The sequence below is a fragment of the Lissotriton helveticus genome, chromosome 7 (assembly GCF_964261635.1).
Source record: "Lissotriton helveticus chromosome 7, aLisHel1.1, whole genome shotgun sequence".
NCBI lineage: Eukaryota > Metazoa > Chordata > Amphibia > Caudata > Salamandridae > Lissotriton > Lissotriton helveticus.
Window position 1 is genome coordinate 1,210,091,951 of NC_136068.1, and position 1,153,433 is coordinate 1,211,245,383.

The 1,153,433-nt window shown below is 46.1% G+C and overlaps 3 protein-coding genes across 4 annotated transcripts in view; 2 read left to right on the forward strand and 1 right to left on the reverse strand.

The window, feature by feature from the left end:
- Window positions 1–111,353, forward strand: part of COIL (coilin) — a 211,601-nt gene extending 100,248 nt beyond the window's left edge. The window contains exons 4-7 of one of the 2 annotated variants that reach the window (XM_078654403.1): window positions 20,765–20,812; window positions 24,191–24,260; window positions 87,713–87,798; window positions 111,083–111,353. In XM_078654403.1, coding sequence (XP_078510529.1) covers window positions 20,765–20,812; window positions 24,191–24,260; window positions 87,713–87,798; window positions 111,083–111,205 — 327 coding nt within the window. In that variant the 3' untranslated portion in view covers window positions 111,206–111,353. Of the gene's footprint in view, window positions 1–20,764; window positions 20,813–24,190; window positions 24,261–87,709; window positions 87,799–111,082 lie in introns of both variants that reach the window. The other variant, XM_078654402.1, reaches the window with a different exon arrangement.
- Window positions 111,354–326,585: 215,232 nt separating this feature from the next.
- TRIM25 (tripartite motif containing 25) lies at window positions 326,586–896,866 on the forward strand. Its single transcript, XM_078654404.1, has 10 exons — window positions 326,586–327,240; window positions 448,548–448,643; window positions 498,970–499,203; window positions 502,580–502,727; window positions 576,874–576,945; window positions 664,311–664,403; window positions 762,844–762,900; window positions 824,684–824,713; window positions 866,263–866,328; window positions 894,730–896,866. Exons 1-10 carry the CDS (start codon window positions 326,614–326,616, stop codon window positions 895,257–895,259), a joined length of 1,953 nt encoding a protein of 650 aa, XP_078510530.1. The 5' UTR covers window positions 326,586–326,613; the 3' UTR covers window positions 895,260–896,866.
- A 138,149-nt stretch (window positions 896,867–1,035,015) lies between these two features.
- Window positions 1,035,016–1,073,850, reverse strand: LOC144767303 (meteorin-like protein). Its single transcript, XM_078650800.1, has 4 exons — window positions 1,073,579–1,073,850; window positions 1,064,059–1,064,462; window positions 1,060,506–1,060,565; window positions 1,035,016–1,035,332 (listed from the first exon to the last, which is right to left on the reverse strand). The coding sequence occupies exons 1-4, from the start codon at window positions 1,073,743–1,073,745 to the stop codon at window positions 1,035,016–1,035,018; spliced, it is 948 nt and encodes a 315-aa protein (XP_078506926.1). The 5' UTR covers window positions 1,073,746–1,073,850.
- Between the last annotated feature and the right edge of the window lie 79,583 nt (window positions 1,073,851–1,153,433).

Sequence of the window (1,153,433 nt, forward strand, 5' to 3'; positions counted from 1 at the left end):
ACCCCCGCCCTTATGGCGGGCGGTCCCGATCTCCGTTCCGCCCGCCATCCTCATGGACCCCTAAATGTGCAAATACATTTTTTTATACATTTCCCACCAAATTTCGTAACCCTAAATGCACAGAAGGAACTCTTCACATTACCCAAGAATTCACTGGCAAATCATTACAAAATCAAAACAGGCACGTTGGACTCCTATTCAAAACAAAGAAAAACCACCAGCACAACCCCATTTCAAAGAACCTCCTCCAAGTGTAGGCTAACGCAGCATCTGCATTCCTTCAAACAAATATCGCAAAGTGAATTTATTGATCTTGCCAAAGCAAACAGGCCAGCTGGCTGTCCTTCTAACCCATGTCCAACACAAACCTTTACGAACATTCTTTTAACTACCTCAGCTGCCATACCAGTAAGAAGATTCCTCAATAATTCTATAAATACAGCACTTTTTCCAGACGTCCTAAAAGAAGCATACATATGCCCATTATTAAAGAAACCTAACCTGGACCCCACATGACCCCAACAACTACAGACCAATTACAAATGGACCTTTCCTGGACAAACTAATATAAAGAGGAGCATTCGGCCAGATGTCCCAATTCAGTGAAGAGAACTCCGTATTTTCATACTACTAAACAGTATTCAGGAAGAGGCACAGAATCTGCCCTCATCGCCATCTGGGATGACCTTAAATATGCACTACTTCTCTTGAACATCTCCGCTGCCTTTGACACACATTTGACCATGGAAATCTAATACAAAGACTCTACAAAGACGGCATAGATGGGGCTGCTTCTGACTGGATCACATTCTACCTTCAAATCAGAACAAATGTCATCCATACTCCCCCTTTCTCATCGAAACTGTATTTCACAAAAGCAGGGTTCCCTCAAGGCTCTATCTTTTCACCCATGCTTTTCAATATCTACATGGAGTCACTCCCAGAAATGAGCAAGGAATTCCAGCTCACATGCTATAACTATGCAGATGTCACCCAAATATTTCTTCATCTGGAAAGTCCCAAAGACATTGGAAACTCAAAGATCTTCTGTTCTCTCAGAGCCGTTAATCAGTGTATGACATGGCACCATCTCAAATTGAATGCTTCCAAAACTGAAATACTCATGTGGGGATTGGAAAAAGTATTACCCACTCTGCGTCCACCTCCCAAAGGAAGTAAGAAATTGTGGAATTACTATGGACACCATGTCATCAATGAATGCCCAAGAGGACAAACTTGCAAGATCAAGCTTCATTATTATAAAAACTCTGCGACGCATCTTCCTCCCCACCTGGGATTTTCACACAAGGTCCAGGCTATCTTTCTTGTACTGTCTAAACTTGATTACGCCAAAGTCCTCTGCCACGGATCCTCTTTATCAACTATGAAAAGACTGCAACAGATTCAGAACTCTGCTGCCAGACTTCTCCTACATGTAAAGCCACAAGCCCACGTCCCCCCTGCCTTGAGGGCTCTACACTGGCTACCAGTTGCAAGATGATCCACCTTCAAGCTGCTTTGTATCACCCACAAAGCAATACATGGAATAGGACTGCTTTTCTACAGGAATAAAATCACCAAATACATTCAACAAAGGTACCTCCATTCAAGTTTGGAGCCTCACCTCAAAACCCTACCATACAAGAAAAACAAGCATTGGCATAGCCAATAGATCTCGCCTTTGGGACCTTATGAGTGTTTAGCCATGCAACAGTTGATGTTGTTGCACCAAAGATATTGTGCTGGATAACTAAACACTTATAAGGTCCCAAAGGCGAGACCTATTGGCTATGCCAATGCTTGTTTTTATATGCCCCGCTGCCGTCCTCCTACCGCCTTCTGCCCTGCACAGGACAAGGACCGCAGGTTGTCTTATGACAGGAAGGTCAGGTTTCACATTGTAACCTTCTCTCATTCGCATCGGGCATCCTCCAGTTCTGCTGGAGACTGTGAGGTTACAGATTGTAACACAGCACTGTCTCCAGCACTGACAGCACAGGCCTTGCTGTATTTTAAATATCGCACATTTTTAGGTTTTTGGCCGCAAAATCCTGGAGGGTAATACTAGTGTCCCCATAGTCCTTCGTGCAGCATGCGGGCCTGTTACAGTGGTCCAGGGAGTGCTATATACAACTGAATAAATTCTAAGCATAACACCAACAAAGAGTAAAAGAACTGATTCTCCTGCGTCGGTGTCACTCCTTCTTATATATCTTTAAGTCAGGGTGTAGAATAGATACTGTGTAGTTATACTAAGGAGCTATATCTAATAGAAATAACACACTTTTGAACTACTTCCTGGAACCAGTGACTTACTATTCTGTTATTCAGTGTCATTTTAAGGGATACGTTGTGCGTTCATCACACTGATTCTGTATCCAACAAAGTCTGAGTGAAGTCTCCTGGGTCTTCTTGGTCCTCGCTGAAAGACTCAGACTTGTCTTGGAGCAGGGAACAGAGCGTCCAGCCCCTGCTGCCACCTCTCAGCATCACTCAGATTCTATGCATGATCTACGCATCTCCACAGCTGGGGCAGGAAGCCAGCTGTGACCGTGTTTTAGTCAGCAGTGATTCAGCTGCCGTGTTACGGCTGCAGCGGGCTCAGGTGTGCGCTGGCGCCCCCCGGCCAGAAATGCTCATTGAGGGCCATTCTTCCGGCTGACTTTGTCCTCCGCTCAGACGCGCGGTGGCGGCTCCCTGGGCAGAAATACTCGCCGAGAGCAGCCATGGCTGACTGTGTGTCGTGTCCTCCTCTCCTGTGCTGTTTGTAGAGGGGTTAGGCACGGACGGGGGAAAGTGACCACTTGCTGCATACCTTGCGAAAAGGTTAATCAATAAAAAGAAACAAAAAGGCATCTATGGGATCCCGCTTTCCACAATAAGACCTAGACCAAAGAGGCACCTAACAATTTATTATTTTCATAGACTATCTTGTGTTGGAAAATTATTCCAACTAACTCCCCTATTTTGGTTAATGGGGTAGGAGATACACCTATATTGTGCGACATTAAAAATAGCCCAGTCCCTTTCACAAAGACGTTGTGAGACAAACTTCACACACCCAAGTGTAAACTAAACTCAAGAAAAAAGTGTGTGAGAGCGAGATGGCACCTCACGGGCGAAACACCAACGGGAACCTGGCAGGTACTCACCAGGATTGCCCTGTTCTCATCATTGGTACCATCAAGCTCCAAAGAAAATGTGTCCAAAAAACAAACCAAGTGTTTGTGAAAAGAATGCAGTGTAGACAAACCACAAGTAACACATACGGTGTCAAAACAACATATAAAACAACAAACAACACGGATATTTAGCTTTATTCTGTCTCTTTCGTGTTGGTTGTGGACTCTAAAAAAGTAGGTATGGCTCCTACTTAGCCTACCATATTCTACTTTCTGCCGACATGTTTCATTGCCATTTCAAAGTTTTAGGCAATTTTTTCAGGGCATCACAATTTCCTGCCACTGCATCGGACAAAATGTAGTCTTCACAACTATAAAACATACAAAACACATAAAAGTCACCAAACCTTTTTTAAAAACTCCTGAATTAGGTGCGGGTAAAACCAGGAGGAGTCCCCTGTCTTGTGGACCGGATGCATTCTGTGCAAAAGTATGCAGATCTACAGCTCTACATGCCAAGAACAGATGCATACTGATAAGTAGCATTTTCCTTATCTTCCATATGAGCCCTTCATTCTTTGTGCTCTTTCAGCATAGATTTAGGTGAGGTAGGAACTGTATTTTCACTCAACCTTTTCCCTGAACTTTAATAGTTTTCCTGCTTTTAAATAATATAGTTTTGCAGGTTAGTCAACATTTTCTGTGAAGTGTCATTGGTGGTGGTCTCTAAAGCTGTAATCTGGTTATTACAACATGTGCACGCTGTATTTCTAGTGTTTAGTACCTGTGCGACCACTGCAAGACAAATGTGAGTGTGGATGTTTTCACATTGAACATAGTACCACAAATGTTTTTCCTTTGTACTGCTAATGAAGGATATTTCAAGTACATTTGGGAAATTAAGAATGTAGAAATCATGCTGCTGAATATATTTAGAGAGGTTAGTTTATATGTGCTGCTCAATTTGCAGACAATCTCATAAATTCTTCTAGAAGGGCTGGTGGTGGTTTTCAGGTTTAAAGTTGCATTTTGAGGGTTTTTCTATAGATGTCTACTGTGAGTGGGTTGCGTAACCTGGATCTCTGATTTACAAAGTGGCATGAACATTGTGAGTTACACTACGTTATGCTTGGAATTTGCAACGAAATTGGACATCTTTACCCACAATGAGAGGTAGCTACATTCAAATTAGCATTTTGGAGGCTGGGTGTCAGGCGGTTTCTTAAGCCTATTTATTGACTTAAATGCAGAATACAGCATGACGTGGGAAAGTTGATATTTCAGTAGACCACTGTAAGTTGGTGTAGTTGGGTTCGATTGTTCACACTGATGGGGTATTTTGAGGGACATGAAGTGACGGGCAGATGTGAATAGTATTTACCTTGTTACGTCTTTGATTGGCACTCACAAGTAGTTTATCTCAAAGAATTTTTCTTTGAGTCGTGCGAGTACTAATCTCTATGGAAGTGTTGAGAGTGACGCAAAAGGGTGAGGATCTGAGAAACAGGCTGCTGAGTTTTCCTTAAACCACCTTGCCTCCACCTCCTCAGTTCCCCCTCCCTCCTCGCTTATATCTGTTTTGGAGTCTGAGTTTGAGAGAGCGATGTGCTTTGATGGAGGATCTGCAGTTCTCATGATCATGAGCCTGTGTAAATTGGTTTGTTCAGTTAAAGCATCTATTGTTTCTTTGTAGGTGTATGATGCAGAACAAGATTTTTGTAGGTTGTTGGAATGATGTTCATAAAGTAAAGGGGAGATGGGTTGGCCTAACGGCTAAGGCGCTCGACCTCGGACCTGGGGATCTGGGTTCGAGTCTCGGTAACGACGCCAAAAACCCCCTGTGATTCTGGGCAAATCACTTAATCTCCCCGTGCCTAAAATGAAAGTGTGTCCTCATGTAACGTAACTGGTGCTATGTAAAGCGCTCTGATAACTGATTCAGTTCGGTTCTAGTTCGCGCTATATAAAACTCTGCAAAAAAAATGCACATAACTGTGTAATAGTTACCCTCAATCGGCCCAACTGACTCGTACCAGGCCGAGAGGGCGGGACCCCTTTTAAGGTTTATTCGGGACTCCCTATGTAAGTCGCTTCTGTGTCCCTTCGGTATTTTTCACTGCAAGAGATAGAGCAGCCATCATTAATGTCCCTTCTAATGTATATTCTTACTTGCCCCAGTATTGGAACTTTCATAGATTCCCATGCTTTGTATCATTCCCCGTCGTCGGACTGGGAGTCTCGGTAATAAAAAATATCATAGTAGTAGGTACAAAAGAGAAAGGAAAGGCCTAGGCCTCATTCCCTTTTGTAACATATCAGCCTCTTTTTGTAAAAGAGACCAAACTCTAGGCGTCAGCCAATCAGAAGAGCCTCACCCTTAGAACCTTCCTGAAGGAACCTCAGAGCCTCAGATTTTCTACTGCACGTTGTGCTAGGGAGTCTCCATTGAGCTCTGCTCTATTTCTACTCTTTAAAACTCATTTCTACAGATATTTCTTGAGAATTTTCTTCAGATTTCTTCAGGAAACTCTTTCTTCTTCAAAATGTCTGAGGTTGAGAAGAAGAAAGCCCTTTTCAAGCCCTGTTCCACCTGTGGAAAGAAAAGGCTGTTTGTGGAAGACAAACACAAGGATTGCATCTACTGCCTGTATCCAGATCACAAGGCAGAGGACTGTAAGATTTGCCGCACTCTCTCCACCAAGACCTTGAGAGATCGTGCTGGAAGGCTTCTTACATGGTTGCAGAGGCAGAAGGAAAGGAAACATGGAGTTTCCAGTGATGAGGAGGAATCGGCGTCCTGTGCTTCCTCTAGAAGGTCAGTGAAAAGGGGTAGAGGTTCCCCATCTTCCTCTATTGGGCGCCCCTCTAAGGCTTCAAAGAAGACCCCCAGGGAGTCTGATGGCCGGGGTTCAGGAGGTTCCCCCCACCACAGTGGGTCGGGCAAGGCAGAACTGGTTTCGCCTCCTAAGGGTGAGAAGACAGACCCAGCCTTCAAAAGACCCTCTTCACACTCTTCAGAGAGGAGTTCCAAGTCCTCTACGACGAAGACTTCGTCGACGGTGGCTCCGTCGACGACGAAAATGAAGCCCAAGATCCAATTGGTCCCGTCGACGGGCTCGTCGGCGGGAGCGTCGACGACGAAAGCTTCGTCGTCGTGTACGAAGAGCTCGACGACTGCGGCGTCGACGGGAAGTATGCCGACGACATCGTCGACGAAGGCGAAGTCATCGTCGACGAAGAAACCATCGTCGACGACGACGGCAGTACTGACGACGACGTCGACGACTGTGTCGACGACGGTCATGTCGTCGACGAGTGCTACGACGACGACAACAATTTCTACATCGACGGCGGGCACGTCGTCGGTGGCGCCGACGACGACATCTACTATTCCTATCTCGTCGACGAGGATTTCACCGGCGTCGACGGACCAACCAACGATACTGGCTGCAGAGAGAAGGGTAACAATATCTCTCACAAGGATCACGCCTGAAATGACATCCCCAAGGAGGGTGACATCATTACCCCCAACGATGTTGCTAGACCAGGAGTACTCTGAGGGAGACGGTCAGGATGGCTTTGATTATGCGAATAGCCCATCTCAGCTTCTCATTAAAAGTCAATGGACGGACTCAGAGGAGGCATATGGACAAGGTGTAGGTGACTACCCACAAACAGACCACTTAATGGACTGTGAATCACAAGACATGGTTTCAGTCCAGACGTCCTTCCTGCATGACCTGCACAAGATGTTGCAAGACTACAAGTCCAAGGCCGAGCGACCAGCGCCGAGGAGGTCTACTCCGTCAACACCAGTAAAGGACCACTCTTCAATTGTCCCTCCTGTACACCCAGTGCAGACTCCTCCTCAACCTCAGTGGCCAGTGCCCCAGGCTGCGTCTGGAATAATCAGGACTCGGATCAGGAAGGGGATGAATACAATGACTACATCATCCCGGATCCAGCTTCGCCCCACCAGGACCTAGGTGATTCTCCTCCTGCTGACATTGGCAGTTTTCACCAACTGATGGAACGTGCAGCCGGCCGATTTAAGTTGGTATTGCCTGCGCAAACCACAGACTGTTTCTTGTACGATTTTAAAGACACTCACCGCAAGACTACGAGGTCCATTCCGATTGTGGACCATCTATGGGAGGAGGGTTTGAAGACCATGAAAAACCCAGCGACGGTGGTCCCTGTGCTACCGCGCCTTGACAAAAAGTATAAAGCGCCGGAGGATGGACCGGCTGCCCTGACAGGTCATCCCAAACCGGACTCTGTAATCTCACAAGCGGCGCAAAGGAAATCACGGAACCCTTCTGCTCCCTTGACAGCCCCTCCTGACAAGGATGGACGACGGCTGGATAACACAGGCAAGAGATTTTCATCCATTGCTAGCCTTCTGGTTCGCGCCGCCAATGCTTTGGCAATATTGGGACGATATGATCGCCAGTTATGGTGCGATATAGCTCCCTATTTGGATCAGCTTACACCAGAAAACGGGCTGGAAGCCAAGAAAACCTTGCAAGAAGGTGAAGCGGTCTCCATGGAGATAATAGACTGTGCCATGGACATTGCCACAACGTCCTTTAGGGCTTTGGCAGGAGCGGCAGTATTAAGACGCCAAGGGTGGCTAAAAGCGACTTGGTTTCGGCCAGAAATCCAAAACAAGGTCCTTGATCTACCTTTTGATGGCGAGGCACTCTTCGGCAAATTGATCGACGACACGCTGCAAGACATCAAAAAGGACACGGAGACAGCTAGATCGCTGGGAACACTCCAGTACCGCAAAACTCCTTTTAGGGGCACAAGAGGCAGAGGTGGCACCTACAGAGGCGCATACCAACAACAGCGCTATTCTTCGAACAGCTCTGGGTACCAGCCGAATCGCCAGTCATACCAACAAAGGCAGGGCCAGTCCTCTGGTTATTCACAGCCTTACAACAAAGGCAAGCAAGCTGCCCGTGGACGAGACTCGTCCAAACGCCAATAGCGGCCTTCTGGCTCTGCCTACTGCTCCCTCCTCCGAGAGATCATCAGTTGGAGGCAGGGTGTCAAAATTCCTTCTGAACTGGTCCCAAATTACATCGGACCGTTGGGTGCTCAACATCATCAGACGGGGACATACTTTGGAGTTTACGGAAGTCCCTCCACCCAGACCCCCATCAGCCATCCCTTCAAAACATCTGCATCTCCTGCGGCTAGAGGTACAACAAATGCTCCGCAAAGGAGCGGTAGAGCCGGTCCCCTCCAATCAACAGGGCCACGGTTTCTATTCCAGGTTCTTCCTGGTGAGAAAAACGCAGGAGAAATGGCGTCCCATCCTGGACCTCAGGGAGCTAAATGCCTATCTCATCTCCTTGTCCTTCAGGATGGTATCCCTACAGGACGTTTTGAAAATGGTCAACCCGGGGTTTTATATGGCCACACTCGATCTGGAGGATGCGTACTTCCATATCCCGATTCACCCAGCGCACAGAAGGTTCCTAGGCTTCACAGTAGCCAAGAGCCATTTTCAGTTCAGAGTCTTGCCGTTCAGCCTTCGCTCTGCTCCAAGGATTTTTACGAAGGTGCTTGCACCTGTAGCAGCATTTCTGCGGAAAAACCACTTCCAGGTCTTCCCTTACCTGGACGATTGGTTACTAAAGGCCCCGACCAGAGAATTAGCGCAGGACGCGGTGCAGGCTTGCACCACTCTGTTCCAAAATCTGGGTCTCACCTTGAACATGGAGAAATCCACGCTGCTGCCGTCACGGACAGCGCGGTTCCTGGGAGCGATGTTGGATTTGCGGCTCTCAAAGGCATTTCCTACTCGAGAAAGGGTACAGAAACTGCAAAGATTAGCAGGAAGCCTTCAAAGAAAAAAGTGTCTTTCTGTACGCAGCTACAAGTCGCTGTTGGGGGTGATGTCATCTTGTATACCCCTGATCCCGCACTGCAGGCTCCAGATGCGCCCCCTGCAGGAGCAACGGGACCTCCAGTGGCAGCAAGTGCACGGATCGTTCGACGACAAAGTAATGGTCACTCGAGAGATGAAGGAGGCAGTGCTTTGGTGGTCGAATCCGCAGAACTTATGCCAAGGTCTATCCTTCGCAAGCGTTCCATCACCTCACATACTGACGACGGATGCGTCATTGGAGGGATGGGGAGCAGTGATGCAGGACCTGCAGGTCAGCGGCCATTGGTCTCCAAGCGACCAAAAGCGACACATCAACCTGTTGGAGCTGAGAGCGATCAGGCTAGCCCTTCAAGCCTTTCTTCCGCGTCTCCAGGGTTCACAGGTGCTAGTCAGGACAGACAACACCACGGCTATGCATTATGTGAACAAGGAAGGAGGGACGAGGTCACTCCCCTTGTCGCGAGAGGCTCAACAGATTCTGGAATGGACAATTCTTCACGGAATTTCTCTAAAGGCGGAGCACTTACCAGGAGTGCTCAACGAGGGCGCCGACAGGCTGAGCAGGCTCGCCTCAGTCAGTCACGAGTGGGAGCTGAAACAACAAGTAATAGATCTACTCTTTCAAAAATGGGGCACACCAGAGGTGGACCTTTTTGCGACGCCGACCAACAAAAAGTGCCTAGCCTACGCCAGCAGGTTCCATCACCAAGGCTCATTGGGCAATGCCCTATCGATAGCCTTGACGGGGAGGTTTCTCTATGCATTTCCACCGATTCCCCTGCTTCCTCGTCTCCTCAGGAAAATGAGGACGGAACCATGCAAGCTCATCCTTATAGCCCCGGCATGGCCAAGACAATTCTGGTACACCGAGCTCCATCTGCTATCGCTAGTACCTCCGATAAAGCTGGAAGATGTTCCGGATCTCCTGGCAATGTCCGAAGGACAAGTTTGGCATCCAGACCCAAGATCGTTGCACCTGACTGCATGGCTCCTGACCAGCGAGAATACATGAATGTTCCTCTTTCCAATGAGGTCAAAGACATCCTCTCTCAGGCAAGGGCTCCGTCCATAAACAAAACATACAGACTAAAGTGGAAAAGATTCTGTATCTGGTGCAAAAAAGAAAAGATTGATCCTTTCACGTCAAAACCTCATCAGCTCCTACCTTACCTACTCTCGCTAGCTAAGTCTAATCTGTCCCATTCTACTATCAAGGTTCATTTAGCGGCGATTTCGAGATTCAGAAGATCTGATTCTGGTCCTTCGTTGTGGTCTGCAAGAATTATCAAACAATTCCTCAAAGGCCTGTTCAGGGTCTATCCGCCAGTGCGATCTCCTCCTCCAACATGGCATCTAAACTTAGTTCTGGCTCAACTAATGAAGGGACCTTTTGAGCCGATTCACCGCTCTGACCTAAAATTCTTATCATGGAAGTTAGCTTTACTCTTGGCCCTCACGTCAGCGAGGCGAGTGGGGGAGATGCAAGCCCTAACTATCCAAGAACCGTTTTTGCAGTTCAAAAAGAACACTACCATCTTAAGGACGAACCCAAGGTTTATTCCCAAGGTCCCCACTGACTTTCACCTAAATGAGCCGGTCATACTAAAGACATTTTTTCCGAACCCAGTCACTCCAGCAGAAAAGACATTGCACACTCTGGATTTGCAACGCTGTCTAAAGTTCTACATGGACCGAACCAAAGACTTTAGAAAATCTTCACAATTGTTCATTGCTTTCGGCGGTCCAAACAAAGGTCTCCCTCTGTCTAAGCAGGGGATCTCGAGATGGATTTCAAGTGCCATTCTGCATTGCCACAAGTTAGCAGGAAAACCTCTAGTGGGCAAGATCCGTGCTCACTCGACGAGATCAGTGGCTTCTTCTACAGCCCTCTTTGCGGGGGTACATATCAAGGACATCTGCAGAGCTGCTACCTGGAGCAGCGTGCACACGTTCACTAAGCATTATTGCTTAGAGTCATTGCAGCAGGATGACGCGGCTGTGGGCCAGGCTGTCCTGAGAAACCTCTTCAAGTGATGGGTGAGCTTTCCTTTCTATCCCACCTTCCATGGGTGACACATTTTGTAATTTTCTGGCTAATGTTATGGTATACTGCTTTACAAAATGTGTTTATGGTGTTTACTGCTTGCTATTCTGATACAAAGCATGGGAATCTATGAAAGTTCCAATACTGGGGCAAGAAAACAAGTTACTTACCTGTAACTTTGGTTCCCCAGTATTGGTAACTTTCATAGATTCCCATGCGCCCACCCACCTCCCCGGGGAAAGCTCAGCCTTCAGCAAGTATGGTGTCTAGCACACTACGGCTACGAAAATCTGAGGCTCTGAGGTTCCTTCAGGAAGGTTCTAAGGGTGAGGCTCTTCTGATTGGCTGACGCCTAGAGTTTGGTCTCTTTTACAAAAAGAGGCTGATATGTTACAAAAGGGAATGAGGCCTAGGCCTTTCCTTTCTCTTTTGTACCTACTACTATGATATTTTTTATTACCGAGACTCCCAGTCCGACGACGGGGAATGATACAAAGCATGGGAATCTATGAAAGTTACCAATACTGGGGAACCAAAGTTACAGGTAAGTAACTTGTTTTCTTCACCAGAGTTCATATTTCAAACTATTTAGTGCGTTCTAACCCATGTTCCTTTACCCACAATTTTTAGACATGTGCAGAAAATGCCTTTCACTATTATTATACTATTCTTGGCCAGACCCCCATCATATCCGGGTGCTCGTTACATAAAGTGTACCCCCTCCGTATTAAACCAGTCGAGGGATCCTGAAGAAATCGATGAAACTCATCTTCTCCTCGGTCGCACACTACCCCCTCTCCTTACCGATAGGGCACTAAGCCTGCCGCGTTTCATCAGCCTCAAAGTCTAACTGTGAACCGCAACCTTCCTTATTGCACTCGATAGGTGTCTGCGTCCCCACGTGATGAACGTATGACGTGTACATCAGCGTAGAGATGTATCGCCATCTTGGAACGGGATCCGATTTGGTCTCGCACTGGAAAATGCTACACCTATGCAGATATTACGCTATTATGCGCTCTCTCTGATTTTCAAAACGTCTTCGTTTTTTACAGAAAAAAGACTTAATTTGTCTAATGTCGTTGCACCTATAGGTGGACATTCTGCTATTGCGAACTCCCTTTCATTTTTTCAAAACCCTTCGTTTCTTGCAACAAAAACTTTTTTTCGTCTTGTGTCATCCCAACATAAATCGTCACGATGTTTCAGAAAAATTCACTCTCCTGCCATACTCTAACTATTTCTAGCATCTTATATGCATAGTGACACGGAAGGGAGGCGCCATCTTAGAATGGAACTTAACTCGATTTATTCATGGGCAATCCTGCTATTCTGTACATGTCGCAGAACCACTAGTCCGTTTTATTAACTTTTTAATTCTTGCCCGGCTTGACATTATTGTTTTATCTTTTATAGATGATGTAAAATTAAAAATCAAGAATTAAACATTTTTAGCAGAGATGTTCACTTTCTACTATCAATCCTATTTGGCTAATCTTTTTCATGCATTTTAACAATTCATCTTTTCTTACTTTACAGGCCTGTAAAGGAATATCCTCAGACGTTGCATATAATCTCACTCAGGAGATTTTTGCGCTTCAACACCTTCACCAATACAAATGAGATCCCGACAGTATCTTAAGACAGTTTATAATAATAATCAGTGTCCCCTCAGTGTATTTTGTTCCATTCCAGAAGCTCATTGAGCCCACTTCTTTCACTTTTTTAGGTCTCGCCTGGAATAGCATCCGAAGGATGCGTCCAGGCTGGAGACTTATAGCTGCCCGTCTCGGGGGAATGAGGGACAAGAGCGTGCCACGCGCTTCTCTTGTGCTGGATTTGACTGCGTGCACGCGCACCCACACTCACGCATGCGCACATACACAGCCACACGCATACACATACACAGGCACACATACACACACACCCCGTCGCCGCCGCACCTACACACACTAGCGCACCTACACGCACACACAGAGACCCACACACACACCAGCGCACCTACACACATGCACGCACACATACAAAGACCCCCCGCCGCCGCCAGCGCACACATACACACACAAGCGCACCCCACTCCCCCTAGAACTAAGCCCCACTTACCGCCATTCGGGACTTCTGTAGCCGGGGCTCTCCCTCGGGCATGGGAGCCCCGCTCTCAGGCACTCCGTGGGCGCGTGCGCGGGACTTCCGAAGACTGAAGTCCCGCCCAAAGGAACTGGCTCATCCGGCTCGTACAGGCGTCTCCAGCGACTTCCCTCACTGCTAGTCCTCGTTCTCTTTTCCATTTCTACTGAAAAGTCCGTCTTCTACGTCTACTGGTGACCCTTATTGGCTGGTCCGCGCGCACAGTATACGGGAGACGACGCAGATCCGCCCTTCGAATTTTACCAGCTCTGTCGTCCTGTATTTGTGCAGCACGTTGGGGATTTGTACCTAGTGTTACCCTTCTGAAAAGGTAAGTCATTCCGTAGGTGCCTGCCTCGTGGTTAGGGGCAACGATCAGCGCTGACTACCCATGCCTTTAGATGTTTCTAATGCGCATGCCCTTACTTTTGCATAGTGCGCATGCGGGAACAGAAAACACTTTCTTTGGGCGGACAGTACTGACTGATAAGTCATGCCTGATGTTGCCACAACTCTTCCCCACGGCAGGAAATTAATGCCCATGTGTCTTTTACTTGTTTTCAAATTTCTTTTCATGTGCATGTGTAAATATTTAGCTGTTTTGTGAAACAATACTGAAGGCAGTACATGTCCGCATGTATTTACCGACAAATGCACACTGGATCGTGGTGGGTTTTGGGGTTACTTAAAATACAACTACTCGCCCCTGTGAAAATAGCATTGTAGTGCAGGCTCGGAGCGTCACTGGCTATTTAAACTTCTTAAGGAAACATTGGTTTTTTTGCACGCCCTATGCTTTAACAGATCACAGCTGTTGGCCTGGCAGTCACGATAAGTCATCAGAATGGCTCAAAGGAAGCACGATTTTATTTTGTTTCTTTTACAAAAAGAGAGACAGATAAATAGACGGTTGTCTGAATTTAGATCTCAAAACCAGTAGAACCGAAATCATGGAAACCTATGTTGCATGTCTCTACTGCCGGTTCGGCGCCTCAACGCTGAGTCTTGAAAAAGCAGGCCGCACGCCCACAGTTCCCGTAACGTTCCATGACGTCAAGTGCATACTGGGAGCCCCTGTTTCAGCAGCTGGCCCTTCACTCACCGTCTGCCGGGCACAGAATGTGTTAATGTGTTGTGGCTATAAAGCTCTCGCTGAATCCCCCTTCAGGCCAAAGCTCTCCCTAAGTATGATAACATTTAAATAAATGAAAACGGTGATCTCTATAAATTGTATGGTGGCAAGGTCTGCCGAAGCAACTGCTTCCAGGCTGCTGCAGTAGGCGCAGTAACCCGCTGATCTATTTCGCCCTCAGACAAGAGTTGCGCCGGGGTTAATGCAGACATAAAGCGCTGTGTGCTTGGGTGTAAGGGCTCTGTACCTCCGCGATTCTGGGGGCTCTTAGTAACAACTCCTGGCAGGCGGGTGGGGGCGTTGACATGAACCACCTGAGTTACCTTTTGACGCCGTGTGCGTCACTGGCTGAATCCGAAATACTGTATATTATGTAATATGTGGCCTTTATTTTAGTCCAAAATTAATCAATTAGTTAAAAAATACCACATTATACACGTAAGCTTACTTCTACCAATTAATTTAACAGTAATAAGACAATAAATATATTTAAACAGGTACATTTAGCCGTACGTATAGACTGCAGATGTCAACGTATTTAACCGCACAATATCAGATATAGGTCACTATAATGTATCCAATACTGTTACTGGAGCCGATAACACACTGGGGCAAAAACGTGTATTAGAAAAAAAAAAGCATTTGCAATGCAATAGGTCTCGCATATACGCAAGTTTAAGCTATTGGCATTGTAAATGACAATGCCTTTTATTTATGTTTTAAAAACTAAAATAAAAGGCATTGTCATTTATAATGTCAATAGCTCAAACTTGCGTAAATGCGAGACCTATTGCATTGCAAATGCTTGTTCTTGGAATATCCATCTCGATTCCTTGGTGATGAGCAGTTGTTCTACTGTTCTAGAGTCCCCTATCACCTTTTCTAACACCACCCACTTGAAAGTATGTTTGTTATTGTGGCAATGTTGGACTAGCTTCGTGGTCAATTTTCCTGCCCGGATTGTGCTAAGATGTTCCATTATCCGCGTTTTTATTTTTCGTGTGGTTAGGCCAATGTATTGTAACCCACACTCGCAGTCAATCCTATATACCACATTCGTGGTATTGCAGTTACTGAACTGTTTCAGGAACCATTCCTTACCCGATTGCAACCTCACACTTGTTGTTTTTGATGTTAGAGGGCAAACAGAGCATGTACCACATGGGTAATGTCCAATGGGGATCCTACTTTTACTCGCTGCATTGCAAAGTTGTGCCCGTGTGTGTACCAATTTATCTTTGAGATTACATGCGCGCTTGAAGGCGAACCTAGGAGGTGGCATTTTGAAGTCTTTATTGGATAACAATGCCCAATGCTTACGTATTGACTGTCTTATTTTGGTAGCCAGAGGATCAAAAGTCATTACTACTGGAAGGCAATCTTCTTTTTCTTTGTGTTTGACTTCCAATAGCGCACTCCTAGGTGTATTCAATGCTCTCTTCTTAGCTTGTTTTATAATCCTCACAGGATAATTTCTGTTTTCCAACTTATTACACAAAACTTGTGCCTGCTCTTTATAGCCCTCAGTTGTGGAGCAATTTCTCCGATACCGAAGGAACTGCCCCACCGGCAGGTTGTCTCTAAGTGCCCTCGGATGATATGAGTCATAGGACAACAAAGAGTTCCTGTCGGTGGGTTTCTGATGGACACTCGTTCTTAGGCCACCATTAACTGCTTCAATATCCAGGTCCAAGTATACTGCTGAGTTATGGCTATAGGACCAGGTAAAACGAAGGCACTGATCTTCAACATTGAGCCAATTCAAAAATTCCACTAATTGGGATTCCTCTCCAGTCCAGATGCAGAGCACGTCGTCTATATATCTCCTCCAAAGACGCAGATGGTCTTTGAAGGGATTGGTGGATGGGTGGACGCCGTGCTCCTCAAATTGGCCCACATATATGCAGGCCAAACTGGGTGCCATTGTAGCACCCATAGAGGTCCCTGTAGTCTGCAAAAACAGTTGGTCCTTGTAACTGAAAAAGTTTTTTGTTAATGCCAATTCAATGCACTGCAAAACAAAAGTTTGCGGTGCATCATAAAACCATTCCTGCATCCTCAAAGCTCGCGCTGCTGCCACCAGCGCGGCATCCTGTAGGATGCAGGAATACAGGGACTCTACGTCAATGGTCACCAAAATCTCTTTAAATGGATCGAACGACATCTCGTCAATCAAATTTAAAATGTCCATCGTATCTTTCACATATGATTCCTGAGTGACAACGGATTCCCGCAGAAAGTAGTCCGCAAATTGAGACAAGGGCTCAAGAACCGATTGTACCCCCGATACAATCGGCCTGCCCGGCGGTGGCCAGGCAGGCTTATGTATTTTGGGTAAGATGTAGAATGCAGGGGTCCTGGGACTGGTGTTCACCAGGAAATCCGCCTCCTTTGAGGAAATCCACTTCTTCTCCCTTGCATCTCCTACCAGATCTTTTATGGTTTTCAATAGCTATGGGGTGGGATCTTTATTTAGTGGCTGATAATTTGCTCGAACATTCAGGAGGCGGTAAACTTGTGCCTCATAGTCGTGGGTGTTGAGCACAACTACCGCTCCCCCTTTATCAGCATTTTTTATCGTCCGCGCAGGATTATTCTGTAAGCTTTTCACAGCTTCCCAGTCCGATTTAGACATATTTTTATAGTTTGTGTTTCTTTCATTAGTTTCTAATGATTCTATGTCTTGTAGGACTTTAGCCTCAAACACTGCAATCTCGGGACCCAATATTCCACTCGGTGGCATAAAGGTTGAAGGTTTCCTCAAGTTAGTATTGAGCCCAGTCCGATCATCTTGCTGTTGATTTGCAAAAAACTTTTTAAGTGTAATCTTGCGGACCGTCTCAAAAAACTCCACTCTGCACCTGAAGGAGTCATGGGTGGGTGTAGGGACAAACCCCAATCCTTTATTGAGTACACGATCTTCACTCTCTGACAAGGTGTAATCTGACAGATTAACAAAAATGTTGTTCATAGCTGTTGTCTGCCTCTGCTCCGTGTTTGTCGCGGGGAGAAGGTTTGCCATTGAGGTGGGGGACGAGAACCTCGTCCCCTTCCTCTTCCTGCTTGCCGTGTCCCCCTGTTGGTCCCTTGACCCTGTACTAAAAAAAGAGCGCAGTAATACTCCCAAGTCAGCGTTGTTTTGTTCTTGGGGGGTGAATCTCACTCTATTAGCCTGGGGCCTGTCCTGTTCGTCTTCACTGGAGGTGTCTATGAGATCCCGTCAAACAAAAACACAAGAAATAACATGAGCGACAGGAGATGGAATGGAATTGCCGGCAGTGGTCAGCCATTGAAATATTAAGTAATTCCAGAAAAAAAGAAATAATAAAAACGTGTCTAAAAGCTGCCTAGTCATAGTAGAGGGGACGAGCCAGCAGGTCAATATCTGTGCCTGTACCAGGTTTTTTTGCGGTTTGGTTTTCCCAGGAGGTGTTATGAGGGTGTAAAAGTAAATTCTACCTATCTGGAGCCACTGTGCTTCGAGCTTTGTTTAGACTCCTGACAAGAAAATTAAAGCAAATCAGTTTAGTTGCCCATTTTAACTATTGTGATAGTTTGTTTCTTCACTTTACTTGCAGGAAATGACAGCAAATAATCAACGTTCAAATATCCAGCGCTGCCTCTTTTATCACCCAATGACCTTTTCTTCAGTTCTGAATCAGAATTGGTGCGTGGCAACTAAGACAAGCGCGCCTGGCACAGCAGCAGGGAAGGGTGCCTGCGTGATTCCTTGCGGGAGGGTGGAACCCTATGGTGCCACCATATGGCGTCCGGCGCTCCCGCAAGGAAATCGCTAGACGTGCACACGTTTCCATTGCAAGCAATGCAACGCTGCACGTTTTTGCCCCCAAAGCTGTGCCAATGACATTAGGTCTCTCTCCTATGCAGCGCATGCGCGCTGCGTAGGCGAGACCTAAAACATAGGTGGTACTCCTTTCTCTGTTTATGCATCCAAACTATGGAATTTATAACCCCCTAACTGAAGATCCAAGGATAACTATATTATCTTCAGCAGACTTCTCGAGAGTTGGCTCTTTTATACGCAACCCCAACACTTAATCAATCAATTAGGATTTATAAAGCACAGCAAATCACCCATGAGTGTCTCAAGGCACTGTAGTTGCTAGCTATTTTGTGGAAAGAAAAGTGAAAAAAATGAGACAAATGTAAGAAAAGTATTCAGAAAAACGGGTGGGGAAGGAAGGAGAAAGCAGTAAAAACAAGGAAAAAGCAGGGAAAGCACTCAGAAAAACAGGGATGAAAGAATGAAAAAGGAGAAAAGTACAAAGAAGAGGCAAAAGCAGGAGAAAGTACTCAGAAAAATGGAGAGGAAGCAGAGTGTTGCAGCAGCATGGGAGGCCTGGGGCCTGCTCAATGGGGTTGCGCTGCTGCCTCCATTTAAGTAGGTCCTGGGAGGAGAGGGGGCGCTGTAAGGTGGTAGGTGGGGCTAGGCGGGAAAACAGGCAGGAGTGACAAACGAGGGAAAAAACAAGGAGAAGCAGTTAAAAATTATGCAAAATGAGAAAGCACTAAATAAAATATGGGAGAAGGAGAAAGCAGTAAAAAACAAGGCAAAAGCAGGACAAAGCACTCCGAAAAGGGGAAAAGGAAGGGCAGATCAGGGAAAGACAAGGCAAAAGCAGGAGAAAGTAGTCAAAAAAATTTTGGGAGAGGAAGGAGAAAGCCGTAAAAAAAAGAGGCAAAAGCAGGATAAACATTCAGGAAAAAAAGGGAAACGACGGAGAAAAGTAAAAAAATGAGGCAAAAGCAGGAAAAGCACTCAGAACAACAGGGGAAAGGAAGACGAAAGCAGTAAAAAAACGAGGGAAAAGCACTCGGGGGGGGGGGGGGGGGGGGGAAAGGGAAAGGAAGGAGTAAGATTTTTTTTAAATAAGGCAAAAGCAGGAGAAAGCACTCAGAACAGCGGGGAGGAAGCACGGGAGAGCTATGCCTGTGGCCTGCTCAATAGGGTTGTACTTTTGTTTCCATGAAGTAGGTCCTGGGAGGAGGAAGGGGCACTGCGAGGAGGTGGGCAGGTCTAGGAGGGAAAACCGGCGGCAGGCTGGAGCGGCAAATGATGGAAAAATCACGAAGAAGCAGTAAAAAATGTACTCAAACAGTAAAGTACAGCATAGCCCTGTGTATGTAAACATTTATAATTTGATTATATGCATTTATTTAGATGTGTATCTCTTTGAACAAATATGAATAACAACTATGGTTTAAAAACAAATATGTATTCCTTAGGTCCGCTTAACAAATGTGTATATTATTTATGGTTTAATATACATATATATTCTATGCGTGACATTTTTATAGGTCACTCCATAGTTTTCATTTAAGTTCTTTGATTAGATGCTTAATGGTCTCTGTTTTCTTTATCTATCACTATATCATAACTATTTTATCTACAAATGCTACACTATTGAAATATTGAAGAAAAGATACAATTTAAAATAAAATATAGTTAAACAAAATCCACAAATCCACTTCAAGTACAGCATTACTTGAACATCTGAGTTTATACAATGCTACTTTAAATCTCAATATATTATCTTCCTTAAACATGTATACTCTTTCTATGTAGTTATGTATATATATATCTATGCACCCACCAGTATACACACAGTAACTCTATGCTGTATGTGACTATAGGCCCTTTACTAGACTTTCTTTTTTTAGATTATGTAAGGATTTATGAAGTAATGTGCATAGCTGCATCATGGATGATGTTATCAAAGATGTCATCAGTGATATAATTTCAGATCGCATCAGTGATGTTATTAGTAATGTCATTTAACATGACATGAATCATAAGCAATGTATGACAGGAGCAAGTTGTACTTATTTTACTAAATCATAAGTGGCTAATTTAATTTGTTTTAAATTTCCTTATCTCATTTCAAAAGCTTACTTAAGCGTCACTTTCACCTTGGGCTTTTTTTAAGTACATTTTAAGTTTTTTTTTAATGTAAGCTACGATCTTATTAACATACCTAGATATGACATCACTTTAAACTTAGCTTTTTCATTGACAAAACACACACACACCCTCTCTATTCTTGGACAGAGTGGCTGTTACTATCCAAAGGTGCTCAGCTTAAGCCATTTGGTGCTGTCAGTTTAATGAATCAATAATTTTCCAAAAACACCTCTTGTAAAGGAGACGGCACACTCAGATACGTGTTTTTTCTTATATTGTGGCTAGTAAAGGCCGTAACATATTTTGAACACAAGATCTTGTGTGCGCAAACCCTTGAAATATTCACAGTAAATATTACACCAAACACTTTAGCCGTTTGCAAACATACATAACCTTTAGGTTGACACTAACGGTTTAAAATCGTGCTGTTTTTCATCCCTGCGTTTTTCGATTCAGTGGTTAGAAGACTTTTTGATGACTTGTATGTACTCAGTTCTTGTATTACGTCTTTTAACAGCTTTTGGAATTAGCTGAAAACTACAGCCCAGAAGTGTCCGAATATAAGGTACATCTTTAAATCGCTATTGTATTTTGTGTACTGTGGTTACGCCATCCTTTGATAACTTGGTAACAGATGTTACGCTCTATTGAAAAGTATATTTGATTATTCCATGTAGTGGTTAGTAAATTATTTTGACAATGTATTTTGTTTAGATTTTCTGTTTTCTTTGTCATTGGTTTCTTTCAGCTGAAATTTTGTGTAAATTCATATTTACGTTTGACACACAAAAAATTGTGTATTTATGTTAAGCTAATTTGTGTCCCATCTTGTTCCCATCCTAAGCTTTCAGGAACTCAAGCCATATGGCAGGTGCACCAGAAATTCAGTTTAAAATCTTAGCATTTTAATTAGTGTAAAGGATCCCAATGCACTGATTTCTTTCTCTCTTCAGTAATTGTTTATGTGTACTTGATTAGTTTGGCAGCTTTGAGTATATCAGCGCCAAGAAACCAACCGGTGAACGAGCGCTCTACAAAACCCTTATAACATAACATATATCATTTGTGAGAGGCATATTTACGTTGTGTAGAAGATCCCACGTCTTGTAAGACCATCAATAAGTAGCTGATTATTACTAATTTATTTTCAGTAGTTTAATTAGCACAGACCATACCCAGTTGCTTGTTCTAGAGCACTTTGAAGTACAAAAAGAATGCAGGCCATATAGAGAAAATTAAATTGCTCAAGTTAATGCAGGTGGACATATGTTCACAATTTGGGACTCGTAAGCAGTCAGCAAGAGAGGAGTAGGAAATTGAACAGGAGCAGTTTGTCTTCCCAACAATGTAAAAGTCTTGTTGTGGGCAGTGATGTGAAGCCCTTGTGGAAGTGTATGTGATTGACGGCATTAATGCAGATATAGGTTACAATCTTGTTGTTTTGTTCGTGGAGAACGTGGTTTGTAGCTTTGGGGCATGAATGTTGCATGAGAGATGGGTCTCAACACACCTTCAGAGCATATAGTTCAGTGAAGTCTGCTCTTTGGTCAGTGTAATTATGTGTAATGCATTGAAGTTTGAAGTGTGATTTATTGTTTAGGCTACTTTGGTTGACATGCTGGATTTTATACACTGCGAAATCCAATGAAAAAAATGTATTGAAGCATAAAAAACAAAGGGGCTGATTACGATGGCGGAAGGCCTGCCAGCCATGTGGTGGCAGGCCTTCCGCCATCGGACCGCGATTTTGTCCCTGCCAAATTAGGATGGCGGAGGGAGCTAGCAGCCCCCACTGCAATGTAAAAGATGGTAGATTCAACCGCCACAGTGGCGATGGCATCGTAATACCACCGGTGGGACTGCCGCCTTGTAGACTGGCGGTCCCACTCCCCGATACGATGGCGGACCGACTGAAGTTCACCCGCCATCGTAATCACCCCCAAAGCCTGCTTACCACCAAATTTGCATTCATGTGTTTATTACTGGCCAGAATGAATCTTGTTGGCGGTCTTATCAGGTCAGTGAGCTCACACCAGTGAGTGATCTTGTTACAGAAGTGAGGCATGGTTGAGAGGAAGTTTAGGAAGATTACGTCTGAACCCACAGAGGTAGAAGCTAAACTCCACACAGGGGCCGAACTATAAAACCTGCATGATTTTCCATCCTATTGCTTCCCATCATGATTAATGTGAATGCCCTATGGAATTCTCTCGATTAAATACATGTGATAAGGGGCTCTTAATTTTTTAATTAAATGGTGGTGTAAGTATTGACTCTTATACACTAAAAGGTGGAATATTGTGTTTAATGATATATTTTAGTTTATAGTGTCCAATTGAACTGGCTTGATTTGGGGAAGCTGCTATATGTTCTGTTGTTCATAATATAGAAAATCAATAACTTTATAATGGAAAAAATAAGGCACCCAGTATTTTAATGAAGGGCTCCATTATGCCTGCAATTCCTACTATAAAGCAGGAAGGCCACCACTATGCCCCCAGCCCGAGCTATGTTAGTGGTGTGTCTACTGCACTGACTAACTAACTGTGGTTACCCAGGTGAGCACGTTGGTGGGCAGTGGGCCCCATTCTTCTAATGATGCATTTAATTTGCCCAAAACGACTACCATAAAAAAAGGGCTTGTAATTCCATTAGTTGTCCTCTTCATGCCAATGTTCCTCCTTTATATTGGAAGAGATGCTTTACAGTAAGACACTATTATGCCAGGGATGTACCCCATCATACTAGGGATGGCCCATGTATATATGTCTGGATGTTGGTGTTGTGTACTAGAAGCTGTAGGTGAAAATAAAAAATACATCAATAATTGATACTCTCACTCACACCTTCAAATAGTCACGTACACCAACGTCTATTCCCATATATGCTCACACTCACCTTTATCTCTCATTACATGCAAATGTACTCATTTGGCCATGGTGCTCTACTCTGCATCTTCCTCTCAATCTCCTCTGTGTTAATCCCAGATCAATAGCTGTATCAGGCCCAGGCGGCAACATTGCACTGGCATCCTGAGGCCTAATCCCTTGCAAACCTTGCACTTGTACATTTGGGTGTCATTGACCGCATAGGACTTACAATTTATATGGACAATCGCCATATAACCTTTTAGTAATCGGTATGGTACTGGTCATATATTGCAAGGTTATATATACATATATATTATTAAAGTTACGATGTTTCACAAGGAGGAAAGCATTATAGTTGGTGCAGAGCTCACTGGGTCTCGGACGTTTATAGAGACATAGTGCTAGTGGACTCTGGGGGGGCACGTAGTACAGTTCTTTTGTTTCCTTTCAGGGTGCCAATTAAGAGTTCTGGAAAACTCCCAGATGGTGGGATACATCTAAAAGTATATAGATCTGGAGAGGGTATCTCGCTACACAGAACTTCATTTGGCCTTTTTAAATATGTCTGAGTACATGAACGGCTTTTCCTTAGAAAAAGAGGCATATATAAACTAGAACAAGCAAATGGTATGCTTCAGCTTCAAGAGGAAATCTGTTACGCTCCAGGGAAGAGGACCCTTTGTTTTCAAGCTGGGCTCACAGTGCCATCATTTTTAAATTGATCGTTAATGAGTTCCACAGTGTTGTTGTTAGAAAAACATTAATTGACAGTCTTGTACCTGTCGTTTTTCCAGCAAATCTACCTTGGTGTAATAACAGACATAACGTTTGTAACAATAAATACACCAACTCAACTCTTAGGTTAAAACGAAGGACTCCTAAGGGTAAAACCTTGTTCAGTGTTCACCAAGAAAGTTTGTGGATTTCTCCCATTCCGAAGTTTACATTCAACATGATTCATAAGGATTCATAAAATTATATATCTTTTTATATATTTTCCTCCTTATTGACTTGTGTGTGTGGTCTAAATTGTAATGTCTGCTCTGTAAGATTCTTATGTGTTTCATTCCAAGGAAGGAAAAATAATGACCTTCAATCCAGTAACCCAAGATTTGGACCTTGAGTTGGCTTCAGCTTCAGGAGGCAAGTACGATTCGATGTGACCGTTTCTCAGTGCTAGACTAGTCTTCTAAAGTTGCAGTCCCTGATTTCAAAAATTTCAAAGGAAAGTTGCATTTTTTGTTAGATTTAAGGCGTGTTGGACTTGACTCTACATAGCATTTATGTAATACCGTACGTGACCTGGTAGAACTAAATAAATTAGATTGTTAAATTAATTCGTCTATGAAGGTATGTGCAGTACTGATCAATAACAAGCATTTGCAATGCAATAGGTCTCGCATTTACGCGAGTTTGAACTATTGACATTGTAAATGACAATGCTTATATTTATGTTTGGGTTTTTAAAACGAAATAACAGGCATTGTCATTTGCAATGCCTATAACTTAAAGTTGTGTAAAAGCGAGACCTATTGCATTGCAAATGCTTGTTTTATGTGTTCTCATAGCTAGTATGCTGTGCTACTTTGCTTTCTGAAAACAGCATGTTTGAAACCCTGCAAAAGGTTGAGGCCAGATGAAATAACCTGATCAGATAGAGCAAAGACTGAAATTGGATGTTATTTACTCTAAAAGTGGTTATTGTAAGCGAATGCCTCAGAAGCAGAAAAGTTGCAGAAAAGCAGGAGGGCCAGTGCGTATTCTGAGATGAAAGATGTGATATCATGATGATGCACGTTATAACCTTTTAGCCTCCACAACATAAGTAATAGGTTGCGGTCATTACAAGTGACAAAGGCAACCGTCCAACACGTTCTCTTACTTTAAATTCACTTTTATAAAATAAACGGGTATAAAAATCCCGCATTCCCCCCCCCCAAAAAAAAATGCTGTGCGACCATAATGGTTTCTGCAAACAAACTTGGAATTGTTGTTTGTTTAAAAAATATCTTTATTCCTGCTGCTAGCAATGAAAGCCCCACAGTAGTAAGAATTGAAGTGCGGAAATGACTGTGGAAGTGTCCTTTTTCATACGCTTGGGAGTATGACGTTTCCGTATTTTCGCAGAATTCTTCTCTACAGAACCTAACCACCCAAAATATATGTCAAACGGAAAAGAAAATACGTGGCTGAGTTAAAAGAGAGAGCAAGTTTACAAATACCGATGTTTTGCAGCTAAACATCAAATAATCTGGGAGATAGCCAGCTAAATTCAGACTCTATGTGAAGTTTTCACAGCAGGTGCATTCATGCCATGTTTACAACAAAACACACATTTGCAAGTGCAATACAGATCTTTACTGCTAGGCTCATTTTCTCTTCATTGGAGTTTGCTTTCAAAACAGAAGACCCCTGAAAGTGGTAGAAAAGCAGGTGCGACCCTATGTTCATAGAAATGCAAACGAGATAGTTTAATAAAGCATGTTGATAAAATGTTGTTCAAAGATAAAATGTAATCACACGGAAAAGAAATCAAGCAGCTGCTATGTCCAAACCTGAAAAGTAAATAGCACTCCTTTCCACTTAAAACACAATACTGTAGCTTGTGTAAAAGTATAACTGTGCACCTGCCAGTACGAACACTTTCCAAACAAGCATTGGCCGTGAAAGAGACACGGCCGTGAAAGTGCGGCCTTGAGAAGTGGTAAAATCTTGCGGGGGTGAGAACAAAAACAAGGAAGATAGCTGCAGATTGAAATCGTACTTTCAAAGCTGCAATGCCACAATAAACAAGCAAACAAATCCCCCCCGGCCCTCACTTACCACATGCCGTCTACCTCCTTGGACACAGAAACGCTGGAGCACGCACACCGCAAGTTGGCCTGGAGCGCGCCTCGGAAGAGACGCCGGAGGGCAGGAGCGTGACACCGTGAGCGTGCACGTTGGCGTTCACAGACCTGAGTCGGCTCGTGCCCAGGTCTGGAGCGGATCCTGCACAGCTCTGACTCCCTTGGGACCTAGCAAGGTGACTATAAGTCTCGTTGGCGGCAGCGCTTTGCGCTGCAACGCCAGCGAGACCTAAAAAAGGCAAATCATGGACTACATTTGTAAATGTTTTCTGCAGAATTAATATCTGGGTACCAACATCTAGCAGTCTTTTTCCCACTACATCTCCACCCAGCATTTTCTGTGATTTTCTCCACGCTTGTTTGAAATCCATCTCTAATCGTGGTCCTCCAGAGTTAAAAAGGTGAAAAATCGCAGCAAACCATACCTTGTGAATACATAGAACTGGGTAGGCAACTTTATTGCTTTACCTGCCAACTGCTATAACAGTGGTGAAGTGTCCTCTGAAGGCATGAACAGAGGACTAGGTACACCAAGCTCTCTAATATCATTTGTTAAAAATTGTGATATCCTTTCACTGTCAACCCTAGTTTTCAGTTATTGTTAAAGTGGTTAACCACACAATATTTATATGAAAAATAAACTGGGTGTTAGACCTTTCAGCCTTGGGGTGGTCTTCCCCCAAACATTTTGCCTTACTGTTTCATTTTTGCTGATCTTGTTTTTGTTGGCCTTGGGGCTCTATTTGCCACTGCTAACCAGTGCTAAAGAGTGTGCTCTCTCCTTTAACCATGATGACATTAGCTTCCACCTAATTGGCACATTTAATTTACTTGCAAGTCCCTAGTAAAGTAGTACTACATGTACCCATGGCCTGAAAATTAAATGCTGCTGGTTGGTCTGAAGCACTGATTGAGCCACCCACTTAAGTATCCATTTTAAACATCTCAGGCCTGCCATTGTAGCCTGTGGGTGCAGTTTTAAATTGCCATTTCAACCTGGCAACATAAACCTTTTTCCAGGCTTAAGCATTCCTTGTTAAAATATTTAAGTGATCCCCTAGGTAGGCCCTGAGCAGCCCATAGGACAGGTCAGTATATTTAAAATGTTGGGCATGATTTTTCAACTTTTACATGCTCTGGTAGTGAAAAACTCTTAAATCTGAAAGAAACAGTTAGTTATAGATTCCTTACCTTAGAATTACCCCCAGGTGTCAGACTGGATCCGGAAAGTTTCTCATCAGGAGGTGGTGTCAGTCGGCTCTGCGTCTGTTGTCGGCATTGTGGTTGCCGGTAGCTAAGTCGATGCTGTCCGCGCGTGCTGACGTCAGTTCTTTCTTTTTCCGCGCCAGCAAGCGCAGATCTGGAGAGAGCAGTAACCCCAGTACATTTTTGACTGAGTTTTTGCGACGTTTGTTGACTTTATTTTTTAGTCTTAAACTGACTCCTGGTGCACGAGGGATGCCCGGCTTCAAGGCCTGCGGTACCTGTACCAAACTGATGTCGCTGACGGATCCACACCGCGTGTGCCTCTTCTGACTGGAGCACGACCTTAACCCCAAGTCGTGCTCCGACTGTCGAACCATGGCCCCAATGTCTTTGTGGGAGTGGTCCCGAAAGCTCCTCGAGGCCCCGCAGTAAGCTCCGCATCGCGCAAGGTGCCGATTGCGTGGGAGGTAGAGGGACCGATCGCGAAGTCATCCTCCTCATCACTCCTCTTCTAAGTCTTCGCACTCTGGGTCAGGTAAGTCGATGCATGAGAAGAAATCGAAGAAGCATCTTAGCTCTTCGACTTCCCCTCGTCCATCGGCCGACACGATGCAGGGTGCGGGTGGTGCTACTCCCACGGCTCCCCGTGCGGAGCCTTCAGGTTCGACTCCGGCCTTCATTCCCGGCGCCGGGAGCGACTCCTTCCCAGCTTTGTAAATTTTACGAAGCGATGCACGCCATCTTTGGGCAGCCCGACTCCGCCGGCGCGCTTTCATGCCCCGCGGACTCGGCTGGGGACCTTAGGCCTTCGATGCCAGCACCTCTGGCCTCGGCATCGCAGGGCTCCCCAGGATCCAGATCTGCACTGGTCGACCCAGTGACACCTTCACCGGCGCCGATTCGCCAGCTTCGACCCCGGCTTCCAGCTCGACATGGACCCGGACCGGTGTCTGCGGACGCCGGATCCGGCGCCGATGGGTACTTTTGCCCCTTGTGTTCCACACTGTGCATTTTTAGCCAGCTTGGCAGCCAGAGGAGGATGAGGAAGACTGGGAGGAGTCTGGGGACCCTTTGTCAGACCAGTTGGAGTACGATCTGGACTAGAGAAAGGAACAGGGGGATGCCAGTGGTCTGGATACCTCCCCAGACTTTGGCATGTTGTCTCCTCCTACCGTGGCTACGGAGGAGGAAGCGTCATACTCAGTGGTGTTGTGAAGTGTGGCCGAGGCTCTCGACCTTGAGCTTCCTACGGTGGCAGTCAGGACTAACCTCCTGACAGAGGTGCTTCAGCCGGCAGCGAGCTCTATGGAACCCCTGCTTGCGTTCAATGAGGCCCTCACGGACATCCTTTTGGGCACCTGGTCCAGGCCCAACACAGGGGCTCCTGTAGATAGGATGATTGCCAGACACCACCGCCTGGCCCCAGGTGACCTAACTATCCTCACACAACACCCCACCTTGGATCAAGCCTCCACTTCCAAAGGAGCCTTCCCTACCGCACCACCAGAAAGGGAACCCAAACATCTGGACCACCTTGGGAAGAAAATGTTTTTTTCTGCCAGCTTGGGACTGCGGTTGGTAAATATTGCATGTTTGCTGGGCCGTTATACCCACTCTGTGTAGGATACGGTGGCGCAGGTGCTGCCTCAGTTCCCGGAGGAGGCCCGGGCCATACTCTTCCGTGCAGTTGCCAAGGGGAGAGACGCATCGAAGTTTACCATCCACTGTGGGCTGGATACCGCTGACGCACTTGGCAGGACGATTTCAATGCCAGTAGCCCTTCAATGCTAAGCCTGGTAGCGTTCGACTGGTTTTTCCGGGGATGTCCAATCCACCCTTATAGACATGCCCTTTGATGGCCGTCTCCTTTTCGGCGACAAGGCGGACAACGTGCTAGAAAGCTTTAAGGACTCTCTGGCTATGGCCAGGTCCTTGGGCCTCTCCACCACCCGCCCTGCGCAGTCTGCCTTTCGCCCCTTTCGTGGCTACGGAAGGGGTGCCCTGCTACGTCCAGTCCAGGGCCACATGCCAGCGCAAGCTGTTCAGCAACAGCGCGGCCGGGGACGTGGGTACCACAACGTGGTTCTGGAGGCCAGTGAGCGGGCCTGTCCACCACAGCCCCCTCTGCAGCAGCCTCCAAACCTCCCTAGTCCGACCTTTCAGGGCCACCAAACGCCAGTGGGCGGTAGGATCCACTATCACCTTCCCCACTGGCGCACCATCATGTCGGACAGGTTGGTTTTGCAAATAGTCCGAAGGGGCTACTCCCTCCCCTTCCTCCATGCCACCTCAGTACCATCTCATGTCAGAGGATAACCTGGCCCTTCTCCAACAGGAAGTTTCAGCACTCTTGGCCAAGAGTGCCATTGAGCGCGTTCCTGCCCCAGAAGTAGGTAGTGGTTGCTATTCTAACTACTTTCTGGTACCCAAGAAGGACAAAGGCCTGCGTTCTATCTTGGAGCTCAGGAACGTCAACCACTTCCTCCTGAAGGAGAAGTTTAAGATGTTGACGTTCACTCAGGTCTTGTCTGCTCTCGACCCTGGAGACTGAATGGTAGTGTTGGACTTGCAGGACGCTTACTTTCACATCCCTGTCCTGCCGGCCCACTTGCGTTACCTGCCGTTCCTGGTAGGCCACGAGCACTTCCAGTTTACCGTGCTCCCATTTGGCCTTACCAGTGCCGCTCGGGTGTTAACGAAAGTGATGGCGGTGGTTGCAGTTTATCTGCACAGATCAGGGGTTCCAGTCTTCCCCTATTTCGACGACTGGCTGTTGAAGGCAGGCTTGCCACAGGCGGTCGTCTCCAGACTACAGCGATCTCCTGCATTCGCTGGGGTTATCCATCAACGTGCCGAAGTCACACCTGACCCCCTCTCAGAAGCTCCTCTTCATTGGAGTGGTTTTGGACACAACGCAGTTTCGGGTTTATCCTCCTGAACAGCGAGTCCGAGATGTTTGTGCTATGATTCCGATCTTTCAGCCCCTATCCCGGGTTTCGGTCAGGATGACCCTGAAGCTGCTGGGCCTCATGGCCTCCTGCATCCTGCTGGTCGATCATGCCAGGTGGCATATGCAGTGGTACCTAAAGTTCCAGGGGGCGCAGCATCAGGGGAATCTGTCCGATTGCATCCAGATCTCAGAGGGCACTGCACGACAATTGCAGTGGTGGCTCACAAACCAGGATTGGGTCAACAGCAGATCCCTCGCCCATCCCAATCAGAACACACAGTCATGACTTCTGACCCTGCTCGCAGGCAGGTCGCTCCCCACGCCACCACACGCCGCCAGCTGCATCGTACCTGCTCCCTGCCGCCTGCCTGTTTTCCCGCCGTTTCCCGCTCCTTCCCGCCACTGCATCCCTGCGGACCTGCTCCCGATTGGCCACCCCGCTCCTGCCTCCCAGCTGCTTCTCCCTCCCTATCCCCCACTTATGGAGGCGGTGCAGCAGGCGCGCCAAAGGCAAGCCCGTCCGCGCCCAGCGTCAGAACCCCTGGACCCCACGAACGCCATAACACCAAACTCCGCTACGACGCCAGCACCCTCTACGCACTCAACGCCGGCCAAAACCACACCTGCTTCCAAGCCGCCCCGAAACGGACTCACAGACCTTTCTCCTGCCTCACCTGCAGCTTAACCTGCGACAGAGCCACCAAACCTCCAAGGACTGGACCCAACCACCTCAGATGCATACTCCTCAACACCCGCTCCGCACTCAATCGAGCTCTGGGATCTGCTTGACACCTCCGCCCCAGACGTGGCCGTCCTGACTGAGACCTGGTGGAACGACTCCTCGGCGCCCAACATCACCTTAGCCATCCCGGACGGCTACAATATCACCCGCAGGGATCGTGCCATCAGAATCGGAGGAATAGCCATCGTCCACAAGTCCTCCCTCAAGGTCGCCGCCCACGCAGACGACACCCTCAACACCGCTGAACACCTGCACTTCTGGATCCACACAGACCCCAACACCACCCTCAGAGTAGCACTCATATACAGACCCCCGGACCCTGAGCTAAATTCAGCGACTCAATCGCCGACCTCGCCAGCACACACGCACTCGCCTCCACGTACTACATCCTCCATCTCGAGAACAACAACGACGTCAACTCCGCCACCCTGATCGACAACCTCGCCGACCTCCGCCTCAGACAGCTCGTCACCGCACCCACCCACGCCGCTGGCCACATGCTGGACCCCCTCTTCTCCACAGGCACCCACGTCACCTTCAACCACACCACCGAACTCCACTAGACCGACCACTGCTGCATCCATTTCACCTTCAATAAACCAACCACGCACCACCGCACCCAACAACTACCTCGCCGCTGCTGGAGCAAAGTCACCGAAGACCAGCTGATCACCACTCTCGCCCAAAACCCACCCACGAACCCAGACACCGCAGCCCGCAACCTCAGACAGTGGATAGACGACTGCGCCAGCACCCTCGCCCCACTCAAGAAACCCTCAAACAACCACGCCAGCCTTAGAGCCACCTGGTTCACCGACGAGCTGCAGACCTCCAAACGTGCATGCCGGAAACTGGTGAAGATATGGCTCCACAAACGCACTCCAGACAACCACGCAGCCCACAAGGACGCCACCCGCAGACATCACCACATCAGATTAGCCAAGAGATCCTCCTTCAAAGACTGCCTGGATAACAACGCACACAACAGCAAAGAGGTTTTCAGCATCGTAAAGGAACTCTCCAACCCCAGCGCCAACGACATACCGCCCTCACAAGACATGTGCAACTCACTGGCCATCTTTTTCCACCGCAAGATCGCTGACATCCATGATAGCTTCAACACCATGACCGCCCGACTACGCCAGACCCCACCTCCCCTGTGAACACCACCAGCACCAACCGCCTGACCTCCTGGTCCAATGTCAACGACGACGAGACACGCAAGGTCATGAACTCCATCCACTCAGCATCTCCATCAGACCCGTGCCCACACCACGTATTCAACAAAGCAGACGCTGCCAACGCACCCCAACTAAGGAAGGTCATCAACATCTCCTTCGAAACAGCGACATTCCCGGAAAGCTGGAAACACGCCGAAACCAACACCCTCCTCAAGAAGCCCAAGGCAGACCCCAAGGACCTCAAGAACTTCCGGCCCATCTCCCTGCTCCCGTTCCCGGCGAAGGTCAACGAGAAAATCGTCAACATGCAACTGGCCCGCCACCTGGAAGACCACAACATCTTGAACCCGTCCCAGTCCGAGTTTCAGACGAAACCACAGCACCGAGACAGCCCTCATCGCCGCGACAGACGACATCAGGTGCCAACTAGACAACGGCGAAACATCAGCCCTCATCCTCCTGGACCTGTCAGCTGCCATCGCACTCTAAAGACACGCCTCCTAGAAGCCGGAATTCAAGAGAAGGCCCTTGACTGGACCATGTCCTTACTCTCTGGCAGAACCCAGAGCGTCCGCCTCCCGCCCTTCCGATCCAAGGCCAACGACCTCATCTGCGGCATCCCCCAGGGCTCATCCCTCAGCCTGATGCTGTTCAACGTCTACATGGCCCGCCAACACGACCTTAATATCATCTCCTACGCTGACAACACCCTGCTCATCCTCGCCCTCACCAAGGACCCGCACACCGCCAAATCAACCTCCACGAGGGAATGAAGGCCGTTGCTTACTGGATGAGGAACAGCTGTCTGAAGCTGAACTCGGAGAAGACTGAGGTACTCCTCGGACCCACCCCCTCAGCCTGGGACGACTCCTGGTGGCAGACCACACTGGGAACAGCACCGACACCCACCGACCTTGCACACAACCTAGGATTCATCCTCGACTTCTCCCTCTCCATGTCTAAACAGGTCAACGCTGTCTCCTCCTCCTGTTACAACACCCTCTGCATGCTCCGCAGGATCTACAAGTGGATCCCGACCGAAACAAGTAGAACGGTGACACAGGCCCTCGTCAGCAGCAGACTGGACTACGGCAACGCACTCTATGCAGGAATCCAAGCCAAACACCTACGACGACTACAACGCATCCAAAACGCCTCCGCCCGACTGATCGTCAACACCCCCGCCGCAGCCACATCACCCCCCACCTGAGAGACCTACACTGACTCCCCGTCGACAAGAGGATCACCTTCAAGCTCCTCACCCATGCACACAAAGCACTCCACAACGCCGGACCAGCCTACCCGAACAGCAGACTCAGCTTCTACACCCCCACCCGCCAGCCTCGCCCTCGTCGCTGTTCCCCGCATCCAACGAACAACCTCCGGCGGCAGATCCTTCTCCTACCTCGCCGCCAAGACCTGGAACACCCTCCCTACCCACCTACGGCAGACCCAAGACCTACTCGCCTTCAGAAGACTCCTCAAGACCTGGCTCTTCGAGCAGTAGCGGCACCCCCTCCCCTCAGCGCCTTGAGACCCTCACGGGTAAGTAGCGCGCTTTACAAGTACTCTGATTGATTGATTGACAAACGCACCCCTTCTGGAATGGGGCGGCCACATGGGCGAGGCGGAGATCAGAGGCCTCTGGTCTCTGGAGGAGTCCTGGCTCCACATCAACCTTTTGGAGTTTCGGGCAATCTGTCTTGGACTGAAAGCCTTCCTTCACTCTGTCCAGGGAAGAGTAGTGCAGGTGTTCACGGACAACACCACCGCCATGTGGTACTGCAACAAACATGGCGGGTGGGGTCGTGGGCCCTATGTCAAGAGGCCCTCCGCCTCAGGACATGGCTAGAAAATCAGGGCATATCCCTGGTGGTTCAACACCTGACAGGTTCACTGAACGCCAGGGCGGATGAACTCAGCCGCAGGTGCATGATGGATGACGAATGGGGTCTTCACTAGGAGGTGGTGCAAGGTCTCTTTCAGCAGTGGGGAGAGCCTTGGTTAGATCTATTTGCCACAGAAGAGAATGCGCAATGTCAGCAATTCTGCATGTTGGAATTTCCAAGGCGGCAATGGTTAGGCGACGCTTTTTGTCGCGAGCAGAGTTGTGATCTAATGTAGGCCTTTCAGACTATACCACTTCTGCCCAAGAGTGCTGAAGAAGATCAAGCGCGACCAGGCTCAAGTCATTCTTGTGGCTCTGGATTGGGCACGAAGAGTCTGGTATCCCGAGCTGCTACACCTGGCCATCGATCCTCCGATCCGACTGCCTTTTTGAGAGGATCTTCTGTCGCAGCAGAAGGGACGGTCCTCCACCCGAACGTGTCCAGCCTCCACCTCCTTGTGTGGAGATTGAACGGCAGCAGTTCATGTCGTTTGACTTGCCGTCCGAAGTCGGTAATGTAATTTTGACAGCCAGGCGTCCCTCCACTAAGACTGTATATGTAGGAAAGTAGGATCCGCTTCTTAGGGTTATCCCCACTTTTTAGGTCGAGCTAGAATACGCTTGCTTGCATGCGTCTGGCTCGACAACTATAGCCGTCCGTCTCCTGGGAATCTGAGACAGGGAAGAGTAGTGCACGAGCGTCGACTTCACCTCGTGGGTGCGCACGCCCAGCCCGGCGCCATGCGCATCCCCTGCCTCAGATTCACAGCAAGACAGGCTCTCGCTGCTCTCAATCGCGCGCATGCGCACACACAGACACACATACGCACACACACACATGCACGCCCCCCCACCCTCCCCCTGCTCACGTGCACACACACAGCCACGTACGCACCCCCCTCCCCCCCACCTCCTCACCACTACAGTAGACAGCGAGCTTGCCCTCCGCTGCTGCCGGTCCTCTGCTTTAATCCGACCGCAGCCTCACTTCATGCCTTTTAATCGCGCCCCACGCCGCTGCCCGCTCCCTGGCCACACACCGAGCAAGGTGTCTCCGCTCCCTGCCGCCACCCAACGCTATAATAACGAGCCAGGAGGAGCCTCGTACCTGGTGACGCGCTCCTCCTGCCCCCACCACAGCTTATTTTCAGTTTCTGCTCTCGCGTTTCTTGTCCTCCCTGCCCTACACGTAAGCCCCGCCCCCGCGCACCTCCCTCCCCTGGGCTTTTTTTTCACAATGGCGACAGCTTGTTTTGCATTTGTTCCCCGGACCCGCCTTGCATCGGGGCTTCGGCGGAGCGGGCAAGGAAGATGCTTATCAGCACAGGCCGTGCCGGCTCCCAAGGAAGGCAGCAGCTCCCCGAATCCACTCTGCCTGCCCGTTGGAGCCAGCCCAGCAGACAACCCGAGGGCGGAGAACCGACAACCCCACCCTGTCCGCCCGTCGAAAAGCACTACATCTCGCTCCGCCTGACAAAAGCACAACATCCCCGCTCCCCCTCCCTCAGCAGCACCCTGGCAACACACAAGCACACAGCCTCGTCACACAGCAGCAGCCTCTTCCTACATCCCCGCTCCCCCTCCCCGCTCCCCCTCCCCGCTTCCCAGTACCTCCGCCATGGGCACCACAGATGCTGCATAACACCCGCTGGGGCAACAAACACTACAGAGCCCAATTGAACAGCGGCGCCACACCATCCCCTGGGAAATACAACACCGGCCACCTGAAAGCGCTTCATCTGCGCCCCCACCATTGCCCGTTGCGCAGCCGCAACGCACCCGTGACTGACCTGAAGGTGTAACCACGAAGCCCCCCAGCCCCCAATCACCGGCGTCCCTATGGTGGTGCCAACGCTATCAGTCACGCTCACACCTGGTCAGCACCCAGGACATGCTAACATGCAGTCCAGCCTTCCGGGACTGCAGTATCATCCCCGCGTATCATCCCCTCGTATCACCACTGCCTCGCGCCCCTAGAGCCCCCTCGCCCCTTTCCTGACGGTGACCGTCCGCTCCCCAACCATCTGCGCAAAGTACCTCCCGGCTCCCCTGCATTTCTCCCTGTATTGCGCATATCCCCTCTTGTTTTAGGATGTTATTTCCTGAGCGCTAAAGGGGTTCAAGGCATTGATGGATCTTCCATCGGCGTCAGCAAGCATGGCATGTTAAATTCTCAGACTTAGTAAAGTATTTTGTATTTGTTGTTTGCAGTGCGCTAACATCTGATTGCTTCCTCCGGTTGGGATTCTTTTACCCAAAAAGGAGATTCTGTCATCTCATTGCAGGGGTTGGGACTCAGTGGACTAACGCATCCACTGTAGGGAGCTGTGTTTGACCCTACGGTCACAGGTTCGAACTGCGACATGTCCACTCCGCTTTCATTCTTCCGATGTTGATAAAAAAGGTACCATTGTGTTGGTAAAAACAATATAAAAAATGATTTATCACTGTCAATAGCACCAACATGCCCCCGAGTAAACGTGCGCCCTATGCATAATATGTAATAGAGGGGCCCGCCTTGTACTGTTCTTATCACGTTTTGCACGCTGCTGACGTTAGACAACAGTGGAATGTGTCAGCCCCTCAAACAGCTTTTCAGTCTTCTGTACGAATACTTGGATATTGTGTATTGTGAACTAAGACGAAGCAGATCTCGCAGACACTGAGGCGATATCCTTGTGCAACAGTGAACTATTTTCTAAAAGGGACTGTCCTGCCACTCACCTGGGGACCCCTGCTCAGTGAGCAGGCACTGTGGGCCCCAGCCTTATAAAATAAAATTCCACCCGTTATATAAGTTGCTTGGACAGCGGATACTGCGGTCGTTTTCCTGTAGTCGCCCAGAGAGGGAGGGGGAGGGCCTGGGGCTATTGCAGTTCATGGACTGAGTGGTTGCCACTGACCCCATGTGTGACCTTGGGCTAAGTTACATCCCAGTTTAGCCATTGCACATTTTGGGACAAATATCACCGGGCGTCTCAAGTTGGGAGACTGAAACACCCCAGGGGTGGTTTCATGTAATTAAAAAACTGCTGGCAAAATAAACCTACGTGTGGAGAATACCACTACACATTAGTATGTAATTCCAAAGCTAACGCGTGCACATTCCAGAGTTTGAATTCTTTAAAACAAACTGAAAAGTTGTATGACAGACAAAGCTATCTGTAGTGTCTGTGTGGTAATTTCATTATATTGGAATTATATAGCGCTTACTACCTCGACAAGGCGTTGAAGCGCTTTATTATGTATTTTTTTGCTCCCTAAGAACGGCGAACCCTAGCATTGCCTCATTGCCGCCAAAACCTTCGGTTGTATAGTTGTGAAATTGCGCCTCGCTCTTGTTTATTTCACATCGACACTTTGTGTGGGAGCAACAAATGTTAGCAGGCAGTTTGGACACATTTTTGGCAGGTCTGTTTCTCCCCGTCTCTGCTGTGTGGGATACTTGTAAAGCGCACTGTTACTCTACCCGAGTGTCCTGGCGCTGTAGACCGCTGGGGAACCCGTCCTGGTTTTCCCTGTGAGATGGTCCCTTTCTGGGTATCTCCAGGGTGAAACCAGGCATCCCTGGCGTCTGTGGGGGGCCGTTGTAGAGATGAGGCAAGCTTAATGCCCAGAGTTACTGAGTGTGTTCCCTGGTTAGAGTAGGCACTGAGGCGAGAATTATCGAGTCCGTTGACCCTGGTCCAAGACCCTGCCGCGTCGGGAATTGAACCCTGGTCCCAAGCCGTACTGTGCTTACAGGTCTGCCGCCTCTAACCAGTGAGCCACACCTCTCCACTGTTGCAGAATGTAGGTACAAAAGGGGGTGGTGATGGACGGAGCATCTGAACCAATCAAACACTCACACCCAGTCAAAAGATCTGGGTTTGATCCATCACCGTTCTTTAGCCCACTCTGCCACCCCAGTTCAGACATGGCTATATGCAAATCAGTCTGACCCTGTGCCTCATGGGAACAGTCCAGCCCGAACTGCCAAGCCATGCCTTCCCTGGACCGGAAACAAGCTTCCGAGGACCGGTTTCTGGCATTCCAGCCGTCTTCAGCCCGGCTTGCTTGAATCCAGTGGCAAAGTGAGCAAGGGACTCACATCTGAGCATACCCTGCCACACTTATGGCGGCCAAAGCGGTACAAAAGATGCTCCGTCCATCACCACCCCCTTTTGTACCGTTGCAGAATGTAAGCAGCATATTCTATACCGTGGGAAGAGCAAGCATGTCTGCTGGCACAGTGCTGCAGACGCCAGAGCAGCGTGGTGTGGGTTTTTTCACCCTGCAGTAACGCTTCCCAACACCCCTTAGCTGCACAGGGGCTGACGGCAGCGTGCGCCCTGTGGTTAGCCTCGCATTGTCTCACTTTTCCGTCTCTGTGCTGTAATCTTTCTGTCTCCCTGGCAGGCTTCCTCTCTGTTCCCTAGGCCTGCTTTGTGGCAGCGCTTCCTCCCATTAGCCCTCTGCTGGCTCTCCTCCAGCCCTGGTACAGTTCCTCTCTTCGCCAGGGGAAGCCATGGCTCAGGCTCAGAATGAGCATCGCAGGCCGATTGTGCAATGCTTGTTCATCCAAAGTTTTTAGGGACGCACAGCCTAGGTGCTTAATCCAATTCAAAGTATGTATCCACACAAGCATTTTCGTTGTGTTCTGTTACTCGTTTTTGCGCCATTGCTTTATTAATTTAGGAGACTACAAGTACCAGAATGCACAGGAAGGGCATTGCTGTATGTGCCAGGGACCCCAGCAAAGGAAGGCTTGTGTGCTCTTCGACCAGGTCGTGTCGGTGTGCTGGAAAAAACATGTTCTGGTTCTAAGTTTAAGCAAACTTGATGTCTGCTGGCTGTGTGACGAAACATCCACTTAGACTTGTGTAGTCATCAGAACACCCAAGGGGGTTTGTGAAAGGTCACCAGAAAAGGTTGCTGAGAAAATACACCACTACATCACTCAGCCCAACCACACCATCACTCAGCACCACAACAGCACTGTCCTTGCTTGCTACCAACAAGCATTGCCATAGCCAATAGGACTCGCATTTGGAAAATGAAAGCTATTGGCTTTGGGAATAACAATGCTATTAATTTATATATTTTCAAAGCCAACCCTTATTAAAAAAAATTGTAATTTACAATACCAATAGCTCACACTTTCCTAATGCGAGACCTATTGCATTGCAAATGCTTGTGGTTTTTGCCCCCACTGTTTTGATTAGTCTGGCTGGGATCCTGCTATTCAGGACCCCAGCCTACCTGCTTTCTCCTCTAAATTGACATATATGTACTTTGGTACAACTCCAGATTGGATACTGGGGTACCCTTATCAGTCCCTAGTATATGGTACCCAGGGCATAGGTACCCCAGAGGCCTCTTCTGGGCTGAAGCATTCATCATGTCACTCATGAGAGACCATGCAAAATGTTACCTCAGGTCTGCTACTGCTGCCTGTGTAAGCTAGTGCTTGTACCACTTACGAGAGATATAGATTCACTATATCTATATTTATAATATATATATCTCACTATACTTAAAAATGTATAAGTCACCCCTATAACAGGCCTTAACAATCCTGAAGGCAGGGTGCTGGGTTTTACGTGAGAGGGTGTTCCTGCATGAGCAGGGCCCCTGTGCAGTCTTCGGAGACAATTTTCCCGGGCTGTATGTGATACTGCCAGACATATAAGTAGAGGTGCATTATAACCTCGCGGTAAATGCTATCTTGAAAACAACTGCAACGAAGTATGTCGTGTTTGGTGTCAAACACCTTGGAATCATACCTCCAACCAGTAACTGGTGTGAGAGGTATGATCCCTCCCCTCAGAACCGAGGTTCTGGGGATACCCAAGTCTACCGGTACTAACTTTCTCGAGCCTTACAGCACAAAATGGATGCTGCCAGCCACAGACAGACACGAGTCTGCCCTACTGATGTTGAGCCAAGCTCGCGCAGAGGAAGGTCGGACAATAGGTATCCTGTCATAGGGAGGTGAGGCCACATCCCAGACAGGATTTAGTGTATTGGGGCTGGGTGCCAGAAAGTCTGCACAAGGGGCACTTTTGGTGTCCCTGTGCATAGTCCAATTCAAACCAGTTCTGGGAGCCATTTGCTCCTGTTCTGGCGTGAAACTGGACAAAGGACATGGGTGTAGCCACCCCTCTGTCCTGTCCCTCCCCTAGGAGGGTCCCTAGAATCTGTCCAACCCTTTCCCGTGGGTATAAAATGGGTTACCTGGCTACAGAACATTAGATTTTACGTTGACAAGATTCTGCAAGAAGATAACACTACACTTCGACCGTCGGACACGCTGGACTCCCTTGGGCTTGACTTCATCTTCCCTTGCCGTCCCCAGTCTTGCCACTGTCCGTGATACATACAGGCTCTGTGCTGGACCCTGTGGACCTCCAAGACAACAGAAGAATCTCCCTTGGGGTGAAGGAGTTACTCCCCTGCAAACGCAGGAACCGTAATGCATCTGACTGGTGTGCTGCTCCAGAGCTCCTGCGGACTTCAAAGTCTCCAGCAACACAGGAGGTGGGTTTCTAAAGGTCTGCGAGGTTGAGCTGCCCACTCACTGAGCTTAAGGCAGATATCCCTCGTGGGGACTGTATAACTGTACCCTTGTGCACCGCGTTCATTTCCAGCTGCCCATGCTTTTTGTTGTGGAACAATTCCGTGCATTGGGCCATTTGCAGCCCTGTCCCCAGTGCATCTTTTCTGAGAAGGACTCAGTCATCCTCTTGTTGGTACTCCTGCCGGACACTGACCCCTCAGTACTCGACATCTTCGTGGGATAGCTCGCCTCCGGCTCCTGGTCATCCTAGACGTCTCCGGGCCCTCGCAACTGAAGAGTCACGATCAACGTCAACGCACCTGAAGCACCAGACATCGGTGGACATTAGTCTACCCAACCCTGGTCAGTCCAAAGTCACCCAGACTCTATCCCCTCTGCTTTCAGGTTCTTATCTAGATACCACGTTTGGATTCGACCGGACACTTTTCGTACTTCAAGCAGCAGCATTTCATTGTCGACATCCATTGAAAACGACGAGGGTTTCCCACGCCACTTCGTACCTATGCACCGGGCTCCTCTTGGGAAAGGTAACTCTGGTACAAAGGTATCCATGGGTGGGATGGCTCTTCACGTTCCCAGCCGCGTAGCCCTAACAAAAATGATAGTCCTATTTATTTATTTATTTATTCAAAGTTTTATATAGCGCGTACAAGATCCTTACAGATATCAGAGCGCTTCACAAAGACAGGGTAGGGGCAGTAGGAATGAGCAGAGGTAATTGGAGCAACGTAGTAGTCACAAACATAATAGGATAATAATAACATATATAAAACATATCAATATACAATCAGTTAGACAAATAATATAAGACGACCATTGATCCCCCTACAGAGGTGTTCAGGTGCACCTTGGGTGTGTGGAAGGCTTATACCAATGTTTTAGTATAGAGAGAGCATTGAGTGGGGGCATCGGGAGAGTGAATCTGTGGCTCAGCGTGTATCATGTATTGGTCGGTAGTAAGCAAGTAGCGTAGTAGTGTCCCCATCAGGTAGAGGTATAGTGCCAAAGGGCAAGGTGTGCATTGACACAAGGCAATGCAGGGTCTCTGATCAGCACCTATAATGTTCCGGAGATCTTGGCCAGAAGGATGTTTTTCACCTCTTTCTTGAAGAGTGCAGTGGAGGAGATACGCCTGGTTTCAGGAGGGAGCGCATTCCAAATCCTGGGTGCCATTCCTGAGAAGGAGCGCTTGTAAGTTTTCTCTTTCCGGAATCTACGCGGTTTCAGGAGTAGATTTTTTGAGCTTCTATTGGTTCTCGAACCTCCTGATATAGACAACTTTTGGGCGAGGTAGTTGGGTGCATTGTGGTGCACGGCCGCGTGTGTCATAACTGTAATTTTTAGCTGTATTCTGGCTTCAAAAGGCAGCCATTTTAGGGACTTTAAGTCTGGGGATATATGCGAATGTTTTCTTGAGCCAGTGATGAGTCTCGCAGCAGCGTTCAGGGAGGCTCTTAAGGGTGCTGTTGTGGATAGCGGGAGTCCGCTGAGGGCCACAATTCCGTAGTCTATTCGAGGGATGACTAACGCTTGTACAGCAGTTTGGAAGTCTTCAGCAGGGAGGAAGGGTTTAATTTTCCTCAGTGTGTTGATTTGGAAATTAGCTGCTTTTGTAGCTTTGCTGACGTGCTGCTGCATGTTGAGCTTGGCGTCCAGTGTGATGCCTAGGGATTTCGCTGAGTCCACGATGGTGGGTTGGACATTGAGTGCTGTTAGGTTGTTGAGCCATGTTTGGGTGGTGGAAATTTTCTCCGGGGGTGAGATGAGTAGGAACTCAGTTTTCAGAGCATTTAGTTTGAGGTGGTTATGGGCTAGCCAGGCTTGAGTGTTAATAAGCGTGGAATTCAGATGTTTGATATCATCCGGGGATTGAAGCTTTAGGTACAGTTGTGTGTCGTCGGCGTACATATGGAATTGGACACTGGAAGCTTGTAGCAAGGTGGTAAGCGGTTCCATGACAAGGTTGAACAATGTAGGGGAGAGGGAGGATCCTTGTGGAACGCCTAGATCTGCAGGCACAGGTGAAGATAGCACATTGTCGATCTTGAACTTCTGAGACCGGTTGTGAAGGAAGGACGAAAACCATTTGAGAACTGTTCCCGATAGACCCATTCTAGTGCTTAGCAGCTCCAGCAAGTTCTCGTGTTTGACCGTGTCAAATGCTGACGAGAGGTCGAGAAGGATGAGGAGGCAGGACTCATTGCGATCAAGAATTTGGAGGGCGTCATCAATTATGTGTGTCATAGCTGTTTCTGTGCTATGTTTCGCTCGGAAGCCTGATTGATGAGAGTTGAGGAGGTCAAATTGGTCAATGTGTTTTGTTAGTTGGAGTTGGACACATTTCTCCAGCAGTTTGGCCAGGGTGGGGATATTGGTGATGGGCCGGTAATTGTTTAGGTCGGACGGATCAGCTGTAGGTTTCTTGAGAATAGGCGTGACTTGCCCCACCTTGAGGGAGTCTGGAATGAGGCCTTGTTGCAGGGAGCTGTTGATGATTTTGGTCCAGAGAGGGAGGAGCAAAGGGATGAAGTCTTTTACAGCATTAGCAGGTAGAGGGTCTGTGAGGTGATTAGAGGGCTTCAAGGTGCAGAGCAGTTTGTATATTGTTTCTTCCGAGTAGGTATCGAAGTACAGCCAAGATGCCTTGTTTTTAGGTTGAGTGTTAGCCATTCTGGTGTGGTTGGGGAAACGGCTTACATCCATGATGAGGTCATTTCTTATGTTGTCAGTCTTTAGCTTAAAGAAAGCAGCGAAGGCTTCACAGTGTGGGGCGTCGCTTGTTGTGCTGTTTGATGGTAGGGGTTGTGTCTTTGTTTGGGTCTTGATTAGTTCGAATAGTTTTCTTGGCCTGTTTTTTGCTTGGTCCAACTGACGGCTGAAGAAGTCCAACTTTGTGCGCTTTATTTTCCTGAAGTAGGCATTTCTCTTGCTTTTAAGCCTTTTGAGGTGCAGTGCTGAAGGGTCCGATCTCCAGGTGCGCTCTGCCATTCGCATAGTACGCCTGTCGTCATTGAGGCTATCGTCATACCAGGGGTTAGATGTTTTGGTGGAGACTCTCTTCAGTTGCAGTGGGGCGACTTCATTGACTATTGTATTCATAGATTCAAGGTAGTGGTCAGTCAGTGATTGAACATCCGAGGCACCAGAAGGGGGAAGGAGGAGATTGCCGATGTGGGGAGGCAGGGTAGATGGGTTAAGATTCTTCATGTCCCTCTTCCATGTTTTGGATTTGATTGGTTGAGCCGGGTTGGGTTTAACTTTTTCATTGATAAAGAAGGTGATAATGTGGTGATCTGACCAGTCGCATGGTAGAATCGCCTCCAGTTGTGTAGAATTCTCTTTGGCAATGATGAGGTCAAGTATCGCGCCTTTGTCGTGTGTTGGTTTATCGCATATTTGGGTGAGGTCAAGTGCATTGAGGAAAGTTTTGAGACTGTTCACCACTGTGTCTTTCTGATCGTTCCAATGGAGATTGAAGTCACCCAGGTAGATTTGGGTGGTCTGCCGACCGGCATTGGAGGTGATCAAGTCCATGAGTTGTTGGGTGAATATGAGATTGTCACCAGGCGGGTGATAGATGAGATGTAAAGCACAAACTTGTTTGCCCTCACTGGTGATGTCGAGGCAGAGGAGTTCACAGGAGGAGAGGGAAGGGGAGGTGACTTTAGTAACGGAGAGGTTGCTCCTAAAAATGCATGCAATTCCCCCGCCCGTCTTGTCTGAGGACCTGTCTAGCCTAATGATGTGATAGTTAGGGGGGACTAGTATGTCCATAATCCGGGTGGAGGCTTCAGTAAGCCAGGTTTCTGTTAGAATGGCTAGGTCCAGATCCCTAGCTGAGACGAGGTCAGCGATGTCGGAGGAGTGTTTATGGGCAGATCTGCAGTTGAGTAGGATGCATTTGAGTTTGGGATAGAGAAGGGTGGTCGAACTTTCTAGAGTGAGGGGAACTTTTCTGAGGTTGTATGGGACGGAACCTCTGTTGTTGAGTGTTGGGAGCCTCAGAGGGTTTGTAAGAATTGTGGGTATGGGGATGTGTGTGTTGGGTATGTGTTTTACCGGACCTGGGCCATAAGAGTCTAGGAGAGAGCATAGGTCGCAGTCCGACAATGTGTTGAGGACACGACGGGCGGTGGGAGTTATTGCGAACGGGGATAGTCGGCCAACGCTGGTGTCGTTGGAGGCGAGGGTATGTAGGGCGGGTGCGTCGTTTGTCGGGTAGAGGGATGATGGGAGGTAGACTGGGCTGTGATGAGAGAAGGTCTTTGATTGCGTGGACATCTATTTTGATTTGTAGAATATCCTCTTTGAGTTGTTGGAGGGTGGATAAAGTCAGGTCAGGAGGTGTATTGGGGATGGCGTTGGTGGTGAGAGCCATTGGTGAATGGTTGTGTAGTGAGCTGGAAAGCGGGCAGGGTATCGAAGGGGGGGATGTACTCGCGTTGATGGAAGGTTCTGCGGTGCTAATGAGTGGGATGGCCTTCAAAGTGTGGGCGTGTTTGTGGGCGAGGGGTGTGGGTGAGGTAGGTGAAATAGGCGGTGGGTGGGAGGCATAGGTAGTGACGTCAGTGGGAGACGGAGCCGGTGAATAGAAGAGCAAGTGGAGGCTGAAGACAGTGGGGGAGACAGGAGGGTAATGCGGGCTGAGTATAGGAGGAAGGAGGGAGGGGGATGCTAAGGTAGAGGAGACGGTATGTTCTGTATCTTTTGTTGGGAGGGTGAGAGTGTCGAGGGTGGGAGTGGGGAGGGAGCTAGGGCGGGAGAGATGTCCGCCGTGGGTGGAATGGGAGGGAGGGGTGGATAAATTCCGGCTGGTGGTGTGTTCAGATGGTGGCGTGTTGTGGGTGAGAGTTGTTGTGTCAGGTGTGAGAGTCTCGTGGGTGGGAGTGGGGAGGGGGCTGGGGAGGGAGCGGGGTCTACCGCGTGGGGGATGGGGGGGTGGATAGACTCCGATCGGTGGTGTGTTCAGATGGTGGCGTGAAGTGGGTGGGAGTTGTTATGTCAGGGGGAGGGGAATGGAGGGAGTATGAGTGGGGAAACGAGGGGTCAAGTTAAAGGGGCGGCTAGTATATGAGGTGGGGATATTTGTGACGGTCCTAGGGGAGTGTGGGGCGTTAACAATAGGTGGGACATTTACTGGGGTGCTGGGGGTAGAGGTGTTGTAGGTGGGGGCTGCGACGTCAGGGGTGATAGTGCTGGTGTGTTTTTTGGTGGGGTCCTCAGTTTGGAAAGGTGCTCTTTGAACTTGGGGAACAAGTTGTCTAGTAGTTCCAGGTTCTTGTCCGTGGATTGAATTAGGACAATCCCGTTATTGTAGATAGTAATGGTAGTCCTGCCAGGGAAGAGGTGGGAAGGTGTGATGGAGAGAGTTAGGCCATGAGTTGTTTTCCTGGTGGTGGAGACGGTGAGTAGGGATATGAACGCTTTTCTCCATTGGGCTCTGCGTGCAGTGTGGAAGATGATATCAGTATTCAGGGCTCCCTTACCCGATGAGAAGTAGGTGTCAGCAAAGGGTGTTTCCGGGTGCAGCCTCAACAAGTTATGTTTAAAACGTTTATTGGCTTTTTTGGAGAGTGTGGAAGGGTAGTTAATTCTAAAAGTGTGCTTGCCGTTGAGCTCCATTTTGGAGTGAAGTGATGTTGGGTGTAGGAGATAGGACGACAATAAGAAAACTGTCAGCCGCTAGTTACAGGGCAGAGGAATGACATTAGTGAGTGGCCAACTGTATAAAAGATAGAGGTCAGTGTAAATCGAAAAACAAACAAAACAGTGCAGGTGTGGCCTACCTGTTGTGTCCTATATGCGGGGTAGCAGTCAGCTTACACCATGGACAAAATATGAGAGGTGGAACCGATTAGGTAGAATCAAAATTTACACATCAGAATGTCCTAGGTAACAGCAGCGTAGTCAAGTGTAGAAAGTGGCTGGGTGCAGTTTACATGACTAAACGAGTGAATGAGGTAGTAATAATCAGTGCAGCATCGTGAGGTAGCTTATATCGAAGAATCAACAAATAAATGAGGTAGCGAACACTGAATGGTGAGTGATAGGGATGAGGGTGAGATAGGTGTATCTTACCACATATACAATATAGAAAAGGGCAGAGCTACTTATGAATTACTGAATCCGAGGAGGCACAAAAGTAATACACGAGTGCAAGAACAAATGTCAACCGTAGGTTGCATAGCATAAATGGGGCACTAGCGAGTGGCCAAATATCCAATATGTGAGGTAGCGATCGGTGTCGTCCAGGAGTAAACAGTGAGTAGGTGCAGCATACAAAAATGTACAGGTAATATGAGGTAGCAATCAGTTAAATGGAACCAACCGTGATGCTAAAGAGTGTCCAGAATTAACCCAAATGTAAGGGTAGCATCAATGTAATCCAGTAGTATAAAGTGAATGGGTGTAATTTACAACTTAATGAGGTATATGAGGTATCAATCAGTGCATAGTAGGGATAGAAGTGAGATGGGATCAGCTAACAAAAATATACGCTATGCAAATAGGGATAGAATACTAAATACCTGCTGGAATAAATGCTAAGCATATACTGGTACCAGTATAGGTGCAGACTTAGGTTACAATAGACACATAAGACTCTAGTGCTCAACCAGTAAAATATGAGAGCAGGTTACATAAAATGTGTGAAATACCATCTATAATACTGCAATAAAAGGCAGCCATTTAGTCCCACGAAGAATTAGATGCAGCGCTAGGCAAAGTCTGTGATGGGTGGGACTGGTATAAATGGCCAGTTCTAAGGATATGTTCAATGATGGGAATGACTAGTCCAAGATGGCCGCCAAAGCAGCCGCCAAGTAGGGGGATAGTATCATTGGTCCTCTTTCTGTTGTTGCTGTTTTCAAAGCAGGGAAAGCAGTTTCAGATTCTATTCCGGCTGGCTCGGACCTTGCATTCCAGGGGAGTGTTATCTTCAGTCTGGTTATCTTAGTTATCTTAAGTGGTGCTGCTGAGGGGCCTCGTGGACTCAGGCGTGGTGCAAGAGGGGATTAATTGCAGTTTATGGCCCCGGCCATTTTGAGCAGAGATGTTTTGCAAAACAAACGAAAAACGAATGGGGCAAAGTAGATACCTTTCCCCATCAAACGGATGGGGCAATGTAAACACTGTAAACACCTTTTCCAGCTTTCTCCTGATGAGTTAGGCGCCTTTTCCAGCTTTCGCCTGTTGAGTTATGCAGCAAAGAGTAGTTATAATGCGGAGTAAAATTTACCGCATTCGCCGATCAGCCGCTGCAGCCGCCACCTATTCTGCTGTGGAGCCGGCGTCTCTCATCCTATGTTGCTCTATTTCCCGCTCGTCTCAGAAACCAGCGCAACAGTCTGCCTTTCTTTCGTGGGGCGGGTGGGGCCTCTCTCCGCCCTCGGGGCTGCCGTGAGTCTTGTCAGGCCGCTCCGGTAGATCGACCCCCTTAGCCAGGAGCCCTCCTACAGGCAGCACAGGGCTCGTAGCTTCGAGCGCGGCCAGCGCCGCGAGACCCCACAGACCGGTGCAGTCCCTGGGGCCCTCCTGCGGCTCACTCCCCTCAGGACCGCTCCGGTGTTGCTGCGGATGCCCTCAGCCCGTCAGGAGCCCTCCCGCAGGCAGTGAAGTGCTCACTGTGCGTGCGTCAGGCGGCTCCTCTCTGCATTTCCACGCCAGTCGCAGCAGCCGGCGCACCAACTCGCGCCTCTGCCTTGGAGCGGTCGGGGGGCGGGGGGGGCGGGGGGCCTCACTCACCTCCCCAGTGTCGCTGCGAGTCCTCTTCTGTGGTGTGTGTCGGTCACTGAGGTGCGGGTAGCACGGTACACTCTGCAGGCTCCCGGAGTTCCAGCCGCCCTGTCCCACTGACGCGACGGGGGGGAAAGTCCAGAGTCACGGCGTTGCGATGTGTCCAGTGGCCGGTCGGTGCTCCTCAGACTCCAGGCTCCGTCGTCGATCAGGTTCGTAATTCAGTAATCCAGTTACTTGTGGAATCCTGTTACTTGTTTTGTTGATCCAGTTACTTTTCTTTCTGCTTCTGATGGGTGCTAATCGGGATAAAGCCCGAGGCAGGGTCCCAAGCACTGGGAGCTCTTCACAGGAGCTCCTACCAGGCGGCCATCTTGGCAGGCTGGTACAATTGCCACGGCTATTGTACTACTTTGCCAATATTCCGTCCTATGTCCCCAACTGAGTGTTTCGTGACCTTGAGGTCCTACTGCGTGACCTGATCTGGAACAAGGGTCGGCCGCGCATTGCGCTGGCGAATCTATATACGCCTACTGAAACAGGAGGACTGGCTGTTCCCAACATGGAGCTATATTATCTGGCAGCACAAATGCAATGGGTGTCAGGGTGGCTAGGTGGTAAGAACTTGGGGGACACCGCCACGGACGCCGCTGTCTGGTCCCAGTTACAGATCCAAGTCCTGTTTCACCCGCTGACCCAGACTCCCCGCCCTTCACAACTGTATCTTGCGGTGGCGCGCAGATGTTTCCTCCGCTGCCTGCGCCTAACCCGGGAGACGGTACTGTTTGCCCCGATACTCCCTCTACAGGGCACCCCGACTGCAGCGGGGACTCTGACGGCTGTGAAGCTTGACAGCTGGACCACTGAGTGAGTGGAAACACTAGGGGACCTGTACTCTGATGGCGCCCTCCTCACCTTCGCCAATCTTGTAGAAGACGCATCTCTTCCAGCGGGGCAGTTCTTGTTACACGCGTCGCTCACCCACACGCTGACTGCCGCCTGGGGCGACATATCTAACGAGTTGCCCATGCACCATTTTATACAATACCTCCACGTTATGAGTAATGGCACGCACATAATACACTGGCTAGCACAAGCTCTCCTTCTTCATACTCATCCCGCCACTGTGCAACTGAGAGAGAAATGGGCGACGGACAGGGGGAGGGATTGGACAGATAAGGAATGGGCGATGGTCCTGGCTGGCCCAGTTAACGTCCCACGTAACCCTCGCTTCAAAATTATACAGCTCTACATACTACACCGTGCATACCTCACCGCGGACAAAATAAATAGGTATTTTTTGGTCGCGGATACTGCCTGCAGCTGCTGCTCCTTGGTGGGAGCGGACCTCCTCCACATGCTCTGGCTCTGTCCTGCCCTTCAACATTACTGGGATGGGGTGACCACACTGCTTACGCATTGCACTAAAGAACGAGTGCCGAGGACTTGGGAGGCCTGCATATTGGGGTTGTACAAACGCACACGGCTGAATAAGGTCCCAGCCCGGTACTGGGATCTCGGCCGGATCACGGCCAAGCGACTGCTTACCAAGCGGTGGAAGGCTGACACCCCCCCCCCCCCCACATCCGACACTGGTGCCTATCGCTCACAAACTGGGCGCGAGCGGCGAGCACTGTCCTGCGGCGAGAGGAGACAGCGGGCCTTAGGAAATTTCCGATTGCACAATACTGGGATGACATCCTCCAATCCTTTCAGCAGAAATGTGTGGAACAGGGGATCATGTAATGAGATATATGCTGCCCCCCCTTCCCCTCCCTACAGTGGACACCATGAGGAACATCCGCACCCAACGGACTCCCCTACTCATATGACCTTCCTTCTTCCCCCTCCCCCGGCATCCCCGCGTAGTTACACCTTCACATATACTACACTGCTCGCTGCCTACATGACCCCCATGTCTTGATCGCCATATGCTACAAATCTGGCTGTCCCGCACTGGCGAGTGTGTTGCCCCTCCCGCACCCACGTCCCCACACGTCCAACCATTGCTGGGGGTCCTGCCACCGACTGCCTCACGCACAATACTGTATTACCACACCTAACACGCCCCTATGACGGGGATCCCCCCTTGAGTATTTGACATGCAGGCGAGCCGCCCGCCATGGTCTCTTGCCCGCCCGCCCACTGGACCACTACCGATGCATTGGCACCACATTTACCTCCCTAAACCCATGGCAATCTCTACCTCCATTCCCCCCCCTCCCTTAGCATATGTTTTCCATGTTATTGTTTTAAAGTTCATTGATATACTGGTCCCATTTCCCTTTGGACCAGGCTCCTCCAAATTGGATATTGTACGCGCTGCACCATGGGCCCTTCGAGAGTAACAGTCATGGCCGAAGCGATCCTACCTGAACAGCGGTACAAACACCAGACACTCTCATCAGAGTGGATGAGCTGTATAGATATTCGCTCACCGACACACTTAGGATGCTGAATAGCCTCATCCCTCACTATTACTACCCCGCGCCCTCTTGGGAGGTGACTTCACCTGACACTCCTCCTCATGACCTACGTATGTCAAAGCGGGCCATAATCCACCTGGAGGCATTGATGAGTGCTGACATAGCCCTATAACTACCGGTTCACATATTAAAAAACAGAAAACTCTACAGACCCATACCTCTACATTACCAAATGTTTATGATTGTACAGTGTTGAAATAGACCGTTTTATGCTGCCGTACCTCAGGGTTGTCGGCCTTGAGGCGGTGTTCATTAAATGCCTGTGAAGCAATTCAACATGCATGCGGCTGGCCCGGATGGGTTGTAAGCGGAACGCTGTGTAACACTCATGCTGAATAATAAAGGTCTTAAAATATAAAATAAAAAAAAACAAAAAAAATGGGTGGGATGGCTCTTCAAACTCTTAAGTTCCAAGGGTTGTCTTCGTAATCTGCTGGAAAGGGTCCCTAATCTCTGATTTTCCAACCGCTACTTTTTCCCATTGAATTGTACCTAGCACGCGGTTGTGTTCTCACTCTCACCTTGGGTGGTTCCTTGGGGTCCCAGCAATTCTATACCTCATAGACTAAGTCTAGTCCCGAGTCGTGATTCTTATACCACTTATTTAGTATATGGTTTGGTCTCCCCATGGAGCCCAAAGTGTATTGTGGGCTTCAGTTTGATTCTTTGCAACTGTATTTTTTATTTTTATTTTTTTATTTTTTTTATTTTTTTGCAGAGTTTTATATAGCGCAAACTAGAACCGAACTGAATCAGTTATCAGAGCGCTTTACATAGCACCAGTTACGTTACATGAGGACACACTTTCATTTTAGGCACGGGGAGATTAAGTGATTTGCCCAGAATCACAGGGGGTTTTTGGCGTCGTTACCGAGACTCGAACCCAGATCCCCAGGTCCGAGGTCGAGTGCCTTAGCCGTTAGGCCAACCCATCTCCCCTTTACTTTATGAAAATCATTCCAACAACCTACAAAAATCTTGTTCTGCATCATACACCTACAAAGAAACAATAGATGCTTTAACTGAACAAACCAATTTACACAGGCTCATGATCATGAGAACTGCAGATCCTCCATCAAAGCACATCGCTCTCTCAAACTCAGACTCCAAAACAGATATAAGCGAGGAGGGAGGGGGGACTGAGGAGGTGGAGGCAAGGTGGTTTAAGGAAAACTCAGCAGCCTGTTTCTCAGATCCTCACCCTTTTGCGTCACTCAACACTTCCATAGAGATTAGTACTCGCACGACTCAAAGAAAAATTCTTTGAGATAAACTACTTGTGAGTGCCAATCAAAGACGTAACAAGGTAAATACTATTCACATCTGCCCGTCACTTCATGTCCCTCAAAATACCCCATCAGTGTGAACAATCGAACCCAACTACACCAACTTACAGTGGTCTACTGAAATATCAACTTTCCCACGTCATGCTGTATTCTGCATTTAAGTCAATAAATAGGCTTAAGAAACCGCCTGACACCCAGCCTCCAAAATGCTAATTTGAATGTAGCTACCTCTCATTGTGGGTAAAGATGTCCAATTTCGTTGCAAATTCCAAGCATAACGTAATGTAACTCACAATGTTCATGCCACTTTGTAAATCAGAGATCCAGGTTACGCAACCCACTCACAGTAGACATCTATAGAAAAACCCTCAAAATGCAACTTTAAACCTGAAAACCACCACCAGCCCTTCTAGAAGAATTTATGAGATTGTCTGCAAATTGAGCAGCACATATAAACTAACCTCTCTAAATATATTCAGCAGCATGATTTCTACATTCTTAATTTCCCAAATGTACTTGAAATATCCTTCATTAGCAGTACAAAGGAAAAACATTTGTGTTACTATGTTCAATGTGAAAACATCCACACTCACATTTGTCTTGCAGTGGTCGCACAGGTACTAAACACAAGAAATACAGTGTGCACATGTTGTAATAACCAGATTACAGCTTTAGAGACCACCACCAATGACACTTCACAGAAAATGTTGACTAACCTGCAAAACTATATTATTTAAAAGCAGGAAAACGATTAAAGTTCAGGGAAAAGGTTGAGTGAAAATACAGTTCCTACCTCACCTAAATCTATGCTGAAAGAGCACAAAGAATGAAGGGCTCATATGGAAGATAAGGAAAATGCTACTTATCAGTATGCATCTGTTCTTGGCATGTAGAGCTGTAGATCTGCATACTTTTGCACAGATCGCCATCCGGTGCCGGGCTCGGATACCTGCACCCTGTCACTGCAGAAGCCTTTGTAGACACAAGACAGGGGACTCCTCCTGGTTTTACCCGCACCTAATTCAGGTGTTTTTAAAAAAGGTTTGGTGACTTTTATGTGTTTTGTATGTTTTATAGTTGTGAAGAATACATTTTGTCCGATGCAGTGGCAGGAAATTGTGATGCCCTAAAAAAATTGCCTAAAACTTTGAAATGGCAATGAAACATGTCGGCAGTAAGTAGAGTATGGTAGGCTAAGTAGGAGCCATACCTACTTTTTTAGAGTCCACAACCAACACGAAAGAGACAGAATAAAGCTAAATATCCGTGTTGTTTGTTGTTTTATATGTTGTTTTGACACCGTATGTGTTACTTGTGGTTTGTCTACACTGCATTCTTTTCACAAACACTTGGTTTGTTTTTTGGACACATTTTCTTTGGAGCTTGATGGTACCAATGATGAGAACAGGGCAATCCTGGTTATTTGATTTGTGATGTATCCTCTTGTAGAGGATACTAGAGAGTGTTGTAGATAATGAATACATATTTTTATAACCAATACTATAAGGTTGCATTCTGGTAAAACAAGGTGCTTAACATTCCTTCAAGACTTAGCCTGAAGGCTGCTCTCCATAGCTACCACTAGGATAGCTTTCAATAAAGGTTATCTTTGACCTAATCACCATGAGGGTTGTTTGGACTAGTAAAGGGTGCCCACTTTAATTAGTGGACCGCATATACCAGGCCAACTTCTCACAGTATACGTCTGCAGATGGAATACATTTGTGGCATGGTGCCCAGCAAAGGTTGTGAATCCCCTTTCTGCCCTTCTTTCTGAGGTTCTTCTGTTCCTCCTTTCGCTGGCACAGCGGTGCTCTGCCCTGGGCACTCTGAAGGGCTACCTCTCAGCCATTTCAGCCTTTCTCAGGCTACCTGATCAGTCTTCTCTTTTCAAGTCCCATGTTGTAAATAGATTTCTTAAGGGCAATACTCATCTCTTTCCTCCGGTTTCCTTCGTAATGCCCCAGTAGGACTTGAACTTGGCCCTGACATATCTTATGTGCGCTCCCTTAGGCTCCCTGCTCTTTTAGGCTTCTCACTTTGAAAACTGCTTTTCTGGTGGCCATTACCTCTGCGCACATTAATAAAGCTACACTTCAAAGTTTTTTTCACACCCCACGTGACTTGGGGAAGGAATCACTTTTAACGCACAGCGTCAGAGGCGGGACCGCTGATAACGTTTGGGCGGAGCAATAGTGTGCGGACAAGATAGACGGCGTCTACTGAACGGTACTTTCACAGATGCAGGTAAACACGGAATGGTTCATTTCGGGATTTCTAGTTCGTGTCTAATACATGTTTCTTTTGGAAGGCGTTTTGTAATCTGGGCTTTCCGATACTTTGTAGATAAATCACGCGGCTGCTTTATAATTCTTCGGGACATCATTGGACTGATACATACTACCCGCAATTCCTGAGAGCACTACACTATCTTCGATACGCCTTGGCATCAATCATCAAGGTATATGTTTTTTTACTCATTCATACACTCGGGCAATACTGAGCTATACACGTAACTGAACTATATACTTATGATATTGGCAGGAAGAATCTAAACTTGTATACAAACCAGGCAACCGGATGCGGTGCTTTGAAATCAATGTGAGTAGGGAATTTTCCCGCTTCATTTTATCTCGGGTTTCATCACACTTTGTTATGGTGATAGTTTGACCTCTGATCACAGGGTTACCTTGCATGTGCAAAACACCCCAATTGATTCTGAGTATATGTAAATCGCAACCCACAAATCATTATGTTCTTTCATATGTTTTATTTGGGACATATTATTTACAGTGACAGCGGAAACGGACCACACAGAATACAACCTGGATGCCCGTCGAACGTGATTTTGTCTACTGTGTTAACAGTTTGAAAATAATACGATTGTTTGTCACCCCTGAAGAAGGGTCTAAGCAGACCCGAAATGCATTGGGTGTTTTTGAGTTTGTAAATGTTTTGACAACATCTCAATTTGTGAGAGCTTGTTGTTTAAGACATATCGTGACAGTATAACTGCACATAAACACATTTTGTTTTCAAGTGTTTACAATTTTGAAGAAGTAAATTAACTGAAGTGGTTCAAATATAATATTGAAAGTCACACAGTTTGATGTTGATTCGATTTTCGATCTATTAACTTTTTTTTAACACATTAGGAGTACATGGCATATTGATTTTTGAGCTTTTGAAACCTTCGGGACGAGGGTTGAGCATCTCATAGACCAGGTGACACCTGGCCTCGACAGCACCTATCACACTTGCACATCTCAAAGGCTCTGCCTTAGCACACACACAAAGAGTTTTAACACTAGTCTTTTGTGACTAGAGAAGCTGGGGCCAGGGCAGGGAGGTAGCAAATTTCAGACACACCTTGGAGTGGAACCCTCCAGAACATTTTACTACTTCAAAGTGAGTACCAGGTGTAAATATTGGAGCCTCAGAGCCAGCTCTTTAGTACACCTCTGAACTTGAGGAGGACTCAAATGGACTGCTGTGCTGCTCTGCAAGAAGGACTGGAAACCCACATGTTGTAGACAATCTCTTATCACACACATAAGGAGAAGCTACTCTGCCCTTGTTTTCACTGACAGGATAGGGAATTCCCCGTTTTGCACCCCAGGGAGGCCAACCCGAGCCTTGAAGAAAGTCCAGGAACTTAAAGGCCACATATGGACTGAAACATGTTGGCACTAGGGTCTTAGGACCATAATACTCCTACACCGACCCGATTTTTACTTAATTTTAATAACCCTGACAGACCCAATAATAAAGGGAAACTGTGGTTCTGTCAGAGGTTTTTTACTTCTTTTGCCCCCTGGTCTTCTACAAACTTCAAAGAGCTCCCAACACTGTGGTAGAGCCCACCCCGACTTTTAGGCGTCGGGGTGACCCGATGATGAAGCATGACACCACTAGGGTGTGTGAGGGTAACTAAACAAAAAGGAATCCTTTCCTTCCTCACCGAGTGGTGAAGTTACACATTCCTCCACACACTATAAGCTTCAGGTACCCCCACCTAAGAGCATTTCAGATTGACCATCGCACGGTCAGTTGGAGTAATTTTTGTGGTTTAGAGATTTTCAATTCACCCCCAAACCTTGCGAGGAAGATCCTGAGGAATACATGGACTCTCCTGAAGAGGAGGTTGCATCAGAAAATTTCGAGGACACATGGAATGACCTCGACACAAAGTCCCGTAGAGGAAATCTACTGCTATCCCTCAAAGGCATCACCACCAGATGATATAGCCTTCTACAATGGACTAGTTAAGAGGGTACCAAACACTTTCGGTGTCCCCCTCGAATAGGAGAAAGGTGACACGTTTCCTTCCAGAAACATTAGCCCCAATCAACACAGAGACTCGGTACTTGCCAATGCTGCCACGCATTCTAGACCAAGGCAAGGAGGCCTTTAAAGAACCTGCCTCAAGCAATTGTGTAACACCTAGGGTCGGGAAAAAGTACAAAGTCTCGTCCAACGACCCTAAATATATTCAAGGGAACACTGTACCTGATTCCATAATCATTTCCGCGACCAGGAGAAGGGCAAATGCCATCTCTAACAGTGGACCACCACCAGAAAAGGAAAGCAAACAGATGTACATGGTGTGCAGGAAGATGGAAAAGGAGGCAGCGACGCAGTGGCGCATCGCAAACTCTAATGCACTACTAAACAGGTACGGACACCAGCAATGGGATGAGATCGAAGAGCTCCTCAATGAGCTCCCGAGGAGGACAAGAAAAGAGGTAAAGCTATTGCCCAGGAAGGCAAGAACATCTCAAACACATAAATTTGCACTAGATGCAGTAGACACTGCAAGCAGGCAGATGTGCACAGGAACCACCTCGAGAAGGAATGCGTGGCTGAGAATTTCAGGTTTTAAACAGGAGGTTCAAACTTCCATCATTAACACGCCTTTCACAGGGTAGGCACTATTTGGAAAGGAGGTGGATGAATCACTCCAACAAATCAAAAAAGATAATGAGACTGCAAGAGTAATGGGAACCCTGCAGCAAAGAAGAACCTTCAAAAGAAGGTGGTTTAACAGCAGAAAGCCCACAGGAAGGGGAGCATTTGTGCAGGGACAGCAAATGTCACACCAACAACAAGACCAAGGGAATGGCCAACAAACAAGCCAACAAACAGGACACCAAGGTTAGCAACTACAGCCGAAGCAGTCCTTGCGAGGAAGAGGCAGAGGCCAAACCTCAAGAGATAGAGGAAATGGCTCTAATTTACTCCTACATGGACAGGGATTCACACTCACCACCAGTGGGAGGACGGCTAACACAATACCAACAACCGTAGAGAAAAATCACCACAGACAAGTGGATTTTGAATTTGGTAAAATACGGGTATTGCATAGAACTAACAAAAACACCACCTGCAAACCCACCAAGAAATACAGAAATCAAAGACCTTCTTAAAAAAAAAGCAATAGAATTGGTACCAAGAGAGGAATTATTCAACGGAAATTAACATGTTTCCATGTTCCAAAACAGAAATTCTCACTAAGACCAACCCTGGACTTAAGGTCCATAAACAAATTCATTTTAACACAACATTTCAAGATGACTACTCTTCAACAGATAATCTCACATATTCAAAAGGGTGAGTACATAGCAACAATAGACCTCAAGGAAGCCTATTTACACATACCTTTGAACAAGAAAGACAGAAAATGTCTCACTACCAGTTCAAAGAACTACCTTTCGGAATAAAATCTGCACCACGTGTCTTTACCAAGTGCCTAGCTGCAGTCCCAGCACACCTGCGAAGGAATGGAATGCACGTCTACCCCTACTTGGACGACTGGCTCATAAAAGCAAGCACTAGGCAAAAATGTCTCTGCCACGTTCAAACAGCAATCCACACACTACAAAAATCTAGGATTCTCCTTAAATCACAAAAAATCATCCACAAAACCAGAAAAGGAAAAGATTCAAAGGACGTGTGGGCCTACTCCACGCAAAAGAGGATACAAGCTCTCAAACAAGAGACCTCCCTCTACCAGAAGGGTCAATCTCTGACAGTGAGGAGATTCCTGAAACTCATGGGCATGATGGCATCATGCATCCCACTCATCCCTGATGCCCGCCTACTTATGCGCCCTTTCTAGGAATGGCTTACCAACAACTGGTCTCAAGCCACAGGGATTTGGGAGGATCTAGTGGCTGTTACATACAAGCTGCTTGCAGAGACACAATGGTGGGCATCCAACAACATAGCACAGGGGATACCTTTTAAGAACCCAACTCCTTCTGTGACAATAACAACAGACTCCTCCCTCAAAGGATGGAGAGCGTACTTCAAGCAACTAAAGGTACGAGGTCAAGGGAACAAACAACATTCCATAAAACACATCAATTATTTGGAAATTAAGACAGTATTCCTAGCATTGAAAGCGTTCCAGAAACACTTTAAAAAAAGGACTGTCCTGATTCAAACTGACAACACTGCCACAATGTTCTACCTCAACAAACAGGGAGGTGCAAACCTGTTTCCGCTAAGCAAGCTAGCACAACAGATCTAGCATTGGGCAGTACCTCAAAGTATCAGTCTGCAAACAATACACCTACTGGGGTATGCAACACACCAGCAGACCTACTAAGCATGCAGAACAGCTGCTCCCGCAAGTGGGAATTGAGGGGCAAAACAGTACAATACATCTTCAAAATCTGGGGAACACCAGTGATAGATCTGTTTGCAACTATACATAACAAAAAATGCCAGTTCTTTGCCTCGAGGCTTCCTCACCACCTGTCAAAAGGAAATGCCCTCACTAAATTGGTCAGGGACATTTGCATACACCTTTCCCCCTAATCCAAAGAGTACTAGAAAAGGCAAGATAATCAGGAACCAACCTAATGCTCATCTTTCCACAATGGCCAAGACAGGCATGGTACTCCACACTGCTAGAACTGTCCAAAGGAGAAATAATCAAGATCAGAGCAGACAAGGACATGTTGACAATGGAACATGGCAAAATCTTTCATCCGAAACCAACAACACTACACTTAGCGGCTTGGCACCTGAATATGTAGAGTTTGTCTGCACACGTCCCCGGCAGAACGAGGCTGAGCTGGGCTGGGCTCACCCTCTTGACTGGTCACTTTTGTATCAAAGACAGTCTATACGACACAGCAGATCCGTTTTTATCGCACTGGAGCCTGATCCCAAACGATTCAAGCCAGAGAAAGTCCAACAGTGTGGTGAGCGCTTGTCAATTGCACAACTGATTTAAGGTTGGATGCACCAGGTTCTGACAGGCACCTGTGGTAGGCAGCATTTATCTATCATGGGGAAGAGAAAAGCCACTAACTTGGACCATCTGTCTGATAATAAAAGGGCTACTATTGACTCTTATTTAGCTGAAGAGGTGGGGGCCATTACCCCAAGGGCCAAGAGGAGATTATCCATGGGCATTACCGATCTCATAGTGCCTGAACTCTTGCGGGCTGACTCAAGAGAATTAATTACCACGAGTCCTACAGTTAGTGTGACGGATAGCGCATGGGCTACCACCACAGGGGCGGTGGCGTCCAAGAGAGGTGAGCCATGTACAAGTGTTTTATCTCTAGGCAAAGCGGGAGAGGGTCGAGGGATACCCCCAGCCATCAACAATAAGGGCACGGAGGAAGAGGTGTCACCAGCACCCAGGAGATTGACTAAAGGGAAGAAGAAACACGAGCCTTGGAGGCACCAAAAGCTCTGTTTAGCCTGACAGACATGGGGGGAGTATGGGAACACTTTGAGGGGATTAATCACAAACTTGATCACCGACCTGTTCTCTAAGCTATGGGACAAATTGGACACAGGGTTATCATATTCCAGAGAGACACTTGGGAAAGTAGAGAATATGTTGAATACCATCTTTAAAGTTCGCCCCCGAGTAGGGCCCTTTCACAGGTAGCGTACCCCAGTCCGCGAGTGCAAAATGAGCAAGGAAACCATCCACCAAATTCTAACAGATTACTGGGGAATGGGCCCCTGAGTGAATTAGGGGCCCAGGGGAAGGAGAGTGGTAATAGGTTTAATTCTCAAACACATGGTATGGAGAGAGGAGGCTTTGGCATAAGGGACTGATATTCTCAATCATGTGAGCCCGAGAAATGGGGGTAAGTTCTAAGAACATTTATTGACCAGGTCTGCCAGTAATTGATCTGCCCCCAGCATGTTGCCCCTATACTGTAGTTCCGGTGGGAATTCATAGTTGGGGAGTAGGTACTGGGGAAGCCACAGATAATCTTATCAATAAAATGTCTCATTGGTTAGGGAAACATAGCAGATTTAACACAAGGGACCGTTCTCATATCCTGATGGCAGGAAGGGTCTCTTGGATTGGAAAATCCAAGAAATCCTTAAAAGGCGATGCCGTGATTGTCACCTTTAGATTCCCAGAACTGGCACACATTTTGAGACACTCTGCAGAGTTCCCTTTCTATGCTTCAGAAATTAAACCACTCCCACTAAGATTTTTTTACAGGCCGGTATCTATTGCTCCAGTAACTAATAATGCTGTGGAGTTGGAGGGGGGCGCACACACATGGGAGGGAATGGAGTTGTCATCGAATACTTATGCCCCTTTGTTGTATCTTAATGACCTGGATTGACAGGTGGCGGGGATTGAACACAGCCTAGCACAGGCAACAGTGACTGACCCGCCAATGCAGGCTTTAATGCTTAAGGAGGATCGGCAAAGAGAGATCGTATACCGCCCCACAAAGCACTCTAACCGGAACTACGGATAGGCCATCAGGGGGACAAGACAATATCGCCCATTTTACCAGCACCCAGGGAGGGAGAGCGGTCAATTTTATCTTCTGGAATGTGGCAGGACTAGCCACAAAATTTGATGATGAAAGATGGATTTAATTTATAATAACTTATAAGATCATTTGCCTGCAGGAGACTTGGGAGGTGGAAAATACATACTTCTTGTAGGGCTAGAAGTTGTTCTTCCGCCCAGCAGAAGGTTCAACATATGATCGAGCTATGGGTGGTTTAATTATATTTATTGCCCTTGAGCTTTGTGGGTCAGTGACCCCACTAAATTGAAACTCTACAGTGGCACAAGGTTTAGAGTTGGTGATAGGTAAAACAAAACGGTTCATAATAATTAACTTGTATAATCCCAAAAATAGGAATCTGGGTTCATCAAGTCTGAAGGAGTTAGTCGGTCTCCTAGATCAGTTACAAGGGGACGATTTTTCACTGAGCAATCTTACTTGTTAGGCTATTTTAATTGTCATCTACGGTCACATTGGACAAACAACTAGGGCTAGTTCCTCATGCAAGACAGCAGAAGAATGGCACATCCAGCACTCTGTAGATAGTCACAAATTAAATGCTCTTTTAAAGACCTGTGAGCTAACGTTTACTCTACAAAAAGCAGTAATGCCTCCCAATAGTCTCTATCCTCCTACCTATAATGGAAGGGGTTGCTCTACCAACCTAGATTTTATTTTTTGTCATCATCGCTGGCCTATACCATATCGTTCTTTAGGACTATAGAAAGCCCCTACATCGATCATAACCCTCTCACTCTGGGGATGTGAGTACAGGGGCCGAAGCTAGTACAAGTCGGCAGGATGGGAGGGACAATATGGTCAACTGACCAGTGGAGGTACCTGCGGTGGTCACAGCTGGATAGCAATGCTTTTTATGTATCCCTTTTTAAAGAGAGGCAACAGGAGAATCTGAAGTGCCTAGATATCTCACCATCAGAGGAAGATGAACTCAGATTCTTTAATGCTTTTGCAAAGTCAGTGAGTGCTCTTCTAATTATACCTACCAGTGGTCACTGCCAATTTGGATAGCCCAAGGTGGTTCGACGGAGTGTTCTCAAGCACTGGGGAAACTTAAAATGACTCTGAAAGAGATTCCTCGCAATAGATCTATGGTAGCCATGTTGTTGCATTAACTATAAAAAAGCACTCAAGAAACGGAGGTCTATATTACAAAAACAAGCTTGGGATGATCCGGTCGAGGGTTTTGCATTAAAAGATAGCTCCTTATTTTGGAAAGTCATTAACAGACCTTGTTTCTCTGCACATGACAAACCAGCCAAATGTCATATTACACAGGACCAATGGAAGAATCATTTCCAGGCAGTTTACAAGTACGGGGATGGAGATCACTATAATAATGCCTAAAGGCTCCTCCCATGTGATTATCATATTTTCAGCTAGACGAGGTAATAAGAGGTATAGTGGGACAGACAATAATAAGGCTCTGGGTCCTGACCTGTTTAGAAGTAATATTGAGGTGTGGGCCCCAATTTTAACCAAGGTTCTGAATGCGGCAGTGCCAACTCGTATGCCCCAGTCTGGGTCTATTGCCTCTATCGTCCCTATCTATAAGAAGGGGGGATAGGGATAATCCCAATTGCTACCGACCCATATCATTGATAGATTCGACCTTCAAGGTTATGGGTCGGGTCATACTAAATAAGTTAGTGGAATGGGCAGACAAAAACCAAATTATCTTGGAGGTCCAATGTGGCTTCCGAGCAGGCAAATCCACAGTAGGCCAATGTCTGAAACTCTATTTACTGATAGCAAAATATGCAATCGCCAAAGCGGGATCCATTTATCTAGGTTTCATGGCTCTCACTTCAGCGTTTGATAGGGTGAACCGCAGTAAATTGTGGTCTCTGCTAGACGAATTAAGAGTAGATCGAACAATAATAAATGCCCTGATGACTTTATATGCCCATACCTCAGCTGCGGTACGCTTTACACAAGAGGGGGATATCACCAATAATTTTAAATGCTCAAAAGGCGTGCTCAAAGTTGTATTCAAGCTTCTTTTTTATTTACGCTGCATATAAATGGGCTAGAATCTGCCTTGATATCTCTGCAGGCCGATACCCCGAGAATAGGCAGCAGACCAGTACCAGCATTGCTGTACACAGACAATGCTGTGCTTACAGAACGCACTCCTAGAGCATTGCAAGGCTTATTTGACTGGTTTGTCTACTTTATGAAGGGGCTGGATTGGTCCCCTAACTAAGCCAAGTCGTTTGTGATGGAAGTGGGCTGCCGAGGGAATAGTAAAAAATCCTATAAGGCAGGCTCTTTTAGCATATCCAAAGTTCCAGCTTTTAAATATCTCAGGGTTTTATTTGACGCTAAATTAAACTGGAATAATCTGAAAGAAGAGAAGATGGATACGAAGAAAGCAATAGGACACATAGCAAATTGTGCACATTGATTAGGTATATGGCTGCCTGTGGTGATTTTAAAATGATATCAATCAATTTGTATCTCTAAGGCTGTGGACGGGAGTGAGGTCTGGGGTTACAATGCTGTAGTGGAACTACAAGCTGGCACACAATAAATATCTGATACGGCAGTTAAAAGTCCCTCAGGGTACCCCCCCTTTCACGAAGAACTTGGGGTGAGGCATGTGACTGACTTAGTCGCGGTCAAGCCCCTACTTTATTGGGTGAATATATGGACCAATGAGGAGGCCTCCTTTAATCACGCTGTAATTTTGCATTGCCTCTCATTGGACCATGCCCTAAAAATCCTGGATAAGATACAGTAAAGAAACACTCTATGCGCTAGGAAGAATCGCTATTTTTACAAATTTTAAAACGGAGAAGAAAGAGGATAAAAAACGAATTCATTAGCTATTCTCTAAGAAAGTTAGCGCAGAGCGGGAAGGAAAGGAACTGTCTAAGCCGACAGAGCACATGCCCTAGATAAATCAGTGCTGGGAATAGAGCATTACCTCACTATGTTAACCAGTGTCTAGGATCTTTGCTTAATTACCTGTTCTAGATTTAATACGTTTCATCATGTAGTGGCTTCTCCTCTCGGCTTCGTAGCACAAGCTCAGATAGAGGGCCCTGTGGCTGCGACAGTAGGTCTCCAGAGGATATTTTACATTTTGTCTTTTTATGTAAATATTTTACGTATCCCCGGTGACTCGATTTTAAATCCTACCTAAAAGACCTGCATTTTAGACCGGCTCGAATTGCACTTTGCACATGCAACTTTTGCAGAATGAACGCACTTTATTCGTGGCTACGCACTTTTTTAAAAGAAATGGTGAGATCTAGGAAAGCCAGATGCGACCAAGACTGAGAGGTGTATCTATGAAAAGCGACATTTTGATATAGGACTTCTGGGAAAACAGTTAGCACTTAGTTATGTATAAGTTAGTGGTCTTGTATGAGGAGAGTATATTGTGATGCCATTTTAAAGTTGTTTAAATATGAAATATGCTTTTTAATTAATGTGATATTGTTTTAATGTATTGTATCTTTTATGGCTGTGTGCTCTGCTGAATAAAGACTGTTTAATAGAAATACAAGAAAATGCTACGCTGCAGAATGGAATCGATACACCACTTGGTGCACAGCTAACAATCATATGAACTCTATCAAAAAAACACGGGGTGATTATATATCTAACTCATCTCCTAGACAGTTGCATCCAAAGACCTGTCATAAAAAGATTCCTATAAGGATCTAAAAGAATTGCACCACCTAGAACAGCTCCAGTTCCCATGTTGAGTCTAAATACAGTGCTCACGCAACTTATGACAAAACCAATTGAACCCATGCATAAAGCAGAGCTCAAACACATCACTTTAAATAGAGCCTTTCTCATTGCCAGTACATCCTTGTGAAGAGTAAGTGTGTTACAGGCGTTAACAATACAGGCGTTAACAATACAGGAACCATACATGCAAATCCACAAGGTCTAGGTTATTTTAAAAACAAACAGGCAATGCCTCCCAAAAGTGATATCTAAGCTTCGCCAGATCCCCTAGCATATTGTTGGTTAATGTTTTGTAGGTGAGTGAGACCGCTTACCCCTGAATCTGTTCTTGTAAAAGTCTCCCCTCCAATGGTGTATAATCTGGAAGCCCTGACAGGTGTATGTTTTGTGCCTTCCAGGCATGGCGGAGCTGGGTATATCTGAAGATCTGTGAATGTTGGAGCCCAAATTCGGCCTTCAGAACCTGAAAGGATTTCAGTTCCCCCTTAGCAATCACATCGCCGATGGTGGAGATTCCGATGTCATCCCACCGTTTAAAACCCTTTAGTTTATGTAGTTCAGTTAGCCACACGCAGTGCCACAGTGGCGTCTGCCGGGTGAGTGTCTTGTCCCAGCCTGTACGTTTCGTGGCCTTGTTCCAGGCACGCAACGAAATAAGAGTCGCTGGAAGCAGTGATCGTCGTGCGGGGCCTCCATATAGGTATTGCAGTAAATTGTGTGATGACAATTTATGTCGTTCTAGTGCATATGTGGGATGGTCTGCCGGTGTGTGTAGCCATACATTAATTGGGGTCATGTGTTCCGCCCAGTAGTATGCTTCTAAGTTCGGAAGTGAGATTCCGCCGCTATATTGGTGTCTTTGAAGAGTGGTCAATGCTATTCTAGGTTGTTTTCCTAACTAGAGAAAGGCCCGAAGATCCGAATGGATTTTACGCAGTAGCGTCTCCGAGAGGAAATAGTACTCATTTTGTAGGTCGTATAAGTATTTGGGAAGAATAATCATTTTATACATGGCCGCTCGACCTAAGAGCGTAAGTGGCAGGCGTCTCCATCTCTCCATGTCCGCGGCGGAGTTCAGCGAGACCCTTTCTATATTTTTCTGAGGTGAGAGTTTCTTATCAAGGGTGATGTAAATCCCCAGGTATTGAAAACCCTCTGTGGTAGTGATTAATTGTTGTGGCAACGTCGTCCAGCGGTTACCGCCCCTAGGGTCGTATAGGATTGATTTATGCCAGTTTATTGTATAACCAGAGTGTTTACCATAGCATTCCAGTTCCAGGAACAGCTCCGGGACAGTGGTTTCTGGGTTGGTGATGTACAGGAGGACATCATCCGCATAAAGGGACAACTTCTCCTGGGCTATATCTGTGTTGGTTCTTTTGAATCCGCTGATCGTCGGGTTCTGTCGAATCCGGGCTGCAAGGATCTCGATGGTGAGTGTGAATAGGAGGGGCGACAGACAGCAGCCCTGTCGCGTTCCTCTCTGAATCTGGAATTCCCGAGACAGACTCCCATTAACCCGTACTCTAGCTCGCGGCGCAGTGTAGAGGAGCCGAACCCAAGTCTGAAATGTGGGGCCAAAACCAAATTTTTGCAGTACCTCCTCCAAAAACGGCTAATGAACCGCATCAAAGGCTTTCTCTGCATCGAGGGAGAGAAACCAGTGCGGTGACTCTCTATCCCTCACCTCCTGCAGCCAGTTGTGGGTGCGTCTAAGGTTAAACTTAGTGGCCCTGTCCGGTAGGAAGCCGGTCTGATCCAAGTGTATTAGGTCCGGGATCACCGACCGTAATCGTAGTGCCAAGACAGTCGCGAGGAGTTTTACCTCAGTATTCAGGAGGGATATGGGTCTGTAGGACGCGCAGTCCTCTCGCGGTTTGCCTTCTTTGTAAATTGGGACGATTGTCGTCGTGGAGAGGTCAGTGGGGAGCCTCCCTTCCTAATATGCTCCTAAGAAAAGGTTTCTCAAGTGGGGAGCCAGGATGTCGTCGTGCACTTGAAAAATTCTGCCGGGAAACCATTTTGTCCCGGAGTCTTAGGAGCCTAAGTCTCTAGCGGTGTAGAAGTGCTCATAGTGGGCAGCGAAAGTCTCAGCAATGTGTGTATCTGTGCAGGCGAGCCTGTCATTCACATCCCTAACGTGCTCTCCCCATCTCGCTGCCCGTTCCTTCCTGCTGAGCCACGCCAGGAGTTTGCCTGATTTGTCCCCTACGTCGTATAAGCGATGGAGGTTGGCCAGGTTCTGAGTCTTAGCCTGGTCAGTCACCAGCTCCCTGTAGTGGCGCTGTGTATCTACCAATTTCCGTAAGGTAGTGGGGCTTTTTGTATTCAGATGCTCTCGCTCTAGGTCTAGTATGGCCCGTTCAACTGCAGCTACTGACCCCTGGAGCTTTTTCTTTTCCTCGCCTAGTCTATTCAGTATCCTGTCTCTCATGACAGGTTTCAAGGCTTCCCAGAGGGTTACCCTTGAGTCAACCGATCCCTCATTCTCGGCCATGTACACGTGCACATCAGCCCGCACACCCCTCAGAACAGCTGGATTTTTAAGGTCCCAAGCATCCAGTCGCCAGGTAGCCCCCGTCGTTCCACGGTTCTGACCCACCCTCGCCAGCAGCGGCGAGTGGTCAGAGATTCCTCTCGCCCTGTACTCTGCAGCGGCTTCTACGGTCAAGTCTTGTCTGGACATGAATATGTAGTCCAGCCGTGAGAATACCTTATGTGCGGCCGAGTAAAAGGAGTATGTCAGTTGGCCCGGGTGCAACCACCTCCAGACATCAGTAAGGCCTATAGTGGTAATCATCTGGGCTAGTGGGGTCTGGGTATCTCTAGTGGGTGGCGCCCCAGATCGGTCCATCTTTCTATCCATCACATCATTGAAGTCTCCGCCTACTATTTGAATGGTCAGCCAAGTCGAGAAGTATATTACCCAATGTCCTAAGTGCGTTGGCCTGCAGCTTGGGGGGTGCGTATACCGATATCAGCGTGTACTTGCGTCTACGCCATGTCCCTTGAACCCCTACGCATGTCCCCTGTGGGTCCACCCAAGTGCGTGAGGTGCAGAATGGGGAAGTGTTCTTTAGAATGATTGCAACCCCCCTGGAATCAGTGGTGTATCCCGCATGTGCTAGAACTTTATAACGTCCCCTGGCTATGAAGGAGCAGTTAGAACCCTTAAGGTGGGTTTCTTGTAGAAAAGTTACATCTGGTCCTAATCTTTTAAGGTAGGCGTTTACTAGTCCTCTCTTAACCTTACTACCAAGGCCATTCACATTCCAGGTCAGGACGCTGAGTCTCCAGTGGTCAGCAGGATGTGTTTCTAGTGCACTTGCCATTCTGGGGTATCAACAAGACAATGTAAATGTTTTTGAGCTTGTAAAGCGCTCTGCTACCCATCCATAGGTCTCCTGGCGCTGTATAACTCTGGGGAACCCGTCCAGGCTTTCCCTGTGGGATGGTCCCTTGCTGGGAGTCCCCAAGGTGGAGCCAGGCATCCCCGGAATTGGTGGGGCCGTTGTGGAGATTGGGCAAACTAATGTTCAGAGTTGCCGAGTGGAACCCCTGATTAGAGTAAGCACCGAAGTGAGAATTATCGAGTCAGCTGACCAAGGTCCACGACCCTGCCGCGTCGGGAATTGAACCCTGGTCCCGGGCCGACTTCTGCTCTCTGGCCTGCCGCCTCTAACCAGTGAGCCACACTACTCCACATGTGGGCGATCCCTGGTGTAAGAGTGTAGCATGTCGTAACCATGTACATGACTGTAATCAACCAACTGTTTCCCTCCCCCACCCTCCCAACTGCCCCACCACCAAACTGTTCGAACATCCCCAATCCCCACCTCCCCCTCCCCACCTTCTCCTCCCGTCCATCCCATACTTGCAACCAATAAGCATGGGACTTTCAGGTGGTAAAGGTCTGTCGCCCTCCCACTAACAACCCCAACTAAGTTGACACTAGGGCTCCAGCCGTTGCTTCCACTGGCTCCGTTGTCCAGCTAACAGCAGGGCGGGGTTCCCTTGCCACGTGGGCCACTAAAGGTGGCAACTAAGCAACCAAACAACAATAGTATCAGTCAATACTCAAAGATTAGTGGTTGTAACTTGCGTGTCCTCCGCAGCGGTGTACTGCCGTTTCGGATATCAGTTCCATACTTCCTCAAGAATGGGAATCTTGTGTTTCCAGTTTGTGATCGTCTGTTCCCCCAGTCGCTCCCTGTTCCATCTCTCGGATCACTGCGACTAGAGGGTGTAGTGAGTGGTCCGTCGAATCCTCCAAATCCGACAAATGTTCATTTCCCGTGTTCTCCATCTCTTCGGCAGTATGGTGTGCCAGGCAACTGAACCTGGACCCCGGCATCGGATTCTCCTCTACAGACGCATTTCGGCTCCGTTCACCCCTGACTGTCGCGGGGTGTTCCGAACATGGTGGCGAGTGTGAGTAGCGTTTCATTCTCGGAATGTGGGACCTTTGCGCCTTAGGCGGGCTTCTCCGGAAGTTGGCTGCCGCCATTTCGGAGCGGATCCTGCGACCCTCCGCCTCACGGAGCAGGGGTCGTTCTTCTAACCACTGCCAGGCCTCCTCAGGGCGATTGAAGAAGTGGGATCTGCCTTTGTATAGCACTTTCAATTTCGCCGGAAAGAGCAACATGTAGGATATATGCAGATCTTGCAGTTTTGCCTTAACTGAATCATAGGAACGGCGTTGTTTCTGTACATCCTGGCTATAATCCGGGAAGATCATGATATTTGTATTTTCCAGTCTAAGTTCCCCTTTTTTTCGGGCCTCTCGCAGGATGAGGGCCCTGTCCGCAAAGTTAAGGAAGCGTGCAATGATCGGTCGCGGTCGTGCCCCCTCCGGAGGTTTCATGAGCAGGGCCATGTGTGCTCTTTCAATGACAAAGCAGTTCGAGAATTGGGCCTGTGGAAACGTCGATGTCAACCAGGTGCGTAGGAAGGCCGCTACGTCAGTCTTTTCGATGCCCTCTCTAAAGCCCACAAAGCGTAAGTTGTTGCGCCTTGCCCTGTTTTCGGCATCGTCCACCCTCCACAGCAGCTGTCTGTGTGACACCTGCAGCTCCGCCATATCTTTCCGGAGCGTGGTAAGAGAATCTTCCGCTTCGCCAAGTCTGGTCTCCGTTGCAGTCACCCTCTCCGTTAGATTTCGGAAGTCCTGGCGCAGCAAGAGGACCTCAGAACCCACCTCGCCTATTTTGGTCTCAAGCGCCGCTCTAGAGTTTTGTATATCTGCCCTCGAGGCCTGGATCGCCTCCATAATTATGGCCGTGTCAGTGCGTGTGCCGAGTGCCACCGGGGCCGCCTCTTTCTGTGACCGCGTTGTGGCATAGCTGTCGATGGTTTCCTGTCTGGCCGGCCTCATCGCTGGGTCTCTTTTCCCCATGTCGTATCTCTGTCGTGAGCAGGATCTGCCCGGTGTGGCCAGAGAGTCAAAGGAGGGGGGCGGAGGGAAAGATAGCTTGCTCCGGTCACCCTTAGATCAGTGGGCTCCGTAGGCGAGTCGCAGTCCGGAAGGCGCGGGCCGGAGTGGAGGGGGGGTGGAGGGGGGGGGGGAATTCCCAGGATCGTATCTATGGGTCTTTCCCCCCTCCTGGACCCGCCACCTGCGGGTGGGTCTCTCCTCGCGTGGGCGGCAGCGTTGGGTGGCCCCCACCTCACACTCCCAAGGCGGTTGGCAAGCCCAGCGGGGACCCCAGACGCCCCCAACTGTGTCCCCCGGCACTTGCCTCTTCGCAAGGGGTATAGTCATTCAAGGTCGGGCCGCGAGATAGCAGGCGCCGGCGTGGGCCAGACCCATATGTGGTGCACTCCAGGATCTCCCCAGATGGTCGAGGTCTTCTCTCCTCCGGCGACGGCTCAGGATGCGGGCTCTAAGTAACGCGAGCCGGGGTCGCAACCCACTTTTTTCTGTGACGGCGGAGGCGTATTGGGGGGGGGGGAGAGCGAGGGCACCAATGCACTTACCGACCGGTAAGGACAATGCAAAGTCCGGCCGCAGTCCGTCGTCAATGCCCTTCGCTGAGGATGGTCTTCAACCCAGTCGGGGCCCCCACCAGCCTGCCGCAGGCGCACCAGGACCGGCGGCAACAGCTACGGCGATCTAGGCGCCGGTCCCGGGGGGGTGGGGGTGTTCACAATCGGGGCCTCCAGATAGGATCAGCTCCCCTCCTCTCCCGGTCCGCCGGTCCCGGAGGGCTCCCCCGTAGCTGCTTCTCCGCGGTCTCCGCACGCTCCGCCTTCAGGACCCGGCCGGGCGGCAGAACCTCCGTTGGAGCCTCCACAGGCGCTCGCAGCCCCGGCTCCCCGCACAGCAGCCACTGGGATGGGGAGGAGGGGAAGGGATGTGCAGGGGTCTCCTCTCTGTCAGCTGGGTTCCGATTCAGGTCCCGCAGGTATGGGAGGCCCAAGGGCCGTAGACACCGGGGCCCGGGCAGAGTCACGCTCGGGCCGAAGGAGCAGACCCGGTCGCCATCTTGCAGCAGGACCGCCGCGCCAGCCAAAGTTTTCCCCTCGGCGCCGATCACAGCCCTCCGCCGGCAGGATTTTCAGGCGGTTCGGGCTGCAAGGGTGTCTGAGCCGCTCCGGTCCCCGATTTTCTAGTTTCTGGACGTATTTGGCAAAGTTAGGACGTCGGATTCATGCAGGACACCGGGAGCCGAGCAGAAGCACGTCCTACTCCGCCATGTCGCTGGCCACGCCCCCCCAAAAGTGATATCTAAATATCACTTAGATCAAAGTATTCTCCTTCCGGTTTTCTTCAAAAACCCACAAAGGGAGAAAAAAGCCTCCATACTCTGGATGTAAGGAGAGCACTACTGTATTACCTACAAAAACAGAACAAACCAGCAAGACAAAAGTTGTTTGTTACCTATGCGCATACAAACACAGGAGTGCCAGTCACAAAGGCAACAATCTCACGATGGATAGTGCAAACCATCCGACTATACTATACCACCGCTAACAAAGAATAAACGGTACAGCCAACAGATCTCTCCACTAGAAAGACAGGAGCAACTCTAGCATTTATGGCCAACGTGCCCATAGACACTATTTGTGCAGAAGCTACAGGGGCATCACCACACCCATTCACAAATCATTATTGTGTGGACATACAAATAAATAAGGATGCGCAAATAGGACAGAAAGAACTTCAACACCTGTTCTCAAAGTGTTCCTCTCACCACTGCCTCCCCAAGGATTCATGCTGCAAAACGAAATAGTTACTTACTAGTAGGGGTAGTTTTGCAGCTTGAAGAATTTTCGGGACTCGCATGCGACCCACCCGACCTCCCCTACAAAGAATACAAACAGGTGGGGGGAAGAAATATATAATAATTAACCATCGAAAGGACTATAGACTAAAACACACAGAGAAAAAAAGAATCTGAAGATGGCTACCACGCACAGCGACCTCCTGGGTGCAGTCTGACTTTACACAGGGGACGTACCTGGCACCAAATGGTGGTCGAAATCGCCCAAAACAAGAAAAGAACAAGCATTAAAAATGCAATAGGCCCCGCCTTTTATTAAGGTAAAGCCATTTGCTTTGCTGTACAATACCATTAGCAAAGCAAATGACTTCAACCTAATCAAAGGTGAGTCCTATTGCATTTTTAATGCTCAACAGTAAAATAATGTATTGCAAGGAGAAGCTTTAGTTTTAGTTTTTTTCACATACTTATATTATCAGGACTTTGAATTATGGTATAACCTACTGCAAGACGAATGACTGCAATTCACACTAGTTGCACTCAGTTTATAACTTGCTTAATGGAGTACTGCTTGCACTTAAAACATCACTGGTAGCTAAAGCATGCATCATGTAAATGTTACCAATCTGAATAAGACTTGTCTCTGGTACTAGACGGTTTCTTTTTGCACAGCAGTAGCTTGGATAATGTTATCAAAGATGTTTTCAGTGATGCCATCAATGAGGTCATTTAACATGTCATGAATGATATAATATGCAATTTTACAACTGCTGCATTTTTTGCATAATTGTGAATTTGCCACGTTTGCCACATTCCACTTAATCTGCTGCATAATCTGCAGATTTTAACAAAAAGATGCTTGTAGCTCAAATGGATCACAAGTGTCTGTAAACATGGTGACGTGATCCTGCACATTGGAAGGCCTTTCCTAAAGATTAACTGGTCATCTTTCACATGCTTGCTTATTGCTGGCGTATGCTAAATTGATACTAATATAGTATTCAATTAATTTCGAGTGGATTCAACCTCTCAGGAACTGTTTCCTTGAACCATTTCTATCTCTCGAATTTCAGTTAATCCTTTGACAAGCTCAAGAATTCAGAACTTGTGCCCTGCAGTGCCTAGAATTGGTGTTATCGACCTCAGAAGCATGATGGCTTGAGTCTTCACAAGGAATTCTGCAGCAAGTACATTATACGCCTGAGCTTACACAGTTCTGAATGCATGGTTCTGTTAGTGCCAACTACTAAAGTTTCCAAGGAAAAGAGCTCCGATTTCGAAATGTGTCAGGGACAGAAACTTCATAATAGGAAACTTAGATTTGAGGTACTACAAAAAGGTCTACATATTGTTGTTGACGCGTCCAGGTAGCACTAAGAAGTGTTTGAAAGATGGCAAACACAACGTAAAGTTAAAACCAGCATACCTATAGTAGCGTGGAGACACATGCTAAATGAATAGTGCCCTGTGAGCTAGGGGTGCTTTAAGGTGCAATGTAATTTGAATCAGCTTGAACAAGAGTTTCAAACTGCTGTCAAATAGTAAGCTCTATATAAATGCAATTTGAATATAGCAGAGCAAACCGGCTCCAATATTGTGATATGTTTTTGTGTGGAGTGTGTATTCCTTTCTAAATTGCAGAAGCGAGACAGTGGGTTCAACTCTGATTCCCCCACTTGATAATTCTGCGTGATCCTGTGCAAATGACTTCTGTTTCTTGATTGATATGTGCCATTCATAAGAGGGCGCTTAGATGCAGGTTAGCTAGCACTATGCGCTGCAAAGGGACATGCCTTTTTTATGAAGCATTTCAAACAGAGTAGTTTGTAAATTTTGGCAGTTCGAAATAAAGGTCTGTTATAACTTGTGTTTGGTTTGCTGTGGTTGAAGTGACCGCAATTCCGATGGAAGGGGTTAAAAGTGTAAATGTTGTTTTTACTGGCATGTTAGTTAGCTGTCAGATTCGTTTTTTGTGTGCATGACTGTGTTGGGCGTTTAATGACCAAATCAAGCCCCCTGTCTGTTCACCCTGCACTGGGCAGAGACCTGTATCTCACATTTTAGGTTTAAAAAAAAAAAGACATGTTTATAAGCGTAGGGTCACTACCTGATTTTATCAATTCTGGTTTCCTGCAGATTTCTGCTTTTCTAGCCTAGAAATGCAGCGATCTCATCCCTGTGGGTCTGTCATATGTTCAGACATGAAATGTTTACCCTGCCTCTGATTTACACCTTCTAGGTGCTTCGAGCCGTCCATACCCGGCCAAGACTTCAGAAACATGAACCATCACTACAGCCTCCGTTAGATAAAAGTACCCAAAGTACAAGTCTACGGGAGACAAGGTGGATCTACGGCCAGAGCTTTGAGTTTGGGACTAGGGACCCAGAATCGAGTCTCTGCGTCAGTTCAACTTTCTGAGATTCTGGGCAAATCACTTAATGTCCCCGTCCCTTAAAAAAAAAAAATGTGTCCTTGTGTAATGGAACTGGTGCTCATATAAAGCGGTCTAATACAGTCGAGTCCAATCATGCAATATAAAACTACGAGAAAAAAACAGTTTTCATCTAGGGGACTTACCCGGAGTGAAGGCGGGAGATTTCCTTGACTGTTCTTAAATGAAGCGATTGCCGTTTCACATTTTACTGCAGCAGAAATAATCTGTGCATATTTAATGTTTTTTTATATAACATTCTTTTGAAAATGTGCTTAAAGTCAGCAATGCAAACGCCAATATCTGTGGGTAGCAAGTTTGTGCGAGGAATCCAATGCCGATTTGCAAGTGACAGTTTGGTAGAGAGAAGAAAAATACACAAATTTAGAACATTACTCTAGGAAATAAAATGTTGCATTTTTCACGTGGAACAGAGGCAGCCATTAACCAGTACTGTCAAGTCCAATCGTGCAATATAAAACTACAAAAAATAAACTTTTCATCTAGGGAACTTACCCGGAGTGAAGACTGAGATTTCCTTGACTGTCCTTAAATGAAGCCATTGCCGTTTCACATTTTACTGCAGCCGAAATATTCTGGGCGTATTTCATGTTTTTTTAAATAACATACTTTTAAAAATGTGCTTAAAGTCAGCAATGCAAACACTAATATCTGCAGATAGCGAGTTTGTGCGAGGAATCTGATGCCGATTTGCAAGTGACAATTTTGGTAAAGGGAAGAAAAATATACAAATTTACAACATTACTCTAGGAAATGAAATGTTGCATTTTTCAGGTGGAACAGACGCAGTCATTAACCATAAAATGTGATTATAAAAAATAGAACAGAAAAAACTACTAATATGAACATTCGTTATATGCAGCGCTTTGAAATGGTAAACCTGGCATAGAAAGCGCTGTATACAATCAGAATGGTTTACATACGATTTAATGAAAGCATTAAAAGTCTATTTGTGAAAACTGAAACCAATCACTAAACAAGCGTGGCCGGGATCACGACAAGCTGTCAGCGTTGTGTGAAAAATATAGTAATGAAGGAGACTGTGTAACGCTGCAAGTGAGAGATCCACTCCCGGTGGGCGGGGCCAAAAGTGGACAGGGAGGTAACAAGGAGGGACTAAGGAGCCTCCTTTTCATTATTGAGCCAGCATTTAGCATGGAGGATGATGACGGCGAATGAAAAAGATGGGCAGGGCTTCAAGTCCGCCTCTGAAAGTTACGGAATCCGTATTGATTCCAAGAAGTTCTCGCATGGCGAAGCAGCGCATGTGCGCTGCTAACACCAGGCGAGTCCTAAAAAACAGAAATCTAAGACTATCCCAGACCCAACCACTAGATGGCGGAATGATGCACAGCATATGTATCAAGAAAATTCTTCAGGCTGCAAAACTACTACTACTGATAAGTAACCATTTAGTTCTTCCCCAAAAGGCTTTTCAAGAGGGAGATCTGAAATGTGTACAAGAGATCAGGATCACCATTTCTATTCTATTCCATTTGTAAAGTGCATGGCTATCCAGTGGGCCCCCTGGCGCTAAATGACCAACTAACACTAATCCAACACAGAGTCAGGACTTAACTCCCAAAGGTCAATCTAACTGATGAACAGCCAGGCTTTTAACATCTTCCTGAAAGTAGGTTCATTGTCAATTTTACGCAACCTAATCTGAGGAGAATACTATAGCTTAGGAGCCAAATAAGGAAAGGAGCACCCCCCACATCTCATCCTACTAATTTTTAGGATGATCAGTAGTTGAGAGTTTTCTGACCTCAAAGCCCTACCAGATGTGTAAGGCTGCACTAGAGATTGTAACAGCTGAGGACCTTTTTTTGTGATAAGCCCTCTGAGCAATGCACAGAGCCTTCAGCTGTATCCGTTGTTCAATCGGGAGCTAGTGTAGCACTGCCAGCGAAGTCCATACTGGCTGATGTCTTGGAATGTTCAATAAGAGGTGAGCCACCTCATTTTGTACTACCTGTAGCCTCTTGACTACTTAGCGAGGGAAGCCTAGGTTGAGGGAGTTGCCATAATCAAGGCGTGACAATACCAACATCTGTAAAATAAGCCATCCGGAGGGGAGAGGAAAAATATCTGATACTTTCCTAACCATTAGCAACTAGCTGTGGGTTTCCTAGCTTGAGAATTCATGGTGTGTGTGTTGTCTAGCCAGACACTGAGGTTTTTGTATAAGTGTTTTAGGAGTAGGAGAATTTCCTAAGCAATCTGGCCAGACAAATAAAGGCAGGTTATTGAGGTTGTTACCTGCCATCTTGATTTCATTTTTGTCACCATTAAGTTTAAAACAGCACTTTGACCTCCATTCTGCCACTTCTTCAGGCAGAGTACAAGTTGTTGTCCTTTTCAGCAGTTTTCTAGAGAGATGGACAATACTATTTGGGTATTGTCTGCATATGTGACTGTAGAAAGGCCGAATGCTTGTACATTCTCTGCCAAAGGCAACACATAGAGATTGAAAAGAGTTGGGCTCAATGAGGAGCCATTAGGTACTCCACATGTCAAGGAATATGGATTAGAGTACCATGTTTTTCTAGTACTTGGAAATGCCTATCCTTGAGAAATGTCAATAGTGGGGTGCTTTGCATTCTGGCATAGCTCCCTTGCTCTTTGCTAGCAGTTATTGTCTGCATTAACATTGATGAAGGCTTGGCACAGAAACCATGACATTGAAAACCTCTTTAATGCCAAAGACCTTCTGAAGTTAAGAACTACAACACCGTTGAATGCCTAGGCATCAAAGCATCAATATTCCTCTGATTGGCATCTATTCAGTGAAGATTTTCTCCACATAACCACCCAAAATCATAGATGCTAGACAGTTCTGATGGATACTTCCTTTCATCGATTTTCCCCCACCTTATGAATAAAGCCAGGCGCCAGACTGGATTCAGAACTTTGCACTCAATAGCTTGCCAGCTCTGCCAGGTGAAACCTAGTGATTGTAGTTGCTGCTCCATCCATCCATCCACCCATCCACCCACCCACCCACCCAGGGAAATGACGACACCACAGTGCAAAGTGAAGCACCTTCGCTATGATGTCAGTTCAAATTGTTTGGTGGGAAGCTGCTCAAAATGAGAAGTAACTTGCTGACATCAATTCTGTAAATTTCATAAAATATATTCAATTTCGTAGGGTCCTGCTCATGATTGCCCTTTAATTACTGATGCCCCCATCAGTAACTCTGGTTGTGAAATTACCACTTTAGAACTGTAAAGCAATTGTAACGAAGGACATAGTTGGTATGACTTTATATTAACAACCTCCTGGTGGAGAAGTAGGATTGCAATTAAGTAACATTTTCTTACGCTTCTTTACCATCATTTACTTTGATATTCCTTGTACTGCTATGTGATGCTTCTCAAAGGGTGTCTATTCTGTTGACAAAATGAAAAGAATCCAGTATTTCTTTTTACATATACGTACTTTACCAGCAAACACCTACAATTTGAACTCCAGAATTTCCCTTTATTTTATCCTTGAATCCACCCCTCACTGAGGTTATAGGATGATATCACTTTTGCAGACTTGAGACATAAGGTCCTAACATGCATTTATACTAAAAGTATTATGACTTTGGGCCCAATTACGAGTCCTGGCGGTCCATGGGGACGCGACGGTGGCAGACTGCCCGTCTACCGACCGCCCTATTCGGAGACGGGCAGTCGTACTCCCACAGCCACCAGGGAACCGATGTTGCAACGGTGTAGAGGCATCCATATGCTTTGCGGGACCACGACGGTCCCTCCAAGCATATTATGAGTTTCCTGTCCTTCAGGGTTTTCATGATGGTTCCTCTTCCATGAAAACCCTGGTGGAGAGGAAACAAAGGAGGCCCTACAGGACCCCCTGGTGCTTCTGCGCCCTGTGAATGCATGCATACCAGTTATCCAGTATTATGGGTGTCTTTCATAGATTCACATGCCTGAATCATTCCCCGTCGTCGAGACGGGAGTCTCCGGTACATAGAAAAGTAATATCTTATAGACATACATAGAGAATAGTTGGCCTAAAGGCCTCACCTTAGTAACATATCCATGTCCTTTTGTAAAAAGGACCAAACTCTAGAGAAGAGCCAATCAGCTATCACCTCCCTCTAGAACCTTCCTGGCAGGAGCCTCAGTTCCTCAGATTTTCTACCGCACGTTGTGCTAAGGGAGTCTCCTCTGAGCTCTGCTCAGATTCTGTGTTTTTTCACTTCATTAAATGACTTTGTTGTCAAGGATTCTTTTCTACTATGGATTATCTTCAAATACATTCTTTAAAGAAGGTCTGGTACAGGCCAAAGACTACAAGGTATGTCGCACTTTCTCAAGTAAGTTTTTGAGAGGTTGTGAAGGGTGATTTTTAATATGGTGTCAAACACTAAGACCAGAAAGGAGGTTTTTTATTTTCTCCAGTAACCGTGATGAGGCGTTATCCTCAACGTCTAGGAGACCTCAAAAGAGAAGAGAATCTCCTCAGACTCATTCCTCAGGGGAACATCCTGAGAAGGCCCTCAAAAAAGACCACTCATGGGTCTTCTGGGCGCAGTTCTTAAAAATCTCCTCACTCTGTGGATAAGGAGAGTAAAGGACTTGCTTTTGGAGAAAAATCATGTAAAAAAGGCGACTTCTGAGCCGTCAAAATCACCTCCTCTGGTCATAGGACCCTTCAGGAAGGCGTCTTCTATTCCTCCTGAGGTAAAGACTAAGAAGCCAACATCGTCAACAGGATCGTCGACAAAGAAACCATCATCATTGCCTATTACAGCCTCTTCGTCTACGATGGCCTCGTCTACGATGGCCTCATCTACGATGGCCTCGTCTACGATGGCTCATCTACAATGGCTCGTCTACGACGGCTCGTCTACGACGGCTCATCTACGACGGCTCGTCTTCGACGGCTCGTCTACGACGGCTCGTCTACGACGGCTCGTCTACGACGGCTCGTCGACGACGGCTCGTCGACGATGGCTCGTCGACGATGGCCTCTTTACAGCGTCGACGACGGCCTCATCTACGATGGCATTGTCTACGATGGCCTCGTCTACGATGGCCTCATCTACGATGGCCTCATCTACGATGGCCTCATCTACGATGGCCTCGTCTACGATGGCCTCATCTACGATGGCCTGTCTACGACGGCTCGTCTACGATGGCTCGTCGACGGTGGCTCGTCTACGACGGCTCGTCGACGATGGCCTGTTTACAGCGTCGACGACTGCCTCATCTACGATGGCCTCGTCTACGATGGCCTCGTCTACGATGGCTCATCTACAATGGCTCATCTACAATGGCTCGTCTACGACGGCTCGTCTACGACTGCTTGACGACGACGGCCTCGTCTATGACGGCCTGTTTACGGCGTCGACGATGGCCTAGTCTACGATGGCCTCGTCTGCGATGGCTTGTCTACAATGGCCTCGTCTACGACTGCGTCGTCGACGACGGCCTCATCTATGACTGCTCGTCTACGACGACCTGTCTATGGCGTCGACGATGGCCTCGTCTACGATGGCCTCATCTACGAGGGCTCGTCTTCGATGGCTCATCTACGACGGCATAGTCATCGACGGCCTCGTCTATGACTGCTCGTCTACGACGGCCTGTCTACGGCGTCGATAATGGCCTAGTCTACCATGGCCTAGTCTACCATGGCCTCGTCTACCATGGCCTCGTCTACCATGGCCTCGTCTACGATGGCCTCATCTACAATTGCTCCTCTACAATTGCTCCTCTACGATGGCTCCTCATTGACGGCCTCGTCTACGACGGATCGTCTATGATGTCGTCTACGACGGCCTCGTCTATGACTGCTCGTCTACGACGGCATAGTCTGACGCCGATCTCGTCGACGGACCCGTCGACGAGGGAAATTCTGCCAATTTTGGAATCTCTTATAATGTGGTAGAGAGGGCTGCTCAGCGTTTTAAGATCTCAATGGTCTCTAAAGAACCGGTCTGCTTCTTGTATGACTTCACAGAACCTCTCAAGAAGGCAGTAAGGTCAATACCGATTATCGATTACCTATAGTCAGAAGGGGTAAAGGTCATGCAGAACCCCTCCTCTGTATCACCAGTGATCCCTCAGTTGGATAAGAAGTATAGGGCGCCAGATACAGCACCCGCGTGTTTAACAGGGCATCCTAAGCCGGACTCCGTGGTGACACAGGCGGCCTAGAAGACCTCCAGGAATCCTTCGGCCCCTTTGTCGCTTCCTCCTGGTAAGGAGGTAAGAAGAGTGGACAACATTGGGAACAGGTTTTCCTCAATATCGGCAATGACGGTAAAGGCCGCGAACGCCCTAGCGCTCTTGGGACGCTATAATAGGCAATTGTGGGCACACATAGCCCCATAGCTGTCGGAATTGCCAGATTCATCCAAAGTGGAAGTAAAGAGGATTCTGCTAGATGATGAGGCATCGACGTCAGAAACTATAGACTGCGCGATGGATATCGCTATGACAGGGTTCCGCCAGTTGGCTGGAGCAGCAGTCTTGCGGCTCCAAGGATGGCTAAAGGCAACCTCTTTCCCTCCTGAGGTGCAAACAAAGATTTTGGGCATGCCATATGTTAGCCAGTTACTATTTGGCACGAAAAATTGATGAAGCAGACACTGCGAGACCTTTGGGCACTCTTCAGTATAAGAACCAGTCCTGTTGTAGAAATAGAGGAAGAGGTCAGTCTTCCTACAGAGGAAATTATTAATACAGGTCTTCCTGCCCTTCAGGCCAGAGTAGACCACAATACCAACAGCGCCAACAACAGCAAAACAAGCAATCCTCTTTTGGGAGGTCGTCCTTTCAAGGTACAGGACAGCGGAAATAACAAAAATCTATGGCTGCTTCTATGAGAGATCTCGATTATGCTGCAGAAAGGAGCAATAGAGAGAGTACCTCCATCTCAGAAGGGAAAAGGGTTTTATTCTTGCTTCTTTTGATCCAGAAAAAAGACAAGAAGTGGAGACCAATCTTGGACCTTAGGGCCCTCAACAAATTCCTAAGAAGTAGTCGTTTCGCATGGTAACGATCCAGGAGGTCTTGCAACTACTGTAACAGCAGGATTGTAGGGCGTCCCTAGACATACAGGACGCTTACTTCCATATCCCAGTTCACAGGAATCACAAAAAGGTACTTGTGATTTGCAGTAGCGAGCAGACACTTGCAGTTTCGCGTTCTACCCTTCGGGCTCAAGTCTGCACCGCGCATATTCACGAAATGTAGTACCCCGGTGGCGGCATATCTCAGACAGTGCCATCACGTCTTTCCATATCTGGATGACTGGCTGGTCAGGACTCCATCCTTAGAAGACGCGTCCAGGTCTTCCAACGCCTGTTTAAAGCTTTTCGATTGCTAGGGTCTCACCCTCAATCAGGAAAAATCGGTCCTACAACCTTCTCAGTGCATCAGTTTCCTAGGTGCAACCCTGGACACACGGTCAGCAAAAGCTTTCCCATCCAGAGAGAGGATGTACAAGCCCCTTGCACTAGCTGCTATAGTAGCCTTGAAGAAAGTCTTGACAGTCAGTCACTTCAAATCCCTCCTGGGGATGTCAGCGTGTATCCTCCTGATTCCTCACTGTCGACTACGAATGAGGAATCTACAGGAGGCGCTCTTGAAGCAGTGGGTCCAATGCACAAGGTCATTCGACGACCACATAATTGTGAATCCTCAGATGGTCGGAGCCCTGCAATGGTGGATGTCATCTCAAAACCTCTCTCAAGGCTTGTCATTCCTGCTTCCGGCTGCTCCTCATGTTCTCACAACAGGCGCCTCCTTGGAAGGCTGGGGAGCTTTTCTGCAAGAGCTACAGATAAGCGGGTAGTGGTCTCCTATGGAGAAGAAACTACATATCAATCTGCTCGAACTGCGGGCAGTCTTCCTGGCCCTTCAAGCTTTCCTGCCAAGAATAAAACATTCCCTGGTGCTCATGCGGACAGACAACACCACGACTAAGCACTACCTCAACAAAGAGGGAGGGACACGCTCGCTGACACACTATCGCGAGTTGCAAAAAATAATCTGGAATTGGCTCATACTCCACAATATAACCCTAAGAGCGGAATATGTCCCAGGCACGGACAATGTGCTCTCCGACTTGTTGAGCAGGCAGAAAACATCGTCACACGAGTGGGAGCTAGATCAACAAATTATCAACCAGATCTTCTCCAGATGGGGCACGCCGCAAATCTATCTATTTGCGACGACAATGAACACCAAATGCCCACACTTCGCAATTTGGCATCCCCAGTCAGGGTCTCTAGGGAATGCATCTTCCATCGCATGGCGCAACGTCGTTGCGTACGCCTTTCCGCCATTCCCGATGCTTCCCAGAGTCCTCAGGAAAATTTAGGTGGAGCCTTGTACTCTAATTGTAATAGCCCCAACTTGGCCGAGGCAACATTGGTTCACAGAGCTCCACCGTATATCCCTGGAGCCGCCGGTCCACCTGGGCAGTATCTATCTCTGCTTACAATGAACAACAATAAAGTTCAACATCTGGATCTGAGGTCTCTCAGGTTAGTCGCCTGGCTCCTGAGTTCAGAGAGTTCCACAATCTGAATATTCCACAAGACTATACACATTCTTGCCAGAGCAAGGGCGGATAGCACGACCAAGACGTATTCCCTGAAATGGAAGCGCTTTTGTGTTTGGTGTGCAGATCACGGGATTCTGCCTTTCTCCACATCACCGGAGCAAATATTACCTTATCTATTACATCTGGCACAGTCGGGCCTAGCCCACTCCTCCATTAAAGTACACTTAGCAGCAATATCTCGTTATAAAGAACTTCAACGAGTCCATCGCTCTGGTCAAGCGGATTGATTAAGCAATTTCTAAAACGATTATACAGATCTTTCCCGCCAGTAAGGATGTTGCCACCTGCCTGGCATCTCAATGTGGTTCTTAACCAGCTCATAAAACATCCGTTCAAACCAGTACACAGAGCTGACCTAAAGTATGCCTCGTGGAAATCAGCACTCCTCCTGACGCTCACATTTATTTATTTATTTATTTTTAACATTTGTTAAGCGCGAACAATTGCCCGCAGGCGTCTCGGCGAGGGGGGTCAGTGAGCTACAGGCGTTTTCAATCCAGGATCTTTTTCTACAGTTTAATAACAACAGAGTAATCCTGAGAACCAATCCTAGGTTTATCTCAAAAGTCCCGTTGGACTTCCACCTAAATGAACCTGTGGTTCTGCGTTCCTTCTTTCCGAACCCAAGCACGGCAGCTGTGAGATCGCTGCTTTTTTTGGATCTCAAGCGATGCTTGAAGTTTACACTGACAAAACGAAAACATTCAGGAAATCTAACCAGCTATTCATAGCTTACAGCAGACCTAGAAAATTTCTACCGCTTGCTAAGCAGAGCATCTCCAGATGGATTTCTGCAGCCATTGCTTTCTGTCATGACCAAGCTGGACAGCCATTGCATTCCAAAGTGAGATCGCACTCCACGAGAGCCATGTCCACTTCTTTAGCTCTCTTTGCAGGGGTGCCAGTCATTGACATTTGCAGGGCGGCTACATGGAAGTTGCCGCATACCTTCACTAGGCACTACTGCCTGGATATGGAGCTGATGAATGATGCAGCAGTGAGACAATCAGTGTTACGCCATCTTTTCAGTAAGGTGAGCCTTCCTCCGTCCCTCCATCCTACTCTGGTGTGCCCATTTCGTTAGTAATACTTATTGTGGAGGTCTAATGATGGTTCATGCTCGCATGATGCGTCTTATCTAAGGACTTGTATATGCTGTTCCATCAGAAATGTGCACTCTGCATTGCTTGCTACTCTGATTCAGGCATGTGAATCTATGAAAGACACCCATAATACTGGATAAGAAATGCGTTACTTACCTGTAACTGCAGTTATCCAGTATTGGTGTCTGTGAGAAGTTGGCCTGATGTGCAGTGCTCACTATTCTAGTGATCACTATATATCAGTCCAAACAACCCTTATTGATGATTGGTTGTAAGTCAACCTTATAGACCAGCTATCCTAGTAGCATGGATACGAGCAGTCTAAGGCTAAGACTCTAGAGGGCGTGTTAAGCCAGCTGTTTTACCATCACATTACCCCTTGAACACCCAGTGAAAGGACACCACACAAGTGTTATGAAAATAAACAATGTATTTATTAGAATCACAACAACCCTGTACTCTTTATGAGGACAGGGTGCTAAGCACACAACAAAACTCTTACGAAAATACTTTTAAGTTAGCACGTTACACAAATGCCCGAGGGGCACGAAAAACCATATACGCTAAACGTGGAATGCGAATTACTAGCAGGTAAGTAACAGTTCTAATAGGCTTTGGAATCGCTAGGACTGGACTAGGGAATCGTTAGATTACTACTAGGAGACCTAGGGGACTCGGGTGCAGAGTGTGCACTCTCACGCGGGATGCGGGACAAAGTCTATGGAAGCTAGAATTCACAAAGTTAGTGTTCACGGGCGAACCCGACCTGGTAGGGAGAAAACGACAGTGGATCCTGACCCTTGGATAGTGAGGCTATGCTGGGACACCGGAGTGCCGAAGTTACCTAGCCCAGGGGCTGCAGCTGCATAGGTCTGAAAAGACGTCGGGGATCTCGTTGCCGGACCAGGAGCCTGGAAGGAAGAAGTTGCTGGCAGGCGACCAGTGAAGAAAAGTTCGATGGATCCAAGCCTGGATCAAGGAAGAAGAAAACCTGAAAGCAGAGGGGACCAAGTTCTTGAATCACTAGCCAGTGATTAAGTGGGCACCAGGATGGCACCGGGCGAAGTCACCGCAGTCAGGTGAGTGGGCGCTGCTGGGCTCTGCAGTCTCTCGGACCAGGAGGCGTTGTCGGCGACCAGGATGGAGGTGCGAGCTGTCCCACGGAGGATGAAGTCGTTGGCGTCGAAGTTACCCAGGATTGGGCAACAAGCCTTGGCTAATTCAAGCCCACGCGGTGGACTCAAAATGGCGTCTTGAGTGGACCAGGAGGGTCCGGGGTGCCCCTCTTCTGGAAGGGAGCAAGGGCCAGTCTGGAGCAACCAGACCAGCAGCAGAAATGTCGTCGGGCGTCGTCAGGAAGGCCACAAGCCAACGGGCTAGTAGCCAAACAACGCGGTGAGCAGCGGAAAGCAGAAGGGCCCCACGCAGATCGTGGAGATGCTGGGGGGCTGCACTTCGGAGCTGGAGCTGCTCAGAGTCGGGGCTTCTCGGACCCCAAAGCACTCACCAGTAGATTACTCGGCGGGCTTGCTGGAAAGAAGTCGTGCAGTCTTGCAGATGGCCGGTCCCTTGAGGTCTCGTCGCACCCACGGTTCTCAGCTGGGCTGTAGAGGCGGGTAGAGGTCAGAGGTGCCAGGGAAGCCGGTTCTCGTCGAGCTGGGCAGTCGGATTCCGGAGGAAGGACTTACAGCAGACCGCAGTGTTCTTAAGATGGTGCCTGCGGATGCAGGGTGACTACTCCTTAGTCACAAGGGAGAAATCTTAGGAAGAAGTCTTGAGTTCCTTTCGCAGAAAGTAGTTTCAGGATTCAAAGATGATCTGATTTGGAAGGGGGCCAGTCTCTACCTTTATCCTGTAAAAAGGGGCTGGCACGCGACTAAGTCCTGCCCTATGGGTGGGACTAGGAGGGGGGTGGTTACACCCACTTCCTTGGCGGGCTTTTCCCCAGCACAGGGTCTGGAGTGACCCTGGAACTGGTTCCAGCCAGCCTATGCACAGTGAGCACCGGGGTGCCACGTGCAGTCACCTTCCTCTAAAGCCCTGCCTACCTACAATACACAAAACCCTGTCTGGGACGGTGCTGGCACCGCCCCTGGCAGGAAACCCTTTGTCCTTATCTCCTGCTCTGGGAGGACTCCCAGCAGCAGGAGGGCAGACTTGTGTCTCGGTGGCAGCATCCATTTTGTGGAGCTGAGGCTCTGTTTGACTTTAACCGGGGTTACATACATGTCGTGTCCCTCTAGAAGGGTGGAATGCTAACCCCGTCGCCAGAATTGGCGAGGGGTTAGTATTCCAATTCGTATGACACCTTACTCGACATGTTTTGATAAAGCGATACCAGAGTTGGCATATAACCGCGAGGATTATAATGCACTTAAGAGTATATGGTATGCGATATCATGGAAACGGCTAAGGGATGGATCCCGAAAGCCGCAGACAGGCTCAGCTCATGCCAGAGCACCATCTCACACGATTCCAAGCACTCTGCCTTCAGGATTGTCAAGGCCTGCCATAGGAGTGACTGATAGGAGATCTGTGTGTCCATTTTAGGGTTAGATATAGGTATACTATATCTAAAGCAAAGGGTGAGTACACCACCTTGCCCCAGCTGTCGTGCAGCCAGTTGTGTCAGATTTGGATGGCCAGCCAGGGGTGGCATAATACATGCTGCAGCCCCTGGTAGGCCCTGGGTACACCTATGCCCTGGGTACCTAAGGTACACTGTACAGGGACTGGTAAGGTGACTCAGTATCCAATTTAGATATGTACCTAAGGTACATGGAATCCATTTTACAGAGAGAGCAGTGGGCCTGAGGTCCTGAATAGCAGGGCCTCAGGTCAACTAAGTCAGAAAACCAGCAAAACACCAGGCAAAAAGTTGGGGGCAACCATAGTCAGGGATCTACCTTCCTACAGTGTCTTTCATAGATTCACATGCAACCCTCCCGCCTCCCCTGGAAGGACTCACCTAACTCTCTCAGTGTCACGCCTACTTAGCTTAGTGCGTACGAAAACCTGAGGAACTGAGGCTCCTGCCAGGAAGGTTCTAGAGGGAGGTGATAGCTGATTGGCTCTTCTCTAGAGTTTGGTCCTTTTTACAAAAGGACATGGATATGTTACTACGGTGTGGCCTTTAGGCCTACTATTCTCTATGTATGTCTATAAGACATTACTTTTCTATGTACCGGAGACTCCCGTCTCGACGACGGGGAATGATTCAGGCATGTGAATCTATGAAAGACACCAATACTGGATAACTGCAGTTACAGGTAAGTAACGCATTTCTTCCTGCACAGCATGGACTTTTAAGCCCATGCCGGGCAGGAACTGTTTTTGGCGTTTCCATTGCAGTGCCCGTTTTTAAAAGCATCACCTTGGGAACGCCAAAAAAAGCCTACCAGACAGGAGGAAACTCCTAATCTGGCAGACGGCTCGAACACAGCTTTTGCGTGGCTCGACTTTACTTTTTTGTGACTCCCATTAATATCTTAAAATAATGAGTAAACCTGAAAAAAATGTCTCCTATAGTCTAAATCTTATTTGCAGTTCTCCTCTTCCCTTGTTTGAGTTGTTCAGAAGAGCATGTTTGAGCAAGTAGTTCTGAAGTACTAACCACGTGATTCTTCTCAGTCCCCTCATCTAGGAGATGTGCAGCATGGAATTAAGATTATTGGAGTGTGACGAACATGGGTTTATCAGATTTGCTTTAATTTATATTTTATTGCATTAATTTCGTATGTTGATAAACTATGCTTACATAGCACACATTACCTATTAACATTTTTATTTGCTGACTAACAAGGTAAATCCTGTTTTTGATTTTAGCAGTGAAAATACCAGGAAAGTTTGATCTAGTCTACGAGGCAGAAGGCGGAGGACGTACGATTGAGTATACTATACCTCACGACACAATGGTAATTTAAAATATTTAATTGCTTGTTTACACAACATGTTTGCTGTGCATCCATCATAGCTTTCCACTTACTTGTTTGTTCTGATTTTTGTAACAAACGCATAAGTTACTAGTGTGAGGGGAGGTAAATCTATTGTGCACACCACCTGGTGTGCTGATAGAAGACCAAGCTTTTCTTGTACCTCCTGCCGGGCTGCATCTCTCCAGATCTGCTTTTGGAAGTGCTTGGTGCAAAACTACTGGAAGACGCAGTGCAAAAAGGTTGCTGATTCTAGGTTAATGAAATTCTTGGTATACTGTTTGTTTTTATCAGCGTTTTACCATTCTTATGTTTTGCAGTCAGTATTTCATTTTCAGAATTTGACTATATAACATTGTTGGAACTTTTTCAGAAGTCCTATGGCAGTCAGGGATTATTGAACTCTGATTGTGAAAATCAGGGCCTTTTACAACTAACTGATTTCCTGGGCTTGACCTTACTTTTGAACCCAAAACTGGGCCCTAATTACACCCGTATAGCAGGTGACTCTTAGGATAGCAAAGTGCCACAGCTCAGGAAGGAGGCACGGTGTTAGAGTTGTAGTGTCCTGCGGGACACGTTCTAATGTCCCGCAGGAAGCTGTAATACCAGCCACTCCCTCGAGGGCTGGACACACCGCACCCCCACACCCATCCATCACGGGTGCCACGAGTGACGTGGCCTGTCAATAAAAGGGCCCGGGTGCACGTGCTCGTGGCCAGTTGAGTACTCATAGCCACCGTGTCTGTCCTTAGCAGCATGTGGGCCTAGTGCCCACAGCACGACATTGGCGACGAGACGGGTGTGACCCCGCGTGCCTGCGTCTCGGATCTTCGTCGGCCCTCATGGGGAGGGAATTAGCCCGGGATGCGTCTTTCCCATAGCCTGAGGAGCGAGCTCCATACCGCCACGGTGTGACGACCGAAAACTGGCCGTCTCCCACCCTCACTAGCTCGGGGAAAAAGTAGAGGGAATGCCGATACCCAGCTCCGGTGAGAGCGTGATGAGCCTGGTGCCGTGCTCTGGCTGCCACAGCAGGAGCTGAAGAAGCCTGCTGACCCCACTAAGACGCTTGCATCACCGAGAGTGCAAGAGCGGTAAGCCGTAGTGCCGGCTGGCACGCAGCTGCATACCCCCTGAAGCAACACACGGGTGGGAAGAGTGGGCCATCCCCTACGGCAGCCCTTGACGAGCGGCACCCAGACGCGGCCCGTCCTGGGAAGACGGCCCTGATCAAATGCGCCTGAAGTAGTGGCTAGCCTGCAGCGGATTGAAGCAAGCGTTGCAAGAAGCGCCCAAACAGCCACGCCGTCATAGCACAGCCCCGACTATTGCGGTGTGAGCCTAGCCTGCAGCTACAGTGTCCACAATACACAAGCCGACACCCATGAAAACCCAGCGCCAGCATGACACAATCACTGCCCCCAGCACCTGAATGTCCAGCGCGGGGGGGGGGGGGGGGGAGAAAGTCACATGAACAGTGAGCCTTCAACTCACTAGATGGAGTGCCTGTAGCGCCACCGTGCCATCGTTTACTGCACCAAGGCATGGGTACGTCACCCTGGGAGTAACACTGCCTGCTCAAAGCTGCTGTGGCGTGAGAGAGAGGCCAGCAGAGCCAGGAAAGCAGCACTCCAGCATTAGCCGCCGCGCTCTGCCCCTAGCAGTGCAGGGAAGCTGCCACGACTCCCGTGAAAAGTGCCTGCACGACACACAGCCCTGTCGCAGTGAAAACACGCACACAAAGGAAAAGATAAAATAGGAGGAAAACTAAACAGGAAGTTGCACAGTGTAAATCACATAACAGCCTACTGTACCCCCACGTACCTGTTGATAGCCCACAGAGGATAGTTTCCCTTCTCTGCACGAGGAAGCTTTCATAGCCAGCAGTTTCAGGAAAGAATACAGAAGCCTGCCATAACCACAAACGCTGCACCCCCACCCAGTGGCCGCAAGTGGTACTCCGCCCAACGGAGTAAGCACAGGAGAGTCCGGGCAGTTGTGATCTGGGGAAGAGACAGCCAGCTCTCAAACACCAGCTGGGCCAAGTCAAACCGCCTGTTGCACCCACAAGCCTGTCAAAGCAAAGCAGGCCCCCAAAAACAAACAGAATTGCTGGCAAGTGCCCGAGCAGCAAGGAAGTGCATGTAGCAACCAATCAATCAATCAATCAGAGCATTTATATAGCGCACTACTCACCCGGGGGGTCTCAAGGCGCTGGGGGGAGGGGGTCCGCTACTGCTCGAACAGCCAGGTCTTGAGCTGCTTCCTGAAGGCGAGGTGGTCCTGGGTCAGGCGGAGGTGGGTCGGAAGGGAGTTCCAAGTCTTGGCGGCCAGGTAGGAGAAGGACCTTCCTCCTGTGGTGGCTCTTCGGATGCGGGGGACGGCGGCGAGGGCGTGGCTGGTCGATCGAAGCTGGCGTTTGGGAGCGTAGAAGTTGAGGCGGATGTTGAGGTATCCTGGTCCTTGGTTGTGTAGGGCTTTGTGTGCGTGGGTGAGGAGCCGGAAGGTGATTCTCTTGTTGACCGGGAGCCAGTGCAGGTCTCTCAGGTGTCCGGAGATGTGGCTGCGGCGGGGGATGTCCAGGATGAGTCGTGCTGAGGTGTTCTGGATCCGCTGGAGTCTCTTCTGGAGTTTGGCGGTGGTTCCGGCGTAGAGGGAGTTGCCGTAGTCCAGACGGCTGGTGACGAGGGCCTGGGTGACCGTCTTCCTGGTCTCGGTGGGGATCCATCGGAAGATCTTACGTAGCATGCGCAGGATGTTGAAGCACGACGAGGAGACGGCGTTGACTTGTCTGGTCATGGAGAGGGAGGATTAATGAAAGAAGGGGGTTCCCCAGTGGGTTTTTAAGGATGTAGGCAGGCCGTAAGGGGTAGAAAACAGAAAATAGAACAAGGAACGTAACCCCGCCTAATGATGTAATGGTCCTAACAATAGGATCCCAATATATATGGGGTGATTAGCCTAGGAGTTTAGCAGTGCACATGACAAAATTTAGTCAATCCAATTATACTCAACAAAAGGTATTTAGAAAATATATATATATTTTTATTTTTTTATATATTCTTTGGATTGATGTAAAAAAGGTTGTACAAAAATAGATAACATTTCAAATCCACAAGATATCAAACAACATACATTAGTGCAAAAAGGGGATAAAAATAAGAGAGATTCGTTTTACTTTAGAGCCTACCCAGTAACAAAACATACTTCACTCATACTCTCATGTTCACAAATTTCCAAAATAACCTACCTAATATTCTCTCATTCAACTTTCATTCTTCCATGCATTTATTCATCCCTATCGTCCTGGAATATGTAACACAAAGATGGTAAATTTGTTACATAGATCAGAATGTTATTCCAGATAGATGACATTAATACGGCTTTTGATGATTATAAAACAGTACGCCGTATTTCTGGAAACACAAGCCGACGCGCGTTTCGGTGACAGGCCTGAAGGGCCACACCTTCGTCAGGGCTGGGGGTTGTTAACTGGGAGGGAAATGAACAAAGATCTATTATAAAATTGTAGTCGTAACGATACAAAAACTTGAGACCAGTAATCCTATGTGCAGTAGAAGGTAGTTTCTATTTCCGCTCACACTGGGTACCGCGAAAAAGAACCCGAGATAATCTTTAAATGGTTCTTTCGTAGTAATGGGAATTTAAGGTGTCACCAAATGCTGGCAATCTTATAGATCCTAAAATAGATGGTCATCAGGTGGCAAAGAATAAGGGAACCGGTTCCAAAATTCAGCAATCTATGATGTAAATTCGCCACACTTCCGGCTATCCGAGTAGGTAGGAAACTATCAGTCAAAAATCCCATCAGCTTAATGAAGCAGGGTTCACGGGTGATATAGATGTGGATCCGTCGTTTTTCGTCGCTATTGAAATAAGTTGATGGCGTTATTGGGTGATGCGAAATGCCACTGTCTTTTCCGCTGTAGGGAGGGTACAGAGCTGCGCATAAGGCTACCTTCGAAAATAGCGGATCAGTCTGTAGAGGGGGTTCCGCCGATGGACCGCATCGACCTTCCGGCGCTATTTTCGAAGGTAGCCTTATGCGCAGCTCTGTACCCTCCCTACAGCGGAAAAGACAGTGGCATTTCGCATCACCCAATAACGCCATCAACTTATTTCAATAGCGATGAAAAACGGCGGATCCACATCTATATCACCCGTGAACCCTGCTTCATTAAGCTGATGGGATTTTTGACTGATAGTTTCCTACCTACTCGGATAGCCGGAAGTGTGGCGAATTTACATCATAGATTGCTGAATTTTGGAACCGGTTCCCTTATTCTTTGCCACCTGATGACCATCTATTTTAGGATCTATAAGATTGCCAGCATTTGGTGACACCTTAAATTCCCATTACTACGAAAGAACCATTTAAAGATTATCTCAGGTTCTTTTTCGCGGTACCCAGTGTGAGCGGAAATAGAAACTACCTTCTACTGCACATAGGATTACTGGTCTCAAGTTTTTGTATCGTTACGACTACAATTTTATAATAGATCTTTGTTCATTTCCCTCCCAGTTAACAACCCCCAGCCCTGACGAAGGTGTGGCCCTTCAGGCCTGTCACCGAAACGCGCGTCGGCTTGTGTTTCCAGAAATACGGCGTATTGTTTTATAATCATCAAAAGCCGTATTAATGTCATCTATCTGGAATAACATTCTGATCTATGTAACAAATTTACCATCTTTGTGTTACATATTCCAGGACGATAGGGATGAATAAATGCATGGAAGAATGAAAGTTGAATGAGAGAATATTAGGTAGGTTATTTTGGAAATTTGTGAACATGAGAGTATGAGTGAAGTATGTTTTGTTACTGGGTAGGCTCTAAAGTAAAACTAATCTCTCTTATTTTTATCCCCTTTTTGCACTAATGTATGTTGTTTGATATCTTGTGGATTTGAAATGTTATCTATTTTTGTACAACCTTTTTTACATCAATCCAAAGAATATATAAAAAAATAAAAATATATATATATTTTCTAAATACCTTTTGTTGAGTATAATTGGATTGACTAAATTTTGTCATGTGCACTGCTAAACTCCTAGGCTAATCACCCCATATATATTGGGATCCTATTGTTAGGACCATTACATCATTAGACGGGGTTACGTTCCTTGTTCTATTTTCCATGGAGAGGGAGGAGTCCAGGATGAAGCCCAGGTTGCGTGCGTGGTCTGTTGGTTTGGGTGCGCTGCCCAGGGCGGTGGGCCACCAGGAGTCGTCCCAGGCGGAGGGTGAGGATCCCAGGATGAGGACTTCCGTCTTGTCCGAGTTCAGTTTCAGGCGGCTGTTCGACATCCATTTGGCTACGTCTGTCATCCCTTCGTGCAGGTTGGCTCTGGCGGTGGCGGGGTCGTTAGTGAGGGAGAGGATCAGCTGGGTGTCGTCGGCGTAGGAGATGATGTTCAGGTTGTGCTGGCGTGCGATGGCTGCGAGGGGGCTCATATAGACGTTGAAGAGTGTTGGGCTGAGCGAGGAGCCTTGAGGAACGCCGCAGATGACTTCGGTGGCCTCCGATCTGAACGGGGGGAGGCGGACTCTCTGTGTCCTTCCGGCGAGGAAGGAGGTGATCCACTCCCAGTGCCTTCTCCTGGATTCCGACGTTGCTGAGGCGCTGTACTAGGGTACGGTGGCAGACAGTGTCGAAGGCCGCGGAGAGGTCCAGGAGGATGAGGGCCGCTGTTTCTCCGTTGTTGAGCAGGGCTCGGATGTCATCGGTAGCTGCGATCAGGGCGGTCTCGGTGCTGTGGTTGGCCCGGAAGCCAGACTGCGAGAGGTCGAGGGAACCGTTCGTCTCGAGGAAGGCGGCCAGTTGCTTGTTGACGGTCTTCTTGATGACTTTGGCCGGAAACGGGAGCAGCGAGATGGGGCGGTAGTTCTTGAGGTCGGTTGGGTCTGCTGATGGTTTCTTGGGTAGAGCGCTGAGTTCGGCGTGCTTCCAGCTCTCCGGGAAGGTGGCGATGTCGAAGGAGGTGTTGATGATGTCCCGCAGGTGGGGTGCGATGACAGCGTCGGCCTTGTTGAAGACGTGGTGAGGGCAGGGGTCTGTCGGAGATCCGGAGTGGATGGAGTTCATCGTGCGGATGGTGTCTTCGGTGCTGATCGGGGTCCAGGCGCGGAGGGTGGTGGTGGGGGGCGGTGGTTCGGTCGTGGCGTGCGTCGGTTGAGTGCTGAAGCTGTTGTGTATGTCCGCGATCTTGTTGTGGACGTAGGAGGCGAGGGAGTTGCAGAGGTCTTGCGAAGGGGTGATGTCGTTGTTTCCGGCGTTGGGGTTGGAGAGCTCTTTCACGATGTTGAAGAGTTCCTTGCTGTTGTGTGCGTTGTTGTCCAGTCGTTCCTTGAATGCGGTTTTCTTGGTGGCGTGGATCAGCTGGTGGTGTTTTCGGGTGGCGAGCTTGAGGGCAGTCATGTTGTCCGGTGTTGGGTCTCTGCGCCAGGTTTTCTCAAGTGCTCTGCAGTTCTTCTTGGAGCTCTTGAGTTCGTCGTTAAACCATGGGGCTTTCTTGCTGCCGGGTCTGCTCGGCGGGGTCTTCAGCGGGGCGAGGTCGTCTGCGCAACAAAACACTACACACAGAATTGGACCAGTAGAGGAAAAGAGGGAGCAGGTGCCCACACCCGCTGGACAGGTCACTGTGCAGCCCAACCACAAGAAAAGGAAAGAGTGGGAGGCACTGAGCACTGCTCAAGTCGCCATAGTGAAAGACTGATTAAGATAGTGCCACATGCCCTATGGGCTACCTGTCAGGTTGAGAGGGAGAGAAAAAAATCCCCAGCAAAGAGACTCGTGTGGCAAGGCCAGGCAGCGCAGCTGTCAATGTCTTTCCGCCCCAAACTCCCAGCACCGTGACAGAGACAGGCTGCTCACTCTGCAGAGAGCTTGCATGAAGCCCCCACATGCGCCACCACGCCAAGCCCAACCAAAACAGGGGGACCAAAGATCCACAAGACACCAGCGTCTCAAGGTGGCTATCCCTGCCAAAGGAAAACTGGTGCAGAGAGCGCGCCATCAGCAGCAGCCCAGCGCCACCACAAGTGAGAAGAGCGTGCCACACGCCCCTGGCGGTGAACGACTACCACTGCAAGGAGGAACGGCAAGCACGTTAGGTGTCAGTAGAGGGCGCCCAAGAAGAAGACTAAGCATGCGCAGTCCAAGGTGCGTGACACAGGCACCCAGAAGCTCGTAGACACAGGCAAATACCCAGGAGAAAAAGAGACATCTCTGAAGACCAGAATCACTGCTGGAACCAGCAGGGAGATCTCATACATCTCCACAGCAGCAACGGAGCCCGTAAGGGGCCCAACGCAGAACAGTGTCCTCCCTCACACTGCCGCAAGCAGGAGACGTCAGTGACCCAAGGCTGACGAGAGGAGGGTCGTACAACACAAGTGGTCAGCCGCCACCACAGCTCACCACTACCCATGGAAGCTATTCCCTGGAGAGGGAACACCTGAAGAAGAAGCACCCAAGATGAGTGGCTGCCTCCCTTGCAGCCGAGAAGAGCGACTGAAAGTTTGCCTGAATGGTCTTGAGACCATTGAAGGTAATAGGCCTGTTGGCCTTGTTAGAACATGTGGCATGTCACTGGCCCAGAAGAAGAAGAAGAGTGGAAATCGTGTCACCCAGAAGAGAAGGACACCCGCAGGTGCGTCAAAGACAACGAGAGGAGAAGCCCAAGGACTCGTAGCATCACAACCCAAGAACACCTCCAAAGACACCAGACAGACACCAGGATGGACCGACGGCCTTGGCGACAGCACCAAGGGAGAACCACACGCAAGCCGCAGCAAGTGCAAACCGAGTCTCATCCCACCGCTTCTCCAGGTGAGCGTCAGTCGGCGTCCCTGGATACAGGCTCAAAGGAGAACCAAGAGTAAGTCGCAGCCAGCGCAAACTGAGTCTCATCCCAACGCGTCCCCAGGTGAGCGTCAACCGGCGTCCCAGGATACAGCCTCACGGGAGAGCCGAACATAAGCCGCAGTAAGCGCACACTGTGTATCATCCCAACGCTTCCCCAGGTGACCGTCCGCCCCAGAGTGTCAGCAGTTTAAGTCAAACGGCATCCCTGCTCCTGACTGCAGATGCCATGGGTGAAGATCAGCACCGAGTGTCTTTCCTCACACCGCCTGAAGACAGAGTCGGCAGTGGCCCCAAGCAAGACAAGAGAGGATTCACACACTCTACGTGTCATGCCACCACTGAAACTCAACCTCAGCAAGGCGGAGGCACAGGACTGCCAAGTCCCTCCTGACATCAAACTCTCCCAGCAAGTCACCACCACCTGTCGTCCTGAGTAACCACATGGCTGGCAACCACCATCACGCCAGCCATCAGCACACGAGTCAAACACCACTCCTAGAGTATCGATGGACTGGAGCCACATGCTGTTGCCACACCAGCTGAGAGAAGAGACCAGAGGCTACCTGTGAACCGAGCACACCCCTGAACCGCGGTAGCGAGAGCAAGCATCGGCCAAGACATATCCACCCTAGAGGGTTGTGCGTGCGACCAAGTAACTGCTCCTAGGTGGTCCTACAGCTGCCCCAGTCGACACACAAGCGACCCCAGCATAGCCTTCCTGCAGTCCCACAGCAACGCCGGCAACAGGCCTCTCCAGTCGGGAGAGTGACAAGAAACTTTGCCCCACCAACAGGTCATCGATTGCAACCAAAAGGGTCCACAGAGACAAGTGATCAGGCGACACCTCCACGAACCGTCACCATGAATTCCATCTATGCTCTGGACGCATCCCCTTGAATTCACCACAGACCATCACCGACATCAACAAAAGGGAAGTCATGCAAGACATGTCATCACAAGTGAACTGTCGCAATGCAGCGGACATCTTCAAGCCAGCGGTTGTGTCCTAAGCCCTTCAGGTTAAACTACAAGTGCCAACCGAGAAGGTCCTGCTGCAGGCAGAGTCATCAGCCCACGTCTGGCGTCTTCCTGCCACCTGTCTCAGAAGACCGATGGACCCTGTGGTATTTTAGTTAACTGTTTTGTCCCCACAGGTTGGACTAACATTGTGTTTGTTCTTTAATAAAGTTGGAAAGGAATGTAGTGTCCTGCGGGACACGTTCTAGTGTCCCGCAGGACGCTGTAATACCAGCCACTCCCTCGAGGGCTGGACACACTGCACTCCCACACCCATCCATCACGGGTGCCATGAGTGACGTGACCCCGTCAATAAAAGGGCCCGGGTGCACGTGCTCCTGGCCAGTTGAGTACTCATAGCCACCGTGTCTGTGTCTGTCCTTAGCAGCATGTGGGCCTAGTGCCCACAGCACAACAAGAGTCTCGAAACTTCATAAACAATGCCAGTTAATAATTCAGTGTGTTGATCTGTGACCCTTCCCTGTCCCTGCTCACTGTTGTGTGAGAGTCCTCTTTGCTGCCGGAAGAAGGTGAGCAGAGGCCACATTAGTCAAGTAGGGTGTGGTGGAATTGCGCTGCTCACATCTCAAACATCTTGCAGCATGGGTTCTTCTGCATAAAACCCACAACCTAAAATAAGCGGCCCACCTCTTGTAGCTTATGTGAGTACTTAGTTCTAGATGCAAGCTTTTTTTTGTCGGCATGATTCTCCTCCATTACTCTTCATTGTTCTCGGTGGAGACTGTTGACTACAGTTTAATTTTCATTAGCACCTCCTGGCTTTGGCTCCGCTCTCACTAAAAGGTCACTTCAGGATCCCTTGCCCTCACCCTCAGAGCAATGCAGGTTCTCCCTGATGTGGCTATGACCAGCTTTGGCTCGGTCACTGCCCTTTCCTTCACTTCTGAAAGGTTTCCTCCTTGTCCACTACCCCTCAAGAGCAGTCAGTACGTTCTCTGCCCCGCTCTGCATGCCACTCTACCCCTCTGTTTATGCCACTCTACCCCGCTCTTTGCGCCACCCCACTCCACTCTCCTCTACGACAGTGAATTTAACCATGCTGGACAGCAGCCACACTGGTGTACAACATGTCTAAAACACTTTGGCAAAGTTGGTGATAGCTCTTGCATAGGCGATAGATACCACTTTTCACTGCCCCCATCACTTCCATGAAAAGCGTGGGTCATTTTATTTATTTTCCCTCTCGGGCTTCTCTTTAAAAAAAAAAAAAGTTCTTTTGAGTCTCACTCATGTTGACAGAGCCGTCCGTCACACTTACAATGCATTTTCAGTAAGCTCAGTGACAACGGTTCCTGGAAATGCAAGAGATGTCAGCTGCAGACTCTAAATACGACGAGCTAAGGACCGTCCCCATGGCAGCGGTAATTACTCCGTCTGCCAAGATTTACATCAACCCCTATATTTCGTAGATTGGTATCTTATATCCTCCTATACAATCCATTGACACTTTGTGATCATTCTTGTGAAATATTATGTTATGTTATTGTGATTTTTATAGCGCACAGCTGCCCCAGCAAAGTGGCGTCCCGGCGCTTTAGCTGGCAACAGAAAATACCAAAACACAACTGAATAAAGCACAGAGGAAGAAACCAGGGAACTATAGTGGGCCAGAAGGAAAAAGGAATGTTTTAATGGCCCTCCTAAAAGCATACAAGTCCTCAAGGGCACGAATATAAGCTGGTAGTGAGTTCCAGAGCTTGGCCGCGAGGTAGCGGAAAGATCGACCTCCAGCCCGAGAGCGTTTGACCCGTGGAACTATCACCAGATTTTGGCCCGATCACCTTAAGGAACGGGAAGGAACATAGATGGTAAGAAGATTCGCCAAAATCAGGGGGAGGACAATTTGAGAATTTTAAAAGAAAGGCAGAGAGTCTTAAACTCAATCCTTTGAGCCATAGGTAGCCAATGGAGCTTATAAATGGTAGCTTTCGCCGAGCAGAACCTGGGTAGGCCCACCAGGGCTCTAGCCGCAGCGTTCTGTACACGTTGCATCCGAATGACTTCTGCCTGATTGGCCCCCAGCAAAAGTGAACTCGCATAATCTAATCGCGAGAGTATGGCAGCCTGAATTATCAGCTGTCTAGTCGGGTCGTCAAAAAATCTCAGGGCTGGCCTAAGCTCACGCAAAATACCAAAACAGGTAGCGGCTACTTTTTTGGTGTGTCTGCAGAAACTAAGAGCAGGATCCAACCAGACACCCACATTTTTCACCTCAGACACTGGAATGGGGGTTGGGCCTAGCTCAGAGGGCCTCCATTGATCGCCCCAGAGGTTGCTGTGTTTGCCCACGATTAAAACCTCTGTTTTCTTTGCATTGAGCTGTAAACAGTTTGCCGTCATCCAGCCAGCCACTCCTATCAAACCATCTGTGAACCTGGGGTTTCGTCAGGCCCAGAGACTAGTGTGAGTATGTTACCTGTAAGAATATCTACTTGTATTACTATTCTACATTGTCAGTGGCTCTGCAAATGTGAATGATTCACCTTTGTCTACTGTCTAAGTTTTTAGTTAAGCGTAGTCTTTTGTGGTGCTGTTAACTATCCTATTTGTGGAATTAAATAGATCGATTAATCTTTATCGACTGTGTAGGACAGAGGTCTCTTTGTGGTTAAACAGGTTAGAACATACCAGCATATACTTTCTACTTGAGCTTCTTTAGGGGGATTAATTAGCCCATCTGGTGTGGCTTTCTATGTCTCACTTTACTTTGATCAGGATTTCACGTTGAGCATGATTTCTCGACTTGCTGTTTAAAATTGTTGCTCTACGGCGTGGTGTCTGCGGATACATTTCTTGTGTTGACTTCTACTTGGATTGCAAATATCATGCACGTTTTTATTAGTGAGGGTGGTAGTACCTTGTTGGAATGCAAGTTCTGTCGGCTTAGCTTGTACTAATGTGAAAGCTCTGGAAGGTGTGCTTGTATCTTTCATTTATCTCCCTCCCAGAGGTTGGAGTGGGTGCATCATCAACAGTATGGTCACAGATTGTCTAATTGGCAGCGTGCTTGGAAGCTAAGGAGACGTAGGACGCTACTCCTTTGAGGGCATAAGTAGCATCCTGAGGCTGTTGTGTTTTGTTTAGTTTTTTTTTTAATTGGCCAAGTTGTCAAATATTTAATTTAAGTCTGCATTAGTGAGAGGAGACATTGTAATTGGTGTCTTTGATGAATTTTTATACCTCTTCTTCTGATTCCGAATAGCCGTGGTTTTCAGAGTTTTTAATGCTTTTACCCCTCATTTAAATTATATTTCATATCTGGCTCCTTGAATGATAAACCTATTTTCTCACAGTTCTATAACATTTTAAATAAGGCAAGCGCGCTTATTGTTTTAAGTGGTGATTGTGGGCACATCCACTATTTAGAATAAAAAGCCTCATTGATTTGCAGTAATGCTTTATCATACTTAATACGTGCAGTATAAACATAACAAGAAAGCCAAACCTTTCAAGTGAGGTCACAAAATAAAGGAACAATTGTCCAAAACCTAATTTTCTAGCTTTTAAAAAAAATAATAAATCCCATCAAATTTAGGCAAAATAATTTTGACAAAAATGATGCTGTCTTGCTTTTTATGATGCCACATTACCAGTCTAAACTGTAGTTGGCCCCGTGACTTACGACACTTTCTGCCAGTCCGGGCATCTTTACCAAAAGCACTTTGCATCCCTGATTTTTGAACCCTTCTTACAATATTAAAGACAAAACCACAAGTCCCAAAAAACAATGCTGTGTTGGCCGAAATACCAGAACTGGCTAATGCTGCTTAAGACATTGGGCCATTTGGCAGCTCTCAATTTAAAAAAGGAACATTGCAGTTATGTTTAGTTATCCTCAGTAAAAACACAAATACTTTATTGCCAAAAGTCTATTGGCAGACCTATCACCCTTGTCACCTACTCATGGCCAGGAACAAATGACAGAAGACGTTTCTGATGACCGATTACCCAGTGGCTTATGGTCACAGGTTTTCTTTCACTACAACCACAGCAGGTTTTTTCTATATACTGGCTCTACATTCATGGATGTACTAAATGCTCCTCTTTGCCAGAACCTGCCACCCAACCCCGCTCATGTCCGTTTAGAGCGCTCACTAGTACTGCGCGAGCAAGTGACCCTCTACAGGCACAGGAATAGAACTATACATCAAATGAGCGAAGGATGTCTTCGAGCTACAGATTGTTAGGAGAAGTCAAAAGCAAAGCCAAAGTTGGAATTCGGACCATTGGTGAAAATTTAAGGATGGGCGGAGTCCACAACCATCTCTCTCTCTCTCTCTCTCTCTCTCTCTCTCTCTCTCACTCTCACTCTCACTCTCACTCTCACACTCACACTCACACTCACACTCACACTCACACTCACACTCACACTCACACTCACACTCACACTCACACTCACACTCACACTCACACTCACACTCACACTCACACTCACACTCACACTCACACTCACACTCACACACACACTCACACCACGCCCCTCAAGCCTGTATACAGCAGTTGCCAGACCCGGAAGGCACAGCGCTGGGTTTACAAGCTGAAACGAGGTAACAAGTTTCCAATCGGATAAAGATCTAAAAGCTGGCATCGGATAAAAATGTAAAAGCCGGCGCCAGGCTTAAACTTAAAGCACTGCGCTCGAGCACATTGATTATAACATAATGATGAAAGTGGGTGCCATGCTAAAATATAAAGCGCTGTGCCCTTGCAATTTAACCTATGTGTATAGCGGCCTGTGAAGCGGGAGCCATGGTCCGAGAATAAACCAAAACTTGAAACCGGGCGCAGTACTATGCACTGTCCTAAGACGCAATAAAACAAGTAGTCCCTTAACACTACATATAAACACTTGGGGCGTAATAAAATTGTAGTTGGTCTGTGCTCCTTCCGATATAAATGGAAGTGATGTATCAGAGCACCAACCAATAAGGAGCCAGGCAATAAGAGTAGCACAGGAGTTAACCAATGGCAAGCAGCAGGTGGGATTACACTCGTTATGCTGCTTACAACAGTTTTGCAGCGTGAATCTTTCTGGATTCACTATGCTGTGCATTATTCCGCGGTCTTGTGGTTGGGTCCGGATTCGTAGTCTTTTCTTTGTGTTTTTTTTTTTTTTTTTTTCTTTGCCCAGGTGGGCGTCGGCGTCACACCCCCTTTGGGTGTATTTCCGGTGACATCGGCATGCTTCCTGCGGAAGCTCCCACTCTTGGGCGCCATCTTCAGATTCTTTTTTTCCGCGGTCGGGTCTGGATCGTTCCCGTTTGGGCTCCAGACATTTTTGGAGAAAGAAGAAAGAAAATACAGAAAAGACGAGGAGAAGTCATCTGAAGACTCCAGGGGACTTCACCGACGAAAGACAAGCAAAGATAAGGCGTTTTTCATCCAGATCTTCGACGACCGTCGACGAACACGCGACCAGAGAGGCCCTGGACGCTCGAGGATGGACAACACGCCGTTCAAGTTCTGCCGTAACTGCCACCACAAGTACGCGCAGAAGGACCAGCACCCGGTATGCAACCTTTGCCTACCGGTGGACCACGAAAGCGGAGACTGCAACGCCTGTTCCGCCTTCACCCCGAAGACCCTTCGTGTGAGAGAGAGGCAGAGGGTAGCACACGCCGCCCTGCAGGGGAAGGCCCCGACCCCGTCGCTCTACGAGCTGGGGATGTCCTCCGAGGAAGAAGACAACGCTGCCGCCGAAGACGACAGCTACACGGTCGTAGAGACCGATTACACGAAGACTTCTGACAAGGTAGGAGACTCTTCGGCCCCCAAGAACCCGAGAGACTCTGAGTCTCGAAAAATCGAGGGCAAGACCCCGAAAGCGCCGACGCCAAAAAAGGCGGCGTCCGCGACTACTCCCAGGCCCAGCAGATCCTCAGAGAAGGAGTCCCCGGCGCCGAGAGCTGCTGATCAGCAGAAGACGTCGAAAATCGTCCCCGAAAAGGATCGATCGACGAGGGAGAAAGACCCGAAACTGTCGACGACGACCAGAGACCCGATATCCGGTTCGACGTCGAAAACTTCGACTCCGAGAGGCACGGCGACGAGCCATCCGTCGAAGAGAGCGGCGGAACCATCCGACGCGGAACACGCGGCCGAGATGGAAAAGAAAAGAAGGCGCCTCGAGGCAGAAATGGAGAACTTCATGCAGCGGAAAAAAGATTTCGACGCAAGGATGAAGGCCTTCACGATCCCTCACAAGACCAAGCCACCAGTGCTGGAGGCGGTCGAGGAGGAAGAAGAAGAGGTCGCCGAAGTCACCGAGCAAGACCAGGACGTCGAGGTGTTCGACGACCAGGAGGAGTACGAGAATCCCCACGAGAGCTACAGCTATGGGGAGGAAGATGAGGGCAGGACAGACACAGAGTCGGCGCCCTATGACCTTCAGGAGGTAGATTACATCGATGTCGACACCGACAGCCCGGAGGAGGTGGTCGACACCTACCCCTCGAGGCCCTCGCCGCCGGACGACATCGGGGCCTACAACGCGGTGATACAATCTGCCGCAGCAGCTTTCAAGCTCAAGCTCGACGAAGAGAAGCAGAAAGCAGACTTCCTTCTGGAAACATTGCTCCCAACACAAACGAGGAGCCAGTTCCTCCCGATGCTCGAGAGCGTCTTGGCTCAGGGGAAGGAAGCTTTCAGGGAGCCCGCAACATGCAAGGCAGTAACTCCCAGAACTGAGAAGAAGTACAAGCATGCCGCAAAGGACCCGGCCTACATTCAGGGCACGGTCTCCGCAGACTCCATTATCACGGCCACAGCAAGGAGGAGGGCTAACGTACCCACTACCTCGGGCCCGCCACCGGATAAAGAGAGCAAAAGGATGGATCTGGTGGGCAGAAGGATCGAACGGAATGCCGCGACCCACTGGCGCATGGCTAATTCCAACGCCCTGGTAATCGGACACATGTACCAAATCATGGAGGGACTGGGGCAGTTGGTGAAGGACTTGCCCCAGGATGCCAAGCAGAAAGCCGAAAAGCTAATTGAAGAGGGGAAGAATGCTGCAAATTCTTGCCTTAAGACGGCCCTGGATGGGGCAGACACCGCCAGCAGGCTCATGATGATGGGCGTCACGGAAAGGAGACACGCCTGGCTCAGGATATCCGGTTTCAAACCGGAGGTGCAACACAGCATCCTGAACACACCGTTCAACGGCAGTACGCTTTTCGGACAAACAGTTGATGAGCAACTCAGCCAACTTAAGAAGGATAACGAAACAGCAAGATCCATGGGAGCATTGCAGTTCAGAGGGAACAAGAGGGGCACCCCGTCACGGAGGCCCGGCGGAAGAGGCGGAAACCAGCCAGGTACATCACACCAGGCTTTCCAGCAAACGCACCAGGCAGACTCGCAGGGTCAGCAGGGCCAGCAGAAACAGCCCTGGCAGTACCAACAAAGAGGCCAGTCCTTTCGAGGGAGAAATGGACGGGGACAAAATAGGAGAGGGGGCCAGCAGCCCACCTCCAAGTGACTTCAAAAAAATCCGTGTGCCCACCCACAAAAAAGATCCCAGGGGGCAGCACGTACAGATGGGTCAAGACAAACTAGACACCTACGACCACAGGACACCAGTGGGAGGAAGATTAAGATTCCACCTCCAGGAGTGGAGAGGAATCACATCAGACAAATGGATCCTCAACATTATCCAATTCGGATACTGCATAGAGTTGGAGGCGAGGCCAACAAGCAGAAAACCAAGAAGAAAGCCGCTAGCAAGCAAGCAGCTGCAGTGCCTTCAGGAAGAAGCAAAAGAACTCCTGCGGAAGCAGGCCATAGAAAGGGTACCCTTCAAGGAAAGAAACACAGGAGTATACTCAACATACTTCCTGGTACCAAAAGTAGACGAGACAATGAGGCCCATTCTCGATTTACGGTTCGTGAACAAATTCATAAGAACGCAAAAATTCAAAATGACCTCCCTGCAAGAGGTGCTCCCACAGTTGCAGACCGGGGACTTCATGGTCACTATAGACCTCAAAGACGCATACCTGCACATCCCAATGAACAGGAAGCACAAGCTCAGGTTCACCGTCGGAGAAAGCCACTACCAGTTCACGACACTGGCCTTCGGTCTAAAATCGGCACCAAGAGTTTTCACAAAGTGCCTCGCAGCAGTCGCAGCGCACCTAAGAAGGCAGGGAATACATGTATACCCTTACCTGGACGACTGGCTGGTGAAAGCAAACTCATACCAGAAATGCAAGCTGCACGCACATACAGTGACCAGCACGCTCATAAACCTGGGGTTCTCCATCCATTGGAAGAAATCATCAATGGAGCCGGAACAAGTGAAGATCTTCCTGGGAGCACAGATCAACTCCTTACAGGGCAAGGTGTTCCCCAGCGAGAAGAGGGCGAGGGCGCTGGTGAAGGAAACTCGCCTCTACCGGAAGGGACAAGCTCGGACAGTGAGGACGGCGAGCAAGATCATGGGGATGATGGCATCATGCATCCACCTGGTACCGAATGTACGACTCCACATGAGACACATTCAAGAATGGCTACAGGAGCAATGGTCACAAGCTACAGGCAGTTGGGAGGATCTAGTGGTTGTAACGCACGCAGTGCAGAAGGAGATGACATGGTGGACCATGGAGAACATAGCAAGGGGAAAGCCTCTAACGCCCCCAACGCCAACAGTGACCATCACCACAGACGCATCCCTGAAGGGATGGGGCGCTCACATGGAGGAGCTCAAGGTGAGGGGACTGTGGACACCGACGGATGCCACAAAGCACATCAATTACTTAGAATTGAAGACAATCTTCCTTGCACTGAAGGCCTTTCAAACAAGACTGTACAAGCACAAGGTATTGATACAAACAGACAACACCACTGCGATGTTCTACATCAACAAGCAGGGGGGCACACAGTCCGCACCGCTTTCAACGCTGGCGCAGGAGATATGGAGATGGGCCATCCCTCTCAAGATAGACCTGCTAGCCATACACCTACCAGGGAAGGACAACATACAAGCCGATTGGCTCAGCAGGCAGACTTCAGCATCCCACGAGTGGGAGCTCAATGCTCAGGAGACAAGATACCTGTTCGACAGGTGGGGGACACCATCGGTGGACCTGTTTGCCACACGCCAGAATGCAAAATGCCAAAACTTCGCATCCAGGCAGCCCGAGGAGGGGACACTGGGGAATGCCCTATGGATAGATTGGTCAAGGACATTTGCCTACGCCTTTCCCCCGATACCACTGATGCACAGAGTACTGAGCAAGTGCAGAGCGAGCAACATGACACTGATACTGGTCGCACCGCAGTGGGCGAGGCAGACCTGGTACTCGCAGATCATGGAGATGACACAGTGTGCACCCCACAGATTCAGCAGGAGGAAAGATCTACTGTCCATGCAGAACGGAGAGGTACTGCATCCAGAGCCAGAGAGCATGAGCCTAGTAGCGTGGCTCCTGAGGACATAGAGTTCGCACATTTGAGACTACCAGAAAGCACCCTGAGGGTACTTCGGGAGGCACGAAGGCCCAGCACTCGAAAGTGCTACGTTGCGAAATGGAAAAGATTCACAATATGGTGCAGACAGGAAAGACTCCACAATAAGATGAAGAGGGACTCCACAGTGCTAAGGTACCTGACGCACTTACTGGAGAAGAACCTTAGCTCATCCTCGTTAAGAGTTCACTTGGCAGCGATAGTAGCCTACACAAGGGGAGAAACGTGCAGGAGCTTCTTCACATCACAGGTGGTGAAGAGATTCCTAGAAGGAGCGAAAAGGATCGCGCCACCCAAGCGGGTGCCGCCACCTGCATGGAACTTGAACACAGTCCTAACGGAACTCATGAAAGAGCCCTTTGAACCACTTCACAAGGCCTCCCTAGAGATGCTAACTATGAAAACAGCCTTCCTGGTTGCGATAACGTCCTTACGCAGAGTAAGCGAGCTTCAAGCGCTGACGCTACAAGAACCATACATACAAATACACAACGATAGAGTTGTGATGAGGACTGACCCACACTTCATGCCGAAGGTGGTATCCAATTTTCACATGAACCAGTCTATACAGATACCGAGTTTTTTCCAAAAACCCACAACCAGCGCAGAGAGAGCTCTGCACACCCTGGACGCCAGAAGGGCAGTCATGCACTACATTGAAAGGACAAAGGGGCACAGGAAAACGAAACAGTTTTTTGTGTCCTTCGCAAACAGCTTCATGGGCAAAGCAGTAACCAAAAGGACCATTGCACGATGGATCGCACAAACAATCCAACTCTGCCACAAACGGGCAGGACAGGAACTGGCTGAGGGGACACGTGCCCACTCCACCAGGAAGAAGGGCGCTACAATAGCCTTCCTGGCTAACACACCCATAGAGGACATATGCCTGGCGGCAACATGGGCTTCGGTGCACACGTTCACGAAGCACTACTGTGTGGACATACAAATGAACAAGGAAGCTCAAGTGGGACAGAAGGTGCTACAGCACATATTCAACACCCAACGCTCATCTTCCACCCAGCCGCCACAGAGATGAGAAACCGCTACAAAATCTATGCACAGCATAGTGAATCCAGAAAGATTCACGCTGCAAAACGAATAGTTTTCTTACCTGTCGGTGTAGTTTTGCAGCTTGAAGATCTTTCTGGATTCACTAGCGAACCCACCCACCTCCGCCAGAAAGATGAGGCTGGAGAGAGAAGAGGTGGTTAACTAAAGAATAGACTTTGAAAGTACAAAGCGGTAAATACAAACTAAGAAGAACATTGCCATTACTTCGGAAACGAAAGAAACACGGAAAAAAAGAACCCGAAGATGGCGCCCAAGAGTGGGAGTTTCCGCAGGAAGCATGCCGACGTCACCGGAAATACACCCAAAGGGGGTGTGACGCCGACGCCCACCTGGGCAAAGAAAAAAAAAAAAAAAACCACAAAGAAAAGACTACCAATCCGGACCCAACCACAAGACCGCGGAATAATGCACAGCATAGTGAATCCAGAAAGATCTTCAAGCTGCAAAACTACACCGACAGGTAAGAAAACTATTCGGTCTTGCAGACAGCGCATGCGCTGCCTAGGCTTGACCTAAAAATATCACGTCAAAGTGAATTTTCGACTTCTATACAGACTCCCTCCTTCCCCCAAGCCCCTCCCCCACCTCCCCCCCCCCCCCCCCCCCCCGCCCATCCACACGCAATGATACTACTCTGGAAGGGTACACCTATGTGCAGGAACAATGCCTAACAATCATAGCATTATATCTTCCTGAAAATAGGGACTGAACCATGAACTTGTTAGTAATTAATGCACTTACTGCAGTGAAGCACTTTTTTAACAGCACTATCGCGTAAATGATTCCTCTTGGACGCTGGGTGATAGGTCTCTTTCTAACAACAATTTGCTCGAATTTATTTGTCTTTTGAGTGTTGTATATATTATGTAAAGTATGATTGTGATCATACCATCCAAGAATACAAACACTTGTGCTATATTGTGAGAAGTTTGTAAAATTAGAGTTCTTGAGAATTTCATAAAACTAGAAGAATGTTGAGCAACCACTAGTCTGCAAATTTTACTTTACTCAGGCCCACTGGAATTATGTGGCAGAGAAGCACCAAATTATGCAGCAGGGTTGAATAAATTATGGGATGGGAAATTATGAGGCATAGTGCTGCACATTCTTTGATAGTATTCATTCATTGTAATACTGATGAGGTGAAATCTTTGCTCAGTATCAGTTTAACAACCAAATACAGAAATAACCAAATGAAAGCTGACCAGTTGACCTTTGTGAAAAGCCTTCTGCTGGGCACGAACGTCGTTGGCAGGGGTTTAGTAACTTTTGATCCGTTTGAACTAGAAACAAAATTAGTTTTTTATTTAAATCATAAGATTATGCATCAGATGATGAGGTGTGTGCCAAACCGGTCATTATAAAGGAGAGTGGGGGAGCCACAGCCGCAGAATCGCATTATTACAGTGTCCCTGACTTTAATGACTTGGTGTCAATGATAAATTCTTTGAAAACTCTTTGCGGAAATGCCTAAACAAAGAAGGACATTTTTCAATAGTTATTTCTATACAGTTCGATAGAATCTTAAAAGAACTTCTCTAGTTGCTTTTCCCTCGAGGGAAGAAAAGCTCAAACCCTGTTAAATTGAATAAGCTAATGCATATAACATCACAGCTGCTCACTTGAATTATTATGCCTATATAGAGAACATCATGTATTAATGTAGTATTTGTATGTTTAGCACTGAGCTAGCAAAAGGCAGTGAATCGCTTTACAGTCTCAAAGGAAAAGGTACGGTCGCAAACTGATTGGTGAGGTAGCTGGTGTCTGGTAGCAGAATGTTCTGTTCCTGCCTGTTTTTTAAAGAGGTGTGTCCAGCTCTTTATTAAATAGGGGCAGTCCTGAGGGATATAGGGATCTTGTCTGGTTTTTGATCCTGGGTGCATAGATGTAAAATATTTTTCTTATGTTTTGCACTTCTTTGCCACAGTCTTATATTTTCAGTTGCATTTGTGTCAAGAGCCTCCGGAGATAGTGACCTTCTGAGCCAGATATGTTGGGGCGGCGACTTTGTAAATGATACAGTGAAGAGTAGTGTGGGTTTGCGAGAGTAGCCAGTGGACTTCTGGTAATGTCGAGTGTGGGAGGCCAAGGAGCAGGTTGTTGCCACCGTCCAGATGCATAGGTGCAACTCAGCCCAAATAAAACACTGCACTGTTATTTTGCAGTCCTGTGCATGCACTTGCGGTACTACACAAATATTTACCTAGGTCATCTAGTTTACTTCAGTATTAATCTACACCGGAAGCATCCTTAACCACATGAGCGCTAGCGAAATTCCCCTCCTGTGCTCTTCTTTACAAAAACCCATTATTCATGACGAGCTGGGCTCGTCATGAGCGTAGCAGGAGGCTACCTCATGACGAGCCCAGCTCGTCATGAGCGTCGAAGGGGTTAACCACGCTGTCTGAACCACGTGTGCCGTTACAAAGCAAGGGTTACCGCGCTTGCCTTTACCACTCATATGCCTTTACCACGCATATTACTCAACCACGCATGTTACAACGATTTTAATTGTAAAGGCGTTAAAGGCATATGCGTGGTAAACGCAAACCGTGCTCTAGATTCAGAGCGAATGGGCAGCGGGTGGGAGGTGTTGGAAACTTGGAGGAACTTCCTGCCCAGATGAGATTGTGAGGAACCGGACATGGCTTGGTGAGTAGTTTTCTATTTTCAGGACTGAGTCGCAGTAGTTTTCAGGGCTTGGAGACGGTTTTGGGGCTCAGGGCGAAGGCTGGGTTGTTTTTAGGGCTGGGGTCGGGGTCGTTTTCAAGGCTGGGGCTAGGTTTTAGGGCTCAGGACGGGTGGCTGGGGTGTAACCTTTACCATGCATATGCCTTTACCAATCATGCCTTTACAACGAAACTCGTTGTAAAGGCATGCATGGTAAAGGCCCGCGTCGTAAAGACGCAGCTGTGGTAAAGACCACGTTGTTAAGGCATGCAATATAATTGCATGTGTGGTTCCGTCATACAACCAATCTACACAAACTACTGCAAAACTTCAAAATAAACAAACCCTCTTTGAATCCACACAAATGCAACTACATAACAACATAAACACAACAACATTCTGGGTACTTCCAGAACAGTTCAAAAGGGTGCCTAGGTAATATAGCGCTAGTGCCAACTAATAGCTGATGGCTCTATGCATAAATGGCAATAACATGATCCTGTTAAAAATAAAATATACTTCGACTGGTTATTGACTAAGAAGTAGTGGAAACAAACAAATAGTTTTGGAAGGAACATTGTGTGTTACTTTTGCAAGTTATTTTTTTCACACCACAAGTTTCATAGGGCTGTTGGATTGAGAGAAACAGTCCATGGTCTCCTTCTGCGTGAAACGGAGTCATTAGGTTGAATATTGTGATAAAGAGTTCAGGGATGGACAGACTATATTTATATTTCTATAACGCACACAGTCTAGAGTAGCAATTTAAGATGATAACCGGATGAGCTAACATGACATTCTACCTTCTATCCACTATAATTTTCCTGCAAACAAAATGAAGAGAAAGATACTTGTGGGAAGATGGGAGACTGATTTACCTTCCCTTGTACTATATGTGTAGGATGAGGAACAATGTAAGGCACATTTTTAAAACAGTATATATGGACCTTTGTCTTGCGTTGGTCTTCAGGCCCTCGCATAACACTTTTCTGTCCGGGGTCATATAAATACGTTAGCTACTCCAGCGTACTAGAATCTGCCTGAAATGTAAATGTTAAACTAATGTATGGCAGAGAGTGGGTACGAGACGTGTATATATAACTGCACCTTTATTTGTATTTAGATAACCAAGAGCTGGACTTCGCTGATTGAGCCCAGGCTAATCGTGGAAACACTGCCTGTTTCAGAAGCCGCTACGAACCAGTCAAATGGTGGCCCCGTGGTGTTGCCGCAGCAAAAAGTGTAATTTAATGGACTGCTTCAATTGTCTGGTGTACAGAAGTCAACATGTTTCCTACTTTCCCCGATACTCGTTCAGTTTTTCAATGAACTGCGTAGCTTATCATGCATATTTTATACATTTTAAATAAAAAATTAAGTTGTTCATAGTCTTATTTGTGTGTATGCGCCTATATTTTGTTTGCTGTCCGGTGGTGTATATTTTCTAATAAGCCCCACAAACCTTTTGTGTATTTTCTAATAAGCCCCACAAACCTTTTGTGTAAACATTTCCACTTGATGGATTGTCCATGCAGAAGTGTTTCCCGTTTGTCGCTGTTTTGAGCGATAAGGCAGGTGCGCCTTGAAGAGGGTTATCTTGAAATGTGTTTTTCTGCACATATTTAGGTCTCGCCTAGAGGCCGCTTAAGCTGTCTGGTGAGTTCTCATACCGACACGCAAAACACACACACATCTACAGACTAAAAGGCTTTTGGACAGCGCGTACCAATCATTGGCTACTGTGGTTCAGCTGGGTTTACCCGTGTGCTTGTGGTAAATAAATAATTAATTACCGGTACTATTTTTGAATACAGTGAATAAAACAGATAGCTCAATAAATAAGAGACAGGATTCGAGGTATCTTGAGTCTTTCAGGCTTTAATCAGGCATAAGGGAAGGGACAGGAACGGGATAGCCTGCAAGGAAATAGAATGGATGGCAGCTGCCAGGGAATGGGAATGGCATGGGGGGGGGGCTTTCAGTAACAGTACACAGTATATATATACTAAAACAATTACATTACATTCAATACAGTAGGCGTAGCAGTAGGCGTAACTCGTAGCAGTCGCGAAAGATAAGGACAAGATGGGTGTAACAAGAAGGCGTGTACAGGGCGTATACATAGACATGTGGTATGAAACGTCACAGAAATGTCATGAGTGGGCGGAAACATGGAGGGGGCTGCCTGAGAGCAGCTGGGACCTTTAACCTAGTGGTGCGCGCAAACGGACAATGACGTGTTACCAGGGAGAACTGGGGGCTATGACTTCTGCACTAGAAGAGGAGACTAAAGTCTGCGGTGTCAGGACGACATGTACCTATGGCATATCTGGTATCTTGTGTTTGGAGTACATGTTGATAGAAACTAAAAGTTATCATGGCAGAGGCTACTTGACTCTAAGACTGGTGCATGCATAATTCTACATGTATTGCATGAGCTAGGAATATTCTATGAATATTAATACAGTATTTCTCTTACATGGAGACAGAAAGACTAGACCATGGCTGAAACTATTGATGCGATTCAGTAGCTTAGGAATGCAGAGAAGGAGGGCTGGACTGATAACTAAAAGCATAACATACTCTTGGCAGACTGGGAGGCAGAGCCAGGCCGGGCCGGGCACCGTGCGGCAGGAAGTAAGTGAAGGGTCAGGGATGCAGGTGGGGGCTACATCGCTCTTCGGAGCGGGTTCAGAAGACTGGAGCTTGAATCTGGTGTCCGGGCCCTTTTGAGGCCTAGAAACGGGGACAATGCGGTGAATTAACGTGTACACTGTAAATCGTGGCAACATGAGCCTAATACTTGTTGCTTTCACGAGAACTGGAAACTGACATACTAGAGTTGGACACAACTGTAATTGCGTCTTCAATCGATCATAGGGGGATATATGCATATCTAATCATGCACATATAACATAGGATGGGGAACACGTAGGCACATATAACATGGCAAAATTTACTTTTCCACATTCCCTCCTTGTGCCCTACGTTTCCATCAGGAAACATCAATATTCATGATACCATCTATCTGTTCATATAGCATCATTTGCTCGTCTCGAATTGTCTTGGAACGGGACTTAGGACTAGGAATACAGGATGTAGCACACAAGCCGCAAATCGCAGGGCCGCATTGTAAACAGAGGCAGCAACTGAATATGATCATTACTGCTATACCTAGGAATGACAATACTTTCCATCCCCAGGCAGATATGATACTCCAGAGCCAACCGGACCATGTCCAGGTGCCTGGATCTTGGTGTAACTGATGGGCAATTTTATGAAGTCTGGTTATAGCTGAATAAACAGACGGCGCGTTATTAGGAATGAAAATGCAGCAACTAGATCCGATGACTCTACAAGCTCCTCCTCTATCGGCCAATATGACGTCAAGAACGAGACGATTTTGGAGCACGACAAATCTAATGGCAGATTGCTCTTCGGTTAAGTTACCTAGAGCGGAAGTAGTCTCATTCACTACTGCTTCAAGGGTTCTGGTTAACCTACGTATTAACTTACTATTCTGGACAGGGCCTATAAAGAAAAAGAAACCTTTATTGAAGTCTTGATATTGTTCTAGAGTAGTTTCAGTTTGATCAACAGTTGGGGACTCAGTCTCCCTTCTATGTCTAACGTGTACTAGATGTGTGTTTCTGTGATAATCGGATGGGGCTAGAAAAACTGGTGGCAGTAGGAAGGCAATGTAACATGTTCCATCCCAATCGAGGGGCAGACGAACATATGCGGTCTGACCACAAACAAAATAAGAATGACGTGAGGCTTTGAAAATAGATTTCCCACTGTCACTATACTCGACCACAGTAGTACAATCACTATGTCCTACATGTGCGGAACCATTCTTTCTGACACATAATTCGCCTTTGACTGGTAGTACTGAAATAGCAGGCAAATCTGGAGTAGTATCGGACTGAACATTCAGAACCATGAAATTCGAGGAATAATTACCTAAATCATATACTTCATTTTCTAGATCTAAACCTGTTCTGTGGGGAAAACCTTCCTTGTCTGGGAAACATGTTCGATTCAAAAGGGACATATCAGTTGAGGATGACGTTAACGTGGACCATGCTCCACACGAACCATTGTGTGAAAACGGATAAGGAAAGAGTGGCAGAACTCCCTTCGGTGTCTGGAAAGGGGGGAGTCGACCACACACCCAACAATTAGTGGCATTGCTGGTCTGGTGTGAATAGTGTAACATTCTGATAAAATGTGTTATTACGCATAGCAAGACGATAGGATAACTCGTGAGGAGGCAGATCACTAAATGTGTGCTCTACTGTAGCATTAGAATACATATGTACATGTGAAATAGGAAAACATAAATGTAAAGCATAACTTATACATGTAACCATAAGACTCAAAAACAATAAAAAGAATAGAACGATAATACATCTTTTAGAGTTTTGACTAACTCTCTCACTATGTGGGTCTATCTCATACATGTCAGGAACCTGTCTAACCGCTTCACCCGAGAGGGACTTAAACAATTAAACTGTCTGACTTATTTTACTAGACCGAAGTTTTGCTTTATACTCCTGCTGCGGAGTTTTCTCTAACAGGGGAAGTTTAGAGTCTGTGTCTGGACAGTCCTTAAGAATAGGGCAGTCTTTGATAAATGTCTTTGGCCGTAATCCATGGAATTTCTTGATATGGCTGGTATGCACCCAGCCTTTGCGTCCCTCGAGCTTGACGGCGGTCCTTGTTGTTAATAACACCAGCTGGGGCTCCTTCCAACGGGGCTCCAACGGACTTGAACGATCAAAATTGCGCACCAGGACGAATTCTCCCGGAACGACTTCATGCGGTTTCACCTCAGTGTTGTCTGGAAATGCAGCGGCAACCTGTGAACGACAAGAGTGTAGGGCAGACATCAAGGAAGCTAGGTAATCTGTCAGCATATTACTGGAAACGTCTGTAATCTTTCGGGGCATAGGTGTACCCCACATATTAGGAGGACGGCCGAATACGACCTCGTACGGGGACAGACCTGATCTAGAGTGTGCAACCATTCTCATATAAAAAAGGGCAACTGGCAGTGCTACCAACCAATCTACACCTTTTTCTGCGCATACTTTTGCAATGCGGATTTTCAATGTCTGATTATGTCTCTCCACGAGACCGGCTGCTTCAGGATGGCGTACACAATGGAACTTCCACTGGTACCCTAACAGAAGGGAAACTTGTTTCATGAGCTCAGATGAGAATGGCTGGCCGTTATCTGAATACACAACCCTAGGTAATCCATAGCGGGGAAAATACTCACGAACCAACTGCCTTGCAGTGGTCTTGGCTGTGTAATCTGGAACCGGATACGCTTCTGTCCATCTGGACAAAGCACATACAACTACGAGGACATACTTGAAACCTCGACATCTCTCCATCTGAATATAATCCATCTGGAGGACTTCAAAAGGGTGGTCAGGAGGTTGGAATCCACCTTGTTCCACCGGGACACTTTTACCTGGATTGAACTGACAACAGATCATGCAGGTACGCACTTTCTGTTTGGCTGCTGCTCCTAAATGCTTGTTGAACCATATGTTCTGGATACTGTCTAACATGGCCTTTTCTCCTAGGTGTACTGGACTATGTGCGGTATTAATAATGACTTGAACCATTGAGTCGGGGAGAAACCATGTGGCTTTTCCCTTCGTCAACCATCCCTGATCTGTCTGGACCCCTCCTTGTTCGGACCATTTCTTGATTTCATCAGAGGTAGCATGTAGGGTCCTTAACTGTCATACAAGTAGTCTGATCTGGAATGAGTGTCGGTGTCGTGTTAACTGGAATGTCTGGAGTCTGAGCTGTAAGCTTGGCTGTTCGATCTGCCAGGTCGTTACCCTGGGAAATGATGTCAGTAACTTTCGTATGTGCCTTGCACTTCATAATGGCAATAGCTGTCGGCAAATGTATTGCATCTAACAGGGCTTGAATGAGGAGACCATGCTGAATCTTAGTTCCATGAGAAGTCATGAAACCTCTCTCTCTAGGCTGTTTCATGAATATGGTTGATAATCTGGATACTCTGACTGTGCATACTGGTACATTTGCTGTGTAACGTGCTGTGTTGCAGCGATAGGCTGCGGTACTGTAACTGTCTGTTGTGCGTTCTGCGGTGGCTGGGAAGTCTGTAAAACTTGTTCTTGTCTAGGCGGACGTGGTCTTTCTTTAGTCTTACCAGTAGCTATGTTGTGTTTCAGAACTGCACACTCGTTTATAAAATGACCTGGCTGTTTACAGTAATTGCATGTCCCTTTAACGGGAGCTGTAGGATGACTGGCTTGATTCGGACCCCTCTTTTGACTGTCTTGTGGAACAGATTGTGCAACTAATACTTTCATTTTCGTGTCTTTCATACGTCTTCTTTCATGTTCCTGCTCTTCCCTGATTCTGTTCTGGTGATACTGGAGCATCTGGAGCATCTGTGACGGAGTATTAGCTTGCCAAGTACTTTCGACTTTCAGGACTCGATTTTTAACTTGTGGACTTGAATTCTCGACTAGTTTGGTAACAAAAAGATGAGGGTACGATTCACTACTTGTTTTCAGACCACTACTAATAATAAAACATTTCTCAAATCTGGAATAAAAATCACTAGTATCTTCATCTTGTTTCTGTTTACAGGCTGAGATGGCATCCCAGTCTTCCTTTTTCGTGGCTAGTAATCTTGGCAAGACTTGTATTAATAACTCGGGCAATTCTTTAGCTTTATCCTCAAGACCGGTACCTGGTACTCGTGTATTATCTTCAGCTTCTAGAGCTGTCCAATCTATCTTTTTCTCTCCCACCTCCCATTCTTTTTCTTTTAGTTTTTCATATATGCCCGCAGGCAACAGGACCTTTAACATTTTAATGATATCAGGGTACGTGTATTCTCCCATACGGAGCATGTCCTTTAATTCACGGTGGAACCCTGCTGGATCTTTATCATGACAGGGAATTAACTTTTTCATCTCCAAAAGTTCTATTTTTGTGATGGGGGTGTAAACAAATACTCGTTCTAGAGCACCCCCGTTGTCCTAACTGGATGTACTTCTCGTAACGGATTCTGTCTATCTATGTAGAATGACTTCCTTACTGGGGGTGGAACGGGAACAAAATGCGGATTCAGAAAAGTTCGGTATTTGTGGCGTTGTTCTAGAATGACATTAATTAAATCGGTACCTAGACCTTTCCATCTGTACTGGAGTAACTCGTTTAGTACATCATGTAGTGGACCTGGATCAGAATGCTGTTCCTCATACAGGGTAATGAGGTGCTGGATCATATACATACCCACCAGTCGCTGCTCGGCTGGGGGCAGTTTCAGGAACATTTGTGCCACTATTTCGTCTGGAAAAGTGGTAGAATCAGTAGTCCACCGGACTGCTGATCGGGCTAGTTCTTGTTCATGCATTGTACTGAGCTCACTATAACCTATTCGTGATTTCAGAATTTTATCGGTAGCTTGGAACACTTGCTCAAGAGAACACTGTTCTGGTACTGGAGGAGAAAAACTTTTCTTGTAATCTGGACGTGAATGTCTGTCGGAAAGTCTAGTTCTACCTACATACGCTATTCTGTCGGGATTCTCGCTGTCTACCTCTTCACTTGAAGAGTCATTCTCTTTCTCGGCTATTTTCCTTGCTTTCTCTTTTTCGTGTATGTCTAGAATTTCCTTACGGATTTTCCTGTACATAGCGTCTATACAATTCTGTGTCTTGTGTTTTCCCTCGGCTATATTATCACTCCACTTTGTCAGGACTTTCATCTTATCTTTATCTTTCTCAGGATAGTCTTGTTCTCTTATTAAACAGTTAATCAAAAACTGTAAAATCAGATGTTGAGTCTCGACTTTTCTGTGTGCCATAGCTTCGTGAATACTTTCTGGATCCTCCCCTGTACGGATAAAACGATATATTCTATCTAGATGGTCCTTCATGTCTGGCAGAGTAACCAAAAAGGTGGTAACTCGTCGTAAACGTACTGAATACAGTATCATGTAATCTTCACCTGGTACTGAATCATATACGCAATCAGTAAGGTATTTCTTGAGGGCTGCGTAAGTAGAGACTTTCGGTGTACGTTGTAACGCTGCTTCCCTCAGCGTCATTCGTTTCGTTTGAGGCGGGGTGGTAGGAGCGCCTCCCGCCGCCCCTCCTGGGCTAGAGTCGTCAGGTAATACCGGACGTGCGGGTGCTGGTAACGTGACTGGTAAAACGGGTGCATTTACTGTAGGCTGGGCCGGGGGTACATTAACTTGGTCCCCGGGACCAGTGGCTGGAGGAACAGGGATTACATTATTAACAGGGTGCTGAGGTTGAACAGGTGGAATATGATTTGCATATTCTGGGACTGTATCGTCCAAATAGGACGAAAGAAATTTTTTAGCTGCGGTCGGTTTATGACGTAGCTTAGTCGGGACTAATGGTGGCGGAAAATTACTGGATGCTTCCGGGATTGCCTTCGGCAAGCCCTCGGCAAGAAGAGGATACATGCCCCTTATAAGAGCATTTCTCTGTCTGTCTGACTGTTCTGCTCTAACTCGTTCACCTTCTTCGATTAATTCCCTTTCTTGGGCTTTTTCTGCGGATTCCCTACTTAATTCTGTTTTTCTGAATTCTTTTTCGGTTCTTTTATGAGATTCTTTACGCCATAACTCGATGGCATCTTTCTGGGACTGTCTGGCTTTCTTTTTCCATAATGCTTCTTCTACTCGCATGATGCACTCGGCATCCCATGTACCTGATACAGGCAATCTATATTTCTCTTCTAGATCCTTGGTATAGTCGACCCATAAATCTAAATACAATATGGCACTTAAGCCATGCTTATGATACATAAAATGTCCTGGACTGTCCCTAGGCGGGACAGGAACTGATTCTTCGAGTAACCCTTTCCGGGTTCCTATCTGGCGTAACTTGGAAAACAGAGGCATTCTAGACTTGAATCCAAACGCAATACAATACACGATAAACACAGTAATGAATAGCAAAACAAATCACTCATACCACGACATTAAAATACATTAATAACATTAATAACAGTTCGAACAGAATATTACCTGGTACATTTTAAAACAGAACACATGAATTTCTCGAGAACAGACTTACTAGAATTACTGGATGCACTGCTAAAACAGTACAGAACATACCGGTCCCATAAAGAGACACGTCGGACCCGTATCCACCTAGGTGAATACTTCGGACTGGATCTGTGTACCCAAACCCAACGGACCAGAGACAAACTCATTGACCCTGTCTAGATACTACCCCAGCAACGGTACTCACCGGGCAGCAAGAACGAAAGGCCTCGGACTGGACTGGACTGCTACGACGTCGGACTACGAACTTCGGACTTCAGTTACAGGTGGGCCTCCGGATACCTCGGACCTTGTACTCTCGGCTTGGGCTCTGGTCGGGACTCGCCGCATTCCTCACCGCCTCGTCTGGATGCTGGACCGCAACCTCCGTCTCCTCCGTGGGCCTGAGGGATACTTGAAGCAGAAATATCTGCACGTGCACGGTATGGTTCCGTCACGGCTGCAGAGGGTCAGGGGGCCTGCGTGGCTTCGCCGGCGCGTGGGGAAAGGGCAAGTCCCTGTTCGGGCGCCATTATGTGGTAAATAAATAATTAATTACCGGTACTATTTTTGAATACAGTGAATAAAACAGATACCTCGAATCCTGTCTCTTATTTATTGAGCTATCTTGAGTCTTTCAGGCTTTAATCAGGCATAAGGGAAGGGACAGGAACGGGATAGCCTGCACGGAAATAGAATGGATGGCAGCTGCCAGGGAATGGGAATGGCATGGGGGGGGGGGGGCTTTCAGTAACAGTACACAGTATATATATACTAAAACAATTACATTACATTCAATACAGTAGGCGTAGCAGTAGGCGTAACTCGTAGCAGTCGCGAAAGATAAGGACAAGATGGGTGTAACAAGAAGGCGTGTACAGGGCGTATACATAGACATGTGGTATGAAACGTCACAGAAATGTCATGAGTGGGCGGAAACATGGAGGGGGCTGCCTGAGAGCAGCTGGGACCTTTAACCTAGTGGTGCGCGCAAACGGACAATGACGTGTTACCAGGGAGAACTGGGGGCTATGACTTCTGCACTAGAAGAGGAGACTAAAGTCTGCGGTGTCAGGACGACATGTACCTATGGCATATCTGGTATCTTGTGTTTGGAGTACATGTTGATAGAAACTAAAAGTTATCAGGGCAGAGGCTACTTGACTCTAAGACTGGTGCATGTATAATTCTACATGTATTGCATGAGCTAGGAATATTCTATGAATATTAATACAGTATTTCTCTTACATGGAGACAGAAAGACTAGACCATGGCTGAAACTATTGATGCGATTCAGTAGCTTAGGAATTCAGAGAAGGAGGGCTGGACTGATAACTAAAAGCATAACATACTCTTGGCAGACTGGGAGGCAGAGCCAGGCCGGGCCGGGCACCGTGCGGCAGGAAGTAAGTGAAGGGTCAGGGATGCAGGTGGGGGCTGCATCGCTCTTCGGAGCGGGTTCAGAAGACTGGAGCTTGAATCTGGTGTCCGGGCCCTTTTGAGGCCTAGAAACGGGGACAATGCGGTGAATTAACGTGTACACTGTAAATCGTGGCAACATGAGCCTAATACTTGTTGCTTTCACGAGAACTGGAAACTGACATACTAGAGTTGGACACAACTGTAATTGCGTCTTCAATCGATCATAGGGGGATATATGCATATCTAATCATGCACATATAACATAGGATGGGGAACACGTAGGCACATATAACATGGCAAAATTTACTTTTCCACATGCTGACAGGGTGGAACATCTGCCTTGGTATCAGTCCATAGCATGTTGTGGATGTGAAGTATGTACAAAGTAGTTCATATCTAAAGTATGTAACTTTCACACTCTCAGTTGGTCCCGCGAACTCCAACTCCATCCAACCCGACTTGCTCTGTGCACCTCCATCCCCTTGTTTTTTTCTTTTTTCTTTGTCTGGCTGGTATTTGCGAAATACTACCAGGTCACTTATCACTGCTTCGTTTCCTGCCGGGCTACTCCAGGTAGGTCACATTGTCCGCTCCCAGTTCTTCCCTTCCTCCTGTTGGACTGATCCTATCATGCTCTTGGGGTACAATATTCCAGCCCCACCTGCTTCGCTTCCTGCCACGGGACAACTCCTTTCATGCACTCCTTGAGGGTTAATTTGTACAGCTCCTGCTACTGTCCTTACCTGCTACCACGTACCTTTGCCAATGCTTGTCGTATTTTTTCCCTATGATATACGAATTACAGGTAAGATGCATTGCTCAGGAGTGCCACCAAGGAATATTTAACACTGGTGAAACTGATCGTTTTTCAAAGGAGAAACTCTGGATTGGTTCAGCACTAGAGCCGAATGTGCCAATCACTTCAGAGGAAGGTAATCCTTCTAGGATGACTTGTTCTTCTTGGCTTTACCATTAGCCTGGACCAGTGGTTCTTAACCTGTGATCTCGGGGTCTGCAATGTCTACTTGGGGGGCAAGTGGGGGGAGGGATGGGAGGTTGGCGCAACTTCTATGAAAATTAAGTAATGTTAATGGATTAATAAAGATTTTTTAAAGGTAAACATCCATTTGTACGCGGTCATTACACCGCATACCATTACTACGCAAGCCTTACAACGCATGTGCTGTGATAACGCATAGCCATTTCTAAGCATGCGCTGTAACAACACAAGCGTTGTAATGCGAACCACGTCGTTGTGAGGAAACGGAGGCGTTTCCTCACAACGACTTGCAACAATCACCGCCCCTCTAACAACGCAGGAAGGAGAACAGGAGACACGAGGAGAGAGAGGTAAGAGGGGCTGTTTTTAAGGGTTTATTGTAGGGTGAGGGTCGTGCAGGGGGTAGTCTTTAAGGATTAAGGGTAGTGTTGTGTTTGAGGAGTAGTGTTTTGGGGTTTAGAGTAGTGTTGGAGAATCGTGCAGGGGAGTGTTTGGGTGTAGGGACAGGACTGGTGATCAGGGGAGGGTTGTGCAGGGGTAGTGTTTTAGGGTTTAGTGTAGTGGTGTGGTGTTTGAGTAGTGTAGGGTAGTGTTTTAGGGTTTAGGGTGGTGTCTGGAGGTTGTGCAGGGGAGTATTTTATTGTAGGGACAGGACTGGGGGTCAGGGAGGGTTGTGCAGGGGGTAGTGTTTTAGGGGTAAGTGTTGTGATGTTGTGAAGTGTAGGGTAGTGTTTTAGGGTTTAGGGTAGTGTTGTAGTGTAGGGAGCGGACTGGAGGTCTGAGGAGGGTTGTGCAGGGGGTAGTGTTTTAGGTTTTCAGGTAGTGTGGTGTTGTGTAGTCTAGGGTAGTGGTTTAGGGTAGTGTTGTGGGTCATAAAGGGTAGTATTTGGGAGTGGGGACAGGACTGGGGGTAGGGTCAGGTTCGTGCTGGGGGTAGTGATTTAGGGTTTAGGGTAGTGGTGTTTGAGTAGGGTAGTGTAGTGTTTGGGTAGTGTTTTAGAGTTTATGTGTAGGGTAGTGTATTTAGTGTAGTGTTGGGGTAAATGTCTGTGTTTTTTTTACTAGGCAAGATTTTAGTTTGCATACATTAACACTTGCAATGTAAAGGTATGCAAACTAAAAACTTGCATAGTAATGGTATTTGCTAAGAAAAAACGTTGTAGTAAAATGCAGCGAAGTAATGGTATGCAAAATAACGAGTCATATTCGTTTTTAAATCAAGAAGCAATATGTAAAATTGTAAATGTTAAAACATGGTTTAAATATGAAGGAATTTGAAACTGCAGTCTAACAATTAAGTTGGTATCCTCAGATTGATTTGTGGGAGAAGTGCAAATCCATCAAAGAGAATATAGTATGGACAATGGGTGGCCTCAATTGAATTGATTGATTGAAGAAAAGCTCCAATCTTCAGATTACAATTAAAATGTTTTTTTGTTTTTGTGTGTGTGTGTGTGTGTGTGTGTGTGTGTGTGTGTGTGTGTGTGTGTGTGTGTGAATTAAATCACATATTTCATCATTTGTGTATTTGATGAATGTTTGTTTGTGTATTTTTGTGTTTTGCGGCTCAAATCATCACAATGGTTTAGACCAGGATCCCCAACTTTCGGTAAAGTCTCTATTGAAGTCTCTAAACTTTAAGCAAGTCCAAACTTGGCTCTGATGATTCTTCCGTTATTATTGGATGGTTACATTATTTTTAAAGTGCCATGCTTTTTATGTGCTGCAATGAGAGTATGGGATTCCATGTTTGATTTACCCTGCTGCTGTCTCTCACTCTATCTACCTTTGTAATCTGAGGGTGTATGCTGTAGGATTTTAACTGAGGCTTTTATTTATTTCTGAAATATATATATTTTATTCACTTTGTATGTTGTATTAATGAAATGTTTTAGAGTGGATTGTATGTGATTTTATGGTCATAGTATAACAGAATAAAGATTATGTGATCTCTTGATCAGTAATGACTCATTGTGCTTCCCCAGATTCCATTGATGATTTAATTGGGGGTAACCGGGTTATGGTAATGACTAAATGGGTGTCCACAGAAGTCCAAAGGTTAAGACCTAGAATTTTTGTTTTTGGAAAACATTTTAATAGTTACCAAGAGAATCTTTCAGCAAGCCTTTTTATTCCATTGGGCTAATCATTTGTCATTCCATTTTAAAACTTTATTAATAAATATGTACGTTTTTGTCATTTGAACATTAACACCCTCTACGTAGATTGCTAACGGCAGCTAATTGCTGCTCATGTTGTTGATAAATGGTAATTGGCCACACTGAATTAAAGAAGAACCTTTATAGCACAGACTCTGGACCAATTATTTCAGTGTGATGGACAAATGCTACATCTCTCCTTGTCAGCTACGACCTAAATGTCTTTTAAAAAATCCTAGTCACTGCTCTCCCATCCTCCTACAACTGCCACGTTAATCATTATTTATTCCTGTTCAAAAGCTAAATTAATCATCCGTATGATACCTACCAATTTCCTTACACAACCCCCACTTTCATCATTCCACACACTACAAATGGTTAGTCTTTTCCTTCGCATCTTTCTACCCAAACCTCTCTGTCCTTTTCTGAAACTGACTAATCCCTCTGACAGTTAATAATCCATGAATCTCTTGGCTCTTCTTTTAGCTCTCTGTTTCTGAAGGTCTATTGTGTACTATCAACATAAATCATAAATACGTCGGAAAGTTATGTCAACCCCACTAGTTTATCATTTCATGGAAAACAGTATACAGAAAAAGATTGGATTGTTTTGACAGTCGTACAATCCGGTCCCAGAGGAGGTCACTTGTAAATACTTGTGATGCAAAAGAAAGCCTACTTTATAATGTGCTTCAACACAGTAAACCATGGCCTTAATGAAGAGGAGTTGCATAACTTGTGAGATTTAGAAAGCACCTGTCTCGTCGTCCCTCAGGAACAGAGACGAATATAGCATCAGCCTAACAGTTTAGATTGGCCATATCTATGACTAACCGCATTTACTACAATCCAGTCTACTCATTAAGTTCAAGCATGTTTCATTGGGCAGAAGACGGCTTATTTTACAGTCTCCACTGTATCTCTACATGCTAATAACGTGGTTGCTGCTATTCTTTGTCAAGGAGAGACAGTCGGCTCCCACCGTGCAGCCTACAGTCAACACAAACACTCCTGCATTCCCCTCAAACTACATGCCCCACAATGCCTTTGAGGAACTCATCAAAGCTCCAGGCAGCGATTCATAGTCTACAACCATTTCCATTGGTCGACCGTTTAAACTCCCGTACCTCGGCGTGTGACATCACTACCAGATACAAAGAATGGCTTAATAGCAGATGAGACACGTACAGCAAAACCAGGACGTGTGCCAGTAACCGGAGGATCAGGACTACCTACCACCGATATTGAAGAAGTAGGCTGTACCCTGAGTTCTTTGCACCATAATGGCATTGTGCAGAGTTGATGCGAGCACAATCGGGAACTCCACTTCATTCTAGAAATGAGGGGAGCCCGCACTTAGCTCAAATGATATGTACCGCAAACAAACCATGGTTTGGTTGGTCCTGACCGTGAGGGCGCGAAGGCGCCAGCTACTTTGCAGCAAGGAAACTGCTTACAACCTAGCCAGCATTCATCCAAGACGCATGCAGTCTTAACCTCCAATCCGCCGCTGCCTGCAGCACTATCTTTTCAGGTCTCGACTTCTGCCAATGCGCTTGCGCATTGCAGATGTCGAGACATATAGAGGTTTAGGTCTCGACCTCTGCCAATGCGCTTGCGATTGCAGATGTCGAGACATTTAGAGGTGCAACAGGAAAGCTTACCAAGGGGATTTTCAATGCGGATTATGTCCAGTTCATGTGTTCCAGTTGTGTGAGACACGCGTGCACATTAAACACCACCTGGATCGTATCAGACTTCAGAGGAATCTGCTCTCAAGCCGCTCCCCCGCCATCAGACTTCAAAGGAAAGCCTCCAGCTCCCCCCCCACTCCCAGCAATGCCGATAATGTTTATCCAGTATTTGGGTGTCTTTCATAGATTCACATGCCTGAATCATTCCCCGAAGTCGAGACGGGAGCCTCCGGTAAATAAAAAAGTAATGTCCTATAGACATACATAGAGAAAATAGGCCCAAGGGTCTCCCCTTAGTGGCCTTTCCTTGTCCTTATGTAAAAAGGACCAAACTCTTACAGTCAGCCAATCAGGTCCGACCTCCCTCTAGGACCTCCCTGGGAGGAGCCCCAGTCCCTCAGATTTTCTACCGCACGTTGTGCTAGGGAGTCTCCAGCTTGAGCTCTGCTCAAGATTACTTATAATCATCTAACTTTCTTCAAAAGTGATTCCTCGCTCTCAACCCTTCAAGGATTCTTCACTACACTGTTTGCAGTAAGTGGCTTCTTTCCACAAACTTCTTCCATGTCGGAGTCACAGAAGAAAGCCCTGTTCAGGGCCTGCTCTTCCTGTGGGAAGAAGAGGATCCATGTGGATGATAAGCATGAGCTATGCTTGTACTGCCTTTACCCAGATCATGTCTCGGACAAGTGCAGGATCTGTAGGTCTTTCCCTAAAAAGACTGTGAGAGACAGGGAAGGACGCCTTCTCATCTGGCTGGACAGGCTGAAGGTCAGAGACAATCTTGAATCTTCTGAGAGCAGTGTTTCCAAAAGCTCAGAAGTCTCTAAAAAGAGGCCTAGGGTATCTTCCCCGGGCCCCTCAGACACTCCTCCTACGAAGACAAAAAAGTCTTCAGAGGCAAGATCTACGTCATCTTCAGTGTCTGTTCAGGCTGATCACACCTTCAAAAGACCTGCTCCATCGTCTACCAGACAGACCCACAAAACAACCTCTGTCACAACCACTGTGTCGACGACATCAGCGTCATCGCCTTCAGCGTCGACGACGACGACTACTTCCTCAACATCATCAGGTAGACCTGTTTCCTCTATTATATTACTGCAATCGTCGTCGACGACGAAGACCCTGTCGACGACGAGAACCACACCATCGACGACGGCATCGTCATTAACGAGCCCACCGTCGTCGAAGAACTCACAGACGTCGACGAAGACGTCGACGACGAAGACACCCGCCGTCGACGAAGGTACCGACGACGACAACATCGTCATCGAAGTCGTCGACGACCAAGGTACAGTCGTCCACGCAGTCGACGACGACACCGTCGACGACGACACCGTCGACGAAGACACTGTCGACGACGACACCGTCGACGAAGACACTGTCGACGAAGGAACCGTCGACGAAGGAACCGTCGACGAAGGAACCGTCGACGAAGGGACCGTCGACGAAGGGACCGTCGACGAAGGGACCGTCGACGAAGGGACCGTCGACGAAGGGACCGTCGACGAAGGGACCGTCGACGAAGGAACCGTCGACGAAGGGACCGTCGTCGTCGACGACGCCGACGACGAAGGAAGACTCGTCGTCGGAGACGGCATCGGAACCATGGAAAAAATCCGAACTGGTAGAGATGCCGACCCTCATGCCACCGCCGTCGACGACGCACTCGACGTCGACAGGAACACATGCTGCGTCTAGCAAGTCTAGAAAAACGCAAATTACCCCGGAAACCACGTCTCCGAGCAAAGTGGAGATGCAACCACCTCACGACATCTTCCAAAGTGAGGAATCCGAAGAGGATGACCACTTGGGTCCAGCTACCTCCATCTCGGACCTCAACGTCAAGTGCCAAAGCACCGATGAGGAGCAGGAGGACCTAACTTTTCAGGAACACTCCATCCACACTAGTGTCCGCACGGAGGTCACCCCCATGATATGCCTACCGGCGACTCTGGTCAATGACCTGCGGTTCCTTGTGCAGGACTACAAGCAAAGATTCCCGGATGCGGACAGTGGTCATCAGACACCGGTAGACCATACACCAGCGTCTGCCCCAAAACGGTCTCAAACTCACCCCCAAACCCACCGTGAGACCCAGCCTCAGGTGATGGACTCCTCGGACGACGACGAGGAGGAGGAAGAAATGGAGGAAGGAGAGGTCCAGGAAGTCCACTCGGTCCACTCGGACCAGGATGGAGATAACGAGTATGGAGATGACGAGTATGTAGCGCCATCCCCGGCTTCACCTGAACCGCGACAGGCGGATTCGCCACCTGTGGACATAGCAGGCTTCCACAAACTTGTGGAACGGGCAGCGAAGAGATTCCATATGGTAGTGGAATCAACGGAAACGGACTGCTTCCTGCATGACTTCAAAGAGCAGACACAAAAGGCAACCAAATCTATTCCAATCATAGAGTTCTTGTGGGAACAGGGCAAGAAATTGATGCTGACACCCGCTTCCGTGCCTGCGGTTGTTCCGCGCCTGGACAAGAAATATAAAGCCCCACTTAAGGCGGCGGCTTGCCTCAACGGGCACCCAAAACCTGACTCGGTGGTCACGCAGGCGGCCCAGAAACACTCCCGCAACCCTTCCTCCCCACTGTCCGCTCCTCCGGACAAGGAAGGCAGGAAGCTGGACACGATAGTGAAGAGATTCACGTCCACGTCGGCCATGACCATCAAGATCGCGAACTCCATTGCCTTGTTGGGGCGCTACAATCGCCAACTCTGGGAGGACATAGCCCCATACCTGAAGGAACTGCCTGATGCCGTAAAGGGGGAGGTCAAGGCTCTCCTGTCGGAAGGTCAATCTTCGGCGGCGGAAATAATTGACTGCGCGATAGATGCAGCCATGACTGGCTTCCGTCAACTAGCCGGAGCGGCTGTGCTACGCCGTCAAGGATGGCTGAAGGCGACGTCGTTCCGCCAGGAAGTACAATTGAAGGTGCTGGACATGCCCTTCGACGGCCAGCATCTCTTTGGGGACAAGATCGACGAGGCACTGCAAACTATCAAGAAGGACACCGACACTGCAAGGGCGCTAGGCACGTTACAGTCCCGGAACCAGTCCTTTCGAGGAAACCGATCCAGAGGTCAGTCCTCTTATCGCGGTTCCTACCAGAACCGGTCCTCGTATTCCTCTACCAACAAAAATCAATACCAACATAAACAACAACAAGCCCGTCAATCTTCATACGGACGATCTACCTTCAGGGGCAGGAATTCCAAAAGGGGCGCTGGCGGACGCCAGTGACCGATTACTCCAGCCAGTCCCACCACCCTCTACATCCTTTCAAATTGGAGGAAAACTGACCCATTTCCTCGACAATTGGCAACACATCACCACGGACCGATGGGTTCTCCAAATTATAAGATTCGGACACTCTCTCGAGTTCACGTCCCTGCCTCCCAACACACCTCCCAAAAGACGGACGCACAAACATCTACGGCTCCTTACCCTAGAACTCGCTATAATGCTACAAAAAAGAGCAATCGAACGAGTTCCAGCATCCCAGAAGGGGAAGGGGTTTTATTCACACTTCTTTCTTGTAAGACAGAAAGAGGACAAGTGGAGGCCCATTCTAGACCTTCGGGCACTCAATGCCTTCCTACGGAGCCAATCGTTCAGGATGGTGACGATTCAAGAAATCCTGGGCACTCTCGAACAAGGAGATTTCATGACATCCTTAGATCTCCAGGATGCCTACTACCACATCCCCATCCTCAAGCGTCACAGAAAGTTCCTGCGGTTCGAGGTGGCGGGCCGACATTATCAGTTCAGAGTCCTACCATTTGGCCTCAAGTCCGCGCCGCGGATCTTCACGAAGTGCCTAGCACCGGTGGCGGCATTTCTGCGTCAGTTGGGTCACCAAGTCTTCCCTTACCTAGACGACTGGCTGGTGAAAGCACCCGAGGACGCGGCAGCATCCTCCTGCGCCTGCACCAATCTTTTTCAGAGGCTAGGATTAACCATCAATCTCAAAAAATCCTGCACCACCCCTACGACAAGGATCACCTTCCTAGGGGCTATCCTGGACACGGAGTGCGTGAAGGCCTTTCCCTTGAAGGAGAGGGCGGACAAGATACTATCTCTGGCCACGGCTGTGGCGACAAAAACATACATCAAAGTGCGCACTTACACATCCCTCATGGGAATGATGTCTTCGTGCATACTCCTTATCCCTCACTGCCGACTCAGGATGCGCCCATTGCAGGAAGCTCTCGCAACCCAATGGACCCAAAGCACTGGCTCTTTCGAGGACATTGTGCAAATCACACCAAAAATGTCCACAAGCCTAGCTTGGTGGAGGAATCGAAAAAATCTGAATGTAGGATTACCGTTTCTCCTTCCGGCGACACCTCTGGTGATCACCACGGACGCCTCCTTGGAAGGATGGGGCGCCGTTCTACAAGATCTTCGAATCAGCGGCAAGTGGGACTCTCAGGAAAAACTGCTCCACATAAATCTCTTGGAGCTGAGGGCGGTCTATCTTGCTCTACAGGCATTCCTGCCACGCATCCAGAACTCCCCAGTGCTCGTCAAAACGGACAACACCACGACGATGCACTACCTCAACAAACAGGGGGGAACGCGTTCGCTCTCTCTATCACGCGAATCGCAGAAAATCTGGAACTGGCTGGTGTTACACGGGATCCAACTCAAGGCGGACTATGTCCCCGGAAAAGACAATACTATCGCGGATGCCCTGAGCAGGCAAAGATCCCTCTCCCACGAGTGGGAGCTGAGCGACAACGCCCTGGAACACGTCTTCTCTCAATGGGGAGTCCCGAACATCGACCTGTTTGCCACCAAAGAAAACGCCAAATGTCCGCACTACGCAAGCTGGCATCCCCAACAAGGGTCTCTGGGGAATGCATTCTCCATCGGATGGTCCAGCGCGTTTGCGTACGCCTTTCCTCCGTTTCCAATGATCCCGAGGCTCCTCAGGAAGATGAAGGCGGAGCCATGTACCCTAATCCTGATTGCCCCGTTCTGGCCGAGACAACACTGGTTCTCGGATCTACTTCGACTTTCCATCAGGTCACCGATCCGTTTGAGGCAGCACCCGAACCTCTTAACAATGTCCAACGGTCAGGTGCAACACCCGAACCTCCAATCACTCAAGTTGTCGGCCTGGCTCCTGAGCACAGGGAGTTCAGTGGACTAAATATCCCGCAGGACTGCAGGGATATCTTGTCGAAAGCGAGAGCGGATAGTACAAACAAAACCTACACTCTCAAGTGGAAACGGTTCTGCATGTGGTGTGTGGATCGGGATCTAAGACCACTCTCAGTCACCCCTGAACAAATACTACCGTACCTGCTGCATTTAGCACAGTCAGGCCTGGCACATGCATCCATAAAGGTTCACCTCGCAGCTATCTCTAGATTCACTAGGACTTTCACAGGACCTTCTCTGTGGTCCAGTAGACTAGTCAAACAATTCCTGAAGGGACTCTACAGATCCTTTCCGAGGCCTCGGAAAGTCCCTCCAACATGGCAACTGAATCTGGTACTCAACCAACTCATGAGAAGTCCATTTGAACCCATCCATCGAGCATCCATCAAACACATCTCCTGGAAAACAGCACTCTTGCTCGCTCTAACATCAGCCAGGAGAGTTAGCGAGCTGCAAGCTTTGTCCATTCAAGAACCATATATGCAATTCAGACAAGACAGGGTAGTGCTGAGACCAAACCCTAAATTCATACCTAAAGTCCCTTCGGACTTTCATCTCATTGAGCCAATTGTCCTCAGGTCCTTCTTTGCAAATCCGTCCACAGCAGCGGAAAGAGCGCTGCATTCTCTGGACCTTCAGAGGTGCCTAAAATTCTACCTGGACAAAACTAAGGCTCTCAGGAAATCTTCACAGCTGTTTGTGGCATACAGCAGACCAAGAGTGGGCCTGCCTCTCACGAAGCAAAGCATCTCCAGGTGGATATCCTCAGCGATTGCATTCTGCCACGACAAGGCCGGACGGCCTTTAACTGAACATGTTACTGCTCACTCCACCAGGGCGATGTCCACGTCCGCAGCACTGTTCGCTGGGGTACCAATCTTGGACATTTGCAGAGCGGCGACTTGGAAGTCACCGCACACTTTCTCCAGACATTACTGCCTGGATATCGAACTTCAGAAGGATGCGGCAGTGGGCCAGGCAGTGCTTCGCCATCTCTTTCAGTGATGTGAGCCTTCCTACATCCCGCCATCCAGGTATGCACGTTCCTTGCTATTGTGATGTTACTGTTATGCTGTCCACATGTTGTATGACGACACATGCATTGTCTACTGTGACTACAGAGCATTTCCATCACGCAGGTGCATATCTGATTGCTAGCTATTCTGATTCAGGCATGTGAATCTATGAAAGACACCCAAATACTGGATAAGAAATGCGTTACTTACCTGTAACAGCAGTTATCCAGTATTGGTGTCTTTCATAGATTCACATGAAACCCTCCCGCCTCCCCTGGAAGGTCTCACATCCCTCTCTAACAATATTACGCCAACCTAGTTGGGTGCGTACGAAAATCTGAGGGACTGGGGCTCCTCCCAGGGAGGTCCTAGAGGGAGGTCGGACCTGATTGGCTGACTGTAAGAGTTTGGTCCTTTTTACATAAGGACAAGGAAAGGCCACTAAGGGGAGACCCTTGGGCCTATTTTCTCTATGTATGTCTATAGGACATTACTTTTTTATTTACCGGAGGCTCCCGTCTCGACGACGGGGAATGATTCAGGCATGTGAATCTATGAAAGACACCAATACTGGATAACTGCTGTTACAGGTAAGTAACGCATTTCTTACAAGCCGCTCCCCCGCGTTACCACGTCTCAATGCCGCACTTTCACGGCTGTGTCTCTTTCACGGCCAATGCTTGTTAATTTTATTTCCGAAATCACTTTATCTCCCCGTTCCGTCCTCCCACACATTTAGTTGTGTGATCGATTTCCTTCCGTTTCAGTTTAGCATGCGCCGTGCTTTTATTTAATCCATTTTGCAGGCTAACAACTCTGCCGTGAGGGACCTGTAATGTGATTACTGACAGTTGTCATGTAGAAGTGGCACAACGCCCCAGTAGACTTACTGTGCCTGAAGGTTTCCACATTCCACAGTCAATTATATTGATTGCAGACCCCAGGCACCCACCCTTCCCTCCCTTGCCCCCTCTGTCTGACGCCGAGGCCTCATACATGCATGAGTTCACGAACCCTTTCAGGCAGAGCGCCAAGTGGTTACACAAGCGTCTGTTGCATCGTCAAGACAGCTATCTCCTTTCAAGGCCCAAGGACAAAAGGGAGGGACAGCGTGTGCATCAGCAGCTGGGTAAGCTTCCCTCCCCCAGAGACTCCAGAGGGAAGCCTCAAGACCTCCCAGACCCCACCCTCAGGACAAAGAACTCTCACTCGTCAAAAGGGCATGTAGTGACATCATACGGACGAAACCAAGCGAGCGCGTTCATTTGCAGCCCACGATCTCTCCTCGCTCCAAGCCTTCAATAATGCGCTCCTATTTATATAGCGCTTCCACAGCTGAGGCGAGGCATATGGCGCTTGCTTAAAAAAATAGCCATATTCACTAGAGATGGTAGCTGCCTCTCACGCCAGAGCATGTACCTTTTGTAACTGCCTGTAATTGGAATAAAAGTGCTCCGCACTCACGCTGGTTTACACTTCAAAGGGATCCGCACCCCCCGCCCCCCTCCGCGCAATTCCAGAGCTCGTTGTTTACAAGCAACACTCCAGCTGCTTTGACACCCCCTCCCTTCCTGCTGGCATTCCCCCCTTCCTTCTCGCCCAGTCCTTGTTTTAAAGGTCTGCTCCAGTGAAATAAATTTACTATACACTGCATTTATGAGACGAGGATTATACGTCGATGCATTTATTCTTCTGTGTTGTAAAACAGTCCCTCGTGCATTTTAATTCCAGCACACTAAAGAAGGCGGAATTACGCACCAACGAGCTAATAGCATGTGGCTAGAAAAGGAATATTTTTCTCTTTTTGTAGCAAACGCCCCCGTTGTAATTATTTTAAAGGACTGGAAGCAGCGCTTTCAAGGCAGATCTAAGCACGTGCACTCACAGTTCACGATCACGACAACGACTACTTTGCCCACGCGGGCTTCCACTGACGTCAGCTTGAACCTTATTCCTTTGGGTGCCCAGCAGGGCTGTGTGTTGGGCTAGAGAACTGTCAGTCTGAAACCACAAGTGCTGGAGGAAGTCCAGATGCTACCGAAGACCGTTATTAATTTCCACCCCGCCGCATGTGTCACGAGCTACCGGACAGCGCAGATGCCAGGCCGCTTGGCACAGGATTCGCAAGCTGGCACCATGTGTCCCTGGGCCTGCAAAATTGTTCTTTCCCCCCCTGCCTTTTCACCACCCCAGGCACTGTTCAAAATGTCTTGTTAAAGCCACTGTTTTCATATCACGGCTTTTTTGTTTCATGTTTGAATTTTTTTTTCTTTTTTTTTCATGTGCGCGGTCCGCGAAACAAGGGCTCCTGATGCTAGGCTGCGCCATAAATTACGGATAGCCAGGCCGTAAAATCAGCGGGACCTCTGGTGTTTATTTTGTGGTATAAGTATAAACCGAACCCTTCTTTATAGACCAGAAACCATTTCAGCAATGCCCCCTTTGAAACGCTGAGCCGCGGACCAAAAAATATATTTATGGCAAGGCAGCTGAGCACTTAGAGGCAGTGTGCGCATGTATATGACCTCCGCGCGCAAACACTGTTCAGATGACGAGCTCTCTTTCTGCCCCCTTCCAGCCTCAGACAGACCCGAGTGAATAATTGGCCGAGGTGATGAACTGGGCCTGCTGTGCCTTTAAACAGTCACTGTATGCCCGAATAATGCAATCGCAGGCAAATTCACTAGGGTGCCATGATTTTGTAAGTCGAAACTGAAGTATTTAAGTGCCTTACGCCGTCAGTTTGGTGAGTCAAATTACAGGGGTTTTTTTTGTTTCTTGACCATGGCCGGAGAAAATTCCAGTCGATCCCAGCTCCCGCTTTGAAATTATGTCTAATGCCTTTAATTGTGTGTCTGTTTTTTAATTGGTGTTTATTGGTTTCTGTTGTTACTATTTAGCGAGTAGAAATCCCCTTTTTCCAATAGTCATATGTAGTAAATGTTCTAAAATGCACATGCTGCAAATGGACTAAATGGAAATCACCTGTGTCTGCAATTTCCACCAGGGTCCTGGCTCACTGTACGTGTAGCTACCATAGGTGCAGCATGTGGAGTGGTACCAGGGACAAGAGGGTAGGGTACAAAGTGGGTAGAAGAGAGCTCACTCAACTAACACAAACAACAAAAACGTTTACTCCTCATACCCTATCTTTCATTGAAATTCAGGAACGATTTCATCTAAGCTTTTTACAGTCTTTAAATTGGAACATGAACAGTAATTACTCACAAGTAAATTATAACAAAACACAATCAAAATTCGCCTGTGTAATAAGTTAACACAATCTATCTAGATATCATGAAATGAATCCCCAATCAAACAAGACATTATCATAGATTGTCCAAGAAGTCCATTATTCATTAAAAACAACTCCCTGTTGGGCAGAAAGAGTCCTAGCCACATCCAAGGTAGCAATCAAAATATATTTGTTTCAGAGGCTGCTAACTGGACATTTAAAAACGTCAACACACATTACAGAGGAATTTCCCAAATATTCTATCTTTCTTCAGGACTGGCTGATACATTTGTTCACTATAATCACACGTAATCTTGAATTTGATTACATAATGTAGGGTTCTTGTATGTTCTAACGCTTTATCAATCTCAGTAATTCTAGAGAATTCATAGAATGCTACCACCTCTTGGCGCTATCCCATACAGGCTGCACAGAGGACTTGCCATCAATATTTCTACATCATTGTACAGGCAGATGGGTAGACCCAAATCTAGATGTGGCTAGGATTTGCTTTGCTCAACAGGGACTTGTTTTTAAAGAGTTAATGGACTTATTGGACAATCTATGCTGATGTCTTGTTTCGTTGGGGCTTGGGTTTAAACAAAAAACGAATATGCATGTGAAAAGAGGACTGAAATCAAAGGGAGAGAAAACTAGTCTGAAAAGCTGATGTCACAGTATTAGGAAAGGACAATCATTATACAGAGTAGGTCTGTGCAGAATTTAAATTCTGCCTGTAGAGTTGAACAATGTTCGTAACTTAGTTTGGGGACTTGTCTCAACTTCAAATGAGGACAAGCTTTCAACATTTTTTTATAGGGGCATTCTGCAACCATGCGCATTGTGCACAGCTTCCATTTGCCACCAGACACTTCGCGCTCTGCCTCTGCTGCCACACGCATTCAGCTCACCAGGCTGCACACCCCTTCACCCCTCGCTCGCCAGTGTCCCTCCCACCCTTATTTTGATCTCCGCCACGAGTTCTCACAGGCTCCTCTCCGCCCCCTTCCTTTAATGGCCCTCCGCCTCCCCCAGCACAGAGCACGCAAACCGGTTGTCATCCGCCTTTTGAGGGGTCCAAACTTTAAGTCAAGGAGTTCTCCAACCCCAGCACCGGCAACAACGACATCACTCCTTCACAAGATCTCTGCGACTCTCCCGCCTCGTTCTTCCACCGCAAGATCGCCGACATCCACAACAGCTTCGGCGCACCATCCACGCACCCAACCAACGCCCCCCACCGCCACCCTCCGCACCTGGACCACGGTGACCACCGAAGACACAGCCCGCACGATGAACACCATCCACTCCGGATCTCCGACCGACCCCTGCCCCCACCACGTCTTCAACAAGGCCGACTCCACCATCGCACCCCAACTCCGGAACATCATCAACACCTCCTTCAACACCGCCACCTTCCCGGAGAGCTGGAAGCATGCCGAGCTCAGCGCCCTACTGAAGAAACCAACAGCGGACCCCACTGACCTCAAGAACTACCGCCCCATCTCGCTCCTCCCTTTTCCTGCGAAAGTCATCGAGAAGATAGTCAACAGACAGCTGGCCGCCTTCCTCGAGACGAACGAATCCCTCGCAGTCCGGTTTCAGAGCCAATCACAGCACCGAGACCGCCCTGATAGCAGCCACCGACGACATCCGAGCCCTGCTCGACAACGGGGAAACAGCGGCCCTCATCCTCCTGGACCTCTCCGCAGCGTTCAACACTGTCTGCCACCGCACCCTAGTCCAACGCCTCAGCAACATCGGCATCCAAGAGAAGGCACTGGAGTGGATCATCTCGTTCCTCGCCGGAAGAACACGGAGAGTTCGCCTTCCCCCGTTTCGAAGTCGTCTGCGGCGTACCACAAGGATCTTCACTCAGCCCCACCCTCTTCAACGTCTACATGAGACCTCTTGCAGCCATCGCACGCCAACACAACCTCAACATCATCTCCTACGACACCCAGCTGATCCTCTCCCTCACCAGGGACCCCGACACCGCCAGAACCAGCCTACACGAAGGGATGAAAGACGTCGCCGAGTGGATGAAGAACAGCCGCCTCAAACTGAACTCAGACAAGACGTAAGTCCTCATCCTGGGACCATCGCCCTCCGCCTGGGACGACTCCTGGTGGCCTCCCGCCCTGGGCATCGCTCCCAAGCGAACAGACCACGCACGCAACCTGGGCGTCATCCTGGACTCTTCCCTCTCGATGACCAGACAAGTCCACGCCGTCTCCTCATCGTGCTTCAACACCCTACGCATGCTCCGCAAGATCTTCCGATGGATCCCGACCGAAACCAGGAAGACGGTCACCCAGGCACTCGTCACCAGCCGACTGGACTACGGAAACACCCTCTACGCCGGAACCACAGCCAAGCTACAGAGGAGACTCCAACCCATCCAGAACACCTCCGCCCGACTCATCCTGGACATCCCCCGGCGCAGCCACATCTCCGGCCACCTGAGGGACCTGCACTGGCTCCCCGTCAACAAGAGGATCACGTTCAGGCTCCTCACCCACGCACACAAGTCTCTCCACGACCTGGGCCCCAAGTACCTCAACGACCGACTGACCTTCTACACGCCCACCCGCCAGCTACGATCTACTAGCCTCGCCCTCGCCGCCGTACCAAGCATCCGAAGAGCCACCGCCGGAGGCAGATCCTTCTCCTACCTGGCGGCCAAGACATGGAACTCCCTCCCCATCCACCTTCGACTGACCCAGGACCATCTCGCCTTCAGGAAACAACTCAAGACCTGGCTGTTCGAGCAGTAGCGGACCCCTTCCCCCAAGCGCCTTGAGACCCTCCCGGGTGAGTAGCGCGCTATACAAATGCTATGATTGATTAAGTTCAGGGCTTGTCCTGCAGCAGAGGTACATGATTTAACGTGTTCGGTGCCTGCATTTTATGCACGCAATAACTCAGACCGCTGTACTTGGTTCTCAAGCTTCATAATGCAGGCAAAGCTTTAACCGATTGCTAAGATGTCCACGTTTGACCAGCCTACAGGAAAGTTCTCAAAACGCCTCGGTAGCTTTTTGTCAGATTTGAGCAGCAAATTCCGGTGATGGAAGTGTATAGTACTTTCTGGCGTATACAAATATTTCCAGATGCCAGTAAGAGCAAAACTGAATCAATAGATTTATACCAAGCTGTGCATGAGATACGTGCCTCTTCCTTTTATCATTCTACTTTGGTTTTGGTGCAAAATTGCACAGTACATAGTAATATATAACCATTTAGAATCCATAATGATATCGGAATGGAGACTAATTTTGACTGTTTTAGTCTCCCGCATGTCATGAACTCTTGAGATTAGAGTTTTTTTAGGTCTTGCTGAGCCACACACACCACCCTGCACCCCCCACACACACAACCCCCCCCACACACACACACAACCCCCCCCACACACACAGACAACCCCCCCACACACACAACCCCCCACACACACAACCCCCCACACACACAACCCCCCACACACACAACCCCCCACACACAACCCCCCCACACACACAACTGCACACACACAGCCCCACACACACACAACAACCCCCACACCCCCACACACACATACACCCCTCCCACACCCCCCAACACACACAACCCCCACACACACAACCCCCCACATACAACCCCCACACACACAACCTCCCACATACAACCCCCACACACACAGCCTCACACACCCCACACACATACACCCCTCCCACACCCCCCCCACACACACCCACACAACCCCCACACCACTCCACGCACACACAACCCCACAAACCCACCAAAACACACACCCACAACCCCACACACACACCCACACACAACCCCCCCACACACACAACCCCCCCACACACAACCCCCCCACACACACACACAACCCCTGCACACACACACACAACCCCCGCACCCCCACACAACCCCTCCCACACACACCTACACACACCCCCTCCCACACACACCCCCTCCCACACACACCCCCTCCCACACACACCCCACACACACCCCACACACACCCCACACACACCCCACACACACCCCACACACCCCCACACACACCCCACACACACCCCCCACACACACGCACACCACTCCACACACACAACCCCCCCCCACACACACACACACACACCAAAACACAGACATAACCCCCCACACACACACACCAAAACACAGACACACCCCCACACAGACACGACCCACACACACACGACCCACACAGACACGACCCACACACAACCCCCCCACACACAACCCCCCCCACACACAACCCCCCCCACACACAACCCCCCCACACACAACCCCCCCATACACAACCCCCCACACACAACCCCCCCACACACACCCCCCCACACACACAACCCCCCCACACACACAACCCCCCCACACACACAACCCCCCCACACACACAACCCCCCCCACACACACAACCCCCCCACACACACAACCCCCCCACACACACAACCCCCCCCACACACACAACCCCCCCCACACACACAACCCCCCCCACACACACAACCCCCCACACACACAACCCCCCACACACACAACCCCCCACACACACAACCCCCCACACACAACCCCACACACACACCCCGAAACACACACATACAACCCCACACACACACAACCCACCCACCCACACACAACCCCACACACAACTATACACACAAGCACACAAGAACACACACAAGCACACACAACCACACTCAACCACACACAACCCCAAACACAACACACAACCCCACACACAACCACACACAATCATACACACAACCACACACACAACCACACACACACACATCTATCTTTCTATTGCCCTCACTCCTATCTGTCTATCTATCGCCATCACTCCTATCTATCTATTTGTCTATCTATCTATCGCCCTCACTCTATCTATCTGTCTATCTGCCTGTCTATCTATCTGTCTATTTATTTATCTATCGCCCTCACTCTGTATGTCTATCTATCGCCCTCACTCTATCACCCTCACCCTGTCTAGCTGTCGCCCTCACCCTGTCTAGCTGTCGCCCTCACCCTGTCTAGCTGTCGCCCTCACCCTGTCTAGCTGTCGCCCTCACCCTGTCTAGCTGTCGCCCTCACCCTGTCTAGCTGTCGCCCTCACCCTGCCTAGCTGTCGCCCTCACCCTGCCTAGCTGTCGCCCTCACCCTGCCTAGCTGTCGCCCTCACCCTGCCTAGCTGTCGCCCTCACCCTGCCTAGCTGTCGCCCTCACCCTGCCTAGCTGTCGCCCTCACCCTGCCTAGCTGTCGCCCTCACCCTGCCTAGCTGTCGCCCTCACCCTGCCTAGCTGTCGCCCTCACCCTGCCTATCTATGTGTCGCCCTCACCCTGCCTATCTATGTGTCGCCCTCACCCTGCCTATCTATGTGTCGCCCTCACCCTGCCTATCTATGTGTCGCCCTCACCCTGCCTATCTATGTGTCGCCCTCACCCTGCCTATCTATGTGTCGCCCTCACCCTGTCTATCTATGTGTCGCCCTCACCCTGTCTATCTATGTGTCGCCCTCACCCTGTCTATCTATGTGTCGCCCTCACTCTGTCTGTCTATCTATGTGTCGCCCTCACTCTGTCTGTCTATCTATGTGTCGCCCTCACTCTGTCGCCCTCACTCTGTCTATCTATTGCATCACCACAGCATCACTCGGCGCCACAACAACATCAATCTGTGCAACCATTCAACAACAGCTGGTACAAATATGTTCTCTCAATGTTTCAAGCGTTATTACAAATGTCACAAAAAGATGTTAATATTTCACTTCTGTTCTTGGATTTTTGTCACAATAAAATACACTGAACATAATCTTACAAAAGTTATTTACAAAAGTTTAAGCTATTGCTATTATAAATTACAATAACTTTTATTTAAGTATTAATTATTTAAAAAAATTAAAAGCCATTGTTATTTGTAATATCAATACATCTCAGTCACGTTAATACAACACATATTGCATTACAAATGCTATAGGTGTCACATTTGCGAAAGTTATAACTATTGCCATTGTAAATGACAAAGCTATTAATTTTCAAAACCAAAACAGAAATAAAAAATTTGTCATTTACAATACCAATAGCTCAAACTTTCCTAGTGCGAGACCTATTGCATTGCAAATGCTTGTTTTAAATAAATCATTCGTCTCTATGCACTCTAGAACTTCCTACAATCCCGGCCAGTAAATAGTTTCGATCAATGGCTTTTTTTGTATTTGCAGGACGAGTAAGATTCTTGGGAAGAAAATATACAGCAGACTTCAAACATGATGTGAATCATACAGGATAACCGCTGCTCGTACTTCAAACAACTGAGTCGAGGTTATTAAAGTTCTCAGCAGGGTGTGCTTTCTCTCAATACTCTTATTTGTGACACCGAATTTTCATTGTTTCATTCAGCCACAACTACCGCACAGACACTGATGAAGAAAAGAAGTAAGCAGAATCTACAAGTCTGAAGTTGATGTAAGTGTATGTAGTGGAGTTCGAGTCACGATTTATCTCAAGCCCACAATGCCATTAATTGAGAACATTTACAAAGCATATCTTTTTCGAATTTTTTTCATGTAGTGTACAGCAGTTCTGGGTCCTGAGGAGAACCCCTAAAATCTTGCCGTGTCCAAAACATGTCAACATTGGAAAGAACCCAGGGAGTGTTTTGAAAAAGCAAACTTAAGCATGCAGGGAATTTTGTAGTCTAACATTTCACAGTCTCATACCCTGATTCTTGCCGTCGATTATGTATTTAGCATGCACCCCCTGGTTATGGCCCAATAAGTAGGGGCATTTATTGGTATTTTGGATAGCAAACGTTCAGTGTGCTCTAACGCTGGCAAGGAGAGACATGAAAAACAGAAGGGAGTAAGCCTAAATTATACTTAAGGAACTTCTCCTTAACTGTTTTTGTGTACCTTGTATTAAAATATTGTTGAGGTGTGATTGTTCTGTATTTATGTAAAGTCATGCAGGCGTGTAGACTCTGTGTGCTAAAGTATTTTTATCTTCAGTGAAAGGGAGTTTATTGTTTTCCTGGACAGTTTTTTTTTTTTTTTTTTTTAAGCCAAGTAAGTGGCTGATGGAAGTTTCCCTCAGCTAGTTTAACCCGGTAACGAGTAGTGATTCCTGGAAATTTGAGAGATTGAAAATTATTCTGTACACTCTTGTCACTGTGCTGTCCACAATTCTGGCGTCTCTCCCTCTGTGGTTCGCTCCCATAAGTTATGATCGGTAGCAGTTTAGCTTGCACTACCCTTTCCATTTTACTAGCTCTTTCTGTGAGGCAAATGAGCCATTCTTGTCGATGATTATCTCCAAGTACTTATATTTATCAATCCGTGTTTTGGCCTAGTACCAGGACAATGTTCTTATCTTATTGCTGCTGATCAGCATACTTTTAGTTTTCCCTAAGTTGATAGTCCAGCCACTTTCAATTGAATATTCTTATGTTACATTGAGCAGACATTGCAGCACACCTGGGTGTGGCTCAGCAAGACCGCATTAGCTGCATAAAAGAGGCTGGAAAGTGTCATTCTGCCTAATTTCGGGGGCATGGGAGTTGCAGGAATGTAACTTTTTTTCAGGTCAGCAAGAAAGAGGTTGAATAATGTAGGCGTGAGGACACACTCCTGCGTCAGCCCCTTTAGTTGTTTGTATTAGCTTATCCCAAAGTCAACATGATCGAAGGCTACTAGTCGATGAAGCAACGATGCAGAGGCATCCTAGAGGCTTTTGCTGCATCAATAAGGAGATAGGGCAAGGTTGTTTCTTGAGGTGCCTGTCAGTTTAGAGAAACTAATTTGGATGAGCGGGTCTATGGCTCTGTCGGAAGCCAAGATTGTTATTGATTGAGCAGTGACCCAGCGAAGTATTTAGCCTTGTTGTCAATGATAGCCCCTAAGCTGTAGTGTATTCCCTGGGACTTGACCCTATTCTTGTAGGTGGGTGAGATTATGGAGCTTCTCCATGAGGTTCATAGTGCGCCCTCGAGCCTGACTTGGGAAGTTCTGCTTCGTGCTGGAAGAGGGTAGGGTGGATGCCATTTGTGCCTGAAGTCCCTTTTCTTCTGCCCTTTGCTATTTGACGTCTGATTTGATGGACATGTATCAGTTTAGAAGCAATTGATTGGCCTGCTGTAAGTTCAGATGTGCCTGTTCTTGGACCGTCTGCCTTCGGATTGATATCACTGGAAGTTACTGGCTGGAGTGCTGCTGGTGCCTGGCTCAAGGCTCTTCTGGCCGACTGCTGATTAAAATGGTTGTCATGAAAGTTTGCCCAGGTTTTCTCTGATATATAAGAAGTGACTCAGCCTTGGGGTGGACGCAATAGCTTGTTGGCCGTCACCCAGAATCATGCAATATCATTATGCCATATATCTGAGAGCAGTTTGGCCTAGTGCTGGTCTTCTTGGGATCTTTTTATGGCCCTTTACAGCTTCCGGGGCAAGGTTTTTTTGTTGTCCCAGCATAATTTTTAGACGTGTTATCCAGCCTGCAGCGTAGGGTTCTTGGAGTGTTATTTACTACCTTTTTAAGTTGTTACCATTGTGTAAATTGTGCCTGGGATATTTTATAATACCCTTCAGAGACATTTCCAAAATATTCGAAAAATACTTGTTTAAATTTTATCACTGTAAAGTAGAAAAACTTCTATCAAATATACTTAGTACTCACACAGCTAGTGGTGTAGCTAAGGGGGCAGTGGGGGCGGACCTCCCCAGGCAGCACGAGTTTTGGGGGCGGTGGCCGGGCCCCCCACCCCGCTCTTATCTGCTACCGTCACGACCACAAGAATCACCCCCCACTCTTACCTGTGGTCGTCACGGCCGCATGACTCTCGTGCCCCTCCCCCGCTCTTCGATCAGGCCGCTGCGGCGGCCATCGCAGGGACCACCACGGGCGGCCTAAGGCCTAGCTACGCCACTGCGCACAGCGCAGGTGAAAATGAGTAAAGTGTATATAGTAAATAAGAAAATTGACCAATCAGAGGCACATGATAATGTTGATACAAAAGTCCTATGTATTCAACAAGATTAAACTAAGCAAAACATATGTTTGTCTATTTTTCTGCTACGTTGACACGCTACAATCCTTAATTATTGGATGGGTCATCATTGGGTTGAAATAGATTTGAAAACTTAAGCAAGTATTATAGCTATTTTCCCTGGACTTAGAACTCTGTGCATGATGGCACCTGGTAAATTAGAGTAAAGTACCTGTGCCCCCCCTAAAACATGATTGAATTGGCGTATGCCTAATGAACTTATTTAACTTGCTTATTAGTCCCTAGTATATGGTATGGAAATGTACCCATGGCCTGTAAGTTTAATGCCAACTGTGGACTGCAATATCTACAGTACGATGTACAGCGTGGGACTGGAAAACATGGCTTCAGGCCCACTCTGTGTTGTCTGACAGCATCAGCTTGTAACCTGCTGCACAGACCATTCGAAATCACTCTTGAAATGTAGAAAACCTGATTTTTAAATATTAAATGTCACATCCTAAGTGCACCTTGCTGGCCACAAAGTAGCTGCATACTTCTGAAAAATGAAACGCCTGTGACATCAGATATTGCATGTTCTCCAATTGGCGTGGCCCAAAACTACATTGTTACTAGTTGGGCTGTAACTAGATGTTAGAAATGGGGTTTCTGGTTGGCTCGGGTATGCACCTAAGCCAGGCAGAACCCACCACTCTAATCAGGGTAAGGGAGTTACACACCCAAGGTAACCCCTGCTCACCCCCATGGTAGATTGGCAGAGCAAACAGGCTTATCAAAGAGGCAATGTGTAAAGCGTTGGCACAACAACCCCCCCCCCCCCCGTGACACACTAAATACACCACAAAAGAGACTCCACACAGTAGTATATAAAAATCTCATTGTATATAAAACACACAGACCACAGTCACATAAACCATAAATCAATATGCCAACTAGGCAATTGTCATGACATCACAGTTAGTGCATTAAAGTAATTACTTATATGTTGCACACGTCATAGGAACATCTTCACTGTACAGAATATGTAGATCCTTAAATTATTATATTCGTGGTGCTATCCCGGCAAGGCATGAAACGAACTCAATCATAACCTCCGGGCATGCAATGTCGCAGTCATAACACGGGAATATGTGAATCAGTAATACTGTGCATACCTGACAATGCAAACATAAGAAACAATGTGCATCACTACAGTAGGGCATGAACTGCAGCAGTAAACCTGTATCACCTTGTATCACCTTAAATACATAGGGTAAATCTGAAATCACATACACCGGTAAGGAACCCAGAGAGACGGTGCCCTTGTGCTTCTACTATGATCATAAAAGGGAAACGGTCCCCTGAGCGTAGGCTACCCGGCCACCTGCTCACCTACAACAGTAAATATAGTATTTAGCAGTTTCAGCAGGAACAGGACCTCCATTGAAGACTCCTTCACATCCGGATGGTAGAGTTGCGAATGTATGCCACAAGAGCAAGGGCATTAACACTCTCCACTTCAGCAGGGAGAACTCGCTCGGTCTCAAGTGCAGAACTGGAATGACTGCTGCTCACTTTCGCGCGGTGCCGTTGCAGTGAGCCCAACCTGCCCCTGACACCAGCTGTGTTAGGAGCGGCCCCCACGTCCAGAGGAACCCGCCGCTACAGCATACAGGGAAGGCAACATCTTTTTTCACCCACCAGGATGCCCTACGCGGAGCCCTTGGCTGAGGGGGATCGCCGCCCTTCTCTGTGATGGCAGAGACGGGCTACCGTTAGGGGAAGAGAGCCCAGATTAGAGCCTTCAGCGCAGCGTCCTCTCACCAGGCACTGGGGCTCTCCCAGGAAGGGCCTCAAGGGGGGAGTGGAAGGGCCTCAAGAAGGGAGGGGGAAGGGCCTCAAGAAGGGAGGGGGCTTCAGATGGGTGTCAGCTGGAGTTTGTACCATGGGTCTGCACTCTTTCTTCCTTCACAGCTCTGCTCACTGCGTCCTTCGTGGTGATGGGGCCCTGCTAGGGGGGTCCTGCAGTGCAGTCTGTGTATCTTTAACAATGAGAGCCCGGCGTTATGCAGGGGAAGGGTACACAGGAGGACTTACTCGGGGCACCAGAAAATAAAGCTCTAACCATGCGCTTCCTCTTGTCAAGGATTAATGAATTATGGAGCGCTCTCCGGGCAATTAATAAAGTGCTCACCAAATGCTTAGGTCAGGGTTGTTCCCAAAGCGCACTAGCTCTATGAAATAAAATGCTTACCACGCGCATCTTTTTTCAATGTAGAAGAAGAGTCCAGTCCTTCCCCTGCTCCAGACAGAAGCCGTAAATGCAGGCCAACCCACCCCACACACAAAGGAGCAGCGCTCCACACACAGCTCTTCCTCCAGACAGGTTCCTTTTGTTCAGCAGGGATTTGGTTTAGTCGTTTATCTCCCTGACACTTCCACCAGGAGGCAAGCACACACAAGCTCCTTGAGACCTCACCCAGCAGGATACTACAGCAGGGCAAAGAGAGTCAGACATTTTCCTCTGCCACAGATAGAAGTAGAAGCAGCAACTGCAGGCCAACTCACCCCTTATGCAGAAAAGGCAGCGCTCCTCACACAGCTCTTCTTGGCATGGTCTGCTTGTTTCCAGAAAAAATCTGAAGTCTTGGGGTTTAGGTCCAATACTTACACCCCATTTTCCCATCGTTCTCTTTGTTTTAAGGGTCACTGAGCCCAGTCCAAACCAGTTGTGGCCTCCTTGATTAACTTGAACGCAGGAGGTTGAGACAGCATTGTACAAAGGAGACACGGCCTATTCAGGTGCATGTGAAATCCATCCCACCATTCTAAAAGAGGTGTGACCCAGAATGGGCCAAACCTGCGCCTCCTATCCTAAACGGCAACACCAAGCTGGGGCGACAGAGCGAGAGCGGGCCCATCAGCAGGATGCGGCCTGACCGTGCGCACCGCACATGCTGCTGGCGGCAAGGGACTAGAGGGAAGGGGAAGCTCAAACCCCTGGGAAGGCTCGTGCAACTTTTCCAGCAAGACCCAGAAACACCCTGAGGCGATGGCCCCCCGCCCGAAGTGAGAGAGGCACGGTTAGGTGCGGAGCTGGGAGCCAAGGAGGGCATGCAGCATGGGGGTACAAACTGGAAGGCCAAATTGACCTAAACATGACTGGCGAGGATCGAGACTCATTTTGCCTCCCTGCCCCCTCCCCTGGGCAGAGAAGGAGTAGCATGGCCTGATCCTGATCAGCGAGGCTGCCAAGACATCTACCCCACGCGGGGTGCCTTAGTCAAAGCCCTATACAGGAAGGGCACGCCAGTGAATCCAAGAGCACAGGACCACAAGAGGGCCAGTTAGGAAGGGGCCCTCACAGGTACACGAGGCACCACGAGGGCTGCAGAGGGCACAGCTCGGTCCAGTGTGCCTCGCACATAGCAGGCGGCATTGGAGAGCTGGCGGCTCGAAGCAAGCTGGAGGCAGACACCCGAACCCCCGAGGAAGCGGCAGCTCGATCTGCACCGGGAGATTCATTGAGTCCCACTACAAGATTACGTAACACCCTGAGGTGGAGACACCTGGCCCACACCTACAGAAACGTGGCAAGGTGCAAAGCCAGAAAGCAAATAGGAGTGCTAGCCCCCGTGGTTGCAGGAGGAGGGCTCGCAGCCTGAGGGTGAGAGAAAAGAGGGCAGTTAGGGCCAAACCTGGACTGCGACTGACACAGCAGAGGCCAAATGGGCCAAACGTTGAGATGCACTCCGGCATCCCTGCGCAGAGAAGAAGGAGCGGCCGGGCCTGACCAGTGAGACCGCCTGAAATCCTGACCCACGCAAGAGGCCCTAGTCAAAGCTCTGCACAGCAAGGCAGCACCGGTGGATCCAAGTGGACGGGGACTTGCAAGGCCAATCAAAGAAGTACCCCAAATCAGATACACGAGACACAACAAGGGCCTGGAGAGGGTTGTCCTGGTCAACGTAGAGAAGGGTGTGGGGAGCCGGTACTCGAGAGAGGCTGTGCCAGCTGTGTGAGACCAGAGACAGGAGGCCATTGAAAGACTAGCGCGCCAGAGATGACGGGAAACATAGAGCCAACACATTGGAGATTACTCAATACAGGTGGTGACACAGCTGGGAACATAACCGCAGAAACTCCCAAAGTCCTTGGAGACTCAGGCAAGAAGGGAACCCCTCTGGGACACCCCCGGTCGCATTGTCTACAGGCTGGAACTCGAGGGAGAAGGCAGGAGAAGTGACAGTGAGACAGTTAGCAAGCGGCCAATCCCTAATGAGATGGTAAAATCCAAGGGGCAGGGACCTCAACAAAATAAATAAATATGCAGACCCTAGATTGCACCCGGAGGAATTGGAGCAGCAAGCGGACCCAGCCAACCCTCTGGAGCCTCCCTAGAACCCAAAATAGACGTTGTCACAATAGATGTGGTGTTCTTACGGTCAGACTTTCAGAAGATGTCAGACAAGGTCAAAACGTCGGAGACCCGCATGCCAGAACTCCAAACCACCTCCAAGTCTCTGGAAGAACAGGTACACAAGCTCGCTAAGCAGCAAGACCTATTAGAAACGCAAACAGAAGACCAGGTCGTGACGTATCAATATACAGATTGTGGTGATGACAGAGGAAGCGGAGGCCCACAGCGAGGACCTGTTTGTGGAAGACCTGATAGCTACACACCTCCGCCCCAAACACCTATCGAAATCTTCTTTGTAGAGAGGTCCCTCAGAACTCCGATCCTGCGGCCACAACCCGGGGCTCAACCACTTACCATATTAGCCAGGATCTTTAATCATAGAGACCGCAACATGAGCCAACAGGCAGCCCAAGCCCTGGGAGATCTAAAATAGAAAAACATGACGGTCTGCTTCTTCCCAGATTTCACCCTACAAGTCAAGAAGCAGAGGAAAAGCTTCGAAGACTATCAAGGGAGCTTTTAGAGAAAAGAACTTGAAACACGCAGTGATATTACCAACCAAATTGCGAGATCTGGCAGATGGAAAGTCCTGCTACTTTCACTAGTGGAGGACTGGAACTAGTTGTATGGGTGGCGCACACAGGAACACCGAAGTCAAAAGGGACTAAACAGAGCGAACCCCCGCAACAAACGCAATGGAGAATCCCCAAGTGGCGACAACACTCCAAGGAATGACGACTTGACCACGTCCACTCATAAACGAGAGCGAGCCCATGTCTCTGGATCTGTTACTGGGGAGGGAAGACGGAAAGCAACTGAGACTACAAGATATTTAAGAGCTGGAATTGTTTCTCCTGTACTGGACTAGCTCTTGGAACAGAGCACACAGTGAAAGGAGGCAGGACCTCAAGGGTCAAGGATAGAGGAGAAAGAGAATCGCTCGATCACCTGAGGGTCAAAGGGCGGCCGGACTTACTGGGAAAGCAAGGCGGGTCAGCCATCCCTCCCCTTAAGATGGCTGTTTCAGTTGAGAGCGACATGCGCTCTGCAAGTTGGGGTGCTGGGCAGTTCTAGTCCCACAGTGCAGGGTAGCAGGGAGGGAGGAGTTGAGGGAAAAGTTCAACCTTATACAGTTACAGCAGTAGGTAAAGAGAACATAGTAAGTCAGGAGCTAGCTTGTGCCACAGGAAAGGGGCATGAGCCTATATCAAGCAGGGAGACCCGGACCCACCCAAGAACAGGGCTTTAATCACCTGAGGATGGGGCCACACAACCAGTGCACACTGAAGATTATGTCCTGAAACGTCAACGGACTGGGATCCTGGATAAAGCGCTCAGTTGTGCTGCAATGTAAAAAAAGGGCAAAAGCCTGACCTAGTCTACCTTCAGGAAAGCCACCTAAAAGGACAATCCTGTTAGGCTCTAGATAGGTCGGGATATAACCTAGTGGCACACACTAGCTACTCTTCAGGATTGCGAGACGTAGGTATCCTTTCCAGGTCAGCAACAGCATACATCCCAGGCAAGACATGGAGAGACCCCCTGGGTTGATTCAGGCTCCAGACAGGTAAATGGCAGGGACAGACTTTGAATTTGAGCTCAGTTCATGCCCCACCAGGGATACATGGAGGCACCCTCTCCTCCCTGGGAGTGGCACTCCCTCAACTACCCGTAGACTTTTTGATACTGGGTGGGGATATGAACGTGATGTCCGTCTGGATGGACAGTTGGCCTCTAAAAAGGAAGACTGGAAAAGAAACCCCCTTAAGTCCTTCAGAGAGGCAGTGTGTTGGGCAGACTATGGCGGACCCATAATACGACGCAACATCAATGCACGCACCTATCGGCGTGGCACAGTAGCCTCTCCAGACTAGACTACTTGTTCACCCTCGGGGGTAGAACAGCCACTTCCGTGACACCCAACATCTGGCACGGAGCACATCTGATCACTCTCCAGTGGTCACGCTATTTCTGGGTGAGGCAGTGGACACGGGCCTACTGCCTCGGCTGGCAGTGCGGCACCGAGAGACAGGAAGCTAAAGGATAAGCTGGTGGAGGGCAGGGCATGCTACCTTCAGCATAACAAGAGGTCAGTGACATCAAGCTGCACACTCTGGGAGGCATATAAAGTGGTGATGCAGGGAGAATTCCAGGCTCAAGTCATGTGAAGACCAAGGAAACAGGCTGGGTTACCAAACACTAGAGGGGGGACATTAAAGACCTAGAGGCGAGGATACTGGGAGGAGGAGCCCTGGTAAGAGACTTAACACACCAACTGCGACTTCAACAGCAAGAGCTGCGAGATATAGCAGAGAACGCAGGTAGCGCTCACGCGCTGGCAGTCCAAAGAAGGCTATACAAGGTGGGAGACAAAGCTTGGCTTGCTTGGCTAGACAAAAGAGAGACCGGCAGAAGCTGGGTTTCGCAAGTTTACAATGCAGAGTGGGGAGTTCACATGGGAAGTAGGGTGTCAAGGCCTCAAATCCTCAGAGACGTACGATGCTCAAAGGGGTCCACCTCCTGATAGCCCCTTGGTCTGAGTAGAATTAACAGACTCAAAAGGGTGATCAGGCGAGGGAAGGAAAGGAAGGGAACAGCAGGAAGGGAGATCTGTAGCAAAAGTAAACAAGCATAAGTATACCACACTTCCTCTTGTATTGGACAGCAGAATACTTCACGGGCCAATGCTATAAACACAATACCTGTAAAGGAAAATAACTGCCACTGTATCCTAGCTGGGTATCACAGGAGCCAGTGCACTAATGGATCTATGGATAGAACAACAATATTACTACACGAGTATAAAATACTGTTCTAGATGTTTTTCTACATCAGTTAGCAACATACCCAAAAGCATCATGAGGGCCACTTTAACAGGGGAATTGGAGCTTTCTTCCGGATGAACTCAGCAAGCCCCTGCTGTGGAGACAGAGATAAACAGTCCACCATAAACACTAGAACTTGTTGGTTATTTTCCACCGTAACACATCATTGTAAATTAAGCAAATGATACATATTGTCAGTGTTTATAATCTGGTTCAAAGGAGTTTGTTACCAAAACTTGGACCTTGAAATGTACTCAAAAGTCGCAGAGAAGCACTTAGATAGCCTGCGAGAATGTACCCTCTGTTGGCCTCCTCACCACAATTACAGCATTGTGGCAATCCGGGGACTTACACAGAGTTGTAGACCCAAAGTAAAAAAAGAACAAAGCGAACGCGCAGCCACACGTGTAAAACAAAGCAAGCAATTCCTCAGTACCTCCAGAGATCAGTAAGGGTAAGGAGGATATATAAATGAAGCCCCGCAAGAGCCTGATGTTGGCTCGTCCAACGGGGCTAAGGAATCGGACCTGAATGCCCAACAGTTACAGGTGAGACGCTGGGCAGTAACAAGTATGGTAAACAAAAAGGATTGATTGGTGCCTTAGCACCCCTACCGTGTCTTCAATCGGCCGGAATGACACCAGGAATTAACGGCACCCGACTGGTGCCCTGGAAGCTCTTACATTCGCTTCAGTGAAATGTTGTGATGTCATCAGCGTCACGTTCCCATGGCTTCATGGGTAATGTAGTTTGGCAGCTTATTTCTGTCCGTTCACGAAGAAGCCTTGCGCTGCAGTGTTCTCCGCCTGCCCTGATAATGCGACGTGACATAGGGCTATAGCAGAGATATTTGCAACTCATTATGAACATACATACACACCTAAATCCACCAGGTCCGGTGCGGACTGCTCCAAACTCCTGGACAGGGACTTAACGGTGGCAGAAATAGAGGATGCTCTCTGAGCTCTACAGTCACGGAAAGCCCCTGGGCCAAACAGCCTTCCACTCGAGCTATTCAAAAATGCAGCCAATAGGGTCTCCCCCCACCTCTTAACATTTCCTTAGCAGCCAGAGAGGCAGGAGCCCACCCAGAAGATCAGAGAACAACCATGAGCGTGGTAATCCCAAAAAAAGGCAAACCGATGATGGATTGTAGCTCATATCGTCCCATTTCACTGTTCAACATCGAACCTCAGTTGCTGGCTAAGGTCCTGGGGAGCTGACTATCGGGAATCATATCGTCAGTGATCCACCCGATCAATCCGGCTTCATACCAAGGCGGAGCACCCCTTGAACTTGCGGCGCCTATATGGGGGTCCTGCTCCTCACAGCCCACCAGGGCAGGGAAGACGCAGCTGTACTTTCTCTAGACGCACACATGGCATTAAACAGTGTTGAATGGAACTATATATTTGCGGTCTTGTCCTGACTGTGTTTCGGTCCCAACTTTTGCTCCTGAGTCCGCCTATTGTTCGAGTAAATGGTTCCACCTCCAGTGCTTTCATGCTGGGTAGGGGCACAAGCAGGGGTGCCTCCTATCTCCTATGAATTTTGCTCTAGCATTGGACCCCTTGGCGGCCTGGGTCCGCGGATACCCCTTAATTCGCGGAATTAGGGTAGGGGAGGAATGGGAAGAAAAAATAACATATGCGATGATATCCTGCTATGTGTGACAAAGCCACGCTTCTCGATACCAATAATCCTCCATATCTTTGACCTTTTCTGAAGCTAAGCAGGATACCAAATTAATTGGAAGGAGTCCCTGATTTTCCCGCTTTGGACGGGGGAGCTGTCCTTGCTTCTCAGTTGCCCAGCCCCGGTGGAGAGGGAGGGATTTAAATTCTTAAGGGTCCACATATTTAGAAGAGAGGAAGACTTTTTGGAACGCAATCTGTTCCCCCAAATAGACCATTTCAAAGAATAAGTAGCCCTCTGGCACACAAGACCACTATCCATAATGGGAAGGGCCACGCTTTTCAAAATGATGACCCTCCCGCGCATGCTCTACATACTCCAAAATACCCAGCCCAAAGTTCCGGACATTTACTTTCGTAATATCAATAGCACACTGAGGTCACTCTTATGGGAATGAGGTGCAACACAAATCTCTGTAATGAAACTGCAGCGTGGAGTCTTTGAGGGAGGCAAAGTGGTCCTGGATCTGAGAGTGTACTTTTGGGCCTCGCAGTTAGTTGTAGTGAGCAACTGGGTGCTTGGGAGGGAAGAGATGACCCAGAGTACCGAGTCGTTCATTGGGCCATAGGTGGAGGGTCTCCCGGCGTTTCTCTCTGGGAGGGCAAAGAAAGGAATGCTCCCGGTCCATACCCAGACAGTAGTACAAGCCTGGGAGGCAACTTGTAGGAGAGTGGGGTCTGCAATCCCATGGCCACCCCAGATATTTGCTTTTTGCTTCACTGATTTACGACTTTCCCTGGCTGTGGGCCTGCTAATCAGACCCACAGCCTAGCTGTTCTCTCTCTAAATTACAACCATGTACCTTAGGTGCATTTTACCAATTGGTACTGGGCCACCTTATCAGTCCCTGTACAGCATACCTTAGGTATCCAGGGCATAGGTGTACCCAGGGCCTACCAGGGGCTGAAGCATGTATTATGCCAACCCTGGCTGGCCACCCAAACAGACACAAATGGCTGCACGACAGCTGGGGCAAGGTGGTGTAAACACCCTTCGCTTTAGATATAGTATTCCTATATCTAACCCTAAAATGGACACATATATTCCTATCAGTCACTCCTATGGCAGGCCTTATCAATCCTGAAGGCAGAGTGCTTGGAATTATGTGAGATGGTGCTCTGGCATGAGCTGAGCCCGTTTGCAGCTTGCGGAACCAAGTCCAAATAGCTGTTCCATGATAACGCTATACCATATACTCTTAAGTGCATTATAATCCTCGCGGTTAAATGCTAACTTTGGTATAGCATTATCAAAACATGTCGAGTAAGGTGTCATACGAATTGGAATACTAACCCCTCGCCAATTCTGGCGACGGGGTTAGCATTCCACCCTTCTAGAGGGACACGACATGTATGTAACTGTGAACCCCGGTTAAAGTCAGACACAGCCTCAGCTCCACAAAATGGATGCTGCCACCGAGACACAAGTCTGCCCTCCTGCTGCTGGGAGTCCTTCCAGCAACGGAGGCCTGGACAAAGGGTTTCCTGTCAGGGGCGGTGCTAGCACCATCCCAGACAGGATTTTGTGTATCCCAGGTAGGCAGGGCTGAAAGGAAGGTGACTGCAAGTGGCACCCCGGTGCTCACTGTGCATATGCCGGCTCAAACCAGTTCCTGGGGCACACCAGCCCCTGAGCTGGGGAAAGACCGGACAAAGGAGAGGGGTGTAACCACCCCCCTCCTAGTCCCACCCATAGGGCGGGCAGGACTTAGTCGCGTGCCAGCCCCTTTTCTTAGGATAAAGGTAGGAGCAGGCCCCCTTCCCAAATTAGATAATCTTGAATCTTGAAACTACTTTCCACGAAAGGAACTCTTGACTCTTCTGAAGACTCTCCCTTGTGGCTAAGGAGTAGCCACCCTGCACCAGCAGGCACCATCGAAGCTCTTGCGGTTTGCTGCACGTCCATCCTCCGGATCAAGACTGCCCAGCTCGACGAGACCCAGATTCCCTGCCATCTCTGACCTCTACCTACATCATCCAGCCCAGCTGAGATTCGTGGGTGTGACGAGACCCGTGGGACCGGCCATCTTCAAGACCTGCACGACGCTTCACCAGCACGACCCCCGAGAGACCCTCGAGTAAGTGCATTGGGGTTTGAGAAGCCCTAACCCTAAGCAGCTCCAGCACCGAAGTCCAGCCCCCCAGCATCCACGAGATCTGCGTGGGGCCCTTCTGCTTCTTTGCTGCTTGCCACGTTGTCCGGTCACTTGCCCGTTGGCTAGTGACCCTCTTGACGACGTACCACGACGTTTTCACCGCTGGTCTAGGTCCCCTAGACTGGCCCTTGCTTCTTGTCCAGCAGGAAGGGCCCTGGACCCTCCTGGTCCACTCCAGACGCCATCTTGACTCCACCGCGTACGCTTGCCTTTGCCAAGGTTTGTTGCTCTCAAATCCTGAGTCCAGCATCGCCGACAGCCGACAGCCTCGTGGGACAGCTCGCACCTCCAGCCTGGTCGCCGACAACGCCTCCTAGCCTGTGTGACTGCAGAGTCCAGCGTCGCCCACTCACCTGGTCGAGGTGACTTCATCCGGTGCCATCCTGGTGCCCACATAATCACTGGCTAGTGATTAAGAACTGAGTCCCCTCTGCTTTCAGGTCGTCTCCTTCACTGATCCAGCCTTGGATCACACCGAACATCTTCACTGGTCGCCTGCCAGCAACTTCTTCTTTCAGGCACCATAGACTTCAACGAGGATTCCCGACGTCACTTGAACCCTATGCAGCCGCGGCCCCTGGGCTAGGTAACTTGAGTATTTCGGTACTCCAGCACAGGTTCACTATCCAAGTGTCCAGATCCTTTGTCGTTTTCAGTCTACCTAGTCGGATTCGTCCGGAAACAGTAACTTTAGAAACGCTAGCATCCATAGACTTCTTCCCGCATCCCGCGTGAGAGTGCACACTCTGCACCCGATCTCCCTAGGCCTCCTGCTCGTAATCTTAAGGTTCAGTAGTGTAGTCCTAGCGATCCTGAAGCCTCTGGATCTTGTTACTTACCTGCTAGTATTTCGCATTCCACTTTTTGTGTATATGGTTTTTCGTGCCCCTCGGGCATTTGTGTAAATTGTGCAACTTGAAGTATTTTCGTAAGAGTTTTGTATTGTGCTTAGCTCCCTGACTCATAAAGAGTTCAGGGTAGTCTTGTTATGAATAAATATCCTTTATTTTCATAACAACTTGTGTGGTGTCCTTTCACTTGGTGTTCAAGGGGTACATGTGATGGTAAAACAGCTGGCTTAACACGCCCTCTAGAGTTTAGCCTGAAGACTGCTCGTGTCCATGCTACTTGGATAGCTGGTCTGAACGGTTGACTTACAACCAATCATCAATAAGGGTTGTTTGGTATGATACACAGAGATCACTAGAATAGTGAGCACTATATATCAGGCAAACTTCTCACATTGGTGTGCAGCGGTTGGGATTTGAGCTTGCTGTTGTTTTACCTTGCACGTATCCTAAGAATATCAATTGAAAGATCACATAAGTACCCAGGTACATATAACTTAACTTAGAATACTCTGAGTTCTACTGAACCAGCTGTTGTAGTGTAACAGGGCTTAGCACACCCTGACTACAACTCTTAGCAAGGGATCAGTAGGTAAACCCATAGTGTAGGTAGGTGCATCACTTACACCACACTAGAAGCATGTCTACCCATGGAGAGTCTTCAGATACTCCCCTTGTGGCTGTTGACCCTCCACAGGTCACTTCCAGATATGCAGGCCTTAGCTTCCAGGAGATGAGACAATTGTGTACCTCCAGGAAACTAAAACAGGGTTCTAACCCTACCACTCCTTTTCTGTTAGGTCTCTTAGAGACTTATGATGCTAGAAAAGCTTCTCAGACAGATGGGAGCATGCCCCCCTTAGGAGGTACTCGAGGTGACCCAGACTCCAACCTCCCTGAAACAGAAGATGTAGAAGAGGAGGAGGAGGAGGAAGAGGAAGTCTCTGGGGATGAGGCAGACAATGGTCCTGAGCTAGTCAGGCTTACTAGGGCCAACTTAGACCTACATAGGGAAGGATCTGGGGGACCCCCAGTACTGACCCTAAGCAGGCCTAACTTTGGAGTTAGAAGAGATAGGTCTCATTCTAGGGACTCCAATAGATCTGTGCACTCTCATGCCTCTGCTCAGAGGAGAATGATCTCTCCCAGAGGAGACTGACTTCCCCTCAGAGAAAAGAACATGAAGCAAGGATGAAACAGGCTAATCTGAGGATTCAGAGGGAAGAACTTGCCCTTGCCAAGGAGAAGCTTGCCTTTGCTAGAGAGCAACAGTTAAGTGGGGTAGTCCCCACTGGTGGCAGCAATATCCCTAAGGATAAAGACAGGAGTTTTGACACTAGACACCTGAGTAAAATAGTGCCCCCCTTTAAACAAGGGGATGACATCCACAAATGGATGACTGCTTTGGAGAGGGCCTCCACTGTCCAGTGCATCCCCCAGAGTCAGTGGGCAGCTATTTTGTGGCTCTCCTTTGAAGGCAAAGGTAGAGATAAGCTCCTCACTACTAGAGCTGAGGATGCTAACAATTACCAAGTCTTGAAAAATACACTGATTGATGGGTTTGGCTTAACCACTGAACAGTACAGGTTGCTGTTCAGAGACACCCAGAAAATTCAGTCTCACGATTGGGCTGACTTTGTAGATTGTGCCACTAAGGCTTTTGAAGGCTGGTTACTGGGAAGTAAAGTTGCTGATTACACAGGATTGTATAATCTAATTATGAGAGAACACATCTTAAGTAATTGTCAAAATCAGTTGTTGCATCAGCACCTTATTGACTCAGATCTGACCTCTCCCCAAGAATTGGGAAAGAAGCCAGACAGATGGGTCAGGACAAGGGTCAAGCAGCAGAACCAGGGTGGTGGCCAGAAGAAAGCAGATCCCAAGGGTAATGAGAATAAGCAAAATGACCAGAAGTCTTCAACAGGGCCCCAACAATCTAAAGAGGGTGGGTCCCAGAATTCCCAAAAGAAGAAGAATGGTCAGAAGAAACCATGGTGCCAGTACTGCAAAAGTAATACTCACTGGTTTAGTGAGTGCACCAAGAAAGGCCCAGCTGAACTAGTGCTGGATCCTGGAACAATGGACCAGACACTACCCAAGAGAAAGAGCAGTAGGGGTAAGATTGACTCTTCCCCCCCCCTGCCTCAGGTGATGGATCAGCTCTCTCAGGAGACTGACCCCAAGACCCCAGAAGGAACTGTCCTAGAAGAGCTTGAGCCTGAACAGGTTGAGTTTCTTGGGACAGGGGGCCCTTCCAGGGCAGACTTGAGGCAGGCACAGTTAGACTGTTCCTTCTCTTGAACCCCTCAGACAGCAGGCTGCTGCTGAGGCTGCAGGGAATGCCACAGGTGCCCATTAAGTGTACTGGGACGATGGACTCCTTTACTCTGAGGCAAGAGACCCCAAGCCTGGTGCTACCAGGAGGCTGGTCATCCCCTTGTCTCTGAGAGGTTTCCTTCTCACCTTGGCCCATGAAATTCCCCTTGCAGGTCACTTAGGCCAGAATAAGACTTGGGACAGGCTTGCCCCACACTTTCACTGGCCCCATATGTCTGAGGACACTAAGAACTTTTGTCGTTCATGTGTCACCTGCCAAGCCAGTGGCAAATCAGGTGGCACAACAAAGGCCCCCCTTATACCACTACCTGTGGTGGGGGTTCCCTTTGAAAGAGTGGGGATTGACATTGTTGGACCAATGGACCCCCCAACAGCATCTGGGCACAGATTTATACTGGTGGTAGTGGATCATGCCACCAGGTATCCAGAAGTTATTCCCCTTAGAACCACTACAGCTCCTGTTGTGGCAAGGGCCCTGGTTGGAGTTTTCTCCAGAGTGGGGTTCCCTAAGGAGGTGATCTCTGACAGAGGTGCAAACTTCATGTCAGGATACTTGACTGCTATGTGGAAGGAATGTGGTGTCAATTACAAATTCACCACACCCTATCACCCACAATGCAATGGGCTTGTTGAAAGATTCAACAAGACCCTCAAAGGGATGATAAAAGGGTTACCAGAAAAGCTTAGGCGAAGATGGGACATCCTTTTACCCTGCCTTCTGTTTGCTTACAGAGAGGTCCCACAGAAGGGGGTTGGTTACAGCCCTTTTGAGCTTTTGTTTGGACATCCTGTAAGAGGACCCCTATGTCTTGTGAAGGAAGGATGGGAGTTACCTCTCAAAAAGCCTAAACTTGACATAGTGGACTATGTACTTGGTCTCCGCTCCAGGATGGCAGAGTACATGGAGAAGGCATCTAAAAACCTTGAGGCCAGCCAGGAACTTCAAAAAGCTTGGCATGACCAAAAGGCTGTCCTAACTGTTTACCATGCAGGACAGAAGGTGTGGGTGTTGGAGCCAGTGGCCCCAGCAGCTCTCCAAGACAAATGGTCTGGACCCCACATCGTCATTGAACAGAAGGGAGAAGTCACCTATTTGGTGGACATGGGAACTCCCAGGAGCCCTCACAGAGTACTTCATGTGAATAGGCTCAAAGCATTTGTTGACAGGGAGGACATGGGCTTGCTCATGGCCACAGATGAGGGACAGGAGGAAGAGAGTGACCCTCTCCCAGACCTGCTCACTCAGAACCCTGATGATGGGTCAGTAGATGGTGTAGTCTTTTCTGACAGCCTCTCTGAGCCTCAGCAACAGGATTGTAGGCAGGTCCTTCAATCCTTCAGACAAATGTTTTCTCTGACCCCCAGTCAGACAAACTGGTGCACACATGAGGTGGACACTGGAGACAGTCTGCCTATAAAGAGTAAAATCTACAGGCAACCTGACCACGTCAGGGACTGCATAAAAACTGAAGTACAAAAGATGTTGGAATTGGGAGTCATTCAACCCTCAGAGAGCCCTTGGGCTAGTCCTGTAGTTCTAGTGCCTAAACCTCACACCCAGGATGGTAAGAGAGAGATGAGGTTTTGCGTAGACTACAGGGGTCTCTATGCTGTCACTAAGATAGATGCCCATCCAACACCAAGAGCAGATGAACTCATTGACAGATTGGCTTCTGCCAAGTCCTTGAGTACATTTGACCTGACAGCTGGTTATTGGCAAATCAGGCTAGCTGAGGATGCCAAGGCCAAGATAGCATTTTCTACCCCAGGAGGTCATTACCAATTTGTGGTGATGCCCTTTGGTTTGAAAAATGCCCCTGCCACTTTTCAAAGGTTGGTGAACCAAGTTCTCACTGGGTTGGATGACTTTTGTGCAGCATATCTAGACGATATTGCTGTCTTTAACTCCACCTGGGAGGATCACCTGATCCACCTGAGGAAAGTTTTGGAGGCCCTGCAAAAGGCAGGCCTCACTATCAAGGCTACTAAGTGCCAGATAGGGCAGAGTCAAGTTGTATACTTGGGCCACCTTGTAGGTGGAGGCCAAGTTCAACCTCTGGAGAGCAAGATACAGGCCATAAAGGACTGGGCTCCTCCAGCCACCCAGACACAGGTCAGAGCTTTCTTGGGCCTGTCTGGTTATTACAGGAAATTTGTCGGAAATTATGGAACCATTGTGACTCCACTTAATGACCTGACAAGTAAGAAAATGCCAAAGAAAGTTCAGTGGACAGTTAGCTGTCAGAAGGCATTCGATGACCTAAAGCAGGCCATGTGCACTGCACCTATTCTCAAGAGTCCAGACTACTCCAAACCTTTCATTGTCCAAACAGATGCTTCTGAGTTGGGTGTGGGAGCTGTTCTATCTCAGCTGAATATTGATGGTCATGACCAGCCCATTGCTTTTATAAGTAGAAGGCTGACCCCTAGAGAGAAACGTTGGTCAGCTATTGAGAGGGAGGCCTTTGCTGTGGTTTGGGCCCTGAAGAAAGTGAGGCCATACTTGTTTGGTACTCACTTCAAAGTTCAGACCGACCATAAGCCCCTCTTATGGCTAAATCAAATGAAGGGTGAAAACCCCAAACTTCTTAGGTGGTCCATTTCCCTACAGGGGATGGACTTTACAGTGGAGCACCGCCCAGGAACTGACCATGGTAATGCAGATGGTCTCTCCAGGTACTTCCACTTAGAGCAAGAAGACTCACCTGGTCAAGGTTAGTTTAATGTCCCTAAGTTTTGGGGGGGGGGGGGGTTATGTAGGAGAGTGGGGTCTGCAATCCCATGGCCACCCCAGATTTTTGCTTTTTGCTTCACTGATTTACGACTTTCCCTGGCTGTGGGCCTGCTAATTAGACCCACAGCCTAGCTGTTCTCTCTCTAAATTACAACCATGTACCTTAGGTGCATTTTACCAATTGGTACTGGGCCAGCTTATCAGTCCCTGTACAGCATACCTTAGGTATCCAGGGCATAGGTGTACCCAGGGCCTACCAGGGGCTGAAGCATGTATTATGCCACCCCTGGCTGGCCACCCAAACAGACACAAATGGCTGCACGACAGCTGGGGCAAGGTGGTGTAAACACCCTTTGCTTTAGATATAGTATTCCTATATCTAACCCTAAAATGGACACATATATTCCTATCAGTCACTCCTATGGCAGGCCTTATCAATCCTGAAGGCAGAGTGCTTGGAATTATGTGAGATGGTGCTCTGGCATGAGCTGAGCCCGTTTGCAGCTTGCGGAACCAGGTCCAAATAGCTGTTCCATGATAACGCTATACCATATACTCTTAAGTGCATTATAATGCTCGCGGTTAAATGCTAACTTTGGTATAGCATTATCAAAACATGTCGAGTAAGGTGTCATACGAATTGGAATACTAACCCCTCGCCAATTCTGGCGACGGGGTTAGCATTCCACCTTTCTAGAGGGACACGACATGTATGTAACTGTGAACCCTGGTTAATGTCAGACACAGCCTCGGCTCCACAAAATGGATGCTGCCACCGAGACACAAGTCTGCCCTCCTGCTGCTGGGAGTCCTTCCAGCAACGGAGGCCTGGACAAAGGGTTTCCTGTCAGGGGCGGTGCTAGCACCATCCCAGACAGGATTTTGTGTATCCCAGGTAGGCAGGGCTGAAAGGAAGGTGACTGCAAGTGGCACCCCGGTGCTCACTGTGCATATGCCGGCTCAAACCAGTTCCTGGGGCACACCAGCCCCTGAGCTGGGGAGAGACCAGACAAAGGAGAGGGGTGTAACCACCCCTCCTAGTCCCACCCATAGGGCAGGACTTAGTCGCGTGCCAGCCCCTTTTCTTAGGATAAAGGTAGGAGCAGTCCCCCTTCCCAAATTAGATAATCTTGAATCTTGAAACTACTTTCCACGAAAGGAACTCTTGACTCTTCTGAAGACTCTCCCTTGTGGCTAAGGAGTAGCCACCCTGCACCATCAGGCACCATCGAAGCTCTTGCGGTTTGCTGCACGTCCATCCTCCGGATCAAGTCTGCCCAGCTCGACGAGACCCGGATTCCCTGCCATCTCTGACCTCTACCTACATCATCCAGCCCTGCTGAGATTCGTGGGTGTGACGAGACCCGTGGGACCGGCCATCTTCAAGACCTGCACGACGCTTCACCAGCACGACCCCCGAGAGACCCTCGAATAAGTGCATTGGGGTTTGAGAAGCCCTAACCCTAATCAGCTCCAGCACCGAAGTCCAGCCCCCCAGCATCCACGAGATCTGCGTTGGGCCCTTCTGCTTCTTTGCTGCTTGCCACGTTGTCCGGTCACTTGCCCGTTGGCTAGTGACCCTCTTGACGACGTACCACGACGTTTTCACCGCTGGTCTAGGTCCCCTAGACTGGCCCTTGCTTCTTTTCCAGCAGGAAGGGCCCTGGACCCTCCTGGTCCACTCCAGACGCCATCTTGACTCCACCGCGTGGGCTTGCCTTTGCCAAGGTTTGTTGCTCAAATCCTGAGTCCAGCATCGCCGACAGCCGACAGCCTCGTGGGACAGCTCGCACCTCCAGCCTGGTCGCCGACAACGCCTCCTAGCCTGTGTGACTGCAGAGTCCAGCGTCGCCCACTCACCTGGTCGAGGTGACTTCATCCGGTGCCTTCCTGGTGCCCACATAATCACTGGCTAGTGATTAAGAACTGAGTCCCCTCTGCTTTCAGGTCGTCTCCTTCACTGATCCAGCCTTGGATCACACCGAACATCTTCACTGGTCGCCTGCCAGCAACTTCTTCTTTCAGGCACCATAGACTTCAACGAGGATTCCCGACGTCACTTGAACCCTATGCAGCTGCGGCCCCTGGGCTAGGTAACTTGAGTATTTCGGTACTCCAGCACAGGTTCACTATCCAAGTGTCCAGATCCTTTGTCGTTTGCAGTCTACCTAGTCGGATTCGTCCGGAAACAGTAACTTTAGAAACGCTAGCATCCATAGACTTCTTCCCGCATCCCGCGTGAGAGTGCACACTCTGCACCCGATCTCCCTAGGCCTCCTGCTCGTAATCTTAAGGTTCAGTAGTGTAGTCCTAGCGATCCTGAAGCCTCTTGATCTTGTTACTTACCTGCTAGTATTTCGCATTCCACTTTTTGTGTATATGGTTTTTCGTGCCCCTCGGGCATTTGTGTAAATTGTGCAACTTGAAGTATTTTCGTAAGAGTTTTGTATTGTGCTTAGCTCCCTGACTCATAAAGAGTTCAGGGTAGTCTTGTTATGAATAACTATCCTTTATTTTCATAACAACTTGTGTGGTGTCCTTTCACTTGGTGTTCAAGGGGTACATGTGATGGTAAAACAGCTGGCTTAACACGCCCTCTAGAGTTTAGCCTGAAGACTGCTCGTGTCCATGCTACTAGGATAGCTGGTCTGAACGGTTGACTTACAACCAATCATCAATAAGGGTTGTTTGGTATGATACACAGTGATCACTAGAATAGTGAGCACTATATATCAGGCCAACTTCTCACACAACTAACCGACATTTGGGGTGGAAAGACAAACTAACGGCGGACACCCCTTTGTGGGACAGCAACAGTCTGGGAGAAGTGAAGAAACTGCTTAACCACACAAGATGGCAGATAATAGGAATAGACAAGTTGGGGGATGTCTGCAGAGGGGGTACACTGCTGTCGTTCAAGGAGTTGCAATCTGAATACGACATGGGCCAGGGGGAGGTCTTTTGCTACATGCAATTGCATTACGCGCTAAAATGCCATCTGCCCTAGGGGGCACAACTTCCAGACTACTCATGGAGGACTGATTACTTCTAGATCCTATGCCCACCAAGGCGGATTCATTAATATACAGGAAGATTATAAACAATTACCCAGGTGTCCTTATCCAGTTGAGAGAGACCTGGACAGTAGACCTGGGCCCCCTGGAGAAAGACGAGTGGGCCGAGGATTTGCAATGCCCTAGAGAGATCACTATAGGGGCACGCTTGCGCCTAATACAACTCCTTGTGCTGCACAGGTCGTACCTCTCCAGGCCTAGGTTACATCAAATGGGATGCAGCAAGTTGGTTGAGTTTACTAGGGGTTGTGGCAGCGTGGGCACTTTCTACCACACACTCTGGGTCTGTCCGAAAATCCAGGGCTTCTGGAACGCAGTGATAGAGGTAGTGAAGCAAGACACAGGGCGGATCATCCCACTAGAGGCCAAGTGGCTGTGGTTGGGCCCAGCTGGGGAGTACCAATGGCCAAAAGTATGCACACCTGGCTGAACGCAGCAGTGGTAGTGGCAAAGCACAACTTGGCAAGACTCTGGAAGGGCAGGCAGACCTCCCACGGTGAGAGACTGGGAAGAAGATTTTGACTGGTGTGAGCTAGCAGAGTGTGAAACTTACTGGACCCAGATTATACCTAGTGGTGCACAGGCCTCCTGCTGCGAGTGGCCTATAGTGTTTCCCTTGTTCAATGCTCACTATTTTCCTACTGTTCCCAAATAAATGCTGAATAAAAACTGAATTTATAAAAATAAAAAAATACTGTTTAAGACCAAGAATATATTTTATCGGTGTATGAGGAGCACTCCAGAGTGAAATCGAGTATCTTGCTTTAAGCTCTGAAAATTCTTGCACTGCTGCTGTAGGAAGGATCTACTGGCAGTAGGAGGTGCGGTCCAAAAGCACGAGGTTCAATGTATCGGAAGAGTAGTCACACTGCCTAGAGGGCTTCTAAAGTTAGAGAATGTCAGGTAGTGGGTGTCATGAGATGTCACTGGGGCATACTTGTAGGGGTTGTGGCATAATCTTCGCAAGCGTGACTAACTCATTAAAAAGATGTAAAAATGGCAGAGGTGTAAAATGGGCTCTGGGTGCATGGTATGTCATTTGGCTAAAAGGGCTTTTCTCTGTTCCCTTACCCTCTCACCCATTCGGCACACCACTGGTTCCGTGGCTATGACTTAGGGGCCCTGTGCAAGTGTGGAAACAAACTTGTATTCCTATTGTCAGTGATGCCACTGATTATGCCATTTCTGATGAAGAACATGGGTTCGGGGGAAGGTGGGGGGTGGAGTCAAGATGGCGGGTTGATGCCGCCAGGTGAAACAGGCAGCACAGGGTTGCTCTTCCCGTTACCTCAAGGTAATCTGCAAGAAACCGATTAAGTGGAAACCCATCTCTGGCGGGTGACCGAATAGAGACACGGCTGCTGAAAAGCGGTGTCGATACCGCTCGTGACTCACCTGGTGTTAGAAGCTGGAGGCTGATCGACGACTGCTGAAGGCGGCGTCTCGGTGTTTGGTGTTTGGTGTCCTGGGAGGCTGGGCAGTGAAGCTCCGGACATCGGGCGGAGGAGAGGAGAAGAAACCACCCCTCAGCGACCAGCTGTCCAGAGTGAAGTAGTATTGACGCCGCCAGAGAATTTCCATTGCCGGCATTCGAGGAGAGACGCCTTCAGCTAGGGTGATCGGAACGGAGTGGGAGCAGAGCGAAAGCGGCTGCAGCTGTGGTTGCGGAAAACGCAGAGCCGATACCACTCATTAGCTACGGCTTCTGCTGTTCTTCGTAGGAGCCGGGAAATTGGGAGATGTAAGCTGATTGTCGATGACTGGAGGCGGTGTCTCGGGAGGACTTTGCGCAGAGGAGGGGGAAACGCTTTTCCAGCAGACCAGAGTGAAATGGTGAAGTCGACATGTAGCTCCTCTTAGTTGATTGCTGACTGCTGGTGATAGCGTCTTGGTGGCTGAGCGGACCCGATTACGGATTGTTAAATTTTGTTGTCCAAACAACAAACAACAAACGTTATTTCACAAAGTTGAAAAGCCTGGAAAATTTTACCCGTGGAGGGCGGAGGTTTTTGAATGCTGCAGCTCCTGAACCACCTGAGTCGCCTGAGCAGAAAGATACTGCCGGCGTGGAAGACAAGAAGAGCTTCTAAAGCGCAAACTTACTGGTACAGTTGGACTGGAATAGGAGCTCTGGTGGCGCAATTGAGCACAGCTACTGTTAGAGCAGAGAGGAGAACGCCGGATATACTACGGGTGAGCGACAAGGAAACAGACACGGATATGGCTCCTAAGTTGAACACACGATCTGCATGGACCGGCAAAAACGGAGGACAAGAGAGAGGACAAGAGAGCTCAGGTACTGTCAATATCTCAACCTCTACCTTTAAGAGCAACTCTAAAGTAGCAGGAAGCACTAACAATGGCAAAGGGAAAGTGGCGGTGGTTGCAGGAACTATTGAAGGGGATAAAGGGAGTATGATGCTGGACACCAGACAGTTAACTAGCCCGGGGGTATTGGATAAGAAGGCTGCTAGAAATATTGAATCAGAGTCACTTATCAGGGGTGAAGTAAACCATAGCTCCTCTCTAATTTCAATTACTAACAACTCAGTGTCAGCATTGAATACGCCTGCAGGCCTGTCAGAGTATCCAGAATTACTTGTGATTGAGGGTGAGGTTACAGGGGAGAAGAAGTCAGAGGATAATCTCAACCAAACGATCAAAATTCTGAATAGAGATGGTGTCTGTGTTGGAGAGAAGATAAGGTCTGACTGCGAGATAACAGTACAAATTGGAAACCAATTAGAAAGCGTCAAAGAAATAGATCTAGAAAACTTAGAGACTTTCAAAAATTTAGAAAATGATTCAACACCCGATACTCAGCTGACAATATACCTTAATGGATCCAATGGATTACCAGACCAGACTTTAACAAGTTTAACAGAGAACATACTAATAGACGCAGCTGAGGCAAATGAAGATGGAACTAATATCGAATATGATGAGGTGTCAGAAGGTGGAGATAGTGAGACAGAAACTACGCATAATTGACAGAACTATCTTAAACAAACAGCTTCAAGGAAGACAAAAAGCAAAGCTAGGAATAAACTGAAAAAAGTTCCTGGCAAATCAGTGATTAAAGACAATTCCTCCTTTGTATCTAAAACTGGGTCAAAGACTAAAATCAATGTTGATGACAGTCCACTTAGACAATGGATACAAGCTAAAGGGGGAGTAAAGAATATGGCATTTAGGCTTTCTGGATCTAGCTTTGATGAAGACTTGCACCAGAAGGGGGGCAAGAAAATGACTTCGGGATTGAAGAATATTTGCTCCATAGCAAATACAGGCATAACCATGGATGGAAACATATCGCCAATTGATACAGTCCAGAAGGACATGGCCATGGGTACAATAGAAGACACGAACCTGCCCTGTCTTACTGTAAACTCTCCAGTCGATCTGATCCAAGACCAAAGTCCCAAAAACTCCCAGTCAACTACATCAGAGATAGTTCCTAAACTTATGATGTCGAACGTAGGGACAGAGAACAATGGGGTGAATGATTTAACGATTGATTCAGTGGAAGGGGCTCAATCCGACATGGAAATAGAAATATCTGAAACATCTGAAACCAGTCATATATCATCTTCAGATAATATAGTGCCATCAAGTCCTCACAATATTGAATCTGTTAACTTGGCATGTGATGAAAGGTCTCAAGGGCAGCAACCATCGAAGATCAGCCAAGCTTGATCACTATGGATACGATAATGCAGACTCTCATTGCTCAAAGACAAGAAAACCAGGAGCATTTTATGCAACTTAGAGAAGACAATACAAAAATTCAAGCTTTTATGAGTGAAGTATGTGAAAAGCTTGGGGGAGCCACACAAGCAATTGAAGATCTTAAACAACGCGTCGTGGCAATCGAAGAAGTATCTACTCGTTCGGATGAGCTAATTAAACAACATGTTACACGGATATTCAAACTAGAGACTAAGGTCGAGGACATGGAAAATAGGGCACGTAGGCACAATCTTAGGCTGTTTGGGATACCAGAGGGGGCAGAGGGAGCTGATGCTAGGTCATATGTAGTAAAATTATTTCAAAAAGCGTTTAGTGATCTGTCTGACTGGGATTGGGACTCTCAAGTACAGAGAGTACACAGACTTCCTCTGTTTCAAAAGAACAAAAATAAAAAATTTCCGAGACCTATTCTGATTTATTTTGGAAATTTCTTGCTAAAACAAGCTGTGTTATTTAAAGCTAAACCCAATAGCCCGGTTCTTATCGACAACATATCTTTTTTTGTACGGTCAGACCTAAGTAAGGAAACAATGGATAGAAGGTGGGAGCTTAGAAAGCTAATAGACTCCTTCAAAGCCATTAACTGTACAGTCTATTTACAAGAGCCCGCTCGGCTTAAGGTAATCAATAATGGGCGACCTTTCTTTTTTACCGACCAAGAAGAGGCGGTTAGGGCTCTAGAAAAATTTACAGCTGAGAGGCAGAAATGAAAGGGATAGCTGGCAAGGCTATGGATGTTTGTACTTAAAATATCAGATCACGTTGGAACACCAGGGGGATAAAAATGGGTTGAATTTATGCATGGTATGTTTTAGCCTTATGGATCTTATATATATAATTTACACACTGCCACATTTGCTGTGTGTCTTGTGGATTTAACGAATAATTCTGTTTTAAAAAGAGGGTTGAGTGTATCCCCGTGTTAGCCACTTCACTAGGCTGCCACACCAACGGCAGCAAGGGATAGAGGGGTGCTCCCCCCAAAGGGACTTGGGAGGGAAGGAAAAGCTTGGGGTTGAGGGAGGGGGGGGAATGGGGGAAAAACGTATTGTAAGGAAGAAAAATGGTGTAGACAGGATAATGAAATGTTATAATAAAGATTTAATACAGAGGGAAGACAAAGAACTTAGACGTAAGCTATGTCTAAAACAAAATTGCTAATTTGGAATGTTGCTGGCCTTAATAGTAAGCAAAAGAGGAGACTGGTTCAAGAAGAGCTGGCTATGTATAAACCTCAATTCATTCTTCTATCGGAAAATCATATCAACAGAAAATTGCTTTTACAAATGGGGTATGAGCTTGTGGTGTGTTCAACTTTGGGTGCCTCCATTAGGGGGGTGGCCATACTTAAACAGAAAGGATTAGCGATAGAAATTACAAAAACATCATCAGATACACGGGGGAGGTGGGCGATAGCACAAGTCCAGATGGAACACCAGAAGTTTGTTCTACGCTTGGTCTATGGCCCTAATATAGACGACCCCAAGTTATTTGAATACTTAAGTATTGAGCTACTAGAATTTGAGGGAGAAAGATTAGTGATGGGAGACTTTAATTGCGTAATAGATTATAAAATTGATTCTACCGAACATGGCTCTCCACGCAGGATGCGTACGGTCAGATCTGCGATTCTCGAGCTAGGCAGACTACTTAACATTAAAGATATATGGCGTCATAAACACCCAAATATAGCGGGACACACATACTACTCATCGCCTCATAGATCTTGCTCGAGAATTGATATGGTATGGGCAACCGATCGAATACTGAATAACTGTAAGATCGAACTGTGTCCAAGGATCACTTCCGATCACAACCCTATATTACTAGAATTCGAGAATGGTGAGTTGAGGCCTGATTTAAGACAATTTACATTCCCGAGATACTGACTGACTCGGGCTTCGTCACTTCCTTAAAGAAACATATCAAATAATTTATCGAATTGAATATTAACTCAGCCAAAATTGACGTAGTTTGGGACACATGTAAGTGCAGCATAAGGGGGTTTACCCAACAATTCATCTATAGACTCAATGCCGAAAAGCGTAGGACTACTGAAAAAGCTACTTCAGATATATTGTTATTGGAGCAGAAACTAGCCGAAGAAACTAAGTCACAAAATGGAAATATCCAGGAGATAAGATTTGAACTATTAAAATTACAATCTTCTCTTAAAAAGACATTAAGAGACAGATATTGCTCTAAAATACATAAATACAAATTAAACCAATATGAAGGAGGAGACAGAATAGGAAATATACTGGCATACAAAGTTGCGGATAAAAAGGCGAGAACTAACATCAAAATAATTAAAGGGTCCGATTTACAAGAATATGATCAACCAGAACAAATCTTAGGTCAGTTTGTTAACTACTACCAGAGCTTATACACTCCTGATAATACTCCTTCTAGTGCAAGAATTACACAATATCTGGATAAATATATGCCCATATCAAAAGATACAGTTAAGGAAAAATTGCAACTCCTCAATTCAATAATAACACAATCTGAAATAAATGCAGCGATCTTAGCCTTACCATCGGGGAAAGCTGCCGGGGAGGACAGTCTGCCCATAGAACTATATAAGGTTTGTGCAGAAGAACTATTACTTTTGTTAGAAAACGTCATTGACTCTATAGACAACTTGAGAAAAGTACCTATGTCATGGAAAATAGCCAAAATTGTATTTTTTTTCTTAAAAAAAAACAAACCACCGGAAGACTGTGGCTCTTATCGGCCGATTTCACTGCTTAACGCAGATACTAAAATCTTTTCCAAGATATTAGCAATTCGCCTAGCACCCAATATGCTGACTTTGGTCAACCTACAACAACATGGTTTTGTGACAGGGCGAGATACAACGGCCCATGTAAACACAGCGATCACAGCCTTTGATGTCGCCTCGATCACCCTCACCCCACTCGGAATGGTAATGTTAGATGCCGAAAAAGCATTTGACCGAGTAGGGTGGGAGTATCTGTGGGAGGCATTAAAGAAGGTAGGCATTCAGGGTCAATACTTACAGTGGGTTTGTTCATTATATGACAGCCCGCAGGCTGTACTCAGCTATGGGGGAAAAGAGTCAAGGAGCTTTGCAATAGGGAAGTGAACCAGAAAAGGGTGCCCCCTGTCTCCCCTGCTCTTCGCTCTTTCCTTGGAGCCATTCTTAAATGCACTAACTATGCACGGAAATATTCACCCATTTGTACATGGTGGAGAGAGTTTGAAAATCACTGCGTTTGCAGACGATATAGCCGTATTTACCACAGACCTAGTAAAGGCTACACCTGAAATAATAAAAGGAGCTATTAATTATGGCCATGTTTCAGGCTACAAACTAAATGTAGGTAAAACACAGGTAATAGCCAATTATAAACCTCTGGTACCGATCCCAGGCTTATGCCAAAGCGCTACGTATTTAGGCATCAAATTAGCATCCAATATTGATAAAATCATAACGTTAAACTACGATTCTCTTTTAAAAGAAACAGTAAAATCACTCAAAAAATGGCACAAGATTCCGATTAGTCTTCTGGGACGTATTAATCTAGTAAAAATTAAAATTCTGCCGAAGGTGCTATATCTATTTAGATCTATTCCTTTGCAACCCAATAACATCTTCTTCAAAAAATTGGAAGGTATATGTAGCAGCTTCATATGGGCATACAAAAAAGCGAGAAGGGCGTTGAAATTGCTAACACTGACAACAGAAAAGGGTGGATTAACATTTCCTGATTTTAGGTTTTACTTTCTAGCTACTTTCTTTTGCCGTATTAGAAGTTTGCTAAAAAATGACAGTCCATTATTCTTTCACCGGCCTATGTTGGGACTGGATAGCAACCAATTCTTGCACCGCTTGCAAGACCCAAACTACTTCAAGCGAGCGAAATTTAAGTCAGCCAAACATATCAAAAGAATTTGCGATCAAATAATGACTATTGGGAAAATCACATTTTACAACGCAGAGCTCAGATTATGGGACAATCCAGGGCTTCCTAATATCTTCTCTGATGGAGCAGGCTCCCTTTGGAAGATTCAGAAAAGGGGGTGGTGATGAACAGAGTGTCTGAGTTAAGCAGACCACTCTTACCCAGTCCAAAGATCAGGGCTTGATCCATCACCGTTATTTAGCTCACTGCCCCATCCCAGCTCAGAACCTGGCTATATGCAAATTAGTCTGTCCCTGGCCCAGTGCATCATGGGAACAGGGCAGACCAAACTACCACTGCTAACACTGTTGTAAATAATTTTGTCCACCCTAAGCGTGGAAGGGTATACTCAGATGTGAGTCCCTTGCTCATTGCACCATCAGGATTCAAGCAAGCCGGGCCGAAGACGGCTGTAATGCCAGAAACCGGTCCCCGGAAGCTTGTTTCCTTCCCAGTGTAAGAATTGGCTTTTGTAGTCTGGTCTGCCCTGTTCCCATGATGCACTGGGCCAGGGACAGACTAATTTGCATACAGCCAGGTTCTGAAACTGGGATGGTGCAATGAGCTAAAAAACGGTGTTGGATCTAGCCCTGATCTTTTGACTGGGTGAGAGTACTCTGCTTAATTCAGAGACTCTGTCCATCACCACCCCTTGTTGTAAATAATTTTGTCCACCCTAAGCGTGGAAGGGTATACTCAGATGTGAGTCCCTTGCTCATTGCACCATCAGGATTCAAGCAAGCCGGGCCGAAGACGGCTGTAATGCCAGAAACCGGTCCCCGGAAGCTTGTTTCCTTCCCAGTGTAAGAATTGGCTTTTGTAGTCTGGTCTGCCCTGTTCCCATGATGCACTGGGCCAGGGACAGACTAATTTGCATACAGCCAGGTTCTGAAACTGGGATGGTGCAATGAGCTAAAAAACGGTGTTGGATCTAGCCCTGATCTTTTGACTGGGTGAGAGTACTCTGCTTATTTCAGAGACTCTGTCCATCACCACCCCTTGTTGTAAATAATTTTGTCCACCCTAAGCGTGGAAGGGTATACTCAGATGTGAGTCCCTTGCTCATTGCACCATCAGGATTCAAGCAAGCCGGGCCGAAGACGGCTGTAATGCCAGAAACCGGTCCCCGGAAGCTTGTTTCCTTCCCAGTGTAAGAATTGGCTTTTGTAGTCTGGTCTGCCCTGTTCCCATGATGCACTGGGCCAGGGACAGACTAATTTGCATACAGCCAGGTTCTGAAACTGGGATGGTGCAATGAGCTAAAAAACGGTGTTGGATCTAGCCCTGATCTTTTGACTGGGTGAGAGTACTCTGCTTAATTCAGAGACTCTGTCCATCACCACCCCTTGCTGTAAATAATTTTGTATTAATCTAGTAAAAATTAAAATTCTGCCGAAGGTGCTATATCTATTTAGATCTATTCCTTTGCAACCCAATAACATCTTCTTCAAAAAATTGGAAGGTATATGTAGCAGCTTCATATGGGCATACAAAAAAGCGAGAAGGGCGTTGAAATTGCTAACACTGACAACAGAAAAGGGTGGATTAACATTTCCTGATTTTAGGTTTTACTTTCTAGCTACTTTCTTTTGCCGTATTAGAAGTTTGCTAAAAAATGACAGTCCATTATTCTTTCACCGGCCTATGTTGGGACTGGATAGCAACCAATTCTTGCACCGCTTGCAAGACCCAAACTACTTCAAGCGAGCGAAATTTAAGTCAGCCAAACATATCAAAAAAATTTGGGATCAAATAATGACTATTGGGAAAATCACATTTTACAACGCAGAGCTCAGATTATGGGACAATCCAGGGCTTCCTAATATCTTCTCTGATGGAGCAGGCTCCCTTTGGAAGATTCAGAAAAGGGGGTGGTGATGAACAGAGTGTCTGAGTTAAGCAGACCACTCTTACCCAGTCCAAAGATCAGGGCTTGATCCATCACCGTTATTTAGCTCACTTCCCCATCCCAGCTCAGAACCTGGCTATATGCAAATTAGTCTGTCCCTGGCCCAGTGCATCATGGGAACAGGGCAGACCAAACTACCACTGCTAACACTGTTGTAAATAATTTTGTCCACCCTAAGCGTGGAAGGGTATACTCAGATGTGAGTCCCTTGCTCATTGCACCATCAGGATTCAAGCAAGCCGGGCCGAAGACGGCTGTAATGCCAGAAACCGGTCCCCGGAAGCTTGTTTCCTTCCCAGTGTAAGAATTGGCTTTTGTAGTCTGGTCTGCCCTGTTCCCATGATGCACTGGGCCAGGGACAGACTAATTTGCATACAGCCAGGTTCTGAAACTGGGATGGTGCAATGAGCTAAAAAACGGTGTTGGATCTAGCCCTGATCTTTTGACTGGGTGAGAGTACTCTGCTTAATTCAGAGACTCTGTCCATCACCACCCCTTGTTGTAAATAATTTTGTCCACCCTAAGCGTGGAAGGGTATACTCAGATGTGAGTCCCTTGCTCATTGCACCATCAGGATTCAAGCAAGCCGGGCCGAAGACGGCTGTAATGCCAGAAACCGGTCCCCGGAAGCTTGTTTCCTTCCCAGTGTAAGAATTGGCTTTTGTAGTCTGGTCTGCCCTGTTCCCATGATGCACTGGGCCAGGGACAGACTAATTTGCATACAGCCAGGTTCTGAAACTGGGATGGTGCAATGAGCTAAAAAACGGTGTTGGATCTAGCCCTGATCTTTTGACTGGGTGAGAGTACTCTGCTTATTTCAGAGACTCTGTCCATCACCACCCCTTGTTGTAAATAATTTTGTCCACCCTAAGCGTGGAAGGGTATACTCAGATGTGAGTCCCTTGCTCATTGCACCATCAGGATTCAAGCAAGCCGGGCCGAAGACGGCTGTAATGCCAGAAACCGGTCCCCGGAAGCTTGTTTCCTTCCCAGTGTAAGAATTAGCTTTTGTAGTCTGGTCTGCCCTGTTCCCATGATGCACTGGGCCAGGGACAGACTAATTTGCATACAGCCAGGTTCTGAAACTGGGATGGTGCAATGAGCTAAAAAACGGTGTTGGATCTAGCCCTGATCTTTTGACTGGGTGAGAGTACTCTGCTTAATTCAGAGACTCTGTCCATCACCACCCCTTGTTGTAAATAATTTTGTATTAATCTAGTAAAAATTAAAATTCTGCCGAAGGTGCTATATCTATTTAGATCTATTCCTTTGCAACCCAATAACATCTTCTTCAAAAAATTGGAAGGTATATGTAGCAGCTTCATATGGGCATACAAAAAAGCGAGAAGGGCGTTGAAATTGCTAACACTGACAACAGAAAAGGGTGGATTAACATTTCCTGATTTTAGGTTTTACTTTCTAGCTACTTTCTTTTGCCGTATTAGAAGTTTGCTAAAAAATGACAGTCCATTATTCTTTCACCGGCCTATGTTGGGACTGGATAGCAACCAATTCTTGCACCGCTTGCAAGACCCAAACTACTTCAAGCGAGCGAAATTTAAGTCAGCCAAACATATCAAAAAAATTTGGGATCAAATAATGACTATTGGGAAAATCACATTTTACAACGCAGAGCTCAGATTATGGGACAATCCAGGGCTTCCTAATATCTTCTCTGATGGAGCAGGCTCCCTTTGGAAGATTCAGAAAAGGGGGTGGTGATGAACAGAGTGTCTGAGTTAAGCAGACCACTCTTACCCAGTCCAAAGATCAGGGCTTGATCCATCACCGTTATTTAGCTCACTTCCCCATCCCAGCTCAGAACCTGGCTATATGCAAATTAGTCTGTCCCTGGCCCAGTGCATCATGGGAACAGGGCAGACCAAACTACCACTGCTAACACTGTTGTAAATAATTTTGTCCACTCTAAGCGTGGAAGGGTATACTCAGATGTGAGTCCCTTGCTCATTGCACCATCAGGATTCAAGCAAGCCGGGCCGAAGACGGCTGTAATGCCAGAAACCGGTCCCCGGAAGCTTGTTTCCTTCCCAGTGTAAGAATTGGCTTTTGTAGTCTGGTCTGCCCTGTTCCCATGATGCACTGGGCCAGGGACAGACTAATTTGCATACAGCCAGGTTCTGAAACTGGGATGGTGCAATGAGCTAAAAAACGGTGTTGGATCTAGCCCTGATCTTTTGACTGGGTGAGAGTACTCTGCTTAATTCAGAGACTCTGTCCATCACCACCCCTTGTTGTAAATAATTTTGTATTAATCTAGTAAAAATTAAAATTCTGCCGAAGGTGCTATATCTATTTAGATCTATTCCTTTGCAACCCAATAACATCTTCTTCAAAAAATTGGAAGGTATATGTAGCAGCTTCATATGGGCATACAAAAAAGCGAGAAGGGCGTTGAAATTGCTAACACTGACAACAGAAAAGGGTGGATTAACATTTCCTGATTTTAGGTTTTACTTTCTAGCTACTTTCTTTTGCCGTATTAGAAGTTTGCTAAAAAATGACAGTCCATTATTCTTTCACCGGCCTATGTTGGGACTGGATAGCAACCAATTCTTGCACCGCTTGCAAGACCCAAACTACTTCAAGCGAGCGAAATTTAAGTCAGCCAAACATATCAAAAAAATTTGGGATCAAATAATGACTATTGGGAAAATCACATTTTACAACGCAGAGCTCAGATTATGGGACAATCCAGGGCTTCCTAATATCTTCTCTGATGGAGCAGGCTCCCTTTGGAAGATTCAGAAAAGGGGGTGGTGATGAACAGAGTGTCTGAGTTAAGCAGACCACTCTTACCCAGTCCAAAGATCAGGGCTTGATCCATCACCGTTATTTAGCTCACTTCCCCATCCCAGCTCAGAACCTGGCTATATGCAAATTAGTCTGTCCCTGGCCCAGTGCATCATGGGAACAGGGCAGACCAAACTACCACTGCTAACACTGTTGTAAATAATTTTGTCCACCCTAAGCGTGGAAGGGTATACTCAGATGTGAGTCCCTTGCTCATTGCACCATCAGGATTCAAGCAAGCCGGGCCGAAGACGGCTGTAATGCCAGAAACCGGTCCCCGGAAGCTTGTTTCCTTCCCAGTGTAAGAATTGGCTTTTGTAGTCTGGTCTGCCCTGTTCCCATGATGCACTGGGCCAGGGACAGACTAATTTGCATACAGCCAGGTTCTGAAACTGGGATGGTGCAATGACCTAAAAAACGGTGTTGGATCTAGCCCTGATCTTTTGACTGGGTGAGAGTACTCTGCTTAATTCAGAGACTCTGTCCATCACCACCCCTTGTTGTAAATAATTTTGTCCACCCTAAGCGTGGAAGGGTATACTCAGATGTGAGTCCCTTGCTCATTGCACCATCAGGATTCAAGCAAGCCGGGCCGTAGACGGCTGTAATGTCAGAAACCGGTCCCCGGAAGCTTGTTTCCTTCCCAGTGTAAGAATTGGCTTTTGTAGTCTGGTCTGCCCTGTTCCCATGATGCACTGGGCCAGGGACAGACTAATTTGCATACAGCCAGGTTCTGAAACTGGGATGGTGCAATGAGCTAAAAAACGGTGTTGGATCTAGCCCTGATCTTTTGACTGGGTGAGAGTACTCTGCTTAATTCAGAGACTCTGTCCATCACCACCCCTTGTTGTAAATAATTCCTTTGGAAGAGACACGGCATTCACATACTAGGGGATCTGTATGGTCAGAATGGTTTTGGGGATTTGGAAGCACTCAAAATTATTTATAGCATAAGAGATAATATGTACTTTAAATATATTCAGATAAGGGACTATTTGCTTTCTAAAATGAAAATTACGGAAGTGATAGAATCAGACATACTTAAATGTCTATATTCTAATAAAATAAAATCATTAATAAGTCTAGGGTATGGATATTTGATACAAGGTAAAAACGAAGACTACACGAAAATAGCCGCCAAATGGTCTCTTCGATTGGGTATGAATATTAATCCTTCACAGATCTCATACTCTTTACGTCACATAAACTTGATCGTTCAGTCTACTAGCTTGAGATTACAGACGTACAGAACTATCACTCAACTTTATTATACACCACAGAGGATAGCTAGTTGGGTACGGGGTAATCAAGTTAATAAGAAAACTAAGTGCCCGAAATGTGACCATGAAGCGGCAGGCATAGAACACATGCTTTACTCATGCCCAGCGCTCTTGTTATTTTGGAAAGAACTGTCTGAAATTTTAAATAACAAACAAATTGTCACACCACCACTCTCAGCACAATTGGTTTTACTAGATATCCAGGAAATGAATTGGCCCTATAAAGAATGAATAACTATCATCTTTGCTTGTGCCAGGCTAATCATCGCTAGATTATGGATATCTAAGGATATCCCAGATGTCTTCGATTGGTGGCTTTTGATGAAAGAAATCAACACCATGGAGTTGTTATTAGCAAGGGATAGGGGCCTTAAGGCTCTACAAAAAAAGGAAAAAATGTGGTTAAACTTTTTTGAATCATGATTTATATGAATTAGCAAGGAAACGAGGCCAGCTTAAATATTTGGATATTATTTGCAAATCTTTATTTTTTCTATTACTATTTCTGTCAAAGTTTAGTATTTGTTAGATCTCTGCTTCTAACGTTTTTTTCTGTCTATAAACTGTCTACTTAATTAATGTTGTAAGTACTTATATACTTTGTATTTTTTTTAAATGTATAATATATGAGTTTCTTGCTCTTCCTTCAATAATAAAAACAATTAAAAAAAATTTAAAAAAAGATTATGCCATTTCTAGTGCCAGCAGGGCTTTACGGATACTGAAGGCTGCTGCAATTACCTGTGCTAGCAACACAAACCCTTATAGCCATTTACAGTGGTGGGAAGGCTGGAATGTCACATTAAACATACAAATGTTTAAGCGGCCATGAGGCGACATATCCAGCACAACACAAAACGCTCTAAATGCATATTTATAATGTCCCTTCAATTGATGAATATAGACATAAATCTCTATTTGCACAGCGTCAGATGTGGAAAAGAACAATCTGTAATTTTAGTAATGCCACTGATTAGGTCAATGATGATGTAATATGTGATGTCGCCTGAAATTACATCTAATGCCTTGCCATTGTCATCAGTGTATGCTGGAAATAGTCAGTTGCCATTCCACTTTCTAGAAATACATATTCCATAGACATTAGTTGTAGTTGAAAGGCTGTAATACCATTTTCAGCATCTAGATGTCCCTGCAGTGACGACGTGTGGAAACGAGGCCACCTCTCTGCTGTCAGAAAACAAATTTGATGAAGAGCAGTTGTGTGCAGCATCATTGATGTCACCAGTGATATGAACAGTGATGTGATTTGTAAAGTCACTAGTAATGCCACTGACATCATTCATGATGTCATCTTTTTATTTTTTATTTAAAAAAATTACAGCTATTGCACAATTTGTCCTCGACATCAATTGACAGTATAAGGTTGCAGTGTCACCTTCAACATCAAAGTGTCTCAGCAATAGATAGGCACAAACACAAAGTTGTATTTCCACTGTTCGCTAGCACCTGTATAAAAGTGCAATCGCATGTGTTTTCAGTGATGATGTCACAGATTTTGTAAAAAGTAATGTGATCTGTAATGCCTGCTGTCTTTTGCCCCATTAAAAATGCACATCCTCTGGTTAAAAAAAAAGTCTCTGAGTGTCTGCCCGAGAGGTCGGGGAGAGGGATTAGAAGTGTATTCCTGTTGTGACAGACTGCTTTCTGGAGGCAGGGCAGGGCACTTCAACACGAGGCAGCCACCCCCCCCCCCCCCAACAAAAACTCAGACTTCAGGTCACATTTGGTGTCTGGAAATGGACTGTTAGAAGGGGAGCTTGAAGTCCCCAAAATTGTCAGCTCTCAAGGAGCCAGTCGGGCTGTGCGAGGAGAAGCTCTGCAAAGCTTCTCCCTGTGACCAGGGCTTGGGGCCAAGACCTGCCAGTCTCCCATCTGGGTGAGGGTACATCACCCAGGGGACCCAAGACCACCTTCCCCTGGTGCCCCAGTGCCTGCCTGCTTGCCTGCCAATATCAGGTGCCCTATAAGGAGGAGGAGAGGGAGGCCCAGGGAGGATCCTGGCAATTGGATCCCTGTAGCAAAGAGTGAGGAGATGGCTACTGCACAATTGGGTCATTGCTCATGTGCAGGTTGGAAGTTTGTGACATCATAGGTCAGGTGGGGCTGCAGTGAGGATTGCTGCCATGCCAATGAGGCCACAGCTCATGTGTAAAGCGAAGTCAGTAACCGCATATGCCAGGTTGGGTTGCCGTAATGATTGCTGCTGTGCCGATTAGGCCATAGCCCATGTGCAAAGTGAAATCGGTGACCCTGTATGTCAGGTCCTAAAGATTACTGCTGTGCTGAATGGGCCGGAGCCAGTGTACAGGGTGAGGGCGGTAACCACGAATGGCGGGGGTGGGGTACCGGGACAAGGCAAGGAGTATGGTCTGGTTTAGACAGGAGAAGGATGTTGCTGTGGTGACCAGTGCGGGCCCAAGCAGTGCCAGAAGACTAGCACCAGGAATATCGCACCTCCCATCGGTGGGGAAGATCCTAGGAAACTTTCCAGCGTTGGAAGAGCATAGAGGATCCATCTGGCCGTTGCTTCCACAGGACTGCATGTGAGGAGCTGGAGGAGACCCGATTGCTGCCCCTCCTGGGCTTCGAGTGAAGAACTTAGTGGAGACATCCGTTGCATCTTCAATGCCTGCGAAGTGGATGCATTCGTAGACTTCGATCATTCAGATCTACTGGTGCGGGTAAGGCTGATTTACCAGCCATTGAGCCCTGTGGAACTTGCCTGCCATATAGCGCTTCGGCACTGGAACACCTTTGTCTTTTATAAGACTTGCAGTGGGACTACTGGGACTCTGACTACTACTGGGGCTTAACCTGAATGTCTCCTATAGTGAATGGGGAACACCCGCTAGCGAGAGGGGAGTGGGATTCTGGTACTCGCCTGTTGAAACATTAGGGCCCTGACCGCAGGTGACTTTGTTTATTGTTTGTGAATGTCATATTCTACTTTGTGTTGGAATACAAATACTCCTTTTTTCATAAAGGCAATTATTTGACTAGACAGTCATTTACTGGTGCTGCTGAATGTATTTTTAGTTGTGAGCCTGGGTTCACTTCACCCCCCTCCCCCTGCTTTGCCTACCTCAACCCCCAAGATGCCTTTTTGTGCTCAGCCTGCACTACCACTGAGGGTCAAGTGCTGAAGGATACTTAGCCCAATTGCTCAGGGCCCATAAATGGTCGGGCCACAGGACATCCGGAGTAAAAGGTCTGAACCCACTATGGTTGGGCCCAGTAACTCCTGCTTCGCCCCGTGGCCCTCTGAACGGGGTTTTGCCCATGGTGTGTTGCCACCACTGCTTTATATGATGTTCCCAGGGCAAGGTTACTAGTCTATTGCTGAATATGAGTGGAACCTTTGTGCCCCTCCAGGTCACAGCCCTAGTTCTGGACCTCGCTTTAAGGCGTAGGCCTCTGTGCCCAAGCTAGTTTAGTGTGACCCTATGGCCAAAATAAATCTCGCAATAGTAGTCTAACATGCAAGGCCACGGTATGGCAGTTTACCATTCAGGGGGCATTCCTGCCCCAACATTCTTTAAATGTCATATTTACAAATTTGACATATTTATTTATTCTTTATTTCTCTAGTGTATTTAATGCACCCCTGTCTAGCCTCCCTTCCTGACCTTGTGTATCACGTGCATGTTTTGTCCAGCGCACGTTGTTTAGAATATTGAGCTGTTGACGTCATTTATTGTCATGGGGAGGGCTCCCGGATATGATTTAAAGGTTTTTTTGTGTTTACCGCATTGGGCATTGTCACAATGAAAAACAATGGTAGAGTTTGAGCCTTCGCAAAATGTCTGAACAACCAAATTGTCACCTCCCTTGATTCTAGAACACTAGAATGAACAGGGTGACACAACAATATTCTGGTAATCAGAATACTACGTTAGGGTGCCAGTAAACCATGCCCGTGTATTGGAATGTATATTCTCTGCAAAGGTAACCCTGACATGGACATAGGTTTCCCTTTTCTGTTTTTAGGCCCAGAGCCATTTCTTAAGAAGTGTGTGTAGAAATATACTGATTTCTCTATGTACCCGATAAAAGCTGATCTGAGGTAAGGTGCAAGTGGTAGGTAACAGTTTTCACTACATATAAGAGAAAACTGAATTGCTCAGGTCCCAATCCTATCAACATCCGCAATGGAAATGATTACTTTGCTGGCTACTCAGTATGATATATGCACTGCATATTCACACCTAACATTTGGTTTTCCTTTCTTTTCTTTAGAGAGGCGAAAGGTGAGGATTCTAAATGTTGGACCCGCGCCCCGAGACCACTTCAAACCTTTTGATTACACTCGAAAGCTTCTTTCCTGGGTTCCTACCTCATGGCCCAGTTGGGGGGTGGCTCACAAGTGCGTGGGTGAGACCAGAATCGAGAGGCAGTCTGAAATCCTGCTTAGTGGATAATTACACAAAAGCCAGGTTCTTCTATCAGGAAGTACCTGGAGTGACCTGGGAGCTGCATCGGTGAGAGTTTTCAGTCAGTCTGATGGGGAGAAACTTTACTTGACTGGGGCCAGCCATGAGTATGAGGCTGAGACCGAGGCAAAGAGAGGTTTCCAGAATATGTGCCCACACACTCTACATAAGAGAGAGATAATCAGACTCGATCAAGAAACCTATTCGACTTAAATGCATTTTCCAGTTATTGGGGTAGAACATCCAACACATTCTGACCCTACAACCTCTGGGATTGTTCTACACGGGAATGACGGTCTTAGGGACCCGGACCATCTAACATGAAGCCTTATAGGTCCTGTGGCAACAGGTAATGTTTGGGGACAAGTGTCATAGGCTGGGATGTGGGTACACCCTGTGTCTGCAGGTAACGTTGGAAATGTATCAATACTTTATCTGGATCCACATCCCAAAGACCCGACTCTAGGTGTGGTTCTTACCAGGGAAAAGTATAATAGGAATCTCTTAGAAGGTAGCAGAAGAAACAGAGGAGTCTACTGATGAAAGCAAGACAAGGAACAAGGTGGGTGTACGTACAAAGTCTTGCACCAGAGTAGAACACAAGAGCCTCATACTCAAAGTCTCACGCCAGGACAATTTGGCACTGAAAACTGAAGAACATCCCAAACTGCCACAGGCAATAATGGGAAACCAATCTCATGATAGAAGAGAAAGGATCCTGCTGTATCTGGTGGTCATCTAAGTACCACTTGCACAGTGTTGGTAGAGGAATTGCAGGTTCTGTGCCGCAGGAGACTGAAAGCAGGTAACCTTGTGTTTTCAAGAATGACTCCATTGTCAAATAAATGCGACCTCTGCGGTAGCTAGTGTGGAGTATTTCGATTCATCAGAAACGACTTGTGTGAAAATATTATCAAAAGCAATTCAACATATGCTCAGTCCGCTAATGGCTGCATTGCACAGTGCTTTTTAAATAGAATTTGAGATACGCAAAAGATAAGTGTATAGTATATGGGTTTGAAAATAAATCGAGGGTGGAGCAGTTTATCAAGATGTACACTAGGTTCTCTGTTTTTTATCAGAACATTAATCGGTTTTTCCACAAATAGTCAGTGGTATTCGGCAAGCTATATGACATTTTCTCAATTATGTTAGCAGAAAGTAGCCCTATTTGTTTGAAAAAAAAGTGGAGATATGCTAACGCAATAAACCAACATCATCCGTAGTTATGTAGCATTCATGCAAGGGGTATGATAGGCAACATGTATAAACAGTAAATGACAAGGTCTATGTTTTGAAAAATGAGTCCACGTTGCTGTTTGTAGCCTTGGTGTGTCTTTATTACAGAAATGCATGGTTTTCATAGATACACAGCCAACGTGTTTCGCCCAGACATGGGCTTCTTCAGGGCGATAGAAGGGTGCTGTACTCTCACCAGTGGAATAACATAAGATCTGCAAATGTTCTGGTTCGTGTTAGGACGTAGAAAATTAAGAAGTTACCTTATATTGAAAAGGTAACTAATGGTCTATAAAGTGAGCAACCATATTTCTCTGTCTCTGCCACGATGGTCCATGTCAGAGGCAAAGGGTGTTTGTAAAAGTGATTTGTGCGCGATGCGTGTCCAGTGTCGCGCCACCCACGTCCCGTGAAATGTAGAAGAATCCTCCCCCTTCTTTATTGCCCCGATGACACCTTGGAGCCTGGATTTAGGCAGTACATGAGTCACAGGCCATGTGAGGGATAATAAATGCTATCAAAGTATTTGAATTGTTTTATGTGCAGTTTGCCTATATGTCTGGTTCTCAGTGCACCATTTTGCCTCCCTCCACTTGTATTCCACTAACCGCCTCATCTTTGTAACTTGGCGAGTTGGTCTCAGGTGTGACGCATCTGGAAAATGTCTCCTCACTCCAACCCATTCACAACTATTTTATCTTCTATTGGGCTGTATAACTTGGTGGGTCAATCGAGCTAGTGCATCAAGATTCCAGTGCACGCCTAAGATGCAGTTACTGGTAGAACTGGGATTTGTGTAACTCAAATTCTTCGCTCCGGTGCTCCTAGGATTTTGTGTGTCGTAAGTCTCACACGTCGCCCAACCTATAGATCCCTATAGGATCCCATGTTTTCAACCCAGAGGTTCAGTTTTTATGCTGACACTGTTCAGCGACAAAATGCAAATAAAAATGTTGTATATAAACGTTGTGTCTTGTCCGTCTGAGGTGAAGTGCCTAGAAGAGAATAACATCTGGAGGTTCTGCACTAATAAAACATAGGCTGCTTCTAGGTCTGTAAGTGAGTTGAAGACTCTGGCTCACAACAGCATATGCAACAAGCATTTACAATGCAAGGGTTTCGCCTTTGGAAAAGTTAGAGCTATTGGCATTGTAAATGACAAAATTTGTATTTATGTGTTGGTTTTGAAAAGAGATAAATAAATGGCATTGTCATTTACATTGCCAATAGCCTCTGCAGTCACTAACAATGCAGCAGGCACACCTGACACGGACAGGCAAGCAATGGAAGAATCAATGGGACACAGCGTGCTCTCGCACAAACTTCCATTCCGTATGACGCATGACACCTTTTCCATGTCCCAAAGGATTTTGCTCGGATACCATTAGCACCACATTGGGAGGCATGCTCAGCCACGTCCGAACGATGTCCGAAACAAATAAGAGGGGGAGACTAGAAATGGACTGCCTGTGGAGAAACGGAGATAATGCTTGACAGGTAGCTGGCTCCAACGTTGGCGTGTGCAAAGGACGTAGTTGCATGTCAGGCCTTCCTGACATAGGAGTGGATCTTCAACAGCCTCACCAGCCAGCTAAGCAGATACTGTGATTGGTGTCAGGGATGTCTCAGTGTTACATAAACAGCCCCTCTCTGCCATCTCTTCAGACTGGGCCCGCCTCCCTCTAATGATGAAACCCCCCCTCCCTCATCCTCCTTTCGAATGAGCCACAGTGAGTCTGCAAGCCTGCCAACCCTACCCCCTCTAAAGAAAGTAAAAAAAAAAAAGACATTTTTTCATTAAATTACATTCTGCTAGTGATCTGACCTTGATTTGAGGGGGGCCTGTAGATTTTTTTCCCAATTTATGACAGCACTAGACAGTCCAGTTGCTAATTATGCACTTTAAAGTGGGCAGAAGTTGCCTCAAAAGGGTTGAGCTCAGTACCCTGCTCAAGAGTTTATGCAGATCACTATACTGCAGAATGGCAGTGCTTTCTTCTTTTCAAAAGGTGTTAGGTGGCTTACAGAAACGTAAGTATATCCTACTTTCAACATGACAGCTCTATATGAAACTACAGTGTGCAAGAAAAAGACTGCAGCCTGCTGTCGATTATACCTATTTGACAATAAATATCGACGGCACTGATTAACACCGACCGGTTTAATCCAAACAACCACTTTCTGACTCATTTTCAAGACCTCTCCAAGACACAACTGGTCTTCAAATGTAATCTAAATAAGTCGAGTTTTTCTTTACACCAACGCAGTAGTCAATAACTAGCTATTCCAACTTTCCATCCGTCCCCCTCCCCACCCCCGGTTCCCGTCTAAGCGCTTTGAAGCGAACGTATGCTGGCACAAACCCCTATACAAAATGATCAACATAGCATCCAATAAGCAAGGAAGGTGCATTCATCGTCATTTACCCCGTCAAACGGGAGCTTCTCGAATAAATGCGCCCCTGTCCACTCCACAGAATAAGAGCAACAACGGAATACTTAATGTGCGTTTCGGTGCTCGAGATGGCAGTGACTACGACACCATTTTCACATGCAGACCAGTAGCCATTCAACATATAAATTATTCATGTATTTACAGAATAGGAGAGGGAGGATTCATCTTATGTACAAAAAGCATTAAAAATACAACTACCGTTTGCCCAAAGGCACCGTATAACAACACAACAAAGTCTGTTGTATGGAAAACCCTTACCAACAATAATAAAAATGCATTAAAACATTTATCCCGAGTGCTTATTTCTCCTAGCGATTCAGTTTTTAAAACGCACAGCTAGTCATGATCATACTTTGCTGGGCCTCTGAAACATGCATGCATCGTTAATTAAAAGGAATTGGGCATAAAGCGGTGACAGTTCATGGTTATCCAGTAAAGGATGTCACTCGGGAGAGGAGTTTCATCTGTAACAGAAGCGGATGGATTTTTTTTTCATTGTTGGCAGAAGGGGTAAATAATATTAAAGGAGAGAAAATAAAAAAAGAATAAAACTGCCCGTTAAACAATAACAATGAGAAGAAAATGAAACTTTTCAACCCCACCCCCCTTCTTTGTTTGTGAAAAGGACCCTCATTTAGTGTCCGTGCCTTGAGTGGGGTGAGAAGAGCCGGAACCAGACACCCTCAGGGCAATAGCGCCGGGAGACGCATTCACCTCTCACCGGTGCCGCTGCGGCTGCTGCTGGGCCCGGGGAGGATGGGCCGCTGTTTGACAGTCGCGATGCTAACGGTGCCGCCCAGCCCTCGCCGGAGCGCCTCGCCGCAGAAGGCTCTGAGGCAGCGCTATACGGACCGAGGTTTCCAGGGATTGCAGCTCCGGCAGCAGCGGGCGGGGGAGGAAACCGGAAAGGAAGCAGCAGCGGCGGCGGAGGGGGCGCACTGCTCAGCGAGTCCTCGGCACGGCGGCCATTTTAAGACTGGCGGAGAGTCTGGGAACAGCTGCTGCCCGCTGCCCGGGCATTCGGCTGTGATATAGTCCGTGGAAGTGCGGGGGTAGGGACGAGGTTGGCAGAACGCCCTCGTACTCAGATTTACCAAAGAGGCATGGATCGCATCTGTGGACTGCTCTTCCTTACAACCGCTACACAATGGGTTCCCAGTGCGTCTAATGAATTTAAAACTCTTAAAATTACAAGGAAACTTTGTTTCAATTGTCACAGTGTTTGAAATGGAAAACAAGTCAGGTCCCGGGCTGGCCAGCCAATCACAGCGCGGCCCGGGGAATGACGTCACGGGGGTGTCCCGGGCCAGCAGCCAATGACAGCGCGGCCCAGGACAAAGGGGCAGGGCTTAAAAAAAGACCGAGAAACGCCCCCGAATCGCGTTTTCACGAGAAAGCGTGATTGACAGCCTCTGTCTCCCAATGGCTAGCCTCCATTTATGGAGCTAGCCAATGGGAGACAGAGGCGGAACCAAATCCCATATGTAGGATCATGAGATTTCGCCGTGGGCGGAGCAACTGCTTCGCAGTTGCAACGCCCAGGGCGAAACCTAAAAAAACTCGCTGACTGGCGTGCTGCTTGAGCCGGGAGCACGAGCTCAGGAGGGCAGTGCGTGCGAGGGCCCAGCTTCTGGACAAATGGAGGCCGCAAGATGGTAACCGTGTGTCAGCCCCAGTGAGACTGTAGAGGATCACACAAATCCACACTACAGACTTAAACTAAAAGCGCTGTTCGCAACAGTTACATCGTTTCATGTAGTGGAGACTCAAAATTCAGATAAATACTGTGTATCTTCTGTGGAGTATTCCGGCTGTGCGTTACCGCAGTTCACTTGTCCCTCGGTTTTGAACCACCCAGAAGGGAATGTAAACTTGTGAAGATGATTTACAATAAAACAAAGGCTGTTTGTGGGCTTGTGAGGGGCACATACTGTTATCTCATAGCCAAGCGACCCACCAAACTTATTAAAAACGTGTATCACACGTGCCGACCAAATAACATAAGAGGAAGGACACTGATTCTTGACAGGTGAAAATCATGTTATAGGTTTAGGAAACAAGGTAATGGATTTATTTGTGGGCTGTCCAAAAGCAGCCAGAGATGACTCAACTTAAATTTTCTGCCATTTTGTCCACCAAGAAGCATCAGTACTCGACCTGCTCCAAATGGGTTTATCCCACCTTCAATCAACCAATCAATCAATACATTTGTAGAGCGTGCTACTCACCCGTGAGGGTCTCAAGGCGCTGGGGGAGGGGGGGTAGTGCCGCTACTGCTTGAAGAGCCAGGTCTTGAGGTGTTTCCTGAATGTGAGGTGGTCCTGGGTGAGTCATAGGTGGGTGGGCAGGGAGTTGCACGTCTTGGCCGCCAGGTAGGAGAATGATCTTCCTCCGGCGGTGGTTCTGCGGATCCGTGGCACGGTGGCGAGGGCGAGGCTGGCGGAGCGGAGTTTGCGTGTTGCAGTGTAGAACGTGAGGAGGTTGTTGAGGTATTCGGGACCTGTGTCGTGCAGTGCTTTGTGTGCGTGGGTGAGGAGCCTGAACGCGATCCTTTTGTTGACGGGGAGCCAGTGCAGGTCTCTCAGGTGGGCTGATATGTGGCTAGGATGTCGAGGATGAGTCGTGCGAATGCGTTCTGTATGTGTTGGAGTCTTTTCTGAAGTTTGACTGTGGTTCCTGCATATAGGGCGTTCCCAGTGACAACGGCCTGGGTGACCGTCTTTCTAGTTCCGGTAGGGATCCACCGGAAGATCTTACAGAGCATGCGCAGGGTGTTGAAGCATGAAGATGAGATGGCGTTGACTTGCTTGGTCATCGTGAGAGAGGAGTCCTGGATGAATCCCAGGTTGCGTGCGTGGTCAGTGGGTGTGGGTGCGGTGCCCAGTTCTCTGGGACACCAGGAGTCGTCCCTGCAGATGGGGATGGTCCGAGGATGAGGACCTCCGTCTTGTCTGAGTTCAGTTTCAGATGGCTGAGTTTAATCCATTCAGCGATGTTTTTCATTCCTTCCTGGAGGTTGAGCTTGGCGGCGGCTGGGTCTTTGGTAAGGGAGAGTAGTAGCTGGGTGTCGTCGGCGTATGAGATGATGTTGAGGTTGTGTTTGCGTGCGATGGTTGCGAGGGGGCTCGTGTAGATATTGAAGAGAGTTGGGCTGAGCGATGAGCCTTGGGGTACGCCGCAGTTGATTTCGGTGGCCACGGAGTGGAAGGGAGGGAGGCGGACTCTCTGGGTTCTGTCAGAGAGGAACGAGGTGATCCAGTCCATGGCGTTACCTTGGATCCCGGCGTTGTGGAGGCGGGTTATTAGGGTATGCGTTGGAGTCTTTTCTGAAGTTTGACTGTGGTTCCTACCTTAGTCTAGGGGAACATAGCTCCCACCAAATCCTTTTGACACTTGAGCAATGTACCTGCCCACAACATCCATATCCCACTTGGATGGTGAAGGGCCGGTTGCAGAAGAGTTGCAAAACAAGTGTACCCATGTGCTGGAGGCCTGCATGTCACTCTTCCGAGCAGGCGACAGGTAAAAAGGCATGTCTGTCTGTCCTGCTTCAGCATGGCTGTCACCACTCTTGGTCCGGTGAGGTAGCCATAGTCACGCTAATCCAATGGAGGCTTTACGCAATTAAATAATTGCAGCGCTAAATTGGATGGACAAATATGTAATGAGTGACCTTTCTATGGGTCCACGTGTTAATCCAACAAATCATAAGAATATTTCTGAACAAGCTCACAAACACTTTTCAATCAAGTGTACCTAACTTCAGCCGAAGTAGGCACATTTATTTTGCACAAAGGATAGGCAATATAACAGACTATATATAAGCACAATTTACAAATTTTTCTATAGTTTTTTCACATAAAACTGATGTTGTGACCCCAAGTGTAGTGACCATAACCATATTACAGTGAACATTTAAGTGACATATTCAGACATAAAAAAACGTTATTAGTAAATTTCAAGAAGAAAAGGACAAACAAAAATGAATATCAAGATAACATTTCCAGGCTGTCTCTTTTGTGTATTTGTCGACGGCGTTTCGACCCTCTCTAGATACCGGGTCTCATCAGGACTGTATATCTGGGGAGAGTAATGGTGAAAGATATGAAGGAGGATGCGATGGCGTATCAGAACGATGTTTAGCCTGCTGTTACCTATAGTTGTGCTTCACCTCCCAATGAGTGAGACCTGAGGTATCTGATATTTGTGCCCCTCGTATCAAAAAAAGAAACAAAACCAAAGGTTTCTTCTCAAAGTTTCATGAGAGCATTCAACCAACAGTGAGGGTACAGTGCCCTCTTGTGGTCATTATATGAAACACCGCCGTACCATGTTATGCTGAAATAAGTTGTTTTTTCCAGCTGCTCCAGAGTCCAAAAGCCAAGCTGTCAGTGTCTGCTTAAATAAGACATGTTGTTGCTCGATTTTAATGAAGCCACCGCAGATGTTTTGTTTGTAACCAGACAGAACAGAAACTGAACTGAGTCCTGGTTGGCGCAGTGGGGAAAAGTGACTTCTGTGTTATAGTGCTACAAGTTTCCGGCCAGCTACTGGAAGCATGTCAATATGCACATTGTTTTTAAATGGTATTGCCTGTAGTACACTCTAGGCTGGTGTAAAATGTGCAGATATTTAGTGTTCATTATACAGCAAGTGTTAACCTTCCATTTAAGGGGTTTTACAGTAGTTTCAAGATGTTGTTTGAGCTTTTCATTGCTCAAAAGGGTGTCATTTCTAATCTTTATCTCTTTCCATTGCTTGGTTTTAATCGTGAGGAAGTGTCACTCTTGGTGTCACACATTTGGCAGCTGAATGTCACTTATAAGTGGACTAAAACCATGGAAATGTCACACATGCAATCTGAAAACTTGGCAGCGATAGGAGATATTTGACACAAAGTATAGTCCAATAAGCCGGGTCCCTTTATCAGATTTCCTGGAAACTGCACACTTTGAAAAGCTGCATTTTCTTTATCCATGAATAATTTTACTTGATGCAGCAGCCTCTTTTCATTTTGGTCTTGATCATCTTTCATTTTCGGTTTTACAAAAAAACAAAGCTTCTGCTGCTTTAGAGTCCCTTCTGAAATTATTGGAATTTAATACCGTGTTTTACACAGTTAATGTATGAAATTGCAATAATTTCAGAGGCTCTAGGAACCCAACCAATTATATTTTTCTTCTCAAAATCTCTTGACTGAAGCCTCTACTTGCAGACACAGTGGTTGAAGTGGGCGGAGTGGTGGGGCAGCGCACAGTACACAAACTCACACCTGGTAGACTGTGGTGGTGTCTGATTCTTGTGCAATGCCCGCACGAACCCCTTTATCAAGTCTGCCTATGCGTATGCACCTTACATAGTGCTGGGTAGCATACAACTGAGAGAGCACAAATCTGAAAAATGTATAAGTACACCATATTTACAAGCACGTAGTATTAGCTTAGTGTGGAATATACAAGAGTGTCAATTTATATAGAGAAAATATATGAGTGTTTGTTTTAATTAGAATAGATGCATATATAAGTGTGGAAAACTAATGTAGAGGTTGTAGAAATGATAAAATGATGTTGGAGTCACACGTTAGATGACTAAGTGAAACGAAATGTAATTCTGCAAACCATGAAAAATGTGTAGGCCACATGGCATTTCACAGGAAATGAAAGATGCTGCTACACTTTTAGTGACGTGGATTCTAATGTCATTTGAGTGCAAATGTATTATTAGGCATAGTATTAAAATATATGTTTTATATAGATGTGTTGCATTATACTATAGTAATACGTGTTAGTTAAAATACTGTTTAAACCAAAGAAAAGAAATGTTTTAGAAGGCAGAGACCCGCTTTGTGTAAATCAACTAGGCCTGAAAAGACCAAGTCATTCTCTTTGATCTAAATGTGCTCGTTAAGGGAAAGATGTGCTAGGCACTGACTGAGAATTCTTACACATGTTTTATGGTCCGAGATATGGTGGAGGTTGGAATTTGAGGCCCACAGTACATGTGTCTGTCGCAGGTGCGAGGAGCCCTAATCAGTACCATGATGAACGGTTCCTTTGTTCAAGAGAGCCAGGCGCAGGCCTGGAGGAGTCTTCAGGAATTTTAGGGGGTACTGTCTCGCTGAAGAAGAAGCCTGGGAAGCAAGGTCAACTTTAATGAAGAGTCCAGAGGAGCAACAGTACGGAGTTTGCCGCTCAAAACTGTACCACGTGAGAGGCGTCGACATGGGCGTTCCTATTGGAAATGTGATTTTGTATTAGGGATAGCACCCCAGGGTAGAGTTAGAGCAGATGATCTGAGCAGCCTTAGAGAGCGGATGGGTAGGCAGATAGAGAACTAAAAGAAACCAACTTGATTCAGAGATTGAGAGAAGTGTGTGATCTTCTTTGGAAGTCACCACTGCTGACTTTTTAGGTAAAGATCTTGTTAAGTAGGGATGTCACTTAGTCTAGTGTAGGGACAGATTAACTTGTATTATTCCTTTCTGTAAATGACTCTCAAGTTGCAACTCACAGCGATTCTTGCAATGCTCATGCTCTTTGAAATAGTTTTGATAATTTCCTTTTGTCGATTGAGAATATTTAGAGAGTACCTTTTTGTACTAATACCTGTGTACCTTTTGAATCTTATTCTGAGATGTTTGTATCTCCAGATACTTTTGACTTTGAATTAAAACTTTTTAACCTTTCCCATAGGTAAGTGATTCTTTAGAGTGGTTTAAATTCTTAATTGACTAACCTAGTAGTAGATTGTCTTTTACTCAATGACAGGTATCAACGAATCAGTCGATATGATTAGGTATCTGGTAAGGTAACTAGAGACCAGAAACCCCGCGTTAACAGTTGGTAGCAGTGTAGGATGGTTATCTTCTTGAGGAAGGTAATCTAGACTAGGTTAGCTTACCCCAAGGCCCCTAGAGCTAGACATCGAGAGACGAGCAGCGGAAGAATCGCGTGCCGAAGAGGGTGCTGACGGTGCGAGAAAAGCAGCAGTATCGGAGGAGAGTGAGTATAACAAGGGTCATGCGTGAACAGATTGCGGTGTTTTGTGTTGTATTTGTATTGTAATGTCTTGCGGAGTTGAATGCCTGTAGTGTGATTGTGAGAAGGTTGTGAGCGCGCGCAACCTGGTAAAAATCTTAAGTTCAAGGTAGAGCTTAAGTGGTCCGGGTGTATCGAACACTCAGAGTAGTTGCCAACCATAGTACGGGGGTCATGAGGTACCATTGATCGTCCGTGGAACCGAGATAGGGGGAACGTGTGAGTGTGTGTGTGGGCAACGGACGCAGGTCGAAAGTTGCCGTGTGTAAGTAACCTATCAGAGAGGGCGATTGTCTGGACGTAAATGGAAAGACATTTCGCCAGTTAAGGTGACAATTACAGATTGACTGTGGGCGTACAGTCAAAGAAACGTGATCGCTTGGACGGAAGTAATCATTTTTCGAAGTATGAATGGGACGCATGCATAAACGCGGAGACGAGCTGAAAAAGGAGGGGAACTGCTGCGAAGGGGGACGAGTGACGTCAGCAAGAGCAGCGCTGAGATAGGGTGGCGAGTGAAGAGCCGCGACGCGATAGGACGGTTGGTGTGACATCGGCAAGAGCCGCAACGCGATTGGGCGACTGGTGCGACGTCAGTGAGAAGTCGCGTTCTGATAGGCCAGTTGGCGAGAACCGAGCTGAGATTGGTGGATTGTCATCAGGAAGTAAACAAACCGGAGAAAACAGAAACTAGTAGATTGAAAATGAAGTGTTTTAAATGTTTGAAGGATATTTTTAAAAGAAAAAGGAGAGAGTCTTTTTACGGGCAGGAGGCACCGCCAGAGGGTACACCAGCTCATTATATGGCAGCGAATGTTGGGCTGCATACGATATTATGGATTGGGTATTGGAACAAGCTTACGGAAGGGAATGAGGAAATGTCGTTCCCAAAGTATGGGACGTTTAAGCTAGAGGTGTTACATCGGCTAAAAGCAACCATGTCCGCATTGAAACCCCCGCCTAGACCGACCCAGTTTGAGGCCCTTAACGCATGGATTAGGGCGGCGCACGATAGGAATCTGAATAGGCGTCAAGAAAGGCTGACGCGATCGGTAAGAGCAGTGCGAGATTCCAAATGGGATGAGGACGCCAAGAGGTGGAGGGTACAGGCTATTGAGGTGGATAAGTTGTACCCAGTGAGAGAGGTGGCAGGAGGAACGAACCTCATGGAAGAGGATGTGGAGAGCGACTCGGAGGACAACTTGATAAATAGATTGCTGATAGATAGACCGCCTCCGAGAGTTGGGGAGATTGAAAGTAGAGGACTTGCAAGGGAAGATGGGGCTGCCATAGAGGGGTATGTACCACTTCCTATATCGGAATGGACACCTATCAAAGGTGGGGAGACACCCGAACATAGTACAGCACAGAGTGTAGTCTGAAGGTTTGTGGTACAGAAAACGCCAACCGCAGAGAGGGCTGAAACTTTTGGATTGCCAGATGCTCTCCAAGTACCTGTTACCATAGGACCCATAGTATCGATTTACAACCCAGAGAATGTGAGAGAGGAAGAACCGATACGGTTAGACAGAGAAAGGGTTGAGATGGAGAGGAGGAATGACATGACAAATGCCTGGAAGCAATTGCCAGGACCGGTAACGTGGAACACCCCATTCGAACCGACAGTGAGTCCCGCAACAGAGCAGGGGGGTCAAAGAGGACCGATGGACCTAAGGGGACCACGTCCGAAATCCTTTAAGGAGCTGAGGGTTGATTTGAGAGAATGGGAGGGGTACACAGAAGCACCAACCAGCAGACCTAGAACAGAAGCAGAATGGGGAAGCCGAGGCAACGGAACATTGTCTCACTGCGGGGCTAGTGCAAGTAGTCAAGAGTGTGAAGGTAACAGGCCGGAGAGTAGAGGGGTTATACGTCATACTGACGGTGGGAATGAGCAAGAGAGCAGGGAGAGGAGTACAAGATGTGGAGAGACACCTCGTCTCATCCAAAGCGAGGGAGATCAGCGGACTCAAGAATACAGAGAGAGGTTTAGATATACGCACCATGCACCTAATGAGAGTATACAGCACTGGAGTCGCGGGAGCACGGGGAACAGTGAAGGATCTTGCCATGGGTCGAGAGATCAGGGACCACCAGCAAATGACGAGGACAGGGGGATAAATGGAATGTCTTACCATGCATCTAGGGAAATCATGCAGGATGGGACTGGTGGGACCACGGTGGGACCACGAGAAATGGGAAAGTGTTTCACTATACACCCAGAGAGGATGGAACTGCATGGGACCTGGAGAGATGGGAACAAGGGAGGACTCCCCATAACTCGCCTGAGCCTAGACGTAGGACTCGGAGCTGGGATGGGAGAGATGTGAATGGACCCCCTAGAACTAGTATACTGAGAGCTGCAATAAAGGCCAAAAGACTCGATGTCACTAGCTTAAAATCTGACCTGGATGAGATAATAGATGGGACGTTGCCCTTAGAAAGGATTGACTTGTATGAACAGGATGAGTTACTGTTCATAGCAAAGGATGTTACCCGAAAGGCAAGGGCAATTCATGAGAAACTGTCTGAACTGGCAGACGAGGACATTACAGAGTAACCATAGGTTGCAGTATTCAGATCAAGACTTAGATGAGAAGAGAACTACAGGATTAAAAACACACATTAGGGAGTTGATAGCAGGGATAAGAGTGTGGAGAGATCTGGACAAATGGGAAGAGAGATGGTCCAAAAGGGGTACTGTCAGGAGGAGCACAAGTGTGATGTCTCCGGAAGGAAGGGTAATGCAGATGGAGGCATTCCCTTTGCGAGAAATATCGAATGGGAATTATGTACATGTACCCTGGAGTAGAGGAGATTTAGCTGCATTTACCAACTCATTTCCGAAGTTAAGGGACAATCCAGTAGAGTGGTATAAGCAGGTAGAAAGGTTTGTAAAGATCTCGAAAGTATTGTGGATTGATTTGAACACTTTGTTTGACATTGTGGTCCCATCTGACTTGTGGACATCGTGCAAGACTAGTGTTGAATGGCCAACTACTGAACCAGTGAGGGATGCTCAGACAAATGGACCGTCTGAAATTGTCATGCAAAAGTATGAAAGGGTAATAGCTTGGCTGAAAGATAAGGTACCACCTCAGGACATAGATTGGGTGAAAATAGACCGAACAAGACAAGAACCAAAGGAGACAGTTCATGAGTTCTATGAAAGGCTGTTGAAAACATTCAAACAATACAGTGGACTCGATGTAATGGATCCCAAAGATATAGGACAGTTTGTGTCAAAGTTTGTTTTGGGGTTGAGACCTGATATTTGTTTGATGATTCAGCAACATTTAATTTGTTGGCAAAACAAACCACTAGATGAAATTTTGAGGTATGCCAGATACTGTAGCGATGAGATAGATTCCAAGACAAAGAAAATGAAGGAAAAACTGATGGTGGTGCAGATGCAGTCAGCCAGAAAGGGCGGACAGCAGAAACAGGGAACGGGGACAATGGGACGGAAGTCGAATGGTCAGAACAAGGATAGTGAAGAAAGTCAGAGACCTAGAATAGATTTTGCCACTTTAAAGAAAACGACAAAGTGCCACCAGTGTCACCAGGTGGGACATTGGAGACGCGAGTGTCCCTTTAACCCTGAGAGTGGAGAACTAGAATTTGAACAGGAAGTTCAGGAAGTTCCAGTTCAAAGGGCGACAGTCCCAGGAAGCAAGGTGGTCAAAGGGGGGACTTCGGCTCCACGAGCTCAGTTTCCATAGCCACCAAAGATCACGACAGGGGGAAAAGTCTATAAACAAATGCCTCTTTTTATTGAAGAAGAAAAATGTTATTACATTGACCCAATGATCGGTCAACGTGTGAACAGAGAAGAGGACTGTACCCTCGGGCAGTTCTAGAAGTAGATCAGAGAGGGCCATTTGTTGAGGCAGAGGTAGCAGGGTGCCCGATGACATTCTTGGTGGATACTGGAGCTACTCGATCAACTTTGAGATCAGCAGTGGTTCCTGACCTACCAATGTCGGGGGAAACAATTCAGGTGGTTGGAGTCGCAAATAGAAGAATGACTAGTCCTTTGACAGAACCAGTGTCAGTGAAAATAGGGAATTACACAAATGAACATCAGTTTGTGGTATGTGATTCTAGTCCTGTATGTCTGTTAGGGAGGGACTTGTTGTGCAAATTGAATTGCACCATATACTGCACCCCTCAGGGTGTGGAGGTACAGACCGCAGATGATGATGCTACCTTTAAGATTGCCAATGAGAAAACATGTATAGAACTGTATCCTACTCTGACTGTGGAAGACCTTCCTTGTGACCTAAGAGATGCTGTCTCAGCTGAAGTATGGGATTTTACTGGGGAAGAGATAGGACTGATCAAAGGGGTGGAACCAGTGAAGATCATGATAAAACCAAACGCTGAATATCCAAGAACGCCTCAGTATAAACTGTCCCAGGAAACGATTGCAGGAATAAAACCTGTGATTGATTCAATGATTCAACAGGGAATACTGAAAGAAATCGTGGGTAGTCCATGTAACTCCCCGATTATGGGTTTGCAGAAACCTAGTGGGAAGTTCAGAATAGTTCAGGACCTTCGAAAGATTAACAACATAGTGGTTTCATGTTGTCCAGTGGTACCGAATCCATCAGTGATACTGTTTCAAATACCATTCCAAGCTGAGTGGTTTACAGTGATAGACCTTTGTCAAGCCTTCTTTTCCATCCCATTAGATGAGGACAGTCAGTATCTTTTTGCATTTAAAATGGAAGATCGCGCCTTAACATGGTGTCGAATCCCACAAGGGTTCACAGATAGCCCTTCGATCTTCAGCCAGCTGTTGAAGAAGAACCTTGAAAGTCTGGTATTGCCACAGAACTCGGTTCTGGTCCAGTACATAGACGACCTACTTGTTGCGTCAGAAACAGAGGAAGCTTGTAAGGAAGACACCGTTGCTTTACTGAATCATTTAGCTGAGAATGGACATAAGGTATCTCCGAACCAATTACAGTACTGTCTGACAGAAGTACAGTATCTGGGTCACCGAATAGAGAAGGGGAAGCGCAAGGTGTCTCCAGACAGGATAGAGGCCATCATGAAAATGAATGCGCCAACGACACAGAGAGAAGTTAGGATGTTCTTAGGAATGGTTGGTTACTGCCGACAGTGGATAGCTAACTTTTCACTGAAAGCAAAACCTTTACAGACACTGGCGCACAAGGAGGTGAGTGATCCGGTACCATGGGACAACGAGTGCCTAATGGCGTTCCTACAGCTGAGAAAGGATTTGTGTCGTGCTCCGGCTTTGGGAATGCCAGATTATGAGAAGACTTTCTCATTATACTGCTGTGAAAGAGAAGGATGTGCGTTATCAGTGTTGGTGCAAGTACACGGAAATGCCCGTAGACCAGTTGCATATTTTTCGGCTACATTAGATCCGGTAGCCGCAGCGTTGCCCGGATGTCTCAAATCCGTTGCTGCAACAGGTGTCAGCATTGAGAGGTGTGAGAACATAGTCATGGGACATCAATTAGTGGTGTATGTACCGCATTCTGTAGAATTGTTAATGACTAGGACCAAGACGCAGCACTTGACCAATAGTAGGCTCACGCGCTATGAGCAAGTTATTCTTGCTGCAGAGAACGTGACCCTTAAGAGGTGCTCGGTCTTGAATCCTGCTACATTGATGCCACTTCCTAATGATATAGAAGGCGAAGAATGTGAAGATCACGATTGCCTAGATGTGACTGAACTATGCACGAAGCCCAGACCAGATATTGTGGATGAGCCATTGATCGACCCTGATGAAATTTACTTTGTTGATGGCTCATGGTTAAGAGACGATACTGGTCGGTTGAGAGCAGCTTATGCTGTTTGCACCATTACTGGAGTTGTGGAAGCCGCTTGCCTGGAAGGAGTACACTCCGCTCAGGTAGCAGAAATCATTGCATTAACACGTGCCTGTATAGCAGGTAGCAAAAAGAGAGTCACCATCTATACCGATAGCCAATATGGTTTCGGTGTAGTTCATGATTTCGGGCAATTGTGGTCTCAGAGGGGTTACATGACCTCCTCTGGTTCGCCAATCAGAAATGGGGAATTTGTACGACAACTGTTAGAAGCATTACAAGGTCCAGCTGAAATTGCAGTGGTCAAGTGTATAGCTCACACTAAAAATACAGATTTTGTGTCCCAAGGAAACAGGTATGCAGATGAAGTTGCCCGCTATTGTGCGGAGCAAGGGTATACTTTCACGGAGGTGGAAGTAGGTGGGGCAAAAGAAAAAACAGAAGTCCAGATGATGTTAGAGACCGTAGATACATGGGAAGATCTGAAACAAATGCAAGAAAATGCACCTGAGTCAGAGAAAAAGTCCTGGGAAGTAGCAGGTTGTGTGAGAAGTGAAATGGATTTTTGGGTTTCAGCAGATGGAAGAGCAGTGTTACCGGAGGAATTAGTGAATCCAATGGCACGACAAATACATGGTCCAACACACTTAGGAAGGGATGCCATGCTGAGAGTATTTAGGCAAACTTGGTATTGCCCAAAGTTCAGGATTGCAGCAGAAGCAGTCTGTAGGAGATGTGTCACCTGTCAGCAACTGAATGTAGGGAAAAGAACACCAGTTACCATGAGTCACATTGGGAGGTCTGGGGGGCCTTTCAACAGAATGCAATTAGATTTCATTGAAATGCCTAGAGTCAACCGCCTTAGGTATGTGTTGGTGGTTGTATGCATATTTTCCAGATGGGTCGAGGCATACCCTACACGTAGGTGCGATACACTCACCGTAGCAAAACTGTTACTTAGAGAATTGATCCCGCGCTACGGGGTGCCAGGCTCTCTGGAATCTGATCGAGGAACACATTTTAACAGTGAAATTGTGAAGATGCTCTGTGCCGCATTGAACATTGATCAGAAGTTGCACTGTAGCTATCGACCAGAGGCTTCAGGAATTGTGGAGCAAATAAATGGGACACTAAAGTGTTGAATTGCCAAAGTGTGTTCTTCAACTTCCTTGAGTTGGCCAGATGCTTTGCCTTTAGTGTTGATGAGCATGCGCAGCACACCCGACCGGAGGACAGGTCTCTCTCCACACGAGGTGCTGATGGGGAGGGCAATGAGGCTTCCTTCTGTACCAACTGCGACACTATTAAACATTACAGATGACCTGATCCTGGATTACTGCAAAGGACTGTCTGACGCCATTCATTCTGTGTCCTTCCAGGTGCAGGCTGCTGAGGTCCCATCTTCAAGAGAGTTGTGTCATGACCTGTGCCCAGGAGAGTGGGTGCTGGTGAAGAAACACGTCCGGAAAAACTGCCTAGACGTGCGCTGGAGAGGACCTTTTCAGGTCATACTGACCACGAATACGGCTGTCAAGTGTGGAGGCCTGCCGAATTGGATACACGCTTCCCACACCCGAAGAGTTCCAGCACCCCTGGAAGAAACAGCTCCTCTCACAGATGAGAATCCAGCTGAAGACGGTGAACCATTAGAGGGGTCAGTCAAGCTGTGGGGGTGTCTGAAGAAGTTGGGAGCGTTGCAGATCCAGAAGAAGAAGGGCAAGGCGGTAGCGACACTGAAGCTGCAACAGAAGGAGAGAGCTGTTGTGAATGTGACTTGGAAACTGATCAGGAACAGAGTGATCAGGAACAGAGCAGGAGGGAAAGCAATAGGAGAACAAGAAGTGGGGCAGCTACTTGGCCTGAAAGAAGAAGGAGGCCGAGCCTGAAGCTAGCTCGAGAAGAAACTCTTGCTCCTATATCCGAAGATTCGGATCTGGAAGAAGAGGTATCGGACCAAGAGCAGGAGGGTCTAAGGAGATCAAGGAGAGTACGAGTGCCTAGCAGAAGATACTCTACACCTGAGTGGACCTACCTCGCTGCAGATGTCCGAGGGACGCAGAGCTGGGAGGGTGAGGGAAGTGACCCTGACCAGAACTGACCCAACCATCACAGTGGAAATAAGATTCCTGTTGCCAGGATTGGAGGTCGAAAGACTGCTGACACTCAACATCGTCTATCCTCCTCTCCTGAGTGGAATAAGAAGATTGATATTTGAGACTGTTGAGTTTCCGTGTTGCTGTTCAAGGAGTCCAATACTGGAGGGAGTCCTTCTCCGTATGGAAATATTTGAGCTGGTGGTGGAACTTCTGGGAACACGCATAGTTTCAGATTGCTAAAAAGACTTTGTAAAGAACTTTGTAAATATTGATTGGAAGATAACCTAGCGCCGAGTGGACGAAGAAAGAATTAGGGACTTTCCTTTTAGTGGATGGAGAAGGGCTAGAGTTGTCTATTGCTACAGAACTTAATGACTGTTCTTGCGGGAGAGAATTGTCAGCTTTCAAGTGTGGTTCAAAGAAAGACATTGTGATTCAAAGGAAGAGAGTCTCTGTGCAAAGCAAAAAGGACATTGAGAAGAAGTAAGAGACTTTGCTGAGAACGACAATCAGAGCTACACTGTTTGACATCATGGAGACTGGCAACCCGAACCGCAGGGCAAAATGCATAGTAGGCACACTTTTAGTGGTAGTGATTTCTCTTATAGTTTTAGTAGTTACTATATCATATATAGTGGGACATGAGAACGAAACAAAGACAAGATCAGAAACAAAGAAAGCATCAACACAAAAGCCTACCACTGTTGCTGAGATAAAAGGAGAAAACACTGAGAAAGAAAAGGCTTTGCTAGATGATGAGATCAAAAGATTACATGTTGACGAATCACAGGGGAACTTTAGGTCAAATGCTTATGCCAAGTTGTTATACGAATACATTGATGTCATGGAGGCGAAGAATTGCTACGTTTGTATGCAATTACCAGCTTCTGTGGATGAGGGTATCAGATACCATCATCTTCCATTGACGTATGGAATCACATGTAGTTTGTTGTTGAGCATATTCTATGGACGAGATGGGTTCGAGTATTATTTCTCGAATTTTGACTCGACATTGCCAGAGGTCCCAAATTATAAGCATCTGAACAAGTGGGACTATTACAAGTGCGAAGACAGGTTACAGAAATTTTTCATTCCATGGAAAACGTTAGATACTTCACATGCCCGAAGAAATAATCTGACTTGTCAAGTGTCAGAAATTGAGAAAAAGTTTATAGGGCAGGTGGATACTAGATACAGGAGGCAAAAGATTCTAAAAGCTTCAGGACAATGGGAAACAGATTGGACCAAGGAAGAAAGGATACAGCAAAGAAAGGGTAGCTTTGGTCCAATTGCTTTAGACAAGGAGAAACGGGGGAAACTGTGCATTCACAGAAGTTACTCCTATTATGAGAATCTGTATGTAGGTCAAGTCAGTTGTGAACATGCTTTCCAATTGGAGTACTACTCCAAGGACTTTTTGAAGGAGATGCAAGCAATTCCAAATGTATATTTTGTATGTGGAAGAAATGCATATGTGAAGCTACCAGATAATTGGTACGGATCATGCTATTTAGCAATTGTCTTCCCCAAAATATACCATGTTGAGAATTTAGAAACGACAAAGAGAGGGACACCAACAAGAGGGAGAAGAGATCTAGGTGCTGAAGAGGTAGTTGGGGATGTATTCGGTGCTGCATTCCCTCTTTTGGGATTGATACTGAATGACATAAAAATTAGAAGATTGGCTACAGTCGTAGATAGGTTATCTGCCAGTACTGCTAGATCCTTAATGCTGGTGGAGGGAGAGATGCAATCGATAAGATCAATGGTTCTTCAGAACCGACTTGCTTTAGATGTTCTGTTAGCCAAGGAGGGCGGAGTCTGTAAGGCTTTGAAGGTCCAGGAATGTTGCACTTACATTCCAGACAATTCAAAACCTCTAGAGAAATACATACGAAATATTACTGCGATTCATCACGAAATTGAGGATCTGACAAAAATAAATGTGTGGGAAAAAGTAGGCCAAGGAATGGGTAAAGTTGGAGGTTGGTTTGCCAACCTAGGAAAGGGTATTGTTTGGTACATATTGAAACCCATCATCATAATTGTGATTTGTGTAATCACTTTGTGGGGATTGGTGCGACTGTACCAATGGTATAGAGCAAACAGGTTGCAGAGATCCATGAGGGAACAGGAGAAAAGATTGACTGTGATGCAGGATACTCAATACAAGAGTCTGAAGGCTCTAGAGACAATGAAGCGAGGGGGTATTGCAACAACTTCAATCTGAAAGATCCTACATTTTAGGGATGTTGTTTTGATGGTGATGACTCCTGAAAGTCATCAAAGGGGGGACTGAGAGAGCACAAATCTGAAAAATGTATAAGTACACCATATTTACAAGCACGTAGTATTAGCTTAGTGTGGAATATACAAGAGTGTCAATTTATATAAAGAAAATATATGAGTGTTTGTTTTAATTAGAATAGATGCATATATAAGTGTGGAAAACTAATGTAGAGGTTGTAGAAATGATAAAATGATGTTGGAGTCACACGTTAGATGACTAAGTGAAACGAAATGTAATTCTGCAAACCATGAAAAATGTGTAGGCCCCATGGCATTTCACAGGAAACGAAAGATGCTGCTACACTTTTAGTGACGTGGATTCTAATGTCATTTGAGTGCAAATGTATTATTAGGCATAGTATTAAAATATATGTTTTATATAGATGTGTTGCATTATACTATAGTAATACGTGTTAGTTAAAATACTGTTTAAACCAAAGAAAAGAAATGTTTTAGAAGGCAGAGACCCGCTTTGTGTAAATCAACTAGGCCTGAAAAGACCAAGTCATTCTCTTTGATCTAAATGTGCTCGTTAAGGGAAAGATGTGCTAGGCACTGACTGAGAATTCTTACACATGTTTTATGGTCCGAGATATGGTGGAGGTTGGAATTTGAGGCCCACAGTACATGTGTCTGTCGCAGGTGCGAGGAGCCCTAATCAGTACCATGATGAACGGTTCCTTTGTTCAAGAGAGCCAGGCGCAGGCCTGGAGGAGTCTTCAGGAATTTTAGGGGGTACTGTCTCGCTGAAGAAGAAGCCTGGGAAGCAAGGTCAACTTTAATGAAGAGTCCAGAGGAGCAACGTGAGAGGCGTCGACATGGGCGTTCCTATTGGAAATGTGATTTTGTATTAGGGATAGCACCCCGGGGTAGAGTTAGAGCAGATGATCTGAGCAGCCTTAGAGAGCGGATGGGTAGGCAGATAGAGAACTAAAAGAAACCAACTTGATTCAGAGATTGAGAGAAGTGTGTGATCTTCTTTGGAAGTCACCACTGCTGACACCTTTTTAGGTAAAGATCTTGTTAAGTAGGGATGTCACTTAGTCTAGTGTAGGGACAGATTAACTTGTATTTTTCCTTTCTGTAAATGACTCTCAAGTTGCAACTCACAGCGATTCTTGCAACGCTTATGCTCTTTGAAATAGTTTTGATAATTTCCTTTTGTCGATTGAGAATATTTAGAGAGTACCTCTTTGTGCTAATACCTGTGTACCTTTTGAATCTTATTCTGAGATGTTTGTATCTCCAGATACTTTTGACTTTGAATTAAAACTTTTTAACCTTTCCCAGTGGTAAGTGATTCTTTAGAGTGGTTTAAGTTCTTAATTGACTAACCTAGTAGTAGATTGTCTTTTACTCAATGACAGGTATCAACGATTCAGTCGATATGATTAGGGATCTGGTAAGGTAACTAGAGACCAGAAACCCCGCGTTAACACAACTACCATACAGAGGCATACACAATAAGCGAATCAAACACGATCTTTAGTCTCTTATCCTTTGTAATGGTCTCAGATTGTCTCAAAGTACATGTGGTCCTCTGGCTTTTCAAAATGCACCTCTGGTGACTCCTTTTCACACCTGGGGCATAGCCTCGCCCGTGTCATTAGTTGTTCTGGATGCTGAAGTCATAGGGAGCCCCAGTGCTGATTGTCTTGAATGCATGAATCTAGTATCACTCCCTCAGGGCACCACCTTTTTAAACATGGACACATTCCAAGCAACTATCTTGTCTCCTCGTTCGACAGAGACCATTGTCCCCTTTGTGTCAGTGACCATCCATGGCCTCCTTTCATATGGGAACCTGAATTTGCTGCCCGGGTGTCGGTCTTTGACTAGTACTTCATCTCCATGTGTATGTCTGGAGACACAGCTCTTCTCTTCCTGTTTGCTTTATCATTTTTAGCATCCTCCTCAGCTGCCTGCATCCATGCTCAATCACACCGGACGCCATCCAGGGACAGTAGCTATTGAGTCTCGAGGAGGCCTATTGAATGGAACAGTTGCCGGGGTGCAGCTCATGGTACATTGAGGGGTGTTTCTGTAGGCAAACAGGAAGTTCTGTTGTGCCCGCTCTACCCAATGTCCCCTATCCACAGCTATGCCCATCAGTTTGTTCAGAGTTTGCATGAGCTGTTCCACCTCACCATTCACCTGCGGCCACGAGGCATATTTTGTGACGTTGTTTCTGTAGTTTTCGCATGTACTGTTGGAAATCTTGTCCCCAGAACATAAGCTTGTCCGTCAATGGGAATCATACCTTTCCCCTCAGCTGGGCCTTGCTTTTGCAATTCCCTCATGCCCTTGATGGGCTCGTGAGATGTTATGATCCTGCAGGCTTTTTGGAATGCTGATCTTGTTTCCTCTCAGAAGAGTAGCATCTGTTAGGCTTAGCTCCTCATCTCTCATCTCTCGCCTCATGACCTTGGGGGAAGATCTTCCACTTGCTGTTTTCGTCAGTGCTTGTGGCCTGATTTTTGCTCCTCCGCTTAGATTGGTCTGGTGCTGGCTCCCTGTGAGATGAGTCCCACAAGTGTTCCATGCCCTGCGTCATGCAGGTGTCTTCCTCTGTACCATTTGTGGGGTGTCTGGAGAGGAAATGAGTGGGGTTGTGGCCCCTAGTCTGTACTTAACTTTGAAACTGTATAGTGTGAGTGAGAGGGGGTACTTTTCGAAGCTTGGTGGGGAAAATCGTGAGGTCCTCTTAAACCATTGAGACGGATGACTCACTACTCGGATGGGTAATATTAGAGGCTCATGGTCTCAGAGAGAGATGTCATACCATATCAATCGCCTTGAGCTATGTGCAGTTCAATTACAGCTAAAGTCTTTTCACCCATCATTTACCACGGACACCTTGCTTGTTCAGAATTGTTCAGACGGACAATATAACCACTATGTACTACCTGAACAAGCGGGGGGGCACCACACCTGCTCGAAGACATTGTTCTTACTTCCATTGGACTATCATTTGTTATGGTTCTTTTTGTGTGCAACTGTCCCTGAATCATTCCTGTTTTCTACTCCTTCTTGATGTTGATTTTGCATCTATGTCCTTCCTCCCATCCTATTGTAAAGCGCTCTGATATCCCTCGGGATCTTGTTTGCGCTATATAAAACTTTATAAATAAATAAATAAATAATAGCAGTACACGTGCTACTTGTATGCAACTAAGGGTGCTTCGGCATGCAACCATTTTCACCTCTACCTCTTCGCGAAATCTCCCCGAAGAGGTAGAGGTGAAAATGGTTGCATGCCCAGCGGACCGCTGGAGCCTTATGTTCGCTTTGGGAACGCAATGGGATTCCAGCATTCCCTCTTGTGCTCCTGGGGAAAAATGGGCCCAAGCCCCACAGGGCTAGCGTCAGGAACCACTCCAGTGTTCGCTCGGATGTCAAAGTAGTGCATTGTGGAGTTATACAGAATAGTTTCTGTGCTATTGTTAAAAGCTGCTGTGTTCTTGTTGCCAAACCCACGCGGCTGTCGACTTGATGAGGCTGCGGAAGGGTTGAGACTTTGTGGCTAAGTTTAGAATGAAGCAGCAGCAGTAATTTACCCTGCCTAGGAAGCACCTGACATCCGTTGCTGACTTGGGTGCTGGTGCCGGCCGGTCACCAGCACCCAAGTCTGCAAGTCTGTTGTAATTCCTCAAATGACCCAGTGTGGTCAACCCTCCAGACATCTCCCAGTTTTTGGATCCCAATAATATCCTATTTTCTCTATTCAAGTGCTCTAGTATTACTGGGGAGCCTGTCACCCAGCCACAGGGGGCTCTCTATGTCAGCTCGCAGTCCTACTTAATTTACCTAAGGGCAGTGTGCCAAACAGTCAGTGTCATAGTTGTCACCGTAGGGAAGTGTGAAGGGGTTTTGCTGTGATAAAAGTGGTGTAGTGGGTTTGTATGATGGAGGATGCTGAGTTTTAATCTGTATGCCAGGTCTTCTCTATCACCGAATATCCAGTCAATTGGGCCACCCAGCAGTAAAATTGTATATTGGCCATGCCCTGTCCTCTATTATACGTGAATTATCTGCATTTGGCCATGGGTTTTCTTGGTTCTCCTTTTCCCCACAGCACATTACAGAAGGGCGCAATAAGAGTGCAGAAAAATGATCTGCTGGTGCCTGTCTGATATTTTTGACTTTCTTTGGGTCAACACTAAGACCTTTATCGAGAAGACGTAGCCAAAACATTTGATGCTTTTTAAAAAAAACAAAAGCATGAATCTGTCCTTGTGGAGAGTTAGACCTGCCTTTTGGAGTCATTGCTGGCAGAGACATTTTAAGGCATGGGCAAAGTAGGCAATTGCCCAGGGCCCCCACCTTACAAGGGCACACTGGAAAAGAAAACTTTCTCTCTTTTACATCTGTTTGTTTCTGAATGTCTCCTTTTCTCCCCTCAGCCTACTTCTACCTCTCTTTCTTTGCTTATTGTCATCTTAATGATATTTGGGGCCTCGGGCAAGGTATTTTTCAGATGGTTTGAGTGACTCCCATTTCTAAAAGATTGTTTGGCATCACGCAGGCTTGAATGAGCTGAAAATTGGTAATAAACTTCAAAGTTGTCCTGATCAGAGCCCCAAAAATATATCTTGCCCGAGGCTCAAAAAATGTGTAAGACAATATTGATTGGTAGGTGTTGTGTAGTTGTTTGTTGTGTTATGCCAGAGAATGTACGCGGATGAGGATGTGGTCACTCAGATTTATGACACCCTTCAATGCGCCTAGGGCTTTGTGGATGACAATTTTGGAAGACCGTGGTGGTTGATGATATGCCACACCTCAGTCTTTTATAGCACCTCAGCCCAATGTTGGTGGAAAATGCCATTATGTATCAACTGTCTTTGTCCAGCATGAGCTGGTAGTATCCAGAATTAAGGCCCAGTTTGGAGAACTCTTTTGCTCCATTTAGGTCTGCTAGCATATTGTCAAGGGTTGGTACACAATGAAGTTTTCTCTCTAAATAGCCATGTTGGGCAACCTTACGTTGCTACAAACTCGTAAGGCTTCCGGTTGATTATGTTTTGTGGTAACTACCAAGAGAGAAACTCATAGCGGGGCCCTTCACCTTCTTGTACCTCAGGGTGATAGGCTTGATACTTTCTTCAAAGTGGAGCCTAAGTAGCTTCCCTTTCAAGCACCCTAATCCCATTAAGAGGTCTGAGAATACATGGATGATCCTTTGCCAATGCATACAGCATATGAGATCAGGCCCAGTGTCTCTGCATTGGTGTAGCTGATAAGAATGCCAGTGCTATTGTTGACTATGAAGAACTTTGTTGTCACCATTCGATAGTCATACCAAATGAGGGTGCTGATAATGATAATGGATCTTGGTTGCCATAGACTATGTCGGGCGTGGGATGGGGTTGGAGCTGGACAAATTAGGTTTTGTTCATCACATTACAGTTGCCCCATGTAAATGAGTGTTAAAAATTCTATCCCAATGATGACAACTACACATTGAGTGTTTGTTTCTTGACCTTTGGTCGACGGCAGGGATGAGAAACGCATCTTTATCTTTATCACTTTCTCCCTCCGGTTGTTGATATCGAGCACCTTTGCTCCAACCCTTGGGATGCGACCATTGTGGTGCTCCATCATGCACAGAGTCTATGTTTCTCACGGTTGCAGTGAAGGACCTCGCAGTGAAGGACCCTCGTCTTCCGTACCCAGCTCTGCATACTCGTGTAGGCTGAGTTCAAGAGTTGCTTCTACCTTGGGCTGGAGGGGTCTTGTGTAGTGGTTGGGTGAGGACTGCATCAGCAGTTTCCATTTTGATCCGTCGGGTGACGTCCTCACTCTCACCAAGCACCATTTTTGCCATGGCCGCTTCCATTGTGATGGCACAGAAATCAGTATGTTCGTGTGACCTGCTCTCGTGTAAGAATCTCATTGAGGCTTATTTTTGGCTTTTGGAGGATCCAACGTCATAGGCCTGCAGACGGGCATCCTTGAATTATTTGATTGCTGTTGCAAAATCACCTTCAGTTTTAAATTTTTTGGGGAACACACCTACCGGTAATTTTGAAATCTAATATAGGGACACTGATATCCAGTGCCTGGTGTATGTGCTCTGACCCCCAAAACAAAGTGGAAATTGGCTTAAAACTCCATTTGGCATTATTTAATTTTAAAATAGGCCATTGTATATGGTGTCTGGTTACTTGCAGACTGCTGGTGCTCATTGTTGCAGATAGACCTGTAAAAATAATCCCTTTTGCAGGCCCAAAAACTCGCTTCTCATCGCTAAACAACTCACCCCTGAAATGATCTAATCCCCATAAGGTATGGTGGGTAGTGCCAAGAAGTGGTAAATGCCTAAATTAATGTTAGCATGTACCTACAGTGAATAACAGTCAGATTCATCAAAGTCAAAATCTGCGATTCCTAAATTGCGAGAAAAAGCGATTCGCAATTTAGAAATCGCAGATTGGCATTCATGAATATTTGCGAGAAAAAAAAGCGAATCGCAATCGGCCGCAATCGCCGATTGCGAGTCCCCGAAAATCGGTAAATATTCGCATAATTGGCCGATACCCGTGTTGAAATTGCGTTCTCGCAATTACCGAAATCGCAAATTGCGATCTCGCTAACTGAGAGATCGCAAAAATGGGAAGTCGCATCCTGAGCAGAGTGATGACATCACAACCAGAAAGTAGGCAGGTTCCACCCTCATTCAGCAGTGAGAGCCTGAACTGCAAGCAGCATCATCAGAGCTCCCCTCCAGTGTGCCTACAGGAGTGAACCAGGAGACACCCCTGTGGCAAGCATGTCACAGGAAGCTGCAGGTGGATCTTCCAGTGGGAGAAAGAGGAAAATAAAATTTTCAGAGCAGGAGCTCGAATTTTTGATTGAAAGAGTCTGCAAGGACTACAATTGGCTCTTCGGTAAAGACTCCAGAAGGGTGCCCGAGGCCGATAAAAGGCGGTTATGGTTGCGCATCCGCGCTAAAGTAAACTCTGTGGGGGTGACCCAGTGCTCCGTGGACGAGCTAAAAAAACGCTGGTATGACCTCAGAGGGCGGTCAAAGGAGAAGATTGCGGAGAGGCTGGGGGAGCGTGTGGCGACAGGTGGAGGGGAGCCCACTGTCCCACCGAACACACCACTGGAGGACCGAGTGGAGGACACCATAAATCCGCTGGCATGTGTGGGTGTGACCCAGCTTGACTCCTCCCGACCCACCCAAGACACACCAGGTAAGTGCCATGCGACTGCGATCCCCTGTCCCCTAACAATGTCCATGACTCTAGAGCATCCCATATCAAACCCCAGTCATGCAGCCAAAGCACACCACTAAAGCGCCATTGCATTGTGGGACATGTAGTCTGACCACAATTACCATTTTGCCCCACTAAGCCAGACATGTTTAGTGAGAGTCAATCCTGCAGCGAGTCAGGGAATGGTAGTCTGCATGCATGTAGGAAGCCAAAATGTGTAAGAAACATGTCACTAATCAACGTCCACTTTACATCACAGGTGGCGCTGAAGTCCCCAGCACAGACAGCGATGCCCTGGTAATTGAGGTCATCACGGAGGACACAGAGGGAGACACACATCTATCCCCACAGCCCGGACCATCAGGGCAAGTTGCCGCACCAGCGGTCATTACACCACCTGCCCCTGTGGCCAGTGCCAACCCTTTGCAACCAGGCGATGAGGTACCAATGGGCGTCACACAACCACCAGTGGGCCTTGCAACACCAGCAGCAGTTCGCCAACCAACCCGCCGCCCTGCGGCTGTGCGGAGCCAGTCAAGTGGACTGGTGAGGGAGCATCGCACTAAAAATTCCCGCGCTGGCAGGGGACGAAACGTGCGACCAGGTGGGCTCTCCATTGAGCGTCGTATGCTACATGTACATCAGACCCAGGCACGCCATCTTGCGGCTATCCACCTCCAACTGAACAAGACCGCCCGAAATGTAGCACAAATGTCAGACCGCATGGAGAGGATGACAGCTGCTATGGAGGCCAACACACAGGCCATGAACAGCCAGCGGGATCTCAACCGCCGCAGACACCGCCAACTGCTGACCCACCTGTCAGCATACACGCGGTCCAACTACATAATTAGGAACGCGACCTCCCAGCTCTCGCGACGCTCCTTGGCCATGCAGGTCCAAATGGTCCAGTGCTGCCAGGACGCGAGAGCTCTGGAGCATGTGTCAACAGCAGTGCAGGGCATGCAGGCTATCAACCATGGCCAGGCGGGGGGGGCTGACGACACTAGTGAGGCTACATCCAGCCATAGCAGCCAGTCCATTCCACCGGTGGTAGCACCCCGCCGCAGCAGCAGGCCCTCTGCTGCCTCACGGCCTAATCAGGAGGAGGATGGAGAAAGGAGGTTGGAAGCATCTGCCCGGAGGCGGCATTGAACAATAGTGCATTTACATGAGGGGCCATGCTGCTGCTACAAGCATGCCCTCCTGAAGGACAGACATATGACGCAATATGTCATTCATGTACCAGTTTGCAGAATGCCCAGTTTATTGTGCTGAAACAATTACAAATATTCTGACTAACTTAATCTGACTCATGTCATTATTAATGTTGTCATCCATGAGTTAAGTAATGGGTGTGGGGAGTGGGTGCACTAGAAATAGTTCATGCAGATTTGGTTGTGGCGCCTGTGTCCTTCTGCAGGATTCTCACCACGTGCGTGACGCATATGTGCAGGTGGTCGGTTGTCCCCTTCCGACTCACTGCCAGAGATGTCTACAGGTATCCTGTGCTTGGTAGCAATGTTGTGGAGGATTGCACACACGGCCACGATGCGGCTGCAAACCTCTGGCTCGTATTTGATGGCCCCACCAGTCTTGTGCAGTATGCGGAATCTGCTCTTCAAAAGGCCAAATGTCCTCTCAATGCAATTTCTTGTGCGTATGTGTGCAGCATTGTAACGCCGTTGCTGTGGTGTTGCAGGGTTGAGGTATGGTGTGAGGAGGTACTCACGGAGAGCGTAGCCGCTGTCACCTGAATGATAGGAGCAGAGGGTGAGTGCCTGTGCTGCGCAGCTACATTATCACAGTATAATATTGTGGGGCATGTGTACTTACCCAGTAGGTGTCCTTCCCCAAAGTCTCCCCTGGCCAGTCGTGTGTGAATGCCACTGTGCCGGAATATGAAGGAGTCCTGTGTGCTCCCCGGGTACTGTGCCGCTATGTCCGTGATGATTGTCTTTGCATTGCACACCATCTGGATATTGAGGGAGTGGTAGGACTTGCGGTTGCAATACATGTATTCCGTTTGTGCTCGTGGGCAGATGTGGATGTGGGTACAGTCAATGCATCCTATTATATGTGGAAATTGTGCTACATTGTAAAATTGCAGCTTGGTGTCATTCAAGTCCTGTTGGCTGGTGGGGAATGAGATATAGTCGTGTAGCCGGGTCAGCATGGCCTCCAGGAAACTCCTTAGGCAGCGGGACATGGTGGGCTGGGAAATCCCCCCTGCGACAGCGACTATCCCCTGGAAGCTTCCGGAGGCCAGTAGGTGCAGGCTGTACAATACCGGCACATGGGTGGGAACGGCATTGGTCCTCCTTGTTGGGTGCTGCATCAGGGGGTCTAGGTCCTGGATCAGCTTGATGATCATTGCCCCATTTAGGAGGTACTTCGCGTAAATTTGCTCCCTGGTTTGGCCCAGAAGGGTGACCCGCACACGGAATATCCGCTCCTGGATCCTACGTCTGTTCCGTGCTGCTCGCTGTAGCCTTCGCCGCCTGACCACCATGTAGAGTCCTGGCATTGTGAGAGTCCTCAGGCTCCAGCAGCATGCCCTTAAGTGTGTTTGTTCAGGCCTGCACCTGTTGGTAGTTTGCTAACGGTTTTTTGAAAAAAAATAATTTCCTTACTGGTTACCACCTGGTTTGGGTTCTCCTTAAATTGCGCGTCGCAAAAAGCGTTTTTCGTGTTTTTCGCAGTTAGCGATTTTTCAAGAATGGCGATTGCGAATATTTTGCGAGTTCGCAAATGATTTCACAGAATCCATGGTTTCTCGCTATTTCAGAATTGCAAATGGGCTTGTTCCAGAATTCTGCGATTTTGTTTGCGGACTCGCTAATTTTATTTCGCGAATTCGCTATTTTGCATTTTTTACTATCATGAATCCCTTTCTTTGAAATTGCGATCGCAATTGCTAATTCGCAGCTATTGCGATCGCAATTTGGCTTCATGAATCTAGCTGTAAATCACCAAGTTCAGCTGTTCCAACAGGAAATACTGATAACACAGATTAAATCACTATTACTACATTATCCAACAGGAAACAGTTATAGAAAATGTCGATTCCCATGTGACAAGGCGTGGCCCATGCCCTCACCCAAGGAATAGAGTTCCCAATGATGACAGTGCCGGCCTAAAATTAGCTTCCTGGAACATAGCGGGCTTGTAAACAAAACAGCCTCTATTGAATGGTCTTCGTTTATTGAGGAGCAGGACATTTTATTTTTTCAAGAGACATGGGCTGTGGATCAGGTTTTTCGCCCAGGCTACATACATTTTTCTAAAACTGCGGAACAGGGTGTGCGGGGGAGACTCAAAGGGGGCTTGACAATTTGGGTTAGGCAGCGTCATCAATCACACAACGCCTTAAATGGGCTAATGTGGCCAACAATGTAGAGCACGTGAATCAAATGAGTATACTGGTAGCTAACGCCATAGTTACTCTCCAGGCTGATGCTGCGCATGAAGTATACATCCACAGAGCCGTTCAGGCACACGAGCACCTTTTTACTGAACTTAAAAGTTTTTTATCACTAAAAACAAAAAATTGGTTAAACCCCTATGTCACAAGGCTGCCGTCTGGTACAATTTGATAATAAACATGAACCCAAATATGAGGGGTATTGGGATTTAATTACATCAACTCGAGACAGGATATTATTCCACCAGTTTAGGGTAGGAACATTACCTACAAATGCTTTCACCTCTAAATGGTGTAATACACATACAAACACTAGTAATTGCTCTTTCTGTCCGGACAGGATTGAAACACTGGGTCATATCTTTTTTGTCTGTCCAGCTTACAGTAAACCCAGACGTAGTTGGTTGAAACCCATATGTTCTAGCCTGGGTACTAGGTCCAGTAGTGAGGCTTTCAGAATCCTCAAAACAACAGTGGAAGGTCCTACTATGATTGCTACAGCAAAGTTCCTGGGCTGGGTGTGGGTGATTCGATGGATTGAAAGGAGGCATAGGTAACTATGTTTTGTCCTCTACCTCTGTTTTCTCAAAACAGCACTATGCACTTTATTGTACTGTTGTGATGCTCCTTTAAAAATTTAAAACCCAACACCGATTCTTTATGTAGGCCGCCTACCACGGGTGTGTTTTAAAGTCTATTTTAACTTATTAATTGTTTTATGAAAAATACTCAGGGTGCCAGTTTTTAACTAAGCTAATTAACAAGTTTCTTGTTTTAGAAACATGTTGTATTGTTTTTTTGGCCTCCACGTTTATGTTGTTTTAACTTTTGTGATTTTTTACAAATCGAAATAAAGTTTATGAACTGAACTGCTATAGAAAATGTTAAAGAACCTTTCCTTACCGTTTTTAAAATTTCAGTTCATGGGTAAAATAGGATTTGTGCTACCTAACTAGGAAATATAACTTTCAGAAAAGCTAAATTTACTTTCATTAGTCACCTTAGGCTAATTAGCCTTTAGTCTGAAGGTACTGTCCTGTGTGGGTGTTTAATTCCTTCCAGGAGCCATACAATAGACCACTTTGATTGACAGGTCAACCTAAATGGGCATGGGCAGGGATGACTCATCTGAGCTCAACAGAATATTCAGGGTAGGGCTGTTTCACCTCCTGTTGCCACAACAACTGTGTCAAATTCTGTATGACAGGCCTGTCTAATGCACATGTAAAACTTTTGTGCCTTTGAAAGCGTTCAACTAGGACCAGATCACAATTCTTGTGCATCCCCTGTCTTATTAATGAAGAGCCCTGCTTTTTCTTATTAGACTTCAGTCTAATTTCATTTTGTGTTGAAGACATTATTAATTTCTGTAGTACACTCCTGTACCCACCCAAATTTAGGGGCCGATTAGGATGGCGGACGGACTTGCGTCCGTCCGCCATCCCAGAGGTGGAGGGACCGTCCGCATGGGCTGCGGCGGTTCCTCCGTGCAAATTAGGATTCAAGCAGCACCCGCCGCAATGTTAAAAGTGCATGTTTAACATTTACATGCACAAAGCGGCAGGCACCGCACGGTGCCTGCCGCTTTGTGCATGTAAATACTGGGGGGTACCATAGGTACCCCCCATGTGCATCCCCCCACCCGCCTACACCCTGGGGGCCCGCAACGGGCCCCCAAAATCAAAAGTACACATGCTTTTCCACGGCGGAAAAACCGCCGCGGAAAAGCATGTTTACAAATGCATCCTAATTTGGCTGGCGGTGTCTGATAGACACTGCCAGCCAAATGAGAGCTTTTCCGCCGCGGTTGTAATCCGACCGCGGCGGAAAAGCAGCGGACAGAAACCAAGACCCACCAGCCATCGTAATGCGGCGGTGGGTCTTTGGTGACTCCGCAGAGGATTTTCCGCCTCCTCCGGGCCGGAGGTGGCTTCCGCCGGCCCGGAGGAGGCGGAAAATACTCCATCCTAATCGGCCCCTTAGTGTGGTTGAATAGCTTGCCCATCTTGAATTTGTCATCCACATTGCATTTTGAGTATATTTGCAGTAAGACAAACAGCAACAAGAGAAATAGTAGGTAGGCCACGGTCTGGAAACATTTACTCCATTAGGCAGAATTAGACTATGAGTGTCTTAGGGTGTCCTCCACTTACAGGCTGGTAAACCCTGCAAAGCTGCCCCCTCACTCAGCTTTCCTCAGAACACTGCTGGGCTTGTGAAAGGATGACCGGCAATCTGAACCTGCTGCACTTGCCATCTGTGACCTCTGAGAAGGACCTAAGGTGGGTGGACCCCTTCCACATTAAATTAAAAGAGAGAGAGAGCTCCAAGGATCGTTAGGCTGATCCTTTGGGCACCCTGGAAACATCAAAAAAACAAAGAGGACATTCTTGTGAAAAATCCCAGGGGACTAGTACCAACTGTAACTGGATTGGACTTTGCTGTTGGTCACTGTTTGACACCTTTAAATGCTCCAAGCGCCTTCCCCTGATGTCCTGCGGGCATTAGAAGTGTACTCCTGTGGTTATTTCGGCACCCTAAGAAAGCTTGGAAACTTCAAGTTCAAGTTCAGAGATTTGTATAGCGCACTACTCACCCAGAGGGTCTCAAGGCGCTTGGGGGAGGGTGGGTGCTTTACTTATCGAATATCCAAGTTTTTAGTTGCTTTCTGAAGGAGAGGTGGTTTTGTGTAAGGCGGAGGTGGGTGGGGAGAGAATTCCAGGTTTTGGCCGCTAAGTAGGAGATGGATCTACCCCCTATGGTGGATTTATGGATGCGCGGAATGTCGGCGAGGGCTTGATTGGACGATCGTAGATGGCGGGTGGGGGTGTAGAAGGACAGTCGCGTGTTGAGGCATTCGGGTCCTAGGTCGTAGAGTGCTTTGTGTGCGTGGGTAAGGAGACGGAACGTTATTCTCTTGTTGACGGGGAGCCAGTGGAGGTCTTTCAGGTGACCGGAAATGTGAGCTTGACGGGGGATGTCCAGTATGAGTCTGGCTGAAACTTCCTCCACAGCATTAGAGGTACCTGCCAGAAAACATATCTGAAAGGCAGTTGCACTGTGTCAGATTGGATTTCAGCTTATTCCCACGCGTAAATCCCTGCGCCTTCAAAAAATGACTAAGTCACATTCTGAGTTCAAAAAATGTTCAGCTCAAAAGCTCCAGAGCGACCAACCTGCTTTAGGTATTCTGCCTTTGGTTCCATGGTGCCTGGTACAGTTTAAGCGGTATCCAGCACAGAAAGGATTTTTCTTCGCAAAAAGTGACAAAGTCCCTTTCTGGCTTGGTACTAAGAAACGTTTTTTAACTTTTTGACTCCTAGACTTTCACCAGGAACAATCTTCTGTGTGTATCCAGCACCGGCTCCCGATCGCTCAGCCTGAAATTACACCTTGGTCCCGGCCTACCAACACCATTGTCTGATAAAGAGCACTTTATTTTTCTGGCACCTTTTTACTTAACTTGTTTTAAAATTGATATAATTGGTTCCCCATATTTGATTTTTGCCATAATGTACGCAGAATTGTTTCTCTTTATTTTTAAATTAGCATGGAGTTTTATTGTATTTTGTTAGACTTTTCCTATTGTTTATACACTGCTTAAATACTTTTACACATTGCATTTGATTTAAGACTGACTGCTGTGTGTCATGTTACCAGGTATCTGGCACAGTTTAATTTGATTTCATTTATGTGACATCTAGCAGGTTATCCTTTGAGGTTGACACTTGTCCACCCAAAATAATCACTTTCCTATACACGCGTATTTCTTTGTTGGCCTCTTCAATGTACATGCTTGCCAGCCAGGGACACAGCTTGGTAAATAAGATTGGAGGGTTGTGAGCTTCAAATTTTCTGGCATTCATGCTAATCTATAATGTTTAAATACATTATAGGACAAGTCCTAGTCCTGGCAGCGAGCTGGTGGAATTCTCTCCCTCCACAAATCCGGGCCATCGATGAGCTCCTTCAGTTTAGACGGGCTATCAAGACCTTTTTATTTGTTTAGCTCATCTGTTGTGTCTCTTCTCCTTTCTGCCCGCTTTTAATGCTGTGTTGTGTTTACCTTCTCAAAGCGCCAGGACGCCCCTTTGCTGGGGCAGCTGTGCGCGGTACAAATAAAAATAACATAACATAACAAGTAGGGTGCATGAGATGGGCTTAAGGGGCAGCGGAAAGGGAGAGGAATGGGGATTAGTAGGGCTACTAAGAGAGAATACACAATATTTTTGTAAAATAACCAATATTCTGGGGACTTTCAAAACAAAGAGGGACGAGTGTGTGTGCATTTTTGTCTGTGTGTATGTAAAAATGCTTGGTGAAATCCAACTGACATCTCACAATATCCAACTGAAAGCACCTGTACCCAAATATTTTTCAGGAAATACATTTATTAGGGTTGTGTAACACCCAAAACACCCCTTTGAAGCTTCACCCCTGCTTGCCAGTTCCCTCAAATATTTGCATAAAGTGTTAGTTGATTCTCCTTTTTGTTTTGCTTGTCTGAGGACAAAACGCATAATCTGGGTTGTTCTGCGGGTTAGGATGTGTCTCTAGTGCTGCGACAATGCTGCAACATTCTTGTTGTCATTTCCACTGTCTGGTAGATTTTATTAACCTGGTGAGGCACACAAACAGATCTATCGCTGCCTGTGCTTAGGCACTTCATGCAGTGGCACACTACAGACAGGATCGATTGGAAATAACATTCCCATTCTTTATTCATTTTATATAAAGTGCCCCCCTAGTTTTTGTTTAAAAAAAAAAATACAACCATTCTGAATGGTTAATGCCAACCTTCATGTTCCTCTGACTGAAAGGGAGGGAGAGTGGGGTCTCCTGTGCTGTGAAGCCAAGGGAGAGGTAGAGAATGAAAGAAGAAACAAGCCTTCTTGCCAGGATGCCAGCACCCTGTAAGAAATGTAAATGTATGGATTTGGTCAATTGGTAAAGCTGAAGGCAACCTGGGAGCCAGTATATGCCATTGGTTGATGGGTCATTCAGGGCTTAATGGTGTCAGAGTTATGCATTTTCAGAGGTACTGCAAGATTGCTACCAGCTGCATTCTGGAGATCATCTGCCTAATAATTTTTTTTGCAGTAGTTACATTCCGATTGTATATTACTATAACTATACATTTTGAAAGCACTTGTTTTATCTGAAACACTAAAGCTTTTTGTGGCAGCCTATCTTATACTGTGTGTGATACAATTATAAAGTAATGACTTACATATTCACTATACGTTTGGCTGCAAGCTTCCAAGCATACTCGTACTCTAAATACATGTCACTACTTTCCACTGCACCAACCAGGATTCAATTCAGTGTGCTCTAATACACACAGACATCTGCTGCTGTGACTGCATTAACTAACTCAACGTTCTTAATGTAAAAAGCGCATTTTACACCAATTACTTCAAGCTGCATGTATTTTATATTTAAGGCATGTGCGTTAGCTATATTATATACGCATTTACCTGACGGTGAAAGTCCAACAAAATAGTTGCAGAATATCTTGTTCTTTTTAGACACTTCTCTGACCCCAACTCCGATTCCACTCTAGAGCGCAGTTCCAATGCTGGTCTTAGGTATGTCAACGTACCTCTTCAGCAAGGGCTCTTCTCCTGGCATCTCAGTGATTTCCAGGTCCGCATGATGAGGGGAATGAGGGCAAATTAAGGGGAGGGAGGAAGAACAAGCACACGGGTCGGAGAGCACATATACAGGCTAGAGAGCGGCTGGCTAGAAGTGGCAGACTGGGTGAGAGGGAGAAGTTTGCTGGAATACTTGGAGGTATGGGTGGAATGAGGGGGTGAAGGGGCAGGCAGGAAAGGCAGGCTGAGGGTTGAGCATTCAAGCTCAGGGGAGAATGGGTAGGCTTAGGGCAGTGGCAGACGTCTTTGAAGTGTAGGCAGGTTGAGCAGTAGAGGCTGCTACGGGGCAGTAGTGGTGGGGTGCGGAGGGTGAGGGGGAGAGGTGGGGGATTAAGAAAAAAAGAAAATTTCACTTACCTGCCAGCCGCCGCTTATCCACCATCCTCTCCGGTCAAAGCAGGAAGCCGACTCCCTAAGCCAATCACGACGCTGCTGTCACCAGCATGACAGCAGCGTCATGATTGGTCTGAGCGCCGTGGTTCGGCACTCCGACAGGCTGTGGGAGCCTATGCATGTTCTCTACCTGACTGTTTAATACAACTGGTTGGAGAACATGCTGAGTGCACATGTCTGTTTGGCCGGCCCAAGACGACCGGCCAAGAAGTCATGCGCACTTAGAAAGTGCTCATCACTCCTCACCCTGCTGTGTGGGCAGACCCGCCCCTTCAGGGTAAGTTTAAAAAAATAAAATAATAATAACATATTGTTATCATTTTATTTTTCTTGTACAGCGACGCTCTTCTGGCTTAGCGGAGGAGCCACCGCTGAAGTTGAGACTAGAGTTAGTTCAGCACGCAGGCTGGATATTGGAAGAGAACAAGCAGGCAGGCTGAGGGAACAGGTGACTGTCATCAGCAGATTGTTACCAGAGCCCGGAGAGTAGGCTGAGGGGGTGAGCGGATGGGCGGAGGCAGCGAGCTGGTGCGTTAAGAGAGATTAGGTATGCTGAGGGTTGAGCAGGTATTCAGAGAGGTGAACAGGCAGGCCGAAGGAAGAAATGGCAGATTAACAAAAAGTGGGCATATTGATAGCAGAGATGGGAGTGGGCAGTCTGAGGAGATGGAGAAGGGCAGTCAGAAGCAGCAGGAAGGCCGAACAGAGGTTGAGAGTGGTGTGTGGCCTCTAGATGGGTGAGCAGGTAGTTTGGAGAGAGGAGAGCATGTAGGCTGAGGGACACGGGGGCAGGCTTAAGGGAGAGCCTACCATCTAAGGAGGGGGTACTGGGAGAACAAGCTGGCAGGATAGAGCGAGGGTAAGGTAAGCGGGTGACTGAAGGGCGAGCAGGAAGGCTGAGTGGAAGAATAGGCATGTTGAGTGGGAAAGGAGCAGACTGAGTGGAGATACAGTGAACAAGCAGGCATTGGGGGCCAAGCATACTGGGAGGAGAGCAGGCAGAGGATGGGGAGAAGATGGAGAGTGGCTAGGCTGAGGAAGAAAGCATGCAGGCTGAGGGGAGACCGAATAGAACGAGGGGAGCGAGGACAAGCTGAGGGAATAAAGGTTTGTGTAGGTAGAGCGAGAAAGCTGGAGAGATAGTGGGAGGCAAGACTAAAAAGAACAGTTGCACAGGGAGAAGAGGAGGAATATTAGGATGAGGCTGGGCATACTGGGGGCGGAGTGGGCAGGCTGAGCGGAGAGGTGTCAGACAGGAGGAGAAGAGACACAGTGCTAGCGGACCTGGACAGTGGTCAGGTTGGGGTTGAGTGGGTAGACTTAGGGCATGACTGGGCAAGCTGAGGTGAGAGTGTGTAAGATGAGGCTAGAGCAGGCACAACTGGGAACAGCAGGGAGACAAGTAGATTGGACGCAGAGCAGGCATACAGAAAGAAGATTGGGCAGTCTGTAGAGCGAATTTGGCTGCCCAGGGAGAGTGGACAAATTGTTAGAAAACATGGGGAGTGGGTAAGCTGAGTACTTGAGTGGACAGACATATGGGAGAGCAAGCAGGTGATGGAGCGAGGTACAGAAGATTTTGTGTGTACCCCATTCAGACCAATCACCCCCATAACAAAGTAAATATATTAATTTTGATTGCTGTGGTTTGATTAACATATTAATTAATGATGTAAAACGCATGTTTAATCTATTTTGTGCATTTAAGTGGTGTAATAGTGCATGTCCATGTTGTAATGTACATTTTGCATTACATGCTGCTTTTCTGCCTCATTTTAATGGCTTGCAGTGTGATGCTTTTCCGACAGGTAACAGTTTTAGGGGATAAATATTAGCACTGGCGGGTGGGGGGATAGAAAACACTTATTTTCTGTGTATTTACATTTTCTTTTTGTGTATATCATAGTTTTGGCTGGTTGCCAGTAGTGGTTCTGCACAGTAGAGAATGCTTATATCATCTGGCTGAGAGAAACCTCGTGCATGCTCTGTGCTTCACTGAAACTTTGCAACTTCAGCTGACTATATTCAAGCCCATTTGGTGTGAATGCCGGTGAGTGGCTGAGAGCCATAATGATAGCACGGGAACAGCTGAATGCCTGCCAAAGAGAAAAGTCGAATGCCTGCCAAAGAATGACCACATAGAAACAGCTGAATTCCTGTCAATGAACATTTAAATGCCTGCTAATGAACTGGGACAGTCGAACTTGTACCTATCAGTTTGTCAAACAAGGTTATTCACGGACATTCTGGAGGTTGAGAAATGCATGGACAGTCACATTTGTATCTGTCAGCTTTTTAATCAGGAAACTATTCACAGACATCTTGAAAGTTAAAAAAATACATTGTCAATGAACGGACATCCTGAGACCTAAGAACTGCAATGTCATGACCAATCAGAGAAATGGAAATGGCAAGAGTTGAAACATTTGAGGGTAGAGAGCCAGCAAATACAGTATAAATATCAGACCAAAATTGGGGTTTAGCGTCAGAGAAGCTGATCGCAGAGAAGTTATTTGCGGAGAGCTGTTTGCAGAGATGCTGGGAGCCTGAAACTATGCCAGAATGCTCACTGATGACCCCTGTAGGTTGGAGATCGTTGCAGGACACTAGCTGGGTAAGAGTTGCGCCGAGGAGGCCAGGGTTAATAAGTAAAGTTGGGGTTTTAGTGCAGGGTAGGAAGTTTTTAGTGTAGAAATCTTTAGAATTAAATGCATGTTTTTAACTATGGTTCTCTGATCTTTTCATGAAGAATTCTCCTTCAGTTACATGACCAAGGATTGATTGATTTTTTATTTAGAGAATAATGGAATTAATGTGAACCTGAATTTTCTCTTCATGACTTTTATTAACAGTTTCTTGATTTATTTCCTGAATAAATGGCAATGAAGCAGTGAAGTAGTGTGGCTCACTGGTTAGAGGCGGCAGACCCGAGAGCAGAGGACGGCCCGGGACCAGGGTTCGATTCCCGGCGCGGCAGGTTTCTGGACCAGGGTCAGCGGACTCGATAATTCTCTCGCCTCGGTGCCCACTCTGATCAGCGTTCACACTCGGCAACTCTGGGCATTAGCTTGCCTCATCTTCACTAACGGCCCCACCAGACCGCCGGGGATGCCTGGTCTCACCCTGGAGATACCCATTAAGGGACCATCTCTCAGGGAAGCCAGGAAGGGTTTCGCAGCGGTCGAAGCGCCTTGGGACCCTACGGGTAAGTAGTGCGCTATATAAATGCCTATACATTTACATTTACATTTACAATGCTCATGAGAATTAACAACGACAGAATAAATGATAATTTTCTTTTATGCAAATTAATTAGATAAAATCTTTTAAAAGATTTCAGGTGTCCGTAATTTTTTTTTGAGTCAATTAATTATGCAAATCAATGTATTGTTGTAGTGAGGTTAAGCTGTTCTTGACAATCACCATCAACTTGCTCAACTAATTGGTCCATCGATCTAATTGGCGGGGTACATTGATGCATAGATTAGTTGGTAAAATTATTGATGAACACAAATGTTGGTGTTAAAATCTGTGCTTAAAGGTATCCCGTCATAGGAGAGAATTCACTCAACCCATTTTTTATATATATTTGCAAGGGTCTGGGGTGAATTGTGTGTGACTAGGTGTGTTGTACTTCGGTGTTATGGGCCCCACCGGAGTGACCTGGACCCTGGGTTGGTGATATTTCTGGGTAAGCGCTGCATCACAGGTTAATGGGATAGCAGGGAATGCGAGGAAAGAGCAAGTAGGCCGGGGAGATTGGGCAAGTTGTGGAGAGCATAGGGAAACCACACAGAAAGGACAGACGACATGCTAGGAGAGGAGAAATACTGTGGATGGAGGCAGGCAAGCTGAAGAGCGCATGTGGGCATGCTCATGGGAGGGCAGCTAGTCAGGGAGAAGAGCGTTGTGGCTGGCGAGATTGAGCAGTGGGTAGTGTTAGAAAAGCTAGGAGAACAGCTTGCCTGGAGAGGCAAGTGGGCAGGCCGAGGAGAGAGCAGACAGTCTGAGGGACAGTCGGTAGTCTGGGCTATATGAGGCAAGCTGGGAGACAGCAGCTATAACAAGCAGACTGGGAGGGCAGATTGAGGGGCAGCGGGCAGGTTGATGGAAAAGGCTGGATGAGGGGTAAATAGACAGGGTGAATGGTGAGCAGGAAGGCTGAGGGGGAGTAGGCAGGCTGTGGGAAGAGCAGACTGGCTGAAGGAAGGAGACCAGGCTGGTAGAGATGGCATGGAGGACAGGCAGATTTGGAGGAGAACTAGAATATTCAGAAGAGATCAATCACAGTCAAAGAGCAGACAGGCTGAGGGAAGAAATGGCAGATGGGGCTAGAGCTGGCCTAACGTTAGAAGAGCTGTAAGAGTGTGTGGACTGTTTGAAAGCAGGCTGAGAAGGAGAGCAAAGCATCCGTTGCCCGACATACACAAAAATGTGGCGGGAGTCATGCTTCATCATAGGACAGCCCATGCTCTCCAAAAAACAGGTTTGATGGAGAGCAGGCCATCACCTGGGGTCAGTTTCTAAGCAATGACCGGTGATCTAGATAAACTGAAAACCAATGAGACATCCTAAAAACAGACCTTTATATTTTTTTAGAAATGACACTTGGTATTATAACCAATCGTGGAGACAAGGGGAATTAGTACCCCATCACCATTGTACCGCCAACATGTTGCCACCTGGTGGCTCAAGTGAGTCCTATCGATAATTAAATATTTTAAACTAACATGTTACAATTATGCAGATGATATCCAGAATGTTCTTAAAACATCCACCTAAATTGGGGTTTATCAAATGCACAGAGGCTGCTCCTCCACAATGGCCCAGAGCCAGCAGCTGAAAAATACAACAATATTTAAATTAATATTTTATTTTTCAGCGGCTGGCTGAGACAGCGCGTGTAGGGAGGGGCCGGGCTGTGCCATGGGTGGGAGGAGTTGAGTGCACTTCTAAGTGCGCATGCCTATTTGGCGGGCCATCTTAGGCCAGCCAAACACATATATGCAGTTAGATTTCTCCGACTCAGCTGAATTGCACAGCTGGGTTGGAGAAACAGCACAGACTCCCTGTGCCATTGCGAGCATTAAACCAGCCCGCTCAGGCCAATCTCGGTGCTGCTCTCATAGCATGATAAAAGTGCTGGGGTTGCACAGGGAGTCTCTGATGCTGTCCCAGTGTCTTCTGCGACCTGGAAGGAGAGGAACACCGAGACGTGGGGCGGCCAGCAGCTTACGGTAAGTCTTATCTTTTATTATTGTTAACCCCCCATGTTCCGCCTACTACACTCCTTCCACCCACCCCACCACTTTTTTGTGTGTGTGCGGCCACCATTGCAAATGCCTGCAGGCTGTTAACACTTGGATGCTACAAAATTACCTAAAAAAATTCCCCTTCAAACAGAGATCCTAACATGGACTAAGGAAAAACTGCGACCCAACCACAGCTCAGCCTAAAGAGATTTGATCTCCTCCCACTACATCACAGAAGTAAAGACATTGGCAGAAGCCATGCACTTCCAACTCTCACTCTCACGTCAGGTCAAGACAGTGAAAAAATTGCTTTCAACACTATGGAAACTCTCCAATGGATCTTTCCCTACTTGAGCTATCCCCCATAGCGTACAAACCCCAACACCCTTAGAGCTGTCAAGACTAGTTTATGGCAAAAGACTCTACATCAGGCTTTCAAACCGCCTCATCTACAAACTGGAAAGCATCCAGATTGCTGCAGTCTGACTAGTTCTTAGCCTGAACAGACATGATAACCCTGCTCTTGCTCTTATCAGTTCAAAAGTAAGTTTATTGAGGGAGAATGAAAGATACAAAAAATATTATAACAAAGAAAAATGACATATGATAAACAACGTAAAATTGAGAAACAAAGAGAATAAATGTGTAAGTCAGGTTAGCATAGCATACAAATGAGAATAACAGTGGTACACATGTAGTCTGTGAACAAAGGATAATCACCATGTATGTCGAGCTTATGATATAAAATGAGATATGACATTACAATATGATATGGATATGAGGGAAGTCAAGGAGGTATAGACACTTCTTGTTGTAAGGGGTTCAAAGACAGAGAACGACGGGCACTAGCACCATACAATGCACAGGAACGCATAGAAACCCTGGCAGTGGAAGGGTTAAGGCCTCTGACTGGCTACCAGTCAGATGAGGAATTTCCATCAAAGCCTTATCAATTGCACTGGACTGATTTCCCAACCTCTACATTCATAGGGGGAAGGAACCACAGATCAAGAACGCCCCTCCTACCAACCCTCCAGCCTATCAGAAGAATCCAGAAAGACGACCCCGAGCATGGCTGCATCTATCCATACATTATTCCGCAACACAATGCTTATGTGACATGAAGCTCACCCAGTCACTTCTACTTTTCCTCCAAACTCCATGCATCAGACCCAACTTTTCACATAAACGTCCTGTACACCTGAAGGGTGCTTCGAACTCGAACACTGTAGTGCGCCAGTGATCTCCTGGGGCTGCCAAGATCTATATCAATGATACAAACAGAATTGCTACTTTCTTCTCTATCCAAAAAGCGATTTAAGTCTTGCACCGGGGACGGAAAGTACTTTATAAATAAACAGTACAGAAAATCTCAACATAACATAGTAGATGCACCAAAATGACACAACAAAATTTCACAACACAAGAATCCGCACAAAACAACACAATATAACAACACATTAACGAAAAAACACCGTCAGTACTCCAGCACAACCACATACTAACAGAAGACACACCAGCACAATAATTAAAACATCAATTCAAAACAACATACACACTAAAAGAAAAAAAGAAAATAACACACAACATAACACAAGATCACAGCATATACACACAAAATAGAAACAAAATAACAAAATGCAACAGATCACCACAACAGAACAGACATAGTATTAGGTAACAGCAGAAAACAACTAACCCGCACCCCAGTTCTGAAGTACTAAAAAATATACCATAGAGCTATACTTACCAATAGCCCATATACAATAAATACCAATAATAAGTCAGCCAGCAATGGAGAAGGTTCAATCGTTTATTTTGCAAAAGCACCCTATATAGGGGAGCCTCCCTCTCGCCACAGCTCTCAAAGGTGTGCAGAGGAGACTGCTGGATTACATTCAAAACATTGCATATATACTTTCGGCATACCTCATAGAAACCCCGTACATGGAAAAGTACCCGTTCATGAGAAACCAACAGGAAAAATCCATATAAGGCACAACTGATTGATTCGAAACTCAGCCCAAGTTATTCCGGGGGTAGGTCAGTAAAGGTGCCTCCCGTCCATTCTGGTGCACGGGAGTATAAGCATGGCGCCTACAAGAATGTGCTCCTCCTTCAAGAAAGACAGATGCGACCTTGAGTTCCCTAAGTTAGAATTAATGGTCTGTTCATAGCCCAGGCCGACCTTTCAAGCTTTTCTATCAGCAGCATGTCACATGCTTTCCCAACTAACGAAAGAGGACTCAGCTAATGAAACCAAGATGGCGTTCGTTCAGTTCAGGCCCGATTCTAAGAATCTACATGGGTTGAGTGTATTTACAAAGGGGTTCTATCGAGGTAGCAGTGATATATTGGATACATTACGACAACATTATATAGTATAAACATTATATTCCTTCAGACCGCCTTTTTTGCGTGATTTAGCCAATATATACTACAATATACCGGATTATCTCATCTAAAAATACTCCTTCATCTATTTGCATAATGTCTGCAACTTCCTTCTGCACTAACTGCTTTTCAATTTTCGCCTGTCGTGAAACGGTCAGTGAGGAAGTGAGCTTGGCAGCACAGAAAGAGCAGCATGCTGGCCCACAATGAAGGCACAGACAACAAACAAATACCACTCCAAGTGCTCCAGCCAGAATCATGAAAATCTTCCATCCCCAAGTAGAGAGGAGGTCCCAGAACCACCCGGTCAAAGACCAAGTACCAGTGTCCGCATGGACTTCTGCAGCTAAGCGGTGTAATTTCTGTATGGCCAAATGTATGTTTGGAGCAGAATCTGGAATATATACACAGCAGGAGCTGCCGATCACGCGGCATGCTCCTCCTCGGTCCGCTAGGATGACGTCGAGCACCATCCGATTTTGGAGCGTAACAAGCCTCATAGCCTGAAGCTCCACTGTCAAGTTAGTCAAAATCCCAGTAGTGGTTTGAACTACATTTTCTACCACTCTAGACAGGCGTCTAACATCCCTACTAGTGAAAATAGGACCCCAAATAGGGAAGAGACCTTTTGCTATATCTACAAACTGCTGGGAGGCGGTATCTGTCTGATCAGTGCCATCAGTATCAATACTTCTACTAATTCGATAAGAATCAGAACTCCGTTTAGTCAACTGATGTGTTTTGTGATAATTAGAAGGAGCTATATACACTGGGGGGTAAAGGAAAGACAGGTAACATCGCCCTGCCCAACCTCTGGGAAGCCAAGTATAGGCGTTCTCACCACATATAAATTATACATTAGGCGGAGTTATTAAAGGCGGGGTGCTGTTGGTATGCAAAGTGTAGGTGTAGTTACATTTACTATCTCCTACTCTAACATGATCTTGTCCTTGTATACAAAAGGAAGCAGTACTATTCAGGATAGGAACGGGTATTGCCTTATCATCAGTAACATTTCGGTCTTGGAAATGTTGGAAATAGTGCGTGGAATTAAATTGTTCAAAATCTAACATTTCTTCTATTAACCAAGTAGCGTTTTCGTAAGTGGTATACATATTCATACAGGCATCTGGATCTAAAGATCCCTTCCCTTGGTTCCCCTGGGCATCGAATCCCTGATGTTGTTCTATATACTTTAAAACAGCTTCATAATCCTTTTCCGTGTATCTTTTGGGATCAGCTACATAATGCAGATACATGAGAGATAACAACTGAAACCAGGCTTCACAGCTTGCTAAGTGCGATAATGGCAAATAGATGAATAAATCATGACGATGCATTACAGATGGCAAAAGGCCACATACCCAATAGTTTGTCTTATTTGTGGTGCTATGAGCTTCGTGCAACATTTCTATGAATAAATTTTTAGCATAAGTTTCTCGATGTCGCTCTTTGTGAGGAGGTAGGGTGTAAAAGAAATGCTCAGGTGGGGCTGTGGTGGTACCTAATATCTTATGCATAGGGTATTGAAATTCCAAATACATAAACACACTCATCAATATAATCATAATTACTGCAATAGTTATTACAAAGGCTATCTTCACTCTGGTAGCCCAACCGGAAAACATGGGGACATTCTCCAGGAAAGGTCTGGGAGCAAGAGGTCTTTCGTCTTCGAGGGCAAACCGTGCAAAGGGATACATTCTAACTAAAAGACCAAACTAAGGGGCCGATTAGGATGGAGGATTTTCCGCCTCCTCCGGGCCGGCGGAAGCCACCTCTGGCCCGGAGGAGGCGGAAAATCCTCTGCGGAGTCACCAAAGACCCACCGCCGCATTACGATGGCTGGTGGGTCTTGGTTTCTGTCTGCTGCTTTTCCGCCGCGGTCGGATTACAACCGCGGCGGAAAAGCTCTCATTTGGCTGGCAGTGTCTATCAGACACCGCCAGCCAAATTAGGATGCATTTGTAAACATGCTTTTCCGCGGCGGTTTTTCTGCCGTGGAAAAGCATGTGTACTTTTGATTTGGGGGGCCCGTTGCGGGCCCTCAGGGTGTAGGCGGGTGGGGGGTGCACATGGGGGGTACCTATGGTACCCCCCCAGTATTTACATGCACAAAGCGGCAGGCACCGCGCGGTGCCTGCCGCTTTGTGCATGTAAATGTTAAACATGCACTTTTAACATTGCGGCGGGTGCTGCTTGAAGCAGCACCTGCCGCAATGTTAAATATCCAGGATGTGACCGCCAGGGTGGCGGTCACATCCTAATTTGCACGGAGGGACCGCCGCAGCCCATGCGGACGGTCCCTCCACCTCTGGGATGGCGGACGGACGCAAGTCCGTCCGCCATCCTAATCGGCCCCTAAACTCGGGGATGAGATGCAAGCCAACTGCCAGAGGGTTTCTTCTCCCTGTGTCCGTTTAGAGCCTCACAGGCAGGCTCTTATTATCCATCCACAAAAACAATCTTCACTGTACTTTTGACGTTGCAATTTAGGCCCTTAGCATTACACAGTCTTTATTCTGAACAGAGCAATATGACAGTTCCGTGCTCTCAACGGGTTCAGTCCAGTGTCTTGCTCAATATCCCAGTAAAAAGCTTGTTTCATCCCTACAGCTCAAGTCTTTCCCTATCTCCTGCAATCGTGACTGGGGTATCGCGCTGTTTTCAGGGCCGTAAATTGTATCGAAGATGGCCAGGTTGCTCCTGATCATAGAACAACACAGCAGCAGGGACATTTGGTACAACACGTTTTTCAGAAGCCTCAGGGGGATCAGCCTTATCACGATTTTTAGAAACTGAGGCTGATTCGTTTCCGTGCGGCGTCAACAACTCTTCCTCTTGCCCAATTTCAATGGCATCTGAGAAAGGTATAAAGCTTAACCTCCGCTCTCCTTCTAGTGTCAGAACTCCGTCTCGATTCTGCTGGTCAGAAGGAAGCAGCAGAGGCAGTTTCTTTACATGCGACACATGAATCCAATGTTTCTTCCCATCTACTTTCACGGCTGTTCGAGTGGCCAAGAGGATTTGGTAAGGACGGCTCCACCTGGGTTCCAGACTCGATTTCCGTTGGTAATTCCGCACAAGGACCCACTGTCCTGGTTCCAAACGATGTCCGGGACCCTCCGGCAGCGGCTGCAGTACTGCTGACACCTGTTGATGAATGGAACGCAGATCTTTAGTTAAAGCTTACAAATAGTCCGTCATCATAGGATAATCAAGATCTCAAAAGGATCTAGGCCTTGGGACACCCCATACATTGGCTGGTCGGCCAAAAACAACTTCATAAGGTGACAGCCCAGCCCGAGAATGAGGGGTTACTCTTATTGACATTAACGCTAGGGGCAGGCATCAGGCCAACTCAAACTCGTACTTTCCTGTATCTTTCCCATCTTTAATTTCAATATGCCATTATATTTCTCGACCAGTCCTGCAGATTGCGGGTGACGTCTGCATGAAATTTTTGTTTTAGCTGTAACCCTTTACAAATATATTTAACGAGTTCTGCATTGAAATGCACCCCATTGTCTGTCCATATAATTCGGGCAAACCAAATCGAGGCAGAAACTCCTTAATCAGGGCTTTTGCAGTTGCCAAGGCAGTATTGTCTTTGGTGGGGTAGGCTTCAACCCATTTGCTAAACGCACAAACCACCACCAGTACATACTTCAGGTTATTTACCCTGTCAAATTGAATGTAATCCATTTGTAGCACTTCAAACGGCAAAGAAGGGGGCGCAAAATTTCCACTGAGAACAGTCTCTCTCCCACCGGGATTATGCTGTAAACAGATCATGCAGTATTTAACCACATGAGCAGCAGTTTTGGAGATATTTGAGTTATTCCACACTGGGTCTAATAATGCACAAATACCTTTTGTTCCAATGTGGGCAGTGCCATGGGCCATCACTACTACTGCATGCACCAGGGCATTGGGCAATAGCCATCTCTGCTTGTCAGTTAAGTCAATCCAACAATCGTTTTTGTCTAATCGTCCTATTTCCTGTTCCCATTTCAATAATTTATCAGGAGTGGCTTCTTTCTGTAATTCTCTAACACTTTCGATAGTATTATTGAATACTTTAGTCTTCCACCCATCGGGCTGTTACACTAGGAAACATTGTGGACGTTTTAGTTTGTGCTGTTTCTTTCGCTACTTGATCGGCAAAGGCATTTCCTTCTCCTGTAGTGTCAATAATTCTCTTGTGGGCGCTACACTTGATAATAGCCACCTTCTCTGGTAAAGTTAAGGCATTTAACAATCTTTCAATCAAAGGGTCATGTTGTATTCTTTGACCATGGGAGGTAAGAAATCCTTGTTCCTTCCACAGCCGCCCGAAACTATGGGCCACGCCGAAGGCGTATTGGCTGTCTGTAAAAATATTTACTTTTAAACCTTCACTCAGTTCACATGCTCTTAATAATGCTATTAGTTCAGCTGCATGTGCTGAATGCTGAGAAACCCGAGCGGTCTCTAGTACTGTCCTAAGGGTAGTAATAGCAATTGCAGCTGTTGTCGTGCCATCTGGTAACTTAAAACAAGAGCCATCCACATACAATTCCCCTTGTGGGTCAGATAAAGGGGAGTCCGTGAGGTCTACACGTCCCTTCGTTTCTTCTTCAGTCTGAAATATACAATCATGGACATCGTCCTTTTGATCACTTGAAGGGAGGGGTAGTAACATGACTGGATTCAGAGTGGCACTTCTTTTTATTATAATATGAGGTTCAAAAATCTTTATTCGATTGTAAAACTTACAATCATAAAAGTACAATTTCATAAGTACACTTTTTTTAAAATAATTCCAAACAATACATTTCATGTGGCAAATAAAGGACACAGAATACTGAATCTTATTCATTTGTCTAATCATTTAGGTATTTAAGTTCTCTTCCGTCATTTAAAGATTGCTTTTACTCTTGCTCACAATTTGTATCCTCTAGGTCTCTAGTTTTTTTGTTACGGATAGATGTTACAATAAAATTAGCTACCCCGAACATGACAACCGAGGATTCCATCAGCTGTAAGTATATTAGGGCATGTTTTGCTTGTATAAAACCCATATTTTTCAACAGTGGTATAATAAACCTTTTCCTTCCTTCCGTGTAAAAGGAACAAAAGAACACAAAATGCATCGTGTCCTGGTATGAATGATGATCACAGTTACAGGGGGCGGCATCCTCCGGTGTACTCCACTCCCTGTAGTTTCCCAATAACACATGCAATTGATTAAAACGGAATTTAGTTAACAGCCATCGATGGTAAGGTTTGGTAACAATTGTCAAATAAGGTTGAATAGACATTGTCAATAACAATAAATAATGAGCCCTCACTGTCGGTTTGCAAATTTCCTTAGCCTCACGTTCCAATTCCCTAGATTTTGTGAAATTGGTTTTTACCCAATTAATATCAGCTTTGATTAAGGTTTCTGGGTTTAAAAAGATTTCTGGGCGCCCAAGATAGTTAGATGTTGCTTTAATATAGGACAGCCATTTTATTTCTGCTGCTTTATCTAGTGCCAAGCAGTCCTTAATAATCTTATGGTTCAGGGTCAGGGCGGGGTTTATCCATGTTTAATCCATTGCAGGATAGGGGCCATATTCAGATAGTCTGCGATGTATCACATCCCTAACTCACGATGTACCGCAAAACTGGGAGTTGATTGAGGGAGGCCCAATAGGGCCCGCAAAAATTTATTTTCCTCCCTCTGTATACGAGTTATATCCTTGCATCCCCATATTGCGGCCCCATACCTAGCTATGGCCACAGATTTCGCTTTATAAATAGACAGAATTGCTTCTCCCGGTTTACCACCCAGTCTTTTAGCAAAACCAAGAATAGCAAATGTTGATCTCTTTATTGCAGCTACTTTATTTAGTAATTGGGGAACCCAGGAGCCTACATCCTGTCAATCGTGCACTCGTAAGGTGCTGAGTTTTAGTTCGATTCAATAATATGTCCACAGCGTACGGTACCATCACTGTGAGATCACTGTGAGATCAGTATTTAAAACAATCCCCTCCGACTGTCGAATGGCCACCGCCACAGCAGCAGTGGCCCTTAAACAGCTAGGAAGGGCCCTGGCAACATTATCCAATACTGCCGAAAAGTATGCACAAGGTCGTTGTTTTCCGCCAAAACCCTGGGTTAACACTGAAAGAGAACAACCGTCCACTTCATGCACGTAGAGTACAAAAGGTTTTCGGTAGTCCAGAGTACCCAGGACGGGTGCAGAACAAAGAGCAGATTTCAGAGAATTAAAAGCATCTTGGCATTCATCCGTCCAGGGCAAGGGTTCATGCACATCTTTGGTAACCAAATGCAACAAGGGTTAAGCCAGAAGAGAAAAATTAGGAATCCATTGGCGACAGTAAGAGGCTATGCCTAGAAAAGCACGAACATCACGTTGAGTCCTGGGCACAGACATGTTAGTAATAACAGTTATCCGTTCAGGAGTTAATCTTCTCCCCGCTTTCGACACTAAATGACCAAGGTAGGTCACTTCCTGTCGACAATACTGAAATTTGGATAAGGACACTTTATTACCATTAGCTGCCAAATGATGCAACAGTTTAACTGTGGCCTCCTTACAACCGTCTGCCGTATCTGATGCCACTAGGATGTCATCTACATATTGGACAAGAACATTACCAGGAGGCAGTACTAATTCATCTAATACTGCCTTCAGGGCTTGGCTATAAATACTAGGGCTCTCAGTATAGCCTTGAGGTGCGCGGCAAAATCTGAAGCTGCGGCCAGATAATGAGAATCCGAAAATATGACCACAGGGTATTGAGGAATCACTATTGTATTAACCTCAATTACAAAACGATAAGTATCTTGATATTCAGGGTCACATCTAAAGGGGCCTTTTTCAAAATCGGTAAAATGGGGCTGTTACAAATGTTTGCAGCCGTTTCCTCTACCACTCCTTTCTCAATTAAATCACGAATGACGTGCAATAAAGCCTGTTCACCTTCCGGCGAAATTCGATATTGGGGAATATGTGATAGATGCACGTTAGGTTTTAACGTGATGGATACAGGGGGTATTCTCAACAATCCTACATCCGTGTCTCCCTTCGCCCAAAGAGTGTGGGGTATACCTGAAAACTCAGGAGGGAGAGGTGCATCTTTGACTAAACATTGGGACATACGCTCAATAGGGGGCTGTAAGGTTAGATACACACCATAAGGAGAAAAATAAATACGAGCATGCAACTTCTTTAGTATATCCAATCCTAGCAAATTTTCGCCACAACTAGAAGTAAGTAAGAATTGTGAGTCCACAGTGACAGGGCCGATAGTAAAGGGAAGTGGCTTCGAAACGGGGATTACCACGGGGATTCCTGAGAATCCCACCAATACGTTATTTTGCCCAGACAGAGCAGCCCCTGGGACCAATGTATGAGGAACAGAACTATACATTGCTCCAGTATCCACCAAAAACTTCTCAGATGTCCCCATCAATTGCCCCTGTACATAAGGCCCCTGCTGGTCAACTGGTACTGATATATGGCCCCTGCTCTGTCCGTGGCTGTCTCTTGCATAATTATGTCCATCATATCCGTCCTCTAGATAGTCCTCATTATAGTATTGCCTTCCTTGAAAATCATCGAAATAATTCTTTCCTGACTCATCACCGGGCCTGTCACCACGTCTCATACTATTTCGATCAGTATCTCCTCTTCCTCGTCCTCGATTAACCACCCCGTCCATACAATAATGGACACTGGGCTCGCCAGTGTCCCTCCTGTCTACAATTGGAACACTGATTAATCCCTATATTAGGCCCCTGACCACCTCCCCCTCTCATCATTCCACTTCTCGGAAAAGAGCCCCTTCCTCCCCTTCTACCGTTTTGCCCTCTGCTGACTTGCTGTAGCAGCACTAGGGTCTTCAACTACTTAACCTTTTTATCCGACTTATCCTTGCTCTCATTTTCTCAGTGTTCATAATACTGAGCCATGCTAAGAATAACTGAAGGGGTTGAAGTAGTCCAAGTGCTTTCAGCAGCTTGTAAACGGGTCTTTATTTCTGGTAATAAATTAGTGACAAATCTATTTACAAATAATCGTATGCCTCCTTCTGTGGACAAATCTTGTCCACTGAAGTCAATGAACACTTTCTCAAAGCGAGTAAAGAAATCAGACACATTTTCATCCTTCTTTTGATTGCAAGCTGTTAATTTATCCCAATCCACTTTTCGTGGAGGAATAAGGGTCTGCATTATGTAATAATTCGAGCCAGTATAGCTAAAATCTCGTCTTTGGGTTTGTCGCCCGGTTTTCGATCTTTGTCCCATGTCTTATTCTGATCCCAGGTTCCTCCAAGTTCGGCAGCATGATCTGAATCATGCACCTGTCTCCATATATCTACCGGGATCAGAAGACCGAAAAATAACTCGATGTCAGCTAAAGTCATAACAGCCGAATTTGCAGCTTCCGTCAATTCTTTCTAATAAGCCGTAGGGTTTTTTCGGGGGTCTGGGAGTTGGGCTTTCAAGGTAAGAACCTCACTCCGCTTCCAAGGTGTATAAACCCACTGCTCTTGGAAACGCGCCTCTACACGTGCTCTGTTTACTTGGCCCCCTCCATCTAACACTTCATGAATCTCTGGGTGGAAAAGAGGGTGCACTTCCCTCATGGGATACTGTGCCCCTACATCCAGACATTTATGATTCATTCGGTCCCTGTATCGTATCAAAGTTTATACATTTTGAAATACTTCTTCAACCTGTAATTTGAATTTAAAAGCTCGATCCTTAATATCACATACTATCTGGGGGGCCAACCCTTCCTGAAAACATTGCTCCCATAAGGAAATCAGTCTTATTGCCATATGTTCCAATGCTAGTTGTTGCGTAACTGGTTCAAAATCTTTCATAGTACTCCAAATGTCCTCCAGAGTATAAATTGGATTCCGCATCCATTGGGACGCCTGAACCACTACAGCCTGTCTTTCTTCATCTCCTAAGGACGATCGAGTAAAAACTCGTCGACCTTCCATACTTCCCATAGGGCGTCGTGGCGTGACATCCGAAGAGGCAGCGGTCAGTTCCATAGGGATGGCCGTCGTCCCTCTAGTTGGGGGCGTTAAAAATACCGGGGACCGGGGAGAGGCGGCACCTGCCCCAGGCATCAAAGTAATTAAATCTGAGGTAGTTGGACGAAGGGTAGGAGGAGCGGGTAACAGGGCCGGAGGATGTATGGGCGCCGTTGCGGTAGCAACTGCAGGCACCGCTGCTCCCGCCCTTCCGGTCCGGTCCACTGGGACCGCCGGGTACAAACCCTGGGGGGCATATGGAGGCGGAGGACGAACCTCTAATAATTCTTCTATTTCATCTTCTGCCTCGGGGCGGGTCACATAACTTTTATCTGTTTGTAATCGAAACTGTCTATCTAGTTGCTTAATATTCTTTTCTACTTTCTCCTTTTCATACGCCACCGCTTTTTGGGTTACAGTCTGTCCTGCTTTAATCATTCCTAATTTTTCCTCTCGTATTCGCCGTCGTTTCGCCTCCTTTAACCATAAGGTCAAGGAGGCAAACATAGTCTGATGGCTCCTCCTTAAGAACAATTTATTCTGTAATTAATAATTTTTCTTTCATCAAAAGACCCAGTTAAAGGCCATTGCAATTCTGCATTGTCTTTAGTATATTTATTCCACAGTGTATTAAACAAAATGGGAGAAATGCCATGTTTGACATACATGTCAAAACTAAGACTGCCTTCCGGAGGAGCAGGCTGTCTTTCTTCCAGCCGTCCACTTCTCTGGCGGCAGCATCCAAAACAAAGTTTACTGAAACACGACATTTTTAAGAATTCAACAAATCATATCACTCCAACTGAAGTCACACTCTTAATGGACGCGTCCACTACACCACACACTCTTAACTTTCCAACTCAGACAATCCCATTTACATAACATACATAAAGTGTATAAATTTCGATCGATAAAAATACCTTGGTCATGAATTCACAATTCCATACGACATGTCTTATACACGAACAGAGCCCGATGACTCCTGTTCGGGGAACTGATCACCCTGGATTCCAGACCACTAAAAGAATTCACAAAAGAGGCAGTCCAAAGACTACCCTGGGATCATCAGACAGGTGCACCACAAACCCTCTTATAGACTATCCCGCAGTCCTGTGCTGGTTGGGCCGGGTGTTATGGGCGCAACCCCAGACCCCGCGCTTACCCAGTTGCTCCTGCGGGCCTTTCCGAAGAGAATTCGACCGAGTGAGCACCCACCGTGCAACACTAAGGCGTCCGATGTTGTCCCAACTAATCACCGAACAAGTCTGTGAGGCATCTGCCTGTGCAGTCACACCTCTGCCACGTCAGACCCCCAGATTCCCTGTGGTTCACTAACCACTACATTCCATACTCAGTTAACTGTTCTTATGAGCCACTTCTCAAAAGTGCTCGTTCCAAAGTCAACACAGGACTTACAATACAATTCACTCACCTGGTGCACTCAGGTCTGATTGCGCGTTCTCCACTGCCGACTTCTTTTATAGACCAACACGGTCAGTCGTTCCCGGGTTAAGCCTGAAGGACTCCGGCGAAGGCTTATTTAGCAGATGGGAGGGTCACTGGGCCGGAGAGTGGAATTTTCCTTTTCTACCACAAACTGTTTTCTCAATTAGGATCCTTTTTCAGTCCACCCCCTCGACCAGAACCCCTCCCCGTCCCTCTTCTCCTACTTACAGGAGGGGACAACCCTATCGCGGAGTCCCGGCGAAGTCGCCAACTGAAGTACTAAAAAATATACCATAGAGCTATACTTACCAATAGCCCATGTACAATAATTACCAATAATAAGTCAGCCAGCAATGGAGAAGGTTCAATCGTTTATTTTGCAAAAGCGCCCTATATAGGGGAGCCTCCCTCTCGCCACAGCTCTCAAAGGTGTGCAGAGGAGACTGCTTGATTACATTCAAAACAGTGCATATATACTTTCGGCATACCTCATAGAAACCCCGTACATGGAAAAGTACCAGTTCATGCGAAACCAACAGGAAAAACCCATATAAGGCACAACTGATTGATTCGAAACTCAGCTCATGTTATTCCGGGGGTAGGTCAGTAAAGGTGCCTCCCGTCCATTCTGGTGCACGTGAGTATAAGCATGGCGCCTACAAGAATGTGCTCCTCCTTCAAGAAATACAGATGCGACCTTGAGTTCCCTAAGTTAGAATCAATGGTCTGTTCATAGCCCAGGCCGACCTTTCAAGCTTTTCTATCAGCAGCATGTCACGTGCTTTCCCAACTAACGAAAGAGGCCTCAGGAAATGAAACCAAGATGGCGTTCGTTTAGTTCAGGCCCAATTCTAAGAATCTACATGGGTTGAGTGTATTTACAAAGGGGTTCTATCGAGGTAGCAGTGATATATTGGATACATTACGACAACATTATATAGTATAAACGTTATATTCCTTCAGTTCTACAACACACCAACAAGTCTGTAATTCAACAAAACATCAATACAGCATATGATAGGCAACACAATAAAACCAGAGCACAAAACAAGAACACAGTGCAACTCAGCACCATAACTTCAAAAAACAGTAAACAAGCATGACAGAAGAATATACCAACACAAGTCAAATTAGACAACATAAAAACTATTACAATACAATAACCCAACACACTATATTAAAATAATAATTCAACACAAGATATTGACATTCCTCAACATGACATAACACACCAGCAAAGTCCAACACCCCAGGAGGACAAAACACAAACCCAATACAACACAGGAATACAGTATCACAATTGTGTTATATTTGGTTGTTGTGTAGTGGTTTTTGTGATGTATTTTGTGTGATGTGCTTTGTTGTAGTTGCGTTGTATTATAGTGTTGTCGTGTTTGTGTTTTATTTTGTTCTGTGTTGTGTTGTTGTACAAAGCTGCATTTGTTTCGTTTTATTGCTATTGTGTTATGGCTGTTGTTTTTTGTAGTGTTATGATTCCATGCCAGCAAAAGGCATGGGAAGCATTGGGTCCAATCACATTTAAGTTGCCCTTAAACATGAAAATCACTTCAGTATTTCCATTTCAGAGGTCGGCCCCTTCCTGTCAGTTGGCTCCTGTCTCTTCCTGTCAGGTGGCTCATGTTGTGTCGGTATTTAAGGAGCATCAGATCAGTGGACCAGTGCATGGTCCTGTCCTGCCAGTTGCATTTCTGTTCCAGTCCTGATCTTAAGCAGATCAACAACTCCAACCTTGCTAGAAATGCCCTACATCTAGAATTTAGCACCCGGAAGAGTCTTCGTGTCTTTTTAGACTTTGTCTCTGTAGTAAATTACTTCTCTACTGTTCTCCACTGAATAGAATGGCTAGCCCCATCAGTGTCCTGTACTATCTGAATAGCCTGCAACCTGGGCGTTTGTCACTAGTGAGCCTGCTGTCACCCTGCTACTGTCTGGAACACTCCTACAGTGAACATGTCTCATCAGCAACACTGGTCAAGTCTCTCCTGCGTATTTGTCTGCAAGTGGAGTTTAGTGCCTTCTCGAGAGTATTCGCAGCATTGGAAGGGACTCAAGAGTGTCCACAAAAGCGACGCTTACTGGCACACCTTCCAAGACAGATGCTGCATTGTGGTCTGCCTGTGGAGCTTGGCGCCTGCACGAGAGTATCTGGCAGCCTTGGAGAAGACTTATGAGTGTTTAAAATAGCGGCACCGTGGGTAAGCTTACACGCATTTTTAGACAAGTAATACTCAGTGACTGGGAGTTTTTTTTGCCGGCTGCCCCAGCATTTGTGGTGCGAGGGGCACCTTTAGTCAGCCGATGCGCATATTTGGAGAGGCAGGGACTGGGGCCATGTTATTCCGATGTATTGGGTACTTTACGTTACTTATTTGGATATTTGAGATGTTACCTTTGCTCCATGGCAGTTTAACTGCTGCCTTTCAAATAGCCCACGAGCCTCCACCACGCGCGTGCACTTGACATGCCTGGGATCTCTCTTCTGTGATGTCTGTTCCTCTCTCAGTAACTTGTTGCAATGGACGCTTTTGTGCACACTCCTGCCGCAAGCCATCCTGCACGGCGCCATGTATGCATGCTGCCATTTTGCGGTTGGATGTTTTCCTCCTTCTTGGCAACCTTTACTGCGGTGTACTTCTTTTGCCAACCGCATTGCCAATAAAGTTTTACGGACAACAAATTACCCTGATCTGCTTTAGTAAGTAAGTATTGCGAGTACAGTTCTCTCCGATGGTCAATGGTTGGTGCCACATGAAAGCGGAGGATATTGCGCCAATTTTGAGGAGGTCACTATCATCCTGACGAAGTCCACGAGGAGTTGCCTGGTGTTGCCAATTCGAGCAGGGGCAAGAACAATGTTCCTGGACCTGTCGTGGCTGCGCAGATACCAGAACCGACAATACATGGACCTGCAGCTCTTTACAACGGGAAACAGAGCAAGTTGATATAATGCATGTCCTATTTGGCATATGATTTATCCTAGTAGGGGCAAGTATTACACTTCTGGAGATGTGGTCACTGCCAGACAACAATTTGAAATATGCATTAACGTGTGGAGGTTTTAGTGGCATTCAGTTCCTTTTTCTGTTATTAGCGCAGTGTGTACCCTTTTCTTTGGGGAAGTTGTGTGTGCGTACACTCCTCCAATTCCGTTTTAAATTCAAGTGTGTTGTGTGACAGTAAGCGTTCTGTACAGCTCATAAGTGTAGTCTACCATTGAATGGTGTGTGCCTTGAATTAGTCTTCATATGTAGAGTGTACCCATTTCTTTGGGGAGGTTGTGGGGGTAGTCAATGCCTCTAATCTTAGTTTTCTGTTTTCCAGGGTGCGTACCCTGTAGTGTACCCTTATTAGGGGAGGTTGTGTTCTTTTCCAGGGCATTTTACCCTGTGGTGTATCCTTATTAGGGGAGGTTGTGTTCTTTTCCAGGGCATTTTACCCTGTGGTGTACCCTACCTAGGGGAGGTTGTGTTATTTTACAAGGTTTGTACCCTGTGCTGTTCCCTATTTTTGGTGATGCAGTTTTCCAGGGTGAGTATCCTGCGGTGTACGCTATTTAGGGGAGGTTGTAGTTTTGTTTTCCAGGGTGAGTACCCTGTGGTGTACCCTATTTAGGGGAGGTTGTGTTATTTTACAGGGTTAGTACCCTGCGTTGTTCCCTATTTTTGGTGGCGATTGTTTGGGCAGTTCCTTGGGTTACTTCCCATGGGGCACCTTTCATTTTGACACAATACTCTGGTCAAAGTCTACCTGCTTGGAACTCGTGGCCAAGGGTTTCATGTTGGTAAGACTTTGAGTGAGAAGCTTTCTAGTTTTCAGTGTCAGCATGCCTTCTATCCTGATCAGGGGAACTTTTGGTTTCCTTCCAGAGTGATTTTCTCTGGAGTATTTCTGTTGTGCGGGTTACACTCTTCCGGTTATCTAGAGTGAATTTTACCCCTGTTGTACCATTTGGGATGTTGTATTTCTCCCAAGGGTCTGTGTCTACACCCACCTTTGTTTGCCAGGGTGCCTACCATGTGGTGTACCAATGTTTGGGGGTGACCATCCTTCTTTGTTGCATTGGTTTTTATTCATCTAAACCATGCTTTGTTTTCCCTAAGGGAGGGGGATGGGGCGTGTAGTAATGTTAGCATCTTATTGTATTTCTGCTCATGGTAATGGTATTTCTGATACCTCTTGTAGTAAATGTAAATGTAGTTGAACTTATATACATTAGTAGTACATTATTAGATTTGTGTATCTCATTATTGTGCTTTCATGTAAATGTTATATTTGAGGTATCTTACTTATCTTTCTCTCTATTTCTGCTGTCATTCCCTAAGGAAGGAGGATGTGTAGTAAATTACTTCTCTACTGTTCTCCTCTGAATAGAATGTACCATGACATCATGGAATGCCTGGATGTCTCTCTGTGCTCACAGTGTCAGTTGGTCAACTCAAGCTGAGCTGCTCAGAGCCTGCTCCTGGTGGGGATTTATCTATACTTCCTATCTTCTCCTACTTACCTATCCTAGAAGCAATCTACAATAAAGGATTGTCTACTTACACAGTTGGACTGTACATCTTCCTTTACTACAGTCTCCAAATGCTCTCAGACAATACCTTCCGCAGGGCATCCTCTCTATAATGCTTTTTACACATGGGACACATTGTGTGGCTACTAGAAGGGGTCTTCTTTTACTTTCAGCCTATAAACAAGAGGTGAAAAACCATGTCCTTAATCCAGCCTTGATAGATTGCGACGTCATAGAGATTCTGTTTTTTTGTACTACCTGGATCAACAACTCCACGGTTCACCAACCAAAAGCAATGAACTCAGATTCAGACTCTGCAGAGTAAAATTCTGCATAAGGACAAACCTTAGCTACCCACCCACCATTAGACCCTACAGTGAACAGCCAGGGCTTCCATGTTCAATCGGAACCGCCTAAAGGTGAGAGAATTCTTCCACTGCAGGGGCCCACCCTGGCCTTGCCACTCACCCCTTTCCTGGGTTCACAATGGTTCATGCCACTGTGACATGCTGTGGAATGTCACAGTGGTGAAGGTTCTAAAGAAAGCTCCCTGTGTGGAGCGAGAAGCGGAGTCGGTGACTAACAGCTGTGGCTGAAGTCCCTGTGTTGTAACTTTACAAATAAAGTTTCCCGTTTTTATAAGAGCGTTTCCTGGATCATGATTGAACTATCCAGACTTAACACTGGCAACGGAGGACGGGCCTTGAGATGACAGGAGCGCTAATGAAGGTGACCTCAACACGCTGAACACTCCTATGATTACAGTTTCAGTACCATGAGTACGGGAGGAGAGTTCCCTGCTGCCTGTCTGGAAAGTCGCTTGCCTAGGAGTGGAGCGTATATGTTCAAGACCAGTCGCAGAAGAATAATTAAAAGGGCGAGGAAAGAATAGCACTCCGTCCATTATCCCCTTTGGTATCGCTTTGTTCACCCTAAGTTGACAGGGTATGCTCAGACGTGGGTCCCTTGCTCAGTTTGCCACTGGATTCAAGATAGCCTGACTGATGAGGGTTATGAACCTGAAACTGGTCCCAGGATGCTTGTTTCCCGTCCAGGGAATACATGGCTTGGCAGTTTGGCGCTGGACTGTTCCCATGAGGCACAGGGTCAGACTGATTTGCATATGGCCATGTCTGAACTGGGGTGGTGGAGTGAGCTAAAGAATTATGATGGATTAAACCCAGATCATTTGACTGGGGGTGAGTGTTTGATTTGCTCAAACGCTCCGTCCATTATCCCCTTTGGTTTTGCTTAGCACTCACCTTCTGCTAGAGACGTTAATTAACCCATGTCTGGATGTAGCGATCACTCGCCGGTTGTACCCGAGACCGCCATTCACTTTTAGGGTCGATGGGGCGAGTGATGCCTGGGCACAGCGGAGGAAGGATAGAGGCTGGGAGCACCTCATCAGGCAGTGGTCGCATCAGTGTGGCGGTGTGGTGAGAAGATCGTTGGAGCGGGGCAGCACCTTGGTCTTGTTTTGCCCTCCTCGCACTTCACAGCGTGACCGCTGCTAGTGGCACTGAACATTGAAGCCTGCTGTTCTTGTACAGACACTTGGGCTGGGTAGTGCGACCCTTAGGTGCTGGCTTGGAAGGTGTTATTTTATTTGGTGACAGAGGGCTGTGGATAACATAGAAGTCCCGTCATGCTGACTTCTGCCTTGGCAACATTGTGAGTAGAAACCTGACAGAGCGACGGGGGAAGGTTCAAACTGTCAGGAGTGAAGCGCTCGCTCTGAGGGGAAGGCTGCAAATTGTGTGGAAAAAGCTTCAGGCAGCAATATCGCTCGCAGTGTTGGCACCACCGGGAGACACCAACAGGAGCCTGTGTCACCGTCGTGTGCCAGCATGCTAACAGACTACAAGGAGGATTAGCTTGCTGCTCTAATCGTGGTGACGGAGGAGAAGAGGATGTGTTCCCTCAATTTCAGGATGTAATCGTTCTGCCACTCCTGTCTAGCAGAACGAGAGAGTGCTCCTTCACTAACAATAACAGTTTGACTTTAGAACAGCGCCATGTAGTGGTTCTCACTTCTGTTTTTCCCTATTCCATTTCAAATATACTCCTATGCTACAGAAAGAAGTTGCTATTTTATGGCGATATTGCTGTTCCCTGCATATTCTTGGCAGTGGTCAGTAAAGCGTGAAGGTCCGATCTAGCAGGGCACCTGGGGTTGTTTGACTGTTTTCCCCGGGAAACGTCACTGGGCCTCCTTTCTTTTCTTTCTCATTCCCACTCATCACAGCCCCCAGCCACCATGCAGAATGACAGACCCCACCTTTCTTCCTGTCCACTCCAGAGGAGCCAACCCTGAAGGTGAATAAATGGAAAAAAGTATTCCAGAACTACGCAGTAGTATTTGGACCAAATTTGGGGCTGGAAAGAAAAGTAGGTTTGCTGATGCACTACCTGGGTGCTGAAGGGCAAGAGAAACTAGAACATCTTCTGGAGCTGAATGCTAATGATGCGAATGGTTGAATGAATATGAGATAAATTTGAAGAAACTAGACACCCATTTCTTACCTAAAATAAGCACAATTATCGAACGTTACCATTTTGGAAGGAGGGGACAGAAGGAGGTAGAGACAGTGGAGGAGTTTGTCTGTGTGCTACGTGCAAGTTTGGGGGATCTTGTGAGGAACGGATACGTGACCAGTTTGTCCTAACTTGTAAGACTGAGAGTGTTCGGGAAGAGTTATGGCTAAAAGATGACCCACCCCTTGGGGAGGTGCTCATTGTAGCAAAACAATTTGAGCACATGATGCAGTGTGTGAGTGAAATAATGCAGGATAGTGAAGGGAAAGCCAAAGTGAGTGAGGTCTCGATCGAGAAAAAAAGTATACTTGCAGTTAAAGAGCAAAACTAAGAACAGAAAGAGGTCAAGGAAAGTTGGTGATTTAAAGGAAACTGTTACCTGTGTGGCAGACAAGGTCATTTAGCGAATGGCAGGGAGTGTACTGCTCTAAAAAGTACATTGGACTAGGGGGTGTGGCTCTGTCCTGGATGGAGAGCTTTCTTTCAGGCCACTCTCAAGAAGTCAGGGTGGGCTCCCACAAATCCATCTCTAGGGAGCTCACCAAGGGAGTGCCACAGGGCTCATGCCTAAGCCCAACATTATTCAATGTGTACGTAACCCCCCTGGCTGACTTAGTAAGATCCTGTGGGTTCACCCCAGTGTCGTATGCCGACGACACCCAACTTCTGTTCCCTTTTAAGACCTTCACGCCTGCACTAAAAAAATCGTTTGCAGATGGAATGAGGGCAGTGTCAGAGTGGATGGCTAAGAACTGCCTACAGTGTAATGTAGGAAAAACGGAAGTAATGTTGTTCGGGGAGGCAACGACACTATGGTCCCCTGAATGGTGGCCCTTGGAACTGGGACCTTTTCCCAGTCCTAAACAGACCGTTAAAAACTTGGGAGTGCTATTAGATCAAGCACTAACATTGAAAGATCATGTAAACCAAGTGGCCGGCACCTGTTTTCGTGCCATTGGACTGCTGAGAAGGGTTTTTCCATACTTACCTGACAGTCATAGGAAGACACTGGTCCAGGCGTTAGTCATCAGTAGATTAGACTATTGCAATGGTCTTCTCTTATCAGCTAATGAAGAACAGCTTAAGAAATTGCAAATAGTCCAAAATACTGCGGCGAGGCAAGTCCTCAACGTTCCACCTAGGACTCCCTCCCGCCCTCTGCTGACTAAACTCCACTGGCTCCCAGTGCGGCAACGCATTAAGTTCAAAATCCTATGCACTATTCACAAATGTCTGTCAGGTATGGGGCCCAAGTACCTGACAAAAGCTTTCTCACCTTATGTTCCTGGACGTTCCTTACGCTCCAGCAATCTACAGCTAATACAGGTACCCAGAATTAAAAAATCCAGGCAGGGAGGTCGCGCCCTTGCCCACACTGGACCTGTTCTCTGGAACTCACTGCCTCAGACACTGAAACAAATCACTAACCACCTAACCTTCCGAAAATCCCTCAAAACTCACTTATTCATTCATTTATTTATTTATTATTTATTTTGTGTACTTGTATAGCGCGATCCTGTCGCCCCAAGGGCATCCTGGCGCTTTTGTTCCGGTCGATAACACTTCCATTTCATAAATATCTAATCCACATAATCAAAGTCTAACTATCCTTCTGACCATGGATCAGCACAAGTTGTATTCTTACACTGGCAAAAGCGCGGAGATACCCCTTCGGGGGTCGAATCAGGCGCTATATAAGAATATAAAATAAAATAAAATTCAACAAGTGTGGAAGGAAGGGACACTTCAGACAATGCTGAAGAAGCAGTGCCAGCTACAGGAAACAGAGTAGAGATGGTAACGCCCTTGTCTGTGATGAGATAGTGTTACAAGTACAGGGTGGGTCAGTGAGCAACCCCAAAGACTTTGTAGCTGTGGAAGAAACCAGAGTCGAGGCAATGTTTAATTCTTGTTCCAAACTGACAATAATCTCTGCAGAAGAAATTGAGAAAGTATCAAAAGGTAAACTAATGCTGCAGAATATGGATGTACGACCGGGAGGTTATGGTGGTCAGCCAATACAAATGAAGGGTTATTTCTGGGGGATGGTAGGCTACAAGGACAGGTTGACTGTCGCTAAAATGTATGTGTCCAAGAAGGGGGACGACATACTGGGGTGGCAGGCTCAGAAAGAGTTGGGCATCTATCTAAATCCAAACAAAAATCCCCAGATACTGGTACAGGAGGTGGGGAGGACCGTGGTGGGGATAGAGGGAGAGTTCATGGAGGGCTTCACGGAGAAATTAGGGTGCCTCAGAAACTATGCCCACAGAATAAAACTCAGAGAAGGTTCCAAGCCAGTTAGAGCCAAGGTTAGGATTCTCCCCATTTCCATACAGGTGGCTGTGAAGGAAGAATTGGAGAAAGTGTGCAGGCTGGAAGTGATCGAACCAGTAGAGGCCACGGAGTGGTTGGCACCCATCACTGCAGCCAAGAAAGGGGATGGGACAGTGTGCTTGTGCATTGATCTTAGAGCATTAAACAAGGAAGTCATAGTCGACAAGTACCCCCTACCCAACATTTCACAGATGATGAGCACATTAGAAGCAGCAAAAGTATTCACCACGCTGGATCTAACCTCAGCTCATTACCAAGTCAAACTCCACCCTTTCTCACAAGAACTCACAGCATTTGTAACGCCCATGGGGGCATACAAATTCAAATGGATGCCGTTTGGACTAGTATCTGCCGCTGCAGTTTTTTAAAGGTTAATGAGCAACCTCCTCAAGGGCATTCAGGGGGTCATGTGCTACCAAGACAACGTGCTGATCTTCGGCAGGGATGACAAGCAGCATGAGGTTAGGCTAAGGCAGGTTCTAGGAAGATTCCAAGAACAAGGACTCACGGTGAAGAAAGAAAAGTGCAAGATTGGCTGTGCGGAATTGGAGTTTCTGGGCCACTAGGTGACAAGGGAGGGCATTCTCCCAAAAGCAGAACTTCAAAACACGATTGTCAACCTTGAACCACCAAAAAGCAAAGATGAAATAAAATCCTTCATGGGGATGGTGGAATTTTATAGTAAATTTGTACAGAACTTTGCCAGACGCACATATGCCATACGCAATCTGCTCATTAAAGGGGTGACATTCGAATGGAGTGTGGCGTGCCAGAAGGAGTTTGAAGATACAAAAAAGGCGCTAGCTGAAGCACCTAATCTCAAATCGTTTATACCGGGCAGGAAGACCCTACTGACCACTGACGCAAGTTCAAAAGGATTGGGGGCAATTCTCATGCAGGTCGGAGAAAGAGGGGAGGAAATGATAGCTTTTGCGTCATGCTCGCTACGAAAGGCAGAGGTCAACAACTCGGCAAAAGAGAAAGAAGCGCTAGCGGCGCATTGGCCCATGAACAAATTCAGAGACTTCGTGTGGGCAATGAAGTTTCACCTGAGGACTGATCACAAGCCCCTAGTCGAGGTCTTCAGCCAAAAAGGGCTGGACTCCATCTCGAGCAGGATCAGAAGATGGGTGTGAACCTCCAGGAGTACACGTTTGAGGTGGAATACGTACCTGGATTGAGGAACCTGGCAGCTGACTGTCTTTCTCGTTTGGCGAGTGAGGACCGTGGTCAAGCAGTCGAGGCGGAGGAGGAGATGGAGGCTGATAAAGAAATACCAGCGACGAACGTGTGTGTCGTCACTCAAGGAGCCATTGAAGAAGGTAGCTGGAAGGAAGCCCTCAGAGCTGACAAGCTTCTACAGAAAGTCTGTGAGAAGACAAAGGGAGGTTGGATGGACCAAGACAAACGTGAGAGCTGCTTAGACCATTCTGGATGGTCAGAAACTCTCTCTCTCTCAACGATGATTGTCTGTTCAGAGGTACTAGGTTGGTCCCCCCAAGACATTAAGAGAGAGTTTAGTCACCCTGGCCCATGAGGAGCACCTCGGAGTTACCAAAACCAAACAAAGGTTGGGCTAGACTACTAGTGGCTGAGCATGGATATCGAAATTGAGAGGAAGATAAGAGACTGTGTGCCATGCTCCACCAGTGACCAGATCCTAAAACAGCACACACCACCCATGCAGTGTAGGCCCCTTCTCGTGTGTCCATGGGTAGACACAGCTTTGGACATAGTGGGCCCACTGACCGGGGAACATCGCACACCTTACATTTTGGTACTTATGGATCCATATTCCAGGTGGCCAGAAGTGAACTTTGTGTCAGAGATCACCACAAGAGTTGTCATAGATCTTCTGCAAGAGATATTCTCCAGAGAACGTTTGCCAAGTAGCTTATTGGCAGACAATGGAGGGCAACTCTACTCTAAAGAAATGAAAGAATTCCTAGAGAGTAATGGGATAGTACACAAGCGTTGTGTACTTTATCACCCCGAGATGAATGGGATGGTCGAACGAATTAACGACCATCAAGGAGGGGATCTATTTAGCCAGAACCAATGGGCTATGTTGGAAGGAAGAGGTTGTGCAACGTCTGGAAGCCTACAGGCTGACCCCTCATCAAACCACTGTCAAGACACATTTTGAATTGCTCTGAGCCAGAAAGTCCAACACAAAGTTAGTACCTGGGAGGATGAAGTGGCATAAAGGGTGGACTGACCAGAATAAGGAGTCACAGTGGCGAAACCGTGAAATTAAAGCCATGAGCGATAGAAAGGCCAGGTTCGACAGGCTACATGCTGTCAAAGAAGTGAGGTTCCAGGTGCGCGATCCCATCAAAATCAAAGCACCCACATGTAGAGCAGATTGGTCCGAATTCACTAAGCCTACCAAAATTGTAAAGTTATTTAAGAATGCGGTCAAGACCTAGGAGGGGAAGATTTGGAATCTGGGGTGGGTGGTAAGGTTCACTGTTCCCACGGTTGACACTGACAACACACCCGAGAATGGGAGGGAAACACAGAGGAGGGGTGAAACACCTGAGAAGGATTGTCCAGAAAAGGCCAAACCTTTCCCCAGGACAAGTCACAGGAAGGTCTGCCACCCGAGGTACTTGCAGCATTATGTCACTTGATAATTACCCTTGTGCATTCCCTCCTGTTGTGTTAATTTGTTCTTGTTAAGGAGGGGGATGTGTGATGTCTTCCACTGCAGGGGCCCACCCTGGCCTTGCCACTCACCTCTTTCCTGGGTTCACAATGGTTCATGCAACTGTGACATGCTGTGGAATGTCACAGTGGCGAAGGTTCTAAAGGAAGCTCCCTGTGTGGAGCGAGAAGCGGAGTCGGTGACTAACAGCTGTGGCTGAGGTCCCTGTGCTGTAACTTTACAAATAAAGTCTCCCGTTTTTATAAGAGCGTTTCCTGGCTCATGAATGAATTATCCCGACTTAACACTTGGATGTCCTCTTAATTCAGTTTACCTTATGTCCAGGTGAGTATTGCTCCGATGGTGTCAAGGTTATTTTATAAGTAACCTTAGAAGCTCAGCCTGCTCATGGACAACACCCACTGTGACACTGATCAACCTTCCTGGATGATTATGCTACCTCTGTGGGAATGTATAAAAACATGTCTGTTTGCCTTTATGTCACCATGGCTCCCATAACGAATTAAAAGGGCATCTGTGGTAATTAAAGATGATCCTTGAGCCAGGTGTACAAAACAGGATAGTTTTATTTGAGCTTAGTTCCAGGTTAGATTGGTAGAAGAAGATAAGTAGATAGTAGAATTTGCCCCACCAGGAGCAGTCTCCCTGCTGCTCAGCCTGCATGCACCAACTGACACTTCCACACATAACTAAGCACCCAAGCATTCCATGACATCACACATTCCAGCACTCATCCTGGCTGAGCAGTAGGGAAGACAAAGCTTGGGAACAGGAATGGCAACAAGTAATTTATAACCCCTTCCTTAGGGAAACAAAAGCAAAAATGAAGCACGAGAATAGGAACCGAACTCGGGTATTCACCATCCCCTAACCTCACAGTGACAGGGTACACACCACCCTGAAAAACAGAACTGGGGCAATAAGCTCCCACAACCTCACCATAAAACAGGACTGGGGCAATAAGCTCCCACAGCCTCACCATAAAACTGGACTGGGGCACTTCGCTCCCACAATCACAACGTAACCAAAACAGGGTACTAGAAAGTACCCAAAATTTGAGTACAGGCAAAAAGCACAGGATACAATAAACAACAACCCCATAGTAGGGTGAAGAACTCTACATGCACTCAGAAACGAATCACACACACCATTACATGATATGTCAAGCATACAATCCATAGTAAATAAACAGACTTAGACTCCGGTGACCGATCTCTCACCCGAAGTGAAACCAGTGTCCAAAGTCCAGTGTCTCCCCTGTGTTTCAGAGCAAGAAACACATGCCTGCCGAGAGATCCCACTCCATTGGTCGCATCATCCTCTCCAAATAGATCTGCAGAGCTGAAAGAGTCACTGCCATACAGCTGCTGAAGGGATGACTTTGCTTCATACTCCACATCAAATGGCTCCAGCACCCGAAGCACAACTCCTCAACTTCCGTGGGCTAGAGTGAAACAGACGCAAGTATCTCTTGCACACCAAACGCAAAATCATCCTCAAATGGAGAAAATGCCATGACGTTCTGACTATCTCTACAAGACTGGCAGTCATGAACTCCTCCACAGGATAGTACTACTTCTAAGCACAATGGATAACAATATGTGGTTGGCAAAACAACATAGATCCCAAATGCCAATCCCAAAATGGCGGCACGCACCACACGCTGCACCGGGTGGCTCTCGGCACGCCGGTGCTGGAAAACAACGTGATTGAGCGGCATTGAAGCAGCTGACCTTCCATGTCGTTAGAAAGGCCACGGAACTCCTCCTCGCAGCAGAGACATTAGGTATGTTCCCAGCGCATTACGCAGCTTGCGCACTGTTTTAAAAACAACATGACAGTTAAACTGTCCACTCCTACGCGGCTAAATAAAAATTGTGAAAAACGCCAAGAGTCAAGATCCAATACACAGCACCTACCCAATGGTGACACAGGCGGCAGATTTGGGGCTTTCATCTACTTGTTAACATCGGCATAATGGCTCCTAGGAGTGTCGGTCTTTAGCAGAAAGTATTACGCCCACATATCTCCAGAGAGACCCTAACTATCGGATACCATCAATTGAGCACTGCCGATTCTCCACACCGAGTGAAAATGTTACCCAGGAAAAGTCTTCTAAAAGGCAGGGTGACAAAGTATTTGCAGGGAACTTCAACACACTCCCTGATCGTGTAAGACACATTGACCCTTCTGGTTCCTCACAGGCAGTCAAACTCCTACCAGACTTTATCCAGTGTTCCACGTGTAAAGTATCACAGGGGTGCTGGTTATCCTAGCACACATCGCTGGTGCCAATTCCCACGCATCGATTTGGGAATGTCCCACAACGGTAGAAAGAGCAGCTGGGCAATAACAAGTTCTCCAAGGCAGTAGGATGGCAGGAATCTCCCAGTAGTTGCATGAATACTGGCACTGAAAGGTTAAATGACCTGGGCTGCAGGCTGTTTTCGGGGCCATGCATTGCTATGAGTGACCGGGTTCTGGGTGGCGGAGCATGCCAACTACCATGAGCCAGGTGTATATGCCTATCAGTCCCGCAATGGTGTCTTGGGCCATGGCGGTGACACACCGCTGGTGCCAGGCATTTGCTACCGCATTTCCAGGGCCATGCATTGCTATGAGTGACCGGGATCTGGGCGGCGGAGCATGCCAACTGCCATGAGCCAGGTGTATATGCCTATCCGTCCTGCAATGGTGTCTTGAACCATGGCGGTGATACACTGCTGGTTCCCGGCGGTAGCTACCGTATTTCCGGGGCCATGCATTGCTATGAGTGACCGGGATCTGGGCGGCGGAGCATGCCAACTGCCATGAGCCAGGTGTATATGCCTATCAGTCCCGCAATGGTGTCCTGGGCCATGGGGGTGACACACCGCTGGTGCCAGGCGGTAGCTACCACGTTTCCGTGGACATGCATTGCTATGACTGACCGGGATATGGATGGCGGAGCACTTTGACTGCAGATATGGACGCACCATGGTGTGTCAATCTCCAATGGGCAGTTGTCAACAGTGCACAGTGTGCACATGATAAATGGCACGTCATTGTGCACACAATGCCAATGTGACCTTTTCCCCATTGCTGACAACACATGCTGTGTTTGTGATGTGATCTTGAACATTGCCATGTGCTCCCTCACATATCACTTGTGATGTTGATGTGCATGTACACCAAACAGTGTTGTGTTGTACTCTGCAATGGGGACACAGTGCAATGTGTGAAAAGGCTTAAAAATCCCACTGATGTATGAGTTAATGGACAATGTGCAGATTGGACTGTCCAGTTTCCATGGCTCATGCACACACTTGTTGTTTAGGCACAGAATGTGCTTATTGTGTTGTTGGTGTGTGCCTTGTGCAACCTACACATGAAGGTGGGGCAGGCACAGCTGATATGTATGTGACAGTAGTGTTGCAGTTGAACACATATGCTGGAAGGATTACTCACAGGGCTGCTCGTGCTAGATGTGGCCATATCCCTTTGTGCATTTACATGGCCTGTTTTTTTCTGGAGGCACTTGCTGTGTGAAAGGGGACACGTGTACAAGTAGTGTAGCAGAGGTTGTCCCAACATGTGAGGTGGTCTATGACTCAAAAGTGAGTCTAGTAATTGTTGGTGTTGTGTCACTCAGGACATCAGAATTTCGACACGTGTAATGTTGTATTGCATTGCCATGTGTCCCCTTTCATCTCTACTAGGAGGAGACCAAATATACATCAACCCTTCACAGTGCTGGCAGACATGGAGAATGAGGAGATCATCTGGAAATTACGTCTGGATCGACCCACCCTAAAGAACCTATGTGCCATGTTGGAGCCCCACCTGCAGCCTCGCAGAACACATCCAACTGCTTTTAACCCGCCATCGAAGGTGATGGCGGCCCTGCATTTTTTTGCCACTGGATCCTTCCAGCACACGGTGTCCAACGCAGGTGGGATGTCGCAACCCATGTTCAGCATGGTGCTATGTGATGTCCTGGCCGCTATGATGATCTACAAAGACAGATATATCCATTTCCCCAGCAGCCATGAATTGGAGGCTGTTAAGGGTGATTTTTATCCCCTTGGACACATCCCCAATGTTGTTAGAGTCATTGATGGCACACATGTTGGGCTGGTTCCACCGCAGCCACGTGAGTGCATCTACAGGAATTAGAAACATTTCCATTCTATCAAGTGGTGTGCTACAGTGATGCCCATGATGACCCGTCGTGTGGTGGAACGTACTTTTGGGCTCCTGAAATCACAATTTCGCTGCCTGGAGAAGACCGGAGGTGCCCTAATGTACTCTCCCAGAAAGGTGTGCCAGATCGTTGTTGCCTGCTGCATGCTCCACTACCTGGCCTTGCGCAAGCAGATCCCACTGCTTCTGGACGATGATCAGCCAAGGCCCCCGCCTGCAAATCCAACCCATGTCCAGTGATGAGGATAGTAGAGAGAAGGAGGGTGTTGACCTGCGTGGTCAGCTCATCAAGAGCTACTTTACATAGAGGGGAATGACAAGGTACAACGGGCCATTGTCTCCTGGTGTTGTTTTTGGTGAAAAATTCGATGTGATCATTGTGACTGCAGCCTGTTATTACCTCAGGGTTGGATGACAATGTCTAGGGGACCCGGTAGACATGCACCGCTATAGGAGGTGTATGTCGGTACTGTTGCTCATTGTGATGTGTGCAGATTGGTGTACCTTGATATCAACTGTTGTGTGTTGGCTGTGATACCACCGCCTGACTAGTGACTATTGTTCTGTTGTATTTCCCTAGGTCCCTTCAGCCTCTCCTTGCCTACTGACAATCCGTGCTCCTGTGACATTGTGATCATGGTTTCATTTTTACTTACTGTGATGAAAATGGGGCAGACACAACAACATTTATGTGTAAGAAGTGTTTATTTACAATGGATATATGTTACAGAAATGTGAAGGGTGAAGCAATGATAATAATAATAATAATTCTTTCTTTATTCGGCTTCTGTCATTACAAAACCATAAAAGAAGCAACACAAGTTACGCATTTACATATTTAAAAAATATCAGTCTGTCATAAGAGAATTCTATAATGTTAAAGGTATAGGTTTCATTTAAGTAGTTCCAGCTTTTAAAGATTATTCCTATGCCTGACAATACATTTTAAAAAATTTAAAACATGATAGCAAGTGCATTCAGAATCTAACATTTGTAAACATAGCATGGCGGGACGGCATTGTTTAAAGCCCCAGCGCTTTAACAGGGGAAATAACCAAATTTTTCTGTGTATATGAAAATATTTACAGAACAATATTGTGTGTATGCAGGACTGTAGCGACATATCATCACATGGGCAGAGAGCCAATGTTGATTCCCATGTGTTTTTTACCGGAAAGGCTACAAGCCTATGAAAAAGGTTAAGTCTGAACCTTGTCAGGAGCATCTTATCATAGGTACTGATCTCTAGTGTAAGATAAGGCTGGATTTGGAAGGTGAGCTGTACCATATTTGCATGCAGCACAGATTGTTTATTTGATACCAGAGTAAGCCTAAGAGTCTCTAAGTGGCTCAGGGCCACTTGCTTCAGCTCTTTCTTTGTAATTTCTGTTAGCTTATCCGGTGTAAGGTAGTACCTTTCCAGACCCAGGTCTGAGAAAAAGTGCCTGACATAAGTAAGCCATGCTATTTTGTGCGCGCGGTCCAGCGCCATGGAATCCTCTAAAATGTGTTTGGTCAGCACATTTTTGTCCGAGACCCAAATGCGTCTCCAAAGTAACAAAGGCTGAACCTTTATCAAGTCTTCTATATAGGTGATTCCTAATTCCATATGGCAGGTGTAGATAGAGGAGCATTTTGGCGCAGATAGGAGAAATCTCAAAAAAGAGTTCTCAGCTATCTGGAGAGAGCCAACGCCTGTATGCCCCCATAACCCTGCGCCATACAGCGCAATTGCCTGGCATTTTGCGGCATAAATTCTTAACAGCTCAACTTGTGGTCTCTTTCCCAATCGTTGGGAGAAGCTCATCAGTGCTGCGATTGCTCTCTTGAAAAGATGCCTCCTAGCCTCTATGGCTGCCTTCCAGTTTAATCTTTCGTCAATCATTATACCCAGGTAGGGGTACTGGGGGGTCCTCTCAAGTTTTTGTTCATTTAAGTAAATATTTTTTGTTCGTTTTCGTCCTCCACCAGCCACCATGACAAATGTTTTTTTAACGTTTACATGTAGATCTAAAGCCCTCATAAAATCAGCGTATTTAGTCAGGGACTTCTGGAGTTCAGTTGGTGTGCGGACCAGGATGACCGCGTCATCCGCGTAGAGTAGAGCGGGGATCAAGCGTTGATTCAGTCTTGGGAGGTCCTGCCCCCCTCTCAACATCTCCCCCTCCAATCCATTGGTGTACAGCGAGAAGAGAAAGGGGGCCAGGACACACCCCTGCCTTACTCCCCGCTCCACTCCAAAGGACGCGGTAAGCTCCCCTTTTGTGCCGTAGCGCACTCTTGCAGAAGCCTCAGAATATAATTCTCTCAAGAAATCCAAGAGGGGGGGATCCACCCCCATAGTTCTCAAGAGAGACCATAGCTTCGCATGAGATACGCAATCGAACGCAGCAGACAGGTCAATGTATACCATATACATTGTCCCCTGCTTTGCGTGGATGTACTTAGACACGATCATACTTAGGTTAAGGGCCTGTTCTACAGTTCCGAAGCCTTCCCTAAATCCAAACTGTAGGTCAGATATAATGTTCCTATCGTCTGCCCATTGCTGGAGCTGCTCGAGTACCGCTCTGCCAACTACTTTGCCCAGAGAGTCCAACAATGAAATTGGACGATAACATGTGACGTCCTGGCGGTCCCCCTTTTTAAAAATTGGTACCATAATGGATTTGGACCAGGACTCCATCAAACCCAGTTTTGCAGCCGCGGTACATACTCTTGTGAGTATAGGGGCCCATAGGTCCGGAAGGTGCTTAAAAAGGTCTACTGGCACCCCGTCGGGGCCAGGTGCTTTACCACCTTTACTTGATTTTATAGCCTGAGTTACATCAAATATGTCAAATTGCAAAGGAATTGGAAATTTAACTGGGGAAAGAGGGTGGTCTAGCCCTTCAATCGAAGATGTTACTTTAAATATTTTTGAAAAGTGTTCTACCCAGATTTCCTCTTCTATAGCAACCTCGATCTTAGGACTGTCGGGATCAGATAGGAAGGGGGTCTTAACTATCCGCCAAAAGGACTCACTATTTTTCATAAGTGAGCCTTTATGGAGATCAGCCCATAATGCTTGTTTTAACTCTTGTTTTCTCAGCTTCCTTGCCTTGTTATATTGGAGCCTGAGATGTTGTATTTGGTGTTGGACTCTATATGGTTGTTTAAGGGCCGTTTTTAAGTTGGTTAGGGCCACGGTGCAGTCGTGGTTGAACCATCCTGGTAAGGTTGGCTTAGCTGTTTTAAAATTTCTGGTCAACAAACCTTTTGTTTCTTCTAGTATTATCTTGAAGTTTTCAAAAACCACCCCATCATCTACTGAGAGATCTAAGCATTTTTTTATGTTAGGGTATGTTGTCTTTATCAATTTATCAGTTAATTGAATGGGATCGATCTTTTGCCATTTCAAAGTATACCCGTTTTCCTTTCCCAGCTCGATCTTATTTTGGGATAGGGTGTTTGCTATAGTTGCCGTTTGAGTTTCGAAATCATTCAGATAAAGATCCAACCTGATGGCAGAGTGATCATTTAGGGTGTTTTTCATAACTTTGAAATCCCTGGTTAGATGTCTTAATCCATCCGTCAAAAGAATGTAATCGACGGTGGTCTGATGACCTCTCCCTAGATACGTTGGGTCTAGGAGATTCCCAGTAGAGCCTGTTTTGTTTGCTATTGACAGTTCTAAGTCTAAAAGGAGGTTATTCATAGCTGTCCCCGTCCTTACGTGGGGGAAGTGCATGAGAGGGATGTCATACTCATCCACTATCCCACAACTCCGTTTACCCACGTGCGGACAAGGGTGTAGATTAAAGTCCCCTCCCCATAGTAAATGAACTGTTCCTTTCTTGTCGTACGGTTGTCGAAACTGGGTGATTTTTTCCTGGATTGTTAAAAGAGTGATGCAAAAATAGTCATCCTCCAAGTTATTATAAAAATGTATTAGAATAATTATTACTTTTTTCCCTGCCAATAGACAGAGTATTTGAAAATTTGGGGCGGATTCTACTTTTAGTACCTTCAGGTTTTTATTGTATTTGCTATGTAGGTGACCAGGCCCCCCTTAGGCCTACCCACATTACTTGCGAGGGCTGGGGTGAAGTACGTTTTATAGCCCAGAAGATGTAACTCATTTATAGCCCATGTCTCTTGTAGGCAAATTATTTTTCCTTCCTCTAGAAAGTGATCAGCGGAGCCATCCTCAATTTTGGGGCGGAGGCCTGCAGTATTCCAAAAGATGACCGACAAAAATTGTGTTTTTTTTTTCTCTGACCCTACAATAGTCGTTCCTATGGGGGCTGAGGGTAAGATGGGTTGATCGATATATTCCTTTTCTACTAATGGTCAGTCGACCATTTCTAGGCCACTGAACCGATTCATAGTCGGTATACCCGACCAGCTGTCCCAGTGTGGTGTTTCCCTATGGGGGGGTCTATATGGTCTCTGTGAAGGCCCACCCCACTGCTCCCACTCTCTGGCTCTGTTCCGTGGACCCATGATCTGCCATGGACCCTCATAGTTCTGGTAATGGGGGTCCACTGACCGCCAGGAGCTATCATAATCGTTATAACGCGGGGCCAGTTTAGGTCTGGGGATGTCAAATTCCCATGGCTGGGGGACTGGTTTACGCCAGGAACTATCAAATTCCTGGAGGTAGCTATTTTGATGTCTTGAGGAATAGAAAAAAGAAAGACGCTTTGTATCTATCCCACCACTTGAGTTATGATATTGCCAAGAGCAGATGTAATCAACTACTCTGGGGTCCTCAAAAGTGATTACAATACAATCTCCCTGTATTGTTTTCTTGCCATGACCTACCCATGAGGCCCTACATACCGTTAGCATCCTACTTGGCCAATTAGAAGGGATCAGGCGGTTGGTAGTTAGCCAATGTTGCGCCTTGTTTTTTAGGGACCAATTAGGTTCTACGCCCTGCCCCACCAGTTCTGGTACGCCAGTCATCACAACCACGAATGGACATGCCTCAGGTGGCATGTTAACGGTGACTTTACCCTCGTGTGTTCCTCTGGCTCCTCCTTTATTTATTACTGGGTTTGATATTTTCAAAGCTGGTGTTTTTGGGGCTGATGTTTTTAGGATTGGTGTTTTTAGGGCTGGTGTTTTTGTGACCGTATTAGTCTGGGGTATAGGTATTGTAGGTTTAGAGAGAAGTTTCTCCGCTGTGGGGGCCTTTGCTGTTGTTTGTTGTTTAGGAATTGGGCACGCTAAAGTTGTAATTTTCTTTTGTGGAATAGGAGCAGGCAACTTATTTGTCACCGTTTTTTGAGGCCCTTGAATCAGGTTTATTTTTGGAGGATTCGTAAGCTTAAAAAGTTGTTTCTCAATATTTGACAATCTACTTTCTAGGGGGAGAAAATGCGAGTTAAATAGGCCAGCTATTTGAGTTATTAAATCTGAGGTATCAACTAATTCTAGTTCTTTGCTGGGGGATAAAAGGACAGGGGAACCTAAAGTGGTAATGTCTGGTGTATAGCGTGGGGATTGGCGTACCAAAACATGGCAGTTGATGTCGTCAACTGTTTGCGAAGTTGGGCCAACCGTGTTTAAGTTTTCAGTTAATTCAGCTGTTTCTTTAACTATTATTTTTTCGCCCTTTTCCTTTCTTTCCTTAATTGCCCCCTCCCTCCTCCCTCTTGCTTGTCTTACTTCCTCTGGGGTATGATCGGGTGGGACTTCAGGTGTTTTCTCTAAATCCGTGTCTGAGGTTGATAAGGAGAGTTGGGAGGCTGAAAGATCTACGACGTTTGTAAGGCTAAACCTATTATTATCTTGTGTAATTGTGCTAAATTGCCACCTGTCTCGGGCGTTCTTGCAACCGCCAATAGTCCCATGGATGATCGCCTTGCAATAGCAAGGTCGATTGATACTCTGTCCTCGATCAAACTAATGCTTTGATCTATGAACGAGTTTGCCTTAGTGATAAATTCGTCCATGGGGCCTAACAGGTGCTCGCCAACCCCCCCTTTTTTTTGTTTACTACCCCTCGTTTTAATCATGAATTAAATTCACAAGGTCTTTGTAGAAAGTCTGTAAGAATGTTAGTCTCAATGTCAATAAGTAGAATGAGTACATACAGTTTTAGTCCATATAGGCAGGGCTTAGTGTAGTGGCCCGGTCCGGTCTCTCACGTTCTCGAACGGCCTCAAACGGCCCGCTCTTTGCCCGGTCTTCGCCCCGAGCTCCGTCCCGCGTCGCGATTAAACTTGGAATACTAAAATCCGTTGGATCAGTGGGCGTGGCCGCCGGGGGAAGAGGCACCAGCTGTGAGCAGTGGAGAATGCTGGGCCTCGCAGTCCCCCGGTAGGCTCCTTTGGCTCAGTGCACGCAAAAGTCCTCCACCTGGGCAAATCAGGCTGGGAGCGGGTAGACTGTCCGCCGACTGCGGGACCGCTCACACCAGCTGTCAGCCTCAGGGAGCAAGCAGGCAAACAAAGCGTCCAGGAACGATCCTCCGTAGCAGGTAGGAAGGAATCGATAAATAAGCGGCACCCGCAAAGCGGGTGTCGCGAAAGGTAATAAAATTTGGAGTCAGTGGGCGTGGCCGCTGGGGGAAGAGGCACCAGCTGTGAGCAGTGGAGAATGCTGGGCCTCGCAGTCCCCCGGTAGGCTCCTTTGGCTCAGTGCACGCAAAAGTCCTCTACCTGGGCAAATCAGGCTGGGAGCATGTAGACTGTCCGCCGACTGCAGGACCGCTCACACGAGCTGTCAGCCTCAGGGAGCAAGCAGGCAAACAAAGCGTCCAGGAACGATCCTCTGTAGCAGGCAGGAAGGAATCGATAAATGAGCAATGAGTTCAGAGTGATGGCAGATGAGACAAGTCTAACAGACGGATGCTATTAACACGGCATTGTGGGGAAGGATAGTTGAGATGGTCAATGGCGGGGGAAAAGGTGTGCCATCATGGGTTGCCCCTTGGCTGGCATTTTGCTGGTGCCTTTCGGCGGCTTGGGCCCAATGATTTCTTAGGGCAGACCCCTGGTTTCTTGGCAGGGGGGACGCAGCTGCAGCGCCAGTGGTGTCTGATGAGTCAGCCCTCTCCGTGTCTGTAGGGGAGGATGAGCAACTGGCATCCTGCTGGACACTGGAGGGAGGTGGAGGGGTAGTCTGGGTCGCACGCCTTATCCTAAGTTCCACCACCAGCTGGCCCAGGAGGTCCACAATTTGTCCCATGCGGTGGTCCATCGATTGCAGCATCTGGGTGAGCTCACACGCATCCTGGTGCGCCTGTTCCGTTTGGGCCTGGGCCTGCTCGTAAGTCCCAGTGACCCTGGTGATATTGGCCAGGGCTTCCGTCCTATGGTGCTGTTACCTCCATGTCTCCCTGGGCCTCGCCCCTGCCCTGCCCTGCTGTTACTCGCCTGTTGGCTTACCACTGTCTGCCCATGCGTACTTGCCCTGGCCTCCGCGGTTGTTGGGGTGGGGTGTACATCCTCTGAGGCAGGTCGGATGTTGCAGACAGCACTGGTGGTGGTGGTGGCCATAGGGAGTGTAGTAGTGGGTGTTGTTGTTGCTGAGGGTGGGGGGTGGCAGTGGTATCCCGGGACTAGTTGCGCACTGGCATGCCAGATGGTCCGGCTTCCTGCTCAAAGTCGTAGTCCAGGGAGTCTGCCCCAGAGAGTCAATGTTCCAACGGGGGAGGTGACTGGCTCAGCAGGTTGGTGTTCTCGTCCTCTGCGGTCAGTTCTTGGTAAGCGTGGGCGTAAAATCCGTTTCGCGGGCGAATTTGCAAATTATTGATGATTTCGCGATCCGCGAATCGCGCGAAATGACCCAATAATTCGCAAATTCGCAAGCTACGAATTATTTTGCTTGGTCGCGCTTGAAAAATACAATATCGCGCGCGCGTTGACTCTGAGCCTGCCGAGTTGTTTTTCTCCCGGTTTTGCGTGTGCTGCGCCATTTTTGATCTTGCTGCGTGATCGCGCGAGAGTTTTTCGAACGCAATTACGTCATCGCGGCTTGCCATATTGCATGGCGAGAGTTTGACAACGCGAGTACGTCATAAATGCCCGCGACGGCGCGCAGCTGACTTCCGGCGGGAGGTTTGAACAGCTCGCGTTCGCGAAATTGCAAAAATTGCAATTCTGCACAAGAAATCCACCGCAGGAAGCATAAACCTTGTGAAAATGATGACTTTGATCAGAATAACTCCTCAGATTAACATTTGGCTGCACTTTTTGGTGCAGGAGTCCATTTTTTGGGGTGGGGTGGGGTGGGGTGGGAGGAAGGAAGTGCCCCAGAGTCTCCTACTTCCTGTTCCTGTCCAGCAGGCTCCTCCCAGTGCTTTGTCCATGTACTGGTCACTTTTCATTTGGCTGTGGAGCTGGAAGGATTACTTTTTCTTGCTGCTGGTGGATTTTTGTATTTGAGGACTTTTTGGACTTTGGAGTTTGGATCACTTTTGGACTTGAGATTTTACAAGTAAGTTGGTGTTGTTTGTTTGGGGCATTGCAGTTGAGGCAACTCTAGTTCTAAAACTTTTTTCACAACTTTAACAAAATATATATTGTGGTGGGTAGCTAGCCACAGTATCCAGTAGGCCCAGGGTTAGTCATGGGTGCATGATAGAACTGTTTCTCTGATTTCTTTTAACTTAATTCTCATTTATGGCATGGAATTCTAGCTCACTGTTATATGTTGTTGTTTTTTTTTAATTTTGGGGTGCCTGTAAAGCCTCATTAGCCAGTAGGCCCAGGGGTAGTGAGTGGTGCATGGGCCTAGTCTTTCTGTGGGGTGTCTTGAATTTAAACATCATTGAGGGCATGGATGGCATGGGATTGTGGTGATTTTTATGTGTTTTTCGATTTTTGGGGGTGTTGTTGGGGACTGGCCATGTGGGGGGCGGGGGGCATTTTGAGGGCTGGTACAGGCAGGCCCTGGCCATGTGCTGGGGGTCAAGGGGCCATTTTGAATGCAGGCAGTGTGCTCAGGCCTGCACCCAGTTTGCCTTGCTTTCAACCATTATGCCCAGGGGTACTCAGTGGTGCATGGGCCTAGTCTTTCTGTGTGGTGTCTTGTATTTAAACATCATTGAGGGCATGGATGGCATGGGATTGTGGTGATTTTTATGTTTTTTTCGATTTTTGGGTGTGTTGTTGGGGACTGGCCATGTGGGTGGGGGCCATTTTGAGGGCTGCTACAGGCAGGCCCTGGCCATGTGCTGGGGGTCAAGGGGCCATTTTGAATGCAGGCAGTGTGCTCAGGCCTGCACCCAGTTTGCCTTGCTTTCAACCATTATGCCCAGGGGTACTCAGTGGTGCATGGGCCTAGTCTTTCTGTGGGGTGTCTTGAATTTAAACATCATTTAGGGCATGGATGGCATGGGATTGTGGTGATTTTATTTGTTTTTCGATTTTTGGGGGTGTTGTTGGGGACTGGCCATGTGGGTGGGGGCCATTTTGAGGGCTGGTACAGGCAGGCCCTGGCCATGTGCTGGGGGTCAAGGGGCCATTTTGAAGGCAGGCAGTGTGCTCAGGCCTGCACCCAGTTTGCCTTGCTTTCAACCATTATGCCCAGGGGTACTCAGTGGTGCATGGGCCTAGTCTTTCTGTGGGGTGTCTTGAATTTAAACATCATTGAGGGCATGGATGGCATGGGATTGTGGTGATTTTTATGTGTTTTTCGATTTTTGGGGGTGTTGTTGGGGACTGGCCATGTGGGTGGGGGCCATTTTGAGGGCTGGTACAGGCAGGCCCTGGCCATGTGCTGGGGGTCAAGGGGCCATTTTGAATGCAGGCAGTGTGCTCAGGCCTGCACCCAGTTTGCCTTGCTTTCCACCAGGGGTACTCAGTGGTGCATGGGCCTAGTCTTTCTGTGGGGTGTCTTGAATTTAAACATCATTGAGGGCATGGATGGCATGGGATTGTGGTGATTTATATGTGTTTTTCGACTTTTTGGGGTGTATAACTGATGTTCCTCTGTCTTCCATTGCTTTTAGGTGCACAAGAGAACCACCAGTGCCAGGAAGAAGTCCTTCAGCGGTGTGTGCAGCACAACGTCACAAGACGTCACGCGACGTCATGTGTGGCCACAGACAAGACAACTCTGCAACTCGTGCAACTGCGGCCTGCTGTTCTGACATCTGAAGAAGATGGGCCCAAAGAAAGGTGGCCGTAGCGCCTCAGCGAAGAAAGTTGCCAGTGCCACTGCCAGTAAGAAGGAGCAGAAGAAGCAAGTGGCACCACCTACCAAGGAGACTGGTGTGCCCACCGACACCTTTTTTGGGGAAAAAAAACTACGCCTGCAGCAGCAGCGGTGTCCGCGGGGGACCAAGCTGGAAGCAGCACCTCCGCTTCATTGGGCTCAGTGCCACCATGCCAAGTTAGGTCCAAGACCATAAGTGCTGCTGCGGCAGCCACTTTGGTTGTTCAATCACCATCACCATCGACCAGTGATGTTGGCTCATCACAAGAAAGTACCATCCAATCAACAACGGGTGTAACTCAGCTGACGAGTGTTCAACAACCACAGCCGCAACGACAACCACAAGTGCAACTAGTACAAGCGCAAGTACATGGGCAAGGAGAGGCGCAAGTACATGGGCAAGGAGAGGCGCAAGTACATGGGCAAGGAGAGGCGCAAGTACATGGGCAAGGAGAGGCGCAAGTACATGGGCAAGGAGAGGCGCAAGTACATGGGCATGGAGAGGCGCAAGTACATGCACAAGGAGAGGCGCAAGTAGAGGTGCATGGAGAGGTGCCACTAGAGGTTCATGAAGCGGCACAACTGCCTACAACGCTTGTTCCTCCAGAAGTAGGGGCACATCAGGAAATTGATATTCAAGTGGAAGAATCATCCAAGGAAGCCACTCCTTCTGAGGATGATCCATTGTCTTCCAGATCCCCAGCAAGAAAAAGGTTAAGGAGGGCTGCTACTACTACAAGTTCTTCTTCAAGCCCCCTTCATTCTGATGACCTTGATCTTGATTGGAACCCACCAATGCAGTTTGACAGTGAGGCGCGCCATGAGCCGACAAAGGTAGCTAAGCCTAAAAGGAAGGTTCCCGCAAGGCTTCAACTTATGGTTGGTGACGATGAACAAGAAGTGGTGCCTTCTGCTGCTGATGAAGAGTCTGACGATGACCCAGTCACCACAGACGTCACTCCAGCCACAGCGGGCATGCAGCAGACAAACATTTTAACCCTAGCCCGAATGGCTGCTGAGCGGGATGTGGGCGGTGTGGCACTGGTACCACCACCAACGCAGTTAACTACAACACCAGCACGACCTCCAGCTTCCATATTTTCTCATCAGAAGGGCTGGCAGGGACCTCCATCCAGCTCGACCTCCATTACCTCAAGTAGTGGTGCTGTAAGTGAACAACAGAAACCAATTCAGCCACGCCCATCCTCCACTTCATCTGGCATTGAAAGTCAAAGTAGCACCTCCACCACCAGCAGACATCTCCAGTCCCCAGTTTGGGACTTCTTTACTGTTAGCAAAAAGGCGGAAAACATGGTTGTTTGTTCGATTTGTAAAGTATCAGTTAGTCGGGGTAAGCTTGGTACCAACTATCGTACCGGAGGCCAGAGAGGTCATCTCAAACAACACCACCCTATCCAGTGGTATAAGCACCTAAGTGACATCGAGGAAGCCAAAACAAAAACAAATCCAAATGTATCCCTTGATATTGCATCTGATGATGATGAGAGGCTGATCGTGCAGGGGGGAAGTGAAGAAGCAACAGACATTTTTTCTGGTACATCCAGTACCCCTGGCAGCAGCACTGCAGTGGTAGCACCCACACCCTCTACCCCTGCAACATGTATGAGGCACACTAAGAGTCTGGGACAGACACCAATGCAAAAAACTAAATCAATGAGCCTAACTGGTTTGAAGTCTGCATCATCATCATCATCATCATCAAGTAAAACGGTCCAGCGCACCATTAGCAGCATGTTTTGGTCGGATGCGCCATTTGAACGCAACCACCCAACGGTGCGTCTGTATAATGCAAAGCTGTCTAAAATGCTAGCGCTGGACCTTCTCCCTTTCTCTTTCGTGGAAGGGGTGGGTTTTCGTGAATTGGTGGCAACAGTCTGCCCTAAATGGAAGGTTCCTAGCTGGTCCTATTTTGCAAGGGTTGCTGTTCCAGCACTACATCAAGATGTGCTGGAGGTGATTGGCGCAGCTATTCTGAAGAGTGCTGTTCACACTATCCACATGACAACATGTGGACCAGTTGCCAAGCCCTTGATTACATGTGCATCACTGCACACTGGGTCTCTTTTGCAGGGGTCGAAAAACAGTTAAAACACAAAGATGTTGATACGGAGGAAGTTTTTCAAGCTACTCGCAAACAAGCAACAGTAGGCATGTTTGCCATGGAGAAATCTCACACTGCACCTAACCTTTTGGAGGAGTTTAACAGGAAGGTCAATGAATGGCTGCATCCAAGAAACTGCACAGTTGGTTATGTTTCCACGGATAATGGCAGTAATATAGTTAAGGCCATGGAGAACGGTGGCTATTTCAGAGTGCCGTGTTTGGCGCACAGTATTAACATCGTGGTGCAAGTCTTCTTGAAAACAGAAGCAACAGTCGTCAAATTACTGACCATCTGCCGAAGAATCTGCACACATTTCAGCCATTCTTTTAAGGCCCGGAAGCAGCTGAGGGGCCTTCAATATGAAAGTAAACTGCCAGTCAAAGGACTAATCCAGGAGGTGGCAACACGTTGAAACTCAACCTTTTATATGCTTGAGCGTCTGTCTGAGCAGTGGGAGGTAATACATGAGTTTGTCTTTAAACTGGGTTCTACTCACAAAGACATGCTGCTAGAGTTGGAGGAATGGAAGCTAATTGCAAGCCTGACAGACATGCTTCGTCCTTTTGAGCTCTTCACGCGTGAAGTCAGCAGGGAGGACTGTTCTTTGAGCAAAGCTATCCCATTGTTGCGCATGCTAGAGCACCAACTGAAGGAGGTGTCTTCAACGTTCCGAGATGATGGTGAAAAGCGAGAAGCATATGGTTTGGCGGAGAAGTTATTATGGCGCCTACTTGACAATGAAAGGCTTAAAAAGATACATAGAGAACAACATTACATTTGTGCCACTATTCTTGATCCACGGTACAAAAAGGCACTGCCCACCAATACTTTCATTCCTTTTTCTGAAGCAGATGTTTCAAAGTACAAACATTGGCTAGCTGTGTCAGCCACTCGGTTCGAAAAAGACCGGCAGAACCTTCAAGGAGGCAGCACAAGTACAACTGAATCAGCAGGCCATCCGGCGTCAAGTTCCACTTCTCAATCCGTGGCCGAAGGGAGTCACTTTCCCTCACAGCCGTTAACGACACCAGCAACTGTGGAAAAGTCAGGCCATAACGCACCTGATGCCCAGGCTGCTGGCGCAGGACGCCTCTTAGTTCCCATCTTGAACAATTACCAAATAAAGAGACGGGCGCTGGGAGTAGGAAAACAAGAACAGAGTTTTATTTCTCATGAGGAGAGCCTGTCATTTCGGACACTCGCATAGTGTCTTCAGGAGGTGCTCTCTCTTGGTGCTCTCCACCACAACACCACAAGTTTCTCTGAGGCTTCGTCTTTTATACACATGTTTATGATGCACAAACATTCCTTATTGCAATAAAGACACATATCAAACAATGGCTGCGATACATTGACGACGTGTGGCTCCTGTGGCAGGGGAGCCACACGGAATTGATGGAATTCCACCAATGGTTGAATAATAAACATCAGGACATAAAATTCTCTATTGAACAAAGTAACAGCAAGATGACGTTTCTTGATGTCGAAATTTCTAATGATGAGGGTCATTTAAAAGCGTCCCTACATAAGAAAAAGACCGACAAAAACACCATCCTACACCATGGGAGCGCACATCCCAGAAATCTTAGAGCTAATCTCCCTTACGGACAGCTTCTTAGAATAAGGAGAAATTGCTCAGAAGTTGCGGAATATGACCGACATGCACAGACATTCTGTGACGAAATGATCAACAGAGGTTACCCCAAAAAATTATTAAAACATTCAAACAAAAGGGCCCGATATACCCCACGTGAGTGCCTGCTAACACAAGATAAGCACAAACCAGAGCTGGACAAGATGGTCTGTGTGACCACTTACGGCCCAGACACCCACAAAGTCAGGCAGATGATTTAAAAAAATTGGCACTTGTTGGAAGAACTAGAATGCCCCTTCCCGAGGCCGATATTTGCCTACAAAAAGAACCAGAGCATAGGCCAGAAACTGGTGCGCGCTGATGTACGAATACAAAAACCAAAAAGCGACCTAATCACTAAGTGGGGTCTCAAACCCATCGTGGGACACCACAGATGTGGGAACTGTGTGTCATGTGAAACTACGATTGAGGGAAGTGAATTTACCCATAAAAACATCAAATGGAAGAATAAAGGATTCTCCAACTGTCGGACACGAAACGTTGTGTATGCGATAGTATGTCCTTGCGACAAAATTTACATTGGTAAGACTAACCAACAAGTAAACATTTGCATAACACAACACAGATCAAGAATAAAGAATAAGGTGGCCAATGCACCAATGGTACAACATTTTATAGAGACTGAACATCGAGAAACTGATTTTAAATGGACAGTATTATACAGCATCAATCAGGCAAGGTGTCCCCCTGACACTGAAAATGTGCTTCTTACAAAAGAAGCATACTTAATCTTGAAATTCAACAGTACCCAAAGTGGGTTAAACACACTGTCAGAGGTCTCCAGGCTTTAATCTCCTTTGCAACAACTCAACGGTCAAAAACCGATATAGTGCTTCGTGCGAGCCAGCATTAGAATGCATTGACTGAGTATGATTTTTGACTTAGAAGAAAACGTGAGAGACAAAAACAAAAATAGTATTTCTTCACACTAGACGGCATCCAAAATGAACTACATGTCCCATAAACCTTAGATCACATGACCAAGAGCGCTTTATCACGTATGCAGCAAGATGGCTGCTGTTGTCAAAACGCCAGCTGTAACGCGGAAACACAGAGCGACAGTGCGCTAAAGACTGCCGGATTTCTTCCCCGCAGAGCCCGCTTTTTTCACTAAAGGTAGGAATGCTGATTATAAATTCAAACTAGCTATGCAATAGAAACGCGAGCGCAAGGCAGATATGGACTAAAAGTACCCCCTCTCTTTAACAGATCGAGGAGGAACAGTGCCGCATTTCAAAGAGAGTTTTTTCACGTCCGTCGAGGGACGTCGCCCGCTAAGGTAGACCGACTTTGAGCAATTGATTATGCAAACCATACAGCACAATCTCGCTCTACTCAGTCGCATAAACCATTCTAATTTTTCTTGTATAGGGAGGACAAAACCACCCCTAAAAGTAAAACATTAACAGAGTACAGAAGAGAGGAGACAAAACGGAGACACACTTTAAGAACAGCGGTGCCACAAACAGGTATGAATTAGCACCGCTCATGAACCAGGGTACATCACCCCACAATTAGAATTAAGCTAATAGATAAAACTATCTTACAGAATATCCTGAGACATAGAAAAAGTGAGGAGGCTGTTGAACCTGCTGGATCCGGCTACACGCAGAGTTACAGGTACACAACTGCTTACAAACATAGGTTAAGTGAAGCAGAATGGGTGAGAGAAATAAAACTAAAACGTCATTTTTCGTTTGCACACATTTTCCAGATAGAGAAAAGATAGAAGTGACAAGGCCCTGACGAGACCCCGTCTATTGAGTTAACGGGTTCGAAACGCGTCGGCATCAAGAAGGCTATAAAAGTGCACAGGACTCACTGCGATATCGCATTCATTGATTTATATCTATTAGCCCTCTTGCGGACTTTCTGTCCTTCAATGATTCTATGAAAATTATCATTTGTGATAAAGGCATTGTGTAAAAGTTAGCATATTTTGCCAAAATAGAAAACAATGTGCAAGATGTTTTTTTATGTGAGTTGGATTTAGTGTTTTTTTAAATTAATGTGATGTCATTTATGTTTTTCATATTTTCCACTACGTGTTATATGTTTCGTGTGTTTTTCATACATGCAATAGTGATCTATTTTTGTATTTGAATGTAAAAAAAGTAAAGGGTGAAAATAAAATAAACCTACAGAATCAGAAATAGTCCTGATTTATGTGCTTGCATTATCAAGCAACAAAGAAGTGTGAGAGGGGCAAATTGTATGTTAAATTGAAGTAGGAAAAGGCATGCTTGGAATCCCAGCTTCAGGCCTATTCCCATACCAGTCGCTCAGATGTCATCCTCCCCTCCTGAATGTAACAAGCGATTGTGATCTCTCAGCCGGACATTCCTACAGGACACGAGGGCAGGAGGGGATGATCAGATCAAAGGTTGGGCAGGCGATAAGATCGGGGACCTCGGTTGGTGTATCACGGTTTTGTTATGCTGGGCAGGAAAAAAGGGGGGGTGTACATCCACGAGGCTTGGTCTTAGGACTTGGGACCGGGTCGAAAGGCCAAGTGCAGCTGGGGGGGGTCGTCAGCTGAGGGGAAGGGTGTTCTTGGGAGGAAATGGGGGGGTGTGGGTCAAGCAGGAGTGTTACTTGTAGAGCAGGGTCACACAGAGGGAGAGGGTTTTATGGCCGATGCATGAGCAGTGCGCGCGGGGAGGGGTGCCGGGAACAAACGGGCAGAGAGGCCATGGTGCCTAAAATGGCTGTCGTGTACGTGTGTGCATGGGTCTATGCTGGCGGGATAATACAGTCAGGGTTTAGCGATATCCGTTCTGCTTACAACAAGGGGTACAGTGAACACAAATGAACGCCGCTTATGTGCATATACATTGCCATTTTCAACACAACCATATCATCATCCTGACCTGCACCAGGCCGCAAACAAATATTGTCGGAAGGGGATTGGCTAACTCAGCAAGGGTTAGCTCGGTCCACTGATGAAAAGGTCGCAGATGGTACGCAAAGTGGATCAACCCTGGAGCACCTTGAGTCGGTGGTGCAGGCCTATCTGGATGACCCAACATAGGTCTGTCATAATGAGAACCCATTGGGATATTGGTATACGAAAAGCTCTGTATGGCGACTGATCACCAACCTGGCTCTAAATTATTTGTCTTGCCCACTCGCAAGCGTGTCATCTGAACATGTTTTCAGTGCTGCTGGTGCCATTGTTACTTCAAAAAGGACCCACCTTTTGCCCAAAAATGTGGAGAGGTTAACAATAATCAAGATGAATCAGCACTTCATACCACCCGATTACAAAATACGTGAATGCATGCAGGAAGAAGAGGACACCGACTTAGGTGACGCCGACGGAACTTCTTCTCGGTCACCAGACCTACTCCTGTCTCAATTCATAGACTTGGAGGACGAGCTCTGCTTCCCTGACACCGAGGCCTGAACATTACTTCCTTTTTTTCCGTACTTATTCACTTTTATTCCTGTGTGTCTTTCTTTGTTTTGCTACTTTTACCACAACAAAACTCTAATCACCTAATCACAATAAGTCCATCATCAGCACTGTCTTCATCTTATTTTCCTTATTGATTTGAAGGTGCCGCAGTCTGCATTCAGATGTTCACAAGTTCACAACTCAATCATGCTCCTCTATCCTCCTCCTCCAGACTCCCCCTATCCATTTCCCTCAAGGCAGATGGATGGATTATGGAGAAAAAACAAACTTTGTCTTCGTAGACGAGTCCCCTCAAGTGGGACTGAAATAACTGACTGACTACATGCTTGCTGATTGTTGACAGACCTACTTCTGAAATTTACAGGAGAGGCTGCCCTGTGGGCCCTCACTATCCGAAGAAAATGCGGAAAAAAAGTAGAACAGGTAATGAATAATGAGAAGATGGCATGCAGTGGACAGCAATGGCTGCCTGTCTCTGTCGAAACCAATTGCTGTTTGTTTTTTGTGAACAGCGCAATTTGCCATGTTTTGAATATACCAGTATTGCAGGTTTTTGGGGGTTTATTTGGGGGTGTTCTAGATTTGCGGTGCTGGGTCGGGGGGTCTGGGAGCACTGCTGGCACAGTCTAATGTTGATTGCATTTGTTTTTCAGGAAATCCATGGTGGAAAAGGGGAGTTAGGGCCTAGCTACACAGCGCATTTGGACTGAATTCCAGGTTGGCCCGAAATTTGCTAAGTCTCACTTTTTAAGGTTTTGCTTTTTGGCTGTTTGGGGGGTCTTCTACTTGTTTCCACCTGGGTAGATGGGTCTGGGGGCATTGCTGGGAAGGTGTAATACCGGATAAAAGTGTTTTGGAGCAAATCAGAGGTGAAAAAGTTTTTGCGTTTTTGCTCACTTGCTTGTCTTTGGGGTGCTGTTTGGGGGGTTGCTGGTGTTTGGGGGTGGGTTTTGGGGTCTGGGAGCACTACTGGCACAGTCTAATGTTGATTGCATTTGTTTTTCAGGAAATCCATGGTGGAAAACGGGAGTTATAGCCTAGCTGCGCAGCGCGCTTGGAGTGATTTTGGAAAGAGGCCTAAATATTTCTAAGTGTGAGCTTTTCCAGTTTTGCTTTTTGCCTGTTTGGGGGTCTTCTACTTGTTTCCGCCTGGGTTGACGGGTCTGGGGGCATTGCCGGGAAGGTCTAATACCGGATAAAAGTGTTTTGGATAAAATACATGGTGAAAAAGTTTTTCACTTTTTAGCGTTTTCGCTCACTTTCGTGTTTTCGGGGGCCTGTTTGGGGGGGGTTAATGGTGTTTGTGGGTGGGTTTTGGGGTCTTTGAGCAACGCTGGGTATAGATACTTTTGATTGCAAGAGGTTTGAAGCAAATCCATGGTGGCAAAGGGGAGTTAGGGCCTAGTTGAAGAAAGCGTTTGACACTATTTTTAACTTAGGGCTAGTTAGGGATAGCAGTATTGCATGTGTTTGGGGGTGTTCTAGATTTTGCCAACTGGATTCTGGATCTACTCTTGGAGCACTTGTTGAGAAATGTCTAATTTTGGTTGCAAGTGGTTTGAAGAACATCCATGGTGGGAAAGGGGGGATTTGGGCCTACTTTACTTCCAAAGTACGTTTTGTCACTATTTTCCACTAGGCCTCAGACAGGTAGCAGTATCGCACGTTTTTGGGGTCTGATTGGGGGTATTCTACATTTTAGCGTCTGTGTTTAAGGGTCTGGGAGCACTGCTGGAAAGGTCTAATTTTGTTCTAAAATCGTAGTTTACACTACACCTAGCTTGAGGGGAAAGATTATTATCGGTCTTTTCTGTATGCTCTTTCCATCTTTTAGCGCCTTGATGCCCTGTGAGGGTTTAAGTGTCCTTTTCATCTTCTACTCTAGCGCTATATAAATCTATCTATTATTATTATATTATTATTATCCGCAAAATTCGCCCATACTTATTTATCCTTCAAAAGGAGACTCAGAGTACGCCCTTTCGAAACTATTGTACTGTCGATTCTGAAACAGAAAGTGTGACTTTTTGCACTACACAGCGTACGTACCTTATACTTTTTTCTCGGTGGTGTTTCAATATCACTTCCTGTTTTTCCATCAACATTTACAGGGCGGCTTTCACCCTGTGCAATGGAACAAAGGATGAAGTCAGGCTTCACATTAGCGACCCGCAATTCAGCATCCGCCAGGCAGGCAGTGGACAGGGTGTCTTCTGGTCACCAACATTGATCGACGGAGCGTCAGATGGAACGGAGGAGTACCGCAAATAAGAGGAATGGCTTGATGCATGCAACTTCCCAAATTCAACAGGACAAGTACAACAACATACAGTAACAGTATCCATTCATTTCTACTTATCTTTTAAGTAATGTTATTGCTGTGAACTTCTTTGAGTGTGACTCGGCATTTCTTTGCTCTCTGCTTCTAAATTCAACCCTCCAGCCATTGTATACTTTTACTTTGCTATTTTTCAAACTAATTTAATTAACAAAGTGTTTCTCCGAGTGCAAAGATAGGCAAGTGAAAACGCATAATTACTGCAGCCTTGTACTGTCGCATTCTTTCATTTATTAGAAAGTTCTACTTAGTTAAAGTAACCTAACCATCCATGTAGCAATCAACTTCATGCCTGCAGAAGTGCAAGCACTTCCTTTATGCCACTTTATGGATATCTTCGTATCCAAAGATTTGTTTATCTTCATTTGTTGTTTGTCCATGCTGTGTTTTTTTCCTCTCTCTCAACAAAACATTCCCAAAAAAACCCATTCCCATCCAATTTCCAAACCCTAACCCTCTTCCCCCGGGCTGTGTGGTTTTCATTGATGTGTGAGTAAATAACAGCAATAATTCCACACACTTGCTGGGGAGGATAAGGTCATAGCAACTGAAAATGAATTACATTTCAAGGCTGGTGAAGGAATCGAAGGATATAATCTTAGTCAGCTTGACACAGACCCATAACTATTGGCAAATCAAAGCAGATTTTCATGGGCGCCATGAAATGGATTGATCATGAAGAACATCCTCCTCCTACACATGGCAAATGATTACGCTGCTGTGTCCTTCACCTTCAGTACTATTTCTTGTAGTAGTAGCCAATGTCAAATTCCTTGCAAGTAGTAGTTATACTTTCAATACTTTGGCATTTGTAAGGCTACATTTTGGCACTGTTCTAGTGTACTGTCACGTGCTATAGTATCTATCGTACCGTTCTAATGCTCCGCTAAGGCCAATCAAGGTTTCAATTTCTTTTTTTTCATATGCTGCAACTGCCACTGTGTACCACCACTAGTACCACCACAATTATGCCATTTCAACTGCCAAGGATTGCCTACCTTAATCGCCATTTGCCATGCAGCCAACCCTGTGCCTAGCCCTAATTTCAAACACGAATTACAGGTAAGATAAGCGTTTGGGGGGAGCAAGAATAATGGAGTAGTATGAGAGACGAGAGACTGGCGGTAGTACTAGTAAAGTCCTAGGACAATTGAATTCACTAACTCTGTGACAGGCACTTACTTTTGTAAACATTTGGGCAATTACTTACACAATTTGAATCAAGAAGGCACTTAAGTTTCCGGAAAACAAACTTACAGTTAACCCCCCCCCCTCCAGCCTCAACTGCAGTAAGAACACGTATGCTATGTTTAAGTTGAAAGTAATAATTATTGCTATCCCTAACAAAAATAAACTATCCCGCAAGACCCGACCCACCCCCACTCCCTAACCCCAAAGAAAGTCCGTGAAATAAAAAGTCCCTAAAGTCCAAAAAACCCAACTCCCAATTCCCACCCCCCAAAAGTCTTTAAAAAAGGGGCAAGGGACAGTCTCTCCTTCTCTATTGCCGCAGGCGGCGTACTTTCTGGTCCAGGTGGTCATGCTCCTTGCAGAGGTTCTTGAGCAGGATTCTTAGCTTCTTCTGCTCCTGCTCAAGGTAGGACACCCTGAGTGTTAGGCGGTGCACGCGTGCCTTGCACCTGCTGTGGGGGGGCAGCTGATTTTTTGGCTGCTTGGCGGTGACGGGTGGCTGCGGTACCACGGCTCCGTATCGCTGGAGGCCTGCGCTGACTGGCTGACCCAGGGAGCACAGAGGAGGATGCAGCTGTCCCTGTAGATGTTGTGGTGGTCTGCGACTGCGTTTCCTCCTCCTCCTGGGCCACCAGCCGCCGATATTCGGCGACAGTTGCCTCCAGTTTCCTTTGCCGGGCCCCTCTAGCCAGCTCCTTCCGTGACAGTTTGGAAGGAGCATCTATATGAAGAAAGAAAAACGTAGCCGGTAACCAATGCTCTTTAAGATTAAAACAAAATAATTCAGCAGAAAGTTGTGTCACAGTAGAACTAGCAACTTGCAAGCACAGTGCATAACATTTGTGGCCTGTATCTATCTAACCTCCCACTTCTTCAGCCTTGCTCTAACATGAGTGGGAGTTTCAGGAATCAATTCAATGAGCACTATGGACTCACTACATTAGAGTCGACTATGACAGTAAACCAGTCTTATTCTTCTTCTTCTCTCTTGTTTAGCGAAATTGGTACGTAAACTTCTGGAAGCCGGCATAATGCCAGCGCACTCAACTTGCACCCGAGAAAAACAGACGCACGCCATGATGACACGGGCTTGCGTTACTGTACCAGTCCAGTACATGCAGGTGGTGAAGCTCTTACTTTTCTATTACGGGTGGCACTGAGAATACTCTGTTACAAGGGCTACTGCTTAATTAATTTAACTTTCACCCTACAGTGCCAATGACTACTAGAAAAGGAAAATGAAGAAGATAAATAATATGATTATCTATCCCTTCCTAGGATATGTATTTGATTACATATGGGATGACTTTAGGTGATTTCTTTTTTATTGAGTGAACACTGATAGGCCACACATGAATGACAGAGTTGTACTAAAATTATTAACAGAGGTAGTGAGTGGCCCCCGTAATCGCCGGATATATGCTGTGCAAGCAATACAAAGTACTGCTACTATTCATGGTATTATTCGGAAAAATGACAACTTCTTTTTCTTGCCTTTCCTACACTGGAACGGACGTGCGGGTGCGGTGTTACATGCTCTTCAAAGTAACACTTAGTTCATCCAGTGACCGTCTACTCTCTCTACATACACATATGCTATCTATGAGTCAGATAGTACCATGATCCAGGCATCCATCCATTCAAAGTAAATGTCAATCATTCTTCTTAATGTCTCAAGTGGACAAACCTTACTTTTTCTCACGGGAAAACAACATTTTCATTTTCTTTTGGAAACCGCAAGCCATGCATCCGTGCTTGACTTGCATTTGAATTTCAACCAAAGGATATATTGTGCACACATACAGTTTCTGTTTCACCCACCCAGGCAGTCCTCTTTCCTTTCTCCTTCCACCCATCCTTGCTTCATCCTTTAACCGGCCATGCATCCTATTCCCAGCCACGGGCAGCAATCAAACACGTATCATTCTTTGCCAGTCATCATTACTTTTAACTCGCTCGTCCTTATTTATTTTTTTATTTTATTTTATATTTAATTTTATAGAGCGCACAGCTACCCGGAGGTTTCCCGGCGCTAAACCAGTAAGGAAAGTGTACAGTAGTAAAACTAAAGATCAAAAAGCCACGTTTTGACATCTCTTCGGAATTTTAGATAGTTGGATTCAGTCCGAATAGATAAAGGGAGAGAGTTCCACAAGGATGGGGCCAGAAAAGAAAAAGATCGACCTCCCATTCTGGCTCTCTTTGTCCTGGGGATCAGAAGTTTATGTTGACTGGATGACCGAAGAGTGCGGGAAGGAAGATACGGATGAATAAGAGATTTCAAGTACTGGGGGGCCTTGCCAGTGTTGATTTTATGTACAAGACAAATAGCCTTGAATTTACAACGATTATTAATGCTTAACCAGTGAAGACTACGACGGTGCAGGGAAGTGGAGGATTTATAAGGTAGTTTACACAGGAGACGGACTGCCATGTTCTGAACCGTTTGTAATTTCCGAATAACCTCTTTGCCCGCTCCCAGAAAGAGAACATTACCATAGTCCAGGCGAGATGTTATTAACGCCTGGACTACGGTTTTCTGGGTTTCCAGAGGAAGCATCCAGGTGATTTTCCTCAACCATTTGAGGATGGTTATACAAATGGAGGAGACTCTTACGGCATGTTGTCTCATGGACAGCTGGTCATCAAATATTATTCCCAAGTTACGGGCAGTTTTCGAAGGGTTGGGAGGAGTGCCCATTTGGACAGGCCAGTGAGAGGGTCCCCATAAAGCAGGATTGTTGCCAAATAGGAGGAGTTCCGTTTTCCCTCCGTTCAGTTTTAACTTGTTGTTATACATCCAAGAAGCAATATTGTTGAGACCATGCGAGAGGGATGATGTAGTGGAAAGATGACTGGTGGAGAGAGAAAAGATGATCTGTGTGTCATCTGCATATGAGAATATGGAGAGCCCTGCCTGCTCTGCAATAGCCGCCAAGGGTCTGACATATAAATTAAAAAGGAGGGGGCTCAAGATGGAGCCTTGAGGGACACCATATGCAGATGTATGGATTTTTGACGTCGAGGTAGCCGAAAAGACTTGAAACGTCCGATCGGACAGGAAACTGATGAGCCATTCAAGGGCGGAATGAGTGATACCAGATGTTTTTAAAGTGGTAATCAAAATGGGGTGGGAGACCGTATCAAATGCGGCACTTAAATCTAATAGAATAAGTGCCACGGTCTCCCCTCTGTCCACCAGATGACGAATGGTTTCAGAGACTCCCAGCAGAGTGGATTCTGTAGAAAAACCAGAACGAAAACCGGATTGTGAAGGGTGTAAGATGTTATGAGATTCGATATGGCTAGTAAGTTGTTTATTTATATGTTTTTCCATAATCTTAGAATAGACTGGAAGAAGAGAAATAGGTCGGAAGTTGGCGGGGTTGCTTGGGTCAGCATTGGCCTTTTTTAGCAATGGTACGACCATCACATGTTTCCAGGAGTTGGGAACCTTAGCCTCCCTAAGAGATGTATTCAATAATTCCACTATGAGCTTTAGGGAGGGTGGGTCAAGAGTGAGCAAGATTTGAGGAGGGAAGGGATCCAAAGGGGAGCCAGATTTAATGCTTTTCACTAAATTGTGTAGTGTGGAAGGGGTCAGGGGGTCCCAAACCTTGATCTCCGCCACTTCCGACTGAGAAAAGTCTGAGGCAGTTGAGGCAGCAGGTTCAAAGATTGGATGAGCGTTAGGTGTACCAAAGTCAGCATATATACTCTCGATTTTGGAGACAAAGAAATCTGCTAAGGAGTCACATTGTGCTTTATCTAGACATGGGGCCTTGGGTTGACTAGTGGCACCCGAGATTTCCTGCACTACCTTGAACAAGGCTTTAGGACGATTTTGAGCGTTCAGGATAGATGAATTAACATATTCCATTCTAGCAGTTTTGCAGAGAGAATGGTATTTGGTTAGAGCAGCTTTATAGTGTAATTTAGCTTGTGGATCATACTCTGAACGGCACTTCCGCTCAAGCTGTTTACAACTTGTTTTTACTTTTTTTAGTTGATCATTGAACCAAGGAGCCAGGGGGTGATGTATATTAAATGTCTGCTTTCGAAGTGGGAGACAAATGTCTGCAGCAGATGTGAGCCAGCGATGAATGACGTCCACTTGATCAATGCTACTGATCTCAGTAAGGGGCATAGAATCAGACAAAACAGAATTGAATTTATTGGAATCTAATTTCTTCCAATTGCGGGTCATTCTAGGTTTAGGGGTAGTTGCTAGGCGGCTAATAGATCGATCAAATGAAATAGAGAATTCTAGCACGAAGTGGTCAGACCACGGAACAGGTAAGGGGAGCTTGCAGGATACTGCATCCAGATTGGATAGAATAGGGTCAAGTAAATTGCCCGCCCTGTGGGTAGGGTCTGAAGTATGTAGGGAAATATTCATGGCCGCTAAGTCAGACAGTAAATTAGTACTAATAGGGCATGTTGTATTGTTAAAGTGAATGTTTAGATCACCAACAATAAGGAAATTAGTTGACGTCAATAGGAAAGGAGCTAAACATTCTGACAGAGATGAAGCCCAGGAAGAGGCAGGGCCAGGGGGGGCGGTAAATCAAAGCGCCTGTAAGTGTAAGATTAGGGGATAACAGCAACTTAAACAACCCAGCCTCACAATTAGGAATCGCGATATCCTCCCATTTACAGGAGAATGTTCTTTTAAAAATAATGGCTATCCCCCCTCCCCTCCTTGCCCTTTCTGTTACTGGCCAAGAAGGTGTAATTATCAGGGAGAGCGGTTGCAATATCAGGGCCAGAGTGGTCCGTCAACCAAGTCTCCGTGAGGAACAAGGCATCAGGTAGGGAGGAACAGAGAAGATCAAAAACATCTCTACTGTGCTTAGGGAGGGACCTGCAATTTAAACAAATAAAGTTAAAAGTATGTGAGGGGAGTTTCGAAGTTGATTTACATAAGAAATTAGACACCGAAATGTCTAGTGTTGATGGAAGCGCTGTAAGAGATAGCGAACACTCCGGACAGATCAGGGGCGTCGGTTGAGGGGAAAGAGAAGTCTCATTAGTACATTGTGGTGGCCTGAGAGACAGGAGAGTATTTTTAGAATAGGTTAGCCTAGAATTTGCACATGTTGGGGCATAAGGACAGGCCCTGGGACGCGTACAGTCGCGGACGGGCGCAGACGGGCAGGACTCTGGCGCGACTCCTTCGCGCCACCGTCGCACCCGCTACGCGTCGCCCAGCACATCGGTTAAGTAGGGAGGCGGCGGTAGGATGACTAGACCACACACCCCCGCTTCCGCCGGAAGTGATTAGGGATAGGAAGACCTCCCTCCACACCACGAGCTGGGCTCGGGGAGGAACGGGGAGTGGTAGAGCACAGAAAAGTGACTGTCAGCAATCGACACACACGTTTCCTAAAATCAGCACTTTTAAAAATACACGAGTGCAGGCAACCGGAGATGTGCCCCCTTGCTCTCTCACAGCAGTGTCACACACCCCGGAACCATAATGCACAGAAATAACAAATAGCAATTAAAATAAAGTAGCGCGGTCCGAGCACCTAAATCGTGCCCCCCACAATTTAAATATGCAGCGCGGTGCAAGCACATAGATCGTGCCCCCCGAAATCAGGTCATAAAGTAAGGCGCAGTAGTGCAACTGTACACATACCCTTGTTGGTAGGTTTGGAGCCTGATACTCTCCTGAGTTAAGTAGGGAGGCGGCGGTAGGATGACTAGAACGCACCCCCCCGCTTCCGCCGGAAGTGAATAGGGATAGGAAGACCTCCCTCCACACCACGAGCTGGGCTCGGGGAGGAACGGGGAGTGGTAGAGCACAGAAAAGGTGACTGTCAGCAATCGACACACACGTTTCCTAAAATCAGCACTTTTAAAAATACACGAGTGCAGGCAACCGGAGATGTGCCCCCTTGCTCTCTCACAGCAGCGTCACACACCCCGGAACCATAATGCACAGAAATAACAAATAGCAATTAAAATAAAGTAGCGCGGTCCGAGCACCTAAATCGTGCCCCCCACAATTTAAATATGCAGCGCGGTGCAAGCACATAGATCGTGCCCCCCGCAATCAGGTCATAAAGTAGGGTGCAGTAGTGCAACTGTACACATACCCTTGTTGGTAGGTTTGGAGCCTGATACTCTCCTGCGTTAAGTAGGGAGGCGGCGGTAGGATGACTAGACCGCACCCCCCCGCTTCCGCCGGAAGTGAATAGGGATAGGAAGACCTCCCTCCACACCACGAGCTGGGCTCGGGGAGGAACGGGGAGTGGTAGAGCACAGAAAAGGTGACTGTCAGCAATCGACACACACGTTTCCTAAAATCAGCACTTTTAAAAATACACGAGTGCAGGCAACCGGAGATGTGCCCCCTTGCTCTTTCACAGCAGCGTCACACACACCGGAACCATAATGCACAGAAATAACAAATAGCAATTAAAATAAAGTAGCGCGGTCCGAGCACCTAAATCGTGCCCCCCACAATTTAAATATGCAGCGTGGTGCAAGCACATAGATCGTGCCCCCCGCAATCAGGTCATAAAGTAAGGCGCAGTAGTGCAACTGTACACATACCCTTGTTGGTAGGTTTGGAGCCTGATACTCTCCTGCGTTAAGTAGGGAGGCGGCGGTAGGATGACTAGACCGCACACCCCCGCTTCCGCCGGAAGTGAATAGGGATAGGAAGACCTCCCTCCACACCACGAGCTGGGCTCGGGGAGGAATGGGGAGTGGTAGAGCACAGAAAAGGTGACTGTCAGCAATCGACACACACGTTTCCTAAAATCAGCACTTTTAAAAATACACGAGTGCAGGCAACCGGAGATGTGCCCCCTTGCTCTCTCACAGCAGCGTCACACACCCCGGAACCATAATGCACAGATATAACAAATAGCAATTAAAATAAAGTAGCGCGGTCCGAGCACCTAAATCGTGCCCCCCACAATCTAAATATGCAGCGCGGTGCAAGCACATAGATCGTGCCCCCCGCAATCAGGTCATAAAGTAAGGCGCAGTAGTGCAACTGTACACATACCCTTGTTGGTCCTTCCACACTTACTTACCCTTCTTTCCCTTTTCGTTCATCCCATCCATCAAGTTCATCTCTGATCTGACTTGGATTCTCGAAAAAACTTTCACAGCTGAGTTGAAGTCAATTTAGAGGAGGCTACTGCCTGGTTGATAAAAACTTAGTTCTAAATTTGTAAGTCTTCTTAACAGTATAGTATACTTGTCCTGTACAACATATACACCCGTGCAGAGAGCACACTCTGCAGTCTGCTATCTCAATAAGTAAGGAATATAATAGCTTACCACTGTCCGCCACTACCGTGGCATCCCCCACAGCAGCTTTCGCTGGCTGTTGCACCGCCTCCGCCCCAGGAGTGTCCACCTCCGCGCTGGCCCCGGTGGATGGTTGTGCCGATGTTCCGCCTAGAAAATACATTTCAGATTCTTAGATGCCATATACACCACTCCCTAGTATTTTGTCTAGGAATGAAAAAATGTCACTACGACTACACAAACAAATGTAATAATTTGTGACTGTCTAGTCAACTCAAAACTAAAAATGACACTTTTTTTCAGGGAAGGGTGTTGCTTGTCTTGCTACAGTTTTTGGCACAACTGATGAATGCTTGCTATTGAACATGCACCGTTTTTCTCATAACAGACAGAAGCTTCCCTTCTAAGAACAAGCGCAACATCAGATCATCATCACTAGGACGGAGTCAGCAACGATTCAGCACCACAAAGAAGATTTGAAGTACCAACCAGGTGAGGGCTCGCCCACAATTAATGTGTGAAATCACTAAGCACTTTTCCATTTTCAATCCACCGTGTATGATGAACTTGATTTTAATAAATGTTTTTACTTTTAATAAAGCTTTAAAACTTACATAGACTCTGTGGTTTTTTACAGTCATGAGTGAGTGAGCGAAAGGGTTTGCAATTTGCAAGCATGAGTCCGTGGCTCTGACAGTTCTGGACTCTGACTCCGTAGTCTTATGTCCTGGGTTGGATAATCATCATTGGGGATCAATCATCGATGATTTAGGGAGCTAAATGACTCTGTCACACTAGCTAGTCAGTAAGGAGATGGGGGGGTTCAAATTCTGTTATGACTGAGGTATGTGGAAAGTCTAACTGCGCCTATTATAATTGATAAACAATGCACTATTTAGTGTCCATAGTTCTGTTTGTGCAGAATTGTCCCTGCAACAATAGTAGTATGGATTGTCCTCCTATCCAATCAAAAAGTAAACTAGTATCTTATTCTTTCTTGGTGGTCATTGAAAGTTTCTTGTTGGGAATTGTCAAAGCATAAACATTTAGAAGACTTCATAAGACATTATGGACAACCCAGAGGACTGCACTCAGTGCATAGAGCTATTGATGAATAGAATGGGAGTTTCGTTTAACACATTTTGCCAACTGTGCAAGCTTAGTTGGCTACACAGACAGACTAATAATAATAATCTAGTAGTACCACAGGGAGTCGTAGTAGAGGCAGGATAAGAATTTAGACACAGTCTACAAGACGATGTAGGAAAAATCGAATAAGGAACGTTAGTAAAAAATAGGTACTCTAAAAGGTAGGGAAGTATAATTATTAATATTAACATGAAAACTTACTGGGGCCAGCAGAGGAGCCCTCGCCTGACCGATCCTGGTCTTCCTGGTCCTCAGCCGCCGGCACCGCTACCTCCTCCTCCTCTGTCCTCTTGCCCCTGGGGGGAGCTGATGTACAACATGAAAGAAAGACCCAAACATGGATAATTGTTGTCAACCAAATCAAACATTTCAAAAGAACAATAACAAATTATTTCGGGGAAATAGCAAATTGACAACAATTGCACTACATTCATTGACCTATCTGGTGTGGTCTACTAGGATATTAGTATTGCTGGATTCGCGGACCGTCGACTTGGAAAGTTATGTAACTTACTAAACCGACTACAAAAAGGTTCGACTAGCACTGGCAGGCAGCACTCCACAGCACGTGAAGTGACAGACAAAGTCCATCGTGATTGCAGACCAGTGAGAACACTAAAGTAAGCTTCCTACTACATAACCAGTCATTAAAATACTCAGACTATCAATCCACCACCACTCTTATTAGTGGCAGGTGTACAAAGGAAGGACCGGACTTGAGTCTCTAGGGGCAGATTGACAAGTCCCTTGCGGCCCTTTTGCTCCATCGTTGCGTGACTTTTGTGACGCAGCGGCAGCGCAAAAGAGGCGCCATGGTGTGGGGTATATTAACAACGTGACGCATCTGGGAGATGCATCACGTTGTAAAGCCCTGCGCCATCAGGGGGCGTTCTGGCGCAAGGGAGGGCGTTCCTGCGCAGGAACGCATCCTAAAAGTGGCTGAGTGAAATCTACATGATTTCACTCAGTCACTTTTAGGCCAATGCTGCGTCACTCGAAACCCTGCGGCTGCTTGAAGCAGACGTACGGCTTGACGCAGCATTGGGGGGATAGGGCACCCAAGAGCATTGCTGGAGCTGCGTCGTGGTTGCGACGCAACTCCAGCAATGCGCTGACTTTAGGGCACAGATGCGTGATGCTTCTGTGTCGTTTTTGCCCCATGGTGCGCCGCATTGTAAAGGTGGCGCACCATGGGTGGTGGAGGCGTGGTGCACAATTACTGGCGCATCCCTGCTAATTTGCAGGGATGCGCCAGTAATTGTAAATCTGCCCCTTGATGTCTAGCATTACGCAGTTCTGTAAAGTACACTCATACATAATTACTCAGGCCAATGAAATCAATACAAAAAATCGAAAACAAATAAGCATAGTAGCATCACCACTGAGCAGGAGAGCAGTGCACCTGAAATGTAATCACAGAACATTTTGAAACATAATTTATCTAACATGTAATCGGCAGCATTATTGCTCTTTGGAAAAAAAAAGAATTTGCAATATGATAAAACATAGAGCAGGAGAAAACAGAGTAGTGATTAAATATCTACTACTACTCACCAAGCCCGGCGATCTCGACGCCTAGCAGGTCGAGCAGGTCGCGTTCACGGTCCAGGAGGTCGGATCACCGGTGCATGGCCTGGTTGTAGGTGCGCCGGACCCGAGAGTGTTGATACATGGCCCGGCACACCTTCTCCCACCGCTTCCGACGCTCCCGGAGCCCGTATCCGCCAGCGATCCTGCCGCCTGCCGCGATGGTCTTGGGGAGGCGGCGCTGGACATAAAAAACCAGTGCGGTCACCTCCTCCGCGATAAAGATCTCCCGGACTATGACGCTCTCCCCCCGCAATCGCCCGCATGAGAGCCGGGTACGGGGTGCGGGGCCCTCCCCCTTGTCCTTCCCGGCTCCCTTTGCCATGGTCCTGTACAGCAGGAAGAAACAAAATGGAAAGAATAGGGAAAAAGTAAAGTAAATTTTTTTTTTTTTTTAAAGTAGCTTTAAAAGTAACGAAAAGTTGAAAAAAACACAAAATATAGATCTAGAAAAAAAGAGGGATAGATATAGAGTAGAAAAGATACAAAAAGTCCAAATAAACAAAGGATTGAACAGATGAAAGGAGGATTAGAAAGCATGCACAGAACCATAGCAATGAATGAAAAACAAGATGGCCGCGCCCATTGAGGACCGCGTGGGTAAGTTTGCGCGATATTTCCCTTGCGAGCACGCGAAAACGCCCGTAAACTCGTAATCGCGCGCCGCAAACGACGCGAGCATGCAACTAGCAGCCGGAAACGGAAACACGTCACGCAAACAAGATGGCCGCGCCCATACACGACCGCATGGGCAACCTCGGGGTCGGTGCGCTGCAAGCGGTCCGCGAATAAGCAAAAAAACGTGCGAACACGCAACAAAAAGGAAATCCGCAAATTCGCACTAATTTGCGGATTGCAAGTTCGATTTCGCACGAATTCGCGCCCCGCAAATCTCGCGAAATGGCAGAAATTTTTTGGGGGGAAAACTGAAAGCACTTAGCAGGTGCAAAAGTTCAAGCTAATTTGTAACAATTCCCTATAGTGCTTCCTGAGGGGCCCCTCCAGAGTTCAGTTGCCTACATGCAACTATTCTCTGACCCTGCTCTGACCCTCAAAGCAGGGTCAGAGAATAGTTACAAGTATGGCACAATGCTCCTGTAAAAAAAATTAAACTGCAACAGGAAGCATTTACAGCTAAGGAAGCAGGTGCCAGACTTGAAGCACAAATTCAGTGACACATTAACCAGCCCCAAATTAATTCATCTCAGTTGAGGCTGGGAAGGTGTGCTTTCCCCACCATAATCTACAGTGGTGAACAAGAGGGTGGTAGTGGTGAACCAAAGGGTGGCACTGGTGAACCAGAGGGTGCTGTGATGAACCAGAGGGTGGAAGTGGTGAGTGCTGAACCAGAGGGTGGCAGGGGTGAACCAGAGGGTGATACAAAAGGGGATGATGGACGGAGCGTTTGAACAAATCAAACACTCACCCCCAGTCAACTGATCTGGGTTTAATCCATCACCATTCTTTAGTTCACTCAGCCACCCCAGTTCAGACATGGCTATATGCAAATCAGTCTGACCCTGTGCCTTATGGGAACAGTCCAGCCCGAACTGCCAAGCCATGTCTTCCCTGGACCGGAAACAAGCATCCTGGGACCGGTTTCAAATTCATAATCCTCATCAGCCAGGCTATCTTGAATCCAGTGGCCAAGTGAACAAGGGACTCACGTCTGAGTATACCCTGCCACACTTAGGGCGAACAAAGCGATACAAAAGGGGATGATGGACGGAGCGTTTGAACAAATCAAACACTCACCCCCAGTCAACTGATCTGGGTTTAATCCATCACCATTCTTTAGTTCACTCAGCCACCCCAGTTCAGACATGGCTATATGCAAATCAGTCTGACCCTGTGCCTTATGGGAATAGTCCAGCCCGAACTGCCAAGCCATGTCTTCCCTGGACCGGAAACAAGCATCCTGGGACCGGTTTCGGATTCATAATCCTCATCAGCCAGGCTATCTGGAATCCAGTGGCCAAGTGAACAAGGGACTCACGTCTGAGTATACCCTGTCACACTTAGGGCGAACAAAGCGATACAAAAGGGGATGATGGACGGAGCGTTTGAACAAATCAAACACTCACTCCCAGTCAACTGATCTGGGTTTAATCCATCACCATTCTTTAGTTCACTCAGCCACCCCAGTTCAGACATGGCTATATGCAAATCAGTCTGACCCTGTGCCTTATGGGAACAGTCCAGCCCGAACTGCCAAGCCATGTCTTCCCTGGACCGGAAACAAGCATCCTGGGACCGGTTTCGGTTTCATAATCCTCATCAGCCAGGCTATCTTGAATCCAGTGGCCAAGTGAACAAGGGACTCACGTCTGAGTATACCCTGCCACACTTAGGGCGAACAAAGCGATACAAAAGGGGATGATGGACGGAGCGTTTGAACAAATCAAACACTCACCCCCAGTCAACTGATCTGGGTTGAATCCATCACCATTCTTTGTTCACTCAGCCACCCCAGTTCAGACATGGCTATATGCAAATCAGTCTGACCCTGTGCCTTATGGGAACAGTCCAGCCCGAACTGCCAAGCCATGTCTTCCCTGGACCGGAAACAAGCATCCTGGGACCGGTTTCGGATTCATAATCCTCATCAGCCAGGCTATCTTGAATCCAGTGGCCAAGTGAACAAGGGACTCACGTCTGAGTATACCCTGCCACACTTAGGGCGAACAAAGCGATACAAAAGGGGATGATGGACAGAGCGTTTGAACCAGAGGGTGTCAGTGGTGAACCAGCGGGTGGCAGTGATGAACCAGAGAGGGACAGTGATGATCCAGAGGGTGGCAGTGGCAAACCAGAGGGTGGCAGTGATGAACCAGAGGGTGGCAGTGATGAACCAGAGGGGGACAGTGATGATCCAGAGGGTGGCAGTGGCAAACCAGAGGGTGGCAGTGATGAACCAGAGGGTGGCAGTGATGAACCAGAGGGGGACAGTGATGATCCAGAGGGTGGCAGTGGCAAACCAGAGGGTGGTAGTGATGAACCAGAGGGTGGCAGTGGTGAGTGCTGAACCTGAAGGTGGCAGGGGTGAACCAGAGAGTGTCAGTGGTGAACCAGAGGGTGCTGTGATGAACCAGAAGGTGGCAGTGATGAACCAGAGGGTGGCAGGGGTGAAACAGAGGGTGGCAGTGATGAACCAGAGGGTGGCACTGGTGAACCAGAGGGGGCTGTGATGAACCAGAGGGTGGCAGTGATGAACCAGAGGGGGACAGTGATGATCCAGAGGGTGGCAGTGGCAAACCAGAGGGTGGCAGTGATGAAGCAGAGGGTGACAGTGGTGAACCAGAGGGTGCTGTGATGAACCAGAGGGTGGCAGTGATGAACCAGAGGGTGGCAGGGTGGCAGTGATGAACCAGAGGGGGACAGTGATGATCCAGAGGGTGGCAGTGGCAAACCAGAGGGTGGCAGTGATGAAACAGAGGGTGGCAGTGATGAGTGCTGAACCTGAGGGTGGCAGGGGTGAACCAGAGGGTGTCAGTGGTGAACCAGAGGGTGCTGTGATGAACCAGAGGGTGGCAGTGATGAACCAGAGGGTGGCAGTGGTGAAACAGAGGGTGGCAGTGATTAACCAGAGGGTGGCACTGGTGAACCAGAGGGTGCTGTGATGAACCAGAGGGTGGCAGTGATGAACCAGAGGGGGACAGTGATGATCCAGAGGGTGGCAGTGGCAAACCAGAGGGTGGCAGTGATGAAGCAGAGGGTGACAGTGGTGCACCAGAGGGTGCTGTGATGAACCAGAGTGTGGCAGTGGTGAACCAGAGGGTGGCAGTGATGAACCAGAGGGGGACAGTGATGATCCAGAGGGTGGCAGTGGTGAACGAGAGGGTGCTATGATGAACCAAAGGGTGGCAGTGATGAACCAGATGGTGGCAGTGGTGAACCAGAGGGTGCTGTGATGAACCAAAGGGTGGCAGTGATGAACCAGATGGTGGCAGTGGTGAACCAGAGGGTGGCAGTGATGAACCAGAGGGTGGCACTGGTGAACCAGAGGGTGCTGTGATGAACCAGAGGGTGGCAGTGATGACCCAGAGGGGGACAGTGATGATCCAGAGGGTGGCAGTGGCAAACCAGAGGGTGGCAGTGATGAACCAGAGGGTGGCAGTGGTGAGTGCTGAACCTGAGGGTGGCAGGGGTGAACCAGAGGGTGTCAGTGGTGAACCAGAGGGTGCTGTGATAAACCAGAGGGTGGCAGTGATGGACCAGAGGGTGGCAGCGGTGAACCAGAGGGTGGCAGTGATGAACCAGAGGGGGACCGTGATGATCCAGAGGGTGGCAGTGGCAAACCAGAGGGTGGCAGTGATGAACCAGGGGGTGACAGTGCTGAACCAAAGGGTGCTGTGATGAACCAGAGGGTGGCAGTGGCAAATCAGAGGGTGGCAGTGATGAACCAGAGGGTGGCAGTGGTGAGTGCTGAACCTGAGGGTGGCAGGGGTGATCCAGAGGGTGTCAGTGGTGAACCAGAGGGTGCTGTGATAAACCAGAGGGTGGCAGTGATGAACCAGAGGGTGGCAGTGGTGAACCAGAGGGTGGCAGTGATGAACCAGAGGGGGACCGTGATGATCCAGAGGATGGCAGTAGCAAACCAGAGGGTGGCAGTGATGAACCAGGGGTGACAGTGGTGAACCAGAGGGTGCTGTGATGAACCAGAGGGTGGCAGTGATGAACCAGAGGGTGGCAGTGGTGAACCAGAGGATGACAGGGGTGAACCAGAGGGTGACAGTGGTGAACCTGAGAGTGGCAGTGGTGAACCAGAGGGTGGCAGTGGTGAACCAGAAGGTGCTGTGCCCATACACGACCGCATGGGTAACTTCGCTGTGATAGCGGCTCGCGAACACGCACAAAGCCCCGCGAACACGCAAAAAACCCCGCGAACACGCAAGAACCCCAAAATTCGCAGTTTTGCACGAATTCGCAAATTATGCGGATCGCGAATTCACTTTCGCACGAATTCGCGGACCGCGATTTCGCATATTTCGCCCATGCTTAGTTCTTGGTCACCTGTGGGACAGAGGGGAGATGGTCATTGACGTGCACACCTCCGGCTTGCTGTTCACTGTCGCTAATTCACAGGTAATGCAGAGGGCAGTTGACTATTTCACACATTGTATGTCTTCACAGTGGTTATCATTATGACATGATGTGGGGGTACATACTAATTTTTGGCCATGGGGAGACATGTCAATGGGTACCATGCCCCACATGCATTTTTCATTATTACAATGAAAGGTTGTCATCTGACAACTGGCGGATTCACAACTTTGTGGAAATCATCTTTTCTGTTTGCTCCGCCTGGCAGCCGTTACATCTGGGCATGTACAGGCCATTCTCATCCCATGTATTCCTTTGTCCTGTTTTGTGCTTTGACTTCGTAGTTCAACAGACCATGCTTGCTTACTTTTCCTGTGGCCCTTCATGGTCAGCCCCCATGTAAGATACAGGGAACATTCATTGCTGTGCATATTGGTGCCTTGATTTGCTTCAACATTATGGGGGTCATTAGGATGGCGGACGGAAGTGCCTCCGCAGCACCGGAGTATGCGGAACATGCCTATTCTCCGTCCGCCCGTCGCGGACACTCCGTCCGCCAGATCAGGATAGCAAAGAGAGGTCAAAATCCGTCCGCTGCGGTAGATGACGGTCCGCCGCACAACCTCACCCAACCACGCAGCGGACGTAACCAATCCAGATACACCGCCGTACGGACTGACGTCTACGCCCGTCCACCAAATCAAGATAGAGGAAAATACACATAAAAGCGCCGCGGAAAAACAACCTGCCTGAACACAGCGGATTCACCACAGCGACCATACCCACCACGAGCCGCTCGCCGACATGGACCCTGCACTACACGCATACCCGATACTCTACGCGATCCACCACGTCCTAGTCTTGGCCGACCATCGAGGACGACGCAGGTAGGCTACAAACATTTTGCTGACTGGTGAGGAGTACCTGCAAGGGACGTGACGTAGAGAGGGGGGAGTGACATGTAGCGGAAACGACTGATACGTGTGGAGGGCACCACCTGCAAGGCTCGTCACCCAGGTAGGGGGGAGTGGCATGTAGCGGAAACGACTGATTCTTGTGGAGGGCACCACCTGCAAGGGTCGTCACCCAGGTAGGGGGGAGTCATATGTACTGGAAACCACTGAGTCGTGTGGACGGCAGCACCTGCAAGAGTCGTGACCTAGATAGGGGGGAGAGACATTTATCCGAACACACTGCCTTGAAGGAAAAACAAATACACACCAGCATCACACACGCAAGAATGACTCCGACAACCCACGACACATGAATGACAACTTTATTTACACATAATCGGGGTAACATCACAGTGTAGGCTCGAGCATGGGCAGTGTGGACACCAGAGCAGGTACATCAGAGGCAGTACATCACAGGGCATAGAGCAGCATGAGAACACCAACAGGGCAGTGTGGACACCAGAGCAGGTACATCAGAGGCAGTACATCACAGGGCATAGAGCAGAATGAGAACACCAACAGGGCAGTGTGGACACCAGAGCAGGTCCATCAGAGGCAGCACATGAGAGGGGCTAAGTGCACCAACAGTCCTTGGCAAGGCACAGGTCCATCAGAGGCAGCACATGAGAGGGGCTAAGTGCACCAACAGTCCTTGGCAAGGCACAGGTCCATCAGAGGCAGCACATGAGAGGGGCTAAGTGCACCAACAGTCCTTGGCAAGGCACAGGTCCATCAGAGGCAGCACATGAGAGGGGCTAAGTGCACCAACAGTCCTTGGCAAGGCACAGGTCCACCAGAGGCAGCACATGAGAGGGGCTAAGTGCACCAACAGTCCTTGGCAAGGCACAGGTCCATCAGAGGCAGCACATGAGAGGGGCTAAGTGCACCAACAGTCCTTGGCAAGGCACAGGTCCATCAGAGGCAGCACATGAGAGGGGCTAAGTGCACCAACAGTCCTTGGCAAGGCACAGGTCCATCAGAGGCAGTACATCACAGGGCATAGAGCAGCATGAGAACACCAACAGGGCAGTGTGGACACCAGAGCAGGTACATCAGAGGCAGTACATCACAGGGCATAGAGCAGCATGAGAACACCAACAGGGCAGTGTGGACACCAGAGCAGGTACATCAGAGGCAGTACATCACAGGGCATAGAGCAGCATGAGAACAGCAACAGGGCAGTGTGGACACCAGAGCAGGTACATCAGAGGCAGTACATCACAGGGCATAGAGCAGCATGAGAACACCAACAGGGCAGTGTGGACACCAGAGCAGGTACATCACAGGGCATACAGCAGTATCTGAGGCACCACAAGTACGAATCACCAACAACCCGTAACAAGGTCCACAGCAGTGGAAGACTGTGTACAATGGACAATTCACACACCATGTCCAATTACATGTGAGTGAAGACAACAGCACCTTACATCACACTATCAGGTGGATTGCGTGAAGTTCCCGCATCGGACAGACTGGCAGCACCAGAAACCGTAGTGTGACACACAGCCACAGATGTAGTGACTGACACGTGAGCCACAGACCCAGACAGACTGCCAGCACCTGAAACAGGAGTGTGAGACACAGCCACAGCCCGAGTGACCGACACATGGGCCACAGACCCAGACAGACTGCCAGCACCTGAAACAGGAGTGTGAGACACAGCCACAGCCCGAGTGACCGACACATGCGCCACAGACCCAGACACACTGCCAGCACCTGAAACAGGAGTGTGAGACACAGCCACAGCCCGAGTGACCGACACATGCGCCACAGACCCAGACACACTGCCAGCACCTGAAACAGGAGTGTGAGACACAGCCACAGCCCGAGTGACCGACACATGCGCCACACACCCAGACACACTGCCAGCACCTGAAACAGGAGTGTGAGACACAGCCACAGCCCGAGTGACCGACACATGCGCCACAGACCCAGACACACTGCCAGCACCTGATACAGGATGAGGCACAACTGATACAGTGCCACTACATGATGCATGACAGCAAACAACAGACACAGTGCCACTACCTGACACATGCGAGTCAACTGCAGCGGCGCCACTGGGACCACTGAAATGATGAGCCACAGGGCTGTATGGGCCAGGAGGCAGGGTGGCTCTGGGAGCGGGGGATAGTTGCAATTGGCCGACATCGGGTTGGGCATGTGTCAATGGTGTGTGTTTCCGTTTCTTGGTGACATGTGACTGCACCCTGGACAGGACAGGACTGGCAAGTGGGCCTGACTGGGTAGAAATATCACCCACCATGGGAGGTGCATCTGCTGGCGGGGGAATGCTCTCTGGGGACGTGCTTGAGCCAGCTTGTCGTTTGCTGTGTGGCTGCCTTCTGGCCTCTGCAACATGTGGCATGGGGGATGCTACTACAGGGTCAACCTCCATCTGCTCCTGACGGGCCCTGATGGGAGTGGAGGTAAGGGGTGACTCCACTGCGGAGACATCTGTATTCCGTTTCCCAGAAAACAGCAACCGCAGTGCATCAAGGGGTGATGTATGCCTGTCCTTGACAGCACCACTGTCCATGGGAGATGCCTTTGCCCTTGGATGTCCTATTTCCGTAGGAGGAATGATGTCTGTGGATCTTCCCTGTTCCCTGGATGGTGCCCTGTCCCAGGCAGCAGACTTGTCTTTGGTGTACACATCCCCAGGACACACCTTCTCCCTGTGTGTGTCCCTGCCCCTGGGAGTGTCCGTGCTCTTCTTAGGTGCGTATGTCTTGTGACTGTCCTTGTCTCTGCCCTTGGGAGTGTCTCCTTCCTTCCTAGTCTCCCTGCCCTTGGGAGTGGCTCCTTCCTTCCCAGTCTCCCTGCCCTTGGGAGTGGCTCCTTCCTTCCCAGTCTCCCTGCCCTTGGGAGTGGCTCCTTCCTTCCTAGTCTCCCTGCCCTTGGGAGTGGCTCCTTCCTTCCTAGTCTCCATGCCCTTGGGAGTGGCTCCTTCCTTCCTAGTCTCCCTGCCCTTGGGAGTGGCTCCTTCCTTCCTAGTCTCCCTGCCCTTGGGAGTGGCTCCTTCCTTCCCAGTCTCCCTGCCCTTGGGAGTGGCTCCTTCCTTCCTAGTCTCCCTGCCCTTGGGAGTGGCTCCTTCCTTCCTAGTCTCCCTGCCCCTGGGAGTGTCCCTGCTCTCATGAGGTGCCTTCCTCTTCTCACTGTCCATGTCCAAGGTAGTGTCAATGGAACTGGGAGTAAGGTTTGCCTTGGGAGTACCTTGTGTGTGGGATGCCTGTGCAGCATGTGTAGCCATTGAACCCAAACCCTCTATTGGATCACGTGTCTGTACTCCACTGTCTCTGACGGTGTCTCTGTGAACAGATTTAGCTGACCTTGGGGATGGTGTCTGAGCCCTCCGAGACTTGACGTGCTGGCTGACGCTGCTTCTAGTGCAATGACCTGTGTTCGAGTCCTGGTCAGACAATTGACTCCCCCCTGAGACATCCAGTGTTGTAGATGGTGGAACAGAAGTTGCACCCAGTCCCTGCGACTGTACAATGGCAGACGACACACTGTTCCCCAATGACTGCACTGTCCTGTGTAGAGCAGCCAGATCGCCATGCATACCTTCCATGAAAGCTACCACCTGCCCCAACTTCCTATCGTGGTCTTGGAAAGCATTAATCATATTGGTCTGCCCCACACACAGCTGTCGCAGCAGATCAACAGCCTCAGCACAAAGAGCATTTTGGCTCACGGAGGCCGGGCCAGCGGTTCCGGCACCGAACGCTACTCTGCTCCCCCTACTCCTGCGGGCACGAACAGTACATGGTGCAGTTGGCGGCAGGGTGGGCCCTGTGTGCTGTGTCCCGACCAAAGGTGTTGATTGCCCACTCCCAGTCTGTGACAACAGTGCTGACTCACCAACACTGTCGGAAGATGTTGATGATGTTGTCTCCACATGCGAGTCCTCCGGGACGGTCCTGTCCCCCTCTCCGGCGCTGCCCCCTTCTGTGACAGTCTGCGTGTGCCCGACGTCTGATCCGGATGCATTGGCTTCAAACATCTCCTCGGTCTGTGGCTGAGTGTCCTCTGCCAAAGCTGAAATTCACAGAAAAGAGGTGTAAGTCACGGCCACACTCACATACAGTACTGGTACGGAATCCCTATTGCCATTGCTGACGATGTACTTCGATCCCCCAACCTGCACACGGGCCACCCCTACCAGTCATCCTCACACGAAATAAGTGGCGTTGTCCGTGCAACATGTACAGCATGCGTACAGGGCATGAGCAACTACATCTGCACACCAGTCTTGCCATGGGGTGACGGAGCACTACAGCATGTGCATCAACACTCAACTGCTTAGCGAGTGCCGTCTCAACATGCCGCACCGGAAAGTGACTTTTAACTGCGCCAATGTCACCAACATGGCATTGCAACGAGATGCACGATTCACGGAAGTCACTAATGTGTCTGGCCAACATAACATGCATTGCACTCACAAGCAACATTCACTGACAGTATGCTTACCGCCACGTTGCTGGTCATCCACACGCAACCGCTCGGACAGGGCAGGATGCGTCACAGCTATGATACGGTGCATGAGAGGGGTCATTGAGCGTCGGGCCAGTCGTGCCGTTCTTGGAATCATCCCTAGTGTCACTTCCGCTACCTTCCTGCTCAGCCTGGAAATGTCGTCCCAGCGTTTGTGGCAGTGTGTATGTCGCCTATTGGACACCCCCACTGCTCGTACATCACGTGCAATGCTCCTCCACACGTCCTTGCGAAGGTGCAGCTTGACCTACCATGATGGGAGACAAAAGGGTGCAAGTTAGTGGACAGTTGGCCAGTCACACAGATTGGGGCAACACGTTACTCTCAGCAGCCATGCACATTGCGAATCATGTGTTGGTCCCACATCACACCGCCAAGATCCCAGAGCCCAGGTGTCATGGTACACCTCATGCACACCAACTTGTCCCCCACTGCACTTACCACCTGTCCGGGTGCGCCGTACAGGCGTCCGTAGTTGCGGAGCACACCGTCCACGAGGACATCCAGCTCCGCGGCGGTGAAGGGACGAGACCGGATCTCTTTGACTCTCGACATGGCAAGGTCACGGAGTAGGGCACTAGAGCGGCAGTCGGTGGTCAGCTCCGCAGCAGCAGCTGGAGGTGATGGTCACAGGCAGCAGTCGGTGGTCAGCTCCGCAGCAGCAGTTGGAGGTCATGGTCACAGGCAGCAGTCGGTGGTCAGCTCCGCAGCAGCAGTTGGAGGTGATGGTCACAGGCAGCAGTCGGTGGTCAGCTCCGCAGCAGCAGTTGGAGGTGATGGTCACAGGCAGCAGTCGGTGGTCATCGTGGAATGTGTGGTATTGCACATGACACATTTATAGGGCCCTGTGGCCATGTCAGTGGCATACGGCGACAGCCATTGGTCAGCCCTAGAAGCGTGTTTGGAAATGGGCCAATGACTGGCCCTGGTGTTGCGCTGCACAGCATACGGTACATTCTATTGGGCACACGCCGCCCTTGTTCGCACCTCCATTTCTGCACGTGCACAGACCGTCACGCTCACACACCGGCAAGTGCATGTGCAAGGTTCCGGGACGGATGGTCGATTTGCAACAATGTTGTATCACTGGCGCCAACATGGCGGGGCACGTGTTCGGCGGGGGACGTGCAGGCCAACACATCCATTAGCTGATGTCAATGCACATGGCAGGTCATGCCCCCCCTTACAGTGACATTGCATCATCCAGCCTTCACCGGCCGGCCGGCCGGCCCTGCCCTGCCCAGGACCGCCGTGCCGGCCATGCCAACCACCGCCGTTGCACGGCCCTTCCACTACCGGCGTTCCCTGGCGGGCCGTACAACGGCGGTGGTTGGCATGGCCGGCACGGCGGTCCTGGGCAGGGCCTGGCACGGCGGTAGTGGAAGGGCCGTGCAACGGCGGTGGTTGGCATGGCCGGCACGGCGGTCCTGGGCAGGGCAGGGCCGGCCGGCCGGCCGGTGAAGGCTGGATGATGCAATGTCACTGTAAGGGGGGGCATGACCTGCCATGTGCATTGACATCAGCTAATGGATGTGTTGGCCTGCACGTCCCCCGCCGAACACGTGCCCCGCCATGTTGGCGCCAGTGATACAACATTGTTGCAAATCGACCATCCGTCCCGGAACCTTGCACATGCACTTGCCAGTGTGTGAGCGTGACGGTCTGTGCACGTGCAGACAATGTGAATGTCGAAGGCGGGCCGCGTATGCCCAGACGTAAACAGCGGAAGCAGTGCACCGCCATGGCGGGGTCAATGTTTGAATCTTCGCTGATGATGCACCTTGTACCATTGTCTGCAGCTGCCTGCTGACGGTTGTGTGCGTGATTGCGTGGCTACACATGTCATGCTCTATCCCATGTGTGTCCATACCATGGCCATCGGTGAGCCACAAGTGTCCATCACGTCTGCATGTCCACATCGGGTAGTACCCTACACAAGTTTGTCGTACCTCACATCTACACAGTAGATCCCGTATGTATGGGCACCTGTGAATCAGTTGTCAGTGAGTGGTATGTGTCAGATGATGACTATGGTGGGGGTTCTGTTGTGTACTGTACATGTGTGTTGCCTATTGTGTCCCCATGCATGTGATGTCCGTATGGCCACCATTATTGGTGTTACCATTGGTGCATCATGAAATGGGGGGGAGGTGTTTATTTTAGTATGTGTGCATGTACTTGCATGTGTGCATGTGATGTTGGGCCTACACATGTGGGTCATGTGACATGTCTGGTTGGCAGTAATGTTGAGGTGAGACACTGTGCATTGCACATGTTGCTAAACATCATGTTGCTAGTGGATGCACATTGTTGCTACGTCAATCCATGTTGTCCTGACAATCAGAGAAGTCACACATATGACAATCATACACTGGATACTACATGTTGGTAGAGGGCGTTGACATGTGAGTGAGTTGCACACACATGCGTTGTATGTGAATTGACTTCCATTCCATCTACTCCCACACAGGAGGGCTCCAAATGTCCATCGCCCATACACTGTGCTGGAGGATATGGTGGACGAGGAGGTGATCCGGAAATTCAGGCTGGATCGCCGTCGATTGTTGGACCTTGTGACCCTATTGTCTCCTCACCTGCTGCCGCGAAGAACCTATCCAGGTTCCATGACACCCACGCAACAGGTGATGTCGGCACTCCATTTCTTTGCAACAGGCACATTCCAGTACACAGTTGGACATGCCGGGGGAATGTCACAGGCCATGTTCAGCACGGTACTCCGGGATGTACTGACAGCCATGATGCTGTACAAGCATGACTATATACATTTCCCTCAGGCGGCGGAGTTGGCAGCGGTCAAAGCTGACTTCTATGTACTGGGTCGTATACCACACGTTGTGGGTTCCATTGATGGCACGCATATCGCTATCATTGCACCACGGGCACGTGAGCAGGTGTATAGGAATCGGAAACACTTCCATTCCCTCAACGTGCAGGTGGTGTGCCAGGCCGACAACATCATCTCACATGTGTGTGCAAGATTCCCTGGCTTTGCACATGACGCCCACATCATGCGGAACAGCATTGTCCCCCAACTGATAGCTAATCTGCGTCCGGCACAAGCGTGGCTTGTTGGTGAGTATGCTGTGGTGACAGGAGTGATATCTGTGTGGCATGGTGTGCCCCACAATGCAGATTGTGATGTTTCTCTCTCTCTCTCTTCCACCAACACAGGCGACTCGGCTTACCCAAACAGGCCTTGGCTGCTCAGTCCCATACGCAATCCCACTACAGCTGGAGAAATGAGATACAATGATGCCCATGGTAGGACACGTCGAGTGGTAGAACGAACATTTGGCCTGCTCAAGTCTAGGTTTCGGTGCCTGGATAAGACTGGAGGGGCCCTGCCTTACTCACCAGGCAAAGTATGCAAGATCGTGATAGCGTGCTGCATGCTCCACAACCTGGCTGTGCGCAATAACATTGAACTGCTCTTGGACCCTGATGAACTGCAAGTTCCTCGCCCTCCTGACCTACCCATGTCAACTGATGAGGATAGTGGTGAGGAGGAAGGTGTGGACCAGAGGCGCCAGATCATTGATCGCTACTTCCCTTGATTGTGAGTGTGCTCCTCTTGTGCTGCTTGGGTATGCCCTGTGAATGTGTGCTGGTGTTGTGGCATTGTGGTGTGCTTCATCTCTGTGTTCTGCAATGTGATGCATGCATGTGTGTGTGTGTTAATTTTTGGTCAATGCACGTCTCCATGATGTGTGTTGTCTCATCCATTACTGTTGTGATGCGTGTGGGTTGTTCAATGTTGCACTGCAGTGTGTTCTGATGAGTGTGATCATGTTTCCTGACGTGTCTTTGCGGTTTCTATTTTCCCTAGGTCACTCCCGCAGCGCCATGATTCTGTACCAGTTGGATACCTGTACCTAGTAACATCTGTTTCTGATGCATTCATGTGAATAAACATGGAGGCAACACATGATTGAGTGAGTAAGTGGCATTTATTTACAAATTGTGCATGGGTGTAGGTGCATATTTACAAATGAGTGAAGGGGTGGGGGAGTGAGAGTAGAAGGTTATGGCAGATGAAATGTCCGTGCTGACACCACATAGGGTGGTGTCTGCCTAGTGCAGCAGGCCTGTGGCAGGTGGACCGGATAGTTGGCAGGGTGAATGGCATGCTCAGGTACTGTTATAGTCATTTTCGGTTCCTCTTGGAGCGTGTGCCAGCTGCTTCCACACTGCTCTCGCCCACTTCCAGCCTCGGACGGCCCCTCCGTCTTTGTGACGGTACGGAGTCAGCTGGGTGCGCTGGCGCATCAGGTACCACATCCGCCGCAGGTGGCGGTGGCGGTGGCGGTGGCGGTGGCGTTGTTTGTGGGGTTGTGGGGAGGGTGGTGTTGGCGGATGTACATGGCATCCGCATGTTGGTTGTCATGGTAAAAATGTCCACTAGTTGGCCAAGCCGCCTCTCAATGGCCCCCAACATAGCAGTGTTGTCAACAAAGTCCTGGTGGGCCCGGTCTGCCTGTGCCTGACCACTTTGATAGCTTTCCTCCACCCTGGCCAGTGCTTCCAATGACTGTTGCACAGCAATGTGTGTGTTGGTATCCTCATGTCGTCTTTGGCCTATGCTCCTGCCTGCCGGATCTGGCCTTGCATCTCTGCCTTGCCTCACACTCTCCCTGCGTGGCTGGGATGGCGCTGGCACGGCGTTGGCCGGTGGGTTGGGCAGGGTGGCAGGGGCAGGAGTGGTGGTGGTAGTAGTGGTGGTGGTGGAGGTGGTGCTGGTGGTGGCTGTGCAGGTCACAGTGGCCGGTGTTGTGACAATGGCAGAGGCCGTAGTTGTTGGTGCAGGTGTGACCTGGGAGCCAGATGGCCCTGGCTGCCTGCTTGTGCCGGGATCATCTTCTGCCCCGGAGGTGGCTGCCCAATGGTCCCCTGAGACTTCTGTGTGTGGCGAGTCTGGAGGGCGGGTGTTGGTTCCAGCTGTCAGATTAGGATGACCTGCAAAACGATAATGTGAGGATGAGTAATGTGGACTTGACAGGTTGTTTTCATTTTGTTGCCAATTCTGTCTGCACTGGTACTCACCCCACCCACCACCACCACCGCCATCCCTATGGACATGGGGGCCTGTTGGGAGTTGTAGTTCCGTCCCCTCACACCCACCACCCACCACCACCACCGCCATCCCTATGGACATGGGGGCCTGTTGGGAGTTGTAGTTCCGTCCCCTCACACCCACCACCACCACCGCCATCCCTATGGACATGGGGGCCTGTTGGGAGTTGTAGTTCCGTCCCCTCACACCCACCACCCACCACCACCACCGCCATCCCTATGGACATGGGGGCCTGTTGGGAGTTGTAGTTCCGTCCCCTCACACCCACCACCCACCACCACCACCGCCATCCCTATGGACATGGGGGCCTGTTGGAGTGATTTCGACGTTGGTGAGTATGTGGACTGCATGCATGGGTTGGGGTCTGGGAGATGTGTCTTCACAGTTGTGTGAGGCACACCATGTAGTTGTGCTCGTGGTGCTTGGTTTGTACTTACCAGCCTCTTCTCCCTCAGCAAGTCCATCAAGGGTCTCAGGGTGGATGATGGTCATCACCTTGTCCTCCCACTCGGTGTAGGGTAAGGGCTCCGGGGGGGTTCCACCGCCTGTGTGATTTGCCCGGAGATAGTTCTTGGCTCGAATGGATTTCACTCGGGTCTTGAGATCATGCCACCGCCTCTGTATATCCTGCTTCGTCCTCGGGACGCTCCCGGAGGCATTCACCCTGGTGACTATCCGGTCCCACATGCTGTTTTTCCTTGCTATGCTGGTCTGCTGCACTAGGGCCCCGAATAAGTGGGGTTCGACACGGATTATCTCATCTACCATAACCTTTAACTCGGTGTCAGTGAATTTTGGTTTTTTTTTTGGTGCCATGGTGTGTGGTGCTCGGGGTGTGGGTTTGCGTGAATGGGGAGGTGCAGGTGTGTGGTGTGTAGGAATGGTGTGGTGGGTCTTTGTGTGGTGGGTGTGTTTGGGTGTGGGTTATGTGAATGATATATGTCTTTGCTGTCAGTTAAGTCGTGTATCCTGCTAGCAGCTATGCAGTGATGCAGAGGATTTGTGGAGTGGGTGGGAGTTATTTTATGGTGTGTGTCTTGGCCGTGTCTGAATGGTTATTGGCAGTCAGGTGCTAGGTGGGTGTGTTGCCAGGTGTGCATTGTGTGGGGCTTGGCGGTGGATCATTGTGTGTTGTGATTGGTTTGGATGTTTTCGGTGGGTGGTCGTTCATTTTCGTGTGTTTGGTGATAACTTCCGTCGCAATGAATGGCATTGGTTTGACAGTAGGGATGTTGTTTGTGTTGGCGTTCCGCTGTGGAGCACGGATTCTCGGTGCATTGGTACCGCTGCGGACGTGGATGGCGGTGACTACCGGGGTACTTGCGGAGTTATCCTAATTGCGGACACGGACACTGCGCAGGTATCGCGGGGGAAGTGGATGTATTCGAGGTCATGTGCGTACGCGGCGGTCGGTGTTCTTTCTGTTCCGTCCGCCTGCCGCGGACTCAGGTGTACTCCGACCGCCGCGGACGGGGATTGGTGTGCTCCGTACGCCGCGATCGGCGTTTTTAGCATATTTTATCCTAATTGCTGTAGCGGATTTTCCGCGGACAGGTCCGGAGTATCTTGCCACCTTCTGCGGCGGACGGTACACGTTTCCGTCCGCGATCCTAATCGACCCCTATATTTGGTGAGTCACACAGCAGTTGCATACGCTTAGCTGTGTGCACACTGTATCTTGAGATAGTATCTGTGCCGATTTATATGTGATGTGAGGCCTTGTGTTGTCATCTATCTCCATGCTTTTCTGTATGTATGCTGGGTGCATGCACTGACTGTTCACCTGTCCTGTTATCACATTTTTGTTGACTTTCCGGAACATGCTTATGTGTGGGATAGAGTGCTCCATCCTGCTCAGGGGTGTGACAGAGATACCTGTTGGGAGCTGTAGTGCAGGGCTCCCACCCCCTCACAGTCTTCTCTGGGAAGATGGCTACCTACCTGTTGGTTTGTTTGTAATGAGACAATGGCTGCCAAATGCTGGGATGTGAGTGCTCAATCCTGCTCAGCTGTGTGAAAGGGGGCTTGGTGGAAGTGGTGGTGCAATCCTCCCACCCACTAACAGCCCTCCCTGGTCAGATGGCTACCTACCTGTTAGGTGAGGGTGAACTATACAATGGCTGTGACATGCTTCTGGGTGGGGTGGAGTACTCCATCCTGCTCTGGGATGTGCCAGAGGTGCCTTTTGGGAGTTGTAGTACAGGCCTAACACCCCCTCACAGCCCTCACTGGGGAGATGGCTACCTACCTATTGGTTTGTTTGTAGAGATACAATGGCTGCCACATGCTGGGGGTGGGGGTGAGTGCTCCATCTTGCTCAGCTGTGGGACAAGAGATCATGGTGGGAGTTGTAGTGCAGGCCTCCCACCCACAGACAGAATGACCTTGGTGTATGATTACCCACCTGTCAGGTTTCAGTGTACAGTGCAATGGCTGCCACATGCTGGGGGTAGGGGTGAGTGCTCATCTTGCTCCGGTGTGGGACAGGGGGCCTGGTGGGAGTGGCGGTGCAGGCCTCCCACCCACTAACAGCCCTCCCTGGTGAGATGGCTACCTACCTGTTAGGTGAGGGTGAACCATACAATGACTGGGACATGCTTCTGTGTGGGGTGGAGTGCTCCATCGTGCTCAGGGAGAGGATGGGAGAGCCTGGTGGGAGTTGTAGTGCAGGTCTGCCACCCCCTCACATCCCTCCCTGGGAAGATGGCTACCCACCTGTTGGTTTGTTTGTAGTGATACAATGGCTGCCACATGCTGGGGGTGAGTGCTCCATCTTGCTCAGCTGTGGGACAGGAGAGCATGATGGGAGTTGTAGTACAGGCCTCCCACCAACAGACAGAAGACCTTGGTGTATGACTACCCATCTTTTAGGTTTCAGTGTACACTGCAATGGCTGCCACATGCTGGGGATGGGAGGGTGTGTTCCATCTTGCTCAGCTATGGGTGTTATAGTGCTGGCTTCCCACCCAACCACAGCCCTCCCTGTTAAGATGGCTAATAACCTGTTAGGTTTCAGTGTACAATCCAATGGCTGCCACATGCTGGGGTGGGGGTGAGTGTTCCTTCTTGCTCAGCTGTGGGACAGGGGGGCTGGTCGGAATGGTGTTGCAGACCTCTCACCCCCAAACAGCCCTCCCTGGTGAGATGTCTACCTATCTGTTAGGTGAGGGTGAACCATACAATGGCTGGGACATGCTTCTAGGTGGAATGGAGTGCTCCATCCTGCTCAGGGGTGGGACGGGAGAGACTGGTGGGAGTTGTAGTGTAGGCCACCCACCCTCTCACAGTCCTCCCTGGGAAGATAGCTACCTACCTGTTAGTTTCTTTGTAGTAATGCAATGGCTGCCACATGCTAGGGATGGGGGGTGAATCCTCCATCTTGCTTAGATATGGGACAAAGGGCCTGGTGGGAGTGGTGGTGCAGGCCTCCCCCCCTAACAGCCCTCCCTGGTGAGATGGCTACCTACCTGTTAGGTGAGGGTGAACCATACAATGGCTGGGACATGCTTCTGGGTGGGGTGGAGTGCTCCATCCTGCTCAGGGATGGGACGGGAGAGCCTGTTGGGAGTTGTAGTGCAGGTCTTCCACCCCCTCACAGCCCTCCCAGGGAAGATGGCTGCCTACCTTTTAGGTGTAGGTGACCCATACACTGGCTGACACATGCTGGGGGGGAGTGCTCCATCCTGCTCAGGGATGGGACAGAGGTGCCTGGTGGGAGTTGTGGTGCTGGTTGCCTTTACACATGCCACCCTGTGAATTTTGTGTAGCTTTGGGGTGAATCAGATGGAGTGAATGTTACATCTGTGAGACCTGTTTTGGGTGTTGTGGTACTGGTGACTGAACTTGTGCGTAGGAGGTGTAGCTTTGTAGTTGTGCAAGACAGTACATAGCAGTGTGATGGGATTCATTTGTTTTTACTTACCAGCCTGCACTCCCCCAGCTATTCCTGTGAGACTCTCTGGATGCAGGAAGACACACACCTTTTCCTCCCAATCATTGAAAATTATGGGTGGAAGTGGGGTGCCACCGCCAGTCCCGATGGCCAGCTCACGGTTCTTGGCCCTCTTCTTCTTCACAACTGTCTTCAGATCTTGCCACCGCTTCATGATCTCATTTCGGTTTCGTCAGGTGGTCCCCACTGCATTGACCTTCTCGACTATCCTTGCCCGCATTTGCAATATGGTGGCTGCTGGTATCTGTTGGACCAAGTTGCCAAACAAATATGGCTCAACTCTGATTATCTCATCTATCAAGACCCTTAACTCCCTCTCAGTGAATTTTGGTATTTTTGTGGTGCCATGGTGTGTGGTGTGCCAAGGGGTTAGAGGTGCATGTGTGGAAGTAGTGGTTGTGGTGGTGATGTGTATGATGTTTTGATGTGCAAAGGTGTTAGAGGTTCTGGTGTGGTAGTGGTGGTAGTGGTGGTGGTGGTGGTGATGTGTGTGTGGTGTAATATTTTGCCTCTGCTTTCAGATGTGGTTGATGGCCTTCTCTTCTGGAGTGTTGTAAAGGATTGTGGTCAGGGAATGGGCTGATTTTATACACAGCTATGTGGGTGTGTCAAAATGGGGTATTTCTGTCAGGTGTGTTGTGTGGGTTTTCCTGGGATTTGTAGTTTTTGATTTTGCCATGGGGGTGTGTCTTTGGGTTGTATTAGGTGTTTTGGGGGCACTTGATGGCCTTGCTGTGTGTTTTCATGTCAGCAGCCATTTTTATAATGGAGCCCTTCCGCCATATCTCTCATTCATCACTGTTTGCGATTGCGGCAGACGGAAACAGTGGAATGTACCGCTGTCACATCGGGGATATCCTAATTTTCCGGGCGGTGTCTCCACTGTCCTGGCGGCGGGTTGGTGTGTTTCCGCCATGACTCCGACCGCCGCGGACGGGTTTGCAACGTCTCCGCTCGCCTCGGGCGGTTTTTCAGTGGCTCTTACTGCTGCGGTCTTTTTTTGTTGGGCGGTTGATCCTAATCAATCCGCCAGTATTGCCATGGTCCCGGCAGGTGGTTGTTTTCCGCTACCATGGCGGTCGGGGTGGTTTTCCGACTGTCATCATAATGGGCCCCATAGTTAGTATTCTATTTTTATCATTAGGGAAAGTGTTGGATTGCGAAAAGGTAAAATGTACTATTCCCACTCCAGATGGAGCAACAGTAGGGAAAGTGTTGGATTGCGGAGGGGTAACATTTACTAATCCCACTCCAGTCAGTGCAACAGTAGGGAACGTTTTGGATTATGGTGGGGGTCAAATTTAGTATTCCAAACCCAATGAGTACAACAGTAGGGAAAGTGTTGGATTTTGGAGGGAAAAATTTACTATTCCCACTCCAATGAGTGCAACATTATGGAAAGTGTTGGATTGCTGAGAGGTGAAATTTACTATTTCCACTTCAATGAGTGCAACAGTAGGGAAAATGTTGGATTGCGCATGGCTAACATTTACTATTCCCACTCCAGTCAGTGCAACATTAGAATCAAACAAATTCTCTTCAACGTAACAAAATAATTTCAAAAACATAGTGAACAATTAAAAATATAAATATGTAAACAAGAAGAAATACAAATATTCTTTATCTTAAAAATAAAATAAATACGTATTACAATGCTAAATAACAAATTAATAATATTGAATTAACCTCCCACTAGTTACTCCTACTAATTCAACAACTCACACCAAATATGTAATATAGAATATATTTCATGTACGCAATTATTTTTCATTTGTATATTATTATAAATTTACTTTATTATTTAGTGTAATTAATTTCTTATACATGCTTTACATTTGCACAAAATACAACACACACCCAAAAAATATATAATATATTACATAATAATTTTTCATTTAAATAAATATTATTTAAACATTATTTATTAAAAAAAAAATGTATTAAATAATTCCAATTTAGTTACTTCCCACCCTATACCCCTACAGAACTCACAACCCACACCTAAATATACATTTAAAAAAAAACAATTTACACTTGACATAACTATTTATCAATTAACTAATTAGCATTACATAAAAATTATTACGTAATTATAATTAATTTACTTAACACAATATACCCTTACAAAATGCACAACACCCTCCTAAAATGTAACTTAACAAAAAATACGCAATTAAAAAATAATTATCAATGTAATATTTATTTCATTTACAAATTAATTATTACTTAATTAAAATTAATTTACTTTCCACCCGATACCAACACAAATTCTACAACCCACACCTTATATTGAATTTTTTTCTTAAATTGCACAATTAACATAATTATTTGTCAATTTAATAATTAATAGTAATTAAAAACGAAATATTAATTAATTATAATTAATTTACTTCCCACCCTGTAACCCTATAAACCCTACAACCTACACCTAAAATTTAAATACAAATAAATAAATGCACAGATAACATAATTATCAATGACATAATTAATATTAATTAAAAACAAATTATGAATTAATCATTAAAAATGTACTTCCGCCTTGTAGCCCTATAAGTCCCACAACCAGAACCGAAAATTTTAATTAGAAAGGAATTAGTTGCACAATTAACATAATGAATTATAAATTAAATAATTTATAATAATTAAAAAGTAATGAATAATAATTACATTACTGCCAACCCTGTACCCCAATAAACCCAAAACCCACTATGGTACGGAGCTTTTCTTGCTCTTTTTGTACAGCAGTAACTCGCTAGGATTAACTTTTTGCTGATCAGGGTCCTGGAGCCCCTACCTGGCGCAGGCTAGCCTAAAGCTTAGTAGAACTGCAGGGACTGTCTGTAAACTTTTAAGAGCTGATTCTACAGGAATGGATTCTTCCTCCTGTGAAAGTGTACAACTCGCAGTGCATTAGTGAAGCCACTCATGGCGCAGGTGTCTGGGGTTTCAACAAATGCATTGGCCTTCAATCCGAGGAAAATCTTTTTCTTCTGCGGTTGCTGAGTTTACCACCTACTACTTCCAGCTTTATTATTCACTTGGAGCTAAATTACGGCTGTTGTAAAGTACAGGTGACGCCACTCCTACTGTGAGTCAGAGTCTGGATGAACCCAGCAGCAAAGCTATGTAGGGATATCATACTTGATTGCTTTGCGCTCAATAAGGTCCTTTCTATACCATGGCTAAGCTACATTTGTTACACCAACAAAAAATAGCAGTGGGTCAGGGAGCTAACTTAATTATGTATCTAAGTGGAGGAAAAAGAAAACTTGATTTGTTCAAAAACAAATGAAATCTTGCCTCGGGTACTCCCTCGATGTGATAGAATTCCCAACAGTCATCGACCGAGACCGCCCTTCATCATCTGGGATCCTTCAAGTTCTGAAGGTAAAATACCTTGTGGGTATTTTACCTTCAGAACTTGAAGGATCCCAGATGATGAAGGGCGGTCTCGGTCGATGACTGATGAGAATTCTTTCACATTGAGGGTATTTTACCTTCAGAACTTGAAGGATCCCAGATGATGAATGGCGGTCTCGGTCGATGACTGATGGGAATTCTTTCACATTGAGGGAGTACCCTAGGCAAGATTTCATTTGTTTTTGAACAAATTCAGTTTTCTTTTTCCTCCACTTAGATACATAATTAGGTTAGCTTCCTGACCCACTGCTATTTTTTGTTGGTGTAACTGTTTAGATAGGGGTAATAGCAGGTTTGGTCGTTAAACTTCCCCTAGGACCCTGCACCCTCAGTGCTTTGTATGTTCTTGTGCAGCCTCGGCTGCGGGTCCCTTTTAATCAGTATTGTTTAACCCCGTTGGAAGAGAAAATAGATAGAAACTACAGGACTTACCGGTTATTTATAGGCACGACAGGTGTGCAGGTATCTTCTCACGATCATGGCCACAAATTTAGGTTTGGCGTTCGACGAAGCAGAGATGCAGTCAATTTTGGCTGAAGACCCGAGTGTCTTGGACTTACTACCTACTGCCCAAGTTATTAGCGATGATGGATGGGCCAAGATCCTAGTACTTAAGAAGAACCAGGCCAGAGTCTGTGTTCATGGGATATCTATGGCTGAATACCTACGGGGGAACTGTGCCCCCAGTGGCTTGATTGTCACAAATGCTCCTCGCCTGTTCCTTGATGATAAAGACTTTCTAAGAGACTGGTACTTAATCACCTGGAAATGCACACGCGATTGGCTGGTGCTCACTATAAAGACCGCAAAAAAAACGGCGGATAAGATTCTGGTAGAAATCCAGACCCTTGAAGGCCAGATCAGAACAACACTTTCAGGCAAAGTTTTCTCAAAGAATCAGGATGAGGGGAACAAATCAAGCAAAGAGTTCAGAGACTCTATTCATTTTAGCAAACCAGAAAAGTTCAAAAAAGACATTGCCAAATTCTCCACCGAGAAGGTGTATCCTTACACGAGTGATACCTACGTACCTGTGCCATTTAACAAAAATGGATGGAAAGGGGGATCAACGTATGGCACGTCTAGTTCGGAAGAAGGGTCAAGCGACTCTGACTCCTTCAGTCGTGGGAACACACAGAGTGGATATAGAGGCAGAGGAAATAACAGGAGAAATTGGAGAGGCTACAATCAACACTTTGGCCAACAACAATTCCCTCCCTGGTGGCAATCGACACCATGGGGACCACCAACTTATCCTCCTGCCGGGGGACCTTTTGGCCCGCAACAGTTCTATCCAGACTACAACCAACAGTCTTTTTTAGGGCCAGGCCAAGGGTGGTCGAGGGGACGACGGAGGGCACAACAACAGGGCCAGGTTCGCTGGAATCTCCCTCCACTAACGATGGGACTGAGGAACGGGAAGAAAATCCCCCAGGAACAACCAGGGACGTCAGTAGGGCAAGCCTCGTAATCAACTTAAGTTCCCATGTGCTTACGAACATGGAGGAACAAGTCCTCAACAGAGGACTGGGGTTTGTCACTACTAACACAGGAGATCCGTTCCTTGCCCAGATTGAGATGGGAAAATTCTTCAGCAAAATAAGGTTACACTATCTTTTTGCGAATAAACATGATCACATCAATGAGACTTCCGTAATTGAAGAGAACATAGGCATTAATCCCACAACTGTTGGACTTCCAGAAAAGGTTTTGGCCTTCGAGGAAGCAGTGGACCACGATTTGAGAGAACTATATCAACAACATCAAAGTCCTTTTATTAATCTGTCAAGAAAAGAACAAGAGGCAGTAAAAGCTTTGGCTAATAACGAGGCAGTGGTAGTAAAGCCAGCGGACAAGGGCGGAGCGATAGTTCTTTTGGACTCATGTACTTACCGCAATGAGTGCTTGCGCCAATTGAACAATACTTAGGCCTATCGTAAACTCACCACAGATCCCACCGACAGACTCACGACGGTGATTGGACACATAGTAGAAGAAGCGTTGGCCGAAGGTTGGGTTACCAGCAAAGAGGCTCAATACCTCTGTACAGTGAACCCCAGGATGCCATATTTCTATGTACTGCCAAAAGTACATAAGGCACAACGGTCACCTCCTGGGCGCCCCATTATATCGGGCATAGGTTCATTGTTAGAACCTCTATCCACCTTCGTCGACTATTTTCTGAAACCACTAGTAAGGGAAATGCCAACGTTCTTAAAAGATACTAAAAATGTTCTTAGAATTCTCGCTGACATCGAGTTTAACAAAGACTTAGACATACTAGTGTCTTTCGATGTCGAAAGTCTATATACATCCATCCCCCAGACTGAAACGCTGGAGGTTATTGAGGGGCTCCTAGCAGAGAAAGACCTGAACTCCATCACGCCGGTAAGATTAATCATGACATTAGCCACCCTGGCGATGACTGACATTTTTTTTCAGTTTGAAGAGTCGATCTACCTGCAGGTTAGCGGGACCAGAATGGGCAGCGTGTTTGCACCCAGTCTCGCTAGCCTGTATGTTCACAGGTTTGAGCAGGATCACATTTTCGCAGACACCAATCCCCATCTAGGGTGTCTGCGATTATGGAAACGGTATATAGACGACTTTTTAAATTTTCAAAACTTTTATTAGGTATCATGTAACATACACAGCTTTCCGCCTACAACCCAGGGGCCAGCAGCAAACTAGGGCAGCATTAGTACACTGTATACGTCTAGCAACCACAGCCAATGAGCCGACAACCCGGAGGTCCGGCGGCGTGTAACAGAGGGTGTACAACCTATTCCAGTTTCATAATGTGCCAGCGTCCCCTGCCCCACCCCTCCACCCCGGGACAAGGGTAACCTGAGTGGGCGCAATGATGGAAGGGCCACTAGACGTAGAGTGCGCCACTGTTGATGAAACCTAAAATACAATATCCGCAACGTTCCCACTCAACTCCACCCCACCCCCCTGACTGCCTATCTACCCAACGTAGGCTGTTCAATAATTAGGTTAGTACTCTATCCCACCATGCCTGCATTGATGCCGGTCGCGTGTCCACCCCCCCACTCTTCCCTACCGCCAGGAGCCCCTAGACCCACGTGCAGCCCTCTAGTTCTGCGCGCAGCCGCGCTTAGGTGCATGTGGCGGTGTCCACCATGTTATGTTATGTTATGTTATATTTATTCTTGTATAGCGCACGGCTACTCAAAAAGAGTGTCCCGGCGCTTTGAGCAAAGAGAGCTGCAGCACAATAACACAACACGGTAAAAAAGAAGAAAAGAACACAGAAAGAGCAAACAATGGGACGGCCTACTGGGTGAACAACCAGGTTTTGAGACCTTTCCTAAAAACAAGAAGACTGGTGGCTCCCCGGAGTGTGAGCGGCAGTGAGTTCCACATCTGCGGCGCCAGCACTCCAAAGGAGCGACCTCCCAGGCGGGCTCTCTTCACTCGCGGAACAACCGCCAGGAACAAAGATTCTGACCTCAGAGAACGAGCCGGATGGTAAAAGGCCAATTCTCTTTTGGAGGTACTTCGCTCCCGCCGCATGGAGAGCCTTATAGGCCAAAGTCAATGCCTTAAAAGCAATCCGTTTGCGGATGGGAAGCCAGTGCAGCGTCTGCAGCAAAGCCGTAGCACTAGCTCGTCTGTTCAGACCAAAAATGGCCCTCGCAGCAGCGTTCTGCACGACTTGGAGCCGCTGTAACAGATACTCTGGTAGGCCCAGGTAAAGAACGTTCGAATAATCTAACCTAGAGCCGATCAGAGCCTGCACAGTCAGCTTCCTATGCTCCTCAGACAGAAGGGGTAAGAACCTCCGCAGCATCTTTAGGAGGCCGAAACACATAACCGTCACACCAAGGATCTGGGCTTTCAGCGTTAACCCTTGTCCATCTTGACCCCCAAGTTCTTAACAGTTTGGGATGAACAAGACGGGGGGAACATATTAATGGGCCACCAAGCCTGCCAGTCTGGCTCCGTATCGCACCCAAAGAAGAGTACCTCGGACTTATCGGAATTGCACTTGAGGCCGTTCAGTTGGAACCAACTAAAAACAGCCCCAAGGCAATCCCGGATACTCTCCCCATCAAAGTCTCCTCCACTCCTACAAGAGAAGAGGAGCTGGGTGTCGTCTGCGTAGGATACGATCTGGGCCCCAAAAGACTCCGCCAACGCCGCCAAAGGGGTCATAAAGATGTTGAAAAGGGTTGGGCTCAATATAGAGCCCTGTGGAACCCCAACTCCCAAAGGCGGCATCACGGCGGAATCCGGGGAGGCCCAGACCGTTTGCCGGCGGCCCGCTAGAAAGGAAGAAAACCAGCTGAGCGCCGTCCCCCGCAGGCCGATCTCATAGAGTCTTGCGAGAAGGCCATCATGGGGGACGGTGTCGAAAGCCGCCGACAAATCCAGCATCACCAGCATGGCTTTGCCCCCAGTATCCAAAACCCCTTTAATGGTTTCTGAAACCTCTAGGAGCGCGGTCTCTGTGCTGAGATTTGGGCGGAAGCCAGACTGGGTGGCATGCAGAATCTCGTGTGTCTCTAAAAAATTGGAGAGCACCACCTGAACGTGCTTCTCCAAAATTTTCGTTAGAGCCGGCAACAGAGAAATAGGCCTATAGTTGACTGGGGCCTTTGGATCAAGACCGGGCTTCTTGAGCAGAGGGATGACCATTGCCTGCTTCCAAGCCAGCGGAACCACTCCCTGGCTTAGTGAGAGATTCAGGAGAGGGTTCGCCAGCGGATTAATCACCTCTGCGATTTTCGCCAAAAATTTGGCCGGGCACGGGTCCAGAGGCGACCCAGATTTGAGATTGCCCATAAGCGCTAAGGAAGCAGGGGCCGAAATAGGTGGAAACACAGCCAACGTCGCACCTGGCGAGGCCCGAGGGAACATATCAACCTCAGGGTTGATCGGCCCCGCAGGAGCCCCCGGTGGAAAAGAATCCTGTATAAGTTTGATCTTGCTAGTAAAAAAACCAGCAAGATCCGAAGCCCAGGATTCAGAGGGCATCTCTACAGATGTAGTGGACCGTGGAGCCATGAATTCTCTCACTATGGTGAAAATCTCCTTACAGGAGTTGGAGGCGGCTTCTATCCTCCCTGCAAGATAGGCTTTTTTCCAAGGCGAATGTCACGGTGATAGGCTTTCACCGCCGTCATATAGGTCAGCCGAGCCACAGCATCGTATTGTGCCCGCCAGGCTCTTTCGGCTACCTTACACTGCTGCCGCGTAGCCGACAGTGCTGCGGTAAACCAGGGAGCCGAGACCCGTTTCGATGTCGAGCGGGGGGCCAGCACCGGGGCAAGATCGTTTAGCCTGTCTAAAAGCCATGCTTGCAAAGACTCCAAATCCTTCTCCAGGTCGCCTGAGAGGGGGCAGGGGTGGTCCAGGGCAGCCTGGGCCAACATCGCGAGGGTCACTCGATGATAAGCCCTAGGCACTCGGCCCTGCTGCTGTGGCACCGAAATAGACAATTTAGCTGTGCCTCTAATCGCGAATTTAGCAAGCCGATGGTCTGACCATAGCACCGGGATAATCTCTATCACCTCAAGAGGGGATGTCGAGAAGACCTGGTCAAGAGTGTGTCCCTTATCATGCGTGGGCCCCTGAAGGTAGGGGATAAGGCCCAGCGGGGCCGTAGCCTCTAACAACTTCATAGCGGCCGGGTCCGACGGATCATCCATCCGGAAGTTAAAATCCCCGGCTACTATACAGTGTTCTGCATTCAAGGCCAGTCCCAGCAAAACAGAATCGAAGTCTTCAAAAAACGTTCCGGGTGGGCCAGGTGGTCGATACACTAATAATCCTTTAACTGATTGGTGAGGAGCCAAAGTGATAGAAAAAGCAAGGGTCCCAGAGGCGCCTCACCTGTCCCACGCGTATAGCCGCTAGAGTGCCCCCCAATGCTCTCGCCAAGACTGTGTGGTAATGAGTGTCTAATCACCGGAGTCCACTACCTCTCCCTGCAGCTCCATGACATCATCCGTCTCCTCCTGAACTGTGTCTGCGCTGTCTTTGGTGGATCGATAAGTTAGATATAGACCCCAAAAATTCTTAGGTCTGTTACCGGGCGGGAGGAGTTCGCTGTAATTCTGCGATTGGGTACAGCAGTACAGCATGTCTCTGGCCCATCTGTGCTTCGTCGGCAATGGGCCTCGCATCCAGCATAGCGCAATCACTCGCCGGGCCATGAGGAGGCCCATATCGGCCAAACGACGTATCGCTAGAGGAAGTATCTTGGAGTGTCCTAGCAGCGCCAACGCCGGGTCCACGGGGAGCTCAGTGTTCAGTATCTGGCCGAGTTCCAAAAAAATGTCTTCCCAGAATTTGTTAACTCCAGGGCAAGTCCACGCCAGATGCAGAAAGTCTGCCACAGGGGCATGACAGCGATCACACTCCGAGGTGGGGCTGAGTCCATATCTATGTAAGCGTTCTAGAGTGTAATACACACGTTGTAAGAATTTAAAATGAATTAGTCTATGCCGGGCATTAAGCGACAACTTCCTAGTATTTTGGCAGCAGTATTTCCACATTGCATCGTCTATCTGTATATGTAGATCGTGCTGCCATGCCATCCGGGCTTTCGAGGGTTGCTTTTCCCTGTGGAGCAGCTCTGCTTTAAATAAATGCGTGATCAGTTTGCGAGATGTGGATGTCTTAATCACGTACGTTAGTTCCGGAATTTCGGGAGGCTCTGCCATGTCCGGGCCCAAAAGTCCCTGGAATGCAGCGCGAACTCTATGACAGTGGAAACGCTGCAATAGCATCACCGCAACCCCGACGGGAGCAACCTGATCCCAGGACACAACCTTTCCGTCCCTGAACAGGTCCCCCAGCGTGGAGATGCCCAGTTGTTTGAGGGCGCGCGTGACCCCTTTCTCACGCAACGGCGCCAGCCATACGGCCCACTCTACTGGAACGAGAGGAGAGTACAGTAGTACACAATCCTGTTCCTTTACCAATGCATGCCATGCATGGTTCGTTGTTGTGATGGAATCTAGGAAACCCACACGGCGAGTGGCCGGCTCGAACACTGTGGCCGGGGGAGGGAGGGGGTCCGTGAACAGACTCTCCAGTATCACATGCGGGATATTGCGATCCCCGTGGATCCATGTGTGCAGATGTGCTGCCTGCGCAACCCGATAGTATCTCTCCACATCCGGAGCACCCAGACCCCCTTGTTCATACGGAAGCGTGAGAACCCGCTACTGAACACGGGGCTGCTTACCGCCCCAGGTCAATCGTATGAGAGTCTGAGTTAGCGTTTTAAAGAAGGCCTTAGAAAGGATCAGCGGGATGTTGCTAAAAAGGAACAAAAACCTGGGCAACACTATCATTTTCATTAGGGCGATTCGCCCCGTTAGGGACAGTGGGAGATTGCACCATCTGTCCACATCGTCGGACAGCCTGGTGTAGGCAACCCCATAGTTCTCCCGCACCAATATGTCAGGGTCGGGATGCAGTTGGAACCCCAAATATCTGACCGGGTCCTCGGACCATTGTAATGGGTAATCCATGTCGAATTGCCGTGTCACCGGAGTCAGCGGGAACGCTACCGATTTGGTCCAGTTCACCTTCAGCCCAGACAGGGCTCCAAACTGTACCACCTCCCTCAGCACCGGAGAAAGGTTAATCTCCGGGTCCCGGATGTACAATAGGGTATTATCAGCGTATGTGGAAATACAGATCTTATACGTAGGGAAACTAATACCTTCGTTACGGTGGTATTCTCGGAGCGTGCACGCCAGGGGTTCGGCTACCAGGGCATACAATAGTGGAGAAAGAGGGCAACCTTGTCTGGTGCCTCTGCCTATATCAAAAGCGTCCGTGACCCTGTCACCAATTCACAACCGGGCCTTAGGTTTGTAATATAAGGCGCCTATCACCTGCAGGAAGGGTTCGCCCAACCCGAACTTCCTGAGCACTCTCGACAGAAAGGGCCACTCAACGGAGTCGAAGGCCTTCTCCATACCGAGGAAGATGGCCAACGCTTTGTTCTCCGGTTTCACATGTTGCATTGTCCCCAGAACCGTACGTATGTTGTATGTAAGGTTCCTATTAGGGATGAAACCAGCTTGTTCTGGTGAGACCAGCTCCGGTGCGAGCAGCGCGAGCCGCGTCGCCAGGACCTTGGCATACAGTTTCGTGTCCACGTTTATCAGGGATGGCGGTCTGTATGAGCCGCACTCCGTAGGGGACTTCCCTGGTTTAAGAAGCGTAATAAGCAGGGCCTCCCGCATAGAGACAGGCATGCTGCCTTCCATGTATATGTCGTCAAAGAGGGTGGAGAGGAACGGCACCAGCTGCTCTTGAAATGCCTTGTAAAAGCCCACTGTTAGTCCGTCTTCCCCTGGGGCACTTCCGGACCGCATCCCGTCCAGCGCCTCAACTATCTCTTCCTTCTGAATGGGCATCATAAGGAATTCCCTCTGCGAGTTGGACAACTGGGGCATAGAGATATAGCTGAGGTAGTCGTGTATTTCCTCCTCCATTCCGGAAGATCTGGACTTGTAAAGATTGGAGTAGTAATGCCTGAATTCGCCGATAATCTCCTCCTCGTCCGTGAGTACCCTCCCCGTACTCGACACCAGCTCACCGACCAGTAGCGGGCGTCGTTCATTGCGTACTATTTTGGCCAGGAGGGAGCCCGGTCGTTCTCCCTCGCCATAGGTGCGGGCAGTAGCGTATTTACCCATATGTTGCACCTCTCTATCTGTCTCATCGTTGTATTCAGCGACTAGTTGTTTAATTTGCTCTATGACTTCCCCCTCTGCCTCCACCCGCTGCCTCTCTTCCAAGATTGAGAGCTGACTTTCCAGGTGCTGCAGTCTCTGCCTAATGGATTTCAGGACACCAGAGTGTTTAGCCATGGCTACACCGCGTTTGAAGACCTTGAACGCCTCCCACACCGTCTGGAAACTGTCTACGGTACCCACGTTGAGCTATAAAAAGTTATCAATTTCGTTCGCAATTTCTCCCCTAAAGACCTTGTCCAACAGAGAGTACGGGGGGAAGCGCCACGTAAATTGGGGGATTCTTTTAATTGGTGTCTCCAGAATCAGGAGGAGAGGGGAATGATCCGATAGAGTGCGCAGCCATATCAGACAGTCCCTGACACTATGGATGAGCAGCTGTGACACTAGCCAATAATCTATTCTGGTGTGGAGTGCATGATAGGCAGAGTAGTGTGTGTACCCCCCCTTCGAATGATGCCGACTTCTCCATACGTCCAGTAGATCTAGCTGGACCAGTTCAGTCTGCATGACTAACGCAGCCGCCGTTGGGTTCCGGGGGGGTCCTGCTGACCTATCCAGGTCCGGGTTAAATACCAAGTTGAAATCCCCCCCCCAGAACATTTTGGAAGAGTTATGTGACTTACACCTCTGGGCCAACCCGGTGTAAAATTCGGGGGAGTCGTAATTTGGGCCGTATACATTCACCACCAAGAGGTCGTGCCCCTTACCCTGACATTTACAGATCGCATAGCGCCCCTCTGGGTCTGTCTCTAGAGGTGTCAGTTTTAGCTTAGAAAGCGGATTAACCCAAGTGAGCACCCCCCTTGAATGTGTGGTAAATCCAGCCGCTACACTACAACCGACTACATCCTTGGCTGTGAGCATTTTGCTGGTGAGTGGTAGGTGAGTCTCCTGTAGGAGAGCCAGATCAATATGGTGTCTACGTAAGTAGCTGAGGACCTTCCGTAGCTTCCGATAGTCATTGAGACCCCTTACATTCCACGTAAGTGCCCTCAAGGGGTCGGTGGCATGTTCTGTCGGTCGTGCAGTGACCTCAGCCATGATCGGAACTTTCAGTCGTATAAGTCAAGCTACTGTGCAAGCGCCTCACGTCCCGTGTGAGGGGGTGAGTGAGCAGCGTGTATGGCATGTATGTGTCAGGTGCGCGCATAGTGGTACATAGCGAACAATCAATTTCTGTCACAATGGCAGTCAAACAAAGCAACATAACTACAAAAACATTTCCCAGAAGCCCACCCCCCTCCCACAGCAGACCCACCCCAATTTGGCCTTGCCGGTCCCCGTCCCCCCCAACCCACCCCAACAACATGCTCAACACTCCCAGAAGCACTGTGCTCGGGGGCAAAGGTTGCAAGTCAGTGCTTCCTCTGTACCAACCTCCCTTCTCGGATGCCCGACCCCCTCTTCCCGCCCTGCACCACCCCTACTGAGTCAACGCATTAACATGTACTACATTATTATATTCTCCGGATGTTCCATACTTGACTCTCCCTCCCCAGCTACATTGCAGGCGTCATCTGCACCAGAATGCGAACGAGGGAACCAGGAGCATTTTGTCCATCAGTCTGTAAGTGTTCAGTCTACAAAGCTGCCTGCTCCATCCCCCCAAACCCCCAAACCCCAGCCTTCACTTATCTGCTGAAGCGTCCTTGACTGATTGCGGGCCATCCTCCCGTGTCCAATCCCCACCAGCGGGTGAAGAGTCACAGCCCTTGTCAGTGGCCCAGGCAGCTCCGCCACTTGTACCGCCAGTATCCACGAGATCACTCTTGTTCATCCAGCTGGCTCTTGTCCGCATCGGGCCGTTGATCCGCCTGGCCATCCTTCTTCTCCTTAGCCCATGTTTTCAAAGCTCTTTGCAGTTCCGCCGGGTCCGTGAAGATGTGCGAATGGCCCTGTCTGTTTACTCGCAATTTGGCCGGGTACAACATTGCGTAATCTAGGCCCATGTCCCTGAGACGTTTCTTGTTGGGAGCGAAATGCTTACGTGCCTCCTGCACTCTGGCTGTGAAGTCAGGGAATATGGAGATAGCTGATCCCTCAAATTGCAGGTCCCCCTTGGCCCTGGCGAGCCTGAGTGCCGTGTCCCTGTCTCTGTAGTTTAGCAGCTTCGCTATGACAGGGCGAGGTGGAAGTCCCGGCTTGGGCTGTGGGCCCAACGTGCGATGTGCGCGCTCCACCACAAACATTGCCGAGAACGCCTCGTCCCCCAAAAGCGTGGTGAGCAGCCGTTCAACGAACAGCTCCATATTTCCAGTCTGAGTGGACTCCGGCAGGCCCGTGATGCGGAGATTACAGCGACTGGACCGCGCCTCTAAATCCTCCGTTTTATCTTGAAGTGTTCTTATGAGGGTCTCCGCGCGCCTACGGGCTGTGTCAAATTCGGTCTGAGCTTCCTCCACCTCCGTGATTCTTCTTTCGGCCATGTCGTGCTTTTCTGCATGTTTATCGAGACGTTCCGCCATGCGGTCCATTCTGTAAGACATGGCGTCCATCTTGGATCCCAGCGCCGTTATGCTCGTCTGGATACTCTGCTCCATGGAGCGAAGCATTGTTTTGATGTCCGAGCCCTCATTGTGTACCTCTTCCGTCCGCACATCCTCGTTGCGCTGGGCGAGGGGGCTCTGCACCGGCAGTCGCCTCTGCGAGAAAGGGAGTTTACTTTGCGTTCTGTCGCCTTTCCCCATGTTGGACAATGGTCGACGGTCTCCGTCTTCCGTCGGGGGGAGTGAGGGAGGAATAGGGGCAGCCGCCTCCCAATCGATTGTGGGGTCGCGAGTGAACACAAAGAATGTCTCAGCTGGAAGCGCGGCGGGGACCCCCACTCCCAATCGTTATTGCAGAGATGCGGAGAGGGCAGCCCGCGAAGCAGGTCCAATTCTGTGGTCACCTCTATAGTCCAGCGCACATATATCTCAGCTGTATGGACAGTCCGCTCGGGCCGGGCACCCCCGTGCAGCACAGGGTCTAGTGCGCGGGGAAGGTTGTTCTGTGAGAGCGTGGATCGGGCCCCTGCTTACGTGGCTGCAGGCAAGGTCCGGTAGCAGCGCAGCAGCGATATCCCACCGACCGGGACCACCAAGGCCTCGGGCTCCCAAACCGGAGGAGGGGGGGGCCGCCTCTGTCTCACCGATCCTCTGCACCTCAGGCCTCTGATCGGCCGACGCCCCCTCTCCACGCGGCACAGCACAGGCACCCCGAGGCGAACCGCCTCAGGGGGTTCAAAATGGCGCCTTCCCCGGGCTTCACTCACTAGCCGTCTCGTCGCTGCCGTGCTCCTCAGCAAGTGTTCACAACTTCCCGCCAGGGTCCCCGATAGGAGATCTGTCCCCCGCCGGTGTTCTTCGCTGCTCCGGTCGCGGGACTTGGCACCCAAGGGGGGCGGGCCCACCTCCCTCAGCCGCACGCACTGCGACGCACTCCGGGCCCAGGATCTACTTGAGGCCGCGGTCTGCGGCCTTCCTCCTCGCCTAAGGGAACCAGCTGTCCGCTTCCGTGGGCGCCCGCGATTCTCCTCCGTCGGCGGGTCAGGGGGGTCCCCGGTGCTTCCGACACACTGCGGAGCGGAAAGGGAGACAAATAAATAGATTTTACGCAGGATAATTAAGGATCGTCGGTGGCGCTGGCGGAGCTCGGGAATCAAGCGGCCATTCTCGTTGCCTGCAAGCTCCGCCCCTCCAGCTTTTTCATACTTGGCTGAATGATAGGAACCGGTTCCTCAAATTCACAATTGAATTTGATAAACACCAGCTGGCGTTTCTAGATCTACTCATTACATCTACAGCAACAGGTCTACAATCTGAATTGTATCGGAAGCCCTTGGCGAGGAACTCCCTATTGAGCTATGAAAGCTGCCACCCCAAGGCACTCAGGGATAATTTGCCCTATGGGCAATTCCTTTGAATACAGAGGAATTGTTCCACAAAGTCCGCCTTTGAGATCCATTCTAGGACGTTAGCGGCTAATCTGGCTGAGAAAAATTATCCTAAACGTTTGATTCGGAGCTCGAAGAAACGGGCCTCAAACAAAAATAGGGAGAGCTTGCTAGGACTTTTGCCTCCCAAGCCCAAACAAGAACGAATTACATGTGTCAACACTTTTTGTACACAATCGAATCAAGTTCAGAAAATTGTAAGGAAACACTGGAGGATTCTGAACACTGGGACTGACACACTGCCGCCTCCTCTGTTTGCCTTCAAAAGAGGACAGAGTCTGAGAGATCAATTGGTCATACTAGACCAAAAAATACCATTCCCCGAGCAGTAGGGACACTCTGGGATCTGCCGGCCGTGACGGGACATCACCCATGCAGTAACTGTGCAGCCTGTCCACAAACATCCAAGACTTACAATATTGATATCGGCACTGATCGACCGTGGCAGCTCAGACGATTCACTAACTGTAACAGCGCAAACCTTATATATCTGATCACTTGTCCCTGCAACAAAAAATATGTAGGGATGACGACCAGAAAGATTAAGGTGCGTATCTCTGAGCACAAGAGTTCGATCAGATGCTTAAAACAAGCTACTAGATTGACTAACCACTTCTTGGAGGTAGGACATCTGCCCACTGACCTGCACTGGACGGTACTAGATCAACCATTGATTTCACCTCAGGTAACAGACATAAGTGCCTTTCTGTTCAGATGCGAACAGAAATGGGTATTCAGGCTCAAATCTGATAAAGTAGGGCTAAATAAAGAAATTCCCTGGATGTCGCTTTAAGATAACATCCCGCAACTGTTATATGTATATCTACCCTTTTTGTGTATGACAAACTGGTTCTTGAGACGCTGTCAATAAAGTTAGCAGATTCAAGACCCGATCAAAAGGGGTGTAAAGAGTAATATCCGAGAAAGACGTGAGCTTTTTTAATCATGATCTCGTCCCTCTTTTGATGCACATTGTCTCATAGCCAATTGCCTAAAATCCTTCATAGTTTAAGCATTAAAGTCGAAGCGAAGACGCATTGACTGAAGGGATCGACTACTGAACTACATTACCCATCCACCCGAATGCGGGACGCTCAGGTGACATCATACGCACGGGCGACGCTTCACTTGGAGGAATAATAATGGCCGCGAGTGCACCGCGTCGGTACCTCCCCGAGAGACAGCCCAGAGGGACGTCCGGGGTACCGACGGACAGGTGAGTGGGGGTCACATTTTTCCAAATAGCGTCAGTACGTCTGTCAGACTATCTCGGCTAATTTAAACGGGCGGCAGAGCGCGACTATATTAGAGGTTGTTATGGGCATGAGCCAGTGACCGATAGTGTTGTTCTAAGAACGAACTGATAGTACCTTTAGTCATCTATGGTATTTGGCCAACACTATACCGAACGCCTGGCTTATGTAGAGGGGTATCGGATGTGAGAAGCATCCCGCTATACAATTGCATTGAGCAGGGGACATGTGACTGAGATTGGTTACTCACTGTACGTAATACACTGTGTGCAGTATTATATCTGTGACAGTAAGGAACATGTCCTTTAATAGCTACACCAGGGCTCATATATGCTGAAGTCGTTATCATAGTGTGATTGTGTGAGAGGTTTATCAGTACCTTGCGGTGACGTGAATGACTGGCTGATTACTGTCGCTTCTGGGAAACGAAATCCCTCAGTTCAAATGGCACTTTTTCAATTTTCCTTCCACCAGAGCGGTGCTCCATGTACCTGAGCTGAAGCCAGGTGAGGTGGGACTGTTCCCTCCTGCCACAAAGGTGAGTGAGCATGGAATTAATGAACACATGGGGCAGACATGGTTGCCCATTGTGGGCTGGCATGTACAAGCTGGCTTAAGAGTCGGGTTAATTGATCCAAAGATTCTGGAACAAGACCACTGATACTGACTGTGGTTTGTTTGTCTGTCTTTCTTTCTATGTATCTGGGATTTTGTCCGATGGACTACTTCATCTACATTGAACCATGAAGTCAGGAGGATGAAAATATATCACACTCTCATATGATATTATTCTGTTTTCTTCTTTTTTTCCACAGCAGTAGCATTAATGGTCCTGAAGAAGCAGCAGGAGACCATTTGGCTCCGTCTGTCTGCAGAAACATGTTGACCTAAGATACTCATTAGTAGTTATTTGTTACACTACTATTTGCACTGTTTTTATTGATTTGGGATTGAAGGGGTGCAGAATAAAGTTTTTTTCCTCTTTCACTACCCAATTTTAATGTATTCTACTTTTCACTGATTCACGTTCACTTTAGTTTGCACTGCTACTCAGTTGTCCACAGACACACTCCCACATTCAACTATCTATCACTGGTATACTCGCTTCAGATTAGGTTCAAAGCATCGGCCAATCTGTTGTGAGTGTTTTACCTTCAGAACTTGAAGGATCCCAGGTGATGAAGGGCGGTCTCGGTCGATGACTGATGGGAATTCTTTCACATTGAGGGAGTACCCTAGGCAAGATTTCATTTGTTTTTGAACAAATCAAGTTTTCTTTTTCCTCCACTTAGATACATAATTAAGTTAGCTCCCTGACCCACTGCTATTTTTTGTTGGTGTAACTGTTTAGATAGGGGTAATAGCAGGTTTGGTTGTTAAACTTCCCCTAGGACCCTCCACCCTCAGTGCTTTGTATAAGCTATATTTGTGACACCTTAGGAACTCTGGGTCTAGCTGCCTGGTTCTCTGAACCTAATAGTATTTCTAAAACTGCTATGGCAGTGGTGAAAGCAGCATACATGGAGCACAGCGTGGACATAAGAATGAAAACAGAGTTAGTTAAAACCTTCACTTTCAACTTTCTATAGATGCTTATTACCAGGCATACCTGCCGGGTAACTGTCTTCAGACCTCACAAGATGGGAGAAATCTCTAATTTTCTATTTCAGGGCAGGAACCCATTATTGGTCACTGTTTTTTTAAAATTGCCTAATTCTGGTGAAAACACAGATTTGATTTGCCCCAGTGATAACCAATCTGCTCAATCACCTCTGCACTTCATTTTTTGGGCAAATCGTACAGTCTAGCACACAAGCACTTTGTCCAGTCTTTGTTACACAAGCTAGGTTTTCTACAGTGTAGAGTAGCTCTTCTCCACTTACAGTTTTTAAGCTCACATGAAACTTCATACTGTGTGCATGCCTCCCTGAAAGCAGCCATTACGGACAGAAAAACTATGGACGGCTAACTTTCTAGGACCGAAACTCCCTCTGTTAGACGGTGTTAGGTTGAGTTGTCTTCTCTAACCCCAGGCAGGTAACTCCGCTCTGCCAGCGGAGTTTGCGGATTTTTGCCTACTCCGCACTCCGTTACGAATGCAGAGTTTAGGCAAAACTCCCCTCCGTGGCACAGCGGAGTTAGCCAGCCCTTCCACCCTCCCAAATTAATTAAAAATTAAAAAAGAAGCCACTTACCTGCGCGGCTGCCTCCTCCTCTACCTGGCCGCACAGGCAAGACCTACAATGTAGGAGTTTTTTCATAGAAGAAGGTCGGCGAGGAGCAGGAAGGAGAGCGGTCAGGCAGAGGAGGAGGCAGACATGCAGGTAAGTGCCTTCTTTTTACATTTTTAATTAATTTGCTAGGGTGGAGGGAGTGTAGCGTAGTTTAATTGAGTTTTTTTCAAACTCTGTGGAACTACGCGTTAAGGCACTTTGTGCAGAACCAAACGAGGCAGAAGCGTGGCGCCACGATTTTAAAGAACATATCCAGTTCCGGCGAGGCCCCTAATATATGCCCGTTTGAAGCGAGTTTTAATAGCGTTGCAGATATCGTGTTTTAAAATAAACTGAACGTAAGAAAAAGACCAGACTAATCGGAAGACTAAGGAATATCACCACTAGAAGCCTTAAAGAAAACATAGAGGCGAAAACAGCCAGTGACCTCATAGTGATTGTCCAGGAATGACGCAATTGGCGCCCAATACCCATCTTTTAAGAAACTGAGTGAAATCCTTTCGCCTATGTTTAGGGAAAGTGAAGTCTTTCTTGTACGGAAAACCCCTACTAAGAAGTCCTGAGGAAGGTGCCACATTAACAAGTGCAAAGCACCGAAACGCGTCGACGCATTTCTATATAGAAGAATCCATTTCTAGCTCAAACACACTGGATGTACATGTATTACTGTTGCATGTGTGTTATAATGTACATGTCATTTCTAGCTAGTGGATCTAGAAATCAATAGTGGTAAAAACATCAAAGTGCCACCGTTTTAAAGGGGTCCTTTTTCTCTTTTTTCTTTATTTACATGTGTTGTCTTGAGTAACAAAATCTTTGTGTCTATGATGTGCAATGTAATATGAATGTACTTATATACTGTATAGTTTTATATTGTCCACTGATATTTTGCTGATTAACTTTTATTTTTCAGGGAAAGTTCCTTTGAAATTTTAAATGTGTGTATTTTTATTGTAAACTATTGCTTTATTTTAATAAAAATCTAGATTGTTAACAAATATTTTTCTTTGTGGGAATCATTATATAAACCTTTTCCCTTCTAACGGTGATCTATAGCAACCGGTAATCCAGGTGCTGTGGAGGAACCGTACGGGTATAGATACCACGGGCTAACTAACACACCCCAGGGATTTCTCTTTGACTTTTTGTACTTTGCCGGCTCCGCCCACCTTTAGTCTTCTCCTTTCTTTTCAGTATTATTTAGGAGCACATGGCGAACCCTACTTGGGTTTTTGTTCTCCTTTTTTAATTGAAAACGGTGTTGTTTTTTTTTTATCTGGTTAAATGATGGATTCGAAATGCCGCCGCCAGACTTCTTACAAGCTCAAAAAAATTCGACCATATCTCTCCACACCTGAAAGCTTTGAACTAGCTTCCTTTCGAGGCCAGAATATAACTCAAACTGGCTTGCATCACACACAAAGCTTTATACTCAAACTCTCCTGCTCACCTTGCACAGAAACTTGTGGTATCCGGCGGAAGCAGAAGCTCCCGTTCCGCCAGCAACCTTTTACTCCAACCTGCACGGTTCCGAAAAAAAAAAACTTATAACCAGGCCTTCTCTGGATCAGGCCCGGACTGGCCATAGCGGGCACCGGGCACTCCCCCGGTGCGCCGAAAGGGTGGGGGCCGGTTTTGAGCCACTGGGGGCCGATATTGTTACAGGGCCGTTTTTGCAGCATAGCTGCAAAATCGGCCCTGCAACAAAATCGGCCAAAAACCGGCCCTAGCGAAGCGCTCGGCGGCACCTCCAACCCCCCCGAGTGGGGAGGGGGGGCCGGCCGAGCACTTTGCCAGGGCCGGTTTTAGTTCCCAGTCCGGCCCTGCTCTGGATCCGCTCCTAGAATATGGAACTCTCTCCCGCCCGCCATCAGAAGAATACCTTCTCTGGCACATTTCAAAAAGGAAGCTAAAACCTTTGTTATGGGTAAATTCCTCTCCTAAATGCTGCCTCCTACCAATACACAGACCTTGAACAATACACAGACCTTGATCTAATACGGACTAGCGCCCGCCTTCGGAATACCGACCTACCTCTTCAAGAAATCTGGGGCCTTATCTGGAGTTAATTATATGTAAACTGTTCATACATGTCTGCTACCCTATTGTGATTCCTTGCCTATTGTACACTGCTATGTTTACCCTGTAAAGCGCACTGATACCCTCGGGTCAAGTTCGCGCTCTATAAAACAATAAAATAAAATAAAATGAATAAATTAAAGCACACTGATGTGATCACCCTTTTAACTGTTTTTAAATTAATGTAAATTTGAATTTATATTATTGTACACTGTGGATCTGTATCAGATATCATGTGCTTTTAGGGTCTATTTTTATTTGACCGAATAAAGAATTTGAATTTATTAGGCAAGTTTCAGGTAAATGTATAGCCTGAAGTTAGTTTGTTATGCTTTAAAACAGTGAATCCCATAACAGAACCTGCAGAGGGATCTGCTGCGAGTCTGTTAGTCTAGGAAGGAGTTTATTTATCGAAGATACACATATTCTCACAGGAGTTCCGTTTCTAGTGGCAGCGCTTCTCTGACAGCCCACTAACTCCCTCCCTCTCGCCTGCTCTTAAGTTTCGGTTTCCATTCTTGCCTGTTCTCGGTGACCGTCACTCCCTGCTAAGATGGCCGAGATGTCGGGCTCGCTGTTGGACCTCTCCGAGGAGTTTACCTGCTCCATCTGCCTGGGCACTTTCGAGAGCCCGGTCACCACTCCCTGCGGACACAATTTTTGCCGTGTCTGCCTGGAGGTGATCTGGGCCACGGAGGCGCAGGAGGGCTGGAAATGTCCTCAGTGCCGCACTGGCTTCGCAACTAAACCCGAGCTCCGCAAGAACACCGTGCTGGATACCGTGGTGCAGCAGTACCTGCTGGACGTGAACCGGTGCGAGCAGGAGCAGCAGGAGCAGCAGGCGCAGCCGGAGCCGGAGGAGGAAGAGGAGTCCTGTCCGGACGGGGCCGTGCCCTGTGACTCCTGCCTCAAGGTGGCCGCCGTCCGGACGTGTCTAACCTGCATCGCCTCCTTCTGCCAGGAGCACCTGCAGCCTCACCTGGGGAGCCAGGCGTTCGCTCACCACCAGCTGCACAGCCCGCTGGGGAGCTCCGAGCTGGGCCTCCGGACCTGCAAAGATCACAAGAAGCTCCTCGAGTACTTCTGCGAGGAGCACGGAAAGTGCCTCTGCTGCTACTGCTTGGTCGACCACAAGGCCTGCAAAACACACACCGTGCCAGAGGCCAAGCTCAAAAGAGAGGTGAGTACCGAGCCCCACGCGACAAGAGGGGGCACCCGAATAAGCCTAGCACCTTGTATTGAACTTGTATAGCGTTTACCTCCCTCGTGTGGGTCTCTGAAGCACTTCGAGATTGCAAGTTACAGCGTGTGATGTGCGGTTGTCTAGGTGTTGTTTATGGTCTGCCTTAACAACACAGCTGCCCTCAGACATTTATTTAGTATCACCAGGTGAAGAGCTCTGGCTGTGTCCGGATGTGGGGTGGCTGCAATTCATGTTTTGATTGGGCACAAGTTGTGTGCATTCACAAACAATCATTTGCAATGCAATCGGTCTCGCCTTTGGGACCTTATATGTATTTAGCTGTGCAGCGCATTAGCCTGGGTGCTGAAACATCTACTGGTCTTTAACATGGAGGGAAAATGGGCACCAAACTGTGTGACACGCCAGGTATGGGAACACATGTAAAGAAATATTGCCTTTCAGCTGGAAATGGTATAGACCAAAGCTCTGTTTTTAAAATAAAATCAGGGCCTTCTGTGGTCTTATCACTGAAAATACAAGATTTGAAAAAATATTGTCTATGGGTGCTCTTGGAAGACAATTTCTGTAGACTGGAATCTAGAGAATGCTAAAATGATTCTGGTATTTTACTGACCTCTGCTGATCGTTTTCTATCAAAATAAATAGAGAGTTGCCAGAAAAATAATAGAAAGTCCTTAAGCTGAAAGCAATTCTGGTATTTTACTGACCTCTGTTGGTCGTTTTCTATTATGACACTTAAATAGAGACAGTTTTGACCAGACAAAAAAAGTCCCTAAGCGGAAGCAGACTAGTCCTAGGGCTGATCTCCAGAGCCCACAAAGTACATACACATATAATTATATACTCAAGTATATACAGGAGGTCTCGAATGCTCGACCTAAAAAGTGCTTGCCCTCCACGCAGCTGTGATCATTTTATTTATCCAGCTGACCGAGCATGAACTTTCAAGGGCATACATTGAAAATTTGTAATGCTATTAATGTGTCTTAGATAGCGAGATAATGTGTGTGTTTCTCCTCTGCCAGCAGCACAAATGGGATGAGTACGGTTTTTAATGTACATGGATTTTTAGGGCTAGCTTGAACGATGCAACTGTTGCTAGATCTTATGTGATCAACAAAAGAGAGTTTTCGGAGTCCTACTGAGAGAGGGGCTTAAGCTGTACTCACATGTTGGGTCTTTTTGAGTACAGTATTTGATTGGACCGAATTTGTGTGCTTCCACCAAAAGTACTGCATGTATTGCGCGTTTCGGCATGTGGGGAAGTTTATACTCTAGGCAGCAGATCCTAGGTGGTTATGGTGGCAAGTCACTCATCATGGCTATAGGCCTGATCTATTTATTATGAACTGTTATGATAAAGGCTCTAGGCCTGACGTATTAATTGTGAAAATCATCTGTTAATATCAATCAGGCTTTTAGGTGTGAATTTAGATTACGCTATTTTAAAGCCAATGGCACTGGAATTATGTGATTATGTGGCCACACCGATTATTTCATAGCTATAGATTTGCCACAATCCATCACCTGTGCAATAATCTGCAGATTCTAACAAAAAAATTGTTTCTAGCTCAAACGGTTCAAAGTAAAAAAAAAATGCAGTGACAAGTGTTGCTGCTCAGTGGAAGGCCCTTTGCAAAGATGGAATGGTCACCCTTCCGTTGCTTATTGCTATATTTTGGTGTTAAACAGGTTTTAACGAGGTGCAACCAATGCTTAGGCAGTGTTACCAAGTTTAACCAGCATTGGCATAGCCAACAGGTCTTGCCTTTGGGACCTTATAAGACAAATTAAAAGCTTTGTTTTTTAGGTCTCACCTGCGAAACTTTATGTAAGGGCTTCAGAAATCTCACCACACGCTAACACACGCTCGTGCGTGTGCTTTTGGTTTTGTCCCAGGCTATTGGCCTTTGCGTGCGTCTTTTTAACAAATATAGCACACAATTGGGCAAAGGCGGGCGCATGTCCCACCTTTGCTCCGCCCACGGCCTATTGCGTGCGGTTACCCGCACAGGCACCATCTGGTTTGAAATATCGTGCCCAGACGCGGGCGCGATAAGTGAAACCAGATGTCTCGCTGTGGCGCTCGTGTGCGCACCACTCGTCTTTGCCTTACTGTGGGTTCAGTGGCATGGTTGCAGCTACGCTTGTCAGGCCATTGCAGGGGTTTCTGTGTAGGAGGGGGCAGCACAGCCTCATGTTGTGGGGCGGGGCTGGCACTCGCGGCCACAGTAACAATTCGCGCCACTCCAGCCACCAGCGGATGCACTGCTCGGCAACAGGGAAGCAACCTCGGGGTGGCGTGTCTCAGTGCACGCAGGTGATGATCATGCCTTCCAGGACGCAGCACGCTGAGTTTTCCAAACGCCTTGGACATGCAGCAGACGATTGGCGGATGAAGGTATGGGAGAAAGCCATGCGGCTTCAGCGCTATACAAATAAACAGGGACACACGTGTAGGATTGATAACCCGGAGGTGACCATGAGGTCTAGCTCCCGTATCCTTTATTATTTTCACTTTTCTTCGCTCCTCCCTCCGCTGTCCTATCCCACAAAATCGCCTTGTGTGGGAGTTCACGATGATACACCCCTGCCACTACAACAGTGGTGGTGCAGCCGACCAAACATAACAACACCCTCTGGCTGGGAGCACACAGACCTCGGCAGTTCTGCTGGTCCTAGCCCTTGGAGAATGGGTGTCTCATCTGGTCTGAGCGCACTTTTCTTCGGTGGTAGCGCTCTCCTCCTTTACTGCACGGCTGGTGCAGTCTGAATTCCTTGGGAGTCAGCTCCCTTTCCTCCCAGTGATATCAGCAGGCAGCCCCCAGAGGGCGCTGACCATTCCTTGCACTTTAATAAGGTTTGCTGCTTGAGCCCTGGTGACCTTGAGGTTGGCAGTAGCTGGAGTCTACTCCTGTTTGGTCTCCAACCCAGTGCATGGGCCTAACTTCAGCACCACTACCCTTTGGCCTCTCTGCACTCGGGCTCAATACTGGTTTCTTTTGTGCTGTGACACTGTCCCTGCCTGGCAGGACTTGTACTTCACTGGAGTTTATGGGCCTCCGGAGGTCAATACGGTCTTCTCAGCTCCTGCAGTAGTGGCCACCAGGGGGCAAACAGCTTTCTCAGCAATAGTGGTGGGTTAAAATGCTGAACCTGGTTACTGTAAAAAGAGTCAGACTTCGATATTGCCCACTCTCCTGGCCTGAGTAGGCGTGATGGGGTGGGGGGATGTCATCGGGCCGTTATATTCACTTCTGGCTACTCTGCATGTAGGTGTTGAGGGGATCAGTACGTTTTCGATTTGTTGCTGCACTTACAGGCGGCTTCCTGGCAGCATACTTTGGCGGCAGGGGATCACTATAGGGCATGCAGCACTTTCCAAACCGGTCTCAGCTCTCTTCACAGCCGTGGTCTCCTCTGCAGCCCAGGACGTGAGTGGGGGGCCATTTCCGCTGCTACCCGCACTCTGAGAGTTTGTGCGGGGTGCTGTACAGAGTTTGTTTCACTAATGCTGCTGTCTTCCGACCGTGTAGAAGGCATGAGCCTGGAGCCTCCAGGACAATCTCACCACTCACTCTGCCATCAAGGGGTATGTGCGCGCAGTGGGCCCACCCTCACTTTCTCTCTGAGTGGGTGCCAGCATCCTGGCTCACTACAGGTTGCAGTGCCCGAAGATCCTCCTACCTTGGGGCCGCGCTGGAAGTTTGCATACCTGGCTCACTCGTTCGGAGGGCGCTGCTCCCCTCCCCTTTCCTCTTGTCAGAACAGATGGTGGCAGGCTTGTGTGGGTAGCAAACGGGCACCTCACCAGGTAGGGCCATAGCATGCTGGGCTATGTCATACCAGAGATGCAGCTGTAGGCTGTGTCCAGACTGCCTGGTCACCAATGTGGTGTTGTGGGCCTTGGCCCACATGCTAAGTGGAAGAACAACACAGATGCTATTGTAATGGGTGCTAGAGGTTCCCAAACTTATTTGACCTACTTCCCCCGTTTCAAAAACAAAATTAATCAGCGCCCCTTTGAAAATCTACCTTATATAAGTGAAAAAACAGAAAGATGCAATAACGAATTTGCTTTTTTCTATGTAATATATATTTCTACCTACGTCCCTACAACATATCAAAGAAAGATGTTGTTGTAAATAAGACACCTTGAAAAAAAATCAACCATAGAAACACTCGCTTAACACACAGAAAATTAAAAGAGTGAAGGATAATATTAAAATAAAAAGTATGGATAACATTAAAAATAATCCTTAAGAGAAGGATGAAACTGGTGCTCTGCTTTCAATTTATCAATGTTCAGCTCTATTTTGGTCAGCAGATTTTTTAAATCACCACAATTAGCTATTTGCAGTCGGTTTATTTTTCAGTTAACAGCATTGTGACTGCACTGAACCCACATTCCACTAAATATGATGAAGGAAATGCAATTTAAAACTTTTTTTACTATAGCCCATAATCCAGGATAAAGTGTAGGTATCTGCTTTTGCAGTCAGAACTGTTGGTAGCCGTCTTTGAATTTAAATTCCTCATTTGCTGTTACTTTTATCAGTTCTTCTTGCAATTTTGGAGATTCTTCTGTTTTTGTACTTGAAAAAGGGTTCAAAACCCAATCGGGTATGTTTATTTTAAGAATATCCTCGAATCGTTGATTGAAGTCAGAATGGGGAGCCTCCAAGTGGTGACAATAGGTAAGATGCATGCTGGTCTTCCCGACAATGCACAACACACTCACCTGCCAACACTTGCTTGTTAAGACCGGTTGGCGAACTTGACCGCCAATTGGTACCGTTATAACTTGCATTTTGTTTGTTTATTTGGTAAAATGAAGTAATCATTACGACTCTAACTCTATGTTACACAACAGATGAAACATATACGAACAGTTTTTTAAAATGTTCTTATCTTTTTTTCTTTCTTTATACTTCCACGGCCCCATTATTTTTATTCATCACTCCCCAATTGCACCTGAGGCTACCACTGCCCCCCAGGATTGTTCCCACGCCCCTCCGATAGTGTTATTGCCCACTTTGGCAACCACTGGTGGGTGCAATACTTGCCCAGGGCACGTACATCTGGCCCCTTTTATTAGTAACGTCCCCTCAATGGGGATGAATGTGTTGGGTGGGTGTTAGCAGGGCTCTTAGGAAGGGGCTGCATTATTACGTTGCCAGCAGACACTACATCAGCTATAAAAAAAAGTCTACCATTCACCGCTTCAAAATGACGTGACTCATCTATTGTTAAATAGGCTTAAGAATGTGGGATAGTGCACCGCTTTATCCAACGTTTGAAAAGTTCTCTGTGCAACCAGGGTATCGTTCCCCACCTGGAACGTGCTTAATGAACCTCGTAGCAACAATACTAGGATAGTTGACAAAAGGTGGTACATGCAATGCAGTGGTACATCAATGGGCATTTGCGCCGCACCGGCGTATGCTAATTTATACATGGCAGCATTTGAAGAGGAACATATCTGTTCGAATCAAACATGGCATCAGAACACTTCAATGTATGTACGTTTCATAGACGACATTTTCGTAATTTGGAGGGGTACCAAACAATCGTTACATGAACAGATCAAAATCCTAGACACTAAAGAGGACAGAATTGGATTCACTTGTAACATAGATGAAACACTAATCCAATACCTGGATGTAGAAATCAATAAAAGAGGAAACACACTCACCACTAACTTGTTCCGAAAGACCACAGATAGGAACAACCTATTGCAATATGGAAGCCACCACCCGCAAGCATTAAAAAGACACCTCCCTTATTCACAATTTTTGAGGGTCAAACGAGTGGTTTCAGAGACCCCGCAATGCACATCACAAATAGACAGTATGACACAGAGGTTTCGAAACAGAGAATATCCAGAGCAAATATTGCAAGAAGCCAGAACCAGAGTTGAGTTTAAATCCAGACAAGACCTTTTGAAGAGCAAACAAAAAACACAAGAACAACAAATTACTTGTGTCAGCAAATACTCCACACTCACCACACAATTTAAAAAAATCATAAAACGACATTGGCCAATTTTGTCCATGGAACCTGACTTTCAAGGAGCTTTCACCCAAGAACCAGTATTCGCCCACACTAGAGCCAAGAACCTAGCGGATTTCCTTAAACCAACCAAAGAACCACAATCAAAGCCCACATACAGAGGCACGATACCATGCCTCAACTGCAACACTTGCCACAACATAATGAAAGGAACAACCATAACACATCCTAGGAAAGGATTTCCAATCCACCTAAAAGTGAATGCCACTTGTGATTCAACGAATATAATTTATATGCTCAAGTGTCCATGCGGAGACGTTTATGTGGGACATACGGAAAGAAAATTGAAATTAAGAGTGAATGAACACAAAAGCAATATACGCCCTCAATCCTCCAAATCGTCAGTGGCAGAACATTTCACAGAAAAGCAACATCACATAAGCCAATTGAGAGTCTATGTGTTGGAAATAGTGGAGAAAAAGGAAGGAATGGTCAACAAGAACAATTTGTTAAAACAAGAGAACTATTAGATCTATTATTCGAACTGCCTTAAGCCGAAAGGGCTTAATGAACGCACAGAGTTTCTGTGCTACTTATAATTCACTTTGAGTTACATATGAATGGAAATGTTTACTGTATATTTGTACTGACTTATGCGTTATTGGAATTGTTTAGGACTATATTATTTATCAGGCCAGTTTTTTTGTGCATACGCATCAGGCGCAATCACATGATTGAACATCCACCCCCGCTGGGGATCGAACCGCCAACGATAATTTACACATTAGATAATTTACACTGTATATTTGTACTGACTTATGCGTTATTGGAATTGTTTAGGACTATATTATTTATCAGGCCAGTTTTTTTGTGCATACGCATCAGGCGCAATCACATGATTGAACATCCACCCCCGCTGGGGATCGAACCGCCAACGATAATTTACACATTAGATCACCGTCGCCAAAAAAAAGGACATTGTCCCTTTAATAACAGCGCGCGTAAGTAGAACATATTAGCGCATGCGCGTCTCAGCGCGTTTTTAGCAACACGGAAGTAGAAGCTTGCTGGATCTACACACGGTAATATGCCGTACGCGAGTAACTAAGAAAGGTAAGAACGGTCTTTTAGTAACAGTTTAGATATAGAACACAAGCATATCGTAGAGCAACTAGCGAGCAGTATGAGTAGTTACGAGGGCTCATGGAATTGGTATAAAACATGCAATTACCGATAGTGACACGTTGTTACTGATAGCGATAAGAGTTTGGTGACTAATCGAAAGAGATATAGAGTTTTAAACCCAATTTTCAGCAATTTGGTTAGAACGTATCGTTATAGCACAGTAGAGTGTATGAGTTACGAATTGATTTATTTATTAACATCATGTATTAGAGAAAGTCTTGATTTGAACGTTTTGAGTATAGTAAGTTGGGATACTGATTGAAAGTTGTTTTCATTTACAGAAATCATTCCCTGATGAAGGCGGGAATACCTGCCGAAATGCATTGGATAATCCTAATTGGGAATATATGAATATTGATCAATGGAAAAGTGTGAATAAAGACACATGAATTAACTTCCAAAAACCTTTTTTGCTTGAACATTTATTGTTTAAATTTTTTTGGAGCTGAAGTATCAGCAAAAAACTTGTGCTCAGGGTGACAACCATACTATCCTAGTATTGTTGCTACGAGGTTCATCTATTGTTAAGACAGGTCACTTTTTAGGTCAGGCATTCGAGACCTCTTGTATATACTTTAGTATATACTTATATGTGTATGTACTTCGTGGGCTCTGGAGATCAGCCCTAGGACTTGTTTTTCTTACTGTAGCCCAGCGTTGGGCTTCTATGCAGTGATCTAAAAAAAATATATAATGGGGAGAATGTATTTTTCCTATTGACTTCTTTTGAAGCAGAGGCAGTTTCTTGTGGGAGACAGCTAAAATAAAGCAATTTTGGGTTTAAAAGATTGGTAGTCTCCCGCCAGAATCGGGTTTCTTGGCATGTATGCCTGCTGGAGCTCTTCACCTTCCATGCCATTTGCAGCTAGGGTGTCAGCTGTATACAGGGCTGCAAGTTTTCTGGTATTCAGTTGTTTAGGTTTATGTGCTGCATGGTTAAATACTTATCAGGTCCCAGAGGTGAGACCTATTGGCTATGCCAATGCTTGTTAATTAAATAAAATGAATAAACCTCGATTATCCATTAATCTGAAAAAATGCCCTGCATACTAAGCTTTATTACTTTGCAGTGTGGTAAATGACATCCAGGCGCATGCATGCACACGCGCTATCACGCACACATAGTGCACCTGTTGATGTAATATACTGTTCCATAAGTGAGCGAGAGGTGGCGTCCTATAGCACTGTCCTCCGATGCTCCCTCACTTTGACTAATTGTTCCTCGCGGTGAAACAAGGCTTTGTTTGTAATTCACACTATGGGGCCCATTACGATCGCGGATGGACTAGCGTCCGTACGCGAGGCCTGAGTAGGAGGGAATGTCCGCATGTGCTGCGGCGTTCCCTCATTCTAATGTGGCGGTGGGTCTTTGGTGGGTCCGCAGAGGATTTTCCGCATCCGCCGGGCCGGCGGTGGCTTCCGCCGGCCCGGCCCGGATGCGGAAAATCCTCCATCATAATGTGCCCCTAAGTTAGTTTGCTTGATGAATGATTACCCACACAGTGAAAATATAACGGAGAAGGAACGCCTGGAACATGGTAACTTATTCACAATCAACTACAGGAGAAGGCCTCCTAAACCACTGCCTAGAAAAGTAGCTGCGCCAACTGATCCACATGGAAAACCCAAGATTCCCTTTATATTCTAAATTCCACAATACGCCTGTAGCCATAAAATAGAGAATACAACACACATCTGACTGCAGGACTCCGAAACAGTAGCTTATTGGCTTAGATTGAAATGTTGGACGTAAACGACCATGATCCTACGTGAATCTGCAGGAATACTTCTAAAATGTGGCCACATATACAGTGGAGAAACCGGGAAGTACACTAGTACAGTGCATTGATAAAACGTTAATATATCAATATAATTATGCAATCCATATGGTGCTTTGTCTCTGTATCTCGAGTACTTATATGAAGTCCTGAACATATAGCGATAAAATGGAGACGTAGGTATCCAGTAAAACATGAAGGGCTGGCTACATGCTATGTATCTAGCAACATAAGTTAGCTGATAAGATAGCTCAGTGAGTTGAGCAAATGCCGCTGAGATGTACGTGTAACCTGCAGGTCACAGGCTGAAATCATAGCATATTGAGGAAGGTGAGGGCTAACGGCTGTAGTTTATCTGCATCCTGCAAGCTCCCAGTTGCAACATTAGCGCGAAAGCTCGGTGTGACCCGGACTCTGCTCCAGAGGTCACAGGGTTCTAATCTCATTAATATAGCCTGCAACGTACATGCACGAGATAAAAAGATCCAGGTTTCAAAGACCTGATCCCCTTTAGCTTTCTGAAATAGTTAATGCTCCTGCTGCAAAGAGCTATGTGTAACCTGCAGGTCACATGGTCAAATCCCAGAAGGATCACTCAGTGAGTTATGCACCCACTGCATAGATTTCTTTATTACCCAATGTCACATTCCCCACTTTGAGTCCCATACCTGCAGCACAGTGGAGTGACGTGCCTGCTCTGGGATCTGAGCAAATCCTCAAGGTTCCTGGTTCCAGACTGAGAAGACATCAATAACAATGAAACCCTGTCTTATGGACGCAAAAAGTGTCAGTATTCCATGCAACAGATCACACTCGTATCAGTGTTTGCCTTGGCATTAACCTCATATCTATCGTACTTACATGAGTATCTACTGCAATGCGTCCAACACCTGAAAATCATGAAAAAACGTAATTTGTTTTATAAAAACCGGGAAGAAAGTTAGGTATATTGGTTAACATCCATTGACAGTCGAACAGAACGTCACACAATGACTGAAAAATCAGTCTATCCAGTGCTAACCCAAAAGTATTTCAAAGGTGTTAAAGCAAATTCAACAACAAAAATCATCTGTCAAAAAAATATGTGACGAAAAGAATGACACCTCACGGGAACACCACCCTCGGGGTAACTGGCGTCTAAAAGATCTGAAGTTATACGCGCTCTAAAGAGCTGTGCTAACCTTTGAGAGCGCACTCGCTCCCTGCATTTGTAATTTGCCATCTGATTTCGCCTGTATGGTTATTTTTGCGCAATAGAGTCAGCGCGCCTTACTTTTCAAACGCGCATTTAGCTAAGCCAACAACACGCGTTTGAATGATCAGAAGCTACACGCGCTCTAAAGAGCTGTGTTAACCTTTGAAAGCGTACTCGCTCCCTGCATTTGTAATTTGCCATTTGATTCCGCCTGGATGGTTACTTCAGCGGAATATTCCACTCTGGTACGAGTGCTGGGGGATCGTGATAGTGGGGCACCCACGGAAAATAGTGATGGAGTAACAAAAAACCATACTTGACCTCTGCCTAAACCTTTTTTTCTAATTTCTTTCACATTGGTGTTTTATCAATTCTAAAAGCAAAATAATATTGTTTTTAGAGCGGTGCTCCTTCAACCTGAGCTGCAGCCAGGTGGGGTGAAGCCTCTCAACCAACACTTATGGGTGAGTGTCATTTGGAACGTTATGTCCGAATAGTTGTGAATGGGTTTCCATCACACGGGGTTTGTATTGAAAAAAACCCTGAGAATATGATTTATTCATGTTTCTTGTTGTTTTTGTGTCTTTGTCTTTCTGTTTGGATCCAATACCGTCTGATGCAACGCAATAACAGTATACGGTTGAGTACACACCTGGGACTTTCAGGTGATATTTTTTCATATTTTATTACAAGCAGTAGTGTTAACCATCAAAGGTCCTGACGAATGCATTGGAAACTTTGTTCTATTTACATGCAGAAACATGTTGACCACTATTAAGTACGGTTATTATTTCAAACCCGCACTTACACTTGCTTTTTAACCTTAGGGATTGGGAGATACTAATAAATTTTGTTTCTCTACCCAATTCACCTAATTTTACGACTACCTTTCACTTTTCACCATTATCACCATACACTGCTTTATTCAGGAGCCTCTTTAATTAATTTTTTGCACAACATACCTCCCACTTGTCACATTTATCGGCTACGGTTACATCTGACCAGCCGTTATTGCCTCCTGGGTAAGGAGAACCCAAATGATGAGAAAGAGGGCGGTACAGTGTGGCTTCTGATGGGAATCATTCTCTCCATATGCTCTTGAGCCTTGATTTGGCCGGCACCTTTAACATGCACAATGTTCTCACGGGTGTTATTGGTGTAGTATCGGTGTTGAGATCCTTCTTGATTGACTTATATTTTTTGACCCCCAGGTATTTTGTGTTTTGATTGATTATATAACTGGCGAGTATTCACCAGACTGGGCCCCTTTTCTCATCACTGGTCGTCATTCAATTCAAAAACGAAAAAAGTGTCCAAACAAAACCAAACAAAGTGAAAGTGCATAAAAGCAGAGCCCTTTGGCAGTGCTGGTGACAATACAGCGTGATTAAAATCAACTGGCACACCTGTTCACAACCAATTTATTCCTATTATTTAGGCGTGGACAGTCGAATTAAAAAGGCTGGTAGCTAACCTTGCATACCATTACCTATCGCCAACATGTTTCTCTGCCTCAAAAGTAACGGCATATTCGTCAGGGCAACACCACTTGTCACCACACCGCTGTTGGACACTTTGTTCTGTAGCGACTGTCAAATAGAAGAAAACAGTATAACATACATTAAACAAGCATTTACAATGCAATAGGTCTCGCGTTTGCGAGAGTTTATGCTATTAGCATTGTAAATCACAATGCCTTTTATGTGTTTAAAAAGCCAACACATTAATAAAAAGCATTGTACATGGTCAAACTTTATTTGATTACCTGCCAACATGTGTAAATTCCCACCTTTCGAACTTGCCTTCATTCACCGTATTACAAAGCATGGATGTGCTATTCTGTTTAATAAAAAGCAGTTCAGCGTTGCAATCCCGCCGCGGCCGCACCGGAAGTCAGGCAAGGTCGCCTTGTGACGGGGGCGTGGCCGCGTTCGGACCGGAAGAGGAGGCGTAAATCCGTCTTGCGGCCCGGGGCTCCTGTGAGCGGTGGAGAGCCCCGGGGCCGCCAGCAGGAGGTTGCGGAAGTGTTGCGGGGCTCCCTTGACCAAGTGGGAGCCCCGGGAAAGGAGCGTGCTGCGAGTGGAGTCCCCCGAGATTGGCCCGGTAAGTTCCAAAGGGCTGGGGGGGCTTCAGTGCTTTCGTGTGTGTATGTGTGCGGGGGGGGTGTCTCTGCATGTATGTATGTGCGTGCGTGCATGGGCGCTTGTGCGTGTGTGTATGCATTGTGCCTGCGTGGGTGTATGTGTGTGTGCGCGCATGCGTGTGTATGGCTGTGTGTGATTGAGAGTGAATGCCAGGCAGGGGATGTGCACGGTGACGTGCGCGCCCTCGAGGAGGAATCTGAGACAGCGAGGCGCGTGGCCGATCGCTGTCTCACATTCCCCCAGACACGCCAGCAAAAGTTGTCTTCGCAAACTAAGCATGTTTCGCATGCTTTTTAGGTCTGCTCGACCTAAAAAGGGGGGAACCAAACTGCCATAATTTCAAGACAGATTTAAATCGCACCATCTGCGGTATTTACCCTCTAGCAGCTATCGTGACTCATACCGGTTGTAGAGGGAAATGGGCTTCAATGTAATCCTCCTGCAATGAGGTTTCTTCAAAAATAATTTGGCCAGCACAATTGTAAACATCAATCTGGAGTGCACATATGAAAAATACAAGAACATGACAAGAGACACACCACCACACGGACATTACACATGTAAATGCTCATTGTCAGGCCATTAAAAATCAACTATGCAAACAAGAGGATGAACTCCTAGTCTCATTCGTATTGTGGCTCACGCATGGTACACGAGCAGCCAAAACACTGGTGAAGGGAATTCCTTAGACCTTGTGAGATTACAAAATATGCAGGTTACCGCTGTTGATAAAAGACAATACTCGGGATAGCCCCCGACCACAGTCCTAATGTGTGCTGTGCACCATATTGCATCTAGGTGCACCCGGGACTAATGAGTACTTTAAAAAGGTAGTCCGCACGCCTAGCTCTATATTGCCAATTGCTTGAATCTCTAGTTAAAGCTCCTACATGAACACACACCACATGTGATGTAACGAGTTAAAGCACGGTGAATAAACACATTTCAATCCTGCATTCTATGCGAGCTCTGTAGTTTGAGTGTGCGGTACTGACATCTAACATTACACGCATCCAGAGGAAAACTATGAACCAAGGAGCGGAACAAAACCGCCCCCAATGTCCCGGATCCCCTACTCCTCACCGTGCTCCTAAATGCGGCGCGCGTTGTCTCCACCGGTATTAAAGGCATGCCCAGCTTCTCCTTAATGAAGTGGCGCTGCGTGCAGATGCCGGTAGACGCAAGTCACATGACACGCGTTGGCTAGAGCGGCCGCCCTCTTGAGCTGGTCAAATGCGCGTGTATGCGCAGTAAGGGTAGGTCGAAAATCACTTTTCTAAGACTGGATACAGTCCTATTCAAAAGTTCATATACAAAAAAAATTAAAAACATGGGGTACCATAACCAGCCAGGTAGGCACGCGGTGCACAAAATAAGTAAATGGCGAAAAGAGGACCACACCATAGGTAATCAACATTAGCAGCCATCTTAGAGTGGTATTAAAATGTGTGCTACACCCAACCACTATTGTTTTATATGAATTTCCAAAACAAAGCAGCTGCCAAGGCTCATTAAAGGAGCCCCAAACCTACTGAATAATGGCCTCAATACAGTAACCTTAATAGAAAGGTGTAACACTGTAAGATGGTGGTACTAGTACATACAACGAAGGATATCACCGAATGGTGTGGAAGTGTCTACAGTAGAATGCAGGGCCGCACTGCCTGCCCACAACAGCGGATCAGTCCTCTGGAGCCCCAGGGGACACCAAAGAGCAGAGAGTATGAACCACAGATGCCTATAGCTTGATTCTATTCCACTCTATGATTTCATTCAGTCCAATTTGGTTGCTTTTTTCTCTACAAATCCATCGTGCTTCCTTGCTTAACAACAGGTTCTCCATATTCTGCGTGGTCCCCTTGACTTTTTCTAAAACAGTCCAAGTAAAGCTGTGTTTTTCCTTAAAGCAGTGCTGTACTAACTTATGGCCAGATGTAAGTAGAACTTATTTACCGATTCTTAATTACCGAATTTTACCGATTCGGTAATTAAGAATCGGTAAATAAGAAGGGGGGGTATGTAGGAACATCCAGATGTTCCATTTACCGAATCGGTAAATATCTGTATTTACCGATTCGGTAAATACCGACCGGTAATGCTCCATTCATTCCTATGGGCTTTGAAGCCCATAGGAATGAATGGGGCATTACCGGTCGGTATTTACCGAATCGGTAAATACCGATTTTGACAAGGGTGCAGGGGGTGTCACTTTGACACCCTCTAGCACCCCCAAAAAAGGTTCGGGGGCCATGTGGCAGGCATACCTGCCCTAAGGGCAGGTCTGCCTGTCATATGGCACAGGTGTGCATGCACACATGTGCATGCACACCTGAATCGGTATTTTACCATCAAATTGAATTTGATGGTAAAATACCGAATTTGTAGCTCTTGTGGGACTCAGAAGAGTCCCACCTACATCTCAATTTTACCGATTCTGTAAAAATACCGGTCGGTAAATTTACCGACCGGTATATTTACCGAATCGGTAAAATTATCGAAATGGCCTGTTGCAATCCCCCTACATCTCAAAAGCCAAATACCGGTCGGTAACGGCCGAAATCGGCCGTTACCGACCGGTATTTGGCTACCTACATCTGGGCCTTAGTCGTTAGTTTCCCTGCTCTAATGGTGCTCAAGTGTTCTTGCACTCTAACCTTGATTTTTCGAGATGTGAGCCCAATGTATTGCAAACCACATTGGCATAGCAATCGGTACACCACATGCGTGGTGTTACAGTTGCTGAAATGATACAAGAACCATTCCTTGCCTGAAGACAATGTAACACTTGTGCTCCTCTTCGTGGGTGGGCACACAGAACATGAACCACATGGATAGTGCCCATTAGGAATGGAGGTGTTACTCAATGCTCTATCCATGGGTTCACGAGTGTGTACCAGTTTATCCTTTAGATTACTTGCTCTCCGGAACGCAAACCTGGGGGAAGGCATGCGAAAATCATTGTTGAATAGGAGCGACCAATGTTTCCGTATGGATTGTCTGATTTTGGTTGCAAGGGGATCAAATGTCATCACTATTGGTATGCAGTCATCCCTATTCCTTACATTCTTTTCAAGGAGGACACTGCGCGGATTGTTAAGGGCTCTTTTTCTAGCATGTCTGACCACTTTGTTGGGATAATTACGATTTTTCAGTTTGGAAGTCAGATGATTTGACTGCTCCAAAAAGGCATTAGTTGTAGAACAATTCCTCCTGTAGCGGAGGAACCGCCACACTGGGAGGTTATCCCTTAATGCCCGGGGGTGGAAAGAGTCATACAGAAGCAAGGAATTTCTGTCGGTAAGCTTCTGATGAACACAGGTGTTAATGGTATCATCTTTGACCTCAATGACCAAATCCAAATACACTGCCCTAAATCGGTTATAGGACCAAGTAAATTTCAAAAGTAGGATCCTGGACATTGAGCCAATGGAGGAAGGAAACCAGATCTTCCTCTGTTCCCGACCAAATGCAAAGCACGTCGTCAATATACCTCTTCCAGAGCCGGAGGTGGCTCTGGAAGGGATTGCTGGCAGGGTAGACAACGTGCTCTTCAAATTGCCCAATGTAAATACAGGCCAAACTGGGGGCCATAGTGGCCCCCATAGAAGTACCAGAGATCTGAAGGTACAACTGGTCTTTGTAGCTGAAGTAATTTACGTTGAAGCCCATTTCCCTCTACAGCCGGTATGAGTCACGATAGCTGCTAGAGGGTAAATACCGCAGATCGTGCGATTTAAATCTGTCTTGAAATTATGGCAGTTTGGGTCCCCCCTTTTTTAATGTATGTTATACTGTTTTCTTCTATTTGACAGTCGCTACAGAACAAAGTGTCCAACAGTGGTGTGGTGACAAGTGGTGTTGCCCTGACGAATCTGCCGTTACTTTTGAGGCAGAGAAACATGTTGGCGATAGGTAATGGTATGCAAGGTTAGCTACCAGCCTTTTTAATTTGACAGGCCACGCCTAAATAATAGGAATAAATTGGTTGTGAACAGGTGTGCCTGTTGATTTTAATCACGCTGTATTGTCACCAGCAGTGCCAAAGGGCTCTGCTTTTATGCACTTTCACTTTGTTTGGTTTTGTTTGGACACTTTTTTCATTTTTGAATTGAATGACGACCAGTGATGAGAAAAGGGGCCCAGTCTGGTGAATACTCGCCAGTTACCCCGAGGGTGGTGTTCCCGTGAGGTGTCATTCTTTTTGTCAGATGATTTTTGTTGTTGAATTTGCTTTAGCACCTTTGAAATACTTTTGGGTTAGCACTGGATAGACTGATTTTTCAGTCATTGTGTGACGTTCTGTTCGACTGTCAATGGATGTTAACCAATATACCTAACCTTCTTCCCGGTTTTTATAAAAAAATTAAAGTTTTTTCATGATTTTCAGGTGTTGGACGCATTGCAGTAGATACCCATGTAAGTACGATAGATATGAGAGTAATGCCAAGGCAAACACTGATACGAGTGTGATCTGTTGCATGGCATACTGACACTTTTTGCGTCCATAATACAGGGTTTCATTGTTATTGATGTTGTTTGAGTGGAGGGCAACCCTGTTCTTTTCCCTCTAAGCTCCTTTTTGTGATAGTCCAGACTGAGAAGGACAGTTGAGGATGCAAACATGTGTGCTGCATAGACCAGTGTGTACTCGACAGGGAGATAGATATTCCAAACTCTGTGAAATGCCGCAGTAATTCATGTAGCTTAAAATTACAATTTCCCAATTCCAAATTCATAAATAAATCTCGTTGTTACTGCGTAGATGTGATTGATTCCTGTTGTAAAGTATCTTAATTGAGGCCTTCCTTACACAGAGCTTGGAGTTTCAAGTTCCACATTGCTTGGGTAGTAAATGCTGCTACCGCAGGGGTCTTTAGTCTCCAGTCATTTGTTTCCAAAATAAAAGTCACTTGGTTGACTGTAAATTCCTCTGTAAAAGCTGCATGTCACATACTCGGCGTCCTGGTAGTCTTCCTGCAGAATTCTCCCTGGCAGCGGTAATTAAAAAATAACAAGGCCGGGAGTGGAGCGCGCACATTAAAAAGGCTGAAAAACAAAGTTAGGTACATGAGGCAAGATCACGATAAGGAAGGTATGCAGCTGGCTCAATGCTCGTGCCCGAGCTCCCTAGGCAAGGATAGTTGACGTTAAAAGAAACGGCGGGACATGACGCCGTCTTTGGCCATTTGCGTGCTTTCAGTACTGAAAGCCACACGCAAAGGTCAATTGAATATGTGGGATTTAACTAACTCTCACAGAGAAGTTTAGGAACAATGTGGGGTGCTCACAAGAAGCCTCCCTTAGAGCAGCTCATGCGTGCTGCACTAGGCTCGACCTGAAATTGATAAAATAATGATGTAATACTCTTATAAAACGAGATAGGTATTTTTTTGCATGGAATCTCGCAGATTACAGCAGTTGGCTAGAGTTTTGATGTTGGCCACCCACTCTGCAAACCCTGGAGTTTCCCTGTGATGTTTCTTGTTAGTCCCATTTGAGAGGGGTTGTAATATTATTTTGAAAGCTGAACGTACTAAATTTTTTAAATTTTGTTAATGCATGCATTGTGGTTGCCAGTTTATGTGCACTTGAATAGGCGGGTGTTGGGTAAAGTCATTGTTAAATAGTAATGACTTCATCAGTTCATTAGAAAAAGCATGCCAGATTTCATAGGTTTCATCTGTTTATTATGAAACATAATGGCAAAACCAGTAGGTCTAACCTATTCTATCCAGTAAATGCTGCATGTTTAATACAATCAATCACGTTGGTCTTAACCCCTTCTGCAGGGTCATCCCCAAACTTTTTGTCTTGACTTCTAGGGCCGCACTATCTATAGGAGCGCAAGGGCGTTCACCTCTGCACGTCAGCTGTCGCATATAAAATATATATATTTACAGAATTAAGCTACATTTAATTATGACCTGGTCCGGCAGTGACTAATATCACCACAGTGGATTCCAATAGTGGGATTATATTGATATCCATAACTGTCTTCATTGCTGGGGACTTTGTAGCTGAATTGTAAACCCGTTGCCATTTTGTGTCTTTTATTATACATTATGTAATTTCCCAAATGTGTTTGTTTGTGTAACATGTTAAGCATCAGTTGGTTAAGTATTGGATTGTTGTATGGTTGTTTTTAATATATATAAAAATCTTCACTCCTTAATAATTTAAATAATGTTTTGAAAATTGTGGACACTTACTTTTTCTTCTTTTTTTTTATTTTCATTTATGATTTGTTGCAATCTATGCACAAAATATTTTGGATCAATTTACGGTCTTTTTAAATATCAAAAGGTTAATTCTCTGGAACCACTGTTTTTCATATAACTTTTAGAAAGTTGGCATTTTCCGGCCGTAGCCACTTAGTGCCTGCAGAATGTCTCTGGTTCACATGACTGGGTATAGTTGACCGTTGGACTTTATATATTCCTCCTAGACAGCCACACACAATGGAGAGTTTAGGTGTGCCTAGATGTACGATCACAGACAGGGTGGGAGGGCGAAGCTGGGCACAACCCTACTTACCCTTGAATAGGCTGTGTCCTCCCGCCATGCAAAAGGGCTGCATATCCCCTGTAGTTTGTCTGGAGCCAGGCCAGGGGAGGCAAGAAACCTGTGCACTACAAATGGAAACCTCTAGAAGCTTCTCCCACTGCTGAGGAGGTGCCTGGTTTAAATATTGGACCTCAGACACCAACTCCTCAGTATACTTCGGAACCTGTGGAAACACTACCAGAAAGGAGGACTAAGGTGCTGCTGAAAGAGCTCCCACTCTACTAGCCTGCTGCCTTGCTGGACTGCTACCTTGCTGGATTGCTGCCCTGCTGCCCTCATGCCTGAGACGGAGGGATTGGACCTCCCCCTGAATCCAGAGCTTCCAGAGGGACTCCAAGGACTAGGCTGCTAGCCTGCCGATCAGAGCCACAGGGACATAAGAGGCTCCCAAGCACCTGACACAGCACCCAGATAAAGCTGTGTTAAGCCCTTCTGCCCAAAGTGGTGCCCCTAAGGGCCTGGACCCTTGGTGTATCCTCAGTGGAGCTGAATGGACGTTTTTGCTCTCTTCGTGACTACAAACGGGCCCAGTGCCTCCAAAACCGCTTCGCTCGCACTGCCTGCCAACGCAAAGTTTCATTAACCTGACTCTTTGCACTACAGCATCAACCACTCATAAGAGAAGCACCACCATGAAGCTCTAGCCTGACTGTTCGCGATGACAACTGGATCTTCATGCTACAATGACGACTGTGTGCGATACCTGGACTGGTCTTTGTGCTACTTCTAAGACCATCCACGACACTTCCATGCTCTTAGATCTCCCTCAAACATGAACAGGATTATTTGCACAAGACTGAGAAGTTAGCTTTTCAGTGGGAGAAACATGGTCGCTGTATCTGACCCGTGCTCCATTGCTGTTGGCCTGAACTTGTGACTTTTTCCCTGACTTGCATTACCAGATAGCCGCGAGTGATGCTTTGGACGTTTTGGTGCAATTTTCACTTAAACCTTTAAAATTGCATATCTACAGTTCTAAAGATTGGATTTGTTTTGCCTTTGTCAACATTTCTTAATTTCTTTATTACATTTTGCTTTATTTGTCTAAATTGGTGTGGGATTTTTCTTGTGTTATGTTTTCACTTTATTACTATTTGAAGAACCACATAAATACTTTAAACTTTGCCTCTAAGTTAAGCCTACCTACTACGCGCAAACTATCAATGTGTGGAGCACAGGTTAATTTGGGGTTTGCTTGTTCCTCACTCTGACAAGGATTAGGTTTTGTGCTTGAGTAAGGTTTCACACCCCTCAACCAGTATTCCAGTTTCTTGCAAATCATTAATAACATTTTAATGATCACTTATTCAAAAAATATGTCATGTCACCCTCATGTTTGATGATAGTATACAAACTTTTAACATCCATAGACACCAATTAAGATGAGTCCTTCTAAAGTATCCCTGACAATTTTCTCAACAAACCTTTAATACATGAAATTAAATTGCTAATCAAAGGTGCCAAAAATATATCAATATGTTCAGAAATTCATGAATGTCTATGACCCAATTCCTGATATTATAGGCCCACACAGTGGCGTAGAACCACCTTTATGGATTGTGGGCAACAAATATATAATTGATGTCACTGGGCTTTTTATATCAAGATACTTAAACTCCTATTGGTCTAGGAAACCATCATCAAACCATTTCTCAAGGAAACTATAACATTTCCGTAGAATATCAGTATATATGTTCTGTTTACAGTTCACATAATCATTTGGCACAGTAAGTTGAATAGCTTTCCGATTATAGTTTTCAAAATAAAAACCACCACCTTCCCCCTTCACTCAGCCTGGCGAACAATGATTGTCAAGTCATTGCACACGTCTTGCAAGGATATTTTGTTCTTTATTGATCAACTTGTTCTTCCAGGCATTTTTCTTCATTCTTTCAAAATCATAGGTACCTAATTCAGAAAATGTATCAGTCCGATTGTCTTTAGATAGGAATAAACATTGATTTTTCCTGTAGGCCAGTAGTCTTAATAACATAATTCTTAATAGTCAGTTCTTTCTCTATATCCTCTATATAAGGAGGTGTGCTTTCTTCTAGGCTTAACATAAGTTCTACATCCAGTAATCGTTAATAATTGTCTCAGATATAATAAGGGTAGCCTCTATTTCTGTACACTTAACAGGCACCGTGGCAAAGTATTTCTTCAGTTCAACATTCTTATGAATCTAAAGCGATATGTCTTTAATGCAAAATAATCAATCTGACTAGTAGGGGAGAATGGAAAACCTTTAGTTGGAACACTTGCTTCCTAGTGAGTCCATACCCTTGCGGAAAGATTAACTGTTATGTTGAATTTCGTTATTTCATCTCCCCTTATGTCTTTGATCTCGTTGGCACCTGTACTTAAGTTTTCTTCTCCTTGACTGCTTTTCGCCACTCCTTTTTCCTCCCTTAGTAGTCTCTCTTGGTTGTATCGCCACTCTGTTAAGAGATTCTCATTTCCCTGAGTTCTTCTAAAGAACTATTGGGTCTACCTTCTGCTAAATTGGTATTTTACCCAGTTGAATTTCTGTAATCTTTTTGCTGTTTTTTTCATGGGAACTGACTAAAAATTCCCCTTGAAGAGTACACTGTTTTGAAGAGTACATGGTTTCAATCAATAGATTCTTTATTCGGTTTAAACATTTTAAACCATAAGAGTACAAGATAAAAAAATGCAAGTTAAAAACACAGTATATATACATTATATATTTTTACAATCAGGGCCGCCATAAAAAAGTTAATCTACTGAAAGTTCATATCCAGCATAGAACTGCCATTCTAAAATACAAATATAAACTCAAAAGATGAGTTAGAATTCTAGTGCAGGCATTGATATGTGAGACAGCACTGTGACTTTTAAAAACAAAATTACAAAATTTATGATAACCTCATCATCCAATCCGAGTAATACATTGTTGGCTTCTCTTAAATTACTAATGTGTAGCTACTTGATCACGGTAAGCAAGATGTTTTTGGTGTATATAGAATAGAAACCACAGAAAAATAAAAAGTGCTGCATTGATTGACCTGATTTCCCATCACAGGGACAAGGACCGGTATCTAGGCTAGCGTGAAAGATTAATGGAAAGCTCAATGAATATTTTATAGTACCTTCCCTAAAACGGAAAAGTAGACTATGCTCCCAGTGTTTTGTGTGGCCGAGTAACTATGGGGTGAACCAGTCCGCCCCTGATTTCTGCTTTAATAGCCCAATGCTCTCGGTTCTGCTGACTCCCTCTTTATTCTCTCCGCCTGCACATGTTGGTACCAACATGCCTGCAACTGTTTCTTGGTGATAGGACATAGTCTCCCAGGGTTTTCAAATAACTGTAGGAGACCAATCATGCGCAGACAAGATTCAATATACGTTAGCCAAACGATTCTCCTGCCAGTATCTCATGCGAGGCAATCTTTTACGATATCTTGAGTGCTCCCTCTGTGTTTTGCCAAATTGCAGGCCAAAAGAGAAGCGGGCGGGTTCCAATATAAACTTCAACAAAGGTAAGACCCAGCTCGTTGTGGCAGATGAAACTAGAGCTAGAGATCGGGACCCTCAGCATCTTTCTACAGAATATGTTTTCCTCTAGTTGCACTGGATGACAACTCTTGGTTTCCCAAACCTGAGCCCCATATGTTACGGACGGTAGACACTGTGAGTACATGGTATCAGTTGTAAACATTATTGCAATTTGAATTGAGAAATACAAATACGACGTGAAATAGTTTTTGAATAAGTGATCAATAAAATGTTGTTTATGATTATATTAAAAGTGAAGCATTTACTGCTATTTATACTTTTACTCCCCACACCTTTTCATTGTATGGCCCTAACCTAGTAATTGTGAAGAGCATGTGTTACAGACAAGAGGCCGGATGGGTTGTTATTACACTGTGCTAAAGCCTGTTGGCAGGTACTTTATTACATGGAATTTCACAGATTTCTGTAGAAGGCAAGGGTTTTGATGTTGTTGATTTGCCTGAACAAACTGTGTGGATGGAAGATATGCACTACAAAAAGCGTAATCAAACTCACTAGGGCAGGGAATAGTTTGCTTTGCCAACTGTAATTTTGAATGCATTTGTATTTTTATGGCTATATACCAGGTAGTTGCTCTGTGGAAAGCTTTTACTAAGGGCTATGGGCGTAAGTTGATACAGGGACAAGCCAATGAATAAGGATGTATGCCTGATTGTTTTATGACAAAGGGAGTAGGCCTGATATATTGATTGTGTAAAGCATATGTTAAAGTTAATAGGCATTTAAAGGTAGATTGTTAGTACTCTGTATAAAAACATATATATTTTGTTTCATGGAATAACTTAGATTAGCTCACTGGGTAATGGTGCTGGTGTTAGTTACCCCATCTGACAAATTTTGGGTGTAGAAGATTTGTACTGTCAGATTCCTTGTTAAGCCTTCTTAGGAGAGATAGTATTTTGATTTACTTGCTTGCCTTTCAGTAATTTTGTATACTGTGTAATTTTATGACTGTATGCCCGATGGTTGCCTTGCAGGAAATCATATGCTCAGTATAGGAGCCCTCCATTGGTTATGGTGTTAAGCCTTTGATAAACGCTACAGGATTGATTGCTTTTCTAGGAGAATAAACACATTTGTCTTGGGTCTGATCTGTTTGTTATAAAAAGTTATGATGAAAACATTAGGCATAACATATCGATTGTGAAAAACATATTTAATAAACAACAGGCCTATTAAGAGAGATCTCATTCTCTGTATCGAAGCTTGTAGATGGGTATTTTGTTAAAAGAAACGTCAGATTGCCTATGTAGGGAATGATTTTGATGTCTGTTACATGCTCCAGGCTGAGATGGTGGGTAATGTGTTAAAGGATATTTTAAAAGGGCAGGCATTGGAATAGGTGTCAGGAGCAGAAGACATGTGTAGTGACTTACACATAAACACATTAAGGTGAGAAGTAATTTATTTAAATTCTCAGCCAGACATAGAAAGTGACGAGCCTCCGGGAGCTAACCTACATACAACTAAGGGTGGGCGTCCGAATCGGCTACGCCCACGGAGTAGGCGTAGTGTTGCCTTCTACGCATTTTGCGTAGACAGCGTAGCCGGCAACACTACGCCCACTCCGTGAGCGTAGCCGAGTCGGCCGCCACCCGCCTCCCTCCCGCCCTCCACTAGATACTTTATTTAAACATTTGCACGGATAAAAACAAGTTAAAAGCACTTACCTTGTCCGGGGCTCGTCCGGGTCTTCATCTTTGAATAGCGTCCTTTGCCTGGATACCAATGCGCATGCGCGGGCGGCCGCGCATGCGCATTTCTCGGGAGAAATGCGCATGCGCGGCCGCCCGCGCATGCGCATTGGTATCCAGGCAAAGGACGCTATTCAAAGATGAAGACCCGGACGAGCCCCGGACAAGGTAAGTGCTTTTAACTTGTTTTAATCCGTGTAAATGCTTAAATAAAGTATGTAGGGGAGAGCGGGAGGGAGGTGCGTAGTGGGGCTACGCGGAGTGCGGGAGTGGGCGTAGCTTCTCGCCCTCTCCGCGTAGCTCCGCGGAGCCCCACTACGCCCCACTACGCCCAGGGTTACATACAACTGCTCTCCGGTGCCGTTAAGGATTTAAAAGTAAAGACAACAGTTTGGCTTAATTACGTAAACCGGGTTCTACACTTTCCTCGCGGGCCCTCTCAAGCACAAGAGTCCCACGAGGAAAAGACAGAACACTACACATCTCCTCCTTTATAACACATAACATTTTTCTTCACAAACAAAATCATTTAAAGCCACATGACGTCTGATGAATCTTTTCGCATGAGTGTTGGTATCTTCATCCGGAGAAACATCATGCTGTACAATGTCTTTGTTTCCTTAAGCGGGATGATCCTGTGATTCGTCAGAGGAGGCATGCAAAACCGTAAACTGTTTGAGATCAGAACTACAAGCTAAAGGAGCTTTGCATAAGGAAACTCTCTTGAGATTCCAACACTTACCATCTTCCAAAATAACAGCATTCTTTCTTAACTTGGCAATGTGTTGAGGTTCGAAGAATTTGCTCACACTTTTCTTTACAAAGGTAGGTTTTTTAACTCTAACCCACTGTCCAACAGACAGTTTAACATTTTGAGTGTTATATTTCAGGTCATAGAATTTCTTGTACCTGTCATGTTTAAGAGAAAGATTATTTTTTACATCAGCAGAATACCAAATCACTTCACCACAACTTTTGACCCAACCAGGGTACCACTTAGCTCTGGGTAAACAGATTAAGGTGAGAAGTAATTTATTTAAATTCTCAACCAGACATAGAAAGTGACGAGCCTCCAGGAGCCAACCTACATACAACTGCTCTCCGGTGCTGTTAAGGATTTAAAAGTAAAGACAACAGTTTGGCTGAATTACGTAAAAAAGGTTCTACACTTTCATTGCGGGCCCTCTCAAGCATGAGCGTCCCACGAGGAAAAGGCAGAACACTACACCATGCTTTTAAAAATATGTTTTTTTATAAAGGCAAGGATACTAACTACTGCTAAACAAATACACCGTATGAAGGAGCTAGGAAGTGAAATAGCAATCATGACTGGCAGCCCGAGGAGAAACTACACATCTATACTAGGCCCAGATTCCACATACTGGAGCTAACCCAAAAGCAGACAAAAGTTTGAGTTGGGATTCATGCCACCAAGCCTCTCCCAAAGGCAGGCATGCACCAGTCGGTCTCAGACCCTAGACAGATAGGCACTCTGCACGTGTAAGTGAGAGAGATCAAACACTCTATCAGTTGCAGCACTGACACAACTAGACAAGCACAGCAACAACAGGAGGGCAAGAACAAAGGCCTGTAAACTGAAACAATAGTGCCACTAACAGTTATTTCTGGTCCTAGCCAACACCTATTTCAACTTTTCCAGATGCTGGCTTCAACCATCAGTGTGTTGAATGCACCTTCTGGGTGCTGCAGATGCTTGCCTTGCTCGCCCAAGAACTCTGGCTGTGAGCCCTATAGTCCCATTTTAGGCAAACATGAATCTACCCTTTTCTAAATTAAGGCTGCCTGTAATGTCTTGGGCTAGCTTAGATGACTTCTGGGTATTTAGTCCAATGCTGCTGTCCCTTCCCATTGCGAAGATTTGACCCACAATCTACCTTTATCAGCATTAGAAGGTAAAAGTATGCTGAGCCTTCCCGGTCAGGTCAAATCAAGTTGCCCCTACCACTTTAAGACTGGTTACAATTTATACAGCAAACCTTGCTGACTTCTGGGCACTTGCCCCCGTTCTGTTGACCCTCAGGACTGCAGAGATGATTACCTCATTCCATGGCTCAGGCCTACATTTCAAGTAGTCATGCATACTAAGGCTGACACTCTGTTTGGGACATTATGAGACTATGGTGCTAAAAATAAGGCCCCAAGCTTACACTATAGTTTGCTTTGAAAATGTGGGTGTTTGACACGCAAGTATAATTTATGGCATCACAGGAAGTCAGACCATGGAAAGTGATAGACTCTGAGCATGATGACCTCACTGGAAATGACAAAACTACAGTTCATGGAAAAAAGACTGTGTTTGGCTTTGATTAGTGCTTTACATGGGGTGAAAAGTATGGAGGGGGTCTCCAAGAAGGCCATGGCTAAAGAATCTTAATTAGAAATATTTTCCAAAAGGTTTGGACAGGCTTTAATTGGGCCGGGTCCAGTTCAGTTTGAAACAAGCCCCTATCAAGTACTCTATTTGTGTCTTTAACTTTACAGACAAAGGCAACACTGATCAATTTCTCAGTAATGATTGTAAACAACTTTTAAGGTAATCTGCGATACCAATGCAGTCCTTTTTATATTTTTCACCATACATTACATCGAGCATACCTCTCAGAATGGATACACTTCTCAGCTCATCCCTTTTTAGAGATACCCCCACCCACCTTTTTTCATCCAACTTAATGGTCTGGACATGGCATATGTAATTAAGGATGTTGCTTAAAACATATATATATATATATATATATATATATATATATATATATATATATATATTATATTCCTTGGAATCTTCTCACCTCGCTCCTTGCGATAGAAGTCACGGCACAGCAACATATAGGTTTTTAAGCAAAAAGTATTTATTTACACACCATGTGCAAAAGAACGTGCAACGATTAGGACGGCCTACGCGTTTCGGCTACTACAAGCCTTCCACTGGACCATAGAGTCCCTCATGGCTAGACCTTTTTTAAAGTGCTGTGTGCAGTACAAAAATTAAGTTCCCTTTTCCATTTCTATTAAAAGTCTAGACTGTTAACCTTGTTTCCACTTTTGGGTGCAGAAATGGTCGCCATTTTTTAGAGACGGTCTCAAAGTGCTTAGTGCTAATGCTTTGCAAGCCAATCATTACTGTAAAGTACCTTGTTAAATTCTTGCATTATATACACATTGCACTAGATTATTTACAGTCTATATAAAATATACAATTTTTCTACTTGTGGGGGTGGATGTTTTTTACACAACATCAAGTTGTAATAATCAGTTAAGTACTGTGACCCCTCCCATCAGTAGAATCCAATTGACAAAATTAGGTGTAAAGTACACTTGAACTGTACATATTTCACATTATTTACAAGACGGTTCAGTCATTTTTCATCACCAGTTCCCTAATATGTACATTGCATTCTACCCTCTCTGATAACTATCTCAGTTCAACATTACACCAGGTGTTTGCAATTTCAATTTGTAAAGTACTTTCAAATTTAGAACTAAGTTCGGGACATATTGGATTTTAAATTTTCACTGAGTTAAAGTCTTTCTATATGTACAGATTTAATTTTGTCAAAAAAATGTATATAGATTGAGCAAACTTAAGTCTCTATTGTGGCGACTTTTCTTCAGAGATATTTCAGAATGCTGCAGCTATTTAAGTCAAAATGCAGAAGGATTCTTGGATCAACAAGCCATTTTGTGATTTCATACTAATTTCACAGATGTACGTACAGTTCGGCATCCAGGTTGTGCCCAAAGGGATATTCTGTGCCATTGCTAAGATCATTTGTGATTCAAGTTTGCGTAACAGCAGTGTCTGGTCTCCCCCTCTTTCAGACAGTTTGCACAATTTTATTCCGGCATATTTTAGCAAACTTGGGTTGGATTGATGGTACTTAGCAAAATGTGTCGCCATAGGGTAGCTCGTGTCCGCATTTTTAATCGCTCTTAGATGTTGTAAAATTCTAAGTTTGAGTTTGTTTATTGTGCTCCCTATGTATAGTTTTTCACAAGGGCACGACAATCTGTATACCACACACTTAGAATCACATGTTATGTGGTCCCTTATTTTCTCAATGCGTCCGCACTGTAGTCTGTATTCTGTTAAGTTCGTGCCATGTTCACAGGCCTTACATTTTTAGCATTTCCAGAACCCAGGTGTTGTAAGCCATGATGTTTTTTTGGGGGTTTTTAGTTGCAAGTGACTTTGAGTTAGAATGTCACCTAGCGAAGAAGTTTTTCTGTAAGTGATGCTGGGATAGGAGGTCAAGTTCTCTTTCAAAGTTTCATCAAGCATTAAGATATTCCAGTTTCTTTTCAAAGCCTTTTTTAATTCATGACTCTGGTTGTTATAGTCGACAATTATTCTAGTCACGTTTTCCTTCGTATCTGGGTTGCGTGTCATGACATCTTTTTTACTCTCCTTTGGTGAAAGGAGGTCTGCTCTTCTTTTCAGGTTCATCCTTTCTTTTGCCGCTGTGATTACTTCTATGGGATAACCCCGTTCTTGAAATCGTTACTGTGCTTCACACAGCATGCCATCTGATTAGTATTTGAGTACCACCATGAGTTTTCTGTTGTTGCATCCAGAAATAAGACCCATAAATGGGTAACACAATAAACAAGCCAATACTATTGTTTTACAACAATAATTATTTTGTTGTGAATAATTACAATTGAAATTATTTCAATTCTGAATTAATGAGCCTGTAAAAACATTACTAAGGTCTGTGGAAGGAGTAGAGGTTTTTGGAGTCTCGTTCATCCTCGTTCTCTTCTTCACACTTACCCGTCTACTCCAGCTCACAATCCCACACTTAATCAACCCACATACTTGGTTGTAAGCATTGCATTTTCTTTCCATTGGCTGCTGTCAATATATTAACCACTTTTAGGGTGATCACTTCCCTGGAGTCATTACATACACTGTTTCCAATCTGGACTTTTATGTGATAGCTTCATGCATTCTTGGTTTTGTACTCTTGCAAATACTCCTGAAATAATTGACTTGTTGATAAAACGTTCAGAACCAGAGGCAGTGTCTGTAATGACCTGGAGTGAGGTAGCCAGTCTAACAACTTTGTACCTACTTTACACACTTCTCATAGAATAACAATTATACCAGGCACATAGGTTCCCAACATTCTGTGCACACTTTGGAGTGACCAAAGATTGGATGTGCATTTAGGCTCAACACTTTTATGACCCACCAATGGGCACAGAGAGACACTCACTGCCTCATTCCCCTTTATAGAGGCCCACCCAAAACATGAACTCCCACACACCTGGAGATTACTTGGTTCTTATTATGCACTGTGCAAAAGTTGTGTGGTAAATGGGAAAAAAGCTAAAATAATTCAACATCTGGAAAAAGCAAATACTCTTAGGTAATGCAAGATGAAGTAAAACGTTAAATATACATTCGGCTGCATTGGTGACACTGGTTAGCTTAACGGTTTTTGTAGTCCTTGTTGAAAAATCAATCCAATTTTATTTTGCCTGCAAAACTAAGGACATGATTATAGGGCCTGAAAGAGACCAGTTTCAAAGCCAGGTTTTAATTACTGGTGTGTGTGTGTGTGAGAATAGAGAGGAGCCTTTTCACTGAGAGACATGGCTTTCATTTAACAACCTAATATAGTTTTGTTTCACTTATTGTAGGTCTATTGTATTAACTCACCTGAATACAATGATTTGTAAAAGGGAAGATCAGGTCTGATATGATTGGACCCTGGTCACATTGAGCAAGTGGTAATCCTAACTTCTGCAGCAGAACTTGGCAGCCAGACTCACACTCAATCTCCCACTTAGAACTCACATCGCAATACACCTCAGGGAGCTCCACTGACTCCCGATATACAAACTTCGCACACACAAACACATATGAGGCTCTCCACAACTTAGGCCCCACCTACCTGAACAGTCACATTTCCTTCCACCAACCACTCAGACACTTCCTCATAAACAGAACCAGATCATGGGGACAGGCTCTCTCCTACATCACTGTTAAAGCATGGAACAGCCTCCCACGTCAAAGCTTTCCCCTCTATCTTGAATTCCATAAGGAACTGAAGACCTGGCTTATCAATTGACCAACCTACCATAGGCAGGGCTTGGTACACACACCTGCTCAGCACCAGGATACCCTTGCGGTCATAGTGCACTTTACAAATGCACATAACGTAGAGTACCCAAATGAGACTAAAGCAAACAGCAGGCCAATGAAGGGACTGCTGTGTCACAATGAAAGCAAGCAGCCTGGACGGGGCTTAGCCACTGTTGCAGCATAGCGACAGCAGGAAGAAACGAGGATACCCTACACCTTCTGACACCTTACAATTTGTTACTACCTTTAACAGTCCTAAGATGGAAAATAGCACTCTTGGATTTATAATTTTCTATTTCACAGTGGTCATCAGCATGCAAAATGCTGGTGTCTAGAAAGTCAGGATTGGCAAAAGGTGTTACATTACAAGTAATTCGATGGAAATTGGGTGAGGTCATTATGGCTCTTCAACGACCATGGATACTTCTTAACTCTCACAAACCAAGCCTACATGACCATTACACTGTATGAAAGCTAGGTTCACTTTTCAATAGCACTGGATGTAGTCCCAGGCATAGTAATTATGTTGGCCTCATTTTAATTTTTATTAAAAAAAGAAAACTAATGGTGATGTTCTGGGATTTCGCCATAAAGTGTTTTAATCCTTTAGCATTTAGTTGGATCAGAATGCTCCACATGGCATGGTGATGGACTTTTCACTCTGGGGTTTCTGGCAGATTATTCAGTTTTCTTAACCCACATTAAAATGTTCAACTTTTTAGGTCGAGTCTGGCATAAGCATTGCGAAAGCGCTGTCGCCAGTGAGCTCTTATGTTAGGGACTAGCCTTGGAAGTGGGACAGGACATGGGCACGCGCTGAGCTTTCCAGCGATTTCAGCAGGTGTACGCACACGTACGGCCATGCGCTGTGCACATCTCCTGTCCCGCTTGCAAGTCAGCCTCCTGCAAAAGCGCGCAAGCACACCACACACACACCACACACATCTCTCTCTCTCTCTCTCTCTCTCTCTCTCTCACTCTCTCTTTCTCTCGCCCCCCCCCCGGGCTCTTTTGACACTGCTCTGGTGTCATCTCCTCCGCATAACCTGGCACACGCGGGGCTTCCTTCACTCATGAGAGCCCCGCACTTGCAGCGGCGGCCTCAGCCGCCACTTCTGCTCCTCCTTACGTCTGCAGCCACCGCAGGGCTCTCCCTCAGGCATGGGAGCCCCGCTTCACCACTGCTCCGCTCAGCCACGCACTCTGTTGGGCACGGGCTTCCTGCAGAAGGTGGAAGTCCCGCCCCACGACAAACGTGACGCTACCAAACTTCCGGTTTTCGGACCGGCGGCGGTGATACCTTAACTACTCTTGTTTATTATGTGTTTGCAAGGGGTAGGGGGATTAGAGTTGAGCACGTTGCTCGATTAAAAAGTGAATCCTGACACATGTATGTACTAATTGATATACAGTAATAGCTGTAAAGACACAATGGCATGTTTCTATCCTAGCCATATCTGTACGAGCTGCAAGATTGGATATGTAAAATCAAGTATCCCTATGGTTGAACATACACTTATCAAAGCATACACTGTACGGCAAGCATAAATACCTTAAAACCGAATAACATATGTGTTCAAAAATAGAAAGATTACAAAGAGCAATCTGCTGGCTTCAAGGGCCGCTGCAGCACCCTGGAGTGGTGCCCAAGAGGACAGAGTCTCTGTAACACCAGACTGAACCTGAGCAGACTGCGCGCCTCATGAGCTGAGCCGGGTCATGTGGCCTGCAGAAAGACCCGCGCAAACGCCTGCACATCGTGAGAGCAGCAGTACCTGGGTAGTGTGTACACCAAAGTATGCCCGTGTGTATGTATGTTGTTGTGTCGTCTGGCGCGTGCAGTGCGCAAACGCCCGCGCGCGTGAGAGCAGCAGTACCTGTGTGGCCCTGTGGATGCAGCGGCGGACGATCTCCCGCTGGCTGTTGGCCTTGACCCCCTGGAAGTACACGGTGGTGGAGGACTTGTCCTTCAGGTAGGGCTTCTCGTCCGCCACGTAGCGGTGCAGCAGTGCCTGCTCGCTGCCCTTTTCCGAGTTGTTCATGGGGTAGCGGGTGCCCTCGGAGCGGGTGTCGGCCGCCCCCGGCTCCTCCTCCTCGGCCCCAGGGCCTTCGCCGCAGCCGGGCTCCCGGGCGTGCTCCGCGATGTAGGCGGCCTCGGCGGGGGACAGGAAGTCCACCTCGCCCTCCTCCTGCAGCGCGCGGCGGCACCACGCAACATACATGCACACAGGCATACATTGCTGCACACACCTCACGGTATCTGCGCAAATGTTTGCGCTGTGCAAGCACCACACTGCACGCACCAGACAGGGACTCTGCTGCACACATACACATGGGCATACCCTGTTTCACAGTCACATACCAGTGACCACCTGTTGCTTTCATCCCACGGACAGACTCACACCTGCTATTGGTCAAACCCTACTTGTGTTTACGCACTGGACACGCCACACAGGAAAACTCTGTTGAACTTACCACACAGCCTTATCCCGTTGCGCACACCATCCAGGTACCGGCTGCTTCTCACATCGCGCAGAGGTGTGTGCTGTGCATGCGTAAACAGAAGGACTTACTGCTGTGCATAGATATCACCCCAAAATACCCTGCCACTGGGTCACAGACACCATCAGACAGAACAGACACGATAGTTGCTCATGCCACACAGGTGCCTGCGCACACCGCGCAGGATACTCCTTGCTGAACATACCAAAAAGAAATAAATACCAGGGGTGCACAGACCAACCACCCACATAGGATAGATCTTGGCTGCTGCGAACACCACCCTAATAAACACCGGATGCTACAAACATCACACAGCTGGAGGCCGCGCACTGCAGAGAGGCCCCAGAGGATCCGCACTGCACACAGCATACAATACACATTACTTACACACCACACAGTGACTCGTTTCTGCTCACATGTAAGTACCCCAGCTGCAGATACCACTTTTGAACGAGCTCGGCATCCTCCATACAGGGACCCCCGCTGCACGCGCAGCCCCAGGGGCTGTCACTGAACACCTATGGCAGAGATCTGTGAGCAGCACACACCGGTCAGGGTCTGCTGCTACACTCACCAGAGGCAGACCTCGTCCATCACACACACATCCCATGGACCGATTCCTGCACACACCTGGTAAAGTACGCGCTATATAAACAAGCATTTGCAATGCAATAGGTCTCGCATTATTTAAGTTTGAGCTATTATTATTGTAAATGGCAATGTTTTTTGCTTTATGCTATAGTTTTCTTATGTACATAAAAAGCTACATATAAAGTATTTGTTGTTAAAATTATTTATGCAGTATTTAAATTTGTTTGCATAAAAGAATTTTTTTTTGCAGTAGTTATGTTTTGTTTTTATAAAAAGGGACATATAAAATATGTTGCATATTGACATATAATGATGCAGCCCACCTATGACTTATGCAGCAGCAAAATGGCGTCTTCTGCATGATTATAGCCCCTCCCCTCCACATAATTCATCACTTGCCAAATAATGTATCACTTGCCACATAATTCATCGCTTGCCACATAATTTATCACTTGCCACATAATTCATGACACATAATTTATCACTTGCCACATAATGTATCACTTGCCACATAATTCATCGCTTGCCACATAATGTATCACTTGCCACATAATTCATCGCTTGCCACATAATGTATCACTTGCCACATAATTCATGACACATAATTTATCACTTGCCACATAATTTATCACTAGCAAAATAATTTATCACTTGCCACATAATTCATCGCTTGCCACATAATGTATCACTTGCCACATAATTCATCGCTTGCCACATAATGTATCACTTGCCACATAATTCATGACACATAACCAGAAAATGCATAGAGAAAGATTGCTCGTTTAAAAAATACCATAGGCATGCCACGTCTCCATAACCTAATTATGTATCTACCACCTTTTGAGCTGTGTGCCAAGTTCAGCAATTGCACTTCACACTGCTACGTGATAAAGGACCAGTGCACTTTTACACTTCAGTTATCAGTAATCATAGTGCACGGAGTATGCGTTATGCCTCAATGTTCCAACAGCTGCAGAACCTACATAGCACTGACTACTTGATTATATATATATATATATATATAATATATATTTGTATTTATTTAGTTTTCTCTCTCTCGAGGACACTGCATGGCACACTGAGCAAGTGCTACAGTGGATATTCTGCACTGCACTCGTCTCTTTAATGCATTACAAAGCATTCTCTTATGCAGCCCGTTCCCACATGCTTCTGTCTCAGACCATTCTTAGGCAAAGCACCGCACCCCTAAGCTTTTGCGTATCCTAAGTGTGTGTAAATTGGGGGTCCTTTGAGGGGGAGCCTATTGAACTCAATTGAAGCATTTTTGGAAGGCGAGGAGGTTCCTCTGTGACCCTGTTGAAGTCCAAGGAAGGCATTGCTCGTTTGGAAGGTGAAGATGAGTCTAAGGTGTGTGGGACACCCCCCAAAATGAGGGTGAGTTGAAATGTATCACAGACAGAGTTCTTGAGTTCCCCATGGTCGTGAGTAAGTCATCAATTCAAGGATTTCCTTTGCATGCTGGGACTTGCAGTCCGGTTTACCCCTCCATAAAAAGAACTATTTTAAGTCCCAAAAAGCAAAGGAAAAACTTGGGCCGGGTGACCCACTGAAGCATAGACTTAGGAAACTTGACAGCTCTGCATAACCTCCGCTCTTGCATTCCCTTCTCTGCCTCTTCTTGCAAGCCTGCATTGTCCCACTGTCTGTTTATTACAGCCCGGGTCTTTTCATGCACTCCCAGCCGACACACCCCTCCTTCTCTCCCACAACCCCCTTTCTTTCCCCACAGTAACCTTCTTGCTGCCGGCTCCCCTGACCGCCGCCGCCTTGTCGTAGACGTGACATTTGAGGACGGTGCTGCCCACGTCCACTGCCAGCACGTACCGGCCGTGCCCCTGGTAGCCATTCCTCTGCAGCGGCTCCATCCTCTCCCCGAGGTGGCCGGCCCCGGAGTCCACCCCAATCTGCCTTCCGGTTCCCAAGCCTTAAGCATACACTTATGATGCTACGGGTACTAGGTTTCAGTCTGCATCCACGTGACACCGGTTGTGGCCGGAGGAAAAGGGAGGCAGAATAAGAGAAGGAGATTTCCTCACGATCATCTAGTGGCAAACAAATAAGATTTGGATATCACACCACCGCTTACATGTCTAACCGCGGCGCTGCGAGGTGTTTTACTGCAGTTTCTTTTACTTAGCGCCACACCAGCCAGTAGTAGCGCTCTGCAGAAGGAAGGGCTGTACGAGCTTTAAGTCTAACTTCCAAAACATCAGCTGAACCATAGTAACCAATCGCCTTGCGTTTTACAGTTTTCTTCAGCCAATGGCGGTTACGCTGTCTCATCCAGCTGGGTGGCGACCTATGAGTGGGCATCGCATCATGGCATAAACAAGTCAAGACCGTTTATACATTAGAAGCCTATATATGTGACTACTTAGCTTTTTGGACTTATTTATCATTTTAATTGACTATATAGACATACAATTTAAAGTTGTAGAACATGCAAAAACTCACCGCCGCAGCCCGGCTCGAACAGGAAGCCAGGCAACCTGTGTTGGGACGGGGGCGGGGCCGCAAAAAGACAGGAAGCAGATGGGAGCCTACCCCGCGCTCCTGTGCCCGTGAGCCGGAAGATTGCCGGAAGATTTGCGTGTCAGCTAGCGGGGCTCCTGTGCTCGTGGAGAGCCCCGCCTGCTACTAGGATGACCCGCTGCCTGCCGCTGCCTGCCGAAGGAGAGAGGGAAGGAGAGAGGGACACACTAAAAGAACTCGGTGAGTGGGGTGTGAGGGGGGGGAGGGGACATGTGCGCGCGCGCGCGCGTGTGTGTCTGTCTGTGTGCCTGTGTGTGCGTGTGTGCCTGTGCGTGCGCGTGTGTCTGTGTGTGTGTATGTATGCATGCATGCGTGCGTGTGTAAAAAAATCCGATGACTGGTGGGGGGGGTTGCAAAGTGAAAGTAAGCAGCGCGTGTGTATGTGCGCATGCGTGAGTGCTGTGTATGCGTGTGCCTGTGATGTGCGTATGCGTGAATGTTGGTGCGCGTGCAAGCAGCTGAATCCAGCCGGGAAGAAGCGCGTGACAGATTTTTGTCCGTCATTCCCCCGTGTCAGCTCGCTATAAGTCTCCGACCCTGGACGCATCCTTTGGATGCGAATTCCAGGGCGAGACCTAAAAAGCATGCATAAATAAATTGATCAAAACACCCTGCCACCAAAACCGGAATATTCATTTGGAGTTACTTTAAATGCCATAAAGTCAGTGCGCTAAGGCATTTATGAATATGTGCAGTCCGCTCCTGCGACAGGAGCGCTATCTGGTGGTTGGATTCGAACCAGTGTCTTACAGGTGAAGCACAGATCTGCACAACGGGTGCATAAACCCGCTGAGCTCTTTTACCATCACTCACATAGGATAAACATCAGGCGTCAACGGCAGACAATGTGGACGTGACGCGCGGACAGAGGGAATCCTGAGGACTTTGTGGAAGCACGCTGCGAGCGATCACTGCCAGTTTACCTCCTCCCGGCGAGTCATTAGCGGGTACACACGCCCTTTGACCGGGCAGAGTGAAGGCCGTAAACTCCTCACACAGAGCTCTCGCCGCCTCGGGGCCCGCATTGCCGACCATTCTGAGCCAAATGAGCTCGGCCACTCCTCCGCCATGACTCACTGAAAGTAAACAGGACATGCGACAACCGTCAGCGCTGGCACTTTTTCATCCACAGGTTAACATCTTGTGTTGTTTGACGTCCCGCACACGGAGGTGTGAGAATGTTGAATACCCACATTTACAAATGTGAAGTGACTCCTAGGCCCTAGCAGCAGATGAAAGCAGGGTCATCTAAAGTTGCGGTGGGCCCTGTTCAGAACAGGTTTGAACTTGTGATTTAGTTTAACCTCTCATTCCCTCTTTGGCCAGGTCGCTGAGAGTGTACATGCACACTAGACCAAATTTGAAATGTGTTTCCATCTAATATTCAGGAACAGTGAAGTGTGTTTTCAACATTGTACCACAGCAGCAGTGCACTGACATCACTGTAAGTAATCTCTGTGACGCTCTCCCTTTTCTCATAGGTGAGGTCCTGTTTTGATAGAAAAACATTTTTATGGGTGTTTCATGAAACAAACACCACATTTTTCTGCAAAATGTTTGTAATAGACTCTCACACTTCAATCACATAAAAAATAAATTAAAGAAAAACGGCATTTAAAACCATCTGTTTAAGCATTATTCAAGATCATCAGTGCAAGGAAAGAGCTGGCTCTATTAGGGCCCACCTGAAAGTCTGGGGCCCTGGGCGAGAGCCCACTTTGCCCATGCCTTAAAACGTCTCTGGAGAAAAGATGTGGTCTAAACTGTCTAACATATCAATGCATACCTTTGCTAACTTAGCGACATTGTGTTATCTTGCACAAATTTTTCTTTTTTTTTTACATATCTTTTTATTAAATGCAAACTAACAAAAAACAAGGAAAGAAAAAACAGAAAACAAGGCAATACATTACAGTTGTGTCATGTCGGCGCAGGGGGGATACATAATCAAATCAGATGTCAGAAGTATGTGATGAAAGTGGGGAGGGGGGAGGAGACCAGGAAGAAGCAAGATATCTAAATGCCCGTGGAGGAAAGATCAGGTTGGGAGGATGACAGGTCAATATCCAATTCCGAAGGGGGGGGGAGTACAGATGCCACCACGGTACGCATTCCATTGATTCCAAATGTTCCCCCATTTGCGGGGCGTGCCACGGGAAACATACACTGTCTTTTCCCGAAACATGCACCAGTCCATGTTTTGTTGCCACACCAGAACTGTCGGTGGCCTCTGGGCACCCCACAACTGAGCAATGTCTCTCTTAGCAATCATATTACACAAGGTCACCCATCGAAGCTGCGCCAGGTCATAATCATTCGGCTCCCAGACATTCAACAGACACCGCCTCGCCTCAGGCATTGATTGCACACCCGTGACCTCACTCATAACTTCATGCACGCGCGTCCAATAGCGCATCACCGCAGGGCATTCCCAAATAATATGGAGAAACGTACCCACCAGACCACAACCACGCCTGCACAGTCCATCCACAGAGAACCCCATTCGCACCAAACGGGGACCAGTCACGTAGACCCTATGGAGAATTTTGAGCTGGACAAACCGGAGGCGCGCCGGGATAGCCACTTCCTTAGGGGAAGAGATCGCAGCCTGCCAATCCTCGTCGTCGAGTTCCAGACCGTCACTAGTCCACATCACTCGAAGGTTACTCAGTAGGTCGGTTCTGGCATTGATCAACTTTTTGTATATGAGTGAGATCGTGCCGTCAGGGACATGTCCGTCTAGCACCCGATCTTCGAGCGGGGACGCCTCCGGAATATCCGAGCCCAGGGGAAATACAGACGAAACCGCGTGTCGGATCTGCACATAGCGGAAGGATTCTCTATCATTCAAGTCATACTCAACTTTCAGCTCCTCAAACGTCTTGACTCTACCCTTGATCCACACATCATTCACCCTGCTGATACCGATGACATCCCACTTATCGAAACCCTTCGACTTCCAGAGGGAGCCTAGTTTTTCGGATGCATAGAGCGGGGTAGCACGGGTCGGCCTATCAGCCCAGCCCAGGGCCGCTGTGGCGCGATGCCACACCTGCACCGCCTACCTAGTGGGGCCCGTGAGAGATCCGCCTGCAGATGTCGCATACAGAGCCCTGTTGTAGTCTCCACCAGGCAGCAGCCATCTAGCCATCGCAAACGCCGGGCTCGGCAAAGGACCGTAAGTGCAGTGATTGATGGCCCCCAGCTGAGAGGCCCAATAGTAGCGACGGATGTCCGGGAGGGCGATACCCCCGTCGTACCACGGGAGCGTCAGGTTCGCAAGAGCAATACGAGGACGGCCCCCCCATACCAATTGTCTCTGTAGACTTTCAATCTCCCAGAAGTAGCGGGCGGGCACAATATCAAGTGTATTTTGCAACGCATAAAGGAACCGAGGGAGCAACATCATCTTAAATAACGCCGCCCGTCCCAGAGGAGAGAGAGGGAGCCTGCCCCACGCAGTCACGTCGGCACAGAGGCGCTGGAGAGGGGGTAACAAATTGCGTTCGTAACGAAGCATAGGGTCCAAGGTGATAAAAATCCCCAAGTACTTGAATCCCTCCCGCACCACTGAAATAGGACATCCACGAGGCGGGAGAGGGGCCTCGCCGCATAGAACATAGATGCAAGACTTTGACCAATTGATGACCAGACCGGAGTTCTTACGGAAAGAAGTCAGAACGTCAAAAAGGACGATCAACGATTTCCGAGGCGACGTAAGATATAGGAGTATAGCGTCTGCATATAAGGATATCCGGTCTTCAAACTCCGGAGTCCATCTAATGCCTTTCAAGGACGGTTCCCATCTCAGCCACGCCGCCAATGGCTCAAGAGCAAGGGCAAACAAGAGCGGGGATAAAGGACAGCCCTGGCGCGTACCCCTACCAAGAGCAAAGGAGGCCGAGACACGACCGTTTACCACCACTTGGGCTAAGGGGTCGGTGTAAAGCAATTTCACCCAGGCGATGAAGGTGGGGCCAAAGTCAAATTTAGAGAGAACCGCCTATAAATATGGCCATTCCAGCGTATCGAACGCCATGGTGGCGTCCAAAGACGCCAAGATGGCCGGTTCACGCAGAGTCGCCGCTCGCGCGAGGACTCCATGCAGGCGCCGGAGATTAAGTGCCGTGTTACAATGGGGTATGAATCCGGATTGGTCCGGGTGAACCAGATCGCCTATGACAGTGACCAAGCGGTTGGCAAGCACTTTGGACAGAATCTTCGGTTCGGCGTTAATCAATGATATGGGCCTAAAGGAGGCGCAGCGGTCACGTGGCTTGCCATCTTTGTGGATCACCACTATGGAAGCCAATCTTTGGTCTGGAGGGAGGGAGCCTGCCTCCAGTGAGTCCAAGAACATCGACCGCAGATATGGTGCTATCACATCTGGACGGAGCTTGTAAAGCTCTACAGGAAGCCCATTAGAGCCCGAGGCCTTCCCCGAGCGAACCGAGCGGATGGCCGTAACAACCTCATCAACTGTAGGCGGAGCCTCTAGAAGATCCCTTTCAGGGTCGGACAAACGGGGCAGCGTGATATCTCGCAGGAGCAAGTGGGAGTCCTGTTCCGGTCTATCAGAGACGGGGGAATACACTTCACGGAAATAGTCAGCGAAACACTCAACAATACCAGCAGGGTCGGTGATACTCATGTCATTCACATCAACAATCACAGGGACAATCCGACTCGCACGTTCCCTCTTATCCAGCCAAGCAAGCAATTTCCCTGCCTTATCCCCCACATCATATAGTCGTCCCTGTTGCTCCCTGCTCATCTCCTTCGCCGCATCAGTCACCAGCACTCTATACTCAAGTTGTTTTAGACCCAAAAGGTGCAGCCTCTCCGGGGTGACCTCGGATTCCAACTCCCCCTCAAGAACAGTGATGTCATTTTCAACACGGACAACCTCCTCCCGCCTACGTCTCTTGACATTGCCAATCAAGGAGAGGGCCTGGCCCTGAATAACAGTTTTGTAAGCTTCCCACAACGTGACAGAGGAGGACACAGAACCCACATTTTCAGCAAAGTATCGGTCAATCGTTTTAATTAGTTCCGCCCTAATCTTGGGGTCGCGGAGATACCAGGAGTGTATCGGGGCCACCCTACCCTCCGACCCCAAGTGAGCGTCCACTACCAACCACAGCGGGGAATGATCCGAGATACCCCTAGCTAGATGTTTCACCTCCCTTATGGAGGAGGCCTGGGAGGAGGGCATCAGCACATAATCCAGTCTCGAAAGACTGCCATGGGCACCAGAATGGAAAGTATACTGCAATTGCCCAGGATGAAGCAGGCGCCAGCAGTCAGTGAGCCCTAAAGCCTCCAGGAAATCCCCCAACCAGGATTGTGACTTCGCAATGTCTCGGGGAGGGTAGCGATCACACATCCCCGACACAACAGAGTTGAAATCCCCACCCATTACAAGCAAACCCTCGGGGAATCCCAAAACCAATCTTCCCAGATCCGCATAAGTGGTAGTCTGCAGACCCGGCGGCACGTAGACGGAGAGCAGGGCAACAACCCTTCCCTCCCAGCGCCCCACAATGGCGGCGTATCGTCCCCTGTCATCAAGGATGATGTCGTCAACAGCGAGAGGGAGGGAGTTCCGAACCAGAATGCCCACCCCCCTGGAGCCAGAAGTGAAACCCGAGTGCGCGACGAGACGATAGCCACGCCTATTCATTGCATGGCACTTATTGCCAAGCAAATGCGTCTCCTGAAGCAAGACCACATCAGGGGACAACCGTCGCAAGAGCTGCAACACCACGCCCCATTTGATCCTATCCCCCAACCCGTTCACGTTCCAACACAGTACCTTAAGTCCCCTAACCCCCATCCCGGAAATCAACCGCATCCCCACCCCACACCGGGTGCGACACTGTACAACAGGAGATCATCAATAATATGCCTTGAAGAAAACAATGAAACGGGAACTCGAACCCCCCACCCCCCAAACATCCCCGTACATCATACCCCCCACCCCGCACCCCTGCGGAAGACTTAAAAGCCACCCCAACTTGCAGTGTGCCTGTCGCCCTAACATACAACTAGTCTACGAAAAGAACCCCAGAGGAGGAAGACTCGCCCACCCCCCCGCCCACACCCCAATAAGACAGCATGATAGCAAGCAATAAAGGCATAGCACCAAACCACTGCCAAAAAAGTCAACACGATGGACCGGGAGCTGGTTCCGCCCCCTATTCCTGCTCCACCGGGCCAACCTCCGCACCACCGGAGTGTCCAGAGTGTTCAGAACGATCCGGTCCCGGGGGCAGCGTGTCCAGCCAGTCACTTGCCGCCCCTGGATGATCAAAGAAAAATGTTCGTTCGTTGTACACCACACGTAACCGGGCCGGGAAAAGCATGGCGTATTTCATATCTCTAGTCCTCAGTCTCTTCTTCACCCCTTGGAATCCAAGTCGCTGTTTCTGAACCTGCTGGGTAAAGTCCGGGTAGAAGCTGACTGCAGTGTTCTCATAAGCCGTTGGACCAGATAGGCGTGACGCTTGCAGGATCGCATCCCTGTCCCGAAAGTTAAAGATCCGAGCAATGATGGGACGCGGAGTGGCTCCCTGCTTAGGCGGACCACCCGGGATCCTGTGTGCACGTTCAACGGCAAAAAAACTTGCTGAGGCCCTTGGGTGCCAGATGATTCAGGACCAGATCCTCCACCAGCAGGTCCACCGAGGATGCTTCCGAAGTTTCCGGGTATCTTGCGCTAATTGCTTTATTCATTACAACATTTTAGCAATATTAGGGTGACCTTGCCCGAGGAGCATTCAGTGCGCTCAATGGCGTAACAGGGGACGGGCTGCCCCAAGTGGCTCAAGTTTTGGGGGCGGTGGCCGCTCTTACCTGTGGCCATCATGGCAAATGCAGGGATTGCCAGAACCCCAACCCTTCTCCTACCTGTGGCCATCGCAAGGGATCGCCAGCAGCCCCGCTCTTACCTGCAGCCGTCGCAGGGCGGCAAACACCGGGGCCGCCACAGGCAGCCAAAGGTCTACCTACGTCACTGAGGGCGCTTTATGCAGAACTTTGTTTTTGGCTGCAGAGGGAGATTTCAATCCTGAGGTCAAGCACATGGTGCGTAGAAGGAAATGTATCTAGTGCGGTACCAGCCAACAGAATGATTTCAGCCCATCATTTTTTGACCCTAGACTACTCCACACAGAGTCTAGCCATATGCAAGTCAGAATTGTGCTGCTTCAAGAGGGGCGTCGCTCCTAAACTACCAGGCCAGTTCCCCTCAAGAGGGGGATGCTACCTAGTTTCAGACTATTTTGACCTCACAAGTGAGGTAAAGTTTGAGTCCTACACACCGTGAGCACGGGACCACTGTCTGAGCATACCTGTTGTTCTTAGAGCATCTGTGAGAAAACTAACGGCCCGATTTATGTAATGGTGGCGTTTATACTCCTTTGCAATGGCGACAAAGTCGACATACCACCAATATGAAGGTCTGCCCGTCCCATTTAAATGTGGGAGGACATTCAATTTGGCCACAGTGAAGACTACTCTGTCTTAGCCAAATGTTTTCCAACTTTCAGTGACACTTCCCTTAATAAATCAGGCAGATGCACAGGAAGGGAGACTGCGAGGGTCCGGGCAAGGAACAGCAAGGCATGTGCAAACGTGGCACTACCAGTGGGCAAACAAGCATTTGCAATGCAATAGGTCTCGCATTATTAAAGTTCGAGCGAATGTTTGAGCTATTGGTGTTGCATTATTATTAGCAATGCCAATAGCTCAAACTTTAATAATGCGAGACCTATTGCATTGCAAATGCTTGTTAATGTTATTTTTGGCATCATGTAGAAATCGAATTTTAGAGTGTGTCACTTATTCTCTGCTACTGAATACTCCTATAAAATAAATGTACCTAATTATCCGTTTATTGGCTTGCTATCTACTGGGCATACCCTTCTTGGGATGATTGATCTCTTGTATTCATCCCCTTTTAGTGATGAAAAGACTCAGGAAGGTTTATGAGCACTAACACAAAACTTAACATGTTAATTTGTTGAGACATTATATCTCATTTTTGATCTTAACAGGGTCTACTGTATGGATGTTCCAACCTTCATTTCAGTGGTACTTATGTACCTACCCCTATTCATGTATCCCTTTCTATTTTGTGGATAATTCCTGTAAGACTCCATTTGGGGAGCCACGGGGCTGACAGGGGCTACTGGATCCCAACTTTGGTGGTTGAGGTTGTGTGCCACTGGTGTGCTGGGATCGGTCTATTGCTCTGGAAACGGGACCAGTACAACCCTTTCCGCACTTATCTATCAAGGTAGAGAGGGCGAGCAGTCATGTTCATCTGAGGGAGGTAGCGTAGGGGAAGAACTCAACAATCCGCAAACAGTTGCAATAACTCAGTGTCCAGCCCAGTGTTTTTTTTAATGGTAAAAAGTAATTTTAATCATACAGAAGAACTAAATATTACACATCAATTAACAGATGCATGGTGTCCCTTCTGATCACAATTCATCCCCTTGTGGGCACTGCCCCCTTCCTCTACCCAATGCTATGTTCCCACGGAGTGATGCTATGTGTTATGTGTGATAGGCTCAGGTGCAGATAATGTGTCCTACAGGTTTTATTATAACTTTGATCTTACACTCATAGTGGGTGTGAGCAAAATCAGTATCAAAACCTTTGTGCTAGAGACATTACAGTGCCCTGTCCTGGCTGTAGGTGGGGATCTGTGCAACTCGTTCATTGTCTTCTTTGTGGTTAAGCAGAGAGGTCGAATACCACAGCTTCTAGGGCATGCATGGCCTCCCAGCAGGACACATAAGGTGAAGCTCAGCAGCAGGCGGTGTCGTGATTCTGGTGCCTTTGGCAGTTGTGGCCGATGTAGGTGGGACTTATGGCAAGAAAGTTACAACGCTGTTCTGGGTCGGTGCCAACAAAGCCAACAGCAGGATAGTTGTTCTGGTACGATGTGTGTTCTGACGGTTGCAGCATGTGTGGGCTGATCAACTCTTGGTCAGCACCGTTGCAGCTGGTCATGTGGCAGCTGCACCAAATCATGGTTGACCGACCGCAGATGTCTGGGGCCTCACAGATGGTTGATCTTGCGAAGTCTTTCAGGTGCAGTTCTCAGTGTGAACTGTGGAGGGAGACCCTAGAACCCATTTATTGCACAGAGTCGCCCCTGTGGCACTCTCTCGGACAGTCTACTTTTTCTGGTTGTTCCCCACACTAGGTGCATGCTGGGCTTCTCCTCTTTAGCAGTCTTTCCTCCAGCAGGGCTAGGATGATTTGTTCCCTCTCTCTCATCAGCCATGCAGGCATCTAAGAAGATCCTGGGCTCATGCAGCAGAAAGGGTGCTTTTCATGTGATGTCCTCTCACCTTTGGGAGACTGGCTGTCAGTCAGATGCCTGCCCTGCTCACACTACTGTCCTTCGAGTAATCTACAAAGCCCTCCTCAGCCCTAAAGAACCTATCACTGGAACAATGTGGGGTATTTTAGAACAATGTGGCGTATTTTAGATCATACGTTTATACACATTTCCTAGACATGGGTCCATAGTCTCAAATTCCTTACCGAACTGGGATGGTTCTTTTCAAGTGTCCTTTTCAGTTTGCACTCCAGACACAGCCTTAGCATAAAGTAATGTTTCTCACAGCAAGTATCAGGGCCATGTCTCCAAACTAGAGCACCCACAAAATGGGCACAGTGAAGTTTGAGGTTTCTGCACCTGACTAAAAGGAAGGCATGGCATAGAAACCTCTTCATTTTGAATGACAAACTATGGTCCCACCCCTCATGCCTGCCATTAAGCAATTAACAGTGCTCAGAATAAACTTATCATCAGCTCCTTGGTGACAAACTTCATAGAATTTCGAATTGTAGCCCTATCTTTATCCTTAAGTGCTTGGCTCTTCAGACTCTAACCACAAAAATGCAGACAGCGCTTCCACAGTATGGGGAAGCTGACCTCATCCTCCATCTTTGGCAATACTAAACCATACGCATTCAAATTGAATCCCACTGATTTTAGTACTCGAGCATTGCGAGCATGCATGTAGTACATGCATGCTTTAAACACACTTTACATGCACACAGGATGAAAACACAAGGTTCTAGGTTTCACATAACCGTATTACTTTTAAACATGAGGGGCCAGTTGGCCTCATTTTAACTGGCACAAACAAGTTCTGATCACACTGAGTACTCACAAAACATTCTACAGTGCCACCACCACTTTATGTGCTTATCCAGGGCAGGGACAGTAGTCCTCTGTACACGATGGGAGTATGCCTGTTGTCCCCCTTGAGGTCATAGAACAGGTTCCCGACTTTTGTCAGGGACATCCCTAGGTCTCTCCGTACATGGCAGTGCCAAATAAAAGGATATCAGATTCACCAGCAGCCTGCCACCATAGGCAGCGGTAAACTGGTATACTCTAGGTCGTCATGCAGTACTATTCCTGTCCCACTGATCCCTAAAGGATGTGCTTAAAATGTATTGGGGTTTTCTTCTGGGGTTCAGCTTCTACAGTTGTTAATCTGTTCCAACTGATGCTCCATAATCCTTGGTATCAATGTTAGCCTAGGCACTTATCTACTGTCATCACTATCTGGGCTTGAATGGATAAACTGTGTGACCTCAGCAGAAACATTGTTTATGACAAGAGACATGGAAGACTATTAGACTGCCCTCTTTCCGGGTGAAGCGATCACTAGGATTTAATGAATTTCCGAAGTAGCCCCAACCGAATCTGTGCTGTCTTCCATCCCCTGGTCAACAGTGAGGCTAAGATCACCACACAGACCTTTCCACATCACGTGAAAATGTTTTGCGCCATGCACAAAAGTGGCTTGTTTCTTTTGTTAACCGATATTGTTCATGCAGCTGCCCGCGGGGGATGCATTTACACATCCTTTTCCTCCAAGTACTGCGAATTATTCGACTAATTGATGTCCTCCTTGTTTCCACTGCCCCTCGGCTGACGATTTATTTATTTGCAGATCTGTTCCCCACCAAGGGAACATCCACTGTGGGTTTTCAGAGCTGATTACATCTGCGGAGTGGTTAGCATTCTCCTTCTCTTCAAAGACTTCCTCCTCATGACCATTCCCCACAAACTGTAGATATGCACCACTTTGGAAGCGAACAGCATTGTGGATTCTGTTAATTTGTAAACAAAATTAATGCAAATAACTTTTTAAGGCGTTATTCACTTTTCACATTTTGGGGGGACTTTTTTATTTTTTGGAACTATAGCGTTCTTCTTGGCATTCCTGATTACAGGTATCTTGGAAGAAAGTTTGGAAAGACCATCCGCTATCTATCCTTTCATTAAATAATCGTGCTTTGGACACATGCCCTCACCTGTAATTGCTTGAGCATAGCGCATTTCCGAAGATTCTGTTTGGAAGATTAATTCATCTTCTGTCTCTCGCGTTTTGAGGATAAGACTTCGCTGTGAACATGTCCTCTGTAATGGTTGAGACTTGTTCATTTTACCGAGCGTCGGGTAACATTGGATTGGGGGCTGGATACTCAGTCCATAGGAAGGTCTCTTTGGAGTGCCTTTAATTGTTGGATGTCAAACCTGTGATCCTATGTATTGTTTCGTTAAGGACGCAATGGGACACACAAATCTTGCATTGGAATGTCCTTCCACGATGGGCCTTTTCTGTTCCTTTTAAGAGCAGCACAAAGCTTCTCACACAGTAACAACATAACCTCAAACTTAAAAAGAATCTACAGTTTTTTTCCTCCCCACTATGTCCAGTCATTTTGATTGATCCAGTCCTGCCTGATTGTTAATCGGTGGACTCTTTAAACAATCTTGTAATCCATATGAGGGAAAAATGTTTTATTTTCTCAATGCTGGTTACAGGTGCATTGCAAGACCACAGGAAGGGGAGTTTCGCATTGCTCAAGATCTCGAGTACATCATAAAAGTTAAGTATAGATTCTTTTTTCTTAATTCATTTAGAGTTCCTCACTTATAAAAGCTATGTTACCAAGATCTGTCTAATCCGGCAGAGACATTACTTTTCCCATCTTTTATTTGAATTGGGATAAAATATTTGAAGTCCATTGAGTAATTTTTGTATGAACCAACTCTTGAAAGAGGTTGCTTTTTAGGTTTGGCGTTTGCCAAGCCAAGACCTTTCAATTTCATTAAAAGTATATTTATACTTACTTACTTAAAATGGTTTTCAGCCACCTCTCCTCATTCATTGGTCTGTGGTTGTGTCATTCACATTTTGTTTTTCGCCCACTACAGCACTCCGCATGGGGCAGTGGGACAGCATAATTCAGCCACAGGCTAACTTCACCTTGAGTGACTGTATTTTGCTCTTTCACAATGGTGCACATCCCCACACAAGGTAGTTCTCTGCAGTGCTACTGTTTTTACTTTATTATTTAGTGTCACATTTGTGCTTAGAGCTTGATGTGATAGCAGGATGCTTTCTGTCAGCTCTTCCCCTTGCTTTTAATGTGACCACATGCGCATTCCAACTTTATATGTTTCTGCATGTCTCCTGCTAATGGTGACAGCATACAGATTGTGTCCATTTTAAACTGCTCTTTATAATCTTATTCTCTTTTTAGTATGCATGCAATGAAGTACTTTTATAACTGCACTTCTGTATGTCATGCTGGCATGCATTTTAAGTGAGGACTACAGTTATATTTGTAAACCAATTTAGCCCGCATGTCCTACTTGAATGTCTTTCTAGTTTGCTTTTAGAGTTTTTGTGTGTCGTGCCTCTATAGACATTTAACTATTATATTACAAATTGAAGCTGTGCCATTTATTCCAATGTCCAGATATGTCTGTCTTTCTATCTATCCATCCACACAACTCTATCGTTCTATCTATATTTCCAACCCTCTCTATCTTTTCAACACTCCCCATCTATCTTTTTTAACACTCTCTATTTGTGATAAACTTTTACAAAATCATTTAAAAAAAAGCATTAGCAAAGGCAAGAGGCTAGCAGCCAACGCCAGAGTGATTATTTTTTTAGGTCTGGTGTTAGCCAAGATGTTTTGAATTTACAAAAAATATGTGTATTGCATAGTTATTTATAAGGGTTTTCTGGCAAAATTCATCTATTATTCTGTTGTTGTTTTATCCACATTTTTCTTCCACCCACTCCAGCACATCATGGGCCATGGACTGACCTCCTTGTGAGTTACAGTAGGCTGCCCTTTCACATGGAGCACATCCACCACACGCAAAGTAGTTATCTTTAGTGCCAAAAACCTCTATGGCAATGTGCAGATTTTTGAGACCAAAACAATATTTTTGCGTTTTACTCAGTGTTTTAAAATTTTTATTTAGTAAGATTGATGAGTGCCCGGCAGCTTCAGCAACATTAACATTTTGCAAAAACTATAACAGAAAAAAACAAGAATTGCCTAAGCCAAATGGCTGGGGACCAATGCCAGGCGTATTGGCTTGGCCAATGCTTGCTTGGGCTGGAATTTCTAGGGTATTTTGAGTTTGAAATTCCTAATTGAACTTATGAATTCTCTGAGTTGACTTTTTGCAAGTGGAATCTTAATACATTCTCTTTTCATTTAAGTTTCCAAATGTCATTGTTTTAGTTTGTTGATAACAGGGTGGGCAGAGTCCTTGCAATAATTTAAAAAGGGGAAGATTGTGCATGGGGACACAGGCTGGGCAAAGCACCCTCAAATTACCATGGAATTTGTTATAGTGATGGCACCAAAGAGAAATGGGCAAATGTAAAGTGCAGGTACAATCACTAAGTGAAGACACAAGATGCAGGCGATAAGAGACCTAAGGGCTGGACATCACCAAATCTCACAAAAAAAAAGAACTTCAACAAACTTTGTACTTAACAAACTCTATAAATGTAAATCAGGAAATGCACCATCAGCAGATAGGTCAGAAATATACTAATTAGGCTATTTTAGGGATGTTAAAAGAGAAGATCGCTAAACTGTTGAAGTGTAACTTTCTAAAGTGCTTTCCTGTCTGCGAACTTTACTGCCTGTGTAGGGTGTTGTTTTCAGGATGTCTACAACCTATAAGTATTTACTTTATTGCACTAACTGTGATGTTATGAAAATGGCCTAGTTGGCAATCTGATTTATGTAAGTGTGGTCTATGAGCAATATATGAGATATTTTTATATACTACTGTATAGAGTCTCTTTTGTGGTGTATTTATTGTGTCACTAGTATATGAGTCTTTTGCGCAAACGCTTCACACATTACCACTGGGATAAACCTGACTGCATACCCAAGCCTCAAAGGGGGTGAGCAGGGGCTATCTTTGGTGTGTAACTCCTTTACCCTGACTAGAGTGGTGGGTTCTGCCTGGCTTAGGTGCATACCCTAGCCAACCAGAAACGCAATTTCTAACATGAGGTTATTGTTTTTTTTCAGGTTATTTATTATTCCCTGTGCTTATCATCAGGCATTTTCGATGATGCTGATACCAGTGCACAACTTTATTAATCACAGGTGTGAGTGATTTCTCTTTTTTGTGATCAGGCATGTGATATTCTGAGTTTCGGTCAGCAGCACCTTTTTTACTGTATTGTCAAAGTTATATTTAAACTTGGAGCAAGGTCATTATCAATAAGAGTAATATTAAAAAACATAAGGTAATAATTTTTATCTGGGTTCATTTATCATGATCTCCTAAAACTTGCATCTCATTGACTCTTTTTATCAAGTTAGGAAAGTATCGAAGATCAAGAAACTAATAAACACGGATACGGTACCTAATGATTTGCACGTGACTATTGTAGGTCTGTTTTCAGAGCTAATCAGAGAGCTTTTCAAATCAGCCATGAATCAATGTTAAGAGACCCCCTCATGATGTTGTTCGCCAGTTTTATATATTGGTCGCTTCTTGCCATGCTGAATAGTTTGGCCAGATTATGAGACTTTTGCTGTTGTAGAGTTTTAAGTGAAGCAGACAGTTTAAATGTTAATGCTTCTAGTACAAACCTATATTTCTTTCTAAAGAAAAAAGTAATGTGGTTGTGTTCTCAGTGTGGGGACCTGTTAAACGAAGGGCAGCTTTCATAATAAATAAGGTTGCGTGTGAGAGGGCGGGCGGGCCTGTATTTTCAAAGTTGATGCAGGATATGATTACGGCTTGCCCAGTTGACCAAAGGTTATGGGTGGAAGGAGGTGTTTTGTTTGCTTAAACACAGCGGTAAGTGTATTGGTTTGTGTCTTTAGTGAGGTGGAGTTAACATACCAGCAAATTTACAGAGCTTCTGTGTTTTCCAATTCTATCTGCACGTACTTTATCTAAACAGTTTTTCTTCTTTACACTCTGGGATTAGTAGTCCTTTTACCCCTCTCCCCTCCCCCCCACTAGAAAATTAGTACATGAAGGCAGAGAACAGAAAGGAAAAACACTTGACTAGATGAACTACTCACTATTTGTACATGGAATGATTGAAAGCTTTGGATTCACCTTTAGAAGTAATGTTTTGCGAGAAACCACATAAGTGTGCTTATATAGTTAGTAATGGTCAGCTTACTGACATTTTCTATCTGTTGTTATTTGTAAAGTGGTTATAAGTGAATTATTAGTTGTACATCTTCTATTTACTTTTTTTTACTCCTGACAATGGCAGGTAAACCTTCTTCCAGAGTTGGAGAAAAAGTGGTTGGAGGGAAAGGGAACTTGCAAACACTCAGATTTTCACATGAGCAAATCTACACATGCATATTTGCTCATACTAAAATGCAGTTCACAAAAATTTCCTAGAAGTACTACTTCTTGTCCTACTTCTGTAAATTCTTGAGAATTCAAGAAAGCCGGATAGCTGCAGATAATGCAAGGACATATACAGTTGGTGCCCTTATGAGGCTTTATTTAATAATTGGGCCCCTAATTTGGTCTGGAGTTTATCATGGTATTTTGCGTTTATTAAAATTCTGTCTCTCTCTCTCTCTGTATTCGCTGGCTTCACTGTGAGTGACCACATTCTGCTCTTTCACAAGGAGCATATCGGCACACAAAGTAGTATTGTTCAGTGCAAGTAACTACTGTGGCAGTGTGTGCATTTTGAGACCAAAAATAATTTTTGCTTTTGTCAATGTTTGTTATAATGGTGAGGACCTGCCAGCTCCCATACCAATACGTTTTTACAAAAACCATGCCAAAACGATTCACACATTGACAACACTGAAAAGCTGACCACCAATTTCAGACCCACTGGCTTTGCCAATGCTTGTTTATTTTTGTTTCCCATAATCTTATTGAAACAAGTTATACTGATTATCCATTATGAATATTTTTGGGAGATACTAGCATGCATCAACACATGTTACTAAATGATGCTGCAAAAAAATGGTACCTGAAATTGTACAGAAGTTTAGGGAATTTTTTTTTTTCCTGCTTTCATTTTTTGTTATGAACATTTTATTTTGAAAGCAAAGAATCATCAATCTTGCTCCCAAGCTATTGCAAATATTTGCATCAAATCAGAGAGCCTTCTGGGAGCATTATACATAGCCTCATATTTCCACCCTTTTTAGGTCTCGGCCTATTCCATTCCGCAAGGAATGAATAGGACGAGTCTATTGTGGTGAAACTAAGAGTTAAACTAAAGCAGTTTTCCACGAGTGCATGAGTTCTCGTGACCGCGCTTTTATCCGAGCAGCCTGCCTCTGAGAGCTTCAAATTAAAGCCATCTGTTGCTTCCCCAGCGCACTCGGCCTCACTTCTCCTCCCCCTAATTAACACACACTTCTCTCCGGCCGCGAGGCCCTGCTTCAAAGGGATCCGCTCCCCCGCCGCCTTCATTCACAACATCTCTAGTAATTTTGTTCATATTGAATCCAGGCAGGAGTTTCTTTGAACCATAATACATTACAGTTAAACATTCGTTTCTGTCTTCATGTGTTCCGTTTTCAGCCTTCATTGTCATTGTTGCCTGCTTGCAAGTGCTTCTCAGTTCACCAGTGCCTCTCGAAGTGGAGCTGCATTACACGTTTCAATTTGTATTTTGTTTCCATTATAAACATTGCTCTTAGGATACTTCTACAAGGTGTAACCCATTTCCAGTTCTCCTTTAGAATCAATATGATATATATTAGTAGTTAGTATGTGTAAACTGGATAACATGTAACATGTAAGTTGGAGAGAAACAATGCGCTGTTTCTAGCACCATATTGCTTTTCTGAATGTAAGGTCTCTTTAAAATGCATTTCACCAATCTGCATCAGTTGCTACCTGCTTTCCCTCCCACCTCCCACCTCCCACGGCCGCTTTTCCCATTCACGCGCTCTGCAGGTCACCATTTGCCAGCATGTGCCCGCTAGCGCTTTCATCCCTATCACTCCCCCCTCATTAACAGCCTTGTTTATCTGGTTTTCGTGCTGGAACCCAATCTGTGCCTCATGCATCTGAATCCCACTGTGGCAAGGGTGCGTGTCACTCTGTGCTGGATGTCTCAGTATCCATGCATGCAATTTGTCACACTGTACTGAATATGTTTATGCCACACTAAACTGCATGTGGGTGTGTCACAATGTGAAGAATCTGTCTGTTACACTGAAATTACGGTGTATTTCACACAAAATGTGTCTGCTTCATTATGTCTGACTCACTTCTGAATGTGCCCTCACTCTGTAGAGTGCATCTTGATTTGTGTCCATTTTTTTTGCTGAATGGCGGCATGTGTGTCAGTGTGCGCTCTGAATATTTGTAATTCCCTCTCTCCCCATTGTGTTGAAAGATGCTACGAAATATTCTTATTCACTTACCAGTGACTTTGATACAATATTTTCAATGCCCCATAAGCACACATAGCATAGCCAATAGGTCTCGCTTTTGGGACCGTTTTAAGTGTTTAGCCAAATGCAACAGTTGATGCTGTTGTACCAACGATATTGTGCTGCCTAACTAAATACTTATAAGGTCCCAAAGCCGAGACCTATTGGCCATGCCAATGCTTGTTAAACATGTGTACACATCTATATACTGGAACTGCTATCAGTAGTGCAGTCAGAGCTTACAACATTTACTTAGAGTGCTAACCCTAATAATAAACTTGACTACAAATGGGGTTATGTCCTACACTGTGTCCGGATTGGACAACATATAATATTTTTCAAAAGGAAGACCCGGTCACTGTTTTTATTCTGCAACTTTATTTTTTAGGGCAGAATCTCACCCTAAGGTATTTAATCCTTGGGCGCTTTGCATGTTCTTTATGAAATATTGGAAAAATTCTTTACAATCTTTAGAAAAAAGTCCGAGGTTTACTCATTGTCCTGCACAGTGGCATATATTTACAAGTGCTGAAAACAATTATTGCAATACAAAACAAACATTAAATACTTTTAACAGTTTTTACAAACATTTATCAAAGCATCAATATTGTCACTTCTCATGATAGTACCCTACTAACTACTTCAACCAGGCCACTATAATACAATTTTTGCAACAAGTCTGGTCTGGTAACGCAAAGGCATACAATTCATTTTTGTTCACTTCATTCCATATGAGATGTTTAAAGAGCCTTATGCGGGAAAGAAACCATTCGAAATTAAGACGAATGTGTGGGAAGCCGACACGTTTCCGAGCCTGTATTTTACTTATCGGGCTCTTCTTCAGGGCTTTGGGTTGGGTACCTTATTGTGGGGTTTATGCAGGTTTAATCCGTTTCTTAAAGATCTTGACTGAAATACTTCACTGTGTTGTAATTGTCAGGCAGTACATGTCTTCAAGTCTGTGATTCTTATTGTGTATTTTGGGAATTCATCGGTATTTAATGTTGGTTACAATGGCGTGGAGCACCGTGCTTTTCCTAAACTGGGGCGCCACCTCTTTTACTTTGTTTGGAGATAGCCATTTGTGTTTATTTGGATCACAAACATGCCGAGCGCCGAGCTTTCGGTGGGTGGGGCGCCGCCTTTTTCAATCTATTCCAAAGGTGGCGCGTGTGCTGCAGTGTTCATTTTTGGTGCTTCACTCGTGAATCTGTGGCAGACGGAAGAACCAAAAATGAACACTGCAGCACAAACGGCACCTTTGGAATAGATTGAAAAAGGTGGCGCCCCACCCACCGAAAGTTCGGCGCTCGGCATGTTTGTGATCCAAATAAACACAAACGGCGATCTCCAAACAAAGTAAAAGAGGTGGCGCCCCAGTTTAGGAAAAGCACGGTGCTCCACGCCATTGTAACCAACATTAAATACCGATGAATTCCCAAAATACACAATAAGAATCACAGACTGGAAGACATGTACCGCCTGACAATTACAACACAGTGAAGTATTTCAGTCAAGATCTTTAAGAAACGGATTAAACCTGCATAAACCCCACAATAAGGTACCCAACCCAAAGCCCTGAAGAAGAGCCCGATAAGTAAAATACAGGCTCGGAAACGCGTCGGCTTCCCACACATTCGTCTTAATTCCGAATGGTTTCTTTCCCGCATAAGGCTCTTTAAACATCTCATATGGAATGAAGTGAACAAAAATGAATTGTATGCCTTTGCGTTACCAGACCAGACTTGTTGCAAAAATTGTATTATAGTGGCCTGGTTGAAGTAGTTAGTAGGGTACTATCATGAGAAGTGACAATATTGATTCTTTGATAAATGTTTGTAGAAACTGTTAAAAGTATTTAATGTTTGTTTTGTATTGCAATAATTGTTTTCAGCACTTGTAAATATATGCCACTGTGCAGGACAATGAGTAAACCTCAGACTTTTTTCTAAAGATTGTAAAGAATTGTTCCAATATTTCATAAAGAACATGCAAAGCGCCCAAGGAATAAATACCTTAGGGTGAGATTCTGCCCTAAAAAATAAAGTTGCAGAATAAAAACAGGGACCGGGTCTTCCTTTTGAAAAAAAAAAAAACCCTAATAATAAAGGCTTACAATTAATGAACCATAAATACAAGTTTGAACAGCATTAACAATGGCCAAAACTATTACCTCAACTGCAGACAGTGCCTTTCCCTAATCCATAATGTGGTACTGCAAACTGGCAGCCAAAGTGTTTGTGCTGCCGGGGGTTGGGCCTACTTGTCCCAAGGACAAAATACACATGACAACCTGTTGCCCTTGACCCCAAACAATATGTCCTGGACATCGGGCTATAGGAATTCCACTTCCCTGCTTCTCTCTCTCTTCAGCTCTCTGCCCACCATACCATGCTTCCTCCTCGCTGTGCCATTTTTCAGAGCTTCCTTTCCTTGTTTCCTATGACTGTTGCCTTCTTTTTCTTCAACTGCTTTTTGGAAAAAGTTTAGAGAGGACATAGAGGCTGGTATTTTCCCCTTTACTGTGCCAGTGAATGTTTTCTGCTGGACTATTTGCTAGATCTTTTTGAACCTTGCTCCTCATCTCATGATGGGAATACCTTTGTTTGGTGCTTTTATATTGAACTGGTGCTATTTCTATGGCATATTATATTGTGCTTTGATTAGTCATGCTTCTGATCTTGATTTAGTTTGCCATTTGTTATCTTTTAACAATTTGCATGGGTATATATACCTAATTTAATCATTCCTACACCCAATCATCTTCAAGTTAATGAGCCCAAAGCACTAAAGTGACAGGATCTTACTCTAGTACTTGTCTGCCTTTTTACCACTTTGGAAGCCTTCGTAGAATTTCCTGTTCTACTTTGAAAAAAAAACGTTATTTCAAAAATATTTATCCTTAACAACTATATGGTAGGTTTGAGAGTGTGATCTGGGATTACGATCAATACATACAGCAGTTAGTCTGCACCCCTCCCACGTTGATCAACTTTTTCCACCTTATAGCCTAAAATTAAAATGCATTATATTTTTTTTTGTAATTTAATTATCCTTTCATGAAAAGATTCACCCCACTTGGAATACAAATCCTAAATTGGCTCTAATGGAAGCTGTTGCATTCAAAGCTGTATACTTAGTAAGTAAGTAAATTAAGTAAGTAAATTCTTTATTGTTTAGTTAATTAAAACCATTACAATATAGAAAAAAATGCCACTATGTTTAAAAAGCAAGACATTGACACTACAATATAAAAGATAAAATCTATAAAATCAGTTGTCAAACATGCTTAAAGATAAGCTTGTTAAGAGCCCTAATTCTGCTACAATAAAAGGAATTCTGGTATCGAGATCAGGTCTTTGCCAGAAGGCCTCGCTTTTTCTCAAAATTGTTGATGAATTTGACCGTTCTACAAATCAATTGCGGATCCACTGAGCATAGGATTTGAACAATCGCAGACCGACAGGTGCGTACTCCATATTCATTAAACTTAGCTTTCAGCCAGCATCGACGAGTTTTGTTCATGGCTGAACAGATGCAAAGCAAATGGATGAAGTCTTGTTTACCTGCACCACAAAGTTCGCATTCTTTACTTTCTTGAGGCCTCCATTTCGGTTGATCTGCACTTGTTGGAAGGCTGCCCAGCCTTAAATTGAGATTTTTGCGCATGATGAATGGCGAGAAGGCAAGATCTAAATAGGCTGCTGGTACAGGCTTTTTATATGATTTAATGGTCATCCAGGCGTGAGTTCTGTGACTGAAGGTTAACTTATCGTTAAAGAGCGAGTGCCTTTTGGCCGCCATCTTAACCACCTGTTTGAATGATTGTACTGGAAGCTTGGATTCCCAGAGAGTAGCCAACTCAGTTGCTTCTAACGATAGTCTTAAGTACTTTGCGTACTCGGAGTTCGGACTTTTTTGGATTGCTTCCCACATGGCGTGGTAGACTTCATTTTCCTGGTTCCTCCAAACATCATACCAAAATTTGATGGTCTCATACTTTTTCAAGAGCACTTGCGACTGCAAACCAAATTCAAGTCTTACTTGTGCCGGTGATGTGTTGTTTGGTAAGGCGAATACACGCTTGTAGACTTTGGTTTGTATTTTGTCAATGAGTGTTGCACTTTTGCCATGATGTAATACACTCCTGTATGCTATTGTAGGCAGTAACTTTGCTTTCATTGCGGTTAGCAAGGGGGAGACCACCGGGCCTTTGAGCTCGATCGCTAAGTTGGCGAAGGCATGTAATAGTGTTGAACCCTTTTTTTCAATCTCTTTAAAGTGTGCAGAGAAGTTAAGGCGCTTGTCTAGTTGTATCCCCAGATACTTGTAGCTGTCCACCACTTCCAGCTTAACGTTGTCTATTAGGAAGGTTGGTGGGGCTTTGTGGCGTCGTGTTATAACCATGATCTTGGTTTTCTTGCTGTTTATTTCTAGCAAATTCTGTTTGGTGTATCTGGTCAGATCTTGCAGTAGACGTTGTAAGCCTATTCTCGTCTGACTTAATAGCACCACATCGTCGGCATAGGATAGATGTGTTACACGGAGATTACCAAGCCGGGGAGGGTGAGCATTAATCTGGTCTAGGCTTACTGTCAGGTCTGCCATAAACAGATTAAAGAGGAGAGGGGCCAACACACAGCCTTGTTTTAGGCCGTCAGCGTTGCTGATCTTCCGTGTTAATCGCTGCCTGTTGTCAATCTTTACCTGCATCCAAGTATTGGTATACAGGTCGATAATTGGCGTGAGGATTGAGTCCGGTAGGCCCTGATGTTTCAGTTTAGCCCAAAGTGTTTGCCTACTCACACGGTCAAATGCCGCCTTAAAGTCCACGAAACAAGTGTAGAGTTCCAGGTGGTTTTGTAGGCTTTTTTCAGCAATCAGGCACAGGGCCATGGCATTTGCCATGGTTCCCGTCCCGCGGCGAAATCCCGTCTGGTTCAGCGGTATTTTGTTGTTTGTTTCAGACCATTGAGCTAGATCGGCTAGTACAAGTGATGCATAGTATTTTGCTTCAGCATCAATGAGGGCTATCAGGCGATAATTATTCGGATCTTTGCGATCTCCACCTTTGTAGATTGGATTTATGATAGCTCCCCTCCAGCTATCTGGGACTCGACCAGTGTTGTGTATTGATCGGAACAGGATATTGAATTTGCTGGCCCAGTACTGGGGGTCCTCTTTGAAGATGGCCTGCGGGATGCCGTTAGGACCTGATGCGCTTTCTTGCCTGCTTTTCTTGATTGTTTGTAGTATGAGAAACTCGTCATCTTGCCGCAACTGTCGATCCATACTTTCATGATAGTTGATCATGTTGTTAGCCTGGACAGACGTGGGATCTACCTGCTCCAGTATTTCGGATGTTTCGCTTGCGGATGTTGTAGTTGTTGTTAACAGTGTCACTGACTTGATTAAAAATGTATCGACTATATGTTGGGCCCATGTAGTTTCAGTAATGCAGGTCATGCTTATTGGTTGCGCTGTTCGGTTTAGGGAGTTGACTTGTGACCAGAAGGCCCTGGAGTCCGATTTTTTAATGTTATACAGCAGTTTAGTCCAGAAGTCATTTGCTTGGTTTTGCTTTTCTATCCAGATTAATTTCTTGTATTGTTTCCTTGTTATCCGGACTGCTTGCCAGATGTTGGGATTTAAGCTATGGCCATATGCTCGTCGTGTTAGCTTTTGTAAGTGTCTCCTCAGTGAGAGTGTAGTTTTATTGAAATTGGTATTGCTTTTGAGAGAGATTTTCTTTTTGAAATTGACACTGGTCCTGGGAAGCTTTCCCAAATACTCCGACCAGGTTTCTGTGCACAGGACGTGCTCATGGGTTATCGTTTGGAGTAGCTTCTTGGCGTCATGCGCTATTTGAGGGAGAGATTCGCTCGTCCATTTTAATCGCTTCAGATTGATGGTTGAAGTATTACCTGCTATCGTAGGTGCTTGCGGGTACTTAGTTATAGTCAGCATAATCCCTATATATTGCTTAGAGTGGTCACTATCTAGAGAGCAGATTATGTGGAAGTTTTTTATTTGATTTAGCAAGGGTAATGTTACTATTGTATAATCCAGGATGGAGCTTGCATTGTGGCCTGTATAGGTGATGGCCGGGGGGTTATCCTGGTTAGATCTACCGTTTATTACCCTTAGCCCAAGGTGTTCAAGATCCCACATCAGCTGCCTGCCCTCTTTGTCTTTCTTCTTGACCAGTGGAATCTCCTGGGGTGCGACGTTCCACATTTCATTTGCTACATTAATATTATCCTCATCTTCTGGTTCGTGTAGGAGGTTGGAGTTGAAATCGCCAGTAAGAATAACCTCCCAACTTGGTTGTTCAAGACGGATGTTTGATACTACAGTGACGATGCGTTGAAAGAGCGCTTTTTTAAGTGCCTTTTTCGGGTGGGCATATATGTTAATTAAGATAATAGATCTAGTTGTGCCCTTTATTTTGCTTTCCAACTTAATAATTTGCATGTCTGGTGTCGAGGATGCCAGTTGTGTAGCATTAATCATCAGGGCGGTTGTTATGTAGACCGAAAGCCCCCCACTTGCGCGCCCGTAGCGCTGGAGGCGAATCGCACTTACGTGGAAACATATTCTGCCTGGTACATCAATTGGTTCTGTTAGCCACGTTTCCTGTAGGGCTATGATGTCATATAGATCCCAGGAGGCAGCCTTACTGTGCTTTTTTTCGATGTCTTTTGCGCCGGCGATATTCCAGGAGAGGATTTTTATGGTGTTTCCTTCGTTATCACCTAGCTGGCTGTGGGTTCAATTGATGTTAGGAGACGATTTCTGTCTCAGGTGTTCATTGTCAGCCGATTCAGCCCCCCTAGCACCTTGAAGCACTGAGTGCGTTGGTCGATTTATCCGAACTTCATTCTCTCTTTTGCTATACTTTCTTAGCAGAGGAGATGGGTAACCTGAGTTTATCACTTCTTTCAGGCTAATTCCCCACTCTTTGAATTTAACCATTTCAGAAAGGATGTGTTTTACTATTCCCACATCCCTCCAGGTTGTGAGCGTGCTTTCCTTTGTCTCATTGTCTTTTGAAGCAATAAATTCAATTGAGAGTAGCTCAGCAGTTGTTAGGTAGCCGAGACTTGGAATTGCAGATGTCAAATGGAGTATATTCCCGCGATTTAAGAAGTCTTGTGAGCCTTGCGGCTCGTAGTTGGGGACAAAGATTAGCTTTCCTGTGCTGGCTGATTTCACCTCGGTTGCTTGGTCAGTGACGATCGGTGTTTTACCATTTTGGCTTGGTTTCGTTGGTTTATAACTTTCATTATCCTTTGCATTGACTTGCAAGTATTTTGCTATTTGGTTATGTGTGTCATTTTGAGTTTGCATGGATAACATGCTGGGTAAAGGTTTTGCTTCTCGTTCTGCACGTTTTGCACCGACCATTTCCAAGGGACACCCATATTCCTCAGCGGGTATCACAGGGCGTAGTCCTGTCCTTTCTATGTTTGTTATATCTGGTCTTTGCTGTACTACTCTTTTATCAGTGGCAAACATTACTTGAATGTAATCGTGAGTTTTTCTGTCCACCTTTGTTGTTATTTGCCTGTTGTTTTTGATGTCGCTTTTCCCTGTTGTAAGATTAACACTTGGGATTGTGATCAAGATTGACAGCGCTTTGTGATTTTTGTCTGCGCCTTTAGCGACAAGACTGTAGGGTCTGCAATTGCTTGCCTCGTACTTTTTCTGTTCATGCTCATTTGTGGGGTACAGTTTATCGTCACACAATGTGCCGGCCTTTTGGCCCGGTGCGATTTCTGTTTTTTATGGCTCGCATTGAAAACTCTCTATTGATTTATTTAGTTGTACAACGATACTAGCCCCTGGATCATGGCTGATATCTGTACAACTAGTGGCGGTGGATGGGCTCATATGATCAATGCTGGTAACACTCCCTTCTACAAGGGTTTTAGCTTGGACAACCCCCTCTGTATGTGTAGTTCTTTTTGGTGGTGTTTTACGTGCTCGATCATTGGAGGTTTTTGGCGTGAAATGGTATTCCTTATCTTTAGTCAAAGTCTTCCGGTCTTTACCATCGTTTTCTCTCGTTTTTATCGGCTGGCATGGCCTCTTTTCGCTATTGTGCTCATATTTTGAGTTTATTTTGGCCCAGTCGAAGATGGGGAAGTTGGTTAATGACACTTTACTTGCTGGTGCGCACTTTGAGGGATGGTTTCAGTTTTTTCTTGCCCTTTTTTTCTGTCGTTTGGTTAGGCTCTTCTGGTTATTATGATTTTTCCCCCATCCTGGGCAGATTGTTCTTTTGTGTCTGGTAGATTGGAACAGGTGTTTTGTCTGGTTGGGGGAGTAACACATGTTTCTTTTGGTTCCTCTGTTATTTCATCAAGTGTTATTATTGGGTTATTTTGTTTATTATTTTGATCTGCCATTTGCTGCAGCGATGCAACTAAGTTATTTGCTTTGGTATTCCTGTGTTTAATTACATTGCTTGTTTGTGTGTTTTGACAGTGGTCGAAAGAAATGAAATCACAGACAATCGGGGTACTGTTATTAGTTTGGTTGGCATGGTTACATTCCTGTAAGATGTTATTGAGTATACAATGCAAATCCTGTCGTTTTTCCAGTATTGGGTGACAAGTACATGCCTTGGATGGTGTACCTGGGCGAATCTGATCCTTAATAAAATTGAATGTGCTGGCCATGATGTCTAGTTTTTTATTTATGCCAGCTATGTGTTCCGCCATTGTACCCATAAGATGTATTTGTATGTCAAGTTTGTCTGACTGCATATTGAGAGTTTTGATATAGGTTTCCAATATACACCCCAGTGCACTGTGTAGCATAAGTATGGATTCCAGATTATCTTTAACATCCTGTCCTGCCTCTTGCTGGCGCTGGTGCACTTTATTGTGATTAATGGTGACTTCCGGTTGTGTTTGTTCTTTCGGTGTTGTGACATTTTTCCGCCCCTGAGTTCTTTTTTGACTATTCCCAGGACTTTTTGTTATTGCTAAGTCAGCCATTGTAGAAACACTTGGGATTTCTATTATTGATGTTTCCTTTTGGTCATCTGCGTCAAGTTCATTTGATGAATCTATAAGTATTTCATTGTCCTGTTCCTGATTCATTTCGCTGGATATCTCGATTATGTTTTTGCTAAGTGGATCCTTGATTTATGAGTTTTTCGAGTATGAATCCTTTGTTATTATATCCTGGTCCTCCTTTGTAATATTTGTTGGTTTGTCATGGGTGTTAGTTTGCTCAGTGTTACTTTCAGTTAAGTTAATGTCCGAGTGGTCCTTGTGTGTTAAAGATTTTTCGTGATTATTTGTAGGTGTTTGGAGTGCCCACCCGGGGTAGCGCTCCTTTATTTTTTCTGTACAATTTACTAGTGCTTGGCTTGAGCCTGGGACCGATCTTGGGGTTGAGTGATTGTTTGGATGAACCTTGTATGAGGAGTCATGCGTACTGGTATTGTGTTGTTGATCCCTTTTACTTGTGGGTTGTTTGCTTCAGTCATAGATAAATTTGTATCACAATTATTTGATATACATTTAATTGTATGTCCTTCGATGGAACAGTCCAAGGACCTAATTGATGATAGTATTGGTGTTAATGATTTCTCAAGTCCCTCTCCTTGTGGTGGATCACAACTTTTATTTTCTATATGCACTTGAACTTGAGTTAGCATCATGTATTTATTTTTACCGTGGGTGGCCTCCTTACAGTTTAGGGTCCCCTCTGTTCCATTGGCCCTTTCAGCAATAGTGCTAGGGGCAGACAAGGTGGTCTTTGTATCCGTCGCCTTGTACTATGTTAGGCGACATTGGTTTTTGCAGACCTTTTGGTGTTACCGGCATTGAATACATAGCTGACACGGGATCTTTCAAAAAGAGAAATTTGCCAGTGGGGTTCATTGATCCAAAAATTTAATAGATGTGGGGATTAAGGTGGGAGTAGCGCTACCCTCTGGGGGATGCGAGGAAGATTTGGTCTTAACTTTCTTCTTTGCATTTTTTGGAGGGTTTGTTCGGATTTTCCCTGACCTCATCTTCCTTTTTTACCAACCCTCTAGCTCTATGGGTTATTTACTCGGATGGGAGCGCCTTTTGATGGCTAGAGCAGCGAGTTTGCTTTGTTTTCCTCGGCTTCCGGCTTAGATGTTGGCTGTTTGCAAGGATGGCCTCGGGTTTTCTGAGTCTTATGAGGCTTCAAGTCCCCCGCTACTCTCTATGGGGTCCCTCGATGTTAACTATCTGCTCTTTTGCGGTGCATGTACTTGCACCTAATCAGTCCTCAATCCTTAGAAGAGACGGGAGTACCACTCTGAGGGCTATGCAGGGTCTATGCAGGGGACCGGGGTCTGCCACACACCTTGCGCGCGAGCCCAACGCTACCCCTACCGCGAGCAACTGCCAGTAACTGTATGAAGGAACAGGCGCCAAGTCTGGCAGTGCTTTCAGCTCCCAGTCGTCTTTTCCCCTATAGCGGCATGCAGCTCCCAGCAACCTCACCTCCACAATCAGGCGTGCGTTGTTGACGTGGTCACTGTACCTTCGGGCAGGGTTTCCGGCTCTCTGGTCCTCCACGCAGGATCTCCGGGGAGGATAGGCGCGGCTTGCTCCCGGCCCTGGTGCTATTTAGCAAAGGTTCCTCGGACTTGGAGTCCGCCTTGGTGCCCTGGCGTGACTTCAGCAAGCCCAGGACCGCAGTGTGGTAACCCCTCTTCACTCAGCCAGGGTCCACGTGTTCAATGATGTCACTGGCACACCACTGCTCCTCTTGCCACTCTGGCCTCACTCTCCTCTCATCTTTTAACTTTCGCCCCCCTTGGGCCCCCCGCGTCACCACCGGCGGCAGCTTTGCTACAGTGGGCGGGCCGGGACCGGGACAGGCTGAAGCAGGCTGAAGCGGGGCTGGAGCGGTGTGGACGTGGCAGCCTGGACCCGCCGCCCGGACCCGTCACCGGACACCCCGCTCACTGACAGCTCCTGCGGCGCTGACACTGCTGGCTCTCATGCAGGGGAGACTCAGGCAAGGAGACAGGCGGGCGGACGAGCGAGCGGGCGGGAGTCCTGAACTTCGGTAACCGCGGTAACTGTTCTCTGCTCGGCCCGCGATCAGCTCCGCAATCAGGGACCTGGTGTGCTGCAGCAAACTCTCTCTCTCTCTCTCTCTCTCTCTCTCTCTTTCTTGCTGGCGTGTGACGTAACGATCGGCCTGTATACTTAGTAATTTGTCTCCTCTGTTAAATTTCAGTGATCCCTGTGATCTCAAGTTACACTCCGCCGCTCCTGTACTTTCTACTCAGATGCATAGTGCAAAGATTTGAACATAGGCTCCAAGTAGCTTTCGACTGAATAAAGTTGTTTAAGCCTGTTGGTAAAGGGATATGTGTAAAATCATCATAAAGCCTTGAGTATATGTTTAAGATGATTGTTAAGAAATAGAACTCAATACCACCATTAGGACCCTATCTAGCTCAGGCCTTCTCTAGAAACTGGATAACAATTAAGAAGGTTAAAGGTTCAAGAGGCCAATGGCAACAAAGAAGGAGCTATGGCCAAGACTGTCAACGTTTGTATTAAACAACATGTCAATTTCTACCCTCACCTGGCTTGTATCTTTGTGAAGAAAAAAGAAGAAATGAATCAAGAGAAAGCACCTGTTCCAACATTTCCCAAAATTCAAAGTTTGCATCTAGAAACCTTGATGGTGCTATATCTTCCTCCGCTGTTTAATCTGACTCTTCCTTTCTTTTTACAAAATTGAGTCCTAGTAAAACACTGAAATCTCCAGGATATTATTATTCCATCCTTTGTTACAGCCTCTTTATAAACATGACATATTCCAAACTAATTGCGAGGATATTCCAGTTCTAATAAATTCTTTGTCCTGCATCTCCCAAGCTATTAAAAAGTCAGCCTTTTAATCTTTTTTGCAGAGGCTGCCCCCAAAGGGGGCCTCGATGGCAGGTGCCATAACAGGCTCCAGGTCCCTGCAAGGAACCGGTTTTTACCACGAGAAGAGTCCCGAACCAGAGGGGGTGCTTCCTGCATGGCTAACTCGTGTCAGAAAGGCACCAGGTCACCTGGACAACTGGGGGGCCAGGTGACATTTTTGATTCCCTCAATCAGGGTGTACCCCCAAGATCGGTAGGAGGTTGGGAAGGGGGATATAATGCATCGCTCCCCATACTACAGCCCATTACTGCATGGCGGAGCGAGGAAACCGCACCGGAGGTTTTCAGAGAGCATCGAAGGAAAGATTTTGAACCTTGGCCTTACTGGTCTCTTGGGCAGTTTCAGCGGGGGGCAACAAACAAGACACCTCCTGTAGTGATACTGGGCCTCTTCCACAGCTCCAGCTTGTTGCAGGAGTCCGGAGGTCGAGGGCAGCAACAAGCAGGACTATCCAGCGTGAACTATCGCCGCATTGCAGAGGGGGGCCGAAGGAGGCAGCAATTGGGAGATCCGGTCGGCTGCCTACTTTCCTATCGCCGCGAGGGACAGAGAACGTGTTTTTCCTCCCGGGGTGGGGGAAACCGCGAACGGGATCGCCCATTCCTCCCTCGCTCCAGCAGCATAATCCCCCCATATCCCGGTCCCAGAGGTGAGCCAGCAATGGCAGCAAGCGAGAAGCTAAACCTGCTGCCCCCTTTGCAGACGCCGCAAGGAACATTCAGCGGGTCCTCCTTACAAGGAGTTGTCTGGACTGGAGCCTGCCTCGCCTACACTGCACACCGTGCGGATCGACGCGGCGGGCAGGGGCGGCCCGAGTGCAAGTTTGGGGACAGGTGTGAACCCGGAGCGCGCCCAACATCCTGTGATTCGGGGCAAATCAAGTAATCAGTTTATAGCTAAACCGGCTGCCGCCTTTGCAGATGCCGTGAGGGACATTCAGCGGTCCCCCCACTACTCCCCATAAGGCATGGTCCTGGCTGAAACCGTCCTCGCCTACATCATGCAGCGTGCGGATCGACGCGGCGGGCAGGGGCGGCCCGAGTACAAGTTTTGGGGAAAGGTGTGAACCCGGAGAGCGCTAAACATCCTGTGATTCAGCGAATCCACTCATGGGAAGCGCTCTGACACCTGCAGGTCAAGTTTGTACGATATTAAACTATTTTTAAAAAAAACCTCAGTGCTTTTTGGACTTTCGATGGTCAAGCTGTGATTTGTTCTGGCTTCCCTGCCCTGAGGGGAATACACCCTCTGTTGAGTCTTTTCAAGACGGAGCGCCGCCGTTTCTGCCGCGTTACAAAGGTTAACAGCGTCTTCAGCCCAAAGAAAGCAGGCTGCGACGGTGAACCGTAACGGAGGAGACCAACCACCCGAGCTGGGGGAATTATTGTGGAAAATCAGGGCAGCATCAGAAGCGCACGGGACCAGCTGGTTGCAGACGCATATGGAGGAGGAGGCGGACAAAGGAGTCAGTCAACCATCAGAGTCCACGGGTCGTCCAGCGCCTCGGAAGAGGCAAAGGGCCCCAGCAAAGGCGCCAAGGAAGCCTGCAGCCAAGATGGTTTCTAAGGGAGACGAGCAGCTGCCTGTAGACATCCCGGCAGTGGTACAGGCGAGTGGAAATTACAACTCAACAAGTGGTGAGCATATTTATTTATTTTATTTTATTTATTTATAAAGTCTTATATAGCGCAAACGTGACCCACGAGGGTATCAGAGCGCTTTACAATAGAAGAATAAGCCATGGAAAAGGTAGTCAATACAAACAACATGTCAAATTGTCATAGTAGAGCAATAGCATCTACAGAACATATTACATTAGACATTGTGCTATCAGCCGCACAGATCTATATCCCACGAAAAACATTAATTAGCAAACAATTGTGGAGCAACATGGGATGTGATAAAAGACATGCAGCCAGATACGTCCCATACTTGGATTTAGGACATTAGTTTGTTCATTAATAGACTTTTTACTTCCTTTTTGAATACAGTAAGGGATGTGATTCCACACACTCTGGGTGGAAGAGAGTTCCAGATCTTTGGAGCAATCCCTGAAAAAGCTCTACAGCCTGTTCTCTTCTTTCTGAAGGATTGGGGTTTCAAAAGTAGAGTGGTCGCACTTCGTAGTTGTCTGCAGCCACCTGATTTTTCTAACTTTAGCGCCAAGTAGCTGGGTGTATTGTTGTGAATTGCTTTGTGCGTCATGCACGCCACTTTCAGGTGTATTCTTGCTTCATAAGGCAACCAGTTCAGTGCTTTCAAGGTTGCTGAGATGTGATTGTTTCTTTTGGTTCCTGATACCAGTCTAGCCGCAGCATTCAGAGCTGCTCTCAACGGTGCAAGCCTGTATTTCGGGAGACCAGCGAGGGTGGTACTTCCGTAGTCTAGTCTAGGTAGTACCAGAGCTTGTACAGCAACTTTTAGGTCAGCCTGGGTGAGGAAGGGTTTAAGTTTTCTTAATATATTCATTTTGTGATTAGCTCCCTTGGTGGCAGTAGAGATGTGCGCCTGCATATTCAAATGTTTGTCAATGGTGACACCTAGGGATTTAGCCGAGTCTATGATGAGGGGGACACAACACAGTCAAAGGAGGTTAGGTGTTTTAACCAGAGGTCTATCTTTGGGGTGTAGTTTGGTGGTGAGATGAGGATGAATTCCGTTTTTTTGGTGTTTAGCATGAGATGGTTGTTGGTGAGCCAGCTTTGCGTGTTCAGAAGCGTAGTGTTAAGAGCAATGAAGTCATCTGGCGAGGAGATTTTAAGGTATAGCTGCGTGTCATCCGCATAAAGGTGATATAGAATGTTCGCAGAATTCAGAGCATTCGCCAGGGGCTCCATTAACAAATTGAAGAGAGTGGGTGAAAGGGCAGATCCCTGAGGTACACCAAGAGTGACCATGGATGGTTGCGAAAGTGAGTTCTTCATCTTGAATCTTTGAGATCTGTTATTCAGGAAGAAGGAGAACCACTGTAGCACAACACCCGAGAGGCCCACCCTTCTTTCCAATAGGGCTAGGAGCTTATCGTGCTTGACCGTATCGAAGGCGGAAGACAGATCAAGGAGTATTAAAAGGCATGATTCATTTCGATCAAGCATGATTAGTATATCATCCATAATGTGCGTGAGTGCAGATTCAGTGCTGTGCCCACTACGGAAGCCCGATTGGTGACTGTCTAAGAGGTTGAAGCTCTCAATGTGATTGCATAATTGGATTTGAACACATTTCTCCAATAGTTTAGCCAAGGTGGGGATATTGGTTATAGGACGGTAGTTGTTAGGATCAGCTGGAGAAGCATCAGCCTTCTTTAGTATAGGAGTGACCTGTCCTATTTTAAGGCAATCCGGAATGACACCTTGAATCAAGGAGGCGTTTACAATTTTAGACCATAAAGGTAGTATAGCGGTTTTCAAGATCTTGAATAGGCAGGTGGCAAGGGATCCGAGAAGTGATTGGAAGGGTTGATTTCTTGTAGAGTGTTGAAGATAGTTTGTTGAGAGATTGGCGAGAAGGTGTGCCAGGAGGCATTGTTTTTTGGTACTTCCCTTGGGTTAATATAATTAATAAGGTCTTCAGATAAACCGTTCAATTTGGGATCTAGAGCCATAGGATGGTGGGTGGCCAGCTTTGATTGTATGTCTAGCTCAATAGTTTTAGTCTTTTCATGGAAGAAACTGGCAAGAACATCACATGTAGGTGTGGCCAGGTCATTTAACTCACTGTAGTTAGTTGTATTGCAAGATTGTTCCTTGATGATTTCAAAGAGTTTTTTTGGTCGGTTGCTCGCTAAGTTCAGCTGAGTTCGGAAGAAGTCTGCCTTTGCCTTAAGAATCTTCCTATTGTATGAGTTCCTCAATTTTCTAACATGATCAAGGTTGGAAGTGCTAGGAGCTGATTTCCAAAGACGTTCAGCAGCTCTTAGCTGTCTACGCTCCAAGTTCAGGTCTTCATTGAACCAAGGTTTGGATCTCTTGGTGGAAACATTTTTTTCCTGTAGTGGAGCTGTGGAGCTGTGGAGTCCAGAGTTTCAAGCATCTTGTCGTTGTAGAAGGTTGTAAGCTCATGAACATCAGTTATGTCAGACATTAGGGACAGCGCGGAGTTGTACTGGTTTACTAGGGAGATGGGATTGATATTTTGTAGATTCCGTTTCCATTGTTTTAACTTTGACGGTTGTCCCCTTTTATGCATTACTTCAGTATTGATGGAGAAGAGGATGCAGTAATGATCAGACCAATCACAGGGAGTGATGGATTCCAGTAGGATGATGTTAGATTTTGCAATGATGAGGTCCAAAGTCTCTCCCTTGTTATGCGTTGGGCTGTCACAGAATTGGGATAATTCCTGTTCTGATAGAAATTCTTTAAAACAGCCTACAATACGATCACTAGAATTATTCCAATGGAGGTTGAAATCGCCTAAGAAAATATGAGGAACTAGGGAGTTGGAGTTGGATGCCATGATCTCCATAATCTCATCAATACAAGTCAAGTTATCACCAGGAGAGTGGTAAAATATGTGTAACTTACAAGTGATGTGCTTAGAGTCTGAGATATTGATGCAAAGATAATCGCACGACGTCAGTTCAATGGAGTCTGCTTGTTTAACTGGTAGAGAGTTACGATAAATGCAGGCTACCCCTCCACCAGTTTTCCCAATCCTATCAAGTCGAATTAGATCATGGGAGGGAGGAACCAGTAGGTCGAGAATGGGAGATGAGGAGTTTGTTAGCCAAGTTTCTGTGAGGACCAGAATGTCTAAGTTGTCATCTAAAATGAGATTGAAGATATCAGTAGCATGTTTGCTGGCAGATCTACAATTTAAAAGCCCACACTTCAATTTGTTGAACGCGGGGATTGAGGCAGTCAGTCCTAAATTGATATGAGTGAGGTTATCTCTGTTAACCGCTCTGTTATTAAGTGTAGTTTCTCTGAGGGGGGTGGTTACAATGGGTTGAATTGTGCTGCAATGAGACTTACTATTGTCAGAATCCAGAGCATAGGATGTAAGAAGGTCATCAATGTCACTGTCAGAGAGGTGATCGCTTGGTCTCTTTGACCCAGAGATGGAGGATAGACTATCATGAATGGAGTTGATCGGGAGGGAGACATAGGGTGTAGTTATACTAGGTTGGGCATAGGTTTTGTTGTGTTGAGTAGAGTTATCAATGGGAGCATTAGTGGAGTAGTAGTTTCTCGTTTGGAGACTGATCAGATTCACTGTGTCATTGGTGGCTCTATGTAGGGTAAGAAGATCTTTCGATATGGTTGAAAGGTTAAGCATATCATCCTTAAGATGAGATATGCTGGATGCTAACATATTGATTTGGTCGATCAGGACAGAGATGGGGGAGAAAGTAATAGGTGTTGGTGTATGAGCTGTTAGGGGAGGCGAAGTGCCCGTGGTATCAATGTGCATGTCTTTTGCAGGGGTGGTATAATAGCTCCCCACTTGAGGTTGAGGAAGGGTCATTGAGTTCAAAGATGGTATCGGAGAGAAGATTGTAGCCACTGTTGGGGTTCCTTCAGACATTGTGGTAGGAGGTAGGTGAGTGGGGTCTAGACCATCCTTTATGTGCGATTGTATAGGAGAAAAGAAAGTAGCAGATGTAAGAGTTCCTTCAGATGTTGCAGCGGATAATAGGTGAGTGGGGACTGGGCTAGCCCCTGTGTGAGAGGGAGGGGGAGGGAGACAATAGTGGTCATATCCAATTTTGAGCTATCCACCAAGGGTGGTCTGGTTAATATTGAATTGGTGCTGGAATTCTTGAATTCATTTGTTCCATTGTTATTTAAAAGCCTGGGCGTGCAGGGACTGGGGGCTGCAGGCACTCCACCGCAAGGGGATTCTCAGGGCTGCCATGGCATCTTATTGACCCAGGCAGTGCACAACAGGAATGTTTACGGAACCAGCCGACTGGGACAAATAATCCCAGCACCCAGGCGCAGGAAACAGAAGGGGGTTGGCATTCCCCATAGAGGCATGGGCTAGTGGTAACAGAGCGAGCAACTAAGATAGAGCAGGCCAACCCCCTGGGGCATACACTAGGCCATCTCTAGGCCCCACATCCTTGCTCTTGAGGGCCACCGGGTTAGCGAGCCTCATCCTGTTAGCGGTGAAGGAGAGGATATGGAGAAAGGAGTTCATTGTTAGAGATACAACTGGAGAGGCTAGACTTGACGGTGTGCTACAAGAAGTATGAGGACAGGAGAGAGAGGAAGGAAAGGACCTTCCATTATTGGTTGGATGCATTCAAAATTATTGCTTTCATCATCATTGAGAACTTTCCACAGAAGGCAGCGATCTTTGGCTGTATGAGGCCTATATCCACGGGGTGCAGAGACCGTTCCCAGGGATTCATGGTTAGAATACGATAAAGGTTTTAGTTTAAAAATGCAGACCCACCCTAAGATGGAGTGGAACGAGGAAGACTTGTCTGGTTTCATACATTAAATGATGGTGGCAAAAGAGGTTAAAACATGGTCAGGTAAGGGCGAGCAGCCCTTTCGGGGTTCCTTTTACAAAAGCAAATGTAGGGCATTTCACAGGCCCAAAACATATAATAATTGGAAACCCCCACCCACCAGCGGCCCGGCCCGCCCACCATTTGCTGGAAATACGAGGCCAATGAGTGCACATGGGGGGCCTCTTGTAAGTTTCAACACATATCTTCCAACTGAGGGTGGCGCACCCAGCAGTGTGCATATGCAAGAAGGAGCAGCGAGGGGACAAAAAGGAGAAAAAGAAAAAGCAATAATACTGACACTGGGGCAACTGGGGGATTAGAGGACCTGAGCAGGTACCAGCTAGCCACATTCCCCATTACCACACACCAACTCAGAAGGCTAGCTAACAAGTACCATAACAAAGTGTGCGCAAGGATGTTAGTGAAAGGTTTTGAAGAAGGATTTGTCATACCATGTGAAGGCCCCCTGCACACAGGCAGCACCAACAACTTGAAATCAGCGCTGCTGCACCTAGAGATAGTGAGGCAGAAAATAGGCAAAGAAATAGCCCTAAGAAGGGTTGAAGACCTCCTGCCCTGCCCCCCAGTACCAAAGGGTCTAGTGATATCTCCATTGTGGGTAGTTCCCAAGAAGGAAGCAGGTCAATTCAGACTCATCCACCACCTCTCCTTCCCAGAGGGGGAGGCCGTCAACTATGGCATTAGCTCAGAGGTGTGCTCGGTGGGCTACGCGCCTGCGGACAATGCCATTGGGCCTAGTAAGGGCAGCGGGCCATGGTGCCCTTATGGCCAAAGCCGACATAGAGTCCGCGTTCCGCCTCCTCCTGGTTCACCCGATAACCTTTCACCTGCTGGGCTTCCAATGGGATGGGGCAACTTACTTTGATAAAGCAATGCCAATGGGATTCTCAGTGTCCTGCGAATATTTTGAGCAGTTTAGCTCCTTTTTAGAATGAGCCTTGCACAACAGGCATGCCGCGGGGGCAAACTGCACTACCTTGATGACTTCTTGTTCGTAGGCCCAGCAAGGTCTGTGGAATGTGGTGAGACCCTGGCAGCATTTCAAGAACTAGCAAGATAGCTGGGAGTCCCTTTGGCGGCAGACAAAACAGTAGGTCCCTCCACCGGCTCACATTTTTGGGAATTGAGCTTGACTCTGTTGCAGGGATGTCCAGACTCCTAGAGGCAAAAGTAAGAGAATTCAAGGACGACATTAGAAACGTCTGCGGTGGGGAGAAGGCAACCCTCCGCAAATTACAACAACTGATTGGAAAGCTCAACTTTATGGCCAGAATCATCCCCGCTGGTTGGGTCTTTGCCAGACACCTAACCCAGTTAACTGCCGGGCTCATCCACAAACACCACCATGTTAAGTTGGTGGCAGGGGTCAAGCATGACCTCATCATGTTGGACTTATTTCTAGTGGAATTCAACAGCCGGTTAATTTGGAAAGAGGGCTGGTTAACAGCCAAGCAGATCTTCCTGTTCACAGATGCATCAGGCTGCACAGGTTTTGGGCCAATTCTAGGAGACAAGTTGTGCATAGGGCTATCGCCGGACAGGTGGCATAAACAGGGCGTCACCAGCAACATCACATTCCTAGAACTTTTATCCATTATAGTTGCCCTGGCAGTCTGGAAGACAAAATTGAGGGACATGAAGCTGACACTCTGGTCCGATCACAAAGAAGTAGTGCAGGCAGTCAACAGAGGGACAGCCGGGTGCCCATACACATTAAGGCTAATGCGTTGATTCGTTCAATTACAGTTGGAAGAGAACATAGAGCTGAAAGCATGCCATGTACCAGGGGTGGAGGAAGAAGTGGTGGATGCCCTCTCTTGCGCACAGATGAGCAGATTCAGGAAGCTGGCACCAAGGGCGGAGAGGAACATGACCCCCTTCCCAGAAGACTTATGGTCTCTGGCAAAACTGACTTGTCAATACTGTGGCGGCCAAACGCTACAAGAGATACGCAGGAACAGTGATGCGCATAGGAAATGTCCAGACACTGGGCGAGGCAAGCAAAACAAGGAGGGCGGTGGAGCAATTTATTCAATAGGTGTTTATGAAAAGAAGGACCAGATCCTGGGCCCAGGCCCACTTATCAGCACTATCGCACTTTTTCAAGCTACTCACGGGACAGGACCCCACCGCATCTTATTACATCAAAGCAGTGATGAAAGGTTAAAAGAAGGCAGACTGGGTAAAAGCGGACAATTGCAGGTTCATAGACTTTAACCCCTAGCGCGCGTTGGACGGCCGCCGGCCGTCCGACGTCACGGTCAGCGTGTGCGGAGGACGGTCGGGGTCCGTCTGAACCACGCCCACGCCATAAATCTCCCGCACCGCGGCAGAATTTCTGCCGCAGTTATAGGGTTAATAGATTGGCTTTTACTCATGGATGCACTAGGGGATATAGCAAAAGACACCTATGAGCTGACCCTGTTCAAAGCCGCCTTTGCAACCGCATTCTTTGAGGCATTTAGGCTGAGCGAGCTAGTGGCCCTGGCTAGGATGAGCCCCACAGAACATTGCCTACAGGCAGCCAACGCCTGGCCCAGTGTGGCAGAGGTGGAACTGACCATGCCGGTAAAGGTGCGGTAATAAGGCTGGAGTGCATCAGAGTCCCCAAATACTGCGCTGTATGCTGCCTACTAACCTACATGGCATCACTGCCGGTGAGAGAGGGCCCCCTGTTCAAGCATAGGGATGGTAACCTCTTAAGTAAATTCCTGTTCTCAGCAGTGATGCGCCAAGCCCTGGGTAGAGCGGTCCTTCCGCCAGCGGCCTTTGGTTCACATTCATTTAGGATTGGGGCGGTCACCACAGCAGCCCAGCATGGGATGTCCGAGACTGGGATCAAGGCCATCGGCAGATGGTGGTCCAAGGCATACAGGACTAATGTGCGACTCCAGCTGCTTTGAACAGACCCGGCAGCGCATATGAATACGTGGCTGCCTAACATTCTCCGGACATTGGAATTATTGCCTCAGCAGGATGCCCTCGGCTGGATTGGGTGGTGGGTCACTCCTTTTTTTCCCCAGATGAATTTGTGGTGGCAGCGGGGAGGCCACAGGCAGAGCGGTAAGCCGGTCAACACATGTGTCCGATGGTGTGGTCGCCCGGGGATGCAATGGGACCAACTAACAGCAGTGCTCAAGGACCTGTAGACAGACACAGCCTGGCACCCAGCCGTGTTAATTCACCTGGCGGGAACGACTTAGCCAGGCTGGGAAGAAAAGAGCTACTCCTTGCAATCCAAGCGGACCTAACAGAGGCAGTGCGGTACTTCGGGAGCACCGTCATCATTTTGTCCAAGCTGATTAGCAGGCTGGGGTGGCCTGGGGCTGAGTTGCACAAGGCAGTCAAACTCTAAAAGGAAACTGAATATCACTGTAAGCAAATTTTGCAAGGCCAATGGGTTGGAGAGTGTTAGGCAGGGCCTAATCCACTGAGGTCGCCCAGAGCTCTACAGGCCGAACAGGGTTCACCTATCGGAGGAAGGGATGCCAGTATTCTGGAGAAAACTCTGGGGGACGATGTGTTTAACAGGCTGCACCTAACTAAAAACGAAGAGGATAGCGGGATGCACAGGGAGGTGAGCCGCAGGAAGACGTGAGCCTCCCTGGCTGCCTGGCTGATATGAAGGGTACATTTGGTTGGTTCTGGAAGCTCACCGAGAGGACGGTGTGTAGAAGGAGGGACGCTCACTTTGGGATGCCTGATGGCAGGGTCATCAGGCCTGACAAGAGTGGGTAGCAAACGGAGATGGTGCTCGCAGCCCAGACCCCGCCAGACGGCAGGGCACAAAAGAGACTAGTAAGGTAGTGAGTTGGGGTCTAACTCTGGGGAGAGGCTATCCCCGGCATGCAAAGGGATAGCCGTCTCTCTGAGTCCAGGGGCTGGAGGTGCTCCCCCTCCACCCTCCCACCCTGGCTTACCCACCTTGACATTGACTTTGGGGCATTACTCTGATTGTTGAGAACTATCTAGCTCACCAATGCCGGTGGAGTTACCTGCTAGCTTAAGAGGAGTTGGGCTGTGGATTTCCCCCACTACCATGACCTACCCAGCCAGATGTTGGGCAGACTTTCCTTCGTCTCTCTGTCGTTTTTCTCCCCCTACCCATTTCCTTTCCCCCACCCCTCTACGCTCCACTTTTCTTGTCTTCCGATCCCCTTTAAAATGTTTTTCTCCTTAACCGAGACCTTGCTGTTTGGCCCTGGCCCGGTGAAGCTACCTGATAGCTAAAGAGGAGATGGGCTTTGGACTTCCCCCTTAGCCGTCACCTACCCAGCCAGACTTGGGGCAGACTTACTTTAGTCTCCCTGTCCTTTATTCCCCTTCCTCACCTTCCTACCCCCTTTCCCTTCTTCGCATCTATGCTCTTGAAATATTTTTCTAGCAACTGATGTTACCCGACTCTAAGGTACTGTTTAATTTTGTGGAACCTTATGCAATGCTCTCTGATACCTTCGGGTCTAGCCAGTGCTATATCGAGCATTTTGTCCGATGCCCGATGGAGCTGCTCTGTTCAGCTAATTAAGGAGATCAGCCTTGGTTTTTTCCCTGACCGTCACCTGCCCAGCCGGACACTGGACACCGTTTCTCCCCCTTCTCCCTGTCTCGCCCTCCCTCCTGCGTATTTCTGCAGTTCTGCCTTTCCATGTCTCCTTTCTTTCCATTTTTCTGACCGATGCCCGTTGGAGCTTCCAAGAGAGCTATAGAGGAAACTGGTCTTGGATTATCTCTCTGGCCGTCACCTACCCACTCGGTCTTTGGGCTGACTTTCTCTTATCTCTTTTCTGTCTTCCCCCTCGTCCTCTCCCTTCTCACTCCACCTCTCCCCACACCCTTTCTATTTGGCTCTCAACCTGCTATGGCTCTTTCCTCCCCTCCTTTCCTATCAATTCTCTCAACCTCGTTGTTTGTTTACTGTCCCTTACTACGCTATGGTAACGGATGTAATTTGTAACGCAATGTTCCTCTGCTATAGCGCTCTGATACCTACGGGTCTAGCAAGCGCTTTATAATTCTTTTTGATGTACCTTCTAATACAACGTTCCCCATGTTATGCGCTCTGATACCTCTGGGTCTAGATAGCGCTATATAACCTTCCCAAATTCAAATAAACGAAAAACAGTTTTTTCCTGAACGCTGAGAGCTGACCAACATGGGCGATGACCGGTGGAGCTGCTTGACAGCTAATGAGGAGTTTGGCCCTGATTTTCCCCCTTGACCGTCACCTACCCAGCCGGTCATTGGGCATTGTTTCCTCCTCGTCTCCTCCTTTTACTCCTTCCTCCCGTGCCTCCTACAAATGTTTGAAACATTGTTTATGTGTACTGTACCTTACTATTCTCTTATCTGATGTAACTTGTAACGCAACAATCCTAAATGTAAAGCGCTCTGATACCCTCTTGGGTCAAGTCGCGCTATATAAAACTTTTTAAATAAATAAATAATAAATAAATAAATAAAGGGGCGTGGAAACCAACAGAACAATGTACAAACTGTCAGGATGATTTACTACTCTATGATATGCAAATGATTTATGACTAGCAAGTGATTTATGAACAACAAATGATTTACGGCTGATGATTTATGACAATAATGCAGAATGAATCATGACAGCCAATTTATGACTGCTTGTGACACATGATTTATGATGAGCAACCAAATGACGCATGACACCAGATTTTATGATGTTTCATGATAATGATCTACAGGGTTTGAAAAATCCGCTCGCATTTGCGAGTCAGATTCATTCAGGACGAGCTATTTTTAGGTCCTACTCGCCCTTTCTGGGGAGTAGGAAGACAAACTGACACTTGACCTCTGCCTCTGAAAGCAGAGGAAATGTAACAAGATAGCAAGATTTAAAGGCATCTTTATTGCTCACAAAGTAAATGAGCAATACAAATGCTTTTAATCTTGTTACCTTGTCACAATTGCTCAGCTTTCAGAGTCAGGTCAAGTACATTTCAGTTAGGTCGAGGAGATTTTGTAGGTTACTAGACCTATTGTCTAGTGCAATTTTTATGATTTTTCGAGTGCTCATTTATGACCCTAGCCATAAAATATGTCATGAGGAAGTGCAAAATGTGTAGGTACGTAAAGGTAATAAAACTGCGGCCAACAACGACCACAAAACTACAACAAGTGTTGGCTGTCTTTGGAAATACATATATGTAAGATTTGCATGCCATCCTGGAATGGGCACAGTGCGGGTGATATCGCAGAGGCCGCCCCTGAAGGGGGCCTTGTGGGTCTGCGCCATAATGATGCCAGGGCCCTGGAAGGAACCAGTTTTTGCTGCCGGGAAACGCACTAACTCGCACCATAAAAGCGCCTGGTCACCTGGCCAACTGGCCAACAGGGGGCCAGGTTACATTTTTGAATCCCCCAATCAGGGTGCACCCCCAAGATCGGCGGGAGGTTGGGTAGGGGGGATATAGGGTGACGTTCCCCCACACTACAGCTCATCACTGTATCACGGAGCGGCTCCGAAGGTTGTTTGAGACCCATCCACACCTACGCAGCAGCAGTGTTGCAGTGCTGCCGAATACGTAGGGTCCATTTGGTTGGTTTTGGAAGCACACCAACAGGGTGGTGTGTAGGAGGAGGACTGCTCACTTTGCAATGCTTGACAGCAGGGGGAGTAGGCCTGACAAAAGGGGGTAGCAAACGGAGACAGCGCTGGCAGCCCAGGCCCCGCCAGATGGCAGGGAACAAAAGAGACTAGCAAGGTAGGGAGTTGGGGCCTAACTTTGGGGACCCAATTCTGGGACTTGTAGTGTTATTTTTTTTATAAAGGAATGAACAGTACTACAAGTACCAGAATTCAAACCACTGGATTGGAGCATCACTCCTGGACCGGGGAAACTTGGCAGGCCTGGATTTATTATTTAGAACTAGTAACAGAGTCCACAAAGAGCAGGCACAACTGCTGTGGAGTTGGAAATCAGCTGACAATATCATGGCTCACTGGAATACACAGTTATGAATATTCCAAATGACATCATAGATTCCAGAGCAGTAGCTGTGCTATGTTATCAATTGAAAGTAAACTCAAATAAACAAATGTATTGAACAAAAGTACTAACATTCCCATTCGAAGAGTGCATAAATCAATTGGAAAATAGTTTTCTCTTAGACTGGAACTAGGACGTTTGTTGAGATAACAGAACAAGTGTTTACAATGCAATAGATTTCACATTTGTGGGAGTTAGATTTATTAGCTTTTTAAATGACAATTCCATTTACCCATGTGTTGTGTTTTGGAGTGGAGTGGAATTATGTGGGTTGGATTGGACTAGTTATTTCTGGAATTGTGTAGTGTGGGGTGGATTCGCGTAGTGGAATTATGTGGCACGGTGGTTAGCTATGAGTGAGAGCTGCACAGACTATATTAACAAGTAGTGTGGTGTGGAGTGGATTTTTGTAGTGGAATTATGTGGCGTGGTGCGCTGTGGAATTATGTGGATAGGAAATGTGTTGTATTTAGTGTAGAGTGTAAATATGTGGATTGGTATTTTGTGTAGCGGATTGGTATGTAGTGGAGTTTCATCATGTGGTGTGCAGTTGAATTTTGGGGCATGGTGTGGAAATCTGTGGTATTGTTTGAATGTATGTGGTGTGTTATGTAACTGTTGCTGAGTTGAATTATGGGGTTTGTTGTTGAATTTTGTGGTGTGGAATGGAAATGTGTGATAAAGTAAAGAAGGAAAGTTAGTAACAAACACATGGAAACCTGCCGCTGTTTTTTCAAATGTAACTTAGCTGAAGGTGTAACGAGGCATACCTGCAATTCTGAGATTTGCTTTTCCAAGTGTTTCAATTCATTACAGGTGTAAAGAAATAATACTGTTGACATTTAGAGAGAAACACAAGGGCTATGGCAGCTTTTTTAGAGGGCCAAAATGTACGCTCAATGTTTTTTTATTATTGGAGAATATATTATGTACAACTGACCAACTTTATTAAAAAAGAATGAACTTAGAAATTCTTAAAATGTTTTCTTAAAACAGACATTAAATAAAGTCTTAAAACATGCCCCAGGGAATGAAAACAAAAGAAACATACCATCTGTTGTGAAAGTATAAATGCCACGACTGAAGCACGAAAGCCCAAAATAAATGCAGGATATACATGCTGCAAAACGTAATCGAAAGGCCACAAGATGAGTGCCCCCCGCCGCCGCCACACCACCACCGCCGCCTGTTTGTTCATGTATGAATGGGTCTACCCACTTCAGCCATTGGCTCTCTTCGTTGTATGTATTTGCATGTATGTATTTGCATACTTATATAGCGCTACACTGTCACCCAGAGGGTATCCTGGCGCTTTGACTCAGCATAGCCGAAACCACCGATGCAGAAGTCACACTGCTCTTGGAAACAGGTGGGTTTTCAAACCTCTCTTAAAGGTTAGAAATTCACCCTGACTCCTCAGCAATATCGGGAGAGAATTCCAAAGTCTAGCAGCCGCAAAACTAAACGACCGACCTCCCATCCTTACCCTCTGGACTCTGGGAACCGCCAACAGACACGCAGAGGAAGAGCGTAGGCTCTGAGAGGTAGAGTACCGTGAAAATAGGTTCTGCAGCAAAACTGAACCCTGTCCATGCAAGGCTCTAAAAACCAGACAGGATGCTTTAAAAAGGATCCGTTGATGAACAGGCAGCCAGTGTAGATCCGATAGTGCCGTAGTGGAAGAGTCAGTGCGCGAGCGAGAAAGTGCCAGCTTGGTTGCCATATTTTCGAGGCATGTGGGCTGCTAAATTCATATCTTTTGCATAGATCGCCGCCTAGTGTTGGGTCCGGATGATCGCACATTGTTGTCCTGGAAGAGTCTTCGAAGTATCCTGAGATAGGTGGCTCCTCCCCTGGACTACAGTGCGCATGGGCATCGGCTCCATCCCCAGATTGTTTTTTTCCGCCATTGGGTTCGGATGCGGTCTCGACGTCTCTCTGTCGAAACCGAGAAAACTTACTTCTTTAAGGCCAAAAGGCCTTCGTTACCTACGTCGGTATTGTTTGCGTACGGTCTCGAGTTTCTCCCGTCTCTTTGAGGCGGAATCTGCGGAGTCGAGTCACTCTTCGGACATCGAGGCCTTCTCATCGCGGCAAGACCACGACTTCTTCAACATGGACCGGAGCCCGTTCAAATACTGTCCCGTCTGTGGGTCCAAATACCCACATATCGACGTGCACCCGGTCTGCAATAAATGCCTCTCGCCGGACCATAACGAGGAGAACTGCATGGCCTGCTCCAAGTTCAGGTCAAAGAAAACGCTCAAGCTTCGGTGCGCGGTGCGCCTCGAGGCCCAGCGGGCGGCACCGGCACCCGATAACATCTTCGACGGCCCAGAAGAAGAGAGCCTACGCCATCATCTTCAAATCTCACCACCGGCGACGGAGGTCGAGGCCGATCCCGAAGAAGACGACGGGGTCATGGCGCACGACCTTGAATACGTCGACGAGGTAGGGGACGACGAAGAAGTTTATGGGGCCGCGGAAGATAGCTCAGGGGATGAGCTATGCCCCGACAGTTATACGGATCAGGCTCAGGTCACGGGATCGCCACTCGGCCTTACCCACGACCCGGAACCGCAAGCCACGGCCCCGCCTTCAGGCCCGGCCACGGACATTCCTGCGGGGGCTACGCAGCCCATATCGAAACCGAAACTGAAACCAACGGTATCGACTGCACCTAAAATGGCCGACGCCAAATCGAAACCGAAACTACCGGATTCGAGCGCATCTAAGATGGCGGACGTTCCATCGAAACCACCGAAGCCTGCTACCTCATCGGCTCCGTCGACCTCCGGGCCACCGAAGTCGAAGAAGACTGTCGACTCAACAGTGCCGAAGTTATCGGCGGGGGATGCGTCCTCAAAGAAGGCCGTCCGTCAAGGGTCGACCGGAGCGGCGCAGGCGAAGTCTGCAAAAGTCGTCGACAAACACTCGGTGCCGACGGGGGCACCGTTAGACGGACGCATAGTCGAAGCAGAGTCTACAAAATCCCTCGGATCCAAGAGCGGAGCCTCGACTCCTAAGTCCAAGGACTCCGTGTCTAAAGCTGCGGCATCGACGTCTAAGCCTCCAAAAGAGCCCCAGAAAGTCGGGGGCGGCGGCCCGTTGGCAGCCTCCTCATCGGCGCCAGGTGCCTCGGCGAGTAGCGCATCCCAAATCGTTGGTTCATTGCAACGGATTCGTGAGAAGGCTGCTGCGACGTCGGCCTCCGCGCCGTCGCACCAGCAGTCGCTAAACGTGCCTGCAAAGCCTACTACCAAGCTTTTATACATTCTGCCGCCGAAGGAAGCACCAAAGGCCTTTGCACCAAAGACGGCGCCAAAGACATCAGACTCTTCCACGTCAGGCGGGCTATCGGGTCCACAACACGACTCAGGAGACGACTCTGAGCGTTTTATTGACGTGGACACTGGCAAGTTACCCTTTATAAGCGGAAAATCACTTCCCAGCCAGTGGAATCCTATGTTATTCCACTGAAGAAGAAAAGGCCTACACAGGACATTCCTGCCCTGGTTGAACCTATCCAGCCTCCGCCCAGGAGAAGTCCAACACCTTCCCCTGAACGTTCTGGGGGAGAGGAAGAAGGACTGGATAACCAGTACAGTTTCCCCATCAATGACCCTGATTCACAACAGGTTTCCTATGATGATACCGGTGACCAGGGACACCAACCTGTGGGACAAGACCCACAGCTTTTCAGTGCACGGGCATCCCCAACAGAGGATTCTGCAGGATTTCATGCACTACTTGAACGGGCAGCTGCTAATCATGACGTGGACATGCATGCTGACCCGGTGGAGGAAGATTTTCTATTTGACACTTTTTCTGTCTCTGAAAGAACAGTCAAGACACTTCCGATGCTAAAAGGGGTCCTTAAACATGCTGCAGAAATCTTTAAGGAGCCTACCAGAGCGAGAGTGGTCAACCCACGCATCGAGAAGAAATACAGGCCGGCACCTGCAGACCCAGCATATATTCGGGGGCAGTTGCCTCTTGACTCTCTTGTGGTCGCAAATGCCCGCAAACGGGCAAACTCCCAAACGACTGGTGAAGCTCCTCCCCCAGACAAGGAGTCTAAAGTGCTTGAGGCAGGGGGCAAAAGAATAGCTGCGCAGGCTGCCAATTTCTGGCGTATAGCGAACACACAGGCGCTATTGGCACGTTATGATAGGGCGCATTACGACACCCTAGAGCAACTTTTACAACACCTGCCTACGCAGTTTCAAGAGGGTACCAAACTGCTCATAGAGGAGGGAAAACTCATCTCCAACGCAGCAATAAAATGTGCACTGGATGCCGCAGACACAGCAGCTAGGGCTATTAACACTAGCGTCATGCTAAGACGACAAGCGTGGCTACGCATATCAGGGTTTAAACCAGACATTCAAACAACCATTCTCAACCAGCCCGTCAATCCTGATAGACTGTTTGGTCCTGATGTTGACACCACCCTCGAAAAGATTAAGAAAGACAATGAAACAGCTAAATCTATGGGGGCCCTTCAGTCACAACAATTCCGGGGCAACACTTTTCGTCGCTCAGGTGCACGTGGGGTTACCCGAGGACAGATGGGCCAACAAACACAGTTCACTAGAGGTGGAGCACAGTCCTCGTACCCCAAGCAGAATAAAGGGGGTTATCGAGGAAACAGCACCAGAGGACGTGGCAGAGGAAACAATAACTCCCGTTCCTCTGCCACTAACAAACAGTGACTCTCTGTCACTGCCCGCCGACCATTTAACACCTGTCGGGGGGAGACTCCAGCAGTTCCTGCCAGTCTGGACAAACATCACCACAGACAGGTGGGTAAGACAAATTGTCCAGTACGGTTATTGTCTAGAGTTAACGTCCACTCCACCCACCATTGCACCAAGGCAACGACCTATGTCCGCAGAGCACTTGCACTTATTGCAGCAAGAAGTAGTGGTAATGCTGCAAAAAGGCACAATCGAGCTCGTGCCAGTGGAGGAGGAAGGCACAGGGGTCTATTCCCTGTACTTCCTCATTCCAAACAAGGACGGATCCCTCAGGCCCATTCTGGATCTGCGCCCCCTCAACCTGTATATACTGTCAGAACATTTCCATATGCTTACACTGCAACAGATTCTTCCCTTGCTGAACCAAGGGGACTTGCTAGCAACCTTAGACCTCAAGGATGCTTATTTCCACATACCACTACACCCGTCCCACAGAAAGTACCTCAGGTTCACTATCCAAGGCAGGCATTATCAGTTCAAAGTCTTACCCTTCGGAGTGACCACCGCCCCCAGAGTGTTTACCAAGTGTCTGGCGACGGTAGCGGCGCACCTCAGGAGGCAGAACATACATGTCTACCCCTACCTAGACGACTGGCTCATTCAAGCAAAGTCAGAACAACAGTGCGCCGAAGACATGTCGACCACCATTCACCTCCTTCACAATCTGGGCTTCTCGTTGAACTACCCGAAGTCGCACCTTCAACCGGCACATGTGCGGCAGTTTCTGGGTGCGACAATAAATACCCTGACTGCGATGGCTCAGCCAAACAAGGTCAGAATAGACAGCATACAGTCTCTAATCCAAAGGTTCAGACCGCAACACTCGCTTCCTGCGCGAGTGTTCATGCAGTTGATAGGCATGATGGCCTCCTGCATCTTCATAGTCCCTCACGCAAGGTTGCATATGCGCCCGCTCCAGGAGTGCTTAGCAAATCAGTGGACACAGGCTCGGGGACAATTAACAGACCTAGTGTTGGTTACCGGTCGGGCATACAACTCTCTGCATTGGTGGAATCCACACAACCTTTGCAAGGGCCGACCGTTCCAGGAGCCAGTGCCACAGATTATCCTGACAACGGACGCATCTCTCCAGGGATGGGGAGCTCATGTGCTCACTTACACGGTGCAGGGACTATGGACGACGCAGCAACAGAAGATGCACATCAACTATTTAGAACTGATGGCAATCTTCATGGCGCTCAAGTCCTTCAATGTACATCTATGCAACAAGGTAGTGTTAGTCCGGACGGACAACATGACAGCGATGTACTACATTCAAAAACAGGGAGGCACCCACTCGCCACAGCTGTCTCATCTGGCTCAGAGCATGTGGAAGTGGGCCATTCAGAGGAACATTTTCCTCATGGCAGAACACCTCCCGGGCAAGGAAAATCAAATGGCGGATCTGCTCAGCAGATACAGCCATCAAATGCACGAGTGGGAGTTACATCCATCAGTACTCCGCCCGTACTTCCAGCAGTGGGGTCATCCGGAGATAGACCTCTTTGCCACAAGCGAAAACGCAAAATGCCAACACTTTGCCGCCAGGTTCCCTCACCCACAGTCGCAGGGGAATGCGATATGGATGAACTGGTCAGGCAAATTTGCGTAAGCTTTTCCACCAGCACAGCTAATACCGCTGGTGGCGAGAAAGCTCAGGCAGCACTCGATGACACTCATCCTAGTTGCTCCAACGTGGGCACGCCAACCATGGTACACCACGTTTCTGGAACTCTCAGTGGTGCCGCATCAAAGGCTGCGCCTAACACCCAGGCTCTTGACGCAGAACCATGGAGACAATCAGCATCCAGATCCGCAACAGCTCAACCTGGCGATCTGGCTCCTGAAGTCCTAGAGTTTGGCTACCTTCACCTACCTCCAGAATGCATGGATATCATCAAGGAGGCCAGGAAGCCCACTACCAGGGCATGCTATGCTGCTAAATGGAAGCGTTTCGTCATTCACTGTACAGCCAATAACATAAATCCGCTAGATGCATCCATCCCTAACATCATTTGCTATCTGTTACATCTTTACAAGTGCAATCTAGCGTACACTTCCATTCGGATACATCTATCCGCCATAGCAGCTTATCTTCAGAACAGGCAACATCTCTCTGTCTTCAGAGTGCCTGCCATTAAAGCCTTCCTTGAAGGTCTGAAACGAGTCATTCCACCAAGAACACCGCCAGCTCCGGTGTGGAACCTCAATGTGGTCCTCACCAGGCTGATGGGACCACCTTTTGAGCCACTGCACTCGTGTGAACTCCAGTTCCTAACATGGAAAGTGGCTTTCCTTATTGCTATTACGTCACTAAGACGTGTCAGTGAGCTGCAAGCGCTCACAATCCAAGAGCCGTTCATACAGATTCATCCAAATAGGGTAGTACTACGCTCTAACCCCAAATTCCTTCCGAAGGTGGTGTCACAGTTTCATCTCAACCAAACTATTGACCTACCCGCATTCTTCCAAAACCCACAAACGGTGGCGGAAAGAATGCTCCATACTTTGGACGTTAGGAGGGCGTTGATGTACTATATTGACAGGACACAACACTTTAGGAAAACAAAACAACTTTTTGTTGCCTTCTCGCCACAGCACAAAGGCAACCCTATTTCCAAAGCAGGAATAGCCAGGTGGATTGTTAAGTGCATCCAAATCTGTTATCAAAAAGCTAAACGTACCTTAACAATACCCCCAAGGGCGCACTCCACACGCAAATTGGGGGCATCCATGGCTTTCCTGGGGAACATTCCTTTGGAAGACATTTGCAGAGCAGCCACATGGGTTACACCGCATACCTTTACAAAACACTACTGTGTTGATGTGCATTCCAAGCAGCAAGCAGCTGTAGGACAGGCTGTTCTCAAGACACTTTTTCAGGTTTCTGCAGCTGGCACGGGCAACCGCCGCTAATGGAGGGACTGCTATATATTCTATGCAAAAGATATGAATTTAGCAGCCCACATGCCTCGAACTGAATATGCTACTTACCAGTATGCATCTGTTCTTGGCATGTAGGGCTGCTAACATTCATATCGCCCACCCTCCTCCCCGGTGCCCGTCGCAGCTGCAGATATACTCTTGCATTCACTTATTAGCATGGACATCCTTTACACTTTTCACTCCATCTCTGCCACAATGGCTAAAAACAATCTGGGGATGGAGCCGATGCCCATGCGCACTGTAGTCCAGGGGAGGAGCCACCTATCTCAGGATACTTCGAAGACTCTTCCAGGACAACAATGTGCGATCATCCGGACCCAACACTAGGCGGCGATCTATGCAAAAGATATGAATGTTAGCAGCCCTACATGCCAAGAACAGATGCATACTGGTAAGTAGCATATTCATTTGTACCCGCTGCAACTTGCCCACCAGCGTTCTAGGCGCCTCCAGAAGCAGTGCGTTGCAATAATCCAATCTGCTTAGGATGATACCCCGCACTACCTCTGGCCTAGCCTGCGCTGGGAGCAATGGTAGGACTTTACGTAGCATCCGAAGCAGCAACATACAGGTGGCTACGGTTTTATTAATGAAAATGTCCAGTTGCAGGTTGGGGCCAAACATGACCCCCAAATTACGAGAAGACTCTGCTGCAGTCACTGCCCCAGAAAAAGAGGAAGGCCAGAAATCATCTGGCAGTGAGCGCGGGACACAATCATTGGAGCAGTACAGCACCTCCGTTTTTGAACCATTAAACTGGAGGGAGTTGGAACGAAGCCAATCCACTGTAGCTGTCATACAGCGGTGGAATGTCTCTAAGGAGACGGCGTCTTTGCCCTCCAGAGAAAAGACCAATTGGGTATCATCGGCGTAGTTAAACACCGAAATACCGAAGGAGCTTATCAATTGGATCAGAGGACAGAGGTACAGATTGAATAATATAGGACTGATGGCCGAGCCCTGGGGCACCCCCTGCCCAACTTTCCGTACATCCGACCTAAAAGGCGGGAATGCCATCACCTGCTGCCTGTTGTTGAGATACGAGACTAACCAGTCCCTTGCCAACCCCGTGACCCCGATCTCCTCCAGCCTCCCGATAAGGGTGGAGTGGCTTACCGTGTCGAATGCGGCCGACATGTCGAGCAGCACTAGAAAGGCTGCCCGACCCATGTCGACCCGCGAACGAAGATTGTCCAGCATGACCACCAGCGCAGACTCCGTCCCATGCGCTGGCCGGAAACCAAACTGGGCCACATCCAACCAAGTGTTATCCTCTAAGAATCTGGATAGAGATCGGGTAACCAGCTTCTCCATGATCTTAACCGGAAAAGGGAGCAAGGAAATGGGCCTGTAATTTGACAAGCAGGTGGGATCGAGAGTGGGTTTCTTCAGGAGGGGTGAGACCACTGCCAACTTCCAACTCTCCGGGACAGTCGCGGTGACAAACGACTGATGGCAGATGGAATACAGTGGATGAAAAAGTTCTTTCTGGAACAATTTCCAGAATTTATGCGGGAGTGGATCCAGCGGGGAGCCTGAAGACACAGTCTGCGCCAGTTTGCAAAACTCATCGAAAGGAGGAAGAGAAAAACAACTCAGCTGGGGTCGACTGGGAGGTTCATCCGGAGCTCCCAGACTGAGGGGGAAGCGACTCAACTGGGGTCAACTGGAAGGTTCTTCCAGAGCTCCCAGACTAAGGGGAGAACAGCTCAGCTGGGGTCAACTGGAAGGTTCTTCCGGAGCTCCCAAACTGAGAGGAGAGCAACTCAGCTGGGGTCGACTGGAAGGTGCTTCCGGAGCTCCCAGACTAGGAGGGGAGCAACTCAGCTGGGGACGACTGGAAGGTGCTTCCGGAGCTCCCAGACTGAGAGAAAAACAACTCAGCTGGGGTCGACTGGAAGATTCATCCGGAGCTCCCAACTGGGAACAGCATGAAGGATCCTCTGGAGCACCCCGACTAAATAGATTATTCGATGAAGCGACATAGGCGGGGCCGATCCAGCAAGTCCGCTCAGGATAGTGGCGATCTTGTTCTAAAAGGCGGCTGCCAGAGAGTCGCATAAGGCCTGTGAGACTGGAATATTATTCATGGCACCAGTCGGGTGGGAAAGATCCTTCACAATCCTAAACAAGGTCTGTGACTTGTTGGTCGCCTGATTCAGCATATCTTCCAGGTAGACCGCTTTTGCACACTTGATCTGTGCTTTGTAAGTGATGTAGTTTCCTGTGCGCATCTATTTAGATCACAAATCTTACAAAAAAACGTTTCTGTGATCTGTGAACATTTTTCCTTTGAGATGAAAAGTGAACTCCATCAATAGCAACAAGGTAATTTTCAAAAATATTAATCCATTGTTTCCAAACAATTTCAGGTTTACCTGGTTCTTGAAGGAACGGTGGAGGATGTAGAGCACTTTCTGAAGAGGACATAATGTAACAAAGTAAAAAACAAAAAAAAAATAATATATATATATATATATATATATATATATATATTATTATAGTACAATTATATATATGACTATATTATGATGTCACAAATGTAGCCTTGAATTCCTTGAAGAGATGGAATGTTGAAACAATGTAGTGGAATATTGACAGTCCAACAAATACAAAGAATTGTAATTGAAGTTCTTAAATGAGTGGAATGTTGAAACAATGAGAGTCAACTAGGTCTGTAGAACATAGACAGATTCTAAAATAGAGGGTTGTACAAATGTTCTAAATTGATGAAATAAAAAATTCCAGAGGAACAAAGATTCCAAATGAAGTAACTTAAGTTGCAGGTGAGCGCGTGTAGCAATCTGGAGAACGCGCTGTGGTTGCCAAGACATCAAAGCTCCATGTGTAGATTCGAGATATGGGCTCGAGCAGGATCGTTACAGCATGCTTAAGACAGAGCGCATGAAAGCAGGGCTCACGCTGATAAGGTCGTTGAAATAACGATTCTGAGCTCGTGCTGATCTTGACACAGGCAATATCAATAAATAAAAATTAGAGTTGAAGTGCTGCAGGTTAATGCGCTAATGAGCAAGCCGCCAATAAATAAAATGAAACAGACCTGCTGTAACACGAGGAATCGGAATCCTTTGAAGGTCGTGGGTCCGTTTAAACAAAGTATCACGTTGTGCCTGCTTGTCAGAAAGGCAATAAAGCGTCCTTGAGAGCGCGTCTAAGGAGGCGAAGCTTTCCGACGTCAGCAGGGCAATAAATCATAAGTTGGAATTCCTCGCAGATAAGAAAGTGGGACCGGGAAGAGAAAAGGTTTCTCCTCTTACCCCAGTCCTGGTACCAAAATATGTAGTGAGGAATAAAAGGCCGCAGGAAGCAGTTTCTTGAATTAGTAAGATGAGACTTTATTAAGTCTTTTAAAAGAGTTAAGAAGTAACGGACCCAGGGCAGAGCGGCTGTTAGATGTCCGAAGTAGACAGCAGAAGTAACGGGACCCCCTCTGTAATACTTATAGGTCAGGTAAAAGAGGGGGAAACAAAACAAATAAATATCACAAAATTTCCCTCATTGACCAACAACTCTTATTTTAAAGATATACCAGTGACAAAAGATAATTCTCTAAGGTTTTAAATTTTTTAGCATACCATCTTTTTTTGATTTATAAAAAATATTTTTTTTATTTTATGGATTCATTTTTTACACAACAGATTACTTCATAAGTACATATAATCCTTGGTACATTTCTTTTATAACCATGATTATTGTACAAAAATACTAAAAATTAGTAAATACACACTTATACTAATTAAAGTCCTCCTGATTGCATACATAAAAACCATACCATTCATACAAAAACATTCATTCCCATGCAACTACCAACATACAATATCTGTCAATGTTAGAGGTTAAGGGACAGGAAAGAATTGTCTCTCCTATCAACAATTCGGGTCTCAAACAGAAAGAAAAGATTCGAGACTCGGCAGTGAGTCGACGCGCGTTTCAGTGGGATGCGTGTAATGAACACCACCTTCCTCAGGACCACTTCAGATACAACAAATATCAGGGGACCTATAAATATAATGACATTAAAATTTACAACACTGGTATATCAAAATGTACATTTAACAATCAGCACAAAAACATTTCATTTGTTTGACCTGGGTTAGACACGATCAATACAAAAGTGAGCTCATTCATGCATAGCTCTATACAGACATACTAATAGAACATGTCTTATATTGAGTGACAAAATCATATGTCCAGATTCAAAAATAATACTAATACATTGCATTACATTAGAAACAAGTCCACCATAGAAGCCGTCAAGGGATGTTCAATATTCTCTATCCATATGGACAATGTTTCAAAAAACCGTCACCAACACCAGGTGTAGGACACGTACATGTACTACCTAAAATTCCAAAATCCGTTTCATGGGGCAATATTCAATCAAACACACAGACCGCAATGAATGTCCCTGATGTATTTCAGCAGCAATTTTGTAAAGTTTTTGAATGGCCAAATTCATACTAGGAGCGTTATCTGGGATATAGACACATCCGGAAGTACCAATTAAGTGGCATACCCCCCATCTCTGCTAAAAGAATGTCTAATACAATACGATTTTGAAGAGAAACAAAACGGGTAACTTGCATTTCTACAGTAATGTTACTGAGTGCACCAGCATTCTCATTAATAACAGCTTCCACAACTCTGATCAATCGGCACACCTGTACACTATTGGCCATAGGGCCCCAGAAAGGCACTAGAACCTTCATTGCATCAATAAATTGCTGCAGCATGGTATCTGTCTGGTCAACCTGTTCTTCCCATTTATTAAGTCGATGTGTCCTGTGATAATCAGATGGTGCAAGGTAAGTGGGAGGAAGAATGAATGCAATATAGCATCTGCCTGACCATCCGTTAGAGAACCAGACATAAGCCTGATTACCACAAACAAAATAGGTGTTTTGCGAAGCCACAAATGATGGAAAACTAGTGCAATTTAATATCACTGTAAGGGAGCAAATACTGTTCCCACCAGCAAGGGGCCCTTCACCTTGAACACAAAGGGGGGCATTATGGGCATGCACAGGTATGGGTATCATAGCCACCATGGACAGTTTTCTCTCGTTAAAGGATGATAACAACTGAGTAGTAAGTAGCACTTGCACCGGTCCTTTCCAGCATGGCTCAAGACTGGATTTCCTCTGAAAGTGACGGGTGAAGACCCAGTCTTCAGGCTTCACATTATGACCTGAACCTTCAAGACGAGGAGGGAGACTGGCCTTCACCTGTGAATGAATCAAACTCAATTCTTTAATCAATTAGTCACAATAATCAGCAAGCAAAGGATATTACATTGTGCAAAAATGTTTCTTTAATGGTACACTCCATACATGTGCAGGCCTCCCCATGACTACCTGAAATGGAGATAAACCCATTTTCGAGTGTTCAGTATTGTACATTGAAAACAAAGCTATGGGCAAAGCATCAGGCCATTTTAATTTTGTTTCAGCACATATCTTTCCCAGTTTTCCTTTCAATATACCATTGTATCTTTCTACTAGGCCTGCAGCCTGTGGCTGGTGGGCAGCATGAAACTTTTGCTGTATCTGCAAGCCTTTGCAGACCACGTCCATCACTTGGCCAATGAAATGGGGCCCATTGTCAGATATGGGAGTGTCTATTAGATCTACCCACCCCTTGGCCTCTTCTTCAGTGGTGAGCACACAATCATGGTGTTCTTCCACTGAATAACTGGGGAGGAGTAGCGTTGTGGCTAGGTTCAAAACATTGCAACGTTTCACAATGATATTCGGAGCAAAAAGTGTTAACTCGTACCACGTGACCATATTGCATTTTAGATAAGGCCACTTTATGTCCTAGGAGTGTTAAATGATGTGACACATTAACTGTTGTATCCTTACAACCTTCCTCTATATCTGAGGCAATTCGTAGATAATCAATGTTTTGGAGTTATACAGAGCCATTTGAGGGAGTAAAAATATCAAATTTTTGTTTCAACGCACTGACTATATATACTAGGGCTTTCTGTATACCCTTAAGGAACTCTGGTAAATTTAAGGGAACGCCCTTGGAATAAAAATTTAAAAAGGTATTGACGTCCTTTAGCAATGGGCACAATAAAAAATGAATTTTTTAAATCAAGCACAGTAGAATATTTGGCTGAAGATGAAATCATGGTAACAAATAGAATTCATGTATCACAGTTTTATTATGAGCTCGAAGATCAATCACTAATCTATAGTAGGGATTCCTGCTGTGTTTTTTTAAGAACAGGAAGTATAGAACTATTGCATGGGCTGCTTTCTATTTTTTTGTTATTATCCCCATATGTATTAAATCAGAGATAACCTCTTTGAGACCATCCTCTCCCTCCTGGGATATTTTGTATTGAGGAATGCGGGGTAAGGAACACCTTGTTAATGTGATTACTATGGGCTCTATGTCTATTTTACCAATATCAATATCTCCTGATGCCCAGACCGATTTATCAATTGCCTGTAATACAGGTGGTAGGTGAGTAACATTTGTTATTGTAAAACATTTGCTAAAATTATCAAAAGCTATTGATATAAAGACACCATCAGGAGAACAATAAATGTTAGCATTCAGTCTTTTCAGTAGGTCCAGACCTAATGAGTTTTCAGCACAATTTTTAGTGAGCACAAATTCGGCAGAGGTGGTGAAGGGACCTATAGTAACATCTAAGGGTTTGAAGATGGGGCTCTGGATGGAAATACCTGAAAATCTCACTGATGTATTCATTCTGCCAGAGAGGTGAGCCCCTGGAAATTGGTCATGAGCCACAGAGGTGCGAGTGGCACCTGTATCAACAAGGAAGTTGCATACTTTCCCTTCTTTATCCATGGTGACAAATAGATCCCTTCCATTCCTGTCCTATTGTTAATACCCCAATGTATTGTATTCAGTGTCAGTAAAATCTTCAGTATAAAAAGTTCTGTCTACTTGTTGACCATCAAAATAATTCTGATGTCTGTTGTCATTCTGACACTGGGTGAAATCTTGCCTATTTGTGCCACCTCTCCCTGTACCCCTTGGCACTGAATTACCTCTTCCTCTTGCCACAGTTGCTTGGCCCTGTAAGCTAGGGCATTCATCCTTCCAATGACCCTCCTGAAAGCAATAGGCACACTGGGTTTGGCCTAATCCTGCTCTGGGTTGCTGCACAGCAGCTAATGAGGCTCTGCCAGCCCCTCTTCCACGTCCTCCTCCCCTCACATTTCCTACACAACTTTGTCTTCCCCTGTCTGGGAATGCTTGCTGTAGCAAAACCTTTGTTTTTAATTCTTTCATTTTCTTTATTTTCTGGTAATTCTCATACTATGCAGCCATTACCAAAAGATCTGCAGGTTCTTTAGTTGGCCAAGTGCCCTGGAGGTGGAAGGACAAGGACAACGAGATTATTGCAAAATATTGCTGAAATTGCTGAAATTGTCATCCCGTGCCCCCCACAGCTCCTAGCTCCCGGCCCCGGCATCTGACTTCCAGCGCTGCTTGAGTGCTGTGCTTGGGGGGGTTTCACGGGAAGCCGAGCTTGTGAAGCCGAGCGGGCTGCAGGTGAAGCACGCAGGCAGGGTGCCGAGTCAGTACTGCATCAAGTCGGGGCTGTACTGGCGTGAGTTGGCACCTCGCCCCTAGCTCCCTAGTCCCTCTTGTGCCCTGGATTTCAGAGCAGCAGAGCCGCAGTGATGCAGAGAGGTGGGGCGCCGAGCGCGGAGCTCCCCCCTGGCTTTGACAGCTGAATTGATCTTCGCACTGGATTCCGGGATTCCACAGACCTGTAACCCAACAGAAAGGGTCCCGCTCAAGTCCGCGGCAGCGGTAGCCGACCGGGACACTTAGTCGCAGATAAAAACGCAACTGAAGTGGACCTCCCCCAGCGGCCACTGAGAGTTTGTGGCCATTCTGAGTTTTTTAGCGTTTTTTTCCTCGCTGCGGCTGCCGAACTGTGAGAACCTAGCTGCGTGGGTCTTTCCAGCTTCTCCGCTGGTCAAGCCTCCACCTTGCTGCAGAGGGGGTGGAGCCTCGCTCTCGCCTTGCCTTGCCTAATCTCTGCCCTCTGCCTAAGGCTGAGGCTGAAACACCCAGCGTTTGTGGTGGTTACATGATGACAGAAGCTGCAGATGTCACATAGGAGCCACATAGGAGCTACATAGCACAGAACCCTTTGCCTTTGCCTGGCCAGGAGCAGCAAAGACAGTCGCTGATCAGCAGGGGGCCACAAGTTACTCACAAGCCCTTTAACATTGGAGAAGTGTGGCTCAGTGGTTAGAGGCGGCAGACCCGGAATCTGAGATCAACCGTGGACCAGGGTTCGATTCCCCGCCTCGGCGGCTCTCGGGCTCATAAATTCCACGGTCTCGACAATTCTCGCTCCGGTGCCTACTCGACTCACGGGGTCACACTCTGCGACTCTGGGCAATAGCTTGCTTAATCTCCACATCGGCCCCTCGCGGCGGGATGCCTGGCTTTCACCTTGTGGATACCCTGCCGGGGTTTCTCACAGGGGAATACCAGGACGGGTTCCCTAAGCAAGCGCGGAGAAGTCCTGCGCTATATAAGTTTCATACATTTACACATTTACATTTACATTGCAGGAGTTATAAAGGCTTTTCCCTGGTTCGGAAGGAGCTGGAAAAAATACTCAAGTGTACCTTCCTGAAGCAGTAGGAGCAGCAGTGCAGTGTTGTGCAATCAGGGTACAAGTAAAGACAGCCACTGGTGAGTTTGTCTCAGTTGACTCAGGCTAAGCTTCCAACTTAACTTACAACTCAAATCTTTAATCTTGAATCTTGTATACTATAGTAATGGTAAGGAGGGGACAGCTATATTGCTACGGGTTGAGCCTGGTTGATCTGGGCTGAGCTGGGCTGCTCCCCCGCTCCCCCAACGGCTGGTAATACCTTACAATACTATACGACATACTATACAACATAACACTACAATTGGTAAATGTTCCAAGTGTTCCAAAGGTACTCTCACCCTTCTAAGTAAACTGCCACTGATAACTAGGCTTGGTATAGTCCAGCATGAGGTCAGGACGCGTCCGAGGAGGTCCAACGATCAAAGGAGGCACAAAAAAGCGCAAACGAACCTCCAAGATGCTAGAAGGGACCAGTGATGAACCACCGACTAAAACCAGGCCAGCAGTACAGAGTGACTGCTCTTTAATTGACATAACAACAGCAATAACCGATACAAATATTTCAATGAGTGAGGGCCCATCAAAAATATAAAAAAACAATAAATTAAAAAACTGCCAAACCTCGTTCCAGCCAAAAATGAACACAAAATTCTGTTTTTTTAAAAATGCGGGGGACACTTTACTTTCTAACACCAAGATGTGCCAGGGCTTCAATTACCTCTCCAGCCATTCCAGTTGTTACAGTTTACTGGCGCACAGAGAAACATCAATAGTACGGGAAGCCCTAGTCCACCAGTCAGCAGCCTACTGCAAAGAACATCAACTCCACAATGTCATAAAAATTGGATGACTCAAGACATTAGAACCATCGGTAAAAAAGTTGTAATAGATACCAAGTTAATTCAAGTACACAGGCCCAACGATGCACAAGAGTTATCTGCAGACATTCTAGAAGGGAGTGCAAAGGAATGTCAGAAAGAAAAATAACTCTTTGGCAGCTCCAGTAACACCACCTAGCGTACAAGGGACCATCCACAATACTACTTCTAGGCTATGAGGAATGAAAGAAAAAGCAGACAGGTCAGCAACTCACTCTTCAGAGGTGATAGAAATATCTTCATACCTGGCAAAGGAAGAGTGGGAAGATCTCATAGCCGCCTACTCCCAAGATAATAGCAGAAGCGGGCTCCCTGAAAACACACCGATCATGACAACTGAAGGCAAACAGGGACATCAAGTGGAGGGGGCAGGGGCATCTAAGGGAGATCAAAACATCACAACAATTTTAGGAAGTCAAGAGCAATGATCAAAACATACAAAGTATGAAAGTGCTTGGCCAAGTCTGTTAAAAACAATTCAACTCCTGGTAGAGGCCCTTAATTACCAATCGGACAAAATGGACACTCAACTAACGCTATTAGACACTTTGGCCGTCTCATGGTTGCCATCGACGGGAAGTTGGGTTTATTAAATACACTTCTACAAAACAAGTTTGACCAATCGCATGATGCGAATAAAAGCTACAAAGGCGGATGCGGATGTGGCCCAATTATTGATAAACTGTCTTCACTTCCAGCAATGCTGAGTGATCTATGCACTCAACTTAAAAGGCCTCCACAGTGCCTACGTAACCACCTCTTGATGGCCTTTTGGGAAAAGAAACAAATGACTCAAAAAACATAGAAATACTGGAAATCAACAAACAAGGATATTCCAAAACAAAGGCCATCCTAGCCCACAAGATTAAAAGAACAGAGGCCAGTGAAACTGAAACATTAGGTGCCCAAATGCCCGAATCCTCAGCGGAAGTCAACGCAGACAAACAAATGAACGCAAAACAAAGGCGTGCAAAAAACGTAAAGGCAGAAATCAAAAAATACATTTGAACTGTGAAGGATTCACACGTCTTTTTGGGAGGCCCTCACTCTTAGAACAAAGCATACTCAAACCTGAGAGTGACAATAGCTTAGCAGGGATTCCTGTTCAAGACATAGTAAAGGTAAAAGCAATAAATCAGACCACCAACAGAAAAAGACAAACAATTGAGAAAACGCATATACTTGGAAACACCATGAGTGAAGATTTAGAAGCCCTACACCGTGATAGGCCAAGTACATGTCTCAAACCATTTGTAGAGGTAAAAGTATCTCTCGATCACGATCAGAATCAATTACCAAAGAGCAATACCACAACTCGCTCTATTACCATTCGAACAATAAACCACAAAGACATCTTGATAAAAAAGCGTGGGAATGATTCGAAGTCTAAAATGTTAGGATTGTGCAAACTGAAAGAGACAACGGATAGTCAACTGGCCTCCATTACCCAAGTGACCCCACCCTTAAGTACAAGGAGAGAGAAGAAATACAGGCACCCACAAAAAATTCGGGATCCACGCAATACCATCCCTGGCTCAGAGTGGACCACCAATTGGCTAAACTGCCTGAACCAAATCAACAAATATTTTGTCAAAAAGTAAGAGACTAGGGAGAACCTTCCTCTAATCAGGTAACAACACCAGTAACACGAGGAAGTGAGTCTACAGGAGCACGGATGAATTAAGGAGTGAGACAAGTGCTATATGGTTCAATCCGGATTATATCTCGAAAGGTAGACCCAACATACTAAATAGAGGTAACATCCTATGGTTACCATCTCATATTCTCTCTTTGGAAGAAGTGAGAACTTCTGATCTGGTCTCAATTGAATTTATAAATGATGACGAAACGGGCAGTGAAAAAACGAAAGCATCATGGTCATCGTCAGCAGTTTCACAGAAAATACTAGCAGAGGCCGACATATTTAAGAAATTGGGGGATAACAATAATTCCATTCATAAAGCCAAGATACCCGGAAATATTAATTCTGGTAGTAATTGTGGAGGATCAGGACACTGTTGAAAGTTCCAGAATATCGGTTCTCAGAGGAGCGGTAGAGAAATGTGGAACAAGTGACCAACATCCCAGTATTACTCGACGGATCCAAGATGGTAAATTATCACCAACGGGACTAACTGATCTAAGGTGGATTGCTAGAACAATAAACAACAACAAAAATTGACAACCCGGCTCATACTTGTGAGTGAGGAAGTATAATCAACTACGTATATGTTCGTGGAATGTTAATGGTCTAGCCACTAAAATATCTGACTCATATTTTGTAACTTATATAAGATCTTTTGATATTGTGGCATTGCAAGAGACATGGCAAGCAGACCCCCCGCACCTTCAGGGATTCTTACATTTCTTTACTGGTGCAATAAAAACGGCAAAATATGGTCACCCTCAAGGCGGCCTAGTAACCTACGTTTCAGTTACAAGTGTACTCACGGTCAAGGAAGTTGGACCAACTTCTTCAGCATCAATGGCAGTAAACCTTCTCCTCTCGCAACCGAAACCAGGCAATGGGGAAACAGATCTTACCTTGATCAACGTTTATGTCCAACCAAAAAAGAAAACAAAGACAGCTAAAGAATTGTGCAATTTCCTGGAGGAGTGCATAAGGGAAAGACAGACAGCAAACCTCAGGCTCACCGGGGACTTTAACCTTAACCTTATGGGAATCTCGTCAGATGACGAGATTCTAACTCAAAATTCAACTTGGGATATTCCATTGCAAGGGAAGTCACAAATATCCAAACAAACTAAGGGCCCGATTAGGATTGCGGTGAATCCGCATCCTCCGGGTTGGCGGAAGCCACCGCCAGACCGGAGGATGCGGATTCACCGCTGCGGTGAGAGAAAAGACCCCCCGCCAAAATAGGATGGCAAGGAGGTCATCTGCGGACGGGGAGACCGTCGCCGCTTTTCTGACGCTGTCCCGCGGCGGAAAAGCTCTAATATGGCGGCGGTGTCTATCAGACACCGCCAGCCATATTAGGGTGCATGGGGAAAAGCATGTGGTCTTTGGCGTTTGGGGGCCCGTTGCGGGCCCCTAGGGTGTCGGGGGTGCACATGGGGAGTACCTATGGCACGCGCGGTGCCTGCTGCTTTGTGCATGTAAATGTTAAACTTGCATTTTTAACCCTGCGGCGGGTACTGCTTCAAGCAGCACCTGCCGCAAGGTTAAAGATACAGGATGTGACCACCAGGGTGGCGGTCACATCCTAATTGCACTTGAGGGACCGCCGCTGCCCCTGCCGACGGTCCCTCCACCTCGGGGGTGGCGTACGGACGCAGGTCCGTCCGCCATCCTAATAGGCCCCCTAATTAGGTAAACCGATACTAGAAGATCTGGAAGTCTTTAACATCAGAGCATTAAATGGAAGGTTTGCTGGAGATACCCCTCCAGCCACAACATTTCACTCGACAAGAATCAACACCGTACTGGATTATACTTGTATTTTATTACCTTTATTTCAACATATGACCTCATTTCTGATAGGAGAAAAAGCAGACAGCGACCACTGTCCCCAAGAAATTGTCCTCAAAATTGTCAAGCCTAAATTTGAGCTACCCTTGGCGCCAAAAGAGTCAGTATATACCATTAACTATAAAAAGATCAAGTATTCAGTAGCAACCGATGAAACCATATTAGAAAAGGCTAAACAGCATTTCAGAGCTAGAACTGGATCTAGTGAAATTGAGAAATGGGAACAATTCATAACAACTATGTCCACCTATGCTACAAGATCCAAGCCGCAAGTCCAATTGGGCCACAGCAGCATGGGACAGTTTACGCGAGAGTATAAAGAGAAGATTGGGTGTACAAAAAAATCAATTTATCAATTGATGAGACAACTTCGGCAGAACCCTATGGACATAGAGAAATAAAATCACTTACGGAAAGTAAAGACAACACTGCAAAAATTAAAATGGGAAGCCAATAGATCTTTGGAGGACAATATGTGGGCAAAATTACATACGGTCACCAAACGGAGCGATGGGGCAAGATTTTGGAAAAACGTAAATCATTTCATAAGACAGATGCATGACGGAGTCTCCTCTAATAATACTGAAGAAGTATGGGCAAGCCATCTTGGGAATCATTTTAACCAGGATATGAATTATAATCTGGGGATAAAAATTAATAGTGTGATATAAAATCTCACCGAAATTAAAGCAAAGTCACTCGAAAAGAGCACTGTCATCCAAGATGGTCAGAATCTAATCACAGACGACGGACTGACAAGTATACATAGCATGATTAAGCGCCAAATTAAAAAAGGAATAAGAGAGGGAGCCCCAGGTCCTAATGGAATTCCACCCATTCTTTATAAACAAGATGAGAACGGATGGGCAGCAGCGCTTGAATCACTATTTTTGGAAATTAGATTTTTTTAACAGACTGCCAGGCTCTTGGAAGGGCTCAATCATTTCTCCAATTTTTAAGACTGGGATAAGTCACTCCCACAAAATTATCGATTAGTTGCTCTAATGGATAACGAGGCAAAGTATTTTACAGGTACACTCTTGGAGGAATTGCAGGCATGGGCCACAGAGAAATCCTTAATTCCGGCCAGTCAGACAGGATTTGCCAAATCAGTTGGGACAACGACTAATATCCTAACTATGGCTATGTAAATAGACAAGGCTGAATCAAATAAAATGCCCATCCATTTCTGTTTTATAGATTATAAGGCTGCCTTTGACCATATAAATCAGAACATTTTATGGTCCAAATTGAATGGATGGGGGATACCAAGGCCTCTGTTAGATTTACTGAATAACCTTCATACAGAGACATCGGTCAAGATAAAGCTGGGTGACGGATCACTCTTGTCAAGGCGCATACCAACAAACAAAGGCCTTAAACAGGGTTGCGTCCTGGCTACTATACTATTTAATCTATTTTTAGGAGATCTTATCCCGATCCTAAACAGCTGTAACTCTCATGCACCCAAGTTAGGAGGGCTTCAATTACCGTGTCTTTTCTATGCAGACGATATAGTCCTAATCAGCCACACAAAGATCGGGCTACAACATCTTGTGAATGTCGCACATAGCTATTCTGAAGCAAATGAACTGACTATAAACCTGGAGAAAACACAGACAATGACGATCAGTAAGAACAAGAAAACATCGTCGTCCTGTTACTGGAACAATGCTCGAATTGAGGATACGTCAGTGTACAAATACCTTGGAGTACAAATTGACAACAGTGGGCAGTTTACTATACAGAAAACTAGCATCAGAGATAAAGGTCTTGCCTTATCAATCTCTCTAAAACCATGAAACAGCAAACTTACTGGGCCCTCCCTTCTACCTCTGTTACAAGTTATACGAGCTAAACTCCTGCCAACAATCACTTATGGGAGTAAAGTACAGAGAGGTAGAGACGCAAAGACCCTCGATAATACAGTCATAGCTGCTTAAAGAATTATCTTTAGCCTGCCCAAACGAACCTCACCGGCACAAATTAGGCTAGAGTTCGGTGTCCAGAAACAGCTCCTGGCAAGACAGGGGGCATATATAACTATCTGGTACAGAGTGTGAAAATCCAAACAAGGCTCTCTAAATGAGTATCTATGGAAGGAGCTAGAGCAACATCCTGCCTCACCAGCTGCCAAGTATCTTAAAAGCAGCCTGGAGAATATGGGCTTAAAGCAGCTCTGGGATACCCCCACAAATCAGACAACGCTTAAAAACTTGGTCAAGAAAACAATCAAGCAACTTTCGTGGGTTGAAAATAAGGCAACCCTCACAAAAAGGTCACACGGCTGGATGACCCTGAACTCTTATTCAACACAAGTAGCACAGAGTTACCTTGGATTGGGTTATGCTAAAACCACTAAAATGAAGTTTTTAAGGTACAGGCTGGCAAAAAGACAAAGTGGGTTCCCTTTGCCAGTTATGTGGCTCAGTGCCAGAGGATATGCTGCACTTGTTATGCTCTTGTGACAATTTGTTGGATGAACGAAAAGATCTGCTGAAACGCCATTTTAATCAGCGAGGGATACGTTTACGAAGACAAGCAGTTCTCGCCTGCTTTGAACGCCAGGATCCACAGTTGAACTGTAAGTTTGTGAAGTTATAAAGTCAGTGGAAAAGAAAATGCCAAAACTTGAATCCTAATTGCTTTTTAGATAATATTATAAAACAAAACTGTATCTATTTCCAAGGTCATACAAAAAGGATGCATTTTTGCAGTTTTATAATGAAATGAGAAATTGCGAATAAGATACGCTAGTTTTATCAAGCATGTAGATTTACTTTTACATTTTGACATTTGTACTGCAATGGTTTTTTATTAACTATGCAAATAAAATATTACTTACTTATCCTAGTGAAATAGTCTGAGACTTCTTCTGTAGGATTTTGTTTACAAGCTTTTATTTTATACAAATGTACATCTTCCTTTGGTATTATTAGTAGCAATTTAGCAATAATTAGATCCGGTAAATCAAGTATAAGTTGATCTGGTCCTGGTCCTGGTCTTCTCTGTGTGTCAAGATTTTCAAAATGTACCCAAGCATGCCCAAAGTGCGCTACATCATCATGTCTCCGTATACCAATCCATATTTTCCTGGGGAGTAAGGCATCAAAAAATAGATCCAAGTCCTTGAATGTCATTACACATAATTTAGTGGCCGACTCTAAGGATTCATAAAACCCCTATGGGTTTTTCCTAAAGTCTGGCAAATCTTTCTTTATTGTCATTAATTCATACTTACTCCACAGAGTATGAACAAATTTATGAATGGGGTTCTGAACAGGAACACAAGCAGCAGCAGGGGGTGCAGGAAGAGGTGAAGTTCCCTCATGGGATACTCCCCATTCATTTTCTGATATTTTCTTTTAACCATAACACCCGAATGCAAACAATTTTCAACAGCCTGTGGAACATCTGGAGAGGGGATCATGTAACCTTGTGCATCATGCCACAATTGTAACACTTCTTGTGGGGTATTTCTATTACACCATTTTATGTTCTTGTAGAGCGCCTGAATAAACTCCCGAAGGGGTATCTCCGCGCTTTTGCTGATGATGAGAACACACTTTATGCTGATCTGAATTCAAAGTGATAAATTGATTTTAGAATGGCATTTAACTGTTTATGAAAAGATGGGTTTTAAGGGTTTTACGGAAGGTCAGGTGATGAGTGATCTGTTTTAATGTCTGGGGCAGGGAATTCCAGAGAACTGGTCCAGTGTAGGCTAAGGCACGGCCTCCCTGCCTAGATTTTTTAATTCTGGGAACCTGTAATAACTGGAGGTTGCTAGATCGTAGGGAACGCCCTGGAATATAAGGCGAGAAGATTTTTGTAAGATACTTTGGACCAGTACCTAGCAGGCATTTGTGGATGACACATAGGATTTTAAACTTGATGCTTTGCCGCACTGGGAGCCAGTGTAATTTAGCCAGTAGAGGGCGGGGGGGTCCTAGGTGGAACATTTAGGACTAACCTTGCCGCAGCATTCTGGACTATTTGCAGTTTATTAAGCTGTTCTTCATTAGTTGATTGAAGAAGGCCATTGCAATAGTCCAGTCTACTAGTGACTAATGCCTGGACCAAGGTCTTCCTATGTCTGTCAGGTAGGTATGGAAACACCCTTCTCAGCAGCCCAATGGTCCTGAAACAGGTACCGGCAACTTGGTTTACATGATCTTTAAATGTATGGGCTTGATCTACTAGCACTCCCAAGTTCTTCACGGTCTGTTTGGGGTTAGGAACTGGTCCAAGTTCCAGGGGCCACCATTCGGGGGACCACAGTGTCACTGCTTCCCCAAATAACAAAACTTCCGTTTCGCCTACGTTGCACTGTAGGCAATTTTTGACCATCCACTCTGACACTGCCCTCATTCCGTCTGCAAATGATTTAATTAGAGCAGGTGTGAAGGTTTTGAAAGGGAACAGAAGTTGGGTGTCATCGGCATAAGATACCGGGGTGAACCCAAAGGATCTCACTAAGTCAGCCAGGGGGGCCACATACACATTAAATAATGTGGGGCTTAGGCATGAGCCCTGTGGCACTCCCCTGGTGAGCTCTCTAGAGATGGATTTATGAGAGCCCAACCTGACTTCTTGAGAGCGGCCGGAGAGAAAACTCTCCATCCAGGACAGTGCTACGCCCCCCAACCCAACATCCCTCAGACGACCGAGAAGCACTTCATGTGACACCGTATCAAAGGCAGCGGATAAATCCAACAGCACCAGAATCATCGATCCTCCATCAAGTGTCATCCTGATGTTATTGGTCACTGCTAGGAGGGCTGATTCGGTGCTGTGGTTGGGCCTGAATCCAGATTGTGAATGGTCCAGGCCCTCCGTTGCCTCGATATAATTTGATAGGTGAGTATTCACGTGCTTCTCGGTCATCTTACCGATGTATGGCAGGAGGGAGATGGGCCGTAAGTTGGAAAGATCTGTCCATGACCATATCCACCAGTCCTCCATCCTTTCAGTCATATATTGAATGGGTAAGTTTTGCTGAAAAACATCAAGCCTATTTACAGTTGGCGTAACAGTAATCATGCCATTAAGAGTATATGGTGCTGGGAGGTTGTCATAACGAACTCCACAGCACCATAATGGCTACACTGAAGACTGACAAGTTTGATATCAAACTTCTCAGTACATTAAACCCGAACTGATGCCAGTGTGGGATTTAATGTAAAATGCACCAGAGGGCATCTTAGAGATGCCCCCTGAAACCTAACCTACAGTCCACGTCTGGTCTGAGAGGGTGCCTAGGCTGCCACACAGCAGACATGTTGCTGGACCCCTGGGTGGAGAGCCCCCCGTTCTCCTGGGCCTGCAACAATGCACATCCTGGGCGAGGTGCTAGGTCTCCTCCCCCAGGATGGGCAGGGGGAAGCTTCAAAGGCCTGCCACCTTTTGTGAGCTTCTCCAGACCACTTGCTGTACTCAGCAACTGGCCCCCACGAGTTATGACCCCCACTCTGGTAGGAAGACTGGCAGGAAACCCTACTTCAGGAAGGGGGGTGTGCCAGTCTGTGCCAACCCCACCCCTCAGGTGGGAGAGGCGAGGTGAAACACGACCCCAGGCTCCGGCCATCTTGAAGATGGGGAGCCGTGCCCAATCACAGCTAGGCTCCTTCCCCCCCTCCCAGAGGAGAGGAGCAGATTAGGGGGTGTACCCACCCCAGGACAGGAACCATTTGGTCCCTGCCCTTGCCCTACCTTAACACCCCTAAACTTAGTATTTAGGGGCCCACTGAACGTTCCTTCCTCAGATCCTGTTTTAAAAAACAAGAAGAAGAACAAGAAGAAGGACGACCTGCCGTGCAGCTGCTAACAAACTGACTTGGCCCCAGCCCTATCGGCCTGTTGATCCTTGAACCTCCTACTTAATCTCGGCGTCTCCTGTGGACAGCAACCTCAAGAACCCCGGAGGACCTGCCTGCCTTGACCCTCTTAGAGACTGGGACTCCCATGAGCAGAGGCTCTGCTCCAACAACAATACCCCTGGTGCCAGCCAGGAACCACTAACCCAGCCCACTCTGCACCCGCCAAGCCCGGCCTGTGCCCGAGTGCACCAAGACCACGAGGACGTCCGGCGACTGGGAACCAAAGTCCAGTGCCCCAATACCCTCCTCGACGACCCAAACGACTCCTGCAGCCTCAGAACCAGGGACCCCTCCAAACGCGACCAGCTGAAGGTAAGATTTCCCGACGGCAAAAGACACCCCTGCACCCAGCGTCCCACGGTCCCTGTGCTTTCCTTTGGGGTACCTACCTCTTCTCCAAGATCCCAACTTACCTCTCGAAGTGGTGGTCGTACCTGAAGAATCTCTGTCCCAAGCCTGCAGCCTTTGTTCACTTTTGAACTTTCCCATTGGATAACATTGAGCGCCCTACGGCTCAAAAGAACCCTGCACCCAGCCGCCCGAGTGCCGCTGGAAGTGCAACTACTACCCTACTCTACTTCACCACTTGCCCTGAGTAAGTATCCAGGAGCTCCGCTCCCACAGCCGCGTGGACTGCCTTCTTGCAGCCACCAACCAAAGGCCCCCTACCCTCCATTGGATTGCATTGGGCCTACTCTCGCTGCACCTGGCTGCCCCTGTGCCTTTCCGATCCTGGGAGACCCTTGAGTCTATGCCCAGAACCTTAACCTCACCAGTCTAGTACTCACCTGAAAGCCGATAACTCACTTTCCTTCCATAGCTTAAGATTGACTGGTGTTCACTGAAATTTCTTCTAAGTGTGGAGTTTTGAAACTTTGAAATATTCCTCTAAAATCAGCCGAATAACGATTTCCAAAATACTCACCTGGGATCAGGAGAAAAGCCAGTGCTGTACTTTCTAGCTCAGTACTGAACCGCAAAAGTAACTTACCATTCCTCCATAGGAAACCATTGACTGTTTTTCTCTGAAATTTCTTCTAAGTGTCGAGTTTTGCAAATTACATATATTCTTTAAAAATCGTACCGACTACTGAAACGTAAATACTTACCTGTCTTAGGTAGAGGTCCCAGTGCTGAACCTAGGAGTCCAGTACTGGATTACAAAAGTAACGAGAACCTACTTTACCTGTGACTTGAATTTCCTTCCATAGGATAACATTGCTAGTTTTAGTGTCAACTTTGAAAATACATTTATATTCTTTAAAAATCACAACTGTAACCAAAACGCTTTTACTTAACTGTTTACAGCTTAGGCCCTGGGACTGAATCCAGGATCCAGTCCTGTGGTTAGAAAAGTAATCCTGAAAGTAATCAACTGCATTTATGTGGAAAAACCCACTAAGCTCAATGTTAAATTGTGTGTAGAATTGTGTTGCCTATTGCAACCCCAGTAACTATTGTACTTACCAAGTCTATTGCCTTTCTGCAAAGTAATTGCCTAAAGTCACTCATATTGAGAAAAGTATATTTTGATACCTGTTGGTTCTAAAATAAAACAACTACATCTTTTGATATAAAATAAATTGGCTACAGTTCAGTTCTTGAGTGTGTGAAACCTTTTGCTGACTGAGTGTGTACAACAAATGCTTTACACTGTCCTCTGATACTGCCTCACTGCTCGACCAAGCTACCACTTTAGAGAGTAAGGTCAGATCTGACTTTAACCTCTGTTATACCAATGGAGATTGGGGACTCTATACACACTGTACCTTACTTAGGTCCAGTATATCTAGAGCCACTTTCTTTCAGGCAGTCCTCATGGAAGGTTATAAAAGTAGAAAAGGAGAGTCTACTGGGCATATTAACCAAAGAAAAGCAGCCATTTACGACGGACAGTAAAAGGAGCCATGTAGAAAGATGGGCAGTGCTTAAAGCACTATTCTAAAGGGCAACACGCTGAGCAGAGACACTGCTGCGTCGCGGGACCGGCGAAGGAATACGCCGAACGGGACCTCCCGGACACTGGTAGGATACTGGGGGTGCTGCCTGCAATTGCTGACACTACGCCTGGGGCCATGATCGTGCTGAGAGAAGGCGGCGAGGCGCGGGCCTGCGATACAGCAGAGCGCCAAGGTACCGCATTGGAGGAAAGGGGAGCGAAAGCCTGAGCTCCCTATACTGCCCGGATATCTGCTGTGCCGTGCTGGCGCTGGGAAGTACCTCTGTACCGATGCCCGGAGGAGATGGGATCCAGGGAGATACACGACCGCCATTTTGAAAAACGGCGCGAGCCGGAAAACTGACCGGGAAGCTGCCCTAACATCCACGGAAGGTGCTGAGAGAGTGCGACGACTGCTGGGGCACAAACCAAGTCCTACCTGGCCTGAACCCCATATATTGGCACTGGCGACCTGGCTGCGCGGATTTCACTTCTTGGGCGCACGCTGGATTTTGGAATTGTGCCATATAATTGAGATACACAGACGAGACTGTGTTTGTGTCCCTACCTGTCCTTTTGCCCACGGAGGTGTCTTTCTGGTGCTGCGAGCCGCCGGGACTGAAACTCGCCTCGTGACCCACCCGCCCGCCGAAGGACTCCAATTCCTGGCATTCCTTGCGGCGTTTCATGCCGCGCACAACGTGATCGCGCCAGGAGGCGCAGAAAAGGCTGACCGGGATCCCTCTGCGCGGAACGCACGCGGGCGGCCACCCATCCTGTGACTCAGAATTGTTTTTCCGGTAGGCAGAGTGTGCATTGGGACATTGGGCTACGTGATTGTTCCGTGGACCTGCGCCACCTTCTTAAAGACAGTCGGTGCAAAGCTCAAATATGGTAAACGAAAAGCTGTGGATTCTACGGGGGGAGTCCTAGACTCAGGGATGGGAACACGGAAGGGGAAGAAGGCAAGAAAAGCCACTAAGACCCCAGTAAATAACTGTGTTTTGGACAGAATTGATGGCATTATTGCAGCGTGTGAGGAAATTCTGTTATCTGATGGACCCACTCCCGCATCTATCACCACGTCCCATGTAGATAAGAATAGCGGGTCAGCTCATACTCGATCTATTCCCCAAATGTTTCGGAGACTCCCTAACTCGAAAGCATCGGATATTGCGTCCCCTTTGGTCTCTGCTCAGCCGGGAGAAAGGGGCACAATGGTGATGTCTCCTGCTGATATTCCCAAGGTGGCGGAAGGGGGTCATTTAGAGCCATCAGTGGTCGTGTGGTCAAACCGCTATGCCACCCTTGCTGAGCTTCCAGATTTCCATTCTGGTGGCATATGTATCACCCCTGAGGTCACCGAGATTTTTAATGAATCGGGTGATATTTCCCCTACGACGTTTAGAGATGTGGTACAGCTAGTAGGTTCTCTTCGATCAGAAATTGAGGACTTAAAAAAGATGATACTAGATTTAGCGGTGATAATAAAAAAACAATCAGCCATGACTACACCTCCACCTTCTAATAAACCAGAAGTCCCTTCGCCAGTTTTAAATGCAGATGACCAATTAGTTTCTTTTACTAAAACTAATTCCGTAAAAGATGGAAGTACTATGTCTCGCCAGGGGGCGACCAAAATACCAGTAATGCTTTGTACCTCCCTGGGCCTCCCCGCAACAGCCAAAAATTGCCAAAAAGAGCCGTTGCTGTCTGTCTCTTTGAAAAATCGGGCTGACGGGCATTCTGGCCAGGCCTCTCGTTTAACACACAGTTTACCTAAAATCAAAACTACCCAGCTAGGAGAGCCTATAGACTCTTCCTCAAGGAATAACGCTTTCCCTCAAAGTTCAGGGACCTCTCTTAGAGACGATGCGATAACTCTTCATCTTCCACCTGATTGTTGACCGTATGTGGTGATTCTCAAAAATTTCCCATTGCTGGATAACCAACGTAAAGAGACATACCCCGAGCTTAAAAACAAGGTTTGTAATTGTTTCTCTAAATCTATAAACGTTTCCCCTAGCAATATTGAGGCTATTTTGTTTGTGAGAAGAGTCAGGTGGGTTAGTCCATCTGTGAAAAAGGTGGGAGGCGACTGTGTTGTAGTTAATTGTAGATTCCATCTACTTGCAAAATGGCTGATAGAGGAAGGAAGAATCTGGAACAACTAGTGTGGGGCAGACGGGATTAGTATCCTACCACTTGGAGACTTTTATAAGTATCCAGACATAACTTATACAGGTATTGTCAGTGGTGGGACCTGGAATCGGAGGCCTGCCATTTACGGAATTAAACCATCGCTAGTAGGGGTTGGTAGAGCTCATTCGCTCTCAGCCCTGGACGCCCAGGATTGACTTCTATCTGTACCGGGCCTAAGTCTGGTTTCCGCTGAGACATCAAATGGTGTGGCCTCAGTTATGGGTGTAGTCTCACCAGTTGATTCCCCCTTGATTTTAACTGACACTAGCCACATTGATGGTATACAGGTGGATTCTATTAGTGAAATGCTATTGAGGAGGTGGCTAATCCTAGGCAAATTTTGGAAATTCTCTCATGGAACGTGGCTGGTATCCAGTCCAAATTGGAAGATTTGGACTGGTGTAATTTCATAGATAAGTTCCACATATGCATTTTACAAGAAACCCGGGCGGTGGAAAAAATTTATAGAGCAAGCTATACCACTTATAGAGTGGAGGCTGAAAAGGGAGCGCTAGGTCGAGCTGCAAGTGGTCCTCTGATATGGGTAAAGAAGTCTTTGGTTGGTAGTTTTCAGGTTCTTGACATTATATCAGATGAGTTATTAGGCCTGGAAGTGCACTTCCCTAATGGGAAAATTCCCCTGAAGATTTTTAATATCTATAACCGTTTCAGTAATCCTCATAGACCCTCAAACACAATAATAACGTTGTTAAACCATCTAGAAGCTTCCCTGGGGCAATACTATCTCATGGTGGCTGGTGATTTTAATATTTCTTTAGAACCAGTAAACTATGTACAGGATTTGACAGCATCGGAAGATGAAGCAAGAGGGATTGCGAGATTAAATATTCCTTGCCTAAAAAAATGTTCTAAGGTTGTAGAACAGATCTCATCACTTGTCATTAATTATGGGTTGCGTGCATGTAATGGCAGAACAGACTCAGATAGAAAGGCATCTTATACCTTTAAGAGAGGGCTATCTAAATCTAGACTGGACTATATTTTGGAATATCTAGATCTCTGGACTAATGTTAAGGATATGGAAGTCATAGAAAGAAGTGACAGCGATCATAACGCACTAGCTCTTTCTATGTGTGATATGATTGACTGCCTGGGCCCCTCTAAGTATAAACGCCCCCCCGTAATAGCAAGTGAGGATGGAAGACGAGTTAAGTGGGGGAATGTTTTGGCTGATCAGGAAGTGTTAGCTCAGATTTATACAAAGGTGTCAGATGTTAATTTAGACTTAGAAAATGGCAATGAAAATGACTCCTTAAGGGTCTTTGAGAACCTGAAAAATAATATTAAGAAGTATTTTTGCAAACCGTTAGGTAAATTGCAGCCAAATAGATTGTCAGCCCCATGGTTTAATAATGCCTATAAAATGGCTAGAATAACTCTGATTACAGCAGTTAAGGGAAGTTCTTCCTCTACCATAAGAGAGTGCAGGAAGAGCTATAAAAACACAAAGGGACGCCAAGAAAGATTGGGAAACCGAAAAATGGAGGCTCCTGGTAGAGGCCTCATACCAAAAGAACAGTAAAGCTTTTTGGCACCTTTTAGCTAGAGAGAAATCTGGGGAGGTGGCTCAATTTGACTCCCACCTACAGCCCCAGGTATGGGAAGATTATTATGGACAGCTGTTCTCAAACTCTGAGGGAATAACAAGCCCTGCTTTATGCTTCGAAGACCTGGAAAAGGACTTCTATGAGATCGATGTTAGCGAAACTACCTTGGCCTTAAAGATGCTAAAGAAGGGGAAGGCCTCTGGCCTGGATAGACTCCCAGGTGATCTTTTTAGCTCGGAGCCGGTTGTATGGGGTCCGGTCCTGACTGTAGTTTTCAATGCTATACTTAAGGGAGGTATGCTTCTGCCCACATGGTTGGGCGCAGAAATCATCCCTATCCATAAGAAAGGGGACAAAGGGTTACCAGAGAATTACAGACCAATTAGTCTAATTGATGTCCCCCCAAAAATCTTTGGTAAGATAATCCTAAATTTAATTCAAGACTGGATGGACGAAGTAAATATCTTGTCACACCTCCAAGCAGGTTTCAGGGAATCCACGAGCACAACAGACCAGGTCCTAAGGTTTATGATGGTGATCTGGAAAGAGGTCACCATCAACAGGGGGCACCTATATGTTGTGTTCGTGGACCTGAAGACTGCTTTTGACTCTATAAATCGGGAATAGCTGTGGGCTATATTGAGGGACATGGGGATGCCGGTCTATTTGGTTAACATCTTGATCCGCATGCACCACGAAACTTATGCAAGGGTGAGATGGAGTAATGATGCCGCCCTTTCTGGGAAAATATCCATACAGAAAGGAGTACGCATGGGGTGCGTCCTGGCACCTACCCTTTTTACCCTTTTTATGAATGGCATTATAGGGGAGCTTTTTAACTGTGGTGGGAATCCCCCAAAATTGGCTGGTCAACAGATTCCTTGTCTATTATTTGCCGATGACACGTTACTTATTGCAAAAACTCCCAGTGGTATCCAAAATCTGTTAAATAGGTTTAAAAGGCTTGCAAGAGCAGGGGTTTAATGATAAACTGCGGAAAAACAAAATACATGGTTTTCAACCCCTATAAGAAAAGTAGAGGGACTCTGTTCCTGGACTCGCAGGCTTTGGAGAAGGTTAAAGCCTTTGATTACTTGGGTATTAGGATAAGTGATGACGTATCCTGGTCAAACCAGATTAGAAAGAGTACTTTGAATCTCCAACATGTTGATAGAGCAGTTTTGTGTAAGATCAGAAACGCCCCCTATAGGCCATTAGCTCCTATTTTAGAAATCCATAAGGCAAAGAGCCTAGGAGCAGCCCTATATGGGGCTGAGTTATGGGGTCTGGAAAATCTAAAAGAGTTGACCAGGGCTGAAAACAAGTTTTTAAGGGCAATTGTGAACCTCCCTGAATGTACACCCCTAATACACCTTAGATCCGATTTAGGGCTAAGATGCATAGGATATTATGCTATCCTAAGGGAGCTCACCTTTTGGCTAAGAATTTGGGTGAGTAAAACAAAGGTACCATTAAGGTGTGCTATGATGGAACTCCTTGATATATACAGAGAAAAACTGGGCAAATTAAATGGCTAATACAGTTGAGGGATTGGTTTACCAAGCTCAGTATGAGCTATCTATGGGATGACCCAGGGTGTATCCAGAAGCCGGCTATCCCGTTTTAAAAAAAAGGTTTTGGATTTTTATGGATAATGAATTTTTATTAAATAGTACTAACGGTCAGCTCACAACAAATTTCCTACATTTTAAATATGAACGTATCTTTGAAAAGTTTTTAGATGATATTGAGCCCCCTCAGGCTAGAGCCATATATTTGCAGTTCAGATACGGGATCTTACCGTTGTATGCTAGAAGAAGCAATTGGGTTAATGCATCTGTCTCATCTATATGCCCCCTGTGTTTGGATAAACCAGAGACTGTAGAACATCTTCTTTTTTTCTGTACTGCATATAATGTTTATCTGAAAAAATGGATTATCCCTGTTTGTCGTATTTTATCTTGTACTCGCCCCTCTGATGCCATCAGGATATTTATGTCCGATAATACTAGGTGGCTTGTATTCGCATTAACAAGGTATCTTTTGTATGTGTGGCGGAAACGACTGAAATTTTTATCAGATTAATTTTAGCATATGTAAAAAAGTATTTATTGAAATTAACTTATATCTTTTGATTGTAATTGTCTCTATTTCATATAAGATCCTTTATTGAATTTTGTTTAACTGTAATGTGACATTGCATTATGATGGCCTTCTTTCATGTAAATGATCCATTTTTATTTGATCGAATAAAATAACAATAATAATAAAGGGCAACAAGGTAAATGCCCTGTAGTCACTGTGTCATAGGGTGAACTAAATCCAGGTGAAAATTTGTGGCTCGACTTGGAGATTGCGCCTATCAGTGTAGCCCAAGAAAGTTAGCTTGAACATTTTCTTTTAGATCAGAATTGTCAGAAATTGCTGAATGGGCAAAGTTGGGCACGACCTATAGTAGCAGACCCGCAGCTGTTAGTGCTGTTGAAGATGCTTTGTAGTGTTCGAACACAAAATGGAAACAGATTGTAGAATATGGTCTAGTCTCATCTGTAGACTTTCTCTACACCCTGCTAGTTTAACAGCTCCCAATGCTCTGTAATCTGAATTGCATACATTCAACAAGAGTATTCCAAGTATAGAACATATGTCCTAAGATGATTCTGTCCTACGGTTCATATTTTCTCAGTAAAACTGTGCTAATTTGGACTACATAAACATAAAAAATGTGCGAGACTTAAGTCCATGCACACCATCTGGATATATTGGCCTTAGTCCTGGCTAGCTCACAGTGCCCCATCTACACAATAACAGGTGGTATATGCAACTTCTGAACATGACAACTCTGACTCCCCAAGGAAATCGTGGAAACAGATCTAAAGCCCTTTTGTATGGTAGTTAATGTATGCCCGAAGGGAAACACAAGCAATACTCGCATTAACATTTCCAATATTTAGTGAAGCAATAGGATTCTTGGGTAAAGTACGTGTGCTGCAATTATCAATAGCAGGAAAAAAACATAGTAAGAAGCCTCACAAAAATGGTGAAGTAAATGAACAGTTCAACCATTGTGCTGTTACATGGAGTATATGCTTGCATATAAGTACATGAATAAATATAAGCTAAGTAATGTCAAAGAATATTATCCCAAACAGACATTCAAGCAATTGTGTGTCAAGTGTCAATGTTCAAGAAAATATGTCTACTTTAAATGTACTGCGGCTGAAGGAGTTCACCATAAACTGCACCGGAGTCAAAGGTATTAACCCAATCCAATATAGCTGCAGCCTCACATGAACAATAGGATGCAGTGTGTCGCGTGTGATGCAACCTTCATATGAAGCGTGTAGCAGCTCATGGCAGTGGATGGTGAAGCACAACCAACCACACTTCATCTGGAACAGCTTGTTGAAACCATGAGACAGGAACCAAGTATAGGCGCGGTGATAACAATCCACACTCGCGGCTGTACCTATCTGATTTCCTTACCTTCATCCTCAAATAGGGCAATCTGGAAATGGAGGAAGCCATATGGCCTGTAAAGAGAAGTAGCAAGGATTCCAACTCTCCAGTGCGTGACTGTTTGGACCGGAGAAGCCGTCGGAACAGGTAACGCAGCATGGATAGTCCCCTTCTGATGAGCCGATACTTGACACCAATTTCTGTACTGTTCCAACACAAAACAGGAAATTATAGAATACGCTTTATTCTCATCAGGAGGCTTGCTGTACATCCTGCTAGCTTATCAGCTCCCAAAGCTCTGTCAACTAAAATGCATACATCCTACAACAGTTTCCCACAAAACATATGGCATAAGAGAAGTTCTTCATTGTGATTATGGACCTGAAGCACACCCTTTTCAGTCATCCACAAGTTAATTATATCCATATTATTCCAATTTGGCATGCATCCACTCTTGTTGCGCTCCATTCAAAATGCGCCTATGTAAAATGGTTACGAATTTGTAACATGCGGTTTTCGTGTCACTGAAGAGTTGCACAGCCTGCTACACATTTGTGATCAAATTATCCACGTACTCGAAAATTTACTCAAAATTATCGTTTTTATTACAAAGTGTATCCATTTTTAATCATCACGTCAAGTCCAACAAGTTTTCATATTTTCACACGTATTAAATTGCACAAGAATTGCCCATCCGGGCCTATTCATAGGCACGTAAATCAACTTGACCACTTGTCATATTTGCTCTTCACCAAATGCATTTCGGTCGTATTAACAACCTTCGTCAGGGGTATCTACAAAGTGTATACATCAGTCCTATATGTTTGACAATTAACAAAACTCCAACCGATCACTCTGTTTTTAAATCCCATGTACTACTACTAACTTCTCCCACGTGCGTCATAATAAATAATCCTAACCACTACTGACTCACCCTTCTCCTTCCCAAAAAGTCAAAATGTGAAACTTATAAACCTGTGACCTCCCCATTATTTTCAACCCAGTAAAAACCACGGAAACTGAAATTGATTATCTCTCCCAAAACCTCATGGTTAAACCTCAAGTGCCACAAACAGTGCTACACAATCCTTTGCATGCGTTCCCTGGATTGACTCCACCCTCCCTATAACAGTTAAACAATCCACAGTGTTTACCTGCAATAGACTAGCGATTTCACTGACACTCTACTCGCCCCAAAATTTGAATGGCAAATTGAGCACCAACTCCCTACGCGTACTGTTTTTTGAATTCCGCGTTACCTTCCCCTTGTGTGCTCAGGTCGTATCACATGGCCTACATGCCCCGCCCTGCACGGGTTTTCAGAAAATAAAAATAAAAGTGACATGCTACCCTACATTGCACCACTAACTAAAGTATTCTGACACCCCATGACTTCCTTATTTTTGCAAAATGTGATTCTAAGTGTATAGAAAAACAATGAAAATCGACAATGTGAGCACAGTGAAGTACAATTCAAAAAACGTCTGTAATCATGGTCGTTTGGCACATATTTAGGCTGACATTGACTCAAAGAAACCTTGACGTGACACAATGTTTCAGTTTGTGGGGTGCTAACAGGGTTGGAACAGCTCGTAATGATTCATTAGGATTATGGGCCTGGAGCACAACCTTTTCAGTCATCCACAAGTTAATTATATCCATATTATTCCAGTTCGGCGTGCATCCACTCTTGTTGCGCTCTGTTCCAAATGCGCCTTTCGTAAAATGGTTACGAATTTGTAACACGCGGTTTTCGTGTCACTGAAGAGTTGCACAGCCTGCTACACATTTGTGATCAAATTATCCACATACTCGAAAATATGCTCAAATTCATCCTTTTTATTACAAAGTTTATCCATTTTTAATCGTCACGTCAAGTCCAACAAGTTTTTATATTTCTACGTGTATTAAATTGCACAAGAATTGCCCATCCGTGCCTATTTATAGGCACGTAAATCAACTTGATTCCTTGTCATATTTGCTCTTCACCCAAGAGGAGTTCTTACCTTGTGTTCCAAAGAACACTGAGCCAACACATAGTGCTTTCATCAACAATTACCTCGGGGTACAGTGACTTATCCAATTTTCATATTTAGTTTTGAAATGTGTTTAAACTTGGGTGTGTCTTGTGTGTTTCATCCTCCTGCCTTAACTGTGCAGCTGAGGTTGCAAAAGTGGCTTCCACTGTAGATGGTTGACATCGTAGTTTTACATAGTCTCCTGCTTTTTGTTGTAGCTTGTACCTGGTTTCTTTAACAGCTCTGGTTTAGCATTGCCTGTCCTTTAGGGAGCTGGACCCCATGGCCAAAGACTTATGCATTCATGTTCTAAGGCTGCTGGTGCCTCTCTACAATGGTGGCTCAGACTGGAGAACTTTACCTCCAAAGCTGTGGCTTCAACTTTCACACTTGTTGGGTTTGATAAACCCTGTAAATGGCAACAGTTGAGGTGCTGCTCTAGGACTGGAGTCAGCACAGGGGCACTGGTGTCTTCAGCAATCAGCTTTCTCCTCAGGCAGGTGGGAACATCAGACAGTGTGGATAGCAATGTAGGCTTATGCTGCTGTGCTGGTGAAGACAGTGAATTAGGTTACCAAGACGTAAATCATATGGTAATGAGGTTCTGGACCCTTGCTTTGTGGCTCACTGCCTCCGATCTTGTACAGAACCCAGTCTGCAGTCAGTGTGAACCCCATATCTTGTAGAGTAAGCCAACCGTTGTGCAGACACATTGAGTTATTAGCCACCCTCCTCCCCCCCCCCCAAAGTATGTTTGCCTTCAGACTGAGGTATTCTAGATGAATATGTTCCACCTGGGCCTGCACTGGTTAGACGAGCTTGCCTCCAATCAACCGTCTTGATTCTGAATATTTGTTTCCCGCCTGAGGGTTCTGTTGGCATAAAAGGGAGATGTGTCATCGCTCTGTGCTTTAGTTTCACCATCTAGCAGTGTGGCCAGAATGAACATGTATCCATCCCATCTTTCTCCAGTACCTGCTATGACTTTGCATTTCTCTCCCCCCCCCCCATTGTCTGTCTCTGTGTCCCCCAGATGGCTGGGTTGAAACGAATGGCATGGAGGCAACATGACTATGGCTCCAGTGTATGCAATAAATAACTTTGCCTGAGTCCCAGCCTTCTGTTTTATTTAAGACAGTAGTGTTCTTTTTGCTCCTGGTTGTCTATTTGTTATGTGATGGCGTGAACATGCTGCACTTGTGTTTGAGTTAGATCTAGCCTCTTAATCTCTTCACTCCCAATTTACTCAAGTGTGTGTGTTCAGGGAACTGTGAAGGGTGTTCCATCCATTGATGATGATGCTTCTGGGTCAGTAAAGTTTTTGAAGCTTGCCAGTCAACAATAGGCCCTTGGTGCCTCCTGGAATCTACTTTTTCTGCTTTGGGATCTGTTGGTTCCTCTGTTTAATCCAGTGGAGGAGGGGTTTTCTGAAAGCTGTTGAAGTCAAAGGTGAGCTTTTTTTGTTTCAAGGTGCTTAGCTGGCTTCAGTGCTATTTACAGTCCTTTCTGATAGGTTGGTCTTAAGCTTTCCCCTGCCTTCAAGACTGAGTTTCTTTACCAACTAGCTCCAACTCTGTTTCCTGACCTGCCAGATGCTGAAAGGGGTACACGTACTTAACTCACAGAGGATTTTCATATTTCTGATTTCCTGTGTGCCTTATGCTGGCCTGTTAATGTTAGACAAAAATAGCCACTCGAATTGAGACAGCCTGTTTGTTGACGCACAACCTGCTTAAGGTTACCTGAGTGGGGTTCAAGGATTCGTCTTCAAAGGGATGGATTATGGTCTCCTTAGTTGATATTTACAGGAGTACCACTTGTTTTCAACCAGTAGCTTCATTACGTTTTTAAAGGATGGAAGTGTCTGCCTTTTTTGCCTCGTTAAGGATAGCTGTGCTTAGTGCTATTCCGTTATTTGGAACCTGTTGTTTTTTCAGGTGTCGTTCTCACAATTAATTAATTATTTAATTTGAAAGGTTTTATATACCGCAAAACAGAGCCGTCAAGATATCAGAGCGCTGTATTTTAAGGCTGAAAAGTAGTGCTAGTAAGGGAGAAAATCATAGACAAGTAAGCTGTTACATCTAATGCTCACTGCAGAAAAGAATAGATATAAATGTGGTTACATCAGATGCACAATGCATGGCAGGTAAGTATGGTCAATGATGTGAAGAGGTTAAAGATAGTTTGTATGGTTAAAAGTCTATTGTCGCAGGTGGTTATTTAGGAGCAATCCTTTGACTTTTTTAAATGCAGAGAATGAGGGGTTCGTTCTGGTTTGGGGCAGGATAGTGTTCCATATTCTCATAGCCAGACCAGACAATGCACAGTTGTAGGTTCTCTTCTTTTTGAACTTTTGGGGTTTTAACAAAAGATTGTTTGAGCTTTTTAGGGCTCGATTTCAACAAGATAGTTCAAGTTTAATTGCCAAGTAAATAGGAGTGTTTTGATGCAGCTCTTTGTGCGTTAAGCAGGCAATCTTGTACCTGATCCTTGCATCAAGAGAAAGCCAGTTGAGTTGGATTAGATCTGGTGTGTTGTGACCACTTTTTCTTGATCCCTTGATTTGCCTGGCAGCAGAGTTCAGAGTGGCCCTTAAATGGGCCAGTCTTGCTTTGGGCAGACCTGCTATGGTCACGATTCCGTAGTCTAAACGGGAGATAACTAGGGATTGGACTGCAAGTTGCATGTCTGTAGGCGGCAGGAACGGTTTGATTTTCCTTAAAGTGTGGAGTTGGTGATTGGCTCCTCTAGTTGTTGACCTGAGGCGTTCTTGCATATTCAGGAATTTGTCAAAGGTTATGCCTAATAATCTAGTTGAGTTAACAATATGTGGTGTGCAATTGAAGGCTGTTAGTTGTTTGAGCTAATCTTAGGGGCAGGATGATTGTGCGGTGCATGCAGGAGGAATTCAGTCTTCCGAGTTTTTAGCAGAAGGTGAATTGGAGATAGCCACTGTTGAGTTTTCAGAAGAGCAGAGTTAGGAGTATTGTTGTTGTCTGGTAAAGAAATTTTCATGTACAATTGGGTATCCTCGGCTTACAACTGATAGTGTATGTTTGTACGTTTCAGAATTTCGGTGAGATGTTCCATGTACAAGTTGAATAGTGTGAGGGGGGAAAGTGTGGATCCTTGCGGAATGCCAGTTGAGACGGGCTTATTGTAAGAATGGTTGGGTTGACTTTGATTCTTTGCATTCTATTTTGGAGGAACCAAGCAAAACAATTTAAGACTGTCCCCTATAAGCCCATCCTTTTTTGAAGAAGATTAATCAAGTTGTCATGTTTGACCTTGTCAAGATCAAGCAGTATAAGTAGGCAAGGTTCGTTCTGGTCGAGTAGTCTAAGACATCATCAACAATGTGTGTTAGAGCAGATTCATTACTGTGTTCAGGCCTGAAGCCCGATTGATATTGGTCTAGGAGGTGAAACTGTTCAATGTGATTCCAGAGTTGTGTACTTCTCAAGTAGTCTGGCTAAAGTTTGTATTTGGCTTTTTTGGGATGGGGTGACTTGTCCGATCTAGATGCACTCCGGGATTAAGCCTTGCACAAGAGATTCATGCACAATCTAGAACAGAAAATGGAAGAGGTAAGCTATTTGAAGAATTTGGTGGACACAGGATACTTGAAATGATTTGAAGGCTTCAATGAAGTTATGATGTTGCGCAGCTCTGCATCGTCCGGTAGTATGAAGGTATTCCATGATGCATCATTTTTTGGAGTATAATCTACCGATCCTGCAAGAAGAGAGCTCGCCTTGGAGAGGGACAGGATTGGGCTGAACTCAGCATGTCACCAAAAGCGAGTTGCAGTTCTAGTTCGATCTTTCTTGTCTTTTCCATAAAGTGTGCAGATAACTCCTCACTACATGGGAGTGAGTCCTTGAGTGCCGAGAGTAAACTGGGAGAGTGGTTCGCTTGTTGTTTGATGATTTCTAAAAGTTTTTTTAGTCTTTTTTGGCCATATCAGGCAGATCCTTAAAGTGGGCAGTTTTGGTGCTACGCATATCTTTGTTAATGTTTCTTCACATGTGCTTTAGGCGATTCCTAAAATTTGAGGCAAGTTGGATTTTTATTTTTAAAATAAAAGGGATGAAGGTTTACTTGCTAGCCCCCTGTCTACACAGTGGGCTACCTTTGCATCGGAGAACTGTGATGAGGAAGTGTAACACTAAAAGAATTGAAAACTATTCACAGTTAAGGCAGAGATCCATGTTTGTAGCTCAGGTGAAAGGTAATTCAAATTTGGGGTGTGTGATATATAGATAACAACATTTTAACAATAAACAAAAATATTCATTTGAGCCTGTATCTTAAGGCAAAAAATGTTTCTTTTATTTTCCCATGTGAATGGGTTGGTAGACTGTTCTGGTGTGTGCTACGTATGAATTGTACTTATTTTCTTCCTTTTCTGAATAATTTCTATGCTGTGTTTTGCAGGAAAATCTGAGATGTCGAAACTCAACACTTTTTGATAAAATCGAAAATATTTCCAGTGCTTTTGATGAGCTTACATCTCAGGAGTTCAAAGTGAAAGTAAGTCTGAAGTGTTTTTTGTTCTAGTTTGTTTTATGATTACGCTATATTATTTACAACCTTGACTTAGCCAGATACGCTGACTTCTTTATCAATTTGCAAGTATTTTGGTATGACTACTTCAAATGTTAGCGTTCCATCAGGGCTCATGTAATCAACACCAAAAACATACACATGGATGGAGTTTGGGTCACCCTCCTCAGCTGTTGATTGAAGCAAGTGCCAATCACATTTTCGACCAGCACAGATGAGTATTTTTGACTCATCATTAGCTATTTGCTCTTCTGTTTGTTAGTCTGCCTACCTAAAGAGTGATTTTCATTCCAGTGCATCGACTGTTAAGTGAATCCTTCATCCACTGCAGTGGAGGTGCATTTTTGCTCTTAAAAGTGCTACATGATATGCACCATGTAAATATATTTTTCAATAAAAATGTACTGAAATTAAAAAAAAAGTGCTCACACACTCCTTTTGATGCTGTACTAATAGTGGTTTTGTACTTGAATGCATTTTACCTCCTACTTGTAAGTTGTGTGTTCTCTCTCCAGCTAATATTACACTGAGGGTGATTTTTTAATGCACTGACAACTAGTGAATTCATGCTGATTACACTGATTGTGACATCTATCTTTCACATTCTCTGTGTCCTGAGTTTTAATACTTGGCTGCATATTGCACCTTTCCCATTGCGAATCTGCTTCTCAAGATCAATTTTTATTTATTTATTTAAAAAGTTTTATATAGCGCGACTTGACCCAATGGGGTATCAGAGCGCTTTACATTTAGGATTGTTGCGTTACAAGTTACATCACATAAGAGAATAGTAAGGTACAGTACACATAAACAATGTTTCAAAAATTCGTAGGAGGGACGGGAGGAAGGAGTAAAAGCGGGGAGACGAGGAATCAATAACCTGCATGTTTTTGGCGGGATAGTGTATGGCCATTAAACCCAAATCAAGGAGAGCTTCATCAGCTCAAACTCCATGATGCATGCAACAGCACCTCAGAGATCCTATTTCCATTTTGCCTATACAAAACGACCCTCAAATGTATTAGCATGACAACTTTAATCATTGACAGATTCCCCAGTCTGAGACTGGGCTCTATGAAGACTGACTTTTGTTATTGATTTTTTCCAAATGAAAGACTTTTCTGCACCAATACAGTACACATAAACCCATTACAGTAAAAAATACTATGCTACATTACCATATTCAGAAATGTGTTTTACAGATCAATCTATATTGCAGGTGGAAGTTCATGATCCAATCCTCTGATATCAGCCTCCGTTTCTTCATCTCATTGGTTCGTACCTTGAAGACTGGGAATACTTTTTATTATGGCTATGAATATCTCTTCTAGACACAACACTACTAGCTCACATTCTTCTTCTCCCCCATCTCCTCATTATGACCCACGTGCCCCTCTATGAATCAATGGGGTCTCGCTCATAACTTGGAACAGAGGTATTTCTACATTAACAAAGAACACAATACTGTCAAGAACCAAACCCACAGCCCTGAATTGGGCACTAACAACCCTCTTTACAGCCTCCTGTGCCATCCACCCTCTCGGTCCAGTCAAGGTTCACCAAGCTTTCAGTCTATACACCAAACCACAAATGCACAAAGTGAATACTCTCCAGAGAAGACTACACCCTGTCTACGCACGGTTCACCTGGGAGGTATGATTACTTGCCTCATATTTCCCTAATGACCTTTCTGACCAAAGTACAAGTCACTTCTTAAACCCTAAAATCAACTACATGGCATCTGACTAATGTTGGATTACCTACATGAGATATTCCCAAGTCTGCAAACCACACTCTGAATCTCTGCAAGTAGGTGCTGTCCTTCCAAGGACACCTCTACTACCCCCCGTAATGCCTCATGCAACACACGCGCTCCTGATCAGCCTACCTATGCTTCAGAGCATTACCTCTAATGCACACCACACACACAAATTCTCTGTGATGACAGATTCCCAGCCGCGGTGCGTCCATTGGGGCCACTAAGCCTGCCCTGGACGCACCGAGGCATTGCCATTCTTCTGGAAACAATAAATTTTATTGTAGCCGGAGGCCGAGGCAGCGATAAATTATTATGGTGTGGGTGGCCCGGTCCGGACTCAGAGCGCGCAGGGGGTGGGGCCGGGTCTGCTGCTGTTAGTGACAGTCTGTCTCCAGCTGCTGTCTTTGACTGCAACAGGCAGGCACTTTGCGCATGTGAAATATTGGGCTTAGACTTGCCCGAGCATGCGCAGTAGATGCAGCAACAGTGTGAGGCATTACCTGGCATACTAGAGGGGCCGGGGTGCTGTTTCAGCCAGGCCCCGGGTTTTGCAAGGGCCGCCAGGGCGAGTAAACAATGTGCCCCCCCTAGCCAATCCTGGTGCTGCATGCAGCGCCAGGATTGGCTGGTCCACCGCGCAACATCCATTATTGGATGCCGCGCGTGGGTGGAGACACTGTGGAGATCTGTGGCCAATCACTGTGTGACTTCAACATGCAGCCAGCAGTGATTGGCCATTCTGCGCCGTTGTGACGTTGTTGTGTAGGTGTTTCTGTTTGGCACTGTGACTACTTGGCCCCTTCCCGCTTGGGAGGAGGCCCCCTCGCCGGAGCACCCTCCACTTCGGGACCCTGAGCAGCAGCAGAGCACCCCTGTAATTTAAAGTTACTTTATCTCTGTTGACGCTCGCACCTCACACATGTGAGGAGCTCCGAGCTTCCCTTGCGACCTGGTCTCGACTAGCAGCCTCATCCCCAGTAAGATATCTCCACCCCTGGGAGAAGCAACCCCCCCCATCTGAGAGAAGCACCCCCCCTCCCTGAGAGAAGCAACCACCCTGACCGGTAGAGTCACGCTAAGCACCCCCACTTGACAGGAGTGCAGACCACCAAAAGACCCAAGAGGAACTCCTTCCCGCCACAACAAGGAGTGCTCTGACCTCAGGTTCGCCCAACACCAGCAGCACCTCGATTCCAGGGCCCCCCCTTCTTGCCGCCGCCATGGACTTTCCCGAGGCGCTAAAGTCGCTGCTAGACTTCATCCCTCCATGGGACGGCCAGACAGGTAGGACCCGAGGAAGTGTGAGCAAACCGTGTGTGTATGTCAGAAAGTAGTGCTTCTGTGTTGTTAGTCACTGCACTGTCACCCACCCTCTGCTTGTAGTAATACACAGAGTGCAAGCGATACGTTGGAGAGGATAATGCGTGTACTGGACCATGAAGACTTAAGAAAGTCTTTGCATAGCTCTAATTTCCCTTTCCATACGGGAGAGATTTAAAAGTTAATTTATGTTCGTTCTGTGCGATGGATACATTTGAATATTCAGTCTTTAGCGCCAAAAAAATCTGTATGATTGCGCTTTGCAAGCTCGTTCATCTCAGTATTTATATACACTGCAGTTCCTACACTGCACCATGCAACACAGCAAAAAAAACCCGTGAAATAATTGCTGAATTTGATTTTTTTTTAATCTGACACAACCACAGATGAAAAAGTAGCTGTAGATACTTTAAAGTGCTTGCTGGCATTGAATGTGATTGAACAAAGCATAAAGATCAACAAAGTTTAAAAGGATGTATACAGTTTCAAGAAAGAAATAGCCTTGTCTTTTTTGTTGGACTCATTCTATGCTTAACGCAGCAGTCCAACAGCTTGGGTCAGCTCAAACTTTCGGGTAGATGTAAAACATTTTTTTTAACCATTTCTGAATCGTTTGGTAGGTCTGTGGGCGATTCCGACCCACTGGAAAGCAAGTGCATAGTATTACAATACAATCACCCTTTTTTATGGGGAAAAAGGGAGAGGTAAGGGCGTAGGCCAGCTATGCAATTTCCAACCAGAAGAGCCCAAAACTTGACACATGTTTTACAGATGTAGTCCGCAGGAGAGACGGAGTTTATCACATGTTCAATTCCCACCACTCCATGTTCCCCATCCCGCTGGAAAGAAGAAGGCAGCTACCGGAGGCGAAAGACCGCTAACACGTGCAATGGGATATCAGCTCCAGGGTAAATAAACCACGTGTGAGGAGTGTGGCCACTCGCCGCGCGCGGCAGACGAGTTGCGCCACTTCCACGCATTTCACTGAGGAACAGTGAAGATGACAAACAGCTGGTGAGTGGCAGCTTATCCTATTGTTCCGTCGGTGCCACTAGCACTCATGTGCCCACATATGTATGTAATTATGCGCCGTACTGATGACAGAAGACATAGTTGTGGGCTATGTTTGAGCCTCTGAGCTCTGTACAGCGCAGTGGCACTACCGGTTGATAACACTGCGCCTACAATGTATAGTACAAAATAATACCTAGGGATAGAGGTGGTTCGGCATGAAAGGATGCCAAGGGACCTTTTTAAGCTGAATTCCGAAGCTATATTCCGTTTGACCTCGCTGCTACCTGCAAACAGCGACCGCTCTTTTTTAACCTTTTTATAAATCAACACTTGTGCTGTAATGGACACAAATGGTATGTATAGGCGCTCAATTTAGCACTATTATTAGGATTTTAATACATGCTACGAATAGTGGAATAATGCTCATGTTATCGATTCGGGATGGATACAAAAATGCGTGATTCTCATAGAACACAGCAAAAAATACTTCTGCCATTTCTTAAGCGTTGCAAATCGGGCGTTCTAGTCCCAGTGGGACTGGGATGATAATTAATTTACCGACTTCAGAAGAATCAAGCTTAGTAGTCACGGATGGGAGCACACTTGTGAAGTGATGGGTAGATGTAATTGGCTACCGGCTTTAACTCATTTTGCCATCCATCAAAGTTCGGCCCAGCAGAATTTGAACTTGCTGTCTCAGGAGAAAAGCATGCTAGAGCCAGGGTTCCCCCTGTTGCCTAGGGACAGCGGATTTTCCACATTTCTGCACTCTACCCTGGGCTTCCTGGAGGCTCCCAGAGCAGGTTAGCGACAGAGGCTGCTGCATAAATTGGCGAATGTTTTCCAGCAACTGTGGTGTGCGGGAACTGGCCTTATTTTCTGAAACCTACCCTCCTCATCTTGTTGCTAAGGTAACCCCGTGTCTGTCGGAACGCCTTGGTACATTGTACGCCTATTTATGGTTTAATTTTGACACACAAGCACGGGAAATTTGATAGTTTGTGTTCATGCTAAGTTCGATTCATTGCATGTTTTGAAATCTTTGTAATTGCTTAATTTAAATTGTGCATTGTTATTGGACTGTGTGCGAAGATTACGTTTTTTTTCAAAATAGGTTTTCCCCATTTGGTTGTTGGCGAGAGCATACATTACAGATATAATTACATACATTACATTCAAAGAGATGGAGACATAATGGCAAAGTGGAATTTCTGGATGAGGCAGCTGTGGATTTAAGCCACATGGTTTGAGACCACAAGAGAGACGCTACTCTGTAATTGAATCAGATATCCCTGTGTGCACATAAGCAATTGAGCCCTTGAAATTGCACAGTTTTGGAAGAAAGTGTAGAGTGAGAACGGATAATAAGCCATTGATCTACATTTCTGGGGCTTGCAGCACCTGAGCGTAATAGGACGGAATGTATGAAGCTCTGTGGTTATACTGAATAAGCAGCTACCGATGTTATGCCATCTATTAATGTAATAACTGCACTTTCACAATTGGTTTATTAACCTTCCTGCTTTCTCAAATTTGCTTGAAAATGCACGATTTTTCTTCTTTTTTTTCAAAACTTTCATTGGGGGGGGGGATAACCCCCCCAAATCCACCTTTTGGGGTTCGGGCTCGCTCGCTGCGCTCGCTCGCTAGGTGCTGTATGCAAATCACTTTGCACCCCACCACTTTCAAATCTCACCCACCGCCCCTGCAGATTCCACAAAGCATTCTCTTAGCACAATGTACATAGCTCCATGTGCTAAATACAATTAAAGATCAAGCAGCCTCAGGAGAACCACCTCCTCTTAACCTATTGACTCATCTCTTAGATATCACGTCATATTTGCCCTTTTGAAATGTGGTCTGCAGCTTTTATTTCTGCCCTGATATTCTCCATTCCTCCAGGGTACCAGAGGCATATGGTTTGCTGTCCTGGTGGACTACAGCACACATTATTTAGAGATCTCTGCCTGGCTGGTGGAGCTCTTTCCCTTCAGAGGAGTAGACATCATGGCGGCTGCATTGAAGGCACTGGAAGCTTACTGAGGCTGCTTTGATTTCTAGTGGTGACAATATTTTATGCGGCCAGTCAGTGAACTTTTTTAATTTTCCAAAACAAAGTTCCAAAGCAGTAGATTGCTTTTGAACAATAAACAAACACTGATGACTCTGACTTTCTGGAAGCTCCCTCCGGGATATGTGAGGTAATTAAAAGAAATTCTGTCGGACTAGATCACCAGGCTTTTCCTGCTGATGCTGAACAGGAAAAAAAGTATATCCTTCCTAAATGGTGCCCAAAGGGAGTGGCATGTCTGAAGGACCTACACCAATGCCCATCTGGTTGTAGGTGCACGGTTTCTGTCCCCGGAACCAGTGTTGCTTGGCCATTAGTAACATGATGGTTCAACCGAATAGAGGCTGGTGGACTATCAGTTTGGCCTTTGTGGTGGAGTAGTACCCTTTTGTCCTTGGCACTATTTCACACAACCAAACCAAGCTCTGCTCATAATCCTTATCATTATTTTACTGTTCGATTACAACATTGTCCATCTCAACAAAGCAACAAAAACTAGTAGGCTGGGTGTATTTTGCCTTTTATCAACAAGAACCCTGTCCATTAAACACATGCTGATTAACTCCATAAGCTTCTTCGTGTTCCAGTGCCTCACTGTGAAGATTACAAATCCAACATCTAGACCACTGAGAATTAACATCTTTTACCTCCCACCTGGCAGCATAAGATGTTTTATTGGGGGTTCTTAGGTTATAAAGCTGTTCATCTCATCTACTGAAACAGAACACAGATCTGAGGAGATTCCCTACCCTTTGGAGTCCCCTACCGTGCAGAAAGCAATACCTGTTGGGCACCGCTGTCCCTGGAAACAGTCCATCTCCCTCCCGCTGCCGCAGCTGACATCTCCCGCGGCCGCCGAGTGGAGGGAGGCATTGAACTGCATTTCCCGGCATTCCCCCGTGGCGGCCAGACGTCACCATCTTCGCGCCTGGCGGCGCATAAATCAGGCGGGGCCCCGGTGGAGCGGGTGACGCAGAACACAGATCTGAGGAGCTTCCCTACCCTTTGGAGTCCCCTACCGTGCAGAAAGCAATACCTGTTGGGCACCGCTGTCCCTGGAAACAGTCTATATCCCTCCCGCTGCCGCAGCTGACATCTCCTTCGGCCGCCGAGTGGAGGGAGGCATTGAACTGCATTTCCCGGCATTCCCCCGTGGCGGCCAGACGTCACCATCTTCGCGCCTGGCGGCGCATAAATCAGGCGGGGCCCCGCGTCGCGGGACGCAAGCGGCCCGTTTAAGCCCGTTAAAGACCGGGTAAGACTGGACTGGGCAACCCCATTTATTTTTGTCCCGCGATACTCATCTTGCCCCCTATATTGGATATACCTTATGCTCCATTTCCTCTACTGCTGGCAAAACTTTGTTTACTGTTAGTAACAACATGACTACTAGGGGTAGTAGGAGCAAAACAGCACAGGGCGCAGCACAGATCATCGGCCCAATCGATCAATATATCACCAGGGCAAATGAGGCAATTGACCAAGGCATAACCCTTTTACAACGCAGGGTGTCACAAGATTTAGCCCTGGCCAAACGGTCATCGTTGGGTTCTCTAGCCTCAGCTAGGACACCCACTCAATTACAGGAATCCGGCCCATTATTGGAAGTACACGTAGAAACCCACACTGTGCCAAATATGGTTGATTTGTCGGCATCGCTGGAGTTCTCGGACTCGCAATCGCCCATGATGTTAGAAAAAACACCTGTTCTTTTTGCCAGCCCGAGGCGGGAGGATCCCGACATAGAGCTAGACCGGGGATTGAGGGAGGGCGCCATACCTAAACAAAAGAAACAAAAGAAATCGCTTAAAGCGAAACAAACTAAGAAACACAATCACTATAAAGAACCACCCCCAATCAGGCAACAGGACAAGATAGTTCAATCCAGAAAAAGTTAACTACTGTACCAACAGAAATAATAAATCTCTCTATGATCACAGCGAACCTCAGTGGAACTAGTAACACGGGAGGAGAGTGCAAAGTTTGTGGGGTAAATAATCAATTATTAATTAGATTAGGTGAACTTGTTAAAACTTACATGCAACCCATTGAAATGAGCCTCATAAAGATTGAAAAGCAGATAGCTGCTCTGAACGCAACTTCTAATAATCCAAAGGGGGCGGGGCTGGCGCAAACAGGGGGGCAGAAAGTGAACAGCAAAACCTCTAAGGTAGGGGTGCAAGCCACAAAAGTCGCTATCGAAGCGACAATTGCAAAATCGAAGCCCCCTCCTGTAGTGGCGAAGAAGGTCCCTGGGACAATAAAAACTCAGTCCCCCCTAACACACCGAAGTCTGTCCCTGCTAAACCATCAGGGGCACAACATATCAACATTAGGAATAGGGGGAGGGGTGGGCACCCAATACATTTACCACCAGAAGCAAGCCCTTATGTGGTAATTATGACTGGGGTCCCCGAGCTGAGTCCCAACGTGGAGGAACCAGGTTGGTCCTTAAAAAACAAGGTGCTGTACTGGTTATCTACCAACAGACCGTTGCTACCGCACCTTGTTAGCAGAGTCTCAATGGTCCGCAGGGTCCCCTGGGTAGGTAAGGAGTCGAAAACAATCCCGGGGGACTGTGTTATAGTCAATTTTGATGACCCACACACAGCCAAGCATATTTGTTCCTGGGGCATGCCGGTAACGAATGATGGGATAGACACAAAAAGACTCTCCTTTTTCTATCCTCCAACACCCCATTATAACGAAGGCCCAGAATGGAACTGTACTCAAGTAGGAAACTGGGATAGGAGAAGGGAATGGGTCGACTGGTCTGGAACCGGAGGTAGAGACATTGCTCCTCCTGTAAGTTGGAGAGGCATACCAGTCGCAAATAGATTTAACTGCTTGGAAATGGTGGATTGACCACCATTGTGTACTGACCAGAGCAGCCCGGGCCCAACATTTCTTGGGTCCAAATCTCCACAACCATCTGTTAGCTCCCCGAGATCCTCCCCAAACATCGTAATCGCCGACAGGATAACAGAATCAAAAATAATAACACCCAATTCTTCCATAGAAATAACTGCTGATTTATCAGAGACTTTAGCAGCTAAGAATGAGACACTTGGTAATGTGGGGGAGTCGGCCATCCCAACGCCGCCAGGACTGTATCCCTTGATAGGTATAAAAGCTTTTAACATTCCCCTAGAAACTAATGACCCGTCAAACTCCAACCTAACCCTTTCTGTTTTATTTTGGAACGTTGACGGTCTTCACTCCAAAACAAATCTCCAAGCATGGATAGATACAGTTAGTGTACACCAGATAGTATGCTTGCAGGAAACCTGGGCCATTGAGCCTATACACCTCCTAGGTTATAAAACTTACTACGTTCCAGCTAGTTCTAGAACTTTCGGTAGACCTAAGGGAGGTCTCGCTGTATACACCGCAAACAACTTACCACCTATGGATATAACTGTCCTTCTGTCTGGCGAGAATTTTCAAATCTTAAGGGCTTCATTTAATAAATGCATGACGTATTTCCTGGTTAACTTTTATAACAACCTTCAGTCAACTGAATGTGTTAAAGTTTTAATTGAAATTACATCTTTTTTAAATGAACGGCGGAATAAGTACATTTCCTCAACCTCCTATGTGATTTGGGGGGGGATTTTAATATTTCATTATGTAACAATTACAAGAATGGCAACTGTGGTCTTCAGGACGAAAATGGATGTTCCCTGACACACTTTACGCATACGAAGTTAGTTAACTGCCTAAATGAGTGTCTATTTTCACTAGAGATTGACTTTGCGAACGATCTTGTAGATCCCCCCGCTGATTTCTTGCCATGTTCCATGGTAGGGGTCTGTCTAGTGTCATCGATTACATTCTATGCTCCCAGATTATAAAGGGTCAACTGGTAACTTTTAAAACAGGCTCAGATATAAGCAGCGACCATTTTCCTAACAGTGTTACCCTGTCAATTAAAAATATTTCATCTCAATTAACCAGGCCAAGTTTACTGAACCAACAATCGTTGTCTATGGACAAAGTAAACGGCTTTTCTGTAAAATGGTCAAAAATTGACCCAGCAGCAATTACTAGCAAAGTGGTATCCAGAGCCCTTCCATGGATGAATAATTGTTTAGCATTAGACTCCTCACCCCAGTTGATCATAACCAGCTTTTTGGAAACTATTAGAATCATACGGGAGGAGCTGTCTTGTAATCAAAAGTCCAGAAAACTGGAGACCAAAGGCTGGTTTAACTCTAAATGCCGTAAAGCCCTAACTGATCTAAAAACAGCTCTCCACGACCCAGTTAGAGACCGAGCTGAAATCACTAAACTAAGAAAGGTTTACAAACTAGCACAGCTTAACCGTAGGAATGAAATAAAGAAGAACTTGTGGGCTCAATTACATGAGAGCTGCTTATCCAATGACAGTTCCCTGTTCTGGCATACGGTAAAATCACCCTTCTTGGTAGATGCTTCATCCCCACAGTAACTCGATGTTGCAGTGACAGCTGATGAGTGGGTAGCCCACTTTTCAAAGATATTTGGTGGTCCTCCCGAGGATACTGACAACGAGGTTCACGTGGCAGGTGACCGTTCCAGGGACCAGATATTTCCTATCGACCTTCTCTTCGACCATAAGGAGGTCATTAACGCGCTGTCATCATCCAAAACCGGTAAGGCCCCCGGCCCGGATGGAGTTCCACTAGATATCTTTGCACAGAGCCCGGAACTCTGGTCACCTCTTGTCACTCAGGTTATGGCAGCAGTCACAAAAATCGGTCTATTAGACTCCTGGTCCACTTCCATCCTGCTCCCAATTTTCAAGAAGGGCGATCGTAACAACCCAGCATGTTACAGGCCCATCTCCCTCCTGGACTCCCTGGGGAAAGTTGCTGGTCGGCTGATCTTGGAACGTCTCCAGGATTGGGCGTCTACAAGTAACATCTTGACTGATCTGCAATATGGTTTCCAGGAGGGACTTGGTACTGTGGAGCAAGCATTGAATCTAGCCCTCTTGATTGGTAAATATGTGGGGGCTAAAAGTGGTAACCTGTATTTAGTCTATGTAGACCTCAGCGCAGCGTTTGACTGTGTCATTCACTCAAGGCTGTGGTCTATTCTCGATGAACTAGGGGTTGATCCACCTCTAATCCAATTCCTTCGTGAACTTTACTCAGACGCTACTGCATGCGTCAGATAAGGGATTGGCGGTGAATTATCTCCAGCATTTGCCGTTAATAAAGGCGTTAGACAGGGCTGCGTTCTGGCTCCCTTCTTATTTAATCTATATACTAACGGGCTGGAAGCGGCCATGCTCGAAGGGAGCCAGGATCTTCCATCCATTAATCATCGCCCTATTCCCACGCTACTATACGCGGACGATTCCGTAATTCTAGCCAGAACCTTAAATCCGCTACAAAGACAGCTAAATAAATACTGTCAATTTATGCTCTCTTTAGGCCTAAAAGTGAATAAAAATAAAACCTATGTTATGTATATCGGTCCCAGGGCGAAGAAACATAAACCAGTTTTTATCGATAAAGTTAGGTTGGAACGCACCAGGGAATATCCCTACCTAGGAATTTTAATGGACGATAGATTATGTTGGAAACAAGCCGTGGTTAGTAAAAAGCTACTTTTTCAAAGAGCGACCTCAGCTTTAATTTCCCTTTCGAGGAAACTGGGTAAGCCTGCTCCAGTGGAGTTGCTAAAAATCTATCAAGCAAAGTGTCATAGCGTAGCAACCTACGGTGCAGGGGTTTGGGGTTACGCTCCCATTGATACCCTTCAAACGGTTAAGAATGGGTTTCTTAAATACTTATTGGCAGTACCTCAAAGTGCTCCAACATACGGTTGCCACATCGAGCTGGGTATTGATTATCTGATAGATAATATTAGATGCCATCCGATTTTGTTGTGGCACCGTATCTGGACCAAAACACAATGCCATCTAACCCGCTCACTGATAACCAATTGTTTGGCCCTGGCAAATTGGAGTAAAATCCCATGGCTTCTGTACGTGTCCAACTTCCTTAAGGACTTGGACTGTACTTCTTACTTTTTAGAACCATCAGTGATGACAGACATCACCAGGAAAGACTTGAAAACCTATGCTTAACTCATCTTAGGGAACGACGTCTTTCTCAAGAAATAAGTAAACCCTCAAATATACAGATCCTATCAGTCCAGACTGCTTTGGGTATTCAATCATACCTAACATTCCATCTAACTATTTACGAAAAATATGTACTGACTTGGTTTCGATTTAATTCTTTCTTTCGCCTAGTTACATTTCCAAAAAAACAGGACAGGTCATCTAATCCAACGAAATGCCCTTGTGACGGCATATCATCCCAGTCTACCATGCACATAATATTCTTCTGTAGATACTATGAGCTCTCTCGCAAACGCTGGATTATTCCCATACTGCGTAAAATGGGCCTGAGAACTTGTCGGCCCGCTTATCTGGCCCTGCAGTTTTTGGATTCACAATACACTGCTAAGTGCGTAGCTTGTTTTCTAAAATCATGTTTAAAAATTCGCTGTAAATGCTGAGTGATCCAGTTTACTCCATTTTCGTGTTTAGTTACCCAATGAATTATTGTTAGCAATGGATCTAAATGACATCTGTTTTTAATTCTATTTTGATATCGTGATTTTTTATATATTGTAGTGTTTTATCTTTGTACTTTTTATGGTTTCGCTAAGATGTAACCGAATAAAAGTTTTATGACTGACTGACTGAAACATGTTGACAACAAGCATTGAGAAAGTTAACAGGTCTGCCTTTATTGTTCAATGCTTGCAAAGAGGTGCATAAGCACAAGCTATTTGTTCTACATCTCTCTGCGAACAGTCTTTTTCTAAGTCTCCTATATCTGTTTCATTTTTAAATCCCTACATCTGCCACTATTGTTTTTTATTCCCAAGACCTGCAGTGATATGCCATTTTGCTGCACTACAGACTTGGGGAACGCAAAGTAAGATACAGACATGGTAGGCACCGAAATAGGCACTTTGCACAGTGACATGGCATAAGTAGTCTGTGAGCATTTGGGCATGTCTGTGTTTGTAGGTGTTAGCACATAAAATCCAGACACAGGGGCTTTGCCAATGCTTGTAATAATAAAGTGGTAAACCTAAACGAGCAGCCCCTATGCTTCGGGAAGTCTTTCCCGCTCTTATCTCTTCACAGGCCTGATCTTGATTTAAAGTTTCCGCCAGGTAATTTAGTAAATAATAAATTAATTTCAAATAAGGAAAGAGATACACTCCCTCCATATTACAGCAACCCCAGTCAAAAATGCTGATATTTATTCACCAACCTCTTTCGCTCACGATCTGCACTCTTTATGAGGTCGCCTTTGTTCGCCAACAGTGAGCACGTTTTCAAAAACAAAAAAATATAACTGAGGGTGAAAATCCTTTTGGTATTGCTGGTGTTTTTAGATGCAAGAGCTATCTGGTTTCCTAGGGTGAGAAAATTACCAGCCAGCAGGGGCAGTTTCTCTGTGACGGCAAAAGAGTGTTTCCCCGGCCCTGCTCGGAGCCACACATACAATATACAATCCCGTTATTGAATTCCCCACAATGCCAAGTTTTTCAAGTATCCCACATTTTCTGTAAAAATTGATTGGTGCTGTCTTCTAGAAATACAAAACATTATCAATTCTGCAAAGTAGTCCATTAATGCATTACATGAAAAAACATGCAATTTAACACACCGCTGATAATCTTCCCATTTCTTCGCACAGCATACTGTTCAGATTTGCAATTTGCTGTAAATTGACATCAGCAGTAACTGAAAATATTTAGTTAATTCTCCCCTGAATATATCAATATCTCAAGCTCACTCCATTTTTTAATACAATTCATTTTTTTAAAAAGAAGTCCATACATTACCTTAAATTAAATATCCAATAACAGGTTCCCTTTGCTATTCATGTTTTGAATGTTGATGGAGTTGGTCCAGTATTTAAATGAACATTCGTAAGGTCATCCTCCTATCGAAGAACAAACCCAGGTGTTGCTTTGGCTAACTTTAACCAGTACTTAAAAGTGTGCACCTCATTTCTGTCATAGAAATGGATCCAACTAAGAAAGAGAACAAATGTTGAACGGAATGCTGAGCAAATTACACATTTACCCTCAGTCACAGATCTGGGTATAAGCCATCGTTTTGTTGGCCAACACGCCACCCCAGTTTGGAACCACCCATATGGGAATCAGTATTGACCCTGCTCCCCATGGGAACAGTCCAGTCCAACAACTACCAGGCCAGCTTCACCTCCGGACCCGAAACAAGAATCCTGGGACCGATTTAGGGGTGTTATCCCTCATCAGCCAGACTAGCTTGAATCCAGTGGAACAGAGAGCATTTTGAAGCGGCAATAGATCTCCCTATTGCTACAAAAAAAGAAGAGGAAAGAGGACAAGATTACTAGCCCACTTTGCATTAGTCCTCCTCCAATCCCTGGTGTACAGACCCCATCACCACAACAGGCATCATTTCATGACCCTGTAGAGTCACCAGAGGGCCCACTACATTCCTTTACACCACAAGATGACCGGGGGGCATATGACCCCGATCCACTGGATAATATTGATCCAGACCTTTACCCATCAAAACCCTCACCTCCTGATGACACCACAACTTACCATGACCTTATAAGTAGGGTGGCTACATTTCATAAAGTGACACTGCACACTCAGACAATAGAAGACGACTTTCTCTTTGAAACTCTCTCTTCTACTCAACTTTCCATGCAGTATAGTCCAGTGCTTAAAGGAATGCTCAGACACCCCACAGACATTTTTACCAACCCAGTCAGATCTAGGAATATTACTCCTAGGGTTGATAAGAAATATAACAGCAGACCCTAAATACATTAAAAGTCAACTCATACCAGATTCTCTAGTGGTGGCCACTGCTCGTAAGCGGGTAAACGGTCAACCAACTGTTGAAGCTCCTCCACTAGACAAAGACAGAAGACGTATAGACGCTGCTGGTGAAAGGGTAGTAGCACAATCAGCCAGCTAGTGGAGAATTGCCAACTCCATTGGTCTCTTGTCACGCTATGATAGGGCGCTATGGAGGAGACACTACAGCAACTCCTAGAAGAACATAAAAAAGAGCGTACCAAATTACATCAGAGGGGAAACATATCTCTAATATAAATATAAGAGGTGCCCTGGATGCAGCTGACACAGCTGCTAGGGGTATACATTCCAGCCTTATACTGAGATGACAGGCTTAGGTAAGGATGGAAGACTACAGCAGTTTCCTCCCCCATGGATAAATATCCCATCTGCTCAATGGGTGTTGTATATTTCCCAACATGATTATTGTCTGGAGCTCACTTTAACACCTACAAACATTCCACCCTGCACCCACAGAATGTCAACAGACCATCGAAAACTGCAAAAAGAAGTTCAAGCTCTACTAAACAAAGGAGCAGTAGAACTAGTTAGTGCCATTACAACAACAGGGCACATGGGTTTTTTCCCAAAACGTACGGAGCTCTAAGACCCATTCCAGACCTCTAAGCAAGTACATTCTTTCAGAATATTTTCATACGGTCACTCTTCAGGACATCATACCACTTCTGCAACAGGGAGACTTCATGACTGCATTAGATCAAAAAGATGCATATTTTCACATTACAGTTCACGCATCACACAGGCAATACCTCAGTTTTGCTTTCAACAAACAACACTTTCAGTTCAACTCACTACTGTTCAGGGTCACCACAGCCCCTAGGGTTTTATACCAAATGTTTGGCAGGAGCGGCAGCCCACTTATGGAGTCAAACCTACACGTTTTTCCCTATCTGGACTACTGACTTATCAAAAGCAACACATATCACAAATGATTGCAACACACACAAACACATATAAATCTACTACGCTAGTTGGGCTTTACAGTCAATACAGTCAAATCACACCTGCACCCTCTCAATATACAGCCTGACTTAGGAGCCATCCTAAATTGTCATAAAGGAGTGGCTTACCCAAATGCAGCAAGGATACTAACTTTCAAAGTGCTGATTCCACACTTTCAGCCTCAAACAGATATAAGTGAGAACAGTTATGCGTCTCCTAGGGACCATGGCATTATGCATAACCATAGTACCTCATGCCAGACTCAATGTGCGCCCTCTACAACAATGCTTAACATAACAATGGTCTCAAATGGAGGATCAGTTAGAGTATCTAATGTTGTTCAGCCGTCAAGCTTGCCACTCTATGCAATGGTGGAACCCCAAGAATCTCTTACAAGGACGGCCTTTCATAGTCCCAATTCCACAGACAACCATAACGACAGATACATCAATGACTGGATGGGAGCGCACTCATAGGAGCTGGCTTTGCATAGACACATATATCCAGCTGGAGCCATTTCCCCATTTTTTGACATATGTGCATGGACACTGGCCACACAGTTAATCTCTCCTACATATCAACCACCTAGAGCTACTAGTGTTATATTTCATATTGGTCCCCTAATATAGGTCCAGGGAACATCATACACCTTCCCTACATAATCTCCCCTTCATTTCATCTGAGCAAGCCTTATAAGGTTATAACTCCTAATAAGGACATACTGCCTTATAGGGACTGAACACCTTATAAGGACTGACGCCTTTTATGGACTAAACCTTTCAACTAATTCCATGCTGAGGGAGGGTTCTTCCCAATTGATATTGCTAAGACGTCATCCTTAGCGCATATGAATAATTTTATGAGAACGATACCCGGGGGTAAACTTCACCTCTCCTATCCACGCACAAGGTTTAATCCCCAACATCATCCTCATACTAAACAATAGCTAACACACGCACATGGACTGTATAAATACAGCACCTCTTGCTATCAGTAAGGAAGATTGACAGAGACTTCACGCCGACACACTGACCAGAGACGCTGTGGCTCAGACATGCAATTGCTCCAGCTGACAGTGGTCTGACTATCCCTTGCGTGGTGTCCAATTCGAGTCCAGGACAAAGTCCCACACTCTCACTATTCAGGTAATGGGGTTCGAATAAATTTTAGCTGGATTCTTGTCTCTTAGGATCTTTCACACCTATTCACATGCTAGGTACTCTTAGGTACATCAAGACAGGCATCGTAGGAGTACGCACTATCTTTTATAAATGTGTTTTATATTCATGTATCTGTTCATGACTATTGCGAAATGGTAGACCTGTACTATCCATTTTTATTCACTGTACTGCTGATCTTATATCTCTGCTACTGTGTAACAGTTGTAGCATCGCATATATTTTACATGAGAAGAACAACAGTACAATAAATTCTTATTGTAAACACACCGACTGTTTCTTCTGTGTATCTCTCTGAGAGAAAACAAGCAAGCACGAGTGACTGGGTGAAAAGTAGTATATTGTTTCCACGAGTCTGAGGAATCAGGGTTTGTAGTGTTCTGAAGTTGCCAAAAACGAATCTCTCTGATAAAAGGAGATTCTCGTGGCACTGTGAGCTAGCTAATGCAAAAATAGGCTAACATACTCAGAGGGGTTGTACAGAGTCAGTCTGCCACCAGACCCACAGTATATGTTATCAAAAGTAGTGCAGGCCCTGCATGAAGGGTACTATAGGAACTACACTGCATGGCACCACCAACGTTTGGTACTTAATTAACAGTAGAATCTGAGTAGCTCAGTTGTGCTTATTCTCAGAGACCCTACTTACAAAACCCAGAGACGTCTGGAGTGGGTGGACACAAAACTCCGCCACAGCTGAGTAGGCGAGGTATCCTATTTATTGGCTGTTGGTTAATTAAGCTTGAAGGAATTTTTCCAAATTGTGCATAAAACCTTATCTTAATTTCCTTGAACAAATAGTCTGTGTTCTATACACAATGGCTAATGAAGAAGGAGCTTTAAACCCAATAAACCAGGCACTTAATCAGTCTGAAGAAGATGATGCCAATGTAATACAGATTGCACCCAATGTAAGACATACTCTGACAGTTAAACTCGTCAAACATGGGCTACCACCCAGAGGAGGTGTAGTAATATTCGTGATAGGGGCACATGAATATTTCCAAACAGAGGTATTCTACTCATGGGTTATATTCCCAGCAGCGAATGCCTTCACAGAAAATTTTCATTATTACACACATGAAGAAGTTCCAGCGGTCTACACTCTGTTTGCGGAGATTAAGATTCCGCTTACCTACCAGGAATTTTTTTCTGATTTAATGGCGCCCTACCCAACGTTACAACAAGAGCAAGGCTTGGTCCTTTAGGAAGACCAGGAGCAACATGGGGGATATTAGCGACCTATATACCACATCCTGACAGTGACACAATTCCACGTTGAATGTCTTGAACTGCTTGTTCAACACAAAGAGTTGATAAAACTTGACAGAAACATGACACACTTCATCGTGAGGACACTAGTGGTCCAACCTACAGTAATTACACCTAATACAGCTCATACACAGAGCACAGGTGCTAAAATTACTCCACAAACATTACATGCAGTAATGGGCAAAGTGCTCAGAAAATGTGAACAAATTCCTTTCTGGGTAGTTCAGAAAATAACCCAGTTAGAAGCAGTATTCCCACATACAACACCATTTAAAAACACAGAATATTAACAATCTGCTTGCCCATGGGGATTACACCACAGTTAGGGGATTGAACCTCTTGGGGTACAGTCTTTGCTGCCATATATATACCAGAACCCATGGTAGTCCTTCATTAGCAGTAACACCAGATGTATTAAGACAAATACAAAATGAATACGGAGCAGAAGCTGCCCTGAACTTTGGCATGAAGTTATTAAATAACTATGCCTAAGGGAACTCTCTCCATTAATTCAGGAGAATTAACTACCCAAAATAATTGAAACTGCGTATGCGGATTTAGGCAGGATAGTTTGAGGAGAAGAGCTGTAAAAGCTCAACTAATGGGCAGTCCCGCAAAATACACTTCTAAGCAGACATCTACTTCTTCTAAAAAGAAGTGGGATAAGAAAAAAGAAAACTCTAAAGACAAGAGATCTCAGTCCCGAGGTATATCTCCTCCACAGGAGCACTCTGAAAAGAGGTACAACCTTACTAATAGGGATAATATTAGGAAACCTGACAGATATCAGGATACTGATACACTTTCTTCTCGTTCCTTTCAGGGCTCGAAGAAAATCTCCAAAAGAGAAGGACGGTCAGAAAGTAGAGAGGAGTGCACACAGTCCAGAGACAAGCAGCACGCTCAAGACTTTACTTCTAAAAAAGGAAGATAAGCAAAACTCAAAACCTCAATTTAAGAAAAAGAAAGTTGCTGGTCTGAAAATCAGACATGCCCAGAATTGTTAGGACACAACTTCTGAACGGGGAATGGGCTCTGACGATGCTAGACAGTGTGGCAGAAGTAACAATAGCTCGCCAGAACCTGAAGGAATTTCTGGTGACAGCGGACTTGAATGATTACATCACCAGACACCAGGGTGAGCGTCCCACATAAGTTATATGAAATAACACTCAGGTTGGAGGTAGACAAGCCCAGGAAAGTAAAATGTCTTTTTTGGAAGAACTTATCTGGTTATGACATCCTGTTAGCAGAACAAGATTGGCCGCTTGCATTTGTAATGGAGTGCCCCAGGGGAGAAAGTATAATTTTTCCTGCATTTTCCGATCATGTTCCCGTTCAACTTAAACATACATATGCACAGGAGCGGGCAGTAGCTCAAGCTCCAGTATTGTATAAAATCACAGTGGCTGGGATGAGAACTCAATCGTGATCCTGTTAAAAGTTTCACCTATTGCTCAGAGGCAATATCCCATAAAGCAAGAAGCTAAAAAACAGGTCAGGGAGATCTTCGATCAACTTGAATACCAGGGGGTCATTGAGAAATTTACCTCTCCAATGAATAATCCTATGTTTCCCGTCTCTAAACCGGACAATGCATATCATCTACTTTTAGATTACAGACATTTAAACTCATGCACAAAGACATTTGCTGTCCAAAACGCACGTAGTGCTGCATTAATGAATAACATTGTGTACCAAAAATACAAAACCACACTTGATATCTCAAGTGGATTATTCTGCCAAAATATAGCGCCGGAAAGCAGGTATCTGACCGCATTCAGTGCGTTAGGGTCCCAATGACAATTTTGTCGACTAGCTCAAGGGTATAAGAATAGCCCCAGTGTATTTTCAGCAAGAGTAACAGTTACTTCAAAAATTTGATGAAGCAGCTATGTCCTATGTGGATGATATTTATCTCACAGACGACGACTTAGAGAGGCACTTGACCAGGGTAAGCACCATTATTATGGAATTTTCCACAGAGGGCTACAAATGTAACTTAAAAGTGAAGGCATAAGTCTGGCAGCTAACTTTTTAGAAAAGTGTGCGCTGCCCAGACTCCAAAATTATAATTATTTTTACAAAAAATACTTGGATTCCTAAATTTTGGCAGGACATACATTTTAGATTCTGCACAGAGGGTAAAACCTTTCTATGACTTAATAAAACCTGACTTTTCAGCCAGAGATTGGACACAGGAACATACTAATATTATTTGTTTACTCCAAGAAGACATGATTGCTTCCAAACACTTACAAACCTGTGTAAACGTACGCCACTTGGTGATCCGAATAATTGTGGGTCAATGTGGGTACACTTATTTGACCTTCAATAAAGGAGAAACAATACTAATCGCATACAATCGTACATAAATGCGTTTCACTTCAACAGAAAAAATCCTGACAGACGTTCAGACTGCTGTAGCAAGAGAAAGAGCACTGGCTCAGGAGTAGCGCATGATTGTCGTAACTCCAATACCGGCTTTAGAAGCTGTTACAAAGGCCAGCATCCCAAATGCGAAAGTGTTACATTCAAGATGGATACAATGGGCTAATTCTCTTACTGCAACAGACGTTGAATACAGATTTGATCCAAGTGTAAAAACACAGGCACTCCTGCAATATGAACAAGAACATCCTCAACCAAATTAAATCTTGCCTCTCGATCAGTATAAATATATTATTTATACTGACGTATCTGCACAACCGGCCATAGAAAGTAAGCAGCAATCTTTTTCGGCGTGTGCTATTGTTAAAGGTCGCATGCGTGATGGCAAGTTCCATCCTAGTTGCACAAAAACACAATCTCTAGGAGACTTCACGGCTCAGTTGGCAGAATTAAAAGCACTGATACCACGGATCATGAATTCCTCACACTAATCGTGTGTGATTTCTTTTACTGTGTACAGTCGTACAATGAGTACTTACAACATTGGGAACAAAACGGGTTTAAGGCTGCGAAATAGGCACAATTAAACACAAAATGCTAAGGGAACAGGTAGCAGACTTGAAAGCCGAGTTACCGAGGACTCACATGATCCATACACTGAGACATCAATGTGATGGCGTTCACGTTGCAGGGAATTCATTGACTGATGAAGCCACAAAAGGGGCTGTTCACACGGCTTCCGTAGCTGCGAGAATAGACGGAGATAATATGATAGCTGTCATCGCTTCGCGCAAAGACTGCACAGCAGTACCTAAAATATATCCACTCAAATACTACTACAAGTTAGATGCACAAAACATTCGATATGCTCAGATTCTTGGAGTGGAGGATAGAGTAATAACAAATATGGATCGTAGGCAGGGTTTAATACTAGCTGCACACGAGGGTTTGAGCTCTGCGCACACAGGCATTACAGCGACTATTACTTTACTGAAACAGCGCTATTGGTGGCCAGGGTTAACTAAGCAAACTAAAGACTATGTCTTAAAATGCGACATCTGCCAGCAGATGAAAGGCTCCACCCTTGCATGTCCGGCACAGACGCCATTATTAAAATCAGACAAACCTCTCGCATGTGTTCTTGGACCACTGCGGCCCTTTCAAACGGACAGGGCTTACAAATACATCATGGTTGTAGTGGATTCATGCTCGAGATTCCTATGTGTATGGCCTTAGCGCTCTGCTGACGCTCGTACTGTTATAAAATATTTGCGAGTCTTTATCGGCACATACGCAGTTAGCACGTTACATTCTAACCGTGGCCCTGCGTTTAGCTCTCAGGCTTACAAAGAGGCCATGGAAGGAATGGGCGTCGCATTGCGGTTCCCATCTCCGTACTAACCTGAGGGAAATTCGGTTGTGGAGAGAAAAAAACAGGACTTAAAACAATCTTTAACAGCTAGGGTATTAGGCAAGGGCGGTAGTTGGGTCACACACCTTTATGGGGTACAGTGGGCGTTAAACAACCAGCCAAGAAACTCTCGAGGGGTGTCAGTCCATATGAGGTCCTCTTTGGGACACAAATGTGGGTACCTGATTTTGATTGTGAAGGCGCAGTGGCGGATGAAAAACCATTTTATATCAATGATCGTTTGGCTGTTTTACAGGATCTAAATGAATCCAGGACAAAACAAAGCAATGTCTATCTAAAGCAGACTGCCACTGAGGAAGTCAAGGTAGTCATAGCAAGACCTGTTTGCATCCCAAAAGTCGGGGATCTGGTCAGAGAGAAAATTGCGGACAAAAATGATTTTGGACCTTCATACAGAAAACCTGTACCAGTCCTTGCAGTATAAGGAACAAGAACTGTGATGCTCCCGCCTCTTGCCGGAAAAAAGGAGAAAAGATTTGTCTCAATCGACCTAATCAAACCACACTTTACTTTACTTTACACTAAGTGGCCGATACTAAACAGTAGGACTCTAGCAGACACCCTTGTCTAGCTACAATCCAAGAAGTTCAAACAGAAAGACTCATCACGTTTGAAGAGCCACCTGTAAGGAATGAAGGACTAAGCAGTTTGAAGTTTATTTTACTTTGCAGAGTTACTTAAAACCATTGCAATACATGCTAAAATAAAACCATACATAAAATATTCGACCACAATAATAAAATATTATACTACCATTCATTTTTAGGTCTCCTGAGGCGAAGGCCGGGAGTGTGTTCTGATAACTATTTTAAAATTTTGAGAGTCACTTATTGTGTGTTGTATTACTTACCCTTCTCCCCCTCCCGGCACTTGATTCTGGGCACTAGTCTCATCCTGGTCAGGCCGCGTAGCGGAGTTCAGCGCTGCCGCGGAACAATCACTTCTAACTATTGCCGCCATTCCGGCGTTCATTGAGGCCACGCCCCCTTCTTGAGGCCACACCCCCTTCCTGAGGCCACGCCCATCGCCGAGCACACATAAGACGCTGAGTACAAGCGCCGGTTGATTCATTTTTAGTTCCCCTGAGGCGGAAGCCGGGAGTGTGTTCTGATAACTATTTTAAAATTTTGAGAGTCACTTATTGTGTGTTGTATTACTTACCCTTCTCCCCTCCTGGCACTTGATTCTGGGCACTAGTCTCATCCTGGTCAGGCCGCGCAGCGGAGTTCAGCGCTGCCGCGGAACAATCACTTCTAACTATTGCCGCCATTCCGGCGTTCATTGAGGCCACGCCCCCTTCTTGAGGCCACGCCCATCGCCGAGCACACATAAGATGCTGAGTACAAGCGCCGGTTGATTCATTTTTAGTTCTCCTGAGGCGGAAGCCCGGAGTGTGTTCTGATAACTATTTTAAAATTTTGAGAGTCACTTATTGTGTGTTGTATTACTTACCCTTCTCCCCCTCCTGGCACTTGATTCTGGGCACTAGTCTCATCCTGGTCAGGCCGCGCAGCGGAGTTCAGCACTGCCGCGGAACAATCACTTCTAACTATTGCCGGCATTTCGGCGTTCATTGAGGCCACGCCCCCTTCTTGAGGCCACGCCCCCTTACCTTCATCGTCCGTAACTATAAATCATGTGCTTCTTCCGGAAGCGAAGCGGACGAGCGCAGCGGGAGCGCCTAAGGCAAGCCCGTCTGCGCCCGTCTGCGCCAAGGTAGCGCCGTGCGCCAGCTACGCTGCCTGTTTCGGTTTATCCGATCCTGAACAGCTACCTTCTGGACCCCCTTACTCAAGAGAGGCGCTTCTTCTTATTGGTAAGCACTATGCTGACAAAGGAACAGTTGCTTTGTCACACACGGCACTTCCACGAGTCGACTTTCTGAGTAATGATCTTTTAAAATATGGGCTTCTGAATGTGAGGTCTTTACCTAGGCACAGCACAGAGATCCAGCTCCTGATTGAAACTCATGAATTAGATATCCTTTTCATGACGGAGACATGGACTCGTCCTGACTGTGCGGTGGACCCTGGATTTGCTTGTCCTCCTGGGTTTAAATTTCTCCACACTCCTAGACCGAGTGGAAGAGGCGGGGGGGTAGGTGTTATCTTCAGTGCGGCCTGCAGTATTAAGGTTGTGGTTTTAGACCCCATTGCGGGCACAGAGCTTCTTGGCTTATCAATTCATGCCCACTCTGGTACTATGGTTACTGGGGTAGTGTGCTATCGCCCGCATGGCCCGTTTAGCCTTCAACAGCAACAAGCTTTACTGACTACCCTCACCGACATTGCCATCTCTCACCACAAGTTGATTATCCTTGGGGACTTTAATCTCTTGCGCAACGGCGCCCTTGACTCGGGTCTCGGCAACTTATTCCAAACTTGTGAAAGTTTCGGCCTTCACCAGCTGGTGCCCGGGGCAACTCACAAAGCTGGACACCTCTTAGATTTGTTATTCGCCGCTCCTTATCTGGTGATGATGGGTGAAACCTTACCTATGGAGTGGACAGACCATTCACTGGTTACATTTTTTTATACACATGAACGGTGGTCTCCACAAGGGCCCTGCAACGACTAGGGATTTTAAGTGCAGAGATTGGAGGGCTCTCGCACGTCTGCACTCCCTTGGTAGGGTTTTCCACACTGACCAGTTTTTTAATGGGGAAAAGCAAATAGAAGACAACTATTCCTCTCTCTGCAGTGGCATCACAACTATCCTTGAGGCACAGGCTCGCTAAAAATACGTAGCTGTAAAGGTTAATGACAATCTAAGAAACCTAAAACTGGGATGTAAACAAGTGGAGAGAAGATGGAGACGGGACTACAACGAAACTTCTAAGGAGATGTGGAAAAATAAGGTCATGATTTATAAGAATCAGATTAACAAATCTAAGGCAGAACACTACTCTTCTGTGATCTGCAATTCCACCAACAATTCCAGGAGCATTTTCAACATGCTCAACAGTGTTACTAATCCTGAGTGCTCCAGAAATGCTATCGTCCCTTCCCAAGATCTATGCGACAATCTTGCTGTATTTTTTAAGGATAAAATTGACCTTATCCTTAAGGACTTGAATACTCCAGATTGTGCTCCGTCCTCTGACACAGGATCGGGGTCTCTCATGGCATGGGCGACCGGCCCAGTCATGACCACAAAAGATTTCTTATGTGAGTTCCTGCCCCTGACATATGAGGCCTTTACGAAGCTAGCTAGAGGGATTTCCTCTGGGTCTCCTTTGGATCCTGTACCTCCTAAAATTTGGAAGGAATTTGAGGAAGAATTATTCCCCTCACTCCATCTTATATGCAACCAGTCTCTGGTGACTGGTACTGTTCCAGCTCAATGGAAACGGGCGTTAGTCTCTCCTCTGCTAAAAAAGCCCTCCCTGGATCCAGACTGCTCAAAAAAGTTTAGGCCCATTTCCCTGTTACCCTTCCCAGCCAAGATCGTCGAGCGTCTGGTTAGTAACACCCTTTCTAACCACCTGGAATGTCATCAACTACTGGATGGGGATCAATTCGGTTTCCGGCCTGCCCACGGAACCGAAACAGCTCTAATCACCGCTATGGACGAGCTTCAAAGGCGGGCAGACAGAAGGCAGGCAGCGTTTTTGATCCTGCTTGATATGTCTGCCGCCTTTGATACGGTGAATCACAAGATTCTGCTTAGGCGGCTGTCTGAGGCAGGAGTGAGAGGAACAGCGCTGCAGTGGTTTCAATCATTCCTGCAGGATAGGCAGCAGGCAGTATCCATGCCACCTTTTCAGTCAGCCTTTTCTTTAATATCACACGGGGTGCCCCAGGGCTCGGCAATTAGCCCGATTCTTTTTAATCTGTATCTCAGACCTTTGATCTCTCTTATTAAAAGCTTTAATATCAGGATTGTCAACTATGCTGACGACACGCAGATGATCCTGTCCTTAGAAGGGGAGGAATCTACATCTGTGGAGGTGCTCCACAACTGCCTGCGCGTCACGTCTCGGTGGCTAAAGGACAACTCCCTCCAATTCAATGCAGGGAAGACGGAGGTGCTCTTTAGCGCCGGAACTAAGATCTCCCGGCCATTTCCTGACAACTTTTGGCCCCCGGAAAGTGGGTCCATAGTACGGCCGGTGAAATCAGTCCGCAATCTTGGGGTCATGATGGATCAAAGGCTCAGTATGGAGACGCACGTGCAAAAGACATCTGCCTGCTGCTTTGCCATTCTTCGATCCTTGAGGAAAGTCCTGCCTCTCCTACCTATCCATGCCCGTGCCCAAGTGGTAAGGTGTACCATCCTCAGCAGGTTGGACTATTGTAATGCCCTTCTGCTAGGCTCTCCTGGGTTCTTGTTGGACAGGCTCCAGAGGGTCCAATCCGCGGCGGCCAAGTTGGCCTTAGGGCTTCCGAGGAGATCTGGGCAAACTTCACTGGCTGCCGGTCAGACAGAGGATACAATTCAAGGCCCTCTGCATAGTCTTCAGGGCTCTCCATGGATCTGGCCCAGCCCCTTTGCAATCAAAGTTTGCCTGGTACTCTCCAACCAGATGACTTCGATCCTCAGATGCTAAGCTGGTAGTGGTCCCCAGATTCAGGAAGGTCTGAGCTGGAGGTAGATCCTTTGAGGTGGCAGCTGCCATACTTTGGAATACTCTCCCGGTTGAGATTAGACACATCACTGAACTCCTTCCTTTTAGAAAAATGATTAAAACCTGGCTATTTCCCAAGGTAACTGCTTGAAGCTCGCACTCCCTGTGTTCTTTTCTTCTCCGCCTCCTCAGACCTTATCAGCGCCAGGATGCCTGCAATGGTGACAGCCGCGATTTATAAATTTGTTAAATAAATAAATAAATACTGAAAATGTAAAACGCTTCTATTGCTTTAAAAAATACAAATTTAGACATGCTGGAGGGACGTTTGTAAGTGACCCAGTCTCTTGCATCGACTGGGACTCTCCCTGCGAAAATTAATCGGCCAGAGACTCTAATGCCCAAAAGCTTTAGAAGGACTAAGCAACAATGCTATGGAACTTGTTCCACTTGAACCAGACATTCAAATTCAAAATGAAGATCAGAATAATTCACAAGTTGCAATTAGACCAAGAATAGACGTCTACATCAACATGCCTCGTCGTGAGGAAAATAACATTTCAACTAATCCCGATGAATTCCAACAATTGATCGAACTGCTTCTGGCTATTTCATTAACTTTGATATGTTTTCTCTGGATCCAAGCAAGCCGGAAACGATGCCAGCTAAAACACCATTCAAGCAACAATTAAAGAACTTTCTTCACCTTCTTCAAAAGACATACCTGGTACCACCTTGGATTGAACTCTGGGTAATTTCTGGGATATTGTTTTTTCTTTTCTGGCTAGGCTTAATACTAATTTACTAACTTTTAGTAAGCTAATTAATGGACACTATCTTCAACAAATTTCCACAGTCCAAAAGGACAACATCCTACTGAAGCCACATCCATCATCACATCGTGAACAAAGAGACTTGTCATCAGTGAACCTTACAGCACTTCCTATACCGGTTGGTATAGTATGGGACAAGGTTGATTTTAACATAATCGGCCTGACCAAACTGTAAAAATTAATCATGTATTTAAAATCTCATTAAGTGATTTCATTACCTCCAGTACATTTTCTGATGATTGGGACACTGAAACAGTAAATAACATGTCTGATTTCGAGAAAACTGCTGTATTTTCTAATAATGAAATGTTAGAGGGTTCATCAGACTGTCACCAAATTGTACTGTTACCAACATTATGGTCATCATTTCCTGCACAAATCCATTTCAGCTAGCAATGTTTTTGAATACCATCAGTGGGAACATTGCCAAACACCACCAAAAAGTAGTTCACAAGTGTTTGCACAGGAATGTGCATACTTTTCAGGGTTAAACACAACAGATCCAGCCTCATATTATTATACGGTTGCACCAACATCAGCACTGAAAATTTACCATATAGATTTTGATGCCGGAGTGTGGTTCGAGAAATGTTTCTTAGTGGTACAAAATGCAAGAATGCTTTAAGGGGTTCTCTCATGTGCCAAGATCTCCTTTTGCACGGAGCCTGTAATGGTTCAATAGCAATTCTGTCTTACCATATGAAAGGAACTGCAGCTGCTGTGATCACGCCAGCATTTGAGTTACTTTCAAATGGGAGTTACTTAATGCTGAACGGTCAAGGTTGCTGTTGTATGCTCTCGGGCATTGCCTATCTGGTCACTGTGAACACTAGAGTTACTTGCTGTATTGAAGTATTGTTTCCTCCGACAAATACATTCAGGGAGGTGCTGCTATGGCCTTCACAGAATGGTTCTTTTATACAGTTTGATGCTTTGCACAGAATGAAAGCCATGCTTTTTACAGCAGACCTGCCGTTAACCTCCGCATGAGAAACCTTTGAAGTTCAAGTTGCAAGGACGTCGACATAGAGACAGGCGCTAATACGTACTAAGTGCCCCCGACATTTCGTAGAAATGGTGGGTTGTATTGTTAATATGTCAGATACGAGCGGCATTATACACCTATTTAAGACCATAGGGTCAGGATTCCTTAGCATCTTTCAACCAATCCTTTGAGTTATTCCTAACTTTCTACACTCTGTATTTGGAAGCGTTTTCGGGGGTCTACCTCTGATCCTGCTCACTGTAGCTGGAATCCTCATTATCGTCTACCTCATGGGTACTCACAAACTTTCTCTCAGGGGCCAAATTTACTGTGTGGTTTGTGTCCTAGGGCCGCACCGGTGGGGGCGGGGTCAGTGGGGGAGGGGGTGGGGCTAGAGCAACAATAAAAAAACTGTGACCATGAGGTTGAACACAGGTCCCTGCAGCGGACGCCTTCGTCCACTGAGCTACCAGACCCTGCATATATATATATATATATATATCTCTGCCTCCCTCCCTCCCGCCATCCCTCTATCTCCCTCTCTCTCCCTCCCTGTCTTCCTCTGTCTCACTCACTCTGACTGTCTCCCTCCCTTTCCCTCCCTCTCCTTCCCTCTACTTCCCTCTCCTTTCCTCTCCTTCCCTCCCCTTTCCTCTCCTTCCCTCCCTCACCCTCACTCTTCTTCCCTCACCCTCACGCCCCTTCCCTCACCCTCACTCCCCTTCCCTCTCTCCCTCCCTCCCTCCCCTTCTCTTACTCCTCTCACTCCCCTTCCCTCCCCCTTCCCTCCCTCCCTCCCCTCACTCGCCTTCCCTCACTCCCCTTCCCCTCCCTCTCTCCCTCCTTCCCTCACTTTCTCCCTCCACTTCCCTCACTCCCCTTCCCTCACTCCCTTCCCTCACCCCCTCCCTCACTCCCCTTCCCTCTCTCCCTTTCCCTCTCTCTCCCTCCCTCCCTCCCCTTCCCTCTCTCCCTCCCCTCTCTCCCTCCCTCCCCTCTCTCCCTCCCTCACTCCCCTTCCCTCACTCCCTCCCTCACTTCCCCTCCCTCACTTCCCCTCCCTCATCCCCTCCCTCACTCCCTTCCCTCATTCCCCTTCCCCACTCCCCTTCCCTCACTCCCTTCCCTCACACCCTCCCTCACTCCCCTTCCCTCTCTCTCTTTCCCTCTCTCTCTCCCTCCCCTCTCTCCCTCCCTCCCCTTCCCTCTCTCCCTCCCTCCCCTCTCTCCCCTTCCCTCACTCCCTCCCTCACTTCCCCTCCCTCATCCACTCCCTCACTCCCCTCCCTCACTCCCCTTCCCTCACTCCCCTTCCCTCACTCCCTCCCTCCTCTTCCCTCCCTCACTCCCCTCCCCCCTTCCCTCCCTCCCCTCCCCTCACTCCCCTTCCCTCACTCCCCTTCCTTTCCCTCTCTCCCTCCTTCCCTCTCTCCCTCCTTCCCTCACTCCCCTTCCCTCACTCTCTCCCTCCGCTTCCCTCACCCCTTTCCCTCACTCCCCTTCCCTCACTCCCCTTCCCTCACTCCCTTCCCTCACTCCCCTTCCCTCACCCCATCCCTCACTACCCTTCCCTCTTTCCCTTTCCCTCTCTCCCTCTCTCCCCTTCCCTCTCTCCCTCTCTCCCTTCCCTCACTCCCCTTCCCTCACCCCATCCCTCACTACCCTTCCCTCTCTCCCTTTCCCTCCCTCCCTCACTCCCCTTCCCTCACTCCCTCCCTCACTTCCCCTCCCTCACTTCCCCTCCCTCACTTCCCCTCCCTCACTCCCCTTCCCTCACCCCCTTCCCTCACCCCCTTCCCTCACCCCCTTCCCTCACTCCCCTTCCCTCACTCCCCTTCCCTCACTCCCTCACTCCTTCACTCCCTTCCCTCACACACCTTCCCTCACCCCCTCCCTCACTCCCCTTCCCTCTCTCCCTTTCCCTCTCTCCCTCCCTCCCCTTCCCTCTCTCCCTCTCTCCCTCTCTCCCTCCCTCCCCTCTCTCCCTCACTCCCATTCCCTCACTCCCTCCCTCACTTCCCCTCCCTCACTTCCCCTCCCTCATTCCCTCCCTCACTCCCCTTCCCTCTCTCCCCTTCCCTCTCTCCCCTTCCCTCACTCCCCTTCCCTCCCTCCCTCCCTCCCTCCCTCACTCCCCTTTCCTCACCCCTTCCCTCACTCCCTCACTCCCCTTTCCTCACTCCCTCCCTCCCCTCATTCCCCTTCCCTCACTCCGTCTCCCTCTGTCGCCCTCCTCCCTCTGTCTGTCTCCCTTTCTCGATCTCCCTTTCCATCCCTCTCCCTCTGTCCCTCTACCTCCCTCGTATTTTATTTTATAATGTTTTATATAGCGCGAACTTGACCCAAGAGGGTATCAGAGCGCTTTACATTTAGGATCGTTGCGTTAGAAGTTACATCAGTTACAAGAGCATAGTAAGGTACAGTATACATCATGTTATCCAGTATTAGGGTATCTTTCATAGATTCACATGCCTGAATCATTCCCCGTCGTCGAGGCGGGAGTCCCACGGTAAATAAAATATATAATAGCAGTGCCTAAAATTTCTTGTAGTAGGCTGGAAAAGCCTAAAGGCCTAACTAGGCCTCAAAACTTAGCAGCCTATCTACATCATTATGTAAAAAGACCTGAAATAGTAGCCTCAGCCAATCAGCTGTCCTCACCCTCTAGAACCTTCCCAGCTCAGGCAGTTCTCCTCAGATTTTCACCGCACTTCGTGTGTAAGGGAGTCTCCCTGAGTGCCTACTCAGTTTTTGGATTTTCAAGCTTTAAAATGTCTGAAAGGAAAGCTCTTTTCAAACCTTGTGGAACCTGCTTCAAGAAGAGAGTCCATGTGGATGACAAGCACTCGGATTGTATTTATTGCCTGCACCCTTCACATGTGGTGAAGGACTGTCGAATTTGCCGTACCTTCCCTCAGAAAACCATCAGGGATAGGGAGGCAAGGGTTCTTTTGTGGCTGAAGTCTTCATCCACTGATGAGGAGGACAAAGCCTCTACTTCTAGCAAGAGACCTAGATCCACGGACAATGCTTCTCCTGAGAGAAAGAAAATGTTAAAAACCTCTCAGAAAGCTTCAGAACCCTCTAAGAGTGCATCAGCTTCTTCACATGTGAGTACAACCCAGGCTAAGACTATCTCTCTGGTGTCTGTACCTACTACTACTTGGACTTCTACCTCCTCTTCTACTTCTGTGGTTACCACTTCAGCTATCATGTCACCTTTGATGTCTGTACCACCTTTGCTGTCAAAAACCAAGTTACCGTCGTCGAAATCCTTCTCAACGAAGGCTCCGTCGACTAAATCGTCTGCTCCGTCGACGACCGCAAGGCCGTCGTCGACGAAGACATTGTCACCAAAGGACTCGTCGTCGAAGCCACCATCGACGGCCTCGTCGTCAACGAAGACGTCACCGACGGCCTCGTCGACGAAGATTTCATCGACGAAGACACCAACGTCGAACCCGTCGACGAAGGCATCGTCGACGAAGACACCATCGACGGTCCCGTCGACGAGGGACTCGTCGACGAAGATACCATCGACGGTCTCGACGACGAGAGACCCGCCGACGACGGCCTCGTCGACGACCGCATTGTCGACGGTCCCGACGACAAAGGACTCGTCGACGAAAATACCATTGACGGCCTCGTCGACGGCAAGATCTTTAGCATTGGCAGCACCGTTGACGGAGAATCCGTTTACTGGGACTTCTGCTCATCGGCTGCACGGTTCCCCGCCAGCAAAGATACAATTCACTCATTTTCAAATGAAAACGTATAAAAGGCAGGATTATTCACATATTTCTCCACTTTTGCCATCGCACATTTTGGAGACATACATGCAAGGGGAGTCAGATGAAGGGGAAGAGGATGATGATCCCTTTGGGATTGCCTGTCACCCTTCTCAGTTGCATATTAAACTTCAAGAGGATGATGAAGAGGAGGTTCAGGAGCAATATACGCATGACGTTTATTCCACACCATATCAGTCACCTCATACTAGACTTCCTCGGTCTGAGGACACAACGCATTTGCCAACTTCCTTAATACAGGATTTGCAAGCTATGTTGGCAGATTATCGCCAGAGATTTCCACCCAATGAAGGTGCGCCCGCTGGGTCACCTGCTCCAGTTCCTGTGCCACGACCTCCGTCGCCAAGAGCTCCATTGTCACCGCAACCACATACTTCTCCAATTCCTCAGGTTGTAGACAGTTCTTCCACTGATGGTGACGAAAGTAGAGAAGAGGGAGAGTTACCGGATAACACTCCAGTGGACCCTTGGGAGGATTATGTCATCCCTACACCTTCTCCACCTCCTCCCCGTCCTTCAGACTCTCCACCTGAAGATATTGGGGGTTTTCACAATATTATGCAGAGAGCTGCTAATAGATTTGAATTAGTTGTCACAGTTGAGCAGTCGGACTGCTTTTTACATGACTTTAAAGAGGGATATCGGAGAGTGGTCAGAGCCATACCTATTATCGATTATATATGGAAGGAAGGCCTCAATATAATGAAAACACCAGCTTCCATTCCGGCAGTTTTGCCGAGGATAGACAAAAAGTATCGAGCACCATCCGATACTCCTGCTTGTCTAATCGGTCATCCTCGACCGGATTCGGTCATTTCTCAGGCTGCGCAGCAGAAGTCCAAAAATCCTTCTGCTCCCATTTCAACGCCACCTGACAAGGAGGGAAGAAGGCTTGATGCAATTGGAAAGAAGTTTTCAGCAAACGCAGCAGCATCCATTAAAGCGGCTAATTCTTTAGCTATCCTGGCTCGTTATGATAGACAAATGTGGTCTGAGATCACGGAATATCTTGAGCTCATCCCGGAGGGTCACCAGATGGAGGTGCGCAGAATTGTGCAGGAAGGCGAAAGGGCGGCCTCAGAAATTATTGATTGCGCCCTAGACATTTCTAATACCAACTTTAGACAATTGGCTGGGGCAATTGTGCTTAGACGTCAAGGTTGGCTCAAGGCTACCACTTTTAGACCTGAGGTCCAAACCAAGATCTTGGACATGTCATTTGATGGTGAGTCATTGTTTGGGAAGCACATTGATGACGCTTTATTGGCTATTAAAACTGATACCGATACAGCGAAATCTCTTGGGACCCTGCAATACAAGAGGGGGTCCTTTAGAGGTGCAAGAGGTCGTGGATACTCCTCCAGAGGCAATTATTCAAACCAACAAAATCGACAGTATCAATCTACCTACAACAAGCCCTACTACCAATCTTCTAACAGGCAGCCTGCTTCTGGTTCTTTCTCTCGGCAAGGAGGGAAACGGCGCTCAGGCAATCAGGGGCGAGATTCTAACAAGCGCCAATGAGCTTTGCCGGATGTCGGCCACCCCTCTTTCCCTTCCCGTGGGCGCCAAGATTTCCGCCTTTTACCATCAATGGCGGAAGATAACCTCAGATCAGTGGGTCCTGGATTTGGTCAGCAAGGGACACACTTTGGAGTTTTTGCAGAAGCCTCCAACAACGCCGCCCAGGGGTCCCCCTCCCCCTCGCCTGCGCTTAATCTTCAAAGAAGCCTTAAAGATGCTACGCAAGAATGCGATAGAACGAGTCCATCCTTCTCAGAAAGGGATGGGCTATTATTTTCGCTTCTTCCTTGTAGAGAAAAATTCGGAAGAGTGGCGTCCAATATTGGATCTGCGCAAACTCAACAAATACCTAAAGAAACAGAGTTTCCGCATGGTGACATTGAAGGACATTCTGAATTGTCTCAACAAAGGAGACTTTCTGGCTTCTCTGGATATGCAAGACGCATATTTTCACATCCCTATTCACCCGAACCACCGCAAATTCCTAAGGTTTCAAGTGGCCGGCGTCCATTTCCAATTCATAGTCCTCCCGTTCGGCCTCAAATCGGCCCCCAGAATCTTCACAAAATGCCTGGCTCCAGTGGCTGCAATGTTGAGGTCCCTGGGACTCCAGGTGTTCCCATACCTCGACGACTGGCTGTTAAAGGGTCCAACCAGAAACTCAACAATGGAGGCAGTCAGCAGGACACTTTCACTATTCTCGAATCTAGGGCTGACCCTCAATTCACAGAAATCTCAGCTCCAACCTCGTCAACGATTGACTTTTCTGGGAGCAATCTTGGACACATGCCAGTGCAAGGCATACCTGACACAGGAGCGACAAAACAAGCTCGTCAAACTAGCAAAACAGATCTCCGCAAAAAAGTCGCTTTCAGTTCGGATATATGCTTCCCTTCTGGGGATGTGTTCCTCTGCGATCAACCTCCTTCCTATGGCAAGACTCAGAATGAGACCATTGCAAGAGGAGTTACTTCGTCAGTGGAAGCAGGTCGAGGGATCATTCGACGACCGCATCAAAGTCACTGTCAAAATGAAACAGGCTCTTCTCTGGTGGTCAAAGGCGCACAACTTGTCGCCGGGCCTCACCTTCCTCCAAGAGATTCCAGAGTTCACCCTGACTACGGATGCGTCCATGGAAGGTTGGGGAGGTCACCTTCAGGACCTTCAGATCCAGGGCAGATGGTCTCATCAGTACCAACAGATGCACATCAACATCTTGGAACTCAGGGCCATTTTTCTTTCCCTACAAGCTTTTCTACCAAGGATCGTGAATTCGTCCGTGCTGGTGCGTACGGACAATACCACCAGCATGTTCTACATAAACAAACAGGGAGGAACGAAATCTCTTACCCTGTCACTGCAAGCTCAGGAGATGTGGGAATGGGCCTTAAGTCACGGCATATCCCTCAAAGCAGAGCATGTACAAGGGGTTCGCAACTCTCTAGCAGACAGTCTCAGCAGAACATTTGTGGGCTGTCACGAATGGGAACTCGAACACCATCAAGTAGAGACAATTTTTCAGCTTTGGGGGAGACCAACGCTGGATTTGTTTGCCACGCAGCAAAACAGCAAGTGCCTGTTTTATGCCAGCAGGTTCCCAGGAAGGGGCTCAAGAGGAAACGCCCTCCTCATGAGATGGACCGGAATGTTTGCGTACGCTTATCCTCCGATTCCGCTCATTCCGAAGGTCCTGCAAAAGATGAAGAGGGAACACTGCACTCTCATCCTCATTGCTCCATGTTGGCCAAGACAATATTGGTTTCAGGAGCTTCTCCTGCTGTCTCAACAGCCTCTGTTTCGGCTCAAACCGACAGTGTCGATGCTGACAAGAGAGGGAGGTCAAATCCATCATCCAGATCCTCAATCGCTGCACTTGCACGCTTGGCTCCTGACTTCCTAGAGTTCAAAGACCTAAACATCTCCTCGGACTGCAGGGAGATATTGTCGCAAGCACGTGCGCAAAGTACCATCAAAACATATCGTTTCAAGTGGAAGAGGTTCTGTTCATGGTGTGGAGATAATGAGGTTCATCCACTTCAGGCTCCTCCTTAAGCCATCCTTCCATACCTGCTTTCTTTGGCTAAATCAGGTCTAGCCTTTTCTTCTATTAAAGTACATCTGGCAGCAATATCCAGATTCAGGAAGAATTCCAACAAACCATCCCTATGTTCATCCTCCTTGATCAAACAATTCCTTAAAGGACTATTCCGAGCTTTCCCTCCAGTTCGTCCTCCTCCTCCGGAATGGGATCTTAATGTAGTTCTTTCCCAACTTCTCAAAAGGCCTTTTGAACCAATCCATAAAGCAGAACTGAAGTTTTTGACTTGGAAAGTTGCAATCTTGTTGGCTCTTACTTCTGCTCGCAGAGTTAGTGAAATACAAGCATTCACTATTACTCACCCTTTTCTGCAATTCTCTAAGGACTTTGTTACACTTAGGACCAATCCTAAATTCATTCCTAAAGTACCAACTCAGTTCCACATTAATCAACCGGTCAAACTCAGAACCTTTTTCCCGGATCCAAAAACTCCTGCAGAGAGGGTTTTACATTCTCTGGATGTGAAAAGGTGTCTGAAATTCTATCTGCAGAAAACAAAAGACATCCGTAAATCTACACAACTGTTTGTTGCCTATGGAAGACCCACCTTCGGTCAAGCTGTCACAAAAGCAACTATTGCCAGGTGGTTGTCTTCTACAATTACCTTCTGTCATGACAAGGCCAATAGACCTTTATCAAGGAAGGTCAAAGCTCATTCCACAAGAACAGTGTCGACATCTACGGCCCTTTTCGCTGGAGTGACGCTGGAGAACATTTGCCGAGCTGCTACTTGGAAAAGTGTGCACACTTTTACCGAACATTACTGTCTGCAGTCGGCAGTTCAAGATGACACAGCTGTTGGTGATGCAGTGCTGCAGCATCTTCTTCACTAAGGTTGGAAAGCTTATTTATTATTTCTTATACTGCTTTAAACTTTACATATTTATAATGCTGTCCTATCTGTTATATTTGAAGGTTTTGATGCATATGTTATATTAACAAGTTTTGTACTCTATTACCTTCCTGGTTGTGTGGGGATTGATTTATGTTTTCTTTGTCTCCCACCTTCCTCTATCGACAGGCATGATGTTACTGCTTGCTATTCTGATTCAGGCATGTGAATCTATGAAAGATACCCTAATACTGGATAAGAAAACGAGTTACTTACCTGTAACTACGGTTATCCAGTATTGGTATCTTTCATAGATTCACATGCACCCACCCTCCTCCCCGGTAGGGCAGTTCTGACTATGGATACTAATTCTCACTTGTGCTGGGAAAATCTGAGGAGAACTGCCTGAGCTGGGAAGGTTCTAGAGGGTGAGGACAGCTGATTGGCTGAGGCTACTATTTCAGGTCTTTTTACATAATGATGTAGATAGGCTGCTAAGTTTTGAGGCCTAGTTAGGCCTTTAGGCTTTTCCAGCCTACTACAAGAAATTTTAGGCACTGCTATTATATATTTTATTTACCGTGGGACTCCCGCCTCGACGACGGGGAATGATTCAGGCATGTGAATCTATGAAAGATACCAATACTGGATAACCGTAGTTACAGGTAAGTAACTCGTTTTCTTCTTTAACTAACCAGCCTGAAAGGTCAATTAAGTAATTCAGAACAAGATCTCACTATTACACAGTTAATATTAAATAGTCAAGTTTCGCATTTAATGACAATATAAGCTATTTAAACAGAAAGCATGACAATGTGATACATTTTGGATAACTAGTGGCAATAGTCCTTGGGGGGTATTCTCATTTTTTTTTTAAATGACGACACAGAAATGTTGAAAGTACATTTGCTCAATTTTTAAGTTTTTATCATATTTTTTCATGAGATTTGTTACAAGACTTACTTTACATTGTTTGACGACTCGGCTTTAGTCCTTAGAATCAAACCAGAGCCCTGGCACGGTTATCTCCAAGGCAGTCTGTGCCCCCACCACCCCATAGAAATAAAGCGTCTCCCACTCCCCTGATTGCGTACATCTCCAAACCCCACACGGCACCAAAATACTTCATAAATACTCAAAATAATTCTCACATACAATAGGCTGTAAAACACGCAAACTATTTGAGCACCAATAAAGCGATCCGAGGACATGTGAGGGGTATGCAAGCGCTATAGTAAAACGCTAAAAGTATCATCAAAATAAGGTCGGAGCACAAAACATCACAAACAAGAACACCCATACAATATTCCGCTAACAAAGGTAGTATCCATCCAGCTAACAACGGTCCTGGCTGGAGCATAAACGGTGTGACATTCACTATAATGCCGGGCTGAGTCATGTGTATGTGTTCATGATGTCTCCGTGACATCATGAACACAAGGATGAGCACGGGCTCTCAATCAGCAAACAGATGCATTCTGGGAACTGCAGTCTTCGTGAACTTCACCGCAACCAACTGGAGTGTCACACCTGAAAACAACAAGTTTGACAAAGAGTGCGCTGGACTAGAAGATAGGGTGCTTCAAGGCGCTAGCATCCTTTTGTAACCTCAAAGCCGTGTACCCCCTGGGCAAAGAAAAAGAGCTGAGCCCCATTATTAAAAGAAAAGACCCCCCCTCCTCCCCAATATACCTACAACAATGCTATACATAGAGACTGGACGCCCTGCTCAAGGGGCGCCTCGCACTCCTGTCTGTCACCGGGCTGAGACAGCTTCCCCAGCCAGCTTCCCCAGCGCGCACAGACACACAGCCCCACCCGAGCACTTAACAGGTCTTTAAAAAGACCATTTGCATGTGAATGGGGCTTTGCTATTTCAACTCCTCTTAGCACCCCTGCAGCTCCACCCCTGGCCTCCTGGAATGAATCGCCCGGCCCCACAGAGCAGCAGAGTGTCTCTGCAACTGGCAGTGTTTGCAGACACTCTTTCCCCCCCAATTTTTTTAAAACACGGGTACGATCTCTCAGGTCCACGGGCCGCCACGGAAGGCTTGCCGGGCCGCTGTCGGCCCGCGGGCCGTACTATGAGTACCCGTGGTCTACCTGCTGCGCAAGGGATGGACCATCCGCCAGCAAGATTGCAAAAGCTCTCCTGGAGAGATATTACCGCGAGCGCATGATACAGCATCTGGGTGCACCTCGACTACGAGAACTAAGTGCTTCTTTGTTCTTATCCTTCAGACCAGTCTTTGAGGACTGCATCGTACCTGTCTTTCGATGCCTGTTCTGAGGAGGAGCATGCGCGTTGGACATCTGTCTGACACCTCTAATGGAAACGCCAGTGGACTTCGACTCCAGGCTGAAACCACTGCGGTCCCATGCTCGACTTTGTCCTCAGCGTATTCCCATCTTGACAAATGCATTCCTCATGGATCCGCAATTGCCCTTTTCAACTGTATTGAATTTCAGCTCCAGCATTGGCACAGAGGTATCGAATTCAGCACCGGCTACCTCCACACCAGCTGTTGGCAGCGAGGAGTTTCATCTATGCACCCTTGACGTGCTATTTGAGGTACTGCAGTGTTGTCCCCTGTGGCAGCAGGCAGCGATAATGTTATGTGTCCCAGCCAGGACATTTAATCTAAATCTGGCTCACCGTGTGCTGGGAACGAATTCAGAACTTTTTCGTACCCCTTTTTCTTCAAAATAACTTTTTTCGAATTGACACTTTCAGAAAGCATGGCTTCTAAGTAGGCTTGCAGTAGTTCAACTTGTGTGATCAAACTCATTTCGAACTGTGATTTGCGTAACTTTACAACAAAAACCATATTTCAATTTTTTTTCTCTCTCCTTGTTTTTTAAACTGTTTTTAAATGATTTTTAACATTTTTAGTAACATTTTAAACGAATCATTGATAATCTTATGCACTGACACAGTTATAAATGTGTATCTCAAATTGTGTATTATTATTGACTATTAGGTGGAGTGGGTTTTATATTTCATATCGGTACCCTAAAATAGGTCCAGGGAACATCGTACACCTTCCCTACATCATTTCCCCTCCATTTCATATGAACGAGCCTTATAAGGTCATAACTCCTAATAAGGACATAATGCCTTATAGGGACTGAACACCTTATAAGGACTGACGCCTTTTATGGACTAAACCTTTCACCAACTTCCATGCAGAGGGAGGGTTCTTCACAATCGATATTGCTAAGACATCATCCTTAGCGCATATGAATAATTTATGAGAACGATACCCGGGGGTATACCTCACCTCTCCTATCCACGCACAAGGTTTAATCCCTAACATCATCCTCATACTAAACAATAGCTAACACACGCACATGGGCTGTATAACTACAGCACCTCTTGCTATCGGTAAGGAAGAGGGACCAAGACTTCATGCCGACACACTGACCAGAGACGCTGTGGCTCAGACATGCAATTGCTGCAGCTGACAGTGATCTGACTATCCCTTGAGGGGTGTGCAATTCGAGTCCAATACGAAGTCCTACACTTTCACTATTCAGGCAATGGGGTTTGACTAAATCCTAGCGGGATTCTTGGCTCTTAGGCTCTTTTGCACCTACTCACATGCTAGGTACACTTAGGTACATCTAGACAGGCATCGTAGGAGTATGCACTATCTTTCATAAATGCATTTTATATTCATGTATCTGTTCATGACTATTGCGAAATGGTAGAACTGTACTATTCCTTTTTATTCATTGTACTGCTGATCTTATATCCCTGCTACTGTGTATCAGTTGTGGCAGTGCATATATTTGACATGAGAAGAACAACGGTACAATAAATTCTTATTGTAAACATGCCCAACTGTTTTTTTGTGTATCTCTCTGAGAGAAAACGAGCAAGCACAAGTGACTAGGTGAAAAGTAGTATATTGTTTCCACGAGTCTGAGGAATCGAGGTTTGTTGTGTTCTGAGTTTGCCAAAAAGTAATCTCTCTGATAAAAGGAGATTCTAGTGGCACTGTGAGCTAGCTAATGCAAAAATAGGCTAACATACTCGGCGGGGTGTACAGAGTCAGTCTGCCACCAGACCCACAGTATATGATATCCAAAAATAGCCCAGGTCCTGCATGCAGGGTACTATGGGAACTACACTGCACTAGCTGTTCATCTTACGAAAAAAGCATTCCTTCCTCACCTCATAGGCAAAGCAGTCCTAATCAAAACAGACAACCTGACCACCATGTATTATCTGCAAAAACAGGGGTGGGGGCAGAGCTCCGCAACTGTCTTATTAGCAAAGTACATACCAGGAGTGGACAACAACTTGGCAGAACTCAGCAGGACATGCCAACAAGTCCACGAGTGGCAACACACAAGTCCTACACCTATTCTTCCAACAATGGGTACTACCAGACATATACCTATTTTCAACAATACAAAACACGAAATGCCTAAATTTCGCCTCCAGGTTCCAACACCCACAGTTCAAGGGCAATGCACTATGGATCAATTGGTCAGGGATATTTGCTTACGCCCCTCCCCTGGTTCCATTTGTAATTTGCTAACTGAGTCAGACATCCCTCATCCTAGTTGCTCCCACATGGGCCAGACATCCATGGTTCACAACACTACTAGAGTTATCAGTAGTCCCATATCTAGCACTACCCAACAGACAAGACCGCCTCACTCAGAACCAAGGATCAGTAAGACACCAAAATCCCAGAACTTTCAATCTTTCAAGTTGGCTCCTGAGGTCTTAGAATTTGAATATCTAAATTTACCACAAGAATGTATGGATATCCTTAAAGAAGTAAGGAGACCCACAACGCGGGCATGCTTTACTGAAACGTGGAAATGCTTTGTTAATCATTGTGACTCAAAGGATATTGATTCACTAAATGCTACAGGGTTAGCTTTCCCTTCATTAAAAATACATCTTGCAGCCCTAACTTCATACCTTCAAAATAGAGAACAAACTTCTATATTCAGAATTCCCATAAATAAGGCCTTTTTACAAGGTCTCAAGAGAGTAATTCCACCTACAGCACCACCCACACCAGTGTGGAATCTTAATATTGTGCTAACAAGGTTAATGGGTCCACCATTTAAAACAATGCACGCATGTCCACTGCAGTTTCTATTATGGAAACCTTCTTTTCTCATTGTAATCGCTTCACTCAGAAGAGTAGGAGCGAGGTTCAAGCATTCACTCTAGAGGAACCATTTTTCCAAATACCCAAAGACTAAGTGGTTTTAATAATTAATCCTGAATTCCTACCAAAAGTGGTTTCACAGTTTCACACAGCTCTGTCCATTGAATTGCCTGTATTTTATCCTCAACCAAACTCCGTAGCAGAAAGAGCATTACACACATTAGATGTTAAAAGAGCATTCCTTTGCGCCTACTGCCACTACACGTGCAACACCACAGCCACCATGCCCATACCAACCACACAAAGCACCCACCCACCAACAAACACACACCCCAGGACAAACTTTCATCCTTTCAAGATCATTTCATTTCCCCACCACAGCTTGAGGGGGGCATGAGTCAAACACCTTTTGTTCTTGGGCAGGAGGCTCAATACTACAAAGCTTGAAGAACCCCTGAGCTAGAGAGATGATTACATGAGTTCCGTAATTAGTACAGCCTCCTCTTTTCAATGACATGGACCTTACCCCAAGGCTTAAAGGCTTATTGTCTCCATGTAGGACAGAAGCTAAAGTGAGGTAAGTACAGGCACCCTTTTGGCATGGGATGAGTCCGGGATCAATCATGCTCACATTTGGTAGGTTAAAAAAGTGAAAAAGATTGTGCGCCTTACTAGAAAATGCAATTTGTGATGCGACCTATGTGCAGAGATGTAGCATTGCAATCTATCAATTTGCAAACAGTATCAAAATGACCTGCTTAGGTACTAATAATCAGCTAGCTCACTAATTGCGGCCCTTTGTGACTGGCCTGCAATTGAGATTAGCGGCCTGAATAGGACAGCAGACTTCTGTATCTGCGTTTGCATTCCCAAGGGGGAAGCCTTTTTCTTTTTTAAACAACCCATGTCCCATAAAGGAACCAGCCCTGCTATAAAAATAATGTTTTTTTATTTGGTAAGACATAGGTGGAAGCAAGCAGTGGTGTCCTGGCCCACTATCTTTTCTTTACTGGCCTGCAACCCAGGTCTCTACCCTCACTTCACCAGGTAGTGCCCTAAAAGGGCCAGTGTAATGTATGGGTGTTTGTACAGAACAGATACCATTAGAATATTGTTAGGTCATCATAGAATGTTCTTTGTGGTGGCTGGGCGGCAGATGGAAGGGAGAGGGCTTGATAGTAGTTGGAGTGGCTGGATGAGACCTTTCATGTAGAGAATGAACTACTCTTATCTCCACATCATCAATCCTGTATTCTCTACCAATGCACCTTGTTACACTGGCGACCTGTGTGAATAAGTTTAGATACCAGTCATGTGTATACAGCTGGCAGAGCTGGGCATTTAGTCTGTTTGACCTGCGCATATTTTCAAACGACTAACTTCTCTGTGTAAATGCAGCTCTTCACCTTGTGAAGGAGTGTACTGTTTCAAGTGAAAGCACTAGCCTGTCAGCTGCATAAAGTTTGTGGTGTTTCAAAAAAGTAGTATCGATACCTACAGACCTCGAGACATTGCAGGCGCAAGAACCTGAGGGTCCTTCGAGAACCAGTGGCCACTCCTTAGTTAGTGCCCGTTTCTCAAAGCGGCTCACGTGACTGAACACAGTGAGGCTAGCGTTGCGGAGAGCATGGTGGCCCGCAATAAAGCTGCGAGGCTCAGTGGAAGGCATTGCTACTCTGAGGCTCACGTTACTGAGAAGACTGCGGTCCGCAGTGCAGCTGTGAGACTCAGTGGAAGGCATTGCGGCTCACAATAAAACTGTCTGTGTCTGCCAGGCCCACCCAAACATGAGCCTGGCCCACCCAAACATGAGCCTTGGCCCTCGCAGTGAATCTGCCACCGATGTACTACAACAACAACAACAACAAAATCAGATAACTGGTGATTTATGATCCGGCTGCAGGGTAGTTTTTAAATGCAGATGAACTAAATGTTATGGGAATAGCTCAGTGGGTTATTGCCTTTGTCACAGATATCCTTATGTTACTTGCAGTTCAGAAGTTACAATCTTAACATAGGACAGTGACATATGAACTGTCATTAAAGAGCTGCATCCAAAATTCGCTTTTTTGTGTTGTGATATAGTTAGAACTTCTTCAGTCTTTCATTATTCTAATGTTGCTAAAAAGAGTTTGTTTGGGCAGTTATACATTTTTATCAGTAAAGCCAACCCGTAGACCGATGATTACCTCTGTATAATGTGTGCTGTGATGTAAAGTACTGTGACACCCTACACTGATATGAGTAGCGCTATACAACATATTAAATGGATATGAGAAAGGGGCAATGGAGAGATGAGGGACGCTGGTGGAGGGTGGCAGTGAGGGAAGCCGAGGAGGAGGTCATGGGGTGGAGGGGAACTACAGAGAGATGAGGGGCACCGGTGGAGGGTGGCAGTGAGGGAATCCGAAGAGGAGGTCATGAGGTGGAGGGGAACTACAGAGAGATGAGGGGCACCAGTGGAGGGTGGCAGTGAGGGAAGCCGAGGAGGAGGTCATGGGGTGGAGGGGAACTACAGAGAGATGAGGGGCACCAGTGGAGGGTGGCAGTGAGGGAATCCGAAGAGGAGGTCATGAGGTGGAGGGGAACTACAGAGAGATGATGGGCACCAGTGGAGGGTGGCAGTGAGGGAGTATGAGGAGGAGGTCATGGGGTGGAGGGGAACTACAGAGAGATGAGGGGCACCAGTGGAGGGTGGCAGTGAGGGAACGCGAGGAGGAGGAGGTCATGGGGTGGAGGGGAACTACAGAGAGATGATGGGCACCAGTGGAGGGCGACAGTGAGGGAATCCGAAGAGGAGGTCATGAGGGGGAGGGCAACTACAGAGAGATGATGGGCATCAGTGGAGGGTGGCAGTGAGAGAGTATGAGGAGGAGGTCATGGGGTGGAGGGGAACTACAGAGAGATGAGGGGCACCAGTGGAGGGTGGTAGTGAGGGAATCCGAAGAGGAGGTCATGAGGTGGAGGGGAACTACAGAGAGATGATGGGCACCAGTGGAGGGTGGCAGTGAGAGAGTATGAGGAGGAGGTCATGGGGTGGAGGGGAACTACAGAGAGATGAGGGGCACCAGTGGAGGGTGGCAGTGAGGGAACCTGAGGAGGAGGTCATGGGTTGGAGGGGAACTACAGAGAGATGAGGTGCACCAGTGGAGGGTGGCAGTGAGGGAACCCGAGGAGGAGGTCATGGGTTGGAGGGGAACTACAGAGAGATGAGGGGCACCAGTGGAGGGTGGCAGTGAGGGAAGCCGAGGAGGAGGTCATGGGTTGGAGGGGAACTACAGAGAGATGAGGGGCACCAGTGGAGGGTGGCAGTGAGGGAATCCGAAGAGGAGGTCATGAGGTGGAGGGGAACTACAGAGAGATGATGGGCACCAGTGGAGGGTGGCAGTGAGGTAATCAGAAGTGGAGGTCATGAGGTGGAGGGGAACTACAGAGAGATGATGAGCACCAGTGGAGGGTGGCAGTGAGAGAGTATGAGGCGGAGGTCATGGGGTGGAAGTCATTGGGTGGAGGGGAACTACAGAGAGATGAGGGGCATCAGTGGAGGGTGTCAGTGAGGGAATCCGAAGAGGAGGTCATGAGATGGAGGGGAACTACAGAGAGATGATGGGCACCAGTGGAGGGTGGCAGTGAGAGAGTATGAGGAGGAGGTCATGGGGTGGAGGGGAACTACAGAGAGATGAGGGGCACCAGTGGAGGGTGGCAGTGAGGGAACCCGAGGAGGAGGTCATGGGTTGGAGGGGAACTACAGAGAGATGAGGAGCACCAGTGGAGGGTGGCAGTGAGGGAATCCGAGGAGGAGGTCATGGGGTGGAGGGGAACTACAGAGAGATGAGGGGCACCAGTGCAGGGTGGCAGTGAGGGAATCCGAAGAGGAGGTCATGAGGTGGAGGGGAACTACAGAGAGATGATGGGCACCAGTGGAGGGTGGCAGTGAGAGAGTATGAGGAGGAGGTCATGGGTTGGAGGGGAACTACAGAGAGATGAAGAGCACCAGTGGAGGGCGGCAGTGAGGGAAGCCAAGGAGGAGGTCATGGGTTGGAGGGGAACTACAGAGAGATGAGGAGCACCAGTGGAGGGTGGCAGTGAGGGAATCCGAGGAGGAGGTCATGGGGTGGAGGGGAACTACAGAGAGATGAGGGGCACTAGTGCAGGGTGGCAGTGAGGGAAGCCGAGGTGGTGGTCATAGGGTGTAGGGGAACTACAGAAAGATGAGGGGCACCAGTGGAGGGTGGCAGTGAAGGAAGCCGAGGTGGAGGTCATAGGGTAGAGGGGAACTACAGAGAGATGAGGGGTACCAGTGGAGGGTGGCAGTGAGGGAATCAGAAGAGGAGGTCATGGGTTGGAGGGGAACTACAGAGAGATGAGGGGCACCAGTGGAGGGTGGCAGTGAGGGAATCAGAGGAGGAGGTCATGGAGTGGAGGGGAACTACAGAGAGATGAGGGGCACCAGTGGAGGGTGGCAGTGAAGGAGTCTGAGGAAGAGGTCATGGGGTGGAGGGGAACTACAGAGAGATGAGGGGAACCAGTGGAGGGTAGCAGTGAGGGGATCTGGGGAGGATGGCAATGGGTGGAGGGGAACTACAGAGAGATGAGGGGCACTAGAGGAGGGTGGCAGTGAGGGAGTCAGAGGAGGAGGTCATGAGGTGCAGGGGAACTACAGAGAGATGAGGGGCAGCAGTGGAGGGTGGCAGTGAGGGAATCAGAAGAGGAGGTCATGGGGTGGAGGGGAATTACAGAGAGATGAGGGACACTAGTGGAGGGTGGCAGTGAGGGAATCTGAGGAGGAGGTCATGGGGTGGGGGGAGCGATGGAGAGATGAAGGGCGCTGGTGGAGGGTGATAGTAAAGGTATCTACAGAGAAAGAGGTCATTGTTGGGGTCCTAAAAAAGACTTTTGCACCAGCGCTAAAGCCGGCCCTGTCATGGCCTTTCTGTTTTCATTTTTCAATTAACAGTCAGGTGATAAGGACAACTGTGGAGCATACTTTAAAGTGCATGCTAATTACATTTACTGCTATATTCAATGTTTCAAGTTTAAAGGTGATTTTACTATTGTTTTTTACTCGGAATAATTAAAGTGGAGCAGAATGGTGGCTGATATGGGGCTGGGGCCCAAGGGCAGCTATGAGATAACGTGCAATGGAGAGGGGTGGTAGGTAGTGGATAATTAAGCCTGTAAGGGACTGCGCTGCAGAGTCAGGGGTCAGGGGGAGGTAGTAACGAAGAGGGTTTCTCCCTGAAGGGTCGCACAGAAGGAGCCTGAGTGGTGTCACTTGCCTGCTATGCCCAAATTAGAAACCTCCTTTTCTTATCAAAGGGACATTACATGGAAAAAAAGCTTTTTTTCAGAGTGATAACATTTAAAAAGAGACTTGGAAAAGTGTGCTTTTTACTGGGCCTTGTAAGACTAAGAAGAGATAAAGGAGGGCCTAGAAGCAGGCCTGGCTAGATATATAAGCAATAAATTGGGCCAGCAGTGGCCCACCCAAATGCACCCTTGGCCCACCCAAATAAAAATTCCTGGAGCCGGGCCTGGTTGAGAGAGGTATTACACACACTGAAGTAAATCTAGAGTGGCGTGAGTTCACTTTCTTCATGGTGAAAAACAGAACTTTCGGCAGTAAGGAGAAGCTGTACGAGAACCTGTACCTCCGGGTCACTGACACCATTTACTGCTAAGAAAGTAACAATTAGACTGTGTATCGTTTCGGAGACTCAGGAGAGTTCTGCATCATTCTTGGCATATTCTGAAGATTCTTCAAAAGACACCAAGAGGAAATTGCTCATTTAAAGTCTAAAAAATAAATTTTGAAATAACAGATATATCTTTTTTTCTTTCATTAACTAGAACCTTTCATTTTCAGGTTGATTTTGGGCACACTTTCCGGGTGCTAGTGTTTGTCATCAGCAAAGACTTACTTTACTGTGTTGTGTGAACTGAATTGGATTTGTGTTTTCATTTTGTTTGTGAACAAGCATTGTAAAAGGTTTTTAAGGAGGGCTGACATGTTGTTATGAACAATAATTGTAAAAGCTTTTGCAAAATATAACCGCTCCTCTGTATTTTTTTGTCAACACATGAAACACCACTGATAAAATGGCAGACGTTGAGGAAGGTTACCAGATTTGGATGGTCAACGTGTTAATATGGATGATGAATTTTATAGAGAGATGGTTTGTGAAATTGGTACTGCCAATGTTTCAGAAGAAAAGTAGCGTTCAGAACTGGAGTCTGATAAGGTCATACAAGAAATTCGGTCCTTGTTGAAAAACTGGATGAGGTGCAAGGAGCAAAGGAAGTGAGGAAAGTAAGAATTTCTGGGGAGTAAGGATGAGTTGACAGAGAACCAAGGATTATTGTTCAAGATGATTCCTCCAAGTATTACAAGAGAAGAGCTGACAAGTGGAGAGAATGGTTAGGGAATGTATTCAAAGTGCTCTGAATGAGAAGACTATGAGACCTAGGGTTCAACCCATGGTAGTTAGGGATCGTCCAGTTGGCCCTTGGGAATACCATCCAGGTCAATACATGGAGAGGGGTATGAAACCTTTTTGGTGGTTGTGATAGATATGTACTAAAGGTGGCCTGAAGTTTTCTTCACAAGAGGTATTGAGACAAAACATGCTGTGGGGTTTTTAAAGAGCATTTTTTGAAGAAAACGAATACCTTAGTCTTTAATTATAGACAATAGAGTGCAATTAGTATCCAAAGAAATGGAAACGTTTTTGGGGGGATTGTGGTATAAAGCATAAAAAGTGTGCACTGTACCGCGCTAAAACCGCTAGAAGGCTGGAGTGTTTTAACAGGGTCCAGAAGGAGATTATACACATGGCTAAGGACTGTAGGTTGAAGCAATCAGGGTTTACCTCCACTCTATTACAGGAAAGACTCTATTTGAACTATTTCGGGAGACAATCAAGCACACTTTTAGCACCAAGGTGGGTTAATCAAATGGAGGAAAAGTTGGGCAAAGTGGTTGTGAGCGAAGAATGGAAGTTGAGAGAGGCAGAAAAAGTGCAGGCACGCAAACAGAATTACAATAGAAGGAAGTCTGTAAAGGAAACGGAAGAGGACGTTGGCACTTGGGTCATGATAACGAAGCCAGTAATTAAAGAAGGACCTGTTAAGCTCTCTAAACCAATAAAAGTCGTAAAGAGTTTCACAAATACAGTTAAAACAGGATTTTTGCATATGGAATCTTAATAGTATTCTACTTTTCAGGAAAAAGTCCTGAATGGTCAAGAACTTAAACACGAAATTGGAACTATGTTGAGGAGTTCTCACAGAAACATCAAAGCTCCAGTTTATTTAAACGATTTTAAAAGATAATTTGGATTCCAAAAACAAACTTTTATTTTTGGATATCTCATGTAAATGTAATGATGACGATTTTATAATTGGGGTTGCTTCACTTGTTGCTATTTAAGTAATGTAGTAGTATTGCTGTTTTATTCTTTCTATTCCTTATAATTTTGTAAATGTTTCCAAGGGGAATATTTGGTCTGGTGAAGATGGGAAGTGTGTAATGTATGGGAGTTGGGTAATAAATGCTTGTTTGTACAGAACATATACCACTGCAATGTTGCTGGACCATTGTAGAATATTATCTGTGTTGGTTGGGCGGTAGTTGGAAGAGAGAGGGCTTGACAGTGGTTGGAGTACCTGGATGAGGCCTTTCATGCAGAGAATAAACTACTCTAATCTCCACATCATCAGTCCTCTTTTCGCTACCAACGTACCTTGTTACAGCCAGCTTCACCTTTGTGAATCAGATCCCATCCCAACTTGGGTGTCGGGATCTGATCAGTTGTTTACGAGTGCAATTGAGATCACACCCCACTCAACACCCCGCTCATCAGTCACAGCAAGGAGGAGACATCCTTTTCACACCCTCTCGTAATAGCAACTCATAATGAGTCACAAAAGGCTTTTTGTGATTCGGAAGGGCTTTTCTGACTCACAGAATGACATTTATATATTACATCCTTGTGTCTTTACCCTTTGCGAAGCCTGTATTTTTAGACATGCATGCTTTGGCACCACAAAATGCAATTATGTGTCAGGCCACTAGTTTTCAAATCGCAACACGCTTGTTGATTTCATGTTTAGGTATAATTCTTGTCCATATTGTTATGCTTTTATAGGAATTTGGAAAGTCATTCTTTTTTCGATTTTTACATAAAGATTCTTTTCCACTTGTAACAAACATGTTTTTGTGATCCTTTAGGATACACTTGAGAAGAAAAAGGCTTTGCTGGTAGAAGAATTTTCCGAGATGAAGACCATAATTCAGTTAGAGGAACAAAAGGTTATGAAGATTGTTGATGATGAGTTAAAACGAGTCCTAAACAAATTCTCCTATACCCAGAATGCTTTGCACAAAAAGAAGAAGGAATTTGAAAATGTAAAGGAAAAAGTGGAGTCTTTACTAATTGAAGATGATGATATAATATTTTTAATGGTAAGATTATTTGCACATTTTCTTTGAGGTTTCACTTACACATGAAAACTCTCTGTTCTCCATCCAATATTTGCTTTGCTTATTGTTAGTTAAAGTGGCGATTTTTACACTGAAGTGAGCATATGTTGTTGCTTTCACCTTTATTAACCCTAATAAAACTTCTGTGCGGATGTTTAAATACACTAAAAACGCTTTTGACAGCTTCTGGCTGTCTCCCGTTATCAAGCCTTAGGGTGCTTGCCATCTAAGGACAGGACCAAAAAATGAATCACAAAGCTTAAAACCAAAGCTGGGCGCATCTTGGCACCGGGTATAGTAGGTATATTTGAGATCCACAAAACATTTTGCTGCAGTACCCTTTTAAGTACTCCATATTTTGCCATTCACTGCTAAGTGCTTTAATTTCTTCATCATTTTCCTACTAGTTGTTTGCAAACCTTCACATTTCTCATAGCTTTTTTTGCTGTTTGTTGTTTTATTGCCCATATTTTTCCTCTGATAAGGAAACCTTATGCTACAACACTGTCATCGTGAACCCATCATTATAGGGCAGCAAACGATTGCAGCTGCCAACCTACAGAGTTACTTTGATTTCCTGTCTAGGCCAGTGGTTTTTTACTTGCGTTCGGAGACCCCTGGGGGTCTATGCCGCCTACTCAGGGGTCTACCACTGCTTAGAAAATATGATAATATTAATGAAGTGTATATGACTAAAGAAGGAAAATGTAAAACTGAAAATGTATTGTGATTAATTTGTGGGAGCAGTGCAAGTGCATCAAACAGAATATAGTATGGACAACCGGTGACCTTAATTAAATTTAAAATGTAAATTCATTTTTTTCTAAGTGCTTGTGAATTAAATTAAATAGTTCAACATTTGTGTATTTGTTTGATAAATGCATGTTTCAGAATTTGTGTGTACTGTTTTGCTGTTCAAATCATTGAAATTGCGTAGGCAGTGTCACCAGCTTCGAGTAATGACAGAGTGTGGTTTCCCTGATTCCATTAATGAATTTGTGGGAGTCCCTACATTTCAAGAATAATTAAGTGGGGGTCCACAGCAGTCTAAAGGTAAAATAAATCACTGGTCTAGGCAATTATCATCTCACCCACATCTGCATGAAGTGCAGCTTCATAGTACACAAGAGGGTGTGGCATTTCAGACCGATATGCCGACTTTGTAACCAGGTTTGAGCTTCTGCATTGGCTCAACATCCTGTGATTCTGGGCAAGTCACTTAATTTCCCTGTGCCTAAAAAACAAAAAGTGAATGTGAACTTGTGTGATGTAGTTTGTGCTCATGTAAAGCGCTCCAATACCTTCGGGTCCAGTTCTTGTTTTATATATAAAAAAAAAAGAAATTCTTCCAATCACCTCTTTGGAATATTTCAGGACAGAAATGGTAAAAGCTCTGGAGTTAGTAAATGTACTTGGACTTTGGGTGCAACAATGGGCATTATTCACGAAAAAGGTGGAAAATGCAGGTAGGGGTTTACACCTATGCCAGAGGCGTAAACATTTCCATTTTGTTTCTGTTAATAGGTATTCCCAAAAGTATGTCTGGAGAGCTGTGACATGCACAAGTTATCAGGTATACTGTTAGGGAATGTCTTGCGACTATTTTTTTAAAATGCTCATATTCTCTTTACAGAGTTCTCCATAGTGGAGAACTGTGCACATGGGGGATAGAGCCACCTGTTTACATAATTTTCTTTCTTTTTTTAACTGTCTTTCTCTGAGGGAATAAAAAAGTATCTGCTAGATTCATCAAAGACCCGTTTTGCGAGTCTTTAATAGCGATTCATAAGGATTCGCTATTAAGGACTTGCAAAACGGGATTCATGTAGGAATTGCAATAAATATTGCGATTCCTACATGTTCCTTATTTGCGATTAGCAAATTGCTAATCGCAAATAAGGAATAACTCCCCATTCATTCCTATGGGCCTACAGGCCTACAGGCCCATAGGAATGAATGGGGAGTTATTCCTTATTTGCGATTAGCAATTTGCTAATCGCAAATAAGGATGCGATTTCAAGGGTGCCAGGGGTGTCCAAAGGACACCCTGTAGCACCCCTGAAATGCAACATTACACAGGTGTTGCGCACACACATGTCCAAAGGACATGTGTGTGCGTAACATGCAACAGAGAATAATGCACTAAAGGGCTTTTTTCTAATTTTTTCGCTATTTACCACGAAGTCTGACTTTGTGGTAAATAGCGGCCAAATATTGCGAATTCGCAATTTAAAATTGGTTAATGAATTGCATTTAAGGAATCTCAAATAGAGATTCCTTAAATGCAATTCCTCGCTAAAATGCGAATTCTGTAATAGCGAATTTTGCATTTGGGATGATGAATCCCAAATGCAAAAATTGCGCTCGCAAAGGGCCAGATTCTGAGAATCTGGCCCTTTGCGAGCGATTTTCGTTTAATGAATCTGGCCGTATGTCTGCAAAGAAAACGCTTCTCCTCCACCCGTGCCATAACTGGGAGTGATCGGTTCACCTTTGCATTCTGCAAGGGTAGTTACTCCAATACTACTGAAGTGAATCTTCAACAGTTTCTAGGGTGGAAAGGAGATGGAGAAGAGTGTGGGACTGCCCACAAACGTTGAAGTGTTTTGTCATTGCCAAAAGTCCAAGGCAAACCATGTGTTGGAATTCCTACTTCCCACCTCTTGAATGGGATTCAGATTTGTGGATTTCTTCACAATTGTGGTAGAGAAATTCACCGTAGTTCATGCATAGACGGCAGCCAGGAATCGCTTTGTGAATTCCTGGCAGCCATATAAAAGATAAATAAGGTTCAAAGTCTACATTTAAGACAAATTGTATCTTTGTGAATATGCCCAATAGCATCTGTGCAAACATGGTGTAGAGGCCACACAATCTACTGAGGTGATACTTAATATGGAGGTTTATCCCATGGGCTACACATAGGTGTGATAATTAAACATGATAAACTTGCTGAATCCTAAAATATTTATTTATTCTACTCTTTTCTCTGCATGTTCATTGAAATAGGCTTAGAAAGATCTGACACCTCTGGAGAGGATTATCTCACTCAAGGTAGCAGTAAATTGTATGTGACCTATAGCCAGCAGTATGGTCATGTGGTCTCTGAGCTTTATGGCCTCAAGTATTTGTATAGCCTTGGTTGCCAGGCCACACTTGTGCTCATCTTGAGTGTTTTTGCAAATGAAGAATGCTGATTTTGCTTGATACAGTTGTATATAGATTCAGTAAAGATCCTACACTAAGAGGGGTACATGATTTCAAGTTCTTTTTATAATGCCAGTCACACGTTCACCGCAAATGAGCTGAAAGTAATGTATTTAATTTATTTTTCTTGGACTTATTTTCTGCCTTTCAGAAAGCAACAAAGCTTAACGACACCACTACTAAAGATGCTTTTGTACCAAGAATTGACTGTGATCACAAATTATTGCACACCATTTGTAGAGATGTTTATTACCTGAAAGAAAAACTAAGAAACCATAAAAGTCCAAATGACCAGACAGGTAATAATTGCATTCCAATATAATTGTCTTGGCATATTTGCTCTATTTGTGTTAACATTTTTGTATTGTTTGTTTTACTAAAAGGTTCTGCAGAAAAAAACAAGTTTCTCGTTCTTGTTCTGTTGGCATATAAATAGGTATTGTTACAAACATGTTGAGACCCTTTTCAAAGTCACTCCCTAACAAAATGTCTTTAAGGAGAAAAAAGATGGTCGAACTCCCTACCCCAAATACTCTGGGATCCTTTGGAAATAATGTCTCCGGGGTGTACTTTGGTTTGAGGGGTAAATTCACCCTGAAGGGGTTATAGTATGAAGAATATTTAAAGATACCCTGAGAGATTATGTCCATGGGTAGCTTAGTCATTGAGATTCAATGGGCAGAGGGTTGTGAGTCTCAAATTTCCAACTAAAAATGCAGTGGGCTGCAGGGTGGGTGGGGTGGGGTGTTTAGATGACCAAGATTCGGGATGGACTATTTCCATGAGGAACAGGGTCAGTACTGATTGGCTCAGTGAGCGAAACAATGCAAGCATTCATCCCATCACCTTTTGGGTGTTTGTCAGTAGTGCTCCTGGAAACCTGAAACTGGTGCAGCTTTCTAAGCCTACTACTGCCAATATTTGTGAATTCCAAAAAGCATTCAATTTGCACCCATTCGATGAGTACTTCTATAGGTGCAGATTTGCTACTTTTTTGGAGTAGAGGTCACTAAATATATTTAAAATCCCAATCCAAAAACATTAACAAGTTAAATTCTCTTGGTGAAATGAGGACAATGAGGAAAACCGCACCAGACATATCAGATCCAACTCAGCGGCCCCAGACTCAACTACTATACCAAGTATGCACTTGAGGCGTGTCACACCCCAAACTCCCCCCTGAAGCCACGCCCATGCCCGCCCCACCTGGACCTGGTAGTTTTGCTTGGGAGCTCATGACTGAGGTCACGTGCAACTCAATGGCCTGGGATTCTAGCCCTGAGATCATGTATTTTAAATGTATTTTCACTGCACACTCTCTCCTACAAAAAGCCTTGATGGTAGAGTTGTCAGATCTGTGCACGTGGGCAGGGCTTCATGTTTCTAATTCTCACCTTTCACAAATCATTTTATGTATTGACTGATGGCCCCATGCAGGGCCGGCTTTAGGGCAGTGCAACAGTTGCGTCTTCACTAGGCGCCGACCTGTGGAGGGGGCACTGACCTCAGGGTGGGGCACTGTGTTTAGCAATAATTTATGATTGGAGAGATGAGGGGCACTTTTGTCTGACTGCAGTGAAAGAATCCGAGGAGGCGGTCATTGGGTGGGGGGTGCCAAAAATGATTGTCGCACTGGGCGCCACCAGCGCTAAAGCCGGCCCTGGCCCCATGTTCTAAGTTCTTGTTGCAAATACTGGAGGGAGCACAGGCAAATTAATAGAGCGAGCTGAGCCAGAGCTGAGCCACGGTTCTGGCTTAGCTCTAGGAGCCTGTGCACGAGCCAAGCCATGAAAACGTTTCCATTCATATCATAATGTAAAAATATGATGCAATCTCTTCAAAATTTAAAAAAACTCCTTGTTGAGAAGGTACTGAAGGTACTATTTCTTTCATGCATGTCGATGCAGATTTTCAGTGATGGGACCTGCGTTGACATAACTCACTGAGTCGACAGCTTATTTAATGAGTTAGTAAGTAAATATGAGTTTATAATGCGATTGATTGCCGATGCGTCTTGGCGCTGAAAGCATAGAGATAGACATGGAGCCCGGAAAATCAGAACTTACTGAGTGGGGAACAGCCAAGTTTTCAATTGTCCCCGGAATTGCGACCGGGCTGGCTGGGATCTGATGTGTACAGGCAGCTTGTTCCATGGTTTGGGAGCTAAATATGTGAGGCATCTACCTCCCCATTTAGCTTTCTTAATTAAAGGAACGTTTACCAATCCTTTATTGACTGATCTTAGTGGGCATCTGGGGGTGTACCATTGGATTTATTTATGGTATTCCATTGGACTTCCGCCATACAAAGTTTTATGGATCAGATACAGTGCCTTGAATTCTATATGCTCTTTAACCGCATGCGTGCGGGCGGAATTCCGCCCGTACGCTGGGTTTTGCGAAAGCGCATGTTACGTGACGAGCTGGGCTCGTCATGAGCGTGCGAGGAGGGTACGCCATGACGAGCCCAGCTCGTCATGAGCGTCGAAGGGGTTAACTGGCAGCCAGTGGAGGTTCCTCATAGCCCCTGAAATTCGGTTAAATTTAGGGATTTTCAGCAAGTTACATAATTACTGATTTGCCATTTCTAGCCAGTTATGCATGTACTGCTATTGGATTGCTATTTAGATGCCCACCAATCTCTTTTACAAAATGCGATGAACTGCACATAACACTTTCTATCAGGCTCGTGGGTCTTAAGACATCCTGGTTCCATTCTTGCTTTACTTGAGACCCTACAGCTTTGAGGCAATGAGCTCCTGCAGGCAGCAGACCTTGATGCCAAGAATGCCACTGTCTTGTACTTTCAGCTGCACTGCTGGGAGCTCAGCATTCAAAGTAGTGAAAGCATGCTTCTCCCCCAGTCCATACTGCTTTTTAGGGGTGTACTCTGCAGAGAGTAGCCAGTGCAACAATCAGGTAGGAAAGAAAGGTTGGGACCAGCCACCAGGATCTTCACACACTCCCATTAGAAGACCGATTGCCACTAAAAATATCCTGGCCACAGGTGAGCCTGAAGGAACCCCACAGACTTTTAAGTTTCGTGTTGGTGCATTTCAAATTGTGCTTTTTTGGCTCGCTCTAAAAGGTTCTTGAGTTCCTGATGTTTTTATGTGACTCATAGTAATCTTTACACTAGCATGTGTGCCAAGTGGCACATTATGTCAAGCTCTACTGTACTGTACTGGTAGTTACGTGAAGGTTTTTATACCCCTTTTGACGTGTACATTGCTTGTTGTGCCTATTTCTGTCTTATTATCAGCACATTGCCCTCTGCGCTCGGCATCACCATGTCATTAAATCCAGTCTCGGCCCAGGACTACAAGTGTTAGATTGTTACGAAAAAACAGTACTTGTTGATCGGCTCACACACATGAAACAAGAAAACATGAGTCCTGATAGGCTCCAAGCGTCTGTTTTTTTCTCTTCAGTTATATGCCTTGTTCGCTTACTCTATGAAAAAGCACTCCTTCCATTAAGTCCGGAGAATCTTGGTGAATTTTAACTTTCTGTTGCTATATACAGTGTTTGACAGTACACATGCTCAAATCCTAGCAAGACCAACTCAGCATTCTATCCTTCCAAGGTTGGCTCCATTAAATTATCCCCTTCGCCGCAGTGGAAATGCCGCCGCGGTGCTGAAAAAAAATGACGCGTACGCAGTTCGGACGGCCCCTGGCCATCCTCCGCACACACCCACTGTGACATCTGACCGCCGGGGGCCGTCCGCGCATCAAAGAGGTTAAATTATAGTAAACTCTGTTATTTTCAGCACTTAGAAATGGCACTGAATTGTATGATGCACTATATTACAAACATTTTACCATTTCATTATTTTATTCTTAATAATAGATGACATAAGATATATATTTGTTTTTTAAATAATCCGTTTGTTCTCCCTAAAGGTCCCTACTAAACTTGTCAACTGTTAACAGGAATGCCATGCTTCTGCATGCCTGACCACTTTTCAAGACCTAAATTCTGCAGTTAAAATGGTTTTCACCGGCGAATTACTTTCAAACCTTGAATGTTAGTGGCTCTAGATTAAATTGAATTATTCTCTTTAGATGACTTGCTCCTGGTTTATTCTGTTGCCACAAACATTTCCAGAACAATCCGGGTAGAAATTGAAAGTAGGCTGGTGGCCTATCTTAAGCACGTAAGTGGAGTTAGAATTTTTTTAAGGCTGTTTCTACACTGCTACAGTAGCATATTACCGTTAGTTATGTACATTCCTTCACTACTTGGAAGTTATTGCTTTTTCTACAGCTATAAGGTGTCACTGTATGTCACAAATAATGTATTGACATGTCACACAAACACACAGAAAACATGGACACCCCAAAAATAACCTAAATAACACCCATGGTGTTAAACCTCAATTTCTTGAGGCAGTGTGTCCCAAGATAGGGCACAAATAAGCATATAAAAATACAATTAAGTAAAGACAAACTCAATAAGTGAGTTTTAGGGTAAATGTAAAATGTAGTAATGTTTATTACAAAAATTCAAGTCAGACTTTTTAAAGTTCAGATACATACGTCTTTGCATGAAAATTTCTTAATAACAGGGTATTAGAGAATAATAAGCAAAATCAAGAATTATTTTGAGTCCCAATGGATCACAAAACCAGTAAGAAACCATACAGCATCCCTATTAGCATCGGAAAAGTAATCTGGCTCACCTCCGAATTGTATGGTTTATATAGGAAATGTTCTCATAGAAATATATTGAAAGTGAAAAATCACCATTGTGTGAGCAAAAAGAAAATAATTTTAGAAACTGAAAGCACGTAAAATTAGGGTCATATTGCTCTACCATCTGAGCATTATGCCAGCACATTATTAATTCAGTCCTTCTATGCTTATGTCAATTGGAGATGGCAAAACAAACAAAAATCAACAGTGATCTATTGTGAATGAATACAGTACAGCAAGCTAATGGAAGAGACATTAAACAGTTGAAATGTTACTGGGCTCACGTTAGGCAGGTTTTCTTTGAGAACAGCGAGAACAACATCATTTGGAAATAAACAAGCATGAATTTGCTTGGCTATGTGCAGCAGAAATAATAACCAGTGCAGGGTGAGACATCCATTTTAACATACATTTTAAACAAGATGGTGTTGAGGCCTTAGTGAGGCTTAGTTAGCATAATGCAAGAAAAGGCCATTTAACAAGTAACTGCAAATATTTTTTAAAGACAATTGCATCATATAAGTGTACCCTTTTAAAATCGAGTGTTGATCCATATTCTGCACGTTGTTAATAATGCATAATTTTTATAACCGCACATAAAATCCTACAAGTTCCACCCTCTGATTAATCTATAAGCACTAAAGAAAATGCACAATTAGTTTTGGTACAGTCTGCATAATGTGTTGCCCCTAGTGATTTGATTCCTCTAACAGATTCAATTGGTTATTTATTCGGTCTCTGGCATCTTCCAGTTCAGTCTGGTTCCACTTCCTCTTAGACAATCTTTTTCTCTTTGCACCCACAATTTAAAAATATGAATTCAGGAAATTTGAAGAAGGAAAACAGAACAATTGCACATTTCACACAATAATTACTGGGGATAGAATAGTCCTAAGCATACCTCGACTCATTCTTTCAGTCCATTCACCAACCTTTCTAAAACCCTTTCTTATCTCACTAACCTACTGTTTCCCACAAGCCATACTCTTTTAAAACTTGGACTTCATGGGAAATGTTAGTTACACTGCCTTCATTAGCTAAAAGGATATCTAGCGCTAATGAATTTTGCATAATCATCACATGCTTAGCAGTTAACTTTGTATTAGTCTGTGTTAGAGCACCAGCCGTGTTAGACACAAAATACACAAGCATAGATACTCTTTTGGTTTTCACATTATTTTAATCAATCTGATAGTTGTATCAAATATATGTAGCATAACCAGACCAAAACCATGTTTCACTCTCTTCAAATCAATTGAATCACTCATTTAATTAATCTTATAGACTTTAGATAATACTAAAGCCAGAGAGCAAGAACCCTCAATGTATTGGGTCTTCGCCAGTCAGCAAATAACTACTAATAACATAACTTCTTTTTTAGGGTACTCTTTCCCAAAACTTGTTCTGATCCATGATCCATCTCCTGTAGGTTCATGACACACGGTAAACAAATCACCTTTCTATCATGTTCCATTCTCAACGTTGAAAACAAATTTGAAAACCTACATTTCTGTTGAGCCTTTATCTGATCTCTAATTTTCTCCTCATCTTTCCAATCCCTTAAAATGTTCACTCTCCTCCTATTGTATTCTTTAACAAATTCCAAGTCTTCTTCGCTTAAACTAAATACTCCCTTTTATATGGTTTAATTTTAAGATTAGTTTGTACAACTGTATTCCAAGGTTTCCCTAATCCTAGTATCTTCAGTAACACAAAGGTTCTCTAGTGAAATGTTGTAATCTGACAAACGTTGCGACAGAAACTCCTACTCATTAATTATGCCCTCAAAAACATTGCAAGCTGTAGAAAATCGGTTGTGTAGATTTTTTACTCCTTTACCTGCAGAAGGAAGAAAAGTATACACGAGAAATTTTTAATCTCATCATGTTAACATATTCACCCAACATATTTACATAAATATTGTCTATAAACCGACTAACTAACCTTTCTCTATGTGTCAGTGTATTATACTTAATGTCGTTATGACCCTTAGTCTGTTAAAAATTTGTAGAAGCATATCCAACCAGAGAAACCATTTCTAATAACATCAAAACCAAAAACTAAAACGTCCGGACTCAAATCAGGCGTCATGTAAAAATATTTTTGTTAAAGCTATAATAAATCTTTTTTTAAACAGCAATCTAAATTTAGCTTCAGAGACACTTTTATTAGTCTATAAAATCAAAACTCAAATTTCTTAATCTGGAATCTTTCTTGCAAAGTTCATACTTCAGATTAAAAATTTCGTGAACATTGGATTTGAAAAACAAATTCAAGAGGAATCAACAGCAGTTTATTGAGTTGTAGTCTTCCACATATGTCTCTCCTTCTTCAGATACCAGTTAAAGATATGTCCATTCAGATGAAGTGTATTTCCAGTTTGGAATTCTATTTCGGGTTCTTTGATTATGCTCTTTCATTCTCCCAGTGTCTTTTCTCTTCACTTCCTTAAAATATATTACTCTTGTATCTTCACTTAACTCAACTCACTGTGAACTGCTTTCTTCCACTGGAGATTCTTCAAACTCAAACTTGTTCATGAGTTGAAGCAGAGACTGTTTTCTTTCTGCTGCTTGTGACTTTACACCAGTTCTTAAATCATTACTGGTGCCTTCACCAGGATATTGACTTTCACTAAGAACTTCACCAGTTTCTGCAACTTAATAAACAACTTCTTCAGTTTCTCCCTTGCTCTGGATCCACGCTTCAAAGTTGAGCTTGACTTCCTGATTCAGCAGTTGTTGTAACCACTTCTTCATCTGCCGTCTTTAATTTTCTTGTATGAGCTTCATGGATCCACAGTGGTATTTTGGCATACTTCACAGCAGTGTTAGTTACAAGCATGACTTGATGTGGTCCTTTCGAACAAGGTTACAAACAGCTTTTACAGACATGCTCCTTACCCTGTATCCACTCCCCTGCCTGCAGTGGATAGCAGTGAGCTTATTTTGTTGATGCTATTGCCAAATCCACTTTTGAGAGACCGAGTTTACCACATCAGCTAGACCATTGCAGTAATTCAATACAAAATTGTTAGTTATTACTCAAGGTGTATAAATATATATATATATACACACACTGAAAGAAACACAGGTTTCAGAGACGTTATAGTTAGGGATTAGCATTTAAAAAACCTTTGAAATTCACTGGAAAAAAAACACAGGTTTCAAGGATGTTCTAGTTAGGCTGACATTTCACTCGTACAAAACCAGAGAAATTCGGCCTTTATAGTTAGCTAAGCTAACTATAAAACGCGCCCAAATAGTAAATGTAGAACACAACCAGTAACTACTGGCGAAACACTGTACTCAGCATTATATCCTGCAACATAAATCATATTATACAATCAGTATCACATTAGGCGTAAAACACATTATGCACCAACCTCACCAGCATAAACACAGTATGTAATAACTTCATAGGCATAAATCACAGTAGAGAATAACCTCATACGTAGAAATCACATTAGGCAATAACCTCATACGCCTAAACCTCAGATTAGGGACTAACCTCCTAAACTTAAACATCAGAGGCATAAATCACATGTTCAAGGCATATGAGCTGCAGATTGTACATTTAGCAATAGATCTCCACCTGGTGTTGGGCTCGGATGATTGCAGGTTGTTGTTGTCTTCTTGGAAGAAGTCTTTGTAGTCACAAGATAGGTGACTCCTCCCTTGGATAATACTGCGCATGGTCATCAACTCCATCCTCAGATTGTTTTTTTCTGCCACTGGGTTCGGATGAAAGTTTTCCGCTCCGGCTAGAAAAGACTCTTTTCGGCATTTTCGAAGCGTGAAACTTTAGACAAACAACTTTCGATATTGAAGACACTTTTCGACATCACCAGCTACATCCCGGTGCGTCGACGCGGGCCGTTGGGCCTATCGGCGCCGTACGGCCTAAAGCTCATGGACAGAACTCCATTCAAGAGATGCCCGATATGTCGAGCAAAATTCCCTCATAGCGACCATCACGAGGTTTGCAACCTCTGTCTCTCGCCAGAACACGACGAGTCGACCTGCACAGCCTGTGCCTCCTTCCGATCGAAAAAGACCATTCGGGATCGGAGGGCCCGTCGACACGAGATGAGATCAGCGCCAGCACCGGAGGCCATCTTTGAGGAGGAGATCGTCGAAGAAGACGTCTCCGAGGACGAGAACCCACTCGAAGATATCTCCGAGGACGAGGCTCCATTCGTCGCCGAGGAAGACTCGCCTGATCTCCAGATCATATCGGGAGCAGAGGACTTGGACGATTCGATTCCATCTCGACAACCCGTGAGTACCTCTGCCCCTGCACAACAGACACTGCCCAAACCAAAGACAACGGTCAGCACTCCGCCCATGGGGCCCAGTCAAGACCGAAATGTACCCTCCGACACCCTGCCTTCCGGCTCGGCTCCGAGGAAAAAGACTACTCCTTCCGGTGCCTCGGCACCGAAAAAACCACATGTGCCAATTCCACCTCCTCCATTGGCACCAAAACATCCTTCGACACCGAAGGACTCTTCGGCACCGAAGCTAACACACCCTTCGGCGCCTAAAGACTCTTCGGCACCCAAACCTAAACAGGCATCGGTGCCGAAACCAAAAACAGTAACGGACCCGAAAGCTTAGACTCCGAAACCATCCGGCTCCAAAAACAAAGACGGGAAGATAGACTCCGGCGCAACAGGCCCAACAAAACCTGTCTCAACGCCGAAATCTTCAATAACGGTACCAAAGACCACAAGGCCTGATAAACACAAGCCTAAACCACCTTCGGCACCGAAGAAATTGCCACAGGACTCAATAACTCCTCCTAAGGCAAAAAACACTAAAGAACCACTATCGGCACCAGAGAAATCGGCGCCGAAGAGGATTATACAAGAGGAAGAACTATTTAGACCAGATCCAAAGCAGAAAAAGGTCTATATCAATCCAAATACTGGACATGTGAAAGCAATTCCACACAAAAAGAGACCAGCAGACACACCACTTCCAACAGTGGTTCCTGCCAAAAAGGATTGTGCAACATCTCCAATGCACCCTTCCTCTCCTTCACCTTCTTCCTCTCCTATCACTCCATATATTGAGCCTATAACTTCTCCTGCTCAATCTCCTGCATCATCACACCACACTGACGAAGAGTATGACTTAGGTGGGGGGGATGATGTACCAGAGACACATACATACCCTTTAGATGAGGATGAGGATGTCAACCCAGAATATACCAAAGAAGATGATGCATATAATTTCCAACCAAATAATGCACCAGACATCCCTGATCCTCAGTACTACCCAACAAAACCTTCCCCTCCAGAGGATAGTATTGGGTCCAATCATCTACTAAAAAGAGCTGCACTTTACCACGGAGTTCCAATGCACTCTGATGCCATTGAGGAGGATTTCTTATTAGACACTTTTGAGCAGTCACAAAGATCTACTCAAATACTACCTATGATCAAAGGGGTCATTAAACATGCTCCAGAGTTTCTAAAGATCCAGTAAGGTGTAGGGTACTAAATCCAAGAATAGAGAAAAAGTACAGACCAGCACCAGCAGATCCTATCTACATTAAGGGACATCTACTATTGGACTCTTTAGTAGTGTCAAATGCACGTAAAAGAGCCAATTCCCAGACTTCTGGTGACACACCCCCGCCTGACAAAGAATCAAAAATCATTGATGCGTCAGGGAAACGGATTGCTGCACAAGCAACAAACATATGGCGCATAGCAAACACACAAGCCTTACTCTCACGCTACAATAGGGCTCACTATGACCAACTAGAAAAGTTAATGGAACATCTACCAGATCAATAAAAAGATCAGGCAGTAGAGCTCTTACAGGAAGGCAAGCTAATATCTAATGCCTCCATTAAATGCGCACTAGATGTAGCTGACACAGCATCCAGGGCAGTTAACACCAGTGTTATCCTCAGACGTCATGCATGGTTACGCATTTCCGGTTTCAAACCAGAGGTACAAACTACCATCCTCAACCAGCCCTTCAATCAGAACCAGTTGTTCGGGCCAGAGGTAGATAATACACTAGAAAAAATGAAAAAGGACACAGACACTGCTAAGTCTATGGGTGCATTACAATCTACCCAGACTAGAAGTTCTTTTCGTCGCTCCTCTTATAGAGGAGGCTCCAAGCAGACCGGCGCAGATAACACGTCATCTTTTAAAACACATACACAAACCCCCTCTAATAAGGGTTACTTTAGAGGAGGGTACAGAGGCAACAACAATACGGGAAGAGGTAGAGGTAACAACAACAACCGCTCCTCTTCCACTCCAAAACAGTGACTTCCCTCTGCCTCCCCTGCAGCATTCCACCCCTGTAGGGGGCAGATTATCACAGTTCCTACCTGTCTGGAATTCCATCACAACAGACAGGTGGGTAAGACAAATTATCCAACATGGCTACTGCCTAGATCTCACAGCAACCCCCCAAACATACCACCCAGGCAGCGTCCAATGTCCACAGAACACATAACACTGCTTCAACAGGAAGTTCTAGCACTTCTACAAAAAGATGCTATTCAAGAGGTCCCCTTACAGGAACAAGGAACAGGAGTCTACTCCCTGTATTTCCTAATACCCAAAAAGGACGGGACATTAAGACCGATCCTCGACCTCAGGCCCCTAAACCACTACATTCAATCAGATCATTTTCACATGATCACTTTACAAGTACTCCCATTACTACAACAGGGAGACTTTCTGACAACACTAGACCTAAAGGACGCCTATTTCATATTCCTATACATCCTGTGCACAGGAAATATCTAAGATTTGTCATACAAGGACAACACTATCAGTTCAAAGTCCTTCCATTCGGAGTCACAACAGCACCACGAGTGTTTACAAAGTGCTTAGCAGTAGTAGCAGCACATCTCAGAAGACAACAGATACATGTCTTCCCTTACCTCGACGACTGGCTCATAAAAGCAAGATCGTTCAACTAGTGTGTACAACACACAAAACAAACGATTCAAACATTACACGACTTTGGGTTTACAATAAACTACACCAAGTTGCACCTAGAGCCTTCGCACGTTCACCAATATCTAGGAGCTACCACAGACACATCGGCAGCTCTAGCCTATCACAGTCAAGCCAGGATTCAAAGCATTCAGAGCTTAGTCTCCCTTTTTCAATGCCAACACTCTCTTCAAGCCAGAGTGTTCATGAAACTAATAGGCATGATGGCGTCTTGCATCTTCATAGTTCCTCACGCAAGACTGCAAATGCGCCCACTACAAGAATGTCTAGCACAACAGTGGAATCAGGCTCAAGGTCAGCTCACAGACCTGGTGTTGGTAGACAGCCGTACATATCGCTCTCTGCAATGGTGGAACACCAAAAACTTGGCAATGGGACGGCCGTTCCTAGAACCTGTTCCACAAATAGTGCTGACAACAGATGCATCCCTCACAGGATGGGGAGCCCATCTCCTGCACTATACCACTCAAGGCCAATGGAACAGCCAACAAAAACTGTTCCACATCAATCATTTAGAGCTGCTAGCGATTTACCTAGCACTCAAGACTTTTCAAGCACAAGTACGAAACAAAGCTGTTCTAATCCGGACGGACAATATGACAGCTATGTATTACATACAAAAACAGGGGGGGACACACTTTCTGCAACTGTCCCAGCTTGCACAGAACATTTGGAGATGGGCCATCCCTCAAAACATACACCTGACTGTAGAACACCTTCCAGGAATTCACAATCAGATAGCAGATCTGTTGAGTCGTCAATCACAACAGATTCACGAATGGGAGTTGCACCCACAGGTTCTACAACCATTCTTCCAAATGTGGGGGCACCCACAGATAGATCTGTTTGCCACCCACGAAAACGCAAAATGCCCAACCTTCGCCGCCAGGTTTCCACACCCGCGGTCGGGTGGGAATGCAATATGGATGAATTGGTCAGGCAGATTTGCGTACACTTTTCCGCCTCTCCCACTCATTCCACTAGTAGTACGCAAGCTCAGACAACAGTCTCTCAAACTAATACTAGTGACCCCCACATGGGCACGCCAGCCGTGGTTCACCACACTACTAGATCTCTCACTGGTTCCACATCAGAAATTACGGCTCACGCCATCCCTGTTAACACAGAACCATGGAGAAATAAGGCACCCAGAACCAAGCCAACTGAATTTGGCGATCTGGCTCCTGAGGTCTTAGAGTTTGGCTACTTAAACAAACCACCAGAATGTATGAATATAATTAAAGAAGCTAGAAGACCCACCACTAGAGCATGTTATGCTGCTAAGTGGAAAAGATTTGCAATATACTGTTGCAACAATCACATTGATCCATTGGATGTTTCCATCCAAAATATTATTTGTTACCTTCTACACCTACAAAGGTCCAACTTGGCTTAGTCTTCCATTCGACTGCATCTAGCAGCAATTGCACCCTATTTACAAAATAAACAGCACCTATCTCTCTTTAGAGTACCTGCGATAAAAGCATTTATGGAAGGATTAAAACGAATAATCCCACCTAGGTTACCACCTGCACCAGTATGGAACCTGAACATTGTCCTTACAAGACTCATGGGATCCCCTTTTGAGCCTTTACACAAGTGTGAATTGCAATTCCTAACATGGAAGACTGCCTTCCTTGTTGCCATCACCTCTCTCAGAAGAGTTAGTGAAATACAAGCATTCACAATAGAAGAACCATTTTTTCAGATACACCCTAACAAAGTGGTTCTTAAACCTAATCCAAAATTCCTGCCAAAAGTGATTACTCCTTTTCACCTTAACCAATCAGTAGAGTTACCAGTGTTTTTCCAAAAAACAGACTCTGTTGCGGAAAGGGCTTTACACACCCTAGATGTTAGAAGAGCTCTTTTATACCACACAGACAGGACTAAATCCTTCAGAAAGACAAAACAACTATTTGTATCCTTCTCTTCCCCACACAAAGGCAATCCCATATCTAAAGGAGGAATTGCCAGATGGATTGTAAAGTGTATTCAAATATGCTATCAAAAAGCTAAACGTACACTAACAGTTCCTCCTAGAGCGCACTCCACTCGCAAACTAGGAGCCTCTACGGCTTTCTTAGGAAACTTACCACTAGAGGACATATGTAAGGCAGCAACATGGTCTACCATACACACCTTCACTAAACACTATTGTGTTGACGTGCAAGCCAAGCATCAAGCTGCAGTAGGCCACACTGTCCTTAAAACACTATTTCAGTATGCTGCAACGGATACAAGCGACCACCGCTAGGGAGGACACTGATGCACAATCGTTGCTAAATGTACAATCTGCAGCTCATATGCCTCGAACGGAATATGCTACTTACCACTATGCATCTGTTCTTGGCATGTAGAGCTGCAGAGTTGTACATGCCCTCCCGCCTCCCCGGGACGGATGTACGTCGTTACAACGCGTGCTTTTATCACGCATGCCTTTAGGACGCAACTTTTACAACGCAAACCATTACAACGCATAGTGTTGAGGGGTGCTAGATAGTGAATAGTTTAATTTACTATTCCAACTCCAGTCCCCGTGGCTAGTAGGGAAGGTGTTGGATAGTAAATTAAATCTATTCCCTATCCTAGAGCGCCCCCCAGCGCAATGCGTTGTAATGGTTTTCGTTGTAATAGTTGCGTCGTAAAGGCACTGCGTGGTAAAAGTTGCGTTGTAAAGGATGTTTCCCCACGGGACTTGTATCCATTCCAGTACTCATCTTACTTAGATGCACACGCATGGACATCCTTTCTCTTTACTTCTACTGACTCCATCATTTCCCATCATGGCGAAAAACAATCTGAATATGGAGTCGATGACCATGCGCAGTATTGTCCAAGGGAGGAGTCACCTATCTCGTGACTACAAAGACTTCTTCCAAGAAGACAACAACAACCTGCAATCATCCGAGCTAAATGTACAACTCTGCAGCTCTACATGCCAAGAACAGATGCATACTGGTAAGTAGCATATTCCTTCCTAGTCACCACATAAATTACATTAGGGCCTGAGGCCCTATCAACCTATCACTGACCCTTTAGCCAACTGGCCTTCTCAGAGGACTCAAAATGCCCTATGTCCCAAATGTCAGGGCGTGCTGCCAATGCAGCAGCATCCAAAAGTGCGCATTTGCGCTGTCCTAAACATTGCAGCTGCCACTAATTGCTGTGCAGCTGTGCAGAAAAATGTGAGCACTGGCATTCACTGTGCCCTCTGGGTCCCCACTGGGACTTTATCAACAAGTATCCCAATCGGCGCAGCTGTGACGATAATTAAAAAGGGAAATAAGCACTGGCACTTTCCGTGCCTCATGAGCCCCACTCTGGGACTCTGTCAAGCAAATGGCCCCAATGGAAATCAGGCCGGCTCTTCAGGTGCTCCCTTTGGTAGAGGGGAGGCACCCACAACTCGGTACAGTGAAGCCCCACCCACCGAGGCTGTTGCGGCTCTCGGTGGAGGCTTGTCTCTTTTCTGGGTCCGCCTCTCGGCATCTGTGGGGCTCTCTTCCTCCCGCGGCTGCATGTGGCATAAAAACAAAGTGCGCCCGCTCCCATCGCAGATCCCCCGCTTACCGGGACTCTGTCGGGACTCTGCGTTTTTTCTGGGAGCTGGTGGCATGCATCAGGAGAGCCCCCACTCCTCGAGGGCTCCCTCTTCGTCTCAGGCGCTGCACGCTGGGCTTCCCTCAGCTCCCTGGAGCCCCGCCAACTCTCCAGCTCTTCCTGGACCGTTCCTCCGGCCGTCCGCGCTGCAATTGGCGGTCCCAGCGGCCTCTTCCTGTTTTGGGCTCAGCCCAGAGTCAAACAAGGCCGCATGGCTTACTGGTCGAGCCTGCGGCTCATTTTCTCGGCCGCAAAGCGTGGTGGGCACCCGCTCGAAAAATAAAAATATAAAGCAGGGTGGGCACCCGCTCAAAAGGCACCATATTGCTGGGTGGGAACCCGCTATTTTCAATATACATAAAGCGGGGTAGGCTCCCGCTCGGCTGGGCACAACGCAGGGTGGGCACCTGCTTCACAACGCAGAAATGGGGAATCCTTACATCGGGATTCCCTCCAAACAAGTCGCAGCTCAGCTCTGCAAGGCCTACACGCTACTCTTCTTTCAGGGCCATTACAGTATAGTGCTCACCAGGCACTAGAGGCAATCAAGGTCTTTAGTTCCATGGGGCATAGCTGGGCCCAGGGAATCCAGCACACAGGGCCCTCCAGCAGGGAGGCAAGCCCCTGTGGTGGCTCCTCCTGGTCCACCAGCAGCAGCAAGCCCCCAGCAAGTCCAGAAACAGCACAACATCATGGGTCACAGCCCCTATATTTATTTTAGACATTCCTTTGTCTGCCCTGGCACAGGGCTTAGGGGAACCAGCAAAAAATGGTTCAGGGGGTAATTGGAGCACTCTGTGTACCAGGCTCCTTGTCCCCTTTTTCAGGTGATGGCTCGGTGATCAGACACACCATAGAGGGCGGAGCCAGCATTGTACAAGGCAGGCACAATCCTATTTCGGGTCAGGGGACTACTCCTCCCACTACTTCAAATGTAGATGTCCTATTCAACAAAAATCAACAAAGGAGGGAGGTAGAGTAGTAGAAGTAGGATTCTTACTCCACAAGACAATATGTATAAACAAAAGGAATCCTACCAGAGGAGAAGTGCTGCCCATAGGAGGTATGGGAGCACTTAGGGTTTTGTAAAATACCCCTCACACACCAAAAGGCCCCTTGGTGTCATGCTTCATCATCGGGGTCTTCGCACCCCTCTATCGGGATGCGGCGTGCTGCGACCTACGGCTACGCGGGAGCACTAGTCAAATGACTATGTGTGGTGTGTGTGGTGCAAGTGAATAGTGATGTGAGTGGTGGTGGGTAGTGAAGAGTTAAAAAGTACCTGGCTCGTAGGTGGAAAAAAACTTTTTATTCAGGACCTCGAGCTGGCACTATTAAAAGAAGTGATGTGCGAGGTAAGTCTGTCTTAATAATGAACAGTACCTCCTGTGTGCGTCTGCAGACGCACACAGGAGGTACTGTTCATTATTAAGACAGACTTACCTCGCGGATGTATGACGTTACAACTCATACTTTTACAACGCATGCCATTACAACGAATTTTTTACAACGCAAAAACTTTTACAACGCATGTATTTACAACGCATGTTTTTACAACGCAGGTACCTTTACAACGCATACCATTACAACCTAAGTATTGGTAAGTATATATTGTTTTTTTTAAATTTAAAATAATTGAAAATAATATAATTTTATTTAATTTTATTTAATTGATTTAATTTAAATTTAATTTAATTTTATTTTATTTTTACCTTATACCCCTGTACCCCAAAAACCCAAAACTGACCCTGAACCCTAAAAATACCCCTGTACCCCAAAAACCCAAAACTGACCCTGAACCCTAAAAATACCCCTGTACCCCAAAAACCCAAAACTGACCCTGACCCCTAAAAATACCCCTTTACCCAAAAACCCAAAACTGACCCTGAACCCTAAAAATACCCCTGTACCCCAAAAACCCAAAACTGACCCTGAACCCTAAAAATACCCCTTTACCCAAAAACCCCAAACTGACCCTGAACCCTAAAAATACCCCTTTACCCAAAAACTGAAAACTGACCCTGAACCCTAAAAATACCCCTTTACCCAAAAACTGAAAACTGACCCTGAACCCTAAAAATACCCCTTTACCCAAAAACTAAAAACTGACCCTGAACCCTAAAAATGCCCCTTTACCCAAAAACTGAAAACTGACCCTGAACCCTAAAAATACCCCTTTACCCAAAAACTGAAAACTGACCCTGAACCCTAAAAATACCCCTTTACCCAAAAACTAAAAACTGACCCTGAACCCTAAAAATGCCCCTTTACCCAAAAACTGAAAACTGACCCTGAACCCTAAAAATACCCCTTTACCCAAAAACTGAAAACTGACCCTGAACCCTAAAAATACCCCTTTACCCAAAAACTGAAAACTGACCCTGAACCCTAAAAATACCCCTTTACCCAAAAACTGAAAACTGACCCTGAACCCTAAAAATACCCCTTTACACAAAAACTGAAAACTGACCCTGAACCCTAAAAATACCCATTTACCCAAAAACTGAAAACTGACCCTGAACCCTAAAAATGCCCCTTTACCCAAAAACTGAAAACTGACCCTGAACCCTAAAAATGCCCCTTTACCCAAAAACTGAAAACTGACCCTGAACCCTAAAAATACCCCTAAAAAAACCCCAAACATATCAAATTTAAAATATAATTATATACTTACCAATACTTACGTTGTAATGGTATGCGTTGTAAAGGTACCTGCGTTGTAAAAACATGCGTTGTAAATACATGCGTTGTAATGGTTTTTGCGTTGTAAAAGTTTCGTTGTAATGGTAGTGCGTTGTAAAAGTTGCGTTGTAATGGTTGTTTCCCTACCTCGCACATCACTTCTTTTAATAGTGCCAGCTCGAGGTCCTGAATAAAATGTTTTTTTCCACCTACGAGCCAGGTACTTTTTAACTCTTCACTACCCACCACCACTCACATCACTATTCACTTGCACCACACACAGGGGAGTCACAGACATGGCAAACACTTTAGGTGCCACGTCACAACGGCAGTGACACTGCGTCCGCAGGCCCTGCAATGGCAGAGGCCTGAGATAGGTTTGCAAGGCTACTTTGGTGGGTGGTGCAATCAGCGCTACGAGCCCACCAGTAGCATTTAATTTACCAACCCTGGGTATATGAGAAACCACTTTACAAGAGACTGACAGGTAAATTAAAATAGGCCAAACAGGTGTTGGCCAATCTTACCATATGTAACACAGAAAGCACATGCACTTTACACTGTACAGCAGTGCTAAAGTGCCCAGAGGCCTAAAACCACCAACACCATGTCAAAGAAAAGGCTAGGAGAAAGGCAAACAGTTTAGGGATGAGCCTGCAAAAAGGGACAAGTCCAACAATACCTTTGCCCAATTGATATTGCTTTTCCCTCAAACTGTCTTTGCATACTCTAATATATGCCAAAGACAGAAATGTAAGTGGTCAAATCAATTCTTTCGACAGATTGAGAAAGCTAGAAAGAAAGTCAATAACGCGGTTTCTGCTTACCTCAGAGACCACAGGATGGGCTCCATCTATAACAACAATATACGTTTTGATATCGGTGACATCTACAGAAGTGCACTTCACAGATGAAGGAAACAGTCTTTCTTAACAACCTAAAGCTGTAGCTACAACAAAGTCATAATGAAAACAAGAGCTCTTTTTAGAGCCATCCTATAAAACAATAGTGAATCAATTTTTTTTTTTTTACACATACGTACTTTAAAAATAAAATTTAAGGACTCACGCCCCCATTGAGAATCTGCAAAAACATGAATTCAATGTACTACAACACAATACACTTTTCAGGTTTAACTTAAACTTTTTAATTTTATATAGTTTTACTAACTATCAAATTTAATTTTATTATTAACTTCAATTGCACTACCTCTATAAAGCAAGTTTACAAATGCAACACTCCCTTCTAAATGATATACAATTAAATTATTTATTTGAGATGGATCCGCAAATCCAACGCGACTGAGGCTCTGAGAGCCTGAATGGGGTCGCGACTCCAAAATCGAAAGAAAAAAAACGCCCCACTTCCAATATTTGGTATCCACCCGGGGCATGCTATCACATTGAGGACCGCGAGGGAGACCCAATGCCCCTGCGGTCCCAGCCGCCTCCCTGCCTCCTGCAGGAGCCAGCATTGCTTTTGGATAAGGGGAGCTGCTAACATGCAGCTCCCCTTCTCAAAAAGCAATTCTGCTTCGCTTCATGGAAGCGAGAGCAGTTTTTCTGCACCCGCCTCCATGAAGCGAAGCAAAAGTTTGCAATGCTCCTGCCATGCCATTGCAAACTGCAATGTACCGGGGGTGGGCACCCCAGAACACTGCTGGAGCCGCCCCTGGTGGTGGCGGACCCAGGGCATAGAAGCCTCCAGGAGGCCCCCTCCCAACATATACATAGCCCCAGGGAGGTGGTGGTCCCAAGGGAATGGCGGCCGCAGAAGACCCCTGTATCTTTATTATGCAATGCCCTGGGCAGTGTCGGGGGTGGTTTGAGTCACCCCACATTTACCAAATAGAAATAGCCCCAGGGAGTTGGCCTCCACGCAGAATTAACAAAGCCCCAGGGAGGTGGTGATCCCCGGGGCTGCGGGGACACCGCTGGCCCCTCTACATATTAAACGATTGCCCTCGGGAGTCTGCGCTTTGTTGGTTTTTTTTTTAAATGTTTGGCCGGAATCACGAACCCTAGGTGAATCCCTCAGAAAATTAAAAAACAAAAAAATATCTTTTTTGGGCCCTGGAGGTCACTATGGGACCCCCTGACCAGACCTAGGGGGTCAGGGTGTTTCTACCCTGCCCCCTTTTCTTGTTTGATTACCTTTTTTCTTGTTACTCAGTTCAGCCAAGTCACTAGATGGCTGCCAACACTTTTTGGCGCCAGAGATATTGGCAAATCAAAAAATGTTTTTCCTATGTAAACTAGGTCCTAACTATAACTACCTACTAGCGACAGCCAGTAGGATATACATCGGCTTTCCTGTTTTCATTTTCTATTTTTGGTCAATTCTGGTGGTATTTTTTCAGTCTTTTCCAGTGATTTCAATACCTCAAAAAAACAGTGCTTTTCAGTGGTTGCTCATTTTCGCGCCATACAAAACAACTGAAACAGTGTTTTACTGGTGTTTATGGAACGCTTTGCTTTTATTATTGCTTGCTTTCTTCATTGAAAGAAACACACAGGAGGTACTGTTCATTATTAAGACAGACTTACCTCGCTCATCACTTCTTTTAATAGTGCCAGCTCGAGGTCCTGAATAAAAAGTTTTTTTCCACCTACGAGCCAGGTACTTTTTAACTCTTCACTTCACTTGCACCACACACACCACACATAGTCATTTGACTAGTGCTCACGCGTAGCCATAGGTCGCAGCACGCCGCATCCAGATGTCCTATTCAGCCTAGGGCTGACTCACCCTGCCCCTCCTGGAGCCACACACACCTCCCAGCCCCTGTCACTCAAAAGCCAGACATGCAATTCACATCAGGCAGGCAGACACATAGCACACAGAAATGCCAACTTCTAAAGGTGGCATTTCTAAAATAGTTATAATAAATCTGCGCACACCATTGCACAGCATTTATTATTACCATTCCAAATATACTAAACTTGACCACGCTACTCCTCTCCTATCAGGAATTACCACTGAAACACCTATCAGGGAATCCCAATGCACTCCTATGAGAGGGCATCCCCACAGTAGTGAGAAAACAAAATGGCTGTTTGTCACTACCTGGACATGTCACACACTTAAGGTACATGTCTTTTACCTACAATGCACCCTGCCAATAGGGCTAGCTGGGGCCTACCTCAGGGGTGACTGACATGCAGAAAAAGGGGAGTCACCGACATGGCAAACACTTTAGGTGCCACGTCACAACGGCAGTGACACTGCGTCCGCAGGCCCTGCAATGGCAGAGGCCTGAGATAGGTTTGCAAGGCTACTTTGGTGGGTGGTGCAATCAGCGCTACGAGCCCACCAGTAGCATTTAATTTACCAACCCTGGGTGTATGAGAAACCACTTTACAAGAGACTGACAGGTAAATTAAAATAGGCCAAACAGGTGTTGGCCAATCTTACCATATGTAACACAGAAAGCACACGCACTTTACACTGTACAGCAGTGCTAAAGTGCCCAGAGGCCTAAAACCACCAACACCATGTCAAAGAAAAGGCTAGGAGAAAGGCAAACAGTTTAGGGATGACCCTGCAAAAAGGGACAAGTCCAACAATACCTTTGCCCAATTGATATTGCTTTTCCCTCAAACCGTCTTTGCATACTCTAATATATGCCAAAGACAGAAATGTAAGTGGTCAAATCAATTCTTTCGACAGATTGAGAAAGCTAGAAAGAAAGTCAATAACGCGGTTTCTGCTTACCTCAGAGACCACAGGATGGGCTCCATCTATAACAACAATATACGTTTTGATATCGGTGACATCTACAGAAGTGCACTTCACAGATGAAGGAAACAGTCTTTCTTAACAACCTAAAGCTGTAGCTACAACAAAGTCATAATGAAAACAAGAGCTCTTTTTAGAGCCACCCTATAAAACAATAGTGAATCCATTTTTTTTTTTTTACACATACGTACTTTAAAAATAAAATTTAAGGACTAACGCCCCCATTGAGAATCTGCAAAAACATGAATTCAATGTACTACAACACAATACACTTTTCAGGTTTAACTTAAACTTTTTAATTTTATATAGTTTTACTAACTATCAAATTTAATTTTATTATTAACTTCAATTGCACTACCTCTATAAAGCAAGTTTACAAATGCAACACTCCCTTCTAAATGATATACAATTAAATTATTTATTTGAGATGGATCCGCAAATCCAACGCGACTGAGGCTCTGAGAGCCTGAATGGGGTCGCGACTCCAAAATCGAAAGAAAAAAAACACCCCACTTCCATTATTTGGCATCCACCCCGGGGCATGCTATCACATTGAGGACCGCGAGGGAGACCCAATGCCCCTGCGGTCCCAGCCACCTCCCTGCCTCCTGCAGGAGCCAGCATTGCTTTTGGATAAGGGGAGCTGCTAACATGCAGCTCCCCTTCTCAAAAAGCAATTCTGCTTCGCTTCATGGAAGCGAGAGCAGTTTTTCTGCACCCGCCTCCATGAAGCGAAGCAAAAGTTTGCAATGCTCCTGCCATGCCATTGCAAACTGCAATGTACCGGGGGTGGGCACCCCAGAACACTGCTGGAGCCGCCCCTGGTGGTGGCGGACCCAGGGCATAGAAGCCTCCAGGAGGCCCCCTCCCAACATATACATAGCCCCAGGGAGGTGGTGGTCCCAAGGGAATGGCGGCCGCAGAAGACCCCTATATCTTTATTATGCAATGCCCTGGGCAGTGTCGGGGGTGGTTTGAGTCACCCCACATTTACCAAATAGAAATAGCCCCAGGGAGTTGGCCTCCACGCAGAATTAACAAAGCCCCAGGGAGGTGGTGATCCCCGGGGCTGCGGGGACACCGCTGGCCCCTCTACATATTAAACGATTGCCCTCGGGAGTCTGCGCTTTGTTGTTTTTTTTTTTAAATGTTTGGCCAGAATCACGAACCCTAGGTGAATCCCTCAGAAAATTAAAAAACAAAAAAATTTTTTTTTTTGGCCCTGGAGGTCACTATGGGACCCCCTGACCAGACCTAGGGGGTCAGGGTGTTTCTACCCTGCCCCCTTTTCTTGTTTGATTACCTTTTTTCTTGTTACTCAGTTCAGCCAAGTCACTAGATGGCTGCCAACACTTTTTGGCGCCAGAGATATTGGCAAATCAAAAAATGTTTTTCCTATGTAAACTAGGTCCTAACTATAACTACCTACTAGCGACAGCCAGTAGGATATACATCGGCTTTCCTGTTTTCATTTTCTATTTTTGGTCAATTCTGGTGGTATTTTTTCAGTCTTTTCCAGTGATTTCAATACCTCAAAAAAACAGTGCTTTTCAGTGGTTACTCATTTTCGCGCCATACAAAACAACTGAAACAGTGTTTTACTGGTGTTTATGGAACGCTTTGCTTTTATTATTGCTTGCTTTCTTCATTGATGCATGGTATATAGACAGTGTATGTACAGTGTATGAGGTCCAAATACATTTTTACAAGTCAAATTCATTGTAGTACACCATACAATATTTCTTCGGTGAGTCTTTGGTCATTTGCGCTCTCTCTTTCCTTCCCATGTGCACTTTTATTTCTGAAAAGACCCTCTTGACATTGGCACTTGAGACTGGCAACGCCAAAACAGCCAGTACACAATTTGCCAACTCTGACCACTGACGTAGCTTTCCATGCCAATACTGGTGCATCTCAAGGTTGACATTCTCTGGGTCAGGTTCTGCAACATATGCATTGAACTGGGTGCATATGCCCTCAGAGGTATTAAAGTGGTCAAAAATGAAGCTGTACTTTTCAAAGTCTGGAGAAAATTCCACTTTATGGAAGGGATCTAACACTTGTGCAGAGTACCACAGTGAAGCTTCATTGACTTCAAACGCCATGGTTGGTGAAGGTACATTTCTATGCATCATAGCTAGCCACTTCTCATGCATTGTATAATAAAATTTCCTGAATTGGTCCTGAACACTTCTCTGCTTACCAGGTGGCAAGCATTTTAAGTGGGACTAGTCTTGGACCAGCAGGCTAAATGTGCGCTTTTTGCAGTCAGTTATCAACAACCCACTGAACTATCGTAAGGATTTGAAACTGGGAACTCGAGATTCCAAATTGGGCAGGGGCTCTACAAAGGGGATCAAGAACAAAAATGCCTCGTTAAGTAAATGGTCTTTTTAAAGACCTGTGAAGGACACAGCAGCTCAAGTCCACAGTGAAAAACTATGAAACAGTTTGCAGTCCCCTCTCGCTCGCACGTAAATCACATTTGCGCTATAATAGTACTCAGGCGCGCACACCAATTGGGCTCAAAGGGCTCCAGCCCCAGTGCTTAATTTATGCCGGTGGTTTCTGGTGCTCAGCACCGTCACTTAATTCACAGGGCTGTGACTATACAGGTTTTCTTCTCACTAAAGCAAGCTCAGCATCACCCTGGTGCCAAAAGCTGCCTGTGCCCCAGTATTGGCACTACAGCGAGTACATCATCACCCCGATGCCAGCTGCTGTGTGTGTCTAGGTACCTGCTCCCTGTCTGCCGGAGGTTACCAGGAGCAGGTGGGGGATTCCCGCCAGAGCTGGACCTGTGCCTGCTGGCACCAAGAGGCCTGGCTGTATGTATTCACCAGTGCCAGCGCCTGGTCCCCTCGTGCATCCCATGTGTGCCCCTTTACCTTCCAGCCCCTCCAGCGTGGCACCAGACCCTGTGGTGACCGGCTGCCTGTCACGCTGCTGGTACTGCTGTGAATGCGGTTTCTCTGTCCTGGGTGTGACACTACTTCTTCCTGCCCTGGGCAGTCTGTACAGGGCTCAGTTTTACCTGTCCGGTGTGAAGCGCCTCTTATTTTCCCCATCCATCCGCCCTCCAGTCCACGGTGTAAAGAAGTGATTCCTCCCATGTGCCTGCTCGATATTCAAGCTGTGTGAAACATGTTCCTGCTGTCTTGTCGCTGCAGTCAGTGGCCATATTTGGCACGATATCATAGTGAAGGTATAGTGCAACATGCGTATCTCACAGGATTCTCTTGCCGAAGTTAACTAATGTACATTCCGGTCACCTGCCTCTGGTGATAGAATACAAATAGGAGCAAAACAGTATTGGTAGCCCTTGTGAGCTGAGAGCAAATTTTGTGTGCTACTGTGCTTACATATTGCACCCTTTAGCTCTTAAGTGGTAGTAAAAGCGGCCAGTAAACATAAAATGCAAAATAAAAGGACGCCACAACTACCGTTTCAATTTCCACATTGTTGTCCGTTTTATGCACCTATCTATGTAAAGAGAGTTGAAAGTGCATAGCGGACACAATTGTTATGTGCGCTGGGTGGTCTTGCACTGCCTGTATTACACCAGTATCGGGGTGAGCCAGTGTGTCTCACTGCACCCACTGTTCATCTTCTGCTTACTCCTGTGTGGATGGGAGTTGTGCACACATGTTTACTAAGTCTTTTCGGATATCATCACACGCCTTCGTCTGCTTCAAAATAAATAGATCTAGCTGGGTGACAGCGTGGCATGCCTGCACAGACTGCCCCCCTCGTTTAGGCACGATGAATGTGTATTGTTCATCATGCTAGTGATGTTAGCAGGCCTTATTGTCGCAGCCCTTGGCAATCACTGAATAGTTGTGTCCTGCTCTCTAATCTTTTCATCACCTGGCCTGCTTAATACAGCCCATCTGCACCTCCCGATAAATAATTGCATCAGGGGGCTGGCTCCTTATTGAACTGAGTAAGGTAGGATGTGGAAGCACAAGCGCAGGACAGATTTTGAATGATTTCACATTATCCATGTAAACAGTGGTCACGTCAATGGTACAATTGAGTGGTGACAGGAATTTAGCTGGGCGGACAACTGGGAGAAGTGGCTGTAGCCTCCTAAAAAAAATGTTGTGCACCGGGATTTAATGATTTACAAATTAAGCACTGTTCAGGCCATCCCCGAGTCGAGCTGCAGGGGCTCTTAGAAGGGGTGAAATAACAGTAAAGCCCCCTTAACATGCACAAGGTCTTTTAAAGACATGTGAAGTGCTCGGGTGCGGCTGTGAGCGGGCCCGGGAAGTGTCTCATCCCGGGCTGCTACACACGACGGGGGGGGTGGGGGCGGCTGTTTGGGGGTGGGTGGGTTATGCAGCCCTTTGAGGCCAATGGGTGTTGCGCGCCTGGTTGAAACCACATGACTAGCACTGGCGGAGCCACCATTGTTCCTACAGATGAGACAGTCACATAGGCCACTGCCCAAAAGAGATAGTCACACCGCTTAGACAAAGGCACTAATTGTTTCTTCAATTGGGTAGGTTAAATACAACTCTACAGGACTGATGTAAACACAGTCACCTGGTTGTGTATTTAAAACTACTTTGTCTGAGGTTTACCACTGTTGTAGTGAAACAGACACAGTATCGTTTTGGAGATGACAAAATTAACTCGTCACGTCGGTGAAGAAACAACGCACTCAGTAATGTACTTACACAATAGCAAGATGATGAGTGGACTCAGCCTGCAGTGCGCATGTGCAGGTGTCAGCACGTTAAAGTACAGGCCTTTTCAAGTACACAAGAAATGTTGGGCATGCGTCACCTAATTAAGGGTTGTGTAAATAGTGATTTAATGGGGATGACTCACGTTCTGAGCTGCTTTCTTCTCGGGCCTAAATTGCAGTTTGGTCTGCAATGCTTTGGCTCCATCAAGGGGCCAAAAGGTCCAATAAGAATGAAAAATTTCTCAGTGATACTCGGTTTAAACGGGATTTAGCTGATTTTCATCCAGTGGGGTACTGTCGGGCAGAGTCAGTTTTTATTGAAGTTTTCAATACAAGTAATTTCATTGGCAACAAGTCACACATCTCAGGTAAAAACCCCTGTCCCTCCCTGATGACAACACAGATCGGATTAGTTCTTTCAGAGTAAGTAATAGCACCCTCATAGCACATTGACATAGCGAGATATGGTCCATCAAGATGGTATCAGGCCAAACCATTTGCCCCACACTTTGCTGAACATCTCTGGGCATCCCCAAGCCTCAAAGAGGGCCTCCTCCTGCACCCCGCACCAGTCCACACCCCTTCTCCATTTTTGCAGTACCGGTGCCTCAACCTGGGTCCATCTAGCCGCAATGTCCCGCTTCGCCTCGGGTCATGGGGAACCATCCATCCCAAAGCCCGTGTAAGCTCAAGTTCCACCCCATTCCAGAATGGATCTAAGGCTGGACAGAGCCACACCATGCGATAGAAATCGGCTGGAGTACCAGCACAACGCGCACAGGCCGGGGAGGTTCTCACACCAGCTCGAAAGAGATGAGCCGGCGTGGGATATGCTGTGTGGAGGTAGTAGAGCTGGACCAGGCATAGTTTTGAAGATCTGGTTAGGGTTTTGGGTGCCATAAGGGTGTCACACCAGTCTGCTTCGTCCAAAGGACCCACCCACCCCTCCCATCGCTCCCTAAGCCGATCCAGGGATGTGGGGCAGTTATTAATCTGGGCTCGGTATATACATGACACTCCCTCTCTCCCCAGGTTACCCATCATGACTTGGGCCTCTAGAGAACTAAACTCCGGAAGGGAAGTGGGTGTTGGGAGGTGTATGTGGATGGCGTGGCGGAGTTGCAAATATTTGAAGAACTGGGAGTGTAAGAGAGCATGCCTATGCTGTAGGTCAGAAAAGAGCGCATGTGGTCCCCTACCGGTCAGAGTCAGTTTTACCCTTTGTCGACCGGTGGCCCCCAACCCTGCAGGGTGGCCTCAGCTGACGGGGACAGACATCCGGTTAATCAAATGCAAAGAAAGTTTGCTGAGGCCAATTCACGGAAAACTGCAACGTTTGTTTAATAATGTGGCTGCAGGTACTCTCTCCTGAAGCGTTTCGGCGACTGTCTGAATCATAGGAATGGAGGTAGCTGGACAAAGGTGCTTTATAACAATGTCCTCATATGACCATGAAGCTCAGTGCATACAATTTCCATAATGCAGTGATATTGGCATCGGGAAACTCGCTGTTGTGGTGTCCTTTAAAATATGGTGGCATGACCCGTTCGCCTCTTCATGTTTAAAGAGGATTTAACCTGAGAAAGTGCTGCAGATCAAAGCATCTGGGTTTTTCCCTGAAAATGGTATCAACAAAGGCTTTGTGGTGCTGAAATCCCCATCTTCCAAGCTTTCAGGGACTGATAGACTTTTGTTGGAGAACCACATTTTTATACAGTTTTGGCATTTTACTGGGACGTAGCCTATTTTTGCTATTTTTTGTGTGTTTTTAACCTCCTTCCAGTTAGTGGTAGAAATTAGTATGAAAGCAATAATGGATCCTGGAAAGCTATACATTTCAGAAAAGTAGACAAAAGTCTGACTTCAGCAAGGGGTAATTTGTGTAGATCCTTCAAAGCTTTTCTATAGAAATTAACAGTTGAAAATAATAGAAATGGAAAATGAGTTGAACAAAACAACCATTTGTTCCAACCTTTTCCGCAGTAACTTCTTCTAAAAATTACAGATTTTTTAAAGCAATATACAGTAACATTCGCTGGACCCTTCTGGTTGTGGGGATATATAGGACTTGTTGGTTCACCAAGAACCCCACAAACCCAGAGCCAATAACTGAGCAGTTCCCTGCAATGTTTTTTTTATTGTTTACCGGGTACATAGCAAATCATTTGGGAAAATATAAACAGGGAAAAATCGGTATGAAAGACACCTATGTATTTCTAAAATGCGAACGAAATATAGAGTTTAGAAACAGTAGCTATTTGAACGTCTCTGAAATTGTGGGTACCCATACTAGCATGTGAATTATAGGACATTTTTCAAGGTTACTTCTTTTTTACACATTCTATTGCATTTCGAAAGGCAGACATTCATCAAAATTCAATAGGTAAGAACAGTTGCTCTACAATTCTGTGTTCACCTAAGTCTCCCAATAACAATGGTACTTCACTTGTGTGGGTAGGCCTAGTGCCCACAACAGGAAACGGCCCAAAACGCAACGTTGACACACCACATTTTTTCAGTGAAAACGGACCCTTTTTTGCAATGTGCCTAGCTGTAGATTTTGAACCCTAGCTCTGCCGGTACCTAGGAAAGTCTAAAACCTATACATTTTTTTTAACTAGACACCCAGGTGAATCCAGGATGGGGTGACTTGTCTGGCTCTCACCAGGTTCTGTTACCCAGAATACCTTGCAAACCTCAAACTTTGTAAAACACATTTTCCTTACATTTCTGTGGTGGAAAGTTCTGGAATCTTCGAAGATCCACAAGATTCCACGCACCCCGCATTCCCAAAAGTCTTCCGATAAAAATGGTACCTCACTTGTGTGGGTAGGTCTAGTGCCCTCGACTGGAAACGCCCCAAAACGCAATGTGGACACGTCACATTTTACAGTGAAACTGACCCTTTTTAGGTCTCGCACCTGCGACTATCGCCAAGCGATGTCGCTGCGAGCCCTATTGTCGGCGGTTCTGCTTACAACGAGCTAAGGGAGACAAGAGATGTGCACGCGCAACCTGCCGTAATCGGATCAGGTCGTGCGCGCGTTCACCATTTCCTGTCTCCCTTAGCTCGTACAGCACACAGAGACACATGCACGCGCGCGCACGCACACACACAGATACTCGCGCACACATCCCCTCTCCCTCCCCCCTACCAGTCATCGGGCTCTTTTTACACATGCACGCATACATACACACGCATACACGCACACGCGCACACATGCATACACACACACGCGCACACACAGACACACACACACAGACACACTCGCACACACACACGCGCACACATCCCCCCTCACAACCCACTCACCGGGTTCTTTTCGCGTGTCCCTCTCTCGGCAGCCAGCGGGTCATTCTCGGCAGCAGGCAGGGCTCTCCACGAGCACGGGAGCCCCGCTAGCTGACACGCAAATCTTCCGGCTGGCTTCACGGGCACAGGAGCATGGGGTAGGCTCCCGTTTGCTTTCTGTATTTTTGCGGCCCCGCCCCCGTCCCAACACAGGTTGCCTGGCTTCCTGTTCAAGATGGGCTGCGGCGGTGAGTTTTTTTCAATACTTAACTTGTGTTCATTGCTGCCATGTTAAATTGTCAATAAGGAGCCTTACTTGTGCCACTTAAAGGCGACACCCTGTGAATGGTGACAAAATATTCTGTATTGTCTACTGCTGGTGACTGTTAGCAAAGCAGGGCTGGACGAAGAGAGCTGTTTTTAGGTCGCCCGCCTCGCGCCCTGGCAATTAGCGGCAGGCGCCGTGTCCCTGCAGCGAGATGGCAGGGGAGGTCGCCCATTACACCCGCAGCACCCTGGCACTTCAAGCCCTCGCTTACTTTCAGCCCTGCCTGGCAATTAATAACCTGCTATTTTTATTTTCTTGTTTTTTTTAATTAAATTAAATGAACTTGAATAGTTTAAATTTTTTTTTTATAGGGGCAGGTGGTATGGGCAAGCGCAGTTGCTACTCTTGCCTTCCCAGAAAATGAGAGCGTTCAGTTAGAGCCCACTGTGAAGCGAGCAGCCTCTTGACGCTGTACACTTATTGGCTGTCCTTGAGATTCCAGGAGGGATAAGCCTCACACTGCAGGTTTCGGATTGGCACTGTCATAATGTTGTGATAAGTAATGCTTTGCTGGTGCCTCTGACTTCGTTCCGGTCCACTTATTCATCTTTGTGCCAAATACGCTTCGGTTTTCTCTTTCACGCGGTGTTGAAAAGGGTGGAGGGCTATTCCTGTCTGAGGAAAAGGTAGTCAAGGCTTCAGGAGGCAGCACTGAGGCGCCTACCAGCTGCATGCAAACTTTCCAACTGCAGCATTGCACTGTGTTGTATCGTTTCTATAGCATGCCGTACCTCTTGTTGGGCCCCTGAAGCGCCTTGCAGAAGAGGGATCGGGGTTCTATTTCTGAAGTACCCGGATAAAAGAGAGGTGATGGTAGCTGTGCCATCAAGACTTGTTGCTTTTTGTGTTCTCATTTAAAATACGCTGCCTGAAATTGCTGCTAGCAGAGAATCATCAGTACCTTGGATCAGCACTGTATGAATTTCACATTGAAGGCCGCGGCAGTGTTATGGCACAGCACTACCAACTGCCTGCCTTCCTGCCCCTACACTGTTACCCCGCGGTGCAGCCACAGGACAGTGGCTATATTGCCCGTATCTGCCCCGCAACACGTTGTTCCTGCCATGGAGGTTTCCCACAGCCGGGTGCAGTTAATAAATACTGGGACCCAAAGATATGTGGCATCAAAGAATAAGAACAGACGTGGTACAGGTAGGCTTTTTTAAATGTATTTATTAGTTTTCACTTTTATATAGCGCAAACTTTACCCGCAGGTATCAGAGCGCTTTAAATCAGCATGCTTATAACAAGCAAGACTAGCACTCTATATTACTGCCAACTTTGCTTAGCATAAGCAACAGCTAACCATTCACAAACAATGTTTATATATAAATTGCAAATTCAAGAAAAAAAATTAATGTAAAGCATTGTCATTTGCAATGCAAGTAACTCAAACTTTAATGCTGCGAGACCTATTGCATTGCAAATGGTTGTTTGCAAAGTGCCTAGGTGTAGAGTTTGAACCCTAGCTCTGCCAGAACTTAGGGAAACCTAGCAAACCTATACATTTTTGAAAGCTAGACACCCACGGGAATGCAGGATGGGGTGACTTGTCTGGCTTGCAAGTGATTCTGGATAACAGAACCTGGGGCGAGCCACACAGGTCACCCCATCCTGCATCCCCTGGTTGTCTAGGTTTAAAAAATGTATAGGTTTGCTAGGTTTTGTGCCATTTCCTGTTGCAGGTAGTAGGCCTACCCACACAAGTGAGGTACCATTTTTATCGGGAGACTTTGGGGAATGCTGGGTGGGTGGAAGTTTGTGGATCTGCGCAGATTCCAGAACTTTCCATCACAGAAATGTGAGGAAAATTTGTTTTTTTTAGGTTTGTAAGGGATTCTGGGTAAGAGAATCTAGTGAGAGCCACACACGTCACTACATCCTTGATTCCCCTGGGTGTCTAGTTTTCAAAAATGTATAGGTTTCTAGTTTGCTTTCTGCAGCCCTGCGGAGGGGGTAATCAGGGACTATTGCCCCGATATGCCCCCAAAGGGGGCAGAAAGACTGTGGCTTTTTATTTGTGAGGGACATTGGGATCTCCATTCTTGGCCGCCCCAACCCCTACGCATAAAAGCAAGCATAATCGCTGGCACCTAGTGGGCTCTCTGTCCCCCGTGGGGGCAGATCAGGGGCTACAGTCCCTATCTGCCTCCTAGGGGGGGCAGAAAGACTGTGGTATCTGTTTTGGGAGTGGGGCATTGGCATTCCTATTCTGCGCTGCCCCCACCCCTGAATTTTGAAAATATTATACTCCTGGTGCTTAGTGGGCCCTCTGCCCCCGAGGGGGCAGATAATGGGCTATTGCTCCTCTTTGCCTCCCGGGATGGGGGGCAGAAAGACTGTGGCATTTGTTTGGGGGTGGGGGCATTGGCATGCCCATTCTGGGCAGCACCCATCCCTACTGATCCAGCGGGCTATAGAAAATATATCATAAACTACGCTACCCAACTTCATAACCTATAAACAAAATTCTATACTAAATATGGACCCATTTATGAACCTGATATATTTTGGGCCTACTGAATCAGGTGGTCAGAATAAATCTATATACACATTATCTACACACAATATACATATTTATACATTTGCAAAAAGAATATTGTCATTAGAATAAAACCCAACCATTTAAACGACCACCATAGGTGACGTGATCTAGCTAATGGTAACCTATACTTCTAAATAATCAAGACCAGCTTGTTTGTCAAAAGTAAGATTTTATTTTCTAAATTATGGTATATATGTTGTAAGTTTTATAAATGAAATTTATTAGCAATAAAGCAAGCATGATGGTAAGAAATATAAAAAAATTACAATTTAAGCAATTGAATCAATTTTAAAGAAATTATATAAAGTTTAGCATTTCTAAAACCTATTTCCCTAACTGAGCTAAATAGACAGAAATTAAAGTAAAGATCTTTGAGGATTCTTACGTGCTCCACGCAAAGTCCAGCAGCACATCACCCTCATCGGAAAGTCAGAAAGCAGCAGCCAGCCCAACCCTAAGGGCATGACTTTTTATACCTTTCTACGCTAACTAGACTAGCAAAGGAAAGTTTTCAGAAATCCTCGACGTCCCATTGGCTAAGAGTGACAAGTGACATGTCACCCGATTCTTAAAAAGTTCCACAAAATCATGTCTTACAAAGACCATTGTCTCTTCCACGTGAAGCCAGAAGCTTCCTGCGATTGCAACTTTGTATTAAGTCATCCTCGCAGCTTCCATAGTCTTTCAGTACAACTTCCGCGGATGCCAAGTTAAGGACTGACAAAAAGTTCACTTTCGACCTTGGCCATGTCCGACAGAATGATGTCAGCTCATCAGTTTTTGCTTTGTGAATGCAGCTTCAATAATCGTTTTAATTCAGAATGGGCGTCTCGTGACTTTCTGCAGAATTATAGATCAGCTCTTTTTCTGCGGCTCAAATAACTAGGCCCAAAAGCAGGCAACTTATGTTTTCTAGTATAAAACAAACACAAGAAAAGTATTAATGTAAGAAATAAAGTATATTCTGTATCCACCCCATGGTTTACTAATTAATTAACCCACCCGATTAATCAAAATGTTACCTAGCTAATGCAAACAAATAAAGCAGCGTTTATATTTACCAGTCTCCGTTTTTCTATGAGACCCATATGCACCTAGAATAGTAGAAATGACATCACACAGACAAGGAAAAGCAAAACAAGCACATGCTTCTTTTAAGTTTGCAGCAGTTAGTAATGACAAAAACGAAAACAATAAATTATTTTATTATTTTGCACGAACAAAAAGATGCAACAAATATGCACGTTTATGAGCACACATGTTAGTTCCTCCACGTATAAAGTTTAATCTAAGTTGTATTAGCATGACATATCACAAATCATTAATAATTTTATTCATGTTATGGAAATGTGACTTTGCGAGTTTAAACAAAATTTTGTTTTCTATCTCGCTCCATCAACTCCCTCATCTGGTGATTAACAAATCACCACACCAGCATTCAAAATTTTGGTAAATTAAATTTTAAGAAATCGATTCAAATTCATTTGTATTAGTAAACCTAAAAATCTGTTTCAGCATAATCTTTGCAATTAACATGACGCTCTCTATGTAACTCCTGTAACTCGATCTCCCTTTCCTCTTCTTTTCTGAGTTTATAGATTCTCTTCTTTTCCTTCAACTGTTTCTTTCTTTTATGTAACAAACAACCTACTTTAGTCAAAATAAAAATGAATACTATTATAATCAAAGGTGCCAGAATCTTGCCAAGAATTGAACTTCCGATATTATGAAACCAGTTTTTAATTGCTTGAAACCTTTTTGAAAGTTTCCCTGTAAAATCTTCTTCTTCTAAAGGAATTATCTCTGAATGCATTTGTGTAATATTCTTAATATACATTTCAATATTCTTACTTTCATCCGGTATATATGTACAGCAATGTTGGACATGTAAAATGCCACAGACTCCTCCCTCTTTTGCTAGGAGTATGTCTAAAGCAAGGCGATCTTGAATTACCATGGATCTAATTGCAATAACTTCAACATTCACTAATTGAAATCCATCAGCAGTGTCTGTTGATAATCTATCAACTATAGTGGACAATTTTCTGATTCTTCCTGCATTTAGGGTTATACCAACAAAAGGTATTACAGCTTGGAAAATATCTCCCAGAACTTCAGTAAAAGTTTCTCTTTTAGCTCTATTTACATAATTATGAATTTTAAACAATCCTTCTGAATCTCTGTCAACATGAAACACTTTAGGAAAAACAATTCCCACATAACAAGTTCCATACCAATGGTCTGGAAGGTTATAGTAAGCTTTGTCACCACAAACAAAATAAATTCCAGGGAAGATAGGATCTTTTCCACCTTTAAATCCCCAACCTCCCATAATCTGATAAGTATCTTCACAGTTGCTTGCACCTACAAAATAATTATCAAAAAGTGTATTATCTCTTCTAATGCAAAGCTTTCCACTAACAGGTTTGTCTATGTGAATTGCAATATTTTCAAGCATTTTGCCATTTAATTTCTCATCCTCTTTTTGCCAGAAGGATGACTTAGTCTGTTTGACTAATTCATTTCTCTTATAAATTGCTCTTCTCTCCTCAACCATATTCAAAAATTTCTTTCCTTCAGCACTTAATTTACATGTTAGATTATTCTTATAAGCATATTCATAAGTGAGTTCGTTAGTAACAAGGAAATATTCTCTCAATTGTTTTGCTTTCTTATGCTTATTTAAAGCATTATCAATCTTAACATTAGCAAAAATCTCATCATAATTTGAATAGTAATATTCTAAACGTCCAGTTTGGTAAAATAAACTAGTTAATACACTACATGTTACAGCATAAGTGAGAGGAAGCATATTATATGTTACTCCCTCAGAAACAGAAGCAGGTAACTTAACACAGACATAACAGTCTTTTGCATCCATTACCTTTACATATTCACTCAAAAGCTTTGTGAATGTATTGCTTGAAAAATCACCTATTGATTTATCTTGATGAATGTTAGGCTGATGATCAATTACTTTTGCAGATGCACTATGTTTAGTTTGGCTAACCAGAGCTTTGCTTGTTATGTTAACTTTGTGTAATTCTCTATTCATTTCTAAAGGTATAATCACAGCTAGCACCAACCAGAGCAGAACTAAAATGAGCAGACACACCAGAGTCATCTTACAGCATCTTTTAAAAACAGAACATTTTGAAGTGCTCTCCTTAACGTAAGGCATTTTTAGGTTAGTTTTAGCCTCAAAAATAAAAATAAAAATAAATTTTAAAATTTATATATACCCCCCTTTTAAAATATATTTTTCTTTTATAACTCTAAACAAGATTTCTTCGACCTTATGTCATACATAAGTTTTCTTGTACTAAACAGTTTTTCTTCGACCTTGTGTCAACTAACAGGATTTCTTCAGCCTTTTGCCAAATTAATAATTTTGTACTTCAATCATTGTCACTAATTTCTTGGATTTCGTTTTCTTCTTCACTACTATCATATATGTCAATAACAGGTGGAATTACTAAGTAAGTCCACTCAGGAGACTTGTATTTCTGGTTTGGTCTAATTATTCTCTTCCCTTTTCTCGATATCACTTCAATTTTTCTTCCAACTCCAACTTCTTTTCCTGGACTCTTTTGACTACTTATTTCTTCAACTTGTTCTATTGGCTTTTTGATCAATCTGACTCTCAATCTTCCACCAGGCCAGTAGTCTGCTTTTCTCACGTACTTCTTCTTTGGTTCAGAATTATTTGATTCTGATTTCCAAGTCCTTTTCTTTCCGTTTTCACTTCCACCTTCCACGTCACTTTCTTCAGTTTCGTAGTCTGAAATTTCAATTGACTCAGGAACTTCTCTATTCGGCAATTTCACTCCTTCAGGAACTTCACTTTGTCTTCCATCACTGGTACTCGGTAATTCGTTCTCCTCTTCTTCTTCAATTACCTCTAGCTTCCCAGATTTCGGATTTCTGTTCCTTACTTCAGAGCTTGTTCTCTGCCTTTCGGTACTCTCCTGGTCTGAAACTTCTTTTGGTTCAGCTTCTTTGTCTTCAATAGAGACAACTGAATCCTCAGTTATCTTTCCTTTTAACAGATTCTCTTCACCTTCAGAATCTATTTCAATTATTTCTAAGTCTTTTCTTGTCAGATTTCCATTCACTGGCACATTTTCCAGATGTCGACTTTCTTGTCGATCTTCGGAATCTGGAATTACTTCACCTTCTGTTCTATCTTCTGCTTCAGAATCAGAATCATCTGTGGTATCACTTTCAACATCAGAACTCTCAGGAGTTGGTACTGGAATAGTATGACTTGGATGAATCCAGCGCTTCAATCCTCTGCACTTTACAGCATTAGTAGTGATCAAGATTACCTGCCTAGGTTTCTGCCATCTAGGAGATAGACAATTCCTCCTCCGATGTACTTTCGTTCTGACCCAATCGCCAGGTCTCAGATCATGAGTCAAAACTTTTTCATTTGATTGAGCTTCAGTTCCCACCTGATTAGACACAGAAGTTACCATATCAGATAACCTTTTACAGTAATCCAAAATTGCACTGTCATTTATGCTCAACAGTTTACCTACAGGTACAAAAGCTTGCCTCATAACTCTTCCCATTAAAATTTCATGAGGACTCAGACCTGTCTTTTTATCTGGTGTACTTCTTAATGACATCAAAACAAGTGGAAGAGCATCAGTCCACTTAACACCTGTCTCTAGACACATTTTTCCAATTCTGTTTTTGATAGTTCCATTTATTTGTTCAACTACACCTGATGCCTCTGGTCTGTATGCACAGTGTATTTTCTGCTCAATGCTCAAAGCTTCACAAATTAACTTCAACAGTTTGTTATCAAAATGGCTTCCTCCATCACTCTCAATAGTGACTGGAAAACCGTACCTTGGGATGATTTCTCTGAGCATTAGTTTTGCTACTGTAATTGAATCACAATGTCGTGTAGGGAAAGCCTCTACCCATCTTGAGAATAAGCATACAATTACAAGTACATATTTCAAACAGTTGTGTAAGGGCATTTCAATGAAATCTATTTGTAACCTGGTAAAGGGACCACCTTCTCGACCAATTATTCCTGTCCCCACCACTGATTTTCTGTTTGGATTCATTTGTTGGCATGATAAACACCTTTGACAAAAAGATTCAGCAATGGTTCTAAATTTGGTATTGAACCATGTTTCTCTAAAAAGTCTGACCATAGAATCTCTTCCTAAATGTGCAGGACCATGATATAATCTGGCCATGTCAGCAATCAAGCAATTTGGTAAGACTATTCTGCCATCTTTGTAAACCCACACTCCATCTTCTTCACGTGGTCTACAATCTGATCTTAACCATAGGTCTTTTTCTTCATCATCTGCTTCGTTTTGTAAATCTCTAATCTCATGCCATGTTTCTACAACAGTTGTTAGCATTAATGAATTTGAATCAGTTTCTTTACTTCTCTCCCGATTGTATGAATAATTTTTCCTTGCGCAGTACTTTGCTGTTTCGTCTGCGAAGGCATTTCCCTTGGAAATATAATCAGTTCCTCTAGTGTGCGCTGCACACTTGACTATGGCAATTTCTTTTGGCAATTGTATTGCTTCAATTAATCTTCTAATGAAAACTGCATTTTTAATTGGTGATCCTGTTGATGTCATGTATCCTCTCTGTGACCAGAGTTGTCCATAATCATGCACAACTCCGTACCCATACTGACTATCAGTAATGATGGTAACTCTTATATCTTTTGATATTTCACATGCACGAATTAAAGCAATCAATTCAGCCACTTGTGCTGAACGAACTCCTTCAAGACATGATGCTTCTTCAACATCTACAACTGTACAAACTGAGTATGAAGCTTTCAAGACACCTCCTTCGGATCTTAAGCATGAGCCATCTACAAAGTAGACAAAATCCGATTCAGACAAAGGTCTGTCTTTGATGTCTTTTCTTGGTTTTGTGCAGAATTCCATGACATCTAAACATTCATGTTCAGTTTCAATATCATCAACAATTTCAGAATCAGGCAGTAATGTAGACGGATTCAGATTCAAACATCTTGAAATCGAAACATTATCTGCTCCCAGTATTATTTTCTCATACTTTGTCAATCTGCTACTTGTTAAATGTTGAGTCTTACCTCTTGTCAGTAATATTTCAACTGAATGAGGCACAAAAACTTTCACAGGAAATCCCATAATGATTCCTTCACTTTGTTCGAGGCTGATACTTGTAGCTGCAACTGCTTTCAAACAACCTGGTAATGCTTTTGCAATTGGATCAAGAACTGCGGAGAAGTATGCAATAGGTTTCTTTAGATTTCCATGTCTCTGTATTAATACAGATAATGCACATCCTTCTTTCTCACTGCAATACAGTTCAAAATCTTTCTCATAATTTGGCATACCCAAAGCAGGAGCTTGGCATAAGCTCTTTTTCAGGTTCTCAAAAGATTCCATCTCAGCATCATTGAGAATAATTGGATCTTTTACATCTGATTTGGTCAATCTTTGTAGTGGTTTTGCAATTACTGAAAATCCACTTATCCATTGTCGACAGTAACCTACCATTCCCAGGAACATTCTGACCTGTCTTTGTGTTCTTGGCGGTAACATTGCTTGAATCATTTTTATTCTCTCTATTGTTACTTGTCTTTTTCCTTTTGCAATTCTGTGACCAAGATATTTTACTTCTTGTTTGCAAAACTGTAGTTTTGCTGGGGACACTTTATGTCCTTCTTCTGCAAGGCGATTTAACAGAATTATTGTGTCTGTTACACAATTTTCTCTTGTCTTTGCAGCTATTAACAAATCATCAATATACTGCACCAGCGTAGACCTACCTGGTAAGTCTAAATCTTCTAATGATCTTTTTAACAATTCATTAAAGATTGAAGGACTTTCTGTATAGCCCTGAGGGATTCTTGTCCATCCAAGGGTCTTACCTTGGAATCGGAAAGCAAAAATTTCATAACTGTCTGGGTGTAAGGGAACAGTAAAGAATGCATTGCAAAGGTCAATGACTGTATACCATTCAGCATCATGTGGAATCTGAAATAGAATTACTGCTGGATTTGGAACCACAGGACAACATGGAATGACAATTTGATTAACCTTTCTCAAATCTTGTACGATCCTAAATGTTCCGTTAGACTTTTTAACTCCCATAATTGGTGAATTACAAGAGCTACTTTTCATTTCCTTTAATACGCCTTGCTTGATTAATTTTTCAATTATAGGTGTAATACCTTCAATTGTCTCTGTTTTCATTTTATACTGTGGAGTGTTTGGAAATTCTATTCCCTGTTTTAATGCTATTTTTACAGGATCTACATTTTTCATCAGACCCATCTCATTCCCAGTATTATCCCATATTTCAGATTTCACTGTTTCCTTTAGCTCTTCAGGTAAATCCTTTTCTTCAAATGCAGGAAACAATTTTGTTTCTTCTACTTCCATCATCATCATTGTCATTCTGTACAAACCATCTTCCTCCATTGTTTGTAATTCAACTCCTTCAGGAGAACAATATATTCTGCAATTCATTTTACATAGGATGTCTCTGCCTAATAGATTTACTGGACTACTGTTACAAACCACAAATCTGTGTTTGTCTCTGTAATTTCCAATTTCAACTGGTACTGGATCAGTTAAGTCTGTTTTAATTTGCTGATTACTTACTCCCACAACTTGGATGGTATCCCCAGAGAGAGGTAGGTTTTCAATTTCCACTGATCTAACAGTAGAACGGGTAGCACCAGTGTCCACTAGAAAAGTGATGTCTACATCATTAACTTTCCCGTTTACATAAGGACCAGACTGGTCAACCTCAAGAGTGGCTCCAACAACACACTCTTCCTCCTCTCTCGGGCACTGTCAGCAATAATCATCAGAATCACTGTCTTGACTTTCTGTTAATAAAAATTGTTGTGAAGCATTTTGCATTTGAACCTTTTGCTGCTTTTGCTGTTTTTGTGGTTTTATTACCTGTTCACATCCCTGAAATCCCACGTTTGGATTATATTTTTGAACTCCCCCACAATTCGGAAAAGGTGGTTGTGGCAATTGGTCTTGACGATTATTCACCTGTTGTTGTTGCTGTTGTTGTAACTGTCGCTGAATATTAAATTCATTTAACCCCTGTTGCATCTGTAGCTGTTGCTGCAGGTTAACACCATTCTGCATCTGTGGATTCAATAAGGGATTCTTTGAGTTTCTAGGAGGATGAGGACACTCGTCCCTCCAATGTCCAATTTCGCCACAATTAAAACAAGGTAATCTTTGTTTCAGCTCTTCTATCTTTGGGCTAAATTTCTTTGGGAAATTATTATTACCTTTAAACTTTCCTTGTATCTGGTTTGTATTTCCAGTTTGAACAAAATTAGTGTTCTTATTTCCCATGCTGGCAATCTGTTGCTCAGCCACCTTTACCTGAGCCCACATGGCTTTCTCCTTCAGCTTCTTCTGTTTTACTTCTAATTCATCGCTACAATATTTTGCTTTTCTTAGAATATCATCTACAGATAGTGCTTGCCATCCGACAATACTAGTTCTGATCATTTCTCCAATTTCAGGTTTTAGTCCATAAACAAATCTATAGATAAAATGACTCATGTCTTTTTCATCTAATTTTTCATAACCACTGTATTGTTTAAAGATTAACAATAGTCTTTCATAAAAAGAATGAACTGATTCTTTTGTTTCCTGTTCTGTTCTTTCTATTTTAACCCAATCAACTTCTTTGGGTGGAATTTTGTTTTTCATCCAAACAATTACTTTCTCATAGAAATCCATTACAAGTGGATTTGGGGCACCTGTTTCTTTGATTCGTTCAGGTTCTGCTTTTGGCCAACTAATAGATATTTTACATTCTGTCCAAAGATCAGATGGGACTACAATGTCAAAAAATCCATCTAAATCAATCCACAGAACTTTTGACACTTTGATAAATCTATCGACTTGCCTGTACCACTCAACTGGTTTCTCCCTCAATTTTGGAAAGTCATTTGTGAATAACAGTATGTCTTGTCTTGACCATGGGACATGAACATATCCTCCACCTGCAACTTCCCTCATTGGAAATTGTTTTGACAATTTTTCCAATCTTTCATCTTCCTTCCTTTTGGTCCATTTCACTCTCCATTTGTTCAGTTCTCCTAGCTTTTTGATATAGACAATCAAATCTTTAATGTGAACTATTCTTCCCATTGAGTTCAAACTCTCAATGTCACTTTCTGAAAAATCTAATCTGTAATGCTTTGCAAAATTCTTTTGTTTACTTACATCGATTTCAAGTTCTGCAGCTAGATCCTCTAATTGATCATATTTATTTTTCGTTTTCCACTGAATACTTTTGCAAATGAATAGTAGTTCATCATCCCGATAGTAATTTAAACTATCTGGGCCAATTGTTCCAATTATTAATTCTTCAATATTAGCTTTTAATTTGGCCACATCAAGTTTTGGTGTGGTTACCCTAACTTCAGGACTTCCTACATCTGACATAGCACCCATTGGTGTTTTTGGAGATAAATCCTCATTAAAGGTTAAATCAGGCATTCTCGATCTAGAAGTGTTTAATTCAGTTAAGTCTGAATAAAATTTTTCAGTAGCCTTTTGAGTTTCTGTATTTAAAGGAATAGTTAATCCATTTTTGTTTGTATCTCTTTGATCAAATACAGGCTGAACAGGACCTATTGTTACTGGAACTGTGACAGCTTCCATGCCTTTTGTCATTCTTTTAATTAATTCTTCTTTAGACCTTAAATATTCATTATAATCAACATCCTCAACATTTCTTGTCTCTCTTGCATAATCTTTTGGAGGTTCCCTTGCTCTTGGAGTCATTGAAAAATGTCTACCTTCATTTCGAGCATTCTCGAATTCTGATCTTCTAGGAGTTTCAGTGATTTCACAATTATTTGGATAAAGTTTAGGAGCTTCACTAATTGGAGGTGCACTCGGTGAAGTTTCAGTAGAAACCACCGGAGTAGACCATGATCTAGGAGGTCTCAAAGGCTGATTAGGCTGTTTCTTTCTAGCAGTTGTATATATTTCTTCCATAACTGCATCCTCAGATTCACTTTCCATAGATTTCCCTGTAGGAGAACCCATTACCATTTCATGAATTAAATATAATCCTTCACTCATGTTTCCCTGTCTCCACATTCGCAATCTATCTTCATGAGTTTCTCTTTTCCATGATGGATTTTTAGAAGGTCTTTTAATTCCACTAGCTTCTCTTTGTAACTGATACATCTCGTCTTCCCACTCAACTAAAGCTTCAAATTGAGTTGGTCTCGGTTTTGGAACAAGAGCATTCATTTTCTCTCGTAAATTTCTTAAAACTCTTACATTAAATGAACCATCATCAGGCCAAGCTAAAACACCGTCGTTTTTAGTATAACGTTTCCAACTGTCGAACCATAAGACAGTATGATATCCGTATTCACCTTCCATGTACGCTGCAGGTGTTTTATACTTATGAAGTAGTTTACCACCTCGCGTTTCGATTTTCTTGTCAGGTGAAAATAAATTCTTAAATTTCTGAAATAATGTTGTCTTTTTCTCAACATGTTTAAAATGATAACTCATTTTTAAGAGTTAAATTTAATTCACAAAATCGTTCGTAAAATATTTCCGGGATGTTCCGCAAAACAACCAATCCGTGCGCGAAACACACCAACAGGCCAATGGCAGTTGAGCTGCGTCACTTTTCAGCTCGACCAATAAATTTGGAGATTTTCCGAAGGACCAATCAGCTCACAGGCTGTCAGAGACTCAGGAGCCAATCAGAATACTGCTTGTGACGTAGGTCACCCAATCCCAGCGCGGCTCTGTGACGTACACAGCAGCTGCGGTTTCTCGCTTCTCACTCCTGGCGCTTACCCCTCCTTCACAAAATCTTTTCACAGCGCCATTTTAAGGACACTTTTCAGTGTAAATTAATTCTTAACAATGACTATAAAGACAACATCTGTTCGTTTCACTATTTAGGATAGTTTACATACATTCAAGTATCCACACTTCGGAATAGACGGCGCTATTCACACTAAGGATAATATTCAATTGTCAGTAGAGTAACCTTACCCCACCCTTCTAACACGTATAATTATGAACTCGCTTTGCTCTGAACCCACCGCGAAGTGAAAGTTCTAAGAGTTCCACTTGAACATAAAATACAATTCAAACTCGCACTTTTACACGGAAAATTCCCTAAATTCAAACACACATGAAATCCGTACAGGACTCTCACCTGTTTATAGAATTCATGCACCGTTAGCAAAATAACGACGTTATCCGTACAGGGCTCTCACCTGTTTATAGATATGAAACATGTACCCGTACAGGACTCTAACCTGTTTATAGATAATCATGTACCGACGTTAATTTTACCCTTCACTCAAGCTCGGATATAACTAATACTCTCATCACAGTGAGTTTTATGGAAGGCGCTTTGTCCCTATTCTCATGCTGCTTTGATTTCTTAGAAAATCCTCACTATTCAAGATTCAGACCTAGCCCTAAAACTGTGCTGCTCGGCGACAACACTATGGTACACGGCGATACCTCTTGTGATACTCGGCGATATCACTACAAACAGAACAGATGGCTTGCGTGACTAATTTCTCGCCACACAATCTATACCGGTATAGCTTACAGATAGGCACGAAAAACGAACTTAACATGTGTTAAAACATCGATCCTATTTCCATACCATGACGTAACCCTTAGCAACCAATATATTACCTTGGTTACCTCTTAGCAACCATCAATTTCTGCTACCAGAGAATTGATCCAGCGGGCTATAGAAAATATATCATAAACTACGCTACCCAACTTCATAACCTATAAACAAAATTCTATACTAAATATGGACCCATTTATGAACCTGATATATTTTGGGCCTACTGAATCAGGTGGTCAGAATAAATCTATATACACATTATCTACACACAATATACATATTTATACATTTGCAAAAAGAATATTGTCATTAGAATAAAACCCAACCATTTAAACGACCACCATAGGTGACGTGATCTAGCTAATGGTAACCTATACTTCTAAATAATCAAGACCAGCTTGTTTGTCAAAAGTAAGATTTTATTTTCTAAATTATGGTATATATGTTGTAAGTTTTATAAATGAAATTTATTAGCAATAAAGCAAGCATGATGGTAAGAAATATAAAAAAATTACAATTTAAGCAATTGAATCAATTTTAAAGAAATTATATAAAGTTTAGCATTTCTAAAACCTATTTCCCTAACTGAGCTAAATAGACAGAAATTAAAGTAAAGATCTTTGAGGATTCTTACGTGCTCCACGCAAAGTCCAGCAGCACATCACCCTCATCGGAAAGTCAGAAAGCAGCAGCCAGCCCAACCCTAAGGGCATGACTTTTTATACCTTTCTACGCTAACTAGACTAGCAAAGGAAAGTTTTCAGAAATCCTCGACGTCCCATTGGCTAAGAGTGACAAGTGACATGTCACCCGATTCTTAAAAAGTTCCACAAAATCATGTCTTACAAAGACCATTGTCTCTTCCACGTGAAGCCAGAAGCTTCCTGCGATTGCAACTTTGTATTAAGTCATCCTCGCAGCTTCCATAGTCTTTCAGTACAACTTCCGCGGATGCCAAGTTAAGGACTGACAAAAAGTTCACTTTCGACCTTGGCCATGTCCGACAGAATGATGTCAGCTCATCAGTTTTTGCTTTGTGAATGCAGCTTCAATAATCGTTTTAATTCAGAATGGGCGTCTCGTGACTTTCTGCAGAATTATAGATCAGCTCTTTTTCTGCGGCTCAAATAACTAGGCCCAAAAGCAGGCAACTTATGTTTTCTAGTATAAAACAAACACAAGAAAAGTATTAATGTAAGAAATAAAGTATATTCTGTATCCACCCCATGGTTTACTAATTAATTAACCCACCCGATTAATCAAAATGTTACCTAGCTAATGCAAACAAATAAAGCAGCGTTTATATTTACCAGTCTCCGTTTTTCTATGAGACCCATATGCACCTAGAATAGTAGAAATGACATCACACAGACAAGGAAAAGCAAAACAAGCACATGCTTCTTTTAAGTTTGCAGCAGTTAGTAATGACAAAAACGAAAACAATAAATTATTTTATTATTTTGCACGAACAAAAAGATGCAACAAATATGCACGTTTATGAGCACACATGTTAGTTCCTCCACGTATAAAGTTTAATCTAAGTTGTATTAGCATGACATATCACAAATCATTAATAATTTTATTCATGTTATGGAAATGTGACTTTGCGAGTTTAAACAAAATTTTGTTTTCTATCTCGCTCCATCACTACATATAAAAATAAATAAATCCCTGGTGCCTAGTGGGCTTTCTCCCCCCCCCCCCGGGGCAGATCAGGGGCTACTGCCCCCATATGCCTCCTGGGGAGGGGCAAAAAGGCTGTGGATTTTTTTTGAGTGGTGGGGGCATTAGCATGCCCACGCTGGACAGCCCCCACCCCGAACTTTGGGAGAAAAGAATCCCTGGTGCCAAATGGGCTTTCTGCCCCCGTGGAGGCAGATAAGGGGCTATTGCTCCATCTGCCTCCGGGGAGGGGGGGAGTCAGAAAGACTGTAGCATTTTCTTTGGGTGGGAGCATTGGCATGTCCATTCTGGGCAGCCCCCACCCCTACGTATAAACAAAATGCAAAAAAAAACTATTGCCTAGTGGGCTTTCTGCCCCCCCTTCAGGTGGCAGATCAGGAGCTACTGCCCCATCTGCCTCCTGGGGGGTCAGAAAGACTGTGGTATTTTGTTTGCGGGGTGGGGGCATTGGCATGCCCATTCTGGGAGCTCCCACCCCGAACTTTAGATGAAAAAAGGCCCTGGTGCTATTTCCCCATCTGCCTTCTAGGGGGGGGAAGAAAGCCCGTACCATTTGTTTTTTGGGTGGTGCCTTGGCATGCCCATTCTGGGCAGCCCCCACCCCTATGTATAAGAACGACTAAAGAAACCCTGGTGCTTAGATGGTTTGGAAATTCCTCAGCTATCTGCAGTGGAGGGATTTTCTGCGCCTGTACTCATGATGGAATGATGCACAGGAGCACTGGTGCTCATGACGGAATCATTCAGTCATGAGCACCCAGAGGGTTAGGCATATGTCTCTCATAATAAGCATGCACTGACTCTGTCAGGGCTTGTGTAGTTCTCATGATCTGTACAGAGTTCACTTATTTTTCTGTCACTTTCTTTTTCAGATGATCTATCACTGTTCTGTGTTTATCAGCACTTACAATTACAGATGGAGCATTGTTTAGTGCTGACCTTGCTGGATCTTCAGTTGGCCAAGCAACAGCAGCCTTACACTCTATCCACAGATCACTAGGAACAACAATTTCAAATAGCGTTTCCATATCACTACAAAGCATTTTTCATAAAGGCATAAAGATGATCCCTAGTTTAGGGCACATGTACATAGTTCTCCCCATGCACTTCTCTCAAAGGAAATTCTATCTTTGCCTTCTTCTCAGTCTGTGTAACTTTATTTTAGTAGTAACTTTCTTTTTCTCTCTTCTCAGCATTTATTCAAATCTCTCAATTCTTCTGTTTTCTCAACTAAATCTTTAATGTGAGCTTTCAAAGTCACTCAGACCAATTATTTTATCTCTAATTCATCTAAATCCATCTTATAATTCCTCTGTGAATTCTTCATTCTACTTATGTAAATCTTATATTTGGTAAGTTTTCATGTTTATGTCCCTCATTTGCCCTCCTTGTTCCTTCTCTAATCAGATATCTAATTTAATCTACATTCTGACATGAGTCTTTAATCAACTGTTCTTTGAAAACTTTCTCCAAATTCAATCTTTAAAAGTCCAATATTAATCTCTCTCTCTCTCTTTTGGAAGAACATTAGGCTCAGGAGAGGAAGTTGCATCTGTAGGCACAGTAGTAAATACAATAGCACCAATGGATGTATGACGTTACCACGCGATCAAAATGATCGCGGTACATCACAACTTGCGCTGTAGGGTGCTGGACTTAGGAATAGTATGATTTACTATTCCAACTCCAGCCTACGTACAGTAGGGAAGGTGTTGGAATAGTAAATCACACTATTCCTTAGTCTAGAGCGCCCTCCAGTGCAAGTCGTAGAAACAACATGCGTTGTAAAAAGCTGCGATGTGACTGTATTGCGGTGTTTTAACCGCGTAGTAAAGGTTGTTTCCCGCACCAATAATCTTAACTCGGGCACTTCCACCTGATGTAGTACATGTACCTGTCCCTGCAAGTGCTGTCAATTCCTGTGCACTCCTACACAGTTCATCCAGTGCAGCCACATAAGATATCAAAGTAGAAAGACCATGTGCCAGTGTATGCAGTGGAGGCCTGGAATTAAAAAGATCATTTAAAAAGTGACTGTAAGGCTTTTCTTTGGTCTTGCTTCTTTCCGTCACTCTCGTCAGCTTTCTTGTTTTTTGTTCTGATAACAATTGCACTCCCTCTAACATATCCTCTCCCCAGGAAACCTCATGATTATTCCACTTGTTGTGTAACCCCGCATCAATTAACCCTTTTACTGCTTCATTATTTTTCTCTTTCTCTGTGGCCATCCGATGACATTTATTCAATGCCACAAACTTTGTAGGTCATGGTAGTGGTTTCTCCTATTCCTTGTCTATCTCAGACAATGTAGCTTTCTAGTGTTAAAATCTCCTCTGACGAAAACTGCAAGTCCTTCTCAACAGAAGCATATTCATGCCAACACAAATCCAGGCATACATATAGAGCCCTACATCCTTCAACATTTGGTACACAGTTTGACACACAGCACCCATTATTTTCACAAAAATTATCCAAAACCCGTTCAAATCAAATAAATGAATAACAACTAATGCCAGCACTGCTATATCAAATGTCAAGCAGTCTCAGCACGACTTTAACAGCAACCAACCAATGACAGTGTGACTCTGTGGCGACATCTCACCAATCCCAGTGTCACTCTTTAGGTCATTCAGCCAATTGCAGAGCAGCTTTTACTGTGAATGGAGAAAAAATAGATGCCTTTTTCTCACCGACCGCACAAAATAAATATTGTCTGCTTTACCTGAACAGGATATAATCAGCAAATTATAAAAAAAAAATCTCACAGCCAATAAAATACAGACCAGTATTGCTGCTGCAGTTGTTAAATACATTTCACACTAATGCCGACTCCCGGCCAGTGGCAATGACCCCCTGGCACAATTGTGTACTTATTTCAGTGCTCCAAAGAGCATTTCACACCTAAATTATGCACGCAAACCCTAGAAAGGAAACTTGCTATTAGAAAGAAATCTGTGTGAATGCAGTGCCTCTCAAAACACACTCCCTTGTTGCACACAATTCAGCTATAATAACTCGAGATCTTGGATTACAACAAATCCGATTAAGTAATCAACCAATAATAAACCCGCACTTCTTTGACTCATATCACAAATAGGACAAGTACATACAAATTACAGTAGTTAAACAACCTATTGAACCAAAAATCAACGTCACAAACGAAAATCCCACATGCAGCATTGCAATCCATCGCTCAATACAAGCCACTAGCTCTTCACTCACAACGTATCACCAGCATACTAAAACCTTCTAAATTTTAAAAATCATTCTGCCTTATTAATACTTTACAGTCCTCTTTACTCGGGAACAGCACTGCAGTATCAGGAACTCAGCAAATAATCCTTCAATTTGCAATTTGTGGTTATCTATTTTGGATGACATCCTGTTTTTACCGAGGATCCAACTGAGCATACTGACCATGTTAGACATATTTTGCAAAGGAGAAAAGGAGAAAATAATCTGTTTCCCAAGGCTGAAAAATATTTGTTAGAAAAAGACTTTAAAATATGTTGGATACATTCTTTCATCAGAAGCAACTGATATTGACACAAAAGATAAGAGACATTCTTGATAGGCTTACTCCTTCATCTGTTTAGGAGAAGCAATTTTCTTGGCTTGTCAAACTATTAATGAAAATTCATCAAGACGTTTTCTAAACTAGTTTGCCTGGAAAAGAACAAGACCTTTCACTGGACTAATGATGCCACATTAGCTTTTGAAAGATTGAAAGCAGAGTTCATCCGAGCGCCCATCCTACAACAACCAGATATTTCTAGACCGTTCATAGCAGAGAGCAGTTTTAATTCAATCAGATCATGTTGGTGAAGAACGGGCCATCGTTTTCTTCTCAAATACATTTTCTCCAACAGACCCAAATTATTCCATCTTGGAGAAAGAACTCCTGGCTATTAAGTCAGCATTAATTAAATAGAGACATTTCTTGGTAGAAGTCTAGTTCCAAGTAACTATTCAAACTGATCATAAGAACCTTCAAGTTCTTCAAGAAGCCAAATGCCAAAATAGCAGATATGTGTGGCCTTAGGTGTGGTGAACACAGACAAACATTTGGAGGAAACTATACCAATATGGCTCCCAAGTAGATGTGACATATAAACTAGTCAAAATATCAGATTCAGAGGTTTAATCCAACACCACATTTGTGCACCAAGATTCCAGGCACAGGGCTGATCCCCTTTCAGTAGCTGTATTTGCTGGAAATGCAGTAATACTTGTTTTACCACATTGTGCAAACAGAGCATACCCACCTCTTTTGGGTTCCTTCCACCAGTGAGAAATGGAATGCGCCACACCCTGGAATCGATTGCCCCAGTACTGTAAGAAATTGGGGTATCAGTTGACGGGGTAGGTGACCACTTCAAGTAATAACCGCAGTCCTTGTTAGGATGTGTCAATAAAGCCACTAAATTAACCTGAGCTCAAACCCCTGGCAGCTGTGGCACAGAGCATACCGGGTTCACGTAGAGGCAATATGTAAAATATTTATACCGTACCAAAACAGTAATAAAGTCAAAACACAACTCAATAATCACCCCAAAAACTAATTTAGTAAAATGAAATAAATTTTATCAAATCGTATGACATAAAAAAAACTAAAATCCAGTAAGGGAAACCGAATTTATGAATTTTTAAAATGTAAATGTGTAAATAGTGCCAAAAAGCATTAAGTGCCAACCACAGTCACCTGATTGCGCATAACGTAAGTGTAAATTAAAGCTGACTGTGATGGCGCACGGGTTAGATACAGAAACCAGGTTCAGCCCGATCGGTAGAATTACCTCCGGACTTGGAAGTCAAAAATCCTCAGTGGGTCAAGTCAGCAGGTTGTGGCCGAAGAAGGCTCCTCATCGTCAGATAGCCACTGAACAACATCTCCATGCAGTTGTTGGCTTTTGACAGGAAAGCTCTGAGCAGGAGAAATGTTAATTTTGTGCCCAGAGGCAGTCTCTTGCTGGCTGCACACTTTTGGCATGTTCACCCAGTGAAGATTTCTACCGTCGTACTGAAAGGTCGATTAGGATGGCCGACGGAAACGGGTACTGTCCGCCATGGTCGCGGCAAATGCACTCCCGCCCGTACCGCGGAGAATCCACGGTTGCGATTAGGATAGTTATATCAAGAAACTCCAACCGCGGCAGACGGATCACATCAAACACCGTCCGCGGCGGACGGAACACATCCAACACCGTCCGCGGCGGACATAACCAAATGAACACCCACCGCCGCGGACGGACATGACCGCGGAAACAGCCACATCTACCGCCATATCTGCGAAGACTCCGTGTCCGCGATTAGGATAACGCCGCCTGTACCACGGTACGCACAGCCATCCACGTCCGCGGCGGAAAGAATGCAACGAGAAACAGTGCATCACTGCGGAAGGCCAACGCAAACAACATCCCTAACGTCAAACCAATGAAATAAAGTCTCTCCGAAAGTAAATTGCAAACACACCAAAAAGGACAACCCCCCCACCTGAAACACCAACACCAATCACAAGCCACAATGACACCCCCCAAAGTACCCAATAATGCACACTAGTCAACACACCCACCTACCACCTGACTGCCAACAACCATTGAGACACGACTATAAAATGACACCCACCCACTACCACAATCCTTTGCATCACAGCATAGCTGCCAGCAAGAGGCCCAATACGACCTACAGCATACTCCAATTGAAGACACACAACCACTACCCTACCACACCCACCACACAAACACCCACCACACCATTCCTACACACCACACACCTGCACACCCCAACTCACTCAACCCACACACTGAGCACAACACACCATGGCACCCAAAAAAAAAAACCTTAATTCACGGACACTGAGTTGAAGGTAATAGTCGATGAAATAGTCCGTGTTGAGCCCCACATATTCGGGGCCAAAGTCCAGTAGACTACTGTGGCGCAAAAAAATCACATGTGGGACAGAATCGTCAGTCGGGTGAATGCGTCAGGGACCGTGCCAAGGACAAAGCACGAAATACAGAGGCGGTGGCATGACCTGAAAACCAGGGTGAAAGGCATCCGTGCCAAAAACCATGCGAGAGCCAATCACACTGGCGGCGGCACACCCCCGGAGCCCATACCATACACCGATTGGGAGGAGAAGGTGCTGGTTATACTTCACCCAGAGAGCCTAGACGGACCTGAGGAAGGAGAAGAGGCTGGTAAGTACAAACCAAGCACCACGAACAGAACGACATGGTCAGCCTCACACAACTGAGAAGACACATCTCCCAGGCCCCAACCCATGCACGTCGGACACGTACTCACCAAAATGTAAATGGCTACCAACAGGCCCCCATGTCCACAGGGAGGGTGGTGGAGGGTGGGGTGTGTGTGAGAGGTGGGTGGGGTGTGTGAGAGACCAGCACTACAACTCCCAACAGGCCCCCATGTCCACAGGGAGGTGGTGGAGGGTGGGGTGTGTGTGTGTGAGACCAGCACTACAACTCCCAACAGGCCCCCATGTCCACAGGGAGGGTGGTGGAGGGTGGGGTGTGTGTGAGAGGTGGGTGGGGTGTGTGAGAGACCAGCACTACAACTCCCAACAGGCCCCCATGTCCACAGGGAGGGTGGTGGAGGGTGGGGTGTGTGTGAGAGGGCACTACTACAACTCCCAACAGGCCCCCATGTCCACAGGGAGGTGGTGGAGGGTGGGGTGTGTGTGTGTGAGACCAGCACTACAACTCCCAACAGGCCCCCATGTCCACAGGGAGGGTGGTGGAGGGTGGGGTGTGTGTGAGAGGTGGGTGGGGTGTGTGAGAGACCAGCACTACAACTCCCAACAGGCCCCCATGTCCACAGGGAGGGTGGTGGAGGGTGGGGTGTGTGTGAGAGGGCACTACTACAACTCCCAACAGGCCCCCATGTCCACAGGAAGGGTGGTGGAGGGTGGGGTGTGTGTGAGAGACCAGCACTACAACTCCCAACAGGCCCCCATGTCCACAGGGAGGGTGGTGGAGGGTGTGGTGTGTGTGAGAGGTGGGTGGGGTGTGTGAGAGACCAGCACTACAACTCCCAACAGGTCCCCATGTCCACAGGGAGGGTGGTGGAGGGTGGGGTGTGTGTGAGAGACCAGCACTACAACTCCCAAAAGGCCCCCATGTCCACAGGGAGGGTGGTGGAGGGTGGGGTGTGTGTGAGAGGTGGGTGGGGTGTGTGAGAGACCAGCACTACAACTCCCAACAGGCCCCCATGTCCACAGGGAGGGTGGTGGAGGGTGGGGGGTGTATGAGAGACCAGCACTACAACTCCCAACAGGTCCCCATGTCCACAGGGAGGGTGGTGGAGGGTGGGGTGTGTGTGAGAGGTCACCACTACAACTCCCAACAGGCCCCCATGTCCACAGGGAGGGTGGTGGAGGGTGGGGTGTGTGTGAGAGACCAGCACTACAACTCCCAACAGGCCCCCATGTCCACAGGGAGGGTGGTGGAGGGTGGGGTGTGTGTGAGAGGTCACCACTACAACTCCCAACAGGCCCCCATGTCCACAGGGAGGGTGGTGGAGGGTGGGGTGTGTGTGAGAGACCAGCACTACAACTCCCAACAGGCCCCCATGTCCACAGGGAGGGTGGTGGAGGGTGTGGTGTGTGTGAGAGGTCACCACTACAACTCCCAACAGGCCCCCATGTCCACAGGGAGGGTGGTGGAGGGTGGGGTGTGTGTGAGAGGTGGGTGGGGTGTGTGAGAGACCAGCACTACAACTCCCAACAGGCCCCCATGTCCACAGGGAGGGTGGTGGAGGGTGGGGTGTGTGTGAGAGGTGGGGGGTGTGAGAGGACATTGTAATGTAATCAAATGGATATGAGCATGTAATGTCCACAGTACTGATCAGCACAATCTTGTCCCTCAGGTGATCGTACTCTGACTGGTGAAACCAGCACCCGGCCGCAAGACTCGCCGCACACCCATACCGGACTCTCTGGGGACGATGACACCGGCAGCTCTGGTGCGGAGGATGGTGCGGGCCCAAGCAGACAGCCAGGGCCATCTGGCTCACAGCAAATCCCGGCCCCGACAACCGTCGCCCGTGTAACTACAGCAACACCGGCCACAGTGATCTGCAGACTCCCCACCACCACCACCACCACCAGTACCACCACTCCTGCCTGTGCCAACCTGCCTAACCCACCGCACGACGCTGGGCCATCGGCCTCCCACCCAGGCAGGGAGAGTGGGCCACAAAGGAGCGAGGCCAGGCCACATCAGCCAATCAGGAGACCCACACTCCGCCGCGCTGAGGAAGGACACCCACCCCATCCTGTGGCAGAGTCACTTGAAGCCCTAGCCAGGTGCGAGGCTTCGTACGACCGTAGCCAGGAACAGGCAGATCGTGCCCACCAGGACTCGGTGGACAACACAAACATGTTGCGGGATATTTCGGGCTACCTTGGCCAGATAGTGGACATCATGGGCCAGCAGACAACAATGTGGAGGGAATGGATAGCCCGCAACAACACCCCCCCCCTCAACCAAGTGTCCAGAGCCCACGGCCAGCAACACCACCACCACAGCCACCGCCACCACCACCTGTGCCCCTGGCGACGGATGTGGCCCCTGAACAACCTGCACCCCCAGCTGACTCCGTTCCACCTCAAAGACGGAGGGGCCGTCCGAGGCTGGAAGTGGGTGAGAGCAGTGTGGGTGCTCCATCCACACGGTCCAAGAGGGGCCGCCAATGACTCTGACACTGCCTGAGCCAGCCATTCACCCTGCCAACTATCCTGTTCCACATAGCCAATCATTGCCACAGGTCTGCTGGACTAGCCTGACACCACCCAATGTGGTGTTAGCACGGACTTTTCATCTGCCATTACCTTCAACTCCCACTCCTCCACCCCACACGTACTTGTAAATATTCACCAGCACCAATGCACAACCTGTAAATAAATACCACTTACACACTCAATGATGTGTTGCCTCCATGTTTAATCCCATGATTGCCTCAGAAACAGACGTAACCAGGTGCAGGGATCCAATTCGTACATGATCATGCCGATGCAGGAGTGACCTAGGGAACATCAGAGACAGCAAACACATGTCAGGAAACATATTCACACCCATCACAACAGACTGCACAGCAACAACCCACAAACCACACTCATCACTAAAGCATTGGATGAGAGGACACACATCATGGAGACTTGCATGTCCAAATAAATGAACACACACACATGCAAACATCACACAGCAGAACACACAGCTGATGCACACCACATCCACACAACACTAGCATACATACATAAGGCATTGTCAACCGGCACAAGAGGTAGTTACTCACATTCAAGGGAAGTAGCGATCAATGAGCTGCCGCCTCTGGTCCAGACCTTCCTCCTCACCACTATCCTCATCAGTCGACATGGGTGGGATGGGAGGCCGAGGAACTTCTTTGTCTTCAGGGTCCAAGAGCAGTTCAATGTCATTGCGCACGGCCAGGTTGTGGAGCATGCAGCAGGCAATCACGATCCTGCATACTTTGCCTGGTGAGTAAGGCAGGGCCCCTCCGGTCTTATCCAGGCACCGAAACCTAGACTTTAGCAGTCCAAAGTACGTTCAACCACTCTACGTGTCCTTCCATGTGCATCATTATAGCGCATTTCACCCGCTGTAGTAGGATTACGTATGGGACTGAGGAGCCAGGGCCGGTTTGGGTACGCCGAGTCACCTATGTAGGGGGATGACAGACACAAATATCACTACCAGATTTGGTGGGTACCCCATGCCACACAGAAATCACAAGAGTCCACACTGCATACTCACCAACAAGCCACGCATGACCGGGACGCAGATTTGCCATCAATTGGGGGACAATGCTGCTCCGCATGATGTGGGCGTCATGTGCGGAGCCTGGAAATCTTGCACACACATGGGAGATGATGTTGTTGGCCAGGCACACCACCTGCACGTTCAGCGAATGGAAGTGCTTCCGATTCCTGTAAACCTGCTCACGTGCCCGTGGTGGAATGAGAGCGATATGTGTGCCATCAATGGAACCCACTACGTGTGGTATCTGGCCCAGTGCATAGAAGTCTGCTTTTACTGCTGGCAACTCTTCCGGCCGTGGAAAATGGATGTAGTCATCCTTGTACAGCATCATAGCTTTTAGAACATCCCGAAGTACCGTGCTGAACATGGCCTGTGACATCCCCCCGGCATGTCCAACTGTGTACTGAAAGGTGCCAGTAGCAAAAAAGTGTAGTGCCGCCATCACCTTTGCTGTGGGTGTAATGGAACCAGGATACGTCCTTCGTGGCTGCAGATGAGGAGACAATTGGGCAACAAGCTCCATCAATCGACGGCGATGTAGCCTGAATATCCTGATCACCTCCTCGTCAACCATATCCTCCAGCACAGTGTATGGCCGATGCACATTTGGAGCCCTCCTGTGTGGGAGAGAGATGTAACTTGAGTCAACTTACAAACGACGCATAGTTGTGCAACTCCATCACATGTAAGCCAACATTAGCAAGAAGAAAAATGTTTTAGACATTGGTCATATGTGTGACATCTCTGAAAGTTACTGCAATACGGAGTGGCCCATTAACAATGTGCAGCCACTTGCAACAGGAAGTGTGTCAACACGTACAACGCTACTTAGTCTCATGTCAACATTACTGACAAGACGTGTGTCATGACCCTAATGTGTAGAAGCAACATCACAGACACACATGCAAGTGCATGCACACAAACGATAATGATACACACACACCATGTCATCATGCACCAATGCCAACAGCAATAATGGTGAGCATAAGGTCATTACATGCATGTTGACACAACAGGCAACACACATACACTGAATGCATGTGTACCCCCACCATTTTAGTGATCACGCATGAACCACACACTGACAACAGATTCAGAATGTGGCGATACAGCCGTGATGTACTGTGTAGATGTGAAGATGTAAAAACGTCTGTAGGGCACACCCGAGGTCAACACGTCAACATGCACACCTGTTGCACATTGTGTGCCCACCGATGGGCATAGTATGGACACACATGGAATAGTGCATGACATATGAAGTTTTCCTATCACGCTCACAACCCTCATGACGCAACTGCAGACAACACACCACCACGGTGCAGCGTCTGACAATATAAAATCATCGTCGCCGCCATGGCGGTGCACTGCTTCCGCTATTTCCGAATGGGCATACGCGGCCAGCGTTCCCTCTCCCCATTGGCTGCATTTGCAGGGACCGTTACGGTCACACATCGGCAACCACATGTGCAAGCTTCCGGCACGGATGCTTCAGTTGCAACAATGTTCTATCACTGGCGCCACCATGGCGGTGCACGTATTCTGCGGGGGAGGTGCAGGCCTACACACCCTTTAGATGTAGTCAATGGACATGGCAGTTCATGACCCCCCTTACAGTCACATAGCATCATCCACCGTACACCGGCCGGACCAGCCCGGCCTGGGACCGCCGTGCCGGCCATGTCCACAACAGCCGTGCCGGACATGTCCACAACAGCCGTGCCAGGCCCGGCCTGGGACCGCCGTGCCGGCCATGTCCACAACAGCCGTGCCGGCCATGTCCACAACAGCCGTGCCGGCCATGTCCACAACAGCCGTGCCGGCCATGTCCACAACAGCCGTGCCGGCCATGTCCACAACAGCCGTGCCAGGCCCAGCCTGGGACCGCCGTGCCGGCCATGTCCACAACAGCCGGGCCTGGCACGGCTGTTGTGGACATGGCCGGCATGGCTGTTGTGGACATGGCCGGCACGGCTGTTGTGGACATGGCCGGCACGGCGGTCCCAGGCCGGGCCTGGCACGGCTGTTGTGGACATGGCCGGCACGGCTGTTGTGGACATGGCCGGCACGGCTGTTGTGGACATGGCCGGCACGGCTGTTGTGGACATGGCCGGCACGGCGGTCCCAGGCCGGGCTGGTCCGGCCGGTGTGGTGGATGATGCTATGTGACTGTAAGGGGGGTCATGAACTGCCATGTCCATTGACTACATCTAAAGGGTGTGTAGGCCTGCACCTCCCCCGCAGAATACGTGCACCGCCATGGTGGCGCCAGTGATAGAACATTGTTGCAACTGAAACATCCGTGCCGGAAGCTTGCACATGCGGTTGCCGATGTGTGACCGTGACGGTCCCTGCACATGCAGCCAATGGGGAGAGGGAACGCTGGCCGCGTATGGCCAATCGAAAGTAGCGGAAGCAGTGCACCGCAACACCAGGGCCAGTCATTGGCCCTTTTACGAACACGCATCCAGGGCTGACCAATTGCTTGCGACGTATGCCACTGACACGTGCTGAAGGCCCTATATATGTGTGATGTCAAAAAGCACACATCCTACCCTGGGTACCAGTGCTGCCTGTTCACCTCGACCTGCTGCTGCTGAGCTGACCGCCGACTGCTACCTGTGACCATCACCTCGACCTGCTGATGCTGAGCTGACCGCCGACTGCTGCCTGTGACCATCACCTCGACCTGCTGATGCTGAGCTGACCGCCGACTGCTGCCTGTGACCATCACCTCGACCTGCTGCTGCTGAGCTGACCGCCGACTGCTGCCTGTGACCATCACCTCGACCTGCTGCTGCTGAGCTGACCGCCGACTGCTGCCTGTGACCATCACCTCGACCTGCTGATGCTGAGCTGACCGCCGACTGCTGCCTGTGACCATCACCTCGACCTGCTGCTGCTGAGCTGACCGCCGACTGCTGCTCTACTGCCATACTCCGTGATCTTGCCATGTCGAGAGTCAAAGAGATCCGGTCTCGTCCCTTCACCGCTTGATGTCCTCGTGGACGGTGTGCTCTGCAACTATGGACGGCTCTACGGCGCACCCGGACAGGTGGTAAGTGCAGTGTGGGACATGTTGGTGTGCATGAGGTGGTCAATGACTCCTGGCTTCTGCAATCTTAGCTGTCTACTGTGGGCTCGACATATTATTAGGAATGTGCATGGCTGCTGACAGATACGTGTTGCCCCTATCTGTGTGACAGGCCAACTGTCCACTGACTTGCACCCTTTTGTCTCCCATCATGGTAGGTCAAGCTGCACCTTCGCAAGGACGTGTGGAGGAGCATAGCACGTGATGTACGGGCATTGGGGGTGTGCAACAGACGACATACACACTGCCACAAACGCTGGGACGACATTTCCAGGCTGAGCAAGAATGTAGCGGAAGTGACACTGGGGATGATCCCAAGGACGCCACGTCTGGCCCGACGCTCCATGACCCCTCTCATGCACCGTATCATTGCTGTGACGCATCCTGACCTGTCCGAACGGCTGAGTGTGGATCAACAGCAAACTAGCGGTGAGCAGACTGTCTGTGTATGTCACTTGGGAGTGCAATGCATGTATTGGTGCCCAGACACAGTATTGACTTCCGTGGTGCGTATGTATCGCTGCGATGCCATGTTGGTGCCATTGGGTGAGTGTGATTTGACGTTCAGGTCCGGCATGTTGACACGCCACTTGCTTAGTAGTCGAGTATGTAAGCACATGCCGTAGTGGTCCGTGGCCGCATGGCAAGACATGTGTGCAGATGTACGTGCTCCTGCCCTGTCCGCATGCTGTACATGTGTCACGACCACCAACGCTTATGTAATGTGAGGATGACTGGTAGAGGTGGGCCGTGTGCAGGATGGGGGCTAGAAGAACTTTGTCAGCAATGGAATTAGGGATTTCTTGTCCTTCTGTACGTGAGTGTGCCCATGACTTACACCTCTTTTCTGTGCATTTCAGCTTTGGCAGAGGGCACTCAGCCACAGACGGCGGAGATGAGTGGAGGCAATGCATCCGGATCAGACTTTGCGCACACACAGACTGACACAGAGGAGGGCAGCGCCGGAGAGGGGGACAGGACCGTCCCTGAGGACTCGCATGTGGAGACACCATCGTCCTCATCTTCCGACAGTGTTGGTGAGCCAGCACTGTTGTCAATGACTGGGAGTGGGCAATCAACACCTTCGGTTGGGACACAGCACACAGGGCCGACAATGCCGCCAACTGCACCATGTACTGTTCGTGCACGCAGGAGTAGGGGGAGCAGAGTGGCGTTCGGTGCAGGCACCGCTGCCCCTGCCACGGTGACCCAAAATGCACTTTGTGCTGAGGCTGTTGATCTGCTGCGACAGCTGTGTGTGGGGCAGACCAATATGACAAATGCTTTCCAAGACCATGGTAGGAAGTTGGGGCAGGTGGTGGCATTCATGGAAGGGATGCATGGTGATCTTGCTGGTCTACACAGGACAGTTCAGTCTTTGGCAAGCAGTGTGTCGTCTGCCATTGTACAGTCGCATGGACAGGGTGCTACTTCTGTTTCCCCATCTACACCACTGGATGTCTCAGGGGGGAGTGTATATTCTGACCAGGACTCTAATACAGGTTATTGCACTAGAAGCAGCGTCAGACAGCACGTCAGGGCACGGAGGGCACAGACACCATCCCCTAGGTCTGCAAAATCTGTTAACGAAGACAACGTCAGATACACTGGAGTACACACACAGGATCCACAAGTGGTGTTGGGGGACATGCCTTCACATGCTACACGGGCATTCCACACAAAAGGTACTCCCAAGGCAAGGGATACTCCCAAGTCCATGGACACTCCCTTGGACAAGGACAGTCAGAGGACAAAGGCACCTCCTAAGAGCAGGGAGAGTCCCAAGGACAAGGTCAATACCAAGGAAGGGGCCACTCCCAAGGACAGGGACATTGACAGTCAGAAGACAAAGGCACCTCCTAAGAGCAGGGAGAGTCCCAAGGACAAGGTCAATACCAAGGAAGGGGCCACTCCCAAGGACAGGGACATTGACAGTCAGAAGACAAAGGCACCTCCTAAGAGCAGGGAGAGTCCCAAGGACAAGGTCAAAACCAAGGAAGGGGCCACTCCCACGGACAGGGATAAGGACAAGGACAGTCAGAAGACAAAGGCACCTCCTAAGAGCAGGGAGAGTCCCAAGGACAGGCACACAACAGAGCAAGGGCCATCACCCAAGGGCAGTGACACACACTGAGGGAAGGTGTCTTCTGGAGACAGGTACACCACAGACGACAAGTCTGCTGCCAGGAACAGGGCCCCGTCCAGGGCACAGGGAAAGTCCAGAGTCAACTTTCCTCCTACGGATAAGGCACATCCTAGGGACAAGGCTTCTCCCATGGACACTGGCGCAATCAAGGACAGGCATACATCACCCCTGGCTGCACTGAGGCTGATGTTGTTGAAGGAACGGAAAACAGGTGTCACCGCGGCGGAGTCCCCCCATACCTCCACTCCCATCCAGGCCAGTCAGAAGCAGAGGAGGGAGTCCCCTGTTTTTGCATCCCCCATTACACATGATTCTGAGTCCAGGCAGCAGGCACACAGCAAACGACAAGCAGGCTCCAGCACGTCCCCAGAAAGCCGATCCCCGGAAGCAGATGCTCCACCTATGGTGGGTGATATTTCTTTTGAGTCCACACCACTTGCCAGTCCTGTCCTGTCCAGGGTGCACTCACATATCCCTAAGAAACGCAGACACACACCATTGACACCTGCCCACCCCGATGTCGCTCAAGTACAGCTATCCCCAGCTTCCAGGGCCACCATGCCTCCTGGCCCATACAGCCCTGTGGGTCATCATATCAGTGGTCCCAGTGGCGCAGGTGCAGTTGACTCTCATGTATCAGATAGTGTCACTGTGTCTGTTGTTTGCTGTCATGCATCATGTAGTAGCACAGTCTCAGTTGTGCCCTCTCCTGTTTCTGGTGCTGGCAGTGTGTCTGGGGCCCATGTGTGTGTCACTCGGGCTGTGGCTGTGTCTCACACTCCTGTTTCTGGTGCTGGCAGTGTGTCTGGGTCTGTGGCCCATGTGTGTGTCACTCGGGCTGTGGCTGTGTCTCACACTCCTGTTTCTGGTGCTGGCAGTGTGTCTGGGTTTGTGGCCCATGTGTGTGTCACTCGGGCTATGGCTGTGTCTCACACTCCTGTTTCTGGTGCTGGCAGTGTGTCTGGGTCTGTGGCCCATGTGTGTGTCACTCGGGCTGTGGCTGTGTCTCACACTCCTGTTTCTGGTGCTGGCAGTGTGTCTGGATCTGTGGCCCATGTGTGTGTCACTCAGGCTGCGGCTGTGTCTCACACTCCTGTTTCTGGTGCTGGCAGTGTGTCCGAGGCAGGTAGTTCACGCAGTCCACCTGATTCTGTGATGTGAGGTGCTGTTCACTTCACTCACATGTTATTGCACATGGTGTGTACATTGTCCATTGATAACAGCCTTGCACTGTTGTGGTCCTTGTGACGGGTTGCTTGGAACACGTGCTGCCTCTGATGGACCTGCTGTGTTGTCCACAATGCCCTGTTGATGCTCTGATACTGCAATTTGCCCTCTCACGTGCTGCTTCTGATGTACCTGCTCTGTTGTCCACAATGCCCTGTTGCTGTTCTGATACTGCATTCTGCCCTCTGATGTGCTGCCTCTGATGTACCTGCTCTGTTGTCCACAATGCCCTGTTGATGCTCTGATACTGCATTCTGCCCTCTCACGTGCTGCCAATGATGTACCTGCTCTGTTGGGCACAATGCCCTGTTGATGCTCTGGTACTGCATTCTGCCCTCTCACGTGCTGCCTCTGATGTTCCTGCTCTGTTGTCCACAAAGCCCTGTTGATGCTCTGATACTGCATTCTGCCCTCTCACATGCTGCCAATGATGTACCTGCTCTGTTGGGCACAATGCCCTGTTGATGCTCTGATACTGCATTCTGCCCTCTCACGTGCTGCCTCTGATGTTCATGCTCTGTTGTCCACAATGCCCTGTTGATGCTCTGATACTGAATTCTGCCCTCTAACGTGCTGCCAATGATGTACCTGCTGTGTTGGGCACAATGCCCTGTTGCTGTTCTGATACTGCATTCTGCCCTCTCACGTGCTGCCAATGATGTACCTGCTCTGTTGGGCACAATGCCCTGTTGATGCTCTGATACTGCATTCTGCCCTCTCACGTGCTGCCTCTGATGGACCTGTCCAGTGCAATGGACTGTTGATGCACTTAGCCCCTCTCACGTGCTGCCTCTGATGGACCTGTCCAGTGCAATGGACTGTTGATGCACTTAGCCCCTCTCACGTGCTGCCTCTGATGGACCTGTCCAGTGCAATGGACTGTTGATGCACTTAGCCTCTCTCACGTGCTGCCTCTGATGGACCTGTCCAGTGCAATGGACTGTTGATGCACTTAGCCCCTCTCACGTGCTGCCTCTGATGGACCTGCTGTGTTGTCCACAATGCCCTGTTGATGCTCTGATACTGCATTCTGCCCTCTCACGTGCTGCCAATGATGTACCTGCTGTGTTGTCCACAATGCCCTATTGATGCTCTGATACTGCATTCTGCCCTCTCACGTGCTGCCAATGATGTACCTGCTGTGTTGGGCACAATGCCCTGTTGCTGTTCTGATACTGCATTCTGCCCTCTGATGTGCTGCCTCTGATGTACCTGCTCTGTTGTCCACAATGCCCTGTTGATGCTCTGATACTGCATTCTGCCCTCTCACGTGCTGCCTCTGATGTACCTGCTCTGTTGTCCACAATGCCCTGTTGATGCTCTGATACTGCTATCTGCCCTCTCACGTGCTGCCTCTGATGTACCTGCTCTGTTGGGCACAATGCCCTGTTGCTGCTCTGATACTGCATTCTGCCCTCTGATGTGCTGCCTCTGATGTACCTGCTCTGTTGGGCACAATGCCCTGTTGATGCTCTGATACTGCATTCTGCCCTCTCACGTGCTGCCAATGATGTACCTGCTCTGTTGGGCACAATGCCCTGTTGATGCTCTGATACTGCATTCTGCCCCCTCACGTGGTGCCTCTGATGTTCATGCTCTGTTGTCCACAATGCCCTGTTGATGCTCTGATACTGCATTCTGCCCTCTCACGTGCTGCCAATGATGTACCTGCTGTGTTGGGCACAATGCCCTGTTGCTGTTCTGATACTGCATTCTGCCCTCTCACGTGCTGCCAATGATGTACCTGCTCTGTTGGGCACAATGCCCTGTTGATGCTCTGATACTGCATTCTGCCCTCTCACGTGCTGCCTCTGATGGACCTGTCCAGTGCAATGGACTGTTGATGCACTTAGCCCCTCTCACGTGCTGCCTCTGATGGACCTGTCCAGTGCAATGGACTGTTGATGCACTTAGCCCCTCTCACGTGCTGCCTCTGATGGACCTGTCCAGTGCAATGGACTGTTGATGCACTTAGCCTCTCTCACGTGCTGCCTCTGATGGACCTGTCCAGTGCAATGGACTGTTGATGCACTTAGCCCCTCTCACGTGCTGCCTCTGATGGACCTGCTGTGTTGTCCACAATGCCCTGTTGATGCTCTGATACTGCATTCTGCCCTCTCACGTGCTGCCAATGATGTACCTGCTGTGTTGTCCACAATGCCCTATTGATGCTCTGATACTGCATTCTGCCCTCTCACGTGCTGCCAATGATGTACCTGCTGTGTTGGGCACAATGCCCTGTTGCTGTTCTGATACTGCATTCTGCCCTCTGATGTGCTGCCTCTGATGTACCTGCTCTGTTGTCCACAATGCCCTGTTGATGCTCTGATACTGCATTCTGCCCTCTCACGTGCTGCCTCTGATGTACCTGCTCTGTTGTCCACAATGCCCTGTTGATGCTCTGATACTGCATTCTGCCCTCTCACGTGCTGCCTCTGATGTACCTGCTCTGTTGGGCACAATGCCCTGTTGCTGCTCTGATACTGCATTCTGCCCTCTGATGTGCTGCCTCTGATGTACCTGCTCTGTTGGGCACAATGCCCTGTTGATGCTCTGATACTGCATTCTGCCCTCTCACGTGCTGCCAATGATGTACCTGCTCTGTTGGGCACAATGCCCTGTTGATGCTCTGATACTGCATTCTGCCCCCTCACGTGGTGCATCTGATGTTCATGCTCTGTTGTCCACAATGCCCTGTTGATGCTCTGATACTGCATTCTGCCCTCTCACGTGCTGCCAATGATGTACCTGCTGTGTTGGGCACAATGCCCTGTTGCTGTTCTGATACTGCATTCTGCCCTCTCACGTGCTGCCAATGATGTACCTGCTCTGTTGGGCACAATGCCCTGTTGATGCTCTGATACTGCATTCTGCCCTCTCACGTGCTGCCTCTGATGAACCTGTCCAGTGCAATGGACTGTTGATGCACTTAGCCCCTCTCACGTGCTGCCTCTGATGGACCTGTCCAGTGCAATGGACTGTTGATGCACTTAGCCCCTCTCACGTGCTGCCTCTGATGGACCTGTCCAGTGCAATGGACTGTTGATGCACTTAGCCCCTCTCACGTGCTGCCTCTGATGGACCTGCTGTGTTGTCCACAATGCCCTGTTGATGCTCTGATACTGCATTCTGCCCTCTCACGTGCTGCCAATGATGTACCTGCTGTGTTGTCCACAATGCCCTGTTGATGCTCTGATACTGCATTCTGCCCTCTCGCGTGCTGCCAATGATGTACCTGCTGTGTTGGGCACAATGCCCTGTTGCTGTTTTGATACTGCATTCTGCCCTCTGATGTGCTGCCTCTGATGTACCTGCTCTGTTGTCCACAATGCCCTGTTGATGCTCTGATACTGCATTCTGCCCTCTCACGTGCTGCCTCTGATGTACCTGCTCTGTTGTCCACAATGCCCTGTTGATGCTCTGATACTGCATTCTGCCCTCTCACGTGCTGCCAATGATGTACCTGCTGTGTTGGGCACAATGCCCTGTTGCTGTTCTGATACTGCATTCTGCCCTCTCACGTACCTGCTCTGTTGTCCACAATGCCCTGTTGATGCTCTGATACTGCATTCTGCCCTCTCACGTGCTGCCAATGATGTACCTGCTGTGTTGGGCACAATGCCCTGTTGCTGTTCTGATACTGCATTCTGCCCTCTCACGTGCTGCCAATGATGTACCTGCTCTGTTGGGCACAATGCCCTGTTGATGCTCTGATACTGCATTCTGCCCTCTGATGTGCTGCCTCTGATGTACCTGCTCTGTTGGGCACAATGCCCTGTTGATGCTCTGATACTGCATTCTGCCCTCTGATGTGCTGCCTCTGATGTTCATGCTCTGGTGCCCACTTTGCCCATGCTCACGCATACACTGTGATTGCACCCCTATTATGTGTAATAAAGGTAGTAAATCACGTGTAGTGGTTTGTCGTAGTCATTCCTGCTTGCGTACTACAAATGTGTATTTCTATTGGCTTCGAATCTGTGGTTTCGGTAACATGACACTCCCCCTTCCAACGTCACGACCCTTGCAGGTATTCCCCTCCAGACAGCCAATGGTGTGTGCCTTACCTGCGTTGTCGTCGATAGTGGGCCAAGACTAGGACGTGGTGGATCGCGAAGAGCATCGGGAAAGCGTGTAGCGCTGGGTCCATGGTGGCGATCAGCTTGCGGTGGGTATCTCTGCTATGTATGTTATCTTCGCTGTGGGGAATAAGCCGTGTTCAGACAGGTTGTTTTTCCGCAGCGGTTTTATGTGTATTTTCCGCCATCTTGATTTGGGGGATGGTCGTAGACGTCAGTCCGTACGGCGGAGTATCTGGATTGGTAACGTCCGCCGCGTGGTCAGGTGTAGTTGGGCGGCGGTGCGTGCTCTTCCGTCGCGGACGGAATTTTGACACTCTTTCCTATCCTGATATGGCGGACGGAGTGTCCACGGCAGGCGGACACGGAAAAGGCATTTTCCGCGTACTCCAGGTCTGCGGTAGCTCTTCTGCCGCCATCCTAATGAGCCCCTTAGTCTGGAGCTCGGATTCTTCCAGCAGGGCAAGGTTGTATGTAGGCTGTAGCCGAAGCGTGCATCACGAGGCAGATTCCTCTTCCCCAGGGTCTCCATAATCAGATTTGCTGCTGCTGAAAAGCTCTGAGTGTTCTGCACTCACCTGGTCCCAACTGTGGAGACTATACTGGAGCCGATGCTGGATCTCCGATCCCCCTTAGGACCAAACCCATTCAAGGAACAGAAACTTCTTAAACCATGCGCTACTCTTGGAGGGTAAGGGTAATTTACAACAAGGGGTGGTGATGGACAGAGTCTCTGAATGAAGCAGAGTACTCTCACCCAGTCAAGAGATCAGGGCTAGATCCAACACCGTTTTTTAGCTCATTGCACCATCCCAGTTTCAGAACCTGGCTGTATGCAAATTAGTCTGTCCCTGGCCCAGGCCCAGTGCATCATGGGAACAGGGCAGACCAGACTACAAAAGCCAATTCTTACACTGGGAAGGAAACAAGCTTCCGGGGACCGGTTTCTGCCATTTCAGGCGTCTTCGGCCCGGCTTGCTTGAATCCTGATGGTGCAATGAGCAAGGGACTCACATCTGAGTATATGAATGAAATTCGTGCTGTACATCCTCTAAAGCCTTTGCTACATCTATAACACGCTGGGTGTCTTCAGACATGGCCTGGGACAGGTCTTGAATGTGTACCTGGTCATCCATATCGTCCAAACGGTGGAAGCATGCAAAGCTTGGCCTTCAGTCATGCACTCACCTAGTTCCAACCGCAGAGAAGACCTGTTCCCAACCGTGGAGACAATATTGGAGCTGATGCTGGACCTCCTATCCCCCCTCAGCGCCAAGCCCGTTCAAGGAACTCCTTAAACCAAGCGCTACCCTTGGGGGAGGTAGAGGGATCGGAATAAAATAAGAAAAGAGAGACTTGTGGTACTGGATCTGCTCAGCAGCTGTGCAACACTGCTAACAGGATTTATTGCTCCTTAGACTTTCTGTGTCTGCGGGGTGGATATGCACTGGCCCAGAACCTCTATTTTTCATTGGTCCAGTGCACTGGAAATAACAAGAGGAGGGAGTTACAATCAGTACACTAAGAGGCCTCTATATACAATAACAATGTATTGACTTCAGTGACATACACTTACAGGTATCAAGAGCGGCACAGATCACAAAATCACAGAATTAAACTCTGAATACAGATTGGAGTTACTGGCACTCATAAGAATTAAACTCAGAACACAGATCTCTAGTCAAGGTTCATATATATATCAAACACTCTGAAGTACTTTCTCTTGAGACTACTGTTCATCAGAAAAACACGGAGTTAAAGTCTTTAGTTCTTGTACAATCACAGTTCAAGCGCCAAGATTGCAAGAAGGGTCAGGAGCATGAACACACATGAAGTGCTGGAGTAAATCACAGAGAGGGCATGGATAAAAAGTCTATAGTCTTTGATGACGTGGGTACTTGGTCCTGCTTACTACTACAGGAGTATAAGTGAGCCCTAAGTAGTTGTGCAGGAGGAAGAGATGAAGGAGGCGTCAAGGCAGCTGGAGCCATGGGAAACACTGGTTCAGCTTGGACTTGAAGGAGACTAGAGTGCTTTTCAGTTCTGGCTGGATTCTTCAGGTGAGTGGTAGAAGTGAAGCTTGTTTCTCAGGGAGAGATGCCAAACCACGACTTATATACCCTCTCAAAGGCTCAAAGGATTAAACTAGTACACATGTGGCATGTGGAGCATATGGTAGTCTCGAAGGTTCTCAATGACCCTTAAAAGGATACAGGTGTTAGTACACTTGCTTTGACCTTACAGGAAGGGGAAGTGCAACCTGCCAGTTGGAAACAATTAACCAGGAAACAAATGTATTGTTTTTGCTTAAACTTGCCATTAACCCCACCACCAAAGAAACTCAATTTTTACTCTACTCGGTTTACTCCTCAAACGTATTTGGGCAGGCTGGCGATTTTATATAATCTGGGACAATTTGGTGCTCCCATACAAGAGAGGCGTGTTTCGAGTACCTAACTTTCAGCTTTATTACCTGGTTGCACAATGCCAATACTCCCATTGTTGATACAATGCTTTCGCTAGACTGCTATACACCAAACCAGAGGTGGACCTTGCTGCGCCAATGCCCCTTGTCTCCATATTTCTCAACGTGATCTCATTGGACCCCAAAGATCTCCAAATGCTTTCCACGCTACAGGAGCAGATTTTCTCCTCATGACTTGCAGAACTTGCAGATACACATAGCACATTCATGGGGTGAGATTATTTTCCCGGTTTCTCAAATTTTGGGAGATTGATCTGGGCACTGATCACTCATTGCCCTGCTGGGATACATCCAAGATCTCCCCAAAAGCACTAGACCATTAACCCTGATGGTGCTACTTCTAGCCAAATGTGAGGTTGCAATACACTGGGGGTAAGAGCCTGGCTCCCACCGCAACTAATTAAGTCACCAGCATGACCTACAGTGACACTACCAGTGAACTATATGCCTCTCTCCAACCCCCAACCTCTAGATCAAAAGATATTTGGCATCCCCTGCAAGTTTATTTGTTGTCCAATACTGATCAGTCCCAAGCACCCTGCTCCATCATATCAGAGCCTTCTCAAGAAATTCAGTAACTCACTCTCTTGCAGCACCTACCCCAAGCCCCTCCACTAGCCCCTAATAGATGCTATACCCATGACAGGTTGGTAAAACCCCACAGTATTTTCACCCCTACCCCCAAGTATTCCGCTTCCCTCTTTTTTTTTTTTAACACTCACTTTTCAGAACGTAAAGGTTGACTCCCCATTCTACATTCCTTTTAGACAGTATGGCCCTAGTGATCTTGTATGTTTGCTATTGAGATAACAGCAGGATTTATTGGATTCTTTTTTGTTTAGATTCATTCTCCTATTGTAAAACCATACCATATGGCATACATGGACTATGCTATATCTTTAATCAATACTTCCTTCGCTCTGCACAACTGGTCTTTGTGCTTCTTCTCCATGTGTTTTTCATGCAGAGCTGCACCATGGTGCTACTAGAAAGACCCTTTCTGCAGTACCTTTAAATGCGAATGCATGCTCGCTTCACCGTCAATGGCCATTACAATGCCTGTATGCCTCTGTAATGTTGATCTCTTTAATATAAATAAAAACAGTTGAAAAAACGAAAACACCAAGGACCTAATAATAGCTGGTGCAAGGTGCTCTATAGGTTCAGGGATTCTGGGGGAAGCTTGCAGAGATTCAATAGAAAACCACACCGAGGCGCTAGTAACAGCAGGTGCAAGGTACCTGATTGGTTTACATGTTCTGGAGGATGCTTGCAGAGACTCCAGCGCAATGAAATCATGGGCTTTGGGGAGCATTAGACATGGTTTCATAGTGTGCCAGTAAATGTCACATGGATAATACAATATGAGCCCTGCACGCTAGGTCCATGAGGGGGTCGTGACACTGAGTGGGAGAAACCAAAATCATTGGCCTAGCGGCAACGCATCTCAGTTGGCTCAGCTTGGCAGGTCAGTTGTGGTGCTATGGAGGTCTTTGAAGCCAAAAGGTTTCTAAGTCCCAGGTTTTAGGAAAGTTAGGAAGGGTACTTGTCGACATCAACCAAGGGTCCGGGACCTTGGGGACAGCGCTTAAGGGTCAAGACCCATTCCAGCAGAGCAAGCAGCAGGGTCCAGGGCAGGTCCTGTTGGGGAAAAGCCTCTTGTAGCTTGTAGTATCTCTGTAGCTTGAGCAGAACGTTAGCGTAATGGCCCATGGGAGAGCAGGTCCAGTCAAGCTCGTATCAGGTCACAGACAGCAGGTCCAGTCCTCTTCTGTTCTTCACAAGTTCCAGAAAGTGTTATGAGGAGGGTAATGGTGATGCTTCATTTATAGTTGACACTTGCCTGTCGGACGGGGTGACTCCGCGGGTGACTCCTGGCTCCTCCATAACTATTGGGGTAAAAGTTTCCAGGTGTTACCCTTCCCACGTCTGCAGCACTTCCTTTTTTCTCTTCTGAAAACAATTATACTGTGCCCCTGTCTGTCCAACTCCAAGATGATGATAACCCTTCTCCCTCTGTGCAGAGCCTTTGTGCTCACCCTGCGGTGTGGCCAGTGAAATGAGCAACCACTCCTATGTAGTCACTCGATACCAGTTCCAGGGAGGGGGGCAGCTCCTCTCGTACTAGGATTGATGCCTGCCGACTGAGAAAACAAAGGATGTTTTCTGACATGTTAGCTCCCAGGTGTCAGCTAGCATTTGCCTGTAGTAGGGTAGGTCTCTTTGAAGTGAATCAAGTTCTTGGGCACAACCCAGTTGGTCATCCTGCCTGAGGAACCGTACACCTCCCAACGCCCAAGGCTTGTGTCTCCACTCTAGAAGCAAGTTCACACCTCATCAAGGGAACTGTTCCTCTCCTCTGTTACAATTGAAACTGACGTAAATGGGCCTCAAGGGCCCCAGGTAGGGGAAAAGTAACTTTATAAAAGCTACTTTTCTACAATATTTTTTACAAATCGGACTACACAAGTGAGTTGGGCTTGTAATAAATATTTGAAAAAGTTCTAGAATGAAATGTGTAGGTGTTTCCTAGCCAGAGATAACATTATTAAGTGTAATATTGTATCAAAGTTCTCTCCTATAGAACAGCTAGCTCTACAGATAAAATAGCTTTTGGGGCCTAGTCATTGTGAGGACGTGTTTAACATTAACCTTTTTCATGTCCTACTTTTAAATAAATATTGTACCTCTAAAATTAGTAAGTACAAAATGGGAGTGGTCCGAGTTCGAGAATATTCAATTTACAGGTTATTCTGTATAACTCCATACAGACAAATGCCACACATTTATATTTGATTAATGTGACTCAACAATTCAAATGATAAAGTATACAATGTTCAAATTCAAATTGCATTTATTTCTGCAATTGATTGTTTCTGTAATTTGATCGAGACCGTCCTTTGATGCTCTCTATCCGTTGTCCTGATGAAGACCCCAACATGAGGCATGATATAACCCTTAACAGCACATGGGGGTCGAAACGTAGACTACGCCGAATGAAACACACCATAGGATTTAAAGAAATTATTGTACCTAGCCTATGAGTGATGTAATTTGGGAACATTGAAAATACTGTGTTTTTGTAAAGGCGTTTCTTATTTTAACGTGATGTTGCTAATTTCACACCACCTTTACCCAGTCCCTCACAACCATCTTGCACTCCCCTTTCCTTCTCACTGAGAGCACCTATAATGTAATGAATTTACAATTACGTTGAATATTGTTGAAACATATGAGATCCAATATCTTGATCAAATTACAGAAACAATCAATTGCAGAAATAAATGCAATTTGAATTTGAACATTGTATACTTTATCATTTGAATTGTTGAGTCACATTAATGAAATATAAATGTGTGGCTTTTGTCTGTATGGAGTTATACAGAATAACCTGTAAATTGAATATTCTCGAACTCGGACCACTCCCATTTTGTACTTATCTATTGACCCAGGTCTAGGAGTTCTAAGGGCCCACCCCTTTACAACTCGTACTCTAAAATTAGTAAAGCGCACAGCTCCTCAAAGGAGATCTTCAAAATTGTCAATAAGCTCTCTTGCCCTAATAATCCTGTCAATACAGATATGGCACAGTTCTTCTGTGACAACCTGGTGTACTTTTTTTGAAACCAAAATTCTGTCTGGTCTCCATTGTGCAAAGTTATGTCATCCCAAACTGCGATTTTGCCGTGGAAGTTAAGACATTACCATCCCATATGTTTGCTACCCACCCTGGCTAAAATACTTTTTCAGTCAGCAGCTCATTACTTTTATTGATACAATAAGCTTTTGGACTTATCTCACTCGGGTTTCAGAAGTGAGCACAGCACTGAATCCACATTGGTAGCTGTGGGTGACAGCATTAGATCACTGAGAGGCTGCGACTCTTATCATTTTAGATATGTTTGCAGCCTTTGACACAGTCTCCCCCTTCTTCTCACATCCTGTCTATCCCAATTTGGGATTAAAGGCAATGCTCTCAGCCTATCAAGATCTTGTCTCCCACATAGGTCTCAAACAGCAATGTGGGGACAGTTTGGATCAACACAGTTTTCCTCCCTTGTGGAGTTCCACGTGGTTCATTCTTAAGTCCCTCCTTCTTTAATAAATTTGTTTTGTCTCTTGTGAAGCTGATTCAGTCATTCGGATTTTGAGTGTTGCCATACGGTGACGACACCCAGATTGCCACCTTGTAGATGTTTATTCAGTGGCTCTGAACTTCAGGAATTGCATGTGGGAAATTAAAAACGGGATATAGGATAACTGTCTTAAATTAAATGTAAATCAGACTGAGGTCCCGATTTGTTGGCTATCATAATTCTATTTGGAATAACAACTGGTGGTCCAAGGTTCTTTTCGCCCCTGTCTCCCCATCAATTCAGAAAAAACTCTTGGGATTATCGAAGAGAAACTATTATTTGATTCACAAGTGAGCTGCACTGTTTCTTCTTGTTTTAACATCAAATCCTTGAGGAAAATCTTTCCCTTTATGCTTTATGATGCGCGGAAAACGGTGGTGCTAGCTTTGATTTTATTGCGGCTGGACTATTGTAATGCATTTATCTCAACATAAAGTTCCTTTAGCTAAACTTCAAACTGTCCAGAATGCTACTTCTCAAATTATTCTGGACATCCCCAAACATCAATCAGTGTCCGAGGAACTGATGAAACTGCATTGGCTTCCGGCGTGGAAAAGAATTACTTTCAAGTCTCAATGCATTGCACATAAGGTCTTATATAATCAAGGCCCCAGGTTTCTCAGATCTAACTACCAGTGGTACATACTCAGCAGTATTCGTCATTCATCCACGTGCAAACTGGTGGTGGTACCTAGCCTCCGTTGCATCATATGGGGGAGAAGACCCTTCTCATTTTCCACAGCTAAATTGTGGAACTCATTAACACGTCACAGAACAGAAATTGTGAATCACCTGCTGTTTAGGAAAAATCTTAAAGCTTAACTATTTACTCTGTAAGTGGGTCTCCATCTCATATGTTAGGTTTCCTCGCCCTCCATTTCGTGTTTTAGGCGTGATGCCTTAACACCTTTGGTTTTATACGCACTGTATAAATAGGTTTTTCACTTACTTTTATTTGAAATACCATGCACCTTGCCTTATGGGCAGTAAAGCCTACCTAAGGGTGACTTATTAATATTTACCAGGAAGCTTTCGGTCTGTCAAAAGAGATTATTTTGACATGTCGAAATTGCAGTTTTACAACTGCACAGACACACTACACATGGTAGGTTTACATTCATGTTCCGCTGACACTAGTGAATGGCACAATGGGTGTTGCAGGCCTCTTGTGATGTCTAACTTACAGGACCTGGGTATGCTTTTGTAGAATATACTAGGGACTTATAGGTAAGATAAATATGCAAATTAGGGGTATGCCTAATTCATCATGTAGAAGGGGGCACACAGGTCTTAATCACTGATACCAGGTTAGAGTGCGCATAGTTCTACAGCCTGCTAAAATGTGGTTAAGAAAAGGCAAAAAAACAAAAAGCAGAAACAGGATTGAACATTCAGAAACGGCAATTGTGCTAAAAGTACCCTAGCTGCATGTTATGTTTTGGTTGTTTTACCTTCGAGAAAAACGTTTCATGATGTAAGTGGGCATTAACACAATAATTACTTTATCTCTGATCAATAATGTACACAGTAGGTTATTTTGTGGTTGTAAATATATTTGTGTTTATTTTTTTTTCCTTGTAGATGACATGAAAAATGAGGAATCCTTTGGCTCTGCTTCGCCGAACAAAGAACAAGTATATGTGAAAAATAAAGGTAGAAACAAAATATCTTCAACATATTGTTTAGCATATTGAATGTATAAACAATCAAAAAAACTGTTCCTGGCTGAGAGTTATGCCTGTTATATGGCAGACTGCAGGAGCTGGGCTAGAGTCTGTTAAATGCCCGGTCAGTGAACATAATGCTTTTACAGAATCCCTTTGATTGTCTCTGAGTGAGGCACAGTCACCTTCCATTGGTTGATGTTCTGCATCACTTCAAGGTGAAGTTAGTTATGTACACTGAGGACACCCAGATCCTTTGCTTGAATGTATTCAAGAAAGTGAATGGATTGTCTTTAGTCCTTAGATGCACTGAACTACCTAACACGTAATCCAACCAACACCGAGTTTATGCTCATTTATACATTCATACATTATAGTCACGCCCTTAAATCATTAAACGCCCTCTTGGTTAGAAAAGATTGGTATTAAGTGCCCTCGGGCACAAGAAGTTTGCTCGTGGAACACTATTCCTGAAATGATCCAAAAACAGTCCTGCCTTTGGATATTTCACAAGGAGATAAAACTTCATTTTGTACTTTTTAAGACTGTTTTGGTGCATGTAAACGTTAAGCTTTATTCTTTTAGAAACAAGAAATAATGTATTGGATAAATGATGGAATTCATAAGTACTGGTAAATAAAAAAATAATGATCGTGCAATAAATTCAACCTCTGTAGCATAGACAAAATATAACAATGCAGTAACAGCACAGATCCTCTAAAACATACAAAATTTCCCAAAACAGTTCCCAGTATCAGCTGAACCAGGTAACTCATATTGGATGTTTGTGATATTTACTGCAACCTGTAAAGGTGTACTTTCATCAAATCAGGTTGGGATTGTAACTGTAAGGTTTGTTAGAGGGAAGACTCTGGAACATGACTGGAGGTCCGTTCTCGATCAGCAAAGTTTTATGTCAAGCCATGTATACCTTTTTGTATGCACTATAGTCTAGACTGATAAAAAGCTGGACAGTCAGGGATGATTCACAAAGCAGGCATACATTTGCTCATTTAGTTTCCTCCTGTTCTTACGGTAAGTTTCTTGTTGTTTTAGAATTCCTAGTTTTCCTATTGATGTGCAATTGATTTTCCCATTCATAATTTTCCATAGCATAATAAACACTGTATAAATGTAATTCATGAGTACAAATGCTCTTCACTACATTTTTATGTTTCCCTTTGGAGAATTTCCTACTCTAAATCCTCAACAATTTTGAAAGCAGTCCTTGTTCTTTGCCACATTGGACATAGATATCATATACTCTTAGCCTTGATAGCAGTAAAAACTAAATCCATATGTTTCACCAGCAATTACTCCCACATGCCCATACGTGGGGCTATTCGACTCCACGACTATTTCTCCCTGCCCCGGAAGTGATGGAGAGGGGTCACATATAGACACCGCCTCTGCACACTGATGTATGTTGCTTTATTTATGCACCCTTCGACGTGGATCTACAGTGCTGTTCCCAACGATGTCAGTTGTGCTAACACCAAAGTTCCAAAGAGCTAGAATTTGTGCAAAGTGAAATGTTCCCGCAGACCACTGACTTGAAATTGCTCTATGAAAGTAAGAAGCAAAGTCGGTCACTGATCCAAAATCTATTTGCATATGGTGTCTAGGTACCCGGCGTCACTCAAAGTCATCCGACAAATGCTGCCTGATACAGATGCAGGACAGTCAGTCACAGATCCCAACAATATTTGCATATGGTTTCAAGGTACTGGATGTCACTCAAAGTCATGCGACAATTGCTCCCTGATGCATCAGAATGTGATGAGGGACCAAAACTCTAGATTGCAGCACACAAGAAATGGTTGCACTCAAAACAGTGACCCTGCTCCTAGATGCATGACTGCTCCCGTTCTATACCATGGTGCTGTTCTCACTGCAAGTTCTTGGGTATGTCCAAATACAAGTGGTACTTGGGTGGTTCACATACTCCGGTATTATTGTTATTGTATCTGTGGTAGGGTGATTAGTTAAATCTTAGGTGTGCAGCAGGGTATTTCTTTCTGATCAAAAGTGTGTTTAAAACACCTAAAAGAAGGGCTCCCCGCTGGGGAAGTGTCCCCTCGGTGCATCCAGGGGAAACTTCCCCACGGGGGAGCAATTCTTATAGGTGTTATGAACAAATATAAGTTGTGCCACAACAGTAAAAAGGCCAAGTTGGAGTTGCCTCCCTATTGCCACTGCAGCAACAGGAAATGGAGGGTGTGTGAGTGGGGGGGAGGGATGTTAGTCAAGCAGTTGCCACTCCAAGAGTCTCACTCCCCTTGCCTCATCCCACTTTGGTCTTGTTCAGATGCTTGGTGCCTCAAGTTCCTTGCAACACATAGAGAGCTTTAAAGAGGCCATGCTACATATTTTCAGACTGAAGCGGACTCCTTTTGGGGCACCTTCAGACTCTATTTAGCTGTGTGGGCCCCAGTCGCACATCTGCCAGCGAGCCTCTCTCCTACAGAAACTGACCCCATTGGGGGTTCTCCAGACTTGTGTCTGGTGCCGGCCCACACCTCCCACGAAAGGCACGCCGGTTCCCATTTGCGCTGGTCCCGACCCGACTCCGGGAGTGTCCTTTCTGCATCCAGTCTCCACACTGGTTTCATATTTACTGCACGATTTCCATCTGTGGCTGGTGAAAGAAACCTATGCACCTTTCCACCACGCCCTCTTTTGCCTTGTGTCAGCTTGCCTTACAAAATAATCAAAATCTCTAGTACACTGAATGATTCCCAGCCGCTTTCCTGATGCCTGTACCACAAGAGACTAAAGGCCAAGTTCGGCTCAGATTAAACAATCCATGGGTTCCAAAATGTACCTCATGATGGTTTCGGCAATGAGGAGGTGGACCACTTGCTCCTTCCTCGCTATACTGATGCTGGATTGTACATGGATTTGTAGAATGCTAGTGGTCTGGACTCCTGAGACTGAATTAGAATCCATCCCCACCGGGACTACCAAAAGAAGGTAAGGCCTCATTCGTATTTGTATATAGTGCGTCAGAAGTATTTGATTTTGGACACAAGACAGCTTGTTGACAGAAGTCGTGCAGCCTTGGCCTTGGACAGTTTAATGGCCTCATGGATGAAGCCATGCTCAGCTCCTCCAGTTAGTCGCACAATAGCTAGATGACATAGGCTCACCACTGGAGACCTAGCCTTTCTCACTCCGTATCTGACTCCTGAAACTTATATGGGTCAAGAGTATATAAGCAAGGGGAACCAAAATGCATCCCTTTTTTCGCCCCCAGATAGGGAGTCAAAACACATTGCCACACATTTGGCAAAAGAATGTTTGAACTTTCAGCACCAAAATGCTGCCTGTCAATTGGGCCTTTATATAGATGTCTGGCAAGATCTTGCTAGCCACCCCTGATGAATTTAGAAATGCCTTTGCTAAATGATTGAGGATAGACAAGATGTCACAAAATATGTTTTGAAAGCAAGCCTAGACACAATGACCTTTGTGGTCTGTGCCATGGGCACCAGTTTGATGATTAGCCGTCATGCTTGCATTGCACGGGCTTCTTTGGTGGCATATAGTTATAACTCATTGACATGGATTTTTATGGCTCCAGTCTTTTCGGAGGAAACATTGGCACTACTGTTCTTCAGAGAAACACAGAGCTAAAGTCTTGAGTTCTTGCGCAGTCACAGTTCAAGCACCAAGGTTGCAAGAAGGGCCTGGATCATAAAATCACAAGAAGCGCTGGAGAAAATCATGGAGAGGGAATGGAGGCGAAGTCTATAGTCTTTGAAGACGCAGATACTCGGTCCTGCTTACTACTACAGGAAGACTAGTGCACACTAACCTGATATCAAGTACTTAGCCTTGTTCTTCCACTTGTCTGAAGTTCAAAGAATATCTCGAGGCTTTGACTCAGGGAGTCGCAGTGTAACATGAGTAGATGTGTAGGCGAAAGAGATGAAGGAGGCTTCAATGGAGCTGGAACCACATGAACCACTGGTTCAATTTGGACTTGAAGGAGACTAGCGCACTTCTCGGTTCTGGCTGGATTCTTCAGGTGAGTGGGAAAAGTTAAGCTTGTTCCGCAGGGAGCGAGGCCAAGCTACAACTTGGGGTTGGGCATGGTTTGTATACCATCCCGAAGGCTCAAAGTATGTAGCTAGTTCACATGTGACACGTGGAGTACATGGCAGTCTGGAAGGTTCTCAATGACCCTTAAAGGAAACGTGTTAGTACACTTGCTTTGACCTTACTGGAAGGGCAGGTGCAACTTGACGGTTGGAAGCATTTAACAAGGAAACAAATGTATTGTTTTTGCACGAACGTGCATAATGGAAAACAACACTAAGGCCATAGTATCAGCAGATGCAAAGTACTCTATTGGTTCAAGAGTTTTGGGGGATGCTTGTAGGGACTCAAGCACAATGGATTCATGGGAAACATCATGGTATCATAGCATGCCATAAAACCCCACAGGGGTAATATAATATAAGCCCTGTGCACTAGGCCCACTACACCGAGGGCGCATAAGTGGGGTCGTGACAGTTCCCCCCAACAAGGAACAACCTGCAGGGTGTGTTTTGTCTGGGTGACGGGCATGGAAGGAACAAACCAGGTGAGGGGCATGAACATTGTTCACTGGTTCCCAAGAGTGCCCCTCAGGACAATACCCTTTCCAAGTAATCAAGTAAAACAATTGTCCTTTCTCATGCTTAGTAGAAAAGATTTTCTGTACCTCTGATTCAAAGTGACCATCCACTGTTCTAAGTGTGGTGGTAGAGAAGGACGGATCTGGGCACAATAAGACTTAAATAGGGACACATGAAAGACTGGACTAATGGGTAACTCTTCTGGCAACTGTAATTTCACAACTACTGGGTTAATGATTAGTTTGATAGAACAGGGACCCACATATCTGGGTTAGCTTACTGGGCCCCTGTGATCGCGGGTGTTTAATTATTATTTTTTTTTTAAACATTTTCATTTGCTTTTTGTATATAACTGAACAATACAGTCATGTATTCAGCAACACTTCTCCCTCTAATTCCACTCCCACCCCCCCTGAAAAACACACTGTTGATATGCAGTACAACGCAGAATTGTAAAAGTGGACTATGCATCAAGATCCCATCTCTCCATTCCCCCCTCCATCCCCACCCGCCCTCCCTTATATGAACTAGGAACGCTACGGTATGCTCAATCATTCCCCAGTCCTCCATCCAGTCCATGATAATGTCTCCACTTAGACCAAATTTTTCGAAACTTTCTAGGGCACCCCCTTGATTTGTAGGTCACCCTCTCAGCCGCCATGTAGAGGTCTAGACCTTGCCTCCATTCCTCCAGGTCGGGAGGAGTCGGGGACCCCCATCGTTTCGCAATGTCTCTTTTGGCTACCACCAGGGCTAGGACCAGGAAAATTATAAGTGGGCGTGGCAAATCCACATCATTGGACATTCCCTTGCGTCAGTGGAGCTCCCAGGACCTCCCGCAATTCTGAGAAAACACGGGACCAGTATATTTGGATCACTGTGCAGGTCCATAGTGTATGATAGAAACCACCCTCAGCCCCGTGGCATCTGAGACATCTGTCGTTCTCGATTTTCCCCATTTTATGTAGTCGTACCCAGTCGTAGTATGTCCTATGCAGTATATTATATTGATTAAGGCGCAGCCTCGATTTTATCGCTACCTCACGGGGGTGCATTAACACCAACTCCCAGTCTAGATCTTCTAGTGTTCCTACATCACTCTCCCATGTAACCCTGAGCTTCGCAAGGTCCCCCAGCATATTGTTGGTTAGTGTTTTGTATGCAAGTGAGACTGCTGTCCCCTGAATCCGCTCCTGCAGAAGCCGCCCCTCCAGTGGAGCATACTCCGATATCCCTAACAGTTGTAGTTGTTGCGCTTTCCACGCGTGGCGGAACTGGGTGTACTTAAAAAACTGTGAGTTTTGCAGTCCATAATCAGCTCTTATATTCTGGAAGGACTTCAGTTCTCCCTTAGCTATAACATCCCCGATGGTAGAGATACCAATATCATCCCATCATTTGAAACCTTTTAGTTTGTGTAACTCACGTAGCCACGTACAGTGCCAAAGTGGTGTCTGGCGAGTGGGGGTCTTGTCCCAGCCCGTGCGTTTCATGGCTTTATTCCAGGCTCGTAATGTCATAAGGGTAGCCGGGAGCAGTTTGTGTTGAGCGGACCCTCCATATAAGTAGTGCAGCAGGTTGTGTGTGGATAGTGTATGTCTTTCTAGGGCATAGGTGGGATGGTCTGCCGGCAGGTGTAGCCACTCATTAATCGGGGTCGTGTGTTCCACCCAATAATAGGCTTCCAGATTCGGGAGTGAGATTCCGCCACTATACTGGTGCCTCTGAAGCGTGGACAGCGCTATCCTAGGTTGTTTTCCTAGCCAAAGAAATGCCCGGAGATCCGAATGAATCTTGTGTAACAATGTGTCTGGGAGGGAATAATATTCATTTTGTAAGGCGTACAAGTATTTGGGAAGGATAATCATTTTATATAAAGCTGCTCGCCCTAAGAGTGTGAGTGGCAGGCGCGCCATCTTTCCATGTCCGTGGTTGAGTTTAGTGAGACCCTATCTACATTTCTCTGAAGGGAGAGTGCCTTATCCAGGGTAATGTAAATCCCTAGGTATTGAAAGCCCTCTGTAGTAGTTATTAATTTTTGGGGCAGCGTCGTCCAACGATCACCTCCCCCTGGGTCATATAGGATTGATTTATGCCAGTTAGTTGTATAACCGGAAAGGGCACCATAATTTTCCAGCTCCCGGAAGAGCTCCGGGATGGTCGTCTACGGGTCAGTGATGTATAGAAGGACATCGTCCGCATATAGGGACAGCTTCTCCTGAGCCGCATCTACGTCTGTTATTCTGAATCCACTAATTGTCGAGCTCTGTCGGACCCTGGCCGCCATGATTTCAATGGTGAGTGTGAAGAGAAGGGGGCGATAGAGGGCATCCCTGTCGGGTCCCTCTCTGAATCTGAAATTCCCGGGATAGACTCCCGTTCACTTTTACCCTGGCTTGTGGTACAGTGTAAAGGAGGCGAACCCAGGCCCGGAATTTGGGGCCAAAGCCAAATTTTTCTAACACCCCTGCCAGAAATGGCCAGTGCACCGCATCAAAGGCCTTTTCTGCATCGAGGGAGAGGAACCAGTGCGGTGCCTCTCTGTCACGTACCTCTTGAAGCCAGTTGTGTGTACGTCTGAGATTGAATTTTGTAGCTCTGTCAGGGAGGAAACCGGTTTGGTCTAGGTGTATCAGATCCGGTATCACCGGCCGTAGCCGGATCGCCAGGACTGTCGCAAGGAGTTTCACCTCTGTGTTCAGGAGGGATATAGGTCTGTAGGATGAGCAGTCCTCTCGCGATTTACCCTCTTTGTAGATTGGAACGATTATTGTCCCGGAGAGGTCAGCGGGGAGCCTCTCCTCCTGGTAGGCACCTAAGAAAAGGTTCCTCAAGTGTGGAGCCAGTATGTCCGTCGTACATTTAAAGAATTCCGCCGGAAAACCATTGGGTCCCGGGGCCTTCCCAGGCCTCAGTCTGCCAATCGCTAAAGAAACATCCTCTGTCGTGATGTCGGCTTCAAGGGCCTTAACTGCGTCCGGGTCTAGGGATGGTACTTCAATCTGGCTCATATATCGGAGGGCATCATCACTCGAGCCTAGGTTCCTAGCGGTATAAAAACTCTCATAGTGGGCAGCGAAGGCCTCAGCGATGTGTGTATCTGTGCAGGCAAGGCTACCGTCTACACCCTTAACTTGTTCTACCCACTGCGCTGCCCGCTCCTTCCTACTAAGCCATGCTAGGAGTCTGCCCGATTTGTCCCCCACGTCATACAGGCGATGAAGGGTGGCCAGGTTCTGTGTCTTAGCCTCATCCGTCACCAGGTCCCTGTAGTGGCGTTGTGCATCTACTAGTTTTCTCAGGGCGTTAGGGGATTTGTCGCACAGGTATTCTCTCTCCAGGTCTATTATGGTCCGCTCAGCCCCTGCCACCATTCCCTCAAGTTTTTTCCTCTCTTCTCCAGTTCTACTCATTATCCTGTCTCTCATGACCGGTTTCAGGGCTTCCCAGAGGGTTACTCCTGAGTCAACCGTTCCCTCGTTTTCAGCCAGGTAAACTGGTGTATCTGCCCGCACCTCCTTCAGGAGCGTTGGGTTTTTGAGTTCCCAAGCGTCCAATTGCCAGGTGGCCCCTGTAGGGTTGCGTCTGTGACCTACTTTGATTAGTAGAGGCGAGTGGTCTGAGATACCTCTCACCCTGTATTCTGCGGTCGAGTCCGTGGTAAAGTCTTGTCTGGACATAAAGATATAGTCTAGTCGCGAGAAAACCTTATGGGGGGCCGAGTAAAAGGAGTATGTAAGTTGCCCCGGGTGTAGCCAACTCCAAACATCAGTAAGACCAATTGTGGAAATCATCTGGGCCAGTGGTGTCTGGGTAATCTTAGCGGGCGGCGACCCTGAGCGAGCCAGCTTTCTATCCATGACATCGTTGAAGTCCCCGCCCACTAATTGAATGGTGTCGGCCGATTCTAGAAGTATGTTTGCTAACGTCTTGAGTGCATTCGCCTGTAGTTTAGGGGGGGCATATACGGACACTAGTGTGTATGTGCGTCTACGCCACTTCCCTTGTACTCCAACGCACGTTCCCTGTGGGTCCACCCATGTGCGTGTGATGCAGAACGGAGAAGTGGTCTTTAGGATGATGGCCACCCCCCTGGAATCAGTAGTGTATCCCGCGTGGGCCAACACTTTGTATCGTCCCCTAGCAATGAAGGAGCAATTGGACCCCTTGAGGTGCGTCTCTTGTAGGAAAATTACATCCGATCCTATTCTTTTTATGTATGCGTTCACTAGTCCCCTCTTAACCTTGTTACCGAGACCATTCACATTCCAGGACAGGGCGCTAAGTTTGGAAAGGTCAGTCGGTTGTGTATCTAATGTACTTGCCATTCTGATGTTTTAACGTGATAGCGTGGGTGTTTCCTGGTGTATGAGCGGAGAATGTTGCAATAATAAACATGACTGTAAACAATCAACTGTTTCCCCCCCAGAATCCCCCCCAACAAATTGTCCGAACTTCCCCAGCCCCCACCACCCCCTCCCCACCTTCTCCTCCCAGCCATCCCATACTTGTAACCAAGAAAACACGAGACTTTTGGGCGGTAAAGGTCTATCGCCCTCCCGCAAACCACCCCAACTTGAAGGACACTAGGGCTCCAGTCTAGGCCGCCACCAGCTTAATTGTCCAACCAGTGACTGGACGAGTTCTGCCGTCCCGTAGGCCGCTAGAGGTGGCACCTAGTCAGGCTGAGAACAATAGTGCCAAACAATATTCAAAAAGTGGTGTTTGTAACTTGCGTGTCTCCGGCAGTGGCTTACTGCAGTTCCGGATACCAATTCCATACTTCCTCACGAGTGGGAATCTTGTGAGTCCAGGCCGCAGTCCTCCGCGCCTCCAGTAGCCCCCTGTTCCATCTCCCGGATCGCCGCGACCAGGGGGTGTAGGGAGTTATCTGTCGAGACCTCAAAATCTGACGAGCGTGCACTAGCCACATCGGCCATCTCGTCGACGATGCGGTTGTCCAGGCTGTTGAATCTGTTACCCGGCGTCGGATTCACCTCCGTGGTTACGTTTCGGTCTCGTTCTCCTCTGGTCGATGCAGTGCGTTCCGAATTCAATGGGGAGAGTGTATGGCGTTTCATCCTAGGGATGTGGGACCGTTGTGTCGTTGGCGGGCTTCTCCGGAAGTTGGCTGCCGCCATTTCGAATCTGACCCTACGGCCCTCCTCCTCCGCCCCTCGGAGCAGGGGTCTTTCCTCCAACCACTCCCAAGCCTCTTCCGGGCGACTGAAGAAATGCGACCTGCCCTTATATAAGACCTTTAGCTTCGCCGGAAAGAGCAACATGTAGGATATGTGCATGTCACGCAGTTTTGCTTTAACTGAATCATACGAACGGCGCTGTTTCTGCACATCCTGGCTATAATCCGGGAATATCATGATGTTTGCATTTTCCGGTCTAAGTTCCCCTTTTTTCCTTGCCTCTCTCAGGATGAGGTCCCTATCAGCAAAGTTGAGGAAACGGGCAATGATCGGCCGTGGCCTCGCTCCCTCCGGAGGTTTCATTAGCAGGGCCCTGTGCGCCCTTTCTATGATAAAGCAGTTCGAGAAGTTGGCCTGTGGGAATGTCGCTGTTAACCAGTCTCGGAGAAATGCTGCAACGTCGGTCTTCTCAATACCTTCTCTAAAACCCACGAAGCGGAGGTTGTTGCGTCTTGCCCTATTTTCAGCATCATCAACTCTCCACAGCAGCTGCTTGTGTGAAGCCTGTAGCTCCGCCATATCTTTCTTTAGTGCAGTAAGGGAATCCTCCGTCTCGCTGATTCTGGTCTCAGTGGCGGTCACTCTCTCCGTTAGATTCCTGAAGCCCTGGCGTAACAAGAGGACCTCTGAACCCACCTCGCCTATTTTTGTCTCCAGTGCCATTCTAGAGTTCTGGATATCTGCCCTTGAGGCCTGTATTGCCTCCATAATGATGGTCGTGTCTGTACTTGTGCCAGGCGGTGCCGGGGCCATCTCCCTTTGAGATCGTGCCGTAGCGTAGCTGTCGATGGTTTCCTGTCTGGCCGTCCTCTGGGCAGGGTCCCTTTTCCCCATGACGGGCCCCGGGCCTGAGCAGTAGCCACTCCCTGTGGCCTGAGGGTCGGTGCAGGCGGCAAGGGGGGGGGAAGAACACCCAAGTCTGAGCACCCTAGCTCAGTAGGACTCGCCTACAACGGATAGTCCGGCTGGAGTGGGCATCTGTGGATGGGCGGATGCGGGGAGGGAGCCTCCCAGGGTCTCACACACAGCTACCTGTTCAGGCGGGTATCGCTTCCCTCCACTGTGCAGTGCCTCCGGCTGTATCGGGGCCCCCCTCTATTGAGCGTCGAAAGTAGGCAGCTCCCCCGATGTATCCCTCAGGTGAACAACAGCTTCAGTGGGTGCCAACGTTACTCACACCCTTGCCTTACTGAGGGGGGGGGGCCCCAGCGTGGTTCGTTGTCTCGAGAGGGACGGCGCCGGCCCGATCAGGGCCCGGTCACGGCGCTCCCCAGTGCGTCCCCAGCTCTCCCTCTCACGGCGGCAACACAGGTCGCGGGCCCTCGTCGACATTGTTCGAGGCCTCCCCCGTCCCACGGCGGCGTCGACAGGCCAGGCGGGAGGGTAGGAGGCAGCCGCAGGTCAGCCAGCCACGTCGGACTCCTCACAATTTAAGTCCCAGTCTCAGGGTGGAGGTGGGGGAGGGGGAAGGGAGCACCAGGATTCACGGCCTCTTGAGCGAGGCGGCCCCCCTCCTTACCCGGACCTCTGTCGTCAGCGGACTCCACCGTCTCGGTGCTCTCCTCCGCAGCCGTCCGCCGCGGCTCTCGGCGATTCTCCAACCGGCTCTCCCACTGGCCCGGCAGGGACCCTCCGTCCGGATCACCATTCTGCTGCTTCCAGACGTAGGCGGACGGGGCCGCCCGCCTCACCTCCAGCCGGGCCGTATTACCAGATCCGCCAATAAAGAGGGGCCGCAGGCAGCGCGACCCCAGAGCCGGGCAGCGCTCCACTTAGGATGAAGGAGCGGGCGCCATCTTGTCGCGGGTTCGCCGCAGCCTCCCGCGTTCCCCGCTCAGCGCCGAATATGGTCCCGTGTTTCAGCAGGATACCTCAGATCGGGCTTCTAGGTCCGCGGAGTCTCACTGGCTTCAATTTAGTGGAGTTTTGGAAGTTTGTGGGGCTGTTTTAACGACGGATTTGTGCAGTAAGCCGGGAGCCGAGGCACGTCTTACTCCACCATGCTGCTGGCCACGCCCCCGCGGGTGTTTACTTTTCAGACTAGCGTAATCTCCAACCTTGCAGTCTGGCTATTGTTGTCTGTCTGTTAGTTTGTTTTTACATACTTAGCCTGATGCAAGTGTGATAATACCTGCTGTTGTGGATCAGCCAGATGTGTTGCAAAGTCTTGTGTGGTAGGTACATACTCAGAGTGCATTACAACATTTTCGGGTAATGTAGGTGGATGCATACCAGTTAAACAATAGAAGGGTCAAACCCCTGTGGCTGAATGCTGTGTGTTATTGTAGGCAAAATATGGAGTTATCTCAATGAAAATGGAACGTAGAGCTTGTTGCCAGGGTGGAATGTTGCTCTTTGTAGGGAAGGAGTAGTTGAGGCTGACAAGCTGGAAGGAAGAGCTGTAGGTATCTGTCATTGCATCTTACTTAATAAAGATACTTCACTTCACATCCTGCGTTGGAGTGGATCTTTACATTGGCGCTAAGTTGAACCCAGTCAGCACAGGGGGCAGCCAACAAGTACAATACCTCCACCCCTGGATGAACCTGCTACCAAAAGAACCAAAGGAACTGGATAAACCTACTACCAAAGAAACTAAAGGAACTAAATTAACCTACTACTAAAGGAACCTGCTGCTTAAGGAACTTGCAACACAGTAAGTACCTAATTGGGCTGCTAAGCTATCTAAACCAACTTCTGTGCCCCTGTATGCTGGGTGATTGCTGTTTACTCGTACTGCGTACTGTTGCCAGCGCTGATAGAGTTCTTGACTCCCACAGCCGATTGTGTGCAATTTTTCTTTAGTTATGGAGCACTTATTAACGATTTATTCCGCAGCTAATCGTATGCAATTACAACTATTTACTTGCAGCCGCGCTCGCAGTTGATTACAAACTGTTGGTTGGAACCTATTGCTGCTTTTGCTAGGGGCAAGGGTTTCGCTGGTGTCACGGAACTGTTTCTTTTATTCTTAAATTGGCAAAATCTGTAAATGCTGTGCTCGTGCTTCACTTGACATGTAAAATGTTTGAGAATAAACATTTTACTAACTAGCAATGGAACACTCACCACTGAGCTCTGTCTTGAAGTGGGCTCTTCGGCTAAGAAAACCGACGCACGCCACGTCCTGCGGCGGCCATTTTGATAGGTTGGAAAAACCTCACAAGGTGTGCCCTTAGTATCAACGTGCTGCCCGCTCTATTTCTTAAAGAAAACCGATGCACGCCATGTACAGCGGCGGCCATTTTGAGAGGTTGGGAAAACCTCCGGCTGACTAAATGAAACCAAAATGTTTTTCTCATTGGGAACATTGTTTTCTCGATTGAAACAACATTTCGCATCACAACTCTGATTTTCATCACACGTTCACCTGTATCCCTTCTACCTGCATCACCACTGTATCTATACGATGTTCTGTTTTGTTATTTTAAAGTTTTTATCTTAATTTACTGCTAATCTTTTCTTCGTGTTCGTGGGGACCCTTCCATTTCTTGGAAAGAATTGAAAAAGTTATTTCTAACCTATGTGCTAGCAACTGGTGTGAACAAATAGGGTGTGGTGCGCAGGCAAGTGTAGTAGATGTTGTAGTATTTCTTTGATGTTTACATCCTCGTGCTGTGTTATGGCACGAGGATGTCTCCTTACACTCTGCATCATTTGTAATGTGTTCTTTGTTCCGTGGCGGAACGCTGCATGCCAGGGTTCTAAGTAACGTTATTCTGTTGTTGGATATCCTGGTATGCGGTGTGAGGTCCGGTTGTGGGTGCAGCATACTTTAAATTAAACAGCTAGAATTACCCATGAAACTGTGTTCTGGCTCTTACCACATTTGGCGGCAAGGAACTTACCCTACAGCTGCACCCACCAATGTTGTTTTCGCGTGCAATGACGGATTCTACCTCAAGAACAGAAGACTTTCCTCTCCTGTTTGGTTCTTTTCATGATGCTGGCAAACATTTCAGTTCCACGTTGCTTAAGATTGGCAATTGGATCCTCATCAAGAATCCCAAAAATGTTTTTAAGGGTTCTTCAAAATTCTCTCCACCTGTCTGTTGTAAATGTATTTTACCTTCTTTCTTATGTAGCCCTTCCTTTGTGTCCTTTCCCATACTGTTATAGAGTCTTAGGTGTTCTAAGCTCTTGCCTGACTTGTGTAGATTCTATAGCCAGACAGTTGCGAGTTGGGTCAGCTGAGATGGTGGATTGCTCTTTCCTATTTCTTCAATAAACTACCTTTATGGGTGTTACAACTCTTGCTGGTATACTGCATCTATTACTTATGATCCTGCGCCCCTATAGAAAATATGTCATAAGCAACGCTACCCAACTCCACAATACTCACCAATAATCATATAACACACACAAGGCCCATAAACAGAACATATTTTTGGGCAACTGAATCATGTGACCTAATTAATAAACCTATTTATAAAATATATACACATTTATACACAACTGCAGTATAATGAATTCACCATGGTTTTTGTAAACTTTTGCATTTAATTAAGCCACTTAGGCAAATGAATCTGCTGATGGTAACGACTGTGAAATAACAAGGCCAGCTTGTCTTTTCAAAATCTTATTTATTAACTATTTATTCAAGGAAAGTGCATTTTATTGGAATCTTTTTATTATAGCAGCATTATTTGAGGATTAGCAAAATAGAACCAACAGTTTCAAGCAAAATCAATTAGCATGATTAAAAGAAGAATGAACAGTTTTCCATCACCTAAACCCTAACTTCCCTGTCTAAAACTCACTTCACCTAAAGGAATAAAGGTAAAAGTCATTTAGCCCTATTGATCCTTACGTGCTCCAAAGTGTCCGTCCGCACGTCACGCCTAACAGTAATCGGGGAAGATGAGCAGCAAGCGCCCCCTCCCTCCCATGGGGACAGTTTTTATACCTTTTCTGACTAGCTAAAGTATCTTTGTCGCACGTTTTTTCTGTCAATCCAAATTTTCTATTGGCTGAGCCATGTCAGTCCACAATTAGGTCACGCACTCCTGACCAAGTCCGGGGCCTCATCATAGCCCTTATTGTTCTTAGTTTCACCATCCTCTTTGCTTCCTCAAAAAGTTACATTTCCCGAGGAGAATCTTTCACTTCCTAATATTGGCAAACCCCACAGCATCCCGTCCTTGGCAAAGACTCCAAGAACACATTCAACTCGACCACGTTTGTCTCTGCATTAAACATTGTTTGTTCAGCCAAAAAGATGATTCTTTCGTCTGCACAACTGCGCATGGCTAGACTTTTACTCTGGTCAAGTTTTCACAAGCTGCAGGACTGCCATCCATTTTGTCAGGCCCATTCGTAAAACGAATGCATAAACAAACACAAAACATCGATTAATTAAAGAAATGAAGTTTGTTCTGTTACCCACCCACCTTTGCTAATTATTAACCCATTAATCTATGTTACCTAGCAGAAGCAAATGAAGCAACAAACAGATTTGTGCAACATATAGACAAAAAGACAAAACATGAGCATACACAAATAAGCACATGCCATTAATAAAACAGCCGCTTTTAATTCTGACAAAAATAATAGACAAGATTAGTTTATTATTTTTCACTAACAAGAATTTGCAACATAATGCACATACATGAGCACACATATTAGTTTCCCGCGTGTAATGATCTGCAATTTAATCTAGGTTAGTTAATAATATTCACTTCAATCACATTAGTATAATTATTTTATTATCGAAGTTTAACTTTGCGAGTTGAAATAAAATTATTTCTAAATCTCGCTCCATCACTTACAACATTTAGCGACGGTTGCTGCAGCTGACCTGATTCCAGATTCCTGCATATCTTGTGAAGTTGTCGCGTAAGAGCCATCTCCTCTCCAACAACGGTGGATCCAGTGTGCTGCTGTTCCTGCCTCGTTCGACTTCGTTTTGCAAGAGAAATCAGGGAAATTTTGGCGATTTTGGTGGCGTTTTGCGGTCTTTTCTGAGTAAGCGCCGACGTCATCCCCAACGGCACTCCTCTCTCGAGCCTGGTCACGTGAGCACGTCATGGTGTGTTGCGAGGCCGTGCCTCTTAGAAACGCGTCTTAGCGACGCTGTCAACTCTTCTGGGCGACGCTGTTCCACGTGACCTACATAGTGACGTCACGACGCAATACGTGTAGCCATCTTAGTTTTCCGGAGTGTTTATCATCTTTGAGGGCTTCGTCTCCCCGTGAATACTACGTGAGGAGTTGTGGAATTTTGTTTTCCCTCGTTTTGACTGCAATCGTTCAGCGGGACTTAGTGGTGACTGATTTATGATTGTTTTATATCTTTCAAATGTCATCTTGTTCTTTTTTTTTAACTGTGGGCATTTGGGTGTGCACTTGACTTTGCGGAGGGAGCGTGTTTGTGGGGGTTGACAAGTTGGTGACATTTCTTGTTATTATTCCTATTTATTTGTTGAGGTATCCTTGTTCTTTGTTTTTTAGTAACATTTTTGGGATACAATGGCACAACAAATAAATGTCGCCCTGCCTCCTCCATTTTTATCTGATGGTGAATGAAAAGAGAGAAATACGTCCTAAGGCGGAGTTTGATATTGATGGTCATGTTGTTACTTTAATGGTGGATACCGGTTCGAGGTATACTATTATCCCTAAACCTTTATTTAAAAAAGTGTGGGCTGATATGTCTTTGTCTCAATGTGATATTTCTCCTACTGTGTTCCTGGGTGAACGCATAGATATGTTAGGGTATTTTGATACTAACTTTTCTTTTTCAGGTAGGTCTACAAATGGGAGGGTGTATGTAGCAGTTGATGGTCCTCCAATACTTGGATGGCTTCATCAGTACGACCTTCACATCAAAGTTGATCCCCGAGCTGAATGTCAGGTTATGGTGGTAGACGATGTGTCATTAAATGACATTTTGCGTGATTCTGAGAGGGTATTTAGGAATGAGTTGGGGGAGCTTGATGGGTATGTTCATAAGATTTTGTTAAAGAAGGTTGTCACTCCCATTCAAAATAAACTTCGTAGAGTTCCTTTAACTGTGAGGGACGAAGTTAAAGCGTTGATTAACGAGATGCAACAGGAAGGTATCATAGAGCCTGTAGAAGCGTCTAATTGGATATTTCCGGTTGTTATTTCCCGCAAATCGGATGGCAAGATTAGGTTCTGTGTGGACCTTAGGTCCCTTAACAAGTGTGTCATTGCTGATACTTTTCCCCTTCCTAATATTGGAGAATTGGTCTCTACCCTTAATGGTGCTAAGTTATTTACTAAGCTTGACTTAAAGAGCGCATACCACCAGATTCGTCTCCACGTTGAATCGAACAGTCTCACTGCTTTTATTACCTCGGAGGCTACTTTTCAATTTACCCAGCTTCCGTTTGGTTTGACATCGGCTGCCAGTGTCTTTCAGCGCATGGTTACGAATTTGTTCAAAGGGGTGGAGAGGGCAGTTTATTTTCAAGATGATATCTTGATTTTTGGCATCGGGGAAGATGGACAGCAAGCGCCCCCTCCCTCCCATGGGGACAGTTTTTATACCTTTTCTGACTAGCTAAAGTATCTTTGTCGCACGTTTTTTCTGTCAATCCAAATTTTCTATTGGCTGAGCCATGTCAGTCCACAATTAGGTCGCGCACTCCTGACCAAGTCCGGGGCCTCATCACAGCCCTTATTGTTCTTAGTTTCACCATCCTCTTTGCTTCCTCAAAAAGTTACATTTCCCGAGGAGAATCTTTCACTTCCTAATCTTGGCAAGCCCCACAGCATCCCCTCCTTGGCAAAGACTCCAAGAACACATTCAACTCGACCACGTTTGTCTCTGCATTAAACATTGTTTGTTCAGCCAAAAAGATGATTCTTTCGTGTGCACAACTGCGCATGGGTAGACTTTTACTCTGGTCAAGTTTTCACAAGCTGCAGGACTGCCATCCATTTTGTCAGGCCCATTCGTAAAACTAATGCATAAACAAACACAAAACATTGATTAATGAAAGAAATAAAGTTCGTTCTGTTACCCACCCACCTTTGCTAATTATTAACCCATTAATCTATGTTACCTAGCAGAAGCAAATAAAGCAACAAACAGATTTGTGCAACATATGGACAAAAAGACAAAAAATGAGCATACACAAATAAGCACATGCCATTAATAAAACAGCCGCTTTTAATTCTGACAAAAACAATAGACAAGATTAGTTTATTATTTTTCACGAACAAGCATTTGCAACATAATGCACATATATGAGCACACATATTAGTTTCCCACGTGTAATGATCTGCAATTTAATCTAGGGTGGTTAATAATATTCACTTCAATCACATTAGTATAAATATTTTATTATGGAAGTTTAACTCTGCGAGTTGAAATAAAAAAAATTCCAAATCTCACTCCATCAACTCCCTCATCTGGTGATTTCAAAATCACCAAACCACACCCAAAATCTTTAGCAAAATGTTATCCCATTATAGAACATGTTTTGATTTCACTATGTTAGTATTTCTAAAGTCTTGTCTCAGCTGTTTTTCTGCAACTTTCGTATTGAGTTCTACGAAACTCTTCCAGTTCTATTTCCCTCTCCTGCTCTTTTCTAAGCTTGTATATCCTCTTCTTTTCCCTCAAGTATTTCTTTCTCTTGTGTAACATGCAACTGATCTTTAACAACAGAATCACAAAGACTATAACTAATAAAGGTGTCAGTATTTTGCCAAGAATTGAACCACCAATCTCTTGAAACCAAGTTTTGATTGCTGCAAATCTTTTGGTTAAGCGTTCTGAAAAATCATCCTCTTCTTAGGGTACAATTTCTGATTGCAACTCAGTAATATTTTTGATATACATCTCAATACCCTGACTCTTATCAGGAATGTAGGTACAACAGTGTTGGACATGTAAAATGTCACAAACTCCTCCCTCTTTTGCTAGCAGGATGTCTAAAGCAAGACGATTCTGCATTACCATGGACCGTATAGAAATGAGCTCAGTATCCACTAATTGGAAACCACTAGCTGTGTCAGTTGATAACCTGTCAACAATTGTGGACAATTTTCTAATTCTACCTGCATTCAGGGTTATACCCACTAAAGGTATTACTGCTTCAAAAATGTCTCCCAAAATTTCTGAGAAACTTTCTCGTTTAAATCTATTTAAATGGTTACTAATTTCAAATGAACCCTCTGCATTTCTGTCAACATGAAATATTTTTGGAAAAACAAGTCCAACAAAACACGTCCCATACCAGTGATCTGGGAGGTTATAGTAGGCTTTGTCTCCACACACAAAATAAATTCCAGGAAAAATTGGATCCTTGCCACCTTTGAATCCCCAACCCCCCATGATTTGATAAGTGTCCTCACAATGGCTTGCACCATTTAAGCTATTTTCAATTTTCAGGTTTGCAAAGATCTCGTCATGATTAGAATAATAATACCCCAAGCGACCAGTCTGATAAAATAAGCTAGCTATTACACTACAGGTTATTCCATAAGTAAGAGGAAGCATATTATAGGTAACTCCCTCCGAAACAGAAAGCAGGCAATTTCACACAAATATAACAGTCCTTGACTTCCATGACCTTCACATACTCAGCCAGGAGTCTTAAAAGTATTGCTAGAAAAATCACCAACAGATCCATCTTGGTGAATCTCTGGATTATGATCAATAACTCTGTTAGTTTTGCATAATACACTATGTTTGTCTTGTTTAACTGAAGCTTTGCTCGTCATGTTAACCTTATACATTTCCTTGTCATATCCAAAAGGAAAAATGACAGCTAGAATTAACCAAAGAAGGATTATTAGGACCACACAGATCAAAGACATTTTACAGCATCTCCTGAAAATAGAACACCTTGAATTGCTATTAGTAAAAGTGTAAGGCATTTTCACTCTTTTAACAAAGCCTTGCAAAGAAACAAAAATCAAAAATTAAAAATATCTAATTTTCTAAAATTCTACAAATTTCTAATACCCCCCTTTTTTATTTTATTTTATTTTTTTTAAATAAAACACCACCTTCTAACAGCTTTTCTTCGACCTTAAGTCACAATTTCGTTTCCAGCTAACAAGATTTCTTTGACCTTGTGTCACCTAACACAATTTCTTCAGCCTTACGCCAAAAACGAGAACCCTAAATTTTAACAGAAAATACTTCAATCGTTGTCACTATTGCCATTTATCTCTTCCTGACTACTGCTGTTAACTTCCACTACAGGTGGAATAATGATGTATGTCCATTCAGGGGACTTATATTTCTGGTTTGGTTTCACTACTCTCTTTGGCCTATTATTAATGACTTCTATTTTCTTTCCTGCTTCACTTTTCTTTTCTGGATCCTTTTGACTTGATATTTCATTAATTTGCTCTTTTGATTTGTTTATATCAATTTGAATTTCAGGCCTCCATTTTCTCTTCTCTTGGCCAGTTATCACCTTTTCTCGGTAATTTCTTCTTTGGCTCGGTCACATTACACTCTGTTCTCCAAGCTCTTTTTCTGAAATTTCTTATTTGAGATTCTTCATCATCACTGTCATCAGTTTCACTGTCAGAAATTTGGATTCTGGACTCAGGTACTTCTTTACTCGGCAGCCTCACTCCGTTAGGAACATTATCTTTATAGCTGGTACTTGGTAATTCATCGTCTTCTTCTTCAATTACCTTCAACTTCCCAGTTTCAGATTTCTTGTTCCTGCTTTCAGAGCTTCTTTTCTGCTTTTCAATACTCTTCTGGTCTTGAATCACAATTTGATCAGACTCTTTTTCTGCTTCCTTTTCTAACACATCTTCATCATTTTCAGAGTCTAGTGTCACAATTTCCAAATCTTTTTCATTCAATGCTTGATTCGCATCTAAACTTTCCAGATGTCGACTTTCCTGTCGAGCTTCAGGATCTGGAATTTTCTCTGGTTCTTCTTCGGAATCTGAATCTGCAGTAGTGTCACTTTCTTCGTCAGAATTTTCAGGTGTAGGTACACGAATAGTATGGCTAGCGTGGATCCACCTCTTCAAACCTTTGCACTTCACTGCATTTGTAGTGACTAGAATGACTTGCCTTGCTTTTTGCCAACTGGGTACCAGACAGTTTCTTCTTCGATGAATTTTTGTCCTAACCCAGTCACCTGGTAACAGATCACGTGCTTGCTCTTTTTCTCTTGTTTGCACTTCAGTTCCCACCTGATGGAACACAGAAGTCACTACATCAGATAAATTCCTGCAGTACTCCAAAATGACGCTATCATTAATAGTCATCAACTTTCCTACAGGTATAAATGCTTGTCTCATGACCCTGCCCATAAGAATATCATGTGGGCTTAATCCTGTCTTTTTATCAGGGGTACTTCTCAAAGACATCAGAACAAGTGGAAGTGCATCAGTCCACTTCATACCTGTAGCAAGACACATTTTGCCAAGTCTATTCTTAATAGTTCCATTTATTTGCTCAACAACACCTGATGCTTCTGGTCTGTATGCACAATGCAGCTTTTGTTCTATGTGTAAAGCTTCACAAATCAATTGCAATAGTCTGTTTTCAAAATGTGTTCCACGATCAGTTTCCACAGTCACCGGAAAACCGTACCTAGGTATGATCTCCCTTAAAAGCAATTTTGCAACAGTAACTGAATCATTGTGACGTGTAGGAAACGCTTCAACCCGTCTTGAAAACAAACACACTATTACGAGGACATAAAGTAATTTGTTGTGTGGTGGCATGTCAATGAAATCCATTTGTAACCTGGTGAAAGGACCACCCTCCCATCCTATGGTTCCCATGCTTACAACTGTTTTTCTGATGGGGTTCATTTGTTGGCAAATCAAGCACCTTTGGCAAAGGGATTCTGCAATAGTTCTAAACTTTGGATTGAACCAAGTCTGCCTAAAAAGCCTGATCATGGAATCTCTTCCAATATGTCCCAGACCATGGTACATCCTAGCCATGTCAGCAATCATGCTATTTGGTAAAACTGGTCTGCCATCTTTGTATGTCCAAATTCCATCTTCTTCCCGCTGTCTACAATCTGCTTTTAACCATGTGTTTTTCTCTTCATCACTTGCCTCATCCTCTAAATCTTTTACTCCCTGCCATGTTTCAACTACTGATGTTCGCATAAGTGAACTCAAGACATGTTCATCATTTTTTTCCCGATTAATTGAACAATTGTTTTTCGCACAGTACCTGGCAATCTCGTCTGCATATACATTACCTTTAGTAATAAAGTCTTCGCCTTTCTTGTGAGCTGCACATTTTACAGCAGCAATCTTTTCTGGTAGCTGAATGCCATCGATCAATCTCTTAATCAATTTTGCATTCCTGATGGGACTCCCTGCAGAGGTTAAGTAACCTCTGTGAGACCAGAGCTGTCCATAATCATGCACAACTCCGTATCCGTATTGGCTGTCAGTTATTATCGTGATCTTTAAATCTTTTGCTCTTTCACAAGCACGAATCAAAGCAATCAATTCTGCTACTTGAGCTGATTGAATTCCTTCAAGACATGATGCTTCAATCACCTTAGCTACTGTACAGACTGAATATGCTGCTCTCAAAAAGCCCTCATCTGTTCTCAGACAAGAACCATCAACAAAATAAACAAAATCTGACACAGGCAAGGGAACATCTTTAATGTCCTGCCTAGGCTTGGTGCAATATTCCAAAACATCCAAGCACTCATGGTCAATGTCATTTTCATTTCTGGTTTCTGTTACAATACCATCAGGCAATAAAGTAGAAGGATTTAAATTCACACACCTTGCTATCTCGACATTATCTGATCCCAGAATAGTTTTCTCATATTTGGTAAGTCTGTTACTTGTTAAATGCTGCGTTTTACTTCTGGTAAGGAGAATTTCTACTGAATGGGGTACATAGACTTTTACAGGAAATCCCATAATTCCCTCACTTTGCTCAAGGCTCACACTGGTTGCAGCTACTGCTTTTAAGCAGCCTGGTAATGCTTTTGCAACTGGATCAAGTACTGCTGAGAAGTACGCTATAGGCTTTCTCAGTTTCCCATGTCTTTGAATTAGAACAGACAATGCACATCCTTCTCTTTCACTGCAATACAGCTCAAAATCTTTTTCATAATCTGGCATGCCCAAAGCAGGTGCTTCACACAAACTTCTTTTTAACTTTTCAAATGCTTCCATCTCAATTTCTGTCAGTACAATTGGATCTTTTCTATCTGATTTTGTTAGCCTCAGCAGTGGTTTTGCAATAACTGAAAATCCACTAATCCACTGTCGACAAAAGCCAACCATTCCTAGAAACATTCTGACCTGTCTCTGTGTTTTTGGAGGTTGCATTCCCTAAATCATTTTAATTCTCTCAATTGTCACTTGTCTGATTCCCTTTGCAATTCTGTGACCAAGGTATTTTACCTCTTGTTTGCAAAACTGTAACTTTGCAGGTGACACTTTGTGTCCCTCATCTGCCAGATGATTCAAAAGAGTAATTGTATCTGTGACACAGTTATCTCGTGTTTTTGCTGCTACAAGGAGGTCATCAATGTACTGAACCAATGTCGATTTTCCAGGTAAATTTAGATTCTCCAAGGACTTTTTTAACAACTGATTAAAGATAGATGTACTCTCTGTATACCCTTGAGAAATACGACACCATGCTAATATACGGTTCTGGAACCGGAACGCAAACATTTGCTGGCTGTCTGGATGCAATGGAACAGTAAAGAACGCATTGCAAAGGTCAACGACAGTATACCATTCTGCATCATGCGGAATCTGGTAAAGAATCACTGCTGGGTTTGGAACAACTGGGCAGCATGGAACAACTATTTGATTAACCTTTCTCAGATCTTGAACTATTCTGTACGTTCCGTTTGGCTTTTTGATCCCCATAATCGGTGAATTACAAGGACTGCTTTCAATTTCTTTTAGAACACCTTGTTTTATAAATTTGTCAATTACAGGAATGACACCTTCAATTGTCTCTGCTTTCATTTTATACTGTGGAATTTTCGGAAAATCTATTCCCTGTTTCACTGTAATTTTAACTGGGTCTACATTTTTCATCAAGCCCATCTCACTTCCTGACAAATCCCAAATTTCAGCTTTGACTGTCTTTTTCAGTTCTTCAGGTAGATTGTCTTTTTCAAATACAGGAAATAATTTACTTTTCTCTGCTTCAACCATTAACATTGTTAATCTGTAAAGCCCATCTTCCTCTAGCGTTTGAAGCTCAATACCCTCCGGTGAGCAATATATTTTGCAGTTCATCTTGCAGAGAATGTTCCTCCCTAGCAAGTTTACAGGACTGTTGTTACAGACTACAAATCTGTGTTTGTCTTTGAATTTGCCAATTTCTACTTTTACAGTCTCTGTCAAATCTGTTTTAATCTGTTGATTAGCTACACCAACTACTTGGATACATTCACCAGAGAGGGGCAGGTTTTCTATTTCCACTGATCTAACAGTAGAACGGGTAGCACCAGTGTCCACAAGAAAAGTGATTTCTACATCATTCACTTTACCATTTACAAATGGACCGGACTGGTCAACCTCAAGAGTGGCTCCAAGCACACACTCTTCCCCCTCTCTCAGGCACCGTCATAAGTAATCATCTGAATCACTTCCTCCATTTTCTGTCATCAAAAATTGTCGAGAAACATTTGGCACATTCACTCTTTGCAGTCTTATTACCTGATCACCTCCGCTGAATCCTGTTCCCGAATTATACCTCTGACCACTCATACAGTTTGGAAGAGGAGGTTGTGGAATCTGACTCTGCTGATTCGCTAACTGTCGCTGTAGCTGTTGCTGAAGATTCAGCTCGTTTAACTGTAGCTGTTGCTGCAGATTTACATCATTCTGCATCTGTGGATTTAATGATGCATTTTTAAAATTTCTGGGCGGATTTTTACACTCGCGCTTCCAGTGTCCAATTTCGACGCAATTAAAACAAGACAACTTCTGTTTTAACTCTTCAATATTAACATAAAATTTTGGCTTATTGAAATTTTCCTTAAATTTTCCTTGACCCTGATTCTGAGTAACGTTGACATTTTTATTTTCCAAATTGGCAATCTGCTGTTCAGCAACTTTCACCTGTGCCCACATTGCCTTTTCCTTAAGCTTCTTTTGTTTCGCGTCTATCTCATCACTGCAGTATTTTGCCTTTCTCAGTATATCGTCAACTGAGAGTGATTGCCATCCGACAATACCAATTCTGATCATATCACCAATTTCAGGTTCAGGCCATAAACAAATCTGTATATAAAGTGGCTCATGTCCTTTTCACTTAATTTTTCATAGCCACTGTACTGTTTAAATACCAACAGTAATCTTTCATAAAATGAATGCACCGATTCTTTTGGCTCCTGATTTGTTCTATCAATTTTAACCCAGTCTACTTCTTTAGGGGCGATTTTATTTTTCAACCAGGCAATTACTTTGTCATAAAGATCCATAACAACTGGCGATGGAGCACCTGTTGCTTCATCTCGGGCAGGTTCTACCTTAGGCCAACTTACAGAGACTTTACATTCCGTCCACAAATCTGATGGAACGACAATGTCAAAGAATCCATCTCGATCAATCCACAAAACTTTCGAGACTTTTATGAATCTGTCCACCTGTCGATACCATTCCACAGGCTTCTCTCTAAACCGAGGAAAATCATTTGTGAACAGCAAAATGTCCTGTCTAGACCAAGGAACATGCACACAACCACCTCCTGCTATTTCTCTCATTGGGTACTGATTAGCCACCATACCCCTCTCCCTCCTTTTTTCCTCTCTTTTCTTCGTCCACTTCACTCTCCATTTGCTCAAATCACCCAATTTCCTAATGTACACAATCACATCTTTTATATGCAAAATTCTTCCCATCGCATTAAAATTCCCAATGTCTCTTTCAGTAAAATCTAATCTGTAATGTTTTCCCAAATTTTTCTGTTTGTTCAAATCAATCTCTAATTCTGCAGCTAATTCTTCTAGCTGATCATATTTATTTTTCGTTTTCCATTGAATGCTTTTGCAAATAAATAACAATTCATCATCTTGATAATGCTTTAAACTGTCAGGACCAATTGTGCCAATTATTAATTCCTCCAAATCTGCTTTAAGTCTCGCAACATCAAGCTTTGGGGTTGAATCTGTTTTCTCAACACTCTTTTCTGGTGACTCAGTATCTGATTCTGCACCCATTGGTGTTCTGCATAATGAATCTGGATTAAAAGTTAAATCAGGCATCCTTGTTTTCTCTCGATGTATCTCAGTTAATTCTGAATAAAACTTTTCAGCCACTTTCAGAATTTCTGCATTTAATGGAATAGTCAAACCTGGATGTCTAATTTCTCCCTGATCGAAAACAGGCTGAACAGGACCAACAATTGTTACTGCTTCCACGCCTTTAGTTAACTGCCGAATTAATTCCTCTTTTGATCGTAAATATTCTGAAGTACTTGGAGTTTCCTCATCTCTTCCAGCACCCATTAATCCTCTGGAAAGAGTCTCATTTCTTGAAACTGGAGTTTCAGGAAAATTTCTGCTTTCCCCACATGCACTAGAATTAGTTCTTGTTTCTACTCTTCCAGGCGTTTCTGTATTATTTGGGTAAAATCTGGGTGATTCCTCATTGAGTGGAGGTGCACTTGGGGTGGTTCCTGTAGAAACCATCGGGGTAGACCATGAACAAGCTGGTTTTAAAGGAGTCTGTCTTTTATTTGTAAGGTATATTTCTTCTAAAACTGAATCTTCCATTTCACTTTCTTCTATATTATTTTTCTTTTGGGTATTCTTTTGACCTGTTATTTCAGTAACCATTGCTCTCACTGGGTACATACCATTACACATGTCTGCCTTTCTCCAACGACGCATTCTATCTTCATGAGTTTCCCTGACGAAATTTGATTTTGGACTTCTTATTATACCACTGTTTTCTCGTGCAATTTCAAACATCTCATCCTCCCACTCAACTAGAGCTTCAAATTGTGTAGGTCTAGGCTTCGGCACAAGAGCCATCATTTTTTCTCTCAAATTTTTCAAAACTCCCATATTAAACGAGCCGTTTTCTCGCCATGTCAAAACACCATCATCTTTGGTATAATCCATCCAACTATCAAACCAAAGGCAAGTATGATAACCATATTCACGTTCCATATAGGCTGCAGGTGTTTTGTACTTATGAAGTAACTTTCCAATTCGCATTTCTATTTTCTTGTCAGGTTTAATAACATTTTTCAATCTCTGAAGCCATGTAAGCTTCTTTTCCTCTTTCTTGTAGAAATAACCCATGTTTTTAATCAAATCCGCTTAATTCTAAATGATCGTAAATGTTTCCTGGTTGTTCCGCAAAACTGGCAAATCCGTGCGCGAAACACACCAACAAGCCAATCAGGTTAAGCTACGTCACCACCTTGCTCAACCAATAGAATTGCTTTATTCAGAATGAGCCAATCAGCTAACAGCTCGTCTGAGTCACGTGAGCCAATCAGTGCGCTAGCTGTGACATATGTTAGCCAATCACAGCGCGGACCCTGTGACGTACACAGCCGCTGCAGCTTCTCGTCTCTCGCTCTTTGAGCTTACCCCTCCTTCACAGAATATTTTCACAGCGCCATTTTAAAAACACTTTTTCAATGAATTTCAATTAATAACGACAGAAAAACAAACCATTTGTCTGTTTCGCTAAAATAAAGTGACAGTTTATACAATCGTTCAGGTATTCTTTTTGCGTGGAATAGACAACGCTATTTTCACAGAATATTCAATCATTGATAAAGTATAACTACTCCACCCTTCAAACAGGTAATAGCAAACTTGTTTCCCTCTGAATGCACATTTAAGTAACAATTCAAAGTTTGACTTGAACGGAATTACAAAATCATTTACACACTTTCGAACGGAAAGTTTCCCTAATTTTTCATACATGAAATCCTGGTAGGACTTTAACCAACCATAGAAATCGACATTTGCCAGTAAAATAAACGACGTCACTTTACCCTTCACTCAAGTTTGGATAAATTCTACTACTCTTTTCGCAGTGAGTTTTAAAACAGGCTCTAAGTCCCTATACTCAAAAGCTACGATTTCATAAACAATCCTCACTATACATTCTACCTAGCACACCTAAAATCCCTAAATTCGTGTTGTACGTCCACAACACTAGTGATATATGACAATACCACTAAGTTGAAACAGAGCAAATGCACTGTGCAACTTCATTTGTCGCACCACTCATATACGTGCCGGCACAACTAGGATTTTTCACACTGCAGGAAAAAACCTTTCGACTACAAGTAACAAGTGAACAAACTCAACATATGTTAAACATCGATCCTATGTAACTACCATGTAGCATGTCAGTTACCATAGTAACTGTAACACTGCTACCAGAGAATTGATTCAGCGCCCCTATAGAAAATATGTAATAAGCAACGCTACCCAACTCCACAATACTCACCAATAATCATATAACACACACAAGGCCCATAAACTAACAGAACATATTTTTGGGCAACTGAATCATGTGACCTAATTAATAAACCTATTCATAAAATATATACACATTTATACACAACTGCAGTATAATTAATTCACCATGGTTTTTGTAAACTTTTGCATTTAATTAGGCCACTTAGGCAAATGAATCTGCTGATGGTAACGACTGTGAAATAACAAGGCCAGCTTGTCTTTTCAAAATCTTATTTATTAACTATTTATTCAAGGAAAGTGCATTTTATTGGAATCTTTTTATTATAGCAGCATTATTTGAGGATTAGCAAAATAGAACCAACAGTTTCAAGCAAAATCAATTAGCATGATTAAAAGAAGAATGAACAGTTTTCCATCACCTAAACCCTAACTTCCCTGTCTAAAACTCACTTCACCTAAAGGAATAAAGGTAAAAGTCATTTAGCCCTATTGATCCTTACGTGCTCCAAAGTGTCCGTCAGCATATCACGCCTAACAGGAATCGGGGAAGATGAGCAGCAAGCGCCCCCTCCCTCCCATGGGGACAGTTTTTATACCTTTTCTGACTAGCTAAAGTATCTTTTTCGCACGTTTTTTCTGTCAATCCAAATTTTCTATTGGCTGAGTCAGTCCACAATTAGGTCACGCACTCTGACCAAGTCCGGGGCCTCATCATAGCCCTTATTGTTCTTAGTTTCACCATCCTCTTTGCTTCCTCAAAAAGTTACATTTCCCGAGGAGAATCTTTCACTTCCTAATCTTGGCAAGCCCCACAGCATCCCGTCCTTGGCAAAGACTCCAAGAACACATTCAACTCGACCACGTTTGTCTCTGCATTAAACATTGTTTGTTCAGCCAAAAAGATGATTCTTTCGTCTGCACAACTGCGCATGGGTAGACTTTTACTCTGGTCAAGTTTTCACAAGCTGCAGGACTGCCATCCAATTTGTCAGGCCCATTCGTAAAACTAATGCATAAACAAACACAAAACATCGATTAATGAAAGAAATAAAGTTTGTTCTGTTACCCACCCACCTTTGCTAATTATGAACCCATTAATCTATGTTACCTAGCAGAAGCAAATAAAGCAACAAACAGATTTGTGCAACATATAGACAAAAAGACAAAACATGAGCATACACAAATAAGCACATGCCATTAATAAAACAGCCGCTTTTAATTCTGACAAAAACAATAGACAAGATTAGTTTATTATTTTTCACGAACAAGCATTTGCAACATAATGCACATATATGAGCACACATATTAGTTTCCCACGTGTAATGATCTGAAATTTAATCTAGGTTGGTTAATAATATTCACTTCAATCACATTAGTATAATTATTTTATTATGGAAGTTTAACTTTGCGAGTTGAAATAAAATTATTTCCAAATCTCGCTCCATCACTTTCAACATTTAGCGACGGTTGCTGCAGCTGACCTGATTCCAGATTCCTGCATATCTTGTGAAATTGTCGCGTAAGAGCCATCTCCTCTCCAACAACGGCGGATCCAGTGTGCTGCTGTTCCTGCCTCGTTCGACTTCGTTTTGCAAGAGAAATCAGGGAAATTTTGACGATTTTGGTGACGTTTTGCCATCTTTTCTGAGTAAGCGCCAACGTCATCCCCAACGGCACTCCTCTCTCGAGCCTGGTCACGTGAGCATGTCATGGTGTGTTGCGAGGCCGTGCCTCTTAGAAACGCGTCTTAGCGACGCTGTCAACTCTTCTGAGCGACGCTGTTCCACGTGGCCTACATAGTGACGTCACGACGCGATACGAGTAGCCATCTTGGTTTTCCAGAGTGTTTATCATCTTTGAGGGCTTCGTCTCCCCGTGAATACTACGTGAGGAGTTGTGGAATTTCGTTTTCCCTCGTTTTGACTGCAATCGTTCAGCGGGACTTAGTGGTGACTGATTTATGGTTGTTTTATATCTTTCAAATGTCATCTTGTTCTTTTTTTTAAACTGTGGGCATGTGGGTGTGCACTTGACTTTGCGGAGGGAGCGTGTTTGTGGGGGTTGACAAGTTGGTGACATTTCTTGTTATTATTCCTATTTCTTTTTTGAGGTATCCTTGTTCTTTGGTTTTTAGTAACATTTTTGGGATACAATGGCACAACAAATAAATGTCGCCCTGCCTCCTCCATTTTTATCTGATGGTGAATGAAAAGAGAGAAATACGTCCTAAGGCGGAGTTTGATATTGATGTTCATGTTGTTACTTTAATGGTGGATACCGGTTCGAGGTATACTATTATCCCTAAACCTTTATTTTAAAAAGTGTGGGCTGATATGTCTTTGTCTCATTGTGATATTTCTCCTACTGGGTTCCAGGGTGAACGCATAGATATTGTTAGAACCGGGAGTCTCTGGTTGGCAGAGGTAAGTACCTTAGCCCAAGTAGGGACCCCTGGTTCCGGTCAGGGCGACGGAATAACCCTCTGAGATAACCCCTGCTCACCCTCTAGGTAGCATGGCGCGAGCAGTCTAGGCTAAACAGAGGCAATGTGGATAACATTTGCACCCGACACAACAATAATCCCCAATCCACCACAAACTGAGACCACACAGGTAAGTATATTTGATAAAAATATATAACTTTATCTAGTTTCAGCATGTAAATGAAGCAGTTGCATGATAATCACTTCTTAGGAAAAACGGTTGTATTCAATCTTAAGGGTTGCACTTAATTCTTAATGGTTCTTGTAAATAGGCAGTTCTCAGAAGCAAAACAAAACAGTCTCAAGTCTCTCAAATCAGAGGTCTAAAAATATTGCTACTGATTTCTAATCAATCCGCTCTCAAAACGAGCAAGGGACCCTCTGCCCACGCGTGCTCTTATGCGTGGGCTTCATGCGCTGCAAATGCGCTCCTTGCGCGAGGCCCGGGGACTCTTTCCTTCCCCCGGGACAGACTCACGCGTTTTTAGGCGTCGGGCGCCTTGCGCTCAGCAGATCTCCCGCGCCCCCACCCCGGCCGGTCCCCTGTCCTCTCCCGCCCGCTCTCGACAATCCAACAAGCGGCGGGGGAGGTGGTGCTGCTCACCTGGTGGGGGACGGCTGGCCGGGGGTGCGGAACGCTTCGGAGTCCCTCGGCGAGGTCGGCTCTCGCTGAGGGGTCGTCCCCTCTCTTCCTTCTCTCCTCGCCGGGACCAACCAATCCTGTCGCGGCGTTGGGTCGAGCCTCCCGCAGCAGCCCGGGAGTCAGCCAATGGCAGTGCGGCTCCCGGGGCAGGCCAACGATGACGCTCCGCTACTTCGGCCAATCACGGCCCACCACCACTGATGACGCTGCGCCGTACGGGCCAATCCCGTCGCGGCGTTAGTGAGGGGGCTCGGCTCCCTCCACCAATGGGAGCACGGCGGCTTCGTTCTTCGCCGCGGCAGCTCCCAGACCTCGAAGCAGGTTACGGGGGGTTTGCTGGCCCCGGGCCGCGGTGGTGATTTTGCGGCAAAGGGTTTTCGAGGGCGCTGGTCACGAATAGACCCCCCTCTCGGCTCACAACCCCTTGGGAGCGGATTTCACGAGGGGAGGCACCACAAGCCTCCAACCCTCGCTGGGAATGTGCCGATGAGCACACCGAACCCCTCCTCACGCTCCGCACCCCGCGTCTCGGATCACAACAGCACGATTTTGCAGCTGTTTTCTGGGACAGTTTTAGGAACCTTTAGCCCTGGGTTCCCAACAGGAGGCCAGCTCTTCTCAGGCCCTTGGAGATTCAGTTGTAGACACAGCACACAGCAGAGTCTTGGCAGTTTCAAGTAGGCAGGGTCACAGCACACAGCAAAGTCCCTTTCCCCTCCTTAGCTTCCAGTTGGACAGTAGAACAGGTCAGCCCTTAGAGCACACAGCAAGGCAGTCTTCCTTTAGTTCTCTAGCTGTTCTCCTTCCAGCAAAGGTTCCTTCTTGCTTGCAGAATTTCAGAATCTAAACTTCTGTAGTCAGGGGTCCTTTCCTTATACCCCTCAATGTCTTTGAAGTCCTTTGAAGTCTTTGTGCATGGAGGCCCTGGGTCCAGTCTAAACCAGTTCTGGGGGTTGCGGAGCACTGAGGTGTCTCTGGTTTTCTTCTTCCTGTCAGCTTCAGGGCCAGAGGTGTCAGTTGACCACCAGGAGGGAGCTAGCATGGGGGAGGTAGGCCGGCACAGCCCAGTACTTATCAGGCATTCCTTCCTCCCACCTCCCAGGCAGGCAGATGTGCCCTTTCATCCCCGGGCTGGCTCCGACCCTCTCCTCCGGGGCTCTGCAGCCCCCCTGTCACACCCAAGCATTCCACAAACCCAGGCACACAGAAAGGTTTAGACAAGAGAACAGCCACTTTCTAAAAGTGCTATTCTCCAACACAGGATCTAAAAACACCCTTCACTAAAAGATGTGTCATTAAATTCTGAGTTCAGGGATATCTTTCACTTATGTCCCATCTTGTTCCTATGGGAAGATAGGCTGGTATCACATGGGCCCAGCCTCCTCCATGTTACTCTATGGAGCAAGATAGCCTTACAGCAGTGAGCACATAGAATGGCTGCAGCCCACTACCAGAGCATGTTACCTGCACTTAGTACATGCTCTACCTGATCCATACACTGCACCCTGCCCAGGGGGGTACCTTGAGCCTTCCATAGGGGTGACTGATGTGCACAGACAGGGAAGGGTTAGGCCTAGCCAGTGGGGACACTGGCCAGGCTGACATGGCAGTCACTGACTGCACACAGGCTCTGCGCTGGCAGGCCTGAGTCACCATTTTAAAGCTACTCATGTGGGTGGCGCAATCTGCGCTGCAGGCCCACTAGTAGCATTTGTCATCACCAGCCCTGGCACACACAGTGCACTTTACTAGGGACTTCGTGGTGATACAAATATGCCAATCAATATTACAATTTACAGAGGGAGCACTCACACTCTGACACTGATCAGCAGTGGCAGAGTGTCCAAAGCATCTCAATCAGCAAAAACGAAATCCAGCACAGCATCAAAACACATGAGTCAGAGGCAAAAAGATGGGGGAAGAACCACGCCAAAAGGTGTCAGGTCTAACACGTGTCCCCTCCAGCTGAAAGTGGGGAGAACTACCCAACCTCTTGGGAGTCCTCATCACTAAGGCGGAAGAATCTGGACAGACCATCAGCATTGGCGTGTTCTGTACCAAGGCGGTGCTCCACCGTAAAGTCCATCCCCTGTAGGGAAATGGACCACCTCAACAATTTCGGATTCTCACCCCTCATCTGCATTAACCATCTGAGGGGCCTGTGGTCGGTCTGAACACGGAAGTGAGTCCCAAACAGGTAGGGCCTCAGCTTCTTCAGAGCCCAGACCACAGCGAAAGCTTCTCTATCAATGGCACTCCATTTCTGTTCCCTGGGGATTAGCCTCCGGCTAATGAAAGCCACTGGTTGATCTCCTCCCTCCTCATTGATCTGTGAGAGCACTGCTCCCACGCCTTGCTCTGAAGCGTCAGTCTGCACAATGAACTCACTGGAAAAGTCAGGTGCCTTAAGCACCGGTGCTGTGCACATGGCAGTTTTGAGGGTGTCAAAAGCAGTTTGACAGGCCTCCGTCCAATTCACTTTCCTGGGCTGATTTCTAGATGTCAGCTCTGTCAAAGGGGCCACGATGGTGCCATAGCCTTTGACAAACCGTCTGTAATACCCTGTGAGACCTAAAAAGGCTCTCACCTCAGTCTGGGTCTTGGGGGGGTTCCCAAGCCAGAATGGTATCAATTTTTGCCCGTAGGGGCGCCACCTTGCCGCTCCCCACCTGGTGTCCCAAGTACACCACAGATCCCTGCCCTATCTGGCATTTACTGGCCTTGATAGTGAGGCCTGCCTTCTGCAGAGCCTTCAACACTTCAGTGAGGTGTTGCAGGTGTTCCTCCCAAGTGGAGCTGAACACCGCAATGTCATCCAGGTAGGCTGCGCTGAATTGCTCCAGCCCTGCCAGTACCTGGTTGACCAATCTCTGAAATGTGGCGGGGGCATTTTTCAACCCGAAGGGCATGACACGGAACTGGAAGTGCCCCTCTGGTGTTGAAAATGCTGACCTCTCCTTTGCCCCGTCAGTTAAGGCAATCTGCCAGTACCCTGAAGTCAAATCAAAAGTACTCAGGTACTAGGCAGCTCCCAACCGATCCACCAGTTCATCCGCTCTGGGGATGGGGTGCGCGTCAGTCTTGGTGACCGCATTGAGCCCACGGTAGTCCACGCAGAACCGAAGTTCTGGGGGGCCACTGGGGGTAGCAGCTTTCTTAGGCACTAAGACCACTGGGCTAGCCCAGGGGCTGCTTGAGGGCTCAATAACCCCTAGCGTCAACATCTTGGAAACCTCTTCCTTGATGCTGGCTCTGACCTTGTCAGCCACTCTGTAAAACTTCTGTTTCATAGGCAGACTGTCTCCAGTGTCCACGTCGTGGACGCACCATTTGGTGACACCTGGGGTCAGGGAGAACAGGGAGGCGAACTGACCCAAGACTTGGCGACAGTCCTCCTGCTGCTCTGGAGTCAGGGTGGGGGAGAGGACCACACCATCCACTGACCCATCGTGCTCCTTGACTGCCAGGAGGTCAGGGAGAGGATCACTATCCTCCTCCCCTCCAACATCTGTAGCCATGAGCATAGTCACTTCAGTCCTCTCAAAGTGGGGTTTGAGGCGGTTCACATGTAGCACTCTCAGGGGCTGCCTGGGAGTCTTCAGGTTAACCAAATAGGTAACCTCGCTCTTGCGCTCCACCACCTCATATGGCCCAGACCACTTGTCACGGAGCGCACAAGGCTCCACTGGCGCCATCACCCACACTTTCTGACCAGGTTGGAACTCAACCAGAGAAGTGTTCTGGTCATACCACCTCTTCATTTCCTCCTGGCTAGCCTCCAGGTTCTCTTGAGCGAGCTTCCTGAAGCGCTTGGTCTGGTTGTGAATGGCCAGCACATAGCTGAACACATCCTGAAGGGTTTTCCCACGGGATTTCTCCCACCCCTCTTTCACCAGAGTCAGAGGCCCTCTGACAGGGTGGCCATACAGCAACTCAAAGGGACTGAACCCTAAGGATTTCTGAGGCACCTCCCTGTCGGCAAACAACAGGCATGGCAACAAGACATCCCATTTCCGCCTCATGGGCTCTTCCAGGCCCATAATCATGCCCTTCAATGTGCTGTTGAATCTCTCAACCAAACCATTTCCTTGAGGGTGGTAAGGAGTGGTGAATTTGTATGTCACCCCACACTCACTCCACAGGGACTTCATATACTTAGAAATGAAGTTTGTCTCGCGGTCTGAGACGACCTCCCTGGGAAATCCCACCCGGGAAAAGATCCCCATCAGGGCACGGCCCACCACTGGGGCGGTGACTGTCCTGAGCGGGAGGGCTTCCGGGTACCGAGTGGCATGGTCCACCAAGACCAGGATAAACCTGTTGCCTAGGGCTGTCTTGGGATCCAGGGGCCCCACGATGTCAATGCCCACCCGCTCAAAAGGGGTGCTCACCACGGGAAAGGGTTGGAGGGGGGCCACGCGCTTCCCTCCACTCTTGCCACTGGCCTGACAAGTCTGGCAAGAATTACAAAAGGCAGAGACGTGTGTCTTCATCTGGGGCCAGTAGAAATGGGTGACAAGCCTGTGATAGGTCTTGTCTTGCCCCAGATGTCCTGCGAGAGGCACGTCATGAGCCAGACCCAGTAGGAAGTTCCTGAAGCGCTCCGGTACCACCAGCACACGGGCTGCACCGGGCTCCGCGAACTTAGGCTCACTATAAAGTAAGTCATCCTCCCTGTAGATCAAATGCTCCTTGGACCCCAGGCCTGCGGCCTAGTCGGCAGCCTGCTGCCGCACACCAATGAGAGAAGGGCACTCCTTCTGAGCCTGGCAGAATTCCTCCCTGGAGGGACCACCCTCTTGCTGCCACTGGGACAGCTCAGGCAATTCCCCTAGTTCGGCCACCTGCTCCCCTGTAGGTTCCAGGGCATCCCCTTCCGGGTCTGCCTCCTCCTGGACCGTGGGAACAGTGGGGGCCGGTTTCCCGCGCCCTCTACCCCTTCCTCTCTTGGCAGGTCCCTGGGCCATTGTTCCAGGCTCCAGCTCTGCTAGACCGCCCTCTCTGGCTGTCATTGCACGGGTGGACACACAGATCCACGCAGGCAAACCCAACATCTCCAAGTGAGTCCTGTGCTCCACCTCTTTCCATGGGGAGCTCTCCAGGTCATTACCTAATAGACAATCTACAGGCAAGGCATCACTTACAACAATTTCCAAAATACCGGAGACTCCTCCCCATTCAAATGGAACTTTCGCCAACTTGCAGTAGCGCACTGAACTGTCAGCTGCCACCACAGGCCGGAGTACCTGGGGAATAATTTGCTCTTCCGACACCCACCGACACCTAACAGATGTCACGCTGGCCCCTGTGTCTCTCAGAGCCTCCACCACCTGTCCATTGATGGTCACCTTCTGCCCGTATTTCTTAGTATTGTGGGGCAGCAAGGTTTCCTGGGCCATCTCTTGGTCTCCTAGAGAGACAAGGGTCATCAATGCTAACCCCTCCTCCCCACTAGAAATCAAATCCCCTCCCAAAGCTACACTGGCCAACGCCGGAGCTGGAGCTGGAGCACCAGTGGGTGCTGATTTCTTCTTTGGACAGCTTGGAGCAATGTGCCCCACCTCCCTGCATGAATAGCAAGTAAGGGTCTTTTTGTCCTGCGGGCCCTTATGGGGCCAGGACTTCTTAGGCTTGGGGGGTTGAGACACCTTCTCCTGGGAACTACTTTGGGGCCCTTTAGAAGACTCCTTTTGATTACCCGTGTCCCCCCCACTCTTCTGCTGGGGACCCTGTCCACCTTTGGCTGGGGTACTTACCACCCCCTTGTGGACCCTGGTGCTCGTCCACCGGTCCGCCTCTTTAGCAAGCTCACTGGGATCAGTTAACTTGCTATCCAAAAGATGCTGGCGCAGCTCTGGGACACATAAACTACTTAAGTGCTCCCTACTAATCAAGTGACACAACCCCACATAATCAGTAACTTTGCTGCCCTTCATCCAACCTTCCAGTGCACGCGTGTACATACTCACACACTCCACCCAAGTACTTGAATCAAGCTTCTTGAAGTTCCTAAACCTCTGGCGGTACTGTTCAGCAGTGAGCCCATACCTGAGGCACAAAGCCTCCTTCATGGCGGAGTAGGACAAAGCATCCTTTGCTTCTAAGGGTGCCAAAACATCCCTCCCAGAGGCCTCAAAATGCTTCCACAATCCTGCTCCCCAATTCTTCTCAGGCACCTCATTCATCTTTAAGGCAAGTTCATACGCTCTGAACCACGCATAAATATCCTCACCCCTCTGATAATTCTGTACCAGATCCTTTGGTATGTATACCTTACCCGCCTGTACTGGTTGTGCGCTGCCACCATTAGAACTGGACACCCTCTCTTTATATTTGAAGTCCAACTCCTTCATGCTCCTCTCATGAGCCAATTGGAGCTTCTTTTCCTCCAAAGCGAGAGTATGTCTTCTCTCCTGCGCCGCTCTCTCCTGCGCCTCTTTCTCAACTTCCAGGCGCAGTCTCTTCTCATCGGCTTCCGCTGTGAGCTTCAAAAGCTCAATCTCATGGGCCCTAACTCGCTGATTCTCCTCTATTTCCTCTGGAGACATACCCCTACTGGAGTGGTCGCTGCCGGTCCTAGACCCTGGCTTCCTCACTGGCAATTCACTGGGCAAAAACCCATTCTCCTGTGTGTCTCCCTCTCCAGTAGCAGCTTCCGGGTCACCATGTTTGGCCTCCCACCAGGCCCTCAGAGCTGTCCGTAGCTCTTCCTTATTTGCGCCGCCCCTTACTGGGCATTCAAGCTGTCTGCAGACTTTTCTCAGTTGCTCCTTGTTATAGTTTAACAACTCCTGGATTTCAAATTCCACTTCCGCTTCTCCATTCACGCTTGGCGCTTTCCGAGACATGATGCTTCCTAACCTTTTCAACTAAAAAGATTTCACCAAAAAGAAAAAAAATCTTGTGCAACCTGTTACTAAACTAGACTAGTGATGTACAAGAGATCACTGCCGGTCAAGTGCAATTATTAGTTCAAAAATCCGCACCGCGAGCCACCAATGTTAGAACCGGGAGTCTCTGGTTGGCAGAGGTAAGTACCTTAGCCCAAGAAGGGACCCCTGGTTCCGGTCAGGGCGACGGAATAACCCTCTGAGATAACCCCTGCTCACCCTCTAGGTAGCATGGCGCGAGCAGTCTAGGCTAAACAGAGGCAATGTGGATAACATTTGCACCTGACACAACAATAATCCCCAATCCACCACAAACTGAGACCACACAGGTAAGTATATTTTATAAAAATATATAACTTTATCTAGTTTCAGCATGTAAATGAAGCAGTTGCATGATAATCACTTCTTAGGAAAAACGGTTGTATTCAATCTTAAGGGTTGCACTTAATTCTTAATGGTTCTTGTAAATAGGCAGTTCTCAGAAGCAAAACAAAACCGTCTCAAGTCTCTCAAATCAGAGGTCTAAAAATATTGCTACTGATTTCTAATCAATCCGCTCTCAAAACGAGCAAGGGACCCTCTGCCCACGCGTGCTCTTATGCGTGGGCTTCATGCGCTGCAAATGCGCTCCTTGCGCGAGGCCCGGGGACTCTTTCCTTCCCCCGGGACAGACTCACGCGTTTTTAGGCGTCGGGCGCCTTGCGCTCAGCAGATCTCCCGCGCCCCCACCCCGGCCGGTCCCCTGTCCTCTCCCGCCCGCTCTCGACAATCCAACGAGCGGCGGGGGAGGTGGTGCTGCTCACCTGGTGGGGGACGGCTGGCCGGGGGTGCGGAACGCTTCGGAGTCCCTCGGCGAGGTCGGCTCTCGCTGAGGGGTCGTCCCCTCTCTTCCTTCTCTCCTCGCCGGGACCAACCAATCCTGTCGCGGCGTTGGGTCGAGCCTCCCGCAGCAGCCCGGGAGTCAGCCAATGGCAGTGCGGCTCCCGGGGCAGGCCAACGATGACGCTCCGCTACTTCGGCCAATCACGGTCCACCACCACTGATGACGCTGCGCCGCACGGGCCAATCCCGTCGCGGCGTTAGTGAGGGGGCTCGGCTCCCTCCACCAATGGGAGCACGGCGGCTTCGTTCTTCGCCGCGGCAGCTCCCAGACCTCGAAGCAGGTTACAGGGGGTTTGCTGGCCCCGGGCCGCGGTGGTGATTTGGCGGCAAAGGGTTTTCGAGGGCGCTGGTCATGAATAGACCCCCCTCTCGGCTCACAACCCCTTGGGAGCGGATTTCACGAGGGGAGGCACCACAAGCCTCCAACCCTCGCTGGGAATGTGCCGATGAGCACACCGAACCCCTCCTCACGCTCCGCAGTCAAGCACCCCGCGTCTCGGATCACAACAGCACGATTTTGCAGCTGTTTTCTGGGACAGTTTTAGGAACCTTTAGCCCTGGGTTCCCAACAGGAGGCCAGCTCTTCTCAGGCCCTTGGAGATTCAGTTGTAGACACAGCACACAGCAGAGTCTTGGCAGTTTCAAGTAGGCAGGGTCACAGCACACAGCAAAGTCCCTTTCTCCTCCTTAGCTTCCAGTTGGACAGTAGAACAGGTCAGCCCTTAGAGCACACAGCAAGGCAGTCTTCCTTTAGTTCTCTAGCTGTCCTCCTTCCAGCAAAGGTTCCTTCTTGCTTGCAGAATTTCAGAATCTAAACTTCTGTAGTCAGGGGTCCTTTCCTTATACCCCTCAATGTCTTTGAAGTCCTTTGAAGTCTTTGTGCATGGAGGCCCTGGGTCCAGTCTAAACCAGTTCTGGGGGTTGCAGAGCACTGAGGTGTCTCTGGTTTTCTTCTTCCTGTCAGCTTCAGGGCCAGAGGTGTCAGTTGACCACCAGGAGGGAGCTAGCATGGGGGAGGTAGGCCGGCACAGCCCAGTACTTATCAGGCATTCCTTCCTCCCACCTCCCAGGCAGGCAGATGTGCCCTTTCATCCCCGGGCTGGCTCCGACCCTCTCCTCCGGGGCTCTGCAGCCCCCCTGTCACACCCAAGCATTCCACAAACCCAGGCACACAGAAAGGTTTAGACAAGAGAACAGCCACTTTCTAAAAGTGCTATTCTCCAACACAGGATCTAAAAACACCCTTCACTAAAAGATGTGTCATTAAATTCTGAGTTCAGGGATATCTTTCACTTATGTCCCATCTTGTTCCTATGGGAAGATAGGCTGGTATCACATGGGCCCAGCCTCCTCCATGTTACTCTATGGAGCAAGATAGCCTTACAGCAGTGAGCACATAGAATGGCTGCAGCCCACTACCAGAGCATGTTACCTGCACTTAGTACATGCTCTACCTGATCCATACACTGCACCCTGCCCAGGGGGGTACCTTGAGCCTTCCATAGGGGTGACTGATGTGCACAGACAGGGAAGGGTTAGGCCTAGCCAGTGGGGACACTGGCCAGGCTGACATGGCAGTCACTGACTGCACACAGGCTCTGCGCTGGCAGGCCTGAGTCACCATTTTAAAGCTACTCATGTGGGTGGCGCAATCTGCGCTGCAGGCCCACTAGTAGCATTTGTCATCTCCAGCCCTGGCACACACAGTGCACTTTACTAGGGACTTCGTGGTGATACAAATATGCCAATCAATATTACAATTTACAGAGGGAGCACTCACACTCTGACACTGATCAGCAGTGGCAGAGTGTCCAAAGCATCTCAATCAGCAAAAACGAAATCCAGCACAGCATCAAAACACATGAGTCAGAGGCAAAAAGATGGGGGAAGAACCACGCCAAAAGGTGTCAGGTCTAACACGTGTCCCCTCCAGCTGAAAGTGGGGAGAACTACCCAACCTCTTGGGAGTCCTCATCACTAAGGCGGAAGAATCTGGACAGACCATCAGCATTGGCGTGTTCTGTACCAGGGCGGTGCTCCACCGTAAAGTCCATCCCCTGTAGGGAAATGGACCACCTCATAAATTTCGGATTCTCACCCCTCATCTGCATTAACCATCTGAGGGGCCTGTGGTCGGTCTGAACACGGAAGTGAGTCCCAAACAGGTAGGGCCTCAGCTTCTTCAGAGCCCAGACCACAGCGAAAGCTTCTCTTTCAATGGCACTCCATTTCTGTTCCCTGGGGATTAGCCTCCGGCTAATGAAAGCCACTGGTTGATCTCCTCCCTCCTCATTGATCTGTGAGAGCACTGCTCCCACGCCTTGCTCTGAAGCGTCAGTCTGCACAATGAACTCACTGGAAAAGTCAGGTGCCTTAAGCACCGGTGCTGTGCACATGGCAGTTTTGAGGGTGTCAAAAGCAGTTTGACAGGCCTCCGTCCAATTCACTTTCCTGGGCTGATTTCTAGATGTCAGCTCTGTCAAAGGGGCCACGATGGTGCCATAGCCTTTGACAAACCGTCTGTAATACCCTGTGAGACCTAAAAAGGCTCTCACCTCAGTCTGGGTCTTGGGGGGGTTCCCAAGCCAGAATGGTATCAATTTTTGCCCGTAGGGGCGCCACCTTGCCGCTCCCCACCTGGTGTCCCAAGTACACCACAGATCCCTGCCCTATCTGGCATTTACTGGCCTTGATAGTGAGGCCTGCCTTCTGCAGAGCCTTCAACACTTCAGTGAGGTGTTGCAGGTGTTCCTCCCAAGTGGAGCTGAACACCGCAATGTCATCCAGGTAGGCTGCGCTGAATTGCTCCAGCCCTGCCAGTACCTGGTTGACCAATCTCTGAAATGTGGCGGGGGCATTTTTCAACCCGAAGGGCATGACACGGAACTGGAAGTGCCCCTCTGGTGTTGAAAATGCTGACCTCTCCTTTGCCCCGTCAGTTAAGGCAATCTGCCAGTACCCTGAAGTCAAATCAAAAGTACTCAGGTACTGGGCAGCTCCCAACCGATCCACCAGTTCATCCGCTCTGGGAATGGGGTGCGCGTCAGTCTTGGTGACCGCATTGAGCCCACGGTAGTCCACGCAGAACCGAAGTTCTGGGGGGCCACTGGGGGTAGCAGCTTTCTTAGGCACTAAGACCACTGGGCTAGCCCAGGGGCTGCTTGAGGGCTCAATAACCCCTAGCGTCAACATCTTGGAAACCTCTTCCTTGATGCTGGCTCTGACCTTGTCAGCCACTCTGTAAAACTTCTGTTTCATAGGCAGACTGTCTCCAGTGTCCACATCGTGGACGCACCATTTGGTGACACCTGGGGTCAGGGAGAACAGGGAGGCGAACTGACCCAAGACTTGGCGACAGTCCTCCTGCTGCTCTGGAGTCAGGGTGGGGGAGAGGACCACACCATCCACTGACCCATCGTGCTCCTTGACTGCCAGGAGGTCAGGGAGAGGATCACTATCCTCCTCCCCTCCAACATCTGTAGCCATGAGCATAGTCACTTCAGTCCTCTCAAAGTGGGGTTTGAGGCGGTTCACATGTAGCACTCTCAGGGGCTGCCTGGGAGTCTTCAGGTTAACCAAATAGGTAACCTCGCTCTTGCGCTCCACCACCTCATATGGCCCAGACCACTTGTCACGGAGTGCACAAGGCTCCACTGGCGCCTTCACCCACACTTTCTGACCAGGTTGGAACTCAACCAGAGAAGTGTTCTGGTCATACCACCTCTGCATTTCCTCCTGGCTAGCCTCCAGGTTCTCTTGAGCGAGCTTCCTGAAGCGCTTGGTCTGGTTGCGAATGGCCAGCACATAGCTGAACACATCCTGAGGGGTTTTCCCACGGGATTTCTCCCACCCCTCTTTCACCAGAGTCAGAGGCCCTCTGACAGGGTGGCCATACAGCAACTCAAAGGGACTGAACCCTAAGGATTTCTGAGGCACCTCCCTGTCGGCAAACAACAGGCATGGCAACAAGACATCCCACTTCCGCCTCATGGGCTCTTCCAGGCCCATAATCATGCCCTTCAATGTGCGGTTGAATCTCTCAACCAAACCATTTCCTTGAGGGTGGTAAGGAGTGGTGAATTTGTATGTCACCCCACACTCACTCCACAGGGACTTCATATACTTAGAAATTAAGTTTGTCCCGCGGTCTGAGACGACCTCCCTGGGAAATCCCACCCGGGAAAAGATCCCCATCAGGGCACGGCCCACCACTGGGGCGGTGACTGTCCTGAGCGGGAGGGCTTCCGGGTACCGAGTGGCATGGTCCACCAAGACCAGGATAAACCTGTTGCCTAGGGCTGTCTTGGGATCCAGGGGCCCCACGATGTCAATGCCCACCCGCTCAAAAGGGGTGCTCACCACGGGAAAGGGTTGGAGGGGGGCCACGCGCTTCCCTCCACTCTTGCCACTGGCCTGACAAGTCTGGCAAGATTTACAAAAGGCAGAGACGTGTGTCTTCATCTGGGGCCAGTAGAAATGGGTGACAAGCCTGTGATAGGTCTTGTCTTGCCCCAGATGTCCTGCGAGAGGCACGTCATGAGCCAGACCCAGTAGGAAGTTTCTGAAGCGCTCCGGTACCACCAGCACACGGGCTGCACCGGGCTCCGCGAACTTAGGCTCACTATAAAGTAAGTCATCCTCCCAGTAGATCAAATGCTCCTTGGACCCCAGGCCTGCGGCCTGGTCGGCAGCCTGCTGCCGCACACCAATGAGAGAAGGGCACTCCTTCTGAGCCTGGCAGAATTCCTCCCTGCAGGGACCACCCTCTTGCTGCCACTGGGACAGCTCAGGCAATTCCCCTAGTTCGCCCACCTGCTCCCCTGTAGGTTCCAGGGCATCCCCTTCCGGGTCTGCCTCCTCCTGGACCGTGGGAACAGTGGGGGCCGGTTTCCCGCGCCCTCTACCCCTTCCTCTCTTGGCAGGTCCCTGGGCCATTGTTCCAGGCTCCAGCTCTGCTAGACCGCCCTCTCTGGCTGTCATTGCACGGGTGGACACACAGATCCACGCAGGCAAACCCAACATCTCCAAGTGAGTCCTGTGCTCCACCTCTTTCCATGGGGAGCTCTCCAGGTCATTACCTAATAGACAATCTACAGGCAAGGCATCACTTACAACAATTTCCAAAATACCGGAGACTCCTCCCCATTCAAATGGAACTTTCGCCAACTTGCAGTAGCGCACTGAACTGTCAGCTGCCACCACAGGCCGGAGTACCTGGGGAATAATTTGCTCTTCCGACACCCACCGACACCTAACAGATGTCACGCTGGCCCCTGTGTCTCTCAGAGCCTCCACCACCTGTCCATTGATGGTCACCTTCTGCCCGTATTTCTTAGTATTGTGGGGCAGCAAGGTTTCCTGGGCCATCTCTTGGTCTCCTAGAGAGACAAGGGTCATCAATGCTAACCCCTCCTCCCCACTAGAAATCAAATCCCCTCCCAAAGCTACACTGGCCAACGCCGGAGCTGGAGCTGGAGCACCAGTGGGTGCTGATTTCTTCTTTGGACAGCTTGGAGCAATGTGCCCCACCTCCCTGCATGAATAGCAAGTAAGGGTCTTTTTGTCCTGCGGGCCCTTATGGGGCCAGGACTTCTTAGGCTTGGGGGGTTGAGACACCTTCTCCTGGGAACTACTTTGGGGCCCTTTAGAAGACTCCTTTTGATTACCCGTGTCCCCCCCACTCTTCTGCTGGGGACCCTGTCCACCTTTGGCTGGGGTACTTACCACCCCCTTGTGGACCCTGGTGCTCGTCCACCGGTCCGCCTCTTTAGCAGGCTCACTGGGATCAGTTAACTTGCTATCCAAAAGATCCTGGCGCAGCTCTGGGACACATAAACTACTTAAGTGCTCCCTACTAATCAAGTGACACAACCCCACATAATCAGTAACTTTGCTGCCCTTCATCCAACCTTCCAGTGCACGCGTGTACATACTCACACACTCCACCCAAGTACTTGAATCAAGCTTCTTGAAGTTCCTAAACCTCTGGCGGTACTGTTCAGCAGTGAGCCCATACCTGAGGCACAAAGCCTCCTTCATGGCCGGGTAGGACAAAGCATCCTTTGCTTCTAAGGGTGCCAAAACATCCCTCCCAGAGGCCTCAAAATGCTTCCACAATCCTGCTCCCCAATTCTTCTCAGGCACCTCATTCATCTTTAAGGCAAGTTCATACGCTCTGAACCACGCATAAATATCCTCACCCCTCTGATAATTCTGTACCAGATCCTTTGGTATGTATACCTTACTGGTTGTGCGCTGCCACCATTAGAACTGGACACCCTCTCTTTATATTTGAAGTCCAACTCCTTCATGCTCCTCTCATGAGCCAATTGGAGCTTCTTTTCCTCCAAAGCGAGAGTATGTCTTCTCTCCTGCGCCGCTCTCTCCTGCGCCTCTTTCTCAACTTCCAGGCGCAGTCTCTTCTCATCGGCTTCCGCTGTGAGCTTCAAAAGCTCAATCTCATGGGCCCTAACTCGCTGATTCTCCTCTATTTCCTCTGGAGACATACCCCTACTGGAGTGGTCGCTGCCGGTCCTAGACCCTGGCTTCCTCACTGGCAATTCACTGGGCAAAAACCCATTCTCCTGTGTGTCTCCCTCTCCAGTAGCAGCTTCCGGGTCACCATGTTTGGCCTCCCACCAGGCCCTCAGAGCTGTCCGTAGCTCTTCCTTATTTGCGCCGCCCCTTACTGGGCATTCAAGCTGTCTGCAGACTTTTCTCAGTTGCTCCTTGTTATAGTTTAACAACTCCTGGATTTCAAATTCCACTTCCGCTTCTCCATTCACGCTTGGCGCTTTCCGAGACATGATGCTTCCTAACCTTTTCAACTAAAAAGATTTCACCAAAAAGAAAAAAAATCTTGTGCAACCTGTTACTAAACTAGACTAGTGATGTACAAGAGATCACTGCCGGTCAAGTGCAATTATTAGTTCAAAAATCCGCACCGCGAGCCACCAATGTTAGAACCGGGAGTCTCTGGTTGGCAGAGGTAAGTACCTTAGCCCAAGTAGGGACCCCTGGTTCCGGTCAGGGCGACGGAATAACCCTCTGAGATAACCCCTGCTCACCCTCTAGGTAGCATGGCGCGAGCAGTCTAGGCTAAACAGAGGCAATGTGGATAACATTTGCACCTGACACAACAATAATCCCCAATCCACCACAAACTGAGACCACACAGGTAAGTATATTTTATAAAAATATATAACTTTATCTAGTTTCAGCATGTAAATGAAGCAGTTGCATGATAATCACTTCTTAGGAAAAACGGTTGTATTCAATCTTAAGGGTTGCACTTAATTCTTAATGGTTCTTGTAAATAGGCAGTTCTCAGAAGCAAAACAAAACAGTCTCAAGTCTCTCAAATCAGAGGTCTAAAAATATTGCTACTGATTTCTAATCAATCCGCTCTCAAAACGAGCAAGGGACCCTCTGCCCACGCGTGCTTTTATGCGTGGGCTTCATGCGCTGCAAATGCGCTCCTTGCGCGAGGCCCGGGGACTCTTTCCTTCCCCCGGGAGAGACTCGCGCGTTTTTATGCGTCGGGCGCCTTGCGCTCAGCAGATCTCCCGCGCCCCCACCCCGGCCGGTCCCCTGTCCTCTCCCGCCCGCTCTCGACAATCCAACGAGCGGCGGGGGAGGTGGTGCTGCTCACCTGGTGGGGGACGGCTGGCCGGGGGTGCGGAACGCTTCGGAGTCCCTCGGCGAGGTCGGCTCTCGCTGAGGGGTCGTCCCCTCTCTTCCTTCTCTCCTCGCCGGGACCAACCAATCCTGTCGCGGCGTTGGGTCGAGCCTCCCGCAGCAGCCCGGGAGTCAGCCAATGGCAGTGCGGCTCCCGGGGCAGGACAACGATGACGCTCCGCTACTTCGGCCAATCACGGCCCACCACCACTGATGACGCTGCGCCGCACGGGCCAATCCCGTCGCGGCGTTAGTGAGGGGGCTCGGCTCCCTCCACCAATGGGAGCACGGCGGCTTCGTTCTTCGCCGCGGCAGCTCCCAGACCTCGAAGCAGGTTACGGGGGGTTTGCTGGCCCCGGGCCGCGGTGGTGATTTGGCGGCAAAGGGTTTTCGAGGGCGCTGGTCACGAATAGACCCCCCTCTCGGCTCACAACCCCTTGGGAGCGGATTTCACGAGGGGAGGCATCACAAGCCTCCAACCCTCGCTGGGAATGTGCCGATGAGAACACCGAACCCCTCCTCACGCTCCGCTGTCAAGCACCCCGCGTCTCGGATCACAACAGCACGATGATTTTGCAGCTGTTTTCTGGGACAGTTTTAGGAACCTTTAGCCCTGGGTTCCCAACAGGAGGCCAGCTCTTCTCAGGCCCTTGGAGATTCAGTTGTAGACACAGCACACAGCAGAGTCTTGGCAGTTTCAAGTAGGCAGGGTCACAGCACACAGCAAAGTCCCTTTCTCCTCCTTAGCTTCCAGTTGGACAGTAGAACAGGTCAGTCCTTAGAGCACACAGCAAGGCAGTCTTCCTTTAGTTCTCTAGCTGTCCTCCTTCCAGCAAAGGTTCCTTCTTGCTTGCAGAATTTCAGAATCTAAACTTCTGTAGTCAGGGGTCCTTTCCTTATACCCCTCAATGTCTTTGAAGTCCTTTGAAGTCTTTGTGCATGGAGGCCCTGGGTCCAGTCTAAACCAGTTCTGGGGGATGCGGAGCACTGAGGTGTCTCTGGTTTTCTTCTTCCTGTCAGCTTCAGGGCCAGAGGTGTCAGTTGACCACCAGGAGGGAGCTAGCATGGGGGAGGTAGGCAGGCACAGCCCAGTACTTATCAGGCATTCCTTCCTCCCACCTCCCAGGCAGGCAGATGTGCCCTTTCATCCCCGGGCTGGCTCCGATCCTCTCCTCCGGGGCTCTGCAGCCCCCCTGTCACACCCAAGCATTCCACAAACCCAGGCACACAGAAAGGTTTAGACAAGAGAACAGCCACTTTCTAAAAGTGCTATTCTCCAACACAGGATCTAAAAACACCCTTCACTAAAAGATGTGTCATTAAATTCTGAGTTCAGGGATATCTTTCACTTATGTCCCATCTTGTTCCTATGGGAAGATAGGCTGGTATCACATGGGCCCAGCCTCCTCCATGTTACTCTATGGAGCAAGATAGCCTTACATGGTATGGCTGCAGCCCACTACCAGAGCATGTTACCTGCACTTAGTACATGCTCTACCTGATCCATACACTGCACCCTGCCCAGGGGGGTACCTTGAGCCTTCCATAGGGGTGACTGATGTGCACAGACAGGGAAGGGTTAGGCCCTGCACACAGGCTCTGCGCTGGCAGGCCTGAGTCACCATTTTAAAGCTACTCATGTGGGTGGCGCAATCTGCGCTGCAGGCCCACTAGTAGCATTTGTCATCACCAGCCCTGGCACACACAGTGCACTTTACTAGGGACTTCGTGGTGATACAAATATGCCAATCAATATTACAATTTACAGAGGGAGCACTCACACTCTGACACTGATCAGCAGTGGCAGAGTGTCCAAAGCATCTCAATCAGCAAAAACGAAATCCAGCACAGCATCAAAACACATGAGTCAGAGGCAAAAAGATGGGGGAAGAACCACGCCAAAAGGTGTCAGGTCCAACAGATATGTTAGGGTATTTTGATACTAACTCTTCTTTTTCAGGTAGGTCTACAAATGGGAGGGTGTATGTAGCAGTTGATGGTCCTCCAATACTTGGATGGATTCATCAGTACGACCTTCACATCAAAGTTGATCCCCGAGCTGAATGTCAGGTTATGGTGGTAGACGATGTGTCATTAAATGACATTTTGCGTGATTCTGAGAGGGTATTTAGGAATGAGTTGGGGGAGCTTGATGGGTATGTTCATAAGATTTTGTTAAAGAAGGTTGTCACTCCCATTCAACATAAACTTCGTAGAGTTCCTTTAACTGTGAGGAACGAAGTTAAAGCGTTGATTAACGAGATGCAACAGGAAGGTATCATAGAGCCTGTAGAAGCGTCTAATTGATATATCCGGTTGTTATTTCCCGCAAATCGGATGGCAAGATTAGGTTCTGTGTGGACCTTAGGTCCCTTAACAAGTGTGTCATTGCTGATACTTTTCCCCTTCCTAATATTGGAGAATTGGGGTCTGCCCTTAATGGTGCTAAGTTATTTACTAAACTTGACTTAAAGAGCGCATACCACCAGATTCGTCTCCACGATGAATCGAAGAGTCTCACTGCTTTTATTACCTCGGAGGGTACCTTTCAATTTACCCAGCTTCCGTTTGGTTTGACATCGGCTGCCAGTATCTTTCAGCGCATGGTTACGGAATTGTTCAAAGGGGTGGAGAGGGCAGTTTATTTTCAAGATGATATCTTGATTTTTGGCAAGACAGTTGAAGACCATAATTCTGCCCTTAAAGAAGTCTTGCTTAGAATTGAAAAGGCAGGTTTGACATTGCGGAAAGAAAAATGTTCCCTTTTCTGAATCGTTTTTGGTGCAGCAGATTGAATATCTGGGCTATGAGATTGATGCCCATGGCATCAAACCTAAAAAAAGTTTGTTGGAAGCTATACGTTTGGCGCCTTGCCTGTTGATAAGGATCAACTTAGATCATTTATGGGGCTTATTGAATTTTATTCAAAATTTGTGCAAAATTTTTCTGATAAGACACTTACTTTGAGGTTGCTGTTGAAGAAGGGTGTAACATTTTTATGGGGTGAGTCTCATAATGATTGTTTCAATGCTATCAAGCGAGAGTTGTGTGATGCTAAACTGTTGGCACCTTTTGATGTCAGGCGTCTTTACTCTTATGGTTGATGCCAGCTCTACAGGTTTGGGTGCTGTGCTTCTACAGAAGTGTGAGGATGGTGAAAGAACTATTGCATTTGGGTCACGCACTTTGTCCATTTCTGAGAAAAATTACTCGGTTATCGAAAAAGAGGCCTTGGCGGCTGCTTGGGCTGTGCAGTATTTCAGGACATTTTTGTGGGGAACTCGTTTTAAACTTGTGACGGGTCATAAGCCTCTTGTGAATGTGTTCTCTCTCCCGGCAGTTCTGGTAAGGGTTCTCCGAGATTGGCTAGGCTTGCTTCCAGACTTCAGGAGTATTGGTACGATATTTCTTTTATTCGGGGTTGGCGTAACATACAAGCGGATTGCTTATCTAGACTCTCCGTCCAGAGTGAACGTGATGATGAGGCTGCACAGCAAGTACAGAATGATGTTGCGATAGCATTAGTGCAAGATGTTTTGACTTTGGGTGTGGGTACTTTTGATCATACGGAATGGCCCTCTGCTATGTCTCAGGATGGAGTTTTGAAGATTGTGATTGATATGGTCAGGTTAGGTGTTCGACCTGAGAGTTGTGTCCATGTGTCTGTTCGTCCTTACATTAAAGTCATTGATGAATTATCTCTTTCTGGTGACGACATCCTTATGCGAGGGGATAAATTCATTCCCCCTGAGTCTTTGAGATCTAAATTTATAGCTTTAGCTCATGAGGGGCACCTTGGACAGACTTTCACTTAACGCAGGGTTAGAACAGATTTTTGGTAGCCAGCTCTGGATGCTCAGGTTTAGCAATGTTCCACAGCAACCGTGGCATAGCATATGTCTTGATTTCATAGGACCTATGTCTGAGTTACCTATTGATCAACGTTTTGCCATTGTTGTGATTGATCTGTTTCCTAAGTGGCTTACGGTGATGTTTGTTCGAGACATATCAACTGATTCTACAATTAGGTTTCTTTCCGACTTATTTCATGTGGAGGGGTGTCCTTTGATACTGATCCAGCGCCCCTATAGAAATTCTGTCTCAGCAACGCTACCCAACACCAGATACTCACTATTAATCATAAATTACTCACAAGGCCCATTAACCAACGAGACAGATTTTGGGCAACTGAATCATGTGACCTAATTAATCTGAACCTATTCACAAATTATTTACACATTTATATACATTACCATGGTTTGCACATAAAACATATTAATTAAGTCACTGAGGTAAATGGATCAACTAATGGTAACAAGACCATAAATAACAAGGCCAGCTTGTTGTTCAAGAGTCTTATTTTATTAACTTCATTCAAGTAAGTGCATTTTATTGAGTTCTTTATTAGCAATTTTCAGCAGCTTTAATTGAGGATTAGCACATTAGGATGACAATTCAAAGTAAATCAATTAGTATGAATCAAGTAAATAAACAGTTTCCATCACCTAAGTTCCCTAACTAAAACTCACTTAGCCTAAGAAATAGTCAATACCCCTATTGATCCTTACGTGCTCCAAAAAGTCCTTCAGCACGGCACGCCTTACAGGATTCAGAAAGCGAGAGACGCCCTCCCTCCAAAGGGGTCAGTTTTTATACCTTTTCTGACTAGCTAAAGTATCTTTATCACACATTCTTTCTGGAAATCCGAGCTTCTAATTGGCTGAGCCATGTCAGTCCACCATTAGGTCATGTTTTTCTGACCAAGTCCGGGGCCTCATCATAGCCCTTATTGTTCTTAGTTTCTCCATCCTTTTGCTTCCTCAAAAAGATACATTCTCCTTGCACAAACTTCTCACTTCCTAATCTTGGCAGGCCATACTGCATCCTGTCCTTGGAAATGTCACCAAAAACACATTCGACTCGACCATGATTGCTTCTGCATTAAACGTTTGTCAGTTCAGCAAAATGCTCTTTCGTCTGCGCATGAGTGAAGGCTTCACTCTGGTCAAGTTTCATACTCTGCAGCACTGCCAGCCATTTTCTTAGGCCCATTCGTCAAAACTAATGTATAAACAAACTCAAGACATCAATTAATGAAAGAATTAGAATTCATTCTGTTACCCACCCTCCTTTGCTAATTATTAACCCATTAATAAATGTTACCTAGCTGAAGCATATGAAGCAGCAAATAGGATTCTTTCTCAAAATTGTGCCACATAAAGACGAAAAGACATAACATAAGCACACACAAATAAGCACATTCCGTTAATCAAAACACATATGTTAATCCCTGATGTCATGTATGCGTTTTAATCTAAGTTGATTTAGTACATATCACTCCATGCTGATTAATACGATTATATTATGGAAGTTTAACTTTGCGAGTCGAAACAAATATATTTCTGAATCTCGCTCCATCAACTCCCTCATCTGGTGATTTCAAAATCACCAAACTACACCCAAAAATTTAGCAACATTTTATTTCATGAACATGTTTTGATTTACACTGTATTAGTATTTCTAAAGTCTTGTCTCAGCTGTTTGTCTGCAACTCTCATATTGAGTTCTACGAAACTCTTCCAGTTCTATCTCTCTTTCCTGTTCCTTTCTAAGCTTGTAGATCCTCTTCTTTTCCCTTAGGTACTTCTTTCTCTTGTGTAACATGCAACTGATCTTTAACAAAAGTATCACAAAGACTATAACTAATAAAGGTGTCAGTATTTTACCTAAAATTGAACTACCTATCTCTTGAAACCAGGTTTTTATTGCTGAAATTCTTTTGCTCAAACCTTCTGAAAAATCTTCCTCTTCTAAGGGTACAATTTCTGAATGAATCTCTGAAATGTTTTTGATGTACATCTCAATACTCTGACTCTTATCAGGGATATAGGTACAGCAGTGTTGGACATGTTAAATGCCACAAACTCCTCCCTCTTTTGCTAGCAGAATGCCAAGTGCAAGACGATTCTGCATTACCATAGACCTTATAGCAATGAGCTCAGTATCCACTAATTGAAAGCCACTAGCTGTATCAGTTGACAACCTGTCAACAATTGTGGACAGTTTTCTGATTTTAACTGCATTCAGGGTTATACCTACTAAAGGTATTACTGCTTCAAAGATGTCTCCCAAAATTTCTGAGAAACTTTCTCTTTTAAATCTGCTCAGATGACTGTTAATTTCAAATGAACCCTCTGCATTTCTGTCAACATGAACATTTTTTGGAAAAACTAATCCAATAAAACAAGTCCCATACCAGTGGTCTGGGAGATTGTAATAAGCTTTGTCCCCACATACAAAATAAATTCCAGGAAAAATTGGATCCTTGCCACCTTTGAATCCCCAACCCCCCATCATCTGATAAGTGTCTTCACATTGACTTGCACCCACAAAGTAATTATCGAACAAGTTTATCTATGTGAATAGCAACATTTCCAAAAGATTTGCCATTTAGCTTTTCGTCCTCTATCTGCCAAAATTTCGATTTGGTTTGTTTAAGCATTTCTTTTCTCTTATAAATTGCTCTTCTTTCTTCAACTAAATTCAAGAAAGATTTTTCTTCAGTTCTCAACTTACAAGTTAAATTGTTTTTTAAATTAAAAGCATACTCATAGGTAAGCTCATTAGTAACAATAAAGAATTCCCTCATCTGTTCAGCTTGTTTATGCTTATTTAAGCTTTTGTCAATTTTCAAATTTGCAAAGATTTCGTCATGGTTCGAATAGTAATATTCTAAACGACCAGTTTGATAAAATAAGCTAGCTATCACACTGCAGGTTATGCCATAAGTAAGAGGAAGCATATTATATGGCATTCCCTCTGAAACAGAAGCAGGCAATTTTACACATATATAACAATCTTTAACTTCCATGACTTTTACATACATACTCAGCCTGAAGCCTTGAAAAAGTATTACTAGAAAAATCACCAACAGATCTATCTTGGTGGATCTCTGGTTTGTGATCAATAATTCTGTTAGTTTTGCTTGTTACACCATGATTATCTTGTTTAGCCAAAGCTTCACTTGTCATATTTGCTTTATACGTCTCCTTATCAATCCCAAAAGGGAAAATGACAGCTAAAATTAACCAAAGCAACATTATTAGAATCACACAAATAGAAGACATTTTACAACATCTCCTTAAAATAGAACATCTAGAATTGGTATTAGTATAAGTATAAGGCATCTTTACTCTGTTAACAAAAGCCTTTCAAAGAAACCTTATTTTCTAACAGCTTTTCTTCGACCTTGCGTCTTACATCAATGTGTTTATCCAGCTAACACAATTTCTTCGACCTTGTGTCACCTAACACAATTTCTTCAGCCTTATGCCAAAAATAAAACCTCAAATTTTACAGAAAATTTCAATCATTGTCACTATTGTCATCTATCTCTTCCTGACTACCACTGTTCACCTCCACCACAGGTGGGATGATTATATAGGTCCACTCAGGGGACTTGTACTTCTGGTTAGGTTTTACAACTCTTTTTGCTCTACTACTAATGATTTCTATTTTCTTTCCTGCTTCACCTTTCTTTTCAGAGTCACCTTTTTGACTTGACACCTCATTTTTTTTTTTTAAAAAGACGTTTATTAGTAGTCAAAAGAGCAGTACATATAGCAAAGCCTACAACCCCGTGGGCCGGCTGCATCATTGCGGTATTACGAGAGAATAAAGGAGCATGGAGGAGGGTGTTCAGTTCCTTCGAATGTAACTTCAGTGAGTGAGCTTTTAATTACAACTTCCATGCCACGTGTGCTCAACATTCAGTTATGCTTTCAAATGACGTCTAAGTAAACATTTTAACTCTGAAAACAAAATAGATCTCATCGGTGTGTCCCAATCTTTGGCCGCTCCATCGCGCATCTCTCCGGTATCTACAACACTGAAACCCATGGGTTGTAACATCAGACCGAGGTGTGTCAATGGGATAGGGGTTAGTGGTGCACGTGTTCAGTCTGTCTTTGTCGTGGTGTACGACAGCCGTTCAGAGCGGTAGGGCCCCACGGGCTGTCAATGAGGTGTGTGATGTGCCAAACGGGCAAATGGTATAGCCATGCTGCATATTGGGGAGACGCCACCTGCGTCCAGTCCCGTGGCCGGACATGTATCCAGGTGAGCCTTCCGGATGTGGCGTGTGAGGAAGACAGGGCTATGTCTGGGAGACAAGAGTCCGAAACAATCAACATATGTGTGCGTGTAGGAGGGGAAGTGGTAGGGGAGAGTGTGCCTGTGGGAGCGATGTCACGAAAAAGGGTCTAGGAGGATACTTCAATATGTCATGGATTAGTGGTCCCCCGTGTGGGCGGTCGTCCAGGTCCACAGCTAGCTTGTCGGATGTGTGGTGCAGCCGCTACCAGGGGCGTCTGGGGGGGAGGCTGGCCACCTGGCGAGTGTCATGAGGGGGGGTTGCAACCTGCGCCCTTGTCTTCGCCACGGATACCCCAACAGTGCTATCCCAATTGTGGCGGTCTCTAAGTGAGCCCTCTGGCCGTGCCCTCCCTTTGGAGGGGACTCAGGAGGTCGTCCCAGAGCTGTGCTATCGGGAACTGCCTTAAGCCCGCTATCTCCTCCCGGCGTAGTGCCGTGCCCTCTGCTCTAGCCCAGTTGGTAAAGGATGCATACCAGTATTTGGGGGTTGGCGGGTCTCTTCGTTTCCAGTGTCTGGTGAGCAGCCGCTTGGCTGTGATAAGGCCTAGGTCCCAGAACCTAGCTTGTGTCTTATTGAGTTTGGTTCTTTTGTATAGCCCGAGAATGCAAGCCTCCCATGTGTGTGGCAGCCCCGGGCCCGTACTATGTGTCAGTAGAGATGTCACCTCCCCCCAGTATGTGGCTAGAGAGGGGCAGTGCCAGAGCATGTGTAGCATGTCCGCGCCTAGCAGGTCGCATCTGGGACAGGTGGCAGTGTTGACCATGAAGTACCTGTTGATTCTGTCCGGTGATAGATATGCCTGGTGCAGTATGTATAACTGAATCGTCCGGAAGCGGGAGTTGCATGGGATATTCACGGGGCCAGCCAGTATCAGGTTCCATTCCTTATCCGTCCAATCCCTCCCTCGGTGGGCCGCCCATTTGTCCCGAATCGGTTGTGTAGATCTTTGCGTGTGCATAAGGAGGGCCTGCGCCAGCCAGTGAATGATGTGAGAGCCGTTGCCCATGACGTGTAGGTATTGCATTAGGTGGTGTACCGGCGGCTCTTCATGAACATCCCCCCAGGACTCCGTGTATGTTCGCAGTATAGATGCGTGGAGCAGGAATTGCCCCGCTGGCAGGCCCGTGCCCTCCGACAGTTCCGCAAATGGGAGCACGGTTCCATCCGCGTAGAGGTCGCCCATGGTCTCCACCCCAGCCTCAGTCCAGCTCTCTAGGATGCGTGGCGTCACCGTTCCACCCCTCCGGGGGGTGCCCAGCAGGGGGCATACGGTCTGACTCCCTGGGTCAATTTTAGGGTACGGATGAAGCATTTACGGGCCACAGCCATGTGCAGGGGTAGAGGGCGGGGTCCCTTGGTCAGGGGATGAAACAAGGCGTATACCTGCGTGTGGGTCCATTGGTAGGCAGCGGTGGCCGTGTCGTCTAGGTGCGAGCCGCTAAGCCAATGAGTCACCCATTGCAACTGCGCGGCCAGGTAGTACAGCTCCATGTTAGGAACTGCCAGCCCTCCTTCAGCAGTCGGGGAGTACAGTTTCGCCAGGGCCACGCGGGGGCGCCCGGTGTTCCAGATCAGGCTGCGAATCATTGATTCCAGGTCGCGGAAGATCTTTGTGGGGACATACAGTGGGAGGTTTGCTAAATGATATAGCAGCCTAGTCAAAGCTATCATCTTGGATAGTGCAATCCTGCTGGGCACATTCAGTGGCAGAGTCTTCCAGAAGGCCATTTGGGCTCGCAACGAGGAGATAGCGCGCACCAGGTTGCCCTCTAGTATTGTTTGCGTGTCCCTGTATATGTACATCCCGAGGTACTTAAAGGTGGTAGGATACCACGTGAGTCGAGCACCTCCGAGGTGCACATCACACTCCCGCAGGTCCGGACTGAACGAATACACTCCGGACTTTGTCCAGTTGACCTTAAGACCCGATACTTCTTCGAATGTCCGGAAAATGTCCGACAGTCCGTCCGGTACTGCGGTAAGGTCCCGTACATATAGCAGCAGGTCGTCCGCATAGAGCGAAACTATATGTACCCCGTCAGCTAGCGGGATCCCCCATCCTGCTCCCCTGTCCCGCAGCAGCGCCGCCAGGGGCTTAATGGCCAGAGAGAAGAGGAGGGGTGACAGGGGGCAGCCCTGTCGGGTGCCTCTACGCACCTGCACCGCCTCTGAGAGCAGCCTACCCGTCCGCACACGCACACTGGGCCGCTGGTAAAGTAGTCTGACCATATCTGCGTAGGCATCGCCCACGCCAAATCTGGTCAGCACCGTCCCCAGATAGGGCCACTCTACGGAGTCAAAGGCCTTCTCAAGGTCTAAGACTAGGCACCCCGATCTCGGCCAATGCAACGCGGCGGCCTCCTGAACTCGGAAGAGTCGGCGTATGTTACGGGAGGTGCTCCTTGCCGGCATAAAGCCATTCTGGTCATCATGGACTAGACTGGAGACCTCTGAAGTTAAGCGTCGGGCCAGTAAGGAGGTGAAAATTTTATAGTCAGTGTTCAACATGGCTAACGGCCTGTAGGACCCCATGCATGTTCCTTCCCTGCCGGGTTTCAAAAGTGAGACCAGGTTGGCTTCATTAAGCGTGTCCAGGAGCGCTGAGTCCTCGATCGCGGCGTTATAAACCTTGAGCAACTCCGGAATCAGTGTGTCTGAACATGCCTTGAAAAATTCGGCAGGTAAGCCATCCGGGCCAGGGGATTTACCATTGGAAAGGGCGAAAATGGCCTCGCGCATTTCCTCCTGAGTGAACGGTGCCCCTAGGCCCCCCTGCTGCGCGTCTGTAAGGGAAGGCAGTTGTATATTTGCGAGGTAATCGATTATGGACGCCGATGAGACCCTCAGCTGTGACCTGTATAGGGCCTGGTAGTGACGCACAAAGGCTTGGTGTATTTTACTCTGTGTGTACACTACCTCTCCCTCAGCCGTGCGGAAGGCGGACACCGGCTCCGAGCGGTTCTCTTGCCTGACTAGCCAGGCCAACAGCCTCCCAGGCTTGTCACTGTGTTGATGTACGCGCGCCGAGTGAGCCGCATAGTTAATGTGTCTCAGTCGTTCCAGCAATGTCGTGTGTTCCGCTCGGGCCACGTTTAATTGGTGGCCCGTTCCTGCCACCGCTTCCTGCTCCCGACGGAGCAGGTCCGCCTCTACCCTGCGCAGGTCGGCTTCTAGTGTTTTCTGCATGTTCCCCTGCGTGCCCAGACAGTGTCCCCGCACCACCACCTTGAAGGCGTCCCATTCGACCTGTGGGGAGGACGCTGTGCCGGAGTTGTCTATGAAGTATTGTGCTACGCAAGCCTGTAGGGAGTCCCGAAAGGGGGCGTCCAGCAGTAGGGCAGGTTGGAAACGCCATGTGGGGATGGGCGGATGTGGGCGCTCCCAAGCCATTTGCAGCGTGTGTGGATTATGATCCGAGTGTGTTCGGCCAAGGTATTGAGAATCTGTGATGTGTGGCAGCAGTTCTGATGACACCATGTACCTGTCGAGTCGGACATGCAGCGCGTGCGCCCCTGAGTAATAAGAGTATATTTTGGTGTTAGGGTTGTGAGCGCGCCATGCATCCTTTAAATCCCACTGTGCCGCCCACTGTGTGAGTGCTCTCGTGGCTCCTAGAGATGTTGCAGTCCAGCATGGGATCCAGCACTGTGTTGTAATCCCCCCCAGTATCCAGGGGACACCATGCCAGGGCGCTAGCTGCTCCGAAATGCTCGCTAAAAAGCCTCCCTGGTCCGTGTTTGGAAAGTAAACGGACGCCAGGACCACTGGCTGCCCATCCAAGCAGCCTTTCACCAACACGTACCTCCCCTCCGGGTCTGTGAGGACATCTGTCATTTTGAAGGGGGTGCCCGGTTTCACCCACAGTAGCGTCCCACGGGCAAACGAGGAGTACCCCGTGGCATACAGTTGCCCCCTCCATCTGCGGCGCAGTGCGGCCACCTCCGCCCCGTTCAAGTGCGTTTCCTGCAGGAGTGCAATGTGCACCCGATGCCTTTTCAAATAGGAATATATTTGATAACGACGCGCTGGTGTGTGCATGCCTCTAATATTCCAGGTGCATATCGTTAGCGCAGCCATTCTAGCAGTGTGAACTCCCCCCCACCATAGCCATGAGCAGCAGCCCAACGGAGGTCCATTGCATCCCCTTTTCCAGCTCTCCCACAATCACCCCCCCAGCACACTCAGCAACGTTCAGGAAGACATTAAGGAGGGGAAAAACAAAGAACAACAATAACCAACTGTGGGTGAATCCCACCAAAATACCAAAAGGGCAGTGGCGAAACGGGCCACCGTCCATACTCTCGATCGAGAGGGACAACCTTTCAAGTCTAGGGGGCATCGTGCGCTAAGCAAAGTTCTGGCAGTCCAGGTGATCAGTCAAGGAGGGAGATCTAGATCCTTCCCTGAGCCATATGAGATAGGTAACAGGCAGCCAATGGCAGTGTTCCGGAATGTGGCGCCATTCGTCTCTTGGGGGGCCCCGCTCCAGCCGGTCGTGGCAGGGGAGGGGTATAAGGAGGTGCAGTGCGTTTCCCGGGCCCCTGGCAAGAATGACCCCCCATTGACCGTGGCCTGCGGTCAGAGGCGGTATAGGAGGAGCACGGGCCAAAAGACAACTCCACCACCACCACACCCTGCTTTCATCCGCACCATCGGGGCAGTACTCACTGTTCCGGTTGTCCACTGTCCAGTTGGCAGGCAGGGGGGGAGAGGATTTCCCCGGCAGCATCGGGCATCAGCCGCGCCTCAGCGTCCAGTCGGTTCCTGCCGCCATCTCCCCCGCCACAGCGGGTGCCTCACAGATGACTTGTACGGAGTCAATGAAACAGATCTGCAGTTTGCGGAGTGATGTCCGGTAGGTCCACCGAGATCTGAGAGTTCGGAATCCCATAAATAGCTTCATCATCATCGCTAGGGACCGTCTGTTGGCCGTCCCCCAGGGCCATTTCCTGGGATGGCGAAGCACTCAACTGGGAGACTCTCCGGAGTGCATCTTGTTGTTCCTGAAGCATTTGGTCCATCGGGGGAGAGTGCCGTGCCGCCGCCTCCGGGCGTTGGGTTCGCTGTGCTCTGTTTCTGCAGCGGCGCCGTGGCCCTCGTGAGCGCGGCCTCGCCTCATCGCCCGGCGTCTTTCTAGGTGCCGTGTCCATGCCCTCGTCCAGCCACTCACTCACCTCCTCGGGGGTGTTGAAGAAGTAGGTCTTGTCTCCTGCCACCACACTCAGTTTCGCAGGGAAGAGCAAGGAATATTTAAGGCCTGCGGTGCGGAGCCGTCGCTTCACCTCCATGAAGTTGTGTCTTTGACGTTGCACTTGAACAGTGTAGTCCGGGAAGAACATTATTGTTGCATTATCGATTCGAATTTCGCCGAGGCGTCTAGTTTCTCGCAGCACCGTGTCTCGGTCCCTATAATTTAGTATCTTGAAGAGCAGCGGCCTTGGATTAGTGCCGGTGGTGTGAGGCCTCGTCGGCACTCGGTGCGCCCGCTCCACTACGAAGTAGGGCGATAGCGTGCCTTCGGGTAACAGGTTCCTGAGCCAGTCTTCAACATGCTGGGCAGGATGGTTTCCTTCCCATTTTTCCGGGACCCCCACGAGTCTGATGTTGTTGCGTCTCGCCCTCCCTTCCGCATCCTCGGCCCGGTCCTCCAGGAACTCCACCCTGTTCAGGAGATCTTGCACCTGCTTGTCCGTCTGGGTGACCTTGGGTTGGATCTCCTTCACCGCACCCTCCAGAGTCTTGGTCCGATCGGACAGTTTCCGGTGGTCATCCCGTAGGTGGGTCAGGTCCACGGCGACACTGTCTATTTTGGACTCCAAGGAAGTTCTGGTCTGTCTGAGCGACTGTTCCATGCGCTCCATGGCTGCCAACACGCTGTCCAGCCTCGCAGTCACTTGGTCGGCGGCCATTTTGTTAAGCAGCTTGTCCGTCTTACCCTTCGACGGGGCACCTCCAGTCCCGGTGCGGGTCCGCACCCCTCCGGACATGGGCAAGATCGCCCGGCCAGCAACTCCCCCACCTGGGTCACTCCAGCAGCACCTCCGGGATCACTCCACCGCCAAGCGGGGGGTCTGTCAGCCAGCAGCCGCTCCTCTGGCCGGGGCCGTCGCCGTTATGTCGGGGGGAGGTCCGTCAGGCGGGCCCTCGTACTCCTCCCAACGCAGCCCCACCGCACCGTCCCAGGCGCAGCAGGGGACCAGCGGGCCAGGGCGGCGTGTGGGTCCACAGGGCCCGAGTTTAATGGGTAGGGGGGCAATACTGGTCCGGCCGCCAAGTCCAGGCCCAGGCCACGGCCCCTCGCGTGCCCCCCCTGTCTTTCAGGCAGCCGCTATCCCCGCGGGGCGCCCGCAGGCAGGTCCGGCGCGGAGCGTGCTGTTGTGGGCCTGCGTCACAGGAAGACGGCTCGGCCGCTGCAGCATGCGGTGTGGCAGTCCAGAGGAGGGGCCGGGCAGCTCCTTCACAAGCAGCGGGTGCGCGGCGCAAGCCCCAGGCGGCGTCCCTGCGCAGGTCCCGCTATACAGGCAGGCGCGGGAGGGACTCACTGGGTGGCACCGGTTTCATTGCAGCATCCTCGGGGGGAGTCCCGCCAGCCGGGTCCGCCATCCCACCAGCGTCCCGCCAGTGGTGTCCTCTGTGTCGTTCCCGCTCCGGGCGCACCGCCAGGCGGCCAGGCGAGCCCGCGCCACGCACGGAGTACCAGGTGCGCGGTGGCCGTGATGTGAGAGCTGTGTGTCCGCTTCTCCCCCGATCCGGGCCCCCCGCGGGCGCCCAGCAACAGGGCGAGGTGAGTTGGGGGCCACCAGAGGGTGTTCTCCGCTCGCGGCAGTCGGCCGGGGGGCTGCAGTCGTTGGGGCGGGGATCGCCGGCCGGGGCCTGTGGAGTGGGCCCGAGCCGCGCCCTCCCTTAACGTCCCCGCCGGCCGGGAGGTAGCAGGTCCCGCAGGAGGGCCGTAGGACAGGCCGGTGCCGACCGCGTCGGAGCCTTCAGTACAAAGTCGGCCAGAATGCCGGAAAGTGTCCCGGGGAGGTCCGCCCGCAGTTTCGGGCGGCTGCGATGAAGTTTGGCGGAGAATCGGCTCAGGGAAGGGGAGCTGAACACGGAGCTCTACCCTAGGGCGACCTCCGCCATTGCGTGCTTAGCCACGCCCCCTCTTTGACTTGACACCTCATTTACTTGTTCTTTTGATTTGTTCACCAATTTAAATTTCAAGCCTTCTCTTTCACTAGGCCAGTTATCACCTTTTCTTGGTAATTTCTTCTTTGGTTCTGTCACATTACATTCTGTTCTCCAAGCTCTTTTTCTGAAATTTCTTATTTGAGATTCTTCATCACTGTCATCAGTTTCGCTGTCAGATATTTGAATTCTGGACTCAGGTACTTCTTTACTCGGCAGCTTCACTCTGTTAGGAACTCTATCCTTATAGCTGGTACTTGGTAACTCGTCTTCTTCATGAATTACTTCTAACTTCCCAGTTTCAGAATTTCCGTTCCTGCTTTCAGAGCTTCTAATCTGCTTTTTAGAACTCTCCTGATCATGGATTGCTTCTTGTTCAGACTCTTTTTCCACTTCTTTTTCTAACAGATCTTCATCATTATCAGAGTCTTCTACCACAATTTCCAAATCTTTTTCATTCAATGCCTTATTCGCATTTGAACTTTCCAGATGTCGACTTTCTTGTCGATCTTCAGGATCTGGATTTTTCTCAGGTTCTTCCTCAGAGTCTGAGTCTGCTGTAGTGTCACCTATGTCAGGATTTTCAGGTGGTGGCACATGAATTGTGTGACTTGCATGAATCCACCTTTTCAAACCCTTACACTTTACTGCATTTGTTGTGACAAGAATCACCTGTCTTGCCTTTTGCCACCTGGGTACTAGACAGTTTCTTCTTCTGTGAACTTTTGTTCTTACCCAGTCTCCTGGTAACAGATCATGTGCTTGCTCTTTGTCTCTTGTTATCACCTCAGTTCCCACCTGATTGGACACAGAAGTCACGACGTCAGAAAGATTCCTGCAGTACTCCAAAATGACGCTATCATTTATACACATCAATTTCCCTACAGGTACAAAAGCTTGTCTCATGACTCTGCCCATGACTATATCGTGTGGACTTAAACCTGTCTTTTTATCAGGAGTACTTCTTAGTGACATCAAAACAAGTGGAAGTGCATCTGTCCACTTCATTCCTGTAGCTAAACACATTTTACCAATCCTGTTCTTGATTGTGCCATTTACTTGCTCAACAACACCTGATGCTTCTGGTCTGTAGGCACAGTACAACTTTTGTTTTATGTTCAATGCTTCACAAACCATTTGTAACAGTCTGTTTTCAAAATGTGTTTCACGATCACTTTCCACAGTCACCGGAAAACCGTACCTTGGTATGATCTCCCTTAAAAGTAATTTTGCAACAGTAACTGAATCATTGTGACGTGTAGGAAATGCTTCAACCCACCTTGAAAACAAACAGATTATCACAAGGACATAATGTAGCTTATTGTGGGGTGGCATGTCAATGAAATCCATTTGCAACCTGGTGAAAGGACCACCCTCCCGTCCTATGGTTCCCATGCTCACAACAGTTTTTCTGTTTGGGTTCATTTGTTGACAAATTAAGCATCTCTGGCATAAAGATTCTGCAATTATCCTGAATTTTGGGTTAAACCAAGTCTGTCTGAAAAGCCTAATCATGGAATCCCTTCCAATATGTCCCTGACCATGATACATTCTGGCCATGTCAGCAATCATGCTATTTGGTACAACTGGTCTGTCATCTTTGTAAACCCAAATCCCATCTTCTTCTCTCTGTCTGCAATCTGCTTTTAACCATGAATCTTTTTCCTCATCACTTGCCTCATCTTGTAAATCTCTTACTCCTTGCCATGTCTCAACTACAGATGTTAGCACAAGTGAACTCAGAACATGTTCATTGTCTTTTTCCCGATTGATTGAAAAATTGTTTTTCGCACAGTACCTAGCCATTTCGTCTGCATAGGCATTACCTTTTGTAATATAATCTTCGCTCTTTTTATGTGCTGCACATTTCACGACAGCAATTTGCTCTGGTAATTGAATGCCATCGATCAATCTCTTGATCAATTTTGCATTTCTGATTGGTGTTCCTGCAGAGCTTAAATAACCTCTTTGAGACCAGAGCTGACCATAATCATGGACAACTCCATATCCATACTGGCTGTCAGTCACTATGGTGATTTTTAGCTCGTTTGCTCTTTCACAAGCACGAATTAAAGCAATTAATTCTGCTACTTGAGCTGAACGAATTCCTTCAAGACATGATGCTTCAACCACATTTGCAACTGTGCAGACTGAATATGCTGCTCTCAGAAAACCCTCATCCGTTCTCAGACAAGAACCATCAACAAAGTTAAAATCTGACTCAGGCAAAGGAACATCTTTAATGTCCTGCCTAGGCTTGGTGCAATATTCTAAAACATCCAAGCACTCGTGATCAACATCATTTTCATTTCTAATTTCAGTTACAGTACCATCAGGCAATAATGTGGAAGGATTTAAATTCACACACCTTGCTATTGACACGTTATCTGATCCCAGAATAACCTTTTCGTATTTAGTAAGCCTGTTACTTGTCAAGTGCTGTGTTTTACTTCTAGTAAGAAGAATCTCAACTGAATGGGGTACATAGACTTTTACAGGAAATCCCATAATGATTCCCTCACTTTGCTCAAGGCTCACACTTGTTGCAGCTACTGCTTTTAAGCAACCTGGTAATGCTTTTGCAACAGGATCAAGAACTGCTGAGAAGTATGCTATTGGCTTTATCAGTTTTCCATGTCTCTGAATAAGGACTGATAATGCACATCCTTCTCTTTCGCTGCAGTATAGCTCAAAATCTTTTTCGTAATCTGGCATGCCTAAAGCTGGAGCTTCACACAAGCTTTTTTTTAATTTTTCAAAAGCTTCCATCTCAATTTCTGTCAGAACAATTGGGTCTTTTATGTCAGCTTTTGGTCATGCAGCCTCAGCTTCGGGCAGTTTAATGGCCTCATGGATGAAGCCATGTTTAGCTCCTCCAGTTTGTCGCCGAATAGCTAGATGACATAGGCTCACTCCCGGAGACCTAGCCTTTCTCACTCAGTGTCGGACCCCTGAAACTTTAATGGTCCAAGCGTACATAAGCACGGGGAACTCAAATGAATTTCTTTCTTCACCACCAGATAGGGAGTCAAAACACATTGCCACGCATTTGGCAAAACAGTGTTTTCCTCAGCTACCTAAATGCTGCCTGTCACCTTGGCCTTTATATACATGCCTAGCAAGATCTTGCGAGCCGTCCCTGATGAATTCAGAAATGCCTTTGCCAAACGTATGGAGTCTGCCCACCAGAGACCTTCTAGGGAGCTTATTAAGTGCACGTTGTATGCTATTGAGATGGGCCAGCCAGTTCCTGCCAGTTCCTATAACAAAGACTGCTTTAAATCTCGGTTTATTCATTCCAAAACACTATTACCATCAGTTCTGTATGGAGACGAAAACTTGACTTGGACCCCCAACGAACTCATGGCATCCTTATACGCCTTAGAGGCGAACGCTGGACCCTGATCCGAATGGAAGGTACCACAGGCAAAAATTCCTACAAAGATACGCAAGTCTCTTAGTTCGCGAATCAGCGCTGCGGTGTGGCCACACCCAAACAAAGCGTGTGCAAGAATCAACTGCAACTAAGATGTACTTATACGCAGTATCAGAGGAAAAAGGACCGCAGTGATCTAAATAAACACAACCAAGTGGTCTATTAGAAATGTACAACTGTGTCTGGAGCAGACGCGTAGCAGGCGAAGGCAGACAAATGTCACATTGAAGGACATAATCACACGTCTGTTTGTACAGTCCCCACCACCAGAAACGTTGTTGTAACTGAGATACAGTAGCCGAAATGCCCGCATGCGGAGACACAACACCCTCGTGGGCAGCTGTAATCAGTGTGGACCTGCGGTCCGCGTTGGGAATCAATCTTTCACCAACGTCCGTTATTTTCACATAAGAAACTTTATCAGGACTTAAATGATAAGAATACTTCGAAGGAAACCCCTTAGGATATTTACTTCCCTTCTCAGTAGCGGCAACAGCCGCCAAGATGTCATCAGCAATCTTACTTTTGGAAAGTGTAACTGCTGCAACCAAATATGTTGATACTGCTGTTTTTGTGGCCTCATCGGCCAAACTATTGCCAACAGTGTGAACTCCCACACGTTTATGACCAAGAGTATGAATTACATACACGAGTGGCAGTTGCTCTTTAAGTGCGGCCACTCGAACCCAGATCATTTTATGTTTTATTGTGCTACCTTTGGAATCACGAAAATCATTCTGAATCCAAAAGAATAGGTTTTCATTGTAAGACTGGACACAGTACTAAGAATCACTCACAATAAGAGTAGTCACATTAGGATCAGCGTACTCCAATGCAAGCATCAGAGCACGGAGCTCTGCCAATTGTGCGGTACAGTCCCCTAATGTCTGTATATGTACGACATCGGACTTGAACTTATCCTTCACCTACCACAATGGCGCAAGCTGAGACAAATGCGTGCTTAGACCCATGCGCAACTTGCGCTGAACCATCAGTGTAAATGATACAATGGAAATCCTCCAAAGGCCGCCCAGTCTATGGTGCAGGATGAACAAACTCATACTGCAAAAACTCTTGTGACTGTAAGGAGGCATCAAAAATAAACGTGACATCCGGAGACGTCAATGATGCAGCCCATTGTATCCACCGTGGGTGCAAAGCTTTAGAATTTGGTACACTGGCTTTCGTCACTGCCTCTAGTGCAGGATGCGGGGTAACAACCAACATGCGTTTTCCCTGTGACAGTGCACGTTCCTTAAGAATTGCCATTTGCACTGCTGTCAAAACTTTTTCCACAGTGGAAAACCGCATTTGAGCCGAAGTGTACAAGTGTGAATCTTAAGCGATAGGTACTGTGTCACCTTAGTTAAAAGTAAGGTATGTGAAACCCACCGCCCCAGGGATGATTCTTATCACCAGGTTGGTGTGGTTATCAATAGTCAGTAAGAATTTAGATTCTAGAAGATCAGCCTGCAAAGATTCCAAAATGGCTGAATGTTCAGGCAGCCAGCAAGATTTGGTAAAAGTAGGTTGTATCAAAGCATACAATGACTTGATACGCTGGGCATATTCGGGAATATATGTCCGCCCGAAATTCAAAAATCCCAGCAAGGACTGTAATTTTTTCAGTGTTGTAGGAGCTTGCAGCTGTGCGCATTTCTCCAAGAAGTGAGGAGCTAAACCTCAACCTTCTTTGTTGAGCTCATAGCCCAGGAACAACACTGTGTACTCTGCAATGTGAGACTTTGCAAAGTTGAATCTGTAACCGAAGTCCGCAAAGTTACAAATAATGCGGTCAACGCGACACAGATGCGCCCAAATTTCGTCATCTGTGAGATAGATGTCATCCACATAAGAACACACATCTGGGTCTGCTCTCTCCAAAAGAGAGCCAATGCGGGCAGCAAACACACCTGGACTATTCTTATAGCCCATGGCCAGGTGTTTAAATTGGTGTTGTTTGCCGCCACTGGTAAAACTGGTCCATTGGGAACTCAGACCAGACAAATTGTGGGCAAAAAAAACGTTGGATATGTCAAGTGTGGTTTTAAACCTTTTGCCCACAAGACCATCCACTAAAGCAGAGCTGTGGGTATTCTGTACTGCACAGGTACGGCAATGCAAGTTTAAATGCCGGTAATCCAATACCAAACAGTACGAACCGTCAGGCTTGGTCACAGTAAAAAGTGGGTTATTCATCTGTGACACACAAGTTTCAATCCCCACTTGATATTCTAATTGTTCAAGGATCTCCGCCACAGAAGCATTTTCTTCAGGCCGTATGGGATATTGAGATTGAGGCTGTGGCATAGACCGTAAGGGAATCTCGTGGTGTGGGGAAAATTGATCCCATCCACAGTTAGTACGGTACAAAGCCGGCGCTAGGGCCTTAGCCCACTCTTCTGCAAAATTCAGCGCATGCTCCTTAGACACTGTGTGCGCGAAATTAGGGAGGATTACCTCCTCCCCTCTCGGAGCCGCGAGAACAAAAGGTGGGGGCCAATCAGCCTCCGCTAACAAAATGTCATAGGTAGTCAATCAATCAAACAATTTGTATAAGCTGGCTGAAGTTCCATCTCACACCAGCATAGAGGGTTTGATTCATATGGGCCATTTTGGACATAGTGGTTTTCAAGGTTTCCACCCCTGCAGCGAGCCATAGACAATCAGAATATGATATAGAGGTTTCCGGCTCCATCCTGGATTTTGCTAAGGATGACCCTCAGGCTTCTTGGACTCCTGGCCTCATGCATCCTCCTAATCCTTTGTACTTATTGGCATGTGTGTGGGTTACCACCTATCGAACAACATCAGCATCTTGAGGGATGGATTCAAGGACCTTCAGTGTGGCAGATAGATGACACTTTGTCATGCGGTAGGCAGTTCTCCCTAACCAAACCAGAGCTCAGAGTAGGGACAGATGTATTATCCCTAGGTTTCTGGTCTCTAGTGGAACAAACTCTCCACATCAATCTTCTGGAGCTTTCAGACACCCTGCTAGCTCTGAAAGCCTTTTTCCCAACCAACATTCAGACGCTGGTGCAAGTCCTGATTAACAACACGATCACCAGATGGTATTGCCAGGTACTACAACCGGCATGGTGGTGTGGGGTCTTGGAACTTGGCCAGAGGCACTGCTGTTTTGGAGACAGCGGAACCATCAAGGGATATCCCCGTTAACCAATCATCTGGTGGGGTCACTTAATACTAGGGTTGATAAAATGAATAGTTGTCAACTGGGAGACCAACATTGCGTCTTCATCTAGTTGTGGCTCAGGCCATCTTTGCCCACTGGTGCATGCCTTGGCTGGACCTTTTTGCAGACACTGAAAAAGCCCATGTCATGACTGCTGTGGGGTGAAGTTCCCCTCAGGAGGGTCCCTGGGGAATCTATTCAGTCAGCCGTGGATTACAGCTCTCCTCTACACTTGTCCACCGCTTCCTCTTCTGCCTTGCGTTCTGTGAAAGAACAGGGTAGATTGGGCCCAAGCTATCCTGAAAGTCTCGACTGGACTTAGTGTGTGCTATCCCAAACAATTTAGCCTTGGTGTTTGCCTCCCGATCCATCTACCTCTTCAATATGACCTTCTGTCTCAGCCCAAATTTTCAGAGTAGAAAAAACTGAGCAGCTTCGACTTACCTACTGAAGTTGTGGATGTGATTCCCCTTGACTAAATACATATTTTTGGGGTGCTGGGAGAAATTTGTGGCCTGGTGTGGGGACCGTCAATGTGATCCTCTTCAGGATAAGTTACCTAATGTTTTAGTTGTTTTACCTTTGGTCCAGCAAGGCATAGATAAAGGTTATATGTTGGCCCTCTTGGCCCTTTTATTTTTGCCTGACCAACCTTCCATATTCATCATCTATTGTGATGAGATTCCTAAAGGAATTCACTCACATGTTTCTGCTGAAACCCTTCATTATGCCTCAATGAGACCTTAAATTGGTCATTTTGTTTATTTATTTTATTTATTTAGAGATTTTTAAAGTGCTTAGCTGGCTCATTTGGGGTTCCCGGTGCTAAAAACGTCAAAGTCGGTCTATTCCAATCATACTAATTTAGAACAGCAACGTCTTCAGCTGTCTACAGAAGACCGTCAATGAAGGACAGTTTCTCAGAGATTCAGGGAGCTTGGGCATTGAAATGCAAAAGACTGGCCTCCTATACGTGTGCGTTTAACTGAGGGGACAAAGCGCATGGAAAGATTACCGGAACAAAGGGTCCATGAAGGTTGGTAGGCTTTCACAAATTCCTGCAGGTATTGTTGGCCAACCCCTACTCTTTCTTTGGGCACATAGAACAGAGTTTTGAACTGAATTCTCTTCTCCACTGCAAACCTGTGGAGTTTCCGGAGAAGACCAGAGGCAGAGGCACTTTTTGGGAGGGTCCTGCCGAGTTTTGAACCACCTGCAACCATTTAATGGCAGTTTTGTCTGCTCCCAGGTATGGTATGTTGCTGTATTCCAGCCTCAACATTATAAGTGCCTGAATCACCGCCCTCTGAGCTGGAAAATGGAAGCTGCCAAATAATGTTTCACAATCATTTCAGCACGGCGAAATATGTGACTGACAATTTCATTGCCTATGGTTTCATGTCCAGATTCTTCACCTTTGGCACTGGCACCGGAAGAGGACCCAGACTTTCTGGCCTGTGTTGGGGACCCCAGAGGGAAGTATTATTTCCCAACGCAAGTACCTCTGTCTTAGTTCCTTATGTGAATGATGTTGGAGCCCATGCATAGCTGCTCTTTACAGCTCCTCACCATCAAGATGTTTTTCTTATTGTGATCACTTCAGCTTTCTGTGTCAGAAGCTTGTATGCCCTGTAAGTACACCTTGTGTGCACACTTTCCTTCCTAGCAATTGGTGCTGAATACCCAGGTTTACTATGTGCCAAAGGTTTTATCTCCCTTACTCATGAGTCAGTCCGGCACCCTTTTTGTTTTCTTCTTCTCTCCACCTCACTCCTTCGAAAAAGAAGGAGAATCTAAAAAGAGCTCTGACCTGTTACATTGGGCACACAAAAGAATACAGAGTTGACAACTAGCTTTGCGTTCGCTTTGCTGGTGCTAAGAAGGGGAAAAAGGTGCAAAAATTGAGGATTAGGTAGATCTTCCTTTATGTAAATATATGCTAAGCCCTGGCCAAGAAGGAGTCTCCTGAGGTCCTAGGGGCTCAATCCACCAGAGCTAAAGCTGCCTCCAGTGTGTTGACAAGGGATGGTCCTCTCCTATACATCCGGCAGGTGGCAATATGGGCATCTGGCTTAAAGTAAAAAAAAACTACTGCCAGGACAGTGAAGTCTTCAGAGAGGATCATTTTGCCCACTTGGTCCTGCAGGACTTTTTAGTGAGAGTCTACTCCTCAGGCTCCCAGCTTTTGTGGGGTACTGCTTGGCTATCTATTTTAAAGATGAGGAATCTGCACTTAGAATTATCCATCAGAAGGGTGCAGAGCTTGCCTGGCCTCAAGATGGCCGCTAGCTATGCGAGCTCCTCGAAACCGTCTCACATATCCGACCAGAACTGGCGGCATCCATGGGTAAAGTGCCCGCCCCCAATGGAGTAATATGGTACTGGTCATTAGCAGCATAATGAGACCCTTACCTTCGCTGTAGACCCTGGCTAGACATAGCGGTGGTGGCAGACCGGGCGGTTGGCGGCACGGCCTACTGCATAGTCCTCTCCGCACGCCGACGCTGGCCTTCCCTTCAGCCTGCCTGTGTCGGTCCTAAGATTGCATCGCCTCCGTGCTGCGGGGGCGCACCTGCAGACTGGCATCTGTGGCATGCGAGTGAGCTCCCGACCTTGACTGCGGAGCTATGAGTGTGGAGCAGACTGGGATGTGCTGCCAGCGGAGATGCCTGTTGGGAGTGGTTGGCCTGGCGGGAGGCCTTCAGCGGATCGGGAACCGCTGCTGTGTCACCTGAGGAATGAGTGACGCTGAGAAAGCCTGCTGCACGATACTGGCAGGACTCCGGAATTAAGAAGAGGGGCTGATGCCTCCTGTGGCGTTGTGGCAGGCTGGGAGCAGTAAGTCACTTACAGACAGCAATGATTATCCCCGTGTGGTAGAGGGATGTAGAATTGGCCATATTGACCTGTTAAAGACATTAACCATAGCATGGGGGGGAGGAAAAGACCATGCAGCAGTGCTGCAGAGTGCAGAGCCTAAACAGCAAGGCATTATAGACACTGGCACAGCACGTAGATTGGGAGGCACCCTTCATTATGAGAAAACCAAAAAAGAACCAGCTGAAACCAAAGTTCAAGCAGCGTACATCCACCAGGCTGAGGGAAGATGATGCTGAGACGACCATGGCAGAGCAGGGGGCCTCGGGCACCGAGCTGGGAGGAGACCTGAGGCAAATCCTGGTAACTATGCAACAACACCTCATCACCATAAAATAGATTTGAAAGGAAAGATAGATTAGCTCGCCTATTGCATGGATCGCATGTCAGAGCACATAGATAAACACGCAGCAAGAATGGATATAGTGGAAAGGAGAGTGTCTGAGGTGGAGGATTTGCTAGTTGAGAATATTAGTGCGCAGAAACAAATGAGCAAGATGCTCGTAACATTGCAGAATAATGCTGAAGATCTGGATGCACTCTTGCTGTGCGATAACCTTTGCATAATTGGATTGCCCGAAATGACCATAACTGAAAGTATGGAGCTCTTCGTGGAACAGTTGCTCATTACTCTGTTGGGCCGTGACACCTTTTCATTGGTCTTCATAGTGTAACATATCTATCATTTGCTGGCCCATATGTAGGCCCCAGGGGCTCCTCCTCGCCCAATAATAGCACGGCTCCTGAACTATAGAGACAGAAACTTGGCTCTGCGGTGAACCAGAGAGTTTCAGACACTCAGATATGAAGGCTCTGTACTCTCTCTCTACCCTGACTTTACTATTCAGGTACAAGAGGCAAGGAGACAGTTTGCACCAATAAAGCGAAAATTGAGGGAGCTTAACATTGACTATGATGTGCTATACACTGTACGCCTCAAAGGGACGATGGAAGGGAAAATGAAAATCTACACGGATCCTAACAGCCCATAGCAGCTGCTCAAGAAGCACACCAATACTAAGGCTCTTAAACCTGCCCAAGAGCCAGCCCCTGAGGAAAATGTCCTGCACAATGGGCTAAATCAACAAGATTGAATGATGTGTACGATAGCTGATGTTGATTACTGTTACATACGCTAAGAATGACGTACTATGGTAGGGCATGGGGTTGTACAGGAACACATATGCCGGCATTGACTGAGCAACCTGATTTATGGGACCTGGTGGATAGACCCCAGGAAGCAGGCGGTGGGAATGGGGATTTGGTAATACGCCACAGACATATTCCACTTTCATGGTGCACGAAACAAGAGATATGTGGAATCAGCTGGACACTTGCTAACTTTGCATACAAGGCCAAGCAGATATGGTGATTCCTACCCAGTGGATGTGTTAAATTAGATGTTCAACGGTTAAAAAGTTACTAGAGTTTGTGTGTAGCTTGGGTTATCAACTTTTTCATGTGTGAACAACACAGTATTGGGAAGGAAGTTGGGTTTGTGGAGGAGTGTGGCTCACTGATTAGAGCGGCAGACCCTGATGCAGAGGTCTGGCCCGGGACCAGGGTTCAATTCCCAACGCGGCAGGGTCCTGAGCCCAAAATGTCCACGGACTCGATAATTCGGACTCGATAATTCTCGCCTCGGTGCCTATTCTAATCATGGGGTCCCACGCTGCAACTCTGGGCAATAGTTGCTTAATCTCCACTACGGCAGCCCACCCGCTGCGGGATGCCTGGCTTTCACCCTGGGGATACCCAGTAGGGGTTATCTCACAGGGAAAAGCCAGGACGGGTTCCCAAGGTAAGCGCCTTGATGCCTTCGGGTGATACGTGCGCTATATAAGTCGCAATACATTTTGTAAGGGTGGAGCATTTTCAGGAGGGAAATGTTAATTTGTGTAACATGTTTGGTGACATGGGGGGGGGGACTCAATGCAAGGTATCATTTTCAGAAAGTAGCCAGACAAGAGGAAGGAGGAGGAATTGCAGTAACATTGTAGCTATCATGTTCAGGGAAGCTCATGGCAAGTGGGGCTGATAATCTCACTGCAGTGCTAACAACATGGGGTGCCACGTTATGCTGTTCGTCCTGGAAGATCAGGGGGTTAAACAACCAGAAAATAAATTGTAACACTGTAATGTATTTGCAGAGACACTATATGGATATCGCCATATTGCAAGAGACACATTTAGCACCCCACACAGGGCTCATTTCACAGCACAGGGGCACATGCATAACTGCCGAATTCACAACTCATGCATATGGGGTTTTGGTGTCGGCATACCACGGTTCAAATATTCAAACTCAGGAGGTATGTGTTGATTCCGGGGGGAGATACGTAGTGGTGCGATGCCGCAAAGACAAATTTGATGCTTTAGTAGTAGGTGTATATGGACCCAATTATGATGATTCTCAATTCTACCATTTATTATGCAGCAAACTTGCAGCCTACGCAAACCTACCACACTCTGGGGAAGAGATTTTAATTGTGTTTAATCCCCAGAGCTGGAGAGATATAGAGGCCCCCACAAAATCATCAGCAGCAGCTAGATCTATAGCTGCAATAGCTGAAGCGAACAGGATGGTGGATGTCTTGCGTTTCAGTTCATCTCAGGACAGAGAATACATGCACTACTCATCAGTTTAGGATATCCACACCCGTATAGATTACTGATTAGCCTTGCAGAACCAGTTAACCATTGAACGCAATTGCGAACACCTACCACGCACATACTCTGATCACTCATCGGTTAGATTGACCCTGGGGATTAGAGAAATGCAATCTAAGGCCTTTACCTGGAGATTGCTGCAACACTTATTACCAGACACAGTGTTCCGTGAGGAGCTTGCGCAGGCGATAGATGACGATTTTCACACTAACCTGGGGAGCGTGGCTCATATGACCACCATCTGGTAGACTTAGATTCGCAGTATAACAATTTCGAAACATGCAGGTGTGCTCCAATCCATCAGGGAGCTTATGCAGAAATTAAAGAAGGAACGGATGGCACTGGAGCGGACTTCCCAGGCGGGACGAGAGACAGGAGCACTAATACAAATTAGGGAAAAACTAGACGAATATTATGAACTTGCACAGTCAGAGATAACACATTTTTGGGAAATATGCGTCTCTTAAGGTCAATGGAGAAGATGAGACACTGAGCGCCACATTGGCAGCACTAGCCCAACCCGAAAAGGTAGGCTGCAAGGTCTTGTGCTTATAAAATGACAGCGGGTCACCAGTGTATGGTGCACAACAGATTGCAGACAGGTTCAGCAGCTATTATGCCGACCTTTACACCTCAGCAATCCCACACTGGAGAATCAGAGGAGGGTTATCTAGCCCATTTCGCTATGAAATGGCTGTCCAATGTACAAAGGGAATGGTTATTGGCCCTTCTTTGCCCTACTGAAATAATTGCTGCTTTAAAAGAGATGCCCAGTGACAAAGTGCCCGGATCAGATGACGAACAGTGGCCTTTTATAAGGCCTATCAGGACCAACTGACACCACACCTAATCAATCTCTTTGAAGAAATGTCAACAGAAGGCATAATGCTTCCAACTATGAGGGAAACCATACTGATCACTCTCCGAGAACCCGGTAAACCACCGGAACAATGCTCCTCATTCAGACCACCGTTGTTGCTTAACACCGACACCAAACTCTTCGCCAAAGTATTGGTGAACCGGCTTGCCCCTCTCCTCCCAGGTGTGGCTGGCATGGAGCAGTCGTGGTCTGTACCCGATCGGGACCTCACTAGTAATCTGCACTTTGTTTAGTCCCTTATCCCTCATAGACCCAAATGTCCAAGCAGTAGCAGTTTTTTTAGATGCGGAAAAAGCATTCGATTCAGTGGAGTGGAACTTTTTATTAACAGTGCTGAGGCGGGTAGGTTTTAGGGAGGTATTTATAAAATTAATCAGTGTGCTATATGCAGAGCCAGTGGTGCGTGTCCGTATAATTGGACTGCTGTCAAATCCCATCACAATCACAAGAGGCACTAGGCAAGGCTACCCGTTATCTTTGCTATTGTACACTTTGGTGGTGGAGCCACTGACTTGCGCTATGCAAGAACAATCACAGGGAGGCTTAAGATTTCCACATTCTATCTTAATTATCGCCGCATATGCAGATGACACATGACTGTACGTATGCGAATCGGACCAGAATCTAACACACATGCTGCGAGAGGTAGAGAGGTTTGGCAGCCACTCAGGCCTGTGTGTAAGTTGGAGCAAGTCACTTATATTTCCCGTCACGGCAAGCACCGCCCCCACACAGATTGAATAGCCACTAACGTAGACTATTGAGCCTTATCTAGGGATGCAAGTACACACTGACCCGGAAGTAGTACTGCGGAAATATTACGAACACGCAGTACAGCGACTTACGGATACTATTGAGAAATGGATTTGTTTGCCACTATCACCACTAGGGCGCATTGCATTAATGAAAATGATTGTGCTACCGCGATTCTAATTTTTCTAAGTGAACATACCGATCCAACTATCAAAGACATTTTTCCGCACCTGTTGCTTTTTATTGACCAGTCTGGCCTGGGTGGGCAAACAACCCAGCGTACAATGGGCCACATTGGTTAAGCCCTATGTGAGAAGTTGGCCTGGTATATGCTGACCACTAAATATAGTGGGCACCCTGTACCAGTCAAACAGCCCTTAGTGTTGATTAGGTTAAGACAACCTTTATTGAAAGCTATCCTAGTGGTTGTTTTATGGAGAGCAGCCTTCAGGCTAAGTCTCGAAGGAATGTAAAGCAGCTTGTTTTACCAGATCAGAACCTCCGGAATGACCAAATGAAAGAAGAACCACACAAGGAATATATAAAACATATGTATTTATTACTAAACACTCTCTACTAACCTCTATATGAGATTAGAGAACATAGCACACAATAATAAATCACTAGAACGACAGTATATAGCACAATACACAGTGGGCTCCAGGGGGAGATCAAACCATATATTAAGAAAGTGGTATAACTGCCATAACTTGACTAGACACAGTGCCTAGAGCACGTAGAATTGCTGGGACCCCAAGGAACCACCCAAGGTAGTGACACAGGGGACCCATGGAGGACGGGTGCACTGTGAGAACACAGGCGCGAGCTCCGTACAACTCTATGGGAAAGTCGTGGTTATAATTTTAAAGATTGAGGACATTTCAGAGGTGACTTTGAGCAAACCCTTTCAAACATAGAAGATTCTAAGGCCAGCACCCCTGTGAGCACTGGAGTACTCGTGTTACCTAAGCCAGGGAAGCCGGGTGCATAGGTGTCAAGTGATGTCGGGAATTTTCGTCGTTTTTAATGACGTGATGCGGAAAAGTGCTGCTGCTGTGAAGAGGAAAAGCGTTCGGTGTAATTCAAGCCTGGATTCAAGGTGAGAAGAACCTGAAAGCTGAGAGGATCTAGTCTGGGTCACTTCAGGGTGACCAGGGGCTCGGTAGACGAATGCCCACCGATGTCGGGTGCTTCAGGTGAGTTGACGCGATGCTTGACTCTGCAGCCACGGGGACCAGGAGATGTCGAGGATGACCAAAGTCCAGAGGTGAGCTGTCCCACGGAGGATGTAGAGTCCTGGGGGGGGGGGGGTCAGTGTCCGGATGGAACACCAACAAGCCTTGGCAACTGCAACCCATGCGGTCAGATGAAATCAGCATCGGTGAAGACCAGCAAGGTCCTGGGGACTCTCCAAGCAATGGAGAGTTAGGGCACGTCTGGTGCAACCATGAAATACTAGCCCAAGAAATACTCGTGGAGTGTAGGCCGGAAATCTTTGATGGAAACAGTGCTCGGGGTCAGGACTACAAGTAGCCCAAAGCACAGCTTCAGGGGTCGTCAAAAAGCATATGCTGCTGCAAAAGTACACAGTGCACAGGGTTTCGGGTTGCACGGTCCCCTCGAAGGATAAGGGCCTCAGAATTGCTGAGAGTGCAGATCAACCTCAGAGAGCTCGGGAACCCACCTCCTGCATTGCAGTAGTCTTTTGAGTCCTCAGGAGCTTCGGAGATGCAAACTGGTAAGATGTGTTTAGGTACCTGCTTAGCTGGGGAGTAACTCCTTTACTCCAAGGGAGATTCTTCAGTCATCCAGCATCGTGCAGATCGTCGAAGTACTTGGTTTCTGTAGCAGAGTTTAGTCAAGGTAAAATCTGAAAGTCCTGTAGTCAGGGGTTCCTACTTTACACCCAAGGAAGGGGTGGGACAAACTCTGGGGACCCACCTATGGGAGGATCAGGACAGAGGGGTGGTTACACCCATGTCCTCTGTCCAGTTTTGCGCCAGAGCAGGAGCCAAAGGCTCCTGCAACCGGTTTGAACTGGATTATGCACAGGGTCACTAAATGTGCCCCCAGTGCAGACATCAAAGCACTCTCAGAGTGCACCCACCCAGCCCCAATATACTAAAACCTGACTGGGAGGTGGTCACACCTCCCTGTGTCAGGAAGCCAATTGTCCAGCATTCCCTGCTCGCGCTCAGCTCAGCAGCAGGAGGGCAGACACATGTCTGTGGCTGGCAGCATCCATTTTGTGATGCCCAGGTCGAGAAAGCTGGTACCGGGTGTACCGGTGTGTCGCATTTGTCCCTTTAGGAGGGTGGAATCATACCTCCCCTGCCAGTTACTGGCAGGGAGGTATGATTCCAAGGTGTTTGACCCCAAACACGACATGTTTCTAAGCAGCCGTTTTAAAGCTGGCATTAACCTCGAGGTTATAATGCACTTATATGGTTGGCTGCATCACAAACAACCCCGGAAAATAGGTTCTGAAGGCTGCAGAGGGGCTCTGCTCATGCAGGGGGCATCCTCTCACATAAAACCCAGCACCCTGCCTTCAGGATTGATAAGGCCTGCCATAGGGGTGACTGATAGGTTTAAATGTGCAGTGATATAAGGTAGATATAGTGAACCTATATCTAAGTAAGGGGTGCATGCACCACCTTACACAGGCTGCAGTAGCAGACCTGTGGTGTCAGTTTGAGTGGTCTCTCAGGGGTGGCACAATACATGCTGCAGCCCCTGGGAGGCCTCTTGGGTACCTATGCCGTGGGTATATAGTATACCGTATACTAGGGACTTATAAGGGTACCCCAGAATCCAATCTGGAGTTTACCTAAAGTACATGCAATTAATTTAGAGGAGAAAGCAGCTAGGCTGGGGTCCTGGATAGCAGGATCCCAGCAGTCTAGGTCGAAAACAGTGAAACATCAGCAAAAAGTGGGGGTAACTACAAGAAGCAGATCCTACTCTCCTACACCCTATTCTGTAGGTGGACTAAATGCCCCAGACTTCGAGGCATACTACAGCGCAGTGCAGCAAATCCATGCATGTTATCGGAACACGGCCCTAAGGAGCTACCTTATTTGTATTTGGAATGAGACTGGGTGAGCTCTCTTCCTCTTCCACTTTACCTACTAAGTCAATCACAACTGCGATTTTGCACTATTGATCCTGTCGGGATCACTAGGCACCAATTAAGAAAGACTACAGATGCACTGAAAATCACACTTCTATACTCCCCAAAATTACCAATCGAGTGGTGCAGCTTGTTCCACCTGGGGGAGGACAGGGCGGTTATTCAAGCACTTCATTTTTCTGATGTATTATTCTTTTTTTAAAAACTTTATTTATCCTTTTGTACATTCATAATCAGTACGGAAGCCATATTTGCATTGTTATATCACAAGGTGGGAGGGGCGTACATCATGTAATAGGGACATACATTAAATCATAATCAATGAGGCGATATATTCTTTTGTCAATGGGGCATAACCAACAATCATGAGAGACTTTGCACATTAATGGAAAAAGTTTTTCATTAATCACTTTGCATATACCTATCCCTTGTATATCGTGCCACTGTGTATTCCTCGCCGTGAGGGTGTGTCTGTATATCATACCCTGGCTCTAACCATCCCCAATTTCCGCCTGCTTTCTATTTTCTTCTTCGGCTGCTGTCTTGCGAATGAGATGTGCTTGGTAAGGTCCCCATATGTTACCTGACCTACCATGTGTTGGAATATGACATTATATTTGTCAGAATGCATATTGCAATAAGACAGGTCCGTATACCATTACGATAGAGTGGGTAGTGGTCCATTCATCCATTGTATGGCTACTCTACTTCTTGCGAGCAGAAAGCCCACGGCTACCAGTTTACGGGATATTTTCGGCAAGTCTTTGTCCAAGTTTGCGCTATATAAAACTTTATAAATAAATATCCCAGGAAAGCGACTAGTGGTGTCTCAGGCAAGGGTGTCTCCAGCATGTCTTGTAGTGCTGCGAATATTACTGCCCAGAGCGGGCGAATCCTGGGGCAGTCCCAAGCAATGTGTGTGAAGTTGGCTCCCTCAGCCCGGCATATCATGCAACCATCGAACTTCCGGAACCCATATTTGTGTAACTGCCCCGGGGTGTACTATACCCTGTTAAGGTATTTGAAGTGTATTAGGCAGTGCCGCCCTTTCTGAGAGATAAACTTAGTTGCCAAACAGCAGTGCTTCCACTACTCCTCTGTGATATTGACACCCAGTTCTTCTCGCCATTCCTGATATCACCTGCACTAGGTTGCTTACTGTCCTCACCGAGGTGTATAGTGTTGAGATCCTCCATTGTGGGGAGTGCGCCTGTAATAAGTATATCAATAATGGTAGCTCCTGTGGTTCCAACATCTCGTCTTCCAGCAGCGCGCGCAACGATTGCCTCACTCGGTGATAGTGATATTTAGTAAGCCATGATGCCTCTGGATTTTGTGTTGGTACCAGGGCCGGTTCTAGCCATGGGCGGTATGGGCAGCTGCCCAGGGCCTCGCGCTCAGGGGGGCCCCTCCGCCGGCCCCATAGTTGCGGGCAGCGCCAGCGGGAATAAATAAATTATAATCATGGGCAGGAGCAATAAGCGCTGCTGCACTCTCGGCGCGCTCATGCAGGGGCCGGGCCGCAGCAGGCAGTAAAAGTAAGGCAGGGAAGGAGGCCGGGAAAAACACTGTCTGCGACTGCGCAAGCACTGCACGCACCGTGACGCATGCACCCCGCCACCTAGCTTGGTGGTGGTGACGTGACGCCGGCCGGCCTTGCTCATGATGCGGGTGAGTGAGTGACAGTGGGTCCCAGGGCCTTCATTGGTAGCGCGCGAAAGCGCTACCAATGACGGCCCTGGGCATGATTTTATGGCTGGCCAGCCCCCGCTCAGCACTTTATCCAGGGCTACTCTGCAGTGTGAGATCTGAGGTGTATGACCAGGACCGACGAGAAGCACTAAAGTGCAAGTATAAAACCGAGAAATGCCCCCCTGGCCTAGAGACCCTGATTTCCTGACCTGGACGTCACGTGCAGCGCGAAGCTCTGCAGACACGTCATCTCCTCTCGTCTACCTAAGGTGCCATTTCCTCCCAGAATTATCATGTTAATAGCAACCAGGACACCCCCTTCACACACTAATCCCCTCCCAAATTATCCGCCGCTCCTGCTGAGAGACACCTGCAAGCAGGGGGGGCATCCTGAAAGGGGGTACACAACAGAAAGGGGGTAATTGAGAGCAGAGAAGAGCCTGGGGTTCAATGCCATCTCCCCACCGGGGGAACGCCCGCCCCTTGGCCCCTCCTTTCCCGATGCAAAAACACCGGCTGGAGAAATCTCCCAAGCCTTTGTCACGTGTGGAAGCTGGGCATCACTGGTCGATGGGTAGAGTTCCTATTCACCCCTGACCCCTCGCTGGCATCCTGTAATCCTGAAATTACCACCCTGGGTCTGTGGCATTTAGACGAGCGAGCTAGATGTTATTGTGGCATGCACACACTTTGTGTGATCTTCGGCAGGCCGCTCTAGCTCATTGTACTTCATGTTGTTCGAGGTAGCTATGGCTGTGTGACCCGAAGGTACCACTCAACACATCCCAGAGAGGAGTTGAGCGACAGAGAGGGCACAGGCCTGCACTAGAAATCATCTCGAGGGAAAGCAACTCAGATCTCTCTGGACGAGACTGCGGGGAGGGGTGACACTTATTTAACTCACCGTTATTGGAAAATGTATTTTACATGGGTAGTTGTTTATGGTCTTATTAGATGGAATTTACCATTATATATGTATTTGCTCTCTTCTTATAAAAATAATTTTTTATAAGGTATTTATATAGTGTAATGTAATGGATATAAATGTTGTGTTGTGTTGTTTAAAGGCCAGTGATGTAAATAAATATGTTTTATTGATTTGATTGATATGCAGATCTAGGAATTAATTCACAACAAGCAGACATGAATTCTGTTCAGAAAAAGTAGTGAAGAGAGCACAAACAGAATGCTTTGGTTATCGTATTGTATTGCAAGTGCATTCATGTAGTGCTTTCTTCCCCTGAAGAGGTGTTGAAGCGTTTTAATTGGGAAAAAACTCTGTTCTGGAATCCAAGCGTAGTGGTTAGTCTAGTGCTATTGATTATTGTTGATTATTTGGGTTAGCAATGTGCTCGCAAGGGCACGATTCCATGATTTATACCAGTATCTTTGTTGGAGATTAAATGAATATATTAATGTGTGACCATTAGTAGAGGGACAGAGGGGAGTCTGCTCTTTTATTTTTCTTGGACCGCAAAAAGCCCTCAGTTCGCCAAATTGAAGTCAGTAAACCAGAAACCTCCATGGATTATGCCTTGGTTTAAAAGTATAATTTTGAGTGTGAACCCTTAAGAGTAAATTGAACTTACACAACAATATTTTTCCAAGAGCTGGTTACAGTGTCCCACAGAGGGAAGCCACATGTGGGTTGTCACATCCACCAGGATGGAAACAACCTGAAGAAGAACCTACCTCCTGTACTGCAATCTCTCGCTTCTGACAGAAGACACTACTCGCTGAGCACCTGGACTGCCAAACGCCCAAAAACCAGCTGTATGGATCTGTGAGCTAAATGCTTGCTGCTCCCAAATATGGTGTTCTAAAGATCATGACTCATTTCCACATATAAATGGAAGAAGCCAAGGAGCCCACTTACTAGAGACTAAGTGGCAGATTTAAAAGCCCCTTGCGCCTCTTTTACGCCGCCGTTGCGTCACTTTCTGTGATGTCACTTAGAGGGGCCTCGCATCTTCCCTTTCGCCCGGGGCCTCAGAAGGCCTAGGACCGGCACTGTTGGTAACTGTTCCCAGGTATTAGCCGTTCAATCCGTAAACAAGGTACGTGTCTTATGTGTCTTATGTTTAGTTTGCGAAGTGCTTGATTAACTGCCCTGTCCTCCCCCAGGTGTAACCAGCTGCACCACTTGATTGGTAAATTTGGGTAGGCTAGAAGTGTGGTTTATGTGCATCTGCAGTCTTTCTTAATTGGTGCCTAGTGGCCCGACATGATCAGTTACGCGGAATTTCCGTTGTGATTGGCTTAGTAGGGAACGTGGAAGAGGAAGAGGGCTCACCCCGTCTCTCTCCAAATACAAATAAGGTAGTTCCTTCGGGCCGTGTATCCAATAATATGCATGGATTTGCTGCGCTGTGCTTTGCATAGCGCCCCTCCCATAATCACAGTAAGGGTCTATGCTATGAAAAGGTGTTGTAAGGACACTCACTGTTTGTGGGTCCTGCTGCTTGCGGGTCCTGCTGCTTGCGCTTCTGAACCAGTTGCCGACCTGGGTTAGGGGAAGGCCAGTCTCCCTGGCCAGTCGGCACTTCTCGTCGGGTGCGTGGTAGCAATGGCAAGTTGTAGTTCCCGACAGGGCTTGTTGAAAAGAAGCGGGAAACTGTGATAATGAATTGGTGCATAGATGGATGGTTAGGTGCATGGGTGAGTGAATGATGGTAGGGCAGAGAGAGAGAGAGAGAGAGAGAGAGAAAGAGATTATGAATCGAAGGAAGGAAGAAATATGGAAGAAGGAATTATGAAAGAAAGTGAGAACGAGAAACAGTGACATAACGGAAACTGATAAGCGATTGCACTGGTGGGGTCTCTCCACATCAAGGTGCAGCCGTTGCCCCATGATGTTTTGTTTTTTGGCTAATCCTAAGCCCCACCCTAAGTATTAGTACTTCTACATGTGCTTAAGGAATTGTCATTCAATAGAGGATATGAATTAAGCTGCCCAACACCATTGTTTCTGTTCAAGTATAACTGTCTGATATTTGTTTAAATCCTACTAAATAAGGAGTTTAAGAAAAGCCTCGAAATTAGATGTTTTATAATGTTGACTGTTTCTCCTAATAGCAGCCTAAGCAAATTCTTATTGCAGGACCTAATAAATATCTTTTGGGTGATATCTAAGCTGAATATCTAAATGTTATTCTTTCGGAAATTCACTTCAGCAAAAACATAGATTGTATTTGAAGTGAAGTTCACGTTGTAGCCGCTTTCCTACTCACCCATGCCCTATCTTGATTTGCTGTGTCAGGAATCCGATAAGAATGACTGCCTGAAAAGCATGGGGTCTACAAGTATGACACTGCACAGGTTTTCTTTGCAGCGGACTTCTCTGACACGAATGCTACCAGGCAGAAATTTCTGGCTCTAGATCAAACATGCCCTTTAGAACCAGGTGTAATTATCATCATGATAGAAGGGTTCACACAAGAATTTGAGGAACCGGAAGATCTGCAATCATTTTTGGAAGAGATGGACACTGGCTATAGATACAATGATGGCATTCGACCATCTGGCTCAACTGGAAGAAGAGATCTCTTGCCCGTCTCGTGTTAAGGACAAGGAGAATGACTGGGCTAAATTGAAGAGACTGGAGAAAGTGATGCAAAAGTTGTCCAGTGGCAGGGACTCACACTCTTGGAAGCCCAAGACATGCAAAGACAAATCAAGATCTCCATTGAAGGTCTAGAGTTCTTGAGACCTGACCTTGTTCTGAACCAAGGGCTCAATGTAACTGGTTTGCAAAACTGATAGACAGGTTTGAGCACACCTGGAGGTATGGTTTCAGGGAATAGGTTGATGGACTTTTTTAGTTGCAGTTCCTTACAGAGGTGGGGGAGGGCAAGTGCAGGTTTTTGCAGTCATCGAACACTCCTTTAACTTGCTAGACTTCCCATGACTCATTATTTTGTTGTTTGGGATCTTATCCTTAATTCTCATCCTTACCTTCTCATCCTTACCTTCTCTGTCCCCCCTTTTCCCAGCTCCCATTCACCCAGCATGGGGAGTCCCTTATCGAATCTGAAGGGTGGTTCTCCCTTACGGCACGTCTCTGGAGTGAACTCTTAACTATGCTGGGCTTGTGGACGTATCTCCCAAACACAGTGGCGGTATTACGATGCGAGGTGGCTGGTGCATCATGACATATGTGATTGGACATGATTGGCTCTGGGGCCTTGCGACACACCAGTTTTGTTGCCACTCGAATTTACCCTTCAATGAGTGATTGGTCTTAGCCTAAGATAGTGTTTTCTCTCTGCCTTCCCTGAAGATTATATTAGCCTCCTTACCCACTACCCCACAACATTACTGATGCCTTCTCCCCACAACAGGTATTCCTGAGAGCCCCTGAATGACTTTTGTGGACGTAAATTTATGTGGGTCTTTACCTGAAATATCTGCTGCTTGCTACAGGTGCTGCTGCGAGTGTGTGTTCTGCACTCACAATACTTATGTCTCACAGAGTATAAGTGCCCTGAGTGGCATGTATAATGGCTTCCCCAATATGTAGGCTGCTAAAGGTAGTATCCTTCAATGTCAACTCAACAGTCTGACATTATATCAAGCGCATAAATGTCCTCAAATTTTTAGGCCGGCAATGACCGGACGTAGCACCTACACAGGAAACCTCTTTGACTCCTGATAAAAGTGAAAAACTCTGTAGAGATTGGGTGGGGCTGGTTTTCCATGCTATCACATCGACATCCCTTGGAGAAGAGGGTGCGCCGGCGGGACTGACTCGGAAAAAGGGAGCAGCTATACTCCCCTATAAATCACTCTCATATAAATGCCTTGGAAAAGGGACAAAGCCAGACGGTTATTACGTTTTTGTTAAACTTAAAGTTCATACTACATACCACTACCTAGCGTCTTTATACTCCTTGGTGGGAGACATGGCAATTTTCGTTGCTGACCTCAATAGACTTATCTCCTTTGAATGCACCAAAGTTCTACTGGGAGGTGGTTGGAATGTAACAATGGACCCTGTACTGGACAGATCGGAGGTTCTGAATACTAAACATAATAGGGACAGATTTACCCTGCATTATCTAATACATGAAAATACCCTCATTGAGCCGTAGAGATCGACCCACACTCGAGTGTGACTAAACATTTACCTCTTGCCCGCACTGCAGACGCACCCATATAGACAGTTTCTTATCGACAGTATCTCTTGCAAGATATGTAATTCATACATCAATAGTGCAGAGTGGAATTTCAGATTACTATCTTATTGATCTTCATGTTAATGTTGACCTCGCAGCATCCCCAGAAGTTCCTGGTGCATGAATGTCTCAAAATATAGGGCACATTAGGATAAGGAACGACTCCACTCGTACCTGAAGCAATTCTTCGCAGGCAATGGGGAATCAGTGTCCACAGCTCCAGTCCTATAGGGGCAGGAAAAGTCTGATTGAGAGGGCTCCTCATTAGAGAGGCAGCTATAAATAAAAAACCAAAATGCTGACAAACGAGTTTGTATGGAAAGTGGTTAATTTACTTACTGACAAATGTTCTAAAACACAGTCGCATACTTATCTAATGGTGTTTCTTCAGGTTAAAACGGATTTAAAGACCTATGTACGACAGAGGTGGGGAAGTTGCCTTTTCTCCTCCGACAGACGTTACGAGCGGGGTATTTACTATGCAGTTCTGCCAGGCAGAAGCAAGTAAGACTATTCCGTCTCGGAGTAAGCATAATGGGGAACAGCTTATTTACTACATAATTCAGAGAATCCCATATGAAATACAGTTACTTTCATCATTGGCACTGGTCACCAGAAGAATTACACAAACCAAAAACCTAGTTTGCATTAGCGGTACTAGGTAGCGATATAGTACACATTGTATGGAAATGCCCGATGGTACAGACATACTGGAGTCAAATATGGAATCTCATGTCTCACATCTTGAACATACCGCAGAACTACACAACCCACCCTGCGTCCCCCCCCCCTGATCTCGTATCCCGGTGGGTGTCAACGGCGGTGAAGATTTGTTTTTTGCGTCTGTAGAAGACCACCAAGGTACCCAATCTAGAATATGTGGTTGGAGAACATGTATGATGCAGCGCCCTTTGAGAAGTTTATTTACAAAATAAATGACAGATTGCTGCAATTTGAAGCAGCGTGGGGGTAGTTTCCCCATTGGTCCCGTTAAACGCTACTTGGGGACTGAATTCAAACCTTTTCACAGTGCCTGGTCTGCTCTTGACTTGGCTTGCCCCGGTTCCACCTCTCCTTGTCTAGCTTTGCACATTCCACTTGTTCTGGAACTTTGGCAGGGTTTACTGTTGATGGAAAAAGAGCATTAAGGCGTGGGCCAAAAGGCATTGATTGAGGATAAATATGTATTGGCAGGGACCCAGTGGGTCATTATTGAATGAGTTGGAAGCTTACGTCTAATGCTTGTTTGGATAATATTGGTGTTCGACTGACTTATTTTATATTTATTGTCTGTACAATTCCTGACAGTGTCTCTTTTCTGTGTCTTACAGAATGTTTTGTTCTTGGATGTGAACAGTGATGAACATTCCAAAAAAGAATTGCTAAAAATAATTTTATTGTAACGGCAGAATAAGTTGTTAGTCCAAAGTTGTACTGACCTGTCATGTTTGTTTTTTAACAGAGGACGGCCGGTCAGCCAGCATGCCACCACCGCCACTTTTCAAGAAGATACCTAAACAAAACCCTCCAGGAGGCAGAAACAAATCTGCAACAAGTAAGCAAAACCCAGTAGTTAAAGGGGTTATGTGTCAAATTCAAAACTATGCAAGGCCACATCTCTGCCCATTTAAAAAGGTTTTACATTTTAGTTCATGTTCTTTTTAGTTAGTATATAAGGGTAACGTAGGTTCACATTGAATGGGAATTTTTAGCTGTTCTTCATGATGTACACAGTGTTGCGATTAAACAGCATTGAAAAAGCCTGATGTTGGCTTTTGTATATTAAAAAGCATGTTTCTGTTTACACAGAGGTGTGTAGCTTGCTGGGGAGGAGACGTGTAGAGCAAGTCAGATCGTCGGTACTGCAATACAAGACAGGTGAGGGTAGGTCACAGGAAGAGGCGATGAATATGAGTTGAGGCGGCACAGCTTTGTAAGAGGGAGAAATGAGAATAGAAAGAGGAAGGGTAGAGTAGATGGAAAGGCACAGTGCAGTTTGTAAAGAAGGAGGAATCAGTTGCCATTGGCATAGGAAGATAAGAACGAGTAGTGGAAGAGGGGTAATACAGCAACGGCAAAAGCAAGGGAAATCATATATCAGGACACAGTTATTAAAATATATAAAACATAAATTAAAACTCCACCCTTGTGAATCCCTTCAGACAAGGAGGGAGTGGCCCTATTTTATAATAAAAGACAATACATCACAGAACATATAAACATAGGCTGGGAGAATACAATAAAAAACAACATATGTCTTTACAGTCACCAATCTTTGTGGGTCATTGTTCGCATCACAAAGTCTCGTAAAATTATTGTGAACTGATATATGATTTGCCTATTGGTTTTAGATGAGATTTGGTATATGGGTAAAGAAAAGATTCTCTCTTTTTTACACATAAATATATAGCTGTGCTGTTTGTTCTTAATGTCATCGAGGGGACATGAAGTATAGAAAGAAATTGGAATGAAAGTGTCGAATGTGCCTGAGTTTGAATATACAAACCCACCAGGAGTTCTTCTCTGACTGAATAGTCTTATACGATGTCTTATCCCTTTGGGTGAGCGCTGCCCCTCTCTGCTTCACCTGATCTAGTATGAGCATCTCCAAAGAATTGTCTTGACGATGTCCAGTGACTTTGTGAAGTATGGCAATGACTCCAGCCCAGTAAGCCACCAGCAGGCTGCACAATCAGTGCATGTGGGGAAGATCTGCTTCAGGGAAACAACAACGGGGCCAAGCAGAAGAGGACCCTAGGTAATTCTTAGCAACACGATAGGGGGTAAGATATGCTCTGTTCAGAACATTGAATTGGATGTGTGAATTACGAGAGACCTATGGGGATTGGATGAGGCGGCATGGCAACAGTCTGAATCATGTAGCGGGCAGCCTATATCTTGCCCTCATTGCTCCCGAAGGGGAGTTCTGGTTGAGTGCCAATGTTGGAGGTGAGCTTGGTATAACCAGTGAACCAGGTGTGTGGAATGCGTAAAAGGCTAGAATGCAGTTCTCAATACTTGATTAAGTTGGGCGCATATGAGAAAGTGGCTGGGAGAAATTGAGCAGTCTCTCTGGAGCACTTCAAATGTTGATAGGTCACCTTTGGAAAATAAATAAGAAAAGATAATAATTCCTGGCCAGCCCATTCTTTTAGGTGAGTCACAGGTATAGCTCTGTTAACCGCTTGTGCGCTACCGCGATTTACCACTGTGCGCTGGATTTTAAAAAATGGCTTGTTTATGACAAAGCCAGCTCGTCATCCGCGCAGCGCAGGTAACGCCCATTACGAGCTGGCTTTGTCATTAGCGCGGAAGGGGTTAAAGGGTACAGCCCCGCCAAAGAATCACAGTGGAAAGAGTTATTGTATGTATTAAGCTCAAGTGCCACTCCCTGTCCAGGAGGCCAGTCTTCATGACAGAGTGACCAGCTATCCAGCGAGTCGGCAAGTGAAGTTGAGCTGCAAGGTAGTACTGTTCTAAGTCCGTGAGTCCTAGGCCCCCTATATCGGTTGATACTTTAAGAGTGGCCATTGCCATTCGTCTGTATCCCTTGTGCCAAATGAACTCACTCAATATCGCTTCCAAGTTTTGAAAAAGAGGAGTGGCGGATCAGTAATGGAAAGCTAATGAAGAAATATAAAAGATAGGGCAGAAGTATCATTTTTACTCGGTGCTACCTGTCCCATGGCGGACAGCAGCCACGTTGACCAAAAGGAAGATTGTGCCTTCAGTGATCTGATAGCTCTGCCTAGGTTACTATCCAGTAGATCTCCTGGTGATGGATATACATTAATACCAAGATATTTTAAGGTGATCAGTTCACATGTGAGTCGGGAATCTACGGGGAGAGGGGCCGGAGAGTGTAACCCATGGTGAGTGGGAAAATGCAGGACTTGAACCAGTTGACTTTGAGTCCGAAAAACTCTTGCGCCCGTCCGTGCCTGGGCCGTGCCCAGCACCAGAACCCCTGGACCCCACGCACACCACGATGTTAGACTCCGATACAATGCAGCACTCTCCTCGCACTCAACACCGGCTGAGACCACCGCTGTTTCCAGGCTGCCCTGAAACGCACCCACGGACTTTTCTCCTGCTGCACCTGCAACTTCACCTGCAACAGAACCAACCAACCAACAGATACCGGAATCAACCACCTTCGCTGCATACTCCTCAACACCCGCTCCGAACGCAAACACGCCGTCGAGATCTGGGACCTGCTCGACACATCCGCCCCAAACGTTGCCTTCCTGACCGAGACCTGGTGGAACGACTCCTCGGCACCCGACATCGCCATAGCCATCCCGAATGGCTACAAGATCACCCGCAGGGATCGCGCCAACGGAATCGGAGGAGGTTTAGCCATCATCAACAAGTCCATCTTCAAAGGCCAACACCCACACAGAGAACACCCTCAACACTGCCGAACATCCGGCACTTCCGGATCGACCCCAACCCCACCCTCAGAGGAACACTCATCTACGGACCCCAGGCTCAGTTCAGCGACTCCATCGCTGACCTCGCCAGCACCCACACACTCACCTCTAAGGACTACATTCTCCTCGGGGACCTGAACTTCCACCTTGAGAGCAACAACGACGCCAACACCACCACCCTGATCGACAACCTCGCCAACCTCTACCTCAGACAACTCGTCACCGAACCCACCCATGCCGCCAGCCACATGCTTGACCCCGTCTTCTCCACAAGCACCCACGTCACCTTCAACCACACCACCGAGCTCCACTGTACCGACCACCGCTGCATCCATTTCACCTTCAAGGAATCAACCACCCACCACCGCACCCAACAGCTGCCTCGCCGCTGCTGGAACAAAGTCACCAAAGACCAGCTGACCTCTACCCTCGCCCAGAACCCACCCACCGACCCAGACGCCGCCACCCGCAACCTCAGACAGTGGATCGACGACAGCGCAAACACCCTCGCCCGGCTCCAGAAACCCCCCAACAGCCACACCAAGGTCATCGAGAAAATAGCCAACATGCAACTGACACGCCAGCTCGAGGACAACAACATCTTAGACCCGTCCCAGTCCAGATTCAGACAAAACCACAGCACAGAGACAGCCCTCATCGACTCCTGGACCTGTCAGCCGCCTTCGACAAAGTCTGCCACCGCACACTAAAGACACGCCTCCAAGAAGCCGGAATCCAGGAGAAGGCCCTGGACTGGACCACGTCCTTCCACTCCGGCAGAACCCAGAGAGTCCGCCTCCCACCCTTCCGATCCGAAGCCACTGACATCATCTGCGGCGTACCCTAGGGCTCATCCCTCAGCCCAACCCTGTTCAACGTCTACATGGCCCCCCTCGCACAAGTGCCCCGCCAGCATGACCTGAACAAAATCTCCTACGACGACGACCCCCAGCTCATCCATTCCCTCAACAAGGACACGCACACCGCCAAAACCAACCTCCACGAGCGAATTAAGGCCGTCGCCGAGTGGATGAGGAGCAGCCGTCTGAAGTTGAACTTGGACAAAACAGAGGTCCTCATCCTCAGCCCCACTCCCTCTGCCTGGGACAACTCCTGGTGGCCGACCTCACTGGGAACAGCACCGACACCTACGGACCACGCACGCAAACTAGGATTCATCCTCGACTCCTCCCTCTCCATGTCGAAGCAGGTCAACCCCATCTCCTCCTCCTGCTACAACACCCTCTGCATGCTCCGCAGGATCTACAAGTGGATCTCGACCGATACCAGAAGAACGGTGACCCAACCTCTCGTCAGCAGCAGGCTGGATTACGGCAACGCTGTCTACGCAGGAATCCCGGCCAAACACCTACGACGACTGCAACGCATCCAAAACGCCTCCGCCTGTCTGCTCCTCATCATCCCTCATCGCAGTCACATCACCCCCTACCTGAGAGACCTACACTGGCTCCCCGTCAACAAGAGGATCACCTACAAGCTCCTTACCCACGCACACAAAGCACTCCACAACAACGGACCAGCCTACCTGAACAGCAGACTCACCTTTTACACCCCCACCCGCCAGCTTGCTCCACCAACCTCACCCTCCCCGCCGTCCCCCGCATCCAACGAATGACCTCAGGTGGCGATCCTTCTCCTTCCTCGCTGCCAAGACCTGGAACACCCTCCCTACCCACCTGTGACATACCCAAGACCTGCTCACCTTCAGAAGACTCCTCAAGACCTGGCTCTTTGAGCAGTAGCAGCACCCCCCCCCCCCCCCCCCCCACCTCAGCGCCTTGAGACCCTCACGGGTAAGTAGTGTGCTTTACAAATGATATGATATATGCCGGCAGTTCTTTTTAGAATTTCCAGCATATAATCCCATCCAAGGGAGTCAAATGCCTTCTCCAGATCAAGAGTGACATACGTCGCCATCAGATAACAATCTGCAGAACTTACCATAACATCCCAAAGTCTGCAAAGAGTATGTGAGTGCTACGACCTGGAACACAGCCCCATTCGACAGGGCGGGTCAAGGAGGTGAGCTGTGGGAGCAGGCGATTGGACAGCAGTTTTGTGAGGATTTTAAAGTCGACATTAAGGATCGACAAAGGACAGCAAGAAGTCAATACCTTTGTGACGATAGGGTTTAAGCATTATAGAGATAATCGCTTCATTCAAAGAGCCTGGGAAGCCTCTCCTCTCCACGGAGGTAGTATAGCGCTGCAGGAGCTTTGGTGCTAGCTGAGGAGCAAAGAGAGTATAACATTCAGATGGAATGCCATCTGCCCCCAGGGACTTCCCTCGAGGTAGTTCATGTAGCACTGCTTTGAGCTTCTGAAGTGAGAGTGAAAGGTCAAGTTTTTCCCTGGCTGTAGGAGACAGCTAGGGAAATGGGAGCCAGTTAAGTAAATCGGTCATCTTTTCAGGGGTGAAAACCTGCAGTGGGTGTACAAAAGAGACTCATAATGAGCGTGAAATGCATTGTTAATGGTTAACTGTGAAGACAAGTATTTCACCTGATGGAAAAGACAGTCTGAGTGGGGTAGAGTATTGCGGCCTTGATCTGACAAAATACGCCAATAGTCTGCTCGGTGTGTGTCCCTCATGGGTTCTGGCCTGATGAGCATTGTAATCCAAGCATCAGAGTGTGTCTCTGGCCTCCAACAGGGAATGTTGAAGAATAGGTATAATATCTGTAGCTCTTCCAGCTGGGGTATTGTAGCTGCAGCTCGAGGCAGCGTAGAGAGGTTTCTAAGTGTCTGAGTTCATCAGTCTGCACCCTGCACACCCTTCAACCACTGACTTAGTATAGAATCCAAGGATGACTACGTCAAAGGCCTCCCATTCCATCAACGGGGACTAGGCTGTGCTGTATAGTCCGCGAAATAGGCCTCTATTTAGTCATTCAGTGATTGGTGAAACCCTTCGTCCTCCTGTAATGACTGTTGTTAGTGCCAAGTCTGAATCTGTCTCAAACATCGTCCCCAGATGAGGTCAAATAATAAAGGGTTGTGATTCAATAGCGACCTTGAGACCCTCACGGGTGAGTAGTGCGCTTTATAAACTCCCTGATTGATTATTTGATTGACCTGCCCAGGTATGTGATGGTTGCCACTAGTGGATGGATGTCAGGGGTGACTATAAACCTATCTATCCTGGAAAAACTGCACTGGACTGGGGAAACATAGGAGTGACCGTACCATGATGTGAAATTCACTTGCCAAATGTCACCAGGTGCCATCTGTCGAACCATGCCCGGAAGGCCCTCGTTGCCGGGTTGTCTGAGGATTGTGGGAGCAGAGGTATAGTGTGATATAAAGAAATATCTAAAACACAGTTGAATTGTCCTCCTAAGACCAACCCAGTCAAGCTGACAAGCAGGCCCGTAAAGGCATGGAGCTATAATAAACCATCCCTTTTGTACTGTAATCACTGGATTGTTGATCGCCTCCAAGTCAAGCGCCCCAGAAGAAGCATGGTCACAGGATGTACTAGAGCCTAAGATAGCAAGGCGGGGGTAGCGGAAAGGTCCTGCAGCGGCACTAGCACCTCGAATACACACCACTGCTTTCGCTGAGCTTGAGAGGGATGGAGGCCTCTGAGGTTTTGATTCTGGAGATGTGGCCTCCTAACTGTCACAGATATAGCACTGATGCTGGGATTCTGAGGTGGTGACATCGGAGAAGAGGGTGGTGGAGGGCCCTCCCGGGCTTCTAGCCAGTCCCACGCGGATTCCGGATCCGTAAAAACAATTTCACCGCTGTTCAGCCATAACTCGGAGGAAAGAGTAGGCATGATTTTAGATGCAAAGGATTGTTGCCCAAGTCTGGGTATAAAGAAATGACAATCTGGGTATTGTCTGCAATCAAGAGCATTAAGAGACCAAACACTTCCCACGATGTCTACAAGAGGGTGGAATCAGATTTTAGAAATCTTTGGGGTCCACATGGATCCTTGAGGAACACCGTCTAACTTTAAAGGTGTCTAATATCAGAGGCACTTCAGAAGATCAAAAGCAGGACCAGAGAACAAAATAATGAAAGAGGTAAGAAAAACTACCCGAGAAAGGTAATAGAGGCTTCAACAGAATGCAAGAATACAATAAAGGGGCTCACAAAGGGAGGTCAGGTGCAAACTAGTGACAGCTGAAAACACCCATCAGCTAACATTGTTGCCAGGTAAGTTGTAGAAAGCTTGCTGCCTTTAAATACACTTTTTCCCTGAAAGGCGACTCAAGCAACAGGAGTATTTGAAAAAAACAAAGCATTATGATCTCCTATAATTTGTATGATCCTTTTCCAAGAGCAAGATTACTGCGCAACATTTTCTGCATGCTCTCTTCTGTTAATATTACGAGACCTACCAGCTCCCGTTTAGTACAACTCTAACACAGCTGAAGGAAACCTATTCCTGCTCTCCTAGGCATTCAGACACTCCACTGCACCAATCCACTAAGTCTCTGCATGCATGATAATCTTAGAACAGAGTGATAACTTGAATTCTATGTAGTCCTGACTCTTCACAAGTGGGTATTACTACTGACAAATCCTTTTGTAATAAAGTACACCCACCAGTGCCCTCAGTTTTCCTTGTTTGGAAGCTGGGAAGGGCTCAGAAGGGTATGCTCGCCTTCTGTATTGGTCTTTGTATTTTTGCCAGCTCTTCTCAATCACTCGCCTGTGCAGACGTTTAAGAATTTCATTACCTCAGAGATAGAACTTGATACTTGATTTTGCTACTCTACAAATTCTTCCTGGAATTTCCTCCAGATACAGATCTCCTTGTTCATTGAAAGAGACCGAATAAATATACCTCTCCATCACTGCCTAAATTGAGAGCCTCATTCCTGAAACTAGCCCACGGACGTACTGATCTGCAAGAGTGAAGTAGAGATGATGTGTGGTGCCACGAGGAACTCCAGTCTGTATCAATATATAAGCTAGTGGCTTTTTCCTCTACCAGTGGACCCTTAGCAATCATCAAAATCTTTTCCAGACCACTTTTGATTGTATTTGTAAGGTTCGCGAAACATCTAGAGAACTTAGAAATGTTTATTGACTCTTACATAGATAATCTTTCAGGTATCTCTGCCTACTTAATAGGCTTGGCGAAATATTTTCACTTGTATAATCAGGAGGGTAGGGAGGTAGAGAGAAGATCCTTTCAGTCTCCGGAGTTAACTCAATATGATCAAGGGGGGGAAAGGATCACTTGTCCTGCTTAAACCTTGGGTTTCACAAGTAGAGGTGATAGAGCGCGCGAGGCCACCCGACCAATAGTTTCGCCGTTTTCCGGCTTCAGGGCCCATATACTTTCAAATTACCATACACATTGACCAGGTGACTTCACGAGCTCTACCAATTTGTGTGTGTTCCCTACTATTTGTTTCAGCGTACCCGACTTACCATCCACTAACACGGGTACCTAATGACCACAATGAATCAGGGAGCTAGCTGTAAAGAAAAGGCAGCAAAATACAAACCCAACCAATAACATTCAAAATACTGTTGAAATGACCACGGACAACTGGAAGTTTTAAAATGTTTATCTAAAGTTCATTATTTTCTTGCATGAGGTACAGTAAAATAAGGCAATCAATAACCAAGATAACGTAAATTATATAGCTATAAAGAAATAATGACAGAGTAATCATTGAAGTACTGATAAAATGTAACGGGAAGATACTATGCTATTCAATAATATTTAAGCATGGACAGTTTTTATGCATAGATAACTATAGGAGGGCCTATAAAGAGTAACACGCTTCACTTAAGGTGAATGGGCCTTTGAACAATCTAGGCAATGAAGTTCTAGACCATATCAGAAAATGACAAACTGCAATGCAAAATATAATTTCTAACAAGTGAGAAGACATAGGAACAAACTTATGGAAAAATATGTAATTGACTTTCAATAGTTGCGGAAAGGCATGGAAAATATAACATATGCAATGATGAACTTTATTAAAGCAAAAGTTAGAAATTCAGAAGGTGCAAGATTTAAGAGTTTTCAGAGCAATATTTACCTAGATTGGTGTGGAAAACCAAACCCTGGCCACGGGTCAGTTAAGGACAGGAAACCCTCAAGGAAGGATACCCCTCAAAGGACAGCAGGTGCAGAATGGACACCCAGGACAGGACAGGATACCCTCGGGATAGGAATCAGGACAGGACCCTCAGGACAGGACAGCAAACCCTCAAGACAGGACCGCTCAGGACAGGACCGGAACCCACAGTTTGGAAGCAACGCCTGCGCTCCACCCGCTCTGCAGTTATCGATCAAGACCCCGATTGGGTCAGCGAACTCCCAGCAAAGTGCTTCGCCAGCACTTTAAGGTTCAGTAGAAACTTAGTCTATGGTCAAATTCGGACAGAGTGCTCCGCAGCTCTCTGTATCTTCAGTCACCTATTGAGTGCGTTGGGTCAGTGACAGGTCAGCTAAACCAGACAAGTCGGACGGCTCCCTAGGTGAACCCAGGGTAAATATACAGTTTGGGGACAGTGTACCACCCCCCAATGTTGCAAAGTGTCAGAATCCCTCAATTTCGATTGGTCCTAAGGTAGGATTTGGGTAACACACCAATCACGACATAGAGTTTCAAGCCTACATTTGCATAATAGGGTACCGCCTAACTAGATTGGGGTTCTCATGAGAACTGGTGCAGAAATACAATGGCAACTTTAACAATGTTGCTCTGTGAGAACATATGATTGGTTCAGCCGAGTTTTCGGGTCGTTTCTCAGGAGCATCTTGCTCATCACTGCCAACTGGCTGTGTTCCATCAGTCAAGGTCTGCTATGCCTCGGCAAGTCGCGCAGGCGCAGAAGGACCTCCAAAATGGTTCTCGGTACAGACAAACCCCATTCCCCGCGGTACATAAAAAGTAAGCGAAAAACAAATTAATACATAGTAATGTCATTATGAAAACACATCACAGGATTTGTACTTTTAACTCATCATCAAGAAATAAAACTATTGCGTTTAAATGTTAGCCACATTGATACAGTCACAAGAGCAGTGGCACGAGCAGTACCACATGATAAGCACAGCTATGAATTACGCATGCGCATAACTTTCCCTCCACTTCTGCAGACGCGTCAGGACACGTGAGTGTGGCTGACGCATGCGCAGTAACTAAATACAAGCGGCGGCCATTTTATAAACACGGATTAAAATAGTTAGGAAATACACATAGGCAAGCGTCACAAACTTTACGCAAACTTAATATAAATGTTAGTAAGACGTACATTGATTACCTTGTTATACATAAACGAGGTTCTTGACTTCGGCAAGCCGCAAAATATGCGAAGCTTTGCTTCATCAATCCCCTCTTTGATGATATTTACTATCATCACAAAATATAATGGAACCAGATGCCAACTTTCTTTCACACTTTATAAAGTTCTATTTCTTCCAGCAATCGTTCTAACTTTTCTCTCTCAGTTTTAGTAGGGTGAGAAGTCTTCACCTTTTTGTATATCTGATCATTCACTTCCTCCAACTCAATCTCATCCACACTCCGTTTCAACCCTCTTGCATTTACCTCGTGCTTCTTGGTGCGCTTGCGGCATTTACAACAGATAAAAATGAGAAATATAATAAGACCTATAATACCAATTGGCATCAGTATCTTGAACAACAAGCTTTTACCTACACTAGCAAGCCAATGACCTACATTTGAGAGACCATCTACCAGTCTCTTCCAGGCACTATCAACCTCGAGTGGTTTGAGTTCCTTTGCCAAATTAGTAATGTTTTTCACATATCTTTTGATCTGTACACTTTTATCCGGAATATAAGTGCAACAATGTTGCGCCTTCAACATCCGGCAGACTCCGCCCTCTTTCGCTAATAAGGTGTCAAGAGCAAGTCGATTCTGTAAAACCATTGATCTGATCGCAACCATTTCGGTATTGACCAGCAGAAATCCATGAGCTGTTTCAGTAGACAGCACATCTACTATAGTAGACAATTTGCAAATTCTGTGAGTGTTCAGAACCACTCCCACTCCAGGTATCAGTGCACTAAAAATACTACCCATAATTTCACCTATACTTTCTCTTTTACTACGCACTAAGCCATTAGTATCTTCATTGCTTCCAGCTTTTCCATTCACATGGTATATTTTCGGGAAGACAATGCCAAAATAGCAGCTTCCATACCAGTGATCCGGCAATTTGAAATAAGCCTTGTCCCCACAAATATAATAAATTCCAGGAAACACAGGCTCTGACCCATTTTTGAAACCCCAACCTCCAATTACCTTGTAATTATGTTCGCATTCACTGGAACCAATGAAAACATTATTATAATAGCTAGTCTTCTCGCGGTGAAGACATAGCTTGCCTTTCTTTTCAAAATCCAGCAACAGAGCAGGTCCCGCCCCACCATTTGAGGTGCCTTCCATGTTCTCTGCCCACTTTGGCTTTTTCTGACTTTCGTCATTAGCCTTCTTTTGTATTTTAATTCTTCTTTTCTCTGCCATGTTCAGGAACATCTTTTCCTGTTCACGCAAAGAACAAGTCAAGTTATCTCTGTGTGCATCTGCTATGTCAATGTTACCTATGGTCAAGAAGTAGTCTCCCATATATCTTATGGTGTCGCTTTTGGTATGTACAGGATTCAAGTTCCCACGTATAGGAAGTTCAGAAAAAATTACGTCATTATTAGAGTAATAGTACTGTAACGGTCCTCTTTTGTAAAATAAACTAGCCAGAATGCTACAGGAAATTCCATATGTCAATGGCAAGTGATGGTATGTCACGCCTTCAGCCACAGAAGTAGGTAGCTTCATGCAGACATAGCAATCTTCAATTTCCATAGTCTCTACATAGTGTATTAACAAGTTGGCGAAAACATTTAAGTGTGTCCTGTTCTTAATTCCATGATAATGTAGTCCTCCCTCATCTGATGCTTCTAAGTCTCGTTTTGTTTGTCTCAGTGCTCTCTCATGTCTTGCTACACTCTGTGTTGTCAACTCCTCACTGTCGGTATTTACAATTTCAGTAGGGACAATGTTAGTATCTTTACTTACAGTGAAGGGTATAAAGATTGTTAGTCCTATCCAAATTACTATCAGTACTACTATACTACATATACACACCTTGCAGCACGTCTTGCAACGACTGCAACTCGGTCTACCATTCACAGTTGAATCAGACATTTCGGCTCAGAAGAAGTTTCTCGACCCCTCTTTGTGTCTTTACACAGCTAGCTTACTTTGTGCAAATTCACGGTGGTTCGTCTTCTTCTTCAGCAGAGTACTCAGGGACGGGCTCTCCGTCGCTTACGTCAGTTATATCAAGATCTTCAAGTTCTTCCAAAACGAGTGTCCATTCAGGAGACTTGTATTTCTTGTTTTGTCTTTTTAATCGTTCACTCCTTCTTTTGGAAGAGTTTTCTTCTTGCTCTGCTATCCGTGCACTTCTCCTTGCTTCTGCACGTTTTTCTTCCACCGTCTTTATCCTTAGCCTTAGTCTCTTTATGAACCTAGGCTCAAGGTTGTTTCTTTTCTTTAGTCTCTTAGTTGGTACTTGGACTTCACTTTCTTCTCTTATCCTCTTCTTCTCTTCAGCTTGTGGCAATTCTGCTTCACTTTTTTCTTCTTCTTCCCTTATCTCGCTAGTTCCAGGGCTATCATCAGATTCTTCTGCCTGGTTACTAATCTGGCCTTGTTCAGGAATATTTTGTTTTTGGCTTTCGATAGTCTCTGTTTCTGTTTCTGTTTCTGTTTCCTGAACCCGTTCTTCTAACCCTATCTGATCCTGTTCAAGCACTTCGATCTCTTGATTTTCTTCTGCTCGAACTATCACTCTATTTCTAAGCTGTCCCTTATCCACATCAGGTGTTAGTGGAGGTGTATCGAACACCTGTTCTGTCCCTGTCTGACCTTCTCCTTCCTCAGTTTTGATGTGAATCTCAGGCGGCTGAGGTTCTTCGCCTGTGCCTTGCTTTTCCTGACTAGTCCACTCTCTACCTTCACTAAGTCGCTCTCTTGTTCTGATAGGATCTTCGGTCAGATCAATCATCGGTATCCATTCTTCTGGCCATATGCTTGGCAGCTCGTCATCAGCTACTCCTGGCTCAGCTTCCTGGACCTCTTCAGCAGGCTGGATTCTTGGCAGTTCGTAGTCAACTACTCCTGGGCCAACGTCTGCTGTTCCTGCAGCCTGACTGGTGCTGGGCTGCTCGTTGTCAGCTGCTTCTGGTCTGGCTCCTGCAGAGTCCTCTGCTGGTTGCCCTTCTTCTGCAAATTCTTTGTCCGGTAATACCTTCTGGGTGTGTCCAGCGTGGATCCACTGGGGAACACCTGCGACCTTCACTGCAGTGGTTGTTACCAGGATTACTTGGCGTTTCTTTCCCCACCTTGGTGCCAGACAGTTTGATCGAGTGTGCTTCTTTATTTTGACCCAGTCTCCTGGAACCAAGCTGTGGAGAGGAGTCGTTGGATTGAGGATGCCGTCGTCTCCAATCTGGCGAGAGATAGAACGCACTTGGTCACCCAATCTTCTGCAGTATTCAAGCACCAAATCATCAGTAATACTCAACAGTTTGCTTCCTGGCACCCATGCTTGTCTCATCACTCTTCCCATAATGATTTCATGGGGACTTAGGCCTGTCTTGCGGTCAGGAACACTTCTCAGTCCCATCAGGACCAGGGGCAGGGCCTTCACCCAGGTCATGCCAGTAGCATCTGTCAGCTTTGCTAGTCTGTTTTTGATAGTTCCATTTATTTGTTCCACTATTCCAGAAGCCTCTGGGTGGTATGCACAATGGAGTTTTTGCCTTATTCCAAAGGCCTTACAGAGTTCAGCCAGTATTTCATTCTGGAAATGTCCACCCTTATCTGATTCAATAATGAATGGCACCCCGAATCTAGGTATCAGTTCTTTTAGTAAACACTTCGCTACTGTCAGTGCGTCACTTTGGGGAGTAGGGTAAGCTTCCACCCATTTTGAAAATACGCAAACAATGACAAGGACATATCGCTTCCCTTCACAACGGGGCATGGTGATGAAATCAATCTGTATCCTTACAAAGGGACCCCCTGATCTCCCAATTTTGCTCAGTTCAACCATTGTCCTCTTGCCTGGGTTCATCTGTTGACATGACAGGCACCTCTGGCAGAGGGACTCTGCTACTTTCCTGAATTTCTTACTATACCAAGTCTGTTGAAATACCAGAATCATGGCATCCCTACCAATGTGTGATCCTTCATGTATTAATCTTGCCATTGTGCCAAGCAAGTGTCGGGGTAATACAGGCATACCAGTTGGGCCCAAGATGACACCATCCACACGTCTCGGTCTACACCCATCCTCCTTCCATTTCTCTCTTTCTTGCCAAGGAGCCGACTCCTGCCACTCTCTCACTTCATCCCAAGTAGGCACTTCCTCAAACACCTGAAGTTGGCAGCTGGTTCCTGGCCCCCCTCGTTTTGGATTTACGATATACCGATCTCTGGCGCACCATTGGGCCACTCGGTCAGCATAATCGTTTCCCAGTGATACTTTGTCCATGCTCTTCTTATGAGCACCGCATTTTACCACTGCCAGTTCCTTGGGTAACTGGATGGCCTCTAAAAGGTCATGCACCACCTTTGCATTTCGAATGGGAGTACCTGAGGAAGTCAGGAATTCCCTCTGTAGCCACAATTGGCCAAAGTCATGCACAACTCCATAACAGTACTGACTGTCAGTATACACTGTTATGCGTATGTTTTTCCCAATTTTGCAAGCTTTTATCATAGCAATCAATTCGGCTACTTGTGCAGACTTGATGTTATATAGGTAACCTGCTTCTTCGATTTTTGTTAAAGAGACTACTGCATAAGCAGCACTCAGGCCTCCTAGTTCATGTCTTAGACAGGAACCATCTACAAACAGCTCTTTATCATGTTCAGGCAATGGCGCTTCTTTTATGTCTGGGCGTGGTTTAGTACTGAACTCTGTCAGGTCAATGCAATCATGTTCATCATCATCCCCACCTTCCATTTCCAGGGAGTCGGGGAGTAAAGTGGCAGGGTTCAGAATACCGCACCTAACAATGCTTACATTTGCTGCACCCACAAGAATTCTCTCGTATTTAGTCAGCCGACTAGGGGTGAGATACTGCGTTTTAGTTCTGGTCAATAGAATTACCACTCCATGGGAAACATACACAGTCACAGGATGTCCCATGACTATGGACTCACTTTGTTCCAAACTTGCACAGGTAGCAGCTACTGCTTTCAGACAGCCTGGCAACCCAGCAGCTACTGGGTCCAAAGTGGCAGAGAAATAGGCCACAGGCCTTCTGGTCGTGCCATGTTCTTGAGTCAGGACTGACAATGCGCAATTATCGCGAGTGTCACAGAATAAGGCGAATTCTTTGGAATAATCTGGCATTCCCAGCGCAGGGGCTGTACACAGACAGTTTTTCAGTCTTGTGAAGGCCATTAGGCTTTCATCGTCCCACTCTACAATATCTGGCATTCCTCTCGTGGTCATTTTTATCAAAGGCCTGGCTAAGGCTGCAAATCCCAGAATCCACTGCCTACAGTAGCCTAGTACACCCAGGAACATTCTGACATCTTTTTGAGTACGGGGCAACTGCATCTTCTGAATTATTCTCACTCTTTCTGATGTGACTTTTCTGACACCCTTTTCTATCTGGTGTCCTAGATATTTCACTGATTTCGCACAGAACTGTAGTTTGTCAGGGGCCACTTTATGCCCTTTCTCACACAGATGATTTAGGAGGGCAATGGTGTCAACTACACAGTCCCTATGACTTTTAGACGCCAGTAGAAGGTCGTCTATGTACTGCACTAAGACCGAATTCCCAGGTAAGATCAAAGTCTCTAGACATTTTTTCAAGATCTGATTAAAGATAGAGGGGCTCTCTGTATACCCTTGAGGGACCCTGTTCCAGCAATACACGTGACCTTCGAAGGCAAATGAGAAAAGAAATTTGCTGTCGGGGTGCAGGGGTATCGAAAAGAATGCATGACATAAATCAATCACAGTGAACCACTCGGCATCCCAAGGAATCTGGTACAATATCACTGCAGGGTTCGGGACAATAGGGCAGCAAGGAACTACAATTTTGTTTACCTTTCTCAGGTCTTGCACTACCCTATACTTGCCACTAGGCTTCTTGATGCCCATAATCGGTGAGTTGCATGGGCTGCTCATCACTTCCTGTATGATGTCTCCTTCTAATAATTTTTGTATTTCCAGAGTGACACCTGCTTTCACTTCAGCATTCATTCGGTAGGGCCTAGTGTTAGGATATACTGCATTGTCCTTGATGGCTATCTGTATGGGGTCCACATCTTTCATCAACCCCACATCCTTTCCAGTGAAATCCCACACCTCTGGCTTTACCGCTTCCTGGAGTTCTTGGGGCAAATCCTGCAGGGTCAATCTTTTAATTTCTGAGTCAGGTCTAAGTAACAATAATTTATAAATGCCTTCTTCATCCGCGGTCTGTATTTCAACACCTTTTGGTGTGCAAAAGATGGTACAGTTCATTTTGCACAGCAAATCACGACCCAGTAGATTCACTGGACTGGTGTCACAGACGACAAATCTATGCATTTGTTTAAAATTTCCAATTGAAATCTCCATTGGTTCGGTAACAGGAGTACTAATCAATTGATTAGATACACCCACTACTTGGATATTTTCTCCCGAGAGGGGTAGGTTTGGAACGTCCACTGTTCTTACAGTAGAACGGGTAGCGCCAGTGTCCAACAGAAAGGTGACATCATTTCCGTCAACCTTTCCTTCAATGTATGGTCCAGACTGGTCTACCGGCAAGGAAGCGCCAAGTACGCACTCCTCGTCCTCCCCTCTCAGGCCCCGTCAGTCCTGATCATTACAAAGGAAGGTATCATTTAGCAGATACTGCGAAGTTGCTGTATTTCTGTTCTCACCGCTTTCCCAAACTTCTATCTCCTCACCCTCTGCTTGCTTTCCCCTGTATACCTGCTTGGGTGCTCGAGGCACCTGAACTGTTTTTACCTGGGGTTGAGTCTTTCTTGGCCTTTCTTTCTGCGTCTGTGGATTTAAATCAGGAGTATTTGCATTATCATCTATCAATTGAGGACACTCGTTACGCCAGTGTCCAATTTCGCCGCACTGATGGCAGGGAAATTTCTTCATAGCCTCTTCCCTGCTAAATTTTGGCCGGGGCTTTCCTCCAGCCCCTCCCCCAGGACTTTTGTTCTCAGCATTTTTAACCATGTTACTCAATTGTTTTTCCTGCTGTTCTGCGAGCTTCACCTGAGCCCACATCACCTTTTCCTTAAGGGCCTTTTTCTTTTCTGCCATCTCGTCCTCGCAGTACTTAGCGTACCGCAGGACCTCATCCATTTTCTTTGTATGCCAGCAGATTTTATTATCTTTTATCCACTGACAAATTTCAGGTCTTAAACCATTTACAAACCTGTAAATAAAATGCGTCATGTCCTTCAAATCGATGTTATCAATACCACTGTATGTTTTAAATACCTGCAATAACCTCTCATAGAAGGAGTGCACTGTCTCGTCCCTTTCCTGTGTTGTTCTATCTATTTTTGTCCAATCAGTTTCCTTTGCGGGCACCTTTTCTTTCAAATGCTGAATTACCTGCTCATATTTTCGCATGACATCCTTTGATGGCTCCCCTGTTTCCTTATTTCTTGGGTACTCCTCACTAGGCCAGTCTATGGCTATTTTACACTGGGTCCATAAATCTACTGGAACCACAATGTCGAAAAACCCATCCAGGTCTTTCCACAGACATTTCTGTACCTTCACGAACCTCTCCACCTGCCTGTACCAGTCCACTGGTTTCTCTCGTAATTTTGGAAAATCGTTCGTAAAGGACACAATATCCTGTCTAGACCAGGGGACATGCACATATTTCCCTCCAGGTACTTCGCGCATGGGGCATAACTGTTCAGGTTTCTCCACCTCCCTTAAAGCAAATTCAGGAGTCACTTGTCGGGAGCGAGCCTCTTCCCTCTTTTTCACCCACCTGCTTCTCCATCTTTCCACATCTCCCCATTTCTGCAGTACTCCCAATAATTCTTTAATCTGCAGCTTTTTCCCTGCCACATTCAAGTGCTCTATATCTTTGTCTGAGAAGTCTGCTCTGTACGGTTTCTGTAAGGGCTTGGATTTTGAGATATCTACCCCCATACTAACTGCTGTTTCGGTCAGTTTTTCGTGGAGCACTCTGGTGTTCCTTGTAAAGCTTTTACATATAAACGACAATTCTTCTTCAGAGTAGGTATTCAATCGATCCAACCCCACATTTCCTGCCATTAATTCTTCTATTTCTATCCTCAGCTTATAGAGGTCTAAAGGTTTCGTTTGCGGAGTCTGTTTCTCTAATTCACGACTCCAACTCTCAATTTCATCCGGAGTTACCAGAGAGACATTCCTAGTGCCTGTTGCGGATTCTAATTTAATCTCTTTCTTATTAAAAGGGTTATGCCTCTGCTGCATTCCCTTTCCGGTCGGTTTGTTTGGCAAGTCCAAGAATGCGACTTCAGACTCGCACTCACTGGACTGATCATCTATGATTATCGGTTCCTGTCTCGGGGGTGCCATGACTGGGGTCATAACTGGAGTAATCGGATTTCCCTGACCATTTCCGTATAACGGGACCACTGGTCCAATAGTTACTGGAATAGTCAATGCCTCAGGGCTGGTATTTAACTGGGAGATTTTCTGAATTATTTCTGTCCTTTGTCTAGCTAGAGCCTCTTGCTCCTTTTCCACTAGTATCCTTCTTAAAGTCGTGTCATGTAATATCTGTGGGGTCAAGGGAGGAGTAAAACTCGGGGCAGTGGGATGCGTTTCACTTGGTCCTCCACCATAATTGGGTTTCGGAAATAAAGTTCCAGTGTTAAAGGACCTGCGCTCTTCCCCATATGGAGGTTGAACAAAAGGCAGTCCTGAATTCGATGGTTTCTCTTCGCTTTCATACAAGGGTCTGGGGAAAAAAACTTTCGTACGTGAATATTTTTCTTCCTGGCTTGCGGGCACTTTGGGATATATATCCCTTGTTTCCGCCGGTTCGGGTTTCTCAGGATAGGGCAATACTTGACCACCCCCTCCCAGTCCTAGGAATCTGTCTTCTTCCTTGAGGAAGTGGCGTCGGGGAGCATCTCCTACACTGGAAGGGCGGGTTCCCTCATTATAAGGTGGCGGACTTCTGGTACAGATGTCATCTATCAGTTCATCATCTGACTCCCCCGGGGCCCCCCAATGCTTACACTTTTCGGTACTTTTCTCACCCGCTGTAGGGTTATGACATGCCGGCATCATGGGAAACAAACCCTCAACAATCATGCTCTGCCTCCACTGTTTCATCCTTTTATCCCTGGACTCCTGTTTCAGCCTGGGGTACCACTTGGTCAAACCCTTGTCCATTCGGGGTCTTTCTCTTTCAAAAGCCTCAATTTCCCATTCCTCTAATGCCTCATACTGCGTTAGTCTCGGTCTAGGATGCAATTCGTTCATCCGAGTCCTTAAATTAAATAGGATCCTACCATTGAAAGTCCCATCTAATGGAAATGCCAATACTCCATCATCTTTTGTGTACTTCACCCAATTCTCCAACCACACACAGGTATTGTACCCTCGGTCAAACATCATAAATGAGGCAGGAGTATTAGGTGGTGGGACAAGAACACCTTCCCTAGATTTAATTGGTTTGTCCGTTTTGAAATAATTTTTCACCTTACTTACAAGGGACAATTTTCTCTTGGTTCCGTACATAATATCGTATCTATTAGTTTTCCACTGATCCCTTTCAAACCCTAGGTGCCTTGGATCAGGTCGAGTTCCTGTAGTCTGCGAGTGCCACATACGACTTCTACGCTAAACTTTGTTTACAAACTACCTCCAATCAGAACGCGCTTCAGAAATCCGTGCGACCAATGGGTGCGCGGCTCTGAATAAGCTCCGCCAATGGGTGCGCGGCCCCTTCGTGAGACAGTTCCCACGCTCTGGCGCTCACCCCTCCTTTACAATTCCAGCTCCGTTACCCGCCCGCTGCTTCTACCAATCCCAGCGCGGCACAGAGTGACGTCAGAGGCGCTTCGCGACTGACTCCCTCCCTTCACAAGGTAACGGAAACTTTCTTTCTTTTAAAGTGCTCAGTGCTTGGTTATTTTACAACAAATACACATTCGCCACAGTGCTCAAGTGCCTAGACAGAAAAAGAATTGTTTTACTGCAAGTAAACTACTTCCATTTACTTTTCACTCGCTGCGGGCAGATCTCTTCCGCCTACCCTTCACTCTAGCATCGGTGAACCTGTTATTCCCCTAAACTCATCCACTTCTTTCCGGGATATATTCCGAGTTTAAGGTTTCTCAGCGGACCCCTCTGCTTTCACGCTAGCTCCGAGGAACCTGCTACTCTTCCGATGTGACCCTTACTAGGTTACGCCACTATGGGAATTTTGCCAATGAACCCCGTTACTGTCATTTATTCACACATGTATTCAGAAAAACCCCAGTTAGTGCTTCCCGGTTATCCTAACCTGCACCTAACTTTCCTCGAGCCTGTGACCTCAGGACAATGGATTCTATTCACCACTTGCCCTTTCAATTCCCCGGGGAGTTCGGACAACATGAAACAATACGGTTTACAAATGCATGGATTAGTACATATAACAATATAAGAACAAGAATAATAACAATACAAAAATTCATAAGTTTCAGCAGCGTATTCACAAGAGAATGATCAGGTCTCTTAGAACAGCCGCTCTTCTAGCAGCATCAATATACTAGCAGCTTCCGACTCAACTAGTTCAACTAATCCCTGCCTTACTCTCAACTAGTCCCTAACCATCCTCTAGCTACCAGAAAAACTGATAGAGCGCGCGAGGCCACCCGACCAATAGTTTCGCCGTTTTCCGGCTTCAGGGCCCATATACTTTCAAATTACCATACACATTGACCAGGTGACTTCACGAGCTCTACCAATTTGTGTGTGTTCCCTACTATTTGTTTCAGCGTACCCGACTTACCATCCACTAACACGGGTACCTAATGACCACAATGAATCAGGGAGCTAGCTGTAAAGAAAAGGCAGCAAAATACAAACCCAACCAATAACATTCAAAATACTGTTGAAATGACCACGGACAACTGGAAGTTTTAAAATGTTTATCTAAAGTTCATTATTTTCTTGCATGAGGTACAGTAAAATAAGGCAATCAATAACCAAGATAACGTAAATTATATAGCTATAAAGAAATAATGACAGAGTAATCATTGAAGTACTGATAAAATGTAACGGGAAGATACTATGCTATTCAATAATATTTAAGCATGGACAGTTTTTATGCATAGATAACTATAGGAGGGCCTATAAAGAGTAACACGCTTCACTTAAGGTGAATGGGCCTTTGAACAATCTAGGCAATGAAGTTCTAGACCATATCAGAAAATGACAAACTGCAATGCAAAATATAATTTCTAACAAGTGAGAAGACATAGGAACAAACTTATGGAAAAATATGTAATTGACTTTCAATAGTTGCGGAAAGGCATGGAAAATATAACATATGCAATGATGAACTTTATTAAAGCAAAAGTTAGAAATTCAGAAGGTGCAAGATTTAAGAGTTTTCAGAGCAATATTTACCTAGATTGGTGTGGAAAACCAAACCCTGGCCACGGGTCAGTTAAGGACAGGAAACCCTCAAGGAAGGATACCCCTCAAAGGACAGCAGGTGCAGAATGGACACCCAGGACAGGACAGGATACCCTCGGGATAGGAATCAGGACAGGACCCTCAGGACAGGACAGCAAACCCTCAAGACAGGACCGCTCAGGACAGGACCGGAACCCACAGTTTGGAAGCAACGCCTGCGCTCCACCCGCTCTGCAGTTATCGATCAAGACCCCGATTGGGTCAGCGAACTCCCAGCAAAGTGCTTCGCCAGCACTTTAAGGTTCAGTAGAAACTTAGTCTATGGTCAAATTCGGACAGAGTGCTCCGCAGCTCTCTGTATCTTCAGTCACCTATTGAGTGCGTTGGGTCAGTGACAGGTCAGCTAAACCAGACAAGTCGGACGGCTCCCTAGGTGAACCCAGGGTAAATATACAGTTTGGGGACAGTGTACCACCCCCCAATGTTGCAAAGTGTCAGAATCCCTCAATTTCGATTGGTCCTAAGGTAGGATTTGGGTAACACACCAATCACGACATAGAGTTTCAAGCCTACATTTGCATAATAGGGTACCGCCTAACTAGATTGGGGTTCTCATGAGAACTGGTGCAGAAATACAATGGCAACTTTAACAATGTTGCTCTGTGAGAACATATGATTGGTTCAGCCGAGTTTTCGGGTCGTTTCTCAGGAGCATCTTGCTCATCACTGCCAACTGGCTGTGTTCCATCAGTCAAGGTCTGCTATGCCTCGGCAAGTCGCGCAGGCGCAGAAGGACCTCCAAAATGGTTCTCGGTACAGACAAACCCCATTCCCCGCGGTACATAAAAAGTAAGCGAAAAACAAATTAATACATAGTAATGTCATTATGAAAACACATCACAGGATTTGTACTTTTAACTCATCATCAAGAAATAAAACTATTGCGTTTAAATGTTAGCCACATTGATACAGTCACAAGAGCAGTGGCACGAGCAGTACCACATGATAAGCACAGCTATGAATTACGCATGCGCATAACTTTCCCTCCACTTCTGCAGACGCGTCAGGACACGTGAGTGTGGCTGACGCATGCGCAGTAACTAAATACAAGCGGCGGCCATTTTATAAACACGGATTAAAATAGTTAGGAAATACACATAGGCAAGCGTCACAAACTTTACGCAAACTTAATATAAATGTTAGTAAGACGTACATTGATTACCTTGTTATACATAAACGAGGTTCTTGACTTCGGCAAGCCGCAAAATATGCGAAGCTTTGCTTCATCAGAGGAACTGGTATCTCCCAATCAAATATAACTCTCATACACGTGTATTAGGATGATTCTTTCTTAGCGGTATATACTGGGTACCCGCTTTTTCACACGTGCGTGCGTAATCATTGAGTTATTTTTTGTATTGTGCACCCTCCACCAGGAGGTATTGCCTTTGGTTTAAGGCAGTAGTGATCGTGAATAGTAGGGGAGGGGTTGTGGTGATGGTGTAGTTAAAAAATCCGGACAGCCAGACTAAGAAAGTTTTAATAGGTCTGGATTCGGAATTGATTTAAAAATTAATGGTGCACTTTTTGAAATTATTAGGGGTTCAAGTGCATTTCATATCTAAAAAGAGGTCAACATGTTTCAGCCTTTTGTAGTCAGAGGATCTCAGGCTTTCGTCAGGACCAGTAAGGGTGAATAAATAGTGATTATAGCAAAAAATTGTGAGAAGAGAAAAGGTAAATTGACCTGATCCTTCGTTATTCAAGGTTTCATTGTACCTGAGAAAAAAGACACACACAAACGACAACAAAAGGGAGATAGGAGACGGGAAAACACATAATATGTACAGTAGTGCCTTTCAATTATTAAGGAACTCATGAATAGCAATGCTTTAGCTCATACTCAATTCAGGCGTCAACTCTTCCTTTTTCATGCTTCGATAGTGGCAGGGACTAGGACTGTAATATGGTGCCCATAATTTTACCAAGGTACATTCTCTGTGCGTGGTTTATAGTGAGGACTATTGTTTGTGGCTGGTTCATAATTTCATTCATGCTCCATTCACACCATGCTTTCTGTCGCATATCAATCGTGTGGTAACAATTTTAAAATCACGTGCCCATGTGGTGGTCAGGTTGATGTGCACAATGACTAATAATGACTTATCACTCGTGTGATTCTAAGTTCGTGCTATAATGGTGGTCGCATTAAGTATACGATGCTTTGTTGTGAAATGCGTCGTTCAAAACTGTAATTTAACCCAATGGCTTGTCGGCGTTATTTGCGTACCTTGTTTTAGATGAAGAATTACTTCATCGGGGAAGGAGGCGGCTCGAGAGAGGTTACTGAGGAAGTATTGAGAAAAGAATGTTACAAGTGGTCGTTAATACTTGCGGTTTGTCGGTCTAATGTCCCGGGCTCGGTGCGCCTCGTTGTACCTGAGTGCCTTCTTACTCGATCTACGCCGCATGTGCTGGCGCTGCCTCTCGTCCCCCGGAACTACAGAGAGATGCGGTTCCGGGTGGACTTTAACTCCGAGTGGTTAGAAAGGGAAGAGTTACTTCCCGCTATGTTAAGAACTTATTAAAAATTGTGTAAAAGGTTTTCATTTGTTTTAATTTATTTAGCACATTGGTTTGTGATCCAGTAATTTTTATTTATTTATTATTTATTTGTTTATTTATTTTTACACTTATAAAGCGCGCTATTGCCAATCGGCGTCCTGGCGCTGAAGTGATAATTCCAGAGAAGCGAGAATCAAAGTACTTATTGGGAGAATAGCCATGTTTTTAGCTCCTTCCGTCCCGTGGCTGTCCCTCAACAAATGAAACATAACTTAAGCCCAACTACACCAAGAGTACCCCAAGTGAGCATAAATTTGTTTGTCCCAATTTAACACATCTATTGCCTGTCGACATTTGCCATAAGTATCGATTCAGATGTCCCAACCAATATCAGCCACACTCATGCCCCACTTCGGAATCCCCTGAAGAATGAGTGAAACCAACCCAATCTTTAATTAGACAATGAATAGGACAGATCAGAATTACCCTAAAGGTATTTCCCCCGACCAGCTGGTTCTATACATCTATAGAACCTCACAGGACATTGGAATCACTCGATTCAATTCAAACCCTATTCTAGAATTACTGGATCACAAACCAATGTGCTAAATAAATTAAAACAAATGAAAACCTTTTACACAATTTTTAATAAGTTCTTAACATAGCGGGAAGTAACTCTTCCCTTTCTAACCACTCGGAGTTAAAGTCCACCCGGAACCGCATCTCTCTGTAGTTCCGGGGGACGAGAGGCAGCGCCAGCACATGCGGCGTAGATCGAGTAAGAAGGCACTCAGGTACAACGAGGCGCACCGAGCCCGGGACATTAGACCGACAAACCGCAAGTATTAACGACCACTTGTAACATTCTTTTCTCAATACTTCCTCAGTAACCTCTCTCGAGCCGCCTCCTTCCCCGATGAAGTAATTCTTCATCTAAAACAAGGTACGCAAATAACGCCGACAAGCCATTGGGTTAAATTACAGTTTTGAACGACGCATTTCACAACAAAGCATCGTATACTTAATGCGACCACCATTATAGCACGAACTTAGAATCACACGAGTGATAAGTCATTATTAGTCATTGTGCACATCAACCTGACCACCACATGGGCACGTGATTTTAAAATTGTTACCACACGATTGATATGCGACAGAAAGCATGGTGTGAATGGAGCATGAATGAAATTATGAACCAGCCACAAACAATAGTCCTCACTATAAACCACGCACAGAGAATGTACCTTGGTAAAATTATGGGCACCATATTACAGTCCTAGTCCCTGCCACTATCGAAGCATGAAAAAGGAAGAGTTGACGCCTGAATTGAGTATGAGCTAAAGCATTGCTATTCATGAGTTCCTTAATAATTGAAAGGCACTACTGTACATATTATGTGTTTTCCCGTCTCCTATCTCCCTTTTGTTGTCGTTTGTGTGTGTCTTTTTTCTCAGGTACAATGAAACCTTGAATAACGAAGGATCAGGTCAATTTACCTTTTCTCTTCTCACAATTTTTTGCTATAATCACTATTTATTCACCCTTACTGGTCCTGACGAAAGCCTGAGATCCTCTGACTACAAAAGGCTGAAACATGTTGACCTCTTTTTAGATATGAAATGCACTTGAACCCCTAATAATTTCAAAAAGTGCACCATTAATTTTTAAATCAATTCCGAATCCAGATCTATTAAAACTTTCTTAGTCTGGCTGTCCGGATTTTTTAACTACACCGTCACCACAACCCCTCCCCTACTATTCACGATCACTACTGCCTTAAACCAAAGGCAATACCTCCTGGTGGAGGGTGCACAATACAAAAAATAACTCAATGATTACGCACGCACGTGTGAAAAAGCGGGTACCCAGTATATACCGCTAAGAAAGAATCATCCTAATACACGTGTATGAGAGTTATATTTGATTGGGAGATACCAGTTCCTCTACTTGTGAAACCCAAGGTTTAAGCAGGACAAGTGATCCTTTCCCCCCCTTGATCATATTGAAATATTTTCACTAACAAATTGAATGAAATGGCGTGGTGGCACTTTGATGGTATCCATTTACACACTTCAAACCGAGATTGTATTTCAGAGTGGGGCTTCTATGGTCAGAGCCTCATTAATGCTCAATCTGTTTAACCAGTGTCATTGAATTCTTTTTTTTTTTTTTTATCTCCCTGCAGTTTCCATCATATCAGCAGGAACAATAGTTGAGCTTCATTATTTCAATCAATAATAGCACTTTATTTTGGACACAAATGCTACAATAAAAGTATATGAGGTTAACATCACAATCCAACACGTTTAGAGGGAATAAATATATAAAAAGGAGTCGGCAATTCGTATAAAAATCAGCAGCAGGGAAAACTCCACAGATAAAACAGTGAATGTCAAAATAGACTGAAACACACATGCAATAATCTTGAAAAGCAGAGTAATGCAAATAAAGTGCAGTGCAAAGTGCCAGAAATAATTCATTAAGGTGCATACAACATTTATGCAGAGATTGAAACACCCAACTAAAAAATCAAAACGATTTTCCTCTGCTAACTGCACAGTTCAGAAAAGAGCAGATATTAAAGCAGTTAGATGGGGACTTCAGTCGCTGTAGATACACAAGGACTAGTCTTTAAAATTTGAAAACTTTTTTGTAAGATCAATAAAAACTTTGGAGAAGAAAGTAACGTGCAAAAGACTTAGGGGGAAGGATTCATTACATGGACATAACAAGACTCTTGAGGGGTCAAATTGGCTAAGCAGGAAGCTGAGACAGCACCTCTAGAATTTTAGACTAAACCTGGAAAGCAGTAGCCTATCCCATGAGCTTTGATAGACCAAATGATTCCGCACCCACTAGTTTTTGTAAATAAATCACAAAACCGTTAAATACAGTTATTTTATTGAGTCATATCTCAGTAACACAATGCACACACTTTAGCTTGATTTTATTTATGAGTTTTCTTTATGGATAGTCTTCTCTTTTTGATAAAACAATCTTCCTCGGTGTGTCCAAGGTGTTTCATCTCAAACTGACACTTCTTCAGGTCTACAAAATACAGGCAATATACAAATTCACAACCACTTTACATTTTTTTTTAACGTTTTTGCACATAACGTCATAGGCAAACATAATACCTAGAGCACAGAGGTATTTTCTTCTTTATTCATATACATTATTAAAGGTTAACGTGACTAATTAGGACTGAAACCCAATTCAGTTACTACTACATTAAGTAGCAATTGCTGTGCACCATGCGATTTCTTTAAACATGTTTACCAAACGACTTTCGATTTAGGTGAGGCTATTAATCTTTATTATTAGTCGACCATAAATTGTAGTGTGAGGAGAGCTACTACTGATTAATATGTCCCTATCCATTTGTTACTTATCATAAATGAGACCAAGTTTTGACTTTACATATTACAACTAATAAGTTAGATTTTTAGAGGGGGCGTGTCTTGGCCGGCTCTAAGTGGGCTCGGCCGGCCAAGCTCATCATCCTACACGATCCTGCAGATATCTTACTAATCGACTCCACATTTTGCACTGCCGCCACTTACCTGTTCCCGCGGCACACTTTGAGACCTTCAACACCTCCCGGGGCCACTGCTGGGCGAGATCCGCTGATGTGCTTGGCCCGGGCCTGGGTCCTGCGGCGCGCATGGACATCTTTTCTTCTTGAGGTCAGGACCGGAGAATTTACGACACCTGCACCCTTCAGACGATTGCCCCCCTCTTGCGCCCGGCGTTTGGGCCTCTGCCATCGGGCCTAGTGAAGCGGGCGGAGCGCCTCCCTTGATCCCCCTACCGTGCTACCCCCTGCTCACTGTGGCCTCCTGCCTCCCTTCCACTGCGGCTGCCGTTCCTGACTCGGCCTTGGTGAGTCACTGGCGTCCTTATCGCAGAGGCCCTGCGGCGCCTCCCGTCTCCTGCCATGTTCTCCTGCCAGCTCGAACAGCCCGACGCTTCACCCAGCAGCGGCCGACAGGCATATCCTCCAGTGCCTGGCTGCGGTGCGGCCTCTCCTCGCCAGGTCGGACGACTCCTGCTCGAGGTCTGTGTCACGCCTCTGCGGCCTGCATCGTTTATGTTACCCAGCTCGCCTGTGGTTTGGGTCCTAACTGGGCTGCCTCGCCTCCTGCTGGCCCAGCCGCCTGCACTCTAACGCTCGCTTCTGTGCAGCCTTTTGATGATGAACTCACTTTCTGGGGCTAACTGCCTCCTGCCTCGCCCTTCTGCTGGCCTGCTTAGCCCGCCGCCTCGCCCTCTGGTACCTGACTGAGGCGTGCCCTCTTTGTGCTACGCTAGGGGCTTGCTGCTCCGGACCTACGCCTCGCCCCTGCTGTTTGCGCCGGTACAGATCCCCGTCTCACCTCCAGTCTCGGGCTTGACTGTGCTGCCCCACTCTCTGCTGACCCTGCTGCCTTTGTTTCCATGCTGGTTCCGACGCCCCTGCCTGTCACTGCTCCTGTTGTTCGGGGTTGTCTGCTGCGGCTGGCCCGCACACCTGGGGCCTGACATGTTTGCTGCACCATGGGTTTGTGAGGAGAACGCCTGCATGTGAAACTTGCCCACTTCTGAAACATCAGGCCACTGGTTTTTCTCTTTCTCCTCGGGTGGCCCTCCAGGGCCTTCACTGGCTGGCTGCATACTATCCACACCTGAAAGCCCCCCTTCCTTCAGTCCTAGCTCCTACCGTTGGTCGATCCAGCTCCCCATATCGCTGGTCATGGGCAGAACCGACCCCAAACAGCCAAAGATCGCGTTTGACCAACGCCGCCAGATGCGCCAGGAGGGTGCCGGGACGGACTGCGTTGACCCATTGGCTACAACAGACATGGTGCAATCTCGAGAGGATGATCTAAAAGCCATTATGCTGGAGGTCAAGTCCACGGTCACCACCATAGCGACGCAGCTGGACCAGTTGTCGGCCCGCCTGGACACGGTGAAGACCCGGGTTGACTCCCATGACGCCTGACTGCTACATGTCGAGACCATGGTCTCTGATGTGGAGGACGGCACCGTCCAGGACCGCCAAAAACCTTTGGAGATGGACAAATTACTCGCCATCATTTGCAATAAGAATGAGGACCTGGAGGCGCCTTCCCGTCGCAGCAACCTCCGCATCACCGGGTTACCCGAATCCGCCAACATCACTCGCATGGAGGACTTCGCTGAGCAGCTAGTCCGGTAGCTCTTTGCTGACGTGCTCTCATCTGTCTTCACTCTGGAGCGGGCCCACCGTTCCCTTGGCCCCTAGCCGGCCCCCGGGTTGCCGGCACATCCTATCATTGCCAAGATCTTGAACTTCAGAGACCGAGATGCCATTCTCCGAGCTGCTCGAGAAAAAGGGGACATTCGCCATCAGGGAAACATCCTCTCATTCGACCCGGACAACACCGTCACAGTTCAGGCAGCACGTCGTGAGTTCTTACCGGCCAAAGGGATCCTGCAGAAGCACGAGATCTCCTACTCACTTGCGTACCCGGCCAAACTACGCGTTAAACAGGGCGCTAAAACACTCACTTTCAAGGACCCCAGGGATGCACTGGCGTTCAACAAGAAACTCGACAAATTCCACTGCTCTTCACCCGCGAACTCCCAGGCGGCCGCTGCTGAGAACCTCAGTGACAATGACTAACTTTACATTTGCTCTTTATGATGGTCTCCACAGGTTTTTCGTGTTTTCATCTGCTCTCCTTTAAAGGTTATTCCTAGTGTCTGCATGCTCCTGTTGCTTGGCCACCCTGCTTAACTGCAGGGGTGTCTCCCGAGCCCTGCCATGCCCTACCGGGATAATTCCCTATCTTAATATGGTCTCCCCCTCCTCGAAGTTGTGGGTTTTGGGGTGGGATAGGGGGGTTTCTCAGCCTGATTGGGGGTTGGAGTGGGTGTGGGGGTGGCGGGTTTTTCGGGGTTTGGTTTGGGGGCGGGAGTGGGTGTTGGGTTCAGGGTCCTCTTATTGCTGCTGTTTGTTCTGTCGTGGTGGGGAAGCTGGGTGGAGGTCGAGACATTGGTAGGCTTCTGGGATTGGTTTTTGATTTGCTATCATGGGAGGGTATGTTGGGTGGGGGGGTTCTGGGACGTTATCTTTCAATTGTTCTTTATTGGTTCTCTGAGGTCAGATTGTATCGCCGCACTGTGTTTCTAGTTCTCTTCTGCAGCAATTCCATGTACGACATTCTCCCCTGTCCAAATTGTATTGCTCTTCCCTCCTCCCTTTTGTGTGGTTCGCCCACCGGGTCTCTGCGCATTGGGGGCTTCCTCCAATGCTTTGCCTGCCCAGGCGACTGGCTTCCAATTTATCATACCATTTGCAGGGGCGTTTATCTTGCGTCGCTGCCGGTGGAAAGTACCACGCTGCTGCACGCCATCCGGGTCTGCCTGATGTCTCTCCTACTTACACTGCGCCACATTTCACTCGGGTATAGTACAACATGACTAATACTATTTGTTGGACCCCCGAAAAGCAAGGCTCAATCACTCTCACTTGCAGCGACACAGGGTAGACATATGTCTCTTGCAGGAGACGCACCTCTTGCCTGGGTCTTCCTCCAGATTCCATTCACGCTATTGAGGAGAATCCCACTCCTCGTTTTGTTCCTCTTACGCAAGGGGGGTCTCCATTCTGATTCGCAGGCGTCTCCCCAGGCAAATTATTCAGGCACTCACGGATCCCGATGGTAGATAGGTAATTCTGCATGGCTCCTTGTTTACTCAACCCATGACGATCGCTGCTGTGTATGGCCCCAATTCGGACGATCCCAATTTCTTCAATCACCTATGGCATCTTATTTCTTCCTTTGGCCCAGCGGCTATTCTCTGGGGGGTAGATTTTAATGTTACCCTTTGAGCGGCACTAGACTGCTCTGGTCCTCATTCTTCCCATCCACGCACTACTACATCACTTCAGTCCATACTTACTGACAACTCGCTTTTTGATGCCTGGCGTCATGTGTGGCCTGATGCCCGCGAGGGCACTTGCGTCACCAGGGCTCGGGGCTGCTGGTCACGCTTTGATCTTTGGCTCACCTCCCCGGATGTCCTGACCTGGCTTATCACTACAACCCATATGGCGCGTACCTTTGATCATGCACCGGTTCAAATCAGCCTTCGTCTCCCCAACTCACCACAGCAAGCATTCACATGGCGGCTCCATCTGAACGTGCTCCGCGACATAGTTTTTTGCGACGATATCCAACCGGCATTCACCAATTATTTTGATCTAAATGTGGGCTCCATAGAATCTCCTTCCGTTCTTTGGGAAGGCTTCAAAACAGTAATACGAGGCGAGTGCATTTCTAAACAGGCCGGTGTCCTCCGTTCTATCCGTACGACTCTGGCAAAGTTGGAAACTGAAATTTGGATGCTGACCAGGCTGCACACGCCAGGCCCGAGACCCTCGCGGCTTTTAAGACGAAAGCACCCTGAATTTTCTGAAGAGGCTGATAGAGAACTTGCCTTTCTGGGCAGAGAGGCCAGATCGCTTAGCTTCGGGGAGGGTGATCGGCCTGGAAAGATCTTAGCCGGCCTCCTACACCCTCCTCGTGCTGCGTCGTCTATTACAGCTCTCAGCGATGGGGGCCCCGCCAGAACCACCTCTCCCGAAGAAATGAAGGCCTGTTTCATGGATTTTTACTTGCAGCTCTATATGTCTGTCGCGCGAGGCCTTCAAACAATATTTCAAGACTATTGCGTTGGTATGGCTGGAGGATTATTATTGGAAATTCTTAGATGAGCCCTTCACGAGGGAAGAGATACTCACTGCCATCAGCAGCTTGCCTAGTGACAAGGCCCCCGGTCTGGATGGTCTTCCTGCCTCTTTTTATAAAACGTATACATCACTTCTAGAACCACATTTGGCTGCTATGTACAACGACTCTTTTGATAACAGCCTCTTTCCTCAGTACCTCCATGAGGCAATGATAACGCTGTTACTCACGCCTGACAAGCCAGCTGACTGTCGCGATTTCTATCACCCCCTCTCTCTTATTAATATTGATAATAAATTTTTTGCTAAATTAATCGCATCTTGCCTTCTTCCACTCATGCCTCTCATTGCCCTCCCTGACCTGTCTGGTTTTATTCTTGGCCGAGCCATCTCGCACAAGCTCCGGACCATATTTTTGGTTTTTCACCAGATCAACCCCAGCCTCCGCGCAGTGGCCGCTCTTCTAGACGCCACTAAGGCGTTCGACACGCTCAAATGGCCCTTTTTATTTTTTCTCCTACCACGCATTGCTTGTAACTCTATGTTTATACAAAAGATATCCCTTCTATACACTCGCCCCTCGGCTCGTCTCCGAATTAATGGGCAGATATCGGAGCCCATCTGTATTGAAAGCGGCACTCTGCAGGGATGTCCTCTATCACCTATGTTCTTCACCATCGTTATGGAGCCTCTTGCGGCCAGACTCTGGCAGTATCACACTCAGAGGGATAAAGGTGTCTCAGCATGTTGCCTTCTAGTCTATGTATGCAGACGACATCACTTTGTATGTTCGCCACCCCAAGACAATCTTAGCCCTCTAGTAAGGGAGATAATACGCTTTGGTGGACTGTCTGGCATACAGGTGAACTGAAGCAAGTCCATGTTATTCCCCCTTACAGACGCCACCAGACCATTTTACGCCAGACTTTCCCTTTATATGGGCCTCTGGCCCCCACCCGCTACCTGGGTATCTGGCTGAGTAGTGCCCTAGATGACCTCTGGAGATCTAACTTCGGGCGTGCTGTGGATTGGCTAGAATCCAAAATTCCGAATTGGAGTTGGCTCCCATTGTCTCTTGCCGGCCGCATAGCCATTGCTAAGATGGTGGTTTTGCCGAAATTCCTTTACCATTTTTTTTAACATCCCTATCCTCCTCACTGCTCATTTCTTTCGCAAACTACGTTCCTTGATCATCTCTCTAGTTTGGGCTGGTAAACAACCTAGAGTTGCGTATGATATCCTCACTCTCCCTATGTCGGTAGGGGGTATGGGTGCTCCTAATTTTAAGCTTTAAGCCTTATGTGCTCAGGCCAGCTTTCTGCATTTTTGGATTCATCCCTCCCCTTATCAACCACACGTAGCTGTGGAGACTGATATTGCATCTTCCGGACCGCGGCCCTATTTGTCCCGGCGTGTCGCCCGCGAGCAGTTGTGGACACGGTTGAGACATTGCGTTGGGCCTGGTCTGTTCTGCGCCGAATCTCCAATCTCCCTATGCTGTCTGCAAATGCCATGCCGATTGTGCGTCATCCTGCATTTCCCCCTCCAGCCTTCCGGCATGTCCGAACATGCATCATTTCTGGGTTTGTCAACATTTGCAGATTTATATCCCGGCATCACATTGTACTCTCTTCCCACCTCTTCTGGTCCACTAGACACACTCTTGTTTTATCAGTTACGCGCTGTAGGCCGGAGTTACATCCTACGTTCCCCCAGCCATCACCTACGATGCCAACCCTCGATTTCATATACACATCCCCGACTCCACACAAAATTGTCACTAAATTATACACACTCACATTGTCATCCACTTCCATCTCCGCTGATAGGGCGCATGGGGCATGGACATCGCCCAGGCCGACTGGCTCTACTGCTGCAATCAGGTTAAGAAACTGTCACCAAACTACCGGCTTCGTCTTATTCATTTCAAGTATCTACATAGGCTATACCGCACTCCTGTCCAGCTTCACAAATTAGGACTCATACCCAGCGATGGTTGCATGCGTTGCGCTGCCCCTGCAGCGGACTTTGCTCATTTAGCATGGCTATGCCCCAAGGTGTCGGAATTTTGGCAGGCGGGTTGCGCCGCTATCTCCGAGATTACCTCTGCGACGGTGCAGCCCGATCCTCCGCTGTGTCTGCTAGGCTTTGTAAAATTCTGCCTGGATGCTTCTCAACGCCTGATCGCAATGCTGCTTATGTTGGCTAGTCATAGGGTGGCCATGTGCTGGGGTCGCAGACCGGCGCTTGAATTCGCTCATTGGCTTGAGGACGCCTCGAGATGCCAGACCTTGCTATTGGAATTCTGGGACTTACTACCTGCGAGGTCTCGTCCAATTGACATATGAGGACCTTTAGTGACATATCTCCATTCCCGAATTCCTTCGAGCCGAGCTGAGACTCCCGCACTCCCCGCCGGTGCTGGTCTGTGACTGCCTCCCTCTATACCCCTGCCTCCCCTGTTCGCTGCATTTACCACCATCACTGCAGTGGTGCCCACATCTCCTCTTGGGAGGGGAAAAATATGTTCATTTTGTTGTCACAACAGTATCGCACAGAATTTGTCTTTTGCATTTGGGGAATGTCTTTACATATACGATATTTGACTTGGAATCCACTGTGTATGTCGATCTGATCTGATGCAAACTGTATTCTGACTGTTTTGAACTTGTCAATAAAGGTTTTGAAAATTAAAAAAATATATATATGTTAGAGTTTCATCTGTATACTATGATGGCCGTAAGACTAATCCTTTAGTCATGAAAGACAGTGTACAAAAACTGGAAATATGTACTCCTACTCCACCAAACATCTGAGTGAAGGAGTTCACCGTTGCGTGTTTTTGTCACCCCCTCTAAGTTCTACAAACTTTTTTTTATAATAAATATCAGAATTTTAGGGGGTGCCCGTGAAAGAGCTGTAATCATTGGTGACATAAGAACCTTTCTGAAAAGTGCATACAAATTATACATATTCTGGTGTCTCTTCTTTCAGTGATAATGGTGGAGTATAAAATGTCAGTAAATAAGCTAGCATTGTGAGGACATAACGGAATGAAGAAAGAGCTAAACTACAGTATACTGTATATTGTGTCAAAGAAAATTCAAGATTCTCAAATGCATATTTACACTTGTATAAGGCTCTCGGGTGTGGCTCTGGAAGTATAAACGGCTCTAGGAAGACATGGTAAAATGAATAGAGTGCCTAAACTGCCAAGCCATACATATTATCAAAGAGGAATTTCTAAGTTCAAAGTTGCGCATGCACGCTTTTGTACAAACTCACAAGCACGACAGTAATAATATTACTGTCATTGTGATATTCGAATAGCGTAGCCCAACAAAGATCTCAGCTCTCTGTAATATCAGAGCAATGAAGGCATTTGAATGGAATGTAAAAACAAGCATTGGCATAGCAAATAGGTCACGCCTTTGGGGCCTTATATGTGTTTAGCCAGAGCTATTGACTTTGCCAATGTCTTCAAGCTGTGCTGTAGAGAAATGTGGCTGCTGTGCAGCATGCTGAAAAGTTATAATAAAAAAGTGTCAGGAGCATTTTTGTTACCTTGTATATGACCAAGAGGGCATTATGTACATCTGAACGACCATATTAAAAAAAGTATTTACAATAAAATATTTCTTCCGTTTTCTTTTGTTCTTGCAATGCTGGCAACTTGTTTCTGCCTATTCCAATGGTTGTTTGGTAAAGCTTTTTTTTGAGGGGGCATAAACAATCGGAGGATGAAGGTTGGGAACTAGTACCTGTATTATAACACTAGCAGCGGCCAGACATAAGCCAATGAAAAATATGGGCAGAGAGTGAGCGGAGCTTCATGTCCCTACCTGAATACATGTGCTGCCCATTCTCGACCTAACAGGGGAGTTTTACAAAGTACCCCTTGGACCACTGTGTGCTCCCCATTACTGATGATGCCAGCAGCTGTCTTTCACAAAGTGTAAGCTGTCTTTCATGGGCAAGGTTGCAGTCTTATGTTAAGCCCTACATTTACAACCACAAGGTGATAGATCCTGTTGTGGCTCCATTATTCCTCCAACTGTAATCAACTCCCAGATATCACCCACACATAGACACCAACATTGCATGCATCATTACATTCCCACAGCATCCACAAACAGCGTGCTCACTCAGCCCATGCATACGCAAACACGTCACTACAGACAGCTTCTACTTTGCAAATAAATAGCACTGCCATTGACGAAGTGTTGTCCTGTTAATCACTTGAGGACATTATAGCACTTATAAACCACAGAGAGAGCCATTGTGAATTTCTAGAAAAGGAGAACGCTATTTTAAGCCCCCTTATTCCAATTGAGAATCAGTCGCAGTGTGCATTTTCAGTACAGTTCATGGCTGCATTATGTTTTGTATTGGCAACCCTTCTGTTGTTGCAAAATTGAGAGTTCTTTCTTGGGGGCCTATAGACAGTATATTCAAATTATTTCCTCCAATTAGGCTCTTCATCTCAACCCAGAATGTACCCGATACAAACCCAAAAGAATTAGTAGCTTAGTGGTGATGTACACGCCAAACATGATCAGATCGATTAAGGCTGGGGAAAATAGATAGGTCGAGTCACTTCGATGTCAGATTTGTAGTGTGATGTATCCAGGGTACAGAAGACATCAACACAAGAAATGGCTGTTTTCGCCTGCAGAAGCTAATGTGTTTTATGGCCATTTGTATAATGTAACTAGACCCAATCTGATCTAGCATAGCCATGTGATGTCATAGAACATGGAATGTTTAGCATGGGTGATGCGTGAGACTAGGACTGGCAACTGCTGTCCTGTCTTGCCAGGTTTGGTCGCACACTTGTTACTTGACTTATAATAAAATGTTGTGAAGAAACTGATGGTGCGTGCTCACTTCAATTGCTACAAGGATGGGATCCACCCCTGAGAAGACCACCCTAAGTGAATTTGCATAGGTACACAGTGGTGGCAGAGACGGAGCTGCGGTGGAGCTCTGTGGCCAAGAAAACAGCGTCAGGACATGTAAATGTTAGTGCTGGTAACTGGGAGAAGAGCACCATGAGGCTGTGATACATTTTATCCCTGAGAACTAACGTAAGGAGGGCTAGTTTTGGGAGCGTGAGGAGGTAGTGTGCCTATTACTTGTGAAGTTTTATTACTTGTGAAGTTCGGCAAGGGAGAGCATGTGGTGTGGCGAGTGCGTGACTGCACAAGCGCAAGCCAGCGCGAACAAAGTGGAGCGGTGGAAGAAGCCTCAAGTGCTGCACATGCATTGACTGAACAAGTACCATTCTGCGTTTTTGCCTGTGGTGCCACAAACCGTGAGCAGGAGGAAGGGGATGGCGAACGGCCTGAGTGACTGTAGCGGAGCATGTTGCAAAGTGTGCCAGGTGAAGAGGTGTTCGCCCGAGCTGTGAGAGGTGCGCATCAGCCTAATTGTATCTCCTAGGAAGACGATTGAGGGCTGCAGGAGGCGAGTGGAGAGGTATTACTGATAGCACAGAATTCTGCATTGCTCGGTGTTTGAGTCGGAAGGAAAAAATTACAATTCAGGGGCAGTTGCTGGCAGTAGTGGCTGTTCGTGTGGAGCTGTAAGGAAGTGCTAGCAGTCAGGTGACCAGTAACTTGCAAACAAGAAGACTCTTAAAAAGATCAAGCATTGGAGAGAGAGCGCGCGTGAGAGAAAGAGAGCCCGCAAGCTGTATACCGCCACAAGCATGAGTATGTGCTTCGAAAAAGAGCTGTACAACGGCTAAAGGTCTCCTATGTAGCGCATGCGCACTGCGTATACGAGACCTAATGACAGCCACTGCAATTCGAGGTATTGTTGGACTTATAATTGTGTGCACACTTGTGTCGGAGCTAGCAGGCACAAACCTACTTATATAGAAGACATCTCAATATTTAAGTGTGCATATTCCATTACAAAATCGGCAAATTAGTAAAAGTGCTGTGAAATGCAGCAACAACCAGACGTAGTTCCAACATCATTACAATAATCCCTGTGAAAGAAACAATGTTGTCATTTTGTTCCTACAAAGTGGAAGTCAATTCAAGACTTCCATTAATATCGAAAATTCATTTAGACACAAGAGTGATCATTTGGAAAGCAAATAAAAATTAATTGGGCACGATTAAAGCCTCGAACATCATCCCATACATAATTGTCCAAAGGAACAAAAAGTGCAGCGGTTTGTGATTCACAAGAACAATAAACTCAAGGAAAGGGTGGGGCACACTACGTAGAATAGCGGCCCCCGTGATTGACCAGCGAACTTTATTGTGCGTGCTCACACGAAAATCTAAAAGCCATCGTAAACTCTTTTAACAATACCATTCTGGAAATGTTATCGACAATGCACGTGGAACCTAACAAGCAATTATTACAGGTACCCGTGCCGATAAAAACTAATCCCACACCTCCCAAGGTTTGCCAGTGATCATCGGATCTCACTAATGGCCTAGGCCCAGATGTAGGTAAAATAGATTTACCGATTATTAATTACTGAAAATTACCGATTTTTACCGATTCGGTAATTAATAATTGGTAAATCTGAGGGGTGGATATGTAGGTATTCCAGGTGTGCCAGAATAACGAATCGGACACATTCGGTATTTACCGATTCGGTAAATACCGAATCTGTAATGCCCATACATTCCTATGGGCTTTGAAGCCCATAGGAATGAATGGGCATTACCGAATCGGTATTTACCGAATCGGTAATTACCGTTTTTCACAAGGGTGCAGGGGGTGTCACTTTGACACCCTCTGGCACCCCCAAAACAGGCTCGGGTGCCTTGTGGCAGGCATACGTGCCCTAAGGGCAGGTCTGCCTGTCACATGGCATAGGTGTGCATGCACACATGTGCATGCACACCGGAATCGGTATTTTACCATCAAATTGGATTTGATGGTAAAATACCGATTCGGTAAGGCCTCTGGGACTCAGAAGAGTCCCACCTACATCTGGGTGCCTCAGATTCGGTAAATTTACCGATTTTTTATTTTACCGAATCGGTAAAAAAATGCCCCCTACATACCTGTCACCCATTTACCGATCGGTAACGGCCAAAATCGACCGTTACCGGTCGGTAAATTGCCTGAAACGGCCACCTACATCTGGCCCTTAGTGTGGCAAAAATGGAGTACCAAAAAACTCTCGCTCTCAACCACAGGAGTTTAAATACGTGCATAATTGGCAATACTTAAGACTGTCATGACAACATTTGTGGCTAGTGTGCGTGAAACAGTCGCCATCTTTGAATGTTTCACAAATAAGCAAACAGTTATCACAACTACTGCAAAGTCAATCTCAGCTCTTTATGTTACTGTTAATTATCGAAAAGGAAAGGAAGGTAAAAGCCACATTAGGCAGAGCATAACTGCTAAGGCACGATTACGATGTGACCCTCGGTCAGAGCCGTTCCTAAGGCATTGTAATTAGCTGTTTGGATTCCGTTCCGACCAACCCATTTTGATGGGGTCGGTCAGAAAAGAATCCAACCCGGATTTCTGAATGGACTCTGAGCCGTTTGCTATTCGGAACGCCCCCAGTAATCCCTTAGCCAGCATTTACCGCCCGAGGGATTAGGTAGCAGATTCCTACAGCCTTTCTGTGCCAGCCTTTCAAACACAGAAAGGCTGTGAGAATCCCACTTTGTAGGCCCCCAGCAGGGCCGCCATAGGTGCAAGGCTGCCGGATGGCGGCCTGGGGGCACCTATGGTCCCTCCTGGTTGATCCCTGCATCTGGTGCAGGGATGAACTGCACCTCAGCTCTATATAATGAAAGCATGCATTCCGGTCGAATTGCATGCTCCCATTAAAAAAGAATCGGAATGAGACCGACCGGTCACATCATACTTGCTGAGTTGGGACCGACGACAGGAGGTTGTTGGGTCCCAGTTCCCAAACGATATCGGACGGACTCGGGTCCTTCCGACATTGTAATCAGGGCCTAAGTCGAGATCAGTAAAATACCAATAACTGGCATCTTCGAGCGAATGATGTAAGCAAAAATCATAATGACGAACACAGCCGAAATCTTAAAATGAGTTAACTGGAATATGCAACCTCCATCTTATAAAATTAAGAAATTCGAAAACGAGCACTATACTGATGGTTTGTAGCCCAATGAATAGAACATTCTTATTAAATGGATGCTACATTTTATTACTAAATATCACTTCTTAATGCAGTTCACACTTCATAGTGGAAAACGTTAAGACCTACGATATGGTGATAGATCCAGTACGAAAACTCTCTTCATACCCAGTTCCTAAAGGAAGAGTGACACAATGCCACAGCAGTTTATAGTATTTCTGTTTCATTTAGATGGGAGGTGTGGTATGTTAATTAATGCCACTTCAAATGTCAAAAAGGAGCGTAAAAAAAGGAGGATACTAGACACAAACGGTCCAGATGAGAAACTCTTATATGTAGTCAGGGTAGAGCCCCGTTGCAGAAAGGCATAGAAAGACAGCAACTACATTAAAATGTATCCAATGTAGAGATAAGAAATTATCAGTTTTAGGAGATCAACATAAAAATTTGAATTTAATCTCGACTGGCAAAGAAATGTATACCATCTTATTAGACTTTATTTGTACAATTTATAAATATTGTATTTCCAGAATCAGAAGTTACACATTTCCCACAAATACAGGAACACATAGAAAGTAATAAAACTCATTATTGGTATTAAGCCCCATTAATACTGCCCTAAGACTGCAAATCCACCTAACTTCAACCTGCCTCAGCGCCAAATGCCTATCGCCACCCCTTTCATTGATTATGATCTGTTCAATGGCATGGAACTAGATCTGTGTTTTAGTGGGATGCTCCTGGTGAATATGGGTTGCTAACAGATATATTTTATCATGATGTTTAATCGCTATCATATTTTCTTGTCTGCGAATCTTCAGACACCTGTCACTGCTGCCTATGTAGATCTTACCACATGCACACCCTATGACATAAACCATGTTTGTGGTGTTGCAATTTATGAATGAGCTGATAATGTGCTCAGTCATAGTGTCGTGTATTTCTATAGGTTCTGAATCGATCCCCCTATTCCTGACCATATTCTGGTTAACCTACCTAGCTAGTTAACTAACAGTCAGCCCATGAGGCAAGAAATCCCCCATGATGCAGATACCGTTATCTGACGCAGTCACACTACGGCACAGGAACGTGTTATCTGATTAGGTCATAACGCTTGAGATCTAATTAGACAAGCGACATTCCTCCAGCCCCTGATAAGGCATACGACGTTCTCATAACAAATCAAACCTATGACAACCTGGATAATCCGTGCGGCCATTGTTTTGATTTCACAGAGAACTTTAGTAAAGAATGTGCTAACGAGCAAGTCGTATGACATCTTTATTGACGTACCTATGTCCATCCTTACGTCAATCCCGGCACCTTTAAGGTATAAATATTGCCGACCTTGCCCTATGCAAACACACGCGTGGTGACAAGACGGAGCAGCCATACTTGCCGAAGCCGAGAGCAGAAGCAGACCCCGCAGGCAGCAGCCCCGCCTTCCTGACGCGCTGAGAGACGCGCTGCTATCTCAAACCGAGAGACCCAGCACCGGCGCTTCTGGGCAGCCCTCGCAGGCAGCCTGGAATATCGAGAGCAGAGAAAGAGATACCATTCCTCATTCATCCTAAATTCCAGGTACAGAACTGAATAACCCCTCCTAGAGAATTCTTTAGTTATTCACTTGGCAAAAACAAACTTAACTTAAACTGTAACTTTCTATTCCCGCCCACGTATTAGACTTAGGTCAGGTACACGGGGTAGGCGTATTTAGAAACACCAGTTGAGTACGTTTAGTCAAATGTATATGTGTATGTAAATATATTTTAATCATTTTAAAACATCATATGGCTCAGAAACCATATCAATGTTTTTACAGTATTATTTTATACTATTGCTTCTAATGTATGCACTTTACTTAACTATAAGTATTGCAATAATATCGATCCATTTCTCTTGTACGAGAAAAGAGACTGATCAATAAATAACACCTTTTATTGAACACGCCCGTCTCCTCCTTTTCTCTACACTCTGATGAGACTAAGAATGCACGTACTGACTGAGTAAAATAATTGCCTTGTGCTCACACGACTCTTGAGATTGACTCTTGATTAGGGGAGAGCAAAGTTGTCATGTTCTATGGTTGTCAGAAACTAAATCCCTTCTTGTCTAATCAGGGGAGTTAATCCTTCCTTGAACATTCGAGAAAGTTTCTAGCGAACTCTGAGCTTAGCTGGCAAACCCAAAAATTAAGTCTAGTATCGACAGTAGTAGACCTAGTTAACGTCTGGCCTAGGCCTTTACTGCTGTAGGTACTATTCCAATGCGCAGAGCCTATTGGGAAAATAGGAGCTACACTACATGGCGCCCAACGCGTTTGGAAAGGGCGATAAAACTAACGTAAGACATTTAGAGTAACTCAGTCGTGCTTTCTCACTCAGACCCCCTATCCCAAATACTCCAAAGACGTCTGGAGTGGGTGAAAGGTTATAATATCCTCCAAAACCTCGCAGGAGGGAACTCCTATGTATGGTTCTTGGTCTAAGTCAACGTTGAAGGATAAACAGTGTTCCAAAATATTGTGCATCTAATCTCTGTTTCCATAAAGAAACCTGATCTGCAAATAAACATAATACCATCCTGTCAGCAAAATGGACAGCGATGAAGAACGAGAGGTTACTAGATTAGCTACTGAAATAGCAGATGCTGATGCTACCATGCAAGCAGCAGACGCGGATATAATACTCATTCCGGTCGCCAAAAGAAGATCTATAACCTTAAAACTTATAGAAAATGGACTGACACCTAGAGGTGGCACAGTCATATTCGTAATCGAGGCACACGAATATCGGCAGACAGAGGTATACTATACATGGATACATGTTCCAGCAGCTAATACTATAACAAAGTACTTCCACTATTACAAAGTAGAGGAACCTCCTAATGCGTACACTCCTTTCGAGGAGGTGGAAGTACCACTCAAATTCCAAGAGCATTTGCTCTTATTTGATGGCGCCCTAAAACATAATAATCACATTACAAGGCTCGGTCCTTTAGGAAGACCAGGAGCAACGTGGCCGGTCTTAGCCGGATACACACCATATCCAGACATCGAAAGAATGCCTGCAGCAGAGCTGCTAATACAGCTAAAACAACTACTAAAAATTCACAGACAATTAGTTCAGTATGTAATGCGGACTTCAACAATTCAGCCAGCGATTAAACTTCCACAGCTGACCCCTCACCAGGGGAACACAAATAAAATTACACCACAGAACATCCAATCCTGCCTAGGTAAAGTTCCAGCTAAACGGGAACAAATACCATTCTGGTTGGCACAGAAAATTACCCAAATAGAGGCGGTGTTTCCTGACACCACCCCATTAGAAAAACACAGGATTCTGACTATATGTCTCCCAATGGGAATCGCACCACACATTGAGGACTGTGACACTTGGGGTACAGTCTTTGCTTCCATCTACACAAAAACGCACGGTGTTCCATCCATTTCGGTGATACCAGATGTGCTAAAACAAATTCAAGATGAATACGGTCCAGAACCTGCTTTAACTCTTGGTATGAAATTACTAAAAGACTTCAAGCAGGTCTCGGCTATATTACTAGCCAACATAAAGGGTGAAGCAGCAAACGTGGCAATCCGCCAGAGGTTAAAAGAGACAGATATAGCAGACCAACCAGCTGAAATTGCCAGAATCATAGAAAAATCCTATGAAGAACTAGGCAGAGATAGTCTAGGTGGAATACCAGTAAAACCGCAACTGACTACAAGTCCAGAAAAAATGTTTTTTAATAATAATAATAATTCACCAAAAAAGAACTGGGATGGGAACAAACAATCCAATCCTAAAGAAAAGAAATTCCAGTCCAGAGGAAGGTCTCCTAGGCGAAGAGAGAAATCTCCAAACCCGAGACAAAGGTCACCCCAGAGTGAACCCTCTGGGAATAGATATAACCTTAGAAATAGGGATAATATTAAAAAACCTGATAGATATCAAGACATTGAAACACGTCCCTCTCAATCTTTTCAGAATTCCTCGCAGAAATCGGAAAGAAGAGGACGATCAGAAGAGCACGCCAAGTCCAAAGACAAGGAACCTGCTCAACTGAAAAAGAAATCACAATTTCCAAAAAAGAAGGTAGCCAGTATCAAGGTAGTTAACAATGCCGAGAATACTGAGGACACAATTGAAAAACGGAGAGTGGGCTCAGACAATGCTAGACAGCGCAGCAGAGGTGAGCATAGCTCGCAAAGTCCTTATGAATCATCTGGAGACAGTGGACACGAATGAATACCTTCAAGTGGAAACTGCAGATACCAGAGTTAGCAAGCCCCACAAAATATACGAGATAACATTACGTATAGAGGGAGATAAGACTAGGAAAATAAGGGGACTATTTTGGGATAACCTCTCAAAGGGTTATGACATACTTCTAGCTGAAAAAGACTGGCCACCAGAGTTTGTCAGGGAGTGCCCTCATGGCGAAGAAGTAATTATGCCTGCCTTCTCGAATCAAATCCCGATTCATAAAAAATACACACTTGCTAGAAAGTGGGCAGTGGCCTTAGCACCTGCTTTATATAAAAATCATGTAGGATGGGATGAGGATTCTCCTCCTCACAAAATCCAGTTAAAATCACAACCAACTGCACAAAGGCAGTACCCAATTAAGCAAGAAGCTAAAAAACAAGTAAATGAAATACTAGATCAGCTAGAATACCAGGGGGTGATTGAAACTTGCACCTCACAAATGAACAATCCTTTGTTTCCGGTCTCCAAACCAGACAATTCATACCGTCTAGTTTTGGATTACCGACACCTTAACACATGTTGCAAAACTTTTGCAGTGCAAAACTCACACAGTGCTGCACTAATGAATAACATAGTGCGCAAAAATACAAAACTACCTTGGACATCTCCAACGGATTCTTTTGTCAAAACATAGCACCAGAGAGCAGATATTTAACAGCTTTCTCAGTAAATGGCACTCAAAAACAATTCTGTCGGTTAGCCCAGGGGTACAAGAATAGCCCGGGGGTATTCTCAGCGAGAGTAACAGAATTACTACAACAATATGATGATGAAGCATTATCTTATGTCGATGACATTTACTTAACAGATGATGACTTGGAGACTCACTTGAAAAGAGTGAACACCATAATACTTGGTTTCGCTGCAGAGGGTTACAAATTCAACTTTAAAAAATCCAGAATTGCCCATCTGACAGTCCTATTCCTAGGATATGAGTTATCAAGTGAAGGTAAAAGCCTGGCAGACAATTTCCTAGAGAAATGTGCCGTAATCCAAGCTCCTAAAACACTAAAAAACCTACAGTCAATTCTAGGCTTCCTAAATTTCGGAAGAACATACATTGCAAATTACGCAGAAAGGGTCAAACCCCTTTATGATCTAATTAAACCAGACTTTAAAAGATCCAATTGGACTCAAACACACACAGAAATTTTGAGATCCTTACAAACAGACATGCTAATTAAGACAAAATTAGAAACACGTGATAATACACGCAACCTTGTGATCCGAGTCATCCCAGGGAGATGCGGATTCACATACCTGACCTCTAATGAGGGAGAAAAGGTACCAATTGCATTCAAATCACACTTGTACACTAAGGCTGAAATGAAATTTAGCCCAACGGAAAAAATTCTTACAGCAACACAGACAGCTATAGCAAAAGAACGAGCCCTGGCACAAGGTAAACGAATAATAATCGTGACACCAATACCAGCCTTAGAGGCGGTAACAAAGGCAAGCATTCCAAATGCGAAAGCACTCCATCCGAGATGGATACAATGGGCTAACTCTCTTGCTGCAACAGACGTGGTGTACGAATTTGATCCTTACTTAAAAACACAAGAATTTCTACAATATGAATTCGAATGTCCTCTGCCAACCGAAATTCTGCCTCTAGACCAATACGGCTGTATAATATATACAGACGGATCAGCACAACCCGCAGTAGGGGGTAAACAAGCTTACAGTGCTGCGTGCGCGATTGTTAAAGGTCGTTGGCGCGAAGGGAAATTTAAACCAACCCTGACTAAAACACAATCCCTAGGAGATTGTACAGCTCAGCGAGCTGAACTACTAGCATTCAAGATGGCGCTTGAAAATACAGATCGAGAATTCCCCACACTCATAGTGTGCGATTCATATTACTGCGTTCAATCTTACAATGAATACTTGCAGATCTGGCTTCAGAATGGTTTCAAGGATGCGAAAGGTGGCACAATCAAGCACAAAATGCTCTGGGAACAAGTAGCTCTTTTACAAAAAGAACTACCAAAGACTCACGTGATACATACACTGAGTCATCAACGTGATGGCGTTCACGTTGCAGGGAATTCATTGGCTGATGAGGCCGCGAAGGCAGCTGTACAAACGGCTTCCGTAGCTGCCGTCACCCGGTCAAAAACAAAAATAGACAGTGAAATATTACAAGCTGTCAGCGCTTCAGAAAAGGATTCGATAGAACCACTCCCTAAAGGCTTTCCAGTAAAATACTCATACATAACTGATGCAAACAATGTTCCTTTTGCTCAAATCCCTGGAGTGGGGGATAGGGCAATTCCAAACATGGAACATAGGTTAGGACTAATAATAGCGGCACACGAAGGGCTTGCTTCTACCCATGCTGGCGTCTCAGCCACAGTATCATTATTAAAACAGCGATACTGGTGGCCACAAATGAGGAGACAAACAAGGAACTATGTTCTAGCATGTGAAATATGTCAAAAAATGAAAGTATCAACTGTGAGACGTCCAGCACAGACGCCCCTTCTAATCTCGGATAAACCATTAGCATGTGTTTATCTAGACCACTGCGGTCCCTTACAAAGGGATGGTAACTATAAATATATCTTGGTCGCAGTGGACTCATGCACGAGATTCATATGGATGTGGCCCCAGCGAACGGCTGACGCCAGAACTGTTATAAAAGATTTGCGGGTCTTTATCGGCACATACGCAATTGGCATTCTGCATTCGGACAATGGTCCTGCTTTTAGCTCTCGGGCTTATAAGGAGGCCATGGTCAGCATGGGCGTGCAATTGCGGTACTCTTGTCCATTTCACCCTGAGGGGAACGGAATTGTTGAAAGAAAAAACCGTGACATAAAGCAATCTATAACGGCAAAGGTATTAGGTTCGGGAGCTGGGTGGGTCAAACATCTAATAAGTGTCCAACGTAGTCTAAATAACTTGCCAAGAAATTCTCTGAAGGGATTCAGTCCGTACGAATTATTATTCGGAACTAGGATGTTGATCTCTGACCTTGATAGTCAGACTTCAGTGGTAACAGAAAAAAGCTTTGATGTCAAAGACCGTTTGGCTATTTTGCAGGACTTAAACAAAACAAGAAAAGACCTGAGCAACATACAGTTGAAACAACAGCCAACAACCACTGAAGAATCACCACCTGTCCCAGCAAGACCTGTCTGGATTCCAAAAGTCGGGGATCTAGTCAGGGAGAAGATCGCGGTAAAGAAGGAATTTGGGCCTTCTTACAGAAAAGCAGTTCCTGTCTTGTCTGTCAACGGGACAAGATCAGTTGTACTACCGCCACTTGCTGGAAAAAAGGAGAACCGAGTTGTATCCATCGACCTGGTAAAACCACAACATGTGGCCAATAACAAACAGTAGGCCAAGTGGACTCCCAATAAGTAGCAGAACACCAAGGTTTGCTACCAGTACAGAGGTCCTAACAAAGAGGCTCATCACATTCGAAACGCCAACAGAAGAACAACAAGGACTATGCAACAATGCGATAGAACTTAGACCTCTGAAAACCCAAATAAAGACATTTAGCAGAGACACACCAATCTATACTGAAGTACCAAGTGAAAATGCAAAAAACAAAAATCCTGAACCAATTGGAACAATTGACAGAACTGCATCCGGTTACTTCATCAACTTCGATGATTCCTCTGAAGGCTTCAGCGAACAAAAGACACAGCCATCATCAAAATCCTTTAAAGACAAAGCGAAGGAACTTTTGAAACAACTAAAAGAAACATATCTGATTTCTCCATGGATTGAATTTTGGGTGGGTTTTGGTGCATTTATCCTCATACTTTGGCTCATCATGGTATTTACTTTGGGACGCTTCATTGAGGGAAAATATGCTAAAATGGACACAGCAAGTCAGAACATCAACTTGGTCCTCAAACCACACACATCTTCACACGTCGAGAAACGAGAACTTTCTTCAGAACTTTCTTCAGCCAACTTCACAGCAATTCCAATACCTGGTGGGGTAGCCTGGGACAACACTGACTATGAAATGTATGGTCCGGTCGAGATCCTGAAATATCCACACCAAATCAAGATCTCCTTGAGTGACTTTGCAAAACCAAACTCATTTGCTGATGATTGGGACTTTGAAAGTATAAACAATATGATGTCTGACTTAGTAATGTCTGCTAAATTTACAAAACATGATTATTTGCAAGGTTCTACAAATTATGATAGTATGTATTGCTATAACCACTATGGTAACCATTTCTTGCATAAATCTGCACAACCTAGAAATGTTTTAAATTTTAATCAATGGGAACATTGTGCTACACCTCCAAAAGGGAGCTCTAGAACCGTTTATGACAAATATTCATACTTTCAAGGTTTTAACACTAGTAATGCTGAAACATTTTATTATAAATTGTCAAGACAGGGACCAAAACCATGATAACCAACACAAAATTGATTTATTCTGATTCATTCTTTGAAAAAATGAATACTTTTGGATTCGATTATTGGGACAAAAATGTTGATTTGAAAAGTGTTTGGGGCACAAAAGAATGGCAAGTACAGGGTTTAGAAGCTTTGTTTAGAGCCTGTATGATCCCAGAACAAATGATATTTTTAAATGACACTGTTCAACAAACCACCTGTCTTGGCTTAGCCAAAATCAAAGATTTAAATAACCCGTCTATTCCAAAGCCAACAATGTTTAGCAATAACTCTGATACAGATGAAGAAATAGACGTAAACCATATACTTAACCAAAACAGAACACATCCTGATTGGAAACAATGGTTGATCTGGCCCACAGATACAAATCACTGTCAAGATAGATTCCTGAATAAAACACAGGGTTTCAAAATGACCAGGCCAGACCCTAGATATCCCCAAAGACATCACCCAGGGATAATAACAACCTACAGTGTGGGCAAATTATGCCTTCAATGGCTACAAACTTCCACACTGCCTGAAATTAAGCAACACCTAACTTTACTTACTGATGGTGCTGACTTGCGTGATTTCATAATGGGACCACGCAAACAGCGTCAAAAGCGTTTCATAGCAGCCTCTGTATATGCAGCATATAATGAGGCCTGGAAGGTTACTCAAATTGAGACAGCAGAAAGAATACGGGAAATTGACCGTATTAATTTGGAAAAATCACTTTCTGTAGTGGACAATGGGTTAATGACTCTGTCCTCCAGAATTTTTTCATTGGACAGCATTGTGTCTTCAGCAATCGATATATTATCGCAAGACTTACTGTTATTACAACATGGTCAGTCACAATTGCGTTCTATCGTACAGCTTGGCTGGACGTTACAAAATCTGCGTTCAGGCTATGTGCCTTGGCGTTTAATCAACACTACGTCACTATTCCAAATCTTTAACCTTACTGATAGACAAATCGGTATGGCGCAGAAGGGTGCTGATTATACAATCTTGAGCATTGAAAAACTAGAAAGATTACCGTTGACAATGTCAGAATGACCTGTCAGTGAATGGATAATCCACGGAATCATAAATATTCCAATCTCAACCTTCAGGTTTCAATACTGCCAAAAATATATACAGGCTGGCATGTACGAGAAATTGGGAAAGGGGTACCTTAAAACAACTTGGAACCTGCCCTATTCACATGCATGTGTCAGTAACAAAGGACAGAAAGTGTTTCTTAGTGGCAACAATTGTGCTATGTCACTAAGCGGCACGCTTCTGTGTAACGGTATTAGTTTGCACGGAGCCTGTGAAGGGAATTCATACAACCTTTCATGTCACCAGCAAGGCGCACCTGCAACTGAAATAGAACCATTCTTTCAAAGACTCTATAATGGGAGTTACATTCTTATTGTAGACCGCAGATGCTGTAGTCTTATGCCCGGGACTCCTTATCTCGTCACTACGACGGCGAAGGTCAAGTGCTGTGGACGTTCTTTGTTCCCCAGCTCCTTTCCAGACAGGGAGGCGAGGGCATGGCCCAGTTTGAAAATTACTTCTATTCGAATAGACACTTTAAGCAGAATGAAAACAGTGCTTCTTCAGACGCCTACAAGGCTCACGTCATCAAAAGAAACGTATGATCTACAAGTCGCAAGGACGACTGCAGAGATACATACATTATTATCAACCAATTCCCCCGTACATTTCGCGGAAATCCTGAGCGAAATCTTCAATATTTCTGATACCACAGGAGTCTCAAAGGTATTTAAGACAGTATTTTCGATGGCATTAACACCATTCAAAGCCATACTGGGTATTTTTCCAGATTTCGTCCATTCGATTTTTGGCGGACTTCCCTTGATCCTGGGACTAATTGCAGGAATCCTATTCCTAGTCCTTATTTTTCGTTATGGCAACCCATGTCACAGATCAAACTCTCGCGACAATGGAAGATACGATCCTAGCCATTGGATACCGGGACCGGATATCAAAAATCCTGGGACTCTCCCGGCTTAGAGACCTGAACATGACTTGGTTTCTATCATTTCGACCAATGTGGCAAAGGTGTGTTTTACCTGTACTAAGGTGTCTGCTATGCGGAGAAGAATGCGTGTTAGACACCTGTCTGACGCTACAATCGGATGCGCCGGTGGATGCAGATACACTGTTGGTTCCTACCAAGGTTCACGCACTGTGCTGCCCTCAAAGGCTGCCAATTCTGATGACGGCATTCCTGGAATCTTCACCACTGCGATTGAAGAGTAGTGAAGTACGAGATGAAAGCAGCATCGAACAGGTACGACCTTCTGTCAGCAATGCAAATCAGAATGTCAATGCAGACAATCATGCGCATGAATGCATGGTTACCCCTATTTCCGACTTAGTGGAACTTTCCCATGAAGCTGTTGACAGTTTTTTCGAAAGCCTGAATGATATGATGTTCTCTCCGGAACAGAAATAGAGACTTTTGAGTAAACTCGCACACGGCGTGCCCTGAATTCGGCCTTCAACTTTAAAAATAAAGTCACATGAACAATTACAATCCAGTTCACGGACAGCAACTTTTTTCAGCAAGCCCTTAAAAAAAATTTCTATATATTTTTTCCCCGGGACACTGATCTTCTGCTTAAAGTAAGAAACTATTCCTAGAGAACTAAGATTTCTATTTTTTTAGATACTTTATAGACTTTATATAGACTTTAGCTGCCCGCTGGTATGTTCACAATATATTTTATGTGATGAAATGGTTTCGACTTTTTTTCTGTATAGCCATATTAAGAGCCATTTCATGTGTATTTCTCATATAATGCATATAATGCATAACATATAATGCATAACAATGCGTGTTTACTTTTGCATTTAATTCATAGCTTAAGTGCATACAATATATATGACTGCAATTTTTCAGTATATTTGAAAATTTCAAAATGCATTTATGTATTTTGGGGTGGTAAGGTATACACTATACTCTATAGTATGTTGTACTATGTTATACTATGCATAGATTAGTAGATATGACCATAGTTAGCGTGGAGTGGGTGTCGTGTATTTCTATAGGTTCTGAATCGATCCCCCTATTCCTGACCATATTCTGGTTAACCTACCTAGCTAGTTAACTAACAGTCAGCCCATGAGGCAAGAAATCCCCCATGATGCAGATACCGTTATCTGACGCAGTCACACTACGGCACAGGAACGTGTTATCTGATTAGGTCATAACGCTTGAGATCTAATTAGACAAGCAACATTCCTCCAGCCCCTGATAAGGCATACGACGTTCTCATAACAAATCAAACCTATGACAACCTGGATAATCCGTGCGGCCATTGTTTTGATTTCACAGAGAACTTTAGTAAAGAATGTGCTAACGAGCAAGTCGTATGACATCTTTATTGACGTACCTATGTCCATCCTTACGTCAATCCCGGCACCTTTAAGGTATAAATATTGCCGACCTTGCCCTATGCAAACACACGCGTGGTGACAAGACGGAGCAGCCATACTTGCCGAAGCAGAGAGCAGAAGCAGACCCCGCAGGCAGCAGCCCCGCCTTCCTGACGCGCTGAGAGACGCGCTGCTATCTCAAACCGAGAGACCCAGCACCGGCGCTTCTGGGCAGCCCTCGCAGGCAGCCTGGAATATCGAGAGCAGAGAAAGAGATACCATTCCTCATTCATCCTAAATTCCAGGTACAGAACTGAATAACCCCTCCTAGAGAATTCTTTAGTTATTCACTTGGCAAAAACAAACTTAACTTAAACTGTAACTTTCTATTCCCGCCCACGTATTAGACTTAGGTCAGGTACACGGGGTAGGCGTATTTAGAAACACCAGTTGAGTACGTTTAGTCAAATGTATATGTGTATGTAAATATATTTTAATCATTTTAAAACATCATATGGCTCAGAAACCATATCAATGTTTTTACAGTATTATTTTATACTATTGCTTCTAATGTATGCACTTTACTTAACTATAAGTATTGCAATAATATCGATCCATTTCTCTTGTACGAGAAAAGAGACTGATCAATAAATAACACCTTTTATTGAACACGCCCGTCTCCTCCTTTTCTCTACACTCTGATGAGACTAAGAATGCACGTACTGACTGAGTAAAATAATTGCCTTGTGCTCACACGACTCTTGAGATTGACTCTTGATTAGGGGAGAGCAAAGTTGTCATGTTCTATGGTTGTCAGAAACTAAATCCCTTCTTGTCTAATCAGGGGAGTTAATCCTTCCTTGAACATTCGAGAAAGTTTCTAGCGAACTCTGAGCTTAGCTGGCAAACCCAAAAATTAAGTCTAGTATCGACAGTAGTAGACCTAGTTAACGTCTGGCCTAGGCCTTTACTGCTGTAGGTACTATTCCAATGCGCAGAGCCTATTGGGAAAATAGGAGCTACACTACAATAGTATTATAGCAGAATTTCGTGGTCTTGTTACGTCCTAAGTGGCAGATGGAGCATATGCCACATGTGTAGAAGCCACTTGGTTCGCCCAGAATTCATGTTCTGGGACAAACCTACTCCACATTGTCCTTCACGTTCTCCTTCACATAACTAGGGCACAAACTTTTTTTTAATAGTGGTGCCCCTACGGTAAGCCAATCTGGGTTTACGTGATACAATACCATAGTATTTAGAATGCAATATATGCCAGTTTTTTCGAAGTACATAAAAAATGTGGTTGCTAAATACTTTATATCTTGTGATGGAACTAGCTTCCTTATTTGTCTTGTTGTTCTCTGTGCAAGCAGTAAGAGACGGCTTCCTATCCAGTTGTTTTGGCCCTTACTTCTCCTTTCTCAAGACATTTGTCATCATAACCACGATCTTAGCTATCCCATGAGCTATCAAATCCATTGAAGGTAAGGCTCCAGTGAAGGGGAAAGACTGACTTGCGCATAATCTCTGACGGACCATTTTTTTAATTGAAAGTGGTCCCTTAGTTTTCTGAACCTAGTTTTCAAGGCAGTTTTAACCCACACAATATCGGTTTTCCGCTTAGAGGAGATGTTGGTGAAGAGGGACGGCCTACTTAGGTTTGTTAATTTGGTTTGAATATAATCAAAACAGGTTTTTTTTTTTATGATTCTCTCGCACGTGAGGCAATCATTAATAATTTTTCTTTAACATGATGTGGGAATTAACCCAGATGGAACACCATAGAAGAAAGGTAGCCAGCTTGATAGTATCCTCAGCATACTCCATCCCATGCTCCTGGTGAACTATGAAGGTGAAGCATGCAGGTGGGACACCAATGAGTCACCTGAGCACCCAATTTTGTTCCACTTGAAGGGGGCTGGTGTTCGTATATCCCCAAATTCCTGCACCAGAAGTAAGGATCTGGAGGCACTTTCTCTTGTAGACTTCAAATAAAGGCTACAGATTTTTTCCAAATACTTTGGCCAAATCGAAGATGCAGCCCACTGAACTTACAAATGTATGCCTCACCTTGGCTATGTACGGTCCGTTATTCCTAGCATTCATGACTAGCTCAAAATACAAGAACTCCATGGTCTGGACATCAGGTTGATCATTTAAGGCGACGCCCAGCATCTTGTAGTTTCTGAGCTTACATACCATAATAAAAGCCTTTGTTTGTTTGGTAACCAGGCCCAATGTCCCCATAAAAAATAAAAATTCCTGGAATAGAACATTAAGACCATTGGGGGTTCCAGATAATAAAACACATCATCTGCTTATAATAGAACTGGGACTTCCTACAAATTGAGGGGGCATCCAAAACGGTGCTAGTGTGCTACGCCTAGCTGTTACTATACAGAAAAAGTGGCCTAGATGCAGTCCTGTAGCACCACTCTCCCTAGCTCAAAACTCTCTGGCCATTGGCCTGACAGGAGAGATCTCACTGATGCAGAAAGATCAAAATGAAGGGCTCCTCGAACTGCACCACGTCATCCTCCATCCCCAAATCAGATAAAATCCCCACAGTTTCGACCTGATCACTCTTATCGAAGGGACAAGAGAGATCCATGAAGGCCATGCAAACCGAACCCTGCCTAGCGATGGTGTATTTACTAACCAATAGTTGTAAGTTTTGGCATTGCTCTGTCATGCCGAGCCCCTCCCGGAACCCATACTGCACCCCCAGAACAGTGTGTCCGTCACCTTCAGCCAGGTAAGAAGGTGCTCCAGGACAATTCTCCCCACCAGCTTTACTGCAGAATCCAACAGGGATATAGGACGATAACACCCAGGGGATTGTGAGTTACCCTTCTTAACAAGCATTAATAATGCATCGATTTCACCGGGAGTGTAGTGGATGTAGCACAGCATCCAGAGCTGTTGACTCGAGAGAAGGAAATCCCGCCTCAAGTCTCAGCGGCGCCTCGCAATGTCCTGTGATTCTATGCAAATCACTTAAATCTCTCTGGTGATAAATTATTATGTAAATATGCTGCCAGAGTACAAGACTAAACTTTATGAAAATATAGTTCCACCAAAGTGGATGTTAACAGTATTTCGGTCACACGAAACTGATAAAAGGAACAGATGAGGAACAAGCATTGGTAAATACAGGAACCTATGCTACGGCCAATAGAAATGGGGGAAATGGAAGTAGCATGCATTGAAACCAATGAGAAGCCAGTAAAGAGAGGAGGAGGGATGTAAGTCCCTTTTAAGTTTATATTAAAAACAATAGATTTCTCAAGCACAGTGCTGTGCAGGCGAAACCTAAAAACTGGCACTATAACAGCCGTGTGCCATGTTTGTGGAGACCCACTTTACAGACAGCATTAAAAGAGTTACAGAGGAGAGGGGCTCAGAGGTCTGGTGCCGATTTATACAGGTCCATAGGGACACCATCCGGCCCATTGCTTTATTGGGTGAGCTCTTATTGATTGCCTCCAAAACTTCCTTGTGTGGTGTAAATTCCAGTGTTGGAGGAAAGGCCACCTTCTCGTCTTTGTAACAATGGTCGACCCTCAGGCTGTAAACCTCCTTAAAGTGGTCATCCACACTTCTGGGCTTATGGTAGTGTCAACAGAATTGGACTTAGTGGATACCAACCTAATCCCGTTTGATACCCTCAAAAAAGCCCTGGTTTCCTTAAAACCTACATGCCGTTAACAGTTTACCCTTGGATTAATTTTGCAGTTCTTTGTTCCTGTTCTGTAACGCTGCCATGTATTCTTCTCTGCATCTTTGGGGCAGATTTACAAGAAACTGACGTATCTGTAGAGATGCATCAGTTTTCCTGCGCCACCATGGCCACCATGTATTATTTATAACACAGCGCACTATGGTGCAAGGATTGACAGATGCGTCAGAAATTCTGACGCATCTATTGGCCCAAAAGTCACGCATTGCTGGAGTTGTGTTGCAATCACAACATAACTCCAGCAATGCATATTCAGGCCTATACTTATTGTACTGCGTTACTTCTTATGCTTCTTCAAGCAGGCATAAGGTTTTGATGCAGTGGCACCCTAAAAGTGGCACAGTGAAATCTTGTAGATTTCGATGAGTCACTCTTAAGTGGCTTTCCTGCATGGGAATGCCCTCCCTGCATACATTATACCTGACGCAGGTATAATGTGACGAAGAGCTTTACAATGTGACGCATCTCCCTAGATGCATCATGTTGTAAATTGGCCGCATTGTTTATGCCGCCGCTGCGTCACAAAAGTGACGCAATGGCGGTGCAAAAGTGTCACAGGGGGCTTGTAAATCTGCCCCTCTGTATTTTATGTAAATCCCTGGTGACTCTTGTAGGGCCTTGTAGAGTAACGGCAATGCCTTCCTGAAGCACTGGTCAAACCACTTGGTTTCATGGGACCCCAGTTTACTGGGCTTCAGTAACAGCCTATTGCCACCAAATTCCACTGGACAAATGAACTAACCCTCTCACTGTATGCTGCATATTAACTAAGGCAGTTAAACACCAGGGGCAGATTCAGTGAACACAAGTTAGCCAAATGGGTGTTCTTGTCCGCATTTCTCCACGCCAGGTGCAGACCCTGGAACATAGTGTTCGAGGCATGTGGGATGCTGAATTTATATCTGTGCATAGATCGCCGCCTAGTGTTGGGTCCGGATGATTGCACATTGTTGTCCTGGAAGAGTCTTCGAAGTATCACAAGATAGGTGGCTCCTCCCCTGGACTACAGTGCGCATGGGCATCCTCTCCATCCTCAGATTGTTTTTTCCGCCATTGGGTTCGGATGTACTTTCTTAACTCACGTTCGGAATATATGTAAAAACTTTTTCACAAGGCCAAAAGGCCTTCGGGGCGTCGGTATTGTCTTCCCTTCGGTGCCTCTTACTTGTTCCAGTTCTTCGAGCAGGACGTCGACGGCCGCTTGCCTTTTCGACACCAAAGGCCCCATCCACGATCGACGATGGAACGGAGTCCATTCAAACGATGTCCCGTTTGCAACTCCAAATACCCTCACATAGATGTGCACCCGGTGTGCAATAAATGTCTATCACCGGACCACGACGAGGCCAGCTGCATGGCCTGTTCTCGATTCAGATCGAAGAAAACTCTTCGCCTTCGGCGCGCCGCAAGACGGTCGGCACGGGAGTCAGCGCCCGAACCGGAGGACATCTTCCAGGCGGACGACGAAGAGGGTGTAGAAGAAGAGGATCCTGATCAACAGTTGGATCCCGCGTCGGAGCAGAACTCGAACTATGATGAGGACGAAGAGGAAATCTACGTCCATGATGAAGACATCGTCGAGGTAGGAGACGACGCACAAGCCATCGGAGCCGTCGGCAACGACTCAAGCGCTGAGCAAGGCCCAACCGCAGTAGCGGGCCCAATAAAGACTCTGTACCTTCCAAGGCTCAGGTCGAGGCATCGCCGGAAGGCCTTAGCCAAGATCTTCATCCACGTTCTATAGCCCCGCTTCCAGGCCCGGCTAAGAACATTTCAAAAGAGCCATCGGTCACTCAACCACAATCAGTGGGAAAATCGAAACCGAAACCTACAGACACTAAATCGAAACCGAAACTGGTAAACACAGTCATCGGCTCGGCGACTTCGGAACTGATAAAGTCGAAAAGTGTCATCGACCCCTCGGGGTCGCAAGGAGGTGTCGACCCGAAGAACGGAGCGACTAAGCGCGTCTCTGCAGTCAAGCACGTCACGCTCACGTCGACGACGGACGGGTCCAAAGATGGCGACGCTACCAAAGGACTCAAGACTCCAAAGACCCTCGATCCACCGCTTCGGAAGCCAATAATGGTCAAAGCTTCGAGTCAAAAACAAAACTCGACCCCAAAGAACATGTCGCATCGAAGCAAAGGAGTGTACCTGCTGCGCACCAACAGCTCGAGTCGACGCCTGGCCATAAGCATTATGCTGAACACTCAAAGTCGGTCGGGTCCAAAACAACGCCTCCCTCGAAGAAGGTCAGTCCGTCTTCAATGCTTACGGCGCCCATAAAGTTCGGACTGCCCCCAACCGCACGACCTAAGGAGGTGCAGCTCCAAAAGGGCACCGACACATCCACATCATTGTCAGTAGCCTCAAAGAATCGGCACATGGAGGAGGACGTTCTGTTCCAGCCTCCATCCTATGACAATCAGTCGAAACTATTCATCGACTCCGATTCAGTAAGACTCACAATTTATAAACGGAAAATCATTCCAGAATATCCTATGGAGTCATACAAAATACCACTCAAAAAGAAGAGGGACTCTGCCACCTCACCTGCTCTTTTTGAACCTATACAGTCCTTTGGACAAGACTGCCTATTCTCCCACACATGCCACTGAGGATGTAGAGGAAGGGTACAATGAAGAACAATTTAATTATCCTATTGACACGGATCAACAGGAGTCCCAACCATGGACTGATCCTGTTGACCCTGATGAGACCCACACCATGCCTGACGCTCAGTCCTATGCGGTCAAGACATCACCTACTGAGGATACTGCTGCGTTTATCGCATTAATTGATAGGGCAGCCCTTAACCATGATGTGGATATGCACGCTGACCCAGTAGAGGAAGACTTTCTGTTTGATACCTTCTCAACTTCAGAAAGATCAGTGAAGACGTTGCCTATGCTTAAAGGTGTGCTCAAACATGCTAGTGACATCTTTAAAGAACCAACGAGGGCAAGGGTTGTGAACCCCAGAATTGAAAAGAAATACCGGCCTGCGCCTGTAGACCCTACGTATATCAAGGGCCAACTCCCATTGGACTCCTTGGTGGTGGCTAATGCTCGTAAGAGAGCTAACTCTCAGACAAGTGCTGATGCTCCTCCTCCGGACAAAGAATCCAAGATCTTGGAAGCTTCTGGCAAACGTGTGGCAGCACAAGCGACTAATATTTGGAGAATCTCAAATACACAGGCCCTATTGGCAAGATATGATAGAGCTCATTACGACACGTTAGAGCAGCTACTGCAACACCTGCCTGATGCTTATAAGGAGGGAGTAGAAATGCTGATACAGGAGGGGAAGCTAATCTCAAACGCATCCATTAAATGTGCGTTAGATGCAGCTGACACAGCGGCTAGGGCCATCAACACTAGTGTGATGCTCAGAAGGCATGCCTGGCTACGCATATCTGGTTTCAAGTCAGAAATCCAAACAACTCTGCTTAATCAGCCAGTTAACCCTGACTTTCTATTTGGTCCTGATGTAGACACGACCCTAGAAAAAACTAAAAAGGACACGGAAACTGCCAAGTCCATGGGAGCGCTACAGTCACAACAGTTCAGGGGCGGTTCCTTTCGTCGCTCCGGTAACAGGGGAGCTTCTAGGGGACAAGCATCGCAGCAAGCCCAATACAATAAAGGCAGCAAACAAACCACCTATAACAAGAACAATAGGGGTTGAACCGTGGGAACAGCACCAAAGGCAGAGGGCGGGGAAACAATAATGCCAGATCCTCCGCCACCAATAAACAGTGACGTCTTGTCACTGCCCCCGGACCATATAACACCGGACGGGGGACGACTTCAGCAGTTCCTGCCAGTCTGGGAAGGCATTACCACAGACAGGTGGGTGAGACAGCTTATACAATACGGATATTGTCTAGAACTAACCTCCATCCACCCAACATACCCCTAAGGCACTGTCCTATGTCCGCAGAGCACATGCACTTATTGCAGCAAGAAGTCATCTCCATGCTGCAAAAAGCGGCCATAGAACTCGTGCCTTTAGAACAACAGGGTACAGGGGTGTACTCGCTGTACTTCTTAATCCCAAAAAAGGACGGGTCTCTCAGGCCCATTCTAGACCTCAGACCCCTGAACCAATACATCCTGTCAGAACATTTTCACATGCTCACTTTGCAGCAAGTTCTACCATTGCTCAGTCAGGGGGATTTCCTGGCAACCCTAGATCTGAACGATGCATAATTCCACATTCCCATTCACCCCAGTCACAGGAAATATCTCAGGTTCACCATAAACAACCAGCATTACCAGTTCAAGGTCCTGCCTTTCGGGGTCACTACAGCCCCCAGAGTGTTTACAAATTGCTTGGCGACAGTAGCTGCGCACCTTGGAAGGCAACACATCCATGTCTATCTGGACGACTGGCTTATCCAAGCAAAGTCAGCCCAGCAATGTGCCAGCCACATATCCCACACAATTCACCTCCTGCACAGTCTGGGATTTTCACTAAATTACCAAAAATCTCATCTTCAACCCGCACATCAACAAGAGTACTTGGGCGCAGAAATAAACACTCTGACAGCAACAGCACGGCCAAACTCAGCAAGAGTCAACAGCATGCAAGTGCTGATTCAAAAATTCAGGCCCCAACACTCACTCCCAGCGCAAGTGTTTATGCAGCTAATAGGCATGATGGCCTCCTGCATCTTTATAGTCCCACACGCGAGGCTGCACATGCGTCCGCTTCAGGAATGCTTGGCGCGACAGTGGAACCAGGCTCAGGGACAACTAAAAGACCTAGTGTTGGTGACCAGTCGTGCATACAACTCTCTGCATTGGTGGAACACACAAAACCTTTGCAGGGGACGACCGTTCCAAGAGCCTGTGCCACAGATAGTGCTCACAGCGGACGCATCTCTCCAGGGCTGGGGAGCACATGTCCTCCATTACACAGTGCAGGGCCTATGAACGACGCAGCAGCAGAAGATGCACATCGAGCTACTGGAACTGATGGCAATCTTCATGGCAATGAAGGCGTTCAAATTGCATTTGTGCAACAAAGTCGTGCAGATCCGGACGGACAACATGACTGCAATGTATTACGTCCAAAAGCAAGGAGGGACACACTCTCCACAATTGTCACACCTAGCACAGAGCATGTGGAAGTGGGCCATTCAAAGGAACATGTTCCTCATGGCGGAACACCTCCCAGGCAAGGACAACCTGATGGCGGACCTGCTCAGCAGGCACAGCCATCAAATGCACGAGTGGGAGCTCCATCCCTCAGTGCTGCAACCGTATTTCCAGCAGTGGGGTCATTCAGAGATAGACCTATTCACCACACAAGAAAACGCAAAATGCCAAACCTTCGCCGCCAGGTTCCAAAACCCGCAGTCTCAGGGCAATGCGAAATGGATGAACTGGTCAAACAGATTTGCGTACGCTTTTCGTCCAGCACCGCTCATACCGCTGGTAGCGCGCAAACTGCGCCAGCACTCCATCACGCTCATCCTAGTTGCTCCGACATGGGCAAGGCAAGCATGGTACACCACGTTCCTAGAACTTTCGGTGGTGCCCACCAGCGTCTGCAACTCACACCCAGTCTCCTCACTCAGAGCCATGGAGACATTCAGCACCCAGATCCGCAACAGTTGAGCCTTGCAATATGGCTCCTGAGGTCATAGAGTATGGCTACCTAAACCTGCCCCCTGACTGTATGGACATCATCAAGGAGGCTAGGCGGCCTACAACCAGGGCAGGCTATGCGGCAAAATGGAAGCGTTTTGTCATTTATTGTTCTAATAATGCCATAAATCTGCTAGATGCATCAGCGCAACACATCATAGGTTATTTATTGCACCTATACAGATGCAATCTGGCCTATAGTTCCATCAGGATACATTTAGCTGCACTGGCAGCTTATCTTCAGAACAGACAGCACCTTTCCCTTTTCAAAGTGCCTGCCATTAAAGCTTTTATGGAAGGACTCAAGAGGGTAATTCCTCAAAGACACCCACCTTCCCCTGTCTGGAATCTAAACATAGTTCTCACCAGACTAATGGGTCCACCCTTTGAACCTCTTCACTCTTGTGAAATACAGTTTCTGACATGGAAAGTGGCCTTTCTAGTAGCGATCACATCGCTAAGAAGGGTTAGTGAGCTGCAAGCCCTCACTATTCAGGAGCCTTTCATTCAGATTCATGCTAATAGGGTAGTGCTGCGTACCAGCCCTAAATTTATGCCTAAGGTGGTGTCACAGTTCCACATTAACCAAACAATTGAACTGCCAGTATTCTTCCCAAATCCTGATTCAGTGGCAGACAGAGCACTGCACACACTTGATGTTAAAAGAGCTCTCCTGTATTACATAGACAGGACTAAAGATTTCAGGAAAACTAAGCAACTGTTTGTTGCCTTCTCTCCACAGCACAAAGGCAACCCAATTTCAAAATCAGGTATAGCCAGATGGATTGTTAAGTGCATACAGATCTGTTATCAAAAGGCTAAACGCACATTAACAGTTCCCCCAAGAGCGCTTTCCACACGCAAGTTAGGGGCATCCTTTGCTTTCCTAGATAACATTCCTCTAGACGATATATGTAGAGCAGCCACATGGACCACCATACACACATTCACCAAACACTAATGCGTGGATGTACACTCCAAACAGCAAGCTGCTGTAGGTCAGGCTGTTCTCAAAACTCTTTTTCAGACTGCTGTAGCTGGCACGGGCAACCGCCGCTAAGGAGGATACTGCTATTTATTCTATGCACAGATATAAATTCAGCAGCCCACATGCCTCGAACGGAATATGCAACTTACCAGTATGCATCTGTTCTTAGCATGTAGGGCTGCTGACATTTATATCGCCCACCCTCCTCCCCGGTGCCTGTCGCAGCTGTAGCACTCAGAATAATTCTCAGGCATGGTCATCACTTACTGTATCATACTCCATCTCTGCCACAATGGCGAAAAACAATCTGAGGATGGAGAGGATGCCCATGCCCACTGTAGTCCAGGGGAGGAGCCACCTATCTCGTGATACTTCGAAGACTCTTCCAGGACAACAATGTGCAATCATCCGGACCCAACACTAGGCGTCGATCTATGCACAGATATAAATGTCAGCAGCCCTACATGCCAAGAACAGATGCATACTGGTAAGTAGCATATTCCTGTTAATTACTCCGAAGCCACACTCTTGACTCACCCCACCCCCTTTAGCAAACAAAGGTGTAAGCATAGGGGACTATGGTCACCATAAATGCTGGGAACAATTGATTCTCCCTCCCAAAGGTGGATTTGCCTGGGTAATTAGGGTCACTCGCCTCATCTACATTAACCAGATCACATATTTTGATCAAGTGCAGCTTTGTGAGAACTCTTCAGTCTCTTTGCAGGGATCATGCTCTGGACCGATCCCAATGCCTGGATATTGTCACCTTCCAACTTTGTCATCCCTAATTTGCCATTAAAATCCTGACCTAAAATGATATCATAGCTTTTGTGCTAATAAGCAAGTTTGACTTCCAGGTTCAAAATAAAATCGTTTACCATATCAAAATGTGTTAAATTGTCATGCTGAAGGAAACCATTATACAACTTTAGAAAAGAAATATGTATATGATTAGACCACACATAAAGGAGTGCTTGTAGTAAAATACAGGCACTAGGGGTTACATGAATTCTACTATCTGGGGTGACTTTGATCCAAGCTCTTAGCCCAGACCCAGCACTACCTGAAAATAAAGTTAAACAACCCCTTGTTGTTTATTTTGCTGGCTAATTCCGCAGTGCCCCAAAGAGAACCTTGGTGATGTGAGCCCGTGTAACTGGCATCGCAGGATTTCCGTTGTACCTTTCCAGAGGGAGTTTAGGGGAGTTGGTCACAAGCTGACCCCAATAACAAGCAGTTCATGCAAAGAGGTAGGACCATGTTCTGGTGAGGACTCATTTCTCCCGGATTCCTCAACAGGCCAGCTCTCAGTCACAATACTGAGAGTCAGTCAATCATTATCTGGCATCACCCAGAAGAGAGAAACGATTTTGCACCAGTATGCTAAATAGGGGTGGCTGCACAGATTTGGATAGGGTAGGTCTCTCTCTCAGAGGGGGGTTTATAGCCAGGCCTCTATAAAAAAAGAGTCCAGGGGAGTATCTTGACTTTACCATGATCGATATGCCCTTCCCTGGAGGCCTGAATGAGATCACTGGCAACCCTAGGATTCCTAAAAGTAACAACAATGCAATCTCCATTTAATTATTTGCGCATCTCCTAATTCCCACTCTCCTTGCCATAAAAATCTCTGGGGAAATGTTGTCTCTACATCTAACATTTCCATGTACCTAGTGTGCAGTCTTGCTGATTAGTTCTACCGTAGATTCCTTGGCTTTACGGCACAGCCGTGGGGCGTCAGATAGGATGATTACATATGGGCAGGCTGTTGGTGGCGAATCACATCGGGACGCGTTTTTATAGACAGGAGCTTCCTTGATGTGGGGTTGCCGGGAGGTACTTACATATGCGTGCCCTCTGATGCAAGTTAAGGTGCAGGAGTTGCTGGGGAGGGAGCAAATGTACGACGAATGACCGTAGCAGGTGAAGCGCTAACCCCTGGGGCAGCATGGTTATTTACTGACCCTGCCCCTTTGCCCGCCTCCAGTGGTGGCACCCTAATAGATTGTTTTGCAGCTTAGTGAGGGGTTAAGCAGCTTAATTTGGTTTCAATGGCCCCCAGGCAGGCATAAACAGGATCAGATTTTCTTAAAATAGAGACCTTGAGGTCGCAGTAGAAGCTAGTTATTTTCTCCAGGAGTATGTCCTCCGCAGCTGGCCCCTTGACAGACTCAAGGATAATATTGGATACACAGGGCCTCTTTGGTTTCGATTCAGTAGATGCTTTCTTCCTTTAAACTGACAGGCCCCTCGCCCGTATGCCATTAGGTTGGATTTTAGGTGCCCCTTCTGGTGTCTGTATCAACGGGGATGCATCAACAGTCACTACCTCAACTACCTCTGGGCTTGGCAACATGGGTGAGGCACTCAGATCACCACAGGCACGGGCACTGACAGGGGCTGGTGCTGGGCTGGTGGCCACACTGGGAGGAGAAGAAAGTGACACGCAGTGTTCTGCCAGCATAATCTCCTTTGAGATGACCACTACTGCCTGCTTTTAGAAACCGATCAGGGTAGAACCTGTGGCTGGGGGCAGAGGGGGTGTCGTAGGTTTGCACTTACCCATAATGCTCATATATCACCACCAAAAATGCAAGCAGAGTAATAATAAAATGACAGTGCCTGAGTGGGAGCAGGAGAAAGGGGATAGGGCAAGCACAGCTTTGTCTGGGCGCAGGCGGGCCCGTCTTGACCCGGGCGCGACCCGCATGTATCCTGCGCCGCAAGATTTCCCGGTGCTGTATAAGCGCGATGATCGACCCCCCACCTTGGACCACCACTCAGCAAGCTTACCTCCTGGCATGTTTCCGGCTGGGGAAACGAGTGCCCTAGTCACAATGGGAAAACAATAGTTGATGGATAGAATGCAGAACAATGTCATACATTCACCCCAGTACTGAGATCTGGGCCTAAATCCATAGTTTTTTTGCTCACCATGCCATTCCAGTTTGAACCCAGCCATATGCAAATCAGTCTTGACCCTGTACCCCAATGGAACAGTTCAGCCCAAACTGCCAAGCCAGGTCCTCCCTGGACTGGAAACAAGCATCCTAGGACCGGTTTCGGGCTTACGCCCAGATCTCTGTACTGGGTGAATGTATGACATTGTTCTGCATTCTGTCCATCAACTGTTGTTTTTGCATTTGTCACCCCGAGTGGGACGGGTATGCTCAGACGTGAGTCCCGGGCTCTCCATTCCACTGGGATCAAGCTATCCTGGCTGATGAGGGCTGAAAGTCGAAACCGGTCCTAGGATGTTTGTTTCCAGTTCAGGGAGGACCTGGCTTGGAAGTTTGGTCTGGACTGTTCCCACGGGGCACAGGGTCAACACTGGTTTGCATATGGCTAGGCTCAAACAGGAATGGCATGGTGAGCAAAAAAACAATGGATTTACGCCCAGATCTCTGTACTGGGGTGAATGTATGACATTGTTCTGCATTCTGTCCATCAACTGTTGTTTTTGCATTTGTCACTCCGAGTGTGACCGGTATGCTTAGACGTGAGTCCCGTGCTCTCCATGCCACTGGAATCAAGCTATCCTGGTTGATGAGGGCTGAAAGCCCGAAACCGGTCCTCGGATGTTTGTTTTCAGTTCAGGGAGGACCTGGCTTGGAAGTGCGGGCTGAACTGTTCCCATGGGGCACAGGGTCAAGAGTGATTTGCATATGGCTAGGCTCAAACTGGAATGGCATGTTGAGCAAATAAACAATGGATTTACACCCAGATCTCTGTACTGGGGTGAATGTATGACATTGTTCCGCATTCTGTCCATCAACTGTTGTTTTTGCACTAGTCCCAATGGGGGCCCTGAAGCCCAAATGCCTCCATGCTGTCTCACACAAAGTCAGTTTAATTGGGGTAAAGAAACACACTAAATACAAGATCTATATTATTTAATACTACAAAAACAACAGGCTTAATTCTGTGTAGTAACCAGTGCATATTGGATAAATATGTACATATGACTCTATTTAATTCCTTTTGGTACAAAATTATATTTTATTCTTGTGGTTATTCACTGTATATGTTTGTTATTATTTAATTATTTGTTATTTTTTCTTCTTTTTTTGCTGTTTTGATATTTTCAGTGATTATTTTTGCATACATATACTTCATTATTTACAATTCACAACCACATATGTACATAACACGTACACAAAATATATCACAGACAATACATCACAGTGCTATACAAAAACTCAAATGTAAAACTAGGAGAGGAAGTTCCTTTGTTGATAAATAATTTCAAAGGCTGGCGGTCGATTAGAACACGATGCGCGTTTCGGAGTTTTGTGCCTTTGTCAGGGAAACCGTCTCAACTTTTTCTACAATAAAGTGCAGAATAAACATAATAGGAAACATGTAATAGCACTCTAAGCCTGAAAATCAGGTATTGATACAAATATGAACACTAGGTGCTTCACTATATTTAATGTCTATGCCCATGTTTACACGAGAACACCTGTTTCTCTAAATCGCTACACACAAGTATAAAAACACGCACTCACTTCGTGAAAATACTAAATCTAAAATATGTAAACAGTACAGAAAAAGAAAGAGAATTAAGATGGGAATTTTAAATTTCCTTGAACAAAACAAACCCCGATACAGCTGAATCACCCGTGAAGAGAAAAAGTTTTTTTCCCTGAATGTTTATTTGTCATGCTCACGACCAAGCTAAGGTCGATGGAAATAAAGAAAAGAGGAACAGGAAAGCACTACATTGGTAATCCTCATTCTTTTGCTTTTCATGAACTAGACTATTTTTATCTGCACTCTTATTAAGTTGTTCGACATTATACATAGCCCATGTGTCAATGAGATAGTGGGTGGATAAAGGAAAAATTTATATCATTATCCTATAATGTACCTGTAATCCTAAAGCAAAGCAGTGGTCTCCAATCTGTGACAGCTGAAGATTATATTCTTTAGATATGGAAAAGCATCACAAGGGTTTATTCACTTCTATAATGATATGTGACATAAGAAATAAATGAATTGATTATGTCTATACATTATTTTATTGTTCAAAAAAGCCAATTTTTTAAATAATCTATGGAGGTACTGTCCTAATATGTACCTGATTCTGAAGAACTGCTGAATATCAAGAACCGAATATTGATCCGATAGATGCCTCCTAAGGGTTTCTCAATCTGTAAGGATACATTTGGACATATTTGTTTTAAAAATGTTACTCAAAAAGTCTGTGTTCAAGTTTTAATTTGGAGAAAAATGTATTTTAGCGTGCTGGCCTTATAATATTGTAGTGGAATTGGGTTGTAATACTCACAATGTATTTAAATAATGACACTCCAGCATCTTAGGAATTGGTAAAAATTTGGAATAGTTATCGTCATATATCTGAAGGCTGGTCTACGACACTGTAGAGGGATGAAATAATAAATGAAGAACCGTCTTTAACCAGAGCCACCCAATAGCGTTCCTGATTATCATTGTTATCAATATAGTCTGTTTATACTTACTTAATGATTTTGCAACAACACCTGGAAGGGATTCTAGATGGAGTCCTCGGCCATTTATATCCTATTTGTCTCCCACACGCCTTATCTGAAATAATAGATATGAGCATATATGAAATGACCTATATGGTGCATATCCCTTTTGATGGATAATATCAATGTTTCAGATGTTATTTAAGATGTAGCATTTATACATATGTATACATACTTCCGAGGTATCACTGTATTAAGAAATTACTATTTTAGGGGTATTATTGAGGGATTCGGTATCTCCCAGTTCCATTCTCTATACCTTCAAATAAGAATTACGATGCGTGTCACTGTCACAAACAGTGTATCTTAAGTCCGTGCTGATTAAACAATGCACAAACCCACATTAGGCTCACACTCAAATTGGGGAACGAGTGGTCAAGTTATTATCGCAACAACCCGCTGTTTATGGGGAAATGTGGAGATATCCCCCCCATCCTGCCTTGAATAGAAATGAGAGCTGTGTATTGGCATCTAGATCTTAAACTCTGTACAAACTATGCCTGCAATCCGCCCATATTGAATTGAATTGAAAATAACTTATAACGCGCATAACAATAACCCGGAGGTATCAAGGCGCCTAACCATAAAATCAGAAAATAGAACAATTCATCCATTACACATAAGCTTGCAGGAAGAGGCGAGTTTTAAGTGCACCACGAAATGCCTGTAATGTGGGCAGTGACCTAAGGTCCAAAGGGAGTTCATTCCACCATTTAGGGGCGAGGGTGGAAAAAGCCCTGCCACCCCATTTAGCTCTTCTTATGCGAGGGGCTGACAGAAGCAATTTCCCAGAGGAACGCAAGTTCCTTCCAGGAATGTAGTTGGAAAAGATGGAGCTTACACCCGAGTCACTGTTTTTTGTAATGACTCTGTATATCATGCACAGGACCTTAAACCGTATTCGGTATTCTACCGGAAGCCAGTGCAAAGTTTTTCTGGCTAGCGTAGCCGAAGTACGTCTCGGAGCGTCCAGGACAAATCTTGCTGTGGCATTTTGGACCACCTGTAAGCGCTGCAGGAGGCTCTTTTTCAGCCCCGCATATAGCGCATTACAATAGTCGAGTCGAGAGCCTATTAATGCCACAGCTACCTGTTTTCTAGATTGTAACGAAAGATATTTCCTGATCCTTCGCAGGGTGTGGATTAGGCCCCAACAGGTGGAGATGGTTCTGCTCACCTGTCCATTCATATCCAGGACTGGGTCTATCATCACCCCCAGGTTCTTGGCAGATGTAGTGGGGGAAGGACAAGCTCCAAGCGAGTTAGGCCACCAACTATATTATCCCTAACTGTTATCCTCGACCGCCATTGACCCTGGAAGTTTCTCCGTACATCCCCCACTCCTTTTTTCTCCAACAGGTCTCCGCCGCGCAGACGAACCCGACTGCACCCTCTCCCTGTATCCACTGCACCGTACCTACGGCCCCTCCACCACCCGTTGACCGGGTTGGAATTATCACCGGTCCTCTGGTGGGTTTCACTGAACCCGCCATCTTTTCCCTTTGTGCTGTCTCGCTGCCCCAATTGATTAGCTGACCCACTAATGCCCTTGGTATTTCCCACAGCTTTATCGATCCACGCCAAATGCAGGGAATATGAGACCGCTTTATTTTTTGTACATTTCTGCACGAGCACACCTGACCGCGGCATCACTTTTTGTCCCGCCCGGCCACTTCCACACTACATTCGCTCCCCTAACCACATCAGATGCACACCTCTGAAGTAACTCCCACGGGATCATGTTTTAGATATAGACACTGCTTTCCAATGTTTGTCAAACCGTTGTTGTGGTGGACGTCAGATTTTTACCTTTACCTCACAGTGTAGAACATTTTCGAATTTGTATCGGTTATGTCTTAACCTTTCACTCACCCTGGTATTCCGGTGCTCCATGTTTCATAACATTGCACCATCTAAGATACCAGAAAACCATGTTTATTTCCATGTAAGCATTTGCCTGTAATTTCAGAATGTTTAAGTTCCATGATAACATCATGCCGCTGCTTTCTAGCACGATGACGATAATATTGTTTTAGACACATGCACAAGCACCCCAGTTACAATTTTTCTGTGAGCTCCGTTCCCGGTTCTTCACCTCAAAATGCTTGTTCTGGAACCTTTTCATATAAGTGTCTTCATGTCGTTCCACTACCTTCTTGGCCCTCTCTATAACTACATTTCTAGGTTCATTTCTGGAACCCTTTTCAGTCTCCATTGCTATGTTTTTTTAAAGTTTTTTAGGGTCAATCTGTTCCGTCCTGTTTTCTACACCCAAGCACCCCATCACATCGCCACTTGGGTTTCAAACTGTTCATTTTAGATATTCACGCGTGTTGGAGGTGGTATGTCCCCCTTTGGGGATGCTGCCCACTCACCATTGTGCATTTTTATATTCTGACTGTATTCCCTCAATGTCGGTCTAATGCCATGATGTAATTTCACTGCCCTGATGAGTCACAGGTATCGCCCTGTTGACGAAACACGTGTCGGCTGGCGTTATAAAATCTGAAGAAATCTACATAAAACGACGTGTTCTACCACACCACCGGTGTCAACCTATTTTGTTTTAAACTCATTCAGTATCAGAACTGTTGATTATACGTGTGCCCAGTAACTGCTATACATTATTATCAAACATGTTGAAGGCAAGTTGGCTGTTGACCTGTTCATGAAACCCATGGCGCGCAACACACTGTTGCACTATGACTGTTTCCATCCCATGTCTCAAAAAGACAGTATTTCATTCTGATCGATTCTGCACTTGCGCAGAAACTGTACCAGCATTACTGACTTTGACATGAGAGCTTTAGACATGAGAAAAACATTTTTTGCGAGAGGATATCCGTGCAAACTGGTTAAAAACTCCTATAAGAGTGCGAGGTTTTATGACAGACAGCACCTACTAACTAACAACAACAAACAGAAAAATGCGACACTAATTTTTGTTACTAGACACTCTATGATGAACGCATTAATAGGACAAATCATCTCTTCTAGTTGGCATATCCTAAATGTTGATAAAGATTCTAAAGACAAAATCGCAAAGCCCTTATTTGCCTACCGCAAGAACAAAAACCTCAAAGATCTAATTGTAAGATCCTGATTGCCCCAAATAAAAGAACCAATGCAGAGAAGTATTGTTGGGACTTCACCGTTGACAGGCAAATTTAGATGCGGTACGTGTAAAATTTGTCCCTTAGCAGTAGAAGATGACAAAATAAAACTGAATAGGCAGACTGTGAAGGCGAAAAATATGAAAAACTTTAAAACCAAAAAATGTATTTACCTTCTACTTTGCCCATGTGGATTGGGATACATTGGAGAGACATCTCGCAGTTTTAATGTACGACTCACTGAGCATCGCTCAGCGATTAGAACGAAAAAAATGTCTGCACCAATAGTGGAACATTATGCTACACTAAAACATACCGAGAATGATATTAAACGGTTCATCCTTGAAACCATCACTCCCAAAAACAATCAGAGCAGTGAACCCATTAGAAAAAAGCGTGAGGTATGTAGGATACTCACTTTAGATACCTTCAAAAAAGGATTACATCAGGAAATACCATGGGCGCAAGTCACTGAATATAATCTGTAATGTCGTATACAGACTATAAAATTGTTAGAAATTGATCTGCCAAGATATTCTTGATGAAAGACTCCTTAATGATTTATGAATAACCTACCTCTTCATATCTACTGATATGTTTCTTTTCATGTCTCTTTGGGTTTCCACCAGTTACTTAGAATAGTTCTATGACATGTTTCCCTTAAAGTCGCTATGGGTGTTAGGTTAGCAGTAACACAGTCTGGGATTTTCTCGGATGTTGAGTAACTTTACAAATAGTCATGACATACATAGTTATCATATATTTGACATAGCATTACTCATTAATATTATTATTATTATTATTATTATTATTAATATCACTTTGGAGCCAATTACCAGGTGAAACGGAATTTAAATTGTTATCGTTTTTCAAATTTCCTTCAATTCTTCAATTTTTATTGGATTTTAGAACAATTAGTCATGTCCATTGAAATAGGGCGTTTAAATTAGGCAGGATGAGACGATTTTTTCAGTAAAAAGAAATAGGAGCCTCCACTGCAAGATGGCCGACGCCACCATAACACCATCTAGTTCACTTTTTATGTTTATGAAATGATTTGTGCAGACAAACCGGGGGTGAACAATCTGACGCTTGGCAATGACGTCAGACTCCATTTAAGCATGACCTCAAACCCTTTAAAAGCAAACAAGTTCAAATCTATTCGTTTCTGTTGATTTCGCGCAGAACGGAGTACTGTGCCAAGAGGTTTTGCTGCCCCTCACACGGGAAAGTGTATAATTGACCATTGCACTAAGGACCTAGAAGTTTATCAGGCGTCGATTATATGATAGTTAAAGTAGCAACTTCAGGATATCATGCGCGATATGACTACAGAGCAGAGGTCTTCAAACTTTTTTACCGTGAGCCCCCCTCCCAAAATATTTTGAAGTCGGGCCCCCCTCCAAAATTTTATGAAAAGACTGTAGAAAGCAAAAAGAGCAGGGCTGAGCACAGGGAGTGGTGTGTATGAGATCATTTCATGGGCAGTTTTTTAGTATCTCATAAGCCACACTAAATGTGAGACTTATGAGAAAATATACTACAAAACCTGAAATAGAAGAAAAAAAATACTCCCTTATTTGGGGTTTTGTGAACCGCTCCCATTCCTGGGCCCCAATGGAACTGCACCTTCTGCACTAATCATATCTGCAGCCCCGAGTAGCAGGGTATCTCCTCTGACTCTTTCACCCCCTTTCCGCCAGGCATGGCCATCAACCCAATTTTGAAACACTCTGTCTCTTTCAGAACAAATGAGATCCCATGTGTTTCTCGCCTCTTTGCAGCAATAGTGCCCTCAGCCCTAATGCTATCCAGCATGCCTCTATTCTAAAGTAAGACTGTCATAATTGTGAGCAGGGGGACCTTCACACTCTTGTGCAGGGCACCGCTGCATCTGCCTCAATAATAAGAGCTAATACCTTGTGAAGCAGGACGTCTCCTCTGCCCCTTGTTAACCCACCATCCGCCTTTCTATCTCTGAGGCCTTAGCTAAGGTATCTCCTCTGCTTCAATGTTCTTCTCTCTGGTGCCATTGGTTCAATGCTCAAAGGAACACTGGCACAACAAGGGAGCATTGAGCCCAAATATAAGACAGGAATCATGGTAGAACAGCCATAATAGGGGCTTAGTTGGCACTTCACACCCTTGGGACCTTGTGACACAGCACCTGCAGGAGCAATTGTACCTATTCCTCTGCCCACACTACTAGGCTATTTCTGCTAGACCTGAGGCCTAAAGCAGGCTGTCTGCTCTTTTCTGTAAAACAAAAAGGAAAAGTCCCACATTTCGTCCCCTCTGTTGCTTGGGACACGTTCCCTGTGCAGCATGGGGGACTTGGGCCCCAATACCAACCAGGAAAATGGCTCCCTTCTCCCCCCTTTTCTGCAAGTGACATAGCCTTAATTGGGGTGTAATGACTCCTCACGCCAAAGCCCCAGTGCCAATGCACCTGTTGCACTAATGGTAGTGATGGTACTAAAAATAAAAAATGTATGAATCCACATTTCTCAAAAACGTCTTCAGAGCATCTCATTCAGGAAGTGGGACAGCTGTCTCTGTCCATTTGTGAATTTAAAAAAATAGACCCCACATAGCGTTTTTTTTTTATAGGGTCATCTCCTTGACTCTATCCATGGATTTTGCTCTGTTCTGCTTTTTCCTGAGCCATTAGTCTGAGGCCCAAGAGGTCATGACAATCAGGGATCTGAATATGACCCTGTTGGCCTCCTTCTTCCCACCCCCTCTAATCACCTGAGAGGACATCTGAATGAAAACAGAGGTTAAAATTCGCTAGGTTACGGGGACCAAGGTGTTTTTAATTTTAAAAAACAGTTTCCATATATTGTGTTAAAAGCAACAATCCCTGAATTATTAATGGTGACCTGGAGTACTTGGAAGGTGCAGAAGGTGGGAGGTCAGGGGAGAGGGCTCTAAAGTGATTTAATTTAAAGAGTCACTTGAGGTTTCATGATGAGAAAAATGTATAACTTTTTGAAAGATAATGTAAGGATGCCGATTTTTGAAAAGTGTCCTTTAATGGACTTATAAAAATGTCTACACTAGGTTAGCTATTATGAAAATGTATTCTTGGGAACTATGTGTTTTCATAATGTATACCAAATTATTGTGTGCCAGCCTATTCTATGCTGTTACAACTTAAAAATAATTACTTAAATATTTTCAGTGTTTCTGTTACTTGTTAGGACCTCAGACCACTATAAATACATGTCAGTATTCTGCACTGTGGCAAGTTGAATTCAGTTCTCTGACTCTAATCTCACAACAAGACATCTGCAGTGACAGCATTAACCAATAAATGTTTCATAACTGAAATAGTGCATTTGCCAACAATTAATTTGCACTGATTTTTTTTTATATAAGGAGTCATTTAAGAGCATGTGCAGTTTCTTTATGCAGTTGCCCTGAATTTAAAAAAAGTAACAAAATACTTCTCAACCACAGGGCTCGGGAACACAATTGCTGGCACGACTTGTAATTTAATGTCATGCAAACATTTTAAAAATCACAGACAACCGGTATTTCTTTCTGATATTAATGATAGAGCGCGCGAGGTCACCCAGCCAATGATTCCGCCGTTTCCGGCTTCAGGGCCCATATACTTTCAATTCACACTATTCATTGACCAGGCGACTTCACGGGCTGCTATCAATTGTGTGTGTTCCCTACTTGTTATGACTCAGTGTACCCGACTTACCATCCACCGACACGGGTACCTATGACTTCAATGGATCAGGGGCCTAGCTGTAAAAGGAAAGGCAGCAAATGCAATTTCAAATGACATTCAATGTTTTTAAAATGACCACGGACAACTGGAAGTTTTAAAATGTTTATCTAAAGTTCGTTATCATCAAGCATAAGATACACAAGAATGAGGCAATCAATAACCAAGATAATGTAAATTATATAACTATAGAGAAATAACGACAGGGTAACCATTCAAATGCAAATGGAATGCAAATGGGAAAAATACTAAAATCTCAGAAATGTTTAAGCCTGGACAGACTATGCATGGGTTACTATAGGAGGGCCTATAAAGAGTAACACGCTAAACTTAAAGTAAAGGGACCTTTAAACAGTCTAGGTAAGGAGGTTCTAGACCATATCAGAAAATGACAAACTGCAATGCAAAATATAATCTCTACAAGGTAGGATGACATGAGAACATATCAAGAAAATTATGCAAATGACTTTATGTTTCAATAGTTTGCGGTAAAGCATGGAAAAATCAACATATGCAAAGGTGTCACTTTATTGTAGCAAAAGGTAGAAATATAGAAAGGTGCAAATTTAAAGAACTTAGAGCAGTATTTACCTAGACTGGTGTGGAAACCAAACCCTGGCCACGGGTCAGTTAAGGACAGGAAACCCTCAAGGAAGGATACCCCTCAAAGGACAGCAGGTGCAGAATGGACACCCCGGACAGGACAGGATACCCTCAGATTAGGAATCAGGACAGGACCTCAGGACTGGACAGCAAACCCTCAGGACAGGACCGCTCAGGACAGGACCGCACCCGCAGTTTGGAAGCAACGCCTGCGCTCCACCCTCTCTGCAGCTATCGATCAAGACCCCGATTGGGTCAACGAACTCCCAGCAAAGTGCTTTGCCAGCACTTTAAGGTTCAGTAAAACCTTAGTCTATGGTCAATTTCGGACAGAGTGCTCCGCAGCTCTCTGTATCTTCAGTCACCTATTGAGTACGATGGGTCAGTGACAGGTCAGCTAAACCAGACAAGTTGGACAATTCCCTAGGTAAACCCAGGGTAGATATACTCTTTTGGGACGGTGTACCACCCCCCAATGTTGCAAAGTGTCAGAATCCCTCAATTTGGATTGGTCCTAAGGTAGGATTTGGGTAACACACCAATCAGAACACGCTAATTTGAGCCTATATTAGCATACTTGGGTACCGCCTAGAGAGATTGGGGTTCTCATGAGAAACTGTGCAGAAATACGAGTGACAATTAACATTGTAACACATGAGGAGCAACATTCTCCGCTCTCGTAGCGCAGAGGTGGCTTTCCCAGGCACATCTTGACTGTGGCTGCCAGCTGGCTGAGTTCCACTGTCCAAAGTTGCCACCTTTCAGTATTCTCTGGTCATGCGCAGAAGAGACCGTCAATATGGCTCCCAATCAGTTCGGACCCCCATTCCCCGCGGTACATGAAAAGTAAGGGAGAACAAATTAATACACAAACATAACGTTATGAAATCACATCACAGGGTTGTACTTTCAACTTATCATCATAAAATATACTTATGCAGTCTATATGTTAGCTACATGGATACAATCACAAGAGCAGTGGCACGAGCAGTACCACATGATGGGCACAACTATGTATTACGCATGCGCATAAATTTCCCTCCACTTCTGCAGACGCGTCAGGACACGTGAGTGTGGCTGACGCATGCGCAGTAACTAAATACAAGCGGCAGCCATTTTAAGTGACTCGAGTAAATTATTTTAGTAAAACATATAGGCAAGCGTCTTAATCTTTATTTAAACTAAATATAAACGTTAGTAAGACTTACACTTATTACTTTGTTACACATAAACGAGGTTCATGACTTCGGCAAGATCGCAAAATATGCGAAGCTTTGCTTCATCAATCCCCTCTTTGATGATATTTACTATCATCACAAAATAAATGGAACCAGATGCCAACTTTCTTTCACACTTTATACAATTCTATCTCTTCCAGCAAGCATTCCAATTTCTCTCTTTCAGTTTTGGTAGGGTGAGAAGTCTTCACCTTTTTGTATATCTGATCATTCACTTCTTCCAATTCAATCTCATCCACACTTCGTTTCACCCCTCTGGCATTCACTTCATGCTTTCCGGTGCGCTTGCGGCATTTGCAGCAGACAAATATGAAAAATAGGATGAGACCTATAATTCCAATTGGCATCAGTACTTTGAGCAATAAGCCTTTACCTATACTAGCGAACCAATGACCTACATTTGAGAGACCATCTACCAGTCTCTTCCAGGCACTATCAACCTCGAGTGGTCTGAGTTCCTTTGCCAAATTAGTAATATTTTTCACATATCTTTTGATCTGTACACTTTTATCCGGAATATAAGTGCAACAATGTTGCGCCTTCAACATCCGGCAGACTCCGCCCTCTTTCGCTAATAAGGTGTCAAGAGCAAGTCGATTCTGCAAAACCATTGATCTGATCGCAACCATTTCGGTGTTGACCAGCAGAAATCCATGAGCTGTCTCAGTAGACAATACATCCACTATAGTAGACAATTTGCAAATTCTGTGAGTGTTCAGAACCATTCCCACTCCAGGTATCAGTGCACTGAAAATACTACCCATTATTTCACCTATGCTTTCTCTTTTACTACGCACTAAGCCATTAGTATTTTCACTGCTTCCAGCAACTCCATTCACATGGTATATTTTCGGGAAGACAATGCCAAAATAGCAGCTTCCATACCAGTGATCCGGCAATTTGAAATAAGCCTTGTCCCCACAAATATAATAAATTCCAGGAAACACAGGCTCTGACCCATTTTTGAAACCCCAACCTCCAATTACCTTGTAATTATGTTCGCATTCACTGGAACCAATGAAAATGTTATTATAATAGCTAGTCTTCTCGCGGTGAAGACATAGCTTGCCTTTCTTTTCAAAATCCAGCAACAGAGCAGGACCCGCCCCACCAGTTGAGGTGCCTTCCATGTTCTCTGCCCACTTTGGCTTTTTCTGACTTTCGTCATTAGCCTTCTTTTGTATTTTAATTCTCCTTTTCTCTGCCATGTTTAGGAACATCTTTTCCTGCTCATGCAAAGAACAAGTCAAGTTATCTCTGTGTGCGTCCGCTATGTCAATGTTACCTATAGTCAGGAAATAATCTCCCATGTATCGTATTGCGTCACTTTTGGTATGTACAGGATTCAAGTTCCCACGTATAGGAAGTTCAGAAAAGATCACGTCATTGTTAGAATAATAGTACTGTAACGGTCCTCTTTTGTAAAATAAGCTAGCTAAAATGCTACAGGAAATTCCGTATGTCAGTGGCAAGTGATGGTATGTCACGCCTTCAGCTACAGAAGTAGGTAGCTTCATGCAGACATAGCAATCTTCAATTTCCATAGTCTCTACATAGTGTATTAACAAGTTTGCGAAAACATTTAAGCGTGTCCTGTTTTTGATTCTATGATAATGTAGTTCCTCATCTGATGCTTCTAAGTCTTGTTTTGTTTGTCTCAGTGCTCTTTCATGTCTAGCTACACTCTGTGTTGTCAGCTCTTCACTGTCAGTATTTACAATTTCAGTAGGGACAATGTTAGTATCTTTACTTACAGCAAAGGGAATGAAAATGGTTAGTCCTATCCACAGTAATATCAGGACAACTACACTACAGACACATACCTTGCAGCAGGTTTTGCAACAGCTGCGACTAGGTCTACCACTCACGTTTGAATCAGACATTTTGGCTCAGAAGAAGTTTCTCGACCCCTCTTTGTGATTCTACACAAGTATCTTACTTTGTGCAAATTCACGGTGGCTCTTCTTCCTCTTCGTCAGAGTACTCAGGGACGGGCTCTCCGTCGCTTACGTCAGTGATGTCGAGATCTTCAAGCTCTTCTAACACAAGTGTCCATTCAGGTGACTTGTACTTTTTGTTTTGTCTCTTTATTCGATCACTCCTTCTTTTGGAAGAATCTTCTGGTTGTTCTGCTATACGAGCACTACTCCTTTCTTCTGCACGTTTTTCTTCTACTGTTTTTATTCTCAATCTCAATTTCTTTATGTATTTAGGCTCAAGATGCTTTCTTTTCTTAAGTCTCTTGGTTGGTACTTGGACTTCGTTTCCTTCTCTTGCCCTCTTATTCTCATTAGCTTGTGGCAATTCTGCTTCAGTTTCTTCTTCTTCTATCTGACTAATTCCAGGGCTAGTATCTGTTTCTTCTGCCTGGGTACTAATCTGGCCTTGTTCAGGTATACTGTGTGTTTGCTCTTCAAGTGTCTCTGATTCTGTTTCCTGAACACGTTCTTCTAATTCTATCTGATCCTGTTCAAGCACTTCGATCTCTGGACTTTCTTCTGCTCGAACTATTACACTATGTCTAGTCTGTCCCTTCCCGATATCAGGTGTCAGTGGAGGAGTATCAATCACTTGTTCTGTATTCCTCTCTTGTTCAAGATCCTTCACTTGTTCAGTATCGGGCACTTGTTCAGTCTTATTCACTTGTTCTGTATCAATCACGTGCTCTGTCCCTGTCTGACCTTCTCCTTCCTCAGTTTTGATGTGAATCTCAAGATTCTGAGGCTCTTCGCCTATGCCTTGCTTTTCCTGACTAGTCCACTCTCTACCTTCCCAAAGTCTTTCATTTGTTCGAATAGGGTCTTCAGTGAGGTCAATCAATGGAATCCACTCTTCTGGCCATATGCTTGGCAGCTCGTCTTCAGCTACTTCTGGCTCAGCTCCTTGGACCCCTTCAGCAGGCTGGGCTCCTGGTAGTTCGTTGTCAACTATTCTTGGGCCAACGTCTGCTGATTCTGCAGCTTGACTGGTACTGGGCTGTACGCTGTCAGCTACTTCTGGTCTGGCTCCTGCAGAGTCCTCTGCTGGACGTTCTTCAGCTTCAGGCACTTCGTCTGGTGGTACCTTCTGGGTGTGGCTGGCGTGTATCCAACGCGGAACCCCGGCACACTTGACTGCTGTGGTAGTAACCAGAATCACCTGACGTTTTTCTCCCCACCTTGGCTCCAGGCAGGTCTTCCGAGTGTGCTTCTTTATCTTCACCCAGTCCCCCGGGACCAGTTTGTGGAGAGGAGTCGTTGGATTGAGGATGGCGTCTTCTCCGATCTGGCGAGAGATAGAACGCACTTGGTCACCCAATCTCTTGCAGTATTCAAGTACCAAATCATCAGTAATACTCAACAATTTGCTTCCTGGTACCCATGCTTGTCTCATTATTCTTCCCATAATTATTTCATGGGGACTTAGGCCTGTTTTGCGATCAGGAATACTTCTGAGTCCCATTAGGACCAAGGGCAGGGCCTTCACCCAGTTCAATTTAGTTGCATCACACAGTTTTGCTAGTCTGTTTTTGATAGTTTCATTTATTTGTTCCACCACTCCAGAAGCCTCTGGACGGTAGGCACAGTGTAGCTTTTGTGCAATTCCAAAGGCCTTACAGAGTTCATCGATGACGTCATTATGAAAATGTGAGCCTTGATCTGATTCAATAGTGACTGGCACCCCGAATCTAGGTATCAGTTCTTTTAATAAACACTTAGCTACCGTTTTTGCGTCATTTTTGGGAGTGGGGAAAGCTTCCACCCATTTTGAAAATAAACAGACCATGACAAGGACATATCGTTTCCCTTCACAATGGGGCATGGTGATGAAATCAACCTGTATCCTTACAAAGGGACCCCCGGACCTCCCAATTTTTCCCAGTTCCACTACAGTCTTCTTCCCTGGGTTCATCTTCTGACATGACAGGCACCTCTGGCAGAGGGACTCTGCTACTTTCCTGAACTTCTTACTGTACCAAGTCTGTTGGAACACTAGAATCATGGCGTCCCTACCAATGTGCGATCCTTCATGTATCAACCTCGCCATTACGCTAAGTAGGTGTCTAGGTAACACAGGCATACCAGTTGGACCTATAATGACACCATCCACACGTCTTGGTCTACATCCATCTTCCTTCCACTTCTCTCTTTCTTGCCAAGGTGCCGCCTGCTGCCACTCTTTCACCTCATCCCATGTAGGCACTTCCTCAAACACCTGAAGTTGGCAGCTGGTTCCTGGCCCCCCTCGTTTTGGATTCACGATATACCGATCTCTTGCGCACCATTGGGCCACTCGATCAGCATAATCGTTCCCCAGTGATACCTTGTCCATGCTCTTCTTATGAGCAGCACATTTTACCACTGCCAGTTCCTTTGGTAACTGGATTGCCTCTAAAAGGTCTTGAATAACTTTTCCATTTCGAATAGGAGTACCCGATGAAGTCAGGAACTCCCTCTGCAGCCACAACTGGCCAAAGTCATGCACAACCCCATAACAGTACTGACTGTCAGTATACACTGTTATGCGTATGTTCTTCCCAATTTGGCAAGCTTTTATCATAGCAATCAATTCGGCTACTTGTGCAGACTTGATGTGATATAAATAACCTGCTTCCTCAATTTTCTCGAAGGACACTACTGCATAGGCAGCACTCAGGCCTCCTTGTTCATGCCTTAGACATGAACCATCTACAAATAATTCTTTGTCATGCTCAGGCAAGGGCGTTTCTTTTATGTCTGGGCGTGGCTTGGTATTGAATTCTGTTAGGTCAATACAATCGTGTTCATCATCCACCCCCCCTTCCATATCCTTTGGGTCAGGGAGTAAGGTGGCTGGGTTCAGAATACTGCACCTAACAATGTTTACATTTGCAGCACCCACAAGAATCCTCTCATATTTAGTCAGCCGACTAGGGGTGAGATACTGTGTTTTTGTTCTGGTCAACAAAATTACCACTCCATGCGGAACATACACAGTTACCGGATGTCCCATGACAATTGACTCACTCTGTTCTAAACTGGCACAGGTAGCAGCTACTGCTTTCAGACAACCTGGTAATCCAGCAGCCACTGGATCTAAGGTGGCAGAGAAATATGCCACAGGCCTTCTCGTCGTGCCATGGTCTTGAGTTAGGACTGACAATGCGCAATTATCGCGAGTGTCACAGAATAGGGCAAATTCTTTGGAATAGTCTGGCATTCCCAATGCAGGAGCAGTACACAGACAATTTCGCAGTTTGGTGAAGGCCGTTAAGCTTTCATCATCCCATTCTACAATCTCGGGTGTCCCTCTCTTGGTCATTTTTATCAAGGGCCTGGCTAGGACTGCAAATCCCAGAATCCACTGCCTGCAGTATCCTATCACACTCAGGAACATTCTGATCTCTTTTTGAGTACGGGGTAACTGCATCTTTTGAATTATCCTCACTCTTTCCGATGTCACTTTTCTGACACCTTTTTCTATCTGGTGCCCCAGATATTTCACTGATTTTGCACAAAACTGTAATTTGTCAGGGGACACTTTATGTCCCTTTTCACACAGATGATTCAGTAGGGCAATGGTGTCAATCACACAATCCTTATGACTTTTAGACGCCACCAAGAGGTCGTCTATGTATTGCACTAAGACAGAGTTCCCAGGTAAGACCAAAGTTTCTCAAAAATTTTTCAAGATCTGATTAAAGATAGAGGGGCTCTCTGTATACCCTTGAGGGACCCGGTTCCAGCAATACACGTGACCTTCGAAGGCAAATGAGAAAAGAAATTTGCTATCTGGATGCAAAGGAATGGAAAAGAATGCATGACACAAGTCTATCACTGTGAACCACTCAGCATCCCAGGGAATCTGATATAGAATCACTGCTGGGTTCGGGACAATAGGGCAACAGGGAACTACTATTTTGTTAACTTTTCGCAAATCCTGCACTACTCTGTACTTGCCACTAGGTTTCTTAATGCCCATAATCGGAGAGTTACATGGGCTACTCATCACCTCCTGTATGATGTTTCCTTCTAACAATTTCTTTATTTCCACAGCAACACCAGCTTTCACTTCTGCATTCATCCTGTAGGGTTTAGTATTGGGGTATACTGCATTGTCCTTTATTGCTATTTGTATGGGGTCCACATTTTTCATCAACCCTACATCTTTCCCAGTAAAGTCCCACACCTCCGGCTTCACTGCTTCCTGGAGTTCTTTGGGTAAATCCTGCATGGTCATTCGTTTAATTTCCGAATCAGGGCGGACTAACATTAATTTATAAATGCCGTCTTCATCTGGGGTCTGAATTTCAACACCCTTTGGTGTGCAAAAGATGGTACAGTTCATTTTGCACAGCAAATCGCGTCCCAGTAAGTTTACTGGACTGGTGTCGCAAACGACAAATCTATGCATTTCCTTAAAGTTTCCAATTGATATTTCCATGGGCTTGGTAACAGGAGTACTAATCAATTGATTAGATACACCCACTACTTGGATGGCTTCTCCCGAGAGGGGTAGGTTTGGAACGTCCACTGTTCTCACAGTAGAACGGGTAGCGCCAGTGTCCAACAGAAAGGTGACATCGTTTCCGTCAACCTTTCCTTCAATGTATGGTCCGGACTGGTCTACCGGCAAGGAGGCGCCAAGTACGCACTCCTCGTCCTCCCCTCTCAGGCCCCGTCAGTACTGGTCATCACAAAGGAAGGTATCATTTAGAAGATACTGCGAAGTTGCTGCATTTCTGTTCTCATTGCTTTCCCAGACTTCTATCTCATCTCCCTCTGCCTGTTTTCCCCTGTATACTTGCTTTGGTGCTCGGGGCACCTGAACTGTTTTTACCTGTGGTTGAGTCTTTCTCGGTCTCTCTTTCTGCGTCTGTGGAGTTAAATCAGGAGTTTTGGAGTTATCTTCGGGCAAGTAAGGACACTCGTTACGCCAATGTCCAATTTCGCCGCACTGATGGCAGGGAAATTTCTTCATAGCCTCCTCCCTGCTCATTTTGGGCCGGGGCTTGCCTCCTCCCCCTCCCCCAGGGCCTTCATTCTTAGCATTTTTGACCATGTTACTCAACTGCTTTTCCTGCTGCTCTGCGAGCTTCACCTGAGCCCACATCACTTTTTCCTTTAGAGCCTTTTTCTTTTCTGCCATCTCGTCCTCGCAGTACTTTGCGTACCGCAGGACCTCATCTACCTTTTTGGAGTGCCAACATATTTTGTTATCTTTTATCCACTGACAAATTTCAGGTCTTAAACCATTTACGAACCTGTAAATGAAGTGCGTCATGTCCTTCATCTCGATGTTATCTATACCACTGTATGTTTTAAACACCTGTAACAGCCTTTCATAATAGGAGTGCACTGTCTCCTCTCTTTCCTGCGTTGTTCTATCTATCCTGGTCCAATCAGTTTCCTTTGCTGGGACCTTTAGTTTCAGATGCTGAATTACTTGCTCATATTTTCTCATCACTTCTTTCGATGGTTCCCCAGTTTTTTCATCTCTCGGGTATTCCTCACTAGGCCAGGCTATGGCTATTTTACACTCGGTCCATAGATCGACTGGGACCACAATGTCGAAAAACCCATCCAGGTCTTTCCACAGGCATTTCTGCACCTTTACAAACCTTTCCACTTGCCGGTACCATTCAACTGGCTTCTCCCGCAATTTTGGGAAATCGTTCGTAAAGGACACAATATCCTGTCTGGACCACGGAACGTGCACATACCTCCCACCGGGTACTTCGCGCATGGGGCATAAAGTTTCGAGCTTGTCTACTTCTCTCAGAGGGAACTCAGGGGTAGCTTGTCTGGAGCGGGCCTCCTCTTTCTTATGTGCCCACCTCGTTTTCCATTTTTCCACGTCTCCCCATTTTTGCAAGACTGCAAGCAACTCTTTAATCTGCAATTTTCTTCCTGACACATTCAGACTTTCTAAATCTTTGTCGGAAAACTCAGCTCGGTATGGTTTCTGCAAGGGCTTTGATCTTGATATATCTATCCCCATACTAGCTGCAGTGTCGGTCAGTTTTTCATGGAGCACCCTAGTACTCCGGGTAAGGCTTTTGCACATAAACAGCAATTCTTCTTCGGAATAGGTATTTAACCTGTCCAATCCCACATTTCCTGCCATTAATTCCTCTATTTCTACTCTTAGTTTGTAGAGGTCTAAAGGTTTCGTTTGCGGAGCCTGTTTTTCTAATTCACGACTCCAATTTTCAATTTCTTCTGGCGTTACCAAAGAGACACTCCTGGTACCCGTTGCTGACTCTAATTTAATTTCTTTCGCATCAAAAGGATTATGCCTCTTCTGCACTCCCTTTCCGGTCTGTTTGTTTGGTAGATCCAAGAATACCACTTCAGACTCGCACTCACTGGACTGATCGTCTATCAATAGGGGCTCTTGCCTCGGCGGGGCCATTATCGGGTTCATAACTGGAGGGTTCAGACCTCCTTGATTATTCCCGTACAATGGAACCACTGGTCCAATTGTTACCGGAATAGTCAAAGCTTCAGGACTGGTATTTAACTGGGAAATTTTCTGAATTATTTCTGACCTCTGTTTAGCTATGGCCTCTTGCTCCCTTTCATCTAACACTCTTCCTAATGTTCGGTCAGGTATCATCTGTGGGGTCAGTTGAGGCGTAAAACTCGGGGCAGTAGGATGCGTCTCACTTGGACCCCCACCATAATTTGGTTTCGGGAACAAAGTTCCTGTGCCAAATGACCTACGCTCTTCCCCATATGGAGGCTGCAAAAAGGGTACTCCTGAACTTAATGGTTTCTCTTCGTTTTCATAAAGAGGTCTGGGGTAAAAGAGCTTTTCACGGGAATATTTTTCCTCCTGGTTCACGGGCATACTGGGATATATATTTCGTACCTCTGGGGGCTCGGGCTTCTCAAAATAGGGCAATACCTGGCCCCCTCCCCCCCTACATAGGGATCTGTCCTCCTCCTTAATAGATGGACGCTGGTGGTTCTCTCCTGTACTGGAAGTTCGGGCTCCCTCATTATAAGGGGGCGGACTTCTCGTAAAAATGTCATCTAAAAATTCATCGTCTGACTCCCCAGGAGCTCCCCAATGCTTACTCTTTTCTGTCCGTTTCTCTCCCCCAGAAGGGTTACCTGCTGGCATCATGGGAAACAGACCTTCAACAATCATGCTTTGCCTCCACTGTTTCATCCTCTTATCCCTGGTCTCCTGTTTCAGCCTGGGGTACCATTTAGTCAGACCTTTGTCCATTCGGGGTTTCTCTCTTTCAAAAGCCTCAATCTCCCATTCCTCTAATGCCTCATACTGCGTTAGTCTCGGTCTGGGATGTAATTCATTCATGCGGGTTCTCAAATTGAATAAAATTCTACCATTAAAAGTACCGTCTAACGGAAAAGCCAATACTCCGTCATCTTTTGTGTACTTCACCCAATTCTCCAACCACACACAGGTGTTGTACCCTCGGTCAAACATCATGAATGAGGCAGGAGTATTCGGTGGCGGGACAACAACGCCTTCCCTAGATTTAATCGGTTTGTCCGTTTTGAAATAATTCTTTACCCTACTTACAAGGGACATCTTTCTCTTTCCTCCGTACATAATATCGTATCTATTGGCTTTCCACTGATCCCTTTCAAACCCTTGGTTTCTTGGATCGGGTCTAGTCTCTGGACAATACGAGTGCCACATACGATTTCTACGCTTAACCTTGTTTACAAAGCTACCTCCAATCATAACGCGCCTTGCAATTGCGTGCAACCAATGAGGTGCACGCATTCAAATAATTTCGGCCAATGGGTGCGCGGCCCCTTCGTGAGACAGTTCTCACTCCTCGGCGCTTCACCCCTCCTTTACAATTCCAGCCCCGCTACCCGCCCGCTGTTTCTACCAATCCCAGCGCGGCACGGAGTGACGTCAGAGACGCTTCGCGACTGACTCCCCTCCCTTCACAAGGTAACGGAAACTTTCTTTCCTTTTAAAGTGCTCAGTGCTTGGTTATTTTACAACAAATACACATTCGCCACAGTGCTCAAGTGTCTAGACAGGATAGCTTTGTTTTACTGCAAGTAAACTACTTCCATTTACTTTTCACGCGCTGCGGGCAGATCTCTTCCGCCTACCCTTCACTCTAGCATCGGTGAACCTGTTATTCCCCTAAACTCATCCACTTCTTTCCGGGATATGTTCCGAGTCTAAGGTTTCTCAGCGGACGCCTTTGCTTTCACCCAAGCTCCGAGGAACCTGCTACTTTTCCGATGTGACCCTTACTAGGTTACGCCACTATGGGAATTTTGCCAATGAACCTCGTTACTGACATTTATTCACACATGTATTCAGAAAACCCTAGTTAGTGCTTCCCGGTTATCCTAACCTGCACCTAACTTTCCTTTAAGCCTGTGACCTCAGGACAATGGATTCTATTCACCACTTGCCCTTTCAATTCCCCGGGGAGTTCGGACAACACGAAACAATACGGTTTACGAACGCATGGATTAATACATATAACAATATAAGAACAAGAATAATAACAATACAGCAATTCATGAATTGTTTTTACAAGATATTATTCGTGCGTATTCACAAGAGATTGATCAGGTCTCTTAGAACAGCCGCTCTTTTAGCAGCATTAATGTACTAGCAGCTTCCGACTCAACTAGTCTAACTAATCCTGCCTAACCTTTAGCTAGTCCCTAACCATACCTCTGCTTACCAGAAAACTGATAGAGCGCGCGAGGTCACCCAGCCAATGATTCCGCCGTTTCCGGCTTCAGGGCCCATATACTTTCAATTCACACTATTCATTGACCAGGCGACTTCACGGGCTGCTATCAATTGTGTGTGTTCCCTACTTGTTATGACTCAGTGTACCCGACTTACCATCCACCGACACGGGTACCTATGACTTCAATGGATCAGGGGCCTAGCTGTAAAAGGAAAGGCAGCAAATGCAATTTCAAATGACATTCAATGTTTTTAAAATGACCACGGACAACTGGAAGTTTTAAAATGTTTATCTAAAGTTCGTTATCATCAAGCATAAGATACACAAGAATGAGGCAATCAATAACCAAGATAATGTAAATTATATAACTATAGAGAAATAACGACAGGGTAACCATTCAAATGCAAATGGAATGCAAATGGGAAAAATACTAAAATCTCAGAAATGTTTAAGCCTGGACAGACTATGCATGGGTTACTATAGGAGGGCCTATAAAGAGTAACACGCTAAACTTAAAGTAAAGGGACCTTTAAACAGTCTAGGTAAGGAGGTTCTAGACCATATCAGAAAATGACAAACTGCAATGCAAAATATAATCTCTACAAGGTAGGATGACATGAGAACATATCAAGAAAATTATGCAAATGACTTTATGTTTCAATAGTTTGCGGTAAAGCATGGAAAAATCAACATATGCAAAGGTGTCACTTTATTGTAGCAAAAGGTAGAAATATAGAAAGGTGCAAATTTAAAGAACTTAGAGCAGTATTTACCTAGACTGGTGTGGAAACCAAACCCTGGCCACGGGTCAGTTAAGGACAGGAAACCCTCAAGGAAGGATACCCCTCAAAGGACAGCAGGTGCAGAATGGACACCCCGGACAGGACAGGATACCCTCAGATTAGGAATCAGGACAGGACCTCAGGACTGGACAGCAAACCCTCAGGACAGGACCGCTCAGGACTGGACCGCACCCGCAGTTTGGAAGCAACGCCTGCGCTCCACCCTCTCTGCAGCTATCGATCAAGACCCCGATTGGGTCAACGAACTCCCAGCAAAGTGCTTTGCCAGCACTTTAAGGTTCAGTAAAACCTTAGTCTATGGTCAATTTCGGACAGAGTGCTCCGCAGCTCTCTGTATCTTCAGTCACCTATTGAGTACGATGGGTCAGTGACAGGTCAGCTAAACCAGACAAGTCGGACAATTCCCTAGGTAAACCCAGGGTAGATATACTCTTTTGGGACGGTGTACCACCCCCCAATGTTGCAAAGTGTCAGAATCCCTCAATTTGGATTGGTCCTAAGGTAGGATTTGGGTAACACACCAATCAGAACACGCTAATTTTAGCCTATATTAGCATACTTGGGTACCGCCTAGAGAGATTGGGGTTCTCATGAGAAACTGTGCAGAAATACGAGTGACAATTAACATTGTAACACATGAGGAGCAACATTCTCCGCTCTCGTAGCGCAGAGGTGGCTTTCCCAGGCACATCTTGACTGTGGCTGCCAGCTGGCTGAGTTCCACTGTCCAAAGTTGCCACCTTTCAGTATTCTCTGGTCATGCGCAGAAGAGACCGTCAATATGGCTCCCAATCAGTTCGGACCCCCATTCCCCGCGGTACATGAAAAGTAAGCGAGAACAAATTAATACACAAACATAACGTTATGAAATCACATCACAGGGTTGTACTTTCAACTTATCATCATAAAATATACTTATGCAGTCTATATGTTAGCTACATGGATACAATCACAAGAGCAGTGGCACGAGCAGTACCACATGATGGGCACAACTATGTATTACGCATGCGCATAAATTTCCCTCCACTTCTGCAGACGCGTCAGGACACGTGAGTGTGGCTGACGCATGCGCAGTAACTAAATACAAGCGGCAGCCATTTTAAGTGACTCGAGTAAATTATTTTAGTAAAACATATAGGCAAGCGTCTTAATCTTTATTTAAACTAAATATAAACGTTAGTAAGACTTACACTTATTACTTTGTTACACATAAACGAGGTTCATGACTTCGGCAAGATCGCAAAATATGCGAAGCTTTGCTTCATCATTAACACATACTTTAAATAGAAAATGTTAAAAGGAAACACTTTAAAATGTGTTCTACTGTTGCCCTAATGACCTCTGAATGATAACGAAAGTAGCTAGACAGAAAAGCCATGTTAAGAATGAATGCTGATATCCAGGCCTTTGCAGAATTTTAACACGTGAACAGATGTCAGGCATTCACCATGAAAGATGGCAATTATATCCTCGACTGCTTCATGTAAATGAAGACGGCCTGGAAACAAGATAAACAAAGAAAGCCGCGCTTTCAAGCGATTATCATTATTTACAAGTACTTTGTGAAGCATCTGCGCCCCCTGGGAATGCCTCCACGGACTCCCAGGGGGGCGCGCCCCACAGTTTGAAGACCTCTGGTTTAGGGATATGACCACATGACCAATGGGGCTGTGGTCTCTTACCTCCGAGTAAGGGGTCCCGGCAGTGCTTGTAAATACGATGTGTCAGAGACAGAGGTATCAGAGCAATGGTGTATAAGTGCTCTATGGTGTAGAACGCGCATGCGCATGACGTCAGAGACCGGAAGTGTCGATATGAGGCAGGGCTGTTGTTAGAGCGCTGACCTAGGTTTGTGGACGATCAATAAAGGACGGTGAAAGTGTGATGTGATCACGGGATCATATTTGCACATTAGTTGACAGTAGATAAATATACGCAGGTAAATGTAAGTAATACACATGGGCAAGTGGGAACATTTTTACGTTTTGATAGTGGACTTGTTGTGTTCATACAGTAGATCAAAGAGGACAAGTACGTATAAGCATTTGCATAACAATAATAAGAGGAAGTGAAAACAGTGTCACCTCTAATTACACATACGTGGGATTTCAAAACGAATGCACTCGTGTAGCGAGGACAGTGACAACAAGCATTCCCATAATCTAGCAAGCCTCAGTGCTAAGACTCTAAAGGCAAATCGATGGTCTTATATGGTATTGTAATGCACAGATACGGTAAGGTTCGCCCGTTTATGATAATGGAATGAAATCAAAATAATCACATATGACTGTATGGTTAGACATCATTTCTGGTATGAAAAGAGTGAGTACAGGATGGATAAGCTCAGGGTATGTGACTAGATCCTCAGTCTACATCTTAGGCACATGGTGTGAGTGAGAAACATGACATAAGGGCAGAGTCAAAAAAAGGAACAGATACATAGTTAATGGATTACGTAAACAGCATCAAAACACAAAGATACACAGTTAGCAGGTTACATAGCAAGAGGAGTTGTAGTTTCGGTCTTAAGGGCACAGGTCTAGGATAAGGGGGTGGAAGACTGTGGCAGTGAGACAAATACTGCTGGCTTGACCATAAGAACAGGTGATGTTTCATGAATTCAAAGGTCTAGAAAGTATTGGAGCTCGTCGTCGATGTTTTGGCCATAATTGACAGTGTGGAGGCACATGATCCAGGTCGCTTGTAGGTGCCTGAGTCGGAGTTCTCGATTGCCTCCTCGCACATTTGGTTTGGCAATGTCAATTCCATAGAATTCCGATTTCTTGTGTGTGCCTTGGCAGGTGCATGTGGCTATATGGAGGGCCATGGGATAGCGAGGATCCTGCTGGTGCATGGCTCTGGCATGCTCACTAATGCGATCTTTTAGTGGCCTGATTGTACTGTCAACATATTGGCTGTGGCATGTACATTCCAAAATATACAGCACGAATTTCGTGTTACAGTTAATGTTGACATTGATCTCGCATCTTTGTTTGGGGTGGCCTTGGAAATGTTTGGTGTTGTTTTGTGCCCATTTGCATACACCACAACAACCACATTTGTGGAATCCCTTGGTGTGTGGAGTCAGCCAGTTTGTGGTGTTGGTGGTGGGGGGCACAGTGGGGCTCAGTCTAGTGCATAAAGTATTTCCTCGTCTATATATATATATATTGATGTGAAAATTACACTTAGCTCGATCTCATTTTTAAAATTTGAATGTTAAATTTTGCACTGTGTTTTTAAATTGTACAAAAGCACGTTTGCACTTTTACCTACCTGTCTGTGGTGTTAATTGTCGCTCCTGCTACCCCGGTCCACCGCAAGCACTCGGCTTGATTGTTGTGGAGGGTGCAGTGCGCTTCCTACTTCCGGGTTCCTTTGCCGGCGCAGGACAGGGATTGGTTAGAGGGGAGGGAGGCGGTGCTGAATGCTAGCGCGGCCCCTACAAAACTCTCAGATGCATAACACGCGCAGCGAGGACGCGCAGTGAACGCGCCGATCCCGCGCCGAAGACCCGCGAAAGACAAGCCCGTCTGTGCCCGTCCGTGCCACGACGGGCCAGGCGGAGGGTCATGTCCAACATCCTAGCAATATACAGGTACTGTCATCCGACCATCTAAAAGCCCTAGGCCCAACACCAAATCACAACTGCATGTTGTTGGAAATCCCTGACTCAGGGAAAAATACCTGCCTCGCTTGTAGTTTTACAATATCATCTATTCAACCTTATCCTCCTCGTAGGAATAGACGCAGGAATCAAATAAAGCAATCCTTCCTCACTAACGACCCCTACCTGTTCTACAGCACAAACTGTCGCTCCCTGCCTATGCACAGGCTAGATATCTATGATTTGTTAACAGACAAAAACCCAAGCGCCCTGTTCCTTACGGAAACCTGGCTTCACACGGGGTCTGGCCCTGATGTAGCCATGGCTCTTCCTCCGAACTACGCGATCGTTAGGATGGACAGAGTTCGGAAAACTGGGGGCGGAATTGCAATTGTTTATAACAAAAAATACAAATGTTCTCTTGAGGAAACACTAATCCCTGATTGTGAGTCTGCCTTTTTTAAAATCTGCCTCAATCCCAATTTCACAATGTCTGGCATTCTTATATACAGACCGCCTGGAAACAGCAGTAAATGGGCAGCAGAATTGGCTAATCACATAGCCCCTTTCCTTCTGGCAGCCAAAAATTTCTCCATCATTGGAGATCTAAATCTTCATCTTGACGAGAAATCAAATTCGACATGTATCAATTTGCTGGAAGATCTCACAGCACTCAATATTCACCTACTTAACACAGGGCCCACCCACAGGGCAGGACATTTATTGGACCCTTTATTGTCCAATCTCCCCCAACTCATCTGGCTGGATACTATCCCCATCTGTTGGTCTGACCATTTTCTAATTAAGTTCAAGCTTGAGGCACTTAATGCTTCTACTGTTCAAGCCAAGGTGGTGCCCCCGTTAAAGAAAAACTGGAAATCCTTAGATGTCCCTAAACTCAATGCAGAACTCAGTAGGCATCCACCTAGCACTAATCAAACCATGGAATGTATTGCGATGGCCACACAACAATGGCTGACAAATGCAGCTGAGTCCTGCCTATCCATTCCTAATGTCAAAAAGAAATTACATCGCCCCCCGGCCCCTTGGTTCAATGAGTCACTAAAAGAAGGGAAAAAGAAATGTAAGGCCCTCGAAAGAGTGTGGCGGAAGGATTTTGATCCAATTAAAAAATCCTTATACCACACAGCTAGGAATCACTATCATACTGCATGCAAAAAAGCACGGGCCTCGTATGTAGCTAACACCATTTTGGGAGCTGCAAATAAAGCAAAAGTACTGTTTAACACTGTAAAAAACGTTGCTGGAGCACAAACTACTGCTCCATCACGCCCCTTGAATGAGAAACAGTGTCAGGAATTAGCTCAATTCTTCTCAGACAAAATCGACAAACTAATCATTGAGATAGATGGGAACAAATCTGACCCATCTGAAGAAGATGGTGAGCATACGCCGACTGTAACCCAGACCCTTCAAAAATGGCCTCCTATTACAACAGACACCCTTATAGCCATTATGAAAACAATCAAGTCTGGCTCTCCACAGGATCCCATTCCCATTAATATAATTAAAACACTGGATGTACCAGCCCTTGAAATTTTAGCTGACATTCTAAACTCATCTCTGGAGCTTGCCACAGTACCCTCTATATGGAAGCACGCTATTGTGACCCCATTGCTTAAAAAACCGACAGCAGACCCCGACATACTGGCCAACTATAGGCCTATTTCACTCCTACCTGCTTTCTCTAAATGTCTGGAGAGGCATGTGCATTCTGCCTTATCTCTCTTTGTAGAGGAAAATGCCCTTCTTCACCCCACCCAATCAGGTTTCCGCACAGGGTTCTCTACGGAAACCGCTCTACTGGGTATCTCTGAAACAATCAGGAAACTCCTCGATGATGGTCAGACGGTTGCGCTTGTTCTACTCGACCTAAGCGCAGCCTTCGATACCGTGTCGCATACAAAACTAATCACCCGGCTGGAAAAAAATGGAATCGGTGGAACTGCTCTGAAATGGATCAGATCCTTTTTGAGCCAGCGGACATTCCAAATAGCCTCGGCTGATGCATGCTCGGGACATTTCAAATCCCCACATGGAGTACCGCAGGGTTCCATCCTCAGCCCCCTCTTCTTCAATCTCTATCTTAGACCTTTGGCAGACCTTGTTGAAGAGGCAGGACTAACCTTTATGTCATATGCTGACGATTCTCAGATTGTCTTCTCACTATCTAAACCCCAGGCTTCATCTTCGTCTCCCTTAAGAGATGGCCTTCTGAAAGTCTTCAATTGGATGACAACTAACCAATTGAAACTAAATGGAGATAAAACGGAGATTCTCCTTCTGGGCAAACAGCCAGAGCTGTGGGGTACTCCACACTGGCCTGACCAGATGGGCAATCTTCCAACTCCAGTGACTCATGCTAGAACTTGGGAGTAATACTGGACAATTCCTTGTCCATGAAGCACCAGGCCAACAAAGTAGTGGGCCTCTGCTTTACGATCATGAGGTGGCTCAGGAAGATCCTTTGGATGCTGCCTGTCCCCATGCAAAAAACAGTGGTCAACGCCTTAGTTACATCCCGGCTTGACTACGGGAACATCTTATATTTGGGTGCAAACAAGGCAGTCACAAAGAGGTTGCAGCTTGTTCAAAATGCGGCAGCCCGACTTCTCTGTGTTATACCCAAGAACAACAGCGTGTCTCCTTACCTACGTGAGCTGCACTGGCTAAGGGTTGAAAATCGTATCAGGTTCAAGGCGTTGAACTATATGTTCAAAATCAAAACTGGTACCGCACCCAAATACCTCCAAACATTGGCCTCTCCCTATATTCCAGAGAGAAATCTACGTTCAAAATCAGCTGAAAAATTTGGCGTACCTAGATTCAAACTGGCCAGGATGGGAGGAAGATCATTTGCTTACCTAGGCCCATCCATCTGGAACACCCTCCCTATCCATATTCGAAAGGAGCAAAGTCTCACCAGGTTCCGGAAAGAGATAAAGACCTGGTTGTTTGACCAGTGTCTTTAAAATATCCACTGCTGTTTTATCATCATTGTGTCTGTGTGCTTAGGCGCCGGGAAACCCTTTTTGGGTAGCTGTTTGCGCCATATAAGTTCAAAAAATAAATAAATAAATAAATAAATATATGTGATGAGCAGTCTAGAGCTAATGTTAGGGGATGCTGCCCACTCACCATTGTGTCACTTTTATATTCTGACTGTGTTTCCTCAATGTCGGTCTAATGCCATGATGTAATTTCACAGCCCTGATGAGTCACAGGTATTGCCCTGTTGACGAAACACGTGTCGGCTGGCGTTATAAAATCTGAAGAAATCTACATAAAACAACGTGTTCTACCACATCACGGTGTCAACTTATTTTGTTTTAAACTCATTCAGTATCAGAACTGTTGATTATACGTGTGCCTAGTAACTGCTATACATTTTCCTGGTGCCAAGGTTTCTCTTCCTTGGTTCTTCAAAGAGGTTTAGGGTTCTCCTCTATACTGGTTGCACCGTCCTAAAATCATACGAATCCATCCATCACCCCTCACCATAATTCTGCACTGCTAGAGCGCCCTATCCCTGCTTACATCAGACCCATAGCAGACCTGATACTATTTTTGATAATAATGTCCAGAAATTCTATCTGGTCATTGTTTGTGGCAGAAGTGAAATGTAGGTTTTGATCACACAAATTTAACCATTTCAGACTCTCATTTAGATTGTCCTCAGTATCAGACCAAATAAAAATGATATTGTCTATGAAACGGGACCACTTCCAGACAGACTCAAAACATTGTGCCACCTCACTAAAGATATGTGGATATTCAAATTTGCCAATATAAATTTCGCCACCGTCGCTGCACATGATGCCCCCTTGCTTACCCCATTTATTTGTTGGAATAACTGGCCATTGAACTCAAAGATGTTGTCCTCAAGTACTACTTTGAGGCATTTAATGAAGCTTTCTTCGCAGTCAATGTTCATGGTCTGAATTAACCATTCTACTGCTGAAAATGCCCCATGGATAGGGATATCGCTGTAGAGGCTTTCCATGTCTAGAGTTACTAGCCATTGTCTTTGTGGATTAAAGGGAACCTCCTCTACAAGATTTATAATATGTCGCATATCTTGGACATATTCTGGCGTCTTATGAACATGGGTGCGTAAGATGGCATTCAAGTATTTGGACAATGGCTCTGTAACAGAGCATATCGTCGTAACAATGGGTCTGTATGATGGATCCTTCTCTTTTTTTTATGTATTTTGGGTACACCATACAGACTAGCCATCTTTGGATTCTGTACATTCAGGTAAGATGTGTTCCTTGTCACAATTATCACCATCTCTAAGAGCCTTGTTGGTAATGCGCTGTAATTTAGATTTAATTTTCTCAGTTGGATTTCTGCTGATTTTAGTATAAAAGTTGGTGTCCTTTAACATATCCTCAATTTTTTATACATAATCGGTGGTATTTATGATTGCAATGCCCCCACACATATCACATCTTTTAATAGAGATAGCCCCATTGTTTTTCAGATTTGACAAAGCTTGATATTCCTCTCGTTGGACGTTGAATGGGGTTCCTTGGACATATTTAGTAGCTGCAAACATTTTTTGGTGTACCTCCTGTTCAAATACAATAGCCTCTGATGGTACTTGTTCATTTGAGGGTGTAAAATTAGAGTTTGGCATTAAGCCTGATCTGTTTGTTTGTGTCATAGGCTTTGTTTGTTCTGCAAAAACAGTTTTAATCTGTCTTTTCGAAAAAATGCTGTTAAGTCACTGAATAGTTCGAATTTATTGAGTCCCGAATGTGGAACAAAAGTAAGACTTTTACATAGCAATGAGTTGGTGGCAGGAGTCAAATCAGAAGTGCTTATGTTGAACACCAGAATTTCTTCTACTCTCTCCAGTATTGCACATTGCGCTTTTACCAGGAATTGGCTCTGATTTGCCTGATGATTTCCCCGGTAGTGGGGTTGATTTTGGGGTCGCCAATTGCTCCTGCGTAGATTGCGCCTTCCTAAAAAAGGCTGGGGGGATTGATAGGGTCTAGATGTATACCGGCTGTTTCTACTGTCAAAATGGTTGGGTGCATTTTCGTTACCTGAGTCAGACGTGTCTGAAAATGTAGTTACTTTTCTATTGTATCATCTGTATTCTTGTTGATTTTGTGTTGCACCTTCCTGTTGGGTATAGTTGTGTTCTGATAAATACGGATACGTATTTTCTTTATTAGAAAAGCGAATGTTTTTTCTTAATTTATCAGTTTTTCTTTTATGTAAGTATTCCGTTTAATTCCTGATCTAATTCCTTTAGTGTTTTTTTGCGTCATCTACTGCTGTGTTATTTTTTATATTATTCTCTAATTCTAGGATTTCAGAGATTAGTGTTTGTAACATCTCTTTTGCTGTTTCCACAATCAACATCATTGGATCGCTGGGATAACGATTCGCAATCATTAACCATTTTTCAAGAAATGCCTTAAATTGAACAAATAGTCCCAGGATGTTTTTAACTCTCAATCCTTGAGGGATGACACCTGCTTTTAGATATTCCAACATGCATTGACCATGCAGTTCTATCCTTTTGGTGTTTTTCTTCAGAGCTAGGAGTTTATGAGAATATTCATTTTTGTCAGAATTGGCGGTTGGCTGTTGGCCAAAAGACCCTGTGCCTCCCACCATAGAGGCGAAGTCGTCATCAGTAAATCCAAATGTAGTGAGATTGGCCATGACCAAATGGTGACCTGCTAGTTTGTGTGAAATCCAAAATTGAGAGGGATAATTTTAGTTGATTTATAGTATTAGCTTAGGTACCAGAACATTAAAAAATTAAAAAAATTATAGTGAAACAGAATTTAAAAGAACAATACTGTGTAAAAGGATAATAGTGAATAGTGAATGAACAGTAGATTTCGTAGTGACAGAAAGTGCAAATAGTAGTAAGTATAGTTCTCTGAAAACACAGGCAGAGAGATCCGTTCCGTCGTTATTTAGTTTTCTTTTCAAGACTAAGTAGTACTGAGAACAGTCTCCCCTTTACTCAAAGATCATTTAAACAAGGAAATAATTCTTCAGTCTTCTAACGAAAATCTTCTCCTTCAACAGCTGAGAAAGGTCTACATGACACAGATGTTGTAATTAAACTACAATGCATTTGTAAAGCACAACTACTTTCTGGAAGCTGTATTCTCGGTTTCTTTTTGTCCTCTAGTGTGGTTTTACCCCATTTAATAAAAGCGATAAATAATATTTTTGTCATGTGGATATTCATGTTTATATCCAGAGCTCTTGCCATTGGATGAGTTCATCCTCCTTCAAACTTCTCGCTTATTCCACTAGAGCAACGTTAGCATTAGTGGTTTTCTAAGTGGAATGTAGCAATTGCAGAGATTTGTATGGCAGCCATTGGATCCATCTGCCTTTGCACGTTAAGACTTTGACAAGGAAATTCTGCACAGCCTCTTTGCTTTAATTGTGTTTGTCATAAACTGACTTTTCTGAGCATTTCTATGCCCATGGCATCAGGATACCAACCAGTTGGGAAAAATGTACCTTCATGGTGAATCCAGTACTCTTAACTCTTGTTAGTTCACAGCACCAGCCTGGCTATCTCTCTGCTATACATATGACGTGCTGCAAACATACGAGGTAAAAAAACAAATTGTAGTTTGGCTCAGAGGAATACTGATGGATGGGTGGTGACTTTGAAATGCTTGTGTAAATGCTTAAATGTGAAGTTTTCTTTTTAAAGGAGCCATAGTATACTCCATAGAAATGGATGTGATCCTTTGGCATGCAATCAACAAGTATTTTTCAAAGTGACATTTTCTCTCCGTCTCCTTTTAGGACATCCTGAGACAAAAAAGGAGCCAGAGTCTGACCCAAAATGCACACCAGATCAACGTAGGTGTTTATTATCACATGCTACAATGCTACCATCCTTAGATCTGTTAATGCCATTTTTAGGTATTGATTTATTGCCTTGGATTATATTAACATTTTCGGAAAAGAGATTGTTTTGCAAAGACATATTGTCCCAAACAAATTGTAATAACTTCTTTTACCAGAATACATTTGGAGCGCTAAAGAGAAATACCAAACAAACTAGAGGTGCTGTTCTTGAACATGTTCAGTTGGCTTTGCAGTTGATGGTTAGGTCAAGTGGTGCTCAGTGGTTAGTATGAAGCATAGGTCTGCATTATTAGTTGGGTTTGTAGTTGTTTCATGCATGAGCCTGTGTTACCTCTACTCTGGTGTGCCAGCAAGCGAGTTTTGGATACAGAGGGCAACTCCTTTCAAAACAAGTTGGGTATTTGTGCTTGGAGAATAACATTTGTGCTTCGAGAAAAGTTGTAGGATCTCTAGTTCGTTCTAACGAGAGTGTTATAGTTATTTAGGGCATATTTGTTGACTGGTTGTGTTCTTTTTTTATGTGGCAGATGCACTTGCATTTGAAATGTGTTAGGTACCTGGTCATTAATCAACAGAGCCAAATACAAAGGGATAATGGTGTCTCAGGCAGGTTATTAGGTGGCTACATTTTTTGACAGGTCTTCAGGCACTGAGATTGGATTCCTTTATAGAATGAGAATTTAAGTTACTTTATTGAAAACATTTTTTGATGGAGGGTTTATTAATGTATTTGCTTAAAATCTGGCCAGACTTTTTACTTAATAACCATAGCTGTTATATTCGGGAAGAGCACAACATTTAAACAGAATTTACTGGTAGAGCAGCACGTTTAAATATTCAGATGGTGGCACTCCCTAAGGAAATAGAACAGTATTTGTTAGAAAAATGTGTTACAGAATAATCCTAGCCAAGTAGGGTTTTATTTCATGGCATTATACTGCTATAAATTATTCAGCATTCGGAAAGCTAATAATTATTTCAAGATACAAAACAAGGATAGCAGACACCTGCCTGTTTTTCTATTCCCATAAAGGAACTTATAGACATTTCAGGGGCTTAGAAAATCTACTAGATGTGGCCCAGAATTATCATCGTATCTTGGTACTAGTAACTTGGAGAGAGATAACAGCCCGTATTATTAATTCTGAATCCAGTATATCCCCACTAATTTAATATTTAAGTTTAGTAGGTGTTACACCAGGTACTGGAAACACTACTTTCGTTTATCAGTTCCTATGCAGGTTCAGATCAGAAAGCTGAATAAAGACTTAGAAGAACAGAGAAAGAACCAGCATAGCTCAAGACCTATGCCCATAGCCCGGGGTTCCTCCTCCACATTTGTACACTGGACTTTAGATGGGGTCTCTCGGGCATATAACACCAGTCTCCCTTACTCCATCCATAGCCCAGTGGAGGGTGAACTTCCTGATGGAGGGGTTCTAGTGGACTTCTGTGTTACTGTTCTTGCTGTGATGCTCCAGGAGTGGGCACTGCACTGTTGCTCACCATCACACTGCAATTGGCCCAAGGTCTGAGTAGATGGGGTGTGCTATCAAGGAGAGAAATCTCCTTTAGATGACCCTGAGGAGTGCTGTAAGAAAGAACCCCTACGGCAGAAGATTATCTGTGCCGGTCAGGAGAGCAACCCAGGTCCCTGCAGGTGAACTGCAGCTGATGAAAGAAGATTTAGTCCTAGAGGATGGCAGAAGGCAGAAGGAAATTCCTTAGTGAAGTTTAGGAACCCATGAGACCTCTGGCTGTTGATCCAACTGGCTAGTACTGGGCCCCAGAGGCAAAACTCTGAAGGCTGCACGCAGATTTTTGCACCATTTTGTATTTTTTATTTATAAAGTTTTATATAGAGCAACTAGACCCAAGAGGGTATCAGAGCGCTTTACATTTAGGATTGTTGCGTTAAAAGTTACATCAGTTACAAGACCATCGTAAGGTACAGTACACAAATCAATGTTGAAAGAATTCGTAGGAGGTAGGGGAGGAAGTAGTCATAGCAGGGAGACGAAGAAGAACTGTGCCCAATGTCCGGCTGGGTAGGTGACGGTCAAGGGGGAAACCAGGGCCAATCTCCTCATTAGCGGTCTAGCAGCTCCACTGGGCATCAGCCATGTTGCTCAGGTCTCAGCGTTCAGAAAACCAGGTTTGAGTTATTTGAATTGAGATGTTTGTATAGAACTGACTAGACCGGGAGTTATCAGAGCGCTTAACCAGAGGATCGTTGCATTACATGGTACAACTAAAACGTTGTATATAGCGCTGGCTAGACTCGAAGGTATCAGAGTGCTTTACCAGGGGAACATTGCGTTACAGGTTACATTGGTTACAATAGCGTAGTAAGGTAAAGTAAACAAACAACACGGTTGAGAGAATTCTAAGGAAAGGAGGAAGGAGCCATAGCAGGGAGACGAGGAAGAACTGTGCCCAAGGTCCGGCTGGGTAGGTGACGGTCGAGGGGGAAACCAGGGCCAATCTCCTCATTAGCTGTCTAGCAGCTCCACCGGGCATCAGCCATATTGCTCAGGTCTCAGCGATCAGGAAAAGAACGTTTTGAATAGATAGATAGGCTGTAGTGGTATAATCAAGTAGTGGAAGAGCATGTCCCCACTAGAGGATAGAGGTAAAACAAGTGGGGCGGGGGGTAAACAAACCAGAGAAGGAGCTGGGTCTGCCATTTAGAGCGGATGGGGGATGTGATCGAGGTCTGGACGAAGTCGTTACCCATTTTATAACTTTGCATAGGCATGAGGTTATTATGTGGAAGACGCTTACGATGCAAATTTAGAATCGCCTCTCGTCGTTAATGAGCTTGTCGTACCATGGTTAACATCATAAGATTGTGCATTATGTGGCAGCTGCCTATTTTGCGAAGTTATAACCACCCCTCTGCGTTATTGAGCTCGTCATAGCAGTGTTCGCATCAGGGATAACATAGCATCTTCATTTGAGTACCGGTTTGCCGCCATCTTAGGGTCAGGCACTATGATTATTTTTACTGCAAGCAAGCCCTTCTTCATTTAGTTAGTAACTTTCGCTGCGTTGAATAGTAGAAGTGTTATTTGTTTCCTTACTCTCTGTAGAATAGGCATGAGATGGCGCCTACGCTGCCATGGTATAGCCGCACCAATTCGTTATCGCAACAGGGTTCACTGCACCCGAGGGGCCACCATTTTAGATACAGGCATCAAAGTTTGTTTGTCCCGTGCCTAGCCGCCAGCAAGTTAGATGCAGCATCTCCCAGGATCCGATGCATTGACCCTTGCCCCCTGCCTCTCAGTCACTCACCAGTAATTATTTCAGGTTTTTTTTTTTTTGGGCTGCCAGCAACGGACTGAAGTTACGGGCCCATCCCTCCAGCGATCCCGGAACCACTTGATGGCCCAGATACAGCATATTAAAGGCTATCTTTGTGTGGAGGACTTTGTTCCCTTATCTGTATCCCTTAGGGCCGGAAAGCATGGACAATGAATGAAATATTTGTACCACGGCAATCATGCATTTTCTTGTTTCTCTGTCTGGGAGGCAGGTGGGGTTGTGACTGAGGGTGAGGCCTGGCCTGGGTGAACCATGGGGACTGAAGAAAACCTTCTCCCTAACAGCAGGAGACCCCTAGGGCCGTAAAAGTATGGAACTACTGTGGGGGATAGAGGTTTACTAAGCGAGCTGAGGAGCCAGTGTCCCCACATGCTTTGGAGGAGCCTGCCTCGCATGTAAGCAGAGTGTACATGTATGGGTGCCCCTAGAAGTGGCAGAAGTATTGCAGAAATTGTATGCTGCTGTGATACAAGAAAAATCAAATGGGAAAAAGCATTGGTGTGGCCGCAGAAACCATAAAGCTCTCCAGGTAGGAATTTTGCATATTGAGCAGTGGATTTTCTCACGGGAGACCATGGCACCTTCATGGGCTCAGCAGTTTGTTCAGTGATGGGTTGTGGTTGGAGCCCTGCCCCCTCATGGCTCCTAGTGAAGGTAGAAAATTACACTAAAACCCTCCTTACACATTCCCTTGAATTTAGGAGTAAGGTTATTGTCGGACCGATGGCTTCTATTCTGGCTGGTGTCTCCACACCTGAGTCCACGGATTATGAATTATATTTCTCGGTGATGCAGGTGTGGCAAGCGTGGAGCTTGGTAGGGCAGAGCAGAGCATGTGAGAGGGCGAAACAGCCTTTCCCACAAAACGGCTAAACCACGCGCTGCAATTACAACAAATGCATCTTTATCACGCATTCCTTTACCATGCATGCTGTTACAACAACATGCCTTATCGAAAGCGATGTTGGTCTTTCCCAACTGTTGCGTAGATTGGAGTTGAAATAATAAATAATACCGCTCCAAAGTCCAGCACTTTCCCTAAGGCATGTTGTCGTAACAATATGCGTGGTGAAGGCGCATTCATTGTAAAGACTGTGGAGTAACGGCGTGTGTGGTAAAGGCACACGCTGCTCCGACATGCAACCTGTGAGAGGTGATTTGGAGGTGAATGTTTGCAGCTCCCCTGTTGTGCAGGAGCAGTGCGGGTCGGGTTGGAGGCAACAGCTGTAAATAGCACCTCACATGGTTGTAGGGTTTGGTTTCTCTTGGCCCCGAAATACTGGGTCATTGATTTGTGGACCCTGTAATGCTGGGCTTCGTTGATTGTCTGATTTAAAATTCTATAGCGTGTATGAATACCTAAAATAAGTCATGTTACTAAACACAGCCGAACAGTACTGAGAGCAAATGAGTAGAGGTGGCCACTAGCTTCCGAAGAGCAGTCTTCCAAAGTTACCTGAATGTTATTAACCGATCTGAAGCTTGTAGATGGGACAGAGTTTATTTCAGTGTTAAGTGGCTAAACCTGAGAAGGGGCAACCCCCGAGCCGACTGCTGATTCTTAAGGACATCTAACAGGCGGCCGTTGCTGGATGCAGCTGCTGAGAAAAATAATTAATATATTTGCATCTTAAATGAACGGGGCTTAGGGATTGATACACTTTGAAAGTAATGCACATGGCCTTAAAAAGGATCCTCTTGAAGATGAGCAACGAGCGTAGCATTTTTCAACAAGTTGACGCAGAGGCAGGAGGCGGGGTTCCAAGCGTGGTCCTGGCAGGAAAACTCTGAATTTGTTGAAGTCTTGAGAGTAAATAAAAGAGTGAACTAAGAAGCAGCACATTGTAGTAATCCAAGGGACATAAGATCGAGGCCTAAATCACTTAGCAACATGACTTAGGCGGTAATAAAGGAAGAATGTTGCACAAGACTGTTATTCAGAATGAAACGTTAAGAATATAGCTTATTAATGTGAGAAGCCAAGGAAAGGTTGCAATTGAAGGAAGCTCAAAGATTTCTGACCACCAAAGCATGCATGGGGAAGTGGGCCAAGAAGGACAGGTGAAAGACCTGCAGGAAGACTTTGAGGTCTGTTTTTACCTGAGAGGATGATCTTTTTTTTATGTCCATAATCCATTTCAGGCAATTTTTCCTCATCCGGTCAACCAGAGCAAGCATAGACTCATAGAGAGGCAGTATTGTCATTCTGCACCTTGACATCAAAAGAGACGAGGATTTGTGTGTCTTCAGATAGCTCATCCATCGGAAACCCACAGAACACATCTGTTTAATGAAAGGACAAACATATGGATTACTTAAAAGGGTTGGGGTAGGGAAAAAACCTTGAAGGAGCTCCATGAGTAAAAGCTTTGAAATCAAATTGATAGGGGGAGAAATAGACTGGTTGAGAGCAGTGGGACATGTAGGACTTAATCCAGTCTAAAGTAGTATTGTTAATGGCACTTTCTAAAAGATGGTTAATAAGAATATATTGGGCCACCATATCGAACAAGCCAGACAAATCTAATACAACCAGGCAGAAGAATTGTCCTTGTCTGCCAGCATGCACAAATCGTCAAGTACTGAGACCAGTTTGGTCTCATTGCGATGGCTATGAGAGAGCCTCAAACAGATAGGCAAAGTCCAGGAGTGAATTAGATTCTAAAAAAGAGGAAATCTGTGTTCGAGGCATATGAGCTGCAGATTCTACACTTTGCATTAGATCACCACCTGGTGTTGGGCTCGGATGATTGCATGTTGTTGTCGTCTTGGAAGAAGTCTTTTGTAGTCACGAGATAGGTGACTCCTCCCTTGGACGATAGTGCGCACGGGCATCGGCTCCATCCTTAGATAGTTTTTTTCCGGCGCTGGGTTCGGATGAAATTTTTCCGCTCCGGTTCGAAATCTACTTTTCAAGTACTTTGACGCTTAAAAAAGTATTCAAACTTCACCTAACTACTTTCAATATCGACAAACATCTTCTCAACTCTTTCAGTTCGATTCCCGTTGTCGACGTGGGCCGTTGGACCTATCCACGCCGTGAGGCCTACACCTCATGGAAAGGACGCCATTAAAAAGATGCCCCAAGTGTGGAGCAAAGTTTCCACACAGTGACCACCAAGAGGTCTGTAACCTGTGCTTATCGCCAGAACACGACGAATCAAGCTGTACAGCCTGCGTGTCCTTTCAATCCAAGAAGACCATTCGAGATCGAAGGGCCCGTTGACACGACATGCAGAGATCAGCTCCGGAACCGGTGGATATCTTCGACGAAGAGGTTCCGCTCGTTCCCGAAGAAGATTCAGATGATCTCCAAATCGTCGTATCAGAGGCAGACGACGCAGATGACTCCATACCATCGGGTCAGCGCGTGAGTACTACTGCCCCTGCCCCATACACAGCACCCAAATCGAAGGCAAAGGTCAACACTCCGCCTACGGGGCCCAGTCGCGACCGAAAAACCACTTTGAAAGCCCCGCCATCGAGCCCGGCTCCGAAGAAAATACTCAAGCCTTCCGGCAGCTCCTTACCGAACAAGCCCCATGTGCCGATCCCACCACCTCCCTCAGCACCGAAACCGAAAGAAGTCTCGGCGCCGAAACCATCGACTTCTAAAGACAAACCTATGAAGCCAGCGTCCGACGCCTCGAAGCCGATGACACCAGCTTCCACTCCGAAGCCATCATCTTCGGTACCTAAACCTGCAAGGCCTGATTCCGATGCGCTTAAGCCCTCGAAACAGCCTACGACTCCGAAAACAACACCTTCAGTGCCGAAATCTACGCCAAAGGACACAGTAATAACTCCTAAGTCTAACCACGCCCGGAAACGAACAAATCAGCGCCGGTAATGGTTCCGCAATCGGAAGAACTTTTTCAACCTGATCCTCTACAAAAGAAGATCTACATTGACCCTAAAACAGGTGCTGTATCCACTACACCACACAGGAAGAGGAAATTAGACACAGCACCTGCACCTGCAGTGCTTGTCAAGAAGAAGGACTCTGCCACATATCCTATGCACCCTTCTTCTCCTATACTTCCTTCTCCTTCATCTCCTGTTCCTCCTAACCATTCACCTCAAATTTCTCCTGAACACTCTCCTCTTCATTCTTCATTCTTCACATTCACCTCAAAATGATGATGAGTATAGACTAGGGGGAGGGGTAGACCCAGATGAGCCTTTCCCATACCCTTTTGATGATCCAGACTGGGAGTACCCAAACCCACAAGATGTGCCAGATATTCCTTACCCACAGTCATATCCATCAAAGCCTTCTCCCCGGGAAGATAATATTAGTTTTGGGCACTTGCTGAACAGGGCTGCCATTTACCATGGGGTCACCATGCATTCAGATGAGGCAGAGGAAGATTTTTTTTTAGATACGTTTGAACAATTGCAAAGGTCTGTTCAAATTCTTCATATGATTAAAGGGGTCCTCAAACATGCTTCAGAGGTATTTAAAGATCCTGTATGTGCTAGGATCCTAAACCCTAGAATTGAAAAAAAGTACAGGGGATCCAGCCTACATTAAGGGACAACTACCCTTAGATTCACTAGTTGTCTCAAATTCTAAAAAGAGGGCAAACTCACAGACGTCAGGTGAAGCACCTCCACCTGGTAAAGTATCTAAGGTGATAGATGCTTCGGGCAAGAGAATAGCTGCACAAGCTACCAATACATGGCGTATAGTGAACACACAAGCCCTCCTTGTAAGATATGACTGGGCTCATTATGACCAGTTAGAAACACTACTACAACATCTACCTGACCAATATAAGGCGCAGGCAAACGACCTTATACAAGAAGGCAAGTTAATTTCAAATGCCTCAATCAAGTGTGCACTTGATGTAGCAGACACTGCATCTAGAGCTGTAAACACTAGCATCCTACTTAGACGTCATGCTTGGCTACGCATTTCAGAATTTAAGCAGGAAGTGCAAACTACCATCTTAAATCAGCCATTTAACCAACATCAATTGTTTGGACCAGAGGTAGACACAGCACTTGAGAAAATGAAAAAATATACAGATACAGCCAAATCTATGGGAGCTTTGCAGTCCACTCTAGAGGCTCCTTTCGTCGCTCCTTCTATAGAGGAGGCTCCAAGCAAACTGGAGCAGACAATACAGCTTCCTTCAAGTCCAATACACAAACATCCTCTAGTAAAGAATATTTTAGAGGACGCTATAGAGGCAACAACAACAAGGGAAGAGGCCGGGGTAACAACAATAATCGAACCTCTTCGACCACAAAACAGTGACTTCCCTCTGCTCCCCCAACAGCATTCCACTCCTGTGGAGGGCAGATTAACACAGTTCCTACCTGTCTGGAATTCCATCACAACAGACTGGTGGGTAAGACAAATTATCCAGTATGGCTACTGCCTCGAACTTACAGCTACCCCTCCACACATACCACCCAGGCAGCGTCCAATGTCTGCAGAATACCTTACTCTGCTCAAACAAGAAGTCCTATCACTTCTTCAAAAGGACGCTATAGAAATAGTTCTTTTACAACATCAAGGAACAGGGGTTTACTCACTGTATTTTCTAATACCCAAAAAGGACGGGACACAGAGACCAATTCTCGACCTCAGACCCCTCAATCATTATATACAATCAGATCATTTTCATATGATCACTTTACAACAAGTGCTCCCATTGCTGCAACAGGGCGACTTCCTTACAACACTAGATCTAAAGGATGCCTACTTCCACATTCCTATACATCCTTCTTAAACAGGAAGTATCTAAGGTTTGTACTGGAAAGACAGCATTATCAATTCAAAGTCCTTCCATTCGGGGTAACAACTGCACCAAGAGTATTCACAAAGTGCCTAGCAGCAGTAGCTGCACATCTCAGTAGACAACAGATACATGTCTTTCCTTATCTAGACGATTGTCTCATAAAAGCCAAGTCATTCAATCATTGTGTCCTACACACACATCAGACGATTCAAACATTGCACGACTTGGGTTCACGATCAACTACACCAAGTCGCACCTACAGCCCTCTCATGTACATCAATATTTAGGGGCTACAATAAACACTTCTACAGCTCTAGCGTATCCCAGTCCAGCAAGGATACAGAGCATTCAAGCCTTAGTCATAAACTTCCAACATCAACACTCTCTCCCAGCCAGAGTGTTCATGAGACTAATAGGCATGATGGCATCTTGCATTTTCATTGTACCATATGCAAGACTGCAAATGCGTCCATTACAGGAATGTCTAGCACAACAGTGGAATCAGGTTCAAGGGCAACAAACAGACCTGGTGTTGGTAGACAGCTGCACACATAGCTCTCTGCAGTGGTGGAACACCAAAAACTTGACAAAAGGGCGGCCGTTCCTCGAACCTATTTATTTGTGGAATAGGTTCGAGGAACGGCCGCCCTTTTGTCAGGTTTTTGGTGTTCCACCACTGCAGAGAGCGATGTGTGCGGCTGTCTACCAACACCAGGTCTGTTTGTTGCACAGCAGACGCATCTCTCACAGGATGGGGAGCCCATCTCCTACATCATAAAACTCAAGGGCAATGGACCATACAACAAAGATCGTTCCATATCAATCAACTAGAGCTGCTAGCAATATATTTGGCACTCAAAACATTCCAAGAACAAGTACAAAACAAAGCTGTCTTGATCCGGACGGATAACATGACAGCTATGTACTATATACAAAAACAGGGGGGGGGGGGCACTCTCTACAGCTGTCCCAGCTTGCACAGAACATTTGGAGATGGGCTATTCCACAAAACATATATCTGTTAGCAGAACACCTTCCAGGAGTTCACAATCAGATAGCAGATCTGTTGAGTCGACAGACACAACAAATTCTGAATGGGAACTACATCCGCAAGTTCTTCAACCATTCTTTCACGGGTGGGGTCATCCAGACATAGATCTGTTCGCCACACACGAAAACGCAAAATTCCCAACCTTCGCCGCCAGGTTTCCACACCCGCTGCCCAGGGGCAATGCGATATGGATGAACTGGTCAGGCAGATTTGTGTACGCTTTTCCGCCACTACCACTAATACCACTAATAGTGCGCAAGCTTCGGCAACAGTCGCTCAAACTAATTTTAGTAGCTCCCACATGGGCATGCCAACCGTGGTATACAACTCTGCTAGAACTATCCCTAGTTCCACACCAAAACCTACGTCTGACACCATCCCTGCTAACGCTGAACCATGGAGACATCAGACATCCAAATCCAAATCAACTGAATCTGGCGATCTGGCTCCTGAAGTCTTAGAGTTTGGTTATCTTAACCTACCACCAGACTGTATGAACATCATTAAAGAGGCCAGGATACCTACAACTAGGGCTTGCTATGCTGCTAAATGGAAAAGATGTGCCATTTATTGCAACAATAACCAAATTGATCCCCTGAATGCTTCTATATAAAATATCATTTGCTACCTTCTACATTTACAAAGATGTAACTTGGCATATTCATCTATATGCCTACATCTTGCAGCAGTTGCAGCATATCTACAAAATAGGCAACATCTGTCTCTTTTTAGAGTGCCTGCTATTAAAGCATTTATGGAAGGATTAAAAATAATCCTTCCCCCCAGGTTACCCCTCTCCAGCGTGGAACCTAAACGTTGTTCTTAAAAGGCTCATGGTACCGCCTTCTGAACCTCTACACAAATGTGAACTGCAATTCCTCACATGGAAAACAGCTTTCCTTATTGCTATTACCTCTCTTAGGAGAGTAAGTGAGATACAGGCTTTCACTATACAAGAACCATTCTTACAATTACACCGTAACAAGGTGGTTCAAAGAACTAATCCTAAATTCCTTCCAAAAGTCATTACTCCTTTTCATTTAAACCAATCTGTAGAGTTACCTGTGTTTTTCCAAAACCCTGACTCTGTAGCAGAAAGAGCTCTACACACAATAGACATTGAAAGAGCTCTTCTTTATTATATAGATAGGACTAAATCCTTTGGTAAAACAAAGCAATTGTTTGTATCTTCCTCTCCATCACATAAAGGCAACCCCATCTCTAAAGCTGGAATTGCAAGGTGGATGGAAATATGCTATCAAAAAGCAAAACGTGCATTAACAGTTCCTCCTAGAGCGCACTCAACACGCATAGTAGGAGCCTCTATGGTTTTCTTAGGGAACATTACCCTAGTAGACATCTGCAAGGCAGCAACATGGTCTACAACACACATCTTCACTAAACACTTCTGTGTTGATGTGCAAGCCAAGCAGCAAGCTGCAGTAGGCCAAGCTGTTCTAAAAACTCTCTTTCAAAGTACTGCAACAGATACAGGTGACCACCGCTAGGGGAGACACTGCTGCACAATCGATTCAAAGTGTAGAATCTGCAGCTCATACACCTCGAACGGAAAATGCTACTTACCAGTATGCATCTTTTCTTGGCATGTAGAGCTGCAGAGTACTACACGCCCTCCCGCCTCCCCGGACCTGTATCTGTTCCAGTTTTATCTTAATTAGATATACACGCATGGACATCCTTTCTTTACTTCTACTAACTCCAGCATATCCCATCATGGCGAAAAACAATCTAAGGATGGAGCCGATGCCCATGCGCACTATCGTCCAAGGGAGGAGTCACCTTTCTCGTGACTACAAAAGACTTCTTCCAAGACGACAACAACATGCAATCATCCGAGCCCAACACCAGGTTCTAATGCAAAGTGTAGAACTCTGCAGCTTTACATGCCAAGAACAGATGCATACTGGTAAGTAGCATTTTCCTTATTAACAGCTCTCTACAGAATCTTAATTTTAATGGGCAAAAGTGACAGCAAAATCAGACAAATATTACTCAAACCTGCCAGGTCAGCAGATGTTTTCTTCAGTAGTGTCTGTGCTAAAGCCTTGAGGGACCTAAGAAGGGGCTCTGGATTTGTGGCAGTTGGCCTGATGCATGCTGACTAACAGTGATGAGCCCAATCTTAGAATCCTAGATGGATAAAGGATCAAGATGAAATAGTAGACAGACCATCCCCAATAAGGATAAGCAATAGAATTTCAAAAGCAGTCAATGATGGCATATTGCCTGCCACCTTATGGCGTGCCTCTGAAAGAGCTGTCTCAAGAGATGGAGCAAATTACTCTAATAATTTGTAAATTCAGGAAATGTCACCCTGGAAATCTGCCCAATCCCATCACGAGAGTAAACAATTTTGCCGGAACAGCACTCGACCATCATCTTATGAGTATTTTGTTAGAGCATAGAGTTGTCCGTAATTCAGTTTTCTTACAAACGTAATAATCCTTATGCCATGCTCTCTCCAGTTTTTTACAATGGAGTTTGGCTTCCGTAAGTGTGTTGTTGCATAGATCTGATGGCTGAGTACAAAGAGAGATTCAAGTAGAAAAACGTGCAGTCCTATTATTGACAAGCTTGGCTTTGCTATTAATAACTTAAAAGTCCTCTTCCTGTGTTAAAGTGGGCAAAAAGATGTAGGGCACCCAAATACTGGGAGAGCATTACAAAAGCTTGCAGCAGGAAGTCCAGACCAAGCTTGCCTATTGGGAACCTTAACAAGAATATTAACTTGAGCACATCTTGAGTACATCTTTCAAATAGGAGACATCTAAGGGGGATCATAAAATGTTAGTTCAAGCTGGTGCAATAGGTATATCACAAAATACTTTTTCACCCTAGACGAAAGTAAGGTCCAAATGGTGCTCGGTTTGGTGCACAGGTCCAGAAACGAATTGAGTGAGATTAAAGTCTGAAAGACAGTTTATTAAAAGAGCAGTGTCTGGATTTGTGGGCACATCCATATTGGAGAGACCGTTCAAACGGGAATGGTCCATAGTGGGTATGCCATTCTGTCCACTCCTAATGAGGGTCAAGAGTGGTTGTTCAACAACTATTTGAGCAAAAGTAACAATATTTTTGGTCCTCAGGGATTCTTTATGTCTTTGTAGGCAGAGATCTTGTGTATGATAAAAGCCAATAGACATGGTTTTATATATTCTGAAATGCTAATGGTTTCGTGACATGTTAAAACCAACAACAAAATGTCTTGAACTGAAAAAATGCATTTCTAAAGGCTCTCAGCCGTTCATTGTTTACTATGAATATTTTGATAAAGCCACTGGAGCTCTAATTGCCACATGGTACATTGCAGATAATGAGAGCAAACGTTATTTATGGGATGAAATGTCCTTATGATGCTTTTTTAGGGTACGTGATTTGCACTCGGTTTTTCTGTGTTGCCTCTTTAGTAGGTCTGCAATTTGTAGTTCTACTTAAGAACTTGTGATTTTAGTTGTATGTCCATTTAAGTGCTTTTCTTTCTTAAGAAAATACATGCATTGGACAATGATGTATTGTGCGTTATTTTTGTATTACCGAAACCTGAATTTCTACCCCATCATCACTTTCCTGTTTCAGTCTTGGATTGTTCCTCCCTGTTACCTTGAAATTGAAGTGCTTAAAGGGGTACTCATTCCCTAGTTAGAGTGTTGGTGCTGGAATAAGTAGGTGTTGGTCACAGTTTCTTATGAGGTGTGTCTTTGGTGCCTGGGTTAGGGACATGATTCCAACTTTTGTGATAAGGGCGCTTTTGTGCATTTGAAGGCGATTAGAGGCCAAGCTGAGCTGTGTATTGCCAAGCACGAGAAGTGAGTCCCAATCCATTTCCTACCACCATTCGAAATACGGAATCTAACTGGATTGACGCCTTTGAAAAGTGCATGTTTTCTTCAGCCAGTCTTCCAACTCGCCCTCCCATGTTTCACCAGCTAGCAATCTACTTTAATTTGCCTTCCATCTGACAGATGGGTCTTACAAATTATTCAAAACATTCATGCCCTACCATTTCTTTCCTCCCCGCCCAATATCCCTTTCCCACAAGAATGAATTTCAGAGGAGCATCTGTCCATCCTCCTACAGGAGGTGTGCCTGTTATTCTTCAAAGATGCGATAGACAAATTACTGTAAAAGTTTGGGGGCCTATATTGTGCTTTGGACCCGGTTACTTGATTCTGAGTGGCAAGATGGGTATTTTTACATTCCTGCCTTGCAGTCCACAGGCATTAACTGCATTTTAAGGTGGACCAGGAGTATTTTTCAGTTTCTTAAGCTCCCCTTTGGCCTCATCAGCGCCCCTCACGTGTTCACAAAAGTGATGGCTGTGGTCGCTGTTCATTGGGGGTTCAGAAGTCGCTGTGTAAAAGTAGACCTCAGCAAGGCCTACCAATGCTAGGGGTTCGCCCTTCTCTGCACACAAGTCTCCAGACCAGTAAATAGATGTTGGCACGGAAACTAAAATATCAAGAAAAGACTTTAATAAACCTCATGAGGTGGAACTACATTCACACAACACCCTTCGGTAGTGTATGAAGTAGCACAAGGAGTAGAAGAACCATGGGTCTTCTATACCCACACAGGAGCTCAAAAGGAGGCGGTTCAAGTTCACATAGGAAGAGTTACATACATAGATGGTCACACAGAGAATGCACAGTCAACAAAAGGGGAGGAGCCAACAGTTGCTGAGCTTGGTTAAAACAGCCTAACAGTAACAGACCTAAGCAGGTGCATGGGCAGCTACAGACTCTTCTGAGCATGTGTAGAGTAGCAAGGGCTAAGTATAGTCCGGACAAGCGACAGCGAAGAAGGAAAGAGCACATGGCCAGCACATGGTTAGACAAGATGGCTGCCGAAAACAAGATGGCTTCAGCTAAATGCTAACAGCGATCTCTGCCAAATCCCTACAGAGGACCCTTTTAGCATTAGCTGAAGATATTTATAATCTAGAGGAGTCTAAGTATACATCATGTACATTAATCTGCATCATTTCATCAACCTCTTTGTCTAGCATACGTTGGGCATTCATTTGCTTAACATTACGTCTGGTAGGTGTTCAAGCAGTGATACATAAAGAGCAAAGCATTGGACCACATTGTATACATAAACAGCAGGTCATCAGAATCGCAAACAATATACATAACAGAAGGTATATTGGGATTGGGTGCAGAAGGAGGAGCTACGTTGTTGTAAATGGGGGACCCTCACAGAACAATTCCTGGTACATAAACCTGTTAGAATGCTTGAACCGTTTCTAGATTTTATAGAAAAGCCTAGAGATAGATCGCTCTATTTAAAATTGAGGTTCGGAATCCTTCCGGTATATGAAACCATAGCAGGTTGGAAAAAGACAGGCTCCCTTACAACATCTTGCCCCGGGTGCTCTGTCCCCACTGAATCTGTGGCTCATTTCTTTTTTGCTTGTCCGGCATACAGGGCTGCTAGGAAGACATGGTTAAAACCAGTCTGTAAAGAGCTGGGTCTTAGGTGCCACAAGATGGCCCTACGCGTTTTAACCACTGATACATCGTCCCTGGTAACAGTTTGCGGGGTAGCAAAGTATCTGGGCAACGCCTGGCAGACACGTTTAAGGCTGCTAAAGAGAACTCCTCTATAGAAGTTGAGTTCTTGACTGATTAAGGCACTTTTACCTTTTTATATTGAGACTATATGCTTCGTTTTATTGTACATATACTATTTTAAAACTGTATTTTAATATTTGTACTATGGTTGTATGTATATTGGATTGATGGATTTTTTCTTTTATCTATAATGTATAAGGATGTACATACTTTTATGATAAATCTTTTATCGAATAAAGTACATACAAAAAAAACATAACATGGTAAAAAAAAAACAGCCCCAGGTGGTAAACAGTGTCCATAGCCAACCGGTCAAAGTCCATGTTCCTGTATCAGGGTGAATCTCAGCAGCTATTTTGTGTAGTTTGGATATTGCATCAAAAACTGATGGGGCATGATCTGGAATGTACACGCAGCAACTACTTCCGATGATGCGACATACACCACCTCGGTCAGCCAAAACCACGTCCAGGACCATACGGTTTTGGAGCGTTACAATCCTTGCAATCTGTAGTTCCTCTGTGATGTTTCCAAGTGCCATAGCTGTCTGGATGGTCACAGCTTCTACAACCCTTGTCAAACGTCTGATTTTCCTACTGTTCAAGGCAGCACCAACAAACAACAACAGTCCCAAATTAAAATCAACATATTGCTGCAGTGCGGTGTCAGTCTGATCCACCTCGTCGTGATTTACTGTCCTCTTAAATCTGTTTTTGGAACTGCCATTAAACAGTTTTGAGTCTTTGTGATACCATGCAGGAGCCAAAAATACAGGTGGCAATAGAAAGGACACACAGCAGACTCCAGACCATCCACCAGGTAGATGGTAGTATCCCTTATTTCCACATATAAAATAGGTGTTATGTGAAGATGTAAAGCTACTATTATTGTTACCAGCAATGTTCAGAACTAAAGCACATTCACTTTTTCCCACTGGAATTTTCCCAACACTACTCGCACATAAATCTGCTCGGGCTCTAGTTACAGCTATAACAAATGGTCCATTACTCTTTGCAATTCGAGGATTTGGGTAAACATAATATGTAGAAGCATTTTCTCGTCTGTACTCCTCCATCTCCCATTTAGTCCCTTTAGCTCGCGGATCGCCTTCCTCATCAGGATAACACGCTTTATTAAGATAGTAGTTTAATCTCCCTACACCCATATCAGTAATATTAGTCACTTCAGAAGCCAATAGAAGTGCAAACCAGGCTTGACAAGAACCATTGTGAGAAAAGGGAAGAGGAATGAAAGGTGTTCCTCCCTTTTTCTGATGAGCTGGCTTCATTCCACACACAACAGTTAGTAATGTTCGTAGCATTGTGTGTGTGGTTCACCATCTGTATGAACGTGTTGTTCCGACAAGACTGTCTATGCTTCTGCTCATGATAAGGGAGAGTAATATAGTGGTGTTCAATGGGTGCTGGGGTAGCGGCAATCAGCATTTGTAGAGCAGGAGCCACTTCCTCTACAACCCAACTTATCACTGCCATAGTGATCACAGTGACAGTGAACCCAACAATACACATAATCCTCTTATCTCAAATCCTCGCAACAGTTGATGTCTTCTCCATAGGCATATTCATCTCGTTGTTGATGTAACAAAGCAGTTGGAGCTTTAAAGTCCTGGGCAGCCGTTGGTTTCTTTACTGAGGGTTAAGACGGGTGTCACTACACAAAAGACACCCCCCCCCCCCACTCTTCAGCTCAGTTTCTTACTAACCCAGGAGGGTTGCTCAACCAGTCTTTTTCAACAATGAAGTTTCTTTCTGGGGCCGTAGTTGATATTGAGATGCATCAGGGATCGTATGGTCCGGAAAGACTGACTCAGGTTCTTCAGGTGATATGGTCTGGCCTCTCTCTGAATCCAGGATGTCTCGATGGTCGATCAGGGCAGCAGGTTCCACCAGAGTAGATGGCACCTTCTTGCAGTGGGTAGAATGCACCCAGTTCCTCCTGTTCGTCACTCGGGCTGCAGTTCTCGTCGCCAGGAGGACCTGCTCTGGGCTGTGCCACATAGGCTCCAAGCTGCTCAATCTCTGGAAGGACCGGATCATCACATGATCACCAGGCTGAAGTTCGTGGCCTTCACATTTCGACCTGTCAGGAAGTGCTTCTCGAACCTGTTGATGAATAGAAATCAAGCTGTCAGTTAACTGTGACAGGTAGTCACTCATCAAGAAACAAGGTACATCATGTATGGGGCGTGGCTTAGGAATTCCCCAAATATTCATAGGCTTTCCAAATACCACCTCATACGGTGTAAGGCCAGATCATGAATGTGGCACTGATCTAATGGACAACAATGCCAAGGTTAGTGCGTCGGGCCATTTCAAGGATGTGGGAGCCTGAATCTAAGCTAGCTTAAGCTTGAGGGTAGCATTGTATTGCTCAACTAGCCCTGCTGAGTGTGGATGGAAGGCAGCATGACATTTCTGCTTAATCCCTAATCCTTTCAGGACATACTCAACAACTTGCCCAATAAAATGGGGTCCGTTATCACTCCACAAAAGTTTGCAAACACCAAATCTGGGGAACAATTATTTTAGAAGTACCTTTGCTGTAGTAAGAGCTGTTTTATCCTTCATAGGGTACGCCTCTATCCACTTACTGAAGGCACATACCACTACTAGGACATATTTCAGATTATTACAACGTTCAAGCTAGATGGAATCCATTTGCAAAACTTCAAAAGGTGCAGTTGGTGTAGCAAACCCTCCTGTAGGAGTTCATGTCCCTTTCCCAGGATTGTATTGAAGACAAATTAGGCAGGACTGCACTATCTTCTTAGCTGTGCCGCCAATTTCTGGATGCTCCCAAACTTGATTAAGTAATTTCGCTTTAGAGGAGGCTCCAAAATGTGCCGGCCCATGCGCCATATGAATCATAGGTTGTAAATAGGCTGTGGGCAGTTTCCACTTGGTCATATCTTTATTTTTCCAACAGCCCTCATCATCCAATGTTCCCTCCTTAGACCATTGCTCAAGTTCTTCTGTAGAAGCAGATCTCTGCATGTCTAGCACTTCCTGCCTAGCATCATGCCAACGTTCAGTCTGTGACTTTACTACGTACATAGATGTTGTACGTTGTTGCATTGCAGTCTCACGGGCTGTGTGATCTGCAAAAGCATTACCTTGCCCTTTTTATCAGTCACCTTCTTGTGTGCGCTACACTTAACAATCGCTATTTTCTTCGGGTATGTCAAGGCAGTCAGAAGATTGTGTACCAATTCTCCATGCATTATTTGCATCCCATGGGATGTAAGAAAGCCTCTTTCCTTCCAGAGTAACCCAAAATCGTGAGCCACTCCAAAAGCATAGCGGCTATCCGTACAGATGTTCACAGACAAGTCAGTACTAAGTTAACACTCTCTTGTCAAAGCTATTAGCTCAGCTGCCTGAGCATACTCCTGTGGAATACAAGCTGTCTCAACTATCGTCTGAAGTGTTGTGATTGCATATTCAGCTGATGTTGTGCCATCTGGTAATTTAAAAAAGGACCAATCAACCCACAGTTCCCCATTAACATTCGAGAGGGGTGTATCTTGCAAGTCGACACGACCCTTTGTCTGTTCCTCAGTAAGGAATATGCAATCATGAGGTTCTTGTGACTGGGACTGAGTCGCTGTATATGGCAACAGAGTAGCTGGATTCAGGGTTGAACATCTTTTCAAGGTGATATGAGGGGCCAACAGTATCCATTCATATTCTAATTCATATCCTGTCAACCAAGCACTAGTTAAATACTGTGTTTTAGTTTGGTTCAAAAGAGCATCAACTTCAGGGGGTACTAACACAAACAGTCTATGTGACAAGACTATCCCTTCACTCTGACGTACGGACATAGCTGCGACTGCGACAGAATGAAAACACCCAGGCAATGCACGAGCAACTGGATTGAGAACAGATGAAAAATGTGCACAAGGACGTTGCTTGTCACTGTGTGTCTGTAACCATCTCTCTCGTGTAACAGAAGGCGGTAGTAGTGTCCAGAAAATGGAAAAGTCAGCAACATTCAAAGAGAGACATATTTCATCATATCACTTTTATCTCTCTCGTGTACATAGAGTGTAAAAGTCTTAGTGTAATCTGGAGTGCCTAATACTGGTGCAGAACAAAGAGCTTGACGCAACTGGTGGAAAGCATTCTGGCATTCTTTCGTCCATGGAAGGGGCATTGGAGTGTCTTTAGTCAAAAGAGCCAACAAAGGTTTAACAATGTGGGAGAAGCCTAAAATCCATTGCCTACAAAAAGAAGTAAGATCAATCAATGCACGGACATCTTTCTGAGTACGGGACACTGGTGTGTCTAAAATAGCTTGAATGCGGTCTGGTGTAAGTGCACGTCCCTCCTTAGACAGGAGGTGACCTAAATAGGTAACCTTCTGTCTACAATACTACAATTTCTTCTGCGAAACTTTGTGATGGTGTGATGCAAGAAATGAAAGCAATGACAGTGTTCCTTCTTCACATTGTTCAGGCGAATCAGCTGCCAAAATGATGTCATTGACATATTGTATGAGAGCCACCCCAGTCGGCACAGGGAAAGAATCAAGCTATCTTTTCAATGCTTGGCTGTAAATACTAGGACTCTCTGTATACCCTTGGGGAACTCTACAGAATCTAAAGGATCGGTTATTCAAAGTGAAGCCAAACTAATATTGGCTATCAGGATGAATAGGGATTGAGAAGAAAGCATTCTTCAAATCAATCACAGTAAATGTAGTAGCAGTTGGAGAAACCAAGGTAAGGAGTGTTGTGATGTCAGAGACTACCGGTTATTGTGGCACTACCATCTTATTAACCTCTCGTAAATCAATGATAAACCTGTAGATTTTAGTATCAGTGTCTTTTTTTCAGAATGGGAAGGATAGGGCTATTGCAAATTTAGTAAGGGACTTCTTCCACAACCCCCACTTAAGTCAGATCATGAACAATCCGTACGAGTGCCTCTTCACCTTCTCGAGAAATTTGTATTGAGGCAATCGGGGCAATGAAGCGCCCTCCTTTACTTGACTATGCACTGGTGGAATAACCATTTGCCTCACATCAGTATCTGATATAGCCCACAGAGCACTAGGTAGTGAAGCCAAAGCAATATCCTCTCTAATGAGACAGGACTTCTCAACCGCAGGATAGTTATCATTCAAAATAACACGCACACCTTCAGTGGAACAACGTATTGTAGCCCTAAAATACTTGAGCATATCAAGACTCATAATATGGTCCGGTGTGTTAGGAGAAAGCAAAAATGGACATGGAGCAGTACATTTATCAACATGAAATGCAAGTGGTTGTGACAGTGGGCTAAGGGAAGGTGTACCATTGAAACCTATCGATATAATGGTTAATCCACACAGGGGAGCCCTTGGAACCAATTGTTTAGTCAGTGCACTACGAGTAGCTCCTGTATCAACCATAAACCGATGAGTGGAACCCAACACATGTGCTGTAACATAGGGACCCTTCTGATCTACTGTGACTTCAACTGATTCCTTACCCCATCCTAGGCATTCCTATGCATAAGCAGAATCCTTGAAATCAGAAGATAAATAATCAGACATTTGATATTGTTTCGTCTATCAAAAGTATTAGAGAAATTCTGAGCATGCGCACCAGGTTAAAACCTGTCACGATTATCCATGCCTCCCCTATGTCCTGAATACCCCAAGCGGCTCCTCATTTTCCCCCATTTTCGCTTGTTTGTTCAGTTGCAGCAGCTGCCTTTTTCTCCTCTCGCAAACGGAGTGCATCGGCTCATAGTTTAACCACGCATCTAATTAAGTCAGCAACCTGGGAGGGGAGAAAAAGACCGTCACGCAATTGTTTATAATCGTCTCCTATATCAACAGGGTGTAACTCTGTGGAATGCTTTCTAAATTGTGCAAATACTTCTGTGGCAAACATTTCTACAAAATATAACTGCTCTCTGTCCTGCCATTGTTGTACATCGGCTACAAGATCTGAAGCAGAAATGTTATCACGGGCTGCTTTACGAGCAGCAGATCTAAGAGTAGCCGCACGATAAGCGGTCAGAAAAGAGCGAGTCTCTCGGTGAGCATCCAATCCTAACTTATCTTGATCCGAAGGAGAAATATCATCATCAGAATCAGGGATAAAGGCAGAAGGAAAAGTATATGGGGGCGGAGAGCGATCTAGCAAAATTTAATCATCCTGAGGTTTATGAAGGAGAGGGTAGAGGGGGGCGCCGGACAGGGTATTGGCCATTTACCCTTAAACGACGCTCCCTATCCTCTCGCTCTTTTATCTCCTTAATTTCTTTATTTTTTTGTTCCAGCGCTTTCCCATGGATATTTTTGCGTTGTTCTTTTTCTATCAAAGCTTGCTCTCTTCTCACTCATTCACGCACTTCTTTATCCCACATTCGTACACAGTCAAACATATCTAGTCTACTTTTGCGCTTAAACATACATTGTTCCACATACTGAATCTTTCTAAGATCAAATGACCCATTTATAGGCCATCACAACTCAGGATACTCACTAGTATATTTATTCCATAACGTGCTGTACATTATAGAAGAAATACCATTTTTAATATACATGTCCCTATTTGGTGTCTCCTCTGGGGGAGCCGGCTGATTCCGTTCTAGTTCCATATTTGTACCTCCAAGAAAGCAACACATTCTGCGAAGTGTGCTAAGAACAGGCATGCCAAGAATATTGCAGCATGTACAATATTATACGCAAAGTGGCACTTAATGCAATGTGTGCCGTTCAAGTTTTAAAAAAGTTAGAGAAGAATCTCCTCATTACCTATCTATATAAATTGCAATTTATATATATCCAAGCAAGTTCCAAGATATTGGCCAATTACATACAAGAAGTGTTGCATCAAACGACCTTACCAAGAAAGAGTCTCCAGATTCCAAGTACTCATTTGACCAAATGGTCTCTGCACGGCGAACACCAGAAGGCATCTCAGTCGAGTACCGGCACCTCCTGGAGGGTCAGATCAGGAAGAGAGGAAAAACGCAGTGGGTGCAAAGACGCGGGTCTCCTCGGGCAGTGATCGTCCGTAGCGAGATTCCAATCCTTCGTTTCGACCACTCCTTCGGGCATCCAAGTCACCTATGAGCCCCACTGGTTGGGCACCAATTTGTAGAAGTAGACCTCAGCAAGGCCTACCAGTGCTAGGGGTTCACCCTTCCCTGCACACAAGTCCTCAGACCAGTAAATAGACGTTGGCACGGAAACTGAAATATCAAGAAAATACTTTAATAAACCTCCTGAGGTGGAACTACATTTACACAACACCCTTCGGTAGTGTATGGAGTAGCACAAGGAGTAAAAGAACCATGGGTCTTTTATACCCAGACAGGAGCTCAAAAGGAGGAGGTACAAGTACACATAGGAAGAGTTACATACATAGATGGTCATACAGAGAATGCACAGTCAACAAAAGGGGAGGAGCTAACAGTTGTTGATCTTGGTTAAAACAGCCTGACAGTAACAGACCTAAGCAGGTGCATGGGCAGCTACAGACTCTTCTGAGCATGTGCAGATTAGCAGGGGCTAGGTATAGTCAGTCCTTGAGCAAAGCAGAATGGCAAGCGACAGCGAAGAAGGAAAGAGCACATGGCGAGCACATGGTTAGACAAGAGGGCTGCCGAAAACAAGATGGCTTCAGCTAAATGCGAACAACGATCTCTGCCAAATTTCTACATCTGTAGTCCCATATCTCGGCGACTGGCCACTGATTGCAGGCTTGCCACAGTCAGTTGTGAACCCCCTTCATTTTGTGACATCATTGGGGTTCACCATAAACTACCCGAAATCCCATCTGATTTACTCACAAAGGCTTCCATTCATTGGGGGCGATCCTGGATATGGTGGAGTTCAGGCTTTTCTCGGGACCAACGAATCCAGAACATTTGGATTATGATCCCAATGTTTCAGGTTGATTCATGGATAAAGGTAACACTAGGTCTGAGGCTACATTGCCTCTTAGTCTTGTATGTACATCCTCTTGGTCAACCATGCCATATGTCTCATGCGGGGACTTGAAGCTGCAGCAGACCTAGGACTAAGATCACCTTTCCAACACTGTCCAGGTCTCAGGAGTGGCAGCTCAAGGTCTAAACTGTGGTAGACAGTTTGTTCTGTGGTAGGCTGCTCTCCCTTCCCCTATCGGAGCTGACAGTAGTGAGGACTACTGCATAATAGAGGGGTCACGTTAATGTGGTGGTGTCTGAGGACTCTGGTCGCCAGTGAATGCCCAGCTCCACTTCAGTTTACTGAAGCTGCAGGCTGTTTATGTGGCCCTGAAGGCCTTTCTGCTGTCCATCACTGGTAGGCTGGAGAAGCTTCACATGGACAACACCACTACCCTAGCTGAGAGCAGACGCTTCCCCTGATTTTACTCACTTAAAAGATCGTTTTTAACTCTGCCTACTTTGCACAATCTTTAGGAATACTCTTCTAGCTGCTAATTTTTAAATTGTTATATGTGTTCATTTATGCTGTGTTGGGAATTGAATTATGGGCGGTGTATTACGGCTACTACGGGGGACTCGAACTAGGGGCAGATTGCTCGGGACTGCACGCCTGAGACGCCATTTTTCCTCCTGTGGGGCGGTCTAGTCGCTCTGGAGGGGATAAAGAGGGACGCTGCGCCAGCGCGTACGACCCTAGCTGAGAGCAGACGCTTCCCCTGCTTTTATTCACTTAAAAGATCGTTTTTAACTCTGCCTATATTGCACAATCTTTAGGAATACTCTCCGAGCTGCTAATTTTTTAATTGTTATTAGTGTTCATTTGTGCTGTGTTGTGAATTGAATTGGGGGCAGTGTATTATGGCTACTACGGGGGACTCGAACCAGGGGCAGATTACTCGGGATTGCACGCCTGAGACGCCATTTTTCCTCCTGCGGGAAGGTCTAGTCGCTCTGGAGGGGATAAAGAGGGACGCTGCGCTAGCGCGCAGAGGACGCGTGCAGCGGGAGCGGTGCGCGAAAGGCAAGCCCGTCTGCGCCCGTCAGCATCCCGAAAGCGCCCGGCGCAGGAGATGCTGCCCGTTTGTTAGGAGATCACTGCGGTAAGAATCTATCGTTGCTTAGTTACAGCAGAGATAGCCTGTTGAACATCGGGAACCGGAGTGAATGTTGTCTTTCTATGAAGATACCTGTTGACGTGGAGCACTTGAGATGTGCCACCTGCAATTGGGAGGCTGCTTGCTTTGGGAGAGAGGGAAGAGTCTTAGCTGGAAATGATTGCTTTCCTATATTACAAACTCCCTCGATGGTTTTTAGTGAGGAAAAGCTTAAGGCTATGCTTATCAATGCCAGATCTGTAAAAAAGCATGGATCCCAAATTTTTGACTTACTTGTTGAAGCCAAGCCGGATATTCTGTTCATTACCGAGACCTGGCTTCATGAGGGATCTAAACCCATTTTATTGAAAGTCATACCCCCAAATTATAGGATAATTAGAAACGATAGAGTGGGCAATAGAGGAGGAGGTGTAGCAATTATATTTAAGAACTCCCTCCCTTGCTCACCTATTCCTATCATTGGCCTCGAGGGTGCAGAAGGTTTAGGCTTTCTTTTTTCAATCTCCGCCCACCAGTCGGTGGCTGGGGTAATTATTTACAGTCCTCCAGGGCTGGTGGGCCACTTTTTAGAGACCGTTGGCCATGCCATATAACCTATTGCCACGAGATTCAGCCAATGTCTGGTACTTGGAGATTTTAATCTCCATTTTGACCTAAATGAGGACCCTTAACCCAAGAAGCTATGTGAATGTTTGGATATTTTTAGTATGTCATCGTATTTAATATCTCCCACCCATGAAAAAGGGCACACTCTGGACCAGATCTTCTCCACATGCCATATTATCCTTGATGATCCCCTCCCCACCACATGGTCTGACCATTTTATGTTAACATTTGAGATAGAGAAAGATACGTCCAGGTCTTTATCAAAGGTCGGGAAAAAAATTAAAGAATTTAGATCTTTTAAACTTATTACGCCCGACGCTTTGGCTGATATATTGGACTTCCATCCTATTCCTGGAGAAGGGTCTCTTGAAGACGTTACATTTAGTCTTGAGGAGTGGTTGCAGAATTGGGCATTGTATCTTGCTCCTCCTAGGGTACATAGGACCTATAGAGAAAATATTTCTGCTCCTTGGTTTACAGAAGCTCTGAAGAAAAGTAAGAGTGCCTGTAAATGTTTGGAACGCATATGGAGAAAAAGCTTTGATTCTGAAAGCAAACAGGCATATAAATTGGCACTTAAAGCGCACTATTTTAAGGTACGCGAGGAGAAAAAGAGGTACCTGACCACTAAAATTGATTCAGCCAGTAATAGTGGCAGGGAACTTTTTAAGATTGTTAAGGACTTTGTTTCACCTATAGTCACCCAAAGACCTTTCGCTCCTACACTTGAATGGACCATTCAGATTGCTTAATTTTTTCACAACAAGATTAAGGCCATTCAAGAGACCTTTGATATGCCGGGTGCTCTGAATCGGAACGATAGATTTCCTCTGAAGGAAGACCTGAGGGAAGAATTACTGCTGGAGTTTCCTCCGATGTCTCTGGATACTTCACTTACTATTATGAAGACATTAAAATCTGAGTCCCCTATAGATCCTTGTCCAGCCAAGATAATAGCTGGTGTCGCTGAAGTTTTAAATCCTGCTGTGAATAAAGTCCTGAACCTATCATTGTCTAGTGGTCAGATCCCGGCCAGATGGAAAGTGGGAAAAATGATACCTCTTCTGAAGAAGCCTTCAGCGGATCCTCTGGTGACCAGTAATTATAGGCTCATTACATTGCTCCCTTATTTCGCCAAAACCTTGGAGAAGCATGTAAAAAAGGTTATTACAAATGTTATCGAGGCAACCAATCTTCCGCACTCCAGCCAATCGGGTTTCAGGGCTAATTATAGCACTGAAACTGCTTTACTTGAGGTCTCAGAAAATATCAAAAGTACGCTGGATCGAGGGGGTAATAAAGCAGTCTTGATACTGCTGGACCTCTCGGCAACTTTTGATACCGTGCCCCTTGGGCGACTCCTTCAGAGGCTGGAGGAATGTGGGATCGGGGGCATGGTTTTAAGGTGGTTTTCTTCCTTTTTGGAGGGCCGTCAGCAGGCGGTTACAGCCGAAATCCCTGCACTGAGTGTGGGAGTGCCTCAGGGCTCAGTTTTGAGCCCCAATCTCTTTAATATATATATGTCACCTCTGGCTCCGCTGGCCGAGAGCTTAGGGGCTAAGGTTCTAACCTATGCCGACGACTCACAACTTCTGTTCACTTATGAAAAAGGTGAGCCTTTTGATGAACACCAAATATATTTGTGTCTGAGCGCCGTGTTTGATTGGTTCCATGGGAACCAATTATCCTGCAATTCCGCAAAAACTGAAATAATTTTTTTCGGTCACACCCCAGATGATGAATGGCGGAAATGGTGGCCATCGGATCAACCGCCCCCCTCTAGTCCTGTCACTATGGTCAAGAACCTGGGAGTGATGATGTACTTAGATCTCTCTATGAAGACACAGGTGCAGTCAGTGGCTGGCAAGTATTTTAGGATGCTAAAAATGATAAAGAATTTCCTACCTTTGCTACCATTGGCCTATAGCAAGACAGTGGTCCAGGCCTTGATATTGTGTAGGCTGGACCATGCCAATGTACTCTACTTGGGCATCCCTGAGTATTTAATGAGCCGTCTTCAGGTTGTTCAGAATTCAGCCGCCAGAGCAGTCTCCAAGGTTGGGCCTAGAACCCACATGACAAATCATCTGAAAACACTTCACTGGCTATCAGTAAGGAATAGAGTCGCTTTTAAGTCACTTGTGTTGGCCTTTAAGGCTCTTCATAACAGTGGGGCGCAGTATATTAGGAAAAGAATCTCGCCCTATATTCCGGCCAGGGCCCTGAGGTCATCAACCCAACATCTGCTGTGGGTGCCTAAATTTTGCTTGGCCAGGAAGGGCGGACACTCCTTTCAGGTGGTAGTGAGCAGAATGTGGAACAGGCTCCCTTTGTCTTTGAGACAAGAAGAAGAGCTCTTGAGCTTTCGTCGTCAGCTGAAAACCTGGCTGTTCCATCAATAATTGAGTCTGCGTATGAGTAGGAGTAAATGTCGGTTCTCTCGTCTGGGTATTTTTTAAATTTCCTTTAGTGGCGGGACACTCCTCGGAGTAGCCGTGCGCTTGTACAAATATGCTATAGCATTAACATATGGTACTGTATCAAGCATGTTGTAGTGGGTACTGTGCCAGATACTTTGTGCCTCTGTAGGTGGTTGGGGAGCCAGGATGGCGCCCTCATTACAAATCGCTTAGCAGGGTCCTTGCAAGAACACTTATTAGAAGACATGTTTTGGCTGGAGAGGAACAAATGACTCTTGTACGGCTTCCCACCTCCACATCTGCTGCCCCAAGTTTTGAAGAATATCAAGAACAAATGGGCGCAAGTAATTTTGGTGGCTCCTGATAAGGCCAGGAGAGTGTGGTGCCCAGAACCTCTGGGCATAACCTTCTGATCAGACTGCCACTTTGCGAGGACCACCTGTATCAGCAACAGGGCTGGGTCCTCTACCTGAATCACACAAGCTGTACATTTATGCATGGAGATTGAACAGAAGCAATTAAGTGTATCTGATTTGTCACATTAAGTGATGAATGCCTTCCGTTGGCACCAGACGCACTGCCACAAATCCAGTCTATGCTAGATGCTGTGACAAATGTGTTACTTGGTGTGGTGCTCTCAATACTGACCTGTTGCAGGCGAAGCTTTCGGACATCCTTTTATTTGTTTAGGCTTTATCCCAGCAAGGCCTTGCAGCAGCACTATAAAAGGTTGTTTGTTTGCTCTTTCGGCTTTCTATATTGGCCGGACCAATTGTCCTTGTTCAAATCACATGTTGTGATGAGGTTCATACATTTTTTGACATTTTCTCCCATGCCATCTGTGGTACCAGATTGGGCACTTACCTTGGTCTTGAAATTCTTTTTGTATACGCCCTAACTGCTTACTGTGCCTCCTGACCCTGAAGACTGTCTTACTGTCTTCCTCATTGTGATTATATCAGCTCACCTCATGAGTAAGCTAAAGACACTTTTATTGCAACTGTCCTACACCTTTTTCTCTGACAAATTGGTGCTGAGGACTCAGGCGACCTTCTTGCCAACTGTTGTGACTTCCTTCCACATTGAGTAATCCACCATTCTACCTGTGGTCTTAGCTCAGCCTCACCCCTCAAAACAGGAGGACGGGCTCCATCAGTTGGACCGCAAAAGTTATTTTATCTTTTAGGATGGTCGTACCAAGACCCATATAGTGGTGATCAGCTTTTTGTGGGGTTTTCTAGAGCATAGGAAGGGAAGAATATACAGAAGAGGACCTTGTCGAGGTGAATAATCCTCTACATTAAGATTTGCAACTCACTGGCCAAGAAACATGCCCCCGAAGATCTAAGAGCCTTTTCCACCTGGATTAAGGCTGCTGCTACTACTGCATTAGCATGCCGAGTGTCTGTCCTCGACATCTGCCAGGCCACAACTTGGGCATCATTGCATACAATCACGAAGCACTTGTTGCTTGACAGCCAAGTCAGGCAGGAAGGACATTTCGACCACTGGGTCTTGCAAGACCTTTTGGTCTAAGTTCACCATGAAGACTTTCTACCTTGGGGAGGTACTGCTTTGGTACCTATTCTAAGGTGAGGAATCTGATGTTAGAAGTATTCAGCAGAAGAATAGGTTATTTACCTTCAGTAACACTCTTTTTGGTGGATACTCAATGTAACTGCAGATTGGGCACCACCCTAACACCTCCCCTTCTTTTTAGTGCCGTCAGTTAAATATCGGGAAAATTCCCAAGTTAGGGGTCCATTATGATGACGGGCGGATTTCCTCCGCCAGGCTGGCGGTGGCTACCGCCAGCCTGGCGGAGGAAATCCGCCCGACGTCATCAGCACAATTCCCCTCCGCCATATTAGGATGGCGGAGGGGACCGTGGCGGTGCGAAACACCACCCGCCTGTTTTCCGCCCCGGTCGCCTAGCGGCCGGGGCGGAAAACCTGTAACATGGTGGCGGTGTCTGTTAGACACCGCCCGACATATTACAATTGGCATTCACCAATGCAATTCCGTGGCGGCAATGCCGCCACGGAAAGGCATGCGGAGACTCCCTGCAAGGGCCTGTTGCGGGCCCCCTGGGAGTCCGTGGCTTGGGGGGTTGCACATGGGGGGTACCTCTGGTACCCCCCGCATTTCAAAGTGCAACATGGCAGGCACCGCGCGGTGCCTGTCATGTTGCACTTTGAAACGCAAAACGTGCACTTTACACATGGCAGCGGGCGGAGATTTCTGCTCCGCCCGCCGCAATTGCACCCATACAGGATGCGCCCGCCTGTGTGGCGGGCGCATCCTAATGCCCTGATCGGGACCCCCGCCCTTAAGGCGGGTGGTCCCGAGTCCCGATGTGATGGCGGGCGGACTAAGTCCGCCCGTCATCATAATGGACCCCTTAGTGTTCAGCACATTGTTACCAACAATTGTTTACACTCTGCATCTAAGGACGCACAAAAGTACAAATAAAAAGCTGGCATCAGTGCTCATGGGGTGGCGCATATATGCAGCTCTGCACTCTTACTTCCGGCGCGGTTTTAAGCCAGTGCGGCCCGAACAATGCCACCTAGCAGTGCACGGGAGCACTGCTGTAAAAATAATTCCTGATATAGTCTGGTGCACAGGAATATCTGAAAGTGAAGAACCTGCAATTATATTATACACCAGAAAGGGCATCGCAAGTAGCTTGTACTTCTCTGCATGAACATTTCATCTGTTGTCTCTTTGCTATAATCACACAAGGTGGCATTACAATTTTGCACATTCATTTACTTAATACTTTCTTATGACTCACACAGAGGTTTAGATCATTCCATTTATATTCAACATTGTCGACGAAATTCTTAAGGTTATTCGTAAATCGTCACCTGCATTTACACTCTTGGATGGGTAGCGAATCTCAACTTTTTTGAATTCACAAAGCCCTCCACACTAGCAAACATGTGGCAGTTGCAACTTTTCATGTGTACTCCTTAAAACCTTGTGAGTTTCATTTTCTCATGTGAAAATCTATATTTTCAGGTGCCTGATTTCAAAGTAAATTCATTTTGACATTTCACAACATGAAAAGCTGCATGATGTCTTATTTTGGTATATCTGTTTTCACATAAGTGAAATAATTGTCCTCTATACAAGACCAGAGGTTCTTTTTATGTTGAGCCTAGCGTTGCAGCGCATGCGCTGCTCACTTTGCGAGGCATGCAGTAGTATGGTTTGTTTTAGAAGTGGTGAGGAAGCCCCGCCCATATTTTTTATTGGCTGGCGTCATCGTCCATGGTGAATGCTGGCTTCCAATTGACAATGAGGCTTAGTCTCTCCTTGTTACCGCCCTGTCTCCTTTTGTGACCGCCCATCAGGACTGGATTTTTAATCCCGGCTTCACCTTTTCAGCAATACTGTGTGAGCTTGTTGAGATCGCATGATGTCCCTGTGCCTCAAACTTTCAAAAGCTGAACACTTGCATTACATGCAAAGATGAAACATGCACATTCTTCAATACACCTACATATTTGTGAAATGCGTATGCATGGCAAACACTGAGTCATCGAATGGCAATTTCTCCCAAAACCCGTGTGTTTTCATGCATCTTGTTTCACAGCTAAGCTGATCAGTTTGTCTTTCTCCCCCACCGGGTTTATCTTTTCCTCTGTGAGCGACACTTCTTCTCGTTCCTCCCTGCAATTTTTCTGGAGAACGAACGAGAGGGGATGTAGTCTATCAGCCAGAGCTGCCGACTTTGAAACTGGGGAGAAAGGGTCGAGTCACGGCTTTGACTCAACATTGTGTGATTCTCGGCAAATCACTAAATCTCTCTGTGCCTAAAAGCATCTGATTTTGTGTAAAGTAATTTGGTGATCATGGTAAACCCTTGGGCAGAGTTTGCTGTATGTATTAAACTGCAACAAAAAAACAGTAACCTCTACGTGTATATACCACATCTATAGGAATTATTTTTTTTGTTCAAAACTTTTTATTGATTGTTTCCAGAAAACTAAAAAAGAACATATAATAAGGACATAAGCAACATTGATGGATGCAGCAGAATGAGGAGCCATTACAGAACAGAAATAGGAACACAAAATCTGCAAGGGCGATAACAGTCAGGGGGGAGCAGGGTAAAATAAGAATGAGTAAAAAGGCATACAAAAACAGTGTGTCATGTCATAAACATCCTATATGAAGCAACGACACAAGAAGAGTGACCCACAGGAGGGCTCGAGCCGGAGGTAGCTAGGCCAGCTGGATTAGTGTAGAGGTAGCAAGTGCATGTATACAGGGCAGTCCTAGAAGCTGGAGTGTGAGAGTGTATGAGTCCGGCATTAAGGGAATATGGTGAGTTCAAGGAGGTTTCTGTGTACTGAAGTAGTTGTCAAGCAAGACCCACAGTTGTCTATGAGGAGGGCGCCATGGGGTGTTTTGGAGCGAGATGTTGTCCGCACCCCTCAGATTGGTTACCCAATTTATCCAGCATTTGAAGGAGACCATACGGTTATCTTTCCAGTTATTCAAAATCATCTTTCCAGCGGCCGTGAGGAGAAGGTCAACTAGGGCCAGTTCATTATCTGTTAAGAACTCGGCCCTAAGGAAGCCAAAAACCAGTGTGGATAACTCCCTGGGAGGGGAGAAGGAAAAAACCTTGGCAATGAAGGCGAAGATTTTGTCCCAGAAGGAAGTAACACATACACAATGGATTAGGAGGTTCCAGGTCCCCGTCTTTCTCATTACAGTTCCAACAAGTGGCATTATCTCTTATGTTATGTAAGAAGAGACGTGCCGGTGTCCAGAAGTTTTATGGAGAAGCCAAAACTTCGTCTGGGAGAGTGTAGGGCTTATTTTGCATCTCATGGTCGACTCCCAGGTTTTAGACCAATCCAAATCTGAAATCGGAAGTGATGAGTGAGCTTCCCAGAACTGAATTAGATCTTTATTGAGATTAGAGTGATGTGGCCGCAGAAGTTTGTAGAGTCTGGTGACCTGGTGACCTAGTTTGTTGAGATTAGCAAGAACGTTTGGGAGAGAGGGAGATTTTGTGGATAGTTTTGCTTTGGTGACCGCTGTCTTAATGTTCAAGAAATAGTAAAACTCCACGCGGTCGAGATTATATTTGGCTTGAAGTTCATTAAAGGAGAGGGGGTAAGAGTCTCTAAATAGTTGATGCTGGAAGAATACACCCTTGCTGATCCATTGCTCATTGTGTAGTGGTTTACCTTTGTAGAGTATAGAGGGATTGCACCAAAGCGACTCCCAATCAGAGGGTCTTATGCTAATGTTTAAGAGTTTATCGATTTTCAACAAGGCAAGTCTTTTGTTTTTAAATTTAGACTTCGAACAGAAAGCCGTATTTATCTTAGCAGTGAGGAAGGTGCCTTGTGCCAGGTTTCTAAAAATTGCTTTTTCTACCGCGAGCCAGAGCGGAGTGTAATCATTGGGGGGTGATAGCCAATATGAACCTTGTTTGGCAAGGAAGGCTGTCTGATAAATTTTAAAAACCGCTAAATTGACCCCTCCCAGGGATTTATCAAGACGTAACTTTCTTATGCTGATTCTAGCCTTTTTCCCTTGCCATAGGAATTTAGAGAGAATATTATCTAGCTTATGGTGGAAGTCTTGGGATAAGGTGAGGGGAAGCATCGTAATAAGGTAATTAACTAGGGGAGAAATCAACCTCTTGATAGATTCTACTCTACCCCACCAAGATATAAAACAGGGCAACCAGCCATCAAGTTGTGTTTTATTTTTATTCAGTGTGATGGATTCATTATGGTGTAGGGTTTTGAGGAGGGAGCTGCTGATTTCAATACCCAAGTATTTAATGAAGCCAGTCTGCCATGTGAGACCTGAGCTTCGGAGCATGTCTTTGGTACCCTGGATATTTAGGGGCTTGACCTCAGATTTGTCCCGATTTAATTTGTAGCCGAAATGTGTAGAGTATTTTTAAATGCACGCCCTAAGGGCTCAGATAGTGGTCTCTGAACTTTCCGTGGCTATTAAAATATCGTCAACGTAAGCCGCCAGTTTCACCTGTGTGTCCACGAAATTTACACTCGCTATGTCTTTATTTTGCTTAATGTCCGCTATAAGTGGTTCAAGGGCCAGGAGAAACAGGGCTGGCAAGAGGGGGCAGCCTTGTCTGGTGCCTTGTTCTAACCGAAATTGGTTAGAGAGGGTGCCATTGATGGAGATTCGGGCAGTTGTGGAGGTATATAGTGCCATAAACATATTAATGTAAGAGTTCCCCAAAATAAAGGCTCTAATGGAGTGCTATAAAAAAGACCAAGAAACCCTGTCAAATGCCTTTTCAGTGTTCAGGGTGATGGCGACCAAGGGGGCGGACATTGTTTTGGCTTTCTAAAGTATGTGACACAGTAATCAAGTGTTATCGTTAGACAATCAGTATTTTAGGAAGCCCACTTGAGAGTTGCTGATTAACTTAGGAAGGACGGTGTTTAGTCTGCTAGCAGAATCTTTGTGTAAATTTTGCAGTCCAGATTTATGAGAGAGATAGGCCGAATTTTTTTAGGTAGAAGGGGGTCTTTACCCTCCTTCGGGATAACAATTATAGTGGCTTCACCCATTGTATTAGAGACACTGCCTGAGGTGGCAATCAAGTTGAATAATTTTAGAAGTATGGGGGCGATTGGTTTATGAAATGCTTTATAGAAGCCCGCTGAAAACCCATCTGGGCCCGGGGCTTTTTTGCTTTTGAGGGATTTAATAGCGCCAGATATTTCCTTGTCTGTGATGGGGGATCCTAGCGTGGCGCAATCATCGTCAGAGAGTTTGGGGAGTTTCAACTCGTTTAAGTATTTAGTATAAGCGTCCGGCTCGAATGACATTTTGTTTTTATAGAGGTCCTCATAAAAGGCCTGGAAAGAGGCTAGAATTGTGTCCTGCTTGGTGTGAATAATATTAACGGAGTCTTTAATTGAAGTTATCGTTAAAAGTTTCTATCTGTGTTTGAGGTGAGACGCAAGCAGTTTGCCTGCTTTATTCCCCTCACATAGTTTCATGGCCTTGAATGTATTGATCCATACACCGGCACGCCTGCTTACGATAGCGTTATATTCGTATTTCTTTTTGATTAATTGGTCTAGAATCGGCTTATTATCTAGGTTAGATGAGTGGGCAGTTTCTAGGGCCTAGATGTCTTTCTCAAGAGTGATGAGTTCTGCGTTTAATATTTTATTAGTCCTTGCCCTAATGTCAATAATCACTCCCCTTATTGTAGCTTTCAGGGTGTCCCAAATGGTCGAGATTTTTGCTTCTGGGGAATCGTTCAATTTGATATAGTCTCTGATAGCGTTTTCTATTTGACTCATTCCTTCAGGGTCTGAACGTATTTCCTCATTGAAACGCCAGCGTTTTGGGGGTAGAATAGAGTGAGAGCCCGCGAGTTTAATACTAATACAAGAGTGGTCAGAGACTAATAGGGGCAATGTCTGATTCCTCTAAGAGGTGCGTGAAAGGATTGGATATTAGAATATAGTCAATTCTGGAGTAAGAGTTGTGTGGAACTGAGTAAACGTATAGTATTTTCCATCAGGGTGCTGGAGGCGCCATGAGTGTTGAAGGAGAAACTTGGTGCACAAACGAGAGAGTGCCTCGTGAGAGCGGGAAGACTGGAATGAGCATTTGGATTGTCGGTCCAGTAAAGGGTATAATGGCAGATTAAAGTCACCGCCTACAAGTAAAAGTTTATTTTGTGGAATATTTTCTATGGCTAGAGAGACGGATTCCCAAAAATCTGGGTCGTCAGAGTTCGGACCGTGAATATTTACCACATGTATGGGGTCTTCGTCTCTCATCAGGTGGATAATTAGTAATCTACCATCCAAGTCATGAGTGTGTGAAGTGATGGAAAGGTTCGAATTTTTAGAGATTAGAGTGATCACTCCTCTCTTTTTGTGAACAGCCGAGGAGCATAACGTGTGGGAAATCCAGTTGAGGTTTATAAAGTTTACATCATCCTCTGAGAGCTTAGTCTCTTGGAGTAGTATAATATCTCCTTTTGATTTAGAGAGGTAGTCAAAGACCTTGCGCCGCTTTACTGGGTGGTTGAGGCCCTTGACGTTCAGGGAGACAACCGTGAGGTCTCCTAGAAGGGATCTGGATTTAGCCATCTAGAGCATGGTGGTCGCTGGTGGAGTGGAAGTCATATGATTTTGCAGTTATGCGATCGCTGAACTGGGTTGACACGAACTAGGTGTCAAACACGGTAAGGTGTGTGAGAGGTGATGCGAGCTCTTTACAATGAGAAGGCAACTGTTGCACGTCTTGTGAAGATTTGCTGAAGAGGCATTTTTGCTAAAATAAAAGTCATAAAAAAAAGAACAAGTGGAAACAATCAGTAAACTTTTAAAGCCTAGCCCCCAACTCCTCCCTCCTCCCCTCCCTCCCGCTCCCCCATTCCCTCCCACCCTTCCATCCCTCCCCCACCCACCCACCCACCCACCCAAAGGAATCGAGTTTAGGAGCTACGACGGCAGTACCGTCTGTGGGCAGCGCAGAGGTAATGAATGTAATGTAATACATATACCAGAAGAAACAAGGTTGATAGCTGCATTCCGTTAATGGTGCGGAGCATATTGGAGCTCTTTGCCAGTAACACTTAGCCAATAACAAAATCAAGAGCAAACATATTCTTAGACCAAAAGTGGTGGTATGAGCTCTGCAGTGGTACAGATAGGCGAGACCTACATATTTTGCGAGTAACAAGGTCTAAATAGGTAGCAACCAAACAGACCCTCGGGTCTCTGACGGTTATTGTGGATTGTCCACAAGGAGGGGCAAAATATGGCCCACTGACAACATAATAAGGATACCATCGTTAACTTGTATATAGTGTAACTATTGGTAGTCCACAATTGAAGCAACCAGTGGTAAACTATGTGATTAGACAAGCTATAAACTGTTGATAAGGCATGACTATACTACTAAAGTAGGAACAACAAAGTCAGTAGAGGTGGCAAGGTTGGTAAGCAGTATGTAACAATACCAGTGACTGTAACCAAGTATGTCCGGCAATGGCAGAGTCTTGGGTCTCCGTTTTCCTCTTGTTGGTGGAACCACTTGACAGGTCCATGCGCTGTGTCGGAGAGTCTTCCAGGTGTTGTGCAAGGTCGTGGGGGTTAGAGAAGAGGAGAGGTCCGCCATTTTCAATGATCCTAAACTTTGATAGGCCCGCAAAAGAGAATTGTATATTTTTCGCTTTCAGCTTATTTCTCAGGAGGAGGAAACCTTTCATTATTTCAACAGTTTCTTTAGAATAATCTTGGGTTAATATTATGCGATGACCTTCCCAAGAGACGTGGTGGTTTTTCCTCGCGAACTGCAGAATGGACTCAACATGCTGGTATCAGAGCGGTTTGCAGATCAGGGGGCGAGGGCCCTTCTTTCCTTGGACGTTGAATGTTGGAATTCTATGTGCCCTGTCTAGCTCTAGGCCGTGTTCAAATGTGATCCCCGTTATCATCGGTATCCAAGCTTCAAGGAAAGACACACATGACCCTGCATCTTTCTCTGAATTCTCCGGGACCCCAAAGATTCGAATGTTCCCTCTCCTATTGCGATCTTCCAGTTCAGCGTTTTGTCTTCTAAGGTCATCTGTTGCAGATTGAAGATGCTTTATTATCTTTGATGTTTGAGAAGTCTTGTGTTCTACGTCACTTAGGCATTGTTCTGCTTCCTTGATACTTTTATTCATAGCACTCATGTCCGCCCTAATTGCCGTGAGCTCGAGCTGCATGGTGCCGGTATTACTTTTGGTAGATTTAGCTAAGTCGTGGTCTTCGGCAAGTTTTTTTAGAATCATGTCCATAGTGGCAGTTAAGTCCGATCTGGCTTTTATAGGGGACTCCAAGTGTGATGGTTCCGGGCGCACCTTCTTATTGTTGGAAGTAGGAATCGTTGAGAAGCGTTGGCGCGAGGTAGGTGGGTTTACCGCAGGTCACAGAGAGGACACCTGGCTATATGTTGTCGTTGGTTAGCAAGGAGCAATGGTGGTTGAGGGTAATGAAGAGATTGTGAAGCGTCAGCAGTAACAAGGACCGAGCAGTGAGGGACGATTTTGGGAGTCGGTCACAGCCAGGTAGATTGAGCAAAGTACACTTTTGAGTAAGGGCAAGAAGACCCCACCACCTCTAAATGCAGGAATATCGATTTAGAAGATGAGGTAAGAGGTGGATGTGGGATTGTTTCAGGATGCCGCTTCCGAGTGCTGTTGATATGCTTGATATGATTTGCATATGGCCATGTCTGACCTGGGGTGATGTGGAGTGCAAAAAAACGATGGATTTAGGCCCAGATCTCTGTACTGGGGTGAAAATGACAATGTTCTGCATTCTGTCCATCACCTGTTGTTTTTGCCATTGATATGCTTGTAGCACAGGATGTTGTTAAGGTTTTTTTAATCACAACCACAGTGAAGGCGAATTAACAATTGAAAAGATGACTCACTGCCACCGTTCAGTGACACACTGCTTCAGCTGTTTCACGTATCCAACATTTGGGGGCAGATTTTATTGTGCCAGAGGGTAGTTATGAGATAGGTAAGTGGCTCCCTTGATTGATGAAATATCAGTGCTTCACTCATTTGATAATTGTGCCTCTCTTACTGGAGTTAAGATCAAGCCCAATATTATGAAGACTGTATTGCTGGGGCATAGAAATGACTCAGAGAGCCTCTCCTGCTGGCAATTGTGTCGCTTCTACTTGCAGTTAAGATCCAGCACAGTTAATATGAGGGTAGCACCTAACAATAATGTATTTATCCTAAGGGATCTTAGTTTTGCCATTTGTATTTGACATGTGTTTCCCATTTACCTAACTAGAATATTTTATCTCTATGTAATGTGCTCGAAGGTGTTGCTATGGACTAGCACATTAGTGCTTATTGGGAACAGTCCACCGATTTTCACAAGCTAACAAAGCCTTTAATCCAGGACACACCATCCATGACCTAGGAAGAAGAGCCTGATTGGTTATGTGGAGCTGTATCCACTGCACGTAGAGGACAAGCCCCATTCGATCCTAAGGTTCTCTGGAGGCCATTATTTCTCAGTCTGCAGAATCCTGAAAGTTCAGATATGACAAGGGGGTGTCCTGGATACAGCAGTACGATGGATTGGAAGCTGCAATATTGATCTGCTCCACTGTCTCACACAAGTGGTTGCAAATGAAGTGCCTTGCGGATGCAAGCAAAAAAAACACCACGGCTTAATGTTTTTAGCGAAGCTGGATTGCTCCCAAGAGGGCCTTATTATCATAAAATAGATGTGTTGCATAATTTCCACTGCTTTACTGTGTTGCTCCGGGAGTTCCACTCATGCCTGTGCATAACACTGAGTATCATGTAGACACAGAAAAGCAATAAGAAGCACATGAAAACATTGATTGTGGTTATCCGAATTCAACAGAAATGGGATGTGGGCTAAATTGCCTTTTGAGTAAAAATGAAAGTCCATAGCAGTTTGAACCTGCTGTTCCATACTTCAGCTTTTTCATTTTCTCTAGAAGATTGGCCACATTTTTTGGACGACTCTGTTGCCTCCAATTCCAAGGAGCTCCTGGACACAGACTCCTGCGAGCCCCAGCAGAGCCGTAAGTTACTGCAGGGGGAAAAAAGAGGAACAGTAGGGATTTCACCACGATTTTCCCTTGAAAGAGTAGCCACTTGCCTGGTGCTGTCAGGAGGTCATCTACTGTGGGTGTCAAATTCTAGTTTTTGAAGTCACAACCACTCTGGTAAACCCCTCATCCCAAAATGTAAACCAAATAGTAATCCAATATCTTCAGTTACGGGGGACTCCATATCCCCCCTAGCCCTGAAGTGTAGGGCTGTACATGTATCTGTCATTGTAAGAGCAGCTTGTTGGAAAGGTGCTTCACGATAGTCAACTGCTAAAGGGGGTCTATCTACACAATGACATGGTTATTTCTGCCATCCCTTCTTTCTGTGCATGCGAGGCAGACCCTCTGTAGTACTGCTAGAAGAAGCCCAGGGATCTTTCCAACAACGTTTAAAGGAAACTCCCAATAACCTTATTCGACTTGTACCAATTTCTAGGAAAATGGTTGCAAGGAGGAAAGTCCAGGTAGTGCCTCAGGGTATGAACGGACTTTGCTATCTGTGTCTCCTATCCACCGCAGTCCCATGGCTTCACCTTAAACTTCAATGTAAAATACTCAAGGCACTCTGGAACAGGGCTGCACTGGCCTTAACGGGCTTCAGGCGTTTGCCAGGGAGGCTGGAAGGGTGGGAGGCGATTTTGTTACTGGAGGCCGGTTTTGCAACAATGCTGCAATATCTGCCTCTATTAACAAAATCAGTAGTGCTGGGGGCTAGTTTTAATCAGCAGAAGTGCTCCACGTTTGCTCCCCCTCCCCTTCTCCCTGGGAGTGGGGGCCAACCCGACAAAGTTGCCAGGGCAGCTTTGGGTTCCCAGTACGGCCCTACTCTGGACAACTCTGGAGCGGACAAGATAATAGGAGTCCATTGCTTCCTATTATAGGGATTCCACTGAAACAATCTATGCTACCAGAACCCAGGGTTGGCCATGGAATGTGATTCTAGACCTAATGATAGTTTCCTCATTATACACTGAATCGTTAGGGCAAGACATCAGACAACCTCGTTTCTCTGAATTTCACTGCAGCGTAATAAAGCGTTATTTGTGTGTAAGAAAGAACTAACTCAACGTTTATCTCATCTGTAATGATTGTGTTATACACTAAGGAAACAAGACATAGGCAAGTAAAATTATACATATATATGCAGGCAAAAAAATCAGGAAAACAAGAAATATAATTACATACATATCAAATCACTTACAAGGTTGCTTATGTTTATATCAAATTGTTTATTGATTATAAAAAATAGTCACATTTGGAGAACCATTTATGTATATATTTTTTCCTGATAATTCGGTATATATAAAATGCATTGATTTTTATCCAGTGTCCACATTTCCAATAACTACATTAATTAATACATATTTTGTGGTGCAGTGATCAACATTTTTTCTCTTTTTTACTTATGTTACATGAATTAATCAGACATTTTCACTATCATTAATTTAGCTATCTGTGTTTTGTTTCGCTTTTATTTATTTATTTATTTATTATTTATTTAAAACACTTGTAAAGCGCAGCTGTCACCTAACAGGTATCCTGGCGCTGATGAGCTTACTCCTAAGGTAGATAGAGACGGGAGGCTAAAAAGGAATTAGAAGTGAGCGGACTTGGGGAAGAGCCAAGTTTTAATTCGTTTTCTGAATGGCAGGAGTTGTGGAGTTTGGCGAATGTCGACCGGCAGACTGTTCCATAGTTTGGCGGCGGCCACTCTGAAGGATCTTCCCCCGGTCCTAACCTTGTTAAATCTGGGTACCAACACAAGGCATGCTGAGGTGGATCGGAGAGTTCTAGTGGGGGTGTACCAAGAGAACATTTTTTGTAGGGATCTGGGACCCGTTCCGTGTAGTGCCTTGAATACAAGCCAGAGTGCTTTAAAAGCTATTCGCTGCTTCAGAGGTAGCCAATGTAGTTCGGCTAGGGCTGCTGTGGCCGAAGATCTCCTGGTCCAACCAAGGGCCAGTTTGGCAGCGGCCGACTGGACTCTTTGGAGTCTGTCCAGAAGAATGGCTGGGGACTCGAGTAAAAGAGCATTACAATAGTCAAGGCGACTGAGGATAGTACACCTGACTATTAGTGCTCGGGCCTGGGTGGGGAGTAGTGGCATAATTTTACGTAGAGAACGCAATAGGGCCGAGCAGGTAGAGACTGTTTTGGTTACCTGCGTTTGCATGCTAAGGTTGTTGTTTAGCATGACCCCCAGGTTGCGGACATTAGTGACCGGCTGTGGTTTTTCTAGATTTTCCGGGGGCCAGAATTCAGTAGGAAACAGACGAGGAACCCGGCTCCCAGAGCAGAATAGAACCTCGGTTTTGGAGGAATTGAATTGCAAAGAATTCGAGTGCAGCCAGCCGGCTGTGTCTCTTAAACAGTCATGGAACGATTCCATAGGAATTGAGTCTTCCCCCTCCCAGGATAGGATGAGCTGGGTGTCATCCGCGTAGTTTACCGTTTTCAATTTGTGGGATTTGATTAAGGTGACCAGTGGTTTTAGGTAAACGTTAAAAAGGATCGGGCTGATGGACGAGCCCTGGGGTACACCGTGAAGCACTGGAGAGAAGGTGGATTGAAAAGGGGGGAGGGACACAGCCTGTTTCCTATCCCTCAGGTATGAATGGAACCAAAGCAGGGCGGTGCCGTCGACCCCTGCCTCTCTGAGCCTTTTCAGCAGAATCCCATCGTTAACCGTATCGAATGCGGCAGACAGGTCCAATAAGATCAATGCCACTGCGTGGCCCCTGTCTGCACGCATCCGAAGTTCTTCCATGGCTGTAAGCACAGCCGTTTCGGTACCATGGGCTGGGCGAAAGCCAAATTGGAAGTCATCCAGGATCTGATTCTGCTCAAGATGTGTCGAGAGACAGGAGCTAACCCAGCGTTCCACCACTTTCACTGGAAAGGGTAGAAGCGATATAGGTCGAAAGCTGGAAAGGCACTCGGGGTTCAAGGAGGGTTTTTTCAGCAGCGGGGTGATAAGTGCTTGCTTCCAGGGGGTGGGGACAAATCCACAGCACAGAGATTGATTACAGATCCTACGGAGGGTGTGGAATAGTTCAATTCCGCACACTTTCCAGGTTTTAGGGGGCAGTGGGTCAAGGGGGGACCCAGAAGTGATTCCGTGTGCCAGTCTCTCGAAGTCTACTTCGGGGATAGGGGGGATAGCATGTAAACATTCCCTTGGTAGGTGTCCTGGGCTTAGTGGATCCAGGTTGTTAGTGGCGACTCCGGGGGAATTTGAATTATCTTGTAATGGAGGGGTTGAAAGGTTCTGAATGATTGTCTCAATTTTGTTCGTGAAGAACTGTGCGAGATTGTTGCAAAGGGTCTGTGATGGGGGGATGATTTTCTTGGCACAGTCAGGGTGGATAAGGTTGTCAAGGATCTGGAAGATGCTTTTGGAACTGTTTGCGGCGTTGACTATGGTGGAGCAGTAATAGGTGGATTTGCTCTCCGTGATGGCAGATTTGTATTCTAGGAGCTTGTTTTTCCAGATAATTTTGTTAGAGTCATGGTAACCTTGTCTCCACTTCCTCTCGGCCTGTTTGCAGACTAGTTTGAGAGTTTTCAGGGAGTCGTTTTACCATGGGGCTGGTGCTCTACCTTTAGGCTTACATCTTTTTAGTGGAGCAATAGAGTCCGTAGAGGATACTATCCTCTTACAGAAAGCTCTATAGTTGTCTTCAACCGGGTTGAAAGGGGAGAAGCTATCTTCTACGTTGAAGACGGAAGTAGTGGAGCTCAGTTTTTCCAGAGCTTTCCAGTCTCTATAGTAAAATTCTGATGGGGCGCTATTATTCGGCTTTGAAGTTTTTTTGCTGGTAATGTGGAATTTGATAAGAGCGTGATCTGTCCAGCTCATGGGCAGAATGTCGTCCACATGTATTAAACCGTGACTGGAGAAGATGAGGTCAAGTCGGTGGCCTCCTGAGTGGGTAGGTTGCTTAACCAGCTGGTAGAGTCCCACGCTTTCGCAGGAGAGCAGGAGGTTTTCTAGACCAGTGTCTAAACTCCCGTTAGGCCAGAGGTTGAAATCCCCTAAAATGATTAATTTATTGTGGGAGGTTGCCATATTCGTAAAGGTGGTGAGTAGCGCTTGCTGCTGTGAGGGGGAGAAAGACCCTGGAGGTCGGTAGCAGATAATTGCAGTGAAGATACCTCCGGAGTGGCAGTTTATGGAAAGACCGAGGAGCTCAGTCCCCGCAACCGTGTCCATGTCTATGGCGTTGATGTGCCAGGAGGCTCTGTGTATAATGCCTACTCCGCCACCACGGCCTTTAGGTCTGGGAAGGTGCAGTATTTTGAAGTCTTGAGGGCACGCCCATGCTAATTCAATGTCGCAATTTGCGTGAGTCCATGTTTCCGTTAGGAAGAGGACGTCCAGGTGGTGGGATTCTATAAGGAGATGAATTTCGTTAGCATGCTTAGGCAGTGATCTGACATTCAGAAGGCCTCCCAGGAGCAGATCCTTTTGTGTGAAGTCAAGCAGTGGAGAAGCCGTGTCATCAAAGGTGAGCTTACCTTCATGAGCGTATTCTCTCAGGTTGATCAGGGTTTCTCGAGTATAGCGAGGGGGCAGCGAGCAAATTTGAGCAGAGATGTTGGCGCTGGTCGCGTCCTCGTCGCGGACGAGCGCAGACGAGCTTTCCTTAAGCGCGCCTTCGGCGCGCGCAAACGGCGCTCTCGCTGCACTCGTCCGCTGCGCTTCCTGGGAACGCACATGTTTTAAAGCTGAAGAGGGGAGGGCCAGGGGAAGTAGGCGTGGCCTAAAAAGGGGCGTGGCCTGCGGGCGAGGCAAAGCGCTCGTAGAAGCGTCCTGCGCCTTAAGCTATCAGCGATAAATCCGCTGTAGAGTGCAAGCTGGTACTGGTGAGTAAATTATTTTTAAAAACACAGAGTAACACAGAATAACACAATTTTAAAAATGTCTCCCGGCTATTTTGCCTCAGGAGTGCTGCATCGTAATGGTGGCGCTTGTTCTCAGCGTCCCTTTATGATGTCGGAGTGGGCGTGGCCTAAAAAAGGGGCGTGGCCTGCGGGCGAGGCAAAGCGCTCGTAGAAGCGTCCTGCGCCTTAAGCTATCAGCGATAAATCCGCTGTAGAGTGCAAGCTGGTACTGGTGAGTAAAGTATTTTTAAAAACACAGAGTAACACAGAATAACACAATTTAAAAAATGTCTCCCGGCTATTTTGCCTCAGGAGTGCTGCATCGTAATGGTGGCGCTTGTTCTCAGCGTCCCTTTATGATGTCGGAGTGGGCGTGGCCTAAAAAGGGGCGTGGCCTGCGGGCGAGGCAAAGCGCTCGTAGAAGCATCCTGCGCCTTAAGCTATCAGCGATAAATCCGCTGTAGAGTGCAAGCTGGTACTGGTGAGTAAAGTATTTTTAAAAACACAGAGTAACACAGAATAACACAATTTTAAAAATGTCTCCCGGCTATTTTGCCTCAGGAGTGCTGCATCGTAATATAACATGGTGATAATGTCTGATTAATGTAATTGTAAATGACAATGTATTTTATTATGTATGTGTTGTTTTTTAAAACATAAATAAAAGGCATTGTCATTTACAATGCCACTAGATTAACCGCTTAACTGCGGCGCAAATTCTTCCACAGTGCGGAGAATTAATGAGTGGGTGGGGCTGCATCGGCCAACGGACGTGCCCAGCACCAGCGAGGTAGTGCTTGCGACGGGCGCTGGCCGACGTGAGAACAGAACTGGTTAAACTCTGGCAAATGCGAGACCTATTACATTGCTAATGCTTGTTAATTATTTTACCATGCCCAGCTGTCTGCATATTTGCTTTACTTACCTATCACTATAACAGAAGTGCTGCTTTGAAAAAATTGTTATTGTTAACCACACAAATGTATCTGCAAAAATGCAAGAATAAAAGTGCCCTTTGTAAACATGCACTATTTAGGTCTTGCCTAGCAGCACATGTGCTGTTTCTTAAACACATGCTGTATCTACTCTGTGGTCTTTGAGCATGCCCATCGCTTTTCATTCATTCCTTTTCATGTTATTCGTAAAATCATGCTGTTCATAGGTAAACCTATTTTATTTGTCTCTCATTGTGGTTGTTTTTTCCTCCCATGGAGCCTGGCTATATTAAATGTCTGTGTCCCCTTCTCAGACTTTATATTTTTTTGGCACACAGTTTTTTTCAATTCCCTGGCTCTTGTTTAGAAAATGTTCTTTTTTTTTGGGGGGTGGGGGGGTTCCCCAAAAATTGCGCTTAGATGACGGTACTTTCAATTTCGAAACACACACAGCATTCGCGCCCAGGTGTTGGCATTTTTAGTTTAGCAACACACACAGCATTATCTTTAAATCATGCAGCAGGTGATTAATTATTTGGCAAATTCTGCAAATCCATAATTATGTAGAAAATACGATGACCACAAAATAGTGCAATTCCAGTGTTCCTGCCTACAGGTGAGCTATTTTGTTACTCTTCTGAATGGAAACATAAAGGCTGGCTCTCATTGAAAAGTGAATATATATGAAACAGTCTCTGGCGCCATCTACTAACAACACAATTATTTGGCAGTTGATAGAAAGACAAAGCCAATGTGATTTTTGTTACCTACACAAGTGAGTGTTGACACAAAACAAGAAAGCTGCCTGAAGAGACTCTGTTGGTGTAAACCACTATGTAAAAGAAAAGCATTAATACACAAACATTAACATAACCCTCAAGTTTCTTTAACCTGTTTACTGCGGCTGTTATTTTGGTGCAGTGCGGGCGTTCTAGAGAGAGGGCGGGGCCGCGTCGGCCGTTGAACGTTCGCAGCACCAGCCAGGTAGTGCTCCGAACGTTCAGCGGCCCATGACAGCACTGAAAGGGTTAACATGGTGCTGCGGGGACAGCACTTAAGGAAACAAGCCTCCGTCTGCCTTTTTGAATCGTCCTGGGTCTCAAACGCAGACGTGATGTGTTTCTAGACAAGACTTTTTAGTGAGACTGGTATATTTTTGGCAATATTGTAAAATATTAACTTGAATGCTATACATGTGGTATTTTATCCCGTTAGTAAATATAGACATATGGTAAGTTAAGCAGTGGTGCTGATAAAATATATGTATGACAAACCCAAACCTTGCCTACAACGTAATGTTATATTAACATTATACACTGGCATCAATAGATTTAGTGGTGTCTTGTAATGGATGCTCATTGTTCAAGTTAAATAGTTGTATGGTTTGCGTATATATCGACCAGTACCTATTTGTGTGGTTATCAATACTGGGATGGTCATACTGAGGGTCTGGGTAGCTGATGGAGATACATACTCGACACGCACATTTAAACAACATTTCCCAGAGTTAAAGCACCTGAGACATAAGTGACGTCATGAGCCCTCCTAAGCACCTGAGTCATCACGCAATGAACGCTTTACTGAGCATTTTACATAGAATTAGCAGTATGGTTGTGTCTCAGTTTGCTATTGTTATATTGTAACATAGTGATGTTCCATTCCATTCCATTATGATTTGTTTTTGTTTCAGCAGATTTCAGAACTTTATGTAGTCCGAGGCTGCTCTACTGAAAAGAGGCAAATGTTATGTTTACTGAGTACTTCATTTGTTTAAAAAATTGTGCAGGGGCCCAAAGTTGTTCATAGGAGCCAGTGGTCGAAGTGGGCGGGATCGGAAGGCCCCATCTTCTTTCTTTAAAAAGATTCTGTTCCCCTACTTTTTCTTTTCAAAACTGTGTCCCAGGATGGCAGAAATAGCAAAGGCATTCAGATAAGGCTAGGCTTGCTTTCGTGGACGTGCGGGGATGGGCAGAGAAGGAAAAGGACTCTGTCTCTTCCTTACTGCCCAGAGAAGACACAGACAATGTCCTCTTTTTGTCTGGGCTGGCAGCTGCCCCCACTCTCTTCTTGTTATTCCAGCTTGCTCCTCACTTACTGAAAACCGTGACTTGAAGAAACGGTTCAAAACCTCCCTTTCCTTCTTTGCTTGAGTTGCATCCCTGTGAAATGGATCTAAAAAAGAAAAACACTCTTGCGGGAAATACCATTTTTCTGACATTTTTCTATTCAAAAGTGCAGCCTCTGGATGGAAATAAATAAAAGGTTTTAAATATGAAAAATAAATGCATAACTAAATAAAGCAAGTCAGATTGGGTGCAAAGTGGCCAGATTGGTTTTATTCACACCCTAACACATCAGCCTCACTTTACAGACTTTGCAGTGAAGCGCTACTTTTGTTTTCTCGTCTTTCTTTGAACAGCATTGTTGTCCCCAGGTGAGGAAGTGCACCATTCCTGGATGTATTACAATACCTGGTTGATGGGTGGATTGGAAAACAAAATGTGTACCATGGCTCTGTGTTTATGGGTGTGGTTTTTACGTTTTGTAAGGATATAAGCAATGAACATTGAAACGGTTCCCTTCAGGGCCCTGTAGTCATAACATAACATAATATAACATTTAACTTTTCAGGTAAACCCACTCGCTGATTTCTGAATAGTGAGTGAGAGATCGTTAAGGTAACCATGTTGTTTCTGCTTATATTTCACATGCTTTACTTAATCCTGCATTCCCTATGAGTGTTTGCTTTTACTTTTTTTTTAGGTCTCCTGGCGTTGAACCGCGCGAAAGCGCGGTCTCGCCAGAGACCTATTGTGAGAGACTGGGCTTCCCAGGACAGGGGACAGGAGATGGCCGCGCGCTGGGGAATGGAACGGGCCACGCGCACGTGAACGCGTGCTCGCTGTGGCCAGCTCCTGTCTCCTCTCTTGGAAAGCTGTACCAAACAGCCCCTCCCCCTTACGCATGCGCACACACCTAGACACGAGCACACCTACACACACACGCATACAGAGAACACACCCTCCCCCCCGCCGCACACATACACACACAAGCGCGCACCCACACACAAGCGCACCCCCCCTCCAACTAAGCCCCACTTACCGGCTTTGTGGACTTCTGCAGACTCTGCGGGGCTCTCCCTCGGTCATGGGAGCCCCGCGTCACCAGCACTCAAGTGGCGGGACTGTGTTGCACGCCAGAAAGAATTCTGAAGGAGGTCACGGGACGCGACGCGCTTCTGACGCAGCGTACAGGCCGGGCGGCTCTCCTCGGCGGAAGTCTGGACACCGACTCCGGTCCTGTTCACATCTCCAGCTGCATCGGGCCGGGCGCGCCCTGAGCGGGACAGGCAGAGCCGGGACCCCGTCAGCGGGCGGAAGGCTGGGTGCTCAGCAGGTGAGTTTGGTGCCAGTGCTGTGGTGCTGTCAGGCAGGGAGGAATTTTATGGCGCAGGCGGCCCGGGAAGCATCAGTGAAGTTCGGGCGGCCCGAGAACCTCCACCCGGGCGGGGCACCGCGCTGGAGAGCTCCGCGGCGGAGCGGCTGTCATGGAGAGGGCGCCTCGGCGAGCCATTGCTGCTTTTCATTTTTGCTTCCGACTGCCCCTTACGGAAGACCTCCCCAAAGTTCACTTCATAATAGTGTCGGAAGGGGCGACCCCAGTACCCACGGCGGGGTCCCTCGATCATACCGCAGGAACGGGTAACAGCAGCCCCGGTTACCGAAAGACACGGATAAAGGCGCTTAAGCAACCAAGTACCACAGTGGAGTTTGTTTACACCTGGGCTGTAATAGTTATTGGTTGGAATCACTGAGGCAATCAACGGTTTAAAAAAGCCGTGTCTGAAGTGCAAGCTCCGCGACACCTTTCCACTTGGAATCAGGAGTACTATAGCTTTTAAGAAATGCTATTTCACAAATTTAGTTCCGTCAGTTGTACACTGCAGACATATTTGTAACCGCTAGCGTTCTATAGAAACACTTAACGTTCAGGAGCCATACTGCTATCTTTGTCCTGCTTGATGAATATACCTCGTTCTCGTATGTGCGGTCTGGCACGTTTTGGTCTCTTTGCCAGTGCTGGCTCGTGATTCAGGGTATGTGTACAAATATTTTGACACGTCTGTAGCAGACAAAAACTTTTAATTGGATAGCACACTGAACAAACTACACAGCCATATAGTATATACATTTTACTGTTATTTTTCAGTGCAACAGCATACTCTTGCACACACTCTCACTGCTCACCAATTCAAAGTTTGCTAAAAATGTTATGCAACGCATTGTCATACACAATGCCAATAACTCAAACTTTAATGCTGGGAGACCTATTGCATTGTAAATGCTTGTTTTTTTAGACAGCATATTACTCTTATCAAGTGCATAATTTGAATTGAGCCACTTCCCAATTGTTTATAGCAGGCTCAATAAGGTTGTATCTGAAGGCAGTGCGAGTTTCTCTCAGTGGGGCAGTATTGTGTTCAGTGGGGGAGAGGATGTGGCACTATGGCCAGAGCGGTCGAATTTGGAACTGGGGAACTGGGTTTAGCCTTTATGACCAGTCCACCAGACCCCTTTACTGAGGGAGTATATTCCCATGCTAGACCTTAGAAGGCCTGATGTCTTAGCACAAGCAGGAGTACCCTAATGCTGCCAAGTGTGGGTTAACCTTGAAGGCCTGTCCACCACAATCCATACTGAAGTTAATCTCCAGTCTTTCGGGCAGGCCTACGAAGCAGCACACCCTAGAGCAACAGTGATCCAGTCACTGTGACTCTGTCACTGAGCTCACATGAACCTTGAGCAGGTTATGGTGGTGCGAATGGTGTGACCGCACTGGGTACCTATTTCGGGTGGGTGCGTAGTTTTTGCAAGTATATATTGGTTTAAAAAAAAACTTGCTGCCTCCTTCCTGGCCGCCAGCAATTTCCAGCAACAATAAAAATGTCATGATAACTTCGGTGATTAATGTTCTTCCTAGAGAGAGATCGGAGTTTTGCCTAGTGGAAGAGTTGATTCCTAGAAAGGTAGCACAGAGGGTTAATGTGCCTGCTGCAAAGACCATGTACAATGCAGATCACAAAGTGCACATAATGTTAACTAGGTTAGTAGATTACTGTATAGAGATCCTTTTGTTACTTGCAGTTTAGAAGTTAAAATCCTAACATAGAAGAGTGAGCTATTAAACTATACGGCCTACTAGTATGGTTGTCATGTGGCTTCTACACCTTGGAGTCCTTTGTCTTGTGTAACATTTCCTATATAGTGATTTACACACATATGATTTATTGTCTCTGTGTAGTGTGTGTGATGTAAAGTTCTTTGACACCGTACAGTGTCTCAGATGCATTTAATTTGATTTACAGTGCCACTCAAACCAGAGTGTGGTTACGGAGACTTGAGGGGGACTGTTACAGGGTGGTAGTGAGGGAGTCCTAGGCGTAGATGATCATTGGGGGCACCAACAAACATTGCTGCACAAGGCGCCACCAGCACTAAAGCCGGCCCTGCCCCTGAGGCCAGTCCGCCTCACCCACAGGTACCTCCATTGGCCTTGTTTCGGCAGGAGTAGCTGCAACTCACCAAGGATTGGCAATGCAGGATTTGCACGTACACCAAACTAAGTTCGCAAACATCACAGTCTCTCTGCTTCATGGAAAACTACTATTATGTGCCACCTGCTCTGGACTAACTGGAATTATGCAGTAATGGGGGACAAAATGATACCGCAGTGTTGACTAAATTATGCAACAAAAAAAGGCTGCAGCGAAATACAATATAATTTCTTATACTTTATTATTTAGACATTTTTACACATGTTAAGTCTCTGCAAAGATTCTGCCTCATTATTATCAGTATAACATACAAATGCAGCAGTGAGAAAGGTGATCAGTCAACCTTTGCAAAGGGCCGTCTACTTTGCAGCAACTCAAGTCACGTTTTTTAGTAACTTTTTATTCGTTTGAGCTACAAAAATGATTAGTTAAAACTAAGATTATGCAGTGGATGATGTATTGTGTAGCAAAGATGGCAGAGCCATAATTATATAAAAAAACATTTGCAAACTAGGATATTTTGCCATTCATGTTTGAACTGCTCTTGTGGAAGAAGGGAGAAGTGCTAATGAGTGAAACTGCATGGCTTATGATTCCACTTTTAAGCGTATTTGAGACATTGTGTGATTGGAAATATATCCCACCTTGTGAATGTATTTAAATGCCAATAACTCCTATTAAACCTTAAATAATCAAGTGTATCCATTGGTTGAATTAATTAACACAATAAGCTGTAACTGGTCGGTGAAATGGGATGTTTGGCAGATTCTGGCCACACCTCTGACTCCGCCCACTGATCCAATCCCCGCCCTCGTAGTCTCCGCCCACAGTTCCCCTACTATTTTTTCCCCCACTTCAACCACTGATAGGAGTCCACTGCTGAATGCAATGGCTGCCTAGTTTTCGATTCTGCCCCGTGCTTTTTAGGTCTCTCTTACACAGCGCATGTGCTGTGCTTGCGAGGGGTATTGTTTACAGTAAAAGGCTTGGAGCCCACCTTTTCTTCCTATTCGCTGGCTTCCTTTTCTTTCTTATATAGTGCCTCCCAATTGACAAGTAAGCTGCAGTTCGTACCTCTCGCTCCTCTGCACTTTACTCCTGTGCTTTGATGCCGACTACTGTGCTGAGGTGCTATTTGTAGCGCATGTGCGCTGTTTAAATTGCTTTTAAACAGTGTGTTTTCGATTTTCTCTACCCCACTTGCTGGGAATTTAAACTGGTGTGCCTACTTGCAGTTTGCAGTTTCGAGCCGCTCCCTCCGCTCCCTGGTCCACCGCTGCTGATAGTCAGCTGTTCGTGTGGAGGGAGTGTCTTTCACAGGAAGAAGGGCTTTCTGCTGTTTTACCCACTTCCGGGGGCCGTTCACTGTGCCGCCATTTAGGAGCGGGACGCTCTAGTCTACAGAAAGCAGGACTGCATTCCCTCTAAAAGTGAGTTAATGCAGCCGACGCGCAGTGGAGGCGTGCAGCGGGCGCGTCGGCAACACGCTGAAGGCAGTCTTAAGGCAAGCCCGTCTGTGCCCGTCCGTGTCCGGACAGCATCCAGGGCCAGTCATGCTGCCTAAATTTCTTTTGGAGGCCTGGGCAGCTGGGACAGAGATAAGCTTTTAGCATTAAGTGCTCGCTGCTTAGTGTCCTCCTGGGCCCTTTTATTGCTCTTGTTGCAATTTCTTCGTTGCCAAAACATGCACTTGACATTCACCAATCCCTGGTGAATACAATTGGGATCTTATGTTCCTGATGGAGACGTGTTTGCGTGAAGTCTCTAACTCGGCTGTGGCCTTACCAATTCCTCAGGGCTATCGTATAGTCTGTGCGAATAGGCTAGATAACAAACCAGGGGGTGGCCTGGCTATTATTCACAAAGACATCTGGGTTACGTCAACTACCCACTTAGTTTTGCATAAATCTGGTCTCCTCAGAATATTTTGCGGGGCTCCTTCTCTATAGGGCCCCGGGCTGTGGCCGTCGTTTCACCCCCATCCTAGCAGACTATATCGCCAAGGCTAGAACCCGCTACTCCAATTTCACAGTTCTAAGTGATCTAAACGTTCGTGTTGATGATCTTGCCTACTCTCATAGCATATCGTCAATGGTGGGTTTTAAACCTTATTTGCTCCAACTTACCGGAGTGTACGGTGGATACGCCCTCCCCGGTGATTTGGTTGGATCAATTTTTGATCCCTTTCCAATTACACCTAAATCCAAGGCCAGGGTTACCTCTTGCTTGATGGAATTGCAGAGGAACTGGAGTAAGGTCTCAGTGTAGTCCTTAACCCACCCTTTTTTTTATAGATATTTCTATTAAAACGAAAAACATATCCATCACAGATATAGGAGCAATCAGTACAGAATCAAATAATGTTGTCTGCAAAACATAGCTAACGATTGATCACTTGCAATCAGCCACTTGTATCTTGTCTGTTCCATCGGTTCTCTGTCATTTCCATTTCAGTAGTAGGCGTGAGGCACACAGATCATCCCTGTATACATTCCACTTGCCCCATTTCCTATCCCATTTCTCGGGACAACCTCTAGATTTGAACCCCTCTTTTTCAGCTATCATACATTTATCTAGGTCCTCTGCCCAGGTCTTCAATAATGGTTTTCAGCTTCTCCCCACTTCACTATATTGCGTTTTACCAGTGAAAATTCTAACTTAACCCCTTTTCTCAAGGTCTCGGAGCCCCTCCTCACTAGTAATCTTGAGGACAGCATTTCTAATTTGAATATCTGGTTTACACAGGCCCTGGTTAAAGTTGCACCACTGAAGCTTGCAAACTCATCTAGATCTACCCCCTTCACTCCTTGGTTCACCGAGGATAGTAGGGCAATAAAAAGCGACTGTAAAAGACGGGAGCGCAAGTGGGGGTAATCCTACACCATGGAGAATAAAATTGACTATAGAACAGCTATATAAGAATACCGCAAGCTTCTCATTATTAAGAGAAAAGACTTCTTGACCGATCAAATCGCCAGGGCTAGGAATTCCTCTAGGGAAGTTTTTAAGGGTGGTGAAATCTTTCACCAACCCTACGGCGCTTCAGCATCCTGTTGTTCCTTCTGTGGATATGTGCAACAATCTTTCTATTTTCTTTGAGGAGAAAATATCACTGATCTATGCCTCTTTCCTGTAGACCTTCATCTTAGGGAGGAGAACGCTATGGATGGCCTTAGCCAGACCTGGCCTGTATTTTCTGAGTTCGCCACAATATCTGTTAAGGCCTCCCTGGCTGAACTGCAGAAATGCAAATCAGGGTCACCTAGTGATCCCTGGCCATCTAGACTATACAGTGGGCTGTCAGAAAGGCTCAATCCCTACCTTAATGCCATCTGGAATTCCTCTTTCAGGCTAGGGGTTTTTCCTTCTGCCTGAAAACAGTAATTTCTCCTCCCCATATTGAAAAAACTGAACGCCGATCCAGAAATCGTCAGTAACTTAAGGCCCATCTCTCTCCTCCCGGCCCCGGCTAAAATCTTAGAGAAATTAGCACATCAGCAGTTGGCTGCCTTTGTTGAACCTAACAGGCTTCTGCATGATTTGCAGTCTGGCTTTCGTGCTGGCTACAGCACCGAGTCGGCTCTGATTGAGATGGCTGATGCCATTCGATGGGCAGTGGATAGGGGTGCAGCCTCCATGCTGGTGCTGCTTGACCTGTCGTCAGCGTTTTACACAGTGTCTCATTCCATCCTGCTTGATCGGCTTAGGAAAATTGTTATCCGTTGGACGGCGCTGGACTGGGTCACGTCTTACCACCATGGCCGAGATCAGCAGGTCTTTCTCCCCCCCTTTCTCCTCTGAGGCCAAGCCGCTAACATGGGGGGTGCCCCAAGGCTCTGCCCTTAGTCCTTTGACTCTTTCAGAGAGTGCCTTAAAAATATCTCCGTCTGGATGAGTAGCAATTTTTTAAAGATCAATGGCGACAAGACTAAGGTTCTGTTTTTTAACAAAGCAGCCCCTCCCCTAGCTGCCTTGTGGTGGCCCGTTGAACTGGGAACTGCTCCTACCCCAAAGGATTCAGTCAAGAATCTTGGCGTCCGTTGGGACAACATCCTATCCCTTTCCACGCAGAACCAGCATATTTCTACGATCTGCTTCGGTAAGATGAAGATGATTAGGAAATTCATCGACTTCTTGAGACAGGGCGTAAAACTGTGGTGCATGCGTTAGTCACCTCCCATCTTGACTACCCGAAAGGTCCCCCTCCGGCATCATATTTCCACTTACCTCAGGCAAATTCATTGGCTCCCTGTGGCCAAGAGAGTTGAATTTAAGACCCTTCACATTTGCCTTCCGGACCTTCCAGGGAAGAGGTCCTACGTATCTGAGGCTGAGACTTCGCCCTTACCTTCAGGGCACATTGCTGCGGTCCAACTTGAAACCCTACATATGCGTTCCCTGATTTCCAAAGAGAGAATGGGAGGCAGAACTTTCGAGGTGGGAACCTCTAAATGCTTGAATGACCTGCCCCTCCAACTTCATATGATGCACTCTGAGCAGGAGTTTAGAACGGCCGTGAAGATCTGTTTGTTTACCGGCAAAGACTAGTTCTCCGCTGGCTTGGCTACGATGTTATCCACGTTAGCGCAAGGACACCTCAGTTGAGTTATCTGCATGCTCTATAAATGTCTCTTATTATTATTATTATCTTTCCTGTTTTTTTCCTATTCTCCTCTTTCCTGGTCTTTTCATCTCTCACCTAGCAGACATCACAAGCCGCCCGATTCCAAAAATACCTATTGTTTACTTACAGTGGGCTTAGAGCCCATCATAAGTGTTTCTTAAAAATTCCTCTTAAACCATATATCACACCACCGGCGGTGCAGTACAACATCTCTAAGATCTGTTGACTAAGCCAATAAATCCCAAAGGCGAAACATATTGGCTTTGCCTGTGCTTGTTTTATATAAGTTCCCGTGACCCACCAGTGAAAATAAAGGCAAGCAATTACTGAGCCATTCTTAATGCAAACTTCATTGTCTAAATCATTTGAAAAACAAATTTACATACAAACTCCCTATTATGTTTGTGTATTATGTAGTTCGCATTTCATGTTGATGTAATGGAATGCGAGCTAGAGGATTGGATGAAAGAGTGCGGAATACGGTGGTGTGGTACTTTGCTGCTCTCCTTACTAAGGAATCAATTATACTTACTTCAATAAGTGTCCGACCCATTCATCAAACACAACACTGGCGACGCGTTGATAGATTGGAGTTTAAGTGGAGAGCAGCCGCAGGCTTGACGGACTGCCAGCGGCTATTCAGCCAGCATGACAGTCTTCTCATTTACCCTTGAGGATTCTTAAGCATTGCTGCATACATTTGGGGATATTTGAAGGCACCTGCATGGAGTATTTGTTTTTGGTGGGTGGTGCAGAGTATCTGCTTTGGATGTGTGCGCAGAGCACAGACAGCAGTTAATTTTTGCGTGCGCCCCTTACTTGGTCACGTGAGGGGCTTCTCGCGAGTTTAATGTAGATGGTGCTTGTGCTTTCCAAGCTTCATGTTGAACTTCAAATACGGTGCTGCCATTTTGGACCCCCTTCGGTATTGTTTGTTGTAATGCTCTTGTGATGGCCGTGATCGATTGAAGGAAGATAGTTAATGAATTTTCACAGGGTAAGGATACTAAGCCTGTTTACAGAGGTAGCGTGTGCCTTATGCACCTATATGTTTCTTCTGCAATTTGTGCTACACATATTGAAAATTGGAATAAGGGGGAAGCAAGCTTCAAAGAATCTTAGACTGAGTTATTTCTATATATCTAAGATTTTTGTTGTGGTAAAGTTAGGACTTTGAGCTAGTCCAGCCTTCCTGGTGAAGTGCAGACTTTGAATGATTCCACAACAAACTAAACATGATTCATCATAGTTTTTCGTTGAGTCCTACACAGGCATTCTGGTGAACAGGTACGGATCCACCAGTGCGTTGATGTGAATGGACAGATTATTTTCTGAATTATACTGCTGCTATTGATATGGGTGAGAGTATGTCTCCTGAACATAAAAAATATATACGTTACATTCCTTGGGTTCGCTGGGACTTGAGAATTACTTGCAGATTTCTAAAAGATCACAAGTGGTGGGAGCTATTCATTATTTTAATTATGGATAGCCATTATGCACCTAAAGTATGTTTCTGCATCATTTGTTATAAGTTCTTCCAGAGGAAGCAAAACAAACATCAGTCGATTGATAAGTAAGTGAGTGAATTGAGAAAGCTCCCCACGAATTGAAAGTTCTGAGATTTGCTTAAGGACCTTATCAGAGATCGAGTGGTGATGTATGCCATTAATTCGACAGTTCACAAGAGATTGTAGGTCAATGGTGATATTGATTTGGATACCATTTTAGCTATTGCACACAAAGCTAACATTTCTAGTCATTGTGCCATTGCGTTAAAAGAAGACGAGAAAAACTCTGATGGGGGTAATGATTCAAACAATGATTTAATAAAAACATTTTAGGATAATTTAGTTTAAAGATCAAAGATGGATGCTTGGTGATTGCCAACAATAAACGATTATGCCAGATGACTAATGGGGTAGACAGTTAGGTATATTTGCGAACTCAGGATCTCCTTTTATTATTATTAATGAGGAGATGTGGAAAGAAAAATGCATACCTAAAGTGGGGAATATGTTATTCACGTCTGATATTCATCCTGAAGGATACAGTGGTGAGAGTATCGATATTTGGGGATTTTGAAGCTTTACATTTATATTTAAGAATAGATCTGCTTTTAGAATACTGTATACATCAATAAAGGGTCCCTCAGTTTTGGGGTGGCTAGACCAAAAGAACATTCACATTATTCTTGACCCCAACAGTAAAGACAAAGATTTGATTTTGGATGAAGGGTTGAAAATGGGGGAGAGGATGTTGAATGAATTTCCAAAAGTATTTAACCATACTATTGGCTGTTTAAAAGGTTTCCAAGTTAAGATTGTTTTAAAGGATGTTGTTTGTCCTACATTTAGAAATATCACATTGTTTTGAGGGATGAAGTCACAAAGGCATTACAGGTATTAGTGAATGCAAACAATGTTGAACCAGTGGGGCTTGGATATTTCCTTTGGTGGTGGCACACTGTAGTAATAGCAAATTGAGACTATGTGTTGATTTGCGTCACTTGCACAACAAACATAGTTGGTGACCAGTTTCTGTTGTCATGGATTATTGAAATGTCATTGCTGAATGGAGCTAGGTGGTTTTCCACAATGGATCTCTAATCAGCTTATTATGAAATACCCCTGACAAGAGAATCAAGAAATCTGACATTGTTTACAACTGCTATTGGTTGTTTCAAATTTAAACTAATGACATTTTGTCTGGCTTCAGCTGCAGCGGTTTTCCAGAGGCTGATGTTTCAGTTGTTTGGAAAGACCAAAGGAGTCCCAGACTGAGATCATATCCTTATTTTTGGAAAGACAAGGGGTTTAACTGTGGAGTTTTCTAAATGCTCTTTTGCTCACAATAGCATTACTTATTTTGGGTATGTTATTAATGCTGATGGTGTAAACCCCAAATAGGTGTTAATAGATGCTATTCAATGTGCTCTGGCACTAGGTAATAAAGATAAATTCATATCTTTTGTTTGTCTGCCTGAGTTTGTTCAAAATATATCACGAATTTCACTGAGAAAACGTTCATATTAGAAAACTTCTTAGGAACAGGAATACATTTGAGTGGTCTGTGGATTGTGAATTCGACTTTCAGTGTGTGAAAGAATCATTGCTAATGATGCTTCTTTAAAGGCTTTTGACCCTGGAGCACCTTGTGTCATGCCCACCGATACGGTTAATAGGGGCCGGGGGCAGTGTTGACTGAGATTGGTGAGGGAGGTCATAAAAGTGTAATTCAGTATGCCTCTAGGTCTATTTCTCCCAAGGAGGAGAAATATTTTGTCATTGAAAAGGAGACTTTAACCTTGGCACGTGTCAATTTCAGAGCTTTCATTTGGGGTAAGCCTTTCACTATTAGATGCGCTCACAAACCTTTGGTGAGGATATTGCCGACCATAGGTAGTGTAAATATGTCTCCCAGATTAGCAAGACTTTCTGTTAAATTCCAAGATTACAACTATAATATGGTCTATGTGCCGGCTAAGGTTAACGTTGTGCTAATGTTTTGTCATGGATACCCAATTAATTGGAGGAATATGAGGGTGAGGTGTGGAAGGAATTCTAGGTGGCACATATTCATGATTCAGGTCATGTAGCTATCAGTAAGGAAAACTGAACATGTGAGTATAAAAAAGGATGTTATTTTGCAGTTGGTGATTGGTCACTTACAATAGGGTTGGCCTAGTAAAAGTACTCTGGATCAGCGTGTAAACCATTTTGGGAAGTAAAATCTGAGTTTTCTGTTGTGGATGATGTTATTTTGAGGGATGAAAGAGTTGTACCTCCAAAATCGGTGTGTCTGGATATTGTGAGGTTATTTCATGAAGGAAATTTTGGCATTGTCAGAACCAAATGTGGTGGAAAAATTGTATTGGTGGACTGGTATGGACATTACTATTGAACGATTTGTGAGATCATGTTTACCTTGTGGTATGGCTGATAAATCACAAAGGACTTTTAGACCTCCCATGTTGCCAGGGGTTGTTCCTAAATTTCCGGGGGCATCTGTTGCTATTGATATTACAGGTCTAGTGCAAGAGTCTCAGAAATATATTATAACCTTAATTGATTTGTTTTCGTGGTGACCATTTATGGAAGTGGTGAATTAAATTGACACTGATCTAGTTTTGAGGTTTTTGAATGGTTTGTTTACTTCTGAGGTCATTCTCACAAATATTTTGAGTGATAACGGCACACAATTCCTTTCTAATACGGGCAAAGAGTATTTTGACAGGATTGGGGTTAAGCATAAAATTATGTCTTTGTATAATCCTAGTTGTAACGGTATGATTGAGCATTTCAACAGGGTCATAAAGAATGTGATTCAACTGGCGGTGCAGAGTGGTTTATCTTGGGAAGTCTAATTCAAAAAGGGCAGTTTGGGCTTACAGGGTGTCTGAGAAAGTGGCTAATGGGTTGAGTCTGTTTGTGATGATGAGAGGTAGGAATCTCAGAATCAAGTACAATCCAGGGTGGTTGTGTTAAGTATTGGAAAATCCAAGAATTAGACGCAAGGTTAGAATTAAACCACAGAAGCAAAAATGGGTTTATGATCAACAGCATAATACCAAACCAGTGAAGATTAATGTTGGTCAGTGGATCAGGATAAGGAAACCAGGAAACATTCCCAAGTGGACAAGCAATTTCCAAAACCTCTAAGGTCATTGAAACTTTAGGTAATGCAGTTCATTTGAGTGACGGCAAAGTGTGAAATATTAAAAGGATTGCTAATACCATCAAGTTGGAGTGTGAAGGTAACTACTAAGAAAAAAGAAAAGAGGGATGAAGGTCAACCATTTGGCATGTTTGAGAAGGAAGCTGCATGTGTACCTTCAGGCTGTGTACCTATGAGCATAAAAGAAGATAATGATGTGACCTTGGAGAGTGCCAGTCTTAGAGAGGTTTCACCACAATATGTTGGTCGTAATTTACAGGATGATATTTCTCCTACATGTGATGAAGGATCTTCCTTACAGGGAAATTCGTTGCAGGGGGATTCTTCCTTTGGGCATCAGTATTTGCCAGAAAGGAGTTGGAAACCTAAGGTGTGGATAAAGGATTATACTAGTGATGACTTATCCATTTGAAATTTTTCAAATTGTTCTAATGATGACAATTCTAATTCATGTTATTTACCTTGTTCTTTTTATTCACTGTTGATAGGTTCAAGTTGTTCTTATGATGACAATTCTAATTCATGTTGTTCTAATGATGACAATTCTAATTCATGTTAATTACTTTGGTACTTTTATTAGTTGTTTGACTAGTTTTGGCTAATTTCTTTGTGTATGTTTTACCATTTATGTCTCATATTTTGTTTTTTTTGCCTTTTTTTGTTTGGGATGAAAGGGAGATGTGTTATGTTGGTCTTTTTTACGTAGATCGCATTTCAAGTAGATGTAATGGAATGAGAGCTGGCAGATCCGTATAGGAGTGCAGAATATGGAAGTGTGGGACTGGGGTGCTATCCTTACTAAGGAATAAATACTACTTCCATAAATGTTGGACCCAGCGGCGGCTCCTCCACTATGGAAAGAAGTGTTGTCGTCCCCTGCCCACAGAGGAAAACAAAACATAAAATGATAATAAAACAGTTATATTATGATTTAATTTTTGGTCAGTAACTGAGTCTTGAGGGTGGGCCTTACTAGAAATGGTGGCGGGGTGATGGGCACTGCTGTCAGTGCACATGTCTAGAAATGGTGGTGGAGTGATGGGCACTGCTGTCAGTGCACATGTCGGTTTAGCTGGCCATCTTGGGACGGCCAAACCGGCATGCACTATGGTATCTCTCCAACCCTGCTGCGTTGCTCGGTTAAGAACAACAGCAGGCAGAGGCTCCAAGCCCCCGATGGATCGCAAAACCAGCCCACTGCCCCCAAACCCGATGCTGCTCTCATGGGTATTGGCTGTAGGGGATCCTGTGCTTAGAGGATCAGAAGAGCGGCGAGCCGAAGAGCGGCAGTTACGTTTTTTTTGTTTTATTACTGACACCATCCGCTACTGATCGGACCTATTCTTCAAACCCGACACTCCTCTATCTTTTCTTCTTGCAAATTGTATGCAATTGCTTGCTATGATTTGTGTAAGCTCCATCACATAAAACCAGAAAGCGTCATCAAGTAAAATCTGAAAGCATTTATTATTGTGAGCTTGATTCAATTTGAACCACTGACCTAGAGAAAAGAATGCTTATAAGTTAAATTGCTGAGAAATAGTTTTCCTGGTTACTCACTGTATTTTAATTGCTTTACTGAGAATGTAATTATGAAAAATTCACTATGCTGCTTTCAATAAAATGCTAAATAATGTTCTTGCTTTTTCAGGGTCACGAGAACCAAAACCCAGAAGGCCAGGTACATCTGCAAGCAATTTAATGATTTTATTTTAGCGATGGAATTGGTTGTGTTTTGGATAAATGCAGCTTCTAAAGTATGCATTTACCTGATACAGCCTATAGTTTGTTTCAATGCTACACACTGTCAGGGAGTCATATGCCATAGCCTAAGTGTGTTAATGCCAGTTGTGTGTCCTATATAATCTGATGTTTCATTGGTGCACCATTAGAAATCCAGTGTTATCATAAATCATTGATTCACGTGTTGGGTACTTCCTGACTAAGGTTCAATGGTTGTCTTTTGTTTTGTACATCATATTACAAGTATTTATTGCGCTAGATGCTTTGTGCATGAATTGAAACGTAAACCCTGATTTTGAATGCGTTTGAGAAGTGCAGTGCACATGAATATTAATGCCTTTGTTATGTAACACACAGAATGCAGACACTGAAACAACAAGAGAATACCGTAAAACCCCAATTCAAATACAGTGACATTTTTAGGACCATATATATATAAGATTTATTTTTTGCTTTTATCTTTATAAATATAGTCCAAAATTACCTATAGTACTGACCAAAACTCAACGCTAGTTGATAGTGTCAGACTGTGCAGCTCTGCAGGACTGTCTGCATACAAGTTGTACGCACCTATCAGGGTAGTTTTTGCAATATGCACTTGCGAAAATTAGGAAAGCCACAGTCCAATTTTCTATTGTCGTCAGCACCCCGGGCTTTTTTTACAATTCAAATTCTTCTTACTTTGCCCCTTCTTTCGCCCATAATTCTCTGTGTAGCAATTTTAACATCTCCACATACTCCCCTTTCAATATTTTCTCCTTGGTTGCCAACATGAGATGCACTTCCAATGGCTTTGTCACTCCCATATATGGGAATTTCTGAATTTTAAGTTGCTTAGTTTCTTTTGCCCCGTCCCCTTGCACTCCTGTTTTGCCTGATCTTTTACCTTATTGTCTTTCTTTTCTTGCTGCGTTTTTCCCTTCAGCCCAGTATCTGCATTTTGTACTTGTGGTGGCTATCCTCCTTGACCTTTTTTCTGTGGTCGGCCCACACCCTTTCCTTGTCCAGGTGCCTGTCTGTCCTGTATCTTATACATGCAAACCTTTCCGGAGGCATATCGCTCCACTGTCCTCATCTCCCTCCGTGTTCAACCCTACCAACACTTTTTGTATCTCGTGACCCCGAATCCCAGAACCCCCATTTCCTTTCCCGGTGTCAAGGTCGAGCTCTGCACTCGATCCAGCCATCTAACCAGTCATGAAGGGGCTCCAACCACATTGGCCTGTGCAAGGGTTTATCCACCACTATTTCACCCTCTCTTCCAGGCTCCTTTCATAATACTCCAACTGTTTATTCTCCTCTGCCACTTCCCAGGACCCCCTGTGCACCTCCTCCAGTGCCTTTGCACTGTCTTGCTTTTGCTGCGTAGACCTTTGCTTACTTCCCACTCTATACCAGCAGGCCATTGTACGCCCTCCTAGTCCATACCTTCTCCCTTGTTGCCCTGTCTTTCTTCCAGCTGACCCAGAGGACACATTGAGCCTTCCAAGTTGGTGCACTGCCAAGGCCACCCAAGACCTTTGTGTATCAGTGTTGTAACCGTCCCTCATCGACATCCTGCTGGCCACCCTAGACCTTGCAATCCCTTTCCCTCTGTGTCTCTGAGCTGCATATGACTCTCCGAAGTCTGCCTGTCCGTGTACATGATCCAGCGCTACTCAAAAAAAAATCTCCAAACCATCGCTATATCTTCCAGGAGCTATCACACTTTACTCGTCGATGGGACCCATAACACCGCGAGTCACTCATTCACACAAATTACTCTACTCCCAAGATAAGTGGAAAGCCAAAGGATGAGTTGCTGGATATATCGGAGTGTCCTACCTTATTGATTTAACCTAAATTCTATACATTATATACATATGCATTGATTTTACCATGGTTTTTAATTCTCGAGAGAAACATTTAAGACACAACACTGTTTGGTCAATGAATCAGCTAGTAAAAGTGAACTAATGGACAACAAGACCAGCCTAATTCTCCATTTATTTATTTTTTATTAATGATTTGTATCTCCTAGCCTGACCTTATTTATTTAAACTTTGATTCTGACTCAATTAAACATTTTATTTATCATCTAAAAAAAGAGAACATAAATTCAAACAGTTTACATTTATTAGCAGAATAGTTCAGAAAAATAAGTCAGACATAGTACCAATCTTCTCGGCAATAGAAATCAGTATTAGAACACCAGTGTTCCCAAAAACAGCCTCTGTTTTCTTTCTTGATGTTCACCTCCCATCGGGACTCCGGCCCATCAAAAGTTAAAGTCAAGAAAATGTCAAAGTCTTTGCACCAAAGAAAAATCGATCAATCCAACAGCATGTCGTGGTGTGAAAAGTAATTCAAAAGCAAGCTTTTTCTCTCTTCCAAACGACCTCTTTATACCTTTTTCCCTAACTATCTAACTAAAATTTGAAACTTTTAGAGTCCATACTCCATTCTTATTGGTCCATTCAAGGGGTGGGTGAGGATAACCTCATCTCCTCACTGTCCATATTTCTGCCAAGTCATAGTTCTAATCACAATAAAGTTCAGATTGTTTGTTATTAAATTTTTTCACTCGTGTCCTTTAACTTGTCACTTCACAGAACTTTCCCCGGCTCATGACACTGACATCTCAACTTGGCACCATTCTGCTCTTCGAGCCACGCAGACCTTGACACCAGCCGCCCAGGCACAGACTGCTTGCACCTCTCTCGAGCACAGTTGCGCATGCGTAGAAAGACATTATCATGGAGTCTCGCAAACCCTCCATGTTTTACGAGGCCTCATGGGCCATAACGGGAACTATTATAGAAACAAACAAATTAAACGTTAGATTTCGAAGTATAGCCCTTCTGTTTACCTCCCCCCATTCTAATGTGACCTTGTTAGTTAATACCTAGCTTTAGAGCCACATATATGCATTGTTTTCTTACCATTCTCCGTCATTTCTGCCACAATTATACATTTAAGAAGCATACATACATAGCCTTTCATTAGATTATAGCATTTGCGCACTATATTAGTAAGACAGTTTCACTGAATTAATGTATTACGGTTTGCAACACAAGCAAATTAGTATCCCACATGTATTTGTGTATGTGCTTTCTATTCTGCTTTGGTTAATTTCAAAACCACAAATTAATACATATTACTGTTATGGGAAGGGACATCATGAGGGGTATATAAAAAGTTTAGTTTTTACCCTTGCTCCATCAACTCCCCCCTATGGTGATTTATCAGCAAATTACACCCAAAATTTTTGTAAACTTTTTCAACACATGTTTCAAGTTCTTTTCTATTAGTATGGTTTAAACTGTAGTATCTTCCATTTTCTTCCTATCTTGATACAGTTTCTCATTAAACTCTTCCATTTCAATGTCCCCCATTTCCCATTCTCTTCCTTTGTTTTCTTCAATTTGCTTTTTTATAGACTTTTTAAGGTTTCTTCTATTTTTAAGTTTGCAACCTAATCTTAAAACTAAGAGTATAACTATCATTATTGTTACTGGAATTAATACCTTCCCTATTATTGATCTAACTATTTCATAAAACCATTTCTTAACAGCTGAAAAACTCTTACCAAGTTTCTCAAGAACACCATCAACCTCCAGTGGTATAATTTCGTTTTGCAACTCTGTAATGTTTGTAATATATCTTTCAATGTTTTGACTTTTGCCGGTGATATAGGTGCAACAGTGCTGTACCTTTAAAATTCCACAGACTCCTCCCTCTTTTGCCAAAATTATATCAAGAGCAAGCTGATTTTGCATCACCATAGCTCTCATAGCAACCATTTCTGTATTTACCATTAGAAATCCCCCTGCAGTGTCCGTTGATAAACGATCCACTCTCGTTGACAGTTTCCTCATTCTGATTGCATTAAAATATATACCCACTTCTGGTATCAATGCTCCAAAAACATCACCTATTATTTCTAACACACTCTCCCTTCTTCTACGACTTAAAGGGTTACCTATTTCAGGAATTCTGTTAGTTCCTCTATCTACATGGAAAATTTTAGGAAATACCGGGCCTACATAGCAGGACCCATATCAATGATCAGGCAATCTATAATAAGCTTTGTTCCCACATAAAAAATATATACCGGGAAAGACTGAATCATTACCTCCTTTAAATCCCCAACCCCCTTTTATAATAAATGTATCTTCACATTGACTCGCTCCCACAAAATAGTTATCATATACAGTGTTGTCTCTTCGAGTACAAAGCTTTCCCAATGGTGGAGTATCTATACTTATGGCAACATTCACATTATGTCTCTCAATATTATCATCCTCAAATGTCCACATTGTAGATTTAGATTTCTTTGAAATTATTATTTTTTTTATATTGGTTTCTCCTTTCCTCTACCATGCCCAAAAAGGCTTTCTCTTCATTTCTCATTTTACAAGTCAAGTTATGTTTGAACGCATAATTATAGGTCAGTTCTTGTGTTTCCCAAAAATATTCTCCAAAAACTTTTACAGGTTTGATTTTGTTCAGACCAGCTAACACACTACATGTAACACCATATGTTAATGGAAGGTGATGATATGTCACACCCTCTAATACAGATGCAGGTAATTTCACACAAACATACCAATCACTGGCATCCATTGTTCTCACATATTCAGACAATAACTAAGAAAATGTATTCCTAGAAAAATCACTGATCGAATTATCTTGATACATTTCTGGTCTATAAAAAAATTTCATTTCACCCTTGGACTCATAGGCCTTTTCTTTCATACTCTCATTTGCCTTTGCCGTTTCAAAATCAGGCCTGAAAGGAATCACAATAGCTAATATCAACCATACCAACATTAATAACCCTGTACATGTTAACCACATCCTACACCATTTTCTAAAAATAGTACATTTCGATCTTTGTACATCATTAGTAGCCATTTGTTTTTCTTTTTTTTTTACACTGGGTTTAATACAATCTTTTCTAACCTGATAGTGTCTTTTCAAATCCCTTTACACTTAAAAGTGTCTTTATCATCCAAGATCAACAATCTTGTTCCTTTCACCTTTTTATATCTGTCTTTGGTTTGCCAATTTAGGTACTCTTATCTCTTTTAAGTTTCAATTCACTCACTTTCTTTTTCCTCACCTTGATGATCCAAATTCTCTTGACTGCTGTAGACTTCCTTTATCAGAGGCAGTACGAGGTATGACCATTCATGTGACTTGTATTTTTGATTCGGTCTTCTTACTCTTTTTGACCTTTGCAAAACCTCTATATTTTCTCCCAACAAATCCTTCTGACTAGTTATCTCATTTACTTGTTCTTCTTGAACTTTACCTTTTTTAACCAGTTTGAATTTCAGTCCATCATTTCCCTTAGGCCAATTATATCCTTTACGTGGTCTTTTGTTTTCAGGTTCGACAGTACCACGTTCCACTCTCCAAGCTCTCTTTCTTGAACTCCTCCTTAATTGAGCTTCGACTTCTCTGTCATCAGACTCAGTGTCAGATTGCTCATCAGTTCCTTTTATGGTGAACTTTATAATATCTGTTTCATTCACTGAATCTGTTTTCTCGTTTGTCAGTTCTTTCACTCTGTTTGGAACTTCTTCATAGCTTGTACTTGAAAGCTCATCCTTATCGTGAGTTGTTTCCTTTTCACCAGTTGCATGATTTACGTACCTGCTTTCAGAGCTTTCCATCTGTCCTTTAGCACTTTTCTGACTACCAGGTTTATCTTTATTTTGATCAATGTTCACACTGGTATCAGACTTTGCCAGATCTTGACTTTCATGTCAATCTTCAGAATCTGGTACTTCAACAATTTCACCTTCTCCCCCAGATGCAGAGCTTGTATCTGATATTTCCAGATGTCGACGAACAGGTCGAGTTTCAGTATCTGGATTTCTATCTGGTTCAGCTTCTGAATCCGAATCAGTTGTACTCTCTGCTTCTACTTGTGGATTCTCAGGCTCAGGGACAACGAATCATGTGGCTGGCATGCACCAATCTCTTTACTCCAGCACACTTTACTGCAGTGGTGCTAACCAGAATGACTTGTCTTGGTTTCTGCCAACGAGGAACTAGACAGTTTCTTCTCCTGCGTACTTTTATCCGAACCCAATCTCCAGGGAATAGATCGTGAGCTGGATGTTTCTCTTTTGAGTTTGCCTCAGTTCCCACCTGATGGAACCTGAACACGTCAGACAGGTTCTTGCAGTAATCCAGTATGATATTGTCATTAATAGTCAACAGTTTATCAACTGGCACAAATGCTTGTCTCATCACTCTTCCCATCAGAATCTCATGAGGACTCAATCCTGTCTTTCTATCAGGTATACTCCTTAGGGTTATCAGAAAAAGTGGCAAAGCATCAGGCCATTTCAGTCCAGTGGCCAGACACATTTTTGCAATTCTGTACTGTATTGTTCCATTTACCTGTTCCACTACCCCAGAAACCTCTGGTCTGTAGGCACAATGTAATTTCTAACGAATGTCCAGTGCCTCACAAATCATCTGTATTAACTCATTCTGGAAATGAGTTCCTCTGTCACTCTCAATTGTTATTGGGAAACCATAACGTGGAATGATTTCTCTCAACAATAATTTTGCAACAGTTACTCCATCATTTCGTCTGGTAGGGAAGGCCTCCACCCACCAGGAAAACAGGCAAATGATCACAAGTACATATCAAAGCCTATTACAAGGTGGTAGTTCTATGAAATCCAATTGCATTCTTGTAAATGGACCTCCCTCCCGTCCTATGGTTCCCAAACTCACAACTGTTTTTCTTTTTGGGTTTATCTGCTGACATACAAGACATCGCTGACAAAGGCTCTCAGCGATCATCATGAACATAGGATTATACCAAGTTTGCCTAAACAACCTAATCATGGCATCCCTCCCAACATGAGCTTGACCATGGCACATTCGGGCCATGTTAGAAATCATGGTATCAGGCATTACTAGTCTTTAATCATGTAAACCCACATTTCATCCTCCTCTCTTAGTCTACATCCTGCTTTTAACCATATATCTTTTTCTTCCTCACTTGTTTCCTCTTGTATTTGTCTTACCTCCTGCCAAGTCTCAACCACTGTTGTTATCACTAAAGGACTTGAAACATGCTCTTCTTGAGTTTGAGTTTAAAATTATTTATAGAGCGCACGTACACCTGGCGGTTTCATGGCGCTATAAGGTGCTGAGCCCAGGAGGGCAGGAGGCAAAGGAGAGTGGAGAGAAGCAGTTATGGGGAAAAAGCTTGAGAAAAGAGAAAAGTTTTTAGGGCCTTACTGAAGAGTGTGTATTGGGCGCAGGATCTGAGGTGGGCAGGGAGAGAGTTCCAAAAAGCAGGGGTGAGTGTAGAAAATTTCGTGCAACCCCACTTTTTGCGTTTAAAGCGAGGAACTATGAGCAATTGTTGAGCGGATGAGCGTAGCTCCCTGACAGGGACGTAGGGTTTGATTTCAGAAGAGATAAAGGCAGGGGCTGTGCCGGCCTGGGCCTGAAAGGTGATGCAGCCCAGCTTGAACTGGGCTCGTTCTCGGATAGGGAGCCAGTGTAGGGACTTGAGGAGGGGAGTGACGTGATGGGATTTGGCCAGGTTGAAGACCAGGCGAGCCGCCTGGTTTTGGACCAGCTGAAGTCGTCGCATGCTGTAGGCGGGCATGCCACAGTAAAGGGCATTGCCATAATCCAGGCGAGAGGATACCATTGCCAGGACTATGAGCTTAAGGGCAGAGAAAGAAAAAAAACGGGAAACTTTGCGAATGGTACGAAGTGAAAGAAAAGAAGAGGACACCACAGAGCTAACTTGGGAGTGAAGAGTGAGTTGGTCGTTTAGTTTGAAACCGAGGGTTTTAACAGATGAAGTGGGGGGAAGAGGAGGACCCAAGGAGGGGGGCCAGAAGAGAGGGGTCCAGGGACTGGAGCAACCACCTGTCAGAACCATCTCCGTTTTGTGGGGGTTTAACTTCAGGTGGTTGTAGTTCATCCAGTCCCGGATGAAAAGCATCACCGATTGGAAGTTGGACATGGACTCGGGGGATGTGGATAAAGAAAAATGAGCTGAAGGTCATCCGCATAATTGTAGACGGAGATCTCCATCTGTTGAAGGGCAAAAATGAGGGGGGCAATGTACAAATTAAATAACAGAGGGGAAAGGGAGGAGCCCTGGGGAACTCCGCATTGAACTGCGCGGAAGTCTGCCGAATAGTCGCCCAGGCGTACCGCCTGGGTGCGGTCCCTCAGGAAGGAGGACAGCCAGACCAAGGCCGAGCCCCCAATCCCCGCCGCCCTGACACGGGACAGTAAGATGGAGTGGTCAACCGTGTCGAAGGCGGCGGAGAGATCGAGGAGGACCAGGGCCTGGGGGTGGTTGGTGTCCATGCCCTCTCTGAGGTTGTCAAGGACCGATAACACTACAGACTCCGTGGAGTGTGCGGGCGGAAGCCCGCCTGACGGGGGGCTAATACCCTGTTCTCCTCCACAAAGGTGCCAAGCGCTCTGGTCACATGGCGCTCTAGTACCTTCCCCAGATAGGGCAATAAAGAGATGGGGCGATAGTTTTCAAGAGCGGAAGGGTCGGCGCCGGGTTTTTTGAGAATGGGAAGGATGATGGCCGATTTGAGAGATGGAATGACAATGCCCTGTGACAGTGAGCTATTGAGGAAATTAAGAGGGGGCAAGACACAGGCAGAAAAGATCTGTTTCAGGATGTGAGCAGGGCAGGGATCCAGAGGGGAACCTGATTTGACCAAGGGCAGGAGGGAGAGGAAAAATTCTTTTGAAAGAAGGGGCAGGGAATCAAGGCGAGCCGAGACTGACGGATTCTGGGGGTCGACAAAGGAGGAGGGGGGGGATTTCTGCTTTGATATTGGAGATTTTGTCTAGGAAAAAGGAGTTGAGGGAATCACATAAAGACTGGGAAGGAACTGGTTTAAGGGTAACACGGTCAGAGTAGGCAAGATCGTGCACGATGGAGAAGATTTCTCTGGGCTGAGTTTCGGCAGTTAGGATTTTAGAGGAAAAATAGGCAGTCTTGGTCGCCAAGATTGATTTTTTGTACAAGGCCAGAAGGGTGATATATTGGTTTTTAAGGTTCGGGCAACAATCCCGCCTCCAGGTCCGCTCAGCACGACGAACCCTGAGCTTTAGGGCCTTGAGTTCCTCATTAAACCAGCGGTTTGCGTCATTGGTGCGTCTGGATGACACCCGCCTTAGGGGGGCGACAGAGTCGCAGCCTGATCGAAGCCATGAGTTAAGGGAGTCGGCTTGCGCGGATGACGACAGACCGTAAAAGTCCGGGCTGGACGCAGAGAGTATGGCGGATAGAGAGGCCACATCTACATGCTTCCAGGAGCGCGCCCAGATGTTTTTGGGAAGAGAGGGCTTGGGGGCTGGACTAAGAGGTAGGGAAAAAGAGATCAAGAAATGGTCGGACCAAGTGCAAGGGGAGATAGACAGAGAGGTTACTGGGCAGTTCAGGGTCCAAATCTGGTCAAGGATGTGTCCCTGGATGTGGGTGGGGAAGTGAACGTGAGGGGCGAAGTTAAGGGAACAAAGGGTTTCCGAGAATTCTTTTGATGTGGAACATTCAGCCGGGTCTGAAGGCCAAAAGTTAAAGTCTCCTAACACCAGGATTGAAGAGTTGTTGACTGCTAGAGTAGCAACCAGGTCTTGGAAGCTAGGAAGGAAGAGATGGGAGGGTGGTGGAGGACGGTACATAAGAAGGCAGGTAAGCGGGGTAGTAAAAGAAAGTGAGCGAGCGACTAAGAAGTCAGATGAGGCGATGGAGGGGAAGACTAGAGTTTGAAAGGAAAATTTCTTTGCGGGCAATGAGAGCGACACCGCCGCCCAATTTGCCAGAAGGTCGGTCAGCTCGTAAAGCATAGTATGAGGCTGGGAGCGCCGCTAGTAGAGAGGGAAGGGAGTTGTCGCAGAACCAGGTCTCTGTGAGAAATAGGAGATCGGGTTTGTACAGGTCCAGTAAGAGGAAAAGTTTGTGGCAGTGCTTGACTGCTCACCTGGTGTTAAGATAATAGGCGGATAAGGTAGTGGGGGCAGGAGGAGCCGGTAGGTCAGGACGGGGGCCGATAGTAGGGGGAGAGGGTAAGGGGGGGGAGAGGGGAGAGGAGCGCGAGGCTGCCAAACCCAGGCTGTTGATTCGTGCTGTCCCGGTATCGTCCAGAGGCCACGGGCCTTGGAGGTTAATCAACTGCTCGGATGAATATTGAATAATCTGGGCATAGTGGGGAGCCCCTAGCCCCGGCCGGACGCGGACGGGCGCAGACGGGCTTACCTTATGCGCGCCTTCGGCGCGCAAACGGCGTGCCCGCTGCGCTCGTACGCGGCGCGTCCGGAAGAAGCACATAATTTATGGGTAGGTGGAGCGGCGGCCGGGGGCGTGGCCTCGAAAAAAGGGGCGTGGCCTCTGGCCTCGCCGGGATGGCGGCGAGAGATGTTTTACTTGGGGGGGCCGAAGCACCGCTAAATCCGCTGCGCGACCGGAGTTGAGTAGGAGCGAAATAGGTAGGTATTGAGCAGCAGTATTCAGTGACTAACAGTGCAAATAATTAAAACAAACAAGTTAAAACGAGACACGCTCCCGGCTTTCCGCCTCAGGAGCTCAGAACTTACAGGTCTGGCGCTTGCAATCAGCGCCTATAAGTAGGGCGGCGTCCGGGGGCGTGGCCTCGGAAAAAGGGGCGTGGCCTCCAGGCCCGCCGGGATGGCGGCGAGAGATGTTTCTTCTTCTCTATCCCGATTTATAGATGCAAGATTTTTAGCGCAGTTTTAGCAATAGAGTCAACAAAGCGGTTGTCTCCGTTCTTGTGAGCTGCACATTCCACGACAGCAATTTTCTCAGGTAACTGGATTGCGTTAATCAACGTTTTCACAAACTCAGCAGAAGTTAAATAACCTCGTTGGGACCACAGTTGACCATTTTCGTAGAAAACCCCAAAGCCATACTGACTGTCAGTCACTCTTTTCCCAGTGCACATGCTCGAATCAAAGCAATCAGCAATCAGCTCCGCTATTTGAGCAGAACAAATTCCTCTCAGACAAGATGCTTCTAGAACATCTGCCACTGTACATACAGCATATGCAGCACTCAGAGCACCTACATCTGTTCTCAAGCATGAACCATCTACAAACATTACATAATCAGATTCAAGTAATGGTTCATCCTTAATGTCAGGTCTTGGTTTGGTACAATACTCAAGAACATCCAAACATTCATGATCAACTTCATTTTTCACCTCCACATCCATTGCATCAGGTAGCAATGTAGAAGGATTCACATTTACACGTCGTGTTATTGTCACATTATCTGCACCCAGAATTATCTTTTCATACTTTGTCATTCTGTTATTTGTAAGGAACTGTGTTTTAGTCCTAGTGAGGAGAATTTCCACTGACTGAGGTACATATACCTTCCCCGGGTATCCCATCACTATGCCTTTGCTTTGTTCCAAACTCACACTTGTGGCAGCTACTGCTTTCAGACATCCTGGTAATGCCTTGGCAACTGGATCCAATACAGCTAAGAAGTATGCAATTGGCTTTCTCAATTTCCAAAGGCTTGAAATTAGAACTGATAATACACATCCGCAGGGAGTTCCGCAGGGCTCGGCTCTCAGCCCCACTTTATTCAACCTCTACGTGCAGCCGCTGGCTGCTGTCGCTAAGCGCTGGAACCTTACTATGGTATCCTACGCTGACGACACGCAGCTGGCGGTTGCAATAAGTGGGGCCTCTGACCTTGAGCCTGCCAAGTTCCGTGAGGGATTTTTCTCAGTGGTCCGCTGGATGACAGACAACTACCTTCAATTGAACGCCAAAAAAACCGAGGTGCTCATTGTCGTAAAGCAGAGTCATCTCTGGGGCGATAAATGGTGGCCATCTGAGCTTGGTCCGACCCCTACTCCTGTCATCGAGGTTAAAAACCTAGGGGTCTGGCTTGATCCTCAACTTAATTTTGCTACTCACACTAAAAAAGTGGCTGCTACCTGTTTCGGCACTCTTCGCAAACTTAGATCTACTTTTAAATTTTTTGATGCTCCTACTAGACAGCTTATTGTACAAGCTACGATTCTGTCTAGGCTGGACTACGCAAGCTCTCTTTTGCTTGGAGCTAATCAGGCTGAACTTCTCAGACTCCAACGCGTTCAGAACACTGCCGCCAGGGCTCTGGTAGGCTTACCTAGATTCTGTTCGGCCAAAAAAACTATTCAGAAGCTCCACTGGCTCCCTGTGGCTCAGAGAATTAAGTTTAAGTCTCTGCCTCTCGTTCAAAATCCTTAAACATTCTTCTCCTCAGATCCTGGAGCATCTCATCTCTCCTTATATACCCACTCGCTCTCTGAGGTCTTCAAGCCTTCATCTGGCTACAGTTCCACGCTTCAAGAGGTCCAGATCCGGCGGCCGCTCCTTTCGTGTGCTTGCTGCCAGGCTATGGAACTCTCTCCCCGTTCATATCCGTGCGACTGACAGTCTCTTGGCTTTTAGGAGAGCTGTAAAAACTTTCCTTTTTCCATTGGATTCCTAGTGTTGTTGTGTTTGCTTTCTTTGGTATTGCTTTGTCCGGTTTTCTGTTCTATTAGCGCCAGGACGCCCCTTTGCTGGGGCATCTGTGCGCTCTATAAATACGGATAACATAACATAATATAACATCCCTCTTGTTCACTGCAATACAGTTCAAACTCTTTCTCATAATCAGGCATGCCCAACGCTGGTGCTTCACACAGACGGGTTTTTTAGTTGTTCAAAGATTCCATTTCTGTTTTGTTTAGCACTATAGGATTGTTCACATCTGCTCTTGTCAGTCTCTGTAGTGGCTTTGCTATCAGGGAAAATCCACTGATCCATTGTCGACAATAACCTACCATTCCTAGGAACATTCTCACCTGTTTCTGAGTTTTAGGAGGTTTCATTCCTTGTATCATTCTGATTCTTTCTATGGTGACCTGTCTGATTCCATGTGCAATCTTGTGACCTAGATACTGCACTTTTCTCTGACAGAATTGTAATTTGGATGGTGACACCTTATGTCCTCCGTCTTCCAAATGGTTCAGTAATTCAATAGTATCTAAAACACATGCATCTTTGGTTCTTGATGCAAACAATAGGTCATCAATATAGTGAACCAATACTGAATTTCGAGGCAAGTTCAAACTTTCCAATTACTGCTTTAACAGCTGATTAAAGATGGCGGGACTCTCAGTATACCCCTGAGGAATTCAGCACCATGCCAAAATACGGTCTCCAAACCGGAATGTAAATTTTGTCTGGCTATTAGGGTGTAATGGAACCGTAAAGAACGCATTACATAAATCAATAACTGTGTACCATTCTGCATCATGTGGAATTTGGTACAGGATCACTGCTGGATTTGGTACAACAGGACAACATGGGACAACAATTTTATTAACTTTTCTCAAATCCTGTACTATTCTAAATGTTCCGTTAGGCTTTTTCAATCCCACTATAGGTGAATTACATGGACTGCTTACTATTGCTCTCGAAATTCCCTGTTCAATCATCTTGTTTATTACAGGAGTTACTCCTTCAATTATTTCTGTTGTCAATCTATACTAAGGAATATTTGGGTAGCTCACTCCTTCTTTTACAGACACTTTTACCGGATCCACACCTTTCATTAATCCAATATCTTCTCCTGTGAAATCCCACACCTCTTCCTTGACTGTCTTTTTTTAATTCGCCAGGTATCTTTTCTTTGTTGAATACAGGAAACATGCTATTTTGCTCTGAATCTATCATTGACATGGTCATTCTATACAATCTATCTTCGTCTAGAGTTTGGAGTTCAATGCCATCTGGTGAACAATAAATGGCACAGTTCATCTTGCACAGTATGTCCCTACTAAGAAGGTTAACAGGACTACTATCACATACTACAATTCGATGCATATCTTCGAAATTGCCAATTTCAACCTTAACTGGTTCAGTAAGGGATGTTTTAATCTGCCTATTCGCAACACCTACTACTTGGATGAAGTCACCTGAGAGAGGAAGATTTTAACTTTTAATGATCTAACGGTAGAACGGGTAGCACCTGTGACCTCTAGGAAAGTTACATTTACACCATTCACCTTTCCATTCACAAAAGCACCAGATTGATCTAACTCTAGAGTTGTGCCAAGTACGCACTCTACTCCCTCTCCTTGGCACCGTCAATAACTTTAATCTGACTCACTCTCATCCTCCTTCAGCCAGTACTGTGAACTCACATTCACTCGAGGTGATCTTGTTACCGGCTCTCCGACGAAGATTCCTGTCTCTGCACTGTATTTCTGTAGATTTACACTGTGTGGAAGTGGTGGTTGTGGCACCTGACTCTGCTGGGTAATTACCTGTTGCTGTGGCGATGACTGCTGATTTACCTCATTCTGCACCTGCGGATTTAATGATGTATTTTCGGGATTAACTCTCGGTGGCAACTTACACTCTTTCTTCCAATGCCCTAACCTACTGCAATTGTAACATGGAAACTTTTTCTTCTCCGCTTCTACATTACCCATTCCTTTTCCTTTGTTAAAGTTCCCTTTCATTCTTGCTTGACCTCCATCATGACTTTTGTTTTCCAATTGAGCTACTTGATGTTCAGCCACTTTCACTTGTGCCCACATGGCTTTCTCTTTAAGCTTTCTTTGCTTAACTTCGATCTCATCACTACAATATTTTGCATGCCTCAACACCTCATCAACAGAACATGACTGCCAACCCATCAAATTATGCTTGATCATATCCCCTATTTCTGGTCTTAATCCAAAGACAAATCGATACACAAAATGACTCATAATAAGAATGTACTGATTCTTTGGGTTCCTGCAATGTCCTGTCAATTTTTACCCAATCTGTTTCTTTTGGGGGAATTTTATTCTTCAACAATGTTATTACCTGTTCATATTTCTGCATTACTTCAGGTCCTTGAGTGCCTGTTCTTAAATCTCTTTTGTATTCTGTTTTTGGCCAATCCACTGTAATCTTGCATTCAGACCATACATGTTCTGGTACTACTATGTCAAACAACCCATCTAAATCTTCCCATAACACTTTTGGGACCTTTACAAATCGATCCACTTGTCGGTACTATTCCACTGGTTTCTCTCATAACCTGGGGAAATCATTTGTAAATGACAATATATCCTGTCTAGTCCAGGGAACATACACATACCCTCCTCCTTGTATTTTTCTCATAGGAAACTCATTCGCTACAGGCTCCTTTTCTCTAACAGGAAGTGCTAATGATGTTTTGTCATTAATTTCTTCTCTTTTCTTTGTCTATTTACTCTTCCACCGTTCCACATCTCCCCACTTCCTCAACAACACAATTAATTATTTTATCTGTTAATCTTCCAGCAGTGTTCATTTTGTCAATTTCCTTTTCAGTAAAATCTACTCTAAAAGGTTTTTGTAATATTTTAATCTTTGCAAATTCTATTTCAAATTCATTTGCCAATCCCTCTAATCGGTCATGCAGATTTTTAGCTCTCCGTGTAATGCTTTTACACATGAACAATAATTCATCATCTTGGTATGCTTTTAATCTATCCGTTCCAATTATTAATTCTTCCATGTAAATTTTGTCTTGGAGTACCAGTAATCCTAGTCTCCATTGGCAGAACATTTGAATCATACCTTAATTCTTCTCTTTCAACATTATTTTTATGCTCTACAACTCGTCTCGGAACACCAGTAAGTCTGGTTTCCATTGATGGGGCATTAGAATCATATCTCAGTTCTTCTCTCTCATTACTACCTTTATTTTCAAACAATGGCCTTGGGGTAACAGTAAATCTGGTCTCCATTGGTGGGGCATTTGGAGTCACTGCCACTGGACTCGGTTGATAAGGAGGGGGTCCTCTATTTAATATCTCCTCCAACACTTCATTTTCTGTTTCACTATCCCCATAAATCTTTTTCCTTGACTCCACATTATTCCTCTTTTCTGTGCACTTCTGTCCTACCAATTCCTCAACTGTTCTTACCGGATACATTCCATCACACATATCAGCATTTCTCCATCTCCGCATTCTATTCTCATGAGTCATTCCCCACAACCCTCTCAATCTACCTCTAGGTCCTCTGAACTCTTCAAATCTTTCTCGTTCAACTCATGCATTTCATCTTCCCACTTGGTCAATGCCTCAAATTGAGTTGGTCTAGATCTCGGTTCAAGCTTAGTCATTCCCTCTCTTAAATTTCGTGCCCAGCCATAGGGGAAGGGAAGAGCTGAAGGGCACTCAGAGGTACTGAAGAAAAGTCGAGTTCATCATGGCAAAGTTGTGATTATGTTACCAACATTTTATGCCTCTGAAAAATGCACTATTTTCTGTAGAAGATCTTGATTGTCACAAAAAATTATAATGAAATATATGCCTGCCAATAAGAAGTCCAGCCAATGGGTGGAGCTTCTGAGGGAGACATGAGCCAGCACAACTACTGTCAGGTGTTCTCAGAGCAGATCCTCCCTAGAACAGTCCACCTAGTCATGTTCGCAGACAACTGAGAGAGTATTGTACTGGTGGCTTTGGTTCCATGAGTGGCGGGGTCTCAGAATCTACAGTAACTAACTAAAAGTAGCTGTAAACCCTGCCATGCCTATAGGTTGTCTGTTAGGCAACAACCTGGAGCACACTATCTGGATGGAGGCAGAGCCTAGGTCACAGGTGGAGAAGTTGGGATTGCCTGAAAGGGTCTGTATCACTACAAGGTCCATGGCTGCCCTAGAATGGAGCCAAGGGTGCCTAGAGCCTGGAACAGTGGCCAAGGCAGCTGCCAAGAAGAGTAAGGAAAAGGGGCTTGAGAAACCAGCCTCTGAAGTTCCCGTTGTCCAGGATGACAGGGCACCAAAGGAGGATGGTCCTGAGTCAATCGGGGAGGACATGTCACACTGGGTGACCTGCCTGAGCTTACTGGATGGCAAGTCGCGAGGGGGCCCACCAAGGAGGACTTCTGCAAAGCTGAGAATGAGTGCTTCCCCCAAATGTTTTGCCTTCCTTCTCCATTTTTTTGGGATAGAACAGTTCATATCCATATCCTCGAGCCCAAATTTTGCATCACAAGCCCTCATCGATGGGGTCCTCAACGTCAGCAGAGGACGTCGCACCGCATCCACCTCTGAACCATGCATCGCTTCGGCTGCATGATGCATCTTTGATGCAGACTCATCACAACGCAGCACAAAGCAAGATTTAAAGTACTTTGCTCAGTGGGCCTCAAGGGGCCCTAGTAGCCAGTCTGCGCTCCATTGCGGTGGACCTAAACTTGTGACTTTGTCTCGGTCTGGCACAACTACATATCCACAGTTGATGCTTTGTGCTTTTGGCACTATTTCTACTAAATCTTTAAACCTGTATATTTCTGGTTCTGTTGATTGGATTTTTGTCATTTTTTTATATATTAAAACGTTCTCTATTGTTCTAAACTGGTGTGGGATCCTTTTGTGGTGTGGTTTCAGTGTGTTACTGTTTGAAGTGTTACACAAATACTCCACACATTGCCTCTGAGTTACATCTGACTGCTCTGTGCCCAGATACCCGAGGGTTGAGCACAGGTTAAATTAGGCTTTAATTGTGGCTTCACCCTGACAGAAACCCAATTTCTTCAGCATCTTGTGTCCCTTCCCTTCAAGTGCATCCTCTATGTTATCTGTAAATCCCCGAAACAGAAGTCTGGGGTACAAAGCAGATCCTTCAGCAGCCAGACAGCAGGTACACAAAAATTGTCTTGGCTTCCTGTCTTCGGCCTTTCAAGTGTGCCCCAAAGTGGTATATGTAAATTCAGCAGATCTGTCTACCAAACTTTGACACTCGAACAAGATTTGACCCTGCAATGTCAAAAAGGATAGCCACAGCTCCAACACTGCGTATTTTTGGAGGTTCAGTATCTGTTGTTTGCTTCTAGGAGGCATTTTACACATTTTTCAGACCTATTCAGGTGCTAATCCCCGGCTTGGACAAGATTGAGAGCAAATGCAAATTAGCCTCCAGGAACTTCAGGCAGGGAAACTGTAACTTTCTAACCTACTTCATGTAACTTTGAAGATCTCGTTCATGCAGCACCTATAGGTATTTAGTCTTCTGTCCTTTCACTCTCTGAACCAACATTAAACAGTTGCTCAATGGTATATGGTGTGTTGTCTGTATTCAAATGTATACAGTAAGAAAGACGGTATTCAAACATTTTGTTTTGATGAACACAAGCACAAGTTTCTAGGATTCTTCTAGACAAGAGGCTTCCACTTTCATTGGTCCAGATTATGCCCCTATTGCAAAACATACGCACCTTGTGTAAAGTTTGACCAACTGGAATAGTAGGTGGAGCAGATTTTTAAGTAGTCTAGTAATAAAGAAGAATATTTGTTAGCCACAATACTTTTGAATCTGAGATGTTAGATTTCTTAAAATGAAGGAAATAGGCATGCCTGTGCAGAACCTGTGGAAGATGGATAATGCTTAAAGTGATATACTGCAAATAACAGTTTTAAGATGAAGTGTATCGCAAAGTTTGCCACACCAAAGTGAAAATCAATGATTGATTACATTTTGGGAGATACTTCTTAAATTTTATTATCATATTAGCTTTTTCCCACGTAGTGGAAAGTTTCTCCGTTTTTATAGAAGTTGTGGCATGTCAATAATTCTTAAAAATTTTCCCTCCCAGCTATGAGCATTACATCATCTATAGGTAGGACCAACGGGATGTAAGACCATGTAAAGACTGAAAATGTTTATCATTGGCCAATGGCAGCCGTATATCTATTGGTATTTATGTAGCATGAACCTAGCCATAAGGAACGGAACGCTGTACAATACATGGGCTTGAGATCGTGTAACTCGAGTGCAGATTACAGAAATACATTTCACACAATCTTGTTCAAATTTTTAGGTGTAGGGAGATTAAGTGGGTTACATAGACTCACACAAGTAAACACCGAGGCCAGAATTAGAACCTGGTGTTATATCCTGGTCATTCCATTTAGAATTGTTATGTTGTAGTGTTGATCTGTAGATTTTAGAATGATTGAGACAGATTCTTATATGGCATTCGAAGTTAGGCAGTTGCTGCTGAGCTTCAGATCTAGGCTGTTGTGTGGGATCAATGCTGAGAAGTTACATTAAAAAGGAACAATCTTTTATAAACCCGACTTTGACTGATCCTTGGAAGAACCCATCTAACATTTGGCGACGATTGGGATTTGTTTTTCCTTCTGCATCATTCCTACTCCGGAGATTTCTCATTTTCTATTCAAATATTCTGATGGATTGCTGCAAATAATAGTGGATGGTATGAAGTGCGGAAGCGGAACATTACTGATTCAGTGGAGCCACAGGTCGTATGTTTTGGCTTATTTTAGCTTATACCCTGACCTTCTCCCGTAACCGTCACCCGCCCGTGAGCGCTTTGCCTTACCTCGCGCAGCATAGAATTCTCTTGTAATTCGACGGCCATTCTCATCTCCGTCTCAGCCTTGGCCTACGTCATACGTTCACGTTGTACGTATCACGTACACGCATCGCAGCGCAACGTGCCTCCATCTTGGAACCAGGCACTATGTTCAGGACTCCTTGGTTTTCATGGTAGTTTCGATGATGCGCACATCTTTATTCTTCAGCGCGCACGCAATCTGATGGAATTAACTCTTTAAGTACAGTCAGTTCGATGATGCGCACATCTTCATCTTTCAACGTATACATTTTTCTGCTGTCAATGTTTATTACCAAGGATTCATATATATATATTTTCAATTCATTGTATACAAAGTCATCTTGAAAATCTATTTTTTCACAGATTGGAGGTTTTCAATTTGCAAGGCATTTCTCCTTTGGTGTATGTGTACAGGAATTTATAGTTCTGTATTTCATTTCCTTTTAATTTTTCGGTGATATGCACACCTTTTCATATTGTTCATATATATTCATGTAGGTGCATATTTACTTACAAAGCATATTTCACCTGAAAGTGGTTGTGTACTATTTTTAAGGAATATTTATCTATATTTTTTTACTTCTTTTCAAATTAATTTGTTTCATTTAACAAGTTACTATCAATATATATTTCAGTTATTCTGTCTTAAAATGACACAAAATATCGCTACTTCCCCACATTTTCTACCTGAATAGCACTTGATGGCACTAAATTTGATCCTGTATGGAAATTTGCTCTTCTTTACAACAGTTTTGGCGCTGAAGGTCAACGCATTTTTGATCATTTACCTACTGCAGTTCAAACCAATGAAATTGATTGGGATTTTTATACGCTGTTTCCAGACTTGCCAATTATTTTATTGATGAAACTAGTGTTGTTGTTGAAAGGCACAAATTTTACACTAGACGTCAATAAGAGTTTGAAACCATAGATACATGTTTACGGAGTTAAGAGTCTTGATTGCCACTTGTGAATTTGATGGCAATATAGATTTTTATCTTAGGGATCAATTAATTGTCAACTGCTTCAACAAGAAAGTTCAGGAGAGACTCCTTTGTTGTAGAGACCCCTCTTTAAAAGAAACGCTAGAATTAGCTAGAGGTATTGAAAGGTCTGCGGTTTCTCAGAAAGAACTGAATAAAAACAAATCTGATAGTCCTTGTGAAGCAGTCAATGCTTTGAGCACAAAACCCAAAAATCTGTTTTTTAATAAAAATAAGGACAGTTGTAAGGATTCTAAAAAACAAAATACTTGTTTCAGATGTGGTTCTCCTTCGCACTTAGCAAATGCCAAAAATTGTCCTGCTCTTGGCAAGCTTTGCCTTAATTGTAAGAAGTATGGGTGGAGTGGTGTGGCTCACTGGTTAGAGGTGGCAGACCTGTAAGCAGAGAACGGCCCGGGACCAGGGTTCAATCCCCAACGCGGCAGGGTCTTAGACCAGGGTCAACGTACTCGATAATTCTCGCCTCAGTGCCTACTCTAACCAGGGAACACACTCGGCAACTCTGGGCATTAAGCTTGCCTCATCTCTACAACGGCCCCCCACAGACGCCGGGGATGCCTGGTTTCACCCTGGAGATACCCAGAAAGGGATTTTGGAAAAGGGGGGTGGTGATGGACAGAGTTTCTGAATGATGCAGAACACTCTTACCAAGTCAATAGATCATGGTTTTAATCCATCACCGTTTTTTAGCTCACTGCACCATCCCAGCTCAGAACCTGGCTATATGCAAATTAGTCTGTTCCTGTCCCAGTGCATGATGGGAACAGGGCAAACCAAACTACCAAGCCAATTCTTATACTGGGAAGGAAACAAGCTTCCGGGGACCGGTTTCTGGCATCACAGCCTTCTTCGGCCCGGCTTGCTTGAATCCTGATGGTGCAATGAGCAAGGGACTCACGTCTGAGTATACCCTCCTACACATAGTGTGGATAAAACAGATTTTGGAAAAGGGGGGTGGTGATGGACAGAGTTTCTGAATGATGCAGAACACTCTTACCAAGTCAATAGATCATGGTTTTAATCCATCACCGTTTTTTAGCTCACTGCACCATCCCAGCTCAGAACCTGGCTATATGCAAATTAGTCTGTTCCTGTCCCAGTGCATGATGGGAACAGGGCAAACCAAACTACCAAGCCAATTCTTATACTGGGAAGGAAACAAGCTTCCGGGGACCGGTTTCTGGCATCACAGCCTTCTTCGGCCCGGCTTGCTTGAATCCTGATGGTGCAATGAGCAAGGGACTCACGTCTGAGTATACCCTCCCACACATAGTGTGGATAAAACAGATTTTGGAAAAGGGGGGTGGTGATGGACAGAGTTTCTGAATGATGCAGAACACTCTTACCAAGTCAATAGATCATGGTTTTAATCCATCACCGTTTTTTAGCTCACTGCACCATCCCAGCTCAGAACCTGGCTATATGCAAATTAGTCTGTTCCTGTCCCAGTGCATGATGGGAACAGGGCAAACCAAACTACCAAGCCAATTCTTATACTGGGAAGGAAACAAGCTTCCGGGGACCGGTTTCTGGCATCACAGCCTTCTTCGGCCCGGCTTGCTTGAATCCTGATGGTGCAATGAGCAAGGGACTCACGTCTGAGTATACCCTCCCACACATAGTGTGGATAAAACAGATTTTGGAAAAGGGGGGTGGTGATGGACAGAGTTTCTGAATGATGCAGAACACTCTTACCAAGTCAATAGATCATGGTTTTAATCCATCACCGTTTTTTAGCTCACTGCACCATCCCAGCTCAGAACCTGGCTATATGCAAATTAGTCTCTTCCTGTCCCAGTGCATGATGGGAACAGGGCAAACCAAACTACCAAGCCAATTCTTATACTGGGAAGGAAACAAGCTTCCGGGGACCGGTTTCTGGCATCACAGCCTTCTTCGGCCCGGCTTGCTTGAATCCTGATGGTGCAATGAGCAAGGGACTCACGTCTGAGTATACCCTCCCACACATAGTGTGGATAAAACAGATTTTGGAAAAGGGGGGTGGTGATGGACAGAGTTTCTGAATGATGCAGAACACTCTTACCAAGTCAATAGATCATGGTTTTAATCCATCACCGTTTTTTAGCTCACTGCACCATCCCAGCTCAGAACCTGGCTATATGCAAATTAGTCTGTTCCTGTCCCAGTGCATGATGGGAACAGGGCAAACCAAACTACCAAGCCAATTCTTATACTGGGAAGGAAACAAGCTTCCGGGGACCGGTTTCTGGCATCACACTATGTGTGGGAGGGTATACTCAGACGTGAGTCCCTTGCTCATTGCACCATCAGGATTCAAGCAAGCCGGGCCGAAGAAGGCTGTGATGCCAGAAACCGGTCCCCGGAAGCTTGTTTCCTTCCCAGTATAAGAATTGGCTTGGTAGTTTGGTTTGCCCTGTTCCCATCATGCACTGGGACAGGAACAGACTAATTTGCATATAGCCAGGTTCTGAGCTGGGATGGTGCAGTGAGCTAAAAAAACGATGATGGATTAAAACCATGATCTATTGACTTGGTAAGAGTATTCTGCATCATTCAGAAACTCTGTCCATCACCACCCCCCTTTTCCAAAATCGATACCCAGAAAGGGACCATCTCACAGGGAAAACCAGGACGGGTTCCCCAGCGGTCTACAGCACCAGGACACTTGGGTAGAGTAACAGTGCGCTTTACAAGAATACCACACATGGGCATTTTACAAGAGTGTGCAATAGGCTTCCTGTCAAAGTTAATTCCATTGAAAATGTGGTGGACTCTATGGAAAACAATGTGTGTACAGTTAAAAGTTCGCAAAAGAAAATTGTACTTTCTGTTGATACTGATTTAGATGATGGTGGTCCTGTATGTGATGTCACCATTGGTGATGTAAATATTCAAATAACTGTTGATTCTGGGTCTCCAGTCACTTTCATAACTGATATATTGTTTGATAAACATTGGAAGTCTGTTAAACTTTTTCCTCCTGACATACACACCATTTCGTTTGGTGGTCATAACATTGACATGTCAGGATTCATTCAAGACTACATTTAATTTAAAGATAGAACAATCTTCACAAAAATATATGTGGCTAAGAAAGGATATAATTTGCTAGGATGGAAGGATCTAGGGAAATTTGGTATGGTTCTAAGACCTGGCACATCATGTCCCATTTCTTTATTGGATGTTCCAGTCAACAATCCTTCTTTGCAAAAACATTTTCAAAAACATAATTCTTTATTTGAGGACAAACTAGGATTGGTTCACAATTTTGAACATCAGATTATATTAATAAAAGATGCAGTACCCATCATTCATAAAGTAAGAAGTGTACCACTTAGCATTAGGGACCAACTTAAACTACATTTAAAGAAACTTTGTTTGGACAAAGTTATAGAGCCTATTAATTTGCCTGAATGGGTCGCACCGATTGTTGTCGCGAAAAAAAAAGGGTTCTAATGAAATAAGACTTTGTGTGGATCTAAGATCCTTAAACAAAAATATTCTTATTGACTGTTTTCCCTTGCCCAAAATCCAAGACATGTTAGCGCAATTAGGTGATGCAAATTTTTTTTCTTGTATTGACTTGAAGTCCGCTTATCATCAGGTGGAACTTAATGAAGATTCTCGTTCTCTAACTTTATTCAACACTCCATTTGGTGCTTACAGGTTTTTAAGAGTGCCTTTTGGGCTTGCATCAGGCGCTTCTGTATTTCAGAAATTGATGTTTAAACTCTTTGGTAACTGCACGAATGTTCTTGCGTACCAAGATGACATTTTGATTTACTCAAAGAATGCTGATGAACATATTTCAAAATTATCTGAAGTTTTGGAGATTCTTGAGACAAATGGTTTCACTGTCAGAAAAGAAAAATGCAAATTTATGGTGAATAACATTGATTATCTTGGCCATCACATTTCAGAGGCTGGTATCTCTCCTAAACAAGATGTAGTTAAAGCTATTGTAGATAGTCCTTGTCCTTCGAATAAGGATCAATTAAGGTCTTTTCTTGGAATATGTGAGTATTATTCTAGATTCATTGATTGTTTTGCTGTCCAAACTGAACCTTTGAGGAGATTACTCAGGAAAAATGAGACTTTCGTTTGGGAAGAATCTGAGAACAAAGCCTTTAATGATTTGAAAAAACTGATAGTTAATGCACCTGCTCTACATTCATGCAGGGATGACATTCAGTCTATTTTCACGGTTGATGCTAGTGGCGTGGGACTTGGTGCAGTCCTTACTCAAATTGTGGATGGTGTTGAGTGTACGGTTGCTTTTGCTTCCAGATCTTTATCTTTGACAGAACGACGATACAGCACCATCGAAAGTGAGGCTTTGGCTTGTCTGTGGGCCACTAAACATTTTGAAACCTTTTTATGGGGCAGGAAATTTATTTTACTAACTGATCACAAGCCGCTAGTTTTCTTGTTATCAAAAAAAGATCATGATAAAGTGAGTCCTAGATTAGTTAGATTGCTTTCAAGAATGTTTGAGTTTAACTTCTCTACCAAACATATTCCTGAGGGAAAAAACACACGTGCAGATTTTCTGTCTAGATGTCTTTTACTTAGTGATGACAACTCTTCTTTCCACATTGATGACACTGAATGTGTCGTTGGCTTAGTTGACGGGTTATTTGTTTCTGAAGGTACTATCAATTCTTCAGAGTGGTTAAAATGTGTTGAGCTTGACTCTGTTCAAAATCTACTTAAATCTCACCTCATTAATGGTTAGCCTGATGAAAGGAATTTAGATGTAGGCTTACGCCAGTATCACAAAGTTAAGGACGAACTCTCGATTGAAAATGAGTTTGTAATGAGAGGAAGTTTATTTATTCCTCCGAGTAAATTTAAATTGCGATTGTTAAATTTGGCACATCAAGGTCATCTTGGTATGACAGGCACCAAGAAGAGGTTAAGATTGTACTATTGGTGGCCAGGGATGGACGTTGATGTGGAGAATTTTGTGGAGCGTTGTCCCAGTTGTGTTGATGCTGATAAATCTTTCAAACTTCGCAATACTCTTCTTCATCCTGTTGATTTTACAGATAGGCCCTGGGAAAATTTAGGTATGGATTTCATTGGACCCATGTAAAATTTGAAACCTAATATGAGATTTGCTTTAGTCATTGTAGACTATTTTTCAAAATGGGTGGAATGTAAGTTTCTTGCTGAACCGTCTACTGATTCTGTAACTAAACTGCTTAATGATTTGTTTCATAGGGAAGGATTTTCTAAGTTCATAGTTTCAGATAATGGTGTCCAATTCAAATCTCATGCAATGTCATCATTTTTTAATAGTTTTGATATTAAACACATGACAGTGGCTTTGTATAGCCCACAAGGGAATGGAATGGTGGAGAGAGTGAAAAAATGTTAAAGGATACTATTCAATTAGCTGTGGTTCAGGGGGATTCTATTTTAAAAGCTATTCAAGAGAGATTATGAAGCTACCATAACACTCCACACTCTACTACAGGTGTCACTCCTTTTCTTCTTCTTAGACAACGTTTTGCCTCATCTAAATGTAGTCCTTATTGGGTCCTAGATCAAGTTAAATGTGCTAAAAAACGACCTGACTTAAAACAGGTTTGTGTCAATGTTGAAAAGAGTCAATGCAAAATGAAAGCGATGTATGATGATAAAATGAAAACGAAAGGTCTCCAATTTAAAGTTGGAGATTTTGTAAAAGTCAAAAGACCTTTTAGGGACAGAAGCCATAAGTCAAAATTTCATCCTATGACAAAAATTGTTAAAGTGTCCAAACATGCTGTTCCAGTTGAAAATGGTAAATGGTGGAGTAAAAGAAATGTTGTGTTAGTAAAGAAAACTTTGCAAGATAATTTACAACCTCATCTGAATTACGATTGCTCCGATGGTTTTCTTCCAGATTGTTTAAATTCTAGTGTTCCTTCATCAAATTGTTGTTCTGGCGGTGGTGGTGATGCTCAAGTGAATTCTGCATCTTCTGCTTTTGCATCTTCATTGCCAATGGAGGACATGAACTCTGCTTCTTCAGTTTTTTCATCTTCTTTGCCAATGGAGGACAATGTAGTTTCTGTTGATGATTTGCATTCTGTTAGAAAGAGCAAACGTGTATCTCATGCTCCACATTATCTTAAAGATTATAGTCATTGATAGTTTTATTTTTATTTGTTGTCTTCCTGTGTGAAAAGGGGAAGATGTGTTATATCCTGTTCATTCCATTTAGAATTGTTATGTTGTAGTGTTGATCTGTAGATCTTAGAATGTTTGGGACAGGTTCTTATATGGGATTCGAAGTTAGGCAGTTGCTGCTGAGCTTCAGATCTAGGCTGTTGTGTGGGATCGATGCTGAGAAGAAGTTACATTAAAAAGGAACAATCTTTTATAAACCCGACTCTGACTGATCCTTGGAAGAACCCATCTAACACCTGGGTTCCCAGGTTTCAAAGTCGGCAGCTATAGCCACTAGGCTACATATCCACTCTTGTGTGGAGCTCCAACTTACACTAGTAGAGAGACCTAAAACTAGATCACCCGAGTATCATTCGAACCAGCAACTGTCATTGCAGTACTGAAGTGGCACCCATATGTATGAGACTCATATGACCCTTTTTGAGTGATCTGACTGGATTGGATTCTGGCTTAATCAAATGAGAAATGCTTTGTTATGTACATAAGAGATTTTGCTGTTGATATATAGAGGCTTTGTGATCTCTGTTGAAGACATCCAATAAGAAACTGAGAGCCACCAGAGGGGGGATTGTGCTGCGCCCCGGTGGACGAGTTATGGGCAGTTGATCCATGGAGAGCTAGTCACCCAGCCTCAGAAAAGTAAGATGAGGCACAAATGAAGAGTGGGAAAAAATTATTGTGGAGATGACACTGGACTGCAGCCAGGTAGGGGAGGCTAAAAAACTAAACATGAAGATTTGAAATGGGGGACTCTATCTGAGCGGGCTACCTGCTCGTTGAGGTAGAACGCAACCCTTTAAACTCGTGTTTTTCATGCATTAATGATTGCTGTAAGAAATGTCCTTGGGATTAATGGAGACTTATATGGAAAAGAGTTTCTCACTGGTTGGGCAGAATGGGAGGCGTAGGTTGGAAGGGAGCAGGTAGTTACTTGATACGCTGTGCTAATGTGATGTTAAGATGGGACACACCCCTTCTGATTGGCTTGTACAGGACAGACATCAGGATGAATTTAGACAAATATGACAGTGTTTGGTTAAAGGAGGAGGTGATGGTAGAGTATTCCTCCTCTCACCACATACAGTGGAACCACTTGGGCCCCAGTGATTGTGCAAGAAGGGTTACCTATAGTATTTACTTGTGTAAACATCTTATAGATTAGCCCATGTGCCTTCACTCAGTTGCCTTCATCATGATCTCTAGATAAACCGGAAGCTCTAGAATTAAATGAGCAGTCTTTTGGCATGGCTGCTGTATAGTTAACTAATTTCTCCCGAATACATTTGGAACTTATTAGGAAATTGGAAAGTAGTATATATTTCGATTGCCAAGGTGGACATACCTACCTCTATATGCCTCACTGAAAGCAGTTGTGTCCATGCATTTGCGAGTAAGAAGAACAAGTAATCCAAGAACCTTCAGCCATGTTGGTAAAAACCTGCCTATTGCAAATTAAAAAAATCTTGTGTGTATTAGTGGATTTATTATCGAGTCAAGAAAGTTGCTTTTTAAAATCAGTGTTGTATTTGACAACATGTAGCAGAGACTTGTACAACATGACTAACAACAGATTATCGTCACTACTAACACTTGCCGTGTCGGAGATGTGGCGAGTGCAAAGTAAGTGGTTTTATTTCTTTATTTAATATTACTTTTCCTATCGTCTGTCGACTTCCACCACTCCCTGGCCCTACCACCCCACAGCTCCTACCTGTGCGAGTCGCTACTGGGTGACTCATGCAGGTTTCCACAGCACTGTCACAACTGTTGCACTTGCTCGATTTCTCACCTCATGGAAGTTCCTATCCTAAATATATCCCAAACCACCTAAAAGATTCAACAAAGACCCCTGCAGACCTGTATCAACGACAGTAAAAAGGTCATGGTGCATGAGAACTCCTGCAGCCCCTTCTCTACTCTCTAACAAATTTGTTCTTGCGTTCATAAAGGGTGTCTGTGTCCTTCAGAAGTGCCTGAAGCAAGAGCGTAGATCCCCAGGTAAACCTTTTAATTCAAGATGGCAGAAAAGTTATTGGGCTACCACTTTGCGTGGCGCTGTAAGCCCTGCTGTTGAAGTGTATAGGGCCACAGCTGTTGCAGGGGCAATGCATGGGGCTGAACTTTGGGGTAGTGTAGATGTAGCTTCACTTGCACAGATTGAGAATAAGTTCATCAGATCTCTTTTTAATCTTCCCCACAGTACACCCCTCATATCTCTTTGTCTTGAACTCTCATTAAAGCAAATTGATCACGTCACCCAATTAAAGCCCCTGTTGTATTGGATCCGTCTGTGGTCCACCGAGGAATTGGCAGCCTACATGGAGTCTCGGAGGAACTAAATAACATTGATATTGATGGAGGAGCTGTGGAAATCCCCAGCTACATTAAAGAAAGACATTATAGTTAAGTCGAACCAAGCATATTGGGACTTTACATATGAACATGTGATGCCGCCACAAGTTGGAGAGTATTAAGGACCAGTTTTTAAATCACAAAGCAGTTTAAAATGTGAACCGTATCTGTATAAGATACCCCCCTCGCCCCCACCCTCACCCCCCTCATCCCTAAGGTAAGGACTTTGTATATGAACTTTAGCTTTAATATTCTGCCATTGGTTATTTTTACCAGCAAATGGGACACAGAGGGCTCTTCGAGTGCAAAATGCCCCTTATGTTCAACTTGGTCTCAGACAGCAACTCATTTTTAATTTTTTTGCCAAGTGTACACTTTTCCTCGTAGGAGGTGGCTCGTCCCATTCTGCAAGCTTATGAATATTACACATTACTGGAAAGCATGCAGAATGTTCAGGTGTGACACTAGAGAATAGGTGGTCTTTTGCGGTTGTTAGGTATTTGTCTTGGTTATGGAGACTTAGATAAGCTGGGCATATCTTAATTGTTGCTTGGGTCCCAGTTGACAGTCATTTTTCAGAAGTAGTGTAAAATTTACATTTTAATACATTTTTAATTGTTGCCCAAAGGTTTTTATACTGTAATATTTAATGATACATTTTAATATGGTTTTATTTTTGTATGTTGTTATGTAATGTGAATATTGTTTATTTGCTGTGTAAGCCTTGCTTTGATGTCTTTCTTAAACCAAAATGAAGCAGATTGATTGAATGATTGTGATTTGCGCTCTCAGGCCACACCTTATGTGCACTACTTAGAGAGGGGTTTTTGCTCCACCTAAATCTTGGTTTCTTGAGTACAGATTTTGATTGTGCAAAAGTTGTGTGCTTCCCGTGAACAAAAATACCTGTATTGCACTTTTTTCCTTCTGGGAAAGGTTATACTGAACACATCAGGTCTGAGATGGTTAAAGTTACAAGCTTTAGGCCTGATCTATTTATTAGGAAATGTTATGGTTTATTTATTGTAAAACCATATATTAAATCCATTGAACGTTTAAAGGTAGATTGTCATAATTTGTGAACCCTTGTAGACCGGTATTTTGTTACAGCAAATCTCAAAGACTTCCATGGTAGGAAAGGGTTATGGTATTGGTTAAGCTCTGTGACAAACCCTGGAAAAGAAGATTTGCACTTTGAGAATCCTTATAATGCAATTTTAGGAAGTTTTATACATTGTCTTGCCAAATGTAATTGTGTACATATTTGTAATTTTATGACTTCTGAGATAGGGGCTTTGGCTCCAGCCAATTGTCTATTCCCTCGAGTACAGATTTTCATTTGGGCAGAAGTTGTGTGCTTCCCCTTAAAAAGAGTACTTGTATTGCACGTTTTGCTTTGTGGGAAAGCTCAACAAAGCAGCACTGAGTTTCTTTTTATGGTGACAAGCCATTGATCAAAGCAATAGGCTTGTACGGTTTATTGTGAAATTTATGACAAGGGAGCAGGCCAGACTTATTTCTTGTGAAAAGAATATTTTAAAGTCAAAAAGGCTTTAAAGGTGGATTGTCATCATACTGCATTAATGCCTGTGCACAGATATTTTGTGACATGGAATTTCACAGGTTACTTTAGTAAGCAGTGATTTTGGTGTTGGTTAATTGATTTGAAACACCCTGTGTGTAGAAGATTTACACAATGATAATACTTGCTAGGCCCTCTTGGGAGGGCTTGGCAGGTGTAGTTCTCTTCCAGGCATTTGAAATTAATAAAAGAAAGAATGCATCCTACATATACAAACACTGGGTATCTTTGGGTCATCCGTCTTCTGACTTTTTGAGTGTTGTTTGCCTTCTGCTTCTACCCCTGATAGCATACTACAAGGGACAATAGGTTAACCCATTTCTGCCATTGGTGCGGTTGCCTTCTGAGTAATGGCATTTTGCCTGATCACATGCTCACATCTGCCTGGAGACACGGATGCTTCAGTGCCTAGACTGGTGGCCAGTCCTTTAGTTTTCCTTTTTTTAACCTTTCATAGGTGCCATTTCATTCTTTCCTCTACCCCCAAGCGGTCCTTCTGGGCTGCTCGCTTGCTGCTCATTTCACCTGCAGTTAGCTGCATCCTGTGGAACCACTAATTTTTTTAATGGACGGCCATCTTCGAATGTTATTGTCCTTATTTCATCATTGCTTTACCATTCCAAGATGGTGGCCATATCTGAAACATTATGTTGACCACCTTGGATCAGTAAATAACTTCCCTACCAATACTGAAAATTCACAGCCTATTCCAGGGGTCTAGCTTACAGACAGAGCAAGCTCTTCGGAAATGTTTTGCAACATCCAACTCCGTTCTTTCAAGGCTCCAGATGTTACACCATCATATCAGCAGGGACATAAAATCCCATGTTCCCCTCTCCTGTTGCAATGGCTACCAAGCATTTGTAGTTTGCAGTGTCAAACTGAGGGCTTGTTGAGAGAGGGCAGAATATGGCATTTACTTCCTTGCTGGAGATCCATCATGTCGGACAGGCAGACCTTGCAGATTGTTCAAGGGGCTATGACATGTCCTTCCTACCATGTCTCCCCCCTCCTTCCTCCCACACTAGAGCAACACTCAGAGAAGTATTGCAGTCCCACAGATGTTACCTGCTCTTCAAAGTAAGTAAGGAACACTTTCAGTATCCTGTGCAGACTTGCCGACTGAGCTAGTTCATGTCATCCTTGCAGCCTTCTGCCCTTCTAGAAAATTAATCTACGCTGGGACATATTTGTTGCCTGGAGTGGAACTTGTAATATCAACCCCTTACAAGTCAACCCTTCTGATATTCTTTTGTTTGTTTTTTCCTTAGCACAGCAAGGCCTTTCGATGGTCATGGTGAAATGGTACTTGTCAGCCCTTATGGCCTTTCTCAATACACCTAACAACCCGTCTTTGTTTAAGTCACCGGGACTGATGCATTTTATAAAAGGGGAATGATGACTTTTATAAAAGTCTCGACACATTTCCCTTAAACCGTTTATTGTGCCTCAATTGGACCAGAATTTGGTACAGACATTTCCCATGCCCAGCTAATCGATATGGTTCTCACCAGTGAAAATGTCTTCCTCGTTTCAATCACCTCTACATGCCGCGTGAGTGAACTGCATGTGCTTTTGCTGAAGCCACCATAGACTAATCTAACTGACAAATTGGTACAAAGGACCCAGGCAGTTTTCCTGCTGAAGATTATGACTCCCATGTTGTCTAGCAATCACTCTATCAGCATATGTAGTCCTGCCTCACCTTTCAAAAGGGGAATAGAAACTCCATCAACTTGACTCTAAAAAGGCACGGAGGTCTATCGCATAGTTGACTACTTTTTTTTTTTAAACAGTTTTTTTATTGAAAATAAGGCAGCATCAGTCACATATATAGTCACCATCAATACATTGACAAATACAGATGTTTTACACACATTATCTGTTGAAATATCAGCTTCACTCAGCCATCGATATCCCTTCTGTCACCTCAGTGTTTTGACATTTCCATTTTTGTAGTCAGCGATACACATAGGTCCCCCCTATTAACATTCCACTTTCCCCATTTCTTTTCCCACTTCCGAGGGCAACCCCTACATTTAAAAACCTTTTTTTTGGCAATCATATTTTATCTCGGTCTCTTTCCCAAGTTCCGAAGGTTGGAGTGTCCGCTACTCCCCATTTGGTAGCTATGTTTCGTTTTACCAATGTGTATCCCAGGTCAACCCACTGCTGCTCGATTTCGGCGATGTTGGTAGCCTTCCAAGTGTCGAGGAGCCCCAGTTGTGGTGTCAAAGTGATGTCCTTGTGCAGTGCTTGTTGCATGAGCTGTGTGGCCCTCTCCCATAGGGCCTGAATGTGTGGGCAGTCCCACATGATGTGATAGACGGTCGCCTCCCCATTGCAGCGACCGAGACATCGGGAATTGCGGCGCCTACTGATCTTTGCAAGGGTGATACCTGTCATGTAAGCCCTGTGTAGAACCTTCAATGGGAACTATAAGAACTCTCCCTCACGACCCATTTATTTTAAGGATCAATGTCACAAATTCCACATTAGGCACTAACAAATACCAGAAAACCAATTATTTCTTTCACTTTTCTTATTTCATTTTATTTATTCATCATTATATAGTTCTTTATGATTCTTTTAAACTTTTTTTCTTTTTTTACAAAGTTATATTTTATGAAAAAATTATTTTTGTAAATTAGGCAGTTTTTTTTTTACAAAATTACAATATTGCACAATTATTTATACATAAAACCTTTACTAATTGACACACAGACCTGGGACCTTCAATTGGACAAGGCAGAGTCTGAGAGGGATGGCCACTTCTCTAGGGGACATAAAAGTTGACTGCCAGTCATCATCCTCAAGCCGCCCAGATCCCTCTGCCATTTATCCCAGAGGGACTGAAACTGATCTGGCAAGTTGTTACAGAGCTTCCGGTATGTGAGTGACACTGCTTTTTTTGGCAGAGGTTCAGAAATGAGACGGTCTTCGAGGGGAGACAATTCAGTTAATTCCTCGGCCCCATGGAGGGCTGTCATGAGAGCATGCCGGATCTGGAGCTAGCGAAAGACCTCTCCCCGTGCAAGCTGATATTCCTTTTCTAATTCTGTGAATTTCAGTATTTTGCCCTTTTTCCATAGGTGACATATTGTCGAAATGCCAATAATGTCCCATCTGTCAAAGCCTGGTTGGTTACAGATGGTGCCCAGGCTTTGGCCTGACCGTAGTGCGGCAGCCCTAGTCAACACATCAAGCCAGCCAAGTCTCTGATTCGCCCAACGCCAGACGTCCACTGTGTGGGCCCTAGGGCCCTGATAGTGGCCCTTCCTGGCATTCGAATAGAGGGCACCCAAGTATCCTGCACGACCCATTTGGTAACTGTCCAAGAGAAAGGCTGGTTCCGTTGGGAGCGGAACAACCAGTGGTTCACCACCACCACCAGCTGCGAGCCCCAATAGTACAGACTCATATCCGGGCATGCTATCCCCCCGTCGTGCCAGTCCTTGGTTAGTTTAGTCAAAGCAATACGAGGCACCCTCCCATCCCACAACAGAGTCCGGACCTCACCCTCTAATTTATTGAATTATGAGTCGGGAACCTTTTATGGGCAGTTCTGAAGTATATACAGGAAACGGGGAAGAGCTAACATTTTGTAAAGCGCGGCACGGCCCAACAGAGAAAGAGGCAGCATGTGCCAGTGTTTAACTTCGTCACACAGCCTGTCCAGAGGCGCAGCTAGGTTTTTGGGGTGGAAAACTACGGGATCCGGGGTGACATAGATCCCCAAGTATCAAAACCCATTGGCAGCTATTTCAATATCACAATCAGGTGGGAGTACAGGAGGCAAGCCGTGGATGGCAACGATCACGGATTTCGACCAATTAATGGAGTACCCTGAGTACCTGCCGAATTTGGTGAAGATATTTAAAAGTCTATGCACTGATCTCTTTGAAGATGCCAGATACAGGAGAATATCATCGGTGTAGAGGGATATTCTGTCTTCCGCCCATTTCAATCCTTGTAACACCGGATCTCTCCGGACCCACAAAGCCAGCAGCTCTCTAAGATCAAACTGAAGATCAAAGGAGACAATGGGCATCCTTGGGGATGTTCGTGAGAAGCGGTTGTTAACCTCCACCTGACCTTTAGGGTCTGTGTAAAGCAGCTTGACCACCCACCCCAAGAATCTTGGGCCAAACCCAAAGCATCGCAGCACCTCAAAGAGGTAAGGCCACTCGATGGAGTCAAACTCCATCTTGGCGTCCAAGGACAGCAATACCCCATCTTCTGTTATGATGTGTTGACGGCCCAAGACATTATGGAGACGAAGGATATTCATTGCGGTATTTCGATTGGGCAAGAAGCCGCATTGATCAGCATGGACCAGTGACGGGAGGATTGGAGTAAGACAGGCGGCCAGGAGCTTTGCGAGAATGTTGGCTACTACATTAATCAAGGAAATCGGTCTATAGGAATGGCAGCTTTCTGCGGGTTTGCCCGGCTTGCGGATAACCACTATGGATGCCAGTCGCTGATCCTCCGGTAAGATCCCTTTCTCATAGCTCTCAATATACATGCCCTTCAGGTGGGGCACAAGAAGCGAGGCAGTAGCCTAGAGAAATTTAATAGGGACCCCATTGGGTCCCATGGCCTTCCCTGATTGGATGCTGTGCATTGCGGCGCTTATTTCCTTATCAGAGATCGGCCTCCAACGCGTCTCTTTCCTAAGCAGACAGAACAGGCAGACGAATGTCCACCAGTGCGTGGCAAGAATCATCCGCCATGGCCCTGGCCGACGGCGAGTATATTTGCTCCAAGTGATCCGCAGAGGCCTCTGCAATTACCTGGGGATCCGATTTAATTGCGGGTTTATATAGCGCTAGGAATCGACTCCCGGAGGAGTATCTCCACGCTTCGACCGCTGGGGAACCCGTCCTGGCTCACCCTGAGAGATGGTCCCTGATGGGTATCTCTAAGGTGCGACCAAGCATCCCCGGCAGTCTGGGGGGGCCGTTGTGAAGATGAGGCAAGCTGATGCCCAGAGTTGCCGAGTGTGGTTTCTGACTAGAGTAGGCACCGAGGCGAGAATTATCGAGTCCGCTGACCCTAGTCCACGACCCTGCCGCGTCGGGAATCGAACCCTGGCCCTGGGCCGTTCTCTGCTTACGGGTCTGCCGCCTCTAACCAGTGAGCCAAACTACTCCACTAGCGATAGCGTCTGAGCGTCATCAACTAGTAGACGAGGCACCCACCTCTCCGATTGGTCCCGTTTCTCCAACCAAGTGAGCGGCTTGCCCGCTCTATCTCCAAGTTCATACAGCTTGTGGCTTGTGACCAGAAGGCATGCTCTAGCCCGCTCCTTGGCCAGGGTTTTATATTCAAGTTGCTTCATAACTAAGCTATGTTCTGTACTCTCACTAGGGGCGCGAGAATGCTCAGCTTCATGATGCAGCAATTCTCTTTTAAGCTGTTCTAGGTGTAGATTTTGTTTCCTAGGATATCTGACCTTGAGGGCTAATGCCTGACCCTTCACCACTGTTTTAAAGGCCTCCCAGACTATCTGTGCCGAGTCCACCGACCCGACGTTCTCCTTGAAGTAATTCTCTGTTTGTGTCACCAGGCTCTCTTTAATATCTGGGACACGGAGCAGCCAGGGAGTGATGAATATCGTGTTGCGCTGTCGCTGATTATAATGTGTGAATTCAACCCATACCGAGGAGTGGTCTGAGATGCCCCGGGGCAAGCAGCATGGATTCCGGAAGCTACCAATATGGATCGATTGGGTCAGGAAAAAATCTATCCGGGAGAGACTACCATGTTCACCCGACTGGTAGGTGTATTGTGCCAGGTCTGGGTGGAAATAACGCCATATGTCGACGACCCCCATGGCTGCGAAGAAGTCTGACGTGTGTACCAGAGCGGCATTGGGGGCGAGCCGGGTATCTAACCACTAGGTCATTGGGAGTCATATTAAAATCCCCCCCAGAAGTTGCGGACCCTCTGGGAGGTCCAACAGGAGTCGTCCCAGGTCGATCAACCTTCAGCGCTGGTGGGATGTAGACTGAAACATCATTGATGGGTTTCCCCTCCCAGCTAGCCTCCAACACCGCAAATTTACCCTGTGGGTCCGCCCATGTACGGTTCGGTGTAAGTGCAAGACTTCTCCTCACCAGAATACCTGTATCTCTGGACTCGGAGGTGTACCCCGCATGAACAAGGAGTTTATAACCCTAGCGGGACACCGCTTTCCAATTATTACTCACAAAGTGAGTTTCCTGTATTAGGACGAGATCAGAAGTGCGGCGCCGGAGATATTGCAGACTAGACCCCGTTTCAGCTTGTCCCCCAACACATTGACGTTTCACGTGAGCGCTGACAATGAGGTCTCAACTGAGGTAGTAGCCATCGAGCAAATAAAAATATGGAGATGTGGGTCCCACCCGGATCATCACTCGTCCCACCCCAATTGTCAGAAACAGGACTGTACATAGATGCACAGAGGGTGAAGAGCGGCCGGAGGCCATGTTAGGTGTGATTGACAATAGTATCAGTGACAGGGTGTATCGCTGCAAATAAACTGTGAAGCCAAAAAGAAAAATATAACATCCCCCCACCTCCCAACCCCTTCTCCCCCTCCCTGTCCCCTTGCCAGTGGATCTAAAACTACCCACTCCCCTGTCGCCCTCCCTAAAATTACTGAGGTGCTTGTTGAGCAGCCGCCCCGCCCAACTCGAAACGTTATGCATGGAAAACCGTTACAGACAAGAGACAGGAATCTCTCCCAAGATTGGGCCATATAGTGAATACAATCGAAAAGTGATACCCCTCACACCCAGATAGCCAGCAGTTAGGCTTACTTTATCCAAGGTCTCAATTCAGCATAATGTCAACAGAACCCTCCAACCATGGACCCCAAATAATTACTCTTAGATACAACACATGTGCAGCCCGAGTCACTCAGTTGTGATGCTCGAACCATAGGAGAGTCAGGGTCCAACCGTTCCGCAGCTCCCCGAGGGTGTCTCATGATCCGCAGCGGTGGACTCGGTCCGGGACCCTGTGGTGGGCTTCCATCTGTTTTGGCGCGGACCATTAGGTTTCTCTGTGGTGGGCCTTCCCACTCAACACCAGTCCCATGCGTCCTCAGGGGTGGAGAAGAACCAGGACTTACCCTCTGCGACCACACGCAGCTTCGCTGGGAAGAACATTGGATACTTAATGTCTCGATCGCTCAGCGCCTTCTTAACCGTTAAAAAACTGCGCAGTTAGTTTTGGCATTTCGGTGTAAAATCCTAGAAGATTGTGATGGCGCTGTTCTCCAGAGTAAGTGGCGGCTGGAACAGGCAGCCTGAAGAATAGCATCACGATCTTGGAAGTTAAAACCCCGAGCTATAATTGGCCGAGGTGGAGCTCCAGGCTTAGGTGGCCCCGATTTCCCCCCCTCCCTTACCCCCTCCGGAATTCGGTGAGCCCGTTCAATAGAAAAGTAATTGGATAGTCCCTTTGGTTTCAGACGGTTGGAAATCAAGTCCTCCACAAAGAGATCGGTCGCCGGGTCCTCTGCTCGTTCCGGGACCCCCAGAATGCGCACGTTGTTTTGCCGCACCCTCCCTTCATAATCATCCAGTTGCATCTCCATTTTGGCCTGGGTTTCTCGCAGTAGTTGTACATCACGTTTGAGTTGGGAGGTCTCCCTCGTTAATTCAGTAGTGACGTCTTCAACCTCCTTGATTCCGTCGTCCATCTTTTGGAGGTCTGCTCTGATGAGCAAGACCTCGACGTTCACCACGTCAATTCGAGTCTCCAGCGAGGTACGCACACCATTAATAGCAGTCATGATGTACTGAAGTGTGAGGTCTTTGGAGGCGGATGCGGGCCCTTCTTCATCGTGGACCTCTGAGTGGGGGCCCCCTGACCCTCACTGGTTTTTGACCAGGCAACCTTATCAGGTTTAGTCTGCATCACAGGTTTCGTGCCTCTCCCCCCCTGCCATGGGTTCTGGCGTGTGGCCAAGTATATAGGACAGAATTAGGGCCGATACCGGTAATCGCTGCCACCAGCCCGGGCTGCACTTGCCTCCGAGGCAGGTTTCCCGGTCTGGGCATTCACAGATAGCTCAAAACAGGGAGCGATGGGTCCTCGCCACACGGTGTACGGAAGTCTCTAGGCTGGGGGAATATGCATGCCCCAGGAAGCATGGTGGGCCGAAGGGTCCTCTTCAAATGGTTGCTAGGCGGGTGGCCGCCTCTACGGACATGCTCTGCTCCTGGCACCCCCACAGATCTCCCAGGACAGGGTGGGGGCACCACACAGGTCACTGGGGCGCAGTCAGAAGGCTCCTCAGGGTTGGTAGGCTAACTGGGCTTCTTCACCACTGCCTGCGCCCACCAGGGCAGGGGCATGGCCTCACTTTCTACCTCGCCGGCTGGATCCCTCAGCAGGTGTGGGTGGACTCTTTCAAGATGCAGCCCTTTGTAGCCGCAGCCGCTGGAGTCTATTGACTTAGTCTATAGCAGCTGCCCCACTGCGCCGTACCTCATAAGCAATGAATGCCTTCTCTGTCCACTCAGGCACCAATCCAGCCGCCGCCAAACTCCGCCGTCATCTGTTATGTTATGTTATGTTATGTTAAAAATGATTTGTAAAGCGCTCATACACTGGTTGGCTTCATGGCGCTGATACTAGGGGGGTGCCGACCCGGCGCAGTTCATTCGTATGCTTTGATGTACAGCCATGTTTCGAGATATTTTCGGAACCTCTATAGGTCAGTGCTTGACCTGAATTCCAGGGCAATGGAGTTCCACAATCGGTGGGCCAGAGTTGCAAACCTACAGCCCCCTTGGCGCTTCAGCTTGAAGGTAGGGACAGTCAAAAGTTGGAGGTGGGTTGAGCGGAGGTTTCGTGAGGGGTGTAGCGAGATATGAGGCTATACATGAATTTAGGTCTCCGGCCATTCAGGTATTTAAACACCAGGCAGCCAATTTTGAATGTGCAGCGTTGTGGAATAGGGAGCCAGTGCAGCTTCCTAAGGAGGGGGGAGCTGTTCGTATATCAGTCTAGCCGCTTGGTTCTGTACCATCTGTAACCGTTTTGTAAGGCCAAGTGGTAGACTAAGATAGATTGCGTTGGCGTAGTCTAGACGTGATAGGACCATGGCTATCAGGACCTGTAACAGAGCTGCTTGGGTCAGTAGCCTGCTTATCTTTATAATTTTACGCAACTGAAAGAAGCAGGTGGAGATCACAGAGCCTACATGAGTTTTTAGGGAAAGGTCATTGCTTATGGTGACCCCTAAGCTTTTCAGTGAGGGGGAGGGGACGGGGGACAGGGTCCTAATTCGTTTGGCAAGTAATGTGGTCCCCACTGATTGTGATCACCACCTGTCAGAACCAGTTCGGTTTTGCCTGGGTTTAGTTTTATGTGGTTGTGGTCCATCCAATGACGAATGAATTTCATGGTGGACTGAAAGTTAAATATTGAAAGGGAGGAGTTATTAATTGTGAATAGTCGTTTGCATAGTTGAAGGTGGCCACTCTCCTTTCCTTCAAGTCTCTGATCAGTGGGAGAAGGTAAAAGTTGAACAGGTCTTTTAACACCCGCCTGGCTCTGGGAAGCCGCAGTTCCACTCCATCCGCCCCCGGGCCGGAGCGCTACCATTCCCCACAACGGGCTGGCGCGTTGCAGTTTCTTGCTGGTGTTGGACACACACCCCGGCTCTGCCGATTCACCGCCCGGGAAGGAAGTATTTGCGGGGCCTGCCCTTGCTTCTCACAGCACCTCAGGTGTTGCAGCCAGGCGGCAGTGCAAGCGGAGGCTCCGTCTGCTCTAGGAGCTGGAGGCAGATCACCACGATCGTCTAGCCGCCATTTTGTGTTGTCGCTCCCCTGGAGGGCTCGTCACTCGGGGGTCGATATAGCCGCAATCAGGCACCAAGGCGGCGACCAACTGGTCTGGTCGCATTAGGGGCTCGAGCTCCGCCGCTGCGACGCTCAGTCGATTGTGAGACAGGATTACGGCAGGATAATAGGCAAAGGCTGCGGAGCTCCACTAGCTTGAGGCCATTGCCATTGGCTGCTGACCACGCCACCGATGACTACCTTTTTGCTGGATTTTCTGTGGCAAAGAGCCCTCTGCATGAAGGTATGGTACGCACTGGCCAAGAAGCACACTCGTGAAGGCCTGCAGCGTAATTCCACTAACGCCAATGCCACTACAATTGCTTTGGCATGAGGGGTTCCTGTTCGAGATAGCTGCCAGGTTGCAACACGGATGTCGGTTTCCATGTTCACGAAATACTAGTACCTTTACAGTCAGGTCAGGCTGGAAGGTCACTTCACCTGCTTGCTTCTGCAGGACGTTTGGTCTGAGCCCACTCACAAGGACCCTCCATCTTTTGAAGGTATCTATTCTTAAGGTGAGGAATCTGCGTTTAGAAGTATCCATCAGAAGAACAAGTTACTTAACTTTGGTCACCCTCTTTTGGGTGAATACCCAAACTGCAGATTACTCACTGCCTTCCTCTTTTCCGTCTGGTGGCCCATTTAACATCTAAAAAGTCCCAATTTAGGAATTCAGAGCACTGTCTAATACTGTTTGTTTTATGCTCCATGCTTGAGGGTTTTGAAGAAGGACACGAGGTGCTGTCATCAGCTCACCGGTGTGGTGCTCCTCTGTCACTTCTGGGGCAGTATGTATCCGTTGCAGACCCCTACTGTGCAACCTCCAGGCAATAGCAATGCTGGAAGTATTCTCTGGATCCAGTCTAACACTTAAAGATATTCCAAAGGCGAGGAATATGAAGTTAGATTGAGTATCCAACAGAAAATGAGTTACAAAGGTAAGTAGCTTGTTCATTTGCCGGTTCCAATTAACAAGTAAGGATGTTTATTGAGCCCAGCATTCTAACTAGATATCTGCATTAGGTGCATTATGCTACTGAACTGTCTTATCTCCTTTTAATGTATTATTATAGTTTGTAGAATGTTATGAAGGTGTACCAGTAATGGCTATTTCCTTTCTTTTAAGCAAAAGGCAATCCGAGTCACGCAGCTCCCTTATCATTTTCAACTAATCGAGATGAGCTCCTGAACTGTAAGTATTTTGAAACTAAGTGTTTCTGAAAAATCTTCACATTTCTGAAGTGATGCCTAGTCATTGCATGCATATATTTTAGCTTTATTTTGGTAGGTATGCTGGTCTCCTGTTTCTGGAGTAGTAGCAGATTGTGCTCTAAACAGAAGTCTAACAACAATTACATTTTTGGCTGGATTATGTTGATTGTATTCATTTACATATTTTACAAATCATTATTTTAATTAGACTGCACTTATTTTTTTATAATTATATAGGCAGAAAGTTGTTTTGTAGCCTGCTAGATCCAAATATTCGATCGCTACATTTTGCTTCCCCCAGAAACCCGTGTTTTAACTGTAGATGCTTGGTCAGAGGTTGTGTATGTGCTTCTTTGTAGTTCAGTGGGTATGGGGTTGCTATGGGGTTAACTACCGAACACAGAACTCTGAATACTGGAGGCTAGTACCGGGGAGACTGGCATCTCTGCTTCATACACCAGTTCTCGTCATTAAAGGAACATTCCTAGCATGCGTCTGCAGGATTAGGAATAAATACAAGTGAATTACAGATTTCAGTGGCTATTCGCCTGTTATTTAAGACTGGTTAGGTCGAGCTGGAGAAAGCAATGCGAAGCATTGCGTCCAGCTCGACAACTATTGTTGCCCGCCTCCTGGGAATCTGAGACAGGGGTCGGGCACGTGCGGCGATTGGTATCTGTGAATGTGCACGTCCAGGCCGGCGCTGTGCACATCTCCTGCCTCAGATTCCCTGAGGTGCGCAAACACATACATACACACACAGCCACGCACGCACCCCCCCCCCACCGCTCACGGGGTCACGCGCACACACACACAGCCAAGCACCCCCCCCCCCACCATCACTCACGGGCTCACGCGCACACACACAGCCACGCACGCACCCCCCCACCACCACTCACGGGCTCACGCGCACACACACAGCCCCCTCTCCCTCACTCACCGGGTCTCTCAGGCTCCTCTCGTCCCGCGGTGGTGGCGGCATTACACACGGACACATTCATTTTTGGTAGGCACCGGGGTTAAACGATTTGCCTAGAATTACAGGATGTAGAGCAGACGCACTACGCCGCATTCAAGGTCTCTCTAGCACAACAGGCATTTCCTGGAAGTCCGCCTTACGTCACAGAACGTACTTGCTCTCCCATTGGGCGTCCCTTCTGTCACGTGATATTGTTCAAGACCTATCCTTAGCCCTGTTCTCGTAGGCAGTTGGACAGCGAAGCCCGGGCGGTGCTGTGACCACTGCCCGGCATGGAAACTTCTCTTCCCCACCTCGCTGAGAGCGGCCCCTTCCCCTCTCTCCCCCCATCCCCGACACCGAGTACTGGCTGGGAGAGAGGAGGCATTAACCCATCCAGGCCAAGAGCGTAGTGGGATGACTGGCTCCTTTGGAACCTTGGGAGGGGAAGTTAGAGGTACCGGGATGCTGTAGTGCGTGTACATGTGCGTGCGTAGTCTCTTGTTCCTACTGTAATGCACCATTTGCTCCTCTTGTATTTTGTTGGCTCACGATTGTCACTTTTTCCTCATGTAATGTAACGTTTGCTTTTGTAATTTGTTCGCTTGTAATGTTCTCTTGTTCATTTATGTATTTGAATGTAGTGCAGACCTCATCCAAACGTGTTAGTGTGCTTTACAATAAAAATGCACCATTACATAATGTACAAATAAACGGACTCCTTATGTAATGTATCTGGTACGATTGTAAAGCGCTCTGTCAACTTCAGGTAAAGTCCGCGCTTTATAAAAACGCATTAATAAATATTGTTGCAAATGCGCAAAATTCGTTACACTCTGCTTGTTATCTAACGGAGGCTGTAGAGATGGTTCGTGTTTTTGGAGTCTGGGCCAGGTATGACAGGCTCGAAGCACCTGGAAGGTGTAAATCAGAGGCAGGGTAAACATTTCACGTCTGAACACGACAGACCCACAGGGTTGAGCAGGCTGCATTTCTCCGCTGGAAAAGCAGAAATCTGCAGGAAACCAGAATCGATAAATCAGGAGGTGACCCTACGCTCATAAACAGGTCTTTAAAAAAAAATGTGAGATACTGGTTTCCTCCCAGTGCAGGGTGAACGGACAGGGGGCTTGATTTGGTCCCAAAACGTCCAAGACAGTCCATGCCCACAAACAACGAATCTCAGGGCTAACTAACATGCTAGTAAACCCGACATTTAAACTTTGAACCCCTTCCATTGGGGTTGCGGTCAATTCAACCACAGCAAACCAAACACAAGTTCTAACAGAGCTTTATTTAAAGCTGCTAACATTTACAAACTACTCTGTTTGAAATGCTTCATAAAAACGGCATGTCCCTTTGCAGCGCATAGAGCTAGCTAACCCTCATCTAGACGCCCCAATGTTTGGCACATTTGGATCAAAAAACAGAAGTCATTTGCTCAGGATCACACGGAGTTCTCAAGTGAGGGAGTAAGAGTTGAACCTATGTGTTTCTGTAATTTAGAAACGAAAACCAATCAATCATGCCACTTGTATAGCGCACTACTCACCCGGGAGGGTCTCAAGGCGCTTGGGGGGAGGGGTATGCTACTGCTCGAACAGCCAGGTCTTGAGTTGTTTCCTGAAGGCGAGATGGTCCTGGGTCAGCCGAAGGTGGACGGGGAGGGAGTTCCAAGTCTTGGCAGCCAGGTAAGAGAAGGATCTTCCTCCGGCGGTGGCTCTTCGGATGCGTGGTACGGCTGCGAGGGCGAGGCTGGTGGACCGTAGCTGGCGGGTGGGCGTGTAGAAGGTCAGGCGGTTGTTGAGGTACTTGGGGCCCAGGTCGTGGAGAGACTTGTGTGCGTGGGTGAGGAGCCGGAACGTGATCCTCTTGTCGACGGGGAGCCAGTGCAGGTTCCTCAGGTGGCTGGAGATTTGGCTGCGTTGGGAGACATCCAGGATGAGTCGGGCGGAGGCGTTCTGGATGCGCTGGAGTCTTTTCTGTAGCTTGGCTGTGGTTCCGGCGTAGAGGGCGTTTCCGTAGTCCAGTCGGCTGGTGACGAGTGCCTGGGTGACAGTCTTCCTGGTCTCGGTCGGGATCCAGCGGAAGATCTTGCGAAGCATACGCAGGGTGTTGAAGCACGATGAGGAGACGGCGTTGACTTGTCTGGTCATCGAGAGGGGGGGTCCAGGATGAAGCCCAGGTTGCGTGCGTGGTCGGTTGGCTTGGGTGCGGTGCCCCGACACTCGACATAGAAATATATGCATAATATTGGAGCCTGTTTGCTCTGATATATTAAATTGCATTTATACAGCGCTTCCTATTTGACAGCATTTTTAAACTCTTGTTCAAGCTGATTCAAATTGCATTACGCCTGAAAACACTCCTAGCTGACAAGGTGCCATGCTACAATAGGTACGCTCAGTCAGACCTAAGTTTCCTGTTACGCAGTTTATATGTCTGATACATTTCGAAAAGGATGCTCGTTTCCTTGGAAACTTTGCTAGTTGTTACTATTAGAACCATGCATTCAGAACTGTGTAGGCAGCTCACGAGAATAGTGTACCTGCTGTAGAATTCCGTTTGAAGACCCAAGCCTTCATGCTTCTGAGGTCGATAAAACCGAGTGACTCTGATTTTTAAAACGGAGCTTCTCCCTTGGACAGCGGGCGCTGGAAGTCACAGGGCTAAGAGAACCGATGAATAAACGAACATGATTATTTATTGTCAATAGCTGACGAATACCCCTTGGTGCATTAGTGTGTGTTAAAGGTGTGCACAGTGTATGCCATAGTAAGACTCTGCGTTGGGCGGGGTTCTCTTCTGAGACCATCGTCAGCTTATCGTGATAAATTCGAGGCTTTGACATTATTGTCATCTATTCGAGGCTTTACGCCCTGGCTGACACGTGTTGTGTTTATAATAACTAGTATACTATTATGAAAAGATCGCTTTGGACTTGCTCGCTTCAATTTAAGGAGAGTAGGAGACTCTTGGTAATGTAGCGGAAAGCACATATTTTGAAAGAAAATCCTCACAAACCTATATGAACCCAGCCCCAAACTGAATAAAAGCTTCAAAAGGAGGAACCCCCAGCCACCAACCTTCCCACCCAAATTAGGGGTCACACATTAAAAACACAGTGGGAACAAAGAACTTGTCACCATTTCTTTGTTTCTTTCTTTTTCTTAAATAATTTATGTTTGTGGCAGCATCAAGTGCAAGTACATACGAGTTCTGCTCATGTTGTCAGTGACTTATGATGTCATAAAATGGGCACGGTCAGTGCCTCGTTCCCCCACCACCATCAGGGCAATCCAAGCCTGTGCAGAAAATAGAGTTATGTATATATGTTTAGGTCTCGACTACTGCCAATCCCACACTCCAACTCCTTCCTCCAACTACAAATCCACCCTCCAAAAACACCATCCAACTCCACCCTCCAACTCCAACATCCAAATACACCCTACAAATCCACCCTCCAACTACAACTCCAGCCTCCAAATCCACACTCCAAAGCCACCCTCCAAATCCACCCGCAAACTCCACCCTCCAACTCCGACTCCACACTCCAACTCCAACTCCACCCTCCAACTCCACCCCTCCAAGTCCACCCCTCCAACTCCACCCTTCCAACTACACCCTCAAACTACACCATCCAAATCAAAATCCTACATCCAAATCCACCCACCAAATCCACACTCCACCCTCCAACACAACCCCTCAATGCCACAGCATTACTCAGCGCCACAGCATTACTCAGCGCCACAGCATTACTGAGTGCCACAGCATTACTCAGCGCAACAGCATTACTCAATGCCACAGCATTACTCAATTGCATAGCATCACTTAGCATCACTCAACGCCACAGCACCACTCACTCAGCACCACAGCATCACTCAGCACCACAGCATCACTCAGCGCCACAGCATCACTCAGCGCCACAGCACCACTCAATGCCACAGCACCACTTAATGCCACAGCACCACTCAACGCCACAGCACCACTCAGCGCTACAGCATCACTCAGCGCACCTCAACGCCACAGCACCACTCAGCGCACAGCATCCCTCAATGCCACAGCACCACTGAATGCCACAGCATCACTCAGCACCACTGAATGCCACAGCATCACTCAGCACCACTGAATGTCACAGCATCACTCAGCACCACTGAAGGCCACAGCATCACTCAGCACCACTGAAGGCCACAGCATCACTCAGCACCACTGAAGGCCACAGCATCAATCTGTGCAACCATTCAACAACAACTGGTTCTAATATGTTCTCTCAATGTTTCAAGCTTTATTACAAATGTCACAAAAAGATGTTAATATTTCACTTCTGTTCTTGGATTTTCATCACAATAAAATACACTGAACATAATCTTCCCAAAAGTTATTTACAAAAGTTTAAGCTATTGCCATTATAAATTACAATAACTTTTATTTAAGTATTAATTATTAAAAAACATAAAAGCCATTGTTATTTGTAATATTAATACATCTAAGTCATGTAAATACAACACATATTGCATTACAAATGCTATAGGTGTCACGTTTGCGAAAGTTAAAACTATTGGCATTGTAAATGACAAAGCTATTAATTTCGCTATTCTCAAAACCAACACATAATTAAAAAAATTGTCATTTACAATACCAATACCTCAAACTTTCCTAATGCGAGACCTATTGCATTGCAAATGCTTGTTTTTATAAGACTTTGTTTTGAGATCTCTGGTAAAGCAGAAAAGATCAGGCGTTCGCCAAAATCTCACACAAAGGTTAAACAGACCCTAGCCTAATCGATTTGCCGAGTTTCTGATGCATGTGGATTATCAGATGTTTCAAGCCAATTTCACTTATTGCACTCAAATAATTATCTTTTTACGCTGCATCTTACTATAGCTTTAGGGACAAATCTAAAACAGCAAACCTCCATTTCTTATGCCAAAATGCACAAAACAAAGGATCGTGCATCATCACTAAACTCTGACATTTCTATAGTCTGTTGTGCCTCTTGCATTATTAGTGCACTTCCTTTGACAGGACACAACAAAGGCTGCTGATTTGTTTTCCTTGACCAATTTCCAGCTTTGCTTTTAAATTTCAAGACCCCTGTAGATGATTTTTGTTACAGCAAGCCTGTGCACACGTTCTAAAATACCGAATACGTCTTTCAATATAGTGTACAGTTGTATATAGACTTTAGAAAAACCTATCAATTGAGTAACATCAGAGCAGACTGATTGTAATATCTTCTTTATTCCTGAATGGTTGCCCAGCCAACACGTGTTTTATCTGGGGAAGTACCCCGCGATCCGGGTTATTCAGGTACCACCAAATGGTGTGGTCAGCGTTCTCTATCTCCGATATCCATACTCGGCATCTGATCTACTCCTCAATCATCGCTAGCTAGATTTACAATAGCGCTTTACCTAAACAGATATCAGCACTGGGTATCTGGATTTTTGTGTATATGGATTTAATTTTTCTCTCAAGTTTATTAACCTAATCAATCAGGACTTAACGTTGCATTTGAAGCTATAGGCTATATTTTCCATTTGACGTCTGTCACAAGGACTATAGATCAGGAGGATCTACTTGTACCTCATCAGCCGGGACGGAAGTACACCCACAGAGAGACATTCAGTCTAGCAAGTTTGCCAGGAGCCCTGAAGAAGTCGTGGGGTACTTCCCCAGACCAAACATGTGTTGGCGTTGACAGAGGCACACAGGGTGGCTAAGCAAGAAAATACCCACTTTCTAAAAGTGTTGTTTTCAAACGCACAATATAAAAATCATCTTTACTAAGAGATGCATTTATATATTCTGTCATACCCATCAGGACATGTCCTACCTTTCACATACACTGCACCCTGCCCACAGGAGTACTTTGGGCCTACCTTAGGGGTTACTCACATTTAATAAAAGGGAAGTTTAGGGCCTGGCAAGTGGGTGCACTACTGCCACGTCGACCTGGCAAGTGCACCCATTTTCTGCTAGTGAACTACAGTGTAATTCGTTTTTCACTATGGAAAGGCTATCTGTCCCACAGGATAGACTGGGATTTTATTGATAACATCTTATAAGAATAACTTCCCATCACTTCCTTAGCAACAGTAATGAACCAACGCCTCACCTCCACGACAACAGTAGAAAACTGACGCCTCCCTTCCCCTGCACCCCAGTAGGGAACCGAAACCTCACCTTCTCTGGGGTCCTAAGGAACCGACGCATCACCTCCCCTGTGGTCGTAAGGAACCAAAGAAGCCCGGCACCAACAAAGCACCACCTCTCCGATGTCGTGCACCGTCTTTGCTCTCATCATTTGCCAAGGTACTGTTCTTTGGGGGTCTGTGTGACTCCGCACCCGACGCCGCACACCGCGTGGCCAGCGCCATGCTTTGGATTTTAATCTGTCACATTGTCGTAATAGCTACAGGTGGAGTTATTTGTTAATACAAGCTTTAGTTACGTGAATGACTTATTTTGGAGTATAGCTTGGTAAATGCATGGTGGATTTTTGTCGTTTTAGTCTTGTTTGGTTGAGATAAAGATTACTTTTTTTTGAGTCTCATCGTCTCATCTAGCAAATGCAGCGCATGCGCTGCTTCGCCTTGGGGAGACTATTGTTGTCGGTTTGGTGCGCGAAGGGGACAAAACATGTGCACGCACGGACAAGCGATGTGCACGCGCACAGCGACAGGAGATGTGCACTCCGTCCACGTGCCCCTCTCCTGTCCCCGTGTAGGGCTTGCGTTACATAGCGCGTATCGGGCGCTTTCACTTTCCCTCCCCCGTCGGGACTAGGGAGACAGCTTTTGTTTCTCTGTGACGTAACTTGCAATTTTGGCAGCTTCTCACGAGGGTCATACCTGATTCCTGAGGGTGAGTAGCTCCACTATTTGAATATGTATACATAATACAACCCAGTTTTGTTTCTAGAAACTAACTGTGAGTCTGTGAATGAGTGAATGATTGATTGATGGGTACTTTCATACACCACCATCAACTCTCCGGTGTTTTCAAGTGTGGAAGCATGCTGTGTAGTATAACCTTTTGAGTTGTCTGCGCGTTGCTCAACAGCAGCATTCTTCTACTGAGCCCAAGGCTCAGAACCTGGGGGAAGCTGGGGAGCCAGGCTCGAGTCCCCTGGGAGGCACAAATATCCTGTGATTCTGGGCTAATCACATCATCTTCCTGTGCCTAAAAAAGGCGAATGCGTCTGTGTAATGCAACTAGTGTTCATGTGAAGCGCTCTGATACCTTGTGTATTTGTACCTACGTATTTGGAGTAACTTATAACAAATAGCGCAGCGGCTTGAGCCAGAGCGAAGAAAACCACGAAAAGCGATGGCTGTGTCTACATGCCAAGTGCAGTGTTTTTTTGGCAAGTGGTTTTGTGTTCGTTTGGCCGAAGGTAGTCTGCTGGCTTCTACCTACCCTCTTCAAGTGACAGAGCGACTACTCTGCGCATTGAAAGTTAGGGAGTTGTAGTGAATGGATCAGAATCATAGGATCCGTGGCTGAAATACTAAACCCCAGGTCTTAAGCTGGTCCCAAGGTTGATGTCCAGCCTCTCCCCTCCTCCCCCCCCTCCCAATACTCCTTTACATGTTGTGGGCTCTCTCTCGGCTCCCAATTACCACCCTTTGTCTTTCCCCTCTGTTTGTTTATTTAAATCACATTACCAGAAGCCAAACCTGCAAATGTTACTACTTTACACCCACAACGAGCACCATACACCTCAGCAAGGACTGCAGCTTTGTTATAAAGGAGACTTCGATGCTCACAGACCCCATCGTGTTAGTCTCTGGGACTGAGAAACACAACATTTGCAGTGCAATAGGTCTCTCATTTGCAAAAGTTTGAGTTATTGGCATTGTGAATGACATTGCCTTCCATTTATGTTTTGAAAACCCGCAAGCGGTGCCTAGACACGCACTTTGCACTTAGAATTGTTGCTTATGAGAAGTCTGGCAGTAACTGTACCTCTTTTACTGCTCGCCTTGCTTCTCGTAAACAACGATTATAAGTACAGATCTGTGCTTAGGCACCACTCGCAGGTTTTCAAAACCTAAATAAAAGGCTCTGTCATTTACAATGCCAATAGCTCAAACTCTTGCAACTGCAAGACCTATTGCATTGCAAATGCTTGTTCTAAACTGGTGGGCTGCCCATTTTTAGTGTTTTCATTGTATTACTGTATGTGTGCACACATGCTTTACAGCCTCTGAGATAAGCCTGTCTGTTCATGCCAAGCTACCAAGGGGGTGAGCAGGGTTTGGTTAAGGGCGTAGCTCCCTTACCCTGACTAGAAGCATGGGTCCCTACTTGGACAAAGGTGCAAACCATTGCCAACTAGAGACCCCCATTTCTACAACTTGCAGTTCCCGTTAGGCGAGGCATTACACTGGTTTATGGCCTAAGCATAGAAAGCGTAGGCAGATGTCCTACTCAGAGATGGTGTTGCCAGAGCATCGAACTAACAATAAGAGTATGTGTACCTAATGGAGTGCTCTGCTTTAGTGTCTCACAAGAACACTGGACTGATAGACCAAAAGGGAGGGAGATAGAGAACAAGCCCTGGTCTCTGAATCCCAGTTTTTTGTATCGCAGAGTGTTCACTCTCCTGGGCTAGTTTGTTATTTAAATGAGTTAGTTGGATTTGTCCATATGTGTAAGACATACTGGACAAGATGTTTCCACTCTGATGACCCATGTGGGGGTTCCGTATTTAGGTTAATGGATGGGATCAAATATCAAGTGATAGGAATCCAGTTTGGAAGTGATAGGAAACCATTTTGGGAGTGAATGTAATTTGTTGTTACTGCTACAAGATATATGCAGATCATTTTAAAAATAAATTTGTTTGATGCCATGATTTTCAAGCAGAGCAATCAAGCATGGACAGTCCCTCCCTATTAACAGAAGATAATCCTCTAACTGGTAGCATTGTAACTTGATGCAATGGCATGTCACATAGATTGCAAGTTAACCAGTATTGCAATCTAAAACAAGCATTGAAAATGCAATAGGTCTCGCCTTTGATTAAGTTGAAGCCATTTGCTTTGCTAATGGTATTGTATAGCAAAGCAAATGGCTTTAACTTAATGAAAGGCGAAACCTATTGCATTTTTAATGCTTGCTTTGCAATGTCATCCAAATCTTAGAAACCGTGGATCAAATCAGCATTTCTGTTACTGTGGGGGTTGGGCGGGGGCTTGGGTCCTAGAAAAAGAAACATGCAAGGACGAAGAACAGGGCACTCTCCCTTTTGTCCACATTCGCCCTTTCTTCCTTCGCACACAAACCCCTCATTAAGAAGCACTAGCTACAATCTACCCTACCATGGACCACTGTCAGAGCTAAAAATATTGCACCTGAGTGTACCACAAAACAGATCTGTAATGCTGAAGTCAAGCACCAATTGCATGATTCTTATTACAGCAACAACATTTTTTTTTAATGTTGCTATAGAGAAAGCGCTACCGAAACCAACCTATCTACCCAGATACCATTTACACTTAACACGAAGGACAGCTCTGCCCATAGGTTTCTGGAATGAGGAGCTTATTTCTGGGTGCGAGGTGGGAGTTTGTGGTGTAGATGGTCATAGTTAGCAGGTTGTACAGCATGGGTCCTTATACTGCTGGGTATTTACGTGCTTTCGAACTGTTGTTTGTGCAGGGCCCTTAGAGTCACTTGGCACAGTATTTGTGGCCGTTCCAACTAGCAGTCTGCCCCTGTGAGCGACAAAAGGGAGGTTTGGTGGGGGCAAAGTCAACTAACGAGGAAGGGGGTTCGGGCAGTAGGCAGTCGCCATATAGGCCATGCAAGGCCTTCTACTAGGCATCAAATAGGCCACTCCTCCTGCTTTGTGAGAAACATTACTTGTACAGACCTTAGAACTCTGAAAGACAGGCATAGGACAGGCTTAGCGTGCCTTGGGCAGGCTAGCCTCGGATGTGGCTCCAGTAGGCATGAGTCATCCAGGCCTTTCACAGGACTTCGACAAGAAAGAGCAGTATAGGCTGGAACAAGGCTTTCATGGACAGACCTCATGCAACTCTTGTGTTTCAGGAAGAGTCAAGACACCTTACAGACCATGCATGATCGTAGAGAGAAAACAATAAGCGCAGAGACAGAAAGGTAAGGAGCACAAGCGAGATACACGTTACAGAGAGAATAACACAGGCAGGCAGACAAGTACTGGAGGGAGAGAGGCCAAAGGAGAGAAAGGGTGTTGTGGTGAGAGACCGAGTGCTCTCTTCTGCTTCTGGGCCCATGAAAGCCGGTGATAAGCAGTCTCTGTTCACATTCCCTAAAACCTGCCCTGCTGCATTTCCCTCCCTGCCCGTATGCTACAGATCAAAGCTGATAGCACGCGGTGTGCTTTGGCTGGGCTCGGTTCATTAATCGCCGGAAGGACAGACACTACCTCCTTTGTCACAGAGCCAGGGCCGCAACCCCCACACCACACAGACTTAAACACGACCCTTGTCCTAATGAGTCCCCTTCCAGGGCCCAACGCATACCTCTGGGCCAGAGGAGCGGCGCACGAACGAAGATGAACACCCCTCCTGCCCCCACGAAATAAGGGGCTCCAGGAGGACAAGCAGTCTGACCTAAATAACTGACCCTCCCCCAGAGAACAATACCCTCGCAGGCGACCGTGGTGATGTAGTACAGTCCCAAGGCACACACTGCTAGTGTATCTCTGTTAGTGATTTGGACACAAAACCTCGCTCCTATTTATAGATCGCGAGGTTTTAGTTTTCACAACTAGAACCTATTGAATAATAGAACAAGCAAACAATGCTGACAGCTTCAGCGGTCGCATCACATCTCCGAAGTGGCACGCGCCTTGCCCGGTGATAACAAGCATAATACAGTGCTGGGATACACATGGCATTTGACCAATGCCCGGCGCACCCTCGTGTGATTTGGCGGGTTTAAGTTCTTTGCTTTACTTTGCTTATTACATGTCCAACCCCTCAGCATTAGGCTCAAGCTACCACATTTTACAAATAACGGCTGGTAGATGTTGACAACCTACCAGCAGCTGACCATGCTCTGGTGACGTAGACTCTTACTTAAGAAGACTAAGAGGAACTAAGTGCCAGCACTCAGGCGAGCAAGGGGAAAAGCAATATTTCCTAGTGAGTGAAACATTCACTTATGCACATCGGGTGGACATTATATTGCTCATAATGCCTTGGATGCACATTGAACAAGCGCTTGCCATTGCGGGAAGGCAGCCACTGTTTATTTTTGCATCCCGCTTTCACTCCTTTTGGGGCGGCCATACGGACTGCATCTCACGGCTTGTTTATATAACACGCCTCCTTGAGATAAGAAACTGCTTCAGGACAGCCGTGAAGCAGGCGATCTAGTCTGGATGCGCCGAACCAAAAGGCGAAAGGGAGGCAACGCAAACAGCTCTTTTCCAATGGCAGGCCACCATTTAGCAAGGAAACCACCCGAGAATTATAAGATTTATTGGATTCTCTGTTATGCTCTAAACGCACTGTTATTGTCTTTGACTAATTACCATATAAAGTAATGAATTACATTATCATGTATATTGACAATTTGAATCAACAGAAGATTATGGTACGTATGTGTGATGGATGTATGCAGTGAGTTTGTTGCAATATGTATTTTCTCTGTGAATTCATATCTATCATATTCATAATTTTCAACACAGCCATATATAATAATAAAACTGTTCTGTATTTTCTAACTTTTAGTGTCACTACTATTATTTGACATGTTTTGATTGTTAGGTCTCGCCTATGCAGCGCACATGTGCTATATAGGAGAGAGACATGTAGCCATTGGCACAGCTTTCCCTGCAAAGACGTGCATGCGTTGCATTGCTTGCAATGGCAACACATGCACATCTGGCGATTCGCTTGCGGGAGCGCGCAGCGCCATACGGTGGCGCCATATGGTCACAATCATCGCGCCTAGCTGCATGCTCCCGCAAGAGAATCGCGCAGGCCCCCACACCCCCTGCTGTTGCGCGAGGCGGGCGCTTGTGCTGGTTTTCCCTTTCCTTTACTTTAATATGTCTCCTCGTTCGTTTTATACTTCATTGTTTGTGATTCTGGCTTTCTACAAAACGGAAGCCATCAGGTTTTCATTTACAGAAGCAAAGCATGCTCTGTTAGTCACTGAATAAGGGGAGTTGAACGCTGCTTGCACTTTCACTTTCTACCAGTAACCAAGTTCTCTCAGCTAATTAGAGACAAGGTACAAAAAAAAAGGCAAAACAACTAGACCTTGCTACAAAGATAGTAGTTAGTCTTTCTTCAGTTTTCATGGCGTTGACACTGGCTTCTCTAACTGTCATGGTGGCCCCCAGGCAGTGATGCTGCCGTGCTGGGATGTTACTGTGGCTTCGAGTTTTCATGGCGTTGACACTGGCTTCGCTAACTGTCATGGCCGCCCCCAGGCAATGTTGCTGCCCTCTTGGGGTGTTACTGTGTCTTTCGCAGAGAGGAGCTAGCATCTTCGCCCCTCGATACAGAGGAGTGAAGCGTATCTCTGTATTAATGAGTCGGGCCAGAGGCTCCCAGAGCGAGAAGTGACTTCGCAGGTCGAATTGAGGGACAGGTAAGAAATAAGGGACGCAACACTCTTGGAATCGAAATGTGCTTTGCAGGCAATGGAAACACTTATTGTATTGGTAAATGCATTAGGTTTTGCCTATGTGATAAACATTTTTTTGGGTAGGTTTTAAGTTGGTGAGCAGATGTGCAATATAATAATCTCCAAGTGTTATGACTTGTTTCTTGGGAAAGGCAATATATTGTGATGTTATGTAGGACAGATTTAGCCACTCTCTGGTGTAGAATGGGAATTGGATGGCGATGTTAAGTTGTGAATTCGGTCGCAACACATTGAGAGGATTCGGGGACATAATAGCATTTCAACATTCTTAGGCATGCAAAATAAATACTAGTAGTGTCACTACTATTATTTGACATGTTTTGATTTTTTGTAATTGAAGTTGCCCTAGAATATTTACAGTACACATGCCCAGAGATAACACTGGTCGATAATATGTTGCCAACAGAAGCTTTGTGCTTACTCGCAGATTTTTTGCTTTAGGCTTTGGCATTGAGGAATATTCTACTTTGAGACACTAATCTTCAACCCACTTTACATGAGCTTAGCCTTTACCTTGTGTTGACACTGTCTCATCAGATAATCTAAGGGAAAGCGCCTAAGAAGCAGGATAGAGTTTGACATGATATATTTTAAGCCCATAATAAGAGACAGAATAACGTGAGTCTTCATTCAAAAGTCCGGTAAAATCAGAGGTTGCTCACCTCCAGGAAGGAGCCCATATGTTACCAATTCACAGTGAAAATCATAGTCAGCATAAGGTGATCGAAATCGTTGCAGAAATTGACAAATCAGAACACAAAATGTAATGCAGCATTATCTAACACCATTCCCTAGGTGAATATAAATACAACACCCTTTGACCTAATGTTATCCGATCTGTCAGTAAAAATCTAGTAACACTTGAAACAGTGACAGTCCAATATTACGAATAGGCTTACAGTGGCCGGGAAGAAAAGCCTTGAAACTGTTACATAGAAAAGTAATACTTCTACTCCATTCTTCGAGAGCAGCATGTGAATCCATTGCATAATTGCACGTTTTGCTATGTGCGATAAGCAAAGAAATGAAATTACACATCATGGGTGCGTTAAGATTCAAGATGGCGGTTAGGCCTACTACAGTCCTAGTTTAGTCACCCACTGAAAAATAATATTTTGCAAAGTGTAGAGCTTTTATTTTAGTGCAAAAATGTTCACAACTTTAGTTTGGGTTTTTAAAATAAATCAGAATCAAATTGATAATTTCTTTAACATGTAGTACAAATTGCACACAAATTTTAGTGATTTGCAAACTGTGCACTGTATAGCTTTGAACATACGCAAGTACACTTACCTCAAGGATGTACGCTGTTTCCATGATATGCATCCTCACTTTTTTACACAGTAACTATAAGCTGTATATAAATGTGGTGTTATCAGTGTTGTCTTCAATGATGGGATTTATGATGTCATCTGAGATGTCATCAGTGATGTCATTTAATGTCATGAGTGATGTAGTATGTGAGGTCTGAAACAGTGCATGGAGTGGTTGCAAGTTATAGTTCACTCAGTGAAATAGAAGTGGTTAATTTCAGCGTCTTCTTTTGGTTTTTTTAATGTTAATTTTCGCATTTCAACACCTAACGTCACTTTAACATTAGTTGTTTTCAGTGAATATATATACTAGCAACTTTTTTCACGTAAGTAGAGATCTCTGCTGCAGAGGAGGCAATCTCCTTAAGAGAAAGAATACGGAAAATATCAATAAAAAAAATAACAATTATTTTACCACCAAAAATAAATGCAAAAAATGTAAACTACTTATCATTAACCCCGAACTAAAATATATATAAATATTTGTGTTCTATATAGCCCGAACTAGACCCGAGGGCATCAGAGCGCTTTACATGAGCACCAGTTGCGTTACAAAGTCATTCATTTTTGTTAGTAGCTCCTGACAGGCCGCAGGCAACCGTCGCTGGGGAACCAGGAGAACCTGCATTAACTCCTTTAAGGCAGGCAGGAAGCTCACCACTCCATTCTCAGGATACATCCTACAATAAATCTACTGGTTAAACCACTGGAGCTGGCCCGCTAAGTAATGAGGGTCAAGTTCGGGTGCAGCTAGCCCACCCACCCTCCAACACAGAGCCCTGCATTTTAGACAGAGCTGCCACCCTACTCCTACCTGCCCACCATATTAGCTCCAAAAGAAGACTCTCCAGTTCCCATAACATTCAGCGAGGCACCAGCACCGGCAAAGTGGAGAATAAACTGATAGTGATATCTTCCCCCAAAACATCTGCCTTCTCCCACGTAAGCACTAGCAGGTGTCCAAGGGACAGGAAATCCTCAATGACCTGCGTAGGAGATCTGAATGCAGGGGCATAGAGAGCATTTTGGTATTCCCAAAACCTTGTATTACGGCTATATATGGGCAAACCTGCATCTGACTGGAGCGCCATAACCAAGGATTACCTGATGCTCGGTTTTAATAAGCAAACACAAGGAGATGATGGACGGAGCTCTGAAACTTTTCAGACACTCACCCCCCAGTCACAGATCTGGGTTGAATCCATCATCATTCTTTAGCTCACTTTGCCACCTCAGTTCAAACCCAGCTATATGCAAATCAGTCTTGACTCTGTGCCTCATAGGAACAGTCCAGCCCGAACTGCCAAAGGTCTTCTCTGAACTGAACTGAAAACAAGCATCCTGGGACCGGTTTCTGGGCAGCACCCTTCATCAGCCAGGCTAGCTTGATTCCAGGGCAAAGTGGGCAAGGGACCCACGTCTGGGCATACCCTGCCAACTCATGGCAAACAAAGCAAACACAAGGAGATGATGTACGGAGCGCTGAAACTTTTCAGACACTCATCCCCAGTCACAGATATAGGTTGAATCCATCATCATTCTTTAGCTCACTTTGCCACCACAGTTCAGACCCAGCTATATGCAAGTCAGTCTTGACTCTGTGCCTCATGGGAACATTCCAGCCCAGACTGCCAAGCCAGGCACAGGGTCAAGACTGATTTGCATATAGCTGTGTCTGAACTGGGGAGGTGAAGTGAGCTAAAGAGCGATGATGGATTCAACCCAGGTCTGTGACTAGGGGTGAGTGTCTGAAAAGTTTCAGCGCTCTGTCCATCATCTTCTTGTGTTTGCTCAGTTTTATTAGCCACGCCAAAAGAAACGCCTGCTTTATCATGTTCTGCATGCATCCGACTCAGATTTTCCCTGTAATCAAAACAACAGAGTTTCTCAACTTGGGTTGCCAGCATCTCCCTAGCCTCCAGCAACGTATATTTAACTGCTGGATTTAATGGCCTCACCGTTCAAGATCCCGGAGCTTTTTTCCTGAGATTCTACTTCACCCACCAGCGATTTATGCACTCCTGCCACTTCGGCAATATAGCTATCCCCCCAGATCACAACCTTAAATGCATCCCACTCTATCAAAGGGGTCAAAGCAGTCCCCACATTGTCCTGAAAATAAGCACTAATGGCCTCACTTATGTTACTTTTAAAGATCTGATCATCCAGTGCCTCAACTCTCAGCCTCTAAACAGGTATGCGAGGATGCTCACACTCCCAATACGGAGAGACTGATACCGGATTATGATCCAAAACAATTCTACACATGTACTTAATACTGTGGACCACACTATGCACAAATGAGGAGCACAAAAATGTATCAAGCCTGACATGAAGCTCATGCAAGCCTGAATAAAATTAGAAGTTCAACTCAAAATCAAATCAGGAAGTTGTACAACACAGGATTCGGGTGCCTCCAAGAATCCACAAGACCCAACTGCCGTTGCCAGGTTGTGAAAATACGAGCTGTGCTGGGCAACGGGGAATCCCTCAAGGGTGGATGCAAACAATCCATTTCAGAATCCACAACACAGTTGAAATCTCCCCCACCCCAATAATATGGACTGGGTCTGGAATGGTGCCCCCCTGTCCAAATTAGGCACATGAATTCTGGCAATACCAAGATCATGGCCTTCCCACCTCTCAGACTGAACCATGTACCTGCCCTCAAATCAACAAGCTCAACTGTTTTGTGGAAGGGAACCTTGGGTCTCATCCATAACAGAACTCCCCTGGCAAAAGCTGACTATGATGTGACATACACCTAGCCCCGCCATCTCATGTGCAAAGCCAAACCCTCATCCCTAGTAAGATGAGTCTCCTGGAGCAGGGCTATATGCATCCCCCGCCTCTTAAGATATAAGTACACTTTGTACCTTTTGGACATGCTACTAAGACCCCGGAAACTCCAAGAGATGAAGTTGACCTCACGGGGTTGCCATGCAGAACGAGCAAGGGTGGAAACCTCTGAAGCCCATCCAACAGTGGTCCAGCCTACAACCCATATCAACCTAAAGCAGCAGATAGGGGCAACTTTCTCTAAAACCTAAAACCTTGAACAACTAACTCAACTCCTGTTCCCCAGTATCAGAAGCAAATGACTCCCATCCAAACCAGTTGGATACTTTCCAACACACCTCCTTGCACAAAACCACAAAGGAAGGAGGGGGTGGAAAGGCTCCAACCCAGGTGAACACTTGCCTTGAAACACACCATCAGCCAGAAACAGACAGGATACCCATCTCCAAATTGAGCCCAATACGCACACACTTTATAAACAAACACACCCACACTCTGCCAGACTTAAACAATTTCATCTGATGTGTCTGGTGTAATCTTAGGCAATGATTCTGCTGAGTTCCATGAAGAGACAGATGTTTGATCAGAGTCCAAATCATTCAGATCCCTTTCATCTTGAACTGACCGAGCCGCAGATCCCCCACCACTCAAGGATTCCAAGACGTGCCGACATTCAAAATGCATCTGCAACAGGGAAGTCGCGGCCCCATGAACATCTAAATACTCTTCTTAGGGCCCCTTCAGTTACGCTGACTTCTCCTTGGCTTGGCCTTCACTTTTTCAGAGATTGATGGTCCACCCACTCCCAAACAGACTGTGGTGTCATGAAAACTGTACCTCCTCGCCACTAGTCACCACATGGCGTATGTGATCCTAAGCTGTTAAAGGCACTTTTTGGCATCAGTGAAAGAGGCCCTCTGCTTTTGCACATCTTGTGTAAAATCAGAGAAGAGCATGACTCTGTGATTCTTGACCATGAGGATTCTGCGACCCCTGTGAGGTGCAACTTCATCTTTTGGACCATCCGGGGGCCTAGTAGCATCTCTCTTAAGAGGCGGTGACTCACATAGCCCTGCTCCAGTAACCAAGTCTGGCCAATGCCAGGATATGATCACTGTCCTCAAGATGCAAGAGCTTTCCCACTATTGGATTGAGAGTCGCACCAGGACAAGGAGGCTGCAAAGGCATGTGATGGGCATGCTCCAAACCATGTGGGAAGAGGCTTTCTAGGGCCACATTTTTTTTGATCCAATACTGAAGGAAACTGGCCATATTGAAATGAAATGAAATGAAATGAAAAAGAAACTTAATAAAGCGCACTGCGGCCAAGCGGCTTCCTGGCGATGGGGACTAGACCTGACTCAACGGTGGAATCCGAAGGAGCTAGCAGGGGAATGCCTGGGAAAACAAAAATGTTTTCAGGGCTTTACGAAAATGGATGTAGATGGGGATGGAGCGAATGAAGAGAGGAAGACTGTTCCAGAACCGGGGGGCCAGGACCGAGAAACGGGTGCCCCCCATTCTGGATTTGCGGAAGCGGGGAACGTGCAAAAGAGAAAGAGAAGAGGAACGGAGAGTGTGGCTGGGGGCGTAAGGAGTGATCATAGAACTAATAAAAAGGGGAGCTGAGTGGGTGTGCGCCCGAAAGGCCAGACAGGCCAATTTGAAAAAGGATCTAAGGTGCACGGGAAGCCAATGGAGGGACTTGAGTGCAGGGGTAATGTGGGAAGATTTGGGAAGACGAAGAATGAGGCGGGCTGCTTGATTTTGGATGGCCTGAAGACGTCGGGTTTCATAAGTGGGTATGCCCACGTACAGGCCATTCCCGTAGTCAAGGCGGGAGGTGATAAGAGCCATGACTATGGATTTAAGGGCGTCCGCTGAGAAATACCGGGAGATCTTCCGAATGAGACGAAGGGACAAAAAACAAGAAGATACGACGGAACTGACTTGGGCGTGCATGGTCAGATCATGGCTGACCTTGATGCCCAGGGTCCGAACGGAGGGAACCGGGGAGGGAGGGGAACCAAAGGAAGGGGGCCAGTGAACCGTGGACCAAGGATTTGAGGGACCACCCGTGAGGACAAGCTCCGTCTTGTCCGGATTGAGCTTCAAGTGGTTGGTGCTCATCCATTCAGAAATAAAGACTAACGTGGAGCAGAACTTAGGGAGAGAGTCCGAGGGGGAGGAGAGATCAAAGACGAGCTGGAGGTCGTCCGAGTAATTATACACAGAGACCCCCAGCTCGCGAAGAGAAATAATAAGGGGGTGAATATAGAGGTTAAAAAGAAGAGGGGAGAGGGAGGAGCCTTGGGGAACCCCGCAGGTAACCGAGCGAGGGGGAGCGGAAAAGCCCGAGAGGTGAACCGCTTGGGACCTGCCTTGAAGAAAGGGCGCAAGCCAGGAGAAGGCTGCACCCCGAATGCCCGCTGCGCTGACACGGTCGAGAAGGATGGAATGGTCGACCGTGTCAAACGCAGCGGACATATCGAGGAGAACCAGGGCTTGGGGAAGATTGATGTCAGCTTTCCCCTTAAGTTCGTCCAGGACCGCAATGATCACTGTCTCCGTGGAGTGTCCTGGTCGGAAGCCCGCCTGATGGGAGGCCAAAAGGTGGTTCTCCTCGACATAAGAGGACAAGCAAGATGTAACATAGCTTTCAAGGATCTTACCCAAGTAAGGAAGAAGAGAAATAGGCCTGAAATTAGAGGGGAGGGAGGGATCTAGACTGGGTTTTTTAAGAATAGGAAAAACTATAGCGGTTTTAAAGGAAGAAGGAACAGAACCCAGAGCCAAGGAGGCGTTGAGAAGGGCAAGAGGAGGGGCGGGACAGCTGATAAAAAGAGCTTTGAGGATCCGTGCCGGAGCACAGTCTGCTGGAGAACCAGACTTGACTTTTGAAAGCAGATTGAGGAAACGATCGATGGAAATGGGAGGAAAGTGATCCAGAAAAGAAGAGGGCAAAGGGGGGGGCAGGGGGCACCAGGTTGATGCACCGTGGGAATGTTGGCCTTTATGGTGGCGATCTTATCAATGAAGTAATCATTGAGTGAAGAGCAGAGGATCTGGGTTGGAACAAGACTGGTGCTAGTGCGGTCAGAGGTGGCGAGGTGACGGACGAGGGAAAAAATTTCTCGGGGTTTGTTAGCAGATAGGGCAACTCTCTCGATGAAGTATTTAGTTTTGGCCGTCAGGATCGCTTTTTTGTAGTCATTGAGGAGAAGTCTGTATTTAGCCCGGAGAGTGATGCAATAGTTTCGTCTCCAATGGCGTTCCGAACGTCTGAGGTCGAGTTTGAGGTCTTTGAGCTCCCTGGTGAACCATTTATGTGCGTCATAGGGGCGGACGGATTTGACCTTCTTAAGCGGGGCAACCTGATCGCAGGAGGAAGAAAGCCAGGTGCTAATGGCTTCTGTCTGCGAATCTAAAGAAAGATCAGTGAGATCAGGCACTGAGGAGGCCAGGGAAGAAGAAAGAGGGTTAAGGTCCGTTTGGTTCCAACTGCGAACTAGTACATTTTTAGGTAAAGACAGTTTGTCGGTCAAGGCCGAAAAAATGGAAAATAAAATAATGAAATGATCAGACCAAATACAGGGAAGTATAGAAGGGGGTGAGACATCACGGCGCAATGACCGGATTTGGTCCAGAGTGTGGCCCTTGACATGGGTGGGGGCCAGGATGTGAGACGAGAAGTTCAGACACTGAAGGGTGGCAGAGAAGTCTCTGGAAGAAGGATCTTCCCTTGGGTCACCTGGCCAGTAGTTAAAATCGCCAAGCAGGATAACCGATGAGTTATTGACCGCCAGTGTGGCCAAAAGATCCTGTGAGGCAGCTACAAATGAAGGCATGGGTTGAGGGGGACGGTACATGAGGACAACAGTGAGAGGGTCAGGAAGATTAAGAGATCGGGCCACCAGGTAGTCCACGTTGGGTATGGGTGGGTGAACAAGAAGTTGAAATTTCAAGGTGGAGCGAATAATCATCGCCACACCACCCCCTGCCTTCCCAGCCGGGCGGTCCGCTCGAAGAGCATAATAGGTGTCAGGGAGAATGGCCAGGAGGTCCGGAAGAGAATCAGGAAAACCAGGTTTCAGTGAGAAATAAATAATCTGGAGAGTCAGTGTTCAAAAGATTGGAAAGTTCCGTCTGATGCCTGACTGCCGAACGAGTGTTGAGCAGGCAAGCAGCAGCTGCAAGGGGGGCTGATGAAAAACGAGTGGCAAGCGGAGAAGCAGGGGAGGGAGAGATGGAGCTCTGGGTGAGAGGGAGTGAGCAGGGAAGGTGGGGAGCAAGAATACCAAAGGAGTCAAGACGTTGGAGCAGAGAAGGGGAAGGAGGGAAGGGGGCCGGGTGTGCGGAGAGTTGGGCTGATAAGTATGCCAGAGGACGGGCAGGGTCTGTGGCCCCTGGTCCCGGCCCGTCGCGGACGGGCGCAGACGGGCTTGCCTTAGGCGCGGCTTCGGCGTGCAAACGGCGCGCCCGCTGCGCCCGTCCGCTGCGCGTACGTGGGAGGCACATGTTTTGTAGCGATGTTCAGGGCGTGGCCTCGTACAGGTGGGCGTGGCCTGCCGGGAGGCTCGCTGATGGCGGCGAGTGGGGAGAGCCTGTCCCGCAGCGGCGTTCACCTCGGCTGCGCGGGAGGCAGGGAAGCGAGCAAGAGCCCCAAAGGAAGGTGAGTGGACAAAAGTTAAAAACAAACAAATTAGCACAATTTTTAAAAAGATCGAGATTTGGGTTTGGGCTGTGCTCCCGGGGAAGCCTCAGGAGAGTCTGAATCAAGGGCCGAGCTAATAGTCAGCTCCTCTTAAGTAAACGGGTGGGCGTGGCCTCGTACAGGTGGGCGTGGCCTGCGGGGAGGCTCGCTGATGGCGGCGAGTGGGGGGGCCTGTCCCGCAGCGGGGTTCACCTCGGCTGCGCGGGGGGCAGGGAAGCGAGCAAGAGCCCCAAAGGAAGGTGAGTGGACAAAAGTTAAAAACAAACAAATTAGCACAATTTTTAAAAAGATCGAGATTTGGGTTTGGGCTGTGCTCCCGGGGAAGCCTCAGGAGAGTCTGAATCAAGGGCCGAGCTAGTAGTCAGCTCCTCTTAAGTAAACGGGTGGGCGTGGCCTCGTACAGGTGGGCGTGGCCTGCGGGGAGGCTCGCTGATAGCGGCGAGTGGGGAGAGCCTGTCCCGCAGCGGCGTTCACCTCGGCTGTGCGGTGGGCAGGGAAGCGAGCAAGAGCCCCAAAGGAAGGTGAGTGGACAAAAGTTAAAAACAAACAAATTAGCACACTTTTTAAAAAGATCGAGAATTGGGTTTGGGCTGTGCTCCCGGGGAAGCCTCAGGAGAGTCTGAATCAAGGGCCCTCAATTAGCTCCGGAAGCCCTATAATTCTGATGTTACTCCAGCAAGCTCTATTTTCAGCATCCTAAGCTCTGGTTTCCAAAAATGGCACCTTTTGCACCAAAGACATTTCAGGCGGGAGATCATCTATTGCACGCCTCACCACAGCATCACTCTGCACCACCACAGCAACACTCTGCACCACCACAGCATCACTCTGCACCACCACAGCATCACTCAGCAACACCACAGCATCACTCAGCAACACCACATCATCACTCAGGGCCAAGAATGCATCACTCAGCAGCACCACAGCGTCACTTAGCGCCACCACAGCGCCACTCAGCACTACCACAGCATCACTCAGGGCCAAGAATCCATCACTCAACACCACCACAGGATAACTCAGCACCACCACAGGATCACTCAGAAACACCACAGGATCACTCAGCACCACCGCAGGATCACTCAGCACCACCACAGCATCACTCTGCACCACCACAGCATCACTCAGGGGCAAGAATGCATCACTCAATACCACCACAGGATAGCTCAGCACCACCACAGGATCACGCAGCACCACCACAGCATCACTCAGCACTACCACAGCACCACCAGAGCATCACTCAGCGCCACCACAGCATCACTCAGCACCACCACAGCATCACTCAGCACCACCACAGCATCACTCAGCACACAACAATATCGCTTAGGGCCACCACAGCATCAATCAGGGCCACCGCAGCATCACTCAGGGCCACCACAGCATCTCTCAGCACCACCACACTATCACTCAGCACCACAACAGCATCACTCAGCACCACCACAGCAACACTCACCACTACCACAGCATCACTCGGCACCACCACAGTATCACTCAGCAACACCACATCATCACTAAGGGCCAAGAATGCATCACTCAGCACTACCACATCATCACTCAGCAACACCACATCATCACTCAGGGCCAAGAATGCATCCCTCAGCACCACCAGAGCGTCTCTCAGCGCCACCACAACGTCACTCAGCGCAACCACAGGATCACCCAGCGCAACCACAAGATCACTCAGCGCAACCACAGCATCACTCTGCGCAACCACAGCATCACTCAGCGCAACCACAGCATCACTCAGTGCAACCACAGCATCACTCAGCGCAACCACAGCATCACTCAGCACCACCACAGCATCACTAGTTCAAATATGTTCTTTCAATGTTTCAAGCTTTATTACAAATGTCACAAAAAGATGTTAATATTTCACTTCTGTTCTTGGATTTTCGTCACAATAAAATACACTGAACATAATCTTCACAAAAGTTATTTACAAAAGTTTAAGCTATTGACATTATAAATTACAATAACTTTTATTTAAGTATTAATTATTTTAAAAAATTCAAAGCCATTGTTATTTGTAATAGCAATACATGTAAGTCATGTAAATACAACACATATTGCATTACAAATGCTATAGGTCTCACATTTGCGAAAGTTATAACTATTGGCATTGTAAATGACAAAGCTATTAATTTTGCAATTTTCAAAACCAACACATAAATAAAAAATGTGTCATTTACAATACCAATAGCTCAAACTTTCCTAATGCGAGACCTATAGCATTGCAAATGCTTGTTTAGCTTTAGAGGCTCCTTATAGGCAGCAATAGCATGGAGAACTAAATCCAGAGTGGGCGCCGCGCTGTCCCCACTAGCCGTTATTTTGTCCTGCACACAGGAACCCACCTTCAGACATGAGCCAGGCTCAAATGTCTCCCCCTTCTTGATGACATTTCACGTGCTGACTCCCTGTCACTGAAATGAAAACACTCTGTGAGGGTTCACATACCACAGTAGCCGTTGCGGCAGCTCAAGTATAAGGCACCACGTAGCAGCACTAGCAGATCTGAATATAGGTTGAAGTCGAAGCACGGGCTGAAGACTGCAAAGGGGCCGTAATCATAGGAGCCCACCACCCGGGCATTCGCCAAAAAGCTGGCACCCAGTGATGGGGCCCGCAGCGAATACATGCAACTCACTCTCCAGCCAACCCCCATTATTTGCCCTAATCAAAAATACTCAAGGTACCTGCAGCGGAACCAACATCTCAGGAAGAGACAAATATATTCTGGCGCTAGTCCCCTGCTCGAGCAGCCAATCCACTCACACACACACACACACACCCTTTATGTAGGTGCTCTTCCAACAGGACAAACAGCCATCAACTGTCAGCAATCAGCCATCTTGTTGAGACCTTCTTCAAAATGCTCATTGGCAAGGTCACGTCTGGACTTACACATAGCTGACTTAGTGTGATTTATTTTATTTTTTTTAATTTTATTTTGAAATTTTTATATAGCGCGAACAAGATCTTTGCAGATATCAGAGCGCTTTACAAAGCAGGGCATACCAACAAGAGAGTGAAACTCAAATCATTAGGGAGTAAAGTAAAACAGGTACATCAATATGCAGATATTACAGATAGATGTGTGCATATATAGTCAGGTAAGTCAATAATACAGGTAAAACACATCGTCGTAGTGATCAGGCAGAATAATACAGAATGGTGCAGAGTCTATACGGATAACGTTAATAGGTCAAGTGTCAAGTGTATTTGGCCATGAGAATAGCTTTTACTTCTTTCTTAAAAAGTGTGATGGAGGAGATAAGCCTAGTTTCAGGAGGGAGTGAGTTCCAGATCCTGGGTGCCATTCCTGAGAAGGAGCGTTTATAAGTTTTTTCCTTACGGAATCTTCGAGGTTTTAGCAGAAGATTGTTAGTGCCTCTGGTGTTTCTAGAGCCGCCAGAGATTGACAGCTTCTGAGCGAGGTATCCGGGAGAGCTCAGATGTACAGCCTTGTGTGTCATGCAGGCGATTTTCAGGTGAATTCTGGCTTCCAAAGGCAGCCAGTTCAAGGATTTCAAGTCAGGGGAGATATGCGAGTGTTTTTTTGACCCCGTGATGAGTCTCGCTGCAGCGTTTAGAGAAGCTCTTAGGGGTGCAGTAGTGGTTAACGGAAGACCGCAGAGGGCGATGCTGCCGTAGTCAATTCGCGGGATTACTAGTGCTTGTACTGCAGTTTGGAAGTCTTTGGCTGGCAGGAAGGGTTTAAGTTTCCTCAGGATATTGATTTGGAAGTTTGCTCCCTTAGTAGCCTTGCTGATATGATGCTGCATGTTGAGATTGGAGTCGAGAGTTATGCCTAGAGATTTTGCTGAGTCTACTATGGTGGGTTGGACATTGAGTGCAGTTAGCTGTTTCAGCCAGGATTGAGTAGTAGAGATCTTCGCGGGAGGTGAGATCAGAAGGAACTCTGTTTTCAGAGCATTGAGTTTGAGATGATTATCGGCAAGCCAGGATTGGGTGCTTCTGATCGTTGAGTTCAGGAGTAGAATGTCTTTGGGGGATTGTAGTTTGAGATATAGTTGGGTGTCATCTGCGTACATGTGAAAAAGTACATTGGATGCTTGTAGCAAGGTAGTGAGAGGTTCCATAACTAGGTTGAACAAAGTTGGTGATAGGGAGGATCCTTGAGGGACGCCTAACGAAACAGGTATTGGCGAGGACATCAGGTTGTTACTCTTGAATTTCTGCGATCTGTTGTGTAAAAAGGAGGTGAACCACTTGAAAACAGTCCCAGATATACCCATCCTTGTGTTCAAAAGTTCGAGTAAATTCTCATGTTTAACAGTGTCGAATGCTGAAGAGAGATCAAGAAGGATGAGGAGGTAGGTATCATTTTGATCTAGGATTTGAAGGGCATCGTCAATTATGTGAGTCATAGCAGTTTCAGTACTGTGTCCTGCTCGGAAGCCTGATTGATGAGCGTTGAGGAGATCAAACTGATTAATGTGTTTAGTCAGTTGTAGTTGCGCGCATTTTTCCAATAGTTTGGCGAGAGTGGGAATATTGGTAATGGGGCGATCGTTGTTTAGGTCGGTTGGGTCGACCGTAGGTTTTTTTAGTAAAGGAGTGACTTGTCCAACTTTGAGGGAGTCAGGGATGGTTCCTTGTTGGAGCGAGCTGTTGATAATTTTGGTCCAGAGTGGAAGTAGCAATGTAGTGAAATCTTTGACAGCATTAGCGGGGAGGGGATCCGTGAGGTGATTGGAGGGTTTCAAGGTACTGAGCAGTTTGCCTATTTCTTCTTCGGTGTAGGTGTCAAAGGAAGACCATGTAGCGTTGTTTTTTGGTTCGGTGTGTGTTATGCAGTTGGGCGTGGTGAAGAGGCTTGCGGCAGTGCGGAGATCACTCTTAATGTTGTCAGTTTTTTGGGTAAAGAAAGCGGTGAAGTCTTCACAGGAGGGTGCTTCGCACGCATTGCTAAGAGGTTGGGGTTGTTCCTTGGCTTGTGTTCTGATTAGCTCAAACAGTTTTCTTGGGCGGTTTTTTGCTTGGTCGAGCTGGAGGCTGAAGAAGTTTGCTTTTGAGCGCTTTATTTTCCTGAAGTAGGTGTTTCTCTTTTTCTTCAGCGTTTTCAGATGCAGTGCAGAAGGAGCAGTTCTCCAGGTGCGCTCTGCTATTCGCATGGCTCGTCTATCTTCATTGAGACTCCCGTCGTACCATGGATTGGAGATTTTAGTGGAGACTCTTTTTAGTTGCAGGGGAGCCTCATTAATTATTGAGGTCATGGCGTGGAGATAGTGGTCAGTCAAGGATTGGACATCTGTGGCGCCCGTAGGAGGGAGCAGGAGATCGCGGCTGTTCGGGGGTAGGGAGTATGGGTTGAGTTTTTTCAGGTCTCTTTTCCAGACTTTAGGTCTGGAGGATTGCCCAGTGTTGAGTTTGACTTTTTCATTGATGATGAATGTGACAATATGATTGTCTGACCAGTCACATGGTTGGATAGACTCAAGTTGGATGGCGTCCTCTTTGGCGATGATCAGGTCGAGGGTAGAGCCTTTCTCGTGGGTCGGGCTGTTGCATATTTGGGTGAGGTCTAGGGCGTCGAGGAAGTTTTTAAGACTATTTACCACCGCATCATTGTGATCGTTCCAGTGGAACGATCACAATTGTTGTTAGTAGTGGTCTTCTTCCTTTACAAATGATCTATTCACACTGTGAAATCTGACGTATACAGCATTCTGATACTCTTGCATCTATTTGATGGTAAAAAAAATTCTATGACAAATAGAATTCTCTTCACCATCTTTTGGTGATTTTGAAAGTGTTCTGAAGCTCTGCTAGTGCTGTTTGATAATCTTGCATCAGATAAATATCTAACAAAAGAAAGCGACATCAATGGCTCAATGTCTTTTTTTACTGTATGCTTTCAATGTTTTAACTATTTGACACATTTAAGATGTACCCATTTTATGTCTGTCTCCTTAGTTGCAGAGAAACTCTCGCTGGATTTTAACACCGCACACAAAAGGATAGTTCTGACTGAAAGAAATACAAAAATGTCTGTCACGGATACTCCCCTGCACTACAGCGACAACCCTCAGCGTTTCACTCATTGTTCCCAAGTGTTGGGCTTTCAAGGTTTCTCTAGAGGCATCCACTATTGGGAAGTCGAAATAAAGAGCAGTAATTTCTGTGGTATTGGTGTCTCCTACAAAAGCATCGACCGGAGAGGTACCGAAAGCCGCCTTGGGAGAAATAAAGTGTCTTGGTGCATTGAGTGGTTTAATGCCAAGCTTTCAGCATGGCACAATGATGTGGAAGAAATTCTCCACAATCCCAGCCCCGACAGAGTCGGTGTACTTCTTAACTGTGACAACGGTCAAGTGTCTTTTTTTTCTCATGCTAGCAAAACAATCCTCTTGTATAAATTCCAAGCCCAGTTCACTGAAGCGGTCTTTCCTGCTTTCTGGGTGTTTTCCAGTAACACCACTTTAGCACTGTGCCCACTGAAATAAATATGGACATATCATTAACAAGCAGGAAAAAATTATCAAAATTAGCTATCTGTATTGGTTAAATTTATCTCATGCATCCATATCTGAAAATGTCTTCTCTTAATTCAAATGAGCCCTCAGCTTGTGCGTCATAGGAATCATGTGAAGCTGCATTTCAAGCACTTATGTGTTTATCACTGGTGATTTACGCGTTTTTTAAATTTCATAGTATTTTATCAAGACATTTTACACATACATTTAGTATCACTTTCCCTTTGCAGGATAACATCATCTGGAAGAAATTTGGCCTAGTGAAATGTTGGTTTCCTTGTGATAATAGTCATGTAGATTTGGTCTCAAAGTCCATACTATAGCTCTTCGAAAAGTGAAAAAAAATACCTTTGCTTCCGCCTCGATCAGGGAATGCAATAATCAACTGTGTGAAAGACTTTATACAATTTTTTAAATGTGCTTTTATATTCAGCCTAAATGTGTACAGAGGCAGGATATTCAGCTTTTACCTAACCATTGTGATAGAGGGACATTCCATGGACACATTAATATGGTGTGCATTTCCTCCTGTACCAGTCTCGGAGGTAACTCAGCATGCCAAGCACTACCTACAGAAATCAATGTGCGCTCTCCAGGGCATGGGAAGCGGATGGTTCTAGTCACTTTATCATGTTCTTGGAGTCACTAAAATGTGAACCATTTAGTTGAGTAAAAAAAGCGCGGGTTGTTTACACCGCTAAGAGGCCATATATATATTTCCTAAATATGCAGGTTTTGGTGAGTAAACATGTATACGCCATATTAGTAAATGGGGAGGGGAATGTATTTTACCAAATGTAACGGTGGCAGTGTTTCAACTTCCTGCCTTCCATAATTTAACAGTGGTATGAAAATGGCAGCTGCATAATCCCGTATATCACTAAACCTTTTGGCAGGTTAGCATTCCCATTCCACCTGACTGGTAGCCGGATAGGCTCTTTGGTGAACTTGTCTATTTAGCATCCTTTGACTCTGATCCTCCAGTGGGCTGTAGCCTGCCTGATACGGCTCAAGAGAACTAAGCAAAACTATTCGACAGAACCTGTAACACTGTTGCCCCGCAGCTATGGCACTTGAATATCTCACTTTAGGCTTAACTAAACTGGAGGATCAAAAGATCCCACCATTGGCTGCTGAAAGGAGAGTCAGATTCTTTGTTGCCTGTCAATTCTATGTAAGATTATTAGCAGAAAAAAATAAAAATAATGTATTGTTAATTGCAGAATTCTTAATGATGATGGCCATGGTGTTCTTTTCATGTACAGTACACGTTCTCCATTGCAATTCCAGCCTTGCGGTGATTCTAATCATCATTTATTCCACACAGATTTCTACCTTGGAGGATGTTCGTTCCATTCGCTGCTGATTGCAGGCTACTGCCTGAGGCTGAGGGGACTCGAGTAATCTTTGTCTTTTGCAGAATTTTACTTGAATGTGCTTAAGTGCATGTATTTTTAATGTTAAAATTCGTTAAGAAGGAGATTAAATGCGTTCACCTCCATTATAAAGTTATATTATATTATGGTAGTTAAAACTCGGTTTCAAAATAAAATTAAAATGGTGGTAGTCAACAGAAAGATTTGTTAGCTGTGGATGTTTACTTGCGTGATCGGCATCTATTTATAAAATATTCACTTTCTTCACAGCTTCTTTCCAGTAACATTTAGAGCATAATTTGTCTAACCCACACGTCTGTCAATGGTTAATCCAAGTAACTTCTATTGTTCATTTGTGTCATTCGCCCGGTGCTCAATTCTCTTTGAAGGTACTTCCGTTTTTGGCCAATGAAGAACTCTATTTGGAGGTGGTGAGGATAATTTCTTCCTGTTTTAACATTGTATACAACGATGAGAAATAGTGTTCTTTGCTTCTGCAGAACAATATTCGAGGTTACTGGACAACATTCTGTGCTTATTTCAACACATCCCTTGAGTGCACTGAAGACCCTTCTTTGCCCAGTGCTAAATTCTGCTTGAGGGAGTTTCAAAGCATGTCCTGGCTTTTTTCCAGAGGCTAAGTCTGTGCTTTCTATGCCTGTTATGGAACTATTACAGAGAATGATTCAGAGCATTATCTGCCCATTAGTGAGTTATTTCTGTAGTTCAGAATTTTAAAGTGACAGTGCATGGTGATTCACAAAATTCCTGTTATATAGTAGAATTACCCCACAGGGTTATTCAGAGCATTACTTGTTTGTTGTATTAAGTAGGCCTGGGCGGTGAATTCTGTTCCGCTCTCGAATTTGGGGAATTTGGGTAATTTTGCGTTCCGCGGAGAACGCAAAATTGCCCAAAATTCTGCGTTCTGCGATTTCACAAAATTTTTTGCTTGTTGGCGTTCTCAAAATGCGTGTTCGTGAGATATTTCCCCTCGAGCACGCAAACAGGAAAAAAGCATCACGAACAAGCAATTCCGCATGTTCGCGGAATTTCTGCGTGTTCGCTGAGATTTTTTACAGTTTCACGGAGATTTGTGTTACGCAAATTCCACCCACAACTAGTATTAAGCACCACAGAGGGCTGTGTAGAGCATTCTTTGATCAATAACGAAATGTCACACATGGTGATTCAGAACATTCTTTGCCAGTTTGGATCACCCTAGAGAATTTATGGGGCATTATTTGTTCATTGGATAATTTACCCGAGATGGTGACTTAGAGCATTGTTTGATTATCAAATACCCCACCTATGTGCCCTCCCACGTGTGGATGGATGTGGTATACTACAAACCTAGCCAAAAAGGCAGCAGAGCTCTGTATTTCCTAAATGGAGTTACATTGTAGCATTTCTTATGAATATGGGCAACTAGTTCCAGATCCTGGGAGCATTGATGGAAAAAGCCTGCTGCCTTGTGTTTTGTTCTTTTTTACACTTCATAGTCTCCAGCCTGATGATGGACTGACTGTGGGTATGCCGAGAGCCACCAGAGATGGTGAGCTTGTCAGTAAGATAAGATGAGGGTCTGGTCATTATGGCTTTGTAAATGATGCAGTTGGTTTTGAAGCCGGTGCAGGCTGGCAAGGGGATCTTGTGGAATTCCATTAGGACAGAGGTGATTTGATTGTCTTCCAGCCTGATGAGACATGTGGCAGCATGTAAGATGCCCATATGAGGTGCCACTGTGGAGTCTGGAAGGCCATGAAGAAGGGTGTTACCACATTATAGATGCATGGATGTCAGGGCATGAGCAGCAGTCCTGAAGTTACTTTCTGGAATAAACAGTTTCACTCTCTTTAGAAGAAAGAACTGGGACCATGCCAAATTTGTGTTTGTTGGCAATGTATTCCTTGAGAGTCGGTGTTTAAGGTGAATTCAGTGAAAGTTGGGGTTCGAAGCCATGAAGGTTAATATCCTTGAACTAGGTTTGTACTATTTCTTGCTTGTTGTTTTTGCAAATAACAAGAATCCTGCCTTGGTTAGGTTGAGCGTCCGTTGTATGCTGGACATCCAGGTCTGCATGAGGTGCAGGCAGTGTTTAAGGTATCTGATGTCCGAAGCAGAGGTGACTTTCAGGAGAGTTGTGTATCATGGACATGTTGCTGATAATGCTCTTACCTGTGAGTAAAGTCCAGAGAAGCTCTCCATGTAGAGGATAAAGATGACAGATAGCAATATGGAACCCTGGGGAATTCAGCTTGGGGTAGGGATTTTTGGGACCTGTTGACAGGGGACTGAAGAGAACCCTGGGAAATTCCATTTGAGATAGGGTTTTTATGGACCTGGAGGTGTCCATCTGAACAAACTGGTGTGATTTGGAAAAGTGGGAAGATAACTAGTGTGGGACATGAATCCCATTCAAAGCTCGAGGGCATGGATGAGGTTTTGATGGTCGACTATGTCGAAGGCAGCTGAGAGGTCCAGCAATATCAGTAGGCACGTGTCCTCTTCATCTGTGGCCAAGAAAAAGACGTCTACAATGTGTAAAATAGTAGTCTATGCTTCAGCATAATCTGAGGCCAGATTCGTAGTTATGCAGGAGATGGCTAGCATTGATGTGATTTTGAAGTTGAGCGTAGACTGCTTTTCAGTGATCTCGCCAGTAAAGGGTAGGTGAGTAGTGGGCCGGAAGGAGGTCAAGGTCTTCAGAGTCTAATGTACTTTTCTTTAGTAGTGGGAGTATTTGGCCTGCATTCAGATGATGAGAAGTGGTGAGAATTTTCCCCGGAGCCAGTGCTTAATATGAGCTGGTGGTTTCCGCTGCTCAGCACCGCCACTTAATTGTCAGCACCGGTGCTTGGGTCAGCCTGCCACAAGGTGATGCTGTATAGGTAATTTAGAGATGACCACAACAACAGTTAAATGTTAATCCTATATTCATAAAAATTACAATTACCTGCCATCCTAGCCTTTCTGATAGCTTTGCTGTCCTGAAATAGTCTGAATTGTCACACTTGTAGGAGGGTGATGGTTAGTAGTTGTGTTGGTACTATCATTGGCAGCTTGGCAGAGGCAGTGTGTGGTGCAAGCTGCAGTGGCCTCCTGGCGAGAGCCCTGGCACTTATTTCTTTACAAATTAAGCACTGCCTGAAGCGAGCTTTGATGAAGGACGAGAGTAAGAACTCACAGCTGGCAGCTAATCTATTTGCTCTACTGTCTCCATTGGTTCTAAAGTACAACCACTTCTTGCTAATTGATGATTTTAATTTTGCACTTTGAGGACAAGGTGGCCTCCGTAGGCAGAGCACTGGAGAATGAAATGCAAACTTTACAATTTAAACAATGGATAGGAGGTCCAACACATAAGGCAGGATGCACTTTTGACCTGCTATTTTTCAAAATCGGAACAATTAAGAATCATAGCTTTGACCATATCTTCGGGTCTGACCACTTTTTGATTAATTTCTCATTCATGTTATCTATTGGTATATCAGTGAGTTCCAGCACTGCCTCTGCTCAGAAGAGAGCTTTGAGGAAAGTCAATCCTAAATCGTTTGCCAATAAGTTAACCCTCCTGGGACCAGTGACGAGGCTCCCTTTAAAACTTTTTTAGAGGACTCTACTTAAGCCGTAACTAAGGCAATGGATGCATGCGCTCCCTGGAAGACATGCGACTCCCCCAGAGCATCCCCTTTATAAAAATAGTGTTCCACCAAACTTAGATTAGGAAAAAGGAATTACAAAGCCCTTGAGCGCTGCTGGCGACTATCAAACATGGAGAAAAGCAGTACTTTGTAAAAAGATTAGAGGTGATTAGTGGCTCGTCGAGGGAGATATTTATAATGGTGAAGGAGCTTTGGCTCAGCGTCGTGAAGAGCTAGATACATTTCTCATTGAGAAAATAGAGATCTAGTCAACTTTTGATGACCAAGCTCCTCTAGAAGAACTCTTTTAATAATTTTGACCCTCATGGGAGAGCTTTAATCCATCGAGGCAGTGTCAAGCTTTTCAATCCAGAAGTGGTAGAAAAGGCCATGTTACAAGTGGAATTTGGGTCACCTTTGGACTCGTGTCCCCTGTTTATCTTTTCCCTGCTAACCTCTAGGTTAAGCCCATTTCTCACTCAGTTTTTTTACCTCTCTCTAAACAAGGCTAAATATCCTGCCATGTGGAAGCAGGCTTGAATTCCGCCAAAGGCAAAGAAAGCGGCGTTCGATGCTTCCATCTTGTCCAACTATAACCTGATCTTTTTACTTCCGTATGTGTCCAAGGTGCTAGAAAGACTAGTTAATGCCCAGCTAATGCATTTTTCTTGTTGAAAAACTAACTTCTTGGACCCTGTTTAAAAGTATTTTTAGAACCAGAAATAGCAGTGAGTCCACTCTTTTTGGCAGTTTTGGATACCATTAGATTGGCTGTTGATCAGGGTGAAGCAGCTGCCCTGATCTTGTTATATTTGTCTGCAGCTTTCGACATGGTCGCACAGACTATATTTTCCTGGGCAAACTCAAATTTCACCTTGACGACCTTATTGATCCCAACTCCACCCACCTACTCAACAGTCTGGGCACCATAGGCCTCACCGGACTCGTCCACAAACCCACGCACATCGCAGGCCACACGCTAAACCCCATCTTCACCTCCAGCGACAGAATCAAATACAGCCATGCCGCAGAAACCACATGGTTCGACCATTCCATTGTCCACTTCAACTTCACAACCCCCCAGTCCTCCAACCCCATGCCGCCCAGCACCCCTCATCGCAGCTGGGCAAAATCTACAAACCCGAATAGACAGAAACACTAGCTCCCAGCCTGTTCAAGCGCTCCAACTACCTGGACCAAAATGGCATACACTCCAACAACTGGCTGACATATATACAAGATTATGCTGGCCAGCATGGCAGAAATATAATTCTCGAGCTCTGTTTCATCCTATAAAATCCTGCCCTTATCACCTACATGCGGATGCCATAGTTGGTGGTGCTGCCTGGGGCAGATAGCTGACACTCCTGGGTGTTCCAATCTGCACTGTTGTGCTCCTGGGAATTCCCGACGATTGAAGCTTGACAGAGCTGTGGGAGCGACCTACAACAGATTGCATACTGACCAAGCCAAAGCTGTTCGGGGGCCTAGTGTCTCCTGACATGCAGGCCAGAGGTTCTTGGAAACGGGCCTCCGCTGGGGCCGCCAACACACCACTGGGTGCCTGTATATAAACTGATGTGACCTCCTGGTTCCTCCTGTGGCCACGGCCACCTCCAGGGACTGGACTGGGAGGGTTGGCTCCTCCTGTGCAAGACTAGACAGTATTGTGACCCCAGGGGAGCAGTGCATCTACATGTCGGCACCACTAACCGGTATTGGTAGCTGACAGGAATGAACTTCCACCCAAAGGGGCTGGGAGAGCTCTGTGCTGTGACGGCACCCCCTTGGGACATTAGAAGTACCCCCAGGTGAAGCCTTATATACTTGGATGTATCTCTCTCTTCCTTTGGGAGGGCGTGTAGCACATGCCCATCACACACATCAGAGACCCCCTTAGGTGGTGTGAGGGAATGTGCCAGTGAGTAATTATTATTATTATTATTATTATTATTATTATTATTATTATTATTATTATTATTATTATTATTATTGAGCCCTTGAGGTGACATGCCACTTATGCTAAGGCTTTACACCACTCCTGCGGTGCTGGTGACCTTGAGCGACTTAGGAGCCTGAAGACTAACGGCAAACTCTATGGGTAATGCCTGGCTGATCCCACCTAGACCGGAGGTCTTGACCAGCGCAGTGTTGCACTTATACCCTGAGCACCAAAATTGTGCATGCCGCCATCGGGCTGCCTGCTGAGTCGATTTGTTTTGAACACTTTGTCTGAAGCCAGTTGGCTGGATTTTGACTGGGTGTAGGGACTGGAATGTCGCTGGCCCTGTGACGGGCTGTGCACCCCACAGTACGCAGATGTTCCCCTTGACCCTCTCCTGAGATGACTGCAACTGACATTGTACAAGATCTTTGGGGCCGTCGAGGACTCCAAAACTACTCCCAAAGGGAGATTGTCATGGTGTCAGGGAGCTTGGCTTCTTGTGGGCTGATTACCATAAACTAGCGGACAAGGTCAAAGGCTCTAAAGCGGTAATACAAGTCCTGCAACTGTCAGAGCGAGCTCCGACAGTACAAATAACAGGCTTTTCAGACCGTGTGAGCAGACTGCAAAGCCGCATGAAAGATGCAAAAGGGTGCAACAATGTCCTGATAGTCTGGATCCCTGAGGGTTCTGAAGGACCAGATATAGTAAAATATTTGAGCACTAACTATATACTGAGGAGGCCCCCACGTAGGTCACCCAATTATTTGCCCTGGAATGAGCACACGGGGTCCCGGCCCCTTGGCGCACACCCAGACCAGTTGTCGCTAAGTAGTTACATTATAAGGACAGATATACCTTACTGCAATGACCATGGCCCAAAGGCCATTTCAAGTGGGCAATGGTCAAGTCTCCCTGTTCCCTGATTTCACTGCTACTGTACAGGCCAAGCAGGTCTTCTTCAAGTGAAACAGGCGATTAGGGAAGGAAGGCTCTGGTACTGACTCTTTTTTCCTGGAAAAGCTTAAGATTGTGTTAAAAGGGAACTTGCACTTCTGCCTTACTACGGATGAGGCTTAGGCATGGCTTGACTCCTATCATGCTGGGGTTGTAGACCAGGTACCTAGAGCACCGGGCATAGAACGAAGACATGGATTTGAGTGCCATGCTCCGCACCAGTCCAATTTGCACTCAGCAGAAACATCCAAGAATCAAGTGGTGAGAGACAGCGAGGCGGCTTTGCGGGAAATAGTGGAGATTACTGTTGCCCACCCATCTGATTCTGAGGTTAGCTTGCCTCTGGACACCTTTCTTGGGACTCAGACTATGACGGCCCACAACGTGAGGGGGGCTACCCATTAAGGGTGACTCCTCTGCCTGTGGAGGATTTCCTTTAACGTCACTTTCCAGGATGTCTCAAGACTGCTGATGTTTTTACTTTGGTGGATGGTGCTGGGGGCCCCTTTCGGGGGCAATCAGCCGTTTTATGGAATTTTGTTGTGGCCTCCCACAGGGACAATAAACGTTCACTTGGGGGTCAGCAACGACCAGAGACTTTATTTTTGTTTGAACCTTTCTTAGAAGTCCACCTCACACCGCCATTACACAGGGCCCGTTAATGACGAAGCTGCATGCTACTTGCACTTTCGTTTATCTAAGTTTGTGTGGCCAGCCGTTGCTATACTGCTCTGGGGCTGGGGAGTTAGGTCAGCTGGTGGAGTGTCATACTGTCTTGGTAGGAGTATGTAAGATGAATAATGGGTGCTGCTGTGAGGGTGTGGGACAGTGAGGTTGGCGGACTTATGGTCATATTACATTATTGTCCATGCCTACTACACAGCATAGCATTACTTTCTTGTCATGGAACATCAGGGGCATGGGGTTCACGGTGGAATGCCACAAGATCCACATGTGATGTGCACACCACCAAGCTTCAAGAGACGCACCTAACCAGTGAGGAAGCGTATTGGTTGCGATGCTGCTGGCGTAGCCAGGTGCACGCCATAGCATACTCAGCCTTGGCACGGGACGGGCTCATTTTGGTTCGACCTGGGGTTCCCTTTGAATCCACTGTAGTTAGGATAGATAAGAGGGGCGGTACATTTTGGTGGAGGGGAGACTTGGGACACAGGTGGTGCTGGGTAGCATATATGCACCCAATCACGATCATGCACACTTCTGGGAGTTGCTCTCAGCCCAGTGTGTGCAGTTGTCCCTGGTTGCATTGCTGCTTGGGGGTGACATTAATAGTGTGTTGGACGTCGCCCTCGACCACTCTACCCTGCCGATGCCAGGGGCTCTTGCTAATAAAATGGCCAAAGTCTTGAGGGACTGGTTGGCACAGTGGAAACCAGAGGATGTTTGACCCACACAACACACTGCAGTTAGGGACTACTCATTTATTCTATTGTATATCAAGTGTATACGTGGTTGGATCATTAGATCTGCTCCAGAGGTCCCTGCTGCTACATCACACACTCTGAAAACCTAGGCCAAAATCTTTCAGACCATAGCCTGCTTTTATTGTTTTTTCAACCATTTGATGCACACCCTGCAATATCAATGTGGCGTCTTCACAAATCTGCTCTTTTTGATGTCCCCTTCTGAGAGAAATCTCCCTGCGGAAGGCCATAATACTATATTTGGCCAGAGAATGGCCTTGTGCTGTCGGGTTTAATGGGAGGCACTCAAGTTGGTGGTACGTGGGCACTGCCTGAGCCAAACCGTAGGAATTTGGCGGTACTTTCACCGCAAACAAATGCGGCTTGATAGTACACTGCATGCACTGGATAACAAACTGTGGCTTGAACCGACTGCCTACCAACTGTTACTTGAAGCTAGGGAGCAATGTATGTGGTCCTCAAGTGTCTTCACTGTCATAACTATTAAGAATATGCCAGTACAGCCGATGAGGAGGAGGGGAGGCCGGGGAGATTGTTGGCCTGGCTAGTCCGAACAGAAGGCAGAGGCACCCCCATTACGCGGCCTCTCTCCCAAAGTAGTGACTCTCTCTTTACACCTGCAGAAAACACAGTCTAGGAGTTGTAATGCACTCACTCAAGTCCTATGTGCTCTTTTGGACGTCTCTTAAGTTGCATGTCGTGGCACGAATAGTGCTTCCCAAGATGGTCATGCTCCCTCATTTGCTTTACCACTTTGAAAACCTTTTGGTGAACGTACCTACTGCCTTGTTTCGACAACTCGACTCTCAACTCAGAGATCTGGTGTGGGATGGTGAGCTTCACAGGATTGCCCTTGTCACCCTTTGCTGCCTGACTTGTGGTGGGTGCTGGGAGCCTCCGATTTTGAGTTGTATTTCGAGGTAGCCATCTCCAATGGATCATCAAATGGTTGGATGCGTCCAGCCAGGAAGAACTAGGCTTTATTGGTTCTGAACCGAATCAGGGTATTCTATTGGCCAAGCTACTTAACTCAAAACTGCGTATCCGTCAACCGGGGTTCCTACTCTCGGCAGCCCTGTATTGCTGGCAAGCCTGTACAAAATGGCGAAGACTAACGTGCTGTATGCCCCAGAACTCCAGTTGGTGCGGTTGCCGTATTGGGAACCCCTGTCCTTCTTCAAAGCTGGTCATCTGAATGCGTGGACCCATGCTGGAGTGGTTACCATGGGAATTGCTTCCAAACAGGTAACCTCAACCCCTTGGTGGACTTAACTACTACCCACGGACTGCCTCCTCAAAATTAAGGGCTACCACCAACATTTCATAAGTTATGGGGGGCGAGAGCTTCAGAATCCCTGACTCGTGTTGTCCTTCATTTATTATTGACGATGTGGTGGAATGGCTACCTAATCACCTGGTTCTTAAAGGCGCTTAATGTGCAAGCTCGGAAACCTCTAGCTCCCCTTCATACACGTTGGAACACTGAGTTGGGCTCGGATCTGACTGACTTTGAGTGGGGACAATTGATAGCTTACTTTTATACAGTCTCCCGTAACACACGCCTCATATACATACAGTTCAACTACACGCATAGAGCATACCTAACGCTGCATAAAGTAGGGGTCGTATATGGGGGAGACACTGGGAGGTTCCCTTGTTGCCATCTCTTGGATACAGATGTTAGACAATTAACCTGCAGCCGTTCCGGGGATCAATCCTACTGAAATTAAATGCTACTTTGAACATAGCACGCAAACATACCATCAATGGTGTCCCTATATCTGTGTAATGTTGGTTAAACAAAATTACTAACGGATGACTTGTATGCGTTTTTTTAGGCATTATTCTCCAAATGTAGAATATTACTAGAGGAGGTTCTTTAAATGTTTGCTGAGGCCCTTTGCCTCCTCTTATTATTGATGTGCTTTCAGCTTCTGCCCAGCGGGCCCCACCAGGAGGATGCCTGAGGAGGCAGCTGTGCATGCCACTTGAGGTTTATAGCCTTCTAGCAAGAAAAAGTACAATGTCCGCAAACAAAGCTGCCACCTTGTTATGCTTTGTGCGCTTGTAAATGGTGAGCAATTTGCACCAGGGGGATACTGTACTCCGCAATATACTGTTCAAAAGAAAAGGGACAGGCTGTCTAAGAAGAGATCCTCATGGGTAAATCAGTTTTTTTCATGCCTATAGAGTAAGTCCATAAATGCTAGAAGCCCCGGACATAGTGGCCGACCCTGTAGTAGTATTTCAAGGGCATATGGAAGGACGTACCGCGTGAGATGGAAAATTCTATTGATTCATTGTTGAATAATTGACACCAATCTAGGGGAGGTGGGTGGTCATTTAGTCTTGGGAATGAGAAGTTGGAGCACATCCTCTGTTTTATAATGAGCCCTGACCTGATCCAACTTCCCCCAATGAAGCGGCCGGCTAGCCAGCAGTACAATCATTGGATGTTGGACAGCTAGGTAATACTGCCCGAATGAGGGAGCACCCAGCCCGCCCTGGCTCACAGGCCCACATTGCTATTCTTTGGCTTTCAGATCCCCAGATTAAGAGATAGAGCATGCTGTCAAGCTCCCGGAAAACCTTCCCAGGAGGAATGACGGCACGGTTGCAAGGTAGAATAGTAGACGCAGGAACATTATCATCTTTGATAGGACTATCTTGCCCAGGGTAGCCAACAAGAGGCCCTTCCAGAATTGAATCTGGTACTGCAATGCTGATTGGATGCAAAACAGGTCATCCTCTTACAGCTCAGTCTCAGTATGGTAGATTTGGAACCCCAGGTACCTGAATGTATGTTCCTCCCAAGAGACAGCGCCCCTCCCAAGATCTGTGGGTTGGCAAAGAGCACCTTTACTGAACGGAAAAACGCATGATTTTCCCCAACTGATCCGCAGGCCAGCAGTATTGCCAAATTCCCGCAAAGTCGAGCTAGTGGTGTAAGCTCAAGATAGAGATATCTGAAATAAAGCAGCATATCATCTGCGTACAATGAGATTGCAAGCCTAGTGCCTTCTAAAGGGATATGCTATGCCTTGGCCTCAGCCCGTATGCATACTGCAAGGGTCTCTTTTACAATGGTGAAAAGCAAGGGAGAGAGGGGGCGTCACCCCCTAGTGCTCCTGTATACAGGAAAGGAAGCCAAATTCAGTTTGCCCATGCAAATGTGTGAAAAGTGGGCAGTGTAAAATATCTGAGTGAGGACGAGCAGTCACTTACCCATCCCTCTTTGAGTGAGGACCTGGAAAAGGGAGTACCATTCTAGTGATGGAACCAGGTCCAGCACCAGGCAGGCTGAGCAAAGTAATTGAGAGGGAGCTTTGCTCATAATATGAAATGTTAGGACACCACAGAGGGGCATTTCTACTAAGGTCAGACTGTGAACTTATATGAAAACTACCATCATTGTTTTAATAATGCAGTGGAATTCAAGGCTAGGTACTTAACAATCTGAGCAGACTTTGAACTTAAGACAAAAAGCAGATGTCACTCTAATTGGGAGTACTGTTCGTTTTCCTTTAAAGTACATAAACGGGTGTTTTTTGCCGGAAAATGCAGGTCTTAAAGAGATTTCGAATTGTTTGTCATTACATTTGTCAGTAACAATATTTCAGCAAACATACGGGTTTTCAATTGCAATAACTGTTCACATAAAGCACACTACCACTTCAGCTATGTCTCGGCACTAATAGTAGGTGTTTTTATTATTCAACTCATGATAATCATTTTAAGAGACTGAGAATGCTGAAAGCCTGAATCGACTGTGCCTGGATTTGTTGCAATTTAAACATTCTTTACATTAATGTGAAATGTGAAAATGAGTGTTTGCATTACGATACTTGAGCCATTATAATGTATTCATTTTTTTACTATGGGTGAATGAGATCTGTAATTGCTACTGTGCATACCTTTGCTTGCTTTGCTAATTGCCTCGCCCCTCCCCTCCCCCCATCTCATTTCACTAACATAGCCACGGCCACTTCAGCAGAGTAGCCAATGCTTACATTGTTGCACGAGGAGCAGGGAGCCATCCACACAGTCAGAAACATAAATGCCCTTCAGGATGAATAAGTATCCCTTCTATAGTACAAGAAGCATTGACGTTTGGCAACCATTCGAGCGTAAAAACATATTTACCAATACATTGCAGTTTTGAGGTTGGCCCTAGCTTCAATTTAACTTGACAGTACTGCTGTGTACCGTTCTGATTGTGCTGTTTTATATGTGGCTACCTCAAAGTGTGCACCACATTATGAATGTGCCAAGTGGCTTAGAATCTGTCTGTTATTCACAACAGTTCCCTGCATCTTGGGTGTGTCTTTGTACTGTCGCATCACTATCTCTCTCTTCCAGATGTCCGCACTGGATGCACAGATTCAGTCCCTGTAGTTCTGCAGGTCTTGTAAAATATTCCTGGCAACATTTTTCCACTCAGCAAGAGGGAATTCTCTTTCCAAAATGTCAGTAGTAGTTGTGTTTATTGCGAGTCTGTACATCTCATTCTCTTTCAACTTTTTAACTTGTCAGGTGACATTTTTAGGTTTGGCCTAGAGATTGCTTTACTTTTTTCACCAGCCTCATCTAATAACAAAAATCATAAATAAAAAATACATACATATACATCCATAAAGAGGGTTTGTGTCAACCCTCTAAATCCAGTGGTTTGGTCAGCTGTCAATCACATATAACCTCTGCTAACCTCAGCATGCATGCAACATGGGACCATGGATCAGGCCACTTTAGCCACTGGCTCTCTTGCACTATGAGTGAGAGCATTTTGACTGATTGATTACTTGTGCCTTTTGACTTTAAAAAAACCACACTTCATTACAGGGGTTAATGAGCGAATACATTACTTTTCCAATAATTGTTTTTCTTTTCATTCTTGATCTTTTTGTTTTATTAGTCAGCATTGTGTGTTTCAACCATATCTTTGTCTTACAGTAATTCGAAGTCAATTGTTCCATTTCTTTTCACCAATAAGGATCATATTTTCCTGTGGTGTGTATTCATACTAAGAAATGGTTTCTATAGTTGGTCTCTGTACACCTGCCTGCTAGTAAGCACCTGTACTGTTCTTATAAACTATAGGTGGTGGTTAATTATTATTTAAAGTTGGCATTTTTTAATGCAAGAGTATTGCCACTACAGTTAGCTGGCACTTAAAATAATTGTAAGCGCAAAAGAAGAGGCTCTGATTGATTATGATGTGGTTCCTTAACGTAGATTTAAGGCAACAAGTTATAAACACAATGATATAGTATTAAGTAATGCACAATACACTGTCAGAAAGAACCGACGACAACAAAGGATTTATCAAAAAAGTACAAAATGAACATTTTATTGAATATAGAAAAATAAAAAAATATAACATTCATTCATTCACTTGCATGTCCATCATGCGTACTCACAGACATACTAAAGATTGTTAAAAGACATTGTTCAGTTTGTTGAAAAATTTCTCAAAATTGACAGGTTAACAATTTATATAAAGAACAATTTCAGTTAAACACAATGTGGCACGAATGTAGTTGACAGGGGTGTTCTACGCGCGTTTCGGCACACCAGAAGTGCCTTTGTCAGGAAAATGGGGCCACAAGAAAGAACGGTGTAGAGTGTGTGCAATAGAAGTTGTCTTGTCAATAAAAGAGGTCTGTAATAACAGCATAGGACAATATAATTACAAAGATATGCATTGAACACGGGATGGAAGACATCAGTATGGTAAAGCAAAAGCAATAACTAAAGAGTATATTTAATTAGGGAGAAACATAGGGTATTGTAATGATAAGGATAGGGCAATCGTGAGGTGTAGGAAAGGGGATAAAGGAAAGAAAAAGGAGGAAAGACACCTAAAGATTTGTGTTTATACATAACGGTCACCCGTACTTGTGTCTTTATTAGCAAGCTTCCTACATATTGTGAACAAATTAAAATCTTGAATATACCTATAAATGGAAGGAATTGAGGGACCTGTTGAATAGACAGGTCGTCGGAGAATTGCCTAATCTTGGAATGAATCTATACTGTAAACCGTACATATGTTTAGAGTGTACATCAAATTTCCTTTTTCCTCAAAATGTATTATTCGTGTTGTTGAATATCTGGCTAGTAGTTACCTTAAATGCCAGAGAATCACAATGAACAGGCAGTCTCCCTAATTCAGTGATAGAGAAATAAGGGTTGAATCCTCACAAAGTATTAATAAAAGTGTACTGGAAATGAAGCATATCAAAGTGTTACGGATGGGCAATTATAATTAAATGGGTATTTACCATATTTGTAGATGAGATACATGTCATGTTTACACCTGTGTGTCCAGGGAAAGGAGATCAATGCTAATTAAAGCCTCAATATAAAGGTATGCGGGATATCTCAATTCTTTCAAGACGTGACCAACTGTCACCAAAGTGTTTCCGGGGTTAAAGGAGACAAGAAATATATGAGATAAACCCCATTAATTAAAGGAGGGCATCATTCTATAGCATTGGTGGCTGTTGAAAACAATGACATCTAGATAGTCTATGTAAATATTAAGGAACTCCAAACTTAGGGCTCGATTAGGATCGCGTTTTTCCCGCATCCTCCGAGCCGGCGGAAACCACCGCCGGCCCGGAGGATGCGGGAAAACCGCTGCGGAGGCACATAAGACCCACTGCCAAATTAGGATAGCGGTGGGTCTCAAAATCCGTCCGCAGCTTTTCCGCCGCGGTCGCCTTCCAACCGCGGCAGAAAAGCTCTAACTTGACTGGCGGTGTCTATCAGACACCGCCAGCCATATTAGGATGGCGGAAATCATATGCTTTTCCACGGCGGCTTTTCCGCCGTGGAAAAGCATACGGACATTGACTTCGGGGGCCGTTGCGGGCCCCGTTGGTGAAGGGGGGTCAGGGGTGCACATGGGGGGTACCTATGGTACCCCCCTGCATTTGTATGCAGAAATCGGCAGGCACCGCACGGTGCCTGCTGCTTTCTGCATACAAATGCAATGTATGCATTTTTTACCATTGCGGCGGGTGCAGCTTAAAGCCGCACCCGCCGCAATGGTAAAAATAGAGGATGTGACCGCCAGGGAGGCGGTCACATCCTAATTGCACAGGAGGGAACTCCGCAGGCAATGCGGAGGTTCCCTCCTACTCTATGGTGGCGGACGGACTCAGGTCCGTCCGCCATCATAATCGGCCCCTAAGTTGGGTAAAATATGGTACAGACGAGCAGGCTCACTAGAGTTTACATATAATGATATCTGCAATAGAAATTTGTAGCCCATGTGAGGCAACCGTGTAATGAAATCGGAAAAAAAATAGCAATTGCGATGTGAAACTTCAGATCCCTGCTTCTAAAGGGATGTAGTCAGCTAAATTATTCAGATGTCCGGAATGTGAGAGGAGATTGCAGATGAATTTAAACTATATCGGAGGCATCAGCAAACCGTCAGTTAATAGTGAATCGCATATGTTAAACTGGTAGTGTCACAGTTAAGGGGAACTGTTTACGTCCGTTTGGAGAAACTGCTACAACGATCGGGGTATGTTTTAGCCGGCAAAGATGTACTGTCGTGCACAGCAGTAGTTGGGTTGGTGATGTCAAAGGATGGTGGGGCTGGGCGCGCTAATTAAAAGTAACTGACCTGACTTTAAGGGTTATTTTAAGGCTAGAGGGAGTGAGTACTTGTGATTGAAGTCGGAGCCTCCGGATGAGGGGTTCCAGCTTCTGCACGTCTGCCCAAAAACTAAACTTAGCGTGCGTCAGATACGATTTTATGACCTGCGACTAGTTTATCACATGGGGCAAATTATCCAATGCGATTGATCTGACCGAAAAATCTTTATTGATGCTCTAGAGATCAGGCGATTGTACACTATAGACTGTGCGATGACTATAGTAACTATAAACTGTGCGATGACTATAGGAACTAAGCTGTCTGCTAAAACTAAGATACAATGCTGCAATCTATTTGGGACACGCTAAAGATAGGGGAACTTGGTGTCACGAGGCAATCTCTTACCGAGTGTCAGTATCGAATGAATAACCAATAGTGAAATGATGTGGAAAAAGCGATAGAACGGAAAGGGGTAAGAGTATTGATGTATATCACATCAAGCTGTCATTAGACGATGGACGATTTAAAACAGGAGTTTATGGAAGCAGTCCTAGTAGTGTAAATATAGGCAATCTAGCCAGTATTGTGTCGTATGGCCTACTCCCATGTAATTTCCTGGTTTAATCCATGTTTGGCTTTATCTTATAAATTATAGGTGGTGCTAAATTATTATTTAAAGTTGGTATTTTTAATGCAAGAGTATTGCCACTACAGTGAGCTGCAGTTTTAAAAAATTGTTGCATAGGCTTACAATAACAATTATAAAATGTAACCTTTGCCAAGGCCAGATCTATTTGCTTGTTCAGTGCTTGTTCTAGTTATGTGTCGATTTCATTGTGGTGCGGTTAGATCTGCTATCTTACCACCTTGCAACAAAAGGAAATGTCATGCAAGTTTGACAATACACAAGAACATCTACCTCTTCCTTTACCTAAAAGTAATACCACTAAGTATCAGTCACTTTTTTCTAGTGACTGCTGGTAGACTATACCTCCAGATACATAGACTCCTCTAGAATGATATTGGGATCTAATGTTTGTTTTGTGATAAATTATGGCAAGGGTTGAAAACAATAGTTTAGATTGATTTTCCGATTGCATTGTTTCGAAACTTGCAGTCGATTAAATTTTCTGAGGATCCCTGGACTAACATTTTTATCTTTTTTCCAGGTATATTAAAGATTGTCTTGCATTAGAAGACATAAATCATATATATATATATATATATATATATCTGCCTTTTTGTGATATTATTCGTTACAAATATGTTTGAAAAAGAGTTTATTTCTGTTGAACATCAAGAGATAAAATGTAAATGACTTATAATGTACTGATATTCCTTCAAGAGTATGTATAAATATTGGCATACGTTTTGTTTCAATAAACATATTATTACTTCACGAAGATGACTTTGTATTTGTTTAAAGCAGTCAATCTGATTACTTAATGCAGATGTGTGTGTTCACCTGCACGTAGTGTTCTATTAATTTGTCTTACTTTTCTGGCAAGATGGGGTGAATAAGGATCCCAGGCAGTTTATTGTGTTAAACGCAATGTTTAATTTAGGCAGATGGATCAAGGCTGAGTTTTTAACCCTTTTCATGCAGAGACTATGACATTCTCTTTTTTCTGCATTACAGATAATTTCATCCTCACACCAAGGTAGGAAATCCTTCTGGTGCTTGCACCACCAAGGCAGAAAATCCTTCTGGTACTTGCACTTGATGGATTGCAGTATTTCTGACCCCTGGAAGTGGATAGTAGCGTATATGCTCAAAGAAATTTCCCTAGTTTCCACAAGCATTGCATTCTGGTTGGCTGGCAAGCCATCTGGGTCCTGGACCATGACCATAAAATCATGGTAAAATGTAGAAAAAAAACTCAGAGGCTGTGAGGGTGTGGGCCCCTTGGATATAGTTAACACTTGGCTTACCTCCTTGTGTGGCAGTGTATTTCTTGGGTATCCCTCCTTTGGTTAGGGATAGAAAGGGCTTCAAGGCACAGTATATGCATCTCTGGACTCCTTAGGCTAGCAAGGGTCTTCCAAGTAGGCAAGGTCAGCAGTACAGCCAGCTTAGCTTCTCTATGGGCCTCAGTCATCTTCCAACTCAGGAGTATGTGGGCCACAGTGATTTCCACCTTCTGGAAGCACCAAAAGCAGCAGATTACACACACCTCTGTATACAAGAAGTGTTCTTTAAAACATTGAATAAAAGATTAAGCCGGAAGGACCACAACTCTCACCCAATTTTTGGTTAATGTGTTCCCTAGATTTAAAAGGTTCAGACAAACACCCTTGGGCATAGTTTACCTCCTGAAACTGGAGTCTAGGAAGGTCATTTTTCAAGAATTAAGTGCAGCTTGGTGTGCATATGCCTGTAGGGGCTTACAGAGGCTATGATAAGTATTTTCCCCAGACAACCCTTAAAACAAACAACTGGAGATGTAGTGTGGGGTGGTGAGGTTCTCACTTAAGGGCATCATTGATTCTTCGATCTAGCAACTGCTGTTTTTACAATTACAAATGGTTGCATATTGATATAGGGAACCCTAATTCAGCTGGGCACCCTAAAGCGTATATGCTACCAGCAGGTCTTGTGATGGTGGGGTTCAGGGAAGGGACCCCCTTGAGACAACTGGGTGGAAAGGTCCATTGTGTATCTCACGTCAAAGGGTAAACCAAGAGCTGCACCATTATGTCTTTCAGAAGGTACCACAGGATTGGAGGCTACAGACTGTTGCTCAAAACTTCCAAGAACGATTTAGAAACTTTCAGTAAGAAAGAAACATTATGGGGATGGTGCAACTGCTGAGGTTCAGAAACAGTACACACCACCATGTGGGGTATTGTGATGATGAGTACCACATTTATCAGTACTGAGGCTTGTATACAGTGTTCATCAGTTGTGTAAATAAAGATTCATGAACTACCATGCAGTGGCAGCATAATTTTCAGGCTGCCTTGCAGTATTCCCCGAATCTTTATTTAGAACAGAATTTAGAATGACAACCCTACGAGTAAGACCTGGCTATTCACCTTAATTGACTTGTCCATGGACTCATTGATTGCACACGATTATTTCATTGAGCACGAGTCCACTGCACTTCCTATTATTGCTTGAGTTGAATCATCTTGGTGATGTTTTTTTTCCTACATCAGATGGACAAACCTCGTCAGAATTTCTAAGCAGGATCTATTAGGACTCTATATATGTATAAGTTGCCCATGTCTTTCTCCTAAAATTCACGTATTAATCCACTTTAGTGTGATCATCGACTGAGTGATACAATTCGAAATCGAGTTCTGTGTTATCTTGGAAGAACTTTTTTAGCGTTAAAACCTTTTCTTTTGTTTCAAAGGTGTGTTTTAGATCTTTAATGCAAAAAGTAGGTCTGTGTTTCTAATGCGTTTTTGTGGCAGTCCCACATGTTTTTGTTTCATGGTCTCCTTAACTTGCGCCCCTATGAGCTAGGGTGATTTTGCCCAAAATACATTGGTGCGTTGTATGATGATGCTTCTGATACAAAAATTAACAAATCAAAACGCCAGTACTGCACCTTTCTTTAACCATTTCATTGATAGGCAATGAGTCAAACACGAGCCATCAAAACCACTTTTTCATTTTGATTTAATCAAAACTTTGTTTATGCCAGTTTACATCAAATTATTCAAAACATCTCAAGTTATAAATACTTCATTTCCTTAACAAAAATAACTTTCACTCCCCTAGATTGCCCTTTGGAAACCCATTTGGAATTACACTTCACACACACTTTTCTCCAGTCTCCCTACAATTCAGGCACTCTATGCCTGATTCATACTCATATTCAGCTAACCACCACATTCATACCAACACACTCTACTTTCACACGCTGGGGTGCCTCAACAGATTCTTTTCCTGGCAAGACACAAAGTTTCAACAACCCACAAAAACAGAAAAATGACTTCAAAAACACAAGGCCATCAACCGCTGATACAACAAGCATTGGAAATGCAATAGGTCTCGCAGTTGTCTGTTTTGGAGCTATTGGTATTGTAAATGCCAAATATTTTTACCTATGCAATAGATATGCCCTCGCCACCTTAATAAAATAACGTACTCCGTTGTGTATGTTTTTATGTAGTATTAACATAGTTATAAAAAAAAGAAATAAAAAGAGAAATGGCCTTTTCGTAATAAAACACTAACCAATCCTGATTGCCACAGTTTTAAGTAATTTGCAATTACTTCCTGGCATAAAACACACTTATTGAATATGTTTTCGTTGTTTTTAATACTAGAATACTTGTATCCAATGTATATAGTGCTGGCATGCCAAGACATCAGCTTCAAAGCACATACATAGAACAAGTAGCAATAAATACAAAGTAGACAAAGGTAAAACAAAGGAGTACAACAGAGTATAACAACTCGTTCAGGTGTGTAATGGCCCTTTTGTTTGTATTGTTGTGCACAGAGAGCCTCACACAAACTTGTAGGCACAGAAACACGCATACACAGACAAACGCATACACAGACATACCCACATTCAGAAACACAGCCAGCTGAAGCCTCATACACAGATACATGCAAACACACAAGCAAGCATTCACACACACACACACTCATTCACACACATGCAGGCACAAACGCATACACACAAACACAGACACACATGTGCACACAGACCTGCACTTAACGAAGCATGCCCATACATATACAGCATTACCACAGGGAAATAGATCTACACATACACGCATGCACATATACAAGCACACACACACTCCTACATACCTACACACATGAGGGAATGAGGGAAATGTCTGTAACAGAGCCAAAAGCCCTTAAAGTGTGATTGGTGCGCAATAACAATCATCGATCATAATAAGAATGTGTGATCTTGGGCAGATGTCTCATCCTAAACATAGGCGCTCTTAGAACCCTTGGTGTTAGTATGTGTACTTTACATAAATTATGCATTGACGCACTACTCCATCCATGCACTAGCGTGCATCAATCATTCCTTTTGCTTCACTGCACACCATACCTGCAGCGCAAAGTCACATAAAAAGTACAACTCAGGCCCTCGCACACACATCCACAGACTTCCAAGCACACCCACGGGGTAGCATGCGACCCAACAGCAAATGCGCTTACAGCGCCTCGTCAGCGTGTGCAGCACTGGTTTAATGGAAATATAAAAAATATTTGCAACAGTAACGAAACAGGCTAGTAATGCGTAACAATTCAACTTCTAAATCTTAAATCTCAGAAATTCATAGGCCTATTGCACGGGTTGGGGGCAGGGAGAGGACAATTAACATGATCTTTAGAAATCAGGTACACGCCCCTCAGTGGGCAGCAAAATTTGCATTCGGTCATTAGAAGCTCAAAGGGGGTCTCCGTTTCAGACACTTGCCTATTTTGGGGTCTTTGCTTAAGTTACAATAATGGCTGATTTCAGGGCCTCGGAGGTTGCATTAGCCAGAGAGTCTCCAGACCTGTTCGGGGGCGGGGGGTGACCACATAAAGCCCCTCGAGCAGACCTGCCCTTGAGCCCTGTAAACAAGGCCCCCACTTTAAATAACCCAGCACTTCTGGTCTGGCGCGATAACACCCTAAGCCTGCCAGCTCACACGAAAACAGAGCACCACTTTGAACTCTCCGAGAGGGTGTCTGTCACTTTGAGGGTACTTACTGCCATGCCCAGTTGCTCACCATCCCTCCTGCTCAGGGCACAAGTCCTAAAACAAGTCGGCCTGGAGAGCGCCTTGGAAGAGACGTGGGAGGGCAAGAGCGTGACGCCGTGAGCGTGAACGTTGGCGTTCCCTGCGGCTCGCGTGTTCACAGAACGGTTTCTGCTCGTGCACCGGTCTGTACCACTTGGGGAGGCCTTCACAACAACAATAAGGCTCGCTAGCGGTAGCGCTTCGCGCTGTAACGCCAGGTGAACCCTAAAAATGACACTTAAAGATGAATATAACTTCAAACTGATGAAATTAAGAATGATTTGCATATGGAAATTAATTGATGATACAGAGTACATTTTTTTAGAAATGAATTAATGAATATTTGAGCAATTGGTAAATGCTGTATACAAACATCAGTACCGTTAATGCAGTGCCGGGCATCTAAATACCCATCAGGGTTGTGTGTATGGTTTCTGTTCAGATGTGTGCATACCTGGATCACTGGTGCGCAGCTGGTGGCACGCTACAATTTCGTTCACAACTGGTAACTATAAATTGAAACTATAGGTGTGCTTTCTAAATTACAGGGCAGAATTGTGATTCAATGCAGTTGGAGAGGTCGTCAGTAATGTTCATTTTTGAATTGGAGTTTTTCATTTTGGGATTCTGAGTGGCATCATAGACAACTTGAACTACTTGTGCATGATGAGTACCTCAGCGCAGAGTATCCAACCTGTAGACACCTAACTATCTAAAATGCTAAATAGGTAGTCAGCATTTCATATAGCTCTCTGTGCTATTACCAAATGTAATCTATTTCATCTTCCCCTCATCTGATAATGAAAATGAAAAGAAAACTTTGGAAGAAAAATGAAGGTGGATACAACAAATGTGCCCTCTTCCTGTCCCTCCCCATTCGACATAAAATATTCCCATTTTCCCTAGTCTATTTTTACCCCTGATTATTCTCACTTACTTTCTCCTCTTTGTCTTTACCTTCCTTCCACTGGCTCCTACTTGTGCCTGAAATCCTGCTTTCCTGCACAAGATATAATGTAGAAATAACGCTCTGGTCGGTGATACTGCATGAACGTGTGTGAATACCTTTCCCCATGATGAAAATCAACTGTTGTGCTGTGAAGAGAAACCCTGAAGTTCCATCAACACAACAAAGTAGAGATTGTTGTTCTTTGTAGAAAAATAGTTCCTCCTCTCCTCCAAACATCATTCGACCTAGTTATATGTAGTTATCTTTCATTGCACGTCAGCCCAAGAGGTTTTAAAACGTAGTTATATTAACAGTGGGACAAAATGTACATTATAATTCCTGTGGTTTTCTGTTGTGTGATGAGTGTATTGATTGTTAGGTGAACTAATAATTGTGTATTTGTTATTTTAAGCATTTTGCCATTACCTAAAACAATTGTGTGCCAAACAACATGCAGATAACGTGTGAAATGTAAAAATATTTTGTTTATTGACGTTTGTAATATGCACCAGCTCCTGATGGCACAGCATATATAAACTTGTCCCTGTGCTTCATTTAACGATTTCCCCCTATAACATCATTGTTTTCGGTTTCCAAAGGACCGTGTGGGTAATTCTTGCCTTTTAACAATTAGCTTTTTTTCTTTCTTGGATTGAGTGGCTGCAACTGCTCAAATAATCAATATGTCACTTAAAAACGTGTCACGATGTGGTCATTGTGGCGCCCCCATTCAAAGTTCGTGTCATTTAGACTTTCATTGGCAGCTATTTTGTCCCATTAAAAAGTTCAAGACAGCAATTTGTGAATCCTGCTCAGCCATGTAGAACTGTGAAAAAGAAGTCATTTTAAAAGTCAATTAATTGTGGTCTATTGGAGCGATGCTCATTCACTTTTTGCAGGCCTCGTCTCTGGCCACATCTGTCAGTGCTGCGTTTCCCAGGCTGCTATAAGATGCCAATGCATATGAAAGAATAGGCTTACTCAGGCCCTTTATTTGACTTTGTGCGGTAGACGCGTTTGTATATCATTTTCCGCTGTAACAATTCCATTTACATAAAATATAGGCAATTATGTGCGTGAACCATAGGCACTTGCAATAAGGGGAGGAACTTTCATTAAAATAAGAAAGGTGAATTTAAAGAAGTCACATATTGGAGGTTAAAGTTCCAAACTTTAGAGTTCTTTATGCCAAAATGTTTTCAATGAAAGCACATTTCACATAGATTTTTTTTTTTTTTAGCAAGCATACTAGATTTTTTTTTGCATTGAGTGTTTTCTTTGTCAAAAGCATTACTATTTTTTAGTTTGAACGTTTTTTTGTATGTTGTATTTTATAACATTGGAAAAACGGTACAAAACAAAGCTAATTCAGTCACACGTTCAGAATAAGAAGTGCATGACTTGAGCCAGACAGATGGTGCACAGATGTGTGCTTGTTTTTTCTACAAGGTATCTGTAATGTTTTAGGTTTTGTAATAGCATATGTACGTGTGTATTAACAAGTATTTTTTTGTAAGTTTCCCATTTATATCTGGTTTCATAAAACATCTATTTTTTAGAAACAGCTCTCTTGTAAATTTCTTTGTTGAATGTTCTTATTAACTTGTTAAATATGGAACTGTTTTTGTCATTGGGTCTTGTATGCTAACATTTATATTCACATGTCTCTATAATGAGCACTTACTTAGCACTTGGGATTATATATTTTGCTTATAAGAAAATGGACTTAATTCACAGGAGGGAAATTCGTTGACAAAATCATATTATAAAATATCACCCAAATATTGCCCCCAATACAGTGATCCAAGCCAGTGTCCCGAAAGATTCTTATTCGTGTCTGTTGAAGATGGAAATTCATAATTAAAAAAACACGAGTATCTGTTTTTTTATCCATTTTCCCAGTCCTTAGCCTTGACTTAAAAAATCGAATGTGAATTTTACATTTAACATCTCGTGTCTGAACTTTTAAATTATGATGTATTATTGAAGAGTTATGATCTTGAACCAAGTGTAAATGTAAGACGTCACCTTAAAAACCTGGTGAGCTTTCACCATGCTGATGTTCAAAGACATTCTAAATCATTTAAACAGGACGTTGCTTATTTGATTGCATTTTCTGAAAACTGTTCCCGTACCAAGTCAAAAACTTACCAAGGAAGAAACACAATTCTATCGACCCAAAATACATGACATTGAAATTAGGAAAAAAATAAAAGGTTTAGCATCAACAAACCTGTCATTTAAGGGACCTCAAAGGAACTTCTTAATTATTCATGATGTCGAAATACGAATTATATGAATATTGTAGCCAGGTGAACACAGTGAAATGAGGAATTTGAAAGGAAGAATACAAGGGCTTTTTCATTTTCAGTGTATACAATGCCTATATAATTTTATATTCATTGCAGTGTTTGCTAGTCACCTATAGAGAGTATATACTGAGAATGATAATGGTTTTAGGGTCCCAGTAGATGTCTATAAAGCTGCAACAGATTTATGGGCGCCCATTCTCACCAGGGTATTTAATACAGCTGTAACAGAGCATATCCCTACTTCATGGGGCCAATCTGTTATCATTCCCATATTCGCGAAAGGTAATAAGTCAGAAGCAAAAAAATACCACCCCATATCACTCCTAGACTTCTCAGTTAAGGTGATGAGCAAAGTCCTTTTAGTGAGATTAGAAGAGTGGGCAAATGAAAAGGTAATACTCTCCCCAGCTCAATGTGGTTTTAGGAAGGGCGTAGGGACCATAGAGCAGTGTATTAATCTGGAATTATTAATAGGCAAATATCTGTGTGCCAAAGAAGGGAGATTATACTTATTTTTTGCAGACCTTAGTAGGGCATTTGATCTCATTGACCATTCATTCCTCTGGCCAACTTTGCCTAGCCTTGGCGCACCTAAACCAATTATTTGTTTCCTTGCAAGACTTAATGAGATGCTCTTAAGTAAGGTGCAATATGGGTGGCAGGGCAAACGCACACCAAAGTTTGATGTGAAGCAAGGCATTCACCAGGGCTGTGTCCTTGCCCCACTCCTCTTTTCACTGTTTGCTAATGAGGTGGACAAAGTTTAGCACCTGGTTCAAGCCGATGCCCCACAAATCTCTGGTAACCCTATACCAGTGTGTTGGACCTAGTGTTGTCAGGTCACCTAGGGTAGCCTGGCCTAGGGTAAGACAGTCACTAATAGAGGCACATGTGTAAAGGTTGCACACTACCCAGCAGTAACTCCCTGCAATTCCACTCAAAAATTACGCTACACCAGTCTTTTTGTAGGAAAATACGTGCCGTTTTATAAAAATAATACTTTGTTCACTTTTCCATTGTACATCTTTAGTCAGTACAGAAAAATTGCATCCAACAGTGACTTTATTAAATACTACACATCTGTAAAGAGATCTCACAATTCAATTTACCAGCATTACAGTACGATACATAGGCTTTCAAGAAGAAGTATCTGGCCACATTACAAGCTCAGGTAGACTCTGGTCTTTCAAGATAGGTTAATTCCAGTTATCCCCCTGACTACAACCACAAGGTGGAATGGTTATTAACCCCCCACTCCACTACTCCGTGTAAACTCTTCTCTAGTTCTGCCACAAGGAGGTTTATATATTAGCACCACTTAATCAACATTCCAGATCAGCTTTAATCCGATCGGGTTCCTTGTGGAAGTCTTGTAGGCATCTGATGGATGTAGTTCACTCTAATGAGGCCGAGCATAAGGTATCGCTCCTCTGCCCTTTGATCACAAGGTCTCCAACCTTCACTCTTCCCCCTTCACCCACTCCTTACTTTGCAGCGCTGGGCCCACTGTGCCAAAGTTCCGGATCACCGGGGGAGGGAAGTTCGGTGTGTCACAGCCTGCCGCTCGACCCTCCTCGCCCGCTAAACCAGCCCCTTGTGGTTAGAGCTGACGTGGGGAAAACGGGCCACACAAGCTGAAGGAAGCCGGCGCTCGCCTCACGCCCGGTTCCTCCTCAGACGCTGTCTCCGCCTTCGTTAAGGGAGGCGGCCTTACCAGGCATGCGCGAGAGGATAGCGGCTCACATACAGAGCCTGCTCAGCTCCGGGGATCCGCCCTCGCTTACGGACCAGCCGATAGTTCTTTTAGCCCTCCACTGGGCCTGCGCGGTGCACAAGTCGCTTCCGCTCCTCTGGGGCCGCCCGCCTTAAAAGCCTGCCCGCTGCAGAGACAGCGCTCCTCCTTGACGGCACTGCCCCTCCTCGCACTTGGCCTGCGCAGCACGCCGGCCGCTTCACTTTGGCAAGGGACGCGGCGCCCACTGACGCTGGTTACTGCTTCGCGCTTCTGAGCATGCGCGGAGATCAGCGTTTCTTAGCTCCTACTCCAGCCCAACAGCTCTGCTGAAGTCCCTCGCCTCCGCCTCACAGATTCATCAGCCGGTGCAGGGCGTCTCAATTCCACTCTTCGGAGAGACCGGTAAGGCAATTTAAAGGAAGAGGATTTTACCCAGTCAGCGGCGAGGCTTTAGGCTAGCAGGGGCCAGAGGATCTCAAAGAGGGGCCAACTGAAATCACTGAGCTGACTCCCTCATATAACAAGGTTCCACCAGAGGGTTTGGTCAAAGGCTAGGGGGGAAACGACTTCCAGAAGAGGCTGTCAAACTTCCTGTCAAACTAACTTCTCTCTGTGCGTCCACCTCCCCTCACCACTGCCTCACTCCTCACACTCTCTAGACTACGCAAAATGGCTTCCTGACTTCTGCCCTTATATAGCCTGTCCACATAGGGTCCAGTAGGATCCAGAAGGTTCCAGAAGGCTCTATGTTAACCTATGGGGCTTTCTAGGGGATGACAGTTGTGGCAGTTAATATCCACCATTTTGTTGATCTGGGTGAATCCCAGTCAGAAAAGGCACCTAGGCCTGAGGTGAAAAACTATAAGGGCAAAAGAGCATCTATCCCCCAGGCCAACTCCATAAAAATAGTCCAGTGGACACAAAAAGATAGAAAGGGAATGAGGGGCAAAAAGGGGACAAAATAAATAATTAATAGGAGGGACTACCCAAAGGCAGACAGGTCTAACACGCGTCCCCCCCAGCTGAAAGTGGGGAGAGCTACCCAACGCCTTGGGAGTCCTCATCACTAAGGCGGAAATACCTGGAGAGACCGTCTGCATTGGCGTGGTCCACTCCAGGCCGATGTTCCACCCGGAAGTCCATTCCCTGTAGGGAGATGGACCATCTCAACAGCTTGGGATTTTCCCCCTTCATCTGCATCAGCCAACGAAGGGGGCGGTGGTCAGTCTGAACCAGGAAGTGCGAGCCAAACAGGTATGGCTGCAGCTTCTTCAGAGCCCACACCACCGCAAAAGCCTCCCTCTCAATTGCACTCCACTTCTGTTCCCGGGGAAGCAGTCTCCTGGATAGGAAAACTACAGGCTGATCCAGACCCTCTTCATTAAGTTGCGATAACACTGCCCCAATGCCATGTTCTGATGCATCTGTCTGGACAATGAACTCCTTGGAGAAGTCTGGGGCCCTCAGGACCGGTACTACACACATTGCCTGCTTCAACTTTTCAAAGGCTTGCTGACAAGCCTCTGTCCAAACTACCCGTTGAGGTTGTTTCTTTGAGGTAAGCTCTGTGAGGGGCGCTACAATAGTGCCATACCCCTTCACAAAGCGACGGTAGTATCCTGTGAGGCCCAGGAAAGCTCGGACCTCAGTCTGGGTCTTGGGGGGTTCCCAGGCCATGATTGCCTCAATCTTTGCCTGAAGGGGTTGCACTGTTCCCCTACCCACCAAGTGTCCAAGGTACACAACCGACCCCTGCCCAATCTGACATTTGCTGGCCTTGATTGTCAAGCCAGCTTGTTTCAGGGCCTGGAGAACTGCTTGCAAATGTTGCAAATGGTCCTCCCAACTGCTGCTGAAGACAGCAATGTCATCCAGGTAGGCAGCGGAAAAACCCTCCATTCCGGAGAGGACCTGGTTCTCCAGCCGCTGAAATGTAGCAGGGGCATTCTTGAGCCCAAAGGGCATCACACAAAATTGGAAGTGTCCCTCGGGCGTGGAGAAGGCTGACATTTCCTTCGCTCCATCTGTCAAGGAGATCTGCCAGTACCCCGAAGTGAGGTCAAAGGTACTTAGGTATTGGGCAGCTCCTAGCCGGTCAATTAATTCATCCGCCCTAGGGATCGGATGAGCATCAGTTTTGGTAACTGAGTTCAGTCCCCGGTAATCCACACAGAACCTCAGTTCTGGAGTGGTGCCTGGTGGGGCAGCTTTTGGTACTAACACCACTGGGCTGGACCAGGGGCTACTGGAAGGTTCAATGACTCCTAGCTCCAGCATCTTGGTAACCTCACCGTGGATGCTGGCCTTCACCTTGTCTGACAGCCGGTAGGTCTTTGACTTCACTGGTGGGCAGTCCCCTGTGTCCACATCATGGGTACACAGGTGGGTTCTTCCCGGGACAAGGGAGAACAACGAGTAGTACTGCTCCAATACCTGGCGGCAGTCCTCTCGCTGCTCAGGAGTTAGGGATGGGGAGAGAATCACTCCCTCCACCGACCCATCCTTCTCTTGAGACGAGAAGAGATCAGGGAGAGGCTCACTTTCTGCTTCCTCGGCACCATCAGTCACCATCATCAAGATGACCTCGGGCCTCTCATGGTGGGGTTTGAGGCGATTGGCATGCAGCACCCGTAGGGGCTGTCGAGGGGTCTTAAGATCCACCAGATAGGTGGCCTTACCCTTCTTTTCCAACACCTCAAAGGGGCCTGTCCAGCGATCCTGAAGGGCACTTAGCTCTCCGGGTTCCATCACCCACACTTTCTAGCCAGGCTCCAACTCCACCGGGTGAGCGTTTTCGTCATAGCACTCCTTCATTACTGCCTGGCTGGCCTCCAAGTTGTCAGAAGCTTGCTTCCACAACTTCGCCATTTGGCTCCTGAAGGCCAGCATGTAGCTCACCACATCCTGGGGGGGTTTCCTGGGAGACTTTTCCCATCCATCCTTCACCAGGCTGAGAGGACCGCGTACAGGGTGCCCATACAGAAGCTCAAAGGGGCTGAAGCCCACTCCCTTCTGTGGCATTTCCCTGTAGGAGAATAGCAAACAGGGTAGGAGGACGTCCCATTTCCTCCGCAGGCTTTCAGGCAGACCTCTGATCATGCCCTTCAAGGTCTTGTTGAACCTTTCTACCAGTCCATTGGACTGGGGGTGATAGGGAGTGGTGAACCGGTAGGTCACTCCACACTCCTTCCACATTGCCCGCATGTACGCTGACATAAAGTTGGACCCCCTGTCGGACACAACTTCCTTGGGGAAACCCACTCGGGTAAAGATCCCCATCAGGGCCCTAGCCACCACAGGTGCAGTGACAGTCCTCAGAGGAATTGCCTCTGGGTACCGTGTGGCATGATCCACCAGAACCAGGATGAACCTGTGACCAGCTGTTGTTGGTGGATCCAATTGCCCTACAATGTCGATGCCCACCCTTTCAAAGGGGGTGCTAACGACAGGAAGTGGTACCAGGGGAGCTTTCAGCTTCACCCCTGTTTTCCCACTGGCTTGGCAGGTTACACACGTACGACAGTAGGTGTTAGACGCCACTTTCATCTGAGGCCAGTAAAAGTGGGGGACAAGCCGAGCAAAGGTCTTGTCCTGACCTAAGTGTCCTGCCAAGGGAATTTCATGAGCCAATTCCAGCAGAAAGGCTCGGTACCGTTGTGGGACTACCAAGGCCCTTGATGAACCAGGTAAGGGTACCTTGGGTTCACTGTAGAGGAGTCCATCCTCCCAGTAAATGTGGTAGTGTCCCGCAACGTCCCCTGCTGCCTGGGCTTCAGCCTGTCGCCTCAGTCCCTCAAGGGTAGGGCACTCCTTCTGGCCCTTACAGAACTCTTCTCTGGTAGGCCCTCCCTCCACATGCCACTCAGCAGGGATGGGCAGGTCCTCCATAGAAACTACTTCCCCCTCCAGGGACTCCTGGTCCACCACCGCAGGTGGCCGATCTGTCACATGGGGTGTGGAAGCCGAAGCAGGCTTCTCCTGTCTTCGGGTCTGTCCCTTTTTGGCAGCGGGTTGGGCCATTGTTCCAGGCTCCAACCCAGGCGAACTCCCTCTCCGGGCAGTCGCAGACCTTGTGCTTACACAGGCCCAGTCAGGTGTACCTAGCATCTCTGAATGCGTCCGGTATTCCACCTCTCTCCAAGCATTGTGCTCCATGTCATTCCCCAACAGACAATCAACTGGCACGGCAGGGCTTACGGCAACTCGAAGTGAACCTGCAACCCCTTCCCACTCAAAGGGATCCTCGGCCACGGGGTAGTGGCCCATTCTGCCGTCAGCCATCGCGGCGGGGTGGAGTACATTGGGAATCACCTGCTCTGGAGACACCAGATGACTTCTCACCATAGTCATACTGGCTCCTGTATCCCTCAGAGCCTCCCCTCTCTGGCCATTGATGGTGATCCACTGCCCATACTTGGTAGTATTTGGGGGCACCTGGATCTTAGGAACCATCTCCCGTTCTCCCAGGGACACTAAGGTGACACCCGCCCACTCACCCCCCTTATCTAAGGGCAACTCCTTACCGAGTGCTACACTAGCTACTCCCGGGGCTTTTCCTCCGGTGGGAGGGGGTGGTCTCTTTGGGCATCTAAGAACAAGAAAGCCTTACAGGTAGTAAGGACGGATTCCTGAGCACTCTGGGATGCACAATGGTGCGTAATGCTAGTTATGCACACTATTTGAAATAAATGTCTGTAGTCATGGTATTTTGAATGATTTACTTCAAGGATTTATCCATGGTGACGATATAGTTCAACATATCAATCATATTCCATATTTCATCATATGGTGACGGTATAATTCAAAATATGAGTCCGAAGGTTATAGAGGTAATTTTAACTCCATAGGTTAAATAGTCCCCGATGCATTTCGTGCAAAGGTTGCACTTCTTCAGGGGGAATCTGGATAATAAAGGTAATAAAGAGACAAGGATGTAGGACGCTACAAACACAGGAGACTGCTACATATATATACATAGTCGGGGGTTGGGTTTGCTAACAGAGAATAATGTGTAACTAAACGGAAACTAGGGGAAAGTTAAAAGAAGGCTAAGATGCATAACGAGTAAACTAAGAGAAATGGTCCGTGCTCGATATTTATAATTGTTAAGTGACGTGATATCCTAAAAAGGAACCCAAAGGTTTGCAACTGCAGGTAGGAACATGCATGAGACTGTAACAATGGTATTATGGAAGGTTTGGTAACCAGTGATGTGAGGTGAAGGACTGGCAATAATATACGACAAAAATATACAACAGCATCGGGTGCTTGATGATGTGAGGCGCGTGAACTACGGTGCATGCAGTATAAACGAGTAACGTGGAAAACGGACAGAAAACGGGAGAAAGAAAAACGTGTGCAGTGCCCACTTACCGGATGCTGGGTGTAGAGAATACTTGCTCGGTTCGGTCAGGCCACACATCCGAAAGGATTGAACGGCAGACTGGAATATAGTTGCCACCTATAACTAGCCACCTAACAGCCATATACTGTATACATGTTTGGCCTCTGTTTGGTCTCTCTTTGTAATCTATGCATTTCCATGCTTATCAACTTTTCTCACTAATTCCCCCTTTTTTCTACTTTCCATGTTCATTTTTTTCTACCCTTCTTTTTCTCTTATTCCCTGACCTCATATCTGTCACTTGTTCATTGACCTGCAAGTATTAGGATTTTTGCAACCAATTGTTTTACCCTCTGCAACTGCATCTACTATTGACCTCACACACAATCTTTCTTTCTCCTTTTTTCCACACCGAACCGAGCAAGTCATTTGGGTCACTTTCATTTATTTTACACTCCGCACCTGCAGGATTCCTCGTCAGTTAGATTTATGCTTTTGGGTGACCTTCGTTTTTCACGATCCTTCACTACATTTTGTTTCCCTCACAGTCCGCTTTCTATTCCCTTAACCCTTCCTCTACTATAAGTCTGAAACTAACGCGCATGCACGGCGTCTTCCGGGTTTCGTTCACTGCGAACCGGAGTATACCTTTTGAATTCCATTTACGTATTCTCTACGCCCAGCATCCGGTAAGTGGGCACTGCACACGTTTTTCTTTCTCCCGTTTTCTGTCCGTTTTCCACGTTACTCGTTTATACCGCATGCAACGTAGTTCACGCGCCTCACATCATCAAGCACCCAATGCTGTTGTATATTTTTGTCGTATATTATTGCCAGTCCTTCACCTCACATCACTGGTTACCAAACCTTCCATAATACCATTGTTACAGTCTCATGCATGTTCCTACCTGCAGTTGTAAACCTTTGGGTTCCTTTTTGGGATATCACGTCACTTAACAATTATAAATATCGAGCACGGACCATTTCTCTTAGTTTACTCGTTATCCATCTTAGCCTTCTTTTAACTTTCCCCTAGTTTCCGTTTAGTTACACATTATTCTCTTAGCAAACCCAACCCCCCGACTATGTATATATATGTAGCAGTCTCCTGTGTTTGTAGCGTCCTACATCCTTGTCTCTTTATTACCTTTATTATCCAGATTCCCCCTGAAGAAGTGCAACCTTTGCACGAAATGCATCGGGGACTATTTAACCTATGGAGTTAAAATTACCTCTATAACCTTCGGACTCATATTTTGAATTATACCGTCACCATATGATGAAATATGGAATATGATTGATATGTTGAACTATATCGTCACCATGGATAAATCCTTGAAGTAAATCATTCAAAATACCATGACTACAGACATTTATTTCAAATAGTGTGCATAACTAGCATTACGCACCATTGTGCATCCCAGAGTGCTCAGGAATCCGTCCTTACTACGTGTAAGGCTTTCTTGTTCTTAGATTTGCAGCACCTCTTGGACTCAGAAGGTGTTTTCCTGTGCACCTAATACCTATTAAGAACATTTACTTGTGGATAACATTGTTTACCCTGGAGTGCAGCGGTTCATCACATTCTCTTTGGGCATCTGACATCTCCCTTATAATGTCCAACACCACCACACTCAAAACAGTGGACAACCCTTGGCTGCTGGCTTTGGCCAGGATGAGGGTTTCTGGGTGGGTTAGCCTTAGGGGTGAAACCTGTTCCCTTTCCCTGGAAACTGTTTTGGGGACCTTTAGAGAACTCCCGCTTTTTATCTTCCCCCTCCTTCTTCTGAGGGGCACCCTGTCCGGTCTTTTGGGAATCCCCTCCAGTCCCCTTTGAGGACACCCGGGTACTTGCCCAGATGTCCGCCTCCTCTGCAAGCTTCCGGGGGTTGGTCAGCTTGCTGTCCACCAGGTGTTGGCGCAGCTCGGGAAAGCATTTCTCGAGTAGATGCTCCTTAAGAAAAAGATCATACAACCTCTCATAATCCTTCACCTCACTGCCCTGTACCCAGCCCTCCAATGCCTTCCTTGCATAATCCAGGAAATCCACCCAGTTCTGGGTGCTTAACTTGTGGCTCCCCCTCAACTTTTGGCGATACTTTTCCGGGGTTAGCCCAAACTTTCTAATCAACGCTAACTTCATAGTGGGGTAGTTGGTCTGCTCCTTTGGTTCTAAGGCTAACAAGGTGTCCCGACCAGTAGGAGGCATGTACTTGTACAACCCACCCCCCCAGTGTTTCTCCTGGATCCCATGGGCTCTTAAGGAGACCTCATAGGCAGCCAGCCACTTGGCTATGTCATCCCCCTGACTATAGCTGGCAACTATATCCTTAGGCAGGTAGGGCCTGGACTCCCTGGTTGGTTCTCTGATTTCGCTGCCACCATTTGGAGAGTTGGCGAGTCCTAACTGTAGAGCCTTGAGTTCTAGCTCTTTTAGTCTAAGCTCATGAGTCATCCTCTGTTCCTCCCTCCCCTGTTCTAACTTGGCCAACTCCCATTTCAGTTGCCCCTTTTCCCTCCTGTCTGTGAGTTCCGCTTCGGTCAAGCTTCCACCGGAGACACTACTGCCCCCCCTAGAGGAGGTCATTGGTCCTGGGAGTAGGTTTCCCACCTCAGGGTGGAATAATCCCTCTACCTCTATGACCGTGTCCCGGTCTGTCCCCTCATCCTCCTCCTTCCCTTCTCTGCGCGCTTCCACCCAAGCCCTCAAACTGGTCTGGAGTTCCCCCTTCTTGGCACCACGCTTAAACAACACTCCCATTTGTTGGCAGAAGTCTTTTAGCTGGACCACAGAATAAGTGTCCAGTTCTTCCAGTGCAAATTCCATTTTGCTAAAGGCAATTCAAGGTCAAGCACACAAAAAGAATAGAGTTACAAGGGCAACCTGCAGCTACCTCCACCCCACCACCAGGAATAAATTTTGAAAAAGCAAAAGTAAAAAAATTAGGAAGTCCGCCAGGAGAAAACTCCAGGTGTAGGTTAGTGGATTACACTTAGTTACTGCAGAGTAGTTGCAACCACAGTTAAGATCCCACCGCTAGACACCAATATGTTGGACCTAGTGTTGTCAGGTGATGGAGCGAGATAGAAAACAAAATTTTGTTTAAACTCGCAAAATCACATTTCCATAACATGAATAAAATTATTAATGATTTGTGATATGTCGTGCTAATACAACCTAGATTAAACTTTACACGTGGGGGGACTAACATGTGTGCTCATAAACGTGCATATTTGTTGCATCTTTTTGTTCGTGCAAAATAATAAAATAATTTATTGTTTTCGTTTTTGTCATTACTAACTGCTGCATACTTAAAATAAGCATGTGCTTGTTTTGCTTTTTCTTGTCTGTGTGATGTCATTTCTACTATTCTAGGTGCATATGGGTCTCATAGAAAAACGGAGACTGGTAAATATAAACGCTGCTTTATTTGTTTGCAATGGCTAGGTAACATTTTGATTAATCGGGTGGGTTAATTATTTAGTAAACCATGGGGTGGATACAGAATATACTTTATTTCTTACATTAATACTTTTCTTGTGTTTGTTTTATACTAGAAATCATAAGTTGCCTGCTTTTGAGGCCTAGTTATTTGAGCCGCACAAAAAGAGCTAATCCATATTTCTGCAGAAAGTCACGAGACGCCCATTCTGAATTAAAACGTTTATTGAAGCTGCATTCACAAAGCAAAAAACTGATGAGCTGACATCATTCTGTCGGACATGGTCAAGGTCGAAAGTGAACTTTTTGTCAGTCCTTAACTTGGCATCCGCGGAAGTTGCACTGTAAGACTATGGAAGCTGCGAGGATGACTTAAAACAAAGTTGCAATCGCAGGAAGCCTCTGGCTTCACGTGGAAGAGACAATGGTCTTTGTAAGACATGATTTTGTGGAACTTTTTAAGAATCGGGTGACATGTCACTTGTCACTCTCAGCCAATGGGACGTCGAGTATTTCTGAAAACTTTCCTTTGCTAGTTTAGTTAGCGTAGAAAGGTATAAAAAGTCATGCCCTTAGGGTTGGGCTGGCTGCTGCTTTCTGACTTTCCGATGAGGGTGATGTGCTGCTGGACTTTGCGTGGAGCACGTAAGAATCCTCAAAGATCTTTACTTTAATTTCTGTCTATTTAGCTCAGTTAGGAAAATAGGTTTTAGAAATGTTAAACTTTATATAATTCTTTGAAGTTAATTCAATTGCTTAAATTGTAATTTTCTTATTTCTTACCATCATGCTTGCTTTATTGCAAATAAATTTCATTTATAAAACTTACAACATATATACCATAATTTAGAAAATAAAATCTTACTTTTGACAAACAAGCTGGTCTTGGTTATTTAGAAGTATAGGTTACCTTTAGTTAGATCACGTCGTCTATAGTGGTCATTTAAATGATTGGGTTTTATTCTAATGACAATATTCTTTCTGCAAATGTATAAAATGTTTATAGTTTGTAAATAATGTATATATAGATTTATTTTGACCACCTGATTCAGTAGGCCCAAAATATATCAAGTTCATAGATGGGTCCGTGTATAATATAGAAATTTTGTTTATAGGTTATGAAGTTGGGTAGCGTAGTTTATGATATATTTTCTATAGCCCGCTGGATCAATTATCTGGTAGCAGAAATTGATGGTTGCTAAGAGGTAACCAAGGTAACATGTTGGTTGCTAAGGATTGCGTCATGGTATGCAAATAGGATTAATGTTTTAACACTTGTTAAGTTCGTTTTTCGTGCCTATCTGTAAGCTATACCGGTATAGATTGTGTGGCGAGAAATTAGTCACGCAAGCCATCTGTTCAGTTTGTAGTGATATCGCCGAGTATCACAAGAGGTATCGCCGTGTACCATAGTGTTGTCGCCGAGCAGCACAGTTTTAGGGCTAGGTCTGAATCTTGTATAGTGAGGATTTTCTAAGAAATCAAAACAGCATGAGAATAGGGACAAAGCGCCTTCCATAAAACTCACTGTGATGAGAGTATTAGTTATATCCGAGCTTGAGTGAAGGGTAAAATTTAACGTCGGTGCATGATTATCTATAAACAGGTTAGAGTCCTGTACGGGTACATGTTTCATATCTATAAACAGGTGAGAGCCCTGTACGGATAACGTCGTTATTTTGCTAACGGTGCATGATTTCTATAAACAGGTGAGAGTCCTGTACGGATTTCATGTGTGTTTGAATTTAGGAAATTTCCGTGTAAAAGTGCGAGTTTGAGTTGTATTTTATGTTCAAGTGGAACTCTTAGAACTTTCACTTCGCGGTGGGTTCAGAGCAAAGCGAGTTCATAATTATACGTGTTAGAAGGGTGGGGTAAGGTTACTCTACTGACAATTGAATATTATCCTTAGTGTGAATAGCGCCGTCTATTCCGAAGTGTGGATACTTGAATGTATGTAAACTATCCTAATTAGTGAAACGAACAGATGTTGTCTTTATAAGTCATTGTTAAGAATTAATTTACACTGAAAAGTGTTCTTAAAATGGCGCTGTGAAAAGATTTTGTGAAGGAGGGGTAAGCGCCAGGAGTGAGAAGCGAGAAACCGCAGCTGCTGTGTACGTCACAGAGCCGCGCTGGGATTGGGTGACCTACGTCACAAGCTGTATTCTGATTGGCTCCTGAGTCTCTGACGGCCTGTGAGCTGATTGGTCCTTCGGAAATTCTCCAAATTTATTGGTTGAGCAAGAAACTGACGTAGCTCAACTGCCATTGGCTTGTTGGTGTGTTTCGCGCACGGATTGGTTGTTTTGCAGAACATCCCGGAAATATTTTACGAACTATTTTGTGAATTAAATTTAACTTTTAAAAATGAGTTATCATTTTAAACATGTTGAGAAAAAGACAACATTATTTCAGAAATTTAAGAATTTATTTTCACCTGACAAGAAAATCGAAACGCGAGGTGGTAAACTACTTCATAAGTATAAAACACCTGCAGCGTACATGGAAGGTGAATACGGATATCATACTGTCTTATGGTTCGACAGTTGGAAACGCTATACTAAAAACGATGGTGTTTTGGCTTGGCCTGATGATGGTTCATTTAATGTAAGAGTTTTAAGAAACTTACGAGAGAAAATGAATGCTCTTGTTCCAAAACCGAGACCAACTCAATTTGAAGCTTTAGTTGAGTGGGAAGATGAGATGTATCAGTTACAAAGAGAAGCTAGTGGAATTAAAAGACCTTCTAAAAATCCATCATGGAAAAGAGAAACTCATGAAGATAGATTGCGAATGTGGAGACAGGGAAACATGAGTGAAGGATTGTATTTAATTCATGAAATGGTAATGGGTTCTCCTACAGGAAAATCTATGGAAAGTGAATCTGAGGATGCAATTATGGAAGAAATATATACAACTGCTAGAAACAAACAGCCTAATCAGCCTTTGAGACCTCCTAGATCATGGTCTACTCCGGTGGTTTCTACTGAAACTTCACCGAGTGCACCTCCAATTAATGAAGCTCCAAAACTTTATCCAAATAATTGTGAAATCACTGAAACTCCTAGAAGACCAGAATTTGAGAATGCTCGAAATGAGGGTAGACATTTTTCAATGACTCCAAGAGCAAGGGAACCTCCAAAAGATTATACAAGAGAAAAAAGGAATGTTGAGGATAATGATTATAATGAATACTTAAGGTCTAAAGAAGAATTAATCAAAAGAATGACAAAAGGCATGGAAGCTGTCACAGTTCCAGTAACAATAGGTCCTGTTCAGCCTGTATTTGATCAAAGAAATACAAACAAAACTGGATTAACTATTCCTTTAAATACAAAAATTCAAAAGCCTGCTGAAAAATTTTATTCAAACTTGACAGAATTAAACACTTCTAGATCGAGAATGCCTGATTTAACCTTTAATGAGGATTTATCTCCAAAAACACCAATGGGTGCTATGTCAGATGTAGGAAGTCCTGAAGTCAGGGTAACTACACCAAAGCTTGATGTGGCCAAATTAAAAGCGAATATAGAAGAATTAATAATTGGAACAATTGGCCCAGATAGTTTAAATTACTATCGGGATGATGAACTATTATTCATTTGCAAAAGTATTCAATGGAAAACGAAAAATAAATATGATCAATTAGAGGATCTAGCTGCAGAACTTGAAATCGATGTAAGTAAACAAAAGAATTTTGCAAAACATTACAGATTAGATTTCTCAGAAAGCGACATTGAGAGTTTGAACTCAATGGGAAGAATAGTTCACATTAAAGATTTAATTGTCTATATCAAAAAGCTAGGAGAACTGAACAAATGGAGAGTGAAATGGACCAAAAGGAAGGAAGATGAAAGATTAGAAAGAATGTCAAAACAATTTCCAATGAGAGAAGTTGCAGGTGGAGGATATGTTCATGTCCCATGGTCGAGACAAGACATTCTGTTATTCACAAATGATTTTCCTAAATTAAGAGAGAAACCTGTTGAGTGGTACAGGCAAGTCGATAGATTTATCAAAGTGTCAAAAGTTCTGTGGATTGATTTGGATGGATTTTTTGACATTGTTGTTCCATCTGATCTTTGGACAGAATGTAAAATATCTATTAGTTGGCCAAAAACAGAACCTGAGCGAATCAAAGAAACAGGTGCCCCAAATCCACTTGTAATGGATTTTTATGAGAAAGTAATTGTTTGGATGAAAAACAAAATTCCACCCAAAGAAGTTGATTGGGTTAAAATAGAAAGAACAGAGCAGGAAACAAAAGAATCAGTTCATTCTTTTTATGAAAGACTACTATTAATCTTTAAACAATACAGTGGTTATGAAAAATTAGATGAGAAAGACATGAGTCATTTTATCTATAGATTTGTTTATGGACTAAAACCTGAAATTGGAGAAATGATCAGAACTAGTATTGTCGGATGGCAAGCACTATCTATTGATGATATTCTGAGAAAGGCAAAATATTGTAGCGATGAATTAGAAGTAAAACAGAAGAAGCTAAAGGAGAAAGCCATGTGGGCACAGGTAAAGGTGGCTGAGCAACAGATTGCCAGCATGGGAAATAAGAACAATAATTTTGTTCAAACTGGAAATACGAACCAGATACAAGGAAAGTTTAAAGGTAATAATTTCCAAAAGAAATTTAGCCCAAAGATAGAAGAGCTGAAACAAAGATTACCTTGTTTTAATTGTGGCGAAATTGGACATTGGAGGGACGAGTGTCCTCATCCTCCTAGAAACTTAAAGAATCCCTTATTGAATCCACAGATGCAGAATGGTGTTAACGTGCAGCAACAGCTACAGATGCAACAGGGGTTAAATGAATGTAATATTCAGCGACAATTACAACAACAGCAACAACAACAGGTGAATAATCGTCAGGACCAGTTGCCACAACCACCTTTTCCGAATTGTGGGGGAATTCAAAAATATAATCCAAACGTGGGATTTCAGGGATGTGAACAGGTAATAAAACCACAAAAACAGCAAAAGCAACAAAGGGTTCAAATGCAAAATGCTTCACAACAATTTTTATTAACAGAAAGCCAAGACAGTGATTTCGATGATTATTGCTGACGGTGCCCGAGAGAGGAGGAAGAGTGTGTTGTTGGAGCCACTCTTGAGGTTGACCAGTCTGGTCCTTATGTAAACGGGAAAGTTAATGATGTAAACATCACTTTTCTAGTGGACACTGGTGCTACCCGTTCTACTGTTAGATCAGTGGAAATTGAAAACCTACCTCTCTCTGGGGATACCATCCAAGTTGTCGGAGTAAGTAATCAGCAAATTAAAACAGACTTAACTGATCCAGTACCAGTTGAAATTGGAAATTACAGAGACAAACACAGATTTGTGGTTTGTAATAGTAGTCCAGTAAATCTATTAGGTAGAGACATCCTATGTAAAATGAATTGCAGAATATATTGTTCTCCTGAAGGAGTTGAGTTACAAACAATGGAGGAAGATGGTTTGTACAGAATGACAATGATGATGATGGAAGCAGAAGAAACAAAATTGTTTCCTGCATTTGAAGAAAAAGATTTACCTGAAGAGCTAAAAGAAACAGTGAAATCTGAAATATGGGATTTTACTGGGAATGAGATGGGTCTGATGAAAAACGTAGATCCTGTTAAAATTGCATTGAAGCAGGGAATAGAATTTCCAAACACTCCACAGTATAAAATGAAAACAGAGACAGTTGAAGGTATTACACCTGTAATTGAAAAATTAATCAAGCAAGGTGTATTGGAAGAAATGAAGAGTAGCTCTTGTAATTCACCAATTATGGGAGTTAAAAAGGCTAACGGAACATTTAGGATCGTACAAGATTTGAGAAAGGTTAATCAAATTGTTATTCCATGTTGTCCTGTGGTTCCAAATCCAGCAGTAATTCTATTTCAGATTCCATATGATGCTGAATGGTACACAGTCATTGACCTTTGCAATGCATTCTTTACTGTTCCTCTACACCCAGACAGTTATGAAATCTTTGCTTTCAGATTCCAAGGTAAGACCCTTGGATGGACAAGAATCCCTCAGGGCTATACAGAAAGTCCTTCAATCTTTAACGAACTGTTAAAAAGATCATTAGAAGATTTAGACTTACCAGGTAGGTCTACGCTGGTGCAGTATATTGATGATTTGTTAATAGCTGCAAAGACAAGAGAAAATTGTGTAACAGACACAATAATTCTGTTAAATCGCCTTGCAGAAGAAGGACATAAAGTGTCCCCAGCAAAACTACAATTTTGCAAACAGGAAGTGAAATATCTTGGTCACAGAATTGCAAAGGGAAAAAGACAAGTAACAATAGAGAGAATAAAAATGATTCAAGCAATGTTACCGCCAAGAACACAAAGACAGGTCAGAATGTTCCTGGGAATGGTAGGTTACTGTCGACAATGGATAAGTGGATTTTCAGTAATTGCGAAACCACTACAAAGACTGACCAAATCAGATGTAAAAGATCCAATTATTCTCAATGATGTTGAGATGGAATCTTTTGAAAACTTGAAAAAGAGCTTATGCCAAGCTCCTGCTTTGGGTATGCCAAATTATGAGAAAGATTTTGAACTGTATTGCAGTGAGAGAGAAGGATGTGCATTATCTGTGTTAATTCAGAGACATGGAAACCTAAAGAAACCTATTGCATACTTCTCTGCAGTTCTTGATCCAATTGCAAAAGCATTACCAGGTTGTTTAAAAGCAGTTGCAGCTACAAGTATCAGTCTTGAACAAAGTGAAGGAATCATTATGGGATTTCCTGTGAAAGTTTTTGTGCCTCATTCAGTTGAAATATTACTGACAAGAGGTAAGACTCAACATTTAACAAGTAGCAGATTGACAAAGTATGAGAAAATCATACTAGGAGCAGATAATGTTTCGATTTCAAGATGTTTGAATCTGAATCCTTCTACATTACTGCCTGATTCTGAAATTGTTGATGACATCGAGACAGAACATGAATGTTTAGATGTCATGGAATTCTGCACAAAACCAAGAAAAGACATCAAAGACAGACCTTTGCCTGAATCGGATTTTGTCTACTTTGTAGATGGCTCATGCTTAAGATCCGAAGGAGGTGTCTTGAAAGCTTCATACTCAGTTTGTACAGTCGAAGATGTTGAAGAAGCATCATGTCTTGAAGGAGTTCGTTCAGCACAAGTGGCTGAATTGATTGCTTTAATTCGTGCATGTGAAATATCAAAGGATATAAGAGTTACCATCATTACTGATAGTCAGTATGGATACGGAGTTGTGCATGATTATGGACAACTCTGGTCACAGAGAGGATACATGACATCAACAGGATCACCAATTAAAAATGCAGTTTTCATTAGAAGATTAATTGAAGCAATACAATTGCCAAAAGAAATTGCCATAGTCAAGTGTGCAGCACACACTAGAGGAACTGATTATATTTCCAAAGGAAATGCCTTCGCAGATGAAACAGCAAAGTACTGCGCAAGGAAAAATTATTCTTACAATCGGAATAGAAGTACAGAAACTGATTCAAATTCATTAATGCTAACAACTGTTGTAGAAACATGGAATGAGATTAGAGATTTACAAAACGAAGCAGATGATGAAGAAAAAGACCAGTGGTTAAGATCAGATTGTAGACAACGTGATGAAGATGGAGTGTGGGTTTACAAAGATGGCAGAGTAGTTTTACCAAATTGCATGATTTCTGACATGGCCAGATTATATCATGGTCCTGCACATTTAGGAAGAGATTCTATGGTCAGACTGTTTAAAGAAACATGGTTCAATACCAAATTTAGAACTATTGCAGAATCTTTTTGTCAAAGGTGTTTGTCATGCCAACAAATGAATCCAAACAGAAAATCAGTGGTGGGGACAGGAATAATTGGTCGAGAGGGTGGTCCCTTCACCAGGTTACAAATAGATTTCATTGAAATGCCTTTACACAACTGTTTGAAATATGTACTTGTAATTGTATGCTTGTTCTCAAGGTGGGTAGAGGCTTTTCCTACACGACATTGTGATTCAATTACAGTAGCAAAACTAATGCTCAGAGAAATCATCCCAAGGTACGGTTTTCCAGTTACTATTGAGAGTGATGGAGGAAGTCATTTTGATAACAAACTATTGAAGTTAATTTGCGAAGCTATGAGCATTGAGCAGAAAATACACTGTGCATACAGACCAGAGGCATCAGGTGTAGTTGAACAAATAAATGGAACTATCAAAAACAGAATTGGAAAAATGTGTCTAGAGACAGGAGTTAAGTGGACTGATGCTCTTCCACTTGTTTTGATGTCAATAAGAAGTACACCAGATAAAAAGACAGGTTTGAGTCCACATGAAATTTTGATGGGAAGAGTTATGAGGCAAGCTTTTGTACCTGTAGGTAAACTGTTGAGCATAAATGACAGTGCAATTTTGGATTACTGTAAAAGGTTATCTGATATGGTAACTTCTGTGTCTAATCAGGTGGGAACTGAAGCACAATCAAATGACAAAGTTTTGACACATGATCTGAGACCTGGAGACTGGGTCAGAACGAAAGTACATCGGAGGAGGAATTGTCTATCTCCTAGATGGCAGAAACCTAGGCAGGTAATCTTGATCACTACTAATGCTGTAAAGTGCAGAGGATTGAAGCGCTGGATTCATCCAAGTCATACTATTCCAATACCAACTCCTGAGAATTCTGATGTTGAAAGTGATACCACAGATGACTCTGATTCTGAAGCAGAAGACAGAACAGAAGGTGAAGTAATTCCAGATTCTGAAGATCGACAAGAAAGTCGACATCTGGAAACTGTGCCAGTGAATGGAAATCTGACAAGAAAAGACTTAGAAATAATTGAAATAGATTCTGAAAGTGAAGAGAATCTGTTAAAAGGAAAGATAACTGAGGATTCGGTTGTCTATATTGAAGACAAAGAAGCTGAACCAAAAGAAGTTTCAGACCAGGAGAGTATCGAAAGGCAGAGAACAAGCTCTGAAGTAAGGAACAAAAATCCGAAATCTGGGAAGCTAGAGGTAATTGAGGAAGAGGAGGAGAACGAATTACCGAGTACCAGTGATGGAAGAAAAAGTGAAGTTCCTGAAGGAGTGAAATTGCCGTATAGAGAAGTTCCTGAGTCAATTGAAATTTCAGACTACGAAACTGAGGAAAGTGACGTGGAAGGTGGAAGTGAAAACGGAAAGAAAAGGACTTGGAAATCAGAATCGAATAATTCTGAACCAAAGAAAAAGTACGTGAGAAAAGCAGACTACTGGCCTGGTGGAAGATTGAGAGTCAGATTGATTAAAAAGCCAATAGAACAAGTTGAAGAAATCAGTAGTCAAAAGAGTCCTGGAAAAGAGGTTGGAGTTGGAAGGAAAATAGAAGTGATATCGAGAAAAGGGAAGAGAATAATTAGACCAAACCAAAAATACAAGTCTCCTGAGTGGACTTACTTAGTAATTCCACCTGTTATAGACATATATGATAGTAGTGAAGAAGAAAACGAAATCCAAGAAATTAGTGACAATGATTGAAGTACAAAATTATTAAATTGGCATAAGGCTGAAGAAATCCTGTTAGTTGACACAAGGTCGAAGAAAAACTGTCTAGTAGAAGAAAACATGTGTATGACATAAGGTCGAAGAAATCTTGTTTAGGGTTATAAAAGAAAAATATATTTTAAAAGGGGGGTGTATATAAATTTTAAAATTTATTTTTATTTTTATTTTTGAGGCTAAAACTAACCTAAAAATGCCTTACATTAAGAAGAGCACTTCAAAATGCTCTGTTTTTAAAAGATGCTGTAAGATGACTCTGGTGTGTCTGCTCATTTTAGTTCTGCTCTGGTTGGTACTAGCTGTGATTATACCTTTAGAAATGAATAGAGAATTACACAAAGTTAACATAACAAGCAAAGCTCTGGTTAGCCAAACTAAACATAGTGCATCTGCAAAGGTTATTGATCATCAGCCTAACATTCATCAAGATAAATCAATAGGTGATTTTTCAAGCAATACTTTCACAAAGCTTTTGAGTGAATATGTAAAGGTAATGGATGCAAAGGATTGTTATGTATGCGTTAAGTTACCCGCTTCTGTTTCTAAGGGAGTAACATATAATATGCTTCCTCTCACTTATGCTGTTACATGTAGTGTATTAACTAGTTTATTTTATCAAACTGGTCGTTTAGAATATTACTATTCAAATTATGATGAGATTTTTGCTAATGTCAAGATTGATAATGCTTTAAATAAGCATAAGAAAGCTAAACAATTGAGAGAATATTTCCTTGTTACTAATGAACTCACTTATGAGTATGCTTACAAGAATAATCTAACATGTAAATTAAGTGCTGAAGGGAAGAAATTTCTGAATATGGTTGAGGAGAGAAGAGCAATTTATAAGAGAAATGAATTAGTCAAGCAGACTAAGTCATCATTCTGGCAAAAAGAGGATGAGAAACTAAATGGCAAAATGCTTGAAAATATTGCAATTCACATAGACAAACCTGTTAGTGGAAAACTTTGCATTAGAAGAGATAACACACTTTTTGATAATTATTTTGTAGGTGCAAGCAACTGTGAAGATACTTATCAAATTATGGGAGGTTGGGGATTTAAAAGTGGAAAAGATCCTATCTTTCCTGGAATTTATTTTGTTTGTGGTGACAAAGCCTACTACAACCTTCCAGACCATTGGTATGGAACTTGTTATGTGGGAATTGTTTTTCCTAAAGTGTTTCATGTTGACAGAGATTCAGAAGGATTATTTAAAATTCATAATTATGTAAATAGAGCTAAAAGAGAAACTTTTACTGAAGTTCTGGGAGATATTTTCCAAGCTGTAATACCTTTTGTTGGTATAACCCTAAATGCAGGGAGAATCAGAAAATTGTCCACTATAGTTGATAGATTATCAACTGACACTGCTGATGGGTTTCAATTAGTGAATGTTGAAGTTATTGCAATTAGATCCATGGTAATTCAAGATCGTCTTGCTTTAGACATACTCCTAGCAAAAGAGGGAGGAGTCTGTGGCATTTTACATGTCCAACATTGCTGTACATATATACCGGATGAAAGTAAAAATATTGAAATGTATATTAAGAATATTACACAAATGCATTCTGAAATAATTCCTTTAGAAGAAGAAGATTTTACTGGGAAACTTTCAAATAGGTTTCAAGCAATTAAAAACTGGTTTCATAATATCGGAAGTTCAATTCTTGGCAAGATTCTGGCACCTTTGATTATAATAGTATTCATTTTTATTTTGACTAAAGTAGGTTGTTTGTTGCATAAAAGAAAGAAGCATTTGAGAGAAAAGAAAAGAATCTATAAACTCAGAAAAGAAGAGGAAAGGGAGATTGAGTTGCAGGAGTTACATAGAGAGCGTCATGTTAATTGTAAAGATTATGCTGAAACAGACTTTTAGGTTTACTAATACAATGAATTTGAATCGATTTCTTATAAATTAAATTTACCAAAATTTTGAGTGCTGGTGTGGTGATTTGTTAATCACCAGATGAGGGAGTTGATGGAGCGAGATAGAAAACAAAATTTTGTTTAAACTCGCAAAATCACATTTCCATAACATGAATAAAATTATTAATGATTTGTGATATGTCGTGCTAATACAACCTAGATTAAACTTTACACGTGGGGGGACTAACATGTGTGCTCATAAACGTGCATATTTGTTGCATCTTTTTGTTCGTGCAAAATAATAAAATAATTTATTGTTTTCGTTTTTGTCATTACTAACTGCTGCATACTTAAAATAAGCATGTGCTTGTTTTGCTTTTTCTTGTCTGTGTGATGTCATTTCTACTATTCTAGGTGCATATGGGTCTCATAGAAAAACGGAGACTGGTAAATATAAACGCTGCTTTATTTGTTTGCAATGGCTAGGTAACATTTTGATTAATCGGGTGGGTTAATTATTTAGTAAACCATGGGGTGGATACAGAATATACTTTATTTCTTACATTAATACTTTTCTTGTGTTTGTTTTATACTAGAAATCATAAGTTGCCTGCTTTTGAGGCCTAGCTATTTGAGCCGCACAAAAAGAGCTAATCCATATTTCTGCAGAAAGTCACGAGACGCCCATTCTGAATTAAAACGTTTATTGAAGCTGCATTCACAAAGCAAAAAACTGATGAGCTGACATCATTCTGTCGGACATGGTCAAGGTCGAAAGTGAACTTTTTGTCAGTCCTTAACTTGGCATCCGCGGAAGTTGCACTGTAAGACTATGGAAGCTGCGAGGATGACTTAAAACAAAGTTGCAATCGCAGGAAGCCTCTGGCTTCACGTGGAAGAGACAATGGTCTTTGTAAGACATGATTTTGTGGAACTTTTTAAGAATCGGGTGACATGTCACTTGTCACTCTCAGCCAATGGGACGTCGAGTATTTCTGAAAACTTTCCTTTGCTAGTTTAGTTAGCGTAGAAAGGTATAAAAAGTCATGCCCTTAGGGTTGGGCTGGCTGCTGCTTTCTGACTTTCCGATGAGGGTGATGTGCTGCTGGACTTTGCGTGGAGCACGTAAGAATCCTCAAAGATCTTTACTTTAATTTCTGTCTATTTAGCTCAGTTAGGAAAATAGGTTTTAGAAATGTTAAACTTTATATAATTCTTTGAAGTTAATTCAATTGCTTAAATTGTAATTTTCTTATTTCTTACCATCATGCTTGCTTTATTGCAAATAAATTTCATTTATAAAACTTACAACATATATACCATAATTTAGAAAATAAAATCTTACTTTTGACAAACAAGCTGGTCTTGGTTATTTAGAAGTATAGGTTACCTTTAGTTAGATCACGTCGTCTATAGTGGTCATTTAAATGATTGGGTTTTATTCTAATGACAATATTCTTTCTGCAAATGTATAAAATGTTTATAGTTTGTAAATAATGTATATATAGATTTATTTTGACCACCTGATTCAGTAGGCCCAAAATATATCAAGTTCATAGATGGGTCCGTGTATAATATAGAAATTTTGTTTATAGGTTATGAAGTTGGGTAGCGTAGTTTATGATATATTTTCTATAGCCCGCTGGATCACAGGTCACCTAGGGTAGCCTGACCTAGGGTTAGACAGTCACTAATAGAGGCACATGTGTAAAGGTTGCACACCACCCAGCAGTAACTTCCTGCAATTCCACTCAAAAATGACGCTACACCAGTCTTTTTGTAGGAAAATACGTGCCGTTTTATAAAAATAATACTTTGTTCACTTTTCCATTGTATATCTTTAGTCAGTACAGAAAAATTGCATCCAACAGTGACTTTATCAAATACTACACATCTGTAAAGAGATCTCACAATTCAATTTACCAGCATTACAGTATGATACATAGGCTTTCAAGAAGCAGTATCTGGCCACATTACAAGCTCAGGTAGACTCTGGTCTTTCAAGATAGGTTAATTCCAGTTATCCCCCTGACTACAACCACAAGGTGGAATGGTTATTAACCCCCACTCTACTACTCCGTGTAAACTCTTCTCTAGTTCTGCCACAAGGAGGTTTATATATTAGCACCACTTAATCAACATTCCAGATCAGCTTTAATCCGATCGGGTTCCTTGTGGAAGTCTTGTAGGCATCTGATGGATGTAGTTCACTCTAATGAGGCCGACCATAAGGTATCGCTCCTCTGCCCTTTGATCACAAGGTCTCCAACCTTCACTCTTCCCCCTTCACCCACTCCTTACTTTGCAGCGCTGGGCCCACTAGGCCAAAGTTCCGGATCACCGGGGGAGGGAAGTTCGGTGTGTCACAGCCTGCCGCTCGACCCTCCTCGCCCGCTAAACCAGCCCCTTGTGGTTACGCGGGGAAAACGGGCCACACAAGCTGAAGGAAGCCGGCGCTCGCCTCACGCCCGGTTCCTCCTCAGACGCTGTCTCCGCCTTCGTTAAGGGAGGCGGCCGTACCGGGAATGCGCGAGAGGATAGCGGCTCACAGACAGAGCCTGCTCAGCTCCGGGGATCCGCCCTCGCTTACGGACCAGCCTATAGTTCTTTTAGCCCCCCACTGGGCCTGTGCGGTGCACAAGTCGCTTCCGCTCCTCTGGGGGCCGCCCGCCTTCCAAGCCTGCCCACTGCAGAGACAGCGCTCCTCCTTGACGGCACTGCCCCTCCTCGCTCTTGGCCTGCCCGGCACGCCGGCCGCTTCACTTTGGCAAGGGACGCGGCGCCTACTCACGCTGGTTACCGCTTCGTGCTTCTGAGCATGCGCGGAGATCAGCGTTTCTTAGCTCCTACTCCAGCCCAACATCTTTGCTGAAGTCCCTCGCCTCCGCCTCACAGATTCATCAGCCGGTGCAGGGCGTCTCAATTCCACTCTTCGGAGAGACCGGTAAGGCAATTTAAAGGAAGAGGATTTTACCCAGTCAGCGGCGAGGCTTTAGGCTAGCAGGGTCCAGAGGATCTCAAAGAGGGGCCAACTGAAATCACTGAGGTGACTCCCTCATATAACAAGGTTCCACCAGAGGGTTTGGTCAAAGGCTAGGGGGGAAACGACTTCCAGAAGAGGCTGTCAAACTTCCTGTCAAACTAACTTCTCTCTGTGCGTCCACCTCCCCTCACCACTGCCTCACTCCTCACACTCTCTAGACTACGCAAAATGGCTTCCTGACTTCTGCCCTTATATAGCCTGTCCACACAGGGTCCAGTAGGATCCAGAAGGCTCTATGTTAACCTATGGGGCTTTCTAGGGGATGACAGTTGTGGCAGTTAATATCCACCATTTTGTTGATGTGGGTGAATCCCAGTCAGAAAAGGCACCTAGGCCTGAGGTGAAAAACTATGAGGGCAAAAGAGCATCTATCCCCCAGGCCAACTCCATAAAAATAGTCCAGTGGACACAAAAAGATAGAAAGGGAATGAGGGGCAAAAAGGGGACAAAATAAATAATTAATAGGAGGGACTACCCAAAGGCAGACAGGTCTAACACAGTGCTTCTATTCCATTTCCATTTTATTGCATTTGTATCGCGCATAAATCACCCTAAGGTCTCAGAGCGCTAGCAGGCAAAGGAACCTCATGTCCATCGCACCCAGGAGAGTCGAGGGAGCTCATCTGGCTAGAAAAGCCAAGTCTTTAGCTGTCTTCGGAACTTCACATGATCAGGCTATAGCCTGATCTGAATGGGGAGAGAGTTCCAGGCTTCTGGGGCTGTTTTACTGAAAGCTCTGTCACCATTTCTGACTGTCCGAACTCTGGGTACAGAGAGAAGGGCCTTGCTGGAAGAGCGTAGCGTTCTGACTGGGACGTGGGCCTTGAGCTTTGGTTCAAGATAGACAGGTCCTTGACCATTTACAGATTTATGGACTAGGCAGCATAATTTAAACTTCATGCGCTTTTGTATGGGTAGCCAGTGTAAGGTCTGGAGGCAGGGGGCTGAGGGGATACGGGGGGGTAGATCAAGTACTAGCCTAGCGGCAGTGTTTTGAAGGACCTGCAGTCGATTCAGTAGGGTTGAGTTGATGGCTGAGAAAAGAGCATTTCCACAGTCTATCCTGTTAACAATGAGTCCTTGGACTAAGGGCATACGTGCTGAAAGTGGGATCCATTTGAAGATCTGCTTCAAACTGCGCATCAGGCCGTAGCTGTTACCCACGGTTTTTCTGATGTGTTCAGACATTGTTAGCTTATCGTCTATGGTTACTCCAAGGTTCCTGACAGAGGGCTTGGGGACTGGGCAGGGACCGAGGGAAGCTGGCCACCAATCTGGTGACCAGATTTTGTCGGCTTTGCCGAACAGCATAACCTCTGTCTTTCCTGCGTTCATCATAAGGTAGTTCCTGGTCATCCATTCTTGTATGCTGACCATACAGTTTTTGAACCTCATTTTTGTATCATCAGGGTTTTGATTGATGGTGATGAGGATTTGAGTATCGTCGGCATAAGATACGGTTCCAAAACCATGAGCTCTGATAATCTTCGCAAGGGGGGAGACATATAGATTAAAAAGGGTTGGGCTCAATATGGATCCCTGTGGGACACCCTTGTCACTTTCATAGAAAACGGAAGAGTGCGAGCCTATCTGGACCCTGGAGTGCCTGTTGCCGAGATAGCTTGTCAGCCACTGAAGTGCGGCGCCTTCGACATCAACCTCCGCAAGGCGCTCTAACAGAACGCGATGCGAGATGGTGTCGAAGGCCGCAGAGAGGTCCAGCAGGATCAATATAGCCGATTGTTTAGAGTCCAAGGACAATCTTATGTTGTCCACGACCTCAAGCAGGGCCGTTTCAGTACTGTGGAATGCCCGGAATCCAGATTGGGAAGGATCAAGGAGTTTGTTGGCCTCAAGGTGGGTGATAAGCTGTTTATTTATTAGAGCCTCCATAGTTTTTCCAAACAATAGTAGAAGGGAGATTGGTTGATAATTGACTAGTTGGTCCGGGTCCGCTGTAGGCTTTTTTAAAATAGGCCTGATTACTGCCTCCTTCCAGTGCTTAGGGACGGAGCAGTGGAGTAGGGATTGATTGAAGATGTTGGTTAAGATCGGGATCAGTACTGGGGAGATTTTGGATATAACTTGCGGAGAGGCAGGATCTCCCGGGGCTCCAGACTTCATTTTCAGCAGGGTTTGGTTCACCTCATTTTCTAAAAAGGGTGAAAACTCTCTTAGCGTGACAGTATGATCGTTGGGGTCGTTGTATCCATTGGCGTCTGGGGCAGTGGTCTGGTCTGTTGTCGTTTGCTGGGGAAAGCGTTTGTGAATGTCATTGACTTTCTCATGAAAGTAAGAGGCTACAGATTCTACCCAGTCCTTGGTATCGGGGGGCACCTGCTGTGATCCTGTTGGATTAGTGAATTCCTTAACAATGTTAAAGAGTTCTCTTTGTGAGTTGGCCGCTGATGCGATCCTGTTTCCTAGGTAAACTTTTTTTGCCTCATCTATGTCCTTCATATACTGCCGATGTGCGGCTTTATATGTCTCCCTGTCTTTGACACTTTTTGTGTGTCGCCATTTCCTTTCTGCCATCCTGGTAGAGTATTTTGTTTGCTTCAGCTCTGGCGTAAACCAAGGCGAATTGTTTTTCGGAGGTTTGGATTCTCGTGTCGGTGCTATGTCATCTAATGCGAGAGTAATTGCCGATTCAAGTTTATGGCAGCTAGGCTAGGGTTAGTGCTCTTAGAAATGGTAGGAGGGGAAAAGGCGGCAAAGGCAGCCAGGGTGATCTTATTCCATGGCCTGCTCTTTTTCAGCTTGGTCGGGCGAGTTGCCAAGGCCTATGCCTATGCAGACAATGTTGTATTGCTTTCTAGGAATGCGGGAGGGTTACTGTGATTAATTGACAGTTTTAGGGATTTTATCAGCATAAGGAAACTGATAAACAAAACAAAGACATATACTATGGTGTGAGGGCCTAAATTAAAGAAATGCAAAACTTTCTATATTAATAATACCCCTGTAGATACTGTTAACACTTTTTGCTACCTGGGAGTAACTTTTTCTGGTAGTGGGAATTGGTCACATGAATTAACCAATGTGCGATCCAAGATGAACAAGTGTGCATATGGGTTTTTTAGATTTGGGTCAATATTAGGTAACCGCCCAATGAAGGAAATGCTAGCAGTTTATAAGGCTAAATCTGTTGCCATTGCCCTATATAGCGCAGGGGTGTGGAACTATAATTGTAGTCAGGTATTGCAGCGTGAAGAAAATTCCTTTTTTTTAACCACTTGGTGCTAAGGTATGTCCAACGATTTCAATGTAATTTCCATTGAAATGAATGGGCACTCCATGACGAGCTAAGCTCGTCATGAGCGTCCAAGGGGTTAAACGTCTTTTAAGTTTACCTCCCTGTTGGAAATGGGATCCCCGGCTGGCCAGGGCTTTCGCCAAAGTCAGTCAGAGACCACCACTCCCAAGTCAGGGCAAGGGAGTTACACGCCAAGATAACCCCTGCTCACCCTCTAGGTAACGTGGCGCGAGCAGCAAGGCTAAACTTGGAGGCGATGTAAGTTAAGTGTTTGCGCGCGCACCCCCAGCAACAACTTCCAAGGCCCACCACAAAGGAAAACTCCACACAAGGTTATATAAAAATAGCCTTTGTATTACAATAAACATACATTAGATAAAACACACATATTGTTACACTGTGCCAACAGGCACGGGCGGAATTTACAAGGGATTATGTACAGGACAGGGCCACCTGGACCACTGTCAAGGGTATGCACTTTTAGAACTTAGCACTTGTAGAAAGAATACTTTAGAATGTAAAATCACTGTAGCACACAATATAAAAATAGAGCACACAACCAGCAATCACTGGTAACAGGACCTCACTAGCACCACCTGTACTAGGGAGAAAACAACCACCTACATATCACAATACCTGTAGGGGTGTAAGAAGGGAAAACACATGATGCATCACAATACATTCAGAGGTGTAAGCAAAATGAACAATTGCGCAAAACTCAGATAAGTCACCACCTGTGACAGTCCCTAGGCCAACTGGCCTCTCTAGGGCTAGGACGCCCTGTGTCCCAAAGTCAGGGGGCCTAAACGTGGCAGTTGCCCACAAAGTGCTGGGCAACTGGTGCAGGGAAAGTTAGGGCAACGTTGGAGCCTCTCTGGCTCAAGAACCACCACTGTGGCACTGATGAGCCTCTCTGGGCTCGAAAGAACCGGAAATGCCCTGAGCCTCTCAGGGCTCGTCACGAATGTGGGCAGGGGGGCCCCTCTCGGGGGACCCCGGAACAACTGGAGAGCCACTCGGGGCTCAAAGAATACTGAAATGCCCTCCTCGAGCCTCGCAGGCTCACGCACAAAGGGACTGACCTCGAGCCTCTCTGGGCTCGCAGAACGAATTGCCCCTAGGAGCCTCTCTGGGCTCCTCAACACGACTGTGGGCTTCGGTGGAGTCCCTCACGGGGGACTCAGAGCAAGGACAAATGCCCCCAAGAGCCTTGCAGGCTCATGAACAAAGAACGGGCCTCGAGCCTCTCTGGGCTCGCGAAGCAAATGTCACCCTCAGAGCCTCGGGGCTCTCACAAAGAAATGCCCTCTCAAGAGCCTCGCTGGGCTCTCAAGACAATTGGTGCCTTCTTGGCGGTCCCCCCCTCTGGGGGACTCGAGATCCAGTAAATGCCCCCAACCGTTGGAGTCCCAGCTCGGGAGACTCGTGGGGCAAAGGTGCGCCCTGGTGGAGCGGCCCGCTGCCAAGTGGGGGCCGCTCGAGTAGAGGCGGGGGGGGAGGTGCGCGACCTCGCACCTCTCCCCTAGCCGGCTTTCACTCACCGGCTGTTCCTGCTCTCCTCACGGGCTGCGGGGCTCCTCTCTCCACTCGGGGAACCTCGGGGACACGGCCGGCTGCTTCCCTTCTTGCTGCTCGGCTGCGGGGGCGGGACTTCCGGGTCACCATCCCTCGGGCCGCGCAGCGATTGGTTGGCCGTCCAACCACTTCCGGGTCGCCGCGGGCAGCGCGGCGGCTCGCCTCAGATAGGCAGGCGGGGTCCCATTATCCGAGGAGTGGGCTCCCTCGCGATAAATTATTATCTCAGGACGGGGCAATGCCGGGTGGGCACCGGCCTCAAAAATAGCAATAAACCGAGGTGGGCACTCGGTAGGGCCGGCAATCCTGAGCAGGCGCCGGGTGGGCACCGGCTTGGCAACGAAGCGCTAGCAGCGCTCGCAATGAAGGAAAGGCGCTCCCAAGCGCCACAGGACCAAAGAAAGCGCTCACAGCGCTAGGAGCAAAATAAAGCGCTTTCAAGCGCTAGGCAAGGGGATTTCAGCGCTCCCCAGCGCTGAAGGGCAGAGAGCAGTGCTCTCAGTGCTGCAGGCACAGCACAAGCTCCAGCAGGGGCTGGAGGCAGGCAGGGGGGCAAGGCTGGGCCCAGAGCCAGCACACTGGGTTTCCAGGCAGGGAGACACCCCAAGTGGCGGTCCTCCTGGCCCCAGCAGCAGCAACAGCCCCCTCTGGCAGGATCCAAAAGCAGAACACATTCATGGGGACACAGCCCCATTTTTATACTGTAAAATCCTTTGTTTCAAGGTGCAGGGTGGGGGGAAAACCAGTTGCAGCTGGCTTTGGAGCACTCTTGATGGCTCAACCACCCCTTTCATTCACTGGGGAGGCTAGGGTCGTTAGACACACCACAGGGGGGCGGAGCCAGCATTGTGTGGGGAAAACCCAGCCCATCCAGGACACAGGTACACTCCTCCTACACATCACTCATGCTAATCTCACACTCACCACCGGGCAGACCCATCCAGACTTCCTGGAGCCTGGCATGCCAGCCAGCTCCAGCCAATCACGCTCCAGCACCCTCACTGCACACATATCTCAATGTCCAGAAGTAGCACTTCCCTTCTAGACACATACATGCCGCATACACCATCTCGTAGCATTCACTCTCACGAGTTCACACATACTAAACTCGAGCCTGCACTCCCCATGCATCAGGAACTACCAGGGACACACACATTCCCCATGCATTCCTATGGGAGGGCAGGCCAGCCATGCTACACGCACGCACTTTCACTCTGGGACCCAGGGAAAAGTGCGCAGAGACCCAAAAAATCACTGACACAGGGTCACACATAAAGCAAAAAGTTTAGGGGTGAACCTGCCCTACGGCCAAGTCCAACACTCCCTCAGCGTCTACTGAATAAATACACCAGGAAGTAGGATTACAGTACCTAGCAGACTAGGTTGCTTTGTGACTGCTGCTGTTATTGAGGTCCATTTGGGCCAAAGATGAAACTAATTTGTACCAAATCTATTATTATGGACTGTTTACTTCTGGATAAAAAAGTGTGTATTCCCTGGTTAAGATACATCAGTATTACATGTAGTAAACTGTTTAATTTGCCAATCCGGTTGAACCCTGTGCAGATGATAACCTTAACTAAACAGCATTTCTGAAATCAAAAACAGAAACTCATATGAGATTGGCAGGGAAACAATCAACTTGTATACTCTATCAATCAATTGAATCTAGGATGGGATTTCACAATTATTCGACCCAGGTGACAAAGCCAACACATCGCTTTGTATTGACCACACTCAGACTAGGCATAGACTACCATTTAGTCCATTTCCCTGCAATGAAATTAAGACCCCCAGATTATACCCCCTGCCCATATGACGGGCAGACTAAGCAAAGCACAGTTCATTTTATGCTTTTCTGTAATTTTTACTTGTATTTTAGGTGCTGTTATTAAAAACCACTATTTTTAAAACGAAACGTGAGAACGCACAAAGTTGCAATGGAATTACTTGTTGACCTTAATGACCCTGGGGTATGTTTTAATGTTGCATCATTTATTCCGAAATCTATCAATATAAGAAAAAGCAGTGTTCTTTGATAAATAATCAATTTGTATTTGATAATGAGGGTCCTTTGTAATTTGCTGCTAAAACCACTTTTAAACAATTGTTTTCATAATTGTATTTTAAAAATGTGTTATTCCTTTTATGGTTCTTTGTGGATACTGAATAAAGCCGGAAAAGCATACACTCTGTGGCAGGCACCCCCTGGTGACTACCACACTGTGCATGCTTGGATCAGGGGGACCCATAGGCACCGCCCCCACGACTGATTCGGAGGGCCCTGGGTCAAGGGGGGCCTGCTACGGCCCCACAAAGTCCGATTCCAGCACTGCTGTGTTGTGCTGAGGCCGAGTCGATAAGGCTGTCCGAATCGTGCATCGTGCTCACTCGTTCGGAAGCTGGGTCCGTTGCGCTGCATGATTCAGCTCCGAACGAGTCAAACTGACCAGTTTGGGTTCAGAAATAATTCAGTCGACGCTGACGAGATCCTCACATCGTACTTGGTCATTCGGAACAGGGTACGGTTAGGTCGGAAACATAGGCTCCGAATCGGTTTAGGCAATTCCGATTCTAATTCGGAGCCCTTCCGACTGAGATCGGAATCGACGCCTTAGACAGAGTACAAACCACTGCCCAATAGAGACCTCATTTCTAACATTGGTGGTCAGTGGTGAGGATCGGACTTGTGTTTGTACTTTGCATACAGTGATTGGTGAACACTACTTCCATATCGGAGATCTGCGCAACCTCATGCTGGTTTTGATTTTTCTCTTCTCTGCAACTCTTGAGTCTTTGATCCACAATCATGTTTCAGGATGATGAACCTCCTGTGGGAGCTGCAGGTTTTGTGTCAGAGAGGTTGGAAACCTACATGGTCCTTCAGCTTAAAACAGATCTGCAAAGAGATCAAATGTCCTATTAACGGCTTCACTAAAAAGGAGATGCAAAGGGTGCTGAGGGCCTCGTTGGCAGCAAGAGAGGCTGGTTGGAGTACTGAGGATGAGAAAGATGATGTAGAGGTGAAGGCAAAGAGCTTGCATGAGGATTTTGTGGATCAAGAACTGCCTGAGGGAGAGCACCCTCCAGGGCTGGCAGCAGTGTGTCCTCTATGGGCCTGTCCCCAGAATAGTTGGACGACAGGCAGGAAGCTAGAAAGTACAGGCTGGAAAAGCTGAAAGGGAGCATGAAAGGGAACTCCAGTTAGAACTAGCTAAACTCAATAGGGAAGCAAGAAAGGATGTCTTGGCCACAGGGGACAGAAAGATGATTCTAGAACAGGAGCTGAACTTAAAGGACCTGGATTTGAAGGCCAAGCCCAGCACAGATGGGCAGCATTACACCAATGCAGTCTAGGAAAATGGTGCACATTCCTAAGAATGTAGGGAAAGAGTATACCAAGTGAGATTATATCCAGAGGTGGTTTTAGAGGTATGAGGCAGCTCTTCACGTGAATGGGGTCCCTGAGAGAATTTGGGGGGGCAGGATTGTGGAATCACTTCTCCGTAGAGGGGAGGGACACATTGCTGAGCTTAGGAAAGAGACATGACCTCACTTACACTGAAATGAAGGAGTCCCTTCTCACCTGGTATGGTCTTACCTCAGATAAGTATAGGGATCCATTTAGGCAGAGCAAGAAACTTGATTCCCAAACATGGCTGGAATGTGTAGATTTGTTTTTCAGAGCACTGGAGGGTTGGGTGAAGGGGAGTGAGGTAACCAATTATCAGGGGCTCTACAATCAATTTGATTGTGTAGGAGCACTTGCCTAGCCTATGTTTTCCAGAGTTGTGCCAGCTCTTGATAGACGGCAGGCTTCCTCACCCCAGCATGATTTCTCAGGAGGCAAACTGCTGGGTGAGTACCGGGGTCCACAAGAGATTGTATGGGGAGACTCTGCCAAGGATGGGTAGTGTCCCTGCAGCGGGGAGGGGGGGGGGGCACAAGCGTAAAAATTGTGACCCAAAATATTTCCCATGGTAAGGATTCCCAGTCCCCATTGAGAAGAAGGGTTTCTTCCTGCCTGGTAGGCCTGGACGGAAGAGACCCTTGGTGTGCTACGATTTTAGCCAGGCAGGGCGTTCAGAGGGAGTCCAAAGTGGGCACAGGCCCACACTACTGGGCAGACACTGGGGCTTGCCAGTGTAGCACCTGGGAAGGAGTTGGTCCTAGGTGGGTGTGGGGATCCAGCTGAGATGATCCTTGTCTTACTAGGGGACCAGAGAAACCTAATGCATGATAACACTAAGAAATACAGGCAGTGGATGAGCATCGGTGGACAGAGGGTAGAGGCTCTGAGAGACACAGGAGCTAGTGTGACTTACTGTCAAGTGTCACCTGGTGTCTGAAGAGCAAGTGATCCCTGGATTGCTTCACGAAGTAGTTGCAGTAGACAACTGCGAGCATGTTTGCAAAGTAGATCAGGATCCCTTTGAGTGGGATTCCCGGGTCTTTTAAACATAGCTGTTTACCCATCCATGCCTGTGGATTGTCCTCTGAAATGACTTGCAACACATCGCCTGGAGCGCCTGGAGAGAGGTGAATACAAGTCCCATTTGGAGATGTTGGGATTGCCTGAGTGGACACGTCTGACCACACAGTCCATGGCACCCAGGGTGATCAGAAGGACCTGGAGCCTAAAAGAGTGGCCCAGGTTTCTGCCAAGAAGAGGAGGGGCAAGGTAAACCGCTCCACAAATTCTCAAGTGACCGAACTAAGGAACCTGCCTGAGCTGACCAATTGGCACCAGGAAAGGGGTTTCACCAGGTAGGAGTTCTGTGCAGAAAGAGTGCCCGACTCTTGTGGGTCTTAGGCAGCCAGCCGAAGGACCAGGCAGCTGGCAAAGAGTCTAGATCTCACCTGATCTATTGGCAGAATGATCTTCTCTACAGTGAGCCTAAGGTTGCTGAGCCTGGGGCAGGACATTTGGGGCAGAACAAGACCTGTGACAGGCTTGTCACCCACTTTTACTGCCCCCAAATGAGAAAGAATTATGGTGCCTTCTGTAGGTTCTGTCACACTTGCCAAGCAAGTGGCAAGAATGGGGGGGAGATGCAAGACTCCCCTGCAACCATTCTCTGTCATGAGCACCCCTTTCAAACTGGTGTGTATTGACATTGTGGGGCCTCTGGTTCCCAAGACAGCTATGGGCAACAGGTACATCCTGATCTTGTTGGACCATGCCACCCGGTGCCTGGAAGCTATCCCTATGAGGACAGTGGCAACGCCTGTCATGGCCTGTGTACTAATGGGGATTTTTACCCACATGGGTTATGTTATGTTATTAGACATTTATATCGTGCACGGATACTCAAGAGTGTTCCGGCGCGGAGGTGAACCATAACAGCGAGCAGCATATTTAGATGGGTTGGTTAAAAAGGAAGGTCTTCAGTTGTTTCTTAAATAGCGTGGTGTCTTGGATGTTGCGCAGCTCCAGAGAGAGGGAATTCCAAGCCTCCGCAGCCTTAACAGAGAGGGAGCTACCCCCTAGCCGAACCCTGCGGAAGCAGGGAACGGTGGTCAGGCGCAGAGTGGTAGAGCGGAGGTTTCTACGAGGCGTGTAGAAGGAAAAGCGCCTCTGGAGGTAAACCGGGCCAAGACCATGCAGGGCTCTGTGAGCCAGCGTAAGAGCCTTAAACTGGATACGGTGGACAACAGGCAGCCAGTGCAAGTCTCGTAAGTGCAGCTTCATGCTTGCGCGCCCAGGGATTTGCAGCAAAACCCTGGCAACCGCATTCTGAATTACTTGCAGTTTCTTAGACTGATATCCCGGGAGTCCAATGTACAAGCCATTGGCATAGTCAATACGGGACAAGATAAGTGCCGAGTGACCATTTCCCTGGCAGATCTAGGTGACAAGGGGAAGAACGTCCTGAGAGATTTTAGGATACCGAAGCATACCCCTGCCAGTCGCTTTATTTGAGCAGTGAATCTAAGATCTTCCTCGAACCAGATCCCCAAATTTTTAGCAGGATTGCCAGATGACAGAGGCTGGGGGTACTCTGGGGGCCACAAAGTCTCTTTAAAGAACGGAGGGAAAGGGCCGTAGAGAAGAACCCCAACAAGGTGGTATCAGACCGGGGTACCAACTTCATGTTTCTATACATGAAGGCATGTGGAAGGAGTGTTGAATGAACTACAAATTCACCACCCTTTACCTCCCCCAGCGTAATAGGTTGGAAGGGCATGTTTTGGGGGCTGTCGGAACTCATGAGGCGTAAGTGGGACATCCTCTTACAATTTCTTCTCTTTGGTTACAGCGAGGTACTGCAGAAGAGGGTTGGCTTTGGCCCTTTTGAGCTTCTGTATGGGCAACCTGTAAGAGGACCTCTCAGTTTGGTCAAGGAGGGCTGGGAGTTAGCACCTAGGAAGCCACCCCAGGAAGTATTCAGTTACATGCTGGCCCTCCAAAACCAGACAGCACGCTTCACTAAACTCGCCCAAGAAAACCTAGAAGCTAGCTTGGAGGACATGAAATGCTTGTATGACCAGAATAATACCCTGGCTGAGTTTCTGGGTGTGGCTGATGGAGCCTGTAGAACCTTGCGCCTGACAAGACAAGTGGTCCAGCCCCTATGAGGTAAAGGAGCACAAGAGTGACCTTACCTACCTGGTGGACTTGCAGACACCTAGGAGACCCTTGCGGGCCTACACATGAACCACTTGCCCACTTTGGAAGGTTTGGGTTGACTATGCTTATGGCTACAGATGATGGGGCGTAAGAGGAGAGTGAACATCTCGCCAACCTCCTGTATGCTTAAGAGCAGGATGGGTCAGTGTGATCCTGTCTCATACACTGACCCTGGAGCAGCAGAGAAACTGTTGCCAGTTGCTGGGACAGTTTTCAACTCTGTTTTTATTCATGCCAGGAGTCACCCATTGGTGCACTCAAGACATAGATCCTGGGTATAGTCCACCTGTAACACACAAGATTTACAGGTTGGCTGACAGAGTGAAGACCGGCATTAAGGAAGAGGTTTCCACAAAAGCTAGCCCTTGGGGTGATCGAGTCCTCCAGCAGTCCTCAGTCCAGCCCACTGGTCTTGGTTCCAAAGGCTACCCCGCCTGGTGTCACTCCTGAACTGCTGTTCTGCATGGACTATCGTGTGCTCAGTGCTGTCGCTAAGACTGATGCAAACCCCATCCCCTAAGCGGATAAGCTCATTGATTGGCCGAGAGCTGCCAAGTTCGTCAGTACGTTTGATTTAATATCTGGGTAATGCAGATTGCCTTGACCAAGGGGGCACAAAAGAGGTCAGTGTTCTCAACACCAGAAGTGCACTACCAGTTCGGGGGCATGCCTTTTGGGTGTAAGAATACCCCTGCAACCGTCCAGAGGCTGGACAACCAGATCCTGGCTGGATTAGAGAACTACAATGCTGTCTACCTAGGCATTGTAGTTTTCAGTTCTAGTTGGGAGGACCACTTGTACCACTTCCAGGAGGTGTTGAAGGCTCTGCAGAGTGCAGGTCTCACTATCAAGGCAAATAAGTGCCAGATAGGGCAGGGGTCTGTGGTATACTCGGGACACATGGTGGGAAGCGGCCACATGCTCCCCTACAACCCAAGATTGACACAGTTCTAGCTTGGACATCTCCCAAGACCCGCACAGAGGTGAGAGCCTTCTTAGGCCACACTGGGTACTACCCCAGATTTGTCAAGGTGTATGGCACCATTGTTGCACCCTTGACAGAACAGACATCAAGGAAGCAGCCATGTCAAGTGATCTGGACTGAGACATGCTTGACCGCTTTTGACACCCTGAAGGAGGCCATTTGCCCCGTTCAAGGCTCCTGACTTCTTCTTCTGTGGTGCAGACTAATGCCTCAGAGCATGGTGTGGAAGCTGTGCTTTCACAGCTGAATGAAGGGGGCCTAGATCAACCCGTAGCCTTCATTAATAGGAGGTTACTTACTCGGGAACAGAGGTGAAGTGCAATTGAAAGAGGAGAGTTTGCTGTGGTCTGGGCACTGAAGAAGCTAAGACCCTACTTGTTTAGGACTCACTTCCGGGTTCAGACAGACCACAGGCTCCTCAGATATTTGATGCAAATGAGGGGTGAGAACCCAAAACTGTTGAGGTGGTCCATCTCCCTACAGGGATTGGACTTTACGGTGGAACACCAACCCCATTTCTAACAGGAGGTTTATGGGAGCTGCTCAGAGCCAGATTGCACTAGAAACAGGCAGATATGTGGCAGCAAGAGTGTCGATGTCCAAATCCCACATCGATTTATTGAGCAAAATATAAAGCTGGATACTAGTCTTTTCTTGCTGTAGCCTGGTGTTAGAAATTGAGTTTCTGGTTGGCAGAGGTATGCTCCCTATCCAAGCAGGAGCCACAATCCTAGTCAGTCAGATGGATCACTGCCAAAATATCGAATACATAAATATAGAATACCCAAAATATCGATGACAAAATATCGAATGCAAAAATAACAGTCATATCTACAAACAGGTAAGTACAAAAATATTGAATCAAAAATATTGTTAAAAAATATATAGTTAGTCAAAATATCGAATTTTTTAAAATATCTTAAAAATAATGTAAAATTAATAAAATAATAAATATAATGAACTAAAACGTACTCAAAAATACTTAAATAACCTTAAAATTATTAAATAATTAATTTAAGTAAAACAAAATAAACATACAATTTTATTTTTCAATTCATATATGTATATATTAACATAATATTAATAAAAAATATATAATATTTTTACCGTAGGATAGCGGGAGGGTAAAATCTACTATTAACACTCCAGTGAGTGCAGCAGTAGGGTAAACGTTGGATAGCGTAGGGGTAAAAATTATTATTCCCACTCCAGTAAGTGCAACAGTAGGGAAAGCGTTGGATAGCGTAGGGGTACAAATTGCTATTACCACTCCAGTGAGTGCAACAGTAGGGAAAGCGTTGGATAGCGTAGGGGTAAATATTACTATTCCCACTCCAGAGAGAGCAACAGTAGGGAAAGCGTTGGATAGCGGGAGGGTAAAAATTAATATTCCCGCTCCAGAGAGTGCAACAGTAGGGAAAGTAAAGATTTAAAGGGGTCGATTCCGATCCGTTACAAATCACCGTCCGTACGACTCGCATCCGGAGCCGTTTCCGTACGACTCATACGGACGGCGTACGACCCGACGATTACGATCCCGACCGGGGTACCAGGACGCTAGTCGTACGGTCCACGTCAGGTAAGGGCGATTCGTACGGAAAAGCGCACAATCACATACACACCGTACGGCGCATACACCCCATGATCGCAGGGGTACGTGCCGTACCCCTGCGATCATGGGGGGTACGTGCCGTACACCCAGCGTACATGGGGTACGTGCCGTACACCCAGCGTACATGGGGTATGGCACTTACCCCATGTACGCTGGGTGTACGGCACGTACCCCCCATGATCGCAGGGGTACGGCGCGTACCCCTGCGATCATGGGGTGTACGCGCCGTACCCGGGGGGGGGCGTTCCGTACCTGTTTCGGGGCGAACTCTGATTTTACGGCAGTTTCCAGCTCCCATAGAAAAAGGGTTGTACGGAGCGTACCCAACACGGATCGTACTTGCCGGGTCGTAAAAAGCAGCCGCAAACCATACAAACATCCTGTACAGCGGGTTCCGAGGGCGATTCGTACGGGAATTCTATTCGTACGGTCCCTGGTACGATTCGTACGGATAGCTGCATTGGGTGTGGATCGTACTACGTCGTTCGTATGGGGACGGTTACGGATACGATTCGTACGGAAAAAAATGCTCCGTACGACGATTCGGAGCGCTTTTTACGGGATCGGAATCGACCCCAATATATGAATACAAATTTATTAAATATCAATACCAATAAAAAATGTATTACAATAAATTACCAATTTAATATTATGTAATAATGAATCAATTAAAAATACAAATACATATTAGTTATTAAAATTAATTACCTATTAATACAAATTAATTAACAATTAATTAACAATAAATTAAAAGGCAATACCAATAAATAAATAAAAATGATTTACTTAATTACAATTAAATTACTTCTGATAAGCGTGGCTCAATTCCACCCGAGTGACTTACCGCACTCACCTATAGTTACCCAATAATAAGTCAGCCGGACAGTGGAGAAGAATAACAAAACAATTTATTAGGCCACAAACTCCCATATGAGAGGGCCCTGTATCGACCTCACCCCTAAGAGACTCGCCGAGAAGGACTGACTCATATCATTACAGTAACACATTATAATACGAAAGCAGGGTAAGGCACGCCCATTTGTGGAAAAGTACTGGACCCCTGAGATGGTGAACAATGGTCTCATACAGTAGGCATCTGCACCTGGGATTGCAACATCCTCCTATCTCACTCCAAGGACACGGAGCCGAGTCTTACCATCCCCAGCACCTGAGAACGAGATAAGGGGTTTCGCTAGTAGTTTCAGTCACAGTGGGCCGAAAAGCAATACTGCTGACATTTGGAATATTCTTATTCCTACGGGAGGGGGGTTTGAGCAAGTGTAACTCTCACAGAAAGGGAGATGCTTCAAAATGGTGGCACACAAGCTAAGCTAAGAATAACTGTAATAATATCACACGCATAAATGGATAACTAAATAGAAGAATATAAACGTAAATGCATAAATGAATATATCAGTAGTTAGACACATTCTGCTAACTCATAAACATAATGTATGCAGTGGGTGGGGCATGGAGAAATGAAACCTATCAGACCCTCCTTTTAGCAGACTGTGGCTAACTTTATTAACTAAAAGGAGAGCCTTTACAGCAAATTCTAAGGGCCAATATAGCATGTTAATCAAGAACATCATCATCAATAAACATCAGCCAACGGGGATCATGAAGTTCAAGATCATTAGAAGCAAGGAATTGTTTTGTCTGTCTTTTCGGAACTCGTATGTTACTGGCACACATAGAGCAGCAAGGAGGAAGGCAATACACACAAAGGCAACATGTCAATAGGACACCAACTATCCCCACTAAACCCATCAGTATTTTCCAACCCCAGGAGGAGAAGATACCCCATAGCCATGTCTGCAAGGACCATGTATCTGTGTCCTGATGGAGTTCAGCCGCTAACCTATGGAGTTTCTGTACAGCTAAATTGACTGTCGGGCGGAGTCAGGGATGTACACGCAGCAAGAGGTCCCGATGACGCGACAAGCTCCACCCCTATCTGCTAGGATGACGTCAAGCACCATCCTGTTCTGGATCGTAAATAATCTCATAGCCTGCATCTCAAGAGACATATTGGCTGCAATATCAGCCTCTGTGGTCACCACTTTTTCCATGACCCTCGACAAACGTCTAATGGCCCTACTATTAAAGATAGGACCCAGGAATGGTAATAAACCCTTCGAGAAATCGGTGAACTGCTGTCCCGAAGTGTCAGTCTGATCCACATCCTCAACCTGGAGGTCCCTCCTTTTACGCTGTCCTTGCATGATAGCAAATCGTGTGTGTGTTTTATGATAATCGGAAGGTGCCACATAAACAGGTGGAAGCAAGTACGCTAAGTAACAGGTCCCACCCCAACCCTCAGGGAACCACAAATACCCATTATTTCCACATACGAAATAAATGTTTGGGGGTGTAACCAGTGAAGGACTAAGGGTCAGTCGAATCAAGGCAGTCACATTGCAAAGGCTGTCGCCCACTTTAATCGGACCCCTGCCCTGAATACAAAAGTATGGTGAAGGCCCAACTGTCGCTAGGGGTACCAGAGAATGACCAGTACTATTGTCTGCAGGGGGATGTCTGTATGCTAGGGAAGAGTTCAACTGCAGGAAACTCTCTCGCACTTTGTCAGTGTCATTAGGCGTCATAAATCGTTCAACCCTTTTCGAGCAAGTCTCTAAGAATGTTTGATCGAAACGTCCATCAGTAAATAACCGTCCAAGGGATGAAGGGGGCAGAGGGCGTACTCGCATAGTCAGTGTTGACCCACTACCAGGGAGTCGTGGGGTCAGAGAATCAGGCTGCTGAAAGAACTTTACCATGCCTATCAGGGTGTACCAGCCCACACAACTATTAACAGGAGTCAATTGAAGTGCCAGTAACCTGTCCTTTTTATATGCAGCAGAAGGAAGCAACCCACAGACCCAGCAATCTGTCACATTATACACAGCATGCGCATGGTGTCAAGTTTTTATGAAAACATTATCACAATATCCCTTTCTCATACATTGTTCACCATAATCAACGGTGATCATATTATGCTCTGGCAAGGGAGAGGGAGTAGGGATCAGTTTGTGGACAGGGTAAGCTTCATCCAGAAAGAACATTATTCCAAGTATTATCAAAAATATAATGATGAACACCACAACAACCACAATTTTGCCTTTTCGTGGAAGAGCATGCCATGGGGAATCGGGTTCAGATCTGCGAGGAGCAGCAAAAGGCTGTTCCTCCTCGGGGATAGGACGACCAAAGGGATACATTTCACCTAACGAACGGACCAAGAGATATCCTAAAAGTTCCAGACACTAGGGGCTCTACTAAAATGTTCCAGACACTCCAAAACCGGCCAGAGGGGTGCTTCACCCTTCAAAAGGGCTCTTCTCCCTATGTCCGTTAAAGCCTCATAGGTAGGCTTACGATCTCGCAACCCTAATCCCTCGACGGAGTCGCACAACTGCAGCAACTCAGGAGCACTGAACTTGGGCCCACACACAACTCTAATGTTCCGTTCAGCAGTGTCTCAAAAGTGCACCAGGGCTCTTTCAGCAGTCCACCCCTATTACTAGGCTAACCTGTTGAATATAGTCCACTCCTAATCCCTATCTCAGCCCTTCTTCCAGTGCTCAGTTCTTTCGCCTCTCTTTCCTGGGCCGCAAGTTATAGCGAGTGCTCCCTCGCACTTCGGGGTCTGAAAACAGAATGGGAGGATCAGTTTGAAAGGAGGTGCTTCCGTCGTTTGAGCACTGTGACCAACAGACTTGTACTCAGGGCTGGCTTCCTCGCGTTCTCGTTGTTTTCCTCCCCAATCAGTAAAGCATCAGAGAAGGGGAGGTGTCGAGGCACGCATTCCGTTTCATGATCTGCGACGCCACCTCGGACCCACGCATCATAGGGTAGAGGAAGAGGTACTCTCTTGACATGGGAGGCGTGCGTCCACGCCTTCCGACCCTCCACTCGAAGTGCGGTGCGGGTGGTGAGGAGCACCAACCGTGGTTCAGACCATCTAGGCTCCAAGCAGGACTTCCGCTGGTATTTCTTCACCACAACCCAGTCCCCTGGGTTAATGCCGTGGCCGGGCCCCTCAGGCATCGGCTTCAGTGTGTCTGCTACCTGCTGATGAATAGAACGAAGATCTTTAGTCAAAGCATACAGGTAATCTGTCAACAAAGGATATTCTATCTCTGAGAAACATTTAGGTCTAGGAACACCCCACACATTGGCGGGCCTGCCAAATACAACTTCATGGGGAGAAACTCCTGTCTTAGAATTCACTGTTACTCTTGTGGACAGTAGAGCAAGGGGAAGCGCATCTGGCCAACATAGCCCTGTACTCTCCTGTATCTTGGCCATCTTTAGTTTCAGTGTGCCATTAAATCTTTCAACCAAACCCGCAGCCTGTGGATGTTGGGCTGCATGGAATTTTTGAGAGATTTGTAATCCTTTACAGATCTGTTTCATCAGTTCAGCATTGAAGGACGTGCCGTTATCGCTCCAGATCACTCTAGGTAAACCATATCTACTAAAATACTCCTTGATCAGCATCTTAGCTGTCGACATGGCTGTACAGTCTTTTGTTGGAAAAGCCTCCACCCACCTACTGAATGAGCACACCACCACAAGGACATATTTGAGGTTATTCACCCTTTCCATTCGATGTAATCCATCTGTATTACTTCAAAGGGGTAGGATGGGGGTGCGAAATTACCTACAGGGACAGGTGTACCCTTCCCAGGATTATGTCTTATGCAAACCATGCACTGCTGTACCAAATGTGTCGCCACCCTGGAAATATTTTTATTACTCCACACCGGGTCTAACAGTTTGCATATGCCTTTTGCGCTTATATGGGCTGGTCCATGAGCCATTGTCACTACTGGGAGGACATACGCATTCGGGAGCAACCATCGTCTTTTATCTGACACATCCGTCCAACATTCACCCGAGTCCAACCGCCCCTCTCCATCCTTCCACCTTTTCAACTCCTCCTCAGTTGCTTTCTCTTGTATATTCCGTACACTCTGTACCGTGTCTGCAAACATGTTAACGTCAGGTACCCACCTAGCTGGCCCTGCCACAAACATTCGTGTAAGTCTTGTCCTAGCAGTTTCTTTAGCTGTCTGGTCTGCAAATGCATTTCCTCGTCCTACATCATCCACCACTGCTTTATGTGCACTACACTTAATCACAGCTAATCGTTTGGGGAGTGTGAGGGCTGTCAATAGTCGTAATATCAATGGGCCATTTTGAATTTTCTGTCCATGTGATGTCAAAAATCCCCTCTCTGCCCACAGTCTCCCATAACTATGAGCCACGCCAAAGGCGTATTGGCTGTCAGTGTAAATGTTCACATCCAATCCTTCACTCAACTCACACGCACGCAGCAATGCTATTATCTCGGCAGCTTGAGCTGAGTTATACGGGACTCTAGAAGTCTCCACCACTGTTTTTAAAGTCGTGACGGCATATGCTGCTGTTGTAGTTCCGTCTGCTAATTTAAAACAGGACCCATCAACATACAGCTCCCCATCAGGATCATCTAGGGGCTTATCCGTCAAATCTACTCTTCCTTTTGTTTCCTCTTCTGTCCGAAACAAGCAATCATGGACCTCATCGTCTTTTTCATCTGAAGGGAGAGGTAACAGCGTGGCTGGGTTCAGGGTGGCACCTCTTTTTATCGTTACATGTGGGGCGAATAATGTCATCTCATAACCTGTTAGACGAGCACTAGTTAAATGCTGCGTCTGTGTCCTGTTTAGCAAAATGTCCACGGCATTTGGTACCATTACTGTCAGAGCTGAACCCAGTACGAGCCCTGGCGACTGCCTTATGGAAACTGCAGCAGCCGCTGTAGACCTTAGACAGCTCGGCAATGCTCTTGCCACGTTATCAAGCATAGCAGAGAAATAAGCACAAGGCCTCTGTTTCCCACCAAAACTCTGGGTTAGGACAGACAACGCGCAACCTTCCGCCTCGTGCACGTAAAGTACAAAAGGCTTCTGGTAATCAGGTGTTCCCAACACAGGCGCAGAACATAAAGCAGTTTTTAGTGACTCAAATGCCTCTTGACATGCAGGGGTCCAAGGTAAGGGCTCGCACACTTCTTTGGTAGTCAGATACAGAAGGGGTTTTGTTAGTAAATCATAGTTAGGTATCCACTGGCGACAGTACGAAGTTATGCCCAAAAATGCGCGCACCTCTCGCTGCGTGTTAGGTACTGCCATGTTAGTTATCGCCTTGATGCGCTCCGGCGTCAGCCTTCTCCCCTCCTTCGATAGGAGATGACCGAGGTAGGTAACCTCTTGTTGGCAGTATTGGAATTTAGGAAGAGACACCTTGTGTCCCTTACAGGCCAAATGGTGTAATAATTTAACAGTAGACTCTCGGCATCCTTCTTCAGTGTCTGAGGCAATGAGAATATCATCCACATATTGCAGCAAGACATTAACCCTTGGGAGCTCCAAATCATCCAACTGTGCTTTCAAAGCTTGACTATAAATACTAGGACTTTCCGTATAACCTTGGGGAATTCTACAAAATCTAAAACTTCGGCCAGCCAATGAGAATCCGAAGAGATAACGGCTATCTGGATGCACAGGGATACTAAAGAAAGCGTTCTTAAGGTCCAGTACAGAAAAATACTTAGCTGAGGGAGGTATCATAGTCAAAATGGTAGTGATATCAGAAACCACCGGATACTGAGGCTCAACCACCTTGTTAATGTGGCGCAAGTCAATCACAAAACGATAGACATCAGGTGTTCCCTCGCCAGCATCACATGAGGGCCTCTTAAGGATCGGGAGAATGGGACTATTACAACTATTAGAATCTGTTTCCTCGACTACCCCAGACCGAATCAAATCCTGTATTGTTTGCAACAGAGCCCTCTCCCCATCCCTAGATATTTTGTATTGGGGTATCCGAGGCAGCTTCGCTCCCACCTTAACCTTTATAGACACTGGGGCAATGTCCATTTTTCCCACATCAGTATCGCTGCTGGCCCACAAACTCGCAGGAACACCCTCCAACTCGACCGGGAGTGGCTCATCTTTTGAGAAACACTGCTGCACATGCGCAACAGAAGGACCCAACGTTAGGTACACACCATCTGGAGAACAGTAAATGGTAGCATGCAGTCTCTTCAACAAGTCCAAACCCAGCAAATTCTCACCACAATTTGAAGTCAAAAGGAAAGGAGAGTCAACAGTGAAAGGGCCAATCGTAAGAGCAAGAGGCTTAGAGATGGGGCTAACCACTGGGGTCCCGGAGAACCCCACGGAAATATTAGTCTTGCCAGACAGAGCCGCCCCTGGGACCTGGGAACGTGCCACAGAACTTTTCGTAGCACCTGTATCCACTAAAAATTTCTGAGGGGATCCCGACAAGTCTGCCGTTACATAAGGCCCACGTTGATCAACATCCACAGAAACAGGTCCGCGCTCTGCCCTACGCTGTCCTAGTTATAAGAGAATCCTGTCAAGTCATCCATCGCATATGCATCGCTGTAAAACTGTCGATCTCTGCAATCGTCACCCTCCTTCTGAAAGTGTTGCCTATCTCTTCCTCCATCAAAGTAATTCCCTCCCGGTCTCCTGCCTTCTTCAGACTGTCTAACATCCTTATGCGCGTCTCCCCGTCCCCGTCCTCTGCCAGGTCCCGCAACGGACCGGAGCAGTGGGCAGTCCTTCCACCAGTGCCCCTCCTGCATGCAGTTGGCGCACTGGTTCGGTCCCAAACGCTCTCTTTTCTCTCCCCTTCCGTTGCTACTTCCTCCTCGGCCAACTGTCACAGGCGGGGCTCCACGTCCCCGACCCTTCGCCACTTGCTGCAACAATACTTTCGTCTTCAAATCCTTTCCCTTCTTTTCTTGCCTGTCCTTATTCTCATTTTCTCTATGCTCATAATACTGGGCCATACTCAAAATCCCAGAGGGAGTGGATGTCGTCCATGTACTCTCTGACGCTTGCAATCGGGCTGATATTTCTGGCAACAGATTCGTTACAAATCTGTTGACAAAAAGGCGTAGCCCTCCATCTTGAGATATATCCTGCACGCTAAAATCCATGAACGTTTCCCCAAAACGGGTGAAGAAATCTGAAACAGCCTCATCCTTCTTCTGTCTACATGCCGTCAACTTATCCCAGTCTTCTTTCTTTGGCGGGATGAGTGAGTGCATGTATTTTATTATGCGCCCTGGCAGTGCTAGTATCTCCGCCTTCGGCTTCTCACCTGGCTTTCTCTCCTTATCCCAATCCTTAAATTCTTCCCAAGTACCACCCAGCTCCTATCTATGATCTGAACCCTTCACCTGTCTCCACACGTCCACAGGAACCAATAATCCGAAAAATAATTCAATATCTGCTAAAGTCATGACCGTCGAGGAAGCCGCCTCTGTTAATTCTTTGTAATAAGCCGTTGGATTTTTTCTCGAGTCAGGCAACTGAGCCTTCAAAGCTAATACTTCGCTCCGTTTCCAGGGCGTATACACCCACTGTTCCTGGAAATGAGCGTCGATACGAGCTCGGGTCACAAGCTTTGTTGCCGGGTCTATTACTTCGGGTATCTCAGGGTGAAATACAGGGTGTACTTCACGCATCGGGTGTACCCCAGGGAAATGTGGTTCTCCCGCTGCTGGTAACTCATTTCTGTATTCTAACAAGTACCTCAGACTACGGAACACCTCTTTTATTCCAGTGTTAGCCCTATATGCATTATTCTTGATATCACGGAGTATCGCCGGCGCTTCCCCACCATATCCCTGTTCCCACAACGCTATCAATGTCGTCGACATGTGCCACAAAGCATGCTGTTGCATCAAAGACTCATAGTCTTTCATGGTAGACCAAATGTCTTCTAATGAATAAATGTTATTCCTGGCCCATTGACAAGCTTGATTAGCTACCATTGTCTTCTCATCTAACCCAACATTCGAACGCGTGAGTAACTTCCGTAACTGAGTAAATAGTCCGCCTCCCGCTCCTCTAGTGGGAGTTAGCAACGCGCCCTGAGGGGTAGTACTGGCAGAAACAGTGAAGATAGCTGGGCCAGTGGAGAGCGCCGGGGAGAGCACAGCAGACGCAATTGGGCTCGTCGCAGAGAAGGAGAGCAGGGGTGCAGTTGCAGAGGGGGAAGTTCGTCCAACCACGGAGGAAGCAGGTGTACCGGACAAGGGAGGGGCACTGACTTGGGGAACTGAAACTACCGCCTGAGAGGCGGAATCCACCAGCACGGGGTACAAGGGCTGTGGTGCATATGGGGGAGGGGGTCGGGTGTTCAAAATGTCCTCCATCTCATCTTGGTCATCTTCTCTCACTACATAGCTCTTATTATCCAATAGCCTAAAACGTCTATCTGCGTGCTCAATACGCAGCTCATTCTCTTTCTTAGTATGTTCCCTGGCCTTTTGCGCCATAGTCTGCGCCGCTCTCTTCTGAGCCACCTTCTCCTCCCTCATCTGCCGCTCTCGTACCTCCTTTTGCCACATCCGCAAAGAATCGAACATGCTCTGGCGGCTGCGCCTAGCAAACAATCTGTCTTGTAAATAATCTAATTTTGCTCCATCAAAAGAACCAAGCAAAGGCCACTGCAAATCCACATTATCTTTTGTATACTTATGCCACAAAGTAGAAAACAAAATTGGGGGTAAACCGTGCTTAACGTACATTTCGAAATTTGGAGAGCCCTCCGTTGGTGCAGGTTGGCTCTCGGCCAGTCTAACATCTGAAACCTCACCACAGCACCCCAAACACTGCAATTTACTGAAACACGGCATCTTGCTCCAACACAATCACACACTAACATACAGATTCACACCTACACACTTACTCGCTTACCGGTAAATCACACTCACAACTTCAATGCACGCTACATGAAATCCGTACCAAAACACGTGTTACCAAAATGGGACAAGGCCCGTCGACCAGGTCCTGGGGAACCTGGACCCTACCGCAGACCGAACAGCGCACACCCGCTATTCCGAGACTAAGGAACGCATCCGTCTCCTGGGCAACACTACAAATCGGCATGCGCTACACCACACGAGACTCGGCGCTCTTCCCCGTGAACCACCACCCTAGGTGTTCGGGTGAGCCCCGAGATCTTCCCGTAGCAAGCCGTCCGCCGACTGCAGTATTATCCAGTCGGATGACAACAAACCACCGTTCACCCAGTCTCCATCAAGTCTGTCAGAGCGCCACTTGCACTCTGAGTTCCCCGGAGCACACTAGCCCCCCAGGAGCGCACCGGCTCCTCCAATCACCAGAGACACACCGGTCTCACGGAGCACTCCGGCTCCTCCAAGCAACAGTCGGACCACTCACCTTCTATGCGCGGTACCGACCTCTACCGTTCTCCACCTCCGGCTGTCAGGACCAACACGGTCAGCTCCAAAGTTCCGCCTTCCGGACTCCGGCGTAGGATCATGGACCGAGACCTCTTCCGATCAGCAGGGTGGGGCAGCGCTGCGAGAACCAAGCTCGGCATCAAGTGGGTACCCAGGCCCACCGTGCCGACCAGAGGATCTCCGGCCTTCTGCTACCCACTGACGGGTGAGAAAGGTCCTAATCGCGGAGTCCCTGTTCGGGCGCCATCTGATAAGCGTGGCTCAATTCCACCCGAGTGACTTACCGCACTCACCTATAGTTACCCAATAATAAGTCAGCCGGACAGTGGAGAAGAATAACAAAACAATTTATTAGGCCACAAACTCCCATATGAGAGGGCCCTGTATCGACCTCACCCCTAAGAGTGCGCCGAGAAGGACTGACTCATATCATTACAGTAACACATTATAATACGAAAGCAGGGTAAGGCACGCCCATTTGTGGAAAAGTACTGGACCCCTGAGATGGTGAACAATGGTCTCATACAGTAGGCATCTGCACCTGGGATTGCAACATCCTCCTATCTCACTCCAAGGACACGGAGCCGAGTCTTACCATCCCCAGCACATGAGAACGAGGTAAGGGGTTTCGCTAGTAGTTTCAGTCACAGTGGGCCGAAAAGCAATACTGCTGACATGTGGAATATTCTTATTCCTACGGGAGGGGGGTTTGAGCAAGTGTAACTCGCACAGAAAGGGAGATGCTTCAAAATGGTGGCACACAAGCTAAGCTAAGAATAACTGTAATAATATCACACGCATAAATGGATAACTAAATAGAAGAATATAAACGTAAGTGCATAAATGAATATATCAGTAGTTAGACACATTCTGCTAACTCATAAGCATAATGTATGCAGTGGGTGGGGCATGGAGAAATGAAACCTATCACTTCCCACCCTATTTCCCTAAAAAGCCACAACCCACTACAGAAAATAAATTAATATAATTAACATAATAATCAATTATTAACCAATTAATAAAAATTAATTACCAATTAAAAATTAATTACCTATTAATATTTAATTAACAATTAATTAAAAATGAATACCAATAAATAAATTAACATATTTAATTAATTACAATTACATTACTTCCCACCCTATTCCCCTATAAACCCACAACCCGCTACGGAAACTAAATTAATAAAATTAATAAAATTCTCAATTAATCAATTAATAAAAATGAATTACCAATTAAAAATTAATTAACAATTAATTCAAAATAAATACCAATAAAAATGTAAACATATTTAATTAATTACAAATAAATTACTTCCCACCCTATTCCCCTATAAACCCACAACCCACTATGGAAAATAAATTAATAAAATAAACATAATTATCAATTAATCAATTAATAAAAATTAATTACCAATTAAAAATTAATTAAATGCCAATTAAAAATTAATTAACAATTAATTCAAAATAAATACCAATATATAAACATATTTAATTAATTACAATTAAATTACTTCCCAACCTATTTCCCTATAAACCCACAACCCGCTACAGAATTAAATTACGCAAAAATTAAATGACATAAAAAACACTATAAAATTCGATATTATTAAAAATTCGATATATTGTAATAGCTATATTATATACTTAGATGTTTTGACTTTCTATATTTTAAAAATCGATATTACATTACTTACCTTCAATTCGATATTTTTCACCACTATATTCTGTCCATTCGATATTTTGTCCATTCTATATTTTGACTTCGATATTATGGCTGTTCTATATTTTTGATTTGATATTATGTCTGTTTACCCAGTCAGATATATACCATAAATTAACCTGTGCTCACCCTCTGGTAGCTTAGCATTGAGCAGGCAGGTTTAACTTAAGAGGCAATGTGTAAACTTTTTGTGCAACACTTCAAACAGTAACACAGTGAAAACACCACAAAAAGACTCCACACCAGTTTAGAAAAATAGTTTATGATTTTATAAATAAAACAAGACCTAAATTACCAAAATGCAAAACGTAGAAGTCGAGATATGAATTTTGAAATATTAAATGCAATAATAGAGCTTAGAAGCAATAAGCGCCTATGGGGGATATCAGGTTGTGCTAGACTTGGGCAAAGTCAAGAGTTCAGGCTGAGAGCAATGGAGCACGGCCTAGATGCAGGAGTCACACAAGGTCCGCAGAACAAAATACCTTAAGCCTGGGCGCACCAGCTAGTTGTAGGGTGCAGCCAAGTGATTTGTTGGTGTTGATCCAGCAGTCGAGGTGATGTGTTGATTTTCTTCACACTGTGGTGGGATGCACCAATTCCAAAGTCTATGCGCTGAGCTGAGAGATGTTGTTTTCATATACGATGCACTGGGTTTCTCCACACAGTCGAGGGGATGCGTCGGTTTTTCCCAGTGCGATGTGCCGATTCTGCTCCCGCAACAGCGAAGATGCATCGGCTCTGATTCCCACAGAAAGAAGATGCGTTGGTTCGACTGGAGCAGGCACTTGGGTCTGCTTCCAGTGTACCAAGCACAGGAGGTGAGACATTGATATCCTTGAGGCTCAGAAATAGGCGGCTAGCCAACAAGCCCCAGGAGATCACTCTGGGTTTAAGTAGAGTCAAGTTCTTCCTCAGCAGAGTCCGAGGGCAGCAGGAGAGCACAGCAGCAAAGCAGTTCTTCCAGAGAAGCAGTCCACCAGAGTGACCGGGCTTGTAGCAGCAGAGTAGTCCTTCTTCCTGATACAGTTTATTTGCAGGTCCAGAAGTGTCTGATTTGGTGGGGTCAGAGACCCAGTCATTATACTCAGTTGTACCTTTGAAATGGGGTAACTTCAAAGAAGGGCCTTTGAAATACACAGAGGTCTTTTTTCCTAGCCCTCGCTCCAAATTCACTGCAGGGGTAATCAGCCCTTTGTGTGGGGACAGGACACTGCCCATTCAGGTGTAAGTGTCAGCTCCTCTTTACCATCCTGCCCTGGATGGGCCATGAGAATGCAGACGGGCACTCAGACAAACCTAACCTTCCTTCATATATGGCTGCCTAGAGGTAATGCACAAAGTTAAGCTGACACTCACCCCAGAAATGTATTGGAGACAGGCTTCAGGCACACCAAGCTTTAAGAGCAGAGAAATACTAGCTTTCTAAAAGTGGTATTTCTAAACTAGTAATTTTAAATCCAACTTTGCCAGTAAAGAGAATATATCATTCCAATTCCAATGATATTAAGCATTACAGAGCTACCCCTTCTCAATCAGGAATTACAGCTTAAAAGTGTAATAATGAATTCACAATGTTAACCTATGAGAGGAGTAGGCCTCACAGTAGTGAAAAACGAATTTAGGTCCATGTCCTACCTTCTACTTACGTAGCACCCTGCCTTTGGGGCTACTTAGGGCCTACCTTAGGGGTGACCTATGTGCAATGAAAGGGGAGTTTAAGGCTTGGCTAGGGATTTTAAATGCCATGTCGACATGCCAGTAAAATTGGACATGCAGGCTCTGCAGTGGCAGGCCTGAGACATGTTTAAAAGGCTACTTCTGAGGGTGGCACAATCTGTGCTGCAGGCCCACTCGTATTATTTAATTTACAGGCACTGGGCACAGGTAGTGCACTCCACTAGGGACTTACAGATACAATAAATATCCCAATTGTGGACAAACCAATGTTACCTTGTTTAGGGTAGAAGCACATGCACTTTAGCACTGGTTAACAGTGTTAAAGTACTGATGGTCTTAAAACCAACAAAAAGAATTATCAAAAAAGGAGGTAAGAGGGCAGAATGTTTGGGGAAGACTACCCTAAGGTTAATAGCTTGTTTTGCCAACAAGGCGCTATTAAGCTCCTCGCGGTTGGCATGCATGCTGTCAGACTAATTGGCTCCAGCCTGCAAAGGAGCCCTCTAGTCTATGTGTAAAATGTACTGTAGACATATCACACAGGCAGTGTGCAGCAGTCGTTGTCCCTGACTCCTGGCTGAGGGCCCACTAAGAAACATAGGCACAAGTTGGGAACTTTCAAATGTCTAAATCCACCTTAACGTGCAGGGCAACAGAAAAAAACAATTGCTCTCCAGAAAGATGGGTACAATATCGGTTCGCATAAATGTTAATTCTGCCCCTCACTCTTTTTTTCCTAGTGGCTCACAAATCTTAGTGTGGTAAGATCCTTTCTTTCTACTCCATCGTAGGCCTGGGCTCCTCACCCCTTCCTGGTAACATGGCACACAGAAGTGTCTGACATCTATTCTGGGGTGGTAGATTAATATACAGTGAAGCAGTAGCTCAATTGTGCGACCAGGTGAGGGTCATCTCACACCAATTTTGTGGTAGAAGCTTAGTAAATGGAAGTTTAGTAAACAGTGAGGCACAACTCACTTGTGCAACCAGGTGTGGGGTCAGTCACCCATGACACTCTTGGGCCATCTATATGCCAGGCAATATCTCAACTCCCTGTTTGGAAGACATGGACTTAGGATGATGGTTTTGGTTGGGTTGCCTCTTTGGCAGTGAAATGCTATTCAATCCTATCAATTTATATTTATTTAACAGACTTCTAGTGCACGCAACTACCCTGAGGGGTTTCCCGGCGCAGGATAGAGGCAAATAACGGTGACGCTACCCGACAGCTAGAAAAGCAAAGTCTTCAGATTTGTACAAAAAACAAATAAGGAGTTGCAGTTCCTAAGAGTGGCAGGGAGAGAATTCCACAAATTAGGACCTAGGTAGGCAAAGGAGTGCCCCTTCATGTGGGTTAGTCAAAACCTGGATCTCGCGAACAGCGAGAGGCTGGAGGATCTCAGCAGACGCATAGGCACATGGGGAGTTACCAGTCCTTGGATGTGTAAGGGAGCTGGGCCATGTTTGGCCTTTAAGATATAGCATAATGCTTACATTAGATGCCCTTAGAGATCTTAAGCCAGTGCAGTTCCTGAAACAGAAGACTGAGGCATGCTTCGGTAGACAAAAGAGTAACTGGGCCGCTGCTTTCTGAATAATCTGTCGGCGTTGAATCGAGGTCTTGTCCGCACCCAGGTACAGCACATTGCCATAATCTAATCTGGATTTGACTAGAGCCTGAATAACTGTTCTCTGGTCCACCAGGGGAATTAACCAAAGGATCTTTTTCAGCCACTTCAGGACAGAAAACTGGTAGCAGTAACCTTAGATACCTGTGGCCTCAAGGAAAGTGTATCATCAATAATAAAGCTGAGGGTCTTGACCTTAGGAGATGGGGTGAAAAGGAGCCAAGGGAGTCCGGCAAGTGTCTGGGTCCCCAGAGATCAGGGTTTTTTCCAAGACCAAAACCTCGGTCTTATCGTCGTTGAGCTTCAGCGTATTTTTTGTTCATCCATAAGGACGCATGTCTGCTTGTGTAATGAATCCATAAGGGAACTCGGAACAATGGAGGAATACTTTCTAACTAGGAAGCAATGATTTGCATCTGGCTGCATGCTAGGTCTGTGGGAGAGCCCACTCATTGGACATGGAGCTGGGTTTTATCTGGGCCCACTCGCACCTATTTGGTTGGTAGCCCTATCACAATTAATAAATGTGCATATCCTATTTACTGCCAAACAGGAGTCTTGGTTCTCCGTAACTCCAGTGGTCTCCATATGCTGCAAATATGTCAATTACCAAGGGAAGCCTTATAAGGGAGGTCTATGCCCACTAATATCTTGAAAGTGGCTGGTGCTAGCCCTCCCAGACCCTGGTTCCTGAGTATTCTCTAGAAATGATTGTTCCTTGCTTTGAACAGGAGTCCAGGAAGAAGAACAAATATGTTTATTAGTTACTAAAAACCATAGACCTGTGCTTGGCGCATCTCCCTAATGTAAATGACATGGTCATAGTGGTCTAAAACCTAGGCATTTTAATTGACGATAGCCTCATAATGAGAGAGCAAGTGAAATCTACATGAAGCACCTGCTTTGGGGTAATGTGCATGCTGAGAAGAGTATTTTAATGGCTGCCTCTCCATACAAGAAAGACTCTCATGCTGGTGCTTGTGTTTATCTGCCTAGATTGTGGAAATGCCCTAATAGCAGCGGCTAATGATTCTCTCCATACCAAAGGGGATGATCGACGGAGCGTTTAAGCAAATCAAACACTCACCCCAGTCAACTGATCTGGGTTTAATCCATCATAATTCTTTAGCTAACTCCACCAACCCAGTTCAGACATGGCCATATGCAAATCAGTCTGACCCTGTGCCTCATGGGAACAGTCCAGCCCGAACTGCCAAGCCATGTCTTTCCTGGACCGGAAACAAGCATCCTGTGACCGGTTTCCGGCTAACCAGCCGTCATCAGCCAGGCTAACTTGAATCCAGTGGCAAAGTGAGGAAGGGTCCCACGTCTGGGTATACCCTGCCAACTTAGGGTGAACCAAGCGATACCAAAGGGGGTGATGGACGGAGCGTTTGAGCAAATCAAACACTCACCCCCAGTCAGCGGATCTGGGTTTCATCCATCATCATTCTTTAGCTCGCTCCACCACCCCAGTTCAGACATAGCCATATGCAAATCAGTCTGACCCTGTGCGTCATGGGAACAGTCCAGCCTGAACTTCCAAGCCATGTCTTCCCAGGACCAGAAACAAGCCTCCTGGGACCGGTTTCTGGCTAATCAGCTGTCATCAGCCAGGCTAGCTTGAATCCAGTGGCAAAGTGAGCAAGGGACCCACGTCTGGGCATACCATGCCAATTTAGAGCGAGTAGTTCAGAACACTACAGCCTATCTTTCCCCCAAGCTTCCACCTCGCACATCTCCTGAACCTGCGCTAAGATCACTGCACTGGCTTCCTATTAGGCAGCAAGTGATTTTCAAGCTTCTGTGTCTGGTACACAAATCTCTTTCAGGTAAAGGGCTGGCATATCTTCTAAGTAAACTCTCAATTTATTGACCCACCAGAAATTTCAGATCCAAAGAATAATTCTTGCTCTGCCCATGCCATATTCGCACAGTCAGACATGGTGGTCAATTCTCCTTTTACTTGGGCCCTTTTCATAGGAAAAGGCCAAAAAAAATCTTAAAAACTGGCTCTTTTTTTTTCTTCTCTGGGACCGCGCTTCAGCGCTAAAATACCACTGTTCGGGCTGATTCACTGCCCTATATTAAGTTTCAATAACGTAACATAACAGATTAAAATCAATAAAACATGCCCCAATAACATATTCTGATCCATACATCATTAAAACCAAAAAAGTCCTTCTGCACCTAAGATATAAAGTGCAAAGATCCTTGATATGGCAGATTAAATATATTCTAGTGCAGCTGCGGTCGGTAGGGGAGTACCTGCCGGGGCGGTGACGTGTGGAGGGGGAGGGGCAGGGTGGGGGTTAGTAATGTATGGATAATGGAGGTTTGCAGGTAAACATTTAAATAAATCAAACGAATTTCGTTGCACGCACTGCATTGCATTTGAGGATGCAGTGCACGCAACGAAATACGTTTGATTTATTTATATGTTTACTTACCTGCAAACCTCCATTATCCATATATTATTAACCCCCACCCTGCCCCTCCCCCTCCCCATGTCACCGCCCCGGCAGGTACTCCCCTACCGACCGCGGCTGTTCTAGTGGTGCATTGTAACCTTAAAGTGAGTGAGGACGAAATGTATCTTATGCGAAAATTCATCCATCACACTCTTGGTTTAGCAGGATAGGTGACTGTTGGACCTAGATGTTTTTGCAGGATTTTCCCCAAACATTTTGCCTTACCTCCTGTATTTTTTCTGACCTGCTTTATTTTTTTGGTTTAAAGACTCTGGGCGCTTTAACACTGCTGATCAGTGCTAAGGTGCATGTTCTCTTTTCTCTAAAGTTGGCAAGATTGGTCTACACCTGTTTGGCATATTTATTTTACCAGTAAGTCCCTTGTACAGTGGTATCCCTATATACACAGGGCATGTAAATTAAATGCTACTCGTGGGCCTGCTGCTCTGCTAGCGCCACCCACAGAAGTAGCCTTTACAACCTGTCCCAGGCCTTTGCAACTGCAGGGCCTGCGTGGACAGTTTACTGCCTCATTGACTTGGTATTTAAAGTGCTTGCCATGTCTGGCATTCGCCTTTTACTACATTTGGGTCCCCGCTAAGGTAGACTGTTGCTGTTAGGCTGCTCCTCTCATAGATTTACATTAGGGATTCCAGCATATGTGTTTTGGTGGTAATTCCTGATCTGGAAGGAGTTACGTTGCCATATTTGGTATGTTTGGAATAGTTGTGATAAATCCTGCTTATTGGTGAAAGCAGATTTTGTATTACTATTTTAGAAATGACACTTTTATAAGTGGGCATTTCTGTGTGCTTATGACTGTTTCCCCCAGATGCATCAAGCACCCATTCTGCGAATTCTAATTTGCGAAAAATACCGAATCGCAAATAGGAATTCGCAGAATGGGATGCATCAAAAATTGCGATAAAAAAATGTGATTCGCAATCGGCCGCAATCGCCGAATGCGAATTTCCTAAAATCTCCCAAAAATCGCAGAATCTCATTTCTTTCTACCCGAAATTGCGATTTCGCAATTACCGAAATCGCAAATTGCGATCTCGCAAAAACGGGAAGTCGCATTTTGAGCACAATGATGACATCACAACCAGGAAGTAGCCAGTTCCCTCACTCATTCTGAACACCGAGCTGGAGAGTGGAAGAGGCACAGAAGTGAGCTCCATCAGACGCACCCTGCAGCCCCACTACAGGACATACATCAAACTCCAGAATGTCCCAGGATGCAGCAGGAGCCAGTGCAACTGGCAGGAAGCGAAAAATAAAAATTTCAGAACAGGAGCTGGAGTTACTGATCCAGGGAGTCAGCAGGGACCATGATCGCCTCTTTGGGAAGGAATCCAGGAAGGTGCCTGAAGCAGACAAGAGGCGCATTTGGCAGCGCATCAGGGCGAAGGTGAACTCTGTGGGTGTGACCCAGCGCTCAATTGATGAGTTAAAGAAGAGGTGGTATGACCTCAGAGGCCATGCAAAAGAACGCACAGCAGAGAGGCTGGGGGAGCAACTTGCCACGGGAGGAGGAGAGCCCACAGTTGCGGCCAACACTCCACTTGAGGACCTTGTGGAGGATACCATAAACACAGCAGCCTGCGTGGGGGTCACTCGGCTGGACACCTCCCGACCCACACAACAATCCCAAGGTAAGAGCCATGCAACTGCGACCCCGTCCCCTAACAATGCCCATGCCCCCAGAGCAAGACATTTGATAACCCCAGTAATGCAGGCCATGCACATCAGAAACGCCATATTGCATTGTGGGACCTGTAGTGTGACAATAGTTCCCTGATAGCCACACACAGCCAGACCTGTCAAGTGAAACATATTCCTAAAGCCAGTCAGGGAATGCAAGCCTGCATGCATGTTGCAACATCCCATGTGCAAGATACATATCATCAATCATGCACCCATTTACATCACAGGTGCTGCAGAACAACCCAGCACAGACAGCGAGGCACTCCAAATTGAGGCGAACCCTGAGGACACCGAGGGAGAGAGCCATCCTGCCCCATGACCTGGACTATCACAACCACCAGCACCAGTACCACCACCTCCCCATACAGACAGGGCCACCCCTGCAGCCACAGGAGGACAGCAACCACCCCATGTGACACCTATGGCAGTGGTACAGGCCACACCACCACCCAGGAGGCAGACACGGCGCACAGCCACTGTGCGGGCGCAGTCCAGCGGCCTGATGAGGCAGCAGCGCAATGTGGCAACGCGCACTGGCAGGGGGCAATATGTCCAAAATCCAGGGCTGGGTATAGAACGCCAGATGCTAGCTGTCCACCAAAAGCAGGAACGGCACATGGCAGCCATGCAGCTGCAGCTTTATAAGACTGCGCGCAATGTGAGCCAGCTCACGGAAAGCGTGCAGGTGTTGACGGCTGCAGTCAGGGAGAACAGCCAAATCATGGTGTCACAGCAGGACATCACCCACTGCCGCCACCGCCAGCTGCTGACCCGGCTGTCAGCATATACCAGATCAAACCACCTGATCAGTAATGCGACCTCCCAGCTTTCACGCCGGTCCCTGGCAATGCAAATTCAGGTGTTGCAATGCTGCCAGAATGTTGCTATGGTGTTGGAACAGGTCACATCTGCTGTCCAGAATCAGCAGGCGTGTGGCCATGGCCATGCAAGGGGGGGATGATGCCAGTGAGGGCACATCCAGTCTGAGCAGCCTTTCCATGCCGGTGGTAACCGAACGCCGCCGCAGCACCAGGCCCAGTGCAGCATCACGGGCCAATACTGGCGAGGAGGATGTGGAGAGGCGACTGGGTGCGTCCGGCCGGAGGCGCCAGTGATTGCATGTACTCTAGCAGCAGTGCCATGCTGATATGACAAGCACGCCTGCTTCGCTATCATGTGGCTGAATGAGGAAATACAGTTTTCATGTATTGTGAAAAAAAAGTTAAAGAAATATTTTTGTCCCAAAAATAATAACAATTTATTTCATACCTAAATCCGACTCATGTCATTATTTCATTTGGCATGCATGAGTGCAGTGTTGTGTGAGGGGTATGGGTGCACTAGAAATAGTTCATTGTGATGTTGTTGCGGTGCCTGTGTCCTTCTGCAGGATTCTCCCCGCGTGCATGATGCACATGTGCAGGTGGGCGATTGTCCCCCTCCGACTCACTGCCAGAGATCTCCACAGGTATCCTCCGCTTGGTAGCAATATTGTGGAGTATGGCATACACGGCCACGATGCGGCAGCAGACCTCGGGCTGGTATTTGAGGGCCCCATCAGTCTTATGTAGGATGCGGAATCGGCTCTTTAACAGCCCAAATGTCCGTTCAATGCAATTTCTAGTGCGAATGTGTGCAGCATTGTAACGCCGTGCCTGTGGTGTGGCAGGGTTGAGGTATGGGGTGAGGAGGTACTCACGGAGGCCGTAGGCGCTGTCACCTGAAGGAAAGGAGCAGAGGGTCAGTGCCTGTTATGCGCAGTTACATGGTCTCGGCGTACTGTATGTGGGCATGTGCACTTACCTAGGAGGTGTCCTTCGCCAAAGTCACCCCTGGCCAAGCGAGTGTGTATGCCACTGTGCCGGAAGATGAAGGAATCATGCGTGCTCCCCGGGTATTGGGCCACTATGTCAGTGATGATTGTCTTTGCATTGCAGACCATCTGGATGTTCAGTGAGTGGTAGGACTTGCGGTTCCGGTACATGTACTCTGTCTCAGCGGGTGGGCAGATGTGGGTACAGTCAATGCATCCAATTACATGGGGAAATTGCGCAATGTTGTAGAAGGCAAGCTTTGTTTGATTTAAGTCCTGTTGGGTGGTTGGAAAGGTTATGTAGTGGTGTATCCGGGTCAGCATGGCGTCCAGGAAACACCGTAGGCAGCGTGACAGTGTGCTCTGGGAGATCCCCCCTGCAACTGCAACTATCCCCTGGAAGCTTCCGGAGGCCAGGAGGTGCAGGTAGCACAGGACCTGGACATGGGTGGGCACGGCATTGGTCCTCCTTGTTGGGTGCTGCATCAGGGGGTCAAGGTCTCTGATGAGCTTGTGAATCATTGCCCCATTTAGCCTGTTTTTGGAGTATATCTGCCAGCGCTATATAAAACTCTGAAAATAAAAATAAATAAATAAATATCTCCTCTTCAGTCTGGCCCAGGAGTGTTATCCGCAGCCGGAAGATGCGCTCCTGAATCCTGCGTTGGTTCCGGGCTGCACGCTGGAGCCTCAGCCGCCTTGCCATGATGTATAGACCTGGCATTGTGAATGTACTCATGCAACTACTGTGTCTCCTTAAGTGTGTTTGTTTTGCTCCGCCCATTGTTCCTGTTTCAATTTATTTATTTTTTGTTCCCAATTGAACTTCATGGTTACCACCTGGTTCGACTCCTCCTTAAATTGCGACTCGCATTTAGCGATTTTGTTTTTTTCTCCGCATTTTGCGATGTTTGATGAATTGTATTTGCGACTTATTTGCGAATTCGCAAATTAATTAGCAGAATTAGTGGGAAATCGCTATTACAGATTTGCTAAGGGGGGTCCATATTGATTCTGCGAATTTATGTTTGCGAATTCACAATTTGGTGGGTTTTTGCTTCATGAATTGCGGAAGCGGAAATTGCGATGGCAATTGCTGTTTCGCAGCTATTGCGATCGCAATTTCGGTTGATGAATCTATGCATTTGTGCTTTACAGCCTTACTACACTCAAGGTCTAGTTTAGCCTGACAAGGGCTTTGTTATATTCAATATAGGTATCATAATATAGGCCCTGGTAATCGCATTACCTTCGCCTATGTTCTCTCCCTACATTATACGTGTCATAGTTTACAGGCACTGACCTTTTACCTAGATATTACACTGCATTCAGAACACGTGTTTTCCCTAGTTCGAAATCTCATACATTATGCATGAAGATTCTTGGAGTCACAGCAGTACTATCATCGCCTGTCTAAAATCTATGTACAAAGTCATGCCCAACGTCATCCTTAGGCCGACATAGTAATACAGCAAGGTAGGACCACTGGGGAGACCTATGGGTATATATGCATCGCATCTTGCTAAGATAAGACAGAGATGACCAAGACTTCCCGGCCGATACACTGGCCAGAGACGCTGAGGTTCCTGCATGCAGACACTCCAGCTTGCAGTAGTCTAACATCCCTCGCGGGGTGTCCAACTCGAGACCAGGAGGGGGTCCCACAGTATCTCATTTCAGGTAATCGGGTTAACTAAATCCTAGAGGGATTCTTGGCTTACCACATACATGCATACTAGGTACACTTAGGTACATCTAGTTAGGGAGGCATCGTATGAGTAAGCATCTTTTATCATGTGTTTTATATATTCATATGTATTCATGACTGTAGTAAGATGGTCGTAGAGTCGCACTGGTGACACTCATGCGACCCAGGGCCAAGGGTGGGCTGGTGGTCCCAGATTTCGAATTATACTATATAGCAGCTCAATTACAGGTCTATACACAAGAAATAGCACGGGAATTCAGAGGACCAGAACACAGGAGGGGGAGAGGAACACCGCGCCACGTACTGTCATATATAGCTTTACAGCAGAAGCTTGGTCCTTAGGGACCTCCTCACAGAAGAAAACAATCAGACTCTGCTGGAATCGTTCCCAACGTAGAGCGGGGCTGTTGCATCCGTATGCATCCGAGATACCGCTTGGGATGGTGACGGCATTGCCGCATGGCGGAGACTGGTCACAATTGCAGATCTGGGAGGAAGCGGGGTTGCAAATGTTGGGAGACCTATATGAAGATGGTGCTATGCTGCTCTACCAAACTCTTCGAGAGAGATTTGGCTTGCCAAGAGGTGATTTCTTGCTGCATGCAGCGTTAACTAGAGCAATACAGGCGCACTGGAAGGAAGGGCTGATGGAACCCAAGACGTCGATGGCCTGCCAGTACACCATGATGGCGGCAGGGACCTTTAAGGCGGTGACGTGCCTGTATTCTAGAATGCTCAATGAAGGCCTGCAGCCCCTAGATGCATTGAAAGGAAAGTGGGAAACTGACTTAGGTAAAGATATTCCAGAGACAACCTGGGCACAGATAATACGACGAGCCTGGAAGAGCACGAGGAATGCACGGTTCCAACTTGTGCATTTCTACATACTCCACAGAGCGTACTTGACACCTGGCAAAATCAGGAGATATTTTAAAGTAGATACGGCAGCATGCCCCAGATGTACGAGAGCTGGAGTGGAATTAGAGCATATGCTTTGTTCCTGCCCGATGATAGGACAATATTGGAAGGAGGTGAGTGATACCTTGAACATGATAACGGAAAGGCAGCTAGAGTTTGATATGGCTACTAGTATACTGCACTGGTTCCCCCACACATCCAAGAACAAGATTACCAGTAAATTCATAGATATGGGACTCATATTGGCCAAACGGGAAATTACAAAACACTGGAAGGCGAGAGTGGGCCCCACTGATAAAAGATGGAGGGATGAATTTTTGAAGTGGGCCATCAGTGAAAGCACACTGAGATTCCAGCTAGCGCGCCGGCGAAACGATGATAAAGCACCAGAAGCTGCAGCAGCGTGGGAAACACTAGTGCAGGCACTACGGGAACACGAGGCACACGATAGTTGAGATGAGCGGTTCACCAAAGGGAGATCAACCCCAAAATATGACAGGTACATCGTACAGACCAATACATAGCCACTCCTGAGTACACACATTAAAAGAGAATGGACATGGTCCCCTGCGTCGAGGGTGGGAAGTTGGGGAGGGGGAAAGAAGTTACTGTGTTAGCATAATCAAGGGGAAAAGGTATAGCACAGGGGGTTCTGCTGCATTCGGAGCATTATATATAAAGGAACAAGGTATCAGCATATAATGTATAGTAAGACTATTGGGGGGATTTTGGATTGATGCTCTGCGGATGTGATGGAAGTTCTTATATAATGGTGTCTGCATGTTTTGTATAAAAACTAATATTTATTTATTTATTTTATTTTCTTATAGAGCGCTAACAATCATCCTGATTAGGATATCACGGCGCTGTAACAGCTATAATGAGTGATGGCATGTCTTGGGAATAATCAATTTAGTCAGGTTTAGGGAACAGATAGGTTTTCAAATGTTTCCTGCATGCCAGATGGCAGTCCATAAGTCTGAGAGCCACAGGCAATTCGTTCCATTTGGTTGCAGCTAAATGGGAGAAAGCTCGCTCTCCCATCCTGGCTCTCTTCACTCGAGTAGTTCTTGCTCTAGCCGTGAATTCAGATCGAAGATTTCTAGTTGGAGCATAAAACTGAATCCTGTTTCTGAGGATAAGTGGGCCTGCGGTATGTAGTGCTCTGTGTGTTATACACATCATTTCGAAAGTTGCTCTCTGCCTGATTGGCAGCCAGTGGAGCTCTCGTAGGCAAATCTTGGCTGAGTCAAACTTTCTTTTCATGCATATGGCCTTGCACTAATTCTAATTTAGTGAAGAGGTATTCGGACATGACTACAAACAGGGAGTTTCCGTAGTCCAGTCTGCTCATCAGTAAAGACTGAACCAGGATCCTTCTACACTCTATGGGAATCCAGGGGAAGACTCTTCTAAGCATCTTTAATATGTCAAAACCTTTACCACAAACTGAAGATACATGAGATTTCATGGACAGGGTGGTGTCGATCATTACTCCCAAATTCCTTGCTGTTAATGTCGGAATCCACCAGCTGTTGTTCCACAGTTGAGTGTGTCCACCGAACAGCAAAATCTCTGATTTGTCTGCGTTCAGTTTTAGACAATGGCTGTACATCCAGTCGGACAGTTCGGTGAGACAGTTTAACAGCCTGTCCTTGGGGTCGTTCTTCTCATCCAGGGTTACAGTTAGTTGTTTGTCATCTGCGTATGAACAGATTTCGACACCCCACTTTCTTCCTATCGCTGCCAGGGAAGACACAAAAACATTAAACAACGTGGGGCTCAATGAGCCCCCCTGTGGGACCCCATATTTGATGTTCCGGTGCGGGGATGAAAAATTACCCATGCGCACTGATTGTGTTCTGTCTGACAGGAATGATTGCAACCACCCCAGTGCTCTGTCCCGGATACCTTTTGCTGCCAAAGTTCTTAATAGCAGATTGTGTGAAACGGTATCAAACGCCGCCGAGAGGTCCAATAATATCAAGGCAACTGTTTTCCCCTGATCTACCTTCATTCTGATATTATCCAGCACGGACAAGAGTGTGGTCTCCGTGCTGTTGTTAACCCTAAAACCCGTTTGTGAGATATCCAATAAGTTATTGGTTTCGAGAAAACTGGATAATTGCCTATTGACCAGTTTTTCTAAAACTTTAGATAGGTAAGGAAGCTGGTATATGGGTCTATAATTGGCAGGGTTATTGAGGTCTAAGCCTGCTTTTTTTAGTAGAGGGGTGACTAAGGCGTTCTTCCAGCTGGTTGGGAATTCCGCAGTTTCTAGCGAGTGGTTCAGCACTTGAGCTACTGCTGGGCAGATTATAGGGGCGATTTTCGAAAAGATATGGTGGGGACATGGGTCCAGTGTAACAACTGTTCAATAACTTCTTATTGAAAACTCCCAGCCTGTTTATTCTGTGTATTTATCTGAAACAGACTAAGTAAGCACAAGTGACTGAGCGAAAGGTAGTATATTGTTTCCACAGTCCTGAGGGATCAGGGTTGTCATGTTCGATGGTTGCCAAGAACTATTCTCTTCTTGGTAAGAGGAGATTCTAGTGGCACTGTGAGCTAGTTGGTACAAGAAGGCTAACATACCCGGTGGGGGTGATCAGAGTTTGTCTGACACCAATCCTACAGTGTATGTTGTCTAAACGCGCAGATCCTCTGTACTTTTTATAGGAACTACACGACATGGTGCCGCCAACGTTGGTTGGGTACTTATTGAACAGAATCTGAGTAGATCAGTCATATTATTCTCAGAAATCCCTATTCACAAAACACCAGAGACATCTGGAGTGGGTGGGCAAAACTCCGCCACAGCTGAGTAGGCAAAATATCCTATTTATTGGCTGTTGGTTAATCAAGCTTGAAGGACACAATGTTCCTAAGAATTGTGCAAAACATCTTATCTTGGTTCCCTTGAAAAGTTATTTTGTGTTCTAAACACAATGACTAACCAGGTCTTGGACCCACTAGACCAGCCATTACCGTTCTCGGAAGACAAGGAAGATGCAAACGCAATACATATTGCAGCAAATGTCAGAAATACAGTCACCCTGAAGCTGCTTGCATGTGCTTTAACGCCTAGCTTTTGTGATTGAGGCACGAGAATAATACAGAACAGAGGTATTTTATTCGTGGGATACATTCCCAGCAGCAAATGCAAGAACAAAAACGTTTCATTTTTATACAGAAGATAAACCGTCAGCAGAATATTTTCCGTATGAGGACATTGAGGTTCCGCTCATGTACCAGGAACATTTATACTCTTTTAAAGGCACCCTCCCCCATACAAGAAGAAGAGTAAGACTGTGCCAACACCCTCGCCCCTCTCAAGATCTCCACAAACCACACCAACATGAAAGCCGCATGGTTCACCGAGGACCTCCGGACCTCCAAGCACACCTGTGAAAAGCTAGAGAAGAAATGGCTCAGCGACCGATCCCCAGACAGCCTCACAGCCCACAAGAACGCCACCTGCAGACACCACCAACTCATCAGGACCGCCAAGAGGACTGCCTTCAAAGACCGCCTAGACAACAACACACACAACACCAAAGAGCTCTTCAGCATCGTGAGAGAACTCTCCAACCCCAGCTCCAACACCAACGACATTCCACCATCACTAGAACTGTGCGACTCCCTGGCCACCTTCTTTCACCGCAAGATCACCGACATCCACGACAGCTTCGACTGTGACCCCCCCCCGCACCCACCACCAAGACCACCATCCCCACGACCTCCACCCACACCAGTCGCCTGACAAACTGGTCCAGGGTCAGCGACGAAGACACCATCAAAACCATGAACTCCATCCACTCCGGATCCCCCTCAGGCCAGTGCCCTCACCACGGCCCTCATTTATGAAAAGTGACGCATCCTTGTGCTGGCGCAGGGATGTGTCACAATCCCGTACGACACGCTGCGTCACTATTTTGCAACGCCGATGCGTCAAATTAATGCAATGGCGCATCATGTCGCAAGTGACGCCAAAAGTTGAAAAAAAGTGACGCAGACGCTGCCTCTTGACGTAACGAAAAGTCATGCAACTGCCGGAAAAGTGCCGTAAGTCAGAATCACAGTTCTGACGCAAGGCTACGTCACCCTGCCCCACTTTCACGTTGTGTCAGATTCCGGGAAAACGGCAAAAATACACGCATCCACCTCCTAATTCCTTTTTAAAGTGAAAAATAGCTACCATGGAGCATGAAGGAGACAGCAGCAGTCAAGGGAACCTCCCACATGGCAGCCAGGATGCCCAGCCTGAAACACAGGGGAAGAGGAAAAGGAAAGAAATTTCAGTGGTGAGGAGAACGAAATACTCATCAATGAGGTGACAGACCACCAACACCAGCTTTTTGCAAGCTCGAAGTTGCCATTATCCATATTGAGAAAGGTCAACTGTGTGGCCCAATCAAAGAGGACAGTGATTGACATTAAGAAACGCTGGAATGACATCAAGCGCAGGACAAAAGAAAAAATGGAGCAAAAATGCAAGGAAGCAATGGGGACAGGAGGAGGCAGCCCAGCACAACAGGAAGAGCTGGATGCCCTTGAGGAGCGGGTTGCGGCAGTCATCCCAGACGAGTTGGTGGTAGGAATTCCAGGACAGGACAGTGCACAGCATGAGGAACCGCAAGACACACATGGTAAGTTTCTGCAAGGGGCAATGTTGCAAACAAGGTAATGTTGTGCAGTGCATAAACTAAGGTGGCTGGCTGAATCACTGACGTGTTGTGCAAAGAGAAGTCATGCATGTCATTAACTGTGAAGTGTCACTCAAATGTATTGTACCTTGGACATGCAGATGTCTCATATTTTAAAACATATATCCATGTAAAACTAAAAACATATTTCAAAAGTGTAGTACTAGCCCACTGGCACACCTGACAATTGCCACACGCACGTGCAAATATAAAACAACCCTTATGAAATACCAATCCAACAACACCCTGCAACAGACCGAGTTTAACACATTTATAACCTGGACTGCCACCACTGTGCTGCCAAGATGTAACTGTGATTATGTACTGATGGCACAATGTGCCACAGGCACAATAATAGGCCAGAGACAGCCATGTTACATAGTACAACATATTATGTAATTGGCATCATTCACACATTAAAGTGTGAGAAAGTGGAATTCCATGGCTGTTGCTGGGTGTGTACCCAGAAACTTCCATGTCCAATTAACAATGGCCAATAGCAAAGTCAAACTATTACGCTGCGCAACAAACATATGCATCCTCAGGGTCTGTGTAAGGGATGCACATCCAGAAAAAATATTATCTGTTCCCTCTTCGCTATCCCCTACATATATGTGTTGCATCCAAGTGGACACATAGAAAGAGGAAACATCATCAGATGACTGCTCCATGCAGGAATGTGTCCCTTACATGCACACAAACAATAAGCCCTTGCACCGCAGGACCCCCTGCAACATGGTGCAAATTTGCCTGGGTAGGCGCATGGCAAGCATTGTGCACCTATGTTGTTGTGAAGGACAGGTGAGCTCAATAATGAGCCCCTTCTGGTAGTTACACCATGCTGGCCCCAAATCTTTTATTGTTGTAAATTGTGCATGATGTTTTCAGATACATCATCTGCATATAAAGGTAAGTACTCAGGAATATTAGTGAGCATGTGAAGCCCTGTGCCACATTATACATGCATCATGCATAACGTATGCAGGGTGGGTCTGCACATCCAATAAAAAGTCATAGTAGTGGTTCTGTGAAATCCATCTAATTTCTGTAAATAAAATAGCATCTGGCAAGTGTGTCAGTACCTCACACCTGCATCATGGCAGGTGTAAGGGTGAGGCAGTGCCACAGGGAGAGGCTCGCACCAAGCTTGCTGGACTTGAATGATGCTCCTGACATGACTGCAGCAATGCATGACTAAAGCACTGAACAGACACGTCTGGATGAATGACGTATATAACATGAACAGCAACATGTAGTGTCACACAGTGAATAGAGCACATCCATGTTGTCATAAGAATGGCCAAAACATAAGTGTACCAATGGTGTTGTTGCAGTGATACAACACCTAACATCAATAGTGTGCAGGAATGTACACCATCTCATCGATGGTCTCCATTCATGCCCTGTACCTATGCTTGCACTGCAGCACACCTATATTGCAAGTGGCGCAGTCCAGCTGCAAAACATTCAGAAAATATTCACCATAGTGCATTATACAAATGGATCCTCAGCGACTCTGCAGCACTGTTTGTGCATCTAAAGTGCCAATAATGTATTCTCACATTAGCAAGCTGTACCATACAGATGTGAGCAACTGCTTAGCAGTGATAGCAACTCGTATGTCAATGGCCTTGCATGTCCCAACAAAATCATGGCAATGACATGCAAGGTAGATGTTCCATATCAAAATAATGCTAACAATCTAACTAACTGCACCTCGCAAGATTAGCAAGGCTGTCACGGACATGCAAAGAAACAAGCAAACTCACGGTAATGCACATTAGCTGCTGGAATGCAAGGCCAGAACATACCTGTCCCTAAGGAAGGTGACAATTTGTGGGACATCATCAATGCATGGGCCTGGTACTGGACAGTTCTGCAAACAAAGGTTTCAGGGTTGCCCTGTGACAAAGATACACTGTAGGAATATGCACCAACAACAATATTGTGTGCATTCCTATGCCCCAACCATGAAAAGTGTTGCAGCAAGCAGACAGTGTGGCAACACTTCTCACCATGTCCCCCCTTGCAATATCATGGATGTACAGTACTCACTGGACATTGCTCCATGAGGCAAGTAATGACTGATCCATCTGAAATCATTATGTATGTGTATGCACAACCATGACGCAACTCCAGCAATGCATTGTGGCAGCCTATCCCAATGGCACTGCCCCACCTTCATGCCTACCATGAGGCAGGGGGAAAGTACTGACGCAAGTACATTCATGAGGGGTGTAGAAATTATGGTGTCATTTGAGATCCTAACAGTGGTAGTTGTGTGCTGTAGTGTCACAAGTATTTAAGCATTGGTGAACTGTCATTGCACAAGGAGTTGATGAGATGTCATGCAGTGTCCTTGCTCCAGCTGCAAGAGGGTGCAAGGATGGCGGTGGTGTCTGCTGGTCAAGTTCCATATGTCAGGCATCCAATGATGGTAGTGCCAGGAGAGTCTGAAGTCTGGCCTGAATCAGAAGTACCTGCTGCCGTAGTTCATGTACTTAACCGTGTCCTGTTCAGTGGTATGTTGAGGTCCCTTGATGCCTGTGTCTGATGTCAGTGAATTTACCCAGGAGGTGTTGGTGGTCTGGTAACTTTTCCTGCTGAGGTGGAACTCGAGGTCACCGAGAGGGATGCTGTCTGTGGATGTCAGACACTGGGGTACAATGAGGTCTACAATGGTGTTCGAGAATGGGGCACATGGCCTGGGTGTCCTGCACATGAGTGTGCTGCTGAGTATGGCCATGGGCCTGGTCAGGATAATGTAGTTGCCGTAGTACATGGTCATCCTTGGCACATTAGAGTGCCTGCTCATTCTGAGTGTACCAGTGTATGGGTTTTCAATGCCTCTTCCATGATTGTCGTGCTGCCTTCTGCAGGTGACACAGAAGTTGTCATTGACAGTGATGGTGATGTCTGGAGCAGAGGTTGGTCCTGGCAGGTGATGTGGCGTACAGGGTTGATGGTGAGGAGGTTGCTGCCATTGTATTGTTGCAGTGTCCAAGAGGAACAATCCTTGGTGCAGAGTGTGGACCTGAGCCAGTCAGATGCAAACAGCGTAGACTATGGTTGCCTTTGTGTTCTGAGATGACCATTACAATGCAGGCAGTACTATGTCAACAATGCAACGCATGTGTTGCAAAATATCATTTTAAAAAACTTCATTGTGACCACAATTATGTTGTGATGTAAGTACTTCATGTGGTTATGTGTGTCAGTAGTAAAAAAAATGTATGTGATAAATGTACAAAATATGTAAAATGTTGTGCATTTTTGTGTAAATTAAGAACATTTGGGTGTCTCATGGGGTAAAATATGGCTCAACTCTTATTTGTATTGATGTACATCATAAGAAATAGGGGGTGCAATGTTGTAAAATATTACAAATGGTGTGTATATTTGTTTTGCTAATGCAAAATGGTGTGTGCATCAGTCTCAAATCTGACTCCATTGTGTGTGTTGTGGTTGCTCATAAAGGATTTTCATGCTCTTCATGTCTGGGTGTGTGGTGACAAGGATAGTTTGGGGATGCACTCACTTAAGTTTGAACAGTGTACTGAAAGTCTCCGCTGTGCAACACCTACTCTACAGTTGCAACATGCCTAGTATTAAAAATTAATTCAATGGAATGTGATGTCATGGCATGTTTTGTTAATATGTATGTGCCTTGGGCACAAGAGTGGTACACCTGCTCTGCATTGGCGCTCAGTGGCAAACATTGACAATTGCGGGGGTGGACAGCTGTGAGGTTGGAAATGCAGGAAAGAACAATGAATGTCGTATGGATGCGGGGATGTGTGTGTGAGCGGGTGCTGCAACACATATATTGAGGGAAGTCTTACATCAAAGCTGTGTCCCATGTCTCTGGAGCTTATGCAACCCTGCCTTTGTGTCACGGAAAAGGAATTAGGCAGCCAGGCTCCCTACCCTGAGTCAATCACAACGCTGCGAAGTGCTGGTGTGACTGGTAATTGGCAATGGGATAAGTCATGCAGCCACATGCTGGAGTGTTGGGCATGTTTGTCATGCAGGCTGAAATGCAGCCTGCATAGCAAACATGTAAGTGGGTATTACTACTTTGGTCATCATGGGTGGCACCTGAGTCATCTTGCCAATCTGCACATGCCCCACTTCATATTAGATCTGTCCTACCCACCCTCCCATGCCTTGAGGAGACATAGCATGATCACATCAGTCATTCATCCCTTGTGTCTTCATTAGAAGTGAGTTTATTGCTTTTATGTGAGCCCACACTCCACAAATTTAAAATATTCTACCACTAAGGCCCCCACCCCTGTCTCCATGCGTTCCGGCATCACAGAATATTGTACCTCACACTTACCCTACTCAATGTCAGCCGCTGCGCAAGCGCACAGCAGACGCATGCACATGGTGTGCTGAAGGCACGCTTAAGGCAAGTCTGTATGCGCACATCCGTGTCCCAAACGCAAGCATTCCCAGTAACAACTGATCTAGAGTCACTCACTGATGCAGCTCTGCCACCCTCCATGCACTCACACATGGAAAACATCGGAGACTGACAACAGGCCTTGGCAAACATGACCCACAGCCATGTCACCTGCCTACACTGCTGACAAAGCTCAAACACCACCCTGGCCTCAAACACAGCCAACGCCAGCATTTCAGCCAGTGAACTTCACACTTGGATACACAACTGCGCATACCAGCCCTCCACCCTCCACAAGCCTGACAAACAGCACTACAGGGACGCCGCATGGTACAGCACTGATCTCTAAGAAGCAAGACGCACCAGCAGATACCTTGGGAAGAACTGGATAAACACCAAGACACCTGAAATGTCCAACACATACATGGACGCAATGACGGACTACCACAAATAAATACTCTGAGAATCGGAAAATTCCTGCAAACTCGTCAAGGTCAAGCATGAACACACCAACCTATGCAGCAAAGCTACAGACATCAGCCTGGCACTAGAGCCCTGTGATAAGTGTGTAACAAAGTTCCACCTAAAGTTAAAAAATACACAACAACAACTTTGCCGTACACACAAGATGCCACAGGCAGCACCACGCAACCCCCTCCCAACACAACAGCCATACTACCATCCCCACCGCGACACCAGTCACAGCTGAATGTACCCCCTCGACCATGAGATACATCAACTTGTGGGATCACATAGAGCCCTTCCCTTATCACATCAACAACAGCACCAAGATCACCCTATTCACAGCCACAGATGACATCCGCACACTCCGGGACCAAGAGCCCTCAGTGGGTTCTGACACAGACTCACACCACACAGTAGTCGTGACACTACATGATGCTGGATTACAAGGAACACCGCTTGACTGGATCATTCATCCCAGCAAGAGGTCAAAGGATCAGACTGACAACCTTCCTCTCCAAAAACACGTAAATCCAATAATGAATGCCAGAGGGTCCATCAATGTGCCTGACCCTCTTCAACATCAACAGGGCTGCCTCAGCACCATTTAAAACCAACACGGCCTCAACATCGTATCCATTGCTGATGACACACAGCTCACCCTCTCTCACACCTAAGACTACACCACCCCCAGACTTGAAATACATTGAGGAATGCATGACGTCGCAGTCTGTATGAACCACAGCTGCATGAAGTAAAATTCAGAGAATACAGAAGTCTGTGTCCTTGGAACCACTCCTTCAGCATGCAACAACACCAGTTGGATCTCCCACTCTGATGGGAGGGGGATGCCGCTACCGCTCAAAGATACAGGTCTTGAGGAGTCTTCTGAATGTGAGTAGGTCCTGCGTCTGCCGTAGGTGGGCAGGGAGGGTGTGCCAGGTCTTGGCGGCGAGGTAGGACAAGGATCTGCTGCTGGAGGTTGGTCAGAGGATGCGGTGGACAGTGGTGAGGAGGAGGCTGGTGGAGCGGAGCTGACGTGTGGGGGTGTAGAAGCTGAGTCTGCTGTACAGGTAGGCTGGTCCGGCCTTGTGGAGTGCTTTGTGTGGGTGGGTCATGAGCTTGAAGGTGATCCACTTGCTGATGGGGAACCAGTGTAGGTCTCACATTTGGGGGTGATGTGGCTGCGGTGGGGGACGTTGACAATCATTTTGCCGTATGTGTATTGGATGCGTTGCAGTCGTTGTAGGTGTTTGGCTGGGAATCCTGCGTAGAGTGCATTGACGTAGTCCAGTCTGCTGCTGCTGATGGCCTGTGTCAACGTTCTTTTTGTTTGGGTCGGGATCCACTTGTAGATCCTGCATAGAATGCGGAGGCTGTTGTAGTAGGAGGAGGAGATGGCGTTGACCTGCTCAGACATGGAGAGGGAGGAGTAGTGTATGTATCGTAGGTTGCGTGCATGGTCAGTGGGTGTTGGTGCTGTTACCAGTGTGGTCGGCCACCAGGAGTCGTCCCAGGCTGATGGTGTGGGTCCGAGGATGAGGACCTCTGTCTTGTCCAAGTTCAGCTTCAGACCGCTGCTCCTCATCCAGTTGGTGACGGACTTCATTCCCTCGTGGAGGTTTGTTTTGGCTGTGTGTGGGTCCTTGGTGAGGGAGAGGATGAGCTGGGTGTCGTCGGTGTAGGAGATGATGTAGAGGTTGTGATGGCGGGCCACTTGTGCGAGGGGGACATGTACATGTTGAACAGCGTCGGGCTGAGGGATGACCCCTGGGTGACGCCGCAGATGATGTTGTTGGCGTTGGATTTTAAGGATGGGATTTGGACGCTCTGGGTTCTGCCGGAGAGTAAGGACGTGGTCCAGTCTAGGGCCTTCTATTGGATTATGGATTCTTGGAGGTGTGTCTTCAGAGTGTGATGGCAGACCGTGTCAAAGGCAGTTGACAGGTCCAGGAGCAAGAGGGCTGATGTCTCGCCGTGGGCTAGTTGGCGCCTGATGTTGTCTGTGGCGGAGATGAGGACTGTCTTGCTGCTGTATGTACGTCTGAATCCGGACTGGGACAGGTCCAAGATGTTGTTGTCTTCCAGCTCGTGGCCCAATTGCATGTAGATGAATTTCTAGATGACCTTCGTTGGGAAGGTGAGCAGGGAGATGGGCCGTGAGTCCTTGAGGGCCTTGGGGTCTGCCTTGTGCCTCTTGAGGAGGGCATTGCTTTTGGCGTGCTTCCATCTTTCCAGGATTGTTGCTGCATCGAAGAAGATGTTGATGAACTTGCGTAGTTGGTGTATGATGGCTGCGTCTGCTTCGTACAATATGTGGTGTGGTCACGGTACTGCTGGTGATCCAGAGTGTATGGAGTTAATGACCTTGTGTGTTGCGTCCTCATTGACGTTGTACCAGGAGGTGAGGCGGTTGGCGCTGGTGATCCTCGCCGGGGAGGTGGAGTCTGGCATAGTTGGGGCGGTTGTGGTGTTGAAGCTGTTGTGGATGTCACCAAACTTGCACTGGGAGAAGATGGACAGTGAGACGCACAGTTCTTGTGAGGGTGGGATGTTGTTGGCATGGCGCAGGAGTTTCAGAGTTCTTTAACAATGCTGAAGAGCTCTTTGCTGTCGTGTGCATTGGTATCCAGGCGGTCTTTGAAGGAGGATCTCTTGGCCAATCTTGTGAGGTGCTGATGTATACAGGTGGCGTCCTTGTGGACTGTGTGTTTGTCCGGTGTGTGTCCGTGGAGCCATTTCTACTCCAGTTTCCGGCATGCGCGTTGGTAGGTCTGGAGGTCGTCGGTGAACCAGGTGGCTCTGTTGCTGGCGTGGCTGTAGGAGGGTAACTTGAGTGGGGCAAAGGTGTTGGTGCAGTCCTAGATACACTGTCAGAGGTTTTGGGCTGTGGCGTCTGGGTTGGTGGGGTTGTTGTTTGGGTTTTGGGCAAGGGGGTGACCAGCTGGTCTTCGTTGACTTTGACCCAGCATTGGTGAGGCAGCTGTTGGTTGCGGTGGTGTGTGGTTGATTTCTTGAAGGTGAAATTGATGCAGCGGTGGTCGTTCCAGTGGAGTTCAGTGGAGTGGTTGGAGGCGACGTGGGTGCCTGTGGAGAAGACGGGGTCCAGCTTGTGGCCGGTGGCGTGGGTGCGGTGCCGAGTTGTCTGAGGCAGGGTCTGGTGAGGTTGTTGATCAGTATTGCGGAGTTGGTGTTGTTGTTGTTCTTGAGGTGTAAGTTCAGGTCCCACAGGATGATTTAGTGCATGGAGGCAAGTGCGTGGGTGCTGGCGAGGTCCTCGATGGACTTGCAGAACTGACCACAGGGTCCGGGGTGCTTTAGACGAGTGTTCCTCTGAGGGTGCTGTTGGGGGTCGGTGTGGATCTTGAAGTGCAGGTGGTCGGTGGTGTTGAGGGTGTCGTCTGCATGGGTGCCGACCTTGAGGGTGGACTTGTGGTCAATGGCGATTCATTCACCAATTCAGTCGGCGCAATCCCTGCGGGTGATCTTGTAGCTGTCTGGGATGTCTATGGTGATGTTGGTCGCAGAGGAGTCGGTCCACCAGGTCACGGTTAAGAAGCACATGTCTGGGGCGGAGGTGTCGAGCAGATCCCAGAGCCAAATGGGGTGTTTGCGTGCGGAGTGGGTGTTGTGGATTATGCATTGGAGGTGGCTGGGTCCAGTCCATGGAGGTTTGGTGGCTCAGTCGCATGTGAAGCTGCATGTGCGGCAGGAGGAGGGTCCCGTGTGTCTGTTTTTGTGGTGGCCTGGAAGCAAGTGTGGTTTTGGCCGGCATTGAGTGCATGGAGGGTGCAGGCGTAGTAGTGGAGTCTGGTGTAGTGGCGTTTGTGGCCTCAAGGGGTCCTGGCGCTGGGCACGGTCCAGGCGCGGATGGCCTCAGACTGGCTTGCTTTAGGTGTGCCTTTGGTGCGCCAGCCGCACAGCCGCGCAACATCTGGCATATATGGGGATGTGGGAGGGAGGAGCAGCTGGTAGGCGGGAGCAGCAGGTGTGCATGGGGTGGGGAAACAGTGGCACAGAAAGCAAAATGGTGTGCAAAGAGGGGGAAAAACAGTCGCACAGAGGGCACAAACGGGACACAGAAATGGTGGTTGAGCACACCTTCCAGTGTGTACTCGGCAGCGGCAGCAGGGGCACACAGGCGGAGCTGCGTGTAGGTTGAGCAACATACCAGGAGCAATCTGTATCATTCCAATATAACGTCATTAGCATGAAAACACAGGAAATGGGTCACACACAAACAAAACGGCTGTGATGGCTATGAGAGGTGGGATGATGTGAGATGTTAAGAAATCCATGTGCCAATTCATCAGTAATTGTGGACTGATACCTGTTACACACATACAGAGTGCATAATGCCACTTGGACTTGCTACTGTGCTGGAATGTGTCTTCAATATCCACCAACAATACAGCCATAAGGACATGCACTCAAGCTGAATGGTGCAAGTGTGCATGCACTGTCTGGCCATGTGCCATGTGATAGTAAACACTTTTTGAATGCATCAATTTAATCATGCCATGTCATTTATTGTAACATAAGTGATGATGTGTAGCTTTAACTTTGACATGTTGACACACATCAAAGTTCAAAAGTCAAGATAACTCAAAAATGTGATTCTGTAGACCAGATGTCAGACATGAGCATAAACCTACATCTTGTTACATTGCAGGGCATGCAACACCTACTCATGAGCAGGAATCTTTGTTTGAAGCAGATGACGAGGACGGTGACAGTGCACCAAGCATGGACATAGGCCTCTTCCAGGACCTGTTGCAATCAATTCAAACACCCTCTCCCCACACAAGAACGCCAAGCAGCATAGTGGGATCTCCACATGACCAACATGGAAGCACTCGTACGCCACCTCCCACAACATCTCACCCTCACCACTCGCAGGACACGCTAAATGTCTTTGAACAACGTGTTGTTGATGTACAGGGTCAGTTGGCACAGGAGGTGCGTAAAGGGATAGAGAGCATGGCAGCCACCCTAGAGGGAGTCCTCCGTTGTCAAATATCCGGTTGTGGCAGTGCGGAAAATGGAAGCAGCAACGATGCTCCACCACGTGGTTTGTTTCAGGCCCTGAATGACATATCTGAAGTCATGCAGCAGAGGCACAAACAAATGCCCAACACAAGTGCCCGCCCTGAAGTTGCCAACAGGCTGAGGGCCATCCAGGACATACTTGAAGTAATGGTTCAGAAACAGGAAACATACCTTACCAACTTGGCTGCCTACCAACGGGATGTTGCAGCAGTGCTGGTAAACCAGCAAGTCATGCTCAGTGCATTTATGCGTTACCTGATGGGCAAGGAACATGATGCAGGAACACTCCTTTCAACATCTTCAGTCCCTGATGTGTGTATGCCTCCTATGTCGACTGCACCAGTGATGACACCATCATCTAAGACAACACATACATCTGCTGAAGACGATTTTGATGAATTTCCAGTCCTACGCAAAACTGCACGTTAGCATCACCTATTGTACGAGGACCCCAAATATACACTGTCCGGTGCTCATCCTACTGACAGTGTGCCCCAGTAATGACGAAATACCAATTACTGATAGTCAATGGATTTACAAGTAATTATCTGTGGCCTTCCTCCATGAGGTGAACGTATGATGTAAACCCTCCCTTGCCACACAATAAAAACCTACTCACACATAAATGTCACAAATGTCATGTTATTGTATGGACTGTGCATGTACATCCTCAACCCTACTATATGTGTCCCTTGATTAGTAGAGTTCCGTCATACCTTGCTACTTGCTAAGTTGTGTCACTTAAATTATTTTGCAAGCACAACATGCAATGTCCAACTGGCAACGTTCATAAAGTGCCTAGTAACGTGTGTAGTACAGGATTGGAAATGTCTAAGATAGCACATGATGTCACAAGTTGGTATGACAAACAGTACAATTTTTACAAGGAGGGTGTGAATGGTAAAAGGAAATCTGCTTGCAAGCTAGCATTAATGTGGGTCAGTCCAAGGTGTATGTATGTGATGATGAAAAATCTGACATACCACATGTATGTATACATGTGAAACATCTGCACGTGGCTGGCATCAAAGGCACATCCTAACGTAAGATAAGTAGTAGACAATTCAATTAGCTTAAGCATAGGAATAGGGACATGCATCACACCAGTGCCTGCAACCACATCCCTTATCACTTAAATGGTGTCTCATGTATGAAGTCCTACAAACACTTTAGTGTTGCTACAAAGACAGTGGGCCTCATTTATTAAAGCCTTGTGGCACCGAAACGTCACTTTTTCACATGTCAAAAGTGAAGCAAGGCTGTCATAGATGAGGCTCAGTGTGCCTGATGTATGTTGACACACTGATGCACAAAACTAGCTGTGGAATTAGCCATGGCAAGATAACTTCCATGACAAGTCAGAATTGAGATGTCAAAATACATCTGTAAATCTGAGCGAATGGCAAAGCCTCGGCACACCACTAATCCTTGAGCACTGTTACACTTTTCATTTGGAGCAGTGACAATGTGACTGGTTTCAAGGTTGGAGTCTGTTTGAAAATCGGCTAAAATGCAATGTGAGATTGAGTCAGCTTGCATACATCCACAATAGCTACTTATGTACAGGCCTGTCACACAGATTATTGTACAACAACAGACCAGAAATGTCATTGCCGAATTGAAATGCCCCCCTAGACTTGTGGTACGATCCGTACCACTAGTACAATGCAGATTGCCAATGAGCCCATTTGCCTGTGGCACCATGGTCTGTCTGTGCCTTGTTCACTGTTTTGTGCCCTTGTTGTGTGTGTCTGCTTTTCATGCTAGTGCAAATTCAGCCTGTCTGTTGTGTATCCCCTGTTTTTCTCTGTATTCACACTGCCTTTTACTTGCCACTTCCACTGCAGTTACCTGTCCATCCAGCATCCACACACGTCCATACTCCTGCCTTCAAGCTGCTCTCCCTACCCACGACCCCAGCTCAAAGGCGGATGATGTATATAGGTACTATTGTTGTGCTGAGTTCAAGCACATCAGTGAACATACACAACCTGACCAAGACCAGCTCAAGTTACCCTGGTCGTTAACCCCTTCGACGCTCATGACGAGCCCAGCTCGTCATGGAGTTTCCATTGATTTCAATGGAAATTGCATTGAAGTGCAGCATGAAGCTTAGCATCCAAGTGGTTAAAACCACCCCCACTACAAATGCAGCACTCCATGCATGCAACATTGTAAGATAATATAACTGTCAGCTCTCAACACCGTGCAACTTACAAGCAACAGTCTCATGTTGACACTGCTGAAGCACCTTACCCCGTCTCCAGACAATGACAGCTATGGCCAGTCAGCTGTATGCCAATGCACAGTAATGGCTGAGCTGCATCCTCCTACACACATGTCCTCTGCACAGACATGTCATGTAAATGTGTGAGGCCATCAACACCCTCTTGCACAAGTTACGTTGCCTAGCTCTCATCTGCAACCGACATTGCATATGCAATCCACAACTTGTACAAGATCATGCATAAATACAGCCACAAACACCATGGAGGAATGCCTTGCCATCATCTCCAGGAACTGCCTCCAACAGACTAACGCCATTATGATCAACTCATTGCACAGTACTGAACATGTCCACTCCTGTATCAGTCAACTACAGGACAACTCAATGTTTTTCCCTCGCATACAGACATCCTTGATGTGCCACAACATTTGCCAACTCCAATGCAGATCACAGAGTGCACAACAACCTTGAATACACAGACTATGTACAGTATACCACCTTGTCAACCTCACCACAACTCACAAGGTGGGACACACCCTTGAACACATTTTCATCCAAGGTAACAACATTTTCCTTAGCCATCCCACACATCCTCCATGATCCAAGCCCCAATGCATCCTCTCCTCATTCACAAAACACACCGTACACATTACAAGGCCACATTCCCTGTGCAGACACTGGTGCAAGATCAACACAGAGCCCCTTGACTCAGCACTGATACACACTCCTCCATCCACCATGTGCCACACAAACTCAGCTCATAACGAAATACAGATATCGGACTACATATGCACATACATGCCTGCACACCTCCTTGAAGCACAACATACAACACACCACCAATGTCACATGTGTATCCACGGACATACAATATTCAATGCTCATGTGCAGGCTACTGGAGTTAGCTTTGAGGGTCAACGAAACCCCAGGAAATACACTACAGGGCCAACATCACAGCAAAATGTCAAACTCATCTGATCCACACAAATGCAAATTCATCAAGGGCACAATCCTCTACACATCCTGCCAATCCATGGAAATCATCAACTCCATACATAATTTCACACTATGACCCAGCCAAAGCTCAGGCCTCACTCACTCCACGGACATTTGCAAGACACTTGGATCAGTCTCCTACCACTAGATCAGCAAAGTGAATGTCAACTTTGATGAACATAACCAAGGCATCCAACACAACACCTTCGCCCAAGTAAGCCACACTACACACCATCCTCTGCTGGCCACGTGTCAACATGTTTGATACCACAAACACCTTGATGGCCATAGATTAAGGAGCACCCACACATCCCTGCCCACAGCACATCTTCCACAGGGCTGCATCCCCCATTGCACACGAACAGTGACAGTATATGAACTCCACCCTTGGAACATGCACCACCACAATGAATGCAAATGGTGAGAGCTAAATGACATTACCAATGATACCTCTGCTGACCAAACAGACAGCAAGACCCACAGGCACATCTCTCCACTCACATTTGCACACAAAGTCACAAACCAGAGGGTCAACATGCACCCAGTGACGTTCATTGTAACATACAACATCCCCAATCCTGCTCCATGACAAACAACAGCATCAAGAGGTCACTCCTACACGCCACTGCAACATCCACACACTCCTCAAAGAAGGCCACACTGCAACTCCATATACACAATACATCTCATCATTTCAAGAAACAATGTTCCACAACACACTAGCAGCCAGACTCCACTATGGCATGATGCAAGGTAATACACCACCCTCGATTGTCTCCTCCCTTGCAGACCGAAGCTGAGGATTCAGCCTAATACATTACACATCAAAACACACGGAGTACTGATGCTGAGTTCCCCAGGGATTGTCCCTCAGTACCTTTGTCTATTACGTCTACATGGCCCCACTTGCTGACATCATCATTGAACATGGACTCAGCATAGTACCCTACGCCTAATACACCCAGCTCTGCCTCGCCCTCCCCAAGGTACCCAACATCACAGGACACAACTAACCACAATGGATGCAAGATGTGGCAACATGTATGTGCCTCAGCTTGGCAAATCTCAATATGTTGTCAAAACAGGTCATCATCCTCACAACCACCCCTACCACATGGGACTATACCTGATGGTCCCCTGGGCTGGGTAAACACTACACCACTCATTTGCGGCACGCAAACTCAACATTGTACTCAACTCATCCCTCACCATGTCATGACAGATAATAGCATTATCCTCACCATGCTTCTTCACCCTCCGCATACTCTGCAAGAGCATCAAATTGATTGGCACAGGATTCTGTAATTACATCAGCCACACATCTATCATCATCAGCCTGTTCAATGTGAAAGCCCTCTATATCAGTATCACAAATTCTCAAAGGAACAAAATGATGAATGTCCAGACCACCGTAGGTAGACGTTCCCTGTGGGTCCCATGACAATGCCACTTCAGCCAGCACATACAGGAGCTCTACTGCCTCCACACCCATACAGATATACTGACACTCAAGGTGCTCACACACGCCTCCAGAGTCAGCCACAACCCTGGACCACAAAACTTTTACAAATGAATCTGCTTCTACGCCCACAAGACATACCTCTGCAATACAGACCTAGCCATGGTCAAATTTCCATGCATCTACATAGCCAGACCGTGATGCAGATTTATTTTATACTTGCAGACAAGACCTGGGACATACTCCCCCTCAGCATTGGGCCAACACTGCAAGCATTGAGCTACAGTCTCAATACCAGGTGGCCTCATTTATGACACCCCCTGCGCCATCTGAACCTCACTAGTTGTGACGTCCTGTGACGCAGAACCGTGCATAATACTTATCAGTCATCACCAAGGCCCATAGTCATGGGATAATGCTGCATGAGAAATATCATGCACTTTAACGCAGTGTTCTGCGTTACAGGCACGTGCAATGGGTGTTGCTGGGTGCATTCCCAGCAACATCCATGGGCTTTTGACACAGCCCCAGATTTAAGAGGAACATGAAATCTGAGGCACTGGCCAAAAATTACACATACCCAGGGCAGGCGTAAGGTAGGCGCAATGGGGAGAAATATCTTCCTTTCTCCTCGTCTTCCCTTTTCCACACAATGCAGCACATATAGTAAGAGGAAGAGGCTGTTGTGATGATTTGTTAACTGAGAGGTGTCCGTTCCTGTACAAGAATAATGTTCCCCGCAAGGCAGCCACCCTTGCACCATTGTGCAAAGGTGCCTGCGTTTGCGCCGGACAGCCCATTGTGCACCGGTGCTGGTGAAAACGACAGGACTGCGCACTATCTTACAGATACGGCACGGTCCTGCCCTTTATCCTGCCAAAGGGTAGCGCAACAGGAAGGCCTGCTGTGCTTCATTACGGCAATACATTATAAATGAGGTCCCACGATGTTTTCACATGATTGTTGATCACATGAGCTCACCTGTCACACAATACCTTAAGTCCCTCAAGGGTGAGTAGTGGCCTCTATGAATTAGTGATAGTGTAATGAAAAGTTGGCTTACAATACCTAACATTTAACGATAATCTCAGATATAAGATCATTGTTGACATTCCTTGGACAGCAAGTGTAAGGCTCAAACTAAGCTGATTTCACCACTTCATATGCCTACAAGTCAGACATTTTGTATATCAAAAACAGATTTTATTTTCAAACAAGTTAACACAAATAGAATGCTATGGTCACCTACACTACACTTATGAAACATTTGAAGATAATTCCTACACTAAGCTAATCTAAGGCACTAACATCTACACTTATACTTAATTACTGTACCTTAACCTACCTCACACATACACCACAACACACAGGTGATCCCCCACCCCCCATTCAACAATCACACATCAGGCATACATACACTTAATCTAAACACATACTAATTAACCTACCTAACTAAACAAAGATATATATATATATATATATATATATATATTTTTTTTTTTTAAATTTTCATCTTAAAATACATTTAACATTCACTATACATCAACCCCCCACCCACTCCCAATAACTTAACACTTATCCTAAAATTATTCCTAACTACTACAACTATCCTAATGGCTATCTAACAATAAAAGAGGTAAAAATTAACATTGTTTGAAAATTTGCATGTGAAATGACATGTCAGGGACACAGACCAAAGTTGTAATGCCGTTGTTGAGTGGGTGGCTATTGCTGCTCATCCATTTGGGTAATGCTGGCATTTAAGTCTGCAACCATGCTCAACAGGGTGGCCAGCTGGAGTTGTATGCCCGCCATCTTCAAATTCAGGTCCTGTTGGCCCTTTTCAAGTTTGTCAATTTTGGCCATAAGTAGGTCAACATCGAGCTCGGTGGGAGCAGCAGCAGGTCCAGTTGTGGGATGTGTGTATTCCGCATGGGGCAGTACAGAAGACGCTACTGCTGATTGATCAGTGTTAGTTGTAGGTGGCGGAGCAGAGGTGGGTCCAGATGGTGGAGCAGTGGTGGTCACAGGGGTCAGAGCAGAGGGATGTCCGGAAGTGGGATCTGTGGATGATCCAGACTCAAGCTGGGGGTGCAGACAAACCTGATGTTGATGGTGCCGAGGTGGGTAGGGTTGAGGGTCCACTCTGTTTTGGGGATGCGGTGCCAATTTGTGGAGAATGTTGTTGCCATGATTCAGCTCCTGTTCCGGTATCCATGGCAGATGTCTTTCCCTTTTGCTTCCGTCTGCGTGTGTTGGATGGTGGAGTAGGAGTTGGTGATCTCCAGGCTCCAGCTGCACGTGTCTGCTCATGTCTGCGTCCCATCTGCCATCTGCCTGAAGGAACGTCCAACATTGCGGATGTGGCGGTATCTTTCTAGACGGATCCTAAACTGCCTCTCCTCATCTTGTGTCATGTTGTCTGCAATGGAGCAATAACATCCACATCAGTCTGCACTTACACATTGACACCTGTAGACATGCACATTCAGGCAATGTAAGGCACATTTTGTCAAGGGCCTATTGCTAACAGGGCATCAATTTTGACGCATGGTGGCATCATCATTGATGCTCAGACACAGGGATGCAAAGTAATGTTGAGTAATTTCTAACACTATGACAATTCAAGATGACATGAAAGGCCTCAATACATATGAGACGGTGCATTCCAATGCATTTGGCCTGCGCATGAACCCAATGCTCTGCCATGCACAAATGCAGGCCCCTCTTCAACAAGATGCTAGTGCATCTGCGTGCAGGCAAGGTTTGTTTATGCATTTTAAGTTGACACTTCCTACGCAGATACAATGCAAGTTTCACGGAACATCATCCCTGTATGCTGCACAAGGCAACACACATGTTAAATGCACTATTGACATGAAACATGGCAATATTGGTTGTGTTGCTAGAAAAAGCACAGGTGTGCCCTGCTATTCATTTTGTCACCGCCTCCTATTTCTGTTACACTTGTACATGGGGTGCTGCTTCGTAGTAAATACATGCAGCATTTTGACACACAACACAACACACAGGGGGCGTCAATTCATGGCCAGCATTAAGGCCTGGTATGTGGATTGACTATGCCTGGTAAATGATGCAAGTACCATTTAGACACAAGTACATTATTGCATATGAAGTAGTGATGTCACTAGGGAATTCTGCAGGTGACCCTTTCAGTTGCATAGGTAACAGCATCAATTTTGTGCATAATTAATGAAGGCCTTGCAGCGCTGTTGCATCACTCTAAAAATGGCAGGTACTGACACACGTGGGGCACAAGGAATTAATACATATAGGACGTATATCTTTGTTGTACTACAATTATCATGTGTCATGTAGGCATTGTTTAAAAACACTAACTCTCACGTACCCCAAGGCTCCTCACTCAGCCCAACACTCTTCATCATCTACATGAGCACCCTTGCCGCCATTGCATGCACACACAACCACAACATCATCCAATGACACCCAGCTGGTTCTCTCCCTCACCAAAGACCCAGCCCCCACCAAAATCAACCTCCATGAAGGAATGAAAGACGTTGCAGAATGGATGAAGCTCAGTCAGCTGAAACTGAACTCAGACAATACGGAGGTCCTCATCCTTGGAAAATTCCCATCCACCTGGGACGACTCCTGGTGGTCCACAATGCTGGTCAGTGCAACAACACCCACGGACCATGCACGCAACTTGGGATTCATCCATGTCTCCTCACTCACGACAAACAAACAAGTCAACGTCATCTCATCCTCATGCTTCAACACCCTGCGCATGCTCTGATAGATATTCAGGTGGATCACCACCGGAACCTGAAAGACGGTCACCCAGGCCCTCATCACCAGCCAACTGGACTACGGGAACGCCCTATACACAGGAACCACCGCCAGACTTCATAAACGACTACAACCCATACAAAACGCCTCCGCACGACTCATCCTCGACAGCCCTCACCACAGCAACATATCTACCGACCAGATAAACTGGCACTGGCTCACCGTCAACAAAAGGATCACGTTCAGGCTCCTCACCCACACACACACAGAGCTCCATGACATGGGCCCAGAATACCTCATCATCCGCCTCTCGTTCTCCACTCCTACCCACCACCTCCGCTCCGCCAGCCTCGCCCTGGCCACCGTCCCAAGGATTCGCTGATCCACCACCGGAGGTAGATCATCCTCCTACCTGGCCGCCAAGACATGAAACTCCCTTACCGCACACCTACGACTGACCCAGGACCATCTTACCTTCATGAAACAACTCAAGACCTGGCTATTTCAGCAGTAGCAGCACACCCCCTCCCTTCAGCGGCTTGAGACCCTCAGGGCTGAGTATGGTGCTCTATGAAGGTATAGATTTATTGTTTGAATATGGTCTCCATTTATGTTGTAGATACATACAGCAGCACAAGATGTGTTAATGTGGCACTCGCACACAGTAACACCTCATACATGTGACCCTTATCTTTGACATTATGCATTACCACATAGTGCCAATGAGACCTTGACACTTCCATGCACATGTGATGTGTAAACATGCTGCATGCAAGGATGATGCTTCTGGACTGTCTGCATACAAGGCATGCATGAGGAGACATTGTAAGCATACAGACAAAGATTGAAATGATTTCACACTCACCAGTGGCATTAGGATTCTTGAACGTCTCCACCTCATCCTTTTTGTATGGGGGTAGACCACCTACAAGGGAAAGACAATAGACAAAATTATCAGGGTATGTTGCACATTTGAACACAGTACGGATATTTCATGAGAGTCACTGGTATCTTCACCAGGGGCTTACGTTGCGTCCCATGAGGCTACCAGATTCATACAACATGCTCTGCCTAAGTGCTTTACATGGGAAGCACACTCTTCCACCCGATGTGTAACACACATGTGCTCTCTTGTTTGTGGTGTCACATTGAGATGCCATTTGCAAAATACATGCACACTTGCCCCATGTTGCAAATATGTTTGCATTGTGTTGATGTATGTGATTGTGCATTTATGGACGTATTTTGTACAATGGTGAATGTGAACATCTGACAATTCACAGACGTGCCCGCTGAATTATGCGTCAGACACCAACAAAAAGGAAATATCCGCCATATGTATTCAACCATTCGTGGTATTTAATAAGCCATTTAGAGAAGTTGGACCTCCCTAATGCACACATGGCTTAGCATTTGTTTATTGATCATTCCCAGATGTACTGGGACCCTTAGATGTATGAGTGTGTCAGCTTCATTGATATGTGCATTGTGACAACAACTGCAAGCAACATGCAATTACACACATACACATTGATCTGTGTACAAGTAGACCATGTACACGTGTACATGGGATTCACATTACATACACTTTTCCTGTAGATGTGTGCCTCTTTCCCAGGTGACTAAGCACAATAGTGGCCTATCATTTGTATTGATGTTGTTGTTTAAACACAACAAACATGTGACCGGACGTAATCCCAGCTGTATGAGGAATCCTATGTTTGTGTATGCAACCAAACCTTAGTTAGCCCATGGTATGCCATCATGTATGCACATTGATGCACAAATGTCTTTTGTTCTTCATTTTGTTGTGCAATCTGCACTGCATTCAACGTCACAACTAGTTAGTGCACATCCAGTCATTGTGTAGAATTCTTACAATTAAATGTGATCCTTCCTGCACACAGTCATGATGAATGAATGAAGGCATTGTATGCTTTGTACTCAGTTGTCACTTGTGCATCTTCGCTGCATACAGATGGGAATATAGCACATTGTGTATAGTAAAATACACAGACAAACACGTTTGTGTAGAGATTTTGAAGCACTACAAGGTTACTTGTGATGCTGGCAGACATATACTCCTCTGAGGTGATGTCCCTGGAGATTAGTACTGTATGTACAGGGCCTCCAATGTGTGATGAAGGGGGGACCATGAAGTTTGCATCAAAGTTGCTGTCAATGTTATGCACTACTTTGGATGTTTTGGCCCTTTATTTATGGAATATTGTCAGTGCGTGAAGAATTATTTTCCCGATCCATGATGCATACATATGATATACCATGATGGAACATGTTGTTCCCTTAAGGTTGCATCTTTTTGCCTTTCCCTGGCCTTGCCCACAAACTGCTGTCATGCACTAGCACAAAACCTTCAGCACCATGATGCAAGGGTGGCTGTGTTGCGTGGAAGATGTTTTTTGTACCATAAGGGAAACCTTCCTGTATATAAATGGTCAGTAACTGCATTGACATTTTTCGCTGTGCGCTGCACAATGCAGCAGCACACAGCGTAAACGGAAATACAAGGATACATAAAGATTTAACTACCCCTTGCGCCTCCCTTACGCCTCCCCTGGTCAGGCGTGAGCTTTTTGCGCTGCCTCAGATTCATACATCTGGAGCAGTGACAAAAGGCCATGGATGTTGGTGGACAAACCCCCAACAACACCTATTTCACGCCCCTTTGACACAGAACAATGCATTGAAAGGGCTGAAATTTATCAGGCAGCATTATGCCTCAAAAAGTGGCATAGTCCAGCATGATCAATATCACTCAGGCTTCTGCGCTACCAGAACGTCCCAAAAAGTGACGTTATGGAGGCGCAAGGGGCTGGTAAATGAGGTCCCTGTAATTTAAAAATATAAAATTGCATTACCTTTGTACACATGTATTAGTACAAAACATTACTGAAAGTTGACTTACCAACTGTTCCGTCTACTTCAATGCCAAGGTGGTCCAGGAGATCCTGCTCACGGTTGATAATGTCAGCCCACCGATGTTTATATTGTCTCAGGGTCCTATCCACTCCAAAGATTCGCTCCATCTGGTACTGCACCCTCTCCCACCTCCTCTTTCTTTCTTGGGTTGGGTACCCCTGCAGTACCCTGCCTCCACTCCCAATCATATTTGGGAGGTGGTGGACTATCAGCCACATTAGCCCCCCAAACTCCTGCTCAGTCAGGTTCCTGGACCTGCCTGACATTGTGACACAGCACAAGCCACAATTTGTGAAAGCTACAAAGAGAATATTTACTTAACACTAATCCCACTATTACTAAGAATTAAAACCCCTAAACAGACAGACACCCCTTTACAGACAACCAACAGGTAAACAATACACAACAGTACAGAGACAGTTTAGACACAGTAAGCAAGACACACACAGAAAAACTACTTCAGAACAAGACACAACACTCAAGCAATTGCAAAACACACTCCTACACCTGCCAGAGACTACAAATGACTGAAATAGAAAGTGAAAGTTGGAATTAACTTCCTGTTTGTGAGCATGGCCGGCTGGTTACATCATTTCCTGTCCCGATGCGACTCGTTTCCGACAATGCGTCATTATTGGCATGCGAAAAAATCCTTATTATGTCGCATCGTTGATTTGAAGCATGGCAGACTGATTACATATTTCCCCTTACGGTGCGACCAGTTATCGCTGATGCGTCATTATTGGCATGCGAAGAAAATCATTATTATGTCGCATCGTTAATTTGAAGCATGGCAGACTGATTACATATTTTCCCCTTAAGATGCGACCAGTTTTCGCCGATGCGACATTATTGGCATGCGTCACAATCTTCATTAATGGCGCATCGCTCTTTTTTTCTGTCAATGTACAGTTGCTGAAACTTACTGCTGTATTTTGGACGCAGGGCACAAGATGCGTGGTTTACGCTTGTCATGAAAGTGTCTCAACAGGCACACTAAATGTTTGTGCCTAAATTTGTGGTGTTTGTATATTCAGCTGAGTCAGATTATGACATATGATGACCAAAGTCACTTTTGGGCCTTGAGTAACGTCACTTTTGTGCCTAGAGTCAGGAATGCATGTGTCATATTTTGACGTATGCTGACCTAACGTCACTTTTGTGCCTAGAGTCAGGAGTTCATGGGTCAGATTCTGACGTATGCTGACCTAACGTCACTTTTGTGCCTAGAGTCAGGAATGCATGGGATCATTACGTCACTTTTGTGCCTAGAGTCAGGAATGCATGGGTCATATTCTGACGTATGCTGACCTAACGTCACTTTTGTGCCTAGAGTCAGGAGTTCATGGGTCAGATTCTGATGTATGCTGACCTAACGTCACTTTTGTGCCTAGAGTCAGGAATGCATGGGATCATTACGTCACTTTTGTGCCTAGAGTCAGGAATGCATGGGATCATTACGTCACTTTTGTGCCTAGAGTCAGGAATGCATGGGTCATATTCTGACGTATGCTGACCTAACGTCACTTTTGTGCCTAGAGTCAGGAATGCATGGGTCAGATTCTGACGTATGCTGACCTAACGTCACTTTTGTGCCTAGAGTCAGGAATGCATGGGTCATATTCTGACGTATGCTGACCTAACGTCACTTTTGTGCCTAGAGTCAGAAATGCATGGGATCATTGCGTCACTTTTGTGCCTAGAGTCAGGAATGCATGGGTCAGATTCTGACGTATGATACACAAACTTCATTTATGTGCCTGCCCCATATTTGGAAATATGCAAACTTGGGTGAGCACTGGGAGCAACTTTTTCATGGATGGTGATATTTTGTCAGACAACCACTGTGTAACATATTTTTTAATTTAATGTTTGTCCTATTATTTCTTTTGGTTCAACATGACTTTACAACATACAAGTATAATTTTATTGTTTGTCCTGCTGTGTGAGATTTCATTATGTGGGCTCACCTTCACCTGTGCATTTTTCATATTGTGAACCCCAAAATCTTAATGCAAAATGTTGATTATTGACGATTGTGAATTTTGAACCTCATTTATGATGTTTTGCCGTGGGAAAGTACAGCATGCATTCCTGCTGCACTTCCCTGCAGCAAGCAAATAGGGCGGGAAGGTGCTGTATCTATGAGATACAGCAGATTCCTGTCCTTTTCATCTGCGCTGACGCACAATGGCCGGCCTGCCTGCCTGCACTATGGTTGCTGGGTTGCATGGAGGTATATTTTTATACAGGAAGGGTCACCTTCCTACACATATGCATTCCTACCCTGCACACAGACACACATGCAGTATGGTGCCAGGGTACCTGTGTTGGCCAGACACTGCTAAGTGTGGCCATTGCAGGTGGAAAAGCAAGGCAGTACAATGTAAATTGATGTGTGGGCTGATGTATGTCTGATGCCAGCCTCCAGACATGAGAGTCAATTTCATGTATATACTCCACATATGAGTTTCTCATGCAACTTGCAGTGTAAATTTTTTATGTTATATACATACAGGCAAGAAAAGGTTTGATGATGTATTTTTATTTGTGTGAAGAAAATTCACGATGCATGATGATAATGTTATTTTTCACATTATGAAAAAAAATTACGCACTATGTTGGGACGTCTGCGGATGCCTGCTGCTGTGTTTTGGTTTGCTGGAGCATGGCCATCCTCCTGGTCATCCTCCGCCATTTGATGATTTATTTCAAGTTCCTCATCCCAGGGGACTTTTGTCAGCACACATATGTTGTGCAGTATTGCACATGCCAATATGATTTTACAGACTGTTTGCGGTGAGTACAACATACGTCCACCAGACATATCCAAGCGTCTAAACCTGGCCTTCAGCAGAGCAAAAGTTCGTTCAACAATGTTTCTTGTCCTGCAATGTGCCTGGTTGTAGGCTATTTCCTGTGGCAACTGTGGGTTTCCGTGAGGTGTCATGACCCACGGCTGGATGACATATCCCTGGTCAGCTGAAATGAAAAAAAATGAAAAGGTACAATGAAATGTTTGCAATGGTTCAGGTAAACTACAGGCCATATGTTGTGTGCAATATTTCATATGGCAGTGTCCAGAGGGCATGGATGTTGCAGAGAACACACCCAGAAACACACATCCAAAACACCTTTTGCACATATTTATGCGTGAAATTGGACACATATTTTGAAGGACATGAATTGACACCCTATGTGGCTCTACATGATCTTATATTTATGTATATGTATATACTAGTACAACATTATTCCATCCATGACCTCATTAATGGGTCATTCAAGCAATATTACCAGTATGGCAGCATGAATGGTGCAGTGTATCATACTCTTTTGCTTACCTACAAGTAGGCCATTGCCATACTGGCCATTCTTGAAGCGGTCATTAATGATGCAGTTCCGGAATATGAAGGCATCATGTACACTGCCAGGGTATTTTGCAAGCACATTTGTAAATAGTCCACGGTGATCCATAATGGCCTGTACATTGATGGAATAAGTATGTTTTCGATTTATGTACAGATGTCCAGTTGCTGCTGGAGGTACTAATTGCACATGTGTACAGTCCATGGCACCCAGCACATGTGGGAAGCCTGCTATATCATAGAAACCTTGCTTGATCTCCATCTGCTGTTGTGGGTTGTTGGGGAAACGGAGGTAGCGGGGTGTCAGATGGATGATGGCATCCAGGACAGTGGGTAGGAATGCTGAGAAAGCTGGCTGGGATATTCCAGCCACTTTGGCAACTGTTGTTTGGAAGGAGCCCGACGCTAGCATATGCAACACAGCCAAGAGCTTTGCCTGTGGAGGTATGTTGGTAGGCCTGTTGGTTGTGACCTCTAGCCTTGGTCCAATGAGTTGTAGGAGGTGTTCTATGGTCCGCTTCTTGAGGCGAAATATACTTATGACCTCCTCATCCCTGAGGTGTCTCGGGACGCTCCTTTGACGGAATAATCGCTCCTTTCTCCGGCGTTGCCTTTGGGGGGGTGGGGGATTTTGTGGGGAAGGGGGTTGTGGTGGGGTTCCTGGTGCTGGTCGTCTCCGTCTGGCTGCTAGTCGCAGCATTACCACCTCCATGGTGTAGGGATAGTTGCAGCAATGTCCACTCTAACCTCTCCTCTTTATATGTGTCGATGCGTCATTTCCTACGCGTTCGTTTTGCAGGCGCACCAATTCTGACGCAACCGCAATGCTGCCCTATTTCAGCTACGGATGCGTCAAAAGTGGGAAAAGTCATAAATGTGGATGCGTCACTATTGCGCAGGTTTTTCCGAAGTAACGCCCACCTTGCATAATTTAATACTTACGTGTCGCAGGGCATTTTGACGCAGTGGTTTTGCGACGCAGAGGGTTGAAAGTGACGCATCGTCGGAGATGCGTCACTTCATTAATATGGCGCATGACTTGCGCCAACGATGCGTCATTATTTTTGACGCATTGACGGCGCAAGCTCTTCATAAATAAGCCCCCACGTTTTCAACATTGCCAGCACAACCATCGCACCCCACCTCCGGAAAACAATCAACATCTCCTTCGAGACAGCAGCCTTCCCGGAAAGCTGGAAGCACGCCGAGATCAATGCCCTTCTGAAAAAACCCAAGGCGGACCCCAAGGACCTCAAGAACTTCCAGTCCATCTCCCTGCTTCTGTTCCTGGCAAAAGTGACAGAGAAGATTGTCAACAAACAGCTAACCTGCTACCTCGAAGACAACAACATCCTGGACCCCTCCCAAACCGGCTTCCGCAGCAACCACAGCACCGAGACCGCCCTCATCGCCGCCACCGACGACATCAGGATCCTGATGGACAAAGGAGAAACAGCCGCTCTCATCCTCCTAGACCTGTCAGCTGTCTTCGACGTGGACTGCCAACGCACCCTATTAACACGCCTCCATGACGCCGGAATCCAAGAGAAGGCCCTGCCCTGGACCACATCCTTCCTCTCCAGCAGAACCCAGAGCATCCGCCTCCCACCCTTTCACTCCAAAACCACCGAGATCATCTGTGGCGTCCCACAAGGGTCCTCCCTTAGCCCGACGCTGTTCAACATCTACATGGCACCTCTCGCCCACGTCGCAGGAAAGCACAACCTCAACATCATCTCCTATGCCGACGACACCCAGCTGATCATATCCCTCACCGAAGACCCCCACATCGCCAAAGCCAACCTTCACAGAGGGATGAAGGCTGTCACCGAATGGATGAAGGACAGCAGACTAAAGCTGAACTCAGACAAGACGGAGGTCCTCATCCTCGGACCCACCCCTTCAGCATAGGACGACTCCTGGTGGCCCACATCGCTAGGCACAGCCCCGGAACCCACCGACTATGCACGCAACCTGGGGTTCATCCTCGACTCCACCCTCTCCATGACCCAGCAAGTCAACGCCGTCTCCGCGTCCTGTCTCAACACCCTCCGGATGCTCCGCAGGATCTTCAAATGGATCCCTCCCGACACGAGAAAGACCGTCACCCAGGCGCTCATCACCGGCAGACTCGACTACGGGAACGCCCTCTTCTCAGGAACAACAAACAAGCACCTGAAACGACTACAACTAATACAGAACATCTCGGCACGACTGATCCTCAACGACCCCCGTCGCAGCCACATCACCCCCCACCTGAGAAGCCTACATTGGCTCCCCGTCGACAAGAGAATAACCTTCAAACTCCTCACCCACGCACACAAAGCACTACACAACACCGGACCAACATACCTCAACAACCGGCTCAGCTTCCACACCCCTTCCCAAAACCTCCGTTCTGCTACCCTCGCCCTCGCCACAGTCCCTCAGATCCAGAAAACCACCGCCAGCGGCAGATCCTTCTCCTGCCTCGCCGCCAAGACCTGGAACGCTCTCCCTACCAACCTACGACAGACCCAGGACCTACTGGCCTTCAGAAGACTCCTCAAGACCTGACTCTTTGATCGGTAGCAGCCCCCCCTCTACTCCCCCCCAGCGCCTTGGGACCCTCACGGGTATGTAGCGCGCTTTACAAATGCAGTGATTGATTGATTGATTAGGACTCGGTACGCTCGGAAGAGAAGGAGCACCTTGGCCAATATTAGCAGCCTACACACCACATCCTAACATTGAAACAAGGCCAGGACTAGACTTACTCATACTTAATTAATAAAACTTTACAGAAACATGACTCAATATGTCATGAGGACTCTTATGGTCCAGCCAGCGATGCTAACAACAAATACAGCTCACGTTTAGAACACAGCAACTAAAATTATACCACAAAAATTACATGCAGTAATGGGTAAAATGCCCGCAAAACGTGAACAAATGCCCTTCTGGATAGCTCAAAAGATCACACAGCTAGAAATATTCCCAAATACTAGCCCTTATAAAAAACACAGAAACTTACAATTTGCCTACCAATGGGGATAACACTACAGATAAAGGAGTGTACCTCGTGGGGGATAGTTTTCGCTGCCATATATACCATAACTCATGGTATCCTGTCATTAGCAGTAATACCAGACGTATTAAGACAAATACAAAATGAGCATCAGTGGCCATGTGCCAACATCTAAGGGAGTTCAATCCTTCACAACAGGAGCACGAACTAACCAAAATAATTGAAACTGCGTATGCAGAGTTAGGCAGTGACTGTTTGGGTGGAAAAACGTTAAAACCACAACTGATGGGTAGTCCTGAGAACAAGACTTTGAAGCAGACACCTACTTCGTCTAAAAAGAAGTGGTACAATAACAAAAAACAAAAAGTTAAAGAAAACAGATCTCAATCCAGAGGTAGATCTCCTCCACAGGAGCCCTCCGAAAGGAGGTATAACCTTTGGAATAGGGATAATATTAGGAAGCCTGACAGGTATCAGTGTAGTGTAGTTCCTATATTCCCAATAGGCTCTGCGCATTGGAATAATATTTCCTATAGATGTGACGTAGGACTTATGTTTACTAGGTCGCTATTGAATATATTAAACTTAATTGTGAGTGCCAGCTAGCTCAGAGGTCACTAGAAACTTTCTCGAATGAACAAGAAGGGATTAGTTTCTGACAACCGCATAAACATGACAACTTTGCTAACCCAAGATAAAATGTATCTTCAGAGTCGTGGGAACAATAGATAGATATTTCACTCAGTCATTCGTGCATGCTTCGCTTCACCAGAGGTGCAGAGAAATAGAGAGACAGGCGTTTTCAATAAAAGTATTTATTGAACAGTCTTCTTTCTAATGCAGAAGAAATGAACTGCTATAATTGTAATACTGGCTGTAAAGTATAATGCGTACAGCAAGAAGAGTATTATAAAATAATACTGTAAAAGCATGGTATGGTTTCTAAGCCATAGAATACATACATAAATAAATAAAGACTAAAAGTACTCAACTGATGCTTCTAAAATAGGCCTACCCCGATGTACCTAACCTAAGTCTAGTATGAGGGAAGAAGTAAGTGTGGTGTAGCATAAGTTTAGTATTCTTTTGCCAAGAATCTATCCAAGATTTCTCTTAGGGTCTAATCAGCTCAGTACCTTGGTTTAGAATGAAGGAGGTCTGGTATCTCTCTGTCTCTGGACTCGATTTCCCAGCACCCCACAAGGGAAGCTTGGAAACACTGGAGCTGGATTTCTTGGCAAGAGAAAAGACAGAGCCTCTCTCAGTGCGTCAGCTGGAGGGTCGGCTTCCTTCGGCACTTGCTGTAGCGAGATGCGTCAGGCAAGTAGATAGTCGAACTGCTCCAAACCACCGTGTGATTGCTTCGGCAAGTGTGGCATATTTATACCTTGAAGGTGGCGAGTTTTACGTAAAGGTGGACATAATAACGTCATCGAAGATTCTCAGTTCTTTGAAAACTCCATGAGTTCTTGGACAAATCAATAATCAAGCAAGGGGAAGTCTCTAACTGTTGAAGCCGAATTTTCCAAGAAATCGTTGTGGCAAGTGGAAGTAGCCATGCCGTATCTGGACTGCATGGGATATGTATAAATATGGTTATGATTTCTATGCCTTTATAAGGACAAGGTGATTTATACCTATATAAGGGCATGAATCTGCAAAATGACACTAGGGTCCTAAAACGCTATACAACATCAGGATACTGATACACATTCCTTTCAGGGTTCTTTGAAAAACCCAGAGAGGTAAGGATGGTCAGACAGACAGACAAGAAGAGCGTACAAAGTCCAGAGACGAGCAGAACGCTCAAGAATATACTTCCAAAAAAGATGATGAAGCCAAACCAAAACCACTGTTCAAAAAGAAGAATGTGCAGGTCTAAAGATCAGACATGCCCAGAATTCTGAGGGCTCGACTACTGAACGGGGAATGGTCTCAGGCAATGCTAGACAGTGCAGCAGAAGTAACAATAGCTCGCCAGAACCTGATGGGATTTCTGGTGACAGCGGACTTGAATGATTATATCACTGTGGAAACACCTGATACTAGGGTAAGTGTCCCACACAAATTATATGAAATTACACTCCAAATGGTGGGGACTAATGCAGGACAGAAAGAGGTCTCTTTTCGGAGAATCTAACATTTGGCTATGACATTTTGTTAGCTGAACAGGATTGGCCACCAGCATGCGTCATGGATTGCCCTAGGGGTGAAACGGTAATTTTACGAGCATTCTCCGACAATGTTCCCAAATAGTTAAAATACACATATGCGTGGGAGTGGGCAGTAGCCCAAGCCCAAGCATTATACAAAAATCATGTTGGATGGGATGAGGATTCAACCCACCATATAATTCCATTAACAAATATTCCAACTGCACAAAGGCAGTATCCAATAAAGCAAGAAGCTAAGAAACAGGTCAGGGAGATCTTAGATCAACTTGAATACCAAAGTGTGATTGATACATGCACTTCTCAAATGAATAACCCTTTGTTTCCCATATCGAAACCAGACAACACATATCGTCTAGTTTTTGATTTCAGACATTTAAACACTTGCACTAAGACATTTCTAGTTCAAAATGCACACAGTGCCGCATTAATGAATAACATTGTGTGGAAAAAATACAAAACAATGCTAGATATCTCAAATGGATTTTTTTCCTCCAAAATATAATGCCTGACAGCAGATATTTGACAGCGTTCTCAGCGCTAGGATCATAGAGGCAATTTTGTCGACTCCCCCAGGGGTATAAGAACAGCCCGGGTTGTTTTCAGCCAGAGTAACTGAATTACTTGGAATTCTGGATGAAGAGGCATTGTCCTATGTGGATGATATTTATCTAATGGACGATGACCTAGAGGAACACTTGAACAGAGTGAATGCCATCATTTTGGGATTGCCTCTGAGGGTTACAAATTCAACTTTAAAAAATCAAAGATAGCCCATCTTAAAATCCTTTTTCGAAGATATGAGCTTTCAAGTGAAGGGAAAAGCCTGGCAGTTAACTTTTTAGAAAAGTGTGCACTGCTCCAACATACAAAATCATTAAAAAACTTACAATCGATCTTGAGATTCTTGAATTTTGGCAGAACATACTTTTTGGATTATGCAGAAAGAGTAAAACCTTTCTACGATGTGATAAAACCTGACTTTTCAGTTAGACAGTGCACACAGGAAAACACAGATACTCTTCGCTCCTTACAAGCTGACATGATAGCTTTAAAACACTTAGACATGCGTAAATGTATGCAACCTGGTGATCCATATTGTTGCGGTTCAATCTAGGTACATATAATGAAGGTATTCAGTACCAGTAGCATATAAATCTAATTAGTACACAAATGCGGAGATGCCCTTCACATCTACAAAAAAGTTCTAACACCATACAGACTGCTGTAGTTAGAGAAAGAGCCCTAGCTCAAGGGAAAAGTTTAATAGTTATTACACCAGTTCCAGCCTTAGAGGCTGCAACAAAGGCAAGCGTTCCCAATGCTAAAGCCTTACATCCAAGATGGATACAGTGGGCTAATTCTCTCACTGCAACAGATGTAGAAAACAGGTACAACCCAAATGTGGAAAACACAAGCATTTATGCAATATGAACAAGAATATCCTCTACCAAATGAAATAATGCCTCTAGATCAGTATGAATATATTATTTATACTGATGGTTCTGCGCTACCGGCCATAGGGAGCAAACAGCATTACAGCGCCTCGGGTGCTATTGTTAAAGGATGCATGCAGGATAGAAAGTTTCACCCGAAATGCACAATAACACATTCTCTAGAAGACCGCACGGCACAGAACTAAAGGCACTAATTCTGGCACTGGTAAATACGGATCGAGAATTCCCCACACTAATCATGTGTGATTCCTTTTACTGTGTACAGTCACATAATGAATATTTACATCACTGGGAACAAAACAGGTTTAAAGACGCAAAAGGGGGTTTAATAAAGTACAAAACGCTATGGGACAGGTAGTGAAGTTGAAAAACAATCTACCAAGGGCTCACATGTTATACACATTGAGCCATCAACCTGATGGCGTTCAAGTTGAAGGGAATTCATTGGCTGACGAAGCTGCAAAGGGGGCTGTACGTATGGCTTCCTTAGCAGCAATCACTCGTTCAAAAACAAGGATTGACGGTGAGGTAATGTTTGCAAGTATTGCTACAGGCAATAACACAGCAGTACCGGTAGGATATCCACTCAACTACTCCTACAAGTTAGATGCAAACAATGTTCCATTTGCTCACCTTCCTGGAGTTGGTGATAGAGTAATAGTCAAATATGGATTGCAGGTTAGGATTAATCCTAGCAGCACACAAGGGTATAGGTTCTGCAAATGCAGGAGTTACAGCAACGGTTACTCTATTGAAACAGTGCTATTGGTTGCCTGGACTAAGAAAGCAGAGTAAGGACAACATCTTGAAATGCAACATCTGCCAGTAGATGAAAGTCTCCACAGTAACACGTCCAGCGCAGACACTATTAATAATTTCAGACAAACCACTGGTTTGTGTTTATTTGGATCACTGTGGCCCCTAACAATCTGATGGGGCTTACAAATATATCATGGTTGCAGTGGATTCCTGCTCAAGGTTCCTATGGGTGTGGCCCCAGTGCTCGGCTGATGCTCAAACTGTTATAAAAGATTTGCGAGTCTTTATAGGGACATACGCAGTTTGCACATTACATTCTGACCATGGCCCCGCGATTAGCTCTAGGGCTTACAAGGAGGCTATGGGAAGTCTGGGTGTAGCATTGTGGTACTCCTCTCCATAACATCCTGAGGGAAATTTGGTTGTGGAGAGAAAGCACCGGGACTTAAAGCAATCTTTGACAGCTAGAGTATTAGGTTTGGGTAGAAATTAAGTAAAACATCTGTATGGAGTCCAGAGGGTGTTAAATAATCAGCCAAGAAGCTCTCTAGGGGGTCTCTTCTTATGAGGTCCTATTTGGGATGAGAATGTAGGTACCTGATCTTGATTGTGAAGGCACAATGGTGGATGAAAAACCTTTTGACATCCATAATCGTTTGGCTGTTTTATAGGACCTGAATGAAAGCAAGGCACTACAGAGTAGTGTCCAGACGAAAAGTACCACCACTGGGGAAGTAAAAAGTGTCACGGCAAGACCTGTCTGGATCCCTTAAGCCAGAGATCTGGTCAGAGAACAAATAACAGACGAAAAAGAATTTGGGCCATCATACAGAAAGCCTGTACCTGTCCTGGCAGTTGAAGGAACAAGAACAGTACTTCTGCCACCTCTTGCCAGTAAAAAGGAAAAAAGATTTGTCTCAATTGACCTAATCAAACCACACAATGTGGCCGATACTGAATAGTAGGCAGCATGGACTCCGAAGTAACAGTTACCCTCCTCTCACAACTATACAAGAAGTTCATACAGAAAGACTCATCATGTTTGAAGGGTCACCTGCACGGAATGACGGACTAAGCAACAATGCAATGGAACTCGTTCCTCTTGAAACTGAAGTTCAAAATGAGAACTCCACTGAAATTCAAATTTAAATTCGGCCAAACACAGATATCTACGTCAACATGCCCCAACAAGAGCAAGCTACAGTTTCCACAAAACCTGCGGAACTACCGAAAATGGATTGAACTGTATCTGGCTATTCATTGACTTTGACACCTTCTTGTTAGATCCAAGCGAACCTGAAAAATTGCTCTAGAAGAACTCTTCTACAGCAATTTAAGATTTCCTGAACTTTCTTCAAAAGACTAACTTAATATAACCTTGGAAGGAACTCTGGGTAACTACTGGGGTACTTTTGTTTCTTTTCTGAATAGTCCTAGTAATTGTATTTAGTATGCTTATTAATGGAACTTATCTTCGAGAAAGCTCAGCGGCACAAAAAGTGAATGTCATTCTGAAACCACATCTATCATCACATTGTGAAAAAAGAGACCTAACATCAGTGAACATTACAGCAGTTCCTATACTTGATAGTATAGTGTGGGACAAGGTTGATTTCAATATATTTGGCCCAACTGAACTTTTAAAAATACCACATTTATTTAAGATTTCATTAAGTGATATCATTACCTCCAGTACATTTTCGATGATTGGAATTATGAAACTGTAAATAATATGTTGTCTGATTTAGAAAAATCTGCTTCCTTTTCTAATTATGAAATGCTAGAAGACGCATCAGACTTTGAAACAATGTATTGCTGTCAACATTATGGTCATCACTTTCTGCATAAATCTGCTAATCCCAGAATTTTTTCACATTCCACCAATGGGAACATTGCCCAACACCGCCGAAAAGCAGTTAAAAAACATTGGCACAGAAATGTCAGTATTTTTCAGGGATTAACAAAACTCATATTATTATAAGGTGGCACCAAGTCCAGCACAGAAAAAATATGTTAACAAACACTAACCGATTTATTCTGCTACCTTTATTTCCCAATTGTCTGAACAGGGTTTGAACTAAAATCTGTCTGGGGTACTAGGGACTAGCAGGTACAGGGAACAGAGGCACTATTTAAAGCATAAGCATGCGTTTTTCGTCAGCAAATAATGTTTTTGAATGAAACGGTGCAGCAAACGACCTGTCTTGGATTAGCCAAGAATAAAGATTTGAATACACCTCAGATGCCCACACCATCACACACTGAGGGTAATATAACATCGCAAGAAGAGGTTACACTAGGTTGACATCCTGCAATACAATAGATCAGACCAGGGAAACATCCTTTACAACGTAACTTTTACCACGCAGTGCCTTTACGACGCAACTTTTACAACGCAAACCATTACAACGCATTGCGCTGGGGGCGCTCTAGGTTAGGGAATAGGTTTAATTTACTATCCAACACCTTCCCTACTATCCACGGGGACTGGAGTTGGAATAGTAAATTAAACTATTCACTATCCAGCGCCCCAAAGCACTATGCGTTGTAAAGGCATGCGTTGTAAAAACAGTGTTGTAAAGGCATGCGTAGTAAAAGCATGCGTTGTAATGTCATACATCCATCAGACCACGATTAGAAGAAATGGTTGATTTGGCCCGTATACACCAAAAACTGTCAGGAAAAATTATTTGGTAAAACTAAAGGATTTAGTATCAATAGGCCAGATCCATGTTATGTACAAAGATAACACCCAAAGATAGTGACATCATACAGTGTTGGGAAGTTATGCCTTGATTACCTAAAAACCTCAACACTCACACAGGTGAAACAACACTTATCCTTACTTTCAGAGGATGTGATCCTACAGGATTTTTTATTAGGCCCTAGAAAGCCACGTCACAAACGTTTCTATTACACTGTCTACTATGAGATTTGGAAAATATCACAACAAGAGGCCATGGAAAGATGACGAGAAATAAATCGTATAAACCTAGAGAAAGCTCTAGCAGTGGTCGACAATGGGGTAACGACACTACCGTCCAGAATATATTCACTAAGCAACATTGTATCATCTGCTATCGATGTGCTAGAACAAGATTTGTCCATATTACAACACGGGCAATCACAACTGCGTTCTATTATGTTGATAAGCTGGACGCTGGAATCTGCGCGCAGGATATGTGCCTTGGCATTTCATAAACAGCACATCCCTGCTTTCCTCGTACAATCTGACAGAAAAACAGATAGAAATGGTACAAAAAGGATCGAGTATACAATGCTGCGCATTGAGAAACGGGACAGATTATCGCTTACAGTGGCAGGGTCACCGTCCACAGAATAGTTAATCCATGGCCACGTAACTCTTCTGGTCACTACTTTTCAATTTCAATATTGCCTTGAACAAATACAAAAAACACAGTTAATGGACAGAATGTAGAACAATTTCATACATTCATCCCAGTACAAGGATCTGGGCCTAAATCCATCGTTTTTTTGCACTCCACACCCCCCTGCTCAGACGTGAGTCCCAGGCTCTCCACACCACTGGAGTCAAGCTATCCAAGCTGATGAAGGACCTTGGATGCTTGATTCCGGTCTGGGAAAGACATGGCTTGGTAGTTCGGACTGGACTGTTCCCATGAGGCACAGGGTCAGAGCTGATTTGCATATAGCCAGTGTCTAACCCAGGGTGGTGTGGAGTGCAAAAAAACGATGGATTTAGGCCCAGATCCTTGTACTGGGGTGAATGTATGTCATTGTTCTACATTCTGTCCATCAACTGTGTTTTTTGCAATTTTCACCCCGAGTGGGCTGGGTTTGCTCAGACGTGAGTCCCAGGCTCTCCACACCACTGGAGTCAAGTTATCCAGGCTGATGAAGGCTAATAGCCAGAAACCGGTCCTTGGATGCTTGATTCCGGTCTGGGAAAGACATGGCTTGGTAGTTCGGACTGGACTGTTCCAATGAGGCACAGGGTCAGAGCTGATTTGCATATAGCCAGTGTCTAACCCAGGGTGGTGTGGAGTGCAAAAAACCGATGGATTTAGGCCCAGATCCTTGTACTGGGGTGAATGTATGACATCGTTCTACATTCTGTCCATCAACTGTGTTTTTTGCAATTTTCACCCCGAGTGGGCTGGGTATGCTCAGACGCGAGTCCCAGGCTCTCCACACCACTGGAGTCAAGCTATCCAGGCTGATGAAGGCTGATAGCCAGAAACCGGTCCTTGGATGCTTGATTCCGGTCTGGGAAAGACATGGCTTGGTAGTTCGGACTGGACTGTTCCCATGAGGCACAGGGTCAGAGCTGATTTGCGTATAGCCAGTGTCTAACCCAGGGTGGTGTGGAGTGCAAAAAAACGATGGAATTAGGCCCAGATCCTTGTACTGGGGTGAATGTATGACATTGTTCTACATTCTGTCCATCAACTGTGTTTTTTGCAATTTTCACCCCGAGTGGGCTGGGTATGCTCAGACGTGAGTCCCAGGCTCTCCACACCACTGGAGTCAAGCTATCCAGGCTGATGAAGGCTGATAGCCAGAAACCGGTCCTTGGATGCTTGATTCCGGTCTGGGAAAGACATGGCTTGGTAGTTTGGACTGGACTGTTCCCATGAGGCACAGGGTCAGAGCTGATTTGCATATAGCCAGTGTCTAACCCAGGGTGGTGTGGAGTGCAAAAAAACTATGGATTTAGGCCCAGATCCTTGTACTGGGGTGAATGTATGACATTGTTCTACATTCTGTCCATCAACTGTGGTTTTTTAACAAATGCAGGCAGGTAGATTTGAAGAAATGGGTAGGGAATTCATCAAGGAATCTTGGGAATTACTGTACAGATTTCAATGCCGGAGTGGGGAAAAAGAAGTGCTGCTAAGCGGTACAAACTGCGAGAATACTTTAGGTGGGTCATTTATTAGACAGGATATAATGGTTCATGGGGCCTGTAACGGTTCAGTAACAAACTTATCCTGTCACTTAAAGGGTGCCCCAGCTACTGTGATCACTCCGGTGTTCAGGCTACTTTCAAATGGGAGTTACTTGATGCTGAATGATCAAGGTTGCTGTGGGTTGCTTCCGGGCATCGCATATCTGGTTACTGTGAGTTCCAGGGTTACTTGCTGAATGCAAGTATTGTTTCCACCAACACATACAGTCAGGGAGGCGCCGTTATGGCCTTCACTAAATGTTTCATTAATACGGTTTTATACTTTGAGCAGAATGAAACCTATGCTTATACAGAAACCTGTGCCCTTAACCTCCGCTCAAGAGACTTTTGATCTTTAAGTAGCAAGGTCTTCGGCAGAGATACAGGCACTTATACATACAAATTGCCCTTTCCATTTCGCAGAAATGGTAAATCGTATTTTTAACATGTCTAATGTGACAGGCAATTTCCACCTATTTAAGACCATAGGTTCTGGACTATTAAGCACCTTTCAGATGGTCGTCGGAGTTATACCAAACTTTATTCACTCCGTATTTGGAAGCATATTTGGAGGGCTGCAGCTGATCCTGTTTCTAATAGCAGGTATCCTGATTGTTGTTTTTCTGCTATGCAATTGATGTCCCAACCACCAAGGAGATGGAAACAGTACTCCTGGAGAGAAAATACAGGGATCGCATGGTACAACTTCAAGGCACACCTCACCTGAGAGAACTAAGAGTTTCTTTGTTCTTGTCATTTAGACCATTCTGGATGGACTGCATCTTACCTGTCCTCCGATGCCTGATTTGCGTGTTGGATCTCTGTGTGCAGCCAGACATTGATGCTTTACTGGACCCGATAACAGCCCCTGTTCTGCAGTGTCCCCCGCATATTCCCATGTTGATGGAGGCATTCCTAGAGTCACCACAGGTGGTATCTGCTCCTATTGGTATGGACACTGGCTCCTCCTCTGACACCCAGGCCTTGGATGTCGCCCAGGCTGCCCCAGCACCGACAGTGGACAGTACGGAAGATCATCTGTGCTCAATTGACATAATATGCAAGGTGTTACAGGGACTGCCAACTGCGGAGGCAACCAACGAGAATGCTGCATCTACCAGCCAGGACATTAACATTTGACTCCTTTGGCCCGTCGTGTGCTGGGGAAAAAGTAGACTTTTGGAAAACAAACGGAAAATTGGAAATCCGTATCAAAATGTACATTCTTTTTGAGCATGCATGGCTTTCAAAATGCTTGTAGTAGTTCGAACTTTACCTACGGACCTATTAGAGCTATAGCTTGAGTGTCAATTTCCATTTTTTACCTCTTTTTAGACTTTTTTAAAACGTTTTAAACATTGTTTTTAAGCATAAAAAGAAATTAATGTGTTTTTAACTATTTGCGTACCAGTATCTAGTCGGCCTAGTACTATGTTTAGAATTTAACTATGTCGTCCATTCGGAAGAGGAGTGGGTGTTGTATTCCATATAGGAATCATAATGTAGGGCACGGTAATCTCATTACCCTTGACCTATATTCTCTCCCTACATTACACATGTCACGGTTTACAGGGACTGACCTTCTACCTAGATATTACACTGTATTCAGAATGCAGGTTTTACCTAGTTCGAAATCTCATACATTATGCATGAGGATTCTTGGATGCACAGGACTACCATCTCCTGTATAAAATGTATGTACAAAGTTCATGCTCAATGTCATCCTTAGGTCACGGTTTACAGGGACTGACCTTTTACCTAGATATGACACTGCATTCAGAATGCAGGTTTTCCCTAGTTCGAAATCTCATACATTATGTATGAGGATTCTTGGGTGCACAGTAGGACTACCATCTCCTGTATAAAATCTATGTACAAAGTTCATGCTCATGTCATCCTTAGGCTGACACAGTAATACAGCAGGGTAGGAGCCCCTGGGGGGACTTATGGATATAAATGCATCACATCTTGCTAAGATAAGGGAGAGGAGACAGAGACTTCTTGGCCAACACTGACTAGAGACGCTGAGGTTCCTGCATGCAGACACTCCAGCTCGCAGTGGTCCAACATCTCTCGCGGGTGTCCAACTCGAGACCAGGACGGGGTCCCACTGTCTCTCACTTCAGGTAATGGGGTTGACCAAATCCTAGAGGGATTCTTGGCTTAACACCTACATACATGCTAGGTACACCTAGCTAGGGAAGCATCGTAGGAGAATGCATCTTTTATCATGTGTTTTATATATTCATATGTATTCATGACTGTACTAAGATGGTAGAGCTATACCATCCATTTACCTTTATCGTACTGCTAATCATTTATATCTTATGCTGTCTAACAGTTGTTGCAGCTCATTTATTCTGCACCAGAATAACCACTGTTGAATAAATTCCTATTGAAAACGCCCAGCCTGTTTATTCTGTGTATTTCTCTGAGACAGCCTAAGTAGGCACGAGTGACTGAGCGAAAGGTAGTATACTGTTTCCACAGTCCTGAGCGATTGGGGTTGTCATGTTCGATGGTTGCCGAGAACTATTCTCTCCTTGGTAAGAGGAGATTCTAGTGGCACTGTGAGCTAGTTGGTACAAGAAGGCCAACATACCCGGTGGGGTGATCAGAGTTCGTCTGACACCAATCCTACAGTGTATGTTGTCTAAATGCGCAGATCCTGTATAATTTTTATAGGAACTACACAACAGCCTGTTTTGTGCATTCATTCTAGACAGTCACAAAGAGAGCTGAGGTGTACCCTGCATATCCTGATGGATCTTCCTTGGGCTATAGTGATGGGAGGAGTTGTTACCTGCACCTGAATAGGGCTCTGCCTGCCTTTCACAATGCTGTTTCTGCCCCCTGTAGGGTGTCTGGAGCCATGACTGGGAAGTGAATGGGGATGTTGTGCACTTCTCACGTTTGTTTGAAGTTACCTCCAGATCAAAGACTTTTTCAGTATAAGTACATGGGCTCTGACCCCATGATTTTAGACAATGCGTGGGACATGTAGCCAGGCGCTGATGGCTCTACAGACTGCACCTTGTCAGAAGGAACTGCTATGCTGCCAAGAGAAACCGCCATGGAACTCCCTTGTCTGTTGTGCTGACCTATGGCCCGCAGGGCTGCAAGGACTGCCTACTTCCCTACAAGGAATCTGTGTGTTGGCCTTCTGCATCTATTCCTGCTTGGTGCCACCAGTAATCTCCCAGGGCTTGGTGGCCTGCCCTGTGAGATTTGAAAATTTAGCACCTGGTAAGCGCTTTATTTGGATTTCGTTCTTGGCGGGCAATGGACAGAGCGTGTTGAGCACCCCTGTGCCTCATTTGAATGGTGGGCATTGCATGAAGCTCCACAAGAAGAGTGTGCTGATTCAACATTTTGCCCCAAGGCAGGTGGGGTACTCCCTGTTGTCGCCGGACTGGATTTGCCTAAACAGGCAGATGAGTGTCTTTTCTTTCTTGAAATCCAGGAGATGCGCTTGCGCCGCAGAGGCAGTGCAGGCACGAGCCAGTGAGCCGGTACCTTCCCCATGTCACCCAGACAACAAGGGCTTCCTCGTTCACTGCTGGTAACAACCACTCAAGGGAGGGGCCACCTCCACAAGAAAAGTTGCAGCCTCTAGTTTCCCGGTGTGGAACCAGACTACTGTGTGTCCCGCTGAGCGAGAGGGTCCCCGCTGCAATGAAAGGTCATGGGAGCACATCAGTGCTCCAAAGCTGTCACTCCCGTGGCACGGTCAGGAAGTCTCCTGTGCCGGGGGGAGACAGCAATTCGTCCTGCATCACTCTGTTAGTTGGCAGGATAGGTGCCCTGACCAGCGCACCACTGAGGGAATTAGTCTAGTTCCAATTCCGCTGCCATCCCTGTAAGCTCAGCAGCTGCACTGGGCATTCGCGGGCAGCTGCCTTGTTTGCGTCCTCCTCCCCGTGTGTGAACATACCTGGGGGCATTTGTTCCGTGTGGGGCCATTGCGGGTGGAGCCTTGGCAGAGATCCCCGCTTCGAGACTTGCCACATATTAGGAAACCTGACCTGGAAATTACTGTATCCCTACAGGTAGGCATGCAGACGGTCCTGCGGCCTACGTGGGTTTCATACAGCCAGGCTCTCACTGGGTACCGCATTACACATAAGAGAAGTGCAGAAGTTCCTGCTGCTTGTTGCTGATGAGCTTACTGTGAATGATGGGTTTCAAGTGACATGTGGTGATAGGGATATGGTTATGCTGTGGGTAATTCTGCTTGTTTTGTGCATTACCTGTTTCATATTTATATCCTGATGAGGTGAGGTAAGCTGTTTTTCCTCACACTTCCAGGATGTGTATAGTATGCCTAGCAGCCATGATTTATGACCTAACCTGCATTACAGTCCCTGATGTGTTCCAATGTATATCGTTTTTGCCTTGCTTGGTATGGGTAATAAGCATAATTTCAGATTCTGCCTGGTGTGCACAGGGATGGTGTTTTTATGATGTGTGAAAACATATAAGTAGCTACTTTAGTGCACTAACACTTGTATTACAACTCCTCTATAAATCGTTGTGGATCTCTGACCAAACACCCAGATAGTGTCCTCTGAAGCTGTGAAAGGAGAAGTGTCCATAACTGGCACTGGTGATGTAAGTACAGATGCAGTCAGGGGGCTCATCTCTGACATCAGGAACTGGCTAAAGTGCAAAGAATCTTGGGTAATGGACTTTCCATCCATCATTTGTTCTTTTTGCTTTTGTCGATCTAAGTGGGAAGGGTATGCCCAGACGTTGGTCCTATGCTGACTGTGCCACTGTATTTAAGCTAGCCTTTCTGATGGGGAAAAATACTCTGAAACTGGTGCCAAGCTAGGTCCTCCCTGGACTGGAAACAAGCATCCCAGTCCAGGGGGGCGCCTAGCTTGGCAGTTCGGGCTGGACTGTTCCCCTGGGGAGCTGGTTCATGACTGATTTGCATATGGCTGGGTCCAAACTTGGGGGGCGTAGTGATCTACAAAACCATGGATTAAACCCAGATCTGTGACTGGGGGTGAATGTATGATTTGTTCAGCATTTCATCCATCATTTGTTCTTTTTGCTTTTGTCGTCCTAAGTGGGAAGGGTATGCCCAGACGTGGGTCCAATGCTCACCCTGCCACTGAAGTCAAGCTAGCCTGGATAATACTCTGAAACTGGTCCTAGGATGCTTGTTTCCAGTCTAGGGAGGACCTGGCCTGGCAGTTTGGGCTTTACTGTTCCCATGGGGAGCAGCATCAAGACTGATTGGCATATGGCTGGGTCCAAACTAGGGTGGCATGGTGAGCAAAAAAATGGGTCAAACCCAGATCTGTGACTGGGTTGAATGTTTGATTTGTTCAGCATTCCATCCGTCATTTGTTCTTTTTGCTTTTGGCTAACTTCTTACCTGCCTTGCTGAAACCTGGTGATGCTATAATACTACCCTCTCTCTTATAATCCTATGATGACCCCCTTTACTAAGGCTTTATCTTGCTCCTTTTTCAACTTTTTAGAATCTATTTATTGTCTTGCTGTCTGGCAGCGTCTCTTCCTTCAAATCTCCTGTTTTGTTCGCTTCATTCACAAAGGTAAAAGTGCTCCAGTTCTTAGCTGACTGACTTGTATTGAATCTTTTCGCTGAGACATCATTTCCTTTTTATTGCTGTTGAATGTTTTCAGTAAGGAAGGGGGATGCATATAATATTCACCTCCCTGCTTTCATAGAATCTTAGGGGCAGATTTACAAGTCCCTTGCAACACTTTTACGCTGCAAACTTTTGTGACGCAGCGATGATGTAAAAAATGCAGCCAATTTACGTGACACATCTAGAGAGATGCGTCACGTTGTGAAGCCCTGCGTCTCATTATACCTGCATCAGGTATAATGTATGCAGGCTGGGCGTTCCCGTGCAGGAAAGACTTGTAAAAGTGACGCAGTGAAATCTACAAGATTTCACTGCGCCACTTCTAGGACGCCACTGTGTCAAAACCTTAAGCCTGCTTGGAGCAGGTGTAAGGCGTGACACAGTATATTAAGTATAGGCCTTCCGCAAACATTACTGGAGTTGCGTTGTGCTTGCGACACGACGCTGGAGAGCAATGCATGACTTTTGGGCTGACAGATGCATCAGAATTTCTGATGCAACTGTCAATCCTTGTACCATGCTTCGCCGTATTGTAAATACAGCACATCCATGGTGGCGCAAGGGTCTCGCAAGGAGGTGCAGGGAAACTGACGCATCTCTACAGATGTGTCAGTTTCTTGTAAATCTGCCCCTTGGAGTTTCTCTCCAGGAATAATAGGTAAATACAGAGAGCAAAGTTGGCAAATCTGCCATAGTTGCAGTTGTTATGACCTTGCTAGTTACTGTTGTATCATGATACTACAGTGTTATAGGGAATAAATAACTCTTTAACTTGAACGGCTGATGCTACACACCACAGGAAGGCGACGAAACTGCAAAACAACACTTTTATTCCATATAATCACTGACATACAGTACTTTCTTTTCTTAAGTGCAATAATCCTGTGTATGTTTAAAACAATATTCAAGTAATTCATAGGTAATCCATAGGTATTTCGGGTTCAAATGCTGTAAAGATAAATACAATAGGACTTGTAATGCAGCACTGGTAAACTGTTCCTGTATCTAATCTGAAAACACAACAAATGCAAAGATATGTATATACATGTGTACTCCAAACTATACAGACGAAGTAAAAATACAGCAAGTCTGCTGTTTTATTTTACAAAATGTGCAAATTACTAAATTTGAATTTCATGCAGTAATCGGCATCTCAATTAACTTTCCATTTTTTCAAATCTCACTGGATGCTTCTTAGACCTGCATCTTTCATAGAAGGCTCGCCACACCTTAGACGGTGCGGCATCTCTACTGGTGCCATAAATACTGCCTTAATTAGAGTGCGAGTGACAAACAGCAGATGAATAGACACCACTATCATGGTGCTCACTACTCAGACAGATAACATTGTCATCGTAAGTAATATGTAGAATACATTTAGTAACGCCATTCTTCCTAATAACCAGAATTAGTGCAGTGTCTTTGCAGATGGAGCGCGCGTGCGTGCGTACGTTGGCTCACGTAGGGCTGGGCTGGTGGTAGATGCAGCTTAGCTGTACACAGCAGTTACCGTGCCTTTTTCTGTATACCTGGCGATGACGTAATGGCAGCAGGAGAATCGCCCTTCTATGTTTGCGTAAAAAGGGACTACAAAGGAAGCAGGTGTTGTGTGTATGCACAGCAGCCTGTGCCTGACCATGAGGTGACCCTCTGTGCCACATTTGCACCGGAGAAGATGTGGCTCTGCACACAACTTGGCAATGTCTGTGTCCAACGGAGCCTTTCTGTTGTTTTTAGTCGGATGAGAACAAATGACTGTGTCTTTGTGGGGGCTGAAAATGCAGCTTTGGGTTGGGGAGTGCCAGACTCAGTACTTATTTATATCCACTGCACCCTTCCCCTCCCTAATCACTGGAAATGAGAAGTCGAGTAAAGGCGTGAAAACTAGCCATGAAAAAGAGCACCATGAACCTCTCTGAAAAATGTGCTCTGTCCATGAATTCCTAAACTATACATTAAGTTTACAAAAAATATCAATATAAAGCACAAAAAGACGCATCATGCAAATACAAAGAAACATTTGCCGCAGTAAACAACAAAAATCACAGTGCAATATTTACTTAACTATTTCTAGTCTAAACTCATCTCCCAAAAATAAAATTGTTGCTTTAAATGACACCACCTCCTCCAGAGTCCGTGTTTTACAAACGTCAGAGACCACCCTTCCGGGTATATCCAAACCATCCATGAGGTAGTGTATGTTTGGCATCTTGCCCTGTGACCTAAATGTCTATTTATCTGAAACACCAACACATTTGGTTTGACCTTGGCGGTCCATAGATGAAACGTACAATCAAAGTTCATTGGGATTTACTCTGGCGCACAAGCAACAGGCCTTAATCCAAGCTGAGTTGAGCCTGCTATTATTGTCTGGTGGCCAACATTAAAAATACAGTTTGTACTTGTAAACAGAAGCATAGATGTAGACTCCAGATTACATAAACCCTCTAAAGATTTCAAGAAGGCCTGAGTTGTGAGTAGCCTTCATATTTCTAGGAAGACAACGGACTCGTCCATTGCTGTAGTTCTGATAGATGCAAATCAACACATAACAATTCATGTTCCCAGAAGATATTTCACAGTCTGCTGTTATTGCCATGTTTCAGTGGTTACTTGACTGAAACACAGGTGGGTTCTGTGAAGTAATCCGTCCAGGTGCCAGTGGTGAACTGTGCCATCTCATTTCAAGCTTGGTACCTGTGGTATTAAAATCCACCATTTATCAAAAGCTCTTTGATGAGTTGTCTTTGGAACTAAAGTCGGAGTTCTGTGTACACCCCTCACCTCTCTCCAGACGTATCTAGTATGTACTGTGAGGTGGGGATTACCATTAGGGAGTGACAAATTAAGAACTCGTTTTTTTTTTAGAGGGCGTTGTTGCCAGACACTTTTGAGGTTCAGGTGTATAGTGTATAAAATGCTACCGTTTACAGTATGTCTCGTAGTGGGCAATGGAGAAAATAGATTAATATCATGTGTTTCGCATCTCAGGAGTTAGTTACAGCACCTTTGACACAATACGCTGACTAGGAAAGAAATTGACACTAATGAAAAATGAATTTCCCCCAATATCGGCCCGATTAAAACATAAATAAACCACGGGGATATTTAAACCCTGGCGTAGACCCACGTTATCAGATGAGACAGGTAAACACTACTTAATGCATCTCCAACTCCCCTTTCTGAATTCAGTCCAAATAATATTACTCATTTTTTCCACCCAGATGTGAAGGCTTTGACACACACCTTATCATCAATTGCTTAATATGTATCTCTTGCGTTGGATCAGAGATTCAGATTGCAGCACATGCTTTTAAAATTGTCCTTAGCAGCCTCGGTGACTGAATTGTAAATCGGCGAACAGTTTGTGGAATTAAAATCCACCTTAAAACGGTACCGGAGAATTTACACAGGAAATATGAATATATTCCTTTGCCAAACCTCAATCGTATGTATGTAGGTTGCAGTCAGTTGAATTGAAACTCGCAAGGGTTGGTTCTCTGTTGTCTGGCTGCAAGGTAGATAGTCTGGAAGTCTTTAAAGCGGGGTGCACACCCAAGCCAGGCATCCCCGAAGTGCTCATTACCCGTAAACAGGAAAGCCCCTTCGCCCTTCTTCACGCCACACTGTAGGAGCGTTTTGATGGGTCCGGTCCACTCCCCGGTGAATTCGTCCTGCTGGAAGATTCCGTTCTTCTGTCTGTACACCTTCTGCACGCTGACTTCCACTTCGGACATTTGGTGCTCCGGATCATGGCTGACGTTTCTGATGGAGCCTCTCACCACTGGGAACAAAAGACACACATGCTCCGTTAATGGTTCCCAATTTGTCTCACACTCTGCGTGCAAACAGCCTTTCTTCCAACTGCCAATAAATCACTTCCTCTCAAAACGGAAGACCATAAAATAGGCCGTTCCTCTAAGTTAATAGATACATAGCTGCTAAGAAACATTCTCCATAAAGCCCTAGGCAAGCTTATTGCAATGCATAAACACATTGAAAACAAGAACATTTGCTTATCGAAATAATATTCTCCAAGTAAAAGCTTATTCCCCATTTAACAATGACAGAAGCATCACTAGCACTGATAACGTGTTTTTAAACGTAATTACCTGTGGCGAGGATTGCCTCGTGCATTTAACCCAAGCTCATATTCGGCACCTAAAGGATAACTGTGTAATGTGGTTTTATAATGCCATTATGGTTTCTAGGTGTATTACAGTTAGTCCCTAGGATGAGAGCATAGTTGTAAATGCAACCAGGAGGCATCTGATAGAGTTATTAGACTTTAATTCACAGAATACTCAATTTATTTGTTGTTAATACTTTATTCTATATGCACAAAAAGTGTTTTAGAGTTCCCGTTAAAATTGGTAATTTGTCGGAATTAATCAAACCTGTAATAGTTGTGAAATATCAGCAGTCAAAAGTGCAGTATACATAATCATAGGCAAGCTGTACCTTTGGACTAAAAATGGGTGACAAAAATATTACAGGGTGCTGATCTTAACTGAATATGTGGTGAATAATATTTAGAAAAATAATGTGTATATACATAAACCCACATACATAACTACGCACATATACATAACAAATATTTTTAAATGTGAGTAATTAGTGGCTATTGAGCTCCCCTGCCCAATTGGAGCTGGGTATGTAAAGCCTGTACCCCTTCTAAGTAACAGGGTATGCCCTTTGCCTAGTCAGTGTCCTTTCTCCCAGGGCCTGCGAGCTACAGGATATTGACTTCAGTCGCAACCTGTGCTCCTTAGCTTGGCACCCTGTACCCACTGGCATTGGCTTGCAGTCCACCTGCTCTTGATACCTGCTGGCAACAATCTTCTTTCCAATGCTTGCTTATGGATATTTCCGTATGTAAATGCTACCTTTGGGGCACTTATAAATTACCCCTTGACCACTCTGCACTTAACATTTGAAGGCCAAATCTAGATAGACATTTCATTTTTTTAAATAGAAAATAAAATTGTACAGTCATGGAAAAGTCAGAGCAATATTTATTGGTGTTAAAGTAGTGCCTTTAAGTGGTTGTACTTGATTTAATTGAGAAAGGAAGTCACAGAATACCAGTTCTGAGAAACCATTTCACCTAAACTGTTCAACTGAAATTTTCAAGATGGGTAGCATAGACCATTTGGTAGAGACCAATTCATAAAATGTTTTGTTTTTGGATGTAATTGCATTTTCCATATATGCTTAAAAATGTAAATATCATTAATCATGGGTATTGATTTTTCTAGCAGGTTAACCACATTTTTCCAATCACTTACATTCCCTTTTCATGTTCTGTCACTTGATGTTTCACCTTTGTATGTGGCTATTTCTGAAGGTTATTTCTCCACCCAGTTCCTTCTTTCTACTGCTTGTTTTCTCTCTTACATTTCTTCTCTTGGCTTTTATTCCTCTGTATCCCCCGTCTTTTCTTCCTCTCTCTGCCGTTGTTTGTTTTGAAAAGGGTGACCCCTCCCAACCCCCATCCATCATCCATTTTTAATATTAGTTATCTTCCTTTTTCCACTTTTGTGGGGTCCCAATCTGTACCCTCATTCCTTCTGGCAACCCCTTTCCTACTCAATAAGCTAATTTTACGCTTTAATATTGTTTTCATTCATATATCAAATACACAATATATTACTGTTGACTACATATTCGTGCATACATTATTACGGAATGGACACAATTGTAATATACATGACAACATAGCAATAACTCTGCAAAATCATGAGACCCAGTCATTTAATTAAATTTTGCGTCCTCCCATGCATGCAAGGGATAGAAGACAAAACATCACAAATTAATAGAAGAAAATGTGTCAGCGTCCAAATTCAGAGAATGTGAGCTTAATATAGGAGCTTGGATGCATGAAAACTACATAAAACTTAACTCTGAAAAAACTGATGTTATTCTTTTTGGTTCTGATCTGTCTTTCAGGAATACCTCCCGCTGGCCTCCATCTCTTGGCAACATTCCTTGTCTAGTACAGAAGGCAAAAAACCTTGGAGTGTGGTTTGATAAACAACTTTGCTTTTCAGATCATATAAATAAGATCACATCTTCTTGTTTCCATCTCAGGTGTCCCTTCCTGCACTTTAACAATCATTAAAAAAAAAATTCGTTTTTCAGCTTCTATGTGTGCTGCATTAAGCGGCACACATATAAGTTACAAAACGCCATTTAAAGATTATGGTGCCAGGGTGGTGGTGTTGTGGAGCTAAATTTAGCACCAGTGCAGGGGGGAAATGCAATGCTGCACCATATTGTAGTAAATATGGTGCAGCCCTGCATTTCAGAAGTGGCGGAGCACGGCATTAAGCCAAAGAGGCAAAATCCGTGCTCCGCCACTTCTACTGTAGATATGCCCCATAGGTTTCAAAATTCTCATGAGATAGTCCACCTGTGTAAGGAACAGAAATGTAACACTGTAGCAGGAATGAATAGTCACTTTTTTACATTACTTTTTTTGCATTCTTTTATAGCCCTTGGGATGTACTTGAAAGTAACATTTCCATCATGTGTCCAATTGTTCTGTTTATTGAGATTAGTGGCAGCATTTTCAAAGTACATTAACACACAGTTCAGACCTATGCATACGATAAGTGTCAGCAATAAAGAACTGCCACACTATGGGGTATATTCATAAAAACGCGTGATAACTACCGCAAGAGTAGCGTAACCCAACTTTCAACATCGTATCCTATCGCGGGAAAACAACTCCGTGACAACATGGAATTCACAACACGGCGGGAGCATGCGATAGTCTGCCGAAACCGCGGCCAATGTCCGCAATACAACCACCTCGATGGAGACAGAAACACAAACCACGACACCAAAAAACCTGCAATGGGCCAAAGTGCGATGAGTAAATCTGCGATAAGCAGCGCCAGGCCTGCAACACACACCTGGCAGGTGGGAAAAATCACCATAAAAGTAGAAAAAACACCCAAACACAAACGGACCAACACCCTAGCAGCATGGAGGCAACCGGAGCAGGTGCAGTGGACGAGCGCAACCCCACAAGCACCCCGGACGACCAGCCCGGGATCTCGGGAACAGGGAACGGCAAAGATAAGAAAAAGAGGAAGATGAAGTTCAGTCCACAGGCAAACAGGATCATAGTCACGGAAGTGATGGAACACCATCAACTACTGTTCGTCACCTCCAACATGTCATTGAGCACCAAAAATGGGATATGGCAGGACATCATGGACAAGGTGAATGCGGTCGGTGAGCACAAGAGGGCAATGGACGAGGTTAAGAGAAGAGGTGATAGAAGGACATCAAGCAGCAGACCAAGGAGAAACTATCCGCCAACCAGAAGGCAGCAGCGCAGACTGGAGGTGGGGACCCAGCAACACAGCTTGTGCTGGATGACATGGAGGAGCTGGTGTCGAGAGTCATCAGTGGAGACTGTGGCCAGAGTTGGGGGAGCGGACACTGCTCGACACGACACAACACAACCACAACAGGGTGAGTGACCACCAGGTACTGGGGGGACGGGTGGAGATGGGCACAATGGCACAGATGCACAATCAAGCAGAGCTCAGTGCACATCCACATTGACTCTGGGTCCTCGCCCAGAACCACAGACTGTCACAATGTACAATGCCTTCCAGTGCCTGTGCTGGAGTGCCAGAGGGAGACCGCAGAGCAGGTGCAGTTGGGCTTCGGCATCATGGCACCCAAACTTGACGCCATCCTTGTGTGTGTAGGCCCGTTCCATGGTCTCCAATGAGCCCTGACTGACTAGCTGGAGTCATGATGCGGAGAGAAGAACACCTGGCCGCTCAGAGTGGCTCCAGCGATACCAGCCGTGAGCTGGCACACATGCGGAGGCTCATGGAGGACATGGTGTGGATGGAGTCAGAAAGGATTGCAGCCACCGCTGCACATCAGCGTAATGTAGCTGGGATCTACCATGCCCTACAGATCCTCATCATGGCATTGCTGCCACAAGGCGTGGCGATGATGAATGCTGCTGCCCCCACACCATCCACATCTCCGCCCCCTGGTGTGTCTCTGCCTTCCAGTGCGGCAGGCCTAACCACTCTGGCACCTGATGTGTCAGTGGCACACAGTGTGGCAGACAATCCACCTCCGGCCCCTGATGTGTCAGTGGCACACAGTGCCGCAGCCGGTATTGCAACACCCACAGGTGGGCCAGAGCACGCATCCGGGGACGAGGACGTGGGTGTGCCTGTGATCAGAAGGACTCAGTAGCATTCATTTCAGCCACCTGGCCTGTTTTTGCTTGGTCCTGCACATGGCCTCATGACCTTCCACTGACCCCTGATTCACTCAGATGCACTCACCTTGGTCAGCTACATGGACTGCCACATCCTGTTTGATGACCAATGACACGGCGACCAGACTGTGGACTGTACCTTCCTCTTCCGCATGACTTGTCATCCCCGGATGGACTCTGGCTAGCCCTCTACGGGCCCATATTGTGTAGTGTGCTTGGCATTGCCCTGTACCGCTCCAGCTGCAGAACAGCACTGGATGTGCAATAAACATCCAGTGATGCACTGCTGTGTCATGTCTTTCATCATTCATGTATATATGTGGGGATGAATGTAGGGACAGTGATTTCCCTAGTGTCAATGATGCTCATCCTGTGGGATGCCAGTCAGAGGGTGCTACATAACAATTTGTGTAACGGGTACCATGGACACCACAACAGGGACACACCCATCAGCCACTTCCTTGTCCGGACATGGACTGAACCATGCCCAGTGCCCACAAGTCATTTCTGCAAGCCCTGCACTGTTCCGGCGTACAGCAGGCCAGAGTACTCTGCTAATGCTCCAAGTGGGGGATTCATTGCTACCCGTCGCAGGCGTACTCGCTGGTGGTGTGCAGGTCATTGGTCTAGTTGTCAGCATGTCACAGCCACTCCCTGAGGGCAGGTTTGCACGCATACCAAACCCATCCGGCACATGTATCACAGGCCATGTGACCCCGCAAATAAAAGGGGCTGACGACATCACATACCCCTCTGCCGGTGGGGACTGAATGACTGACCCGAGGCCTTGAGGCTGGTTCGGGCCTACCACCACGTGGCGCTGACTGGGGTTGAACAGGATTTGTGGCACCTGCTGCATTGTGGCCGGCACAGGCACCCCGCCATGGGACAGTGACTTTGGGTGCACTGAGTCATTGGCACCTTAAGCTGCTGAGCGGGTGTGCAGCCTGCGATGATGCCCCATCCGGCGGTCCGGACTGCTCAGGATTTGTGTGCCTTGCTGGCCTGCAGTGTAGGCCGAGCCAGCAGGCTGCGCGGGCCTACTGCCACATGGCCTTGCTTCTGGGTTCACAGAGTTAGTGGCACCCATTGGGCTGAGCGGGTTTGCAGCCTGCATTAGTGCCAGTTGACCTGGTATGTCCTATGCCATGAAGTGATCAAGACCCAGCACCAGACGTGAGACCTGGTGGCCTGCGCAACGTGGCTGCTTGGTGTGGAGGGTGCCATGTCCGCGGGCACCAGGCTTGTGGCTTGCAGCAGCACGTGGTGGCCCATCCTGTCTACAAGCTGGTGGTGGAAGGTGAGCAGTGAGGCCCGAGTGTGCATGGGCGGGCATGCTCCGATGTGTGTCTGGAGGGGCTGGGGTGCCTCTGCCAGGGTGTGGATGTGCGGGCGGGCAATGTTGTCTTGTACAAGTGTGTGTACTGTGCCAGTCATGTATCTGGACTCTGTTTCAGATGACGGCTCTGACTCTGATGTTTGACCTGGTGTACTGATATACATACCGGCAAGTGGTTGGAGACAGACCGGTGGCAGAAGGTGAGCAGTGTGGCCTGGGTGTGCAGGGGCAGCACTCTCTCTCTCTCTTCCCCTCTCTTCTTCTCTCTCTCTCTCTCTCCCTCTCTTGTCTTCTCTCTCCCTCCCCTCTCTCTTCTTCTCTCTCTCTCCCCCTCTCCTCCTCTCTTCTTCTCTCTCTCTCTCTCTCTCTCCCCCTCTCTTCTTCTCTCTCTCTCCTTCGCTCTCCCTCTGTCCTTTGATGTGCGCAGGACACACCTTCTTATCATGTTTTTTGTCTTGCAGGCTGTGACCTACGGATCGTGTTGAGGGGAGCCACCATGTGTCTTTACTTCATTTTTGTGTTAGTTTCAATAAAGTTTCACTGTTTGCTTCAAAATTTCTGTGATGACACATGCATCTCACCAGTTGTGATTGTGCGACATCAGGCGGATTATTTCATACATGTTTAGGTGTAGCTGATGTGGCATGTCTTTGGTCGGGGGATTGCCAGGGAGGGGTGGTCCTGGGGGTGGTGTCGATGGGTGTTGTGGCCCTCTTGGGTGTCGGTGCTGCATGTTCAGTTGCTCCATGGCATCTGTTTGTCTTCAGGTGTGGCTGTAGGCTGGGCTCCCTTTTGTGGTGCAGACTGTGATCCGACTTTACACCAGGTCAGAGCAGGTGTTAATTTCCTGCTGCTAAAATGCCTTATCGCGTGTTTTGTGTTCTTATCGCAGATCTGGCTGGTCGTTGTGAATGTTGAGGTGTGACGTTTTCACTGCTTTTTACACGGGGACGCCTACTCTGCATCTCATTAGCGATAGTTGCGGAGGTCCTCTGTAGCTATGTTTTTTGCGGCTGCTATCGCGGGTTAACTTGTGCTGGGTGCTGTTAAGACCAGCTTGTGAATGGGTAGATACATTAATCATGACTTTGGCTGCGATAAAGTGCTGTAAATTCGGCGATAGGTCCTTGTGAATATGCCCCTATTTGTTTTATTCAGGATCATAACTCTGCAAGTATACAAGGTTGATGACTTCGATCCCAACCATAAGACTGTGTCTCGGGTAAAACATGTTTTGTTGGAGGGACCAAACAAAGACTTGAAGATAATTATCTCCGGGAAGCCAGTGTAGCTCTTCAAGGGTCAGTGAGGAAGAAGAGAATCTAGACAAGTTTAAGGCCAATTTGTTTGCTGCCGTCTGAATACGCAACAGGCTCTTGAGTAGCTAAGTGGGCGAGCCTAAAAAATATGGCATAATCAAGAGTCCTGTCTGCTCAGAATGGTGCTCTGAACCACCATCTGCTTTGCTGTTATAGGATGGTATGGCAACATTTTACAAAGTATTCGCATCAAAGCAAAACAGGTGCACATCCTAAACCAGCTGAAATAGGAGCATTTTTGCATCATTTGTGATTACTAAACTAGCCGCTAAGCCAAGGGCATTCAATGATGGTACGCAATTTTAAATGGCAGGTATGAATAGGTTGGAAAGTGGTCTACAGGAGACAATACATAGGTTGAGTGTGGATCAAATAGGAGAGGACAGTTGGCCAGTATTGAGCAGCTGGGAAGGTAGAGAGTATTGCCCATGGTAAGATGCTATATGGCAGGAAGGCCAGGTTTTGACGGCCATATTTGGTACACAAAGGTGCCTATGTGTTTGTCAAATGCAAATTAATTAAAACTTTAGGGGGAGCAGTGAAAACAGGGTTTGGTATGTACAAGTCCGAATTTACATTTATTTAGGGATTGGTAGGTAAAAGGCCACCATTACATTTGGTTAGGGTTAGTACGGTGCCAAGACGGCCTACCTGTTATTGACATAATAGTATTACGTTACTGCTGAGCTGATACAAAAAAATTGGGGGAGAAGAGACATTATGCACCAAACGTGACATTCTTTAAGTAAATGAAACGAAAAGTGCAGGTGGAGAACGTGTGGGCAACAACTGGCATGAGTAACGAGTAGAAGATCATAAAAAGCACTGAAAATTCAACATAGACTCATTGCAGAAAAAGTAAACAGTGTTTCTGTAATTCAAGACTAAAAGCAGGAGATTGGTCTAATTAGTCGGAATTTGCAGGTTATGGAGTATGGAGAAGATTCCTGACGCAGATGGGCTAAATTAGAATCGTCGTTAAAAACCATTGTACGGCAGAGATGAGAAATTAACACTGGAATTGTGAAGCACAAGATATTCTACACAAACGACAAGGGAATATACATCTATCCAGCGCAGCCATGATTGTAGCTGAGGTCATAACTTGGCTGTAGATGTGGCACAATGAACACAGCAAAGAGCAATGTGGGTTCAACAGAAAAACAAGGGGTGATCCGGACCTCTTTACCCCTAGTGGGCTACTGTTGGGGTTTTGAGGGTTCATTTTGTGATACATGGCAGTGTTTTCTTGTTGTAACATTTTCATTCTAGGGCAAAGCACACAGTTCAGTATTAGCGATCATAATTACATTCAGCAGACGAAGCAACTGGCGCAAGACCATGATAGATTGGGAGACCAGTGGCGTAGCTGCTTTTGCCGCCAAGCTGCGTGTGGGGGGTGCTGACGGTTTTTGGGTTGACACCCTTGGCGGCCGCATGACAGACCATAGTGGGTGGAGACGGCCACCCCCAAAACTTGTGCTGCCCGGGACAGATCGCACCTTCCATCCCTTGCTACGCCACTATGGGAGATGATCTGCTTCATGATTGTACAACATTTATTTAAGCGTTGTGTTTATTTTACTAGGGCCCTTGTTCGAGTGATCTGGTTAATTGTGATATCTGCAAGCAAGAGTTCGGCTGCTAACACGTTGCTCCTGCAGTTTTCTCCTGATACATTTCGGCAGGTCAAACCTGCTGAAAAATGGCCAATAATTACCGGGACATGCAGATTTATGTATGTTACTCAAATTAGGGGCTATTTATCAGACCCGATAAATTCCAGCCCAGTGGAGTCGGATTTTACTTGGGCCCGATAAATATAGGCCCAAATACTATACTGGGTCACTCAAAATGAGGTCCTTGCACATGCCCGCAAAGTAAACTGTGTTCCAAAATTTCAATACGTTTGACAATTGTAATTAAACTTGTAATGTAATTTTTTTTTTAAAACCAGACATTTGTGTGGGCTCTTCTGCAAGCATAAATGATAAAGGGTGAAGGCAAGGACGCAATCGTTTTGTGCTGAGTCACAGCCATGCCAGCACAGGCCTGGTCGACGAATGCACTGAATCCAAACTGTCCCTGATCAACTTACCCCTGCTTCATGTGTACTTATCTGCTGAGTTGACTTGATCCTACATGATCTCCATCGTGCTCATTGCCAACTTAGGGGCATATTTACAGGCCCAATCGCCCCCACAACGTCACTTTTAAAGATGCTGTGGTGGTGATACGGGCTTTTCTTTAGAAGGCAGTGTTAAGCCACTTAACATGGCTTAATGCTGCCTTGTAAATAAGACCACCTTTCACGCGTGGCAGGGGAGAGCACTGGGTGCTGTGGGTGTTCCACCGCACCACCCATTGATTTTGACGCTGCCCAAAAATTACAAGGGTGGCGCAAATATGGGGCGGCGCAAAAAAGTAATACCAGGGAAAACCTGGTCTTATCTGGTGCAACGAGGAGAAATGTTTAATTTCTCCTCGTGTTTGCTGATTCCATGTGTGAAGCGTTGTGCAACACGCATTGAAACAGCGAAATGCCTTTGATTGTTTATGTGCAGGAAGGTGTCCCTTCCTGCACAAAAATAATCATAAAAAAAAAAAAACATGTTTTGCAACTTCTAGGAGTGCTGCATTAAGCAGCACAAATAAAAATTTCAAATCACCATTTCAGATTATTTATGTGCAGGAAGGTGTACCTTCCTGCACATAAACAATCACTCCCCTCAACGCAGACACCCTTGCACTATGGTGGAAGGGTGCTTCTGCTGGTGCTAAGCAGCTAAATTTAGCACCAGCTTAGGATGATACACAGGGCTTCACCATACCCTTGTAAATATGGTGCAGCCATTCGTTTGTAAAGTGACGAGCGTGTCGTTAACCTTCTTGGCTTAACGACACGCTTCGCCACTTTCCTTGTGAATATGCCCCTTAGTATCATAGTTGTTTTTAGCGGCGTTTCTGCCGAGTTAAGGCAGACGCCTTGCTATTTTTTAAAACTATTGCCGTCATCAGCTTATTTTTCGAGGTTCTTACCTGCTGCTGCGCAGAGCTCCCCCTCGCCCCGGTCCATCGCGGCTTTCCTTGCCGATTGTGTGGAGGGCGGCTCTCTCACCCCGGCTAATCGTGCCGGTCCGGTGGAGTGCGGGCGCCATATTGGGAGGAGCCTGAAGGGCACTGGGACCAGAGTCAGCGGTCCAGTTGCCCGAGGCTCCCTCCCATAAAGCGAGTGAGACGCACTGTTTCTATTGTGGTTTCCAGGTTGGTGGCAGTCTCCTGGTACTGCTGGGACGCAGCGCGCTCAGGGTGCGGCAGTGCAAATATTTTAACTTTGCAAAGTATTTTTATCCCTTGTTTGTTTGGCTAGCAATTGCAGGCTAATTGGTGAAAATTGTTTTTAGCGGCGTTTCTGCCGAGTTAAGGCAGACGCCTTGCTATTTTTTTTTAACTATTGCCGTCATCAGCTTATTTTTCGAGGTTCTTACCTGCTGCTGCGCAGAGCTCCCCCCCGCCCCGGTCCATCGCGGCTTTCCTTGCCGATTGTGTGGAGGGCGGCTCTCTCACCCCGGCTAATCGTGCCGGTCCGGTGGAGTGCGGGCGCCATATTGGGAGGAGCCTGAAGGGCACTGGGACCAGAGTCAGCGGTCCAGTTGCCCGAGGCTCCCTCCCATAAAGCGAGTGAGACGCACTGTTTCTATTGTGGTTTCCAGGTTGGTGGCAGTCTCCTGGTACTGCTGGGACGCAGCGCGCTCAGGGTGCGGCAGTGCAAATATTTTAACTTTGCAAAGTATTTTTATCCCTTGTTTGTTTGGCTAGCAATTGCAGGCTAATTGGTGAAAATTGTTTTTAGTGGCGTTTCTGCCGAGTTAAGGCAGACGCCTTGCTATTTTTTAAAACTATTGCCGTCATCAGCTTATTTTTCGAGGTTCTTACCTGCTGCTGCGCAGAGCTCCCCCTCGCCCCGGTCCATCGCGGCTTTCCTTGCCGATTGTGTGGAGGGCGGCTCTCTCACCCCGGCTAATCGTGCCGGTCCGGTGGAGTGCGGGCGCCATATTGGGAGGAGCCTGAAGGGCACTGGGACCAGAGTCAGCGGTCCAGTTGCCCGAGGCTCCCTCCCATAAAGCGAGTGAGACGCACTGTTTCTATTGTGGTTTCCAGGTTGGTGGCAGTCTCCTGGTACTGCTGGGACGCAGCGCGCTCAGGGTGCGGCAGTGCAAATATTTTAACTTTGCAAAGTATTTTTATCCCTTGTTTGTTTGGCTAGCAATTGCAGGCTAATTGGTGAAAATTGTTTTTAGCGGCGTTTCTGCCGAGTTAAGGCAGACGCCTTGCTATTTTTTTTTAACTATTGCCGTCATCAGCTTATTTTTCGAGGTTCTTACCTGCTGCTGCGCAGAGCTCCCCCCCGCCCCGGTCCATCGCGGCTTTCCTTGCCGATTGTGTGGAGGGCGGCTCTCTCACCCCGGCTAATCGTGCCGGTCCGGTGGAGTGCGGGCGCCATATTGGGAGGAGCCTGAAGGGCACTGGGACCAGAGTCAGCGGTCCAGTTGCCCGAGGCTCCCTCCCATAAAGCGAGTGAGACGCACTGTTTCTATTGTGGTTTCCAGGTTGGTGGCAGTCTCCTGGTACTGCTGGGACGCAGCGCGCTCAGGGTGCGGCAGTGCAAATATTTTAACTTTGCAAAGTATTTTTATCCCTTGTTTGTTTGGCTAGCAATTGCAGGCTAATTGGTGAAAATTGTTTTTAGTGGCGTTTCTGCCGAGTTAAGGCAGACGCCTTGCTATTTTTTAAAACTATTGCCGTCATCAGCTTATTTTTCGAGGTTCTTACCTGCTGCTGCGCAGAGCTCCCCCCCGCCCCGGTCCATCGCGGCTTTCCTTGCCGATTGTGTGGAGGGCGGCTCTCTCACCCCGGCTAATCGTGCCGGTTCGGTGGAGTGCGGGCGCCATATTGGGAGGAGCCTGAAGGGCACTGGGACCAGAGTCAGCGGTCCAGTTGCCCGAGGCTCCCTCCCATAAAACGTAATGTGCCACAGGGAGCGCAGCGGACGTGCGCAGCGGGCGCGACGATGGCGCGCCGAAGGCGCGCCTAAGGCAAGCCCGTCTGCGCCCGTCCGCGCGCGTCCGGGACCCGGGGCCACAGACCCTGATTTTATTGTTTCCTATTCTGCTGAGGAACTTGTGGCACTCAGACCAGTCGGTAAGCTCGTCCAGAGACTACCTTTGCATGTTTTAAAACGCACTTCCCAACTGGGCCTATCAAGAGCCACCGTGGATACAGACCCTTTTATTAAAGGTACATTACTTGCAGGTCAGAGTACCTCAAGCAAACAGAGGCTAGAGCCCCGCTGCATCTACCTGAATACTAGGTCTCTGATCAAACATCAGGTAGACTTACTTCTTCTACTGAGTAATGACCGCCCAGATATATTACTTTTAATGGAGACCTGGTGTACTTCTGACTCACTTCCAGACATACTTGCCTCACTTCCCTCTGACTATTATATCCTTCTGGCAAACCGCTCCTCAGGAAAAATGGGGGGGGTGGGGGGTGTGGCGGCCATTATCCGGAAAAACTACCAATTTAGAGAACTCCCATCGCTATCTCTCCCAGACTCTGAAAATATTGTTATCAAGTTAAATGCTGATAGTGGAGCGTTGGTACTGATTTTAGTATACCGTCCTCCACAGTACATGGCTACCTTTCCCTCCCTTTTGGCAGAGCACCTGGCTTCCTGTGTTGTCAACTGCTCCAAGGTTCTCTTAGTAGGGGACCTGAATTACTGGTTTGATAATTTCATCTCGGACCCTCAAGCTGCAGAACTTAATGATTTACTCACGGATCTTAATTTAATACAGCATATCCATGTCCCTACCCATCAGAAAGGCCACAGCTTAGACCAAATCTGGACACTTAACCTTCCTCTAAAGTCGCTTACTTTATGTCCTTGCAGCTGGTCAGATCATTTTTTAATTCAATTCTCTCTTGTTTTAGAAGGGTCGATTAAACCAAGGCCACAAGTTGGCAGACAAATTCGGAAATGGAGGTCGGCGGACCTACCTGCCTTTCTTAATACTCTAGCTACCTCCCTTCCCCTCCAGGACACGGATATAGAATCTAGCGACAAGGCACTTTCACAGTGGCTGTGCCTAGCGGCTAATCTACATGCCCCCTTAGTAAATTTCCCTACATCACGTGGGAAGGAAGCTCACAAATGGTTTATTCCAGAACTGAAACAACTAAAACTTAGCATCAGACAGAAAGAAAGGAAATGGAGAGCAAACTACCTATTAGAGGACAAGGAAATTTACTGCCTAGCAAGGAAACAATATCAAAAAACGCTTTTAAAACATAAAACCGACTTTTTTTCTGCAAAAATCTTAAACTCCTCGAATAAATCTAAGCAGATCTTTGAAATCATAAATGATCTCTGCAACGATGATAGGACAACTCTTCCTATCACCCCGACTCAAAAACTGTGTGATACACTGAATGATTTCTTTCAGGATAAAATTATCAATATTAAACAAAATATCACCAGCTCCCCTATTTTAAGTCCATTAAATGACATATTCTTCAATCCCCAAGCATTGGTTAACATCCCTCCTATTGACCCAAAAATTCTTTCGGAACTCATGGTCCGGGTGAAATCGGGATCCCCCGATGACATCTGCCCCCCTCATATTTTTAAAGAAATAGGACTTGCTATCCCGCAAAGCATCCTCTTTTTATTAAATGATTCACTTGCCCAGGGTAAAGCACCCAGCAGTTTTAAACAAGCCCTACTGATTCCTCTGATAAAAAAAACGGGTTTGGACCCACATGACCCTGCCAATTACAGGCCAATTTCTTTGCTGCCCTATCTGTCCAAAATTTTGGAGGCTCATGTATCCAACTGTGTCTCGAGTTTTATTGAATCCACTGATTATTTAGAACCGAATCAGGCAGGTTTCCGTTCAGGCCACTCTACCGAGACAGTGATATTAGCGGTCCAGAATACCTTGAGATCCAACGCAGACAGAGAGGTCCATCAGGCTCTGGTGCTCCTTGATTTGTCGGCTGCGTTCGACACGGTTGACCACACCATTCTTGTCAACCATGTCGAGCAAGCGGCATCAGGGGCACGGCTCTGAGCTGGCTAGAGTCTTTCATTTCTGAACGTACTCAGTCAGTCAGACTAGGGTCATTTACAGCTCCAAAAATTGTTTCCACCTGTGGTGTCCCTCAGGGATCATCCCTTTCCCCACTCCTTTTTAATTTATACTTACGTCCTCTACTGTACTCCCTGAAAAACCATAAAGTCACAATCTTCAATTATGCAGATGATCTGCAATTGGTCTTTGCACTAGACTCCCCTAATGCTGTGGCAGACTTTCAGGACACCATGTCTCATATCCAGAAATGGATGAATTTAAACTATCTCAAACTCAACCCGGGCAAGACGGAATTAATCCTGCCCGGGAAGAGTGAAATTAGTTGGGGCCCCCATTTCTGGCCACCTAACATGGGTATACCACCGATTAAGTCCCACACAGTTAAAAGTTTAGGGGTGACTCTCAGTGAGGATCTCTCACTAAAAAATCATATAGGGACGGTAGTTTCAACGTGTTTCTTTCAACTGAGAAAGATAAAGAAAATATCTCAATTTCTAACTCACTCTGCCTTGATTCAGGCAATTGCTGCTTTAATTTTATCACGGATTGACTTCTCCAATAGCCTGTATCTTGGCCTCCCAGTAGGGCAGTTGAAGAGACTGCAATACGCCCAAAATCAGGCAGCCAGGCTTATTTTTAAACAACCTAAATGGCAATCCATTAGATCAGGGTTGGAAAAACTCCACTGGCTACCAGTGGCTCAGAGAGCTAGCTTCAAAGCAGGCTGCATCATTTTTAAAGCCTTGCAGGGCAAAGGTCCGAAATTTATTCGGAATTTAGTTTGTAAATACATCCCTCCACGAAACCTTCGATCCGCTCAACAAGAGCTACTGATGATCCCAGCATACAGGAAGAAGCGTCAGGGCGGTAGTAGCTTCCACTATCTCGCCTCTTCCCTATGGAACTCTCTGCCACTAACCCTGAAACAGAGTGGGGATCTTCTTGACTTTAGGCAGGCATTTAAAACTCTGCTCTTTAGACAAGCTTATTGCAACTAAACTAGGACATGATTTACTCCTGCTTAAGTACCCAAAGCTGTGTTGTGTTCTAAAGATTCAATAGCGCCATGAAGCCTGCGGGCGTACGAGCGCTCTATAAATAAAAAATTAACATAACATAACATTGTTACACTGCTTCTATACTCGGTTTTTTAATTGATATATTGGTTTTTGTGCCGCCGCACCTTTTTGTTTGTTGAGAGGCTTCTCTATCCCTTTGCTGATTTGAACCAGGGCTGCACCATGAATCACCACTGCAGAGACAAAGTTCTTTATTTCCTTAACATTCTTACAAACAACTATCACAGAAACTGCTAGCCACACACTTGAAAAACAAAGATTTCATTTAGAGTCGCGGAACGAATACTGCTAAAGAACTTTGAAACTTTGCAAAGTCTGCCCTCTTCCTTCTTTGTGCCCGGCAATTACTCAATTAACTTAAATACATTAGGAAAGGTCGTTTTTCTGTAGGATGCAGGAACTTCCTGAAGTAATTGAATTTTCAAGGGGTGCCTGCGCTTTGCACAACAGATGCCCTTTCTCTGCTCCTCACTCTCTCCTCGTAGCTCAGGCATCTGTAATGAGATGCAGTCCAGTCTATTGACAAGCAATAATGCACTTGTTCCTCTTGCTCCAAGTTGGTCCCGTGCTGCCCAGTGCCCCTGTGACCAAGGCCACGCCCCCAGGGCGGCCATAAAGGCCCTATTCACCCTGCGTGTCATTTACACTTTCATTAGCCGCTATGTTCGCTAATCAAAAACGATGATGATAGCGATTTGTGAGCTCAGGGCACAGAAGTCAGGTCCTAAAGAGAGTCAGTTGCAAAGGCCATTTCTTCTGGTCTGTTGCTGCTATGAGGATAAATACCCCCTTTGTGCGCCGGGGACCCCCACATCTGCCAGTCTCTGCAGGAAGGCGGGCCCGCTGCATGGGAACTTACAGCTTTATCAGCCAGAGACAATGGTGTGTATTGCATCCGTCGGACATGTCGGAGGGAAAACGCAATGCAATAAGGGGTTTCTCCATCTGGACTCTGACCGTGGAATTCAGAGCATAACAAAATATCACAGAAAAAAATCATACTCAACATGGTTATTAGGTTAACATATTTCACTGGCAGTAAAAGAAAGGTATGCAGGCACTAAGCCAGTTTTCCATGTTTCAAGGGAAGTTAAGGCCTGCAGAGTCAGACACACCCTTCTGGAATTCTCTGCTAGTGTATCTCATTGCGCATTGTTAGTACTGGCCATGATGATTGGAGCAGCAGAAGTCTCCGTCTGTGGCGACAGTCTCATTATAGGGACGGGAACGTAACCACTGGGTCCTTCTATGGCAGGAAGAAAAGAAGAAACCGACCACCTACAGGACACATCTGTAAGACAGTAATAAACGCCAAACTGCCTGACAAGAAAGCAAAAAATTAAACTATGCAAGTATAACTGATCCAAGAAAAAGGCTAGTGGAGTAAATAACACGGTAAATGTATTTACAAATATTTATATGCGAAGCAATTCCGGTCCACAATCACGCAGTGTTGACGCGTCATACCACAAAACATGGCGCTGCTCTACCGTCGGCGGTCGTCTTGTAGGAGGCAGCTTGTGGCTGGAAGAAGCAGCCTCGGACCCCGGTGTTTCCACATGTGGCACTTGCATGACGCGTGCTGGTCAGACCCCCATCAGCGGGGTGTGAGGTCAATACAGGGTTCAGAGAGCGTCATAAACCGTGCTAAGGCCTGCAGGCAAGGCGGTGCAACAGCTTTCCCCGCACTTGGCTCTTATTTTAGTACTGTCATCCATGTATAAAGTATGGCAGACACATGGGCCCCCAAAGAGTGCCTGCCACACCCAGATGGAAGCTCTGGGATCGTACTGCAGTAACCTCCACAGGCAGTGCATGCTTACACTGCACACTGTCTCCGCACACTCAAACCCTTGCTCCAATACAAACATGACTGTCCAATGATGTACGCTGTGCACAGCTCAATTAAACATCTGCAAAGAAATTACAGAGGTCTGTTTCCATTAAGTATCCGTTTTCCATTTTACTTCCATTGTATGTATTTACAAGTAGGTGTTGGATGTGGCTAAACTAGAGACCTCTTCACGATACAGATCACAACAGCGGGGTTTGTATTATCAACGGGCCCCGGCAGTGTCACAAACGTTTGTGTCGTTTTTTATGGTCCCTAGTCCTTTTGGTATTACAACAAGGGATCACAGATGTTTGTATCAGTAAGACACATTCCCTCAGTCACAAACTTAATTACTGCACAATGCAAGCCAAGCCCCCTCCCGTGCACAGTCCCGTGCTCGGTGCACCCGAGGCAATGTCATTAAGACTGCTTGCTTGTGGGAGTTGGTGTATAGCTAGGGCACCACAAGAGCGTCATTTTTGAGGGGCCAGGGAGGGTCTCCTTGTGTGGACCCCTGTGCAGGTGGGCTCTGGTCTGTGGTCTCATTAAAAAGGATGTCAGGCATGTCCAGAGTCGACTGGCCAATAGAGCAACCAGGCAGTGCCCGTTAAGCTGGTCTGACAGGCCAGTCAGTGTGTGGGCCTGTTTTTTTTAGCAGTTATGATCCGGTTTTCTGGCCAGGTGGGCAGGTTTTTACTGGGGACTTTCCTGATATTATAACTTTTTTACCTATATGCTTCGCTAATGGGGGTCACTTTTATTTTGGTATCCGGGCCTATTTTCTGTACCAGTCGGACCCTGGGCAAGACCTGTTAGTGTCAACTCAGAGGCCTCATGCACCCTGCCTACTGAGGAATTTGGGGTGTTCCTATAATGATGGATGAGTTTTTGACTTCACACACTCTTGTGGGGACCTTTAGGGCTCCCCTAATGTGTCAGGGCCTATCCAAGGAGAAACAGGGAGCAGCAGTTTGAACTGAATTGGAAACATGGGAATGATTGAGGGCAGAGTGAAATCAAGTTTTTAATCTAGACTGCACAGTGTTAGTGGGACGGAACATTCCTCTGTTATGAAAGCGTAACAACAATTGTTTTATTGCATATACCCCAGTAAAATTCCTAACTTATGATAAATTGAAACAGAGGTACATTATAACCAGGAAAAATAGATGCCAATCTCGTGCTTCTGTTTTGTGAAACATCAAAACTGCGGTGCGATTTGCTCTGCAGTGAATTTGGTGCGATCTGCAGTACAGTGGATCTTGCCCGTGATATTTAGTGCTGGCCATTGGCTAAGCCCTGAATATTGCCGTATTTGATGCCAATTCATAATTCGATTGGACAGCAGAAGGAGACGGGCTGTGGTTCTTGTTGAAAGCCAATGAACCCACCAGTCAGGCTTGCTGTGGCTATTCAGAAACATACTAGTGGGGCGGCTGAAGGTCAGTGGAGGGATTGCTGTGTGGCACAGCTGATTAGAGATATGTTACTTACTTTCCTTTAGACCGTTCTGGCCAAGGAACCAAGGTCCCATTGAGGGACCCTACAATACCAAGCTTCAAAAGGGACTTCTTTGGGATGATGGACAGACAGGTGAAGAGTAGGGCAAGGAAGGCTGCACTTATGATGGGATGGTAAAGCCTTGTGCCTGGTCCGCACCTGGTGCGTGGTGAATGACTCCGATGGGATCCAGTAATAAAGGAGGTAACACAATGTTAGGCAGAGGATGTGGAAGTCTAAGATGGGATCCATCTCCTGTTTCTTTGCACCCTGTGAAAACGTAGTACAAACAGAAACATTGCAGACTCATGTCAAGCAGGCAAGCCAAGGCTACCAGGAATATCTCAGTAAGTCCATCATTTGCCTTCCTTTTGGCAAGGGACTGGTAAAGGACTATTTGCCAAACAATGCTGTCAATGTTTAAATATAACTAAATGACATAAAGCATCTTTGTAACTGAAGTACTAAGGCTTACATTGCTTCTCTGTGTTCTTTTCCTCACAGGATTCCATAACACCAAGCAGATCACTGTGGGCAGAAACTCTCACACACATATAATATTGCACAGATATGCCTAACCAAGTACATTGACATCAGCCAACATGACTTTCCAGAACATATAAATCAAAACCACAATACACATCTAATACCCAGAATCACGTGCAAAGCACAACTCCAAAGTCATACATTTGATAAAAACTTTTCACCAATGTTAGACCTGGCATTTCTTGGCGTGATTACCCCTAAATGTTTGCCTCTACCTGCTCTATTTTTGATGCTGTGATGGATTGTGTTCTACTGGCTTAGATGATTTGGGCACTTTGCCACTGCTGATCATTGTCAAAGTGCAAGTGCTCCCAGTGTAAAGTGTAATGGTAATTGGTTGTCCATGATTGGTATGTTTGCCTTACTAGTAAAGTCCCTAGTAAACTGCACTATGTGTGCCAGGGCTATTAATGCAAATGCTACTAGTGGGCCTGTAGCACTAATTGTGCCACCCACACCAGTAGCCTTAAATAAGAGAAGTCAGGCCTGCCATTGCAGAGCCTGCGCGCAGTTTGTTAAACTGCCATGTTGTCCTGACAAGTGCACCCACTTGCCAGGCCTTACCCTTCCCTTTTTATACACATCAGTCACCCCTATTGTAGGTCCAAGGAACCCTCCTGGACAGGGTACAGTGCATGTGAAAGGTAGGACATGTACTGAGGTGTGTACCATGTCCTGACAGTGAAATAATCTCCATTTCATTTTCACTGTTGAAAGGCCATCTTGCCCATTGGACAGAATGGGGGAGGCTGTGTAACATGTTTCCGCCTATGATCGTGGACGCCAGGAGTCCAAGTGAGTCTCAGCGACACTGTGTGCGTGTGCTTCGTGCAGCCTGAGACATTCGTGAGGATAGTCCTGTGATTGTGTGCACCCGGAATCCAAGTGAGTCTCAGCGACGCTGTGTGCGTGTGCTTTGTGCAGCCTGAGACCTTCGTGAGGATTGCCCAGTGATCGTGTGCACACGGAACGGAAGTGTGTCTCAGCGACGCTGTGTGCATGTGCTTTTTGCAGCCTGAGACCCGCGTAAGAATTGCCCTGTGATTGTAGGCACCAGGAGTCTAAGTGAGTCTCAGCGACCCTGTGTGCGTGTGCTTTGTGCAGACTGAGACTTTCGTGAGGATCGTCCTGTGATTGTGTGCACCCGGAACCGAAGTGTGTCTCAGCAACGCTGTGTGCGTGTGCTTTTTGCAGCCTGAGTCCCTCGTAAGAATTGCCTTGTGATCCTGGGCACCAGGAGTCCAAGTGAGTCTCAGCAACGATGTGTGCATGTGCTTTGGGCAGCCTGAGACCTTCATGAGGATCGTCCTGTGATCGTTTGCACCCAGAATCCAAGCGAGTCTCAGCGACTCTGAGTGTGTGCTTGGTGCAGCCTGAGACCTTCGTGAGAATTGCCCTGTGATCGTGTGCACCCGGAACTCAAGGGAGTTTTTGCAACGCTGGGTGAGTGTGCTTCGTGCAGCCTGAGACTTTCGTGAGGATTGCTCTGCGACCGTGCACACCCGGAGCTCAAGTGAGTCCCAGCGCCGCTGTGCATGTGTGCCCTGTTGCAGCCTGAGATCTTCGTCTTTGCCATCAGCCCGGAACGTCATTCCCAGAGGAGCTGAGCCGCCGGTCTGAGCCTGTCTGTGCCAAGGAGGGACCTCAAACCATCTCCGTGTCGGGAGGCCGAGTTCCACTGCGTTGGGGGGGCCGAGTTCCACTGCCAACGTCAACAAAGCTGCATCGGAGGCCCAGTCACGAGGAGAGGAGAGTGAGGTCACGCACCCCACATAATGCTCAGGGAGCGTGCGTGTGTTGCGCCTGCGGCGGGGTGCGGGCTCGGAGAGAAACCCTCTCTGCCTTTCCCATTCTCGCAGTGCGAGCCTTCACCCAAGCTCATATCGCGGCCTGTACTTGCCAAGGAGTGGCAGTACCGAGGCCGGAGTGTGGAGCTACACTTTGTTTACACCATACCCGTGTTGGGGGCATATTGAGGCTTTACGGAGTACCTAATTTTGGCATAACGAACTACCTGATTGTTGCGTTACACATGACATCATTTTGGTATTACGAAGTGCCTGATTATTGCAATACGAACTGCATAGCATTGCATTGGAACTGCATTGGATCATAGATAATTGCTCATTAATACTACAAGGGCTGGCTGGCCTAATAACCGGCCAGGTGAAATATTACACATACGCATATGTTGGATTTTTATCGTGTGGTCTCATCGTATATTTGTTATATAAACTTATATTTGTTTTTATGAACCTCATGTGGAGTCCTTTTGTGGAGTCATCATTGGATTGCTGAGAGCGTGGTTGCAAATACTTTACACATTTGCCTTGGAGATAAGCCTGACTGATTGTGCCACGCTACAGAGGGGGTGAGCAGGGGCTATCTGAGAAGGCGTCCTTCCCTTCCCTCACTTAGAAGCAAGGGTCCCTGTTTGGCCTAAGGTACCTACCTCAGCCAACAAGAGACCCCCAGGTGTAACAACCATAATACGACTTCCATATCAAAATTTATTTACACTTTACACTGCACCATCAAAATGTCTTTTCCTGGCACCAAACTTAAAAAAACAGCAAGTGATTTCAGGGGGCTAAACCAGACTACAATTAATGAAGAATACAAGCAAAATGTCGGACCACTGGAATTATGTGATCTTGCAGTGGCAACTTTTCTGCGTAATTGTGGACTTGCGATACTTGTAACATAATCCATTATCTTTCCCATTATTTACAGATTATAAAAAAAAATTGTCTAGCTCAAACGGATCAAAAGTTACTAAAAACGCTACACAGTGCCAGACTTTCTGTCGTGCAGACTCAGGGTACTTTTCAGTTGCTGAGTGCTGTGTTTAGGTCTTAAACTGATATTAATCAGCTGAAATGTATGCCCTTATGGTATTAATCTGAGTAACTATGACCAGTGGCCCTGATAATAAGGTAGCTTAATCACAGCAACCTACTTCAATGGTTGCTACATGTTCATTCTCACATCATCAATCTGTTATCCGGATAATCAACCACATTAGAAGCTGCACTCTTGCTTATAAAGTTTGTCCTGTTTTATGCTATTTTAAACTGTTTGCTTTGTTGAATAATGGGCGATGATAAAAACTACACTGTTCCATACTGTTTACATTGCCAGTTTCTCTCCGCGTGACTTTTTCTTATTAAAAAAAATATATATATATATCAAGCCATGCAAGGCCACTTTGCGTGACCCTGAGTGGCTTGATAAATCACTGCGTTGTGTTACTCTGCCACAGGGAGGTGTTCCGTGGGTGGTGCATTGGCATTCCCACACAACACTCATGGATTTTGACGTATTCCCCAATACCATAATTGGTAGACCTGGGATTGTGCCAAAACTGCTACCCCTCCACAGGTGCAGCATAACGAGGAAAAATATGTTTATTTCTGCTAGTTTTTTCCTCCTTCTTTGTGTGCTGCATTCTGTGCACACATAGAAAGAGGAATATGCCTCAGGGGATTGTTTTTGTGCAGGAAGGTGTTCCTTGCTACACAAAAACAATCCTGCTTATAACAAAGGCACAGTTGCACCATGGTGCAAGGTTGCCTGTGTTCGCACTAGGCAGTACATTGTGCGCCAACGCTAGGAAAGACCGGAATGAACTTTATAATGGTAAATATTGCGCATTGCTGCTCTTTCCCTGTCACACAGTGCAGCAAGTTGGTTTGCTGCGCAAATATTTGATAAAAATGCCCCTAAATGTAGAGAAATTGCTCTCCTTTGTAGAGTTTCGGCCCTTGTAGGAAGGTAGGATCCTTCTGCATGGTTACCCCACTTTTTGCCTGGAGCTAAGCTGTTTTTGACTAGTCTGACTGGGATCCTGCTAATCAGAACCCAGTCTCTCTGCTTTCTCCCCTAAATTGTTATGTTCAGTACTTAGGTACATCCCAGATTGTATACTGGAGAACCCTTATCAGTCCCTAGTATATGGTACAAAGGTACCCAGAGCATGGGTACTCCAGAGGTCCTCCATGGGATGAAGCATGTATTATGCCATCCATGGGAGATCATTCAAACTGTAACTACAGGCCTGCCATTGTAGGCTGTGTAAGCCACTTACAAAAGATATAGGTTTCCTATATTTAGTGTCACTGCACTTAAAACCTATGTTACCCCTATAGCAGGCCTTTGCAATCCTGAAGGGAGGGTGCTTGGTTCTAAGTGTGAGGGTGCCCCTGCATGAGCAGGACACCCCTTCAGCCTATGGAGTCCATTCTACCGGGTTGTAAGTGAAGCAGCCATATACCATATAGTGGGGCACCGCATAATTACAAGATGACCATCTCGAAACTGGCTGCAATGAATCCTATACTGTTTGGTATCAAACATGTTGGAATCATACCACCACACCGTGAATGGTGTGGGAGGTATGATTCCAAGCACTGAAAGAGCCCTCCGTTAAGCTCTCCATGCTCTCAGTACCAGTCTTCTAGACCCAGACAGCACAACATAGCTGCTGCCGACCAGAGACACGATTCTGCCCTCCTGCTGTAGAGCAAAGCTCAAGCAGGGGAAGGCAGAACAATAGCCACCCTGACACAGGGAGGTGTGATAAAATTTCAGACAGGATTTAGTGCATTGGGGCCGGGTGGTTACGCTTGCCAACGCCACTCAGTCTGCATGACGGGGCACATTTGGTATCCCCTTGCATAGTCCAGTTCAAACCAGCTCTGGGAGCCGTTGGCTCCCGCTCTGGCGCGAAACTGGACAAAGGACATGGGAGTAATCTCCCCACTGTCCAAACCCTCCCCTGGGAGAGTCCCCTGAATCATCCCAACCCTTTACCTAGGGTACTTAAGGGCTTACATGTGGATGGGTTTCTAGATTCGTTGTGGGACACGATTCAGTCAATGTCACGTCAACTCTCCTGCAACACCCGACATCGGTGGGCAATCGTCTTCCAGGTCTCGGGGTCACTCCTGAGTGACATAAACTCTGTCCCCTCTGCTTGCAGGTTCCTCTCAAGTAGAATATACGTTCGGATTCCACCGGACACTTTCTCCTTCTCCAGCAGCGGCACTCTCCCGAAGTTCTTCAATGGGTTTGACGGCGGTTTCCGACACCACTTCACACCGATGCACCCAGCTTCCCTGGTGTAGGTAATGTGAGTACTAGGGTATCCACGGGTGGGGTGGTACTTCAACCTTCTGTCTTTCACAGGGTTTCTTCAGGGTCCACTGTGAAGGGTCCTTTTTCCTTAAAATTGCAAATGCGACTTACATGATTTTTATGGAGAGCGCGGTCGTGTTCCCACACGGCACACGGTCTCCATGGGGTTCCTAGTCACTCACCTTGGGTGGTTGCTTGGGTCCTTGGCACTTCTACATCCTCTGGACATTTTCTTGGTTCGTATAGCACTTAATATATGATTTGTTCCCCCCCCCTTCCCTGGGGTCCACTGTGTATTCTGTGCTATTTACGTGATTTCTATGTAAAGTATTGTGCGCATTGTGCATATCTCTGGGTAGGAGATATATAAATGTGTTAGTGAGTACTATTTAATAAATACATATTTTTTATAGAAAACTTGTATGGTTCTTTTTCATTTAATCTATACCTATAAGATTGCATTCTGGTTAAACAAGCTGCTTTACACTCCTTCTGGACTAAGCCTGAAGGCTGCTCTCCACAGCTACCACTTAGAGAGCTTTCTATGGTTGTCTAAGACCTCCTAAATCACCATAAGGGTTGTCTGGACTGGTGCAGGGTGTCCACTTACATAAGTGTACATCATATACCAGGCTAGCCTCTCACAGTGCTAATGACAAAACCAGTCAATTCCAGCTTAATATGCAAGGCCTTTTTCCTCACTATTGACTCTTTTGCACAATAGTTTAATATTTTACATTTTCAATTAGTATTTAACAAAAATTCTCTGGTCTTGACAAGTACTTACCAAAATCGCTGCTGCAAATGGCCATTAGTAGCTCGGAATTGTCACAGGGGCGGCACATGGCTGCAAGGAAGGTGGCAAGTGACATACAGTATGGTTAATAATAGGAACTTATTTTTCATATTTGCTTTCACCGCTAGTTTGTATATCTGAGAATGGTTGTAAATAGCAGGTGTCCACATTACCCATTTTAATAATGAACAATTTATCGAGCTCGGTTGTATGACAGACTGAGTTGGCCCTACCGAGATTCAAACTGGTGACCAGCAGGTTACATCAGATGCCAGCAGACAGTCTACCTCACTAGTCGTTATACTTGTAGTTAGGTAAACGATGTGCATTACTTGGGATTAACGCTATTCATAAGAAAATAAGTCACATTATACTCTTCAACCAAAACGCAGTTGCGTAAACATAAGAAAATCATCAGAAATGGAGAAAAAGAAAACTATTTTAGTTGCACATTATAAGGTGGGCTACAGTCTCTTGAACGCCTGTTTACTAGTCCAGTGTCCGGTGTGGCAGGCACAGACATATAGATACCATTCTTAACTTTATTGAAACTTGATAAAAAAAAAATTGGAGGACCATTATACCTCTTCCCAAAGTGTGTCATAAATATTTCCGTGGTTTGCATTGGTAAAAATACATTTTGCAAGTTCCTTTGATGTCCCCCATATATCATGTATGTTGCATGTACACATGTATTTGTGTTAAAGAAGAGAAATGATTGTGCTCATCAGAACTTGTCAAATGGTATGATCTGCAGAAATGTGTGTTAAAGAAAAAAATAGTGGTCATTAGTGTGCAGAAAATGTGCCCATACCATTAACCATGTCTAGGAAACGTAATGCACAACATAAAATAAATCAGAAACGGTTCAGCAGATTTTTTCCCCAAGAGAAGTATTGTGACTATAAGTAATAGTGCCCATGTGAAACACTGTATCATGGAAGAGTGGCAAAAAGTGATACAGTGCATGCTAAAATAACTCATATCCTACTTATATCTTATGCCATGAAAAACATTTTGAAATTCAGAAGTATTATAACATAGGGGTATGGAGTTGTGTTGTTTGACAAAAAGTGCACCTCAAAAACAGCGCACCTCTATGAAAATACTGTGATCTGGCAGTCACACCGCTCATCAGAAATAAATAATTAATTAAAGCCAAAATGGAAATTATGGAACAAAGGGCTCATAACTGAGCTGGAAACTAAGCACGCATATTCATAATCCAAACCCGGTCCTTTCATATCTCATGAATAAACCCAAAGGACATCTTCCACATAGGACTTCCCACAACATATTTTTGAATTATGTTTAAGAATAGTTCCTGCAGAATCAGATTTCTTAAGTGTCTTGGTTAAAGTAGAATAGATGCCTTGCCCACAGGTGATCCCTGGAGGAAGGGCGATCAACCCCTATGAGCTGGAAGACTCAGGACAAACACCTGCCTCCAAGAAGGATGCATGTCAGCTAGCTCAAGAGGCCCACAACTCGTGATCAGATAGATCCATGCAAGAAGAGAGATGGACTGGTGACCTAGAAGGTTTCACGCGGACCAAATAAGATTTGAATTTGAGGAAGATAGGGATTATGTACTAGTACCGGAACAAATCCCAGGGATTAAACAAAGTTGAAGGTCTTGATTGCCTTCCTCAACTTTGAAATGGAAGGAAGCAAAGGCTTTTTTATCGTACTACAGTTGTGTAATACATGTATGTGATAGAATCTTCTCTCCTCCGTCCTCTTAAATTTCGCTATCACATTGGCCTGTAAAAGTAGGTTGGATGGATGCAGAAGGAGTGAAAGGATATAGATCTTGATGATGTTTTCTTTAAGGTAGTGAGGGAAACACTATGCATTATTTTATAGGTCAGGCAGAAGGCTTTTTTCACTGTACTCTATTTAGCTGGATTCTAATGAAACGGCAGGTGAAGATGTGAGACAGAATCCCTTATTTTGGCAAGAGAATAAGGCTGCATGATGCTTAATTTGAGCCCTGGTTGCAGGTGAGGCCCCTCGGCACTCATTTTTGGGCACCAGGTGTTACGTTTTATCACCAGAACTTCACCCCGCTCTCTCGAGAGAGAAAAGCACAAAAGGCAGAAAGATGAATGAAGAGAAATAAAGGACAACATTGACACAGACAGAGGGATGACAAGGGACTTCCATGTGTGAGATAAAGATCAGGGAGTGTAGACAGGTGGATTTTAGAGGTGTGAGGGGGAATCAAAACTAGACAGCCTCGGTTTGTGACAGACCTGACATTCAGGTGCACTGGGATAGGGCTTTTAAGAAAACCTTTAGACCATACTTTGTAAAATTAAGAAGCAGAGATATAATGCACTGGCCTAGTCTAATGTAGCATTAATCAAATACACTGCCCGTACTTGTGGTGCTCAACAGCATTTTTAGGAAGAGCCCTGCAAAGTTGGTTTAGCTGAAAAAATGTTGCATAGACTACCTCCCCTAGCTTTTTGGCCATGTTTTGGATGTCATTCCATATCACCCCAGCTTTATTACCTTCTTGAAGAAGGCTAAGCTGTAGACAAAAAGTAATGTGGAGCATATCTCCGAAAACTGCAGATAAGCATAGGACAATCTTAACAAGAGGAACTTCTCAAAGAGGCTGAGTCTCTGTTCCCACTATTCACTGAAAACCTTTTACATCCCAAAGTTCCTTGACATGCAGACAAATCTGCATAATATCTACACTGGAAATAAGCCCTGGGTTCCAGGCAAGCCTATGAAAGGTTCAAAGATATGATAAGTAGCAGAGGGGATAGTGGGGATCATTAGGCCAACCCTATCCTACAAAAGTATATGATCAGGCAGATTTTTCTATCTTCACCAACTGTTTTGCTTGGACAAGACAAAATTAACATCCCAGGACTACACCAAAAACCTAGGTGACAAAGGCAACTGGTCATAAATGTTGGCATGGTCCACGGTGTTAAAGGCTGTAGAAGGATCAAATCGGACGAGGAAAGATACAGTGTCCTTCTTGGCCTGTGCCAGAATTTCTGGAAGGATGAATAGCAGTACTGTCTCCTTGCAGTAGTGTTTCCTTTCCATATTTGTGCATGGAAACCTGATTCAAGATCATTGTGTAGGCCTTCTTATTCCACAAATTGTTGTAAATGATCGAATAGAACTCTGTGTTACATTTTTTGAACGAGTGAAGCCCTTCAATTGGAGCAGGTGGAAATGATTGATGATGATGGTTTGGCAAAATGTAAAAAATTTTTGTTGGAGTAGTTTTCACTAAGCGCTTCATTGATATACCCCATTTGCTAACGGACCCGTTAACAAAATAATTACTTTGTGGGTAAACGTTCTTGAATAGGTACCTTGGCAGACAATATATCATATCAAGCACAAGCATTGGGCGAAGCTAACAGATGTATAATGGTGAGTACACCCACTTTTAGGAAGAAGAAGTCGGCAAGAATATAGACAATATAACATATTAACTACTACAATTATTAGAATTTTAGCTACTAGTAATGTCTGAAGGTATTGACATCACAGCAATTTATATTGGGCTTACCTTCCACTAATGTGACCTGGAAATTGGGGGCAGAGCTGAGGTTGCTGAGTAGCTCATACTGAAATCCTGCGGTTCTACGGCTGATGTCTCTCTGGGGACTGGCCTGCAGGAACAGTGCCACACCTTGAGGACGGTCCGAGCTGAAGCAATGCACATGCTGCAGATGTGCCTCTTCTGCCTCGCTCACTAGCAGGTGCAGCTCGCCATCACGCTCCACATAGATGTTGGCGCCCTTGAAGCCAGTCATCGGCTTGATGCACACAGTGGTCTGCTGGACACTGGCCAGGTTGGGTGCAAGGATGACACGCAGGGCTCTCGCTGGGTACATCCACTCAAGTGAACCTTCTGTGCAACGCAAGCGCACCTGCTCCACTGCACGGGAACGTGGCTCCCAGGTAAGTCCACTGAAAATCAATGAAGAGGATTGTAAACTTCATTATTATAATGGGAGGAGCACCACTTTCATAAGAGGCATTCCTTTACATTGAGAAATATGTTCTTTGTAAGCTATTTAAAAATGAACTTCAGTAATAAGTTGAGAAAAAATGCAGAGTATATATACATGCATACCTTTTCACCCTTACCCAACATGGAGTGATTTACAGCAGGTGCAAAACACAATCTGATGTTTTATGCGAATGACACCAAAAATACTATCCCTAACTATTAGCTTGAAAGATTACAATATAATGCCTATTGCATTTCCACAACCGGCAGTCTTGAAATGATTCATTTTCTGGCAGTGTGAAATCTCTCGAATATGTTTAGCAATCACAGGCATTTTTAGCCCAATTTGTTGCTATCCCTTGGAGAATTAAACAAGCATTTACAATGCAATGGTTTTGCCTTTGTTAAAGTTAGAGCTATTGGCATTGCTCTTGACATTATTTTTATTTATGTTTTTTTTAAACATAAATAAATGGCATTGTCATTTACAATAGCAGGGCAGGGCCCAGGGAAGGGGGGGCGAGGAGAGACGAAGGAGAGCTGCGGGCTCAGGAAAGGAGGGGGGCGAGGAGAGACAAAGGAGAGCTGCAGCTCAGGGAAGGGAGGGGCGAGGAGAGACGAAGGAGAGCTGCGGGCTCTTGTTGTAATGCTTGCATGGATGAGTTGGTGGATGCATGGATGGGTGCATGCATGGATGGGTGTATGGATGGGTGTATGGATAGATGCATGAATGGGTGGATGGATAGATGCATATATACAGCCAATCCCTCAACAATTTATGCAATCCACTAACCCATTCAACCAACAACCCATCCATGCATCCACCCATACATCCATGCATCATGCATACATCCATCCATCATGCATCCATCCACCCACTGCGTCCCACTCCGACCCCTCTAAATATAACTCGTTTTTTCTGTATATAGAGATGACTGTATTCACTAGTATATGCAGTAGACCTTTCTACTCTAACATTCCTATGTGACTCTTGCAGTACATCTATTCATATCCCTTCCATATGTATATAGAAATATAACGAGAAACAACAGTCTCTTCTTTGTGTGACTACATCTAGTACATTTCAATTGTTTTCCTGTTTGTATCTTTTACTTAACGCATGTAAATCAAAGTCTTTAGGTTTGGCAACTGGTTCTTATGTAAAGCGCTCTGACACCTTTGGGTAAAGTTCGCGCTACATAAAATCACATTAAATAAAACTTTACCCCACAAATCCAACCATCCATTTGTGCCTAGGCTTACATTTTACGGCCTCGAAGCACACAGAGAAGGGACAGTTTACTAAGTTGATGCTTTGTAGGGTGCATGGCAGGGGACAGTTTTAGGCGCCAAGGGAGGGTAGGGAGCAGAGTCAGAGTACTTCACGGAGGTAGGGGGCACTTTTTTTTGGTTCAGGGCAGGTGGCTACGGTACTTTTTGGAGCATGGCCTTATTTTAAAGGGCTCAGTTCAGGTGGAGGAACGGCACAAAACACCAGGCAGACAGAGGGCAGAAGGACACAAAAACGAGGGGAAACAATTATAACTGAGGGCAGATTGGCACAAAAAAACAGGCAGACAGAGAAGAAGGACACAAAAACGAGGGGTGGGTGATTCTAACGGAGGGCAGAATGGCACAAATCACAAGGCAGACAGAGGGCAGAAGGACACAAAAACGAGGGGGGGATGATTGTACCAGAGGGCAGAACGGCACAAAACACCAGGCAGACAGAGGGAAGAAGGACACAAAAACGAGGGGGGGATGATTCTAACGGAGGGCAGAACGGCACAAAACACCAGGCAGACAGAGGGCAGAAGGACACAAAAACGAGGGGAAACAATTATAACTGAGGGCAGATTGGCACAAAAAAACAGGCAGACAGAGAAGAAGGACACAAAAACGAGGGGTGGGTGATTCTAACGGAGGGCAGAACGGCACAAATCACAAGGCAGACAGAGGGCAGAAGGACACAAAAACGAGGGGGGGATGATTGTAACAGAGGGCAGAATGGCACAAAACACCAGGCAGACAGAGGGAAGGAGGACACAAAAACGAGGGGGGGATGATTCTAACGGAGGGCAGAACGGCACAAATCACGAGGCAGACAGAGGGCAGAAGGACACAAAAACGAGGGGGGTGATTGTAACAGAGGGCAGAACGGCAAAAAACACCAGGCAGACAAAGGGAAGAAGGACACAAAAACGAGGGGGGGATGATTGTAACGGAGGGCAGATTGACAGAAAACACGAGGCAGACAGAGGGCAGAAGGACACAAAAACGAGGGGTGGATGATTATAACGGAGGGCAGAATGGCACAAAACACCAGGCACACCGAGGGAAGAAGGACACAAAAACGAGTGGAAACAATTATAACTGAGGGCAGATTGGCACAAAAAACTAGGCAGACAGAGGGCAGAAGGACACAAAAACGAGAGGGAAGAAGGACACACAAGCTACGGCAGGAGGGGGCAGGCACAAAGGGAATACGGACAACGGGAGGGGTCGGAAGGAAACACAAACTACGGTCACAGATGCCAGCCAGTTACCCCCACATTGGGTCACGGGTCGAAATGCAGCCTCAGCCCCACCCCTGCCCCTTCTCTTAGACAGCAGGGACTGTTTATCACACCACAGCCCCCTCATGCTCTCACCTTAATGGTCTAGTCCATCTGGGGGGAGTCAGCCAGTTGCCCCCACATTGGGTAATCCTGGGGGAGAGCAGTAGCCCGTTCCAGTGTGGTCCCCTGTCTCCCGCTCGTGACACGCTCGTGTCGCCCGCTCGTGACACGCGATGCTTCCTGTTCCGGCTCCCTTCATTACGCTGTTTACTCAACCTTAGTCAATGAATGGTAGAGTCCTTCACCTAGGCAGAAGCGCGTCTCGGAGTATATAGCGTATCTTCCATGGTAATTTATGCTTTTCGGATTCCATTGACGACATGTCAACCATAAATGTATTATTTTTGTTCTTTCGAGAGCAAAGATTCGAGCGGGGGCCTTGTATGCTCCTCTCTCTCAAATAAGAAGCCGTGGCTAATAGTCTAGTATAACTCCCAGATTAAGGTTTATAAGGCGTCTAGCTTTCACAATCTGAGACACCCTTGGTGCAGGAGCTGCTGAACGTGGCATCCCTTTTAATAAGATGTTCCATACTTTTAGTTCTTGCACTGTTACATAAAAAAGAGTGCCTCTCAGACTTAAGAATCTTAATAGGGGACAATTGTGTCAGAGAAAGAACAAAATGATTATAAAAGCAGGGAAGTGGTGTCAGCCTAAACATCTGTTTCTCTCCGCCCCCCTGCTTGTCGGCTGGGCGAGAGCGTGTGGCTGTAAAGGTGGTGCAGTCCCCGCGGCGGGCGCCTTGCAGCGGCTCGGGGTCAGGCGAACCCTCGGTGCTTCTGGGATCACGGACGGCTTCACATGGCCTCTGCGAGCGATGGGCCAATCCCAGCGCGGCCCTGAGGCGAGCCCCCGATGACGTCAGAGCTCCTTGACCAATAGAAACGCGGCTCCCTCGTGCCAGCAGCCTATCAGAGCCTATCAGATACACACACATACAAACTTGACGGCTTTGTTTTTCTCGGTCTAAACCCTTCTCCAGAACGAGCTCTGCATATTTGTACCCGTCATTGCTTTCTGTCTCTTCGAGGACAAAATGCAGGTTACTGCTCAGCTTATAGCCCTGCAGGGCGTTGATGCCAATGTTGGGGTCTCGGGCATTCCCGACAGCAATGCGCGTTCCTGGCAACGTGGACTCCGATATATTTAAATCAACAGCATTCTTTAAAAAACTCGGGATGTTATCGTTAATATCCTGGATGTGCACGGAAACACGAACAAAGTTAAAAACAAATTAGACAGCGGGAGGGGGGGCGGGAACGGGTACACACTTACCTGCTCGGCAACATAAATCGCGCAGCCCACTCCTGCAAAAGGCAGGACGAGAGTAAACAAAACACGGCTTGAGAAAAAAAAAAAAAGACCCCGCCCACCGCAGCGTGACGTCGCCAAAAGGAAAAATTCTCGGGAACGCCCCCGAATCTGGTCCGGGATTGACGGACAGAGCCGTCTCCCAATGGCTAGCCTCCATTTATGGAGCTAGCCAATGGGAGGAGGGGGCGGATACCCGACCCCACAGAGAAACATAAGATTTTGCTAGCGCATGCGTACTTCGTACGCATTGGCTAGGCAAAACCTAAAAAGGAATAGGGTTGGGATTTGCAAACAACCTCAGTGACCCACCGCTGCCGCTGGTTCCACGATTGTGAGTTGAGATGTGTGTATTTATTTAGAGGTTTTGTAAAACACTGCGTATAGCAGATTGGTTACCTCAGGACATTGTAGATGGTCCTGGTGGGCATGTAAAGGGGAGTGGAGCAAGTTAGAACTGATTAGATGGGTTAGTGATAGGGTCAGATATTCTCCAGTTCTTCTTCACGGCTCCTTGGTATAGGAGAGATCTGTTGAAAGGATGTATAGACGTTTCCAGATGTGCATATAATTGGATTTGTATCTCTGCTCAGGATTAACGGTCATCCATAGCCTAGGTTCCACTATGCAGAGGGACATACCGCTGCCATGTCTCAGCCTCTTCGAGGATCCTTGTTTCCTTGATGGAGGACAGCATTATGGGTCTGTGGTTTACATTACAATGCGGAAGGGATCTCCTCTAAGGCATGCTTCAGTTTTAAATACCAGCCCCGTTCTGCTTCCCACATCAATGACATGGTTTGATGTTTCTTAAGGGACCAACCAGTGCAATACAATGGCCCATCTCTAGGCCTGGTGCACACGCTAGTTCCTGTCATAGGAAAGACAAACATGCTCACAGGAAAGGGTGCACTAAAATGTAAAAACCTATATAAAACTTTACAAATAAATAGGTTTGAGAGGGGGAGTTCAAAAAGCATTGTGTATGTTCACACTTTTTATAACTGGATGCCATTTTCTGATCAAATCTTATCACTGAATGCTATGTTTAACATTAATACTCAGTGGCATATTTACAAGCCCCTATCACCATCACAACTTCACTTTTCGAGACGTTGTGGTGGCTTCGCCTTATTTACAAGACAGTGTTAAGCCACTTAACATGGCTTAACGCCTCCTTGTAAATAAGACACCCTTTCACGCTATACTTAGTGTGGAAGGGGAGGGCAATGTGTGTTGCTGTGGGCATCCACCACAATTTATCTTTGTTATGTATTTCTGTGTGCTTATTTCTTCTACGACTTATGTAAAGCCCACTTGGGTCATGTTTGCGCTATACAAAACTTATAAATAAATAAATAAGCACCCATTGATTTTCACGCTGCCCCATATTTACAAGGGTGGTGGAAATATGGGGTAGCGCCAAAATAAAAATGAGGGAAAACCTGGTTTTACCCTGGAGAAATGAGGAGAAATGTTTAATTTCTCCTTATTTCTGGTGTTTCCTTAAGTCCTGCACTAAATTTAGTGCCAGCGCAGGGCGAAAGGCAGGGCTGCACCATATTCTTGTAAATAAGGTGCAGGTATTCGTTTCTGTAGTGACGGAGATGGTCGTTAGCCTTCTTGGCGTAAAGGCATGCTTCACCACTTTCCTTGTATATATGCCCCTCAGTGTGTAGGAGACATTGTTTACATTGAATGTGCTACAATGTATTCCATTACAACGCAGTCGTTACAACGACCACGTTGTTACAACGCGAACCATTGCATCTCAAGTCGTTTCAACGACTTGCTGTAGGAGGCGCGCTGTTGCACAAACTGGAGTAGGAATAGTAAATTATACTATTCCTAAATCCAGCGCGCCCCCTGCAGCAAGTTGTTGTAACAACTTGCAATGTAATGGTTTGCGTAGTAACAACGCAGTCGTTGTAATAGAATGTGTTGTAGCGTATTCGTTGTAAAGAGATATATTCCAATGTATACTCTAGTCTAGTGCTTAATTTGTAAAAAAAAATAATAAGTCACCATACCAAAATTGTGCTCAGATGCCCGTGGCCCGTGCTTTGAATATTAAGGGTGCCAAATACCACGGCTGCATAGCCTTGATTCCATCTCATACTCTTTAATCCACCACCTGCCTCTTTATCTCACTCTTGAAGGTTCCTGAACATCCATGTTTTTTCCTTTTATCAGGGTTTTTCTGTCTTTCTCTTCCTCCTTTTTTTCCCCTAGTGTGTTTTTCACTTTCTTAGTCAAGGTAAAAGTCTGGTGAGAAAAAAAAAGTGCTGGTCTTCAAAAAATAAGTGCTAGTGGGTTCCACCTCCACCCACCGACTCAAATTAAGCACTGCTTTAGTCTCGTTATTTATTTGGCTCCCGATACCACATAGACAATTGCATGATCCCATGTTGAGAGGGTAGTCATGAATCAGCTGACCTTGGAACGGGACAGCGGTGAAACCTTTGTGGCATATTTTACTTCTACTGTGTGGTTGCAGTTAACATCATGGTGGGTTATTGTGAGCCTAAAGTGCTGAGGCCATCTTGTGGTATCTTCAATCTGGTGGGAACCCAGGACTTTAATGCCCACCACTGAGGCAGGATGAACCTTCCATCGTGTACATCACAACCTGTTTTAATCACCAGGCCACTCGCTCATGGCAGGTTTTGTGGTGGCAAAAGTAAACATGCAATGGCAAAGCCAATTGTTCTACCTTGCCTTATGAGTCCTGACTAAAATCTGTAAAAAACAAACTAAAAAAAAGTATGGGAATGCAAGATTAAAATAAAAAAATTGTTGCTGTCTGTCTACATCGCACCTACGAGATAAAGAATGTGAAGTACAACAATTCAGCATATTTTTAAGATGTAAAATTGTCCCTCCTGCATTGCAGTGCAGGCACTACAATTTGGGTGGAATGATACACCAAACAGCCAATAGCATGAAGTGAGATAGAGAGTTATTCCTCTGAGCAGAGGCTAGCCCACTTTTTATATTTTAAAGCATAACAATGGGTTTTATAGGCAGACACATGGTAAAAGCAGACCTAATGGTTTGTGCTGTAAAGTAAGGGTTTGGGAATTTAAATTGTGCAGTTTTCGTGTGTTAGACTAGTAGTGGTATGTTTTTATTTGTTACCTCAAAGTAGTCAAAAGATTCCAGGATCCTTCAACCGACTGGTGCATCAGCCAACAAACCATACTGAATGTCGCTGGTGTTCTCAATAAATGTTCCCCTGTTTTGTAGGTTGGGGGTTTGTGTAACGAGTCTTAGTCTGCCATTCAGCCAATATTACGCTCTTCATTGGTCCAAGGACCAAGGGGACAAGGCCGGCAGGTCTGGACCAGCCTACAATGGCACACTCAGGGTTGTCCTTCAACAGTATGTAGAGGGCAAATATGCTCATGGTAAGGATCCCTCTCCCAAGATAATTGGTGAAAATTCTAGCTTAGACATTTTCACCTTGTGTAATACCAATTGACAGGTGCTGGAAATATAGGTTTTGTGTACTATAAAACATGGCAATTTTTCCTGCTGACCCATTTTATTCTGGTTTGAGACGCTGCTCAGTGCTGCCTTCGATATCCTACTACCTTTGTAATACCCGAAAACGGACAAGAGAAACGTATTCTACAATAAACTGCTTAGCACACCAAACATAAACTTACTTGACATTAAGTACCCAACAACAACCATCATCCCAAGTTCAGCATAAATAACTTAAACAGGACACATATTTTTTTTAAAACACGTTTTCACAATTCATGTTATATGTCCCCGATTTTACAAACTAAAACGCTTTCATATATCTGAATGTATAACTTTTATGGAAACATGTGCCTGGTGGATGGATTCCACCTCTGCGAGCAATAGCGAAGAGGAAGTACAGTTGTTCCGATCTAGTACCGGAGCAAATGCGTAAGAATGCAATTCATTTTATTTTTAACCAATAAGAAACATCAAGCGTCTACGCTGTCCCTTTGTGGCTTCGTGGAATCAATATTATGACCTTCATTTGCTCATCTCATGCCATTTCTCGTTTTAAGGGTTAAAGAGAATTCACAAAATAAAAATAGGCGCACAAACATCAAAACCAAAACATACAAAAACACTTTTAATTGGGTAATCCAGCAATAGTTAAAACAGCAATTGTGAAGATCGAGCTGTGATCATTTGCATAGGTATGTCCACATTTAAAGTTGCACCGCAGGCAAACACATGCTTGCACCCATACATTCGAAGTAGACAACATTATGTGAAAAAATAAAACTTCAATTCCTACAAAAAAGCAAGCCTCACTCACTGGAGAAATAGAGGGTGGCAGTGTTGGGCCTGATCTGTTTGTGTCGCATGTTATGTCTTGTTTATTGAATAATAGTGAGTTAACGTTTCTCACTGACATCTGCAGTGATTTGAAGGTCATGATTCTGGAAAGACAAACTCAGCCTCCCATCCTTCCGACCTTGGTAACTTAGATACATTTAAAGGTGATGGTAGTCAGATCTACATTTCCAGCACTGAAAAACCACAAAGTTACCGCAGAGTGTCTTATATATTCAATATACTGCCCAGCATTTATTGCCCGATAGAGGGGTTGTAATACATTTTGCTCAAGTCAATGATGATGCATTTTCTGCGCCAGTGAAATCAGGGAGAGGATAGTTTGTAGAGCCACTGCTCGACATATGTAACAAATGTACAGGTTGTAAATTATTTTACTTAAGTAATAGAGATTTCAACAAAGAAATCCAAGTCCATGGGCAGCCTTCTGCTAAAGAAACAGAGCAAACAAATGTTTGCCCCATACTTCAGCAACATAAATGGTGCAAATGGATTTCAACTTTTGTAGAAAATATACATTTTCTATTGTATTTGTAGAAATGTGTTTCTCAAATTACTTTCAAAGAGAAATACGAATATTAATAAAGAAATCGTGGTTAATAAAGAAATATGTCTCCGTGATAAAAATGCAACACACTGATTTGGCCCCAACAGAGAGCTGCCTCTGTTGCACGATGGAGCACAGACCTGCACATAGTGTATGGCGGGAACAGGGAGCTGCCCCGAAACATGAGAGCTGCCCCTGTCATATGGTATCTGGGACGCAACTGCCCCTTCTCGCGGCCGCCCCGGGCGCTGCTTACCTCCCCTTCCAGCTGCAGTGGTCCGCGGCGCACAGCCGCCCCTCTCTCCACAGCAGCAGCAGCAGAGCAGGCAGGAGACGCTCCCACGTCGGGCTCCTCTGCCCCATGTCCTGAGGGGCGAGACTGCGGGCGCCGGCGACTCTTGGACAGTTGGCAGAACTTTTCATGAACTTTGCAGCGCCTCCGAGGTCAGGGGGCTCTGAAGACAGGACACGCCGCGTCGACAGAGACTCACACACTCGCACACACAGATATATATCCCAGGGTCTACTGAGCACCTTCGGCTGAGGCGCTGCCGGGACAACGACAGACACTTCGAGAGGAGGTTGCAGCTGAGTCCTGCTGAACGAGGATTCAAGCCTGTGCCTCGCTGTCCGTCTCTCAGTGTCTGCAGGAAGCCCACGCGGGTGGGGAAGGGAACACAGCCTTAAAGCAGATAAAACAAAAGCCCCGCAGCACCTCCTGGTGTCAAGAACGTCAGAGGGAGCGAGCAGGCGGGTGGAGGCGGCTTGCGACGCTCCCCGTATAAATAGGGGGCTCGGCTCCCGCAGCCCACGGCATGTACCACAATGGGCCAATGACTGTCATGAAGAGCGAGGCTATGTGGGGTAGGGTGACCAGATCTTGAGAACCGAAAACCGGGACATTTTGCAAAAATAGAAGAAGGACGACCATTTTGCGTCAATGGTGCTAAATGACAACTTTATCAACATAGGATCACAGAAGAAGCTCTAAGAAAATAAATAAAATGTCATTTCTAAAACCAGCATCATACCTGTTAATTAAATTGCTTACTTATAACAGCTGCTAACTAGCACAACTTTAGAACACCCAATAAGTTCCTCTCACTGGTTTCAGTGGACCCCTCTAAAAACAGGGACATGAGCCAAAATTGCCTAAATCTGCAGGGACTGATGGTGAAAACCCGGACTGGCCGGGCAAATCCGGGACACCTGGTCACCCTATATGTGGGGGAGATTATTTCTGCACCATACTCCAATGTCACAACGTACTTTTGGGCGTGTGTGTGGGGACAGTTAGCGAGGGAGGGTTTTCTGCAGTACACTGTACTGTAGGTACAGGGAGAGTGGAAGTTGTGTGTCTGTTATGGGGAATAATTGATGCTGTACACCTCTATAGAATGGTGCGCTGAATTCTATAGCACAGAAAGGAGTCTAAGCAGTGTGAGATTGTATGTTGAATTTTATAGCACACCTGTTAGACCTGATGTCTTTGATGTGGTGTTCTCAAATACTTTTTGCCTTCACCCCCCTGTTTTGCTGCAATCGTTTTTGTTGGCATTAGGGCTCTGTAAACTATCCATGCTAACCAGTACTAAAGTGTTTGTGCTCGCTCCCTTAAGCACAGTTAAATTGGCCTACACATAATTGGTCCATTTAGTTTTCTTATAAATCCCTAGTAAATGGTATTACATGTACCCAGACCCACTAGTGGGCAGCTGCACCCATTGTGCTAAAGTAGCCCTCCACAACAGGTCTCCGGGCCACCACAGCAGCCTGTCGTGCAGCTTTAAATTGACATTTTGACCTGGCAAAATGAACCTTTTTCCAGGCCTAATCATTCTTTTGTAATACTTATGAGTCACCTCCCCTCTCTACCCTCTGCCACCCGGAAAGGTCAGTGATCAGTTATTTTATCTAGGGGAGAAGTATTGTAAAATTTAAAATCCCCATCCTTTGCAAGATCTAGCGCTCTTAGGCCGCTAACGATAAATAAACGCGATGGTAAAAAAAATAGGCGCCCCACATGGTGGCAGCATGGTGGGGACGCTGGATCAGTTCATCCTTAGAGCGACCTCTGCGCTTGAGAAGGAGATCCAACTGACCGAGCGAAGGTTGTCCCTGGATCCATCTTTAAACAAGAGATCCTTTATAGGGTCTATAGCAAAAACGCGTTCACCGGTATCTCAGGAAGTTTCATTATTAACACCCCTGATCACTATTGAAGGTGACATTGAATCCGGCAATTCTCCCGAAGGTCTAGAGGCTACTCCAAAACTGTTCCAGTCGGAGATTAATACTCCAACACGAGCCACAACTCAAGCATCCACCCGCTCCCCTAGGAAAAAGACTACGATCAAACGGCCACCAGCGGAACAGACTACAAAAAGGAAGAGGGGAGGAGGCCCACAAAGGCCTTGCCCGGCAAAAGTGGCAAGGGCGAATAAATCTCGTAACCCTGGAATACTGGGGGATGGCAGTCCAAAAACAAGTAAAGACCTGACTGTCTAAGATGTTCATTGTTTAGTGGACGGCAAATGTGTAAATCCAAATTCTGACTTAGAATTGGGGAAGTCGCTCGAAAACTTCTTAGCTGCCAAACTGGCCCCCCATTACCCTCAGAGTGATTAAGATTGAGGCCTGTTTGGACACATTTGAACTCTCAATCTGTTCTAAGATTGCAGCTTTGGAGGGCCTAATTGCAAACTTATCACACTCAGACCATTCGAGTAAAATAAAACAACTCGGGAACCCAGGAGAACGTGGTGGTAATACCAGATCTCCCAAGTGACCAAGCAATAAGTATGGCTTCCACGGAACCAACAGTGTTAGCTTCCTCTTCAAACCAAGTGGTAGTAGCAGCCAGCAAGCCTGTCGCCGTGGGCAGGAAACAAGGGGCACGTGAGGATCTGGGGAACCTCTCCAGCAAATTTGCCCAATGTATAACAACCAGTCCTGGTGAAGGGAGAGACCCACCGCTCCAAGGAAATATGGTCATGCGTAACAGACTTCCCCCGATTCAGCAAACTCGGTCATATAACGACTCAGATGGCCGGAGAGGTTGGGAACCGAGCATCCCTCATCCATACCCTGTGACAATTAACTTACCACGAGCAGCAACTCTCCTGGTAGTTGTACTGAAAAACGTCCCGCCACTCCGTGAAAACCAGTCTGAAACAATAGAACAGTTATTGTGTAAAGTGCTTCACTGGCTAAATGATAGAACCAGGGCGGCCGGCTGTAGGGGAAGTAGAAAAGTGTATGATTATGGCTAGATGCATAAACTGGATTGGGCCTTCAAGGAAGGAAGAGCATGAGGACTGTATTGTCAATTTTAACAATGAGCATATAACAACATTTTTGCTAGATAATCTATGTGGAGTAAGGGGCAATGTTGGGGATGGTATGTGTATTGTTCCTCTGGGGTATTTTTACAGATTAGGGTCCAACATCCACCATGCATAGTCGCAACAGGAGAGGTACAGATACCCCAGGGTTTTACCAGGACTTAGTTCTAACAACTATTTTCAAGCACTGCCACTATCTAACAGATTTGCCCCTTTTTCGGACATGGATCAATGTGATTGAGTACAATCCCCAATCGTGCTAATGGAAGCATGTCTTAGCCCCTCCCCTATAGATGATTTTATCGAAGTAGTGGGACCTCCTAATTCCGATACCACGGATAGGACAGTGACTTTGCCCTCACACAGTGTTGAACAGGGGCAACCGCTTTGGGACGCTCTAACCTTATTATCTTGGAATGTCGCAGGGCTTTAGAGGAAAACATTGTCCTCCGACTGGACGAGTTTTGTTTAAGTGCATGACTTCATAGCATTACAGGAGACATGGGCTCTCGATACGATCTGTCATCCAGGTTACTTAGCGTTTAGCAAAGAAGCCATTGGAAACACAAAAGGGAGACCTAGCGGGGGTTTGGTTATATGGGCCAAACAACAACAACCCATGCAAGTAAAGGTATTATCAATAGCCAGCCCTGATATATTACCTATTAAGATCACCCATAGAAGTGAGCCAGATCATCCATGGTTTATGGTGCTGAGCTCTGAGGGCTGGAAAACGTATCTCCCCTCGTTCTAGCACAGAACAATTTTTTAAGATCCTTGACTGCCCTACCCCAATCCACCCCCATGAAGCCTCTGTTATTAGATTTAGGTTGCACCTCGATTGAAGAGGTTGCAGGCTTCAGACCTCTGGCTTATTGGTGGCGACTGTGGACCACTGTAGAATTGGCTCTGTACGCTAACGCAATGTTGCATGTAAAGACTCTAGACTCGGCCTCCAAAATCAGATGGTTCCAGAAGATTAAGCTCAATCTGTTTGAGATGGGCCTCAGTCATTTATGGGTCGGCCCAGTAGGGAATTCGTTTCCCAGCAAAATCAGTTATAAAGAGCTTTGCTGGGACATGATAACAAAGAAGAACCTGTCTAAGGCCAATAGTTCGTCACTCACAGGTACCTTCTACGACCATAAGTTCATACCTAACGTAGAACCGTATTTGAAACTGATTACTAATACTGGTGATAAAAAACGTTATCACCAATTTCGTGTGGGCACCCTTCCACTAAGATCATTTGCAGCCAAATGGGAAAGGGCCTTGACACCTAACTGCCCCTTTTGCTGCAATAGGGAAGAGTTAATAACGCACATGTTGTTCGAGTGCCTGATGTATCAGGATCCTCATCGAAGATGGCTTAAACCTCTGTGTGCTAATCTCGGTACAAGATCCTGTAGGACAGCAATGCGTATTTTAGTCACAAACGCCAGATATTGTTATAGCTATAGCAAAATTCTTGAAGTGGGGATGGGTTCTGAGGAAAAAACAAATGATGGCTGTAGAGGAAGCAGCTTAATCTTTGAGAGTGGAACCTTAACTAGTTGATAAATAATATTAGAATGCACTGATTTTAGCTATATACGTCGTCAGGATTCGATAATGGAGATGGTCGACTGACGGCTAAAATCCACCAGTTTATTAGAGGGTGAGAGGATGGATTCTGTAGCCTTAAGGGGGGGAGTCAGTGGGTATATAAACAATTGCTCTGTTGTGTTGGATGTCCAGGCGGTTGAGGATGAAAGTGTGGTTTATACCTCTCTTGGCCCAGCGTCTGTAGGAACAGACAGAACTGTTGAATTAGCGACAAATCCCATCAGTGATAGTAAAGTAAATATTTCGGCTACGACTTGTTACACGCGCCCAGTTGTAGCAAAGGAGGCTGATGGAGAAGCTGTAGGGGGTGGTATAGAAACAACACCTCAGCTAGATGGTACACGCGAGACAAACCCATCAGTAGTAACAACTGTTCCCCCATTGGTTGACCATGGGGGCAGACTTGCCTTGTTATCCTGGAATATAGCGGGTCTGACCAGTAAAGTGAAGGATCCTGACTTCCTGACATAGATAATTTTGATGTAATCTGTCTTCAGGAATGCTGGGAATTTTCTGAGATACATCTAAATGGTTCCAGCACTTTTTTTTACTCCAGCGAAGCATACTAGCAGGGGTAGGCCTTAAGGTGGGCTATGTACCTTTATATCCAACACTGCCAACTTGTCAGCTAAATGCTTACTTGACAAGGGAAACAACCATTAATATCAGATACTAACACTTATGATGGGAGGAAACCAGTATATCACTCTGATCAACCTTTACAATAATATTCCAGGGGAAGATCGGATCAGGATAATGGATGATTTAAAAGCAGACTTGCGTAGGGAAACTGGCCCAGAACAAGAGGGAAGGTGCTCTATAGTGACAGGAGATTTCAACTGTCACCTTTGTCTTCTTAGTAATCCTGACATATGTGGCATGGTCAACCTGAAGGGAGATCCCTGTACTCACTTCGAACACTCCACGTTTGGGAATCTATTGAATAGCTTGCTATTTGAATACGATTTAGGTTTCGTAAATGAGCTCTGTAACCCCCAAGCTGAGTTTTTACCAACCTTTATTGGGAGGGGTTCAAAATCGGTGATTGATTTCATGCTGATCCCCACAAGTTATCACTGCAATGTCCGATCGTTTAACACAGAGGACATTGCTCTTAGTGATCACTTTCCTATCTCCGCAACTCTCAGTAGGGGAGTGGGACGAGGCCAAGGATCCAACGTAGTAGAAAATCTATACAGTCATGGGATACACTTAAATAGAACAAATGGCTACTCAATAAAATGGAGTAGGGTTGACCCTATAGGATTCCTGCAAAGCCTAGTAGCAGATCATTTACCAGATTTTATGATTTGTCTTGCGGAAAATCCTAATTTCCAAGAGGTTGCGGCAGCTTTCCATAAAATTAGCGCACAAACCTGTAACAAATTAACAGGGATTGCTCGGGGGGATAGTCTTAAAGTGAAGGGTTGGTTTAACTCTGATTGTAGTAAGGCGCATGCCCTTCTTAGAAGAACTTTAAAATCAGTGCCAAGAATCCCCCTAGAAATAAAGTCAGCTAGAGCAATTTATAAACTTGCCCTGCAGAAACGCAAAAAGGAATTGAAAGAGGCGGCGTGGGGAGATCTGCTTAAGGCATGTGCATTAAGAGACAATACTGCTTTCTAGAGAGCAGTAAACGCTCATTTCCTTGTGGAAAGAAGCTGCGATGTGATGGAGATTGCCATAGAGGAGACGGTTTGGGTCAGTCATTTCACCGAGCTCTATAAAACAAATGGCACTGTCAGTTCAGGCAGGACTAATACAAATGAGCAAGTAACCTTAGAGTCCATTTCCCATGAATTTTTCCCTTTGGATATAGTTTTCTCCTTAACAGAGGTGGAATTGGCTATCGTAGAAAGTTCTAATAGCAAGGCCCCAGGACAAGATGGGATTCCCATTGAAATTTATAAGGAAAACACCGCCTTATGGGCACCGCTCCTGACAAACGTGTTAAATAGTTATAATAAAGTTGGATTTCCGTCCACTTGGCAGGATGCGATAGTAGTGCCAATATTCAAAAAGGGAGATCGTAATGATCCTAAATGCTACAGGCCCATTTTATTGCTTGACTCCCTTATAGGGCCCGGATCCCCCAGCATGCTCCACGCCCGCCCACAACCCACCAGAAATTAACATTTGAGATAAGGTGGGTGTAAAAAGGCCATGTTTAATATCAACACATATAAACATGACATTGCATAGTTATCAAACGTTATTAAATTCATATTCTGCACAAGAATCTTTAATTCAAATTAGCATAACTCATCTTGAAAATCAGAATATCATTATCCTCTCTTCTTTTCCCCCAGCACCAAGGGGCCCTCTGGCTCGGCTCTCCCCAGGTAGTGATGCCCGCGCGAGGTGCAACCCACCTGCGCCCCAGAGTGATGGGCCCCAGCCCTCGAGACCTTGTCCGCCATTCCAGGGCACCACCACTCGTCCACCAGGTTGCCCAGGATCCCAGGAGGCTCGTACCTGTCGCCCTAGCCTCCCCAACCGGTGGTCTCCATCCCCCTGTGGAGAGCTTACCTTCTCTCCCCTCAGTGCTGGCCTAGGGAGTGCTCAAGGAGAACTCCCGTCTCTTTTGTCCATCTATCTCAGTGGTCCAATGTCTCTTTTCCGCAACTCCTCCCTCCCCACTACTTAACTAAAGGGACGGGTGGGTGGGAGTTAAAGAAAAATGGGCCAACGAGCCCGGGGATGAGGTCCGGCAGGTGCGAGCAGGTCACGACGCAGGCGAGGAAAGAGGCCGACTTGAATGACCCCGTGCCCTAAATAGGTCACGGCCTCTGGCCCCGCCTACGCCAGAAGTGCGTCACCGCCTGACCTGGAAGGACTTAATCCGGCCGGCCTCCCATAGGGTGACCGGCCGGCTACCCTCAACCAATGGCGTGCGTGGGCCGGGGGGCCGGCCCCTAAAGGCGGGCTCGTCTAGCCTCGCCCTTGGTATAGGGCCCGGATCCCCCAGCATGCTCCACGCCCGCCCACAACCCACCAGAAATTAACATTTGAGATAAGGTGGGTGTAAAAAGGCCATGTTTAATATCAACACATATAAACATGACATTGCATAGTTATCAAACGTTATTAAATTCATATTCTGCACAAGAATCTTTAATTCAAATTAGCATAACTCATCTTGAAAATCAGAATATCATTATCCTCTCTTCTTTTCCCCCAGCACCAAGGGGCCCTCTGGCTCGGCTCTCCCCAGGTAGTGATGCCCGCGCGAGGTGCAACCCACCTGCGCCCCAGAGTGATGGGCCCCATCCCTCGAGACCTTGTCCGCCATTCCAGGGCACCACCACTCGTCCACCAGGTTGCCCAGGATCCCAGGAGGCTCGTACCTGTCGCCCTAGCCTCCCCAACCGGTGGTCTCCATCCCCCTGTGGAGAGCTTACCTTCTCTCCCCTCAGTGCTGGCCTAGGGAGTGCTCAAGGAGGACTCCCGTCTCTTTTGTCCATCTATCTCAGTGGTCCAATGTCTCTTTTCCGCCACAAGGGTGACTAGGGGCCATAGGTCCGTCGCCCTTCCCCCCTTCCAACAGGTGTAGAACAAAATACCAAATTCCATTAATCCAGGCATCCATGCCAATGTCAGACAAATGAACTCCATCATGGTGAAACATAGCTGGTCCAGAGATCATTTTGTGTGGTAAGTGTAGCAAGCGGCCCGTCCCTGGGCACAACTTTGCCAACTCACTGTTCAGACGTCTCACCGACACGTTCAAAGCCCTAGCCCTGATGCCATCGCCCCAACATTTCCGTGGGACCATACAGGACCATGCAATCCTAGCCTGTGGAAAGGTGCGCCCCAGCCAGGCAAATTCAGTGAGGAGCGCCTCCTTGACCGCCAAGCGTCCCCGGTCTACCATGTCGTTGCCGCCCAGGTGGATGATGATCAGGTCCGGGGACTTCTGTCCCCCGCATTCTTTAATCTCTTCCACGAGCCGCCGCAGGTGCCGGATGCGCATTCCTCCCACACCGTGCCACAAGAACTCAGCCCCTTCCAAACTCGGTGGTTTCCGCACTCGCCGCTGTTGCAACCGCCCAGCTGCCCGCCGCACGAAGGAGTGACCCAACACCCACACCACCATTCTTGTCATACTAATAATCAGAGAGGAAATAGAAAAGTTAAGCAAAATCCAGGCAAGAACATATTGTCAAAGCAACTCAGGGCGTATATACCGCCTAAAACACTCAGATGACCAGCGGCCCACTTTTTTAACTGCAGTGGATGACATCCCTGCTCCTGCAGCTAACGTTGCTGCCCCTATCCTGAAAGAATGAGAAGAGTAACCTGTGCCGTCCAACCCCAGATCTACCAGGGCTCTCTGAAACACGGCCTTGAATTGGTATTGTGACACGCACTCGCCACTCTCATGGATGAACAGGGCAGGTCCCCCCCCACTAGGGCGAATGGTTAAGTATTCCTGCATGCAGGCGACCGGGCATACCGGTGCCCCCGGGGCGGGGCACAGCTGAATCCTCGCCCCCTTCCCCGACTGGTCTGTCTTGGATTTCGTAAGGATCACCACCAGTCCCCCAGATTCTATCCTAGTATCTCTAAACTGGATCCCTCCACCCTGGTTACTACGAGAGGACCCTACAATTTCCCCCAGGCGGAAGGCCCCGTAAAATGCCAGGGAGAACACTGCTGCAAATAACTTGCCCTCGAAAGCCGAGATGCAGAGTCTAGGTAAGGCTTCCAGAATGTCCCTCAAAGTCCTAACATCTAAAGGGCGTCTGCAATCCCGCTTGGGACCCTCTAGCCTGGCCCATCCTGCCAAGGCTTTCTTGACCACAAATGAGGCCCCGGGGTCCTGGGCCCCCGCTAGTCTAGAAAAGAATCCTACTGCTGAAACATGAGCCCTAGCATAAGAGAGAGATCTGCCCTGGTCCCTGATTCTCTGTAGGAAGTAATACATGGCTTGATTTGAAAACCAGTTTGTGATGCCCGACTCCTGCACCAACAACCTGTAAGTCAAAAAACCCTGCTGATACCCAGCCCGAGTGCGGTCACTCAATGAGGCACCTACCAGCCCCGCTAGGGCAGGGCTCCAATCCTCCACAGTGATGGTGGAAACACTGTCATCTCGTCCTCTGCCCCCGGGTGGTACCTCCGGAACTCCTGTAACTTGGAACGAGATAAAGCATCAGCCGCGTGATTGTCAACGCCCGGGATGTGTGCTGCCCTGAACAGTAAATTCAACTTTAAACATTCCAACACTAGGTGCTTCAGCAATCTCAACACATGCCTACACGTAGCCCCCTGTCTGTTGATGGCTTCGACCACAGACATGTTGTCCGACCAAAAGATCACAGATCTATCTCTGAAGTGCTCCGCCCAAATGGTCACTGCTACCAGGATTGGAAACAACTCAAGGAATGCAATGTTCCTAGTCAAACCCCTCTCGTGCCACTCCCTTGGCCATTCCGCCCCGCACCACTGAGGACCCAGGACCGCCCCAAAACCAATGCTGCCAGCAGCATCTGTGAACAACCCCAGCTCCCTGCTGGACACCGTAGGCGCTGGCCACATAACGGAGCCGTTAAAGTTCGACAAAAATTCCCGCCACACTTTCAAATCATCCTTCACGTCAGCCTGGAGGCGCACCCTGTGATGCTTCTGTGCCAGGCCGACCATAGCTCTGGCTATTGATCTCGAGAAAGGGCGCCCCATGGGGATGATCCTCAGGGCGAAGTTCAGCTGACCTACCAAAACCTGCAACTGGTGTAACGTAACCTTTGGGGTGGCTAACGCCGCGTCAATGGCCTGAGAGAAGGCCTGTACTTTATCTGGAGGTAACCTGCACTCGCCGACCACAGTGTCGATTTCTATGCCTAGAAAGGACATACATGTCGCCGGGCCCACAGTTTTGCCCGGAGCCAGGGGTATCTTAAATTCTTGAAACATGGCCACTAATTGCTCTAGAGCCTGTTCGCATGCAGCCGAGGCCGACGGCCCCATCACCATAAAGTCGTCTAAGTAGTGCACTACATCTTTGCAACCAGTTCTATGGGAAAACAACCATTGTAGCATGGAGCTGAATGTTTCAAAATATCTGCATGACACAGCACACCCCATAGGCATACACTGGTCGTAGTAAAACTGGTTACCCACCTGAAAGCCTAACAGGTGATAATCTTCGGGATGCACAGGCAACAGGCGAAAGGCTGACTCTATGTCTGTTTTGGCCATGATGGCCCCTGGGCCCAAGTCCCCCAACCTCTTCAGGGCAGCATCAAATGAGGAATAAGTCACTGAACAAAGAGCAGGATCAATGGCATCGTTCACTGAAGACCCTCTAGGCGCTGACAAGTTGTGAATCATCCTAAACTGGCCCAGGTCTTTCTTGGGCACGACTCCCAAAGGGGAGCACACATAACCAGGAAGAGGGGGGGTCAAGAAAGGGCCTGCTACCCGCCCCAATGCTCGCTCTTTGTCTACCTTCAACCTAACTACAGCTGGCTGCGCCCGTGCAGAAAGCAGATTATTGCAATATTCTACCGGTGGGACGCCCTGAGCTGGAATGCGAAAACCTTCTGAAAAACCCAGATACAATAATTCGGCTGCTGACCGGTCAGGATACTGATTCAGCCAATAAATCAGTTTCCCGATGTCCACGGGAGTGGGCAACTTAAAACTGGGACGGCTTAAAATCCTTGCCCCCTCCCCCTTTCTCTTTGGATTTCTTAATACATTTAGACTCGGGATGAGAAGGGTGGCCGCAGAAGGAGCACGCGTGTCTGAACTTGCACTTATCTGTGGGCCAGGTACACACCTTTCTGTTAAAAGCCCAGCAGGTCCCTCTCTTCTCCCCGTACCCCCCTTGAGATGACCGAAAGGGCTGCCTATTAGCTTGAAACCCCCCAGATTTGCCATTCACGCTCTCCAGCCAAACATTGACTTCCACTTGGTCCCAACCCATGTCCGGGTCCTGCACCTTTTCCCATCTAAAATCTCTATCATAGTCCAACCAGGCAGAGCCCCCATGAGTCACATGTGCCTTCAAAATCCTATGCATATAATACACCAAGGACGCTGCTAATTCTGGTTTCTTTTCAATCACCACTGTCATGAACACCTGAAAACCAAACAGCCCGTTTGTAATGGACTCTTCCACTCTCGGTTTCCTATCCTTGGAAGAGCTCTCCTTCCCATCCTTTTCCTTGCCCTCCACTTCCCATCGTTTGGGCCGAATGAGAGAAAACATTTCCACAAATTCCCCTTTCCAAATCTTCTCTTTAACCTCAAGGGACACATGCGTCGCTAAGCGACCGGGTTTAGACAGCACATAACCCTGCCCTCCTTCAGTCTTAGCCCCTCCCGCAGGGTCACTGCTCCTGCCCTCTGGCTTACCTCCTGCAGATGCGGGAACACTCGGGACTGATGGGGATGCCTGTTGTATCACCGGAACGCCGGATCCCTGCGCCTTTACCAGCATGGCCAGCTGTGCCCTAATCTCGCTGAGGGTGGGATCCTCCGTAGTACTAGGCGCCCACGGCGCGACGGCCGCAGTTGCGGTAGTCGCCACCGGGATGGGGGCGGGGACTATCGCCGCCGGCGTCGCCCCAGCCCCCCCTACCCCTTGAACCTTGGGACCTTGTGTCAATGCTCTCAGGGCGCTCAATATTTCGGCCAGCGGGCCTGAAGCCGCCCCCCTGGTTGAGGGGCTACAGAGGCTGCTGTGCTATGCGGGCTCACCCCTCCCCCAGTGGCTGGTACCGGTGCCAGGGCAGACAATGCCCCCTGATCTCCGCTAAAATCGCCCCTGTTCCGTCCTCAGATGGACCTACAGGGGGTGGCAACATCGGTATACCCTGCAGACCGGACGGCCGTACCACTGGCTGCACCTCTGTCTGTCTAGGCGGGGGTAGGATCAGGACTTCGGGCTCTAGGGGAACAACATTAGGGCGAACCCTATCGCGGCTTGATGCTTTTTTATTCTTGTTTCGCCCACCCTGCTTCTGTACCCTGGGTTTTTTCACCAATGGGGGGAAGGCTGCCCTGGGGGGGACACCTGGCCTCCACCACTCCCTCAGGCTCTGTCTCGGGTTCCAGGGGGTTCTCATCTCCTTCGCCCTCGCTGCTATCATCGCTACAATCTAGCTTAGCTAATAACACCTTTAGAAGCTGCGCAATCTCTGGGTCCTTTCCCTTGCGCTTCTGTCTCAGGCTCTTGGGAGGCATGATGACTACTTCCCCAACCCGGAAAAATTTTCACTCTCAGCCACGTGCGCGCTGCCTGGCCTCCCACGCCCAAACAGGCCCCTCACTCCTCCCTGAGCGCCGCGACCGAAAAGAAACCCCCTCCCGCCTTCACAGCTCACAACCAGACGGCAGGCAAGGGGCGACGGAGCTCGCTACCTATCTCTACCAATGTGCTGCAACCTGCGCGGTCCCCAGAGATGCCCCAAGACGAACCCCACTCATACAGAGAGGAGGGCGATCCCCGAGACCCACACAGGCCCACAGCCCGAAGAGCCCCGACACCTTACCTGCCGCGCTGGTCACCGCTGATGTACGCCGCTCCGACCACAGCTCTGCTCCGTCCTGCTCGCACTCCTCAGGCACCGCTGCCCACACGTCCTCCCGGCGGTTAAGAAGGGGGGAGGGAGGCCAGAGACTATGGGACAAGGGGAAGCTAACAGAAGGGACCGGGACGAACTCACTAAACAATTTAAGTTAAAGAAAAATGGGCCAACGAGCCCGGGGATGAGGTCCGGCAGGTGCGAGCAGGTCACGACGCAGGCGAGGAAAGAGGCCGACTTGAATGACCCCGTGCCCTAAATAGGTCACGGCCTCTGGCCCCGCCTACGCCGGAAGTGCGTCACCGCCTGACCTAAAAAGGCCTTAATCCGGCCGGCCTCCCATAGGGTGACCGGCCGGCTACCCTCAACCAATGGCGTGCGTGGGCCGGGGGGCCGGCCCCTAAAGGCGGGCTCGTCTAGCCTCGCCCTTGGTATGAAAGTAGCAGGTCGAGTTATACTAAACAGACTACAGGGATGGGCCAAGGATGAAGGCATTTTATCTAAATTTCAATATGGGTTCAAGTCTGATTTGGGTACTATTGAGCAAGGACTCAACTTGGCATTGCTGATAGGGAAATATAAGACCGCCGAAAAGGGAAGCTTATTTATGACATTTGTTGATCTTAGTCAAAAAGAAGGGGGACCCCACATCAATACTAGGCAGGTAGACGGGGAAAGTACATATCAAGGAGGGAGAAAGATACCTGCCTATGGACATACAAGGTGGCCTCAGAAGAGGTCCAAATATATTTGCACTAGCCTCAAGCCACACAGACAATTCAAAAACAATATTTAGCTACATATCACGATATAATGTATTTTTTATTATTTATTTAATTATTTATCAAAGCAATACCTTTTCAAATCATGCATTTCATAAAAACAGCTGGGTTACATAGAATTCATAGTAGGGAAAATAACGCAACGGTGCATATGATTCTTAGAACAGAATATGACATGACGTCAGTTTGTGTCCTCACCAAGGCCCACACATCAAACCACACACTAGTCTAACCAGTTGATCTTAGTTCAGCATTTGATTGTCTAAGTCACGATGTCTTGTGGGATACTCTTTTACGGCTGGGAGTGGATTCAAATATTCAAATTTTTTTAATGGAACTTTACAGAGGGGCAGGGGCAGGGGCAGGGGCGAAGGTGCGTTACGGCAAGAATGGCGAATGTACTGAAAAGTTTCCAATAATGAAGGGTGTTCGCCAGGGATGTATCCTGGTGCCCTTTCTTTTTAACCTATATATTAACAGTGTAGCAGATCACCTAACACAATTGGCTGTGGACTATCCTCAAATTGATGGCCCTGCAGTGCCTATTTTACTTTACGCAGATGATGCGGTCATTATGTCAAGAACCCAAGTAGGCCTCTAGAAGGCGCTAACTGGATTCTCAGTATATATGGGATCTAGGGGCCTAAAAATAAATATAGGGAAAACCTATACCATGTGCTGCTCATCTAAAAATAAGGTTTCCTGCTACACATTTTTAGATCAGTCAAGGATAGAATTAACAAATACCTTTTCTTATTTGGGGGTTGTTTTTAACAAAAAATGTTCATGGACTACAGCCATTACTACCAGGTGCTTAGCCTTTTCACGAGCTATTGGAGCATTAATGCAGTTCGCACACAAGATGGGTGGCAGGCCTGTACGCATCCTGCTTGACATCTATAAAGCTAAGTGCGTATCGACTACCATATACGAGGCTGGTATTTGGGGCATCTCAGATTGTCAGGAAATCCAGGTGAAGGAAAATCGTTTTTTTAGATATTTGTTAGCCGTCCCTAGGTCTACCCCAACCTACGCTTCCCATAAGGAACTTGCTTTGGTCTATCTCGCTGACTTAATTAGGACCAGTCCAGTGCTGCTCTGGCAGAAGATCTGGACCTCCACTGAAACTGAAATGAATAGGGCGACCATCGCAGATTGCATGAGGCTCGAGGGGTCAAATAATATACAGTGGCTTTCTTGTGTCAAGGATTTCCTGACAAATATAGGGCACCCAGAATTTTACTATACGCCTTTAATAATAACTTCCATCTCCAAAAAAACGCTTAAAGAAAAATGTACCTCTTTCCTGGTGATCAACGATGGTCTGTTGAGGGAAAGAAGGCTTCAGTTCTCCATCACTATTCACTACTGCAGGAGCCTGGTCTGCAGCTTTATTTGAGCCCCGAGCTGGGTAGCTATGACAGAATGTTATTAGCATGGTTGAGAATGGGTATTTTCTTTAGGATGGTTACCTTCCCAGATATCAATGATTGGTGTAAAAACTTAAGTAACTGCCCATGCGATGACCGTTCAGCACAGTCTACTATTCATTGTATTCTTTTTTGTAAATTTTATGGGTGGGGAAGGAGAAGATACTTAACTCCCTTGTTAAAGCGCTGGGGCCTAAGGCAGTGTAGACCGGCTCTTTTTAAAAATGTTCTACTTCAGGATGAAATAACTATTATTACTGTATCAAAGTTTTTAAAATTCATCATCAGATGTAGAACTTCAATGCGCCAATGAATTTTTGAACTGTACTAGGCACTTTGTGTAAATAGTCTGGAAATATATTGGTGTAGTCGAACTGTATTTGATTGCGAGGCACTCCAACACCTGAAGCCTCTTCCCGCAGCGGCTCCGCCCCTCTCGTCTAGGAGGTTATAATCAGTCTACTTGTCTCGCGCAGCGGGACGCGCGCGGGACGTAGCTCGGGGCGAAGCCCGGGCAAAGGGCGGGCCCTCTGAGGCCCTCGTAGGCCAGAGTAGGCTGGGCTGGGCCCACCCCCTAATATCTGCTGTTTAGTAGCCTGTGCCCTGCCACGTAGAATATGTCTACAGAAGAGGAAACCCCTGGAAAAAAGGAAGGTTACGCAATGGGTCATTGGATAATTATTTCTCCAAGGTTCAGAGTGAGGGTGAAAAGGACTCTATTTTAGCCGAGCGTAGGGCCGAGCGGCGCCGCTCAATTGAGAGAATGAAACACACACCCCTTAGCGACAGCTCCCTGATTGTTGTGACCCGGGAGGAAGGCTCTGTAGATTTGAGTGGGGACAATGCTAGTCAGGAAGGTGTTCCTCTTTTGTTTCGTGATTTTGTATCCACACCTTGCTTGCCCTCGGATAACATCATAACTGTTTCTCCTACCCCTAGTCCTAGTCGCATCACTGCCATAACTAAGCCTAGGAAACAGAAACCTAAGCATTTAGTTGCTGCCCAGATTCATTGCCCGCCACCTAGTAAAAAAAGGAGGAAACTAAGGGTGGCACTAGGTAAAGCTAAAATCTCGCATACTGAATTTGGTAAAGGGGCAAAAACCCTCAATACAACTAAGATTACCCTAGCAGAGGAGTCGGATTCTACACCAGCAGTAGTTCCACCACTTGTAAATAGTTCACTAGAAACAGTTGCACAGGCTGTGGTTCCTGTCAGCAATGCTGGAGCCACAGTACCAGCTACTCCCCCTCCCCTAACATTAATAGGGAATTTGGAGTTTTTGCTGAGATCACTCCTATTACCTATTAATGAGTCCATTAAAAAGGTGGAAATCAGACTGACCATACTGGAAACTGCCATATCTAGTATGGTTACTATGACTAAAACTCAGGGGAATGGGAATGGGGTGGAACACCCTACACCTATAGCCAGGCCCCCTTCTACCACCGTTCCAAAAAATCCAACTGTATCAGCTCAGGCGGCCAAAAACACCACGCATCAACAGGGTAGGGTTGATTCCCCCTCTCAAAACCCATTTCCTCCAAAACAGTTAAATGCTCCTGTAATTGAAAAGGGAGGTGACCCAAAAAAACCAGGCCTAAAGGCCCCGTCAAGTAAAAACAACCTGAACGACCATGGGGTAGGTAGCTTTAATAGAATACCACGGAAAAAGGTGCCACAAGTGGAGATTCCCCCAGAAGCAGTGCCCTATGTGGTAGTTTTGACTGGGGTCCCGCCGTTAGCAGAAAACAAGAAGGAGGGATACGCAGAACTCAAAAATAAAATTATCCATTGGTTGAGGACTTACAGGCCGATAGCGCCCAATATAGATGGGGATATAGTGCACGTCAGACGGCTTAACTGGCTGGGGAGTAGAATTAAAGATATAGAGGGAGACCTAGTGGTGGTCAACTTCAGAGACCCCAGAGCATCAGACTATATCTTAAACTGGCCACCTGGAAATGGGGAAACTTGTATTATCCCTCGGGCCCTAACTTATTTCTATCCCAGGACTGAGGCTATTCCTCCCAAATATCCAATTAAGTTTCAAACATTCAGGCCACCCCTCACTGTGCCATACAGTAACAATTATCCCCAGTATGGCCAACATTTTGCTCCGGTGCCTGAACAGCACTCCGCCTGGTCTACGGTGCCTTATAGACACAGGTTGAACCATGACAGCAGGATGGAACATCTAAGACCCTTCACTCCCCTGGACACTTACAATCGGTTTTCGCAGCTCTCAGGGCTGGAAAATTGCGATTGAAGTTTAGTGCCCATGGGGGTGATATGCGAACATCTTGGGGAGGAGGCCCCACGTCTTTGTGGCAGTATAGACGCAGGGCAAGTTAGTCCACCTCTAGTACAATTTGCCATTACTAACAACATTACTGAGGCTCCCATGATAGTCGAGTCTATGGCCAGCACTTCTAGCTGTCCTGTAGACCCTACTCCCTTGGCCCAAGACGGGGACTGCTGTATGACCATGGTGGACAATGAGGGTGCGAATAAGGGGGAACACACCATAATGCCCAAGGGTCGGCGGGTAATAAACCTCCTATCCTGGAATGTTGCAGGGTTAAAAAGGAAGTTAGATTTACCAGAGTGGCACACGTTCATTGAGAGGTTCGATGTGTGCCTATTTCAGGAAACCTGGAGCCTATTACCCTTATATAAATCAGGGTATAACACCTACTTTTTACCTGCAGTAAGTAAAGGAAAGGGTAGACCAGCGGGTGGCCTCATGGTTTGGATTAAAATAGAGCTGGACTGGGCGGTAACACACCACAACTTGGAGTGTAGGGACATACTCCACCTCTCTTCTAGAGGGAATGCGGAGAGTGGTAGGCTAGACCTCTTTAATGTTTATGCCAGAGGGTCATCAGGGGACATCGCCTCCTTAACTTTAACAGCTCTGGACTCTGCCCTAGCTAACTGCCCCCTCTCTGCAAAAATTATCGTGGGGGGAGACTTCAATTGTACGTTTGAACCTCTCCTCGGGGACGACCCCCTGGGTATTGAAGATGAAGATTCAAACTGGTCCATCCCAACTCTATCCCTGCCCCCCATCAGGAAATGGTCAGCTAGGGCAATTCAAATTAATGCATTAACTAGGGACCACAAGTTAAGAGCCCTTAATGGCAGGACTATATCTGACCAGGCAGGTGCACTGACCTTCAACAGACTTACTGGGCCATCCCGAATTGACTACATCCTAATGGATGTTAGTTTTTGGGCAGACCTTATTGATATGGAAGTGCTACCAAGTCAGGATAGTGACCATAATCCCCTGTGTTGCAAGTTTAATTGGGGCATCCTTAAAGATAGTGGTGTGAATGCCCCACTAAAAACAACTAAAGAGATTATCCCATATAACAACAATCGTAGATTGAAATGGGATAAGGCTAACCTGAAGGAGGATGACCTAGGGGCAATTAAATTCCTGGTAGAGGGCCTGTCCTCTGATCTGAAAGCCTGGGTCTGTGAAAATGAGATTAGTACGTCGCCGCACTCTTCCCTCGACTCAGCTTACAAGGCTACAATAGATCATGTCAGCCAATTCTTTATCGCGAATGGTAAAAGTCACAGGAAACTGATTACACCTCCCACTTCTAAAAAACCCTGGTATACATAGCAATGTAAGGGCAAGAGGAAAAATCTGACAAAAGCCCTGCTTTCTGGGGATCCTTTGCTGGTTAGAGCGGCCAGGAAGGAATACCTAAAAGTACTATTGCTGGCTAAACGTGAGTGGGAGGAAAGGCATTGGCAGGACCTAGCCAACGCCGTGAACAGAAGGAACCCGAATCTTTTTTGGGATCTGATTAATAGAACAAGGCAGAGGAAAATGCAACCATTAGCAGCACACATAACCAGCCAGCAATGGTTTAATCATTTTCCATCCCTATATGGAGGCCATGATGAACTAATCAGCCCCGGGGTAACTGGTTTTGGAGCTGGGGATATCTTAGGGGTGGATGCCCCCGATTTTTCGACCACCGAGGTAGAGAGGGCGATTAAACATCTAACCCCAAAGAAGGCGGCCGGGCCGGACGGGATCCCTGGGGACCTGTTGATCGCTGAGCCGCAGGCTTGGGCCAAGCTAATTGCCACAATTATGAATTTGATAACTAGGGGTCATCAGGTGCCAGACTCATGGAAGGGGGCTGAGGTGGTAACCGTTTTCAAGAAGGGGGCTAGAGATGATCCTGCGAACTATAGACCTATCAGTTTGATAGATATAATTCAGAAAGTGGTCGGCAGGGTCATCATCTCAAGGGTAGGCGATTGGATGGAGGAAGCCAGCATTCTCTCCCATCTTCAAGCTGGCTTTAGAAGGAAGGTAGGCACGATGGACCAGGTCTTTCGCTTTTTTGTCATCTATTGGAAGGCAGTTACCATCAAGAAAGGCAGTTTATACTTGGCCTTCATAGATCTCAAAACGGCTTTTGACCTGGTCCCTCAGGCAAAACTATGGGAGATCTTAGGTGAGATGGGATTTCCCAGTAGGCTCCTGAGTCTGATCGTAAAGCTCCATGAGGGGAATTATGCGAGGGTCAGATGGGGATCCCAGGGACAGTTAACAGATAGGGTCCCTGTGAGGAGAGGAGTACGCCAGGGTTGTGTTATGGCTCCGACCCTTTTCTCCCTATTCGTGAATGGAGTGGTGGACCATCTGAAAGGGGAGGAGACGGATGCCCCATCCCTGGCGGGGGAAAGAGTTCCGACTCTACTCTTCGCCGACGACACCTTACTGATCTCCAAATCCCCAGCGGGACTGCAAAAACTCTTGAACCGGTTTAGTTCTTTTTGTACCAACCGAGGCTTAATCATCAACACCTCGAAAACTAAACTGATGGCATTTTCCCCCTCTAAAAGATTTAAAAACAACTTTTTGCTTAATGGTGCGCCCCTGGAGATGGTCAACTCATTTGATTATCTTGGTGTCCGGGTAAATAGTCGAATGACATGGAAGGACCACTTGGCCAAAATGTTACTCAGTCACCAAAGAGCATCCGGGGTGACTTTGAGAGAGCTCCGTGAGTCAAGCAGCAAACCAGTCTCCCCTGTTATGGCGATTTATGAGGGCCAGATTCTCCCGTCGGCACTATATGGCTCCGAACTCTGGGGGTTTGAAAACGTCTCAGATCTATCGTCAGCGGAAAATAACTTCTTAAGGAAGGTGGTGGCCCTTCCTGCTTCCACCCCGCTGATCCCCCTGAGATTAGATCTGGGCAGAAGATCTCTAAAGGACTTGGTAAGGTTACGCCCATTGCTCTTTTGGACTCGTCTAAGAAGAACTGAGGAGCTCGCAAAATATGCTGAAGGGTTGGACGATCTTCTTTTGCTGGACACGGGGGGGAAAATAGGATGGTTGAAGAAATTGAGAGACCTGGTTCTTAACTTGGGTCTAAGGGATGCTTGGGAGTCACAAACGCCGCCACCCAAGGAAGTGATTAAAAAGTTATATTGGGATTGGGTTCAGAGTATTGCACTGAGGGTCTTGGATGGGGGTTCACTCACGGACCAATTTCTGTTAATCAAATGGGTAAAAAAACTGGAACCCTTCCTTGACCTGATAACCAAACCCTTAGATCGAGCGCTATATCTAAAATTGAGATATGGGACGCTTCCGGTGCATGACTTCACGGCGAGGTGGTCTAACTCTGGTGCCGCCCAGTATTCGTGCCCTGGATGTGCAGCTCCAAAGGAATCTGTGGCCCACCTATTCTTTGCCTGCCCCGCATGCAAAGTGGCGCGGAAAGTCTGGCTGAAACCAGTGTGTAGGGAATTGGGGCTGAGGTGTCATAGCCAGGCATTACGTATACTCTCTACTGACTCTTCTTCCTCCTTCATGATTTGCGGGGTGGCAAAATTTCTGGGCAGTGCGTGGGTGACGCGCTCCCGTCTACTGAAATTGCACATGAGGGGACCGACGGCCTGATGCTTGAACAGCCTGTAGTAAATTATTACTGCGGAGTATTTCTTCCTTTTTATCTGTATTTTTAAAGTTTTACCGGTGAATTCAAATGTTATGTATATGTATGCTTTTATGGTGATCAAATTGCCGAATAAAGATATTTACAATACAGTATTTGATTGCCTCAAATCAAAATGTAATTTTAAATGTTTTAATGTTTTTATATGTGCTTTTATGGTTTCTATGGAATCGAATAAAGCTATCTTTGAGCTATATACGTCGTCAGGATTCGATAATGGAAACAATTTGTTTTTTTTTAAATTTTGTATGGTTACAGCATTTATTGCCAGTTTTAAATGCTTGGTTTTTATGACACTTTTATGTATGATATGTGTCTTTTATGATTATAAATTATCGAATAAAGACTAATGAATACTGAATACTGAGTCACCCTCAAGGTAGGCCCTAATGTAAGTGTCTCCAACCTTTTCTGCAATAAGAGCTACTTTGTTCAGTGAATATCATCTTGAGGTACTAGTATTCGTTTTGCAATAGTGACCATATCAGACAAGATTATGTTAAAGGCCACCCTATGCAAGATTATCAGCAGTGATTACCTCTGTGCATCAGGAGGGCTGCCAGTAGTAATGTAAAAATGGCTTTGTCAATTTGGAATGCTTTTACATAGGTACTATATAACAGCCATAACTGCAATGCCAGAGCATCAAGGTACTATTGTTAGTAATAAAGCTTCCGATAGCCACATGATTATCACTCGAGTATATGCTTAAAATATATTTTGGAAACTCAGTCAGTTTTCTCCAAATATCAGCTTTATGATTTCTGAAAATACACACATTTTTGTCTGAAATACACACTTAAATTTTGGTTTACAAATATTATTTCAACCAAGCAAAAGTTTCAAATTGAGTAGGTGGAACTGTACACAGGACAGCTACTTGTAGGTAGCTGGAGAGCTACAAGTAGCTCACATGCTACGCGTTGAACATGCGAAGCCTGCTCTGTAGGCTCATAGGGCAGAGTGCCTAGTATTTAAAAAGCAGGACATCTGTATTTAAGTTTTACATGTCTGACAGAGAAAAACTCTTAAAGTTGTTTTCACTGTTAAAAGGCTATCTCTCTCCTATAGACTTACATTGGGCTGCCTTATTACACCTAATATGTGATAACGTCAATTTAGGAACAGAGAAATGCTTCTTCTTCTCAAATGCATTGTATTTTTTAAATCCTCTTTAATGGTAGAGTTGGATTTTAAGTTACTATTCTGAAAATGTCACTTTTAGAAAGTTGGTTCTTTTCTGCCTCAACCATGTGTGCCTCTCTACCAGTATCCAGAGTCACATCCCTGTGAATAGCTCTCCTCTTGTGGGTTGTGTCTTCTTTCCCGACATGGGGATAAATGGTGTGAGGGGAGTGGGCCTACCTGACAGAATGGCTGGGGAGGAGCTGCATCCTGCTGTGGTTGCACTTCAAAGGGCCTTGCATACAGCACATACAAAGGAACCTCACACCAGGCCTGCCCTTGCATTTGTCTCCCTAGACATTTTGGAGCCAGGACCAGGGAAAGAAGTTGAGGTTCCGTGACAATTTTAAGTGATGTTTTTGATTCGCACGAATATGGTCGAGTCTGGTATCTAAGAACCGCAAATGACGAGTTTAGTAAGTGTGCGCAGTTTCGCTGTGCTAACTTAAACCGTTCGTTTGATATGTGGGTTTTTCATCTGTACCCACGGGTTCCATCTTAGATACGGCATCCATTTTGTCTCTTGCCCTCAAGTAGCCAGCGAACGGACACTGTCCGCTTCGTCACCCTGGGACTCTCAGGATATTTGTGGAAGACACATGTACTTTGTAAATATCTTTTACGATGAGGGGGATGATACTATAAGGCAGATGGCCCCGCTCGAGGCTCATCTTGCCGTCCGGTTTATTGTCTCAGCCGTGCATCTCATTAGGCACGTCCCTTTGATGCCTGTATCTCGTGTTTCCCGATACCTCCCCTTTTACACTCTTTTCAATCCCCCACTGTCTCCATCTTCCTCTGCACCTGTCCTTGTCCCTATTTCGATCTATTTTACTGCCGATTAGAATTCACTAATGTTGGGAAGATGGGTTTTTACAGTTGGGAACCGCCAAATGTTTCCGCACTTATATTCCGGACCTTATGTGTACCAAAGTGACCAAAGCGACCCCTCTGGGGGATAATTATGGGAACCAGGTTGTAAACTTTTGTGTACCATGTTGTCCTATGAGTTAATTTTGTATAAAAGGAGCGATCCACAGAACCAATTTGAAGCAGTCTCCCCAAGTTGCACGTGTTGTACTTGTCGTGACTTCTGTGTTCCCTGCAGTAATAAACCTTGAATCTTTGACGCCGAAGGAAGTGTCCCGTGTCTCTGTAGTTTGTGCGCCGAAACAGGTATCCCATGAAGGTTATAGGTGTTGTTCCCTGGCACCGCTGGTACTGTTAAAAGTCCAGTCCTTCAGTTGGCGCCCAACGTGGGGCGACTTCAGCGGTACCGGTCCGGTCCAAAGCCTGATGATCGTGAGGAACTTCGTGTGAAATCTCCGAGGGAAGGTGCACCCCGCTTCATCGATCCTGTTATCGAAATAAGTGGCCCGAAGTTTTTCCCTGCGAAGATTCCCGCCTCCTGACGGCTGCGACGGACCGATGCCCTGACTGTCGACCTGTCTTCGACGCCCGGCGTAGACCTTATGTACAAGCGAGACGATAGACGGGCCTTCCTGGTGACGCCATTGAAGTTCTGAGTTAAGTATTTGTGGGTCGCTCCCAGTCCTTAGTAGTGGTTCTAGCTTTTGAAAGCTTTGTGGTTAGCCTTTAAGGCTTTGTGGTAATAGCTCACTGAGCTTTGTAATAGCCTTCTCAGGCTTTGTGGTTAGCTCTCCGAGCTTTGTGATAGCCTTAAGGCTTTGTTGTATTGCATGGTTCCATTGCATTTGTGGTTCTTAGTATTGGTTCTTAGTATTATTTGACAGTTGCAATTGCCAAAAACCGAGGGTTTTGACTTACACGAGGTTTCATTGCTTCGGTAATCCTTGAAGTTTGATACTAGGTTAGTGTGCACGATGCCTAGCCATAGTGATTTGTTTCGTATTTTCAAATGTTGCGCAATGGATTCCCGGTTGGAGGACTCGTGTCCGATACCTCCAGTTGGAACTCCGATACATGATCTATATAGTCGACATGGGGTGGGTCCTATAATCTATAATGATTACTGGGTCCGCTATACAAAGAAAGACGGTGACCTTAGATGGCCACCACACGGAACTTTTGAACTTTCGATTTTAGATAATCTTGAGGCTAAATTATTTTTAAAGAAAGCTAGGCCAGCTATGTTTGATTCCTTTCGGATATGGCGTAAAGAGGCCAAACAGAAAGAAATCAAACAACTTAAAAAGGATAAAAAGCAAGAGTTTGTTCCGATAATGCAAGCTATAAAAGAATGTAGACAAGACAAAGAAGAAAAAGATATGGAAATCGCTACTAGATTGCATCACATGAAAATAGATAAATGTTACCCAGTCTTACCGAATAATCTAGAAAAGAAAGAAGAAGATTTGAAGGAGGATTCCTTGTTATCATACTTGATGAAATCACCACCTCCTTATGTACAGGGTGCTACTGCTCCTGTAGCTCCTCCTATAGCTCCTCCTGTTGTTCCTCTTGTTGCTCCAGCGGCTGCGGGACAGCCCGCTGTTAACCCTACGTTTGTTCCACCACCTGTCCTCGTTTCTACTGCTCCTGTACCTGTACCTTTGCAGACTGTTGTTTCTGCTACTCCGACTATCTTGTCCGTTCCTACTATGCCTTCCTTCACCTCCAGTGTTGTTGCCCCTGTTTTTCTTTCCCCTTCTGTTCGTAAGCGTGTTCCTAACTCTGTTGCTACCCTTTATTCACCTCTTTCTGGTCCGTTATTTTCGTCTGATTCATCTGAAACTCCTCAGAGACGGAGTCAGATCCCTAGTGGTAGGGAGAAAGAGACGTTAGTAACAATGGCACATAGGTGGATAAGACATCCTGCTAATTACACTCCACGTGTAGTCTTTGATACATTTTCTCAGTTTAATGAGCCTACGCAGAGATTCGTATTTGAGGAAATGTGTAACTTTTTGAGAGAAGAATGGTACAATAATGATGTAGATGATGTACCGTCCGACATAATTGAACTTCAAAGTCACTTTTCGAACGGTATGATTATAGGAGACGATGTACGACGTGCAGTGGAACGCTTATTAGCATTCAGACCCACAGCACATTCTCGGGTGACATTAGATGATACCACTGAGAACTGGAAAGCGGTTCCTGGTCAGTATCCCATGAGAGAAGTTCCGCCACTGTGGGTGCCTGGTGATCCTAATGCGAACCCTGTGGTGCTACCGCATTTTCGAAGGGTGTGGATACATCTTCCATGGAAACGATCGGAAGTTTTGCAAGTGAAGCAATCCTTACCCGATCCGCGTAAAAATCCGGCTGGTTATTATAAGGAGTTATCACAACTGATAGAAGCTTCTATTATGAATATTGCCGACATCGACATGTTGTTTGGCAATGTTGTACCGCAACCAGTTTGGGCTAAAATTCGTCAAGCCGATCACGCAGTTGAATTAGGGGGTGATTGGGCTGCACTGCTAGCAGCTGATGCATTACAAGTCGGTGGGGCTAAACCTGAACAGTTGATCTTGGATTTGCCTCAGAGAATCATTACGCTCATGAAAACTCTCATGCCAGCGACGAAGGTGAACTGGGATAAGTTATCAGCTTGTAAGCAAAAGAAAGACGAGAGTGTCTCAGATTTCTTTACAAGGTTTGAGGAAGCGTTTGTCGACCACAGCGGCCAGGACATGGGCGCTGAGGGAGGCCAGCGGTTATTCGTTGACAAATTCGTGTCGAATTTGTTGCCTGAACTAAGCAACAAACTAAAGAATTCAGAAAGTGCGTGGGCAGTTTCAACCCCTGCGCAAATACTAGCAACGGCTCAGTATTATGAGAATAGGGAAAAGGAAGAAAGTGATCGTGTAGAAAAGAAAACTAAGGAGCTCAAAACGAAGGTTTTGTTGCAGCAAGCATACCCTCCACGATCAAACCAAAATGATGCACAACAGCAGTATCGACCACGAGCACAGCTCGATAGAACACAGCCGCGCTCTGACAACTTTGATTACAGATCTTCACTTGGGTATAATCAGTGCGCATATTGTAGGAAAGAGGGACACCTAAAATATGATTGTCTTGCTTTACGGGACCGTCTGAATGGTGTGTCGACACGAGGAAATCGTGGCGGTGGTCCCCAACCGGCACCACGTGGTAGAGGTCGTGGTTCATCCCACAATCAGAGTGATCGTTATCAAAATCAATCAGACGCAAATAATTGTTTTGACCAGCGAAATGCGGGGTCAGTTCGATCTGCACAGTATAATGTGGATGACTATTACGTAGGGCACGAGACTGTTGTAAATGACCATTACTAGGACAGCCAACGACAAAGAGAGGGAGTAGTGTCAGTTCCGGTCGATCAGAGTGGGCATTACGTTGCAGTGGCTACATCAGGTGTAGTTGAGCCTTTTCTGTTAGACACTGGTGCGACGAAAAGTTCCATCATGCATTCAAAACTCCCTGGCGCACCTTTGTCTGGCTTAACGAATGTTTCCGTTGGATTCTCTGGCGCCCCTGTTAGTAACCCAGTCTCTAACCCTTTGCCTCTTATGATTGGACCTCGTGAGCTAACGGCTCCACTGATTCTATCTACAGGTTGTGGTGAAAATCTTTTGGGCCTGGATTTGTTGAAACGATTATATGCAACGTTGTATTGTTCCCCCGAAGGAGTGGAACTTACATTGGGACGGAGAGTGATCTCTCCCATGTATTTATCGGTTGATAAATTCCCACCGGAATTGAGTTCCCTCCCTGCATCCTTATGGGCCACAGGTCCCAATGACGTGGGCCTGTTAGACATTCCACCCTATGTGATTCAATTGAAACCAAATGCGCGATTACCGCGTTTACCTCAATATCGTATTTCTCTTGAAGGCGAACGAGCACTGTTAGCAATCGTTCATGATCTCATTGGAAAAGGTGTTGTTGAAGAAACTCGTGGAAACGTGTGTAATAGCCCTGTATTGCCAATTCTGAAACGAACTGACCCAACTAAACCTCCTGTGTATCGTTTTGTTATAGATTTGAGAGAGGTAAACAAAATAGTGGTTCCGCAATTTCCTGTGGTCCCTGACATTACGGCTTTATTAACAATGATTCCGGCATCTGCCTCCTGGTTCACAGTGATCGATTTAAAGAATGCTTTCTTTAGCATCCCGATTGCAGAGGAAAGCAGAGACCTATTCGGATTCTCATTAGGAGGTCGCAGTTTTAGGCTAAAACGCGCTCCACAGGGCTACTGTGAAAGTCCATCAATCTACAGCCAAGCACTTAAAGGTCAACTTGACGCCTTTGTATTACCAACGGGTGCGGCTTTGATTCAATACGTTGACGATCTTTTAGTGGCAGCTGATACAGATGTTATTTGCAAAACGGCTACAGTATCATTGTTACACTATCTATATGAATTGCACCACAAGGTATCACCTTCAAAGCTACAGTATTGTTGTCAAGAAGTTACCTATCTAGGTCACTTATTGTCAAGAGAAGGGAGAAGGTTGACCCCAGAGAGAATTGCAGCGATTTCCCGAATGACTGTGCCAAAAACCCAAAGAGATGTTCGCGCCTTTTTAGGTATTACGTCCTACTGCAGACAATGGATTCCAAATTTTTCATTGTTGGCGAAACCATTGATAGCCCTTACGTGCAAGGATGTTTCATCCCCAGTACCTTGGTCTGAAGAATGTCAGAAAAGTTTTTCTGAATTGCGTGATGCGCTGTGTTCGGCTCCTGTGTTGGGTACCCCTGACTACAGTAAGCCGTTTACACTATACGTTCACGAGAGGGATGGTTGCGCGTTGAGTGTTTTGACACAACCTTTTGGTGGTAAGCAACGCCCATGTGCCTACTTTTCTTCGACTTTAGACCCAGTAGCAAGAGCCTTGCCAAGTTGCTTAAGGGCAACAGCGGCAGCTGCGGCGTCCATTCGACAATCTGCAGGTCTAGTCATGGATAATATGCTCACGGTAATGGTTCCGCATGCAGTCGACACTCTATTGAACCGAACGAAAACTCAACATCTGACAAGTGCAAGATTGTCTGGATATGGGTTGACATTGCTGGCCAGTCATATACGGATAAAACGATGTAATGTGTTGAATCCAGCAACATTGCTGCCGATCGACGCAGAATCAAGTGGTGAAGCAGTACATGACTGCTATCTCAAAACTGAAGAGGAAACCAAGGGTCGCATTGACCTAAAAGATACTCCATTGACAAATCCCGATGGTACTTTGTATGTGGATGGTTCTTGTTTCAAGTTGCCGAACGGTGATGTGACGACTGCGTATGCTGTAGTTACATTGAGAACGATTGTGGAAAGTGCAAGATTAAGTCAGAATTCGGCTCAGGCTGCTGAGTTAATTGCTTTGACGAGAGCGTGTGTGTTGTCTAAAGATAAACGGGTGAATGTGTTTACAGATAGCCAGTATGCGTTTGGTGTGGCGCATAGTTTTGGACGATTGTGGAGAGAGAGAGGATTCCTTACGTCACATGGTACGAAGATTCAACATGGACAGCTTGTAAATGATCTTTTAGATGCACTCACATTGCCTAAACAGGTGGCCATAATCAAATGTAGCGCACATCAGAAAGTAACGGATGATGTTGGTCGTGGAAATGCGTTTGCGGATGAGACTGCTAAGGAGACTGCCCGGAACCTTAGCACTCGAATGTATGTGACGAGTTCGGTTAGGTGGCCTGCAGAATCAAGTATGTGTGAAAACACTATCGAGAGTGTGAAAGCAATTCAGAATGAGGCCACCGAGACTGAAAAGGCGAAGTGGAAAGAAAGTACGGGAAAGTTGGATGCGAATGGTTGTTGGACTGACTTATCGGAACAGAAAAGATGGATGTTGCCTGATGCGTATGTGCTGGCTATTGTGACTATGGCACACGGGTTAGCACATATTAGCGCGAAAGGTATCTGTAAATTGCTGTTTCCTGTGTGGAAGAATGATGGTATTACGAAATGTGCTGAACGCTTGGTTAAGAATTGTATGGTGTGTTTGATGCACAATCCTGGTAAGGGCACTCCCACTCCACCTGGCCATTTTGCCCCTCCTGCGTACCCTTTCGAAGTTATCCAGTTGGACTTTATCCACATGGAGAGATGTAATAATTTGAAGTATGTGCTGGTTGTGGTGTGTGCATTTTCTAGGTGGATTGAGGCCTACCCCCTTAAGGATAATACGGCTTTATCCACGGCAAAAATTTTACTCAAAGAGTATTTTTCCCGCTACGGAATGCCTCGGGTTGTGTGGTCAGACAACGGAAGTGAGTTTGTTGGGAGCGTGATGAAGAGTGTGTGTCGCGGGTTAGGGATTGTACAGAAATTTCATAGTGCCAATCATCCTCAGTCAGCCGGTTTGGTTGAAGGGTACAATGGCACCCTTAAACTAAAACTAGCAAAGATTCAGGCTACGACAGGTCTTTCGTGGCCCGACGCTTTACCCTTAGCATTACTGTCAACAAGGGCAACTGTACACTCCCGAGTAGGGCTCAGTCCCTATGAAATAGTGTTCGGTCGTCCTGCCAATGTTTGGGGGGTCCCTAGACCGGGTGCCTTTTGTGAACTTGAGTATCCAATGTTAATCGATTATCTTTATGACTTGACTGCTAAACTGAGGTTAATTCACCAACAGGTTCACGAAGCATTGCCGACGCAGACGGAGGGTCCAGGCCACCAGCTCCAGCCCGGAGATTGGGTGGTAACGCGCAATTTTTCGCGCAAGAACAATTTGGATCCCAGGTTCACTGGACCCTATCAGGTCCTCCTTGCCACGAGAACTGCAGTTCGTCTTGAGGGGCGGAAAAATTGGGTGCATGCCACCCATACCAAGAAAGTCCCCATTCCGTTGCCAGCAGACTCGTGGGTAAGGAAAGGCATTGCATCAACTGAAACCGAAGGATTGCCGGCGTTTGTACCTTTCAGCGACGCACAACCTGTCGGAGAATCCTCAGTGCAGCAAAAAGGCATTATTGAACACTTGTCATCAGAAAACTCAAGACCAGAACATTCAGCTGATCAACAGGGCGTTGTCCCTTCAATGGATCTTTTGTTTAACGAACAGACACGTCCTGGGAAAACCCGATATTTTTTAAGATCCAGCACTAAAGACTAATAAAAAACCCCGTTCTGTCCCTTGACAAGTGCATTATCCCGTTTTCCATGATCAGTTTGAACACTCATACCATTGTAATTATTTTGTATATATTCATTGAGCTTCGTTCCTTACACTTTTGTTTCCACAGCTGAGAGACATTTGTTTTTATACATATATATATATATATTTGTGAAATAAAGGCCGTAGGGCCGCGCGTGTACTTCCTCCTGGTTAGTAGGTCTTGACGCTAGGTTAAAGACCGTCGATTCCTGGGAACTCCTAGGAATTGACTATTGCTACACAGAACGAAGTGCGTCAAGAAACGTTGCGGACGGTCATAGGGAATGGCATTTTTGAAGCTGATGGACTTGGAAAAAGCTCAAGCACAAAGATTCAAGCTGCAGCAACTCAGTCGTACCAAATGTTTTGTGTTCCAAATATTTGTACTGTTTGTGACTGGTTCTGCGTTATTAGCGGGTGGAGTGTATTACACAATGTCTTACTTCTTGCCTTCTACTATACCTACTCCTACCCCTAATCTTAAACTCATCTCCACTGACTCTCCTCATTCTTTTCACATCTTACCTGAACACGAGCAGGCTAGACGTGCAGAATTCCGCAACAATTCCTTTATTCAACTCCTTCATCAGCATCAGTTAGTGGTTAACACTACTAATTGTTGGGTGTGTGGGTTGATGCCACATACTACGGATAAGGGAATTCCATATCTGGTGTTACCGTATAGCTCCCAAGGGTCTGCTCGAGCATTTCAAACAATGTTTCAAAGCGCACTGGGTTTCCACCCCATTCGAGAACCACGTTCCCCTTACTCTGGTCCTACCTCGTACCAAAAATCTTTGTCTATAGCTATAGAGGATTTAGATAGCGATATCTATGATCCCTCGCTTATCCCTGAAGAAGAGGTACAAGCCTATAGGGTCCTAAGTAGAGGCGAATATAGTGTGTTCACTGGTGAAAAACAGCTTAAAAGCTTGCCTCCGATATGGGTCGTACCCCACATTGGTAATTTTTGTTTAATAGGTCGCGGCCGTAGATCGAAAGCCCGACTTGGAGAGAGTGCTTGCACTGAAAATTATATTTTGCCAATGGTCTCGTCCCCTGTGTTTTTGGCTGCCAAGGGTACATACTTTATTTGTCATGATCGTGCGTATGCATGGTTGCCCTCTGACTTCATGGGCTCATGTTTTATCGCAAACTTGTTGCCTCCGACATTTACTGTAGATGCAGATTATCACAAAACTAGAGTTGTGAGGGGCGTAATTAGCGAAGAGGATACTGCCGGTCAAGAGGCAGGAGACTTTTTCAAGGGTTTCCTCCCATTTTGGGGACCTATGGTTAATAGTAGGAACCTAAGACAGTTGACTCGAGTGGTAGAATCGACAGCTAATATTACTGCCAGTGCCCTTGGTAATATCACCACAGAACTTCAGGCGGATAGACTTATGACGTTACAAAACCGTATGGTTTTAGATGTGATCTTAGCAGATCGAGGTGGGGTATGTAAGGTGATCCATTCGAGCTGCTGTATTTTCATTCCTGATAACGCTCCGACTGTCTATCAAGCCATCTCGAAGTTGCATAAGATCTCCGAATCCATACACGTGGATGTAGGGGATTGGACGCTACTTGGATGGTTTTGGGGCCTGATGTCGACTTGGGGTTGGAAAATTCTGACGATCATTGGAGTCGTTGTAGTGTTCCTGTTCACGTGTTGCCTTTGCGTGCAGTGCGGTCCTGCCTTATGTGGCCTCTGTGCTACAACGTGTATGAGACAGCCACCTGTTACCAAAGGGTCTCGGTTGGACAGAGCTATGCTACAGCAACATCTCGAGGGTCTGATGAATATCGAATATGATTCCGACTAGTGCTTGCCTACATGAGGGCAAAAGGAGCGTCTGAGGTTCCGTGACAATTTTAAGTGATGTTTTTGATTCGCACGAATATGGTCGAGTCTGGTATCTAAGAACCGCAAATGACGAGTTTAGTAAGTGTGCGCAGTTTCGCTGTGCTAACTTAAACCGTTCGTTTGATATGTGGGTTTTTCATCTGTACCCACGGGTTCCATCTTAGATACGGCATCCATTTTGTCTCTTGCCCTCAAGTAGCCAGCGAACGGACACTGTCCGCTTCGTCACCCTGGGACTCTCAGGATATTTGTGGAAGACACATGTACTTTGTAAATATCTTTTACGATGAGGGGGATGATACTATAAGGCAGATGGCCCCGCTCGAGGCTCATCTTGCCGTCCGGTTTATTGTCTCAGCCGTGCATCTCATTAGGCACGTCCCTTTGATGCCTGTATCTCGTGTTTCCCGATACCTCCCCTTTTACACTCTTTTCAATCCCCCACTGTCTCCATCTTCCTCTGCACCTGTCCTTGTCCCTATTTCGATCTATTTTACTGCCGATTAGAATTCACTAATGTTGGGAAGATGGGTTTTTACAGTTGGGAACCGCCAAATGTTTCCGCACTTATATTCCGGACCTTATGTGTACCAAAGTGACCAAAGCGACCCCTCTGGGGGATAATTATGGGAACCAGGTTGTAAACTTTTGTGTACCATGTTGTCCTATGAGTTAATTTTGTATAAAAGGAGCGATCCACAGAACCAATTTGAAGCAGTCTCCCCAAGTTGCACGTGTTGTACTTGTCGTGACTTCTGTGTTCCCTGCAGTAATAAACCTTGAATCTTTGACGCCGAAGGAAGTGTCCCGTGTCTCTGTAGTTTGTGCGCCGAAACAGGTATCCCATGAAGGTTATAGGTGTTGTTCCCTGGCACAGCTGGTACTGTTAAAAGTCCAGTCCTTCAAAGTGAGCAGAGCTAGCTTTGAGGGTAAGCCAGGGAATTCTTTCACACAAAAGCGGGCATCAGGTATATATGTCGCACCTTCAGACCATCTCATCAGAACATCCCGGAACCTGTGGAGGATTAAAAAGAAAGGGGAAACATTGTTTACAACGCAGTGTTTACACCGCACTACCTTTACAACGATGCCATTACGACGCAAGTCGTTACTACGACTTGCGCTGGATGGCGCTGTTGGATAAGGAATATTGTAATTTTATATTCCAACACCTTCCCTACTGTTACGTGGGCTGGTGTTGGAATATAAAATTATAATAATCCTCAATTCGCGCACACCAACGCAAGTCGTTGTAACGACTTGCGTTGTAATGGCAGCGTTGTAAAGTACCGCGATCTAAAAGATCTTGTTGTACTGTCGTACATCCAAAGAAAGACTGCCCTGCTGTCTGAGGAAGGAAGATTGGATCTGCTCGTCTTGATCCTAAGCTCCCCAGAAGTGGCTCCAAGGGTCAGTTGGCTCATCCCTGTTTGAGCCACAGGGGCAGTTGCCTTCCTCCAACTGCCTAGCAGTCCAGCACCAGCTGGACTTGCTTGAACCTGCCTGAACCCTTGTGCTGGCCTCTGCTGGGGTGAGTCCTGATCCCAGATGAAGTGACCCCCTGGTCCTGGAACCTTGGCTGCCCTCTGAGTGTAGTCCTCCTGGCACAAGGTGAAGATACAGACGTTGTGTGCCCGTCACGACTGTGAAGTGGTTTCTTTGCACTGACTGGTAGGATGCTCTGCAGTGTGTGTGTGTGCATGCTGGGAGGTGTATTTCTGCAGAACGCCTGGCTAGTAGGATACTCTGCAGTGTGTGTATACTGAGTTGTATTTCTACAGAACACCTGGCTAGTAGGATGTTCTCTTTTCTGCAGCACGCCTAACTGGTGGGATGCTCTGCAGTGTGTGTGTGTGTGTGTGTGTGTGTGTGTGTGTGTGTGCTAAGAGGTGTAATTCGGCAGCACATCTGACTTATATGATATTTTCTTTTCTGCAGCACACTTGACTGGTAGGATGCTCTGTAGTGTGGTTTTGTATGCTGAACGGTGGATTCCAGCCCACCTGACTGCTAGAATGCTCTGCAGTGTGTGTGTGCTCAGAGGAGTATTTCTACAGAACACCTGGCTAGTAGGATGTTCTCTTTTCTGCAGCACGCCTAACTGGTGGGATGCTCTGCAGTGTGTGTGTGTGTGTACGTGTGTGTGTGTGATAAGAGGTGTAATTCTGCAGCACATCTGACATATGATATTTTCTTTTCTGCAGCACACTTGACTGGTAGGATGCTCTGTAGTGTGGTTTTGTGTGCTGAACGGTATATTTCAGCACACCTGACTGGTAGAATGTTCTGCAGTGTGTGTGTGCTCGGAGGTGTATTTCTACAGAACACCCGGCGAGTAGGATGTTTTCTTTTCTGCAGCACGCCTGACTAGAAGGATGCTCTGCAGTGTGTGTGTCCTTGCAGGTGTATTTCTGCAGCACATCTGACTGACACAATGTTTTCTTTTCTGCAGCACAGCCGACTGGTAGGATGCTATGCAGAGTGTGTGTGCTGAGAGTTGTATTTCATCACACCTGACTGGTAGGATGCTCTGCAGTGTGTATGTACTTAGAGGTATATTTCTGCAGCACAATTGACTGGTAGGACGTTTTCTTTTCTGCAGCATACCTGACTTGTGAGATGCACTGCAGTGTGCGTGCTGAGAGATGTATTTCTGCAGCATACCTGACTGGTATGATGTTTTCTTTTCTGCATAACATCTGACTTGTGAGATGCTCAGCAGTGCGCGCTGAGAGGTGTATTCCTGCAGCACACCTGACTGGTAGGATGCTCTGCAGTGTGTGTGTTCTTAGAGGTGTATGTCTGCAGCAAACCTGTCTGGGAGGATGTTTTCTTTTCTGCAGCACACCTGACTTGTACGGTGCTCTGCAGTGTGTGTGTGAGCTGAGGGGTGTATGTCTGCAGCACACCTGACTGGTATGATGTTTTCTTTCCTGCAGCACACCTAAATTGTAAGATGTTCTGCACTGCAGTGTGTGTGTGTGCTGAGGGGTGTATTTCTACAGCACACCTGACTGGTAGGATGCTCTGCAAGTGTGTCTATGAGCTGAGACGTGTATTTCTGCAGCACACCTGACTGGTAGGATGTTTTCTTTTCTGCAGCACATCTGACTTGTGAGATGCTCTGCAGAGTGTGTGTGCTGAGAGGTATATTTCATCACACCTGACTGGTAGGATGCTCTGTGTTGTGTGTCTGAGCTGAGGGTGAATTTCTACAGCACACCTGTCTGGGACATGGATGTGCCTGCTGTCACTGCAGTCTGGGGGGAAAACGAGTGCAAGGGCACAAAACAGAGCCCGATAGAGACCTGTTTCGAGGCCCCCTTTAAAAAACTGCCGTGCACAACACCGGTGAGACCCGGCCCACTTAAAGCCCTGCTCTGGGCGCTGTGGAAGTTGCAGCTCTGCCCTCTCTGCCCCCAGCTCCTCTGTCTGCAAGGAGGCCGCTGCTCACGGGTCTCCTCTCAAGTGCCTTTGCTAGGAGTGTGCCGGGTGATGAATGGACCCTCATTTCTCTCCGCTGCAGAAGGGACAAAACCGGTCCGAGGCTTTCCTAGCAGGCCGCCCACCGCCCGGCTCTCGAGTGGCCTCTCGGCAGGAGTCAGAGGTCGAGCTTTAATAGATAAACTGAATTAGCTCGGATCTATGGCCAGTCCATAACAAAGGCACCCCCTTGAATGCAATGGACGCTGACACGGGGAATCACATGCCCATTAGGATTAATGAGGCGCTTATATGGCATTGTCACACAGGCACTTTGTGTCCCATTGACTTTCCCTTCACGGAGAGGGTGGGCGGGCTCGGCCTCTAATCGGATGCAGGGAGCGTCTGAATGCGGTAATTATACGGAGAGGCCAGTGGCGCAACGTAAACTGATGCCCCCCACCCACCCCTGCAGAAAGGGAAGAGGGGCCCCTGGGTCTCAGATATTCATTGGCCTTGGAAGGGGCCCACTGAAGGGATGGGGGCCCCCCTGAGCCGCAGGTGCTCCCTGCGGCTCGGGGTGTCTGACACCCAGTGAGATAACTCTCGAACAGGGAAGGGAAGTCAGATAATACTGACTGTGCAGTCAGATAATACCGTGCAAAGATACATATGCAGTTATCAATGTCAGGGGATGAAAGTGTCCCTAGGAGCCCACTGTTGGCGCTGTTGAATGCCAGGATTGTTGAATTGCCGAGGCGGCCTGTCTCAAATCCAGCTCATGTCTCTTACCCACCACACTGGATGTCCCTTCTCTCTGCCCCACTCTCATCCCTGCGTCCTCCTTTCGTAGATGTTTTCGTACCTTTCGCTTCCTCCTTTTTGTTTTCTTTTCTGCTTTGTGTCTCTTGGTCAAACATGATGAAGGTAAAGAAGACCCGGTCCCCAAAAATGAGTGCAAGTGCTCACCCCCCTGCACCACCCTGCACATACTAAGCACATGCATCCAATCCTGTGATGCAGAGTGGTTCCAGACTTCTGCATAAGCCAGCCTCAACCAGCGACATAAACACAAGATACACGGAGCAGCTTTATGGAATATAGGCTTTGGTTTGGCCTGTTGTGAGAGGTAATTCTCTTGTAGTGATTAAAACACCCCTGTGAGAGAAAGCCATGATGGCGCTTGAGTTAGATAAGGATTTTTTTCAAGTACAATCTTCGTAAACATCTGCTGCAGCAAACGATCACTTGGGACTTCGAATTAGTTGTTGAGTTTGCCTAGTCCAACTTTGTGCAGAACTCTTGCTATTCAGTAAGGGAAATGTACTTCTTAAATGTTGAGTGATAATAAGGAACGAGGGCCATTGATATGGTGGTGTACTCGGGGAAGACCCAGTGAATTCTTGCATGTTCTCTTCCTTTGCCCTGCTGTTATCGGCGAGAGGAAGCTATGTTTAAAGACTTTATTGAAAATATTATCAGGGACCTATCTGAAGCCGCTGCACTTCTCTGTTCTCTGGCTATGGAAAAGGTGACAACTGTGGTTTCATTAAAGTTGAGAGCCTTGATGAGAAAGACATTGTTTTGCATCGTCTTAAGAGAATTAATCGTTTTAGTACAGTAATTATGACTTTTTTTGCGAATTAACTGTTTTAATGAAGTGATTGTGGTGTAAGTGCAATGACTGTGGTAATATTGTTTATAAGGATTTGGAATCCTGAATACACGTATATTTTGTCCACTCTAGGAAAAGTATGTTTTGTTGATTTTTCTTCTAGCGGGATTTTTATTGTTCTACGGTAATAATGATGCTGATGGGTTTATTGAACTTTTACGAATAATTGTATGTATTATAATTAAATGTGTTCTTACCCTGCTTTTATGTACACCTCCAGTATGTGAATAAATAAATCTGAAAGAATGAAGAATAAAGTGATTGTGATGTAAATACAGTGACTGTCTTTCACTGTTTATAAGGATTTGGGTTTCTGAATAAATATATATTTTAAATAAAAAGGGACTAAGCCCTGCACGCTCGGCAGTACTATAGCTACATGATATTTAATCCACTGTTTCTTTATAGGCTCGTAAATACAAAATCAGCTATGAGAAGAGATTTCTGAAAATCACACACATTTTGGAAAATCAAGCAATGCAAGCTTATTCTTTGGCCATACTCACTGAATGGAACACAAATTATTTTTCAAGAAAATTTAAAATTAAGCGGGTTTAAAGTCCTAAGTGATTTAAAAAACTATAAATGTGCCCCTGTTCCTTTGATCAGTGGGTTTATTAATTTCGGTGTTTTGGAGTGCGCTGATATGTAACTTTCCAGTGACTTCAGAGCGAGGAGGTCAATGATTCTGGGAGCTGGTTCTGAGCTGTGCTAATCCTGTTTAGTTCAGGTCTTTAGCTGGGATGTAGAAAACCCACTACATTTGGATTTGGCGAGGTAGACCTCTTCCATGTGAAACAAGCATTGCTAAAGCAATGCCTTAGGCTGGACCTAAAAAGGGGCCCATACCTTTGTCTCCGGGAGGGGAATGGTCTTATGGAGTCAGACAGTTGACATGTAGGCATCTTTGTACAGGGATTTGTTTCAGGATATTCTTAAAGGCAACCATTTTTGGTGATGCTCTGAGGTCAGGTTTCATGTCATCATGCTCCCAGCACATTTATATTTTTTTCCCTTCCTTGATTTTCAGAGCAGACAGATCTCGAGATGCTGCATCTAACGTTCCACGCAGGGACCTAATGGGGTGCAAGTTTCTGTGGGCATCATGGTCCTGTGCCCCTACATGCTTTGAATTTGGTGCAGAGCACACTGAACTTAGAGCCTGTTTTAAAGTTTGGCAGATGGGTTATTCCATCACAAACATGACAGATAGTCCAGCATTCTTCTTTCAAGTGCATTACATCGTAATTACATCCTTATTATACTCTGATGTACTTGTAATAGTGTGGACGGGATACCGTCTGCCAAACTCTTAATCAGGTCCCTAATTCATTGCTCCACTGGGAGTCACTGAAGTGCTTCTAGGGTCGGGGTTGTCACAATCCAAGCTCTTTAGGTTGAAGTATATGTCCCCAGCTTGGTTAGAGTTGTCGTAAGTCCTTCTTTGTGGCATCTCCATATGCTAAAATACGCAGGGCTAAGCATGTGTAGTGTCTTGCTGAACATATGTATACACAGACACAGGGTAATAGGTCACAGGGTCTTTATTCCTGTCCTTCCTCGTCGTGGTCTAACGGCTAACTGCCGTCCCTAGCCCCAGCTCCTCCCTTTCCGCCCGCCCTCGTCCACTCTCGGGCTGGTCCTAGTGCCTTACAGCTGTGGTCACTTGTGGACATCATTACATCTGCCCCCTCTGTAACAAATGAAAGAATAAAACAAAACAAAATAGCAAAGCAAACAGTTTGCCCCCTTCTTTCCAGTCGTTACTGTCTCTACTTGTAGTTCTTGAATCAGGCGGGACAGTTTTGTGATGACCCGTCTAGGGCGCGATTGGAGATCAGCGCTGTCACGCTCGCGCTCGTCGTTGGTTTCTATCAGTGTCTGACTGTGGAATGGTAGCGTCTCTTGTTCTCTTTTCTCTACTCTTGGTTCGGTCAGTAGTTCCTTGACATTGGGGCGGCACTTCTTAAAGTACGTCCCGTTACCGGTAATTTGTCTCCCGTCAGCCTCCGCAGTGATCATAGTTCCGTTCTGTTGTATCACTCGGTATGGGGCTGGATGCTTTCGTGGATGTGCAAAGGGGAATCGGGAGTATTCGTCCATGATGACTAGGACATATTGGCCCAACTTGACTGGCCTAAAGAAGTCAATGACAATGTGTTGCCAGACACCGTCCGGTAGTGGAGACATTTTGCAGTGGTGCAGGGGGATCTGGACTGCTCACTAGTTGACATTGCAGGTAATCTTACTCATCTTCAGTTTCTGAGGTGACTGTGAAAAGCTCAGCTTGATGTCGGCAGTCTGTCCTCCTTTTGTGCCTCTTGTTCAATTGACTCTCGATCTCCTTCATGAGGGGATGTTGTTCAGGTTCTCTTCCGAGCACCCGCATGTGATTTTGCTTCTTGTTGTCTTGTCCGGTTGAGGGCAACACTGCGCTCCTGTGCAAAGCCATGTATGCCAGACAGTAAGGCGCTATCTAGAGAGACCATCTTAGCTTGGTTCGGGGACTCATTCGCTGTCTCTTGTTGTCTCACCCACTCGCGTTTGGGACTGGTGAACCCTTTGACCGCCTGGGCATGTGCATGTGTCTCTCTCATCTGATGATGATCTGTCTCTGTCAACGCGTCTGGCTTTCCTTGCAGAGTGACTGGATAGTCCTTTCCCATCAGGTTGGTAATGTCCACTATAGCTCTTTTTCTTCTTTAGGCTCTCTTGGTCAGCCTCGCTGACCCCATCCGTGGTGACGGTATATTATTTATGTCTTGAAGTACCTGTGACTGACATGACAGGTTGTCTTGTGGAGTGATTGGGTATTTAGAAACATTAGTGAGAGATACGTTACTCTTGATGTGAAGAATGTCCTTTTGTTCTGTGGTGTGTTCAAGTTGTTGATGCCATGGCTGTCGTCGGGACCATGACTCGGTCGACTCGAGGGATCGAACAGACGTGCTTTCTAAATCGGAAGAGTCTTTTGTCGATTTCCTTTGATAATGTTCCTTTGAGTGTGTCTTGAATGGAGGATTTCTGGAACAAGTATGTCGTGACGAGCTGCTCCTAGAGTCTGAGTTCTCATTGGGATATTTCTCCGGGTATCGTTCTCGAAGTGACTTATGTGTCATCCTACTGGAGAGGTTGTTCGATAACCACATGTTTATTTCTTGTGTTTGATCCCTAGGTATTTTGTCTCTGCCTCTCTCGCGTGATGATAATGGTCTCCTTTCCGTTTCTTCATTGTCTCGGATGTCGTGGATGCGTTTGTCTTCCTCTTTCCGGTGTCGGAGTGGGTCAGTCCGGCTTACGCAGTTTGCTTCTTCTTCTCGCTTGTTCTGTGCACTGACATCTGTGTTACGGGTGAGATCGTGTACCGATTTCCAGTGTTGACGTGACTGGTCCAGTTTGCTACAGTTTGCCTTTCTTGCATATCTGTTGGGCAGGCTGTCATCTGGTCCATTGGTGCGATCTGTCCCACTTGACACGTCATCTGCTTCACAGTCGGTTGCACCATGTGTTGAATGACTCCTTGAGATTGAATAGCTCCTTGAGGTTGAATAATTCCTTGAGGTTGTCTCAGTGGGGCTGTCACAATCCTGGATCATCTCAGTCTTTTGTGTTGTTGACTCAGAGTATTCTATGTCACTTTGTCTCTCCCATTGTCTTGACTCTGATCTGCCTTCACCCTCCCTGTTTCTGGTTTTGTTTTTTTCTGGGGCTTCATTCGCAGACATGAGAGATGTCTCTTTCCTGGTATCTTTGTGTCTTGCACATAGGTGCACTTCTTTTGACATTTCTCTAGCTTTGACCCGCTCTCCAGCTTCGGCCTTCCTGATTATTTCCTTTAACGACCAATGTCCTCGAAGGATCTTGTGCTTGTAGTAGAACTTGAACAGCCTTCGATTACCCGGAGTCGAACTGCGTCCTCATTTGTAAATGTGTTGAAGTGGCAGCATTGTACCAGACTTTGCAACTGGGTGATGAAGTTTGGCAATGATTCTCTTGGTTCCTGCCGTGCTGTGTTGAAGGTGATGCGTTCATGATCCACATCTTCCTTTGCATTGAAATGGGCGCGTAGCGTCTCTTGGAGTCTTTCATAGGTCTCTGTGTCCTTTTCAGAAAATGTTCTGATTAAGCGTCGGCCCTCATGACCCACCAGCTGGAGCAGTAATATCAGACATTTTCCATCTCTTCGCTCACCGGTGGCATCAAGAAAGTCGTCCAGTGATTCCAGCCACCGGTTCCATTTAGGACCCAAACTCTGACTGTCAGTCTGTGTCACTGGGGGTGGCACTTCAATGTAGGGATTGGATCGTTGTGTTGCTTTTCCCACAGCCATGAGGGAGAAAGATTTTGTTCTGCTACGGTCACAGGACTGTTTCCTTTGCTTCCCGTCTTCTTTGCTGACCCTCTTCGGCCGTGATCCTTGGTCTAGTCGTTTCCTTCCAGGTTGATAAGATCCGCCGCTATCTCGGTATGATTCTGGATCATTTATTTTCTCACCTTCTTTATTTTAATTATTTCTCTTCACGTAGCGTTAAAGGTTTACTTGGGTACTTGCCTTTGCTCGTGCTTGTTTTTTGTACCCCTTGCATTTGCTCGTGCTCGTTTGTGTTGACTCTTGTATTCGCTTGTGCTTGTTTGTTTATTTCCGTTGCACTCGCCAGTGCTTGTTTATTGCTTTCGTTGCGCTTGCCAGTGTCCGTTTACACTATTTGTTGCACTCACCAGTGCTTGTTTATTACTTCTGTTGCATTTGCCAATGCTTGTTTGTTACTTCTGTTGCATTTGCCAATGCTTGTTTGTTACTTCTGTTGCATTTATCAATGCTTGTTTGTTGCTTCCGTTGCATCTACCAATGCTTATTTGTTACTTCTGTTGCATTTACCAATGTTTGTTTGTTACATCTGTTGCATTTGCAAAAGCTTATTTGCTGTTTGCCTCCTCTGCCTGACTTAAAGATGACCGCCGATGGTCCCTCGCAGGGGATTGGACACTGCTGCCTGACTTCAAGATGGCCGCGCGGGAATCTCGTTTCTGGCGAGATTTCAGCCGTTTTTCTTTCTTTCTTCACAAGAGTCACATTTACTCGGCGTTTCCACTCACCGCTTGCAGCCAGGATCCACCGCTGGAGTCCACGGTCAGGTTGGGCAGCTTTCTTTTACTTTTGCCGCCGGGGTGGGCACTTTGGATGGGACGCTCCTGCCTCTCCACGTGGGGTGAGCTCCTCCATTTCTTCCGCCGCCGGAGTGGGCTCCCGGTGGGCACTTTCTATGGGCTGCTCCAGCCTCTCCACGTGGGGCGAGCTCCTCAGTTTCTTCCGCCGCCGGGGTGAGCTCCCGGTGGGCACTTTTGGTGATGCTCTCGAGCCCTCCACATGTGGGGCGAGCTTCGCTCCTTCCGCCGCCGGGGTGAGCTCCCGGTGGGCGCTTGTGCAGCACGCTCGAGCCCTCTACACGTGGGGCGAGCCCCGGACGGGTCGATTACCGCCGGGTTGCTGGGGTAGACGCCTCTTCTATGGGGACGTGCACCGAGTTAGCCGCATCCCACCCCTTCGTCGCCAGATGTAGTGTCTTGCTGAACATATGTATACACAGACACAGGGTAATAGGTCACAGGGTCTTTATTCCTGTCCTTCCTCGTCGTGGTCTAACGGCTAACTGCCGTCCCTAGCCCCAGCTCCTCCCTTTCCGCCCGCCCTCGTCCACCCTCGGGCTGGTCCTAGTGCCCTACAGCTGTGGTCACTTGTGGACATCATTACAGCATGGGCTGGACTTGTTGGCTTGTCAGCTCCACTAGGGGCCAAATTACGAGCCTGGCAGTCTAGGGACCGCCAGACCTCTGGTTGACTGTACCATCGCACTATTACAATTTGGGCGGTCGGACTGTAATTGGACCACCAGCTCCACCACGGAAACTCTGTTTCCTGGTGGTGGTGTGGCAGTCAGGGGCTATGTAATATGCAAGTGGTGCCGCTGCGGCACAGCCATGCATATTACGAGTTTCAGGACCGCCAGCGGTTTCATGGAGGTCTTTCCTCCATGAAAAGGCTGGTAGCGCTGAAACATAGGGGGCTCACAAGGGGGCCCTACCTGGCCCCCTGTGCCCACTCAGCCTGGGAATACATACAGGGGGGCACAACATGTACCCCTGTGTGCATGCAGCCAGGTTCATGCACGTCATGGACTTTCGAGTCCATGCTGTGCAGGGACACCATGTGGCGTTCCCATTGCGGTGCCTCTTTCAAAGGCACCGCTGCCTTTGAAAGACGCACCACAGAGGGACGGCCATGCCACCCGCCAGAATTCAAAATTAGTCGTAATCTGGCGGGCTGCAGCGACCTCTGGCAGAACGGTGGCGCAGCAATTTGCACCACTGCGCCACCACTCCGCCAAAAGTTGTAATTAGACCCTTAGGGCCTTATTTATGAAGGCCTTGCGCCGCCGGTGCGTCACTTTTTCCCATGTTAAAAGTGACGCACCGGCGGCGCAAGGCCTTCATAAATAAGGCCCTTAGTGATCAGATTGCATGGGAGGGGACTTATTCATTAAATGAAACGAACGTACTGTCAGCAGTTGTTTTATATGTTATCCTTCTTCTTTTCCTCAATAATGAGAGTGTAGTTTCAGAGAGGAAGACGCCTGTAAGAATATGAGGGGAGTTTAGTGCAGGACAGTTTTTTAGGTCGAGCAGAGTAGTCTGCTCGAGACCTATTGCTGCCCGTATTTGGGAATGTAGACACGAGAGGGGCACGAGCGCAGATTTCACCTCGTGGGCACGCACGGCGCCGTGCCCCTCTCGTGCCTCATATTCCCATGCGCAAACACACTCACACAGCCACACTCACGCATGCGCACATACACAGCCACACTCATACACAGGCACACACACACACTGCATACACACACGCACCCCCCTTAAACAGACCCATGCGCACACAGACAGACACACGCACAGACACACTCGAACACACACAGACACACGCACGTACCCACCTCCCCCCCTCCACTCACCAGGCTCTTTCCGCGTGTCCCTCGGCAGCCAGCATTCAGCGTGCAGGGTTCCAGGACGTTCTCCTGGCAGTTCCTTCCCGTGTCTTTGCAGGCCCCGCCCACGTCCCAACGAAGGCTGCCTGACTTCCGCTAGCTCTTTGTCGACTGGTAAGGAGACGTGATGACGCGATGTGACTGGGAGGCACTTTCTTCGTGGAGGTCTTGTTGTTTTTCCTGTCATGTTTTTCGAGTCGGAAGTAAAACAGAGGCAATAGGATTTATAGATTTCCACAAGAAGACGGGAAGTAAGTCCTGCGCCTGGAAAGCTTACAATGTATTTTTCAAGTGCTCGCTTGCATAGCAAATGTCTTCTTTTAGAACGTATATTTTGTTTGCGTTGATGGGGACTCTTTTGCTTAAAGAAAGACATGTATGCCACCGGCTGATGTAAGGATCGAACGTATGCTGGAAGAGCAGTCCCTTAGGAGCGGACATGCCAGGTGCACTTCCAGCACCTAAGAATCTCTATGTTTCGACCTCTTTGGGAGATCTAAACAAGGCAGAAGTGAAGCTCAACAAAGCAAACACTAAAAGGTACAGCCTTTTCTTTTTTACTCTAACGTTTGTTTAGCCGTTGTCTAACATTAAATCACCTATTTATTCTGTAATGGTTTGTGAATACGCGTGTAAGTGAATAACAGATGGCTTGTTTCCTTTTGTAACGTATCGTTTGCTACCTCTGTTTTTTTTCCCGTGGCCGCCTCAGTTTCATTTTTTCCGTGCTATCTCACAAGCGCGGCCGCTCACTTTTATTTTCTTCCCGCATGATTGGTCTGTGCATAGAAAAGTAAGGCTGGTGCTGCTTTGAGCCAAGTGGCACAGGAGGTGGGGTGGGCAATCCCAGTTAAAGTCAGCATGCCAACCTAGTACCAGCACAGCTAATGTCAAGGCACTCAAGAAGATAAGGGCCCGCTTCCAGCGTCATGCAGTGTCCATGGGTACAGCAGCACAAGCAGCCCCAACAGCACCTACGTCAGGCCCCTCGGGCAGTTTGTACTAGAGGGTAGAAGCACAGCGCGTCCGAATGCTCCACACTTGGCTCCCACCACACACCCGCATCGCACCACCCCGCAGCTTCATGGGGGCTGCCAGGGGTGTCACGGCACCACAGGGCATCACAGTCCATGGCCCACTAGATCACCACTCTGCAGTTTGCAGCCGGGAATCGGCTCCACCTCCTCGCCCCCCAGCACCGGATGTCAGCAGCTTAGCGCCAGCAGCCTTGCCTCTCGGGCCGTAGCCTAACTCCCAGCCATTGTAGATGGGGCCCCCAGACCTGCCACAATGCTGTTCGCAGTGGTGCCTTCTCCTTCAGGCACAGCAGGGCAGTCAGGAAGCACGGGAAGGGACTCTGCGGGCACACAGCAGGGCTCATCATAGAATAATCACCAGATAAACGGGGCAAATAGCATAGCTCACTTAGAGCACTCCCGCCATGATGGCTGTTCAAGCCACGACCCCCAACCTCCCTCATATTAAATTGTATTCATGTGTAGTGTTATTTAACCTACAGGATTTGGGGATTATGCACTATGGTTTTCCTTACATGAGGTTATTGTATTCATGTGTACTGTTCTTTGATACACAGGCTTGTGTTATTATGTGCTACTGTTTTCCTATGTGGTGTTTTTCCTTGCAAGGTTTTTCCCCAAAATCTGATTTAACGCCTCAGCGGCCGGATGAGCTGAGGGCTCAGACAGTTTTCAGGACTCTGTTGGTTTCGTGGATGTTGTTGATCTCCTGAGTTTTATTTTTGACATTTTGCTACGATTCAACAACTGGTTCAAATATGTTATCTCAATGTTTCAAGCTTTATTACAAATGTCACAAAAAGATGGTAATATTTCACTTCTTTTCTTGTATTTTCGTCACAATAAAATACACTGAACATAATCTTCACAAAAGTTATTTACAAAAGTTTAAGCTATTGCCATTATAAATTACAATAACTTTTATTTAAAAATGAATTATTTAAAGAAATTAAAAGCCATTGTTATTCGTAATATCAATACATCTAAGTCACGTAAATACAAAACATGTTGCATTACAAATGGTATAGGTGTCACATTTGCAAAAGTTAAGAGTATTGGCATTGTAAATGACAAAGCTATTAATTTCGCTATTTTCAAAACCAACACATAAATAAAACATTTGTCATTTACAAGACCAATAGCTCAAACTTTCCTAACGCGAGACCTATTGCATTGCAAATGCTTGTCTTAAAGTCCAGAAGAGATGGGAATAAGTCATTAACGTATCAGAGAAATACCTCTGATGGGCTGGCAAAGCCGAGGCACAGTCACCAGTGAATATAAATGGCACCAATCTGAAGCGAGAATTCCCCTATCGAGCCCCCCCCCCCCCCCAATACCCTGGCCCCGCTCCGACCACCTGCCATTCATGGGTGCTATATCAACCCTGACAGGATCTTCTGCACTGATATGTTGTTCAGATATATACTTATCTGTAAAAATCTTATTCCAGAGTAAAATGGGTCACATTTTCATTTTTGCCTCATTCTCCCCCATATGTCACCTTTTCAGGTGCTGCGCTGTGCCCTGGGGAACTGCAGCGTGTGGAATTCTTCTGAATATCTGCGCGTACAGGTAGGAGTTGTCTCTTCTGCCCTGAATAATCGATCAAATGGTTTATAATAACGGCAGGCGGTCTGCGCCTTTTACAAAGATTCACACAACAAAATATATAATTTTGTGTTTCCCCCAGTGAATTAGGTGGGTGATTGATGGAAAGTCAGTATCTTTCGCTATTTCCTGCCTGCTATCTAGGTACACACACGGGGTACAATTGCACCCCACACCAGATGATCAGGCCACTGTATCAAGCGACAGACGTCCCCCCTTCCACTCACTTCATAGCGGGGGGTGGGGGGGGGGGATGTTCCAGACCTCGGGAGCGGAGGAGGGGATGATCTTCCCTATGAACCGTGGAATTGTAATTTGCACTGAGAGGATGACAATGTCTGTGCGCTCTGCTGGGGGTCACGTGCTCACACCCGCGTGTCATTGTCCCTTTCACAATGGGGCGGGCCCCAGGCTCGAGCCTCTGGGGCCATCTGCCGCGAAGCTGCTGGCAGAGGATTTGCACATGGAGCACAGCTGCATGAAGCGGGCAGTGTACAGAGTGCTTACGTCATCTCTGAGACTGCGGGAGGCCCTCCGCCCACACAACATGCTGATGTTCAGACAACATATGGGCTTTAAGGCTCTCTGCTTTGGCTCTACACTACAACATATGCACAATATGTGTTCTTTTTTTCAATCCTATGTAGTACATGTAGCGGTATTCCTCCATAATAACGAACAAAATTGTGCATGTCAAAAATATCGTGGGACAGAATACAAAAGCTAAAAATATCGTTTTTCTAATAAAGTTGTATAAACTATCATTTTTATCTTTGTGTTGCATATTACTAATCCTGTATGATAAGTTATTATTTTAATGTTAAATGTGCTTAATTTGTATTATTATAGTTTATATTTGATTTGGGAATAAATGTCAAGATTTTTTTGCTTTTTTATTTTAGTGGCGAGTTGTTGGTTTCGTAGGTAAGTAGGGTAAAAAGATTTCTTAATATTTATTTTTAATTGTTTATGATTTTTATTTGTAATTTGTTAATTTGATTATTAGTTATCCAAGTTATTTGTTTGTAAACTATTTAATGCTAATTATAAATACAATGGTAATTAATTGTACCAATGTTACAGTGATGTCACTGACCATGTCATGAGTGATGTAATATGTGACGTCATCAGCAGTGTATTGCAGGCGTGCGAGTTTTAGTTAGCTGAACTAACTATAACGGAGGAATTTCTATGGTTTTCTATGGATGAAATGTCCAGCTAACTATAACATCACTGAAACCTATGGTTGTTTCAGTGAATTTCAAACGTTTTTTAAATGCTAATTTCTAACTGTAACATACCTAAAATCTATGGGTTTTTAAGTGAACTTTTAAGGTTTTTTAAATACTAGTTTCTAACTATGCCTACAGAGGTAGGACATGTGAAGAAAGAAGAAAAACACACAGAAAGAAGAAAAAGAAATGCATAAAGAAGCAACAGAAGTCCTTTAAGACGAAGAAAAGTGCAGGTAGAAGGAAGTCGTACAGAAAGGACAAACAGAGGAGCGAGAGGCCTTGTTGCAAAATCATCCTGTACCCTTAACTTTTTCAGATGGGTACTGGTGGTAACTGACTCTGACTAACCAGTCCTACAGCCAGTACTATGCTAAAAGACACTTAGAATACAGTGAAAACACTTACATAAACTAGGGAACACTATGCGTTGAGGTGCCCATGTGATTACCATGGCCTCCTCTGTAAGGCCCGAGTACATAATAGGGTAGGGGGATTAAAACTACCTCTTAAAACGTGCCAAGGGCACTTTTGCACATTGGTGAAGGGAGGGGGGGGGACTGAGGTGACATATGTGCAGACACGCCCTGTGGCAGTTTTAATTTGGGAGATAAAGTCCCCCTGAATCCTGAGTGTCCCTTGGGTCCAACTAGCCCACCAGGTACCTCCAGTAAGTGCAACAGAGCTGCATTGCAGAGAGGTGTAAAAAGGGGCACGGCCTGGACCAACTGTCTGCAACGCAGCACAGTGGCACTTACTGGAAGCACCTGGTGGGGTAGTTAGTCCCCAGGGGCCCTCAGGATTAAAGGGGAATTATTTCCTCAACTTAAAACACACCACAGGGCGTGTTTGCATACGTCAACTCAGGCCCCGTCCCATCCCTTACCCACTGTGTAAACGCGCCCTGTGGCCGTTTTAAGTTGGGAGATTAAGTCCCCTTGAATCCTGAGGGTCCCTAGGGTCCAACTAGCCCACCAGGTATCTCCAGTAAGGGCCACATGGTTGCGTTGCAGAGAGGATTAAAAAGGGGCACGGCCTGGACCACCTCTCTGCAATGCAGCACAGTGGTGATTACTAGAAGCACCTGGTGGGCTAGTTAGCCCCCAGGGGCCCTCAGGATTGAAGGGGAATTATTTCCCCAACTTAAAATGCGCCACAGGGGATGTTTGCACACGTCACCTCAGGCCCCGTCCCCTCCCTTCCCCCACTGTGTAACCACGCCCTGTGGCAGTTTTAAGTTGGGAGATTAAGCCTCCTTGAATACTGAGGGTCCCTAGGGTCAAACTAGCCCACTAGGTACTTCCAGTAAGCGCTGTTGCAGAGAAGTGCAAAAAGGGGTATGGCCTGGACCACCTGTCTGCAACGCAGCGCTGTGGGGCTTGCTGGAAGCACCTGGTGCGCTCGTTGGACCCCAGGGGCCCTCAGGATTAAAGAGGAATTATTTCCCCAACTTAAAACGTGCCACGGGGCGTGTTTGCACACATCACCTCAGGCCTCGTCCTCTCCCTTCACCACTGTGTAAACACGCCCTGTGGCCATTTTAAGTTGGGAGATTAAGTCCCCTTGAATCCTGAGGGTGCCTGGGGTCCAACTAGCCCACTAGGTACCTCCAGTAAGCATTACAGAGTTGCGTTGCAGAGAGGTGTAGAAAGGGGCGTGGCCTCTGAACACCTCTCTGCAACACAGCTCCCTGGCGCATACCTGAGGTACCTGTTGGGGTAGTTGACCCTCAAGGACCCTGAGTATTGAAGGGGAATTAATTCCCCAACTTACAACTCGCCCGGGGGCGCGTTTGCACCGTGGTGAAGGGAGGGGGCGGGTCCTGAGGTGACATGTCTGCAAACACGCCATGTGGCGCGTTTTAAGTTGGGGAATTAATTCCTCTTCAATCCTGAGGCTGCCTGGGGGCCAACAAGCCCACCAGGTACCTCCAGTATGCGCCAGAGAGCTACGATACAGAGGGGTGTTCAGAGGACACGCCCCTTTTTACAACACTCTGCAACGCAGCTCTGTGGCGCTTACTAGAGTTACCTGGTGGACAAGTTGGCCCCCAGGGACCCTCAGGATTGAAGAGGAATTAATTCCCCAACTTAAAACGCGCCACAGGGCGTGTTTGCACACATGTCACCTCAGGTCCCACCCCCTCCCTTCACCACTGTGCAAACGTACCCCATGGCACGTTTTAAGTTGGGGGATTAACCCCTTCGACGCTCATGACGAGCCCAGCTCGTCATGGAGTTTCCATTGACTTCAATGGAAATTACATTCAAAGCCATAAAACACCTTAGCATCCAAGTGGTTAACTCCCCTTGAATCCTGAAGGTCCCTTGTGTGCAACTAGCCCACCAGGTACCTCCATTAAGTGGGAGGTGTAAAAAAGGTCGTGGCCTCTGAACACCTCTCTGCAACGCATCTCCCTGGCGCATACTGGAGGTTCCTGGTGGGCTAGTTAGCCCCCAGGGACCTCCAGTATTCAAGTGGAATTAGTTCCCTATCTGCAAATGCGCCAGTGGGTGAGCTTGCAGAGTGCTGCAGCGAGGGGGCGGGGCCTCCGGCATGATGACGGTCTTTTTTTAAATAAATTTTTTTAAGAAGGGGGCTGTGTGGCCCCCCTTCTTTTCCTAATTTATTGGCCCTTGGGACCCCATCTCCCAGGGCCTGACCCCTTTTTTATTTAAAAAAAAATTAGAAGGGGGCCACGTGGCCCCGCTCCTGAGGCCATAATCGCCCCAGGGACCCCGTTCCCCCAGGGAATGGCCATTTTTTAAATTTAATTTTATTATTGGAGGGGGGCTGCTTGGCCCCCCTCCTCAGGCCATTTATGGCCCTGGGGACGCCATCCCCCGGGGTCAGCCTTTCCCTTTTATTTTTTATTTTTTATAATGGATGAGGGAGGCCACGTGGCCCCCTCCCGGGTCTCTTATGGCCCCGGCGGCCCCATCCCCCAGGGCCTGCCCAATCCATTGGGGACTGTGGCGGGGTCCACAATCCCCCCACGGTCCCGCCGGCTCCCCGCGTCCTGCGGGAGCCGGCGTTGCTTTTCCACATGGGGAGCTGCTAAGATGCAGCTCCCCGTGTGGAAAAGTAATCTGCGTTGGTTTTTGAAAGAGAGAGCAGGTTTCCTGCTCTCGCTTCCAAAAACCAAAGCAGAGTTTGCTATAGCAGGGTGGGAGCCAAGGCTCCCGCCCTGCCATTGCAAACTGCAGTGTCCTGGGGGTGGGCACCCTGGGACACTGCTGGAGCCGGCCCTGGGGGTGGCGGTCTGTGGCCCCCTCCCACCATTTACAAAGCCCCGGGGGAGGGCTAAGGTTTAGAGCCCGCAGGGAGGTGGCGGTCCCCTGGGCATGTGGGGAGGTTCAAGCCCCACATACAGGTTTTTTTATTTAAAAAAAATACAAGTTCGGGGGTGGTGGTCCCCGGGGCTGCAGGAGGCCATGAGCCCACCACAATTATGTTAGAAAAGACCCGGGGTGGCGGTCCCCGGGGCTTGGGGGCTCTATCAGCCACCCACCCATTTAATTCATAAGCCCCGGGGGTGGCGGTCCCTGGGGCTTGGCCCACCCGGCAGCTAAATATTAACGAAGCGCAGGTTCCCGCGCTTCCTTTTATTTTTTCTCGGCCTGATCCACGGATCCTTCACGCATCCCGTGTTTTTTAAAAAAAAGAACATTTTTTTGGGCTTTGGGGGACCCCCTGAGCAGGCCTAGGGTATCAGGCTGTTTCTACCCTGCCCCCTTTTTGTGTTTTGCACATTTGTTTCTCTCTTTTCTTGTGCCTCTGTTCTACCGAGGCACAAGATCGCTGCCAACACTTCCTGGTTTGGCGTTTTGACAGCCAAGCAGCATGCAGCTTGTGATCGGGAGGGTGCGCGGGTCCTGCGCGCCTCTTGTTATCAAATTTTTTTTAATTTAGATTTTCTCAGCAACTACCGAACCGATTTACACCATTTAACAAAAAAGGTCTCTTTCTGAACTAAGGGCTACCCTTTAGCCAAATTTGGTGTAATTCCGTTCAGCAGTTCGGGCTGTAGCCATGTCCAAAGTTTCCTATGGAAAATTGCATGGGAAAGACAAGTTTTGGGACCCCCCTTTTTTCTCGGCCCCCGCTTGCCGAATCACCCTGAAACTTCAGGATAGTAGCGCACCGGAGCGGGCCATAAGTTTTGAAAATTTATTTTAAAGATTCGTCAATCGGCGCCAAAGTTATTGGGAATAAAATGTTGCGATTTTCCTATGATAACTAGGCCCTAACTATAACTATAACTACCTACTGGCGACCGCCAGTAGGTTATATTTATATATATATATATATATCATGTGATCAAGGGCTTCAGGGCCCGAAACGCGTCATGGCGATCGAGAGGGTGCACAGAAAATAAAGAGCGTTTAAATCATCCTAAATGGGTCCGTTTCGTTATTTGGCCTGCAGTCGTGTTTGCTAAATTTCGGAGTTCCAGTTATATATATATATATATATATTACCTACTGGCGGTCGCCAGTAGGTATATATAGTTAGGATTTTTTCTCTATGGGATTTTTGAAAATTCTATGTCTAATAACTTTGGCGTTTGTGGACGGAATTGGCTGAAATTTTCAGGAAAATGGAACATTTTGTTTCTGAGCAGCCACTGAAAATTTGGGGGGGTTCGTCAAGGGGGGGCCGAGAAAAAAGGGGGGTCCCAAAACGCGTTTTTCCCATGTTAATTTCCATAGGGCGGTTGGCCTCACTTTTAGCCCGAACGGCTGAATGGATTTGCACGAAACTTGGCAAAATTGTAGGGACTGTTAGCCCGATGTGCCTTTGCTAGGTCTCAATATATGTGCTCCAGTGGATTTTGAGAAATTAACGTTCAAAAAAAGATCTATATCTGTGACAGCCCTCCGGGTAGCGCTCCGGTTCGCGTACTTGACGCGTAACGGAACTTCGCGAAGCGAAGCTGATTGGCTCTCCGGTGTCTGTCAACATTCTAAACAGTCCGGAGCGGCCGCTATCTTGTCTCTCGGTAGGATCGAGAGACAAGAGGAGGCCAAAACAAAGGGGAAATGACCATAAGGGGGTATAGTAGATCCTCCCTGACCCCCTAGGTTTGATGTGGAGGCTTTAAAAGGGCCCCGCGGGGCAAAAAAAAAATGATTAAAAAAAAAATTCGTTTTTTTTCGTGGGGTGCGCCCGGTACGCGTAACGGAAAGCGGACTGGGGAGCGTACTGCAAGGAAACAAGAATGATTGACTTTTAACTTATTGTATGTTTATAGATTTTTTTTTTTTTTTTTTCTTTTCTGCTGAGTGACATCTCGGCCTATCTCCACGGGATGCAGTCCCTACCATCTCGGCGTTTAAGCCCAGGGGGACCGGTAGTGTGGGAGAGATAACGTCTGTTAACGTTCGATTCGAAGGAAATCAGGAAGTGTTGATAAACATTGTCTGCGCCATCTTGCCTTTTTTCAAATGCCACACTTTTGCCGTGCACGGCAGCCATTTTAGATGCCTTGACCAGACCCACTCTCTGCACGTTGTCGATCCTTAGCATGGCTCCCCACCCTCGCAAGCATCTCCCCCAGGCACTGGTCACCCCCGCTCTCTGTCTTATGCATGGGCAATAAACCTCCCCCCATCTGCGCTGCTCTTCCTTGAGAATCACACCCTGTGCCCGCCCGACACCTCCCTTTCGCCCTATTCACTACCGCACCCTCTGACACTCCTCTTCCTCTGTGTCCGATTGTCCAGGCCGGTCCCAGGCTATCACCTAGCCCTGCAGATGTAGTTTATGGCCCCAGCTGTAAAGAATCACCCCTCTTCAAAGGAGTTACAGTAGATCAAGGCCCCCACCCGATGAGATCCGTCACACCACACGCGTTCCTACTATCTGAAAACCATCCTGTATTGTGATTGGGGAGGGGACCGAGCCTGAAGCGGAAGATTCCAGGGATGCCTCTTTGTACATCAAAGTTTTTACAATTATGTGTCACATTAAAAATATATAGCACTCCAACAAAGTAGTAGGATTATAAAACTTTAATAACTTATAAATATATACAACGCAACAAAAACAGTAAATTCATTTAAACATTTTTTTGAAAAAAGAAGCAACAATGGTCAGTAGCTGTGTTTTGTGCGAATAGTCCCAAGGCAGCACAACGTGCTGAGTTCTGAACGGCACCCAGGTGATGTTACCTGGGTGCCGCACTGGTTTTTGGTATCCTACAATGCAGCTCCGAAAAACGGCGTGGGGCGTCCCGGGGGGTGCGGGGGGAGGCCTCGTCAGTAGCGGTCTGTTGTGCGAATAGTCCCAAGGCAGCAGAACGCGCTGAGATGTGGATGGCACCCAGGTGATGTCCAGTAAGTTGCCGCACTGGTTTTGGTATCCTACAATGCTGCTCCGAATAACGGCGTGGGGCGCCCCGGGGGGGGGGGGGGGGGTGAGGCGGCGTGAACGGGCCTCCCCAGGTGGAGGCTCGTCTGCTGTAGTGGGGCGCCCCTTTACCGTTTCAGTTGCCATTCCGCCCGCTTTTGGTACACTGTGCCAAAATCCGCCATTCAGCTGAGTTGTGCCCACTCTTGCGGTGCAGCGATAGGCGGCTGCCACAGGACTCTCAAAATGGCGGCAGGCTCTTTCCTTTTTGGGCCTGGTCCACTGAAATGGCCCTGGGACACCTTGGAACTTGGACGCTTGTCTGCTAGGTCTTGGACCCCATTCTCGAAAGCGTCCCCTCAGCCTTGAAGATTCTACAAAAGTCTTGGGGGCCCCCGACTCCTGCAGGCTTCCGATGGGGAGCGGCTGCCATGATTGCTCGCGGAATGACCACGACGGAGCCACGAGATGGTGGTGCTTTCATGCTGACGCCAGCTTCAGTCTGAAACATCCAGAAACAAGGTGGGGCTTTCATCGTTTGGGAAAAAAATGTTCTAATCCAATGAAAAGTGTTATTTTTAGGTCATATGATCAAGCCTTCCATCATTAGGAAACCAAAAGTAAAATGAACCAATGAAAAGTTTTATAAACAAGTCACATGACCTGTTATGCGGCATAGGGCTATAAAAAGCGTAGAAAATCCGTTAGCACGTGAGGCGGCGTCAGTAGCGGACCGATGTGCGAATAGGCCGAAGGAAGCACAACGCGCCAAGATCCGGATGGCACCGAGGTGGTGTCCAGCAAGTTGCCGCACTGGCGTGGCCATCCTACAATGCTGTGCCGAAAGTCGGCGTGGGGCGCCCCGTTGGCCTGTGAGTTCGCGTCAGTCAGTGGGGGCTGTTTGAGGATCTGACTGCATTGGAAAGCAATGTGATGCTGTGCGTCGCCCTCAAGATGGAGGTTCCTCGGCTGCAGTGGGGCGCCCCTTGGTGTTTCACTCGCTATGCAGCTGAGTTGCGTGTGAGGCGGCGTTAGTAGCGGACCGATGTGCGAATAGGCCGAAGGCAGCACAACGCGCCAAGATCCGGATGGCACCGAGGTGGTGTCCAGCAAGTTGCCGCACTGGTGTGGCCATCCTACAATGCTGCGCCGAAAGTCGGCGTGGGGCGCCCCGTTGGCCTGTGAGTTCGCGTCAGTCAGTGGGGGCTGTTTGAGGATCTGACTGCATTGGAAAGCAATGTGATGCTGTGCGTCGCCCCCAAGATGGAGGTTCCTCGGCTGCAGTGGGGCGCCCCTTGGTGTTTCACTCGCTATGCAGCTGAGTTGCGTGCGCACTTGTGGCGAATAGGCCGAAGGCAGCACAACGCGCCGAGATCTGGATGGCACCGAGGTGGTGTCCAGCAAGTTGCCGCACTGGTGTGGCCATCCTACAATGCTGCGCCGAAAGTCGGCGTGGGGTGCCCCGTTGGCCTGTGAGGTGGCGTCAGTAGCGGACCGATGTGTGAATAGGCCAGAACCAGCACAAGGCGCCAAGATCCGGATGGCACCGAGGTGGTGTCATAGTTGAGAGTTCTGAGCAGCGCTTGTAACACTGTCTGAAGCTTATTTGCACCTGCTGCAGCTTCACTATTGCCCTGGTGTGGCCTAAGATCGCCCATGACATAGGCGGCCGCCTCCCGGGGTCCGGCGGAACTTTTTTCCTTTTCCTTTGTGCATCTTGTCCCACAATCCGTTTGACCTGAAGACACGACCAGGTCCCTGAATGTGTGCAGGGGGACGCTATTGATTGAATCAAAATGGCGACTTCACACAAAGCTGACTCAAGCGTTGCTGCTGATGCTATACAGACAAAAACTGGTTTTCAGTTTGTACATTCTTCAGGATTTTTCCATACAAGGCTGGTTGAGAGTTTGTAGAACAATGGCTTCAGATTTTCAACATACTACTCTTCAACATTCTTCCTAAATGTAACAATGTGAGACTCACTAGGAGAACGGTGTAGTGAGGGCCACAAACGGATGTTTATCTTTCCTTTCAAAATGCTGCAAACAATATTTTCGGAATGGAAGACACCACAAGGCGCTGAGATTCGGTTGGCACCGAGGTGGTGTCCAGCAAGTTGCCGCACTGGTGTGGCCATCCTACAATGCTGCGCCGAAAGTCGGCGTGGGGTGCCCGAAGGGGGGGGGGGAGGCGGCGCAAACGAGCCTCTCCCGCTTCTCCATGTGGAGGCACTTCATCTGCAGTGGGGCGCCGAGATCCGGATGGCACCGAGGTGGTGTCTAGCAAGTTGCCGCACTGGTGTGGCCATCCTACAATGCTGCGCCGAAAGACGGCGTGGGGTGCCCGAAGGGGGGAGGGGGGGAGGCGGCGCAAACAAGCCTCTCCCGCCTCTCCAGGTTGAGGCACTTCATCTGCAGTGGAGCGCCGTCTAGCTGAGTTTCGCCCGCTCTTGCTGCTACAGCGACAGGCGGCTGCAACAGGACTCTCAAAATGGCGGCCTGTTCTTTGGATTTGGGCCTGGTCCACTAAAATGGCTCTGGGACACCTTAGAACTCGGACGCTCGAATTTGTTTTCCTTTCCTCTACATGCAAAAAAGGTAAATGCCCGGTACGTTACCTGCCTCATCTGCCACGATGTACTCTCCAGAGGAACCGAAAAAAAATATAGTTATGGTAATTATACCATGCATCGTCATATGGAGAGGTGGCACCGATTAATTATAGTGCTGCACAAAAGAGAGATTTGGAGGACAACCCCCGACCTGCCAGTACATTCACCAAAGAAGTGGCACTGACAGCATCAGAGGCAAGGGAAACGGTCCCAAATATTCAGAAGAACTTTGGAAAGATTAAAATGACATGTTTAGATTGTGGCAAATTAATTTCATGTGGACAGATGAGTGTTACTCTAATAAATACAGCATATGAACATCATCATAGTCGATGGTTGGTGGAGACATTTTGACTATATCCTGGACCTGCCCGTCCTCGCCCAAAATGGCGCCGGAATAAATGGGACTCGTAACTCCTTGTTGTGTACTGGTTGCACAACCTTGATATCACGAGATACGTATGCAGTTTTGAAGCACATGGCGGGCGGGGACGAGAATTGATTGAATATTTCGACATCCCTATTGATATTAAGTTCTGATGTGTTATTGATTACTGTACTATTGAAAGTTCGAATTAACGTCACCCATGGTACTTGCCCGCAAATGTATATCTAGATTATTTTATTGTAACTGGCCCTGTCGTATTTTAATTATAAAATGTACGTCCACCGATTCCGCAACTGTTAGACACCTTAGTTCTTGCAACCTAATGGCCCGCCCGTTACGTTCCTCTACAGTGTAAATGTCTCCTCATCATATACGATTACAGTTTGCTCCGTAGCCGGCCCACGTGGTTATAGGCCCGTATTTGTATACTGACATTTTCACAATAAAGGTTTTTAAAAGAAAACATGGTAGTAGTATTTACATTGGTAAAGTTTTTAATAATAGTCACTGTTTTCGAATCAGTAAAAGGCAAGTGAAATAAAGCAGTCCAATTACATGAAGGGTAAAAGGTATAATACGCAGGAACGCAGTAAAGATAAATGGTCAAGGGCTGTTGTGTTTTCTACTCCTGCAACATAAAGTGATCGATAAGAATCTGATATTCAGGCGTATCGGCGACTAAGACAGCAGGCCGAGCCTCTTTTGCTCAACGGCTCCGTCATGGGATGAAGAAACGCCCTTTTTCTCGAAAAAGGAATATATTTTACTTGCAGGACAGTTGTAAATTTTCCGGGAAAGTACATTAGCCTGGAACATTATAACATATATGTTTAAGAAAAAATAATGTTCGAAAGTAATAAAAAGTGTAATTTTTAGGTCATATGACCAAGCCTTTCATCATTAGAATAAGAAAAGTAAAATGAACCAATGAAAAGTTTTATTAACAAGTCACATGACCTGTTATGCTTACGTTACGCGCTGCGCGCCGCGCCCCGGATCGCTTCCGGGAAGCTGCGCTTCGCGCACCGGAGCACTTCCGGATGCGCTAACGCGGCGTGTCATATGACGCATTACGCGACAACGCAGGTCCAGAATATAGTCAAAATGTCTCCACCAACCAGCGGTCGGAACACAACCCCTTTCAGCAGGCTAAATAGTTCTGTTAAATGACAACAGAAGGGACAGGCAACAAGAACCATCAGTCTAAGAGGGGAGGGCAAGTTCTTCTCTACCGGGTCACGTTGGGGCGCTACCGGAACTGATCGAATTGGTAGTCTACAGTGTTTCTGGATGTTTCAGACTGAAGCTGGCGTCAGCATGAGAGCACCACCATCTCGTAGCTCCGTCGTGGCCATTCCACGAGCAATCATGGCAGCCGCTCCCCACCAGAAGCCTGCGGGAGTCGGGGGCCCCCAAGACTTTTGTAGAATCTTCAAGGCTGAGGGGACGCTTTCGAGAATGGAGCCCAAGCCCTAGCAGACAAGCGTCCGAGTTCCAAGGTGTCGCAGGGCCATTTTAGTGGACCACGCCCAAATCTGAAGAGCCGGCCGCCATTTTGAGAGTCCTGTGGCAGCCGCCTATCGCTGCACCGCAAGAGCGGGAGCAACTCAACTACATGGTGAGCGAGACGCTGTAGTCGCAAGAGCGGGCGGTAAACAGCTGAATAGCGGAAGAGGCACAGTGTAGCAAAAGCGGGCGGAATGGCAACTGAAACGGTAAAGGGGCGCCCCATTACAGCGTGTCTTTAGGTCAAACGGATTGTGGGACAAGGTCAAGAATGGAAGAGTCACCAAAAGGCAAAAAGTTCCGCTTGACCCCGGGAGCCGGCCACCTATGTCGGGGGCGATCTCAGGCCACACCAGGGCAACACGACTTGGGGAGGGGGCCGGAGCCAAGCGCCCCCTCTGAGTCCGCGCCATCACACCGTCCCTCGGGGGCCTCCGTAAAGCGGTTCAGGGAGGTACCGCATCACATTGTTTTCAAATGCAGTCACGTCCTCAAACAGCCCCCACTTACATTGAGAATAGTGAAGCTGTAGCAGGTGCAAATAAGCTTCAGACAGTCTAACAAGCACTCCTCAAAACTTTGAACTATCAGAGTGCATGAGTTTCATGCTCGATCGATTGAGCTAGCCGGATCGGGCAACAAAAAGTATAAAATAGTTATGTAAATAGTTATTTAATAAAATGTTTTACCCTGTTACTTTGCTGGTGTGTTGTATATATTTGTAATATTTGCATAGAGTTTATCGTTATTTTGGGCGGGGTGGGTGGCGGAGCCGAGCTGTCTTGCAGCCATCATGGTGTGGAGCTCAGTTCATCTCACTAGTTTCGTATTTCTCATGAGGGGTTGTTCCTAATGTTTCTATTTTAGCGAGGTCAAAAAGAGATCCCATTAGTGGCCTACTGATTTTGCTCGATTCCTTTTGTTTTTTTACACGATTTTTCACTATCTGCAAAGACTAAACAGAGTATTGCGACTCTGTGCTTGTTTGTAAATAGAGAATGAACCAAAGAGAACCAATTCTAAAACAGTAAATGCTTGGATAACAATCAATCAAATGGAGAGAGAAGCAGGCACGACGGATTACAACGGGGGCAAAGGCCTGCGTTAACTACCCTTCACTATCTGCAAAGAGAGAGTACTCCTAATAGAAATGAGGGGGGGGGCAGCATTCAAAGCAGATCAGTGTGCATAAACACGAAAATGTTTTTACTTACCACGTACTTGACATTCGACAGCTTATGATATTTGCTATTAAAAAAACATTGAAATTCACTGAAAAAACCATAGGTTAGAGACCATATATAGTTAGGAATTAGCATTTACAAAACCTTGAAAATTCACTGAAAAAAACATAGGTTATAGACCATATATAGTTAGGAATTAGCATTTAAAAAACCTTTTTTTACTGACACAAAACCATTGAAATTCCATATATAGTTAGTTGTACTAACTATATATCGCGCACCCGCAATCCACTGCTGATCATGTCACATATTACATCATTCATGACATGGTCAGTGACATCACTGATGACATCACTGATGACATCTCAAATGACATCACTGATGACATCACTGATGACATCTCATTTGACATTACTGATCACATCACTGATGACATCATTCATGTGATAATACGATGAACCTCTTCAGACTCTAATATAACCTTAGATACACTCAGTGTAAACAGACACTCACAGACTGTCACTCATCCATGGAGTTACTCACACACCTAGTCAGTCATGCAAAGAATCAATCACACCTCCATTTCCTCAACTATACAGTTATACACACCTTACTTATTCAAACATATACTAACACATAGTTACTCTCTTATACAATCCCTGATACAAGTTCACAATGATCCATACAGCCACTCACACATTCACTGGCTCTTATGCACAGTTATTTATATATGTCAACTCTCACATGTACTGTGTTTTACATATGTACTTACTTTGACATGTAGCACTTAGATATCCATTCACTCACCAATACACTCATGCACACAGTCAACCGCCCATACAGGTGTTTCCACATGCACTTTTGAACCCATACATCTAGTGAATCAACTGCTCACACATCTATGCACAGAGTTATACACCTCCCAGCCACCCACACACACACTCAGTCTCCCATACAAATACTTAGGCAATCAACCAATAACCCATATAGTTACTCATATAGCTACTGATCAACACATGCAGCAGTTTACAGAACAACAGACATAATGATGCACAAATTAAGACAGTTTAGTCACTAACCCATGCACTCAGTGAGACACATTTAATCAGTCACTCATACAGTCAGTCATGCACCTAATAAATCCTTCATCCAGACACTTATAAATCCACTCATTCTTCAATATGTAAGACATATTTTAACTTTACAGAAACATACAGTCACTGGATGTTGTCATCAGTGATGTCATCAGTGATGTCATTTGAGATGTCATCAGTGATGTCATCAGTGATGTCACTGACCATGTCATGAATGATGTAATATGTGACATGATCAGCAGTGGATTGCGGGTGCGCGATATATAGTTAGTACAACTAACTATATATGGAATTTCAATGGTTTTGTGTCAGTAAAAAAGGTTTTTTAAATGCTAATTCCTAACTATATATGGTCTATAACCTATGGTTTTTTCAGTGAATTTTCAAGGTTTTGTAAATGCTAATTCCTAACTATATATGGTCTCTAACCTATGTTTTTTTCAGTGAATATATATATATATATATATATATACACACACAGACACACATTTTATAATGTTTTTAATCAGTAAATATTTTAAGTTTTATTTTGTGTATTCCTAATCCCAATCCTAATATTGTAATAAAAACTAATTATTTTTACATTTATTTGTTTAAATTAATTTTATGGTACCTTTTTTTTTTAATTTAGGGGTGGGAATAGTACATTTCACCTTTTATTTAGGGGTGGGAATAGTACATTTCAGCTTTCCATTGTCCAACATTTTCCATACTGTTGGTTAGGTTGGAGTAGGAATAGTAAACATGACCCCTCCAAAGACCAAAATCGTCCCTAGCATTGTTTATGTTGGAGAGGGAATAGTAAATCTGACCTAAGTTCAGTACTTTCCCTACTGGTGATTATGTTGGAGTTGGAATAGTAAATCAAACCCCTCCAAAGTCCGACAGTTGCCCTACTGTTGTTTATTTTTGGAAAGGAAATAGTAAATATAATTCCTCCAAAGTGGTCCTACTGTTGCTTACTTTGGAGTGGGAACATAATATTTGATTCCCTCAAAGTCCAACAGTTTTTCTGCTGTTGCTTGCTTTGGAATGGTAATAGCAGAGTAGAATAATAGAGTAGAACTTCAAGTCTAATTTTTAATGTAATTTTTTTGTTTTTCATTTTTTTTAAAGATTTATTTTTGCTATTCAATTTTAGAATCAATCATTTTTATTGAGCAGCATCTTATCCCATAACACAGCTTGGCTGCCTACATCCATCGGCCGGCAGAGCACAGTCCAGCAATATTTAAACACAGCCTTAGGGCCTACACCCCTGGGGGCGACCCGGCGAGGACATATGAAAAGCCAAGAGGAACCGCTAGGAGTATCAATATTACTGCAATTTATAGAAAAGAACCAAACAGTGAAACAGAAACATAACCCCACCCCCCCCCCCCTACCTGACCCCGCCACCTCCCACTCCCCCTCCCGCCTCCCTCCTCCACATCAGCCCTACCGAAGCCTCCGTGAATGCGAACATTCTCCCTGCGGCCAGCGGGCAGCAGACCATACCCCCCTAGGTGCCTGTACAGCAACCACTGTGCCTCGCCGAGGCCTGGTCGCCCCCACGCTCCTCCTGCTACCTGCTCCTTCGCTGCTGCTCCTAACTTCGCTGCAGGCGACCCAGCCCCCGCTGAGCCGCCTGCCCGCACCCGACTTTCCCGCCGCTGCCTCCCTGCGGCCCCGCCCCCTGCCAGCGGATAGGACCCCCGCTCCCACCACCCAGCGGACCCTCCCTCCCGGTTCCCTTCTTATGACGCCCCCTCGCACGCGCAGCGTTCACGCACAGCGGGCGCGCCCTTTGCGTGCCAAAGGCGCGCCAATGGCAAGCCCGTCTGCCCCCGTCCGCGCCTGGACCGCGCCCAGCGCCAGACCCCCTGGCCCCCGCAGATGCCAGCCCTCCCGCCGGACTTACGACTCCGCCTCACTCAACGCACTCAACACCGGCCGGATCCCCGGATGCTACCGAGCCACCCCACGACGCACCCACGGACCCTTCTGCTGCCAATCCTGCAACTTCTCCTGCATCCGGACCTGCACCGCACCCGCCAAGCCGAGCACCAGCAGCAACCACCTGAAGTGCATCCTGCTCAACACCCGCTCCGTCCACAGACACGCCGTAGAACTCTGGAACCTGCTCGACACCACATCTCCAGACGTCGCCTTCCTCACGGAAACATGGATGAACGCCTCCTCAGCGCCCGACATCGCCATCGCCATCGCCATCCCGGACGGATACAAGATCACCCGGAGGGACCGCGTCAACCAGACAGGAGGAGGCATCGCCATCGTCCACAAGAACACCATCCGCATCATGACCAACTCCGACGACACCCTCACAGCCGCCGAACATCTCCACTTCCAGATACACACCGACCCCAAGACCACACTCAGAGGCACCCTCATCTACAGACCCCCAGGACCCCGCACACAATTCAGCGAAGACATCGCAGACTTCATCAGCCCGCACGCCCTCTCCTCCGCTGACTACATCCTCCTAGGGGACCTCAACTTCCACCTGGAGAACAACAAGTACAGCAACACCACCACCCTGCTGGACAACCTCGCCAACCTCAGACTCAAGCAACTGGTGAACACCCCCCACCCACTACGCCGGACACACGCTCGACCCCGTCTTCTCCTCCAGCAAGGACGTCTCCTTCAGCCACTCCACCAGACTCCGCTGGACAGACCACAGCTGCGTCCACTTCAGCTTCAGAAGGACCACGACCCACCACCACCCGCAACTGGTTCCCCGCAGGAGCTGGAACAAGATCACCTCCGACCAACTCTCCACATCCCTGAACCTGAACCCTCCCGCCAGCTCAACGGACCCCAACCAGGCAGCCAACGACCTCACACAGTGGATCACCAACTGCGCTGACGACCTCGCACCCCTGAAAAACCATCCAGCAGACCGGGCAGCAAGAAGGCCTCCTGGTTCAACAACGATCTCATGAACTCCAAGAAGAACTGCCGCACCCTCGAGAACGCCTGGCGCAAAGACCCGACTACAGATAACATGACTGCCCTCAAGCACGCCACCCGCAAACACCACCAGCTGATCCACGACACCAAGAGACAGCATTCAAGGAACGACTAGACAACAACGCACACAACAGCAAAAAACTCTTCAACATCGTCAAAGAGCTCTCGAACCCCAGCGCCGGAACCAACAACATCACCCCCTCGCAAGAACTCTGCGACTCACTTGCCTCGTTCTTCCACAGCAAGATCGCCGACATACACAACAGCTTCGGCACACAGCACACGCACCCGACCACGGAACCGACGCCCACCACCACCACCCTCCGCGCCTGGACCCCGGTCAGCACCAGAGGACACCATCCACACAATGAACACCATCCACTCCGGATCACCAACCGACCCATACCCCCACCACGTCTTCAACAAGGCCCCCTCCGTCATCGCACCCCAACTCCGAGACGTCATCAACTGCTCCTCCCAACACCGCCACCTTCCCGGAGAGCTGGAAGCAGGCCGAACTCAGCGCCCTCCTGAAGAAACCTTCAGCAGACCCCACCGACTGTTAGGGGTGCTACTGGTCGTCTTACTTAATTCAGTGTAATTTTAGTTCAGTTCATGTCTAAATTAAACTTTCAGTTCAATTATTTGTTAGTGTGACACACAGGAGTAGTTTTAGTATGTAATTTTTAATTTTAGTCCATGTAATTAGCTTTTTAGGAAATTGCATTAGTCAATGCTTGTTGATTTTCAGTCCATGTGTATGTCCTTGAGGTTTAACTTTTAGATTGTGCGCTCTAACGAGAGAGGCTCGCGCAGGCTCTCGTGACTGTGCTTATTAATGGAGAGAGGGCTCGCGCTGCTCTCGTGACCTTGCTTGGTCTATAAATAGACATTCCTTCCAACGGTCGGCGCTTCGTCTCTCGTTGGATTCCTGACGAGCGCTGCTGCCCTTGTGTTGCTGGATCGTGTAAACGATCATTAATCCTTCTTCAAATCCACTCCTGAGTTAAAAGAACTCAACAATCATTTTCCCAGCCCCTCGACGAGCTTATAATTAAGCTGTCACTTTCCTGTTGTTTCCGCGGCTTCACGGAAGCCGAAGCTCCGAGAAATCTCCTTCGAGTCAGCTGGTATCGAGTTTCATTTTCCCTCGCCAGCAGGCAGTTCGAGTCTCCAGTCGCCGAGCCCAGTTCTGAAAGGACAGTAAGATTTATTGTTATCAGTTAATTAAAGAACTGAAGTAATTTAGCGCAACTCCAGAACTTAAGCTATTAACCAAATCTGAAGTCCTACGTTGTTTTAAAAGCTTAAAGGTTTACTTTAGAAGACTGAAAGAAAACAAACCTTGGCAAAGTCAAAGTTAAAACATTGTTAAATAAACTGCTGAGTTTAATAAAGAGTCTACCAAGAACTGTTAAGATAAGGGACTAGACTCTGTTGAAAGAAAACAAACCTTGGCAAGTCAAAGTTTAAACATTGTTAAATAAACTACTGAGTTTAATTAAGAGTCTATCAAGAACTGCTAAGACTAGAGACTAGACTCCGGTTAAAGAAATAAGCCTTGGCAAAGGCAAGGGTCAAATGTAATTTATCAGATGTGAAGCTCTTAATGTGTAAATAGGAAATTTGTAATAGTCTCAGGAAAGAAGGCTTAATGTTTTTTCAAGAAGCTATCTGGTTATAAACTTAATAGCAGTAGTTAAAAGGAGTAGGTTCTTGTATTTTCTTCTATCATCCTACTGCAGATATTCATTGAATTGAAGAACTGCTGAAGGCTTCAGGTATGAATCTTGCATGATAGAAAACAGTTCAGTTCATTAATCTCATTAACAAACTAACGCATGTTACAGTGAGGATTTTACTGATTCATGTCTTTCAATTAAAGGAGTCTTGAGTTGAGGCTGAGCAAATACCGAATTCAAATTGAGTGTGATCAAGGGCCACAAAAACCTATGGTCAGTAGTTGGTGTGTTTAGACATTTTCTGAGTTTAAGAGGTAGTTGGAAAGTTATATTTATTGTTAAATCTGAACTACAGAATTGCGTGGAACCAGCGAAGCGCATCCAAAGAATTGGTCAGCGGCCTGGAACACTGTCTAGAGAAACAACAGAAAACAACAGCAGAAGCCAATGTTTATTTATATGTTGTTAGTTTCTCTGTCCACTTCCCCTTTCCCTTAGGGAAAAGTTAATTCAGTTAGAGTTGAATTCCTGATTGCATTGACTGATCCTTGGGGGAGTTGGGAGTTTGCAACTTCAAGAGGAAACGTCAGGAGTGACTTTCAGGACTTCTCAACACCGACCTCATGAACTACCGCCCCATCTCGCTCCTCCCGTTTCCTGCTAAAGTCATCGAGAAGACCGTCAACCGACAGCTCGCCGCCTTCCTCGAGACGAACGGATCCCTCGACCCCTCGCAGTCCGGCTTCCGAGCCAACCACAGAACCGAGACCGCCCTCATCGCAGCCACAACGACATCCGAACCCTGCTCGACAACGGGGAAACGGCGGCCCTCATCCTCCTGGACCTCTCCGCAGCGTTCAACACTGTCTGCCACCGCACCCTAGTACAACGCCTCAGCAACAGCGGAATCCAAGAGAAGGCTCTGGAGTGGATCATCTCGTTCCTCGCCGGAAGAACCCAGAGAGTCTGCCTCCCCCCGTTCAGATCCGAGGCCACCGAAGTCATCTGCGGCGTACCACAAGGATCATCACTCAGCCCCACCCTCTTCAACATCTACATGAGCCCCCTCGCGGCCATCGCACGCCAACACAACCTCAACATCATCTCCTATGCCGACGACACTCAGCTGATCCTCTCCCTCACCAACGACCCAGCCACCGCCAGAACCAACCTACACGAAGGGATGAAAGAAGTAGCCGAGTGGATGAAGAACAGCCGCCTGAAACTCAACTCAGACAAGACGGAAGTCCTCATCCTGGGACCATCTTCCTCCGCCTGGGACAACTCCTGGTGGTCCCCTGCCCTGGGCAGCGCACCCAAACCAACGGACCACGCACGCAACCTGGGCTTCATCCTGGACTCCTCCCTCTCGATGACCAGACAAGTCAACGCCGTCTCGTCCTCGTGCTTCAACATCCTACGCATGCTCCGAAAGATCTTCCGATGGATCCCCACCGAAACCAGGAAAACGGTCACCCAGGCACTCGTCACCAGCCGACTGGACTACGGAAACACCCTCTACACCGGAACCACAGCCAAACTACAGAAGAGACTCCAACGCATCCAGAACACCTCCGCATGACTCATCCTGGACATCCCCCGTCACAGCCACATCTCCGGACACCTGAGAGACCTGCACTGGCTCCCCGTCAACAAGAGAATCACGTTTTGCTCCCTCCTTACTGCCGTTGTCCCCTGTTATACTGATTGCCTCCGCTTGCTCAATGTCCACTACTCTACATACTTCTAGTGACTCTTGGTCCACCCCTCTGCACTCACGTACTCACAATTATGATTTATTGTTTGATTTTAGGTTTTTTCAGAAATTTCATTGTCTCTCCAGTTTACATTGTGCTATCATTGCAATCAACACTGTAAATCTGTATTGGGTCATGCTTATCTACCATTACGCTGTGTGCGCTTGCTGGTTTACTGATGCCTGCTGCAACTGGGACCTGTTTGGTGCCTGTTTCATTGTTCATTGTACACATGTGGGTTGCTACCTTTGCTCAATAAAGTGATTTATAAAAAAAAAAAAAGGTGAGAATCACGTTCCGACTCCTCACCCACGCACACAAGGCCCTTTACGACCTGGGCCCCAAGTACCTCAACAACCGCCTGACCTTCTACACTCCCACCCGCCAGCTTCGTTCGACCAGCCACGCCCTCGCCGCCGTTCCACGCATCCGAAGAGCCGCCATGGGAGGAAGATCCTTCTCCTACCTGGCAGCAAAGACATGGAACTCAAGACCTGGCTGTTCGAGCAGTAGCAGACCCTCCTCCCCCAAGCACCTTGAGACCCTCCGGGTGAGTAGCGCGCTATATAAATTTCTTGATTGATTGATTGATTGATTGTACTCTGTGGAACCAGTGGAATGAGTTGCAGAATTTGCAAATACTTGGGGCATGTAACTTCGCGCAAATCGCGAGAGAGCAAGCGTATGAATGGTTCCCACAGCTCTGCATATTCTTCACCCCTGCCATCCACACACAGCGACAGTCTCTCCATGCCCAGCAAATGCCATAGCCGTCAAATCCAATCTCTCGGGTCAGGGGAAGCAGGGGATCGCCATTGCGTAAGTATAAACAGGCGCGCTGCTAGCAGAGCCAGCGCTATCTGCCTACCAGGCAGGGAGCGCAAGGGGAATGCTTTGGAGTGCGGTAGACCTAGCAACACGTGTTCTGGAGCCCTGGGGAACGTGACGTGAAAGGCCTCGTCTACGTTGTCCAGGACTGCTTTCCAATACCGCTCTAGTTTTGGGCAGTGCCAAAGCAGATGTGTCAAGGTGCCCGGAGCACCACAGCCACGCCAGCAAAGACCTGAGCACTTAGGATCCCATGCGTGGTTCCTCGCCGGGGTATGGTACCGGTAGGACACTATTTTGTAGGCTGACTCGGCCCCTGCAACATTGGTCGCAGTGTGGTGTGTGCGATCAAACACCTTTCCCCACTCCTTACTAGTCAGCGGGCGACCCAACTCCGTCTCCCATCTAATCTGCGCTTTCATACGCGACGCATTAGGCCGCGTGACAATCAGCGCATAAAGTTCAGAAATGAGTTTGCGATCAACCTTTTTACAGATTACCCAACGCTCCAGCGCTGTCATAGCAGCCACATTAGAGGGTCGCGTAACCCAGTGCGCCACCTGCGAGTCGGGGAAGGCGTCAGACTCCGGAAGGGCAAAGTGTTCCCGACGCAGTGAGGAGAACGAGATCAGGCCATCTAGGTCAAAGAGATTTCCCACCCTCTTACAGCCCTGCTCCCTCCAGCATTGGAATACTGGTGATGCACAGCCCGGGGGGAATTCCGGGTTATCCACGATGGGCGTCATGGGCGACGGAAAAGTGGTCCAGCCTCGTCGTCGCGCCAATTGGTCCCAAACGTTCATCGTCGGAGAAGTAACCGGCGGCGAGTACAAGCCCCACGCTCTATGTTTACGTGGGAGCCACAGTTCCCGCCAAATATTGCAGCCCGCAACTGCCTGGTCCATGAATAGCCAGTGTTTGCTGGAGAGCGGTCTATTCCATTCGAGGATAAAGCGCAGGCATGTCGCCTGATAGTATGCCACAATGGAGGGGAAGCCCAGACCGCCCCCGGCCCGTGGGGTCGTGATCCAAGAGGACGCAAGTCGCGGACGTTTGTGGCTCCATAGAAACTTAGTGAGCAGCCCCTGCAGTTTCTTCAGAGTGCTCGGCGGAGGACTTAACGGCAACATTTGGAAGAGGTAGACAATGCACGGAAGGACCGTCATTTTCACCGCCGCCAGGCGACGAAACCAGGCGAGTTGCAACCGGGACCATTCCGAAAGCGAATTGGTTGTTTGCTCAATCAGGATCCTGTAATTGAGGGAGGCAGTCTGCGCTATCGTGGGAGCTAAACGGATTCCTAGGAATGGGATGTCTGAATGGTCCCATTGGAAATCAAAGTCCCTCTGTAGGTCTTGCACGTTTGCGGCTGGGATCGAGATGTTAAGAACCTGGGACTTGAGGAAGTTGACTTTAAAGCCAGCGACTGCTCCAAAGTCACGTACTTCGTGCGACAGATGCCGCAAAGAGGTGTGGGGGTGGGAAAGCGAGAGGATCACGTCATCGGCGTATAGGCTCACCTTGTGTTCCTCCGCACCAAAACGAATCCCATGGATGGCCGCATTATCTCGGATACGTTGATCAAAAGGTTCCATATAGAGCGCGAAGAGTAATGGCGACAGGGGGCATCCCTGTCGCGTCCCACGTGTGATGGGGAAGTGGTCCGACTTGCGGCCCTTGGCCCGCACTGCCGCTCTCGGGGAGGCATAGAGGCAGCGCACCCAGTTTACAAAGGTGTCTCCTAGCCCGAAAGTCTTTAGGACTGCAAACAGGTACGACCAGTCGACAGGGTCGAACGCCTTCTCGGCATCTATAGATAAGAGCAGGGCCTGCTTACGAGAGCGGTGCATTGAGTCCATGAGGTGTAGGAGCCTCTTCATGTTTTCTCTCTACTGTCACGTGGGAATAAACCCAACCTGGTCGGGCTCGATAACGCCATCCATGAGCGGACTGAGGCGAGCGGCTAAAATGCCCGCGAACAACTTCATATCGATGTTGAGGAGCGAGATGGGTCGATATGAACTAAACTCCATGGTGTCCTTACCTGCCTTGGGGATGACCATGATCACCGCCTCTGCCATAGAGGGAGTCACTGCCCCGTCTCCCAAAAGGAGTTAAAGAGGCGAGTTAGGAAGGGCGCTAACTCTCTGCAGATTTTTTTTATAAAAGACGGCCGAGAAGCCGTCCGGTCCCGGAGACTTGGCCAGCTTCAACCGTGAGATCGCGGAAATGACTTCTTCGATGCGTATTTCCACATCCAGGGCTGCTGCCGATCCTGGGGTGAGGGGCGTGACTCCACACGTCGCCAAGTATGCCTGCACTCGGTCCGGGTTGGACGGCTCCTGGGTGTACAATGTGTGGTAGAATCATTGGAAGGCCACCGCGATGCGGTCGTCCGCTGTCTGCTCCACCGCGTTCGCGTTGCGGATGGCCTGAACAGCAGCCTGCTGCGTGTGCGCCCGCAAGCGGTGCGCCAGCAGTCTGCCCCCCTTATCGCCACTGAGATAGAACTTGTGGCGTAAACGCAAGAGGGCGTACTCCACGCGATCGAGGTCCAGGTGTTTAAGCATGCGCCTCTTCATTTCTAATTCTCTCCAGACACGTGGAGACCCCGTCCGCTTGTGGATCGCCTCCAGCCCCCGCACTTCCCCTTCCAGTTCTTCACGCTTCTCCCTACGTAGTTTGGCCAGCGACGCTGAGACCGCTATGAAGTCCCCCTTCACCACTAATTTAAGCGCTCCCCACACCGAGCTCAGCGGCATTTCGTCTATGTCGTTGGCCGCGAGTAATCGTGTCCCGCATGCGGTCAACTACCGAGTCAGAATTGAGGAGGGAATCCCGCAGGCTCCAACCCCCCCGATGGTCACTTGAGTTCGCCACCGGCAACTTGCACGGAAATGAGGGCATGATCGGACAAAGAGCGCGGGGCAATCTCTGCAGCAGAGAGAAGGGGCATGAGCGAGGTGGTGGCCAGAAAGTGGTCTAAGCGTAGGTTTTGTGAGCCGCAGAGTAGTAGGTGTAGTCACGCTCTAGTGGATGATGAGTGCGCCATACATCGTGAAACCCCCCATCTTGTAGCCATAGCTGCCCTTCCTGAGAAATGGCCCCAGTTTGATGTGAGCGCCCTTCTGACCTATCTAGTTTCGGGTCCATGACCAAATTCAGATCTCCTCCCACCAACACACAGGGATCCGGGGACGCCAAGGGCTCCGCAAGCGCTGATGTCAAGAAGGGTTCCTGCTGGACATTTGGAGCATATATAGAGCCCACTGTAAGGTGAGTGGCCCCCCATTGAAGCCTGACCGCTAAGAAGCGCCCTTTAATGTCAACTACGTGAGACAGTATCTTACAGTGAGCCTTGGCACTGATTAGTATAGCTACACCCTGCTTCTTCGCAGCGCAAGATGACCACACCTGTGTCGGAAAACACCTATCCCTCATCCTCTTAGTGTCCTTGGAGAGGAGGTGCGTTTCTTGCAGCAGACATACATCACTCTCCGCACCCTCCAACAGTGACAATATGGCAGCACGCTTAACTGGGCTGTTAAGGCCCCGCACATTCAGGCTAACAATTTTGAACTCTTTCCCCATTGTCTTGGCACAACAACAGCAGCTTCAAACGTGCTTTGTGAAGCCCTATCCACCTGGGCCTGAACTGGTCTCGTCTCACAAGGCAAACTCACCACTCGCCATCCAGAGACGTAGCACCCACCCTCCACTGGACCCATCATGATCAAATGCGCACTCCTCAGCGGTGTCGCAGGCCAGACTCTATACAACCCCTCAGCGGATCCCCCCTTACACTGTACATTGGCAGCAGATCAATCAACAACATCCTGGAAGCATTTAGAGACTGGTGCGGAGCCCCCCCTCCCCCTTGACCCACCCCATCCCCTCCCCCACAAGAAGAACCACCCACCTCCAGTTCCCCCCACCCCCCAAAAAACAGACCCCAACAGCAAAAAACAAGCAAGAACAACGAGCAGGCAACAGATGACAGTTCGTAAAGTAGGACCCAAAGGTAGGGGGATGTGGCCCCAGTCGTCATTCCTCCAGTTCCCGATACAGGACTCCCTCACGATTAAGGACATAAAGTTCCAGTCATACCTGTATGGAGCGACCCCCTCCGACGCCAGCAATCTACCCTCATAGGACCTCACGGGACCTTTGTACCGACCTCCATTGTGGCATCTGTCACGAGGGCCACGGAAGCCACCGCAGCCCCTCTCTCCTGCCGCTCGCCGATGGGTCGGGGCGTCCTGCCGTCACAGGCTTGCCCACTCTCTGCCACCCCGAGGTGCGTCGCTGTCGCCCTGTAGATGTTCCTCCAGCCTCCGGCTCAGAGTCAGGATGGTCCAAGCCCAGGATTTCCATGGCTGTTGCTAAGGAACGCACTTGGACCAGTTTATTCTGCCACCTGAAGATGAGCCTGAACGGGTGACCCCAGGAATAAGCTACATTGTGCTCCCACAGGTGAGCTGTGATGGGCCTGAATTCCCACCTCTTCAGTAGAGGAGATGCAGCCAAGTCCTGGAAGAGCAAGGGTCGATGGTCCCGAAACTGTAGAGGGTCAATGTCGCGTGCCTTTCGAAGAATTCGCTCTTTCAGCTGAAAGTCATGAACCCAGACCAGAATATCCGGGGGAGGGGCCTTCGGGCCCCGCGGTGGCCCAACACGGTGCACCCGGTCCATGTGTATCTATTTTAAGTCCTCCTCATTCAGGACGTGCTTAAACAGGGCCTCCACATACTCTCGTAAGTCCGACCCCTCCCCTTTCCAAGGAACTGCACAAATTCTTTTATTATCGCGACGGGACCTGTTCTCTAGGTCTTCGGCATGGGCTTGAAGATCTAGGTTCTGTTCCGTCAATCGAATGACATCCTGCTGGAGCTGGTGTATGTCCTCCGCTGTCCCTAAATCGTGCTCCTCCAGCTTCGCAACCCGTTTCCCCACTCCGTCCACATCTCTCCGAATTTCCCGCAGGTCCGATGCCAGTTGGGAAAGCAGTTCCGCGATATCCTCCTTAATGGCGGCAAAGAGTTCAACCATAAAGGCCTTGGTTGCGGTCTCCTCATTCTCGCGTTGACGCGGTGACTTATCAGCCGTGGGTGACACTGACTGCGCTGCACCTTTCGGTAGGCCATCCTTCCCTGTCTTGTCCTTCTTCAACCTGGTGGTCGCCATGCCGCCCCTCTTCAACCGGCACCTCCAAGACTCCGAAGGGACAAGGGGGAGACACCACTGTTGCGTAGGAGTGCTTCGCCCGTCACACGTATGTATGGGGGCCCAGCGCCGATCTTTCTAGGGCTCTCGCGCTAGGTTCCGTGCTAAACCCCGCAGGACATCGGGGTCGCTACTCCACAGCTCCTCTCACCTCGCCCTCCAAGTGCACCACCCCAGGCAGCGAGAGCCCAAGGGAGGCAGTACTACGGCTATCACATGCGCTGGACCCACCGGGATGCTCGTGTTGGTCGCACCACGGACCGTCTCCTCCGTGGGGTACCCCACTAATGTCCACCTTGCGCCACTCAGTGCCCTGCCGACCGCCGGCTGCCAGCTGCGCCTCCCCTCGTTGCCTCTCACCTTCGCAAGATCACGCTGTGCAGGACGGGCTGGAACACTGGTCACCGAGGCCGAGCCGCACCAGGCCGCTATTTGCTCCAGTGGGGGCCTGCTGCTGCCCCACGGCCAGCGGAGCTCTCGGTCTGCTCTCGGCCTGCTCCAAGGACTATGCCAGGTTGGTCGGGACTCCCTCTCAGCTATCCCGTACCTTCCGCCGCTCCCGCGGTGCAGACCTCACGGGCCCCGAGCCCTCCTTCGCCTCACCAGGGCCCACAGTTGCCGCCAGCAGGGGCTGCGCCGCAGAAGCTCCTCCCGCTTTGCCGGGACAACAGGCCCTCCTAGGCCCCAAAGCCCCGTCCTCCAGTGGGCAGCTCGCCGGATCACCGCTCTCCGCGTCCGGTCCCCGCTCACAGTGCCTCACGTCAGCGGGCGCCAGGATTCACCGCAATCTCACGGACCGGCACCTCCTCTGGCCGCGCGGGGTATGCCAAGGTTCCGGCTCCGCCGGCTCCCGCCCGACAGCTCTTCCGCCGCACTGCCTCCCCTGTCGCGGGCACTCCTGCTGCTACTGGGGCACACTCCGCAATCCGGCGCCCGGCTTCTGGCGCGCTTTAGGCCGCTCCTACAGCTGCGGCGAAATGGTGCCCCGATGGGCAAAACCGGACTCCCAGCTGGTCCGCCGCTGCAAGGGAGTGTCCGGAGGCCAATAATCCCCGCCGGGGGGGAGTCCTAAGAGGGTGCTAAACAAAGCTAAAGGACTCGTGGCGCCGGAGGGACCCAAAAACAAGTCCTACTCCGCCGCCATCTTGGCCACGCCCCCTGCTATTAAATTTTAAAGGTATTTTCATATATTTTTTATTATGTATTTTTATTCTTTGAAGTAACATTATTTTCCTTATTTTAAACTTTAAAAAAAAATAATTGTTATATATCTATTTTTCAAATATATGATATATGGCATTTTTAATTATTGTTATTTTTAGTAGTTGTAATTTTATTATTTGTTTATTACAAACCTGTATTTATTTATTTATGATGTTTATTAGTTATTATATTTATTTTAAAATATATATGTTTATTTCGTTTGCATCACTGCCAAAGCTCCTGGGTTGTCCTCTCAGAGCATATACCATGCCTGGTTAAATAATGCCCCTTCCTATGAATTGCTCCTTTGCTGATCCTGGGTGAACCCCCTAAGAACATATTCCATGGTTGATAGAAGACTGAGTCACATAAGAGTGATACCCTTCTACTCTTGGTAGTTGTTCCGTCTTATATTCAATGTAATTTAGCCTGGTTGAAACAGACCACACAAAAGCTGCATGACCGAGTCTTTGCTCACTTTTCTCCTACACCCATGTGTACGTACAACGTCTTATACACCATACATACATAACACCAAAATACATCCAACATAGGCCACACTGCACTCACAAACTTTCTATCCATTCAAACACTAACATTCAATGCTTAAGCACCAATCCACATTCCTTTTCCCTACACACGCCAAGGAGATGCTCACGATAAGAGCATAACACTGGTCCTTATGCATGATATTGAAATATTGCCCTTATAGGTCATATGACAGACGCTTGACAGACATGTCAGACACCCACTTTTCAATTCAGGCTTTCTCATGGAGTACTGCTCTACCCGTTTGGAAAACTGATTCAGTGCCTCATCAGGGGCCGGAAGCTTTATATAAATAAAACTATAGTACAAAGCAGTACAATACAATCGCAAATCACCATTGCCATTGATCCATCGTTATTTTCTCTGACCTGTGAGCCATATTCAACACTGTCAACCATTAATACACTTGCATCACTGGGCACTGGCAGTACAGCCCTAAAGCAGCTCTCAACCTACTTCTCTCAGTGATTTATCTGAATTTTGTGGTGTTCAGGTTAGTCATTGCCGACTCAACCTCCTTTGGGTGTCCTCCAAAGTTTTGACCTTGGTAATTTACTTTTTGCACTGTTCTGAATCGCCACTGACTATCTCCTCATCCTGCTTCCGCTTTTAGCTCTTTGCAAATTACATCATCTACCATCCACTATCTGCCTGACAAGCACATGTTCCAGTGAATTTCCTATGTTTGTACTATATATCGTAGAACGTGCACAGCCTATTTCTAAAACAAATTCTTAAGGTGTGCCGTGCTCCAAGGAATCGCTCCCTGAACAGGAGCGTTGTTATATCAATGTGGCTGCATCCCCATACACGTGGGGTATGTCTCCCAGGCACAGGTCAAGGGTACTTCTATGAAGTTTCAACACTTTCTTTACTGTTCAATAAAAACACGCTGCTACGTAAATTGTTTTCAATTTTCAGAATGTATTGTTACATCACAACACTGTCTTGATTCAAATGTTTGAACTGTAGTTCCCAAAATGCATCCGCGTTCTTCTGGCTGGTTTGGCTCCAGCCAGAAGAACGTCGGATACGAGCAAATCACTCCGGGTTTACCGATTATCCCCAGATGAAGGCCAAACCGGCCGAAATGCATTGGTATTAACGGAAAATGTAAACCAGGAATAATGCATTTTGGGAACTACAGTTCAAACATTTGAATCAAATCAACTTCATAGAAGTACCATTGACCTGTGCCCGGGAGACATACCCCACGTGTTATGGGGATGCAGTCACATTAATTTCCTATGTTTAACATTCAATGACAACAAGAATGTTCCACTGAGGACTGCACTATCTGAAAATTCTTATTTCTTCTTGTAACTATACCACCCTTTATGTTTATAATTTCTGAAACATTCATATCACAGACAGTGTACATATTCATTCAAAGGCGGTTCATTCTGTAAGTGAAGTAGCCTGGCTTCATCACACAGGATCAAGACACTGCTATATATGCTTTTTTAAATTAATAAGACACACAAATAACTTCTCTTTTCCATTACAGACCCCTTAACTCCGTATTTAAAAAAATCCAGTTGCATGGCTGCTTACCATTACCGATGGCCCAACATTCCTTAATGCTGGACACCAATACAACGGAATTCCTCCAGTTGTTTTTTTCAAACCACTCTCCTCACCCAAAAATTTCCCTCACAGGGTTCTGATCCCACCGCCCTCAGTGGGAAATCTTGGACTCAATGATGCACCTAGAAAGTTATATCGCCACCGCTTCTACTGCAGCTAGAATTCAGATGGTCAATGTTAGGAATATTCACTTCATTCCACACTATCAAGTCTCTAATCAATAAGCTTATCATAAGCAAGCTGGATAATTGTAAGAGCCATCTCATGAGTTTCCCTAAGTATTCCTTCTCTTGTGCTTGACAAAACGATCAAGTTTGAAGCTTATGGACCTTTTAATCTTGCATGTCATCAGCCCCCTCCTAACGCTGGAAACACTGGCAAGAGCAGGTTGGGTATTTTCACTTGGTTTTCAATGATGTGCCTGGTCTGTCACCCATTATCTTCCCATCAACGTCTCTTTATACTTTATAATACGATCACTGCGCTTTGCTAATCTTCATTTTCCATGTGTTTCCAAATGCATCCAGTGCGTTAGCTTGTTTTCACTCACCATCTCTGTGTGGTGCCTGGAATGCAAACTCCTAGTAGATGAATTCAGTCATACTCCATCTCTTCCGGCATTCCAAGGCTGCTCCTGTGAGAAACATATTTTTTAGTCTGGGATGATTGGTGTCTACCACAATTAATAAACTCACTATTTTGCTGGGTCTAATCAAAGGTTTCAATTATTTAAACCAGAGCTCAGCTACTTTGGCCCAGAGCAAACAGGCTAAACATAGAGAGCATTTAGAAGTACAAACCAGATAAAAAGTCAAAAACACAGTACAATAAAAATCACACTCCAATGTATAAAAATAGAGCAAAATATAATAAACAAAATGACACCAAAATGAAAAAAATCCAATAAGGGAAACTGCAGATTTAATTATTTTTACATTTTATGCGGAAATAGTGTCAAAAATGGCAAAGCGTCAATGGTACTCAAGGTTATGGTAGACTTGCACCTGGGTGCAATTTGAGGTCTAGTATAATGGAGCGTGAGGAGTCAGATATACTGAGTAAATTCACCCAACTTCTAAGTCCCAATCTGAAAAGGGGCATTGTTGTTTTTCTGAAGAAACCTCTTCTTTATGTGGACAAACCTGAAATTAAGCCCGACGCCATGGAACTGCCAGTCAGATACTTTTGCAGCCGTTCTATTGAAGCTCTGGAGCTCTTGAGCAAAACATTTGAAAAAGTTACCATCAATCAATCAATCAATCAACCATTTGTACAGCGCGCTACATACCCGTGAGGGTCTCAAGGCGCTGGGGAGGGGAGGGGGTGGGCCTCTACTGATCGAACAGCCAGGTCTTGAGAAGTCTCCTGAAAGTCAGAAGGTCTTGGGTCTGTCGTAGGCTCAGTGGGATGGTGTTCCAGGTCTTGGCAGCGAGGTGGGAGAAAGATCTCCCGCCAGTGGTTGTTCTTTGGATGCGCGGGACGGTGGAGAGTGCAAGGTCGGCGGAGCGGAGCTGGCGGTTAGGGATGTAGAAGGAAAGTCGTCTGTTGAGGTAGGCTGGGCCGGTCTCATGTAGGGTCTAGTGTGCGTGGATGAGTAGCTTGAAGGATATCCTCTTGTTGACGGGCAGCCAGTGCAGGTTTCTCAGGTGGGGGGGATGTGGCTGTTGCGTGGAACATCGAGGATCAGTCGTGCTGAGGCGTTTTGGATGCGTTGCAGTCGTTCGATGAGCTTGGTTGGGGCTCCTGTGTAGAGGGCGTTTCCGTAGTCGAGTGTGCTGCTGACGAGGGCCTCGGTGACTGTTCTTCTTGTATCTGTCAGGATCCACCTGTAGATCTTGCGGAGCATGCGGAGGGTGTTGAAGTAGGAGGAGGAGATGGCATTGACTTGCTTGGCCATGGAGAGCGTTGAGGCGAGGATGATTCCCAGGGTGCATGCGTGGTCTGTGGGTGTCGGGGCTGCCCCCAGTGCTGTCGGCCACCAGGAGTCATCTCAGGCTGATTGGTTGGAGCCGAGGAAGAGGACCTCTGTTTTGTCATAGTTCAGCCTCAGTCGGCTGATCTTCATCCAGTCGGCAACGGCCTTCATTCCTTCATGGAGGTTGGCTTTGACGGTGATGGGGTCCTTGGTGAGGGAGAGGATCAGTTGAGTGTCGTCGGCGTACGAGATTATGTTGAGATTGTGCTGACGGGCGACGTGTGCGAGCGGGCCATGTAAATGTTGAACAGTGTCGGGTTGAGGGAGGATCCCTGGGTTACGCCGCAAATGATCTCGGAGGCTTTGGAGCGGAAAGGGGGGATGCGGACGCTCTGGGTTC

Bases quoted from the DNA above. Each gene is read 5' to 3' on its own strand.
- TRIM25 (XM_078654404.1), top strand. From the start codon at position 326,614: ATGGCCGAGATGTCGGGCTCGCTGTTGGACCTCTCCGAGGAGTTTACC. The intron at 448,644-498,969 runs GTAAGTCTGAAG...GTGATCCTTTAG, and splicing joins CTCAGGAGTTCAAAGTGAAA to GATACACTTGAGAAGAAAAA. The intron at 499,204-502,579 runs GTAAGATTATTT...TCTGCCTTTCAG, and splicing joins ATGATATAATATTTTTAATG to AAAGCAACAAAGCTTAACGA.
- LOC144767303 (XM_078650800.1), bottom strand. From the start codon at position 1,073,745: ATGAAAAGTTCTGCCAACTGTCCAAGAGTCGCCGGCGCCCGCAGTCTC. The intron at 1,060,566-1,064,058 runs GTAAGCCCAATA...CCTTCCTTGCAG, and splicing joins CCAGGTCACATTAGTGGAAG to CCATGTGCCGCCCCTGTGAC. The intron at 1,035,333-1,060,505 runs GTAAGTACTTGT...TTTTGTTCCCAG, and splicing joins CATTTGCAGCAGCGATTTTG to TGGTGAGAGGCTCCATCAGA.